The sequence below is a fragment of the Phasianus colchicus genome, chromosome 1 (assembly GCF_987193195.1).
Source record: "Phasianus colchicus chromosome 1, bPhaCol1.hap1.1, whole genome shotgun sequence".
NCBI lineage: Eukaryota > Metazoa > Chordata > Aves > Galliformes > Phasianidae > Phasianus > Phasianus colchicus.
This window is the reverse complement of record NC_143436.1, coordinates 147,601,866-148,755,298: the sequence shown is the minus strand read 5'-3', so window position 1 is coordinate 148,755,298 and position 1,153,433 is coordinate 147,601,866. Positions and strand designations below refer to the sequence as shown.

The following is a 1,153,433-nucleotide window of genomic DNA, read 5'->3' as shown; positions in this document are numbered from 1 at the left end:
GAAACTAGCAAATTATACTAGCATGCTATTTGGAGTAATTGGAAGTAATATTTTCTTCCACATTTTAGAAGTGGAAAACCTGTATTTTTAGTATTTAAAAATCAAATAAATAAAATTAAAAATGTAAATATAAATATATAAGCTAGTATTGTTAACATGTTGAAAATAATATATAAACAGATGGTGTTATCGATACTCAAAACATTCGGTAGGTCAAAATAAGTTTTGTCGTAATATACATACATGCATGTATACATGCACTTGAGATAAAAGCAAGCAATCATTTTGTTTACTTTTATTGTCTCTTTTCTTCATTATACTAAATGTAAAAATCTGCTAGTGAAGCCTCCTGTAAGGAAGGAAACACATTTATAGTAGATGCATGATACTAATATATACACTCAATAGGATTATGATGTACAATGAGAGATGATTTAATTAATACAAATTTGAGAGTCAATTAACTACCTAATCCTGTTATGCCTTTTCCATGGCATTTCAATTTGAAGGTCGTTTGAACTTTCTGCAGCTTCACATGGAGAGCATCCAACCAGTTGTCAGTAGAAATCTGTGTCCATACAGCCCAGCATCATAGCCCCAGATGGGATTGGATGTATCTCTCCAAAACACATCAAGATGATAAGATGATCCCAGTTTCTCCAGGTGACATGACAGTGCAGCATGTGACCATTTTCAATAGAATTCCTGGGGTATCCTACTGGCTTTCTATATCGTGGCTAGGCTGCATGTTGTGGATGGCACTTGGGTGAGGGAGGGAGCCCTTTGTCTTCAAAACACTTGTGTCATTTCCCTCTGATAAAGGCATAAAGTCAGGTTGGATAAAGCAATGTCCCAGCATGAATTTTCTGTGAGGACCAGTATATGTCCAAGAGAAAGAACTATTTCTTACAGTAGATTTTGTGTTAAATGGCAGAGCTCAACCCAGAACAGCAGCTCCCTTGGAGCCAAGGAGCAGGGCACTGCACGCACCATAGAACTGGCCAAGCCTTCCCTGGTGAGAACTGTCCTCCAGAGCCTGAGGTTGGTGGGTGGTCCAAGGGTCATTAATAGGTCCATCAACGGTTCTGACACTTAAGAGTTTTAGTAGACCAGACCCCATTCAACTGGGGACATTTGGAGACAATGGACTCCAACTGAAACAAAATAGGGTCACTGTACCCCGGACAAGGGGTTCTAGGCAAGGCCTGTTGGCAACAATGAGATTGGGTGATTCCCTTTTGTCCCCGAGACTGTATGTGTACTTATTAGACTTCTATGGGGTTTTTCATGGCCAAGAGAAGTGAGGGAAATATGTGTCACTGGGAGGAGCATTTCTTGCATCCTGCCAGGAATCATGCAGATCCAGATTCACACTTAAATAAAATGCAAGCAAGTAATAAGATAGTGGCATTGCCAAGCACTTGGGGTTCACAAAAGGGACAACAAGTGGCAGGTAACAAATAGCACGTCAGTTCTATTCCCTCACATCATTTCTTTATTTATTGATTGAATGAGTTTTCATGCATATAACACATGTATGTACACACACACATATACACATATGTACACAGATATGTACACAGTCACCATTGCAATGGTCCATGTAACAACACTTTTAGTTTGATTGAACAATACTCTCCAAATTTGTGTTCTTATAATCTAGATGGTCAGATGCCCTAATGTTTACTTAAGGATATGCATATGATCCATTCCTACTAAAAGTCTTGAACTGCATAAAAACATGTTCTAATCATCTCAGCTACCTACAAAAGACTGTCCTGAATAAATATTTGTGCTCAGACAGCCACTTCATCTGACATCACTTTGTCTCATCCATAATTACGACTAATGTGAAGTTCCTCGAATATTCAGGGAAAAAATGACTGAGTGTTAGTATGCACACAGGAGCAGTTTGATGACCTACTACTCTACAGATGTGCTTGAATTTCCTCACTGTACTATAGTTACAACATTCATTGTGAAAATTTTGCTGGAAGGCCTTCTTCTTTACAGTAGTAGTTTTTTTTTCCAAAGAATCTCACATTTTAGTGTAAATTAGATAAACAGGTTATCCTCAGGTAAATACTTTCATTCTTTTACGTGAAAACTGAATGTCTGGCAGTACTTAAGCATTAATGTCCTTCAGGCAATATTGAATGTCATTTTATTTTATTTATAGTGCACCCTCAGCAAGTTTGCTGACGACACCAAGCTGAGTGGTGTGGTTGACACAGTTGAAGGACGGGATGCCATTCAGAGGGACCTCGAGAGGCTAGAAAGGTGGGCCCGGGTGAACCTGATGAGGTTCAACACAGCAAAGTGCAGAGTTTTGCACTTGGGCCGGAGGAATCCCAGGCATCCCTACAGACTGCAAGGAGAGGTCCTTGAGAGCAGCCCTGTGGAGAAGGACCTGGGGGTCTTGGTAGACGAAAAACTTAACATGAGCCAGCAGTGTGCCCTTGCAGCTCGTAAGGCAAATGGGATCCTGGGCTCCATCAGAAGAGGGGTGGCCAGCAGGGACAGAGAGGTGATTGTTCCCCTCTACTCTGCTCTTGTGAGGCCCCATCTGGAATACTGCGTCCAGGTCTGGAGCCCCCAGTACAAGAAAGACAGGGAGCTGTTGGAGAGGGTCCAGAGGAGGGCCACAAAGATGATCAGGGGACTGGAGCACCTCCCCTATGAGGACAGGCTGAGGGAGCTGGGCTTGTTCAGCCTGGAGAAAAGAAGGCTGCGGGGTGACCTCATTGCAGCCTTTCAGTACATAAAGGGAGCCTACAAAGAGGAGGGGAATCAACTCTTTGAAAGGGTGAGTGACAGCAGGACAAGGGGAAATGGTTTTAAGCTGAGGGAAGGGAGATTTAGGTTGGATGTCAGGGGGAAATTCTTTACGGAGAGAGTGGTGAGGTACTGGAACAGGCTGCCCAGGGAGGTTGTGGATGCCCCGTCCCTGGAGGTGTTCAAAGCCAGATTGGATGGGGCCCTGGGCAGTCTGGTCTAGCATTAGGTGGAATGGTGGTGGCCCTGCATGTGGCAGGGGGGTTGGAGATTCATGATCCTTGAGGTCCCTTCCAACCCTGGCAATTCTGTGATTCTGTGATTCTGTGATTTTTTTTTCCTCCCCTGTTGCTTAATAGACATGCACAATCTATTCCTCAGTGAAATAATGATCTACAGTCAGAATTACAGCATTTGGAAGAGTACTCTTCCACTTCATAAAGTTAATATTTATCAACTCTAGCACAGTCATTCCCAGCAGATTTTGTTAAATCTGTTCTTAACATCTGTCAATTTTGAATTTCCACAAGTTTTCTTAGTAACCTATTTAGTATTTAGAACTTTAATCTAGGATTTTTCTTGTTTTACTTCAAGTCTGATACTTTTTTTTTTTTTTTTTTTTTTTTTTTTTTAATCTTCTCCATTTTGGACATTAAAAATGGAAACATTTTTTTACATATATTGTCTTCAATTGGCTTTTTCTCAGGCTATACAAGCTTTATTACTACGACATAGGAGCTAGAACTCTGACATTGTTTTAACTTTTTTTTCTGGATTATCCTGAATAGTTCCACATTGTATGTCTGGAAATATCATGAATATGAACAGTTTTTACAATAAAGTGCAATTATTTTGAGAATAAGAAACCAGATTTCCACTTAAAACAGGGTTAAGTTTTGAATATGAAACTCAAGTGAAAAAATTGTTTCATATTATCATGGAACAGATGATTACATACAGTGTTAACTGTATTCAGACAGCCACTTCATCTGACATCATTGTTTCTGCCAAATTTCATACTGAATTTCAGCTTCAGTCAGTGTGACAGGCTGTAGCATCCTGTAGTTCTGGATACAGCAAAGTTATGTAATCATATACAATTAAGATACTGTAGGAAAGAAGCTTGGTTTTCTTTAAACAGTTGGTCTGATGAACTGGCTAAAGAAAAATAGGTCAATGGCTTTTAGTTTCCATATTATCATGGAACTTAAGCTTTTTTTTTTTTTTTTCTCCTTTTTTTCTCACATCTTCACCATCTTGCCAACACAAACTATGCATACCACCTTTGATTTTTATCTCAAAATTATTTCCTGCACGTTCTGATATAAAATTAAGTCCATACATAGCAGGTCTATACCTGCTATGTAGAGTGTATAGAGTGAATAGAAGTGAGATGAAAAGATTTGCATTGTTCTCTTTTCTTGCTTACTCTCTCTCTCTGTCTTCTTTTCTCTCACTACTTCCCTATACTTTTTTTTTTTTTTTTTTTCACTAGTAACTCATCAAATCCTGCAGTTTCCCTTTCTCCCATTCTCTGTTTTCTTCAACAGAGCTGTTTGTTTTATAAAGTGTTCTCACTTTCTATAGTCTTCTTCTCTGTATATTCTTTGTGTATTTTTAGGACAGTGATGGTGGTTAATTTGCTAAATGCTGATAATTAAAAAGTACACTTATTCTGCATTATCCAACTGATATTCCATTCAGATCCTACTCAGATGATACATAGAATAAGTATCATCACAATATGTGAAGTTTAACAGGAGTCAGTAATAATAAGGTTAATATAGTTTGTTTCTCTAATTACTGTGCTTTCATTATTTTGCTGTATGTTTTGACGATTTCTTGTTCATGTGTTCAGCCTCTCTGCTAAGGTGATTTTGAACAACTAAGAGAATATTTTGTAAATGTACACAATTATATGGGAACTTTTGTTCTTTCTTTATGCCTTTTTTATAATTAGCTATTGACAGTACAATGTCCTTCATTTTATCTAAAAGTTTGTCCTTGAACAATTTCCAGGCATCTTCTGTTATCGTGCTTTGTGATGATCTTTGCCTTTTCATTGATTCAGCACTTACCTTTGAGCCGTATTTTTCAAATGTGTTGAATTTGCCTTTTATCAACTTAAAAATGTGGATCTCATGCATATTTACAATGCAAGATGCGACAGTTCTAGAAGAGGTCAGTTGCGTCAACTGCTCTGTAAGTCCACAAGAAACTCTATTATCCTTTCAACAGAAGGAGGATCTAACATCTAATGAAACAGAATCTCCAGCTCTTCCTAATGTGCAAAATAAATAAATAAATAAATAAAATGAAAACAAGAAAAAAAAAACCCGATGTTTAGTAAGTAGAAATAATTTATAACTTCTGTTAGCATTTGGCAAAAAACAAACAAACAAACAAACAAAAAACAGTATTTGTTTAGCTTTAAACTCTATAAATAATTTGTTAATAAAAAGCAGATACTACTGTCATTAGAAAAATAATATTTTTATGTGCAAAATCATAGAAAATTAATTCAATAGGAAGGAAAGCAGTGCTCGACATTTCTTTGGCTTATCTGAGACATGATGATTTCACAAAATATTTTGATAGAAGAGGGAAATCTTTCACCAGACTTTTTTTTATTTTTTTTTTTTTTTTTTTTAGTTCTTATTAATACATACCTCAGTCTCTGTGCAATAAACTGTTATAAGAGAATATAGCAAGATTCAGAAAGTATTTAATGGATAGTAAATTTGTTACAATCAATCAATGACACTTATTTCAGATAGGAATATATAAATTACATGTTGGGGGATTATGCTTGCACTGAACCATGAAAACCTGCAATGTTTTCTAATACAAGAAGGAAATTATAAATCTTCAAAATTATATGTTTGAAGGTACAGCATAATTAAATGTTATTTCTTGTGTCAAAGAATCTGCATTTCTATTCTCTATTTCTATTTCATATTCTCAGTGTTATGGTTTCAATTTCTCTCTAAAACAAAAGCAAAATATATATTTTTTCCCCTATGCTTTAGACTAAAAGGATTGTTCTGTTTTGCAATACTTTTTATTTCCTCAGGTTTCCTTTTAGAGTTTTCTCATTGCAGGAGACAATAGGAAGTAGGTTAACTCGAACTGAATGTAAGATTTTTACACAGATCAGAGCACTGGGTCATCTCTTCTGTAGTCAATCATACTCCCACAATTCATCAGAGGTTCATACAGAGACCAGAAAAGCATTTAAACCAATCCAAAAGGCCATAAGAAATATGTCAGGTTCTCATTCCAGTTAGATACGTTATGATTTCTTCCTGTCTTGTTCTGACCTTTCTTTAATTAATAGAATTTAACTAATTTTTTTTATTTTTTTTTTTCCTATGATTGCACTCAAACATTTTAAACAATAGAGTGTGGCAGTTAATATGTGCGAAAAGAAACAGAAGTACTTAAAACATAATTTAGCAACTGCAGTAATTAGTAATTGCACACATTTAGAGACTCATTGGAGGCATTTTCAACATTTTTCATATTGAGCAGCATCAACCACAGTAAGGAGTGTCAGTGAAATTACCACTGAGTAAAGATGTTTTTATCAGCATGTAGGAGCATAAAAGTCTGGTCCTTACACATCTGGCATTTCTTTTTAAACTATTGTAAGAGATTATTATTTTACATCATTGTCTCAAAGTTTGCTGGGGACACAGATGAACAAGTTCAGGCAAGTCCTGGGCAAGGGCTGAGAAATCCTTTGTCTGGAGAACTTTGATGGCCAAGTCCTGGGCAAGGGTTGTGAAATCCTTTGTCTGAGGGACACAGATGGACAAGGCCAGGGGCAACGAGAGAGAGATAAACTGCAGCTTAATGGCCGTGAAGTGGTCTTTTGTGTGGGTTTATCTCGAGGAAGATGGCCATCTCAGGGGATACTCACATGACTTGCTCAAGCACCCAGGGATGTCATGTAGGCAGAAAGAAAGGGATAAAATAGGGACCTACAATCATGAGGTTTAGGTTTTCTGGCAACAGATTCCTCATGAAGAAGGGGTTTCTGACCTGCCTCTCTCCCTCCTGGACTTGCTCTGTGCTCTACAACGATGCTGAAGAAGAACAAAGGTGTCTGCCATCAGATCCATCACTACGGAATTCCTGCTTGCTGACAGACTCACCTGGGCCTTCTACCTGAGTCCTGCTGCTTCCTCCCAGATTGGCTCTGCAACTGCCTCCTGCTACCTGTTTGCTGCCCAAGGCTGGCCACGCTGCTGCTCTCCCCCCCTGCTTCTTTGGAGCGAGACAACTATCTGGAACTCTTAATTAAGATTAAAAAAAAAAAAAAAAGCTTTTTTGGTGGGTTAACCTTTGCTCCTTTGCTCATCCCCATGTGCCAACCAAGTTGCTCTCATTCCTCCTCAGCAAGATGGGGTGAAAATACAATGAAGAACATCATGAGTTTTGAGACAAGAACAGGGAGATACTTCACTAATTACCATCATGGGCAAAACAGATTTGACTTGGGGAAGATTAGTTTATTTACAATGAATAACAGAGTGGGGCCTCTATATGAGGTACAGTCATTCATTTTGATGAACTGATCTAACATGAGTCCTTGTAACTAGAAGAGCTTCAAGAACTGCTTAAGCGCGTGTCCCCCCACGTACTGCCACATCCACCAGAAAACATGTTCCTACAGTGGCTTTAGTCTGTGATTCCTGCCAGGAGTCTGCAGCTTCCACTGCAGCTTGCCACTGATCAAGCAAGGGTTTGTTCTATGGACTGCAGTGTATTTACTCTTACATGGTATTCCATGGACTGCAAAGGATAACATGCTTTGATAAGGTCTTCCCCATGGGCTGCACATGAATCTCTGCTCTGGAACACTTCCTACTCTTCCTCCTTCACTGACTTTGATGACTGCAAGTGTTGTTTCTCTCCCATTTTTCTCACTCTCCTCTCTCACAACTGCTCTGCAGAATTTGTTACACTTTCTTAAATATGCTATTATAGAAGTGATACCAGTGGTTTTGCTTTGGGCAGTGGTGGGTCCCTTTTGAATTTGGGTGGAACCAGCTACGCTGACACAGGGGCAGCTGATGATTTCACCTTAAAGAAGGCAGACTTGCAATCATCTTATGCTCCCCCTACCTCTCTACCAAAACCTTGCCATGTAAACCTAGTTCAGCTTTTCATTTTTAAGCAAGACATTCTGAATTGTCAAAAAGAATAACAGGTGCTGACACTGCCAATCATGTATACTCATAGCATGATAAGGTAAACAATGAGCCAAATGCTACTTAAAGACAGCTACTTGAAAGCTTCTTCCTTAGTGCTTTAATGTTTTCACACTGGTATATGAATCTTTATAAGCACTCACACTAAACTACCTGCTTGAAAAGAAAGATATGTATTTTTTTTTGTTTCTACATTACAAAGAAAGTAGAAATTACATTGAAAACATTATAGATCTTTAATAAGGACTCCAATTGGTTACTGAATCTTTTTTTTTCCTTTTTTTTTTTTTTTCTTTCTATTTTTTATAGGTACCATGAAATTAATATGTCAGTATTAATTAATTAATTATTCCTCTGTTGGATTTTCCACATCATAGCTGCAGTGAATGTTACTGTTTGTAGCAAAGTATCTATCATGAGGCAAACAACTTCTGTTTCTTTTTGTATATGTCAATTGAAACAACCTATTTGAAGACTTTGAGAGTGAATGAAAAAGCTAAAAGCAAAAAGAGGATAATAAAAGTCAATATCTCCCCTTTGAGCAGCGTCAATCAATTTGAGTGAAATAAATTCCTTGTTTGCTAGATAAATAAAGTACTTTGTATCACAAATGACCTGGACAATTCTTCTTGGGTGTTCTCATTATCAAGAAATACCTGCTGGGTTAGTCTCACATTAACTGTTTAACTGGTATATTCATATAAAACTATCTGTTTCTCTTAGACAATTTATAAGAAAATATCAATATTACTACATTACATACTGATATTTTCAATATTACACATTGAAATACATAAGTCAATGCAGAAACAGAACTCATATCTGACTAATGTCTAATTCTGACTGAGCCAGTTCTTTGCAGTAGGTATTATGTGCTTTACTTGCAGTGCTAATATCTTCATAACTAAATGTATACTTAGTTCTGTACTGTTGCCACATGTCCTAGTAATATGTAATACTACTTTAACTGGCAGATTATTCAGTGAAATATCAGGACAAGGTCTAGTATTCAATAAAGTGTACAAATGACTATTCTTTTCTCATGCTCAAATGTTAAATAAAAGAAACGTTTTCCCTTTTGCATTTTGAATTATTTGATATGCACTCCATTCTTTTCTCAGCTAGCAGGAAAGAACTTTTCTGGCTGTCTAGGCAAAGTCAGAATTAAATTTAGAATAATTCAACTATAGTTTTAAAAATGGTAACCTGTAACTAAATGGATAAATAAGAAACGATAAAAGCTGGAGTAACAGGGAATGAATGTTCTTCCACCAGTATTGATTTATATATATGAATATGTCAAGAATGTGTTAATATGCAGAACCATCTTCTAATTTGTTTAGAAACAAAAAAAGCAAGCAAACAAACCAAGAAAACGAACAACCCAAAGTACTATGCAGATCTGTAGAGAAGAGGGGAAATCACTTGCCTGTGATTTTGCACTTCATATCTCAGGGAACTCAGATGTGTCTTGCTCAGGAGTAAAATCTCAAGTAAGCTTCTTGTGGCTATTTGTGCTAGAATGATTCAAACATTCTTCCAAAGCAAACAACGAAGTATGGCAAACCATAAAACTTTTTCTTTTTCTTTCTTTCAATCTTTCTTTCTTTTTTCTTTTTTTTTTCTTTCTTTCTTTCTTTCTTTTTTTTTAATCCCTGGCTTTTTTAACTACATGCTTTCCTTTAGTTCTTTAACTTTTGTAACAGAGGAATAATAGTATTACCCTATTACATGGACTCCATCAAAGGATGAGTAATTGAATACATAAAATGAAGTGATTCAGTTAGTATTAGAAAATGAAGGGTGACCTGAAATCTGTCATAAAAAATAAAATACTTTGTTTCTGTTGTTAAGGCACTTCTGACATGAATTCTAAAAGAATGAGTGGCAGTCTCAATGATATTTGTATCCTTTCCAGTTGTAGCTTGAGAATAAAGCAGATATAATGATTTTAAAATATCAGTGGGTACCATTAGGCTCTGCTTGAAGAAAAATAAATTAATTGATAAATGAGTGATTATATAGAATAAGAACAAGTGGATAGAACTCATGAATTTTCTAGAAAATCAAAATTAAGAAATCAATGAGAATACAAGAGAATGTCCCAAGAGGGAAGTCACAGATCTGCAAACTTACTTGAGATGTATGAGGATAAAGACATATATTTTGAGGGTGGCTGCAAACATGTGAATAACAATATATTGCTATTAAGATAATAGAGATGGGAGAGAAAATGTTGGAAATTGAGAGAAAGACTGTTGAAAAAAATAAACGAGGAAATGTAGTGTACTTTCTAGGGAATGAGCTTATTACCTAATCATAGAATACGCAAATAAATTCAGAATTTGAAAATTCATGGAGTAATGGTAAGTAGAAATAATAAGATTATGAGTATTTTATAAGTGCTTATCATAGTCTAGGCAGCTTTTTGTTCATTTGTTTTATCCATTTTGTTTTTTTGTTTTCTTCTAATTACGGGGAGATTTCTGTATTCAAACAACCACATTTCAGCGAAGAATGCTGGGAAGGCAGCCTGGCAAAGCTACTCTTAAGTCTTTCTTAAGTTGTCTCCCATCCAGGGCATCAAAAGAAGACAATTGGTGAAATCTCTCAATTTGATTGAGTTTAAAGCTTTTATTTTGCAAATATTACAATATCTTTCTCTTCACATTTAGAAAGCCCTGTGTGACCCTAAGTGGTATATAAGAATGTTGAATCAGATATCACACTTCTGATCCAAGTTATAGCTATAAAAGAATTCCCACAGTGATTTCTGGAAGTAAAAGAGTGAGCCAGTCCACACATCCCATTTTATAATCTTCAGTACATATGCTATTGTTTACTTTCAGAGGTAAAGCTTAGATAGTCTGGAATCTGAGAAATCATTTATTTCCATTTGTAATGTATCTTTGTTATTTTTCTCATACATTATTATTACTATTATTATTTGTACAAAATAATAAGACTACAAAAGCTCTTCACGTTAATTTCTGATTTAATTTTCTTCTTCTTCTGACTTTAAATGAGCTCCAGTTCAACAGTGACTGGTCTCAACTTTAAATCTTTTTTATTAGTAGTTGCATGTTGATATGTCTGGAGTATTTCTTGGTAGGTGATTTTGGGAAAGAAAAGCAAATGTCTTCCACAGGTAATGTCTGAAATCTCTCAAAGAGCCAGATCAGGGCAAAATTTAAAACATGGCTTCATATAATAGTATTCATAGTTCTAGTGTTAGAGGAATTTATAGCATAGAGCTTCTATCATTCCTTGGAAGATGTAACCATACATTTGCAAATATTCCAAGGAATGTGTAAATCTCTTCCAGAAACATGTGAGAATGGCTTTCTTAAAAACAACAACAAACAAAAACTAAACCAAAACCTGTAAATATATTATATTTTCTAGGTTCATATTATCTGTATGTAATCAGTAATTAAGATGAGTTTCCCTTGGCATTGAAGGCTACATTTAAATACCTCGAAAGTGCTTGGACTGTACATCCTGTAATATAAATTAAACATTAAATGTATATAAAATTTTCAACTATGGCTCAGCAAAAATTTAGAATCTCACACTAAACCCATAATTATATAAAGGCGAAATCAGGAAGGTGAAAAAGCAATCTAACTGAGCATTTTGTTTTTCAGCCATAGGGATAAACTGGTGCAGAAAGGATCTTTCCCTTCTAAAAGGATATTTCATTGTTTCACTCATCTTTTCACTAGCTTATAGAATGACTAATTTCAACATAAATCTTAGCAGGAAAATAAGCTTCAAAGTACCTGACTGTACATTTTCAAATGATTTTAAAAGAACTACATGGTTCCCAAGCAACATCTATTTCCCTATTTTTTTTATACGTTAAATAACTCTTCATAACACCCTTCATTATGACAACAAGATTAATGGTTATGTAAATAATTATAATTCAAGGAGGAAAAGAAAATGAAAAAATACATCACCATTCTATAAAAGGTGAAGCAAAATGATACAAAATATAACTGGGAATATACTAATTTATACATATATAAACTCTTGCATTTTGGGGTCATGAGACTTTACTTCTTTTGCTGCATTGCTCTTGAGAGTAAAAAGCCAGCATATTTTTAATAATCTTCTGTTTGTAAATTTCTAGCAAAATAGCAACATATCTTGAGTTATTTTCTGAATTCTAAAGAGCCTTAGGTATCTGAAAACAACAAAAAATAGTTTTTAGGCAAGAAACAGATATAAAATTCACATCAACTTTCTCTTCATCACCTTATGATGAGAACTATTACAAGCTTATGGCTGAATTAGGTTAGTTTTACTTCTCCCTTGAGACAAAAAAACCCAGCAAACTACAATATCCTTACTAGCAGCAGAAAGATTATTTTGTACCTCAGTTCACGGACATGAAACATATAGTAAATTCAAAAACTTCAGGCAGTGGTATATCATATAGCTGATAAATATAGGATAACATCTATCTGTAGATGTCTTTAAGTCTAGTCCTTCCTTTTCAGGAAACATCATGTATATGTGCATGACTGCGGTTTACGTGCAGTGCTGGGAGCACCACAAATGTCAGTCATTTGCCTTTCTTGGAACTCTGCCTACACATACATATGTACAGCAGGACTAGTAACATTTATTATGAGAAACCTATAACTCTAAAAAACCACTAGACCTGGTACCTCTTCTGAAGGAAAAAATATCACAAAGTGACTTCCTCTGAGCTGTAGAGAGTGATGTGAAAGGAACTAAAATTGCTTAACAAGAACTTTAAAATTAATGCTTGACTAGAAGGCAAGGTGGTTATTCCATTTCCAAAAGCTTTGTATTATGGGTAGGCAGCAGAGTTTCAGTAGTAAGGGGCTGCAGGGTTCCCCTGTGAAGTGAAATTAGGGCTGCTACATGCTGGGCAGAGCTGATTCCAGTTCCAATGGTGAAGGACAGGAGTGGGTCCAGCAGCCAAGATGGTGGTGCTCCAGAAAAAACATTTTAAAAATGGGGAAAAAAAAAAATGCTGGACAAAGGGCGGAAAGAAGTGAGAAAGGGCATTATGAACACCAAGGTCAGAGGAGGAGTGGGAGGAGGTGCTGCAGGTGCTGGAACAGGAATTTTCCTGCAGGTGTGCAAAACATTGAAGTATATAATCACCGTGTCATTCCAGAACTCGTGAATATTTCCTGAAGGACTGCAGCCTGTAGAAACCCCTCACAGGAGCAGGAAAAAAAAAAAAAAAAAAAAAAAAAAAAGAGAGAGAGAGAGTAAAAAGTAGCACAAGAGTGCAACTGTTAAAAACTGGTTTCAATTCTCACTTCCCCATCTCTCTGTGCCACTTGAGGTGGAAAGAGGCAGATGTGGGAACGTAGGAATGCAGCTGAACCTGGGTAAAATGTGTTGGGGAAAGTGTTGCTTTTAATTTTGTTTTTTTTCTCTCACTTACTAGATCTATTTTAGTTGATAATAAATTTCATTAGCTTTTCTCTAGTGAAGTTTGTTTTGCCCATGATGGCAAGTGATCTCCTTGTCCTTATCTCAAACCACAAGACTTCACCATAGGGTAAAGTCCCTATTGTAAAGTTTAAACATTGGCTTCTCCGGATGAGATTTACATGTTTTCAGACAGTGGTTTTTCTAGGTTCTTCCAACCCCATTCCAGCAGTTATTACAGAGTAACATATTTCTGCTGTTAAAGGATTAGATTGATAAACCAGCATACTTTTTATTTAGCCTTCAGTATAAAGGTTGCTTCCTATGGGAGTCATAAAACAGCCTGTAAATGGGTAACATTTTATAAATGACAATATGGAGCTTCAGAACCATTAGAGTAGTTTTCTACAAAATGTGCAGGACATTCCTTTTATATCTTATTTGAAGTTAAAAACTCCAAATTAGTCATTAAAAATGAATAAAACTCACACTGTAAGAAAAAGGATGATAAATGCAACATAAAATTTAATTTTATTTATTAACTTGATTGTTAGTTCTGGTTTAATAAAATATTCTTCCTCTCTCACTAGCTGTGTTTTAAGCAACGTGAATTATACAGTTTCACAAGTTACAGTACAACCTACATTTCTTTCTGCTTGTTGGCTTTTTTTTTTTTTTTTTTTTTTTTTTTTTTGCATTAATACATATATGTTGGCTGGAAAAGAAATGTAAAGGGAAGGAAATATATTCGAAAGCTGAAGGCAAAGACATTACCTAGTCTGCCAAATGATTTATTCTGAAGCAAGCCTAACATGGGTCAAGGGGCAAGTCAACATAAGCCTGAACGCACCAGAACACTAATTCAAATCTACTCAAAGATTTTTGTCTTCTCTGTCCTGTAAGAAAATTATATTCCTTCTGCACCTGTTGACCTCATTTTAGATGCCAAGATAACAGCAACCTGTGGGAAAAATTAGCCTCATCCTTTCATTCATTCTCCTCTCCTTTCCTCCTGCACACTGTATCTAGCATTTGTATTAGTTTTCATGTTATCATTGTAGCTGGTATGTTGCCACATCTTTTCTGGTCCTATCTTTGACAGTTTACCAGCAATGTTCCACATTAAACATTAAAGCTTTCCTGCATGATTTAGAGAGGGTTTTACATGCTATAGATCTTTTGTAATGTTAGAAAGGCTATAGGTGGCTGTTACTATGGTTTCACACTCTCACTTCCCAAGTCTGTATAAATGTACTGCTTCGCACTGATTTTTACCCATCTGTCTCTTCCTATAACATGCTCAAGAATTACTGCTCACCTGAAGCTGTAATAACTCTGACAACACATCACAAAAAAAGGCAAGACTGATTTTCTTAGGTGCTGCTTTTCGTATATAAGGTTGCATCTTTTATGTGCAGAGGGATCAAAAGGAAAGCCTAGTGCCGAAACACTCAAAATCAGAGATCCAAATTGCCTATCCCTCTTAGCCACAAATAAAGCAGCAAAATGAAGTGTTTTCCAAACACAGGGTAAGTTAGTTTCTGAATGAAAATTTGAGATTTAAGGTTTATATTCACTTCAATCTGGTGTAAGTGATATGGGTGGGCAGATAGACCTCTTGTGTAGTGGGGAGTGGTACTTGTGAAATTCCTTTAGCTGTGTCTGGAGTGTTCACTTCTAACTGTATTGGCTATATCTGCACAAAGAAATCTAAGGAAAAAAAATCTATACTATCTTCCCTTTTATATTGCTTAATTACCTGTAGCGCTAAAAGTATTTCAGTTCCAAAACCTTTCATAAAACCCCTTTGTTAGGTACATACTTATCAACCAGAAATTTCCAATATCTTCTTGCTTATTTCTTTTGTCCATTTCCAGCCTATTAGGACACGAGGAGATATTTTCATTGACATGCTATTCCAATTGCTATTCCTAGGCAACATTTCTGATGATGAAGAATGGCCAATGTGATTATCTAGTTGCTATGTGAAAAGCAACCACTTAAATTCAGGTGGATATTTTTGGCTGCCGTTCAATCCTTATTAATGTATGCTTCATTTTAAGTGTGGTCAAGTTACTAAACACGGAATCTATAACAATGAACAGAATGATGTGTAATAAAGACTTTTGACATAATAATATCTAACAGCCACATATCACAGTAATCACTGAATAACCTTCAATTCATACCATAACATGGATGTTAGTGGTAGAAATTAGAGTAAAAAATACTGTTTGGTCATGTATTTCATGTATTCATTTGATTGTTCCCTAAATTATATTTTCCAGTGCTGTGTCTCATCTAGATTTAAATGTACCTAGCAATAAAACTTCTACTACTTCCCTTTCAGGACTGTCACCATGTAATAGATTTCATAATTGGGAATTTTTACTCTATTAAATCTTGGGAAGATAATTTATCTTTTTAGAAGTAGAAAAAAGGGAAAACATAATAACAGCAAAGATATTTATTAACTAGAAGCTAGCAGAAGATATCAACGCAAACGAGGCATCCTGCTTCTCTTAACAGTTCACTGATACTGTTGTCATTTCCTGTAGCGTGAATCAGCTCTTGCATGTTTCATCACATTTCCCCAAGGTAAAGGCAAATTCTACCCATGCCTTTGTGTCATTTAGCCTATTTTTCATTTCTTTTTTGTAGCTTCAAGTTTGCCTTGTCCTTGGAAATCAACTACTGAAATGCCTATGTAACAGACAAATTTCTTTAAGTTAGAATTTTAAAAATAATAATAATAAACATGGAAAAAATAGATTTGAAACAAATAATGAGACTTGTGAAGTCTATAAAGATCTCTTAACCTTGCAGAAACACTAACTTAGTCCCCAAGGAGGGGAAAAACTTCCATCAGCAACATAACAAACCCTATCTCTAACTGATTCCTTGCAACTTGCAAAGATGTGTTAATAAAGATAGGCTGTTCTTCAAACTTCTTTCAAAGTAGTTGATTAAACATAAGATAATTCAATAGTGGTTAAACACTTTACTAAACTACTGACTACAAAATATGATAACAGACAGATAGTCATCCATTCTTAATAATTCCCTTGCATATAACATGCTAACTATTTTGACTGTTATTAAGAACTAACAGAATGCATATTCAGGGATGTAAAATAGCTGAATAACTATCAAGCTACATAGTAAAAGGCTCTATGAAGAGCAAAGAAAAACATAGAGTAAATTAAAGGGCAGATGAGGAAAGAAAATTTGTGTTCAGGTTTATGTACATCTAATAACAGTTTATTAACATGTTAGAGTGCTACAGAGGAGAAATATTCAATATTTAGTGGGGAAAAACAGAAACACACACATACATCCACACATAGTCCTGGACAGTTGCCAGGCAGCAGATCAAAAGTTCCTCTAGAGCACTGAAGATTTTTGAAATATGCAGGCAGCAAGAGGAAGAACTTCTGCTCTTTAGAGCAAGCAGGAAAAACAAGCAGAACCCTTCTAAATCCAGTAATCCCACACTACTCTGCCCTGGTAAGGCCTCATCTGGAGTACTGTGTCCAGTTCTGGGCTCCCCAGTACAAAAAAGACAGGGATCTCTTGGAAAGAGTCCAGCGGAGAGCCACAAAGATGGTGAAGGGCCTGGAGCATCTCCCCTATGAGGAAAGGCTAAGTGAGCTGGGTCTGTTTAGCCTTGAGAAGAGAAGACTGAGAGGGGACCTGATCCAGGTCTATAAATATCTAAGGTGTGGGGGGCAAAGTGGCGAGGCCAGACTCTTTTCAGCAGTGTGCGGAGACAGGACAAGGGGAAATGGCCAGAAGCTGGAGCATAGGAAGTTCCGCACCAATGTGCACAAGAACTTCTTTACAGTGAGGGTGACGGAGCACTGGAACAGGCTGCCCAGGGAGGTTGTGGAGTCTCCTTCTCTGGAGATATTCAAGACCCGCCTGGACGCCTACCTGTGCGACCTGGTGTAGGGATCCTGCTTTGGCAGGGGGGTTGGACTCGATGATCTCTGGAGGTCCCTTCCAACCCCTACGATTCTGTGATTCTGTGATTCTGTAATTCTACAGAACAGTTCCTATGATAATTATTTCATTTCCCTACAGCCTCTTTTTCTCTCTGACCTTAATTTCAAATCCCATAATTTTAGGTAGTTTCAGCCTTTTCATCCTGGAGTATACATTCTACAATGACAGTGTTACTTTCACAGACAGGTGCCTTATCCTGTTACTCAGCTGCTTTTAATTGCTTACCAGATTCTTCTCTTTAGTATGCTGAAAACAGTCTATTTCCACTCTCAAGGTTGTATTTCTTCAATGACCAGTAATTAATTGACCATCTGTAGCATGTTTATAGGTCTACGTTCTCTGTTTTCAACTTAATTTTTAAGGCAATTTCTATTATCCCAAGCTTAAATTCTGCGTCATAACAAGAAACACCTGGTACTAAGTTCCAGTTCACACAGCAGATTCTCATAACATGTTGATAGCAAACAGAATAGGTCAGATACAGTATTTGTACAGTCAGCATAAACTTAAGTTTGCATTTTTATTGGAACATTGCTTACTGTTTCCATTATTTAAACTAACACTTGTTATTCCAGAAGCATCAGTTTCTTTACTATAAACACAAATAAAGAAAAACTTTCTCTAGAAATGTCATTGTAGTCAGTTCTAATCACTTCAGTATGTTACTAGAGGTGCAAATGGAAAAAATTCTGAAATCTTCAAATTATATCTCCAATGTCTATTTAAATAATTAAATTGATTTTCTAAACTGATACCTCTTTTGATATAGTTGTTAGATTAGGTTCACAGTTATGTTTCCAGTCTATCTGGATGTTTGTTACACTTTAATTCACTGAATGATGCTTTCTTTGATAAAACCAAACTGCTAAATGTTAAATAGATTCTGTTAGTATGAAAAACATTAGGCTTTAATAAGCATACTGCTATTTTTAAATTGCTATTAAAGTACTTCTGTAAATTGATTTAATGTATATGTTTACTTTTAAAATCCAGACAAACTAGTTAAAAGCAAAGAAACCTGACATGCCAGCTGATAACTTTTTTTTTTTTTTCCTAGTAGATTTTGGTACTTGGAAAATTAAATAAGTATGGAACACTCTGGTGTTTCTTTGTATGGACATAATATAACTTTTAAAGGAATTTTATTTTTATTTGTTAAGTGTAGACAGCAGAACAAGTCAATAAAAATTGGAAAGGGAATGACTTTTTCCTCTGTTATCTAAGGAGGAAAGTTTGAATCTTTGGTCAAACACTAGAACAGGCTGCCCAGTGTGGACTCCCCATCCTTGGACATATTTAAATTGCAGGCCAGTCAGACCCATCAGCACTCCTGGGATTATGATGGAACAGCTTATTCTAGACGTCATTTCTAGGTAGTGGAAGAAAATAAGGGTATCAGGAATAGTCGCACCAGAAGTCTGTGCCATTCTGCAAGATCTAGACAGACTGGAGTGTTAGGTGTAGAGGAATCTTATGAAGTTCACCAAATGTAAAGTCCTACACCTGGGGAGGAATAACTATAGGCATCAGTACAAGTTAGGAGCTGACCTGCCTGAAAGAAGCTATCGAAGAATGACCTGGATGTCCTGGTGGACAGCAAGTTGATTGTGAGCCAGCAGTATGTCCTTGTGGCCAAGAAGGATAAATGATATCCTGGGATGCATTAATAAGAATGCAGCCAGCAAGTTTGGGAAGATTATGCTCCCCCTCTTCTCTGCCCTGGTGAAGGCACATCTGGAGTACTGTGTCCAGTTCTGGGCTCCCCAATTCAAGGAAGACTGAGACGGGAGATCTTATTAATGCTTATAGATACCTAAAGGGCAGGAGTCAAGTTGATGGACTCAGACTCTTTTCCCAGCAAGAGGACAAGACGCAATGAGCATGAACTGAAACATATGAAATTTCATATGAACATGAGGAAAAGCTTCTTGAAATTGAGGGTTACAGAGCACTAGAACAAGTTGTCCAGAGACAACTTGTGGAGTCTCCTTCTCTGAACTAGATGATCATAGAATCATGGAATGGTTTGGGTTGGAAGAGACCTTTAAGATCATCTAGTTCCAACTCCCCTGCTATAGGCAGGGACACCTCCCATTAGACCAGGTTACTCAAAGCCCCAATCAGCCTGGTTTTGAATGCCTCCAGGGAAACCAGGTCCACTGTCTCACCACCCTCACAGTAATTTTTTTTTTCCTAGTATCTAATCTAAATCTACTCTCTTCCACTTTAAAGCCATTTCCCTTTGTCCTGTTGCTGTGTCCTTTGAAAAAGTCCCTCCCCAGCTTTCCTGAGGCCCCCTTCAAGTACTGGAGGGCCACTATAAGGTCTCCCCAGAGTCTTCTCTTCTCCATTCTGAAGAGCTCAACTCTATCAGCCTCTTCTTTGTAGGAGAGGTGCTTCAGCCCTCAGATCATCTTCCTGGCCCTCCTCTGGACCTGTTCCAACATTTTTATATTCTTCTTGTGCTGGGGACCCAGAACTGGGCATAGTACTCCAGGTGGGGTCTCTTAGGATCAGAGTAAAGGGAACAACAGATATCCAGAGGTCCTCTTCCAATCTCTACAATTCTGTGATTCTGTGATAATCTTGAAAGTCTTTTTCAGTGTAAATGAGTCTATGATTTGATGAAGTGTGAAACAATGTAGATAATGACAGTATAGTTGGGGTCTTGAGTGCGTAATGGTGTTCTCAAGTAGAGAGGATTATTTAACACATTAACCTAGCAGCTATGCAGGCTTGCTAGAGAACATAGCAGTAGTATGTGGGCATCAAATAGACCAGATTTAAATATTTTGTTAGATAAAGACAGGATATGGTTCCATCAGAACGAAATTGGCTTTTAAGTGTGCCTTTTAAGCGCAATAAAGTTATGTGCTATTCCTGCATGGATAGAATCACTAGGATTTATGAGTATGTATAAAGTACAAGTAAAACTGTTTAATTCTAGTCTGTTCTGACAAAATCAGCTGCATCAGATAACTAGGTTCACATAACAATATTTTGAGTAGGATCACTAATTTTCTCTCTGATTCAAAGCACTAAACCTATTTGAATATACTTTGTTCCTGAGCTTTTGCAGTTAATATATATAAGACAAGGCTAAGATTGATCTCTAACAGATATCTCTAGACCTTCAAAAACACACCATATGTTCATGCTCTATTTTTAGTCTATCACATATATTTTCTGTTTCATTCTGTAAAACTCAGTTTCATAGGCTTGAGTTCACTTCTCCAGGGTAAAGACCATTTGGAAAAATACACAAAGTAATTGTTATGTCTTAGGCCCACAAGAGTCCCAGAACTGCTAGGCAACAGAAAAATGCCAGGCGTGCTTTAATGTGATTCACCTTCAGAAGTGTGATACAATGCTTTCTGAGAGATTAGGTTTGTAGACTGACATATACATTGTAATGTAGTTAAGATGAAGAAGCTGTTGTGATTGACCAGAAGACTGATGAAGCGAGATCTGCCTACTGTGGCCCTGTTTTTTTTTCCATATCCTTTCAAGTGGTTTATAAGAGCAGACTCTCACAAACTTTATGGATATTTCACAATGTAGAAGGTGAAAAAAATTTCTTAAAAAATTTCTTTTAAATGCTTCCTTTTGGTTTTCTTATCTGTGTAAAAAAATAAAAACAAAGTTTCTTGTGGTTTAAGAACAAATCACTTTGTGGATACTAAGTGGAGCTGGATACCAAAACACCTTAAATATAGACATACACAATTTTACACTTTTGAGTCTGTCCCTGTTCTATGGGAGAGAGGATGCTGTTCAGAGAGAAGTCAGGCAGGTTAGTGCAGCAATCTGGTGGGTTGTTCAGGTGCTGAGTCACATGCTGAGTTGCTAGGATTTTGAGAAGATAGTCCTATCTCTGGTGCATCCTGAAGTCCTCTCAGAATCTCACAGATTCTCCTTTTACTGAGTCCTCTGTGGAATATCTTCTTCTGCCTTTTCTCAGTTACTGTGAGTATTCTTAAGCGTCCAGGGGCTTATTATAGCAGTTAAGCTAACTAGGCCAGACTTGTGCTAACTGCTATACTATTTCACTTCACTATGAGATCTGAGTTCTGCTCTGTGACAGAGTGGAAGTGGAAAAAGAAGATTATTTCCTTTCTGAATAATTGTGAATAAGACATTTCCATAGTTGTTTTTTTTTTATTTCTTATTTTTATTTTTGTCTTTAACAAATATATGTGTCTTTCTATGTGTGTTACTGTCTGTCTTCTGCCCCAAAATCACTGACAGTTCTCCCAATAAATGAAAGATTTGTCATTGAAGAAATTGTTACATATCACAATGAGATGTTTTCCCTGTTCTGTAATACTTCAGCTGCAAATGCACTTTGTAATTAAATATCAATACAGTATGAATTTGAAAAGTCTTTCTTTTAATGTTTAAAAAATTAACCTTTATAACACATGATTCTTTACTATTTCTATGGCATTTGAAGTTTACTTCTTACCTTCAACAAGCAGGAGATAGCTTTGGAGCCTTTTTGCTTTCCCTTTTCATGAAGAGGATCAAGCATAGAAGTCTTGTGTCTTGGTCCCAGCAAGGTTCTGTGCACTAGGATTACAAAAAAGAAGGATTTGTGAAACTGGATAAGAGTTACACTTTTCCCATGGACTTCAGTGAATTTTTAAAATTAAAAGGAAGTCAATGCTAACTCATGTATCTTTAGATTTGAAAATAAAATTTCTCACAGGTTTTATGTTTCTTTTTTATTTTTATTTTTTTTTTCCACAGAACTAGTTTTGATTAATTGTAAAAAGATTGAACAATTGTTTAATACATTTGCTTTCAATAGCAAGGAAGCAAACCTGCTTATGCAGGAGGACTTTTCTATGCACACGAATACCCTTAACATAAATGGCTTTTCACAACTATTCAATTAAATATAACATTTCTAGAAGAAGTACAGATACCATTAATTTAATTCATCTGATATGTTACTCACATATTTTTTTCTCATTTGCACTCTCTGATACAATTTTATGAAATATAGAGCGATACTTCAGTGGGAAATCCTCTTGTTATGAAATCCAATGTGCTTTTTGTTAAAGTATAAACAGACTCATCAACTCTTAGAGTTCTGATAGTGAATCTTATTTTTATTTTTTGCTCACAGTGTACATAGTGCCTTCTTTTCAGGGTTAAAGGTATGTAAAATTCATGGAAAAATAATTGAAATGGGAAAAAAAACAAACAAACAAACAACAAAAAACCAAAACCCAAAGCATATCATCCTTTGTGTGGTTTGCCAAAAATGTAGTACCTACTAATCCCAGATACAGAACATTTCTCCAAGCACACTCCATGTTCACAATCATCCCAGAGGCATGAGGTATTTTATCTGGACTGTAGGAAGTTAGTAAAACGTGGTCATTAGTGTGAAATAGCTGGAAATAAGAAATCATGCAAGTAGAGTTATCATTTAATGTTCCTGAAAGTTAAATGATTTTATATTCATCATTTCTATAGTTACATGAAATGTGACTGGGGCAACAGTAGTATAGACGGATTGAACATTTAATATTTTGCTACCTTCCATTTTTGGGGGAAGAAAGTTCAGTTATTGATTCTAAAACAAAACTAAAACAAAATAAATAAAAATGCACATTTCCCTAACCATTAATTCTACTTTATTTCAATGTTATTTCTATTAAAATACTGATTTCCTATTGCCCAAATTTAAAAATAAGTATTACATGAATCTTTACATTCAGCATTCTCAGGTTTAGATTTCTCCTATTTGGAATTAACTTGAATATCATATTTAAAGAGGAAATCTTCAGAATAACTCTTGATTGTCTGAAAATGAGGAGAAGGGAAAGAGTAAGGTTTGTTATTTTCTTTCTTTGAAAATGAAGAAAAGAGTTGAATTTTAAAATATTTAAAACAAGAATAGACTTCTTAAATCCAAACAGTCATGAATATTCTTTTATTTTCATTTCAGAAAAAAGCCTTGACAACAAAAAAACAAATAAAAATCTTGTGTGTCTACTGTATCAAAAAATGAAAGGTACAACTGTAACATAATATGGCCCACTCTTTGAAAGCAGATGGAACATAGCAATTTGGAATGTCATCTTACAAGCTCCTGTTTCATACAGTACTGTTGGACAGCACTATAGCACTAGCAGTGTTACCAGAGGTAAATTCTCAACTGCTGTTTTTCTGGAGTTCTGACTATTCATGCTTGGAACCATCTCTGAGTTTTAAATGAGGTTGAATCCTTTTTCATTTTGATACTACCAAGGATGCTGCTACTTGCCAGGTCAACTATCTGTCACTGAATAACAGAAGAATAGTATCTTCGTGATCTTTGAGACCTCAGTTAAATACCTCTATAATGTCAACATTAATCATTCCTGATATTACATATCTTCACAATGGTAACATCATCATGGCTGAAACTGACTATTGTGCCCAGAGCTAAGATGATCTGTACTATGTTGTGTGTTCCTTATCTTCTTTTTTTCCATGTCTCCATCTGTAGAGACAGGAATATATGTTAAAAGCAGGTTCGGGAATAGGTGACCACCCATTGCAACTGTAAAAATTTACTGTCACTGTTAACAATATTCAATGAAAATTTAAGGTGAACAGGAACAATAGAGAATGGCTTGTAATATGGATGAAATTATTTATTTTCTCCTTAGCGTTTTCGTTCTAAGCAGCATTCTGAACACTTTGTTATTTAGATGCTCTAAGGAGGATACATATAGAATTCTTTTTTTTCCTTTAACCAAATAATTTTAAAATAATTGCTTTTTTGTTTTTATACAAACATACACACACATATATATATATATATATTTTTTTTTTGCAAAAACTGTTCAAAGTATAATTTCATAAAATCACATTCCATGGTTTTAGTTCAGATTCCTACCTTTCTCTTCAATGAATGTTTTAAATTCCATTTTAACTGCAGATAGTTGGAAAATTTTTCTGTTGTCTCCCATGAAAGCTAATACCAAGAGGAGATCAGTAACATTCTTCTATTGCAAAACATTGACTGAACCTTCACATACATTGAATTAAAAATTTTCCCAGCATGTAATTAAATAGAATGTATTATTACTATTGTTATTCCAAAGTGATCATTGGAATAACACTGTCACAATCTAAAACCTCCTTTAACAGACAGAAATAACCTCTGAGCTAATATTTTTTGTCATTTATCTTGACTAAACATTTAAATAAATTTTAAGCAATTACTATTCCCTTTCTACTGTAGTTTAAGACCCCTAGTGCTTTCTTGGCAATTTGTGTGTGTTCTCACTGAAGTTTTTTTTTTTTCCCCAGATCCTTCATTAGTTTCTAAAATTATACTGTGTATTTTAGATTAAACTCTATGGCCTAGAATTTATTGCAGATACATAGTGAATTTGGTACATAAGTGGGGAGCTTTTGTAACCTTGATATAAAAGTACATCTCACACTGAGTTTTTTGCTTGCGTAACAGTTTCTATCATTTTTATTCAGTTTGAGGATTTTAATATAAGCTTTCAAAGAGTATCCTGATAATCATTATGTTGATAATGTCTATCTGATAGGGTCTAAATTTTATTATTGTAATCTTTCTACTGAAGTTAAGACTGACTCTGAATTTCATCTTATTTGTTTTATACCCCCCTGTGAGAATCCTTCTTTGTTTTTTTGTTTTTTTGTTTGTCTGTTTGTTTTGGTTTTTTGTTTGATTGTTTGTTTGTTTGTTTGTTTCTGCTGAGATCCCAGAGCGAAAAGCAGCCACTCCAAGGAGAGCTGACTCAACCCCTTTGGATTTGAGCTGTCACTCCAAAAACAGCTGACTCAACCACTTAGAAACTTTTGAAAAGGGGCCATCATCACCATGGTCTTCATGGTCATCAGCAGAACAACAATGCCCACCACTACTGAAGATCAATGACTGAACTACCAACCATGCTGTATCCATGGTAGTGACTATCTCCCCCTTGCTTCCTATAAAGACTCCTTGCTTCTTTTCTATCCTTTCTATCGCCCTCCTTCCCTTCCCCATTACCCTGATTAAGATCTGTAATAAACTGGTTGGACCAACATTTGAACTGTTATTTCTTAATCTCACGCCGGGTATATGGATATTAAAAGAACCTCCTTTCCCACGTATAAATTAGAACGAGAATCCCCCTTGATTCTTAAATAGTATCAGAATCCCTATAGCTGTGCAAGATGTGAGCTTTCATTTTATTTAAAATGTGGCAAATTTGTTTCTTTCACAATGTAGGGAAAGAATGCAATGGACCAAATGCATTTTCATAATAGATAATGCAAGAGCACACAATGAAAAGAAACTGATTAGAATTTCAAACTTTGAAGAAAATTAAGACTATAAACAAATATATGACACAGAAACTCTTCAGCTAGCTTGTTTTGCACTAGAAAACGTTTAAAAGCATTTAAACCACCTTTCATGAAGCATATATTTTATATTTTTTTTTTTCTTCTTCGTGATGAAACCAGTTCATCAGATTCTTGCAAAAAGGAATTACCTACTGAATTTTATTAATTTATCTATGGACATGTCAAAATCTGAATATTTATAATGCATTTTAACATAGTTCCCTCAGGAAAAACTGACTTGCAAATCATCAGGCATCTGGTGGAATTTGCATTTGAGGTAGATTTTCTATTACTTAAAAAGTCTGTTCTGAGACATAAATCTGCCTGGCCATGAAAAATATGTCACAGGTTTATCAGCGAACGTGTTCCCTCATCTTCAGTTTTAGGATTCTCACCCAGTATTTTTAGTATTTGAGTACTACTTTAACAGCTAAGATTGTCAGCAGAGTAGTTGAAACTTCTTCGCTTAAATGTTGTGTATGCATCTTTTGAGGAACTTTGTTTTCCTCCTGATTCTTTATATATTAGTGTACATAGGAGCAGTTTGGGCTATAGCACTCTTGTTTTCTTTTCTGATAAATTGTGAAAGATATTCTGCTGTTCACAAGAAAACCATAAGAAGACAGCACTTAAATAATACTTACATGGGTTTGTATTGAATGGGTCATAAACTGCAACCAAACTGAGGCACAATCTGAAAGTGTTCCCTAAATTTAAAACATTTATGAATCCAACCAGCCATTTTCTGTGTGTATTAGAGGGAAAGGACAAAAGTTTCAGGAAAATAGGAGTTTCTTGCTGTTGTAAGGTCTCTTATTTAGGAATAGTCTTAGGTTGACTGCAGAAGTTGTTGAGATGTCTTCCTATAAAACCAGTGATCTATTTTTCAGGCTTGCTCCTCACCTAAACTGTAAGCAACACATGGAAAATGGTTGAGAGGTCTTTAAGCTTCACATATCTTTTTTTTTTTTTTTTTTTTTTTTTTTTTTTTTTTTTTTTTGAGGCTACAGAAACACTGTGATTTGCAGGCCAACTAGGCTTGTAAAGACCTTTACCTTAAAAACCTTTAATCACAGTATTTCAATATTTTATTCAGTGTTTTACCTCATCATGCTTTTGTTTGTTTGTTTGTTTGTTTGTTTTGTCTCCTGGCAGTAGAGGACAGCAAGGGATGTAAGTCATTTCTGCCTTGCTCATGAATGGGAATGCTCTTCTGAAATATGTCTGTTACAGCTTGATAGTACAAAGCACTCTGGCCGTGTTGTTCAAAATAATGGTGCTTATATTTGGTCCTAAGACCCTCTGGCCATTTTTGCTAACTATGAACTTACTTGACATTGAATTTGTAGGTGTCTTTAAAGTTGAAGAAGAAATACATTTTAATGACTTATTGCATTCTTGAATGTATATTAGAAGGTTGGAAGTTTTTTTGAATTTGAAATTATTTTGTCTGAAATGGATCTCGAGACTGCAAGCTCAAACTGAACTAAATTCACACTGAGAAAATGAGCAACAATACATCTCCCATATGGATCTCTAAATTATTGAACACAAAGAAGAATGTTTTGCAACTGTGACTGGGGAATTGTTAATCAGGCCCATAATAGTATGTAGGTCAAAAACCAATTAAAAGAGCCTGACTAGAATTTATGATTAAGCAAGTATTAGAAACCATACTTATTAACTAAAATAAAAAGATGGAATAGATTCATAAATATTTATTATTATTTATATGCTTCTGTGCTCTGGACACAGTTTGACAGTTTGTACAGCAATAAAGCAGTTAAGTCAGAGATCAGTTACTAACTTCAGGAACAGAAAAATAGTTTGGCTGATGAAAAGCTTATTCAGCCCTTGACAAATACTTGGCTGACACAGTAGTTTATTTGAAATGGCTTTTATTTTTGTAACTGCCAAACAAATAAACTATGTATAGTGTTTTTAGTCCAGCTTTGAAGTTCAGTCTGTTCTGGCAAGCCATTGCTACTTCACAAGTAATGAAAATACAATCCCTGCTGTTACTTATCCTGCTGAACCATTTTCTTATCACAAAGGCTTGCAAAACAAATGAGCAGTTGGATATCTATCTGTAAAGTTCTGTAAAACTGCACCACTGTGACAATAAAAAAAAACATAGCAAAAACTACAACATTTTGAAATGCACAAAAAATATAAAGAAGAAATTACATGTCTTATTATTGTATTTTGATCCTGACAGGCATCCAGTACCACATAGCCACTCATGTATTCTCCCAAGGTGGAATGAGGTAAAGGAATAGGAAAGGTAAAAGTACAAGAAGTCTTCTCAGCAAGCCCAGGACAAGGGTTAACTTTCCAACTATTCTTCTTTGGTGTGATAACTTGTTTAGCCTAATTTTGCTTTATATTTCTTAATTATAATATCTGTATATTCATTGATCATACACCGGCCTTGAACAGCAAGCAGGCAGCAGGAAGAAATCATGCAGCCAGTCTGCGAGAAAGCAGCAGGAGTCAGGTAGCAAGCCCAGGAGAGTCTGTCAGCATACAGGAATTCTTCTTCATGAGGGATCTGTTGCCAGAAAACCCTAACCTTATGATTATTGGTGCCTTTCTTATCCTTCTTCTGCTTGTCCTCAGCAAGCTTTGAGACAATGATATAAAAGAATAATCTCTTACTCCCCTCTTCCTCTTTTACTCCAGCTTTTATTGTTCTGCATGTTGCCATATGGTATAGAATATCCCTTTGGCCATTTTGTCTCATCTGTCCTGGTTATGTCCTCTGATCTCCTTGTGAACTCCCAGCCTCCTCTCATCAAGGCAGCATGAGAAAAGTTTTGCCCCTGTGTATGCAATGCTGAGTAACAACGAGGACATTGATGTGTTATTATTTTTATCAAAAACTTAAAACATTTTTACAAAGAAAACTAACTATTCCATGAGTCTGAAATGACTTTTGATCAGCAAATAAAAGTGGCTAACGTATCTCTTCATCTTATCATCACCCTTTATCTCCAATAAGAATGAAATGTAATTTTCCTTTATTTAAAGACAATAATAATAATAAAAATGCTGGGACATTCAAAGATGACTTTGCATGCAAAAAGTATTTATTTTTATTTTTGAAATTTAGTAAAGATGCATTTCACTTAAAAAATTCTGTCAATGTCTTTTAAAAAAAAACAAACATCAAGAAGAAAAGTCATGCTAAAGATAATACATTCTCTTGAGCTACAAGCTGACAGTGAGTTTCAGATAAATTCAAATTAAGAAATCCCATATGTAAGATTGACACTGAAGAAACTGTCATGCATGAAGTGTATGCAGTTTATCAGGATTATCAATAATGTTGCTTAAGCTGTGAAGAGGAGATTTCAGAGGAAACTAAGTGAAATAACTGAGTTCTGAAGGAATCACAAAATGAAACTTTTGTCTAATCACTTTTCAGGGTTATAAGCTCATTTCTTCCATAAAAGCACATAATATATATTATATATATATATATATATATATATATATATATTTTAACCAAAATACATATGCCATACAGAAAAGAGATATGAAGAGAAAGAATGGAAGTGCGTATCTGTTGAGCTTTAGAACATAATCTTGATAAACTATTTTTTTGTTTTGTTTTGTTACTGACTTGTAATAGATATCTATACATTTATTCTCAAATCAGAAGTCTAAGAAAGATTATGAATATGCATGCTTTATATTTGAAATAGTTTGGGGAACAAATCAAACCATCAGAGGAAGGTAGTTTCAGGTCAATTAATTTGGAAGAATTGGCAGCAGTGTTTTTTGATGTGGCCCTACAAACATATACATACATACATATACAAGATATGAAATCAGTGCAGCATAAGTGTTTTAATTCATGTTATAAATAGTGCACAGGCGTAGTATAAATGATGATGTTTTGTCAAAAACAGAGCAGACTGAAAGCTAAAAGACAATCAGCAGTGATTGAACGTACTGCTAATAGTAACAGAATTTGAAGAGAAAACAGACTTGCTGTGTTCTCCTTTCATAGAACCTAGCCCTGGACCAACTCTGTCTCTGATAAAGGATGATTATCTTTTGTGTACTGTAATTGGGCAGTTCATGTTATTGATACCTTCACAACATGAAATTGAATGTAGACATGTGAAGGAGGTCCTGGTTGTAGCATGAGGCATGTTGGTACATGTGAAGGTACAAAACCTGCTAGAATAGTGTTGGAGGGCTAGAAAGAGTGGCAGGATCTCAGCCCAGAGTAGACCTCAACAAACCTGTTCATACAGAGTAACTTTTTTGAAGTAGTTTCCCTTTAACTGTGCCTGGGCATTTCCATAGAGCACCTTAAACAGAAGAACCGGGATTAAGCCAGCAAGTCTTCTGATACAAAGTCAGCATGCACAATCCCATGTTTAAATTATTTGTTCCTCTTTGATGTATCAGTAGTCATGAACAATGGGGCTAGGGCCAGTCTCAAGCTGCCCATTGCCTAGATTCCTCCTCTGATTAAAGAAAATTCAGAACTCAAACAACAGGCTGCTGTTCTGAATCTCCTGATGTGTCTATGTTTCTTGACTGAATACAAGGAACACAACTGGCATATATTTTTCCAGCTCTCTGAAGTGAGCTCAAGACATATGTAAAGAGTGAACGTAAAAGCAATATCACACTTCCCGTTATGGTATTTAACAATCATAAATTAATTTAACTTTGCATTAACACAATCAGATGAGACAGATTTTATAATATCCCCTGTTCTAGGGGAAGTAGATGCACAAAGATCTACATTTACATTTTATGCTAATTCATTCACTGCAACTGTCAGGCCAAGTGTTGTTTGTTTGTTTTGATATCATATTTCAATACCCATACCTGTATTGTCACTAGAGCCATCATTCCTGGGACATTACTGAACTGGATTAACTAGGCATTGTCTAGGATATGAGTTTCCAGTATTCTATATAATTTCAAGTTAGATTTGTGGAAATAGACTATGCCTCACTTAATGTAAAGTCAATAAATGTTTTCGTGTATTTGAGAACCTCGATTTTTCTTTCTCGTTTTTTAGAAACTTTAAATAATACTATATGCACCTGAAAATAGGCAGTTTTCATTTTAATGGTCCCCCAGGGTGACTATGAATTTTCCTTAGATGTCCCTCCAGAGAGACAGCTGGAGGCCATGTGGACACACTAAAGCATATAAAGTGGCCCTTAAAACCTATTCTTAGACAACTGAGCCACTCTTGAACTCATTTTATTTACTATTATAATTTTACAGGAGATGCCAAACTGACTAGAGCAAGCACCAACTCTGAAAACGAGCTATGCTTCTCTATTAATCCTTTTTCATGTACATGCATTTTCCAAGGCATTCTTTTTTCCAGCCTCTTAGCCATATAACTTTCCAAACCAGATTTTAGTTGCTTTTGACCTTATGAGAGCTGTCAAATCACACAGAACTGTACCATCTTTCATTTTATATTACTAGGAGAAATGTTTCTGCTCCTGAAGTATTTTCCATACCATTCATTATCACCTTGTTTAGTTTATTCTTTTGACTATCCCTCTTGTGATTATCCCCTTCTCCAGCCTTCTCGACAACTACTACATTTATTTATTTATTTTAGGTTGTTAACTATGGCTCTTTACCTATTATAAGTCACAAATTATCTTTCTGCTATTTTTAAGCAGCTTTTAAAGTCAGTTTGTAATCTGACTAAAACAGCCCCTGAAATTATCTAGCTATTTCGGAAACAATTGTACCTCTTTTGTATATATTATACTCTCTGTTTAGGTGGCTTGGTCTGGACAAATAAAGAGATGGTGTGACTTCTGACTATCACAGTATAGATAAACTAAAAGGAAGAACCTGCAGTATAGGTCAGCTGATTTAACAGTGCTGAATTTTTTAATTTTTGGTAAAGACAATGCATGTATGTTGATTCATCTAGTTATTATTCAAGGAAATATAAAGGTGTGACACAAGCCATTCAACTTCATGTCTTCAATGAAATAAGTTATAAGAAATAGTCTGAATCAGCATAAGCAAAAATAATATTGAAATTAAAAATTGACCTTGAAATATCAAATGGTATAATTTGTCTTGCATTAAAAACACAAAGTATAAACCCTGCAAAATTTCTGTTGTAATAAATTAGACAAAAGGAAAATTAAGATTTGGTTATCTATGGTTATTTATGCTTTACTTCTCACAGATGTTTTCAAAGAGACAAAAACTCTTTTTAAAGCAATTTATCATACGCATATCCCTTCTTAAGTCTTTCTGTAGCAAGATTTCATGCTCAGTCAATTTCATCAAATAGTGCACAATGAACCTATCTTATGTTGCTTCATTCATCTAGAATCAGAAAAAATGGACCCTTACACTTCTTAGGCCCACATGGGTGGTAGCATCTAGATCTAGTAATGTGGGCAGAATGAAAGTGAGCCATCAAATTTCTCTGGTGCCTATGACTGAGCCCAGAGTAATATTTCCTTTCACATTTGTCTCTGGTACAAGCTGAGAAAATTCATATTTTTAAATGTAGCATATGCACATATAGAAATCTAAAAGGTCAAGTATTCATCTGGCAGTGATGTAAATTTAGCAGCTTGGATCCAATTAAATGTATATGTTGGGGATAATTTGAAAAAAAAAAAAAATCCTTTTTCTCAGTATTATTAAACTCTCAACTCAACAAATGGTGCAACTCTAATTACTCTTAAACCTTGTATTTTCTGAGTTAGAAGAGATGATAGGCACTGAAATATTTGCAGAGGTGATTGTTTTAATAACAACGAATAAACACAGGTAAGAGCATATTACTGTGCTGCATATCTACTCTAATGCAGTTATTTAGACCCATCCAAAGGCTACACTTTATCATACTGTACTTAAAAGCAATGTGCTGTTAAAATAATGATTCTGAGTGTAGTGGACATGTGGCATGTTTTATGTGTACTTTAATAATACGTACAGTGGAAAAAACTACAGTACTGTGAATACAACAGTTACTATCCTTGGCTGAAGTCAGCAGGAGCTGGCACTGGCACAAATTCCAGCAACAGACAGTCCATATGGAATCAGGATTTTAACCACTGAAACAGGAATAAGAACTACTTCCTATTTATAGCAATGTAGAGTTAATACTGATATGCATGTACATGAGTACAAGAGTACTCATTTTCATTCCTATTGAGTCACTCTCCATTTGTATTCATTTCTGGATTTCTACTACATGTGCCTGTTGCATTGTTAGGCCACCCATACTCATCCATCCATCCATTTATTCTTCACCCTCCCCGTCCCCCCCACTTCAACTGTATGTGCATACACACTGATGCACACATGCAAAAACAAGAGATCCTATGAACCATGGCAAATGCACATGCATTTGAAAGGCAAGACTGAGGACTGGTAAAATACGAAAAGCTCACACAACCATAGAAAAATTGTAGTGTGTGAGACCAGACGAAAAAAAAAATTGTTCTTGTAGACATAATTTTACACAGCATCTCCACACATTCTCACTTTTCAATATATTTAGAAAATATTTATTTCAATATATTTAGAAAATGGTGGTAATTATTGTCTGTGTTGTCATGGTTTTGTGATTTTTGTTTTTCGGTATTCCACATCATAACATCATGTGGGGCACTGGGAGTTTAACTGTTAATGCTCAAGCTCTGGGTACCTGCCCAGAAGAGAAGAAGAACTACATTCCCCAGGGGACTTTGCGGTCACAGAGAGGAGATATAACTCCTGGCAAGGTCACCTGATGAGCTCTTCTTCACCTGCTCTTTTTCGTCGGCTCTCCTCCCATCTCCCTGCTGCTCAACTGGACTGCGCATCTCACCTCAGCATTGTAGTCCACCTTTCAGACATTCTCTCTCTCATTATATTTGACTTATTAGCTTCAATTTTAATTATACTGTATTATAGTGTGTTATCTTGCATTCCGATACTATATTTAGTAAATTAGTTTGTTTCTCCTCAGATCGTTGCTGCTGTTTTTAATTATTTTGGGGTCCCCTGTTCCCTTTTTCCGGAGGCGCGGATCTGCGGATCCCTCCGCCCGCTTGTCACGGAACCGGGTCGAACCAGCCCGTAAACTGTTGACATGCGTAACATAAAATTGTAATCCTTAAGACAGTTAGCTCAAAGCTCTCCTTTCTTTTATGTGCTGAGTATGTGGTAATGTTATTCTTGCTGTCTGTTTCTTGCATTTTTTTTACAAGAAAGCTGCAAGCACTTGTATATATATAAAAAATATAGGATTTTATTTTTATATCATGTAGCTATAACAGATCAGAAAGCAGAACATCCTGCTCATTGCAGCCTGAAATATACACATATTTAAGATTTCTAGGGATACAGATGTTAATGGCAGATGATGTCTATCCAATTTTGATTCAATTGCTTAAATTCACTCCTCCAGTATTTCTTTTAAAGGTCTGTCAGATAGGTCTTTATCTGCCAATGTGAGCGGAGTGTGGCCCTGCTGTAACAGCTTTGGACAGCTGTTTTGAGTACATGGGGTGAACTGCATGTGTTTAGATGCATAAATCCCCTTTGTGGTGTCCTGATTTTATCTGGGATGGAGTTAATTTTCTTCTTAGTAGCTGGCATGCTGCTGTGTTTTGGATTTAGGATGAGAATAATGTTGATCACCCACTCATGTTTTAGTTGTTGCTGAGCAGAGCTTACATAGAGCTAAGGACTATTCTGTTTCTTGTGCCATTCTGTCAGCAAGGAGCTGGGAATGTAAAGGGATTTGGGAGGAAACAGAATAAGGACAGCTGGCCTAAGGGATATCCCTTTCAGTATGGTATAATGCTGAACAATTAAAATGGTGGAGTTTGACGTGGATGTGGACTGCTGCTTCTTTGGTATATTTTCTTATGTTTTAATGTTTTTTAATGAAATGTCTTTCGAGGTTTTATCTGACAGCTTCGTCCTTCTCCATTTCTGATAGATTATCTTATAGAGCTTTAGTGCTTTTAAGAAAAAGAAAAGGAAGAATATTTTTATCCCAAATCTTCTTTGAGTGCATAAGACTAGTAGTAATTCATCTTTGTTTTAATGAAATGCCTAATCAGAGCTGTTCAATGTCCAGCTCACGTACAAGCAGTTCATTCTGCACAATGTTTCTGAGGGTCTCCTTGATAACAAGAACTGAATCCCACACAGATGTGCCTGAGAAGCAGAAGAGAGGCAGCATGTTGTTGAGAAAAAAGGAAAAATGTTGAGTGCAGGAAAATTCACAAAGTCTGTTGATCTGCAGCCCCTGCACAATCAGCACTCCTAGGACGGTAGCCTCCATGTCAGCTAAACGCCTTTCTGACAGAGTGCTCCTAGACTCCAGATACTCCGCTTTTAGTCACTCCCAACTTCTGCAAATGTAGCTACAGAAGGGATATTTTAAGGCACTGTGAATTCTTTTTTTCCTAAACATGAGGTATATTTGATATTCAAAGGCATGGCAAGCAACAACAAATGATCTTTTATTTTGTCAGTGTATCCTGTGCTGTAGCACACTGTTCCTCTTACTTGCTTATAAATATACTGCTGGGTCAAGTGATAAAGAAATATGTGCTCTGAGTGGCTTTAGAAGAATAAAATCTCATTCTGAGTGCAGTATAACTAGACACTATAATACTACAAAGCTTAATGTTTTATAGACATCACTTCATCATAAGATAAATTTCAGTTTGGTGTGCTAATTTGCATTTCAATGTCTCTATATTTCTATATTATTATCAGACTTCTCTTGTGGGAAGTTCAGTGTGTTACTTCATGCCTTATCAGAAATCCTGAAAATACATAAACTTAGAGTATGCTGTAGTGTCTTAGTTACAAAAAGAATATTATATTTAAGTATTTCTGTGTTTAAAACTACATAAAGACCAAAACAAATATATAGTATTTGCACAGTAGAAGCCAAGAACTTTTCTTGAAAATGTTAGCTTATGTGCTTAGTAATACTAGCACGAGAAGTTTAAATGTCTAGTAACTACTCAGGATTACTTTTAATGTGAATTAAAAGTAAATGTGAAGATTCCATTTTGAAAAAAAATTGTTTCCAAAGCAATACCATAATCTGTTTTGATTTAACTCTGGCAAGCAATGAAGCCCCAACAACTTTTCACTCACTCGCTCTCTCGGGGATAGGGAAGGGAATTAAAAGGATGTAAGTGAGAAAATTTTACCTAAGCCAGATTAATAGCTGAAGCAAGAGTTGCATGTGCATGCAAAGCAAAACAAGGAATTCATTCACTACTTCCCACTGACACGCAAGTGTTCAACTTATTTCCCAAGCTTTCACTGCAGAGCATGACATAGCATGTTATGGGATATCCCTTTGGTCAGCTGATGTTAGCTGTCCTGGCTTTGTCCCCTCACAGCTTCTTGTGCATCCCAGCCTCCTCTCTGGCTGGGCAGCTTGAGAAACAGAAAATACCTTGATTTAGTGTCAGTACTTCTCAGTAATAGTTAAAATAAACATGTACTATCAGTGCTCTTTTTCTCACAAATCCAAAACATAGCACAATATGAGCTATTATGAAGAAAATTAACTCTATTTCAACCAAAACCAGTACGTCACCAGATTAGCAGAGACAATAAAGGCAACCCCCTTAAAAAGGGCTAAATGTTTTTCAACTTGAACTAAGTAATGGTACAGACATATAAAGTACAAAACTCATTGATTCAGATGTCTTCTCATCTTATGCACATATAATTATACACATAACTGGCCAATAGACTTATCTTTGAATGCCAGAGTTTGCAGAGATAATAGATAACTACTGGATAGTTCGTTTAATAGTTTGCTTTCTTAATTTAATGAATAAATTCACAAAATTGTCCTTGCTTGCGTATGTAGAAATTTCCTCTCATTACATTTTAAAAACATTTTTGAGCTGCTTCTCCAGAGAGTAAATAGAATGTTAATATAATACTTATTTTCAGCTCCACATTTCTATGAAGAAAAAATGCCAATTCTACTGCATTCACTGTGATTTGAAAGCAGATAAATAATGAATAGTTCAAGTGATAATTACCTTATTTCAATATTTACAGAAAACTGGCACTTACTCATCATCAAAGCACATTGAGAATTGTCTTATTATCTACACAAGTGCCTGGTTTCTATAAATATTGAAATTTGGTAATTATCTCTAGCACTGTTTCTTCCTTATCTACTATTCAAAATTGAGCAAATAGAAATATTATTTAGTCATTAACATTTTCCAAATACATATCTGGTTTCTTCTTAATGAGACTGCATTAGTATGTAAAGTAATTTGCAAAATAAGGTCAATGGAACAGAATGAAATATTTTTGTATATAAGATATCGAGAAGAATGAGAAAAGAACACGTTATTAAAATATCTGGACTTAGCCTGAGACCATTCCTAAAAGGAAAGGCCACTTCACTAATAATTTAGAATCACAGAATCATAGAATCATAGAATCACCAAGCATGGAAAAGACCTCCATCCAGTCCAACTGTCCACATATATCACGGATATTTTCCTCTAAACGATGTCACTCATCTAAAAGTCTCTTGAACACCTCCAGGGACAGTGAACCCCCCACCTCCCTGGGCAGCCCATTCCAGTGCCTGACCACTCCCTCAGAGAAGAAATTTTTCCTGAATCTTACCTGGCACAACTTAAGGCCATTCTCTCTTGTTCTATTGCTAGTTACGCAGGAGAAGAAGCCAACTCCCACCTCACAACAAACTCTTTTCTGATGGCTCTAGAGAGCAATAAGGTCTCCCCTGAGCCTTCTCTTCTGCAGACTAAACAATCCCACCTTCCTCAGATGCCTCTCATAAGGCTTGAGCCCCACACCCCACATCAGCTTCGTTGCCCTTCTCTGAACATGCTCCAGACCCTTGATGTCTTTCTTGTAGTGAGGGGCCCAAAACTGAACACAATACTTGAGTTGTGACCTCACCAGGCCTGAGTACAGAGGGATGATCACTTCCCTGCTCCTGCTAGCAACACTATTCCTGATACAAACTATAACACCACTGGCCTTCTTGGCCACCTGTGCACATTGCTTGCCCCACAGATGTTATGCGATCTCCCTCAAGATGATCTGCTCCATAACCTTACCTCGCTCCAAGGTCAGACTGACAGGACCATAGTTCCCCAGATTCTCCTTATGACCTTTCTTGTAGATGGGAATCACAAGTACAAGTGACTCCCTCCAGTCCTCTGAGATCTCTCCTGTTGACCAGGAATGCAGATAGGCCATGGAAACTGGCTGGCTATGATCTCTGTCAGCTCCCACGAGACCCTTGGACAGATCCCCTCTGGCCACATGAATCTGTGGCAGTGCAGGTGGAGTAGTAGTTTTCTAACTATTTCCTCCTAAATTGTTAGAGGTTTATTCTGCCTAATTGGAACCTGTTTCCTTTCCTCCTCTTGAGAGTATAACTCTCAAAAAGAGCTTTTGACATATATATATATCACAAAAAGGAATATCACTAATGCACATTTGAACCAGGCCTTGTAGTGCCAGGTGGCTTTCTTTGGAAACCATGCAGTGTTTTTCAAGGATGCTATCCCTTGTAAATCTGGGATGGTAGACAGGGCCAAACTGAATCTGTCTGTGTGTTGCAATTGTATTTTTTCCTGATGTTAGTCTATAATCAGCATAATCTGTACCTCAGAAAGTCAAGAATTATTAATCCATAATGTAGTATGTATGGAGATCCTTTAGACTCTGGTCATGCACAATGTATTGTGAAAACCCAAATAATGGTACACTGTAAAAAGACTTACTTGCATGCATGCTCTATAGATACTACACAGGGGTATGAGCAGCACTGTGTTGCATCAAGGAAAAGAGATTTTAGTAGATCATCCATCCATTCAGTATCCTAAATTAAAAATTTCCTTTTCAATCAATCAGTGTATTCAGACATGCTGTGATGTCTAACTCTAGTCTGGAGAAATCTTTAGTTGTATCTGTACTAATGTGTAAGCCAGGGATAGTGAATGGTCTCAAGTATTATTCAGTGACAGGCAATATACTTTATAGTTGCACATTCCCCAACAGGTTTGGCCCATGCCCCACATTCATTGGTCTTCCTCTTGATCTAGGTATATTGACCACTAAAATTTTTAACCAAACTGCTTGGAAAGGAGTAATTCCTTCTGGCCTAAGATACAAAGAGACTAGTCGCTCTTTGTCTCTGAATAGAGAGAAAAAAACGCTCTCCTAGAGCACAATTTTTATCCTAGCATGACAAGAACTGTCTGATTTCTCTCACTGAAACTAGATGGATTCTAAACAGCTAATTCATGCGTAACTTGATTATGTCAATTACATCTATCACATATATATACTGAGGGTGGATGAGATTAATTCCATCCCTCACTTTTTTTTTGGCTTCTACTTTTATACTCTAAGGCTCAGTATAGAATATATAGCCCTTAGAGATGAACAACCTACAAATACTTCAAATAGCTCTTGATCATCTGCATTAAGAACGAATTCAGTCAATCTGCACTCTTTTCAAATGTGTTCTTCTCTAAGAAAGGAATCACTTGAAATAAAAAAAGTACCTGACTTTTTTTTATCTCCTTCCGCCACACAGGCATAAGAAAAGGGCTCCAACATAGTCACAACAGTGCCAGATGCTATAGAAGCTGAGCATGAAATTATGCTATAATTAAGACCCTACAAATTAACTTGATTCAAGTGGCTACAGACTTAGCTAAGACAAATGTTTGTTTTTTGGCATTTGTTATATCTTCAACTGGAAAGAGCAATGTAAGTAAAACTTCAGTTTTTCATAACTCAAATATACATAGCCAGTCCAAGATGTCTGAAGAAATACAAAGTAGAGAATTATTTTCCCAAACTGCTGTGATATAGCAAATGAAAAAGAAGTTCCTATTCAAAAATTGTACTGGTGAAACTGGTAATAAAGTTATTGGGTGTCTCCTTGCTGTCATTTAATTCATAGTCTTCTGCTGACAGTTGGATGAGAAGAAAGTCATATACAACCTTCTGTATTCAACAGAAGATAGAGACTAGTGTCAGTTCCTGTGCATTTTTCAGAAGGCAACAGAAAAAGTAAGAATCCCCTACATTTTTGTTCAGTGATCTTGTGAGCTTCGGAAGAGAAAAATTAGAATGACACAATTTTGATGGAATATGTTGACAGCAAGATCAGAGGTTCAATCTATCAAAGGAAACTAAAAGTAAAGAACACAGGGTCCTCATCCTACAATGAGTAAATCATGTTATAAAAAATGATTGAAATATATAAAAACAGTAATAGATCACAACCATATTTAACAACAAGTAAGATTAAAAGTGTTTTCACTGTGAAAAACAAAATGTTTTGCATTTGTATGATACCTCTGGTAAAATGTCCTTTATTGTTTTTAATAAATTTATAACTATTGCTGTGTAAAATAGAAACACCACTCTCAGAATATTTAAACCTCATTCCATTCCTTTAATCTTTTTTGCCTTATGGTGTTGGAACCAAGGCTTTTATCTGATAGTTCCAGAGACAAGCATAAAAAGGACTACACAAAGAAAGAAGAAAATGAAAAGCAACAAGGAAAATTAATTCTCTGTGTAATATTTCATCATACACTCAATAAACATAAGGTATGCTACTTTTTGGTAGCAGAGTATATAATGGTCATAAAATGTTTTCTGCAAGTTCGTCAGTCTTATTTTCAAGACACTTGTGTCAGTTAGAAATAGGATGGTGCTGTGGCAGGTAATTTTTTTTATTATTATTATTTTTTTCCTGAACAACATTGTAAGTGTGACTTTACAAACACAAAAGAGCTATCTCCCATGCCAAGCAACAATATCATAAAAATATAATCTTGAAGCATTTATACAACATCCCATTTCTGAAATTCTGCATTCACTGTAATTCAGAAAACACTTATCCAGTCCTACTAAAATACAATATCTATAGTAAAGAAATGTAAATCCGTACATTATAATGTGTCCTAAAAAGAGGACAGAAAATTGGTTGTATATTCAGCAGTTATCTAATAAAATGCAACGTATTCCAGATTTCTATATGATCATTTTCCAAGGTTCTTGAGGCAGCTTCACAGTTTTTTTAAAAAATTATTTATTTTGATTTCTTTTGCAAGGAAAGACTGTATGTTCAAGTAAAGAACATTGCAAATATTTTGTGTTTTATATGAAATCAGAATGAGATATTACAGTTTCTTGAGATTGTAATCTCAAAATTTATCATCATTCCACAATTTCAGCAGTGGAAAATTGGATCCATAACATGAAACTTGCTATCAAAATATATATGTATATTTATTTCCAAATCACGACTGTATTACACTCCTTGTTAATAAAATAAAATAAAATAGAATAAAATAGAATAAAATAAAATAAAATAATAAAATAAAATAAAATAAAATAAAATAAAATAATAAAATAAAAATTCATAGATTTAAAAAAAAAAAATCCAGAATGTATTCATAGATTTTTAAAGTAAGGAGTGTTCCAGAAGAGCATGCCATTTGCAAATCTTATACGAGAAAGATTGTTTCTTAAAACTAAAGAAGATAATAGACATATATCTGAAATCCATTTCTCAAAGTGGCTTAAATAGTTGTCAGTGACTTATGAAAAGTTAATATATTTATAAACTAAGTTAATGTAACATACTTAGAGAAAGAATGGTGGATTTATTCCCTAACTTCTCAATGATGATTTCAGTGAGTCTCTGTTGACTATAACGGCAACTTAGATGACTATAGCTTACACTCAAACATCTGCACATTTAGCATTAGATTAGGTTGAACTTCATGTCCATTGCTTGCCACTGAATCATATTCTAGAATTGCATTCTTATGTCACCTACAGTTCAAATTATAAAATGTTTCACCTATGGATACTGTTATCATTAGTCTCTCAAGTTCCTACAAGGCAAAGTAGCTGACCTTAAAAAAATGACTGGATAGTAGTAAATTTACCTATATTCGACTACAGACTTTTATCTGTAAAGCAATCTAATAGGAATAAAGTGAACTGAAGATAATCTTAGTTAAAACACTTTACCCAAGACAGTTCAGAGAGGAGAGAAAAGAGATTTTTTGTTGTTTTGTTCTTGATAAATGCTTTCCCTGTCTTCTTCATTCTTTGTTGGCAGATGACTTCTTAGATGTAGTGGATTTTGGCATCACCTGGACTTGAGCAAGGCCTTTGACATGGTCCCCCCACCACATCCTTATCTCCAAATTGGAGGGATGTGGATTTGATGGGCGGACCACTCGATGGATAAGAAACTGGTTGAAAGGCTGCAGACAGAGGGTGGTCATCAATGGCTCTATGTCCAGGTGGAGGCCGGTAACGAGTGGCATCACCCAGGGGTCTGTCTTGGGACCAGTGCTCTTTAACATCTTTATCAATGACATTGATGACGGAATCAAGTGCACCCTCAGCAAGTTTGCTGACGACACCAAGCTGAGTGGTGTGGTTGATACAGTGGAAGGAAGGAATGCCATTCAGAAGGACCTGAATTAGGTTAGAAAGGTGGGCTCGGGTGAACCTAAGTGCAAGGTTTTGCAATTGGGCCAGTGGAATCCCAGCACTGCAGACAAGGACCTGGGGGTCTTGATAGATGGAAACATGAGTCAGCAGTGTGCTCTTGCAGTTCGGAAAGCAAATGGTATCCTAGGTTTCATCAGGAGAGGGGTGGCCAGCAGGGACAGGGAGGTGATTGTCCCCTTCTATTCTGCTCTTGTGAGGCCCCATCTGGAGTACTGTGTCCAGGTCTGGAGCCCCCCAGTACAAGAAAGACAGAGAGCTATTGGAGAGGGTCCAGAGGAAAGCCACAAAGATGATCAGGGGACCGGAGCACCTCCCCTACAAAGACAGGCTGTGGGAGCTGGGCTTGTTCAGCCTGGAGAAAAGAAGGCTGTTGGGTGACCTCATTGCAGCCTTTCAGTACCTAAAGGGAGCCTACAAACAGGAGGGGAATCAACTCTTTGAAAGGGTAGACAACAGCAGGACAAGGGGAAATGGTTTTAAGTTGAGGAAGGGAAGATTTGGGTTGGATGTCAGAGGGAAGTTCTTTACAGAGAGTGGTGAGGTGCTGGAACAGGCTGCCCAGAGAGGTTGTGGAGACCCCTTCCCTGGAGGTGTTCAAGGCCAGATTGGATGGGGCCCTGGGCAGCCTGGTCTAGTATTGAATGCGGAGGGTGGTGGCCCTACGTGTGGCAGGGGGGTTGGAGATTCATGATCCTTGAGGTCCCTTCCAACCCTGGCCATTCTGTGATTCTGTGATTCTGTGATCTGGATCAACTGATACTAGGACATCAAAAAGATTAACCAAAGATTAAACTAACACATGATTTTGATTCAAAGAACAAAACTCAAGTAAAAGTCCAGATTAAAATAAATAAGTAAGTAAGTAAGTAAGTAAAAATCACAGCAGCATATGGTAATACTTGTAGCCTACAGGACTACCTGAGGCAGAAATGGTTTGTATGGATTTTTCTGACAGGAATATGTCTAGTCTTCCTTTGAGTCTATTTACATTTTTATCATCCACAACACTCTATGTCTAGGAGATGCATAGTCTGTCCGTAAATGTGTTCTGAACCTGACAGCTGACAGCTTCATTTGATACCTACTAGTTCTTTTGCTGTCAAGGAACAGAGAACAGTCAATCAGATCTCTACATGCTCTATCATTTCCCCCTTAGTCAATTCCTTACCAAACTGAAGAGTGCTAATCCACTTATTTAATACTTGTGCAGAAACTGGTTCATATTTTTTATCTTCTTTGTTGCCCAACTCTTAAGCATAAACAGTTCATCTATACTCTTCTTTTTTTCCTTATGATTCTTTTATAATCATCTCTAAATGCATGCAAAGATACTTTACTCTATAATTTACCCAATAACTTTTGGTAGTAGGTGTTATCAAACAGATCTTCTTTAAAGCTTGTTATATCTCCAGAAAGTTAGTCAATCATGACAAGACAGGGCTACAACTGTGATTATCCACCTCCAAGAAATAAGTGCCTCTCTGACCCAGAGGTCTCAGAAATTCTGAAGATAGCTGCCATCTGAGAACAAAAATGAAAGCAAAGGACATAGACGTAAGGAATTCAATTGTGTGAAAAAAGGAAGACCATTTTTATAAACTAACAAGCTCTTAAAAGTAAAACACCTAGTATATTTTATTATTAGAATTCAATAAAATCATACTGAATCTCCATGTTATTTCCCACATGTCCCAGTGGGCATTCTACAAAATAAATAGAAGAACGGCCATGAATCAAGTATAATTCTGACTGCAGTAAATAAGATCAACAAGCAGCCCTAAGGGTAGCTCCAGCACAGCAGTTTACTACCTTTTTATTAGTTATATAAATAGCCACAAAATATTTGTCATATGATATCCCCATAGTACCTTTTAAAAAATAAACAAAGCCTTTTAATCTTCTGTAAAGGTTGTAATACGTTATTCAGTCTTGCAGCCCTTCGCCTTATCTCCATGTACAGCAAAGTCTAATTTGTCACATTTAAGCCTTGCACTGAAACCTGATGCTCTCTTAATCACCCCCTGAAACTCTGTTCTGTTTATCCTCTTTTCAGAGATAGGTAAGAGGGATTTTATTAATTCAATACCTTCTTAAGTGGTTTATTTTTATCCTTTACTATTGATCCAGTGGTTTAAATCCATTAGGAGGGTGTGAACAGACACTTCATTCTTTGCTTAATAAAATCCATCATAGAAAAGATAGGTCATAGTATTATGTCCTCTCCTACATCTTTATTTTCTCCAGAGATCCTTTATACCAACAGCAGATTAATGATCATCATATATATATAGTGTAATTTGATTGACATATTTGTCTGCCTGGTGCTTTTAAAGTTATTTATTCATTTTTTAATATTAAAGTATTGCCATTTTCTAGTAATTTTAATATTATAAATGTGATTTCATATTCAAAACTCACTGAACTTTTCATATAGGCTACATGCTACATTTAGATCTTTATGTTTTCATCCAACAACGAACAGTACTAACATTCACAATAATCCTGACATAGTGCTTTTCAAATACATAGCATGTTCAGAATGACAATATTAAGGATAATAATCTGCATGATGAGACAGAATTTACTCTCAGTGACTTTGCAGATGATACAGCCGAAATTGTGAGGAGTGGCTAGGCAACACGGAGAAATAGGACAGTAAGAACATCCTGAAATTCAGCAAGGAGAATTGCGAAGTCTTACATTTGGAGAGGAACAGCCTCAGGTACCAGTACACACTGGGGGCTACCCACCTGGAACAGCAGTTTATTAAATAAAGCCCCGGGGTTTGTGATGCACAGAAAGTTGAACATGAGTCAGCAATGAGGTTTAATAGTATTCTAGGCTGCATTAGACCAAGTGTTACCAGCAGGTGAAGGGAAGTGATCCTTCCCCTGTAACCATCACTTGGTGAAGTTACAGTAGAATACATGTAGAATATCGTGTCCACTGAAGGACTTCACAGTAGGAGGGAGACACAAGTATATTGAAGAGAGTCCAGCAAGGGACCACAAAGGTGACTAAGTGTCTGGAGCATCTATAGAAAGGCGAGAGAGCTGGGACTCTTTGGATTGGAGAAGCATCAAGGGGACGTTATCAATGTAAGTAAATAGCTAGAGGGAAAGTGCAAAGAAAATGGAGCCATGCTCTTTTTATTGATGCCCAGTGCCAGGACCAGAGGCAATGCACACCAGCTCAGTCACAGAAGGTTCCCTCTGAACATTATGAAATGCTTCTTTACTCTGAGGACAACCAAGATCTGGCACAGTCTGCCCAGAGAGGTTGTGGAGATCCTCCTCTTTGAGATGCTTGGACTTAGGCCTGAGCGCCCTGTTCTGGGTGGCTCTGCTGGCACAGGAGGTGGAACAGAGGGACACAGAGGGCCTTCCTAACTACAGCATTCTGTGATTCTGGTTCTGCGATTCTTGAAGGAGCTGATGAAAATTCAGTCTTATTCATATTACCAATCACTTTTTGGAGAAAGCTGAGAAGTCCCATTCTTGTAAGATAATACTCATTTTTACAGGGGAAATCTTTAAAGCATGTTCATGAACTATGATACACAGCAATGTCAATCAGAATTTCTAGTGCATACTGCACTAGGAAAAAAATGGAATGATAGCTTCCTGCCATAGTATTTTAGCAACTAAAGTAAACAAGCATAGCAAGAGGTGGCACTAAACAAGACAGAGGTCATTTTCTTTGACTTTTTATTATCATTAAATATAAGTAATAGAGCTTTGAGTAGTAGCTAACACTTGCATGTCTAGCCATGGAAAGTAAAAGACTTTTTAACAGTGGCAGTGATACCAACATGCTTTGTTCTGTGAACTCAGGTATGCAGGTTGGTTCACCTCCTTCCTTTAGAATCTTTTTAAACACTTGTTCCTGTATGACTGTCAAAGAGTAATACATTTATATCTCTAAAGGACCAGTCTGAGAATAGCCCAGGCTGTTCTAATGAGAAACAATTATCAATAGCAGCAAAGAAAAGTACTATTTCAATACTTACACACTGTGTGGGTGTAAGTGATTGTTTGCATAACAGAGATACTAGTTTGCATGTATAGCTGCAGGGAAAAAAAGAGATACCAAGAAACATCTGTATATCAAAAGATACCATGTTTATTTTTATTTTTAAAGATATAAGCTAGCTATGTAAATGGGAAACAACAACAAAAAAATACGAACAAAAATATTTTATTTACTGACTAAGTAAAAGTCCCTTCCTGTAGGACAAGAGGAATTTGCAGTCTCGCAGTTCAGTACATAATTTCAACGAACTGTTATGCAGCTGTTGACTCAGCAACAGACCGAAACCTGGATAAGCATGAAATAGTCTGTTTGGGCTAGGTTGTGGAGCTAGAATTCTGAAGGATAGTTTGGTGCTATTTTACATCCCTGCTGTCTGATGGTGGTCTGTTTTTTCTTTAAAAGCCTCTCAACATTTTACAGCCCTATAGATGAGATAGCCATTTATTTACAGAGGTGTTTCTGATACTAGCATATATAACAGTCTGTGAATACAAGCACCTCTTTTTTGCACCCCTTCCATCTTCTCATCTTTCAGTCTGGTTAATGTCAGTCAGTTAAAGTTGAGAACACCTAAGTGACATATACAAATTGTCACAGAATCTGTCACGTGCCAGCTAACTACAGCTCATGTCAGCTCTCACTGAAGGCAGGAGAGAGACTCCTTCCACCTTTTTCTCTTTAGTCAGTTTCTTGTTATGTGAGGATTCACATACTGTAAGCAAAGCCCAAAACAGTTGAAAACAGTATAGCATGAAGGCATTGCAAATACAAGTACAGACTCAGAATATAACACACATAAGGCTGATGTACCAAGCAGCTAGTGAAAAAAAGGCAGAACTGTAGCAATATTTCTTTTTCTTTGCACTTTTTCTTCTTAGGTTTCCACTTTTTACTCCTGCAGGATTGCTGTAGGGTGTTGATGATGCAGTGCCAGTACAACAATATGAAATCTTTAGTTAATGTATAACCAAGCAATGTATCAGTTCTTTTTATCAGGTGTCAGAGGTATTTGGTTATGATGTTACCTATTGGAATTGCAGGGGTTACTGCCTAGTGTAATTACAGCCTTCCTACATTCTGCTATTGCTGCTAGTTTCCACTGAGCCAAATCAAACCTGACAGCTGGCCAGATGCTTCTTACGCCAGTCAGTGAGACTTTGGTCTCAAAAGAGCATCTGGTCAAAAGGAAATTTTGTAGCAAACTCTACAGCCAATTTTGTTTTCTAAAAAATACCACAATAAACACTGGAACAATGGTATTGAATTACTTCACTAATAAATCTTTTTGTTTTGTTTTGTTTTGTTTTGTTTTGTTTTGTTTTGTTTTTTTATAACAGCAGGGCTGTTCATAAGATTTTTTTCACTAAAAATTCAGTTCATTTGGGGCTAAAGAAGACTAATACAAAGCCTTTTAAGTACATAAAACCCGTATATCATATCTTTATTACAGACTGTGCAACCTCAAAGGCAGCTGCTTAGAGTATATGCCAACAGCAAGAATGCATTTTTCCCCCCCAGTATTTGTTTAGTGAAGTCACAACATTAATTTTAATTTGGAAGGTACTTATGGCATGGGCTCTTGGTAGCTAAAACATTTTTATTTTTACTATAATATAATTAACAATGATGATGGTGTCAGGAAAAGGAAGTCTTCCTTTTTCAATATGACCTTCACAACTGCTATAGAGTAGGGTGCATATCTATTTCTGAATACAGTAACAATGCTTAGTATGGATAGGTGCCCATTCTTTCATTCAAACTTTTATTTTCCCCTCACTTAGAATTACTGGAATCTGAAAAAGAGGCCCCTCTTTGCCTTCTTGTATTCAATCATTCTAACAGTACTGCATAAAATATCTTCTGCTGTCTTCTCTCATGAAAAGAAGCTGATATTGCATACATATAAATTCCAGCATCTGAACTCCACATGCTGTCTGTAGTTGTTTTTCTTTGATTAGAATATTTTTAGTGGGGAAAAAAATGATGTCATAGAGTACTCCTAGTGCAATTTGTTTATTGAATTAACAGGATCATCATTTCAACATAGGTGTTTACAAATTGCAATCTTGTTTCTATGTGAACTTCAGATTTTCACCTTCTTCTTCTTTTGGCAGTATAAAAATGTCCTTTAAAGTTGTTATACTAAAAGAACTCCCATGCAGTTCATATATGTAATGCACTCAAGGTCAAAGCATTGGAGAGAGAAAACGGGTAAAATCAGGACATAAATTCCTGGTTTCTTTCTATGATTAGAAGTAAGTGCAAATGTCACTGAAACTTGATCCTAAATATTTTCCACTTATTTTTACAGTATTCAAAAGGCAGTTGACAAGTGTCCCTCTTTTTCTTTCCCCTATGTTTGTATTAAGAACATGGTAAGTGAAAATTTTTGAGGTTTGTGTTGGTCTGGTATTAAATTTTATATTAGTACTCAGTAATATAACTCAAGGCAGTTTTGTTTTGTCAGTGAATTGAATGTTCTGCTTGCAAAGTTTAAATATATCTTGCATTTACATCACTTCAGAAATAAGGGCACAGGAGTAAAGATTCTATTCATTTAACTTTATTTCACCATTTTCATTTTCCAATTGAAAGGCTGGAAATTTTACATCTGTTTACCAGTGGCTGCACACCATTTAACACACTAACACCAGCCAAATGGTTAAGTGTAATGCGCTTTACGTATGCTAGAACTGAGCTCAGTTATTATTACCCTTAGTTTAAAGATAGTGAAATTATTTCCTGGGGAAAAATTCTAGTTAAGCACCAATTAGTGTATGGCTCTTTTCTTCAACATTGTCAATGCAATCTAGTATGACCTATGGACAGTGATTCAGAAGACCTAAACTTAGGCCCAACCATTGTTATTGTCATACAGGGAAATAGTAATTATCCTCTCTGCATCACCTGCATTACCTCTCCTTTTCTGCAAAGGAGTTATTTTTGATTAAATGTCTTGTTCATGATGCACGTTCTTGTTTTTGTTTTTGTTGTTGTTGTTGTTGTTGTTGTTGTTGTTGTTGTTGTTGTTGTTGTTGTTTTCTTTTCTTTTCCTATGCCCAGAAACTGTTCTATTACTTCCGTTTCCCAGGCAGATGCCCTGAACATCCCAAGGTTAATCTGCCCATGTTTATCAGGCCAGGGCCAGGAATACTAGGAGCAGGATCAGCCAAAAGGCTCTGGAAACCCAGCTGAAAAACAAAAACAAAAATAGGGGTTTGATGTTGTTTCCATTTGGAGCTGGAAGGACTATACGAACAGCTTAATGAGGAAACCAACACAGTGAAAAAGAACACCCGTGACTTGATCCTGCACTTGAGGAGGCTAGAAAGTTTGAGCGGAAATGCTATACCAGTGTCTCAGAAACTACCTGAGAAACATATCAGTGTTTAGGAGGATGGCTTATAGCCTTGAGGAAATTGGAGAGAACCAGAGTAAGAAGATGAGCCTTCAGAACAATCATAAATAGCTGAGTGTAAATGACAATTCTTTATACTTTCCTAAATATTTTCCATCTTTCTTCATATCACCTACTCTAATTGTAAACATTTCACAGAGATGAGCAGGGTTTATATGTTGGAAACTTTTCCATCCCTTACTTCTTAGATCTTCTATGATTTTTTTCACTCTGCATTCTTCAGACTGAGGACTGAGTGTGGAGGCAGATTTCCCTGCAGCTATCATAAAATCTTTGTACAGTAGCAGACAGGCTTTTTAATTTTATTTCTATTTCTGCCTTAGCTTTCTACAAGTTCAGTAACAATCTTTGCTCTACATAGTATTGTCAACAAATGAAATAGCATGTACACCATAAATCTAAAATTGTTACTTCTGCGTACATTTGGAAGGTATGTAGCACTTCTTGCCTATGGATATAGAAATAGCGTGTCTAATAATCAGCTGTAGATTGTGAAGTGACTTACGTAAAGACCCAGAACAATTCAGTGACATATCACGATAACAAATAAGGAAAACAAACAAACAAACAAAATAAAGAAGTGCTTTCCTTTTTGATGGGGGAAAAAAAAAACAACCAAACAACCAAACAAAAAACACTAATGAGTATAGAATCATAGAATCACCAAGCATGGAAAAGACCTCTAAAATCATCCAATCCAACTGTCCACATATATCACAAATATTTTCCTTCTAAACCAAGTCACTCAGTACATCCAAAAGTCTCTTGAACACCTCCAGGGACAGTGACCCCCCCACCTCCCTGGGCAGCCCATTCCAGTGCCTGACCACTCCCTCAGAGAAGAAACTTATCCTAATATCCAACCTGAATCTTACCCGGCACAATTTAAGGCCATTCTCTCTTGTGCTACTGCTAGTCACGCAGGAGAAGAAGCCAACTCCCACCTCACAACAAACTCTTTTCTGATGGCTCTAGAGAGCAATAAGATCTCCCCTGAGCCTTCTCTTCTGCAGACTAAACAATCCCACCTTCCTCAGCTGCTTCTCATAAGGCTTGAGCCCCACACCCCACATCAGCTTCGTTGCCCTTCTCTGAACATGCTCCAGACCCTTGATGTCTTTCTTGTAGTGAGGGGCCCAAAACTGAACACAATACTTGAGTTGTGACCTCACCAGGCCTGAGTACAGAGGGATGATCACTTCCCTGCTCCTGCTAGCAACACTATTCCTGATGCAAACTATGATGCCATTGGCCTTCTTGGCCACCTGCGAACACTGCTTGCCCCACAGATGTTATGCGATCTCTCTCAAGATGATCTGCTCCATAACCTTACCTCGCTCCAAGGTCAGACTGACAGGACCATAGTTCCCCAGATTCTCCTTATGACCTTTCTTGTAGATGGGAATCACAAGTACAAGTGACTCCCCCCCCTCCACCCTAGAGGGATGTTGCAGCCACTGACTCGGTGACAGTTGAGTTACACGCAGCAAAGAATTCAGAAGATATTGAGGCAAAAGGGGAAAATAAGAGCAGAGGTTAGACAGTATTTACTGTGCAGAACCCATGAGTGAAGCTGTGTTTCTTCTTGTTGCACAACTACTCTGAGAAACAGATTATTTCACTTTTGCTCCTTTTTTTTTTTTTGGTGAATTGTATAATGAAAAATAGCTTACATTCAGCTCTTATAAATTGAGCAAGCACTGTTCCTTGATTTTCTAATTCATATTCAAATATTTTATGCATCAGATCTCTGGATTTATATTCATTTCATCAGAGAACAGAAATATTCCATGAGGCTTTTCTAGTCTACAACAAACAAACAAACAAACAAACAAACAAACCTTAGAAACTTTGTTGGAATTCCCACAAATGACTGAAAAAGAATGATATTCTCACTTTATCCAGTAATGATTTCTGGTAAGTTATACCTTTAAAAATTACAGATGATTTATGTACCATTTACTGAGTATATTTTGAGCATGATTCATCTGTCCTAAGTAATATGCTATTTGATTAAAGTCATATGTTCCCAGACTGCTAAAACAAGAGCCTTATTGTTAAGAAAAGGAAACTTAGTAAGCCAAATATTTGTAAAGCAATCTGCTGCTGTATTTTTTTCCTGTAAGTACGTTTTGCTGTGAAGAATAGTGTTTTACAGATCTCCAGAGATTGTTTTCTTGTGTAAAAATTGATTACCCATCATATACATTTAGATGTCTAAACTGGTCATCTTAAGTTTCTATAGTCAGTGGAAAGAGCAATTACAAAGTATCTATCTCTTACATACTTCTCAGCATGAAATGAATTGTCTTGGTAGAAACTTAACTATTTTGAGCTAAAAACCTCAAAAGCCCTAGAATAATTAACACAGATATCTGACTTGTAGACTCATGAGTTAAATTTGATTCTCAGTTGCAGCTCAAGTGCATCCCTGAGAATTTCATGAAAAGTTTTTTCTGTGTTTAGTAAGACTGTTTAAGATTATCTCAGTTGTTTAAGAAGATAAGAGTAGAATACTGCATTGATTCTGCTTTCCTCTCCCAACCTCAAAAACATATACAATCGTCTTATTTTCCTGCCTTGACTACTCTTCTTGAACAGCTCATCTACATTAAGATGTAAAATCCATTTCAATAGAAAGACCTCCTGCAGTATGTTTCATGAAGCTTAAACACAAACTATGTCATTCAGGTGTGCTAGGCAGAAGGAAAAATATGTTGTCCAAAGGCTACGTATATTCCTAAATAATGAGAGAAACTTGGAAACTATCTGAAAAAGCATTATTTCACTTCTTACTACTAACCTAGTCCAAAGCTTTATGATGCTAGCCTGAATCTTTTAATGAATTTAATGACAATTCAGACATAGTGGAAGAAAATTCATTGAGCTGAATCTCATGTTCCATTTTCCTGCACAGCAAGAACTTCTAGAGACAATTAAAGGCCTAAAGTATAAATGTATGTTAACAAAACTTTAGCTGACTTTATTAGTATTTAGTCCTGATTTTGTTACAACATTTTCTTCAATAGCTACACATTTTCACCAGCAATGAAAAATAGTCTATATGCCACACTCATAAAAATTGGCATGGCCATCTGGAACATGATTTGTCTTTCATATCACTGTTGCCACTGCTGGCATAGCCTCACTGTGCTTACTGTGCTTACTGTTCTCACAGCCTCACTGCACTTACATCCACTATTTGGTCTCCATTAAATGCTTCTCCACTGATGCTTCAGCGAGCATCAATGAGTGCAAATGGGTAAGATATAAGTGATATTATTTGCTTCACATGTCACAGGCCATTTTGTCAGACTGCCCCTTTACTGCCATCCATCAGACAGCAACAAAATTTAACGGAATATTGTTGGGAAGGTTTGACTTCCACTGCCATACTGCCGACGTCTGTCTCTAATATCATATGCCAACATAATAAAATAGGAGGCATTACTTTCAAAGCAGGCCTCGTAGATAGTTATGTTCGCTGCTAGTAAAATGAACCAACAATATATTACTATATTTTTATGTAGATGTATCCCCACTTCTCTCAGTGAAATTATATCAATATAAGTCAATATCAATAGCATGAATTGTGTTCACATTTGTAATTTAGATCTATCTAAATTATGGGACAGTGTTCAGACCTGAAAGTGTATTATCTCCTATGACGTTAAACCTCTGTTGAACTGATCATTGTTGAACTGATTTTGCTTCTCGTTAGCAATACTTGAGATTCACTTAGTACTCTAATTTTTTGTTGGTCTGCTTGTTTAAATTTTAATATTCAACATCCCAAATTATTTTAATAGATTCACTATAGTGAAAATTTAATTGTTTATGCTGAGGTGTACATGAAAAGAGTAATGGGTTGTGACTTAGTACCTGCTGAGGCTTCTAGTTAGATCATTTATGCATTCTTAACACACTTGTCTTTGGATTTACTCCCCAGCAAAAACTATTATCTAAGGTGAAAACATTCATTGACTTGTAATGGTAATAATGCTGTCTGTTTTTTTGAGTAATATTATGCATATTATTAGTGTTGAGGATAAAACAAAGTGAGCAAAAAATCAAAATGCGTTGAAGATATACATGGAGGTCAATGTGAAAGAGAAAGACTTATATTAATACATCATAGGAAAATGAATTCCTGGAGAGAAATTAGATCTATTAAAATCATAAAATAGTGCAATTTAAAAATAGCTGATGTTATTTTGATTTGAAAATTTTCTTTAGAAAAGAAGTAATATGAAGACTCCATAAAGGTAAGATTGAACATGTAAAAATCAGCCAGCTGAGATTGGGTGCTTCCCAAGATGTTAATGAAGCTGTTTAATAACTAGAAGAGATTTTTCAAAGTTTTGAAGGACAAATGATGTCCTACTTTGCATGTCAATGACAGTCAAGACCCAGTGACTGCATATTTTTGCATTTTTACTAAATAGGGACATTATATCTTCTTACAAGGAGAATTAGTAGCAAACTAAATACATACATAGGTAGCTATAAGTAGAAGAAATGAACATGATGGGCAGAGTCCCAGAAGTGTGACTTACATTCCAGAAACTTGCCATTCTACAATTGAAGCCTCAGTGTGAGAATCATGAAGCAGTTCCAAATCAATAAAGTCTGGTATGGAAGAATCATGAGATTGTAAATAATCATTTTGTTTTTGCAAAATAAATTTGATTCATGTACAGAATTTGCTGATAAATACTTACAGTTTTAAATTACAACCAGCAAAGTTCATAGATGAAACAGAATGAAATGAAACTGTCATTAAAGAAAGGTATGAGGTTAGAAGTAAATTTGCTTTTATGTCTAGGATACTATGTTAAGAGCTTGGTTTTATGTATACTTATGTAAATTTACTTTCATTGGTTGAATATATATGACGAACATGTTGTCACTGATAGCAGTGCATGCAGTGGGTATCCTTATTTTGTTCTCAAGAGTCCCTCCTGTCCCTCCCTGTCTCAAGGTAGCTGTATGCATTTACCAAATTTATAGCACAAGTCTGAATCTGAATCTACCAGGGGAATTCTGTGAGGGGAGAAGAACTGTCACAAAAATCATGTGCTATCAAACGCAAAGGCCTCATTCTAAATAAACTCAAAAAGCACTGCAACCCTGAAGATAGATCAACAATATATTATCTGTTCGTTCCCAGGCTTTTCACAACTTCACTGAAACATTTGTCCTAGAAACCAGAGAGAAAATCACAAGGTCTGGGTCAAAGTTGCAGCTACTGTTCTGGACAAATTATTGGGTCTTGAAAATTCTGGGTAAATGTCCTTCTAGACTTGTTTTTACATGAAAAATTGAGCCAACACACCTGCCTTTCCTTTGCAGGTAGTGTGGCACTGTTTTGCAAAGTAAGAACCTGTGAAACCTAGCACTTCATGTCAGAAGGAAGCCAAGTGTTTTTGAAGATTCAAAGTAAATATTTTTGCTAATCACTGTTACGTGAACTCATTTCTTTTTTTCTTTTTTTTTTTCTTTTTTTTTTTTTTTACATACTATCCACTGATATTATAGTCAAAAATACTCAAAATTATCTCCTAGAGATATGTATTCTTCTCAGAGACCATAAGAGAGAATGAAGACAACTCTAGACATCCAAGATCATTCCCTTAACATTCAGTGTGACAATGACGGGCCTGATAGATATAAGCAATAGCATAATTTGTAGACTGAATTTTGAAAAAAGAAACCTTGAGCAAAGCTCTTTTGTTCTCTCTGTAATACAGGAATAAGTAATCATTTTTTCCATGTGTAAGATATGTTTTCTCTTTTGTGTTAGAAACGGCCTCAGTTTGATACATGTGATCTAAGTGAATCACTCCTATCCCTGGAAAAGTTTAAGTTAATATGGTTGAAAATAATCAATATTGTTCAGCAGTTAACTGAGTAAATTTGTTTCCAGTATATTAATTGCTGTGAACAGAAAATGAGGATTAAAGTTCCTAGGAATATAATTGAACTCACATCCTTTTCAAAATCCCATGGAGAAAAGCATTGCTCTACCTTTTATCTATTGCAAAATAATCTTTTATTATATCTGTGTTGAACTTCATAATTCTTTATTAACTTCCTGTACAACTATTTACTGTTCAAAATTGCCACAGGTGCCTTTCTGAATCCAAGTACCCTGTCTCGAATTAAAAAAATGAAGTCAAAGAAGATTATTATTTGTGTAAGGAATTTTAAAGAAAGATATTGAGGCATCAAATGTATTCGTATAGAGATATAAACCACTCCAAACAAGCACTTAAGCATTTCTAATAAACAATCAAACAAACAAACAAATAAAGAGGCTCCCTCCCAAAACAATGAAATAAATAAATAAAACAGTTTTTGTTATTGTCCCAATATTTAATTAATGATCTTTCTAATGATATGCCTATATTACTTTTTTTTTTCTTTTTTTTTTTTTTTCCTCTTTTGTAAGTCTGAACTGAAGAAAACTATTGATATCGAGGACTACTGAATAAAGAAAATATTAATATTTTTCTAAGGGCAGCTCCTCAACTGTTCCTGTAATTAGCAGTCTAAAGGCCTGACCATGGTAATTTTAACAAGAATCAGAGTAATTTGCAGCCTAAGAGCACTGACATTACATTAATGCTTTACTAGAGATCTCCTCTTTGTATCCAATTCTTGAAACTGGTATTTGTTGAAAAAGTCACTGGTCACTTTTACCTCTCTGGTGTATTATCTATCATGTGGAATTCTTACAAAGGGCTAATTAAAAGACTTATTTTAATAAACAAAAGCATGTGGTGTTTTGAACATCTCTTTTTGCTGAATAATTTATTCTAGGCTAGCTAGCTTGATCAAATACATTTTTGATCGGTTCTCCTCTTCTACTGAGTTCCCTGGATAGAGATGTTTAAGGGCTTAATTTTGATGGCCGTATCAAAATTTCTCTCTTTTGCTTACAATTAGAGGAACAATAAATGTATTTTCATCTCATGTTTCCCTTATGATGTCAAATATAATTTAAAATCTGAGAAGGTTATTCATTATATCTAGGATCCAATCCTGCACAGAGCTGTGTATGGTTTACATGCTGATTTCTCCTTTAGTGCCTACTGACAGCTGTGCTTAGGGTGTTTGACATCTGACAGGAAACACACTTTTTACAGATGGAGAAAGGATATCTTCACATAATAATATCCCATAGGATAGTTCTTAATTGCTATCTCTACTTTTATGTCTTCACTGCACATATATAAATCCCTGTGCAAAGATAAATCTATTAAAAGGTGACCTGCTAAGTTTTTAATTTAAAAAATAGAATTCTACTCTCCCCCTCTCTTACCATTTTATGATCCTCAACTAAGAGAAAATAATGCATTTGGGATTAGAAATATCATAATTACCCTTTAAAATACAAAATTAACACCTGAAGAGATTGAGGGTAGAGTAGCTCCTTATAAAAGCTCAAGTGAATAACTGAATAAATGTCTTAGTATAAGGCCAACAGTGGGAGAAAGAGCATAAAGTCATGCATTTATATATTTATAATGCCAAAATTTTCTTTTTTTTTTCTTTCTTTTTTTTTTTTTTCTATCTATGCTGCAATATCTTGCAATCTGAACACTGAATAACAATCAAGCATTATTTGAGATGACAAATTCCTAGAATCTGAATCCTCTTTACAGGTCTCACTCAAAATCTCAGAGGAATGGGAAAAAAAAAAAAAAAAAAAGTGGAAAAAAGATTTCTTGACATCATTAAGCTTTTGATCTATCCTTGCCAGCTTATACGTTTAGCTTTTATTACCAAATACAATGAGAACTTTAGGAACTTTGATGATTGAAGCAGATTCTTCATTAAAAGAGATATAAATTATTTCTTATTTATAATATCTCTGGATTTGTGCACACTGTATTTATTTCTGTACAGTCATCTAACTTAAGATTTAAAGAGAGTCTCACCTGACTCTTGATGTAGATCTGATCATGCCAAAGACCTTCAGTTATAGACCAGTTTTTGTCTTCCTCAGATGTACTGATTATGCCTCTTTAAGGACTGTTAAGGGATCTTAGATGCCTGTCTTCAGTGATCTAAACTACTCAGGCAAGTCAATTCAGATACTGTGTAGTTTGAATGGCTTCATTGAAGCAGGTGTTGAAAACTGGCTGTAAATGCTTTTGCTTATTGTTACATAGAGAACTCAATCAAGATCTCTCATATACAAATACAAGTAGAAAATAGAATACCCATCGTTTAATTCTCTTATCTTCATATTCCATACAGCTTTATTTTTTTCTTAGTTATTATTTTTTTAATGTGTATTACATGAGGTCAATTTGCATTCTCCAACCAAATGTAAACAGTCAAAGTTTCAAGATACTTGAATTTTGATGGAATCTTGCAGTTTACTTGGTAAATATGTTAGTGGAAGTTTTGGTGTCAGAGGTGTTAGGTACTGTGTACATTTTTTATGAGAGAGGAAAGGGCGGTGGCCAAATAGCAGGATCTTGGCTTCATTCCATGGTAAAGCAGAAGGTAATTCTAGTACTGTCCAATTGAATTGCTCAAAGTGTTCGTTGGAAATGGCTGCTGTCTTGCCCATATATCGCATAGCGTGAACATTTACTGTGTGTATTTGTCAGAAAGATTATTCTGGGTGTTCACAGTGCAGCATGATTTCTTTCCTAAAACAACTGTTCCAGGTCTCCAAAGCAGATGGTGTCACTTTATTCAAAGTTTTTTGGTGGACTGTCACTAATCTTGGTTAGCACTGAGTAAAAAATACTATTATTTCAAAACAAATGTTTGAAAAGGTGAAGTTAAAAAAAAGTTCACCGCAGAATGAGTCAATATTGCAAAAATCTTTTGTGCTAGGAAAAAGATCAGATGTATATCAGTACTACTGTGGGTATATTATGATCCATTCTGTATCCAAAAGAATTGAGAGCATATTTAGGTAAGATTCTCACTCTGTATTTTGCTTTCTTACACAGTTCAAAGAATTCATCCTAAAGCTGCAATTGACGAGGCAGCCTGTTTTTAATATCATGCAAATTAAACATTAGTTGCATGTAAGTTTCTTTAAATTTCCCAGCTATGAATGCTTCTGATGGTTGCAATGTTTGCTTACAAGAAATAAAATGAAGCTTCAAGACACAATTTATTAAAGAGATTAAAGGAAATGGAAGTAGAATAAATAAATAAAATGGCTTAATTTGTCTATCTTTTCCAAGTACTTACTAAGATCATATATATAAAATACATATCATAATTTGAAAACTGGACAGTATATTTATAAAAGTCTACATTGACAAAAATTGGTGCTATTTCAATTACTCCTTCCATCCTACACTTGTCTGGTCCTCAAAGCTGAACAGGGATGCTTTCTGGATGTGTGAGATGAGAGTGGGAATGCCAAGGCACAGATGAAATTGAACCAGACAAGTGACATGAAAAATAACAAAAAATGATTCTATTAGTTACATTAGTCAGAAGAAAAAGGCCAAGGAGAGTGTATTTCCTTTGATAAATGAGAAGAGAGAAATGGCAAGAACATACATGGTAAAGGCTGACACACGAAGCAACTTCTTTGCCTCAATCTTCACTAGTAGTCTGGCTTGCTTTCCATGTCCCTCATATCCCTGAACATCTAGATGAGTGTTAGGAGGACAAAATCCCTTCCACTGTAAGCTAATCATAGAATCATAGAATCACAAGGTTGGAAATGACCTGCAAAATCATCTAGTCCAACCACTTTCCCATTCCTATTAGTACCACAAGCTACTAAACCATATCTCATAGCTCCTCATCTAGGCGCCTCTTGAACATTGCCAGGGACGGCGACTCCACCACCTCCCTAGGCAGGCCATTCCAGTGCCCGACCACCCTCTGAGAGAAAAAGTTTCTCCTAATGTCCAACCTAAACCTCCTCTGGTACTAAGAAAAAGTTTGAGACCACTTGATGAGATTGAACATGTACAAATGTATAGGTCCCATAGACACGCATCCCAAAGCCTTGAAGGAATTGGATGATGTAGTTGCCAAGCTACTCTATCATATTAAAAAAGTCAAGGCATATGCAAGATGACTAGTGGATCTGAGTCAGCCACTATGGCTTTACCAAGGGCAAATTGACCAATCTGGTGGCCTTCCATGATGGAGGAACAGCATCAGTGGTTAAAGGAGGGGCAACTGTTTAATCTACCTGAACTTCTATGAGGTGTTCAACATGATTCTGCATAACCTTATCCCTAAGACAGAGAAATATGGATTTGGGGGGTGGACTATTCAGTGGATCAGGAATTGCTTAGATAACCACAGCCAGAGGGTGTGATCAGTGGCTCTATGTTCAAGTGGAGGCTGGTGAGGAGTGGCAACCCTCAAATGTCTGTCTTGGGAGCAGTGCTTTATAATATCTTTATCAATGACCTCGACAGTGGGATTGAATATACCCTCAGCAAGTTTGCAGATGACACTAAGCTGAATGGTGCACCTGATATAACAAAAGGAAGGGATGCCAACCAAGGAGTCTCGGAAAAGCTTATGAAGTGGGACCACATGAACCAAATGAGATTCAACAAAGTCCATGTGCATGGTGCTGTACCCTGGTCAGGACAATCCCAGACATGATTATAGAGTGGGACATCAACTTACCAAAAGCAGTCTTATGGAGATCGATCTGGGAATTCTGGGGGATGAAAAGCTAGACATGAGAGAGCAGTGTGCATTTGCAGCCTGGAAAGCCAACTGAATCCCGAGCTGCATCAAAAGAAACATGACCAGCAAGGTGAGGGTTTTAACTGTGCATCTCTACTCTGCCCTTATGAGGTCCCATCTGAAGTACTATGACCAGGTCAGAGGACCCCAACACAAGAAAGACAGGAAACTGTTGGAGTGAGTCAAGAGGAGGGCCACAAAGAATACTATACATCTGGAGCACTCTATTATGAAGAAAGGCAGAGAGCATAGGGAGCCTATAAACAAGATGGTGGTAGACTTTTTACATAGTCTGATACTGAGAGGTCAAGGAAGAGTGGTTTTAAACTACAACAGGGGATATTTAGGTTAGGTCTTAGGAATAATTTCTTTATTCTGAGGGTGGTGAGGCAGTGGAACATGTTGCCCAGGGAAGTTGTAGATTCTTCACCCTTGGTGGCATTCAAGACCAGGTTGAATGGAACCTGAGCAGCCTGATCTATTGGATGATAACCCTGTTCATGGCAAGGATTAGAACAAGCTGACTTTTTAGGTAAATAATAAAGAAAAAAGTTTCAAATAAGAGCTTGGTGAAGCAGAAGGAGAACCTTGTAAAATGTCCTACAGTAATTTCACTACAGAGACATCTGTACTTATTATTATTTATTAAAAGTGTATTTATTTGCTTTGGTATAGCAATTCATTTAATTAAAAAATTCCTATACAGTTCCATGCATAAATATTTTAGTGAATAGCTTACACATTTTTTATATTAGTAGAAATGTAATACAGTATTGAGTATTTAAAACATTCAGAGAAAACTAGTCATGGATCTGAATGATGTAATTCTGAGTGCAACTGGTATAATGTAATGCCAATGAACACAAACAGCTTGGTATTCAGCCACTAAAATCCACCTGCAAAGCATTAATTTTGTTCCTTAGAGGAAATCTGAAAAATCCTACCTACAGGGAGTCAAATGATTCTTGTGTGAATAATGAAGAAATAATTGATTAAACTATCCTTCAAAGAAGGAATTTACAGTTTGATTATATAGCACTGAGATAGCAGGAATTGCAATTCTTTTTCTTGTTAATGAAATTTGAACATTTCTTTAGTCACAATTGCAGACAGAATCACATACAAGCTCAGATAATTCAGATGTTTGTAAATAAAAGATACATCATTTCTAGCTGTAAGGGCCTTCAGAGTCATGTCACGGCTGACTTATCTCCAGTTCTCTGTATCAGAAGACCTTGTCCAGGGCTTCATCATCAACCTCCCAGTAGATTTCCAGGAGATATTCAGGATGGTGGTATGTATGTATGATAGACTGCAGTAATCCTTGTGTAGAGCCTTAATTTGTTTTAAGATAACAGGAAATTAGGAGGTAAAAAGCCATTAAAATGTCACTCATTTCACTTTCTCAAAAACTCCAGGTATCTTTTGTTTTATTCCAGATGCAAAGACTTGCCATTTGTTTGCATGACAAAAAGAAGTGTCTATTTATTTTTTTTTTTTCTTAAATTTTAACTCTTCTCTTTTGTCTCTTAAGTTTTATAATTTTATTTAGGTTACATCAACAACCTCAGAAAAAGACCAAAAAAAGACCAAAATATATTATATGTGTCATGGTTTTATGTTTTTTGGTTTTCTGTATTCCTCATCAAAACATCATGTAGTGTACTGGAATTAAAGTGTTAATGCTCCAATTCCAGGTCCCTATCCCTATACATTACGGAAGTCATGGGATCTGACCCTTCTGGGTGGGGCATTCTCTTACTGCCTGGCAGTGGGTGCTGGAGGGTGCTTTCCTAGCCGTTCCAAGCTTTTCCGGTTTGACTTGGTCTCAGGAACTCTCTCTGTCCTATCTCATTTGATTTATTAGTCTCAATTTCAATTAGATTGTATTAAATTGTATTATCTTGCATTCCAATATCATAGTTAGTAAAATAATTTTTCCTCCATAGATTGTTTTTTTTTTTGTTTTCCTCCCTTCCTTCCTTCCCATTTTGTAGGGCCGGGGGGGGGGAGTGTGGGTGGGGAGCAGGGGCCTACTGCCCCCTGTCACAGGCATAGATTGATCTAGTTAACTCCATGACAATATGAGAAGTAATATTTTTTTTTTGTACATTTCATTGACTGTATCTCACCAAAGAATATTGCTTTACTCACTCTGTACACAGTATTAGCTACAAAAAGTCATCAGCAATAAAGAAGATCAAGATATTGTGACATGTTCAAAATGTGTTCTGATATGATTAACTTCAAGTTTGTCATTATAGCTTTTGAATATTTCTCCTTACTTCTACTGAGAGCAGAATTATTAATCATCAAGACTGATACAGAGAATAGTGAAGAAACTTCATAAACTTCACAGGTTGTCCTGTATGCAGTTCAGGAAAATGACTAGGCTTTATTAACAATAAATTAGTTTTAGTCATTATTAAATAGTTCTCTTAGACATGACACTGATAATACCATATATTATTTCCTCATAGCTCTCTTCTTCTCTACCTTTTTAATTGAGTGCACGAGTGAAAGCAATGAAATTAATATAATTAATGATTTGAAAGGCCACATGTCCATTAATTAGCATGAATTGCTCTATGGAGACACACTATTTTTCTGAAGGAAGAAACATTTCAATGACCTTTAGTCAGCTAAGGAAAATGAACAATTATAATAATAAAAAAAAAAAAAAAAAAGAAAAAAAAACAGGACTCACTAATTTACAAATTAGGAAAATTTAATACATTTTAACATTGTTTAGACTTGAATTGCTTCTCAAGTAGACACTTCACAGTACAGAGATTTGAAGAGACTTGTTTTATTTCAGATATCTATTCAAAAATCTATTTGCAGTGGAGATTTTTTTTTTCTTTTTCTTTTTTTTCAGTTGGGCAAGGTGCCTGGGATCTTGATAGGCTGTAGAGCCTGGCCATGCAATCCTCATGAAGTTCAATGAGTACCCAGTCAGGGTAATTCCAACACAGATACAGGCTAGCAAAGAATGAAGGACTTAAGGGTGCCGGCTGATGAAAAACTTTACATGAACCAGCAATGTGTGCTTGCAGTCTGGAAATCCAACTGCATCCTAGTCTGCATCAAAAGAAGTGTGAGCAGCACGTCAAAGGAGGTGATTCTCCCCCTCTACACTACTCTCATGACACCCCACCTGGAGTACTGTGTTCAGCTCTGACGACTCCAACATTATAAAGACACAGACCTGTTGCAGAGAGTCTGGTAGAGGACCATAAGGATTATCAGAGAGCTGGAGCACCTCTCCTATGAAAGACAGGCTGAGAGATTTGGGATTGTTCAGCCTAGAGAAGAGAAAGCTCCTGGGAGATCACATAGTGGCCTATCACTACTTGAAGGGGACCTTCAAGAAAGCTGAAGAGGGATTCTTTATCAGGGAGTGTAGGGATAAGACAAAAGTTTATAGTTCAAAACTAAAAGAATGTAGATTTGAGTTAGATGTTAGGAGGAAATTCTTTGCTCAGAAGGTGGTGAGACACTGAGACACATTGTCTGTAAAAGTTCAAGGCCAGACTGGACTGGACTTTGATCCATGGAAGGAGAATTAGAACTAGATGATCTTTATGGTTCCTTCCACTCTAGCCATTCTGTAATGTTAGAGATGGAGCTAGTTGGAGCATTCTTTAGAAATACACCTCACCACTGGAAAGATAAAGGATTCTGGTATCACAGTATAGTGAGACTGTTGTTAAAAGTTTTAATATTCAATAAATGAATAGTGGATTTAATCCTCTGTAACTTCAGCTGCACAGTAGATAAAAATTACATCTTCATTTTTGTTACTAAACTGGAATGCTATTGAGAGCAAACTTTAAAATTCAAATAAATCCATGGCTAAAGTTAGGAAAGGGAGGAACATCTCTTTTTGAAAGGGTGCTTTTATTCAGCTCAATACTTCTGCCAGCATGACAGCAATATTAGGTGGGATAAAGCAACAGATATGCCACTGTACTTCAGAAGCTTCTGCAGTTTCATACTGTATAAGTTGTATAACAGGAATAATTTTTGTTGTTTTTTGAAATAATATATGATAAATATATTGTATAACGTTCAGTTCGTTTTAGAAAAAAAAGAATCATTCATTGATCTTCTCCCAACTAGTTTTATTTAAATGGAGTTGCTGTGTAAATACATGGTTTTAGAATAAGACAATTTTTCTAACAGATGAATTTATACTAAACTCACTAAAGTAGATTTTTGAATATTTCTTAGAAAAAAAAAAGAAAAAAAAAGAAGTGCATCTTATCACCAGTAAGCTATATGATATTTAGGATTGATTGAAGTCCAGAAGGATGACCTACGTATTTACTATCTCTTTAATTCATTTTTGAAATAAACAAATAGTTTTGTAGTATATTATGATATCTGTCATGGTTTTGGAAAGAGGTGAGCTGAGATAACTGTTTTCTAAGCATCCAATCACTCATTAGAACTTAAGAGCATCACTGAAGCAATACAAACACAAAAGATTTAAGATTCGCATGCTACAATAAATATACCTGTATCTTGTCTCAGAAAATAAAAAGAAATCATAAATCTAACTATATAACAATAAGAAAACATTTTTTCAGAAGTGTATTGAAGTAATTCACTTATATTTGTCCTATTATTTGAAATACCTTAATATCTGAGCAAGCTTGTATTAGAATGCATGTGCTCTGGATGCTACATGATTTATTTGCGGACTGTGATGTATAAATGTATAAATCTGAACAGAACTAAATTTGCACTTGAGAACCATGCATGAGCTAGCAGATTTTTACAAGCAAAAAAGATTTGCACTAGTCCTGAAACATCTACTCTATCTTCTCACTCTTTTCCAAGTACAGTTCAAAGTACTGTACTATTCCAATAAAAACTTTTAATGCTTGACTCCTAGGTATCTTAGAGATCTTTTCTGTCTTTTAGTTTTATGTCAGTAGTTGACATCAGCAGGGACATTTAAACTGACAGCCTCTACATTTAATTGATATGTCATGGCACTAGTGACACATTCTCCCTAGAGCAAAGCCAAAGATTTCTGCAAATCAATTCTCTTATTGCTACACCTGACTTAATTTTAGGTAGTCTTCATTGTCTGCATTTTCACTGCCTGTATTCCAATAGAGAAGGTTGCTTAGGAAGGTGTCTAATGGACGGGGAATTTCTCTTGCATCATTTTCTCTTCATACTGTCAATCTATACTATTATAAGACTTGTCTTTGAGAACTTTTGTTGTATTTGTTCCTAGACATTTTATTCCCTCAACTGGGAAAACGTCATTTATACTGGGAACTTGTGAGGACAGGACAGCAGAATGTCATCCGTGGTGGTTACTCATTTTTTTTTTTCCCCCTGCATAGTAAAAAGAATTTCATAATTCTAAATACATAGAATAACTCAAAATATTGTCTTGAGTAAGCACAGAGTATTTCTCACAAAAATGAACTGATGACTCGTGATCAGACTTCTTAGTCTATTATACATTTTATCTCCTGTAGCTTTCTATTAGACTCACCAATGTGTAAAATGTTCTTCATAATAACCACCAATGTATTTTAGTATATGATTCCACTTTCAGTTAAAAAGCAAGAAGATGTGTTACAAAGGATTTTGGAATTTCTTTATGTAGTCCATTTCTTATTACTGTCTGCAGGGTATCTGCTCAGCCCTCACTGCACTTTAAAGTAAACGGGGATACTGTGATCAGAACGTCATGGATTTAAAAATTTATCCTGATTGTATTTCTAACCAGGAACATAGGACATGACTATATGCTTTATTTGTAAGACATCAAAACAAACAACAATTATTTTCCTCTGTTCAATTATATAAGTCAACTCAGTTTCACTTGGTGCTTTTCACAGAACGGCCAGGATTGGAACGGACCTCAAGGACCATGAATCTCCAATATATATATTTTTTATATTTTTAATATATTGAATCTCTACATGAGCTCTGATTTGTATTGCTAAATAAAATACACTTTATTGATATGACATGGTGCAACAGCTTGCATGACTAGAATGCTGTTGTGACTGGCTATGTACTCCTTGGGAAAGGCAGACCAGTAAGGCAAAATGGTGGAGCTGTTCTTTATGTGAGACAGTAACTGTAATGTATCCGTCTCCACATAGGTATGAATGATGAATGAGCAGAGAGCTTCAGAGTAAGAATTACAGGGCAGGTTGCTCTGGGTTACACTACTGTGAATGTTTACTATATATAGGCTACCTGATCATGAGGAGGGAGTTCATGAGGCCTTCTACAGACAACTGAAATGCAGGAATGCAACAAGGAATGCTAAGGCCCACTTAGAATTAAAGATGGTGAAGGAGGTCAAGGGCAACAAGAAAACCTTTTTTAAATATATCAAAGCAAAAGGAAGAGTAGGGAAAACGTGGGTCCACTGCTGAATGGGGTGAGTGCCCTGGTAATGGAGTACACTGAGAAGATGGAGTTACTGAACACCTTATTTGTTTCAGTCTTTACTCCTAACACTGCCCTTCAGAGCACACAAATCCATGGCCTCTAATGGGATGCATACACAAGCATTGAGGAATCTATCACCTTTGAAAGGTCATGAAGAACAGGACAGATGCCTGAGGACTTGAAAGAAGCCAGTATCACTCCAGTCTTCCAGTAGCAAGAAAAAGGATCTGGGAATCTACAGGCCAGTAGGCCTCACCTCAAACCTTGAGAAGATGATGGGACAACTTATTCTGGATGTCATTCCCAAGACAGTGAAAGAAAAGGAAGTTATCAGAAGCAGTCAGCAGATGAACAAAAAAAATTTTGGTCCTATGTCAGGCTTCAAGATTAAATCTTAGAGGCCAAAAGTATCAGCAAATGCACTGTAAATCTTTTAAGATTATTTTTGCTGTTTATCTGAATCCTCCCCAAATGCTTTTGCTACATGTGACTTTTAAAGTTTGCTATTTTTCCTAACAATAATGAAGGATAAGGGTCTTCACAAACCATTAAGACCATTACTAATAAAATAATGCAAAATTTAAGCAAATTCACTTCTGTGATTAAGTAATATGTTGTGCGTTTTTGTTGTTGTTGTTGTTGTTGTTGTTGTTGTTTTTTTGTTGTTGTTGTTTTCTGTGTAGGGCTTAAACTCTCCTTTGAAATAAAGTGTTGCTACATCAAGCACAATGTTAGAGATTACAATTCCCAGGGTATCAACTTTACTTTTCATTTCCTGCTTAAATTCCCACAAGGTTTTTAAGCTCTCTCCTTCTCAGCCTCCATACTAATACAAGTGATTATATCCCAGTTAACCATTTTTTTTTTTTTTTCAGGCAATTTGAGAGTTAGGAAAAAATATGGAATTTCAGTACTGTACTTGTACTTGAGAGTAAAGACCACAGGATTTGTCAACAAATAAATTCAGAGATTCATCAGTTTGTAGTTGTTTAAGACAACTTGCAAATAAATTCTTTAGGAAATTTCATTAGACTTATTGTCATAAAATAAAATTTCATTGTAAAACAAGAAGAGATTTGAGCTAACACTACAGCATTTTGATGACAATCACTAATGGCTTGACTCTGAAAGAGGTTGACTCCTAGAAGATAAATGAGTGTCCGGAAAGAAAAATGAGTGTCAATAACACTCTTTACACCAATACAATTGCCTGACCTATGCAACACAAGAGTCTTTGTTCTTCAATAAAATTATCTGTCTTCTGCCACCTCCCAGAGTAGAAAGCCTAAGAGAGTAATAATGAATTGTATTTTAGGACATAATTCTTAATTCCATCAGTGGGATTCATTAGCAGCAACATGAAATCAGATAACTGAAATGGGTTTAAAACTGTGGTATTAGAGTAAAACTGTCAAGGTTGTCTGAACTTGCTGATAGTAGGTATTCTGCAAGAACTTTAATGTGATGTTTCCAAGAATCTACTGCTTAAGCCTGTTTTGGTGTCTTCAAAAATTTGAAACAAGTAAAATTCTGTTTTCAGTAAAAGTGATAATACAGTCTAGTCAATTTACATCCAGCATCATTAAGTTAGACCAGTTGAAGCAGTTACCATGCAAGATTCTCACATACTGTCTGTTGCCTTTGAGATGGGGATAACTGAACAGCATATGAAAATGTATTGTCACAGGAGCCTACATAAATCTATATCAGATTTTGTCTTGCTACAGGATTTCCTGCTTCCAGGAGAGGAACCATCATGCCTTAGAGTGACCATTTCTGATGTCGCAGTTTTGTTTAATGTCAATGAATACAAACACACAAAAACTCATACCTTCTCTAGTCCAAGGAAATACAACCATTTTACAAGGAAAACAAACAAAACAAAACAAAACAAAAACAAACGAACAAAAACAACCAAGTACAATAAGTACAATAGGATACACACCAAGGAAAAATTGACCTCAATTTGCTTTCCCAAAATTATGTACAAATACAAGACAGAATCTGAGATAGAACACACAGAATCTGAGTGAAATCTTGAGTAATATAAAAAATGTCAAAGATAAATTGTTTTAAATGGTATTACTTTTAGTATTTCATGATAAATTTCCTTAACTTCACTCCCGGACGTTGATTATAGACTCTATATGACATAATACACATAGGTTGCTATGAAAGTAATGCCTCCTCTTTATTTCCATGAAAACTAGAACTATTCATTTCCATGGATACAAAGAGCACAATAATACCATTCAATAGAGCAAATTCTCAACTACAAAACGTTATTTTTCAGCATACTCACCATTTGCTATGCACTTTTACCAGCAATGAACAAGTTCCTGCATGCTGCACTCAAAAATCTACATGCCTGTCTGGAATATGGCCTGTCTTTCATGTTGCTGTCACTGCTACTGAAATGCACCACCCACCACCCTACTGTGACACCATCCACTGATTGGTCTCCATAAGCGTTCATCAAGCATCAATGAATGCCAATGGGTGCAATTTTTTTCCACATGAAAGAATTCAGTGACAGACTTTTGTTTCATACATGCTTTCAAGTCAAATGCCATTTTGTCAGATTGCCCTCTGCTGCCATCTTTCATGACAACAAAATGTAACAGAATATTGCACAGGAAGCATTTTTGTAGTTACCCTTGTATAAAATCTTTAGGCAAAAAGGAAAAGGTAGTATACCTAACCAAATTCCTTCCACAGACAAGCTGGAAATGCGAGGTTTGTCAAACTATCCTGATGGGATAGTAAGAAATATTTTGTCTTTTATTTCCATGCTGGAATTGCTGAAGTGTTTTGCATCTAACAAGAAAGCATAAACGTGTACTTTTTCTACATCTTCGAGATGTTACTGAGTAAAAATTCAAATGATGGTATTTTAGGAATCATTAATTATGCTCAATTCTCAATTATCATCTAATACCCAGAAAAAAATTGTTAAATTGGACTGTATGAATTATTCATCACCTCCAATTCAATACGAACTCTCCTCTTGTTGAGTGCTAAGCACATTTAAGTAGTGTCGTAGACGGTGAACATTTTTCACAAAAGAATACAAGCAACTATGACCTGACATTTATGAATTACATAAATGTCCCAAAGAATCAAAAAAATACACTTCAGGGGAAGAAACAAGGGATTATAACTGTAAAAAAATAATAATATAATTTTACAGGGACATCTCCAAACATAACGCTCCCTTGTTGGCCCACAAAATCAGATGTGGATGTTGGTGGTATGGCAGCAGAGTTTGAACTTCCCACCAACATTTCATTACATTTTTATTGTGGTGAGACAGATAGCAGCAGTAAAATGACAAAACGTCATTTTACATGGAAGTACATATGAAGCAAAGGTGTGGAATTGAATTGCTCTCTGATGAAAAGACTGCACCCGCTGACATTCATTGATGCTTGCTGATCATTTATAGAGCCCAACCAGTGGATACTGGCACAGTGGTGTGTTTCAGCAGTGACAACAGACACTGGTCACCTCCACTTATGCAGATTTTTATAAGTGCAGCATGGTGGCTCTTAATCTTATGCAAAAATGTATACGTAATAGTGGTGACTATGTTAAAAAATAGTGTTTCTTAGCTAAGAATTTGTTCTATCAAGTAGAGCTATTTTGCTCTTTGTATTTATTATAGATTTAATGGAAATAAATAGGAGGCATTAACTTCAACCTATGCAGATAATGACTATCTACAATGACAAGTTTTTCATTTGTGTGTTTGTACATAGCCTTTTTCGTCTGTCCCCTTTAGAAAATTAATCTCTTCCTTCTGTGAATGTTTCTATTTAATATTAATTAACATGTAGGAAATCAATGTTTAATATAATCTATAAGAAAATCATCAGTTGTCCATAATTCTCCATAGTAAAGACTATTCTACCTGAACTTCCAGACTACTAGACGAGAGTAAAAACTGTACAGAAATGGAAAGTTTCACAGCAACAATGTGAAGAATGGCAAGAATCTGTAGTCCAGGAAAAAAACAAAAAACAAAAAACAAAAAACAACTTATATCTTTCTATTTTACATTGTACATAACTCAATCTCTGAATTTTTCAACATTTTTCCTACTTGTTATTTTTTCTCCTTTGATTCTCTTTTAGTTCATTACGAAATTGATCATAAGAATCTGATAGGGTCTTTCCTCTGCATCTGCAGATACCACTCTCAGTACACAGTCACTGGTTAATACTTAGTAAGTTTGTAGCAAACCTTAAATAGTAAATAGTAATTTCATAGTAGTTAGAAGGACAGTAATCCAGGAGGTTGATGAAATCATTGGATTCCTCAAAGGGATCAGCACCCATTCCTAACAGCTGACTTTTTTCTGTGGAATGTTCTCGAGAGATGTAAGTGAAATATATACAAAGAAATTCAACTTCATTTACAGTACATGAATGATACAAATTCAGCTCCACTGTGGATGTAAGTACCTACATTTCAACATAAAATATAGGTAGAAAACGTGTGCTAGGCACTTGGCCATACTTGCTGCTCAAATTTAGCTCCCTTTATATCTCTGTTTTGACCACTCTCACTAGCTCTGTTCAAAAAAGAAGTTATATAAGAAGATAGGTCTAAGCACATAGGTAGAAAATAATAGTATGGATCATTCAAGTCTGTTCCACTTGAATCCAAGCCCCAGGACTGATGTCTGACTCGTTCTTTTTAATTTAGCAGGCCAGTCATAATCAACTTCTCTACATTGATTTCTAAGCGCTCAAACACTTTGAGGGCTAGATATAGGAAAAGTCTTATTCATCTTGGACAGACAAATCCCTATAGAAGAAATCTATGTTTACTTACAGAAGAATCTGATGATCTGTGGTTAAATGATGTCTCTCTCCCTAATTTAGTGCCTAAAACAAGATACATTATATTCATTTATACATACCATTTTTAAATTTATACTCAGAATTTAGCAGCAGTACTAGTGTTTCATAGAAACTTTATAGGGCAAAAGAAAAAGGAGTCAGCATTCAAGATTTTTAAAATTTAAAAAAAGTATTTTAAATAAAAAAATAAGTAATTTCAGAATAATGATGATAATGAGAATTCAATTCCATTATATTTTTTCTACTGTACATATAATGGAATTTTATTTTGTGAAAAGCTTCCTACAGTACTTTTAATGAATCAAGGAGCAGGCACATAAAATGAAGAACATAGAGATGATAGCCAGGCACTGTGTGATGTTGGCTGGCAAGTTAATAAATCTGTTTTAGGTGATTATATGAGACCAGAGTTTTGCAGAATAAACTAATAACACATCTGCTATAGTTTATATATGTATGGATAAATATTTATCTACAACTAAACTGAAATTTGAAGAGTGTGAAAGTAAAAGTTTTATGTTAAAAGGAAAGTATGAGAAAATACATTAATGAGTAAATTTATGGGTTTTAAAATTATAAATACATATATATATATATATTTAGATATACAAAGTTTAAAACAGCGCACATTTAAGAAACAAAACTTTATGTCATTTAAAGTATATCCAGAAAAAAGTAATACTTGTACACTGATTTTACATTATAATAGAGCACTTCTGGTCATCTTGTAGTAATTTTGTACAAAAGACTAATAAAATCAGTAATTTAAGGAAGAATTTGGAAGTTCTAGAATTATAGGAAATGAATGTAATATTCTGTGTCTACAGCTATGCGGGAATGATTCAGCACTGTAGGAAGTATCTTCATATAAACTACTGAAAAATATACCTGCATCTTCACTATTTTTACTTTCTTTATAGTAGATAATTCATTAATATATATACTCAGAAACTTGTTGCAGATGTCCAGACTGAAGCAAACGGTATTATCTGAGATGTTCTAGAGAGAGCTAAGATGAGAAGGCTGAGTAGGTGTGTCAGCTTTGGTGCACTGATGTATTGAAGACCCCATTAGCACCACCAAAGGACCATGCGGGCCAGATGAGATGTCACTGGGAATTTCAACTTTCACAAACACCTGAGTTGATCTCAAAGATACATCCATTAAATAACAGTACAATATAATGAAAGGTAGACCTTAGTGGGAGGTGATTAAGTTTACAGAATAATGATGTCTCCTTTGCTTTTAGATGTTGGGAATTCTATTTATCTTCAATTCTAGAAAATCATGACATTTCTATAGCTCCTTACTGAGCTCTGTAGCTGTCTTAGGTATTCAAACAACTTTTTGCCAGTGTTTCAAGAACAAAAATAATTGCTTCAGCAACAATTAAAAATTAGTGAATTTAACACAAATGCCAAGTTTTATCCAGAACAATTTTCTATTTCATTATCCAAAGAATTTTTTATAAGTATACTGATAAGAAAGAGACAGAAATGTGTTTCCCATATCAAATAGTGCTTATTATTCTGTTCTTGAAGCTGCCCCAGCAACCAGTGACCTGCAAGAGAACCTGCGCTGACAAGCTCTACAGGTGTCCAAGCTTAATGTAGTTCTGGAGTGCTTTTAATAGACAAGCATACTCTGTCTGTTCTGGGAAAGAAAAATAGGACAGGCAATCAGACAACCTTCTTCCCTAACCTGAGTGGAATACTTAACATATGTCAAGGATAAAAAAAACAATCTTCCTAGAGCAATGCCTTGAAATGTTGTTGAAAGAAGATAATCTTTGTTTATATGCATATGTGTATATGTATATATATGTATGTATATGCATATGTACAGCCATTTAGAGAAATACAAGTACATAAGTGAAAGATTGCTCTTTTATTTGCTTAAATATATTACTCGACAAAGTAGAAGTCCTTTCTACATAGTAATCTAGTTACAGTGTCTAATAAAAAGGTTAGAAAATATCATATAAAATCAGAAATATATAGTGAAAAATGTACTGACTAGCGAGAAAATGAAATTTTCCTTAGTCATTTTAATTATCTAAAATTATAATTTTAATGTTATTTGATATGATAGTGCAAAAAAAAAATACTCATAAGTTTTTATATTTTTTATCACGCTTTCCCCTTTATTGAGTTTTATTCCCTTTTTATTGCCAATAACAATCCATAGTAAGATGATTCCATTGTAATATTGCAAATCATAAATTCCCTACTACTGTTTTTTTTTTTTCTTTCTGCTGATGTGTACAGAAACACATCTGAGAATAGAGTAACAGATTTTTTTCTTGATTTACTAGAACTTTTACTATCAATATTGTATTAGACCTAAATTCTGAAAAGTTACCTGTTCTTTAAAATTTGTGGTGCAAGTTTCAGTTAAATTTCCAAAGGGTATGAAGTCTACTACTAGGAATTTAAAAGACCAGACGACAGCTCATTGGCTTATCAGTTACAGAAGCTTTAAGCACTTTGAAGTATAGGACATCTATTGACCAATGGAGTTGGAGTACCAATAAGCTCATAAAAAGACAGAGAAAAAATATGGGTTATTTGGATGTTTCCATTCTCTCTGAACTGTCATCTCACATCTCAGTAACACCAGTGTCAATGGAAGATGAATAAATCTATGTAAGTAAGTGAGTTCACTTTAACACTGGCACCTAGCCATGTTTTTGAAGAGTTTTTGTGTGTGTTGAAGGAAAATTATATATAGGGAGAAAAAAAGAAAAATATTGGCAGCAAAATAAGGCATCCAAGAAAGAATAATTATGTCAGAATTTTTCTTTAAATAGAACTTGTGATATAGAATCATATAATCATTAGGATTGGAAAAGACAAGATTATCTAGTCCCATCATCCACCTACCACCAATATTGCCCACTAAATCAAGTTCATAAGTACTACATCTGCCCTTTCCTTAAACACCTCCAGGGACAATGACTCCATTACTTTCCTGGATAGTCTGTTCCAATGCCTTAACGCTCCTTATGCGAAGAAATTCTTCCTAATATCTATTATGAATTTCTCAATACAGGGTAAGATTTCCCAAATATTCAACATTCCTTACTTCAAATATTTAAAGAAATAGAAAAATAGATAGTTGAGAAAACCAGATGGCTCTTTCTTCGTAGGTGTGATATTTTAAGTGTTTAGTGCTCTATAAGTTAGACATCAGACATTTTTTCCCTTTAATGAAATCTTAAATATCTACATAACCATCTTTCCAAAGCTGGTTATTGATGTCAAATGATAGCTATTAAGAGACATGACAACTGCATGAGAGTTAACAACATTGCCTATGTATGTGTATTAAATTAAAAACAATGAAAAAAATGAAGGTTACGTTTATGAGTTACTGGGGTCCCTTTGCTTTTTAATACGAAAATCAAATCGTATAGAATTGCATTTCACACACTCACAGTCACTCAAGGTTATTTACTACTACTTAGGAAACAGCATAACCATGTATGATATTGTCACGGAATTAACTAGATCACTTTATGCCTGTGACAGGGGGCAGTAGGCCCCTGCCCTCCCCACCCCCCGCCTGGGCCCACAGAATGGGAAGGAAGGGGGAAAAGAAAAAAACAGCGGCAACAATCTATGGAGGTAAACTTATTTTACTAACTGTGATATCGGAATGCAAAATAATACAATATAATACAATCTAATTGAAATTGAGACTAATAAATCAAATAAGATGAGTTTCCGAGACCGAGTCAAACCTGAAAAAGCTTGGAACAGCAGGGAAAGCACCCTCCAGCACCCACTGCCAGGCAGTAAGAGACCGCCCCCCTGGAAGGGTCAGATCCCATGACTTCCGTAATGTATAGGGATAGGTACGTAGAGTTAGAGCATTAACACTTTAATTCTAGTACATGATATTTTGATGTGGAATATTGAAAATCAAATAAGCAAAAACCAAAACCATGACAGTTATCTTCACCACAGAATAAATAGGTATAAGTAGTATTTCAAAAAAAGAAATAATCTGGTTTTTGTTGTTGTTGTTTATTTGTTTTTTAATACTACTTTTCTCTTTGGCATTTGCTTTTATGATTCATCCAATTTTTTAAAGACCTTTAAGGTTCTAGGTTCAATCATTGTGCAATGAGAAAACAAAAGTTGTTTAAACATTGGTAAGTAAATTTGAGTTTGGAGCCTGCATCTATGAAGAACAAAAACATGTATTTAATGTAATGTGTATTAGTTGTATCCTTAAAGAGATGATGAAATTCACTTTCTGCTGAAATAAGAAAGAGCTTTTCCAATCTTTCCAATGATGCACTTCATTTACAGTTTCTAGACACCTAGTATTTGAGACAGGAAGTCTTGTCTCAACAACATTCCCCTTGATTCTCTGTCTTGCTCCTCCAATTTATAGGAGGGAGAGAAGGTTCTTTTTAATATATGTATACGTGGCATGAGATTAAGAAAAAAACAGTTCAAATGTTGGTCCGACTAGTTTATTATAATCCTAATCAGGGAGATGGGAAGGGGAGGACGGACACTATTACGAATTAAGGTAATGGGGAAGGGAAGGAAGGAAGGCGAAGAAAAGAGAGTAAAGAAGATGCAAAGAGTCTTTATAGGAAGCAAGAGGGAGATAGTCACCACCATGGATACAGCGTGGTTTCTAGTTCAGTCTTCAGTAGTGGTGGGTCATCGGGTGTTGTTCCGTTGATGACGACAGTGACCACGGCAATGATGGAGACTTTTCAATGGTAGTACCAACTTATTTATAAGTCCAAAGTGGTCGAGTCAGCTGTCTTTGGAGTGACAGCTCAAATCCAAAGTGGTTGTGTCAGCTCTCCTTGGAGTGGCAGCTTCTGAGTCTGGGATCTCAGCAGATCCCAGATCTCAGTTCCCATCTTCCTAGCCCTGCCAGCAGATAGAGGGAGCAGGGAGGTGCCAACTTCTATCTTGCCTTCACAGGTATCATCCCCCAGTCTCCCATAGCAAACAGGAATTATTTGGTCACAGGCTAGATCTTCTGCAAGTAAACAGTCCTGAGCAATCTCTTCTGAAGGCAAACAGCTCCAAAGAAATGCTTTCAAATGTAAAATTGTCCACACGGTGATGTTGATTGCTACATGACAATACCCATTTCTCATCTCTTAGAGTGTTATCACAAGAAATACCTCAGAAAGCAAGCTTTGAGACAAAAAGCAAGGAAGGATTCATACATTCTCTTCCATCTTCTAGAGACTGATATCTATCATAACAGGAACAAGAGGTGAAGCTAATCTTGAATATCAAATTTTGAAGTCATGTATATAACAATCATGGTCATAACACCAGATTATCCCTGTATAAATTTACTTTTTTTGGAAGATGCATCTTAAGATATTTATATTTTTCTAAAAACATTATAGTATGACACAAATACCAGACTACATGAGATGGAAAATGTCATAGGTCTAATAAAACTTCTTGTAAAAGCAAGATGCAGTATGCAAAAGGAATAAAAGCTACCATCGATAATATATATATATATATATATATGACACTAGAGAATACTTTTTGTGATTCTCTGTACCAGCAGAGATTTTTTCTTTTTTCAATGGCACACACACACACACACACACACACACAAAAAAAAAAAAAAAAAGGTAGAAACAGGAGAAAACAAACAAAGAAATAAGCACCAACAAAAAAGGAGGAATCTAGGAGGAAGAAAGAAAAAAACAAATAATAATAAAAAAAGAGGTGAAAATATCCGAAATTAATAGATAAATAAATGAAAAATTCAAACTTGGAAGAAATTTAATTTTAAAAGGGAAAGAGAAAAACCCCAATAAGCAAAATTTATTACTTGCCTTAAGCAAGTAAGGTATATCTAGGTATATTTAGACAATCAGACAATTATTTTCCACCAATTTGTTCTGTTACAAGATTTGCTGTACACTGGAATCCAACAGAAAATACATTCTCATAATTTTCTTTCCATGACATGTATTTTAAGCACAGTGATCCTGAAAAATAATCAAAGTTCTTTGATGAAACTTTCAAGAAGTTGTCATGTTTTCTTACTGATTAATCACTGGAAGAAACAGCTAGTAGTGGATCCTTTGCTGGTATCATTGTGTTCCTGGTGAGCAGTTTGACTGTGTTTAAAACAGTGAATACACTTTGGGTAAATATCCTATGATGTTTCTATCAGTAAAATCCCTAAAACATTTCAAGAGTTTGTTTATTAGAAAATGATTCTTGTTATAAAGAAATGAAAGGGTGCCACAATTTTGAGAGGTTCTCTGAGAGGTTTATCCAGCCCGCTTGTTTCTACCGCATGTTACCAGGTTCTCTATCTCCCTGCATGGAACTTCTTAGTTTTAAGCTGTCCCTTGCTGCCTATCTGTTTCTAAAACGGTTTAATCTTAGGTCATGCAGAAGTCAAGCTATTGCACATTTTCTTTAGTTAAGCTTATAAACCCTGGGGATGAAAATATATGCTTGTTGATTACTATGGAAAAGTGCAGTATACTTCTTTAATCTTATTTTTTCTTTCTGTTTTAATGAGAGATAGAAAATTAGATTGATAAGAGCTATGTGCTAGGCTTATCCCTAGGGAAAGAAGTGGAAAAGTGAGATTTTATGTATGCATAAATGGATTCGTCTAAAATCAACTCAGAAAAGCTTTTCCCTGACTTACATGGCAGTAAAATATTAATGTTTAAGGGCAATGTGTTAGAATTTTTGTGTGATCTTATGAACACAAGATCCTCAGTTTAAAAAATGTGTGCAGTCATTAGCAAAGCTTATGAAACAAAAATAAACTGAAATAATTATCATATGGTTTCATTAAATGATTCTGTAAACTATGTGTAAGCAGAAATAAAATTTTATTTCTTAAGAGTTTGAAGTTATTGATACATCCTGTGGGACAGATTGGATCCTGTATTTAGATCCTCTTTTCATGTGACTTTTTCTAATAGTTGGGCACTTTATTCTAATACTATGTTAAAAAGACTACTGTTGATAACAATTTGTCATTAAACAAAAGCATGTATTCCTTTCAAATTTGATGTTCTTTCTCTTCTGGGTCATATTTGAACAGATATTGTCATTTATTTTGCTACTATTAATGTCCGTTCTGATAAAATATAATACACGCTCCTTTGATTGGTAAAATCACATAAAATACATTTATTCCATCCCTGCATTGTGATGTGATATTACACAGTACAAATCAAGATGTGTAAATCCAATGTTTTCAAAAATAATTAAAAAAAAAAAAAAGAAAAGAAAAAGAAAAAAAAAGAAAAAAAAAAAGCATTTTTAAAGGAACTATCCAGAACCTGGTTAGGTCACATGCACTTCTTAAGCAGTTCATTCTTGTCACTGGTTTTGAAGGGATCCATCTCCCTGCTAAAGCAAGTTCCCTACAGATTCGTACACAGGAAAGCATCCAGGTGAGTTTGAATATCTCCAGAGATGAAGACTCCAAAACCTCTCAGGTCAGCCTATTCCAGTGCTCTGTCACCCTCAAAGTGAAGAAGTATTTCCTTATATTTATATGAAACTTTCTATGTTCCAGTTTGTAGCCATTGCCCCTTGACTTGTCACTGCACACCAAGAAAAAAAGCCAGCTCGTTCCACTTGACTCTTGCTCCTAAGATATTTATAAACATCGATAAGATCCCCTCTCATTCTTCACTTCTCCAGGCTGAAGAGTCTTAGGTCTTTCAGCATTTCCTCATAAGAGAGATGCTCCAGGTACCCAGTCATCTTTGTCACTCACTGCTGTACTCTCTTTAGTAGTCCTGTGTCTTGAACTGGGGAGCCCAGAAATGGACACAGTACTCCAGATGTGGCCTCATGAGGTAGAGTACAGGGAAGATGAAACTCCCTTGATCTGCAGGACACATTCTCTTTAATGCACTCCAGGATACCATTCTTGTCTACCATGGCACAATATAATTCCAGAATCACACAATTGCAGGGGTTGGAAGGGACCTCAAGAAATCATTAAGTCTAACTCCTCTGCTAAAGCAGATATGCTACAGTAGGTGGCACATTTAGCCATCCAGATGGGTTTTGAATTTCTCCATAGGAGACCCTACAACTTCTCTGGGTAACTTGTTCCAGTGCTCCATCACCTTTACCATAAAATTCTTCTGCATGTTAGTACGAAACTTCCTATGTTCAAGGAACATAGGCAAGAGATATTGGCTCTCCACCACTCCTCAGGTACCTTTCCCATTCGCCAAGACCTGTCAAAGTTGGTAGTGGTTCAGCAATCACCTCTGCCAGCTCCCTCAGTGCTCATTTTGTTATAATAATAACAATAATAGCAACATTTACTTCTTTGTCAGTAAATTCCTAGCAAAGAGTCAAGTCATTCACTTGGAATAAATGTTTGGTTGACCTCTGATTGCTATGGAAGAAAAATCTATCAATACAAATGTATCACTTATGTCTGAAGATGTGTCTGAACTGTAAATTGTTTAAAGCTGCAAAAATAGCCTGAAAAGTATCACACTTTCCACACTTATCCCTAAGCATTAGCTACAAGCTGTTATTAGACATAAAGTCCCACTGAACATGAACTGTAGTCTAACCTACTTCACTCCTCTTGTTTTGCTACGTGATTTGCTCTATTTCCAAGCCTCTGTTTCTTTATTATTTAATTAAAAATGTAGTATTGGTGTCTAGGAAAAAAAGTTTAAGCAGGTCCAGAAAGAGCGCATTGAAATTTTCTATGGTATTGTGAAAGACTAACAAATATAATTAATCTGCACATACTAAAATATACACTGAACTGTGAAAACACTAATTTAGATGAGGTCACACAGGAGTTCACAGTTATGTGACCTCTTCAAGGACAGGTGTCCAACCCATTACCCACGGGCTGCATGTAGTCTTGGACAACTGGTAACACAGCCCCACAAGACTGCAAATTTTTTAACATTACTATGTGATTTTTAGTGATATTTTTCATAAGTCAGTTGTGCTTCATTTGAGCACAGACTGTAGGCAACAACAGAACACTGTGGAGCAGAAGGTGCAATGCAGTTCTAACTTTGCCTCCCACACCTGCCGTGCACACATTCAGTTGAATTGAAATCCACGTGTATTACCCATTACATGCACTTATGACTTTGATTTTATAAAACATAGTGAATACCCATAACAATATTTCAACATATCTACATGTGTGTGCATCTGTAAAGGCACATGCTTTTTGTTATTGAGGAAATGTGTAACATTTCAAAAAGACTTCTGAAAGCAGACTAATAGATTACTGTCTACTAGTAACAAATGAAACATGTAGCATGGAAATTTTTAAATGTAATTCTTGGAAGGGTAAAAGCGACCACAACATCTGCAGTGTTTGTACCTGCACACAGAAAAAAAAATGACTGCAAGAGCTGTGATCTTCACTGTCAACATGCTAAAATAGTTTTTAAAAGTAGTGGTATAGGAAGTACAAAAAGTTTATAGAATTTTTCTTTGCTCATTATATTATTGTAATTACATGTACATATTTATGAAAAAAATCATTTTTTGTATATTTCTGAATATCAGTAATTACTTGAAAATTTTCAAATGGAATGTATAGAGTTGCAGTCAGACATTCAAGTCAAAGAAAAAAAATTGATCATGCCTCTTTACGAGACTTTTATAACCCCTATCTTTCCTGAGAAAAATATTCCTTGCTTTACAAACATGCTTTATTTATGTCATTGCTTGTTGGCTGTTACATATGTAGGTCATGTTGAAAGTAATGCCTCCTATTTATTTTCCATGGAAAAACAGAAGATACAAATAACATTATTTGATAAAGCAAATTCTCAGCTACAAAAAACTGATTCAAAAAAGTTACAACTATTAGCTCTGCATTTTTGTCACAAGATTATATGCTGTCTCATAAAAATCTGCACAAGTAAAGCTGAAAGTTGTGCATGACTGTCCAGAATATGGCTTGTTTCTCACATCACTGTTAACATTGCTGAAATGCGTCACTCAATGACTCAGTGTGCTCACATTCACTGTTTGGCCCGCAGAAACATTCAGCAAGTGTCAGTGAATGTCAACAAGTATAAATTTTTCTTCATGGAGGAATTTAGTGATACACTTTTGCTTCATATGCACTTCCATGTCAGACTGCCCCAGTGCTACCATCTGTCACATGGCAACAAAATGTAATGAAATATTGGCAGGAAAGGTTCAACCTCTACTGCCATACCACTATACATCCAATTCTGATGTCGTGAGCCAACATAATAAAATGGGAGGCATTACTTTTGGAAAAACCCTCCTACATATGTGAACAACTATTTTCAAGGCTAAAGCACAAGAAGAGTTAAACTTGATTAAAAATCTCTGAGGAGCACTCACTAAGAATTTCAAGCACTTTCTTTCTTAGTTTCACATAAATAAGGTCAAATATCTCACTAGTTTTACATTATTGTTGCTCTCATTTTCCTTATGTTTTAATAAAAAAATCTAACTATAGTACATATTTTACATGTGGCACAAGACAATTCTACTTCATTCAGTGCATCTCTGGAAGCCAAAGTACTGGTCACCCATGCCTTAAGGTACCCAGGACCCCATAGCAGGATGGCAGTTATGATAAAGAATGCCTATGACCTTCAGGAACTGCAGCCCAGGGTCAGGAAAGAAAGCTTATAACATCCCAAATGTCACTAGCTTTGTTTTGGCAATGCAGTTGAGTCTGCAGTATCTTCATGATGGTGAGATACCTCATTTTTGCATTTATCAGAACGCACTTAGACCTTTTCTCTGTAGTCTTCCCTGAAGTAGTTTCTACCTGAGCCAAGTCTTGCAAGTTTAAATGTTTTTCTGTTATTGCTGTGATTTTTAGTTAGCTAGTTTTTTGTTGTTTTGTTTTTTGTTTTTGTTTTTTTTTTTTTTTCTTCCAGCATTACTGTACTGTTGTTCTTCCCTACAAATTCTACATCATTTACATCCTATCACAACCACAGGTTATTTCAACAAGAAAAATGCATGTTGCCATTGTTGTTTTCCATGTGCTACACGACATCCTGAAGTCCTGAGAAGTGATCATTCATTTTTGTCTGTAGACGTTTCAAAGAAGGACCATCTTTGCTGAAATTTCTTGTTTTTTAGAGGAGACCTTACAGATCGGGGAATTAATAAATTTTTACTGACTTTTGGTTGCACTTGTTTGAATTTGTTAAAATATAGGAACTCTGATTTAATTATGCTGCCTAAGCTAAGTAAAGTTTTAGGCTTCCAATAGTCTCAGATATTTCCTTTTTACTAATTAAGGCTGTTGTACCTATCTTTGCAGAGAGGAACTTTAGTATGTTGTGTCAATGATTTGTGTATCTATTTCCCTGATGAGAGAGTGAATGTTACAAATCTGATATGTAGGATTCTGCTTTGCTATTTGCTCTCATGTTAGAATTCTCAATAGTTTTCTTTAATACTTTACTGGTTTTAATTGTCTTTCCACTTAAAACACCATGAGCTTTAAAGCAGACAGCATTAGTGACAATGTTGTTTACAGTTTTTCTTGAATAGAAGGTGGCATTCCACTAAAAGAAGGTTAGGGAATAAAAGGAGGGTTTTTTCCTTCTTTTCTTTGTTTACATTTGCCAGACTACATTTCAGGATGCAAAATACAGAACACAATGATAGAGAATGTACTAGCACTATGTGGTACATTATGAAAACCTTTTATCACGTTGAGAAATAGGAGGAGACTGTGTCACAGTTTAAAAGCAGCAAACAGTCAGGCATCCTACTATAATTGATGAAATAGTTTACAAGAGTAAGTTTTTCCAGGCTGGCATGCCATGCTCTCTGCTGGAACTTCTTGAGCACTTCTTAAGATGAAGAATTCATCCTGCAGAGAAGCCTGACACCCTTCCGTGACTCTCCTGTAGACAAGAGAGAAATACTTGGGCTTTAGCCAGTTTTTTCTTCTCTCTACTTCTTTTTATAAAATCTTGTTTCTCAGCAAAGAAGCAATAATATATGCTGTACTGAGACTGTCAGTTAAATTATCTGCAGTACAACCAAAGAGAAAGGAAGGATAAAATCATATTTGTTCCCTCTCTGCTGCTTATACATGGATAAGATCAATGATAAGTCAACCTTGGGCATAGCTCTCTTTAAATCCTTTTTACTAATGACACCTTACTTAATTTTTGGTTGAAAGAAAGAAAGAAAGAAAGACAAAACTCCATTTTTTTCAGGGCTTATTAGAAGCATTACATGAAGTTAACCTCCAGGGCTATTCCCCATAAAACTCTGATAAGCACATTTTAATAGTTTACAGTCAGTTATAGACAGACAGAAGACAGTCACAGAGAAAAGAACCATTCTGTTTCTCAGTAAATAAATATTCTGTAAATAAATAACTGTGTATAGAAAACTGTATATAGAAAAATAAAAAACACTGAAAATACTAAAAATAAGCCAGAATACAGAATTCACCAGTGCTCTTGGGGAAAAAAAAAAAATAAAAATAAAAATAAATAAATAAAAAAAAGATTAGGCAATGAGTGCTTTCTAACAGCATACCAGCATACAGAGGATACAGGAACTATGGAATAATAGCAGGTAACAAAAAAGAAAAATTGGGTTACCTCTTCTAGCAACCAGTGACAGATCAAGAGAAGCGCAATCTCTATTTGAAGAGATGTTGTTTTTTTGGTTGCTAACCCTTAGAGGAGGGTGAGGAAGGGTAGACCCAGGTTTCATCCCTTCCATACATTACATATTCAGATGCATTGCTTGCACTTGAGTTCCCTGGGTTAGCTACATATTCTCACCTGGTGCTCAACCATCAGGTCAGGCCATGACCTGCCAAATCTGCTGCAGGCACAAATTTTATTGATGCTTTTATTCACACTCCACCTGCGTTCATTGGCCAATTATAGTGCACGACTACATGTTGTCAAATGCTTAGAAAGAGTAAACAGCTTTATACTTTTACATTTTCCTCCTACTGGCTGCTTTGTTGTTGTTCAGGATTTTTTGAAGCAGCTCTTATTATAGCGGACAGAAAACGTGATGGTGGAAAAGGAGTTTAAGCCCCTTAAATATTTTCTAAGTTGTTTTCTATATGAATGCCTAAAATGAACATTTGGCTTACTTTCTGATATTTCAATCTAATCTGAAGTTTTAAGAATGATTTTCGTTATTGAAGCTGCTAATATTTTAATGTAAAAATCTTGAACTTATTTTCTAAGATTCTAATTTGTAAGTATCACTACATGTAATATATATTTTCTTTTCAACTCTTTTGTAAAACTTCTTATAGAACTTGACAAGTCATCGATTTGTTCTGTCTGGTCCATATTTGATTGAAAGATATGTTAAAAAAGACACATTAAAACAAGTAACAACAGCAAGATCTCTGGGCAGCCCATTCTAGCACCTAAGTACTCTTTCAGAGAAGCAGTATTTCCTAACGTCCAAACTGAGATAATTGTCTCTGTTTTAGTACCTGTTTGACAGAAACTGTCCAATCTGTTTTTTAATCTTTTCCTACAAGAAGAATATGCTCTCCTTTTTTTTCTTCTTCTTCTTTTTTTTTTTTTTTTCTTAAATTGGAATTAATAAATGTCTGTCTATTCAGGATCTTTATGAACTACTAGAATATCTGACATTTTGTGGGAACAAAAGCTCATTTAAGAGAAGTTATCCAGTTTATTGATTTAAACTATATCACAAAATTTTCCTTTTCTTTTTCATTTATTGCAACTTCTGTTCTGAGTGTACCATGCTATATCTACTAAAAATTATCATTTGAAAGCTTTACAAGCAATTCAGCTGTAAGATTTCTCTTGAGACAAAGTTCAACTCACAAAGACTGTATCAATACAGGAAATAATTTTCAAATTAAAACACAGCAGTAGCTTTTGTTTCTAATTACTAATGACAACATAGAATAGGATAAAATAAAAGCTAAACAGGGAACAATGGCAACGCACAATAATTGCTAACCAGAAAGAATATATAGGATAAGAGGGAATGGCCTCAAGTTGCACCAGTGGAGGTTCAGGTTGGATTTAGGAAAAAAAATAGCCTCTGAAAGAGTGGTCAGGCATTGGAACAGGCTGCTCAGGGAGGTAGTAGAGCCACTGTCCCTGGAAGTGTTGAAGAATCATGTAGATGTGGTACTTAGGGGCATGATTTAGTGGGCATGGTGATGACAGGTTGATGTCCAACGACTAGAAGATCTTTTCCAACCTTAATGATTCTATGATTCTAATATAATTATCATGGATTAGGTTCTCACAAATTTTGAAAACAAACAAAACAGGCAGTAAAAATCCTGCTGGCTTTGGAATCTTTGTGTCATGTGAAAATTGGAGATTTATTTTAGTGAACATTAAAATATTCATATGATGATGGAATCTGAAGCTTTAATGAGTAGTAAACATCTGTCTCTTATGGATAGTGTAATAGTACTACCCCTAGTAGAGGGATTGTACATGATCAGTTTCCTCATCCAGCCTTAGAGTGCACCAGATTGATTATTTCAAACAGAAAGTAGTTGCCAAGTATGTTACATGTAAAATATAAGAGGTTATGTACCTCCATGGCTTCATTTTTATGTCTTGAATCTGTACTACTGCCCCAACGTATGTAACATTATACAAAATATAACAGAAATTAACTACATGAAGTACTGCTTTCCTCTAAATCGGTTTTTAATGTTGAAGATACATTGATTTCCTTCTTAATATTTAAATAAGTATGATTCTCTGTGCCATCATGTAGAAGTTTCTGTGAAGCTGTTGACACTATTCTGGTACTATATTCTATTGAGTGTGATTTGCTACTGAGATATCAGTATAGGAGATTAAATTACAAAAATATTGCATACATAGATGAACTAATAGGATATTTAATATGGAATATCTGACAGTCTCAATTTTATACTATAAGATTTTAAAACTTTAAAAAGTAAATTCCTCTTCTATTGCATGGGCATCATGAATGATGCATAAACAAGGAATTTGGTGCATAAAAATGGTTCACAGCACAAACAGGGTTTATGGTAGTATATAAAGTAGGAACATAAATGTAAATGCAAGATACTTCAAAAAAACAAGCATGTGAAAGTACATTATATTTTTATTTTAAGAACAAGTAGTTTTTGTTTGTTGTGAAAAGATGTCAGCCACACTTATATTGCATAATAGATTGCAGTATCACAGCAGCTAATCTTTGTAGAGTTCTTAGAAGTTGCTAGATGCAATGTTAAACCAGATAGCAACAGTTTGGTTTTCATAAATTCAGTTGTATACTTTCAGTCTGGTCTGTCTTTCTTTCCTTTCTGTCAATACTGTTATAAATAGACCAAACTAAAACATCATATGAAAGCTTCAGTGTCATTAAGGAATTAATTGCTCTGAAGGTGTAAATCCTGAGTTGCAGCGCATGTTTTTAGCTACAAAAGTAGATGTAGCTCCAAGAAAGAGAATTTTTTGTACTTTCCTAGCAATTGCCATCTATGAATTAGACAATAGAATTTACTTTTCAAATTCAAATCAGCCAAGATTCATGTGAAGTCAACCCTCTATCGCAGCTCTGCTGCAGAAGTACTCCAAAGCATAACAGACCAGTTACACAATATGAGCATTGATTCATTATCTGGAGCTTAATTTTCTTATATTTCATTTCATATAACCATGTATTTATTTTAGCATCAATCACATTGAGAAAAAAATTCCTAAAATGGGGAAGTATAAAAATAGAACATCATTAATGTGGAAGTAAAACAATATTTACATAATAAACTTAATGAAGTTTAATCAGTGAAACAGAAGAATTAATTGTTAGATTCAAAGCACAGGCAAGACTAACACTGCTCTGGCTCCTGCCTTTAGTATATACAGTTAAAGCAATTTTGGATTAATATATACTTTCAGTTTAAATTTAGACAGAAAGGAAGGAAGAAGGATGCCAGCAGTTTTCTTTATGAAGCCAGAAAGATTTCTTTTGACTCCCAGCTCCTTGACTTCCTTGACTACATTTTGTTGCATCTATCACTTCCATTTTTAATTAAATGTACAAGCAGCACTGGAACTACAAGAATCTTCTCACTGTGTTTAATTTTTTTTTTTTTTTTTTTTTTTTTTTTTTTTTTTTTGTCTCAAAATCATTTCTCCCATAACTTGGGTGGTTTCCACCATTTGATTTGGCAGGCTGTAATTGAGTGCTCTGTATAAATTCTGTCATTTTCTAAAGAGGTGATTGCAACATTCCATCTTGAACATGGATTCTCATATCTTTCATACGAAGAGGGAAATCTGTTAGGCAAAGCACTTTTAAAGCACAAAGATCTTTTCCTCTGTGGTCATAAAAAGGGCTATGAAGCTCTTGAATGGGAGATCTGTTCCCATAGCACAAGGCCAGTAGTGTGACACTGCACACTATTCCAACCCTCAACACTGGCAAGGGTGTTGGAGAACACCCTAATGCTTCACAGCTGCTCTCAGATGTGTTAAATAAGCTTTTAGACCCGGGCACTGGGATATAAAATTAGCTTAAAACCACCTGTGTGTTCCTTCTTTCCCTCTTCTGAGTGAAAATATGATTTGGTCTGGGGTGTGGATGTAGTTGTAGAACTCAAATCCGTCAGGGCTATTAAGTGGAAAGACATCACTTTTTCACAGGAGTCCTAAAAACATTGCTTGAGACTGTCATGGTTTCCAGGGAAATAATATTACTTATTTCCTGGTTATTTGATTCTTTTCAAGCAACATCTTCAGATCCTGCTTGACCAACCTTCTTCTATCCCCAGGTGACCTGTCTGGTGCATGAGGGAAAGGCTGTTGACATAGTCTACTTAGACTTCAGCAAAGCCTTTGACACTGTCTTCCACAGTATTCTCCTGGGGAAGCTGACAGACTGTGGCGTGGACAGGTGCATTCTTTGCTGGGTAAAGAACTGACTTGAGGGCTGGGCCCAGCGAGTGGTTGTGAATGCAGTTAAATCTAGCTGGTGACTGATCACAAGTGATGTTTCTCAGGGAGTCAGTACTGGGGCCTGTCCTCTTTAGTATCTTTACTGATGATCTGGAGGAGGGGATTAGGTACATCCTCAGTAAATTTGCAGATGAACCCCAAGCTGGGAGTAAAAGTGGATCTACCTGAGGGTATGAAGGCCCTACAGAGGGATCTGGACAAACTGGATCGCTGTGCTGAGGCCAGTGAGTTGAAATTCGACAAGACCAAGCTCTGGGTCCTGCACTTTGGCCACCACAACCTCAGGTAACTCTACAGGCTTGGGGTAGAGTGACTGGAAGACTGTGTGGAGAAAATGGACCTGCAGGTTTTAGTCAATGCTCAGCAAACCATGAGTCAGCAGTGTGCCCAGGAGGCCATGAAGACCAATTGCATCCTGGCTTGTATCATAAATAGCAGTATGAAAGCAATCGTCCCACTGTACTAGGCTCTGCTGAGGCCACGCCTTGAGTAATGTGTTCAGTTTTGGGCCCCCTGCTACAAGAAAAACATTGAGGCCCTAGAGTGTGACCAGAGAAGGGCAACAAAACTGATTAGGGGACTGTAGCACAAGCCTTATGAGAAGCAGCTGAAGGAACTGGGATTGCTTAGCCTGGAGAAGAAGAGACTTGGGGGAAATCTTATTGTCCTTTTACAACTACCTAAAAGAAGGTTGAGGCAAGGTAGGGGTCTCGTAGAAGTCATTGTGTAGAAATCTTTAATAAAACATCTTTCTCTGTACCTCTTCAACTGTACTCTTTCAGAAAGGTTCAGTACATCAAGATACAAGGATGTTTTGTTGTTTTGATAGTTTGATTGATTTTTTTCCATTTTTTTTTCTTACTTAAAATTTGCCTTTTTTGATGATGGAAAATTAAAAGTTGGTAGAACTTTCTTTAGTAAACCCAAGCTCTCTTACCTCTCTGGCAAAAACTGTTAAGAAACTTTGTATATAGTTCATCTCTCTTTACTATGTGTTCTAATTTTACTAGTCAACACCGAAGGTCATTTGACACTTTGTTGACTGTTCAGTCAAAATTTTGACATCATTGTGCACATCTTAATGGTCATCTTTTACTTTTATTACACTGAATAACTTAAGATTATCAGCAAATTTTATTCTCACTACCTACCTACCTTCTACCCTAGAGAATTTATAAGTTCATATAATTTTTATTCAAGATCTCATCCTTCTGGGAAAGTTTTGTTAACTTCTTCACCCATTTTTTGCTGTGATTTTCATTAGTAAGATAGAAGATTCAGCTTTACTGAATCATCTGCATAATCTCTTTTTACATATGCCATCTTCCATTTTTCTAATCCCAATAGTCATTTAAAGTGTTAGGTTAAATATTGTATTCAAGTATTGAAATAATATTCTGAGTCTTGGCTGTTTGTTATTACTAATTTGTCACATTTTCCTAAACTTTTTCCTATGATCCTCCAGTTTAGCCCAATCTTTCTGTCTTTCCTTATTTAAAAAAGAGAAAGAGAAAAAGGAAAAGGAGAAGGAGGAGGAGGAGGAGAAGGAAAAAGAGAAAAGAAAAAGAGAAAGAGAAAAAAGAAAAGAGAAAGAGGGAAAAGGAAAAGAAAAAGGAGAAAAAGAAAAAGGAAAGAAGGAAAAAGAAAAAGAGAAATAAAAAGAGAAAAAGAACTGCCTTATTTCTGTCACGGTGAATATCAATTTACAACCAAATTATGAACAACATTACTTAGCTTCTCTACAATTTACTTACATTCTCAGAAAATTACTTTTACACCTTAATCACCTATTGACTTTTCAGATCCCACTTCCTGCTTTTGATAATCTTCATGTATATGCTTTAGATGATTATTTATTATATATGGAAAAGATGAATTACAAGCTTCAGTCTTTTGATAAATTGTACCTCAAAGTCATGTTCAACTTGTCTTACTTTGTTTACTTATTTGTTTATTTTAACTTATCATATATAATATATTTCTAATGTAATTATTTCCATTATCTCCAACTAGATTAGATGTAGATACTCACTTTCTGGAGATAAAATACAGTTACATATTGCAGGCATCTAAGCATAGAACTCTACATACTAAGTGCCCTTGTAATTAAAGTTTGTCTAGTTAATATAGGCAATAGTACCTAGTCAGCTGACCAAACATAGATGTCAGATAGCTCTCATGATATCTACTACAGATCTTTCAATGATGCTATAAAGATATGATTTACTTACAGATTAACTAGCTCCTGGAAACCATTCATAGGCATAGATAGTTCTGAATTCTATAAAAATATCACTCCTATTTTTTTTTTTCTACTTCTTTTATAAGATAACTCATCTTTCCTTAATATTGAAGTATTGAAAGAAACAAACAAATAAACATCTCATTAAGGAGAAAATAAACCAAGATGAAAGGAACATTCTGTTTATGTATGACTGGCAAATCAAACAGAAAAAAGAAAGGAAAAAAAAAAAAAAAAAAAAAAAAAAGATATGTCAGGAAAAACCACCAAACAAATTTGTGAATTATAAGACTAGTGAAGTAATGAAATAAGTAACTGAGGACATTGTATAGCCTCCATCATTAGGAATCAGGCTAAACAATTCTGTCAGGAATGATTTATGTCTAGCTGAGGCTACTCTGGGGAGAAGGGGGTGGACTATAAGATTACTTGTATTTCCTGCCAACTCAGTTTTTTTTTTCCGATTCTAGTGTAATTGTTAATTACCACTGGTGAACTCTGTTTTTGATGGTAAAGGTAAAATTATCACCTTAAGCTAAACAATCTGATAGTAAGTTAACAGGACTATTTTGTGTCACTGTTTTTTTTATCTGTAAAATGACTGTTAGATCATCTATTTGTTACGAAGTTTAATATTTTTGGCATTTTTTTTCCAACTATGTACTCCAAGCTTTTAGAGACTCTTTTTCTGTGTATATATTAAGCAAATCAAACAAGTGTTTTATCACACAGCTGGAAATTCATAGATTCATTTTAGTTTTATATGTTTTGCATTATTTGCTCACAATAATATACTGTAGACTCTTATACTGTTTTCCACAGACAAGAAAATCTGCAGTCTTGGACAGGTCCTTTTGCTGAGGTCTAATTGTTTCTCAGAAAGTATTTACTAAAGTTAAAAATCAAAAGGATGTAAGTCTTTTTATTTATTATTATTATTATTATTATTATTATTATTATTATTATTAATCTATTTATTTAGTTTCATCTAGTCTTTCTCCCTTGCAAAGGTTTTTGGCTGGAATTTAGGTCCAGATTCAGATTCAACTGCCTATTGTATATGTCTTGTACCATTTTAGATGCCATAGCAGTTCTAAGATATCTACACTAGACTGGTAAAAATAGCGCACAAAACATAGGAGCTCTGTACATCTTGAGAGCAGCAGATGGGAAGCCAGGGAGGATATCTTAAAACATTTCAGATGCTTAGACATCTGTGATTAGACATCAGTTATCTGAAGATAATTGAGACATACCTTTCAGTTATTTATTTTGCCATAAAGTTGGTAAGCAGAGACCAAATGACAGATTCAATCCCTGATAGGGTATCACACTGATTTCTTATTTTCTTGCTTCATGCTACCACTCTCCTGATTCTAAATATATTTGCCTTATTGCAAGTGCTTTTTCTTTTTTTCCAAATAAATCTTTCTTTGTCATTTAAACTCTACTTTCTCAACTTGATCTATACTTGTGGGCAGATGCTTTTTATTGCAAAAGGTCTCTTTAAGTACCCTGATATCCATAATGATTTGCAGTGTTACCTACTTGCACAATAGATTTGTGGAGATTTGTTTATTAATTAGATGTAGAAAGAAATAAATTATTTTGCCCTGTAACTATCCAGCAGACTGGGAGTTTACATGACTTCTTAATATGTCAGTACACAAGAAGAAATGTTCTTATGCCTCTAGTTGAAATCGCTTATGAAATTATTCTTCACAGCTGTTTGTTACCAGTCTCACAGCTGAGATGACATAACTGATCATGTTAATTTCCAGTCCATTTCTGTGTGAAGTGAAATAGATTAGTTAAATCTAACACTGAAGCTGTTTTAAACAGATTTACTTTTTTGCACTGAAATGTAGTAGGTTCTCCCAGTGAAACAGCTGTGACTCAAATCATTACTGTTATATGGAAAGGAGTAAAATTAAGAGAAGAAGAGACATTTAGGCAAGTGATACACTTCAAATTGAGATTTGGTTAAAAAAAGTAATGAAAGTTTGGCCTTAAGGGTAAAAAAAAGACCACAAAAAAACCCTCTGATTTTCTTATATTGTTGGCAGCACACTCTATATTGTCTAAAACAAAATGTTCTTTGTATTAAGGCAAAATTAACTAGAATTTCTTCTCTGAAATACTCCTAACTCCATCAGTTCCTTAATGTGACTGAATTTGCAAAGTCACAGAATAATTGCATCATCCTTATTTGCAGAGCTGTAAAAAATATGCTGGTAGGTGGCCTAAACTACTAACCGTTAATTGACTTGGAAAACCTTGCAGTAGAAAAAATAGATCTTCAGGGAGCAATCTGAGCAACATTGTTCTATATTTTTCTTGTTTCTCCTTTCCATCAAACTGGCTAGAATTGTGCTTTCTGTGCTAAGGCTATATATTCAATTTCTGAATGGCTCCATCTAAAATTAAAGAGGTTAAAGTAAACGTCTTCATTATTTTCTTTTTCCTGGCTGGTTATATGTGCTCAAGAACTTTACTTTGGAAGCCATATTTCAAATATTTTTTGTGGGAGAGCCAGCAGGGGTTCTGTAGATCCTTCACCATTCTAAGGACTATACTTGCATACATCTATAGTAACAAACACAAGCACACATAGAGTGGAAGCAGAAAGAACATTGTTGGATCTGAACAGGTCTGTCTATATAATATGTAATATCATCTATATATGAGCTTGTGAAGTATTATGGGGTCCAGCACTAGCATCTCTTTGTCTGTCCTTCACCAAAAATAACCAATACAACTAAAATAAACCATTCTGCATGAGTGATCAGCTTCCAGATGAAAAAGTCAAGATTCTGAAGGCAAACAGGATAGAGGTTTTGTCGAGTGCGTACAGTACTTTGATGTGTTTGCAGCTAGATCTGTATGCTTCATGGTCACAATTAATTAGGCTGAGAGTGCTTCTGGATTGCTCTCTGAAAGGCATAAACAGTTAGTCATAAGAACAACGGTGCATCCAGTTTCTTAAAGGCCAAAAGGCTATAGCCTGTTCTCAGATATATGCTTTACCTTCTGGACTAAGACAACGCAACATGCCTGTGCAAGAAATGATCATCCTCTAGGAACCTCCAGCTGCTTCACAGTTTACAGCACATCCTCTCACCAAATGAATCAGCATCTGCAAACATACCTAATTCTCTCATCTATTTTACTTTCTTGAAATACTGAATTATGGTGGAGAGTGAACTCTGCCTAGAACTTTGGGAGAAACATGGCCTCTGAGGAACCTTTTTTTTGGGGCAGTAACAGTGACTGACCATGGATAGATCTTAGAGGACAAAGGGGTAATTATTGATGCAAAATCATGTGTTTTTATCTCTATATTGTAGTTTCTGGCAAAATTTCTGAAATATAGGAGTTTTCCAAGAGCACAAGCTGCAACAGGCTGTGATCTGAATAAATATACAGATGTGAAACTTGAGCATTTATTTTTCTTAAAATTTGTTTTCCATATTTATATTTATTTAACAAAAGAAATTGTGTTTTTCATGTTCACTGGAACTGTATAGAAAGGAAATAGCAGTAGTAAAGGTGAGTGGCTTGGGTTATCTATATACTGTTTTAATCATGACATGGATTACTTAGAAGAAAAGAGCACCTTTGCCTTTCTGTTTTGCTTTTTGACATTTCTAATGATTTGCCATAGGAAATAAAGATAGTAGACTGAAACTGAGCTTACTATTTTTTATTTTCTTACTGAATCCATTTGGAGAATTTTTAAGCCTTTCCTCCTAATGACCCTTGGCAGACAGATTGCAAAGATAACAGTAACATATTAAAGTATGGTGGATAAAAATACTTTCCTTTGAAGTTTACAACAGTGACCTCAGGAATGGGCAAGCAAAAGATTTTCCTGAGCGTATCCATTTTTCTCCTCTATACTTTAATCCATGCTTTTTTTCTTAACTTGTACATTGCATTCACTCTATGCAAGCCCAAGGATAAAGAAAATCTGTCTCTAAAATTAAGCATTCAATTTTGATAAACCTTTGAATAAAAGTACCCTATCCATTGTATTCTGTTTCTTAGGCTTGTTAAAGATTCTGTGATGGAGCTTTGATGCTGAAATTTTACTTTGCCAATTTGTCTACTTTCATTCTAAAATCAAATGCAGTTATCAGGCAAGTCTAAGGTTGCTTTTCATCTTGGATGTAGAAAAGAGCTCAATCTGCATCTAAAAGTATGTTCAAACCATACAGTTTGTTCCCATTATGGAGACAGATACTGAATTATGCAACAAGTTCCCAGTGAGCAATTACATTTTAATCACTATAAAGATTCTTGTTTCAAAGATACTCTTATAGATTATTTATTTCAAAAGATAGGAATTGTGCCCATATAATTTAAATGGGAAAGTGTTCAGCTTCCCCAGACAAATTTCCTGGCAGGCAGCATATATGAGGAGAGCAGTAACAAATACTGAAACCACTTTATTATTATTCTTCCTTTTATTTTTATTTTTTATTTTTATTTTTTTTTCCAGTGAATCTTTAACACAGCATGACCAATAGTAGTTAAGTCTCAGTTTGCAGTTCCATTTGGCCACTCACGATTTTCTTTCTTGAATTAGAAACTCCATGAATTATTTTTACTTTTCTTAAATGGAGTGTGATGTTTACAGTAGTTACCTTCTGTGCTGCTAAATTGAATAACCATATACTACTACAAAGAATAGCTGGAAATAGAAACACATTATACAGGAATGTTTCACTGCAGTTAATGTTAAAATGAAAGTTTTACTAGAAGTGAATATATGTGATACTTTTCAGAATTAGTGATTTACCTTCCATCTGACATAAGATATAAATTGCACAAGCTAAGATTTATCTTTAAAAACATATTGTATGTACTTCTAAATTACATGCATTTATTTAAAATTCTGGCTTCTGACAAATTTCAAAGTGTGCTGTTGCAGTGCTGCTAGGAACATTTTGTATATTTAACATGGAAAAACAAAAAGAACACTTATTTTGCTGATATTTCCATTGAGAATTTGAGCACAGTCTGTCTCTTATGCTTCCCTGGTAAACAGAAATTTCCACATTCAGTTAGTTGCCTGTATTGTCCCTCAAATTCAAAAGCTTTTTTGTTTTGAGTTTAAAAAAGAAAAGAAATAAATACATCTCATGGTGAAAAAGATGCCAAATGAAGTAGTCCTTTGCATAGAACATGCTTGTATAGCAAATATAGAATCAAGTGTGACTGTGATTGCTTAATCCATCTTTGGCAAGAGGAATAAGGGCACGGAAGCAACTTTTCAAATAGCAAGTGCAAATATATTTGGAGATCTATAAAGCGAAAAAAAAAAAAAAAAAAAAAAAACAGCTCCACTGAGGAAAACATTGTCCAGTGCTGGTGGAATGCAAACGTTCATCAGTCTTCTCCAACATTACTACCCTGAGATTCCAGAGAGACTGCTGTGAAGTACTCCATAATCATCTGTTGGATTGTAGAACCATTTCCCTGAATTGAATTGACATGCATAGATATCTAGATAAATAAAATGATATTTAACATGTTTCCAAAATATGCATTGCACATCCATACAGATTTAATCATGAAAGAACTCAGGACTTACAACTTGCAACCAAATTTATTAAACTCTGTAAAATATGAATGGATTAAGAAATTTTACAACCTGTACTGTATTATGACTTCTTATTTTCTCTAAAAGCTCAGTATTTCCAAAGCTCCAGAGACAAAAAAAAAAAAAAAAAAAAAAAAAAAAGATTTTTGCAATGCTTAGCTGAAAGTAAAAATACACTAGGACATTGAGGAATAACAGCTTGTTCCAATTATTTTGGAGAGGTAATTAGAAAGTGCAACATCATAGACATTATTTTACATTTTTTTATAAATAATAAATTTCTTTCTATAACTTCCAAGAGCAAATATTCAGTAATAACTGGAATAAAATTATATATACATGTATTTAAAGGCAAGATACTATATGTTGACCTGAATCCATTCAAATCAATATGTTTGGCCAGATGTTAGCCAAAGTCTTCACATCTAGCTAGATCTTTATAAATTTTAAAAATCTTAAAAGAAATAAAATAAAAAAACCCTATACAGGAGTAAAGCTAATGTTCTCAAGAAACTGTATTATCCATATTCACAATTTTATTGTGACAATATGATTATTTTCTTTAAACTCTAGCTGTTGATATAATAGCCTGAGAATCTCATGTTTTATCTATTTATTTCTCAAATGTGCTTAGAGCATTCATGATTATGAAAAAAGAAGCTTAATGTATGAAGTGTAACATAGTAGCTCAGATATGAGACTGTAGTTTACACGGAGACTTCACATTTATTAATTTCTTTTCTTGTCATTTTTTTTAAAACAATTTTATGATTTATATTTTTTTCACTAACTCCCAGTTATGAGAACTTTTGGTTGTCAACCTGATTTTCCCAGTGAGACCTGTAACATTTAGTGTGTCAAATAAAAGTAAGCAAAACAAATAATCATACATTAGAAACCAGGAGTGTAAACATAGCATGGAGGAAACTGAAGCTAATGCACTCAGATGTTTAGTAGTGTTTCTTATAAATAGGAGAACCAAAATCTAAATAGGACTTCTTTCTCCTATTTCCATAAACTACTTTCCTTACAGTTATCTCTCCATTCATTTTTTACTGTTTGTAGTCACAAAGTCTACTCCAGCTGAAATGTATATAGTACTCTTTTCTTTACTCTTCTACCGTCAACTTCCCCATTTGACATTTCAGAGCCTCCATTCGTGGCTCTTACATTTAACTCACACAACCGTTGCAATTATCCTTCTTAGTCCTTGCCAGAAAAGCTATTTTTTCACTTAATGCAAATTTATCATCATACTGGTGTAGTTAGTCAATGTTTGCTCAAGACTTTGAAGACAGAAAGAGGTATGTAAAGGCTTAGCATACCCTGGTTATACAATCAGATTCTGTTTAAGTTATGTGCCCACTGTATTTATAGAATAATTAAAAGGTGCTTGGGTCCTTGAAATAACAGAGGTATGTTTCGTTTTCCACCATCCTAATTAGGATATGTTATATTATTATCAGTGAAATATTCTATTTAATTGAAATGCAAGGAAATCTCAGGAGTGAAGTCACCACAAAGCTTTGTATTTGAATAAAGCTCTGATATAAAATTCTTCTACTAATGGCACAGGTATATCAGCTTCTCATTATACTTTCATAATATGGTACTTTTACAAGATGAATAAGAAATGGTAAAATACTAGCTGCTCTAAGATTAATGAAAATTTTAGTGTAGGATGTATATATTGAGAGGCAGGATTTCATGCCAAATGTTTTGCTTTAGGAAATGAACCACTGGGGATAATGAACAGTACATTTTATTTATGAAATACATTTCCATTACAAGCGTGTGCCAGATTAATAAATATGAGGGTTGCAATCAGGACAACCCTGACAATAATGATGATACTGTATCTTATGAAGAGGATTCTGCCACTAAAAGCTACAAATTTTGATCAGTCTTCTTTGTTTTGTTTGGTTCATAGATCCTTACATGTATAAGAAACAGTATAAGGAAAGTAATTTTTAAATTAATTTTCTTCTAATATTGAAAGCTGAATAATTGTGATTTTCAGTCTATTGTAGTACCTTTTCTTTTTGTCCTGTTAGCAAGTGAATCCATAATAACCTACCATAAATGTCTTTGCCTTGGAATGACAATTTTTCCAGATCCTGGCATATGTATTATGCCCCTGGCTAGTAATCCCTTTAAAATTTTATTCACAGGCACAGAATGAAAGCAACTAGGAAATATACTTTAAATTAAATATTAACTTCTTTTTTTGTAGCAAGGAGAGCAAAATGGAGAAATCCAGGCTTTGTAAGTCTGGGTGTTCATAATAGCCAGGAAGGGCCTTATTCTCAACTGGTTACAGGTCTTCATTTGACTGTCTGTTTTATGGTGAGCAACATCCAGAAATCTTACTTGTACAATAAGTTTAAAATTGATGTTTTGTATACAGAGCAGATGATATCCCAAGTAGGAGCTTCATCTTTTCCACTACTTGCATAGTTATTTTGTAAATGCACTTAAAATATGTTTGGATGTCATTAGTATTTTAAGAGGAACTTCTGAATCCATACTTTTCCTAAACATTTTCACATTTCAGTAGATAGCATTTCTTCACTTGCAGTATTTAGAATGAACTATCACTAGACACAGACATGTTTGATTAACACTTACAATTCATAAAAACAACTAAATGCAAAAAACAAACACAGAAACAACAACAGTAACAACAACAAAAGATTAATTTCATATAAAATACAAAAAATGTAACTTAGTGGAAAAAACTCCAACGTACATAAAAGTACATCTTATGTACCACTGAAAGGTATAAAACTGGTGTGGGAATAAAGTGATAAAGTAACCATTGAGATTAATTTACATATAAAATTCCATTGTGAATTCCCCTTTTTATGTTAAATGACTTTACTTTTTGTTCATTGCCTTAAAAGAAAATAATACAGTATAATTTTCTTAGGCTCATCCAAGACTTTGAATGAAACTTTGCTGTAGAAATGGTGCAGTGACTATACATTAAAAATTAAAAAAAATACTTATAGAAATTTCACAAAAATATAGCTAGTCATGAAAAGCTGCTGTACCTTCTTTAAAAATTTGATTTTTTTTTTTTATTTTTACTTTTATTTTTGTCTGATAGTTGACCAAACTATTCCTTGGAAATCCTGGAAACAATGGAAATACTTAAGTTTTGCTATCTTGTAACTGGAAGGACTTCAAAAAATACACATTTTAAAAAAAACTTTGTCAGAGGTTATTGCTGATAAAGCATTCTGATACCATGCTGACTGTTTAGTGTTTCAAGGCTTTAGTAGGTTTTCTTTTGACGTTACTGAATTTGTGAGTAATCTGGATTTCAGTGCCACACTGATATACAAAATTATCTTCTTTGCTTTTATTATGAGATCATCCAGATATTTATAGATTGCAGAGAATACAACTATACATCACAGATAATAAGATAATGACATTTGTTTTCTTATTCTCTTGCAATTTTGTTTCATCCACTTAAGCAATAACTAATCTGCTCATCTCACCCAGAATATACCATATTTTGTAATTAGTATGGAGAATGGATATTCTTTTTCTCATTTCTCTTCAAAATCTCTTTTACACATTAATGACAATGGGAAATTCCCTACAGATCTAGAGCAAGGACCAGGATTTGGTATTCCTCTCTTCTACATAAAATCTTAACCATCAGGTGATAGAAAAAAACTCCTTATTTATGATCATTCACTCATCCTGGGATGAAATGATGTCTGTATTGAATAAGAAAATTGAAAATCACCAGTTCAAGCTACTCTCAGTTATTGCAAATACAACTTCTTTTTTAGCTAAAAGAAGTTGGTGGAAAACACAGATTTTCTTTTCTAGAGTGCTCATGTTAACAGGTTTTTTCTGAGGTTAACTGCAACAACCGATTTTGATATCTTTAATGGTGACACTTGAAAAATAAATAGTCTGAATTACCTTCTGCAGTTTTGTATTTACTTTGTTTTTGAGACTGGCTGCGCTTAAACTGAGTCTGGTTTATACTCCACTCACATTAACATTATGCCATAACAGAGTGGATATTCTTTACTGAGAGGCAAGATGCATTAGCACAGTGGAAGGATAAATGCAACTGCGTAACTTCTGAGCTGCTCCATGGTTCTTTTGTTCAAATTTTAGAGAGAACCTTGTGTCTATCCTATCCCAAGTAGCCAAGATAAACAAGCCCAAAGTCAGACTGTACCAGTCTGAAGTAGAATAAGACAGTCTAAATGTTTGCCCTAGAATCACAGGATGAAATTCATCTGCTCATTGGAATTAATATATAATATGCATTGTCTCACATAAACTCTTAAAAATATGGGATTTGGGATGGAACAAGTGGGATTTGTGTCAAATGGTGTGAATAACTTTACATAAAAGTCATGAGAGTTGAAATGTTAAATGGAAAAACAAACAAACAAAAAAATACTACTGAAGCATTTCAGATTTTTGAAGAAGGTATGTGTAATTGACATAAGCCAGAATCACACAGAGAATTACTGTTACATAAAAGCTGTCAAACTGGAAAGTGCTGTGTTATGAACTCATATAAACAGTCCAGTCTGGGTCCAGTACTATTTTAATTATCAGCCTCTGGGAGTGAATCACAGGGGAAAGTAATGTAATTTAAAAAGTCAAAAAGTTGATGAAAAAATAAAAAATATTTTTGAAGCTTTCGATGGTTGATAGAACTTTTTAAAAAATGCTGCTTTGTAAGCTGAATGAATTACTAATGTGGTTCAGCATAGATTCAGTTATATTTACATGACTTTTTTGTTTCTCTTAGAAAACAAACAAAAAATAAGTTAAATTACATTGTAGAGTAACTGAGGAAGAAATGAATGTTTAAAAATAATTTAATTTTATTTCTTCCATGACTGATATTTAATAAACACTTACTGCAATTGTGATTGAGATTTATCAAGGTTTACGAACACTCATTTTTCCCACACTTTCTAAGCTTACCTATGAGGATGTTATGGGAGACAGCATCAAAAGCTTCACTGAAGCCAAGATAGACAACATTCACTGCTTTCTTCTCACTGACCCAGTATGACACCATAGAAGGCTACCAGATTGACTGAGTATGATTTCCCCTTGGTGAATTAATGTTGACTATTCCTAATAAACTTCTTTTCTTCCAGTTGCTTGGAGGTGACATCCAGAACAAGTTGTTTCATCACTTTCCCAGAGATGAAGTTGAGGCTGACCGTCCTGTAGTTTCCCTGCTCCTCCTTCTAACCTTTTTTTGAAGACTGGAGTGACACTGGCTTTCCTCAAGTCCCTAGGCATATCTCCCACTCTCCGTGAACTTTCAAAAGTTGACAGAGAGTAGCTTAATAATCACTTCTACCAGTTCCCTTAGCACTCATGGGCTAAAGCTATTGGAACCCATGGATTTGTGTACACTGAGTTTGCCTAAACAATCTGTGACCTAATCTTGATCAGGGAGATGTCTTCCTTCCCTCCTTTCCTCCCCTCTACTGTCTTCAAGATCTGGGATTTCTGATGAGCAGTATTAGGAATAAAGACTGAAGCAAAGAAGATGCTTGGTAAATCCACCTTCTCAGTGTAATCTGTTACCAAGTCACCCACATAATTCAGTAGTGGACCCACATTTTCCCTAGTCTTCCTTTTGCTTTGACATACTTGAAGAAGGTTTTCTTGTTGACCTTGACCTCCCTCACCAGCTTTAATTCCAAGTGGGCCTTAGCCTTCCTGACTGAATCCCTGCATGTCTTGACAACATTCCTGTATTCCTCCCAAGTGGCCAGAATCGTACTCCACATTCTGTAGACTTTCTTCTTCTTCCATGTGAGATTTTCCATAAGCTCTTTGTTCATCCATATGGATGTCCTGCCACTTTTGCCTTTGATCATATGTTTGGAGAAAGTGGTGCTTCCTCAACTCAATGTCAATCAACCCACATCATCCAATGCTCTAATACATGGGATATTTCCAAGTAGGTCCTTGCTGAGATCAAATTTGCTCTTCTGAGGTTGGCCCAGGGTTGCCAACCTAATAATTATCTACTCTACTAATCTACTAATCTACTAATTAGATTTTAATGCATCACCCTGTTTTTGTACATTTTATTCCAAACTGAAATACAGTTAAGCTTGTTCACTTAGTACTTTACTATAGAAGGACTTATTTATAGCTAATAACATAAACTTATCTATGAACCTGTGGTAAACTTTGCTTTATAATGTCAGTGATTACATATTCTTAACTATGGCATTAAGAACATTGCTTTAATTTGCTGTAGCAGTAAAAACCTAATCAATAAAATTCATTCAACATCAACAATAACAACGACCAAAGATCAGCTTAACTGGGGAAATCTGCATGTTTCCAACAGTCAGTTGAAGGTCTTGTCCATCATCATCTATTTCAATACTGAGGGCACCACTGACAAGCATCTTTGTGTTCCATTGAGAGATACTGGTGTGTGAACTGATCTGGAGATCACCTGTCATTTTTACAAGACAATCAATACAATCCGGAAACAGTCCTAGGATTCATTTAATAAATGAAAAAGCAATAAGGTCAGTGATGTCCCAGTGAATTGCTTGTGATTTTCTGAAGTATTGCTTTTCGTATTATTATTATTAATCAAAAACACCTTCCTTCTCTGTGTTTTAGAAATAATGGTGTTTGCAATTTTTTACAGTGAGAAAATCCATCAAGAAGGTATATTAACACATTCATTAGCAGAATATGGGTGAGACTTCCTGTTTTCACATTCATAAACTTGCTTTTACTCCTTAAAGTACCTAAAATAACTTTACTTTTACTGATTGTTAAAAGGTTCACCAATCTTATATCAGAAGTCAAAACATGAAATGAATATGAGGAGTCAGTGAGCTCTGAAATAGTATTTCTGATTTTGTTTGAAATCACTAGACTCTATAGCTAATAGCTGGTCTTCACATAAAGAGGAAAATATTTCATTTGAACCATCATCAAAAGCTCTTTTCTTCTAAGAATATTTGATTTCTTTTTAATCTGAAAAAGTTAATTGAAGCCTTTTGCTACAAAATATCTTTACGACAGGTAAATATCTTTACAACAGCTTTATGACAGGTGAAAAAAAATGTTGCCAGAATAGTTACAAAAGGAGTCTTTCCACATATAATATCTAAGCATTGATTTGCTTTTTCCACACGATAGTGCCTGTAGGTGAAGATTTTAATATTGCATATGTATTCTTGGAAATATTAAGTTTATTTGTGGAAGTACTGTTAGAAAATAGCAGCAGCAGTACCTAAAATCAGACTCATCAGGACTCACTAGGGGCTGGGTCTCAACTATGACAATTCCCTTGAGCAGTAGCATCAGCAACACAGATCGTCCCTTATTGAGGGCATGTGAGAGTTCTCCCTGCCCACTCCCACTAGGTCAGCAGAATGCAGGCTTAAGGGAGTAAGGAGTAAGAGGAGAAACCAAAGGAAGAGGGAGAACAGACTGTGAATGTCCAAAATCCAGAGAACTGGACAAATTGAAGAATTCTGCGGTAGCTGGGTATACTATGGCTTCCTTCTTTCTTCCTCTCTTGCCCTTTTCAGATATAAATGAGTGATAAAACTACCCTGCCAGAGACAGAGCCCATGTGTCTGTGATGCTGGCAGATACCAAAGCACTTCACTCACAGCTAGCCATTAGAAACAGTCTGCCTTCAATCTGAAATCTCTTAAGTCTGATGAGATTTCTCCTCAGCACCTTCTAAAACAAAATACAATCTTGTACACATCCATCATCTCTCATCTCTTGTGGCATTTTCTCACAACTCTTTTAGCAGTCATGAACTTTTCTTGCTACTTTCCTAGACGGTGTGCATTGTATTAAGGGTGGGCAGTTACTGAGACTCATGGCTGGACCTCTCCTTAGTTCTGCTAAGACAGCAGTTTAATGTGGTGGAATAAATCATGGAGTTCTCCATCTGTCTACCACCAATGATGATTTTCTTGGCTTCTGTTGCTCATATCATACGTCTTTAGTATCAGTGGCAAGCAGTGGGGCTGCTCACATTCCCTCAAAACTGGGTTCATCTCGACATTTTCTATGGGATTTTACTTCATGATGCAGCTTCTATGGAAGGACTGGTGAAGCCAATCCCATTCTATGAGCCCAGCTCATGGTCACTTTTGTTATAATTTCTCCTGCGTATACCAGAGATTACTAACTTGAATGCCAAAGGTTAGTGTCTTTGACTCAGAACTATTTTCTCACTTCTTTCTAAGCATTCTTTCTTTCACTGTGTCTGTGGGTACATTGCAGAGATGTAAAATTTTAGGACTGGTACTTTTCTTCTGACTTTTTTTTAACTTTTTCAAATATATCTCTTTGTTATTTTTTCTGAATCACAGAAGCACATGTTAACTGGCTCAGAAGTTGAGTTATATGTGTGTATACTTGGAATGATAGCTTGGCAGCCTTATAACACATTGGATTCCCTTCATATCCCACAGTATTTGCTGTTTCTGTATGATTTTCAGTGTCTTGAAATCAAGATCTTTCTTCTTTTCATTGTGACCTTTCAGCCAAAACTTCTGTCACGGAGTTAACTAGACTAATCTATGCCCAGAACAGGGGGCAATAGGCCCCTGGGTCCGCCTGGCCCCACAAAATGGGAAGAGAAAGGGAAAAGGAATAGGGAGATAGGAGCTGGGCTCAAGGAAGGAAAAAAAAAAACAGTGGCAAAAATCTGTGGAGGAAAACTTATTTTACTAACTATGATATTGGAATGCAAGATAACACAATATAATACAATCTGATTGAAATTGAGACTAATAAATCAAATAAAGTAGGTGTGAGAGAGAGCTCACGAGACCAAGTCAAACCTGAAAAGCTTGGAACGGCTAGGAAAGCACCCTCCAGCACCTACTGCCAGGCAGTAAGAGACCGCCCCACCCGGAAGGGTCAGATCCCATGACTTCCAAAATGTGTAGGGATAGATACCTGGAATTGGAACATTAACACTTTAACTCCCAGTGCATTACATGATGTTATGACATGGAATACTGAAAACCAAAAAACACAAAACCGTAAGCTGTGTTTGAGTGGCTGCAATTTGTTCTATGTGGTTTTTAGTGCTTCTTCCTTGACATTCTTTGCCTAAAATGCTTCCACATAGCCTGAGTGCCTGGGACTGAAGCCCTATTTCCTCTGCCACAACACAGATGGAGGCAGGCTGACTGTAATAAGAATTCATTACCTTCTGGGGCTCCAGGCCAGTCTGTAATATCACTGACTTGTCCCTCTCAGTTAGCCAAAACAACTCTACTGTGTAACATTAATCATCCTAAATGTGTAGGCTGCTCTGAAAGTAATGCCTCTAATTTATTTTCATTTGCAACAGATATGAAGAGTACGATAACACTAATTGATACAGCAAATTCTCATGTACCAAACACTAGTTTTCATCACAGTCACCAGCATTAGCTATGCATTTTTGTCAGTGATGAACAAGAACCTGCATGCTATGCTTGAAAAAATCTACACCAGCAGAGATGACCTGCTGTCGCCACTTATGAAACACACTACCTTCTACCTCAGTGTGCTCACATCCACTTTTTAGTCTTCTTCAACATTCAGCAAGCATCAGTGAATATCAAAAGGTGAAGTTTCTTCCACATGGAAGAATTCAGTTCCGGCCCTTTTTTTCACACGCACTTCAGTGCCATTTTGTCAGACTTCCCCTCTTCTTACTATCTGTCACACGGCAACAAAATAAAATGGAATATTGGTGGGAAGGTTCAACTTCTACTGCTGTACCATCAACATGGTTCCTCTGATGTTGTGGGCCCATATAATAGAATAAGAGGCACTGCTTTCAGAACAGCCTTCATAATATTAGAAACAAAATGTTCAGTAGCTGGTAATGAAGCAGTACCTTTTCTTTGTCTCTGTTTGGAGTATTCTTAAATCTGTGCCCATTTTTCATTCATATGTTCATCCTTTCTGAGCTTTCAGATGTGCTGTGATATTTTCTAACAGGTGAAATATTGTTTATTCTTACAGTTGCCAGATAATCACCATCAAAGACTATGTTAAGTGCCATGGAACACTTCTCCTGCCCTATGCCTAGGTATTTTCTCTTGGTTCTTTTCTCCATGGTTTTCTCCATAGCTTTTAATATTTCCATTTAAAGTTTCTGTTCACATATTTACAAAAAAACTTTACTTCAAAAACTTTTATGAGTCCACCTATTCACATATTGTTGCAAATATTTCCATTAGGAAATCAGGCTAGGTTTGCCATGAGAAGAAACAGTTGCTTTTATCCCAATTCCCAGGCTTCAGTATCAGTGTCAGTACACAAACGATTGGCCCTTGAGGTACCTTTATATTGCTACACTAACTCATTCTGGATGACAGACCGAGAAAGATGAGATAGGCTCATGGTCACAACTAAAACTGTATTAGACAGAATAGCTCAAATCAACATTTTGTATACAGGATACAGTATTATATCTTTTATGAGCATGTCAGTAAACAGGTGGGACTCCATATGGGAACTCACAGATCTGACTCACTGGTCCAATTAATATTGAGCCATATTGTAAGCAGGTGCTGGTGCTCAAAGCTTTTGTTTGCATGCAGTAATGCATTGTTTGGCTAGACTGTTTATTGGTAGCTATATAAAAATATTCTGTATTTAAAAATCATGTGTGTATGTGTGAGTTTTTATCCCATTTACTTTCATATCAATTAACCTGTTGTTTTAGTAGGAAAAAAAAAATTATTCTAATATGGTATTTTGAAGTTTCTTCTGAAATTACTGATACTAGTACAAGGAAAAAGAAACAGAATTTAGAAACTGGCAGTTCACATGATAACTTCTGATTCTTACTGCATTGGCAGGAATATACTTTTTTATATTTGTAGATCTCCCTCAGATTGTGTAGCTCTTTTCCTTTGTTTACTAGATAGACAAGGCTGAAAGCCATGATCATTTTCTAAATAGATGGATTTTTTTTTCCAGGTTCATCTGGAATCTTTCTTGTCTTGGTAAGCCTTCATTAATTTCAAGAGCTGCCCATGTTTGCTGAAGTTGGAACCTGTCTTCAAGTGACTGAATTGACTGTATTTTGTTTGTTATTAAGGAAATGAATGTGATTTATATTGACTTTTTTATACTTGCTACATCTCTGTGCTGTAAAAGCACAAGTATTTTAATCGACAAAAGAGCCACAACCATTTGCTCTTCCTGTAAAAAATAAAAATCTGTAGACATATTTATACTACAAGTCTTCTTCTCTCAGCTAGTGGTTTTCCCTAATAAAACAGTTTTCCCTAAAAGGGGGCAATTGCACCAGGAGCAGTTCAGCAAGATCACAACCTTGGATCTATCTTCTTAAATGCATTTGAACCAGACACAAACTTTTATCTACGTAATAGCCAACATAACTATTCAAGCTGATGGAAGAGAGGGGAAAGAAGAGGAGAAAAATACCTAATCTTTGTCACTCATGCCATGTGTCATTACTGTGGATTTCTATGCAGTGGTAATTCTCATGATTCTCATCCAAAATATCATCATTCTAAAATATTTGGAAACTCCCACTTCTGTAAAACTCTTGCACTCATCCTTTCCTCATTTTCCCTCCTTTTTGCAGCATCCAAAATATACTCACAAATTACGCAGTTAATAGTACTTTCTGGATAGTTGATGAACCATCCTCACAACACTTGCAAATCTATTCATGAATTCTGTATCTATGAATAATGGAAGTAAACACTTGCTCAAAATCTGAATACTTTATTCATAAATAAAATGGAATGAGATGGAGAGAAAATAATTTGTTTTGGTTTATTAAAACTCCAGGTGGCACAGTGTAGCTGTCTACAAATACATTTAAGAAGTTTTTTGCAGAGTGTAATGTGTACTGTACCCATAAGAGAGAAATTACTATTCAATAAACAGCATGTGTTAATTCAGCCATGATATTCTGGTGTGAATCATGTTTTTTATTGTTGATGCAACATAGGTGTTTATTATTATTATTATTATTATTACTATTGTTATTACTATTATGGCAACCTGGAGTCTCCTCACCTAGCTGTAATCCTAGCTAGACATATCCTTACAATGTTTAGTCTACAACAGGATCATACCTGAATTAAATGCCACTGTGTAGCACATCCTTTATAGCCCTTCACTGGAAAAGGATGGCTGTACCCAAAGTCCCATCAGCAACAGCTAACTTGTACTTTCCCATGTGTTTAGCCATTCCTGAAGGGTAGCAAGTTTCATGGACAAATACTATGCAAGGAAATATACCAACAATTAATTGATGACCTATGAATTTACCAGTAATTAATGATTTTCCAATAAATAATTACAACTGTGGATAATACCATTTCTATATGCAAGCTTAGGTGCCAGCTCTGCTGGCATTACTGGTACGGCCAGAGAAAAGCATGACCTAGTTCTGTTTATCCCTACTGAGGAGGTGGAACTGCAGGTCTGCAAGAGCAGAATAAACTGTAGTTACAGCAACCTCAAACATGTATGACAGATTATGTGCCCTCACACTAAAGTGCCTAGCACCTCTGCTACAAAAAGGATGCAGCTTCTTAGGGGTTGGTAAATCAGATGCTGCACAGGCAAGAGGTGTAAAGCAGGGCAATGTAAGGCCTGGCCCTGGGGAAACCTGAGAGCCCCTTTTGCCCAAGGCCTTGGCAGCTAAAACTAATGCTCCACTGGTGAGATTACACCAGTGCCTGTTGTTTTCCTCAGCCTAAATAACATGCAACTGGGAGAATCTGAATTACTTGGCACAATAATATTTTCTAATAATAGTGTTGTTTTAGCTGTGATGATATAAACATAAATGAAAGAAAGGCTGTAGTGGGAATATCTTTTATTTTGCCAGCTGCTACAGTTGGAAAAAAAAAAAATAGCCAAAATACAGAAGGTGCTGTTAATCTGTAAGCTTTAACTACTTCACAGTATACTAGCAGATCTGGACATGTAAACAATGCCACTGGTTCATTAAATCATTCTAAGTTATTATAAGCAATAAAAAAAAATGAAAATAATAATAAAAAAATCCTTGCCCAAAGGAGGTTTTAAAATTATATTCTTCAGTTTGAAAAGCTGACTGAAAAATGCTTTTTCCCAAAATAAACAAAGTAGAAAACACTTGTCTTGAAATAAGCCCAATGTGAGCAATCTTATATTTAAACAATTTGTGTTATTTTTTTCTTGTTTTTGTAATGAAAAAATGGTTGAGAAGGCTAGCATGAAAATGGAAAAAGACCTTACAACTATCAAATAAACTAATTTCTTCAGAGCTTTTTAGAATGGGGTGGGCTTTGTTGTTGTTGTTGTTGTTTGTTTGTTTGTTTGTCTGTTTTCTTTTTTAATATTGGATTTACTTTAACTGCACTCTTGACCCTTGTGTCATTTTAAACTGTGTTGTGTTTTGAATTTCATCTATGACCTCTAGCAATATGTGAATATTTCCCAACTTCCCAAGGCAATTTCCACTTAAAGAATATTTCATGAACATTAATGCTATTTTACAAAGCGACTTTAATGTTTTGTCTTTGATTTTCAAGGCTTTTTTTAAAAATTTTGCAGTTCTTCCTCTGCTGCTTTTAAGCTCTAATGAAGTATAACCCTGGCATTTTTTGTTTAATTGGAGGACTAATAGATTGGCAAAAGGATCAGAAGTACTCATTTTAAACATTTTTTTGAAAATGCTCACTTCTTTATGGTGTTGACTTACTAATTAAACTGGGATTGCTCTCTCCTTTTTTGGAAGCTCATTTCAAAAGTACTAAGAAACAAACAATCTTAATTCAAGTAAAATGGGTCACCAGTGACAATTCCCACATTTGGGCTTTATCCATCGTGCTGAATATTTCTACTGTTCTACAAAGTAACCTCATTTTCTACTGGATTCAAAAAGAACTGATAACGCTCCATATTCTGCTGAATTGATCATTTATTTGCGATCCTGACAATCTCACTGAGAAGGGCACTAATGATATTCTGGATAGGAATTTGAACTTACATTTGCAAAATATTTTCTGTTAAAAAGATATTTCTCACTGACTTAAAACATACAGGATATATCTATATAGGAAAAAAAAAAAAAAAAAAAACAATCAATAAAAGGAACAAATATGTTCCTCTGTCTGAAAGTCTAAACCATTTGTACACTTCCTCAATATAAATAAGTACTTTGGGTAGGAGAGGATGGGCTTCAACACATAATGGCAAACAGGGAGAAAATAAAACAAAGCAGCTGTCCAATCACATCCATTTAGCCTACCATTTTATGGTAGCTATCATCCTTCTAGCAAAATGAAATATGCATTTATAAATGGAATCAGAGTAAAAGAAATGAATCAAAGTATATCCCTTTGCATATACATGCATTTATTCATAGCTTTGTGTTGATTATATGAGTCTTTCCCTAGATATGAACCAAGGAACTCATTTTCCTCTTCTATTTCTCTGTTTTGAGAAGCAATGGCAATACACGTTATTAAACACATCACACACACAAGCATCTCAGTAAATTCATACATGATAAAAATGTAGTAATGTGGTGAGATTGTTTCGGGAAACATAAAATCAATGAAATTCTTCCAGGAATGTTCAAGAAAATATAGTTTCAACAAAATCTCTACTAGGAATGTTGTATAAACTACTATGGCTTATGTATCTGGCATTCATGTATCTGAAAATGTTATACTTTAGATTAAATCAACTTCTGCTAAAATATATTTGCAGTGCAAACATATAATATAAATCCAAAACAGAAGCTGAGTTTCCACCTTTAACGTAACAATACAGAAATCCCTTGGGTTTATTTACATTTTTTAAATTATTTTTAGTGTTCAGAAAAATAGGAAAACAAATACTAATATTGATACAATTAAAGTAGACACAAATAATATATATTTGAATATATTGTCATGCATGTTACATTGTGTTCTTACTATTCATTTACTGATGCATTTTAAGTGTGCAGAAATCTTTTAGAGAGGGTTCAAACAGGACATGATATATTTCCAGTATTTTTTAGCAGATGGAATGACAACTGGAAAGAAAATCTCTGACAATCACATGAACATGATCCTCCCTCATGGATATAGCTTAGCTCCATGAACATAAATGTCTTTCCTTGATATATGAAGACAAATTAGAACAAAAAACAAATAAAAAAGCATCTAATGCATTCAATGCCTCTTTACTTTAGGAATTTCATTTAGGATTGCAGTCACATCAAAATCTTAGAAAATGGAGAAAGAAAGGCACCATTTGCTAAAACACTTTTATTTGCAGCATGCTAATTTGCTCTGGTGAGGTCTTTACTGTCTCCCATTAACTAATGAATGGGGCCTGAGTGACCTATGTATTTGCCTTGGGGTTTTCTGTTAAGCATCCAGAAATAGGTGGAAGTGATCAAATCAGTCTCCTAGACTCAACCTGGGAGAAGAACACACATTTTTTACCAAGTAAATTAAACAGGTAGCATGTGCTGAGATTTCTGAGAATATGACAAATCTAAAGCACTTACACATCACATTTTATGAGTGTCAAAAGAAAACAGTCAAGAAAATTAATATAAGCGGTCATACAAGGTTTTGGCAAGAGGTAAAGGATAAGGCAGAGATGAGAGTAGTAGCATGAAAGTGACATTGGAGTGAATTTATCCAGTGAATGCCATAGTGCCAGAACAAGTATTGAAATGGTGAACTGACGTCAACATCTGAAGAAGAAAAACAAATATCAAAATGCTGTAAAATGTGCCTGAACATGCAAGGGAATGTTTGAACTGGGAAGAAATTATAAATCTAGAGAGGGCACACAGCACACATTGATAGAGACCCGGAGGAGTGCAGAAGCACAGTCTGCAACAGAGATCTCCTTCACAGCTGTAGTCAGGAAGGAACTGGCAAGAACCTCCAGAGGAGATACCAGTAGTAACTGGCAAGTAATTTTATGCTCTAACCTTTTAGTTCTGTCCTCAGTGGCCAGTAAAAGTAAATGCCAAAGGCAGATCTTCAAGTCCCATATTAAGGAAATTACACCTAAGACTGAGCTTCCTACATAAGTGATATATTTATAAAAATACAATTTTTATCAGTATAATTTGCAGGCTACGTTCTGTCAGTTGGAAAAACAGCAGTATCTCATACATATGGATTCACCTCGAGAAGAGTTAACTCTTTCTGCTGTCCGTGGACATAGTTTCTTGCTTAATTCTCCTGGCACTTATTTGATGGTATGTTTTTGTTACTGGTTGCTTGTTTTTGGTGGGAAGGGGTGCTGCTTTTACTGTTTGCATTAAATTAGACAGTATTTTCCTCCTCCCTGCCTTGTTCACTCCGACTCTTCCGTAGCTGCATAACAGGATGCTGATTTGAAAAACACTGTTTACAGAGAATAGGGGTATAAATCTTTAAGGAAGCACCTCAGGAAAATAGGTAGAATACATATAAAAGTGTTCTACCACTCATTAAATCAATCATCACTAAAAATAAGACATTGAACAGATTTTTTAAGTAGTTCTTAGCCAACCTCTAGTATAGTTATGCATATTGAAAACAAAAGACTTTTAAAACTGTTGGCTTAACCCTAGGCATGTTAATTTATCTTGCACAGAGACATATGTATTGTCAGTGAGAGTGATTCACACCCCAGAGATGTTAATTTTGCCTTTGCCAAAAACTTTGCGTATCAGATGCTTTAGCAGTGCATACTGCCTGAAGAATAGGTCTGTACTTCCCATGGACACATGTTGCAGCTGGGAAGGCAATGGACAAATGTCTTGGTCAATGTCTTGGAGGACTGGAAGGATCAGGAACTTGGGCTGTGCTTGTAGAAGACCCTAGGCAATAGACCAGGGAAGGTTTTTTGGAGTCATGAAACACATTGCCACACTCATGAACTGAACACCTCTCTTTCTCTGCCATGATTCATGTCAGTGACAAGCTCACTCTTCACAGCAGCTTTCCAGCCTGGCCAAACACCTTGAGAAATATGCCTGATTCCATTCAGCCATCCTTTACGATTGTCCACCTCCTTCAACTCTACATCTGTCTGGTCTGCCACAACTTGTGCTTTGTTTCCAGTAAGAGGAGAAAAAAATCTTATTTTGCCTTCCTGTTGGGACAATAAAACCTTTTTTTTTTTTTTTTTTTTTTCCTCACAATGCTGAAACAAGCTTTGCAATGGCTTTGAAATTAAAAGGAATTGATCTGAAACTTAAGCAGTGGCTTCAGTTAAAAATAAACAGTTTTCACAGACTGGACACAGGAGTAGATGACAAAAATTAAAGAAAGAATGAAGAATAATTTATCCTGATTGAGCAAAATGTATAATTTTAAAATAACTTGGGTAAGCAAATTAATGTTCTTTCTTGCTTGTCTCTGATGCCATTTGACTGTAGGATGACAAATACATGTTTAAGGAATATCAATTTTTCTAAAGAATCAATTATTATTAAAAATATGTAAGCAGGCATTCTTGAAATATCAAGAGTAAAGCTGCTAATTTTCTGAATAATTTGCTAGAGAAAAGACAGTATATCACTGAAGGAAAGTCTCAGCTTCCTAAGTATATTTATGGTCTCCTTTTTACCTACAATTTGGTGATTGTAGATTAAATTAATCATTTATGCAATTTGATCTAACAGTTCTTTAATGGTTCAGGTGATTTGGAAATGTATCACATTAAATTAATGAAGGAATAGCAAATAATTTCAGAGAGCCAAATATTTCCTCTTAGGAGTCAAACTTGTTTTGTGAGAGCAAATATTGTTTCCCTAGACAGTGCTGACCCATAGACTCCTGTGATACATTAAAAATATTCAGTGATTTAGAGAGAAATACGAAGAAAAACTTTCAAAATCTAGTAAGATAGAAGAAGAACTAGCTGTATAATAATGCTTAGGTCTCAGTAAACATAGAGTGATTCAGCTAAACAGATAAAACTGAATTTTTCTGAAGTCACTTTGTGCTTTTGCTTCTGTAATTGGGACAGAATTCAAATCTTGGGTGCATTGTGTCCTGAGTGTTAGTAGCACTAGAGGTGATCCATTTGGCACATCTTTCTATGGGATATGACATCTATTTTTTAAAGCGAACAAGGATGGATACTTACAATATATTCATTGTTCTTCCATCCTTGCGTTTCCACAAGACCAGATTATTCTGACACCTAATTGCCAAGAACCTGATGTAGTTGTACTTTGCTAAGTAGCCTCTTTGGTTAATGTTGAAGTATTTATAGAAATCTAACAGTTTTTCTTATAAATATTGCCATATTAGCTTTTTTTATTGTTTAATTATAAAACCTATCATATTTTTCAGACTTTCCCCAGTAACAGATATCATTTCAAAACAGTTTCTGTTTCATGAGTTTAAAATGATATAGGTGAATGTATTATAAATCCAGAGAAATGGAGTTTCTTGATAACATCAAGATACTGATAACAGGATACAGTTGTATTTCTGAATTTACATTTGTGTTTTGTGTGTATACCATCCATGGCATTTAAACAGAAAAACCATCCAGATTTTGCAAGACATGGTTTTGAAAATGAAAGAAGTCTAATTCATGTGTAACTGTCTGGTTAAAAATCAAACAGTGTGAAATCCACAAAAACACTTTGCTCTGGGGCATTGACAAAGGGATTCATACATAGTCTTGTAAAATCAGTAATCTCGTTCAAAATAGATGAGCCATTGATTATAGTAGAAATCCAGATGGAGTTATGGGCAGGTTAATCTCATTTACTTAATGTGCCACCTACAAATACTTCCTTTTTTACTCTTGTTTGTCCTGATTATGTTCACAGTTCATACTTAAATATTTAACTTTTATTCAGAAGAAAGTCAGCTGAGAGCTGTCCTAAATATCCTGATTATTAGCATCTGGCTCCCCTTAGGCCCATTTAAAGCACAAAGTTTCCTAACAAAGAAATGGAAACAATGATGCCTTTTGTAGTGGACTTGGAGTAGCCACCTTGCTGCAAAATGAGCTGAAAATGACACCAGCAAGAAGAGGAGATGGATGTGCCTTAGAAGCTTGTGACATCATTGTTTCCTAATGCAGACGCTAGACCTCAAGTCATATATGCAATTACTTCCAAAAGCTCTTACTCCTTCAGCTGGTTTGACATCTATGTTGAGAGTTGAGCACTGAATAGGATTCCAGGAAGATATTACCTCCTCAAGCACTGGGAATCAAAAAGACATACAATCATATATTCATAGAATCATCAAGGTTGAAAAAGATCTTCAAGATCACCCAGTCCAAATGCCAACTTACCACCAATATTTTCCCATTAAACCATGTCCCTTAGTATCACATCTAAATGTTTCTTGGATGCCTTTAGGGATGGTGATTCCACCACCTCCTTCCACAATCCATTCCAGGGCCTGACCACTTTTTTCTGAGAAGAAATTTTTCCTAGTATCAAGCCTGAACCTCCCCTGTTGCAACTGGAGGCCATTCCCCCTCATTCTATTGTCGACTCCCATCTTGCCACAACCTCCTTTCAGGAAGTTCTAGATGGCAATAAGGTTATCCCTGAGCCTCCTCTTAGCCACACTAAATAATATCAGTTCTTCAGCCTCTCCTCATAAGACTTGTGCTCCAGACCCTCTCAACAGCTTCATTGCCCTCCAATGGACACACTCCAGGACCTTCATGCCTTTCATGTTGTGAGGGGCCCAAAACTGAACACAGTATTTGAGGTGCAGCCATACCAGAGTTCTGTACAGGAAGATGATCATCTCCCTGCTTCTGCTGGCAATACTGTTTCTGATACAAGCCAGAACTGGTCTTCATGGCCACCTGGGTATACTGCTAACTCATGATCAGCCAAGTGTTAACCAAAACGTGCAGGTCCATTTCTCCCACACAGTCTTCCAGCCACTTTGCCCCAAGCCTGTGTGTTGCCTGGGGTTGTTGAGGCCAAAATACTGGACTCAAAACTTAGGTTTGCTGAACTTCACCTATTGACCTCAGCCCAGAGATCCAGCCTGTTGAGATACCTTTGTAGGGCTTTCCTATCCTCAGGCAAGTTGACATTTTCTCCCAGCATGGTGTCATCTGCAAACTTACTGAGGATGCACTTAATTCCCTCATCCAGATCATCAGTAAAGACATTGAGCAGGACAGGCCTCACAGTACTGACTCCCTGAGGAACATCACTTGTGACCAGTCACCAGCTGGATTTAACTGCATTCATGACCACTCTCTGGACCCAGCCCTCAAGCCAGTTCTTTACCCAGCAAAGAATGCACCTGTCCAAGCCGCAGCCTGCCAGCTTCCCCAGGAGAATACTGAGGCTGAAGACAGTGTCAAAGGCTTTGCTGAAGTCTTGGTAGACTATGTCAACAGCCTTTCCCTCATGCACCAGGTGGGTCACTCAATCATAGGAGATTAGATTGGTCGAGCAGAACCTGCCTTTCACTAAACTATGCTGCCTAGGCCTGATTCTCAGATTGTCCTTCACATTCTGTATGATCTCCCTCAAGATGAACTGTTCCATAACTTTACTTAGTGCTGAGGTCAGGCTGATAGGCCTGTAGTTCCCCGAATTCTCCTTACAGCCTATCTTGTAGATGGAAGTTACACTGGGTAAGCCTCCAGTCAGCTGGGACCTTTCCAGTTGACCAGAACGTTGCTTGATGGTGGAAAGAGGCTGGTAATCATCTCCACCAGCTCTCTCAGCACCTTCAGGTTCTCACATGACAGTCTTATAAACAATCAATGAAATACTGTCCAGATTAAGCAGTTTTACATATAATCATTGAATCACAGAATTGTCTGAGTTGAAAAGGACCACCATCAAGTTTCAGCCCCTCTTCCTATGTGCAGGGTCGCCAACCACTACACCAGGCTGCCCAGAGCCACATCCAGTCTGGCCCTGAATGCCTCCAGGATGAAGCATCCACAGTTGCAAAATGAATTTAAAAAAAAATAATAATAAAAATTAGAAAACTATTTTAGGAAAGAATTAACTATGGCTTGCTGTTCGACTGAAAAGATATACCTGTGTGATATCACAAAGTGATAAGGCTTGCTAACACTTTTCACTCATGACAATGGAATAAATAACATTTTTATTAAATTATTAAATGTTATGAAACTCTAGTTTTGCAAGTACTTTGGAGAAGAGAGAGAGAGAGAGAGAGAGAGAGATATGTGTAAGTAGAACATAACTATGTAGGAAGAAAGGATTTTTCTTAAGTAGAGACAGTGGTACAAACACAACATGTGAAAAAAAGCAAGTTGTTTGGAGAAGAGTCTTGGAGTTATTACGGACAGCAGAATAAATGATTGCCAACATTTATTATAGAAACTGTGAGGGAACAATTTCTCTGTTGGGTCATATGAACTATAATGGCATACAAATTATTTTGAAAAGAGTTTTCATTTTCTTCCCTTCTATCCTAAGTCTATAAGCAGCAAGCCAAAGAAATAGGGTTAACAGTTTGGAAGGGAATGGTGTCTGAACCTGCTCAAACGGAGACTTCTGCAGTACTACCCTTGTTATCTGGTAGACTGGAGTGTGATCCATCAGCCACTACCTCCTGAGCTGAAGCATCTAGTCCTTGAAATCACAGAATCACAGAGTCATAGGTGTGTTGGAAGGGAACTGTGGAGATCACTGCACCTAAGCCCTTTCTAAAGCATACACTTTTACTTTCTGAAAATAAAGGATACACTTTTTACTTTCTGAATTTTTTCCTACATTCGGTCATGTAAGATACAGTTCAGTCAGTTACAGACCCTGTTAACATTTCTCCTTTAGGCCAAAGAAGGCCAGAAGTATTGCACATAGCTTGGAACTTTTGAAAAATGAAAAGATCACTTAACTGATCCATTATAATATATTTAAATGCACTTATATCTCCCAGACAGTAATTCCAAAGTTTTTTGAGTAAACAATCTGTAGCTTATCTCAGAGTTCTTAGTATAAGAAAGGTTAGTTCCACTATGGCATTATGAGTTTATTTATTTATTTATTTATTTTAATTTTACCTCATTCTTTGTCCTTTTAAAGCTTTTGGAAAAGCAAGCTTTCTTTGTCACTGTCAAGTATACCCATTATAATTGCAAAATCATAAGTATACAAGGAAAATGCCAGTCTTTTCAAGATCAGATTTCTGACTATGGTATTCATATTATTCCATGGAACCAAGTGTACTTATTGGCATTGCAATTCAGTAACTGGACTGATTTGTATCATCTTCATCACTGCAGACACCAGTGGTTTATTCATTTTATGAGAAAAGAATAAAAAGATGTTGTTTCCCTGAAGATTTTGTTCTTTTTACTTCTAGAAATAAAGCTGCAACTTCTGTTGGTACACCCTTTTCTGAGAAACCAATGCATTATTTCCTGGAAGTACCTTGTCTTTGTACTGCATTATGATGTGGCAGATGTTATTAGAAACCATCTACCTTTGTGGGGAGAGAGGATTAGTGTATTAGAATTCATAGCATCTACATTTGGACTAGATGCTTCATAGAAAACAGTGAGGTTCTACATGAGCACTGAGATTGATCTAACATCTGAAGCTCATAGCAGGCATAGAGTATAATAGAGTATAAAAAAGCATTAATGTGAGAATAAGCATACAGAAAATGCAAAAATAAGAGAGAAAAGAGTAATAAACCTGTGTTATGTGTCTGTAGGTAGCTTACGGCTTTTCTTGATAAATGGTTTTAACAATTTCTGGGAAAGAAAACAACATTCTATAGTTACATCTGTTAGTAAATCAAACATGCTAGGGCCTAATTAGAAGATGAGTGTCAAGGCAGTTTAAAATCACATGGCTTATTTCCTCCTCCTTTTCCCTCCAAAAAGAAAAAAATACATTATTTATTCTGGTTATTGAGAGGACCCTACTATATATTCTCTTCTACAGATGACATCTAGATTCCACCTGGAGAAGTGGATCAAAATCATTCCAGAGAGTTGAACTAATTATTACCAAAATGCCACTCATTAGGCCTATCCTCCTTGTTTGTGTAAATTGTTCCTATAAATGAAGTTCCAGGGAATGTGTAGAAAAAAATATTGTAAATACTTATGAGTTAAAGACACAAAGATTATCAGTGTAGAGATAACATGATATGAGGCAATGTCAGAATGGGGATAGTAAGCCATTTAGGAAATGCAGACTTGGTAGGTATTTAACATGTGGCATGTGTTTATGCCTTCTAATGAAGTAATAAATCAATAAATCAATGCATAACTTGCAGTATTTAGATCTTTTATTTTATCAGACTCCAACTCTTTCTGGAGGAAGAGTTTATTTCTTATAGTTCATATTTAACAGTTTATCCTCAGCAATTTCACATAAACTTCACCTGATTTTCTTTTTTCTTTTCTTTACCCTGTGGAAGTGGATTTCATCTTAACTCCTAACAATGTTCCCAGAAAACACAACACATCTATACAGTTATGTTGGGACAGTTCAAGATCCATTAGTCTCATGTACTTTATCTATTACCTGCATCCACTGACTCATGGTAACTGCTTAGGTAATGATTTACAAAAACAGCAAGAATACAGTGATCACTAATATTTGCTGGCATATTTTCCCAGTTCTTGTGAGTCTACAACTCAGGTATTTCTTAAGCTAGAAATATCTGCTTTTGATAGTTAGTACAACATTAATGCACTTTCATGCAACTGCCTAGATGTGAGCTGAATGTCTAAGCTTTAATTATATTAATGGACTTATATACAGTTAGTAAATTGTCTAGTCAAGATATTCAGTAGCACCTCAAGAGAGATTCAGTTCGTGCTGAAGTAAATATCTGGGGTTCAGATGCTTAAGCACAAATGGCAAGTTTCATTTGAAACATTCAAGTTTATCTCAGCAGCTTTGGCCAAGAAAATAAGGATTTATTGTTCACTATTAGATTTACTGGTCACTTGCAGGTTTCTAGGGCTTCTGAAATAACACAAAAAGTTTAAGCAAAGAGTCAGGCCTTTTGTATCTAATACATCTGGCTGGAATTTCTCTGCAGTAGATTTATATGTTTCTTAAATGTCTGTAACACACTATAAATTTTGGTTGGTTGATTGGTGGATTGGTTGGTTTGGTGTTGATCTGGTTTTGATCTTTTTTCATCTCAATATGCTTTGTCTTGTCTTACTGTGTTTTGCATCTAACAATTTCTAACTTCATTATTTTGTCTTTGATCCTTTTAGCAGGAAGAGTGAACAGCTATTTTTTATGCAGTTAACCATGATTTTGTAGTCCTGATATCTTATGTCATCCCTAGATATTAGAAATTCACACTAACAATCAGATCAAGAATATCCTAGACAGAAGTTTTTGTTAAGGTTTGCAATATATCTTTTGGGTTCAATCACAACTTTCCAAACAACTTAGTTGCTCCAAATTGTGCATTCTTTCCTGGCCAGTTTCCATTCACTGGCTTTTTCATGCCTTGTGCTCTTGCCAAATGGTAAGTCACTTCAGATTTTTAAGTTTTTCAGTCTTCCACAGTGTCTCATATACTATCTACTGTCTGTCTTAATGAAGTAGTTTTTCTTTTAAGTGCTTTTCTGAAATGATGCCCAAACCACTTGTGTTCTCAACCATCCTACTTTCATTTTATAATTTTATTCTAGTTCTAGTTCTACCATTTAAGAATATGACTGGGGCAGAATGAGAAGTGTTAGAAACATAGAATAGAAAATATTGATTCAAAAAAAAAAAAAAAGTACTTTTCCAAAATACTAACCAAGTACTCTAGCCACAGCACACTTAAAAAGCTTAAATTAGTAGAAGGATGGATGTGGGTCTGGGCAGCCTGGTTGGAGATCCTACCAAGGGCAGAGGTGTTTAAACTAGATGATCTTTGAGGTCCTTTTCAACCCAGGCATTCTATGGTTCTTCCAGTTTCTTGCCTCTTTCCAGCCTCCTATTTTATCATCTGAATTATAAAATAATAACAAAAAGAAAACACACAAACTTAACAAAGTTAAGTTAAAAACTTAACGAGTGCCTAAGTTTCCTTTCATGAAAGTGAAAAAGTGTATACCTTTCATTCTCATAAGATAGAAAGCTATTTGATTGAGAACAATACATCAAGCTGCACTATATTTAAATACTTATGCTGTCCTATGGTGGTATACTAGGACATAGAGAAAGAAGTTTTGTGCAGAATTTTCTTCCATTTCTCAATTACAGAAAATCTTTGTCTTTCTGTATTCTGTAGCCACGCAGGTGGGGGCAAGTATGACAGTAAAAGTGATGGAAATCAAAGCTGCATTGATTAACTTACCCTATTGGCTGGTGATGAAAGATGATTCTTTTATGATTCTGAATTTTGGGCTGAGGGTCTTGACTTGTGAATCTTGTCATTATATCTATCTGCTGATGATGTGACTATCATACCTATTTCTGAGACAAATCTTTTAAGAATTTCTGTGTTGTTTTGATTGTGATAAAGTTATTCTTCATGGAATATGTTATTGTTATTAATGAAAATATGATAGAAAGAAGACATAGAAACTGGAAAACAAAAGCTTATGAACTGGAGCTCTCTATGGGCTGATGAATGCTGGAATTAAGTCCCTATTGAATTTGAGGCAAATATCTGTCCCTCTTTTTAGATAAACTGCACTATCTGAACTTCTGCATAGTATTTTATACTGTCCCCAAAAGCATTCTTGTCTTTAAAATGATAAGACATAAATTTGATAGATTTGATAGAGCACTCAGTGACTAAAGAATTGATTAAATGGTCATATTCAAATAGTGTTGTCAGTGATGCCCAGATAGATATCAATAAGAAACACCTCACAGGTGTTTATTCAGACTAGTACCCTTTATTGGTGACATGGACAGTGGGATCGAATGCACTCTTGACAGGAACACTGACAGCACCAAGCTGTGTGATGTAGTCAACATGCCAGAGGAAAGGGATGTCATCCAGAAGGACCTCAACAGTTCTGAAGACAGGCCTATGCAAACATTGGGAAGTTAAACAAGGCCAAATACATAGTCCTGCACCTGGGGACAATCACAAGAAAATGGATGGAGAGCAGCTCTGAGAAGGACTTAAGGGGGCACTGGAACTTGATAATCCTTGAGATCTCTTCAAACCCAAGCCAGTCATTGATTCTTTTATGATTCTGTAATGCTTGTTGATGAAAAACTCCACATGAGCTGGCAGTGTGTGCTTGCAGCCCAGAAAGCTAGATGTCTTGAGCTACATCAAAAGAAGTGTAGCTACTCCTCACTCATGAGATCCATCTTGAAGTAGTGTGTTCAACTTTGGCTCCCATAGAATAAAAAAGACATGGACCTGCTGGAAGATGTCCAAAGGAGAGCCAGCAAGATGATCATTGTGCTGGTGCACTTCTCAGGCATAGAGAACTGGGGTTGCTCACCCTGCAAATGAGAATGCACTGTGTAGGTCTTTTTGGTCTTTTTCCTACAGGAAAGTCAGAGAAACTCTACGACAGAGAGTGTAGTGATAAAACACGAGATAACAAAAAGAACAGTGATTTAGATTAGATATTAGGAGGAAATTATTTACTTAGAAGATGGTGAGGCACTGGAATAGGCTTCCCTGAGAAACTGCGAATACTCCATCCCAGGAAGTGTTCAAAGCCAGTTTGGGTGAAGTTTTGAGAAATCTGATCTAGTAGAAGATATCTTTACTGAACAAAGATCTTATATATTGACATAGTGCTTTAATAAAACAATGGTAATTATGGATTATTTAATTTAAAAAAAAAAAAAAAAAAAAAAGATTGTGTTTGTAGACAGTGTCCTATAATTTTTTTTTTTTATTCCAGCTTGAGTATATAACCAGAATTCTAAAGAATTTTAGATGCGTGTAGGGGAGTGTTATTGCATAATTTTTATACCTATTAGATTTTTTCTTCCAGAGTAACTGAATCATCTGGATAGCTACAAACAACTTGTTTTTGTTGATTTTAGAAACAGGTTTTCATCCAATTTCTACAGTGTCTTGCCTACACTTTCTACTGGCATATATATAAATATATATATATATGTGCAGATTTTTCAAGCAGAACAGTGTTACCAATAGTCACCTTGTAATGATTCACGGGGGATTCTTGCAAAAGGCACATAACAGAGCAGGCTTATTCTAAGTGCTGTAAATGAATTTCTGAATTCCAAATCTAATACATCATCAATTTTTAGGACTTCATACTTGTCCTATACTTCCAAGAAACTAGTTTGACCTGTATGATCATTGCAGATAAGCTTTTCCTTGTTTTTCCAAGCATGTTTTATTAGTAAAAATAAACTGGAATTAGTTTGCTAACAATGAAAATTCTTGAAGGATTGGTAAACTGTATAACATTATCATATGCATATCATCATATGCAAGAGCTGTCAGTTGTAGTTTGTAGTTTGTTTGAATTTGGGTAGGAAGGAAAGAAAAAAAAAACACTTGAATCTGAAATTAAAAAAGAATTTGTCAGGATAATATGGCTTTGCCTATACCAGTAAGCTAATAGGACAGTTCCATTGCAGTAAATTTGACTGGAATGGAAAATTTAAACCCTTTTACTCTGCAAAGTGGAGTGGCCATATTCAGTGAGACTACTGGCAGTGACTTTTGTTTCATGCTATATTTCAGACTGGGCCTGGAGGTAGATTTGGAGAGTTCTGGTCAGCTCAGTTCAAAAATTGAAGGGAGTTATTCTAACAACACAGAATTGCAATTGTCCACTCTCAGAAGATCAGAACATTCATAGCATTGTCAAAATTAATAATAAAGATTTAATCAAACATCCATACAAATTAAAAGCAGAAGTAACCTTGGTTCTTTTCATATTTTTTAACAGGATCACTTTTCAGTTTCATAATCCTCTAAAACAATTCTTTTGTCTTAATACTTTTGCTTATTTTTGGTATAAAAACAAACTTTAAAGAATAAATTATTGCTGAATAAAAAGATATCCCATTTAGTTTTCTTTTCCACCACTTTATATAGCCACTTCCATTGACTGTTAGTGAGAATTGAAGCTTCAGAACCACTGCTAAAACTGCTTGAAATTAAAAAAAAAAAAAAAAAAAAAAAGAGAGAGAGAGAGAGAGAGTAGAAGAAACAAATTTAGAAATTAATCACAACAGCAGTTAGGCAATCCCACTGTCCCCCCAAATGCAGATGATAGTTATCCTTTCTAGTGTTTGTTTTCATATTCATTTAACAGAATGGCAATTGATTTTGTTTGATCTTTATTTTCAGACATTTCCAGATGGTTTCAAGTAATGTACTTCTTCTTAAGTTTTATCTTGTTCCTACTCCTTCATATTTTCCTTTATATCTCCGTGACAAAACTCACTTGTCTTGCCAGCTGATTTAATCTTTTTCATCATTCTGTTCTATCACTGTTTTCTCAGTTCATTTCCTCATTGAAAAGTCTGATTTTTCTGTCAGTCCAACCTGCCTTCTTTTCACTGAACACTCTTTCCATCCAAATGGCTTTCAATCTTTCCATTATTTCCTTCAGGTGTTTCCTCTTCTTCCCTGGTTTAATAGTCTTGGCATTATTTTAATGCCTGTAGCCACTGAATTCCCTTCTCAACTAGATATTTGTTTCTACTGTAAATGAGTCAGATTATTTCCTTGCCACCAGCGTACATTAAATGATGCTGCTGCTGCTACAGAGAGAAGACCACTCTCATTTTCTTTGTCAGTGCTTGATCTGTAGTATGAATTCCAGATAAATATATACATAAGTAGAGTGAATTTGGAAAGAGGCTGAAGAGAAATTTTGAACTTGTGCACATAGTCGGTTACCTAACTGTATGATGCAGTCAGTTTAGTCACAACAGGGAGGTCCTGAATAGAATTCTTCAGTAATTTGAGTGATGAAATCAACTTCCTAATATCTCTGTGCTCAAACTTATTCTGTAATTGGGCACATGCAAAGATTTTCAAATGAAAAAAAAAAAAAAAAAAAAACCACAAGATTTTATACGTCACAAAGAGCATATTCCCTTAGCCAGTGGAACCCTTTCATACCTGACTGAAGGAAAAGTCTGTAAAATATGTAAATGTTTAAGAATTAATGCATATTTTTCTTTATTCTCTCTCTAACGTAAACTCAGTTGTTTTGACTAAACATTTCCAAATAAATAATTGAATTGGAATTTATTTTACAGACAGATTTCTGAGTTTAAATAATTGCATTTTTTGCAAGAATGAAGCTAGTATCATTAATGGAAAGTCTATAAAACCTTAATTGAAAGGGATTTTGCCAATACCAGTGATCATCTAATATCAGACAATATTAAACTCCTTTCAAGACATAGGTTACTCCTTTAGGTTAATTCAGGATACATGCTCTTTTTGGATATCTATTTAAGAAAGATGCTGTTACTCCATTTTAATAACTTCATGAAAATTGATATCTTGATAAAGTATTTTTGTCATATACACATATAAATGAAAATTTTCTGATTTAAAAAAAAGAAAAAATGATTCTAGGAAAAAATAATGGCGTGCAAGACAGTAGAAAATGATGTAACTTTTACCCCCTGCAGAGATTCAATTTAAAGGAAATAATGAAGAACATACCATAAATAGAGATTTGACCTGTATGTGGAAGCAACTGGTGCATAACAGAAACTGGGAACTTTGATGCACACTTTTCTCCTCACTGTTTGTTCTCTGCTATTTCTGATGTACAGAGTATTTTTGAATGTGCTACAGAGGGAGCAAACAAGAAATAAATCAGTAACTGTAACATAAACATCACAAATTACTTAAAAACAAACAAACAAGCAAACAAACACTAATAAACCACCAAAAGCTATCAGCTATCTCATTATTTTCCATACATTTTGGGTAGGATTAAGTTCAATTGCAGATAAAAGGATCCACCATTTCTTGATTATTTTGCCTAAACATATGCCCTTATGTACTTCTGTGTTAATTATTCACAATATAGCTGTCTCAGAGGAAAATAAATAAATAAATAAATAAACAATTTATACAGCAAGCTACAGGTATACCATTTTTCTTTTCATCATCATGCAACAAAACTGGTGTTGTCAAGGCTTTCTGCTAACTTATGTGCTCATAAATACAACTATGTGATGTGTGATTTTTTTGTAACTAATTCTAAATTAAAAACACAGAATAAATATAAATACACTGCAATCCAAGAATATGAATTAAAATATATGATAGACAATAGTTTATTTTTGTATTAAACATTATAAATTCAGTCTCCTTGTACACTCTTCCATATGTATATAAAAGGGACTGTTTTCAAATGGTCATGCACAATCTGTGAAGCAAATAAGGGCAGAAATCTGAGGACAGTTAATCAACAGAATTGCGCATTCTCACAGGTAGATGCTGGATCTGATAGTCAGACTTAAAAGAAATTTGGAAACATTTTGCTTCTTATAAATTCCTTTGGATATTCATCCAGATAAGACAGCCCTTCATTGCATTTAGTAAAATTGCTTTGTCCTCAGGCAAAGAAAAAGATGAATTACAAGCTCACCATGCCAAAAAAAAAAAAAAAAAAAAAAAAAAGAGAGAGAAAAAAAAAAAAAAGAGAAAAAAAAAAAAAAGAGGAATATCTAGGATCCCCTTAAAATTATTGAACAGAGATTAAAAATGCAGACAACAAGAAAACACATTAAATATAAACATTGTCATGTTGACAACTCAAATCAACTTTAGTTATTGCTGCAGTGAAAGACAACTAGAGTGAGCATCTTCTACATATACACCGATAGGTGCCTAGCATCATTCAAGAGTATCCAAGACAAAGTATTCAAAACATGATAGTTTCCATAAGACACAGGTCTTATGGAAAATTCATATTCCTGTAGTGTGACAGTAAGTAGCTAAACATGTGTAAGAGATTATTCTTTTACATCATTGTCTGAAAGCTTGCTGGGGACACAGATGAACTAGTCCAAGCAAGTCCTGGGCAAGGGCTGCATGCTGACAGACTCTCCTGGGCCAGCTACCTAAGTTCTGCTGCTTCCTCCCGGATTGGCTCTGCGACTTCTTCCTGCTACCTGCTTGCTGACCAAGGCCGGCCATGCTGATACTGCTCTCTCCCTGTGCTTTTGCCTCAGACCTTCGAAACGGCGTGTAACGGGACTGCTGCTGGATCCTGGTGGTGACTATCCCTGCTTTATGCAATTCTTGCTTCTTTCCTATCTTTTCTATTACCCTCCTTCCCTTCCCCATCTCCTTGATTATTTACAGTAAATAAATGTTGGACCAACATTTGAACCGTTGTTTCTTAATCTCACGCCAGATATACATATATTAAAAGAACCTCATCTCCCTCCTATAAATCAGAGTGAGACAACACGATACTTGATAGTGCCTGAAATGGCCCTTAGTACTTACATGCAGTTAACTGAATCATATTCTACGCATCTACATTCAGGATATAAGTGTTGCTCCAATTTTATCAGACCATTGTTTTCCTAGATGGGATTCCCAGAACATCAGAAAGGTCCTAAAGATATTTCCTCCCAGAGACACATCCGTCATTCTAAGCTCTCTCCTGATATATGGTTCAAGATTCCAGGTACTTTCTATAGCATTAGGTGGAAGGCTTTCTTCTGTAGCTTACTGGACTATTCACCAAGGCCTTGACTACAAACACACATAAGGAATGTGGGAATCCATGTTTAAGTCAGGTCAGTTCTGAACTCTGTTCAGAATCCATATCCCTTTGGTTCCATCAGCAGTCTGTCTGTTACTATTGCCATGCTTTGAAATTATAAGAGACTCGTTATGAAATTAGAATATGCACCAGATAAATAAGACAATGAATGCATAAAGAGATACACAAGAAACAAACAAACAAACAAAATTAACAGTGAATCACGAGGAAGTTAAGTGTAGCTGGAACTGATATAAAAGCAGTATAAATCTAAAGAATTTATCACAATCAGGTTCAAATGGATGGATCACCAAGAGGATGGCATTAAGTCCAGTATCTTTAGATTAGGAATTTTAGGATCAGTTCAGGAACTGAAAACTTCTACTGCTAGAAAAATCTTTCAGGAAGTGATAAGGTCTTCTTTGACACCTAGATATACAACCAGAAGGCAGCAAAAGCACTAAATAATTTCTAAAGATCTTATTGGTCAAAAATGTTCTTACCCTGCACCATTCACACTTGCCAATTATTTGTTTTTGCTCTTACCTTCTCCTTCTCCTTGCCCATATATACTCACAGGCATGAGTATCTTTGTCAAGTCCTTCCTTCTTATCTAGGTGTGGAGTGTGGCTCAAGCATAGCCTGCTGAAGAAGGGGAGAGGTTGTGCAAGACCAGAGAATGGGACAGCATGTCGGTCAGGTAACCATCCTCTGACCAGTAATGAGAACTGCCCCTAGCTGTGCAGGCAGGATAAGGCCATAGGTATGCCTCTGTAACACTCCTCACTATATGTGTGCCTAACAGCATTCAGCCTAGTACTTGTGTCAGGGGTCTAAGCTATGACTGGAAGTTGTCAAGGAAAAGAGAAAATGCCACCTTTGGCAAAAACATGGAGACCATAAAACTGTGCGATGATTAACAAATAAACCATCCCTCACATTTTTGGGATCTGAAAATGAGGTCTGAAGGAACAAAGGGAATTTTCTCTGATTTTCTGCAAAGCCATTTGTTTTTCATATCTCTGTTTACATCTTAGTTTGTGTACCCTAACAGTGGGCACTCCCTTGCTTATAATGGCAAATCACATGCAAAGAGTATAAAATCAGAATGCTGGAGGACAGCTTTCTAACTTCTCTCAGCCAGCCTGAGATCCTCCAGCTTGTAAGCCCCTTCTTCTCCACCCTCAGACAAACACATCAACAAGGCAGGTCATATGACTTTTCCTTGCAATTTGTCCATACTAATTTACCCTTGTCTACCCTAATTTACCTCCCCTCCCCCTCCCCCTCAGAACACTGATAAATCATTGAATAATACATTGTTTGCTTAGAATACATGTGATTATAGACCATATGTATATGCAACAGCCTGCTCAGAATATAGTCATAGAATCATAGAATTATGGAATCATAGAATCATAGAATAGCCTAGGACCTCAAGACCATCATCTAGTTTCAATCCCCCTGCTATGTGTAGGGTCGCCATCCACTAGACCAGGCTGCCCAGAGCCACATCCAGCTTGAACTTGAATGCCTCTAGGGATGGGGCATCCACCGTCTCCTTGGGCAACCTGTTCCAGTGTATCACCACCCTCTGTGTGAAAAACTTCCTCCTAATATTTACCCTAAATCTCCTCTGTCTTAGTTTAAAACCATTCCCCCTTGTCCTATACTATCCACCCTTGTAAACAGCCATTCCCCCTCCTGTTTATACACTCCTTTCAAGAACTGGAAGGCCACACTGGAGCCTTCTCTTCTCCAAGCTAAACAAACCCAGTACTCCCAGCCTTTCTTCCTAAGAGAGATGCTCCAGCCCTCTGATCATCTTAGTGGCCCTCCTCTGGACCTGTTCAAAGAGCTCCAAGTCCTTCCTGTACTGGGTGCCCCAGGCCTGGACTCAGTACTCCAGATGGGGCCTCACAAGAGCTGAGTAGAGGCGGACAACCATCTCCCTCTCTCTGCTGGCCACTCTCCTTGCTGGCCACCCCTTTTTTAATGCAGCCCAGGACATAGTTGGCCTTCTGGGGGAAAAAATAAAAAAAAATGCAAACAAACAAAAGCAACAATAATTCCTATATTGGGATGAATGCACTGTGCTGGAAATGCATGGAAATGCAGGAATTACCTGTTCCATGGACAGGACTTAAGGGTGTAGGAGGCTGTATCCATTCTAATTTCCCAGAAATCACATAGACAGTGCTTCAATTCAAAGGTGCTTGGCAGAAAACTCATAGCTGGCTTAGTGGCTTCTATCTCTAAGTATTTGAAAGTATTTCTTCCTTCCAGTCAGATGTATAACTTGCCAGACATTCACTGATTTGAGATCAAACCGTGGATATCAGCACAGTGAGGCAGAGGTGATGCACTTCTGCAGTGATGACAGCAATATGAAAAACAAACAGTCACAGCATGAAATGAAGATTGATTTGATCAGTTCATCCATGTGACTTGGCAGATTACAACCAGGGAACTGTGTGCAGAGCTGAATATCTTCAATGCATTGGAGACAATGGTGGAAAATATTGTAAAGCTTGTGTCAGATGAATTTCACAAATGCTCACATAGGAACAGAAAGAACACCATATGCAAGTTTGTCAGAAGGTTGAAGGTGTCATTATCATGGATTGCATCACTACCAGTGGCGAGACTTTGTGTCAGCATTACAAGCTGGAGGCAAAATGGCAATCAGTGATGACTTGTGAATTCCTCGTTGAAGAAATAATTCAAGATGCAGCCCTCAGTGAGTAAAAATGTTGGTCTTTTGGGATAGCAAAAGGGTGATTTTTCTGGGTTCCTGGAACCCAGACAAACCATCAACCCTGACTGCTCTATCATGTCTGTGACTAAGCTGAAGGTTAGAACTTCCATTGTCATGCCAGAGAAGACAAATTTTCTCTTGCAACATGAGAATGTCAGGCCCCATACCTGTTTGAAGGCCATGAAACGTATTGTCAATTTTAGCTGAGCTGTCCTACCACACTTACAATATACTTTGGGTTTGGTGCTTTCTGAATTCCATTTGTTCCATTTGGCTGATGAAAAAAGGAATTCTTGGGCAACATTTTCCTAGCAACACTGCCACCAAAGCAGCTGTGAAACAATAAATCACCTCTACTGATACAGATTTTTATGGGTGCAGTATGCATTTTCTTGTTCATCGTTGGCAAAAAATTCATAACTACCAGTGGTGACCATGTTGAAAAAAACAATGTTCTGTAGCTGAAAATTTGTTCTATTTAACAGTGCTATTGTACTCTTTGTATCTGTTGTAGTTTCTGTGGAAATAAATTCGAGGCATTATTTTCAGAGCAACCTATGTAAACTTACAACTCTGAATTAAAATTACAGTTGTCTCAAATAAATATTAGAAATCATACTTGCACTCAGAATTTATCTCCAGATGCTGTGACATAATTACATACAGCTAAAAATATCTGTAGTTTTATTTTCTAAATTGGATTATTGTGCACTTTGGAATCATTGCCTATTATTCCTATTTCTTTCTCTGGGTGAATCCTTGCTTTTGCTTTAGTTTGTGCCAGAAACAAAATGAAGTAGAAGTGCTGAGCATGGATATGCAGCAGTTTGCCCAGTAATAAATGCTTCACAGCATTTTTTTCTATTCTTTCAGATCTTCTCACTTTGGGATAGCTTAGTAGTTTGGATAGAATTAGTAACAGAGATATGAAGTACTGTCTCAAGCTAGATATTATTAACTATTAATAATAACAATATCTATGATATTATTATATATCATGCTTCATCAAATCTAAATATTTTGAAACTATAGTTCTCTGAATATTTGAGTAGCTTCTATAAACCTCCAAACACTATGATTTTTACTGCAATTCACTTAAAAAAAAAAAAAAACAAAAAAAAACACAGAAGAATTCTGGTCTTGGAGAGAACTTATTTTTTGCACTGCAATTGAAGATATTTAGAAAACAATAGACATTCAGAGTAACAGTACTTTATAATACATTACCATTCAGCACTGTCAATTCATAAGCAGTTACATGAATACTACATATAAGTAAGTTTCCTTAAAAATAACTTTTCAGCTTTTATTTGTTTTTAACTTAGAACTGCTGTAGTCAGGAAATTCTTTTGTTTGGATTTCAGTACAAGACAAAAAGCACTCAGCCTCAAAATAAATAGATAAAGACAGACCAGCTGTTAATAATACTTGCACATCAGCTAGTCATTGCTGTGTAAACTAAAATTAAATTTTGGCAGAGAACTAGAAAATCTATTTAATGTGGATGTCTTAGAAAAAAAAAAAAAAGTTTTCCGTTACACCAAGCAGTATTTTGGCAGCTTCACAGCAAGGCTCTTTGTCTAGAAAGCTGAAGAGAATTCTTCATGCGTCATATTTGCTGTAAGTTTAGCTCTTGATATTAATCTCAGTCTGTAGATGAAGAGATTGTTTTAAAAAATACTGAAATACTAAAATACTGTATTTACCTTACAGTTTGGCAATGAATAAAGAACACACTTTGAGTGTCATTAGGTAACAAGAGAAGTTCATTATCGCTAATACAGTAAATACAAGATAAAAAGTATCATATGTAACAAAATGATATTTCTTAACTACATTAAATCCCACAAATGAAAAGTGTTAATTTTAGCATTATTTCGGTTTATTTAAAGCCTTTCTAAAACTAAAAACACTTCAAGAAATGTATGCTAACACCTATTTTTAAATTTAACTATTTTTAATTATTTTAAATGCTTTTTCAGTAGTTCTGTTTAGTATCTGTTAATAGCTATCACAGTTATACTTCTGTAGCACTAAAATACAGTAACATACATGCAGAGGTATCTCAGACTGTGCCTCTAAAAACTCTACACACATAATATTGCTATGTGTATTAGAAAAATAAAATAGGCCATTTAATAAAAAGAAGAATAATTATTTCTATGGGTAAAGAAGCAGTCAAAATAGTGAAATATTTTATCTCTAAAATCATTTATAAAAACAGTCATGATTACTCTATGACTTATTTCTATAGTAAGACTATACATTTCTTAATTTTAGTGTTTTTTTTCTTCAGAGTATATAAGAAAGATAGTTCAATAAATACACATATGTAGAAACCTACGTTGTACACAGAGAGGGCTTAGTAACCAAGAATTCTGAATGTTAATGCTAGTATTTCAATAGTCACAAAAGATAGAAACTGAAAGTATATATCCTGCCACAAAAATGTGTCTACTACTTATACATCTTTGACTAAACACATGCTTTAAGAAATTGTAAATGTATTGAATTTCTGCCCTACAGAAAAGTTAAAATTTTTCAGGGAAGAAATGTAAGCACACCTCACCAGAGAGTAATGTTTTATATATATAACTTTTAAGAAAAAGCCTTGCTAAAATATCATTATTTTCACACTTCATGGTTGGAGGCAGACAATAAATCACTGACCTTGTAAACTCAGCCTTGCCAACATTAGTAGACGCAGAAGGGGATATAATAAAATTTATGGTAGACTTGCTGGCACATGCTTTGTTTTCCTTGTCTTTCTATGCATGTAGAGTGACCACTGGGCTAGAATTTCTGACTTTTCAGTCTCTCAAATGTCATGGAAAATCGTAGACTATGATTTCAAATGTTTCTCTATGGGGAAAATGTTGAAACAGAATGGGGGTAGCTGTAATTAAACCATCTGCTGTGAGCATGAATAAACTATGCAGTCATGAAAATCTTGCTCATTTGCAACATACTCTATCTTTAATATTCATTTTGATTCTATACCAACATGCCTAATCTAGACAACAGTAGTTTTTTTGTTTGTTTGTTTGTTTGTTTTTTAAGTAAGGAAGATGTTTTATTCTTTCTATTGCAAAATATCTGAAAATAGATCTGGTCACTCCAAAACAAATATATATTTGTTTACATATTTGTAATGCCAAATGATCACCCTTACTTTCAATTTTTCAGAACACTTGGGCCAGATTTCTTCATGCTTCTATGCTGAAACAATCAGCATATGAAGTAGAACCTGTAAAAAATCAAGTAATATTTTTTGTTATACAATCTGAAATTTTGGTCTTGGAGATGCAGATTTTGGTAGACTTTTTTCCTTCATGTTTATTCTACAGGGCAAAAATGCTGAGTACAGCCTAGCTGTAGTTTTAGTACTGTTATGGAAAACTTAGACCATGAACTATTTAAGAAGATATCTTTAAAAATAGAGTCAGAGATATAGGGCAGTTCCATGGTAAGTATGGAGGAAGATAACTCATTTCAGTCATTTGTTTCTCAGGTTCTTAGCACCAATAAAGAACCCATAAAAATCACATTCAATCCCAGAGGTACCATATATATCTGGGGAAAGTTTTTGCAGAGGACCACTTTGAAAATGTCATCTGAATTGAGAAGCATTGGGAAAAGTCTCAGAACAGAATTTCTAGCACATAGATTATGCTATGACAGTGCTAAGTATAGTGTTTCAGGTAAGTATCTGTCAGTCTTTAGTTATTAAAGCTTTATTTTTAGGAATTTATTTCTTTAGAACTTACAAATTCACTTCAATACAAAAGCATACCTGACATAAATAATGTCTCATTATAGGAATTATTTAAATTTGTCTTTAATTTTGTGTGACTTTGAAAGATCATTCTCAATTGCAAATTATAAAAGTTCAACAAAATGTGTCAAAGTGAGTAAACAATAATTTTATGGTAGTAAACATTAAGTATTTGAAATGTCCGCTGTTTCTAGTTTTTAAAATAGTAAGTATTATAAGTATTCCAAGAATTAAAAATGACCTTAACAAGTCTGTTCAGAACAAGCTCTCTAGGTCACAATATCTTGCTTATGAGCATTCACACCTGATTTATATAATCAGATATTTCAGTTGAACAGATAATGTTGAAGTATGGCTAATAAGTATTAATTCCAGTTCAACATGATTTCAATCTGCACACAGATTAACAAGTCCATAATGCAAAAGATTCCCTTTCAGCCACTAAGTCATTTTGATCTTGTGTTTAATGCAAGGCACTAAATTTGACAAAGTGCATACTCTGCTAAGGTAACCACATATATTCCAGATAGGTCATCTAAAAACATGCTCGGGAATGTATAATTGTTTAGGTCTATGTTTCTTCATTTTCCCACTTACAGTGTATTTTTACATCAGTTTGACTAATCGTTCCTAATGTGAACAACTCTGCGCTTACAATATTTTTACATACCACACAGTTACTGTGGTACTCTGTGGTCAAAGTAGAATGCATTTGTAATATATTTCTATTGAATTTTCTATTAAAAAAAAATAATGTTAATCTGATTTACTTATGTTGCAATACACTGAGTACAAAAGTGAAAGGATTTTTTTTTTCATTCAGAATTAAACCAGTCCTAAGAATTTTAATTTTGTAACTTTCTAAGGATTTTGATGGACTAAACGCATAATATTTTCTGTTGCCTATTTATAAACCACCTGTGTGGAGCAAAACTTTATCTTTCCAAAATCCATCTCCTATGGAGTTAATTTGCTACAGTCCACATGCAAAGAAAGCCATAAAAAGTAGTTTGTATCTGGAGAGCTAATCACTGACAATAAAAATTATACAAGTAGATATGTCTCTACTTTCAATAATGTCTAGCAATATAGAGAATCTAGGAGGGCTGCCTCCTTATCATTGTATTGGCTTTCGATGTCAGAGGCAGATGGTGGCGTGGTAGTAGAAGTGTGAATAGTTAATTAAAAGACAGAAGACATACTCTGTCTCCTCCTTCCAGATGCTTTTCAGCATAAAATGTCATTGTGGCTAATGATGTAAGTGGACATGCAAAATCTTTGAATCATGATGAAAAAGAATGTGGTTGGAAAACAATTATACATTAATGATAGAATCAAAGAACATCCTGAGTTTTCAGGGATCCATGAAGATCACCAGTCTAATTCCTGACTCCACTCAGGATCACTGAAACTTCAGATCAATCTCTGAGAAAGTTGTTCAGATGCTTCTTGAATCCCAGCAAGCTCAATGCCATGACCACTTCCCTGGAGAGCATGTTCCAGTGCATGACCACTCTCTGATGAAGAACCTTTTCCTAAACTGCAACTTCACTGTCCCCCAACACAGCTTCATTCCATTGCCATGGGTTCTATCACTGATCATCTGAGAGAAGAAATCAACATCCGTCCCTCTGCTCCTCATTGTAAGGAAGCCACAGGACGTGATGAGGTTAAGACCAGATGGGATCCACATCCTACGCAGAATACAACATGGTAGCGAATGATAAAATAATTCAGACTTTGCTGTAAAGGAAGGAAGTTTTTTGAGGTCTTTTCCAAGATGATGAAGTTCAGTGAGTTGATGGGAAGTCTACTTTTTGTAATTCTGCTTTTATAGAATTATGGAATCATGGAATCATAGAATCACAGAATCATAGAATCATAGAATGAGTTGGAAGGGACACCCAACGATCATCAAGTTCCAACCCACTTGCCACAAGCAGAGCCACCAACCTCCAGATCTGGTGCTAGACCAGGTTGCCCAGGGCCCTGTCACGGAGTTAACTAGATCAATCTATGCCTGTGACAGAGGGCAGTAGGCCCCTGTCCTCCCACCCCTCCTGGCCCCATAAAATGGGAAGGAAGGAAGGGAGGAAATAAAACAGCGGGAACAATCTATGGGGGAAAACTTATTTTACTAATTATGATATTGGAATGCAAGATAACACAATATAATATAATCTAATTGAAATTGAGACTAATAAATCAAATGAGATAGGAGAGAGAGAGTTCCTGAGACCAAGTCAAACCGGAAAAGCTTGGAACGGCTAGGAAAGCACCCTCCAGCACCCACTGCCAGGCAGTAAGAGACTGCCCCCCCTGGAAGGGTCAGATCCCATGACTTCCATAATCTATAGGAATAGGTACCTGGAATTGGAGCAGTTTAATTCCAGTACATGATGTTTTGATGTGGAATACTGAAAATCAAAAAACATAAAATCATGACAGGCCCCATCCAATCTGGCCTTGAACACCTCCAGGGACAGAGCATCCACAACCTCTCTGGGCAGCCTGTTTCAGCACCTCACCACTCTCTGTAAAGAATTTCCCCTTAACATTCAATCTAAAACTTCTCTCCTTGAGCTTAAAACCACTCCCCCTTATCCTATCACTATCTGAGTAAAAAGTTGATTCTCCTCTTTTTTATAATACCCTTTTAAATACTGGAAGGCTGCAGTGAGATCTCTCTCCATCAGCTTCACATCTTTCCTTTACTGGGGTCCCCAGACTTAGACACAGTACTCAAGCTGGAGCCTCATGAGGGCAGAATAGAAGGACAATCACCTCTCTTTCCCTGCTGGCCACCCCTCTTCTGATGGAGCCCAGGATACCATTGGCCTCCCAAGCTGCAAGAGCATATTGCTGGCTCATGTTCAGTTTTTTATCCACCAGGACCCCAGATCCTTCTCCACAAGGAACTCTGAAGGAGTTCTCCCAGCATGTATACAGTATGCATACAGATCTAGAATTACTCCGAGTCAAGTACAAAATCTCACACTTTGCTATGTTGAACATCATGAGGTTCACATGGGCTTATCTTTTGAGTCTGTCAAGGTCTCTCTGATGGCATTCCCTCCTTCTAACATGCCAACTGCATCAGCAAACTTGCTGTGTGTGCACCCGAGCTTATCATTGATGACATTGATGAAAATGCTGAAGAGCACAGTTCCCAAGACAGACCTCTGGGGGACACCGCTTGTCATTGGTCTCCACCTGGACACAGCGCCATTCAACACAACTCTCTGTCTACGGTATTCCAACCAATTCCTTATCCGCTGAATAGTACACCCCTCAAATCCATCTCTCTCCAATCTAGAGATAAGGATGTAGTGGGGACCATGTCAAAGGCCTTGCCCAAGTCCAGAAAGATGACATCAGTCACCTTTCTTCTGTCCACTAGTGTCATCACTCCATCACAGAAGGTCTCCAGATTGGTCAGCTATGATCCTTCCTTGGTAAAGTCCCATTGGCTGACTCGGATCACCTGCTCATTCCTCTTGTGCTTTAACATGTCTTCTGGAAAAATCTGTTCCATGATCTTCCTGGGCAAAGAAGTGAGACTCACTGGCCTGTCGTTACCCAAGTCATCCTTCCTCCCTTTATTATAAATGGGTTGAGACATTTCCTTTTTTCCAGGCCATGGGAACTTCGCTGACAGCCTGATTTTCAAATGAGGGAGAGTGGCTCAGCAACCACATAGAACCATAGAATCATAGTACTGCTCAGGTTGGAAAAGACCCTCTAGATCATAGAGTACTTTTAATATAAATGGTAATTTATCCTTAGGATTGTAATATCAACCTAGTGTCAGCAAAAACTACTTCCTGTACTCTACAAAACCAAGCTTTTTCACTGCTGAGAAAAACATGTAACACACAAAAGCATTACTTGAAAATATTTTATAAAGAAGACCTGTTAGTTGCAAGTGAAAACTGAATATGAAGCGAGTTAAAGGGATTTCAGTGCTCTATACCACTAAATTGTTTTTAACTCAAGGAAACAGACAGTACTTTCAATTAATGTTTGCTATAGTGAATAGTGGTAAAATTGAGTTCCATTAAATACCGCCAGGAAGCATGAATTTCCAGAAATACTGAGCTCTGTCACTCTGACATGAGCAACAATATAGATATGGGCAGAAACTCTAGCTAAACATCCATTATATGTTAATGCATCTTGTGGATGGAGGGAAAGTAGTGTTTACAATATATCTTTATTTTAGAAATGCTTTGAAAATTCTCACATGACAGTCTTATAAACAATTAAAGGAAATACTGTCCAGATTAAGCAGTTGGAACACGGACTTAAAAAAAAAAAAAAAAAAAAAAAAAGATAACTATTTTAGGAAAGACTTAACTGTGGCTTAGTGTTAGACTGAAAATATATTTATTGTGTGATATCACAGAAGTCTATCCAAGGGTTGGTAACATGATAGTGGAATAAGGAACATTTTTATTAAATTTTCACATGTTATTAAACTGTCGGTCTGCAAGTACTTTGGAAAATAAAATAGAGAGAGAAAGATCCATTTTGGTAATATATGTAACTAGAACATAAATAAGTAGGAGAAAAGGATTGTTCTTAAGTAAGGACTGTGGTATAAATACAAAATGTGAAAAAAAACAAGTTCTTTAGAAAAGGGTCTTGGAGTTATTATAGACAGCTGATTGAATGGTTGCCAACATTTATTACAGGAACTGTGAGCGAGCAGTTTCTCTGTTGGGACATATAAACTATAGTGGCACATAAATTATTTTGAAAAGAGTTTTCATTTTCTTCCCATTTATCTTAAAGTCTTTAAGCACCAAGCCAAAGGCTCTTGCTCATTGCTGGTGAAAATGCATAGCTAATGGTGATGACTATGTTGGAAAACAGTGTTTTGTAGCTGAGAATTAACTCTATCCAATATTGTTTTTGTGCTTTTTGTAACTGTTGTAGTTTCCATGGAAATAAATAGGAGTAATTATTTTTAGAAAAATCTAAGTATTTTCTTCATTATGTTTGCATATCCATTCAATGTTTTTAAACATTATGAATGCTAAACTATTTTATTTTTTTCTCCCCTTTGAGAAGAAACTTTATTAGTACTAAGTTTGTCACAGATAATATTCAACAGGAAGCAAAGCCATTACTGCAAATTTTGCATATGTTTCTGTACAAACTCAATTCCTCAGAAATTCTCTTTCAAGAAAGGCCAGAATTCTTTTAAAAACAATTTAGTTGGTTTTTTTGTTTTTTTTTTTTGTTTGTTTTTTTGTTTGTTGTTTGTTTGTTTGTTTTTAATTTAATGCTAAGAAAGACTGTAGTGTATTGTAGTGGTGATCAAATTACATATATATATACAACACAATGTTTGTAGAAATCTACATAGCTAAACTCAAATACTTTAGACTGAACAAAGGAATAGGTTACCATGTAAAAAAAGCTAAGATTCAAGCAAGGATCACTATACTATTTGCAATATTTGCACCTGCTTTTCATGTCATATAAAGATATATTATGCTCTAAATTAGATCTAAATTGAGTAAAAAGAATAACGAAATAATTGGATCAAGTGGCAGGTACACATTTCAGTAAGAGTATCAGCATACATTTGGCTTAGTAGGCCATTTAAAACTTTTGGTATGCATAAATGTGAGGAATTTTAGTGGATTTTGTCAAATAGGCTAGTGTCTTCTGTTAGGATAGTGTTCTGCCCACTGAGTGGAATTAGCAAGTCAGTGTAGGACTCTGAGATGCAGGGGCCACGTCCAGGTACCTCTTGGAGGAGCTGACCGCATTCACTTGCTACTTCTACATGTAGATCATAAAACCTGTTTATCCACATAAAAGAAAGGCCTTGATGAGTTCCTTTTGTTCTTTCAAAGCCTGTATAGCCTTCAGCATATCCACCCTGCTGTGAGAATAACACCTAGAATGGTGAGAGAGGATATTTGGGTTTCACTTTCCCAAGCGAGCATCAATAAGAAATATTTTGAGACAAGGAAGGGGTTTGGAGAAAAAAACAACTGATTAGGAAGAGATAATAAAATAGTTTTCAGGTGAGTGTCTGGAAAGTTTTTAGTCTCTCTTTCAACTATTACTGGAACTTTCCTAGAAATCAATACTGTCCAACTGTATGTTGGGAGCAAACAAGTATCTCAAAGGCCTCAATTTGTTTGAGAGGACTGTGTTCCTCATAATCCACTGTTGACTTCTATCTGGGAGCTTAAATGCAGCCTAGAGAAAAATGGAGGTGGAATTTTTCTTTTATATAAGTTTGAAAAATTCAAATTTGCATGTAAATCCTTCACAAATCCTTCCTTTTTTATTGTTGTCCTCAGCTTCCTGGGTTTTTTTTGTTTTGTTTTGTTTTTTCTTTTTTTTTAAATCTGGATAATGAAGTTCATGGTTGTATGTGATCATGCCTAGACCATTGTCATTCATGGACAGACTATTCTAAAAAAGCAAGTTGGCAAGTACTCCATCCAACATGTACAAGTCAGTGTCTGTATACAGGTAGCAGCAGAAACTCCCTGCAATTAGCCCGAACAATCTTTCTGTATTTTCCAAATCCCATCATTGTTACTGTAACAAAAGAGGAGTGAGGTAGGTGCATGAATGAGAAGCATGAAGGGAAACTGTACAGCTATGAGAGATACAGTACCAACATAGAATCACGGAATCACAAAATCACCAAGGTTGGAGAAGACCCACAGGATCATCCAGTCCAACCGTCCACCCATCACCAATAGTTCTCGCTAAACCATGTCCTCTCTTCTCCTCTCCTCTCTTCCCCCCTTCCATTCCTTCCTAATAAACTGATTAGAAAATACCGTTTTGGAGGACACTAGGAACTAGACTCTTAAGACAAAAGCTTTTGATACATTTTCAACATATGCACTGAGCTAAAACTTGGGAAACAAAAGTTGTCCCAAGAAGGAAAATAAATCAGTGATTAAGGGTAACACCTGTTTTGATTTCTTGTTTACAATTAGAAAATCTGTCCTTTTATTTATGGAGGGAATAGACACAGAGACATCAGTGTTCTTCACTCCACACTTCCTTTTTTGCTGGTAGTTCAGTTTTTGATGTGGCTTTCAGGACAGAAATCAGCAGTAAATTATATATATTTCTCACTCTGTTTCTGAGTGCTTTATGATGTTATAATTAGCTGACACCTTAAGTCCTTTTCCAGATAATTACTTTAAAACTCTTCTTTTTCTTGATAGTACTTTTCTGATCATACAGTGAAGTAGTTCTAAAAGTTACCTTAAGATGCAATAAAACTATCTCAACAAGAATAATCATAGATCTGATCACTCAAGCCTCCTAATTTGTTCGCTATGGGGATCTTGCACGCACTAGTGCATGACAACAGGTGGATTTATACTTCTACACCTGGTAGACATGAGAAAAAGGCTGAAAGCACCATGCCTTAAATTGTGTCCCTGTTAACTTAAAATGACGACTTTCAAATACTAGACCAGAGACTTAATATCTGCTGATCTTATAGTCCAAATGACTTACGGTATGATCATTGGTTATGATCTTATGTACAGATTTTATAGAACATGTGCAGTTAAACTTGATATGTTGCATTCATTTCTTAATGTATGATAAACCATGCAGAATTAGCTGATGCTATTAGGCAGATGTCTTAAGTGCTTTCTAACAATGACTTCAATAGTATTTCTTTGTAAGTGACACTGCTTGTGTCTTGATATTCTGAGCATTTTTAATTATTACTTGTATTGATTTGTGTACTGTTACAATAAAAATTAAAATATATAAAATCAAAGAGGAGGATTTTTGATCAAATTATTTTCTCTGATTAGATACCAAAAACTGGAAAAACTTTCTGCAGAACAGTATCTATTTTTATAAAATCTCAAAATCATAGAAATGTTTAGACTGGAAAAGATTTGTAAGATTATTTAGTGTATAGACAGATGAAAAATTGGAAACAGCTCAGGGCAATGTGTTTAAAAGAAGTCTTACTAGCACCTTGTTAAGGAGTACTAAATTATAAGGGGAGTTTCCCTGGGGAAAATGGCAAAATTTCTGTCACTTAGTAGTCAAGATAAAGTAAACTTTAAAGGGGATAAAAATGTACCGACTGTCATCATACTTTATATATGGAAACAAAAATCTGATTCACTGATGATATTCCCCATGTAAATGCCAATTAGATGTAAATTTTCAGTTTTCTTGGCTCCTATGCATGCATCGTCTCACTTTTCCATCTTACATTGTTGCACATAGATAATGTTTAGTCCTTTAGTGTTCATTCTCATGATCCTGACTTGAGATCTGAAAAAGGTTTCTGAGATACTTTTCTTAGGAACAGCCATGAAAACCTATTCACTGAAAGAAATGACCGTCCAGTGACAGAGGTGAAATGTATGAGGATATTAAGAAATTGCTGCTAGAATTTCTATGCAAGTACAGAACCTTCCTGTGATGCTAAGAATTTTAGTCATTTTGCTGGTTGTGTCTACACTGCCAAATAAATTAGCTTGTGAGTTGTCTCCTGATTTCAGTTCCACTGTCTACATAGTATAAATGCTAGTTCATGCATGGTTTAGCGTTAAGAAAAAACATCTCCATAACTCCAAAACAAGCTTCAAGTTCTATGGATAATTCTTTACAAGGACTGTTTCCAGAAGTCAGTGCAAACCGGACAGGCAAAGGGTTGGATTTCTCTGCATTACGAAGTCCTTCAACAACAGCCTTTTCATTTTCAAACCACTTTTCCATGCCTGTATATCATATCCCAGAGCCTGTAATATACTCCTTCAGATTTGTTTTATAAAAACACCACCTGTTGCAGCACAGTCCTTTTTTTTTTTTTTTTTTTCCCTGTGCCCGTGCTTTCCCCCCCCCCCCCCACCAGGTACTTCAAGTTAAAATAAACAAAATAATAACTGGATCTTTGAGCCAAGAAGACCACTTTGTGTGGTTGAGAATGATGCAGGGCACTGCAGAGTGTAGTGGAAGTTTGCTCAGCAGTTTCTTCTGTGTATTGCTATTACAGAGCATAGTAGACATAGTAGACATAGACCATCCAGCACCACCTTGTCTCAATGATCTCCTTTTGGGATGTGTATTTAGCTGTGTAAATACAGCTACAGTGACTCTTTTTGTACTTCAGAAGGAAACTCCTTCGTGGAGTTCTGTATCCTCAGAAATGTTTGAAAACACTGGAATCTGATTTAAATGTCAATATGGAAGTTCTTCATCCTACCCTTTAACATCAGACAAACTTAATGCTGAAACTATGAAATATCTACATCTGAGTACTCTATTTCCTTCTTCAGTGTTTACTAATGTCTCTATGTCCAATATAGCAGGAGCTGCTATAATATTAATGCAGGACAGGATTCAGTTGTCAATACAGAAGTGCTAAATGCCACTGAAGATACTCTAATATATCCAGAACATTCTACTGTTGTTTAACTCAGCAGGTAGCTAAGCATCACAGTGTCATTCACTCACACTCCCTTCCCAGTGGGCTGAGAGAGAAATGGGGAAAAAAACAGTGTAGAACTCATGTAGGTTGATAAACTATTTACTGAGATAGAAAAGGAAGAGAAAAGGAAAATAATAATGATGATGATAATTACATATTTAGAAAGCAAGTGATGCACAAGTTCACCACCTGTTAACCAATGATCAACCAGTCTCTGAGCAGTGTACATTCCTCCTATCTCTGCCCCACTCAACTCCCAGAAGTTTTTTATTTTGTATCAAATGATGTCATATGCTATCTATGGCTATCTTAGGTCAGCTATCCAGGTACTCTCCCCTTCCAGATCCTTGTGCCCCCCACCCCCTCTCACTGACAAAACTGTATGAGCCAAAATAGAGCATCATTTCAGATACAATGAAGAAAAATACCAACTTTCTACCAGCTGAAACCAGGATATGGCCTTGTAGGGCTTTGTAAGAAATAAGCTTCTTTTGGATGGGCAGATGTATGCCAAATGCAATAGACTCAACATCTAAAATATCAGTATCTGTAAAATAGACTGAAAAAAAAAAAAAAAAAAAAGGAATAAATATAAATGATGTCTTAAGTATTGTCTGACATTATCTTCTTAAATTCACTACCTTAAGATCACTATATCACTATCTTCTGTGACATTAGGGATGGTGCCCACACATAAGCTCACTATTTCTGACACAGATTGACCCTTATAGCCACTAAAGCAAAGGAGATGAAATTCTGCCCTGCCAAAAAAAAACAAGTTCACCTGCAGTTTTACATAAGCTTTATTGAATTTTTAAATGGATGTATTTTAAAGAACCTGGCCTTCATATTTAAAATGATCTCATGCAATTGTGAAGATGTAGCACATTTTCAATGTGGGTATTTTTTTTTACTTTTCATTGGTTTTGGTTTCCTTTCTTCTCGCATAAGGTAAAATGGCTATAGAAAAAGTAGCATGAATTTATGAGAATTATAAAAATCATTCACTCTATTTCATAAGTATTATAAATATGTATCCCCTACACTCCAGGCCACATTAATCACTGAATACCAGAAGTTAGGGGTCCCAATGGTCTGGTTATCTAAATTATACACTATATTGTATTGTTTCTCCCTTTTCTAAAGAATCCAACAATGGTCACAGTCAGATTCAAATAGTAAAATAAAGACTTTACTGCTATGGAAAAATCTATGTATTTTGGTTTTGAATCTTTATTCTCTTTCACCTTACAGTTACTTGCAACCTGTTGGGATTCAGACTTCATAGAAAGATTCAATGGGAAAAGAAATGAAAATAATTTTACAACATATAATTTTAGTATTCAAAAACCCTGTTTTCTGTGCTAATTCATTAATTTAATTGATATGAATAGCAAGTATATAAATGTTCATGTACACAGTTTGCTCTGAAAATAATTCCTCCTATTTATTTCCATACAAACTACAATCAATACAGAGAGCACTATAACACTGTTTGATAGAGCAAATTCTCAGCTAAAAAATTCTATTTTGCAACATAGTCACCACCACTGACTATGTATTTTTGCCAGCAATGAACAAGAACCTTCATGTCATGCTTGTAAAAATATTCACCAGTGCAAGTGACCCACCATGTCATGACTGACACGATGACACTATTGCTGAAAAACACCACCCACTGACTCACTGTGCTCACATTCACTCTTTGGTCTCCATAAACATTCAGCAAGTGTTGATGAAGGTCAATGGGTGCCATTTTTTCCATATGGAGGAATTCAGTGACACACCTTTACTTCATACAGACTTCCATGTTAGACACTGTTCAGTCAGACTGCCTCTGCTGCCATCTGTCACACAGCAACAATATTTAACAGAATATTGGTAGGAAGGTTCAATCTCTACTACATGGATGTCCAACCTTTTGGCTTGCTTAGGCCAAGCTGAGTAAAGAGGGATTGTTTTAGGCCACATATATATATATCTGTTGCTCCAAAGGTAATGCCTCATATTTATTTCCATGGAAAGTACAACCAATGCAAAGTGCAAAAAAACAGTATTTGGACAAATTCTAAGCTACAAAATAGTCTTTTTCAATATACTTACCACCATTAGCTGTGCATTTTCACCAGCAATGAACAAGAGTTTGCATGCTGTTCTCATAAAAATCTGTACCAGCAGAGGTGACACAGTTGTCGCTGTTGCCACTGCTGAAACTCACAAGCCACTGCCTCACTGTGCTCACATTTACTCTTTAGTCTCCGTAAACATTCAGCTAGAGTCAGTCAATGTCAGTGGGTGCTATTATTTCCTCATAGAGGAATTCAATTACACTTTTGTTTCATATGTGCTTCTATGTCAGACGCCATTTTGTCAGACTGCTCATCTGCTGCCATTGATCTCACAGCAACAAAATATAATGGGATATTGGAGGGAAGGTTAAGTCTCTATTACCATATCACCACCATCTGCCTCTGAAAACGTGGGCAAACATAATAAAATAGAAGACATTACTTTCAGAACAGCCCTTGTAAAGTATGCAATATCTTAAATATATAAGTAACAAAACATTTTAACTTTTAACATTTTCCTTAAAATATTAAAAAGGGAGAGGATCAAAAGCAAAAAACTAATGGGATATTTTACCTTGTTTTTGTGAAACTAACGCATCGGTCTTGTTCAATGAAAGGAGTTGCAATTCTTTGTGAGCTCCAAGCTGTTCATCTGAGATTTTTGATGCAATTTTACTCTTCCTGTATTTCATCCTTGCCAGTTGTTTGCAAATGTGCATATTACCAAAAAGCGATGACATGAATAAGGTGTGACTATGAAGGATATTTTTCATAGAAGTAACCAAGTAGCCTGTTCCTTCTTCCAGAGGACATAGACTCTCTTTTTCTTCTGGAGTCTCAACAATAGTTCCCGGTTCATCCACACCAGTCTTCTTCCCCTACAGCTCACCTTACGGCATTCAGGGACAGTCTGTTCTTGCACCTTTAAGATTTCCATCTTGAGGAACATCCAGGCTTCCTGGACACCTTTACCCTTAAGGAGCAACTCTCAAGGGGCCCATGCTACAAGTGTCCTGAACAGGTCAAAGTCCGCCCTCTTGAATTTCAAGATAGCAGTTTTGCTGGTCACCCTTCTGTCATCTCCAAGAATAGAGAATTTTACAATTTCATGGTCACTCTGTCTAAGACAGTCCCCAGCCTTCACATCTCCCACCAGTCCTTCACTGTTAGTGAAGAGCAGGTCTAGCAGGGCACCGCCCCTGGTAGGCTCACCTACCAGCTGCCTAAGGAAGCTATCTTCCACACACTCTAGAAACCTCTTGGACTGCTTCCTCTGTGCTGTATTATATTTCCAACATATATCAGGGAAATTGAAGTTTCCCACAAGAATGAGTGCTGGTGAACACGCGACTTCCACAAGCTGCTCATAGAATGCTTCATCCATCTCTTCATCCTGATTAGGCAGTCTATAACAGATCCCAACCAAGATGTCACTCCTACAGGCCTTCCCCCTGATCCCTACCCATAGACACTCAACTTTATCATTCCCAACCCCAAGGTCTTCAACATCAAAACAGTCTTTAATACAAAGGGCCACTCCGTCACCCTTCCTACCTCATCTATCCCTTCTGAAGAGCTTGCAGCCATCTATCACAGCACTTCAGTCATGGGAGTGGTCCCACCAATGGTAATGGCAACTAGGTCATAATTAGTCTGGTGCACAATCACTTCTAACTCCTCCTGCTTGTTGCCCATGCTGCATGCATTGGTGTAGATGGTTTCTCTGGTAAGACAGGTCTCATGAAATTCTGGTAAAGATACATGTTCAGATTTTTTAGTTGAATATCTAATTGCAACTCTATACATTCCATTTGAAAATTTGCAGGTAGTGTATATATATAAACTGAAAGTGGTGTCGCAAACATAAATTGATGATTTTTTTGCAGTTTTGAAATCTATTCTCAAACTTCTTTATCAAACTGGAAAGCACAGCTGTGTATTCTTCATTCTTCAGAGCACCATGTTTAGCCAGTGTATCAAAATGCATACAATTGTTTGCCATCATTTTAGTCAGCAGTGCACAGCATTGCCTTCACCGTGACCTGGTTCTAGTTGACACTGCGTTAATAGTGCAGTGACAGGTTGGTTGTTGCTGAGTGATAGGTAAATGCCTGGGGTTGCTCTGCAAGGAAGAGCCAACAAGGTCAGTCAGGGCTGCACTGCAAATCATGCTGGGCCTCATGCTATCTGCAAGACACAGGTTGGACATGCCTGTTCTACTGCCATACTGCCAAAATCCATCTCTGACATTGTGGGTCAGAATAATAAAATAGGAGGCATTACTTTAGGAGCAGCCCTCATAACAATAGATTCCATAAAGCAAAAGCCTTTATTCATCTAAATGAATCATTTTGACTCATTATGCCCTTTTCTCATGAACCTTGAAGCAAACAGAGCTTAACTGAAAAACAATCTTGAAGTATTAAGAAGTTCAGCTGAGTAAACTGATTTATAATTCAGATATGGCAAACTGATGTGCACTGCTAGATAATTTATTTTTCTTTAAAATCAAAGCCTAAAACCCAACAAAGCTCCACTGAAAAAATGTTTGAGAGTGTTAACATTTTTTTTTTAACAGCTTTTTAGATAGCTGTTAATTTCTTATTTAGTAAATGGAAGCTAAAGAAAATAAAAAAGACACATCTTCCATTGTGTTATTTTCCAGCTTAATTCTCAGATATCTCTTTTTCACCTCTTCTAAATCAATGCAGTCAAAGAACAGTAAAGTAATGTATGTTCCTTCTTCTGTATTACTTGTTACTGAAAGCCACTTTTTGTTATGGTTTACTTGTTTGTTTTATTACTATTGCCGAGTTGTGAAACATTTAATGCTTACAGAATCATGGAACAGTCAAGGTCAGAATGGACCACTGAGAAAACCCAGTCTAGCCCTCTACCCTTTTTCATTTCATTTTCTGTTCAATAGAGAAGGCAAACCATGTACTACTTTATAAAAACACATGCAATACTTGAAGAGTGTGAATACATGCACTGCATGTGTGCTATAATAAAGACATCTTTATGTATGATACAGCACATACTTTCATTTTTAAGTATAAATACATTAGTTTCAGCAAGTATAGATATATATAGTCATAAAAATATGAAAACAACATCAAGAAATTAATTGTTTGCTACATATCCTTCATATCTGAGTTGTCTTCTCTCTTCTCATTGAGACTTCGTGGAAAATATCACATGAACTTCATATGGAGTAGTCTCTGAATATGACTTGTAATAATCCATTGTTTGTACTTTTCTTTCAAAGAACTAGATACTGTTAAAAATTATTGATGCTTTTTAAGATTAATGATTTAAAAACACTGTTTGGGGAAGGACCTGATATATACTGAATTAGTTTACCTAGTGACTATTCAGTAAAAGAATTTATATAGTATTTAAAAGCAAGAAATGAAAATTGCCACAGCAAGCAGTATGTAAAACTGAAGAATGTATGAGGTATTTCAATATAAATCTGTAATCTAGGTAATGTAAATACAATTTGAAATTTTTCTTGATATTGTATATTTAGGAATAGAACCTGGAAAAGAAAGGGAGGAGACATCCCTTAGGAGCTCAAAAGTTTCAGCTGCCAAAAGTCTGCTGAAGTCAAGAAAATGTTTGGCAACTCCTGTTCCTTTTTAATTTGTGGAATGCTAATGAAAAGTCCTCATTTATTTATTTATTATTTATTTGTGAAAATTTACCAATACATTTTCTCATATTTAGCTGATATTCATCAGTGGTGATGTTTTCTTGACTCAGTAACTTTGTCTTAGCTCTTGCTGTCTATAAATTTCTGAACCTGTTACTCTGCCACCACTGTTCTTTCATTCTTCTTAATCTCTACATTGTTGTTCTTCCTTCCTTCCTTCCTTCCTTCCTTCCTTCCTTCCTTCCTTCCTTCCTTCCTTCCTTCCTTCCTTCCTTCCTTCCTTCCTTCCTTCCTTCCTTCCTTCCTTCCTTTCTTTCTTTCTTTCTTTCTTTCTTTCTTTCTTTCTTTCTTTCTTTCTTTCTCTTTCTTTCTTTCTTTCTTTCTTTCTTTCTTTCTTTCTTTCTTTCTCTTTCCTTCTTTCCTTCTTTCCTTCTTTCCTTCTTCTTTCCTTCTTTCTTTCCTTCTTTTTCTTTCTTTCTTTCTTTCTTTCTTTCTTTCTTTCTTTCTTTCTTTCTTTCTTTCTTTCTTTCTTTCTTTCTTTCTTTCTTTCTTTCTTTCTCTTTCTTTCCTTCTTTCCTTCTTTCCTTCTTTCCTTCTTTCCTTCTTCTTTCCTTCTTTCTTTCCTTCTTTCTTTCCTTCTTTCCTTCTTTCTTTCTTTCTTTCTTTCTTTCTTTCTTTCTTTCTTTCTTTCTTTCTTTCTTTCTTTCTTTTCTTCTTTTTTTTTTTTCTTTAGTCTATAAATTATTCAGTTATTTTATCAACTGCATCTAAACCTATTTTCTTCTATCTCACTAAAAATGTTATAACTCCTTCACTGATCTCAATGAATTTATGACCAAATAAACATGCATTGTAACAGATCATATTTTTCCAGGTATCCTGATATTGTAAATTACATTTCCAGCTTTATATTAAACATATGTCTAAACAGCATTTCCTTTTTTTTCTTTTGTTTATCTAATCTCTGTATTTCTTTAGTCTCCCATGAAGCTTCTTCATGATCTTTCTTTTTAATCTTGGGACATTTTCAACAAGTTACCACTGCTTTTTTCCCAGCTCATGGGTTATCATGAAATTTAGATTATATATAATGATTGAAATAACTAAGCACCCTCCTTACATGAATTTTGCATACAATTTCAGAAGAAGATTGTCTTGTAAAAGCCATATTCCCTATTTTTTCCTATCTCTCTGAAACACTACCCCATTCTTATTCAAATTCTTCCTTGTATTTGAGACTCATTAAAAATGTTTGTATCATAAGAGCTTTATTATGCGTCTTTCAAAATATCATAAGAAAAATAAGACACAGAGAAAAATCTTTTCCTTTCTCTTCTTGAAAGCCTTGATAGGGTTTGTGTGCTACCATACATATCAGGAGTTCATTTGGTAGAGTCATTTTCCCTTGAAAAGTCATCTCAATTCTGATAGTAGATAATGCAGCAAGATGTTCAGCATCAGGCTCCTGATACATAAACTTTCTAATTTGACTTCAAACTAGGCCATTGTTAAGGCATGTTCTTTTTAAAATCTTTCAAAACTTTAAAACATTTGAAATCGCAGCATGGGTCCTCAATAGGCAAGCTTCTACTGTTCAAATGTCAGCCAACTTCCGGAATATTTCTTACAATCTCAGTAGAAAAACTCCATTTCAAATGAAAATCCTCCATGTCTTTAAATATAACTTTTAGAAATCAAAGTTAAAGTCTGTTGCTGATTATTGTATTGTTGCTCCCATTATTCAGAAGAATTTTGTAGATCAGGTCTCAACGCTGCCAATACCATTATCTTTCACAGCTTTAAATATCTTTAAATGATGCTGAAGAAAATTAGAAATACTGTTGGTGTTACACTATAATAAGATGCTGTAATATATACCACTGTTTGGTGCAATTCTTTTGCTGATTAATCTTTTCTAAAACAGACTAGGACAAAATTTTAAATTGCAGCCACTAACTGTGTTTCATAGTTAATGCTGGAGACAGAAATGTTCTATTCAACAGCTCTGCTTTATACAGGTTCATGAAAATCTTACACTTGGATTCTGATTCCCGAGAGATTTAACTTTTGCTCCGCTACAATTCCACTTTTCCTTCAGTAAAAACTCTGAATCATAGCTGAAACTTCTGAATTCCACCATTTTCCAGTCAAAATATTATCTCTAGTATGTTTTTGATATTAAAAAACATTTATTACAGGTTGTTTAAAAGATTTGGGAATCTTAAATACATTTTCTTTAACATAATTCCAGCTTCTAATATGTGAGGAGAGTAAAAACAGAAGAGTTTCTTCCTATGTTTTGATTTTTTTTTTTCCTACAAATATTTGTACAGTTATTACTGCAAGTTTTCTATGAATTAGAAATGTTTAACTCATTTAAAGGGAAGGATAACCTCCATGACTGATTATGATATGTGAAAGATGGTTTATGTATCTGAATCTGAGTGTTTAATGGAAAAAATATTTATTTAAATACTACAATAATAATTACTATTATTTAAATAAGTATAGTCTAGGAATTGACTTTTTTATTAAATAAAGATTTATTTATTTATTTATTTTAAGAGATGAAAGTACATGATAAAAAACTGTTTTAGTTCTACTTCCAAAATTGCCTTGGAAAAAAACCCTTTGATCTATGCTCTTTGGTGATCCACCAAACATCCATTCAGTGAAGCACTGAGTGTCTCATCTTTTTCTAGACAGACTGCTACTAAATGTGCGTGATAAGGAGAAATTTCTTCTCTCCTTGCCAGCCTTTATTGTTTCTCTTCCTCCTTGTATGTCCACATGCATTGTACTGAAATAGCTAATTTTCACAAATTCCAGGTAAGAGCACTGGATCGATAAATCCACAAAATAGCAGTCTATTCTCCTGTCTGACTACAGCTGCAAAAAAGATAAATTCATTCTAGCAGATTGTTCAGGCAACATGATTGACTTTAACTGACTCTTCCTCTAATGTATTTTTTCAAAGCTACAGGAAGGATATTTGAGTACATATAGCAGGTTCACAAAGAGCAGCTTTCAAGCTGCCTTTAGAAAAAAGAGTATTTATAACTCAAGCAGTGAAAAAGTTGTTCCTATCAAAAATGATGATTCTCTGTAGCTTCTGTTAAATTAGCTTATCAAAGAGGACAACACCACGACTGAAATATTTATACTTCATCACAGCCCCAAACCAAAAAGATGTTGCTTAGTTTACTCGTCTTTACAAATGATACAAAGGAAAGAAGTAACTAAACAGTGAATGCAAGAACTTAGACTGTAAATTCTATGTCAACTCAGTAGTGATGAGCTTCATTCCAACAGTAGAGTTTACCTACTTAATTATATATGTATTGACCTAATTATATAAATATTGACATTGCTTTATATGAATGTAATTACAATGTCAATATTTGTTGCATGTAATAACACTGACTTTAGACTTGTTAATTTTGATTGATAGTGGCATTCCACAAATTGTTATATGGGATAAGACAGTCTAAAAGTATGAATAGCAAATGTAAGGACCTGATAAAGCTTCCAAATCTACATGTATCACCAAGACTTTGGGTTTTTGATTGTTTAACCAGGTATAGGAAATAAAATGGATGCGTATGTCCTTGTTCCATATAAAGCACTCTTTTGAGTTGGATGACTTTTTATCCTGGTCCAAAAAAGTAAAACTATTCAGCCCAGAACTCAGTTAAAAAAAAATCCTATTTGAAGTTAGGCAAATTGTACAAGAAGGGAGGTTTTTATATAGCAGCAAACATAATTTGCTGTACCTCTTGCATCAGGTGTATGTTAATTTGGAAAAATATTGTGATCTAGATAGAACCAATTTCATGTGAAATTATTTTATTATCCCTTCAATCCCAAGAAATATGTAAGTAGTGAATTGTTGTGTGACTTGCAAAACTGTTCATTTTAGTCTGAAAATGTTTGTTGAGATATATTTGTACAAGAAAGTACAAGAGAGTCTTTGTTCATAGCTGGCGGACCTTTGACATATCTTCAGTGATGGATAGTCATATATTTTACTGTGTCTTTGTAGATGCATTCATAAAGGATTTTTAATTTGGCAGTAACATGAGAATCAGAAGCCAAACAGTGACAGTACATGTGCTGAGGATATACACACATTTTCTAGCTGTTAGATGTTGCCAGAACTGACAAAGGCATGCATCATACTGTATTTTCTTATTTGTCTCAGCAGGGATGCCAGACAAGATGAACCTCAGTGACGTAAAGCAAATCCATCAAACCATCAATGCCAACACTTTATATACAACTGGAGCAGACTGTACAACAATAATGGATTATATGACATTTACACTGATTAGTTTGAAAACGCTATTTCTCATTCTCTGGTAATTGTTTTCCTCTATCTTGTAATGTGTGTCTTACTGCCATTTGTTTATCCCCATTCACAATTCTGGAATAAAGGGTTAATAATATGTATGACAGCTTGTGCAACATCAGCTTATCTGATCTTAGACCTGAATATTAACAAAGTTGTTTGTACAGTATTTTTGTAAGTTTTTTATACCTGTATTGTCATGAACAATCATGTTTCCTTTAACAATATTTTATGTCAAAAACAAGTTGACTATGAAAATCCTTCTCTTAAAAGCAGATTCTACAAAAAGATCACAGAATGGCAGATACACAAGGGAAGGGAGCCATGAAGATAATCTGGAGTTATTTTGTAGAGATTCTGCTTAAGTGATTCCAGTTGGTACTTAAATATCTCTGAAAATGAAGATTCTACAGTACTTTTGAGCCATTTGTTCCATTGCTTGAACCATCATAGCAATTTCTTTCTTTTTTCTTTTTTTTAATTGTTTTACATTTAAATGTTACCTAGTGTGTTTCAGCCTTGTCCATTGCCTCTTGTCCTGTCACTAAGCACCACTGAGAAGTCTGACCCACTTTCTTTGCACTTCCCATTCAGGTATTTATATCTTATATAGGTAAGAACACCCTGAGGCTTTTCTTCCTCAGCCTGAACAGTCCCAACTCCTTCAACCTCTCCTTGTATGAAAAGTGTTTTTATCTTTTAAAAATCTTAATGATTCATTGCAGAATTCACTCCAGTATACCCATGCCTCTCTTCTCCTGGGAAACGCAAATCTGCATACAGCACTGCATATGTAGACTCTTCAGTACTCAGTAGGGATCACCTCCTTTGATCTGCTATCAATGCTTTTCATAATTCAGTGTACGAGGCTTTTGGTTGTTTTTGCTGTCAGGCCACATTGTTATGTCATGTTCAAGTTGCTTTCCCAGGTCCTTCTTCATGAAGCTGCTTTCCAGCCAGTCAGCATCAATGTACACAATTAAATGGGTTATTCATCCCTAGATGAGGGATTAGCATTTCCTTCTGTTGAACTTCATTAAGTTTTTATCAGCAGATTTCTCCATCTTATGAATGGCAACAACTATTTTTTATATCAGCCACTCTTCCCATTTCTGTAGCTTCTGTGAGAACTCACTGACAGTATAGTCTTTTGCACTTATTACTGAAGAAGTCCAACCCCTGGATAAACTGGTCTCCACATGAACTTTATGCTGCTAATCATAACCCTCTGTAAAAGTGATATCAGCTGATGAAACAGGTGCTTAGTACCTTATGAGTTTTATGTTTAAAGTCCTATTTTCAAGTAAGAACCTGTAAAATAGAAAATTTGCCCTTCTCTCTTCCTCCAAAAAGGAAAATGCACAAAACACCCCAGACTGTAAACTCATCTACTTTTGGTAGGGATGACTTTTCCTAACACAGAAAAAATATTTATATAATGATCACTACATATGCATAAATACATATAATTGCATTCTATCTGCAGATAACAGGCTTGGATTCAGTGCTATATTAAAATATCCCAGCCTATATGTCTATACAATAACGCAGGCACCTAAGAAAGGAATTCACTTTCCCAAAAGAGTCTGATCCATTGCACCTGAGATTTCTTCAAACATCCAAGGCATCCTTGGATGATTGTCATGGTTTTATGATTTTTGATTATAGGTATTCCACATCATAACATCATATAGTGCACTGGGCGTTAAAGAATTAATGCTCCAGTTTGGGGCACCTATCTGGAAGAGAAAAATGATTACGTTCCCCAAAAGACTGTTTGCTGTACTGTTATCATTTCTGCTCAGGGGGAACAGATATAAGGCCTTGGTAGGTCATCTGATGTCCCTCTTTTCAATTGTCAGCTTCTCCCCTGCTGATCAACTGGACTGCGCATCTCACTTCAGCATTATGGTTGAGGCCTTTCCACATTTTGGACCCTCTCTCTCATTTTATTTGATTTATTAGATCCAATTCTAATTATATTATGATGTATTATAGTGTGTTATCTTTCATTCCGATTCCAAATTTAGTAAATTAGTTTGTTTCTCCTCAGATCATTGCTGCTGTTTTTAATTATTCTGAGTCCCCTGTTTCACTTTTCTGGAGGTTTGGATTCACAAATCCCTCTGCCCCGCAAGTCATGGAATGGGCCAAACCAGCCCGTAAACCGCTAACAATGACAAAGGCTTTATATGAAATTCCAGAGGCTCCCTTAAAAGGAAGCTGTCTGGTTTAGCAGCTAGGGCTAGGCAGGATAGTCTTGAGGATCCTAAATCCCAAAAAGATTTAGAAAATTATGTGTGGGTCAGTGAATCATACATTAGGTCTCCATCAGCAATACTGGGAGCTGAGACACCTGTCTGACATCACAGAATCACAGAATCACAGAATCACAGAAACACCAAGGTTGGAAAAGACCTTCACGATCATCCAGTCCAACTATCCACCTATCACCAATAACTCTCACTAAACCATGTCCCTCAACACAACATCCAAACGTTCCTTGAACACCTCCACAGTCGGCGAATCCACCACCTCCCTGGGCAGCACATTCCAGCACTTGATCACTCTTTCAGAGAATAAGTATTTCCTAATGTCCAGCCTGAATCTCCCCTGGTGGATCTTGAAGCCATTCCCCCTAGTCCTATCACTAGTTCACATGAGAGAAGAGGCTGACCCCCAGCTCACTACAACCTCCCTTCAGGTAGTTATAGAGAGCAATAAGGTCTCCCCCGAGCCTCCTCTTCTCCAGACTGAACAATCCCAGCTCCCTTAGCCGCTCCTCATAAGGCCTGTGCTCCAGACCCCTCACCAGCTTTGTTGCTCTTCTCTGAATCCGCTCCAGGGCCTCAATTTCTTTCTTGCAGTGAGGGGCCCAAAACTGGACACAGTACTCAAGGTGCAGCCCCACCAGAGCTGAGTACAGGGGGACAATCACTTCCCTGTTCCTGCTGGCAGCACCATTCCTGATGCAAGCCAGGATGCCATTGGCCTTCTTGGCCACTCGGGCACACTGCTGGCTCTTGTTCAGTCGAGCATCAATCAATGTCCCCAGGTCCATTTCCTCTACGCAGTCTTCCAGCCACTCTGCCCCAAGCCTGTAGCATTGCCTGGGGTTGTTGTGGCCAAGGTGCAGGGCCCGGCATTTGGCCTTGCTGAAACTCATTCCATTAGCTTCAATCCAGCTATCCAGCTTGTCCAGATCCCTCTGTAGGGCCTCACTACCTCAGGCAGATGGATACTTCCAGCCAAGTTGGTGTCATCTGCAAACTTACTGAGGATGCACTCAGTGCCCTCATCCAGGTCATCAGTAAAGATATTGAAGAGGACAGGCCCCAGCACCAACCCCTGGGGAACACCACTCATGACTGGTCACCAGCTGAATTTAACTCCATTCACCATCACTCTCAGGGCCCAGCCCTCTAGCCACTTCCTTATCCAGCCAAAAGTGTACCTCTCCAAGCCATGGACTACCAGCTTCTGCAGGAGAAACTGTGGGAGACAGTGTCAAAGGCCTTGCTGAAATCTAGGTAGACTACATCAACAGCTTTATCCACCAGATGGGTCATTAGATCATAAAAGATCAGGTTGGTCAAGCAGGACCTGCCCTTCGTGAACCCATGCTGGCTTGACCTGATCCCCCAGTTGTCCCACACATGCCATGTGATCTCCGTCAAGACAGTCTGCTCCATAACCTTCCCTGGCACTGAGGCTAACAGGCCTGTAGTTCCCCGGGTCCTCCTTACAACCATTCTTGTAGAGGGAGTCACATAGGCAAGCCTCCAGTCTTCTGGGATCTCACCAATCAACAAGGAGTGCTGATAGATGATGGAAAGCAACTCAGCTATCACCTCCGCCAGTTCCCTCAGCACTCTCAGATGAATCTCATCTGGCCTCATGGACTTGTGGCAGTCCAGTTGGATTAGTAGGTCTCTGACTGTGTCCTCCTGAATCGTGGGAGTTTAGTCTGCTCCCCAGCCAAGACTACCAGGTCAGAGAGTGGAGTACCCTGATGATAACTGGTCTGACTTTTAAAGACAGACGTAAATAAGGCATTCAGAACTTCTGCCTTTTCCTTATCCTCAGTGGTCATATTCCCAGCCTCATCCAGTAAAATGGAGATTCTCCTTAGTCGTACTCTTTCTGTTGATGTACTTATAAGAGTTTATTCTTCCATTTTACCCTAGCAACCAGGTTGAGTTGACATGGTGACAAATGCAAATCTGAATCACTGTATGAATTCCCCCTCATGTTCTTACACTTTATACATAAGTTAAAATGTTCCACAGTACTAATAGTACATTATAAATTACTGCTAAAAGATTTGATTATACTGCCATAACTAAGTCCTGTGTCATTTTAACTAGAAAGTATTTAAGAATATTTTGCAGTTATTTCTCCATTAAAGTCCTCTACAAAACTAAAGCCAAAAGAAAATAATACAAAAATGTGTAGTGTTGTATGCACTTACATTGAATGTAAAACTCTTCTTAGACTGAAGTAAACGATAAATATGATATGAGAGGAATATAAAGGACTATATGTAAATATTTTTATTTGCAAATGCATGTATTAGTCATTAGTGCACAGAGTATAACACACTGGTAAACAAAAATAATATTCAGAATGCAAGTGAATATTCCTAAGAACAATTCCATGCCCAGACAAATATAATAAATAAGCATGTTTTCCATGCTTTACTTGAAGATATTTCTTTTTCTTTTACAGTTTCTGTAAATAATTCCTTCAAATTCACCTGTCTTATCATCTCAGCATATACTGAAATTATGACACTGGTAATTTAAGGAAAGAAAATATGAAAGAAAATATGATTTCATACTTTTCCCCATTTCATACCATCTCAAATCAGCAATCTCTCTAGGCCTGCACTTTTTTTTTTTTTTTTTTTTTTTTTTGAGCAGAGATGAGTACCAGTCCCCTCAAGGGAAATGGAATAAAACTTTGAATAGGATATTCATAACTAGAGACAAAATTCTAATACCTATTACTCAGAAATAGATTTATATTCCAAAGGACTTTGTTTCCATTTCTCACTTTATTTTGTTGTACAAGTGCCTACTGATGGAATAAGATAGTCATATATTACAGTTCCTTCTACAGCAACTTAGAAATACAATCCTTGTTTTCAAATGATAGCAAGTAGATCCTAGGGCCTTTCCTCATGTTAGTTATTACACTGTATTTCTTCTCAGTTTGTTCACAGATCGTTCCCCTTATTTCCTACAATGCACTTATACAAAATAATTGCTAAGATTCCTTCTGGAGTGCACAACTGTGTCTCTCTTTTCCAGAAATACATAGGCAGTCTAGATTTTGGGACTACTACAGCTGATAGGAATTCAACTGAGGTAAATCTGTAATTCCCTAAATAACCCCATTGCCCCAATTCCTCTTATCCCACTCATCTCTAGGCACCACCACACACTCTCTATCATTGCCTAGATTGGTCATCCAGGCTCCATCACATTTCTTTCATTATACTTAACACATCATAAAGAACTTGCCTCACAGGAAACGAAGGCTGTTTGTTGATGTTTCTCAAGATTACACTGCAAGGGAGACAACTGTGCAAGAATCTGTTAGAGCATGGTTGTAGCTTCAAGCTTGGCAGCTATTAAACAAGCGCATAAATAAATGGGCAAACAGCAAAAGAAATACCTGAAACACTGTCTGCCTTAAAGCCAACTACAAAATAAAGAATAGTCATTGGTAAGCAATGAATAGAAAAATGAGAAGTATAACAGGGAAGCCAAAAGGTGAAAATAATAATAATTTAAAAAAAAAAAAACTAAACTGGACATCATGACAATACGATAGTTAAAAGATCTACCATTACAAAATAGTAGACAGCACACAATATAGATATGAGCTAGTCTTTTTTGGGATGCAGAGGCTATTCTCAATAGCAAGGTTACAGAAGCAGCACAGAGTAGCTGCTGAGCTCCTCAGATGACCTGAGAAGTGGCATTTGGGTCTAGGTTGCTCTGAGTGCTTTTTTTATTTCCTCTCAGCCATTTTAACAGTCTGAAACTTCTCCGTATCTCAGAAGACTTATGTCAAATAAGGTTATTGGAGTTGCATTGAATATTTTTATACACTGTTGATGTGGTTAAAAAATATCAGTGCTTCACTTAACATTCAATCACTCAGATAGCATTCAAATAGTGTTTATACTAAAATTGCAATGAATATCACTAATAAAGTTGTGTATCTAGTTTCAGTACAGTAAAAAATAGCAGTGAGCAGAAAGTGAGATATTCATAAGTAATAGTTTCTCAGAGGAAATTTCAGTTATTTGGAAAAAAAAAAATAGTAGAATATAAGAATAATTATAAAAATTTCAAAAATCCCTGATATTTTTGTTTGGTAAGGTTGAGATATTTTTCCTATTTTAAAAATAAATTCCTTATATGTACCTCTATGTTTAAATGTATATCATACCAGACAACAAAAAAAGTACTGAAGTACAGTTTTTCTCATAATTAATGACCTAGCAACTGAAATAAACATTTTAATGTGACTGCTTTCCTGAGTGTGGTTGGTGAAAGAGAATTAAAAGCATTTATTTCCTTAGGAAACAAGTATTGTTCCTTCAATGACTAGTAAAAGATGAGCATGTAACAGGCCGGAGAGAGACATAAACTGTTAATTTCTCTACATTTGTAATTTTATGTTTCTTCAGATAACATTTGTGTTCAGATTATAGAAGGTTTTAGATTTACCTAAGGTTTCAGATTAGACTTAATATTTTAATAATTCATGTTCATATTTTCATACATTTTCATCATCTTAGAAATAGCTATTAAAATAAACAGTTACGTTAATTCTATTTACACTTTTTGAAGCTAAGTTCTAATCTGGAAGAATTGTGTAAGTGTGAATCTTATTCAGCACATTATGCCTTTTTCTGTGTGTTCTGACTCACAACTGATAATAATAGGGATGATATTAAAAAAACCTTATTTCTAACCACATTAGGCTAAAAAGATTAAGTATTCCCAAGGGGAAAAAAAAAAAATAAAATAGATTCTGCCCCTGGAAAGCTCAGCAAGTTGTTGATAATGTTCTGGCTCCCGTTTCTTCCTTACTGGTAATGCACAAACAAAAATTCTAGCACACAAAGCCTGCATGTCTGACTGTTGGAAATTTTATCATTTTCTCTATTCTGTAACTTGCAGATGTGAAATTCTAGACATAGTATAGCTGGCACCCCATGAAGCTCTTTTATCAGCTTACACTGAAGAACAGGTAGAGCTTCTGCTGTTTGGAGGACTTGATCAATTTATCTCATCACCCCTTAGAGTGCACAGGTCTATGCTAAGATCACTTGCTATGTATGCCTAATTTAAGTCTTACAGCTGTTTCTCTCCAAGTCTGTCAGACATTCTAACTCAATTGTTAGACTTGAATGGAAGTCAAACAGAAGTTTTTCTCAATTACAGTTTCTGAATTTCCAGTTTCTCTTAGTGCCACACTCTCCCATTCATGCTGGTGAAGAGTTTACAGAACCAAGTAGTGAAACAGGTCAGGGTAGTCAACGGATCTCCTTGATCCAATTCACCTTGCATCTTGACAAACAATGGCACATTTTTAGCAAGTGAACTCAGTATTAGGTTAACCAAAACATTTTAACATTGATTTTCATTAGCATAACCACAAATGGAAAAAAAAAAAAATGCTTACACAGTTACTCCTCAAATTCTTATTTCAGAATCTATCTGTGATCTAAAGCAGAATATGAGCATTAAAAAAATCAAACCTAAGTCTGATTTTATTCATATATACTTCACACGAGTGATTATAACAGATCTATTTTTAGTCAGTTGGCCAAAACATACTGCCCAAAATATGCATTAGTATATCTTTGCCTGAGTCAATTCTCTTTCTTTGTCCCTTGTATCTATATCTGTAGGGGATTGGTACTGTAGAATAGGAAAATGTTCTTTCCCGTTTCCTTCCTATTTACTTTACATATACAATATAGGCAACTCCCTTGTATTTGCTGTAAAACATATTTCAAGTTTGTTGACATTCCTGTTTTTTGACAGACAGAAGCGTTTCCAAAATACTTATCTTTTACATTTCTTATTTCTCAAAAGATCAGAAGTTTAATCACATAAAACAATACATGTGATACCAGATCACTGACAAAAGAACAACATGATCCCGAGGAATAAATACTGCTTGTCATGTATTTGTAATGTCAGAGCATCAGAAGGTCTGCTAAGCAGGGCTTGTGCCAAATTTTTCTTTTATACTTATATACTTACATATATGTAAGTACTGAATTCCACAGATATAACTGTAAGCATAGCTTGGCTTTGTACCACCTGTGTACAAAACTGAACTAATGCATTTAACACCATAATATTGTTTTTAGAAGGGCATCACAACATTAGAGGTAATAGCAATTTGTACTTCCCTGTTTTAAAATGGTTATAAATGCAGTGTGACAAATAAAAATTTAATTTAGCAAACAAAAACTTACAATGTGAATTCCATTAAATATATAATTTGGAGTTTAAAATTTTAGCGTTTTTTGTAACCTGAGTAACAAGTGTAAGAGGAAACCACTAGTGCTCAAGTATGTAAGTAGACTTACACGCTAACATTTGGTTAAAAGAGGTATTCTGACATATTGTCTCATTGTCTTTTATATCAGTCTTTTGCCATGAAAACTCTACTACTTTTTAGACTTCAAACAGATGCTGACAATGAACCTTTCATGAGAAATGTTGAGGTATACTTTTGTTAGGCAAAATTTTTCCTACATTCTATCACATTAGCTATATCATTATATGAATAAAACCACAAGAGATCACCTTTACAGAAGATTGTCTGTGACTGTAAGTATCCATGCAATTTCAAATCCTGAGAAACAACACAAACCCACTGACCTAAATAATATAACATTTCTTTAGACTGACCTCTTTTTGTAGGTAGATAGGAAAAGTAATCAATTTGAGCTTATGTATCTAGAACCTAAAGTCTCGCTACTTTACTGTCTTCTGCGCTCCATATGAGTGCAGTTGTTTAAACATAGGTTCTTATTTTTACATTCAATGTTTTGCTTACAAAGAGGAAATGTGGCATATATATAAACCTAAGAATTTACTGTCAATATTATTAATATTCTAACAATCTAATTCAGTAGTCATTATCAATCTAGATTTAATTACAACAGAAAAGGAAATAAAGCATAATTACCTAGTTATTTTTATACAGAAAAAGTATAAATAAGAGTAAGAAGATAAATAAATTGCAATACATACATTTATATTTTCTATTTTTAAGCTCACCTTTCCACTATTCATCATTCATTTACTATGTATGGCTAGATACAACCTATTGGTTCTCTTTTTTACCTTTTTTTTTTTTTTTTTTTCTTTTGTCCAGTTTTTGGTCTTCATTTCCTTAACGAGCCACAGGTGAGTGTTTTATAGCCCTGGGGTATCCAGGACAGTCCTCATGCCTTTTTATTGTCTTGCTCCTGTTCTCTTCTATTCCATATCCTGTATCCATGGTTCTCAAGTCTCCTGCTGTTGTACTAAGTCTCTCTATATCTCCATTATATCATCGTGCTAAGATCATAAATATGTTATGTAGAATAACTGCTTATTACTGCTGCCTGTATAAAACAATCATTGTCTCATATGAGGATAAATGAAAGTGAAGTAAATTTGCTGTAGCTACCTGGCCAACTAGGAAAAAAGATGCTGCCACAGATAAACCAACCAAAACAAAGCTGCAGGAAGATCAAGAAGAGACTGAACAAGACTGATGAGCTTTGGTCTAGAGGCCTTGAAAACTCAGTACAAAACTAATGCTTCTTTGCCAGCCATAGCAATATTGTGCTCCAAGGTTATGCAATTATACTGAGACCCTCTGAGATGCCTACCCCTTCCTGGTACAACATAGAAGCAGGGGCTTTTTCAGACATATTATGCGTTATTTCTACCAGCTCCCAGGAGATGTCCTAAGGCATCCCAAAAGGCAAAAGAAGATTGTGGCCAGCTGAACTGAGTCCTCATGATCAATGGAACACCATAAAAAAGTGATTACTTTCATATTAAGAAAGGTATCTATAGCCATGTAGGTCTCTTCTGCCAATGAACAGGGTAGTTCTAGACTGCTTAACACTCAATATGTGTAGTTGAAAGAGGTAAATATTGCTTTTATCATAAGATTTGATCCAGCTAATTCATTCAAACTATTATTTATAGAAGCAAAATACCTTCTAAAGCATTTATCTTTCTGCATTAGCTTCCCAGGGAATTTGAATGCTTACTGGCCTTGTACACCACCAGAAATTCAGGCCAAGTCTGGATTCTACCTCTTAAGAGTTTTGAAATTGTATTCACAAAATATCATACCATAGCTTGAATTTCAATTACTATCCACTTATGTACAGATAAAAGAAAAATGTCGCTTTATCTAACTTGATTTAAATCATTAATTCTAATTTGAAAAGCATGTGTAAGTGTACATTTCTGCAATACAATCTAGCATGAAACTTTCAGAAATTATCAGAAGAAGGTGAGACTAGGGATATAGTTTAAATCACTAGCAATTCCAGTGTGTATTTAGATCTTGCAGACAAGGAGTTTGTAGAAATGTGAAGTTTTATAATGATTACTATTAATATTCTAAAGTAATTTTCATTTTTCACTTTAACACTTGGGATTCTTTTAAACAGGAATAAACAAACACTGATAAATTGTCCAATTGTTTTTGCATCACTGAGATATGGTAGAAATGTTTAACTTTCTGTGTATTTCACACATAATACAACTGCATCTGCAGCTACCTCAGAGGAAGCTGCAAATACAAAAGACCATACCTCTTCAGAAGACTCCAGTATAACTTCTGCTCAGGTCTTGTTATCCTCCCTACCTTAAAAAAGCTTATACTGTTAACAATTTTATTTATTAAAAAATCCTGAGAAAATAGAATAATTGCTGAAACAGTTTGATGCCAACTTCTTTCTCTCTTCTTTCCTTACTTTCCTCTTGGGTTGAAAATACAAATATTTTCTTAAGCTACTACTGAATCTTTTTTAATTTACTGATTATTTTCCTCGAAAAATCAGTTTTGCTTGCATGTACATGGTCTGATTCTGAGAAAGAAAACGAGTCTTCCTTAAAGAATGTGAGACACAGAGTCAAAATGTTTGCAAATGTTTCAGAAAAAAAAAATAAGTTGTTTAAAAAGTACTAAAGAAGTGTGAACACACAAGTCTAATCAACATGCATATTTCATAATATTTGAGGGCATTTCAGTTAAGAGAGATCAATCTGAAAACATGGTAAATGGGTAAATGTGACTAGTCAAGTCGGTCTGGAAATCAAACAAACAAACAAAACATAGAAGCACAGAAACACTTCTCTATTAAAATTATGTAAGCCTTGCAGTTTGGGAAAAGACTTATGGGAGTTTTTATTTCCTTTTTTTTTTTTTTTTCCAGAGAGGGGGAAGGAGAAGTCAGGGAGAGACAACTTTATTGGTGAATAAAGCTTGCACATCAGTTAACCCTTTTAAAAGAACAGAGCATAAATAATGCTGACATGGATGTAGCAGAGCTGGAAGAGTCTAGAAGAGAAGATGTTGTTACAGGAGTAAGCAAAGGGGAAAGTGGAACAGGCCTAGCCAGCCAAACATTGATTTTGAGAGCCCAGGGACAGAAAGGAACCAACTTAGCTGGAAAGACTACAGAATTTACTTACTAACAACTCACATCAAAAGAACAGCCAACACAGGTTGTGCTAACAAAAGAGGATATGAGAAGTACAGTCCATTACCAGCCATGAGACTCCCTGATCATCTGGAAGACAGATATCTGTTAAACTGAAACTGGTAAGAGAGCCCTATAAACCACCTCTTTCTGACACACTGATTTGGTCTTTTGCTTCATTGTTGGACTTTGCTAATAGCAACAATTGGAGCACTAAGTTGATCAGTGAACTTTGAATAAAACAAAGCTGGATAGAGAGAGTAGTGGCTGCCTTCCTAAGCCATCATCCATGACTTTGCAAGTGTACTTGTCTTTCAAAGATTTCTGAGGATTGATGAACCATTATCTTATTTATGCTTCATTTCTTTCATGACCTTGTTCATGACCTCAGTACTTAAGTAAACTCTTTTATGTAACATTGTTTTCTACCAGACAGTATTCACTGAGTACAGACAGTGTAATTGCATTTTCCACTCTTTTGGATGAGGTTTTAACCCCACTTGCCTATGAATGTGATAAAAGAGTACTAGAAATTAAACCTAGTCTTTGTTGCTTTGAATCTTTTTCTATCAGAAGAATTAAACATTACTATAATACACATAAGATGTTGAAAACATTTCCTACTGTTTCACTGAATTTAATCTTCACCCATTTCCTGACTATCCACCTCTACTTGTTTGGGATTTTAATGACCGTCTTTTGGTTTTGATGACCACCTCTTCTACAGATACAGTTTGGTACTTACACAAATGCTTTCTGACGTGCTTTTCTTAAGTGTTTTCTCTTCTTCCTGCAGAGATGGACCCCACACATACAGTTAACCCCAGGTATTTACTACATTAATAGTATTAACTACATTAATAGTGTTTACTACATTAATAGTAAAAACTCCCCATGCAGGATAACAGGAGTTACAAAAGCTAACAACCTTATCAATGAAGAGCAAAAGAAAGAGTTCCAGACTTTTTTATTCTCTTGTGCACCAAAATTGAATCTCCAAAATCTTTTCAATTTTTGAGAAATTCTGGGCAGAAATATGTCTCCCCAGTAACAAATTTGTACAGGGCATTTGTGACACAAAAAAAATAGCATAAAAAATCACCTTATTCTGTATTTCTAGAAAATAACAGGAATTTCAGATCGTATTAGCTGAGAGGTTTATAATCCCATTTGCTCATATGATGTTCATTTCTGTTTCAAATTGAGACAGATTTTGTAATAGTAAAGGAAATAAAACACGCCAAATTCTGTGGCTTACCAAGGAAATACAGGTGAAATTTGCTCATAACAACTGAGATTTTCCATCCAGTCTTCCATTAATTAAGACACAGACTCTTACCCTAAGTGTTTTTTTAATCCCTACATAACTATAACCTCTGTCTATCTGTCAATCCAGGTAAAAAACATTGATAAATAATTTGCTGTTTATCTCATGCCTCACCTTACCAGTTCTTTTGCATGATAATTTTGTGATGGCTGATCCAAAAGTAATACCTGCTATTTTATTATGTTGGCCCACAACATCAGAGGCAGATGTTGGTGATATGGCAATAGAGGTTGAATCATCCCACAAATATTCTGTTAAATTTTCTTGCCATGTGATATATGGCAGCAGAAGGGCAGCCTGACAAAATGGTGTCTGATATGGAAGTGCATATGAAGCAAAGGTGTGTCGTTGAATTCCTCCATAAAGAAAAAATGTCACCCATTGATATTCATCTACACTTGATGAACATTTCTGAAGACCAACTAGTGGATGTGAGCACAGTGAGGCAGTAGGTGGTACATTTTTGTAATACTAACAATTATGTGAAAGACAAGCCACATTCTAGACAGCCGTGTGCAGGCATAACACCATGAAATGAAGAGTGTCTTGATCAGCTCATGTGCATGAATCAGTTTATGGTGGTGGCTATGCTGAAAAAAAGCACTTTGTGGCTGAGAACTTATTCGATCAAATAGTGGTATTGTACTCTTTGTATCTGTTGTAGTTTTCATGGAAATAAATAGATACTACTTTTAGAGCAACCTACATACTTAGTATTTTTTTATAACTGTCAATTCTAGGTGTTTTTTGTTTTTTTTTTTTTTTTTTTTTTTTTCCAATCTGACTATTGATATTCAGAGATCTGTTTCTTTTTCTGTTTGCTCATGTCCTGCTAAAAGGGAATTCCAATATTATTTGGTATAGCCTACTCTTATAACTATGCCAAAAAATCATTAATATGAAGGAAAGTAAGGCAAAACCTCACCTAAAGATACTGTTGCTGGTAAACAAAATTCAGCATTTGCTGCCAGATATACTTTTCAATTGGCATCTCTTCATACATTTTACAGACATCAGTTTTGAAATTAAAAGAATCCTATAAATCCATAGAACTGTAAATCGCTTTAGGAAATTTCCCGATGAAACTAGTGAGAGAAACAATAAAACTCAATCCTTACTTACGGCTTTTGAGATAGATCTGAATATGTTCAAAGAAGTAATTGTGTGAGTTTACTATCTGAAATAGAGACTGATTGAAATTCATGAATTAAAAGATATCTTTCTTGTGTTAATAATAGTTTTTCTCTCCAGGTTGCACCATCCATTTTGCAATTTCTGAATTGCCTATAATGACTGCCACAAGACAATTTATTACTCATAAGTAATAAAAAAAGTCATAATGAAATGTAAGTCAGCCCTGGCAGGAAAATCTCATAAGGCTGAGGAATTCCAGTGAATACAGACTTTTCAGTTTCAGAAGGAAAATAACATTTCTTTTTTTGCTGATAAGTGTCTACGTACACTCTCCAACATACATATCTTTGTAGGTAATAATGTTGATATTTCTTTTTATATACCTCATCATCTTCCTCACTGTGCTCTTTTCTCCTTCTACTTTTATTTACTAAATTGATAAGATATAAACTATCTGGGGGCCTAAAATCCAGAAGGATTAGTTTACCTCTATGATATGCTAGCCTTTTCCAGGCAATTTAGCTGAAATAGTCACAGAAGCTGGTTAGGACAGGGATTGTGTCATGCTTTTGTGATTTTTGGTTTTTGGTATTCGACATCATAACATCATGTGGGGCACTGGGAGTTTAACTGTTAATGCTCAAGCTCTGGGTACCTGCCTGGAAGAGAAGAAGAACTACATTCCCCAGGGGTCTTTGCAGTCACAGAGAGGAAATATAACTCCTGGCAAGGTCACCTGATGTGCTCTTCTTCGTTGTCTCTTCTTCATCGGCTCTCCTCCTGATTCCCTGCTGCTCAACTGGACTGCGCATCTCACCTCAGCATTTTGGTGAGGCCTATCCACCTGTCGGACATTCTCTCTCTCATTATATTTTACTTATTGGCTTCAATTTTAATTATATTGTATTACAGTGTGTTATCTTGCATTCCAATACTATATTTAGTAAAATAGTTTGTTTCTCCTCAGATCGTTGCCACTGTTTTTAATTATTTTGGGGTCCCCTGTTCCCCTTTTTTAGAGGTGTGGATTTTGTGAAATCCCTCTGCCCCGCTAGTCACAGAACTGGGCCGAACCAGCCTGTAAACCATTGACAGATTGATAAGGTGCCTATGAAATGTCTTGTTTGAACTTGGACAATTTTAGCCAAATTAGTAACAATGCCATTGGCTTTATTTACTGTTTTTTTTACTTGTTTTTTGTTTGTTTGCTTGTTTGTTTTTCCCAGAGTCTGTTGAAGAACAGTGCTGTTTTAGGCAACTAGTATATCAGATGATTGACAGTTTCAGCAAAGAGGCTAAGATTTGAGTGAGTAGAAGCTGAACTGCACCAACCTCTGTAATTGATTCTTCCAAAATGGAGCTCAAGATGATACTTTGACAGGGCAATGTCAGGAAGAGTGCAGTGCTGCAGTGGGTGTTGTTTGTTCAGTGGCTAGATAAAAGATGTTAGATTCTTGTACTGTCACTCTGACACATTTCAGAAACACAAAAATGGCTTACATTAAAGACCCATAAAGCTATCAAATGTTACAGCAAAATTAAGTCTACATTTCACGAAGGTTAGCAATTATCATTTCTCAAACACTGCTGGATGATTTAAATGAAATGTTATTGAGAATTTGTGATCTACAATGCATTGTGGTGAAATAGCTCTACATCAGTACTTGACATTGGCTTTTCACCAAATTATATCTTTGCTGCATGATGTATGTGCATGGAAAGTCTCTCAGATTGTGAGGTTTAAAAAAAAACCTCTTGCTTGCTGACCTATCTCTGCCCTTTATTTTCTACTATTCAGGCTCTATCTCATTTATTCAAAAATCTTTAAAGCAGTGGGTCTTGGAATGAGATTGAATTTGCCAAATTCAAATATTCCATCTAAATGTTGCTCCACTTTTTTTGACATAGTAAGTACAATATGAGATCTTACCTTTTTTTCATAGCAAGACAAAAATAGTTTGAAGTAGGAAATATTAGTGCAGTACAGTGTAAACAGTGGACAATTTCTTGTGCAGAGAACCTTTAACACATAAAAATTCCTTAAAAGATCTTATCTCATCCAAGATAAGAAACTGCCAGCAGTTCACTCTCATGTCATATAGGCATATAACCCACCTGAAAATAGTTACTTAGGAAATTATTGCTAGGAGTAGCACCAAGAGGCCACGGAAAATGTTACAAAAGAATTTTTTTCCAAAGATTGAAAAAGTGTCTGTTACAGTTGCAGCAGCTTCCATAAGCACCTGCTACTTTTAGAAAGCATGAAGTTAAATAAATATTGTGTGGTGAATCTGAAATTTTATTTAACTGATAAATTCTTTAGATACAAGTATGTAATATTTATGGAAGATACTTGTGGAATAAAAGATTATCATAGTCAACAACCAAGGCAATATTCTACAAGACAACCTGGTAGCCTTCTATGATGAGGTAGATGAGGAAGAGCGCTGGACATCTCATACCTTGACTTCAGCGAGGCTTTTGACACTATCTCCCAAAACATCCTCTTATGTAGGCTTAAGAAATGTGGGGTTGGTCAGTGGAAAGTGAGATGGATTGAGAACTGGCAGAGTTTAGGGGGTTGAAATCAACAATACAGTCTATCTGGAAGCCTGTATCTAGAGGTGTTCCCCAGGAGTTGGTACTGGGTCCAGTCTTGTTTAACATCTTCATCAATGGTCTGGATGAACTGATAGAGTGCACACTCAGGAAGTTTGCTGATGATACATAGCTGGGAGTAATGGCTAATACACCAGAAGGCTACCATTCAAAAGGATGAGAACAGACTGGAGAGTTGAGTGGAGAGGAACCTGGTGATGTTCAACAAGAGCAAGTGCAGAGTCCCATCCTTAGGGAGGAATAAGTACCAGTTAGAGGCTGATGAGATGGAAAGGAGATCTGCAGAGAGGAAAGGACCTCAGTGTCCTGGTGGATAACAAGTTGGCCAAGAGCCAGCCACATACCCATGTGTCCAGGAAGGCCAATGGTATCCTGGCTTGCATTAAAAAGAGCATGGCCAGCAGGTCAAGGGAGGTGATCCTCCCCCTCTGCTCTGGTGCAGCCACATCTGCAGGACTGTGTCCAGTTCTGGGCTCCTCCACTCAAAAGAGAAGGAACTACCAGAGAGTCTAGCAGTAGGCCAGAAAGATGATTTGGAACCTGAAGAATCTTTCTTACCAGGAAAGGCTGAGAGACCTGGGATGCTTCAGCCTGGAGAAGACTGAGAGAGAATCTTACCAATGCTTACACATATGAGATCGAGATCTGCTCCAAATATAATACCTCCTATTTTATTATGTCGGCTCACAATGTTGGAGATGGATGTTGGTGTTTTGTAGCCAAGAACTTTTTCTATTATACATTGTTATTCTGCTCTTAGTAGCTGTTCTAGTTTTCATGGAAATAAATGGAGGGTATTACTTTCAGAGCAACCTACAGATCTAAAGGACAGTTCTTCTTATGCCTCCCAGGATACTGTTGTCTTTATGGGCAGCAAGGGCACATTGCTGGCTCATGTCCAGTTTGCCATCCACCAGTACTCCCAAGTCCTTTTTGTCAGGGCTCTGCTCAATCCTTTCATCCCCCAGCTTATATCAATAATGTGGGTTGCCACTACTAAGCTACAAGATCTTGCCCTTACCTTTGTTGAACCTCATGTGGTTCACTTGGGCCCACTGCTTGAGCCCGAGTCCTTCTGGATGGTATTCCATCCTTCATCTGAGTTCACTATGCCACACAGTTTGGTGCCATCTGCAAACTTGCTAATGGTGCACTCAAATCTTACTGTCAATATTCACTGTTGATATTGCAGATGTTATATGTTACACGTAAAGTAAAACTCTGAATGTATGTTAAGGATTCTTTCTACCTTTACATTCTAACTTACATTTATGATAGGACATGATGAATGAGTATTCATTTGCATAGTCTTAATCCCAGATACAATTAAAAGTTACAAACAAAAGTTATAAATAAAACAAATACTTTTTTCTAGATGTTATTAAAATTAAACATCCTTAAATGCATTGAGTACAGCCTAGCTAATTCTATTAGCACTGAATCAGAATTAGTGACTGAGAATATTCACAGTTACAAATAAGAAATGTCAATCTAATCGATAGCTGGAGGCATTTTTTGTGATTTTTTTTTTTTCTTTTTTTCAAAGAGGCAGAAATACCCTGGCTAAAATTTAGTTTAATAGTACACTTGATTTTTGGTTCTCAGGAAAGAAAATAAATTTCAGCTTCTAGCAAAGTTCACTCTTGAATAATTGTTTTAAAAATAATAATAATAAAACGATGGGGCAAGGGGAACAAGGTAAGTAAGTTAGTGCTTTTAATTCTTCTGGCTAATCTTCAGACAAATAGAGGAAATGGCCAAAAAAGACAAATAACTACATACCTCCAGCTTCACGTAGTAGGAGATTTCTAGGAAAGCATGTCATATTCACCAACAAATAATTTAGACTATATTAGAAGAGCTAAGCATAGATTTAGGCGTTTTCCAAATGTGTTTTCCACAGTTGCTAATTCTCAATTTAAAATATATAATCTTAATGGAACTGGATTTACCTAATAAATGTAATATACAAAAAAGACAGATACTAATATCCTACAGTAGCCTTAAGGACTCACCTATTCCACTTCCAAAGCTGCTGAGAGCTCTAAGTTCCCATGTAAAGGAAGTGATGACTTATTCTAAATGGCACTTCTCCAAGATTATACAGATGAAGTACCATTTTTAGAGATCAGATTATACATTTTGCCATTAATTGTAAAAATAACAGCAGTCCTTTCTCAGAAAGCTCCAGTGTGGAGATTCAAAGCTCCGTCACCCATTTTGTCAAAAAACGTCTGCAAGAACAAAAATCTGGACTACATTCTATGAGATTTAAAAAAGTATATCACAGTAATATATTGAAGTATATTAGTGTGTTGGAAGAGAAGTATTGTACCTTGCACAAAAACTTTGAGCTACTGAATAAAGCTTTAAGAAAAGGAAAAGTCAAAGTTCTCCACAGTTCTTCAAAGATAGAAATACATAAATATATGTATATATATGCGTACATATATACATATAAATGTTTACATTTTGGGGGAGAAATACTTGCATGCTCAAAGGAAGTATACTAGTTAACAGAAATCTACCAGAGTATACCTTGTATTCTGAAACTTTTTGAAGGAACCGTGAAACTCTGAAAGACCATGCTGAGAACGTAAAATAAGTTGTGCTTGTAGACAGAAGAGGTGGAAGTCATTTCACTTAAGCTCAGTCTTTTGAAAGAACAGTGTTTGGTCCAGGCCTGTCATCCAGACACTCTTAATCAGCTTAATGTGAGACATTTGCAAAATCTCTCATTTTAATACAGTCTTCAATGACAGGAAAAATGAATTAGTCTCTGGAGATGTATATCTTTCTCAATTCTCTGTACTGACGGCCTATATGACTGACTTACATTAGGTACCTGAGTTTTTAGTTAACCAGTAACAAGGCTCATCCCCAACTCAGATGTCCAGCAGGAGAGAGAGAAGTAACATTGTCTTAATCACTTCTTCTAATAAAGGAATTTTAAATGCAGTTATGATTATAAATATCTTAATTAAGAAGACAAATATTATTATGAAAGGAAATTAAATTGATGCTAAATATGTGCATTTATGCCGTTCCAGGTTCTAAAAACTAAGAGTTTTTCATATCTGACAGCAAAGCACACATTAAATAAGAAGCATAGAATTAATTGCCTCTATAAATACATTTATTTTTTCTAATGTATAAATTCCAGCCAACCAACACTGCAGATACAACAGCCTTGTGGTAGGAATGAACTGGCAGTAGGGTTTCATATTGGTTATATCCATAGAACAGCAATTAGAACAGGCAAAGTTAAAATTTTCTTAGAAATCAGAAAGAACCATTATCTTGCCTTCTATCCAAAAACTAACTCTATTAAATCAGTTTGGCAGGATCACATTGAAATTCAGCTTTCTGCTACTAGCTATTAACTTCAAAAACAACTAAGTCATTTCCAAGAGATGTTGATGGAGAAAGTCTAAACTTGAAAGGAATGGCTGGTGCATTTTAGGTCTTTCCTACTGAAATTAATGAACAAAGCCATAACATCAAATGGGTTAAATATTACATTAGCAGTCTATTTCCAAAGGTTTGATGATTTCCATAGGTTTGATGATGCTATTTAAAATGGGCATTTTAGACATGTAAGACAGCTTGAATATCTGAGCAACTCAGATTTTGTATAATAAAACAAACCCCAAACCAAAATGTTTCTAAACCAAAACAAGCCCAAAACTAAAACTTTGTCCAGATGGTCAAGAAGGACAATGGTATCCTGGCTTGTCTATGAAATAGGGTTGTCAGCAGGACCAGGGATGTGACTGTTGCCCTGTATTCAGCCTAAGTGAGGCTGCATCTTCAGTTCTGTCTTCAGTTTTGGGTCTCTCACTATAAGAAATGCATCAAGACCCTAGAACTTGCCCTGAGAAGGGCAATGGAACTGGTGAGGTGTCTGGAGCACAATTTCTGTGGGGAGTGTCTGAAGAAACTGGGGTTGGTTTGTCTGGAAAAGAGGAGGCACAGGGGAGACCTTATTGCTCTCTACAACTACTTGAAGGGAGACTGTGCTGAGGTAGGAGTCAGCCTCTTCTCCTGTGAAACTAATGATAGGAGAAGAGGGAATGGCTTCAAGTTGCTCTGGGAGAGGTTCAGGTATAGGGAAAAATTTCTACTCTGAAAGAGTGGTCAGGTGCTGGAATGGACTGCCCAGGGAGCTGTTTTAGTCACTGTCCCTAGAGGTGTTTGAGAAACATTTAAATGTTGTATTAATGGACACAATTTATTAGGGAAATTGATGGTAGATGGATGGTTGTACTGATCTTGGAGGTCTTCTCCAGTCTTGATGTTTTTATGATTCTATAGTTCTTTGAATACAATATAAAAAACACCAAACCCACTACAATCACAATTACCACCTACAAAACAGCAATAAGAAAAGGCTTTAGCTGGTAAAGCTCTGCTTCAAGGCAAGATTATAGAGTAATGTTCCCTCAGGATATGATTCAGTATCACTGATGTATTATAGAAAGGCTAATGATTCTGTTGTCAGTATTGAAAACGCTATTTGCCAGTGGCAAAACTAACAGTAAGTTTACACTGCCACTAATTTGCTGGCTATTTTTCTTCGTTCATCACCTCATAAATTCCAACAGTGTTGCTTCTGGGGAAATATCAATTGATATGGAAAAAAAACCCATAACATTTGTGTCGCAATTCTAAGCACTTTTGGGACAGAATTATTAATATTTAATGTTAATTTAAATCATCGAAGAGACAAGATGCTTTTTTTTGGAAAAGAACAGTAAGGAGGATTAAGATCTTCAAGCAATTTCTACTACCTTGAGAGAAAAAAAAATCTACTTTCTTGCCTACTTATGAACAGAATGGTCTTCCTGAAAATAATGCCATACAATTATATTTTAATAATGCTAATTGGATAAATAAAATTTATTTTTTGGACCACATTTTTATTGACTATTATTATATTTATTGATGGAGAAACTCTCTAATAAGGAATATAAAAGTCAAAGGCAGCAATTTTTGATTGTATTGAGTAATTTTTTTACCATGACAGAATAGAACTGAACAAAATGGAGCCTTGTATTTATTCACATTAGTTTTTTTGTTTTTTTTTTTTTAATCTCAAAAATATAGCCCCTGAAAACAGTCAAGATCTGCTTAGATGGTAAACATGTGAAGGATAGCTAAGATCAGATATAGGTTTTTATCAAAACATCTTGTTTAAAGTCTAAATTTAGATAGATAAATCCACCAAGGAGTACACTTGGGAATGTGTTTTCTCTTTAGTATAAGAGTTCATCATATCTCCATGGAAGGTTTCTTTTTAATAAGTCTTAACACCTGTTGACAAAAGAAAGAGAGACAGGTGAAAGAAAGGGAAGGAAAAATAAAAAGAAGAAATGCATGAAAAAGATAAGGAAAGAGAGAGTGAAAGCAGGAAAGGAGGCAGGGGGAAGGTGGAAAACAAGGCAAGGCAAGGTGAAATAAAAGAAATTTCATTTCTTTTTCCAACATTTTGTTTCTTTTCTCTCAATCACCTACTTCAGCACTATTAATTTTCTTGTTCATATAAATGTCAAACTTATGGACAATAAATTCCAGTGGTTGATAGCGCATTCAATTTATGTATATGTGTATATTCTTGAATTTAATGATAATTTTACAGGCAATAATAATTGTTCTCTTCTTTGAAAAGAAGAAATTAAAACCTTCAGTTTTTGGTTGTTTTTTTTTTTTGCCACTGCCCTCACTGGCAAGTTCAACCTCCTACTAAGCATAAGCTTGCATCTTTTAAGTACTTCTCTCTAGTTTCTCCAATGCCTGGCTAACATTACAACATATCAACTAATGTGGCATTGAGAGAAAAGGTCATAATAAAGAAAGGCATTTAAATAAAACAAAATAATGTCTAATGGTTTGAAGAGATAGGATAATATTGTATTTAATGTTTCTGAGAACTTATTTAGCACACATATTAAAGCTCATCTTCTTAAATCCTGAAAAAAGTAATGATAAGATCCTATAGTCCCCTCATGAAAGGGAAGCATAGTGTGTTGCTAGAAGTCAATGAAATAAAACCATTTCTCTCTGGATGATAGAATGTTGCCTTCGCTACCCTGACACTCAGGGTGCGAGGTCCCTGCATGCGAAGTGCCCCACGGTCCCAGGCCAGCAAGCACGCACACCAATACGATGTAGAGAAAAATGGCCACTTTATTGAGATCAACAACAGCTTATATATGTTTAACTTCAAACTCTGTCCACACCCTGTAACGCCCCTTTACTTTTGCAACTTTGTTGCAACTCGTGACTACTGCATGGTGCCCTAGGGAGGGGTTTGCCTGTCGCGTAACATCTTATATTTTTTCGCGCCATTCGCGTATTACATACTACAATAGAAAACACTAATAGGCAAAAAACAACCATCTTCACTTATTCTCAGGTAAAACAAATTGTGTTAAGTTCTCTAGTACTTAAAACAATATGTGCTTTGTCTATTTTCCATTTACTTGTATAGTAGCTTTAAAAATTTTTGCATATCCTTATGTTTGGATTTCCTGAAATATTCTGATAAGAGCAAGCTATTAGATAGCATGACAAACCTTATAAATGCCCTCAACTTCTTGTAACAAAGATGTCCAGAGATTACTCTAAACAACGGGCTAAATGGAGATCACCGGTTTGATTGAAAGCATACTTGGGCAAAATGGACTACCTAGAAATGCATCACAAATGACACTACTGAAAAATAGTGCTGAAAGCATTTCTTTCCTCTGGGTGGCATCAATTTTTCTACTAGTGATGGTCAGCTCATTCAGTACATTCATCCACAGAACCGTGCTTCTTAGAAGAGCCAAGCTGCTATGTGGCATAATAAAGATCTTGCTTAATAAATAAAGCTAAGAAATCTTTCCTTCAAATGTTTTCTTTGTTTGTTTGTTTGTTTGTTCTATAGTGCAGTTTCCTAGTTTTGCAAACGCATGAGTTTGACAACTAGGACAGTGCACATTTTGCAAAGAGATTCTGATTCTCTATTACCTGCATCACTGACTCTCAGGGGTAGGAAGTATATTTTTCTGCTGATACATATCTGTCTTTATGAGATCTTGAAAAAATTAAATGTAAAACAAAATATGATATTGGCAAGCAAAGAAGTATGTAGTGCTTGCTTTCTTTTCTTCTTTTTTTTTTTTCTCCTTCTCTTTCAAGTGTCATTCAGAAGTAAAATTTGTGTCCTGATTACAAAGCCAAAAATTAAAAGCTAATGGAAAATAAAAAGGAAAAGGATTATTGGTCTTCATATACACTAACACTTACATCAAAAAATAAACAGATACCATAGCTAGGATTTCCAGGACAGCTGCCTTTTTATACAACAGCTGAAAAATCCATTTTTTAATATAACTTCAAGCTTGTCATGTATTGAGATGATGTGTGTGTACCTATCTTATAAATACTAAGTGGCTTCTAGTGCAGTCAAATAATATCCATCATATGTGTAAAAATTATAATATGACAGAGCTATCATAAAACCTTTTGTTGCTACAAGTACAAATTTACCTCTAGAGAGCACTGGAACCGGCAGTCCCAAAATACTGGAAGTCAAGCAGGCTGGACAGAAGGACAGCTTGGCTGAACAGGGATCTTCTTCTGGAGTTTTGGGTGAAAAGATAAAATGTATGGCCAGTGGAAGCAAGGCCAGGTAACATGAAAAGATCACAGGGTATGTTGTTCGCCTTTGTAGGGAGAAAATTTGTGTGGTCAAAACTCGGTTAAAGCTGACCTATACTGTGGAGGACAATGAAAAGCATTTTCAAAATAAATTGAAAAGGAGAACCAGACAGCATTGGTTCACTGCTCAATGAGAACGGTCATCTTATAAACAGGGACACAGACAGGGCAGAGACTTTTAATGCCTTCTTTGCCTCTTTCTTCAACACCAACAATGGGCTTTGGGCTCCATGTGCCCCAAATTGGAGGACTGTGACTGTAGTAATAATAAAGTCCCAGCTAACTTCAAACTTGTGCCGAATTTACTACTCTTTCTGGATGCATTTAAGTCTATGGGATCCAATGGAAATCATCCCAGAGTACAATGTCATTGAGAAACCTGTCGGCACTCAGTCAAGTTAGAGAGCTCTCACAGTTTCTTGTAGCATCAGAATAGTTCTCCGAATAGTTCTGCTTTATTGTGTTCAACATACATCTTATATACCATTCACTTACAAGCCAGGAATTCCTGTCCCTCTAATCAGTTAATTGACCTAGCTTCTCCAAAAACACAGTGATAAAGGATGAAAGGTTTCTTAAGTGTGATAAGGTTAACAGTGCATACAAACAGAACCTCCTGTTTACCCGTAGACACAAACAGATACCATTTGCTCTCTGTCTTAAACTTCAGACTCCCAAGGTTTCACAGTGATAGGGTCCATCAAGGAGTCTGATAAACTCTTTGCTGACTTGCTCACAGTTACATCTTCCCCCACAGAAACATCTCCCAATTATTTTTTAATTGTCTTTAGAATCTGCAGAGGTCCCAGAAGACTGGAAGCTGGTAAACATTCCAGTTTTTAAGAAGAGCAAGAAAGAAGGCCCTTGTAATTACAGATATCTGCCAGTAATCTGTACCAGTTGATTTATAAATCATTGAGGGTAACTGACCTTAAAAATAAAGCCATGGGAACCCCATCCACAGGGTACTCGGCCTCCTGACTTGAAGGTCTAGAATGAGGAGCAGAATAAACTCCCCACATTCACGTGGAAACAGACCTGCTACTCCACCAGGACTGTAACAAGTCCATGGGACGAGACAGGATTCACCTAAGGGTGAATCTGAGAGAACTAATCTAAGGGTGAAATGAACTCTGAGGGAGTTGACTGATGAGACTGCCAAGCCACTTTCCACTGTCTATCAGCATTTTCCTGGTTAAGTGGAGAGGTTCCAGAGTACTGAAGGCTTGACATCTACAATAAGGGTTGGAAAGAAGATTCAAGGAACCACAGGCCCATCAGCCTGATCTCAGTGAAGATCATCTTGAGTGCAATTACACAGCATGTGCGGAACAAACAGGGCATCAGGCCCAGCCAGCATAGGTTCATGAAAGACAGGTCCTACCTGAAAAACCTCATCTCCTTTTATGACTGGATGACCCTCCAGCTGAATGAGGGAAAGGCTGTTGAAGTAGTCTATCTAGACTTCAGCAAAGCCTTTAACACTGCTTCCCACAGTATCCTCCTGAGGAACCTGGCAGTCTGTGGCTTGGACAAGTATACCCTTCACTGGATAAAGAACTGGCTGGATGGCCAGGCTCAGAGAGTGGTGGTAAATGGAATTAAATCCAGCTGCTGACTGGTCATAAGTGGTGTTCCTACGAGTTGGTATTGGGGTTGATCTTGCTTAATATCTTTGTTGATGATCTAGATGAGGAGATTGAGTACAGTCACAGTAAACCAAGTTGAGAGGAAGTGCTTATCTGCCTGAGAGTAGGAAGGCCCTATAGAGAGTCCTGGACAGCCTGGATTGATGGGCTGAGATCAGTGGGATGAAATTCAACAAACCAATGTCAGATCCTGCACTTTGGTCACAATAACCTCATGCAATGCTATAGGTTTGGGACAGTGTCTGGAAAACTGTGTGGAAGAGTTGATTGTCTATGTATAAGGATCAGGGGGAAGGCCCGTAGGGGCAACATCTTGGTGGGGGTCTGTTATAGATCACCTAACCGGGATGAAGAGTTGGACGAAGAATTCTATGAGCAGCTCGTGGAAGTCACGCAATTGCCATCACTTGTTCTCATGGGAGACTTCAACTTCCCTGATATATGTTGGAAATATAATACAGCATGGAATAAGCAGTCCAGGAGGTTTCTAGAGTGTGTGGAAGATAGCTTCCTTAGGCAGCTGGTAGGTGAGCCTACCAGGGGCGGTGCCCTGCTAGACCTGCTCTTCACTAACAGTGAAGGACTGGTGGGAGATGTGAAGGCTGGGGACTGTCTTAGACAGAGTGACCATGAAATTGTAAAATTCTCTATTCTTGGAGATGACAGAAGGGTGACCAGCAAAACTGCTATCTTGAAATTCAAGAGGGCGGACTTTGACCTGTTCAGGACACTTGTAGCATGGGCCCCTTGAGAGTTGCTCCTTAAGGGTAGACTTTGATCTGTTCAGGGTGCTTGGAGTCACTTCTTAAGGGTAAAGGGGCTCAGGAAGCCTGGACACTCCTTAAGACGGAAATCTTAAAGGCGCACGAACAGGCTGTCCCTGAGTGCCGTAAGGCGAGCCATAGGGGTAGACGACTGGTGCGGATGAGCCGGCAACTACTGTTGAGACTCAGGGAGAAAAAGAGAGTCTACGTCCTCTGGAAGAAGGGACATGCTACTTGGGGAGATTACACGGGAGTAGTTAAGGTATGCAGGGAGGAAGTTAGGAAGGCAAAAGCCCAACTTGAACTCAGATTGGCCCTGCAGTAAAATAAAAATCCTTTTATAAATATATCAACGGCAAAAGAAGAACCAAGGATAATTCTCATCCTATACTTGATGCAGCAGGGAATGTGGCCACTAAGGACAAGGAGAAGGCTGAGGTCCTCAATGCCTTCTTTACATCTGCCTTTAATAGCCAGACCAGTTATCCTCTGGGCATTTTATGCCTTGATCTGGAAGTCTGGGATGCTACTCAGAATATGCCCAGAATATACCCCCAGCAATTCAGGTGGAGACAGTCAGAGAGCTCCTCCTCCATCTGGACTGTCACAAGTCCATGGGACCGGATGGCCTACACCCTCGGATGCCGAGGGAGCTGGCAGGGGTGACTGCCGAGCCAGTCTTGGCCATCTATCAGTGCTCCTAGTTTACTGGAGAGGTCCCAGAAGATTGGAGGCTTGCTGATGTGACTCCCATCTTCAAGAAGGGCCATAAGGAGGATCCAGGGAACTATAGGCCTGTTAGCCTGACCTCGGTACTGGGGAAAGTAATGGAGCAAATTATCTTGGGTGAGACTGCACGGCTTGTGCGTGGTGTCCAGGGGATCAGGCACAGCCAGCACAGGTTCATGAAAGGCAGGTCGTGCTTGACCAACCTCATTTCTTTCTATGACTGGGTGACCAGACTGGTAGACAAGGGAAAGCCTGTTGATGTAGTCTACCTAGACTTCAGCAAAGCCTTTGACACGGTCTCTCACAGGCTTCTTCTGGGGAAACTGGCTGTCCATGGCCTGGACAGGTATACCCTTCTTTGGGTAAGAAACTGGTTAGAGGGACATGCCCAACCGGAAGTAGTTAATGGAGTTAAGTCCAGCTGGAGACCTGTTACAAGTGGCGTCCCCCAGGGGTCAGTGCTGGGGCCCATCCTGTTTAATATCTTTATTGACGACTTAGATGAAGGAATTGAGTGTACCCTGAGTAAGTTTGCAGATGACACCAAGTTGGGAGGTGGTATGGATATGCCTGAGGGTAGAGAGGGGCCCTTCAGAGGGGTCTAGGTAAGCTGGATCGCTGGGCTGAGGTGAATGGGATGAGGTTCAACAAGGCCAAGTGCTGTGTCCTGCACTTTGGCCACCACAACCCCATGCAGCGTCATAGGCTTGGAGACGAGTGGCTGGATGACTGTGAAGAGGAAAGGGACCTGGAGGTGTTGGTTGATGCTCTGCTGGACATGAGCTGACAGTGTGCCCAGGTGGCCAAGAGGGCCAACAGCATCCTGGCCTGCATTAGAAATAATGTGGCCAGCAGGAGCAGGGAGATGATCATCCCCTTGTTCTCAGCACTGGTGAGACTGCACCTCGAGTGTTCAGTTTTGGGCCCCTCACTACAGGAAAGATACTGAGGCCCTGGAGCGTGTCCAGAGAAGAGCAACAAAACTAGTGAGGGGTCTGGAGCACAAGTCTTTTGAGGAGCAGCTGAGGGAGCTGGGATTGTTCAGTCTGGAGAAGAGGAGGCTCAGGGGAGACCTCATTGCACTCTACAACTTCCTTAAGTGAGGTTGTGGTGAAGAGAGGTTTGGCCTCTTCTCCCAGGCAATGAGCAGGACCCAGGGAAATGGCCACAAGTTGTATCAGAGAAGGTTTAGGTTAGACATGAGGAAAAACTTTTTCTCTCAGAAAGTGGTCAGGCACTGGAATGGCCTGCCCAGGGAGGTGGTGGAGTCGCCGTCCCTGGCAGTGTTCAAGAGGCATCTGGATGAGGAGCTGCAAGATCTGGTTTAGTAGCTTGTGGTAGCAGTGGTAATGTGAAGACGGTTGGACTAGATGATCTTATAGGTCATTTCCAACCTTGTGATTCTATGATTCTATGATTCTAAGAAAAGGATCTGGGGGCATTGGTCAACTCTTGACTGAACGTGAGCCGGCAGTATGTCCAGATGGCTATGAAGCCCAGTGGCATCCTGGCTTGTATAAGAAATTGTGAATTTAGGAGGACTAGGAAGGTGATTTTCCCTCTGTCCTCTGCCCTGGTGAGGCCACACTTCAAGTGCTGTGTCCCGTTTTGGACCCCTTACTACAAGAAATACATCAAGGCCCTGGAGCATGTTCAGTGAAGGGCAGCAAAGCTGGTGAACGGTCTGAAGTGCAAGTCTTATGAGGAGCTGCTGAGGGAACTGAAATTGTTTAGTCTGGAGAAGAAAAAGCTCAGGCTGACCTTATCGCTCTCTACAACTACCTGAATGGAGGTCTTTGTGCAGTGGGGGCCAGCCTCTTCTCCCAGGCAACAGCAGTAGGATGGGAGGGAAAAGCCTCAAGTTGCACCAAAGGAGGTTCAGTTTGGATATTGGGAACAATTTCTTCTCCAAAAGAGTGGTTATGCATTGGAACAGGTTGCCCAGGGAAGTGGTGGAGTCACTGTCCCTGGAGGTGTTTACAGAAAGGATAGATGTAATAATACTCAGAAACATGGTTTAGTAGGCAATATGGGTGGAAGGTAAAAGGTTGGACTAGATGATCTTAGAGATATCTTCCAATCTCAAAAATTCTATGACTGTATAATGCTATGATATATTTCTACCTATATAATGCCTAACAGGCAGTTCCCTGCATAGTGTATAGGATCTTAGGTCTTCAAGAAAATTAACATCTTTGCAAAAAACTGCAGTCTTAAATGTCACACTTGTAGAGAACTTTTAAGTTCTTAACTGAATACCGAACACTCAAGCACTTGGTGTTAGATTTTCATTGTTTCAGTGATTATTCCTTATATCAGTTCCTTACTAGAATGTGATGCAATTTTCTTTTTCTTCCTACAAAAACTGCAAGAGGAAACCCATGCATCACAGCTAAATCTCTCAGTGATGATGTAGATATTTTTTGTCTTTTCATCAGTGTCTTTCTTTCTTTGGAGTTCAGACATACTGACACCAAAACTATTTTCCATTTTATCACTCAGAATTTGGTTTCTATCTTACTTTAATCTGATCTGTCTCCCCTATTTTAATATTCACCCTCTTTAAATCACTCTATTACTTCACCTTCCCTACTATCTATCCTTTTTTTTTTTTTTTTTTAAACTTTCTATTAAGAGACCACACAATCTGCCATGCACTTTCTGTCAAACATATCTCTGTGATTGCAAGAGCAAGCTGATAACCATCTGCTGTATGACCTTCTTTGTCAAATTGGTCCCTCAACCTCACTTACACTGTGGGAACTGTGCTCACTGCTAAGTACATTGTTAGGAGTTTCCATTGTTCATTACTTGCTTTCACTGCAATGAATGTACCTTAACATAGAATACAGCAGAACCGTAACAAACACATTTTTTTGCATTTCTTGGCTTTTTCCATGGTCACTGACATCAGTACTTTTTGTTCCTCAGTGATTTCACTGCTTTAATGGTTTTGAATTGAGACCCTATATTGAGCTTTCATGAACAGACACTTGGTCTTTTGTATATGACGTGCACTCAATGTGCTTTTAAACACTTGGCATGTCACCAATGTAGCAGGATTATGTCATCTTAATAGAAGAGAGAGGAAAGCAATGGTTCTTTCCACATTTTAAATGAAACTCAAATAAATGTCTGAACTGGCAGGGGTCTACAAAGGTCTTAGAATCTGGAAACAAATTTTGTGATTAGTAAGAATGATTAATGATAAAATTTAAGATCAGACAATTAACAGCAGTCATCACAGTACAGTTCCTGTAAAAGTTAAGCATCTTCTTGATACTTACCTCTGTAAATATCTCTTTGTCTTTTTGGATGCTCATGGAATTGATAGTATTTTTTTGTTGTTGTTGATATTACTGATTACTGATATTATTGTAAGTGCTGCTGTCTGTTACCTCGCAGTGTTCATCAAAAGAAGCATGAAAGGTAAAAGAGTAGCTATTTAGGGAAAATGTTAACAAATATTCAATAACTAAAGTTAAATTATTAATTTAATCAGCATCATCATGACTTTTGGCTATAATAACATTATGCTAATATCATCCAGAAATGCCTACAAAATACAGAAAATTTGGATCTGGTATTTGTTCCTAGCATACGCCCATCCCTTTTTAATATTTATAAACTATTTTTGGTGTATTGGGGGAAACCATTTTTTTTTGTTCTGGTTTTATTTGTTCTCCATCATACAGAATAACAAAGCTTAGAATGATTAACCTTCCTTCCTAGATACCTTTCTTGGTTGTATGAGTGATTTTATATGTTATCTGAATACATTTTAAAGTTAGTCTTGAAGTATACTATACTTAAGAATACTTCAGAATACTTACTTTAGAATAAGATCAGGTTTAAGCATTAGGTCAAAGGCAGTTTGTTGTTCATTTACAACAGTACAAAGTCATTGAAAATGAGTGTAAAATTTCATGTACCACATATGGCCTATAAGCAATCTCAAGTGAATATCATTGTTTATCTAGAACACTTGTGGTTTCCTTGTCCATTTTATTTTCCATTATTTTGAAGCATTATAGTGGAACAGCTATCCCAATGAGAGATCTAGTTAACATTTTATGAGACAGACAACTTTCAGAATTTCTTTTGAGCTTTGCTAAATTGAACATGTGAAAATAAAGTTGTCAGGTGTAAGAGCAGTGCAGCATTTTGCTAGTCTGATTTGGAGAATGAAATCACATGATGCTGTCCTGGGAACACTGATTTTATTCACTATAAAGTGCATGACTGTTATTCAGTTTGATTGATCAAGGAAAGTATTCACTTAATTCAGATTAAACAAAGTCACAAACAAATGTCACCACTTGATTATTTCATGTGTAATCAGGTTCATGACATCTATCTAATCTAAATTAACCTTATACATTTTTCCATTTTTTAATAAATAGTAGACTGATTCTAGCAACCAAGAAGTAGTAAGTGGAGGGTAAAAAACTCAATGATTGACAGGCAATGTGAGTAAAATAATAAAATAATAAAAAACAATTTTTAAAACTTGCAAGTGACATGGAAGGAAGAACACACTTCAATTGATTTGATGTGAAGTGTGCCGGTATTACATAAACTAAGTATACTTTCTGCCAAACTGTTCAGTCACTTCTGGAAGCAGATGAAATATTTTTATAGTCATACCAACAACAGACAACATAGTGTCTGGCTATTTGTAAATACCTCTATTCCATTATTTCATTAGAAAAACTTCAAGCATCCTAACGTGTCATGTGATTTATTTTTGGGTGTGAATGGTAAATTTCTGAGTTCCTTTTTGAGAATGCTGAAAGTAGAGCAGATGAACTAATAATTTTTCTTTTTACATTTTTTTCTCCTATGTTCTCAAGTAAAGAAATCTGCAAAAGGAAACTAGAGACTTGGTGACTCAGGGCAGTGAAAAGACTGTCCAGTTATGGGGCCAGAGTACAGGAATGATCTGGATATAACAAAATGAGTCCAATCCAATGGGGGGCTACCAAATCACTGGAGTACCTCTCTTATGATGAGTGGCTGAGAGAGCTTGGACTGTTAAGCCTGGATAAGAGGAGACTTGAGAGGGATCCTATAAATACGTATCTGAAGAGAAGGTGCAAAGAAGGCAGAGGCAGGCACATTTTAGAGGTGCCCAATGTCAGGACAAGAGACAGTGTGCACAAACTGAAACATAAGAGGTTTTGTCTAAACATCAGGAAACACTTCTATATAGTGTGTGTGACAAAGAATTGCCCAGGGGGGTGATCGATTCTTCCTCCTTGGAGATCTTCAAAAGCCACCTGGACATGGTCGTAAGCAACCTGCTCAGAGTGGCCCTGGTTGAGCAACAACTTGGACGAGATGACATCCAGAGATTCCTTCTAAATTTAACCACCAGAATGTGATTATGCCAATGAAACTACCTCACTTGTGTTGCATCTGCACAGGTACTTTTTGAATTGCATTTAAAATTCTAGTTTTAAGTGAAAAGGGTAGCATGTAAATAAAATGTTATCATTTGTTATATGTTGACTCTGTCCTTTGCTATGTGCAAAACATTGAATGAGTCAAGCTGCAGGAAGCTTAAAATTGAACTAACTCAGATTGCGATCAGAGCTCCTTTGTGAATAAACAGAACAGTTCTATATAGCAGTAAGATTTGATCCCAGGCTTTCATTCACCCATGGAAATAACAGTATTTGCACCACTGGATTACGCAATTTTTACTTTTCTACATCAGAAACTGATACTACTGCTCATTACAGGGAGGCAGGAATGCAACCTTATTTCTTCTTACAATTCTTTAGAGTTCATTGTGGTTATTCAGGAGGTATAAACACTTATACAGTGTTTTTCAGTTCTGCATTTTGAGGCAGATTAGAACAGTCAATTTATCAGACTAATGATAAAACAACCATAGAAATGAGTTTCACAGGAAATAAATATATTTTCATAACAGACCCTGAATAACCAGTAAACAATGGATTGGGTCATAGCCTGAATAATAGTGAGAATAAATTAAATTATCAAATGATCAAAAAAGTTCAATGGAACGTTAGTTGCTGTTGCAGTTATTCTACATTAAAATGACTATGACAGGTGAAAAAGGTTGTAAATATGGTGAAACATTTCAAGATACTTTTCCCTATTGTTAGAATCAACATCTTTGTACATATGATGCTCATGGATTAATTCATTACTTTTCTTGCAAATATGACCAACAAAGAAGGATCAAGAAATAATGGCCAATTTCTATTCATTTATTCCATACTATTTCATTTATTCCATACCATTTACCATCTCTATTGCAGTCAAGTCAATCCACAGTGAAGTTAGGAATGAAAGATTTATGAATACAAAATAAAATCCATCTCCAGAAAGCAACTTATTCTCACTGAGTATCTTGGCCCTGCTCACAAGGCTGCTGTATATTTTAGTGTAAACAATAATTGAATACAATACAGTTGTAACTCAGATGCAAAGACCAAGTCTCTGTCTGCCATATATGTTCAACCTAAGCACACTTCTTCGAATAATGTCAAGATCTACTAAATGAAGAAGAGGACTTGGGGATTTTTAGTGGGATTTTTTATTGGACTTTATTCATTAAATTCCAATTCTAAATCCCTTCATTTCACCTTAAATGTCCTATTAAGCAGTACATTTTCTAGGACTCCCTTCTTATTCTGCTGAGTTATTCAGTTGTTGATGTATACATTACCATGTAATTAAAGAGAATCAAATCATGGCCCACAGGAAGCTTTAATTTTTATCATTTTTTGTTGTTGTCCTTTGTTCTCTTATTTATGTTATAAATAAAAAATGCAGCTCTCATTTATCTTTTCACCATATTATTTATTGTCTATCATATTATTCAGTATTTGGCAACCCTGCTTGTGGCAGGGGGTTGGAATTAGATGCTTTTTAAGGTCCCTTCCAGCCCAAACCATTCTATGATTCTGTGATTATTAATTCTCTCATTAGTTGGGAATGGAAGACAAGAATATTCTAGTCCTCAATCTGCAGTCATGGTAGTTTAGGAGGAAACTTCCTAAATAGGCTATTTCTCCAGAAAAATAAATGAAAGTGTACTCAGTGAAATAGAAACACAGAATGAACATGGAGGATGAAGAAAAGAAGGAAAGGATTTTTTACTATATAAAATGGCTTAAAATACAAATACCTGAAGGTACTTGATAGAGAAAGTATTAATACAACTTAATTTACAAAAGCATTTTTCAATAGATATACAGTATGATCTATTAAAAATCTATTTTTTCTATTAAATCTATTAAAAATCTATTTTTTAAGGAAAGGAGAGCTTCTTGGTTTGGAACATTAGAGAATTTCACCATTTTCACCATGAGCAAGATGTGAATTTTGCAGGGAAGAAATAAGAAAAGTCAAGAACACAAACTTTAAAGGCTGAAAGGTGTATCTGGTACAAAGTTCAAAGGATGTTAGCTAAGACATTAAGAAAGGACAATCTAATTTACTCCTATTCAAAGCAATTTTGAAATCTGGGAAGAAGAATATACAGTACTCTCTATCAGGCAGACAGCAAAGCTAAAATCTATAAACATAAGGCCTACATTGAAAATATATATGGTTTGCTGATTAGTAAAGAAAACTTGCGTGTCAAATTACATTATATTACTTTGTAGTGATACAGACACTACTTTCTCCCAAAATAGGCCAGTAATTGTGATCCATGCTTCTTTTTTGTTGGCTTTATTTTTCATCTAAGAATGGCCGTTAGCACATCTTTCTCTTAACATGAAAATAAGAATGAAATTTAAACAAACAAAAAACAGGTCTATATAATCTATACAGAAATAGTTCTACCAAAAAAAAAAAAAAAAAAAAAAAAAGAAAAGAAAAGAAAAGAAAAAAAACCCAAAAATATACATTGCTTAGAGCTCTTTTTAAAGATTGCAGCTATTTTCATATTAAACATTTCATTTAATCAATATGAATATATAATAAGTTACTGGATTATTATAGTTTTCTCAGTCTTTAGCACGATATGACAATTGTTAGAGTTTTCATTAAAGCACCTTCTCATCAGATTTATCATTCAGAATTTGCTACTACAACTGCTAGCAGTACCAGTGAACAGCGAAATTGAGAATGATACAGCTGATAGGTTTTACCCTTTATCAGCTTCATGCTAATTTAATGCAACACAGAATATTATTTGCATTATTTCAAAAGTAAAAAATGCTTTCTGTGGGATTACATCACTATTAAAAATTTCTTACTCTATTATGTGTAAGTCAATGTAGCACTCAAAACAGGGATTGTACAAACTTCAATTGTGATAATAAGCTTAATGAGCAGCATTGAGAAATGTCTAAAGAACTCAATTATGATGACATATTATTTTCCATATAGAATTTTGCATTTTTTTTATTCACCAAAAACATACTAGCTCTTTCGGCATACAATTAAAAGTGGAAATAGCAATGTGCATTTTAAACATCTACTGCACTTGTCAATCATTGGAATGAAAACAATCTCCAAAACAGTTGTAAGATGTAAAATCAGACCACTCAAACTTCTTCTGAAAGGAGATGTTTACAGTGCTTTGACATGTTTTCTGTTCATTAGGCAGTAAAATTCCTGAGTTTTAGTGCACATCATTGATAGGGGAAAGGAGGAAGAACTATACAAGAACTATTTCATTAAGACATGTGATTATAAAATCTCAATTTGGTATCGAGGTAATGATTGAAAATGATGGCACACCAACCAAACTGAATGACAATAAACTTCATCATTACATGCAACTGCAGAAGAAAATGAAGAAAAAGTGTTTAAAGACTTCATATTCAGAGACTGGCTTTGGCTGGTATCCAATTGCCCCTCTAATCCCACATCTGAAGGAGATCTTCTTTATTCTTCTATCTCTGAAAATTTTATCGTCTGAAAGGCACAGGTCTGAAAAACTACCTTAAAGGAAACTTAATCTATGAGAGAAACACAACATAAGCAGAAAAACAAAAACAATGATTTCATAGGATATAGCCTTATTTGAAAATAAACATTTGCTGTAATGGTGTCTGAGTCTTCTATATTGAGCTAACAGTTATGACAGAAGATACACAGGAGTCTATTGCTCCCAGAATAGCGTTTAAGAGGACAGAATTACAAAAAAAGTTACTAAATTCTTATGTGCAAAATTATACAGACACTAGGGGGAAAAGGACATTGAGAGTTGAGCAGAATTCATTCTGCTATGGACTACAGATGTTTCAATAGTCCCTCTGGAAAATAAAAATGGAATGTCAAGAACATGAGAAAAAAATAGAAACGATAAGCCCCACATTTCAGATTTCATAATGAAATAATCTACTGTAGAAAATTTCAAAATATTTTTGCGTTTAATTTGCATAAATAAGAAATTTTTTTCAAATCCATTAAATGTTTTGTTTGTTTACACACTTTTTTACTTATCATGTATGCTAATCCTTCTGTCATTTGTTTTCTGTCTTGAGATTTAACACCACAATCTCATTATCCTCATCTTGTTGCTCCCACTTCTGTTAGTCTGCTCTCTGTACACATAAGCAAATCATCACCTATTTACTCTGAATGAAATAGCCATTGTGGTGAGCCTCAGGCATGTCAATAATTCACACTGCACAACAAAGAGAATTTGAGAAATACACGCAATGTCTGCAAAACATTATGAAAACAGATTCTATCTACAGAAATCAAAATGACTGTTGCCGCTCTCTCTGCATCATTCGTTTTCCACCCCATAAGATGCTGCTTTGCCAGCGAAACCGACCCCATACCAGGTCGGGGCCAAATGCTCACACAGACCCCAAGTATAGGTGAAGCAAAATGGCGTTTATTAAAATGTAGCAGGCACTTAAATATTCTCGTCCCGCTTTGTCTACACCCCTTGCATACACGCTGTCCTATTATGGGACAGCACCTGGCAAGCCCTGAGCATAGGGAACCTGACCCCGTCACACACCGTCTCCTCGCCACGCCTACTACATCTCCCCCTCCCTATGCTCAGTAATATCCCGTAACAGCGCGAACGCAAACGCTACAATTGTTCCCGATACCTGTGATACTCTATACTCTATGCATTGGTCCATAAGCTACTACATAATCCTTAGCAAGCAATTCTGAAAGCACATAATCACACACGGCAGAATAACGGCAATACACACAATTACTAAGAGTGCTAATACTATGTCCTTAACGATCTTCGCAATCCAACTCCCGAAGTTGCCAAACGTCTTCTTGAACCAGTCTCCGATGGGGTCGTCGTCCACCTGGATCCTCTCTGTATGGTCTCGCAGGGCTTTCAGCGCTTTATGGATGGATACGCTGTGGTCGCTAAGATTGAAGCAACACATTCCTTCTAGGTCTTCACATTCATGCCCCTGTGCCAGGAGCAAGAAGTCGATGGCTGTTCTGTTTTGCAGCACCTCATGCCGAATGCTGTTTGTGTCCTCTAGCATCGCATTCAATACTAATGTTGTTAAATTCGCCTGCTTAACTGACCAACATGCTAGGCGTTCTATCTGAGCCAAGCTCTGTGCTGCAGCAACCCCAGGGTGTTCAGAGATTTTATCAAACATGCCGTTTGGCTAGCTAGATCGGTGTTGTTACGGCAGCTGGAATGGTTTGTGGTGTACCTCGCAAAGGCTTCTAACGTGTATTGAGGGATGCCCATTAGGCAAGTGCAAAAGAGTGAGGTTGCCGATTGCAAGCTAAAGCAAAAGTTGTTTTGGCTCGTCTTATTTACCTAAGTAACCCATAAATTCCCTGACAGTGACAAAAGGTGAATTCCCTCGCTCCCTGTGATAAAGCAATAACCACCACACACACTAAACATAGCATTTGCCTGATAGAAACGCGTTTTCTCGTTGGCAGCAACGGTTGAGTTTCCTCCACGCTTCTCCTGGCCTTCTTTCGGGGTTCCTGGGCTGTCTCCTTCTTCGGCGTTCACAGGAGCCATACCTGCAAAACTCAGAGTCCCTCGTTACTGTTCTCTTTCATCAGATCTGGTTTGACCTTTCTCGCCGGGATCCACATGACACTTCCCGTATTGACATGTTTTACAGCAGCATACCCTCTACCCCATACTAGAATCCTCCATCCTGGCTCCCATATTCCTGCCTCCGTTCTTATTTTGACTAGAGGGCCTTCCTCTAGAATTCTGGGTCGCCAGTGCTTTTCTACTGGTGCCCTGTTGGCATCCCCTCTTTCATAGTGATTTAAGGCAAACTGAGCTTTGGCCAGTATCTCTCCTTGTCTTGCTATTGGGATTCTGTCATTATATCCCTCCCCCTCCCCAAGAACATAGATCTTTTCTTTGAGGAGGCGGTTGGCTCTTTCAACAATGGCCTGTCCTTGTGAGTTTCCCGGAATACCCGTAGTATGCTGAATTCCCCAGGCCTCTAACCAATCCTTGGTGGACCGTGATGTAAAACATGAGCCGTTGTCCGTTTTAATCTGCACTGGCAAGCCAAGGACCGCAATAGCCACAGCCCAGTGGGCCTGGGCCGAGGTAGAATTAGCTTTTCCGTGTTGGGTAGCCACGATCATCGTGGAGGCTGTGTCAACAGTAACTGCCAACCACGACCGAGGTGACATTCACGGCTCCCACGTAAAGTCCGTCTGCCATATTTGCAGCAGCCCTAAGCTGCGGGGGTTGACCCCCGCCCCAATAGCAGGAGCTGAATTACAGTGAGGGCAGGCCTGCACCACATCCCTTGCAGCTGTAATGGAAATACCACAGGCTCGAGCGAGTGCCCTGGCGCCTATGTGAAGCGTGGAGTGGAGGTCTCTGGCCTTTCGGATCGTCAGGACACGGGACCCTGCAGCCGCATCTGCGGCCGCGTTGCCCTCTGAAAAGAATCCTGGTACATCCGAATGACTTCTTACATGTAAAATTGCTATAGGCTCTACTCGGGTGCACAAAGCATCTTCTAAGATAAGCGCTGCTTCCGTACTAGGGATGCCTTCTTGGCCCATTTTCAAAGCGAGCTTAGCTGCAAAAGCAGAATCTGTGACTATGTTACAGGGAAGGGAGGGCCAATAAACAATCACCATCGCAACAGCCCTGACCTCGAGCATCTGAACGCTGGCGCCCGGATCTGTGAAGATTATGGAATCCCAGCGACCATTTGTTTCCCACACTACTGCCCCTTGCCCCGTTGATGATGATGCATCGGTAAACAGGGTAGGCCCTTCCACGGGCGAGTCTTGCACCCTGCACCGTAACGACAGCTGCAATGGTCTCGCCAGTTCGAAAATAGGGGGCGAGTCCGCAAATGTGAGGGAAGCTGACGTCCCTTCCAAAGCAAGCAAGATGGGCTCTGGGAGCGGTAAAGAATCACGAAATGATGTAGGGAGATAGATAATAGAAGGTTCTTGTCCAAAGGTTCTGACAGCTGTATGACGGCACTTACGAAGAAGCCTAGCCAATATTTCCAGCCAGGAGGAGTACGCACGCGTGGGCTGAACGGAAAAATGCCACCACAATGGTTGCGGTTTGGCTCCCAAGTCATGGCCTATAACGGCAGCCGCCCCACTCTCGCATTTACAGGCAGCCACTTCCAGCTCCTTTCCAGGATCATATCGAGACAGAGCCGATTGACAACAGGATTCTGTTATTTCCTTCCATGCCTCTGCCATTTCGGGCGTGATGGAACACGCCTCGTTCGGATCCGAGCCCTTAAGCTGCTCATAAAATGGCTGCATGAGGCGAGGAGGGATCCCCAGTGCCCCTCGAACCCATTGTAGGGCTCCTACTAGCTTCTGCACATCCCATAGCGTGCGTATCCGGGGTTTGATGTCAACCCCGACTGGGTGGACAGTTTTGTCTCCCAGCCGATATCCTAAAAACTGGACCCCCGATCCTCTCTGGATCTTTTCAGCAGAAATAGTGAAGCCGGCTGATGTCAGGAGCGTCACCACTTGGGCTTCTAATGACTGGAGCCCCGATGGGGTCGGGGATGATAGCAGCAGATCATCCATATAGTGCAGCAGGAGGAACTGCCTAGGGGACTGTCGGACCGGACTCAGAACTCTGTCAATCACTATCTGACAGATCGTGGGAGAGCACGCCATCCCTTGTGGGAGCACTCGCCAGTGATACCGACGAGCCGGGCCTTGGTTATTACGGACAGGAACCGTAAAGGCAAAAGCCTCCCTGTCTTGCTCAGCCAGGGGTATGGAGAAAAAGCAATCCTTCAAATCGATAACAACAACCCCCCAGCCTGCAGGCACGGCGGATAGTACGGGCGCACCCTGCTGAACTACACCAAAAGGCACTAACTGAGCGTTAACTGCGCGCAAGTCATGCAGCAAGCGATAGGATCCTGACCGCTTCTTTATCACAAATACAGGAGTGTTCCATTGACTAAGAGAGGGTTCTATATGACCTAAGCGAAGCTCTTGCTGTACTAATGCGTGAAGCGCTACAAGCTTTTCCGTCGGTAAGGACCACTGATCCACCCAGACAGGTTGCACTTCCTGTCCCCAGCGCAGTGGGATCGCATACTGCGCTGACAATTGACAGATCGTGGCCCCCACTATAAATTGTTATGCGTGCTGCCCCTGTTCTGCTGTAGCAGAACAGGCCTTTCCAGGGAACCATCCCTGCTGATTACGATAATCTCAACCATCTGGGCGGACCTCCGGGTGGGCGTTGTTCCTCCCACTCCCGCTATCATCTGTGCCGCCCCTGTAGGCCATGTAGAGGGCCAATCGGATTCCGCAATAACCCGATGCGATAGAGAAAGCGCCCGTGTTTGTAGGGCTAACTATAAACGCAGCTGGATTCGCTAGGCCCTTTTCTTTCGCTTTCTCTTTAACTTTAGCCCAGTCAGTAACCAGGCCCCCCCCCGGCCGCGGGCTCCCCCCCGGCCGCGGGCTCCCCCGCCCCGCTCCGCCTACCGCCCTATCGCGTTCTTCAAGGGGCGGTTCTGGCTGAGACGTTTTGTCCAAAGAAGGGCATAAAGACGGGACAGGGTAAGGTGGGGGCGGGGCTGTCGGCTCACATGACTGACTCGGCGACTCCTTCTTCTCCGTCTCTCCGCCTCCACTCTCCACCGTCGGCGCCATCTTTGCCTCGCCGGATCTATGAGAAAGCAAAGACCCGCTCCCGGCAGCCCCCGTCACGCTCCGATCCTCCCCGAACCCTCCTTCTGCCTTTGCCGCTTTAAGAGCCCCAAGTATCAAGCCCCACGTTTTAAGCTCTGAGGCTTTTTGGTCGGACATGGCGCGCTGGCAAAGCGCCGAAGTAAGTGAGTCCCACTTATTTGAATCGAGCACCTGTTGAGGGGAGTCCAGCTCACCCTCCTTTTCTAGCCGCGATAACACGGCCGCAATCTCCTTCTTAGAAGGAACGGTCTTACCGCAATAACTTTTACAGAAATGTAAAAATACCTTAATTACTTGATCCATAGTTACACACGCGACCTGCCAATACCCCACAGGTTCCACCGCAGTGTGTCTTCCGTAGGCGACCTGCCAACACCCCACAGGTTCCACCGCCTTACGGGCACGCCGGGCAGCTACTACTCACAGGGTAGATCACGTCGGGGTCACCACTTGTTGCCGCTCTCTCTGCATCATTCGTTTTCCACCCCATAAGATGCTGCTTTGCCAGCGAAACCGACCCCATACCAGGTCGGGGCCAAATGCTCACACAGACCCCAAGTATAGGTGAAGCAAAATGGCGTTTATTAAAATGTAGCAGGCACTTAAATATTCTCGTCCCGCTTTGTCTACACCCCTTGCATACACGCTGTCCTATCGTGGGACAGCACCTGGCAAGCCCTGAGCATAGGGAACCTGACCCCGTCACACACCGTCTCCTCGCCACGCCTACTACAAATGACCCACGAAACACTCCATTTAGGGACAGAAAGGTGAGAAAGCAGTTTTACCAATATGAAGGATATTTAGTTAGTTACTAGGGATGCTGATGATGCAACTTCAAGTGGCGTTGCTGTTTTCAATCACTTCCTATGGCAAATATTATATTTCAAAATAAATTTTGCAGTAAGACATGAATAATATGAATGATAAGTTTAGATTATACTATTTGCTTGGAAGTGACACAAAAGGGACTTAATTGCAGTATGGATACATCTCTATTTAAGCAAGACTTCTTCCATAGAACTTGGACCAGCTTATATATGAAGATCTGGTGTTTCCTGTTTGATGCCATAAGTTTCTGAAAAATATTTGATTTCCTTAATCTGTTAAATCCTTAAAGCACTTTTGTTAAATCAAAATGATCATTATTATTCAGAATGTTCTGAAGAGAAAGAATCCTTGAGTGGGCAACACAAAAGGTAGTCCTTTTGTACACAATCATAGCAGAAGTTTGTAGCATGGGAAAAACCCTGAAGAAACAGAAGATGCAAGCAGAGATGTGTTCTGTGTGATCTACAGTTACATATTGAAAAGGCATTAAGAATATGTATTAGAAAGTAAAAGTCACAATTGACGGCAGTGGTGGTAATCATAAAATAAAAGCAAAAGGCTGAACAGAATGATAAATACTTTTGAATGTTTGCTTCTCTAATACAAGGCTGAGATCATTTGGCAGAAGTTACTTTGTTGTGGGTTTTTTGTTCGTTGGTATTTTAATTGTTGGTTCATTTATTTTGCAGTGGTAAATGCCTAATATTATTAATTTCCATTTATTTTATCCTCACATTTCACATATGTCAAACAAATAGAAACAATGTCTACAGTGTTGTTCAAGATAGCTTTTCTAAGGTTCTTTTGTCTTGTTTGAATGTTCAAGCCACATCCCAACTATTGTACTCTTAGTTACATGGAAGAAGATCTTTTCAGCATGGAAGCCATCACTTTTTTTAAATGAATACGGGTCTAGATGTCTAGTTCACCAAGTTCAAGTTTCCTACAAGGCTACTGATCGCCATAGAAAGCTAAAGACAAGAACCAATGCTGAGGGGGAAAAAAAAAAAAAAAGTTAGAATGGAAGCTTGAGCGTGTTACAACTCTAGTCTTACTTATATTCAGTCTGAATATAAACAAGGAAAGAACAGAAGGTGGAAAAGAGCAAAAGGTAAATTACTTTGCAATGCAATCAACATTTCTAGTTAGTAAACTGATAAAATAGACGGACCGTGTCAAGAACTTCTAGTGGCGTTTCTTCAGTACAGACTTCTCTAGCGAAGACATCTGAGAGGTTTGAAAGTACAAAATACCCAGATGACTTTTGTCAAATCGGAACAATTTCAGACTCACTTTATGAATGCCATATGTATATTTGTGTTTATATCATACAGTGTCTATACAGAAAAAAATAATTTCTCACCACCACAAGAATCAGGAGAGAAAGATCTTGCTTATGCCTAAATCTTTTTTTTTTTTTTTTTTGAGATTCTTCTCATCCTTAAAAGTAACAATAATGTACATTAATAATAAACCCTCACTCTCAAGTAAATACCGTTAAATTTCAACAATGTACAACATGCTCAGTAACTGCTGCTGTAGTCTATCATAAGTATTTCTTAGTATACAGACCATATTAACTCCCTGGTCCATCATCAAACCTGGCTAAGGAAACTGTTTACAAGAAAATGTATTGTTTTGCTGCAGTCCTCAGAACAATTTTGAAAGAACTTACGCTCTTTTTGATGCTGCATTGTGTTGTCATAAATGGTGAAAGAGGAAGACAAGTAAGGAATTATAAATCAATTTTAATTGAGCGTAATCTCTGAAAATGACAAGAAGGTTATGACCATAAAATAACTGTAAATTTTGTTTGAAAGAAAACAAATAAGCAATGGAAAAAAAATTAAAGAAAAATAACAATCTGTTTGAAACTATTTCAAAAGCTTATGTCAATAATTCTTTATCAAATGAGTGTTGGAAAGAGTCTTATCAAGAAGGTGCAAGAAATTTCATAACAGGAATTTACCTTTAAAATAAGCATAATATCAAGTTTTTTATAAAAAGAGCTTTCTTTTTCTTACGAATAAGCATTCTTCTTGCTACAGTGTAACTGATATTCCACAAGTTTTTTTTTTTTTTTTTTTGTCAAATTTTTCTTTCTTTTAATGCTAGCATATGTACAACTATTTAAATAATTATAACATGAATTTTGCAGCAAATATTAAGGTGTTTTTTTGTTTTTTTGTTTGTTTTTTGTTGTCGTTGCTGTTGTTTTGTTTTTATTCCCCTCCTTCCCCCTCCCCCCCCCCCCACGGCTTTTACTGAAATTATATATCCTGCCATCTTAATAACTGAACACATAATTTATTTCTTTTCTTTCCAGAAATTCTTATCATCTTATTGTTTGGTCCATGCAAAACTTACTGAGCTATACTGTCTCAGTATAATGCAGCTCTGGGAAAGCATCCAAATATGGGAATGCTCTATTATGATCAGTACATCTAAACTGGATAGATAACTTCTATCATGACAACTAAGAAAAACATACAACCAAGAAGTTAGAAGCTGAGATTTTGTGTTTAACAAAAATCAGTGTAAGAGATTTTCGTTACTCACAGCTAACACTTCCAGAGTTGATACTCTTTGAAAAATATTTTTCCATTTAGAGCTATTTCATTTGTAGACAGTATTTTCCAACAGTCTTTTATGGCCAGCTTTTATTTCCTATGCAAGTTTTGCAGACAGAACCACAACAAAGTGGTGTCGTGTATTGTTTAAAATCTAACATAGCACAGCTGCAATTAAACAATGACTCATTACTTGCAAAGTCTTTCCAGCCTAACAGTCTTTTTGCTTCAGTAGTTTACTGGTTTCCTCATGCTAAAATCTGAAGGTTATTTGAAAAGAAACAGACAGATAATTTGTCTTTGCTGGAAGAGTAGATTAAGGAAACAGTTTAGAAAGAATGAACTCTGGAAGTGGTAGAGTTGAGTGTCTAAAATATTATTGGAAATTGCTTTCCAGAGCTGTTTATATTCTTTGGCTTCAAGAACAGGCAGTGCAGGATGATGAGTGTCAGCTAATAAACATGACAACTCCAAAAGGGAGTCATGAAATGACAGCAAAACATCTGGTAAGTACAGTAGTACCCAGAAATCCCAGAACTTCAAAACCATGGATTTGAAATGGCTGTAAAGGCAGCAAGATATTAAATGTGCAGCCATTCTTTCACAGGTCTGTAGCAGGTTCCTTGCCATGGGAAATAACCTACAAGTCATGTTTTCTTGCTGTTGGGCTTTTTGCCTTTGTGATTTTGAGACTTGTAGGACATCCAGAACACTGATGAATATTTAAAGTTACATGACCTTTATGGAGCCTTTATCAATGAATGACCTTAAATAACATGATTAGTTTTAGTTACAATGCAACCTGATTGTCAATGAAGTACCTGTTCTCCTAAAATCTCCTCTTTAACCTTTGAACTATTTCTTGCAACAAAAGGAGTCATTTCAAGAAAAATGTTCGTTATTGCATCAGATGAAAGAAAATGCCCACTTAATCTTCTCAAGTGCAATTTGCTCAGCGTAGATTTCCCCAAATGCTGTTGAAAGCTGAAAAGCTATACAGCTTTTATTATTTTCTCTAGAGATTGAATGACAAAGTTCAGGCTTATTTCAGAGAATAAAGTCTTCCAAAATTCTAAAGGAGAGAAAGTCACGGGTCATCTGTAACCAAAAATTTTGGAACAATAGCTTGAGGCATAATAAGCCCGCATACAAATAATTGATAAAAAAATAGCCCCCAGAAGAGATAAAATCTGAAGATTTTCTTTGGATAAATTCAGTAGAATAGAAAAGAACAAACAAGTTGGATGAAAAAGATTCAAAACATCATTCACTCCTTGTTATGGAGTTTAAATTAAATTCAGATCAGTTTCTGATCTAATCTGCCCATCACATTGTGTGTGGACATTTAGAACCTGAGGCTAATACTGACAAAACCAATCATTTGTAGAGCAAATTGCCTTACCTTTAAGAAGGCTCATGCATATAAAAAACAATAAATAAATAATAATTAAAAAAAATAGGGTTAGAGTCAGAGACATAAATAAGAAAAGAGACAATGGGGCAAAAACTTTGTACTTTTTTGTCCTTCAAGCTTGTTATTTTGTATTAAATTTCATCTCCCAGAAATAAACACTGTTCAAAATGTTGAAAAAATGGACGTGATAAGAAACGGTGCCATTTTAAAGGGTAATATGACTAAGTCAACAGGAGAAAGGTGAGGCAAGAAAAAGGGAAAAGGGATGGAAGAGGAAGGGAAAACATTTATTTTTTTCTAATTCTACCTCAGTTTAATTCTGCACATATCAATGTATGTAATGAAGTCATTTCATTTACAATTTGAGACTATATAAGACACACAGGCTTCATTAGAGAGAAATAATTCCTGCCATTCAGACTCCCATTTTCTCTACATGTTGTTCAAAAAAGAGAAAAGTAAATTATTAGTTCATAATGAGAAAAAAACTTACAAACAAAAGAGCTCAAACTGCCATTCTTTTTTAACCCTGTGCCGAACTTTGGCCTCAATACAAGCTTCTAGATAATCTGAGATTGTACAGTGACTTCAGAAATACAGAAATGAACATCAAAGAATACTTGAGGCCATAGTGTTAATCCTTCTGTAAAACTCATCTATATTTGTATATTGAAAAGCTTCAATGGAATTGAAGTAATTGGATTTTATGAGACATGTTTTAGGGAATAGATTCATAAGTTTGCTGTAAATCACTTTTTTTTTCTCATTGTTCAGAAAGCAGTTGGAGTCAATGCATGTACTGTTCCCATGCCTTTCAAAGCATTACAGTGCTTACAGAAAGAAGGAAATATGACTTCAGACAGAAAAGCAGCAGACTCTCTTCTGTCATTGTGAGTACCACTCTGGTTCAGTGCAAGCTAGCCATGAAACAAGACTTTAGAGCAAGTAGGGTATACTGACTATGGAAGGTGTTTGAATGTCTACCTTAAAATTATATGTTTCAGGTTTACACAAGATTACTTGAGCCAAAATTTGAGACTTTCAGCTTAAAAAAGAAAGCTTAAAAACATAGTTCATACTGGAATTACAGCTCCCCCTTTCTGTCCTTTTTCTTTCTCCTCCACCCTAGCGATCTACTTAGATAACAGTTCAGATATGCATCTTATCAGCATTTTCTATTAATTTGGACTATATATTTATCACTGACTGCCATAAATTTCAGTGAATGTTGTTGACAGAAATGTTCCCCATATTTAAACTCTTTTCTTTCTGTTCATAAGAATGGGGTAAGGTGTTGAAAACTTAATGCAGCTTTTTTTATGTTCCCAAGTTGTGTTATTGTATTTGAATACTAGATGTTAGGATGAGCTACTGTGATTCTAATAACCTAACTGCCTAATTCCACCACAATGTCAATGCAAAGAAAAAAAAGTTTTGACTGTTGATTCCTTTGGGAGCTCAAACAGTTAGGTTGCTCAATTAGATAAACACATCTTATAAACTGAAACTGAGAAAACATGAAGTCTATTAAAATCATATATTGAAATCATGCATTCTGGTAAAAATTGTTCTCTTCCTCATGACTGAAAAAGAGATTTTTCATATTACTTAGAAGTTAAAACATCGGTGAGTGAAATGATATTCCCTGATCTCACTCTCTTCTTGACTATGAAAGCTTTGTCTTGTGGGATATATATATATTCTGTTTCAATGCAAGACACATAAGGGCTACTCAACTGATTCTGTTGCTCTACAGACTGCTAACCATAACCAAACATGAGAATGCAACACAGCAATGAGAATATTTTGAAGCAGACCAGCTTACACTAAGAAGATAGTTTATGTCACTAGCTCGGGCTGACTATTCTACATTAGACCTCAGTACAGTCAGAATTAAGTTACCTGGATCTAGGGTATTGAAAGATAGCCTAGAAACTTAATACTGAAGCAACTGACAATTCAAAAATTTTCTACTAATCTGAATTGTCTGTAAAATCTCCCTAAGTTTACAGAGAAACTAATTTGTATTTACTTTTTAAGAAGCTGGTAGGAAAAAAAAAAAAAAAAAAAAAAAAAAACAGTAGCCAATAGCTCATTTTGGGCCTTCTTTTCCTTACTTAGTGCAAAAGGAAAAACATGAATAAAAAAAGGCCAAACAGGCAGTAAATGTTTCTGACTGAATAAGTAGCTGTAGGGGAACTGTGAGGTCACAGCTTGAAGCAGTGATTGAGCAGCTGGTGAAGGAGGGTGGCTGGCCCAGGAAGCACAGACAAATTGTTTGCACCTGTGGAACCACCCTGGGCTCATATAAGGGCCAGCCAGAGAAGGCAGAGTATCTTTTGGATCTGGGCTACTTTCTGAGAAGGAATGCTTCATAGCTAGTGGTTCCCTTTAGCAGTCGGCTGTTAGATTCTTCTTTCTGTATATAACTATTGGCTACTTGCAAATACTTTACTTGTTATTACCAGAAATCTGTTAACAGCATTTATTTTTTTCTTTGTGTGTTGAACAGTAGGCATTCAAACAACTTATGCTGAAATAAAGAAGAAAAAATAGAAGGCTGATTTTCATTTTGAAATCTTTGCTTCAGAAGACCTAGTAACCATAGAGTTCATGTTAAAATTATCTGAGGAGGTGTGTTGGAAGCCTACAGTGCTCAGTTTTGATTGCTGCTTTGATGTTAAAGAGTTCTCTGTTACTAAAACCTCCTAGAAGTTCAGAAGTCAATCAAGATTTGGAAAGAACAAAGCCATATAGAAAAAATAGATTCCAAGCAAAAAAATAATAAAACAAGAAACTTCTTTTCAGGAAAGAAAAAAAAAAAAAGAAAGAAAGTCATAAAGGTGGAGGTTAAGTCTCTGTTCTAGCTGCCTGATGTTACAAAGTCCCCTACAATATGTCAGTCTAGATTAAGCGCCTCTATGCAGAACTACATTGTGTTTTAAAAAAAACAGTCTTTTGTCGCCTTTCAAGATTAAACTGAGCTTTGAACTAGAACTATAAATCAAGGTACTTCTTAGCAATGAACGTCTATAAATTCTTGATTTCAAAATCTGTATGTTTCTGAACAGCAAGCATTCCTGACACACTTTATCTGATCTTCAGAACGTCTGCAAAAGCAAAACCAATGTTTCAGGATATTCCACTTCATTCTGTGAATGATCTAGTAACTTATGAACAAATGAACAACTCTATGGCTATTAAAAAAAATAATAATAACAAAATCCTGCAATGGGACTTAGGAATAAAAGTGTTAACAACAGTTATAAGATCTCCAGATATTTCTGATGATGAGCACATCAGTTCATTTCAAGGACATACCTACAGAATAATAAGATTTATGAAAAAGTTTTATTCTATATTTTTGGCTTTCAAGGATCTATAGTAAACTGTATGATCTTATGTAATAATTTACTATATTTTAAATGCAATCTGCTTAATGTGTTAAAGGAAATTAAATGCTTACAAACCATATATAAATTTGTAATTCATTCATTTATAGGCCTAATTTTTTGAGCAAGTGACATTGCATACATGCTGTATATTTTTTAGCTATATGATTGATTTTTATAGCATATGTTTGTCTAAAAGCCAAGACAAGGACTTTTCAGCTTATTATATTGCCCTGCGAGTAAGAAGGCTGTGCTGTCTGATGTTTTAAAGTAAAACTGAAGGGAGATGGGTGGGGAGCCACTGTCACTTGCGGACTGGCTGAGCATCAGTCAGATGGTGATGAGCAGTTGCCCTGTTTTCACTTGTTTTATTTATTCTTTTTGTTGATTTTTATATTGTTTGTTTTGGTTATTGTTCTTCTTTCATTTTTTTCTTCTCTATTATTTATGTCTACTTATCTCAGTCCTTATGTTCTTGCACTTTTTAATCTGGTCTCCCAAAGGGGGACCAGGTGAGGAGCAGAGAAAAAAATGTGTGCGTGGTGTTCATCTATCTGTCAGGTTAAAACAAAACACACATAAAAGTATATACTAAAACAAACCTCAGAATAGGAATTAATTTTTTTGTTTTTGTTTTTGTTTTGTTTTTTATGATTTGTTTAACTTCTTTCATATTCTTTTTTCCATTGAAGTGCGTTTCCTTTTTTTAAGGAAATACAAGCATATCACAGTAAAAAATGACAATAAATTTACAGTATTCTCACAAAGCACAAGCTTGCTATATATGTAGATATTTGTTTGTAAAAGTAAGTAAAATAATAGTTGGAGATACAAAAAAAATTTCATCAAGAAAGTGTGGTGTTTCTTTTTTGGCTACAGACCAAATCAATATCCTTGACGTCCTTTTTTTTTCTTTCTTTCTTTCTTATTTAATTTATCAACTACTGATGCACTAGAAAAGAAAATGGGTAATGAAAACAAGGAGAAAAGGAATGAGAGATTAAATTAATTAATTAAATTAAAAAAAAAAAACAGGAACAGGAACAGAATGTTGAGTCTTTTTTCTTAAAAGCCATGGAGTGTAAATAAAAAATTGAGAGAACAGGGAAAAAGTAATGAAATTGTGATGCAAGAAGGAACTGAATAAATAATAAACAATAGTAAGGCTCTTAATTGTTTTTTATGCCAGAATAATTTTCACTGTATTGTGGAATGAGAATTCTATCTAGCATGTTCAAAACCATATTTGTTTTCAAGCTAATCATGCCAGCAGTTACATCAGCATTAAACTGACTTTGTATAAAATGCATTATTTTCAGGTCAAGCATTTCAAAGACTAAATCCAGAAATTTCAATTCTACAATTTCCCTGTCAGTATCACTTAACTGACTTGGACTGCAGCCAAATTCTGGAAAAGTCATAATGAAACAACTCCTGATTGCAATCTTCAATATACAGATACCACAATAAGAGGTAAATTAAAATTGCAATGGAGAGCAATAGTGTCAGTCCTGGATTAGATTGTCAAGGGACTGTGATTAATAAAGAATGATGACCGTTTTCTCTGCCTGACACAAAGTGCAATACAGGCAACTCACTGAAAACTTTCAGTCAAATTTCTATTTGTCTCATGCACAAGAAGTTTAATCTTTTGAGAATTAACAACATAGATACATGGTTCACCATAAATCATTTGCCTTGCCTACTTCACTAAAAATAAATAAAAGCTCAAGTAACTCTACACTGGGAGGTCAATGGAAAATAAGTCTTGCCAGATCCTTAAATTCTTTCCTTCCTACAATGTACCAGGAAGGTGAAGTACTGAAGAATTCCCTAGTTCAACCAAAGAACTCTAAAATTCAACAGTTATACACTAAAAGGCTACTATGGATAAACACTGAAATAAATCACTGTGACATGACATGAAACTTGTCGTGTTTCAAAATTGTTTCTCTTAAAAGCTGTCAATTTTAATTCCATTTATTTGCACTGTCAAACTACATTGTTTACATGTCAAACTCCCAACTGAACAAACATTAGAAAAGAAAACAGGAACTGTAATTAATCTTAAAATAAACAGTAAGACTTTTCATACATATTTTCACTTCCAGTTCCTCACTTTGTTACTTTTACATGAATGAAAATTGAGTTCGATTTCAGAATTTTCTAATTTTTGCACAAAAAAAAACCCAACATTTAATTAAAATAGGAGTACTTCTCTAAAGGATCAGCTCTGAGTGTCCCTCTTAACAGTTCTGATATTTTCTCAGTTTTCTGGCAACAGCATTTCTTAATGTGAAAAATTACTTTATTATCACACACACTGAAATCAAATTAAAAATATTAATGATATGAAAGAATGATAAATTCACTTTTTGGACTTTTATCCATAATTTGAAATTTTGATTTTGTCTTTCTTCTTAGCCCTAGGAGTTTTGTAGTAACAGCCATGGATGAGTCTGGGCAGAGTATTAAGTTAATCTTTCTTTAAGCATCCTATAGTAAGCCTTGCATATTGCAATCTCTTAAAAATATTCTGCAAGTTTTAGACCATGCTAAAATGTTCTTCCCCATGCATTCACACTAAGTGCTACACTCCATTTCAGCAATATCTCTGTTCAGTCTACATCTGAGGATGAAGTTTCTTTTCTTGTCTTGTTATGGGGGATTGCCACTGAATAATGAGCATCTTGCACTCCTTGGGCAGACCTGGCACAAGCAGAGTCAGAACGCACCTTGTATTCATAGGGTTATTGGGGTCCTCAGTCTGTTTTATTTCTTCTGTTCCTCAACAGGCCTTAGTGGCCGTGGTAACTTAATAAACTAGTGCACTCTGAGTATAGTCCAAAATACTAAAAACTCATTCAGAAAGATCATTCAGTTGCATAGGAAGTACAGAGCCTTGTGAGAGTGAGTTGCGTGCCCATGGGGCATTAGTGCTAGCTAGTACTTTGACCATCAGCTAGGAACCACTCCCATGAAGAGATGGCTAGTTCATTTTTAAGAGAGCCTAAGAGGAAAAGAAATGGAGAAAGCATTTTGAAGCAAATGTCTCAGGGAATGGGTATGACTCCCTGGGGCACATCATGGGGGGCAGCATTTATGGTCACAGCCATAGACTGATACAACTGTCTGGTAGGGTCCATTCACCTCTCCTTGCTCCGGTTCTCCATTTGAAAAAGGGAACAATAATATTGCCCTATCTTAGAGGCTGGAAAAATATATGATACCTTACAGACAGACAGAAATCATGTCACTGTTAAAATAAAAGGATATTTCTAATATCAAAAGGTGTTTTGTTAATCAAGCTGCAAAGGATAATTAGGTCTTCTTCACCATGTTATTAGAAGTTCTGTGTCTCCTCTGTATGGGTATTTGGTTGCCATTTGAAGAACAGCGTGGGACAGTACATTCTGTTCATTCTTATTTCAATATGGAGTAGGCATATATATATTATTACTGCTGAAAACATCAGAGGATTTGGAAGTGGGAAGCACGCCTCACTCTGAGAATTTAGAAAGCACGCTTCAGGATCTTAAAAACTCTCTTGTACATGTCATAAATAATCATGTGGCTTGAAGATATTTCATAGGAAAGTGGTAGCAGTGGTGAGGCTGGGCTCCCCTATTTACCTTTTTATTTCTTGCTAGTAAAAGAGAAAGGCTAGGCGGCAATATAAATTTCTTTAAATACAGGTTTTGAGAAACAAAGGCTTTCAAAGGAATGCTGACAAGTGAAGTATACTGTGAATATGCAGATTTTGTTTACAAGGGTCACTTTCTGGCATGCTGAAAAAATAATTCCTGTCAGAAAGATCAAATAAATGTGCTGAAGAATTACAGAGAACAAACATAACAAACTGCATTGCAAAGTAGTATATCAATAAGCTCCTCTGGCCACACTGGTTAGAAAAGCATAGCAGGAAGTAAGCACCTGTTTTTAGGACAAAACCTGTGTTCTTTATATAATTAAATAATTAAATTGTAATAATTATTCCACTGGAAAAAAATATCTTGTTATCTGTGTATAATTCATGCATATTACACTGACATTTGTGAGAGACAGCTGGTGTCCATGTAAATATAACATATTCAAACTTAATGAGGTCACAGAATCACTGAGTGGTACAAATTGGAAGGGAATTCTAGAGGTCATCTGGTCCAATCCCTATGCAAGGATGGCCACCCAGAATGATACACAAGTGGCTTCTGGGTCTTCTGCAGAGCTATTTTCCATGCAAGAAGCCCTCAGCATGTCTTGGTGCTGGGGTTAATCCTCCCCTGCTGTAGGACTTTCTTCTTCTCCTTGCTGAAATTACATGATGTTTCTATTAGCCTATTTCTCAAGCCCATCAAAGTACCTCTGGATGGCAGCACAACCCTCTGGTTTATCTTCCACTCCTCCCATTTTTGCGTCATCAGCAGATCATTATGTGTAATCATTCAGATCATTATGGAAGATCTTAAGGATGAATACCAGTACTGATCCCTGATGTACATTATTAGTTACTGGTCTCCAAAAATGCTTTATTCCACTGATCACCACCCCCTGGGCCCAGATATTCAGCCAATTTCAATCCATCTCACAGTCCATTCATACAGGCCATCAATCAGCAGCACCTCTATGGAGAACTTGTAGTAGATACAGAATCACAGAATGGCCACGGTTGGAAGGGACCTCAAGGATCATGAATCTCCAAGCCCCCTGCCACATGCAGGGCCACCAACCTCCCAATTTAATACTAGACCAGGCTGCCCAGGGCCCCATATAACCTGGCCTGAACACCTCTAGGGATGGGGCATCCACATCCTCTCTGGGCAGTCTGTTCCAGCACCTCACCATTCTGTCTGTACTTCTCACCACTCTCTATGGATGTCTCCCTGACGTCCAACCTATATCTCCCCTCCCTCAACTTAAAACCATTTCCCCTTGTCCTGCTGTTATCTACCCTTTCAAAGAGTTGATTTGCCTCCTGTTTGTAGCTTCCTTTAAGTACTGAAAGGCTGCAATGAGGTCACCCCACAGCCTTCTTTTCTCCAGGCTGAACAAGCCCAGTTCTCTCAGCCTGTCTTCATAGGGGAGGTGCTCCAGTCCCCTGATCATCTTTGTGGCTCTCCTCTGGACCCTCTCCAGCTCTCTGTCTTTCTTCTACTGGGGCCTCCAGACCTGGACGCAGTACTCTAGATGGGGCCTCACAAGAGCAGAGTAGAGGGGAACAATCACCACCCTGTCCGATGGCCACTCTTCTTCTGATGGAACCCAGGACACCATTTTCTTTCCGAGCTGCAAGAGCACATCAGGTCCTTCTCTGCATGGCTGTTCTCAAGGATTGCTCCTTCTAATCTGTAATAGAGTCTGTAAAAGATAGTTTCAAAAGCCTCACTGAGGTCCGTGTAGACAATATCGACTACCATCATTTACCAGGCCAGTCATTTCATCATAGAAGGTAATAGAAGTTGGAAGGGACCCACAAAGACCATTGAGTCCTACTTCTGGCTCTATAGAGGACCACCCAAAATTCAAACCCTATGTCTGAGAGCAGTTTCCAAATGCTTTTAGAACTCTAGCAGTATTGGGGCCATGACCAATGCTGTGTGGAGCCTGTTGCAGTGCTCAAGCACCCTCTGGTGAAAAATCATTTCCAATGATTCCATAACGTGACCCTCCCCTGACACAGCTGCATGCCGTTCCCTTGGGCGCTGTCGTTGTCACTTGAGAGCAGAGCTCAGCACTGCCCCTCTGTACCCTGTGAGGAGCTGCAGCCATCATGAGGCCTCCTCTTAGCTCCTCTGCTCTAAACTGATTAAATCAAGTGAATTCAGCTGCTCATCTCTCTTCCTCTGTAGGCTCTTCATCATCTCTATTGCCCTTCTTTGGACTGTCTCTATTAATTTTATGTCCTTTTTATATTACACCCAAAACTGCATGCAGTCCCTGAAGTTAGGCCACACCAGCACAGAGCAGAACTAGAAAGTCTCTTCCCTTGATTGGCAAGCAATGGTGCCCCCAATGTACCCCAGGGTGCCTCCTGGCTGACAGGGCACACTGCTGCCTCAAATTCAACTTGCCATCCGCCAGAATCCCCTGATCCCTTTCCATGGGGCTGCTCTCCAGCTTCTCACCCACAGTCTGAACATATATTTAGAATTTCTCCATTACAGATCTAAAATTTGGCACCTGCTGTTGTTAAAATCCGTGCAGTTCCTGACTGTTCAACCCCCTAATTTCTCACGAACTCTCTTGAACGCCTCTGTACTCTCAAAGAAATCAACAGGTCCTCTCATTATTAGGTTTAGTTTAAAACTCTCCTTATGATGTCAACAAGAATCTTTGCATCTCTTAGTAGTACTGTATAGTGACTTCTGAAAGAAATATTCTAAATGGAAATGGTCTCAGAGTTTTTTCAATTTAAAAAGTCATGATTTATTGAAACTATCTCTTAGAAAGAGAGTGTCACTGAATTTTTGGAAAAAAAAAATTAACTTTCAAAATTTTTATTACTTTTTAAAATAGACTTTTAATAATAAAATATAAATGCATCTACAAAATGAAAAATAAAAGACAAAACTGAGTTGAAATGTTTTAGAAATATCTGTTGCAGAATGTTTTGATTAATCTTTACAGTTGTTTTCCTTTCTCGCATTTTCATTAAGATATATTTGCCATGAATTCTTGTTTCTTTCCAGTTAAGAAAGAATAGGGTTCTGTTGTTTTGTTTTTTTTTTTTTTGCTTAAAAACTGGCAACTAATGTCACTGTAGATTTTCTAATGTTTATTAAGATTGTAGTATTGAGCTTGCAGGTCTGGCCGAGGACAATGGCAGGTGAGGGGTTGCAGATGAACACTCTGAAGGGTCCTGCATGCTGCATCCTGAATGCTTAATTTAGTGATCTTGAAAGCTGAAATTATTTATTGATCTTATGTAACAATATCTTCACATTCAAATATGCCATTTCTTTTGAATTTTGTTTCCTTTTGTATTTGACTCTTCTTTGTAAAATACAAAAGGAACATAGGAATTTGCAAAAAGATTACCTACTTCTGTTCATATCATATCAGTTACAAGAATGTTTCAGCTGATTTCTTGTTTTTAAGAGGTTCAAGTCACAGGTTTTGATGTGTAGAACATGCAAAGCCAAAAACTATGCTTTCACAGCACAATTCTTTATAAAATAACAGGTACAAGAATTAAGTAGAAAAAAGTAGTGCACTATGTATTTTATGCATTGTTCAAAAAGTAAGCAATGTGAAAGATGAGGTCTTCTCAAGAGTTTTCCCTCAATATATTTGTTTATACATAATTTGATATAATTATATGAAAAAATTTAATGCACAAGGAAAAAAGCTGTTGCACCTTTCTTGGGTGTAAAAAAAGGTAGAAATATTTGCACTAAATCAAATAATTGAAAAAATGGCATTTTTGTATTTAGTCCTTAGAGTTCCGTTTCGTAGTTCATAAACTATATCCTTTTGAGTATTTGCAGTTAATATAGGGAGATTTTTAAAAAGGTTGATTTAATGCTTATTCTTGCTATAGTGTTTATTAACTTATTAATGTTTATACTTGCTACTGATCAAGATTGTTTAAGATTACTATACATATTGCAGACATAGCAAATTAGAACACATACAGTACATACACTATAGAAACTTGTTTTCAGTTTATCCTTAAATCTGCTTTGTTCCTTGTGTAATATATTTTTTAAAGTTTTATCTAAGCCATATTGCTTCCTTCTTCTTGGATATATATGTACTTCAAATACAGATCCAGACACACTTATATTGCCTCAGTAAAGCATTTATAGTCAGTGCAATTAAAAAATTACAGCATCATCCCCAGGGTATCTGGATCACTCATGAGGGTATTTTACTTGCAAAGACTGGCCATATAATGCCATATACTTAAAAAAGTCTAAATATAGCTAGCTGAATATCTGAGGTATGAGGAGATTGCATGTAATATACTATACGTTCTGATGGAGACAATATTTTCTATTATACTACATTTTCTGTTCTCATAATAATGTATTCTATCTAAACAGTTGAAAAATGTAATAAGGAAAACCATTATTTTCTTTCTTCTCAATCTTTAAGAAGAGTTAATAGAGAAGGGAACAACAGCAGCAATAAGAAAAACAGAAGCCTATGTTTTGATGAATAGTTCATATTTTTCCCGAACTGTTTGAGGAGATCCAGTGAATTACACATTTAAAAAATAATAATAATAATAATAAAAACAGTATAAACAGCTGTATACAGCTGTATACAAGCTTTTTTTCATTCAAATTAGTGATTTCTCTGAACCAAAATAATAGATATGAATATATAGAATCATAGAATCCTAAAATCCTTAGAGGTGGAAGGGACCTTTAAAGGTCATCTAGTCCAACCCCCTGCAATGATCAGGGATATCCACAGCTACATCAGGTAGCTCAAAACCCCATCAAGTATGACTTTGAATGTCCCCAAGAACAGGACTTCTACCACATCTCTGGGCAAACGATTCCACTGCCTCACCACCCTCATTGTAAAAGGCTTTTCCCTTATATCCAACCTAAATCTACACCCTTTAAGTTTGAAACCATTTCCTCTTGTCCTATTACCAGAGACCCTGCTAAAGAGTCTGTCCCCTTCTTTCCTGTAGCACCCCTTTAGATACTAAAAGGCTGGCTACCAGGTCACTTTGGAGCCTTCTCTTCTCCAGGCTGAACAGCCCCAGCTCCCTCAGCCTCTCCTCATTGAAGAGGTTCCACTCCTTGGATTATTTTTGTGGCCTTCCTCTGGACGTGCTTCAACAGGTTTATGTTTCTCCTGTACAGAGACTCCATGTAAACTTTTACTTTACACATATTTGCATATGCGCATATAAACTTTTACGTTACACATATTTACAACTTGGCAACAGTTTCTAATTTCTAAAATGGGATTGAAGGCCATTTTTTCAACGCTACTTGCATTTGTTTTATAAGAAGACATGTTGCTCACAAAGCTGCCCTGTCTTGAGGTGTTTGTCTTCAGAATTTACTCAATGACACTTTCTTTCCAATTAAATGCATTCTTGATTTGTCAGAGATTAAAAATTCTCTATTAAAACACTCTCTATTAAAACATTCTCTATTAAAAGCTCATACTTTCAAGTGACTTCACAAAGCAAGATCTACTGAGCAGCCTGAAGAAGTGTCAATAGACTGCCCCCCTGAGCCACAAAATGAGCTGGAGGGGAAGAAGACTGGCGTGGATGCATAGGGAGCTATTCTTGAGGCTCTGGGAGAAAAAGAGAATCTACTTCCTGTGGAAGAAGGTATGGGCGACTCAGAAACAGTACAGAGAAGCTGTTAAGATGTGTAGAGAGAAAATCAGAAAGGCAAAAGCTCAGCTTGAACTCCACCTGTCTGCTGGAATAAAAAGGAACAAGAAACCCTTTTACAAATACGTCAATAGTAAGAGGAGGATTAAGGAGAAACTCCATTCTTTACTGGATGAGGCTGGGAATGTGACCAGTGAGGATAAGGAAAAGGCAGAGGTTCTGAATGCCTATTTACATCTGTCTTTAAAGGTCACACCTGTTATCCTCAGGGTACCTCTGACCTGGTAGTCTCGACTGGAGTGTAGACAGAACCCCCCCGCAATTTGGGAGGACACAGTCAGAGACCTACTACTCCAACTGGACTGCCACAAGTCCATGGGGCCAGATGGGATTCACCCGAGAGCACTGAGGGAACTGGCAGAAGTGATAGCTGAGCCACTCGCCATTATCTATCAGCGCTCTTTGTGGACTGGTGAGGTCCCAGTCCTCCGGTAGATGGGAGGAATGTGACTCCCATCTACAAGAAGGGTTGTAAGGAAGGACGTGGGGAACTACAGGCCTGTTAGCCTGACCTTGGTGGCAGGAAAGGTTATGGAGCAGATTGTCTTGATGGAGATCACGTGGCATGTGTGGGACAACCAGGAGATGAGGCATAGTCAGCATGGGTTCACAAAGGGCAGATTCTGCTTGACCAATCTGATCTCCTTCTATAATCTAGTGACCCATCTGGTAGATGAGGGAAAGGCTGTTGATGTAGTCTACCTTGACTTCAGCAAGGCCTTTGATGCTGTCTCCCACAGTATTCTCCTGTAGAAGCTGGCAGCCTGTGGCTTGGACAGGTACACTCTTGGCTGGATAAGGAACTGGCTGGAAGGCGATGCTGGGGTAATAGGTGGGGTTGAGGGTGGTACAGTGGGAGTGGGGATTGGTTCGTGGGTTTCCTGGGCAGTCACGTGTCACGGTATATAAGTGCTTGTTAGGCAGCAATAAATTGGCTTTCAGCGAAGGAACGCTGGTCGTTCAGTCCGTCCGACTGTCCCCTCGCCGGTGGTCAATGTTGCGCAGCAACATCTGGTGACCCCGATGTGATATGTTGGGTGCTAGGCGCCGGGCGCGGATTAGGCACCGACCGCAAGAGGTGATGTCCACATGAGTTAGGCGTGGCGATTGCGCATGATTTAGGTGAGCGGGGGGCCCGTTTGCCGCGTGGGTTAGGCGCGGCGTGTGTGTGTGAGTGGAGTGTGCGAGACCTCGGCCGACAATGGGGCTCAGCATGGACGAGGTGGTGAATATGCTTAAATCTTTGGCCAAAGATGAAGGGATGACACTACGTAAGAAGGAGTGCCAACCGCTTTTAAAATGGATATTGCAGCGGTAACTCGCTTCAATGCCTTTGCAATGTTTGCAGAACATGGTATTAGAGGTGGTGGGAAAGGAGCTTTGGGAAAGTGCCTGCATAGGGAATAAAGAGGCATTGTCTCTGCTTCCCGCGTATGGGGCTCTAAAAGACATGCTAGAAAAACTTAGTGATGAGGTTCAGTTGTAGGCTTCCGTGCACAGGTTACTCCGTCCAGAGAAGACCGTTTCTTCTTCGGAAACTGCAGGGGAGGAACTCGACAGGGGTGCCAGATTGGAGGAGGAATCTTGAGAAAGGGGATACTCGGGGGAAGGGACTGACCGAAGGGAGGAAGCCATCAATGAGGGTCCCGGAGGGGAATCAGAATGTTCAGAGAGGGAGATAGGAGAAGGAAAGGGGGAGCCGTTGCTAGCTCCTTTATTTCCAGTGACTCCCTCCGCTCCTCAGGAGGTGGAGGTAGAGGAGGAAGCTGACGGCACGTTGTGGTCTAGGGGGAGTTGCCATTATGTTTGTTTTCCTGCTGCTAGAGTGGGTGATGGTCCTCTTAACAGGGGTACCCCCACCTTTATGGCACCTCCATTATACCATCAGAATGTGGTTGAAGGAACAGGAGAGGAATTGAGCTCCTCTGAGTCAGGAGAGGAATTACTCAAACTCAGGACGCGTCTCGTGGAACTTTTTTCTGCGAGCGAGCGAGGTGGGACCAGGCGGGGATAGTTTGAAATTGAAAGGTACTTCTCCCCTCAAATCTTCTTCAGAAAAAGGGGGGGAGCGAACTGCAGCATTGGTGCGTATTGTCTGCTAGAACATTTTTGCAGATTTGTTGATCGGGTGCAGACCATTATCACAGGGAGCAATATCCCAGCCAAGGCACAAGATCTTGTGCTTCGTGAGTGCTTGTGGTCTGGGTCTCTTCCTGCAGTCAAAACAGCCTTAGTCTCACTTTCTTTCCACCGCGACGGCTGGAGAGCTTATTCAATGCGGGTGCAACTTTGGTAGAGCTCAAGAGGCACTGCCTGTGGTGCACGCTTTGCAGGTGTTTGCTGCCGGCTGCTTCAACTGCAAAGAGTCCGACCACAGAGCTCGAGAATGCCCTAATAAGGGAACAACAGGGCCTGCTAACTTAGCGGGGCAGCGCTTGCACTGCTGGGTTTGTGGGGGCTCGCATAAAGATAGGCATGGACAAGACTCAACGTGTTGCTCCTGATTCATATCTGGGAACGAAGTTGACAGAACGGATGGTCCTGCCACAAAAGCTGCTTGTGACTATGACACGAGATACCACCTTGCATCAACTCCAGCAGCTGGTCGGCACCCTGCAGTGGCTACGTCAGTTCACAGACTTGCTCCGCGACGATACTAACTTGGCAGCTCCATGAGAATTACTAGCACAATATCGTTGTCTCCTGTTGTTATTTCTAGAATGGGTCCAAGGTCGGGGACTGGCACGTAGGGAGGTGGGGTGTCCGATAGAGGCCCAGGATACCAGAGCATGCTGTTTGCCCGATGGTGCTCCCAATGGGGAATTCATCATACCACGGGGATCCCTGGGAACAGTCAGGGTCAAGCAATCATTGAGCAGGTGGATCTCACGCTTAAGCGGCAGCTTGATGCACTTAGAGAGGGGGGAGGGCTGGAGCCGCACGAGCTATGTCTTCCGGCGATATAGTTTGAATCACCTTGAGGGTCAAGACGAGGACCGCTTGGGTGGATGTGCTCCTATAGGGGAGGTTTGCATTCACGAAGGGGGTGCTGGCCCAAGGTCAGTTAACTGGTACCCTCGTGGTCCTTGGGCGAGGGTACGCTTTTGTTCAGACTTGTTCTGGCCAGCTTTGGTTGCCGGCCAGATGGGACTGTCTGGTGCCTGTGACGAAGGCACCGGATCTGTGAATTATGTAAATATTATTGCAGTAGTTCGCCTCTTTTCAGCTTTACAGCGGATTACTGCAACGTCATCCATCAGACAGCTTTCCACCCAGTTCCAAAATGCCTTTTCTGTTGATAACAGCTAACTGAGCTACTTTCTTAAGGGCTTTAAACTTGAATACCGTCTCTTGCAACAATTGTTTTAGCTTGGAACAATCCACACTGATGTACTGTAAAAGTTCGATGTCATGAACATCAGCATTATCTTCTGAACAAACAGTCAGTTCCTGCAATCTGGTGGAAATGCAGCTGAACACAGCATTGAAGTTATTGCAGCTGAGGGAAAAAAGAACCCCAGAGGCAGAGTTGCGCAGTTCGACTGCGTGTTGTCTCGCTAAGAGAGAAAAGTACCCCAGATAAAGAATTGCGCGGTTCGGCTGCATGCTGGTTCCTTTCACGGTGGTGTTGCTCATGGCCTGCCCTCTTGTCCATGCGGGTTTTTGGTTGACATGGGCCCCTCACCTAGTGGGTGTCCCTGGGAGGGGTGACGGGTATATGACACAGGTGGTTCCCATTCGTTTGCCGGGGACCTGGTGGATAGTCTGCGCCGATGGCAAGGCATGGTCCTGGCTAACACAACCCTCGGCCTATGTACCTTTGGGGTACTGCTTTGGCCTGCAGCGCATACCCATGGACATGGGAGTAGGGAAAGGAGAGCCTTGACTACCGATTATATCTCCGAGTCTTGCCACAAGGAACTCTACCTGCCAAATCTATCCTCAGGATTTTCCTCAGTTTCTTCGCTAGCCCTGTGTTCACAGCTTGGACAACGACCAACGTGCAGAAACTTGCATGCATTGTTGCAAAAAACGTGAATCGTTCGGTGGCTGTGATCGATTCCCTAGCCCAAACGCTTCCTGCTTTAAAAGTTGCTCACGAGGAAGCCATTAACTTTGCGCTTTTAGCATTAGGATCAGGATGCTCTTGGGCGTAGCCAGAAGAAATCACACGTTATTGTTGTGTTCATAGCAAAGGTTCTGTGGAAAATCTGCTACAACGGGCACAGCATATGGGTCAGGAGTTGAGGGACACTTCGAAGAAGATTTCCATCGTGGAAAGTTGGTGGTTCTCAGACTGGTCCTGGCTGGGAGGTGTATTGGGGACGGTTCTTACGTGGATTGTGATTATTTTGCTGGTTATCTGCTTCGCTCCAATGTTACTCCAAATGCTAAACGGCCTGATCAGGCGGCATCTGATCAGAGCTAACTTCTTGCTATTGCCGCATCAAGAAATGTAATCAATTGCTTATTGCATCGGGAATGGGGAAACCGCGTACTATTACAGGGTTGTATAAACTGTCATAGAGAGGGGGGAGATGTTGGGGTAATAGGCGGGGTTGAGGGTGGTACAATGGGAGTGGGGATTGGTTCATGGGTTTCCTGGGCGGGTTCGTGGGTTTCCTTGCGTGTCACGGTATATAAGTGCTTGTTAGGCAGCAATAAATTGGCTTTCGGCAAAGGAACGCCGGTCATTCGGTCCGTCCGACTGTCCCCTCGCCATGTGGTCGATGTTGCGCAGCAACAAGGCAATGCCTAGAGAGTGGTAGTGAATGGAGCTAAATCCAGCTGGCGACCGGTCAAGAGTGATATTCCCCAGGGGTTGGTGTTGGGGCCTGCCCTCTTCAATATCTTTACTGATGACCTGGATGAGGGCCTTGGGTGCACCCTCAGTAAGTTTGCAGATGACTCCAAGTTGGCTGGAAGTGTTGATCTGCCTGGGGGTAGTGAGGCCTTACAGAGGGATCTGGACAAGCTGGATAGCTGGATTGAAGCTAATGGAATGAGTTTCAGCAAGGCCAAATGCCGGGCCCTGCACCTTGGCCACAACAACCCCAGGCAATGCTACAGGCTTGGGGCAGAGTGGCTGGAAGACTGCGTAGAGGAAATGGACCTGGGGACATTGATTGATGCTCGACTGAACAAGAGCCAGCAGTGTGCCCGAGTGGCCAAGAAGGCCAATGGCATCCTGGCTTGCATCAGGAATGGTGCTGCCAGCAGGAACAGGGAAGTGATTGTCCCCCTGTACTCAGCTCTGGTGGGGCTGCACCTTGAGTACTGTGTCCAGTTTTGGGCCCCTCACTGCAAGAAAGACATTGAAGCCCTGGAGCGGGTTCAGAGAAGAGCAACAAAGCTGGTGAGGGGTCTGGAGCACAGGTCTTGTGAGGAGCGGCTGAGGGAGCTGGGATTGTTCAGTCTGGAGAAGAGGAGGCTCAGGGGAGACCTTATTGCTCTCTATAACTACCTGAAGGGAGGTTGTAGTGAGCTGGGGGTCAGCCTCTTCTCTCATGTAACTAGTGATAGAACTAGAGGGAATGGCTTCAAGCTGTGTCAGAGGAGAGTCAGGCTGGACATTAGGAAATACTACTACTCTGAAAGAGTGGTCAAGCAATAGAATGGAGAATAGAATCTCCTCCGGGAGATGGTGGAGTCACCAATACCTGGAGGTGTTCAAGGAACATTTGAATTTTGTGTTGAAGAACATGGTCTAGTGAGTACTATTGGTGATAGGTGGATAGTTGGACTGGATGATCTTGAAGGTCTTTTCCCACCTCTGTGATTCCACTCTGTGATGTCCACTTTTTAACTTCTTTCAAAAGAAAGATAGAGCTCTCACTATTTCAGCTGGTTTCATTATACTATAATTGCTTTTGATATCCTACAAATAATTTCAAAGGGCCGCAGAAGGAGTGTATGACTTCTGTTTAGTTTACGCAAACAAGCCTAAATTTATTGTTCATCTTTCTCTATTCTCATATTAAACACAACCTTCTTAACTTTGTCTTGTTAGACAAAAGCAGTGTTTAAGTAACCATGTTCCCTCTAGTATTCTGAGTACAAAAGTGAGTTACTGGAGGAGTATGAAGGAATCCACTGGTTGCACAAAGCAACTTGTTTTTTTCCTGTCTTAGAATCATAGAAATAGATGATGTCTCAGAATCATGGAAAACTGTCTTAGAATCATTGAATAGCAGCTCCTCCTGTTGGAGACAAACATTGAGTGAAATGAATTCTTGTTTGACTTGTGAGGACATTTCTTGTGTTCTTTTGATAATATCTCCATAGGTAGCTTCCTCATTCATCCATCCCACCATCCATTTGAGAGGCTGTATAGAAGGAAAAGTGGAAAGATAGGAATACTGAGAAGTTGAAAAGCCAGCAATCCTCTGCCAGATAGAGAAGATTTACATGACAAGAGGGATTTTAACTTAACAGTTGTGTAATTAATGGATGTACAGATGTTATAATTATGGAATATACCAGAGAGTTTGGCTAAGCAGGTTATAATAACAAAAAAGAGAATAGATAGAATGCTTACCCATGTCCTGGGCTTTCTACACAACTCCAAAGGTGGGATCTCCAGAAAGAGATCCTTCCCCCCTGGTAGTTAGCTCTTAAATGGGTCTAGGAGAAGTGGAGCCAGGCTCCACCCCTTCCGGCAGCACAGGTGAATTGCCTTCACCTGTGCTCCCGTGGCTGACTCATTGCTTGCCTTAGGTGATTAATCAGAGGTTCAGGCCGTGATTCTGCAGTTTCCATACGCTAGTCTAGTGGTCAAAGCACTCCATCAAGTTGTGGAGCTCTGGAATATGCTTGTATTATTCTGTGTTTTACTCTGTGTTTTACGCTGAAGAGTTGTTGATTTTAAAACACCAGTAATAAAGTAAAGGACTGATTTCCACCTGGATTTCTCAGACACTAGGATAGCAATGCGTTAGGCCTTTAGCTCTGGGGAAAAACTAAGAAGTGGTCTGAGACTATTTATAGATTCTTCAGACTTGAAACTTGTGTCCTCAGTCCTACAGAGAGAATAATTTATGAGAGTTGTAATCTTTGCTATCATCATGCAATTCATTTCATTCTCCTCTTAGCTCAGCACTCATTATTATAAGTTCTATAAAGTAATTTCAGTCAATATTCTGCAAGCCATTGATTCACAAGGTTATAGAGGGTTGAGGAATAGGAGGTAATATATCACATAAAAAGCTCCCGATATAGTTTTCTTGGTATTGTTCAGCTTACTTCCTTGTCTGCTGTCAAGGTATGTATTCTGATTGAATGTATTTTTCTCTCTTCATCTCAGACAATATAAAAGGAAAGATACTGTATGACATGCAACATACTTTCACCTGTTTTCTTCTCACGTAGTTTATACACTTAAACACTTGGCATTTATTTAGCTTGCGCTCTTGTTAGACATACTTTTTTTAAAAAATGTAATTTGCTAGAATAGGTACATAGATCTGGCAGAGACATGAAACTGTGTAGGAGTTGCTATTCTTTCAACAGAGGTTATCATGCAAATCTGAACTTTCTCATAAAGTAAATATGTAAAAATGGTGCAGAAATACAATTTTTTTTCTATAAAATTATAGTTCTTAGAGTTCAAAACACAACAATACCAGGATACATTTCTATTAAGAGAAATGGTAAGAGACAGAAGGATGATGCTGCAGAGATACTGTGCTATACTTCCTAGAACAGCGCCTCTCATCCACAGCCTTGTTCAACACAAAGTAATCTATGTTTTTAAAAATAATATGATTACCTTATACAGAACATTTTTCATCTACAAAATAAAAAAAAAAAACAAGCAAAAAAAAAAAAAGCCCCAACCATGAAATGTTCAGTAACTATTTTTATATTTTCCTACTTTAGTTAATTCTTAGCCTGCATGTAAACAGATATTTTATGAACCACTTGCAATATCTTGCAGATCAGTGTTGAGAAGCAGCCTCATATTTGAATGATCCAAGAGCTTGTTTTATTTGGCTGTTCTACTCAGATAAAGTATTCCGAGTAGCATTAGCTGCTATGAACCCTTTGCAGTTAGTCTGCATTTTTTTGCTAGAACCTTTCTGATAAAGCAAGGGACAAAAGTCAGCATTTTGTTACATACTTAATGTACACTGTCCATTTTCATGCACACAAATATGCACACATACATATATTTTACAATATTTTCCCTTGAGGTTTGTTGGACATTGGTTACATTAAAAGATGTTCTCTATAGCTTGATCCTAAGATTTCATGATTTCCTTGAAGCTGGTAAGGGCTTTAAAGTCCCAAGTCTTTCATATCATATAACACCTGTGGTACTAATAGTCCTATTCTAGAGGTCTATTTCTACAGCTGTGAAATCTGCAATTTTTCTGTCTGACTTCATTGGAAACCGTGTTGTACTTTTATGTTGAAGTAAACAGGACTAGCAGAAAGACTGACATTTAGGTGAATTCATAGATGACTGGAAACTAATAATTATTTCATCCTGAACTCTTAATATATTATGAAATGAGGTTTTGCTTCTATTTTAACTTGAATGAAAGAAATGTCATGAGATGGGGGAATATTCACTGTTAAAATCCCCAAGGAACTCATTATAAAAATGAATTGATTAAAATATTGCAAAAGAAGTGTGAAAAGTTATACTGAAAACAAAAGTGAATATTGCAAGGGTTTGTCCTTATGTTTCAGGACTTTTTTTTTAATGTGCTCTTGTTTCATTGTATTTTGACATTTTTTTCCACTGAAAAATTATTTCGGGTGCCAGAGATTTGGAAAGCAGCAGAAATGATGAGAGAACTTTAATATAACTCAGAGAGTTGAACAGATATTTCAGGGTAGGAAAAAAAAAAAAAAAGAAAAAAGAAAAAAGAAAAAAGAAAAAAAGAGATTGTATGGGAACTGCTGAATCACAGCCTGAACCTCTGATTGATCACCTGAGGCAAGCAATGAGTCAGCCACAGGAGCACAGGTGAAGGCAATTCACCTGTGCTGCTGGAAGGGGTGGAGCCTTGCTCTACCACTTCTAGACCCATTTAAGAGCTAACTATGAGGGAGAAAGGATTTCTTTCTGGAGATCCCTCCTCTGGGGTTTTGCAGTAAACTCAGTATGTGTGTAAGCTTTCTGTCTATTCTCTTTTTGTTTTTATAATCTGCTTAACCAAACTCTCTTGTTTATTCCGTAATTATAGCATCTTTATATTCATTGACTATACAGAGATTTTCTTGTTTCTTCTCAGAAAATATCAGATTTGGTAATTCTACAAAATGTGATACTTATTGCAGCACAGTCAGTGTTAAAATATAAGGAAAAAAGAAAATTCTTGAGGAAAAAAAAGAAAGTCCAGTGGAATTTTCCAAGAAAAAACTCTCTTGTAGTAAAAGTATTTTAAAGTAATTTATAAGTGTTTATAAGCTTTTTTCTTTTTTTTTTTTTTTTTTTTTCCCCTGTTGGTGACTTTGCTTAAAAATTCTTTAGCAACTAGCTTTTGGTGGCCCTGCTTTATTATTATACAAGATGATTTCTAGATAGATGATACAAGGTGATGTTACCTAGTCAGTACTGCTGAAGCTACTTTGAATGTGTTTGTCAAGATATAGAGTTTGGCAGGGTCTAGGCATAGTGCTTTCACTCTAGTGCAGTAGTCAAGTACTGTTCAGCAAAGTAAAACGTTGAGTTCCAGAATATCCCTGCAACAAGTCCTTGTAATGATTCTGCACAGAAACCTGACTTACAACTATGCAGTAGAGATGAAAATCAATCTAGCAATGCATTTGTATAATTTTTGGAAGGCAAACATAACCCTCATCTATTTTCCTCTAAATTTTTATCAGCTTACATAGGTTTAACCAATCAACACACTGTGTTGCTGTCGCTAACATAATGATTTTTCAAGTTAATGAAAAAATAAATATATTCAATATACTTATCAGTATTCAGTCAACATTTGAAGAAAAAATAAAAAATGTTTTAATTCAAATGTTTTTTGTTTTTTGTGAAGAGGTTTGTTACTTAATTCTAAATGACTCATTGATTGCTCTAAAAATTACATTTATTACATTATTTTATAGCCATCTGGCTATAGAAGAAGATTTTGACATGCCTAAATTAAATCAATTCTTTTTTTTTATTATTTCCCATCAGAAATAATCCCATATAATCACTAAGAAAACCACTGATAAATAAGGTCCATTTATACTAATGCACTAAGAATGCACTGTTTAATGTAGCAGAGTATTAATTATTTTTCTAAAGTCTAATTATTAAAGGTTTAATGTAGGTGCAAAATTCAAACTCTTAGGATTGAGTTACATTGACCAAAAACAGATTTCAGATTTTGTACTGCTTTGAGATATTTCATCTGATCTCCAAACAGTTTTTACAGAGGGCAAGGGCTATCCAAAGAATTCATATGAACTAGCCCTGAAATGTCTGAGCACCTGGAACAGTAGTTGGTGCTGTATAAATATAATATCCTAATCTTTCTCCAAAGTTGATAATCATCTAAATGCCTACCTTTCTATTACAGTCAAATGACAACTGGTATCATGTCGTCAGGTTCATTAATCTCTGAAATCACTTAGCTACGAAGCAGTGGATGAAACAGTGGTGAATTGCACTATCTGAAATATCAATATGTTACTCTGCCCGTACTCTTCCAGAAAGTACATATGGGTCTTCCATAGGTCTCATGTAAAGTTTGTCAATGAATGAAATCTGAAAAGGCACTGATGTCTTTAGGTAAGCATCTGAATCAAGTCTAAAATCTCCCCACGAATGCGGTGGCATTTTAGGCACCAATTTACAAACAGAATTCTAAGTATAGTTGTCTAAATCTGTATTGCAACTTGTCCACACTAGCAATGGACTTTCTTTCTCTATAAAGGAGAAACACACAGCAGATATTTAAAACTTGAGAATGCTACGTTTAATTTCCCTACAGTGACTGATTTTTGTGTTACTTCTGTGTGGCTTTTGACTGCCAAGGCCATATGACTTGAAAGCAGATCATATGACATTCATGAGAAGACAAAATATTATAGTAGTACTAAAAATAAAAAACTAATCAAAACTTTTATTAAAAGTACTGTTTCTGCAGGAAAAAAAAAACATGTTGTTTTGTAATGTGAATACCATTTAAAATGAAATACAGTTGATTGCAGATCTGAGATTACAACAAAGCACTATATAGAGAGACCTTTCCAATTATTTTGCATTAAACATCTTAATTACTTTCCCTCCAACTCGCTTTTTATAGCTCATGACATTTCCACTTAACAAAATCTTATATCTGATAGATTGATTGGAAAAATGCTTGTTTCCATTTTTATTAAAAAAGAATTTCTTAAATGCAAAATTAATCAATTCACGTTTAAATTTATTGTGCAACTGAGGGGAATCTATATTCTTTTATTCATTATGTTAGTCATCACTTTATATGCACCACAAAAGCTTATATAGCAAGTACCTGCAGCTGTTTTGTAGCAGATGGCCATAGTCAGCAGCTGATTTTTACTGCTGTTGAGTGCACAACATTTAATTCAATGACCCAATTAAAAAAAAAAAAAAGCCTACCAGCCATTTAAAATTATTTATTTTGTCTTTTCTCTTTTCTTTCCCTTTGCCTTTCAATTGCCATGTAGCTTCATCAAAGTATTTCCTCAGGTTGGTTAAAGTTGATAGGATTTGATATTTTTATGTATTGATTCCTCCTAGTTTTTTTTTTTTCTTTTTCTAGTTAGAATTAGTACTCTATGCGCCCACTGCAGAAATTCTCCTCCCTAGAGGATACTTATGTTGATATTCATAAGACTTACAGATTTCAGTCATGTTTAGAGAAGAGTTGTGAAATCAGGTGAGATTTGTCCAAGTACACTCTAAGTCAAAAAATAATCCACTTGGACTGCAGCACCAAAAATGAGGCAAGTTTAGGCTATTCCTCTTGGGAGGCAGCAGCGACGCAAAGGTTATTAGAGGTTGCTGTACGGGTTCTTCCACAGTAGTCCGTTGATTGATGTTGGCCAGTAGAGACATTTAACACAAATCTGAGCAATACTGTCCTCATATCTGCTACTAATTATTTTTCTTCCCACTGAAGTCTGATGCACAACTGCCTATATATGCATGAAAGGTATGAAAGACATTAAGAAAGTTTAACTGAAAAAATAAATAATGCACCCATCAAACTGTACTTATTCACTTGTACCTTCTATATGATCCTGTTTTTTTCATGTTAACTCCATAGAGAAATGTATTTTTCACTATAGTTTCTTCAATATTCTTTACACTGTTGTAGTTTGAACTTTGTAGAGAAAACTTCTCAGTTCTAATGTTATGAATTTCTAAAGCTTATCTGAAGGTCAGTAATTTCTACACAGCACTGAAGAAGGAATGATTGGGGTTATTGTATTCAGAAGTCATGTAAAGTACAAGAATCACTTGTGAAAATCTAAGTTCTGCCTCTGCAAATGTTAGGATCTACATAAGAGTAAAGTCATTATAGCCCAAGGGAATATCTTAGTGAAGGCCTCATGGATTTCTGGTTAACATATATTTTCTGTTAATCAGAGTTCACTTAATCAGCTCTCCACTTGATTTTAGAATAATTCATTCTAGGATGAATTGTGATTTAAGTGTCTTAGAAATCACTCATACTTTGCAACTTGATTGGCAGACATATTGGGCATTCTTAACCTTGCTCTTCCCACTCTTGCCAGCAGGATTTTCCCTTTCCCATTTACTTTTCACTTTGATTTCTAATGCTGGGAGGAGAGTCATGACAGAGGATAATGGAGAAGCTGAAAATTAAAAACATTAAAAACATTAAAAACATTAAAAAATTAAAAACCAAAACTGTAGCTGTTTTGTTCTAGTGTGCAGCAAATGGAAATATTGAATCTGATAAATAAAGAATTAAATGTGGAAGAAAATGGTAAAAAAAGAAAAAAGATCTATAAGGTCTACTAAGTAAAATATCAGGTGAAGTGTTTGCTTTAATGCTGGCTGTCCTCCATAGACTATTAAATAGAATAATGTCTTGGTAGCAGGGGCCTAAGATATCTTAATTCTAACTCTGTAGTTTCAACAACATATTTTACAGACATTTTTAAGTTGGTTGGAGAATTTAATTATTCTTATTTCTCCCCCTTCTCTCCAGCAGGTAAATTAGCCTAGTGTATGGATAATCAACATCAGCACTCCATTATGGAAGCTGCTGTATAATCATTTGGGAGAGATCACATAAAAGTTGTTATACAGTGACTTGAGAAAACTTGGTCTGTCTTTGAGTGTAATTCTGGACAAGATGACCTCCAGAGATCACCTTCCAAGTAAAACAGACCCATCAATCTGTGACTCTAAAGCCTGCTTTTTCTTTCAGTGAGTTTGTTTCTCTGATTGAAGACAGATCATAACAGCCCATCCTGGGAAGAAAGCAAGGATGAGAGCAAAACAAGACAAACTGCCAGACTACAACAGCATGTGATATCCTCTTGATTTGTGTGTGAAGGATTAGCTGAACTGTAGGATGAACTGTAGAACTAATTTTTCCCACTGAAAAATCATGGCAATAACTATGTCCTCTGTTTAATTTGGGGCGTATACACAGGTGAAAGAAGCTCAGACTTCAGTGCAGCATCTTGTAACAGGACTGCTGAGAGCTCTCATGCTTGTGACTACACTGATATATCTACCTGATTGCAAAACCATGAGTTCAATATGTAAGTGGCCTGGTAGGAATTACTGACATGGTTGTCCTTGGTACAGATCTTTAGAGTAGTCTTTGCAGTTTTGTGGATTTAACTGTACATGATAAATTGTTGCTCTCCTTTCTTTACATATGTTTCTTTCATCAAAGGCAAACATTTGAAAAAGCTTTCAGACTCAGAAAGTGAAGTCTAAGCTTAGGTTTAACTTGTCCTTGGAATTACAAACCATTATGAATTTAACAATTTTTTTTTCTTTAATGTGTCTATCACAGTTATTCTGCTGTAATGTAAAGGACAGAGTTTACCATCTTGCACAACAACACTAAGTTACATTGATCTGCTTGTACTGTATTACCCCTAGTTAAGAGTACACTGAATTTCATTCTCTACAAAAAAGACTGTTATTTGAACAGGCTTCTCTGCAATTGTTATAGGTGCTTGAGTGATAACTGATTGGATGTAGGTCATCCTACCTACACTCTAACAATGATCAGAATATAGAAAGTAATACAGCATATTAAATTGAGGAAATAAATCTTCTATTATTACTATCTTCTACAACACTAATGGAAAGTTCAGATTTTTATGGCAGCTTAAATAAGAACTGGAAATGGTGAAGCAGGCAGAATTGATCGAATGCCCAGGAGATATCACAGTTGCTGGTCAGCTACCTATCTGCCGGCCACTTGCACTCATCTTCCAGTGCATCCATGTCCACTGCCACCTGGCTCCATTCAAATTGCCTATTTGTAACTGGGTTTAGAGAATGTGTTGTTTCTTTTGTATATGTTTGTTGACCTTAATCTTCTTCAAACTGTAGGGTCTGTTATTGTGTTGATTCTATATGTTTGTACAGGAAATTCATAATATCCACTAGGATATTTACTCTCACTGTAACTGTGACAAATCAACAGTGTCAGACCAAAAGTTGTGCTGGGGCTGTATCCAGTATATGAAATTGTCTCAGTCATTTCCCTTAACCTCATAACCTGAGCTGTCTTCAGAATTTATTTTTCTTGGATTTATTTTTCATAAAATCATGTCTGATGTGCATAAATATTAAAATAACTTTGGAAAGAAAATTCAATCTACAAAGTTTAAAAGAAACAACTATAGCAGATGTTGACAGTTGACTATTGTCTTTTGTAGAATGGGTTTTGTTTCAGAGTGTGTTAGTATTTTGTTGGCAAATTAAACTCCTTTCTTGAGGTGCATTGATTTAGGGTTTAACATCAGCTGTCAAGATAGAAGTTAATTACTATTCAGTACCTTTAATTACAAGATACAGTTCAAGTTCTTCAGGACAATGTAAAGCAAATAACGCTTGTCACCAATAATTACAGCCAGTTTTCGGCACCCTGCCTTGAAGGTACTGAGGTGCTGCTTTCTGAAGAGGTCACAAAAGATAAATGAGTGAAAGAATGATCACACTTCTAAAACTTCTGGATAACACATCAACATCACTTTCAGAATTGTTTTATCCTCAAATATTCCTTGTCATTCACTTTTAACATTGTTTAGACCATCAAATGCATTTCACTTCTTTTATGCTTAGTCATTCCAGGAAATCTCCAAGTCACAGAAACAGAGTCCTAGAGGTTGGAAGGGACCTCTGAAGATCATTTAGTCCAACCCTCCTGCTGAAGCAGGTTCCCAAGAGTAGGTTACACAGGAAAGTATCCTGGTGGGTTTTGAGTGCCTCCAGAGAAGGAGACTTCCAGTGTTCTGTAACCCTCAATGTAAGAAGTTTTTCCTCATGCTCAGATGGAACTTCATGTGTTCCAGTTTATTTTTGTTACTCCTTGTCCTGTCACTGTGCATCACTGAAAAGAGCCCAACCCCATTCACTTAACTTCCACTCTTTGCATATTTATAAGCTCTGATAAGGTCTCCTCTCATTCTTCTAATCTCCAGCCTCAGTTCCAGGTCTCTCAGCCTTTCCCCAGATGGGCAATGTTCCAGGCCTCTAATCAACTTTGTAGCCTTCCAATGGACCCACTCCGGTAGTTCCTTGTCTATTTTTTTTTTTTTTTGAATTGAGGAGCCCAGAACGTACAATTTATTATTTACTGTGTAATACTAACAAGGTTTGATATAAGAAATGACCTAGTGGTTGTGATTTCTTTTCTTTTTCAATAAACTCCCAGAAAGACCTAGTAGTCAAAGTATAGTCTTGTAAGCAACGTGTGCAAGAGAAAAATAAATAGAAATCTGCTTAAAAGTGAAATGGTCTAAGAGAAACTGTTATTGCTTCTTAAATTCACTGATAACATTTTTTCTCCTATCTAGTATGTGTGAAAAACATAAAATAGTAAATTAAAGAAGAAAACTTAGATCAAGCTGTTTCTTAATTAGACTCTAATGGATCCCCTTTGAGACCTATCAAAGCAGCAGAATTCATATGTAGTCTGATACACATCTGTGCACAGATCTGGTTCATGGTGTTTACTTTTTCTTTCTAGCAATAACACCAATTTTGAGGACTGGTATGTGATCTAAATCCTCATCTCTTCTAAGCAACGTAGCCCAGAACTTCAAAAATAAGTGTGTGGCTAACTCTGTGGAAAAAAAAAAGCTTTCTACAATGAACAAGTTAGTTGAATAGTTAATAGTAGAAGACAGAAAGCATAAAAATGAAAAATGGTGCTGATAGACAATCCCCCCTGTAACCAACAGTTTTACATGGTTTCTAGTGATTACAATTTCACTGACAGAAATGAGGTGAATGTGTTGTTTCAAGATAGTGTTTATGAATAAGAGAATCACGAAATTCCCTTTTTGTGAGGTATCTGTAATTTTCATTCATGTGTGAGCCTGCATATATTTGCGGAGACAATACTATAGTTAGTTCTCTTAAATGGATTGATCTGAAAAATGTTTGAGTTGTTGAGAGATGAGATATTACAAAGATGTGAATAGAGCTTATGTCTTCAGTGAAACTGCTCCATGCTGAAAAAAATATTTTTAATTGAGCTTCAATCTTTAGTTGAACTTCAAACACATTAACTACAAGCTACACAAATTGCCTTGAAGTATTGACACCTTCCTATGAGTTTTTTCACTGATTTTATTCAGTGTACTTTACTTAAGTTATGTCCTACTGTTATTCATAAAAGGGGTGTTAACTTCTGGATGACTAATGCTTGTTCTCTAGGGTTGTGTATTCCTAGAACTTTTATTGGTCTCCACGAGCAGCTGTGGTAAGAGAGGGGTTACCGGACATCTCAGTGTTTGAAGAAAATGGTCTAACTTTGTTTTAAGATTATTAAGGCACTTGAGATTCTTAAGTGTACAGTTAAAGTTTTGTTAGAACAGATCTCATTTCAGCCAGTTAAATAAAGGTCTTTTTGACACAAATGTAAGCAGAATATTCAGAAGAATTGTTGTCCTCATATTTGTTTTCAAATTTGCACTGAGAAAAAGAAAAGTCATGGAAGGCTGTCCAGGGACAAATGAGTCAAGGAGGCATACACTAGAAAGTGTGAGATGGGGAAGGAAGTATCTGTCTCCTAATGAGCACTTCAGTTTTGTCATTTTGGAAAAGGTGCAGATGTTCAGATGCTTACATGTACATTGTGAAGTACTGAAGTGAATCATTTTATTAGAACAGTTGCCTTCAAATTGATTGCTACAGGCAAATAATAATGTGTTTTATCTTCAGTGAATGACTGGCAGTCATAACTTCTAGTTATATCTGACAAGCAGAAATATTGAATCCCATAAGAATTTTCATTTAGGTAAAAAATAATTTAGGTAAAACAATAAATAAATAAAGGAACTAAAGCATCTGCAAGAATGAAGGCACTGAAGGTGAAAACCCAAAGTCCTGGCAGCAAAGTTGATTATATTTTAGATACTGCTGAGGATCTATTATGTCTCTGTATGCCAGTTGAGGGCTATCTTATTTTTTTCTCAGTAAATAAATAAATGATTTAAAAATAATAGTTTCACTTTCAATAAACTGTTTCTAATGAGCACTGTAAATGTGTTTCAGATTCCCTAAGTTACCTTGCTTCCTTTCAGTTATCCAGACTTTTTAAATAGAGTAAATCATACATAAACTGTCAAGATACGAACAAATAGCAGATTAAAAAAATCTTGAAAAATAAAGGGTTTTTAAATGCATTACTCCTTCCTATTGGTTTTTAAGACCTCTAAGTTTACGCACATTGCCTTAGCTGCGTGAGGCTTGCCAGTGACCACAGCATCATGAAAACTCAATACTCTGGAAAACATATCCATGGAATTACATCAAATGTGATCCCATCATCTCGTCACATCTGGGCATCAGCGAAATGTAAACTGATGTCCTCATGAGCATTTCTGTTACTCCAAGTGTTTTATGTGTAGAAGCCTTAGTGTTCCTGCAAAGTATGGTAGCAAAAATCACTTTTCTTCTGAAAGATGCAAACAGTTGACAAAGACTCTCCTGTGTCAGCACGAATGTCCCTGCATAAGGGATTTTTTCTTACACAGTAACGTCAGTAAGGGGTGAGGTTTCTTCATACCCTCCTCTATGAAATCCCTGCTCTCTCTCCTTTTTGTCTGTGTTGAGGAAAAGCTGAGATGGCATTAGCAGAATTTGTGAGTCACAGAAGAATAGCGTCAGGATGAGTTTGATGTGGGGTTATAAAATTAGGTGCTCATGTCGTCCTCATTCAAAGGTGATGCCAAGGAGTTTGGAGAGAATTAAGTAGAGCTTGGGGACGGTAATGATGTTAATCTGTGATGTGGTTGTCAATACACCACTTTCTCTATGGTGATATACTATATCTAGGAAATAGTCTATGTCATGTAGGTTATGTTCTTTTGCTTTCCACAGGAAACTACTAGGCCTGCTGCCATTGCTCTTAATCAAATGTCAGTGACATCGCTCTGTAATATTAACTGAACTATTGTGCATAATGCCATACATAATAATATTTTACACTTTTATACTCTTCCCTTCTCAGTTACCAAAAAAATTGCTACTCTGCTGGATAAATGAAATGCAGGCAATTATTGTGCATTATACATCATATACATAATATATATGTAATGTACATAATATACATAATAACAATCTATGTATATATAGGTACATACATACGGTACATACTACTATACTGTATAAATATACATACACACACACACACAAGCACATTAATATTATCCAACACATGCCTTGATATTCAAAGTTTTGGCTTATTGGTTAAACCAATTTAGTGAAGCATAAAATGCATTTATATTGGAAATGGCCTGATATTCCACTCCCTCAGGTGACAGCAGAGGTACTCTAAGGTGTGATCCAGAAAATTTATGCATCGTTACCGTTAGAGAGTTATACACAAGATAGCCTATCTCCTTATGAAGGCAAGGCCTCTATTGTAGGTGCTTAGAGCCTTTTATACCCCCAAAAGTTTTCCCACGCAACCAAGACTGATTACATGTAAGGGCTAGGCGCCTTGTGGGTGTTTGTGTCTGGCTCAAGTTATTGCTGAGCTTTACCACTCATTAGCAATACAACGACCTTCTTTATCCCACGGACAGCTTTTTCTCATTTAAGTGTTACATCTAATTTTAAGCCTGTGAAGCTTATTTCATTATCTAAGATATAATTCTAGCAAAATTCAACGATTTTGCCTTCACCATTTGAAATCATATTTCATAATTAATAATATGATTCTAGCACATCATTTCATTCACAGCATTCATTCAAAATTTCAGTTCTCTCCATTATTTACTTTTGATTTCAGGTGCCTCCATTATTTGTTTAATTTGGCTTGGCTTTTTTATCTGTAGTTACACACTTCTTATTGCAACTATGTAAATGAACTTATCATGGGCATAAACTTATCACATAAGTAGTAAGTCTAAAAGATTTTCTGGTTTGAATCATTGCTGCTTTGAACATTTTCATCTGAACTGCCTAATTTGTTACCTAACTGGTTGCTACATTCATTGCTGTTCTCTAAAGAATCTTCTGACACTGCTGGTAAAGGTTCATTCATATGCAAATCCAACTTCTTATTCCTGTTCAATAAGCAATCCTCACTTTAGACAGTGCCCAGCTGTACAGAAATGTTGAAAGCTGAAATCAGGAGTCATTTTTATTAGCTGTGTTTCTATACAAAGCACTGTTCTGCCAAGGACTCTGGGCACCCAGTTTGTATTGATAATGGGGGTTGCCATGACCTAAATACAAAGTGATAAGACTCATTACGGATTTAATGATTATAATGATTACATTTTCTCAACAATTATGAGGGAGCTTCTAGAACAACAACAACAAAAATAGGCTAGTTTTTTGGTTGGTGATGGTGGGTTTTTTTTGCCTTTGCTAGCGTGAAAATACAGGTCTTGGCTCTGAAAAGAATTTCATTGCCACAATAAATTAAGCATTTGAACTTGCTATCTAAACACTGCACTGAATTAAACTTATGGGTCATGTAGCACTTCTGAAATGAACAGCATTTATGCCTGCAACAACGATCTGTAATTAAAGTACTCAATGATCTCTATTATGTGTCTTACAAAAAGGTTCAGGAGAGTAATTAACACTCTTCACGAAGGCAAAAACAGTTATTAACCAACAGTAAAATAAACACATTGAAACAATTGTAAATTAATGGGTTTGTAAATTAATAGTTTTGCAATGATAAGATCTGCAAAGATTAGCAGCTGTTTGAGAACTTACTGTAGAAACGCAGCAGTCTTTTTACATTCCTAACAGAAAAGGTGAATGCCATTTATTTTGTATTAGGTAGATAAATAATTACGATCTAAAAAAAATCAGCATGGTGGTGAATGTAGGTTTGAACTTATTCTCTGATTTCAGAGCTGTTTTATTCACTATTATGTGGGATAAATATTGAATGTTTTTTTCACTTCTCAGTAGTTACACTGGATTTATAGTCATTTTGAACCACCTTTAAGTTTAACTGTAGGCACCATAATGTATCAGAGAATTCAACTTCTGGCTTGACATGTTTAATTTCTACTATAAATGTTGAATTTTCATTATTATTTTTGTACCAAATCACGCCTTTTTTTTTTTTTTAATTCTATTTTTTTCTCAGTTTTTCTTGAAAATTTCATACAAGGGCCAAGAGTACTTAAGGGGCACTCAATGATGCTAAGTACCCATCTTGTGCTCTGTGTTCAGCTTTGAATCCATTGCCACTTAAAGGAATATGCCCCATTGTTTTGTTACCAGTGTTGCTGAAGGAAAGTGGAGGTTGGGGGCTGAATGGGCCCAAATTTGTTCACTGAAACAGGCAGACGGGAGTACAGTTTGGGAGGCAGAAAAAGTTTGTTGAAGGATTCTGTCCTGTTGCTCTTAAGCTGCTCTAATGGCCTATGCTGTAGGTGTGACCATCCCCTTCAGATCCAGATCTGATGACTCAACTTCTTGACTCCACCTAAGACACAGTTCTTTAAAACTGCCTGGTAATTATTGGACTCTTGTCTGATCACAGTAAATAACCGTTATCGGTTTTGTTCTGCTCGTCTTGCTCTCGCACAGGTACAGTCAGTCTTCCCTGTGGGATCCAGTGGCCCTGCTCACCTTGTGTTGCACCCTGTGATGTGAGTGTAAATTGTGACATTGCAGTGAGCTAGAGCTGCTGCTGAGCTTCTTTGAACAGCATGACACAGGCTGGATCAGGGCACCTCTTACAAATGGAAGGAACTACTCTGCTGAGAATGGGCACATCTGTAAAATTATGCAAAGAGCAAGAGCAAGAAATTAAATGCAGCTCCTGAGCAAAGGTACAGGAAGTTCATGATAGGTTATCAAACGGGTAGGTTTTTCACTATCCAAAAATGAGATCTGCAATGATTTACTGGAGCAATTTATGTTAACCTTTTATCAAACATCTTACAATACAAATGTCTTGGAAATGAGCTTGAAACTGATAGCTTTTGCAAAAAAAGTTGCCCTTAAAATATCCTTCTGTAACCTTCTGTAAAATATCCTTCTGTAAAGATATGTGAAGAAATGAGATGTTCAATACCTTCCATTGCATTTCTTTGAGTATACAATTTGTCAGTTTTACTTCCCAAAAGAAGTATAAGAAGAAAAAATGTCATGGTTTAAAACTCAGACAAATAATGTAGGTACAATTACTTGACTTTGCAAGCACTATTATTATTGATTATGAACATGCCAGCCCTAGCAAAGAATAACTTTTTTTAATATGCAATAAATGCATGCATTTTAAAACACAGTTTCATGCTTAGTTAATTCTGTTTTTATTAGCTATATATATATATATTTATATATAGCTCACTAAGAACTAGCAATAAATAATAAAATGAAAATGAAAAGCAAAAGCAGCAAGTCTTTCACAGCATCTTTTGGAAACTTCTCTTTCCTAAAAATGTTTATCCAAAGCAACAGGAGCTTTTCTCACTTAGATTTTATGTTTACCAGTAGCAGTAATTCAGCATCCTAGAGGCCCTTGGAAGAGTCAAATGTTACAGACACACAAGGAACTCAGAAGTCTGTACCAAAGACATGCAGAACAAAGGCCAAACCAAGCAGAGAACAGAAGGGATTTCCTTTCCAATCTGCTGGTGTACTCATTTTCTGTCAAGCTTGTATATATGGCTTGTGGCTACATGAACATTCTCTAATTTTCTCATTTCTGCATTTACGTCAAGTTTATCTGTTCCTATGTACTACTGAATACCAGAAATTAAAGCCATAGAACAAATCTCAATGGACCTATAGTTGAAAATCACATCTGAAGGAACATAAATACTTACATTCTGGGATTGTTTAGTCTGGAGAAGAGAAGGCTCAGGGGAAACCTTATCGCTCTCTACAATGACATGAAGGGAGGCTGTGGTGAGGTGGAGGTCAGCCTCTTCTCCTGTGTAACTAACAATAAGACTAGAAGGAATGGCCTCAAGTAGCTCCATGAGTGGTTCAGGTTGGATGTTAGGAAAAATTGGATTGAGCTGCCTAGGGAGGTGTTCGAGTCACCATCCCTGGAGGTGTTCAAGGAACATTTAGATGTTGTACTGAGAGACATGGTTTAGAGGGAAATTTTTGTGATAGGTGGACGGTTCGACTGAATGTCTTGGAGGTCTTTTTCACTTTGTTCATTCTATGATTAAAACCAACCAACCAACCACCACCACCAACAACAAAACAAGACAGTCAAATAAGGAAAAAAAACAAACTAGAGATAACTTTAACCCTAATAAAAATAAGCATTATATATGCAGCCGTGCATAAAGATGCAAATTATCTGCCATAATTTAAAATACTGAGATTACTATGTTCTGTTCTCACCAAGATGTTTTCTCATTTCGTCCCCATCCGGGTAATCAGGTAATTCCATAATTCCTTGCACTGTCCCAGATTGCTATTGGGTCTATTAGTGGGAATTTTTTTACATTTTACTTTTAATTGAGAAATAGAAGTCTCCTATCTGACTACCTATATGCCTTTTTCTGAAGCACAAAGCTTATTCCAGAAGAAGATGGCATTTCTTTAAGTTGCTTTGTTTTCTTATTTTTTTTCCACTTTTTTTTTTTCCAGTTTTCCAAAATAGCTGAGTATTAGTGTTACTTATTAAATACTATTTTTTGTTTTTTTACAAGAAAATTTTCTATTTTTCTACAGTAACTCTGTACTGTTGTTTAAGCTGATTTTTTTTTCTTTGGTTTGGTTTTATACAAATTACCTAAAAATAATGTAATACTGTTATGGAAATGCAATTGAGAAAGGATCAGAATTTTTATTTCATATCAATAATGTAATTCTTGCACACTTTTTCCTTAATATAAAGCCAACAATAAGACTCCTGATAAATTTAAATCTGAATTAACTATAAAGCAGAAAGTTTCTGATCCTGTATTTTTTAAGAACATAATCTATATGACCAATACTCATAGATTGTTTTGAGCTCTTAAAATTTATTTTTATTACATAAGATATTGCTTCAATGAAAAAAAAAGGAAAAGATTCAAGAATGCATTAATCTCTTACTTCACCTGAAAATCTTTATTACTCTACGTACTCTCTTACAAATCAGTTGACAGTAGATATTATCTAAAATCATTAATCTCTGTATAATAAATGCTGAGTTTGGCCTGTATCCAGGTAGTATGTCTTTTAAATAGCTGATCAAGACAAAGTTTTTGAAGATTATTCTCATTACACTTTGGATACAATTAAATAAGAAGCAGCAGTCCCACTTGTACAGGTTAAGAAGGAAGATATGTTTTTCCAATACCTTCATACCTACGCACATGTGTAAATTATATATGTTTTATATGATTTAAGTATTTTTCCATTTTGCCCTAAAATTCCTATTTATTATATGAAAGAGTTGGATTAAAATAACAAGCAGCATAATTTAAAATGAGCACAGTACATTCCTGTAGAGGACAGTATTCATACTTATCTATTTCCTGCCATACTACTTAAGGCAGTTGAACATTCCTGCATTTCACTAGTATGGAAGAGGAGTGGGTTTGGCTTCTTCTACCACCTCCTCCTCTCATTTTCATGACTTTCTTTCCTAACTTTGTAATGTATGTAAGGGTTGTTTACAGATGCAGGATTTGCAGAGTCTTGTGACCGAAATGATGAGGTGCTTCTGATTTCAGACATTGGATCTTTCCCTTCATATACATACGTGCTTACAGTTCTGTAGGTTTTTGCCTATTGAAGAAGACGGTATATTTATCTGTTGCAGTTAGAATATTGTATTCTGAAGCATCTTGTTTAAGCTGTATTTGTCTAAATTCATGGGTATTTATAAAATTAGAATTGCTTTTGGTTTTGTTTAATTTATCCTACGGTAGTCTAACTCAGACTTACTTCACAAAAAATGTATACTGTATGGCTTCTCTTTCTTAATTGGTGTCTTCTTTCTTTCTTCCTCTATCCAAGTTTAATCCTGATAAATTTACATTATTTTTCAATCAGGAAAGCCCTTGTTGCATTTCTACAAGTTAGTTTTTGTTGTTGTTGTTGTTGTTCTTTTTCCCAGAATTCTTTTCAGATTGCTGTTTTGAATATGAGTCCCAGGACTTCTGTGAATCAATACACTTAGTTTCTCAGCTCAGTGTTGCTAATTCCCTAAATTCATCAAAATCTGACCACTTCTATCTATTTATTATTTTAATTAATTTAATTTAATTATTTTAAATCAAAAGATTTAAAATTATTTTATATTAAATTATTACAAGGAAACCCAGATCAATATAAATTTAGCACCACTTCTTACTGATTTATAATGACAGCAAAAAAAAACAGCCAGTTGTCACAAATCTGAATGGACAAGGCTATTCAGTATTAATACCATTATTAGTCACATTTGTTCTCCAACACTTTATTTAAGAAGTTGAATACTTCTGTAATGATACCATTTTCCATTCACCATCTGTTGAATGATGATTGGTCTTTGTACAACATTTAGAGCAAAATTAATATTGACGTCTTCTATGGTGATTAAAATCTTACTGTTTTCTGAAACATCATTTAGTTTCATAAATGTTTCTTCGGAAAGGCATGAAAACAGCCTAAAACCTTTATGGAGATTGAAAATAAATTAGAGAATGCAGCATAACATGTAATTCAAGAAAGATTTCTGAAAAAATGGTTAAAAGTGCCACCCTAAGACACAGGAAACTTAGTAAAATTATTTTACTTCCATTTATGATTTATATAAGCATTCTTTCATAGAGTACTAGGAATCGAACTCATGTAACCTCTTGTAGAAGACCAGATATATTTGGACACAAATAATAATCAGGAGCCTCAGAGCCTGGGATGTGTCTTCACACTTTCCATGTGATTATATTTCTAAGACACACAAGAGTATCTGATAAAATAAAACTAAACTAAAAAAAAAAAAAAAAAAAAAAAAAAAAAAAAAAAAAGCATCAGTTAGAATAGGAGATAAAGAAAAGCCCACATTTGTCAGAGCTAAATCTTTTGCAATTAGAAATTCCTGAGGCAAGCTAATTTATCTTTACAAGATGCATAAAACATTAAGTCTGTACTTAATTCAAGACTCAACCTCTGTGCCAGATGTAGCTTTTCTCACCTACTGTGATAAAGTAATTACCTCAAGTTTTGAAGTAAGCTACAATAGAAAATATTTAACAATTCCATAGTCTGGTGGAGACATCTGGCTGGAAGGCAGAAATGAGTGCAATTTTTCTGCACTAAGATACATGCTAGCCAGTGCTCTCAAAAAATCAACTGATAATTTTAAGTTTGAAAATATTTTTTTTAGAAAACAGAATGTCTGTAAATACAGTAAAAAATAAATAAAACTCCCTACTTCCTTGTTGCTAGAATGCAAATGCTATTCTTCCACTGTGATTATCTTTTACCTGTTGTCTTGTCATTCATATCTATTAAAAGCAGACCAAAAGATATACATAACAGGTGAAATTCCTTTAAAAAAAATTCCACTGAATATGTGGTATGCCTGTCTCTCTGCATCAGTTGCAAAGGTAAGCTGGTTACTTTAAAATAAATGCATCATTTTCAGATAATTGAAATAGAGTGGCATGGATTGAGTTGTATTGATGAATTTGATGTTTGGAAATATTACCAGTTTTCCTTTAACAGTTTTCAAGATGCTTTAAAAAAAAACATCATTTCTTTTTCAATGTGGCTTAAAAGTCAAACTGTGTCATCTGTAAGAGGTAATTTTGAGTTAAACCTGTAACTCCTTTATTAATTAAATTAAATTTTAGAGTGTGTAGAGCCACTTTAAGAAAAAAAAAAAAAATTGCAGAATTTCAGGCATTGGAAGGGAACTCAAAAGATCATCTAGTCCAATCCCCCTGTCAGAGCAGGAATACCTTGACCAGGTTATACAGGAATACATCCAGGTAGGTTTTGAATGTCTCCAGAGAATGAGACCCCACAGCCTCTCTGGCAACCTGTTCAATGTTCTGTTACCCTTACTCTGAATAAGTTTTTTTTCTCATATTTATTGGAACTTCATATATTCCAGCTTGTACCTGTTTCCCCTTGTCCTATCACTGGGTATCACCAAGAAGATCCTGGCTCCATCTTTATGGCACTCACTCTTTACGTATTTATAAACATTAATGAGGTCACGTCATGGTCTCCTCCAAGCTAAAGAAACCCAGCTCCCTCAGCCTTTCCTCGTAAGGGAGATGTTCCACTCCCTTAATAATCTTTGTGATTCTGTGCTGGACTCTCTCAAGCAGTTCCTTGTCCTTGAACTGAGGGGCTCAGAACTGGACACAATACTCCAGATGCTGTCTCAACAGGGCAGAGTAGAGGGCGAGGAGAGCATTTCTCGACCTACTAACCACATACTAATCACACCCCTTCTAATACACCCCAGGATGCCATTGGCCTTCTTGGCCACAAGGGCACAGTGCTGGCTCATGGTCATCCTGCTGTTCACCAGGACCACCAGATCCCTTTCACCTACGCTTCTCTCCAACAGGTCAGTCCCCAGCCTATACTGGTACCTGGGGTTGTTTTTGCTAAGATGCAAGACTCTACACTTGCTGGAAAAGGGAAGGGGAAGGAAAAGGAAGGTATTCCAGAAATGTGAGTTTATATTCAATTTCTTAATTTGAAAGAACACTCAAATGAGAAACTGAAAGGTTTTCCTGTCATCATGGACAAAGAGATGAAGTATTTTATCTGAGAAAACATGGGAATTATGAGATTAGTATTATCTTTTATATTTTCTATTTACATTCAGATTTCAAATCTTCTTCAGTACTTGACTTAATCCTAAAATTGCTCTTTTTTAAGACTTGTTTTCCAAGTATTTTTTGATTTCAATACATTTTTTTTTCTCATTGTAAATGACTTATAAATGAATGTTACTATTTTTTACATTAATTTTTTTATACTGTTTCCCATCTAAAACTTCAGTTGATACATAGTGGTTGTGAAAGGACTGTACTAGTAACTTCAAAAAGATTATTTCTTTTGAGTCATTACCTCTCCAGAAATAAAATATCTAAATTTTTACTTTTTTAGTTTATTGAATAAGCTTAGATTTTTATATAGCTGTTAATTCAGAGTCCTTTTCTATTTCCAATGCACAATGAATTATTCAATCTTACAGTTCTGACAACTTTGATGCAAATTATATTTTCTTAAAGCAAAAAGTCCATTAATTTCACTAAGCATTATATACATATAAGATGTTTGTTTAGATATTGTATTCTGTATGATATGCCAGCTCAGGGGATATCTGTATTTTATAAGTGTGCTTCTTTTTTTCTGACAGCAAATAATGTAGTGAACTTTTCCACTGGGATTTTAGATCATCTATTTTTCCTTCAAGCACCACTTACACAATCTTTTCTGGCAAAGAGAGAAGTTGATGCACAATTAGCTGTTCACTAAGGGCATCTTTGAACTTATCACCTTGCTATCTTAACATGTTCTAATAATAATAATAATAATAAACCTGTCACATTTTTTTCATCCTGTTTATAATTCTGGTAGTACTAAGATTGGTTCACAGATCAAAAGCTGAAGGAATCCCAGTTTGTAGAACCGAATATGTTGTCACTAGATCATAATGAATGGGCTTGATTTCTGAAGAGTTAAAACAAATGCTAATCACTTCTGAAATTATACATCTTGTTCTGAAGGGTCTACTTTGCTTCCTTGAAATTAAAACTTTTAGATCTCCATTCTTTTAACTTTTAAGCTGTGTATGCATATTGTCACCTCTGTTACTCTAGATAATTCAAATGATACTGCTATACCACAAAATAGAATAATCTAATATAATTTTAACCAATTAAAAGCAGCATTCATTGTTAGATTAAGAAGAGTTACATCTGTCTTTCATCTATCTTAGGGGCTGGCATTCTATAAACTTTTGACCTATTGTTACAAAATTGTATTTCACCATTTATGGGGAAGTTCACATTTAAAGGACAGCGGTGAAGTACTTAAAGGGCAAGCAAACTGACATCTGGTTTAAAATAAAAATGTAATTTTAGACTCCCCAGCAGTTTCTTAAGATAAACTGCATCTAAGCACATGATATTGAGGATATGGTTTGGCATTTATATTTTTACTTTTCCTGGTACGTAAGTTCAGTGTACCTGCTTTCATAGTACAAAATATTATATTCGTAATTCTGCAAAGCATGAAACTACTAAAAAGACAAAATTTTTTCATTATGTAACTTTTTGTTATGACAAAAATAGGAAGTAGATAATAAAATGAACAAGGAGAGAAAGCTAAGATGTTTTTTGTAACATAGGCTTGCTTATATGATTAGCTGATCCTATTGTATGAAAATCCTTTTACCAATATGAGACAGAAGTAATTGCAAAGGCTAAGATAGCTGATTGAAATTTCCCAGTACACACTACTTTTTTTTTTTTTTTTTTTTTTTTCCCCTGAAGTGGTTTTTCTTCCCCCCTTTAATTTCCATAATTTAAATGATACTCTTCAATGAATAGTAGGCACCTATTTGTATTTAAAAGATGAATACATGGAGTGAAGATGCCAGTAACATGTTTACTGTCTACACAGAGGTAATTTCTCATAGAATTCTAGGTGTGTTGGGTTGCTGTGACTGTGTGCTCTCACTGAAATGTCTTCCTTCAACCTGACTGTCAAGCCTTCTTCAGGACTGATAACATTGTCTTGCTAAATACTATGACTATGAGTCAATAATTTTAACCTAGTGAGCAGACCAAGATCTCCTTAATCTCAGATCTTCATAACAGGGATGCGTGTGACCTCTCTGATTCTTCCTAAATATTTTAAAGCTTGAGTGACTATAGTCTCAGGGTGGATCATGTGGAATAATAATTGCAGGTGATTTATTGTGATGTTCACACCTTAGGAGAAGGTACAACATTGAGGAAACCCCCCGAGTGGAATGTGTAAATACACAGAGAATCCGTCTCATGATAGTTCCTTAAGCAATAATACATAAGATCTGTAAAACTTAGACGTTAATGATACAAGTGGAAACTGGTATGCTGATTGAGAGAGGAAGGAGGATGGATCAGAGCGTAAACACCATGGCCAGGATCCAGGATGACATCACTGGGGTGGGAACTTGGTAGTACTATGGAACTGATAAACTTCAGAATTGTCACCTTGAGTCAGAGGCTTTTCTGTTGCACTAATTGCAAAAAAAGATTTGTATGACTAGAGTTAATCAGACTGCACACACACACACACACACACACAAAAAAAAAAAAAAAAAAAAAAAGAGAGAGAGAGAGAAAATAGTATTAGAATGGCCTAAGAGAGGAGGATTTTTTGGGAAATATCACAGCAGGAAAGTAGAAGGCATCACTGACTTCTGGGATCAGTTTCTCCTCCACCCTCCCATAGTGACACCTACTGGATACAATTCATATGCTCAATTATGCTGAGTGCTTCCCTGGGAAACAGAAATCTCTGTAGAGTTATTCCATAATTTAATGTGTTTGCAGTAAGCTGTATTATTCACGTTCTCGGTACTTGCACCTGCTCTGCAGACAATATACTTATCACCAGCAATCCAAAAGAATCTGTAATCTGTTTCTTCAGTAAAGAGCATTGTTCATTAAGCTAGCCATGAGAGTTCTGATTGGGTGTGACCACACTCAATAAGGTGGCCATGTGAGCCCATTCATACATGACTAGATGAAGGTGCTTCATGCTATTGGTGAATCTGTGATTGTGAGAGTTCTCATCAGGTGCAACCAAACTTCATGTTAGTCCATTCAAACTTTACTATACTTAGAGCACAGAACTGAGTATTTAATCTAATTCAACAGGTGCAGAGAAAAGCTTGAAAAACACAAAAGACTGGCATCAGGGGAAGGTTTTGGAGCAAGCAATTTATATATTTTAGTACACTTTTGCTTTTGTTAAAAGGCATGAGTTCAGAGAATATCTCAATAGCACTAACAAAGTCCAGCCTCATGTATTACTGATTGAGAAAAAGGCAAGATCTTGTTTTAAATCACTCTCTGGAAGAATCTAACTTTAGAGACTAAATTATCAACTGAGAAACCTTTCTCTCTTCACTGGCTATTAAAGCAGTAAATGAAGATCAGCCTCTCTAAGCACAAATTAATCCTCGAGAGGAGTTTTCACTTGATTGAATCATGCTTCTATGTGATGTTACATAACAGAATATTTCTTCAATGGTTTGCTAATGCAGGCAGCCCTATGAAACTGTTGTCTCTGCAAAGGTGCTAGTTTTGGTATCTTCTTCACAGTGGCTTTTATGGTGCAGTTTTGGATTTGAGACAAAAACAGCATTGATAGCACACTGATATTTTAGCTGTTGCTGAGCAGTGCTTGCACAATCTTCTCACACTGCCCTGTTAGTGAGGAAGCTAGGGATACACAAGGAGTTTGGGCAAGATACAGCTGGGACAGCTGACACAAACTGACCAATGACATATTACGTAACCTGTGTTGTTCTCAATAGTAAAAGATGGGAGAAAGAAGGAGAACAAAGAGTGATGTTGTTTGACTTCCTAAGAAAATCTGAAATATGTTGGGCCTTGCTTTCTTGGAAATGGCTGAGCAACTATCTACAGGTGGGAAATAAATGAATTCCTTGTTTTACCTTATTCACATAGCTTTTGCTTTCCCTGGTAAATTAGGTATCTCAACCAGCAAGTTTTCTCACTTTTACCTTTCTTATTGTCTTCTCCATCCCCTTAGCAGGGAGGGAGAAAGTGGCTGCGCGGAGCTGATCTGTCCACTGGCATTAACTCACAACAGAAAGCATGGAACAAAAGGAATAGTGTGTAAGTTATATCACAGACAGAAATCAAAGAACAAATATCCTGAAAAATTCAGAGTTAGGAGAACAACATCATCATTTGGAACAAATGATTAATTTAGAAATATAGGAATTTTGTTGTTTGCAATTTTATTTTTTATATATAAAGAAAGCAGAACTGTGAGCATAGTTTATTTCTAAATGAACAGTACTGCTCTGAAGAAATGCTCAGTTTCCATTTGCAGTGGATATGATTAAAAAAAAAAAAAAAAAAATTACAGACCTGTGGTCCAAGACAGCTGATAATCTTCCATTTGCCTTCAATTATATTTTATGAATGTGGAGCAGTATGAGAATAGGCTTTGTTTTTACGTGTTTGAAAAGTGTAGAAATCTCTGCTTTGGACAATATTTTCTTCTGAGACACCTGGATTCAGAAGCATTTGTGGTTTGTGTTACAGACATTTGGAAATGAAATGAACATGCCACCAGCTGCTCAGAGAGGTTAAAGTTGCTCTTAGACAGAAATAATTTTCACTAGTGGTAGTCCATTATGCATACATACCAAAATACATGGTAAGTGCTTTATGTCCACAACGAGTCTCCTTAATGATATAATAATATAATGATATCTGAGATACAAAGTTTTTTATACATGTTTTTCTCTGTAAATATATCTTGTCAAGTCACTCACTAATGATTCACTTTCAGAAAATAAGCATTTCTCCAATAGCGAGGTCACACACATCAAATTACCCATATTTGGTTAATAAGTATTACTGTAAGTAAACTATAGAGTAAAACAAATTCATTAGATCATGGTATTTCTGATTCCCCAACCAAAAAGTTCTATGGAGCTGCATCTTTCCTGATAAGATTTGGACAATTTCACTTGCCAAATACATTTGCAAAGTAAGCAGGTTGTAGTCAGATCTCCCGATGGCTCCAGCTATCACTCCTGGCCATCTGCTCTGGGAAAAAAAAGAAGGTAAATGTCAAGTGAGCAGCACCTGTGGGTCCTGTTTTGTCTCATGGACCTCCATCATCTCTTACTCCCCGCTACTCAGGAGTGAGCTTCCTCCTGACTGGGAACAAAGCTACATTTTGACTTCTAGAAGTGCTCATTCCTGCTCAGTTCTATTAACAAGGTAATTTTGCACCAAGAGAATAAACTCTCACAAAGTAAATTGCATTCATAGCTATTTAAGAGACATTTATACCAATTTAAACTCTTAATTGCGCAGGAGATACATACACTATGAAAAGATGATTTATACACCTTTGCTGTTAATTATCTAACAAATAACTGACTAAATCACACTTCAGTCTTAAAATATTAAAAAATATACCTAATGGTGCTAAAACTTAATTTCACTGGTGTAGATATTTTTACGGACTGTGGGTCTTTATGTTATGCAGTACATTATTATTTCCTTCTAGTAGGATGTTTGCACGCTTTCAACAGCAGGAAGTTCACTGGAGGAAACTCTGAAATTCTGATTTTTTTAAACTATCACTGTAACTGGAATCCAAAGTGAGACATCTTTATTTCTAAAAATCTATTATGTTATTGGGTTATGGATTTATTTATTTATTTATTTTGTATATTTTGCTTTACATTGTATCTGGGACATATTATTTTATGTTTTTAATCTGCCTTTATTTATTTATCCATATGATAAACATATACCTGCAACAAGTAAAAACTCAAGTTACTAGACATGCTTACGTTTATATGCCAGCATTATGAATTTTTGTTACTATTGTATTTATTTTTATTTTCCTTTACTATCAAAACTCCTTCTGGATTATCTTCTTTTCACACAAATCACAAGTAACTTTTCAAGAATTTAGAAGAACAAACAAATGAAGATTATCAAATCTGAACATAGCTCAGTAGAGATGAATAAAAATTAAGCTAATGTAACAAATATTACATTGAATTTTGACTGGATTTGATCAGGTAATTCAAGAGTGTAATCATGGATACAAATGGGAAGCCTTGCACATCAATGAATAATCCACTGCTTAGAAGGTAATGCTCATAATTAACTGAGATCAATTCATTGAGTTTTAGCACAATGCCATTTTATGAGTTTATTTATGTATATTGACTTGTTTTTCTACTTCAGATATCTCAAGACCACTCAATCTTTGGTAATTTAAAAAAAAAATATTTCAGTAAAGAAAATAACTTTTACATCATGAGGGTAGTCTAATATTTAAATCTAAATATAACTGTAGGCGGATAGCCAGAGAAAGCAAATAAATACAAGGTTAGAAATAACATATGTAGAAAGAAGAAATATAATGTAAAATTTTACTCTGTCATTCTATCAAATATGCCTGTAAGCCAAAACAGGATTTGTAACAATGACTATATTGTGGTGGTGTTCCCCCATTTGCAAATTCAAATGTTCATATTTGCATTAGAATTAACCATCTTTTCTCTAAATATTAAATATTTTTTAGCATATCTTTTACTAACTTTGAAAAAACTAACATCAGGATTCCTTCTGGATTATTTTTACTGTAATCACATGCAGCTTTTCAAGAATTTAGGAGAACAAAAAAATAAAGATGATAAAAACTCAGTGGGGATGTATAAAAAGTTTAGCTAATGTAACAAACATTACATTAAATTAAGAACAAATTCAAATGGACATATGGTGGAAACACTTGGAAATCATCAAGAGGATTTCTTCAATCATATTTCTGCTGCTATTGAACTACCCTTGATAATGATAAAAGTACTCCCCTTGGTTTTACTGTAGGGTACCAATTCTCATATAAATGAAGCAATCAGGACTATTGCTGATGTCCTGATAAAAAGAAACCTTTTGCAAGTAATTATCAGACAACTATAAGGGAAGACATTAATGACATTAATGTCTCCATTCACATCTCCCTTCAAGCCATGATTCAACTCATCCCTATAATAACATCAGAATCAGAAAATGTTTACTCTAAAAGTGTTGATACTGGACTTAGACACCCAAAATAAGGAAAGATAGTTCTCATGCTTTGTAACTTGGAAAAAAAGTACTGTTTTGACTGCTCTTCTTGCTGAATTTCTATCAACAAGAAAGCTTCCCTCAGTAGTAAAATGTTTTGACTGTGTGGGTAAGATACATCTAACTTAACTTTAGACAACTATAATTGATCTAGTTTGCAGGGCTCCCTTTAGAGTTAACAGAGATTAACAGGCATCTTAAATTAGCATCATTATATATAAATGTGGTCTGGACAACTAATCAAATTTGGCATACTAATTCACGTATATGAGTCCAAAATACAGTGCTAATTCTAGATACACTTTCAGTGAACCAAACACCTCTCTCCTTCCCCCCACCTTCTTCTCTCTTCACAGTTCTTATTCCTCAGAATATTATGAAGATACTTAGCAGTCCTATTAAGAGTGATTAAATACTAGTTTAAGTAGATAATCAATGTCTGCTAAGATAGATCACCTTATTAAAGAGAAATTTAATTTTAGCCATCTCCAAAAACTGGGACATACTATATAATAAAAACTCAGGGCAGTTCATCAAGGTTGGGTTCAGAAAGAAATGTATTGGATTAGCAAAAGCAGAAATAACTACACGCAGTCAAAATAAAAGAAAAAATCACAAATGTAGGGGTAATTTCTGTCAATATAGATAGAGAAGAAACATGGTTTATAAGTCTTTTGATTAACCCTAAATGACCATCTGATTTTGCACTTCAATTATCCAGAAAGAATATTTACTTCATTTTAAAAGACTTATTTATTTATTTATTTATTTAAGAGAAGGGGGAGTTATGTTAATTCTAAGTTCTGAACTGAGAAGTAAACAGTAACTTCATTTATCTGCTTAAATACTTGCTCCTTTTCTGGTTATTCAGGTTTCACTTTTCTTCTTTTTTTATGATTTCGTATACAATCTGATCTACATCTTTTATGATACAAAATTGTTGCCACCTCTAACATACTAGTGGCTCCAGAAGCAATCTTTCTACTCTAATGTGTAATTAAAAAGCACACACCAACATACTGGTAGGAACTGCTGTATCGTGAAATTGGACAAAACCTGTAATCTCTGCTTTTTTAATGCCCACATGAAAATAATCTCTCCCAATTTATAGGATTAATGATTATATTTATGTGTAGAATTGAGTGTGTAGGTGAAATTAGGTAAAAAATAAAATAAAATAAAATAAAATAAAATAAAATAAAATAAAATAAAATAAAATAAAATAAAAGCAATACTTCCTGTGTGTTCTTTTCATGTGAACAACATTGTGTTATCTCTACATGAAAGGTTCTGCTCACAGCAGGAGTCACTTGGTGAAAATGCCCTTGTGCCCTTGCTTGCTATATGTTTAGAGCACTTACTTCAGAATGCAGATACACCCTTCCTCTGTAGTGAAATAAAGTCAGAATTGGTGCATTTCAATATCATAAATCTAGAAGTACTGCAGGCAGGAAGACAAGATACAAAAACATGAAATAGATCAGATTAGTACTGAGGTCCACCAGCATCATCTGGTGGCATATGTTTTTGCTATTCTTTCATAGAAATATTAAGGCTAGAGAAAAGTGCTAAGATCATCTAATCCGACTGTCAACCCATTCACATCATACCCACTAAACCATGTTCCTAAGTGCCACATCTTCATGTTTCTTGAAAGCCACTGGGGATGGTGACTTCTTCCCTAGGCAACCTATTCCAATGTGTTACCACTGTTTCTGAGAAGAATTTCTTCCTAATATCCAACCTGAACCTCCTGTGGTGCAACTTGAGGCCATTCCTTCTAGTCCTATTGCTGTTGCCTAGGAGAAGAGGCCAACCCCCACCTCATCACAACATCCATTCAGGAAATTGTAGAGAATGATAAGGTCTCTCCTGACTTCCTCTTCTCCATAGGAAACAGTGCCAGTTTCCTCAGACACTCCTCATAAAACCTGTGCTCCAGACCCCTTAACAGCTTTGTAGCCCTTCTCTGAACATGCCCCAGGGCCTCAATGTCTTTCTTGTAGTGAGGGGTCCAAAACTGAACACATCACTCAAGGTGCAGCCTCACCAGCACTGAGTACAGAGTGATGATCACTTCTCTGCTCCTACTGGCAACAATATTTATGATACAAGCCAGGATGGCATTGGCCTTCTTGACTACCTGGGCACACTGCTGGCTCACGTTCAACCAACGGTAGACCACTACCCCCAGGTTCTTTTCTACCACACAGCTTTCCATTCACTCTGCCCCATGCCTTTCGTGTTGCCTGGGGTTGTTGTGATCAAGGTGCAGAACCTAGAATTTGGTCCTGAACCTCATACAACTGACTTCAGCCCAGTAATCCAGCCTATCCACATCACTCTGCAGGGCCTTTCTACCATCAGGCAGATCAACACTTCCTTCTGATTTGGTGCCATCTGCAAACTTACTGAGGGTGAACTCAAACACCAGTAAAGATATTAATTAGGACAGACCCCATTACTGACTCCGAGGGAATACCACTTGTGACAAGTGCGACATCCTTGTACTCTTTCTGAGTTGCCTGCTCCTTCCTGCAAAGGTGTTAAATTCTTTTTTTTTTCCTGGAGTCTCCATGAAAGCTCTCTGTTCAGTCAGGCCAGTCTTCTTCCCCACCTCATCTTATGCACATGGAGAAAGCCTGCTCCTATACCTTTAAGATTTCCTTCTTGAGGAATGTTCAATCTTCCCATATTTCACTCTTTGCTGTTCAGGACCGTCTCCCAAGGCAGTTATCCAACCAATAGGACATGATATTTTGAAAAGGCCAGAGAGAATATAAGATTTTTGCAATTATTTTGGCATTTGGGGTGAGAAAAAGCATTATATTCATCTCTAATTGGCATTTATTTTCGTGCTAAATTTGTGGAATTCAGTCATTGCTGCTAATTCAGTTACACCAAAATTCTCTTCTCCCATGTACCTCAAAGACTTCCAAATCCTACTTGTGCAATTAAACATAGTAGAAAATGAAGAAATGAAAATCAGGAGAGATATCTCTGTGGTGCCAAATAAGATGTACTCTGACATTCTCATATCTGTAAAACTTTGCAAAGAGTGTGTTCAGGGGTAGTGGGAGAAGGAAACAAAGTTCACTTGACAGGATGCCATAAATGCTAAACAACTGACCATGATATATCTTGTGACGCAAATTGCATATATATTGCATAAAATTTAAAAATAAGAAACCTATTTTTCTGATGACATGCGTGAGTCAGCCTGGTCAGGCTGGATCTGGCTCTGAGCAATGTGATGTATCTGTAGATGTTCCTGTTTATTGCAGGGAAGTTGGACTAGATGACTAGTGCCTTCCACTTCAAATGATTCTATGATTCTATGAACAAAATGTTAGTCCATGCCTTCCCTACATATTTTGGCATAGATATCCAAAGCCTATGATATTTTTAATGATAGCAAAGTTACATAAAAATTACCTCCTTATCTCAGACCTTTGCATGATCAATGTCTCCTGAAAGATGGGTAGCAAGACTGAGGGATGGAAGAGAAGCTTTTTCCTTCCTTGTGTCTAGCTGCTGTTCCTATAACCTATGTTTATAGGAAGACATATCTTGTCTGTGTTTCCAGCTTCAAAACTTTCACCTTTACACAGGTTACCATGATGAAAATTTACAGTATCTTTTGAGCTCATTTCCTTTCAGTCTCAGGTACAGCTGGGACAGAAACTTTTCTTTTGTAATTTTGAAGCTTGAAATGACAATGTGTTGTTTGAACCACGTCATTCACAGAATAATGTGGCAATGTATGCATTCTCCTTTCCTCCTCAAACTTATGCCTTATTTCTTCATTTATTTCTGTATTTAGCTATTCTGGTTAAAATGAGCTCTTAACTTTTATAAAGGAAGTGTGCATTCAGTGTATAGAGAAAGGGGGAGGTGAAAAACACTCAGTTTCTACAACAATCAAGCACACAGAATGATTTTTTCATAAGGTTATCAAAAGGAGATATTTAAACATATTTATTGAGCTAAAAAATCATGCTGAGCAATAGATGACTATGGTCTGTTGTCCAACAACTGAATCAAAGGCAGATGGCAATGCATCAACTCTAACTCATTTGTTCCAATTTATCCAGTGCCAGCTGCACTAGAACTTCCTATTAACTTCCTTCTTCATTACCACATGCCACCTAGTGACTTAATACTGAATCACAGCTTAAAAGCTGTTAGGAACGACTGGGAATTACAGTTTATCATGAGGAGACTCTCGTTAGAGAATTAAAGCTGTTGATGGAAACAGCTAGTAACACAGCATGATGCACAGCTTTACTTATGGCTGCAATTTTATTTCTTGCACACCTCCAAGGGCACAGAAGCAAAACAAAACAAAAAAATAAATTGTATCTAATTGATCCAAATTTTACTTTCATTATTTGTGTCCATGAAAAGAAAATACTAAAAGCAAACAAAAAAAAACATTCAGTTGTTAAAGTAAATGAAAAATTTTGTAAGACAGCATGTTTGTTAAAAGATCACACAGCAAATTTAGTTAGTGTATAAGAAAGACCACACATTCCCTTCTTCTAATTTAGACTTTTTAACATTTTGCTCAACCTTCTTATTTAGCTCTACATATTTCTATCTTTTTAAAAATCATGCTTTTATTAATACAATGCATATTTATATTTTAATTTTCTAAGAGAACATAGAAAAACACAGAAAGCACCTCTTTTCCAGCTGCAGCATAAGGTTATGTTAGACTGATGTTTTGACTTTTGAACACGGTATCACATTTTTGATGTAGAATAGTGGGATTAAAGACTTTGTCTTGGGAATTAGTGATTTTTAAGATGTTATTTTAACTACTTTATCAGAAACAGCTGCTCCAGAGACTCACTAAATGTAATTATTATACCTTTAAAATCAAAACTTTTGTGTTTAAGAAGGCACTTCTGAATAGAGATATTGCAGTCTCTGAGAATTTTTCTCTGCTTAGGGGAAAGATACCAACAAAACAAAACTATGGGGTACTTGTGATGTTTATCAAAATATTGTGTCTGCTTTCTCTCAAGTGTATTTTGATTGAACACTGTCTGAGAGGTTCTTCATTAGATAGGCAGTCCAGACATTAGAGATTCAGCATGACTTTATGTAATGCAGATCAGAAAGCATTTGATGAGAATTTAATATTTGAAATGTAATGAATTATTTACTTTGTGGCTCCAGAACATCATCCTCTAACTTGCCACTTTAATAAAATTAAGCTGTAAAGAGGTATAATATCAAAACAAAACAGGATACCAGACAAAATCAAAATGACAATTATCAAAGAAGGCTGTTAAAAGATTTTATAAGTGAATACTGCAATGTATTCTCCTTTAAGGGAGGACTATGTGACTGGTAACGTAATAATAATAGTGACATGCTGGCCTGTAATATTTTTTTCTTTACCTGATAATTCTTGACCTCTTTCCCCAGAAGAAATATCTCCTAATCCTCACCTGGGAAACCAAAGTTAAAATAAGCAAGTAATCTGTGAAAGATTTATCTGTTACCTTATTCAGCTACAACTGTGCAATGTTAGACAGTCTATCTTTCAACAGGATTCAGAAATTCAAATATGAAACATTCTCCTTGCTTTGTAGATTTCTTTGTGCATGGCATGACTCCACAGTGATATTGTTTTACAAAGTAAAGATCAAGCATAAATATATTTGATAACTTGGTCTGTTTGCACTGGTTAGAACCAACCAGATTTTCTCTTCTGATAGTATTTATGCTCCTGTCTTTATAACTTTCAAAGTCTGCCATTTACAGGCATAATTCAGACATTGAATTCTGAGATTGACTGAAAGTCTCAAATGTCTAAACAGAGAATGTGTTTGTAGTGCTAGTATTGCATGAAAGCAAACCTCTGACGGAGCAGACCTGGCTGCTACTGCATCAGTATTTGACAAAAGGCAGATTAGGGGAAAGGGAGATGGGATAGGCATGTGGATCGATAGGAACAATGCAAAATACTCTTTTAATTTAGGAGCTAAATATTTTTCTGTGATTCTGTTGATTCTACTTCAGCCTGTCATGGATATCAGCCTTGATAGATGGGAGGATGGGAGTGATTCATCCTTCCTAATGCTATGCACTACAGCTGACCTCAGTCTCTCTTGAGAGTTCCCAGAGTGTGCTGAATTTATTGGTGTAACCTACACCTCATAACTAAAATTTTGAAACAGTTCTTTTACTTCAATTTAAGTGTATTTTATACACTTATATAACATACACTTAAATTGAAGTGAACTCAGAGAGGGTAAAGAAGGCAGCACACACTGCGCTGTGCAGAGAATCTACCTTTGAAAGGCAGTGTGTTCATTTGGTGTTTAAACCCCTACTGTTTTGCAGGGGGAGGGAAAGGGATCACACAGTGTAATCTGCCATAGGCTGTCAGTGATGCATTTACCAGGCAAGGACAATGTCAGTCAAATTTAAATGATAACCTATTCTGGTTGAAGCTAGACAGAGCAGCTTCCTGCAGCTACTTTGCAGGAGAGTGGCAGTTTTAGATGAAGTAACAGACTTGTTAAGAGTGCTTTCCAGAAATCTCAAAGAGTCAAACAGAGAAAGAGAATGAGGAAGTGAAGGAGGATGAGGAAGATTTTGTGATTTAGTGTCCGACTCTGAGAGGAGAATAGGACCCTCAGCTCCTTCAAGGATATTTGCCTAAAAGCAGGTGAGTTTTCCCAAATGTTGAAGAAACTGTGGCAATTGCTCTTTGGAATAGATTGTTAAGGTTTTTTGTTAATAACAGTTTTCTAGTGTTTTGTTAATAACATAACACTTTGCTGCACTGAATCTATTGAGAAATCTACTGTACACCATATTTCACTCAGAGATAATAATCCCCATGGTAGACTGAAATCATACGCTAAAGCTATTGAATTATCATCATTTTATCCCCAAGAGGTTGCAGAACTTTTTACAAATGGATGTTAGGTTAATAGCATAATTCAGTCCACTTATACCTTGCCAGGTGCTAAAGGGAAACTCTCTTACTACAGAGAAAAAGAAGTTAGGGAGCAGACTGATGACCACACCACATAACTGGAAGTCCCCAACTAATTTACTATTGAGGTTTCCAGCCAGTTTTTTTTCCAAAATTAAAACTGAGCAGGATGAGGGATATAGTCAATTCCCAAATGCATAAGGAGAGAACGACACTACACGTTCTTTTCTTCACCTTTCACGGTCCAATAAAACAATCTGAAGACATCTAGCAATCTCAAACATATCTGCACTCTCCCATCCCTTCCCCAGTGCATGCCACAGATAACTTCACTTTCACACTAAAACGCCATTATAGTGAGATGCAACAGAGCTCTACATTATTTCCAATACTCCTAACAGAGTAAAAAAAAAAAAACAACCAAACAAACAAACCCAAAAAAATCAAATAAAGGAAAGAAAAACCCATGAAATGATATTTATGTTTCATAGCTTGTAGCATATGTAGTTCAGATATTATCTAGGATTTTTTAGTGGAGGTTAGTCCTTCAGCACCAGATTATGCTGTCTCTATATATTGTGTTTCTATGAATCAGTGCACAGCAGTTGGTCTGGAAGACAGGGATTGTTTTCTGGCTCTCTTATGGAGCAATGCAGCCAGTGTGTGTAGACTGTAGGATCATTTTTTGTAGGACAGTGCAGTCATCCATAATGTTACCCAAGTCTAGAGCACTTAAACAAACATGCTACACTTCAGGAAAATGGCTTGAGCTGCATTGAAGTTCAGGGATGGAAGTTGAGGAGCACAAACTGCTGTTTAGTCTGTGATAGGGTAAAGCTGGCTGACATAAAGCATTCTAATATTAAGCCTAACATAGCCCAGCAGAACAAAATTTGCAAGTTACTCTGCCAGTCAGTGAATAAACGGAGCCAGAGAACTGTAAGGAAAGCACGTCCTAAAGATCTTTGTTCTAAAAACAACCTTAAATTAAGGAATAATTCACTTCATGCTACTGATCTGTTACATATAATTTGAACATGGAATGTTTTCAGACTCTGAGCTAAAGGAAGAATTAATTGAATATATGGGTTGTGTATGATCCTAAGAGTATTAAATTAACTTCTTCTAACCTAACTCATTATCAATAATTAATGTTACATCACTACTATGTATCATTCTGCATGTACATTAGTAATTTAATACTAAGCAAAATCAATAATATAAATCAGGTAAGAAATTTAAGTGAAATCAACATCACTCAATTGTAAGCATGGGGTTTTTCTTTATTTTTAAAAAGTACGGTAGTTTATTGCAGCTTAGCTGGAGGAAATTGAATAGTAAAAAGTAAGTGGAGAAATAGTCTATTAACAACACATTTCCAGTGTAAGTTTCTTTGTATATAAAAATATAGTACATTCCAAAGAGCAGTTGAGGGCTTATACAAATGAGAAAGTCATTGTGGTGCAATAGCTTCACACACCTGAGCTTGTATTTTCTAGTATACATGCTCCTAGCTTGTGATTATAGCTAGCATAGCTTTCTTCCTTTGACTCTCTGGCTGATGTCTAACTGCCAAACTAAGGTTCAGCAATGAAATATCACAGTCAGATTTGTAAAAAGCCCATCTAGACATTAAAATGTGCACATTTTATCTTATACTGGTGGAAAGAAGACTTCATGAGATCACAGGATTTTCTTCACATCTGAATATGATAATCAAGCCTTATTGCAAGTGAAAGATAAATATATATACATATATCCAGATGCATATACAAAACATACTTTACCAGATCAAGATATAACTTAATAACAGCAATGTTCAGTTATCACCTTTCTTAAAACTCCTGCATCTCGTGAAACTGTCTTCAAGAATATGTTCCAGGTGGAGGATGATGCAGGTGGAAGTTGGTGATGAGTGATGCCTCCCAGTGGTGCATCTTGGGACCAGTGCTCTTTAACGTTTTTATCAATGATCCAGACAGTGGGAGTGAGTGCAGTCTCAGCAAGTTTGATGATGACACCAAGCTGAGTGGTGCAGTTAATACAATAGAAGGAAGGAATGCCATGCAAACTGACTGGGACAAGCTTGAAAAGTGGGCCCATGAGAACCTAATGAGATTCAACAGCCAATTGCAAGGTCAGGGCAATCCCAGATATGTCTACAGACTGTGAGAACTCATTGAAAGCAGTCCTGAGAAGTATTTGAGGGGTTCTTATAGATATAAAGCTCAGCGTTAGGCAGTAGTGTGTGCTTGAAAAGGTGTACTGTAACTGGGGCTGCATCAAAAGAGAGGTCAGCAGGGCAAGGGAGGTGACTGTCCTCCACTTCCTCCACTACTTTGCTCTCATGAGGCCCCATCTGGAGTACTGCACCCAGGTCTGGGGTCCCCAGCACTAAAAAGAGTACAGAGGATGCCACAAAGGAATCATGGGGCTAGAGAACCTCTCCAGTGAAGACAGGATGAGAAAGCTGGTCTTATTCAGTCTAGAGAAGAGAAGGCTCTGTGAAGGCTACCTTGTGGCCTTACAGTACTTAAAGGAGCTTATAAAGAAGGTGGAGTACAACTTTTTACACTGGTAGATAGTGATAGTACAAGGGGTAACAGCATTAAACTAAAAGAGGGCAGATTTCAATTAGATATTAGATGGAAATTCTTTACTCAGAGGGCGCTGAGACACTGGCACAGGCTGCTCAGAGAAGCTGTGGATGCCCCTGGAAGAGTTTGAGGTGAGGTTGGATGGGGCCTTGGGCAACCTGATCTAGTGTGTGGTATCCCTGCCCAATGCAGGATGGTTGAAACTGAATGATCTTTATGGTCCATTCCAACCCAAGCTATTCTGTGATTCTATGTCAGATTCTAATTATTGTTTGCCTGACTGATACATTGCGAGCCCTTTCCTTCAGATCCTTTCATAAGTGTTTGTCAAAAATCACTGAATACAAAAATGAATAGAATAGAATAATAAAAAAATTGCCTTAATGTTAGAAGAGGAAAACAAAGAAATAAACTGTTTAAAGATGAGTCCAAGACTCCTAGATATTTTTTTTAACTTTGAATTTCTTTATTTGTGATTATTTTATGTGTTTCATGATGCAAACCTTTTGAAAGGATAAAGGCAGAAATGTACTTGGTGAAGAGACACATTCCTCTTTGAAGAATTAGACTTGTTTATATACAGGTCTTTATTTTATGAGCATGGTTGGAAGATGTGGAAGGAGAGAGATTATTCTCTAGTTATATACATCCAAAATGTAACTCTGTCATCACTGAATTTTATTTATGGCAGTAAGAAACAGAGATCCAAAGAATTATTTACCTTAGTCTAAAATACATAACTAAGCTAGGCAAGATTAATCAGAAGGTGCACATTATTTTCCATCATCATTGAAAGAATTTAGGATGACTACTTTTAAATAACATACCCAATTTTAGTCATCTAAACAGGAAAATTTTACTGTTAGAATTATTCATCTTTACTGAAATAATGATTTTATGTTGCTGAGGGTAATCAAAGAATCTCAGGTTCCCTACAATATGTTGCACAGTTAGGCACCCAGACAGGTCTTGAATACCTCCAGAGAAGGAGACTCCACAGCCTCTCTGGGCAATTTGTTCCAGTGCTCCACCACCCGCACTGTGAAGAAGTTCCTCCACATGTTTTGTATGGAGCTTCTAATGTTCATGTAATATGTAACCAAGTAAGAAAACTTTCATTTTTAAGCATTCTGTAGTGCTTATTTTCCCAGTATATAACTTCCCCATTTCCATGATTTACTTAGTTAGCCTAGATGTCTTTTAGAGTGATTTCTATGGCTTCTTCTTTTTTTTGTCCCAAAAAGACAATCTTTTTTTTCTACCAGACTATGACAACTGAAATAGTTTTTATACTCTTACATAACACTTTTAATACATAACTCTTAGCATCCCTCAAAATACAATCTGTCTTCATATTTTATTTGGAAAGAGCAAATTTCTATAATTCTAAAGCAGCATCTATCAATTACCCAGAGATATACAGAAATTTCCCATTACAGCTAAAATATTCAAATTTATGAATTAATAGTAAGTTAATTATAAGATATTTATTAATTTAATGGTTTCCTCTTATGACATAAAGAACTATCTTTCAAAAATAACAGTGATTTAGAGCTACCTCTGCAGAATGATTCTGAAGCTTTTCTTTTAAGTAAAATGGACACCAACCAAATAAAGCTATTTATGTGTAAGCAAGGAGGACCTAAAAAAATATATTGTATATGACCAGAAAAGGGAAAATGAGCAGGTATTTGAAGAATAGCAGCAACAAGAGATATCATCATCAGAAATAAAGTTAAATGTATGCAGGAACATCAAACAAGAATGTTGCATAGTAGATAACCATGTCCCTAACTGAAATGACAAATCAGACTTTACTCATATTTAATCTCTCTCTTGAGCACTGTAGATGTAGCTTCAGTGCCTAACTTCAGCCCTGACTGGCATTTGATCCCTAGGACAGCCCAGCTTGTCTTGAAGGAATGATTTCAATTTTATATTAATCCATTCCCTGTACCAAATTTAGGCTTCACTTTCACTCTAAGTCATATCTTTTCCCAAGCTGCTTTTAAAAGACTTCCCTGATTCACTTCAAGTCAAAATTTGAGAATATGCATTCTACAAAATTCCCTGGTGATTGTTGAGCTCCCACCATAAATACTAGATATGACCCAACAAAACTTCAGTCCTGCCCTCAGAGTCCATCTTTGCCTCCAAGGTTCATCTTCAGCTCAACTCTTTTTGCCAGTTACTTGAGCCTTGAAGATCACCTGATCAATTAAAAAAAAAGTTGTACTGCCAGAAATAACTGACACAACTTTTTCAAGAGAACTACGTATTATGTCAGTTACAGCTAAAAAACATCTTACTGACTTCAAAATTTGCAGATTTTTGTTATGCTTAAGGCTTCTAAGTTATTGCCTTTCCTATCCTCCCACATAAGAAAACAAGCAAAGAACTTGATTTCATTTTCTTCAACTCTCACTTTAATTAATGATCTTTTTTTCCCTTGAAAGTGGAAAGTACTGGCCAAAAATATCCTTTCAAAATGCTCTTGTATATTAACAACTGAGCAACTGAGCAACTTTTTAAGATATATCTGTTTATTTCTTCTAGCTTACAAGCTGCTTACAATAGCAAGTTATTCAAATTATTATTGAAATACAACTAAAATCAGAAATACCCTTCAAAAAGTTCAACTTTTCTTTCTGTATGTAGCTATTGACCTACCTGAAAATAATTTGCCTGGTATGGTCAGGAGATTGTCAGAAGCAGTTTTGCTTGTTTGCGAGCAGTACACATGAAAGCATAATTCAGATTTATGAAATTTCTCAATAATGAACTGTTATGAAATCACATATTGGAAATGAGGATGAAGTTAATAAATAAGAATGAAGTATCTTAAAAACTATAAGGATAACAAGATGAAAAAAAAAAAAAATGTTCAGTTATTCTCTGCCTAAGCTTTTTAGTTGTAAATTTCATAAATTTCAGAATATTGTTTTAAATATATATATACATGTTATAATTTACCTCAGTGAAAGAAAAAAAAAAAAAAGGAGAATGTGAGTGTCTCCATGCAAAAGTATGTATTTCTGTCCTTTTTCAATGTCTCATCTCAGATGTTCTAGCTAATCTAATACTTTGGTCCATTTACACCACTTTGACAGCATATAGGTGGACACTTGCTAAATATATAACTAAAATGAATCTTGTTGCATATTCTGTGGAGCAGATGACTTTGTGTTAAAAGACTGAAGACAAAATATACTAACTGGACATTTGATATCTTTTTTTTTTCCTATTCTTTGGAAAAAAATTTTATTTTGATGCTGGTGACAAGAATGTCTCTGTTACAAAGAATTTGGATAATTGCACAAAAGCTTTTCCAAAGAAATAACTTTTCATGATGAAACATGTTCAGCATCAAAGGTTAAAAACATAAATTCCATTTTAAAAATTTGCTTAATTATTGGAAAGACTTGCATTTGTATTTGAGACAACTAGAGAACATGTGAGTTGAACAAATAAGCAAGGCAGAAAACTGCAAGAAGGCTTAATCCTTTCATGGAAAAAGTGTGTGAAGAAATAGACTTGCACCAAGTGATTTGACAAATAAAGAGCAGTCAGCTGCTGAAGTTGGAGCTCAAGCATTTGTAGACATTGTCTGAGCCTTAACATCCATGAATACTGAGTGCTCATTCACTTCATTTCAGAAAACTCAGGACAAAAGAACAATTCAGTTCTATTACATGCACTTTTGACAGTTGAATAAGTTTTATTCTAACACAGACATTAAAGTCAAGTTGGAAAATTGAAAAAGAATGGTTTTGACTGTTTTATGGGCAACTGTCCTCAAATGGCTCAAATTCTAAATACCAAACATCCAGTCATTTGAAGACATTAGTTATAGCAGATATTTAATTTCTTTACCATTTTGTTTTTAAGATTTAGTAACAAACAATGCATTTGTTTTTTATGTGGCTGCAGGTACAACTCCTGAGGCAGACAGAAACATTTATAAATGTTATGGAACAAAAGGGTAAGTACATACTTAAATATCAGAAATTGTTCTCAGTATGTTTCAAGGCAGTTTTGTACCTCAACCAGAAAAGGAAACTTCAGGATGTTATACTATCCCTCATGAGTGACAGAGGCAAGCTGACAACAACAGACAAGGAGAAGGCTGAGGTACTTAACAACTTTTTTGCACCTGTCTTCTCTGATAACTGCTCACCACACAGTCCTCAAACATTTGGTTTGGTAGAAATGGATTGGGGAAGCAATGTCCCTCCCACTGTAAGCAGTGATCAGGTTAGTGATCACCTGAGGAACCTGGACATCCAGAAGTCTGTGGATCCCAATGAAATGCATCCAAGAGTCCTGAGAAAATTAGCTGATGTAGTCGCCAAGCCAATCTCAATGGTATTTCAAAAGTCATGGCAATCAGATGAAGTTACTGGTGACTGGAAAAAAAAGGTAACACCACACCCATTTTTAAAAAAGGTAAAAAGGATGATCCGGGTACTGGCTGACCTGTCAGTCTCAGCTCTTTGCCAGGGAAGATCATGGGACAGATCCCATGGAAGCTATGCTAAGGCACGTGGAAGGTGGAGAGGAGATACGGGAGAGCCAGCATGGCTTTACCAGGGACAAATCCTGCTAGATCAAGCAGGCTGACAGTGAGGTTGAGTGTACTCCCAGCAAGTTTGCTGATGACACCAAGCTGTGGGGTGCGGACAACATAACAGAAGGACAGGGTGCCATCCAGTGGGACGTGAACAGGTTTGAACAGTGGGCCCAGGTGAACCTCACAAGGTTCTACAAATCCTAATTCAAGGTCTGAGCCCTGCATCCTTGAACCTCTAGGTGAGGACCTCACCCAATGTGAGGACAGAGCAGGTCCGGGACCGCCTCATGAGACTGAATGTGTACAAGTCTATGGGGCCGGATGGCGTGCATCCCAGAGTTCTGAAGGAGCTGGCCAAGGTGGTTGCTGAGTCTCTCTCCATCATATTTGAAAAGTCGTGGCTGTCAGGTAAGGTCCTGGATGACTGGAGGAAGGGTCACATCACTCCCATTTACAAGAAAGGGAGCAAGGAGGACCCCGGGAACTACAGGCCGGTGAGTCTCACCTCTGTGCCTGGGAAGGTCATAGAACAGATCATCCTGGATGATATGCTTGATCACATGAGGAATGAGTGTGTGATGCGTGACAGTCAGCATGGCTTCACCAGGGGAAGGTCATGCTTGACCAATCTGGTGGCCTTTTATGATGGAGTGATGGCATTGGTGGACAAGGGAAAGGCGACCGATATAATTTACCTGGACTTGAGCAAGGCCTTTGACATGGTCCCCCACCACATCCTTATCTCCAAATTGGAGGGATGTGGATTTGATGGGTGGACCATTCGATGGATAAGAAATTGGTCGGAAGGCTGCAGACAGAGAGTGATCATCAAGGTTCTATGCCCAGGTGAAGGCCGGTAACGAGCAGCATACCTCAGGCGTCTGCCTTGGGACTGGTGCTTTTTAACATCTTTATCAATGACATCGATGACAGAATCGAGTACACCCTCAGCAAATTTGCTGACAACACCAAGCTGAGTGGTGTGGTTGACACGGTAGAAGGAAGGGATGCCGTTCAGAGGGACCTCGAAAGGCTAGAAAGGTGGGCCCGGGTGAACCTGATGAGGTTCAACACGGCAAAGTGCAGAGTTTTGCACTTGGGCCAGAGGAATTCCAGGCATCCATACAGACTGGAAGGAGCAGTCCTTGAGAGCAGCCCTGTGGAGAAGGACCTGGGGTCTTGATAGATGAAAAGCTTAACATGAGCCAGCAATGTGCAGTTGCGGCTCGGAAGGCAAATAGTATCCTGGGCTCCATCAGAAGAAGAGTGGCCATCGGGGACAGGGAGGTGATTATTCCCCTCTACTCTGCTCTTGTGAGGCCCCATCTGGAGTACTGCTTCCAGGTCTAGAGGCCCCAGCAGAAGAAAGACAGGAAGCTGTTGGAGAGAGTCCAGAGGAGGGCCATGAAGATGATCAGGGGACTAGAGCACCTCCCCTACGAAGACAGGCTGAGGGAGCTGGGCTTGTTCAGCCTGGAGAAAAGAAGGCTGTGGGGTGACCTCATTGCAGCCTTTCAGTACCTAAAGGGAGCCTACAAAGGAGGGGAATCAACTCTTTGAAAGGGTAGATAACAGCAGGACAAGGGAAAATAGTTTTAAGTTGGGGAAGAGAAGATTTGGATTGGATGTCAGGGGGAAATTCTTTACAGAGAGAGTGGTGAGGTGCTGGAACAGGCTACCCAGGGAGGCTGTGAATGCCCTGTCCCTGAAGGTGTTCATGGCCAGGTTGGATGGGGCCCTGGGCAGCCTGGTCTAGTATTGAATGTGGAGGTTGGTCGCCCTGCATGTGGCAGGGGGGTTGGAGATTCATGATCCTTGAGGTCCCTTTCAACCCTGGCCATTCTGTGATTCTATGATTCTGTGATTCTGTCTTGCACATGGGTCGAGGCAACCCTCACAATACAACCCTAACAATACAAGCTGTTGTACACATATTTTGTATACAACGAACACAGAATTTTTTTTTTTTTCATTAACCACTGTTGTTTAGCTTGATCCTTTTTTATATTATACTATCAAACCTATCATTCTTTGCGTGAAATATTACTGAACTTTGCATTTTTATTTAAGGAATTGTATTCTGTTTGGACAGAGGAGTAGCTTTTAGATTATTTATACAATTTTTCAAGATAATTTTGGATTGAATCTTATCCAACTATGTGCTTAGAGTATAAGTGATAACTTAATATATTCTCTTACATCATCTCTTATTCAAAGGGTATATATATCCACAAGTTTCAAGGCATTCACATTTAAACACTTAGGACTGAGAATTCATTTTCCTGTAGTGAAATTCAGATTCTCAGTAACATTGACAGAAATTAATTAAAAGGTCTTGCTTTAATTAAAATTCCTTGCTTAAGGGATGCAGGTGACTTTTTTGTATTTCAACATGTAAAGATAAAATGTCTGTGCTGTGTAAGGTCTGGACAGTCAACGATATCCATCATCCTCTTCAACTAGTTAATGGGTCAGGACAACCATCTGCATAATGTCTGTTTCTGTGAATTCTGATATCATGCATAACAGGATATCATGTTGCATTATATCATGACAAGTCATAATCAATAGTTAGCTTATCAGTGACTTTATATCACTGACACAGCTTTTTCTCAACGCTGTGATCATCTTCTCATTTTCAGATGTTGTGCTTAGCTTCGTCAGTCATAGGGATATTCGGTTTTCCTCATCAAAATCATGGCAATCTATGATTTTTCATCAGGTTTCTAAGATCCCAATCTGCTCACCTTAAAATCATAACTATTTATTGCAAGCAAGTCAAAGGATCACAGAATCACAGAATCACCAAGGTTGGAAAAGACCTTCAAGATCATCCAGTCCAACTATCCACCTATCACCAATAGTACTCACTAAACCATGTCCCTCAACACAACATCCAAACGTTCTTTGAACACCTCCACGGTTGGTGACTCCACCACCTCTCTGGGCAGCCCATTCCAGTGCTTGACCAATCTTCCAGGAAAGTAGTATTTCCTAACGTCCAGCCCAAATCTCCCCTGGCACAGCTTGAAGCCTTTCCCTCTAGTTCTATCGCTAGTTACACGAGAGAAGAGGTTGACGCCCTGCTCACTACAACCTCTCTCTAGGTAGATATAGAGAGCAATAAAGTCTCCCCTGAGCCTCCTTTTCTCCAGACTGAACAATCCCAGCTCCCTCAGCCGCTCCTCATAAGGCCTGTGCTCCAGACCTCTCACCAGTTTTGTCACCTTTCTTTGAACTCACTCCAGGGCTTCAGTGTCTTTCTTGCAGTGAGGGGCCTAAAACTGGACATAGTACTTGAGGTGCAGCCTCACCAGTGCTGAGTACAGGGGGGCCATCACTTCCCTGTTCCTGCTGGCAACACTGTTTCTGATGCAAGCCAGGATGTCTTTGGCTTTCTTGGCCACCTGGGCACACTGCTGGCCAATGTTCAGCTGAGCATCAATCAAAATCCCCAGGTCCATTTCGTCTGTGCAGTCTTCCAGCCACACCGCCCCAAGCCTGTAGCGTTGCCTGGGGTTGTTGTGGCCAAAGTGCAGGACCTGGCATCTGGCCTTGTTGAACCTCATCCCATTAGCTTCAGCCCAGCTATTCAGCCTGTCCAGATCCCTCTGTAGGGCCTCACTACCCACAGGCAGATCGACACTTCCAGGCAACTTGGTGTCATCCACAAACTTATACATATATATATCCTTTCCCTCTGCTCAGCACACTTGAGACCACATCTGAAGTACTGTGTACAGCAATAGGCTTCCTGCATAAGACAGACATGGACATAATGGAAAAAATCTAGAGTAGGGCCTCAAAAATGATCAAGTGACTGGAGCACCTCTCCTGTAAGGAAAGGCCGAGAGAGCTGGTTCTGCTTAGCCTAAAAAACAGAAGGCTTGGAGAGAATCAACATGTATAAATAACCTGACGGGATGAAGGATATAGCCAGACTCTTTTCAATGATGTTTAGGACAGGACAAGTGGCAATGGATGTGAAATGAAACATAGGGGGGGACCCTTTTTAATATCAGGGAGCACTTCACTATGTAGGTGACAGAGCACTGGTGTTGCCCACAGAGCTTGGAGAGTCTCTTCCCTGAAGATCTTCTAAAGCCAGCTGGATGTGCTTGTGTGTAAGCAGCATTAGATGGTCCTGCTTTACTCGGGGTTGGATAAGATTACCTCCAGAAATACTTTCTTAACCAACTTGTGATTCTGTGAAATTTGTCAAGACAACCATTATAATGATGTTGATGAAGCATACTGAAAATGCACTTCAACCTTGTAAGTGTGGGAAGGAAATTATTATGCATGGTACTTATGCAAAGGATTATTTGAAATCTCAGATCTTATGACTAACCTATGTGTATGTGTAGACTGGTTTTATAGTGTAGCAATCTTGGATTCCTTCTAACCTTTCTAGAATATTGTCTTGACATATGATCGTTGTCACTGCCCGATGACAACTTTTGGAAAACTATCTAATTGTGAAAGAAGTGACATTTTTGGAGTTAAAAAAAATAAAATAAAATTGTATATTCAGAAAAGAACTTAAAAAAATAGCAAAAGTTTTCCAAATTAGCTGTTCTGTCTTCAAAAATAAATATAATTTGATATTTTTAAACTAAAATGGTTGATATATTGTTTCTTTTACATTTGCATCTACATTAAAATCGGAAAGGGCTCAATAACTTTGAAAATGAAATCAATAATTTCATACAAAAAGAGAATGTTTGACATGTCACATTGGCAGAGTTTCTTAACATTTCAAAAAGAAAAGGGGAGAGTTAGTTTGACCCAGAAAAAAGTACGTTTACCAAGGCTTTTTGTTGGAAATACCTTACTATTAAGCTGATAATACATATATTCATCTTAAATATTCTATTTTCATTGCCAGGTCATAATGTTGAAATCAGAATATTTCCTTCCACATTTTAACAATGCTATTAGTTATAAAATTAGTCTTTTAATAAATATTTACATGCTAACGTTAAAATCACAGTGTCAGATACCTTAAATAATACTTTTAAATAATACAGTTCAGTTCTAAGATCAAAGTTTAAGCCAGATAGAACTGAGATAATTCTTCATCGTCTTTTTCTCACCTATCCCAATAAATATTTCACTGCTGCAATTCAGGACAAATGTCATTGTTAATCAAATAGATGTATAAGTAACTGTATTGGAATAAATATAATCAGCCTGGTCTGCAAATAGCCCTGCATCTTTTCTGGCAAATATTATTTAATCATGGGCTGACTATTCAACTCTGAACAGTAATAAACAACAAGCAGTTCACCATAGCAGTAGTTAATTCCTCCTCATTAGTTTATTTCATTCCATTTCCCCTGATTTGAGAACTTAACTGCCTGAACACCCAAGCATCTCTTCTTCCACTGTTACCATTAGAGCAGTAAGTGCTCTTTCAGCTGACAAATGACAATAGAGATTTTCCCTCCCTTCAGTGCAGTCATGACACTGACCTTTTTCTGCAGGCTACATCACTGCTTTGAGACTCGGGTTCCTTTGATTTAGTTATACAACCCAGCATCTTCCAATTGCAGATCTGGGCAAGAGTTAGGTTGTGTCATAGACCCCAGTTCTTCTCACTGCCACTGGAGGACAATCTTATACAGTCACAGGTGCAAGAAAGAGACTTCGGTATAGTCTAACTGCACTTTTGGAGAGAGACCAGCATTGCCAGTGGCAATGACAGAATTTGGAGTTGGTCAACACATACATTTATGTATTTTAATTTCACAATTTTAAGACAGCCTTTTGAAATTCTGGGCAAGATTTGCATATTTAATAGGTTTCAGATGTTTGTACAATCACTGTAATGTTTCTATCTGGTGATAGTAAAGAGAAGAAGAATGCAAAAACACCAGCTACTACTACTATTGTCTAGAACCAAAAAATGTACCACAACTTATTTACAGAATCAGATGTTTGCCAAGGTTTTATATAACACGTCCTTATAGAAAGGATTGAGAAAAAGTTTTCAGTGCAACTACATAATTTGAGACCTGACCTGGGACTGTATTATGGATAGTAATAAATGATGATTCCCAAAAGGAGCAGTCAGTGAGCTTGGAGACACACTGTACTAGTGTGTGGCAATAATTTAATCAACTAGTATTTTCTCTGAATTTATGTCCTGTTCATTTTTGGAATACTGCTGATACTGAATGCTTTGGGTGTTGTCAGGGAAAACACAAAGGACCATTTGTAGAGTTAAAACTAGTTATGGAAATGAATATTATGAAACCATTAAATTCATTAATGAATTCTTATATTTTACTTCTCACATTAGCAACAGCAACTTTTTTTGAAGCTACTCTGAGCTATGTAAGAATTTGTAGCTATCATCAACAGATCTTATTCCCATATAAAAGGCAGAACTATCTCCCATTATGATTTCCTCCTGGAAATACTCCCTGCAGGAAGATAAACATATGGTAAATGTGAAAAAGTTAATTGGCTATATACTGACTGTAAAAGTTAATTAGCTGCATAGTGTTCCATATATTGGTATTTTAAAAATTTACCTTCAGATGTCAAAAGTAGTCCTTTCATTTTCGTGGATATGTCACCTCAAAATTAGTTTTCAACAAAGTTCAATCCAATGTAGAACTTTCTGTCCAGAGTCTGCGTGTGTATCTTGCAGAGAAACGTTACACTCTGCTGATAGTCATCGGAATGAAAAGAAGAGCATACTTGGGATTCTTGCTATCTCTATTTGTGAGTGGCAGTCAAAAGCTAACCTCGGGTAAAAATTGTAAGTTTTAAGCCAAAACAACTCTCTGCATTGATTCATTGTCTCATCACATAAGTGTAAATTCTTGAGAAACAGAGCAGGAAGGGAGTGTTAAGCATAAATCAGTAGGGTTAACCTGACAAGAAACAGTGGTTTAATATTTCCCACATTTTGTTTCTATGATTAGTCCACTTTTGAACCTCACATTCTAAGCTTAATTTTGTCTCATATTTAGGCTTGGAGCAAGTTTCAAAACAGGATTTGTGTCAGAGATAGGATATTTGAAGCTCAGAAGACTCCTTCGTACAGTACAACAAGGATATAACTGAAAATTGTGGCTGTAGTCTAATTCTTACTTTTCTTATAGTGCCTATAGTTGAAACATGTAGTTAACAAGACAAAAAATCTGCCAGGCATCTTCATCAGAAAACAAAAACAGTTTAGAATTCCCATGGAGCTGAAAAAAAATTGTTCAAACAATTCTGCACCATTGCGATCCTAATTTGATGCTCCTACAAAGAAAAACGTGGAACCTACTAAAGATTACAGATACTTGAAAGTTGGGTTTAAAAATGCCTTACAATTGGCATTTTATTGGGTTTGGCTCCTACAATACTCTAGATTTTGAATTTTGCTGTAAGGTAGTATTTTGAAGTCTGGTATGCTGAATGTAGTAGGCGTGGCGAGGAGACGGTGTGTGACGGGGTCAGGTTCCCTATGCTCAGGGCTTGCCAGGTGCTGTCCCACGATAGGACAGCGTGAATGCAAGGGGTGTAGACAAAGCGGGACGAGAATATTTAAGTGCCTGCTACATTTTAATAAACGCCATTTTGCTTCACCTATACTTGGGGTCTGTGTGAGCATTTGGCCCCGACCTGGTATGGGGTCGGTTTCGCTGGCAAAGCAGCACCTTATGGGGTGGAAAACGAGTGTTGCAGAGAGAACGGCAACAAATGGCGACCCCGACGTGATTCACCCTGTGAGTAGTAGCTGCCCGGCGTGCCCGTAAGGCGGTGGAACCTGTGAGGTGGCGGCAGGTCGCCTACGGAAGACACACTGCGGTGGAACCTGTGAGGTGGCGGCAGGTCGCGTGTGTAACTATGGATCAAGTAATTAAGGTATTTTTACATTTCTGTAAAAGTTATTGCGGTAGGACCGTTCCTTCTAAGAAGGAGATCGCGGCCGTGTTATCGCGGCTAGAAAAGGAGGGTGAGCTGGACTCCCCTCAACAGGTGCTCGATTCAAATCGGTGGGACTCACTCACTTCGGCGCTGTGCCAGCGCGCCATGTCCGACCAAAAAGCCTCAGAGCTGAAAACGTGGGGCTTGATACTTGAGGCTCTTAAAGCGGCAAAGGCAGAAGGAGGGTTCGGGGAGGACCGGAGCGCGACGGGGGCTGCCGGGAGCGGGTCTTTGCTTTCTCATAGATCCAGCGAGGCAAAGATGGCGGAGAGCGGAGGCGGAGAGACGGAGAAGAAGGAGTCGCCGAGTCAGTCATGTGAGCCGACAGCCCCGCCCTCGCCTTACCCTGCTCCGTCTTTATGCCCTTCTTTGGACAAAACGTCACAGCCAGAACCGCCCCTTGAAGAACGCGATAGGGCGGTAGGCGGAGCGCGCTGGTGTGGGAGCCCGCACCCGGGAGGGAGCCCGCGCCGGTGGGGGGGCCCGGTTACTGACTGGGCTAAAATTAAAGAGGCAGCAGAAGAAAAGGGCTTAGCGAATCCAGCTGCGTTTCCGGTTGTAGCCTCAGAAGACGGCCCAATTTGGGTTCCTCTAGACCCGAAAGGGATCACAAGGGTGCTTGAGGCAGTTGAGAAAAAGGGTTTGAAATCCCCCTTAACAATGAATGCCCTCGAGAACCTTACCGCACAGGGGCCTCTCCTACCCTATGATATAGAGAATTTAATGCGTATGGTTTTGAAGCCGGTGCAGTATACATTGTGGAAGGAGGAGTGGCAGGCCCGGCTCAGACAATTATTGGTTACAGCGCAAAACGATCCAGCGAACGTATTACACAACTCCGACCTTCAGAGATTGATGGGTAGCGCACCAGGTCTGTTAACTGCCCAGGCACAAGTTACCAACCTGAGACCTGGGGAATTAATTGCTACATCTGACGCCGCTTTAGAGGCGTTTAGAAGGCTCGCAAGGAATGCAGAGCCATCTACTCCGTGGACAGAAATTACACAGGGCCCCACGGAGTCATTTCAGGATTTTGCAAATAGGTTGATAAAGGCCGTAGAAGGGTCAGACCTTCCTAGGGCGGTCCATAGCCCTGTTATTCTGGACTGCCTTTATCAAAAGTCGAACGGGGACGTACGTGCTTTGCTAAGAGCGGCGCCGGAAAAGTTTCACACCCCCGGTGAGGCCATCAAGTATATCGTAGAGAAACAAAAGTCAAATCCGTCTGTGGCAGGCGAGGTTGCTGCCGCAGTGACTGGAGTGATGATGGCGCACGGGGGCTTTGGTTATCATCACCCCGGCTATCCGGCAGTGGATCAAGGGGCTCAAGGCCCATGTTTTAGGTGCGGCCAGTGGGGCCATATCAGGGCCCAGTGTAGGGCCAGAATAGAGGGTATGCTGCTGTAAAACATGTCGATACGGGAAGTGTCATGTGGATCCCGGCGAGAAAGGTCAAACCAGATCTGATGAAAGAGAACAGTAACAAGGGACTCTGAGTTTTGCAGGTATGGTTCCTGTTAACACCGAAGAAGAAGGAGACAGCCCAGAAACCCCGAAAGAAGGCCGGGAGAAGCGTGGAGGAAGACTCAACCGTTGCTGCCAACGAGAAAACGCGTTTCTATCAGGCGAATGCTATGTTTAGTGTGTGTGGTGGTTATTGCTTTATCACAGGGAGCGAGGGTATTCACCTTTTGTCACTGTCAGGGAATTCACCTTTTGTCACTGTCAGGGAATTTACGGGTTACTTAGGTAAATAAGACGAGCCAAAACAACTTTTGCTTTAGTTTGCAATCGGCTACCTCACTCTTTTGCACTTGCCTAATGGGCATTTCTCAATACACGTTAGAAGCCTTTGTTAGGTACACTACAAACCATTCCAGCTGCCGTAACAACACCGATCTAGCTAGCCAAACGGCATGTTTGATAAAATCTCTGAACAACCCTGGGGTTGCTGCAGCACAGAGCTTGGCTCAGATAGAACACCTAGCATGTTGGTCAGTTAAGCAGGCGAATTTAACAACATTAGTATTGAATGCGATGCTAGAGGACACAAACAGCATTCGGCATGCGGTGCTGCAAAACAAAGCAGCCATCTACTTCTTGCTCCTGGCACAGGGGCATGAATGTGAAGACCTAGAAGGAATGTGTTGCTTCAATCTTAGCGACCACAGCGTATCCATCCATAAAGCGCTGAAAGCCCTGCGAGACCATACGGAGAGGATCCAGGTGGACGACGACCCCATCGGAGACGGGTTCAAGAAGACGTTTGGCAACTTCGGGAGTTGGATTGCGAAGATCGTTAAGGGCATAGTATTAGCACTCTTAGTAATTGTGTGTATTGCCACTATTCTGCCGTGTGTGATTATGTGCTTTCAGAATTGCTTGCTAAGGATTATGTAGTAGCTTAGGGACCAATGCATAGAGTATAGAGTATCACGGGTATCGGGAACAATTGTAGCGTTTGCGTTCGCGCTGTTACGGGATATTACTGAGCATAGGGAGGGGGAGATGTAGTAGGCGTGGCGAGGAGACGGTGTGTGACGGGGTCAGGTTCCCTATGCTCAGGGCTTGCCAGGTGCTGTCCCACGATAGGACAGTGTGAATGCAAGGGGTGTAGACAAAGCGGGACGAGAATATTTAAGTGCCTGCTACATTTTAATAAACACCATTTTGCTTCACCTATACTTGGGGTCTGTGTGAGCATTTGGCCCCGACCTGGTATGGGGTCGGTTTCGCTGGCAAAGCAGCACCTTATGGGGTGGAAAACGAGTGTTGCAGAGAGAACGGCAACAGCTGAATGTCACACTGATCTGTACTCTGATCACTGTCAACATACACCATAAAGTCAACACAGGAAACAAACCCCTAATAATTCACAATACTTTCATTAAATTCCCAACTGGTCACAAAACTGACAAAAAAAAAAAGTAATTATCAATAAATGACAACCAATGAATACCTAGTTCTTCTCACCACAGTTTCTGACTTAATTGAATAGTAATTCCACGATGAATGCTTTTTCAGATTTGAATTCATTCTTCCTATGGAGATTATTCCCAATGAAACAGCAGAGTTTTCTAAAGCATACTAACCCTGTTTGTTCCTGCATATTTGAAGCAGTTCTCACTGAATTTTATATACAATTCCAGTAAGATTTTTAATTAGAATCTGCTTTATTATTGCTTCACTGACAAAACAGGAGTAGTGTAAGATGATCCTGTGTTGGTCAAACAAAGCACTGGCCTGCTTGTTTAGTCTGTGTTTGATACACACACACACAAAACATCTGAGGTGCTGGACTAGAAGCCTTTGCATGAATAGGCAAATATTAACCAGCTTCAAGAAAGTGTTGTTCTTCTTAAAACAGCATAAATGTACAATTTTAATAAAAATGTACATTTTGCAGGTACAAAGCTAACAGTTGACAATATAGACAGCCATTTACAGCTGGTCACTTCATTGTCAGATCATTTTACCATAAGGTCTGCTTTAGAGCACTTTTGACCCCTGTGAGCCTAATAAAATATGCATGCTTTGAACACATCTAGTACATAGGCCTTATTAAAGGCATTTTTAATTTTATTATTATTACTAATAGGAGATAGAAGAGTAGTAGGAGAAGAAAGGTGGATATGCCCACTCTATTAGAAAGTAGATATAGGTGATTTAAATTCCTGCTTTTCTTCAGACTAAGGATCCATAAATTGTAGAATCACAGAATCAAGTCCAACTACCTATCCACCACCAATATTTCCTCACTAAACCATGTCCCTTTGTACCACATCTAAACATTTCTTGAACACCCCCAGGGATGATGACTCAATTACCTCCCTGGGTAGCCCATTCCAGGCTGATACACATCTTAAGATTACTGTGAAAGTTCCACAGTAGTTACTTCTCTGTGCAATGAGATTTCACCAGCGCTGAAGAATGTTAAATCAAGGTGTCCAAAGGGAGATGAGTCTCAGATTTCTTTCTATCTGAGCAATGAGAATCCAAGCTTTTAATTTCTACACTGAATTATTTTCTAATTCTGTAAGCGAGTCTTAAAACATAGGAGATGGGTATCACGATCATGTACTGCTGATGCTTCATTACCTTACTAGAGTCTTTCATTGCACAGTCAGATATGGGCTTCCCAGGATCTTGGTTATAAGTGGTGAAGACATCTATTTTCTCTCTTAATTTCCATTTCCTAAGAAACTGTCACTGGGGTTTCATATAGGAGTAACATTCGCCTACCTTTAGGTATGCAGCTGCTTTAAATGTGGATTTTTTTTTTATTTTTTTGGGGGGGAATACCTTTTCTCTCTCAATTGCATCTGTATTCCACTTCTGAGTTTCCCTCAGGCAGGGAGGAAAGCAGAGGTCTTCATGGGATTGGTATGCATCTCTGGAAATGTTGAGTTGAAATAATAAGAGTTAGCATAAAGATACGAGTGATATTCCATCTGAATGAAAAAAAAAAAAAAGAAAAACAAAAACAAAAAAAACCCTTCCCACTAGCTTGTTTCTCTAACAAATACACATGTTAAAATCAGCAGGTTATTATATGCATCTAGTCCTTTCCAGCTGTACCTTGATCTCATTTTGGATGTGCACATGGTTGGCCTTCTCCACATCCTGTATTTTTTATGAGAAGAAATAGCTGTAGAGCATTCAGATGGGTACTCTGACTTGGATCAAAGAAAGATCAAAACTTCAGTGTGTTCAGGGAGGATATCTATCTCATTCTCTGGACATCTTGGCAAAGCCTGTCTACATGGAGCCTGGTTAGAACCTTAACAAAGTACCCATTCAAAAGCAAAGCAAAACGGCAAAACAAGAGCACTCTATCGTGAGAGCATATGTGTCATGGTTTCATAATTTTTGGTTATCAGTATTCCGCATCATAACATCATGTACTGCACTGGGAGTTAAGGTGTTAATGCTCCAATTCCAGGCACTTGTCTGGAAGAGAAGACGACCTACATACCCCAGCGGGCTTTGCGGTCAGAGAGGAGATATAATCCCCGGCAAGGTCATCTGATGCACTCTTCCTTGTCTCCCTGCTGCTCAACCAGACTGCGGATCTCACCTCAGTGTTATGGTGAGGCCTATCCACCTTTCGGACACTGTCTCTCATTATATTTACTAGCTTCAATTCTAATTATATCGTATTATAGCGTGTTATCTTGCATTCCGATACTATATTTAGTAAGTTAGTTTGTTTCTCCTCAGATCATTGCTGCTATTTTTAATTATTTCGGGGTCCCTTGTTTCTCTTCTCCGGAGGCATGGATTTTGCAAAATCTCTCTGCCCCGCTAGTCACGAAACCAGGCCGAACCAACCTGTAAACCATTGACAATATGCAATGCAGTACGTAAACGTAATTTTTTAGTACAAATTACTTACCCTACAGAGCAGCTGGGAGATTCTGTATGTCATAGAATCACACCCCATACATTTACTTGGAGGAGCTTTCAAAATACCTATAGCTGTCCACAGTTCTTAGTTATCCTATTTTGATGTGTCAGTGTTCCCTTAGGAGTGGGAGACTGGCTCTATCCCAGACAGTGATGTGAAAGGTCCTGAAGGTTTGGAAAGTCAATCTATCCATTTCTTAATATGAAGGAAAGAGCAGGTGAAATTCCCAGATATAGTTGTATAGATTCATAACTAATGCCTGGGACTTGAGAGAAGCATTTTGAAACCTCACATTCACTGCAAGATTTTTTCAGTCTCTCTGCACCTGGTATACATGCACAGAGTGCAACTGAACCATATCAGACAGGCAGCATAGGTAGCATCAAGTGTATCTAACAAGTCTATCATGAAACAGGATAAAGGACAGCAAACTGGCCAATAAGAGAGAGACATGTGGATTAGAAATATTGCCTGAAGAGGTCAGAAGCCATGTTATGAGGGAGTTATTAATAAATATTAATATGCTGTTTGTTGTCCTGAAACATAGTTGACGTTAGTAACGTTAGATGCAGTTGAACAGATGCTTGAAGTCTTTGACGTTCTGAGGTTCAGAAAGTTACTAGTAGACTCCAGATTTGCTATTTATTTTCTCTGCCAGTAAGCCTAAACACAGTGTAGCTATTTATCCTAGAAGTTTTTGCTTATTATGGATAAAAATGATCTTATTATAAACTGCAATGTTTGACATAACTATCTTTCCAGATTTTAAGCTGATCTTAGCTGATTAATATTGACTCATTGTTTATACTTCTATGTGCTATGTGAGTTGGACAGTACAGCCAACTTATATTTATTGAGAAACTCATATATGTACTTACTTCTGAGAGCTTTAATTATTGAAGCATCACCACTTTTCACATTTTTTTATTTCTACTTCCCTGTTTCACTAGGAGATGCTAACCAAATGCTCAGCAGACTTGAACCTCTGTTCCTAATGCCTATATCATTCTAAGAAATGTAGAGATCTAATTCTCTCATTTGTTATCTTTTTACCTATCACTTTCTTCAAATTTTTCAAAGAGAAATGTGAATATTATGGCATTTCCATTGATCTTCACTTTCTAATGTTTAAAACCCATAATGATTCCAAGAAATATATTTATATAGGAAAAGAACTTCTATGCCCTAGAATGTTCAGTAAAACTCTTTGATTTCACATAATCATAGAGCTATAACAGTTGGAAGGGACCTCTGCAGATCACCTAGTCCAACCCCTCTGCTAAAACAGGTTCCTCAGAGTAGGTTGCACAGGAAAGCATGCTGTTGAGTTTTGAATATCTCCACAGATGGAGACTCCACAATATCCAAGTGAACAGACCCTTTTTCTACATTCTGTAGATCGTTAAGTTTTTGCATGAACTCCTTGCTCATCCATGCAGGTGTTCTGCCACCTTTACCTGACTTCTTACTCTTCCGAATCACTGATTTAGAGTTTGGAGGAGGCAATGCTTGAATGTCAAGTAAGGACCCCCCTACCTTTCAATACTCTAAGCCATACAATACCTCCAAGTAGGTCCTTTATGAAGTCAAAGTTAGTTCTACTGAAGGCTAGTGTTACAATCCTATTAATTGCCTTGTTTCTTATGTGTAAGATCTTGAACTCGACTGTCTCATGGTCCTTGTATCCACATTGCCCCTAGTTTTCCCAGCCTTGTTAATAGGAATAAGGTCCAGCAGAACATCTCTTCTCATTGGTTCATTCACTGTCTACGTCGGAAACTTACCATCAGCTTCCTACAGGAACTTCTAGAACTGGGTATACCTGGCAGTGTTGCTTTTTCAGCAAACACCAGGCTGTTTGTAGTTAGCTGTGAATACCAATGTCTGTGATCATGAGGCTACATTAAGTCATCTGTAGAAAGCCTCAACTTCTTCCTCCTGATCAGCTGGCCTCTAATAAACTCCACAATGGTGTCACCTGTAGTAATCAGCCCCTTAATTCTTACCCAGAAGCTCTCCACCTGGTCCCCATAGATATACAGAACTTTGATGTGGCTAGTAATTTCTATTTAGAGATAGGTAGTCTGGGATTTATTCCTACTTCAGGATGAAAAAAAGAATCTGAAACATCGGTATTTCATTGATGTCAAAATAAAGCACACTTATTCTGAAATAAGTATGTGCATACGCAGAATGCAAAATAAATAAATAAATAAATAAATATTCAATAATTGTTAGCTTAAAAGTAAAAATTAAGCCACTCTTAAGCTGAGATTTTTATTGTATTAGAGTTAAAATCAAGGTGGAATTGTAATTATAAATGTATAGATAGATAGATAATTAAAGAAATGAATGTTTAACAACAACAACAACAAATCTCGATAAATTTCTTTTAGAGACTTTTAGGACAATTGAAAAATGAGATGTAACTTACCATAGGTACAAACTAGGTTTTATTTTTTTTTTCTCTTTTACTGGGATGCCATACTGTTTCATTTTATTTTAAATCGGAAGCTCACACAATTATTGCAGCAGATTATATTATTCATGCAGTTTTTATGTAACATTTAAGATACTTTTTGAAGTAATTTTGTATACAAGTGAGTGTTATCTACTTAAACTATGGTTGTATTTGGACCAATAAAGCTTTTGGATATAAGGTGGATCAATCTCATTGTTGGTGTACTGATTTATCCTTCCTTCCTTTATAGCCCAGTGAAAAATTCAGTCTATATGCTCATGCAAAAAATAAAGCAAAAATCCTACAGCAAATGTATGAGATTGTACTTCTGTGATAAATGGGATCAAACTCTCTGATTCTTTTCTGCTTTTGTTTTGTTTTGTTTAATGGTTTTCACAGTTCTCAGAATTGGAATCAACAGTTGTTTTTTTTTTTCCCCAAAAACATAAAACTGATACCATAACCCCTCAAAATTTTGCAAGTCTTCATAACACACTATTGATACAAGTTTAGGTAGCTCATTTGTTGCTCATGTGCTATTTTTATGCTATTTCTTTTCCCTAGCACTTTCAAATCCTGATATGATTTATTTAGTCCAATATATTGCATCCATTTTTTGTATAAATTGAGAATTTTAAAAGCTAGAAGAATAGGTGTGAAGGAATGGGACAATAAATTTGATTCTGAAAGCCAATCTTATGGTCTATTCAAGTTTCAAAAATTTCTTGGTTTTGAGGTTTTGATCCAAATCTTAAAAGGAATTATACTTTCAAAATACTATTTTTTTATATTATGAAGAGTGATGTACTATTAAAAAACTTTAGAGATTCAGCAAAATATTTTTCCCTGTATTTTCTTCAGGAAGGAGATCGTTGCTATGTGCAACATGCAGAAATCTGATGAGTTCTAGCTATTGTAAAACTCAGTCCTTTAAAAACATTTGTTTAAACAGCTCAACCCATCAGAAGATAGGTATTTTCAAAGTACTAGCATTGATTCAAAATCAATTCCAAATGGGAGAAAAATGAAGACTTAAGGTAATGTTAATATTTATTTTCTTTATACAGTACTCTAGCATGATATAAAAGAAAAATAGAAAGTTTTCTCCTGTTTTATAAGTAGATCAATGTTTTTATTAAGGTTTTCTGTTTTTTAAAGATAAACTCTGAATAATTATTTAAGTGAACTTTAATTCATAATCTGGTTATGACCATTTTGAATATTTGGATACAATTTGCATAGATAATACATTTATTATCAAAAACTTTTTCCAAAAGATTGCAGAAAATGCTTGTTAATTTGCTTTATATGAGGCCAAAGTTAGTTACCTGAGCTTATTTTCTACTTTTTCTTTGTTTTACTACAGTACTATATCGTTTTAAGATTCACGCTATACATTTATGACTGCATCCATATAAATATTGTTGTTTGAAGTTTTTGATGATAGAGCTCAGTTCACTCAAAGTGGTTTATTTTGTGATTATATTCCCTTGATATTAACTGATGCCATGCAACTGTTCAGCTGAAAATTAAATCCCGAACATCTCAGCACTATAAATAGCTTCTTTATATTCTCACGTGCGTGCTCATAAATGAGGAATTTGAGGAACAGACTAACCCCATGCCTGTCTTTGCCTTTGAACACTGAATTCATAATCTTTTACCTTTTGTGCTTCTGGATATCTCTATATGCATGATTTCTTCTCCAAAAGGGAGATGCAAGGATATTTTAAAATTTATGTTAGTGAAAAGCATTTGCTTAGTTGAGTGGCCTAGTAGGGTTCAATAGCTTTAAATCCCAGCTGATTGGCAGGAGCATTCTTCACACTTAGCATCACTGTAGTCAGTGAGCTAGAGAGTTTCAGAGTGAGTAAAAATAAAGACCATACTAAAAGATTTGGCTTCAACCTGCACTATCAATAACAATACACAAATAAATAAATGACCAAATAAACAAACATAAATAAGAAGTTGAACCTAATGTAAAATCCTCAAACATTAAAACAGAAAGTTTTTTTGGAGGTTATGATTTGTCAATAAAATAATATCAAAGGGAAAGAGCATATTTTTCTGTACTCTCCTACTGGCATCTGAATTGAAGTGAGAGTTTCAAGGACAGAATTTCCATGAACTATCTGTATGTATGTAAGTACTTGAATCATTAGGGTGAGCATAAGTCATATATCTCAATTATGTAATTTAAGGGAGATCTTATCAATGGCTAAAAATATCTGAAGAGAGGATTCAATGAAGATGCCTGTGACATGACAAGAGGCTGCAGGCACAAACTGGAACACGGGAGGTTCTATCTGAGTATATGTAAATGCTTCTTTACTATGTGGCTGATGGAGCACTGGCACAAGTTGACAGAGAGGCTATAGAGATCTTCCATAACTGCTTGGACATGGTCCTAGGTATCCTGCCACCATGGGTGGCTGTGCTTGAGCAAGAGGAAATAATATCCTCCAGAAGTCTCTTGAAAATTCAAACACCTTGTGATTCTGTAATTCTTCTATTATCTATGGGTTGATTCTTTTTCCATGTTGTACACAGATTTCATTGTCTTGTGGATTTATAAGATTTCTCAACACTTTGTTAGTATAATAGAATTACTGTAGCTGAACAAGTAAATTTTCCTGACTTATGATGCTTGTCATGGGCATCAAGAATCATCATGTTTTATCATGGTGTAGAGGCGGAAGAGTTGCATAAGACCATTTGAAAACTTTTCTATTTGTGGTGCCAACAACTACTGATTCCTTGGTGTTGATTTTCCTCTTTTTATCTACCAGGAAATATCTCCAAATGCACTTATTTTTTATCAGATCCTGTACACCATCTCTTGTTACCATGATGTTTCAAGTCTGCACTGAAGAGACTTAGAATCATAGAATGGTTTGGGTTGGAATGGACCCTAAAGATCACCTAGTTCCAACTCCCTGCTATAAGCAGGGACATCTCCCTCTAGACCAGGTTGTTCACAGACCTATGCAGCCTGACCTTGAATGCTTCCAGGGAGGGGGCATTCACAACCTTGCTGGGCAACCTACTCCAGTGTCTCACCATTCTCATGATAAAGAAATTCTTCCTAATATTTAGTATAACTCTACCCTCTTCCAGTTTAAAGTCATTTCCTCTCATCCTGTCACTACATGTCCTTATAAAAAGTCCCTTCCCAGTTTTTCTTTAGGCTCCCTTCAGGTACTGGGAGGCTGCTTTAAGGTCCCCTTGGAACCTTCTTTTCTCCAGGCTGAAAAGCTCCAGCTGAAAGCTCTCTCAGTCTGTCCTCATAGAGGAGGTGTTCCAGAACTCTGATAATCTTCATGGCCTCCCTCTGGACCTTTTCCAATAAATTCATATTCTTCCTGTATTGGGAGGCCCAGAACTGGACACAGTACTCTAGGTGAGGTCTCACGAGAGCAGAATAGAGGGTCAGAATCATCTCTCTCAACCTGCTGGTCACACTTCTCTTGATGCAACCCAGCTTCAAGCACATATTGCTGGCTCATGTTGAATCTTTCATCAATTGACACTCCCAAATCATTCTCCTCAGTGCTGCTCTCAAGCCATTCTCTGCCCATCCTTTATCTGTGCTTGAGATTGCCTTGACCCAGATGCAAGATCTTGCATTTGGCTAATGAAGAAACTTTGCTAACAGCAATAGGATCAAGGGTTTCAAGAGTCATGAAAAATAAGACAAAGCTTTATATTCCAGTCTTCATAGTATCTTATCTTTCCTTAAAGGTGAATTATTTCTTTAGACGCAGTACTTTTTTGTCCTAGCTAGTTCATGTGACTTTCTGGTTAATTAAGCATAAGTCTTTGACTTTTTCCTTAGAATGTCAAATGTGTTTTGTTGCATGGATTTCTTCAAGTTGCAGATTTTACTTCCTTTTTTTTTTTTTTTTAATTTTTCTAAGGAGTCTCTCCAGTATCTCTTGCAGTGCTGAAGTAGCTTAGTCTGCATTTGTGGTTCAGAAATATTGCATTTTTCTATCTATTCCCTTCCCTCTTCTCCTCTGCTCTACGCCAACCATTCCCCTGTCCTCTAGTCTTCCCCAGACCCTTTTCTTTTGATGTCATTTTTATCAGAATGATAGTGAAGAAATTACTTTTTGCAGGACCAGGTCCCTGAATCAGTAGGCCTTTTGCAATGTTTCAGTGGTACCGAAGCACAGAGGTAGGAGCTGATAGAGAGATGATCAGTTTTTTGGCAATTATATTGCAAACCAACCATCTCCTTGTTAGTATTTATTCCACGTGGTATTGTGGAATTTATGTGGCTCCATGTTTATCTGTAAACTATTATTTGGATTTCACAGATTTATTTATTTTTTTTCACTTAATGTTGAATGAAAACAATTAAAATTGCTTTGTTTTAGAATAAATGCAGTTAATTTTTAAAAAATAAATGTGCAGCAAGGATTTTGAGATGTTATTACAATTTAATTTATTTATAAACAATTCATCTTCATGAAGGTATGTTGTCTAAGTACGTATCTCTAAAATGTTATCTCAGCTTGCATATTGGTCTGTCACTTTTGTTTTTTGCTTTTAAGTGGTTCTATGAAGCTTCAGCACTATGTGAAGAGTCTCAACTTTTGAAGCCAAAACTTTCTGAAAATATGAAAATGATTCTCCAATACCAATTGGACAGAACAAGGTTAATTTTCAATAAGATTTATTTTCTCCTGTTCTTTTGAACAATATTTTTAGTCATGTTTTAATTGTTTAGAAGTTTAAATTTTTATTTATCTGCATTATGATCTTACAAAATAAATATCCAAATGAAAGAACCCTACATTTATCAGAATTGTTAAACAATATTATTTAAACAATCTAACAACAACAAATTTTTTCCTGGCTCTGAAGGAACTACAAATGTTGCAGTCGTGGATCTTGCTATTTTTTTTTCTTTTTTTTTTTCTTTTTGAATGTGAGTTATAATGCTTTTACAAAATTGTTTCTTAGTTTCTTTTCAGATAGAGTGTTGTCTCACTTTGAGCCTTCAGTTTTCTGAAGAACGGCACAGTAACCAGAGAAGGCTAGACTTTCAAACTACTGTCAAAATTTCCCCCAGACAATCCTGTCAGACGTTTCTTTATGTCAGTGGGCTTGCAAATACTCACAAGAATATGTATACGTTATGCCAGCAAATTGCACTCTTCATTTGAACATGGACAGTATAGTCATGACTGTCCCTTAACAGTACTTACAAAGACGATGATGATAAGATTTAAAGATACTAAAATTCTCAGGTATTAAACAGGAAGAATGTGATCAGAAAGCCATTGAAAATGCTTTGAAATGCTCCTTGAAGGAGCAAAGACTAATAAAGCCATAATGGCAATTTTAATTTCATATTTCATACTGCTTAATTTTTTTTTGTTTTATTTATTTAAAGGAAGAAAAAATAAGTAAATAAAGTAAGTAAGAAAAGGTTTGAAAAATTGGGATTCAGATGAATTGCATAAAACTTAAAGGCTGCTTAGATCATAAAAAAATGAGGCAAATGTGATCTTTTCAAAAGTATACATTAAAAACTCTTAAGAGAGAAAGATGAGAAATACTGATCATTTTATGAATATCTTCTACTCTTAAAAGTTCTGGGTACATATTAGTGCCTTATTTACTAACTTCAATGTGATAATTCCATGCATACAATGCATGGACTTGTACATTTTCATTTGCATGGAAATGAGACAGAAATCATGTCACTATGTTTGACAAGTTATATCTTGCATCTTGATATGTGGCTGCACGTTTGGCAGCCTGAACAAATGTTAAGCTTTGGAGCAAAATCACTGGGGCATTTGATTTACGGGAGGCTTTACTTGGTATAATGTGGTGATTTAATACTAATTTAATAATGTATATTCACACTTAAAAGCGTTAAAAACATAGCTCTGTGTTTCCAGATTTTCTACATGTCCCACAGAAAAAATAATTGCCTTGATATTACTACAGGCTGTATGTTTTTAGAGGATTTTCATTATGCAAGTAGGTCACTAGTAACCTCAAAGTATATGTGCTGTTATAATGTTGCTGTGTGAATGCAGAATGGAATTGCATTTAAAGATATGCAATTTTGCTGAAGGGTTTTGTAGGAAATTATGAAATTATACTATACTACTTTGCTGTGTGGTATTCTGTCTTCATACTACGTCTTCATTAGTGAAAAAAGCAAATGGTCAGCATGGTAATAACTGTATCAACTAATACTAATGTTTTGTTAATCAACTAATTTTTGACTTCACTTACCTATTTTCATCAAAGTCAGATCAATTTTTTCAATTTTTTTGGAATAATATTATATCTCCCTATTTATAAAATCACCTCTGAACTGTTAGTAAAGGAAGCATTTCAAAGTATTCCAGTAACATCTTTTAAACCCCCCTAGTCTTTTTAACTGAAGAAACAATACATTTTATGTCAACAACTAACAGTCTTTACAACCTCGAAATACAGTCAAGGATAACAAATTGCATGGATGTGAAGTAAATTGATTTGAAATATCAAGGACAAGTAGTGCTGGTGACCTACAGAGTGGAAAGAGGATGCGAGTTAACGAGGTGGACGTAATGAAAACTCCCTGAACTGACCTGTTACTCTCCACTTTGAGGTAGACTGAGCTATATGATTGCATCCTCATGAGGAAGGAAAACTGACAGTTCAGAAGGATTTAAATACACAAAAAGCCATATCTAGCACAGCCTTTTCAAACTTTCTAAAATATACACTGTATGTCAAAAACAAACAAACAAACAACAAAACTGCCTCTCTTAATACACAGTAGAAAGTGGTACACCTCCAGGGATAAACTTCTCTCTGTCTTCTAGGCAAAAAAATATGTGAAAAGATGTTGAACTGTACTTTGCATAACAATCACTATATATCATGCTGGATTGAATGGATACCCAAATAATGCTTTTCAGTCACCCACTGTTCCTCTGACTTGCTTGCAGTACATCAGAAGACTTCACTGTCAGGTGGGAGAGAGAATGAGTTTATGGTCGATCTGATAAATCAAATGTATATGATTACTTAAGACTTATTCACATAAAGGGGACTACTAGTTTGGCTTACAGTTTCTGCTCCAGCTCAGTTACAGGTACACAAGTGCTTAAGAATAGGATAAACATAGGATAACAGCATTCCACCCCCAGCTTTATCTCAGAAGGCATAACAGTACTCTGTGTCTGTAACTTCTATCATATTTATATGCTTAAGCATATAAACCTGATCCAAAGATTTTCACGTGATAAGGAACTGATCAACACCTTTGAAAGTGTCAACTTCCGTGGATTAAATGTCTTCATAACAAAAAAATCCATGTCCTTTGTATCAAATATATCCCAGTTCAGTTATCTTGTATTGCGCCCTGTAATGCCTTTGTCTCTGTGCAGTTTGAAATCTATTCCCTTATGAGTATAACTAGACTATTATCCAGCTCTCTCTTGACTTTCTTTTGGATTAACTGGAGAATAGAACTTAAATTTCTTATTATGAGATTTTTTTCAATGTCATCTCCCATGCCTTTAATGATTCCCTAAGTATCATGTGATGGCTGAATATCAGAACTGTAGGTGGTATTCCAGTAAGAGTTTTCACAACACCACAGACAAGTGCCATTCCCTCACCCCTTCCTGATACAAAAATTCCTGAGGACAGGAAGCAGAGGGAGATGCCAGATTCTTCTCCTTTGTCACAGATGACAGGCACATGGAATGACATAAAGCCGTGCCAAAGGATGTTCAGACTGTACATTAGGAAAGTTTATTTACTGTGAGGGTGGTTAGATACTGGAATAAGCTTCCTAGAGTCAGTTTATGTCCTATGCCTGTCAGTTTTCAAGAGGCAGTTTGACAATGATCTCATTAATTTGTGTAAACATTGATTAGTCCTGAGGAGATCAGAAAGCTAGATTAGATTATTTTTGAATGTCCCTTCTGATTGAACTGTTCTAGACTAGTTTAGTCAGTTTAATCCAGTCTATTCTTATTTCATCTCTTAATCACTGAAGTCCTCAGATGGCTATTTTACTGTTATATATATTTATCTGTTAGGAGCTCGTATTCAAGTTGTAAGTTTTCCAAATTTTAACCACCTTTAGATCTGAAAATAATATTTATTTATGGGTTTAATCCAAGAAAATTTACTTAAGAACCATGGAAAGGAAGTAATGTACTACATGCTAACAAGCAAGTACTGTGGCTTTCCTTTCCCCAGTATTGGATTTCGAATTTGTAATTCACAAGACCTAGCAGGCTTATCCTCTCAGGAGCTTTTTATCTACTCACTATGGTGAGAGACAGAGAACACTGGATATTTAAGAATAATATTCTTCTCATGGAAAGTCTATCCCATAGTTCCTTCTGGTCTGTTAATTTTCACTGTTCAAATATAATTCCATTCAGGAATATGGAATATAGGGGGGGTAGAGGGGAGAGGGGCATGGTAAGTAGTGAAGGAAGGAAAAGGGAGGAAGGAAGACTGTCAAAAAAATATCTAGCTATCTGTTTTGGGATACGTCTCTATACAAGTATGTGACTGATACCCCTTGATCCTGATCTCTGGCAGTATGGTTAGCATGGCCAACAATAAAGCAAATATCTGTAATAGCTTTAAGTGGACTGTTATGTACAACCATGTCCACTTCTCTCACCCTATCTCTTTCCCCAGGGTGTGGGGACATGCATACTCAGAGTAAAGAGAATTAGTGTTATCAAGATCCATGTGCTGGCTTATCCAAGATGTATGGGGAACACCTGTTTTTGGGTTTGTTAAGGATATCATTGTTATCAATAATGATTTGCTGGGCTGCCAGGAGATATTGAAACCCATCCTGGAACAGAGTAACATAACATTACAGGACCTCTGTCTATAAACCCAGGTAGTAACAAGTTACTTAGACAGTAACAGCTTTTGAACTACCCATGATCCTCTCAGTGGCTGGAGATCCCTCTACTGGCATCTTCTTCCACTGAGGAGTGAGTGTGTCACCTATGTTCTTTTAAGTAGAGTCTGAGTCTAGGTTATGACTGCATTGTGTGTTGTCTGATAAGAATTTGACCTAATTGGCAAAGAGTCAGTCAAGGTGACTGAAAAGCCTGTACAACTGAGAATTCTAGAAATTCTGGCAACTATAAGTGCTAGAAACTGTAGATTATAAGCAATGCTGACTGATAATTTCTTTTTTACATAATAATAAATCTGTAAATTATAATCACAACCCTTTGAGTTATAATCACAATCCTTAGCAGTCCACATTCTGCTAAGGATCCCTAAAGAACCTGCCTCTCCATAGTGTCAGGTGGCACATCTTCAGTACTCTGATTTTGATTTCTGTGAGCTTAAAGGGAACAAGGCTGTTATTTTACATGTCACTACTGATAAGGTGAAAAAAGGAGATTTTTCCTTAAGTGCGTGAAAATGAATATGAAGCCATTTTCCCTACTCATCTGGAAGGATTCAGTCCTGCATGGAAAACCAAACTGTTATCAAACGGTCTCTTGTTTTCCATGACTTCCTCTTGAGTACATATGTTTCTGGGCTGTACAGATGCCTTTCAGCATGTGTTGTGTGCTAGCTGTTGATAACAGCCCAAACTGGAACTGGAATGTAACTGGAATTTACATTTATCAATGGAACAAATAAATGCAGAAAATCTGGGTGAGCTATATGTCTTACCTAAGTCAAAAGCTTCAAATTTCTAATTAGAATTTAAATGGTTCATTTGGAAGGAACCTACAAATATCAAGGAGTACTGCTGCCTGACAACTCCAGGACTAACAAAACTAAAAAGCAAGAATATTGTTAAGGGCATTATTCAACTGCCTCTTGAACATCAACTGGGCTGGGGCATCAATCACTCCTCTAGGAAGTCTGTTCCAGTGTTTGATCACCTTCACAGTAAAAATGTCTCTATTACCAGGTAAAATTTAGTAAGACCTACTAACAATTCTTGGTGAATCCTATCCAAGCTTCACTGGATAAGCTAAGGTTTTAATGACTGGATCAAGCACTGCTGTAAATTATCTGACAAGGTTATAAAACATAAAAGTTGATAACAATGCTTGAATACTGGAGTCTTGCAATCCTACTAAAGTCTATTTCTTTTATTGAGAGACCTTAAAGCTTGCATAGGCACACTTTGAGTATCCTTCTATTTATTTTATGCATATTGTCTCATAACATCTTAGGATTTGTTTCTTTTTCCACTCAATAAAAATAGATACGTAGGACAGCACACATAAGAAAGCATGTGGTTTTTTTTTGTTTGTTTGTTTGATTAAATGGAAATATGGAATGCTTTTCCTTTTTTATCCTGTCTCTCAGAGAAGACTTTCAAGTCATTTGAAAAATGGCAGAAGATTGATATGTGAAATTTACATACCATATCACAGAGATGGGATATAATCTTTGAGACTTTTTCCTGTGTTGGAAATATTTCGGATGTTGGAATTCAATGCATTAAATCAACTCAGATAAGTAATGATATTGAGATGATTAAACCTTAACGTACCTTTATTGGCCTTTTTTAAAATGGGTAAATATAAATAGGATAGGTAAAACTCTATCCTTTTTCAGCATCTGGAGAATTATGCTTTATTCTACCATCCACGGAATATTTTTGCTTTGGAGTTCACAGAGAGATTGAGGTGGTAAAAACATATTCTAACAACAAATGTGTTAGAGGAACACTTTTATTGCAAGAATGCTAGAAGTTGAATCTACTTTTTCCTTCCTTGTTTTCTACAAAGCCCTGATAAAGAAAGTGATTTATTCATCCTGTGTAGTATTGTTGTTGTGGAATAAATATTCTTTTTCCTATTTGCCTCCTGTTATCCAAGGTTTTGATCATTTGTTGTAAATATCCTACTTATTTTTCACTTGTAATGTTAAAATGAATATTGTTATTGCTCTGTCAACATTTCATTCCATATTCTCTACAAAGCATATTCTCTACTGAGGAACAGTTTCTTGACTGTACTCAAACCAATCAGTTTTGTTGGAGGTTTTTCTTCCTAGCTAACTTTGTTTTCTTTAAGTTGATAGGGATGAAGTTCACACAGGTGTACTCTGTAGTTTGTGCTTTATGGCAGAGTATTCACAAAATAGTGTAGATAAGAAAATGAGAAAAGAGAAAACACTGATATGATGAATAGTAGCCCATGGGAGAAATCTCATTTCCATATGTATTTTCATTCCCAAATTAAAAAATGGGATAACAGATATTGAGGACTTTAAATGGTTGAAACAGATTTCAGCTTAATATTCTGAGGGAATTCTTAGCAGAAAGTACTTAGATTTTCTTAGCAATTACAATCATGAACATTCTAGATATGCCCATTTGGAGATCAAGATGCATTTAGTGACTAAACAGACAAGGTAAAGCAGAAATATTTGGGGTCATTGAATAAGTCACTAGTGTTTTGTTAACAGGCATGTAAGCTGAGGTCATCGTCTTTCTATTTAGAGAATTTTTGAACATCATCTTCCCTTCTTAAGCTTAAATATTCTGGTTCCCTTTAGAAAGTAAATATCAGGAGCTAATACTTTGCTCAAGATTTGCTAGATTCAGAACATCTCACTTGTAGCTAAACATACCTGCATAAATTCACCTCTGGTACAGGTCTGATGGCTATCTTACATTTGGAATATTTACAGTGATTGCTGTCAAGAGAAATTCTCATTAACACCCGTTACTTCTAATTAAATTTGCAGTAAATATAGAAGCTTAGTAATAGCATTATAGAATATAAGTCCTGTGATAAAATTGCAGATGCACTGAAGAAATATAGGCAAGGATTTAAAGCCTATTGATAAAATCTGGTGTTTATAACCAATCGAGGCTTCAGACTGTCATCTTCTTTACTTCTAACAGTCTGGCAGGACTGAGTGGACAACTATTAGTAAATACTGCCCAGAAAAACTCAAAGCAAAACAGAAAGAAAAAAACAAACACTAGAAGCATTACTTTCAAATATCCTTGCAACTTACTTTCATGTGTTTGATGTATTTAGATTTTTTTTCTACTTCTCTTGTTGCTTACAATAATTTTTAGGTAGACAAATCATTCATGCACACTAATTTGAAGTTTGCATCATTCTTTGTTATTACTTAGTGTAAATTAACCTTTCATGTTACCAAATGAAGTATTTACAAGAAGTGATCAAATATTTTCATTTAACTAATTAATAGATTGTTCCAATTAATACATTGTTATTCTGATTGTTACAGCATGCAGTCTTTTCATAGACCCACAATCTAATTCCTTTATGATAACTAAAGGCCAACATTTTCTTTTCCCCTCAGCTTAATTTTTTGAGTTTAAAAGAAAAAAAAAAAAAAGAAACTAAAGAAGCATTAAAAATGAGATTTTTTTTTTTTTTTCAGTTATAGCTTGTTTCTTTTTGCAGTCGTTGCATATAGTTGTCAAGGATTTGCAGAAAAAAGAGCATGTCTTTACTAGCCATAAATTTAGTAATAAATCTTTCTCTGTAAGAAGAGAGGTCATAATCCAAAGTCTGTACATATCATATAGAATATATGTTTGCAAACTCTAAACCTACACCATCATTTTAAAGAAATAAGCTTATCATTCAGATCTCCTTTCAAAAAAGGAATGGCACTATTGCTTTTGATGGTCAGGGAAAAGATCCAGTACTTTCTCCTTGATTTTTTGATTAAATAGTATAAAAATATGATAAATAAGTATACTGTCCCATAAATTCATGATAGTAACTCTTTTACAAAAACTACTTGTCATTGATAAATTTAAGCTAACAACCTGAGCATGAAATTCTTGGATGAGTATGACTTCTCTAAAAATACTTATATGCCTACTTGCAGTTCAACATCTTGTTATTAATTGACTTTAAACAATATCCTATTTTAATGTTCTATTTAACTAAACTATCTCTGAATGTGGGAATCGGATTTCTTTCTCCTTTTATTAGTTTTATTTCCACGTATACTGGGAGAATATGAAATAAGATGTAGCTTTCAGATTCAGATGATCTAGCACTTTTATGTGAGCATATAAACATATTTCTAGAAGCTCAGCAAAGGCATTAAAGGGATGAATTCAAGATGACAATGGAGGCAGTGAGTGAAATCTTTTCTTCCACCACAGCAGAAAATATATACTGTACAGTATTCATACTGCTCTCTTTCACTCCAGTAATCACACTGCATTTCAAAATGCCAGTGTAGGTTCATTAAAAACCAACAAAAATGAGATGATCATGTGATGGAAGGATTGTATATGGAGTATGGAAATGTGCTCTTCAGCTAACTATTTGCATGTGCCTTACATGTCCCCTGCGTTAAGACTTAAATTATTGAGTCTCTTCTGTTTTGCATCGTCGTACTCAATCCTTGCATTTTTCCAATATGCGTGAGGCTTAGTATTCAAGCAGTGTTCAGACTTGTAGATTACAGACATGAAGCAGCAAACCTCTGCACCAAACTTTTCTGACAAGACTGTATGAAGTTTTAAGCTAAAACCTTTAAGATAAAATCTTTGAGTAAATATACAGCAAGGAATCACTATGACACAGGCAAATAGGTCTTCGGGGACTCCGTGAAGCTCTTGGTCTGTAGCACTCAATATTCAGGATACAACTGTCCCACCCTACCAAAACCAGTCTAATTTTTGAACTAGTTGGCAACATTAATATTAAAGAATCTGAAAGAATGCATGGATTTCTTAGGAAAAGGAATGTGCAAACTCTAGCAATAGCAGGAATCCTTATTTTTTCTTTTTTTTTGCCTTATTTGTTCTCATATTTTACTTTATTCTGGTATATATCTAAGGAACTTTATCCTATAAATATCAGGTTTTTTTTAATGTTACTATCTATTTCTTCGCAATATTTTTTTGCATGTTATCAATGATCTGAGTTGATTTTTTGGCTGTTTATCTAAAATTCTTCAACAGCTAGAGTCATGAGACTCCAGTTAATCTAACCTGAAATCCAGACAAAGATTTGCACGTGGGTAGACTACATGTGTCTAAATGCAATCTACTGTACATGACTAGACTGGCTATACAACACCTAGCGTATCCTTTTAAAGATATCAATCTCCATGCATCTGGTAAGAAACAAGCTGAGATGTGAAGAAATCAATTGCCGTAGTTCTACCCAGATCAGAGTAATGTTGTACTTTTATTGTTACTATTTTTTAACTCACATTTTTGCAAGAGTAGCTGTGTTTTTTAAGCTTTGTATTTAAAATTACCTGGTATTTTTAAAGGTATGGCATAGTGCATGGTATAGGAAAAACTTCAAGAGACTGTTTTTATAGCTCTTTCCTGGGAGCAAAGGAAACCAGATCTCCAAGTAGATCTGCACAGTATTCTGTGTGCAGGATAATCAGGCTCACTTAAATTGTTTATAAGATATGTATGGTTTCTAAGAAGATTTTCAAAGGTAGTCAAAGAATTGTGAGCTTTATCAGATGTAGTTTTTGTAAATATTTGTTTTGATAGGATTTATGTTTTATCTTGAAAGCAAGGAGCAGGAGGACATTTTATCTAGACAGAAGAATGTTCTAATTAAAGAAACATAGAAAGGGGATGTACTAATACTTCCTTCTTATGTCCCAGAAAGAAAGAATCCAGGAAACTGTACTTTAGGGCTAGGCGTCACAGAACTGCTGTTCTGCTCAGCCTCAAAGAAGCACGTCCAAGTTTCTGTCCTCTCAAGCCAGATTTGCTGTTTTATTTTGAAAGCAGTAAGAAAGGACTTGTTGCTGCCTACTCAGAGATGCTCATGACTCCTATGGTGATCTATTCAAAGGTTCTACAGAGAGATGGAACTCAGCTCCAAATTTTTTGGAGATCATACTTTTTTTCTTAGCATGACTCTATTTTTCACCCAAAAATCAGCATATAACATTGATGTCATAAAATTGTAGAAAGATTTAGGCTAGAGAAGACCTCAGAAAGTCTGAAAACAGCTGTAGTCAATTCCAAGTTGAGAACAGAAGAGCAGTAAGAATTGGTTTAAAATTGACCTCCTATGTGTGTAACGATCCTTGCATACTAAACTTCCATTGGAACCACAGATAATGTGGAAAAATGTCTTTTATATTTCTTCTGTTTCTTCTAAAGGAATTGATATTTGACTATGCAGAGAAACTCATCTTCAAATATTTGAGGCTGAAAGTGACTCATTTATCTTCTCTGTTCTAAGAAAGGCAGAGCATAGACTTGTTGCCTTCTTTGCAAAAAAGTCATCTGAAGACATTATCAAGTAATGTTCTTTTTCAATTATCTCCAGCTTGCCAAATTAGGCAAATGGCCTTCCAAAAGCATCTGGCAACCTGCCAGGTGATGCTACATGCCCGTGGATTCATACAGTCATACATTATCACCTGGGAACAAGCCATACACACACCTTTATATTCTGGGATCCCACAGTTTGTGTATTATGTTTTATCTGCCTTGGAACTGATATATTTTTAAGGCTCGCAATTTTGTTGTTGCTGCAGAGGAAACTACAAAGGACTTTTGGCAAAGGGCAGACCAAGCAGGCTTTTCCTTCTCTGACAGTAGCCCGATGCAGGTGTTAATGCAAAGAATAGAAAAGGGTATAATTATAGAGAAAATCTATGATATTTCTGTAACTGGTTGCTCAGGTTGTTTCTGACTCTGTATATTCAGTCATTCTCAGGTTATTTCTTTTCCACTACCTTGTCTATTCTCTCTGCAAACCCATGGAAATATGTATTATATTCTATACAATCATCATCTGTTTATTATCCCCATGTCCACTCCATGTCAAGGAGATGCTGACATCTTTCTTTTACTAGTGCAAAGAAAACAACATGATAGAATTCCACCTGAAGTGTCTTTTTCTTTAATCCTCACAAATGGTCTCTTCTCTATCTTTACCCAATAACATGGCCTTTTTTTTCTGTGCACATTCGTGTGTGCAGGAATGAATGCACCACAGCATCCTCCTCCTTCACTCCATTCACTGACATTCCTAAAAGATCTCTTACTTCTGTAAAAAAGATAAAACAATCAGAAAAAGCTGGCAAGGTGAGCGTGACAAGAAATGAAAAGGAAATCTAGTCTCCAATAAAATCTCAAGTATTATCATAATGCATATTCCAATTGAAGTTTAAGATGGCCTGTATTTTTGCTGAATGTATATGGTTTTGTGATTCGTTAGACTCCCATTCATTATGAAAATAGACCAGCAAATTACATCTTTTGCAAATGGAATCATTATAGCTGTAATTTACAAAATATATTAAGCCCTTTGATCTTTTTTCAGAGAACATATCACATACTTTTAAACACATTGCTCAGAAATTGTAATTTAAAAACTATAAACCTTACATTCACAGCTGTAATGCATATATCAGCCTGCACTTTTCTACCGGAAATAATGTCCATGTTCTGACTATTACATAACATTGCCTCAACTTTCAGCTGAACAGAAAGAAAAATATGACTGTGGAAATTGGTAGGATATGAATGCAAATTGTCATAAATGGAAACCTTTTGGCTTTTGCATTACACTGGTCTATTATCTGAATAAGTTAGACTTTCTGATAATAATCTATAGCATACTGAATGTATTCAACTCTGTTCAGTATTGCTAAGGCATTCCCTGGAGTTTTTTTCTGATATATGCATCCATTTAAAAACAAATAATGTTAGCAAAAGAATATATACTAATCTATAGTCTGAGTGTTATTTGGAAATTACTAGTTTTCTTTGACTTGCATGAAGTACTTTTTATTTTTAATAGTTACTTTCTAATGATAATAGGATGGTGCAAGAAAACAAGGATAAAAATATACTTAGACATTTTTAGGAATCTTCAATGTAATCTTCTTGTACAGTTAAGAATCAGAACAGATGTTGCATCTTATCCATGGATTAGCTGAAGAGGAACATATTTATAAAAGTACGCATTTGAGAATAAACCTGATTTTGTGTATCTTTCTTTTTTTTTTCTGAAAAATATGGCTTTTACTACTGAAAGATCTAGTCAAAATTTTTCTGAGCTGGAGGCCGACCACATAGGAGAAGAGCATTATAAGAGTGAAAAAGAAGCAGCACACAATATTTAAAATGGCATTCCATGGTCAGTTTAGGACCTGCAGAGATATATAAACACTTAGTTTTGGAACTTTGCCAATATTTATTCAAGCTTTAAAAATGTTTTGGACTTCAGTGAAATTGAGCGTAATAACAGAGTTTGTCTATATATGTGCACTGATGGTTTTGCTGTTTTATTGTAAAGATAAGTTACAATTTTAAAAAATATTTAAATCTTCCCCTTTTTGGAACCGGCATTTTTAAAAATTAAAAAAATAAAAAAACTGTAGGCATTTTATTTAATAGACAATGCCATATGGCCCATTATTTGTAATGAAAATGGGCAGATTAAGTGACACCACCTGGGGGAAAGAAAAGGTACATAAGTAAATGTATATACATACAAATATACATTATGACCAACAACTCAGAATCATTTTCTGTAGTCATCACCTAAAAGGAGCAATGGTTCTGTCCAGCATTTGAGTACTGTTGCTTCAAAGCCCAGGCATTTCCAGTTACCCATTCAGTTTCTACGATATTTATAATATAGTCATAAACTTCTAGAGTTTGTTCACAAAAGGTTTCATAAAATGAACAGCTAAAATAAAATGCTGCTATTTGCCCAAAATAGCATAGCCTGCAGATTTCAAGAGCAACCACTACTGCTTATAATTAATATGATATCACTGATTACCACTTATAAACCTTTTTTATGGGAGCCTAATCCTCCTATATTATGCATAACTGAGCATATGGAATCTTAGATCATTTTTTTTACCTTCTGTCTCTAAAAAATACAGAGGAAAGAAAGTTAGTTGTATTTCATTATTTTGTATATTTAGCAGATCTGTTTTCTTGGCCGTGATTCTGAAAACCTTTTCTATGAGGACTTATCTAGCAGCTGTGTTGACAATTCTATTTTTTGAGTGCAACTTCAAGAGCAAGATGACTTCTTCACACCTGTGCCTCTAGAGCTTATTTTTTGGAAAGAATTGGGCTTTGCATTAATTTTGCAGAAAATATCATACAGTAGGGGAAAAAAAAAAAACTCCTTTCTAGTGTAGAGTAAAAAAGAAGATCAGTTTGTTATGTGTGGATAAAAATTTTCCATGAAGGCTTCAGACACATCATGAAAAAAAAACAGGTACAAAGGACATTTTCATGCTGTCATGCACACCTTCATTGAATTGGCCTTTGAGACAATTTGGGACAAATTCATAGCTCAATTTCAATCACAATGAAATTAAGGTTTTATGGGCTTTTAAAATAATCACCTCCACCTGGGGTAGACACTGAAGACCTAGAGTAAGAACATTCTCTTCACATAAATAGTTCTTATTTGTACGTGTAGTTTTAGTGAAAAAGTAACATGTTCAGATTTCCCCCTGGGGTGCATATAGGTACATCTTGGAGTGGAGGTGACTTGATCCTCAATATCCAGAATGTGTTCTGTATTCTAAAGAAGTACACTGAAAATTTGTGTGGAACTGGATCTCCTCTTTGATGAAGATAGGATCTTGCCACTCCCACACAGAGAATGACAGCTTCTGAAATTCTTCAAGGCCTTCTCGTGCAAACAGGAGCTAATTCCACAGAAGTCTTCCTCGTGTAGAAATCAACAGAAACATCAGAGTCACTCCAGCAGCAATAATTGTATTGGACATCTAAGAATCTCACTGATTATTGCCTCAACCTGTGAAATTGTCTTGCTAGAAATCTACTATGTGAAAGCTGCAAATCTAAGTAGCACATAGATTTAACGGTGAATCTAGGAGTCAGCTTCTTTTTTGTGAATTTGACTTATAAAACATTTTGACATTTCCCAAAGCTTTATTGTCAAGTCAGATGAAAAATGCTTTTGTCTATACGGTCCCCTTTATACCCATGACATCAATGAGAGTTTTTTGATAACACCTGAAAATAAATCACTGTATCTTTCAAAGTTACGTCATTTATCACATTTACAAACTGAAATAACTCAAAAAATATGAAAAAAAAAAAATGCACTAAACTTCCCCTTACAATCTCATTTTCACTCCTATGTGCTATAAATTATCATTTTTTACATTCATAATCATGCTTTTCCGCCATGTCCCTTAATTGTTTGGAGCTCAAGATGATGACTGCTTTGCAAATGACGTAGCAATTCAGTGTTTGGTTTTGTCCTTATAGTTTAAAGGTTCCATAGCTCCTTTTCTGCGCAACATAAAACTGTCTCAGCAACGTAGGGCAGAGCATTCCATGGCTGGCGGAATTAATGCTGGCTGCTGTTCCACTTTGCATTGACGTTTTTATTATGATGTGGCATGAATAATTAGTTTTAATCCATTTGTTACACAAGTAGTTGGAAACAAAGGTTAAAAATCATTTGTCTTCCACACTTGGGGCACAAATGTAGGAAAAGAGTTTGCAAAAAACAATCAGTGGAACTTGATATGAATTCACTCCTATTTTAGAATAACTTGAGGCAGGGAGCAGGGACAAAAACTGTAATCACTGTAAATTTGATCAGTAGATGCATTGCAAAGTCTTCATTCAAGTTGAGATCTGTGTAGCTACATTAAATGTGTTTGGTGGAGGAGGTTATCCAAGAGAGTAAATGGAATTTCAGTCTGGTTGCCAAGCAAGTATAATATTAAAAATATACATCTATTTTTAAATGTTATTATTTATTTCCACAAAAATTAAAGAGAAGCAAAAGAATTCCCCGGTGATTCAAATGTTCCATTTAAGTAAAATAAAAGGTTTCTCTTTGGTGCATATGCAAATGAATTGAATGAATTTCTTCCCAAAAATTAAGTTGGAAAAGATAAGCTTTTAACAGTTTAGAGGCCCAAACACTCGCCAGTACATGACAACTCAGACTCAAGCCCACCTCAGCTGGAGATCACTTTAACTGGGAAGGTATTAATCACCATGTCAAGAAGGAGGAAGCCAGACTTTGTTCAACATTTTATATGTATATTAAATTGTTTCTAATTCAGCAACAAATACTCATTTGCTACTCCTTCTAAAATAACAAATTAAAGACTATTTTCATCAGTCATGAAAGACACTAGTTGTGTGTTTTTTATAGTCCAGTACAACTGAAAAGGGATGGATATTGTGAGACCGTATCAAATACCCTAATATCTAGGCCCTGAAATATCTATATTGTATTTTGTGCCTATCGTGCTTGACAAGAGGTGTTATGTTTCTAAGGGATTTCTAAAGCCACTGGCTTAGAAAACATTCTGACCTGGGCTTTCTTTGGAGCTCTTCCACTTTGTACAAAATTAATTACATATGTACTGAGAACACACAATGATTCTCCCATGTGATGAGTAGGAGATTTGTTGAAGTGGTAAAAATATCTGTGTTTAAATGTGAGATCCAATTAGAGCTCTTGGGAGAGCAAGTGTTCCTTTACCTAGTAGAACTGTGATGCTGCCGGAAGCCTCAGACATTGATGTCAGAGGCAGGATTCAAGGGAGGACATGAGTCTGAGTTTCCTACAGCATTTTTCCCCATAATATAAATGTTATAATATCATTGCCTTATGTAAATTCCTGTCACACTCTCTGAGGTATGAACTCAATTGGTATTTGCAAATAAATAAATAAATAAATAAATAAAAATGGAGGGATGAATAAGCACCACTTTTTTTTTTTTTTTTTTTTTTTAACAAATTTATAATTTTCTGGAAAATAAGTGACAGTTAGATGTGCTCCTGTGTTAATCACAATATGTCTTTTGCTCTTTTACCATGATTTCTGCACTTAAAACCAGCTTGCTCTGATTTTTCTCATTTGCATCTTTGTGTCTAATAATTTTCCTGTGGGTTGAAGAAACATTGAAGAAGTTTGGATTGTGGGGGAGTCTGTCATGCTTGATATGTGGTAAGCTAACTCTCTGCTGTGGCCACAATGCAGTTCAGAAGAAATGAGGTACATGTAACACCCTCCTGATCCTATCTTGGGGTGAACAGAGTGTATCTTAAGATCTGCCAAATTTTCTCCACATAGTAAATGTGTGGACCTTGCCTAATTTTAGATTTATATGGTGTCACTACAAACAGCTTATTATATGTAGTGGGCAGGTAACACATGGAGTTCTCTATTTTGGGACTGCTTAAGCAGAGACTTCCATCCTGCCCTCCACTAGGTGAGGCTGGATGATATCATTTGATACTATTACAGTTCCCATTCACAAAAAAAAAATATCTCCTCAGGAGTACTAGCAAGGACTGTGAGATAACTAAACCTTTAAAACTAACAAGTCCATGGAGATTGAACAGGCTCATGGTGTGGAATAAAGGAAAGAAGACTCTCATCAGCCCTCCCCTCCCCAGACCTTTGCCTTCCTCTCTCATCTCACTGGCCCAGACCCAAGATTAACACTGCAGTTACTGTGACACTATATTGGTACCTAAAAGTTTGGTCTAATTTGAATGCATCTTGAATTGTGATACCGGCATTGCTGTGTGGTTCCTCGCTGATAAGTGTTCTTGAGAGCCTGTGGTCTTTTATCTTTGTGTTGGCCCTGCTTTGCCTCGTCCTAGGCCTAACATCTCTGTCTGTATACTTTTGATAAAATACCACACATCTCTACAGTACTCATAAAAAGCACTGCAATAAATCCTTTCAAACTCTAACTTCAGATTTTACTATCACGCACTTCAGAATGGAATATTTTTCTTTCTCCCCAAGTAGAGGCTGAATTCACCTTGAAGGAGTTTTCTTTGCTTCCCTCAATCAGTTCTCCGCAGATGCTCATTTGCAGGAGAGAATTTATGGCTTTGTCCTCTGTTCTCCTCTCCTAGGGTGGCACAAATTACCTGGGTCAAGGACTGCCTGCTTTTCCTTCCCCTCATCCCTCTCTATCTTCCACACAGGGATATCCTTCCTTCTTTCTCTTATGGATGATGGGCTCCTCCTCACTCTGACTCTTCAGCTCTAGCATTTATGTGAACAACAGATAATAATTAATGAAAATAAAAGTGTTTATGGGCCCCACTCCAAACCTGACATTACGGAGAGCAAAACTGCCGACGAGTATCTTTTTTGACTTCTCACTAGCGGGCTGTTTATAATGTAGGGGCTCGAAGCGCCTGGATCTTGGATGAGGAGGAAGTTTTCAGAGCTGTGGGTGGTTTTCCTTCCTTCCTTCCTCCAGCAGACAGCGATCCACGCCAGGATTTCCTTCCCGCTCCCGTATTTCGGCGATGCAATGTGTAGCACGTTTCGGTATGTGTGTGTGTGTGTGCGTGCGATGTGTGTGCGTGTGTGTCTCCTTGGCTGTAGCTGCCTTCAGGATTGCTCCCTGCCTGCTCCGGGAGCCCGCTCCGGCGCTGTGCGGAGCAGAGGTTTCCCCGGCTCCCGTCAATACAGGCACTCGCACCACACGCATGCACACACACACACACACGCGCGCACGCACAGAGCCGCTGTCCAGTCCATCCCCACGCCGCCTACTGCCTCCACCACCTCCAGCCTCGCAGCGGCGGCGGGCACAGCTCCGCGGCGGATCGCGCCGCCGCTCACCCTGCGCTCCGCAGGCAGCCGTCTCAATCTCCACAACCTAGAGACAGATTTTCCTTTAATTCTTTTTTCTTTTTTCTTTTTCTTTTTTTTTTTTTTTAAATTAGTATTATTATTTTTTTCTGCTGGGGGACGATAGCCTTTTGCCGAGGAGGCGCGGGGACGAGGCTGCCGCTCTCCCGCTCCCGCTGTGCGCGCATGTGTGCGTGTGCGCGCCCACCTCCCCCCCGCCTCGCAAAAGTTTGCCTGGGCGGTCGGGGGGCTCCCGGCCCGCCGCCCCCGCAGTCGGGGGGCACGGCGTCGGCGCGGCACGGAAGCGCGGGACTTGCGCGCCGCGCCATGCCGGCTGCGCGGGGGGCTGCGCACTGGGCCCTGGCGGGGCTGCTGCTGCTGCTACCGCCGCCCGCGACCGCGGGGACTGAGAGCAAAGCGCGGAGCTGCGGCGAGGTGCGGCAGGCGTACAGCGCCAAAGGCTTCAGCCTGGCCAGCGTGCCCTACCAGGAGATCGCAGGTACGGCGCGGGGCGCGGCGCGGGTGAACGGCGGTGCGCACCGCCCGCGGCTGCGGGGTTTGGGCTGCGCGCTCGCGTGCGCGGCGCGGAGCGGCTCTGTCGGCCGGCTGGCAATACCCGGTGGTCGGCGGTATATGTGGTGCTAAAGGAATACATAAAGGCTGAAAAAAAAAAAAAAAAAAAAAAAACAAAACCCACAAAAAAAAAAAAAACAGAACTAAGGGAATGGAGCGAGAAAGAAAAAGAAACACAGAAATTAAAAATATCATAAGAGGGCGCGGGCGATGCCTCAGCGGTGGTCTTGTTCGCCTGCAGAAACTTCTTGAGAGTTGCATGTGGAAGCTGAGAGCTGTTCCGCAGGGGCTCCCGCCGTACGCTGGGGGAGATAACTTTGCCCTCTGCCCGTGGGGACGGGAAGGGGGGAGGGGGGAGGAGGCGACGGGGGTGCAGCACCGCCCGCCCCGGGCACGGCCCCTTGGGGCGCTCCGCCGTCGCCCCAAAAGAGAGGAGCGGCAGCAGCTGCTGGGAAGGACTCGCGCGCAGAGCCCCGCGCCGCCGCCCCCCGGCAGCCCGGCGCTTGGCTCTGCCTGCCGCCGAAACGTGCCCACAACAGGTTATCCCTCCGTCTGCCTGCGAAGGTGCTGGGGTTGGCTTTGACGGTGATTTTATTTTCCGGCTTTTCACTGCAACCTTATCCGTATCGCGTCTTTGAGAATGAATGAATAAAAACGTGTCCTGGGCGGATAATTTTTTAGCAATCAGAGAGCGTGACAAAAAGAGAGAAATTATATGGGGAAAGGCGTGAGCGTGAGCTGCTCAAATTGGGCTGCTCGAGCCCTCAAGACAGATTTCTGCTTTGCTGCTGCCTCTTTGCTGTGAGGTGAATGAGGATCCCCTCGGTTTGCTCACTTCCTTGTAAAGTTGGAAGCAGGAGATTTTTCTGGAGGTGAAATAAAGCCACAGTTCCTCACTGCACAGCATTTAGCACTTTTCAGGGGAGGAATGATGAATGTGGAGAATTTCAGGACGATGAGGGTGTAGCTCACAGAAGTGCTGGGAAGGCTGTTCCACGCTGCCAGTGCACCAATGCTGAGCTCATTTCTGCACAGCACATTGGGTCTGACCCACTGATATGCATTAGAACAAGGCAGAAGGACACAGAGCTGTGCCTGTAACTGTCCCACAGGCTCTTCTGGCCCTCGCAATCACTGCTGGTCCTTCTGTGTTCTGCTTTAAAATCCCCCCTTAGGCTGCTCATCAGTCACATACAATTACTTTTTTTTTTCTGAAATTCCCCCTGTGGCCCCAGACTCTTTGGCTATGTAGTCATGCTTTCCCTTTCCTTATTGTACCTCCATCTGTCTTGGGACAGGGTGGCAGGATATACCCTGTCCACTTTAAAAATAATAAGGAAATGGAGTGAATTTCCATGTTCGGGTAACTTTGAGCAGACACTTGTTGCTTTCAGCTTACATACACTCGGAATGTAGAACACAAAGTTGCTGTGTAGTTTTAGAGGCTTCTCCTGGTTACCCGGTGGACAAGTTTCTGTATACATGTATCAGTACGGAAAGACTCAGTTACATCCCAAACTGCTCCTCAGCTGCCTCTTAAAGTTTAGAAGTAACAAATACTTTGGGGTTAAGAAGTCTTTGGTTCACAGAGATGCAGTGGGAGACTCGGAAAAAAATAACTCTCAAGTTGTTTGTTTTCTTTGTGGCCTTGTTACTGGTTGGTGTACTGATCTATGGGCAGTTCACGTGTTGCTGTTTGGGCTGTTGGAAGGTCCAGGTGTATTTCAGAGTGCTGTTTTTGGGAGGTGCTGTTAGGCTGTGCCACAACACTGCAGCATAGGCTCTCATTAACGTGGGAGCCACCTATGTGCAACCAGGCACAATGTTGGAAGTGTTTAATTAAAGCAACCAACACACAGATTTCAGAATAACTGTTTTCATTCTGTTCATTTCCACCATCCTGGCGTGGTTAAGGAAGCAATTTGTTACTGCTATGAAACAAGCGTGGTCTGTCAAATGCCTCATGCTTTAAAGTGCTTAAAGTGCTTCATTATATTCATATTTCTGAACAAATATGTTTTCGAAAGATTTTGCATCTCGATAGTATGTTGGAAAATAGTAGCACACAGCATGGTTAATGTGTTTTGATTTAACAGTATTCATATGTTTCCATTTCCCCTTTGCTTAAAAGCTCCTTTCTGTCTGGGGCTGTTGGAGGTCGACAAACTGAGTGGTGCTGTGGTGCACTCATGCACAGAGCTCTACAGTCTGCTTGGATGGGAGACTGCAGGCACAGAGCTGCCCCTCTGCTGGGAGGAGCTGCACACCCAGACTCATTTGATAGTTCTTTGTGAAGTATGGGCACCTGCTGTAAAGTTCTGAATGGAGAAGGTTTAAGCTATGGATTTTAAAGCCATAAGGCAAGATTTTCCTGAAGCCTTTTTTTTTTTTTTTTTTTTTTTTTTTTTTTTTCTCCTTGATTTAAATGAAGTGTGTGTTGAAGATGGTAATGCTGTGATTATGGCCATCCCCTATGCTTGCACAACAATGCTAAATTTTTCAAAGGAGGAGTGTAGTGGCTGTTTGTTATGAGCCTTGCTGCACCTTGCCTTACCTCAGAGGCAAAGACTGGTGCTGGGGCTTGTCCTGAGTACAACTTGTTTTTGGAGAAGCTGGTTTACAGCTTAAGTCATCAAAGTGAGTCCTCCATAAAAGCACTTTGCCTGGAAATGTGGGGGGAGAGGGAGGAAGAACTTGGTCCTGTGCAAAACCATCACTGGTCAGAGGGTGGGAGGCAGTGGCTGTCCTTGTATAATCCGTGCTGCTGTGGAGTGGAGTGTCCTGTGCTTAGAGAAGAGCTGAACTGTCATGCTACCGTGATTTGACATTTAGGGGCTCTGAGTGGAGTTCCTGATGGCTTTATAAAAGTGTTTTGCTGTAGGAAAAGCTGTCACTTAAAAAGTTGATACAGAAGTGAAAAGCTACTTCATGTATTTGTTAGTAATAACTGAAATTTAAGCATGATTTCAGTAACTCCAAGTATCTTACAGGAAGCCAGGAATCTAAACCAACAAAGGTAGATAGAGGTGGAGAGTGTCCTTGGCTCAAACTGTTCTGAGAGAATGTCTGGCTGTTTCAGAGTAATGGATGTGTCCAAATTTTGGCCTTCCAAGTTCAGCAGATCATTGTTTTTAGCAAGGGCTTTTAATTTTACGCCTATGTTTACCTAAAAATAGTATTTAGGCAATGATGCATTAGAACATGTAAAATACATGCTAGAAAGTTGAAGAGCATGTTACAGAGGTTTGTTTCTGTTTTTGGAATAGATGCCGAATAATACTGTATTTAAAGAAATACTCTGGTAAAATGTCAAACTGTAAAGATGCTGAATTCTAAATACTCCTTAAGAAATTAGAGGGCTTTGTTCACCTGTGCAGATGATGAGCAAGGTGAGATTTTGGCAATGCAGAGACACTGTCGGGAAAGCAACTGAAGTGAAAGCAGAAGCAAACCCTTCATTTCAGAGGTTTGAAGGTCAGGAGTCACTTGAAATTGTGCTTTGATGAATGGGTTTCATACTGGCATAATACAGAGGTGTTGACTGAAGAAAACTAGCAAACATAATGCAGTTGCTTGTAGCTCTAAAGTGATAATAAAAGTAATGAAAATAAACTCAGTAGTCATTTATACAATTGGGCTATTATTCCATGTCAGATGTTCCAAGCAATGAATGTTTTGCTTTGCTTTAGATAGCTCTAACATGTAATGATACATTAAGAGAACAACAGTGTGAAATCCTCCCAACCGTGTCTATATCACAGCATTTCTTAGTTAATGTTCTCTTTTACTGTTTCTCTGCTGATGTTGCTCAATATTCTGCAAAGTACCTGTAGACCAGAAGACAAATGCGAATTCACAGACACCTTGTGTAGCACCTCATGAGTATAAAATAGGAATACCTTTATTGAAATCAATAACGTAATCGATGCAAACTTGTGACATCTGAATTGGGCCGTAAGAGATCAGTTCATTTCCAGATTTGATGGTGAAATGAAGATGAATGTAGAACTTGGTGTAATCTGTGTGCTTTCCTTGTTTTAGCTCTGTTTCAGAAGTATCCTCTACTTCTGTGATTCCTGCAGTGGGAGACTCTTCACTCTCCCTCATAGCCTCCCCCATTCTCTGATTTTAAGTGTATTGGTGCACACAAACGTGTGCTTTTACCTAGGAGGAAGTATAGCATTTCTAAGACCTGGCTGTACTGTCACTTTTGCACATATTTATTGCTATGAATGTGATTGGTTTCATTAAAGAGAATACAACCTATATACGCTCATCTAAACCTAGAAGTACTCCTCGTATGCTCAGGGCCTTCAAGGAGAAATAGCATGTTTTTAGTGCTTATAAATAATTGATTCTGACTGGGAATTTTAAATCTCAGCATCTGGAGTCTCCTGATCTGATTTTATTGTAGAGTATTTTGGAAAAAAAGGGGTTTAAAACAGAAACAGCAGTGCTTTAATAATTAGTGTGGCTATCAGTGTATGGTACTCTAATATATTTTTTTTTCTTTCTGTCAACAATCTGATTTATGATCAAAAAGCATACCTAAAGCTCTAATATTTTATATGCTTCTAAGTGTTAATATGTTAAACCATTCTAATGTTCTATTAGTACTGATTTTACCATATGCTATTGTGAAATACTCCTGAGATTAGGTGGTGTTCAGACACCAGAGAGGTCAAGCACTATGTTAAAAGCTCAGGCCATTCTTTTTATATTACTGCAATAAAGAATATATTCATTTCATTTATATTACCACTTTGCTCTCATAAAAGGTCAGTTTCATCTGAATGTACAATTACTTGCAAATGGCAGATCTTATAACAAGTGATCAACAATAAAAGCTTTTCTGGGTAATTTGTCTTTAAAATTACCACCTGCCATTTGTTTGAATGACTGGAGGATCTTATAGCATCACTTGGAGATCTCTGTCTTACTCCCCACGATATACATAAGAAAACCATGCATACTAATATCCCTTTCTGCTTAGTAAAGTAAAAATGCATAATTACATTAAAGTTTCTAGTTGAAATAACAAGCATGGTGCTTAAAACTCCATTACAGTATCAAAGTATCAGCACTCCCATTACTAGCAAAATGAAATTACGTTTTCAATGAACTATGACTCTGTGCTACCCTTCATACCTGGTTAATGGGTGCTGTCTCCCTGGGAAGGGAAACTTGATTCTATGGCTTTGACAGTTCGTACTGCTAGGCATCATTATTTTAGTAGCTTAAATACATGTGAAAGAATTAACACTTCTCCACCGATTCCCAAGAACAGCATATAAAGGTTGCAGTTTAAAAGCAGTATAGTTGTTACACTAAACAGAAAGAGCACATTACAAGATGCAAAAGGAATTTAAAATGTGTTGCATGTGGCAGGAAAACACGGCTAGTGAAATCCTTCTCATATGCATGTAAAACTGCATGAAACATACCAAAACTAAGGCAAGTGATCTTCCATGGCAGACTTCTTTTAGCTCCTACATAGGAGGCTGTCTCAGAGACCACCAGCTCCCTTGCACGGGCTTTTTCACCAACTTGACCTTTCCCTTCAAGCGAAGCCAAATCATGGACAGCACTTTCTTCTGCTGAGCCATCCTTAAGTGCACTCCTCCGGGACGCGCCGCACCTGCAGGCAGCTCCGTGCTGGGGGCCCGCCGCTCTCCCTCCTTCCTTCCCTCCTCCCCCTGCCGCGTTGCAGCAGCCGGGAGCGCCCGGGAGGCGGCTCTGCCGCCCAGCGCCGGACGCCGGGTGCCCCGGAGGCGGAGAGCAGCGCTGCTCCCGGCTCTGGTCGGAGCGTCGTTCGGTCCGCCGGAGGAAGTGCATAGGGCTGATGCTCCCAACGCACATAGCAAATTGCTCTCTGGCTCTCGTAGCCTGCGAGGTCTGTTACCTTAAGCTTCTAATGGCCTTTTAACAGCGTTTCCAGCTGAGCAGCAGATGTAAGGGATATGGAGAGCGGAGAGCTGGGCTGTTTTTTTTCCTCCTGAAAGAAACATTTCAATGGACACGCTGATAGCAACGGAGCCTCGGACCTGCTTGGTGACCTGCTGGGTTTAAAATAGCAGGGAAAATCTCCAGAAATAAGTGGAAGTCTCCACTACTTTTAAGAGGAGCCTCACAAAGGCTGTTGAGTTAGGAATGCATACAGAGAAATGTGGTCAGTCATATATCTACCCATGTATACAGGGAGGTAAAATCACGGCTTTTATCTCAAGGTCACGTGTAAGCACTGAAAAAAAAGAAAAAAAGAAAGAAAAAAAAGAAAAAAGCTGCACATTTATGCAGAGAGGTATTTGCAAACCAGGTCGAATCTTTTATTTTATGGGACCCATCTGAAAAACATATGTGCAAGCATGAGTTCAAATGTATGCACAATAAAAAACAGCTTAGAGCTCAGTTCATACATGTCAGGAAGATCAAAGGCCATGTCAGTCGTGGCAATCCCATGGCTTTGGAAATCCAGTTAGTTCAAACCTGTGCTTGACTAAGAAGTAAGCAATGCAACCTGCCTCTAAGATAAAGCAAGACATCTCTATTGCCAGGAATAGTTCTACCTGTGTCCCCATAGCAGCAGCTTTTGCCATGTCTATGGTGACAGGCACATTTTTGTCTATGTACCTTCAACCTATGTGTTGAGTGTTTAATTTAGACTGCATGGACACCCATCTGGCTTTTGTCCGAGTTTATCTTGGAGAAAAGTCAACACGTGAGGCTGTTGTATGGCTGGGTATCAGACTATAATGACATAGCTGGTGAATTCTGCCACAGCTGTGCAACTGGGAAGGAACATAGATGTACCCTACATCTGGCAAAACATGGTCTGTAAATGCCTCAGTACAGTTGTCGTGTTGAATATTTGCACTTGACTTTTAGGCTATGGTATCCCTTATAACCTTGATTTTTCCTTTGATAGCTCATAAAATGCAATTAATGCAGGAAATGAAAATGACTTTCTTAAACTGAGTTATGTTTCAGGAAGTGAAGCATAACACTGGGGAAAGGATCTTTATGTGCAATTATCCCACCAAAAGTGTGATTGTGCTGATGGATGGTCATAGTCAGGAGGGTCCCATCAAACTCCTGTGTGCATTTGCTCTAGGTTGTTTTCAGTCCAGGATACAGTTTCCTGTCTTCCAGAAATTTTCCTCTTTCAATTACACTTTCCTAAGTTTAATTTTTCTGGTGTTTTCAACCATGTATTAGAGATGTTTTTTTTTGTGTGTGTGTGTAAATGTTTTGGAAAATCTTCTGTGAGCGTAGCAGTCTGTGGCTTTGGAGTCCAGAAATGCAATTCTAAAGGTAATGAGGCTAGCAAAGAGTTAACTCAGGAAACAGGGGAGAAAACACAGAGTAGACTGAATTGTTGGAGAGTGGACTTTTCCTGGGAAAAGAAAAAAAAAAACAAACATCACTGGTTGAGTCACTTTGTAGTTGCTGTGTTAGATATTAAGGACTTTTTCATAGTTAAAACCCTATCAGTAGATTTTTCCCTGTTGTTACTGTCCAAGTGATTAAACATCCCATACAAAGCAGATTGTAGTGGCTTGACTGGTCATGCTCCAAATTGGAAGAAGTTCTAATCAGGATGTATGGGTGTTTCTATTGTCAAAGAGCTTGTTTCTTTGTTTTGTAAGCATTTCTTTATGATTCAAGCCCAGTACATAATATGTAATTGTTCCATTGCAGACATAGCAATGCAGTTCTTGTACAGCTTGCTATATCGTAATTTTTTATGACTGTGCTCCATAACCTGAGAGAGTAGACTGTGACTTTCTAGGTTATAATTCCTTTAAACAAAACAACAACTACAAAAACAAACAGGAAAACAAACAAACCGAAAACCCAAGAAACAAGAAACCTAGCCAAAACAAAAAAATACCAGAAAATAGAAGTTGTAAAAGGCTTGGGTGCAAACTGTCAAACTTTATTTTCATTTGGTTCTCATCCTGCTGGATAGATGTTCTCTGTCAGCAAAGTTAAATGTGTTCTCTGTTCCTGCTTCTGACTGCTTCCTGTTGCATCAAGTCTTTCAGTCAGAAGTGATGACCTAGACCAGCAAATTGACTTGATGGCTAACCCACCAAAAAGATTTTGAAGTTACACAAGAAGGTATGTAAGCAATGATGAGAAAGTGGGACTCGACCTTTTGGAGGTTGCTTTCTGGTAGACAGCTGCTGGTTGTAATGAACCAGTAAGAGAAGGCTTGTTTTCTTTTTTCACATGGAAGCACCATTGAATGTGCCAACAGTTACAGTATTCTTATAGTTACTTTTCTATTAAACTACCAGCAGCTGAGCATTCCTGGATATTATCCTCAGTTTTGCACTTGACTTTATAACTGCGTCATCAAAATTTGACAAGCCATACTGGTAAAGTCATCTGTTCTCCAGTGCTGAATGGGCTGAACATCTGCCTGGGATGAGCGATCATACTAAGAGTGCTTCACTAGCTTAGGGAACTCTCTGCTTGTTATCATGTTGATGTGTGATCGTTAATGTGGTCAGTTTACTGGGCGTCTGCTGGTTTTATCGCACACTGAAATTTGGGGTTTATGAGGCAAATGTATTGGATTATTAGACCGGTTTTATATACTTCTATTTATTGTTGTTTTCACGTTTTAAATCTTTTCTGCACCTCAGGGCAATCATTCAGAGCTATATGCAGCTTTGAGGTGTCGAACAAAACTGTGCTCATTAGTAGGGTTGAAATATAAATTGTTTAAAGTAGTGGCAGAGCAATCCTTTGCATGTCATATGTACCCAGCCGTCAGTCAGCAGATTCCAGAATCTTTTGCAGAATATTTAAATGTCTTTTGATTTGTTTTTCTCAAATATGTTCTAGTCCCCAGGAAGTTCTGACAGCGCAGTGGTGAATCAAAGTAGAGTTGGCCACCCAGTGAGCCCTGGCCAAATTTGAAGTGTTTTCCAGTTTTTCTTTTAAACTGACATGTTTGACAAAGAATGAAGCTGCAAGTTCAAACAGGGACTACATCCTAATTAGTTTCTCCAAATTGATTGACAGTGTAAATCTAAATACCTACTAATCTAATCTAAATATTTAGTTCTCATATATTAGCATTTGGCTTTACAACTTTAACTTACAAGATAATACTGTGTATGTGCAATTCTCATTCCTTGGATGAAAATAGCATTGAACAACTTTGTCCTTCAGCAATAGCTGTATTGTAGAGAAATATGGAAAATACCTCTTGAACAGTTTCTAACTCAGACCATGTTTTCTTTAACTGGTTAGATCCCCTGCAATTTACAATATCCTTAGTCAAAACTTTTTATAACGTGCACGTATTTAAAGGAGTTTCAAAAATATAAAAGAAAATGGCAAAGTTGGCCCACAGGAAAAAATGTATAATAAAATCCTTTTTCTTTCTTTTCTTTCTTTTCTTTTTCTTTTTCTTTTTCTTTTTCTTTTTCTTTTTCTTTTTCTTTTTCTTTTTCTTTTTCTTTTTCTTTTTCTTTTTCTTTTTCTTTTCTTTTCTTTTCTTTTCTTTTCTTTTCTTTTCTTTTCTTTTCTTTTCTTTTCTTTTCTTTTCTTTTCTTTTCTTTTCTTTTCTTTTCTTTTCTTTTCTTTTCTTTTCTTTTCTTTTTTTTTAATTTTATGTAGCAGTACATAATCTGCTAGCAGTAGAGTTGCAAAAAATGCGGGTTAGACAGATCATGCTAGTCAAAGTTGCAAAATGGGATGTGATAGCTCAACAGAAATATAGTTGTTTCTATGCAGAAAAGCAAAATCTAATTTTAAAATTGAGGTATTTTGAATAACAGCACAGGGGAGGTTTATTTATTGAATTGGTGAAAAGCCAGGAGCAATATTCCTTAAATACTTCTGTTCCAAGATGGTCTGTCGTGCTTTATATCAGCTAGCAATAAGTATTGCTAATTGAATACCCTGAACATGAGTAAAATGCATTGTTTAAATACAAATACCTGTCTTTGCAATAGAGCTGGCTGATGAAGAAACAGCTACCTGAAATTGAGCATTGAAACATCAATTTGTTTGTTCTTACAGATGGTCTTCAGAAGTCCTGTAGCATTCTTTGAAAGAGAACTCAAAAGACTCTTTCATCTTTAATTACTGAGACAGCATAATGAAAGCCATGTATAAATTGTCTGTAATCAGATTGGTTGTGGGACAAAGGCACACTTTTGTTAGAAGGTTTTTCAGTTAGTCTGCCAAAACTGATTTCTGCCTACCTCCATTTAATGTAGCTGATGGCAGAATTTGATTGAGATTTAATTGTTTTTTTTTGTTTGTTTTTTGTTTTTTTTCCAAAACTAAGCAAAGCAATAGATGATCAGATTTCAAAATTAGAATTTAATTGTGTGACACACTGAGCAAATGCAAAGAAGGGACTGTCCTTTCTGCAAAGATCTTACACTGTATATTTATTATAACATTTCCTCATGAGACATCCGTGTCATCTGATCTTAAAAAAAAAAAAAAAAGACGAATATAATTTTAATACTTTTTTTTTTTTTTTTTTTTTTAAACTTAGATAATAAATATAGTACAAGTAAATATGTTGCTTAATTTTTTAATTGTAATTTTGAGGGATATCTGCTTCATATCCCATTGAGAGTACTAAAGTAGTTGATGGATCCTTTGTGGAAATATCCTTGTACCTTGTTAATTAGTAATATAGTGTCCGAGTTTTCTTTTTAAAGCAGCTCCAGCTGGACATTGTAAATCACTGTCTACAGCACAGTCAGTACAGAAACAGGCAAAACCACAAACTCTTGTTTGCACCTTGTTGCCAAAATCCAGTTGCTGATGAAAACACAGAAATACAGATTGTTGCTGAAGTGGAGCTTTTCCGTATTTGATGAATGGATTTAAATTGCTCTTCTATTCTGATTAGTAGCCAAGACACTCAAAATTCAGCTGAAATTCTACTATATACTAGACAGCCTTTTTTTCCCATGGTGAATTATAACATTGTGGATAAATTTTGAATTATAAGTGAGGTCCAATTTTTCTTTTAACATTAATATAGTTTTCTTTTCATGGTCAATTTCTGATTCTTTGAATGTTCTAAAGCAATTTTTACTTTTCTGGTGTCAGGACGGTCATTGCCATTACCTTAATACTTAATGGGCTTCTCAGGCTAAATCTGTTTTTGAAGAAGAAGCTCTATATAATTTGCTTGTTATCTGAAAAATGAACAGAATCAAATGCAAGATGAGAAACATTATGTATATAAAGAGCAGATTCATGCAGAGTTTAGTCTGTTACTGAACAAGGCAGATGCAGCCCATAAACTGCAGTTGGGCTAAAGAATCCTGCATGCAACTTTGCTATTGATTTATATAGTTCTAGGTTAGTTTTTATAGTCATTTCAGTATCATTATTACAGTTATTGTACAGCAAAGACAATAAACTTTCTAGAAAGACTAATGGAGTTGGCAAATTAGGATCATCATCATTTTAATGGCTGATACATAAATGCTAATCTTCTTGTACCTTTCTGTGATGTTAGAAGCTGATCAAACTGTTGAATTTAATGACTGTTCAGATGAGTCACGCTGAAAGGTCTGACAGAGCAGAATAAAACTTTTCAATACAGTACTGAGAGTTCCTATATCTTTGCATTACTTCAATAAAGGGATATGGAGATACATCTTAATTAGTTTAAATCCACAAATATGAGTTATTTATATTTTCTCAAGAGCCCATTCAAATGTGCAGAATAAGCATCTTTTGAAGATGATAGTAACAGCCAGCAGTCACATTTTCTGATTAGTAGATGCTTGCATTTTTATGCTGTCATAACAGTATGAAAAGCACATTTGTAAATATTACTTGTATTTATTTCACAAATGTTTGTCTGATTTGTATTTTTATTTTTTCCCCGTGATCTGAAAGTGCTGATCACCTAGGGCTCTTTGAAGCAAAGATATCTGCTATATTGCGTAAGATATTGCAGAAAGGTAATATTCAAACAAATTCCTGTTGAGAAAAGCTCTAATTTTATAGGAGACCTGCATACGTGTCTTTCAACAAACAGCAAGAAATTATTTTGCCAAGGCAAGGTAAAGAACATATTCTGAACACTTTCTCCATCTCCTGTGGAGGACTCCCTTTCCTTTCTAAAGCATTCTTTTTTATTCTGCCCAAAATATTTCATGTTCATGCTACGTGGACAAATACATGTCTTCATACTTCAAAAAAAGATAAAAATAACAGATAATTCATATTTTAATATTCCTCATTCCTTTATGGAATATTTAATGCTCCCACAAAGGGTTAGGCCACCACTGCATCAGTTGAAAACCTCTTATATTAAATATATTCCTGCCTTGCAGTATAAGGTTTTGTGTAGGAGCTTAAGGTGATTTGATACAGTGCATAAGGAGATATAACATCCATTGTGGTGGATAATCAGCCAGTGAGTAAGCCAGAAGGTTACCTAAGAAAACTCCTGAGAATTATGCTGATGAGTGAGAGATTTGAATCCTTGCTTCTCACCTTTTGGGAGAATATCTTCAAGGATGTTTTGTAGGGATGCGTCTGAGCTTTTCTTTTGAAGTAATTTCACATTGTATGAATATTTATGCATATACATAAATATTTTTGGTGGAAAGCAGGCTGAACAAACCATTGTAGATCTGGAAACCATCTGAGAGGTAAGGGTACTCTTCATTCTGTTCTATCCAATAAAAAATTATTGAATGCAAAGCAAAAAAATTTCAATAGAAAAGATTGAGACCAGGTTGTCAAAATTGTTTTATAGACAGGTAGAAATCTGTCTATACTAAAACTATTTGAACATAAGGTAGCCTTAAAATAGACTAACATTGCTATTTGATCTTTAAGCTTTCTTAACAAATCATAAAAATAAAAACCCTCAATCATCTTGAATAGTTCTAAAGATAGGTTTGTTTCGCTTATTTTTCCCTCCTTGAGGAATATTTTAACAATTTCCCGTTTTCTTTCTGTCCTAATGTTATTTAAATTCTTAGCAATAAAATACTAGATTGCAAGCAGTCAACAATAATCGAAAAGCTGTTTGTGAAACACTTTGCTTTATGGAATAATCTTCCTAGAGTTCTGATGGGAAATTCATTGCTTGGGTCATTTTATTCTAAATTGAACAGAGCAAAGTGCGTTAGATGTTCTGTCACCTTGTTAGGATTTGTCAGTAGTGATAACAGGCCTTTTTTCTTTAAGTACTCTAAAGGAACAAACCACAGTGAAAACAAGCATCTATAGCTTGCACAGCCAGAGGCCAGTTTGGTTTAACAAATCTCCTGATGTAGGTGGCTGCTGGCCCTTCGACTTGGGGATTCTCAAGTGACCTAATCCCTTTTGATGGATCAGTTTTGTTCCAAGTAAACACACTTCCTGAAAGGCTAAGTGTTCCTACTCCCACTGTGCAGAATCCTCAAAAAGAAGTGGGTGTAAGAGACTACATAAAATAATTCCCATTCTCTACAGCAGTGAATATCTTTTGTGATAAAGGAGTAGGTGTAACTATTGGAAGTGCACAGAAATAAGTAAGAAACATATATTAAGAATAATGTTAAAAGTGAAATTTGGGTAGAGCGTAATTTCAGGAATGGGTTAATTCTGCCTCAAACAAATACAGGAAAAAGAGAAAATATAACTGGGAAAGTAGTGTTGTTTTCTTGTTAGGGGGAGTGGGTGGTGGGGCAGAGCAGGTACTCATAGACCCCTGTCAAAGGGTTCAATTTTTTTTCATTCTTTTTTTTTCTTTTCTTTTTTTTTTTTTTTTAATACCACTGGAAAAAAAATATTCCATAGAGAACTGGCAGCAGAAATCTTAGTGTTTCCACTGGAAATGGAACTATTCTCCTTTTAAGGTGTTCCATTAAGGTTAAGGCAGAAGAGAGGCCTTGAAGATCCCATGGGCTCAGCCTGTTTTCACTAGAAGTTTTATTTGCTTTCTGAGCCTAAATATAAACTTAGCAGTGGGAATAACAGCAGTTTTAAAATTTTCTCCTGGGGAAATCACTTGACTTCGGAAGCAGCTTAGAAGGTTGCGAAGGTGTTGTTGGCCAGCAGTCACAAGATCATTTGATCTAAAACTAAGCTCCAAGTTGCTGTTTGAAACCTCCAGGATAATGAGTCAGTTTCAGAAAGAATAGCTTCATTATTTTTTAATTGGGCTGCTTTTCAAGAAATCCAGGTCTGCTCATCAAAATACAAGAGATGTTCCAAATACCACAAAGTTTAAGAAAATTAAGTTCTCTTTAATCTATGTACCTGAATCAAAGCTGTTGATTGTATTCTGCTGAACATCACTAGTGAACTTCTAATATCTCATGTGGAAAATAACAAATACATCAGTGCAAGCAGTATAGAAATGTAAACTGAAGATAAGTATTTAAAATGACACTAACAATACCAGAACCATTTTGGCAAGTTTATTTCAGGGAATGGTTTATATAAATGAGAATAGCTTTCCTTTGTGATTAACATCATTATATTCTCATTCATTAAGATCATTTTATTCACTCAGGATTATGCAGCAAATTTCAGAGGAGCTTTGTAGAAGCAAAATGAGAAAAGCTGTAGAATACATACAAATGACAACATATATAGTAGAGAAAGTAGAATGCAGAGTGGGCTGGGAGGACAGATCGAGGTTTCCATTCAGCTTGCTACTGAATTATAATGTGGGAACTGAAGAATTATTTCTCATGCAGCTACACATATGTATAACCATAACTAAGAATTTGGCTTTGCGGTGCAATGCTGATAAGTGAACATAAAAGCCTTTCTGAGATTACTTTTTTGCTTTCACTTTAACTGAATTTCCTCCTTACTGCCATCTATCCTAAAATAAAACTGGAATCATGCCTCACTTGATAAGAATTTGGTAGTCATTTGACAGAAGCTTAGTTAGTGCTAAACTCAAAAATTAACAGGATACAGTTATCACATATCTTTGACTATGTGTTTCAGTGTGACTAATGATTTCATCAGTGACTTTTTTTTCCTGAAAGACCCTCCCCTTAGTCCCTTTTGATTGCTTGTCCTTCCTGAAACACTCCATAAGTTTTTGACCTCTCTATAGTTCCATTAGCGCAGCTCAAAAAATTTGGCATGGTCTCAGATGATCTTCCCCCAGGACCCATCCAATGGCAAGCCCTTTACTTCTCAATAAACCTGTTGTATCTACGCAGCATTCTGGGAGGAGAGTTTCCTTCCTTGACTTATTTTATATTTCATACGAAATAGAATAGTTTCATCAGCCCATCATTCTCGTTGAATAGTCAGAGCAGTTGCTGACTCAGTCAGTTCTACTTTTCACTGGCTAGGTTACTAGATTTCCTGCACATATTGTTGCTCCTCTGATCATTGCTAGGTCTTCATATGATACTTTCAGTTAGTCTTTTACTAATGCTGTATTTTTTTCATTCTCAAATTATCTTGATATTCTGCTTCTGACACTTCGAACTATAGTCACTGAGTGTTCTTACGTTCATGGTTTAGCATACTCTCTGTCCATTTTCTCCGATTCCGTTGGAAATATTTTTTACTTTTTGAGATGCAAGTGTGGCTTAATCTGTATTTCAGAAATGATCCTTTCATATGAAGATATGGTCTACTGTTGCATCTTTTCTCAGTTGCCGGTTTTGCCACAGTCTGTGGTAAAACTGTTGGATTTTAGTAGGGCCAGAATACTTTTTTCTGTTCAGAATTTTCTTTCCTGGTCTATTTGTTTTTATGTTTGTGGGTATGGAGGGAAGGCAAGTACCTTCAGTCTTTGTGTAGGAATAAAGTGTTAAGGCGCAGAATCACAAAGTGCACAAGTTTGTTCTACAGACCTTTGTGACTGTAAGGGAAAAAAGTCCAGGCACAGCAATATTTGCAAGAACAAAATAAGCAGTAACTAAAGTTACCTTCTGTAGCTTTAAGTTATGTATTGTTATAGTAGTTTTGCTCAAATTTTGGCAGTATCAGAACCTTGTTTACAAACTGTGATGTAACATCACTGTAGTTAGTCCTGATATTTTATTTTTAGACCATGCACTTAAAAACAGTAAGTTCCCATCCTTTGTCAGAAGGGACATGAAAGCCACTATGTAGTTCTCCATGTTCCCACCAGAGTAGAAGTCCTAGGATCTGCATGCCAAATCTCTATGTGCCCAAAAGCTCTAGCCTTTATGAGCCAGAAGAAAGGACAACTCTATGAGGGGTCGGAGGTAGCAGATGACAGTGGTATCCCAGTAGTCACATGGTTCTGCTATTAAATAAGTCTCAGTTATAATAAGGTTTCCTGGTTCTTTATGCCTTGGTTGTGTTATGTTCAAAGTGCCAGTGTTGTGCAGCCCAGTAGGGGTTTCCTACCCGATTGGCAGCATAGGATCCTCAGACTAGCTGACCTGGCAATATGAAAGTGTATTTTCATAGTGAATCCTTAAAAACATCCCTAACCACTCCTGTATAGAATAGCCATATGTACATTGAAAAATCACTGCTTTCCGTAGTTTTATACTATGTGGAGAATAATGCTTTTGCTGAAGAAGAGAGAGCTAGATCTGTCTGAAAATGGAAAGGAAACTTAATGAAGATGCTAGAAATGTGAAGTTCATTACATTTTTTACCTTGCATTTGAAGGATGAGATAAGTATTAATGGCAGTACAAATGTATTTTGTTTAACAATTATCTGCACTTTGGGAAGAATACAGAGAAAGGACAAAACAAGAAAAAAAGCAGTAGTAAGACAGAAGTGGCAGTACTGTGTTGAAAATATACAGCCTTTGTTATTCTGCTGTAGCCAGAAAAGATCAAAATCCTCCTCAAAATATAGGAAAAAAAAAAAAAAAAGACATTGTGCTAGACTGCAGCCTGACAAAATTGCCATGAAAATAAGACAGCTCCATGCAAAATGGTACTCACAAATGACTTAGCATGATGTTGACTCTTAAGATAAATAGAAATTTAATGTGTTTTGGGAGTGAAAAATTAAATTTTTTTGTTAGCATGGTAATTTTTAATGTCATTATTTCATAATCATTCTACCAAGATTGAAGCAGAGATGTCTAGCATTGACAATGGCTGTATAGCTTTATCATTCTGTTGAATATTACTGAAAAATAATCAGCGTAATCAAATCCATATATAAAAATAATATACAATCCCCAGCTTTTTAGGTTCTTTGTTTAATACACATGTGAAAAAAGCTTCCTTTAAAATAAAAGTATATTTTTTTCTCATTTTATTTGAAAGAAAAAAGGAAAGAGTACAGTTTTTGACCCAAGGGAGATAGTTTTTGATTATGTGAAATATCTCTTACCACCTAAAAGCCAGTGCAACTTCATTCAAAACTAGGGACTGTGCAAGCACATGGTTGGCACGACAGAAAGGAAACAGACCTGCTTATAGGTACTTTAATCTCCCCTTCTGGTTTGCACATTGCCATCAGATGTGAACTTGATTGTTTGACGTTTGCTAACAGTGTTTTTGGTAGGAGCAAATAAATCCAAATTTTAGGAGAGAAACACAGATGCCATAAAAATGTCTTTTAAAATTGTGTTTAAAATAAAAATATTACATGGTAATGTATTGTGCTGAATCCATGCACTGTGAAAAGTACTGCATCAGGAAAACAATGCTTATAATTTATTCTGGTGTTATTATTAAACTGTTGTTATATTCCCCACCACCTTATTTAACCATTACTAATTTGCCTCTGTAATTATGTTATTTAATAAACATGGTCAGACTATAACTATTTTACTAACTCTGCTAAGCAGACAGCCTGGAGAGCTGCTTTGTAGCCTTGTGCTATATATTGGTAGAGCAAAGAAACATTTCATTAAAACTGAACAATCCGCTTGCTTATTCCTTGTGAAAAATTAGTAGTTGTTAGTAAGCCAGAGTTTGAATCAGTAAGAGCACACAGATACTGAAACAGGAACTGCGTTCAGTATTATTACTGTTCAGTTCTTCAGAAGATTTGTGGAGGAAAAAACAACAACAACAACAAAATAAAAGCAGTCTGAAGAGAAATGGAGCTGAAATAACAAGAGAGAAATATGAGAATTGGACTGAAATGATGATTGAATTTGTACTTTCACTTTTTGATGTCAGCGACAGGTAGAAGAGGAGGATCCAAAGAGAAAAATGCTTGTAAGCTCATGGGCAGTAGGATCAAAAGGCAAATAAATTGGAAATATAAAGGACAGGGAAGAAGAGGCACACCATGGACAACATAAAACAGCACATGGGTGAAGGGAGTGGCAAGTAGTAACTTCAGTTCAGTGCGAGGTTTTAATTTCTTTGTGCTTGTTTTGCTTATAGCTTCTATAGATTTTTATTTGCTATTTACTTTCAGAATCACCAGATGCAAGTGCTGTGGGGGTATTTCTGGCAGTACTAGTCTATGAACTTCATAGTTGTGATTAGTTTCTTCAACAAATCTTTTATTCCGTTGCTTTGATTCCTGTAATCACTCTCACTCAATCGAGTACATTTTATCAAAAACTGAAATTGTTAAATAAAAATTGTCCATGATTCCAGAAAGAAAATGAAATTTTAAAGGTTTTGATTCTCAACATACATTCCTGCTATAAGCATAATATTACTACCCGAGAAAGATCAAAGAGCCAGATTCTAAAACACTCTTAATCTAAGGATGAATGAGGGGCTTTATTTTTTTTTAATATATATAATCTGAATGTGTAAGATGACAGTCAGTTTCCAAACCTCTGCAAAATTCTGAAATCAATTTATTGAAGACAGAACTTTGTATCCGATTTGTGATATGCATGTATATTCATGTATATGTACAGCTCTATGTAGGTAGTTGAAGCAAAGCTGTTCATTTGCTGACAGTTGTGAAATAATTTTTTTCTACTCTGCATGTGAGAAAAGAGGATACTGGAGTATGAAATGATATGTGATACTACAAAAAGAAAAGCAAGCAAAAATGAAGATGCCGTTTCACCTAGAAGTGAAGGCTGGAATGTAGGCAATATTACAAATGTGTTATTGCATGAAAATCAGTCAACTTAAAAGGGGCACATTCATATCTAAAATGGAATTAAAATGACTTTATGTGGAGTTTAGAATTGAACATTTCAGAAAACAGGTCAGGCAACTTCTCAAGAATCCCATCACCTCCACAACCACCACCACCTCCATAAGTCGCATTGTCTGAGGCAGAAAATTCTTCAGCATCCTAGCCATTAAGCTACTGAGTCAGAAGAGTGCTGTTCTCCTGCCAGTATCTTTCATCTTAAGAGATGTTTGCCACTTTGATTCGCAACCAGATTTAGGCATCTGCTTAATCAGGCCTTTTGTGCTCCTGCGCTTGGCATATGGATATCTTACAGTTTCCCTTGGAATTATATAGGTTCTTATGGTTTCTGTGTTTTCTTATTTATTTTTTCATTACCTTAAATACATGAAGACATGTAAAATATGTCTTTCTTTTGTACATAGTTATTTGGAGAATGGAAGATTTCTAATCAGGAAATTCTGCATTGTTCTCTGAAAAAAAGTCAGAGAAAGTACTTATGTTATTGTTTTGTATGTATAACTTACTTTTGATGTAAACATCCCCCTCGTCTCTACTTGCTGTGCTTGGGTTTGCATTGCAGTGTGTCTTGGAGAACACAAGATGGACATCCTCTGGTTAACCAGTGGATGCAATCCAACTACTACCAGTTATTCAAATCCAAAGGGATAGATCAGAATAGGTCAAAAGTCTTCAGTATGTATAGTGTGAATGTCAGGTTGTCATCACCAGTGTTTTACTCAACAGATTTTGTCATACTGTGGTGTACTACTTTCCGATGCAGATACAACCACAGATTTCCTAAGGCATTCTTTTAGCTACAGGGTAGCATAGGCAGTCTGAATCATTTTGTGACAGTAAGGTGCCTAAATCTGAGGGAGTGAAAATTCATGTTAGTAGTCTAAAGTAGATGATATAAATACAGATCATAGTGTTCATATAAAATAGAGCAAGGCATACAGGCAGCAGTTGTTTATCACTTCTTATTTCAGTCCCCTTCAGTGAGTTATTCTGTCTGTGCTCAAATTGATCCCACTGAATCAATGCTAACTACATGGAGTGCCACACTGGATCAAGATCTGACCACCTCTTTTGTGTTCCAATTTTGTTGTTGCTTTAGAGGGATAATGATAATGCTACTATTGGGAAAAAAAAAAAAAATAGAAAAAGAAAAAGAAAACAATAGCAAATAGGAAAACAGAAATCCTGCTTGTTTTGAGGAGCACCCTATGCATTCATTTTTTCTGTTATCAGTTGGCTAGAGCTAAAGAAATAATTTGATCATGTATTGGGATTATTAAGTAAAATATCTAAATTGTTAACTAAATATCTAAAACATATCAACTCCTGTTTTCTAGCTTATTGTATCAAAAGTTGTATCATATCTAGTTTCACTGTCTGATTAGATATTGTTCCTCCCTCCCAGAAAACACAGAGCTCTCAGTTCATTCCAAGAATAGTTTATCAGTTCACATTTCATGTCAAGGCTATAACAGATGAAGTAAAGAATGGTACAGGCTTCAGAGATGTACTTTTCTATAATTTACTGATTTTAATAAGCATCTGTAGGATACATTTTTCCTTAAAAATACTACATTAGTTCTTAAGCAGAACCAAAAACTGAAATGATTAGCTAGCATATTATTAAATTTATCAATGTTACTTATATAATTTATTTTATTAGCTCTCATTTACAAATTACTGTTAAGACAGGACTATAAAATATTCTCAGAGGATCTTAGAATCATAGAGTCGAAGAGTAGATTTGGAAGGGACTTCAAAATACATCCAGTTCCAACCCCCTGCTGTGGGCAGGGCTTCCCCTTACCAGCTCATGCTGCCCAGGGCCCCATCCAACCTGGCCTTCAGCACCTCCAGGGATGCGGCATCCACAGCTTCCCTGGGCAGTCTGTGCTAGCACTTTACTGCCCTTGTACTTCTAACATCTAAGCTATTCAAGTCTCCCTTGTTTTGACTTCCAGAAAGTGATTAATGTAAATGGAGAATCTTTTGTGAAAGTTTGGCTAAGATGCAGGAAACCGTGGCAAAAATAATGCTACAAAGCGGTTCTCCATGGACATGCTTTTGTGGACATATTCATAAGATTATCCTTTCTCTAGCTGCAACTTCCACCCTTGTTCACTAAACACTTTCAAAGTTTGGGAGAAAAAAAAAGAAACAAACTTCTTGAAATGAACTTTCAACAGAATTCAATATATGTATAAAAGTTTCAGTATAGTCATATTGAGATTATACTTTCTTCTTACTATCTAATTTTTGCGTATAAAATTCACTCCAAATATGTCTTCCTGTGATCTTTGCCCTGCTCAGGTCAAATCTTGATTCATTAAATGAGAAATCCTTTACAGACCTTTGGTATTAGGATAAATTTCCCTGATGTTCATAGAGTATATATTAAGTAGTGAGAATTGTGTTAAAATGGATTGGGACTATGATGTCATTCACTGAAAAATGTCAGGTCATCTGCACGCTTAAGTGCTATGTGACTTTGGCCAGTTGATAAAATTGGGACATTTGCTTGAAATAATGCACGGAAGAGTACCACTATGCTACTCTTCATTTAAGACTGTTAGAAGAAAAGTCAGAAAGACATTTAGAGGAAAACTTACTAATATAGATGATGTATAGTTTGATTCTTCAGAGCATCTGACTAGGATTTGGGTTCATGCAACCTACTGTAGGGAATTTGCTTTAACGTGGGGTTTGGACTAAACAATCTCCAGAGGTCCTTTCCAATCCCCTTGATTCTGTGTTTCATATATGCAAGAAGAGGGTTATTTGGGATTTAACTTTTTTTTTATTAAGTTTACTCTTCTTTAACTACTGTTGGTCACTATGGGACCAAGAGATAACTGATAGGAAAACATGTCTTGCAAGTGGAGTGTATTACTCTGCAGAAAGGCAGCAGTAAAGGACTAAGGTTTGTTTTATATTTATATCTGAGCTCTTCCAGAGAGGTGAAAGAGACAATTCAATCAGATCAAGTGTCAGATGCTAAAATACTGCTGTGTCAGATTCATAAAGAAATAGAACACAGAATTATTTTAGGTACGTCACCAAAAATGAGAACAATCTTCTTAGTTGAAAGTTAAATTTATTTATGTAGAATGTTTTTCATAGAATGATACGTCTAGTACATTAGCTTATTAGTGGCTTTATTTCCTTTCTAGAATTATTGTGGTTATTATGCCACAAAGTTCAGGATGTCCCTGAAAATTTCATGAGTGGGAGAAGCCTAGCATATCTGCTCATCCTCCCATGTTACTGAGTTACACTGTTTAAAAGATACATTATCATGTGGTGTTCTATCCCACATCCAATACTTTTCAGTTGGCACAAGCCATTTCTGTGTTATCAGATTACCACTTCTATGATTTCACATCTGTACCTTGAAAAGTTTGTTTCCTGTTATTATTTTGGCCTTGTGATGATTTAATTTTCATAAGTATTCAGTTTTCATTATGATCAAGTTGGCAACATCTAATGCAACTACTATCTGCAGCTCCATGACCCTGTACCAACAGCAGTACGGCTGACAGTGCCACGTCACCCACTGGCAACAAGAATGTGCCTCCTTCACCATAATTTTAACTGTCTCCACAGCAACTGACAGCTCAGCTGGATTTCCCAGAAGTAGATCTTTCATGTTGAAGGCTTAATTTCAAGGCTTAATTTTAAATTCTAATTCTAAAATGTGTGCATTGCCCACATCTAATTCCATTTGTGCCTTCCCTGCAGTCTAAAGAAATTTCATCTTCTCTCAGCTCTCTCTCCTGTCTTCTGACATAATTGCCATAGCTAGTGCCCCAGTAGATTTTGAGGAACACACCACAAAACAAAACAAAAAAAAACTAATATGTTTTTCTCTTATTTAACTCCCATCTTCAATCCATACAGTCACATATAACTGAGTACAGGCAAAGTCTGAATCAACATCGTGAAAAGACGGGAATAAAATGTGACATAACTTAGTCTACTCCAAGTAAAGTATACAGAAAATATTTTTCATAAAATAAAATATGAATCTCCCTGTTTTACACATTGAAGTATCCTGATTTATTTAATCTCTTTAAAGATAAAGCACAGAAGCTTTTCCTTATGTCTATTGATTGTGGTCTTTCTTCTATATACATTTTTTTTTTTTTTTTTTTTTTTGTGTATACCATCCTGTTAAAATTATCATACTGGTGTTGTTCATTGTAAGGTTACATAGCAAATCATTTTTGATAGTTTCCTATAATTAACAAATCCTAAACTAAGTTTTATTCTGAACAGCTGCTTGATATGAAGAACAATAATCAAAGGGTGTAAGTTGACTAATAATACTAATGAAAGTTGTAAGAGTGCAGGGTTATACATCTTTCTTTTTAGGATTGTTCCCTCTTGCCTTGCACATGCAGTACTTTGCAAATAGTAACTGGGAATTTCATCTGTCTTTTTATCTTTTTTTTTTCCTTCTTTTTTTTTTCTTTTTTTCTTACTGAGTGACTCAATGTTGTGAAATCTTTATGTAACTCTTCAAAGTCAGCTTTTATTCTTCACATTCCTGATAATTTTTTTATCATCAGACTCTGTTCATCTTTTTTTCAAGCATTAGAAGTGAAATTCAATGTCATGAGAACCTGAGAGACATTGTTGATATCTCCGTGTTGTGAATACTTACCATTTATTTCTAACGTATATTTACATGTTACATGCTATGTTCTAGAGTATTCAGAGTACAGAGCAAGTTACGTGAAAAGAACAACCAGAGATTTTTGAAGAATTATGAGCTCACTGTTTTCTGGAATAATTGGACGTTGCCAGACATCTCATACTGCCAAGAGAAATTCATCATTCAGAACTGTCTTTGTTGAAAGGAAAGATTGATCTCATTCTAGTTATGAGTCCTAAAACCTGCATAAGTAATGAAAGCCTTTATGAAAAACCCAGAACTACACACTAATTGCCACAATAAATAAACTGAAATATAGTTTTTAGATGACCAGTAAGAGGACATGTTATGGTTATGTAAGTAAGCACAAAAAGCAATAAGTGGAGTTGCTATACTGTGTTATCAGCATATTACAAGAAAAGACCCTTTGCTAGAAATACAGATATTAAGTTCATTTTAGGGATACCTTTTATTTCAGACCGGACAAGTCAGGAATTTGGAACATTATTCTTACAGACCTGCGAAGATCAGAGAGGGAGCTTTCCAGAGATATCACAGTGAGGATGTCTATTGGACTAAAAAAGTATAAGCACAATCTTCAAGCCAACAACTTTTTTGAAGATAAATGCATTTACCGATAAGGTATGCACTATTAATTCAGAAAAGTACTTCTTAAAACTCACATATCATTCATTTTCAAAATAAATCCAAATAGCATTTTTCCTTTCAGGTGAGCAGCAGTGCTTTTATAATAGTGCTATCAATCTGAGAGGGAGAAGTCACGACTTCTATTCTGGGATCTGTGAGAATGAATGCATGGCTATCAGGACATAAATGTGCCATTTCTGCTACTGGTTGTACAAAAAAGAGGAGAAAGAAATATACATCATATGTAAAGGTTGTTTTGAATTTCCATATTTAGATGATGATCTGGATTTAAAAGTAAAAGAGACTGTAACTATGAAAAATTGCACAGTAATAGATTTGTGAACCTCAGTGTGATAAAGGGCATGAAAGTGTAACTTTGCTTACCTGGAACTTTCTTTCAGCAATGAAAGTCCTCAGATCAGAATGCTCTAGAAATGAAATATAGAAATATGGAGATTTATGTCACTGTCATATATTATCATGCTGTGCAGTACTAGAAATCATTTTGCTTTTCTTCCTCTGTGCATATATTTGAAACAATCTATTACTTAGAATTTACATTGAATTAACTTGCTTCTGAAAGTTGGCAGATAAGGGATTGAAGATTTGTGGGATGAGATAGGGTATCACTTTTTTTGATGTGGCTTCTTGTGGCCAAACTCTTGTTTGTTAAGTTGCTTCTTAACAGGTAAAGAGAAAATTCAGAAGTGTGACTTAAAGTCACAAGAGTGGGAGGTTATTTTCTTTAATCTTTTTTATTTTTTAATTGAAAAAGGCTCTTATATAAATCGTAACCATTAAGTGTCTATAAAATGTGCTGGATTTTTTTTTTTTTAGTCTTCAAGTATTGGAACTACAAGATGTACTAAACTGTCAAACATACTTAGATCTGCTTTCTCTGCTCTCATTTTCCCTATCCCCAGCTAAACTCAGGTATTTTATTACAATATCCAATTATGCAGTGTTTTGGTTGCTGAAGTTTTTATGATATGATTTAAATATATGGTTGGGGTTTTTTTGGCTGATCTTCCACCTTCTAGCCTCACCTCATAATGCAATGTGTTAAGCTGTGGGTTTTGTTAGCAAATCTTAATGGCAGTCTGCTTTCAGTGTGTTTTTTGTGACCACACTTGAAATGCCAATAAAAAGTTATGATTCCCACAAGATGAGGATATAAAAGATGCAAAATTCAATCCTCTACCTCATAGTCTTTTAACCACAACATTATTTGAATCAAGGACAATATACTTATGTGCCATAAAACCTAGTACTTTTCAACAGTTTCCCCAAGTAATTCTGACAGATGGGACAGACAAAATCCTTTCACTTGGTCACCATTTAGTAGAGAATTTTAAAGACTTGTGCATACTATAGGAAAACAGTAAAGAGAGGACTAATCAGTGTAGATACTGGAGCAATGAGGAAAGTCATCTAGTTTCTAGGTGGACCTTCCTCAACAGTGTTTCAGCACAAACCAGTTGAAAAGCTACTATGCTTAATACACAAAAAAATAACTGCCATACCTTGACTATATCCTACTGTAGCAGACAGGGGTGGACCTTAGGATAACTCAGAAAGATTTATCTTGAAGAAGTCTAGTTAAAGCAATTTAAAATAGTCAGAGAGCAAGATACTTATTAAGCACTAATTTTACTATTTTTACTAATCAATGCTTGAGCTTATTATGTAGCCCATTCTTAGCATTTGTTTTCCTTTTTTTTTCTTCTTTTTTTTTCTTTTTTTTTTTTTTTTTCTGAATATACATGTTAAATCAAAAAAAATTGGAGAACCCTATTAGGTAAAAGTACCAACGCTGAAAAATGCCCTCTTTGCTCAAAACTGTAGTAATGGTCTCCCTTTCTCCACCTGTGACAGTGAGCAGAAGATTGCCTCCACAAGGAGGAAATTCTCCGGACTTGTTTTCTGCAGACATCAGTATTAACCCTTCCCTTGCAGTCCCTTCTTTCTCAGTCATCGTTTCTTTCTGCCAATTAATATAACCTGGAGCAGGATCAAAACAGCTCATTTCCAAGGAGATTCCTCTCCTCTTAGTCTTCAGCAACTGAGGTTTTTAGCATTTCTTTAACATTAGCTTCAAATGGCAGCTCATTGTGTCTTATTTGTAGTTTCCAGGCATTATAGAAAGTTTCCCTTCAATTCCACCATATTGTTGAGATAAAAAAAGTTGTGGGGTGGGATCGTGTATTTTTAGAATTATAGAATTATAGAAGAGTTTGGATTGGAAGGAACCTTTAAGATCATCTAGTCTCAACTCCCCTTCTATACGCAGGGACACCTCCCATTAGACCAGGTTGCTCAAAGCCCCATCCAGCCTGGACTTGAATGCTTTCAGTGAGGGGGCATCTACAACCTTGCTGGATGTCTTGCTGGATTCCAGTGTCTCACCAGCCTCACAGTAAAGAATTTGTTTCTATTATCTAGTTTAAAGTTAAAAAGCTTCCCTCAAACTTGTAGGGTCTTGGAATTATAGGATTAGTCTTGTACAGAAACTTTCCTCAACCAAAATATCTTAGTCTCAATAGTAAGAAAAACTCCAAGAAATTCCTCCTTCTTTACTGGACCTTCCTTCCCCTTATCGAACTTTTTTACATAGAGAATAATTTTGATATTTTATCCCTTTGATAAAAGTCCCATATCCCTCCTTTAGAAGTCTGCCACAGCTCCTTGCTGATACCTGAAATGTGCAGATGGTTTGTTGTAGGACCAGAGTTGTTTCCCATAGTTCTTTGAGGTACCCACAGGCACCACTGCTTCAAGCATTTCTAAAAGCTGACTAACTAGATCACTGTCTTTCTCAGTGATGAAATTTTAAGTATGTAAATGCTTTGAGAAATAATGCTTTTAAACTGCAGTGTTCTTTGTGAGCAATATAATGCATATATAGGCTTGTGATATTGGCTGTGCAGGTAGAATGAATATAGCTGCTGTGTTGTGTTCTCAGAGTAACGATGTTTCATACAATGGAACAGCATGGATGCTACAGCTTGTAGCCATAGAAAAGTGTGAGATTTAAAATCAAGTAGATTGAAATGTTTGAAGTTCAGTAAGGGGGCTGAGATCAGAAGAGTTAAATCTAGTTAGACCAGATATTAATAAGATGCACATCTCAAAATTCTATTTAGTTTAATTCCTTCTGCCATACACTAGCTCATTTTTTTTTCAAGTATGCTCTCTACTGCAATACAGTGTGCTAGAGAGTTTTTCCTGGTTATTGCCAGGAAGCCATTGGGAAATACATCTTCCTTTCCTTGTGTCTGTTGTGCTTATTTTTACAATATCCTGTTCTGTAGAAATACACTTGCTATTCTCTGGGTGCCCTGAAAATAGTCTGTTGTATGGCTGGACACTTTTAATGTTTCAGTACCTTTGTTTAAAAATCTAGCACGTCCTTTCATCAGGAGCATCTTCCTGTCCGTAAGATCATTTAGTCTATGTTCCCTGTTAAAGAATTAAATAGCATACTCTCAAATATACATTTGCAGTAATGGGATCTAAATACAGACAGGTACAACAGGATTAAGGATACATATAATAGCAGCAGTCTTACTTGGTTGCTCCAACCCCTCTGAAAGGTCTTGCTTTTCTGCCAGACCAGACTCTCCCTCTATTAATTGAAGCTTATCTCCAGATCCTTATGACCTTTTTAGTTTGTGTATCCTGAAGGAAATGTCCCTGAGTAAAAGCTAGTGCTTTCCTCTGCTGTCCCAGAGCTAGAATGTTCTGGTCTATTTACTTGCTGTGTAAGAAAGGCTCTTTCTTACACAGGTGAAGGGATTACCTTCCTTCCTCCTTAGGGTTTCTCAGATGATGATTCAGTGACCGCTTACTTCAAACTGGTGAACAGAGCAATGCCTAATGGAGATGTGTGTGCTTAATTTCTATAACAGCTATTCCTGAGAAGACCAACAAGAATTTGTTAAATCAACACACTTTATAATGTGCCTCTAGTTCACTGAAAAGTGAGTTTTGTGCCTCTTCTTTTGTATTTAAACTATTATGATTCAACAGGTGTTTCAAGATTTCGGCATAAAATGTGAATACATAGCTTTAGATTTTTTTGCATCTTAGACAGCAAAATGTTAAACCAAGTAAAAAAAGTTCAGACTAGAAAAATAAAGCAGTGTAACATTAAAAAACACATGAAGTACAAGATATGGAAGGATGTGTGCAATGTACATAAATGCAGAAACAATTTTTAATTTGGATATTGCTGGTTCTTTTTATCTTGTTTTTACATATCAATAAATCATTTTAGCAGTTAGGAACTCTCGCCTTTAGCCACTGTTTTGTTCCTGAGTATGGCTTGGGAGAGATTCAGTATATGAGGTCATAAAAGTTAATCCATTTTTATCTCTGTCAAATCTCAGAGTCTCTTCAGAAACAGTAAGTCCACAAGCACAACATTACTATTATTTTTTTTTTTTCTGTGGGAGGCCCTGATCACTGATCCTACCAATTTAATTCATGTTGTAATAAGTAATTTAGGAAACCTACCTTGCATCCTCTGCTCATTTATTTAGGCTAGGCAGAAGCTAATACAGTCTAGATTATCACACTAGATATAGAAAAATATTGCATGACTGTTGTAAAGGTTTTGATTGCATCAAATGTGTTTCTAAATGGGAATGTCATCAAACAAGCAGTATTAAAACACAAAACAAAACTTCTGCCCCAGCAACAAAAAGCACCTAGAAACATAGGTGCTTAGGCTTATCACAAAATAGAAGTGATGATCTAATGGTAGTTTTTAAAACAAGATGGGATAAAAAAAATACCTTAGAGGTATGTTTAGATCCCTTTCAGAACCACTTTGAGAATAAATGTAATTTCAGTAGTGTTTTCTGCTATTGCTTACTATGAATAGACTGCACTCCTGCTTCTAAATGGGAACAAACTCTGTCCCTTCATATACATGTGCAGTTCCCAAAGAAAGAGATGGCTCTATATAAAGTAGTTTCTTGAAAAGGTTTTCAGCTGCTAAGAGGCTTAGAAAAAAATGGTTGATGTACCATCCCTGGTGACCTAATATCTTTGCTCTCTGGATGGAGGTTTTCAAACGCTTTTATTGAGGACCTTCATAAAACTCATGAGAAAAACCAAAGATAATTCTTTGCAAAAAATCTGCACTAAACATTTGCATGCCTCTCCCTCTCTGCTTTCCAGGTGTTATATGAGAATGCGAATTAGGTTGTGATGTCCCCCAGAAACCCCCCACAGTGAACATTATAGATAATGCCCTTAATCCATCATGGGGTCATTTCTACATTCTGCAGGCAGTGTGAAAACAAGAGTTGCTATAGCATCCAAGGACTGTCATAAAATTAAAACCCAGCAATTGAATTCATGTGGAATCAACTCAGTTTTCCTTTGTTTAGTTCAGTTGCCTGTTTCTGTCTAATAATGAAATGTGTTATTCCTTTCTGAGAATATGCTTCCACTGAATTCCTTTAATTAAATGATACTAGATAGGTTGAAGTACAGGATAAAATCACTGCTGAATTAGGCATTCAGGGGAACAAAGACATTCCAAACCAAGGGCAAAAGTTGAAATTGTGGTCTTTTCTAAATTGGGATTTATTATTAATGTCATCATATAAAGCTCACTTTACCTACTCATTTTATTGCAGACTGTCTTCCTTACTTCTTCGGTCTCATCTCGTGGGCAGTCCTGAGCAGTATATATGATATATACTTTTTTTTTTTTTTTTTTTTTTTTTGTGAGTGTGTAAATGTTTTATATTTCTTGGTGTCCTTTTTCAATCTTGAATCACAGTCAGTTCTATAGAGATGTTGGAGTATATAGTGGGAATGGTCACTTGTGGTTGTATTTAATAACTTGGCGAGCAGTGTGAGGTCCATTTATAAATTATAACAGCTTGAAATGAGTTGTATTTAACAGCTTGGGAAATACAACAGATATATTGCCTAAGTTCAAGAACAATTGATTAAAATACTGTCAAGAGAGGCATACTTATGAGACTGCAGTAACTCTGAGTCAGTGCTTAAACTCTTGTTTCCTGACTGTTGGATCCAACTGTTGTCTCACACCCATAAAAGCAACATAAACAATTTCTGTGTTCCCATCCTGATAAAACTTTGTGCCCTGGTGAGTGATTCTAGGATTTATCAAAATACAGACAATAAATGTGTCGCAAAATTAAAAGAATATTTTGTCATTGATGTATGAACTACATAAAGGTGGTACCACTTTCCGTGGCAGTCTGTGCTTCTTGGTTATCTTTTAATTCCTTCTTACTCTACACAAAATCTTTTATGTATTGCATTATGTATTGGTATTAAGATACTATATTAAGAAGGCTTTAAATGTTTTATAAAAATGTGAGACTTATAGTTAATACTGTCCCTGATATTTCTACTGGTTGATGTATATTGCTCTTTTTTTTTTTTTTCTTTCTTTTTCTAGCTGTGAGGACTGTCTTACTCTTAGGTTTAGACACTTTAGGCATAATGTTCCAATGTGATCAGCAAAATGCTGAGGGGGCTCCCAAAACCTTGGTGAACTTGTTTAATCACAGAGAAATTGTGGACTGCCCATCAACACCATTCTCTTACCTCTCTCAAGTATGAACAAAATGACTGTGTTAAGTGCAGTATCTTACAGACTTCCTTGTCTGGAAAAAAAGCCTGTCTGAAGATCCCTATTTCAGATGCCATTGTCAATGTCACTACTTTTATATCCTTACCACCTCTGCATATACATATTTCATTTCAGCTCTTCTGTACTTTTCATGACTGCTAATTTTGTCTCTTTTATAACTGTATATCATGTGTTTCTTTGGATGGCCTTTTTAAGGAGTTTGGAAATAACATTTCTATTCCAGTAATGAGAAGACTTCCTCCCCCCCACTCCTAGAAGAAAATAAAAACAAACAACCCTTATAAAAAAAGCTGCTGAACACTGAGCTACTAACCACTGACTAATCTTTAAATGTCAAGATTGGAAATTACATTTGACAACTCAGCCCTTTATCTAACGCATAAGAGCAGTATGGGCTACAGGGGTGAGAATTGTCTGTGAGAAAGCATAACTGCTACAGGGCAAATAAGGAGGTTAGAGTTTCTGAATTTGTGTCCAGAATGATCTAGATTCCTATATTATCTGGTGCTGAATAAATTTCATACAGTGTTCAAGTGTTTAGATCTTCTTTCCCACTTGAATGTTCTGCCACCTAATCTACAGAACCACACTTTCTGCTTTTTTCTTTTTTGTCATGACTAAAAAAGCTGAAGTGTGCTCTCTTCCAGCCAGAATAATGTGTTAGCAACTTGTGAAGGGAAGCTGGATGTCAGGGATAAAGCATCAGCTCTCCTACCTCAGATAAGAGCTGAATCCACTAGACAGGTATAAGTAAAGGAACTGGGACTGGAAGCAAAAATATTTTTATTGGTGCTGCTTGAAAAAGGAGAATTCCAAATATATTTGAAAGGAGTTGCTTCCTGTTTTTAGGAAACATCTTTGTCCTTAGGTATTTCTACCTAGGTTCTTGAGTTCTTGAAACAGTACTTAAGGTATATGTGGGTCCGCTGTGCTAATTATCAGCTAATTCCAGTATACTTTCAGGACTGCTCTCTCAGTTTAATTGGATCTTCCATCAACCTGGATTGAGTATCTCTTATGTGATAATACTCAGTGTAAGTAACTGTGCTGCCTATACCTGATTTCTTGTTCAAGTAACATAGGTTGATGCTTTGTATAAACTACAGGGTAGTGGGAGACACGGACTTGAACTGCAGTAGACAAAATGGCTGAAGCATCATCTCTTGAAAACATACTGAGCATAACCTTGACTCACCGAATCAAGAGTCTGAAACCTTGATAGCTTTGTGACTTTGTGTTAGATTTCAAGAGCACTGATTAAAACTAGATTGGAGGTGCTTGATTCTGGTAATGTTCCATAAGAAAATCTAATGAACTCAGTTCATCTTGGAATGCAAGTCTATCCATGGAGTCCAAGACAGGCAGAAGATTAATAACCTGCTTGCTATGTTTGGAATTAGCTAAACGACAACTTCTCAGTATTCCCAAACCTTGAGAAAATCTGTCACGTGTTGAAGGAAATTTTTGGGCATGTAGGAATTTTTTCAGTAGTAAGAAAATATTACTGAGTTAACTTTCACTGGAATTCAGGTCTTCAGAATTACATTCTTGAACTTAGACATCTCTGTTCTTCCTGAGTCTGCCTTAAGGATCTGACTTGCTTCTTGTACTTCTTTCATGTTTGTCTTTTTTTTTAATCAACTAGACCAACATCGATTAACCTTTATACCTTGCCTATGAATGACTGAGTTAATACCCAGTCTATGCTGCTAATGACATTGCCTTTACTGCTGAACTAGGGAAGAGAATCACCACCTTAGCATCTGGCTATCTCTAATCTGGCAACAAGTTTAATTTAGCAGCAGAAGGTCCTCAAATTAATAAGTTCTACTGGCAGTATATACCTTATTTCCATCATGAACAGAGGGGATGCAAAAACATAACTGATACAAAAAAAGGAAAAAAAAAAAAAAAAAAAGAGAGAGAGAAAGAGAGAAGCTACGAAAAATGGAATGAGAACAAAGCTCACATTTTTATTTGTTTATTTATTTTAAATGGAATTAGCAGTTCAGAATCAAACATCAGCTATATTTCAGGAACTGTTAGCTCTTTAGATTTTGCAATCTTTTGGCTGAGAGCTCAGAATTTGTATCTTTTGTCTTAAGAAGTCTTGGAAGAAAACAGTCTTATTTATAGCAAATACTGGCATAATATTGAACATACAACGAAGTATTATACTATATCTTTGAGTAACGAATAACTTCTCATACTGCTTCCCCATGTCTATTCATACATTTCAACAACGAATCAGTATTTGGTGACATTTTAAAGTATTTTTTAACCAGGCAGGAAGATATTATGGAATAGATAATTATGGTAGATCATTTTAAACTAATCACTAAAGAGCAATAAGAATGTATGTGGTCAGGGAATCTTTAACTGATATGTGGCTGTTTGGCTGTGGAATATAAGAAATGGAAAGAGAATGATTTTCAGCTTCATCTCATGCATCTGCAAGAAAAATTTGTATCATTCAACACACAGTTGGTCATAGCTAAAAAGTTGCGAATCTTGCAGTATCCCTTATATGAATGTTTACGTGTATTTTTATGTAGGACTTCTGAACTTGGTAAAATTGGAAAGGTACCTTAATAGATTACCTTAAAATATGTCCATTCTTGTAGGGTAGTAGCCAATACACTACCTATTGCACCTACTTGCAAAATCCAGCTTATAGGGAAAAAAAAAGTTTTAATTTTTTTTATAAACTGATTCCTTTTTGTTTAATTTTTCTTATCAGTTTCATATTTTTCTTTCTAGCTAAAACAGCAAAATGCTGAAAGATCCAGAATTAAGGAGAAGCAGTTTTGATATGGATTTGTGTCTCTTGATTCATAATTGAATTACAGAGTTCTTTTATCTCTGGATATGCATATATTCTGGTAATAGTATGCGGACTGCCACACTTGACAGCAGAAATGGGCAGATAACATTGTTAGCACTGTGCATGTTAATGTTAGGATTTTCGTATCTCTTCTATCCAGCTACAGCTGCTTTCAAAATTTAAAAGAGCATAACTTTCTTTGCGATTTCTATCTTCCCAGTCAAATTTGGTTGAAATTGGTCTACTTTGTTAAAAAAAAAAAATTACCAGAAAACCCTTTCTTCATAGGAGAGATGCTCCAGCCCTCTGATCATCTTAGCAGCCCTATTCTGGACCCGCTCCAAGAGCTCCAAGTCCTTCCTGTACTGGGGGCCCCATGCCTGGACACAGTACTCCAGATGGGGCCTCACAAGAGCCGAGTAGAGAGGGACAATCACCTCCCTGTCCCTGCTGGCCACCCCTTTTTTAAAGGCAGCTCAGAATACATTTAGCCTTCTAGGCTGTAAGTGCACACTGCTGGCTCATGTTCAGCTTCTTGTCCACCAGAATCCTAAGACCTTCTCCACAGGGTTGCTCTTTAGGAGATTTTCCCCTAGTTTGTATAAATACCAGGGATTGCCGCAACACAAGTGCAGCACCCTGCACTTGACCTTACTGAACCTCATTAGGTTTTCATGGGCCCACTTCTCCAGCCTGTCCCTCTGAATGTCTTCCCTTCCTTCCAATGTATCGGCTGCACCACTCAGCTTGGTGTCATCTGCAAACTTGCTGAGGGTGTACTCAGTGCCATCATCTATGTTGCTGATGAAGATGTTGAAGAGCACCAGTCCCAAGTCGGACCCCTGAGGGACACTGCTTGTGATCAGCCTCCACCCTGACACAGAACCATTGATCACAACTCTTTGGCTGCATCCAGCCAGCCAATTCCTAATCCATTGAGCAATCTATCCTTCAAATCCATACCTCTCCAGTTTAGAGAGAAGGATGTGGTGAGGGATCATGTCAAAGGCCTTGCTGAAGTCCAGGTAGATGACATCCACCATCCTTCTTTCATCCACCAAAGCCGTCACTCCATCATAGAAGGCTACCACATTGGTCAGGCGAGATCTGCCCTTGGAGAAATCATGCTGGCTGTCTCGAATCACCTTTTTATCTCATATATGCCTTAACGTAACTTCTAGGAGGATCTGCTCCATGATCTCTCCAGGCACAGAGGTGAAGTTCACCAGCCTGTAGTTCCTCGGGTCTTCCTTTCTCCCTTTCTTAAAAATGGGGGTAACGTTTCCCTTTTTTTCTGTCACCAGGGAGTTCACCAGACAGCCATGATTTTTCAAAAATGATGAAGAGCAGGCAATCACATCAGCCGTCACTTTCAGAACCATAGAATGGATATCATCTGGTCCCATGGACTTACACATAATTTCTAAGATTACAGAAATATCAAAATCATAGTTCTGTGTTTAGAAATTGTTAATCATCTAATAAAACTGATTCAATTTACAATTCATTATGGTTTTGCAGTGCAATAACTTGATCTGCACTGTTATGTTGGCTTGCAGCCTGAAATTATTTGCCATCATCACCTGAGGAAAACTTTCTATTGAAAAACTTGTTTCTGAATTTTGCTGCTATCCAAAGATTGTAGTATTTATGATTAGGGGTCCACTGTGAAGACCTGTGGCAATGTGGATCCAAAGAGCAACACAGAGTAGAGTTGCAGTCTACTTTAAAATGAGATTGGTGAAATAGGAAATACTCATACTCCTGAAAGGACAACTGAGACAAGGAGGGTTCCAGGACCCGGGAAACAAATCCATGGAAACTAGCCTTGTACAACAGTCTTAAATGTGTGTTTTTATTCATTAGTTATAGTGTTCTTCTGCAATTTTTAACTAGTTTAAAAGTTACTGTACAATCATAGACAGTGACTCTGGTATATCCTTTAAAAACAAGCGCTATGCAACTTTTTGGGTAGATATCTTGTCTTTTACAAGACTTCATTCTTTTGATTTTCAGTTTTTAATGGGTTTGTATAGCAGTTCTGGTACTATAATATATACATTTTAGAGAATAGCAGTTGGCAGTAGAAACAGAAAGGTGTGTTGCTGTCTTAAGAACTGATCTTAAACAACATATTCTCTGGTACCTTGCTTCAAATACCTGGATCTAAGGAGTAGAAAATAATCTATAAAACTAATCAGAGCTATTAAAAAAAAAAAAAGAAAAAAAAGTTGCCAGGTCACTTTTACTGTATAGGCTAAAACCAGAAAATATTTTTAAAGACAAAAATATCTTTTTTGTCCTCTTTTCATTCTGCATTTTTTCATGCAGTATGATGGCTGCACATGAATTATGGTCTATTGTCCCAAGAATGTGATGCTTTCATTCACATCTATAAACATAATGAGCAACAAGACCATAGATTAATTTTATTTAGTTGATGGCAGATTTTCATTCTCTGTATTTCAAAAATAAGCACTGAATTTCCAGTCTTAATGATTAATTATTACAATAAGAATGATTAAAAAACAAAACCACAAAACAATAACACAACCAAAGGCAAAGAAACAAAAAATCCCAACAAAATAGGCTTGACATTTCTCCAAATGTTAATTCTGTTAGTATCATGTCCAGCCCACCTTTGTCTAAAATCTGACACTGAATTTGCATTTTATTCTTTATTACCTTCTTCTCCTCTTGTTGTTTCTTTCCTTGTCTTCTAGGGAGGTTGGTCAAATGCTAGTTGTACTATAGAGGAATTTATTAAAAGTAATTAATAAATGCTGATAAATGAAAGACAACTTTTCCTTTACCTATTATTGTCAGATAATATACTGTAATGCAGAATTTGTTAACTGTTTCAGTATTCTCATTAAAAGCAATTGTTTTAATTTCCCATCTTGAAGCCTGATTGTTACATTTAAAACTATTCCCACTAAATTAGTACCACTTTACTGTATTCATATCTTCAAAGATTCCTTTTGGAACATTGCCTTTCTGTTCAAATCCAGATTCTGTCATTGCTGTTTACGTTATACTTGCCTCTTGATGATTCAGTGATTTTCATGTTACCACAAGTATTAAGGAGCTGTGCAATGGAAGATTTCTGTCCTTAGAGAGCATATCATGGGAGTGTATCATGAGCGCCTCACTGCTTATTGCAGCTTCTTTCACTGGTTTCTTTGCTGAATCAGAATTACCAGCCTGACCTGCCACAGAGATCAAGTAGCACTCAGGAGATGCTGAATTCAGGGCAAAAGAAAAGAAAGGAGACAGTACTTTTGTTACAAAATGCCTCAATGCCTCAAGGCCATAAAAAAAAAAAAAAAAAAAAAAAAAAAAAAAAAAAAGCCTTGCAGCTTTGGTAGTGGCTCTGCTTTTTCCTATTTTCCTTCTCTTTAGTTTTTGGAGAGCTTGTTAATGTTCATTCTGATCTCCATTGTTTCATCTTTATGTGTCTAATGAGAGAGTTAAAATAAAGACCATTTTGAACCACTTTCCATCCACACTGAGAAGAGACTTGGAATGTGTATGAATGAAGACAGATGTGCTAAAGGAGTAAAGCTGTACCAGAGACGTTATGTTCATTAGCTACCTGATTTCTTCCTTTACCTAAATGATGCAATGTATTTAATTCTCTTCCTCATATTCCATTCCTCTTACTGTATATTGCCACTCTTTCTCCCACTCCTCTTCCTTTAGGTAAGGTTTTATTAACCAATATCAATGGAAAGTGTCAGTGTCAGCTTTCCATCCCACTATTTCACTCCATTTCACTCCAAGCAGAAAGCCAGGTCTGAGATCCAGTGCTTCAGTCCTTTCCATGGTTCTGGTGTTGCTATCATTTTGAGCAGACCGAGCAGTGAGAAGTTGTACTCCAGAGCATTCTCTACTTAACCACAGTAGCCCTGAATCAGGGCACATTCAGGCACTGGGGGATTTCTGGGAGCAAACTCACTTCCAAAGAGTATGTTAGGAGAGAAGTATTTCGGGACATTGAGTATTATCAAGATTCTGTACTTTTTCAAGGCACTTTTGTTTACACACTACTTTGTTACTCCATAGTGCAAGCTGACAAGTTATCTGATGAAACTAAAAAAGGAATATTTAAAGCTCAGACAAACCAAATCCTTTCCTCCCTTTCCCCAAGTTCAGTCTGGAATTGTATATCTGAACGGTTTTTCCATTTTTAAAAAGAATGAACAAACCTACCAACCAAACAAAAAAATCCCTCAGTGTGATAACAGGTGATATATATCATGGAATCATAGAATGGTTTGGGATGGAAGAAGACCATATAATTCCAACCCCCCTGTTGTAGGCAGGGACACCTCCCACTAGACCAGGCTGCTCAAAGTCCCATCCAGCCTGGCCTTGAGTGCTTGCAGGGAGGAGGCATCCACAACCTCACTGGGCAACCTGTTCCATCATCTCACCACCCTGACAGTAAACATATATATATTTCTTTCTATAGTTACTGGCAAAACTGTAAATTCCTGAAAGCAGAGGATGTCATGAAAAAATTTTGAGCAATACAAATGCTGAAACTTCCTGTCTCCTGTAAATAAATTCAAAGTTTTGCTTTTATCTGTATTTCTAGTAATAATGAGAAATAGCAAAGGAGTGTAATGACAGTGCCAGTATCATAATACTGTTTATAATTGGATACATATCATAATAACATCACGCTATCTTTAGCTGTTCAGATTTGACATGTTGTAGGGTTGGAGTTTTTTGAGTCTTACCAAGGTTCAGCAGGGTACTTAGTTATTTTCTACTGCAGAATTATTTTACAGCTTTACCAAGACTTAAAAGGGAGAAATGAAATAAATAAATAAATAAAATCTTTCTTTACGCAGATAGTTGTTATTTGATATTCTGTTTGTATACATAATAGAGTAGTAGAACAAGAAAAAAACCTTTTATACCTTTTACTTTAAAGACATTTGCAAAATTACTAGATGAAAAATTGCTCTAATAAAACTATGTTCAAAGCATTACAAAATCATTGCAAGACTGCTGTTTATGAATAGTCCACCTTCCAGGTCCTTTGAACTTGCTTTTGACACATGGCTGTGCATATAAAGTAGTACCAGAGGAATCTCTGTCTTGTTTTTTGAGAATTGCTGGAGAAACAGAATGAGAGATATGAACATACAGGTGGCTTTAACACCACACAGTTCATGTCTGATAGTCTTATAACCCTCCACTATGGATCTGTTAAATCATTTTTAATGTATTCATCGTAATGCAATGTTAATTCTGTTTAACAGACATGGAAACACTTTTTATTTTCTTTTCCAGAGATGTTTTCTTACAGAATTTTATTTCATTTTATTTATTTTTATTTTATTTTTTTTGTAATGCCATGAGTTATATAGACACCACTATATTTTCAGCTACCATTAATCTTTACCATCTTGTCTTCAGATTCCAGTGCTTTTCAAACAAAGTTAAAAAACACAGCATAAGGTTTAGCAGTCTTGTAGGAAAACTAGTGCCATACAATACATTTTTATATAGAGCAAAACATTTTTACCTTTAAGAGTGATACTTCATACGAAAAAGTATAACAAAGGGGTAATTCCTTAGAGAAAACTTATCACATTTCTCATGCATCAACATTTTTAAACAAAAACACATTGCTTCATATTTTTTGTTATTGATAATTTGTTGTAAGTTGGAAGGTATACATGGAATGCATATGGGGAACAATTAGAATTTTCACCATTTGCAAAAAGTCTGTAAAATAGATTATGCCCCCTAAATAATAATTTCCACTATCTACCACAGATAGAATATCTTGCCATTCCATTTGTAAACACTATGTTTACATGTTGCCTATTGTTGTGTTGTGGGATGCATTACTACAAATAAAAATGAAAGGTACTGTCAGATTTGAATATAGAGTATCATTCCTTTTTGTTTAGATGATGTGATTTTTAGGTTTTCTAAAGGCTGTACAAATTCAAACCACATTTTAAATATTTAGTATGCCATTGATATATTTCTGATACAGTTATCTTTAAAAAATCACAATAGTTTAAAATTTAGCCATTTTCCTTGTCATTATATTTGTTGTACTACCACTTACAACGGTAGTGTTACTTCTTGCATAGCAACTAAAAGAAGTCTTGTTCATCTTGCTTAGCAAAAGACAAGGAGGTGCTGATATTTCCCTTTAACTTGGGGAATATGCTTTTTCCCAGATTAAAAATCTCTCTTATCTAAACTACTCTGAGTTTCCAAAAGATTGCATATACTTGAAGACAAGGACACAGTTCAAAGAAATTGTGATTATGTTTCTTGAATCCTTTATACTCAAACAGTTCCACAGAATCAAAATAACAAAGCTTCATGACTATTTCTTGTCAAACTATGGACACTGAGGAAAAATGTGTATCCTTAGCTATCTACACTTGAGAAATAAAATATACAAGCTTGAAACAGAAGCACACAACCTTTCTAACTTTAGACAAGAAGCACTCGTTAAGGGAATAACATCAGTGGAAACTGTGACAGAAGAAGGCGGAAGTGCCTGGAGAAGTCCTGATAGCCATTAGACGTGCTGAATTTTTTGATAAGCCAAATGTTAGCTTAAATCCCCTTGGAGCAGGTGCAGTGAACTTTAGCTTTTAAGTTCAATACCTGATTCAGTTAACTTCTTTTGTCTTCAACTGCTTACAGGTACCATACTAGCTTATACTGGCAGACTTTTTTTACGTGGTATCTTTTGGTGTTAGCAAAATAAAGTGGAAAGAATGAGGGGAACTTTAAATTTACTCTCACTGATAAAATGTGATGATGTTATGGGCAATGTGGAGCTGGTGGCATTGCTAATTGGCTTGGCTTGCCTACAAGGGCTGATACTAGGGCTGCCCTTTTTCACTGCTGTTTCCACAAGTTTACTGGGATTAAAATTAAGGCAAACACTCCTGTCCTAATTGTAAGTACAACTTTTTAGTTCATGTAGAAATACTTTCTTCCTGGTCATGGGTCATCACTTGTCTTTCATAGTACTGTAGTGGGGAGAATTTTATTATTAGTAGATGGATAGTTGGTATTCACTGAATATGATCATAAGCTGCTCTCCAGATTCTTCATCAGAAATGCTTTATTTCATTTCTATACAAGTTTAATTTTTTCTGTTGTAACTGACCTTCACCATATTCGATTAAAATCTTTCCCTTTACCTGCGCTTGAAGTATTTCTTTTTGGAGTCTTAATTCATTTTATTCTTAGAAGAAAGAAGTAGTACGTTTTATGTACTAGTGATCTTTTTTATTGTTATTACTTTCATTTTAAACCATGTCCTTAGTGTTTCTTATTCAATATTGCTGCTTCATTGAAATGTGAGAGCAGTTCTACCTCAAATAATGAACAACTCAGTCACCATATTATAAATGGTAAAAGAATTTTATTCCTTTGACTATCTTTAAAAATAAAATTAAATCCATTTGAGTCTTTAGATAAAGCTAAACCTTCACTAGAAATACGTTGCATCTCTTTCCAGAAAGAAGAGTATTTAATTCTATTAGCTTATTAAAAATAATAATAATAATAATATATAACCATTCAAATAGAACTTGCTTGAAAGCCTAAGATGTTGGATGTTTCATATCATATGCCTTCTTACCAGGAGACAGAGAGTATTCCATCTGGAGTAGATGTAGACAGAGGAGTGTTTACATTGGAGCACATAGTAGTGATCTGTACTTTGCTACCAATGGATAAGCAGGCAAATTACTGGAAAGTATAATATAATCTGGAACTGAGAACCACAAAGATAAATATAATGTGTTTTCAGCATAACTTTAGTGAAAGGAAGTTATGTCTCTCACTGGCAAAGTCTTTTGAAAGAATTACGGGAACATATGGACAATGGTTGAACTAGTTATTATAATCTTCTTTGATTTTCAGAAACCTCTCAGCAAAATTTATCGAATAAGTAATAAGGGATAAAACTATCATATAACAAGATGGAAAATGAATAGTTCCGTATTTTAAAAAATAAAGGAAATAATAATTCTGATATAAAATAATAAATGTGGTCTATATTCACAATAGTGGAAAAATGAATTTTTGCAGAATATTTACCCTAATGTATGCATAAAGATAGTAGATGCCAACATTTTATAGTGATATTAAATTATTCATGGTATTATACTCAAAAGCAAACTCAGATTTTGAGATAGTGAATGAGATAGTAGTAATACTACAAATGAATACAGAGACAAGCATGTTGGGGAAAACCAGTTGTAACCTATGCACATATATTGATAGAGATTGTCTCTAAACAGGCTGTTCAAACTGGAAATGAATTTTTGGGCTAGGTAGTTCTGTAAAACATTGGAAAGTGATGGCAGGTTTAATCATAGATATGGAATGGTGTCTCCACAAGTAGACCTAAGTAGAATAAGATGTTAGTAAGATAAAAGAAGTGCCTGAAGACATGTAAGGTAAAAGCCTATGAAATCCTGCTGGGAATGGGTAGAAAAATGATTATTCACTTCTTCTAAGTCTCGTTAAATAAAATTATAGAGTAGAAGGTATAAAATTTAGGAAAAGGAAATATTTTTCTCATGCAGAGCATATTGCAGTCCTTGGGTTCATTTCCATAGGAAGACTTAGAGTCCAAAACTGCACAGAGGTTCAAAGACTCACTGAATTCATGGAAGAAGGTTGCCACAAAGAGTGTCAAACTTTAAGTTCCAAATGTAGTTTTCTAAGCACTGAAAACACACACCAAAGGAAGCTGGGAGAAGAGGAGGGCTGCTAAGATGATCAGAGGGCTGGAGCATCTCTCCTATGAAGAAAGGTTGAGGGAACTGGGCTTATTTAGCTTGGAGAAGAGCAGGCTCCAGGGAGACCTCATTGTGGCTTTCCAGAACTTGAAAGAAGTATATAAACAGGTGGGGGAATGGCTGTTGATGAGGGTGGATAGTGATAGGACAAGGGGGAATGGTTTTAAACTGAGACGGGAGGTTGAGGTTAGATATTAGGAGGAAGTTTTTCACACAGAGGGTGGTGACGCACTGGAACAGGTTGCCCAAGGAGGCTGTGGATGCCCCATCCCTGGAGGCATTCAAAGCCAGGCTGGATGTGGCTCTGGGCAGCCTGGTCTAGTGGTTCGCAACCCTGCACACAGCAGGGGGGTTGAAACTAGATGATCTTTGAGCTCCTTTTCAACCTAGGCTATTCTGTGAATGGAAAACTTGCTGTTGTTGTCCCTGCTAGAGCAGGTGGGTTGGACCAGGCAAGCACCAGAGGTCCCTCCCAAACTCATTCATTCTGAGATTATTCAGTGTCATACAAATGATACATTGAAGGATCTTTGTTCTGGCTGGTACTCCTATTTATATAAACGTAGACCCTAACAGTAATCTTAATCCTTGTAGCCTGTGCTTCAAGTAACTATGATCAATCTTGGTTACCAGATCAAACCCTGTGTTCACCTTCTGTAATTTCTTGTGTCAAATATAGACCAGTAGGAAATGTTTAGAAAAGGATGTAAGGTCTCCATCAGCATGCAGCTATACTTCCACTGCTGCTGCCTATGATCCCTGGCTTGGTGATTTTTGAAACAGGTATTTTTATCTCTTTTACTAAATAGCTTGTGCTGGATTTTCATATAAATACATCTGATTATTTGGCATATAAAACCTCCTGTTGCAGAGAATTTCAACAATGCTCGCATACAATATGAAGATTTTTTTCCTTATAGTGTGTGAATGACCTCATAGTTTCATTTTACATCCCTCTTCTACTTGTACTATAGTGTATGGTTCTTTAGGCAAGCAGTTTCCTATTCACTATCTCTATAATGTTATTGATTTTACATTTTCTTTTCTGGGTAAGTGTTGTTTCTTGCCTAATCTCTCAAATAGAAGCTCACCCATACTTTTGTTTATCTTTGCCATCTCCATGTTGGCTATGCATTCTCTAGTTCTCTATATGCAGAGAGACTGACTTCAGACAGATCTTAAGCTGGGTTAATATTAGACCAGATTTTGCAATGTTAGGAATGAGTAATGAGAAGTCTCACAGTCTGTCTTATATCACTTGCAGGCAGACCTATAGTATTCACTAGAAGCTCTTCCAAAGCAAAGTAACTAACTGAAAATAATAACCAATGTAAAAATGCAGATGTCTTTCTTCACGCTGGACTGAGATACACTGATATGTACACAGACCTGCCATCATGCTGAGCTTTGCATCAATAGTGGCAGAGACAAATGAAGGAGTAGAATACAAAAAGCTTAACTGTCTTTGTGAAAACAACTGTCTTGAAATACTTATTGTTTCAATTTTTGCAGTTACTTCTGGTAATATAATCGAAATTATTTTAAACATGAAATGTGTATACAGGTCAGTGGAGTGAAGGGTCCAAGAGATATTCTGTGTACAGCATATTGCATCAGGCTGGCTTCAGATTTCAGTGAGTTGGGTTTTAATTGTTATTTTAATATTTCAGTATAGCATTTTTGGTGCCATAGACAAAAAGGCAATAGTTTCAAATACATCTGAAGAAGACATTGATGACATTAAGCCACAGACATTTTCCACCTTTCTTCATATACCTGCATGGAGGTGGTATGAGAAAGGTAACTCAGAGCTCTTCTTCTCCAGTCCAAGACAGATTCTTCTACTTGTTGAAACATGTCCTGGCAGACAAATTTGCTTCTTTGTAATGTTATCTTATGATCTGTGTTAAGTTTTACATAACATCTGATCTGGCATTAATCCTGGACAACCTGAAGGCTAATTATGTTATTTTTCCAGTTCTCATGTGTGTTATAAACAGTGTTTACTCTTATGCAGTAGTATTATTCTTTCCTCACATTTTTGTGCCTTCAGAAGAGTATCAGGAAAAAAAAAAATCCTTTTTTCCTTTATGCCTTGTATCATTCTTTGCACTTTCAATTAACTCCTTCAAATTCATTATGAAATTTGTAAAATCCATTGCAATATTAATCCCTTAATGATTTCTTTTCTGATGTATTTTTCATTAGATTTTTGTATGTTCTCAGATTTCCTTGAGTTGCTTCAAGTTGCATATTGTCATTTTTCCTAGCTGCAAAAAAATGCAGTTGTTGAAATGAATTTTGTGCACTAGATTTCAAGCTGTCAGGCTTAGAAAAACATTGAACAAAAATGCAAGGCCAAGAGCCTGTCTCGATGTCTGCTCTATTGAGGTCGGAATGGCTTCCATGCGTAGCACATGTTGAAGCCTACTGCAAGGCTCACAGAAAGGCACTGACCTTTTCTGTTATGCCTACTTTTTTTTCCTGCAGGGCTTGCCAGTGGGTCTGTAGAGGACCTGCTACCATCTGTAGTTTGTGCAGTGAGTTTAAGTTCTCAAATAATTGATTTCAGGACTACTCTCATCTATATATCTCCAGTATTTTAGTGTATGTTCTAAACCTCTATGACGTAAGGAGCATGTTGTAAGAACCAGGTTCAGTCCACACGTGTATATATTTGCTAAAGGCAGTTCACTTTTCTACTTTGCCTCCCGTAACATGGATGAAAATTAAATGCAGATTGGATTCAACTTCAGAATAAACAGCTAAACGCAGATAAATATTCCTACATGTGAACAAGTGTCCAGGCTTCCCAAATGGACAATGTAGTTTCAGCCAAAATAGTGAACGTGGCCAAGAGTACTATTCAGGCAATGTTAAAGCTAACAAACACATTGAATGTGATTCAGTTGGCTATAATATATCTCCTATCTGAGATATCTCACTGCTTTACAGATGCTGCTACAGAAGGATAGATGTATCCTATCCACCAAGCCCATTGGAGTGATTTGAGTGGGGTGAAAAACCTTAGGTGGTACAAGTTTCAAGTGAGAGCAGCTAAATCTACCACATTTCCCTATCTGAGTAACTGTCTGCACTGTTGTCTCTAGCAAATAGGTTTATTTAATATTTTCTTAGACACTTCTTCCAATTAGGGGTGGGTTACGAATTACAATATGAACTAGAGACACAGTAATTTAAAAAATACATTTTTGCTTCCTGTTGCTTTCCATAGACAATAAATGATATGCATGCTTAACTTGTCAGTATGCTTGGTAAAATTCATTCTTTGAGCACTAACAAAGCATAAATGATTGCTGGTAGTGTGAGAGAACTGAACCCCTTATGCTAGGCCATCTTCTCCACAGAACCAAAATGAAGACAAGCAGTTCTTTGAAGAAAGTTTTCCATTTAGTTTATGATAGCTATCCATAATAGAGGTGCAGTAGGCTCAGACATGATCCCTGCACTAATGCATTGTAATATCAGCATAGTTGGACTCTCTTGATAAAAAGAGATCTTCTAATCAGAACACCCTATGTATCCTTTGAGTAACATTAGTTCAGAAACAGTGGTACCAGAATAGATCAAGATCATCAATAACCCAGTGCTTCTCAAATTAAATATGAGTGTTTGAGAAAGCTGTTGATAAGCATCTAACCCTTCATTTATAAAGCATCTCATACAGAAAGGTATTACAATATGGGTATTAAATTGAGACAAAATGAGCCATCATTTGTATAACATCTGACTGATAGTAATTATATTATTTACCTTTTAAAAACATTTATTACAAGTAACAGTGTGTATTTAGAAGAAAACAGCATGTATTTTAAAACATGGTCTCAGAAATTTCCACTTGAGGAAAGAAATAGGTTTCCAGGTCCTGAAAACATTTACCTTGACTCAAACTAAAATTCGGTCAAGGTAATCCTCTGGCTTTTATCACACAACAGGCCAAATTAGAGGATCACAGAGAATTTAACAGCTTCATGATCAATAAATTATTTTTTAACAGTATGTTTAGATGCAGTTCTTTGTAAAGTTTTTCCTTTTTTTGAAGCAAGTATGGCTGAAGCAAGGGCTTAAAATTAGTTAATTGTTGAAGTGCTTTGCAGATTGGAACTTAAGTCCTGATATCCTGAATTCTTTCAGAATGTTTGCAGGGTAATATCTGTAATTTTACATTTTCAGACAAAATATACCTCCTGTAGAAATTTTTTTAAAAGTTCAGCTTTGCTTGTAGAGGTATATTAAGATAATGTAAATGATATAAAGTTTATATTATCTATGTGAATTCTGTACATTGAGGTATAAATTATGATTGGTTACAATACAGCTGAATAATATATCTTACATTTCTAATATACTGCTAAAGTTTTTAAAATAAATACAATTGAAGATATTAGTAGAATTGATATTATCATTTGTTATTTAATTAAACACCTACAGTAACATTGAACTTAAATAGAATATATCTTCAACAGTATTAACATGAAGTAGCTGGCTTATGAAGTGTGACAAATTCTCCAAATATGTCTTGGGGTCATAACTTCCATTACAAAGTACCTGTGCCTGCTAAAATCAATAAATTCATAACAGTATAACATAGCTCAAAAAGTATGAAGGAGAGAAATAATACATATGCTTCTAATAAAAGATTCTACATCTTTCTTTATGAAAGATTCATCTTTCCATTTCTCATCCCCACTCCTTCTGATTCTCTAGTTACATTTCTCTGAATATTTCTGTTTCAAGTAGAGTTACAAACATAATTCGAAGACAAAAATACGATAAACAAATTTCATTCCATTTACAAAGTTTCTGTCAACTTTCTTTGTATTGATTAGTTACTCATTCACACAGATCTTCCAAAAACATTTTCACATGCTTTTGTCACTAGTCTTATGATGCATTGGGTTTACAGATTTCAGCTGTCATTCTCAGTGCTACTAATTTTTCGGTTACACAGATGCCAGAGTAATAGTTCCATCTATTCTGTTCCACTTGTGATGTGTACGCTTTTGGTCAGACTTTGTCATTACTACCCTCCTAGAAATTCCAGTATTTGTTCCTCATACTTAATACTTTCATGTCTGTTGGTTTCTCTTGTGTGTTTACCTGCCATGCCTTTTCTTTCTCCCATATTCATCCCTCTTCTTCCCTTCTGTCTTTATTTCCACTCCCCACATTCTTCTTCCCAAAACCTGGTTATCCTCCTTATCCCCCTTACTTCCTATGTGGTTTCTTTTCTGTATATTATTTTGCTCTCTGCATATTTATTTAGGTATAAAGGGTTCTTGCCAAAGTCAGCTGTAGCTGTTGACTAAAACAAATGGTGACAAAAAACAAACAAACAAACAACCCCCCCCCCCCCCCCCCCCTCCAAACCCACAAAAAACAAAAAACAAACAAGGAGAATGTTCAACATTTATATAAAAGTGCTGAGGATTCCAGAAAGCTGCTTTGGAAAACCTTGTTTTGAGAGGCACTACGGTAATGAATAGTTTCTGAGATCTGATTTCTCTGTATATGAGCAAGTTTTGATTTTTTTAGAAGGCAAGTATTATAGTTGTCAATTGAGATGCTATTTAGAAATATGCACAGGTGACAATGGGAAAAGGAAAACTGTAAAAATGTGAAGGGAGTTTGTCCTTGTCTTAGATGGTCTTTACCTTTTGATGACTTTGCACTTAGTGGTAATGCTGATTAATCATTCTTAGAAAGTGAACATTCACTGTCCAAAAGTCTACATCAGAGTTAGGGTTGACAAGGGCACTCTTAAACTCTTGAGTTTAATTACTTTAAGTTCTGTAATAGTACATTTTAGAACATCAAAAAGTGATGAATCAAAGTAACACTAATTTCAAATTATGAAAAACATATGCACGTGTAAAACAAAATATTCTAAGACTGCCCTTCTAATTCAAGCAGTAGCTACTGGAAACATTGCTGCCATAGATGATGTTCCATAGTGCATGTAATTACTTGTGCTATATGTCAAGTGTTCATGTTTTCAGCATATGCATCATTGTAAACAATTTGTTGCAAGAGGCTGTCTGTGTCACTGTGAAAGCTGTATTAAGATATGAACATCTTTGACATCTGAAGTTGGGATTCAGCACCAGAAATCATCTAAGTGTAAATGTCTGCAAATGAACATTATGAGTTAGATTAGATTCAGTTAGTTAGGTGTTTAACACTATCTGAGATGCCCTGTCTGAAGCGTGCATGGAGAAATGGTGAATACAGCCCCAGACATGGCCTAGTGCATCCCACTGATGATGAACTAATACTCATGATGATTGCAAATCTTCTACAGAGCCTATGTTGCATCTGTCTTATTTCATCACCATGTCATGGTATTTCAGAGCTTCTCAAATAACTTTAGATTAGATAACTGTATTGAAGTAATAAATTCTACATATAACTGTTTACAACAGTGGGAACTTGTTGTATTTAGATATATAAATATATCTGAATAAAAAACCAAAGCATATCTCACTTTCTGTACTGAGACTGCATTACTGAGAAAAACAGAAGCATTTTTCATTGTGATGGATAATAAAATAGTAATATGAATGACATGAATCAAAGCAGTAACAGCACATAAATAAAGGCAGTTTAGAGAAAATATGCTTGTACAAGGGAGAAGTTATGAAATTGACAAGGGCAAGCTGTATGATAAAGAGAAGTGCAAAGTCCTGCACCTGGAGAGGAGCAACCCCAAGTACTTATCCATATATGCTAAAGCCAACTCAGATTGAAAGCAGCTTGGGAGAAAATTACCTGGGGCTCCTGGTGGACACCATGATTCAGCAGCATGTCTTTGCTGTAAAGAAAACCCTAATATCCTGGGCTGCACTAGGTATCACCAGTGAGTGGAAGAAGGTAATCCTTCCCTTCTGCTCAGCATTGGTGAGACCATACCTGGAGTGGCACATCCATTTCTTAGTCCTCCAGTACAAAAGAAACATGTAGCTATGGAATGTCCCTTCAGTAATCAACTACTCTGTGATTCAGTGAAATATTCTACATCAGCAAGGATTCTAAGGTTTCCTAATAGTTACTTTATGTCTTCAAAAATATTTGTTTATATGCAAATATTTTCTGTAGTGATTTTATAACTAGCAAATATTTGCTCTTATCCAGGAACTACTTGGATGATTTCTGATACTGCACTGGCATGAATTCCTAGAAGACTGCCAATTTTCCAGAAAACTAAAATAAATCAGGAGAAATTTGTATATGTATTTTTTTCCCAGACATGTATTTTTTTCCCTGTGTCTCCACTGTATTTGTTATTTAGGGTTACTTCTTTAAAACTATTCCTACCTTTACAGAAGTTTGCTATGCAATTACTTTGTACTTTTGTAGAAAATATGTTGTAAGAAAAAAAAAAAAAGAAGAAATCTGGATTTTTTTCATAATCAACTGTTTAAAATTAAGCTTGAACTTTCAGCTACTTCAATACGTATATAACAATGAATACTAGCATAATTTGCATGTTTAATCATCTTTACTGCATTAAGTTCTCTTGCTGAGAACAGTGTCTTTTATGTACACCTGGAGTAAGGGATAGTTTCAATTTCAATGTGCCGAAAATATCAAACATGAAAATAACTTTTGCATTTTTGCTGATTGTGCCTTAAAATACATTTTTTAATTATATTTTTTCACTAAACTATTTCAGCATCTATAAGTTAGTAATTTACACCAACAGAGGATAAAGCCTCAGATGATAGTTGAAATTTTCTCCACATTCTCAGAAACAATACAGAGTGCTTAAGACATTTACTTTTCACACAAGCTGGACTTTTCCATCAGTAGGTTTAAAAGACTTTTCTTATAATTGTTCCTTGCTTCTTCAGCATGATTTTACTCCTAATGCTGATGTTGACTCTTCTTGTAAGGACCATCTTCATCTTTTGTTACAAGGTTTTTAAATAGTGTAATAAAATCTGGTGATGTGGTCATTGTCATATACTGAAAGCCTATAGTCAGACAACATCTGTCAGAAATTGGAACTGTATCAGTGATACTGTTTTGTAAGATAATGTGGGTTTGATTATGTTTTTAAGCACTGATGAGAAAGTAATGTACTTGTTAAACATCATTTTATCCAATTTATTTACAATACTGTGGATTATGTATGTTTCATGAGAATCTCTCTAAAGTCAGCATGTTTAAATTATTTTTTCTTATAATGTAGGATTGTTTTGTTTTTAAAAAACTACACTGCAGAGAATCCCTTAATTTCCAATGGCACATTACTGGGATGCCTTTTGATATGAGGAGTATCTCAGGATGCTAAGAATACAGCTTGTTTTTTCCTTGTTTACAAATCCTGCTGAAAGAGGATCAGTGAAACTATTGCTTAATCTGCTTGCTGATCATTCTGAGTTATAGCCTGAATGTGAAAATTCCTATGTCTCCTTGTCACAGAGAAAACCATTTTGTTGGAATGATTTTTATGTACTGATGACATCTTTCTTGGTTTCTTGTTTTTGTTTTTGTTGTTGTTGTTGTTGTTGTTTTTCTTTGTCATGAAAACTCTAGATGTTTACTTTCATTACTTATGTTCTACATTGTAAAACTTGCACAAAAAATCTGAAATTCCTGCGTAGATTGTATAAAACTTTTTACTGCGGACTAACAATAAAACAAAGCTTTGACTTATTATTGTATATATTTTTAATAGCTTGATAAGAGGGTTAATTTTTTAAATATGTTCAAAAATATTCCTAATTTTTTAGTGTTTATACAGTGCTGCTCCAAAATACACTGCCTTCACAAAAATCTCATCTTGTGATGGCTCAGGTGGAAGTGAGGCAGAGCAGTTGGGACACAAAAAGACTCCTTTTCACCTATCTGTACATGTCCATATTGTAGACAAATGGGAGTAACTGTAAATGTTATTTAACTGAAAGAAATAAACACTTCTCAAACACTGTTAGCATTAGGATTAGGTATCTCATGCATGATGATGCCTATTTCTCTCCAATGACTAGAAGAAATGGTTAAAATTAATTCCTTAGAGGTAAGTGTCAGTCATGTAAATGTTAGGACAGATAAATTCCTGTTCAGAACATCTGTCATTTTACACTGGCAAGTACACAACAGCTCAGTAATTCTAGCTGATAATTTACATAAATAGAAGCAAATGTACACACATAGCCTACATTTTTGTTATCATTTAAGGAGATCTTTTTATTCTAGCAAGAAATATTTAAAGATCAGCGTATCTGAAAATCTGATTTCTTTATGGGAGGATTGATTGAGTTGTGCAGATTCTGCATTTAATGACAAAATATCTTGAAGTTATAATATTTTAATTCCAATGTGCATTTACTTGGTAAAATGTTTTAAGTATGATTGGTATGCATATTTAAGAAAGTGACTATTAATTGAAATGGAAATAGTTTAGTGACACAGAAGCACCAGCTAGTAAGTGACCGTGTATATTTAGGCAACTAAACCAAATTTTAATTTTTTTTTCAACATATGTAAAACATTAAAATTTCCTCATTTTCAAACCCTTGTATATTAATTTAAATGCAGTATGAGTATAAACAAATCAGCAAAGTTTATAAGACTTGTACCTTCAGAAAACACTGGGTCACGTACAAAGTACATACCTAGAAAATGACATATTTAGCTTTGATATTTGAAGGATATATCAACTGATTGTGAACATTGTTTAATCACATCTCAATACATTTTGAGAGAAAGGAGTGTATGTGATCTGAAATACTTACAAATTAGGCAGTCTAAATCAAGTGCAAGAAATTAAATTGTGTTATGCCATCTGTTACTTGCAGAAGGTAGTGATAATATTGTTCAAACAGGGACTAAAATCTGAAACAATATATTTTAAGAAAGCTATTATTCTGACTGATAAAGTCATATTATGTGTAGATAATAGACACCAATGGAGGTCATGTTTTTATAGTAAATTTAAATTGATAGATATGTCCAGAAATTTGAAATTTCTTCAAGAAATTGTTTGCTATAATTCTATGTTCTGAGTCAACCATTCAGAGGAACAGTTACTTTGAAAATGTCTTTTCAGTAAACATGAAGCTATGGTAAATCTTCATATATCCCAATAATCAAATAGTATATTCAATGTGTTGAAGTAATCAAGGATAAGCAGAACACATTGTGTAGGAAAAAAAGAATCATAACATCTTTCAGGCATTTGTGGCTGTCTAGGATAAGCAAAGTATAAACTACAGGCCACTGAGTTTGTTAGAAGGATTTCCATATTTATCAGTGCTTCGGATTTGACTTGCTGACCTGTAAGTCTTCAGAACTAGTGGCGTATGTTATTTGAAGTTAGTTCAACTGCAAGGAGTCTCTATGTGCTGTTGAAAACAATATCGTAGCTTAGAACCATGGAATCATAGAATATCCTGAGCTGGAAGGGACACAAGAATGATTGGGTCCAACTCCTGGCTCCACACAGTAGGCTCCACACTACTCAAAATTCAAACCCTATGTCTGAGAGAGTTGTCCAAATCTTTCCTGAACTCTATCAGCTTCACACCATGACCAGTGCCCTCTCTATCATAGAATCATAGAATCATAGAATCACAAGGTTGGAAATGACCTGTAAGATCATCTAGTCCAACCGTCTTCTCATTACCATTGCTACCACAAGCCTCTATACCACATCTCGTAGCACCTCATCCAGGTGATTCTTGAACACTGCTAGGGACAGCGACTCCACCACGTCCCTGGGCAGGCCATTCTCTGACCACTCTCTGAGAGAAAAAATTTTTCTTTATGTCTAACCTAACCTCCTCTGGCACAACTTGCAGCCATTTCCCCAGGTCCTGTTTGTTGCCTGGGAGAAGAGGCCAAACCCCTCCTCACCACAACCTCCCTTCAGGAAGTTGTAGAGTGCAGTGAGGTCTCCCCTGAGCCTCCTCTTCTACAGATGAAACAATCCCAGGTCCCTCAGCCACTCCTCATAGGACTTGTGCTCCAGACCCCTCACCAGTTTTGTTGCCCTTCTCTGGACATGCTCCAGGGCCTCGATGTCTTTCTTGTCGTGAGGGGCCCAAAACTGAACACAGTACTCGAGGTGCGGCCTCACCAGTGCTGAGTACAGGGCGATGATTACCTCCCTGCTCCTGCTGGCCACGTTATTTCTAATGCAGGCCAGGATGCCGTTGGCCCTCTTGGCCACCTGAGCACACTGTTGGCTCATGTTCAGCCTAGCATCAACCAGCATCTCCTGGTCCCTTTCCTCTTCGCAGTCATCCAGCCACTCATCCCCAAGCCTGTAACGCTGCATGGAGTTGTAGTTGTTGTGGCCAAAGTGACCTGACACTTGGCCTTGTTGAACCTCATCCCATTCACCTAAGCCCAGCGATCCAGCTTATCTAGATCCCTCTGAAGGGCCTCCCTACCCTCAGGCAGATCAACACCACCTCCCAACTTGGTGTCACCTGCAAACTTACTGAGGGTACACTCTATCCCATCATCTAGGTCATCAATAAAGATATTAAGCAAGATAGACCTCAGTACCAACCCCTGGGGAACACCACTTGAAACAGGTTACCATCTGGACTTAACTCCATTAACCACACCACCCTCTGGTCACGCCCCTCCAGCCAGTTCTTTACCCAAAGAAGGGTATACCTGTCCAGACCATGGGCAGCTGGTTTCCGCAGGAGAATACTGTGAGAGACCATGTCAAAGGCTTTGCTGAAGTCTAGGTAGACTACATCGACAGCCTTTCCCCCATCTACCAGTCTGGTCACGCAGTTGTAGAAGGAGATGAGGTTGGTCAAGCATGACCTGCCTTTCATGAACCCATGCTGGCTGGGCCTGATTCCCTGGACGCCATGCACATGCTGTGTGATCTCACCCAAGATGATTTGCTCTGTAACTTTCCCTGGTACTGAGGTCAGGCTTACAGGCCTGTAGTTCCCCAGATCCTCCTTTCAGCCCTTCCTGTAGATGGAAGTCACATCAGTGAGCCTCCAATCCTCTGGGACCTCTCCAGTTAACCAGGAGCAATGATAGATGGCCGAGAGCGGCTCAGCAATCACCCCCACCAGCTCCCTCAGCACCCAAGGGTGTAGCCTATCTGGTCCCATGGACTTGTGACAGTCCAGATGGAGGAGGAGCTCTGTGACTGTCTCCACCTGAATTGCTGGGGCATATTCTGAATAGCATCCCAGATTTCCATATCAGGGTATAAAATACCCAGAGGATAACTGGTCTGGCTATTAAAGCTAGATGTAAAGAAGGCATTGAGGACCTCAGCCTTCTCCTTATACTCAGTGGTCACATTCCCTGCTGTATCAAGTATAGGATGAAAATTCTCCTTGGTTCTTCTTTTACCGTTGATATATTTATAAAAAGATTTTTTATTGTCTTTTACTGCAGTGGCCAATCTGAGTTCAAGTTGGGCTTTCGCCTTCCTAACATCCTCTCTGCATACCTTAGCAGCTTCCTTGTAATTTCCCTAAGTAGCCTGTCCCTTCTTCCAGAGGACATAGACTCACTTTTTCTTCCAGAGTTGCAACTATAGTTCCCAGCTCATCCACACTGGTCTTCTGGACAATTTGCAGAGCAAATATTCAGCTACACAATACTCTTTTTCATCACAGTTACTACTGTTAGCTATGCATTTTTTTCAGTTATAAAAAAGAGCCTGCATGCTGTCCTCATAAAAATCTGCACTAGTAGACATGAACCCACTGTTTCACAGCAGATAGGACAGCATCCTTGCCAGGAAAATATTGCCCACGCAGTCCATCTTTCACCAGCCTGAACAAATGAAAGTCAGAAGGCACCAAATCCACAGTATACAGTGGGTGTGTTAGGACAGTCCAGGCAAAGATTGGCAATGTGGAGTATCCTGGAATGAATCCCATCATATGCCATAGGCTTATATGCATCCTGCTGGATAAGCAAATTTCACATACAGCTGGAAATTTATTGTTCTTGCAGTCATGACACTCCCCAGGTTCTGGGGATCCCACGAGGGTCCTGATATCTGAATTATACTAAGTTATTCATCCTTCAGAAGCTGTTCCCAAACTAAGCAAAATGGTTGTACTGCTGTCAGACCATTTTGATTGTTCTTGGAAAAAGGGGATAATAGATGAATGTGGAATTTTCATTCTCTACTTCCATTAGATTTTCCTTGACCTTCTGGTTGATAGCTGAGTAGGTTTTGGGTTGGGAATGTAGATAAGTATGTAGTTTAAACCTGAAGTGGAAGGTTCATGTTTGATTTTGTCTATTTTAGTAGAATCCTATATTGTTCCAACTGACCTCTGTAGACTTGAAATGCTAATCATTATCCAAATAACTGTATCTGATATATATCGTACAAGATGTCAAAGTAGCATATGATCATAGTAGCTAAATATGAACACTGTTGGGTCAGTTTTGTGCCATTCCTTATAAGCATTAGTTCTTCATTGTCATTCTTACCAGGAAGGTTTTTGCAGATATAATACTGCAATCATAAAACTACTAGCTCTGAATCTAGACCTTGTGTAACTACTGTGGCAATTATCTAGCTCTGGCCATTGTATTTTCCTTAATGCTGTAACTGATACCTCCTGTGTGTCTACAACTCCTACAACTCCTTCCTCATTTCTTGTGTCCTCTTTTTTTTCTTCTTTGCTACTGGTGGATGCAGCATCATCTAAGCTAGGGTTACTTTTGTGAACAATCATGTATTGTAAACTGGCAATGACATAAAGTCTAACAAAATAATTAGTTACAAAGTGTAACTAATATGTTTTAACTTACTATAAATAGCACTAGTGGATAGAAATATTAATGCCTAATTTAAGTTGAGCAGAAGTACAAAATAATTAAGTGGCTTGATGACACTGCCTGTATCTGAGATCTAATTAACGTAGAATATGTCTCCCAGAGAAGCCTTCCCTTCAACAGAAGATTACATCAACAGGCAGTTTCAAAATCTTTTTACATAAAACAAGTTTTAACTATATATAAAAACAAATTGCAGCTAATTATTCCTTTAAAAAAATGTGAACTTTGATATAGGCAGTAAAATGACAATCATAATCAGAAAGCTCAACAAGTTGAAACTGATCATGTCTTCTTTATATATAAAATTAATCTACACTCTTTCTCTTTTAAACGTCTTGTCACTACTACACTCACTGATAAATAGTCCCTCTTCATCATTCCCCTTAAGTATGGGAAGACTCTCTCAGTTTAAAACCATTCATCCTTGTCCTATCACTATCCATGCACATAAACAGTCTTTCCCCTTCCTGTTTATAAGTTCCCATCAAGTATTAGAAGTCTGCAGTGAGGTCTCCCCGGAGCCTTCTCTTCTATCGAGTGGTGTCTCATGAGAGTAGAGAAGAGGGGCACTATAAGCTCAGTCCACCTGCTGGTCACATTTCTTTTGATACAATTGCATATATGTTTGGCTTCCTGTTTCAAGTGCATACTTCTGCGTCATGTAGAGCTTTTCATCCACTGGTACCCTACAGTCCTTTGCAGGGCTGCTCTCTATCCACTCATCATCCAGTATATATCTTTACTTTCCATGCTTTTACATATTAAATAACAGTATATTTGCTCACCTTAAAGAGTTTCAGTTTTTATCAGGGTAGTTTGCCTACAAATCACTGTAGAATGATCATGACTGATAAGCAAAAAATTTCCTTAGTCCTCAGTACAAATAAAAATGTTCAGACACAAAACTTCAGGGGAACTAAAATTAAAAGGCTGGTGCTCTCTTGATTATGCTACTACTAAAGAGAATACAAATAATTTTTTTCTTTATGTCATCTGGGCTACTGAAAGGAAAACGTAATTTCATTAGGATTATTCTCACCCCTCTGCTCCAACCTCAATTGAAGACTGAACATGCTTTATAGAGTCAGTGTGATTTTCAGTTCAGTTGTTAGTAATTGTTTGCTTGTATCTGTGCATTTTCTCACTTAATTTGTTTGAAGGTTTCTAGCATGAACCTTGTTCCTAAACTGTTTAAAAATAAATTGGTTTAAAGAAAGATAAAGATCATTTGATCTCACTGATAAAAGTGTTTCTGGTGGTTTTATTAATAGCTGAATACTTGATCTGCTTGGATGAATGCTGCCTTGATTCTCAGGCAATTTCAGTTAAATGAATAGGTTTTCCTTCTGAAAGATGATGACAAATAAGTTAGAAAGAAAACTTAAGTTTTCTCTAATAAGATGCAAATATATCATCTGTTTTATTACTATAATTCTCCAAATGTTTTCTGAAATAGCAATAAACTATACATCTTTGAACAGATTTTATGCGTGTGTATATATGCTTTGCATATATATTTGTGCAATTATCTGCTGGCAGTGGACAGTAAAATTGTTACTGTGTACTCTCCTTTCAATGTGGAAATGTATTTGAGAATTAAAAGTAGCTTATTGCAGAGGAAATGTGCTCATCTATTAGAAAAGGAGTGTCATAGAATCATAGAATCACCAGAGTTGGAAGAGACCTGTAATATCATCCAGTCCAACTGCCCACCTATCACCAATATTTCCCCCTAAGCCATGTCCCTCAGTACAACATTTAAATGTTCCTTGAACACCTCCATGGACACTGACTCCACCACCTCCCTGGGCAGCCTGTTCCAGTGCCTGACCACTCTCTTGGAGAAGAAATATTTCCTGACGTCCATCCTAAATCACCCCTGGCACAACTTGAGGCCATTCCCTCTAGTTCTATTGCTAGTTACATAGGAGAAAAGGCCAACTCCCACCTCACTACAACATCCATTCAGGTAGTTGTAGAGAGCTCAGGTTACTCCTCTATCTCCTCCAGACTGAACAATCCCAGCTCCCTCAGCTGCTCCCCATAAGTTCTTGTGCTCCAGACCTCTCACAGCTTTGTTGCCTTTCTCTGAATATACTCCAGGGCCTCAAAGTCTTTCTTGTAGTGAGGGTTCCAAAACTGAACACAGTTATCTGTACAATTACATCATCCATCTGGATTTCAGTAAGGCCTTTGACACGGTCTCCCATAACATCCTTCTCCAAATTGGAAAGATATGATTTTGATGGCTGGATTGGCTAATAAATGAGGAACTGGTTGTGAGACTGTACCAAAAGTATGGTGGTCAATGGCTCAGTGTCCAGATGGACAGCAGTGACGAGTGGTATCTCTCAGGGGTCAATACTGGAACAGAGGGTCTTTAATATCTTCATCACTGAAATTGATAGTGGGATGGAGTGCACTCTCAGCAAGTTTGTGAATGAAACCAAGCTGTTCACTGTGGGCAACATGACTGAAGGATGGGATGCCATCCAGAGAGACCTAGTCAGGCTTGAGCAGTGGTCCCAGGAGAACCTCATGAGATTCCACAAAGAGAAGTGTGAAGTCTTGCAACTGGGTCATAGCAACCCCCATTATCAATAAAAGCTGGGGGATCTAAGGATTGAGCAAAATCCTGCTGGAGAGGATTTGGGGGTACTGGTGGATGGCAAGCTGGACATGAGACAGCAATCTGCTCTCAAAGGTCAGAAAGACAACCATGTCCTGAGCTGCATCAAAAGAAATGTGGCCAGCAGGATGAGGGAGGTGAAGGATCACCACTACTCTACGCTGGTGAGGCCTCAGAAGAAGTAATGCATACAGATATGGAGTCCTCAGTACAGGAGATACATGGACCTGTTGGAGTGTGTCCAGAGGAGGGCCACACAAATGATCCAAGGGATAGAATACCTTCCTCTACAAAGATAGGCTGAGAGAGCTGGAGCTGTTCAGCCTGGAGGAGATGGCTGTGAGACGACCTGATAGCAGCCTTGTCTAAAGGGGAGCTACAAGAAATAAAGGGATAGACTCTTTAGAAGGTTTATTGTGATAGGACAAGGGGAAATGGTTACAAAATAAAAGAGGGGAGATTTATGTTGTGTGTGAGGAAGAAGTGGTCAGGCACTGGAACAGGTTACCTACTGATGTGGTGGATTCCCTACCCCTTGAGACTTTCAAGGTCAGGTTGGACTGGGCTCTGAGCACCCTGACTGAGCTGTAAGTATCCTTGTTCATTGCAGGGGAGTTGGACTAGATGACCTTTAAAGGTTCATTCCAAGTCAAATTATACTATGATTCTGTGAAATTGATAGGTCTTGTATCAGGATACATATTGTCTACTTGTCTCTGTTATCTCCCATGGCTTTCCAGATGATATTGTGGATGATTGCCGTATTCTTCCTTTTGTCTCTGACCCAGCACAAATGTTTCTATCTGAAACAAATCTTTGATATTACCAGAATTTTCACTTATTGTAGTGTAAAAATATATTTAAATTATGTAAAATTTTCCTATGGCTCTTCTTACTGATTTTTTTTTTTTTTTTTTTTTTTTTTTTCAGACCCAGGTATAGTCTTCCTGTTTTTGAGGGTTTTTGTGCATGAATGTTCTTATGTTCTTATGGCCCTAAATTGTATAGAGAAGGAGTCCTTTGCTCTGTGTTTCTTATTTTCATTCTTTTTATTAAGATCCATCAGTAAACATTGTCTAAATATATTATAACGCTAATTTTTTAGTCATGTTAATCCAACATGATTTGATCTAGCATAGAAGTGCACTTTATATTTTGATCACCTCAGCTTGAAAGTGAAAGCTGTGTGTTGAAAACATGACAGTAACCTATCTGGAATACTGCTGGACTTTAATGCCAATATGTACACATGTCATAAGATAATAAAAGATTGGAATTGTCAATATTGGATATAATTCTATTTGTCAGATTTTAATTTTTCTTTATTGTAACAAAGGATCAAGTTCTTTCAGAAGAGATCCTTTCAAACTACGTATAATTCTTGCGTAAAGACAATCAGCAAAGTTGATAGGGGTAATTTTAGAAATGGAGCTGAGTGGCTCAGTTTTTGCTACAAAAGAAATGAGTAACTTCAATAAATAAGAACATTTATATTTGGCTTCTGGAAAGAATCATTTGATTTGATTGAGGCAGTTGTTGCTGATCTTACTGTTTCATTTTTTAATACAAATTGAAACATTTCCAGTAATAATATATATGTTGATATTAAACCTTTCACTGAAGATAGTGATCATATTGATATAAGTGCTTTGCACAAGGACAATAACAATTGGAAGTATCATATTTTATCTTAATACAAAATACATAGCTAGAAAGAAGCTGAAAACTTGTCACGAGTATCATTTTACAACATTATTTCAAATAATGGGGATTGTTTGAAACATTTCTATAGGTGTGGCTCTAGAGCAGGTGCATTCATTTTAGTTTCTTTGAAGGAGATTGCAGCAGAAAATTAGTCTTTATTATTGAATTGGGCTTATGCAGGAAAATAAAGCTTGAAAAACAAAGTTAAAAAAAAATAGAAGTAATTTTCTTTTAATACTTCATTTTTTTTTTCTTTCTTTCTTTGCATTGACACAGATTGGTTAGCTGCACATTAAATTACAGTTATATCTGGGGTTAAATGAACAAGCTACAGATTAGATAGATATTGCTTCAGCTAAGAAGTTGGATATGGATTCTCTTAAACTCCTATTACTGAATCTAAAAAAATCTTTGTCAAACACAAGGATTTTCGATCCCATGCAGAGAAATATTCACTTGTCCAAGTAACTTCCTTCTGTATTCAGAGGATTAAACTCTTGTGTTAACTGAGAAAAAAAAAATAAAAAAAAAAAAATAGGAGAACATCTGAAGAAAACTGCATGATTTTTTTTTTTTTTCCCCTTGATTATTTCTGATTTCTGAGAGGCAGCATGCTAATAGTTTCTATTGACAAACAACTGTTTACAGATATACAGATACAGACCCCTGTACAACAAAAATGAAACAGTATAATTATATTGTTTTAAATTAGTGAATTCTATGGGCTTCTCTTCAATGTGAGGAGTGTTAGAATAGATATAGTTCAAAGGACATCTTTTAGAAGCCTTGTTAAACTTCTTTCCTGATTTGAAATCTGTGAGTTGCAATTGTAAAGTGTGACTTACAACTGATGAAAATGGATTAATGCTGAAACCTAGAGGCACCTGACATTCATTTTGTCTGTTTTAAGCAGGTGGGTGCAGAACTGCTGGGATATGTGTTGTTCTGATAGTTAAACAGCTACACAGGCCATCTTCAAGCTGTTGGATCCAAATCCAATTATCCTCTCAAATCTAGTCATTCAATTTGAGTTGTGTTATTTATTCATTTATTTCCAGTGGATGACAAAATCCTTTCAAAATGTCTAAAGCTGTGTATGAATGAGGAAGAGAGTAAGTTCACATGATGTGTCCTTAAAAATAACCAAAAAACAACACTCTAAATCATGATCTTTATTCTGGTTCTAGAGCCAAAATGAATAATCTCTCTTACAAGAAAATAAAACATCTTTATGTAAGCAAATTAATTACGTGTTTTAGGTACAAACGCCTTTGCTATACATTGCTCATGTAGGAATATACCATAGAGATTATGTTTTTAATAATGATTAATCAGTAGCGAAGTCTTCTTTCTAATGTTTTACCAGTAGTTTAGGTTTCAGACGAAAGTTAAAAAAAAAAATCTCTTTGCTGTAGCAGGAACATTTTTGTGATGAATCTTTTAACGTATTAGCCTCTGGCAGGTAATGCACCAGCCTGGAGGAAATTCTGAAAGCATGTTAAAGTGTATCATTGTCTGCAGATGGTTTGCAGTATCCTGGTTTTCCTTTTAAGCTTGATTCAGAAATGCACAATGTTCAGTCATTATGTAAAAGAATATGTATGAGTTTACCTCTAAAGCAAATGAGGTTACATAGAATGAGTTAAACAAAAAATTCAATCAGACAAGTAGAAACTTTGTGTTTGAAATAGGGAAAACAAGAATAAAGGGAGAGTAATTTCTTTCATACCACGATTAGATTTGATTAGTCTGAAACAAAGGTTTTGTACAGTGAATTGTAAATAATAACAATAATTCCATTTTGTTTAAAATTTGAATACGGTTATCTATGCATTGAAAATTACAAGTTGGTGTATGGAATCTTCCTCTCTGTGGGGATGAACACGTTCTATGAAAACTGTTGGAATTATCCAAAACAGATCTTCAGCTAATGGGAAACTCCAGCTACATGCTAGAAGAGCAACGTAGTAAGGCATGGAAATGCTTGTAACAAAACAAAGCAGGTGAACTGGTAATGTAGGACAGAGGAGAGACTGGTGTGCCTTCCTTATATTGAATTTGTTCTGGTAAGGTTTGTCTCAGGTTTACTGGGTCACCAGGAGTTACCTGTGGAAAGCTACTATCCAGTGCAGTTGGAATCAATTTAAGGACTACTCAGGCAAGATCAGAAAGCAAAAATCCATAGAGGGCAGCTGCTTGGTGGTGTTGTGAAGTTGCTGTATTTTTGAAAGTTTATAGTAATTTCAGGGACAAGTCTAGTGATGGAGTGAATGTTATATCCATTTCAAGAAAAAAAAAAATAGGAAAGAGTATAGGAGTATTTAGGAATCTATATACTAGTCAGTTTCACCTCATTCACTGGAAAAACTACGGAACAAATCATCATGGAAACCATTTACAAATGCATAAAAATGAGAGAGAGGAATTGACATAGACTTGCCAAGGGAAAATATCAGACCAGCCTGATTCCTTTGCATGAAGTAGCTCTCTTGGTGTACAAGAAGAGAACAATGGCAAGACTGTCTACACACTCCTGCAGTGTCCTGTTAACCACATCGGGGCTGTGTGGGATGGAGAGGTAGGTGGGGTAGAGGGAAACTTCAGTGCTGGGAGGAAAATGCCAGAACCAATATGCTGCAACAATTGTGATTAACAAGTCCTACTCTTAGGAGTCTGAGAGGTGTTTCTAAGGGCTGAGACTGTTTAGCATCCTCACCATCAGCTGGATGATGGAAGGGCATCTGCGACTGACACACTGAAGTGGAGTGAAGGCAGCTGACAGGCTGGAGAGCAGGGCCAACATTCAGAGAGGTAACAGCAGGCTAAAGGAGTGGTCCACAGGAACTTCATGCAACTAAAAGCATAGATTGAAGTAATCCTATGCAGAAGCTCAAAAAGAACCAAATACTGTATTGCAGCTCAGCAGAAGAGCCTGGGATCAGGACTAAGAAAAAAAACTGAGCATGAATCTATGGTGCACCTTTGTAATGCTGCAGACTAACTGCCTACTGAACAGTAAGTGCACACTGTTAGTGAAAAGAACTCTGATTAACAATGGTAAAAGTAATTCTGCGAAAACATGCTAAATTTTGTGTCCCATGATGACAAATGCTGGCAAAACAGACAGTGCCCAGTGGAAGGTCACTAAGATTGTTAGGAGGCTGGAGAAGAATCATAGAATATCCAAGGTTGGAAAAGACCTACAGGATCACCCAGTCCAACCATCCACTGATCACCAATAGCTCTCACTAAACCATGACCCCTAACATAATGTCTAAACATTCCTTGAACACCTCCAGGGTTGGTGACTCCACCACCTCCTTGGGCCACCCATTCCAGCATCTGACCACTCTTTCAGAGAAGTAGTATTTCGTAACATTCAGGCTGAATCTCCCCTGGCGCAGCTTGAAGCCATTCCCTCTAGTCCTATCACTAGTTACACAAGAGAAGAAGCTGACCCCCAGCTCACTACAACCTCTCTTCAGGTAGTTACAGAGACCAATAAGGTCTCCCTTGAGCCTCCTCTTCTCCAGACTGAACAATCCCAGTTCCTTCAGCTGCTCCTCATAAGGCCTATTTTCCAGAACCCTTACCAGCTTTGTCACCCTTCTTTGAATGCGCTCCAGGGCTTCAGTGTCTTTCTTGCAGTGAGGGGCCCAAAACTGGACACAGTATTCAAGGTGTGGCCTCACCAAGTGCTGAGTACAGGCGACAATTACTTCCCTGTTCCTGCTGGCAGCACTGTTTCTGATTCTGTTTCAAGCCAGGATGCCATTGGCCTTCTTGGCCACCCAGGCACACTGCTGGCTCATGTTCAGTCGAGCATCAATCAATGTCCCCAGGTCCATTTCCTCTGTGCAGTCTTCCAGCTACTCTGCCCCAAGCCTGTAGCGTTGCCTGGGGTTGTTGTGACTAAAGTGCTGGGCCCGGCATTTGGCCTTGTTGAAACTCATTCCATTGGCTTCAGCCCAGCTATCCAGCTTGTCCAGGTCTCTCTGTAAGGCCTCGCTACACCCAGGCAGATCAACACTTCCAGCCAACTTGGTGTCATCTGCAAACTTACTGAGGGTGCACTCAATGCTCTCATCCAGGTCATCAATAAAGATATTGAAGAGGACAGGCCCCAGCACTGACCCATGGGGAATACCACTCGTGGCTGATTGCCAGCTGGATTTAACTGCATTCACCACCACTTTCAGGGCTGGGCCCTCCAGCCAGTTCCTTACCCAGCCAAGATTGTACCTGTCCAAGCCATGGGCTGCCAGCTTCTGCAGGAAAATACTGTGGGAGACAGTGTCAAAGACTTTGCTGAAGTCTAGGTAGACTATACCAACAGCCTTTCCCTCATCCACCAGATGGGTCACTAGGTCATAGAAAGAGATCAGGTTGGTCAAGCAGGACCTGCAGTTGGTGAACCCATGCTGGTCTGATCCCCTGGTTGTCCCTCACTTGTCGCATGACCTCCATCAAGACAATCTGCTCCATAACCTTCCATGGCACCAACTTCAGACTAACAGGCCTGTAGTTCTCGGATTCCCCTTACAACCATTCTTGTAGAGGGAGTCACATAGGCAAGCCTCCAGTCTTCTGGGATCTGACCAATCAACAAGGAGTGCTGATAGATGATGGAAAGCGACTCAGCTATCACCTCCGCCAGTTCCCTCAGCACTCTCAGATGAATCTCATCTGGCCCCACGGTCTTGTGGCAGTCCAGTTGGACTAGTAGATCTCTGAAGAAGAGAGAAATGGTTTGTCATGTCTAGTGGAAAAAGGGCTAAGAGGTACCTAATTGCAGTTTTCTACTACCTGTAGGACACAATAGAGAAAACAAAGTTAGGCACTTCTAATTACATAGCGGAGGAGCAGCGGGAAGCCGTCTCAAATTGCAATCAGAGGTATCTCAGCTAATATGAAGTGAAGAAAAGGCTGCCCAGAGAGATGGTGAAATCTACTTCAACCTTTTTCTCAGTAATTTTCAGAAATCCACAGATTTGAAGCCCTGAGCAATCTGATCTAACTTTGCAATTAGTCTGACCTTGAGCTGAGGCTTGGACTCATCATCTCCAGAGTTCCCTCCCAATGTCATTAGCTACGTAGTTTGATAAAGGCTGCTTCCCAGCAGCAGGGAGCCCCTTGAAACATACAGTGGAAAGTACAAAGAGGGTTTTCACTCACCTTCTTTAACCTGCTTTGTGAGGACATAAAATGATTTATTATATAAAGGAACAGAAAGTGCAGATTGTAATACAACAAATAAATTTTAAGAGATCAAGCTAGTAGGACTGACAACTAAGATCACAATACAAATAAATCTAAGGGAAAAACATTTACAGCCACTGACAGTTCCTCCTAGAAAATATGTTTAAAGGAGAAGCACAAACCATTCTGATGCTTGTGACGCCTATGAAGTTGCCCCTTTAACGAAGCCTTGATATCTTCAGTGGATTAAGGGCCAGGAAAAAAAATTCTTAGAAAGAGGAAACTAGATAAAATTATCAAATTAGTGTGCATAAAGTAGCACCAATGTGAAGGGTAACAAAACTGGAGAAGCCAGGATACAAAATTATGTATTGTGGGAGAAAAAGACTTAAAAGGTAACCGAAAGTAATTTCATAAACATATTAATAAGAAAAAGAAAAGAAAAATATTACCAGGTGAAAAGAAAGCAAAAAATGATACTAAACCTGTAAAAAGATTTAATATCTTTTTCCTCGATTAAGTCTATTGTGGTTAGGCTGAATCACTGGTCAATACTTAAAAGTATTGAATCACTGCTACTTCACCTAGATAAGATCCTCTTCTTAATACAGGAACTCTTCATTCAGACATAATCTTATACTTTCCATTTCACATTTGGTATTACAGATTATTTATTTAACTACACCACATTGCATAAAAGGTAGCCTGAATTTCAGGTCAATTTTTGATGAGGTTTCTAAGCATGAACAGCAAACAAGAACCATGTAAATAAACACGCTGAAATAATAGCAATGCTCTAAAATAATAATTTGATTATCCCTGGTTCCTTTGGAATTTATTATCATTAATCATTTGATACTCATTTAGGATTAATTTGGACAAAGTTCTTTTAAAGGAAGTCAGTGTTAACTGAGTTATTAAGTCAGTTTTGAACTTGGGGTTTTCACACACTGATGGCAAGTTGGCCTTAAGGTTACTAGAGCTAAAGTATGTTCTGTATAAACACATAAATATATATATATATATAAAGGGGAATGATTTACATCTGGAAATAACTCTACATCCTCATTGTACAAGCTGAAAACTGCATGTCATTCTTTTGTGGTTTGCCTTGGGACTTCATTGAAGTTGATGAATCAAGTAGAGTAGACCTGTTTAAATTAGTGAGTACCTATGCATAAAAGCACTATAAGTGTAACCAGGAGTGAATAACTTACAGCTAAATTGCCTAGATTTGGGATAAATTATCAAGCATTGCCTCTTGAGTGCTGCTATGATTTTAACAATTTTATCTTGAAACTAAGCTGCATAACTTCAAAATAAATTTTTAACCTGCAAAATTATGAGTTTGGTTCAAGACCAGCTCCTTTCATACTGAGCACCTGTCAGTGGGCAGTAGATTCAATTCATGTCAAATCAAATAGAACAATTGTGATAGTCACTGGAAGTGGTTATTGTTTTTGTTGCAGATTAGTCTCATTGTTTTTATTCTTTTTCTCCCATCTTTCTGAACATATTGTCTTTTGGACTGCCCAATTTTTTTTCTATTGGAAAGTATGTTCTCTGTTCCTGTTTTGGAAAATCTGCCACTCTTCAAATGAAGCTTGAGATTTTCCTGCAAAATGATACCTTTGACTCTAAGATTATCATTCATCTTCTTTTCTCTTCTACTACTGAATTTACTTGTATTTACTTGTCACTGTGTCACAGTGCAGTACTTTCTCTACAAAGGCATTAACTTTTGTCCAACCTGCATGTTAACTGGAGTAGTTAAAATAGCAACATATGTTATTAGAGGCATTGCATTTACCATTATGCATTTAACAGAACTGATGTGGAGAGTAAAAAGAAATGTGCTAATCCTCCAAATTCATGTCTGGCAAGTCATTAAAGGGATAACAAGAGGGTGCTGAAGAGGTGGACGAGTTACAAACCATGTAAACTAGAAGCTGGAGAGGTTATGTGTTTCCTCTCTCAATGATATGAAAGGAGGTCTGCAATTCTGTGCGTATGAGCAACTCTATATATAGAATTATATTTTTGTTTGTGCTGAATTAACAGAATTGTGCTTTTGTAAGTGAAGATGCTTTGTCTTTAAAATCTCTTGATTTGAATAATCTTTTTTGATTGACAACTGAGAAGAAATTTGAGCAAAACTTGCAATGTTACAAATGAAATAAAAAGCTGAAAAATACTCAATTTTTTTTCTCTGTTGTCAAAGTCCATAGGCAGAGCAGACTGAGCTGTCCATTTTTTTTTCAAAGAAAAAAGTAGATAAACCTAGTGCAGGGTGACTAACTGAAACTCAGATATTCTAGACATCAGTAACCAAAATAATAGTAATTAATTTTGCTAGAGAAAAAAATATTTTTTAGGAAAGCAGAACAAATAATTTATAATTCTGAAGGCTCCCTACTTAATTCATTTTACTAAACTTCTGCACTGTATCATAGAGCGGTAAAATGTTTCTGGGTAAACTTTATGAAGAAATGAAGCAGTAAATTGAATTATGTTTTGTATTATCTCTTTCTACCACTGAACAATGCAACATCAAATTGAGCTCATACATACAACAACACAACAGCTATTACTAAAAAATGAAAACAACCCTCCTAAAAAACCTAACCATGTTCTGATAAACTAATTCTACAAATAACAAGTTTTCTCTCTCACACAATCCTTAAATATGGGGCAGAGGATAAAAATCTTTTTTTTTTTCTGCATTATTTAAGTATGTAGCACAGGATGGTGAGCCCAAGTTCACAGGATTTTGAGATCTGCATGTGTGCTGCAGCCTCGGTTATGTGTCAGAAAAAAGGCTTTATCCCATGATCGACAGCTGAGAAGTTGTGTGACTCTAAAGCTCAAACCAGATGAATAGAAAGTAAGAATTTAAAATCCATTATTTTATGAATGTTAGTCATTATCTGTATATTTTGATAAAAAAGTGCCCTATCTTCATGAGAAACTGGTCTATACCTATATGATCACATCTGCACAACATGTATTCAATATGTATTAAAGATACACAGTTGGTCAATTGGCTTCATGTTTCATGTGGAAAGAATTTATTGTTGTGGAAAAGAAATGACAGAGAATATCAGATTTCCAAAGAATTTCTTTAAGACCTGCAGAGGTCAGAACAACCATAAAACATGTTTGGAGTTAGTCCTTTATCCATCTCTGAGCAGATCAGTTGCTTCTGGAGTTAAACTAGCATGGCAATAAAAATGGTCAGTAAATATTTTAGGAAAATATTTAGGAAAATACATAAATAAAAGCAGTAGAATTAAATTCCTGGCTGCACACACCTTAGAGCTGACCAATTCCAATCATCACGAAGTTTGTTATTCTTTCATTAACATGCATTTGAAGATTCTTACTCTGAACTTAAAAGCCATTTTGGAAGCAGAGATGGACAAGGGAAACTTAAAACCATAAGCACTCTGAGATTTTTTATATTTCTCTGCTGTGAGTGCCACATTTTAGTGGCCCTCGTGATGCTTTTTTCTTCCACTGAACAGATCACTTCTCACATTTTTCTACATCTTTCACCTCTAAAAATGAAGATGCAGTGGTTTGTATCTCTCAGGCTGCATAAAAGTATCTTGAAAGCTTTTTCTTATCAAATCTGTACAGATATATATTTTTAGAGAAAACACAATTAAGCAATTTTCTACTATAGGGTACATTATACACTAACTTGGCAGAACTTTGGTATCACTAGGGACATTTGAAAAGTATTTGCCAAAGGAATCTGGGATTTCTTTACTAAGAAAATTGGACTTCTAAAGAAACTGTCAATTATCCCAGCATTTATCCCCAGGCAGCAATTGAGCAGGAGCCGAGTGAGGACAACTGCTGCTCACCTAGAGATAATGTTTGGAGATGGAAATGAAAACACATGATCCTCACAGGCTGCATGGTTAAATTTACACAGATTTACTAGTTGTTTAAGTTGTGGATGTGGATAGTGACTCAAAACAGCAAATATCTGAGGGGGTGAGCCAGCAATGTGCCTTTGTGGCCAAGCAGGCCAATGGCATCCTGGGATACATTAGAAAGAGAATGGCCAGCAAGTTGAGGGAGGTGATCCTCCCCTTTTACCCTGCCTTGGTGAGGCCACATTTAGACTATTGAGTCCAGTTCTGGGCTCCTCCAGTTCAAAAAAGGAAGGGATCCCCTAGAAGGAGTCTTGCTGAGGGCCACAAAGATGATAAAGGGTCTGGAGCATCTCCCATATGAGGAAAGGCTGAGTAACCTGAGTCTGGGGAAAAGAAGACTGGTGGGATCTGATAAATGTTTATAAATATCTAAAGGGAGGTGGGAAGCAAGTGGATGAGTCCAGGCTCTTCTTGGTGGTATGTAGCAATAGGACAAGGAGTAATGGCCTAAAACTTGAACACAGGAAGTTCTGCATGAATACGCTGAATAACTTCTTTACAGTGAGGATGACAGAACACTGGAAGAGGCTGCCCAAAGAAGCTGTAGACTTTCCTTCTTTGGAGGTATTCAAGACCTGTCCGGATGCCTACCTATGCAATCCACTTCAGGGAACCTGCTTTAGCAGGAAGGTGGGATTCAATGATCTCTTGAGGTTCCTTCCAATTTCTTTAATTCTGTGATTATGATTCGGTGATTCATTCTCTATGTAATAATATTTTAAAATCTCATTTTGATACCAAACCTATGTACATGAAGAAATATGAGCTCTTTACTGTTGGCAACACAGTCCAGACTCATCCTTAACTTTAGGCAGTGCTTATGGAAATGGAAGGATAGATAGCTGAGAATCATCTACCATTAGAGGAGATTGTTAGGACCTGAGTTGCTCTGGAAAAAAGTGTGGGCATTGTTTTTCTTTGACTATAGAAGAAACTTAGTTACATTAAACTTCAACCGTAGATATCCCAGATTTCAGAAATGTTGGATGTTGTAATCACACTTGGGGTGCTAGACTACCCAGGTGGACTTTGTGTTGCATCCTGATCTTCTCTGATGTTCTTCACCTCTTCTGCCAAATCAGTTTTACTGTATACCTGCAGGGAAGATTTGAGGAGGAAGGAAAAGAGGATACAAGAATATAGTGATGGAGGGAAATCTTATTACTGATTTCAAGACTGTTCTTACTCAGATGTAGTGATGACTTAATAAAAACTGTGTAAGTAGTCACCTTTCTTCCCCAGTGAATGGAGAACTTACCATATACATCTAGTCAAATAAGGACTCAGAATGACTTTAAAACTTTTTATTCTGTGCAGACAGCTGGGTCCACTTTCACATTCACCTTAGAACAGTTTTACAGTAGTCTGATTCTATTAAAATCAAATGGAATTTACTGTTGTTGAACTGCAGCATCAGTTATAATCTAACAGTCTATCAAAATATTATGTAGGTTGCCTCCTATTCATTTCCATGGAAGCTGCAACAGATTCAAAGAACATAATAATTATTTTTGATAAAGTCTTAACTATAATACACTATTTTTCAATATTATCAACATTTTCAACATTAGCTATGCATTTTTGCCAGCAATGAACAAGATCCATCATGCTGTGCTTGTAAAAATCTGCACCAGTGGAATGACCTGCTGTCTCAAAACTGCTATGGTAGTGTTCTTGCTGGGAAAATGTTGCTCATGCAGTCAATCTTTCATTGGACCAATCAGATAGAAGTCAGAAGGTACCAAATCCAGACTCTATGCTGAGTGTTGTAGAACAGTCCAACAAAGACTGGCAGGGTGCTCCATGATCTGAAAACATGTATGGACCAGGCATTATCATAGCACAAGAGAAATGTCTTCTTCCCTGGCCTGACACTTTTTTTTGTCACTGGTAATGATGTGATTCAAGAAACTTTCACCTTCAGGCTCATATTGGTTCAATAGGTTCAGACAAACTTGCATATGGTGTTCTTTCTGTTCCTGTGTGAGCATTAATTTGACCAACCTAGTACAAACTTTGTGATATTTTAATGTTGCCACCATCAATTCAAACACATTGAAACTGACATTTGGCTCTCTACCCAGCTTCCTAGTCATATTCTGCCAATTTGCACAGATGAGCTGATTGAGACACTTCCCATTTTGTTATGTGATATCTGTGCATTGCCATCCCGAACATGGCTTGACTTTTGTGTCATTGTCACCAATGCCAGAACACACCACCTCACAACCTACTGTGCTGACATCCACTGTTTTGTCTTCATAAACCTTCAACAAACATTGATGAATGTCAATGGATGCAATTTTTTCCATGTGGAGGAATTCAGTGACACACTTTTGCTTCATATGCACATCGTGTCAGATGCTGTTTTGTCAGGCTGCCTCTCTGTTGTCGTCTGTCGCATGGCAATATGTAATGCAATATCAGTGGAAAGCTTCAACCCCTACTGCCACACCATCAGCATCTGCCTCTGACATCTCAGGCCAGCATAATAAAACAAGAAACATTACTTTTGGAGGTACTTTCTCAAACTGATCACTTTTCTTTACACATACATAAAAACAAACTATTTTTTTAGTGACAAAGAAGACTTATATTTTAACGCTGCTCTTTGAATGTATGGATGTTGTAACTTTCACAGAAAAATAGTTTCTTATCATAATGGACTTGATGGAGGCTGCCCTATGAGTCAGAAATATGTGCTATGATAGAAGGAGGATGTTAGTGTACAAGATGAAGTCATCCTTGACAAGATCTCAGAAATGCATATGCCAATGGAGAAATAACCTAGAGCAAAATTCATTGCATTCGCACTCTTTACTAACTGGAAGTAGAAAATTTCAGGGACAATACAGGAAAAAAAAATTAAAGCATAAATCTCTCTCAGATGTTCTAGGTGTGGGAAAGGGCAAAGCTGCAGCCACTTCATCAAGTAGGACTCCTAGCATTTAAGATCCTTCAACAGACTGATTAGAAGGTATTACACAGGAACTTCTTTCAGAGGTTTGTTTTTATGAGACCTACCTCTAACAGAAATAATTATCTAGGCAGTATAATTTAACTCCAGTATGAAATAGAATAGAACTTGTCCCCATGTCCTGCATTTACCAGGTTGGGCTACCAGGATGTTTAATCTGAGGAATTTAAAACATTCCTCCACCAAAGATTTATGTCAGGGTAGCGACATTGATACCCACATAAAAATACTGTTGTGCAGCACAACATCTGGTGTCTGCAGAATGCAGAGTGAGTTCAAAGAGCTGAGGCTGTGATTTTCTCTACTCCTTTGGACACTGACCAGGTTTACATTTTCCCTCTGTTAGCAGAACTCTTTACTATTGTTCTTTTTTATTCTTTTATGCTTCATTAATGGTTTCTTGCAATACCTGCAAAGTCCTGATTCCCACACTTTGGGCTACTGTCAAGAATTCAGGATTGCACATAGCAGAAAAAAATTAATCTGGTTCTGATCAGAAAAAACATTTTACTAATGAAAGCAATAGTTGGATTCTACAAGGTAGTGTTTATGAAATTGTCTCCTTTTTTAAGGCTGGCTTAAAATTAAAGGATTATGTAATCTATTTTATTATTTGTATGGAATTATGCTTCAGTTAAAATTAAAAGGAATTGGTATTAAAATAAGCAGTAGTATATGTCATTTTTATATGACTCCCAGCGCTTAATAAAAGCATAGCTGTTCATATAACTCAGTATAATGTTAGATAGCAATAAAATGTCTTCCTCATTACAATCAATACCTATGAATAGCAAAAACCTGCAGCGTGCCATGGCCTTTCTCAACAGGCAGCCTCACTTGGTGTTAAAGAAAATTGCTATCGTCTTGTATGAAGCCATTTTAGCATCACCCTGAGCTTAATAGAGCAGTCTTTCATTGCCTGTTAACAAGCTGAGCTATTGCCAAAAAGTGTTTAAAGTGACAAACGTTGTCAACATTCTTTACTTGCAAAGACTTTTTTTGGTGCATTTAGTGTGTTAACATTAGTTTGAATTCTGTCAAAACAGATATTGATTATTTTATTTGACAAATCAGTCTGTCTATTAGTTCAGGATACAGACAGTTTCTAAATAGCAATAACTGAGTATCAGCGTACCTTTGGTAAGTTTGAGCAGGTATACTTGTGGCTAATTTCATCATGATTTAGAGTGAGTTAAAATGTGGAGCACGCATGAACATAATGGGCTGTGCTGTGTAGCCTATCTATTTTCTCGGTTTGACTGTCATTATTTCTATACAATATATACAACATGTTGCTGTTGTAGTGACAGCTCACATCAGAAGCGATGGAATGACAATTGTCTCATTCAGGGAAGATGTGCTGACATGCTACAGGCATTTTTAGTCACGTGTTCTTCTGAATCTGAATCTTCTGAATGATGCATGCTGCTAATAACACACACAAAACACGACAAATGGAAGTACACTAGCTTTAGAAGTTTTGTATAAGGTGAATGGTTGTGTGAAGAAATTCAGGAAAAAAAAAGATAATTGCATTGGTCTTTATTCTGGAAAGGAAGAGATAAAACCTAAAATGTACAATCTGTCCAAATTTGATAACAGAAGAAAAACAAAACATGAAGGCTTTTTGGGAATATACATCAATTTTATGATTTCAGCAGTTTGGAGTGTAATAAAGATTCATTATTTGTGCTGCAGTGACTTTCAAGTTGCACAAATGGTCAAGCCAAGCTTTAAGCACCTGCCTCACATTTTTGTAAAGCTTCCATCGGCAGCTTTAGAGATAGGAAAAGTAAAGAAAAAAAGATTAGCTTCTGAAGAAGGAGAGACCGGTGTACACTGCAGTAGGTAGATTCTTCCCTGCTTTATATTACTGCAACCCCAATTCCATAATTTACTGCAGTGTAACCGCCTTTATTGCTAATGGCACAAAGCTGTACAGAAGTGTCACACTTACCTGGCTGCCTACTTTGCTGAGTGTTCTTCAGGTAGACCTGATGGATAGTGTGTAGCATCAGAGAACTAATAGGGGTTTTCCTTGTAAGTCTTAGTTAGGGTTTTACTTTTCAGTAAGCCTAATAAAAGGAAGCTGTCATTTTCATTCTATGCAGAAAATGTAATCATTTTATTCTCTACACCTGGTCAGTAGCCTGTAGCTTCACTGTATTTCCTAGAAAAGTTATAATTGGAGTGATTGTGAAAAGGGGAAGGAAGACACTGTTGTTAGCCTGGACACTCTAATTTCAACTGGTTTCCATGAAAGTAATGTCAAATTAATTCTGTGTCTTGATTTGAGCTGGAGCAAACGGAGTAAGCTCTTTAGATAAGATCTCCTATTTTCATTCAGACTGGAAGTGAGCAAAAAAACTCTTGAAATATGAAACTTCTTTCATCAAGAGTAACTTTTTAGTTCCCCTTTCCAATGGAAAGTAAATTGTAGTCTTTTTGTGACGTGTAGCTCAAGTGTGGGAAAAAGTAATTATTTAAAGATAATTGTTTTTCTTTATACTTTAAGGAATGGCTGGAATACTTTAGTGACTAAAAAAAGATTAATTAAATATAATTTTTATACCACCTGCGTGTTAAAATTCATATTTCTTGCTAATTTTCTCAAGATACACAGACATAGAAAGAAGACTTCAGAGCAAGAAAAAGGCTAAAACATTAAGAGACACAAAGTCTCACAAAGAAGTTAATTGTCTTCCTCTCATACTTGAAAAATCACATGGAGTCAAAAGGAGGACAGAGAACTGCTATATAGTCCCTTGAGAAACAGTCCTTCTCTATATCCCTAGGGATGATTGTGCATCAAAATCAGGCTCATGCTACAGCTAGCCTCAATGCAAGCACTGTATTAGTTGAAACAAGGGGAAAATGAGAGGGGAGAGTTATCAAAATGAAAAGATACAGGAAACTTCATTTAAAACACTTTCAAACTGATAAGTTCCTCAAGTAGTGTTTAGAGACAACTCTGAAATTTAATTCTTTATAAACACATGCAATAAATATATCTTTTTTTTTTTTTTTTTTTTTTTTTTTTTTTTTTTTTTTTTTTCCCAGAAATCTAATCTCTTTAAATTTCTATGTCTGTGCAATGCCAGTGAAGCAATACAGTGGTGACAGTAGCAGCGCAGCCAACACAGTCACTTCCAAGGAGATTAGATTTAGAAAGCTGTGTAAGAACAAATGGCTACACAACAATTCAGTTGCTGAAAAGCATCTAGAATGAGTACAAACCTGAAAATGGATTGGAGATTATGGCATGGTTGAATGTACAGACCAGTAGATCATGGAACAAGTTTAACTGAGTGCTGTTGCTGCATAATAACTAACTCGTTATTATGCTTGTTAAATGCTTGTTTTATGGAGAGCAAGCATTTCCTGTTTCCCTGAGCTTTGGCATTTGTCATAGTTGCGTTAGGGCTGAGAATTGAATGCAAATACCAATGATACTAAGTAGCTATGCTTCTGGTATCACTGTTACCAGAAGTTTTAAGTGACGGTAACACTTTATGCACATCATGAGAAAAATTAGGGCACACTAAATTTAATTTCTAATTGCTACTCCTAAGAAATGTTTGAAAGACACTTTCTAAAATGTCGGACTGATTTGGTTTTGAAAATGAAATACATTAATTTTCATTTACTTATAACCTTGTACCTGAGATACCTCACTTTGAATGCAAATAAAGTGACCCAAAACAAAAGGAAAATAGTGTTTAGAAGTACATCAGTAAGATAGATGTAAAGATTTGGTATGCTGTAATCTGTTTGCATACTGCTGGAGATAACATCACTATTTTGTTAATGGGTATAACTAAAAGAAAAAATGTGGAAAATATTTAGATATAATGGACTATAAAATAGAGTTTGAAGAACAAATCTTTTTATTCATTACCACGTAATTGTACTTCTGTTTCAAAATATGTTCGCTCAAACACTGACGTTTTGGATTCTAGTTCATTGATAGTTCTGAATTGGGCTAACAAACATTTCCACTTATTTTGAGAAGATTTTAAGGTTTGGAGAAGATTCTCAGTACTAATCAGAAGAATTTTCGTTGAAGATTGCATCTGTTTTTGTGAAGAAACAGAAAATGAGTGTTAAAATCAGCGAAGATATTTGCACTTCAGGGTTTCTCTATTTTTTTGTGAAGTTTCCATGAAGTCTCCGAAATATTTTTCACCTTAACTTGCTGCACCAATAAATTAAAGCTTTTACAGAACAGACGCTTTCTTGGAATTTACACTGTGTTTTTAAAATTATCATTGGATTCCATTTGTTGAAGTAAATCTCCTAGCATTCATCTGATTAGCTGCGGAAGCTGCAGCTTGCTGACTGCAAAAGGAAAATACTAGCTGGAAGTCTGAGGGTGACCCTAGCAAAAGAATAAGGCTGGTCTTAATCCAGATCAAATTACAGTCTCAAAAGTATGGGAATAGAGACAAACATAGGACTTCTGCCTTCTGAGAAACTGAATGAATCTTCTTACTAAAGGTTGCTATGCTAATTATTTAAGAAATCCCTGTTAGGTAGCTTTTGACTGCATGCAGATGAGATTTCATTTTAAAAACAAACAAACAAACAAACAAAAGTTGTTGCATGTGCAAGTACTTTGCGGTCAGCCTGTGGTTTATGATGGTTTAGCATTAAGCTATAATAAGGGTTATTGGATGAAAGAGTGGGATATGCAAACAGCCATACAGTTTGGAAGTAAATAACTGAAAACAACAATATACACTTATTTTCCTGCATCGGTCCTTCAGTCCATTCTGGAGAAACAATTTAATGATGCAGTTACAGGAAAATTTATGCACAATTTAATGTTACCTGAGGTAATGCTGAGGTCTTCTAGGAAGGAAGAGGATTTTATTTTTGACGTGTGTTTATAAAAATGTCTTCTAATTAATATTTCACCATGGTGCCTAGAATTTAGTTTCCTGTTTGACTTTGAATTTCATGGAATCTGTCTCTTGAAGAGATGAATTTTGAAAACAAACAAACAAACAAACAAACAACAACAACAACAAAAAAAAAACACTAGTGTTTATTTTGTATAAACAATGTTGAAGGAAGATTTCACATGGGGAACTGAATTGAGACCCAATAACTCTGTAGTCAATAACTCTGCAGTGATGAAAGATGCAATAGTTTTTTTTCATATAAGGTCTGTGTTTTCATATACTTCAGACCTTTAGAAACTTTTATAAATGTAGTCTCTGTCTCTATCTCTGCCTCTGTCTGTCTCTCCTTTAATTACAGTTTTCTGAATTTGAATTCATCCCACCTGATGCAAATCTTGCCTGGACAAACAAACAAACAAACAAACAAATATTAAAAATAAAATAAAAATAAAAATATTAAATAGAAGCACGTCAGTCCTCATGTGACTCATAGATAAATGTCGGGCTTTGAATAGGTAGTAGAAGGGAGATGTTTAGAGGTCTGCCTTGCTCTCACAGATTGAATTTAGTGCTGCTAAGAAGCATGCTATCCTTTTTGCTTGGTGTCACTGTATGACTACTAGGCTTCTGAATTTGCTGTCTAAAAACTGTCAGAAATTCACAACTGGTGTATTAAAAGTCAGACATTTGAAACATTTATAGCATTTTGTGTTTGATAAAATGTCGCAATAGAATGATATAAACTGTCATTATGTTTTACTGACAGTTGTGGGTAAATTTTTGGGTTTTTTTTTGCTGTTTCTGCTGGAAAACTTTCATGTTTGTGTTTCTTAAATGTCAGGTAAACAATTCTACATCAAAAATCATCTGCCAGGTAGGGAGCAGCTTACAAATATATCTATTAGGGGTTAATTGCCTAATTAAATTTGAGATGGAGGTTTTTTGTGTTGTGAAATTTGCTCACTGTTCCAGGGATTTGTAGAAGTGAATTCACAATAGTACCCAATAGTTCTCTAAACTTGCCAACAAGTACACAATCCTAATTCACATGCAAAAACTGATGTTGCTTAATCCTGGTTAACTGCTTAAACCAAAACCAGTCACATACCATGGTTGTCTTTTTATTGACTCTTTAAAGCAAATGGACTTTTGCTTCATATTTTTCAGGTTTCATTCCCAAATCTTTAGCTTTCCAAGCACTGCATACTTACCATAAATACACTACTTTGGTGTTTGAGCTCACATTCTATGATTATAAGCAGAAACACGTACTACATATAGTAATATATTCTCCATGCCTCTTCTGCCTGTCATCCACACTTCTCTTACTCATGCAAACTCCCCAGTTTTCCCATTTTCTTTTATTTTCTGGGCAGGCCACATTTGTTCTGACAGATGTGCTACATCTGTGCTATAAGTTGACATGTTGAATCCTTTTTTTTTCTTAAACAACTCCGTTAGGAGAATAAACCAGTCAGAACTACTAGATGTGTTCATTAGACCTGTAATCTTAGAAATGCAATAAGCAGATCTTAATCTGTCAAAAAAAGATCTAAAGCAAACTCCTTGGGAATGCTTCATATTCCTCAGTAGAAAGCACATCCTCAGCACTCAGCCCTATCACTGCAAGTTCTGAAGCTGATCCAGTTATTTTCCAAGGAGATAATAATTTGCAACAGTTAAGGTGATCTGTAAATTGTTCTGAGGAGATAGAGTACTTGTTAGTACATTATGATATCCACTTATAAATCTGCTAAATAGTCCTGGATGAAAAACCTTGGCAATCCCCCAGAGCTCAAAGCTGTTCTAAACAAAAAATGCCAAAAATAAAAGTTTGTTACCATGATGCCTGAGTTGTAAGTTTATAAAACCTGATCAATAAGTTAAAGAAAAAATGGTTAATTTCCTGACATCAGTATTAAAATTGAAAGGTCTTTCTATGGCAATATGTGCAACGCAGTAGAGTATAAATTTTGCATGCAGTTCATTTTAGGTTCATTTTAGGACAGAAAACTGCATTTTGGTGGGATTATTAGCTTTATTATTAATCTCTTTTCTTGAATGTCAATAGGATATGTTTTCCTTCAATTCTTTCTGCCTTATACTTTTGTTAGGACTTTATTTTGCTGTTCCTTCAACTGAAACATTCATTTCCTTAAAGAAAAAATTGTAACTTTGATGGGCCAGGTATTTATTTTAGCATTTGAATGTCACCTCTGTGTGAGAGTAAGATGTGCGCTGCCCTCCTATACAATAATTTGGTGAAAAATATCTCCATCCAACAAACATACATTCACGTTTTATATCAGTCCATATGCTAAAAATACATTTGATGCAAACATGCATGGGGACTAGTGTTTGTAGTTCTTTACTGAGTCATGACTATTTCTAGATACAGTGGTAACCAACCACTCAGAGAATATGGAATTTATATGCTTGTCGATCCCCACTACACTTTTTTCTAAATATACCGCTTCTGAATCCCATATGCTAGCAATGAAACTGAAACCTAAAAAAGCTAGAAGGTTCATAACAATGAGATGTGGGTCAGCAGAACATATTGTGCTTTCCATAATGCTGGTGTGAATAACCAGAATTTAGCCTAAAGGTGTCACAAATGTTTAGACATGAAATGAAGCTATATTTTCATTTAAGCCATAAGAGAATGGGGAAAAAAAAAAAAAAAAAAAAAAAGATGTCTTTAAGAAAACAGATGACTTAATGCTGAATGACAGCACAAACTACAGTAAGATCAAGGTGAGGGTTGAAACATCAGCTTTGGTTGCTGACATCACTTCTTTACCTTTCGACTTTTTCTCTGCTAGCCAGGTAAAATGGAAGCATTATGTCAGTGGGTAACCATGTATTTCACACCCTGTGTCTCATACGGTCAGTTTTGCAACTAGGTAAATTTTGCAATCTGTAATTATTTCTTTGTGCTTTGTTACGTGGGAAAAGATGTATTCCAACCAGTAAGGCATAAAATTCTAATTAATGACTTTCCTGTTTGTATTGACAGAATTATCTTTATATTAATATTCTCTTTAGTAAGATAAAATTTTTACCAAGGTGAAATGAGGTTTGTATGCTCTCTGATTTTGAAAATGAAGACTGCTTTTAAGTACAGTTTTTGAGAAGATTTATAATGGATTAAATTTTCTAATATTTACCATATGATTCCTATCTTAAAAAAAAAAAAAAAAAAAAAGAAAAAAAAAAGACAATCAAAATACTGTAATTAACAATCCTGTATATGATTCTGGATCTTTGTTACAAATAGATGAAAATTATACTAATCATTGGTACTAATTCAAGAATCATATAGTATGCTATTAAAACTTATCAGAGAGAATGTTTTTGGAACAAAAGTCAACATTAAACTGATTTGTATTGCTCCTCCGTCTGATGGGTCTGTACTTTTCAGTCTTATGATAAAAAGTCTTTATAAAGCTATGTCTCAACTATGCTACTCAAATTAATTATTGTATAATTAATATGTTAGAACAAGTATTGTTTCTCCTGTGTTCTTTGATTTGGGTTGATTTAATTTTTCACCAAAGGTGCTTATATTTTATATATGGTTTTTGTATAGTGGTTACCATATAGACATGTTTCCCATGTATTCTGACATCTTCCTGCCCAATACCACCTTTAATTTCATTAAAACAACTCCTGAAATCAAACAAAAACCAACACCACTTCTTTGGTTTGAAATTTCCCTCTGAATCGCTTGCCTATTATTTAATTAATATTTTGAAGTACTATGAAACAAAATTGAAAGTGCCTTTTTTATATCATTATATCATTAAATAATATGTCCAAGTTCTTGATCATAAAATGTTGGTTATGTTAACTAGAAGCTGTATACAAGTTTTGTCTGTGAAAAAGTGTCAGAATCATTTTCAAGATGCCATAGTGACATAATTGTATTGCTGAGGACTCAAGAGGCCCAAGAATGCCTAAGAATGAAATTACAATGGCATTGAAAAAGGGATGTTTTGTAAGCAAGGTGACTGAGAAAAAAAGAATCTTCTTCAGACATCTGGAGAATGGGGTATCTCACAGATGCACATGAACTGGAGAGTCATAGATTTTTTCAAAGAATATATCCCCTTTTTGAAAATTTGGGTTATATATGGAAGTGATGAAAGTGTTGGGTTCTTTTTTGTTGTTGTTGTTTTTTGTTTTTTGTTTGTTTGTTTTTTCAAGGAATGTACCTGCACGTACTTGTTCCTATGTAGCAGAAGTGAATTTAATTTAGACCTGCTGATGATACTATGGTTATTATCTATAGGGACTACAGTCAAAGATCATGTCTAACTATAAGATTTGGAAGATATTCATTGTTCTTTTCTATGCCTTTATAACCTGAGACACTTGAAAATGATTGAGCTATCCTAGAGCTACTTGGATATGTAATTGGTTCAAATTTATACATGAATAGAGTAAAAAAAAAAAAAAAGTAACACTTCTGGTGAACTGATGGAAGAAAAGTTCACTAAATTCTTAAAAGTTTGTTTGAATGCTCATGATTGCCATCAGTTGCCAAATTTCTTAAACTGAATATTCTAGGAAGCTAGTCAGTCACATTACAGCAGTGCTTTCAATCTGTGCTTTTCACTCTATGCTCGAAGAAGTTGGAAAGGAATGAAGTTGTACTTAAAGGAACACTATAAACATTCTGATTGAATGTAATAGGAGTGAAAGATTTTATGTTGAGTATCTTTTCAGAGTGTTTTCCAGGGACCCTTCTCCTCCGTGGTATTAGAGTATTTTATGAATTGATTACTAAAGCTATTTCCAGACTGCTTTTGCTGCATCTTGCTCTTCTGTCAAATTGATGTATGTATTTTAGTAAAAGTAACTTCTGATGTGGATGAGAAAAGACTGCTCAGACTCTCCCTTCTTTGGCATAAAGTGCATATAGTTACTCGAATACCTCTTTGCTTATTGGAAAACAATGTTCACTGCAACTGTCACAAGTCATTGTGCATAATTCTGAAAAAAAGAAACACCACAGGCTCCACAAGTGGACTTCTCTATTTGGTTTTCAAACATTTTAAAGAAAAATCAGAATTGGAAACCTGTGTATTGTAGTGAAACAAAAATTCACTTGCTTCCTAACAAGGGGTTTCTGTAATATTTATATCCCAAATTGTGGAGTAATAAACTACAAGTAAAAAAATAATGGATGTCAAATAAGAACAAAATACATAATAATAAGAAATAATAATAAGAAGAAACAGCACATGCATATAAACAGAACAGAAATTAAAAAAAGAATCAGAATAGATATTAAGAAAGAAGTACAAAGGACTTCATTTTTTTGTGTGTTTGTACAAGCATCGTACATAATAAAGAAGAGACTGAAGATTATGGAGGACTGAGAGTATATCTGGCTCCTCACAAATACGTGGAACAACATCATGTTGAGTGGATCATTTTGATCTGTGGACAATCAAACATCATCACAATGTTAATGAAGCATGAACAAAAGAAAATAGGCACAGCGAAAGTACTACATGCAGGGCACGGTCACGAAGACAAGCGTTAACATTAGATGTGGCAACAATGATGAAGTCACAGAATGATGTGGTGAATAAAATAGGATGGAGATATTTTCAGCAGAGAGTTGAGGATGAACAGGTGTAACTGCATATATAAAGGATGGAGAAAAAAAGGTACAGTAATGAAGACAAAAATCAGATTCAGAATATGAGGAATGCAGCAGCTGTGCATTTTGATGTGAAAGGCTATGTCTTTCAAGCAATTTTGTTGAAAGAGCTTACATGTATCCTGACTATAAGGAACTAGAGCTATGTAAAATGAGTCCTATGTTTTGTAATTGAGGAGGAGGATAGAATTATTCATTGATATATGGAAAAAAAAAAAGAAAGTAAAGAGCTCTCAGGCTTGTCTAAATTAAGAATTCTATTTTAGCCCTTATGCTGACAGTTAAGAACTTTGTGAAACCTATAGAAATGTAGACTCTGGATGAGATATTCTGATATACTCAATGAAAGCAAAATTAAAGTAGGAGGGCAAACTGAAAGGAATGATCTCAGAGGATGAAAGATGAATATTTCAGGAAAAATCTCATGTCAGATACATTTGAAAAATAGGGTAAAAATTATGTCTTGATTCTGTTTACAGCTAAGAAAAATGACATAGGGAACATCTCAGACATGGTGTGCCCATGGAATATAAAGGACAGAAATCAAGCAAAAGAAGAGGACATCTAGATACAAAGTATAATTAGTGGAAAATATGAAATCAGAAAATACTGTAAGAGAATATTTAAGATGCCAGGGAACACAGGTGATTGGTTCTGACCTGTTTCTATTGTATTATTACAAAATAGGAGTGGCTGAGAATTTGGATATATATGATCTCCCTGAAGAAATTACCATGTCTATCTTTGTCTCTCTTCCATTATAACTATAAGGAAGACTAGAAAACAGTTCATAAAATTTTAGATTTCATTATATTCATCACATTGCTCCAGGATTCAGAACACTATTAAATACACCAAAATTCAAGCAAAATAAAATATGGTTTTTTGTTTTTGTTTTTGTTTTTCTGAAAAAAAAAAAAAAATGTAGAGAGTGATAGTGACACATTTAACTGAAGACAGTAGTAAATGCAGTGCACCTGAGAGTCACCACTATCAATTGCAGATGGGAAAGAATAAGATCAATGTGGCATAGGACAGATGCCCCAATTACTTTCTCAGATTTCAATTTATGGCTCTTTGGTCTTTTTATTTAATAATACCTTACTTAATTTTATTACATGATTCAAGCAGCATTGCACCTCACATAGCAGTAATTTTGATGAGGCAGCTTAGACTGACAAAATCCTTTCAGTCATTTCTCTATGGAAGAAGACAGTGACAGGTGTGAAGCTGATGGCTGACTTGGTTATGACCCTACAGTTGCAATAAGTAAGCTTCTCTAAGAGAAGTTTGTCCACGTCTCTTTGCACAATCTGTTTGAATAAGTATTACTCTTTTTCACTTATTATGATTTATCAGAAAAAAAAATCAACATTTCAAAGCTTCACAAGAGATGTAGATTTTTTCTTTGTTTTGTGAAAAGTAGCAAACTAATGAATCATTCTTTTTGGAAATCCTTTCTTTTTTTTTCTTTTTCTTTTTTCTTCTCTCTGGATTTTCATTTATTTATTTATTTATTTATTTATTTATTTATTAGATTTAGAGAACTCAAGCTTGAATAACTGTCTCGTTACACGTTACACAGCTAAATACCTCTCTGATTTCAAGGACTTGGTATGGAGATCAGGTCTTAAACAAAACTTACGAACAGTCATAAGACAGAAAGCAAATCATGTTGTTCCTGGCTTGAAATGATGATATATTTTCTAGAGAAGAGATTTTAAATGTATCACTGTAACATTTTTTACAAAACAGCTGTTAAAACTTAAGCAGTGCTGCTAAAGTATTTCAGAGTATTTGTTTTCTAGGTGTCTTTTTGAAAAGCAACACCTTTTTTTGTTTGTTTGTTTTCTTTAACCAATTGACTTTCCAAGAATTCTACTATGAAAATGTGTCTTATGTGCCTTCAGAGCAGATGTCATGTGACTGTTGTGATAAATGCATTGTAGTTCATTGAAAATTTAATGTGATAAAAACTAGGAAGGGTTAAGAATAATGTCTGCCATCAGAAGTCCTCCATCTCACCTTTGTTTAATCCTAGAAATGCATGTATCAGTTATTCCCAAAGTTAGGATTTACTGACAGACTGACTTAATACTTTAAGCATTGCTTAGAATCTTTTACATTTTGTCAGTAAAGGTTGTAGTGAACTAAATTTTAAAAGCTGAGTCTAAGTTGTTTTCTAAAAACTATTAGCAATAATTTCTAAAATTTATCTTCAATTCAAATATTTCTTCTATATACTAGTATAATAGAACATGTACCCTGATCATCTACTGCATACTTTAGAGTAATGTATGCAGCATTGTGATCTGGCTTGAAAAGTTGGCAGGCCTGTAAGGATGAAGCCTTATTGTCTATCATATAGTTATATCATCAGAAAAGATGGTCTACTTCTTTATACTTTCCCTTAACAGCCTTCAGGGGAAACATGTTTATTTAAAAAAAATATCTGTAGGAATTATTCAAGGTTATAAAGCAACAAACAAACTAAACCGAAAAACACACACAAAACACTTTAATGCATATATACATACCACTAAAGTCTTTCCTTTGTTATTTCAGTGTTGTAGCAAGTTGATTAAATAACATTTTGCATTCTGCCCTGTAGTCCTTAATGAGTTTTTAAGTATGCATTTTATCTGCTCCAGGTGCTAAAAATTCTCTTTAACCTCCTTAGACTGGAAGCTATAGTTGGTAGAGCAATGTTCCTAAATAACAACATTTTATTCCTTCCTTCCTTCCTCTTATCTTTTCATTGCCTATGAGGGACAGGGAACACTGTTGGTGACAGTGTAATTTTCTTTCCTCTGTTTTGACATTTCTTGATAAACATTTTAAAACATACATATATGTTTCTATAAATATATGGTGCTTTACATGTTTATAGAAACAAATGTGTATATAAAACACACAAGAACATAAACACATATAAAGTATTATGTGTGTAAAATGTTAGATGAAGAAAAGTTGTGTCCTCAGGTCTCTTTGCTCTAGAATTCAAGTCAACACTTTATACATTATATCATGAGCAATATTCAGAACTGGATGTATTTCCATTGGCTTCTACCATACTTGATCTGTACAGAAGTCCCAGTATAGGTGGGAAGGAGCAGTTAGAGGTGTAGTAACAAAAGGCCCTCACCCACCCTTATCTTCTCTTAGTGTAAGATTTCTTTTGGGGGATTGTATAGAAAACAGAGCAAGTTTTAAGGTTCTCATTTTTCTGGAATTCTTTGAAAACTCACCTCAAATTCTTTCACTTCAGTAAATGTACTTAGTATAAACTTTCTAGAGTTCATGATACCATACATATTAGAGAATCACAGAATGGCCAGGGTTGGAAGGGACCTCAAGGATCATGAATCTCCAACCCCCCTGCCACATGCAGGGCCACCAACCTCCTCATTTAATACTAGACCAGGCTGCCCAGGGTCCCATCCAATCTGGCCTTGAACACCACCTCCAGGGACGGGGCATCCACAACCTCTCTGGGCAGCCTGTTCCAGCACCTCACCACTCTCTCTGTAAAGAATTTCCCTCTGAAGTCCAACCTAAATCTCCCCTCCCTCAACTTGAAACCATTTCCCCTCGTCCTGCAGTTATCTACCCTTTCAAAGAGTTGATTCCCCTCCTGTTTGTAGGCTCCCGTTAGGTACTGAAAGGCTGCAATGAGGTCACCCCGCAGCCTTCTTTTCTCCAGGCTGAACAAGCCCAGCTGCCTCAGCTGGTCTTCATAGAGGAGGTGCTCCAGCCCCCTGATCATCTTTGTGGCCCTCTTCATATCATAAGCATTACTCTGTTTCATTCAATTCCTTAATGAAATTTAACTTCCAAACTACAAATACTCTAAATTCTAAGCTTCAGTGCTAATGCAAATTTGCTAATTTGCTGAAAAGTGTGAAATCACATTCCTGAAGAATCATAGACGTGTTGAAGTGTTTTCCTTATGTTTCTATATCTCCATCATGAAAAAAAAAAACAAAAAAAAAACCCCGAAAACCAAAACAAACAAACAAAAAAACAACAAAAACATATGCATTGACAAAATTTTATGTGGTCTTATTGTTCTGGTTTTGACTGGTATATATTTAATTTTCTTCTTAGCAGCTAATATGGTGATACATTTTCTGCATTTTCAGGAGTTGGTAAATACATCAACACATTATTTCTCAGTGCCACAGAAGAATATACATAACTTAAATTTTTTCTGCATATCCTTTTATATTACTTTCAGATCTTTTTTTTTCCTCTGGATTGATATCTTTGTGTTAAATTAATCAGAGTTCAGTATAAAAAATAAAACAGTTCTACATTGAATGTATAGTGTAAGAGCAAGAAATGAAAAAAAATACATATTTTTCTCCAATCCAGCTGTATTGAAATGAATGCCAGTATTACAGTATCTATATGCATCTCTATATATCTCTATATATTCAGATTTTCTGAATATTGAAAGAAAAAAAGTATTTACTGGAATTGCTATAAACATTAGTTCTGTGTTTTGAGAAGTGATTTTGAAATGTAGAATATTGGTGTAAAAGCATTTACACCACAAACAAGGATAAACAAGACTAATACAGCCTGAAATGATTACAGATGGTGTTTGTTTTTGTTGGTGTTGTTGATTTTTTTGTATTGTTCTTATATTGTTAAGGTTACTTTAGGGACATTGTTAGAAGTGTGCTTAAGTCTTATTTCTAGTAATGCCGCCTTCTGATCTGACATGTACAACACAATCTTAAAACTGCTATGAAGACGCAAGTCTACATTGGAATACGTTTAATAATACTGTTGTGAAGCAGATGGTATTTTCAGTAAGTTATTCATTAAGAATATGCTTTGCATCACCACTTGAAAGAATTAAGTATCTTGTTTCCTATTCATATCCTGCTAAAATCTTTTTTTTCACCCTTTTATTCTTGGTATAAGTGTCCAATGGGATAAAATTAATCCCCTCAACCAGATGTGCTATGCAGTGAAGAGCTCATAATATAATTTTTGTACGTGTTCAAAGTAACTTTTATGATTCTTTTTCTGTATATAATTCCTGATTTAAAGAGCATATGGTAGTTGAAATCACACAACTTTTCAGTTTGACTGGTTTTAAAGTTAATGTTAAGTTTTTGATCACCAAAATCTAAGAGATTGTAAGAGAGATTCGAAAATATCTTATTCCATAGCTATGTTTTCAAAAAAAATCTAAGAAATTTATTTCATGTCTTCTAAACATTTTATTCAAATGAGAAAATTGATAAAGTTAACTTTATTACAAACTTTAATATGTGAATCTCAACGATCGTTCTAATGCAGACAGCTAAAATACTGAAGGCTGTGATAAGGTAAATTGAGGAAGTAGCACTAAATGGGAGGTTTAACAAAATATGAATTTATTTCTGTACTCCAAAGAAAATCTTAAAAAACTCAGCAAATTAGCTGCATTGTCCTCTGTTTTTGAAGTCTGTTTTGTTCTCTCCCTGTGTATAAATGAACCCAGGAGCAGTTTTCTTCCAAGAGCCTAAAGATCTCTGCCAGGACCTGTCAACTGCAGCAGTAACCTAACATTGTCATTATCATTTCCGAGTAAAAAAATAACATGCCCTTTCCAGCTGTTTTATTTTGAATGATGAGTATGAAGCTCAGTGCCATCCTCCATAATTAAGAGGCCTTGAAGATCTTAGCCTGGAGGTTGTTCAAGCAAAAGATATTCTCCAGCAGAAACATATTTTATCTCTGGTACAAATGTGCTTTAGTGGTTTAACCGCAGTTAGATATTATGGAGACATACACATTTAGCTTTGGGCAAACACCATGAGCAGCATTTGTATTCAAGACAACAGACACTCATCAGTGTAAATTCCAGTCTACTATGCAAGGTGCATCTTTTGATCTTTTAGAAAGAGCTGGAAAATTGGATGGTATTTGCAAAAATCTTTCAGCTGGAAAATGTCAATAAGGTAATCGTGTTGAGACCAGTACAATAAATTGACTTGTTGGAGAGGCCACAGAGATGGTTACAGGTGCAGGAATGAATTGTGTCGTTGATTACGATGGCCATAGATGAGAAATTGTACACCGGTTTAGCATCTCAAGGCTGCACCAGAATCTCTCATTCAATGTGGCAAATCAGAATGGAAATACAGTCTCACACAGAATCATAAAGTAACCAAGGTAGGAAAAGGCTTACAAGATTATCATCTAGACCAGTCGTTCACCTTCCACCAGAATTTCTGCACTAAACCATGTCCGTTAGTACCACATAGAATCATAGAATAGAATCATAGAATCTCAAGGTTGGAAATGACCTGCAAAATCATCTAGTCCAACCTTCTTCCCATTACCTTTGCTACCACAAGCCTCTAAACCATACCTTGTAGCTCCTCATCCAGACGCCTCTTGAACACTGCCAAGGATGGTGACTCCACCACCTCCCTGGGCAGCCATTCCAGTGCCTGACCACTCTCTGAGAGAAAAAGTTCTTCCTTACGTGTAACCTAAACCTCCTCTGATACAACTTGCGGCCATTTCCTCGGGTTCTGTTTGTTGCCTGGGAGAAGAGGCCAAACCCCTCTTCATCACAACCTCAGGAAGATGTAGAGTGCGATGAGGTCTCCCCTGAGCCTCCTCTTCTCCAGACTAAACAATCCCAGCTCCCTCAGCCACTCCTCTTAAGACTTGTGCTTCAGACCCCTCACCAATTTCACTGCCCTTCTCTGGACACATTCCTGGGCCTCGATGTCTTTTTTTGTAGTGAGAGGCCCAAAACTGAACACAGTACTTGAATAGAATCATAGAATTGCAAGGTTGGAAACGACCTGTAAATATAAATGTTTCTTGTATCCTTCCAAGGGTGGTGATTCTACCACCTCCCTGGGCAGCCCGTTCCAGCTCTAGACCACTCTCTCAGAGAAGAAGTGTTTCCTAACATCCAGTTTAATTTCCCTTGTGCAACTTCAGGCCATTCCCTCTAGTTCTATTGCTAGTTACATGGGAGAGGAGTCAGACTCCCACCTCACCCTAAACTCTCTTCAGGTAGTTGTAGAGAGATCCATAAAGGCAACACTGGAGTTTGATTATACTGTTACTGTTGGTGCATGTTAACAAATGGAAGTAAATGCATAACAGAATTTCTTACTAGAACACTAACAGTCTGTCTTCCCACACACAGGCTTCTTTTATAGTTTTTGCAGATCTATAGTGCTTAATGTGTCTGTCTGCAGGGCACAGCTCCCCAGCCATGCTACTTCCATAAATAAATAGAAATAATAGCCAGTGGTTTGAAATGATTATCATTCATCCATTGCCTGTGCTTGTTGCTATCCATTAACTTGAAAACATTGATGTTATTTATTTATTTATTTATTTTAATAGATTTGGAAGAAGAAATCTTTTCAGTGCATGTAAATCTGTTCTCCTTCTTAGATACTGTTACTTTCACTGAAGCATTCTTCAAAGTACATTATTTTAATAATTCTGTAAAAAATGTCAGGATGTTTATGAAGTACAAAAGCATGTGCTGTACGAGTGCAACACTGCATTATTTTCAAGGTAAGGTAATAGTTCATTAAAAGGCTTGTTTAAATAAAAGAGAAATAATCAATAAATGGAAATGAAAAAGTAATCCAAAATAAATCCAACAAGGAAAGGAACAAGGGGCTAAAAGGATTGTGAAATATCAGTGCTTCCTTGATAAAATGGTAAGTCTCTTGCATATGGGAAGAAGAAAATGATGGACTGGTGCTGCAAAATACAAAACATGAGCTTTCCTAATATTGAATTTATCTTTGATTTTACGAACTGATGCACATTTTCTTTTCTGCTCCTGAAGCAACAAGCAGCATGAAGGAATTTAACAGAATTTACCAGAGCTGTGAAGTAACACTTCAGAATAATCTATTTTTTGTTGTTTGCACATTAATGTGTTCCTATAACTTTCCATAAATCATTTTTTTTCTGGAAAGGTTCCTTACACAGTAATGCCAGCTTATCTATATTGAATTTTATTAACTGGTATGATGTGATGTTGCTAATTACACTTCCAAACATTATGTTACTAATGGCCTTTACTACTTAATTCAAGTTAAAAGTTGATTTTTTGAAACTTTTTTCTGAGTTTGCATGAAAGTGCAGATGGAAGTTAATGATGAGACTAAAATGAATGAAAAAATTGGCACTATTGTAGTTTGTTGTTGTTGTTGTTGTTTGTTTGTTTGTTTGTTTTTTAACAAGATAGGATAAAGCAGAATTAGATTACATTTCTTGGCAGATGTCACACAGGATTTGCCATTTCCCAATTCTATTTTCCAATAGCTATGTGCTGAATCTTCTAAAGCAAATATTGGATAGTTTTTAGTTTGAAATTTTGAGCTGGAGTTTAACTACCCTGTTGAAAATTTTTGTATATGTAATTTTGCAGTTCTATGGATTCTGTGGAAACCCAAACTATGAGAAGACTTAGTCATTCTGCAATTTCCATTTACTGAGTTAACTTGCCATAACACTCCTTCTTGGCTAGGCAGCAGAAGAAATAGCTATAGCACCATTTCTCAACCATTGGTCGAACTTAGCCAGATCCACATCTTCTCTGAATGGTGGTTTTTGTTGTTGTTGTTGTTTGTTGTTGTTGTTGTTGTTGTTGTTGTTTTTCTTTTTTTAATGCTAATTAATAATTGCTCAGACCATTATGGACTGAGTTCTTGTTAAAAAATAAATTAAATTAAAAAATAAATAAATAACACCCTCCAAAACAGTTTGTTGCTTTGCATACAGAAATGCTTACACAGGGAATAAAGTCACTCTGACAGCACTGCTGTTCACAGTTTGGATGGAAATGGCAAGGGTCTTTGCAACAGCATGTTTAGACTGGATAAGACTTCCCAGACCGCTCTTCTAGTGGCCTGCGCAACTATTTAACCACAGTAGTGCATGCATGATCCATTTAAAAATTGTCATAAATGGCGTTGAAAACATTTACAAACCATCTTAGCTATGTGCAGCAGACATGACAATTTTTATATTTGTGGGAGTTTAATTCCAGATATTTTCAACTCACCTTTGATGAATTCCACAGGAGTTGCCTTTGATTCCCCATTCAGGATGTTTATCAACACATTTAAGTACACAAATAGAATGAGGCACAGAAGGAGCTGCCTGGAGGAATCTCTACAATTTTCTGAAATTCCCATCTGGAGAGCTCCTGTAACTGTAGCTTCTCAGTCTCTTAGCTTCGACTCAGTCCCTTGACTCCAGCTAGCCCACTTTCTTTTTCTCACAAACTCTTTTACCTCTTTTAGCTTTTTCAGTATCTGTAACCAAACTGCCCCTCCATCTTTAAAACTAAAATATTTTCCCTTCTTCCATTCACTTGTGAAAAAAATCTTGATGATTTTTGATACTGGCTTTATCAGAGGTCAGGTTTAGGGGATTAGCTAGATAATGGCTTGTTGCTGTTTTGCCAAATTATATGAGTTTTGTCACTTACGAGTGATAAGCCTTGGCCTAGAAAATTATGAGTAAGAGAAAAAGCTGTGAAGTCTTTTAATGTTATTATATTATTATGAGCATACCTCTTGGCTTGCTTTTAGAACAAAATTTGTATTAAAATACCCACTCAGTAGCACTACAGTGGTTAAATAGTTGTGCAGGCCACCAGAAGAGTGGTCTGGGAAGTTTCATCCAGTCTTAACATGCTGTTGCAAAAACCCTTGCCATGAAGACATCCATTTCCATCCAGACTGAAAACCCCACAGTATGTCTCTCATACTGGGAGCTAACAGTGACATATTTCTCAGGTCAATCACCAGTCTTTCAGGCTTTCTTTCTCATCCCTAAGAGCCCTGCAATAATTAAACCTACTCTTCCATGTCCTCTTATATTTGTGATGATGCTCCAAAAATCAAATGAGGCTTCATTTTGAATCATTTACTTGGACTGACAGCTTGACATCTGAAATGAAATGTTTTTAAAGCATATTATTTAGTTCCATTAATGTTATTATTCTAAGTATAGGGACAGGACTGTTTCAGAGAACCTGTTTGGTTTTGTTTATCTCTTTTCTGTTTTGCCTGACAGTCTTTCAATAGTGTCAGTGTGAGCACTTCTGTATGTGGGATTTTTTTAAAATCTCATAATTTTTGTTTCCTTGAGGATGCTACTTCAGATGTCAACGCTTTAACTGTTAATGCTTTAAAGGTAGATTGGTGACAAAAGGCTACATATGGAATATTTGGTATCTCAAAAAATATTCAGCAAACCTTCTGCCCCTCAGGAAATATTAGCTCTTATTTACTACACTGAGCTTCAAAAACATCTAGTAACATGCCACAGCTGAGTTATCCTCAAGCATGAGTAATGGTTATGTGCATGCCTTGCTGTCAACAATTTTAGTTGACACAGTATCTTCTTTTTATCTGAGCAAATTTTAAGTTTAACATAACCTGTATAGTTGAACCCTTCCTAATTGGCAAATATACTTGGGAAATTCTGTAGTTTGTATGCCAGAGAAGGAACACAAAGACTGCAAATGAATATGAATATAAATTGATATGTACTACCACACATTTTTGCAAAGATTATGTCTGTGATATATTTAAACAATTAGTCTCTCAGTTTCTGGTCCAAAGGCCTTTATAGGTTTTTCTTTTTTGTTTTGCTTGGTCTTACTCTGTCTGACTGGTCTTCTTTATTTTTCTTTTTTTTTTTAAAGAGACGATTCCAGTCTTCTTGCTTTGTCACCAATTGTTTTGTTGCTGAAGAAACATGAGCTAAAACATTCTCTACTTGAAACAAGGATGTCTCATGTGAATTTCACTTTTGCTGAGAATGTACTCTTACATTTTTTTAAACCTGTAAACAAACTGACACTGTAATTGCCAAAATCTTCTGAATCAGTACAGAATATTTTCACTAGTTTATAGGTCTTTTTCCATGTCAGATTTTTCCATATGCACTTTTAATGACTTATGGTGTAGAGATATTAAACATTGGTGGTTTTGTTATACCATCACAAAGATTTTATATAAAATGTTTCTAGAGAGTTCCATATTTCATTACTTTGTTTGTAATTTCTAATAAATAGATTAATCTCGCTACATGCAGCCAATACTCCTTTCATTCTTTGCTCTCCTACTCCTCCCCTACTCTACATCATGAGGACCCTCATCCACCATCTTTCTAACTCTCCAGGTTTTCTACTGCACAGCATCTTCTCATTTCCCACACCTCTCTCCTGCATCGATGCAGGGGATGTTTGTTCCTTCACTCAGACTAGCAGATACACATACACACACTCCTTACACTTTATTTTCCACCCTTCCCATCTCTTTCCAGAATCTTCTATCCTTATCTATTAGATCTTCATAAACTAGAAGATACTTCCTGATTTCATCTTTCCTTGACAGACCCTGAGTTTCTCTCATTCAGGATATCTGGAAATCTTTTATTTCCAATCTCTTCAGTTATAGCGGCCATGCAGGGCATGTGAGAGGAGGTAGAGGATATCATTTTACAAGATATATCATAGTATTCATCCTGGTATGCCAAAACCATTGCTCCAGGGTAAGTTTAGGTTGGATATCAGGAAAAACTTCTTTACAGAAAGGGTTGTTAAGCACTGGAATAGGCTCCCCAGGGAGGTGGTTGAGTCACCATCCCTGGATGTATTTAAAACCCATTTGGATGTGGTGCTCAGGGACATGAGTTAGTGGAAGGTTGTTAGAGTTAGGGTAGTATGGTTAGGTCGTGGTTGGACTTGATAATCTTTAAGATCCTTTCCAACCTGAGCGATTCTAGGATTCCATGACTTGTTGCCTTTAAAATAATAATAATAATAATAATAATAATAATAATAATAATAATAATAATAATAATAATAATAATAATAATAATTATCTCTCTGAGTTTTTCCCAAATCAACTTTTTCTAAAGTTTTCAATTTCTTCGGATATTTCATTTTAAATACTTTTCTCAACCCAACCTGGATATATTTTGGACTATAGACCAAGACATATATACTTTGTGGGATTTTCAAAAGTTTGCTGAGAAAAAACAGTGAGAAACAGAATTTACTGGGAAAGTATGGGTCTGAAACTCAGTGCATTTTCTTAAGTACCCTTTCTGATGACTTCCATATACGAGCTCTTAATGCTAAATATGGTACACAAGTTCAGTGAATGAAAACTACACAGATTTTATGTAAGGAGTTTAGAAAAATTATAGCTTCCCAAATTAATTTATTCTACTACACGCATTACAGTTGTTTACATTTATGGGCTCTTTAGCAATACTTTTTTTAGCTGAGATCATAGTTATTGTATTAAAGCTGATTTTTCTGTCATCCTCACTTTCTTTGATTAATTGCCTTGTAGATCTTCTCCTATTAGTTCATCCTAGTTGCAGCCAAGTAGGATGAACTAATGCAGTCAAGAGGCAGTCATAGACTGGGAGAGCCATAACAGCAGCAGCAATAGTCCCTCCCTGTGTTCTGGGCCTTTCATCTGTGCAGCAAAACATCTGAAAGACTTTAAATCTGGAGTGCCTGGGAATCTGCTTCCTTTCAGTGTCCATTCATGAAAAGGAAAAAGTTTTCTTTGGACAAATGTCTCTCTTTTTGTTAGTGTTTCTCTCTTTCAATCACTGAGGACACTCCTGTGTCAGTGCCTCAATTTTAACTAAGACTTGGTTTACTGAATGGCTTTTTATTTTGAGGCAAAATTCATTGGCAAAACTAATGCTGCATAAATTAAAATATTAAGTTATAATTGATTAATCTGCAGAGCAATTTCTTAAAAAACGTTGAAATTTCAGAAGTGTGAGCAAAATGAGTGGCTTTATTTTCTATCTATACATGTTTTCATCTATCTTGCATCATGTGACTTATAAGTTCTACGTGAAATTGTGGTTATTTTACATAAAAAGTGGTAGAAAGCCTGGTCTGGTTAGAAGAACGAGAAAGAGGACACAGTAGATTAAAAGTACAAGAAATCTATTTAGGTTGATAAGGCTCAATCTGATGCTTGTTACCAGAAAAATAAACTTGAAAATGCCTCCCACAAATGCATATATACTAGCAAATATACCAAAGCAAATATATCAGCATATAGTACAGAATAAACTCTTTTTATTGATTGATTGATTGATTGATTGATGGAGGGGCAGTTGCTCCGAATACAGATTATCTAAAAGTGCAATAAAGATATTTTTTTTCAAGGCTCATCTAATCTTGCACTGACAGCATTATATAACACTACTGTGTAGTGATAGCACTGTGAAAACTTTGAAGCTGACATTTCACACAAACTCAGAAATCATGCAATAAAACCTACAATTCAATAATTTAAAAGCAATGCAGCTTCAATTGAATGAGGCTATATTCAGGATGTATTCCTACTAAGAGACATTCTGTCTTGGGTGTAATGTTGCAGTTTTGTTAGGACATGTATCATGCTTAGCTGTTTCACACAGGTACACGGACGTATTAATTTCAGGATCTCTGCATTCTGCGGTGTGATGGAAAAGTGCCTTGTGGAGCCCTGATTATATATGAGTGTTTCTTTAAAACATGTGAATGTGCCACTGAGAAGTCTGTGCAATAACAACTTCCCTTGACTTTCATTTTATGATAAACTACAAGTTATTAATATTCTCAAGAGTTAAATGCTGTTAAAAATCTCTGAGTCATCTAAATCTACATAGAACCTTATGTTCTGTTCTTGAATAGAACATTCATTTTTGATCAGCTACAGTGGGGCAAGACCATTTGAAGCTGAAAATTACAGTACTTTTCATATATAAGATGACATCCCACTGGGAGACATCAGAAACATAAACATTATACTGGGAAACAATTAAAAGTTAATTGTAGCTCTTCATGTTGATAATAGATTTCGCATTTGTCTTTTCTCCTCTAAACCTCTAATGCAAATCTCTTTGCCTGTCATAATGTATACAATGTACAGAATCTTCTGAAACAACAAGCTACTGTGTGAATCAGGTTGAGTGTGCAGAGGTGAGCTGTTGTTCCTGAAGGGCATACAAATTTGTGTATTGTGCTTGCACATAATTGTGCCATGACTAGACAGATGGGTGGCTATAAATGAAAAATCTTCCTATTCCCTCTGAGATGCATACAGTAATGTCCTTCTTTAGACATTCTGTCATGGTAGTGCACACAATTAGCTACAGAATATTAGTTACTCTGCTGGATGCAAATCAATATCTTTCTGTAAGTGTAGTAAAGGCACAAGCTTATCAAGTAGTATCAAGATACAAAAACTTCGCATATACCCATATTGTATTTTTGATTTGCTTGCACACTGAGTCAGGGGGAGAGGGTATAATGAATGGACAGTCCTATATTCATTTGTAATGAACGACAATTTAAAGTTTTCATCTCCTTGTCCATTTAAATGCAAAGGAACACATTTCACTTTGTAATGAACCACATACATTGATGTACAGCTTCACTGAAACATCAATTTCTTCTAAAGCTTCTCACTCAGATGTAATAGCTTCACAGTGGAGGCTGTTTGACATTGTGGTTAAACACCAGTAAGGATCTAAGTCAGAAATAGAGTCTTCCTTTACATCCTTTATATAGAAAAGAGAAATATATCCTGCTGTTAAACTTAATACTTTAAACACAGCAGGTGTTTCAACTTGGAGGATTTCCCTGAAGTTCTGTGGCTTTAGTTACTGCAATAGGTATCTGGGTAGCTGTTATGATCTTGCTGGATAGGTTGTTTGAACTAAGCAATAGATGTTTTTCATTAAACATCTTAATTTGATATGTTCACATATAAAGGAAGATTCTCTGCCAAGGATCATCAATAGTCTGAGGATCTGTTGTTCTTTTCCTTAGATGTGAGGTCTCTGACTTATTTGTCTTGCCAAACCCTGCTTTCAGTCTGACAGCTGATGATGACTGAAGGCCTAGTGGCTGCCTTGCACCTCTGAAAATCACATTCTAAATTGGAACCTAAAACATCAGTAGTGACATAATTCTGGAAGAACTGGGGGCCCTTGATAGCTTCTGTAAATACACACCTTTCTCAGCCACAGTGAAAATGCAACAAACCTATTCACACCTACTTTATTGTGAATCATGTTGTGTAAAGATCTGTATCACTTCTTTTGCATCAGTTCTGCCTTGGGTAGTTAGTCATCTTACATTTCTTGGACAGAATAAAATTATTAATCCTCTTGAGAAGCCAATTTCTTTCTATTCATTATAAGGTAATGTAGAAACGACTGTCTAGACATAATTGTTGAAAGCTTATTGTGTAAATTGGTTTATTAACTCTACCCTAAATACAGTAAAACATTTTACTGATTACAATTTGTGTCTTCATAATCTACTTTGTCTTAGCAGTTCACTCCACAGTTACATATATTTGTATTAAGCCTTGGGTATGACTTTGAGAAGGATAAAGTACTAGCATTTTTAAATTATAGTACTAATTTATTTACTTACACAATTTTTCAAAGCTTTCAGGCAATATCCATATCCATCAGATCTCAACATACAACACTGTTATCTACTAATAGATGAGAAGAAGCTGATCTGTTTTATTTCAAGCTTTTTCTTGATGTGTGATGAAGTGCCACAAATCTGCACCCAAATCTTACATTTCATTCCATGTTAAACCCTTAGAGAAGGCAGACTATATTATTAGCTAACAATCAACTTCTGTCCTCTCATTTATGCACAAGTAGCTAGTGAGTCTGGATAGTTCTGTAAAAGTCGAAGAAATAAAATATATCCATACTATTTAAAATGGAAAAGGCTTTAAGAAAAGGAGTCTCCAGCATGATATACTGGGAAAGATTTTGCATGTTGGCCCACTATTTCTGGAAAACCGATCTTCTTAAACTGATCTTGGCTGACCCTTAAATGGATCTCTCAGAAAAATGATCTTATCTAAATCAGGCAGAGACCTTTTCCAACAATACAAGCCAATTTGAAGACTCTTCAGGGTGTCTGAGAGTGGATAAAGCAGTTCATGCACATATCCTGAATATATGTTTATATTGTGGTTAGAAATGTTTGTTTTACTCATGGTAGGTTCCACAATGACTGTTTTCCAGATGTTTCTTTTCATCTGTGCACTTCTAAGTCTATTAGAGTTTGGAGCTTTTTGGTTGTGTGTTTTGTTTTTGCTTTTGTTTTACTTAGTTTTTTCTTATATATCTTTAGCAAGCTTGCATTTATTTTGGAAGAGTTTACTGATCTGTGATTAAGAGAAGTAGCCTTGCCCTGAGTGTGTACAATGTAGTGTACAAATATTCCATACAGTGATTAATTATTTCTTTTTCATCCTAGCGCAGTATTTATACTTGTATGATTGGTGAGCTATTGAAGGTTTAGGACTTTAGCATTATCCTTCTTTATCTCAGATTCATTATATTGTGACAACATTACAAAATTTGTAACCACCTGTTAAATTCCTTCTGAGATTGCTCACCGAAGATTGCTCTTGAAAGGAAAAATTCTTCACTTGTACTGTAAACTTCTTCCAGGAAAGGAAAGGAAAGGAAAGGAAAGGAAAGGAAAGGAAAGGAAAGGAAAGGAAAGGAAAGGAAAGGAAAGGAAAGGAAAGGAAAGGAAAGGAAAGGAAAGGAAAGGAAAGGAAAGGAAAGGAAAGGAAAGGAAAGGAAAGGAAAGGAAAGGAAAGGAAAGGAAAGGAAAGGAAAGGAAAGGAAAGGAAAGGAAAGGAAAGGAAAGGAAAGGAAAGGAAAGGAAAGGAAAGGAAAGGAAAGGAAAGGAAAGGAAAGGAAAGGAAAGGAAAGGAAAGGAAAGGAAAGGAAAGGAAAGGAAAGGAAAGGAAAGGAAAGGAAAGGAAAGGAAAGGAAAGGAAAGGAAAGGAAAGGAAAGGAAAGGAAAGGAAAGGAAAGGAAAGGAAAGGAAAGGAAAGGAAAGGAAAGGAAAGGAAAGGAAAGGAAAGGAAAGGAAAGGAAAGGAAAGGAAAGGAAAGGAAAGGAAAGGAAAGGAAAGGAAAGGAAAGGAAAGGAAAGGAAAGGAAAGGAAAGGAAAGGAAAGGAAAGGAAAGGAAAGGAAAGGAAAGGAAAGGAAAGGAAAGGAAAGGAAAGGAAAGGAAAGGAAAGGAAAGGAAAGGAAAGGAAAGGAAAGGAAAGGAAAGGAAAGGAAAGGAAAGGAAAGGAAAGGAAAGGAAAGGAAAGGAAAGGAAAGGAAAGGAAAGGAAAGGAAAGGAAAGGAAAGGAAAGGAAAGGAAAGGAAAGGAAAGGAAAGGAAAGGAAAGGAAAGGAAAGGAAAGGAAAGGAAAGGAAAGGAAAGGAAAGGAAAGGAAAGGAAAGGAAAGGAAAGGAAAGGAAAGGAAAGGAAAGGAAAGGAAAGGAAAGGAAAGGAAAGGAAAGGAAAGGAAAGGAAAGGAAAGGAAAGGAAAGGAAAGGAAAGGAAAGGAAAGGAAAGGAAAGGAAAGGAAAGGAAAGGAAAGGAAAGGAAAGGAAAGGAAAGGAAAGGAAAGGAAAGGAAAGGAAAGGAAAGGAAAGGAAAGGAAAGGAAAGGAAAGGAAAGGAAAGGAAAGGAAAGGAAAGGAAAGGAAAGGAAAGGAAAGGAAAGGAAAGGAAAGGAAAGGAAAGGAAAGGAAAGGAAAGGAAAGGAAAGGAAAGGAAAGGAAAGGAAAGGAAAGGAAAGGAAAGGAAAGGAAAGGAAAGGAAAGGAAAGGAAAGGAAAGGAAAGGAAAGGAAAGGAAAGGAAAGGAAAGGAAAGGAAAGGAAAGGAAAGGAAAGGAAAGGAAAGGAAAGGAAAGGAAAGGAAAGGAAAGGAAAGGAAAGGAAAGGAAAGGAAAGGAAAGGAAAGGAAAGGAAAGGAAAGGAAAGGAAAGGAAAGGAAAGGAAAGGAAAGGAAAGGAAAGGAAAGGAAAGGAAAGGAAAGGAAAGGAAAGGAAAGGAAAGGAAAGGAAAGGAAAGGAAAGGAAAGGAAAGGAAAGGAAATATATTTCTACTGTAAATGTTCATTTTAATTCTCACACAGCCTTCTCTAGTTTATTTGTCAAGCTCCAGAAAGATCCCAAAGCATGGATGCTAGAACAGAAGCAATTGCAAGTGATCTTTTCAGGAATGAATTTGCTCCATGGCTTACAGAATGCTAATTTGAAATGAATGATGTTTATTTCCATTCAGTTTAAACACTCGTAAACACTCTCACATAATTTACAAATGTGTTTTTTCTAGTATAAGTTGTGTACATTAGCTATATCTAAATGTAATCACTATGTAAAAAGAAGTGAGTCTTCCTGTAGTTTGTTTAATTCTTTAAGTGCACATAGAGGTGGATATACCATTGAATTTGTCAGTACAGTCATTCAGTGCATTTAGTTCTCTTGCCTGACAGCAGCTTCGTTCTCTTTCTTGAGTTTTGGCCAACTCAAATTAACTACTGACACTGAACCATGTATTACAATAATAGTGGTAGTTCTCCATTTGTAGTTCTCCATATTGGCAAATTTTTGGAGAAGGCTTTGTCCCCCAGAGGCTTAATATGTCTAACCAATTTGGAGTGAATGGTAGGAACCCCATTACTCTTCCCTAGAACTGTTCTTTGTGACTATGATTCAAAGAAAACTGCTCATGTTATAAATAGAATCCTTATATGTAGTAAATCTGTGTTAAATAAGTGTTCTGGCAATCCTATACAAATGAATGACTTGAACATGATTTCTGAGCTTTAGAGTTCAAGTTATAAGTCAATTCCATTAACAAATTCAGAACTAAGGCTTGATTAGCATTCCTCATTTCATGGAAAACTTCTTTTAGATTATGGCAGGCAGGTTGCTGGTCATCGTCTCAGTTCATCTAATGTTTTTGTACTGAAGCCTTTGATAATTACTAATCCAGCAAAGGTTTAGTATATTTTTTAAAGTCAGTTTCTTGTTTTCTCAGAAAGCACCAGATGCTGCTTTGATCTCTCTTTTAGTGTTATTTAAAGTTACTGTGCCCATTTTGGATTTTTGTAAACATGCTCACATCTGCTCTTTTGTAATTCATCAAAGAAACCTGCTCACAATTTTATTGTCTTAAAAATAAATTCCTTGTATGCTACTAGTGTTTCTCTTTCTTGATGTGAGAAGTTGGCTAATAATCAGAGTCTCAAGGATCTTTCACGGTACAGGAGAAAATGACAATGCGATTGAATCCCACTTTGTACTTTGTTGTGAAATAAAGAGGGTCATGTCAAAGTCCTATTCATGAAGCACAGTATGGTAATGAAGTGTGCTTTTATTCACAGGTTCAGTTTGTCCACCTGGCCTGCTATGTCTGCTCTCTCTGACTTTTTTTTTAATCACCAAGACTTAGAGATAGGATTTATAAAGTGAGCTGGGGAAACACCACAGTCACATCTATCTGGCACTTGCCTTTGGGCTGTGAGGTGCCCTGTGTTTATTCTGTTACAAAACTCCAGCTATCAGGAGACATTCATTGGCTATCATGGTCATCTTAGAGACAGATAATTGGCAACAGCAGTAAATTTTGAAGTCATTTGATCAAAACATAACCTATTAATACTTGTCAGTTGACAAGATATATAGCAGGGCTTTACACATTTAGTAGCAATGTTTTAATATCAACTTTATCTTTTTCTGAGGCGACGTCTGTTTTGAAAGAAAAGAAGTGGTAGGGCACAATACAGTGAAGCCCTGCATTCACAGCTATCAGGCAAAGCATTATGCTATTTTACTTTGTCATTTACTCTTGCTAATTAATATTCATGGAAAAAGAAAAAAAAAAAAGAAGAAGAAAGATCATTTCAAAATCTCAGAAGCTTGCATTGTAAGTGAAACCAATGTCTTGTGGTGAATCACTTGTTGAACTTGGAGGAAGAAAATGAAGAGCACAGATGAAAAACTATGAAAGAGGGTTCTACTAGAAGAACTCCGGACAATTCTGTGATTCTCTGATGCTCTGACTGTGAACATGTCTATAGAAATTCTCAGATGGGAAACGTGGTGGCCCTTAGCTATCTACACAAAAAGTGGAACTAGTTACACATCCCCAGAAAATGATGTGCCAAAATTCTAGTTGTTGTCTGCAACACACTGTGTTCTTCCTTACCGACAACAGTGCAAGTTTCCAATTACCTCTTTGCTAACACTTCACTTAGGCTGTACAACTCTCTCTTGATCCCCAGATATAAATGTATGTATTGAAGTAGAATGATTTGCATGAATTTGAATTTGATATATGATTTTAGAAGAGATTAATGTCTGATGGGTTGCAATAATACTCTGGACATAAAAGCTATGTGTACTAATTAATCTTCGTATTTTGATCTGTTAACTAAATAAATGTATCTGAAACTCCTCTTTCATAACTAAATATTTAGTCTTTTCTGCTAGACCATTGATTTTTCTTTTGTGCTATTCTAAGCGTTTTTGGTAGTGACGTATTAAAACCAAAATTAATTATCAAATGAACATCAATCTTAATCAGTTTCAGTATTGAAACAAAATAAAAGGGAATTGCCAAAATCTAAACTGTACAATAAAGAGGTGTTCCATCTTTAAGAGACAGGCTGTTTTGAGTGTAAACTGATGCACAGTTTGGGTAAATATTTACAGCATGAATTTGTGCTTCATAATATTTCTGTCTAGATAGTGTGGGGATAGAAAAGAGGTTGTAAGTCATATGAATCTTTATCTGTAGGCAATATTTTGAAATTTGAAAGCAGAGGAAAAAACAGGAATTTTTTTTTTCTGCTCATTAGATGCCTCTGGTGTTTCAATGCTTTTCCCATATGGTACTGCAATAAAAGCTGTATATTTATGAATGAAAACAAGCAGATGAAGATTAAGTTAGATGTCTGAATCAGAGAGAATAGTAGTGTGAACCTTAAACGTCATGTGTGTCTAAGTGTCTGCTGGAAGTAGAAAGATAGGGCCTGTGTATATGTGCTCCCTTTCAACGATAGTGACCAAAGATTTCATCTTTTGTAAAACCAACATCACTTTATTGTGGAAAGCATTTATTCTGCAAATTAAATGATAAATGATGTTGTCAGAAATCTTTAATCACCTATACCTGCAATATTTTCATTTGAAATGTCAACCTAATTCATCACAGAAAAAATGGAGATCCATACTTCTAAAGTTTTGCTCTTGTTAAAGATCTGTTAAGTTTCATTTTCAAATGTTACTTCCTGGAAAGAAACACAAAGCAAAACCCTATCTTTCAAATTCCCTTTTGCAACTACTCCTCATTTTTTTTACTATATTTGTAGTTAGTTGTTTTGTTTCCATGGAGCTATACAAATTAATAGATATCTGGATAGGGAAACACACGCAAAAAAAGGCACAAAAGCAGGAAGCATATCTTATTTGACATTTTAAGAAGAACTGGCAATATATTTTCTTTCATTATCAGGAACATAAAAATGGGCACATTTTGAGTGTTTTGAAAGTTTCAGTTACTCTTCAGGCAGAAGTATCATTAGAAGAGTACTTCAGCAGAGCTCTTTTCTCCCTGTTGAATTGTAAGTGTTCTACATATTACAGCAGCTGCAACAGGATTTAGATTTCATCCCTTTTGTTGAGAGCAAAATAATTCTCTTTCAGTGAAAACAATATCAACTATGCTTCCATAAATTTGTGAGAATTTTCTCCCATTATTGTGATAGAGGTCAAAGTTTTAAGATAAGATTTTCCTTGTAGGCCTGGTATCTTGTGGCATGATCATAACGTACTTGTGAAAAGATTCATCAATCAATCAGTCAAGCTCTGTCTATAGAATGACTAATCAGTTAATCAGCGTGCTAATTTAATTGCTGCTTGCCCCTCACCAGGTTGGTAAAGATGCCACTGTGGTCCCCATAAATTAAAAATAGTATTCTGCTAATGTAATACCAATAGAAATTAATTATTCATAAATTCTTATTTATGTGATTATTCTTTCGACTATCATGTGAATGATATTTAAACCCTAGACTCTATTTTTGGAAAGCTTAATGACGAAGAAAGAATTGCCATTTAATCTGAGGTGAATTTAATCTCTAAAGAATAAAGAGAGAAAATAAAAGGAACTGTGATCCACGTCCTATTCTTTTCTCCAAGTCCATGGGCCATTATATAGTGAAAAGGTTAACAATTTGCCTCTAGCATAACAGGCTTCATCTTGTTCTGCTTTAAAAATGCATTCATTATCTTCTTAAGTGCTGGAAACTACACAGACAACTTTTATATCCTTTAAACCCTCAAATAATACTGAGAAATACACAATTAAGCAAGCAAAAAGGCAGGAGTCATATTCATTAAAGATAATTCAAGACAGAAATAGCTAAGTAGAGGTGACAAAATAAGACTTTCTATCTGTGGACTTCTGTAATTTTCAGTGATTTTCTGCTGATTCTAGCAGCAGTATTTCTTGTAGCAGGGTAAAGGAGAGGGCTCTCCCTACTGCCTGCCATTTCCACCTACAGAAAATGTGACTAGAAGTTATTTCATTACTAACACATATATAATAGAGACACAATATATCTGTGTAATTCTGGCTCTCTAGAAGGCATGAAAGTTATTCAGCATGAAACAAATGAAAACTGATCAGGATCATTCATTTCTGTGTGCTGCACATTAACCCTTGTAGGCAGTTAAGCACCACACAAGTTCTTGCTTCTTGTTCCTCCCTACTGCTCCTCTCCTCAAGGAGAAAGAAAGAGGAAAGGAAGAAAAAAAACCAAAAAAACAAAAAAACAAGAAAAACTTGTTAGTCAAGATAAAAATTGTTTAATAAATGGAGGAGAAATGGAAGAAGAAGAGAAAGAAAGCAAAATGAAGCAAATGCCGCAAATGCAGCCACTCATCATGTCCCTGCATGTAGACTGATGCCCAACCAGATCCTTAGCAAAAGATCTCCCTAGATCTCTACTTTACCCCTTTTATTGCTAGCACAATGCTATACGGTATGGAATATCACTTGGGTTCCTTTGAGTCATCAGATTGGTTGTGTCTCCTCCTAAAATCTTGTGAAACCCCTAGTCTATTCAGCTCTGGATGGCAGAGTGACAGACAGATAAGGCCTCAAAACTATGCAAACAGTGTTCAGCCATAGCTAAAACGTCAATGATTTCGTTCACAAATCTAAAACAAAGCATCATGCAAATTGCTATGAAGAAAATTAACTCTTTTCTCGCCAGACCCTGTACAGCATTGAAAGTATGAATCATTTCTTGAGACTCTGAATCCCATGTTGAATTATGGGTTTCCTTTCCATTTTCTGTCTCTTTTTTCTTGCTGTTCCTGGAGGAAGAATGACAGACTTTTTTAGCTAAAGATTCTGTGTCAGCTGCTCAAAGCAGTGTGCTGTAGTTGTAGGTATTCTCTGATCTCCCTAGTTTCTGGAGATTGGTATCAGAAATCCAGGTTTGTACATGATGCTTTAGCAAAACCATTGATATGATGAAAATAATATATAAAAAGGCTACTAGACAGAGCAGCATTAAAAAAAGCTGCACAATTGAATATTATAGAATATTTCTGTCTGCTACTAAAATTTAGCTTTTCCAACTCTGCTAAGGTGACTCTACCCATAGCATTCACATTACATTAAGAATAGTGAAGACTACATAGTCAGAGTACAAGAGCTAGCTAATATTCCAGCCAATATAATAACACAGAATAACTTCTAGGGGAATCATCAGACCTAGAATGTGTAAATGATTTTTGCAAAGAATCTGCAGGATCCTATTTATTTCTGCTGGCTTGAGATGCATGATAAATGCCTGCTGCTTTTGAAAAAAAAAATAATAATATGGTACAGAAAAACATATTTTCTCTTTTTGATTAAAAACAATACTTCATTTGTCTTGCACTATCCCAAAGTGCAATTCTAGGCACTTTGCACAGTCTTTTTTGGATTAGGAACATTTACCTCCCTTCCCATCAGCAAGAGAACAATGAAGTTTGCTTTTTTCTCCTTAAAACCGTTGCAAAGAGATGAACTGTTTCCCCTAGCTACAGTTTAAAGGAAAAAAATGAAGGATATAATGTAATCACCAGCACTGAAATCTCACTAGTATACTGAGCATTATTTCCCCCAAATTCCTCAAAACTCGTGTCATGGGACCCTTTATATATAGTTATAAGCAAACAGGACCACAGTTCCATGTCTGACATGAATGACTACCTCCAGCAACAAAGAGCTTCAGCTTTGGACATCTGTTCAGTACTGAGTCAAAAATGCCACCTAATGATTCATAGTCTTATTTTCTTTTTACTATTATTATGTTGTTGTTGTTGTGGTGGTGGTGATATGGTGATAGTGGTGGTTGTTTGCTTTTGTTTGCTTTTGTTTGATTCTCTTGTTGTATACCTATAGCTTGTCACAATGCTTAATAGTGGATAAAATAAATCAGCCAATACATATAATCCAGGCTGTACTCTTGAATGCTATTTCATAAGAAAAACTTGTGGAAAATGTAGGACAATATTTTTATCTTTGCTCACATGATTTTTTGCGTATTTTAAGCAAGGGGTGTTTTTAAAATATCCATCATATACATTTAATAACAGTTAAAAATTCAGTAGAAGAGATTTGTAAATTAGAAAGCAGTGTCCCATCATACTATCTTGGATAAAAAATGTGTCAAGATTCTGTATTATAAAGCATTGAGAATGAATATATCCAGACACCAGTTCAAGGGGTGAAGCTGATCAATATCACTAATAAAAAAAAAAAAAAAAAAAAAAATTACTTAACAAGAAATTTGAATTTCTTCATAATTTTTTAAAAACTTAGCTTTGTTTTTCTTGTACAAAACCTATTATATTTTCAAAGAGGGTGATGATTAACTTTTTTTTTTTTTTTTTTTTAAGTGAAAAATGAAATTGTGTAGGTTTTTTCTTGTAGAATTATTTTTACAAATTTAGGAACAAGCTGTATCATAGAATAAATGGATTGTGGTTTTCAAAACCAGGCTGGATGTACCTCTGGGCAGCCTGGTCTAGTGGTTGACAATCCTGCATATAGCAGGGGGATTGAAAATAGATGATCACTGTGGTCCTTTTCAACCCAGGCCATTCTATGTTTCTATGATTCTATGTAACATTTTTTGAAATAAGTTTGTAAAGTTCTCTACTTGAGGTAAGAAAGTAGAATGACACATATAAATGAGAAAGATTTCTCACTTCAATCTATAGTCAGCTTTACATTCTTCTTTCTGAAATGAGTTGATATGTTGTAGTAAGCACATGAAATGAATTTGTTCACATACTACATACTTAGGAAAAAAAAAAAAAAACATTAGATAGAGTATATATTTACTATTTAATTCATCTATGTTTGGAGGGTGTAGTATAATCACTGATTTACATGAGTATATGAAATCAACGCCAACATGTTGACTTAATGTAAAATTAAAATCAACATTGCTTACTGAAATCATTTTCAAAATTACTTTATTTTCCCAGATTGCTTTCAGTTTTAGAAATCACACTACCTCCTACTTCCTTTTAGAAAATTCTGACAAGTTTTTAACTTTATCAGTGCAAAAAGTCCTAGCTAGTGCGTACCTGGAGAGAGAGATGTGGGCATCCCCAGTATTTTTCACAGCATTTGTGTGTTCTGGCTGTGTAAAGAAAGAATATTCTTTAGAGGAATTTGTACTGGTTTTAAAACTCTGTTTCTTCTTCACATACCATTGCATTTTGCTTAAGCCTAGCTTATCTTGTGTCTACAGTCACTCAGCTCCAATGAATTGCAAGGCAATAGTTACATGAAGTTGTAGTAATCCTTTCCTCAAAGATTTGCACCAATGTGAAAAAGTGGAGGCTGTGTGGTTGCCTTGAATAATCTTTGGTAGTTTCTATTTGATTGATTTTTAAATTTATTTATATTAGTTTATTTTTGCAGTGAGAGCCCTAAAAAAGTAATGTTGAAGTACAGCAGACCACATCGTCTTTGACTTCAATATCACTTGTATTATTACATATAAAATCCTTAAAGAATCTTGCATGTGTGAAAATAGGGCTGAATAAGATGGGCTTTCATCTGCACTTAATAATTATTTTAGGCAGAAAGTCACCTGTGGAGGTGTAATTCTCCAGGCTAATTCTTATCTGTTTGTATCAACTAAATTTTTATTGTATTTCCCTTTGTGGATGTGCCATACGAGCAGGTCAGAATGGATGTATTCACAGGTGTAATTCTTAAAATTTAAGGATATATGTAGATGATCTCCTATTAGGGAGACAAAAGTTTAACAAGGTAAGAACAGATTAATAGAAAAAGTGGTATTTGGCAGAAATACAAATACTTATTTTGTAAAAATGCTAATAATCTGGGAAAAAAAAAAAAAAAAAAAAAGGAAAAAAAAAGAAAAACATCTAAAGAAACCTCACCAAAATGTAGAGTGTAAAGTTGCAGAGTTAGTAATACCAAGCATCATAGTATTCTTACTTGAAGCAAGGATCACTGGTATTATTCCGTTGCTAACTTTTAAGCAAAAAATCACTCAGCTCTGGAGTATTGTCAGTTTTGCTCAAGGGAATGATTTAAGTACAATAAAGACATATTAGTTTGCTAATTGTCAGTGATTCAATTGTAGTCATAAGATATTATTCCATTGGACAAGAAGGAAAAAAGGGCATATAATGAAAGGCATGTTTTTACTGAGAACCCACCTCTTCATTTATTCAGTCAAGGATTGTTATCCTTTTATTACCCTGTAATTTGAGAATAAGTTCACTGAACAACTGTGGAGGCCGTTAGAAGTTGTCATGGAAAATTTATTTGCCTTTGAATAGAAGGTGGTAGCAGTGCAGCAGAGGCTGTGCTGCTTCAAAGTGGATAATTCTCCTTTTTGCAAACTTTTTAATACTACATTTATTGTTTCCTGATATGTCTCTTTAGGCTGTTCTTGGTTGTCTTCGCTGCTCTTGTCAAAAATAAAATTTATAGAAGCACATCCCCGGAGAACCAATGTGATTTTATGAAGTGGATACACTAACAGCCTACACTGAGTCTTAATAGAAACTGCAGAAAACACAGTAAAATCCACAACTCTTTAGAAGTTAAAGGTCTGGTGACTTTTTTTCTCTTTGCTTCCATAAAATACTGCTAGCTGTAGTAAAATATAACCTTACAGTGATATAACTCCAGATCAGTTCTCAACAAGGTTCGTAAAAGTAAGTGCCAGTGAAGTCAATTAAATTGTTACATTGCACTTAAAAAGCATAAGTGTTAGATTTCCTATAAAAGTAGTATTTATTCTTGTGTAATAGACAGTTTGAACACAAGAGAAGAATCTGTTCCTTACTTTGGATGAAAAATTATATGACTTTAAAAAGACTTAGAAGATGCATTTATGTAGAGAACAGAAATAGACTGACAGCAATGAATTAATCCAGCTACCAGTTCACAGGACTGGTGCTACTCAACAACTTGAAGCAATAATTTTTCTCCCATTGCATTTTGAGAGTAAGGAGTAAAAGAAATCCTTCCTTGATTGACAATGTATTAGATAGAAAAGATCTCTATAAGTAGCTATACAATTTCCAAACATTGTTTTACCAGTAATTTAGGTAATTTGCATACCTTGTTCATGTACTATGCTACAGAAGTATTTGAGAAAAGCATTTTATTTATTCTAAATGAAATTAATCCATGGGTTTTGAGTCATTCAATAGGTATTCAGATTCTTTACAAGAGTCCGTCTTGCTAATGTCTCTCAAGGGAAGAGAGAAAAAAAGAAACTTAAAGTGTCTGAAAATACAGACTTCAGATACATCAGCCTGTGAATTTGAAGTCAGCAAGTTCATGGTTGTCTAAGGTTAAGTTTGAGATCAGCGTACTTCTTTTCCACCGTCAAGGCTGATGTGGTTACAGCTCAGTATTTAACATCTGAGGGCTCTCATTGTGATATTGGTACCGCGTATCAAGTAAATTCAAACTGACAATTTCAGTGCATTTGTGTTCATTTGGACCAACTAATTTATCCATTCTTTCTAATACTTTATTGAAATAGGATGTGCAGCTCCCACTAGACCTACTTTCTGAATTTAAACCCTTTTTTTTTTCCCCCTGAAAGGCACAGTACTCTTGAAATACTCGTGAAAGTATCTAAATTCTGTATGAACTCCATAAATGAAGTCCTTTTTGTCATTCATATGGAAAAAAAAAAAAAAAAAGCTTGCAGATACACACGGGTTGCTCTGAAAGTAATGCCTCTTATTTATTTCCATGGAAATGACAACAGATACAAAAAGCACAATAGTACTATTTGACTGAGCAAATTCCCAGCTGCAAAACTCTTTTTTTCAACATTTGCACCACCATTAGCTGTGCATTTTTGTCAGCAACGTACAAGAGCCTGTATGCTGTGCAGATAAATATACGCACCAGAGGAGGTGACCCACTGTCACTGTCACTGTTGCTACTGATAGAATGCACCACCCACCACCTCACTGTGCTCACCCCTTTGCTTCATATGCTCTTCCATGTGAGATGCCATTTTGTCAGACTGCCCCTCTGCTGCCATCTGTCACATGGCAACAAAATATAATGAAATATCAGCAAGAAAGTTCAACTTCTGCTGCCATAGCACTGACATCCCTCTCTGACATTATGCCCCAACATAATAAAATAGGAGGTATTACTTTCAGATCAGACTTCGTACAAAATATTTTCATTTCTGCACAATAATGCTCCATAGCAGTAACATGAACTCTAAATAACATTTATTTGCCAAGTCTTCTATTTCAGACAAAAGAGTATAGTTCCAAGAGCATTATTAACTGATCAGCTGAATCAATTGCAAAGATTTTGGCAGTAATTATGTTTCCTCTCAGTTGCTTCATTAACAAGAAATAATGAATATGATCTTGTAATTGGATATTTCCATGAGACGTATACCGCTTCCTTTTTTAAAACCTCAGAGATTATTTAATGGATTTATTTCAACCACTGCCTTTTAAGCCATATAGTTTCATTCTAATTTTCTTCTGCTTTTCCTCCCTTTTCTGACTCTGGGGTTTTATACAAGCAAGGATTTCTATTGATGTTAAACTAAGGGACAGTTTATGGAACCTGTCTAAGGGACAGTTTATGGAACAGCAGGTACAGCCTGAAACAAAGAAGAAAAAAAAAGAAGGAGGTTGAAACAAAGGTAAAGATGTAAATATTTCAAAATTGAAATTGTATGATCTTCCAAAAGACAAGCAATTTTAATTTGATAAACAGTAGTCATTGGTAGATGGGTATTTTCAATTCTAATCTAAGCTCTCTGTAGGAAAGAGCTGGAAGTAGCCTTGGTGCTGGAGGAAGTCATTTCCTGATTTGTTTTTTTTAGCACTGGCTGTTATCTGAGTGGGCCATTATCGCCTGCATACAGGTCTTCCACATCCAGAGCCTCATACCTGTTGTAGAGAGGGATCTTGGGGGTGGAACATGCAAGGAGGGTTTTCGTTTGCAGTTTTGGGTGCAAACTTGTTTCCATCCACTCTCTTCCTAAGAGTTCTTACCTCCAGGCCTGCAATTTTTATCCTCAACCTGATGTGATACAGGCTGCCTTGGGTTTAAATACAGGCTGCCTTTGGTTTGTGTTTAATCTTATGCTGTGTCATTGCGACACCACTATTCCCCTGCTACTATCCCTGTCCTTATCCGTGCAGCCCTCCCTTCCCTTAAGTTTTACAGAGCTGCTGGCACACCAAATGTACTTACACAGCTAGTTTCTGCAGCTTCACTGAGATGAGAGTCTTTGGATGGTTTGGCACTGTCAAATAAATCAGCCGCTTCTTTGTGAAGTGGTAGATATGTTAACTAATTCCCAGACTCTCCAGTGAAGCAAACTAAAATGCTTACTCCCCCCAAGGAGAATCTAGCTGTAGTTCAAAAGATGTTGAAATCTAGGGTCAAATAATCCTCAACCAGGACCATACCAGGTTTGTTTTCTTCTGCCCTACACAGTCCTCTATGCTTTCCCAATGGACCACGTTTTTTCACACACACCATATGTTCTGATGTCATACCCTTCACACCCTTAGCAGCATGCTAGTGTACATACCACTCTACTCAGACAGATTGCATGACAGCCTTTCTGTTATTTCAGGTATTCAAAGTGAAGCAACTTCAAAATCAAACAATTGTGTCTACTGGCGTAAAGACACTGCATGAGTAAGTGAGACTGCTCTGCAGGACTGCACTGCTAGTCCAACCAGGATGGAGGGAATTCAGTACATGTCTTGGGGCCCAGGGATGATTAGCAGAATAGACATAGTTTTGTCCTTTACTGTCTGGTGCAATTAATATGTCTGCTGCAGGATATTTATTTGCAATAGCACAGCTATGTTAGCAGAATGATGGGAAAAAAAACCTTTTAATGTCAGAGATGGAATAATAACCTTACAATGGCATCTTTCTTTCAGCTGCATTTGACCAGTACCAGGGAAGTCTTTTTAGACCTGCTCACCTTTATACCAATGTGAAGAAGCAAGGCTTACAGTTAAGCCCTGAAATAATAGCTACTTAGAAGTCATGTTTACACATTACTCCTTTTAACTGCCTGATTTTCATGGAATGGCTTGCTCTATCATGTCTTCATACCAGTGTCATTTTATGGCGCATCATAGCTTTGTAGTGCACTCAGAGGGAAAACCAGTCATTAAAACGATGAACTGTGCCTGCTTTTTGGTGCCTATTGCTATCAAGACATGTCTAAAATATACAATGCACATATTAATGGGTACTGACAAAGTACTTTTACACACATTTAGGTTTTTGATGTATAGTTAGACAAATGAACAAGATGTAGCTGAAGATTAACCTTCTGACTCTATCAAACTGATGGAAAAGCCCACTGCCATTCTAAATTCCACTGTTTTCTTAATGTTTTATCCACTCAGTGATATATTAAGGAGATACTGAAGTTGCAGCTCTCCTTGAAGCGCTCCAAATCTTAGAGAGGAACAGTGATAATTTACAAGGTAAAAAAGAACCTGCATAGTAATGACATAAAGACAGAGCACAGTAGATATTATTAAAAGTATGATTTTGACCTGGAAGGAAACTGCCAAAATGGCTCTGTAGAACTCCATATTTAATGTTTCTCCCTTTTTTTTTTTTTTTTTTTTTTCATCTGAAACTTGCTTTCTTGGAGAATATAGCAATATTAATTTTCTATAACTACCATCCCTACTGACCCTTCCTTAGCTCGGGTGTTGCAGCTGCACTCTCTCTGGCATAAGCAGCAAGGATGCTTATGCTACTCACCTGTCTCCCAAGGGATTATCTTCTGCAGTTCCTATGAAAGCCTACTGGAAGACTATGACCATGCTTTTACTGTATTTGAGGGATAGACATGAGAAAGCAGAATTTATTCTTTTCACAAGTTGCACTAGCACTCTCAAGGAATGTATAGATTCAAGGGCATCCACAAGGTGATGTTGATGGCAATGCATGAAATGAGCAATCTGTCTAGGGTTGTTTTCTTCTGTGTAGGTTAGACTGAGAGCGCAATCTGGTCTACACTGACATGCAACCCATATAAGCTTGATTACTTGACAGTAAAAAATAGAAAGAGATGGATATATTCCCATTCAGTCTAAAGTACTGGTTGCTGTTTCAGTCTGTGTAAGAGCTAAGTTTTAGAGTAATTCTCTTGCCTGGTACATGATTTGGAGGAATAATATTCTAACTATCTAAATTTTTTTCTCTGCTGTTGAAGGGAGTATCATAAGTGGAATTCAAAATGCCTAAAGGTAAGCCTTGAAAATATATGAAATAGAATTTCTAGTTATTGTCTTAGCAGCAATTTCCATCACATCTAGCTTTAGGAGTAAACCTAGTGTTCTTAACCTAGCAGGTTACTTGCCCTAGGCTTCCTTAGTAATAGCCAAGGGAGATAGATATTTCCAGCAGACAACCAACTAGGTACTTAAATGCAAACATTAAATCTCCTAGTTTATTTATCATCACTGTAGAAAAAGAAGAAAAAAAAAAGGTGAATTTGGAATGAGAATGTATTAAGATGTATGTCTCCAAAACACTAAAACTAACTCAATGTGCTGCATCGTCTTTAGGTTCTTGAATTTTCAAATAAATAGGAATTTGAGCATGCTGACCTAGTTAAGTTCCCCCCAGTTATTAGTAAAATAATTCATAATATGTGAATAGCTGTTTAAAACAGTAAGCTTTTTTACATTTGTTGAGAAAATAAAAATGAATTTTAATTAAATAAGGAGACTTACATACACCTCTATATGATGTCCTTATCCAGTCTCGTTTAAGGTGTATAGGAACATTGCTTATAGGCTTAAGTAGCATTGTATATTCTGGATGTTTGGAAATTATATTTTGCAATATTAGTATTTATTTCCAAAAAAAAAAGACTCTAACATTCAATGTCTTAAGGATCAGTGTGTCCTTTATGCAAATTTAGTAAGAAGAGAATGATTATACATGTTGATAATCTCTATGTAAATTTTCCAGATTTTACCTGGATGTTTTGCATGTGACAGCTTGCTCTACTAAGTGAAAATGTCTATTCTTCTGAGATTATTTCTTTCTTCTTGAAACTGTCTGGCTTTGCTTGTATTGATTTTTCTACCCAGTTACCAGTTGCTCTTCAAAATACGTGTAGTTGCTTAAGCATGTGGGCTCCAGGAGGCTTAGAATTAGCAAAGATTGGCCTGTTGGATAATGCATAGTTGATCGCTTCCGTGTGACTATCCTGTGTCCTTCTGGCACATTCAATGATTCAATTAAACCCAGTACCAGTATTTAATAAAGCTTTCTTAAAAGGACTTAATAGAAAAAGATCATCTTCCTGATAAAGTGCAGAAAATACAAGGGCTTGATTCTGACTCTATTTGCCCTATGCTACACACTTTAGATAAATAAGAGCCGTAAGCTACAATAAAAGGCCCTCAGTGAATGTATAGATTTCATTGCAGTAAAATCTTATTACTGACATTAACAGTGTCAGTAAAAACTTGGAAAGCAAAGCTTTCTGAATCTTCTTTATTATATTTTTGAAAAAAGTATTGAAATCTGCAGGTTGATTTAAGAGAGACTGTATAACAAAAAGCAGCAGAATCACTGAATACACTGAGTTGGAAGGGATCCACAAAGATCATGGTGTCCAACCCTGGTTCCACACAGGACTACCCAAAATTCAACCCCTATGTCCAAAAGTAGTGTCTCTGCTCTGGACTATAGGGGCCTCAGCATCTCCTCTTATGTCCTGCTTTTGAGAACCTTTACCATCTTTTGGACATGTTCTAATTTTTTTTATATCTTTCTTATGTCATTCTTACATATTTTAGATGATCTTTAAAGGTCCTTTCCAATCCAAGCCATTCTATGATTGGTTTTTAATTGCTAAAGATTCCTCATTTATTTTTAACTCATACATGTTGTATGCTGATGTGCTTTATTTAAAGTGTAGATAAAGGCCCTATTTTGAACTAGAAGTTGATGTATTTTTTCATCATGCAAATGATCATATATTTTACCAGAAATTGATGTTTCTCGTTCAATCTCTTAATGTGGAAATCTATGTGTAGTTATTTACAATCTTTCGTACTTCATTAACTGAAATGATCACCTGCAGGCTTCAACTCAATCAACTTATTCTTCCAGTACAGTAATGAGTAGATCTATTCAGTGTATTAATGATAACTTTTTCTCCTTCAGAGAAGCAGTCTTTTATATTGTATCTTGTATTAACACAGGATATTTATTTATTTACTTATTTGCTTAATGAGTGACTCTCTTATATGATTGTGATTTTTCATGTTCTTTTTCATGTGAGAACTTACATTCTTTGTATTCTCTTCTAAATAGGAGCAGATTATCTACTATTAACTGTGTAGTCTGTAGTACTCTATATTCTGTTTGATGTGGAAAAATGATTTGATTTTTTCCTACTGGTGTATATACATATTGGTGCTCCTCAAAAACTACATAAAATAAAACATTTGAGGAAATGGAACCATTTATTCATTGTATTTGCAGAAAGAAAGTCTGGGTTGCTGGGGTAGTTTTTTCTTTCTTTGTTTTTTTGTTTTGCTTTTTTGATGTTGCTTTTTGTAGTTCAGTTTGTTTTATTCTGTTTTGTTTTTAGCTGTTAGTGTAAGAACTTACATACTTATAAGTTGGTACTATATTCTTTCTCAGGAGCTGTGGACAGTTTGCCCATGTACTGTTGTTATTGTTATGTTCCTTCTACAATTCACAGCTTCATGGCACAGGTGAATTTATAGTGAATAATCCTTTTCCAGAGTGACCTACCTATTTCATTTGCTGTTAGTGATTTGCTGCACTTAGCATTCACTTCAGAGATTTCAATATCTAAGGATTCAGACCTCAAAAATATCTTTAGGACCACAACTCCTCTTTCCCTGCTTTAAGAGTAACATAAAAAAAGGAAAAATTGTTGCTTGTAAACCATCCTCACTTTCTTTATTATTTCTCCCTTTTAACTGAATTTACCATATGTTCCTAGTTGTATTTAAAAATATGCATTTTGCCATTAGCTTGCTTTTGTTTTTTACCTTATTAAATACATTATTGTACTATATCCATTTTCTATTCACTCTGTTGCTCTGGATGAACCTCTATATATGTGCACTTTTATTTTCCTCTTTCCACTCCTTGTTAAGCATTTCAATGTGTGCGGTAATTTGAAGGTGAAGAAGACAGGAATAGGGACCAGTTGTGTCAGCATTCAATATCAATCTCCTCATTAAGGCATGTGCAGTATAAGCTAAAACCAAGCATAGTAGTTGTTGTTGTCATATTTCCATCTGTTTTGAAGGCATCAGTTGGTCTGGGAATTAATTTGCTCATATTGGAATTGTTCCTTTTCTTAACATGGAAGAAACACTAAATGTGTTTCTAAACTAAATACAAGTTTGTGTGTGTTCTATTTTAATAAACTCTTCACTTTTTAGTTTCGTATACTATTTAATGTGTCCTAGCTAGTATGGATGAAGGAAAGGAACTGTATGAAAAATATTGGGCAGGTTTATGTCTTAAGCAGTTAATTATTTCTCTATCTCACCTCAGTACATTGCTGATATAATCTGAGACATAGTATTTGCATTTATCAAGTTGATGGAAATACTGTAGGTGTTATTCATGGTTTTCAGTCCTTCTAGGAGAACAGCCTTAAAAACTTGCCTCAGATCACACAGTAACCAAAATTATCAATGTAATGAAGAGGCATTATGTCAAAGTTTTCTACTTGATCTAGTGTAATCTCTTTTTAGACTTAAACTAGTCAGTAAAGAATCTCATGTGCCAGTGTCTTGCACTCTCATATGAGAACTTTCGACAGAGTTCCTGCTGTTAGGGTCATTTGTTCTGTTGTCACAGAGATGATTGAAACAGGCCCATAAATGTGACAAATGCCTCCCAGGCATAATTCCCCTGGCTTCAATACAGTTACACGAGGGATGATTTGGTGCGTTTTCAGCAGTACTTTGTGATTTTAGTACTTGTATGCATACAGTTTGGACGTATTTAATCTGCACAAGAAATTTGATAGCTGTCTCAGAAAGATGTAACCTTTTGTCAGAATTATTGCTCTGTATATTCCACTGTTAAGAGACTATTTACTCTAAAAGCTTAAGATTTTCCAAATTAGAGACTTCTAATTCTTTCCAGGAAATACAGTGTCTTGTCCAGCATAATATATTTTTTTTCCTGTTTTTTAATAAATCCTTACTTAACTAAATAATTAATAAAGATGAAATTGATTTAGGACCTAAAGCAAATGTCTTATTAGACAAAAGACAAGAAATGTGAAAACTCTTCTTTTTCTCAGGGGATGCTACACTGCCAAGATTTTTTAGTCTTTGGCCAAATATCTATTTGTCTTGTGAATAAAACCAATTCCTGTATCTAGTCCCTGTATATGACCAGAGCCAGGAATGAACTAGCAGTTAGGCAATTAAGGGAGTGATGAGACATTCCATGTCTGAGCTTTCTCTTTGCCCTCTTTATTTTGCAGTATGGATGTACTCAGTTATTCAATCACAGAAGCTCTTAAGCTGATTGTATTTGAGTTCATTTTTAGGTCTATGAGGCCAAATCTAAGGCTAAAATCCTTTTGGAGGTCCCTTCTAACTACTGCTGAATGCCGCTGCCTCAGCTCTAAACATTAATGTCTTAGGCATCTCGGTACACCTAGGAGTTGCAAACAGGCTGTTGGCACTTTGGAATTCCAATCTGAGCCATACAAAGATGCTATGCAGCAAAGCAAGGCTTGGCAGAGGCATACTCAACAGGTCTTTATGTTTGAAACATTAGACTTTTAGAGATCTTTCAAAATAGCCAAAATCCATCTGTTGTCAGTCCTTTGGTGAGTCTGATGCTTCGAGTGTGGGGAAGAGGTGACTCATTCTAGTCTCTGCAAGCCTGCCGGGCAGCAAACAGTTCTTGGCTTCTGTCTAGCAGAAACTTGCCATTAAAAAAGAACTCTCTCCTTATGACCAGCAATTTTTAATTTGGTAATGTTCCAAGCAATTCTTTTCATAATCATCTCATTCCCCGATACAGTCACCTGTATAACTGATGATTTTTTCCTTTTTGCCAATTAATGTTTTAGGAGAGGAAGGATGATAATAAGTGTTGACCTATTTCATTGCCTTTTCAAAAGTGACCAAGCAGATTTCCAGAATAGAGAAGGTGATTGAGGCATCTTCAAGATTGTCCAGGCATACAGGATCATAGTTCTTCAATGTTTCTAAACTTGGTAATGAAAGAGATTATAACTGAGAAGGTCCACTCTTCAAGAACTACTTCCCTCCATGTCAGTATCAGCTGGTTAAAAATTACACATGCTTCATTCAGAAACAGGTTGTGACAAGTGGCAAAAAGTTATTTTTTATTTTATATTTATTTATTTATTTTCTTTGAAAGCAGCAAAGGAATGGTACCAGAAACATAAGAAACACTTCATGTATCAGATGCTTAAAATAAGTAAATCTGCCTGAGCAGAAGTAATGATTTCTTTACACAGTAAGCAGCAGTGGTAACTATTCATTAGGATTCTGCAGAACACTGGTATGCTGTGTGAGAACAGTTTATTTTGTATTCTGGGTTTAATTACCACATTAGACCTTAGACCTCTCTGTGAACAAAAGCTTCCTGCCATTCTGACAGCTTATTTGATAGCAACGATTGTTAACCTTGAAGCCGCCTCAAATGACATTTGAATAGTGTTATAGATTTATACTGCACATCATGCTGTTTTGCTCACTCTCCATTAAACCAAACAAGACACCTCCAGGAGACTGTATTGATTCCTGACCACAGATCCTGGCTCTGCAGGATACCAGTCTATTCCTCAGAAAGGTTGTGCTCTCTCAGAAATCTTCTTTGCAGAAAATACAGATTGCACTGCATCCAAGACCTGTGCAGGTGACCACATAACCTAGTATTAATAAAGGTTACTGTTCTTCTGCTCCTAGTACATCAATAGGGCAGTACCTCTTGCAAAATATATGTGTATACTATTTTTCAAAGTAAGCTTTATTGGTCTAACAGGTATCAGACGTATTTAACTTGTTGCTATGTGTGTGCCTCAATTACTTCTACCCTGATTTTAGAAAGAGAAATGTCTCATTTACTGTTAACATTTTTCTTCCATTGCCCTTTACCTCTCGGAGAAAACATAGCTCTGTTTTTTTTTTGACCCACCTTAGATGAGATGAGCCCTATGTGCAATTTTATATCTTCTTTTAGACTTTTGAGGAATTGTAAGATTTTTATGGTTTTAATATTTTTTGTGCACATTTGCATCTAGCTTCCTTTAGCCTTTTTCCTTTTTTTTCTTTTCTACTCCCCTCTCCCTCCCCCCCCCCCCCCTTCACTTTAAGGCGAACATTCAGGTTCAAATAAGTGGTTTGTAGCATGTTTTTAACCATGCAGCAAAACGCAAATACATGTGAGACAAAATGATTATCTTGTTATGAGAAATATATTTCTGGATGTTTTATTTCTCTGTATTTGAACTACAATTTTTTTCAGCCTTATAACCTCAGCCTTTGTTTTCTGTAAGAAGTACTGAATAACCCATTCAGACAGCTCCTAGTGTAAATTTAAGCCCCTTCGTATCCACAAAAGATGTGATTTTAAATCTCACATTTACTTTGTAAACTATCCAGACACTTTTGATATATTTTCTACCTTCACATCTTCAAGAAAAAAATATTTCAAGAGACAGGTTTGTTTTTGGCTTTCTAGGCTATACCTGGTAGTGAAGGTAATGATCACGATTGTGCAGCATAGATTCTACTTCAGGTGCCTGGACAATATATTTGCTAAATGATTTTATAATCCCATTGTAATAAGCCAACATAATTGATACATTCTGTCAAAACGAAATGAATACAATTTTCAAAAGAACATACCCTTCTTGGATCTTTTGTCCTGATTGATAATTCAAGTTTGGTGGTGCTATTCGCTTATACATATAATCTTGAACCTAATTTGCAATTGCTGGAATACTGTCCAAAGGACTAGAATTGCCAACTGTTCTAGGAACATGATAGCCTAATAACCTTCAAAAACTGTTGAGAAATGGTCTGACTTTTGGTGATAATTATGAGGAGAAAAAAGCCGTTGTCTTTGTAATGCTTAAAACAGAGTCAGAGAATTAGTGGCAGTACGCAGGACATTTAAGGCTGAACTTCAGAATGACTGCTAGAGACTCCTGACTTCTGTCAGTGCTTTTTACCAGACATTATCAGTATTTGATTGGATATCTGGGGGAAGTTCTTTACTATGAGAGTGGTGAGGTGCTGGAACAGGCTGCCCAGAGAGGTTGTGGATGCCCCAACGCCGGAGGTGTTCAAGGCCAGGTTGGATGGGGCCCTGGGCAGTTTGGTTTAGTATTAAATGGGGAGGTTGGTGGCCCTGTAGATGGCAGGGGGTCTGGAGATTCATGATCCTTGAGTCCCATCCAACCAGGGCCATTCTGTGATTCTATGATTTTGTTCTTAGTTATGATGTTAACTAAAAAGTACTAAGTTTATGATTTGTGAAACACTGTGTTTTCTTTACTGATTCACCTGCAGTCATTCAGCTGTGAAATGTCAATGGGATACAAGCTAGCTTGTGAATTTTTTTCTAAAAATTGTGGGTGGGTGATCTTTTACTAAAGCAGTATATTGAAAAAGCTATTCTGTGGATAGCAAGGCTTGCTTAATGTGGCATTTCAGAGTCACAAAGGACATATGCATTTGCAGTTCTTTTCTAGTAATCAATAATGACCTCTGGGAATTGTTAAGTGGTATTTATGAAGCTAAGTCCTGAAGTTCTGGTGTAAAGCAGCTATAAAGAATTAAGGCATTGAACATGTCTGGGGTGTTGGAAAAAAATAATCTTGTCTTCTTCATTAGGCAAAAGCCAGAAAAACATTCTCTAGAACATGTTCAGGTTTTTTTTTTTTTTTTTTTTTTTTTTTTTTTTCCCTATTTTGATTTTATAGACAACAGAAAAACTAAAAAAAAAAGAAAGAAAAAAAAAGCCTCTGTTCTGAATTCTTCTATTCTTGTGTCCAGTGCTGGGGCCCCCGACCAAGAAGGACATCAAGCTGTTAGAGCAGGTCCAGAGCAGGGAAACAAAGATGATCAAAGGGCTGGAAAACTTCCCATACAAGGATGGGCTAAGGGATCTGGGGCTCTTCAGCCTGGAGAAGAGAAGGCTCTGACAAGACCTTATAGGAGACTTCTAGTACCTGAAAGAGGCCTAGAGGAAAGGTGGCAAAGGACTCTTTAGAAGGGCATATAGTGACAGGACAAGGGGAAATGACTTTAAACTGGAAGAGGGTAGATTTAGACTAGATATTAGGAGGAAATTCTTAAGTGTGAGGATGATGAGACACTGGAATTGCTCAGTGAGGTTGTGGATGCCCCCTCCCTGGAAGCATTCAAGGCCAGGCTGAATGGAGCTGTGAGCAACCTGGTCTAGAGGGAGGTGTCCCTGCCTAGAGGAGGGGGGTTGGAACTGGATGATCTTAAAGGTCCCTTCCAACCCAAACCATTGTATGATTCTGTGATTCTGAATACGCAAATTCATGAGGCTTGATGGAGCACAAAGCAAGAAATTAGAAATCTTCCGAGGTTATGTATTCTCTTAAAGGTATTCTGGAAAAAAAAAAAGAAAAAGAAAAAAAAAAAAAAAGGATTGCGGTATTGCATCTGCTGTCTATTTAGATTAGTGTTCATTTACTTTGATGTTAATGACATCATTTCCCTATTTATAACAATATAATGCGATAAGTTTAGTGAATATGGACTTTATTTCCCCATGCTCTAGATTCCTTTGCATGTAAAACAAAGCAGTTGCTGATGCAAACAGAATTATCAAAACTACTAATCTGAACATCAGTACTGCATTAAGGCTATTAACTAAAACAATGACATTAGAGGTCTGAACTATAATTTATTTTAAATTTAAATTAAATGGAAAATATTAGCATTATTATACACTGAGAAATTAAATATTCCTACCTTTTGGATATGCTTATACAGGTGAATTTTCCTTCTTGGTTTTTATTGTTATTACTTCAGGAAAAAAATGCTGTGCAACAGCTTTTTTTTTTTTTTTTTTTTTTTTTTTTTGGCTCGGTTAATGTAAATGTTTCATAAAGGAAACAGTGTGACTTTCTAGCAAATGCATAACAGTATACTAAAAAGATTTAATATATAGGGAATAATAATATATTTGAAAATGTTTAAATAAAATATTCTAAGAGGAAACTGTGATTGACTATGTTCTTTCCATATAGTTCTATCAAATACTGTGCAGATTTCACAATAGATCATCAGAAAGGTCACAAATTTAAAAAAAAAAAAAAAAAAAAAAAAAAAAAAAAAGGATAACTTAAAAATTATCAGAAAATTTTGAAACTACCTATGGAGAAAATAAATTGGTCAGACTCCTGTGTTTTTGTAATGTAAGATCTTGTATTCCACTTTTAAAACATTTACATTTTTAAAACATAAAATATGATATATATTTATCATATAACTGTGCAATATATAAACATGTTTATATTTCCTCTAGGAGCTATTTTTCTGACAAAAAATGACAAATACATTTTTGCAAGTAAATTTCTGTTAAAGAAGATTCTTGAATGTGTCAAAAATATAAACTATGCTCAAACATCTAATTTTAAGTTTACTAGCTGACTTTATAAAAGAAGAATATTTCCATGCAGAATTCAGAACAAGATCTGCTGGTCCTTTCCAGGTTCCCCCTAGAAACAGTGCCAGATTCTGCTGATCGAATGTGTGGTAGCACACTGAAAGTTTGTACTTTGTTGAATGGCAAGTTAGATGTAAAATACTTATTTTTCTTCTCTTTTTCTTCTGTATTGCAATTTACACAATGAACCTGCTTCCAGTGCTGCAGAAACTGGTAGTATCACTGCATTAAAAAGGACAGGTAATATCTATCTGTAAACACTGCATATGTATCATAAATGCTGTGGCTATAGTCTGAAAGTCGATAAAGGCAAATTTGCTAAGCCAAGACAGCAGTTCATTTTTAATAAATGCTTTATTGAGTTGAATCTAACTAAGCATATTTGCTTCTTTGTGTGAAGAATGCAATTACAGAAAGTAAAGGAAGTATTGACATGGTACTTAAGTTACCATGTACTGGAGATAATATGTAATAGATATAATAGGTAAAATGTTACACTTAATAAGGAATAAGGAGTGGAATAGGTGATGATGTTAATTAATTGAAGTATCCTCTTCTAATATTTACATGTCAAAGTATTCTTTACTATGGTACACTATGCATTTCTCAGAAGAAACTGAATTGTTCCGGCCAGTTGGAAATCAATCTTTTGCTGGGAAAAAACAAAAAAAAAGAATACACTGACAACACTTTGACTCCAATAATTTTTCATTTATTTATTTATCCATTGGGATGTTTATTACTCTTCCAGGGGTGTATGAGGCAGAAGTCAGCTCTATTCTCAGTGCTGACTGAATGCTTACCCCCACAGCAGGGCTGGTGGTGCTCCATGCACCCTTTGGTGCATGTGTTGGCATCAGATGGCCTTATCATGTCCTCAGAGTTGTTCAGTGTCATTCTGTTTGCCCACACAGAGGTGTTGGGCACCACTTGAAACATGTTGAAGCTAGAGACCCTCACACTGGGATAGCAGATCGAACTTCGACATTTTAGAGAGATGCTACTTATACCTGGGAAATTCAGATCTTCAGGAATTAGCAACTGTAGATATTAAGGTAATCCCTGGAAAATGGTACCAGACACACATCTGGTCAACTGAATAATTCATTGATATTGAGCAAAAAGAAAGGCCTTGAGGACTGGGAGCACTTTCTGGCTGTCAGAGCTTTGGGCAGAAGGCTGGACTCTACACAATAGGATCTTGTGAAAATAAGTTAAATTTTGTTTTGCATCAGTTTCTGATTACAAAATATGTAGATGGAGATGCTCCTAATATTTGGATATAATTAAGCTCAAACTCCTCGAGGAGACTGCCCTTCAGTCTGACTGTCTTATTTTAGTACTCATGTTTATTCATAAGTTAAATTAGTTACTCTGAGATTATGCACAGATTCTACATCACTCATATCCCTTCTGCTGGAAAACTGAAATAAAAGTTTTGTGCTTTTCCACTGAGACCGGAACTACATGTTGCAGTTCTTCATATCACTATTGGAAAATCTTCAGCACATCCAGGCAAAACAGAAAAGGAGACCTGTTAGTCAGCCATTATGACTTTCCTTCAACTGTTACAGGAAGGTATTTTTGTTCATAGAATCACAGAATTGTAGAATCACAGGGAAGAGAATAATCGTCTAGTTCCAACCCCCGATGTGATCAGAAATATCTAACCAAGTTGCTCGAAGCTACATGCAGCCTGGCCTTGAACACTCCCAGGGATGGGACATCCACAGCCTGTGCCAGTGTCTTGTCACTCTCACAGTTAAATATTTTTTTTCTACTATCTAATCAAAATCTACTCTCTTTTGGATTAAAACCATTACACCTTACTACTCCAACAGATCCATATCCTTTTACTGTTGAGAGTCATAGAGCATGGCACAGTACTCCAGATGGGGTCCCAGAAGGGCAGAGTAGGCAAGGACAATCACCTCTCTCGACCTGCTGGCCACACTTTGTTGAAGCTTACGATACTGCTGTCCTTCTGGGCTGCAAGTGCACATTGCTGGTTCATGCTGAGTTTCTCATCACTTATCATCCCTAAGTCCTTCTTGTCAGGTTATGCTCTCAATCAGATAGCAAGCTGAGAAACAGCTTGTTAACTCAAATTCTTTTAAGTTTCTACAGGAACATTACAGTCATATAGCTGAGAAACTACTTTAAACAGAACCAACATAAACTGAATTGAACTGTGTTCCTATCTTTAAAAAATTGGTTGTAAATTACACATGAAAATGACCTGTCTGCCCACTTTACATTGGAGAACATGCTCAGTTCTCTGCTTTTAATACTGTACTCTTCACTTGCCATACTTGAAAAACTGTTATGCAACTTATTTGCTAATTACACACTTTGTGCTGGTAAATGAGAGCTATCACTTAAGTTCTTATCTCCAGTATAGGCTCTTTGCTTGACTGTATTTTTTGTTGAATGGAAAGAAGGCAAATTTACTGTAAGAGTATATTGCATACCAAATATTGCTGCAGGATTAAGAAATCTGCAAATAAACAAATGTGAGGATAATTTGGTTCAACAACCAATTTCTCCTTGAAGATGTTTCTGGAGATCTTTCATCCAGCTATCATATAAGCATAAAAACTGGTTTTATCATTCTTCCATATCATGACATCATGCAGCAGGCTGTTTAGTCCTACAACACAGTACAGGGGAGATGCACTTCCTGCGTCCTAACTTCTGGCAGTCTCAGCTATTCACATATAATTTCTGTCTCTGAGAAAGAAGAAACTGGTTCCTGGTTTCTTGACTTCCTGGGGCTCCAGTTCCCAAGGTGGACTTGCACTGTCAGAATGCCTCAGTATTTTCCTGGATGGTTCCAGGATATAAATAACTCACCCTGTAAAAAGTGCTTCCGGCCTGGCCAGCCATGAGTGTCTGCCAATGAGGTCTTGGAGATTCTTGTTTTCCTCCTGTTTTGGTTCATTTGATTTATTATTCTACACTATTCTGTATAATCACACATTCCCTTCAATAAATTAGTTCTCTATCTCAATCGAGTTGTTTTTCCTAGTCTTCCCCCCTTTTTTTGAAATTGCAGTGGTAGGATGACAAAAGAAGGTAACTTGAATGTACACAATTTTATAGATATTTTTATTATAAAATAAAGAACGTTTCAAACAAAAGTTTCCTGTGAAGAACAGCCAAGACAGCTTGGAGTAGTCAGTCTGGAGAAGAGGAGGCTCATATAGTTCCTGCTAATGTCCATATATAGGGGAGGGGTGCAGATTAGGCTCCTTCCTTGGGGCAAGAGGCAATGGACACAAACCGGAGCACAGGAGGTTCCCTCTCAACATTGGGAAACACCACTGTAAAGATAGCTGAGCGCTGACACAAGCTGCTCAGAGAAGTTGTGGGATCTCCATGGAGATTTTCAGAAGTCATCAGGATATAGTGCTGTGCAAACTGCTCTGAGTGGCCCTGCATGAGTACAGAGTTGGACCAGATGGCCTCCCTTCCAACCTCAACTATTTTGTAAAGAGTTTCAGTTTTATATAAATGCCTTTCAACCTACATATTGATCAGATAGTGATGCTAATAATAAGAAATGAAGATTGAAGAATGTGTTAATATGACTTATTTAACAGTTTAGGAAAGGTATCACAAAATGTGGAAGACATATGCAGTTGCATAAAAAATAGACATATTTCAACTGATTATATAGAAAACAGCACAGTGGTGAAGAGTTACATGACATCCGTGACAGTAAGGAAGAGGAAGGTCAAATATGTTCTTTTAACAAACACAGTAAATGTAAAGAAAGCAAATTATATTAATTGCATTGCTTTATAGTCCCAAGTATTCTGCTTACATTCCAGAGTAAGGCCTTCATTGCAGTACGTCATTTGCCAAATAAAGATTCTTGGAAACATTCAGTTTATTGTTAATATTTCTTTCTCTCAAACCACTCAGAGGCCACCTTGCCTTTATGCTCAAAGTGTTTTCTGAGCCACATCTTTACTTAGTCAGAATAACTTATTGTCATTTGAGCTAATTTGTTTCTTTATTTCATTACTAATAGCAAATAAATTATTGCAAATAAATATTAAGACAGGGATTCTCAATATTTTTAAAACTGGAAATAGTTTTTGTAAAGGTTGGAAGTCTCTGATAAATTAAAAAAAAAAAAAAAATCTTTTGGTGATGTATTTTTTCTTCTTTGTAGAAAAATGTTATTGTTTCTGTTTTAAAATAACCTGAGATTAGAATCCTATTAATGGACATTTCTTTAATCACAAAGTCTTACTGCTTTCTTCTGTTAGGAATCTATGGGTTAATTTCCACCTATGTTTTACAAGTAGTGGAAATCTCAGAGACAGATGATAAATTCACTTACTTGAGAGGAAAATAGTGCTATAGAATAGGAGAGAAAACAAATTATTTTCTTGATGCACTATTCAAGAGAATTCTTCTTGGCACTGTCTGGCTGTATAATTTTGAGATCAACACAGCATTGATCTTCCTTGCCAGTGGACACAGAGAAGGAGATAAAGCTTATTGTGTTGATGGAGAAAAGGATAAATATTCTTTAGTCCCTAGTGCTTGCATACGGCTTGTTGCTTTTCTACATTTTTTTCAGGTGCATCACAGAGATGCACTAATACTTACATAGAGTTTATTCATTCTTTTGTTAACTGTATAGTGGACATAAAGCAGTCTCAATGGAAGACGGTGTTTTGCAGAAATTCATTCATTCAGGAGCAGGCAATTCAAGAAGATCAATAGGTTTCTGACCATGTCATTGATTGTGGAAGCAACAAAATACTATGCTTAAACAGTACTTTTGTTTTCATCTGTCAGTTTGAACAGTATCTCCGGGCAGTTGATTGAAGGTCTTTTTAAAAATTATATATAGCTTACAATCTATACGTCTCACACAGGTGAGCACCATTTCAAATGAGGAGTAAGGAGCAGTAAGGAACATTTTCTCCAAGGAAAACGGCTAATGAAGAAATGAGTGAGAAAATAAATATCTTTGTTTCACAATGGTAATTTTTATGCAATAAAAACCATTGAGTGGTTTGAAATGAAAGAACCTTCATACACAAATATATCCATAATTTTTCTGATAGCTAATTCATGCTATTTAATGTGCTAGAGAGGAAAGTCAACAATGAAAAAATGCCTGTGCCTCGGTCGATTAGTAGAGAAATACCTACTGTTCTATTCATAAAGCAAGTATTATTGGTGAAAGAGGTAGTTATATATTAGGGGACTCATAGCCTGAGGACCTAGTATAGAACCGTTATTAAAATGAGCACTTAATGAAGTTCATTCAGCTTTGTTCATATGCCAATGATTGATTTTCACAGTCAGGCTAATGGAAAAGTTTTCTTCACTCTTGCAATTACATTACTGTTACAGCATTCTTCGTATTGTTCTCTGGTATTACAGTTTTATTAGAACTTTTTAGTCTCTTTTGTTTCTCATAAACATAGATTTTATTGGATCTTGAAATCTCATTATGGAAGATTTAATCATTTCTTCTGTGGAAGAAAAACTGCTTTTTTGTATTTTCACCCCCCTCTACTGGCTGACCTCTCAAGGGCAATCAATGCATTCATGGTGGAAGATATTTTAAAATGAAAATATCTATATGGCTTTGTCTCACTCCAATTTATAGGAGGGAGACAAAGTTCTTTGATATATGCATACCCAATGTGAGATGAAGAAACAACGGTTCAAATGTTGGTCTGAACAGTCTATTACAAATCTTAATCAGGGAGATTGGGAAGGGAAGAAGGGCAATAGGAAAGATAGGAAATGGAAGTAAGGAGTCTTTGTAGGAAGCAAGAGGGAGATAGTCACCACCATGAATCCAGCTTGGTTCGTAGTTCAGTCATTGATTTTCAGTAGTGGTGGGTCATCAGGCATTATTGTTTCACTGACGACAACTTTTCAGTGGTAATACCAACTTATTTATAAGTCCAAAGTGGTTGAGTCAGCTCTCCTTGGAGTGGCAACTTCTGGCTCTGGGACCTCAGCAGAAACTCCTTTGTTCCCATCTTCCAGGCCTTGCCAGCAGATAAGAGGGAGCAGGGATGCCCACCCACATCCTGTTTTTCACAAGACACGATCGTATCACTCCCCAGTTTTCCCATACCAAGCTGGAGCTATTTAGTAGCAGGCCAGATATTCCACCAGTAAACGCTCCTAAGCGCTCTCTTATGGAGGCGAACAGCTCTGGAGGAAGGTGCTTTCAAATGTCCACAAAGTGATGTTGATTGTCATATGGTAGCACCCACCACTTGACTCCTCAATAAATCAGAATCTAATCACAAGAAATACCTCAGGAAGGAAGCTTTGAACCAGAAAACAAAGAAGGGTTCTCACAGGCTAAAACTTATTCATATAGATCATCAATAGCAATGCTTTAAGAGGAAAAAGATAGCATAATGTCTTTCATTTTAAATGAGGCTAGATGTCTTCAATTTATGTTGAAATTTATACCAAGAATATATTTTTCTATTTAAATGAATCAAAGATAAAAACAATTAAAGATTGTTTTAACAATTTCCTGAAGAATAAAATATTTTTTAAAATTTAAAACATACAGATCAGACCAGTCCTTCTCAGAAAGACTGGTGGACATACAAACAGAAATTATTTCCTGGTGTTGCATGGGATGTGGTTAGCTCTGGAAACCTACACCTATCCAAACGGGGGGGGGGGGGGGAGGGGAGAAAACAAAGAGTGAAAATAAGAATGGTCAGTCTTGTATCATCAAGTAAATACAGTGTGTTGAACATTTACCTGCATATGTGGATTGTTACATTTCTATTTCATAAATTGTTGTATTTGTATTAGAAGTCGGTTAATGCTGAAAGCTTTCATAAAGGTATTAGAAGTAAGGCTTCTCAAAATGATGCGTAGTAATTAAATAACTGAAATAAAACTGAAATAATATGTTCAGTTGTTTTTCTAATTTTTTTTTTTCAAATGAAATTGAAGATATGTAGGCCAGTGTATAGGCATCATAAAGCAAAGTCAGATCTAAGGGCAAAATCTGCTGTAATGTCATCAGGATCCAAAGCACGTTTGGTACACCATGTATAGTAAAAGAACAGAGTGTCTTCTTTAGAGTCACTTGATCTCTGTGGTTTATAATCCATGAAAGCTAAGAAAGTGCTGAATGAGAGGGGAATGTGAGTATCAACTGAAGACAAATTCTTCAAACTGAATATAGAGTGTGGATTAATTTATTCAAGAAGTACAAATGATAAAAGATAAAGATTTTCGCATACTCATGAAAAAGTCATTCGTGCTTTCAAACTATTGACACTGACACAATTAAATAGAAGCTAAACAGCAACAACAACAAAAAAAGGACATATTTTTATTTGTTTGTTTGTTTGTTTGTTTTAAAATAGTTGTAAAAGCTCTCATTTTCTTTTTGGTTGGCTGAACAAAAATGGATCCCAACAGGATTGTAAGAAGCCACAAAAATATACAGGGAAATAGTTTGTACCACCTAAGTTATGTGCTTACTGCAGAAGACAAACAGCTGCACATTTGTGAGAAATGTGACCTTTTCTAAAGGTATTTGGGTCTCCTCCCCAGTTGCTGAATCTCAAAAGACCCTCTTCATGTGTATTCACACTTTGTATTTGAAGATGTTTAAAACTACAAGAACTTCATCAGTTTGATAAATAATTAAAGCAGATGAATTTAATCTTTTAATGCAAAAATTTGCTTCTGCATGATGTGATTTCAAAAGGCTTAAAATGATTGTAGATGGCACAGGAGTTCAGTAAGAGAGGTAAAAGGGAAAGTTCCTTGATAGCTTATCCCTCCATGTCTCTACCCCAGAAAGAGATCTCTATTCTTTAGCCAACGTGATACAGACAGCCCTTCTGTGGGCAGAGTGACGAGACCATTTCAAGTAATAATTTGCACTTAGATTTGTGTGCTTAGGCTTCATGACTATTTCATGCGTTTCTCAAAATGCCTGAAATGAAGTAAGAGCCAGATTGCTGCCCAAACATGTGGTATTCTCTTAGCAGGATTGTTGGTGTGTTCTTGCATATTTTGGGATGTGGCCTGAGAAGGAATACGTGAAGGTCAAGGTACAGTGTAAGGAACAAGGGAGCCAAAATCTATATTCCCCTTAGGAAGCTCTCTGTCTGTGCAAAACATGTCTGGGTTCTGGTCTTGGAGAAAGTTTATTAGTTCACTATAGAAGACATAATGCATTTTGACTGCTAATTACCTCATGACAAGGATCCAAAGTGAATTGAGAATTGAAGACATCAAACCCAGTAGATCCTCACAGTAGTGCTATATATTGTTGGCAAATACAGGCTAGTGATTTACTATTTAACAAGCATATTTAATTCAAAACAATTATTTGAGGAGGGGCACTGAATGAGGTTAAATGTATATATCTGAAACTTATGACCAACAATTTGGAAACAAAATTAAAATATATTTAGTAATGCAGTAGTTTTGTACTGCAGTGTTTTCACATTTCATGCAAAATTAAGAGGTAGTTTGAATGTGTTTTAAGGGCTTTGAAAAATATACAGTCAGCAATGGCATCTGAAATTATTCAGATGCCTGAAATATTAATAGAAGTCTAATTTGAAGCATAAGAATAAGGCTCCACATTAAACTATTTTAGAACAATGCCCGTATACCTCTCTGGTAGAGATATAGAATTGTCGTACTTAGTGATGCTTAGATGTTGTCACTTGGCAATGTACAGATCTCATTCACTTGAGCAAAGTACTGTTATCATGAATGTCCTCCGGACACATGAACTTAACATGCTGATCTCATTCAATACCCTGTGGAATGTAACTGCCTGCTTCCCTCTCATCTCTTTCCATTCAGGCGCGATGCCTTTTCAGATATTTTTAATGAGAGTCGCAGAATCGCCAGGGATCAAGAGATCATTGAGTCCAACACCCCTACTAAAGCAGGTGCCCTACAATAGAACACAGGTAGGCATCTAGATGTGTCTTGAATATCTCCAGGGAAGGAGACTCCAGAACATCTTTGGGCAACCTGTTCCAGTGCTCCATCACCCTTACCATAAATAAGTTATTCTGCATCTTAGTATGGAATTTCCTATGTTCAAGTTTTAGGCCATTACTCCTTATCCTATTGCTACACACCACCAAGAAGAGTCTGGCCTCATTCATTCACCTCCCACCTCCCTTTCCATATTTATAAACATTAATCAGAACCCCATCAGTCTTTGTTTCACCAGACCAAACAGACTCAGGTTACTCAGCCTTTCCTCATATGGGACATGCTCCAGACTTTTAATCATCTTTGTGGCCTTCTACTGGACACCTCCTTCTAGGAGATCCCTGTCTTTTTTAAACTGAACTGAACTCAGCAGTCTAAGTGTGGCATCAGCAAGCCAGAGAAGAAGGGAAGGTTCACCTCCCTTGATGTGCTAGCCTTGACCTACTTGCTTTTGTTAATGCATCTCAGGACACCATTGGTCTTCCTGGCCACAAGGCACACTGCTGGCTCATGGCCAGCCTGTTGTCCACTAGGACCCTCAGGTCCTTCTCTGCAGGCAGAATTACCAGGCCCCTCTCTGTCACAAGGAACTCCATACCCTTCTCCCATCTAACTGTCAACGATTTACGGGCTGGTTCGGCCCAATTCCATGACTAGTGGGGAAGAGGGATCTGCAGATCCATGCCTCCAGAAAAGGGAAACAGGAGAGCTCAAAATAATTGAAAACAGCGGCAACGATCTGAGGTGAAACAAAATAATTTACTAAATATAGTATCAGCAAAATATAATGAGAGAGAGAGTGTGTGTGTGAAAGGTGGATAGGCCTCACCACAACACTGAGGTGAGAAGTGCAGTCCAGCTGAGCTGATGAAGCAGACGGAGAGAGCAGACGGAGAAGCGCAGGTGAAGAAGAGCAGGCAAAGAAGAGAACATCAGGCCACCTTGCCAGAAGTTACATCTCCTCACTGACCACAAAGCCCCCTGGGGAATGTAGTTCTTCTTCTCCTCCAGACAGGCACTCGGAATTTGAGCATCCACAGTCAAACCCCCAGTGCATTACGTGATGTTATGATGTGGAATATTGATAACCAAAAATCATAAAACCATGACACTAATCTAGTTTAAAACTCTGGTAGTCAATCCAGCCAGCTTGCTACCCAGAACACTTTTTCCCCTTCTGCTCAGTTGGATTCCATCTGACGCCCACATACCTGGTCTCTCAAAGGCCTTCCCAAGATCATAGTACCCAAAACCTTGATCCCAACACCATCCCCATAGCCAATAATTTATCTGATTTATTCTCCTATTTCTTTCCAGGACCCAGTCACCAGCTGGGAGGACAGAGAACACTACTTGTACTCCCGATTCCTTTAGCATCTTTTCAAGGGATGCAAAGTTCTATTTAATATTTTGCAATTTCCTCGTTGCAACCTCCTATGACCCTACTTGAATGACAGCAAGAGGATAGTAGTCACTTTGTTTTCTCTGATGTGGTGGTCTTCTTAACATCTCTGACACATGCCTCTGGAATATATCAGAAGTCTCTGGAGAGGTTATCCAGACTGCAAATGAGATCTTCAGTGCCTCCCTTCAAGGAGTCCCCAATTACTAAGATTCTTTGCCCTTTTTTGGTGGTGCTATGTTACTGCTCCGTCTGATAATAACTCATGGATGATGGCTTGCAGTGATGAGAAATACTGTCACACTGTGCAACATTACTTTCTCTGAGCATGCTGGACCAACTCTGGTGTCCAGTTCTGCTTGAATGCAGCTGAACATCAAGAATAAGTTTACTAGATCATGTAATTGTGTTAGCCTAAAATGGAGGCAAGTACAACAGTGAAAGCCTTATGCTTTTCTTGATCTGCTTGGCATGGACATTTATGGTAGCATCATTTGAATATTCTAAAATGACAGAGTATTTTTATATTCATCTCAATAATATCATTCTATCTGTGTTAAAACAAATATTAAATGCAGCAGTAAAACTATGTTTGAACAGCTGAATGTTGTTTTGAAAATTCAATTAGTGAAATGGTTATGCCTCTTTTTATGTTTGTATACAGTCTCTCAACTAGATAGTAACATCCTCCTTACTTACCTTAGAATGGATGTCATAAACAACTCAGTGTGAGATTCTACTCTATTATTTAAGAAATCTTTCCAGTGTGCTGAAATTATTTAAGGGATTGTAGGAAACAAAACCAATCATGAACTCAGACTAGAGCCTCAAAGAAAATTCACATCTTAATTAAAAAAGATCCAAACACCCACTGTTAAGAGTTTTTCTCAAAGGGAGCTCAGTGAGGGTCAAAGTCCTTAACAGATGAGTTTTCTTGCCTTAACTGGACTAAAAAATGATTTGTCATTTGTCACTTGTCAGTACATATTCTCCTTTGAGATTTTAGCAGTCTATTAATTACAAGAGTTAACATGAGAACTTTTCAGAGTCTTTCTGTAACTCAGTCTGTTTCTGCATCTGTAAAGTGGAGTTGGAGTTTATCAAACAAGAATAATAAAATAAACTGAGTTTTTTAAGCACCATAAAAATAAAATAAATTTGAATATAGTTATCAGTGTTTTGAACGTCTTCTTGCATATACAGTAATACACTCAGTTTCCTCTCAAAATAATTTGAATGTCCTATTGGTAATTTTAGGCAATCTGGAACCTTTAAATACTGATAACACCTGAACTGTTCTGTGTGAAGGATTTTACATCAATAGATGCAGATGGTACTATAGGTTATGTGGTCTTTGGTGGGTTTATCTTTATAAATAAATGAGTAAATAGATAGATAGGTAAATAGATAAATAAAGGGATAGAAAGGAAAAAGAAGACTTGATGCCTGTACTTTCACTGTTCTTCATGAACCCAGTCTTGATTCCTTCATAGGTGACATCCCCAGCTGCCCATCATAACAAGTATTCATTGTCCCCGAATGTACTCTAATTTTCTTCAGAATTTTTTGCTGTGTGGGCAGAGGAGGAGCCAGGATGGTATCCAATAGATCTGGGGGTCGATATCTTGCCCTTTGCCCCGTCCATATGGAACACAGCAAGCAAGCTGATGAGTGTGAGAAAGAGGGCTTCATGATACAGCGTAGTGTGCTACCCATCCAGTACAACTGCAGACAGGGCATTCACCCTAGTTTATCTTATGTAAATTCTCCATTAAGTCAAGGCATACCTATAATTTTTTTGTCAGCTGTGAAGCTGAAAATGAAGTTAAGCCTTTGGCTTCTGTCTTTCTTTGCTGATATCTGATGTTTCTGGCAGAGTTGAACACGCAATTCCAGAAATGTTATCTTCTCTTTGCTGAGGAACTTATGTCTAATTCTTGGGAGGATCTCATTCATCCTTCCTCCAGATCTGAGAGAAGAGAAAGGGATATTCCACTACCTTCATTAGGAATAATAGAAACAAATAAATATCAATATATATATTAAAAAAAAAAAAAAAAAAAAAAAAAAAAAAAAAAAAAAAGCGCTATATAGTATAACCTGTAAAGCTATCATAGGCTACTGTGGAGACTAAATGTGCACAAGAGTTCGAGCAGTCCAAGAAATTAATGAAATAGACATCATCAAGAGTCACTAAATGCAGTTCTGTCATCAGCGAATCAGGAAATCTGTGCTTCAGATACACGAGAACCAACTGAGTGTTACAGACAAATCTCTCCTTACCATAGAATCATAGAATCATTAAAGTTGGAAAAATCGTCTAAAATCACCCAATCCAACCATCCACCTACCATCAATATTGACCCTAAATTATGTCCCTAAGTACTACATCTATCCTATCCTTAAACACCTCCAGAAATGGCTACTTCCCTGGGCAACTTGTTACAATACCTAACAACTCTTCCTGAGAAGAAATTCTTTCTAACATCAAATCTGTTCCTGGAATGATTTGATGCCATTTCTTTTTGTCTTATAGATGTCCTATGTGCTTACCTTGTTCATATGCGTTCATTTTGGTCATTGTTGGAAATGGGTTATAGGGCTAAATAGACTTATGTTAGTATTATCCTCAGCAGAAACAAAGTTTCTCCCTGTGTCTTCTGATTCTCCTGGTGGAAGTGCCCATGAAGCTTTGCTTGATGGCCTAGTACGCACAGTGCGCTCTCTGGGTAATCAGCTCTCTGTTGAATAGCCTAGGTATATTTGAAAGGCACATCTAATATATGTCTCCCTCTCCTTTTTTTATTTATTATTTTTTGTGTACTTCATGACTATGCTACCTTCATCAGCTATGCTGGCATGAATATGGGCAACAGCTAAAAAGGGATCTCCACCTCCTTCTTTCACTCTGACAGACTCTCCCACCATTTTCCAAGGGCTGGCTCTAGCACTGTATTATATCACTCAACCCTCCCTTTCCATTCTGAGAGGTGACTGGAGCCCAGAAAGGAGCTGTTCAGCTCCTGTATGTTCCAGCATTCATACAGCAGCACAGAGAGAGGCACGTGGGCAGCAACCAGAGAAGGGCTCTGGACAACTGGCAGGTGCTTGCACCAAGGGGCTGTTGGCCTAGAGCAGGCAGAGCTCATGATTATAATTTTGTTGAAGATATTATAGTTATTTAAGAACAGGGCCAAGCTTAATGCCTGTACCAAGAATGATGCAGAATACTGAAATCTATCAATTTTCACTGCACACTCGAAAGTGAAGTTCTATATTGAAGATACAATAATTATTTCTTTATTTTTCCAGTAGGGAAATGTAGAATTTTAATTAATTAATTAATTAATTAATTCTATTTTTAATCTGACAGAACTCACTTCAGGAATACTTTCTAAAGCATTTTGTTCAAAGTTTTCAGTACTAGTTATGTATCTCAATATGTTTCTGCCCCTGCAGTTGGCTATGACAGCACTGATAAAATAATCATAGCAGTCTTCTGTGTCAAGTACTTAGAAGTACATTGAGAGTCTGAGAAAATATAACATGAGTGATAAGTAATCTATATATAGTCATGGTACTAATATTTTCAACAGATTTTGAAACCAATTGATATATTTCATTTGTTCATAAAGAGAATATGTGGTCCCAGTTTTGGAGGGTCTATTGTTCAAGCACAATAACCATGGGAGTCATGAGAAAAATGTAGGAAAAGGAGAGGAAAAAAAAAATGTAATTCACAGAGTGTGTTTCATGCAATAAAGATTTCTAAGGAAGCTGCTTCGTTCAGAAGGCAGAGGATGGTGACAACAGACAACAAGATGAATAGATAAAATTAATCAAGGATCTAGGAGACAGTACAGCAAGTGTAGATGTGCAGTTTCCAGAACATAACAGTAAACACTATGTAGACTGTCAGAGGTAGTACGTTCTTTGAAAAATGTGAATGTGGAGGACTGGAACAAACTTTAATATACTGCCTCTCACAAGGAGATGTTTCTTTGTTTTTAATATTAAGAGGATACAGTTATAGCTCACTTTAGATAATGAAAACATTCAGATAAGTTAATTATATTGAATCCTTACAAAAATATAGTGCCTTCAAAGTAGTCTTTTTTTGTGTGTGCATTTAATAGAAGACATATTTATGTAGGGCAACAGATTATTGTGTAATTTAAATCTAATAACACGTCTCTGTGAGAAAACTTTTTTTATTAAAAAACAACAGCAACAAAACACAAAGAAAACCCTTGACTTCAGAGAATATAGTACAGGTCAGGAAAGATTTTTGCAAACAATTCTTCCAATCCTCTTATGTAGTTTTAGTCCTCAATTCTTTCTAGGATAAGCAATATTTATTAATTTTTTTTATCTCATAAATCACAATAATGAACATTAGAAAATTAAAAGAGTGCGAGCAAGAAAGACACCCGAGTCACTGGGACAGAAAACTCTACTAAAAAAGTACTTTAAAAGTAGTTACTCACAGAATTCTAAGAAAAATTTTCCTTTCTAAAAACCTCTTATAAACTTGGCCTCCATGACTAAGACTATTTAGTATCTATAATTTATTATCTGTATTTTCATGGTGTTTATTAACATGAACTGAGCATCACGATCCAATTTTAACTGGCGCTGTACAAACACAGATGGAGAAAGAAGATCCCCAAAACATGCAGAAGATAAGAACTACCAGATGGACAAATTATGTTTGAGAAATAGAAGGAATGATTAGCCAATATAAGTACAATTGCTGGCAGTGTTTTCAGCGTACTCTTGGATTAGACAGTGATTTCAAAATCACTTTTCCAGGTTAGAAAAGCTTTTTTCTAACCTGGAAATGCAGTTGATTGGATTTTGGGGAGTCTTTGGGGTTAGACCAGTGAATCTGGATGTAATTTTACTGTTGAAGGATTGTTTTAAGATTTCTGCTTCCTAAGATTCTGTAGTATTTTTAACTGTTTAAATAATTCCCTTGCTAAAGTTTTATATTCAGTTTACCATGTTGCAAGAATTAGTAGTAAACACAAGAAAGATGCAGCTTGTCTGGGTATTCTGAAGGCAAAATGAAGTAGAAAATTAAAGATATTTATCTCCATTATTCTCTTTTAAACTTCTTATTAACAAATTCAAAATAAAAAGGAAATGAAAAATTCTCATTCAGGTTCTGAGACCAATATATATTTTAATGGGGGGGGAATATAGCCTTTTTCTTGCATGTCATGCTCTTTTCTTTCTTTTCTGGAGTAAATGAAGTTGCAGCCGTTCTGTGGAAAACCCTGTCTATTCAAAACAGATATTGTGTGCTGTGGCTCTTCAGACAGCTGCTGCCAGTAGAGATCTTCGTAATAACCAAGCAGGTCAGCAGTCACAAGAGAGTGTGTACTGCTTCTAACTATTAATGGCATTAAATTTATTCACACATTGTGAATTTTTTAATATTAGTGTTGTCAGTGTTAATGTTAGATAAATTATAGAGGAGGAAGTTTGAGACTGTTTAAAAATTACATTTCTGAATATGTATTGCTGTACATGATAGAACAGTAGCTTCCATTCTGTGCTGCTTGCTTCACAAGCTTCCCTTGGTGAAGAGCATTTTATCTGTAGATGCCATTCTTTCTGCCTCAGAAGAACACTATGAGAAGTTACAGACTGCTTCTCTGAAATCTGTAGCTTTGAATTCCATTTGCTGGATAGGTTCGCAAGCATGTGTTGCACTGCCAGAGTAATGTACTGTCCCTACACATCGATACCTATGGCAGAACCAGCATAGCCCTAGTGATGCCTCCAGTATGGCAGATACGTCAGATAATTGTCCAGAACAGAAAATCAAGCCCCACATGTCCTTTCATTCACAAGTTGATTCATCTGTATTTACTGCAGTAGGTTGCATTTATGTGTCCAGGAATGCCCAAGAACAATGTTTTCCTTAGAGCATCATAGTAAAGCAAAATAGAAAATCTTTGATTTCCTGGCAGCCATGTAGCAGCCATTCAACTCATTTCTCTATTTTTTTCTAGACTGAACACTACTCCAATAGAGAAATAGGGATCACTAATGTGAATAACTAGAAAGTACTGCCATGTTTAAATGCTAGCAGCAGTAATTCTAAGAAAAAAGAGAATTAACAACAGCTGTGTTAAAAATATATCTGCTGGTTTTTGTACTTTTTTTTTTCAGAGATGAGTGTACATCATATACCAGCTGCAAAGAACATCTTTTTTGGTAAAAAAAAAACAAACAGACAAACAACAAAACAAAACAACTATAGTAGTAACTCCTGTTAACTCAGATTATATGTAATAGTTCACTGAATATTCTATTTTAAACAGACTTTGTTAACCTCAGTTGTTGTGTTCTATATTATTACTTCAAAAATACTCCAAATAAATTGTTGGTCATCCACTACTATAAGGTAATCCTATTGGATTAGTGTGTTTACTATAAGTGTAATGAAGTGTATTTTACCTGAAAAAGTTTTTATTAAGGAAGCATCAGAGATGTGTATAACAGCAAACCATCAATCAGAAAATGAAATTATAGAAAAAAAAACAGATGAACACACCTCATCAACTGAAAATTAATTTGATATAATTATAGAAAATGACATAATCTCTTTAATACATAAATTGCAAGATAATGAAATTAGAGGTCATCTACTTCAATAATAGTGACAGGTATTGGAAAAAAGCACACCACTGCACGTAATGGAGTAGAACAGAGGTTGTGATAAAAGCTCTTCAAAAAGACTCTGTGATGATCACAAGCTAAAATTAAACATTATTTTTAAGAATATTTATAGAGAAATGGGCACTAAAACAAAGTAACTGTATAATATACTGTTGAGCTTTTAAGTGTTGTACGTTAGTCAGTTTCTTGTTACTAAGTTTTGGTAATTATAATACACAAATGTATTAAAGAGGTCTCTGAAGTTCATATTCTGTGGATTATTTTGTAAACTTTTCTAACTTCTTTCAATCGCTAAATGTTCAATAGAACAGGTAGGGAAAAGGAATGCAATTACATTAGCTGTGGTAACATTAACTTAAAAAATTGTAAGGCAGCTAATCTACAGAAATTTTAAGGCAACTGCTTTGAAAAGTACTGAGGCTTCCTGTTACCAGACTTAGAAAATTTCTGGATTCATTGAGGTTACCTATTTTGGGCCTCTGGGGCAATTAGACAATTGTAGATGGTTTCATCCCAATCTTCTTCAGTTTTATACATGAACAGTAATGTTGAGAAGTTACTGGCTGCTGCAGCTGAAAGAGAACACCATTACTTTAAAGGATTTTTGACTCCTCTGTTCATTAATGGAAATATCATAGAACTCCAAAAGACACTGAAAATGTATCCAGAATATCTAGTTATTTCCATTTAGAGTAATCAGGTATTTTCACGATTCATTTCTCCTGAGCACCAACTAAGGTCACATAGGAATGCCTTCCAGATATACTGTTCATTTAAGAGTCTAACACCTCTAAGCTGGTGACATGTAGGAGCAACTACAGAAACATAATAAAACATACGGGTCCACAGCATCTGTGTACTCTGCATAGTATTAGACAATTGATTTTATACTGTTTGTTCTTTTTTTTTTTTTTTTTTTTTTTCCTCAAAGAAGCCAAATGATGTCTTTTTCCTTGAAATTTACAGAAGCAGAGAGATTTGTCTCATCCCCAAAATGATCATTCATTGCATTTACTTTTAACCCTTATCCTGATAGATGGTAATTCACCACCTCTCATCTCTAGAGATAAAATTTATTTTTTATACCGTTATATTTCCAATTCTATTAGAAGTAAGATTTTAGGTTACAATGAAAGGTTATCCATCATGATCTCATCTGAAAGTGTTGCATCATCTTAATCTTGTCTATGCCAATGAAGAGTTTAGCATAGGCCATAAAACTTCACTAAGAAGAAGGTAGAGACTTTGTAACAATCTGTGCTTAATCTTGCGTTGTCATGGTTAGATTTGAATACAAATGTGAACTACAGCTTGTACTGAGAGTTATATTCAAATACTGTACCGTTCAATTCCATTTTCAACCACTTAGAACTGTGCAAATTCATTTCTATAATGAGTTGAAATTTACAGAAAACATTGGCTCTGAGACAAGTTTTGTGATCCATGATCTGTTCCTCAATTAGCTGCCTGTACACCAGTCTCCTCCACTTATTTGTTAAGTTGTACATAGAATCAGAGAATCATTTGAATTTGAAAGGACTTTTAAAAGCCATCTGGTCCAACCTCTTTGCAATGAACAGGGACATCTACAGTTAGATTGGGTTGCTCAGAGCCCTGTCCAGCCTGTCCTTGAACGTCTCCAGGGATGGGGCATTCACCACCTCTCTGAGCAATCTGTTCCAGTGTCTCATCACTTTCACTGTAAAAAATTTCTTCCTTATATTCAATCTAATTACACCATCCTTTAGTTTGAAACCATTTCTACTTGTACTACCACAACAAATGTGCTAAAGCATCTGTCCCCTTCTTTTTTATAGCCCCCTTTCTGTACTGAAGGCCGTTATCAGGTTTCCCCAGAGCCTTCTCCAGGGAGCCACATGTAAAATCTACATGCCAACCACATAGAAGGTCTGCGTAAATACTGTGCACAGATCAACTAGATATGCATGTGCAGCATTTCGTGTCTATCTCATCTGAGATAAGGCAAACCTTTGAATTGTTTCATAGGTGATGCTGTCTGCTCCTATCTTCCCCACCATGCACTCACAACATAACTGAAAACATGTTCAAGAAACACAATTAAAAATGGTTCCATAATTCAACAGTAACATTGTAAAGCTTCTCTTAAACAAAATTATTCTCATGTCTATCATTTTCTCCAAGTGTTTTCCTGTTCTTTCTTTATGGGGCGAAAAAAAAAAAAAAAAAAAAAAAAAAAAAAAGTCATCTGACTGTTAAATCATTTATGAAGATACAGAAAGCTTTGTTGCAAAAGGTATAAAAGACAAAACTGGATAGTAATTAATACAACTGTTTACAGATATTATACAAATACAGAGATTTATGGGCCATTTGAGGTAATCTTAATACATACCCAAATTATAAAGTGTTTGTCAATTAAAAACAAAACAAAACAACAACAAGAAAAAAAAAAAAAAAACAGATGATACAATACAATTCTTTAAGCAGTCTAAAATTGCACAGCATGTACCAAGATAGGATACTCATCAATATTTTCACTGTATTCTTAGAGGTGGCTAAAAGAAAATAAAAGGTTCTAAAATATTTTATGTCTTTGTATTTCAGTGAGTAAAAAATAAATAAAATAATAAATAACTACAACAACCCTTCTAACATCAAGTCTATTTGTATATATGAAGTCTTTGCATAACCATGATGTCTCAGAACTTTCACTTGTATGTGTAATACAGACTGATTTTATACTACTCAATTCTAAAGCTGGCTTTATTAGAGGAACATAATGTGATGAAAAAGTTCACAGAATGGTTCCATATAATATTAATAGTAAAATAAAATTATTCAGAATGACAGGATGAGACTGCAAGGTATGAAATGTGTGGGTAGTCTAGAAGGCAGAAATGTGAGCATCCATAATTTTTTTTCTCTGATGATTTTCATTGAAGAACTGTTCTAAAATGCCTGAAGAGTTGTCAAATGTAACTCAGAAGATTTGAAAGGATTGCCACACACCATATTTTTCACTTATTTTCTTGGAGCTTCAGCAAATGCTATGGACGACTGTAGACAGCTGTTACTTAACCATCCCAAGAGAATATTATGGGCACTGTTACTAATAAGAGCAAATCACATGCAGTCATAATGATATTTTTTTTGCTGTCAAAAGAAAGTGTAAGGCCAAAGGGAGCTGTTGGATGCATAGAGTTGATAGTCTTATAGATGTCAGCAGTAAAACATTATTTTGTGATGTCTTAAGCTTTTCAGTCTGTCCTGAATAATCCAGACAAATTGAGAAGACATTTAGATCTCACACTTTATCTGGGAAAGGCATTTTTAATGTCTTTTACTAGGATTTTATTGAAGTTGTTTGTCTTCTTGCCTAAGCCTGGCAGTTATCATTCATGAGTCTTTACTTTGAAGGCATGATAAGATAGCTTCTGGGAATGACAGATATTAATATTGTCATAAATGACTACTGTCTATCAAGACATCCTCATTTTGCTAGAGGAGTAGAATATTACAACCAAACAAATGCAGCCATATTCTTTATTTCAATTGGGAAGAAACAAATAGAGGGAAGAGGTAAATATTCTGTGTCTGGGGGGCACATAAATATGGCCCAGTAATGATAAGCAGCAAATCTCATTCAGTGTAACTCAAAAATACAGTTTTTCTTTATAAAATTCATGGTAAAATAACAAGTGATAAATAGCCTGAGGCATGCTTAACTTTAGTACAGTATTTTCTATTTTGCAGTTTGCTGGATGTTCTAATAGGAACCTCCCAATTTAAAGATCTGCTGAATTTTCAGTTGATATTAGACATTACATAGCCTGTCAGCTCTGATATTCAGTAATAAAATATTTTCTTTGTTTCTTCTTCCTCTCTCAAAATTATCATTTAAGTGACATTACATGATTTCTAAAATAGGCAGGTCACTCCAAAAGTGATGCCTCCTATCTATTTCCATTTAAACTACAATAGGATCAAAAAGCAGAGTCACACTACTTGATAGAGCAACTTCTCAGCTAGTGAACATTCTTCTCAGCATGCAGAACAAAGTCACCACCATTAGCTATGCATTTTTTTTGCAGCAAACATGTGCCTGCATGTGATGCTCATAAAAGCTGCACCAGTGAAAGTCAACCCCTATCGCAGTCGCCAATGTTGGAGCAGTCCATCCACCACCTCACTGTGCCTACACTTGCTGTTTGGTCTCCATAAACATATAGCAAGCATCAATAAATGTCAGTATCAATTTTTTCCACATGGAGGAGTTCAATGACACGCCTTTGCTTCTTATGCACTTCCATGTCAGGTGACATTTTGTCAGATTGCTCCTCCACTGCCATCTGTCACAAGGCAACAAAATGCAATATACAGTAGAAAATCTCAACCACTGCTGCCATATCACCAACATCTGTCTCTGATGTTGAGGGCCAATATAATAAGAAGTATTGTTTTCAGAGCAGCCCTTATAAATGTAATTGCTAAATATTAAGTGTAAAAGCTCACAATAAATTTCAACTGAAATTTTCAGTGTACTCAGTATTTACATCCAGTCACTGAGTCTTCTTTTTTGTTGGAAGATAAGGACAGACTCTAAAGGAATTTGTAGAATGGAGAATTGTAGGAATTTGCATTGTGAACAATTACTTTTGGAAGCAAAACTCAACTCTGTTGAACATAAAAACGAAAAAAATGTCAAACATTATATCTCCCCAGCTTGATCATGCAAGGAATTTGGAGCTTGGAGTATCTTGTATCGCTTTTTTTCTTAGAAGTTTGTTCTCTCGGCTTTTTAACATGTCATCCGAGTCTATTCAGCATATTTTCAAGATTTTAGGGTTTACATTCAAGCCAAAAATCATGATTGTTGTGTCTGCTGCATTCAGTATCTAAAAGCAAGTGATTTTAATGTCATTCAAATAGAATGGCCACCAAAGCAAATTCATCACTGTAATAAATTTCCCAGAAAATACCTGACTTATCAGAATTATGGATATTGTACTCACTGTAGCAGGCATTATGAAAGCAAACAGGAAAGATCATTTCACATACTGCTTTAAGAAAAGGCCTTTTAACAAAAGATGAGTAAAAGAATCAACTCAGCCTTTGAAAAGCGCAAGTGAGAACATCACTAATTCTACAAAATATATATATATTTTTTTGAAGTTGATATTGCTTCAATGGTTCACTGAAAAAGCTCAATTAAGTTTCCTGTAGAAATACCTAAGCACAATTGCAATATTGTTAAGATTTATGTAGACTTTTTTGGCTTTGCCAATAAAAGAAAAGTTGAGGAGTCTGAACACTGCACTCTTAGGAAATGTTGTATTTTCTAGTTTTAAAATTGTAGTTGGTTTGAACTTGAAAGATTAATAAATAGTATTGCTTTAAAGTGCTTTGTACAGAACTCTCCAGCTCTACCAGTGCTCCCATCACTACTGTTCTGAGCTGTTCTGAGCAAATATTGATTATAGGAGAGGTGGGTTGTGGTCCGTGAAACTTGAAGCAATAAGTTCATTTGATAATGCACTTTTTTCCCCTCTCATTTGGACGCATAAACCTGATGTTCTTACTCCATGTGTGTCAGTTGTATTCTAGGTTACCATCTTGTGTTAGAGACGCCAGTTCCTTATGGCTGGATCCTTCTGTGGAAGTTAAGACTATGCTTTTTTATTTCACTCAGAAACAGAAGTGACCAGAATGGTTTCCAGTATTGAAGACTGTCATGTATGCATAGAACATGATCAAAGAAGAGCTTTGCATGAGTACTGTGTATACAAGTATCCTCACAAGGCAGTTACAAATATCACAATTTTCTTTGAGTTAAAATTTTAGCTGGGACCAAAAAGTATCATAGTATATGCCATGAAATTGCATACAGATAAAGAGATCTTAAGTGAGGGATATATTCAATACATACAAGAAGAAAATAGTCCAAGACATTATGAACTCACAAACATGGACTATGTCTGTACATTTACACTCTGAAATCAAAAATGAAGTTTTGAGACTGCAGCTTTTGTCCCATCTCTTGAACCAAATCACTCAACAATATTTTGACATGTGTTGTCTTCCTTACTTTTCTTGTATCATTCTGTACTGAGAAAGGAAAAGAGAACTCTGGAACACTTTCCATTAAACCAAACATCTCATTTCTGCTCTGTTTTTACTGTATTGACTACTACATAGATATCTAAATAAAAATACTGTCTTCTGGCAAAGATGGAATTTAAGAAAATGATAAAGGAACTTTGATGAAGTGAAGAACAAAAATGTTATTTTTTTGACTGTAGATCTTAATTCTAACTCTTCTTTCTTCCTTCTCTATTCTCTGACATTTAGGTGTTATATTCAATAGCTACTGTTAGGACAAAAGTACTTTTTTCAAGAAGAATGTGATTCTTACTTTCCTATTGCCTTCAGAGTTGGCTTTGGCATTATTTATTCCTTTATTCAATAAAGGGAAGCTTTCTAGTAAGTGATTTATGCTCTTTCTTTTTAAAGAATGCAGAGGCATATACTCCATTCAAAGAAAGAAAGAAAAAAAAAGCAGATTTTTAGGCCTTTATTTTATGTCATGTCTATCCTCTTTATATCATTTTAACGGTTCTTTCAGTTTTTATGGAATGGAGGCTTTATTGAGTAGTCAGCCTAAAATACAGTGGTAAATATTATATATGACCTAAATAAGTTGATTGTTATTTTGCCAACTGGGCGTATGAAAAATATGAAGCTCCCCGCTGTGATCATCTAAACAGAAAGCACATTTAGTCTCAAAAGAGGCTGGAGCAGCACTTTTCACTAGAGTATTGAAGAAATATAAAGAGTTCACATCTAGGGAGACAAAGCTATATTCTAGGAAAAAAATGTTTGGAATTTCAATTGGAAATAATGACTCATTCATCCCAGTCTGTAAGCAGCTTTTTAGACCTGTCTTTCCCCTCTGCCTTCTCAGGTAATCTGCAATAAACATTGTGTTGCATGAGAGATTACATTCTTTCTTGAAATGTAGCCTCATGGCATAGCAAGAATTAATGTCAACTGTTTGCCTAATAGATTTATTCTCCAGAAACACTCACTAAACTGTCTGGTTACTTGTAAGTGCTTGGGAAGTATAAAGCAGCCTCCAGATGACCAGCATAATAAACATCAGCACACACCCGTGAATGACCATAATCCAAGATTCATAATAACTGTTTTTGCCCTTAGAACAGAAAAGTGAGGAAAAAAATTCCAACCAAGATAAGTCATGTTAAAAATCTATATGTTACCGAAATCTGTTATCAAATGCAAGCTAGTTGCTCTGTATGTTCAAGATAACATACTTTGAAGTTTTTGAAGGTCTTACTATGAGAGTTTATAGTGTTGGTGAATCTGGACGCTTGGCTTCTGTCTCCAGAACCAGGATGAGAATGGCTAAACTAGTAAGAGTTTTAAGAAGTTGGACCACTATAAAAAAACTTCTTTTCAGACATTTAAAATTTGCATTATGAAATCTTGTATACAGTTGGCTAGATTGATCTCTCTCTCTCTTTTTTTTTTTTTTTTCTTTTTTCTTTTTAAATCAAGCTATAGAGAAAATGTATCTGACTGTGTGGGTCTAAGGAAAACATTAAAGATAAAACTCATAATAAACCGGGAGCAATGATAGCTGTATCGGAGTGGTAGCAAAGAAAGTGAGGCCTGTGTTACATTATTGCAAATACGGATCATCAATCAACATAATTTCCTGAGCCAAAACATGTCTTACTCTGCAGAAGAAAGATTCATAATCTTACAGCCACTGAAGGTATTGCTGAATAAATGTTTTTCCATCACTTTGGGGTAGCATTGAGTTTTGGAAGAAGTTCCAATGTGTGCATGGATGGAGATATGTCAGACTTCTCAAGGGAAAAGTTCATGCCTTCCTGCATCTTTCAAGGCCTTTGAGATAAATCAAGTTGAAGAATGACTGCATTATGACTTTACAACAGAAGCTACTACATTAGCATTGTAGGTAGGCTGCACACTATGCCTTTAAAGGTGTTCCCATCAGCCCGCCTTTCAATGTTATTATTACTATCATGGAAGTAGTGTTGAATGCAGAAATTTAAGGCTTTGGGAATTAAACTGAGAAAGATTTGTGCCTGCAAATCTCTTGTGCACCACAGGAATGAACAAGAAGGAATCTGTAATAAAATAATAAATCTCCCAAACTCACCAGAAAGTTCTTTGTTCCACAGACCCCTGCAGTTGTGGTGCACTGCTTGCTAATGTAAAGATGACTTGTGATGTAAGCACAGAGATAAAGCCACTAACTGATCTGCTTTGTTGTCCAAATCCAGAAATCCAGGAAGAACACTTTGTATTGGAAAGCCTCTTTTTTTTTTTTTTTTTTTTTTTTTTTTTTAAGGAGAGGAGGTACTGGTATGATTAATCATTTGTAGGAACAACTTATTTGTAGCTGAATATATGCAAAGTTTTTAAATGAGTTTTTCAAGTTAAGAGTTAAGCGTGCACCAGAGCTAGCTTCAAGTTTCTGAGCAGATGTTTGGTTTTCTTCAGTATGTGTGAGAATAGAATTTGCACATATTGACATTGTTAAACTAATGATCTGAGCAAAAGTATTGTAGCATGTTTTCCTGTAATTGTATACACATACACAAATGTATTGACACACACACACCAAGTGGACTGAAGAGTTTGTAAAGCCTCTATTTTCCTTCCAAAAACTTTTCAAAGTTAGGTATTGTTGAAGGAACTTTTGCAAGCACTTGTGAAAAAAAAAAAATTGGTATAGTCTCAAACAGCTGTTCCTATGTAAAATACATTAATGCAGTTAATTAGTGATGACCTTTTAGAATATTCATCATGCCATTGCTTTATTATCCTGAAAGTTCACTTTAAAGGAACTATAGTTGGTCCTGCAGGGAAAGGCTGAAAGTAAACTCGGCTGGGTTTAATATTTATGCTAATGTTAGAAAAGAGTAAATGGCTTCTGCTGGGTAGCCTTAATTTGTAACTCCATTACACATACTGCATTTATTTAGTGTCATTGTAAACTTTCTTAGATTATAGTATTCATCAGATGGTTACTTGGGTGGAACATGAAAGTTATTTGTACCAAAATTGCTTAATAGTCATGCTTTAGTGTATTTTCTTGCAGAAAATATCCTAATAAGCGAAGTAACGATGCTCCTCCAAATACCATCACAGATCTATTGAAGATTGATAATAAGGAGAAATATTAAGGGTGTTTTAATACAGTATATGAATGGTTTCTTTTTCATAAGTCTTCAGTATATTTGTGTGAGGATACATGCAATTATTACTGTTCACTTGAATTTCCAATTTTTCTGATAGTAATTTTGTGGAGATCTACTGTGCAGACTTAATATGCTGTTCTATGAAAAAACTCAAAAGTCTGTGAAAATAAGCTGGTGCAAGTCATAGTCACAGTTCATAATTTTTGTTCTTATTTATTTCATTTTCCAAAATGATCGGGAAAAAAATCTCTTGAAATGTAGTTTCCCTATCTGCAGAATCTAAGTTGCAAACACAAGTGTGAAAAAAAGACTTTAAATCTACATGACTTCTTATCAACACGCTCTTCATTTTCAAAATGCTAAGACAAGCTTCCCCTTCATTTCAGGTTTGCACCCTGTAAAATTACTGTTGAGATTTCTCCACTTCAGAATTTCTTTCAAATTCCTGCCACAAACTTGGACCTGTTCTGGTGCTTCTTGCCTAACTAGATGATGGCACTTTTATAGTTTTTAGTTTACAAGCTATTGCCTTAGCCCAAAGTCAGATTTAGGGGACAGTCACTCAGAAACATTTGTCATCACAGCAGTTAGTATAAGTATTTGGTATTTGTCTATCAAGTCACATAACAAGCTAAATATATTCAACCTGTTTTCGTATCTGTTCCAAGTATATATGGTAATCCCCAGATTAGCATAAAAATGTACCTCTTTTAATAAATGTCAATGGGATCACTGAAATTTCCGCTCTAAATTTTTTATACAGACTCAGAAAGAAATTATTCATAAACCAGAGAGTAGTTGATCAGTCAAGTACAGGATGCAACACTGTTCTGCCAAATCAATGCTTGCATCTCTAAAGCAGCAGAAGGACAACTTTTCTTTGCGTGAGAGGACTATCTAAATAATTTCCCAAAAAACTCAAATAGGTATATAAATCTGGGAATTGGACAGAGTTGAACATGTGTGTAGGTCACAGGGAGCATTTGAAGAAATAGTGTATAATATCCACTATTTTTCAGTAGGAACAGATTCTCATGAAGGATGTGCAACATGAATGCAGGACAGCAAAATTCCTCAGGCTGTATTGAGGAACTGAATATATATAGGAAGTCTTTTAGATTTGGTGTTCATACATTTAGTTTAAGTATAGTTTATTATAAACATTTGCAAATATTTTCAATTTTACATTTGACATTCAGGGCTTTTTATCCTTGCCTAACTCAGGGGAAATGAGGTACATAAAAAGCCTCATCCAATTAGGGGAGGGAGGAGGGATAAATACAAAACCTGCAATGCTAGAGACACTTTTACAATCACCTAGCTTTGCAACAAGTTATATTCAGCCTGAATGCATATGAGTAATTTGGTCCAGTCTTCAAGTTAGCATTACAGAAGCCAAGAAAGGAACTTTTCCACTAAGACATGAGTGAAATTTAGTGTGATAAAATAATGGAAAGTTCACATATGTTGTCCAGAGTCTCCGTGTGCTGCTCACTATTCTGCTGGATAATGCAGCTGTGAAACATAGGCAATTTGGTCAGATCAAGGCCGATAAATACAACGATGCATCAAAGTACTTGCATTCCTTAACCTGAACTGGAACTAATTTGCTCTTCACTGTCTGCTTTAGTTTCCAGGAGCAGGCATCCCATAAAGCATAATTAAAACTCCTAATCTGATTTTGCCTCTGCTGTTGTTCCTGCTGTTGCCATTCACACTGTCAAAGGACAATTACTCTCATTAACCAAAAAAAAAGTACTGTTTAGGGGAATGCAAATTCCAGAAATCTTACTCAGCACTTAGAGTGTACTAAAGGTATGCAGTCTTTGACTGTCTGCTATACACATCCCACAGGCAGTGAAGCAGTGAATTTTTAGCTAGTGTCATGCTTTTTTCTATACTCAATGATTAATGTGCTGGTAAAAACTTTATGTATACTTAATCACTCATAACCAAACACATCTGATTCCATGCTGCTAAAAACTTCAGTATAATAATTAAATGACATCAGCAGAAAGAATCTAGCTAAATCTGGAGCTCAATTGTTTCCAAGCTTAATGATGATGTTTAAATCATATACTGTTATACTGTGTCTTTTAAGGAACATTCTTGTGATTACTTCTCATAAGAGGGAAGGATAGTAGAGTTCTTTTGCAGTGTTTTCTTGGGTGAGAAGAAAAAAAAATGAGACAGTGCAAAAGGAGGACAAACCTTTCAATTAGAATAAATATTACATAGCATGTATGAAGCGATAGGGATGAATTTCCAGCTGGCAAGTTTGAAAAAAAATCTCAGGATGGCAAATTTAGATTGTGAAAATTGTTAAAATTAGGGATGGAGGCAGAGAAGGTGCCAGATTTTGGGTTCTACTTTCTCATCCAGATACCCTCTTTTACAAAAATAAATGAAATTAGAAAATACCACATACTCCCATCCACTCTTCCTTATCATCCCTTACAGGAACAGATATGCCAGCTCTCAGATCACAGCCTGAATGTGAACTCAATTTATTTCACAAATTTTGCTATATGTACACTGAACTGTTTGTCTTATGCATTCATGAATATATTGCTTCATCATTTTTCATTCATCATTTGTTTCTTCCTATAACTTTTATGTTTCAACATAAATAATATTTTCTAAAAACATATACGAATGCTTAAGACAAATTACTTTTGGAATGGATATAAGATGCTTTCTATGAATATTTGGAAATGGATTTTTACTTTTTCACATATTCACATATTAGAAAAAATAAACAAACAAACAAAAAAACACCAAAAAAACAAAAAACAAAAAAAAACCAAACAAACCAAACCAAACCAAAACATTGTTTTCATAGACTTTTTTTTTTTTTAATAGTTCTTTTTTGTTGATGTTTTCTTTTATCTTGATGAGAGGATGTTAAGCAATTATAAAGCAGAATAAATCACGAGATGAAATGTTTCCACCCTGATTTTATTTCTTTTTTGTGGTCCCCTGAAGCAGGTGTAATAGATGGATCAGTGCTCTAATTTGTTAATTCCCTGAAGCTTGAAAGAGATATCATGGGACTAAAGAACATGGAAGTTCTCTGAAGAAACGCAGTATTCAATTATTTATTTGCCTCTGTCCTTAAAGACTTCTTTAGTTCCAAATCTTCCCATTTCTCCTATATAATTAATGAGAAGTATAAAACACAGATAAATTTGTCTGGATTTGAAAGCATGTGTATATTTCATTTCTTTCATTTGTCATAATAAATATATATGCATATGAATAGGAGCTCTGCTTATTTTTTCATCATGTACATAGCATATGCTATGCGTTTTGTTGTCTTGAAAATGAAGACAAGTCTTTCACTGAATAAAAAGTTTTGTCATAGATATAGTTTGCAGGAAAATATATTCCTCACTGTACAAAGTGGATTTAGAAGTTTATACACAGAACCATTTGTAATTGGAGGGGGTAGTGTTAGATCATTGTTTTCACTTAGTAATATTGAGATGGACGTCAAGAACCTATGTAGTCTATTTTGTTTACTCAACACAGACAATGTTTTAGAACTGAAATAGAAATCTTACCTCTAAATTATGGAAGGTATTAGTGCATATACTAGAAAGGTAGAAGTTTTAGATATATTTTCAAGGCTGAGGAAAATATTGAATCCACATATTTCACTTAAAAGGTAGACTCTAAGATAACAGCCACTATTGAGTTCTGCAGCTGTATCTTCTCTCCTGTTTCTTGGGAAAAAAAATTGTTCAAGAAATCAACCAATTACCTCAAATGTAATGTGAAAAATTTTTCCTACACCACTCAGGAAATTCCAAGTTGTTCATCCATGTGCTTGATAGATTCTAGATCCCATAGACCCCAAGTAGATTTGAAATCCCATCCCATTTCTGCTTTATTATTATTACTATTATTATTTTTTGCAAAGTTGGCAGAATCAAGCAATCAACAAATGCCTTCTCTCCTCCTATGGAAAGGCCCAGATGAAAAGAGACTGCCCCAAGCTCACACTGTCTACATTCTGAACTAGCCTGGCAGCAAAGTTGTGAAAGTAAAACTTCCAAAAATCAGAGGTAGACTTTTAGTAGTATACATGTACTGGAAGCATCAGCTCTGGAGCTGTTTTGACAATTTCAAGCCCATGGAAATTTGTCTCCTTAACATACGTAAGGGACTGAAACTTGTTGACACGTGTACCCATTCATTACTGTAATTTCTAGATAGTTGTTAGATTATAATAAAAATAATTCTAGGTGCCAAGTGAGATTTTCAAAATCCAGCAAATAATGATTTTCTTTAACAGATAAATGTGATAAGGATTATTTAGATCATATAATTATTTAGATCATTGTATTTAAATACTTTTCTCCTGTCTATTACAAGCATTACTAAGAGTACAGAGGAAAAGTGTGCAAGTGTGTGAAATTAACTTATTTCTTGACTCAGAATTCTGCAAGAAATATAAAAAACTAAGTTTGAATACAAGTTATTCTTTGTATATGGATTCCCTATGTGGTTTCTCAATAAGTAAAATCCAGTAAACATAACATTTCAGTAGTGATAAAGTCTTAGGATTCTAGATATTTGCATTTCCAGTAAATGAAGACTGGTCTTGTCTGAGGCACTTCTGTGAATTGTTTTCCACAGCAATAAAGCCCATAATTTTTGCTCTTATCTGCAAACTTCTGAACTATAAAACTGTTTAAGGACAAATCTGTTTTCTTTCAGTACAGTTCTCTCCCACTTTTTTTCAGACAGATCTCCATAACTCATGAGTTCTTTATAGGGGGACTTATTTCCAGTTGTAGTTTTTAGCAAGCATACCATTTCCTTAAAATGTGTATCCTTTATTAATTACTGATGTATTAAACTGAGACATTTATGGGATAATACAGATACAAAAAGCACGTTTTTAAGTGTAAAAAATATAGTGATTTATAGAACTCAGTCATTGCAAGGATTCTATAGAGATTTTAACAGAATTATTTATTTTTCTGTCTGGAGTCAATTAGCACCAAAAACCCCAAAGTAAGTACAATTTACCCTTGAAGAGTATTAAAGTTTAGGAATATAAAACAGTATCTTTATTCTGGAAAGTATATGAGCTGTGCTGATAACAAATTTCTTAATTTGCACATGTTAAGAATGCCTTTCATGTTATTTTTTTTAATGTTTACAGCCACTCAGCTCATGATGTGTGACTCTGGATATAGGGTGAATGAAAGCACAGTCTTCCCCGTGCATTTGTGAGATAAGAGTGGGGAGGAGGATAAATATCTTAACAGCTGTCTTTGCCAAAGATTACTTAAAAGATGTAAAAGCCTTCATTTGCCTTCAGGAGCTGTGACATATGGTCAGAAATGGTTTGAAGATTTACTGTCATCTTTGTTGGATGAGATTCAAAGTGTTTTTAACAAGGATCTTACCCCCTCATCATCCTTGGAAAAATCCTTCAGAATCTGTAAAGCATACAGAAAGCAGACAGAGATTAACAGGTCTCACGTCTTCATTTATTTATTTATTATGTAAGGCAATTAGCAGGGTTGCCAGATGAAATAAAGTATATATTACTCGTGAAAGTGCACCTTATATTTTACCCTGCAATCCAGTTTGTTACTGGATGCTATTTTGTCACATGTATCAATGACAGACTGTCCCTTTCCTAGTTAATTCATAGCTCAGGTGTAATCTCGCACACTGCTTGCAGTGTGATTTAGAGGCATGAAGCTACTCAGTCCAATTACAGCTATCCATTTGGTCTGGATCTTCCTCCCCCACCAGTTACCAGTTGTGGATTTAACATTTTGAACACATCACAGGACCTTTCCACTGATAAAAGCCCATTAAAACTTGTGAGCCCGTGAAAGCAACAGGAAGGTGCTGAATGACAGGCCACATAATCAAGTAAAGCAAAGGCTAATGGTTAAAAGGCCTTGAGACAACTGCCTTACCATAGAAGTGCTTGAAACTGAAAATGATCCCAACTGTGCATCCTAAAATCTTAATGGACAAATCTTTTCTAACATCATTTTTCAAACTGAAACTATGGGGAACAGTACTATTCTTATTTTCACTCCCAGTGAATTTTGCACCTGTGGGAATTTAGAATAAAGCCCTTAACAATGAATATTGAAAGGTCCTTTATCTCAACGTATGCTAGGTATCAGTGAGATATGACAAAGGGCACCTTTCTTATCCCTCTAAATTTTGCATAAGTCAGACTGATTTAAGCTCTAGCTGAATAAAAATCTTCCAATTTTAGCAGACTTGACAAGAATTTATTGTGTTCCACTACGAAAATAACAGAGAAACATAATATTCCAATCATATTTTAAAGGTATCTTCAGAGTATAATGTTATGGCACTTGCACAGTAGAATTATAGTGACTTTCAGATTCAGTGTCCTTGGTTGTTTCCTGAATAACAATAATATATAACACATAAGTAAGAAATTAGTCATCTACATATGTAAAGCTTCTCAGTGTCTCCTAGATAGGATGGGAGCAGAGCCACCACAAGCAGGGGGGTGGCCGTCATGTTAGCGCTTCACTGGATTCCAGGGGAAGGAGACAAATGCACAGTGCCAACCTTGCATGTTTTCATGGTGCCAAATGAAGGCGGTTGGGATGATGAACCAGAAGTAGTTGTGGGCAGAGAATAATATTAACTGGGTATCTCAGAGAACAGAGAGTCAGCAAAAAGTAATAAAGTTAGCCCAGGGAGTTCTGTCACTCTTCCTTTTGTTGCTGTTGTCACTGAAATCTCAAGGAAAAATATCCAGAAACTGTTTAGGTTGTTCCTTTCCGTGTTTCCAGATTAGATGAAAGCTCAGCCAATACTGTAGCATAAAAATAAAACTCCTTCTTCCTGCATGTGGGACAAAGAAAATTTTATGTTTGAACAAAAACATGCTTCATCAAATTTACAGGAAGATTCTGGCTACGCAGATGTTGTCAAATTAAATCTGTCTGTAGCCGTTCTTGGGCACTGCTATTTTCCTGAAGGCACTGCTGCATGGAACATGCTCACGTATGCAGTCGCTGTGAGCAGTCGCTGCTATGTTCTACTCCTAACTCCATTTTGATATAATTGCCACTTCAGGGAGGAAAATAAGCTATAATTCCCCTCCTTCAGGGTTCCTTATTTGATGAAGTTTTTACCTGCTTTACAGTTGCTTCAAATGCACTAAACTTTCTACAGAGCATCATTCCTTCTGTCTGGATCTTTGTTTTCCTGACAGCAAGACCTTCCTAACCCTCAGACTTGCATAAATTTGCATAAATCTACCAATACTGGGCCTCCCGTGTGCTTGTACTATTCTCATTATGTGGCAGGAACACAAATGTTCAAAACAGAACTGCCAGTCCTGCCTGAGAAACACTCATCTCCTGAAAGGAGGCTAACTTGGAAACAGTATTCCAGAGAGCACCATCTACTGAAGTAAAAAATGTCCCCCTCCTGTCTGCCAAGGGTGCAGACCATCAAATGCTATTGCTAGAGGAACTCAGAGGAGAGGAGTACATACTACCTGGAAGGAGATGCTGAGTGGAATATGTCTTCACAGATTGCCCCTGGTGCCCCTGGATGTGATGACAGGGAAAGGACAAGGAGACGGATGTCTTCATCACACACAGATCCAAGCTGGGACTCAGGCGTGGAAATAAAATAAGAAAAAGTAAAAACATAGGTTTCTGCTATGTAATGGAAGGGAATCAAAAGGGGGGAAAAAAAAAAAAAAAAAAAAAAAGTCTGCATCTACATCTTGAATAAACAAGATTAGTTATCCAAGAGTAGAGTGAAGCAGACTCGGCCCTTTGTGAGAGATGAATCAATACAGTCTCATGCATGGTGCCTCCAAAATTGCTCCAACAGGATGTGTTTCATGATATTTTTCATTGTATCTGAGATATAGAACTTTCATTCTACATTTCATTCTACTTTCATTGCCTACATTACTTCTAAGAAGGTACTATTTCTACTTCCTGATTAGCAGAATATAGTGGAATCTCTGTATCTAGGGTAGTAAGCAGGTTGAAGAAACCTGAATTGTATACGGATCAGAGTATTAAGACTATCAGGTTTTTGGCTTAGGCCTTAACTGCTATGCTTAACTGCTATTAGTGTTTTGCATATCAAGGACGGAAGAGGTTTTCTTCACTTCTGCAGTGAAGATGTATATTTATGTGGTCTCAGAGGAACAACAGGCAAGCAGGTCTGTATTTGAATTCTTAGCTATTGATTAAAATCTCTGAGGCTGGGTTCTGAAGTCATTTTGCATGATTTTGTTGTCAATGCATCTAGTCTGTTTTAGTTTTAATTTAGGGAATAGCTAAATATTGTGCTCTCAATGAAACATTTGTTTCCCATTAAACACTGCAAGAAGTCTCAGCACGTAGTGTAAAGCTAATGAAAGAATACCGTTATGTGTTTTTTTAATATCAACTGTAAGGTCACTGTTGTCCTACACTATGGTGTCTACATGATGCATGAATGAATGGCCATGGTTTAGAATGGGATTAAGACATACAGATCTAACATTCTTTATGTCAAACTTCCAGCTGTATTTCTAAGTTTAGTAAGTAAGAAAATTTTAGGGAAAAAATTCACATTATCTTCCCAATATGCAAATAATCTCACTGTATATTCTTTGTTTCTATTTGTTTGGTTTTGATGCAGACATCATCCATATTTTTCTGTCTTATATTTTGTTACATCTTTAATTATTAAGAAGCATATCTTAGACCAAATTCTCTAACTTTACCTTTCTAATTTTTTATAGCTGGTTGGAGAAGTTTTGACTTTATTTTTTCTTGTAAAATGTTGCTAAATTAGGCCTTTGAGATATTTGTCTAGATCTACCTTTTACTTCTATTTGGAGAGATTAAAGAGAAAAAGGCTGATAAAATACTGAGCCACTCAGAGACTGGAATGAAAGGCTACTTTTCAGAAAACAATATGTAATCTGAAGTGAATATGAAGAGAAAAGAAATGTACTAAAAATGGGAAATCACAAAAATCCAGTGTACAATATTTTATTCTAATCCTAAAAATTCAATTCTACCTTAGAAATACTATCAATCGTTATTTTTGATCAGTTTTGTAAGCAATAAATGTGACATTCTCTCTAGGAACAGATAAAATAGTTGGAAAATAATAAGTTGCCAAAGTACATTAGTCCTTATTTTATTGTGATATAAGCCCAGATAATGAAGCTGTTTGAGATAACATTTATTAAAGAATAACCACACTGTTCTTTATTTTACTCTTGTTGAAATCTTTTCTTCAACTTCCCCACAAAGCACTGAGGATTCATTTCTGAAAAGTTTAGTCCATCTGTAATTCTGAAGAATTAGTGTGGTTCTCTCATCACTGGATTAGACGCCAGTAAAGCCAGTAGTGATTCAGCACTTGACTGTCTAGCTTAAAGAAATTTTAAAGTAACAAGTACACGCTTTTCTCATTGGTGTCCAGACATAAATGTGCTTTGGAGATACTGATTTTTGAAGGAAACCCATTTCCTTTCAAAAGTATGGAAAACAAACTGATTTGCAGGTCTCTATAGTATACACAAGGTATGAGTAACCCTGTCAGATTTACTTTTTCAGTATTCAGCAGACTACTTAAGGAAAGATATATTAATTCATTTTTAATGTTAGGAAAATAGAGTCATTAAAAAGCAGATAACATAAAATGCCAGAAATGCTTTTAACATTACACGAAGTGCTCTACTTGCCTAAATAGCTTGCTACTTTTGGAGATCTAGATATGTGGAGGTATTAAATATTAAAATAGAGGTTGCTTTCTAAAATGCAGTGTTTCTTATCAGGAAAAAAAAAAACAGTTTGAACAAGTAGTGCTGTTGTATAATGCATAATGTTGATAATAAGAGAGTCTAGCAAAATCATTTTTCACGCTGTAAGAGTGACTAGTGTTCTGCGTAAGAAATATCCTCTGTTCATGTTCTCTTAACGTACATATAACAGTGCCGTCAAGATGCACGTGATTATAAGTTTACAATACATTCTAAGTCTCATGAGTTCTACTGTGGGCTTTTACTCTCTTTTTTACATATTAGCTGGTTATCAGCCCTTTCAACAGGCTATCTGTAAACTTGATTGGAAATTCATTTTCAAAGAGTAGTTATCAGTGTTTCAGTGTCAGTTTAAATGAATGCATTGAAGAATTATGCAGGGCCAATTCCATGTCCAGTGTTATTTAATATGCATCATATTGATTTGGAGGAAAAGTAGGAATTCTTTCAATTTAATTTTCAAATTACACTAACTTGCCTGCAGTTAAATATACAACATTAAACAAATAATAAAAAGTGTTCTAATGATTCTGATATGTTGAAGAAAACACTGGGAAGAAAAGAGTGTATTATTCAGCAAATGTGTTTTTTGTTTTTTTTTTTTTTTGTTTGTTTGTTTGTTTTTCCCAAAAAGGAGATTTCAGAGAAATCATGTTTTAAGTATAGGCTAGGAAGTGGTCGACTATATAGTGTTTTATATAATTAGGTTTCTACGGTCACAATGAGTTAAAAAGTGAGAAGTAAAATATGACATGATATGGGCAAAAAAAGCAGAGTATATAGTGGGATTCATAGCTAAGTACATTTTCTGAAAGACATATGAAGAAATTATGCTGTAATAGGAGTATTTTGTACTGTTTTGAACACAACAGCTAAGAAAGAGCAATTGCAAGCAATCCATCCAGTGTAATAAGAATTATAAGATTATATGACTTGACGAAAGGTGGAGGAAACAAGTTTTTCAGTTAAGAGAATGTTTTGAAACTTACATAAAAAATTATCTATTAAAAAGAAATACATGTTGCCTAGGTTTATTTAAAAAATAAATCAGTGTTAGAAGTAATAAACCTTCTAACATTAAGGCTATTGGAAGAACCAGAGTGGATTGTCTAGAGAAAATTCAAGAGCAGCTTAAATCAACAGTGGCAAACATTGAGTAGTGGGAGATAGACAAAAGCTGTGCAGTCTGTTCTGAGTTAGATTTTGCTGGAAGAGAAAGAAGTTGAAATTCTAGCCCAACCCAGTCTTCATCATGCAGAAGACAATAAATCAAGGTCTCTCTTCAGGATGGAGTTGAGATTCATTAGAGTTGCCAAACCAATGATCCACAACCTCCTTGGGCAACTTGTTCCAATGCGTCACCACCCTCTGAGTGAAAAACTTCCTCCTAACATCTAACCTAAACATTCCCTGCATCAGTTTAAAACCATTCCCCCTTGTCCTATCATAATCCAGCCTCATACACAGCCATTCCCCCACCTGTTTATACGCTCCCGTCAAGTACCAGAAAGCCACAATGAGGTCTCCCTGGAGCCTCCCCTTCTCTAAGCTAAACAAAGCCCAGTTCCCCCAACCTTTCTTCATAGGAGAGGTGCTCCAGCCCTCTGATCATCTTAGCAGCCCTCCTCTGGACCTGTTCCAAGAGCTCTGAGTCTTTCTTGTACTGGGTGTCCCAGGCCTGGATGCAGTACTCCAAATGAGGCCTCACAAGAGCTGAGTAGAGGGAGACAGTCACCTCCCTCTCCCTGCTGGCCACTCCTCTTTTAATGCAGCCCAGATTATAGTTGGCCTTCCAGGCTGCAAGCGTACACTGCTGATTCATGTCCAGTTTCTCATCTAACAGTCGTTCTCCATTGGGATGACCTCAAGGGATTCTGCACCTAGTCTGTATAAACACCTGGGATTGCCCCAGCCCATGTGCAACACCTAGCACTTGAAGATCTGTTTCTTCCTGATTTTTTGTTGTCACTGTTGTTTGTTTTTGTCTTGGTGATAACATGCTATTATATAGCTTAAGAGCAAAAACAATAATGTTTCCACTCAACATTAGATATTAAGTGGTTGCTACTAAGGAAAAGTGAGAGGCTTAAAAAAAAAGTCCTTATAATAACATGGGAATAAAGGGATTGAGCTGAAGGGACATCAGATTGGAAGGATGTGAGTTCACTTTTTGATTTTGATTTTGAGCCAATTACTTTGTCACTTCCTTCTGTTCCCCTTTGCCCCACTTGTTTCATATAAACTTGCACTTTGAAAAGCTATGCAATGTGTGCCGCTCATTGCGTTTAACAACATGGCCAGCTCTGTTCCATCAGGAACTTCAGGCATGATTACTATTTAGTGATAACAATCACCTGAAACAGAAAATAAGAGATTGTGAATAAGGTAGATATGCAAAGCTCACATCTAGTCTGGTTAGATGCATTAGACATTGCAGTGAGATATTAGTACTACTCAGTCATAATATGTTTAGCCATTTGAAATATTAATATTCATCTCTTACTGTGTTATCCACAGCAACAGCAAGAAAAGGAACCAAGTAAAAAAAAATTCGTAATCACTCTGGTCATCTACATGTATTTCTTCCATAGTGCAAATCCTTTTGCCTTGTATTCTAATATAATCAAACTCCTGTAAGTATTTTCACTGAGATATGCTTAGTGTTATAAGTTTTAGGATTTTTTACTGTAGTTTATGCTTGACATCTTGAAGAAGATAGACATCCCAGGACCATTTTACAAATACAGAATGATGTACTTCCATGCATTTTGTTCTGAGTATGAAGTGTTGATACGGTAATTTTATAACTTGTTGACTTTAGAGTCTACATTTCATTCTGATATTACATTTTTATAGAACAAGATCAATGTCTAGTTATTAATAATAATTTAAATTATTCTAAAACATTTTAACATATTTTTGGTTTTCAGAAATATTTCTCAGTTATATTTCTAAAGACTATTTTCTAGCCTCTGGGGTGGCCACGCAATCATAGATCTTCAACTTACTACTTTCACATTTACAACAAATACCAGTTTTTTTGAGCAATCTCCTGCATTTTGTAATCATGACAGATAGCTTAGACCATAATTTAAGTAATGTAAGTATCTGAAGCATCAGTGACTGAGCTCGAATACTCAGGCTCTCTTTTATAGTCAATGACACAAAATAGGTATTTCCAGAAAGCAGTTCATCTCATCTTGAGATATGTATCTTCATGAGTCAAACAAATTACCTTCTTGTGAAATCTAGTTTACTCTATCATTGTAGGTATCTTAACAGCGATGATTAATTTTTAGATATCTGAAATTGGAGGACATAAATCTTATTGCATTAGATAATCAGTACTGCATATACAAAAATATTTATTTAGCAGAGAAGAATTTCCTGGAATTTCAGATGTAGCTCTTGATAAATTTTATAACTCATCTGTTGACAAGGCTTGTTTATGCTTGTCACATATCTTGCACTGAGAGCAGTCTACAATTTTCAACATTTGGAAAATGTTTTCAATTCCTGCTTTAAAGAATCTGAAGCCATTTATTATAGGGATGCTTTGGTATGCCTGTGTTAGTAAAAATGATACAGATTATTTTCTCAGTGACTTTCTGAAGATGAGAAAATCATACTTTCTTTCTTATAAACAGGGAAAGTAGAATTTGATTTTGCACTGTCTTTCAATTGGTAGTAATTTACACATATGCCAAGAAGAAAACTTTAGCAAATCAAAATATTTGTCTCCATATAATTCAGATCTCACATAGAAACATAGAATCATAGAATGATTTAGGTTTGAAGGAAATTTCAGTTTGAATCACACAGCTGATATTCTGTAGAGTTCCACGGTCTTTCTCCTAATCCATGAATTCCTGAGCAAGAAGTGCTGAACTGCCTGATCTGGGATCTGCTGACCATCTGTGTATGCAATATGAAGGAAGAAATAAAAAACCAACAGTGCTGTGATGCTACCAGGGCATTTATTGAAGCCTGGTCTTGCTCTGAAGACACCATTAGAAGGCATGCTCCCTTTCTGTTACCCTCTATAGAGTCATGGTTGCACATGTAATGTTTCCTATAATAGAATAGCAGAAAGCTATTAAAAAATATATGCCAGGCCTGGAGCACTGTGTCCAGTTGTGGGCCCCCACTACATGAGAGATGTGGAGCTACTGGAGAGAATCCAATGAAAGACCACAAAAATTTTGAGGGGGCTGGAGCACCTCTCCTGTTTGGAGAGGATGAGAGCAGAGGCTGTTCAACCTCAAGAAGAGGATATTTATGGAATATCTCATCAATGTATACAAATACCTGAACTGGGGGTTCTGAGAGGAGAAAGCCTGGCTCTTTTCAAGAATGCCCAATAACAGTACAAGAAGCAGTGGCAGAAAATGGAATGCATAGGTTTCTTCTGAACATTAGAAAGCTGTGCATGTTGACCTGACTGGTCCCTTTTCAGAGATATTCAGAAGCCATCTGGACATGGTACTGGGCAGCCTGCTTTAAGCGTCTCTGCTTGAGCAGAGGTTGGACCAGATGACCTTCAGATGTTTCTTCAAACCTCAACCACTCTGTGATTTTCTGGTGCTATAGTTTGTCTTTATTCCAGTCACAAGGTGTGGCTGAAGCTGTAAGATTCTTTTCACTCGGATCCAAAGAATTTTCAGAGGTTTTACAACAACAGAGTTATAAAGCAAATCTGAAACAAAATTATTGTATTCTCCAGGAAATATCACATTCAATATATTATATCATATGTAAATAGAAATATATGGCTAAAAAAAGCAATGTGAAGTATGACAAAAGGATCAAAAATCACTTGAGAAAAGAAAGAGAAATGATTATTCTTTAATCAAAAGTGAAACTACTGCATAATCACACAAAAACCAAAACCATAAGACAAATCAGTGAAGACACTACGTAACCCTTCAGGAAATTAAATCTATACACAAGAAGCATTTATTTTCCCGTATGCATTCAGCTCAGAAAAAGAAATAAATGAGACATTCAAATAATATAAGAATTTGCATATTCATCAGTTGGATGGAAATTAAATTTTCTATGTGGACATGATAAGAGTTGCATTTCGGTAGCATTGATAAGTGAATGTCAAAGCATACATTTTTAGGAGACAATCTGGTTACTTTGGCAACTCAGGCATTATTAGTCACTTCTGATAAGTCATCTTTCTTTCATTACCACCTGTGGCCTTTATCACTGTTTCCTAGTAACATCAAATTGTTTTGATAAAAAAGTAATTAATATATTCAGTTGTAACAAGGCTATACATAAATATGATCACTCTTTATTGTTTATTCTCAAGGTAGCATAACACAATTTAATAGTAAGCTTTGTTTTCTTTTCTTTATTCCTAACCAAACTTAAGAAAATTATGCTGAATTACTGAAGCATCTGTATATCCAAACCCGTTAAAATAATACTATTAGGCTTTAAAATGCTGGATAGGATAGCTGCTGTTTGATTAACAAGAGAAATAATAGCTGTGAGTTAGAATAAAGTAAGAAATGATTATTGTGAGAGGTTTGAGAAAATTAAAACAATTCAGAGATGCAGAGATTATTTAAAGCCACCTCAAAATATAACTGTCAGTGATTTCTGTAGTTAATTAGCTTGATATTATTCAACCACATTTTAAAGTCTTAATAGGCCTAAGTAAGGAAAAATAGAAATTTTTAAAAATTTGTGCAGACAGCATTATTAGATTTTGTTTAAATGATTACTCATGTTAACTATTCAGAAAATACATGCTCATATGTGTTTATGTGCTACAGACTGTGTTTTTCATCATGTAAGATGCTTTTGTCGCTGCTGCACCTAATATGTCAAATAACTCAGTAGGGAAACTATACTGCTCTTCTCCAGGCTGAACAGCCCATGCTCTTTCAGCTTCTCCTTGTATAACCGATTTTCTATTCCCTCAGTCATCTTCATACCCTTTGCTGGACTCTCTCCAGCATTTCCATGTTTCTCCTGGGCATAGTACTTCAGGTGCAGCCTCACCAATAGGCTGAATATAGAGGAAAAATCACTTCCCTTGATTTGCTGTCAGCACTATTTCTAGGTCAGACCAGAAGGCCATTGGTTTTATTTACTGTAAGAAATATATTCAACTTTTTTTTTAATTGGGCACGTAGGTCCTTGCCTGAAAAGCTTCTTTCCATCCTGTCATCTCCTGGATTGTACCAATACATGTATGCATTTATCTTTGCAGATGCAGGACTTTTTATCTACCTTTTTTGAACTTCCTCTTAGTTCATTTCTGAAGACCGTTGAGGTCCCTATGGATAGCAGCACTATACTCTCTGCTTTGTATAACCTGCGAATCTGCTAGTGAGCACTGTTCCATCATCCAGTTTATCTGCTTAAGTGAAGATAAAATGTATTCACTGCTCTCATCTTATTCTACTCACTGGTCATTTCATTGTAGAATGCATGATTTCCCCTTCATAAATCTGACTACATCCAGTCACCTTCTTGCCCTTAATATGGAAATGGCTCCTGGGATTATTTACTCCACCACCACTGAGGCTGACAAGCTTGTAGTTCTCTGGATTTTCCATCTTGTCATGCCTGAAGATAGAAATGACATTTGCTTTCTTACAGGCCTCAGAAACTTCACTGTCTAAGCATGACCATAAATTTCAGTTAGTTAGCACTATTTTTTTTTTCCAATTCATTTTGGAAACAAATTTTCCATGTGCTTTGGAAGATAGGTAGACAAACAAATCATCTTATGTTGCAGTGCAGGTATGAGGTAATCTTTTACCTCATTTAGAATTTTTATTTCAGATTGATTATGACTACTAATATATTAACATTGTATTTAAAATATTTATTCCATTTTTAGTAATAATAATAATAATAATAAACACTGCAATTAGATATTCTTCATAGTGAAACATTTCTGCAACTTGCCTAGGAAGAATGTAAATTGTGAGTTTATGCGCAACTGTTACAAAGTGTTTGCTGGAAACAAAAGAAGTCCAATTATATTTATTTTATTTTTTTTTTTTAAGAAACTATTCCACTCATAAAGTATAATGTATAATTTTAGTCAAACTTTGTTCAAGCTGGAAATAGGAAGTTATAAAATAATTCACAAATCAATCTTGACTATTGCCTGTGAGAAGAATATAAAGTCTTAATGACCAGAGAAAAGGGCAAAATTCATCAAATAAATTATTCATGAAAAATGATTGCCCATCTTTAAGTGACAGTATGGAGAGTAATGGTCTCCTTTTACATTATGACTATTCAGGCCAAACTTAATCCAGAAGTGCATTAATATTTGAATTTGATATTCTGAACTAATTGAGTCAGCATTAGGAAGTTTAATTGAAATAACAAGACCTTGATCTTGCTATCTGTTTTTAGAAATATGCTTTCGTACTGCTTGTACTAGATTTTTCCCACTTTGATTCACTAAAAGAAGGACTGGGAGAAATTCGGAGAGTGATCTTGAAGATCTGATCAACATGGGAACAACTTTCATGCAACAATTCAATCAAAAATTATTGCATAATACTACACAGTAAAAATCTTTGCTTCAAATATCAGTAAGATCAGCAGAGATCCTTACTGCTTATCACAGTATTGAATTTGTGCCTGGAGATGTTGAGAATGATTCAATCATTCAATCTGTTCAAAAAGATACTTCTGTTCAGCTTGAGATACAAGTGAATACTACAGTTCACCTCATCTAATTTCGAAGCCACTTAAATTAGTAATTGTGTCTAAGTTGTCAGCTAGAATGTATTTGTAGATAAGGCAGTGAAGAATCACCAGAAGGCAGTTAAATTATCTCTATTAATTACAGAGAAATGTTATTGGTAAATGTTTACCAATGTTTACATACATGAGAATCTAGTATAAAAAAAATGAGAGGTGGGATCACAGTTCCCTAACTGCCTAGTAAAAGGTATTTGATGGGAAATTTATATGAATGTCTACCACTGATTTTTCAGTTTCACTAAATGGTAAGAGACTTTTTCTTATGGCTTTGACTTTTTAAAAGATATCAATTATTACATTCGAGGGAAAAGCTTGTCATCTTATGGACAAGCCAAAACCAGAATGCATTTTAGCTTAATTCTTGATCTGTTTGCATCTCTTCCAGTTTTACATAATGTAGAAGATAAGTATACTATTATTTGCTAAAACACTGCAGCTGTGTGGAATGAAAAAAAAAAGAAATCCCAAAAACAACAACAGCATAAAAAAACCCTATATTTGTGAATTTTCGTGTGTATTTCTACCAGAATCTTGATCTGAAAATCACATAGCTAAATCTAAATCCTAAATATAAATTATATGTACTATAACTGTACTCTCAAATGGTAGCTGAAATTAAAGGGCTGTAAGCATAATGCAATTTTAGGGATATAATTATGGATCCAGACTTATAAATGGAAGCAGAAATGAAACCTGCCAAGCTTAAGCCAATCAATCTCAGTATTCAGAAGATGTTCCAAAAGAAATTCCTTCCCCTTAGACTGAGGGATTTATTTATTTATTTATTGGGGGGGGGGTGGTCCAGCCCATTATCTATCTATCTATTTATTTATTTATTTATCGATAAATTCAATTGCGATATTAATCAGGAAAATACATTACTTGAATAAAGTAGCAACTGCAGTACATTCCTTTCAAAGGGATAGAGAGATAGCACAGAGTTGAATGTTTATGTGTATGAAGGAGATGGTTATAAATATTTCATAATTAAATTTTGTTCACAGTAATCTGAAACCTGAATGAGAATTATGTCAGTGTTAATAACTCTTATATTTAGCCATTTTAAAATGATAATTTCTACAATTTCTACCGATGTTTCTGCAGGGATCTGATTTACTTACCTTGAATGTCTTTCTGCCTTCTTTAATGGTAATCTATTCAAATGACACAGTACATTAATGTGATTTAATGGCTGCCTCTACTGTACCTATTTTTCAACATGAAAAACAAGTTATTGGAAAGACTATTTATGCTTTTACTTTTTTCTCTATGGCTAGAGTATCTATTTTCAGTTAATAAATTTATCCAAGCAAGCTTGAGTGTTTTTCATTTTTGTTTAAAACTAGTTTAACTAAGTGAAAGTAGTTTAGATACAGTATTTCTGTGAAACTGCTGAAGATTGTTATAAAATCGATATTGCAAGAAAGCAACAGCATAGTTAATGCAGCAATATCAGCTTCAGATTGGGAAGCTGTATTCGGGTTCCAACAGAATATTAGGAAACCTGAGCTACGACAACAAAAGGTTGCTTAGAAAGAATGAACACTACACTAGGAATAAAAGACATTCAGCTATATCCTCCTATGTGCCTGGGAGTTCATGCAGTGGAAAAGAGAACTCTGCTAGGATCAAGGAGCGATGACATGGCCATCTTCAGTAATATAAGATAGAGCTCACTCAAGAAATTCTCTTTGCAAATAAATCAGAATTCCAGATAGGAATACGAAGAGAATTTTACTAATAGAATCATAGAGTCTCAGAATCTTTGGAGTTGGAGACCTCTTAAGGTCAACATGTCCAACTCCCCAACAATGAACATGGACATCTACAACTAGGTCATGTTGCCAGAGCCTGATCCAGCCTGGTCTTGAATGTTTCCAGGACAGGGCATCTACCACATCTCTGGACAACCTGTACCAGTGCCTCACCACCCTCACTGTAAAACACTTTTTTAAAAATAGCACAGTAATGCTGGAACACAAACTTCTGCCTTATCTATGGGAAAGGTGAAACTCTGATAAGTCCATTTAGCTTTGCTGACTGAATAAACATGTGTTAATTACTTCAGTAGGAGAAAAAAAAAGTAAGAAAATTAGAAGAAAAAAAATAAATAAATAACCATATATTTATCACAGTATGTGTATGATTTTCCTACTTCCAGTTTAGGCTCTGTTGTGGAGTATTCCTTTACATTCTTTTTAAAAACTCTAGTTTGAAAAATATCCTGTGTTCTTTGAATATGTGTAGTGAATACATCAGATTACAGAACAAATTTAGTGGAAAGGGAGAATGTAAGGGAGAATATAGCTTTTCCTATTGATGTTGCTCTTCTCCCATTGCCATGCTCTGCTCAGTTCTGCTGCTTACTCATCTCACTTCTCAAAACTGTGCAGTTTGGGACATCACAGTATAAGAACTATATAAAATTGTTAAAGAATGTCCTCTGGAGGGCTATGTAGATGGTGAAGGGTCAAGACACATGTTTAACATCTGAAATTCCTTGATTTGTTCAGCCTGGAGAAGAGGAGGTTGAAGGGAGGCCTCATGTTGGCCTGCTCCTCTCAAGGGGAGCAGAGGGACAGACACAGATTTCTCTCTGGTGACAGCAACAGGACCTGAGAGAATGGCATGGGTTTGTGTCAGTGAAGAGTCAGGATGAAGGTTAGGAAAAGGTTCTTCACCAGAGGGTGGTGGTCATGAAACAGGTCACTATATAAAAAATGTGTAGTTTGGTATCTCTCTCATTCTCAACACAGGCAATTTAATATGATTTGGATTCACACTTTGCTGAACTAGCTGCAATATTTTCCATCCTATATATAATGTGGTGGTAATACCTAATACCATGGTGCAGGTCCAGGTGCAGCAATAACATTTATCCTATGTTAAATCAGTAGGAGTTTTACCATTCAATTTAGCAAAGAAAACACAGGTGATTTAAAAAAAAAAAAAAATTACCTGACATTCCAATACCAACTTTTTCATTTTCTGGAATTATTAATCAGGAATCATTACAACATAATGATATAAAATGATATAAAAAATGAGCGAGATAATTTTGTTGACTGCCCTTCCTATGAATCTTTAGTAGTCTTTACTCATGAATAAAACAAACAAACAAAAAATCAAAATACTTCCTTGTGGGTAAAAGTTTGTTATCTTTCTTTCTTTTCAGAAAAAAATAATAGTTTATAGCATTCACATTCAAACAGTGTTCAGATTGATGAAGTGGGTATAAAAGCAATAGGGTTGTTGGGTTCTTTCATAATTATGTGAAAGGAGAAAACACATCACTCTACGAACAGTGACTTCTTAGTCATTCAGAGACAATCCATGAAATAAAGAATAACATAGTGGAGATATCAGTAAAATAGCAGAATAAGCATTTCCTACTCTATTTGTCTGGAAAAGAATGAGGCTTGTCTTGGGAACTAATGCTTCTTAACAGTGTTTGGGCAGAAAGCCAAAAGGAAAATGCGTTTCAGAAAGACAAAGAAGGGCTGGTAGTCAGAAGGATAGCTTGAAGTTTAGACATTCACTTACTGTACAATCCAGAATTGAATTTATGTAAATAACCTGAACTAGTTATATAAAAATATTTTCATAAAAGTACTGAAGGTTAAATTCAGTTAGGCCTATGTGAGTTTTGCAAGATAAAGCAGAAATACATATTATCCTAAAGATGTATCTATTATTGAATAGTTCATGTGGAGTTCACAAAACCTATTTTTTCAGTTTGTTACTGTTTTAGCTTGTTGCATATTTTTTTACTTGAATTTATTATAAAGGCAATCAATTCTAATAGACTACATATAAATATGGATTATTTTCTCTTCATCTATTTTCTTCTTCATTTATTTTTAATCGTAACCCAAGATAGTAAGTGCTTTCACAATAAGCAAAGAACATACTAGGGATTTTTATTTTTTTTTTTCTTACAAAAATAGTCATTCTTCAAATTCAAACAAGCATGAAGAGCTGGAACAGAAATTTGTTTTCATGCTGATGAAAATCTTACCATCATAGCAGCAAGAGCTCTTATCAAATAGTAAAAGTAAGTGCACAACACTAAGCTGAGTCATGTAGTTGATACAGCAGAAGGAAGAGATGCCATCCAGAGTGACCTGGACAAGCTCAAAAAGTAAGCGCTGGTGTACCTAATAAGGTTCAACAAGGCTAAGTGCAAGATGTTGCACATGGGTCAGGGAAATCCCAGGTACGTATGGAGACTGGAAGAAGACCTTCTTGAAAGCAGTCCTTTCAAGAAGGACTTGGGGATCCTGGTAGATGAAAAATTTAACATGAGCCAGCAGTGTGCACTTACAGCCCTAAATGCCAACTGTATCCTGGGCTGCATAAAAAGGCACATGACCAGAGGGTCAGGGAAGTGATTTTCCCTCTCTATCTGCCATTGTGAAGTCCCATCTGAAGTACTGCACAGGTTTGGTGCTCCCGAAACAAGAAAGATATGGAGATGCTGGAGAAAGTTCAGACAAGGACCACAAAGATGGAATCAGCTTTTTATGTGGCTACAACATGAACTGTTCTTTGTTTTAGGAAAAGTATCAAAATGCTGTAAATCCAGATCTTAAGTAAAGTTCTTAAGGGATAAATGTACTTATCACTCCTCTTTTATTTCACAGATATGCAATGACCTTTCCAATGAGATCAGTTCTCCTACAGGTTCATCATTTATTTTCCTCCAGAGTAAACGAGCAACAAAATAATTGATTATGAGTGTCTGTATGAACATAATTAAATCTTCTACTTATTTACTACCACTTCAGATGAACTGTATGTGTCCAGCTGCTAGAACAATACTGAAAAAGAATAAGGTTTAACAGTGTTTTTCCCACCTTTCAGCTAAGAGCAACATCAAAATGAGTAATGTGGTTAAATTTCCAGCATCTCTTTGCTTTTAAGTTATTGCAAAGGATTTTCAGTAGGCATAGCAATAGCATACAAAAATGCAGTTACATATAAAAAGTAAACATGGATTTCACAACAGTTTTTTGTATGCACCATTAGAAAAAATAAAACAATGCAAAGTAACAGTCCATAAACACCTATTTCAACAAAAGCTCTAGTTTTCTAAAATTCTCTGTAGAATTTCAGATCAGTAGACTTTACTCCATAGGACTACCGATGTATTAAAAATATGCAGTTGCTGATGCAGTGCAAGTATGCTGATCTTCTAAACTATAGAATTATACTGTCTATATCTGTCTTATATAAGATGTTTAGCATTTCTTATGTGTGTTACGTTCGTGAAGCTATTCTACAGAAAACTGAATCGTTTCAGGAGTAGAGACTGAAGGAGAAACAACCTTCAGCATTAAGTACCCTGGCTGGAATTCATCTCATAAATCTTCAGGCACTAAAGAGCTATTAAAGATTTTATTCCGAAGAAGAAATGTAGTTAATAGAAAGAGCTAGATAATGGGAACAAAATAGAAGTAGACATAAGTTGGACTCTATCCAAAGACAGTCACCTAGAATAGACTGCTGTTGTAGGTAATGACACTGACAACTAGTGACATTCATACAGCTAAATATAGGTGATATGTATCCAACCAGACCAGAATGAATAATTTGAGTTCCATAAAAATTTGGATCAGGTTTCCTCAGAAGATGTACAGAGCTGAATTGGTTCTCGTTTGTCTGGAGTAAACTTACCATCTGGTGAAATACTGGAAGACAGGACTGCCAGGCACAACAGCTCTTGCTCTTCTGAATTGTCTCTGTGCTATGTAATGCCCTAATGGGAAGATAAGTGGTTAAATCTCACTTTGGGAGACCAATAATAGAAGTATGCAAGAAATATTCTTGTTTACTGCAGTATGCCTCCATTGCCTAAATGTTCTCAAAAACTGAGACCTTGGCGCTGAAAATACACACATAATACTTTAGGTACTCAAGAAAGTCATGTTCTACCAATTTTCGGCAACAGTAGTGCATGGGCTTTGAGGAGCTTAACTTTTGAATTAGGCATCAAAAAATGGTAAATGAATGTTTACGTCCCTTTTGGGAATTTAGTATGAATGAACTAACTCTGTTCTATCTCTTTCCTAAGTCAAATGAGAATACAAAATCTTTCTTTTTCAATATCATTTTCAATAATATCAATTCTGAATTATCTAGGGAGGATACTTGTGAGACCTTGTTGCCTTCCCAGAAGATGATAGTAAGAAGTTGTGTGCTTTAGTGTTCAGGGAAAAATAAGAAGAAAAAAAAAAAAGTTTGATTTATTTGTTCAAAGGAAGTATGTACAGAGACTGTTATTGTATTTAAATGGATCCTTGGGGAGAAAAAAAAAAAAGACTTCATATTCTACATACTTCTTCATACTTTATGTAATTACCTTGATCATCTGGGTTATATGTCTCCGTGCATGGTACTGGAAAACTAGGAATCTAATTTCATATGATATTAGTCATCTGAAAATTGGAATATACCGGCTTAACGCTTAACATTGCATCTCTTTTTCTATAGTCTTCAGTCATACCTTTGGAGAAGGAAAACTGGGAACAGATATTAGAGATATTCTATCCTCAAACTTACAGAATTTTATAACAGCTTCATTAATGATCCATATCTTTTATTTTTCTTTTCACTTAAAATTGTTTCATACTGAGTGTTCAGAAAGTTAGGAATTTTGCAGCTGATTCTGATCTCTGACTGGTTAGTTTTTGTGTCTGTTGCCTTGCCTCATGTGACTATTTTCCTTGGCTACATTTTCTTTAGTTCCAGTCTCTAGTAGCCAATAATAATAACAATAAAGTATATATGGGAGGGCGGATGATAAAGAACAAAATAGCATACAGAAAACTAATATCTAGTGGAACAGTTCAGATGTCAATATTTGATGCCATTATCTTCTCTCTCAGATCATTAAACAGCTGATGATACTGAAATGAAGCAGAGAACTGCTTTGGCAGTATTTTCTGTGTAACTATTATGCTTTTCATCCTAGACTAACTGTTTCTAGAAACATTAGCTTACTTGCCCCAAGGAAAACTTCCCTTACAATTTCAAATGGATGCTGAATTAAATACCCAATCATTTTCAAACTTTCTGGATATTTATGGGCTAAGTAGTTCTCCTCAAAACTTTACAAGTTTTTAAGTTCACAGACAGACATTTGAATAAAATATTCCTAGTCTCCTTTTTTTTTTTTTTTTTTTTTTTTTAGTTTTCTTCTACATAAGCATTCTATTTGTCTTTCCCACTTTCAGTGAATAAGATCAATTCCATCAAATTTTGCTCATCTCTTTCTTTGTCTCCTAAGACACTACAGAAAATATCAACTGCTTTGTATCAAGGAAATCTTTCATCTGGATGCAAGACACAGGTAATGCTCTAAGCATCCTGAGATGATAGTTACAACATTCTGCTATGCCAAACTGATGCTACCAGCAAGAGGGAACTACAATAATAGACAAAACTACCAGATGAAATTTTGAGTGAATAAAAAAAAGTATTTAAAAAATTTTAAATAAGCAACTAACATTTTAAAAGATCATTTTTTTTTCTTTCTCTTTCTTCTTTTTTTTTACAATTGAGCTGAAGAGATAAAGATCAAAAGAATAATTTAAAAAAAAAAAAAAGGTCTAGAAGAAATTAAGATTTATGATCTCCATTTCAATTTTGACAAAATACTACACTTACTCACTGCAGGAAAAACATTTTACTAACAATGAATATTTCAAATTTTCACAGAAAATCTATTCTATTATTTAATTAGCTTTACTGTTAGAGAATGCTCATATTTCTTAAACAAATTTTCCTTGCTAGAATGCAATGCTTTTTTTTGGTTTTTTTTTTTTCATATTTTATATATTCTAGGCATGGAGAGTGGCTTATTTCCTTTCTCTTTACAACAGCTTCTTAATATTGGAGACTTCAGTCATTTTTCTTCTATGAACAATAAATCTGTCTGTTTCTGTAGACTATGATTATTAGACATCTGGTTATTGTCCCCTGTAGAATCTCTGTAATTGACACATTTTTCTTTGAAATGCAAGGTGCAAAAATAGCCTCAGTAGACTATGGAGGCCTTGCCAACCTCAAACAATTATTTTAAATAGCTCAGAAAACATATTTCTCTATATACATATCAATATAATAGCTTCGTTCCAGTTGTGTGACACTAACAGTTTAGAATGTAACTTTTCCCTTCACAACTGCCGCCTTGTTAGTTGTTTCCATCTAGTTTTTTTGTGTTTCTTTTTTTATTGTTATTATTCCATTTAAATGAAGAACATAGTTTTTGTTTGTTTTCTTTTCTAAATTGAACTCCATCCTGTTTCTTTCAGACCACATTTTTGTTGGTCTTGTGTTCAAAACAATTTTTTTGTTCTGTTGTCCATGAATTCTATAGATATGTTCTCTGTTTTGTCATCCAAGTTGTCAAGGAAGCATGAACAGCACTGTTGTATTACTGGGTCTACATCTGTAGATCTTCCTTCTAGACTTATAATGAACTATTGATAACTACTCCCTGAGTATAGTTCTTAAACCAATTTTGCATGTGTCTTAGAATAGTTTGTCTGTCACTTCCTCATGAAAATATCTTACAAGCGAATGTCAAAAGAATTTTTTAAGTTATTATATCATAGAGTGCTCTGTTTTTCATAAGGCTTCTTTCTTAGAAGAAAATTGAACTGGATATGTTCTTGACAGATGTCGCCTGTCTGTTATTCATCTTCATGTTCTCTTTTGTGTTTCTAAAATTCTTAATTTCTTCCCAAATTGTTTCAGGAACTGAAAATAAGCTAAGTACTTTATAATTCCTTGTATCTTCCTTCTCCCACCTGCAGGAGATAAAGGTTGTGGTTGACCTTTTCAAATCTTCTGAAATGTCAGCATCCTCTCCAAACTCTGAAAGATAGCCACTAATGTTTCTGACATTGTGGCAGCCAGTGCTTCTTGTACTACAAGCCAAATTTCTGGAGACTCAGTTGATTTGACAACACCTAATTAAGCCAAATATTCCCTTCTCTCGTCTTTCTCTAGTCTTATCTGATTTCTTGCCTGTGTTATTTTCTTGGATAGAGACTTGTTTGTAGCTTCTAATATGAAGCATTGTTGTTTGGTTTGTTTGTTTTTATCTTTTTACTGAATTTCCACCACAAACTTAACACTTTCATCTCTAAACTGTCAATAGAAATAGGGGTCAGGCTGTGATTCAGACACCTCATTTAAGGCGCTCAGTGACATGCTTAAATGGAAATGCTTCTGATTTATGTCTAGAACATCTTTGCATCACAAGGACAAAACAGTGGGGCCAGATCACATATTTGGTACAATTTTCAAATGCCCTACACTATCCTGTTCGGTTTTTTGTTTGTCTTTCACAGCAAATTCAGAATTCTGAATACTCATAATGATATCCTAGGTAAACCAGAAAGTTTTAGGAGCTTGACATCTGTTTAGGCAATCAATTCCCTTTCACCTTTTCACAGACTCTCATGTACTATTAAATAGACAGACATTTATAAAAGATGGACACCTATAAAGTTGTCTCATTTAGATCCCATCCCTGATTTCAGAATAATAACATTATTACTGTTTTGAAATATTCCCGCTTCGTGTGAAAATTATCCCCTTTTCCTTTCCTTCAGAAACTGTTCCATATTCTTAGATATTTGATTACATTCCTTTATTTTTTTGTACTATGGAAGTTAAATTTGAAAACCTCTTTTCAGGATTTTATAATAGTTAATCTTCTTGCCACATTTTTTGTATACTAAAATCATAATCCCCTATTTGTGACACCAAAACTAGTTGCTGTTGAAATAATTGCAGTGTTATCCAGCCTGATTAAGATTTCAAATGGAAAAGAAACTAGAGAAACAAACATATTCTTAGAAATAAAAAAAATACTTTAATGTTAATTTATTTGGTAATGAATGCAGTTTTAAAGCAGAATTGTTTCTAACTATGTCTTTTTCAAGTTCTACAGAATATATGACTGTTATGTTCAGCCAGCATCTTTTTTTTTTCTCCTTCATCTTTCTATATAATTAAATTTAACAAGAGATAAAGAGGGAAACAAAATAGGGAATATATATGATACAGTAAACAAAAATATTTCTAATGTATATTTTGAAGTGGCAGAAAGTATTCTGTGACCTATGGTCACTGCTGGCATGCATTATTCCTACTTTTATTACTGCAGATTATTGAATCCAGAAGTATTTTATGAAGCGCTCTTTTCTAGTTAGAGTGGTTTTGTTTGTTTATTTGTTTGTTTGTTTTTGCAAAAGCATTATATTTTCACTCACATATGGCAAATTTGAAAGAAAAAAAAAAATGAAAAAGAAAGAAGAAACAACAAAGTAGAAGTAATTGACTTGAATAGCAAACTGCAATGGATAAAAAACAGTTCTTAGATAGCATCCCAGAAGAGCTGCTTACTTTAGGATAAAAAGAGTAATGTTGCCCATTTATCATCATGTGTAAATAATATTGGCATATCTGTCTCTTGTATGCTGAGAGTGCCAGTGAACATCCAGTCACAGATGTTTACACTAAAACGTTTTGACAGCTTGCAGACGTTTTAACCCAGAGACAAGTATCTCTGTGTGACCACTAATGATCTAATGCATCAAAACCAGGGACTGAGATGAAATAGTAAGAGGAGGAGACAAAGCTACTAAATTAAATACAACTAGTGGATAACGAAAGCATTGCTGATGGGTTCTGTAGTAGGTGTACATCCTAGCTATGCAGGTAGAGGTCCAGACTCCTAAGTGCATATGATTTATTTGCACTTGAAAAGTAAATCACGTTGATGTTCTGTGCATTACTTTGACTAAGTGGGTAAGTCAAGAGGAGCTAAAGTCTGAAATTTTCCTTTATTGGATGTGCTTAGCAAACAAACCATGTAGAGTTAAAGCTGACAGTAACAATCTTCAACATTTAGCTGAACTGTCTGATTATATGTAATTAATTTGTCTTGTGTCATAGGTGGAACGCAGCTTTAAATACACTACATCTTCTCACTCTAAAACAATATTATATTGGTTGTTTGAGAAAGAACTAAATTAAGCATTCCACTGAACAGTGAAAGAAGTGTTCCGTACACAGAGGAATTTGCACTGAAGTCAGATTAACTTGTTCCCATTTCTTTGTTCATTTCAGTTTTGAGTGTCTTTTTTTCCTCTGTGCTGCTGTTACTCTCTCCCAGTTCTGTGTCTTTAGTCTTCCCGCTGCAGGAGATGTTTTGCAGACATGCACAACGTACAAATCCTAGGGATCCAAGAATACGAAGAATAAGCAAACTGTGAAAACAGGCAGAAGAGGCAGAATCTAAACAGTGTAGAAGAAAAAGGGCTGTTATGAACCATCTGTTTCATCTGCGTAAATTCAGACTCTGGACAAGACATTAAATACAAACTTTCTGAAATCTTAGGGACTCCTAAACCACCAAGCCAGCTCTATTTCTAGAACTTACCTTTCATGCAGATTGTGTAGTATAATCTAATCACTGTAACTCTGCACCCATAATGCCCAAACTGGTTTAAAATATCTCTTCATTTCAAGTATAAGTCAGGGGGACCTACAGGAAATCTGGGAAGGGATTTTTTGTAAAGGCAGCTAGCAACAGGATGAAGGGAAATGATTTTAAACTGAAAGAGGATGGATTTAGACTAGATATCAGGAAGAAATTTTTTACTGTGAGGGTAGTGGGACACTAAAACAGGTTGCCCAGAGAGGCTGTGGATGCTTCCACCCTGGGGGTGTTCAAGGTCAGGCTGGATGGGGCTTTGAGCAACCTGGTCTAGAGAGAGGCGTCCCTGCTTATAGCAGGGGGATTGGAACTAGATGATCTTAAAGTTCCCTTCCAAACCAAACAATTCTGTGATGATTCTATGATTCTATGATTTATCGAAGATAAACTTCAGCATTCCTACCAATGGATATAAGGAAAGAAAAAAATTTAGTTCTGATGAAGTAGCACTGACCGTCTCCCCTCTTCATACTTTATAGCAGAGCAAGGAAAGCCTGATAACATGGAAAAACCCAATTTATAACAGATTTCTTTCATGAGATCTTTGTGCAACTGAGTAAGGAAGTTAAAGCATGAAATAAATTTCATACTATTCACTGCATTTTCACTCACTGAATATAATGATGCCATGCATATAAATTACCACACTTTTATTAGGAACATATTTTGATCACAGAACATTTATAAGAAATTAATAAAATGAACTAATTTTAATCAGAAAATTGTAAAAACCTGAAACCATTGAAGATCTCTGATTTCTCATTTCCTGGTATGACATGAAATTATTAACTCAAACTTTGACATATTAAATAACACTGCAAATTGAACCAGTATGGATTAATAATATATTTTCTTTAAAAATTCTATTCAAAACTGTATTTCAAGCTTAAAAAATGCTTGGTTGTGGCAGCCAGCTTGTTCACATATCCTCTAATTGTTCTCTTGGGATCTTGTAAGGATAGCTTCAATTTGTAATTGCTGACCCAGACAATCATCAGTGACTTTTAAATTTGTGACTTATAGCACTGCCAAGAGAAAATTTATCATTAACTTTATTATCACTATTTTCATTCTGAACCTTCTGTAGCTTCTTCTTTTTTTTTTTTTTTTTTTTTTTTTTTTCCATTTTATCAAAATAAAACTGAAAGAAAAAGAACAGCTCATAATTATTACTTGATGAGGAACTCAGGTTATGGCTTGGTTGGCTGGTAGTGCAGCATAGATCTGTAAAGTGAAATAGCAGGTGCTGAGGACCTGATGTCTACAATGTCTACATTACGAGCATTTCAGGGTACTTATATCACTTTTCCTGTAATGGTTCTGCGGAATGCATTTCTGTTAGATGTTGGAGTGTCTTAGATATAGTCCTGTAGTGTATCTTTTTATTTGCTGCAGTTTAATTAGAAAGCAAAGCAGTTCACGCCTGCTGTTTGAGATATGACATGAACCTAAGCGCTACAGGTGCAGGCATGCAGGCACTGGCAGAATCACTTCAGAATCTTACTCCTGATCCTAACCAATATGCTAACGTAGTACACCCAAGGATTAAACACATATAGGATCACTATGAGGTAAATGTACCTGGGAAGAAATGTTCATTTTTTGAAGAGAAAATGTCCCATGGTTCTTGATCAAACAGCAGCAGATCCAAAATAGCTAGCCTATGTTCAAGGTATTTTTCAACCATGTGTAAGGGTACACAGTATTACTGAGAAACTTCCTGAACTCATTATTGGTGATGAGTTTTTGCTCTGCTGTGAGAATACTAATGGATATTTGCTAGGTATGACCAGAAAGACGTCCTGCAAGACACAGTTATTAAGCAAACCAAACAGCTAGAGAATTCTGAATCTCAAAAACTCTTGAATCTGATTTCAGCTTGAAAGAGAAAATGACTTTGTGTTGTGCTTGACAAGGGAAAAAAAAAAAAAAAAAAAAAAAAAAGCACAATAAAGGAATGACCTGTCTGCTGTGTCTGCTGGTTAGATTTTGTAATAATATGCTGTCTTTTCTGAATAATATGAGAGAAATATGAGAGAAGTAAATTTGCAGAATGAAAAAATTTGTGTTGATGACCTTATACCTTAGATATGTGTTTATGTTTACAGGACCTTTACCTCAAGTTAACTGTAGCCTCGTTCCATGAATACCTGTTAGGTGCTGAGCAATTTTAGGTCAGTATCTGGAGTGCATCTCTCAGTTTGTTTTCATTTTAAAGGAATCTGTTTCAAGCACATGGAATCTGCTCTAATGTGTACCAAAGTGGATGTATGCTTCAAGTATTCTCCAAATTGAAACAAAGTGCTAGTGTGGATTCGTGTTGCTAGCACAAGACTCCTAGTCTTCTCTTCACTATTCATCTTCACTTTTCCTTAATAGTCTCTTTTGCTATCTGAAGACTCCTAGTTTATCAGACTCCTTCTGAAACATGAAATTCCTCCTGAGTATGAAAGCCTTCTATATACTTTATCATCCATGTTGCTGCCTTGAGTTTGCCATCTCACTGGGAATTGGATTTCAAAGTTCAAATCCTTAACTACTCTCTGACTGTTATAGCTGCACTAAAAAAGGAAATTTCTCTACCCAATTGCAGGACCCCTGGGTCAGTCCCTGGAACTCATAATGATCTTGTTCTCTAGGTTGACACAGTGACTGTGGAGGAGAAAGAAAAACAAATTCTTTCAAATGCAGGGACAAAGCATAGCAGAATTGGAATGAGATGCTCAGGATGCTGGCAATTTACAGGAATAAAAATAAAACAACAACAACAACAAAAACAGGTGGAATTGGAGCAAAGGTAAAGAAAAGGGGAAAAGGAAAGTTTAATAATGTTTCCTTCAGAAATCAGAAGATAATTCATCATTCCTCTGCAAGTAACTACCAAATAAACTGGAAAACATTCTTCCTGAACAGCCAGTATTGTTAGGTTGGGCCTATGTTCACATCTTGCTTTGGGATGGAGGTGAAGTTCTGAACAGAGCTCTCACATCATTCTCACCCACTGCACATCAGATAAATGAGTCACAGAGCTTTTTGCATTTACGTGTTGTTTTGCATAACAACAAAGAAACGAAAAACAAAAACAGAAAAAAGCTCAAACTAAGAAATAAATGAATGGCTCTTTGGATCAGTTCTTACATGCCTGTTGGAAGCATTCAGTTCAGGGGACTACATTAAATCTGAGACAAGCTCCTTTAATACATATACCATTGCAGGAGACTCAGCACCATCTGATTTGATCTGCTGATCTTCTTCTATTGATCCAAATTACGTGCTAACATATACATGGACTTAGAAACTAACTGGTAATTAGCTTGAACATCCAATGCATCTAACATTTAGAGCAGGGCTCATTATGATTTCACAAAGGACTTGTGACATTTATTTTGCTTTGTTTTTATGCAGCAAAAAAGTGACTTTTAGAAGAGTGATAGACCCCTGCAAACAGAGTCTGGAAAGCCACAAATTCAAATGTTAGGAAATGTCAGCATTAAGGTTGCAGAAGTGCCCAGCAGTCACAACTGCAAGTCAAATCAATTAGACCAGAGTTTTGGAAGTCTGACAGGCCTTAAGTGCTAATACTATTATAACTGATATTCTGTATGGCTTTTAAAATAATAGTGTATAATTTGGATCTCTCTCCTTTCTTTTTAACAAAGTGCTCATTGCTGTTAGTTCTTTAATGTTTTTGGTCAGACACTGTTGTCAGGGATGTGTATCGATATGTTGTGACACAAACATACATGTAGAATTCCATGAGCTTTACCATTTTAGTCACTGCTAATCCCTACCAAATTGCTGTCAGATCACTTCTGAATTACATCCGGTCTATCACAGGATTGAGACTAGTTCTAAGCAAAAACTAAGTTGTACCAACCCTTTTACTGTTATGCCTGCTTCCTAGAATGGAGTACTACAGTAACAAAGGGATTGTGATTCTTCTGCATCACCATTTTGGAGTTATGGAGCCTATGATAGCTACCACTTCCTATGCCAAACATGTAACCTCTGTTTCAGGAAAAATACACATTTTACAGGGACTCCCAAAATCTTTCTGTTGCCTTCTTGCTTAAAAAATGTGACCTTATTTCCGTGTAAATATGTCTGATTTCATATTCTAGCTGAGGTAGGAAAGAAGAAACAGACTAACTTCTGATATCCTCAGATTATTCTCTTATGTCCTCATATGTTTTCCACCACTAACATTAGCTCAACTGGCAGTACATCTTGCCAGTTTTCAATATGTGTTTTCAGGCATGAAGATAATAATATAGAATTCTTCTTAATGTTGCCTAGCAATAAGATTAAACATGGTTAAATGAGTCAATGTATTGACTTGCAGTTCTCCTGTTGTCTATAATTCGCTGTTTGCATTTCAGTTCCTGTAGCTGACAGTGCCATAGTGGACACAAATTGAAAATATGAACATGCAAAATTACCTAAGTACTTATTTGACTCTAATGCTTTCTAGGTAGTAAAATACTATGTAAGTTAAGCTATGAAAGGTCTTTCAATCAAATTTAAAATGTTCACAGAAAGATAACATGCTTTTTTCTGTGGCACTTCTAAAAAGATTTTTTTTATGAACACAGCTAGTTAAAAATCATGTCAAGCATCACGATAAATATTCTTTTCCAGTTTGTGTATTATTGAAACAGAAATATAAATCAAATTATTCTGAATACCTTTGTAAGACAAGGAAAATACATCTGAACACTTTTTGTTTGAGGAGACAAACAATGCTTTCAAATAGTAACTGAATGTCTTCTATGCCATTTTAATTTGTTTTAGTAAATTGACTCCTTTGCTGTTTGTTTCTGTTTTGCATAATTCTTACTTCTGCTCAAAGCGTTTTGTTCTGAGGAGGAAGTTTTGGAGATGGTATATGCACAAACAGTTTTTTTTAATGACACAGAAACTGAATTTCTTTGATAAGAAGATAACTGAAATATAAAGTTCTGGTAAATATCCTGATGGTAAAATACATCATTTCTTAGAAACATATGATGTAAAATATATATATATATATATATATATATATATATGTGTGTGTGTGTGTGTGTGTGTGTGTGTGGGCGTGTGTGTATATATCCAACATGTGAACAGTTTCAGAAGACCATTTGAAAGGAAACCAAATTCACAGAAAAAATGTGTGCAACATACATTTTTATACAAATACATAAGCCAGGCGTTAATTTGAAATATTAAAAAAATACACACAAACACCATGTTTAAAATTGTGTGTAAAGAACCTCTTTTGTTGTTGTTGTTGTAGAAGTGTTCTATAATATGAAATAGTCACTTAAGTCTGCTTTATTATTGTACATGATTTTCTTCACATTCTCCTCTCATTTTGTCTTTCATACAAATCACAAGACATGGCCAATCCAGTTTCATCAGTAATGCCAGTCCTAAAGCCTCTCTTCTGTCTTTTTTTTTAAATTTCTTTGCCAGCCTCTGCAATGTCTTGAATATGTTCCCAATGAAATACAGCAACTCAGCCACCTGCCTATGCTAACGCAACAGGAAATCCTCTCTTGTCGTCTTGTTATTTGAAAGAAATCTCCTACAGGATCACAAAAACTTCCTTGTTTGTGCAGAAAGTGAACTGAAAAGGAACAAAATATCCCAAAATTATCTATTCTGAATGTTTTCCAAGCTGATCCATTCTTGATCCAAAGATGTCACATCTTCCTGTCTACTTCTCTATTTGAATTGCACTATATCATTGCCTGTGTTTCTAAGTGTTTTATATGAAAATACTTACCAGGGTATAGAGTAACTCACCTCAGGAAGCCTTTTGGCAGTGTACAGACCCCTTCCTTATGGACATGTTCACTCACCAAAAATGGCAAGAAGATCAGTATTTGCTATTGCAGTCTGTAAATGTATGAGCAACAGAGTGACAAGATGAGTAGGTCTTTTTCTGACTTTGAAAGTCATGTCCTGAGGAGTACTTGTGCAAAAACTGCTTTTGATGCTTATTCTTGTAACACAAAAAATCTACTTGTAATAGTCTATAAGTTTAGATTGATAGCTAAGTTATCCTGAGAGCTAGAGTATATGAAAAAACAGTTCAGTGAGACAATTGTCTGAATTCATTTAATCCAAGATGAAAAGTCTGTACTATTATGAAGAAATTATCTAAAGTTTGAAAAATAACGGTAATAATAAATCAAATAGTTCTTCAGCTTTAGTGCCATGTAAACACTGTAAACACTGAAACTAAGAATTTTCAACAAGCACTGTAGTGAAAAATAAGATTAAAAAAATATATATATATCAAATTTTCAATAATATTCTTTTTTTTATTATTTCTTGCATTTTATATATTTAGATATAAAAGATAGCTAGATATTAACTACAAGTAATCAGAGGAGTAGACCTCTTAATTACAAGATAATTATAAAGTTACTGTGCAGTATATTTGCATATTCATCCTCATATGTTATATGCATATCCTCACCTGTTATATGCATAAGAAAAATATTTTTGAGATTACGTACTCTGATAAGTTCAAAAGATAAAGAATAATTAGTCTAAATTACAAAGTGCTTACAAAATCTGTACGTGAACCTAGGTGGATGAGTTTTATTCTGATTTCCTTTAGTTTCTGTAAGCAGAAAGACCTTCAACATCTCTTATGTTTTTGTTTTGTATTGTTTTTAAAACTTTCTGCTTCAATATAATAATTTTAAAAGCAATCCTTTTTCAGGAGGATCAGGTTTACAGAAAAACATGAAGTATTGCCAGCATTCAAAATCATGAAATAAATTTCTATTATTATACTTATTTCTTCAGAAAGCAACTTGCACCAGAAAACAGAATCACAGAATGTCCAGGGTTGGAAGGGGCCTCAAGGATCATGAATCTCCAACCCCCCTGCCACATGCAGGGCCACCAACCTCCACATTTAATACTAGACCAAGCTGCCCAGGGCTCCATCCAATCTGCCCTTGAACACCTCTAAGGATGGGGCATCCACAACCTCTCTGGGCAGCCTGTTCCAGCACCTCACCACTCTCTCTGTAAAGAGCTTAAAACCATTTCCCCTTGTCCTGCTGTTATCTATCTTTTCAAAGAGTTGATTCCCCCTTTCAAGTTGAAAACCACCTAAACTGCATGATAGTGGCATGAAAAAAAGTGGCATGAAAAAAACATCATATAATGGCTTGGTTTGGAAGGAACCCCAAGGATCATTAAGTTCCAACCCCCATGCCGCAGGCAGGGCCACCAACCTCCAGATCTGATACTAGATCAGGCTGCTCAGGGCCCCATCCGACCTGGTCTTGAATACTTCCAGGAATAATCTGGTAGTTTACTTAAGATTTGGAAGTGTAGGAATGCAATACAATGCATTTCCCAGAGTATTTGCAACAAATAATGCAACTTAAAAGAGCATCTCCAAAGCAGCTCACCAGCAGATGTGCTTGCTGACTTCATTGGCAGGCATGCTTAAAATCCCTGCAGTTTAATCTTCATGTTTTGTTCCCAGAGACTCGTAGATTACATATCATGCTCATGGTTGACAAGAATTTAGTGCAATTTATTGGTGTTGATGAATGTTTCCTATGCTTAATACTTTGCTACACAGCCTCCTTACATCTCTATTTTGGTGATTCAAACAATATTTTTAATTAAATTTTGGGAAGAAATTTGTGATTTGATTTGAATTCTCCATTCTATAATACATATGAGATTTGAAATATGCAGAGCTCTAACTTTGTTCTAAATGTGGGAGCAGCGGGAAGTTGAAAGTGTTATGATAATCAGCATCTCAAAAATCTAAGATCTAAGTAATAACTAAAAAGAATTTCTCAAGATGCAATCCCTCAAATCCCTGAAATTCTTATGAAGCACTCAGAATTAAAATTTATTCTATAGTTCAAAGATGTCATAAAGTTTGAATATCAATAGCTCAGTGTCTGTCGAACTCCCAAAATTTCAAGGTTCTTCTCTTTTTAAATATATGTGATAAATACACATATTTTGTAAGTAAATATTCATGTTTTGCAATAAAGAAAAAAAGGAACCTGACTTTCATTAAAAGTTTAGAGCAAGCTCTGTTTGAACACCAGGCCATGACATGTATGTTGCTTGGAACTCAGATTGAAAACTAAGTAGAAAAGAACAATAAATCAAGTTGAAATCTACTCAGTTTGTGTCAGTGAAGAACATACACATCAATGGTAGTGATAAATCTATGTAAAAATGCATTTAATCCTGTCCACACATTTCTCGTGCTTCTATTTGACCTCTACAATCCACAAGTGATGTGTGTTTTAAGAAACAGCATTGACAACAGCAAACCCAAACAGACTTCATGGATATCTGAAGTGCAGAGGTCAGACTTAAAGACTTCAGTAAAAATTCTTTTTTCTATTCCTGTAGAAATGCTGAAAGTAAGAGCAAAGCATATCGGAGAAGTATTAGTTTTTCATAGGTCCAATAAATGAGGAACTGTCTCTTTTAAAGAAGGATGCCAATTCTTATAATGTCATTTAAGGACAGTAGCACAGATATTTCTGACAACGCTACAGCTTCTGTTTGAACTGCTGCAGTCTTCTTCTCTGACATTCCTAAAAGCTAATGTTTTGGGTTGGTTTTGTTTTTTTTTTTTCATTTTTATCTATTCCTATCCCTCATGCAACACTACAGATAGGAAGGAAGGAAGGAAGGAAGGAAGGAAGGAAGGAAGGAAGGAAGGAAGGAAGGAAGGAAGGAAGGAAGGAAGGAAGGAAGGAAGGAAGGAAGGAAGGAAGGAAGGAAGGAAGGAAGGAAGGAAGGAAGGAAGGAAGGAAGGAAGGAAGGAAAACAACATTCTCTTTTACTCGAAAATACAATTTTTAAAAAATTTAAAATCTGATAAATGAAAAAACTTGCTTTCTATTTATATATTCTGGAAAAAGAACTTTTTGTTTCTTAGTTAACTTTTTAAAGACAATGCTTCATGAAGACGAAATATCATACTCTGAAAACAGTATTAAATATTCAATCTTCCAGAGACTTTTTCTAGGATAAGAGAACTGTTTTGTGATGTTTTTTTTTTGTTTGTTTGTTTGTTTGTTTTCCAAGGTAGCTGCCAGAGGCACCTGAAGTATATTCAGTAAAAGCTGTAAAAAGTTGTACAGTTGTTATCTTGTCCGAAGAACATTTTATAACTCACTCAGTAGAGAAGCAGTTTCATGCTGTACATTTGGGAGTGATTTTTTTATGTTCTTAAGTCTCGCCATCCTTCTCTGCTCTTTTTCTTTCTTTTTTTTTTTTTTTTTTTTTTAATGTACTTACTGCATTTCATTATTTATTTGAATTAATAAAGACCACTCCTATCTCAATAAAGTGAGTAATCTACATTCAGTATAGTTTCCATCTGCCAGTTTTAACATTGGTGTGCCCCTTGTAAGGCACAGAAACAAATATCTAAAGAAAATGCATCTGAAACATCAAAGAATAGGTGGGCACTGGCATTAATCTGTCCCTGGCAATGTTTTCTACTAATACAAATACCTTGACTACTGGGCTGAAGAAATGAATGACAAGGTGTGTTGTATTTTTCTCTATAGACTATTAATCTAAATTAAGATCCTTCCTTGAGACAGCCCACAGTGTCATTGTTCACTTGTGATTGGCACTCAGAATCTATTGGCAACATGTTCTTTCTTTGTCTTTCATGCAAACTAATACTATGGAATACTCAAAAAGATACAAAGATACTTTTGCCTAACAGTATTTTAGTTCTTAACAGAAGTTGAGAAAAAGGATTTTAGAAGCTAATTCATAGCTGTATTGAAATAGTGTCACAGAATCATAGAATCATAGAATGGCTTAGGTTGGAAGGAACTTTCAAGACCATTCAATTCCAATGCCCTGCCATGGGCAGGGCTGCCACCCACCAGCTCAAGCTGCCCAGGGACCCATCTACCCTGATCTTGAGCACCTCCAGGGATGTTGGCAACCACAGTTTCTCTGGACCATTTGTTCTTGTGCCTCACCACCTTCTGAGTAAAAAGTTTCCTCCTAACATCTAGTGTAGATCTCCCTTCTTCTAGTTCAAAGCCATTCCCCCTTTTCCTGCCAATATCAGACCAAGTAATAAGTACATTCCCCTCTTGTTTGCAAGCTCCCTTCAAGTCCTGGAATGCCACACTGAGGTTCTCCATAGAGCCTCTTCTTCTCCAAGCTAATCAAACCCAACTCCCTCAAACTGTCTTCACAGGAGAGGTGCTCAAGATCTTTGATCACACTTGTGGCTCTCCTCTGGACCTGCTCCAACAGTTTTTTATCCTTTCTGTACTGGGGGGCAAGTAAAATTCTATCTGTGCCTTGGCTTTCTTGATCTCATCCCTGCACATCTGGGCAGCATCCTTATATTCTTCCCGAACCACCCGTCTCTGCTTCTGCTGCTTACACTTTTCCCTTTTCCTCTCAATCTGATGAGTAGATCCTTTCTAAGCCATGCTGGTTTCCCGCCTCATCTGCCTGATTCCTTACTGTGGGGGATGGAGAACGCTTGTGCTCTCACAAAGGCAACCTTAAAGTGCGTCCAGGTCTGTTCCTAAGACAGTTTTCCAGGAGATCACATCAAACCATTCCTTAAACAGCCTGAAGTTCACTCTCCTGAAGTTCAGGGTCCTGACTTCTCTCTGCTGGATTTCTTGAGATCATGAACTCAACCAGGGCACGGTGACTGCAGCCCAGTCTACCTCCGATCTTAATCTCTGTAATGATCTCCTCTGTATTGGTGAGCAGAAGGTGCAACAATGCTTCACCTCTTGTTGGTTTGTCCAATACTTGAACCAGAAGGCTATTGTCAGTGGGCTTCAGGAGTCTCCTGGTTTATTTTTAGCTCACCATGTTGTTTTCCCATCAAATATCTGTCCAGTTGAAATCCCACATAAGCATGAGAGCCTGTGAGAGCAACAACTCTTGTAACTGAAGCAAGAAGACTTGATCAACATGTTTCTCTTGATCGGATGGCTCTGACCACCAGATGTCGTTTATTGGTCCAATCCATGATTTTCACCTGCAAGCTCTCAACATGATCATCACTGATTCTCAGAGGTAGCTCTCTGCACTCTATCCCCTAACATAGAGGGCAGCTCCCTACCCTCTTTCCTAACTCTTCTGAAAGGTTGTAGCCTTAGATCATTGTGTTCCAGCCATGTGAATCATCCCATCATATCCCTGTGATAGCAATTAGGTCATACTTCCAACTGCTCCATGGCTTCCAGCTCTTCTTTTTTGTTATCCAGGCTATGTGCATTGGTGTACAGGCACTCCAGGCACTCCAGCCAGGCTATTGGTAATGTTATCTTCTCTGAAAAGTCCTCATGAGATCCTCTGGGACAAGTCAGAGGTTTTTCTCCATTGTGTTCCAAAGTGACAGCATTCCCCCTCCCTTCTCTGTTACATAGAACTCCAACCCTTTCCCCCCTCAATAATCAATTCAGCCAGCTGCTTCCCAGAACACCCTTGCCTCACCTGCTCACTTGTGTTCCATCTGATGCCCACATATTTGTATCTCAAAATCCTGTCCAAATCATAGTACCCAAAACCTTGATCATGACACCATCCATGCAGCTTATCATGCATACTAATTTAAGCCAGAGATTAACTTCTAGACCTTTTTTGAGTAGGATAATGTGAGAATAGATTTATAAGTTACTGTTTTGTTTTGTTTTTGTTTTTTATAAAGTAAGATTTAGAAGATTTAGAAAATTTTCTAAATTTTGAATAAGGAACAGGATGTTTAATGGGAAAAAAATAAAAGACCATGTATGGAGAGACTTCAAAATATAAAGAATTTCCAATATTTCACAAAAAATGTTTTTAGTTAAAATATAAGTCTAAATAGTGCTGCTAGATTCAGTGGCAAAGTACATTTATATAAGCAATATCATCCATAACAAAATGTCAGTAAGAGATCTACCTTTAGAATCATGTTACACTAAGCAGAAGATGATCTCTTTTGAAAGAAATCAAGGCAAACATACAGGTGTTTTTTCTTTATGCAAAATCAGAGAAGTAACCTTTGAAAAGAAAGGAACAAATATGCTCAGAAGATAGGGAGAAATGAAAATGAAAGATGTAACAGCTTTCAAACAAAGAGAAAGATGTAATTCCTAGGTCTTTCTTTGATGGATTAGTTGAAAACAATCTGAGGAAAATCATAATACTGATCTCTTATAGATGCACAATAAGAAACTTGTCTCAATTTTTCCCTCACTCAATCTGAATTGTGAAAGTTCAGATTAATACTGAAAACTGTAATAAGTATTTTGTACCATTTCTGATTACAGGACAGGTATATTTAAGGATACTGGAACTAGAAGTAATCCAAAATTTGGCATCATCCCTAACTTGCAATAACAATTACAGCTACTGTATAGTATGGCAGACTCCTGTTACTCACTTGATTGAATACTGGTACATACCTGAGAAAAAGATTTTAAAATTTGTAATTGAACATGAATTAAAATTGTATATGGATCTCCTAAAGTTAGAGTTTTTCCTCCTGCTTTCTAATAAGGGATAAACCAGCTACAGCTAAATAAACTATACAATAAATATACAACTCTCTAATACAGACCTTATCTTACTTAAATAACAAGATAGAGAAAAACATTTATTTATCACTATTTACAGCGTTACTTTTTCGATAAGTGAAGGGAAAGATTATCTCATATTCTGTCTATCCAAATATAACTTCAGACAAGTCTCAAGAGCAATTATATTTTCATTGGATTAGAGTACAGTAACTGGCATCTGCCGTAAGATTATTTATTAGGAAGGAATGATTTTTTAGCATTTTTCCCATGTGTCTTAATTTCCTTCAGCATTTTCATTTATACAATTTATCCTATATTGTCAAAGCAGTGAGTACATCCTTTAGGACCAGATATAAACCTGCCAATATGGTGTTATTTATTGCTATAAATATATTTGCTTTATGACGTTTTCTCTTTCATTTTTCATCATCTATTGAATAAATGGATCTTTAGCCTTCACCATTTCTATCTATACTCTTGGATTACAAGCCAGTTGTGCAAAAATGTGCCTAGGAAATATCAAGATTTTATCAGTGACCAAAAAAAAAAAAACTCACTAAAATCTGAGAATATCCAGGTCTGCACATAAATAATAAAGAATTTATGAAAGAAGAGCATATGTATGTTTCTACCAGTTGTCAGTTTTCTGCATTCATAGTGCAAATTTACTCACATTAAATTTTGACACTTGTAAAGGTGTATTCATAATATACCAATATAAATAAATACACAATCACCTGACTTTGTAAAAGTAAAAACAATTTTTTTTTTAATTTGGATAAAATTACAAAATCACATGGAATCACAGAATGGTGGGGGTTGGATGAGACCACAAGAGATCATCAAGTTCAGCCCCTTTGCTAGAGCAGGTTGCCTATGATAGGTCACACAGATAGGCATCCAGATGTCCATAGATATTTAACTGAACAAAATATGCTTACCACACTATTTGTTTGTTTGTTTGTTTGTTTCTCTGTGAATTCTTACTCCAAGTCTCTATTTTTCTGCTACATTTTACAACATGGTTAACATATTTAATTTGCAGGGAGAAATAAATGAGAAGGAATCCACTGGCTAACCTTCAGATTTGTTATGAAACTACTTGTCAGAATGGCAACAGAAATATATACTTTCTCTTTAGTCACTGGGAAAAGATTTCGAAGTTAGTAATGTATGAGCTAATGGGATTCCAAAACCAGGAGGGTTTGGGAACATCAAGAAAGATTTGGGACCTTTCTACACTTTAGTGAGTTTCCAAAGTTTTTATTGCAGTGATACTTAGTGAGATGCATGTGCTGTTCTTGTAACTAGAAGCTTTTGTGTGAATCTGTGTAGTACATACTTCTCTCCAGAAATAATGCCTCTTATTTATTCCATGAAAACTGCAACAGATACAAAGAGCACAATAACACTATTTGATGGAGCAAATTCTCCACTATAAAGAACTCTTTTTCAACATAGTCACCACCATTAGCTATGCAATTTCACCAGCAATGAAAAAGAGCCCGTATGCCATGCTCATGAAAATCTGCAACAGCAAGAGTGACTCACTGTCACTGTTACCACTGCTGAAATGCACCACCCACCCACCTCACTGTGCTCATATCCACTGGTTGGTCTCCATTAACCTTCAGCAAGTGTCAACAAATATCAATGGGTGCAATTTTTTCTGCATGGGAAAATTCAGTGACACCCTTTTGCTTCATCAGGACTTCCATATCAGATGTCATTTTTTCATATTGCTGCTCTGCTACCATCGGTCACACAGTAACAAAATTTAACAAAATATTAGGGGGAGAGTTTAACCTCTACTGCCATATCGCCAACATCCACCTCTGCCATAATGAGCCAACGTAGTAAGATAGGAGACATTATTTTCCCAGAAGCCCTTGTACTGTTGTCCAGATTTCTGCTTTTTTGTTGTTGTTCTTTGTTTGCTTGTTTTTGTTTTGTTTTTTTTTTGAGACAGGCAAAAAGGGAAACAAGAGTACTAGGAGTCAGAAAAGCCATTTCTGTCTGTGTCATAAGAAGTAAAATGCATGTGGAAAGTAGTTGTAGGGTTTGGTGAAGATATAGATCTTGGAAAATGCTTTGAGAAAATAGTAAGATTTTAAGTATTCTAAGTCTTACCAATCATCACACCTGAAGTCTGTTCTATAGAATTTAATTGAACAAAATATGCAGGCCACAAAATTCATTTTTTTTACGTGTGAATTAAACATTATTATCTTTAAAAGTATGCTGAGAATATATATATATATATATATATATATATATATATATATATATATATATATATATATATATATATATATATATTTGCTGTCATCAATGCATGATAGAACTGAAAAGCTGCTTTTTTGAGTTAAACATCCTAGGTAAATTTGTTCCCTAAAGGCACTTACAAAAATGTAATTCACTCAGCATGTAAATCTTCAGATCTTAATAAGACACTCTCCTTACTATGGTTTAACAATGAATGCTCTTGTCTTCATTTCTTACAGCTATAAGATTAAGATAATGGAAAAACATTGTTACCTCACAGCAGTATTTAAATGTATTAATTTAAAATAGTGTACTGATGAACTGTTGTTTTTTTACCCGCAGCTTTTGAGAAGCACTAGTTGCCTTAGCTTCATTCTAGTAAGTCTCATAGTATTATTGCATTGTTTAGCTATTGTTTTATTTCTTATTGAGTTTCTGTCTTAAATGCTATTTAAATAATATTTTGAAAGTTTCAGCCTGCTGGCCCCAGATCATTTTTAATTTTAAAAGACTAACTGCCCTTGAACCTAGCCCACATAGGAAATTGCAGTGAGACTCAACAGTTAGGTTAGAACACCGAAGATATGGGACCATATGAATAGGGAATAGTCTATATAATATGTCTGTGTGTGAATCATATATCTAAAATTTTATGCATTTACATCACAAATAGTGATGTAATAGTAAATATAGCTTTAGGACAGAAACATTAGTCAATAAAATAAAAAACAAAACTGAATGAGATTTTTTATTTTTATTTTTAAATAATCCAGGAATCTAGTATTTTACCACAGAATTCATCCAGAAAAATAGTGCCACATTGTCTTTTCAGTGTTTCATAAAAAGGCTAAACTTTTTAAGAAGTTATATTCTAGCTCTTCTTTAATGATTTCACTTCTCTTTTTCACACTCCATATGTTTGATATGTCACCCCTACATAGTTATACAAGCTACTTTCAGTTATCCACTTTTGGATGGATTTTGGCATGAAAAAATATGCAAATCAACATAACCTTCTCAAAGTTACTGTGGAAACAAGGGTCCTTTGAAAAATATCAAGATATTGGATTCACAGTAAAGCTATACAACTTTGCACAAAATGTTGACACTAGAAGAGAATAACTACCTGCAGTATATTTGCTGCAGAGTGAACCTTTAGGAAGAACAAGTACTGCTTTCTGGAGACCAGCAACTTTAAAGGTTTCTCTAGATATAGACCAGTCAGCTTGACATTACTTCTTGGTTTATCAAGAACGATGCATTAGGAAGATGTGGAAGACTTGGAGCTTTTGTCAATTTTCAAGTCTGGCTTAAACAGAAAATCGCTAACAAAATGAACTGATTTGTAGCCCCAAACCATATAACATAGTCAGGCTCATACTCATATTGCTCCAACTTGACTGGAGCATAAGCTGCGTATGTGATGCCACAGTTAAAATTCCTTGAGCTTGATACCATGATAGAACATGGCATTATTTTTGCATTCAATAAGTTCAAAGAATTTGAAATAATGACAGACTATATTCCATCTAAATAATCAGCATGCTTTGCTTTTATTTATTTATTTTTATTTATTTGAGAGCTTCTGAAAATTCAAATAGCAGTGGAAGGATTCTTTCTGGACAAATGCTGCATTAATTGTACCCTCAATTGTTAATATTTTGAATCCTCTCCCTTCTTGTTTCCTTTTCCTTCAGTTCCCTTCCTCATGTTTCATAAGCATTAGGCCTTTGTTGACAATTTAATTACAGTATCTAAAATCAAATTCTAAACATTGTGATCTGATTTCAAAAATAAAGCTGAGTCACAGTTGAGCATTATAGTTATACAAAGTTATGCATTGAGTAAGAGGGCAAATAAGGAAAATATTAGTTTGACTGAATTTTATTTTTGAGGTTTCTGGGTTCATTCAGACTTGGAAAAAGGAAACTTAGGCAGATCAAAATTAAATATGATCTTATCTTGACTGTGTGAAAAAAAAAAAAAAAAAAAAAAAAAAAAAACAACTGGTGAACTTTTTTAATTCCTGAGCAGTAGAATTAAAGTGCAGAAATGACCATTCAGTGCTATGTGAGCATTTAATCAAGAAAAATGATGTCAGTCCAAGACAACTGTATTTCTTTGATTGATCACACTTTCACCTGCATACACATTGTTCACCTTTTTTTTTTTTCTATCCTGTATCTAAGTAAACTGTTCTGCTAATACAGCCCTTTGTGTTCTGCAACTTTCAGAAACCTGATTTGCTAATAAAATAACTTACAATATCAGATTGATCATTTTATACTTTGTATGTGTCTTGTCAGACAAGTCTTAGACGGAATCTTGACTTTGAGTGATACATCAAATTATCATTAAAATTCTGCTTTCTGATTCTCTTTTAGAAGTCCATACTCACAGATCTGTAGCTTGACATGAGGTACACAGTATCTGCTTTTAAAAATGCAGAGAGCTCTGTTCATATCTTTACTCAGGAATTCATTCCTTGAGGGAACAGTTTGGCTAATGCCTTTAATCTATTTTGTATTATTTATTTTATCTTCTTTAGCTGAATGTTAACTTCAAATTATTATTTTATGATCACATTATTGTGGGACCTTACAAGGTTTTGTCACCTAAGTCTTGCTACTGTAAGATTACTGTGTTGCATTGGGCAAAATATTGCCAGCAGGGCAAGGGAGGAGATCCTTATCTGCTCTTCAGCACTGATAAGGCTAAATCCAGAGAACTGTGTTCAGTGCTGGACAAGAGAGTTCAATGAAGGGTCATGAAGATGATGATAAGACTGGAGCATCTCTCCTATGAGGAGAGGCTGAGAGAGTTGAAACTATTCAGGCTGCAGAAGAGCAGAAACATCGTAATATTTAAATACCGTAAGGGACACTGCAAAGGAGATAGAGCCAGGCTCTTTTCATTAATGCTCAATTACAGGATAAGAGGTAATGGGAAAAAAATGGAGCACAAGAAGTTCCATTGGGACACAACAGTTCAGAGATGTCTACTGTCTGGATGATGGTGCACTATCACACATTGCCCAGAGAGGTTATGGAGTCTCCCTCCTTAGCAATCTTCAAAACCCTCCTCAACGTGGTGCTGATCAAGTTGCTGTAGGTGAACGCACATGAACAGGAGGGGACCAGATGACATCTAAAATTGCTTTCCAACCTTAGCCATTCCGTGATTCTGTGATGTCAAAAACTTTTTAATAGAATGTTGTAGTAATAATAGCTTCAGATTACTATAGGAATTGAAACTTTTATCACTCAGTACTTCCAGTTTCTTGCAATAGAAGGGCCTTAGGTATCACAAGAAAAAGGAGCCAAGTGCAGGTGCTGAATTTGATGCTTTCTTAGATATCTTAGATTTCAGTACAGGGATTGTTTTGGCTGAATTTATAACCAGATTATGTACAAGTTGTCACTGAAGTGTGACCACAGATTTATAGGTTATAGTGGTGAAAGACTGAAGTAAGGACTTTCAATAATGTGATACATGAATCATTCTAGTTAATTTTATCTCAAATAAAACTTCACTCAAAAGCCAGTATGTTTCATTCATTTTCCATCCTACTTGGTCAAAGAAAAGAAAAACTAGGACTAAGATTCTTGCATGGAGTTCATGATCATCAGTGGGGCTTTGTATATTTTAGAGAAATTAATAAAAAGGAAATCAATAATTCAATAATCAGTCAGCACTCAATAATAATTTAATTATGTTCCTATAACATGGAGATAAATTGAAGTTATATACTTCTATTGCTGGATTTTACTTTCACTGCTGTTTACGGATGAGTAACTTCAGCTATGTGAGTAATGTAGTGAATGGAATACACTTGGGATGGGGCAACTCTGGGTGTAGGTACAGACTGGGGAACAGGAGGCTGGAGACCAACCCCTCAGAAGTGTATCTGGAGGTCATGATTGATGACAAATTGAAACAAGTGAACAATGTATCCTCGCAGCCAGAAGGACCAACCCTATCCTGGGGTGCACCAGGGCCAACACTGCCAGTTGGGCAAGGGAACAGTTTGTCCTACACTGCTCTGCACTGGTCTGGTCTCACCCCGAGCACTGGGTGCAGGTTTGGGTACCATAATATAAGAAGGACATAAAACTATCAGAAAGTTCCCAAAGGAGAGTTGTGAAGAAGATGAAGAGTCTAGAGGGCAAGATATGGAAGGAGAGACTGAAGTCCCTTGGCTTGCTCAGCATGAAGAAGAAGATACTGAGAGGAGGCCTCATGGCACCCTACAGCTTCCTCTCAAGGGGAGTGAAGGGGCAGCACTGATCTCTTATCTCTGGTGATCACAACAGGGCCCAAGGGAGCAGCACGAAGTTGCAACGGGGGTTGAGGGTTAGGAAAAGATGAGGTCAGTAGGGCAGTGAGACTGCCCAAGGCAGTGGGCATGGCCCCAGGCTGCCTGAGTTCATGGATCATTTGGATAATGCTCTCAGACATAAGGTTTGAATTTGGGGTAGTCGTGTGTGGAGCCTAGACTTGGACTCAATGATCCTTGTGCATCTCTTCCAACTTGTAATATTCTGTGTAACTTCTAGTGCTGAAATTATTATTATTATTATTATTGCTGAAGTTTACTTTAAGCTTTGTAGATAGCTCTTCATATTTGAGAAAACAATATTAACCTAAGGTAATGTCATGGTCTTGTGTTTTTTGGTATTTTATATTCCACATCATAACATCATGTAGTGCACTGGGAGTTAAAGTGTTTATGTTCCAATTCCGGGTACCTGCCCCTAAACACTGCGGAAGGCATGGGATCTGGCCCTTCCTGGTTGGGCGGTCTCTTACCGCCTTGCTGTGGGTGTTGGAGGGTGCTTTCCTAGCCGTACCGAGCTTCTCAGGTTTGACTTGGTCTCGGGAACTCTCTCTGTCTCCTATTGTATTTGATTTATTAGTCTCAATTTCAATTAGATAGTATCATATTGTGTTATCTTGCATTCCGATATCATAGTAAAATAAGTTTTCCTCCATAGATGCTGCTGTTTTTTTTGTTTGTTTGTTTGTTTGTTTGTTTGTTTGTTTTCCTTCCTTGAGCCCAGCTCCCATCTCCCTATTCCTTTTCCCTTTTCCTTCCCATCTTGTGGGGCCGGGAGGGGAAGGGTGGGACAGGGGCCTAATGTCCCCCTGTCAGGGGCATAGATTGATCAAGTTAACTCTGTGACAAGTAAATAGTTATTTTACAGATTGTCAGATAGTAGTAAATTATAAATGATAACAAAAAGTAGGTCTAAATAGCTGTTTCATAACTTATTTTACTATTTTTTTATATAAAATTTTATATAATATATCATGAGACTATGCAGTATTAATTTTGGATGATAACTCCATTATGATACAATTTTAGTTTTAGATACTTTATTTATAACCATACTGGCAGAATGTTAAACCTACTCAGTCCTGCTATGCTGTTTTGAAAAAGCATGAAGAGACTGGGAATATTCCTAAAATGATGTTGAAAGAATGCAGGTAGTAATCTGATTCTTCCTTATAAGCTAAAATTGGCACTGATAATTCAATCACACAGGAAGTAAATTTGCATTTGGCAGAAAATGGTTGGAAACATCTGTACAAGTGCTCAAAACTGCTGCTGTTCTGAATGGGCATAGAAAATACTACTACAAAGTTTCAAAGAATATTCATTAAATGCAGCACTCATTAAGTGATCTTTGAAATTCACCAAATTAATTACACTGCTTTGAAATCACCTCAAATACAGACTTTTTTCTTTGAAAACAGGACGCAAGGGAAAACTTTAATAAATGCTTTTGTATTTTCTATTTAATGGAAGATGTGTAGGATTTGCTTTGCCTTTTTTTTTTTATACATAGCTTTTGGAAGAGTTAATAGCACCTGCACACAATTTTCCTCATTATAAAACTATAAATCTCCTTTAAAATCATAAAGAGTTGTGAGAGCTATTAACTAGTAATATATTGTATTTATTGGGACCATGAATTCCTAATTTATAATTTAGAAAAGTGCCAACACAGAGAAGAGGTTATTTACTGGCAGATGTGTATAGTTTTGTACATCTTTTACATAAAACATTCTGAAATCATTGTGTTGTTGCCTACGTCTTAGCTTTACAGAACCAGATTTGTTGCCTTATCACATAAATGCAGACTAATCTTGATTTTTTTTTTATTTTTTATTTTATTTTATTTTTTTTGTCTCAGCAGCAGCCAAACTTGATTACAAATTTTCTAAAAAGGTTTTCAACTGTTCCATAGGAGGAAGTTTTATTTTTTCATTAAATGCATTCAATTACATATGTAATTCTGTGCAAGTGTTCATCATTTCTACATAGAATTTTTTCTAATAAGTTTTGAAGGCTGATTGTTTAAATCACCACCCCAGACCAAGTTTCATCTCCTGGTATATCATTATTGACACTAAATCAAGCCAGAAAAGAGGCACACGAATAGACATTCAAGATATCTAATATAGTTTTGCAGTAACTTGAAAACAGAAATAGAAAGGCTGTTCCTGTGACAGTTTATGTAGCTATCTGTGGAAAACTTCCTTTAGGTGCTTTACTCTGTTTATCAGATAAATTAATACCACCACAACTTTGTTTTTGATTTTTTTTTTTTTCTTTTTAAATTACAGTCATTGCCCTTGTCAAGGAGACAGATACCTTAGAAAGACTAGAGAAGAAAATTTAATTTTACAGTTTTAAATTTACAGTTTGCTAAACGTATCCCTTAGCTGAACTTTTTCTGTCACTTTTTACAACTGAATTTGAGACTCACAAGAAAAATAAAATAGATGTGACTTCCTATAGATAACCAATAATGACAGTGATATGGAAAATACTTTGAGTTCCATTAGAACATTTTCTAAACAGAGGATTCTCTTTGGCTAATATCTTTCCACAGTATGAAAGGTGAAGTGCTCAAAATAAATAAGGTTAGAGTGTCCTGACACCTTTATAGAAAATTGCTTGTTTAGTTATAATGAAGAACAATGAACAAGCCTCTTCAAGGAAAACATAGTGCCTATCAGACCAAGCTCACAACATTCTTTCAAATAATAATAATAAAATCTTCTGGATTTAAACGTTTCCATGTATTTTTCAGTTAAAAATTTCAATTCAACAATATAGTTACATAAGAGAAGACTTCATGTGTAGACGAGGATTTCTTTTCACGTTGATCTTTACTCATAAAGGTCAAAGCTTTAACATGAAAACACTTGAAGGGCAAGAAACAGTGTTCCATTCACTTATTGATTTTAAAGACCCAGAGCCTTGTCATGTATCTAGAGAAGGCACTGGCAAACGGACTGTAGTAAAAAAAGCTGAAAACTTAGTCTTCTTTTAGTGGGGAGGGGAAAGATAGATAGAAAAAAAAATAGAAAAAAAACAATAGAATTGCATCTCAGATACTATCAGGAGCAGTGGAAATCTGCAATTTTTGCAGGCGAAGCTCCTATTCTTTCCTTTAAAAAACTTTCCCTTTTGGCAGTGACTTTTGTGGGTAACTGATATTATAGAAGGATAGTTGCTGTTAATTAGAATGAATTAGAAGTTTTCAGAACAAACAAAGTTATGCTGAAAAATATTGATTACAGAATTCTGATTAAAGAATACTATCAGCATTTTTTCCTGATAAGTTGCTGGATTGTTCTCCCAGGTTTGTAGTATCTGCAGTGCAATATATGCCTGCCTTGTGTCCTCCTTCAGGACCTCTTAAAGTCAATGTAAATGTTATGTCAGCCTTGCCAGGCTACCTGAATTCAGAGTCCTTTGGTCTCTGAAGGACACTACACAAATCAAAGGTTCTGGATCTTTGAAAAAGGGCCAAGGACTTTTTAAACTGCTGTAATTCAAGATTCATTTTGTACAGAGGGTGTTAGCTCAAAGAAATGTGTGTAAGCCCCTTCTAACTGAAAACATGAAAACATGGTTTATTTGCTGAGCTTATTTTTTTCTAGGGGTGCAGCTATAGCTTTTGGATGCACAGGGATGGATACCCTGACAACTCTGTCTGAACCAGAAGCTGAGTTTATATCTATATTTTATCACAAAAAAAATATGGAACCACAGAGGATTTAGCCTAGGTACTGTAAAAGAAAAACGACAGAGCCAAGAATTAGGAAGCCCTCGAGTTTTCCTGTACCTATACTTCCTCCTCTATGAGCTAGTATCCTCTCTCATTGAAGAAGTCATTTCAGCAATATTTACTCGGGTAGCAGTGTGCAGAAAAATATCTGAGTTACTAAATTGCATAAGGTTTACTGTGGGAAATTACAGAACATACTGCTTTACACCTTTAGGAAATAACTACTTATTTCTATCGTTCTGAGACCTTCATGCTCCTTCTCATGGAAGGAGATGTCACAGGCAATAAACAACTAGAAAAAGAAAGGCACTCCTCCTGAAAGATTGTCTTCTCCCATCTGGCAGAGTGCCAGTGAGGCCTGGGAGTCAACTCTCTTAGTCACTCTGGGTAAATTTTCTTGTGTACTAAGAAACTCCACAAGCAGGATATACACAAATTGAGATCACAAATTAATCATTTCTGGTTACTATACATATTTGAATTGAATACTAGAAATAACGAGCCCTGATGCAAAGCAGAAGTACGATCAGTGATTAGACACCCAATAACTCTCCTGTGGCAGTTTTGTCATCAGTCAGGTTGAGTATCATAGAATCACAGAATCAAAGAATCACAGATTCTTAGAATAGTTTGGGTTGAAAGGAACCTTTAGGATGATCTAATTCCAGCCCCCCTGCTACAGGCAGGGACATCTCCCACTGGATCAGATTGCTCAAAGCCCCATTCATCCTGGCTTTGAATGTTTCCAGGGAGAGGGCATTCACAACTTCTTGGGGCAACCTGTTACAGTGTCTCACCACCCTCACACTAAAGAATTTCTTCCTAATATCTAGTCTAAATCTACCCTTTTCTAGTTTAAAGCCATTTCTCCTCAACCTGTCACTACCTGTCCTTATAAACATCATAGAGACAAGGCCTCTATAAGGTCCCTCCCACAGCCTTCTCTTCTTCAGGCTGAAGAGCCCCAGCTCTTCCAACCTGTCCCCTTTGTAGGGGAGGTGCTCCAACCCTCTGATCTTTTTCATGGTCCTCCTCTGAACCTGCTCCAGGAGCTTGATGTCCTTCTTGTGTTTGGGACCCCAGAACTGAATGCAGTGCTCCAGATGGGGTCTCATGAGAGCAGAGTAGAGGAGCAGAATCACCTCCCTCGACCTATTGGTCTTGCTTCTCTTGATAAACCCAGGATACAGTTTGCCTTCTGGGCTGCAGGCACACATTGCCAGGTCATGTTGAGTCTTTCATCGCCAAATCCTTTTCCTCAGGGCTGCTCTCAAGCCATTCTTCACCCAGCCTGTATCTATATTTGGGATTGAGAGTATGGGTTAATCATCCTTTCTCTGAATATCCTTAAAATTACTGGTGTTTACCATCTTTTTCCATGGTGGTTTTCATCTTCCGGTATCAGTATCATCTTCTTGAATCCCTCAACTCTCACAAGGTTGTTAGTTGTTTTCTTTCTCTTTAGCATAGATTTTAGCTTGGACTTTCTCATACTTTAACAGCCAAGTTCATAAAGCAAGGACAACCAAATGGACAAATTCCAGAGTTTCTGCTCCTGTAAATTAATGGGTAGACCTTAAGCAAGTACAGTATCAGAACTCTGAGGTCTTTATAAGATGTAGCCTCCCCTTTTGCATTCTCTTTTCCATAAGCAAGGGAAGTAAGGAAATGGGAAAATTAAAAGACTGAGCTAATTTCTGTGATTAGGCTGAAGAGTATCTCAGTGAAGAACTTAGTAGAAGAAAAGAAGTTTTATTACCAAAGTACCTAACATAACCTTAATCGAAGACCAACATGGTGTATCTTGTAGTTGTCTTTGTGAACTGTTCCTACAAATGAAACTGCAGGAAACTGTGTCATAATGAATCAGAAGACAGGAAAGTAGGTTCATCTGTTTAATGTTAGTATTTAAAGGTTTTCTCAGGCTGACCAAAGCTGTATGGATAAGAGAAGAGAACTGTTAAGGAATTTAAACTGATGTTGCTAAGTTTAGTATTTTAGAAACATGAATTTTATATGTGATGATAACAGTGTTCCATAGGAATCTGCATGGCTTCAGAGCATAAACGGATGAAACGATTGTAGCTCATGCAGCTTTAAGTTTTGCTGCATGTATAGTAGTAATGGTGTTAACTTGTTTTGGGTTTGTCCTTGAGGAATAAGTTTGGCAGTACAGCATATTTGGTTAAGCTCAGGCAACATCACTTTGTTGTATTTCTATGGATACTTTAACTAAGCCATGTAAATCTGCCTGTGATTCATCACCTACTACAATCACATCTTTGAATTTCATTGTTATGTGACATATAACGATTAAAATCTGAATAATTTCACGATTGTGTAAAACATTATCCTGCTTTCTTAATAACAAAATTGTTCTGGGAACAACAGAAATATAAAACATGTTTGCCCTGTGCTTTATGGTCATGGTAAAGCAATATGTGGCTTGTATTCACCTTCTTACTGTAATGGTATAAAAGATATTTCTGCTATTATAGTAGAATCATACATACAATCATAGAATCACAAGGTTGGAAATGATCTGCAAGATCATCTAGTCCAACCATCCTCCCATTACCTTTGCTACCACAAGCTACTAAACCATATCTAGTTAGCACCTCATCCAGACACCTCTTCAACAATGCCAGGGATGGCGACTCCACCACCTCCCTGGGCAGGCCATTCCAGTGCCTGACCACTCTCTGAGAGAAAAAGATCTTCCTTATGTCTAATCTAAACCTCCTCTGGTACAACTTGTGGCCATTTCCTTGGGTCCTGTTTGTTGCCTGGGAGAAGAGGCCAAACTCCTCCTCATCACAACCTCCCTTCAGGAAGATGTAGAATGCAATGAGGTCTCCTCTGAGCCTTCTCTTCTCCAGACTAAACAATCCCAGCTCCCTCGGCCACTCCTCAAAAGACTTGTGCTCCAGACCCCTCACCAGTTTTGTTGCCCTTCTCTGGACGTGTTCCAGGGCCTCTATGTCTTTTTTGTAGTGAGGGGCCCAAAACTGAACACAGTACTCAAGGTGCAACCTCCCCAGTGCTGATTACCTCCCTGCTCCTGCTGGCCACATTATTTCTAATGCAGGCCAGCATGCCATTGGTCCTTTTGGCCACCTGGGCACACTGTCAGCTCATGTTCAGCCGAGCATCAACCAACACCCCCAGATCCCTTTCCTCTTCACAATCATCTAGCCACTCGTCCCCAAGCCTGTAACACTGCATGGGGTTGTTGTGGCCAAAGTGCAGGACCTGACACTTGGCCTTGTTGAACCTCATCCCATTCACCTCAACCCAGTGATCCAGCTTATCTAGATCCCTCTGAAGGGCCTCCCTACCCTCAGGCAGATGTAGATGACCACGAGAGGCTTGGCAATCACCCCTGCCAGCTCCCTTAGGCAGTCTATAACAGACCCTCACCAAGATGTGGCCCCTGCAGGCCTTTCCCCTGATCTTTACCCATAGACACTCAACTTTATCATTCCCAACTCCAAGCTCTTCAACATCAAAACAGTCTTTAATATAAAGGGCCACACTACCATCCTTCCTTCCTCATCTATCCCTTCTGAAGAATTTGTAGCCATCCATCACAGCACTCCAGTCATGGGAGTGGTCCCACCATGTTTCGGTAATAGCAGCTAGATCAGAGTTAGTCTGCCGCACTGCTTCCAGCTCCTCCTGCTCACCCCCAGCTCAAGCATCGTTTCCCTAGGCTCATCTCTTTTGAGGCCTGTTTTGTCCCCTTCCCCCATCGTAGCTAGTTTAAAGCTCTTTCGATAAAGCCTGGTAGCTCCTGTGCTAGGATTTGTTGCCCCCTTTGAGATAGGTTGGTTCCATGGACGGACAACAGGCCAGGGGCTGAGAAAACTGCCCCATGATCAAAGAACCCAATGTTTCTGGCTCGACACCAGACTCTGAGCCAATTATTCATTGCGTGTGCTTTCCAAGCCCACTCTGTGTCCCTCACTAGTAGGGGGCATAATATAGAGCAAAAGTCAGTTGATGGGGAGGAGAAATTGGCTACTGTTCCCTGGTGGAAACATGCTTTGAAATCAGAAAATTGCAACCATCTAAGCAGTGAGATGATGAAACTATATGGTTCTGAATCACAGCATTACAGTTTGCTTTCCACAATGCAGTGAGCAAAATGCCTGTAATACACCCCCTGAGAGGTAACTAAAGAATCTTCTCACAAACGGTGCGATCAAAAACCGATTGTCTGACAATGTATGCTTGGAAAATAAAATGAACCTGAATGTAGGAGTAGAGGTACAGCTTCTAGTAGTTTAGTTAGGAAGGCTCTAGGGACTTCAGCTCTTTCTTTAGCATCTGTGTAGTCCTACTCTGAACAGGTTTGCCTTGGCCTCTGCTTCTGTAACTTATTACTGAGGGCTTTCCAAGGACAACAGGGTCAGGGCTTCTTGTAAATGAATGTTCCCTGTGGGACCCATAATGAAGAGACTGTTAACTAATTATCGGTCTGTTTGGAAGGCATTCATTTTTTAATTGACCTCAAAGCACTCAAAGAACAAAGGAAATCTGATGAAAGATGATTTGGGTCCAGGGCAAACAAATGAGTCATTTTCTTTTATAGGGTAGTTACACATTTTTATTGGAGCCCACTGGACATGCAAGTTTTTCAAGCTCAGTTCCATGATTAAAACTAGGGGAGTCATGTCTGACAATGTAATCTGTATGTTACAGACAGCTTTCCCTCCCTTTTGTCAGCTGCTGTCGTTTTCTGTGTAAATACTGCTTCCATCATCACTTGACAGGCCAACATTACAAAGGAATTAATTTAAATCATAATCTGTAGCCTTTCACTTTAAGTAAGAAAATTTGATTCTATGATTTGAATGTCAGGTGCAATTTTACAGAGGTTGCTTGCAGGGCTGTTATACCCCACTGAGGAGATAATTACAAATTCAGAAGAAGCTTTGGGACTTTTGGTTAGAGGTCAAGTTTTGTCCAAAAAATGTTTTCATTTTCACTGTTTGAATGATTGCTAAGGCGATGATAAGATGATCATGGTTATAATTTAGTTTTAATTGCAAAATAATTTAATTATTACTATTTTAGATGTTTTGGGGTTTTTTTAGCTTAATATAATTGTGAGCTAAGTTATTCAATAATAGAATTTTCTCTTCACATATATGAGTGACAGAAGATACAAATATTGGAAGAAAATTGTTTTCCAGACTAGAAAAATGGATAATGTGATCATAAAGAGTTCTCCTAAGCTCTACATTTTATCAGTGGAGCACTTAAGTAATTTGAAAAACAAGTGTGCAGAAACATAAATAACCAATACAGAAAAAGATCAAAATTTCAAAAGAGTAGGCAAGGATTAAAGGTGAATGAGAGTTTGATTAATCTTTTATTCCACTAACCATATTTTTTTAAGTAACTGGAAAAAAAAAAACAAAAAACTATATGTAGAAGTATTAAATCCAGAAACAAAACTGCAGCAAATCCAGAGAGCTATGAAATAAGAAGCTCTGAGTGGTGTATTAAATTATACTACTTTATCCACAAAGGACTGAATATGAATATGAGCATGCCTGAAACAGATATATGAAGGCAATTTTTGTAACTGTAAAAAAACTTAGAAAATAATGAAGCCCAATCACATTAATCTTATTGTAAGTATAAAAGAGGAGAAACAATCTTCAGTTCCTTCAGACTCTATCAGTGCCTACAGTGATCAAGTTCAAAAGTACACCTTGCATTTACACATGCTGTTTATTAAATTTTATTTTACTGGACTTAAGAAGCAGTGAGGTGACTGTATGTTTCACTTATCACCAGTCCTACAGTTTGTTTGATCATGCTGGGGCCACTACTCTTTAATATCTTCATAAATGACATTAGCAGTGGGGTCGAGTGCACCCTTCAGCAACTTTGCTGTTGACACGAAGCAGTGGGGTGAGGTCAACTCACTAGAGGGACGGGATGCCATGCTAGACAGGTTTGACCTAGACAGGTTTGAGCAGTGGGCCCAGGTGAACTTCACAAGGTTCAACAAATCCAAATGCAAGGTCTTGCACTTGAGTTGAGGCAAGCCCCATTACCAATACAGGTGGAGGGAGGAAAGGATTGAGTGCAGCCCTGCTGAAAAAAAAACTGGGGGGAATGGTGGATGGCAAGGTGGACATGAGGGAGGTGATCCTGCCTTTCTTCTCTGCACTGGTGAGGCCTCACCTGGAGTGCTGCATCCAGATGTAGGGTCCTCAGTAAACGAGAGGCAGAGATCTGTTGGAGCATGTCTGGAGAAGGGCCACAAAAATGATCCACAGAATGGAAATATGAAGACAAGCTGAGATTTCTGAGGCACTTCAGCCTGGAGAAAAGAAAGCTCCAAGGTGACCTGATAGCAGCCTTTCAGTATCTAAAGTGGAGCTACAGGAAGGAAGAGGACAGACTCTTTAGAAGGGTGTATGGTGATAGAACAAGGGGAAACGGTTTCAAGCTTGAAGAGGGTAGATTTAGATTGGATACAAGGAAAAAAATCTATTACAGGAAGGTGGTGAGGCACTGGAACAGGTTGTCCAGTAATGTGGTTGATCTCCCATCCCTGGAGACTTTTAAGGTGAGGCTGATCAGGCTCTGGGCAACCTATCTAGCTGTGGTGTCCCTGTTCACTGCAGGGGAGTTGGACTAGATGGCCTTCAGAGGTCTTTCCAACTCTGAGGATTCTATGATTCTGTACACAAAACAATATCCTAACAACATGGTAAGATGCTCGTTTCTCCTCTTTTCTTTTCCTTTCTTTCCTATATGATTAGAATAAAAACTATAAAATACTGATTGCCTCAGAAAGAATTGTGGGTTATATAACATGCTGTTGGGACATCAAACTGCAATATATATATAAAACATGTTTTATATTAACAATACAAAGAAACATTGTAGCAAAATACCAAATTCGCCTGCAGATCTTGACAATTGGGATCATGTGAGGACAGGTGTGAGATTACAGTGTTAATAAAACTGAAATTGAATACTGAATCTCTGAATACCAGAGGATGAATTTCAGTTTTGATTTATATAACATAGGACACAAAAAGAGATATGTTGGTCACCATCTTTAGTTGGAAATGGTAGTTAGAAGAGTTGTGGTAGGTTGCTGGTAATTGCTGAGTTTGTACTTGCTTAGTCTGAAAAAATGTGGGTCATCCACCCTGCTAAAGCAAATTCTCTAAAATAGGTCACACCGGTAGGTGTCCAGACTGCTCTTGAATATCTCCATAGAAAGAGACTCCACAGCTTCTCTGGGCAGCCTGTTCCAGTGTTCCGTAACCTTTGCATAACGTTCTTCTGCATATTAGTACAGAACTTCCTATATACAAGTTTTAGGCCATTACTCCTTGTCCTATTGCTAACTTACTATGTTTAGTAAGAATAAACACAAAATAATAATCTCTGCTTTTAGAAAGCAAATTAGGGTTACTCCTACAGAAAGTGTGGTTTGTCAGAGAGTTTCCATTCACCATTTTCAGGAAATGGCCCAAGACTGTCAGTCTTTGGAGCCTGTAGCCACTCATAGCCAGTACAAGCATGACAGAACTTATGAGCCTCAAATTCTAAAGGCTTCTTTGCTTAGTGCACTTGAATATCTCAGACTGACAAATCAGAGACTGACAGATCAGAGGACAAATATTCTGTTGCCACAGAGCAAAGGAAATTGTGTTTACTTTATCTGTAATCTGACCTGAGCCTTTTGTGCTGAAAATAGGAGGAGGAAAAAGGTGATCTTGAAACAGAATATAAAGAGTGGCATAATAATTTTTGTTACTATTTCTTTACAAGAAAATTCAGTGAGAAGAACTAGAAATGTTGTTTTAAAAAATAAGGTGATTATAAATTAGCAAATTATGATGAAGACAGGTAGTTAATGTAGATGATTCAGGAAGACACAGTGTTAGGAGAGGAAAGCAATGATTTGACAGAGAATTTGCAAGCACTTTATGTAATTGGAAGTTTTCTTGTGTCAGCAGTTAAAAGCTTCATGAATGAATGAATATCCACTGAATTAAAGCATAGAAATATAATGAAAATCCATGCAAAGGTAGAATATATAAGTAAAGCAGAAATCTGAATGAGTTTATGATGTGCAAGTTGGATTTTAAAGTAAATTGTAGTTTTTGTAGTAAACTAAGACCATAAATAAATTAAAAACAAAAACAAAAACAAAAAAAAACCAAGAGTAAAATTAATACTGGTACAAAATTGGCTGTTTTGCTGAATTTAATATACTTTAGTGCATCATAATATTCAGCATAACATAGCACCTGTTGTAGTTTAACCCAGTAGGAAGCTGAATACCATACAGCCATTGTGCCCCTGTCCTACCATGGTATAGGAAAAAGATTGGAAAAAAGGTATTACTTGTGGGTTGAGACAAAGACAGTTTAATAGGGCAGAAAAGTAAAGTAATTATTATGATTAAAAGACTAAACAAAACAAGTGGTGAACAGTGCAATTGCTCACCACCTGCTGACCAATGCAGAGGAGGTCCTCATGCAGCAGTCCTCTACTCTAGACAGCTCTCCCAGTTATATTCTTCAGCATGACACCAAATGGTATGGAATATCCCTTTGGCCAGTTTGGGTCAACTGTCCTGGTTCTTTCCTCTCCCAGCTACTTGTGCACCCCACTGGCAGGACACCAAGAGAACCAGGAATGTCCTTGGCCGTATGTATGTAAGCACTGCTCAGCAAGAACTAAAACCTCGCTGTGAGATCAACATTATTCTCATCCTAAATCCAAAACACAGCGCCATACCAGGTATTAGGAAGGAAATTAGCTCTACACTAGCTGAAATCAGAACAACTTCGTAAAAACCTAGACCTAAAGCTATTACTCAGTAAGCACAGTGCCTCGATGATGAACATTAGTTCCTTTGGTAGTTCAGCAGTTCTGGAAAACAGAGAGCCAGATGGAAGAGAAAAAATTAATGGGAAATGAATAGAGGAAATAAAACTGAAATTTATTAAAATTCATGACTGCAACAACACTTAAGGACACTGTCATTGCAGAAAGTGTGAACTACCACTGTGGCTGTAACTGGAAGAGCACATTTTCCCAGTGCTTCCCTAAAAAAGCTGCTGAGTATATGTAGGAAGGGGGAGAGCTAGATGTATAGGTAAGGGTATGTTCATTTTATTTAATCAAGCATACAACACTGCATCCAAAGATACCATATTTCATTTTTCCTTGTGCTTCTGATGTCTAACAAAAACTCAGAACTCTGTTGTTACTAAAAGAAAACTTACTGTGTCTTCATATGCCGTCTCCTCAGTTGTTTGTTATCTGTTGAATAATTTCTGTTTAATATGATAGTGGCATAGAGTCTAAACAAAGCATTTTTTTGCCACTATCTTTTATGTTTGACAGCAGTTGGCTCATGTATTGTTTCTGGCTTAGATGCATGATCTAGAGAATGGAGAGGAATTATGCTATTTTATTGTGAGAGCATTGCAGGAAATATTTTTTACATTATTTTAATGGACACAGAATGTTTTTTATATAATGGTTCTTTTGTACATGACTGGAACCGATAGTAGTACTGCAGACCAGTGACTGTTAATGAAATGATCTTTCCCTAAGATGTATAGCTGTGAGATTTTTAAAAAGTCTCAAGATTGCTAGAAGTCTCTTAGCATTATAGTTCATATCTTACAAATTATTGCAGAAAAACAAAATTAACTCAGGGTAAATGGGTCAGGGTTCAGGAATGACTGAGCTTCAAATCAAAAGACGTAATTTGGAAACTAAACTAAAAATTGAAATAAAATGACAGCAAACTCAAGACAATGTTTATTCTAAGCATGTACAAACCCCTTTTGATGCTGTTTTCAAAATGACGCAGCAGCTAAATGTATTGCACCCCAGGGAAGTATAAACCTCAGGGCCTGATTCTCCTTGCTACATAATAACAATGGTGAACAGTAGCCTTAAAGTAGATATAAATTGCATTTAAATCTTCTTTATGGCTCAGCAGTGATACAAAGGAGGCTTGATATAAATGAGAATCAGGTCCCCCATATTTATTTAACCCCTGGGCTTTGTATATCATTTTGTTTGCACCTCTAAGAGATTTGCAGAGGGATTTTTAATCAGGATTCAGTGTACAGAAAGCTAAATGTTTTCATTGCTTTACAAGTAGCTTTAATCATACAGGCAGATCATTCTTTTTATTTCTCAAGAGGGAATGGTAGAATTTCTTACCTTCGCACAAACTGAGCTAAATGTTTCTGACACCCTAGTACAGTGTCAATTGGAAATTCACATTTCATGTAATAGCAGACTATTTTAATTTCATGAGCTAAAGAATTGGTTTCCACTTGCAAATTGTACTGAAAAAAGCAATATTGTCAGAAGAACTGGCACAGTGCTTCAAGAGATAAATCTATTGAATTAAATAAGAAGCTTTCATTACCTTTTACACTGCATTTCTGTATAACATAAGCATTAATTAAACTCTTCACTGCTTTCTCCCATTCAGTGGAGCATTTGCTGGGTTTGACAAGAAATGCTGTCCAAGAAAATATGTGGCACCCAAACTCCCAAACAATTAAAATACAGTTACTCAAACAGAAGGGAAGCAAGGGGAAAGGGGGAGAATATTTTGGTGCATTTGGACAAGCGGAACCTATCTACAGAAATATGTAATTTATGATTTTCAAGTTTTGATAGCAAGAAAGCTCTGATGTCTTGTAACAGGTCACCTCATTAAGTATTTCTCCAGACATTTTGAATACAAAGAGAAAGCAAGTAATTGTCTTCGGATTTTGAAGTATACATTTGCTTATGTAGAAGGCTACTTCAGTTCAAGAATCATTTTCATTGTGAGATGTTTCTGAAGTATCAGAACAGCTCTGCAAACTGTTTCTCTCCACCTCTGTTGAAAGAGCCCAGATATGGCAAAATTGTTTATTACGAACAAATTGTTGCCAATGAAGTGGTCAAATCTTAAAGATATCTTTATGTAGCCCACATTCCTGAAGTGAAGGGATATGTATATTGGGTTCTGATATATTTCGATCTGTGTTAAAATATTTCTAATGCCTTTTTTCTTGCAATTTCAGGGGAACACTTGAGAATCTGCCCTCAGGAATATACATGCTGCACCTCAGAAATGGAGGATAAGTTAAGTCAGCAGAGCAAACTGGAGTTTGAAAACTTGGTGGAGGAGACAAGTCACTTTGTACGCACCACTTTTGTCTCCCGGCACAAGAAGTTTGATGGTAGGCTGGATGTAATTTACTTATTTTCAAGGTTATGGGATTTTAAAAGTTGGTGATCCAGAATGAATTTCAATGTTCTTTTCTTTACAATTAGGTATCACATTTGCAGTTGTCAGTTTGGCTAAGATAAGGGTTAAGTTACAGCTGGCATGCTTATCAGCCTTATGAGTATTGCCTTTAATTACAATAACATCAAGGATCAGACTGTTAAGTGCCTGCAGGCTTGGCTAATGTTGAAAAAAAGATTAGATATGCATAGGGAGGTTTATAATTTTGTCTCCTGATTTCAAATGCAAAATTTAGGTATGCAGTTATGTTCACTGTTGCAAGATGAACTGTGGATCTCCCATGATTTTTTTTATTGGAAAGCAGTTTTTTAGTACTCTGACTTTTTGTAGCTTTATGGCTGCAGTGTTTTCCTACATGATTTTCTTTTGATATGTATAGCCTTGTAGAGTACTTCTGGGGCTTCTAAACAGTCATGCCTCGATTGCATTTGAGAGGTACTTTCACGCAAGCCACTCCAGATGCATTAAACACTTTTTTTTTTTTTTTTTTTTAACCTGGAAGGAATTGATAAAGACAGTTTTCAGGTTTTCTTTATTTTTTAATCAGTTTTGTCTGGTCCTCAGCCTTTTAAGATTTGTGTAAATTTAAGACTTTCTTGTCTGTCATGGTTTAATAAATACTTGTCTTAAAGAATGAGCTGTTTTTGTGGATGCATCCATATTTGCAAGTCACAGTTTATTAGTCTTTTCTTATGAACGGTAGATTAATGAAGAACAAAAGAGCTTCAGAATATTGTCATGTTTTTATCTACAAAATAACTATGTACATGTTGAATGTGCTTTTGAGAATTTCTGTATATGTACAGATAGAAATGACTCTGGCACAGTGAGGTGTAAATTGTCATTGCAAAGAGGAAGAAGAGCTGCTTCTTTGCATGGAGGTAGAAATCCTACAAACAGGCCCTGTAAAGCTGGAAAAAAAAAAAAAAAAAAAAAAAAAAGCCAAAAAACAGCTAATGGTGTACATACACATATCTAGGAGAATAGTGGAAATGTTATTCTTGGAGTAAGAAGATTACGTAGAAATTTTGAGATTGCATTCCAGAAAAGTGAATATGTCCCTCACTCTGTGGAGTAATTCTGGATGTTCCTTTTATGCTATTAAAGATGATGATTTTTCTAATATTGATTACCTCAATATGACACAGAAAGAAACAGAAGTTATAAGAGGAAGGAATGGGAAATATATAACATGAGGAAGTCTTAGAACACCAAAGCAAATGCTAGTATAATTTAGAATATGTCCCCAGTCTTTGGAAGGACTTGGTGTGGATGTGGATGGTTGTGCAGAGTCTTGCACTGTAATGCCTTCCATTTTTTAATGTTAATCTTGAACTTTTGTGCCCTAAATTTTCAAAACTGTAGTTGTCCTCGAAGAACTTAAAAAAAAAAAAAATTTAGTGGTTGTGAGCACTGTACCAAGAAAATAGATGTTTGAAAATGTCAGCAACATTTGCAGAGCTTTCCTTGTTTTCTAGAAGGAAAGCAAGAAGATCACTGGTGTTTAGTGAACAGTGCAGTCTAATGAAAATGCTGGGCTTGTTTATGGCAGAGTTTAGGTGTTATATTATTTAGTTTTAGGTAACACGTGGCATTTTTGTTTTGCAATGAACTTAAGCATGACAGCTTTTTCAGTAACTTGAAATACTGTAAAACTGTTGTCTTTATTGATGGTAAGGTACATAGATCAAAGCTGTTGACCTGTTATAGGTGTTGTATCTGGGAGGTTTTATTGATCTGCTCTATATTAATTGGATTAAAAAACTGTGGCTTATTGTACATTTTTAAAGGTAATTTGCAATATTCAGTCTCAACCAAAGAGCAATTGAATTTTCTGTATAGTTTCGGTATTTTAATGATGTTATAAAACTATTTAAAAGTTGTTCACTTATATGGAAAAACTACTTAATCATTCTAGGGGGCAAACACATTCATGAAAAAATGCATTATCTAATAGGTTGTCTTTCAGTATAAACAACATTTATACATTTCTCAGTTTAAAATGGTATGACGCTTTTTCATGTAAAGCAAATGTTAGGTTGTAAGATAACTCCTATATTTTAGTTCTTCAAGATCATCTTTTTTTGTTTTGTTTGATTCTAATTTGGTAGTTCAATTGCACAAAGAAGTTTTGATGCATGAACTTGCCTTTTGATGCTAGTATATCACAAATAATAAAACAAATACAATAGCAAATTTAAGCAATACCAGAATATATGAGTATATAAGAAATGCTGAGATAGGGAGCATATTGTGATTATTCCCTGGAGGAGTTATTCTGAACAAGTGTTGTGCAGACATTTATGTCACTTTGTAAACTCTTAAAAGTGATGTGGAAGTTCTTGTTGATTTTTGATATTCTGCTGTACTAGGCACGTCTTATGATAATACTAATTTTCACAACATAAGACTTTCTAACAGTGTATGAACTTTATGCTGAATTATGATCTGATCGTTGTGTGTCTTGCTTCTCTTATCTTGCAGTAGTTTGGATCCTCTATTATTTATTTTCTGTCTCTCACTCATACACTTAAGTACAGGTTAGATGATTTTCTGATTTCCTTTCTGAGAGCTAATATAAGGTCTGTTTTCCCTTTCAGGGTTTTGCCCCTGATTACTATTCATGTTCTAATTTTCATCAATGAAATTCATTCTACTGTAGCATAAAGATTGCCTCTTTAGCCTCAGGTCAGTCACATAATCTTTCACAAAATCACAGTATGACTAAGATGTGAAGCCACCTCTGATGGTGGTCTAATCAGTGTGCCCCAGGGTCAGCCACTACAGATTGCCCAGAACCATGCCCACGTGCCCACACGGATTTTGAATATCTCCAAGGATAGAGACTCCACAAACTCTCTGGCAACCTGTACCAGTGTTTAGTCACCTTCACAATGAAAATATGTGTCCAGATGAATTTATTTTTTTAATTAAGTTGATATTTTAATTCTGTTTTTAACTTCATGCCCATTCTTTCTTGTCCTGTCTCTGGACTCTTCTGATCTCTCTCTTTACTCCCTTACAAGCAATTTACACACATTAATAAAATCATCTTTTCTGTAGACCAAACAGTCCAGTTTTCAACCTTTCCTCTTATGTGAGATAGTCCAGTCTGTAATAACCTTACTGGACCTCTGCTGGACTTGCACCTAGATATCAACATCCCTCTTGTACTGGGAACCTCGAACTGCACCCTGCACTCCAAGCATCACCTTACTAATGCTGAGTAGAATAGAAGGTCCTAAATGTCATTTCTAGGTACTTTTTAAATTTCCTTTATTGTATTTTATCTGAAGTACAATATTTTCAAAATATCTCTAAAAACTAACATCTGGAATAACAATACACAAGAAAAGCTAAAAATGAAATTATTTACAGAGAACTTTAAATGTTTTGGAACCAGTTACATGCTTTTCGTTTTAGATGGAAATTAGTTTTTGCAGTCTAAAGCCCTGTGTGATCTTTTTCACTTCTTACTTATTTGCAAGAAATACTTCTAAGGGAATATTACTGTGGTGGGACTTTCAATTGCTCTAGTCTCCCAGATCCAATTTTTTTCTCCGTGTTTTATTCCTTGTATTTTGTGTGGTTTTGAGATATCTGGTAGACAAAGATCTGACAGTAGTATTTCTCATTTGTTTTGTATATCCTAAGTGAATTAGTATGAATTACTGTACAATATAATACCCACTGCTACTTTTTTCTTGGCTGAGTCATATGTACAGTTGTTTACAGATCTGTTTCTGAGGTTAATCTGTATTGCCCATGTCTGTATACTCACCAGTGCATTATCATATGGCATAGTCAATTACAAACATTCAATATCTGGAATTTCACTGTTGGATGAATGAGGATTCAGAGAATCTCCTCCTGATAATTTTTCCTAAGAAAGCCTTGGAATTATAAAAAATCTTATAAAATAAGTGATCAATTATCTCAGCAATGGGAGATACAAAGCCTTCCAAATTCTAGGAAAACAAACAAACAAATTTTCACACAGACAGGAAATACACAGGAAGTGAGGAGTGATAGCAGATTTTTCATCTAACTATAGTTTGTGAGTAGGACTAATTCAAATGAGCAGACGTGAAATGATCAGCTGTTTCCTGTTCCTAGAAATAGACAAGCAATCATGCTCTAATTCCTAGGCCCCCACTGCATACCCCAAAGCAGCTTAATATATATTATGTTCCCTATGTAGTTATAATAGCATCATCTTATTATCAACAATTCTCTTGCATGGTAGCATTGCTGAGCAGCTGTTTCACAGACAAGCCAGTTCTTTTAAGAACTGCTCCATCAGCAGCCCAAACCAGCCCTACCGGAAGGTTTTGACATGAATGTTAATGAGGAGACAAGTATCTGTTCAGTGACATTTTCTCGCTAATCTTTTGAATAACTACAGGAAAATTATAGAAAATAAGATTATTTAAGCTTAATTGATCTGACCCTGATAAAAGAGAGACTGTCTCCTCATTCTCATTTGAAAAGGATAGGAATCTTGGCAATGGTGTTAAAAATGAGAGAATGTGTAAGAATAGCTGTCATGAACTTGAATGGTTATAGATAGCCTTCAACAGAATCTATGAGGCATGGTGCCATGAAAGGAAAATAACTTCAATAGTGTAAGAACTAATCTGCATCTGTATTGATCTATCCCACAGGGGATATCATTTCCCATATTCTTTTCTTCTTCCTCTTTTTTTTCCCCCCCCAATGAAGGGAAAACAGCAATACATATCCATTAGCGCTACTTTTATTTCACTATCATTACCAAAAGTTGCAGTGTAAATTAAAGAGCAAAAAAAGAAAATTTCAGAAGTAACCCACCAAAACAATACCTGCAAGAATAGCTAACACCACAGAAACTACTTTCTCATGCAATTTACAGAAGAACTGAGGAAAAAAGAAGAAGAAGAAAAAAAAAAAAAGTGTTTAAGAATCTTTCCTTAATACAGGAGGTGGCAAAAACACATTTTATGAAGTGTTTTTCCAACAAAAAAAGAATTCTTAAATGAGAAACTTTTGTAGCAAGGTATAACTACTCAGAATAAATTTGACCAAAAAAAAAGGAAGGGATATGCTTGAAGTCAGAATACACTGAGATTCAGCTGCATGGACAGTGTAAGCTTTCCGGCCTTTGCACTTCCTCCCACTCTTTCTGCTAAGCCTGCCAGACCAGTTTCAGCCTGTACTCATGCCTGAAGCTTCAGTGATGTTCATGGTCTTCAGCAGAGGAGTGTGAAGCCAGCAGGACTCCACTTGCACACTGTTGCTGTCATGGAGTGCAGGTAAAGCATGGACTTTCAGCAGGACTTTTTTCGTGCTTTGCTTGCATTGGAAGAACATGATTTTCACTTGTATTTTTCCACTGTTTTTTGGAAACAGAGAATCAAAAAAGTCTATTTCCCATAGCTGTTTGAAATTCAGGCTTCTAAGGAGTGTGGGAACATCAAATAGATACATCATCATCTGCAAACATTATGCACCTACCGATACTATTCTAGTGCTGCAATCTCTGCAACAGAACATAAGCTCTGCTTTATGAATGCTGTGATACCAGGCATTTTGTTTTTTAGTTCTGGACAAAACACTGGTGTTTTGTTTTGTTTTCTATACATTACACAATTTCAGAGTCACTTTGTAATATATTTCCCATTAAGTGCTACACCCATTTTGGGACAGCTGGGTTTTTAAAATCTGTGCAACTGTTAAGCTGTCAGAGAGTTAACAGGCCATAATTTCCACATAACTCATCCTGTGTTTTAACATATTATGCAACTTATACACTTCCCAAACTGTAGGACTTAAAGTTAAAAGCCTAAAAAACAATAGCATCTGCTGGCTTGTTGCATGTAATTGTTTGCAAACCTTTCTAGGAGATCTGATGCAAGTTTCTAAAATTTATGGAGATTCCTGATAAAAGATCCCTTACATGTATTTGACAGGCAACATTCATTTAAATATAAAATTATCAAGACCTAATCTGATCCTATCGGAGCTGATAGCATACTCAGAGGAATCTCTGTTGCGTACAAACATTTTAGAGTGTAATTCTTCAGCATTTGCATTGATACTATGGTTTAACATTGTTTTACATTTTGTGATAAAATTTGCCTATAAACTATGCTTTTGTTAGATCAAAATAAAATATGTAGAAGATCAGCTGAAAGGTGAGAGACAAGTAAATCTTGGAAAGGAAGTAATAAGAACAGTTTCCTTCCAGGGATGTAAGCTCCTACATCCTTGTCAGGTGCCATGTTGGAAGGCATGAAACTGTCATGGCATGGAAACAGAAAATCTCCTGCACAGTCCCACAGTCATTTGCAATGGCTTGCTCCCTCTGCTCTTCTGCAGCTTCATGTGCTAAGTGCAGCTCATCAGTGGAGCATGTAATCCTCCATCCAGCTGCATCAGGTTTATGAAGCTACAAGGACAAGTTGCTGCACTGTGCTGAAGTGTGTGGATGATCTCAAAATGATTCCATTTGAAAGCATGCTGTCCATGTACAGCCAAACCTATGTAGGCACTGAGAGGCCAAGAATTCAGCATTTTTTCTATTAAACGGAAAGCAGAATTCAATTTGTTGAATATTAGAAGCCCACAGTGTAGTCAACAGGGAATTGTAGATGCAAGTCACTCAGATCTGAAGTTTACTCCTTAAATAAATCTGAAAAAGTCATTTCACAAAGTGCTCATTTCTGTATTGATCAGAAAGGGTATTTAGTTCATGCATAGATACATATACAGTAAGGGTAAACATTTGTTCATATGAATTCAATTCTGAAGAACGTAACATAATACTGAAACATCTAAAACATTTTTGAGACTCTGCTTATCTCTTTTAAATGTGGTCATATCCTTCCTATTTTCTATACCATTTTGTGGGAAAAAATATATCTAAAATATTGAGGCAAGTACGCACTATTGTGAGCCATTGTCTTTTCCTGACTGAAAAAAAAAAACCACACTTAAATTCAAATGACATCCAGTTTTCAATTAAGCTTAGAATACAGTGTGTGATTTTTAACATTTTTACAAAGGAAATTGTTTTCTTAATTTAGTTTCCAGGCCTTAAAAATGCCACCCCATTAGTAAAATTACTGACTCATAAGATAGTAAAGAACTCTGCCTCAAGTCCTTAACACTGATGTCAGACAATCAGCCAACAGAGTCTCTGTTACCCATCCCTGAATCTTGCTCAGATAGTAGGCTTTCACCTGACACACAGTAAGGACAAAACCATTCTGTAAGGATTAAAAAAAGGGGACTGTAAATAACAAACAAGCTTCAAAACAGAGGTAGTTATATGTAGTATCAGCATGGATACTACATGGATATCCCTGGATAATAGAAACTATAGCTTTACCAGTAAGGGTCCCCAAAGCTCATTAAAAGCAGAAATACTGTTTTTGAAATGAATGCCTTGACTGTAATATACTGGCATTGTTGTCCATTGGCTGCTCATCTCTTGTAAATTCTTTCACCTGTGGTATCATGAGAGCACACACAAAAAAATATTCCCTATATCTGAGTTAGGAAACATCAACACACAGCTAAAAGGCTATCCTTGCTGTTGAAGAGCTACACTTGCAGTTAAAACATTAGACATATGTAAAAAATGAAGGAGGTGAAAACAGCTCATATCAGTAGTGTAGTCTATTTTCAGTCAATAAAATCTCAGCAAGATCGTGGCAAAAAAAAAAAAAAAAAAAAAAAAAGGCAACAGGAAAAGAGTTACTGAGTACTAACTTCAGTGAGTGGGCGCAACACGATGTGATTTGATTTTTACTCAGATAAGAGCAACTTGGCTACACAATACTTACACCATACTGAGAAGATTCTCTTCTTAGGTAATTTTTCCTTTTTCTCACATTGAAAAATTTTCTTAGGACCAAGCAGTTTAAGGAAGGCATCAACTTACAAATCCTTGGATAAAAGCTGAAATAAGGTTTGGTAGGACCATGGAGGCATTATTGGAAGACAAACTGATCTCTGCTCTCTATGAACTAGCACTTGGAGAGTGTAAGGTGTCAAGAAGGGAAAAATGTTGCATGCAATCAAGGCAAAAGTAGTTGATACCTGTGAATGAATGCAAACTGCAAATTTGCTGTATTCTCAGAACAGTTAACTAGGAAAACAATGACTATTTTGTTTTGTTACTTTTCAAAAAACTGTAAACAATTTTTTTTAAGAAAACACCATTCCAGTAACTGCACAAAGCAAGAAGAAAGACTTGAGGCTGAAAAATGTATTTCAGGTCAAAAAAGATGCTATACAGAGTTAGTACTGAATTAAATCATTTAAATTGTTTTGAAGGATTTGAAATGAATGGTGAAGGTTATTTTAGAGTGAAAACTCAACTATTTGCATTTTAAAAAGGAAACATTTTCATAAACTATTTTTGGAATTCTCTTGTTTATTGCACAATGAGATGCTAGGAATTTGTGAAATGTATCAGCAGTATTAGATTTCCACTTTTAATTTTATGGATTTCTAATGTTAACCGTTTTTTCCTTCAATCTTATAAGCAAATCTCAAATGCTCTCAGGAAATTACTGTTACCAAAAAATCTGACCAATCTTGGAGTTGAAGGATAGAAATGCTTCTTCTAGTAATGCAGTTAATGGGAATTGTGACATTTCAGACAGAGGAAAGATGTTCCTAAATTAAATAATTTTATCAACTGCTCCCTAGCTGTTCTGCACACCCTCTACCATACGTGACATTTTTCTGTGTCAACATGGAGCTTAAATGACATCTTTGAAGCATCACAGTGGCATGAAAACAGTTTAGAGATAAAGAAATGGAGACCTGTGTGATGCTAGTAACAGCTGTCTGAATAAGCTAATAGGGAATAACCAACATCACACATTCCTGTTTCTATTATACCCTATGGGGTTTGTTCTTGGAATATCATTAATAAAAGGAAATCCTCCAACATGTTCCTCCTTAACTGCACTTTCAATGTTAGTCATCATTTTATCAGTCCTTATTATTAGCCATTTTAAAGATTCAATTTTATTGGTTGTATTGATTTGAAGAATTTATTTAGCAGATATGCAGTTACACTTTAAATATCAATCAATCCATGCCTTTGTCATATTCATTACAATTTGTATAAATAGATTTATCTTCAGATTCTAATACATGGATTTAACAAATTCATATTTTGTGAATGGTTTTGTGCAAGCTGAAGTTATTCAGGAAAGGGACAAGACCAGACTTTTTTCAGTGGTGCATGGAAATAGGACAACGGGAAACAGCCACAAACTGAAGCATAGGAAGTTCAGCACAAATCTGCATAAGAACTTCTTCACAGTAGGGTTGACAGAGCACTAAAACAGGCTGCCCAGAGAGGCTGTGGAGTCTCCTACGCGGGAGACCTGCCTGAATGCCTATCTGCACAACCTGGTCCAGAGAGCCTGCTTTGGTAGGCGAGGTGGACTCGAGGTCCCTTCCATCCCCTACAATCCTGTCATTCTGTGATTTTACTGTGATACATAGGTTCAGCATCCCATCGCCAGACAAGCTTACTGTGGTACACTGGTCCAGCATCCCATTGCCAGACTTGCTGCGCCAGCAAGCTGTGAGGTCACATACTTAAAATTAGAGATGTAACAGAGTTCTCTGCAGAATAGGAATTCCTACACAACAACTTCTCTGTTAAATAAAAATAAGATGTTCAACATCAAATTTTCATTAAGTAAATTAAGAGTTTATACAGCTCTTTTATTGGAAATAACACTGCAAGAGATATTTTAACCTCCAGTTTATAGTAATAGCATCCTTCTCCTTGAATAACTATGGACATATCTTCATTATTTTACACACTTCCCAGCAATTAATGTATAGATGGGATCATTGGAGCAGGGCTTGCCTTATTAAATCTCTACAATCTTGTAAAAGTACTTCTTTTCTTGCCTAAATAAAGTATGAAGATAATGGAGATCTTAGAAAAGTAAAGGAGAAAACGAACCATGTAATAATGTTTCATGTTGAAGGACGATATTGCAAGCCTGAGAAATCTGGCTGTACCCTCCCACCTCTCCGCCCCCAACCCCAGCCCCTCCATCCCCCTCCTCTGCCTCAGGACCACCACCCAAACCCAAACACGGAGCCTCTTTCACCTCCCCACTGCCTTTTTTTATGCTTTTCACCCCAAAATCACCCATAGACCAGCAGATGCTTTTCCACTCGGAAGCAGTCGGTGCAGCCATAGGGATGCAAGATGTGGGGCTGCTACTCCTGCTGTTGCTGCTGCCTGTCGTGCCTCCTGGCTCGTGGTTTCTCCTCATCCTCACTCTCCAGGTCTGAAAATTCCACCAGGTCATCGTCCCTCAATGTGCTGAGGTGCCTCATCTGCTTGTGGACGTGCCGCGTGTCGATCACCAGGAAAAGAAGTACTTTTACAAGATTGTAGAGATTTAATAAGGCAAGCCCTGCTCCAATGACCGCATCTAAACATGATTTCTATTATTGTCTGATTTTACATAGACCTTAAAAAGGGAAAAAACAGACAAACATAGAATGGCTTGGATTGGAAGGGGTCTTATAGTCTGTCTAGTTCCAACCCCCTGCATGGGCAGGGATAGCATCCATCAAGCCAGGCTACCCAGGGCCCCATCCAGCCTGATCTTGAACACCTCCAAGCGATTACAACTTCTCTGGGCAACCTACTTCACTGCCTCACTACTTTCTGAATAAAGAATTTCCCTCTAGCATCTAACCTAAATCTCACTTCTTTTAGTTTCAAACTGTTCCTCCTTATCCTATTACTATCAGACTGTGTTAAAAGTCAGTCTCCCTCCTGTTCATAAGTTGCCTTTAAATACTGAAATGCCAATGATTCGCCAAGCTGAACAAGCCCAACTCATCCAGCTTTTCTTCATAGGAGAGTTTCTCCAGCCCTAGTTCAAAGTAATAATTGATCAGTTCTAACAGCAGAGCCAGGGAGACAATACTACTCTTGGCAAGATAATAAAATATTTAACTGTTCACAGGGTAGCCTAAAAGCATAGGGAGTCTCTGGCATCTTACATTCTTACATTCTCTTCCATAACAAGGCTATTTTTTTTTCTTAGCTGCTTTCTTCCATATGCAAAGAAATCCATGACAGAGAGTAAAAATAAGAAAGATTCTGCAATAAAATGGCAAAACTGAACAAATGTACAATGTAGCAATGTGGTGAGCCTCACTAAAAATAGAATTTTTACTGGTTCAGGTTTGCAGATAACAAAACCAAAAACCACCTCCCCTCCTAATGTGTATTGATTAGAATGATCAAGCTCATATGCTTTTACTTAAATTTAAAATCCTATGTGTGAATAAAGAAGTTGTAAGCAAATTAGTACTCAACTACTAAAAATTACAAGCGTATAATGACTATTTCAAATACCAGTCCATATTTGTTTGGTAACAAAATGGGAAGTCAAATCTCAAAGATAGACTACTTAAAAATAAAAAGTGAGCCAGCAATATGTGTTTGCAGTCAAAGAGAACAATGGTATCCTGGGGTACATTAGGAAGAACATTCCCAGCAAAACAGGGGAGATGTTACTCCAAATCTCTCCTGTCTTCTGTCTGTTAAGGCAACATCTGGAGTATTTTACCTAGTTATGGGCTTCTCAGTTTAAGAAAGACAAGAAACTAATGGAGAAAATCCAGCAGAGAGTGATAAAGGTGTTCGGGGGCCTAGAACCTCTCTCTTATGAAGAAAGGCTAAGAGACCTGGGACATTTCAACCTGAAAAAGAAAAATACTAAAGGAGTCTTAACAACATACACAAATATTTTAAGAAAGATTGTCAAGAGAATGAGCCCAGATTCTTATCAGCAGTACCCCATGAGAGATGAAGGGGTAACAGACCCAAATTCAGTAGCATACTTTAACCTAGGAGACAGGTCAGTATCACACAGCTGCTCATTCACATATCCCAAGTAGATAAAGAAGAGAATTGGAAGAAAAATAGAACTCATAGGTTGACATAAAAGCTACTTACTGAAACAAAAAATGAAAACAGAAACAAAAATGTGATAACGTATTATATAATATATACAACACATTTGCCACCTGCCCATTAATGCCTTATAATCAGCAAAATATCAGCACAAAATCTCACCACCACCAGGAAAAAACAATCCCAAACAATAACTACCGTCCTTCCAATTTAGTGGCCCCCCACAGCTTTATAGCTTTCCATATGCTAGCACATGGTATGGAATAACACTTGGCCTAATTCAGGCCACTTGTGCTAGCTCTACCTCAATCCCTGCCACCATGCCATAAATGTGGTCCCTTCTCTAGAGATTTTGATGAGCTGCTTAGGTGCAATCCTGTTTAGTGGGCCTGGGGGAGGGGGAGTGTTCTGTCTGAGCAGTAAGGCTTAGACTAGGTGCTCTCTAGAGGTGCCTTCCAACCATTCTGCATCTTTTTAGATGTGAGCTTAGGACAAGTTTGTGCTGTGTGTAGATATATGCAGGCCTAATATAAACCCTTTACATAGAGGTTAATGCTAACTTTAGCTGATACACAAAATAAAGCACAGTGAGTTAAATCAACATCGTGCACATCATTTTCAAAAGCGCACTTTGGCATGAAGCTTTGTAACTCTACTTGTGCTCAGCTTGTAATGTATGTAGTTAAACTGCTGATGGGTGTGTTACTTTGATGCGGTCTAGATTTTTGCTTATGCATTAGTAGGTTCTTACTGAAAGTTTATCACAGTTCTACTGTGGTAGAAGGAAGCAGTCTTATTTATCAGTTTCTAAAGAAGAGCGTGGAGGAAGAGTGAGGTGACAAAAGGAGAGATGAGGACTGACTGTGCTTTTAGTAGGTATTTGGTCTCATGAAAGGATGGAAAACCATGAAAACTTAGTGGCCCAAGAAAGGCCAGTTCAGTAAAGGTATTTCACCTGGCAATCTATAGATCATTATTACTTCTGCAGTCAATGGAATTATTTCTCATAAGTTGCAGAATCTGGTATAGTGTCTAAAGGTATGAGCATGGAAAGGCTGTTACCTGGGGATTGTTTACTGGCAGGAAGTTTTAATTGTTAAGCATTACACAGTAGGTAAATTTGCCTTCTTCTTGGCACCTGCTTTTCTTCTTCCACTCAAAAGATATTTCAAAGTGAAAGATGTATCTGTAGATAAGCTTTCAAATGCACATCTTGAAAGGAAATGATTCCAGCACTGTGTAAAAACAATAACAATGATTCCTGGTTTGACTAAAATGTCTGAGTGTGTTAATCTCTTTAATTGGCATCTCTAATACTGTTTTTTTATAAACTGACTAAACAGAAAATATTATTCAGACTGGCAGCGCTGCTATCAATGCTTTATATTTTGTTGTTTTCACTACTTCAAGCACATCCACCAAAGCTACAATTCATATTTAAGTCATAACTACCAATGATCTGAAAGGCTTTCTATATAATATCTGGAATAAAAATAAATGTTACAGGATGGGGAAAAGCAGAAGCCCAGTGGGCATTTATGGGGAAGATTTTTATGCAAAAGAAGGTATTCCTGAATTTTCTGTTGATATCTTGTTATTTTCATAGGTGCATGCGCAGTACTGAACTACGAATGTTATGAGCTTCACCTGCCTTAACATGTTCAAGAATTTTAGATGTTGAAGCTTAAGATCAAGGTCACCTTACTGTAATGATCATGCATACCACCAACCACTTTTAAACTAGCTAAAAACTTTAAGCTTGTGGAATTGTCAAAAAGATCTGCAGACTTTTTTGATAAAAGAAAGGGGAGTGCTGTTGTTTAACCCAGCAGGCAGCTAAACATACACAGCTGTTCACTTGCTCCCTTGCAGTAGGATGGGGAAGAGAGAAAAAGGTAAAGCTCATAAGCTGAGATAAAAACAATCTTTTAGGACAGTAAAGGAAGGTGAAATAGCAACTGTAATAATAGTAGAATATGCCAAGTAAGTGGTGTGCAATGCAATTACTCCCCAAGTAGTGGCTTCCCCTCACATCCTCAGCCAAGACTTCCTCATTTTATCATTCACCATGTTTTATGATAAGGGATATCTTTTTGTCCTGTTTGTGTCAGCTGCCCTGGTTCTGTTTTCTCCCAGCTCCTTGTGCACCTACAGCTCCTCACTGGCAGGGCAGCGCAAGAAGCTGAAATGTACTTGGCTCTCTGTAAGCTCAGCAGTATAACCAAAACACTGGTGTGTGATCAACATTATTCTCATTCAGAGCCCAAAACACACCAACACTCTGGCCACTATGAAGAAAATTATTCCAGTTTGAACCAGAGCAAGCAAGAAGGGTGAGCAAGAAAAATGAGAAAATTCAACTGACTAGCCCTGTGTGTAACTCTTAGACATAAGAACAAGATAATGTCAAGAATGTGACAAAATTAAGAGATCTGAAGTTTTGAAAAGAAATAACTTGAAAATTCATATAAATAACTTGAAATGCTTGACTGCTTACATTGGGCATCAACACAAAATTTAAAGTACTAATGTAGATTTCAAACTCTCTAAAAAGGGCTGTACTCTTCTCCTGTCTCTTAGTCCGTTACAAAGACTTTATTTGACTAGACAGCAAGACTGCACGCTATCAAATTCACTAATAGACCATCTATGAACTAGTGCAGCAAGTTTTGCACCAGCTAAAAGGCTTCTTCTCAGCTTTTGTTTGCAAAACATGCGTGAGTTAATGGAGTATCGCGTTTATACAGTGCTAGGACATTGACCCAAAGTCTCTTAAGGAAATAGATCTAGGTTTCACCTAAGTGTACTGTGCTTTACAAGGAAAACAGCTCACATTTTCTGATAAGGTGATAATGTTATTTGTTCGTTAAACAATGAAGGTGAATGACAGCTTTTCTGTACCTGAATCTTCACCATTTGTACATTACCGAGTTGTTCTTTCTTGGAGAGAAGTTGTCTTCCAAATAACTCACATTTCTTTGAGTATCTGTGGGAAATTCAAAGTTTGCAATAACAAACCTAGTTTGTATGACTGTAGGAGAGAAAATAATCTGGTTTTGCTTCCGAAGTGTTCAATGCCATTTCAGAGGGAAATTGGGGAATGCTTTAGAAATAGCTTAAGTTTTTTAGGGAGTCTATAGAGAAGAACATTTCAAAGGCCATATTTCACATCAGTAATTTCAGAATCATTCTTTCACAAAGATAGAGAATTCTTACAATGATGCTGTCAATCTATCATGTTTCACTGTTTAACATAAATCATGCTTTTGGACTGTCAGGATTTTCCGTTAAATTTGTTAGGTAAGATACAAAGAGAGGTTGAAAATGAATTAGAAATCAATTAATAAATGATAATTCTGAATGCTTTCCTCTGTAATATTCACTATAAATATATATATATATATATATACATATATGTATATATATATATATATATATATATATATATATATACAGTTCCCTCTAGCCACAAAGAACTTCACACATATTATTCACAGGACGATAAATATGAAAAGGATTGTTTTCCCATTTCATTTTTTTTTTTCTCTATGTGATACTCTCAGACACTTTTTCACTTTGTGTATCTTAATTTTACTGTTTATATTTTCTCTTGAACATTTGTAATAACCAATCTTAATTAAGTTTTGTAATTTCTCTGTAAGCTAAATTCACATACCTATAAAGATGATGAACAAACTGAGGCATATAAGGGAAATTTGAATTTCTTGGGACCACTCAATTCAGTAGCAACAGAATTGGAAACAGAACAAAGGTGCTTTCCAATTGCATCATCTTAGACAGACCCTTTCCTTTCTTCATGTCAACGCTATAAAGTTTTTAGAGGAGTTTTTCTTGGTTTTCATTGATTCAAGCTTGTGTTGTAAGTAACAATTATTTGATCTTACAAGCTATATTTTCTTTTTTAGTCACTTTTTGTTTCTTTTCTATAAATTCTTTTCTGTTCGGATTTTTAGTGTAAAAATATCCAGGCCTGTACCCAACATGCAGAGAATGTATTATGCTGCTATAGGAGGTTCTACTGTTTTACTTTATCAGCCTTATGAATGAAATTGATTTTCTCTTGCTGCAACACCATGTTGCACATTCACATTACATTTATTACCCTCAAGTCTTTTTCCCCAGATATCCCCACTGATTTTTTTTTTTCTCTTTATCTTAAGTGCATTCACTTATGTTTTTATAAATGGAAACTAGGTCATTATTTACTGCCAGTTTTTATTTTCAGTCACTACTGGCTTTTTGTCTTACCTCTGTATTAGAGATTGGAGAACCTCCCATTTTGGAAGCATATACAAATTTAATTAATGGGCTGTTCACCCCTTCTTTCAGGTGATTAATAAATGATTCATTTGAGAAGAGCACACATTCGTTATCTGACACAAGCTTTTTCAGATATACTACTAACATAAATAATTGGACTGCTGAAATTCTGCCATACCCTCTCATCATTGATCTTTCAAAACAACAGCACTCTCATTGTATCAGATTTCTGCTATGCAACTTCATGCCAGTTTCCCAGAGCCGAAGTGGATCACTGCTCCCCAGTTTTTTATCAAACAAAGGCTGCCTTTTTGTTTGGATCTGTTACCAAATTGCACCAGACTTGTGGCCATCTTAAATTCAGAGTTCATAAAATCATTTAAGGTTGACTGGCAATAAAGTTGTTTCTGTGAGCATTATTACTGAACTGACTGCTGTTTTGTCTGTCCCCTGTGTGCTGCACTGCCTACTAAACCTCTAAAACATTAGATAATTACTCATCCTTGATTTGTTCGATTTTCCTCCAAAATGAATAATAAATTCATTTGTTACTTCAGAAGAACTGGATTTTGGTTTTAGCTAGTAAATTGTCTGCAATGCACCATTCTGTAGTGAGCTAAATATAAATCATTAATATTAAATTTCAGAATATCTGGCAGCACTTCTTAGCTACTAATTAAAACCCCCTGACTATACACTCTGTAGATAGAAACATTGAATATAATTTCCCTAAAAGAATTTTTCAGTTCCCGAAGATTTTGTATTTGCCTTATTCCAATACAGAACAGTGGTTAAAAAAAAAAAAAAAAAAAAAAAAAAAAAAGGCTTTTCATGTCATACCTAGCAGTGAACAACTGTTGATCTCAGTGATGCCTACTTAGTTCTCCTGTAAAGTTTATATCTTATTCATAAAGATGCTGCCTTTTAAGCTGGCTACAGATGGTATGCTGCTTTCTTCTGGCACCTGCATGATTTCCAAAAGCAGCCTATAACTTTCAGAAGAGGAATAAAAGTATCACCTAACAAGACATGCTCTTAGTAAAAAAATATATATTTTATGGCAGGTTCTAGCTTTTGCACTTTCCTCCTTCTTTCTGGTTTTGCTGTGCTATTTGTTCTCCAGGAAAGCATTCTGATATCACAGGTGCTGATAGTGACAGCAATTACTAAATAGTTGTATTTGAATGACGAGTATAATCTTTGATAGAATTAACTGTTTCAATCAGTGTTTACTAAAAGTGATATAAATAGTTGTGACTACTTACACAAAATATTGGCACACCCATATAAAACAAAACAAATATTCCCATAAATAACTACTACATGTCCTTAGGACAAAAAGTGAGACTAGAAATGAAAGCAGTCCTAACTGCTAGAAATATTTAGGAAGAAAATAAATAAGCAACAAAGCTGCAAAAAGACCTGTATTCTATGTGTTCAACTGATGACAAAATGATAGGATATCTTCAAGTACTACAAATATGCTTGCTTAGTATCATTCCTTCCACTCTGAACGTATGATGTGTGTAATTAGCCTAGCATCTGTCTGTACAGCACGGAACTCTGAGCTATCCAGCATCTTACAGCTCTTCTCTTAGAGAACTGGTGGAAATCAGCATATCATCTTCAGGCTTTTTTCTTGAAATATGTCTGCAGAGAATACAGAGTTAAATGTTCCTATATTCCTTTTACAACTATTGCTTGAAGATAGCTTATTAGCTGAAGTGATTGATTTGTGCTTTGACCTTTACTGTTCAGTAAGTGATCTGTTTCTCTTTGCCTTTGGAAGAAAAAAAAAAGTGCATGCCTAACAAGATAGCTCTGCCACAATTTCAAAGCATGTTGTTACAAATGGAAAGAATAAAACCTGATATTTGAAAATGCTGTATATGAAATATAATACTAAGAATATTGGTCATGAAAAAATGATACTAATAGTAATTACAGCTAATATTGCTTTTATGTGATGTTTAAATATTTCTAAAATGTGTATTGTTTGTCTATATGCCTTGTAAACATCAATAGATGTTGTCATTTCTTCACAGAAAATTGCAGAAAACAGTGCTTTTAATCAGACGTCTCATAAACTACATTTAGAACACTTGAATAACTTTGAAAACTCTTTGTCTGTTTAACACTTAGAGCTTAAGTATTTAATCTTTTATTTGTTTTCATGTGAAGTTTTGTTTCTGTATATAAAAGCCAATTCCTAAGATGTGGAGGTATTTAAAAATTGAATATTTTTATTATTGCTTGTTAAGTACAGTCTTGTATTATATACTGCTACATCCCTAGAAATACTGCTCTGAAAAAAAAAATAATAATAATTAAAAAAAAATCAATGATATCCTGAAGTGCAGCAGGTGCTGGTTGTGTCATTTCAACATCAGTTTGGGGTTCAACAGCCTTGCAGGACTGATTGTCAGTTTGCAGGTGTTAAAATTAAAAGACTGTGAGGCCAGCTGCATTCAAGCACTGTGAGTGTTCACAGCAGGCATTCAAGGGCAAATCATGCTTGAACAACCTGATTGCCTTTCCAACAAAATGACTGGCTATCTGACTAAGAGAAGAGACATGGAAGTAATATACCTTGACTTTGGTAAGGCTTCTGATGCTGTCTCCCACAGTGCTCTCCTTTTGGTAGTTGATGAAACCTGGACAGCCTTATCTGACTGCTATATGGGTAGAAAATTGTCTGGAATGTCATGCTCAAAGGGCAGTGATAGGTGACTCGATGCCTGGAGGTCATTGCTGGGGCCCTTATTGTCCAGCAGCATCATCTGTGATCTCTGTGGTAACACAGAACAGATCCCTTCCAAGTCACAAAATTAGGGGAAATGCCTAATGTGAGTAGTAACTGAGCCTCAATCCAAAGGCTTATTGAGGGAAATGTGGATGAGCTTGAGGCCTGAGTCAACAGGAGCCTCATGAAGTTCAGTTAAGAGAAAGCAAACTCTATGCCTGGAATTGACAGTCAATATGCAGACTGGAAAGAAATTACCCGAGAAGTATCTTTGCAGAAGGGTTGCAATAGATGCCAGGCTGAATATAAACAATGGGCTTTTTGCCTTATTGTGGCAAATCCATGTACTGAGATATATATGAGGAGGATCATAGCCAGTGGAGAGAAGTTATGATCCTCCCTTTGTACTGATGAGGTCACATAGAATTAATTTTATGCACCCTCTTTAGCAGGATGTGGAGAGGGTGCAGGAGAGGGTCACGAGAAATCAGGCAGTTCGTCAGTGTTCTTTGCACACCTAGACCTCTTTGTTCTTGCTTTCTTTAAGTTTGGTAGTATAATTATTCAGGGTGCTTCCTTCTCATTTTTAGTGATTAACTCTCTTCATCTTTTTCACTTCTCAGCTGTGTCCCAGCATCAGTCTTTCCACTAATTTTTTAAACACTGGCCTCTCTTTCTGTTATTGAACATTATTATGTTGGTTGTTATTGTTTCCAGTTCCTGATGATTTACCTTGCTAAATATAGAGGACTTAAGTGTTAATCACCCTCATTGTACTGGGACTTTTCCTTGTAGTTCTGTTCCCAGTGTTCTGAAACTGAAACTTCTATCCCCACCTTCTTACCTCTCCCTCTCTATCTCATTCTTTTTCCTTTTTGAAGCAGAATGTCAATGTGGATGGCTTCATCTTATCAAACTGTCAACACCACTGATAGTCAGTGGAAAGAAGTAAGGATTAAGAGGGTCAAAAAAGTATTTCTTACTTCATAGTAGGTTAGACAAATATATCTTGTGTGTGGTTTTTCGTCTCTATTCGAATGAAGATTAATCCTCTGAGATGTGTGTCACTGATATTTTAAGTTAAGTAAGAGGATATCGCCATAGATCAGAGTGATCATAGCCAGAAAGAATTATGTTGTCACTGTTTCACAGTAATAGGAGCTATTCCTATATCTCTTTATCTCTTCCCATGTTCAGTTTCCTCTACCAAAGACTGTGTTGGCTTTGGTGTTTCCCCCTGTTTTTAATATTTTTATTAACAGATACAGCACATGGAGACATTGCTTTTCTGCTTTTTTTGCAGCGTATTGTGTGTGCATGGATCAGAAAGTTTCAAACCCTGAAGCTGCTTTTCAAACATTAAAACAGTTAAAGTACTGAACACCTCACCCTTAGGTCTGTTATCACAGATTTCAGACAGCAGAAACAGAGAAAATACTTTTGTGTTTATTGTCTTTCCATTTTTTACATTCAGATTAACTTATTGTCCTCTGTTATGTTGAATGACATCAATGTTCCCCACTCTGAGAAACATTATATGGTTACTGGCTGGAACAAAATGCTTCTGCTGTGTTTTAGGTATAGCAATATACAGCCAATGAGATTTTAATGGCTCTTTATCACAGTTGGACTATAATAATAAATGCACCAAGATCTCAAACACTTAAATTCTCTTTATCTTTGACCCAGGACATAGAAGAGTCTACATGAGAAATGTAATTAGAATATTTGGTTTACAATAAAGTAGCCAATACTACAGCAGTATTTGTGGTCTCCTTGAATTTAAGTTTGCTTGACAGTATTTCAGTGCACCAGAAAATCAACATTAGGCTAACTTTGTAGGTACAGCTGCACTCTTTCAAATTTTTCTTTCCAGATATTCATGAAATCTTCAGTGACTCTTACAAGGAGAACTTTCCCAATCAAATATGAAGCTGCCTTCTTTACAGATATAGGATCACCAAGTACAAATTTCCTCCTCTTCCAGATCTGTTTAAAAGCATGACTTAAATAAGGAAAGACCGACCAAAAAACCTGATTTTTTTTTATTAATTCTGTGGCCATCTTTTTTTTCCTCCTTATTTATTACAGGAATGCTTTAATTCTTGAATCACAAAGTACAGCCCAAGTAATACACATACCTACTTGAATGCAAACATATATTGTTAAGCAGTATCGTACATTTGCTTTTCAAGCACATTTGCCTTTCACTTTTGTGGTATATTTTACATATATATATATATATATACACATATGTATAAAATTGTAGCAACTCATGACCTGTAAGTGGTTGTGTGTTTTGTATGACTGAAATTACAGTCACTTTGGGTGACAACATAAACAAGGCTAAATACTGCATTTTACAAAACAGTTTGGTAAGACCAGGTAGCACAGACAGAGACAATTGCAAGTCAGAGAAAATACAAACCATTCTCCTAGAAGTGAAAATTCCTCGTCTTTTTCAGTAAATGTTAATAACCCTATATCTGAGGCAACACTGTTCTCAATGACCCATTTCACTGAGACCTGAGAACTAAAGAGTCTGATGTTGTTCATCCTGCCACAAGCTTCACTATTCTGCAATTAGTTGCTTATTCAAAGAATTTGGCCATTTGTGTGTGACACTAGAAAGAGTGTAATGTTACAATGCTGCTTTAGCATAATACTGGATGAGCTACTCTGGAGATATTTGAACTATTTTTCTGGAACAAAGATGCAGTCATTTGGATTAAGACTTTTATTTTATTTTTGAATGCTCAATGAGAGTCTAAACTTGTGTTATCTTTGATTTTCCCAGTGGTGAAAAATCCTTATTCCTGGGGCCAAACAATCTCCTGATTATGTCCAAAGACATTAGCTCACATCCATGTCAGCAGCTGTGTTGCATAGCCATGGCACCTGTTGGCTTTGTCGGCATATCTTCACCTGACACATACAGGATGTGTCTGCTCCACACACTGAATGTGTGTGAATTTCCCACAGCAGCTTTCACACAGCATGTTGATGTTGTGTTTTGTGTTTTTTTTTTTTAACCTATGATTATATCCATCATTGTGATTACAGGTTTAGGAAAGTTTCTTGATTACTTTTATTCCCTTCAGAATAGTTAACATAACATGTTATTGTAATACTACAATTAAACACGAAAGTATGTTATTTTAACGCATCTTCAAAATCCGTCCTTTATATCTAGAAATTGTTATGAAAACATAGGCAATTACTAACTGTTTGACCATAAACAAAAATTATTGTTTAGTATGAAAATGTGTATTTAGAATCAGTACTACTACAATGTATTGTTATCTGTTGCTTTGGAATATTCAGAATTTTTATCAAAAATAATCAAATACAACAAAACAATTTTGTTGAGAAAATGTATCTGATTTGTCTCTGTTCTTTCAGACTGTCAGAGTGTATTTCACCTCTAGATTGTGCACAGCAAGTTGCAGAGCTGGGTTTTATCCATATTTATATGTATGCTCTGGTATGTGCAAGACACATACAAACCAACAGATATGATATAGTATGTGTGGGAGACCTGAAGGTATGTATGAAAGTGAACCTGAAAGCAAGAAGGACCTATCTACCAGTGCTCAAAATAACTTAAGACGCTTATATTCTCATCAACATATTCATACACTCAATGTATGCTTATAGGCAATATTTCCTCTAATGCCTTATCAAATGCTCATGGGTATCCTGTCTGATTTTTGTTTGCCCCTCAAAAACAAGCATAGTTGACCCAGAAGTCCTGTGCCAGCCTCATTGGCTCTGTGAGGATGTCAAATAGTGCAAGAACCCATCATGATGATCTAGTCAGGTTTTTCAAATGTAGCCCAAGGCAAGGCTGTATGGACTGGCAATCTGGATTGATTTAAGGAAAAGGTCAGTATTTCTGTGACCAATTGATGAAAGAAAAGCCATACCAGCTTAAAAGATAGTAGAAAGATCTGGTGATTTATCTGTGGAGTAGTGTAGTCTGTTGGGTTGCTTTACCGATATATGGCAGATACAAAAATGTATAAGTTGATTGACATTTATATTTTGACTTGACATGAAAAGTTGATATACTTTAAGTGATGTCTGCAAAATAATTATGTGAATACCAAGGAATTTCACAATGAGGATGTTACAGTGAATTAAAGTTGGGGTAGTCTAGGCTATGGTCAAGAGCTAGAGCAGCCAAAAGAAATTGTGCCTCCTAGTATATTATGAAGGGTTCAAGGAGAAAATTAGATACTGCTTTTAAGTATAGAGAAAGCAAACTATGATTTCAAAGTCACAGGCCTTAGAGGTCAGGAGGATGTATTGCTTACAGCAGTAAGAAATAGCAATAAAGAAGAGGGGAAGTAATAATAAGGAAATGATTTGGATGTTTTGAGACTTCTTTTGCCTATCAATAAAAAAAAATTGTGAAAAAAGAAATCTTTTGGGACAGTGGGGTAGGAAGATAATTCATGCTTGATTAGAGCTGACGGTTTTTCTTCCTGAGAGTTGTTTTAAAAATAATATTTATTTTCCTACCCTTATTTCAAGAATGCATTTTCACTGAGGTAAAAGTCAGAATCTGCATATAAATGGAAAACCTTCAACACCATCATGGGAAAATTTCATTTTCTTGCGCAAGGGTAATATTATTATATACACTTCTTAATACTGAATGAAGTGTAAAACAGAATATTTTATTTAAATGTAAATTTTGAAAAATGAATGCAGTGGTATCTCTAAGCTCACTCAGCATCAAAATGCCAGTATTGGATAATAAACACCTAAAAAATCCACACTTTAGTTTCCCTGTTTTTAATATAAAATTTTAATAACTGAAAGCAATGCCATTCAAGAAAACTTTATTTATGAAAAGCGATTTGTAGCAAGTAAGATGTAAGCCTGTTACTCACAAGTTTGCTTCTGTTGTGTATTTGAGGAAGAAAAAAAATAAACAAGTACTTTCAGTGTTCTTATCATATACAATATTTATCAAGGAAATGAGTCTTGGTGTGGATGCCAGTGTGGTGCAAGGCTCGTCTTATTCCCAATTTCCTCCCAGTTAAGCATTACTGAATTCTCCGCCTGTTCCACAAATCTACTATAGTATATTTACACTTGGAAACAATATATTTAGACATTTTTATTTTCCTTGCATTTTTACTTAAACTGTTTTGGCTTTTTAATCCAGATGAGGATTCACCCATAAAACGGTAGGGCCCTGTTCCTCTTTCACTGCATAATTGAAAAAGTAGGTTCAATAATAGTTTCTGACTTAATGAAAAGGCATTGTTTTCAGAATGTTTTTTTCTTAACTGTGTCACACATTCATTGTGACTTTCACAGCGACTCTTGGCAGTTTCTGTTCCCCGTTTTTAGATGGGGTAGCGTTTATTAACTTTACTAAGTTTGGACATATTTAGATAAAGTGGGTACTAAGTATTGCTGATATTCTCTTGCTGGTTTTAATAATTCAAAAAACACAGAGTTAGGTAACTATTAAGAACACAACTTTTAAAATCTGACATGTTTTATTACTGTTTACAGATAAAACACCTGTCAATAATTGTGTATGAACAGGCTAGGACTGAAATTAAAAAAAAAAAAAAAAAAAAAAAAGTCTATAAAAACAGACTGTACCAAAACAAAATTATAAAATACAGCACTTGTAAAATAACAAAAACAGCAGCAGCCTTTCAGAGGAATTAGTGTTGATGCCATTACAGCTTTCTCACTTTGTTTATTGTGCAGTGACCTGTGACATTCCACTCTCTTCAAGACTTCATCTATCTGCAGTACTGAAATCTATCATATATCCAAACTGACTAATTCAAATCCTTTGAATATAAAATCAATACATCACCATGTCAATCATCCATTCCTGCAAGCAGAGGCACCTTTTATTTAGGAAACAGAGCCTTTAGCAGAAAGATTTGAGATGCTTGGAACCTGAGAGAAACCTCCAGTTCTTTACTGTTCAAAGGTAGGAGGATCAGCATCTGTCTCCACTAGGCATCTGAGAATTTCCACTCTCTAAAGCCCTTGTACAATGAAGATTTTGAAAGGTGTCACTGAATTGTAGAAGGGAGTATTTAAAAAAAAACACCCATACAAGAAAAAATGGTTAACTAACGCATTACTTGACATGATAATGAATATTACACAAAAAACTGTCTTACTAGAAATCTTTTGAAGAACTGCAATATGATATGGCACTTCTTGGGTTTTATACCCATTTCTTTCAAAATCATAAACACATAAATTGGACCAAGGAATAAATGAATAGATTTGAATAGCAGTATTTATCCAAATACAGTTTTCAATCAAGTAGGCTTGGCATATGATATTTTGTAAAGGAGTGAAGAGGAATAAAAATATGCAATGAAAATCATATGAATTGGCAATAATGGGTTTATGCTGTCCTTTTGTTGAGAACCTGGGTCCAATAATTTTGCAGTCAACAGGAACGCTTGCTTGGACTGCATTAAGCTTTAATTTATATCATGCAACGCTGATTTGAAGATACAATATTAGGGAGACCTGTGCTGAGAAGGGATCCTTTCCACAGGGTTTGCTTTCAATTTATTAGGATAATGAAGATTAACCTTTTAGCAATTGTAATATGGTTAAGTATTATAAAAAGTTCTTCAACTCCAAGTTTTGTAAACTCTATTTAGTGCGCTTCTGATCTTCTGTTATAACTTACCAACATCAGTATTACTGCAAATCCAAATAAACTCCCTAGTGATTACTGATTACAGTCACAAATCCAAAAGGTACAACACAATATACTTTTCTTAGCTAAATTAATTATTTCAGTTCTGGGCAACTCAATAGTAAGAACTGAACCACCAGCTGGCAAATATGTACAGTGAAAACATTTAACAGCAGGTTTTTACATTAGTAACAGCAAGAATCCATTTCACAGAAAACAACAGAGAATAAATGATTCTCATTTTAAGAGTCCTTAAGGCTAAAGTGCTTTATTCTCCTTAAATGTTCTGACTAACTAGCTCCACGTGATGTCATGAAGATTAATTTTATGTGAGTAGTTTCTGCTGCAGAGATAGAGGAGAAATGTGTACAAATCTATGAGAAGTAGGGGTGACAGAGTAGAATAATGCATATAAAACAAAATTGTACAATTTCATTAGCAAGCTTTACACAGTTTGCTTTTGAGTGTGAGGATATCTACTTTTTTTAATAATTTCTAATGTTGGGATTATAAGCTCAAAGATAGAACATAGCAGATACCTCCCTGTTTACAGAAATTTTCTGTTCCATAAGTTAACATGTAGGCTTGAAATGTTTTTTCAGACTATTTGCAAAGAAGTGGTGCCAGCACTCTTCTAGAAGACATGCATAAATAAATGAATAAATAAATAAGCAGTATAGCCAGGAACATAAAACATTAGTTTGGAATTCAGCTGGGACAGCAAAGAGATAGGGTAGAGTGGTTTTTGTTTGTTTGTTTGTTTATGTTTGTTTGTTTTCTAGAAAACATCTTTTCTCACCTTGTTTGAAGGAAACGTAACTAGTTGTTACAGAGCATCTTGTTCAACGCCAACTGTATGAACTTCCATTGTATGTCAAAGAAAACACAAATCAGTTTGGTAAGCATCACTGCCTAGAGTAATTTGAGAACAGCCAGAATACATGAAATAATATCTCTACCAGAGTACCTGACACAACACATGTTCCATTAGAAACATTGATAAGTCTGCTTTATTTTATTTTTTCATAATAACACTGATCTAGCCTTGTTGCAATCATAGGAATCTCTGTACCAATTACAATAAAAAGGTATGACACAGAACATTTTGGAGATTTGCATTCTTCTAATCTGACATTTTGAAGCTACAGATTAGAATAATGCATTTAAAATGGCAGGGGATGACTGTGTTTAAATGATTGAACTTGCAATCTAGCCAAAATTGTCAGTGGAAGCTGGCATTTCTTCAGCTATCTGATAGGATAAACTGGGTATGTTTCCAGATCCACTGAACTCATTCATTTGCCTAAACACAGTTATCTAAACACACAAACAAAGGTTCTTTGTGTCAAATTCTATGTGAGATGTCCAGAATGATCCAAGACACATCTTATGTTATTTCAATTGTGGTTTTTTTTGTTGTTGTTTGTTTGTTTGTTTGTTTGCAACAGATTTTCAGCATTTAAATTGAAAGTCATCAGCTTCCCACATCTTCAGTCAATATAACAAGAGGTTTTCCTGTTCTTATAAGAGATCTTAGGTATGTTGGGATGACTGAAATTAGACACGAAATTAGACACTTGCTGTAGAGGCACCTGTATTTACATTTTCCCAGTCTGAAGCTGGGAGGCACCTTTTCATGTGGACACAAAGAGATGTCCAAACCTGAGAACTTAACACAGGACTTGATGCTCCATAAAATTCAACAAAGTAAAGACAGTAGGATGTTCCTCAGGGAATCTGAGTTGAAGCAAAGCACTAACTAGATGTTCTTCTCTCTGTGTTATATGGATATCTAAAGTTAGGGTGGTCAGAAGTCAGTCATCTGTCCAGGCTATTTGAGATTCTCTGGATTATATGCTGGTAGATAAACCTTAGCTACACTAGAGCTGTATTCTGGCATAGCAGCTGGCAGCAAGGAATAGTATTTTGAGGCATCTCAGTGTGCTCTAGACACTATGTCAGGCATGACATTTTCTTTTATGGCCAAATTTAAGAAACTCTGCACACTTTTGGAGTTCAAAACAGTTTACTTTCTAATACCTTTAAAACATAGCTGAGACTAATGAGCTACTAGATTAAGCACTTATATAGTCCTGCAATGAGATACCAAGAAAATCTCAGGTGGCAACCATTCAGTAGTCAGATAGGGAACAGGCTGATCCTCAATATTGATAGATTTCCATTTGTGGGTTTGTTTTTTTTTTCCCCTTTGCTTTTCATACTTTCCTGTTTCAGTATTTTATTTATTGAATCTTTGATTTGCTAAACAATTGCTCAACCATCCCAATGTTTGATTACCTAAACAGTGTTTGCTGCCTTCTGAGATGTAGGTAACAGGCTTTCTCACACTTCTGCAAGAATTTTCTCTGTAAGACTGAGCTAGGATCATTCACCATACTGGGCTTGACTCAAAAAAGTAGTTTGGCTGGGCTGAGAGTTACAGAACCAAGCATGAAATGTACAGAACACTTAAGTTATTCTCAGGAGGTAGCTGAAGGACATGAAGGACACCAAATGTGCTTGAAATAATGCTTAGTTTGGGCAATTGTTCCTCCTTGATAAAAAAAGTGCAGTCCTAGAAAGTCACTAGAACTTTGTCCTGCCTAAAACAATTTGAAAAAACTGTCAAGTTGTTTCTGGAAACGTCAGTTTTACAACATATTGATAAATGCACAGGTAATAGAGCTTACTGAAATAGTTGCAAGAATGTTTTGAAACCAAGTTATAGGCTGCCCTTGAGTACTGCATTCGTTTTCGGGTACCTCACTACAAGAAAGACACTAGAGCGTGTTCAGAGAAGAGCAACAAACCTGGTGAGGGGATTGGAATACAAGACTTATGAGTAGAAGCTGAGGGAGCTGGGATTATTTAGTCTGAAGAAGAGGAGGCTAAGGATTGACCTTATTGCTCTCTACAACTACCCGAAGGATGGTTGCGGCGAAGTGGAGTTTGCATCTTCTCCAATGTAACTAGCAATAGGACAAGAGAGAATGGCACCAGTAGAGATTCAGGTTAGGCATTAGGAAAAAAATCTTCTCTGAAAGAGTGGTCAGGCATTGGAACGGGCTGACCAGGGAGGTGGTGGAGTCACTGTCCCTGGAGTTATTCACGAAATGTTTAGATGTTGTACTGAGGGACATGGCTTAGTGGGAAATACAAGTGATAAGTGGATGGTCCAACTGGATGATTTTGGAGGTCTTTTCCAAACTTAGTGATTCTGTGATTCTGTATCACAGTGAGAAACAATGACCAAGAAGAAGGTAAAAATATTTCTGAAGCATACAAATAACTTCTGGAAGAATATGTTAGAAACATTCTTTTTAATATTTTCATCATATAAATTGTGTTCCACATAGCCTACATCTAATTAGCCATTAAATATCTTCACAGACTTCTTTTTTCTCAGTCAGAAGATGATTTTGCTTTGTTGAGACCTGGGAAGGTTCCACTGAATGCCAGCATACAGGATTACATTCCTGTTAAGAGTAGCAACTATTATCTGTTCATTTTTTATAAACTTGCCAGTGGATTGCCAGCATATTAGCATATTAAAATATAGCCAGATTAAAAGTTTTCCCACAAGTAATGCACTGGCTATGAAATTATAATGTGTGTTAAATAAGTTTCTTAAACAAAATTAGAAGACTATTTCAGAATCTGATGGAAGAAGCTGAATATTTTTCAAGTCTACTTAAGCTCTTTGATGACTGTTTTATTCTTTCATCACTGGAAAAGGATATTTTTCTACTTCATGAAGATTAAAATGGAAATGAATTGAGTTTTCATGTTTTGCTGTGGTGGAAATCATTTGCAATGTTGCCATAATGCCCCATGCCAGGACAGGAGGTCATGGGCACAAACTGTATCCCAGGAGGCTCCCTCTGAACAGCAGGAGCAGTGCTGCACTGTGCGGTGCCAGAGCACTGGCACAGGCTGCCCAGAGGCTGTGGGGTCTCCTCCCTGAAGCTCTCCAGAAGCCTCTTGGCCATGGGCCTGGGCACCCTGCTCTGGGTGGTGCTGCTGGAGCAGGCGCTGGGACACAGAGACACAGAGGTCCCTGCGCCCTGATCCAATGATTCTGTGAGAAAAAATCATTAGACTAAAGGAAGTGCAGTGATACTTTAATGTCGGGTATTTGTACAGCTAAGAACTAAAAAAAATATATATATTGATTGTCATTGGTAAGTCAGTAAGTTTATGGCAATCAGCAAAGCATCTGTTGCTTTTAACTAGTGCTCTCTCTGCTATTGCTGAAGAGTTTGTGTAGGTTCACTTTTAAGTACTTTGTGAAGTGGTTGTGAGAATATTATTGTAAATTATATAAAATAATTGTGTCTGAGAAAATGTAGTCAAATACCTGAAGTTTTCAGAAGGTCTTTGCCAAATGTAGACACCTAATTTAGTATAAAATACACACATCCCAACAAGAAACAGAGATTATTTAATGAGATAACTTTAAATATAAAATACTATTTATCTCCATATGAAACTTTTCTTAGCCACTTGTTCACAAAAAAAAGTTATGTGATTGTGAAAGGAAGAAAGTAGTCCTGTAAGAGATCTTAAATTATACACCATGAAAAATATATCTCTAGACAGTTGGGAGTATGCAGTCATCTAATGAACGTAAATGTACGTAAAAGACCAAGTTTGAGTTTCATCAGCATTTTCAATTTAGTCAAGCAACTTAGGAAAACTTGTTGTATTGATAACAATATTTGTTGTATTGATAACAATAAAAATACAACAGCATTATTTTGTTATACAATTTCCATTTTGTACAGTTGTTTTTTATATAGCTGAGATTTTTGTCCCTTTTATTTAAGCGAAATAGCTGCTACTGAATCAGAACTAGCAGTCAGAACCCAAACTAGGTCCCTTCCGTCACACTCCAAAATATAAATATGAAAGAATTCTTTTTCATCTTGTGATTTATATTCTTGTGAGAAAAGTTCCATGGAAGCAAGAAATAAATGTACTTCTACAGAAGTACAAAATAGGTACATTTAACTTTGAATGGCATGCAGGAAAAACGCTTTTCAGCGTGTCTTTCAATTCATGCCAATTTGCATTAGAAAAGTGTCTAAGTATTTAACATATTTAAATAAAGTCTTTGAAGAGAGTTTTTATATTCTGCATAGAAGATAGGTATGCAGCAGTATTTACTGAATTTTTTAAAGCTGTGAGTGTTAAAGAATATCTTTCAGGAAGAAAATCTATTTCTTCTAAAATATGCCTGAAGGTTTTTTATGTGGATACTTTACGTACTATCTCAAATGCTTGAATTGGAGCTGATAATTTACAGAAACAATCAAACGGTATAAAAGTGGAGTTCTCAGGGTTTTTTTTTTTTTTAGAAGTCCTGTGCTTGTAGTCTTGTCAAATGCAACTTCAGTAGTGTTTGAGGTAATATTTCTAGCTATGTTTATTAAAGAAAACATTACTGAGAAACCCCAAGTTCTATAAATTTTAGAACTAAATAATTTTTTATTTGAAAACTTGTTAAAAGAATCTGAGATGACAACTTGACTTTCATAAAGATGACTAGCAGCATTGCAAATATCTATTACAGAATCCATTTCAAATCTAAATACTGTTTTGAAGAATTGCTTGCACAACATGAGCTCATGATATACACATGTTTGACTGTATACTGTTGACCCCATTTTGATGGGACATTAACTTCCATTAGGCAGTTCACTTGTATTTCACCTGATATGTCATCCACAGTCTATAGTAAAGACTCAAGGCTTCACAGAGTATTCAAATAATATAAGCAAGATTTGCTGGGAGATCAAGTATTTGCTCTGAAGCACACAGCAGAATGGTCTTAGTGTAAATAAAGTTGTGCAAGGAAGCATGAAATTGAGAGTGTTATTGAAGCCTCTGGGAGTGGAGGGAGCTAGTGCTTCTGCTACATTTGACACACTTGGTTGGGTGATTTGTCTTTAAAATGGGGTGAAATAAGATAAGAAATCAAGAAATGTCCATTATACAGACCCTGTTACTTAGAAGGTTATAATGCTGGGAGCCAGTAAAATGCATAGGCATGGGAGAAACTATCAAAAAAGGTTATGGTGATGTGAAGGGAGTGTATCAAAAACTTTACTGCAATTTGGTTGTAGGTGATCTTTTTTTTTCCTTTTCTGAAATAAATACATTCACTGTCATTACTGGCAAAAATCTTCATTATTATTTGTGCTGTACTGCTTTAATTCTTTGAGGCAGTTCAAAAGTAGTACTTATGAATTGTTTAAATGGATTCCTTGCCCACGAGGTATATCACTGCAGCTGAGACAGATTGTGCAACAAAATTAATTAACACGTTCTCTGAAAGAGAGACATTACAGAGTATCTGGAAAAAAAAAATGCATCTGTGCAAAGTGCTGCAAGGTAAGATATAGGTGGGGTTGTGCTTGGAGAGAGTTCATTCAGCTGTAGATTTATTCTCCATACATTCTTTCAGTGAAATCTTAACAGTCTAGTCAGAATTGATAATCAGTGACTGAAGATCAAGAAATTTAAAATAAAGAGGATTTTTCAGACTCTGTTTCTTACATTTTAGTAAGCCAACTGTGTTCTTAAAGTAGTTTTTTTTTGGAAGGACAAGACAGAGAAGAAACTAATTTAGTTGTTGATCTTCTGTATGGACATTCTGCTTTTATTTTAGAACCTTTTGCTTCGCAGAGTTTGTCTTGCATGGTTTTGAGCGTTTTTTTCAAATGATAACGTCTGTGATCATGCTGAAATTGAAGGCTTAATTAAAGTGTCTACATATAGTCAGCCACTTGAAATGCCAAATTATACCACATATGACCTTCACCTATCACTTCAGAAAAGCACAGGCTGTGATATATCCCATGGTATAATGCCTCATATTTTGAGTATCCTAGAACGTCCCAAACTGCATTTGATATTTTTTATTTAGGAACCCAAACTGATACCAAAGTTATTTTACACTATTGGAGGAGGATCTGATTGCTTAAATATAGATGTGTAACGCTGTTCTAGAGGGTGAGCAGTACTGTAGAATATCTTGAAAGTAACTAAAAAATATATGTTTAGGAACCAATGTATGATTTGGATAGAACTCAATTTCAAATTAAGGTGCCAAAATATAGGTATATACCATGCAGGTGCTTACAAGCCAGGCAAGCATCTAAATTCCTATCAAATTCAAGAGTGATTTACTCAGTACAGACAATGGGGATTAACAACTTTTTTATTGGTGTAAATTTAAATGTCTATGCTTGACATCTCAGAAGGCAGCAAACACTGTTTAGGTAATCAAACCATGATCAGGGATTAGATTTCAGAGTTGCCCTGACAATGTTGGCCAAGTACACTTCCTGACTGCCTGCACATATGTATTTAGTGTTACTTGTGCCACTGTGGGCTTTCTGAAATGCTTTTCCAGACCTGTCAGATATGAGACAGCACTTATGCAACTTCTGGAGTAGCAGGTGAAGGGCCAACAGGATACCCCAGGGAATTTCAAATCTTGCTAGACAACTTATGCTCAAGCAAATGAGTTAAATAAAATTTACATCCCTGCTGATGACAGTGAGAACCAAAGCACATAAGAATATGTGGGTATCTTTAGCCGTGATGTGAATCTCATCCTTTGTGTCTTTTTTTTGTTGTTGTTATTATTGTTGGGTTTTTTTGCCCAATACAATTGTCTGTGCTGTTTGATATGTCTATGATATTCTGCCCGTTCTTTATCTATGAGCCCAGAATCTCTTAATAGGTCTTGCAATGTGTCAACCAGCATCATGCCAATGTCTCAAATAAAATAGAATATGCTGGAGAGCCCTAGACGCTTGAGATTAGGCAACTGTGTGAAATGCTTAGTATTTACATCAGTGAATTGACAACATCTCAGAAGGTTCAAAACCATAAAGTAGCCTGCAGTAAGGTATAATCATAAGTAATTTAGAAGCAGAGCATTTAGAAACAGGAAAAAAGTCAGTCATATATCTGCACATTAGAAATAATAAACATGATGTTTAAAGTATTATCCTTCCGATAAATTATTTAAATCAGCCATCTACTAAGTAAAATTTAGTGGAGTTTTCACAATGAAAAAAAAATAATCATACCATGTCGTTTCATATATGTGCGATACACAAAGCTGTTTAACATAGATTCGAGTTTATGTGATCTGGGAAACAATCAGATTGAAACACAAAGATTCCCCAAAGGAAAGAACCTGCAATTCATTACAGAAATGATAGTATCATAAAAGTTGATTGATAATCTAGAATACTTAATGAGGCTATGTCTCGCCTCAAGGAGAGGAGTGGAACGACACCTAATTATGTATTTTCCCACCAACTGAGGTGTTGAATGCCTGTTGCATTTTCCATCAAATTACTTAAGTGAGGTCTTGAATCTCCTCTAGGAACATTTGGAAAATGAGACATGACTTTCTTACTAGGTATTGAATTTAAGGGCTTGGATACTATTAAGTTTAACAGAGAAGAGGGAATAATTATTTATTTTTCATTAAGTGTAAAGCACAGCCTTTAATCATAGCACAATGAGCACTAAGGTATCAACTAACAACTCTCTTCTGCTAGTAACAGAGATTAAAAAAATGGCAAGGAGATACATTTGGCTTTAACAGGGGAAGTACAGTTAGAGTCTCAATGAACAGAGACAATACAAAAACAGTAATATGTAGAAAAAATGATTACTGTATAAGGGCATTGCTCAATTATGGTTTGGAGTTGTACTTCTTTTAATTCACAAATATTTGCTACCATAAAGAACTCCAGTTAGCGCTGTCAATTATGTGGTTATTAATTCTAAATCTGCACTGTCTTTTCCTCTTATGCTTTGTGACGTTCTTAGATCACAGTCTACCCAGTAATCCAGCCAAACCTGTCCTATCACTAATCAAAACTGCTATTTAGAAGAGTATTTTCATTACATATTGATGCTGGAATGCTTTTATAACCTGTTTATTATTCATTATTTCAATTTTTTGACTATTTCACTGCAATTAACCAGACAATAAGTACATTAGATTCTTGACAAATTCTTTTACCTTTGACATATTTCTTGGCTTTGATTGATTCACTAAATGCTTTCCATAATTCTTTGTAGGCTTTGTTTCTTTGAATCTGCCATGTTCTTTTGAACTGAATCAATAGTAACAATTTGATTACTTTATCCTTATTACAGTCTGAGGTTTTTGACATTCAACATTTACCTTGATGGAAAATCTTGCTTTTAATTGCAACTTCCTTCATTATAAAAATAAGATGCAGTTACATGTGGCTGCCTGTATGTAGGTTACTTGAGACTCTGATTGACATTAATAATAGAAAATGGATTTGAATAAAAATTACCTGGGTTAAAAATGTATTTTCATCTTTAGACAGAAGTATAATTTTTATAATTAGACTAAAACTCATATTCTCCATTATTAATAGTAGAATTTTGGATTTTACATGTAATTAAAAATATGCTTTATTTACCTACTGAGAAACTAAAATATATTCATTGTTCAGCTCTGATCTGATTATTGTTTTCTTTATTATCATTATCATTTTGTTGGTTGGTTGTTTGGTTTGATTTTTTTGCTTTCCCTCCCTTAAACTGGCTCTGTTTAATACTGAATTAATGTGCTGTCTCTCCCTTGGTCCTAATTTCATCAAAATTTCTACTTCTAATGTCATACATTATTGTATTTCCAAACTGCTGCTATTCTGGGTGATGTGAGTTGATGCCATGTGTGAAGGACTTGGATCAAAGTAGAATTTTATTTATACTTACATCTCACAGAATTTAAAAAACAAAAACAAAAACAAAAACTGTAATTGGTAAAGGTTATAGAGAGCAAGTCATATGAGGGACAACTGAGGTTTTTTTAAAGAGAGGCACCCTGAATTCTTTGCAAGGTAGAGAGACACAGATGGCTGTCAACTGATCTTGTTTGAATTTGTTAAAATAAAATGACAGATGTACCTTAGAAATTGAATACAGGTGTTGCAGAGAGAAAGTTATTACTTTGTGTCTGACTTTGTTTGGAGACAGCTGGTGATCCATCTTTTTTTCCATTTTTTTTTTTGATAATGGGAATTCAGACATTTTATTTGCTCTCGTCTTATATGTCACTTTCATAACATAGTTAAGAGGTTCTAATATTGACTACCAAGTGCAATAAATAAAGACCTGATTTTCAGAGTTGCCAAGTATCCAAAACTTTCAGTGATTTTTGCATGTGTTTTCAAATTGAGCTCCTCAATCAAAAATAATGACATGGAAATTTCAAACATTTCTCTGTATTTGCACTTGAGTCCAAGTTACCCAATATAAGCATAGTTGGCATAATGCTTACATATTTTGCAAAGGTGATGATTTTGAGTACATTGAAACACTGAGAATTACAATTCTGTACTTTCTGCACTGTATTGCATGTTGTATTTTTAATTCCCATTTACTAGTAACACTGAACAGAGTTAACTGTGGAGTTATACTTTACATTATTAAATCAATCCAGGAATATTCTGTGGGGCCATGTATCCATCCCAAGTCATCACACTTTACAAATCAGAACAACAGTTAGGGTCTTTTAAAAGACCAACTGACTGAGCTGAATGGAAACTGGACTGTAAGATATTTTTATGTGGAAACTAAAAACTGAAGGGTGAAAACTTAGCTGTCAGAAACAGTTATGTTTAGTTTTGTTCTGTTAATCAGTAAAGCAATTTAAGAGGAAAGAGTGGTTGGCAATTGGTTACAGAAGGAGATATTAATAAAGCAGGGGTGAAGGCCTATGATATGTTCAGGGGTAGTTGGCAGGGTGTCATGGAGAAAAAATGGAATGTGCAATATCTTTATTCAGTCCATAACTTTTACTGTCCAGTATAATAATGGGATTTAGTTTCCAGGCTCATCTGTTAAAGGTATTTTATAGGTCTCACTTGGGGCTCAGGAAAGAGAATGATAGACTGTTCTGTGAAAAACTGTTTCCTCCAACAACTGGATGTTTCTGTCCCCTGCCAATTGTCTGCCCATTTTGAAATGCAACGTTTATTTCGTTTTAACTATATGGTTTCTATAAGGATGTTCTCTGCAGTGACTGAAATGTTTTACAGACAGAGGTGAATGTCTGTAGGGCATGCAACTTTTGATGACTCAGTTGTCCAAGCAATTAACTGTGGTAGCTTAGGATATAAATTAAAAAGCCTTACTTTTTTTACTCTGCAAAGGTCTCGTATTACTGATGTCTGCTACTTTTAGGTGAGTCTCCCTCTGAATGAGTTAGGTAAAGTTAGAAGATTCTGTGTCAACTAGGTAAAAGTGCAGTGCCAAGAAGTTATCTTCCAACGTATGATCTTCACTTTTTGTATAGATTGCAACAGTATGCAATAGAATGGTGTGTAACACTGGCAATGTTCAGTCAAATAAAGATGCAAGGTCTTTTTTGGGGAGTCAAGGATTAGTAGTCTAACAAGGATACATATAATTCATGAATAATTCACATCAGTTCTAAGATATATCCTCTCTTGCCAGAGGAGTATTGAGTGAAGGCCCTCTTACAGTTAATGGAGGAGTATTCTCCTCTCCAATGTCTTTTTTGTTTGAGAACCTAACTCTGTGCCACTTTCACTTTAGTTTATCTGAATGTTCTCTTGATCCTGTACGTGAACAACTCTCCAAGAAATAGTAAGAGACATCTGAACAGTCATTCAATTAAAAAATAAAACCTTTCAAATATCCTACTAATGATGATGAAAAATCTCACAATAAATACTTAATTTGGAACACCTTAAAATTAAAGCATCTTAAATAATCATTCTTCTTTGAAACATACTAGTTTTTTTTTTTTTTATCATTAATTTACCAAGGTTTCTTCAATATATATATATATTAACAGTGCATGTTTCTTCTTTAATGTTCTCAATTTGCTTACACTTTATCCTCTAGTAGAACTTGACATCACTTAACATAGAAAAATGAGTTGCTCTCTGTGTTTTTGTAAAATAAAAGGAAAGGAAAGGAAAGGAAAGGAAAGGAAAGGAAAGGAAAGGAAAGGAAAGGAAAGGGAAGGAAAGGGAAGGGAAGGGAAGGGAAGGGAAGGGAAGGGAAGGGAAGGGAAGGGAAGGGAAGGGAAGGGAAGGGAAGGGAAGGGAAGGGAAGGGAAGGGAAGGGAAGGGAAGGGAAGGGAAGGGAAGGGAAGGGAAGGGAAGGGAAGGGAAGGGAAGGGAAGGGAAGGGAAGGGAAGGGAAGGGAAGGGAAGGGAAGGGAAGGGAAGGGAAGGGAAGGGAAGGGAAGGGAAGGGAAGGGAAGGGAAGGGAAGGGAAGGGAAGGGAAGGGAAGGGAAGGGAAGGGAAGGGAAGGGAAGGGAAGGGAAGGGAAGGGAAGGGAAGGGAAGGGAAGGGATTGTAGTGTATAGATACATGTGTGGTAATTATGCTGTCAGATCTGGAAAAAAAAATACTGTTATACTGTTATTCTTATTTATTCATTTCTCTATAAATAATACTGGAAATTGGTGGGTACTTTGATTAATCACTGGAAAAAGTAGAATTTTTTGAGGCAACAATAATGTAATACCAGTATTCATAAATCTCAAAAGACATAAAACCTCTAGAAATGTATCTTCACTTTTCTATCTAGAATTAGTGTACATGGTACTAAGAAATAAACTTAAGGATGGTAAGGAGTTTATCTGGCAGCTGATTTTGAAATTGATGATATAGTGGTAGTATCTAAAATGCCTAGTTCTTAGGAATAAATATGTGGTTTATGATTTCTTCTTGTTGTTTAATTTGACTGTATTTTTCAGTCTTACTTCACATTTGTCAAGTTAGGAATAATATTTCCATCTGGGACTATAGGCAAATATTTGTTTTTTAATATTGTTATATTAGTCATTCTGAATACTGTTGATTAGTTCTGCTTTTTTAACTGATAAATATATATTTATTTTTTTTTTTCCTGGAAGGATTATAAGTGAACAGAGTGAAACAGAAATCTCATTACACATAATAGGTCTTAAAAATACACTTGATTACCCTACATGGGCAGTTGTAGCCTCGCTCTGCTTCACACTTGCTGTCACTGGCCATGATTTGTAAAGAATTTAAGTGTGTTAATAGGCACATTAGTTCCAAAAGCATGAGTAATTGTTTATTAATAACCTGGGAAAAAATGAAAAAGAAAAAAAAAAAAACAAAAACATACTCATTTGATCTCTAAAATGATCAAGATAAATACTTCAATATGACAAACATACTATTTGTATGGGTATAGGAGAAGAGCCAATTACATTTTTAAAATAAACATTTTTTTTTCCACCTAGCTACAAGAAGGATGCTAGGAGGTTATAGTGAAGTGTGTGTGCAGTAGCTAACCGTCAGGATATTTCAGCCTCTAGATTTTTTTCATTGAGTGCAATGGTGATAAGGTCTGTTCTAGACATTTGGAGTGATAATGGTAATAATCCTTTAAATGAGATAGACAAATGGCAGTGGAAAGGGCAGTACTGCATAAAATGCATCTTGCTTGTTTGAGTTTGTTTGCTGCATTCTTGCACATATCTGTGATGGACAAGCAACATTTTCGGCATTTGAATTGCAGGTAAAAAGCACCAATATGTTCATTCTTCTCCCAGGAAATCTTTGCTAATTTTACTGACATAACATCTCCCTTTCTCCTTATGTATTTTGATACAAGAGTGACTTTTATGATGAGCTGCATCAAAAAATATATCCCATTATTGCACTAGAGTCCATTGTGTTGGGATTAGGACAGTGCACCAGTTGATGTCTATAACTTGTTTTTATATACACGTATATATCCTATACAAGTATATATCCTATGCAAGTTTATATCCTGTCTTTATAAGGTTCCTTATTAACTGAAGCCCTCCTCAGGCTAAATCTTCAGGCCTTCTGAGAAGGCCACTTTATATCACCAGATCAAAAGTCCTCTACGGTTACTGGAAGCCCATGGACTTTTTGTCCGCAATTACACGTTTCTGTCTAATGAAATTAGAACAATAAATTATCATTTTTGCAAGAGTAATGATTGTTGATGTATTGAACTTCATTTTAAGGGTAGAGATTTGTTAGAGAGATATGAGAAAAACAGATGTATTTACTCAGGTATTGATAAGAGGAAGTGATTATAAGTGGTATTATTTGCCTTCTTTTAGTCAGCAAGAATTATTCATCATCCATTGCTCTGCTTCTCTATGATATAACATGACCATAATTCCAAAACGCTATTTGCATAGCATTCCATATCATGACTGTTGGCAAATGTGTCTTGCTTCTGTGGAGTTTAAAGATTATTTTGGAGCAAAATATGGTTTTGACCCATGCTTTTCAAAGGGTTTTCTTTTTTCTTCCTTTTTTTTTTCCCCCATTTTTAACATTTTTCTTCTTCAGCTCTGTTATGCAGAGACAGATTCTTTTTTTTTTTTTTGGTCCCTTCATATTTCATTACTTCTGACAGAGTGTGCCTCAGGAGACTCTGCATCACTCCAGGTAATTTCATCAGTGTTGAAATGGATGTTAGCCAGTGGCCTTGACACTGCAAGTTAGTCTTTTATGAAAGATTTAAACAGACAACAATAAGGCATAGGATAGTATCTTTAGACTAGGCTGGGGAGAACTCAAGTGTCAGAAACATACAGCATTCTCTTTAGTGTTTTTCAAATTTTCTTGAAGGTTTTACATTTGCAACAAGACACATACTTTGAAAAATCAAAGCAGTATTAGTAATTTCCAACAAGTTGTCAAATTTACATTTCAGAATCTCTATCTCCTCTTGTTCTGATGTAATAAAAAGCCACAAAATCTGACAGTTATCCACATGTACAAACTCCCTGTGAAATAAAACCACTTACACTGAAGTATATTCTTTTACTTCCTGCAAGTTTTGTGTAGTAACCAAAAAAAACGCAGCATTCTATTTGTACAGTAAAAAATATTAAATTATTGTGTGGATGGAATGAAAGAAAGTAATTCTGAGTCTTTAATATATTTAAAGTGATATATTAAATATTATTTAATTTATTAATATACAGGATTAAAAGACTTCTGCAACTGAGATGTGTTTTATTAGTATTTATTTTTATGTTGTATTTTTACAGTTTGTAGCACAAATCAGCTCAAAATGTTGCATATTATTTATCATTTTAGAACATATCCAATATGTTTCATTTTTGGCATGTACTGATTATTCCTTGGATGCAGAAACAAACAAATGTATGAACACACATTGTATCAAAACATTGGAGTATTCATTCTGTGCATAACTAATTTTGTTCTATTTCCAATAAGTTGTTTTTCATCATATTTTGAACATAGACCATTAATGCTATTAAAGCAGTGATCTGTGTGCATGGATAATGAGTTATTCAAGTCGACCTGGTAAAAGCCTGTAAGTTTGCTGTCTTATTTAGGAATTAGTAAATAATAGGGATGCAGCTTTACTTGGTTGGGGCTGCAGATACAGAAAACCTAAGTTCGGGGAGATCTGCATTAGGGTAAGATTTTTTCAAAAAAACAAGAGCAGATTTCTGGTCTTCAGACTAGATTCAATTTGCACAATTTAACATTACAGTAAGGACAATCTAAGACTTATAATAGTAGGTATAAGCTTGAAAATAATAGAAAACTTAATTTACTTATTTTAAAATAATTTTCTTTTTATCAGCTACCATTATGAACCTAGCTTTATTTTAGGGTCCCTATTTTTGACAAGTCAATAATCCTCCATCTGTTATAACTATTAATGTTGCTTACCAGTTGGTTACCATGGAAAAATTGTCTACAGTCTGGCCAGATTTAAAGAATCAGAAGTGCCCAATTTTTTTCTTGAACAGATCCCTCCTTTATATTCAATAGCTACAACACTTCTAAAATAAAGCTAAGAGCTTGTATTGAAATCTTAGTTTGGGTTCTTTATTCAGTAATTCTTTAGTACACCATTATACACTCATTTACACTGATGACATACTTATTACTATTCTTATTCTAACTTAACCTGTAGCCTAATTATACCAGTGCTAAGTGTGTGTCCAGCAATGATCATCTCTTGTAAAAAGAACTTTCATAGATACAGGAAGAAGGCCTGCCACATCTTTATCAAAAAGCAAAAGATACATGTAATTACACCTTCCAACAATGTCTCATACTAGAATTGTGTTATAACACAGGACACAATGCAGCAAACTGAAACCTATATTGAACTTAACCATAGAACAACATAGCTTCTTGGCTGACAGACAAGCGATATCATTGAGAAAAGATAATTTTGTGCAATCAAGCCAGTGTTATCACAATCTCTTTCTTCCTTGGAATTATTTGATTTATTATTTAGCTTATATTTAATTTTGAATGTAGCCAGAAGCATCTTATTTGCTAATGTGTAATATATATGTGTTTACAGGTTTTTTGGTGTGTTTGTTTGTTTGTTTGTTTGTTTTCTGGATGAAATCCATCCCAGATAAATCCGTCTCTGCATGAACTGATAAAATAATATCAAGCATATATGAAGATAATTAACAGATAATTTAAAGCAATCTTAAAAAAAAAAAGAAAGGAAAAAGAAAAAATCAATCATCTAAAAACATATCTGTGTAGGTATATGGAATTTTCTTTTATGGGAAGTTTCTGAAACAGAAAAGATTCTACATTCCCATGAAGTGCCCTAGGCTCAATGAGAGACACCTGTCAAAGAAGTTTTCTCTTTCTTTTTTCTTTTTTTTTTTTAAATTTAATATACTGTATTTTTAAGTTTTCATAGTTGTAGTTTATGCATTTGACATATTTAAGTGTGACAGTACTCTCAGTTTACATATATTACAGTGATGGAAAGAATGATAAAGAAAAACAGTATTTAGAAAGAATGGAAAATACGAAAAAGCTTTTCACTTATTTGTAATGCTTTTAAGGAAATATATGATTTAGCAGCATACATGGAAAAACTTTTTTTATGTTTTTAACACAATCTTAGGAAAAAAATATAAAAGATATTAATCTTCTCAACCTTGACACATCTAAGGCATAGATGCGTAAGTCTGAGCCAGTTCCCTCGGCTCCTTTTATTGTCTGAAGAGATAAGCAAGGCAGAGAGTAATTCATCTTACTCCTCTTAGATACCTTTCTTACCATGACATTATTTTCCCTTCATGGACTGTAAAGGGAGCCTAGAATGACTAGCTGTGATTCAAATGGAGATACCTGAATTACAGCTAACTAACTGTCCAACCATTTAAGGCAGAAGACACTGCTGAACTATTCAGTCTGAATTTTTATCTATCCATTTCACTGAGTTGCTGAATCCAGCAACTTCAGATAAAAATGATGTGAAACTGACCTGATCTTGAGGTTAGCTTTAGCTTATCTATTGTAGAGGGCCTTGTCATAATATACTAAGCTGAATTCCAAGATCCACAGGGACATGCACCTCTGCAACAAATTAGGAGGATGAACACGCAGCCTTGTTTTTCTATTTCTGACGTTGAGATATAACAAAATCTGTCTCCTAGGCAAGTGTGCCAGGTTTTCTGATTTTGAAGTTATGAATACAAAAAATTATTCTATTGCAGATACTAAGATCCTGTTTCATTCTAATTGATTGTCCTGTCTATCTGTTGTCTGGTTCCAGACAGAAGATAATTGTATCAAATGTGGTACTGTGCTCCATTTCACATGTACTAGCTTTTTACCCTCCCAGGAAATATCTTTCAGTGTCCTCTCAGAACACCATTTCTGGCTATTAAGTGTAGAAAAGACTGTCTGAACACTATGGTTTCCAGTCTGTTTTTGAGAATCCGGTGTTTGGTGTTTCTTAAGTTTCATTTTCCCAGCTTTAAAATACTATTATATTAATACACAGTTAATACTAAATACAGCATCTCAAATCCCCTCTGATTCCCGTCTCCCTCATTATATTACATCTGTTCAAAAATATATCTTTACTAGCTTTCTATAAAATTTCTTACAGACTTCAAAGTTTTCTTTCACTTAGAAATGCTTTCACAATAGTGGTCCAGGATTCTGTGGCTCTCTGACCATCTTTTATCAAATGTCGCTAGTTCTCCAGCTAGGCTTGCATGCATCATACTGTTATTTGAAAGATTCTCATTATCAACTGGAAACACTGAATTTAGTCAGGCCCTGACTGCATGATCCAAATTTAGCAAACTGACACTAGCCTCTTTTTAAAGTTGACATTTAAGGAACACAGGTGTACTGGAGATTTTTAATGAGTGTTTAACCTGTGAAATACACTTTGTCTACTGTGAAGAAAGCTCTTGATGTCTGTGATTTGAGTACTGATAACATCTAGGATTTAATTTATGATGTAATAATTAGCAGCCACTGGAGGAAATAGCATGACATTATTTGAGGTTGTTTCTTAAAATATGCTAAATTTCAGTGAATAATTTATTTCACCTGGTTTCTGAGATAAGGGAAGCTCAATAAGTTAACCACTCATCTTTTCTCATTATCTCAAAATATAATGTAACTTAAAATATGCAATGCCTCTAGAACTATTTCTCAGTTTGATGATTAACAGACTTCTTGTGCCTGCAGATGATCTTTTATTATTATTCTTATTATTAGACGTTTTCATACTGATCTACAGGCATGACAGCGAGCTTTGTTCTGATTTCTCAAGGCGGTCTCACTTTAGAATGCCTAAGGGACATATGTTGGTTGTATATATCTGTACCAATTTCAAACAGTACACTCTTTGACTAACTTGGACTTACATGCTCTTGTTTAGCCTCTTTCTCCTCCAACTTGCTTGGTTTTGCAGATTTTTCACCCCCGTATACTATCTCACTCAATAAATATCAGCAACTAAACACACTTCAAATCACAGGGTTCATCAGTGTTCAGATTTCTGTCAGACCAGAACATTGTAAATTTTATTTATGTGAATTTTGCAGGACACAGAAAGGAAATATTTAATGATCAAAATCTCCTCCTCTTATGTCTTTGACATATCTTAATGTTAGTTATTGCTTTTTCCTTTTTGCCTTTTGTTCAAGCTCTACTCTGTTTATTCTGACATTCCATAAGAACTATATCTGTTGATCAGCCATTAAATTAGCAGCTTGTGAGAGATTTCTCATAGCACCTGCAGTAGAAGGCTCTCTGCTTGGGCTCCATCTCACCCATCAGTGACTGGGTGAATAGATAGATAGATAGTCATGGAAAAAAAATAAAGGATCTTCATATAAGAAGTACAGAAGTTCAAACCTGCCAGGCCTGCATAACTTCAGGAGTCCAAAAAGTCAAAATATCTAAATATGAAGAAGAATCTCCAGAGTGTGGGGGAAGAAAATAGTGTATAAATTCAGGTATGAGTTCGCAGGTAGTGGGATATCACATGGTTTAGTTAGTTCTTATTTAGCAGGAATATAAGTACTTGATACGAGTAAAACATTTGAGTCTTTTCTTCTATGCACCAATTCCCTGTTCCCAATCAGGGTTTCACCTTTCTTTGTAGCTACATCCATTTGCTAATTTATGTATTAATACTTGTAGGGGAACTATTAGGTCATTGCCTGAACTGATGATGAGCAGCTGGTAAAGTGGGTGGCTGGCCCGGGAAGCACAGCTACAAACAGTTTACATGTGCTTCCTAGTGATCCAAGATCCACCCCCCACAGGCTCTTTTAAGGATTAGCCTTTGAGGGGGGGGGGAACATTTTCTTGATGAAAGCTACTCCCTCAGAAGGAGTGTTTTATGGCCAGAGAGTCTCATCAGCTGCTGGGTGAGCCAAACTTTTTTCCTGTATCTAGCTATTGGTATTCCCTACACTACTTTGCCTATTATTGTAAAAAGACAATCTATTAACCAACAAGAATTATAATATTAAAATATTTTATGAGATATTCAGTGATATTTGCCTATAATCATAGTTAGTCAATATAGATAAACCTGAGTTTAGGAGTGTATTTATCTTCATATATTGTCTCTTCATATATGTGTTATCTTCATATATGTGTAAATATGCAGACATTCTTTTTAGAAAGTGTAGTGGGAGGCATTACTAATTTTTTAGTAGGAACTAGAGGTTGGTATACTTAATGTTAGCAATTGCTAGAATTACAGTGCTCTGCACCCATGAATGATAATATACAGAATGATGATGTTATAAATTTTTTGTGATAAATTGGACAGAGTCTTAGTCTGTGAATCCAAAGAGTCTTTTAGTTATTCCGATTGAGTAAGATAATAGAGTTAGCAAAGACAGCGCTGGGTGGCTGGGGAGCCACGCTCCTCCAACAGCTCGCAACCGTGATAAGCAAAGCGAGGCTTTTTATATTGTTTCTGTTTGTGTGTACGTGGCCTTGCGAGTTTCATTTTTCCCATATTATGGTATTTGTTCGTTGAGTCCTCTCTCGTGTCTGTCCCTATGAGGTGGTGGCGGAAGCGAGGGGTTGGGTGTTGGTTACATCGGGGTCGTGGCCACGTCAATTTGATCAACAAAGTCACTCTTCCTTCTAGTATTCTTCCATTACAATCCCCCCTCTGATTTCACCCTCATTTTGTTTATCAAATCATGCTACAACTTCCTTTGTGTTATTAAGGTAAGTCTCATCATCTTCCAGTTGCATATATTGTTGTTGGATTAACATCAGATGGGCTGCTTCCAGTCGTCCCTTTACAACGCTTATTAATTTATTAAATATACAAGGCCCGAAAGTCAGTATAAGGATTAATAATAGGAGGGGTCCTGCTATAGTAGACAAAAGGGTAGTTAACCAAGGGGAATAGTTGAACATTGATTCGTACCAGCTTCAGTCCTTTGCTTTTCCAATCCCTCCTGTAGTTTTGCCATAGTGTCCCGTACAACTCCCGTGTGATCAGCATATACACAGCACTCCTCTCAGAGGGCGGTGCATAGGCCTCCTTGTTGCAAGAATACCAAATCTAGTCCCCTCCTGTTTTGCAGGACCACCTCGGAAAGAGACCTTACAGAGGCTTCGAGCGCGGTTATTGATATTTCTATCCTTATCAAGTCTTCATCTACTGCTATCCAGAGGGATAGAAATCTCTGGTTTTGTAGTACCAGAGATGTTATTCCAGTCCCTGCACTTTGCTACCCCTAAGGCCATCAAAGTAGCTACTGTGATGGCAGTAATGGGTTCCCTTTTTCTCAAGTGGTGTTCTGGGACTGTCTGATAGTCACATATATATTCCCTGGGATGGTAAATGATTCAGGGTACTATAGCTACCTGGATGCAGTAGTCAGCGGTTGCATTGAATACACTTAAGGATACACAGGGGGTTACCTCTGTGCTTGAGCAGATCCACTTTGTATTATTTGCCAGTATGAACCATTGAGCCTTTCCCCATAGTTTAGGATCAGCAGTTATATTCCCACTGCACAAGTGGTGGGAATATAAAGTGCCAGGTTTTTCCCTTGGCACATTTCCAATACATTTACCTTTTCCCGTAACGTGAGCCATCGTTATCCCCTGTCGGTTTCCTGTTTCTTTATTCCATAGACACTCAGCCGGATTAGTGCCATTTGCCCTTTTTGGCTTAGCATGTACCCCCACAGCCTCATAAAAAGGGGGTCTAATGTCATAACATAACCAACAATGCCTGGTTATGTTGGGGTCAGTGGTGTTCAGAACCTGATAACTAGCTTGTAACATGGTCCATAGCATTCTACCTTCTTGCCTCAATATTTCTCTTGTATTATTTACGGTGGGATTCCTATTCCCCACCAATTCATTTACGCCCATATTAATTTCCATTTCTTGGTCTGCTATCACTGGAATAGGCCCAATGGGGTTAGGGTCTGGGGGTGCTGGTTCTTTCCGAATTGTTATATATATCCTCCTGGATCTGCTCCTGACATCCAATACCGGATTCCCCACATCCTTCCAATCACCCATCCCGAGTCATCTGGCTGTTTTATTGTAATTCTATATTTTGAGCAAATGTCCATGCTAAGCCATCCTAGGGGGTCTCCACTGTGGTCATATCTTGGCAATTGGCACCTGTTCAGGGTCCAGTCTACTGTTAAATGTGGATCTTGCTTTTCCGGCTTCCATCTAGTTGTAGTGGTGATAGTTTTGCATCCCCAACAGGTGCAGAAGCAATGTCCCGGCTGATTACAATATTCCTTCCCAGGGTTAGAGCTGGGACACCAATAGGTTCCCCACATATTTGCTTGTCAGGGGTTTCTGCTACAATCTAAGCGATCCTCATGATAGTAGGGTACCAACTCACAATTACTTACCTCAAACGTGGGAGACCCTGCAATAGTATTCTCCTTAATTACCCTACCCAGGATTGGGTCTAAGATCCTCCATTCATAAGGTTGGTGGTGGGGATTTGGGGAATATATCTTAATTCCAAATGATACAATACATATTGTTATTGCTACCCACGAATGCAGGGATCTGGGTGGACCATCTGCTTGTGTAATTCTTTTGGTTGTATATTTCATTCCCAATTTATGGGCCGGCCTCCCCTTTGCATGTCTGCCCTTGAGACTTGGCTCTAGTCCAGCTTCTGTCCTGATGTCTTATATTCCCAGCTCCTTACGCCTCTGCCTCCTCTGCCTACTCCATTGCCTGGAGCAGCAGGGCTGTCCATCTTCTTGGCAGCAGTTGTATACTGGAGGGCCCTACTGGGTTTGTTTCTGCTGTCTGGCCTTATATGCTTCCCAGTTATTGGCCTTTACCTAGGGAATGTGAAACAGGAGGTATAATGCTCAGAACCTGCAGAGCCTATCCATGATCTCCAGTTTGGGCTCCTTGGAGTCCTTAAAACTGGCCAGTCGTTCTTCAGAGGAGCAAACTAATGGGAGTGCCAGCCACCACTCTCCAAGCCTCCTAGTAATATGTCCCGTTACTGTTCCCACCCTCAAGGCTTGTTGAGAGATTTTTGTTTTCTTCCTATAGCATTGTTCGCAAATGTTCGCTGGTGCCCACCCGTAATTGCAGTGTGTCCACCAAGCATCTCTGCGCTCAGTGCACCGGAAACACACAAATGGGAAACACATACAGTTTGAAACATTACAGAATATAGGTTTAACAAAACTACTCATCTGTTTCCGTGTTTCTTTTAAAAGTGACTTTTAGTCCATCATGTCGTCCGGTCACTTTTCATTCCTCAGGTTCGCGATATTTCTTGACCCTAGTGGAGTGAGTCCATCCCCTCTCTGTGGTCCGTATGGCAGTTTCTGTAGTTAATAAAACAAGAAAAGGTCCTTCCCAAGGGGGAGTCAAAATGGTTTCTTTCCAGTTGTTAATCAAGACCTGATCTCCTGGCTGGATTGAATGCATATCAGTTTCTAAGGGTGGATGCTGTACCACCATTCCCTTCTGGTGTAGTTTATTTCTGTGGGCCATTAGTTGCAGAATGTATGGCTTCAACATTTTATCCTCCAGTCTGGGGTGATTAATTGGTATATCAATATTATAGGGCATACCATACAGCATTTCGAAGGGATAAATACCCACATCTGTGCGTGGTTGAGTCTTAATATTCAGTAAGGCGAAAGGTAAACATTTTACCCAAGACAATTTAGTTTCTATCATCAATTTAGTGAGTTGCTTCTTTATCTGCCCATTCATGCGTTCGACTTGACCCAAGCTTAGTGGGTGGTATGGGGTGTGGTATTCTCGCTTGGTATCTGTGAGAGCTGTTGCTTCCAGTACATTCTTTGAGGTGAAATGGAGTCCTCTGTCTGGATCTATAACCTCAACCACTCCGTACCTAGGTATTATCTCTTCAAACAATACTTTTACTACTGTGTGTGCGGTTGCTCTGGCTACCGGGAAGGCCTCTACAAAGAAAATGGGGGGTATTAAAGGGTGACATACAGGGTTCTAAGAGTCCTTTCCTTAATAGCCTCTCTATTTCTGGTTTCAATCCCCTCCTTCCTTCTAGGGATAAGGGGTACTGTCTTATTCTAACTGGGATATCAGGATTTCTAATCTTCACCTCAAAGGGAGCAATGTTCAACTTTCCTACTGTATCTGGGGTATACCAAACTTCTGGGTTTATGTCCTCTTCATCCTGGACAGTGAGGGCGTATTGTTTGACTTTCAGATCTCCATTTTCCACTTCCAAATTGATTCCCAATTCTATAATTAAATCCCATCCCAACAGATTATAATCGGCTTCAGGGACCAATAAAAGGGATCCAACCCCTAGCCTATGTTCTGATTCTATTTCAATGTTCTCAATGATAGAAATTATAAATGGCTTCCCTTTTGCTCCTATCACACTTATATTTTTAGAACTTAGTTTGCATCCAAGGGGTAGGGTTTGAACTGTTAATCTCTCTGCTCCTGTGTCTACAAGAAATACTACCTCCTGTCGCTGGGGACTCACTTTTAATTCTATCAAGGGTCCTGCTTTTTCCGGGATCCCCAGCACATAGAGCCCCTGACCCCTCTAATCTTCTGAGAACATTCTCTCGTCTTGAATCCTCTTTGTGCACTCCCTCTTTAGGTGCCCTTTCTTCTTGCAGTAAAAGCATTCCCTATTGTCCTGTTGTGGCCCTTTGTCTTTGGACCGTTTTGGGGGAAACATTTTCCCTCCTATCCCCATTGTCTTTCTAGGTGCACCAAATACCTCTCTTTGTCCTTCTCGGACAACAGCCTCTAGCCGTCTAGTCTGCCTCTTCTGGTTTTCCTCCTCTCTCCTAACAAATACTTTCTGGGCTTCTCTTAATAACTCATCTAGGGGTCTATCTTGCCAATCGTCTAGCCTTTCTAGTTTCTTTCGGATGTCTGGCCAGGATTTGGCCACGAATTGAGTCTTTAGTAAAGCCTGTCCTACAGGGGTGTTTGGGTCTATTCCTGAGTACAGTTGGAGGTTCTTTCTTAATCTCTCTAACCAGGTGGTTGGACTTTTGTCCTTCTGCTGTTCCTCCTTTAAGGCTTTTCTAATGTTCTGTCTCCTGGGTATTGACTCCTTGATTGCCTGGATGATAATGTACCTTAAATCAGCCATGTTAGCTCAAGCCTGCTCATCCTGATTATTCCAACTAGGTCTTTGTAACAGCCATTTTTTATCTGCTGCGGGTCCCATAACCTCATACCTGCTGCTCTTATCATATTTCTTTCCTCTGCCGTAAATAGGATCCCCAGGATCAACTGGATCTCATCCCGAGTATATAGATTGGGCCCCAAGAATTGGCCCAACCTCTCAGAGACCCCTGGGGGGTCTTCTAGAAGGTTCCCCATCTCCTTCTTGAATTCTCTCACATCGATGGTATTAAGAGGAACTGCCACATACCCCACTCTCGGGGCCGCTCCTGCACCTGGGACTAACACTTCCCTGAGGGGGTATAATCTCTCCCTTTCCTGAGGCTGCCTCCTGGTACTTCGTCGGGTGGGAGGTTGAGGGGGATCGGGTTCATTCTGAGGAGGTAGGGCTTGCTCTGGAAGGGCATAGGGGGGTGGCCACGAGTAGTCATCCTCCTCTGTTGCTCCCTTCTTTTTCTTTTCCTTTAGCCTAAATAGAAAGGGTCGTTCCTGTGCCTGTACTACCCACAGGGCCGTGTATTCTGATGTTGGGTTTTGAATTTACCCATAAATTTAGATCTACACATACCCAATCTTCAAAAGATTCAAAAACTGGCCATATTACGTGAAGGTTTCTGAGGGACTTTCCTCCCCATACCTCATTGCAATAGTAGGCCATTTTCTCCTTACTCTTATCCCTCATCCTCTGGGAATCCTTCCAGCACTTAAGCATCAAGCCTAACAGGCTATCAGGTGGTATGTCGGGCAACTTTCCATTCCCAGCCATGGGAACAGGGGTCTTACTCTTCCCCTGTCCCATCTTCCAGAGTGTCTTCTCACACACACACACACGCTTCCCCTTCTTCGTGGCTCACTCCCTCGTGGGCTACGAGAACCACACTACTAAAGAGTCCACACTCACTTGGTCTCTTAAGAGACCTCTCAGCCAGGCACACTCCAGGATACCCAACCCCGACCAAGTGGCTGACTCAATACTTACTCGCTCCTGAGTCTTCGTTGGTCTTCGTGCACAAAATTTATGGGGTTGTGCAGTCTCTCTTTGCTAACTCTCAGATTCGGAAATGGAATTCTAAGATCCAGGTTTTGTGAGGGATCTCCTGTGGTCGGGGCCTATCCAATTATTGGATAGGGGCACCTCCCCTTACAAGGGAGAGCCACCAGCAAAGGGCCCAGATCCAAGTCATGGCACCAAGATTGTTATAAATTTTTGTGACAAATTGGATAGAGTCTTAGTCTGTGAATCCAAAAAGTCTTTTATTCCGATTGAGTAAGATAATGGAGTTAGCAAAGACAGCGCTGGGCAGCTGGGGAGCCACGCTCCTCCAACGGCTCGCAACTGTGATAAGCAAAGCAAGGCTTTTTATATTATTTCTGTTTCTGCGTACGTGGCCTTGCGAGTTTCATTTTTCCCATATTATGGTATTTGTTCATTGAGTCCTCTCTCGTGTCTGTCTCTGTGAGGTGGTGGCGGAAGCGAGGGGTTGGGTGTTGGTTGTTGGTTACATTGGGGTCATGGCCACATTGATTTGATCAACAAAGTTGCTCTTCCTTCTAGTATTCTTCCATTACAAAGAAGTTTACCTTTTATGATCACAAAAATTTATAATAGAAGCCTTTCTCCATTGCCTTATTCTTTCAGGCAATATCAAAAGAAAATCTTGTCTGCGGGATGCTATATTTGTGTGTTTTTCAAGATGTACAGCAACTGAGACAGGACTGATGAATGTGAAATGAAATGCTACTGTTATTAATCAAGCAGTAAAATAAGAAAAAAAAAAAAAAAAAAGTAGAGATTTTGGAGATGTCCTTTTCTCATTCTTAAATTGAAGCGCTAGAATATACTTGTTGAGAACAATTGTTCAGGTATTTGTCAATTAGACCATTTCTGAAGAAAAGGATAGCAAAAAAGCAGTGGGAAGAGAAAATAAGAGGTGATTGCGTAGTTATTTCCTGGGGGAAGGTGAGAGATTAACTGTAAAGCATGGTAGAATTTGGAAGGGAGAGAAATTCCTGGAACCTACACCTAGTTTTTAAGAATATGTCTTTCATCTACTCCATAAGGTGCCTTTGTAATTCTGTTTCTTACTTTCTGGATGTACCATGAGAAATTGTAAAGTTAGATATACAGGACTGTTGTGTAAATTGTAAATGTTAACATATGAAGAAGACAAGTCTCATGATCAGAATTGCATACCTGTAGTTAGTAGACATCTTAATACAATGGTGTTTAATTCTCAAAGTGAAAAATGGTTGTAATAAGATCTCTTTAATCTCAGGTATTTGTATTAATAAACATTAATTTACTATTCCAAAAATACCATGGGAACAGTAATTAAAATACAACTTTGCTTTCAAAACAAGGGTTTAGTAATCTGTGCTAAATAAGGTATGGGATCAAAAGCTGAGGAAAAGAAACAAATCTTGGATACCAGTAAGTGTGAATAGAAGCTTTGGGAAAGATATATAATGAACTGTCACTAAAACATTATGATGAATGTGTCAAAGAGGCTATAAAATTGCAAATGTATGGGCAATATTTCTGACAAACTTCTAAGTGTTTGAATATGTAACCATGCCATTTTGCTCACAAAAGGGTGTGTGTATTTCAGATTAACAGAATTTTCATATGTTTCTAACTTATAAAACAATCTGGAATGTGATCAGCTATAATTGTGTTGATAATGAATTAGGGTCATCATCACTCTTCCCAATTAGTGTGACAAACTCCTGAAGCTTCAAGTAGAGGAGTAATAAATAGCATTACTGGACTATTTTTCATCTGTGTACCAGCTGCAGTGGACAATGCAACATAAGGAATCAAAAATGTAAAAATATTAAGGACCTTTGAAGTTCAATTACAATTTCTTTAAGAAAGTATATGTTGGTGATTAGAGATACTTCTACCTATACTACATTGGCTAATCTGGTCCCTTGTTTCCATAAATCTGCATCCCTTTTTCTCTATCACAAATGCTATCTCTCTCTCTCTCTCTTCTGCAGAGTATTTAGGCAATTGCCTCTGCTATCGTTTCATGTTTGTGCCAGCCGGAGCTGTTATGAGAGAATAACCTCCATGATTATTCACTTTATTTTCAGTGGCACCCAAGTTCTCAGTTCTCACTAGGTGAGGTGAGGTTGCATATCTGGGTAGTTTAGTAGTAGAAGAAATGATAAACAGTACAGTCTAAATTTAGGTGCAAAATTACAGTGTCTCTGTATGATTTTGGTGCATAAATTTCAGTTATGGTTAAAGGAGAATATAGTTCATTTACCTTCATCTCAGCATCTACTATCATTTGAGGCACTCTGGATTATTCAAGTATCCACATAGGGTTAGCTGGTAGGATGACTTAGTGATGACCATGTCCTTCTGAATCACCTATAGGTCAGGCAGATTATGCTGAGACATTTAGACATTTCAGATGGCAATGTTTGCTGGTGTTTTTAAACTGCTTATTTAAGATTCTACATTTAAGCAAGCTTGTTGGTTTGAATGTCTGCGGTCTGAAGCTAGATCTCAATCTGTAACGTCAAAAGGCAGAAACAAAAAAGATTACTATGAAGACATCATCAATTTTCAAAGATAAGAGGATACTGGAGCTTTTCAACAAAATATTAGTGAAAATATTATTGTTTTTCTTTAATTTTTGCTTGACTTATATTCTCAGAAATTGTGATCAGTCTTTCTCCAGTGTGTTTTAAAAAATTACCCTGAGGAATAAGAGTCAGGACAAGTTCCTGAGTGAATATGGGTTTTATGTAGCTATAATAAATTAGGCCAAGACCTTACAATTTAAAGACTTGAGCAAGTTGAAATGTAGGCAGTTCTTCTGACTTGTTCTTTCCATGTATGTCAGTTTAACTAATACTTCAATTCTCTCTTCTTCATTCCCATTTTTTGTCCTTTTATTTTACATTAATAGTACTCCCAACAACAGCTAGTCCTTTCATTATGGAATTCAAACACGTTCAGACACAACTTACAATTAGTGATCCCATGGTGGCTGTTCCCCTGCCCCTTCTATTGGAATTAGATTCCAAGAGGATTTGCTCCTGGAATTTGCACTAGGATATGTGTAAGACTGAGCAACCTGTCTATAGTTTTCTAAGGAATAAACAGCCATTTTGGAAAGACAAAGAAGAATGAGCACTTCAGTCAATCTTTTAGTCTCTCAATTCATTCAACAGAATAAGCATAAAGATTTTAGCTTTCTTGAGAGTGACACAGGACTTAAGATGAATTAAAAGCCTTTCTCTGAACAAAGCAAAAAATCTTCACATCAACTTAAAAAAAAAAAAAAAAAAAAACCTTTTCTACTGACAAAGCTTATCACTATTGGGGCAGGATACTAATCATAATATGGACATTTGAGATGTTATATAGAAAAAGGAAATTAACTGATATTTAAATTCTGTTTATTGCTATTATAAATTATGTTATTAGTCACTTTGTACAGAACTTACTTTGGTATCAAAGACAATCAACTTCTCACAATCTTTATTATACTTCAGTAGGAACAATGCGTAAATCAGTTCCTGTTAGTTTAGTGGAGGAAATTAAGATCTGTCTGTAGATTGAAATGAATGTATGTATTCCTTTATTGTACTTTAAAATAAAGAATCTGTTGGTTAAATCACAAATTAAATTGGAACATTATATTGGAACATATAACTATATAAGAAGTATGCTATTATGGGCAGTATGACCTAGAGAGTGGCAACACTGCCCATGGCAGAAGAATTCGAACTAGATGATATTTAAGGCTTCTTTCAACCCAACTCATTTTATGATTCCATGAAAACTTCTCTAATGCCACACAATAATATGCAAACCTGTGGATTGTGGAAAACAAGAGGAGATTAAAAAAAAAAAAAAAAAGGATAAATTTGTCTCATCTGATAACTTACGTGTAATCTGGGGACACGGCATGTAGGTTTTGGCATATTTTATATGAATATTTTCATAGAATCATTTGAGTTGAAAGGGAACCTTAAAGGTCATGTAGACCAACTCCCTTGCAATGAACAGGGACACCTACAACTACATCAGGGTGCTCAGCAGTCTGAAAGCCTGACTTTGAATATCTCTAGGGACAAGACATCTACCACATCTCTGGGCCACCTGTTCCAGCACCTCACCACCCTTTAAAAAAAATAAAATAAAAAATTCTTCCTTATATCCGATCTAAATCTTCCCCCTTTTAGCTTGAAATCATTTCCCCTTATCCTATCAGAACAGTCCGTCCTAAAGAATCTGTCCCCTTCCTTCTTATTAAACTTGTTCAGATAGCGAAAGGCAGCTCTCAGGTCTCCCCAGAGCCTTTTCCAGGCTGAACGTCCTCAGTTCTCTCAGATTTAATCCTTATAAAGGAATTCCTCTTTCTGGAGTTTCCCAGACTCCACTCTAGTGAAGTTGGTGCAGAAGATTTAAAAAATAAAATAAAAATAAAAAAAATAAATCTGTGTACAATTGCAAATTCTGTTATGAAGAACATTTTTATGGCCATTTCTTTATCTTTATAATATGGTGACCTAATTAAGGTACAAAAAAAGGTGCAGGGAGACCAATTGAAGATGATGAAAATCAAGATATGGTGAAAGCTGTGTTCTGAATTCATTGTCGTCTTGGCAATGTCATGCTGTTTTGGTGATAGGTATAATCTGTATCTGAGACAGGATGTAAAAATATTTCTGAAAAAGTGAGAATATCGAAGGATACACATCTGTCCAGTCATCAGATATGTTGGTGTACTTTTATCACCATCAGAGTTCAAGTTTGTTTAATCCTGTTTCAAACTGGATAGCAGATGATGTTACCATACAATGGATATTTTTCTTTTTCATTTTTATTTTTTAGATTTTGATTCTTGGTAGGCTTGATCACTGAGGAAAGCATAGGATTTGGAAACCTAAAGATTTCTGTCTATTGAAAGCAAGTGGGATGACTTGGGTTATTGCTGTGATTTTGTGGGGGATTTTTTGTTGTTGGTTTTGGTTGAGTTTGGCTTGGTTTTATTCCCCCCCCTTTCTCTACAGCACTGACTGACTACAACATATTAGCCGTTCACTTTCAGCATATTTTAATTTTAGAGTAACTGCACAACTGCCATTAGTGAAAAAACATCCCTGTGTTCAGTTGGTTGTACAGTGATGTTATACACAGACTTTAGAATTCAATTTAGAGTTCTGAAGCACCATACTGTCTGAAATCAGTTCTGTGATACGGCCAAATATCACCAAAAACTGGCTCAATGCCAATATAAACCATTATACTGTATAGAGAAATGTTTGTCCTGTGTGATAGTCTTAAAATAAACAATTAGTGTGATACACTGTTCAGAAATCATCTATGATTTTAATACATTTGTACTTGCCCTTTTTCATTAAAAGGGCATAAGTACTTTGTTCTGGTTTTAGTCAAGTCAATAGCACTACAATTTTATTTATTTATTTATTTATTTATTTATTTATTTATTTATTTATTTATTTATTTTTGTCAGTGCTGAGCAAAGGGAGCACACCCAGAAGAGCTGCTTCTTTTTGGCACAGCATCAGGAGATGCAGTGGAGCCTAAATTAGGTCTGGGTGGCCTGAATTACCGCATGCTATGAAGGCAATATAACTCAGGGGAGTTGGGCAGCAGTGGATTGCTGCTCAGAGTTTGCTGATTGTCGGTGAGAGATTGAGTTACTAACAGGATGTTAGACAGTGGGAAGTTGTCCTGATAGCTGGGCATTGGTTGGCTGTGTCATGTCCTGCCTGAGGGTGTAAAGGGAACTAGTTTCACAAATCCTCTTAGTTAGATTAAGGTGGAACAACACTCAAGGTCCAAACACAATCATCAATTTTAATGAGAATCTCTGTACTACAAATATCTTCAAAGTATTAGCACTCTTACAATTATATCTGTTTAAGCTGTGAGGCTAAAGTATGTGACAAAAAAAAAAAAAAAAAAAAAATTGAAATAACACTTTTGCTATTTAAGAGAATAAAAGAAAGAGAGAAGGGAGAGGGTGGAGAGAGAGAGTAAGGAAAAGAAATCATCTGTATGCGTTCCATTGTTGGCCTACCCAACGCGGGGATCCTCAGTTTGTGAGAGAGTGCTCATCGAGTGGTTCCTAATTTCTGAAGTCTCAAAGTCTTCTGAATTTCTCTCAGGCATCCTTTTATGCCTGCTAGGTTTGCAGAGTTCATTCTCAACACATTCATTATCAACCACTCCACAGTCAAAAAACTCCACTTGAACAGCACAGTTTTAGAGAGCAAGGCTGAGTCCTCTCTCCCCAGGGCTCCCTCCTCTGACCACATCTTCAGCAGCTGACCTGTTGTCATGGTGATGGTCTTATCCTGCAAGTGTTTGAGACAATTCCAGGCATATCGCAGATAACTGTTTTTCATTGGTCTGCTATGGGCAGGTAGCAAATACTTGTGTTGTGGTTATAAATACACAGATATTGTTACCAACAATTTTTTTGTTTGTGTTTTCCTTTTCTGTCTCAATAAATTGTTTTGTTTTTGTTTTTTTAACTTAGCTCTTGTTCTATTTTACTTCCACTTCTCTTCCACATCCCACATGTGGGGACCAAGCAAACTGGAGATTAGATGCCTGCCTTAAATCACAAAATACTCAAAGTAGTATTATTCTTGAATCATTTTAGAACTACTGATAATCCTACAAGCTGCCTTGTCCACATAATTCTTGCCAATCAAAAGCAGATGCTACACTGTGGCAATCCTGCTTAATCATCTGGTAGACTACATTCTCACTCAGAAGCCCAAGTCTTTGACTCCTTGTTATGTTTTACATTGGTAGATTTCTCTTACTACTCATAAACCTTGGAACACTGCACATTTTATTTTACGTAAAAACATTTGCCCATGCACGTGGACATATCACCAAGTTTGGAAAAGACCTACAAGATCATCCAGTCCAACCATCCACCTATCAACAATAATTCTAACTAAACCATATCCCTTTACACAAAATCCAAATGTTTCTTGAACACCTCAGGGTCGGTGACTCCAGTAAAATATTGATTTTTTTTTTTTTTTTTTTTTAATCACATAAGTCATACCGTATTTTCTCACTTTAATATATATTTTTCTACTGTACTAATAAGCATTTATGGTGGCCTACTTTACAGGATGATGAAATTCTACTGTATTAATTCTCTTCCCATCCCCTTTCAATCCATTTTGTTTTACTGTGTCTAAGCGGGGAATTTGTTAATGTGTTTACTTGCTATGTTGATCTGTCCTCCCGCAGGTTGAACTATGTTGCAGTACAGATAGAAGTGGAATTTAATTCAGAAAATTGTTGAGTATATACATTTGCCTACTGTAGTTTCAGAATCGTCATATATGAGATACATCTTTTGAAATGACACAATTTTGATTCAAGAAATGCTATAAAGATAAAAAGCAACTAACAAGAATAAGATACCTGGAGGAAATACTAGATCAAATAATGACATAAAAATAACTTATCTACTTCTAAATCAACTCTTCTTTCATTAACAAGATCACATCTGAACACTAAAAGCCACTTAACTAATACCATGGGCCTCTTTCCATCACCTTAGGGAAGGAATGTCACAAATCCCCAGATTCACTGCAACAGTAAAACAGGAAAGTTACCTATTCCGTAAAGTAGAAATGTGCTGCTAAAAGCAGGCATGTTGGCTTGGTTTAAAACAGAGATGGCTACAATTCAGCACATGCTTATCTGCTAAAATATCACAGAACTGAACAACAAAATAAAATACCCAGTCTACCCAAGAAGAGTTCAAGATAGCAATATCTGAGCTACTGAGTAGATCGCAGACCTGATATCTGTGCAAATATTCATAGTTAAACTATATGTTACAATGGCAACGTAAAGTAGTACTTACGTACACTCAGTCCTTTGGTAGACTAGGGAGCATGCCAGAGGCAGGAAACAGTGTGCAGTCAGAAGTGAAGAAGAGGAATATTATTTAGATGAGATTTATTCAAGTTCAACAAATTTTGTATTTTGTATGAAAGGAGCAAAAAAAAGTTACTTACCTGAAGAGGGAAAGAAATTCCTTCTAAATCCCAAAAGAATCAGTATGATTTTTTTTTTTTTTTTTTTTTTTTGAGTGCTTATAGTGTGAAACATCCTAAGTATAATGAGCTAGCAGGACTGTGTTCAGAATCTGTTCTTTTTCATTTTTTTTGTAACACCCAAGAGCCAAACAGAGGCAGGCTCATGATTCTCTCTCTGTGTGCTGCATAGGAAGTTAGTGATAGCAAGGTAATCCTGAATGCTTTACTGGAGTGTAATATCCACATATGCTTTAAATATATTCACCTGTTTCTGATCTACAATGCTAGTTTACCATTGTTTTCTTCTGGATGAAATTAGTTAGGGACTGTAAGAGAAAACTGTTAAATGGAAGGGATTACTATTCTAAATTTGAATGTAAGAATGCAGGGAACTTTTGTGTGGTAGAGAAAGAATTAAAGGCAGAAAGACATAAATATGATTTAACACACTTTTCAATATCATTACGAACCAACATGATTTGCCAGCAGTGTGAAGACTTTAGGGTAGTTTGGATGTTTGAATCAGTTTCACTTACTTAGCTGAAATTTTTCACTTTCAGATTTCATTTCAGAAGTCTAAAGCTGGATATGTCTGACGTTCCAGGAAGGCTTCCAACCCCAGGTTTTTACTGCTATGGTCTCTGAATCCAGGTGTAAATGTGCAAGTGTATGTTGGCTCATCTGGACTTTTGGCAGTATCTGAAACTAATTCAGTGTCTCCTCCTATGTGTATTCTGGCAATGCCAGGGGGCTCGTCTGCCATATGCTTTCTATATTAATTTTGGCAAGACTAGTATTGCTTCGGTGCACATTGCACAACACATTCATAATGTAGAAACTACTGTTGTCCCAGGGGTGGTGCTGAGGACATTACTTAGAAATCCTAGAGGTAAAGCAATAGTTTTAAAAAAGATATGTATGTATATATTAATATATATTAGTTTTAAGTGTTGTGAGTAAGTGAGGGAAAGTTATCGCTTGTAAAATATCCCATATTTCTATAGGATATAAGAACTCAAAAAAGAAAAAAAGTTCTGGATTTGTCTTTGGATATGAGACATTTGATTAATCAGTGTAGGTGAAGATAGATGAGTTTGCTTGTTTGAGCCACTGTGGGATAATGTCAGTAAATTTCCTGGGGTTTAGGACAAATCTGATTAAAGTTTCAACATTATTTCTTTTTCCTAATAAAGCCAAAATTCTTAGCTTGCTTAAACTTCCTTCGACACAAAATAAGATTTTATCTATTCATGCACATCTGCTAATGTATACAAGTCAACTGTTTTCTGCAAATGCAATAAATATAGTTTAACTTTTTCATGTGAAGTAAGCTGTTTGGACAATTCTGTCAGGTCAAAATAAAAATTTTGATAGAAAAAATGTTCATATACCTGATTCAGTTTCCTCAAAGAATATTTCTTAATTTTTTTTCTTGAAATAACTATGAAAGAAAAACACAGTAGAACTCTCAAGTCCATTACATTTATCACTATTCTTGCAAGTTTCTGCTCTAAGTGAACAATGCCTTGTGAAAACACACATTCAAATTGACTGTTGACTGTGGTAACCAGCTTTGGTTTTTTGTTGTTCATAAATTTTTTTTAAGAGAATGTGTTGTTTTACAAGTAATTCTTTCTTAGCATGTCTCCTCGCAAGGTAGCTTTTGTTTAAATGAGAACTGCCCATTTTTATTTTATTGTATATGCAGTTAAGAAAAAAGTAACATTTTAATTTCATATGACAAATAATGCTACCAGGAAGCTGAGCATGTACTTGAAAAGACTATAAAAATCTAATTACTCAAGCATAATGATCTTACTTAACCATTTTGTATTTTGCTAGTACGAAATGAAATCAGTGCAACTCAAAACACTGTGGAACAGTGAGGAACACTTTGAAAATTAGTCTTCTCTAGATTGTTACTCTTTGGCAATAATTATATAACATTAATGTAAACATTTTCCTGACTGCTCTAGTCATTACGTCTAAATAATTCAGGTTACAAATTGTAGCAAACAGCATAGTAGTATGTAAAATGTACAGCACGCAGAAGAAATATATCCTTTCTTATGAAGACACATTCAGCTACATGGTGTAGTATCTATAGCAGTGCATATTTAAACGATCTTTCTGAAATTTTTTGGGGAAAAAAAAAAAGTCTGCTTAATACTGTGGAAGGAAGTTTTCTCAACAGACTGTTGAAGTTGATCCAAAGTGATTTATGGAATGGTTTGGAGAGGAAAACTTACCTGACATTTTTCTCTGCAAATTAATGCAAGTTTTAGCATAGTCAGATGGAATCCATTTTCTGTACATGCCTCATTAAACCAAGTGGAACTGTACAACTGTATTTTCAAAAGACTATGTAAAAATGTCATGGAGAAGTATTCATTCATTTGGAGTTGAAGAATACATAGGTCCATCATCCATCTAAAAAATCTGGGTTAAAGATATTTTATTAATTTTCCAACTTCAAGATTTTGCACTGTAGGCTTCCAGATGCCATTTATTGTATTTGTTTTATTTCTGTGTTCTTAGTGGTAAGTTTGTGTTGGCTGAAGTCCAACATAAGGATTGAGGTTTAAGGGTCACTTTATCTTCCGTTTTGGGTACAAGAGCTAAATTTGTACTTTTAGTCTTGTTACACTTTTTCCAGTGTGTAAGCCCACATCTGTTAGTTGATTATTTGTTTTTCAACAAGTGACAAAGAATAATGGGAAATTAACACAGAGATATGGAGAGGTGAATATTTACCAGAAGGGCTTCAGAACCACAGCTATATCTTAAACTTGAATTTTAATTTATATTATGAAGTAAATTGTAGCAATGAGCATTGAAAATGATTCAGCACAGAATAATATTAACTAAGATATATTTCCATATTCACTGTCACATTGACAGCAAAATCAAGGTTAAAACTCTTCATGTCTGGATAGCAATGAGCAACTGAAATAAGTTTTCAGTTTACAAACAACCTCAGTATTGAGGAATGGGGAAATGTAAAATGTATTAGCAGAAGCCAAATGAAGTTCATTGACAATAAGATCACAAAATTTTATGTCTTCATAGAGTGGAAAGTTGAGGCCTGGGTGACATTTGCTTATCTGAGACAATACAGATCTTTTTCAGTATGCTAAATCAGAACTGTGTTCTGCCAGTTGTACTGAAGGTATGCCTAGTGTGTAGCTTATGAGAAAAAAAAATGCCACATGGTCATATTTCTAGCAAATAATTAAAGTTAATTGTAGAACTGTCTAATTTCCAGACATATGACAATTTTAAAGGCAGTATATTAGGTATAACATTCCCTTAATGTTTGTTCTCGTTTATTTTGTCCTTATAATGCAATTGCTGACACTTTTATATTTGCATGTATTTTACATCCCTCAACAGTTCTGTAATCCTGTGAGAAATTAACAGGGATAAACATGTTTTCATGTTTTCTTTCTAGTTTCAGTCAGTATTGTTTTTCTTATTGGCAATACTGCTTACTTGAGTGAGAGTTTGTCTTGTGCCCTGCCCGATGTATCAGTTAAATGATGCAACACCCACTGATATACAGTAGTCTAATTCTATAATCATTTTAATACAAACTGGTAAATTTAAATGCAGAGATGCAGTTAAAGTCTTAAGTTTGGAAGAGTTTGGGCTTTTTTTTTTTTAATTAAAAAAATGACCTCAAATGATTTTATATTTAAGAGTGGACTAAAGATAATGCACAATTGTACTCAGTAAGGCATATTTTGCTCAATGGAACTCAGAGCAAAAAGGGGGATGGTATATAACACGCTTGTCTTTACCTGGTCTAATACCATTGAATGCATAGCTTCTACAACTTAATTGAGAGATCTAGACTGGCACAAGGCATTATTTATTTACTTATTGCTTTTTTATACTTAATGCTCTGTATATAAATACATATGCACTGATGTGGGTTTTTAGTTTTGCTGTAGTTTCTTTATTTAATTTTACATGGTTTCATCTTAACATTAATTTCTGGAATTCATAACTTTTTTTTTGAAACCTCGGCAGTCATAATTTTCTCTCCTATGCATAATATCTAGTTTGATTAAAAAAAAAAAAAAAACTTTCTTAACACTTCAAGTTTTTGGTCTTGTGAAGTCAGTGAAACACCTTTTTTTCTCTCTCTTTTTTTTATTTTTTTTCAGAAACAACTATTTTCAACAGGCAACCCTAAGCTCTTCATATTTTTCTTTACAGTTCATGAGAACAGAAACTATTTTTTTTTTCTCTGCACTCTAAGAATGCAAAACATGGAACTAGTCCAAATACCTGATGAAAATAAAATTATAGGTGTATCTGGTACCTCATTTCAATGTATAATTATAAACATTATAACAATGATTATTGACCTTTTGAAAGAGAAATAGTGAATAGAAATTTTTGAAAGGTAGTGTGGAGGAAGAAAAATGAATTTTCAAGGAGAAAAAATATTCCATGCTTGACATCTCATTTTTCTTCCCACATATAATTTGGAAGCTTTCACCACTCCACTGGGGAAAACTATTTTTTTTTTTAGATATCTCTAAAATTTTTAGATATCTCTGTATTGTACATTAAAGTGCCACCTTAACTCAAAAGTAAAGATTCTGAATATTATTTGATGAATATATGTTGATCAGTAACTATGTCCTTCATATTTTTAAACACTTCTTATGTTTAGAAAGAATACACATTATCAGATAATCTATTGAAGATTTTATTTTCTATCCTTCTATGTATAGAAACCTTTACTCAGCAGAACATATGTATCTTTTCCAATTAAACAATAAAATGTTGTATGTTAAACTAAGTTCTGAAATGAACTGGGGCTCTTATTGACTGTTTCCTCTGTATTTCTCTTAATATAAAAATGTTTTTCTCTACCCTGGAAAATACAGAAAATCATGCTCCTTTAGCATCATTTACAAAGGAGGAAGATCTGTTGAGAATCTTATCAAGGTCTTCTTTGCTGAGAGGTTCTGAAGCTGTTGAAATTGTGGACATAGGAGATAAATTCTCAGTATAGATTTCATATAGAATAAAAATACCAGTGGAAAAAAATAACAGCTGAAGATAGATACCTAGTAGAGCCTAGTAGAGCTTAGTATGTTGTCCAGTTTACAGTACAGAAACCAGATTATGGAGCATAGACACAGATTTCATAAGGAGCTACTTGTATTTCAACAAGATATATTACAAGCAAATAAACTTAATTGGAATGAACTTAAACACCTGTGATTGTTGTCTAATCCAGTCTCAAGTATCTCTCAATGCACCAGGGCAAGAAAAATATCTTCTTTCCCTGAATGGAGTTTCTGTGACTTGTGGATTCTTCTATGGGATGAGAAGTTGCTACAATAGTGATTATTTTGGCAACGAAAAAGCGCAGGTGAGGAGTCATGTCAAATTACTAGCAAGGAATGGCCAAGTAGCAGGACTGTAGCACTTCTCTGAAAAAGGCATTCTATTTTAAAAAGCAGCAACACTTTCTGTATCAATAAATTGTTTAGAAGTTGGATGGCTGACAGATTAAAATAATGGTGTATTATCCTAGAACAAAGCATGTGTGATCCTGTTATTAAATGCCTATTACTAACATGAAACGAAATTATTTATAAAAAAATCCAGTTTTTTTCTTATTAAGTAGAAAAAATAAATATTGAACAGTCAGTTATGACTTAAAACTGCAGTTTTATCTAGAGAATCTAAGCTGAAATAAACACTGAATGTTGTAATACCAAGTGCAGTAGCACTGAGAAGGATCTTGGGGTTAAGGTTGAGTACAAGCTAACAGTGCAGGGCTAGAGATAACAAATAGCAACTAATGGGAGTAATTTCCAGGAAAAGAAATAGGACTGGGGAAAACGTGTTATTTAGCATGCAACATAATTGGTACTGTTACTGAAGTTCTTGTGTTGATGATTTAAAAGCTGTTGATAAATTGCCAGAGGATTAAAGAATGCTTAAATTCACATTTCTCTCTCATGATTTTAAAGTAGGTGTTAGTAGTTTTTAACAAGTAGAAAGCTAAGAATGGCTTATTTGAAGGCTCTAAATGAATAAATGGTTTCTGGTTTAAAAAAAAAAAAAAAAAAAAAAAGCAGATCTATTAGAAGTAAAAATAGTTTGTAGAAACTGAACCTAGAGTAAAGCTGAGACTACGTTTTCATACTTAGTCATTGGGAAAATGCATTTAGAGAGTTGATGGCTGCTGTACAACCTTAAATCTGCCATTCAAACTACCACATTTCTCCCAAACATGTATGATAACTCTAAAATAAATTAGGGGCTTAATTCACTAATTATTACATGATTTATTTATATTCTATGTTATGAAAAGAAAACAAGACAACTATGTTTATTTTGACCTTTAAACCTAAATCTCAGTAGAGGTTACTGGGAGGGGAAAAAAGAAACAAAAACCCTCAGTAAAATTGTTGCTGATGCTGGGATCTAAACCCAAGTTGGATATTAGGAGAAACTTATTCTCAGTGCATGGTAGTGCATTGGAACAGGCTGCCCAGAGAGAAATCGCCATGCTTAGATGCATTCATGAAAAGTGTAGATGTAAAACTGAAGGGCATGATTGAGTGGGCATGGCTGTGATGGGCTGATGGTTGGGCTAGGTGATCTTAGAGGTCACATGCAACCTTAATGATTCTTTGATTCTATGAAAAGAAGTGAATGAAATATTCATCCAATGGAGGAAATGAATTTTCTTCTGTATTCTCTAATTTTATTCCATATACCTAAGCTTTTAAAATATAGTCCATGCATCATTCAAAATGTAACAAAGGCTGATTTTTACTGACAATCAGAATATTGCGGTGCATAAAAAACGTCATCTAATTAAATCAGTTTCCAGATGTGCCTTTATAACTTGTTTTCATTGAAAAAAGTATTAGTTTCATAGTTGTTAGAATACATCATGACCCAAATTATCAGATATTAGAAGTATTTTGTTCAACTTAAATAAATCATTTATTCTTGAATATTTCTTAGGAATATGAGCTAGAATATTTAAAGGTTTTGTCAGGAAGCTGTAGTTATGTGGTAAAACTTTCACTTTTCAGTTAGTTCTACTGCTGTGTCTAACAGTGATTTGTCTAACAAGGATAATTAGATATTTTGAAATCACGTTGCTCAAGATCCTTCCAAGCTGAAATTAGATGCTGTGAATTAATAGTAGTAGATGTTATGTGAAAACAGACAACTCCTGTAGTATTTATTTTACTAATTTTTATATATGACTGAAATACATGAGTATTTAGAGCACTGTATAACAGCGATGAAGATGAGCTATACCTCCATCAGTACAATCATAAGCGCAGATGGAAAGCAGGAAAGAGACAACCATTTTATGTTAATCAAAATCACCTTGACGACTGCAGAAATCCCTTTATAGACTTCTTAGCATTCATTTACATGTAATTAATCAAAATGTTATTTGAGAAGACTTAGGCTTATTTCAGGAAACCATACAAATGTTATTCTTTTTGTATAAGTACATTTGAAATGTTATATAAAATGGTTTTTGTTTTTTTTTTCTAGTGATGCAGGTTTCCAAAAATTCTTTGTTGTGAACAAATTAAAAAACAAAAACAAACAAACAAACAAACAAACAAAAAACAGCAGGATATTGCTTTTGGTTGTCTTTCTAAATTTTTTTTAATTAATAGCTATTTTCTCTTTTATGGAATATGTTTAGTATATTTAAAGACAGAACCAAATATGCAGGGCCATCCTAAAAACCATCCTTTTTGGGTGACCATGCTTTAAACAATTAAAACTATTATTTGTTTCCTACACTAGGAGTTACTTTCAGTGCCACTTGTTCACCTTCAACAAGTCCATAATCCACAATATTGAAAAAATCTATTAAGAGCCATATGAGAGTGAGCCTGCCAGCCTGTAATGCACAAGCGTAGTCATCAAGCATTTCTCTCGTCTTTCTTTGATCTCACAGACTTGAGATGAGTGCTGCATGAGTATTATTCTGTGTAATATTACCTGTTTCAGTGACTGAGTGCTTTAAAATTAATACTGCTATGTAATGGTTATGTAATGCTAATTCTTAAAGTTTTGCAGCTTTATGCGTTCACAATAGTGTGTACCCAGCCCATCTTAACTTTTAGTATCCAAGAATTTTCTGTAAAGGCTGATCTTATATTTGGAAATAGTATTGCCTTTTATTGTTCTGCAGATGCAGTACATATTAAGTAACACCAAAAGTAATACCTCCTATTTATTGACAGAGAAATTACAACAGATGCAAAGAGCACAATAACACTATTTGATTGAGCAAATCCTCAACTACATAACACTTCTTTTCATCAACGCTGTCATCTTAATTAGTTATGCCTTTTGCCAGCAGTGAACAGGAGCCTGCAAACTTTCATGATACATTTGTAAAAATCTCCATGGCTGTCCAGAATGTGGCTTATTTCTCACATCAGTGTTGCCACTGCTAAAACACACCACCCATCATTTCTCTGTGCTCACATAACACACAACTTTTGTCTCCATAAATGTTCAGCAAGTGTCAGTGAATGTCTATGGGTGCCCTTATGTCCGCATGGAGGAATTTGATGACACCCCTTTACTTCATATGCACTTCTATGTCAGACACCAGTTTGTCAGTCTGGGCTTCTGCTGCCAGGTGTCACAGAGCAGCCACGTGTAATGGGATACTGGGGAGAAGGTTCAACCATTACTGCCGTATCACCAATATCTGCATTCGATATTGTGGGCCAAAACAATAAAACAGGAGGCATTACTTTAAGGGTAGCCCTCATATCTCTTTACAGACAAGTCATGATTCATAGTTGTTAATGGTTTCTAAGTAAAAAAAAAACAAAACAAAACAACAAAAAAAAAACCATAGTAGAAACAAATTAGTCAAGAAAGCAGAACAGAAGCTTATGGGAAACAAAACAATTCCTTGTTCTTTTTAATGTGTCAAAAGCTTGAGTACATCAAAACAAAGATCTACAGAATCACAGATCTACCTCATTGAGAAAAATAGGATGCTAAAGTAAAACTAAAAGTAGCCTTAAATTATTTTAAAACAAGCTTCTAGAACACTTCTTATTACTTTCCCTTTACCCTATGATCTGTGGTTGGGAAATTCCAGAGCCTGAGGTCTTGTCCTTACACTAAGTGGCCTTTGATGGATTTTTATTTCTGTGTCCCTTTTGGCACTGTATATGTGCCATCCTTTCAGCATGTGGTAGAAAGGGAAAATAAAGAAAACAGGATGCAAAGGAGCTAATTTACGCTGATCAATGTAAATGAAGGTGACAGACCTCCAAATTGTAGGAAGGCAAATTTAGAATAAATGCATTAACATTGTTTTGTACGTGTAGCAGTTCTGTATCTACACAACCATGTCAGCTTTTTGAAATAAACTATTTATAGTTTATAAACTATTTATAGTTTATATCATTTGTAAAAACTAAACATAACAGTCTGTTTTATCTTTACTAAAACATGTTTTTTCATGCAATCAACACAGAAATTATTGATGGGTACTCAGCTGGCTTAACACACAGAGCTGAAGCTTAGTGTATTTTCAATTACCAAAGGGTAAATTCTTGTATTTGCCTATGATATGAGAGTTGATGCCTTTAAATGAAAACATGCAGTATATTTTTACTAACCAAGCTTGCCCGGGACTTGAGTAGTATTTCACATCTGAAATATGATGTCTCCTGCATACCTGTCCTGATGCTGCTTTATTCGACAGGTGTTCTATCAAAACAGAAATGCAGCTGTACTAGCTGAGTATAGAGGTCCATCTAGCCCAGATTTGTCTCTGACAGTTGCCAGTAATGGATGATTATATGAGCAGAACAAATAATAATCACTCACTACCCTGTTTAGGTTTTTGCCTATCACGGAAAATACGGTACTGCAGGCAAACATGCTGAATTTTGACATATTTTAAAGCTAGCACTTTCAAGGAACCACAAGTATCACTTTAGCTGTTTTCTTGAGCAGTGAGAGAATTCTGAGAGCAGCTGTACAATGAAATCTCATACAAGCATTGTGCATTGCATATATTTGTTGAAGTGCTATCTGGTGGTATTTAGGGACTCCTCATTTCTATTTATTTGAACTGTTTTCGTAAGTGGGCTAGGCTGTACACAGAGTAATTTTCCCCCCACTGCCTCTGGTGATAAACACCAGCTGTCAACAGTGAATGCCGTGACATGAGAAGCATACGCTGATTTTCAAGACAAGGTCAAATGACAGGTAGTTAAATAATGTAGAAAGCATAATCTTCTGAACAAGCAGAAATCTGAGGTTGGCTCAATTTTTTTCACAAAATTTGCAATCAGCAGATGGTAATGCAGAGGTCAAGCTCCCAGACAGAATATATCATGTATCTGAATAAATAATTTGTGTATAAGTGGAATTCTGTGAAAACTATTTTTTACCTACATGACCTTGCGATGTTACTCTCAACATTTTGTTGCTGTCTGAATTATGCTATAAGGATATTCTTCTTGCAATCATATGTTGCTAGTAAAGTCAGATTTATATTAATTTATACAAATATGTTTAAAGATCAAATGATTTTAAAAGCCAAAATCTTGTGTTTCCTCTGCTTAGGAAGTTGTTGTACGTCCTTAAAAGTGTCTTAATGATGGGAACAAGATAGTAATCATATTCTTTGGAATTTAAGCCAAATGCTTAATGGTTCTAGGATTGTCTGATCAATCCAGTGACTATCCTTGCATATTCCTTTTCCATTTAGATCTCACTTCCCGTGACTCACTGCGCATCCTAAGAAGTTTTTCTTCACCTTGTCTAAAACTCTACATTTAACTGACATAAAACTAGTGGTGTTCTATACTACATTGAAGGCTTAATTTCATTTATTCCTTAAACAAAATTTCTTTATATTTTTGTAAAGTTAGAGAATTGCATAGACTTATTATGCAAAAGTTCAAATGAGCTCAGTAAATATTTTCTAACTATCCTTTTGGAACAAAAATGAATGCAGGCATTTCTAAAGTTGATCTCTGAGGTACATTTTAAAAATGTTGTAAGGCAGTAATCTAAAATCAGACTGTAACCAAAGCCACAGTGAGCTGTGACAGATATAATAATATAATGTCAATGGAAGATCTTTTAATGGAAATGTCAAATGCAATTGTATTAATAGGAAGTTAGCTCTCTATGACAATGTAAGTGCCATTTCATTGTCAGCTAGGAGCTCAAAAGATTCCTTTCCTTTTATATATTTTATTTTAATAAAGGAAATTAAAATATCAATCAAAATCTATGCTAAAATCATGTTAAGGGTTTTAAGGAAATAGGCAGTGTAGGAAAATTCTCAGATAAAGCTGCCACAATACCCGGAGATTAAAAGCAGTGAAACAACCCCCAGGAATTGCTTGCCTTCCCTGAATTGTCAGTTGATGATGAGCTGATAGCAAAGTGAAATATTTCTTCCCACAGAGCTGAAGGTGTGATATTGACTTCTGAAGGTGCAAAGACAACTTGATTAGACTGAATTTATTCTGAATTTGCTTTCTAGTTTTAAAGAGACAGACTCCTTTCAGTAAGCAGAATCTCGTATATTATATTGTTTTAAGCGCCCAGGATTTTTTCCAAAATAAGGAAACATTTATGAACTACATAGACCTTAAAGATCACAAAATCTTTGACCATAATGACACAGAAGACAGTTTTGAAAATATAATTTACTGTTTTCAATCCTATTTACAGTTCTTAAAATAGCCACACAACCTTGGTTTTGAAAAGAAGTTAGTACAGAACAAGGAAGTGCTTCATTCTTTCTCTCTACAGTCACTTTGTGATAGTCATGTTCTTTCACTGAGCCAGGAAGTGAAAATAAGCTCTAGAGTTCGTACCCAGTAAATCAAGGAAAAACATTACAGTTTGAAGATTACACAAATTACTGGCCACGAAAGTCAAGTGTTTATGTAACTCAAATGAAGCTACTTAGCTGTAGCTAAAACAGCATTGTACTCCTGTTCTGCAATTTCATTGCCAGTAGCTACAACTTGTGTAAATGCAATTTATTATTATCTTTTTGTATCATTCAAATAAGAGCAAGATCCTAATCTCACTGCAATAATAAGGGTAGATAATGTTGTCCCATTATGTACACCAAAAGAGGCATAGAGGGTGTCATCAGGTTTCTAATATTGCCATTCCTAGCATTTGGAGATGACCTCAAATGGTTTAGCATATGTAATGAAGCAGAAAAAAAATGTTTCTTTCTGACTGAGATGAGAAGTTATTTGGTTTTTTTTTTTTTTGTTTATTTTCTGTTCGGTTTTGGTTCCTTTTGCTTTCCAGTACACACTTTTATTGTTTTGAAGTTGTTGCATTATATTTACTTATAGTTTCTTGTTTAGAAGAGTAACTATGGGAATACTTTTCAATCAGTTTTGCAGATTATACTTTATGTGAGGAGCATTTCAGCATCAGGTTGTCATATATTATCATACATTGATGGCTAAAAATAAAGAAAATATTTTGATTTAAGTATACAGAGAACAATTCCATTTCCACTACCTTAAAAATATACACTTCTAAATATTATTAAAGTCTTTCTGTTGTCCCAGAGCAGATTCCCTAACACTATCAATAGTGTAGTGGCATGCTACTAAAGGAAACCATGGTTTTCTTCTCACCCATCATATCATTACTTTTCCTCTATCTTCCAGAATTGTGGTAGTTATTTTATATGATTTTTACATTTTCTGATCAAATTTTTATCTGTAATCAATGGAATGTAACAGAATGAAATGGAACAGAACAGAATAGTTGGAAGCGGCGTCCAAAGATGTTGTCATTTAACCTGGCAAGCATCTAAACACCTCACAGCCTTTTGCTCACCCCTGCACCCATTCTCAGTAGACAGAAAAGGAAGAGTAAATAATATTAATTATATGTATTTATATATATATATACAAAACAGAGGATGCACAAAACAATTGCTCACCACCTGCCAACTGATGCCCAACCAGTCCCCAGCCAGATGCTTATTATTATCTGAACATCCTCTGGTGCAGCTTTGTGCCATTCCTTTGCATCCTGTCATTGCTTACCAGGGAGAAGAGACTGGTTCCTGTGTATAATGCATCTTGCAGTGCTGTTTGCCTTCTTGGCTGCCAAGGCACATTACTGATGCACTAGGTCCCTTTATCTCTCCAGCCTCCTGTCTCCCAGTCTGTACATGTATCTTTCATTACCCCATCTCAGGTGCAGAACCATGCATTTTCCTGTGCTGAACTTCATTCAACTGATGGTTGTCCAATGTTCCAATCCATCTATCTCTCATCCATCAAGAGTATCAACAGAACCTCCCATTGTAGTGTCACCAGCAAACTTGTTAAGGACACATCTACTCTTACATCCAGATCACTGATAAAAATGTTGAGCAATACTGGCCCTATAATTGAGCCCTGGGTAGTTACTATTAATATTCTGACTGTCATGTCTTCTAATCAAGTATAACATACTGGAAAAATACTAATTTAAGTGTTTTATAATGAAAGCTTTCAGGAGGTGCTAGTCTTTTGCTATTGACTGTGTGAAGCCAGCATGATCAATTTTGGCTCACTATCACCAGTTATAATCACTTACAATTAGCAGAGGTTTATCCAAATCTGTGTGGTTAATCAAGGTGTAACAAGTCGTATAGGTTTCTTTGAAAACTGAACACTGCATAGAAAAGAACTTTTGAAAGGGTGATTTATAAATTAGATCTTTAGTTAATGTCATGAAAATAGAATTTTGCAGTTCTTTTTTCAAAGGTATTAATTATAAAGATAATTTATACTCTTCTATTTATGATAGCCTTCATTTGTGAGTTTCACTGAGATTCTTTCAGTATTTTGCTCTGAGGATTTTTAAAAATTATTTCATTGAATATAATTTCTAATTTAGATGTAACAGTTCAGTATCATGCAGTATACTCAAGAAGCAGCTTTCTAGGTATAATATATAATATATAATTATAATATATATATATATATATAATATGTATATATAATATATATAAAATATAATTTAGTAGGTATATTAAATTTATGAATGATTGAAGAACATAAAAATGTAAGTTCTATCAGATAAAAGTACAAAAAACTATGCAGTATCCTATCTTATCAGTCCATAAAAAGATGATGTCTGGACAAACACCTGTGAATTAGATAATTTCTGAAAAAAAGGATGGTTGGCAAAATAACAAATAGGAGTCATATATGAGAAATGTCACGGAACTCAGGAGTAGATAGGCAAAAGTGCACTTATTGGAAAAGCACTTTCAAAATGAAATTAAATAAGGCAAAGATATTTTTCTTTCCTTTTTTTTTTTTTTTTTTTTTTTTTCCCCCTAGTACAACTATGAAATAAACTAAATATAAATTAACTTGAAAATAACTTGAGAACAGTAACGCGTTATATAGAACATACCCTGGGATAAAAGATTTTGGAAACAAAATCACAGTGCCATCATGCAATGCAGGCAAGATGAACAAATCCAGTGGCACCACACTGAATTTTCAGGGATATGCTCACTTCAAATTTGAATACACTAAAATATATTCTTTGCTTTATCAGAAGAAGACCTCAAAGAAGTGTTCTTATCTTTCACCAATTACAGAATTTGGCTTGTGTATGCTCAGCTGATTTCAGAATACAGCTTTTCAAGAATAGCAGTTCTGCCACAGCTGTCAGAAGTGCTTGCATGATGTAGTGGAAGAGATATGATCAAGGCTGCATAGAAATGCAGTGATTAGGACCACACTCATTATATTTTCCACAGAAGTAACTATACAATCAGGCTACATTTTCCATCTACATTTCTTTCTGTGGCAGAATCATGAAGAAAATGTGGCTAATATTTAACATTATTTTCACTCTGAAAATGTAGCAGACCTGAAATGTAGAAGATAGCATGGGAGGAGTTGCACATAATTTGTGTTGGAAATGATTCTGTGCTGAAAAATACAGTAGAGGCAAGTAGTGTTAACAAGGAAGGAGTCTCAACCCATTTCAGACTCAAAGCTTTGCATACACATTTCCTCTTCAGAAGCAAAAATGTTCTGTACATAAAAGTCACTTTTATCTACAGTTAGTGGCTAAGCATGCTAAAATTATAACACATGCATGAGCTCACCTCTTACTGAGCACATTCTGTTTGGAAGCTGCCTTCACATCCTTGGCAATCACATTTTTTCCATGCTTTTAGTGTTTTTAGTTGTGCATGGAGAACATTTGTGTACAAAGATATCTTTGGAAAATGGATAATGTTCTATTTTTATTTCTTGAAAACATTCTAAATATAATTTTTAAAAAATGGAAATAAAAATGAACAAGGAGGAGAGAGTTAAAAATACTTCAGTAGCAATAAAGGTATTCAGTCAACAAGTTTTAACAACAATTATAGTCATATTCTTAAACTAATGCCTACTACATGGGCCACAGAGCATTTTCCAAAGTTTAAATGTGACATTTGACAAAAGGTGTAGCTTCTACCTTGTTAACTGAGTTTCAAACTAAGATTTTCTTTCAAACCAGTGTTTCAAAGTATATGCCTCTCTCTAATCGCATGCAAAGTATATGAACATTAACAAAAAATCACGCTAAGAAATTTAATTTATGCGATTACTTGCTTTTGGATAAAAAGAATATGATGTTTTCATTACATATTTTCCCTGTGTTGTGTTTAAGACCCATGCCTAAAAGCTTTTATTAACTATTTAACCAGCACACTACATTGTGAATCTGATTAAGTTGAAGGCTTGAACTTCCACAGTCAGGCCAGCAAAGAATACAACTTTTCTCTTACAACACCATAATGCCACGCTCCATAACAACTTGAAGACTGTGGAACCCACTGCCAGTCTTGGCTGGACCGTCCTATCACATCCATCACATGGTCCAGATTTTCTGCCTTCTGACATCCATTTGTGTTGGTGAAAAATGGTCTGCATGGGTAACAATTTCCTAGCAACGATGCCATGATAGCAGCTCTGAAACAATGGATCACCTCCAATGATGCAGATTGTTACAAGCATTTAATGCAGGCTTTTGTTCATCTGTGACAAAAATGTACAACTATGTTAAAAAAAGTGTTTTGTAGCTGAGAATTTGTTCTGTCAAACAGTGTTATTGTATTCTTTGTATTTGTTGTAGTTTCTATGAACATAAATAGGAGATGTTACTTTCAGAGCAAACTACATGTACAGTGTAAGCATCTGCAAAAAAAGAAACAACCAACAATTAACAGTGTGCTGGTTAAAAAGTACAATTAGTGAGATGTGTATACTTTTAAACATTGGTTTGAAAAAAAGTCTTAGCCTGAAACTGAGTCACTGCACTTGGTACATTTACACTTCACAAAACAGCAATTACAGGTAAAAACTTTATCTAGGCCACTGTCAGGAAGTGATGAATGAGGTCACTGGTGGTGTAACCCCAGTTTTTTTCCCATGGGTAATATTGGCTCCCTTCAAAGTATTCACTGGTGGGTTTCTGAATATGCAAGGATTTCTACTGAATATCTGTGGAACAGTAGATTTTATATGACTTCTGCAATGTTACCTTGTCAATCAGGAGGGAAAAGTGTATTCACTGGAGTGCTGCTTTTAACAGTCTGCAAAGTACTGTTTGTCATAAATAGAAGTAGGGGGTTGTTTCTTGTACATGAGCTTATGCATAGTAATTGGTCTGCCTATCAGTTCTAGGAACTAACATCTGCATTACAGAAAATCAGAAAGTCAATATGAGAACGTTTTTAAAGAGTCTTCCATACCTCCTCTCGTGACTTTTTGAAATACAAAATCTATGCTGGAATCAATGGAGATATGGTAAAAATAAGTGATATATTAATTTTACTGAAATGTTACCCAGTGCAATTTTTTATCATCTGTGTAAAGGAGCAATTAACTGCCTTATTTTCTATTTAATTTATGAATTCCCTTTTGATACCAACAGGTTGCAGTGGCATAAATGGGCCACAGACTAAAGCAAAATTAAGGGTTAGTTGGCAGTTTGCAATAGTGAAATCAGAGTTTAAAAAAAAAAAAAAAAGAAGAAGAAGAGTGCAAGACAGGTGAGATTTTAGGACCTTAGGGTCTTCAGTATAATGATCCTTTGATGAGCTGATTTCAGGTCATTGTGATGCTTTGACTCAAATATACGTTTTTCTACAGAAAAGACAGGGGTGTTCTCCAACAACTCCTATACAAATCAATTCCACCTCATGTCTTTAAAAAGCACTGCTGGTACATATAAACAAAAGGAGAGTATGCAATGAAGATCTGTGCTTGCATGTTGAAAATACATTTAATTTTTGTAATATTCAATTTTGTGTTTACCATTGCATAAAAATGTTCATTAACTATGTTGCAATGCAGAGAATATTCTGTCATTTTCAAAATCACAACTTTCCAAGAGAAAAAAGAAAACAAATCAGATGATGAACATTTAATCCATTCATTATATTGGCCTTTTTTTTCTTTCTACTGGGAAAAAAAATCCAGCACCTGTTAGTAGGGTTTAGATGAAGAGGAAGATGGAGAAAAAAATAATAATTCATTATCTATCGGTATTTGTAGAAAGATGACAGTATCCTTTGATTTCGTTCATGCCTCTGGAAGAAATGTAAGAAATCAATATCTCAGTTTGTATGGCAATAATATATTTTTTAAAAAGGAGTTACTGTTATTTTCTTCATTCCAAATAAGAATAAAAAGAGAAAGGACATGCAGACAAAACCCAATCAAATAAAATTTAGAAGTCCCAAGTGATCTTAATAAAACAAGGATTGATTTTCTACAAGGTGCAAAAGGACATAGGTAAGTTTTTCTGAAATAGTATTTAAAAGCATATAGCATCTTGGCTCCCAATGCCTTGTTTTATAAAATTTTTGTCTGGTAGAGAATACTGATATAAGTAAGCAAGAGAAAGAGTAGAGATGGCTGACTGCATGACTGGACTAAGTGTTATGCTTCTGAAGACCTTTTGGCTTATTCTGCCCATCAATGTACATCCTCCATCCAGATAAGATTCGTTTCTTTATCAATTAGCAGCATGCAATACTTCACAAGCCTCATGCTCTGTTATGTATGATGCCAAGTGTGATTAGGCTGTTATCAGTATCAGCCAATTCAGATGGCTGGTGAAGTAAGCATACTTAAGTTTATTACTTTCCGTGACAAAGTGACAATAGGTTTCAGCATTCTTCAGTACTGTGCAACTGTGAAAAAAGACATCTTCCCATCAACCTCTAGTAAATTCTGTACCGGCTTTGTATATGTGCATGTGTATATAAACTTTAATAGTGAGACAGTAAGAACAGGATCTTCTTCTTTGGAAACATTCAAAACCCACCTGGACGTGTTCCTCCGTGACCTGATCTAGGTTCCTGCTCCAGCAGGGGGATTGGACACGATGATCTTTTGAAGTCCCTTCCAATCCCTGACATTCTGTGAATCTGTCAACAGAACTGAAAAGCCTTCTTCAGTCAAATTAGTGCTGAAAATTATTTAAGAAACAAATGTTCATGCTACTCCATGTAGTGAGAAAGCTTAAAATGTCATAATCTGGTGGCTGAAAAGACTTTTGTTTCTGTTTTTGATTGCAGCTGTGATCGGATAATTCGAAATCCTTACTTTTTCTCCTCTAACTTTCCTTTTGAATGTATCTCTCTCCTTCCTGTATTCAGCCCTTTTCTACCAACAGTCCCCTGAGTTAGATAGAACCAGCATGACCTTGAGCAATGATCAATGCAGAGGTAGTAAATTTACATAGTATTGTGCAGTTTTCCTTGAAAATGTATCACCTAGTGGGAAATGGGAACATATATGTGCCTAGACAATCTGAAATGGAGGGCAACTTAAACTAGAGGCTTTTGACATATCAAACTGTTATTTATGGGAAATTACTAACTTGTGTGACTTCTTTCTCCCATCTGCAATAGCAACATTAAAGGCAGTGAGTTGGTATAAAGAGAAAGTGCTGCTGAATGAGACTTATTCACACAAGGAGGAGACACAAGGTTTTGTGTGCGCAGTGTGACCTCACAAATTTAAAAATCAATTGACTTAAAACAGTTTTGCCCATTAACACTCACTCTAGCATGCACACACCACCATCCAAAATGTTTTTTTCACATTTATTTTCATATTCTCCTTAATTATATGTGTGAGCCTATAAAATAAATGTTTCCACTTTTATACTGTGAGGGAAAGAACAGTGCTACTGTCTGCTAATCCAAAGGCCATTCAAAATTCTTTTTAATGTCAATAAAATGCATTTTCAGAAACTCTGTGCTATTAATCTATTAAGAAATTGATTCAAATAACAGAAAAAATACAAAGATTACCCTGCCTCACTGACCGAAAGAGATGTTAAACATAACAGATGAGTAAAAATGTCTAAAGAAACTACAGTACAGACAACATTCAAGGCAGCAATCATAGTCTGTTAACTGATGTCTGTGGCCAAGGATTTTGTATCATGCCAGAATGGTTTTTTTATGGATTTGTTCATGAGATGTTGGATGAAGAAAACATAAAGATGTTAATTGAAAACATTAGGAGTGGATAAAGAGGGCTAGGTGAAGATGAGTCAACCAAATGAGGAATGTCAGTTTTGACGCAGTGCTTCAGTCAATCAGTAAGAAGTGTTATTGGCAGAAAGTAATGCAATCAAATGTCCTCACTAGATTTATTTTTTTTTTTTAAATCCACATACTTTGACTATAATGACAAGAAAACAGAAATAGACAACTTACTGTTCAGTATCTGAACTGTTTGCATGTAAAACTACAGAGCTAAGGATTGACCTTCATTCTGAATAACTGTCACTTTTCCCCTTGTGCTGGCTAGAGTCTGTCATTCTGCAAAATGAAGTTTAGAAACAGCTCTTTACAATTCAAATCTTAAAAAAATGAAAAGCTAATATGTTAGTTTATAGGTCAGTGCATGCTGTCAAGATTTGTCACAGTCAGTACCATTTACAGATGTCTTGCTTATGTCTTTGCATTGTTCCTTGCTATTGCTTATGTGGCTATCACCTGTAATACTAGGAAGAACAGCATAGTAGAGAGCTCAGACTTTCTGGCACTGTTGAATGACTGAGTCATATTTGCCTAGCAAGCACATTAGCTCTAGCCTAGTATTCTAGCAAAATTCAGGAAAGATAAAAAATAATGTCCTTCTTGAAATAGAGTGGTACAGATGTTCCTGTGTTATAGCTGTCTTCAAATACCAAATGCCAAACTACTCTGAAATCAAGAAAAGAGACTGTGAAAGTTTAAATATAATCTCCTTGTGGAATAAATTAGATTCCTAAATGTTTCCTGAAACTTTTACAACCGCTGTTGTTGAAATTGTATATCAAGCCAATTGTGTACTGATGGAAACAACGTGACAAGAGCTTGGGGATTATCACTATACATAAATTATCTCCCGTTCTACAATATATGGCTATGATATATTGTTGTTCTTGGCAGTTTTTGCAATAGATTAACTCGGCACAGAAATGCTATTTTCTGAAGCATATTCTGCTTATCTCTAGTATTTGAATGCACAAAGAGGGGCTGCAAAAACACATGTAAAATTTTACATAGGTTGATATTGGTGGACTACTTATTTGAAACAGAATCAGTTGGTGCTGACTAATTAGTTATGACATATATTCAGCATATATTTCGTTTAAACAAGAAATCCTGTAGTATTCGATAAGTAGTGTGTTAAAGTAGTTTATTCTGGTGACAGAATGTGGTTAGATTTTTTTTTTTTTTTTTTTTTAATTTGGTCTGAATTCCATTAAAAAGTACGATTGGACACTAGCAAAAATCTGCTTTGTTCCCCCAGGACTCTATTTAAGTCACATCTGAAATAAAATGTGAATTAATTTATTGTTTATGGTGGAAAAGTGCTTTGAATTAATTGATTTTATTTATGTCTTATTTGAATTCATTATGGCAGAAATAACTTAAAATAAGGATTCCTAACAATTCAAAGACTTCTTAATTTCATGGACATTGAGAATTGTTACACATTAGCAGTTTCATGAATTTTCCACGTTATGTAATCACAGTACTTTTCTGATTAGGAGTCTCTGCTCTATTCATAACTAGTACTTTTCACATAACAATTTTTCTAGTTCATTTATCTATCAGTTATTCTATTTCTTATAGCCACAAGATTCCAGGAATCTAAACTTCTCTCATAAACTATTATAAAGATATCCCTAAACTTTTCTTGTAAATTATAAAGATATTCTTCACAAATGAATAGGGAACTCTAAAAACAGATTGTGCTGACCAAAGAAGTATTGTTTATTTTATTATTGTTATTATTATTTTATTTATTTATTTATTTATTTATTTTAATTCTGATTTGTTTTCGTTTCATTCCATGCAAAAACAGATTTCATTGAGACTGAAAATTATCTTCATTCTTAGGAACGCTGTGAAGATAGAGTAGATATGTTTCTTTTTGGAGACTAAGTGAATGAATCCATAGTTCACTATTGCTAGTAACAGTAGAAGGAAGAGCAGTTCCAGCAGCTTTATTCTGTAATTTCCAGCATTCCCTCACAATCTGTTTGGAAATATAAGTGATCCTGTCCTGATATCTTAATGATGTAAAATGAAAACCAAATGGGAAATTGACCAACATTCTGCTGACGTCACAATAAGATCCTTCTTCGTGAGGTTGATACTATGCCAGAACACCTCAGAGCCAGACCATGAGGAGTAGTGTGCTAGTGGAAAATGTAAAGCTAGGAACAGGCCATTACTGATAAATCAAAGAGGACTACTTCTTGTCCATGAGAGTGAGTGATGTGGACTGTCTCACTGTTATACTGCCTAGGACTTCTATATCTCCTGCATCATTCCTGTCTTGAAAAAATATGTTTGGAGGAGCCCAGAATGGAATCTGAAAGTAGACTAAACACGACAAGAAAATGTGGTGTATGATTGTAAGACTTGCTTGGCCCCTAAGCATAGCCTCAGAGGCTTTTTTTTTTTTTTTTTTTTGTCTTCATTAGCAGTCCCAGCTGGCTCATCTTCCTAGGACAGCCTGGGAACCTCCTCTTCCTTCCAGCTAGTCCCTCTGCCACATACAACATGCTATGATGCACATCCTTAACATGAATACTTTAATGCTTTTCAGCAAATGAAGTTTGATTGTTCATATCACAGTAGTTTGTTTCTGTTGTAATTTGATTCCAACCACAACTTAAGTTTGTGAGGCTTTGTACTGTACACGTACATTTTGACTTTAGTCCTTCTGGTACATGTGCTTGCATGAGTTTACGTCATATTTGCACTTTTTGTGGCTATGATGTATTGAGGACTAATAACAAATTCTACCAAAGGCATAATCAGAATAGAAGATCTACTGGATTTGGTAAATTATTAAATATTTCCCATCTCCAAGATATATGGTTGCAAGTCCTAACAGACAATTTAGGTTTTCAGTAGACCCATGTGAGATATAGCAAACTTGAAAGCAGGTTATATCCATTCCTTCATCACTTTGAAAATATTGGCTCTTCACTTTGTAAAGTTGTATTTATGTAAGGCAGTATCTTACAATGAAAATAATGAGACCAATCAATAAAAAACCAAAGAAGTGAGGCACACCTGCAAATTTCATTCAAGGGAAAGAGAAAACAAATGATTATTAAAAGACAAAGTGAAATTTTTGCAGTAGTCTGACACTGTTAGTATACATATGCTTATGGTGTGGTTGTATTTGAAAGCACTGTAAATTACACAAAACTGCATGTTAATTGTTCATATCAATGCAGTTGTTGCAAGAACTTTTTTTGAATTGTGTGTATTCTATTGCTCTCTACTTGAGCATGTTTTCATTCACTCTAATTGTTATTTTCCTACATACGTCTGATTTTTTACCTACGCTATTTCTGTATTTGACTACCTGTGATACCTGTATTAAAAGATATATCTTGTAGATCTCAACTTCTCTACTTCTTACAGCTACAAGTTTATCTTCTCCTTAATTGAGTATGGAGAACTGTATGAGTACTCTATTTTGTGTCACAAAATTTTCTCTATCATGAATGATAAAAATATTATAATAAAGACAGAGATTCAGGGCAGAATCAAGTGTTACATGAGGGAAAAATCTTATTATTTGTGCCGTCTGCAAAAGGGACTTCTACAATTTCAGTAGCTTTACATTATAACATGTAGCTACATGGATATATTGGATAATTCCGTTCCCTTACTACAGGAGATGAATGCTGAAGTTTTAAGCGTAGAGCATATACAGTCATCTTTACTCTTTTGCATTGCTAACATACTCATCATGTAAATGAGCATACTGTGCATGAAACAGCACTGTATATATGTGTGCTGGGAAATTTTCTTGCATACAGATATCTTTGCTGTTCCTAATTTCTCATTTGTAATTTAGGAGAAAAAAATTATGGTGCAGCTTAATTAGTCTGCAAAGATTACAGATTCTCCTGTAAATAAATACGTAGCACTGAATAACACCAAAAGCCCTGGGATCTGACAGAAAAAGAATTTTGTGGGGGACTTTCGTGTGTGGCTAGTCTTGTTTAACATTTTTTATCACTGATCTGGATTTTAGAATGGAATGTATCATTAGCAAGTGTGCTGATTATACCAAACTGGAATGTGCTATTGACATTCTCGAGGGTTGAGAGGCCTTACAGAGGGACCTGGATAGGTTGGAACATTAGGAGATTAGCAATGGCATGAAATTCAAAACGGGAAATGATGGGTGCAGCACTTAGGATGGAGTAGTACTGGACAGAGACAAAGACTGAGAGACAAGTGGTTGAAGAACATCTCAGCAGAAAGAGACCTGAGAGTGTTGGTGACAGCAGCCTCAATGTGAGCCAGCAGCATGTCATGGCAGCCAAGAAGGTAAATCACATTTTGGAGTCCATTGAACAAAGCATAGCCAGGCAGTCAAAAGAGGCAATTCTTCCACTATATTTATCACTGGTGTGGAACCACCTTGAATATTGCAAGTAGTTCTGGGCTCCACATCTCCGTGGTAACCAATAATCAAACACTAGAGAATGGCACAAAGCAAAGCCAGAGAAGGTTCAGACTGGATATAAGGACAAATTTCTTTATCACGAGAGTGATCAAACACTGGAACATGCTTCTTACTGAGGTTGTTGACGATCCATGCCATGTAAGTATTCAAGAGACATTTAGGCAGTGCTCTCAGTAATATGGTTTGACATATGGTCATCCCTGAGAAGATCAGGCAGTCAGAATAGATGATCTTTGTAGGTCCCTGCCAACTGCTCTCCTCTGGTCTCCTATTCTACTCTACTCTACTCTAGCCTACTTTACCTTACCCTACCCTCCTCTGCCCTTCCCTTCCCTCCCCTACTCTACCCTACTCTACGCTACTCTACCCTATTCATCACTCATTTGCACTCAGAAAACTGGCCAGCTGTCTTTCTACATAGGGGATAATAGTCACATGTAGAGTGCTGGGTATGACCAGAGGCAGCCAAGTTTCAGAATCTCTGATTTACTGAGGATTTCTGCAATTTAAGTATATTGGAAGACTCTGTATTTCTTTTATGGACACTGTAACCAATTTGTGTTGGCCAATAAAATAAATCAAGAAACTTCCAGTAGATCTTTCTTGTCTGCATCGTATTAATTTTCTAGCACTGAGCAAATGTACCAGTAAAACGTCTTGCCTGCTAGGTCTGAGCAAGTACAGTTGTTTTGTGGCATTTTATCCTAAAAGAACTCAATGAAAATATATTAAATATTTTTAGGAATGCTCAATAATGAGTATATGTACAAACCGATTCAAATTAATCTTTCTGAGTAGGATTCCAGCAGTTTAAAACATAATTACTAAGTAAAAAATAATTTTCAGTACATATATCAAGTTTTAATTGCTAGAATAATTACAGAAAAACAAGAGATCTTTGAAATTATTTGACTGAACAATTTAACCAATGTTGGGTTTGCATTTTTCTTTTTCCTCTCCCAACTCCTTTGCAAATCATACACGACTTCACATAGTCATGTAATAATAACTTCTTATTTAGATGTTTAACTTTTTGGACAAGACTAACAAACCATTGCATTGCATTGATGTGATACTTGGTACATTAAGAGGACTGGAAATGATTAAGGTCTTAAAGTGATTATTGCTGTTCAGCTTTCAGCCGATGCAGGCAGTGAGCAGCCAAAATTTAAAGAGTTCTTTGTAAAAAAAATTTAAAATTGAAAAAACTTATAATAATGTTAAGGAAAAAAAAAAAAAAGTATTTCAAGGCCTTGAATATTTTTAACTGAAATAAGACATTCTCAGTGAAGTATAATTTTATTCATTTGTGAGGTTTTTGCTAATTAAGACAACCAAAATACTAAAGATATTGTTATTCAGCAACTCAGACTTTTTCTCAGACTATGTAAAACAGTAAAGAATCTTAAGGAAAGGCAAGATGTATTCTAATGACAGGCTTTTCTATCACCCCAGGAATAATGCTGAATGGGAACTCTGTTACAGCTCCTGAATGTCATAGGATATCTGCGGAAGGTTTTATAAGTAAATTAAAGAGATAAATTCAAACATAAAATATTTTACAGCTACAGGAAAAGAAGCTGCCTTACAAGAACCAGAATTAAAATGAGTTATGAATTTCTTAAAATGTGAAAGTCATATTTTATATCCCAATATTATATTTTCAATAAACACTTAGTTAATGGTACACTTTCTGAAACAGGAAACAAGTATTTAAAATATACACTCTAAGATTCATTTTTATTATAAGATATAGTGTAAGGTCAACTAATCTGGTTACATAAAACATCACAGAACTGTGTACTTTAAGAACCTGTTTGAAATAGTACAAATAATATACAAGGAGCATAGTGCAGCTCTTTTTGAAGGAGGTATCTTCTTTATTTTTAAGTGAGAAACAGGTGTAGAGATTTTCAGATATAAAGAGGGAAATACAAGAGACAGATGTTGAATACAATAAGGAGATAATGATGTATGTATGATTAATATATCACTAAGTATGGTTTGGGACAGTTCTGTATGACCTCTTTATACCGATTAAAAGCATGTGCTCTAAATAACAGTAGGCTTTTAAATTAATCAGCATTTGTCTTTATACTGCCAGGACTCAAACGGAAATGTCATGGGCATTTAGGTTGATGAGACCTTGCAGTTGCTGTATCATTCTTGTTAAGAACAGTAAATGACTAGATATTTGACCTTTCCTGTTATACCCAGTTACACTGCAGACTGAAAAATTATAGAAGCTGTGGAAAGTTGTCATTATGTACTTTGCTAATACAAATCAAATTATATTTTTTGAATATCTACTTAACTGAGATACTTGAATAAAATCAGTTGTTCACATGGATTCACATCCCACCCTATTTTCTCAAGACTAGATTTAAACGTATATGAAATATACTTTTTAGCATAGATGATGCGTACCAATCCTAAATGAAGCCATATATTAGAGGCTTGATATCACAATGCCAGATTGTTCAACATGGGAAAAATTCTATGCCTTGGAAATTAAATTCTATGCCTTCAGATTAAAGCCCTGAGTTTGATTGAGATAGAACATAAAAAAATACACAAAATCTATGTTTTAATTCAGCCTTCACCTTGACTCAGTGGACCACTGCTTTCTATTTTTTTATTTGTTTATTTAATTTTCTTTCTTTCTTTCCTTCTTTCTTTCATTCCTTCTTTTTTTTTTCTTTCCTTCTTTCCTTCTCCCCTTCTTTTCTTCTTTCTTATTTTGGGATCATCCAAAATGTTTTGCAATAGACAAGCTAAGTGCAATCAAACTAGTTGTGTGTTCTGTGAGTTGCATCATGTTGTTGATGCATAATACAAGCAAGAAAATTACTTTTAAGAATCAAAAGGTATTGATAGAGTTCTCGTGCACTGAGGGAATGGAGCTATTTATGCACATCTATGACTGCGCACTCTTCTCTTAGAAACCTGAATATCAGCATTGGCATCTGCATCTAACTATAAATCAGTACATTAGGCCAGATGGAGGTGTCTAAGTATAGATACAGACATTTGAATTAGGTGCCTGTATTATGTGAAAGTTAATAAAAATCTAGCATCAGATTAGGCCTAAACATAAGTGTCCTCTGACACTCATTCACACCAGATATCTTTTAATGATGTTTTTATAGATTGTGCTTCTTAGTTACTATCTGAGGTACTGCAGGGCCATTCATGTAGCAATGGAGAACTATATGGTACCTTTATAATCAAGGGAATGACATCTACTTGATAATGGGAGAGATGATCCTAAGATCAATGAAAAAAAAGATGAGTAATGCATATGACAAACCTGCTTACAGCACGACATACTAGAAAAAGCTGAAACCTACCAATCCCGCTTGCTTTATTTTCTCTGACTCAAACAATAACTGTCAATAACATGCCAATAATCAAATTATTTGTTGTACACAAACACTTATATAAAATATTACAAATCTTAAAAGAATTCAGTTTACTTCAAATTAACTTTATGTACAAGATTTATTTTAATCACTATCAAGTTCCTTTTATTAAAAAAAAAGTTGCTTATTTAGATGACTTTCATTTGAAACACTAATACAAGGAAATTAATATTTCAGTTATGAAATTTCAATGAGAAATAAAAGTCAAAGGGACTGTAAAGGTGTAGTAACTTAGCCACTATAAATTCAGTGAACATAAATAAGAGAGAAGAGGATAGATCAGCCTTCTGAGCCGAGTTTCCTTTTTCGAATATAATAATTTTCAGATGTAAGAACAAAGAAGGGTTTCTCTGGACTTTTCCCAAGTAGAAATATCTGTTCACTTGATAAAACATGCAATTTATATATATGTATATTTTTAAATTAAAGTATAAAAAATTAAAGTTTCTCTTGAAATATCTGAATAGATTTAATAAGGTTTTCAAAAGAGACTAGAAAATATGTTAGAATTAAATGAATTCTTTAAGCAGACTTATCATGAAGTTCACATGAGTCTTAAATATGCAATGTGTCTGTATTTCCATATTAAATACCAACTATGGTAGGTTTGATTTTGTTTTCTTGAGTGTAATAATATTCAGAAGAAAAATCTTTTTAATAAAATAGAAAAGCATGAGTTTATGAATTTCAATTCATTTCTACTTGTCAAAAATTATTTCATATTATTTATTCTGAGAAAATAATCTTTTAAATTGCTCTGATGTATAGACTTTGCAGTACTTTTTGAGTGTACAGACATCTCTGAATATCTCTGCAGAAGAAAACTCCACAATCTCTTTGTGCAGCCTGTTCCAGTACTCCATCACTCTGACTGTAAAAAAAGTTCTTCCTTGTATTAGTATGGAACCTCCTGTGTTCCAGTTTATGCCTGTTGCCCTTTGTCCTTTTGCTGTAGTATCATGAGTTTGCATGTCAAATATATAAATATATATATCTATATATTAGCTGTCCTTTAAAAGAAAGTATTGCATAAGGGTGGTAGAGAGCTAGGCAGCCACTATTTGGGGAGTGTTTAAGGATATATAGTTGATTAAATCTAATGGTAGATGTCATTTACCCTAAGAGATGCCTAAAAGTTTGGTATCTGGGTTTCAGCTACTGACAATAAGTTTTAAGGTAGATATTTCTGAGGGTCTTCTGACTTTTGGATCCTTATTTTAGGATGATTTTTTTTTAGATCTATCTATTTGTCATCAGAGACTACTAGGAGACTTTATGTTTTTAGCTCTTACTAAAATAATTAGATTACCTGTCACAATATGTTGGAATCAATATGGCCTAAGTGATCTTCGGGTGCCTAAAGGACACTACAATCAGTAGAAGTAAGTTCCAGACTCATTTTCAGATGAATTATCTTTTTTTTTTCTGCACAAATGAGTTGGGCTGCTACAGAAATTGAGTCAAGGGTGAAGGGACTATAGCATTCAGGGAAGTCAATTAGCCAGAGTAGGATATGGGTTAGCTACTAACATTATTGTTGATCTTAGTTCTGCTCCTTCATGTTAAGATCTTTCTTCTTTCATTCTATTGTTCTGTTCCCTCTTCAAGCTCGGAGTTAACTTTCAATATCTTGTGAGAAATAAGTATCTGCTGTATAGGTATAGGTGTAATCATTTCCTGGGATCCTTCTGTTATGATGGAAAGCTTACTGCAATTCAATATACAGTATCGTTGTGATATTGTACTTTTGAATTTAAATACCTTTATTTCTTATATCAATATCTGTTGTCAGAATTTTTTGGTACATAAAGCATGAATGTGAATTTTAAACATATCTCAACATATTGGTGAAATCGTTAAAAGTGAAAATGTGAAGAAGCTGTCTTTCCAGTGAATGTAAATCTCAGAACTGAGCTAAAACTATGATGAGTTATCATAATCATTGTGTAAAAAGGAAGATGATAGAAGTTACAAATAAAAGAAGTCATTGGAATAAAGGAAAATAGAAGCGATTTTCATCTCAGATGTTAAGTATTCTCGCAAACATCTTTTTCAACACCAGATTGAGGCAGTGAGGCAAGAACATTTTTTTTTTAAAGAAAAACTTTGCCTTGTATCTATTAATGTAATAAACACAGTTACAGATGCTATCTCTTACTCTTGTCCAGTCTCAGGTTGTAATATTTATATTGCTTAATGCACAAGCACTGGCCATGTCACATCAATGAACCTTCAGAAATCAATAACTTCTTGTGTATATAGAAGCAAATTTAAAGAGGAACTATATTATTTCTAGTACTCAGTGTAGGTATAAATACAAATAGATAAACTAAGTAGTGGGAATAATATAGTTCCTGGCTGATTTTATTATGGACGGTTGACACTGATATTAAAGCATCCTATTGCAATCAGTATTTCCAGTAGTTTGAAAAGCTGTGAGTCACAAAACATTCGCTTTCTTCTAAAGAATGACGTTAATCTTTTAAGATTTTATTGAAACTTATTAATGGCATATTCTTGACCTATTATTCTTCTTACAAGATTGGAGGTTTTCTCATTTTATATCGCAACATAGTTTAATCAGCAAGAAAACGTAGTTAGAGGTGTGTTCCAGTTTTGCCTGGGATAGAGTTAATTTTCTTCCCAGTAGATAGTATGATGCCATGCTTTGGATTGAGGAAGAGAATAATCTTGGTCACATAGCTGTATTTTATTTGTTGCTGAGCAGCGCTATATAGAGCTAAGGATGTTTTAGCTTTTCATGCTGTTCTGCAAAGTAAGAGCTGGGGTACAGAAGAAGCTGGAAGGGGTCAGAATCAGTACTGTTGACCCAAACTGGCCAAAGACATAAGAGGGGGATGAGTTGGCTGCAGAGGGATACTGCTGCACAGGGGCTGGCTGGGCGTAGGTCAGTAGGGGGTGAGCACTTGTTTTGTATATTTCAGATTGTTTATTTATTTATTTATTTATTGTCCCTTCTTTTTTTTTTTTTTTTTTTTTGTCCTATTAAACTGTCTTTATCTCAATTCAAGAGTTTTACCTGTTTCCAGTTATTCCCCATCCCATTACAGGAAAGTGAGTGAATGGCTTTGTGGCCAGGTTAAAGTACAACAGTACAGCTAGCAAAATATGTGCAGTATTTTATTATGCACTTTCATAATGAAATACCTATAAGACTTGCACACTTCATCATCTTTCCTGGCAAGAGCTGAAAATATTGAAAGAAATAAGGCTTCTCCCTTGTGTATTCAAAGAAGAAAGGCTTGCCTTTTTTTTTGTTTGAATAAAATATCTTACTGCTTCACAAAATAAGTCCTAAAATTGTCACGTTAGCACTTGAGGAATATGATGACATTTTGTCTAGATATATCATCAAAGAGACTTTGATAATATTGTTAAGTGAGAAAGAAAGAAAAATTATAGTGAAATACTAGAAATGCTATATTTCTTCTGAGAAATATAAAATGAGCTTACCCATCTAAGGGTATATGTATTTAATCTTGGAGAAAAAAATAACTAACGTCAAATTATTCTGTAAACTGAAATGTGTCATAAATGAATACTTTCTTGTGGTCACATCTTATTCTTTTAACATAAATGGGAACCAGATAATCTTATAGCGTTTTCTGCCTAAGTGGCCAGAATATTACTTTCCTTTAATTAACTCTTACTTCTGCTGAGACATGCTGCCTGCACTAGGCAGAGAACATCAGGTGATCTCTTCTCCAAACTTTCTTTGCACTTTTGTTGTTGCTGTTGTGATGTCCTGTCTGATTTCAACAATTGTAGTAAAAATTGTGGTTTTTATAGGGAATGAAGGAGAAATCCAACTAACAGATTGTCTTCATATGCCAACCACAGGCCAGCTAAACTAAAATATGGAGTGGTTTATGGAGCATTAAATTGAAACCATCTTGGTTAAAATACAATCAAATGACAGTGCACAGGCATGTTTTATTTTAGTTCATTTCCTACCTGTCAGGAAATACTGGGGATATCACTCCTCCTCTCTGTTTGATTATTCTATTATCGAAAGAATGGGGAGTTTCAGAAACATACATGCTGATTTAGTGTTGCACTGATGAAACCATTTTGTTTGTGAGATGTGTCATTTTTCATTGCTTTCTTATCAAGGTGCTTCAGCTGCACCTAACCAGGTCTTGTAATTGCTTCAGTTGCTTCTGGTAAAGTTATGTCAGTGTCAATTGCTAAATAACTTTTGACTGCTTCACGTTGGATCAGTTAGAAAAGAAAGAGTGCAGTATGGACTTTTGCATACGCATGGTTTTTTACTCCTTATAATAAAAGATTACCTCCTACATAAAAGTGTGGCTGCTCCTATATGTATTAAATATAACGTATTTAAAATGAAACTCCGCTATTTGGTTCAGAGGAGTGAAAAAATATGTTTATATTAAAAACAGCTATGAAGCAATGTGAACATCATATGACACACTTGTGAAACACCACATTGAAATCAACAGGCAAACGCTATTATCCTTAGTAGATAAAACTCCTGCATTTCAGTGAAATATATGTCACCAGCTGAACATACAACACTCACCCAAAAGTAGAGATAATACACATCTGAGCATCACCTACAGCCATTCCTGTATTTATTTGAAATGAGGTGGATATGCACTAATAAAGGACTATGCATCAGTGATTAGCAGTTACTGGAATGTGGAAGTTTGTTCCTCCTGCTGAGTAGACAGCTGCTGAAGCAGATTTAGGAATACACCATGATCTTTCCTGATGCCCATACAGAGAGCAAGAAATTCAAATTCTTATGTAAGCCCTACATTAGCGTGATATCATATATGAAAATACTGAAGACGTGTCTGCTATGTGTCAGATAAATATATGCAGTATGATATTTCTCTCTTGAAATAATCATGTTAACTATTTAAATTACTGTAACTACAGGTCATATGTGCAAAATATGAAAGAGCAGCAGACACAGCTTGTTTTGTTGTGTGTCATGGTTTGAAGAGTTAATCACGTGACACCCTTCCTCCCTTCAGGAGGAGGTGAGAAATGAGGAAAAGAACCTGACTGAGATAGGAGAAACTAAAAGGAATGTGAGATAATACAGAATAATTAAGAATAATAAATCAAATGAACCAAAAAATAAATGGGAAGAGAGAGTTAGTCCAAGTCTTTAACATCAGGCTATTAAAATTTGCTTCCAAAGGATGTAAGCTCAGTTCTGTTTTCTATTGAATTCTCTGTCAATGGCTGGATCCCTAGTAGTATCTGCCAGCTGGTGAGTTTCTTTACCATTCAGATCCACATTACTGGCCCCAGTGTGCCAACACTGGCGCATCCAGGTAACAGTGTTCTCGTTTGGGTGTTGTGTATATTCTTTACACATCTCGAATCTCACTCATTTTTAAAGATCATATAGTCATCTTCCCTTATTTCTTCTCGTTTTTTTTTGTTTGTTTGTTTGTTTGTTTGTTTGTTTGTTTGTTTTTTGATCCAAGCACGCATCTGCCATCACTTCTTTACTTCTACTGGAGCAACTAACATCAACATTGATTTTCCCTCCAATTGAGCTGGTCGAGCCTCTGTTATAAGTTTGGGGACTCTCTCTTGATTAGAAAACTCTCTTTTGTCTTGGAGTCTCAGTTTCAACTTTCTCTCTCTTGGCTTGGAAACTTTCCCTTTCAGCCTGGGGGCTTTCTTTCTCAGCATGGAGACCCTCTCCCTCAGTTTGGAGATTCTCATTTCAGAGATTCTTTTTCTCAGTTTGAACTTTCTCTCCCTCAGTTCAGAGACTTTCCCTTTCAGCTTGGAGACTCTCCGTTCAGAGAATCTTCCCCCTGATCCAGAGACTTGCCCTCTTAGTCCAGAGCTATGTCAGCTTGGAGACTCTCTTGCTTGGCTTGGAGACTCCCTTGTTCAGTTTTGGAGACCCTCTCTGGAATAGTGTTGAATAAAACTCAATAGGCATAAGCTGTGCCCCAAATAATTTGTCCCTCCTTAAGTCTGCCAGTGCTGCAACTGTATTACCTTAAATACCTGCTTAAGTTTTCAGGGTTCTGCAGGTTAAAAATTTGGAAGAAAAAGTTGACCATCAACACAATTTAGAAATCATGTTTTTCAGTTCATCAGAAAAAAAAAAAAAAAAAAAAAAAAAAAAAAAGGAAAGGAAAGGGCAAGGGCAAATTGTTTTTAATATCTGTCTTTGCTTTGTAAATAAGCTTAGGAATTACCTTGGATTCTCTGAAGTCAGAATCCTAGCCAAAAACAAATTTATTGGTATAGTCACCTAGCACCAATCAATGACATATGCTTCTAAACAGTCAGACTGTCTCTACATCCTGATTTTGATGTCTTAGGAATGCAAGTCACTCTCTTTTTATTCCAGAGAACCTGACAACAATCTGATTGCAAAATCAGAATAAAAAAAAAAAAAAAGAATTACTGTAGAATTTCTAGGTATCTTTGCACATTTGCTTTAACATGAAATGAATAATCTACTATGATGAGATGTACAAGGCTGGCTGAGTACTATCCATCTGTGCTTTGGTAGTAACTAACTCTTGCGCTCACATCCATGGAAAGATGTTACATTTATAAAATAGCTCTTATGAGCATATACTTACTGTGGACTTGGGAACTGATTAAAGCAATATGTCTGAGAAATGCATACAAGTAAGATCACAGCTAATATTCAAAGAGGGATATAAACTGTTTTCCATTATGCACACTGGACAATACGTTCTAGTAGAAGTAGAAATCTTCGTTCTGTTGCATTCTCTGATTCTATGATTCTGTGGAGCTGAAATCACTATGATTTTCTAATTTTGTAGAACTCAGTCTTTAACTCAAAAATAATGTTTTCCACACATGCACACACCCACACAGCACTGGAATAAATTCTACCTCCTCTTGCTTGCCAATCTAATTTTCTAGGGGAAACAATTATGAATATATTGTACTTACTTGATAGGCTCTAATCTATACTTTAATGACAAACACAAGAACTGTCTAGTGCCTCAAGGAGAACACTCCATGTTACAGACTTACTTTCACTTACATAGAGCAGAGCAATGATACAGGAGATAAATTCTTCAAGATATGATGATACCTATGTGAAGATGTCTATGATCCCAGGCCATCCACGTTCTCGGTCAAAATCATAGAATCATAGAATGATTTGAGTTGGAAGGGACCCTTAAGATCATCTAGTTCCAAACCCCCTAGTAAAGGCAGGAAACACCTCCCACTAGACCAGGTTGCTCATAGCTTCATAGCAAACTCTCCAAAGAAGTGACAACATTGCCTTCCATATCTGTAATTAGCAGCTCAGTTCTGCTGTATAGAGCAGGAAAATGATCTGATTTCAATTTTATGACCCCACCAAACACATAGTTTGAATTCCCCCCACTCAAGAATCTTCAAGAATCTGTCAGCTTTTCTTTCTCCTTGCCCACCTTATCCCCATCCTGGATATGATTTGCTGTTATTTTTGTAAATCAGTACTGCATTTATGATATGCTATGCTCTAAACTAAAACTGGTAAAGCCTCTGAAGATACTAATATTAAGATTTTGTTATGTGTCCAAGATATTTCCATGAGGATCTATATTTGTATTCTTTTGAAACAGAAATGTACCATTCCATCATCTCCACGTTGGAAGAATAGTGTTCAAGTGATGTACAAAATAGTGACACTTACTGCTTGGAAGATTTACATTTGGCAGATTTAGGTGAAAAGATTCTGTAGCTCCTATTAATAACTACTCTGAAAGTGAAGCTTTAATTACAGGAACATGTCCTGAAAATCTTTTGAATCATTTTTAAATTGCTTTGAATTATATTTTTGTTTTTTTCATTTCTGAGGTATGGTTTTAGAAGGATATTCTTCAAGTTTAACTCAGTGGAATATAGGTATTTCAGGCCTTCTTCTTTGGCAGAATTTCATTTCTCTTTGTTTATATCGAATGTGTTCTTAAATCTTCAGAATAATATGCAAGTCTTGATCTGTACGATGAATATAGAAACAAAACAAGCAATGTCTCAGCTGAATCAAACCAGTGAAATATTTTCTCCTCGACTTCCGTGCTTTAGCTAAATAACTATATTCTTGTATGCCAACATTTTCATTATACCTCCACTTCTTATGTGTTAGTGCATTCAACTTTCCAAACTGATTTTATATATATTGCCATTCATTGCAGGGGACTTGGACTTGATGGCCTTCAGAAGTCCCTTCCAGCCCTAAGGATTCTATGATTCTAAGTCCAGTTAGTTGTATTGATTTTTAAGATAATAATTTTAAAAGAATATATTTTCAATTCTTTCCCTGAATAAACTTTATTTTCCTGGTGGTTTTGAAATGTTATTTTTTCTTTGATGTGCATTGACGTGCATATTGTGAGATTTTTACAAAGCCGTTGGACACCACCAGAAAATGGGAAATGTAAATACCTCTTTCTAGTTCTGTATCTGTTTCTAAACTAAATGAGTTGTCAGGCAAGATTATTTAATTAAGACTATGTGTTTTAATAGACAAATTTTGCTGCACAGTATTGATTGTTCTCTTGCAGGCAGTGAAAACCTTTCAAAAAATCCTCAATTTTAGCATCTTTTATTTAACATGCAATGCTCAGTTGTTCAGACTGTGTGGTGTGCACTTCTATAGCAGATGACTCTTTTCACAGTTATTTCACAGTTCATGTTCTTCATTACTGTGCTTCTGGCAGGGAGGCAATTAGAAAGGTGTAAAATACTGACTGCTATGGACAGTGATGCATCTTGAACGACCATAACTGAAAGAGTAAAACTAAGTTACAAATGCTATATGCGTAAATATATATATATGTGTGTTTGTTTGCAACAAACACAAGACTATGACAGCTAAATCTATATTTACAGTGAAGTCTCGAGAATTATAGAATCACACAATCATTAAGCTTGGAAAAGACCACTAAGATTATCTAGTCCAAACCTCAAGACTATCCAGGCCTTTTCCAGGTACAGCACTGTTGTCGTAGGCGTTTATGAGGAGGCAGGCTGTGTCGAGATAGGACCTCTCCTGCTCTGTGATAAGAGACGTGACGCATGCTTGGGGGCATAGATGCACTAGACACGAGTAAACGCATGTGGACGTAGGAACGCAGATAAGCATGTAAAGTATACAGGTTGCTGTTTTGCCTAACATCACATTGGTGTGTTCGTGGTGAGATGGTCGGGTCACAGCGGGGACAGCATGAACCCTGAGCAGAACATAGGAATGTAAGGAACAAGGGGTTTCCTACGCGGAAACAAGGTTTGTCCAACTGTGGCAGCAAAAGAGCCAGGCCTGTCTCCCACACTATCCCCCGCTCTATCCCCCGCTGGATGGTGGGGAGCAAAAAGCAGAACTTTCTACCATTTTGATTCTGATAGGAGTCATACATTATATTCTTTCAAACTGGGATGGGAATGGTGTGTCATGGAAGGAATCTGTTATTCCATCGCTGTGGAATTGTGCCATTCTCACTGTGGTTGCATTTGCGTTGTCACATTGAATCATTTCACTTTTCAGTCCAGAAAACTGTTTTCCCTGATTGTTCACAATTTATGCATGCAGAATCACTCCTGAAATTCATTTTGGAGTGGAACAACTGTGCCTTCCTGCAGATAAGACTCAGGAGGGGCCCTGTGCAGAATGATCCAAGGATTGCTCCAGCAGGTGGGAAGGCTGCCATGTTGTTCAGCAGACAGCATGTGCTTTCAGCTTCCTGCAATTGAAGCAAAAATTTTACAGGCATCAAGGATTCTGATTAGCATATCCATTTCATAAAGAAGTATTTAAAGAATTATAAACATATTGTTGCAGCATCTCATACCTTAAAACTAAAGGTACTTCTGCTAAGTCCTTGATGAGAACTGGTGTTGCATGGTGAGATAATGCTATGTATGGGGTACTGAGTATGTTGAAGCTTGTGGAATATTTCTTACATCCAAATTATAAATTGCCAGAGTATGCTTCCAGGCTAATTTACAAAGAGCAGGATGGGCTTGATTCATTCACAACTAATTTAGTTAAGGAAAGAGTCACTCCCTGGAGCATATTGCAAGGACCATGTGACCAAGATGTATAAATATATCTAAATATATGTATATGCATATAGATGGGTAGAATTTTTTTTTTTCCTCAGAACGGATTAATAAATCTAAATCTTAATGAAGTACTGGCCAAATAGTTGAAATGCTGCCGAAAAATGAAATTATTTAAAAGATAAACATTACACTATGGAGTACTATCAGCACAATGTTTGGAGAAAAACAAAATGAAACAAAAACGAAATATATTCTCTCTTTTCTGGTTGAAGACCACTAAAGAAGTGGGCAAACTGAAATCTGATGGCATAATTTCTTTTCACTATGAAAGAGATTCCAGTGGGTTCCCTCAGGAGTGGCTGATAGCTATTAGGTATCAAGGACGAGATTCAGAAGTTAGTACAGTGACTGGTAATGACTGGTAATATAGGAGAAAATCTCCATGTTTGAAGGAGATCCAAAATTATTTAAGTTATTCAAAAAAAAAAAAAAAGAAAAAAGAAAAAAAGGATAGAACTTAATAGAAAAATAGATTAAGAAAATGGGATTATGGTTTCAGATAAATACATTTGAGAAATGCTAGGAAGTCTATTTAAAGAATATGTGATGTTTTTAACAGCTCAAACTTCATTGTGCAGATTCTGGAGAATAATAACTTCAGAGAGAATAATGGAATAGGCAAGACCCAAGTAATAATAAAAAAAATCTTCTTACTTGAAATATACAGATGAAACGATTAAAATTCTCTGAAGAGAAAGGGAGGAAGAATTCAGAAAGTTGATCAGACACTGTGAACATGGTGTTTTATGTGTTAGAAGTTATAGTCAACAAAATCTTGTACATTTTGTACAAGGAAATGTAGAGATTATACCAACCTATAGTTGTCCTTTCTTTCAAGTTCTCCCAAGGAAACTGAATCTTAAATTGCAAAAAAATGTGAGCAAATGCTTGCAGAAATCATCTCTGCCTCTTCTGCTAGCCAATGTGAGAACAGTAGCAATATGTTGCATTCTTTGTGACCAAACATAAAAAGAACAAAAGACTTTTGTTGCATTCCGGAGACAAAAGTTCAGAATCAAGTAGGAAAAGATGTATTATTTCAATTAATATCTGAGAATCTGATACATAAACATGTCTGCTTAAATATATGTATCTGCAGATAAATGCATCAAGAAAAGTTGCATTTATTAAATTACTAGATCATTTAAAATGAGAAGGATGTTTTAAAATTTAATAACTTTTCTACTGTGTATTCTCTGAAATTATGTAGTGTCTGAAAATTTGCTTCTATATGACTGGGAAATTGGTAAAATTTCTGTTTCATAATTATGGGTTTTATGTCTGTGCATCTACCACAATATTTTTCCCTTCTGTGTTTTTCTTCCCTTGCAGAAGTAAGGCTTAGGCCTAATGTATCATGTGGCAAACTTTTTCCCTGTTGCTTTATGAGCTCTCAAAAAGAAGCACAAAATGATAGTTGTTAGCTCTTTGAATAATTCCTGTCTTTTGGCTATCATCATATCAAAACTAATACGTGGAAGTGCATGGAAGAGCAGAAGAAGATTTATAAAAATCTTAGGTAATATAAAAAGAGCTTATATAAGTTTGTCAGTCAGGTTATTCTCAGTTATTTCTTTTAAAATTTCCACAAGGACATTACTGCTACCACTACTACCACTATTACTACTGCGAGTACTATTACTACAAGATGGTTGAATCCCCCTGAGACATGCCTGAGTTATATTGCTTACTTTATTATTTCTGTTTTAGGAAGTTGTTGTCCGTCTCTGTGTGATTTGTAAAAAAAAGAAAAAAAGAAAAAGAAAGAAAAAAAAAGAAAGAAAAAAAAAAAAGACATTTTTAGAAGCTTAACTGAGGATTTACTTTAAAGAAGGGTGTTTTGTTTTTCTGAAAATGAACATAAAAATGTTTATAGCTATAAAAATATTGATCATTATTTATACATATTTGTTCTCTTTTACATATAATGAAAACACTTGTCATAATGGACTTGTTTCTATTGTCTTCCTCATGAATCAAGATGGACTATGAACATATATTCTCCTTATGATTTGTTTTCTATTTGGAAACTGAGATTAACTTTTCCATTAACCTAAAGGGTGGTCTGGGATTAGATTTGCCATAGTAGTTCCAGCACCACATCACATCTTCACCTGAAGTGGCATTCTCACCCTTTGCTGCTCTCTGGACGGTACCATGCACAAGTTCTGAACCAGCTGCTGAAAAATGGTGCACCCACCTTACTGCTGGGCCTCACAGGAAGCTCAGCCTTTGTTTCCTCCACAAGACAAATCTCTTCTGCGGGCAAACGTGCTACAAGCAACTATAGATAAAGGGATTAACCTGAAAGGAGCTCTTCCTTCTTCATAGCCACTGAAAATATAGTTTTGGGAGAAGACCAGCTGTTAATTGTAGCACAGTATGTTATGATAATCTACACTAATATTTATTGTATATAAAATAATCTGAAATATAGTTTATATATTTTACCTGCATGTGCACTGTGCTCATCACTGTGCAGGAAATAATGGTTTCTCTATTTCTAGAGGTAATAAGGATGTACAAATGAAATACATTTTATGAAAATAAATCGTCACTTTCTGAAGATTAAAAGTTTTCTGTTATTGTAATGTCTTTTCAGTTACATTGAATTTTTATTTAGAAAATACTTATAGAGAGGCTAAATTTGCTTAAACTCAGTCTTCATAGATAGAAGTAATGAAGAGTTATATGGTATCTGAAGATTTATGTATATTGTGATTTACATTCGTTTTGTGAAAATATCAACAGACTTCAGGTTTCATTGCTTTATGGTCAGCTAATGTCTTCTGTGCATTTAACCAAACCAAAGACTCCAGTCTTAATTTTTACTCCCCACTGTAAGTGTAGAGAAAATTTGAATAAAATGAGAGAAGAATAACTGAAAGTTAGAGGTGTCAAAAGGCTAGGTCCACACAAAGGGCAAAATGTTTATGTTTTCAGATAAAGCTTCGTAATATTTCTGTAGTGTCCTCAGCTGTGAAACATCTGCAAGTAAAATTTAACAGATTAGTTTATCATGTGACCTCAGTAACACAAGTTCCACAGTCCACCCTCCTCCTTAAATGTCAGAAAAGCTAAATAGCCTGAGTGATTCACCAAATGTGGGGCAAACAACATTCATTATTGTATAGTGTCTGTATTCAGAACTGGACAGCATTTATTTTTTCAAAATTAATAGGTCATTTATGCCTAGGAAACTGTATTTATTTTTAACCTTTCATTTAAATATTCTGAGTAAGTCAGCACATAATAATTTTTTCAACACTAAAATATATATCTTCTTACTATATTTTCCAGGCTTTATACACAACACAGATTTCCTTGGAACTGACACTATAAAATTTAATCTCACAAACAATTAAAAAAGCAAGCACGCATTCTTGAAGATTTTGTTTGTTAGATAAATATTTATTTACTGAGCCTGTCTGCTGTGTTTTAGTGTACAAGACTACACAATTAAAATTATTTTTGAATTTTATTATAAATTAATTTAATACTATAGATATTAGTGCTTTCTTGATCCATTTTATCAAACTTGGATAAGTTTAGGAAAAACTATTTCATAGCAGTATTAAAATTTATATTCAAAATGTTAATCTATGCTGTTAATATTCTAACAGGTAAGGATAAGGTATTTTTCTATGTGAAAATGTATTCAGAGGCATGCAGCTGTTTGCAGCTAGGCTTAAGGTAAAAGAGTTTCTCAACATTCCGCAATGAGAATGTAATCCAGGAAAACTATTCATTCTTAAGCATAGGTTCTTTAATATATTTTTGTAACCTCCTCAATATGGTGAGTGTATTTGAGTGGACAGAAATCATTATTTTCCAGAGATGTAAATGTTTCTCTGACTGAGACTGGGAAAAATTTGTGTATCTGAGGATTAATGAAAGAGATGGGAAAGTAATAACCTCATATTTTACACTCAGCTTAACTTGTAGAAAATGTTTATTAACTATCTGGAATAACTGTGGGAAGGAAACATTTTAAGAACTTAGAAGTTTATATTAGCAGATGACAGTTTCAGATATGATCTTGCTTCTGACATTTGCCAAATGCTTCATGTTTGTAGGTAATTTTATAATAACAAAGTACTTACTACCATATAAATTCTGGAAGAGCACTGGGAGGTGGTTCTCACCCTCTGGGAGATTATCCTTCCCTTCTACTCTGCTCTGATGAGGCCACATTTAGAATACTGTTTCCATTTCTGGGCTTCCCAGTTTAAAAGGACAGGGGTCTCCAAGAAGGGGTCCAGTGCAAGGCCACAAATATTGTAAAGGGCCTGCAGCATCTCCTGTATGAGGAAAGACTGAGACACCTGGGTCTGTTTGGCCTGGGGAAAAATAGACTGAAAGGGGATCAGATGAATGTTTATAAACATCTAAATGGAGGCGGGAAGCAAATGGGTGAGGTCAGACTCTTTTCGGTGATGTGCAGTGATAAGACAAGGAGTAATGGCCTAAAACTTGAACATAGGAAGTTCGATGCTAACATGAGAAAGAAATTCTTTACAGTAAGCTTGATGGAGCACTCAAACAGGCTGCCAAGAGAGGTTGTGGAGTCTCCTTATCTGGAGATATTCAAGACCTGCCTGGATACCTACCTGTCCAACCTCTTCTAGAGAATCTGCTTTGACAGGGGAGTTGGACTTGGTCCTCTTGTTAACTAGATCAATCTATGACTGTGACAGGGGGCAGTAGGCCGCTGTCCCCCATCCCCCCCAGCCCCACAAAATGGGAAGGAAGGAAGGGAGGGAAAAAAAATAAACAGCGGCAACAATCTATGGAGGAAAACTTATTTTACTAACTATGATATCGGAATGCAAGATAAGGCAATGTAATACAATCTAATTGAAATTGAGACTAATAAATCAAATAAGATAGGAGAGAGAGTTCCTGAGACCGAGTCAAACCTGAAAAGCTTGGAACAGCTAGGAAAGCACCCTCCAGCACCCACTGCCAGGCAGGAAGATACCACCCCACCTGGAAGGGTCAGATCCCATGACTTCCATATATACAGGGGACAGGTACCTGGAATTGGAGCATTAACACTTTAACTCCCAGTGCAATACATGATGTTATGATGCAGAATACTGAAAACCAAAAAAACGTAAAACCATGACACATCTCTTGAGGTCTCTTCCAACTTCTGAAATTCTGTGATTCTGTGATTTAAGATTCAGTAATTTTTATATTTGTAACTATTACTCCCAAGTATATTTCCAAATACATTTTTTTCATGGCTCTCCTCAAAGCCATTAAAAAAAAAAAAAAAAAAAGTCTGGCAAAGATGGAGCAAAGATTCCTTAGTTAAAGCAAAGTTTTTTTTTCTTAGATCTGCTTTGAATGTTATTAAATAAATAAATAATTGAAAGGTAGAAGGTATGCTTATCAAAACAATGTGTTTAAAATGTGAAATTGTTTGTATTTTATGTTATGCCCTCTACCATTGATAATCCCCCTTAGGTGAGTTATCTATTCACTGCTGAGTCAATAAGAAGTGACGTGTGGGGGCTTCTAGATCCATATCTAATTTATTATCTCAACTTTGATCTGAATTTAATTATACATTGTTTTGAAAGTAACTATTAAGTCTTCAAACATAAGGACGTTGTAAAAGGTGATTGCTAACATTTAAAAGAGAATATTTAATATATCTTAAGTGCCCCAAGAAAGTCTTCTTAAAACTGATCTACCCTTCACAGTACCAGCACAATACATGTAAAAAATAAAAATAAAATTTATCATTTGAGAGTGTTGAGCAGGTAGTTTGTTTAAAGATGCTGGGGCTGGATAGATGATTGAAAGATAGGTAGGTAAGAGAGTGCATGGAGACCACAGTAGCATCAGTATTCTGTGTTAGAACACAAGGTTTTAAGCTCTACTTGTTCTGACAATTTGCACTTTATTATTTTTATTGTGATTTACATGCAATGGCTGTATACTGCATGACTGCTATGTACAGATCTATGACTGATGATAATAGAGGACTGCTAAAAATGCAGATCAGCAGGGCTTGAAGATGAAAATAAAAATAATCCATAGTTTATTATTTCTTCACAAATTTTGGACTTTTAATACTCATATTTAAAAATATGCAGTCATCTTGATGTTTTACATCTGAGAGATTCTCATGACTATGTGAACCAGAGAAAATTAAAAGAAAACAAAGGAACTTTATTATTTTTTAAAGGAAGATCTATCTTTTAGCATTCCCATTTAACCAAAAACAGACAGTCTATGAACTCATACCTATTCCCTAACTTTTCAAGGTGAAGAGAAGGGAAAACATTGGTGTTAGACACTTTCTTAAATAACCTTTTGAGGCAATAAAGGCTAAGGATAGGACAGCCACAGTAACTATAATAAATAATAAGGTTTCATCCTAACCATTCTCTGCATTTCAAAATATTACAAATTCTAGTGTTGGTGCAAACCTAAGCCTTGTGTTATTTTCAGTTAAATGACCTGGTTGCACCAATCTTTATTGTGTATTACACATATAAGATTCTCATAGAAGAAATAAATAGATCTGGATTAATGTTGTAAGTTGATTTGTTGCTTTGCATGTATTTTTCTAAACATCTCTGCCTTTCTGTTTCACTCTTTGTCTTCATGCATTCCATATTCAATTGTTTCTGAGAGAAGTTCTATTTTTTTACTATTTGCCTTTTCTCATTGAGTCATCAGATTCAGCCAAGTACCTTTGACTTAGTCACTGGCTTTGTCTGTACTTCTTAATAAAGCATGGCCATAGACCAATCTTGAGGACTAGACTGCTGGTCATTATCTACTGCCCATTTCCTGGCACAGATATAGCCTATGTCACTTCCTGCATTCTGTGCAAGACAGTGCTTTGTGGAGTACATCTGAGGGACCATTTCTAGTATGGGATATGAGAAGCACTAGGCTTGTATTTCTCTAACTTGCAGTTTCTGTGCCCTATGGCAATGCCAGTAACGCCTCATTTGCCCTTGTGCTGCCTTCTGGCACTTGCAAAACTCAATTTAATGCTGTAAAAATATCACTCTAGTGAATTGCACCAAAGTGCTGTATCAGACATTCTGAAATGTAAAAACCAAAAAAGGTGGATTCAGCTCTGGGACCTCAGCACAGGAACGACTTGAATCTGTTAGTATCGTTGACAAAAATGAAAGAGGGCTGAAGAAAAAAGGCTGAGAGAGCTGGGGTTCTTTATCCTGGAGAAGGCTCTGGGAAGATCTTACTGTGGCCTCAAAGCACTTAAAGGGGTCTTATAAGAAAGATGAAGAAGTACTTTTTTACAACGGCACATTGTGATAGGAAAAGGGATAATGGTTTTAAACTGACAGAAAGAAGGTTTAAACTGAACGTAAGGAAGAAATTCTTCACTCTGAGAGCGGTGAGGTACTGGCACAGGCTGCCCAGAGAAGTTGTGGATGCCCCATCTCTGGAGATATTAAGGACCAGGTTGGATGGGGCCCTGGGCAATCAGTCCCTGTACATGGCAGGAGGGTTAGAACTGAAAGGTATTTAAGGTCTCTTCCAACTCAAGCTGTTCTGTGGTTCTATAAAAACAAATCTATAAATAATAGCAATTAATAACAACTAGGTAGTGCTATGCAGTGTCTCACATGACCTGAAGGCCAGAGAATGCTCTGTGACCATGTTTTGTCCAGCACTGCTGGTATTTTCTCTTTTTGATCAGTAGGGTAAAATAGGCACTTCTTAAATGAAACTAATTTCAATCTGCTGTAAAGTTGAATTCATTTTAGTTAAATTCTGCTATAGGTGATATTAGGTGAGATCAGTTCCACTCTGAATGCAGCAATTTTTTTTCCTATTCATACTTTAGTGTTTTTTTGTTGTTTGGATGGGATTTTTAGAAGGATTTACAGATAGTCTTTTGCAGTTGCTACAGAGATTTCCCCTGTTGGGAGAATTGTGCCTGTTCAGGAGTGCTCCTACAAATAGTACATGATGTATTGAGATCTCACTAATAATGGTTCTTCCTTTGTGCATTGGAAGAGAATTTGCCCTTGCATAAGAAAGAAAAATTAAAACAAAACAAAACAAAATTTCACTTGCAGTGCCACAGGTGTTGAATCTTATCTTGTTAGAACAAATGTACAGATAAGCCCCTACAGTGTGATCTCAGGTTCAATAAACAGCTTAGTTCTTAAGGTTAAACAGTGGTCCTGAGAGATATGCTAATGACCACTTTATTTTTAACAAATATAGTCTTGTTGAACAGTTTTGCATTCTGAAGGGACACTGGGTTGGAATTACTCACAGTGGGATGATTAACTATTTGAGAAATTATTTCCAAAAAGGTTTATATACTAAGTAACCTTTAAGTAAGATGTTAAAAATCAAGTACATTTTATTTAGTAATTAGGAATCATATATATATTTTTAAAATCCAAATAAATAAAGAAAAATACTCAGCTTCATTGAAATTGTTTCTTTGCAGTGACTACATTTACCCAAGTAAAAAGTCATTTTTTCCTCTTGCATGGTAGAAGTATTACAGTTAAGCACCAGCATAAGTTCAAGACAGGAATTGAATTAACAGTTAATGCAGTTTAAGTAATGCTTTGATTTAGAATTGAAAAGATTTAAATACTGAATCTGTTGTAAAATGTAAGAGGTTTCCTAGTACTTCTTCTGTATCAGTGATGATATCTAAGCCCGGAGGAAAGCTGCCATAGAAGGTGACACAAATATTAAAAGGCTTTCTCAATAATGCTATATTACTCCTCAGTATAGAAAACAGCAACACTAAGAAATATTCAGAACTTCAATATTTAAGTAGAATTATTTTGGAGTAAATTTTTCTTTCAGATATTCTTGGCTAAAGGCAGCAGCATGGAAGTTTTTGTCTGATGAAGCCTGCAATACTTCTAGCCCAGAGATATTACAGTATAAAACACTAACAAGCAACCCACACTTCAGCTGAATAACGAATGTCTATAAGCAGAAGAGTAGCTTCCAAAAACAGCACAAAGGGATTCAGAAACTGCCATATATTATTTTGTTTTTTAGACAAATTGTTTTTGCATGCAAAAGTGATGATATAAAATCAGAGCTGCAGAATAAGTACAGGCCCTGTTCATCAAGGTGAATAGTCTTCCTGCCATAAACCTCCTATCAGCAGACAGCAGAGAAGTTGCATAAGTTTGGCCAGGGTGATAAGTTGAAGTAAACTCAGATATATTAGGCTTCATTTAACTTAAAGATTCTGTCCTACTGAACAGACAGATGGGATGAAAACTAGCAGTTTTTGTTGTCAGATCACAGGGGGAAACGCATAATCAGATAATACACTTTATTTCAATTTGCAAAAAGTACAATTTTATGCAGAATGAGAAGCCCCAGTATTTAGAAAACAAGGGAAAGACATTTTGACCAAGCTCATTTTAAAGTTCAAAACTCTGCTTAAGATTTGTTTCCCAGAAGCAGTCTTAAAATTTCAGTGCTCAGCTCTGTGAAACACAGTGAAGCTATGAAATCAGTGTGAAGGTATGAAGACAATAATGACGCAAGCATAAACATGAGAGTATGCTGTCATTTCAATTCAGCTTTAGATATTCATTCTTGCAAAGCATAGTTGGACCTAAAGGATCAAATATTTAATCAGAGGCATTAATTAATTTGCTCTGATGATTGTATTAAATGGAGGATTAAGGCGAATGAACTACAGCAGCCATTCCTTAACCTGTAAGTGACACTTGCATCACTATTCTGGAAGCAAGCATCCACCACATACTTTGTAAATATCATGACTTCGGAACTGTTGCAAATACAGCCATAAGTGCTACAAATGCAACTTTTTTAAAGTTAAATTTTCACAAAAATAAAAGTCAAAACTACGGAAGAAAATTTATCAGATAACTTAAACAGTGTAAATCCTGACGTTCTGTCAATTTGAATGTTATGTTCTCTCACCGTAATGGTATTAAACATATGAGCACTGCTTTGAAAGTAATGCCTCCTATTTAATTATGTTGGCACAGAATGTCAGAGATGGATGTTGGCAGTGTGGTAGTAGAAGCTGAACCTTCCCATCAATATTCTATTACATTCTGTTGCCATATGACAGATGGCAGCAGAGGAGCATTCTGACAAAATGATGTCTGACCTAGAAGAGAGTATGAAGCAAAGGGGTGTCACTGAATTTCTCCATGCAGAAACAATGGCACCCACTGACATTCTGTCACTGACACTGACATTGACACTTGCTGAAAATTTATGGACACTGAAGAGTAGATGTGAGCATTGTCAGATGACGGGTAGTGCATTTCATCAATGGCAACAGCCACATGAATGAAAAGTGATATTCCAGAAAGCCATACAGAGTTGTTACACCACGAAATGAAGATCATCTCAATCAGCTGATCTGTGCAAATTGGTGAATTACAAGAGAACTGTGTATGGAGCTGAATGTTGGCTTCAGTGCACTGGAAATAATGGTGACAAAATTGGGATATTGCAGAATTTGCACCATCTGGGTCCCACAAATGTTCACACAGGAACAGGAAGAACAATGTATGCCAGTTAGTCAGGAATTAGTGAACCAATACGAAGCTGAAGTTTCCTGGATGGCATCATTACTGGTAGTGAGACATGGTGTTACAACTACAAGCCAGAGTCAAAACAACAGACCATGGAGCAACAATATGTGAATTCCTCATTGAAGAAAATGTTTAAGAGACAGCTCTATGCAGGTAAAGTGATGTATACTATCTTTTGGAATAGGGAAGAGGTGATCCTTCTGGAATTTCCTGGAACCCAAACTGTCGCTGCATTGCGATATGGACTAAAATGAAGTCTTGAACTTCCAGAGTCAGGTCACAGAAGACAACCTTTGTCTTAGTATGATAACACCAGGCCCCATACCAATCTGAAGACATGGAGAGCATTGCCAATCTTGGCTGTCCTGCCATACTCACCATATAGTCTGCATTTGACACCTTCGGTCTTCCATCTGTTTGGGCTGATGAAAAATGGACTGCATGGGCAATGTTTTCCTAGAAAGGTTGCAATCATAGCAACTGTGACTCAGTGTGTTACTTCTACTGGTGCAGATTTTTATTACTGCAGCATGCAAGCTCGTGTTCATCAATGGCAAAAATTCATAGTTAATGGTGGTGACTATGTTGATAGGAGGCATTTCTTTCAGAGCAACCTATGTTCATTGATATACATGTCAACATATTTAGGTTACTTATGTAAATAATCTTATCGTCTCATTTGTTCTGCGAAAGGTGTGACACTGCAATTGTAAAAAAGTATTTACTAGTAGCGGAGTTTTATCCTGCTGATTGTCAGTGTGAAATTTGCAACACATATTTGGTTCCAATGCACTTGAATGCTTTATAAGTGTAACTAAGACAATTAAAAGGTATACTGAAGAAGCTTCTCTGTAAATGGTGTTTAACACAGATCATGAACACAAAATAAACAAAATGAGAATAGTATCCAAGTACAGATTTATCCTTTGCGTATCAGAATTTTCTTCATGAATCCATCAAGGTAATTTTTTCCTCCCAGGACATAGCTGTTGTCTGTATGTTTGTAAATTTATCCATGTATGTGTAAGAAGGAACAGGAATACTCAAAACTTATAATTTTCATTAAGCAAAATATACAAGAAACTGAGGAAAAAGGAAAAAAAAAAAAAAAAAAAAAAAAGAGTTTTTTTGCTGAAATCTGAATAGTTTTCTTTTCCTGCATTGTAGATTGTCTTTTCAGGAGCTCAAAATATTCGTTTAATATGAATAAAGAATAATTGTTTAATTTTTAAATGAAAAAAATAGCCATTTGTAACCCTGATATACCAAGGAAAAAGAGGATGATAACTAAAACAACTGCATTTAGGTTTATTCTCATCACAACTTGTGTCTTCATCATGCTTGCAAACTCCAAATTTGTCTAATTATCACTGATAATTATCAGTTATTTTCTCCAGGGAGTTATGTGATAATCCTTAGATCCTCTGGCATTTCACTTCAGAGTCTAAGTAATCCTTGAGAAAGCCTTCTTAACTACATAGATTATCTTTATGCTTCTCTCTGACAGTTCTAGAGGAATCAGAGTTTTATTACAGACTTTCTTATAAGAGCTTAATATGATTTAGTTACAATTGCTTAGACCATTGGAATGGGGGGCTTATTTCTTAGAGGAAGTTACGAAAATATAAGAGATTTGTTTTTCTTGGATAACAGTTATGACCTGACTCTTTGTTATTCTCAATTGACTTTCCTTTTAGTAATGGAGTGCTCTTGTCCAGATAATTTGTGTTGTTGTAGTATGGTGGAGAGTTGATTTCAGAGCAATCAGGTGATGTCAGGTCATCCTCTACCAATAATGGGATAGAGTCTTATAATCAATGCAAATTACATTCTTCATTCATTTATTAAATCTCCTTACTGATGAGCAGTCTAAAAGTTTTCCTAATCTGTGGATCAAGACGACTAGTTGCAGACATGTGCTTTAAAAGAAAGCAAGCAGCTAATTTTTCCCTACCTCTTTCCTTGACACATTACTCACAGTATGCATAATAGCCATTGCCCGATAACATGATCTTTTCCTTGGAGCTTTTGTTAATTTAATTCAGTCTCATAACAAAGGGAGTTTGGGAGTGTGGAGAAAGGCTTTAAACTAAAAGTTTCTCCTTCCATGAAGAAGGTATATAAATCTGTAATCTCATAAATTATTCATTTATGGTGCTTAGCTGTGCACTGTAGCAAACTGTACATTTTATTGATGCACCTTTTAGAATGCTTAATAAAAGCTACAAAATGCTTTTAGGAGTACACAGGTTTCAGAACAGAAGCTTAATACCATACGCCTTGGGATAGTGAAAAGGATGCCTGAATGGGAAAGAACAGTTAGATACTTCAGGGTAGCAGCCACATTTTCTCCAGGTTTATTCTATCAAAGACGCACACACATGCAGGCAAAACTTAGAAGAAACACTCATAGAGGAGATTAATGAAATAAATCTCTCAATAGCACTTATTTGAATTTAAAAGAATGAACAGATGGTCTTTATGTGACTGGAAGTATGAGGACAAAATTCAGCGCATGTGTTTGCTAAGACAGCTCTGCTCCGAAAAAACACACCTGTTTACTTTTTTGATAAGAAAAATGTTGTTAATACAGTTTTTATTTACAGTTATCTTTGCAGTTAAATTACTCTGCAGTGTTTTAGTCCCTTTTGTATCTGGGCAGATAATTAGCTTTAAACTACTTAATATTATTCGTATAACGGTTTCTCCCCATGAGTCCAATAACATCAATCATGACATCAGAATAGCAAGGTGATCTTTTCAGTTTTCTCAATCCTATTTACACTATATAGCAAATAAAGTATAACTAGGAATAGAAAAAGATATTGTATATCCACAATTGGAAAGTAGATTTTCCTCCAACAAACAATAAATCAAAGCTTATACTGGAAAGTATAGATAACATCTCAATATTGCTTATCTTCCTAATAATGATGGAACTGAAATATAGCTAAAACTTCACCAAGTTTCATTACATTGCCCAAAAAAGAAACATGCATTAAGTACTTTTTCCCTAACTCAGCTGATTTGCATGAGTATTATTGTGACAAAAGGGTCATAGGTTGTCACCCCCTGTCTGTCCCTTCTTAATCAACCACTAAAAAGTGTTGGTTATAAGAGTTTGCTACAGAAAGACATCAAGTTACAAGGACTGCCCAGAAAAAAAAAAAAAAAAAAGTCTTGTTTTATTATGTTTTATTATGGCCGGTGGTGTCAGAGGCAGATGTTGCTGTTATGACAGTAGAAGTCGAACCTTCCCACCAATATTCCATTACATTTTATCACCATGTGACAGATGGCAGCAGAGGAGCAGTCTGACAGAATGGCATCCAACATAGAAATACATATGAAGCAAAGGGGTATGATTGAATTCCTCCATGTAAAAAAAAAAGTGGCATCCATTGACATTCACTGACGCTGAATGTTTATGCAGACCAACCAGTGGATGTCAGCATAGTGAGGCAGTGGGTGGTGCGTTTCAGCAGTGATGACACTGTGTCACCTTCACTGGTGCAGACGTTTACAAGTGTGGCATGCAGACTCTTGTTCATTGCTGGTGAAAATGCACAGATAATGGTGGTGACAACATTGGAAAGGAGTGTTTTGTAGCTGAGAATTTGCTCTTATCAAATAATGCTATTGTGTTCTTTGTTATCATTTCCCCATAAATAAATGGAGCCATTACTTTTGGAGTGCCATACATATTTCCTGCAATTCAAAATGAAACAAGACCCAATCTCAAGGATTCATATTTCATTCTGATCTTCAGAAACCTGCGCTGTGAGTGCAGCATAGCTTTATTACAATTCTGGGGAAAGAGATTGCCTTGAGATTGCATACTTCTTTGAAAAAGTCTACTCAAGTGATAACAGACTTGACAATAAAACTAATATATAAAAGTATTTAACCAGCAAGTTTGGAACTCAGTTGTAAAGAACGTGTTCTCTTTTCCTTCCTTCTTCCATCCTTTCTACAAGTTCTAGATCTTCTGATGTCATGAGAAACACATACTGCACTTTTTAGACCAGGTCATGTGAAGGGACTTTCATTTTTTTCACAGAAATTAAGGAGCACTCTATCCACTAGTTAAATGGAAACACAATACCATTCTTTCTTAAGCTTGCTAGCTTAGTGTTTATAAGGAAAAGTGACATGAAAAAGGTATTAAACATTTTTAAGAGCAATGTGATACTGGAAAATGAAAGGACAAAGATACTGATGCTGTGTAAACTGCTCTTATGTATTATACAAAACTTTCCACACAACTGTGATGAGGATTGCTCCTCATCTGAGCTCTTATTTACATTATAAATAAGAAAAGAAATTTGAATCCTAATATGCACATAAATGATTTTCTCTGAAGCAGTTTATGTTTAAAAATATAGATGTGAAAGTGCAATGCTTTCTAGCTGCTGGAAATTCTGTAATTTAAAAATACTTATACATAATTAGGTCTATTGCAGATTTAATGCAGTAAAACTTCATGACTCCTTGACAGTTGGTCCCATTTCAGGTAAACAGTTTAAAAATCAGGTCAGAATCAAATGAAAAATACACATCATGCCCTTAAGCCAAGAAACGTTCTCTATATCATCTTCAGAAATATAACAAGCCATGGGTAGCAAGTTGTAGAAAAAAAAAAAGAAAATCAGAATAGAACAAAAGCAATTAGAAGATAATTTAGCCCCAAATATGTCCCACAGAGGTTAGCAGTTAGAGATCAGCCCACACTGTGAGTAAATTTCATTTAAGCTTTCTTATCTTGCTTTGGAGACTAGAGAGCCAAAAATATACCCTGTTAATAGACATCAGGCTCCATTTCACCCCACTGAAAACTTTTCCTTTCTGTACTAAATCTTATTATCCTTATGATTCTTATTTAGGTTACAGATACCCCCTTTATCTTTTATCTTCTTTTAGTTTTATCCATAAATAACAATGATTTCAGAAAACCCCACTCTTGTCTCCTGTCACTACATGTAAGAGGAATAAAATTAGCTAGAAGAAGCATAGGTTTGCACAGATGGCCAAGTGCTGTCTGATGATGGTACTTACGATGTCTTTCATCACTACCTGGATATATATTACTGCATAAGTAAAATACACACACACACACATACATCTATATATATACTCGTTCTCATTGCAGTTCTCTCATCTTCTTGGCAAGAGATCTGATTCTAATGCCTTGATCAGTTTCAAATTTTCTTTGCCATATTGCCAGTTCTATAATTCATTTAAGTCAGAAATAAGTGAAAGTATTTGTGCATCATATGATTCTATGGGCTTACATATAGACTGAAGGCAAAATGAGTTTCAAATGAGAAGCTTTCCTTTGAAAGGGATTGAATCTTAATGTCAAAGATGTCCTAAGTGTTTTGTTGAATCAGGAAGAAGTTCAGAGGGTGAAGAAGTGATTTTCTTCTAAATTTGATACTGTATCATTCTCTTTTACCCAGAGGTTTTTGTGTTGTCTTGCAGGAAATCCAAATAGATAGGTAACTAATTCAATCAATTAAGGAGTTATCAATTCACCACTCTTTGTTTCATTTATGGCTCATTTTGGGGGAGAAAAAAAAAAAAAAAAAAGTTTGTATTTTCAGCTTCTTTAACTGCTTCTAGAAGTGCTTAGAAGATGTTCTTTAGCAATTTGTGATTCTGTGAATTTCCCATGGGAGTAATTTGTACCTTATGTATTATTTCCATGGTAACTTCAGAGAACAGGAATAGAGTTGCATGCTTTGTTACATCCATCTCAATTTAGTTCAGGACATGCTGTGTTGTTTTCTTTTTTTCCCAGGGTCAGTTTTCATTTAAGAAAATATTAAATGGCCTGTAAAATGAAGACTGAAAAGGCAGATGTCCTTTAATATAATACTGTACTGAAGTTCTTTTTCACAGTACATTAGTTTTCATCTTTGAATCTAATACCAGGGATCTTTTTATTATTATTATTTTTAGCAAAGCAGCAACTGAAATATGTTACAAGTTTTGTGTGACAGAAATAATGTGGAATTTACCGTGAGCCTCTTGGAAATTTGCTCCTGACCTTTTCGCTGCACTATTCCTTGTTAATGGAAGTACTAGTCATGGATAGAAGCAACTTTATTCAAGTTAATCCAAGCAGCTAATTGGTTTGAGATACTCTCAGGAGACATCCTTAGGTGTCTCTGGTTTTGCTTCCTTTTAAACTGTAGCACTGAAACACTTTTCCACATTGCTATGTGACTACTCTGCCCACATATATTTCCATTACAATTAAAAATTTTTGATCTCTGTACTCTCCGTACAATTTTTGATCTCTGTACTGCCTACCAATCCTACTTTCATTGAACACAATATTTTTCATACTCTTTTTATTACCAATTTTGTAAATACTTACTTACAAATACATATCACTAAATGGGATTCCGTGTTCAACTGGTGCTACTACTTAGCGTTGTTGCATAGGTAAACTAATTATCTCCAGGATCAGTTTTTTTATAGGTTGTCTCCATATTTGTATCCTTTGGCCAAATATATATTAGTTTATAAGTAGATTACATAAGAAGTATTGAGATAATGAAGAGCCTGTAATAAATGATACTGTGAGAAATGAAAACAGAAGGTACTACAGCTAAGGGCCTGACATGCTATCACGAGACATCCATTAGAATATCACAGAATCACAGAATCACAGAATCACTAAGATTGGAAAAGACCTATCAGATCATCCAGTCCAACCATCCACCTATCACCAATGGTTCTCGCTAAACCATATCCCTCAACACAACATCCAAACGTTCCTTGAACACCTCCAGGGTCGGTGACTCCACCACTTCCCTGGGCAGCCCATTCCACTGCCTGACCACCCTTTCAGAGAAGTAGTATTTCCTAATATAAGATTTAATTTATTTGTTTCTGTGTATGTCCTCCTAAACATTAAGAAATACTATTTAAGGCACAACTTCATCTCATGAAGTTGTTAGGTTACAAAAGCACACTTTGCAGATCCTAAAATATACTGGATGGAAGGCATTTTTACAAAATATCAATAGAAAATATACTGCGGGCAACTGTTGTGCTGTGTAGAGGCAGAATTGCGTTACTGTGATCTCCATTAAGATGTCAGCAGTCATTGATAGATTCCATGAAGTCATTTCCTGTGTGCAGTGGGGAAACAGCAATCAGATATACGATGTAAACAACTGCATTTAATTATATATAATATTAACATACTGATAATATAATAAGGACTGTATCTCAAGTATGACTTAAGAATGTTTACATATTTGTTTCACAGTGGTGCAATTTTTTTTCAATGGGAAACAACAGGAAATTTAACATAACTCTTCATTTTGAAATTCTAATTGATTTAGACTAAAAAAATCCAAAAAAGAAAACAGCTGAAAATTGAAAAACACCTTTCAACAAAACTCTTCAAAACTAAATGTTTCTACTGAAGTCATTCATTTTTTTCTGATTTCTGTAGGGAGACTGACTTGTATTTGTTGATTTCTTCATTCTTTTTTTTCCATCCTTGAAATATTCCTATACATTTCTCACTCACTTCTGTTTCAGAGCACATTGATTTAGTCACATTTCAAGTCTGTGGAGGAAGTTGTGGCACATTAAGTCACTTTTTTGGCTGAAGCAGTGAAACGTGGATGTATGATTTTGTAGGAAGTGTTTGCTGTAGCAAGTAACACCTTTCTCTGTAAAGATACTTTTGGCTCAGCTCTCTTCTCCTACTCCTCACAGTGTTCTCTGAATTCTTACAAGGGTTTCCACTGTTTGCTCAACTTGGTGCCTAGGCAGAAGCAATGGTAAGGACTGGACATATTTGTGCTCATTATGTGCTCTTTTATTGTGGCTTTCCTTACTATACTTCATTCAGGTTTTAAAAACTACATCCAGACTCACTTCCCTGTGGAAAACATTCCTTCATAAGTAACTGTGATACAGTATAAAGGCAGGGTCTTTGCATCTCAGCTCTATAACTAATTGAAAGAAAGGAAAGGGGAGAGAGTTTGCGATGCCATGTTCATGTATTGTGCATATATCGCAAATCCAAAAGGGCTGAATAAATATGGATATTGTGGTAAAACAAAAACATTAATTACAAACGCTGTATGAAAATCACAAGGGCTTTGGTAGATTTTTTCCTTCTTTTTTTTTTTTTTCCTGAATCCTTGTGAATAATTTTACTGCCTATGTAGAAGTAGTATTGCCATTAATTAAAAGAAAACTTTAACAATTAGCTGGCATGTAAGATTTTTCTTCAAAGTATAAAGTTTGTTTTTGCTATTTGTTCAAAACACATGTTATTCCAGTGCATGTAGATTGAGAATATAAGTTAAATTCCCTCCATTTTATGAAAGATAACTTTTATTTGTCTTGAGGTTCCTATGGAAGATTCAGAATCATTGTTATACAGCAATAATCAAATATTAGCCAAGGTAGAATTGAAGCAAAATATTGGAACACTGTTTGAAACTACAGACACTTCTCAAAAAACACCTCTTTCCAATCATTTAATTTGGCATCATCTTTGTCTCTTAAAATGATTTTTTCAGTCTGTTTTTTCAATAAGATGTTTTATCAGAGGTGGTGTTCAATCCCTTTTTTCACAATCTCCCATTTAGGAACCAGGGTAAGAAGTAGTGTGAGAAACACTCATGCCCAATATCCAGGTTCAGGCAGAATTTGCTATGAATCACAATTCATTTTAAATTTTTGCAAAAATGGGTCTCCTACTGGATGTGGGACGTAACACACTGGTACCACCAGCCCCCACACACACTTTGTTTCCTTTGTTCATACTTACTTTGTAATCTAAATACAAAATTTGTTGCTTTCTCTAACCAGAGTTATGTTTGTGTGTTGTTTGACTAAGTCCATCCCCTCTCTGTTCTTAAAGCAAGCAGAATTTACAAGTAGTTGCCAAGATAGTGTCTCCTGCAATATATCTCCAAGTGTCTTTAACCAGTTCTAAGATTTTATTTTGCAGGAACTTTTTCTCCTTTCTTTTTTCATCCCAATTCCCCCTTTTCCTATTTGCCATCTAATTGTTAATGCACATATTCTTTGATCCTAATCACAAGCAGAAACTCATCCTGAATCACAAGCCCTGAGGTTCATCCCTTTGGTTTCACAACATTCTGTTACTATGCAAAAACAACATCTCTTCCCCCACAGCATGGGACATAAGTTCTGCTACCAGCTTATTCTACAGTGATTTAATTTCATATTTTCCAAGTCTGGAGAAAGTTCTTAAATCCAGGTCCTTGTTTTGCCAGAAATGTAGGACACATGGGAACTCTAAGGAAGCCTGATCTTTTGTCACTGTGTGCAAGTACCAAGATTGCCTTTTTCCCTGTGATTTTTAATAGAAATGAATATGAAATGCCTGCAGTGTGGATCATAACACAGCACGACTTTCTTACGTGGGACCTCTCATTCTCGTAGTTTATCCTTTTGGTGTGTGGGTTCTATGAAATATGATGTACTTCCACTTTTAATGATTATTATAAGATGTAGGGAGATAAACCTTAGCCAGCGCATCATTACCACACCTTTGAGAACAGACAAAGCCTCTAAAGTCAATCTGACCTATCCATAGCAACCTTGAACTTCAGTTTGAGAAAAAGACCTGAAGAACTGCATTGTACCACACCATTACAAGTAAATTCTTTTGAGAATTGAAGAGTCAAAACCCAAGCAACTATTGAATGTATCAGAAATATAGTTTTCCAGAACCCTGTAATTATGTGTGCCTTTTGAGAGATGTAAATTAAGAATGACAGAAATCACTCAGCAGCAATGCAGATGACTCTCCATATTCTGCTTGCAGTAGATTGTGAAATTGGGGTCACTGTTTCAACTTTTCCCTTAATTTTTGATTTCTGCACTTGAAAATATTGAGCTCTAAACTAGCTTTTGGAATTCTCTTACCTGCAGTGCAGTGACTGTCTGCCAACTCTCATTAAGATTTATTTACTATCATTTGCGAAAGTAAAACTAGGCCATTAATCCTCCCTTGTAGTGTGACCTACACTTAGCAGCTACTGCTGTAGCCATTATCAATGTCTTTAGTCTGAAGGTGACAAAATGCATTAAAGATGCTAATAAGATAGGATTCCTGACACCCCTGCAAGATAATTAGGCAACTTTATTCCGTATTGTAGAAGGAAGAAATTTGAGTACATTAAGGACTGATTATTTTCTCTAATATACATATTATTTTTATACATAATAATTTATAGGGCTAGAATTGAACAAAGGCTTATGTGCATCACCATTCACTAATCATATGATATTACAGATGCATATAAGTGTGAGAATGTTTACTTTCTACTTCTCCAGTCCTGTGCAGATTCAGATGTTTTTCAAAGTGGGGTTTTGAATTGTCCACAAATTAAATCTACTTCTGAAATTACATTTGAGTCTAACGTAAGCAAGATTGCTTATATCTAAATAAAAAAAAACTAGGTAGTATCTCTGTCCTTGGAGATTTTCAAAGCTAGATTGGACAAAGCCCAAAGCAATCTTGTCTGACCTCATGGTTGATCCTGCTTTGAGCAGGAGATTGGACTAAAACTTCCTGCATTATCCTGTGAAACTATCATAAAGTTGTAGAATTGTTTGAGTTGAAAGTCACCCTTAAAATCCATCTACTCCTACTTCCCTGCAATGAATAGGGACGCATACAGCTAGGTCAGGTTGCTCAGAGCCTCGTCCAGCCTGAACTTGAATGGCTTCAGGGATGGGTCGTCTACCTCCTCTCTGGGTAACCTCTTCCAGTGCCTCATCACTCTCACTGTAAAAAAACTGTATATCCACTCAAAATCTACCCTCCTTTAGTATGAAACCATTTCCCCTTGTCCTGTCAGAGCAGACCCTGATAAGGTATCTGTCCCCTTCTTATAGCTCCCCTTTAGATACTGAAGGGCCACTACCAGGTCACGTCACAGTCTTCTCCAGGCTAAACAACCCCAGCTCTCTTGGCCTGTACTTCTAGGAGAGTTGTTCCATCCCATGGATCATTTTTGTAGCCCTTATCTGGACACACTCCAACAGGTCCACGTGTCTCTTGTACTGAGGACTCCACATCTGGATGCAGTACTCCAGGTGAGTCTTCACCAGCACAGAGTAGAGGGGCAAGATCACCTCCTTAGCCCTGTTGGTCACGCTTCTTTTTCTTTCATGCAGCCCAGGATGTGACTGACTTTCTGGGCTGTGAGGACACATTGCTGACTCATGTCCAGCTTCCCATCCACCAGTACACCCAAGGTCTGTGCTCTATCCTTACATCCCCCAGCTTGTACAAACAATAGTATTGTTTGTCATGATCAAGGTGAAAGACCGTGCTTATTGATACTTGGATTTACTGAACTTCATGAGATTCTCCTGGATCCACTGCTCAAGCCTGTCTAGATATCTTTTTATGGCATCTTGTCCCTCAGGCAAGTCAACCATACTACACAAAATCTATGGGGTTTTTTTGTGCTATTTATTTACTGCTAGAAGCTGCATGTCAATGACAAGTATATCCATGTATCATTAGCACATTATCATGTGTAGGAACTTAATATTCAAAGTAAGATTCATGTTGAATTCATTCTATTAATTGTAATAAAATGCCATAGCACTAGAACTTCTTAGCATTAAAGAAATGATTGCGCCTTGTCGAAACTGTCTTGCATTAAATAAGCAAATGACTTAATTATATCTAAAAGGCTTCATAACAGAAACAGATAATAGTCATGGAAACTGGAATCAGGAGATGTAAAATGTAAATGGCTCAGAATCTATTCTGACTGCCTGCAGCATGCATTTTCAAATGGATTTAAAAATTAGTACAAATCTGAAATCAAATTATGATTCATCTGTTGCTTACAGAATTGTGTAATATGTTTTGTTGGTGGTTGCAAGTTATGCATAATGTATTATATGATTGTAAATGAGTTCACTTTTCGTAAAAATTTATAATTCACTTGCACCATCCAGATCTCCTAAGACTTGGGACTGCAGCCTAAATAGCATATCCTTTCTGCAGATTAATAACTTTCTTGACAGAAAATGTACATCAGATTGTTTATTTCATGAAATCCATGATGGCCTCTGTGGGTGAATACACATTAAAATATCACAAGGAGTGCCTAACACTTTTTCTTCCTTTAATTCCTGGAACTTCTTAAAATTAATTATTGATTTTGTTTTAATATTAGTTCTTGATTATTTTCATGACTCCTCAAGCTTAAGACAGAGCTAGTCTGTAATGAGGGATATCTAGGGAACCCCTGGAATCAGGTTGTGCTCTCTGTCTCAGCCTACCTTGAATTATCAGTAGGGGACCAAGAAGAAATTCTTGTGATGCTGTGTGTCACCTTGGCAGACTGAAATGCTGTCCTTCGTATTTGAAAGATAATTTCACCTCCTGCCTGTGTAGGAAAGCTATCTTAAAAGTCAACTGTTTCAGGGTGAACAATTAAATCCAGGCTTTTCTGCTAGGTCCTTTCACAGTCAGGAAGACAAATTAAAAGGCTGAATACTCTATTTGAATGTGCAGTTCGTAGTGCAAAACCTACAACTTGTCAGTCTTCTGAGAAAATAGTGCTGGTGAAAGTTGCTATAGAGATCAGTACAAAGAGACTACAAGAAAATAAACTTACTTAAGAAGTAATAAAGGAAAAGTTACAGAAACAAAAATATTGTACTAGGACAAACATTTGGTGCCTGCTGCGATAGCACACTGCTTGTAAGGCTTCATAGGAATTGAATCTGCTTAATGGTGACTGTGTATAGGCACTGTCAAGGTCTCTTCTTCAGAGAATGACTAAGAAGTTATTAAAGGAAAAATAAATCTGACTGTAGTACACCTAAACTTTATCATCTGTCCTCAGTTGTCAAAGTTAAACCAAAGAGCACAATCTGATTTTATTTCCACCAAAGACAATATATTTGGAAGAGATAAAAGAGCACAACAGAATGCAAAGCAATTGCTTCCTTTGATTTTACTTACATGAAATATTTATAACTTGCATTCACTTTCTGTTTTCCACTCATGTTGAAAGCATACAACTTAATACTTATGTGGAAAGCATGCATCTTAATATTTGTCATCCTGTGAATGGACCACAGTAGCAATCTGAAATCTGACCTCCTCTCTTTTTGTCTGGATTCTTAATTGGAGCTGTTGTGGCACAATACTGCAAAAGGAAGAATGTTTAAAATCCTCTACTTTTTTTGCATGCGTTATGTATACTTGATTATTGCGGTGAATAAACATAATCCAACTGTGGCTATACAGCTATGGCTAACTAGAAACTTCTTTTTTCTTAAAGGGAGACATTTGGATACTGTAGATTCTCTGTTCAGAACATGCTCCATGATAGGAGGGATGCACCACTCCAATCATATGGTGACCACTCAGTTTGAGTATCTTGTTTCGCTCATCAGTTATTCTATAAATATATACATACATTATCAATATTAGTTTTGTGTGAGGACGTACAAGTTTAGCCATTAGCAAACTATCAGGGTCTCATCCAGTGAACTTAAAGCTAGCAAGATATCTGTGCTGGCTTTTCCATCACTGACTTTCATCATTGATAGCATCAGTGACCAGAACTAGAATCAATAACAAAGGCTAATTACTAAAAAAAAAGGTCCGGAAAATATCACTCCAGTTTAGAAAACCTGGGGACCTACAGGCTGGTAAGCCTCACCTATGTGCCTGGCTAGGCACAGATCCTCCTGCAAGACATGTTAAGACATGTGGGATAAGCAGGTGATCCAAAACAGCCAGCAGGACTTCACCAAGGGAAGGTCATGCCTGACCAATCTGGTGGTCTTCTATGATGGAGTGACAGCATCAGTGGAAGAAAGAAGGGAAAATTACACTGTTTACCTGGATTTGTGCAAGGCCTTCGATATGGTCCCACAATACAGTCTTATCTCTAAATCGGAGGATGTGGACTTGCTCAGTGCATAAAAGTTGGTTGGAACGTTGTACCACAGAGTTGCTGTCAATGGCTGTATATCCAGATGAGGGTCTATGATGAGGAACATCCATCTTCTCATCATATGATGAGGAGGTCCATCTTGTGACCGGTATTCTTCAATATCTTCATCAGTGACATAGCTAATGGGAACAAGCGTACCCTCAGCAAGTTTGCTGATGACACCAAGCTGCACTAGAAGTCAGAAAGGAAGAGATGCCATCCAAAGGGAATTGAACAAGTTCAAAAGGTGGGCCCAATGTGAGCCTAATGAAGTTCAACAAGTCGAAGTGCAAAGTGCTGCATTTGGGTTGAGGCAATCCCTGATATTTATACAGATTGGAAGAATAATTCCTTGAGTGCAGCCCTGCAGAGATAGATTTAGAGGTCCTGGATAATGAAAAACTTTATATGAACCAGCAGCATGCCCTTTCAACCTTGAAAGTCAATGGTATCCTGGGCTACACCAGAAAAGAGGTGGCCAGCAGGGCAAGGGAGGTGATTGTTCCCCTCTACTCTGCCCCATAAGGCCCCATGTGGAGTATTGTGTCCAGGTCTGGAGCCCCCCAACAGAGGAAAAATGTTAAACTTTGGAGTGGGTCCAAAGGAGGACAACAAATAGGATCAGAGAACTGGAGCACCTCTCCTTCAAAGACAGACTGAAGGAGCTGGGCTTTTTCAGCCTGGAAGAGTCCTCTGGGATTCCTGATAGTGGCATTTCAATACTTAAGGGGAGCTTATAGGCAGGAGATAAATCAAATTTTTACATGGATAGATCATGATAGAGCAAGGGGGAATTATTTTAATTTAAAGAAGGAATACTTAGATTAGATGTCAAGGTTAAATTATTCACTGAGAATGGTTAGGTACTGGAACACTGCCCAGAGAAGCTGTGGGTACTTCATACCTGAAGGCATTCAAGACCAGGTTGAATGGAGCCCTGGGCAACCCAATATAGTGCCTGATTTAGCGGTTAGCAACCCTGTCCCCAGAAGAGTGTTGGAACTAGATGATCTTCGAGGCCCCTTCCAACCAAAGGCATTCTGTGATTCTTTGATAACAGGAGATTAATAGAATTAATGACAAAATCATTCTGAAGCACAGATTCCCTGTAATATTTTTTCTAAAACAGCTGCACCAGCCTAAAACAACATTTCTCCTTCCATCACTACTCTTCCCCAGCTTTCAAGTACAGCTCTGGCCTCCGTGTTCTTCTGTCTTTCTCACTTTACCTCTTCTGCTTTCTCCACGCACAGCAAGATGGATCAACCTGTGTATTCTTTATTCGTAATACCTTCAGAGGTAGTACCCTGAAATTAAATCACATAACAAGTTTTTATTTCCTCTAAGTGATAATAGGATGCCCTTTGGATCTGGCATATCCTGAGGAGCCTCCTCCTGAATCCTAGTTGTTCGATAGATCTTCAGCAAAAGGACAAGAGGGAACAACAGGTGGCAGAAAAATCTAGTCCCCAGGCTGCCTTCTCTCATGTTCTCTAATTTTCACCTCAGTCTTAGGAATTAGAGAATTTTGTCCACAGCCATAATTAAAAAGTTCATTCATAGGTCTGCTGCACAAGCTTTGCAAGCCACACTTAGGGATTTTATGGTAGTACGTGAATCTTTTTTTTTCCTTTCTATACCAGCTAGCAGTTTCAATACAGATCAATAAATTTCAGTTATCTGCAGAAGCTTAAAATAACAAGGCTTAAAATCTATAGAGCAGTTTCTAGAATGTTCATTTATCTTTTTTTTTCATGTTTTTGAAGTGAGGTAGCAATGTAAGCAAATATTTGTATCATTCTGTCTGATCAAAAATTCTTTATTTGTATTCTTTTTGTCTTTTTAACTGATATACTTTCAATTTAATGACACAAGTGAGCTCCTGTAGAAAAACAGCATGCAACAAGGAAACTATTCTCTGCAAGCTGTTGTGCTTTGTAGATGCTTTTCTATTCTCCGCTGGGATTTAACCTGAGGTCAGACAACATATGAGCTAAGCTGATGCTTCATATACCATACTTGGACTTTTAATATATTAAATGGAGCTCATAGGGAAGATTAACAGGTATATAGTGTGTACTTCTAAAAAAAAAAAAAAAAAAAAAAAAAAAAAAAAAAAGTAGATTCCTGAGGAGAAAGAAAATAAGAAATAACTAAAGCTGAACATCTATTGAGGTTGTGAGAGATCTAAATTCAAATCTCTCTCTTTTCATGGATACTGGGAGCTTGTATTTATATTTCCTTATACCCAGGTTGTACTCTGACTTTATGGGCATTGTTACACAATAATCTCTCATTTCTCTTTTGGAAATTCATGTATTAATATTGAACTCTTTCCTAAAGCTCTTTGTTTCTCTGCCTGATTCTTTTCATAACATTTCCCCAACCCCATGGAACTGTTCACCTGGAAACCTAGACATATATTTTTTTCTTTTCTATAAAATGGAAACTTTCCATATCAAGATCTATTTTCAGATGGATCTTTCTTTATTTCCAGATATTCCACATGAATCAGAAAGGCAGAAGATTAAATAACCGGTAGTGTCATCACTAATATTACCATTTCTATTCCTTCCTTGTGTACGTTTCAAACTTAATGTAAGATTACCATGTATCTAAATAAATTTTTCTATATAGAACATTGGATCAAATCCTCATCAATTTCAATTTCTGATTAGAGCCCTTTAAACTCAAAGGAATCCCTTATGTTTAATGTTTCTTGTACAACAAGAACAATTTGGAAACAGAAGAAATGCACCGTACTGGTGAAACTTCCTACATTAGCTGACATAATTGGCATCAGCAAGTCACACATTCTTTCTGATCTCAAGAGGAGGTGAGAGGTTACATGTTGTCCTTTCCTATCTGCATCTGAAATCTATATGTTGTATATTTTCAGTGGTTGCACCTATTAATATTTAGCATTATTTTGCAGTTTCAGTAACATTGTTTTCAATTTTTACTAACCCACGATTAACTGAATCACTAATCTGTTTCCTAATGGTCTCCTATCTTTCTTAAAAAATATACACTGTGATGTGTTAGTTCTGCATACACTAATTTGTTGTTTCTGTGGTGCTTTGATTTATCATTCTGAGCAAAGCACCAATTGTTTAGAAAACTTCTGCCTCCCATTGCAAAAAACAATTTGCAATACGTGGGTAGATGGGCAGTGACCAAGTCAGCATATGCATCAAATCTGTCTCAGAAACTTCACTATTAATTATTTCATTGTCAAGTTTTAAGATCAAAGAGGAAATTACAACACAATTTTTTTAACACATTCCAGAATGCGTTATTAAATAGCACGTAAATTGAGGTCAGGTGGAAGGATAGCAGTACTTTAGAGGCTTAGCAACTTGATACTCCAGCTTACCGCTGGGTAAGAGCCTCTCTTCCAAGACTGCTTGCAGCTCACAGTACTGTCAACAACTGCAGCTCATTAAGACAACAATAACAATAACAGTATAAAAAAAAAAAAAAGAGAGAGAGAGAGAAAGTATTGGAGATATAGGTAAAACCAATGATTTTGTTTATCTCGAGTAAAAAGGCAAGGAAAAGGGACCCCTGGGATATCTGAGGGAAGAAACTCTGATGCTAATTGACATGATTTAGAAAGATGGCTCTGTTATTGCCAGCAGTCTAATTTAGTCATTAACTCCCCAATGCTGAAGCAATCAAACCAGTTGTTATAATTTTAGTAGATGGTTAACAAGGTATGCCTTAGAGTATTGATGTATACGCTAGAAGGTAGGCTAAAAGAATGTGAAAAGATGTTTCTAATAGCTATATTCTGTATATCTGGTTATGAAACACCAGTGCTTAATGTTATTTGTCTGCTGAATTAGCTTTATTGTATTTGGGGCAAATATGTAGAAGTAATTTGTCACGAAGCCACAGGAAAAAAGCAAAACCAAACAGAACTGTCTGCATCTCCTTAATTTCACCATTTCTCAAATTAAAATACTTACATTTTTACATAAATATTTGTTAGAGCGAAAAGGTTTTATGTTGTTTTTTTTTTCTTTTCCTCCTTGTAATGTATGCTTGCACTGAAACCTGTTTTAGAGTCCCTGTATTAAAGAACTCTGATGGATTTTTTCTTTCCTGTACTGCGTTTCCTTTGCAGAAAATGCCCCTATATTTAAGAACTCTAATGTCCACCTGGAAGATGTCAAGTCTGTAAGAATTAAAAAGTAACTTTTCTGTAATTAGAGGCAAATGTAACTGTTTATCTTAGCACAAAGGTTCAGATCAATACAGTCCAAAAATCTGAAAGTGTCCAATCAGTTTCATGATTATTATTTTTTTTTTTCCACAGAATTAACACCCTTTTTTGACATTACCATGCATTATCCCTGAGTGGTATAAATGGGCATTAGAAAATGATGCTGTCAGGGATGGATTAAGAGAATTGACTTGCATAAGGCTTCAAATCTCTGACCTCTTCTTTGATTTATCTCTCATGAGTGCTACAATCCACCGGGAGAAAGATGGAAGTGATAGCCTTTGTGGAGCAGAGCAAACACGTGCTCTTGTAGATGGAAGGGCTTTTGAAAAGTTGAATTGCATACAGGTCAGTACAATCATAATTTACTGCTGTCTACTGCTAGGGCAATTTGCATTGGGTGGATTTTTATAAAGCTTGTTAAAACAAGTGCAAAGGACTCATTGTCAGATGGGACAATGAAAGCTAAGAATACCAACAAGCCATGAATCTGTCATTCACTGTCTGATTTTTTTTTCCTAATAATATCTTAAAGTATAAACTAGTCATATTTTTCAGCATGCAGAATGGGCAAATGCCTTACTTTCCTTCCTCTCATACAAATACATGCAGAGAAGACCTTTTGGTGACAATACTAGGTTCACAGCAAGGAGGGCCCCAATAAGGCAGAAGACATATTCAAATGGCAGTTCGCTCTGCTTGATTAAAAACTTTGCCCATATTCTTTGCTGATGTCTCCAAGGAGAGAGAGAGTAGAAAAAAGGGCTGGAGGAGAGCTCTACAGTCATCCCTGATCACAAACACTGTCATGAATCACAGCTGATTCTCTGTGAGGTTCCCATTTCTCTAAGTGTAGAAAGATGCATTATGCAGTTGGTCATTTTGGCACAAGTTAAAAACAGCCATAATTCACACCTGGATGTCAGTAAAGTACTTTGATGAAGAATTCAATGACACCCCTTTGCTTCATATGCAGTTCCATGTCAGATGTCATCCTGTCAGACTGCCCCTCTTGTCCCATCTGTCACACAGCAACAAAATGGAATGGGATATTGGTGGGAAGGTTCAGTATCTATTGCCATTACAACATCTGCCTCTGACTTCATGGGCTAACATAATAAAATAGGATACATTACTTTTGGAGCAGCCCTCATAGATGGTCTGTGAGGTCCCTTCCAATCCCACCCATTCTATTATTCATTCTATGAATATTGTTACCTTTAAGGAAATGCCAGATACACGAGTTCTATTATTGTCATACAAAGTTAGGTGACTGTGAAAATATGACCGTCTATAAATGCATGTCTAAATGTCTTCCTGATGTGTGTATGCTATTAGGCGATTACAAAGGCAAAGGAGTGTTTTAGGGCTTCATTTTTTCATAAAAGTACTCAAATGGAAAAAAAAAAAAAATAGGGTTCATGCTTACATCATTCTTAACTGAGGAAAGGCTGTAGGAAAAAAAAGAAAAGGAAAAAAAAAAAAAAACCACATATCCTAGACAGTAATTTGAAGGAGAATTTTTCCATGAAGTAGGATTTCAGAAAATAGTTTTTGCTTTTTTTTTTTTTTTGCCTTTTTTTTTTTTTTTTTAATAATGGGATGTACATTAGTCACTTTCTGGAAGGCATCAATTTTTAGTCTAATGTATTCATCAAAGTCTGTAATAATTCACTTTTTGGCATTAACATTTTTATATTTGCATAATGCCTTGAGAGTACATGAAAGGCTATAGAGACAAGCAGTAACAATTTTGCATTGGAGAGTTAAAAATCCATCTGGGTTCTAACAAGTAAGGGAGTGAGGAAAACAATGCACTATCAATGAGATAGACATTACATTTTAAAATCACAAAAATGTTAATTTTTCTGAAATATCTGCAAAAAAATGTTGCAAATTGTAGGTTTTAGAGTACACAAGATAGTTGGATTTAAGTCTTACAGTTAAAATACAGGACTCCTTCTGACAGAAGACTAGTTATGACAATGACTTACACCTTAAATTATTTTTTCTTAACTATTAGTATTTCAATAGATAGTACTTTATTGTTTCTAGAATATTCAGAGATTCTACGCTGTGTGTCTTTAAGAAACTCAATGATTAACCTAATTAATCATTAGCATTTTTAAGGTGCATGCTTCTTAAGTGAAGTGCAACAACTGCAAAACACATGGCAAGAGGACTGCCTGTGGTAAAGCAGTAAGCAAACAAATGGAGCAAGAGACTTGTTTTAATGTACTACATTACGAGATGAGGAAGATAAGCTTGAGTGCAAGTAGATAAACAATCCAATACTCCAGTGGGATGTTGTGCATCAGAGACAGAATACAGTGCAGACCCTTTGAGATGAGAGTAGCCTGATCATATTTCTCAGCTCTCAGCAGAAAACAAAGAGCAGTGTATTTAAACATGCAGACTGTCATGCTGAATTTGGGAAACTGGGTTGAATGTCAGCAAGAAATAGGTAAGGTAGAAGTAGAAAAGGAGGGAGGGAATGATGCACAAGTTCTCCAGCCCAAGTGCATTAATGGAAGAAAGTCTGACTCTGGTAACATTTGTCTGAGAAATGAATTTGTTAAGATAAAATATTGTCTTTCATATTAAGCTTTGTAAATAGTCACAGATCAGCTGCTCTAGCATATCACATATATAGCCAAAATTTTTAATCACTAACATTTTCAACCATTTTATCTAAACAATGAATTTCAATACCATTTAAGAGATATGTTAGAAAAATTAAAAAAAAAAAAAAATTTAAAAAAAAGCAACACACTTTTAGGTCTCTGAATTTTTAGCTGCAATTTGTAGATTACAGAATATTTTAATGGCTTGATGAAGTGCAGGACAAAATGACAAAAGAAAGTAATGACACTTCTTTACCTTTTCCTTGTCATTTCTTATTTAAGAGGAAATTTGTGACCACTAGCTGTTAAAGTGACCTGCATATCTTTTATAATATCATCATATGCATAGGACCTGATATTGCCAATAAGACACTGAAGATTATTCTCACATAAAAGGTTAATCATGTGCATAAGTGTTCTCAGGAAAAAGCTATTAAAATGTGCACCATATGCTCCGAAGTAGCAAGGGAAACCTTGAAGAAAAATGAGACAGAAAAATTCCATTCTTTAGATCATGACACTTATCTGCCTGTTTTTTAGTCTTCAGCTCACACACCCATAGTCTGGAGTAATAGCAAACAAAGGGAGAGATATCAGCATTACAATTATTTGGAATACTTCATATCAAAGCTTATAAAATGACTAAGAAATAATCAGGACCAACATCTCACTGCTAATACAGGCATTGGCTCTTCAAGTTTGAATACCCTCTACTCTTTGTGTTTTCAGAAGCCACATAATGAACTATTTGAGTAGGTGTGGAAAACACATTACGACAATTGTCCTAATATGCTATAACATGCCTACTTGAGAAAACTGTCAGATACTGTCTCAGTCCATGTTACAGTAGAGTTAGTAACATAATCTATTCTTACCTGCAACTTGTAGTTTCATCATATTCTGTTCTCACACAAAATATTTTTAAGATCCCCAAATCCAAAAGGTTTTTTTTTTATTTACTATGTTGAAAATCAATAAAGACAGAAATTCAAAGTCATATGTAAGAACATGAGCTGATAAAACTAGGGACAGATTTGTCTATAGTAAGTGTGGTAGTATTTAATGTAATTATAAATATTTTCATTCTGCTTTTCTTCTAATTAGATCAAAACTGGAGGTTGTATCCTACAACCCAAATTTCTGTGTTCTATGTTCTCATCTGAGTAATACTCCAGTAGCAGAAGCAGAACACAGTACCATGTCAGGCTAAAATGTTTGATTTCTTAACTGCCATAAAAGGTCATAGAATCATACAATAGCTTGGGTTGAAAAAGACCACAATGACCATCTAGTTTCAAACTCCCTGCTATGTGCAGGGTTGCCAACTACTAGACCAGGCTATCCAGAGCCACATCCAGCCTGGCTTTGAATGGCATCCACAACCTCCTTGGGCAACCTGTTCCAGTGCGTCACCACCCTCTATGTGAAAAACTTCCTCCTAATATCAAACCTAAATCTTCAAAATTTAAATCCATTTCCCCTTATGTCTCTCTCAGTGCACTGTATGCAAAACATTCCAACTTTCAACTGTTTTGTGGACACATTTGTGTCCTGGTTTTATTGGTTTGACTGATTTTGTATCCAGGCTTATGAAATTTTTTTTTTCCAGATTCAGTTACAACTTTCTCTTTTTTCATCCGTATTTATCCAAGGAAGTTGAGAGTATTCACTAAGGTAACACTGTGCCAAACTCTCAAAGCACTTTCTGCAAATCTGCATTTTCTAGACAAGGTTTGCTAGACCCTTCTACTTTCCCTTTGGATGTACTGCCTGAGTCACCACCGATGCAAGATCATAACTCTGACTTTGTGCTCCAGGTAGAAACTAGGCTGGGTAAGGCTGCAGAGTTTTAGTTTTAAAAGCCTAAGCTCTGCAGATTTTTCTAAAGTATTTACAGCTCTCATCATACTAATATATTGCAGGACACTGAACAACATTAGAGGCAGCACACTTGCTGTGCAAAGAGCAAAAATACCCAGTAAGAAAGAAGATGCTTTATGCATTCTGGTAGCAGGCATGGGTTCAGAGTCCAATGTTCTGACACAGCTGTGCTCACACAATTAAATAGTTACACACACTCCAGATTCCAATACCAAGAGCTAACTCTGAACAAAAAGCTGCCACTATGGAAACTACTATTTTCCCTTTTATTAAACATGAAAAACAAACAAACAAACTGAAACTAAAGTGGTTTGAAAATGCACGATATTCAATAGATGTTACAATTTTAATGGTCTCAAGAGTTTCTTGAAAAAGAAGTCGTTCTGCTTCACAATTTTCAGACAATAATGCTAATAATTATTACTGTCCTTCTGAAGGAAAGATAAAAGCTCAGGTGAGATGAGATGGAACTTCCACTACTACAGTTTTAACTTGTTTCCTTGAAAACAAAATACATCAAACAATGCAGATATGAGAGGAACAGATAGCCCAAGCAGAAAATACAGCATCAGTGAGGAGGGCTACGTCATACAGTATAGCTTTAAAAAAAAAAAAAAAAGAAAAAAAGAAGAAGAAAAAAAAAAGACAGGTATTACTTGTTATCTGCTAGCTCGACACTCACTAAACTTTTGTCAGTGTCAAGCTGCCACAGATAGTACCATTATAACCATTTGCTGCCTTTCTAGTGATAAGCTGATAAGCTTATTGCAATTGAACAAAATAGAACATAATGAGTATCTAAGACCAGCAAAGGTGCAAAGAAATGGATTAGAAGTAATAATCTGCTAAACACATCTGTTTTGACATAACCAGCTAACAAACTATGACCACTCGTATATCTGAGGCAGCTGAAAAAGAGATAATTCAGCCATTAATAAGAGGCAAATCTAATGTGTTAAACATTTTTCAATCCAAACCTACTAAGTGAAACCCAATTCTGGCATAGATTTTAACACAGCAATAAGTCATAGAGGCAGTGGACAATGTCATACAAAAAAAAGCTCTCGTCATCTCTGTTTTACTTCTGAAAACTCTGGTCAGCTTCCTGTTTTACTTGCACTTAACTTTAAGTCAATTTTCAAGGACAGCAGTGGTATTTTTGTGTTGACAGAAAATATCTTAGAAGTTGCTGGTGTGGCTCTGTAACTGGGAAGGTTTGAAGAGAAGAAACAGGTGGTGAAGATGAAAAGGGTACACGAAAGCCAGTGTTGTCAGGAGCTTATATGTCACATTTCAAATCTGAGATCTAATTGAATCCAGGCAAGGTGATGATATCCTCTACATGACTTCTTAGTTTTGGTCTGATTAGATCATTTCTAAGGGTCAAAATGAGGAAGAGATGTCAGTTTGTAGAGAAGAAAGAGATTAAAAGAAAATCCAGCTAATAGTAGAGTCAATGGATAATTCTCATTCTATTACTGTCTAACTATGGATCCTGATGACTAGGACACTTCCTCCTTCTTTTTCATTTGTTCAGTAGTTAGAATGCATATAAATTTTATCAGTTAAAATAAAATAATTTCTGATTTATCTTATCTGTGTTTCATAGTTATTAAATGACAGAAGTAGAAAATCTTTGAAAGATTCTTCTTTCATACTGCAATTGTTGACTGAATTTACAAAGCACTTTCTGCAAGTAGATGAGTCAGGGTTTTTTGTTACCTTGGGCAGCTAAAATAATTTTCACAATAATAATACACTTTCCATTATTTGTTGTGAATTTATCTAGAGATTAGTTAGAATGAAATTAGTTTAGACACTATTTCCTTTGTAGCAACTCTGAAATACTTTGGGAAAGAATCCAACCAAACTCAAGATATAACTATAGAAGAATATATAAGCTCAAGTTTAGCATTAATCAGATTAATGTAAAATTAACTCAAACCCGGAATGCTGTCAGCATCTAGATACTGAATTCAAGGTGGAAAAGTCCACACAATATTGGGTGAAACTGAGAGAAAGCTAGGAAGACACATCAAGAAATAAGATACATTAGCAGAGATTCCTGCTTGGTGAAGTCCAAGATAAATTGAGATTCCTAAGTGTTAAAAAAAATATTTCATGGATGGATTTTGGTAGAGCAGATGGTGTCTGTAACAAGGAAAATAAAAATCAACACCATCACTAAAACAATCTGAAAATCCCCAGAGATGAAAGTTTAAGAGGCAGAAGTCAAGTCATAGAGAAAAAGATCTAACGTTAAAGTAAATAACAATCCCAAATTTTCTGGATACTGAGAAATGAATGAGTTAATTGAATCCATGGCTCACTACAAGTAAGTTTCATTACTCTAGTGAACGGAAGGAAAAGAAAAAAAAAAAAAAAAAAAAAAAGCAGATTTAGGGGAAAAAAAAGTAATGTAAAAATCAGGAATGCCTAATTCCTCTTTCTATTAGAACCACTGGAATATCTGTGTCAATTCTGTGTCCACTAGTATATATGGAATGCATAATTAATTTGCTCTTTTCACTTGGAAGGGATCATCTCTTTCTCTGACAGCTTTGATCAGAACAAATCATCAAACCTCTTAACTACATCCTGCTATGAATGATTAACACTCAGAATTATAATAAAGTGAAAAAATAATTCTGCATATGTTTTTCATAGCTGTAGCTAAATACACTATCCCCAACTTATGTCTTCTGTCATATTAAGGCTATATTTTTACACTTATATGTGTCCTGAAATTTCAGCAATCATAGCAAACATAATACATAATGTATTTTTCATTGTCAACTTCAAACGCTTTTCAGAGGTGTCAAAGTACTTTTTCTACACATTTCAATATAAATGCATAACTAAAGTTATGGCCCTTTCTTTTCCTTGCATTGCCTTAGCTTCCCTTGTCTCCCTTGTTGCCTTCCCTCTTACCTTACCTCTTACCTGTCTTTTCCTTGCCTTGCTCTGTCTTGCCTTTGGATAGTATCTTACATCACGGATACTACAAGATGGTCTCAGACTGAAACAATATAAAAATGTCCAATATAAAAATATTGTTTATCTACCACAAGGTACAAAAATAAAAGAAAAATGTTTCACATCATGCATTTTAAATGAAATTGAATATTTTGTGTATTATGTTTGAGTAGCTTATAAATTATAATTTAAAATCTTAATTATAAATTTGTGAAATCCAGGGGTTAATACAGTAAGATTTATGTTGTTTGCTTTGCTTTAGCGTTTAGACCAACATTACCATCTTTAAATTCAATAAAATATTATTGGTCATTAGAAATTAAGCACATTTGGCAATGAGATAAAATAAGGCAAATAAATGTGTATTTAGTAGAAACAGACATCCAACAGAATTTATATTGTTTCATTAATTCAATAAAGTATTAAGCATTACAATTGTGATGAATTTTAAAAGCTTCCTTAAAATAAGATTATATTGCTAATAGTGGCATCCATTATTTGGATTTTATCTAACATTCATAATCTCCAATGTCCAAACACATTTAATTGAATTCAGCTCATCTCACATACACAAATTCCATATTGGCTGACGTGCTTGCTGGATGAGACTATTGCTTGGATAGTATTACATATCCAAATGTTTCTCCTTTTGTTGCCAATTTGTTTTCCCCAGTTCCTCCCAAGATACCCTCCTGAAATACTGACATTTACAGGACTTTTACCATTTTGTATCTTTTACATAAAAGAAAGTGTTATTTACATATGTTTCAAATACCTATGCTGTTTAAAATTGAATTTTATCATATGATATGAGCTTGTATGAAATAAAATTGTAGTGTGTAATGACACGACAGCATACACGAGAGTACCGATAAATCAGTACTGATGTTTGCTTTTGTAGAGAAATAACAGTAATTCTGTTTTTTAACTTTTATTTGAGTCACTGCTGTGACTATCAATAGTGAGTTTGTCTAATTTTCTCTGAAATGACTTGAGGCTTGAGTTTCTATTATATAGTTGATACCAATTCACCATGCTAGCACCATAAAATAGAGGCACTATTTCCAGTAATTACTTCTAATCAGTTGTCTGTTCTCTAAACCACATACACCTGCTTCTTACAATAAAGCATTCCAGTTGCTGAAATACAGAACTGTTAGACTTTTATTTGCTTACCTGACGTCATCATTTTGATACTGTAAATATTCACAAATCAATGGATACCTTGTTTACAGTCTCTCCTTCAGAACTTGAATATAAATCTTCTTATGTGATTCAGACCTTTTGCAAATTATCAAACATTGTGTTAAATGTAAAGAATTGACTAATGTTGATTTACATTGTAGACATCTTACATTCTATTGGAAATATATTAAAATCTCACATGGGCACTCTTTGAGACAGTCAAAGTTAACAGGTCACAGATTTCATGTTAAACAAACCTCACATTGGTCACAAAAAGGAAAGCCTACAGTTATGCAAGATCTTCTGGTTTTGTATGCTTGTTTGTTTGTTTTTAAGGAGACTGGCCACTATTATAAAATAATTGCATGTTGAAACTTCCTGCTAGTAATGGCCTCTCCAGAATATGTTTCTTTGCAGAAACTGAGCTTTCTTCGTCAAGTTAATATTCAGTGACTGTCCTGACTTGCAGTGCTGAAGAATCTGTAATCAAGAGGTTTCTTCCTTCTGAATCTTGATGTGAGAGTGAACTCACAAGTTTTGAAAAAGAATTTCAGATGATTTTCTCTCCCTTCTCAGGATGCACATTATTAGCATAGGTTGCTCCCAATCACATTAAGAACTGACAATTACTGGTCAGATACATATCCACAGTGACATAATTTTTAGAGTAATATTACAGCACAACTGAACAATGTACCTAGTCTGCTACTGAAGGTTGTGAATTAATGATCAAATCAATTCAACAAATTGTCATACATTAACTTGTAACTGAATCATAGAATCATAGAATCATAGAATCATAGAATCACAAGAATGGAAACAACCTGCAAGATCATCTAGTTCAACTACCCACCCTTTACAATCGCTACCACAAGCTACTAAACTATATCTCGCAGATCCTCATCCAGACGCCTCTTGAATACTGCCAGGGATGGCGACTCCACAATCTCCCTGGGCAGGCCATTCCAGGCCTGACCACTCTCTGAAAGAAAAAGTTTTTTCCTTATATCTAAGCTAAACCTCCTCTGATACAACTTGTGGCCATTTCCTCAGGTCCTGTTTGTTGCCTGGGAGAAGAGGCCAAATGCCTCTTCATCACAATCTCCCTTCAGGAAGTTGTAGATTGCAATGAGGTCTCCTCTGAGCCTCCTCTTCTACAGACTAAACAATCCCAGCTCCCTCAGCAGCTCCTCATAAGATTTGTGCTCCAAATCCCTCATCAGTTTCATTGCCCTTCTCTGGACATGTTTTAGGGCCTCATGTCTTTCTTGTAGTGAGGGGCCCAAAACTGAACACAGTACTCAAGGTGCGGCCTCTGGCCTCCCCAGTGCTGAGTACACAGGGGGATGATCACCTCCCTGCTCCTGCTGGCCACATTATTTCTAATGCAGGCCAGGATGCCATCGGCCCTCTTGGCCACCTCGGCACAGCATCAGCTCATGTTCAGCCGAGCATCAACCAACATCCCCAGGTCCCTTTCTTCTTCACAGTCATCCAGCCACTCAGCCCCAAGCCTTTAACGCTGCATAGGGTTATTGTCACCAAAATACAAGACCCAGCACCTGGCCTTGTTGAATCTCAACTGGTCTTAATGTTTGAGATGGAACTGATCCAGGAGGTGTTTTGTACATATTAGAAGTGGCAAAGTACTCTTTGAAAATGTTTATTTTGTTAGTAGGAAAATCCACGTAACTGGGAAAAGAAGTTCATTACTGTTTCATGCCAGTATAAGAAAGCTTTTGCTGGCAAAGCTTTCCCAGTTCCATAGTGGAACTTCTGATTAAACCCAGAAACAGTGAAAGAGAAAACAGTAAATGTGTAGGACTGTGGTGTACAGAATGAGAGTGTCATGACAAACAGGTTATTCATTGTTTAAAATACATATTGCTCATATGTTTCCTTTTAAAGCTGTTGCACTTCATATGTCTAATTAAATATTAATTGATGAATACCTCAAGTATCTAATCTCCCAAGTAACTCATCTGTCTACTGAATTTACGCTTATTTTTATTCAAAGTAGAAATTTTTCAAAAAATTATGGGTATTTTAAATAAGAAGCAAATTCAGTAGCTTAACAAATTTATCAGTTAATGCTGCAACAAAAATTGATATGAGCCAGTCATAACCAAAAAGAAACCTCAGAGAGTGCCGAAGGCTGGATATAAGTCTTTCAGTCATTAACACAGTGGTTGACAGTTGGACTGAAGATGGAAAGTTATCTTTTATGGCACCTGAGGATGGGAAAGAACTAAACTCAACTGAATGTTGTTCTCTTGCACACTATTCACAACTTACTGTAATTGCTAAGGATCTCTAGGCACTGTTTGGCTGGCTTTTAGTGATTAGTCCTCTGCTGAGGATTCTTGGAATATATTATGCTGTCAAGTTTTCCTTTCTCCCTTTCCCGATGTTTTTTTTTTTTTAATGTTTTTGCTGTCATTTAGCCACTCATCAATATTTTTACTCTGTTTTCATGCAATTAGGTACAAGAGAGCTTGAATTTCTGGAAACTATAGCTTGAGGTAATCCACTAAGTGGGTTAAGCAGAATGACTGTGGGATCTTGGCTGAGCTGCTTCCCCAAATAATGACTACAGATTTGATGTCATAATAACAGCTGTCAGCAAACAGCGTGTAAAAGAGTTTTTGAAGTCACAATTACTTGGTAACCTCTGTTCCCATTGTGTACCAGAGGCATGTTTGATGTGCCTTCTGTTGCCCTCCTGCCTAGCATCATCACTGTTTTGGGCACATGTACATGCCTGCTGCTGCTTGCAAGATGATTCATGCAGTTCAGCACAGTTTATACTTCTGCTGTGGAAAATGAATAAAAGTGACACCAGCATGCTGGCTGTATAAGATGTACTTAAGCCGATGTCCTTTCAGTTCAGCAGGAAACTGTTTTCCTTTGCATTTGGGATTGGTGTTGGCAGCAGGTTGGAAGTGACCGCTCCATGATAGCTTTTGTCTGTAATTGGCCTTTGCTATCCTGACATAGTTGATCTCAGTGGGAATAATTAAACTTTCACCCACTCAGGATATTGACTGGGTAGTCAGAGCTTAGAGAGATCAGCCAGAATTGTTCTGAGTCACCAGTAAATTGGCACGGGGAGAGGTGGGATGAAAAGAGATAGAGATCTTCTATGAGTATGAATGTAAGATCATGCAGTGAAAGAAAACAGTACATACCTTTGCTTTTCTTACAGAGTAGCTGAACAAAATATTTTCAAAATAACAACCTAAAATGTGGAATTGATTGAGATCTGCTGGATATGAAGGAAAATATTCTTTGCTCTGTTTAGAAGGTAGATATCTAATACTGACAGGAGATACATGATTCTCCTGCTTTAAAATTTGTAAGGTGATTACCTAAAAATAGCATCCATGTGAGATGATTAAATATATATATGTATACTGAAAACTTATTGCTCCAGTAACATATTTTCTTGCTGCTGTTTCTCTTTGCATTTAAATTCCATCATTTGAAGTCCTTTAAATGTTATATAAATCAAGAAATCCAGTATTCTGAGGATATCTAAAAGGCATGAGGATACACATTTTGACAGTGCTGTGAGTAAAATTTATTCAGCCAATTCTTCACAAAATGCAAGTGCAGGAGGAAAAGGCTCTCAAGTGTTCTTTCTTGAGCTCCCCATGTTTCAGTAGTTGGTGGAGGAAAGCCACTGAAAATGGGAGAATTGCTGTTTTGGGTCCTCTAACAGCTTCTTGTTTACAGTAAGCAGCCAGAGACAAAGAAGAGAAATTAGGTACCTATCCCTTCCAGTGTTCTCGCAGTGAATGGTAGGTCTTTCACACTGTTTGAAAGTCTTTTTGTAGGGGTTTTTATCCTAAATTGATCAGATCAGGATACACTGCATGACACCATCTGACATTAAAATCATGCTTAACTCTTTGTAGGCCCAAAAAGATGTCCATATGGATTTGAATGCAAAAGGAAAAATTCAGAAGGCCAGTTCAGGGAAGTGTTAACTATCTTCATCTCTGGAATGTGAATATATCCTTGTTGTGCATACAGGAATTTAGACAGAAATTCAATTAAATATTTTCCAAGCCAACCTTGCATTGAGAGTAGGATTTTCCATACACAGAATTTCAAGACAAGCATTAAAATTAAAATAAAATAAATAATAAAGTATAATTCATTGTAAGCATACATGATAGAACAATAATTGATGTAGTCTCCTTTGTTTATTATACACTATTCTGTTTGGCTTAGAAGCCAGGGCTAGTCCTAAACTGGGAGCTTTCAGTTTTCAGTTTTCTATTTCAAATTATTTTTATTTCAGAATTTCTTTTACAGTTATAGGCTGAAAAGTTGTGTGCATTTTTTTTTTTTTTAGATGAGATCTTTCTTTCAACATGAATATGTTCTTTTTTTGTTGTAAATTAATATAATGTTCATTCCAAATTGATTTTGCATTTTTGTTAGCAAAACCACAAAAAAAAAAAAAAAACAACTTTGCTTTCCAATGCAACAGTCACAAAGTATCTAGTGAATCATGCAGAAATAGTGCAACATGATTTTTGTTTTTTCATAAGTTTCATTCTGAAATGTGTTTATGTTTGTATCTGTAAGCAAGGAGTTCCGACAGCTTAAGAGCTTGTAGAACACTGTTATAAGAAATAGATATTTTTCTCTTTTGTTTCCTTCATTCCTCTCCTCTCCTCTCCTCTCCTCTCCTCTCCTCTCCTCTCCTCTCCTCTCCTCTCCTCTCCTCTCCTCTCCTCTCCTCTCCTCTCCTCTCCTCTCCTCTCCTCTCCTCTCCTCTCCTCTCCTCTCCCTCTCCCTCTCCCTCTCCCTCTCCCTCTCCCTCTCCCTCTCCCTCTCCCTCTCCCTCTCCCTCTCCCTCTCCCTCTCCCTCTCCCTCTCCCTCTCCCTCTCCCTTTCTCTTCCTTTTCTTGGGGGAAGGTTAGAAGGAACTTTTTGATTCCCAGACATTAGACAGTCATACATATTTAATTAATTATTGTTTTAACCAACCAAAAATTTCCTCCAAACCAAAAGAAATAATGTTTCTTCTGGCTTAACATTTTCAACAAGAAAAATATAAAACATATATAAGTATGGTTGCATAGTGGATCTGTGTGTTTTATGTGTGAAACTCTTACCATTACCTTTGTAGTGTAATAGATAATAGTGAGAGCAAATAACAGATAATTGCTAAATCTAAAAACAAGTAAAATCATAACGATAATAGAAGATTCAGTTATTTGAATTTATAGCATCTTCTTCTGTTCTAATTTTCTAATCTCTCATTAGTACAGTGTATAGAAAAGACAGACATTTTAAGACTGTCCTTAAACAAAGAAAAGATGTTTTGTTCAGAACTCACAGCTTGCCCAGGTTATTCAGGGTTCAGATAAAGTTCACGAAAGTGAAACTTTACCTCAGCTATTTTTTTTACATTTTAGAAGCATTTCTTTATTTTTTTTGTCTAACCTTCCTTGGAGATCTTATTAAAGTTTCACAACTTGCTCCTTCATCCCTGCTGAGGTTTATTGCTTTTCTGAACATTTAACAAATAAGGTTTAGAAAGTTTGGGGTTTGGGATTTCTCTAAGGTACAAATTAAACAATTCTCATTTCCTTCCAAAATCTTCTCAATAGAATGTCAGTAACTTGTTGCTATTACAGTTTCATGTCTTCCTTTACTTAAAAAAGCATAAATTTCATCTGCACAATGCTAAGGTAAAGAATATGTTGGAAGGTAAAAGTTAGAAACAAGATATGCCCCTTGGCCATGTCAAATCTATTAAGTCATTGTAAAACTAATCTTTTGCAATTATTCCCAGAAGCAATAGACTGTGATCTCATTGTGCTTTGTAAGTTAAGAAAGGTCAGTCCAGTACCCTTTGTCGTTTAATGAATGAAAACCTAAGAACTCACCCACAATTAGCATTATGCTGATTAAGTTAGTGTAAAGACAAATAAGATCTAGCTAGAACAGTTTGAATTTACCTTACACTGCTGGTTCTTTCTGCTTCTCTAGGTTTAGAGCCCCTACAGCTGAGGTCCAATAACAGCTTGTGGAGATCCTCCCACTCTTAGTGCAAACCAGCCATATTAATTTAAATCAGTAGAGAAGATGGCTCTGTCTAACATAAACAGACTTAATGACACTCAGTTCTCAACACCTGGTGCCATTATTGCTATTTTTGAAGTGAACATTTTATGGTTCCCTAAGCTATAAACCTTGTCAAAGTTACTGACAGGAGAAAATCCTAGAGAACCCCAGACTGATTTGGAAACTAGATTCTATGTTTGAGAGCTCTGGTTCTTTAAAACATGAAAATGAAGACTTTCTGTACAGTTAATGGCGTTAAGTGCTAGTGTGGTTCAAATTGTCTCATGTGATTCTTTTTGTTTTAAAAATGGCTCCTTTTTTTTTTTCTCTTGACCTCAAAAGAACTGATTGGATTGACTATTTTTTTTCTTTATGCAAAGGAAAAGTAGTGCTTCCTAATGAAAAGGATGAGTGGAGCTTACTTTAAAAGTATTTTAAGGTTCTCACTTTTTTTTTTTTTTTTGGTCAATGTCTAATGCCAATACTCTGATCAAATTTGATCGAAAGTGCAATTTATTTTTTGGTTTGCAAAATACCATCTTTATATAAATGGGAATTATTATTCAATATTTCTGCTCTAAATTACTGCATGTTGTTGATGAATTCTGTTAGATATAATCTTCATGATCAAAGTTGTCTATGTTATTAACTGAAAGAGACTCAGGAAATCAGCTTGGGTTGGTCAGCCCCTGTTCATACACACCATCTAGTTTTTAAGTTAGTCTTTTGATCTGTTTTGGACATTCTTAATTAGCTCTCCCTAATAGCACTAAGCATTGTGGACACAGTGCTCACAAGTAAGAATTTATTTGTATAGTTTTTTTGTACACTCATATTTTAGGATAAGCTAACCGACAGAAATTATTTAATTGCTTTATTGAACTATTTGTGCATGTGCTTACTATATTTCAGCTTTGCTTTTTCACTCAACTTACTTTAATGATCTTTTTCTGGAAGTTCTCTGGAAATCACCTTTATCCTGTGACCCTGTCTTCCACATATAAAATTATTATGGATGGAGAACAGAAAAGAGAAGGTGAAGTTTTTGCTTTTATCACTTGTATAGAAACAGGGACAGATGATTGCTGTTTTGACCCTCACAAATGATTAAGTGTATGCAATTCTTGAAGTAATATCATTACTTATTCTCAAAGACATCAAGACTCTGTCAAAAGAAGGAATGAATTGCTGCCAGCACCGTCTTTCAGCTGGCCATTGCTAAAGGATGCAAAGTATTCCCTCAGGGCTATGGTTGCTGCTGTTTCCTGTGCAAGGAAACTAGAAAAAAAGATATTTGATATTTTTCTCTTGTATACTCCTAAAGAATTTAAAAAGATCTCAAAGATCTACAACCTTTGGAGAGATTCTTAATTACATTTGTAGTTACTGAGCTGCAGTCTCTGAAATATGAAATGGTGCTTGTATGTGTGCATCTATACATATATGTATACAAGTGCATATGCATTCACATATACAGATACAGGAATAGATATAGATACATATAAATATATGACAAGTTGCACTGATGTCAAGGAAATGATTATTTTATAATGGGTCCTTTCCTTTTTATCCTAAAAAGGTTTAAAAATAGCTACAAAGAATTGCATACAATAACACCACCATTGGATTAGTGCTGTATTTTAAAAATTTGTTTCAACTAAAATTGCCTTCATTCATTTTCATTTATATCAGAGTAGGGAAATGGCCTGCAAAGATCTGTGAATCATTTTATTACTTTAGTTTGGGACACTGATGAACAGCATCTCAGCGATCTGCCTGCATGGAAATGATCGTACTGATTGAGATTCGTAAATAGTATCCACTGGTCATGCTATTTTAGACCAACACTCAATCTAGGTAATTATGATCTGTTGCCTCTGCTGAAAACAGACACTATATAAATCCTTCAGCTACGGTGGGCTCGACATTCTGAGAATAATGTGCAGGTCCTCAAAAAGGATTTATATTCCAGGTCCATTTGGTAGGTGTGTCATCCCATTTTTCATTTCTCAGAACTGACAACAAACTGAACTAGTTGGTTATTTCTCTCAGATGCTATTATACTGATGGGATGATCAACCATGTGTGATTAATCCAGGTTCACTCAGATGTTAGTACTAGCAGTTTCATCCGTGTTACTTAAAGTATTGATTTCTTGTTTAATTTTTGAAAAAGAAAGATATACCTGAGATGATGATGCAATGAACACTCTTGTTTGCCTTCTTCATGTAGAAAACAGTTAATTTGAAACATGTATGCTTGGGAAAGTATTATTTTGTTTGTTCCATTTTTCATTTTTGATGGGTTTAAATTCAGTTAAAATAAAAGCTGTATTAATTAGAGTATGTCCCTTAATAATACATAAGATACACATCTACTGCATGTATTCTGGCTTTACAAGGCCTTGCAGTCTCAAGGGTGGAGAGATCAAGGAATGTTTTTCTTTGTTATCCATTCAAAAAAAAAAGCATCTTATGATCAGCTTAACTAAGGAAGTATATAGTGCCATTTGACAAAATAAATGCTCATTATTATCATATTTTAGAAATAATAAATTTTTGTTTTCCTGAGAAGAGTCTTGAATTGGTTTTTTTTGTTTTTTTTGTTTTTAAGTATGTTTTCCATTGTAATCTATAGGAAGATTATGAAGCAACAAACATATATTGTTAGACTAACAGAAGTTATGGTCGGAATACATGGAAATTACTCTAGTGGGAATGAGGAGTAATAAAAATATTAGTGCAGAATCCAGGATTTTTTCCCATTAAAATACCTTTTTGAATAATGCTTTGTATTTGGAAATATCAGAAAAACAGTCTGTAAGGTTTAATGAGGCCTAAGGATATGAATAATAGCCTTTAGTATATAGAAGAAAGAGGCAGTTAGTTTATTGTAGTAAAAAAAAAAAAAGTTATTCTCTGTAAGTTGTGACAAATTACTGTTCTAATAGTGTGTTAATCTTACTTGACATCTACAAAACAATGAAGAATTTTAAGCAAATTGAAAAGATTCATGGTTAAAATGAAACCAATTCACTTCTCCTTCTTATTACTGAAATCATCAAACTGTACAATACGTTGATCATTTTTCAAAAAGAATTCCCCCTTGGGAAATTTGGTAAAACATATTTATTTAGTTACTCAATTTCAGTTGAATAATGAAATTATTTTCATGAAGCCAAATCATAACAAAGCAAAACCTCCCATAACATTATATTAAAAAATAGACATCAGCTTAAATGAAGGCTAAACGAATGTGCTGCAAATAGCATTAAAAACAATGTGATCATTTTATTGATAACTGTGTTCAGTTGTTTGATTTGGGTTTTGAGTGCATTTTTGTGGTGCTGGTGGTCGTTTTTGGGGGAGAGTTTGTCTCTTTTTGGGTCAAGGATTGGCAGACTCCTCTGTGGAATACAAAAATTATACAAGATTAATCTAGGTTTGTTTTTCCTTTTTTTTTTTTTTTTTTTCTCTTTTTGTCATCATATATCAAGCTGATTTTATTAGTATCTCTATCCTTCTGTCTTTCTAATGTGCATCAAACTCACTATATTTCATGTAGCAAAATACATGATTTCAGCAGATAAATATACAGCTGCATATGCATGATGAAATCAGCGTGCTGTATGCAAATCAACCATCTAAACCCAATGAGAATGCATTCAAAATTATCTATAGAGCTGATATTTTCAACAGGGAAAGTGGTACATCTTCAACACACAGTGCAATCGAAGCAAAAATACCCATCTCACTTTGGTCATATTTCATTACTGTTTTTGATGAAAGTTGTTTTTGCCTACTCTTGTCCAATTTGAAGACATCAGCCACTTCAGTACTGCATCCTAGCACAAAGACCACTGTATATTGTAGGAGGAATGGAAAGGTTCCCCCTATCAGCAGTTAGTTGCAGAAAGATGGTAAATTTTACAGTATAATTTTGTGATTATGGCTCCCTCTTGACCACAACAGTATTAATTCTTTCCTAACAAGAATTTATCCACTCTTTGAAAAATGTGCAAATCTCAGGTGGTCAAGGCTCTACCTTCTGCCTGTGTGGCACAGTCAGCATGACATTAAAGTAAGCATTTAATTGAAAATGTTGTGATGAAAATTTATGTGAAACAACAGTTTGTAAGGAATATTATGGTTTATTATCCACTTTTTTATTCATTATGTATAACATTAAATCTAAGGTTCTAATCTCACAACCTAACATGGTGATAATCTAATCTTCCAGGTATTGCTGACTTTTGGAAACTTTTCAAAGCACATGATTTAGGCCATGTTTATTTTTGGAAGGAATTCACAAATAAGAATCCTTAACTTCTTCCTTCATGTACTAAAGCTAGGTTTATTCCCATGTAATTTAGTCATCTAATCAAAATATCAATGCTAGGAAACTTATTTTCCCTACAATCCCACAAAGTCGATGAGGGAAAAAACAATGCATTTCCAGAGATTCAAATCTTACATTTCAACAAATTGCAGAAAACACCATATAATGTCTGGAAAAGTTATATTCTTTATTTGGTTTCCTGAAAAGGAGCTGAGTGAATCTGGTACCACTGGTACCAGATGTACCACTGTACACCGATGTATTTTGATGTCCCATATCTCTTATGAAGAAGTAAATTATTCTGCAGAAAGATGGCTAAGCTCTTATCATTTCTGGTGCACAATCTATCAAGTGTATGGTGGCCTTGAACATAACACTAGTGAGAGAGTCACCAGAAAAAGATCAGCCAAAAAAAAGTGTAAGTCAAATTTGGTAGTAAAAGTGAGTTAAACTACCGTTGAAGTTGTCCTTTATGTTCATAGAACTCATTAAGAAGTGAAGAACGTGATTACTAATTTGTGATTCATTCTTGAACTTTTTCTAGTTAGTATCTATTGCACTGGCAGATGCCTTTTGGTTTCCTGACAGCCTGATTCTGTGGATTCTGCAGCCAGGCTAAGAGATCTTAACAGGCATAGAAAAGGAAGCAGTACATGTTATGACAGCGATAATCCCAATGGCATGACAATCCCAGGCAAGGAATTTTATTATAGTGTTAGATCATACCTAATGGTGGTCCAGAATGTTTTTTGTATTAGTTATTCATGCCCTATTAGTTATTCACACCCTCATCCTAAAGTAAAACATGGGTTTTCTACTTTTTGTTTGCTTGTTTGTTTGCCTAGACTACAGAAAATAAGTTAACGAAGGGAATACAACAGCATTTAAAAGGAAGAAGGGAATGACGGGAAAGCACAGGTCCAGCAGCCCAAGTTCTCAGAGGTTAACAGATTTACCAGAGTATGCAAATAGAAGTCCATCTGATGGCTTATTAATGAAATGACATGCAATATTCTATGATTGCCCTCAATTACCCTATGCAAAGCAAGAATTAATTACTTGTATTGAAGAAGTTCACCTTTGTCCCTCATTTCAGGCTCTCATTTATACTGAGTGTTTCTGAGGTGATATTAATAGAGGTCCAAGTACTTGATAGCTATTGCGTATTTTTCTTTTTTTCCCTTGTAATGGAGCTGATCCTTTTACATGATAACTGTAGTCTAATCAATCAATGGCTAGAGCAAGCATTAAGGTATATACAGAGCATTTTAAAAGTGCTGAACCTACCTATGTACTGTTTGGCACTTTGTTGTCCAGAATTGTACTACAGAGAATGGTTAATTTGATCCATTTGTTTTGCAACAAATACTGCCACTGCCAAGTTATTTTAATGTAATGCTATAAATCAACTTGAAAGTGGCATAAAAAAAATAAATAAGTCAAATAAAAACAACCTAGAGATTCATCACTTTTTGCCTGTTTCTCTTGTTTCAATCGAGATGCATTTCTAAAAAAAAAAAAAAAAAAAAAAAAAAGCTAGATGTTCATTATTCTACCCCTCTGATTTTCTGATTTCCAAGTTCCTAATATATTAATATATTATTTGTAGAATGGACTGGCTGCTTGTGTGTGATTTTAAGATACACTGTGTCTATGCACATTTAGTGCAAGTCTATACATAAATGCAGAGACAGAATCAGAAATTTAAACAGAAATTATTTTTAAGAAATGAATATTGTGATCATTTACTGTGAGGTTGGCTATTTATTCAGGTCAAATTTAACAGGTTGATGGAATACTGTTGTAACTGAGGACAGTGTAATTATATAAGAGAACAGACAGAAACATATTTGATTGTAGACATTTTCTTTCAAGCAAAAAAGGCTTTTAGAGCTTAGGAGGTGTGTATCCAGGCAGTTAAGGATAATGCTGAGGTACATTAGGATTTTTTTTTTACATTTGCTGATATAATGTTAAGTTGCATACTAAGGCTGACAGGTACAGAAAGAGTAAAAGTAGTGGTTGAGAAATAAATTCCAAAGACTCAGAAGTTGAAAACTTTCCACTCCCCAGTGTCAGCTGGGAAGAGCTAGTAGCGAACTGCTAGTGAAGCAAGAGCAGCTTCCAAAATCAGTTGTTCAAATTAACCTGCATGACTCTGCTGTGAAAGGTACTGTAAATAGTCATTCACTCAGCAAAGAATGGGAGGAGGTTTAAAAAATCCTTTGCTCTTCTGCGAAATTCCATGGAAGGAGGCCTCTCATCTATGGAGACATCTATAATACATTGTCTGTGTCTAAAGTAATCAGACAAGCTTTCTTTACAGAAAAAGTATAGGCACTTCTAGAATGCCATTAAATTCATTTCTAAGGTAGATATATAATAGATACCAATATAATTGTTTTTTTAAGTCCCTACTTCTCGCTAAAAGAGGACTTCTAGAAAATTAAATCTGTTGTAGGTATCCACATAGGTGCCAAGCTTGATAAGATAAATCCCATCTCCAGCAAGTGACTTCGCAGTGGATCCTGATGGGATGCATCCACATGTGTTGAGGGAGCTGGCAGAGATGATTGTTCAACCACTCTCTATCAAATGTGAGAGGTCTTGGATAATGGGAGAGATGCCTGAAGACTGGAGGATTGCCAGTGTCACTCCAGTCTTCAAAAAGGGCAAGAAGGAAGATCTGGGAAACTACATGTCAGTCATCCTCACCTGTGTCCCTGGAAAGGTGATGGAACAGCTTGTTCTGGATGCCATCTCCAGGCAATTGGAAGAGAAGAAGGTTATCAGGAGTAGTCATCATGGATATACCACGGAGAGGTCATGCTTAAACAACCTGTAGCCTTCTATGATGTCATCACCAACTGGGTGGATGGGGGGAGAACAGTGGATGTAGTCTATCTTGATTTCAGCAAGACATTTGACACTGTCTCCCACAACATCCTTAAAATGAAGCTGAGGAAGTGTGGAATAGATGAGTGAATGGTGAGGTGGGTTGAGAACTGGCTGATTGGTAGAGATGATTGATAGAGATGGTTGTGATTGGTGGTGCAGAAGGCCTGTATCTAGTGGTGTTCCTCAGGGGTTGGTGCTCAGTCTGGTCCTGTTCAACATCTTCATCAATGACCTTGATGAGGAAATAGTGTCCACCCTCAGCAAGTATGCTGTTGATAAAAAGCTGGGAGGAATGACTGACTCACCAGAGGGCTGTGCTGTCATTCAGCAAGACCTGGATAGACTGGAGAGGTGGGCAGAGAGGAACCAGATGAGGTTTAACAAGAGCAAGTGTAGAGTCTTGCACCTAGGAGGGAATAACTGCATGAATCAGTACAGGTTGGGGAGAGGATCTCTGCAGAGAGGTACCTAGGTGTTCTGGTGTACAACAGGTCAGCCACAGTGTGGCCAGCAGTGTGCCCTGGTGGCCAAGAAGGCCACTGGCATCCTGAGGTTCATTAAAAAGAGCATGGCCAGCAGATCAAAGAAGGTGATCCTCCCCTTCTATTCTGCCCTGGTCAGGCCTCATCTAAAGTACTGTGTCCAGTTCTGGGATCCCCAGTACAAAAAGATGGGGATTTCCTGGAAAGAGACCAGCGGAGGGCCACAAAGATGATCAAGAGTCTGGAGCACCTGTCTTATGAGGAAAGGCTGAGTGACCAAGGTCTATTCAGAATTGAGAAGACTGAGAGGGCATCTGATCAATGTCTATAAATATCTAAGGTGGGGAATTCAAAGGGATGAGGGAAGACTCTTTTCAGCAATGTACGGCGATAGGACTAGGGGAAATGGCCCCAAACTGAAGCATAGGAAGTTCCGCACAAATGTGCATAAAAATTGTGATGAAGCACTGGAACAGGCTGCCCAGAGAGGTTGTGGGGTCTCCTTATCTGAAGACATTGAAGACCCGTCTGGATGCCTAACAGTGCAGCTTGCTATAGGGAGCCTGCTTTGTCAAAGGGATTAGACTTGATGTTCTCTGGAGGTCCCTTCTACCCCCTACAATTCTGTTTGGCGCTAAATAGAACTGTTATTTTGAGTGTTGTCTGAAGATTTAGGAAGCTGATCCCTTTCATTTTCAATAGTTACAAGATTTCAGCTGAAAATCTTTTAAAATAAGCTGTCTGCATTTGTACTGAAAAGGACTGTTATTTATCATGAATCATATATTCAAGAAATACTTCAGAAGGCATCTCTCATCAAGAAAGCAGTGTTTGACCATAACAAAGCACGTGGAAATCCATGTCAGTTTAGCATAATAACCAGCATATTGTGAATAAGTTCAGGATAGACAGCCAAGTCACCTAATCACGTAAATATATTCCTAATTGCTTCTAAATAAAATATAGCAACAGAGGTGCTCAGGCAAGACAGAAACATATTCAGCCACTAGTCACAATAAATACCCACTCACTGAAGACCAGCTTAATTTTGTATACTGCACTTGTTCTCTTCTTTGTCATTGTTTGATGTTAGCAAAAGGTACCAGAAAAATATGTCACTGTTGATGTTTCCTTTTCCCAATAACTCAGTATTTTTCAGTAACTCTAGCTTCTTCCCACCTTCTCACTTTCTAACTTAAAGGAATTTATTCAAGACTTTTTTCTGCTGAAGAAGGTTTTTTAAAAAATGATTGAAATGCGTGAAATCAAAGGATTACAGAAGACAGGCAATAACGGTGGAATAGAGATTGCATTTTCATGGAGAGGAGAAATAAAATCCTTCTCTTTCCCATGGAAGTCAAGTTTTAACCTAGCAGCAGCCTCTAAAAGTGTTAATGTCTGAATTATTCCTTTTTAGGGACCGTATGTGCTGATGAATAGGAGATTTTGTAGACTACAAGGGAGAAATAGCTGTTTGCAGATTTTTCTTTATGACATCATCATGGTTGACATGATAAGAAACAAATTCAAAATCTGATCCTGAAACTGTAAGCAATAAATATTACTTGCTGCCTTTCAGGTTCAGGTTAAAATGAAATTTTAAGAAGAAATTAAATATATCATTAGAACAGTGATAATATCTGACTATATTTCGTCAGTAAGTGAATTCCAGTTAAACAACTGGTAAAAATAGGAGCTGCTGAAAGAAAAGATTTCTTTTCCACCAGTTTTCAGGAATCTTTGTATGTAGTGAAACTTCCCTTATGTATGTCCATTCTGAACAGAAAATAATTAAATAAGTAAAAGTTCAGAGCAGTAAATTTTGGGATAAATTGATTTTCTGACCTGCATGCACAGTAAATTTTTCACGCCAAGGCAACTAACAAAGTTTTTTTTTTTTTTTTTTTTTTTTTTGTATTTAACTTCTCAGATTTCAGATTGAAATAACTGAGAAAAAGCTTTCAGAATCTCCTTCCAGAGCGATCTTTTGGAGGTGACCTTTGAATTGGAAAGGACATGTAAAACTCCTCTTCAAGTATAAGAAAATCACAATTTTTTTTCTAGGGAACAGGGTACTTTTAGTGTTTGGCCTAGCAGCTAAGGTGATGGAATACAGTATTAAAAATAACATGCTTCGGAAATAGTCAGCCTTAAAAAAAATAATAATAATTCTTTATTTTTTAAGTTCCTTGGATGAGGATTGAGGGAAAAGTATAAAACACCCCTTTCTTACTGAAAAGCCAGGGTCTTTCCTGCTAATATGCTTGCCGAGTCTGTCATTAACAGAGTAGTTCTCTGCATAAAGGTTTTGGTCAGGAAGCTTTGTGTTTGGTCTTCATACTGCAAATAAACATTTTGGTGAATCTAGCTCTTTTCACACGTCATGTGAAAAGAATAGCCAGCTGATTGTCTCATTGGCTTAAGATGCAAGTTTCAGTATTTTTCAAACTCTACTTTTCATTATAGAAAATTACCTCGGGAGCTGAGAGAGGGATAAAATAAAACAAGAATTTAGCATTAAATGTCTTATCTCCTTGAGAAAATGTTCCTGCTCAGAAAAAAAATTGAGAACTTTTTCCATGCATGTACACTGTAATGTGGTGGGAGAGGACATTCACATCACTGGGTGAAACAGTGGCTGGATGACAGGGCTATTGACTACAATAGTTGTAGTCAGTAGAGTTAAATCCAGTTGTTGGCCTGTCACAAGTGGTGTCCCCCAGGGGCTTGATACTGGGGCAACTTCTATTTAACATCTTCATTAACGATCTTGATGAGGGGATTGAGTGCATCCTCAGTTAGTTTGCAGGTGACACCAAGTTGGGAGTGTTGATCTGCCTGAGGGGAGAAGGGCACTAGAGAGGGTTCTGGATAGACAGGATCTTACAGCGAGAGCAGGGTTGGTCTCTTCTCACTGGTGACAGATGACAGAATGAGGGGAAATGGCCTCAAGTTGCACCAGGGGAGGTTTAGGCTCAATATCAGGAAACACTTCTTTACAGAAAGGGTTGTTTAGCACTGGAATAGGCTCTGCAGCGAGGTGGTTGAGTCACTATCCCTGAATGTGTTTAAAAACTATTTGGATGTGGTGCTTGGGGACACGATTTAGTGGGGGGTTGTTAGAGTTAGGGTAGTATAGTTAGGTTGAGGTTGGACTCTGTGATCTTTAAGGTCTTTTCCAACCAAGTGATTCTATGGTTCTATGATACTATGATTTATGGCTAGTCTAGTAAGCAGGTTCTTTCTAGTAGAGATTATAAACATAATATATAATTGGAGGACTTTTCCAGCCTTGGTGGAAGTCTTTTTCAACCTTGGTGATTCTATGATTCTATGTATGCCTTCACTGTCAAAAGATAGGTTGTTATCACAGATTAGCTATCATATATCAGATGCAAAGAATAATAAGCATAATACCGAGTTAAAGAAAAACTAGCTTTTCTTCATTCTAAAGTAAATTCAATTAGAGCTCCGAATGCCTAATAATTGAATAGAACAGTAACTGTTAATAATTCAAAGTCAGCTAGGAAAGGATGTTATGCGAGTATTCCCATGGTAAGGAAAAGTAAACCAATTCTTATTTTCTTTAAAAGATAGGCTTGACCACAATGAAAATGATTTTAGTATTTTTTATTTATTTATTTTAGCCAGGCTGAACCTACACTGATGCTGATGGCAAATACTGTGTAATATTTATCACTATATAAGCACAATTTCCCACTAAATTAAAAGGATCCTTTTTAGCTATACAAACATTAGAAGAAAAGAATTCATCTTACCTTTTTCACAGTTACATCCTAAGACAGGGACAAAAGCTTGAGTCATGGAGCCTGAAACAGTCTCTAGTCTCAAGAAAACAGCAAACTCAGCACATGCTAACTTGTGTGGTGATATCACTCTGATGGCTAGCTAAGCTACAGAAACAACATTCTCTCAAGTCCTGTCCTCAAGAGGGGTAGAAAATATGATGAAAAAGGGTTTGAAGGTTGAGATAACGGCAGCAGGATCACTCATCAATTACTGTCATGGGCAAAACAGTCTCAGTGTATGGAGATTATTGTAATTATTGTAAATGTTGTAATTATTGTTAAATTATTGTAATTTAACACTAACAGTCTAGAGTAGAACACGGACGAACTAAATACAAACTAAAAACACATTCTTTCCCCATTCACTTTTTTTCTACCTCCCACCCCACCCCCCCTTAGAAACATACAGGAGTGAGGAACAGGAGCAATGATCAGTCCATCTCTGCTGTTCCTCCATGGTGCCTCTCTGCCCCTGCAGCAGCATGGGGTCCTTCCCACGGGATGCTGTCATTCCTGACCTGATCCTGTGTGGGCTTCCCAAAGGCTGCAGCTCTCCCAGCACTACTCCAAGACGGCTCCATACCATGGGGCCCATCCTTCAGACATTGCTCCACATGAGTACCCACAGATGGCAGCAACCCCAGCCCTTTTGCCCCACTGCAGGCTGCACTCCACAGGCTGCAGCTCCAGCCTAGGGTGTCCTGCAGGGTTTCTCCATAGTTTGTGATCTCCTGCAGGCTCCATCCACTGCTGCACCATGGACTCCTCCATGGCTGCATGGGGAGATCTGCTCTGCACCTGGACCACTGACCTAGGTGGCTGCTGGAATGTTCTCTCACACTCTTTACTCCTCTCTGCTGTTGTCTACTCCTCAGCTGCTGTTCTGCAGCAGAATTTGCCTTTCTTAGATCTGCTGTTCCAGAAGCACAACCAGCATCTCTCATAGCTCACCTCTGGCAGTGGCAGGTCCCTTTTGGAACAGCTGGAGCTGTGGCTTACCTGACACAGGACAGCTTCTGTGTGAGTAGAGCCCAATCCTGCAGCCCCTCAGCTCTCAAAACTTTGTCACACAAACCCAATGCAGTATTATGATCCCTTCAATTTACCACTTGCACTTGAGATGGAAGATTCCTACAGAATCTTTCTCATTTGCCATATTTTCTGTTAACTATGTTTTAATTTCCAAATCTGTTATGGCCACCTTGTTTTATAATCATCTTACTTTGTTCCAATGTTGAATTTCAGTAGTGTTTCTCTATCACTCTCTGAACTGTAAAAGTGTTAGTGTATTATTATTAACATGTATATTTATGCCTGTATATTATACTTGTACGTAGTATAAAACACAGAAATGCAAAAATAATTTGAAGGTAATGAACTACTTTTGAATTTCATTAATCAAATATTTATAACCTGTGCATTAATTTGCATTTTTTTATGTGAGTCATGCCTAGGAAATAGTCCACAGCTAGCAATTAACAGTTAGGTTATGCAGAACAGGATCTTAGCAGTACTTGGTATGGTGTTTATGAGTGGCACTTCAAAATGACCTATTGTACAGAAACACCTCATTCCATTATTGTTAGTTTCTGAACTATGTATCTCCTCAGTCTCTTCTCTGCCTCTGAGCTTTTGGATTAAGTCTGGGTAAAATAATTTCAGTTTAGCAAATCAACCTCCTGCTATGGTTCATTGTTAAGAGGTACTGAATGATGCTTTCAAGTTTGTAAATATCAACTGATCAGGTGAAAACATTTCTTCTACTACAGAAGTCTTTATATAAACTAAAGCATTCACTGAAATGCTTGAGTAAGTGTAATGATGTGGGAGAGAGGACAAGACAGCCTTGTTTATGGAGAAAAAAATCTTACAGATTATATTGTTAAGTGTAAAAAATAACAGTTTTTAATCTGTCATTAAGAATTTTCTCGAGTTCTATGCTTGAAGTAATGTCTTGGGAATATGGATGAGCTGACAAAGTATATCTGTTATAGACATTGTAAAAGAGAACAAAGAAAATGCTGGATTTTGGCAGCAGACTTTTGAAATAAAAAAATGCATTTAATCATAGTGCTGAAATTACTACTGATTAAGTTGGATTAAAAGTGATCACAGTCATGACAGCACTTTCCTAATATTATTTTACACTAACCCATTTTTAAATTGAAAATGACATATGAAATAAGGAGAGCAAGTTCAAGCTATTTTCTGCTGAGGAAACCAGCATGTTGGTGAAAGTGTATTAGATAATGATCCCATGTTGCTGGGAATTGTCACAGCCTCAAATGTATGGTTGTGATGTTGTTGTTTTGAGCTGCAATAATAAAGGCTTTTTTGAGAAAGATCCAATTAAAGACCTAAGTAGGATTGGGACAGTACTTAAACATGCACTTGCAAAACTGCAAATATGAAGATTTGCCTGATTTTCCTGCCCAGTACTGTGAGAAATGGAGCTCCCTGCATGTATCTTACTTTCAGACCTTAAAGACTTGCAATTCTATGCCACTTAACAGCAGAATACCCCAGATCAAGTGAGAAACATACAATGCAATTCCTTCTCGGTCCAAATCCACAGAATTTCCAACTAATGTTTATTCTTGGGACATCCCTCACATGACCTGCATAATGGCATTCTTCACAAAAGGCAGCAGTGATTTCTGCTTCCTTTCATGATATATGAGACAGAAGCAGTGGTAATGATGATAGAAGTGCTCTGTGATGCAAATGTTTGCAGTTGAGGCAGACTCCCAGAAAAACCTAATTTCTGTATCTACTCTGGTATACGTTGGTGCAGTCCTGTATTACTCAGGTCCTGAAAGGAGTAGAAGTAGCATGAGAATACTGATGTTTCTTCTTTTGAAGCTGTATGACTGTAGAGAAGAATCCAAAAGGAAGCCTGAATATAAAGAGATGAAGCCTAAGGAAGGACTGACATTTCAGCTTCAGCACTTTCTGCATTGGAAAACATTTACAGAATTCTTGTGCACTATTTGGCTTGGAGAAATTCTGCTTATTGCTCAGATTTTCAAGGTGGAGTTCATCCAGTGTTACTTTTGGACATAGATAAAACTAGTTTTGATGCAGAAAACTTTTCTTTATATTGACAGTGAAGGACCATTTATAGGGAAGAGTACAAGAAAATACTTTCAGGTAAACAACCTTTTTTTTGTTTTTAAGTATGTTATGTCTTCAAATTTTGTTTCATTGTTCTTCCCACCCTCTTCTATGTATTTTTAAGGAGATGAATAGGAAATGAAACGAAAGATATTGGTACCAAACATTTTCTCTTATCATGCTCTCCTTTATTTTGAATCTTTTGAAGAAGTACTGTTTTTGTCTTTCAACTCTATAAATGTTTTCTAAAGTTGGCAAGTATGTTTCAAGGAAGTATACTTCATGATGTTTTAAATACTGCTGGTCAAAAAACACAGTGACATCCAAGACTGAACCCATTAAATTAATGTAAAATGGACATTGCTCCTGCATCTCCTATCAGTTCTTATCTGTATAAAGCACAATACACTATAAACACCTCCCTGCTGAGATATGATTTCCAGCAGTGAGAGAAACATTCAAATTGATAAGGATATCACCTTAAATCATCAGCTGGCAGACAGAAACTTTTGTTGGTTACAGTCAAAATGCTTTTCACTATACTGAAATATGAATGAAATGGCATAACAGACAATATTTTAAATAAAGGAAATTCTAGTGAGATTGATAAAAGACTGGTAAAACAAGAAGTGCCTCTTCAAGCAGCACAGTTTTCAGTCTTTCCCTCTGAACTAGCTGACCGCATCCCCTTTCTTGTTGCAATATTCACTGGCAGTTTAAGATTTTTCAGTTTTTCTGGTTGGCATTTTAAGCTGAATGCAGCTGTTCAGTATGACCTATCTTTGCTGTCCATTTCTGTCTTTCCATTGATGGCTTCTATTTGCCGTTCCTGAGACAAAATAAACAATGTATGTCTCATCTCTCTTTCAACAAATGTGTTTTTCTAACTTTGTAAAAGAGACATACAAAATGACCACATTTTTGTCTTCTTCATTGATCCCCTTTCTCTCCTTGAGAAGCCAAGAAACAATTTTCCTCTTCTGAGGCTCTTGACATTCGGGTCACTCCTAAGAAAGGGAATGTATATGACTGAGTCTTCATGCAAGGGGATTCATCTCAATTCTTAACTACTGATCATCCATTAATTTCAACTAACTTGCTATTTACCATCAAAGATTACTGAGTTGTGCAGTATTATCACTACTGATCCGGACAGTCTGTGATATAAACAAAGACAGAAAATCTGTACTTGATGCATTTTGAAGGTTTATATCAAGGGAGAGATCATCTTGATAACAATACAAATAAGGTCAGTATTCAAGTAAGAAATCTGCAAGAAGGAAATCCATGGAATATTGATTTTTTTCAATAATTATTATAGTGCCTTTAGTAATGAAGGACCATAGAGGACTTTAACCTCAGCAGTACTGCTGTCCATAGCTATTGATCTGCAGTCATCGTGACTAAGGGAAATACAGCCTGGGCCTATGCTTGAATTAAAAAAAAGGGAGGAAAAGGAATATAATTCATAAATTCATGTTGTGATATCACAGAGTCTTAAAGTGGTTCAGGTTGGAAAGGACTTTATAGATCATTTAGTTTCTTTCTTCCTGCCATGGGTAGGAATATCTTGCATTAGATCAATTTACTCAAAGCTCCCTCCAACTTGACCTTGAAAAATGGGGCATACACAACTCTAGGTAGCCTGTTCCAGTGACTCACTATGCTTATCATGAATAATTTCTCTCTTTACCTAACCTAAATCTACTTTCTTTCAATTTAAATTCATTAACCCTTGTCCTATTCCCTTGTAAAACATCTCTCTCCAGCTTTCTTGTAGGTCCCCTTTAGATACTGGAAGGCTGCTGTAAGGTCTCCTCTTCTCTTCTCTAGGCTGAATAGTCACAGCTCCCACATCCTGTCTTCTTCGGAGAGATGGTCCAGCCCTCTGATGGTCCTCATGACCCTTCTCTGGGCCCACTTCAATAGGTCCATGTCTCCGCTATACTGACAATTCCACATTTGGACACAGTATTCCAGTGTTTTCATGCAATATTTATATCTATTGTCTCATTTTAATAGGGAGAAACCTAGGCCTTGTTTCAGCTGTTATTCTTGGGCATTTATGCCCATTCAACATTACCTAGCATATCCACAAAATTGGCAGATGCGACACAATAGCTAGAGTTATGTATATAGCCCCATGTATCGTTTTTTGACTGTAATGGAAGTTTGGACACAAAGCTAAGATGCAAAAATCTACATGAATGTGTGTTATTCTGAGAGATCAAACCTATCTTTCTCATTTAGCTTTCAGTTTTTTAAAGGGAAATCAACATTATTTGTCTTCACTGATGGGGAATTCTGGGCTATACTACTGAGCCAGGAGATGGTACAGATTGGAAGAGAAAATGTGGAGATTGGTGAGGGGCTCTTGCAAAACCACACAGGAGTTACAGGATTCTTCTGATCTTACTACTGGAGAAATGTTAAAAGACTGGGTAATTCAGTTCACCAAAATAAGATAGTGGAGAGAACCTATACAAGAGTCCATGTTGGTTGGCTTACATAGACTTAAGAAATATTTGGAGAGTGCTTTACTATTCCTGTTATATGATGTACTTCTCAAGTGTAGCTGATTTTAAAATGGCACTGACAAGAGGAAATGTAATCCCATTAGGTTTAAATCTTTGTATCATGTCCAAAAATATACTGGTAAGTGGATAATCTGAGATGGTATGTGGTTCAGCTACAGTCATACATTCTTAAAATAGGGGAAGATAAATAGAAACAGAGAAAATAAAGTGATTCCTTACAGAAATAGATTGTCTGTGGGAGGCTGTGTCTACAACAGAGCACTAAAAGAAGCATATTTATGCTCCAAGAGTTTTTTAGAAGATGAGATAACAAAACGCATGAAATGAAAATTAGTCAGTGCCAAGAACTACTTGAAGTATAGCAGAACTAAAGAAAATCTATATTGTTGTGTTCCTTGCAATGTATCTCACTATTTTCTCATTTTATAATGTGTTCTGATTGTAGATTAAAAAAAAAAAAAAAAAAAAGTAATTCTAGCATTAAGTCATGTCTTAACATGGACTTTGAATGATTTACCACGACTTAGCATTCAATTCCTGCATGTTTTGAAATCCTTAGAAAGCAAAGTCTGAGCAGTTTTAGTCTAAAAATGTCAACAGTTTTTAATAATAGTAAAAGAAGTGAGCATCCCCAAATGCACTGCCATGGGAGCTCATTTGTGGGTAGATGGTGCGCTATGAAGTTTGACTCTCATTCTGTGTTTGAAATGGGTTATGATATGCAATTGGGAATTCTTTTGTGATGCCTATTTCATAGGATTCTAGAATCAATAACTAAATGGTGGGCTAAAGTGTCCGTCTTTTTTCTTATGTACATGCATTTACGCAATTTTTACATTTAATAAAAAAAAATGTGGATGTCTCTTGCCTTAGTAATTTTACTGGATTTGCCCTTTGAGGATTTATTATAATTTATGAATGGAAGAAAACTGGAGTTATCAAAACTGCTGAATGGGTTCAGGTACACTGGGGTCTATGCTGAAAAGATTTGCATGGAGAAATATTTAGGGCTATACAAAGATATGTAATAATTTACATATAAATTGATTTTTTTTATGGCAAAATGCTAGCTTTCAGGAATTTGAGTGAACAGATAATGCAAATTGTACTTCATTGACTGCTGAAGAAGTTCAAAAATGAAATTATAAAAATGAAATTTTAAAAAACAAAGGCATTTTGAAAGACACAGAAATTAGTTGCTAAAACAGGGGGCCTCAGTTTTAGAACTTTGGCAAAAATAACAGTCTTTCTTTCCTGTGAATTTTCAGAAACTGAAAAGGTTATTTAAAAATGTGAGATGTACAGTGAATGGCATTTTGTTCTATGAGAAGTTTTAGGCTCATCTTTTTTTTTTTTTATGTATTAATATATTAATATGTGTGTTCTGGATATGATTCCAGATCTCTCAAACTCATATTTTGTTAGCATTTTCCAAAACCTTCCAATATTTAGGAATGTTGACTGTGTTTCTGTAAAATCACATCAAACAAAATGTAGAATGTGTCAGGGAGTATGGAACTGCAGAACTGCTATTCTAGTATATCTCTTGAAGGAAAAAGAAGAAATACCCCACTAGCAGATGCTTTTGTTTTTCATTACTGGAGGATACAATATTTTTTTTGTCTCACTTTAAAAACATGTGTATAATCATGTTACGCGTTCTGGTATCTCACTATAAATTAAGTATACATAGAAGGGAAATTATATGTAACTTGAAGAAAGAAGGAAAGAAGGAAAGAAAGAGAGAGAGAAAGAGAGAGAGAGGAAAGAAGGAAGGAAGGAAGGAAGGAAGGAAGGAAGGAAGGAAGGAAGGAAGGAAGGAAGGAAGGAAGGAAGGAAGGAAGGAAGGAGGGAAGGAAGGAAGGAAGGAAGGAAGGAAGGAAGGAAGGAAGGAAGGAAGGAAGGAAGGAAGGAAGGAAGGAAGGAAGGAAAATCTCATAGCTAACATTTGTCAGCCTTAATCATTAGGGAAAACCTTTTTTCTCAACCTCTGTCTCTCTTTAGAGCAATTATCATGTTTCAGAATCACAAAGATTAAGAATATAGTAATGACATTTGTCATTGTTGTATCACTTTATGTCCTGGCCAAAAGATCAGGTCTCAGCAATGTGGAAATAAGATTGCCCATTTGATACTGATCATGAGCTGCTTGCAACACAGCGCATTTTAGTGAGTTTGGAAAATCCTTACAGGGCATTACTTTGGAAAATTGTTTATTTTAAAACATACACAGTCAGGAAAATTAGCCATAAATGCTCCAGAGAAGCATCTATAAGACAGACAAACAACAAAGTTGAGAAAAAGATTTTCAGGTGAAAATGGTAACTGGATAAAGACTCCTAGATCTAAAAATAAATACTTTTTTTTTTTTTTTTTGCTTTTTCTGTCCCATTGTCTAGGGGAAGTTCTGAAGGAAGCACTTGTCAGTGTATATTTCCTTTGCCAGTGCAAACAATTCCTCCTGCTTCTGACTAACATTTAACCTCTTTTATTAAGAACAAATGTCCTAAATAACAGCTTTCAGCTTCTGATTTCTGAGTAGGAGTAAAATGAAAAAACAACATTCCTACCAAGAGAGTTGTTATTTCCCCACAGTAATTTCAGTATTTCAGAAAATATTGGGCTAAGTACTTTATTTTATTCTCTCTTACTTATCTACCTTGAACTTTGGGATCTGTCTGTTATTATTGTTGTGAAAATCTAAATCTAAGCAGGAAAAATTAAGTTCTTAATTACCTGTTCAATTCTCAGTTTGCAGTTGCACAAATAGAATATTTGTTTCCCTGTGTGTAGACATGTAAGTCTTTCTCAACATGATGAGAATGAATACTCATTCTGACTCAATGGCTATACAGCAGATCTTATTTCTTTACCTTGTTTCAAAACTATGAAATTTAGAATCACTATTGAGAGTAAGAAGTTTGATTTTTAAATCCTTTAAAATCAGGTCAAGCAACAAACACCTTATAAAACCAAGATTAAACAGCAAGTGATAACGTTTAATCCAATTCTGTTAGATTTTGCACCAGAAGAAACACCTGAGAAATATAAATCTTGTGCTCCGTTTTACTGCAAGGCTTACTGTTCCTTTCACAAGAAATATTAAAAACATTAAACCTTCAGAAATTATATGTTTGTATAGTATTTAAAATTTAGCTTCCTGGCCTAAATGTATTAGTTCTGTCACTATAATATCTAAGTACCTCATATATACGTTGTGCTTTCAAACCTTCTCTGAGGAATGCAACATCTGATCATTGCAATTGTATGTACGGACCTTTTCAAGTGGAAATCTCACTCTGTTGGACTTACAATCCTTAGTGTCATCTAGGTCATTTAGGTGTGATTTTTAGATACATTTAATGTTCTTTGCATCTGTAGCATCAGATGAACAAGGATGCATACAGATGTCATATGACTCTGCTTGCAGAAGGTTGTGGAGTCATATCTTAAACTGAAAACACAACTGTAAAGAAAATCAAAGGCAGAGCTAGGTTTTCAGCCTCACACACTTACTTTTTACTTTTTAGATGAACACCCAGCATTGTTTTTATCTGATGTTACAGAAAATGAGACAGGTACTTATTGCATATTCTGTAGAAACAGTAATCCTCTAGATCTAGGGGCAGTGATATATAATGCTGCATGTAACTGGATAACATACCTATACATGATGAAGAAATGAGTTGTGAATTTTCATGGTCAATATATGCTCTGTAAGTGCACAGAAACACACTTTTCCTATCCAGTTTCTGTGATTTCGCTCACTCTCATTGTGTATAGTGGCAAATTACCATCCTCTATACAATGATCTAATGGAGATTGAAACAATGTATGAATTGGAGCGGGTCCAGAGGAGGGCCACAAAGATGATCAGAGGACTGGAGCACCTCCCCTACAAGGACAGACTGAGAGAGCTGGGTCTTCTCAGCCTGAGAAGAGAAGGCTCCAAGAGGGACGTTATACTGACCTACCAGTACCTGAAGGGAGCCAGCAGGAAAGCCAGGGATGGACTTTTTACAAGGATGTATAGAGAACAAGGAGTAGTGGTTACAAACTGGAAGAGGATATATTTAGAGAAGTTATAAGGAAGAAATTCTTCACTCTGAGGGCAGTGATACACTGGAACTGGTTGAGAGAAGCACTGGGTACCCCCTGTCTGGAAGTGTTCAAGGCCAGGCTGGATGGGGCTCTGAACAGCCTGGTCCAGATGGAGGTGCCCTTGCGTATGGCAGTGGGGCTGAAAGTAGATGATCTTAAAGGTCCCTTCCAACCCAAACCATTCTATGATATGATTCTATGAATGCCATCATAAAAACCTTTGTATTGTTGCAGAATACTTCTAAAACAAAATCATGATTCTTTCCTTAAAATTTAAAAAGCCATTGCTTTCACAAACTGCCCAAATGCTTTTGATTTTAACCTGACAGTAGAGATTGAGGCATTTTGGCTTCTCATTATAGTATGTCAGAAATACTTAGCTATGATAAATAGGTATGTGTAGCATGCATCACAAAACTTAAAAATTATTCTGGAAGAGGAAAATTTGTATAGCTATGCTATGGACACTTTCCTTTGTCCCATTAAATAAAAACTTTCAAAATCTTAGAATTTAGGAACTCATCCATGTCTCTATTCTTTCTTGTTTGATGTTATTTTGTCACATTTTGGTTCTTAGTAGCTTTTGGTTTTGGATATAAGTCTTTGGAAGAACCAGATGTTATATCACAACAGCTGTTGATTTTTCATATGGTGCCATGCTGTTGTAAAATCCTGTTTATGTTTATCTTTCAGTTCTAGATTAATCATTCCACTGTATATTTGCTTATTTGCTTTGTGGTTGTTTTTTTTTAAACTGATGTAAATATTTACTTGAACAGGAAAAAATATTGTTATCTATTGCAATTTGTTGTAGAAAAACTATGTTTTTCTCAAAGCATCAATATAATCATAAGTGGGAATAATTTTTTTTAGTGATTTGGAATGGAAGATTCTGTATAGAAAATGTTCAGCAGTTTTCAGTGTAAATCAGAAGACCACTGGTCTTCCATTTCTACAGCTTAAACTTCATTCTTAAAAGCCTTCTTCAGCTTTATTTCCTTGATACTTTTATGGGTAATTTGTTGCAGAAAGTCTCTGTTCTGCTTATTAGAAGTACTCTAATTCTTAGCTGCATTAATGGTCTTTTGTTCTTTTGCCTATTTTATCCATCATCTTAAATAGCTGTCTTTTGTCCCTGGTGTTTAACTCTCTTATGTACTAGGAAGTAATCATATCTGGCCTCAGTCCAACCTTCATAATATCAGGTTACGCATGACAACCTCTTCTAGTGTCTTGTGATATGACAGGTTCTCAATTCTTTTGATTATTACAGTGGTCACATTAAGATGGCCTATGAGTCCCTCGTTGATATGCTTAATTTGCTATTGTATTTCTTCTCAAAATGCTGAGGAGATGATCATAAAAAAAATGAAATCCATAAAAAATTGAAATCCATTCATTGCACACTCCTTCCAGTGGCCCTTTCTCCATGTCCTTATTCTAATAGAAAGCTATCAAATAACCCCTAAACACATTTATGACATTCATAAGCTGTGGTTATAATCAAATGAACATCAGGAGGCAGCTATGATTCACCAGCTTGTTGCTTTCCATTGGAACTCTTTGTTCCTTTTCAGTTAGCAGTTGCTGGAGTGATTCACACAAATGGAACTCCAATACATTAAGTTCGATCTTATTTTAAGCTAGTTTCAGCACAACATTTTCTTGTCAGCTTGATTCCCAAATTGTTGTCAATCACTATGCTTTTCCAGCTGGAGATGAACAAGGTCTGTTCCATGGAAAACCCCAAATATCCATTACCCCACAGTTAGAAGTATTGTTTCTCTTCCTAGGGAATGGCTTACATCATAGAGTGTACTTGTTGCTCAGTCAAACCAGTTAGTATATGTCAGCTTGCCTTTCTCATATCTCAGGGTTTGCAGTGTTTTCTGTCATCTTTAGATATACTTAACAGGAATGTAATTAATGGAATGAAGCTCCAATGGAAATGACATTAACACAATGTACAGAACTGCCAGAGCTACATTTTGTGTTGTTTTTTTTCTTTTCCTCTCAGATATTCCTCAAAAGCTCCCATAGTTGGAAACAGCTTACAGAGTATTTTAAGATCGTTGGGTAAAGAACATTAAATAAATGTAAATAATAAATTAATTTTCTTTCAGCTAAAATCATGTGTGTTAATATGCCTATTTAGAAGGAAGAACAATAATTTCAGTAAAATATAAATACTGGGGGACTGATAAAGATAAGTATGGGAAAAAAAATACTGTGTTATGTTAATATCTCTTCCCGCTCCTCTCCCCCCACCCCCTTCATTCTAATTTGTGAAAATGGCATAAAGTTTTAGAATGTTTTCTTGGTGGGAAAAACTGAGGAACACTCAATCCCTTAACATCAGCCCAAGTTTAATCTGAGCAATCTGCATATGTTAAGTCATTAAAAGGGCTGAACAGTCTAACTGACAATCTGTGGTTTAGCTTTTCCTATAGGGAGAGCGCACACACACTGGGTGTGATTTTCCTTACCATGTACATTGCAGATATCTTCATCTCTTCTAGTCATTCTTTGTATTTTTATTGTCAGTGAAGAGCTTCAAGGCATGTTTTATATATTCCTAATATGTAAACCACATTAGGTCAAATCAGCTGCATTCTGAGAAGCACAACAGCATTGTGTGACTGACCTAAGAGGGACCATTCTGTGACCAATTTGGATATAAATATCAGCACCAACAGCGTCCAACATTAGAAGAGATGAATCCAAACTTATAAATAATGAAGTCATAGATCGAATTAGTTGGAGGTCACCGCATACCTAAGTTTCTTCCCAAACTCACTCTATATCTTGCAGTCTAAACAGACAGGCAAAAGTGAATACTATATGGCCTGTCCTTCTGTGTCATTAATTGTGGCAGAATACTGAAAACATCATTTTCAGACCATTCGGAAAGCAATCACATGGCTAATGATCTGCACAGAATTAGCACAGGCATCACCTCCCATGTATATCTTCTAAGAATGGTTTGTGCGTGTGCAGGCTTTCATCTAGGCACACTTCCCCCCAGCATAGCACAGTGTACACTATTTGAATATATCTATCTAGGACAGAGTTCTAGTAGAAAGGAAAATTTGAGTAGTTTTTACCAGTTTTATTGTTTTATCCATTTGGTTTTGTTTTTTCTTATATACAAGTTGGTCATTATAACCTGGATGATTTGTAATAATACCAGAGAGCACTGAAGCAAAGTCTGCTGTATATCTTACTCAGGTATTACTCCAGAGACAATTTAGAAGTGCTATATTAGAGAAACAAACCTTTAGGATCTAAGGAAAAAAAAGAAAAAAAAAGAAAAAAAAAAGGGGGGGGGGGTGTAAGAAGAAGAATCATGAGAGGTTAAGAACTCCGTTAAAATTTAGCATTCAGTAACTGACTATAAATGTTCAAAATCCTGTTGAAGGTGATGAATGAATAAAACCTGCTAGTATGAAATAATGGATCAGTTAGAATTTCTGACTACATATTTGTAGAAACAAACATTTTCTTGTCAACTACGCACTTTTCTGGAAAGAAGTGCACTTTTTCATATTTAGCGTACACAAGAAGCTTACAATGCATGTTATTCCAGGGCATTGAGCTTAACAGTCAAGATTTTTAACATTATTTTTATAGTGGCATGAAAAGATTTGCAATTAAAGTTTACAGTTGTGTATCTAAGTAATGATAGTCTTAAAAGATGGCAATGAATCTGTAGTCATGCCTGTTTAAAACACTCATAGATTTATGGGTTCCTGCATTTTTATGAGAAAGATCTACAACTGTTCTATCTGATTGATGCATACTTCTATATTTTATGCACACTTACTAAGATTGCTGTGGCTATGTCAATGTAAATAAAAATATATAATACTGACTTTAAAAGTTACACCTCTGGCACATGCATACACATGAGAGACTGAGCATAATATGGAAGGTATACAGCAGTGCCATGTTAATCAGTAGATTATTATCTGCTTTGCCCAAACTTTCAAAGCCTCATAATTTTAGAAGGGAGGATTTGTTAATGGTGTAGGTGATGTGTCAGAAATCACACTGAGAGGAAAATGGGAAAGAATCAACTACTTTGATTCCTGTGACTCACTCTGCAAAGTTCAGGTTGCTTCAGACCTCTTCCTGAGCTCCTAGAGTTTTGTTTAATTGTTTGTTTGAGCTGGATTTCATGTTGTGTGTGGTTTGGCTGCTCATTTATTTATTTAATATGTTTATTTAAAAGAATATCATACTTCCTTTAACTTTATGATGGTCTTCATTATTTTGGACAGTGATGGATGAGTGTAACATTTTAAGATTGCAGACTCCAATTCCAAAAGGATTGTGTGAATGAATTCCTTGCTATACTATGATATAAATATTTGTAAATATTTTCTCTGTGCCATTCCTTTTCTGGAGCAAAGTTAGAGTGAGTAGAATCAGTGAAGAGAATTATAATAGTTTTGTGGCAGGACAGAACTATAGAACAGTGGCTGGACAGGGCTCTGAGCAACCTGATCCAGCTATAGGTGTCTGTTCATTGAAGGAGGTTGGACTAGCTGACCTGTAAAGGTTCCTTCCAACTCAAAGGTTCCTTCCAACTCAACTACTCTTCTATGAAACAAAAAGCAGAATGGGACAGAAGATGAGAACAAGATCTGATAATGTGGAAGAGCAGGTAACATTTCTGCACTTTAGAGGACCAATTGCTTTTTCCTGTTCTGATCCTTTCGAGTGTCTCAGTCTTTACCAAGTTAATGAGCAGTAATTACCAAGTGAAGGTGCATGATAGAAAGTCTTCCATATCACATCATCAAGGCTCACCTCAGAAATTTAAAACTATTTCATTAGCAGTTTCCTGAAAGACTGGATAAAAAATAAAAATCAATTTGGCTGCCGGTTCAGAGATCAATATGTTACTGGATAAGGCAGGGAAGAAAACCAAGAAGTTTCTCTGGGCTTCTTTCGGAGAATAATATGACAGTTTGTAACAGCAAAAACACTTGGACAGTTGATTTTCTGAGCTTTTAAAACCTATGCATAAACTTCTCTCTGATAACAGCTGCTACATTACGTGTTATCATAATGAGACAGTGTCATTCTGTAGTTTAATCTACATTAAATGATGTATCATTTGAGGGGCAGCAATTCACCATCAGATTCATGGTTTGTTTTCCTTAATTTAAATGTTTAGGGCATTTTTTTTTTTTTTTTTTTTTTTTTTTGTTATTTGAACTGTCAAAGTTTTGTCAGAGATGTGAAACTAAGGTGATATGTTTCTTAAGTGTAAGTTTACTGGCAATGTGGTTTTTGGTTCATTGGAACTTTTTCCAGCACTTGCTCAAATGCCTGTGGCCAAAAAAAAATGTCAGAATACTGTGCTAACAAGAATCATTGCCAAGTGATAAAATATTAATTCTTTTACTTTACATGCAATTATGAGAGAAGAAGCAATTATCTCTACTTTAATTGTTTCATAGATGAGTACAATTATGATGTTACTCATTCCGTTTGTGGACTGAATGTAAAAAATAATATCCACATCATATAGTCAGAGATTTCATTTTAAAGTAAACCTTACCAGTGTTAGATATATTAAAGCAATAAAACAAGAGATTAAACTTTCATAAACAATAAGAGCTCATTGTTTTGTAAATGGATGTATAATAACGCCTTTGTAGCTCAAATGAAACCATAAAACTGACTGGTTCCCTTAGTCTTCCTGAAAACTTTTGATTTATCTTTTTAATCATTTGTTAACGTTTTTTTTTATGGCAATTAGGTATTGAAAATGGGCTCCAGTCTTTTTGCTGCATTATTCTTCTCTTATTGAACTGCTGCCACTTCTTTATGATGACAAACAATTTAGAGGTGAAAAAAAAAAACAAAAAAAAACAGAAAACGAAGTGTATGCAGATCCCACACTACAGGAGTTTGTTACTAATGAATAAAGCAATAGCTGCTGTTGGAATCTGAGACTTAGCTTTGTCTGTAACACGTGCAGCAGAGAGTGAAACAGTAGGTATGGCCAATATATGATTGAGGCTTCTGAAAATCCCCGGTTTCTTTCAAGTTCTTCAACTATGTCTTATGATCAACTGTCTTATTTTCTTTTTCTTTTTTCTTTTTTCTTTTTTTTTTTTTCCTTTTCTCACCCCTCTTATTTATTTATTTGTTTGTTTGTTTGTTGGGGAAAAAAAGATTGAAAGGGGTTGCTTAAGGCAGTGTAAGTAGCACCTTCTCTGTCCCCCTCATCATGTTATGGCTTCAGGGCTAACAGGAATAAAGAGCACTAAGAACATCTTTTGTCATTGAACAAATCTGTTGACTCAAACTGCTATTTTTTTTTTTTTTTTTGTGGCCACTTCTTAGAGCAGAACAGCACTCCGGAGAAAACTGTTCTCTAAAAGAAGAAAAGTAATAACAACAGTGGTATTTCACTTCTTATTTCCCACTTCAATCCAACCACATGGAAATACTATCCAACTCTATGTTGTCAGTCTACAAAGAAGAGAGAATTTTAACCTAGGGATATTTAAATGCTGAAAGAATCAAATCCCTCATATTTTTGAAGCTTAAATGCTCTCAGTACCTTTTTTTCTTGCTTTGTTTTTCATTTCCAACATCTTGTCTTTATTTAGTTTTTATTAAACTATTTATTGAATTTCACATGAATGTATTTGAATGCATTATTTTAGTGTCTCACATCAATTACTATCTCCATCCATTTCTTTTCTCTCTTCCTGACAAATATAATTAGCATGGCTGTGCAAATAAATCTGACCTGAAAGTAAACCAAATAATTAATATTTAGATATCACGAAAGAACAAAGCAAATTGCAAAACAGAATAATCTTTGATTTTTTGAATTTTTGTGTGATTTTAGATGATCCACAAATCATGTCAGTCTCTCTTCGTGTTGCTGGGGTACCTTTTTAGTGTATGCTGATAATTGTGTGCTGTTAGTGTAGCAGGGAAGAATAAAGAGGAGTTTCAGGGCTGAGTGTAAGATTTTTCCTTTCATTTGTCTAAGCTACTGACACTGTTTGGATGTCGCCTTTGTGGTATATAATTGTTTTTAGTTCAGCTGACATTGTGGTGGGTTAGCAGTGCAGATAATAACATATGACAGTTCCTTTTGTGGAAGTTAAGAACTAGCTGATTAATTGTTGTTATGTTAAACTCTAGAGGAAACCTTGTAATTAAACCACAAAAAGCTACATTAACATATTGTTAAGGGTCTGACTTAATCCCACAAAAGCAAGAAAATTCAAATTTAACAATGAAAACCATGTTACTTGTTTTAGGCCAAGTGTTGTTCCTCCAAATGCCCTTAATCTATTATTGTTGTTTCTATATGTCATTAGAGCAGCTGCATTTAAATCAAATTAATTCCTCTGATTTTTCTTTTTTTGGGCTCACAGATCAGCTTTGTATTTGGAGCTAGGTCTAACGCCAGACTTCATGCTTCTGGATATATAGCTTTACAACTGAAACAGACAATGAGCTCCTTTGTAATTCTTTCATTTGCAAGTTTATTTCCTGATAGTCTACTGGAGTACTATTAGTATATTTCCGTGCCATATTTTGATTTATAAGGTAAAAAAACCCTATTTCTTTACTTCTTTGGAAGAAGAGGTACCTTTTCTAGAAGCTAAAATTTTCCAAGTTTAAATACTTGTTATTTTGGACATTACTGTAAATGATTTCTATGGTCACATCTTCCTGCTTCGTTTCACATCTCTTCAACTGTTTTATCTCACCTGTATGTACTGACTGAAAATTTCAAACATGTGCAAACATACTACTGAGATGAAGTATCCCACTAACATTTGTGTAGTGCAGTACTTGCGGTAATTCAGGCACTGATGTGGACAGGCGTCCAAAGTGGCTTCCTACCACTTTCCACAACCTCCATCCCTCCATCCAAGCCTTGACTCTTGGAGAGCTAAGGATCCTCCTACAGCCTAGGCTGTTTGTTGCACAACCTTCTCCATGGTAGCTGGTTGGGAGCCTTGATATTCCTAAAAGGGCATGATTTGCTGTAGTCCAATTCGAAGTGAACAGTTTTGGTAACATACCTTTAAATTCTCTGTTCTCTAGCCTGTATATTCATATGGCAATTTTATAGCCTGTTTTGCATCTGTCATGGGTAGAAAATTACACATATCTTGATCTGGAAAATTCACACCCTCTGTCAGAAAGAGTAACTCCTTCAGCTTCAACATCCTTCTATCTCATATGCCTGAAGATTATTTTCACATACATTTACAGAAAAGTAATGTCCAACACTTAGTCTAAACAAGAGACAGAAACATTTATGTGCATCATTTCCTGACTAGATCACAAGATTAACATGTAGTGTGTTATTTCTTTGGCAAAGAAAGTTATTTCTTCTTAAAAATATGTACTACAAAATTACTTTCAAGAACTTCTTACCATAAGGGACAATACTGTCAAATGAACTGTGTCTATTAAATATATATATATTATATATATATAAAAATATTTAGAACTCATTCAATCATGAAATTTAAACAATGCCAATGGGTTCCAGAGATATGACTGCAGTTCTAGGAATGGACTTGATTATGAGCTGCTGAAGACAAAACATTCCTTTTTCATATCATTCTAAGGCTTAAAAACAGTAAAAGAAAAGTTAATGTTACTTTCTAGTTTCTAGATTTCACACGTAGTCCAGTACACATTTTAAATACATGTTCTATCAACTTTTTACTACTTAGTTATTATGCAAGTTTCTCAACCACTGATTTTTAAATATGATGTAGTGATCCTTCCCTTGGGAAGCTGAAATAATGCAATCTTACCTGAAAATGGGTTAGTAATTCTAAACCCCTACCCCTCTCTACATGCAGAAATTAAATTCTGTAGAAGAAAGACAGTTCTAAATATTTTTGAGAGGGAAAAATATTAATTCCTAAAGCAGTTTTGCAGTGATGTCCTGGAAAGGAGCATGCAACATCCCTCTGGCTTTCTCTGACTTTTCCTGACTGCTTTTAAGTGAGCTTCTGGGGTGTTTCATCTGCTTTTCCTCCTCTCTGCCCATCTCTCGGAGAGTGGTCCTGCTGTTAGCATCTGCACCCACAAATCAGGCCCGCAAACCCAGCCTCCTGGCTAACTTCTGGAAATGCTGTTGTTTGCATAGACTTACATTTGCTATCTCCAGGAGGTGAGTTACACCATTTTACTTTTACTTCCTTAAAATGCAGAGCTACATTTTTTGGTATTTCTGAACAGGTTCAAGCTACAACCTCAGAGGCTGCAGGAGTTTTCACCTGCTTTATCTCATAGGATCCCAACTTGATGTATGGGTCACTGAAGCCAGAAACTGTCGTCTAGAGGAATCTTGTCTCAGTACCTGTAATAATCACATCTCCGCATTTGTAAACACCCAACATAAATATTTGATATTTAAACACATTTACATAGCTTTGCTTGGCTATTGCATTAAAAATGGTCCCTCACAAGCTGCAGATCTCTAAACTCTTAACTACTCTACATACTGTACGGTTGCCATGATGCTAGTAAGATTTTTTTGCTTTATGATCAAACAGATGTTTAAAATTCAAAGCTTTCAATATGCTCATCATTACTGTAATTTCTATGTCTTCCTGTAAATGCTAGGAAAAACTTTTCGACCATCCAAGCACCACACACCTAAGATGCACTTTTAGCAAAGTTGTCAGCTGCATGCTGAATGAGTATCTCACTATTTTTGCTGAAGCTAGACCCTTGCCGAACTCTGCCTTTTGGGGCCCACTTAATTTGAAATAGTTGGAGCGCTGCACCGGAGCTAGACGCAGAAGGATACAAAAACTACATTGGCAAATGATCTGTCAAGTGACCCATGAACAAAATCGAGATTGAGTTGCCCTTTGAAATAAACCTATTTGAATTTTATTATCTCTAGAGCACCTTGTGTCTCTAATCTTGTGAAAGGTTAGTATTCCATCCATCAGAGCAAGATTAGAGCCCTAGCTGATGCCTGTGCTTGATGATAACCCAACACAGCAGTTAGGACTGGAGAAGAGATTCATTACCATCAGTAGTTCAAAGAAAGAATGGGTAAACAGATGAGCAGGAAAGTAGGTTCACAGTACCGACCACATATATTCCAGGTCAGGATAGCAGAAATCAAAGGAGCAGAATGTCAGTGGAAATTAAAGCATTTAACAATAACATACATAAGGCAATGTTGTCGTACTCTCATCCTTTTATTTTGTGTCACTGATTAGCAGACCCGAAAGTCTGCTGCCTACCAGGTTGAAATGATAACTACTTCCTCTGCATATCAAGAAATAAAAAAGATAAAATTAAAGGAATAAATGAGAAAAACTTTTTAAAAACGTATTCAGGACTCATGAGCAGATTAGGTGTCCGCCTGACAGAACAACATGCATAGGCAGAAGTGGGGGATGCAGATTCTGTGATATTAAAAAATAATGATCTATTTTTATTAATTCAGAAGTTTTCCTTCTCCTACCGTAGGTAAAAATCATTTCTCACATGTTATGTCTTTGAAAGCATATGTGACATTTTGAATGAGCGTTAGTGAAGGGGCATTGTTTTTCTATGTCCTTGCTTATCTGAACTTTCCAAATTTTATATTATGCTCTGAATTGTCTCTATGATTGAGTTAATAATAGTGTGACCTCATTTCTCCATTTAAAAACAGAAATATGATTAAGTTCTTCACTGTTCTGTTGAAAAGTCACTTCAACCTATGCATTACTTCAAGAATAGAAGTGTAATCTAAAGGATGAGAATGTATATATTTTTCTAATCTTTTAGTTCCTCTTAATAGACCTGGATACTTGCCTCTAGCTTTTTCATCCATCCAGAATGGATCACATATTTACTATCTCACATTTGGCAGTAAAGAATAACAAGAGGCCCTTCAGACCTCACGCCAGTGTATCAGCCAGCAGCAAAATAACATGAGACTAAATTTTTTATTTGCTGTCAAACTTCACAGCAATGCAAAAGCAAAAAAAAAAAGAAAAAAAAAGAAAAAAAAAAGGAGAGCGTATCTGAGATTTTTCAAAGACAAGAGTATGTTATGTTAATACAATAAAATAGTGGTATACAAAGCAGCTTCTACAAATTAGTCACAACATGAAAAAAAAAATAAAATAATGCCAAAGTAAATTTCAATTTGCAATACTTTGTACTAATGCTAGGAATATAAGAAATGATTTCCAGCTAAATCAGACTAAAGAGTCTGTGAGAGGATGCACAAACTTTGACGGCTCCACAAAATAAGCAAAAATATTTAGAAGAAATCAAAGGAATGGGAACACTTCTACAAGGAGAGGCTGAGACAACAGGAGGGTGCAAAAACTGCAGATTCTGTTCAGTGTGCCCCATGCCAGGACAAGAGGCCATGGGCACAAACTGCAGCCCAGGAGGCTCCCTCTGAACACCAGGAGCAGTGCTGTGCTGTGCGGGTGCCGGAGCACTGGCACAGGCTGCCCAGAGGCTGTGGGGTCTCCTCCCTGCAGCTCTCCAGAAGCCACCTGGCCGTGGGCCTGGGCACCCTGCTCTGGGTGGTGCTGCTGGAGCAGGGGCTGGGACACATGGACACAGAGAGCCCTGCCCACCTCAGCCAGTCTGGGATGCTGTGAATTTTAAAGCAAAAATATGTAGTAACAACTGTAATTAACACAAATAAGCATGGATTTGTAACGTTGACTAAATGTTTCATGACTGGAATCATAAAATCATGGAATCATAGAATTGCTCGGATTGGGAAAGACCTTAAAGATAGTCAAGTCCAGCTGCAACCTAGCCATACTACTGTAATAATCCTCTGCTAAATCATGTCCCTGAGCACCACATCCAAATGGTTTTTAAACACATGCAGGGACAGTGACTCAACCACCTCCCCGGGGAGCCTATTCCAGTGCTTAACTACCCTCCCTATAAAGAAGTTTTTCCTGATATCCAACCTAAACTTCCACTGGCACAGCTTGAGGCCATTTCCCCTTGTCTGTCACCTGTCACCAGTGAGAAGAGACCAACCAAATTAAATACATATTGTGGCCGTATGGCAGCTATTGCAATTATTGTAACATTAAACAACAACAAGAAGAACAAATGAATTGAAATGTATTACATTTATACATATTATGGTCAAATCTGAGTGAATATCTATTCTGTACAAGAGCTGAATATGTGACCTAATAAGACATTTTTTTTCAATGAAAGTGGAGAATATTTCCTAGATAATGGCTTGAATGAACAATATAATTTAACGCCAAACCCTAATATAAAAATCACCTGTAGGAACACATTTTTGGTTATATGACTTATAAAAGAAGTACTTAAAGTATAAGACCATCTAGGGTACATAAAATTATAATGTACTACTTATGATGTTTCTTATTGTGGAAAGGGAACAAGTGTTACCTGGTAGGTAACACACCTAATTTTTCAATTTTAATGAAGTTAACACTTCTTTTAATGAGAGCTCAAATGTCATTTATGTCCTCAAACAAGGAGGTGTGATGTCTCAATTGAAATTCAGAAGAGTATTTTTGTTTCTGTCCTTTCCAGAGCATCAGTGTTGTCAACTTGTGGTTAATCACCTCAATGTAAAAAAAGCTAATTAGATTTCAGTGTTTTCCTCTGGCCAATCAGAACCTCCTCTCATGTGAGTAAACCTGCCCTTAGTCAAATTATCTTCTCTGAGAATAATCAAGAAGGCATTCAGTGGCTTCAATTCGACATTATTACCCAACAGAGCACCTTACCACTGTGTGCCCAACCTGCTGGCTTACCTGGGCTGCATTCAGCAAACAGGAATAGTCTTGGGCCACATATAAAATATAGAGTAAAATTAATGTATATAAATAATAAAAGGTGTTTTTTAATGTATTTTTTATTAAGACATAAAAAACAGAACAAAAACATAAAACTGGTGGGATGACTGAGCTTGTTTTTGTGAAAGTAACATATCAGGCTGGTTCAATGGCAGTGGTTCACTCTTGACAATAATAATTCACAAATGTACATATTGCCCAAAAGTGATGACATGAATAAGGCATGACTATGAAGTGTGGGATATTTTTCTCTGGTAAGACAGGTGTTATAAAAATCTGGTAAAGAGATATGATCAAATTTTTCTTTGAGTTGAATGTCTGATTGCAGTTCTATACAGCCCTTGTGAAAATTCATAGGTTATGTATTTATGCTGACTTCAGTGATATATTCGTTATCAATACCTTTAATGAAAATGGCAAGTAGAACTATATCTGTAGCATCAGAGCTGCCACCATGATGATGCATCAGTAGGGGGTGGGCCACAGCATTAGCTGTGCTGAGCCTCATGCAGCCCACAGGCCATAGATTAAACATGTCTGACCTTACCTTTGATCGCCACAGAACTGAGTTTAACAATAGTAAATAGCACTTCTGTTTTGGGACTTGCCTGTTAAAACTTTTCCCCCCTTCTTTTCCAGTGTCTTCTGATCCAAATCATATTTCTCCATATATATATTTAAAAAAAAAAAAAAAAAAAAAAAAAAAACCTTCCAGTAAGTAAGTTTAAAAGATTGTTGTAGAGTTTTATTCGAGTAGATGGTAAATCTCCTTAACTATTGAACTCGATATTTAATAGCCTCTAGAGTTGAATAGAGAAAAAAAAAAATAGGTTCTGTATTTTAAAACCATTGTTTCACTGAGTCCCATAGTTTATATATTGTTAATATCATTTTCATGAAAGCATTAAATGTTTTTCAGAAGAAGCTGTGCTGACTCATGATTTTTTTATGAAACATTATGCATTTATCTGAACATATGTTATAAAATTCATCGTTCCCAAATTCACAGATATCCATGAAATGCTATGTCTCTCTTTGGTCATAGATATTCTTAACAATAGTACTGTTGCAAGTGTTTAAGTGCCCAGACATAAATATTCTAGAAGTTGGCCTTATGATGCCATGTAACATTTTGCTTGCATTTTATGAATACTTCACTTGGGCACTTTTCACTTGATAATAAAATTTGAACCTTCAGAATATGTATGAACCTTAGCGTATGTATGAATGACTTGAAAAGCTATCACATTGTTTCCTTTTTATTCTTAGTATTTTCTTTCTTGGTTATCACCATAAGCTCAAGAAATGTTTTGAGGGGTTCTTAGGAATTACGGAGGATACATCAACATGAATTACCAGATGCAAAAGAATATGAATTGAGATTCTAGTAAAGATTTCAAAAACTATGTTTTAATATCTAATTTCATAATTTTCAAGTGAAAGTTGTATATTTCACCTAATTGCAGGATTGTCTAGACTCAATGGCAGGATCAAGTTTCATTTTAGACACACTGAAGTGTTAATAAATGAACTCTTGTGGAGAAGAAATAGTAAGTTTAGCATTTAAAGGCTGCACCTGCACCCACTGAAGTTGTAATAATATTCACATTGACTTCAGTGTGGTACAATAAGGTATTATAGGCTTACATCAATGCATTTAATCAGCCTTGAATAGATTATAGCTCCTCTAACTGCATATTAATGTTCATTTGTGCAAAAACTTCTTTGTACACTGATGTTAAATAATGCTTTCAAATATTTGTTAGATTGGATTCACATTCTGCTAATGGTGATTGATTTGTAAATAGCATTTTTCTCACTTGTTTGACCTAACCTGGCCAATCTAGCCCAGGATAGAAGTTTGTTTCCTCCCCACCCTCCTGTCCATCATCTTAGCACATGGCAGTGCTATTTGCTTTGTCTCCATACTGCAGAGTGGGGAGTGGGTGAGCATGGAGCCTTCACAGTCTCCCCTTTCTCTGGGTTCTCCTTTTATCCTTGTTACAGCCTATCTCAAGCTTACAGAGTGTGCATGGCCTAGGAAACATAGTGGGGAAGAAGTCATAGACTCTGGTAAGGAGGTAAGGAAAAAGACTGCTGTGAATTGTCTTCCATTATAAAGTTTCACAGTTGTCTGATAAGTGAAGGGATTAAACAGGGGAGAGTGACCTTCATCTTCACTCATAACGTTTGAGATTACACTGACTCCTAAAAATATTAATAGTGTCCAAAAGATTTCTTAATCTTACAATATTTATAGCTGTAAGACACTCTAGAAGAGGTATCAATATCCATTATCAGCTAAGTCATTTCACCCATAGATGGTTTTATCCAGGGTACAGGTGAAGGATGTAAATCACCTATTCTGAAATTTGCAAGTATAGAACACATTTAATTATCTGACCTGTCTTTCTTATCCTTAAATGTGATGTTTATATATTCAGAATGACTTATGAGGACATAAAAAGAGGAGAATAACTTTCAACAGATCTCATAACACTGCAAAATTTGTTGTTCCTAATGGGACCTGAAATTTGTTTCCCGGTTGTGAGCACTGAGTATTCTAAAGGTCAAAGCTATAAGGGAATTTTTAAATTAGTTATTCAAACTCACTAAAATGTAATACCAATGCTCTGATAGCTTCATGCATACGATTTGTTTGGTCTTGAATATAAATACAATTGCAATGTCAAAAATAGAGGGGGAAAATAATCTGGTGTAAGTATTCTCCTTACAGCAATTTTTTCTCAATCACAAAGTAAAATTGGGTTCTTTTATGTCTTGAAAGTTTAGTTATTGTTTGGAAAAATGTCTCTGGAAACCTAAAATAAATAGTAAGAAGATGAAAAAAAAAAAAAAAAAAAAAAAAAAAAAAAGCAGAACTAGTTCAGATTAATTTCAGTAGACTTTCAATGAGATAAATCATGACTTTCACTGCTTAGTATCATCGTGGAATATCTTTTTTTTTTTTTTAATTTGGAATTAAAAAAACATCTTTTCAAGCATCATGGAGAAAGGTACCATGTTCATTAGAATAAGTCTTTTCTTCATGAACAAAGAAACAAAGAAAGAAATAGGGGCACTGAAGAAAAGAATGAGATCATCATTGATGTATGTCATCAATGTAAGTATCTTTATGTAAAGATCCCTTTTTGTCCCAAATGACAGTCAGCTTATGTGAATTTTACTATACCTCTTAACATCAGCCATATCACTAGGTCTGTTAAAACACATCAAATGAATTTAGATACCTAAATTCCATATGCTGTAGGGGCATAAACATCTTCATAGTAAATGGTTGATTACTAGAATTCGTGAGCTACTTAAAAATCAACACCCACAAGCAGAAAAAAGCTACAATGGGAAATGACTTGTATGTGGTGGTGTTAGTGTCAATGAGGAGCGACATTGGTGTGCCACCCTGGGCAATGTTTTCTGTAAAGGCTGATGAAAAATCACACAGGTATCTGGCAAGAATCTCTGTAGAGTTCTCTGCAATTGTGTTGTTTTCTCAGGTAGCAGTGATACTGGATATCCAGCGTACCAAGTGCACCACAGTATAACATTCAAATCTAAAGATCTGCAAAATACAAAAAATGCACAGAATACATCATGAATAAACAAAACTGCCTTTTAGTATTTTAGTTTTTAATTCTTGTGCATGTATCTTTGTTTTCAAGAATCAAGAAGCAAATTATTTCTAGCTTTGCAAGTTGTTCTCCAGATGTTGTTTTTGCTTATATTACATATGGAAAGAAAATGAAGGGAACTTATCGGTCTGGGAATTGACATAGAATATCAGCTCATGCACAATACAACTTTATTTAGCCAATTACTGTCTCTAGATGGTTGTGATTATATTCTGTTGAAGGGATTTATTGCACTATGTCATGCTGCAATATTATCACCAATCTTGATCCGCTGATGTGGTGACAACGAGCTCACAGGTTGAATTAAATTCTAAAACTGGATTGGAGTGAGAAAGTCAGTTTTCAGCTGACAGTGTGAGAACTAAGACCCGACTTTTAACGAGAGCATTAAATACCGTCCATTAGGGGACACTAACCAATGCATCATTCCCTTTCAATGAGTTGTCTTATTCATAGACTAGAGGTTTAATAAAAATAAACTTTATTTGCAGAGACTGTTGTTATCAGTCTTCCATCTAAACTGTACAAATAATGTTTAGTTGAAGCGTTATCTATTGATCACAAACCCATCATTTAAGTCCATATAGTGCATATAATGGTTTCAAATCACATTACTTGTTTTTTCTTTTCAGTTCTTTGCATTGTAGCTCAATACACCTTTGACATTATACTTCTGAATTACTTTGATAGTGGACCTGAACTGTCTGTCTGATGAGCATCTGTCTAATAAATGGAATCTGTATAAAAATGAATTTGTAACATAAGACACACCCAGGACATATTCTATCATATAAAAGCATTTCCAATTAAAATTACAAAAAAATATTTCCGGCATTAACACTGCTCATGACAACCAATTTTGCAGCAAAAAAAAGTTTACAAGATATATATGTTCAGACACTGTGCAGTTCTGTCTTATATAGATTCTCCTCTCCAGCACTAGTACTTGAGTGCCTTCCAGAAGCACATTAAGCAACGTGATAAATGTCTATCTCATTTTTGTTCTTTTACTTTGAGCTGAAATATTAGATTATTTTTCAAAAGGTAGCTGCAAGTTGATGAAATATCATCTTTGCAATGAACATAGAATCTTTAAATTACTATGAACACCATGAAAAAAAAAATCAGCCAGTGCAGAAGCAAGTACGTTTCTCTTGATGTAGCTGGACAAGTGCCCAGTTATGTCAGGACAGAGTAACTGTACAAGAGCAACACAAAGCAGTCTACTTTCCTGATGTATGGAAGATTTCCTGGCTGAGAAAGAAAGTGATCCTTAACAACAGTATTCATTTGGCTGGACAGGAATAGATTAAGATGTTTTCTAATCAGTACAACAGGACTTCTCTCTCAAACTGAATGAAGTGTCCAATTTTGCTGGTGGTGGTGCATTATTTTCCTAATCCTGTATAGAGGTACTGATGAAGATAAAACTTAAACTCTTTTGTATTGAAGCATATGGAAGACAAAAGGTCCAACTTTTTATAGAGACCTATGAGAAGATTTAAAATTAAAATTAAATAAACATACTGCTATTCAGAGAGTACATCATCTTTCCTATAGAATGTATAAGTCTGGTGTCACATTTAGACTAGCATACAATTTAAGACTGTATGGAATAAGAGTCCAACCCTCCTTAAAAGCTTTTGTTAATTTCTAAGAAACTGACTGTGAGATTGCTATATGATATGCCTGTGCAAAGAAATAAAAGGCAAACAATCTCTGACCATAGAAGCTGTCAGCAACTGAAACTCTTATGCTTCACTGTGACAGACCTCCACAATCTTTCAGATGAATAGTGCAATTCTCAGCATAGCTATGGACTGGAGGAGCCAACATTTAAATTCCTTACAGCACCCTGTGATATACACATTGTAATGGGAGAGAATTTGAGGGGTCTAGATTCACTGTTTTTGTGATTGTCTTTCACAATTGCCATTCAATTGCACTGGTCAAAAATCTTGGCTTGAATCTTAAAATAGACTTTAATTTGAGCCCCAAATTCTTGGACATCTTGTTGTCTTCCAGAGCGTTTGAGTAGAGAGGTATATGTATTCAGCAATACAGACAGCATTCATTATTTCTTAGAAGAAATGCTGGCTGTGTAAAATAGTAGTCAGTGATTCAGACATCAAGGTTTTCAATATGTCAGGGTGGGAGGTGAAAAACAGTTTTGTTTTGTTTTTCTCTAAAACTGATTTGTCAGGATTAGTGGGTAATTTGAAAAAAAAACAGTGAATACCTCTGAAGTGTGTATTTGGTCCTCAAGTTATTCTATTTGGCAACAGAGAAGAACAAGGTTTGGGGTTTGGTTTTTTTTTCGGATTTTGTTTGTTTGTTTGTTTCCCTACATAAACTTCTTGGTGAAAGCATATTCTTTTCCAGACAGAATTTATGCTATCTAAGAAGCTATGGTTTTGATGACAGCTTAGACATTGATACACTTATTAGAATGTATTTTCCCTTTAATGAGTGCTTTGATGTAGTGAGTGTGTTTTCAGTGTTCCATGTATGCATTTTTCATGATAAGTCTTTTGCAGTTATCTAGGAGATCAAAGTCTGCAACTCTGCACTGTTTCTGCCAAAAGGGAGTTGCTCCTTTCTCACAGAATCTGTGCAGCCACTGTGTTTGGAAGAGTCAGCTTTCAAGTGATCTCTGTTGTACATCCTCATATTTAGTGCATACTTTTTCTTTGGTACTCTTAATTGTCATTGTGTCTTTAGTACTGAAATGATTCTGCATTTTCATGAGTCTCTGTAGCCACAGCAGGGCTATTTATCAAAAGGGTATTCACATCATAACATTAGCCAAAACTATAAGAAGCCAGTGTGTCCCTGCAGAGAGCACACACAGATGTGTCTATGGGCAACCACCACATATTTAGAATCTGGCATCCTAGAGTTGGCTGTGTGATGACTCCTGCATATGTGTGAATCATTTCATAGCAGCAAATATACGTGTTTTGCCAAGGCTATTGCCATCTCTTCCATGCTGTCTGCAATGCCCCATTTACAGACTACAGCAACGACTGACCCCTTTTCCAAAGGAGATTTAAGAAGGCTGACAAATGGACTTTGTAGGAAGATGGGATCTTTATAAAATAAAAGCAGCAGTGTTTGCTTTTGTCAGAGATGTTTAAAAAATGACTATAATCTCTGTGAATTCCTTGGGAATACTTACGCGACATACAGCAGATCAGATAAAGAATATTAGCAAAAGAGATGATTGCACATTTCCAGCGTACAAAGAGAGATTTCAGGGATCTCTACTGTGATTGGTATCCCATGGGCTCATTTCCCAGTAATAATCAATTCCAGAAATCAGAACTTAGAAAGAGGTAATGGTACAGGCCTGAGTAGAGAAGATGCACAGAAGTAGTAAAGTATGAAATGCATTTAAAAACATACAGTCTGCTACTCCAATACAACTAACACAAATTGAAATTAGTAGTCTGACACAGATGGTAGAAAGTTCTAGTAAAGTACTTCAATAGAGTAGTAGATTATTGAAAATGCTAACATTTTCTTAGTATTTCCTAACCAAAGAATACTTTTAATGGATATTCTGCTCATTTCCAGCATTCAAGAATATTTGCAAATTAATTTTCTGCTTTGTTTCTATAGCTTTCCTCTCTACCGTAACAACTTCACCTTAATAGAACCTATCATTGTCTAGTTATTTTAAAACTTTTACAATTTCAATTCTGTCATCATATTAATGACTTGACATTTAGCATACCAGAGTTAGTATACTGGCTATGAAAGATTTTACAAGAGGTTGGGATATCTGCATTAAATAATAAGTGGAGCAGAAATGGAGGTACACTCATTGAAATTATTTAAGAGTATTTTTGGTGTTCAGTGTTACGGTGCTACATCTTTCTACCTTCTTGGGAAATCCGGGATATACTTTGTTTTTCTTTGCCTCTAGGGAAACAAACAAACAAACAAACAAACAAAACGCTATTTCTTATCTAAATAGATTAATTTGAATAGCAAAGTGTAGTGACAACATATTAGGACAAACCTTACTAACGTTAACATAGGAATGCAATCAAGAAACCCTTTGTGCTTTACTAATATCTCCTTGTTAATGTCTCCTTGTTTACTTTGCAGAATTTTTTCGAGAACTTCTTGAGAACGCAGAAAGGTCCTTAAATGATATGTTTGTACGGACATACGGCACACTGTATATGCAGAACTCAGAGGTGTTCCAGGATCTCTTCACAGAACTGAAGCGTTATTACACGGGAGGCAATGTGAACTTGGAGGAAATGCTGAATGATTTCTGGGCTCGGCTGCTGGAGAGGATGTTTCAGCTCATAAACCCCCAGTATCATTTCACTGAGGACTACTTGGAGTGTGTAAGCAAGTATACAGACCAGCTGAAACCATTTGGAGATGTACCCAGGAAGCTGAAGGTTCAAGTGACTAGAGCATTCATTGCTGCACGGACCTTTGTTCAGGGGCTGACAGTAGGCAGAGAGGTTGCAAACAGAGTATCCAAGGTAATCTGAAATCAGAGTTTCTTAAGTTTGAATTTGTTTTAAATTTAATAGACAATCAAAATATGATTATGCTTGGTTTTTATTAATATTGTGTTGATTTTTTGGGTTTATGTGTGTGTGTGTGTGTACTGGTAGACACGTATCGAGTATGTAGGTAGAGAAAACAGTTGTATTTCATTCCTTCTGGAGATATTATGGCAATACTGACTGGAAATTATTTCCCTGTGCTTAAGACACAAGGAAATATTGATATACATCAATTTTATATCACATCATTAGTAATTCTAAGCCAGCAACATATATAAAAGATTATGGTTATGATCAGAATAAAATTGCTTAAAGTAAATTTATGCTGCTTCTTTCTAGGACAGCAGAGCCCTCATAGCATTCATTCATCATACAACTGGGCGGTAGATTTCATTAGAAATGTCTAGTTATGTTCTTGATGAGACCACTACTGACATCTCTGGAATTTGAGCTTTCCCTAAAGACAATTTGACTCACATTTGTGTTAGTTTTAATTATTTATCAATGCAAATATTTATGACAATTTTAGTCCTAGAGGGCTACGCATAATTAAAGCTATGTAATAAAAAAGCAACACACACACAAAAATAATCCATTTGGGTACCAGAAATGTGCCTGAATTACTTTATCTTACATAGTGTTTCAAAATCAGGTATACTTATTTCTGTATTGCTGATCCAATTAGATGTCTGTTCTGTGATCTGGCTATTTCATGGTTCTATATTTTGGAGCTCATTAATTCATAACACCAACACAAGATTAAGTTAAGAGGGGAAAAAACAGTAGAATCACAATTAAATGCCTCCAAATAGTACAAAAGCAGCACTATTGCTGTAGGAATGGCCTACATGGAATGGTTACATATCAAGCAGCAAAGGAATCCACATGAAGTATCATTGGTAGATGATTCTGGTTCGCAAGGAGACAAATTTTTCTCATGCTTATTAGAAAATGAGTATCTGACCAGATGTTAAGCTCAGAAGACATTCCAATTTCCTACTTCAGTACATCCATTGCTTCCCCAAGTTCTCATCTCTCAATTATTACTGATAGATCTCTTTCATTAGATGGTTTCTTGGATGTTTGGTTTTTTTTGTTTGTTTGGTTGGTTGGTTTTTTGAGTCTTTGAATTCTGTAAGAAAAATCTTTTTTGCCATTTTGTGTCACAACTTTAAAAGAAAGAATCATCAAGTGCTTAAAAACCAGAATGGACAAATTAAAACCAAGGGTGACCATAATCTTTTAGAAACATTTATTTGTTTTAGAAATGTTTTAGAAACATTTTTAGAATCTTTTCAGTCTGGTTTTCTAACAACCCAATAACAAATAAATGGCTCAGCTGGGTGAAGCTGGGAGAAAGAAACATTGATATCATCCTAATGAGGCCAAGCATTCAAAGGATGATGGTTTGGTGGGCGTAGTGGTGATGATCGTAGAGGTGGACTTGATGATCTTAGAGGTGTTTTCCATCCTTAATGAATATATGATTCCATGATTTTGTGATATTCTGAATTTTGAAGTGTTCAAGTGACATGCATTATGAAATACTGAAATAACTTCTTCTAGACAATAACTGTATACAAGATTTTGATGTTCGCCTTTTGCAACCCTTTCTTGCATTTACAAGCCTAAGCTATTCCTCTTCATCAAAAGGACTGTTTCTCTTAATTTAAATCACAGCAAGAAGATGAAGTAGAGTGGCAGCTGATATAGCATCTGATGTGCTCAGGAAATTCTGGCTTCTGAACTTTCCTTATCCTGTATGATGCGATAGTTTGCAATTACAAATTCAGAAGCTACGGAGCCAGAGCGAGAAGCAAGAACATGATAGAATTACATGGTCATTTTGCACTAAGAAGCTGGCAGATAAACCTAGTTACCCAGCTAAAATTGAACTTTCTTCCTCTCAAGTCTTTCTGGGCTACAGAGTCACCTTTCACTTTATTTCTGGCACTGCCAATTCTTGCAGTCTTTTCTAAAACACTGACATGGCATTAGCATGAATTCCCAACCCCATCTAGCCTGGCTTGGGGCAGATATGGCTGCTTAGCCTCTGTGCACAGGCTGCATAAATCTACAGCCCCCGGTTTTCTGTGAACAGCAGAGATGCCCTCATTGGTCAAGTTTTAAGTGAAAGTGCCTAGTTCTGGTATCACTGCTGTCAGTACGAATTAGATCTTGCTGTATCAGCAGGATCAAACTGTAGGAAATATATATGTAATTTATGAATCCCAAACATATTAAGGTGTTAACTGTCTGCTGAGATGTCGTTTTCCCTATATATCTATATAAATATACAGAATGATCGTCTCCTTTCTCTCGTACCCCCGAAATGTTTAAATCTCTCTTAATGGGTTTTGGGGACATAAAGCCCTTGAAGAATAGGGCTTATCACCAGATTGCTAAGTGATTCTAAGATCCTATAATGAGAATCATTAGCTCTGTATTCATAACTGGAGCCCTGTGTTAGTATCACTTGAAGATGATAACAGTTAGCTAAGTAATGTTCCTGATTCATGTGTGTCCATTCACGGGGAAGGGCAGGATGGAGTGTTATTTGTTTGTTTTTCAACATTAAAGCAATGCTTTTAAATCTTTTGAAATGCTTGATAGTTTGTTCCAGATGCAGTACAAGTTCTTTGCTTTATGTACAGGTAAAGAGTGATGCTCTAATAGACAACATTCAGAACACTGTATTTGGTTTTGGGCCTCTACCATGCAAGAAAGGCATTGAGTTCTGTGGAGGCCAGCAGGATGGTCAAGACTGGAAAAGCTGCACTGGGATGACAGAATGTGGGACTGAGACTTGTTCCACCTGGAGGACAGGTGGTTTCGGAGTCACCTACCAGTTGTGGAGAAGATCCAGTGAAACACTTTATAGTGGGGAATAATGGGAAGTGATGGATATGAGCTGAAACAAGAAAGAACTTGTATGTAAGGAGAAACTTTCCAACAGGAAGGCAGAAAGGCTGTGCAGTCTCTACCCATGATGGTTTTGTCCAGATTGTATAAAACTCTCTAGTATGACAAGGTCCTGTAGAGTCTAACCTCTAATCTTACCCTGGATTGAGCAGCAGGTTAGACTGGGGATCTCCTGAGCTCCCTTCCAACTCAAATTATCCTATTATCTTTTTAAAATGTTAATTAAATTAACATTTTTACTCAAATATAAAATATGCTTTGATTGACTTTCACATAAAAATCTCAGTTGGTATATTCATGCCCATAAAAATGTTAAAAATTGCTGGTTTTAGGGACTTTGTCATATGCATGTCATAGGCTTGTAGGGCGGGTGTAAAGAACCTCAAGTGAGCTCAAGTGAGCCTTTATTTTTAAGATTTATAAATATCCTGTGAAGATGTGTGGATTCAGCCCCTGTTCATGGTGCAGACCCATGTTGGAGTAGTTCTTGAAGAGCTGCAGCCTATGGAAAGCCCATGTATGATCCATTTGGGAAGGACAGCATCTGATGAGATGGTCCCCATGCTGGAGCAGTGGAAGGGAGTAACCATGAAGGACCAGCAGAGACAGAGTGTCAGAGACTGACCACAGCCCCCATCCCCTACTCCCATACGCAGTTCAGCAGGAAGGAGTGCACAGATGGAGGGAATGTGTTTTTAGTTCACATTAGTTTCTCTCTTCTCTAGCCCATTTTGCCTGTGATGGTAATTGGATCTCCCTGTTTTTATCTCAACCCTTGAACCCTTTCTCATTTTATTCCCACTCCCACTTCCCTCTTCTTTTGAGTAGAGGATGGTGAGAAAGCAATGTGGTGGAGTTTAGCTGTCCATCAGGGTGAAACCACCACAGATGTACGCACTCAAGCATTTTTAAGGTAGTCAGCATATAGCTCTATCATTTTCCACTTGTAATTTGGTTACATCAATGAGATTATATTGTAGAAGCCATTTAAATAAATTGGATTGTTTTGTGTTTTGCTTATATTTTGAATGACTTTTTTTTCCTAATATTATACTTCAGTCGTGCAAGTAGGCATATTTAAATTCCATCTATTTGAAGGTGTGCAAATTTAGTTGAATATTTTTTTCATAATCACCAAATCTAACTATACTTTTTAAGTTCCAGAACATTAAAATCATTTCATTTTTCATACTCATGTGTTTAAAATTTGTCAGTCTGCATTGGTTAAGAGGTTTCTAAATGTCCACTGAATGCAGAATATTTTCATAGATTTGAATAGACTTCAGCTCAATAAATTCTACGTAAATTCTACGTGATTTGGGAAGTTGTGTATACACCGGAAATGACTTTGTATCTTAAAGTGAGAAAAATGAAATCAGTTTATTAATTACTACATAAGAAGTCCATTTAGGACACACCAAAGGCCTGTTTAGTTGGTTTTCAGTTGAGTTTTTTACCTCAATGCCCAGTAATTCCAAAGTCAAGCAGAGCTTCTCACCTACTGTAGTGTAGATAGTAGATGGGTTTCTGAGTGAGAGGTAAAAAGTAAGGCTAAAATTTTCCACCATCTATTTCTTTTGCCAATTTGTCAGATCCTAAAAACCTGAAGAATATGTTGATCTGCTTTGTTACAGTTTGGTGGAGAAAACAGCTGTTCATTTTTTAATTTTTCCTGTAAATATTTAGCATATTAGCATATTCAGATGACAAAGCTTTTAAATGTATTTTGTTTTTCTCAACTTTTTCCAGAGAAAACTAAAAAGCAAAGCCCAAATCAACCAAATTGAAAAAAAAAAGAAAAAGAAAAAAAAGAAAAACACGAGTTTCTTGTCCAGCTACGATTCAGTATGTAATGTATTTCATGTTGAACTGAAGAAAATACTGAAAATATTTCTGAAGTTCCTGCCAGCTGTGATTTCCAGTAATGTGATACACACAGTGAATGCATATTTTCATGATCATCTTTGGCTCTACAGGAGCTCTGCATACTTTACAAGTAAATAATGATAAGTTCTTCTGCCTCTTAACAAAACATTCCCAGTGATCACTCTCTTTCAATTGTCAGTGTGTGCCGGAAAATGCAAGCAGAAAAAAGAGCAGAAGGCAAAGAAATCAAGTAATTAACCATGAGAGATGTTATGATTTTGCATTACCTTTGGATTCCTGATATACTTTTCCAAAATATATTCATAACTGATTTTCCACCATTATAAAGTTTGTTGTACAGAGACATTTCTCATTAAATGAAGAAGACCTCTTTCCTAAGTATCATGTATAGAAAATAGAAGTAAGTTCACAGGAAAACATTAAGAGTGCAAGTAAAGGTATTTCAAAAAATGGTTTAAATCCCTAATTGAATTAATATTTGCCACTGATATCCTGCTCTTTGGTACAAGCAGCACAGTTTTCTTAACAAGTTGTCATCCCATCAGAATAGCATTTCTCTCAAATAATTTTTTTTTTCTTATTTTCTTCCATATGCATTTCATGTAGAACTTTATAAAAATAAAGAAAAAAACCCATAATTTTTATGTCTCATGAACATGACTTCTGCCAATTTCATATCTTAACCAAAGTAAATTCATTGAGGACACGAGAAAACAAATGAACAAACAAAAAAAAACCAGATAATGAAGTATGACTGGTCAGCCCCTTTCCAAAATTATAGTCTCTAGACAGTTGCTCAGAGCTCTAATTTAATCCCAAACAGACAGTTACATATTCACTGGATCTTGCCCTAAAATTAGCTGTCTAGTAACATGAAGTCAACACAGATTATGTCTGCATAGATCTGGGGCCTTAATCAGTGTTTGCTAGTTTTGCTTTTCTCTAAGCTCTTTCTGAGTGTGGCCGCTTTCCACAAGATATATACTGGGATAAAGACAAGAAGAATTATTCTTCGTTTGACTTTACCTTTTTACACTCACAAATTCATGCTACCAGCAGTCAAAGTAGCTTATATACCAGGTATAAAGTGAAGCTTAGCTTAGGGGCACCATTAAAAGTAGTTAGTGATTTTGTTAGTGACATCAGCATTAAAAATTTGTGACCCAGCCACTAAGAACTTATTTCATTAATGCATTTAAATGTGAATTATCATTTATTGCAAAATAAAAAAGAACATTACAATGCTTCTTTCCTCAGTACCTAGCATTGCCTATATGTCTGCCTTCTTTTAAATCAATTAAAAGCATTTTTCCCCTCGACCTTATTAAATTATGTTGCTATCAGACTTCCTATTAGGACCCTGGTGATATATATGAACAAAGTGAAGCAAATTCAGTAATACAATTATAAGGTTAAACCCAAGATTAGTAGTGAAAAGCAGTCGCTAGTAATTGCCTGTGATTACTTCTACTCACAGAATGCTAGGCCACTGCTTTTTAAATAAACTGAATCAATATTCTTACAAACTTTGCTTTTCATGCTTTATAAATAAACATTCAACTCTTTGTGAGAGTTATAAATAAAGGTCAATATTGAATGGCACACTGATTCAGAATGTAATTATTGCAGGGAAGGAGAAAAATATTACATGCTGATAAGTCAGGTAATTAAAAGCCAAAACACATAGTACTTTAATGGTGGAAAATGTGATTTGTGGGGTGTGACAGATAAAGAGCTACGTGACCTGTTTATTTAACATCATTGGCTGTAAAGATCAGACTAGCTAAAGTCACAGAGGGAAAAGAGATCTATGATGGACTGTAGTTTTTACCAAACTTTTATTCTTAATTCAAACAATTACTTTAGGAGCAATCCAGATAAGCAAGCATAGCTTTTATGACTGCTTCTGGATCTATTGTTTTAAGGTTTTTCAGTTATTCATTCTTGGAGTTTTGAGTTACTGTATCTTTCCAGGAGTGGGATTATACCATGACATGAATGGACCACATCCTTCTTTCACTTCCTGTTGCTTGGCATTCCTCAGATAGGGATTTAATGAATTGTCCAGAGACTTCTCAGAGCTCGGAGTTGAGGGCTACATATTAGGGGTCTTGTGCATCTCCTGTATGAGGAAATGCTAAGAGACCTGGGACCGTTCAGCTGGAGAGAAGACTAAGAGGGGACTTTATTAACACTTAGAAATATCTAAAGAATGAAAGTCAAGTGGATGGAGCCAGGCTTTTTTTGGTGGTAGTCTGTGACAGAACAAGGCACAAACTGCAACATGGGAAGATAAACTTGAGGAAAATCTTCACTGTGAGGGTGACAGAGCACTGGAATGGGCTGCTCAGAGAAGTTGTAAATCTCCTTCTCTGGAGATATTCAAAACCCACCTGGATACTTTCTAGAGTAATATAACATGGGCAATCTCCTTTAGTAGGACATGGGGCTAGATGCTCTACCGAGGTCCCTTTTGACACCTGTGTTTCTATGACTTCTGTGTCATAAAAGGAGTGAATAGTATCTGTACTGAAGTGCTTTGTGGGAAGTGTCTTTTGAACTAAGATTCTCAACTCTTCTACAAATCTTTCCTTCTTTCAAGGAAAGGGACACAAACCAATTTAATTAACATGCAGACATTTCATGGAAAAATAAACAATCATAAATTAGATGCCTTTCAGATGTCTCAGATTTACTGCACGTACACCGATATGTTTTCTTTATGTGCACTAGAACATAAGGGTAGCTGTGGAGAAAAATGAATAATAATGAAACAGTCACTTCAGTGAAAACAAAATGGTTGGCAGGATGTCTGCAAAAGATGTGGTCTATGTCATCTTTATTAGAATTGTCAGATATAATCCAGTCTGGCCTCCCAGTTTCTTAGGTTTTTAAATTTCATTGAGTTAGCTTTGCATTGACCTTATTGACTGAGTTTAACTGAGTCATCCTGCTCAGTAAAAGATTCAGTCTGCTTCAGTATAACTGAAGTAGGTCTATCAACCTACTCAACACGTGCCATTTCACGACTCAACATTTGCAGCAGTCCTATCTTCTAGTTGGATTCACAGTACCACTCATAAGCAAACATCTACTGATACATTGATTACAGTGCTTTTCCTCAGTTTGTGCATATTTCTTAGTTTCTAGGGTACATAAATTGTCCTCTAGTTTAGCTTTACTTGAAACTTCTACCTATATATTCAGATTGAAAGTGTTTTAGTTTAACATTACCATTTAACACTGAAAGGCACATTTTATGCACAATTCCTTAGACTTATCACAGCAGTTGTTTTTCCTACTTGCAAAAGATGTTAATACGGAACCTGTGGAAGCTAAGTAGAGAGAAAACAGAACTTTTTCAGAGGAATTCTTAGAATAAACAATAGAGCCTAATATATGTCATGATATACAGCCAAGTCATTGCAAAAATAGTGGTGAAGAAGCAAAGCTCACCTAAGAGCTTTCTGATAGTAGTAGGTTTAGATCTTCTTTGTAATTAACCTTACAGCAGGTTTTAAGTTTTTTGCTGTTTTAGAACAGGTGAGTAAAAGAATATTCAAAAGAATCAAAAAGAAATAGTAAGGAGATTAAAAACTCTGAAGTTTAAGCAATGCAAAGACATATATATAGTCTTTCAATATTCTGACTTCATAAAATGTCAATTTCTACAGATTGTCTTCATCCTGTTTCAGCGGCCACCTGTAGAAGTACTGTTTTCCAATTATGACTGATAAAAGCAATTCATTTTATTTCTCATGTGAGCCTGGAGCCTGTGAAAACTAATAGATTCTTTTGCCTTTAGTTTTCTACAAAAAACATTAGTTAGCAAAATATCTGATTAACCTAAAACTTATCAGGAATGCTAAATGGACATCAAATGTACATCTGTTTAAGTGCAACAGTCCACAAAGTCATCAGCAACAAATTGAAACAGTCAAATCTATGTGAGGCTTGAAAATAATGAAGCCTGCAATCAACTATGTGGATCTAACTACAAGTCTAAGTTATTCAGAGGTCACAGGAAATTGGTTTAAATTGTCCGCGTAGGTCATGCATCTCATAATATCTTACAAAAAAAGAAAAGTTGGTATTAATATCAGAATACAAAATAAAGCATTTCAGTGTCAAGAAGATAAGAATTCTGGTCATCTGTAAAATTGTAAACTTATCTCTATTCTCCATTCCTTGCTTCTTATAAGAACGTTTTATACCAGAAGCTTGCTGAGTTTTTTTTTCCATAATCTTTTCTGAAGATAAAATGCTGCTTTTCTTTTTTTTTTTCTTTTTTTTTCTTTTTTTCTTTTTTTTCTTTTTAAATAAAAAAGGCTCCTTCTTTCTTCTTTTGAAAACCCCGAGGAAGAAAGGAAGGATTCAATCCTTGAACAGAACAGAATGCGCTAGACAGAATGATGGTAGAGCTTTAAATAAAATTGGGAAGATTTAATTAATCTCAGTTATACACCTCTCTCACCACTATGTTCTGCAGAGCAGAGCAGAAACTAAGTCTATTGAAAGAATTTTAATACAAGACAATCCAGTGTTTGTGCATTTTTCATAATGGTTTGCTGCCCTTGCGCAGCTGGCATACAAGGCTTTGCCATTTCCCAAAACCTCCACATGGTTTCTGCCTGTGAAAAACTTCCCCCTTCTTGAAAATAGTTTTGTTTTTAAGACTGCCCAAGATGTTTTGACATTCAGGTATGGTGCAAGTTTAAATTCTGGTCTTTGATTGCAGAAGATTTATCAATTTTACATGAAGTGGATTTATTCAAGAGGCATGTACAGACTCACATTTTCACCCCTACTTATATTATTTTCATTATTGCCAAGAAAAGAAATTGCATTCATACTTGCTTTTTGTACTTTTTCTCCCATTACTTTTTTGTGCCCAGATGTCAGTATTGACCCTGGACACAGAACCAACGTTTATGGCAGTATTTGGCAAGCTGACAAAGCTAAGCAGGAAATTCTCACTGCCCTGAGTAAGTGTTCTGCATGCTGGGTTGTCTTGCCAAAGCATTGGCAGTTCTCTCCACACACACAAAAAAAGGCACTAACCTAGTTGTTCTGTTTCAAATGAATGTTTTATGCATCCATTTGGTAAAGGATGTCTTATTTACCAAAGTGGTGGATCTGAGTTTCACAATATTAGTCTTCAATGTTCAAATAGAAAAAAAGAGCAAAATTTCAAACTGCATTCTCTTCAGTAATTTGCTGACTCAACTATACTGCCACTCACTGTGATGTTGTGGCACATTGTGACATCTGCAATGAACCCTGTTTTTCAGACATGACCCAAAACAAGTGAATGCATATGGACCTGAGCATTCCCCCTCCTCTGGGGAATGCAGTAACTGACCAGCATCTATGGTGTCTAAGATGTATAAACCCAAGCCAGCTCAGGCAAGGAGTGAGGTCTAGAAAAGCTTTGCAGCTCAAACAGTTTTTCTTGTAGCTCTATGTTCTTCAGTGTTGATGCAATGGGTATTTGGGCCAAAAAAAATTTGATTTGTATTCACACTGTGATTATCTTTGGATAACGTGTAGCTAGTTTAACAGTCATTTTGGAATCCTAGACAGAAAGCTCAAGGCACACTGCTTTTAGTCTGGGAGATTTTAAGCTAAACTTCAAGGAAGTATCCTGCTACCATCTAGAGTGTAGAAGGAGAGAACTGAAGTTCAGGAAGTTCTTAACAGCACATTCACCACATTAAGATGCAGTTAAGTAGGAAAGATAAACATCTGTGTTTCTTTCACTGTCGCATATCTGTTCTTAAAAAAACAGTTCACATCTGCTGTTAAAGAAAAACATACAGAAATGATGAACCACAGGACAAACTTCTTTTAGAATTTTCCACACTGATGAAAATTTTTGGGACTTCTCAGGTTGTTTCCTGTCCAACTGTATGAGGATAAGAAAATCGCTTGATTTTTTTACTAGCAGTAAGCATTTAAATGTATGGAGTATATAGAATATATCAACTGGAAATGAATGCAAGTCGAATTTTCACTTAAATTAGAATTAAAAGTTTGAGTAAATAATATTTTCATATTAATCTATGCTGTATGAAAAATCTTAAACTTCCAAAGAATTTTATCTTAAACTACCAGAGAAGCTGGCTGCCAGTTTCTACTACTGTGCATTTATTCTTGCTACAGTTTTGTTTTAGTCTTTGTTATAGTCTATAGTTACAAGAATTTAAAAAGAAAAAAAGTGTCATAAACTAAACAATCAGCAGATGCAATAGAATTTATTAATGATATAAAAAGTGTGAAAGGAAGGGGTTAGTGTATATATAAAACCCCAAATGACTAACCAGTGTTATTTTTCCTCTGATCCCAAAAAAGCACCTTGTATCCATATCTTGTTTTCAGTCAGATTCCTCAAAAATGCTTCTGAGAGAAACGTCTTCCAGGGTTGGCTTAGTAGTGAATGTACAGTGCATATTTTTATCCAAAGGTCGACTCTCTATTCAAGATTAATTCTCTGTCTCCATTCCCTCCTCCCACTTTTCCTCTTGAATCAGTAAAAAGTTCCACAGCCATTGACTTCAATCTGAACTTGATTAGGATCTGATTGTTCAGATATGTATAAAACCAAAGTTTATTAAAGCAAAGTTATTTGCAATGAGCCTAAGGAACTTACTGTAGGAAAATTACTGCTGAGTAAAATTTGATGGAATAACAAATTCTGAGTCCAGAAAGAACCATTTAAGAGCATAAGAACAACACTACCAGTTAACATAGGTAAAATTACTGTAGACTATCAGTATACACAGTTAAATTCATATAAAATCATGATCAGTAAAATTCTGCCTATGCAATTTAGCGGAAGTTTAATAACTTTCTGAAGTATATAGGTTCATCTGCCATTAGAGACACTGCAAATTGTGGAGCATAGTCTCTAATGTTCCAAAGGGCAATTCTCATGTATTGTGGCAATACATTACAAACAGAAAAGCAGAAAAGATTGTATTCATGAAGAAGAACATGAAAAAATATCCACTGCTACAGCTGACATGATAAATTCTTGCTCAGACAAATTTTACAAGGTTTGTTTGCTACCTAAAGATCAGTACACGCACAACATGTAAAGAAAGCATTGAAAATGGTATATCTATGAAAACTGATTGGCATCCATCACCTGCTTTTCATCTCTTTATTATTCATTTGTAAGAGTTTTACTCTGTAAGTTAAAACATCCTATGAACCATTTTTTTAACAATAGCTATAAAGAAGCAATACAAAGCATGATTCAAAAGAAGTGTTGACAGAAAAGGAAACTCTGCTAGAGACTAAACTTTTTAAAGTTTTGAACATTTCCCCTTTATCATCCCATCTGCAGAGATTCACTTCTACAAGGACATTTCTATAGGCAGTATCAATATAGTATGGAGGTTTATGAGCCAAGGTACACATCAAAAAGAATTTTAATAAGCCTTGACAGATATATTTCATTAATAGTGCTGATGTAGTGAGGTAAGACCTATGCAGTGGGGTGTGTAAAGCATTCAGTTATGCTTACTGTTAGCTAGGATATAGCATGGAACAGACTGACATTTCGTAGAAGAAATAAATATATTAAATTGTATTGAAGTTTTTTTTTTTTCTTTTTCATGATCAAATATCTTTTCCTGGCAGATGTGTGTTGCTCCTTAGTAGGAGTACATATCTATCAAAGATTAGCTCTCCAGAAAGTGAACGAACTTAGTGCTCAATCAAGTTAAGATTTGTTTCAAGCTCTTTTTCTGTTGATCTGTCTTTAGACAGGCATTCAGAGATTCAGAGTGATATGTTGGCAACTAAAGCAGTGGAAGAACTCACCATGTTATATTAGAAGTAAATTGGGCTGCATTCCTTGCACAAGTTAATAGTGTTGAGATTCACTTACTGTGTTTAGGTTCAAACATACAAACAAAAAGAGAGGAATAGTGTTGTACTTACCTGCAAACTGCTGACTTCTCAGTGTTAGTCACCCTTACAAATATTCCAAGGTAACTTTAGTTGTTAAACATATAACGATGGAAAACTTGCATACGCATGACAAGAGTGACTGCATTTGCAATAGGAGAAAGCCATTTGTGGTATATTTCATTGAAAAAGTCAGGAATAGTGAAGATGCATTTCTTAAGAGCATAATGTTGGTTTTTGTCTATCTAAATTTTCTCTCATGTAGCACTGCAGTTGTTACTTCTTCCTAAAATATATATGATTAAACCAATAATTGTAGTTTTTTCTCAGATAGGCTATATTCATCCAGGCATCCAAATAATGAATTAGTCAAACATATTATGAATAAAGAATGAAATTAGACAGAATCAACTTGAATTTCCTGAAGATATATATAAAATGTGTTGTTCCGTAAATCATTTTCTTGAAGTCACACTATTAAAACTGGTATTACTGTTGAACTGAAATTACAAATGTCCTCTTTAATCTGTTGCGCCAGATGTACAGAGAGTATTCATTATTAGAATAACAAGATCTTGTAAATTGAAGAAGAGGTGACATGGCAAAGGAGTAAAGGGAGTCTGTGGTTTTATAAAGTTCAGCTACTATGTGCACTTAGAATTGCAATTTGATCTTCTTAGCAGTATTTAGGAAAAAGAACCTATAAATTAGTGATGTTACAAAATAAGTTTCTAATAGGCAAGAAACACAGCAGTTAGTGCCTTCTTAGACAAATAATGCCCGCTTATAGCAATTTCAAGCTGCCTGTTTAAATTTCTGTCAGCACCAATGTCATTGACTTATTATTTTCCCAATAAAGGAATCTATAAGCCAATTCAACCAATTCTGCTATGATTGCTGTCAAAGGTACAGTGACATTCACTGATTTTTTTCCTGTGATCTAAATGTGAGGAATTTTGAGCAGTTGCCTCAAAAGAAATGATGGTCAAAGGGCAATAAGGTGAAGAAAAAGAAAAAAAAAGAAAAAGATAAAAGAAAAAAAGTTAAAAGAAAATCACAGTTCTCTATCTCTTTACTATATGACAGGTATCATCTGAAGGGCATCGAAGAACTGCTTCTGTCAATATTCATATGTTAGGGTTTACTATTACAAGATCTGAAACAAAACAGGTATTTGTAAGACCTTTGTGTGCCTTTTTTGTTTTCCCAGTGTTAGATAATTTAAAGCAACTAAAAACAAAAGAAAAGAAAAGAAAAGAAAACAAAAACAAAAAACCCACAGAACTGTGGGCAGATAAAAGTGTTGCTAAAATATCACTGCAATTGTGCCTTGGAACTCTATAGTCTCCACAGAGTTATTTTCCATTTAGCCAGGTAAATGTGTCTTGGAGTATTATTAATTTTATTTTTTTCACTTTGGGATCATACTTTTCATTAGTTATTTTTGGTTTATTTGCCTTTATTGGGATTTTTTTTTTCTTTTCTGTAAGAGTTGATAGATTGGTGGGTTTTCCTTTTTGTTACAGAGCATGAAATGAACCTGGCAAAGGAATTACTGCTTCACTAAATACAAACAGCCATTTTTAGGATGTGCCTGAGATTTTAATAGGTCTTGTACCAGAGCATGTGGTTTAGCTAATGAGAGAATTGACTTCAGATTGTTCCATAAATTGTATCCTGGTGTATTCAGAAAGCTATAAACTGATTTACTGTGACAGAAATCTCTTCTACCTCTGAAAGCTGTGCGAACAGTAGGCTGCATAATTTGAGTCCCATTCTCAGTACATTTGAAAGGGAGCTTTAGCTGGAACAAGTAGCTTACATTAGCCTGACCATACTGTGAAAAAGGAATTAAGTATTTGATCATGTAATCTCTTCTCTGCACCCTTTATCAGTCATCCTACTTCATGCCATATTATTCCTTAGAGTATGTAAAAGTTTTATTAGTCTGATATTATACATGACTAGTAATAGAATTTCAAATGCATACTCAATAATAGAACTTTAAATTGTGTGAAACAAACAAAAAAAAAAAAAGTACATATTTGTGTTAAAAATTACTTTCTGACTTAGAGTAATTAGTCAAGTTGAAAGAATTTTTACCTCTTTGTTTCCAAAAGAAATAAAATAGTGCATTCCTATTTCCCTTATGAACACCACAGAAATTTTAGCATATATTTCTCATTAGGAGAAAAAAAATGTCTCTGAAGCCTTACTAAACCAAGAACTTTAGAATTTTAGATGAAATCTGACCTTTACTGACTTATTTATTTTTATAGAGATTTATTCAGAATTGTATTTCCATGAAGATGAAAGCCCCTTAAGTTAACTCAACTACACTGGGCCATTAAGAAAAAGCTGTTACGTTCGTGAACAGAATTCCAGCTAATCCTTACTTTAGATTAACTTAGGTAGGAAAGCTTGGAGTGTATTTGCCAAAGGCTACTTCAGTGAGCAATGAAAAGTGATAAGTGTCTTCAGAAAGCAATTCCCATCTTCAGTCAAGTGAATTGACCTTGGAAAGTTGCTATCTTTCACCACCAACTCTTCAAGTATTTTCCTTCTTTAGATTCCTTGGTGGGAACAAATTCAGTTTGTCAATATTAATATGCAATATAGGATTCTGTAACTATTAAAGATTGTTAGAATTTTAATCACAAAATCTTACATTTGTGTACTTCCTCTTAATAAATTAACTTAAATGCAATTTTTTATAACATTTTATTCAGTATTTATAAGACAGTCATCATGAACATGATTTCTGAAAAAACACATTAAGACAATGATTTTCTGTAGAAATTAGCTAGTTTAAACATAAAAGACATACAATTTTAATGTGTTAGATGATCACTAGCTGAAGTTTTCTATTCTTCAATAAAGGATCCAAATATCTGGCAAGAAAATATCCAATAAAAATACTGAGTCTGAGAATAAGTCAACCATAAACTTTGTTTCTTAAATTCAGGTATGAAAATAATATTTAATAATGAAGATGTTGGCAAAAATAAAAATTTATCAATGCTAGAAAAACATCCTGAATCTCATAACCTGTACAATTAACAATATTATTTAATCAGATATACAGATTAAAGTGATGACATAGACTATTTTTGTGTTTCTAGCCATTAAACTTCTGGAGTAATATATTTCCTGTTTCTATCTTGTTCTGTCTCTCATGTTTTCCTTGTTCCTCCCCCACATCCCAGATACCTCAAGCAATAATTAATAGCTGAGGAGTTTTGGTTTGGTTTGGTTTTCTGAAAAAGGATTTCTTGATTCAAAAAAACAAGTTTGTATGTTTTTGTGATTGGGAGTACAGTTACTTCCAATCAACGGCATATATATATATATATATAATATGTATATATATATATACAAATTGCACATTTCAGTGTTGGATCAGCTGCTGCAGGAGAGTCATGTAATAGGTCAAGTTTGAGAAACATTTTTACACAGTACTGTTGTACCCCACTTGTTGATCATATAAAGAAGCTTTTAGATTTTAATCATCTTTTTACTTTGGTGTATTTGTGGTTAACACTGTGCAATTAGCACTGAGGACTCTGTACCACTTACTTACATTAAAAGCATCACATTAGCAGGAGTGTTAACTGTCATGGGAATGCAGTTCTTGTCTATAGAACTTAAGAATTTATATCGCTAGAAAGGTTTCTAAAACACTACTTTAAAGAGTTATGTAAAAACTTACATAAGCAGACACAAGGATACATAACTTTAGTTGAAACACACACACACACACAGAATTATAACTAACAGAACTAGTAAAATGGCTTCAATGTGAGTAATGTACCTACTTAAAATGCTTTTTGTGAAGCACTACTGACTATCCCATAATCAGTAACATTACATGCTTTGACTAGCTCAGTTTCCTCAAAGTAAATGTTATGTGCGAATCCTGGGCTTTGTTACCCTGGTTTATCTGTGCTTGAGACAGTTTTCTCCTATCAATACATGTTGTGAGCATGGGTGGATTGCATTCTTTGCTGCATATGCTGACATGCGGTACACCCTTAACAGGCTGCCCTGGGTACCTACAGCTATTCAGTTATGTGTGGTAGAGTCAAATGCCTGAACCCACCCTGTCGTCTTCTTGTCTTGTTCATTTCTTTCATTTTGGCTTGGGCACTTGGCACTGATGTGCCACTCTCACAAAAAACAATACACTACATGGAGATGAGATGGCTTTGGCAGTGCAGTATACTGTCTCCACCCTTACCCAAAGCTGACTGGCAGCTGTGTCATGGAAAACTGGCATCTTACCTTACAGGTGGCATTATGCCATCCATAGGCAATCAGGAGACTCAGCAGCAAAATGATCACAAATGAATATCAGCTATTAAAATTCAAGAATCAATTCCAAGGCATTGGGTTGCTAGAAGCATCAAGTCTTTACTCTATTGCTAAATGCAGAAGTTTCTATTGCACACAGCTTGATGTCTTTCACAAAAGTAAGTCTAAATTAAAGAATAATCTTCCATATAATATTTAGAGCTATCTGTGCTGTTTCATGATTAGATGGAGAGATACAGCTTTCAGGAACATTTTGCATTGAAAAGTCAGAAAATGTGCTAGATGTTTGCTTTGTTGTCTTATCTTGCACAAGTTTTTGAGTAGTCTGTGGTCACTAGTGAAATAGACTCTTACCGGCACATATAAATTAATGTTTCTTACAACTACGTTTTCAGAATGAAAGATAGGAAATAACTAGTTGATCTGAGTACTGCCTCTAGTATTGGGTACAGATCTTACCTTCTTAACCAGGAGATCAGAAGGGGAGAATTGCACTAGAAATCATATGACATGCAAACTTAAATACCATTTGAAAATGTGACTTTGATATGAGAAATAAGTTGTCATATTTACTCGCTTTTAACAGATTTTTTTTTCTTTTCTTTTGAAATGGAACTTTGATGGAACTTTGAATTAGTAAATCTGAATTCTAAAATAGGTTCAGTTCAGCTATAATGAAGGTTCACTGAGCCAGATCCCCTATGCTGATCTGTCTGCAGCTGGATGAGATATTTGTAATGAGGAGCTGGATACTGCACTGAACATTTCTGGAGACTGAGAAAAAGAACAAAATTCAGTTATTTTTCCCATAATTCTGTAGAGATTGTAATGCTAAGAAAAGTGGAAGACTGGTCTTTGATTTTTTTTTTCTTACCAGACAAATATGACTCTGAATGCATGTAGCTGGCTGGAATGTTAATAATACAATGACATTTTTGCATACTGTATTTTCAGACTAGAAAAGAATTTTGATTTATCACACAGTTTTTAGGGCAATTTTATTTGACCTTTTCTAAATACTACATTCATTTATCTCTGGGAGGCTGATAAAGTCTCTTTTTCCTGTGACACTAGAAAATCTGAAAACCAAGGTTGTTTTATATTACTGGCCTCATATATTTAGTTATGTTAATAATAATTTGTTTCAGACTTAGCCTTCTTAAGCAGGCTAATAAATGAAATGTCCCACATAATTTCTGCCAGTTATTGGAAATTTTTATTTACTGTCTAGCACTTTTCCTAGGTAATTTTAGCCAGTCAGACCAGCTGTATGGATAAGAAAAGAAGTATAGGGGACTAACCTCTGGCTTCATGGATTAAGTCTATAGTCATGCTCAAACTAAATTATTTTCTTCTAACTGGAATAATGAAGTTTGGGACTGATGTGGGGCAAAAAAGAAAAGTCAATGGTGGTTTCTAGCAAAAGTCAATGTGCTGGTTTCTAGCACCTCTCCCTCCTTTCACAGGAATTTGCGTTATCATGGTCACTGTGTCAATTCTCAGCTGGTCTTTGTGTTGAGGTGAAATCTCCCAGTGCGGTGTGGAAGTACACAAGAGCCCTCTGTGAAAGGAGGTACCCAAATCAAGGCTTTCCTCCAGCTGCTCCAGAAATCTCTGGCATGCAATCTCTTTGCAGTGTGAACCACCCACCAGCACAGTGCGAACTGTATATAAAATCTTTGGATGCCTCAGCAGCTGAATAGTTCATGAGAGGGAAAGAAAAAATTGTCAGTGCTTAGCACACTGCCCATTCATTCTGAAGTTATGAGTATTCAGTTTTTAAAAAAGTGTAAGACCAATCATTTAAAAAAAGAATGAAAATATCAGTAGATGGAACTACCTTAATTTCTCACCCCTTCTTTCACAAAGTCAACCCATGCTACTAAGCTGACAAGGTGAACTCAGCAGGAGAATTAGCTATTTGCCAAATTTTCCAGGCCTTTATTTCAAGAAGTGGAGATGGTGCTAGCTGCAGGGAGGGGACCACATTCTGAGATGACATGGAAGTGATATTCTGTGAGGTTAAGTATTCCACCACTAACAGCATCGATAGGAAAGGAACACTTTCTCCACATCATCCATATTTGGGCCACTGAGCCTTTCCTTCAAGACAATGAATAAGCCTGGTAACATTTTATACCAAAATATAGTTTGGGTTTATGGCCTTTTCAAAGGAATCCTCACAAGGAGAGAATTACAGATGTCATATATTTTCCCTTTTGAAGACAGAGCTGAGGTTTTCCATACATTTCTTGATCCACTGTGTAAATGATATTGCTGTCACCAAGAGTTTACAAGACCTCTAAGGCTGACTAACAACCCATAAAACAGTGATATGAGAGAGCATCCTGTTAAGAACAAAGAAACTATAAAATGATCCAGATGCAGCTGCATCTTACATATGCTGGCAGTTAAACATCTTGCAAATGCTGCTGACTTCTCTTGAATGCAGTTTTTGTTAAATGTACACTAATCCTATTTGTATGCAGTGGTTATGTAAATTTCTTTTTATAAGTTTTTCTTTTTCCTAGCAAATTAGACTTTTGTACAAGAGATCTTGATGATATTATGATTCACAGGAGGAACACTATTGTGCATAAAATATTATAGAGGCATGACAATCAATGCAAAATAGCATTATAGATCTTAGGTGGATGTCAGAGACTTTTATATAGTTTAATAGAAACAGAAAAATATCGGTAAACTTTTTATCTGCATGTATTTATTGCTCCAACCCTGTTCAATGAGAACTGCATGGTTTTTGTATTTGCTGTTGTTTTAGTTTGTAATATAACTATGTTGACTTTGCAAATTATTTTGACTTAGCAAAAAACCTCAAAGCACACTTCAGCTTTAATTTTTTATTACTATTATGAAAAAAGAAAAAAAGATTACTAAAGCGAAATCTTTCCTGTTTTAAATAAAAAAGATGGTTCTTTTTGAGACAAATATTCACTAGCATTGGGACTAACATGATATTTACAATAAACTGCTTGAAAAATATGATTAAATTATGGAGACGGATGCTTTGGTAAAATGAAATGATTTTTGAGATAAGCTTGAATCTTTCTAATTGAAGTTGCTAGTCTGTCATTGCAATCAGTAAATTAAGATTCACTCTTGCATATTACATAGCTGCCATTAAAGCCAAGAGTTTTAAAAGCACATAGAGATTTAGGAAGCTTAGTCTGAGACATGCTGGAGAAGTGAATTCTGGATTTTCTTTAAGTGTAGACTCTGGAACCTTCATTATGTCACTTCTCAGAAATTTCATTTAATATTTAAGAAAGCAAACACCTTTTTTGTTCTAAATTACTTTTAGCTTTAAAGCAGACACTTACTGCTCTAAATTAATAGCAATTCCTTACTTCAGGGAATTACAGGTTATATACCTATCTAGACCTCTGATCTATATTTGTTTCAGTAGACCTTGTGAGCTGACCTAGTAGTTTGGGAAGGTTTTCTTTCTTTGGAAGTATCTGCCTTTTTACCTGTAATAGTCTCACAGCACTGATTTTTATCCGGAGTGATTTGGCAGCAGAAAAACTAGAATGGGTATTTTAAGAACCAGCAGCTTGGATTAGAGAGAGATGTCGGAATAAAGTTCATTTTTATTTATTTTTCCTTTCTGGCTTGTTCTTATTTGTTCTATTTCTACTAAGTCAATGTAAGCTAGAGACATTGAGCAATTATTAATTAACTATGAATTATCATACTTAAATTATTGAGCTAGTGTCCTTAAAAGTACTGAATCTGATCTGCAGAAAGCTTACGACTTCTAAAGTAAAGCACTAAAAATGTGGCTTTTCACATGGCTATTTGTAAAATACATGGAAAAATACAGAATGTTCAAAGGCGGTTCTTTTGAAATAAATGAAAAGTACGTAAACTATTTTATTTCCAAAAATTTGAAAATAACATCTGTCTGACTCAATCAGGCTGCACTAGGTGAAAAAAATATCGTATGCTGAAAGACAAATGTAAATAAAGAATAAAACAAAATGAGTGAGATTGCTTAGATTCAGATGGATGTAACAGGATTGTATTTAGTTCAGTCTGAAAAGGTTAACTGAAAATGTGTTGCTGGTTTCCATGCGTCAACAATCCAAGAAAAATACGAAAACAATGGTGAAGGCTCAGAGAAATGCAATAAGAATATTTAGAAGTAACTAAAATATACCTCATAAAAAGAGACTGGAGAAGTCTATTTCTTTAAGAGAAAAATAATATAAAGAAAGAAAAATACAAACAAACAAAAAAAAAAAGTGAAAGAGGTGATTTAATCATGTCATTTACATGGGTATATGTTGGGAACAGCAGTCTGATGATTGAAGAGTTTTGCTTTTAATTGACAAAGATTCATGAAGATCCTCTGACTGGAAACCGAAACTAGGCAAATTTGGGCACTATTCAGTACACACATTTTAAATTATGAGGGTAATTATCCACAGCAACAGCTATTCAACTGCTATGATGGCTTCCCTAGCACTTGAAATTTTAAATATTAAATTGGATATTTTTCAAAATAGCCTTTTTCATAAAGCTCTACTGCATTTCTAACCTAGTTATTTGACTTGAAGTAGGAATTCATTCCAAGACTTATTGGCTGTGTTTTCCTAGTCTATAAAGCAGATGCCTATAATGGTCCCTTCTGGGTTTAAAATCCTATCAATAAAAAGGATGAGAACTGAAGAGAACTACTTTAATAAGGTCATGTGCAAATTTAGCCTGATCACACTCATTTACAAAGTATTACAGATGCACTTTGAGCACCCAGATAAGACAGCACTGAATAGATTCAGTGAGGAACACTTGTCTTGAAGTTGTTTTGTTTTGGTTTTTTTTTTAAGTGTTTTAATCCTGTGCTCAGGAGCATTTAAAGACCCCCCTCAAATAATTTAATTGTCTGTGATTTAGTAGTTGTGTGATGTAAGTGGGCTGCCTTTATTATTAAAGCTGATAATAATAACATTATTTTGTTTATACCATGTATAAATTGTCAGTCTTACACTACAGACCCTATGTGTTGCATGTTATGCAACTACAGGTTTTTCCATTCACAACTTGCATGTGCAAAGGGACAAATCTCATCTTACTTTGTTCTCATAACCATGCCAACACAGCTTCTATCACTGAAAAGCAAAGCCTGTGTTTCATGTTGTTTCTAATTCAAGGAGATTATTTCTCAACCAGGCTAAATGGACTTTATCCACTGTGTCCAGAGCCCATAGAAAAACAAAGTCCCTTCCCACTGCTTTTAATTTCATAATGTAAAATAGATCCTTAGATGATATGGGGCATAATCTCCGGACCTCCTCTCCAGGGCAAGATAGTGGGCCTTCCTCTCCATTGAACAGGAGCTGTGGAGCTGTATCACAGAGTATAACCTAGATTAAAGCAGAAGAATGTACAGTTGGGATTTTCAAAACTCATGCAAGTTTGGAAATATTACTTAGGAAAGCATACTGTTCAGTAAGTGGAGCATGCAAGGTATCCCTATATGCACAAAGAAAGCACTGAAAAAATATTGATATGACTCTTCCTTGGGGGAAAAAAAAAAAAAAAAAAAAAAAGTAAACAGCTCTTACTCTTTCAGTTCAGCTCTGAAATCTTTTTAAGAAGTGTTTTAAGCCTTTCTAAAAACTACAGGTTTTCCTTCCTCCTCCAAGTTTATGAGTTAACAACCTTGGTACTTAAACTGTATTATCTAATGAGATATGCATATTTCCTGTTTAGTGAGCCATCTCACACAGTATTAAGTGCACAAGCAGCCTGTTGGATTTAAAAAAATGGTAAAATAGTTATGACACATCTCCATCAAGAAAAGATTAGTTTAAAAGACATTTAAAATACGCATTTAGCACCGGTGACTATACAAACAAGGATATTTGAAGGAGAGGAGCAATTCGTTACTTGTGAAAGTTGGATTATGGAATTTGAATATCATTTATGATACCAAGGTTTAAACAAATATCAATGTAAGTATATGCCCCAAAGTCCTTATGAACATTTACATAAGTGACATAAACCTCAATACTTTAAAACATCAGGTCACTTATTTCAGCACCTATAATGATACAGGAGATTTGAACAAGATATTTGCTATTAAATATATTGGTTAGGATATTAAAAGTACTTCTGTAAATGTCATTTCAAATATGTCTGGATATTGAAGCAATCAAATCCATATAGTAAAACATGATCTTATATCACATTGAACATCTTTTGCTTGCTTCTGAGAAGGAAGCATTTAAAACTCTCAGTATTTACTTATTCTTTTTAGCACAAAAATTATATAATAATAAAAGATTATATTTGGATTGTTTGCTGAGAAGCAGCAGGATTTTCTTCACGCTGAAAGCAAGAGCAAGACAGAGACAAGCCTCTGTGGATGACTGTAGATGCTGAATTACCAAATTGGAAATACCTACATATTCGGAAATACTCAATAGTTACTTTTACAGAACTTTTGTGAATGCCCTAGGCTCAACACAAAACAGTGTTTTCTGTTCTCTGCTCATTATAAAAGGAATAAATAATAAAGGAATAAAAGGTTGAAATTGTTGAAAAATATGTGATTGACTTCATAACAGCTACTCTTCAGTGTATTTTAAAGCAAAACTGTTTGAAATGTCATTAGATATGAGTAAAAAAAGAGTTCAGCTGTTTCTTACAGGGTCTTTGTTAAATAAGCCAAAGAAAAAGAAGATAAGAAAAAAAAAAAAAAAAAAAAACCAATATCTAACTCTGTTTAGATAATTTGATATTGTAATTGCACAAATATTCATTCACTTTATATATTAATTGCATTTTTATATATTTCTAAATTTGAAAACTAGTTCTGCTCAGAGAAGTATTAATACATGATTCATTGGCAAGGAAAGAGAAAAAAAGAGTTAGGTTAGATAGGAGTAGGAAGTTAGGCTAGATATTAGGAGGAAGTTTTTTACACAGAGGTTGGTGAGATACTGGAACAGGTTGCCAAAGGAGGTTGTGAATGCCCCATCAGGGCATTCAAGGCCAGGCTGGATGTGGCCCTGGGCAGCCTGGTCTAGTGGATGGTGACTGTACACATAGCAGGGGGGTTGAAACTAGATGATCATTGTGGTCCTTTTCAACCCAGGCCATTCTGTCATTCTGTGTAAGTGGCACTAGGGTACTTGATGTGATCCTTCCCAGCATCCAGCCTTTTGTAAAAAAGTTTACACCTTTGGCCAATTCACACAGCCCATGTTTTTCTGAGGCTATTTTCAGGCTATGGAGGTTTGTATTCAACACTGCCATCTTAAAAGGCAGGAATATCATGTGTCCACAGGATATTGCAGGATGTGATTGTATTGTTCTTTACGGAGATGCAGGCAAATCTTATTTGTCTTTGAGATCCTTTATTCCCAAGTTCTCTCTGAATAGGAGCACTAATTTTGTCTCATTATCCTGATACAAGGCTCTGTTTACAGTCTATATTTGAGCAAACATTTGGTTGTGGGCTGTGGTCCTACCAAGTAGAAATGCATCCAAAGTCAGCGGGGAGGCAGATGGTAGCAGGTTCTCCAAATTGTGACAATCATTAGTAACTGTCGCTTTTCATATCAGACTGAAGAGTTTTCTGTTCCAGATGACTTTATTTAATTGCTCAGATTTAGCCCTTATTCCTGCTCACCAAGGTTGCTGGTTAGTTTGCAGGAACAGTGTGGGAATCAAACCTTTGTGCAGTGGAGCTCAGGTGTCAACCAGGATGCTGTAAAATGGGTTCCTAGCCAAGACAGGAAGTTGACATTGCTCATCCTCTTCCTTTATTTTGTACCTGGAAGGCCTTTCTGTCTCAGACAGGAAAAGAGGCATGCCAGCTAAGACTGGAAGGTTGGAAAATGCTCCTGTAGTGACTTTCTCAAATCCACTGGTTTTTGGACAGATGAGAGTTGAGACATTCCAACCACTGAGAGCGTTGGAGCTTGACATGAGTATCACGCTTGCCTTGATGACTCCGGAGGTTTTGTTGGTTAAGAGTTTAGTAATCAAATAACAAATTTAAGCCCAAGTGGATTTAAGACCAATTGATAGTATGGCTGTGGCCCACTGCTCTGGCAAATATTATAACACTATGTATATATATAAAATTGTACATATTCTGCAACTATCAGATATTATCGGTTGCCAGCCGGACTATTCTTTTTTCCACCATTTTCATTTTTGCTTGCTACTCTTTCCTCCTCATTCTTTAGATTTTTTTCTTTATTTTATGTAAGTTTTATCTGACGTTTAATCCTCTAAGTATTCCATTACCCTTACTCATCTCACAAACTACATATCCAGCCTTGTCTCCAGCTATATTTTTTATCAGCTTTGTCCATCTGTTATTTACTCTGCTACTATAGTCTCTAATGACCCTGACTGCAAACTCTCTGTTCACAACTGAGGAGTATTTTGGAAAGTAGCTTTCACACTGTGAATAAGCTTTCTTACAATATTTTTTTTTCCCAACATAATATCCTTTGACACGTACTATCCTTGAAATACACCATATTCCTGGAGTGCTTTCTTGAAATACCTATGATTTCTTTCTGCTATGGTCCAACAGTGCTTCTGTACTTCTTATGCACTATACTTTTGCTGTGCGGACTGGTAAAACATTGCTTCTCCAAAACATTGGAGAAATAGGGAGCAATTGCTATTATCCATAAATATATTGAGATATACTGAGGACTTAATTTATTTGTTTTTTGTTGTTTGTTGCTTGCTTGTTGGTTCGTTGGTTGCTTTTATATGGCAATAGCTTTTCCTTCCACAAAACTTTTCCATGCATGGGGGGTTCAAGTTGGATATCAGGAAGAATTTCTTTCTCAGAAAGTGAGAGTGGTGAGGCACTGGAATAGGCTGCCCAGGGAGGTGATGGAATCATCGTCCTTGGAGGTGTTCTAAAACTGTGAAGATGTGGCACTGAGTGACATGGTTGGTGAGCAATACTGGTGGTAGGTGGACAGTTGGACTAGATGATCTTAGAGGTCTTTTCCAGCCTTAAAGATTCTATAATTCTTTTTTTCTAACTAGCGTGGATTCTTCTTTAGGTCTCTACTAATTGTAGATCTCATTTAGATACACCTTTTTTCTGCTTTCTTAATTCTCTCATATTCTATCCTCACTGATCAATTTGTGCAGGTGTTTCCGGAGAGGCTATTCTTTAGAGTTGTCCTGTGTTGAAAACCACTGTGCTATTTCCATGTCTTTTTTCCAGTGCCTTTTTTTTTTTTTTTATCAATAACAGAACTGTAGCTGCTGAATTTCAGTCAGAAGAATTGTGGAGATAATTTTTCTTAATTTCAAGATAAAACAATTTTTACAATATCAACGTGAAGCATTTTGGATCTCACTTTTTATCATTTTCTGCCTTTCTTCACCAGAAGAAAAGTCAAGTAATAGTACTTCCATCTTGTTATTCCTCCCTCCAACAAACAACTATCTCTACTGTAGGTGGCAGTTAAGATTGTTTGTCCCACTTTATCTCAATTAAACTAGTGGGAGGAACTCATGTCCTAGCTAGCTGCTTTGTATAGAGCCTCCTTCTCTATTAGGACAGTGAGTGGATTGCACTTGAAGTTATGTTTTCTTTTCTCCACTTGAAGGTCAGTTGGGCTGTCTGATTGATAGACAAATCTTAGACCACTACTCTCATGCAGTTCAGAATTTCCTTTCTCAGGAAGAAATCAAATCAGGAGCAAATTGAATCTGCTTTAAAAAAAATAAAAATAAATCTGCCTTTTGTGCTACTTGCAAACCAGATAGACTGAGCAAGGATGGCAGAATTTGACAAATTATCTGCTGAATGGGAAGCATGTAATGGTTATCAAGACTCAGTTAAAATTGATCTTTTAGTAAATAATAATGGATACACACTGAGATCATGAAAAGAACTTACTCGGATATAAAACTAGAAACCAAACCAGTAATTTCCTGACATAGATCAAAGCCTAAACTCATAGAAGTTTTAAACGCTAGCCACTCTTGAAATTTTCTGTGTCATTTAAATAAACATGTTTTTCTGTTCAGCACTAGGGATATCCTCATAAAAATTAACTGTTTAATTTCTTACTCCCACCAAGTTATCAGGTACCATAAGTATGGATATTCACATTTACATATAGAAATCCTTCAATTCATACTTTAATCTTCTAATTAGACATTTCAATATGGAAAATTATCACAATCTATTAAAATAGGAAATTTCCTTTTTTTTTTTTTCTAAACTAAAATATTTTAATTTCTTAATCTGTATTGGTAATACCTTCAAAAACAGATATGCAATAAAGTAAGTAAAGTAGGAAAGTAAAAATATAAGTAGATTACAAATCACAGGTAAGGCACCACTTTTCCAACATTGGTATTTTATGTTGGGAGCATCCTAAAAGTATTTTTATTAAACACAGTAAAAGTGACTTTGTTTCCACAGGTACTGAAAATTTGTCACCATTGATAATAACAAAGCAAGCAGGATTATTTTTGAAAAGCAGATAATACTCAGTAGAGGAGTATGAATCTAATGTTTATCTCTTTCTGCATAAGCCAACAGTGGAGCCAAAAAGAATCTCTTGCAGAATCTCACTGAAGTTTCCTACTTTTTTTTATGTGTACTATTCCTCTTACTTTAGAATGCCGGCTTTCAAATGCAGTTCTGACCCTAGAAATAACAGATCAGTTCTTTTGAACCTGAACTCAATAGTTATTTTAAGACTAGATCTACACACACAGCGTGAGCAAACTCACCTAACATAGGTCAAGGTCAGCAGTTATCAAGGTAGATAATCACTTAGAACATACAATGAAAATTCTCTGAGGCACTATCTTCCTCTTTCTCTTTAATGGAAGGAGGTAAACAGAGAGATTTTCCTTCTCTGGTACAACAGTCAGGCATGGGAACTTCAGTATGGGAAATCCCAAAGTTCAGAGGCAGCCTTGATGTCCTCAGTGAACACAAAGAAAAAAATAGAGATTTCCTTTTCACATACATGTATTGTCATTTATACTTACTGAACATGAAACATCTATGATATCTGGAGGAGATCTTGCTCAACCAGTTTTAAAGATTTTTTTTGCAGATTTTTGTTGAAATAATGTATTGATTGGATCCTGTATTATAACATCCAGAAAGCTATCTCCAGCTGTATTTGAAAACAGTGTTCATGTAGCATCAAATTTAAGCAAAGCATGCTCACTCATTTGCATATTTTGCATATTTATAAAAACATTCCTTTACTAGATCAGTAAAAATCTGGGTGCAGGTCCACTGTAGATGCAAATGAGCCCAGATACTTTGATTTTAGAAGACTTAATTAGATTGACCTCAGCTGAGATTCTAGCCTGCTGCATTTAGCTGTGGATTACATTAAACCACAAAAAGGTAGGAAACATGATGTGGCAACTATTTTATATCTTCTCTTGAATAGAGTCTGCACAATGGTATCAATTTCAAATCCACAAAATTGTAAAAGCAAAAGAGCTGGGATAAAGCAGCAGTGGACCCATGAAACAAGACTGAAATTATTTCTAACAGACTGTACTGGGACAGAACCAGTCAAAGTTGCTATAGTATCTGAAGTTCCATCTCTGTCTCCACCATACAGGTGACATAGGACTCTGCTGAAATGTTATTCCATGGTTTACTTTTCAGCTGCAAGGCATCTGGAGAATCTCTCTCTGTTTTAATGAAAACAAAAAGGCAGCTGAGTAGCTGCCTTTTTCATCTCCTAGAAAACAGTAAATTCTTACTTCATGAATACTTGTTACATATTTGCTTACGCCAGACTGAAACATGCTTCAAGCTGTTGAAGCAAAAAACTCCACTTCCTAATACATCTTCAGCACAACTAGCAGAGCTACATGAACTATGCTGATACTGCTACCTAACAGCCAGCCCCAAATTGATCCCCAAAGAGCATGATACCAGCCAGCTGGTGCCTGTGCTGTTTACCAACCCTGTGTCTCCAGCCTTGGAGACACACAGGTATGGAGAGAGTTCACTGCATTGTGAGACTGCTCAAGATCGTGCTCTGCCTCTCCTTCATTCAGGAGTTTACACATACTCATAGCACTTTGTGTATGCTCTCTGTCTACACTTATGCACCTGAAGATAAGCACGTTGGTTACTATTTAAATAATCTTAATTAACATTATTATAGACATTTGCTGATACATATATGCATACATGCACACTTGTGCATTGGGATTATTCATATGGTTACCATAAGTCTAAGAGTGTTATGCTAAATAGAAGGAAATATTGTGTTACTGATGTAACTCTTTCATATGTTAATAGATTTAAATTCTGTTTATATAAGAGGACATCATCAACTTGAAAATCTCACTTGCTTCTAAAAGCACTTTTATTGTTTCAAGGCTTACATGAAGTTAATGTAACTGTAAGGTAACAGAGGTTGAAATATTCAATCTGCTGTTCTGTTTATTTAGTGTGTTTGACAGCTTTTCAGGTATGGCAGGTTTCCTCAGCTAATCAGCATCACCTTTAGTCATAGACATCTTGTTGAAAACAAAGAGAAAAATCAATCTTCAGAGAAAATTTTTTCCTTTTTCTTTTTACTACCTGACCCTGATCAAGGAATATTTTTAAACATATCTTTAGGTGTAACCAGGAAAAAAACTGAGGAAACTTTTGTTATTGCTATGTTATAAAAAATTCTGTGAAGTTCTACACAGCTTAGACTCATTGCCAAAGCAGTTCATGGGCAGATGTTGTCCTTGAAACTATTCTTAACTCATCCCATGAAACTGATTCAATTTTAATTTGATAATCTCCCTTTGATGGTGTTTATCGTACAGTCAGTGCTAGTTAATAGGAATATTCACTTCTTTGCCAGGAGGTGGTTTCTTGTAAAGTATTTAATGGATATTTCAGATGTCATGCCAGATATTATGGATATATGAGCATTTACTATTACCTTCATATATGAGTAGGTCCCTTGAATGTCTTTTGAATTTGAGGAAACATTACATTATCTTTCAAATACGTGAAGAAAACATTGCTATCATTACAGATTAAACAATTCAGCTTACATTTCTTCCAGCTGTACAGCTGAAAATGAGCCCTGTTCTACAATTATGTTAGCTTCTCATCCCTATTATGTAGCAGAAGGGGATATTTACATTTTTTTCCATCATAATGAACTAAAAGTAAGCCTCAGAAAATGCTTGCATTTGTTGGAGATGACCCTTGTTTTACACTAGAAAAAAAAAAAAAAACAGAGGCTTCAGTCCTCTAATGGTGGATTGCCTCTTATAAGCAGAGCTGTCTTCATGCAGCTGTGTTTGAGTTCTGCTTTGAGCATGGTAATGATTAAAAAATGTGGAGGAAAGTAGGCAAGTGATCCTGAGAAGGAAATGGACCAAAGTTTATTTTTTCTTGAAACAGTGTGAGATTTGGCTCTACTCTGTACCTTTAGAACAGAACCTTTATTATACTCTCAGGAATGGCTGCTTTACTGTTAATTTCCCACACTCAGTTTTTCAGCAGCATCTCTTGTCACTTTACATCTTCTTTCTTACTTTTAATTGCTCCCCTTTAATGGAAGACTGACAATGTTTGCTAGCTATATTTAAAATTGGCAGGTCAAGAAAATAGAAGAGTAATTTTATCTTATTTTTTCCTCCTAATTATATCTATCTTGTTGAATTTTGGGCTGAATTCAAGGCAAGTCTTACTCAGATGGTGGAATATTACTATATTGCTTGTAAATGGAGCAATTGCAGTTTGTCAACTAATTAGTTGCAACCAATTTGTTCAGTGAGGTCGTGGGAGGAATGACCATGGAGTGAATGAGCTGGGTGGAAAAGAACAGTGGCTGAAATGGGAACGAGGTATGAATTACTGTGCTGTGAACAGAACAGCTTCCATTAATCTGCACTGAAAAAAAAGGAGTGAAGCAGTCTCTTTGCAAAAGCCAAGCCACTTACTATATGATTTTTTCCTTTTTTTTTTTTTTTGTAAGATGTAGTTCCAATCTTTGTGACTGTTTGCCCTTTTGGCTTTGGTTAACGTTTCTATTTTTTTATCCATTATTTAAATAATTGATGTCTCAAGAGTTCAGGATAGTTAGGAAGAGGCTCAAATTACTTCTTGATGTACAATTTGGTTTCAAAATAATAAAAAAGTGCATTGTTTAAATAGTTACATAGTGGTTAAATTACTGTCAGATAAAATAAGAACTTAGTGCTCCAGGATAAACTTGCGTCATAAAAGGAAAGAAAAAGAGGAAATACTGATTTTATTAATTTGCTGTTTTTGGTATATCTTAAAATGCTGTTTGCTTCAGTGGGTCCGAAATATAATTTATCTGTTATGTTCACTTTATAGCATTAGGCTGCCTAAAGCCATAACACCCAACAGCTGAAGTAAAATGTGCTGTCAAACAAATAGTGAAAGAGGGAATTAAAGGGAACACCTGTGTCTTGTTATTAGAAATCATATACATGCTGGACATGTAATAGCCTAAATAATACAAATTTAGCTAGAAGTAACAAAACAGATGGAAACATCTGCACCTTGTATGTAGTGACAGTTATTGGATGGTAAAGTATCTGGCCATGTTTTTCCCCTCGGTAAACATTATTTGTGTAGTCCTTTTCATCATTTGCATCTTTAACCCTTTTAAAACTTTGATATCTGATGAAAATTGCTGTGCTGTCATTGTTAGCTATTAGAAGATTAGCACGGGGAGACAGCCTGGTGCAGATATAAATACACATATATAGATATAGATGTAAGTCCTTTAAATATCCAGTATAGAATTAAAACGAACATACTGATTGGCATAGATGGAAAATAAAACATTAGAACTTCCTTGTGTGTATCATTTTCTCCTTAAAACCAGAGAAAAGAGTGCTGGAATGCTGGATTTTGCTGAGATGACAGACAGCACTTCAAATGCAAGCAGGTTAACACATCATCACAAGTCAAAACTTATGAACTTAGGTTGAAGAAATTTAGCTCTCCCGAATGTCAGATGTCTACAGTGAAGGTACAGAATATGCAAGCAAGCTATCCTGTTCTAGTCAGTGTGGTAAATGGAATGGGTGAACCATTCAGTTGGTCAGGTGTCAGTATCTATTTTAGTGTGAGCTGAATAACTCTACAACCTCCATCAACTGTATTGACAAACTCCTCTGACTTTACACATTGGGCTTGTGAATAGAAATTTAGGCTGTAAGACATTTTAAACTGAATGTCTGAGACCAAACCCAAATCTCACTTTTGTCGTTCCTTTATACATAGACAGCTCCTAACATGACAGTATCTGCAGTACATCAGTCACCCTGTCTAAACTTTTAAAGGATTCTGTTAGATGCTGCCTGACCATTGTGGGAAAAGATTGCTTTCTACTAGAGTCACACATATTTTTAAGTAATGTATTCTCTTATACATAGGCCAAGATTCCCTTGGGGAATGGAAAGAAACACAACAGCAACAATAAAAACAGATCACATGCAATGTAATCTTAAAATGAAATATATTATTTTATATAATATGAATTTGAGCAAAAAATCTGCAAAGGAGAATTCTTTAAATGTGTTCTCTCTTTATCACATACTTAAAGGAGCTGAGTGCAGTAAGTCTCTTAGATTCAGATTTTATTTTCCATGTCTTAAAAAAGTAGCATTAAGAATGATTTTTTTTTTTCAGCTGGAAGTTGTTGGCTGTACTTTGTCAGCAGATTGAGATGGTTGAAGACTGGACATAATGAATCAGAATATTTCTAAGATGCTATGATCACAGATGCTAATGCAAACCTTGTGGTAGATAAAGTTTAGAATACATGAGATGAGGAAAAACTACTTCTCTAATACTCCTTAATGGCATGCATCATGCCTTTTGAGAAGTCACGCTGTTCCAAGAAGAACCCTGCTATTCTGCTTCATTTTGTGGTTTACATTCTGATGCTTCCAAATAAAATGCTGCCTAATGCACCTATTAAAGTTCTGTGGAACTTTTTTTCTGATGGAAAATCTTCTTCCTCAGACCATCTATGTGGTTCATGTATGACCTAATGCTCCGGAATTAATTTTATCACTTTTTGACATAGGCATAATGGTTTTAGATGTTACAGCTGCTTGCATAAGTGTAGAATGCTTTTTTAAATTCTCCTAGTGTCAGATGATCTGCAGAGGCTGCATTTTGCTGAACTCAATAACTTTTAGTTGTGTTCTGGGGACAGCAAAGGACACGCACTGCTAAGAGGTTCTTCTGACACAAGAAGAGCAGTTGCTGCAAAAAGAGAAACAAACAACAAATGAAAAGCAGTAATTTCTTTTTAAGCTTCTTCTTCATTCCACTGAATTTATCAGAAAGAAAGTCTTACACTCTTTTGCTCTTCATCCAGCTATTGAGCAAGTTATATAATAAAAAGGAAACATACTGCTAATGAAATTGCATTTCTTAATGTATTATTCACCAATCTCTAGGGTTTCAATGCTATTCTGTATTGCTAAACACTTCCTGTATTCATTATTTAACATGCAACAAAAAATCAAATAAACCAAGCTAAGATCAGAAGGCAAAGAACATGAATTTCCCAAAGAAAAACACTTTTTAATTTAAATCTTCTTACACTCTAACAGAAAATTTTCAAAAACACTCCAAAGAGCAAATCTCAATTTTAAATCATGTGCCGTAGGCCAGATTTCCCTAGAGATGGTAAAGAAGCCATCTCTCTACCGTCAGATCTTTCTCACTCTGTATTTCCGAGGCACTAAACAATTTCCTAGATCGCTTAGTTTCTGCTTATATATCACCCATACAAATTAATGACAGCTGTTGTCTTGTGACAAACATAAAGCCCCCCCAATGTACTTTATTGATGAATTCTGCTTGTGAGCTTTTGTGCACCTTTCTTTAAATCCTCGGTGGCAGCCAACGTGGTAAAGCTGAGGAAGACAAGAACATTGTAGAAAAGGAGAAAGAATGAAAAGAATCTATAGTAGTGCTTTGTTTAATCCAGTGAAGCTTATTGCTCAAAAAGAGCAAGTTAATGTTTTCTATATTTTGTACCATTTGCCATTTGGGGAAGACAGAATCCTATTTTCATGTTCACATGCTGCCTAAATGTCTCCAGTAATGACTCTTCCCAGTTTTCATTTTTAAAGAAATTTGGTTTTACTCTGGGTATTCCAACATTGGCTATAACCATGGCCTATACTAGTTTATAGTATTAATAACCAGTCATTGTAAAACCAGGGTGTAAAACCAATTTAAGGACTTCAGTCTTTTAAAATTTCATGACATATGGAATGGTTGTTGTTTTGACAGACAGTGGTATGAAATTATTCCATTACATCGAAGGTTCAAACCTCCAAGATATTTCTTTATGAAGTCACTACAAAACCAAAATTCCTTCCACTAAAAAACTCTTTCCACATGGTATGACTGAGGATATCATGTTCCTTCATCATCAGAACAGTGTAAGACAAAGTGTCATTCCTGTATCCACTTTTTTTCTTCCTTTGCCTGTCCCATCATTATTTGTTAATGTCTGCTTCCTACAGTGAATTATAATTTAGTCCTTTGTGTACTTTTTCCTGATCTTGGTGCATGTTCAAAAATTCCAGAGTTTGTTGATGTGTGTGTTATTTCCTTCACCTAAAAATAGCGTATTTTTAGCCTTCCTTAGTGGAGACGGAAAAAAGTACACAAATCAAAGCCCAGCGAAAACCCAGAATTTCCAATAGATAAAGACACCAAAGCCATCAGAATATTAGCCAAATGTGAAATTAAAAAAGCTCTTCAATAAAAATGACTCATGATTGTTGAACTGGCAAGGCAGCAGTAGGAGCACCTGCACTGTAGCATGTGCTGTGGAGTCAGTCAGCCTCTTGCCAGCTTTTCCCGGTGTGATGGTAGCGGCATAACCTGCAAATGCTCCCATGGGATTCCTAATAGGTAAGTGTCAATGTATTTCACCTTGCAGGTGAGCCCCAGAGCAAATTACACTAATAAGGATTCCCAGAATGGTTATTTGGGAAGGACAACACTAGAGCATAATGATGGATATTGCAATGGATATGTTATAATACTTAATTAACTAACCTACTTATAGTCATCTCTATAGCACTCACTATCAGAGCAGCTGTGATCTGATTATATCAGCAATCTGAACTTTATCAAATTGTTAATTTACGGTATTAACAGTTTGGGAAGAGAATTATAAAATGGTTAGCATTGCTGTTATTGTAACGCCTGACATAGCCCAGTTGTGATTGCTAATTAAGTACGTGATCAATCCTTATTATGGCTAATATCTGTTTATTTGTCAGCTGTGGAGCATTATAGTTTTAAATAACATGGCATTAAGGACTTAATACTTTGGATGAAATGTAATCTCTTGGGAGGCCGTTTTAGAACATCGAGTAGTCTTACATTCTTTTGGACACAGAGCACGGTGCCTTGTGACACAGTTAAGTGCAGAACATAAAATGATGGGGCCCTGTTTGACAGCGCTGCTTGGAATAGGTGCCAGAAAATATGTGCTGAGCAGTGTGTGAAGGAACTCACACAAGCCAGGTGGGATTCCCGAATTCCTGAAAACAGAAAAAATGTGTCCAATATCTATTACTGTAACGTAAAAAGTCTGGAAGAATGAGAATTTAGGAAAACATTTCATTTTATCTTCTGCTAACTGCTAGGAAGAATTGATGTTTTGCTGTGTTGATGGATAGCTCAGGAACTGTCAAATTAGATGCTCTGATTTGTGCCAATCTGTACTGGGAATTGAGGGCAACACTCATAGATAAGGCTAAAATGTGGATACTGTTTGTTTTCATAAAACTGCTTTTGTAGCTATTCAAGAACGTTTTTTCTCACTCTGTTGAACTGAACAGCCTCATTTAAGGCTGCAGACTGAGTCAGCTTTCTGTTAACGGTGAAATGTATTCCTTTTGATAGGTTGTTAGACTGACAGTGGTAGAAGTTGAAGTCATTTGTTTACCCACAAAACATGTTCTGTGGAATCAGTGTCACAACATGTTTTCCAATACATATATCCAGTTGTTTTTTCTAACTTGGAAGGCATGATGCCTAAAGTGAGTAGAGGATTTTCAGCCTCATGTTTCTTAAGCTACTGGTCATTAAACTTCAAAACTGCAACACTCTGCATGTACATTTTTTGTGTGTGAAACAAATGAGTCCAATTCATTGAACTGAGACTATCAACTCATTTTATGTATGCTCCTGAACAAGCATCACAAGGAGAAAAAGAACTGTGTGAAAGGATAAGTTATAACAACCTTTATCGTTCTCCTTCAGCAGATACAATAATTTTCCTGTTGTCCTGTTTTTAACCTTTAAAAAAGAGGAATATGAAAAGGGCAATGTAATTTTTAACATATTCCCCATCTACATCCAGGTTCAGCTCGTTTTCATTTCATTTTTAATATCTAGACTTTTAATCCTGAAACAGACTGTCTTTCCTGCTTCCACTCCCCAAAAGGTATTAATTCAAAATCACATTAATGTAAAAACTCCAAGCCATTCAGTGAGAGTAAAGATATGAAATGTCAGTAATTGCATTGTTTCTTCCCAGCACAGTAGTCCTCAATTGGAAAGTACAGAAAATCCCACTGGGTCATTTATAAAATCATGCTAAGGCTGCTGAATCCCCAAAGCTTTGAGAAATGTGATAAAAAACTTACGTTTTATCTGTTAATGATAAAACCATACATGCCTGTGTCATTCAGGTTTTTATCTCATGCTCCAAAATATTTCTTTTCTTGGAATCTAGCAGTTAAGGTTCTGGTTGAGATTTGTACATTTCGGTGTCCATCTGGAAAGGAACCTTAATATATGTCACACTAGCAGAACTTGTTTTTTGGGTGACTGTGCAAAAGTGCTGCTGTTTGTTATTCTTCTATCTGATTTCTTGTTTGGAACACTTTGGGCTGTTTTCAACACTGTCATTTTAAGTATTCTGTGGAAGAATTTCAGTTTAGATGAACCAAACATTACTGTAATGCATGCAGTGACACTAGCAACCTTTTCTGACTGAGTGGCATGTATTGTAATGAAATATTAGAAAGCATCTAATATTAAAATCCAACACTATCTTACTCATTTCAGTAAGATGATGCAAAATATTATACTCGTAAAGCTGAAATCAGACTCCTCTTAATGTTTGTTTGTTTGTTTGTTTGTTTTTTACTTAAAAATTCAAAAAGTCATCTTTTAGCACCACAAGGGACAGAGTTTTTCATTCTTTGGCAGTGTTCAACTCCAGCCTCAATCCAGGCATTTTGTGCCTACTCTTATTTCTAACAGTGAGATTAAATGAGCTCTTAAGTTGACAGGTTTAATACACTGTTAAATAATTTACTGCTTTGAGACAAAATGGAAAATGAGTGAGAAACACCTGAGCATAATATAGAAAAGAACATTTTTTTGGGTGCCCATACATATTCACCAAAAGATAGATCTATCAATAAGGGACACTAGAGCAGAAGTGAATGTCCTCAGTATATTTGAGCAATGATGTGACGGGCTTGCATGGAAACTCAACGCCCTTCACACTGATCAGCTTCAAACTGACGTTGCTTTACAGATATAATAGGAAGAATGTTCACTTCAAAAAATAAAATAAAATAAAAATAAAAAAATGCCACAGCAGTTGATTGGCTTATTTTGTAGCCTCTTCTCCTGAAGAGAGAGATGAATCATCATGGAGTAAAACTGACAGCTGAGGGGGTGCATTCTCTTAAAAGATGCCAAGAACAAGGAACACTGTGCACTCTTGCATGGCAACAAGCTTTGTGGGTTTGTTTTACTTCTCGCTCTTGCATTTGTGTTGTTAGTTTGCCATCTATCCCAGGTGCCACTACAGAAAATGAGCAGTTTGTGAGTGAAGAAAAAAGAAAAGTTATCATCAGGGAGATGGCACAGAAATACAAAAATAAGGAATTAAATAAATGGCAAGATGTACTCTTTGTTTACATGCCAAACTCTAGCTAAAGAAACCATCCACAGCTTGAAAAGGGTCCTGCCAGAATTTCTCTGCAATCAAATCAGAATTCAGACTTTGTCTCGGAGACTGTGATTTTATTGCCACTCATGTGCATCCCAAGTAAACCACCACTGTCTAAACATTTCATACACAGGGCAATTTGTCAGATTCTAAAGATGAAACCATAGTCCCATAGCATATCTTTATACCAAGTAATGTTTTCTTCTCCTTTTTCAGAACCGTGTGTTCTGCATACAAATGAGCTCCGACATTAAATGCTTTGGCGAAGTACTTTTTTTCCTTATTTGTAAATAACTTCAGAACAATTGGAACAGGTAGGAGCGAGTGAGGGAAAGGATCTTCTGTTTTCAATAAGTAGAATATGAAAAATGCAATAATCTCATGGGTTTCTGCAGGCAAACTGATTTCCTTTCAAGATCATTGAATATAAAATCTGAGCAATGCTTGTGCTGGGATATTATGCAACGTAAAAGAGAGGACCCCAAGTGGTAGATAGGAGTGGGCATCCTCTCAAAACTCTGTGGGAGGTGTTTTCCCATACCTAGTAGGGATGTATGCAATTTAAACATAGTAGAACTGCTTCAAGCAATCATTCTTTTGATTGATCCTCGGGCTTTCATTCAGTTGCAGTGCAGCCTACAAAATAGCATAGCACTTGTGTGAACGGAATATAATTAAAGTGCATTTCAGAGCCCATTCCTTTGTTTTGTTAGGACTTTATATTTCTGAAATTAAGAAAGTTTTAGAAGTAAAAGGAGATTTTCATGAACGTGTCTGGTTCCATAATGACTTTTTCCAAAATCCTTTCAAAGGATATCATTACTGACTCATCACTGTTAAAATTAAATGCTTTAGTTTACAGAATTGCTACAAGATATGTCTTTGTATTTTATCACAGTTTCAGCAGCTTATTCTTCCATTATGGTGCGTGGCACTTGTAAGACTTGCATGCACCTTCTTCCTTTACATAGTATAAGGTATGTAATTTTTCCCAAACCAATTATATTAATTGCAAAATGCTTTTCCTTTCATTTGTGGGAATTGTAGTGCAAGACTACAATTATACTTCAGAAATGTATTTTTCTGAGATCTAATACAATTATTTACAGATACTGAACGAATTTAGCTGTTCCTAAGAAAAAGTGTTTTCCTATATTCTTGTATCAGAAATTGTGACAAGTTTTAGATGCTAAGAGCATATGCATCTATACTTAGCGTTCTCATGTTATTTTGTAGATTAAAAAATGGAGCATCCCAATACAGTTAGATGTTTTGTATGAAACAGCTGGCAGCCGTCTTAAAACTTTTCCATTCCCTTAAAAAGCTATGGTTAGTTTTGAGGGACATACCATCTGCTCATTACTTTTCACATGTAATTAGAACTAAAATAAAATCACAGTGCCTACAAAAAAACACAAGGTGCAAAACTGAAAATTAAAACGTTCACTTTGTTCCCTTAAGATAGGGTTAAAAAGTGTTGTTCAGTTGAGATAAAACGTTCAGTCTGTGTTAACCTGTATATTTTCACAAAAAAAAAAAAAAAAAAAAAAAAAAAGGAACACTCCTCCTCTAAGGAGTGTTGTAGTGTTGTTTAGCAAATTCTAAATAAAACTCTTCACAATGAGAATTATTGTAGAATATGGAGATCACCAGAGCAAGGAAATATAGAATTCCAAATTTCTTTCAGGAAGTGAAAAAAATGGTTGTGAAACTCTTTAAATTTTTCTCCCATTGCAGTATTTAAAAGAATAATGTGAAGAAAATATGTAATTATTTACAAAATTTCACAAAATGAGTGATAGCAGTTATGGTTTTGGTGATGAAAAAAAAATGGGCATCTTGTATTTGTTCAGTTAAAACCAATGAATGCTGTTGCTAGTCTGCAGCAGTGAAGAAATCAAAAGCAGTTCTCACAGAGTGGTTTGCCAATGCAAATAATGCCTACAGGAAATTGTATCTGGAGCTATTTTCATACTTATTTAATTTATGAGTTTTTATGACTGCTATGTGGGCTATGAAATATTTTTATAAAAGAAAAACCCCAATTCAGTGAGGACAGAAGTAGACACGGGTTTGTTTTAAGGGTGTTCCAAGTAATTAATTCATATGCTTACTTGTCTATTTCAGTGACATGCAAGACTGCACTGGCATAATTTTATGTCATGTTATGTTTTAGCTTTCTCCATGCTTTGCAGTAGAATATCTCACTGTTTCCTTGGGAAAAGAATGTGGGAACCAGTGAGCAGTGTACAGAATCTGAATTGAATACCTACAATTCTGAAATGCAAAGATGTGAGAAGGCAATTTGAAACAAAAAATAGAAAACTGGAAAAAGTGAGAAGAAATTTTAGAAAAGATGGAAGAGTGAAAGTTAAGAAAGCAAAAGGGAAGATAAGATTACACTGAAAGTTACATCAAGTCTTCATTTCTGAAATGGTGATTGCTAGTCTTTATGTGGTTTTGATCCTTTTTTGAATGGACTTTCTCTTTGCCAGTTCCCATTCTTAACTGTTAGCTGGCTCAATTATACTTCTGTCCATCTTCTCTTATTCCTTTTTCTTTACAACAGCTCTTTTTAGAAGAAGATTTGTGGGTTCTGAGGCATTTTTTCATTTGTTTTTCATGACTTTGCTAATGGAAGGTTGGATTCTTAGAAGCAACGATAATCAACCCAAGTTGTTCTTGCACTTAATTTTCCATCATATTTCCCACATACTTTGGTTTGGATATTTTCTAGGACCTACATTTGTACTATTCCTCTCATGGCACTGTGTTTTATATTCAGGCTAGTTTAATGTTTCCAGTCTTGCCAGTCTTACTAATTTTACAGATAAGAGAGACATCCTTCCCTCTCCTCGTACTGAAAAAGCTGCAGCCTGTCCTCTGGTTCAGACATAATCAAACACTACCAGTACAGCTTGCATAGCTGTACTGGTATGTACACAGCATAATTAGACAGGGCTTCAGAAGAGCTTAAAAGCCAGAGGTGATAGTGATACTCGTGATGTTGCCCCATGGCACTGCAACAAGAGCCAGGGGCTGATCAGAAGCTACTTTGGTTACCAACCCAAAATTTCACTATCAGAAGCCTTCAGTTTCTCATGCCCTTCCACAGGTGAAAATCCAGCATTATTTAATGCATGGGAACAACACACAAACATATTTCTGAGAAGGGGAAAAAAGGCAATTGAAGCTCTATATTTTGGGCAAAGTTTTTAAGATAGGTCTGACTCACGTTGGTAGTTCAACTAAACAGAATTAAACTTTAGTCAGATCAAATCATATAACTTCATAACTTTGCTACTGATCAAGAGTATAGAGGCACACAAGCACTCAGCTGAAAGAGTAATTTTCTTTTTTTTCTTTTAAAAGCCAGTTTTCCATTAAGTTCAATTTCTTCCTAGTCACAAATGGAAACAACTTCAGTTTAAGCAAAAAAATATCCATTTAGTTAGCGTGGACACTAAAGTTATTCCTGTAGCTTCTTTGTTTATAATCTTAAATCAGCTTTCTTTTGAGAACAAAATGGTAGTCAAGGAGAGAATGAATTCTGAAGCACTTGAGAGGGAAATAGCAGAAACTAGCTATTAAAAGCATAAAAAAGGAAATGCAGTACAGATGACTGTGAGATACTTTACATTCAAAGCAGAGATGAAAGCATTGTGAATTTAAATTAGTGTAATGACCTACAAAAACTACAGCAAGGTCTCTGGAATTATTCATCCCTGGCAACCAGAAGGTGTTCAGTTTTGTTTTATTTAGAGTTCAAGTTAAACATAAGCACTGTTAGAAGTCACTTCACCTTTCATGTGGATGAAGCATTGCAAAATACTTTGTTTTTCTGAGCAATGGCCTTTGCACTGCTCCACACTGTGTTGGAAAATTGTGTTGCTCTATTTTTTCCCTTGTTTGTGTTTGTAATTTTTTCTTTTATCACCCCTGCTTTCCCCCTTTTCTTTTTCCTTTTTTCCCTTCCCTTCATTTTCTTACTAAAATAAAGATCTCTCTTTAATTCTCATTCTTTTTTTTTTTTTTTTCTGCTGTGTTTCCTAGCCTCTTCTTTTTCCACAACAGTGTAGAGACTTGAATTTGTCAGACTTCTGAATATGCATAACACATAAGGCCATCATCCACTCTCCGCTTTAGCAGTCTGTTGAAGTCTTTTTAAGATTCTTGCTATATTTTTCATAAAACTCATTGTGCTCTGCAGCCTCAGTCACAAAGTTTAAGTGGAGATGGTCAACAATTCTGAGAATCAAACTCCAGAAATGATTCAAAGGGGATGTAATGGCTTAGCCAGGCAGACAGCTAACCACCACACAGCCATTCACTTGCTCCTCCTCAGTGGGATGGGGGAAGAGAATTGGGAAAAAAAAGAGAAAATCCCTGGGCTGAATTAAAGGCACTTTAATAGGACAGAAAAGGAAGGAACAATATTAATAATGATAAAAGAAGATACATAGCACATTTCAGAGTGCAACTGTTCACCACCCACTGGCCAATACCCAGCCAGTCACCAAGAAATTGTGACTATCCCAATCAGTTCCCCAGTTTTACTGTTCAACATGATGCCATATGGTATGGAATGTCCCTTTGGCTGTTTTGAAGCAGCTGTCCCGGCTGTGTCCACTCACAGTTTTTTGTGAATCTCCAGTTCCTCATTGGCAGAGCAATATGGGAAGCTGAAATGTCCTTGGCTCTGTACAGCACTGCTCAGCAACTAAAACATTAGTGTGTTATCAAAACTATTCTCATCCTAAATCCAAAATACGATATCATATGAACTAGCAGAAAGAAAATTAACTGCATCTTATCTCTGGAAAAGACAGTATGAGTGTTAGTTTCGAAACAAAGAGAATCAGACTACTATGATAACATAATTGTAGCTTCCTTGTTCTAAGACCAAGAAAGTGAAAATGCACTTTGTCTTGAAAGTGAAAAACATTCCTCTGCTGGAAAAAAAAAGAAAAAAAGAAAAAAAAAAAAGTTTAGAAGTTTTGATTTGTGATAGATTGTGTCCCTGGAAAACCAGCCTGTAATTAGCAGCATGAAGGCACACCATACCCAAATCAGCACAGAAAAGTTGTTTGAAAAAGAATAGTACATCTATACTATTTGTCCATGTGACGAAATTCTGAACTAACTGTAGTCTCTCAGGAAAAAAACAAAAAAGTAACTGCGGACAGTTAAATTAATACATCTGTTCAGTACATGTCTACAGCCAAAGGGAAGATGTTATGTGCATTTTATTTCATAGCAAGTGTTATGTAGAAGAGAATGACAGGAGCACATTCAAGGAGCTGAATGCCAGCTTGAAATGTCTTGTCATTGACCCCAGTAAGAGAGAAAATATGAAACTGTTTTCTCCCAGTATGATAATTTCTGTGTTCCCATTATAAAATGAACAAAATGTTATGTGCAAAAAAGAACAAAGAGTTCTGCAGATAATAGCCAATTAGTGGATCAAAGGCTAATTAGTTATCATCTAAAAAGTTTTGAAGGTGATACAGGCAGCTAAGTAGGGAATTGTCACAGGAAAAGGTAAAGATACTCTCTGTACACCTTAGGAAAGGACAACCAGATAACTCAGTGATGCTTGTAATGGCAATGGGAAGAAATATGCTTAATTAAATACACCAAAAAGATATTCTTTAATTGAATGATTCTAGATGTCACTGGTGAAACGACTGATCAGTGAGACCAAATGAACAATAAGAGTGGTTTATTCTAATTTAAAATAGTTCTTTTTCTATTGTTTGTTTCTTGTATTTCGGAATAACCAACTAACTATAGGACTTTAATGATTTTATAAATATGGCTGTATAGAGATGAATATACACACAATCACATATTCTCTTTGCCTGTAATTATTCTTATTTGAGACTGACAGCATAAGGCTGAGTTTGCTCCTGAATTAATAGATAAGTGATTATATACCATTTAGAGAGGTGTTCTAGTCACATAGGAAGGTAACTTGGAGATTGATTTATTCAACCTGTACAGAATCTTACTAGTCTGATGACAATTTATCTCATAGGGAGTGTGGATTTTGAAAGAAGGGAAAGAAAGAGGGACGATCATGCTGTGTATAAGTACAAACATTCAGGCAGGTATAAACATCATTAGAGTGGAACCTGAATCACTAGAGAAGCCAGAGAAAGAGCTCCTGCATGTATGCATTGCCTTCCTTCCTCTACATGCGTACTCTCACGAAGCACTGGCATTCTTCATTTGTGCAAACCATTCCTTAATATGAAGCCACACTCCTACTCCCTTGAGGATGGTTGATTTAAGCCAGCTTTTTCATCCATCTGCAGGATCACTTTTGAAACTGTGTAACTCTGTGGCTGCACAGTCACATATGCTATGATGCCAGGACAAGGGCAAGGACAGTAGCTGGCCACCAAAGCAGGGCTGTTACTTTCTGCCTAAGTACAAATTGTCTTCAACAGATCATGAAATGTCAACTTTACGTGTTCATTCTTTAGTGGGTCAGTTTTACAAACTCGTTTCTTTTGTGTAATCTGATTCCTTCTTTTCCTGTGTGAAGCTAATGTTTGGATTTTCATATGTTAATCACATTTACAAGAGGCAAATAACAGAATATATAATATTTATGAGTTATTATAGTCTGGCTCCAAAAGTCACTATCTGAATTAATGTCTGCCTTGTTTCATTACTACAGTATAAAGTACCAAGTAGCTTGGTTGCTAACATACAGCATCTCTCCATACAACTTACAGCCAGATACCAAACAACTTGAATTACATTCAAACACAATGAATTTTTCCCTAACTTCTTACTGTCCTTTAATGATAAATATTCTAAAACTGCAACATGTGTTTGTGAAATTTCTCTGTTGCCATGTTTTGTGATTTACATCCTCATGAAAAACTGTGCTATGTTGTTCAGTGTGTGGAATTACTCCTCTTCTTTAGGCAAGAGGGAGACTTAGTAATGTGGTCCTGGGGTTACCAAGGACAGACAACACTGTCAAGGTGTGTCCTCTTGCATCTGGCTTAAAGGTCCTCATCACTCTCAAAAAGAGTGGCTAACCGTATAGGTGGAATTTTCCTTTATAATTTTGAGTATGGGTTTTTTTTAGTGGTTTTGTTTGTTTGTTTGTTTGTTTTTGAGATTCAAAGTTATGACAGCATTCAGTGTTCAGGAAAATGTGCTGTCAAAGACCTTTACTCAGCAATCTTGACATGCTTGGAAATAACTCTATCACCAACAAGATGTTTCTATTGATTTAAAATATACTTCTGTCACATAGGGCAGAGTTCATCTCACTTAACTGTAATAATCTAGAAGTTAGGCACATAATAGAATACACTAGTTATCTGTTCTTGCTGGTGGCCAGAGAATCCTAGGGCACCTATTTAATATAGAGAGGTGAAAAGAGTTGCCCACTGGGACCACATGACTCATAGAGGGCTTAAATTTGAGGTGATGTACATTTCTTGCAGTTAACTGCACCTTTTGTATTTGAAATGTTCTTCTACTGTCAGTGGGAATTAGAAGAATTGAGATTTATTTAGAAAACAGTGAGAACTTGTGCATCTGAGAATGAATTAAGATATTTTAACAAGGGCTAATACAAATTATGTTGTATTTTCTTTGTTGTTCTTTTTACATGTTGTCAGACTTTTTTTTTTTTTTTTACATTTTAATTACAATCTATTTTTATTGATTGTATATGCATGTTGATTGTTAATTTTTGCAGACTGCTGCACAGGTTCCTTAGAGAAAATTGTATTCTTTTAAGGGAAACAGATGATGCATATTATCTAATTAACTAACATCTCTGTAATTTTTATACGAAGTATCCTCTGAGCAGATGTGTGAAAGCAAATATGAAGCACTAGCAGCTGAAAACAGATGGGACTTACTTTGGTTGAAATTTGTGCAGGTTCTGCTTTTTTAAGCAAGAAAGCTCTAGTTTGCACTTTATGTATGTCATTTGGACATCATGACTATGTTTCTTCTCCTTTGTCTTTTCATCTTTCATTCTGTTTCAGATAATGTTTGTTTTGGGGCTACTTTCATGAAATTTAAATCCCCAAAAGTGCAATTTAGGAAAAGCATGCGTGTTGAATGTCATATCTATGCAGGGTTTGGTTTTTAGTTGTTTTTTTTCCCGTAAATTTTGATCCTACAAACTGCTCTTGCACACAGTATATATGTATTCAGGTGTACATTTAGTATGTTCCAGTCTTTAGGATCATGTGACTCCTTCATCTATTGGGTTTACATGGCAAGGTTTAGGTAGCAGAGGGCTGCAGGGATAGCCTCTGTGAGAAGAATCCAGAAGATGCTCCATGATAAGAGCTGGCTCCAAAAGTGGCCACTACTTGCCAGAGCTGAGCCATGAGAGACTCCACATGTGCCTCTGGGAAGCAGATTTAAGAAAGGGAAAATCTGGTCACCCTGAAATAATACCTCCTATTCATTTCCGTAGAAACTACAGCAGATACAAAGAGCATAATAACACTATTTAATTGAGCAAATTCTCAGCCACAAAATGGTATTTTTCAACAGTATTTTTCACCATAGTTAGCTATGCATTTTCACCATCCATGAACATGAACTTGCATGTTGCACTTGTAAAAATGCACCAGTGGAGGTAACCCACTGTCACCTCTGCTGAAACACCACACCTGTCACCTCGCTGTGCTCACACCCACTGCTTGGTCTCTGTAGCCATTCAGCAAGTGTCAATGAATGTCAGTGGGTGTCATTTCTTTTGCATAGGGAAATTAAATGACATACCTTTGCTTCATACGCCCTTCCATGTCAGATACCATTCTGTCAGGCGGCTTCTCTGCTGCCATCTGTCACATGGCAACAAAATATAATGGAACTCTGCTGGGAAGGTTCAACCTCTACTGTCATCCCACCATCCGCCTCTGACATGCTGGGCCTATATAAAAATAGGAGGCATTACTTTCAGAACAGATGTTGTACATCAGTCTCCCTACAAGTCTGTTTTGCCCATGGTTGTAGTTGATGAGTGATTTCCCTGACCTTATCGCAACCCTTGAGCTCTTTTTCATCAGATTTTCTCTCCCTTTTCTTATACAGTTTTGCTGCAGTTAAGCTTTCCATCAGGGTGAGACCACTACACTCCATAATATGTCCAGATGATTCTATCCTCATCCAGTAATGCTTCACATTATTTACTCTCCCATCTCAGAATGACAGCAACTACACAGAATGTGTTATCAGATTTTCAAGGCCCTGAATGCTGCACAAACTTTTGAAAGTGAATTTCTGCTCTTTTGAAAGTGACAGAACAGTAAGCACCAAGAATATATCATAAAAGGTGCCATTATCCTGCAAAGTAAGTTAGATGTATTTTCCTGTCATAAGAAGAAGTGATACACAGCATTCTTAATGTGTTGCTCAATTTCAGTGATTTTATGGAGCATTGCAACAGCCTCAGTGTAGTGCTTTTTCATTCTGAAATACTATTTTATTCTTTACAAATACACCACTGATGGTCTCTTGTCTGCTGCCCTCTTTTCTGGACCAGCCGTAATTACACCTCTCTTTTATGGAACGATTGCAACAATTACTGAGAGATGCTTTCATTTTCAAAGCTGTTTCTCCCTTTCTTAAACAAACGTTTAATGCACTTGCCTTTATATGCATTACTTATGAAAAAAAAAAAGAGAGAGAGAGAAAGAGAAGTGACAACGCTTCTTTTAAAAACTTAGTTCTTTTCTACAGTTTTGGATTAAGCAGCATCATCAGAAAAAGACAGACCAGAAACACAAACTCTGAAATCAAACTTAATATATTAAGAAGCTGAGGAAATAAGGCAAAACTGAAGAATGAAAATCATTACCCCCCTTTGGGCCATTGAATGCTAAATTATAGAGATACAGTATAATAGCATGCAAAGTTTGTGTAGCAAAGAATATCTTCTACATTGGTTAAAGAGGTCATGGGTACCCTCAGTATTGTATGTTAAAAAAAAAAAAAAAAAGTTATTACTTTTTATCAATTTATACTTTTTTTAAATAAGACCCAAAAAACTTTTGTAATGCCTCACTTGACCTGCTGGCCACTCTCTTCATAATACACCCCAGGATATGATTGGCCACAAGAGCACACTGTGGCTCATGGTCAGCCTGTTGTCCACCAGTACCCCTAATTTCTTTTCCTCAGAGAATCTTGGTCTTAATTACGTTAGCTGTTGTGTTATCAGTGCTTGACTTTCACAAGTGATTGCTCTGAAGATGTCAGACAAAAAAAAAAAAAAAAAAAAAAAAGGAGGGAGAGAGAGAGAGAATAAACTGTTGTTTAAGACAAAAAACTGTTTAACTGAAAGAGAACAAGGCAATTTTGAATCTTCAGCTTAGATAAAATCAATTATGTTGCTGAGGTCAGTACCAAGTAACAAATAGGCTAATGATCTGGATGAGAAAGTAGGCAGTGAGTCGAATGGTTATTAATACCAGTGCTGTAAGTTATTTTAGTTAATTAACATGACTGGGAAATTAAAAAACAACACTATCCCTGAGCAGCATGATGCCTACAAAATTCAACCAAGCTGACTGTAATGTTTTTGGTTGAAAATAACTGAAATAAGTGGCTTTTCCAAATGAGTAGGAGTTTATGTTGTGAAATAATTTGAGCTGTTTGTGACAGTTTGGCTTAGAAGGAAAAAGAAAAAAAAAAAAGTAGGAAAAGAAAAAAAAAAAAAGTAACCATAAAGGATATTTCTCATATAAGAAAGCTAAAAAAGACAGAGAAGGAAAAAAAAGAAAAAAGAAAAAGAAAAAACAGAAAACAAGAATGTCAGAATGTCATTATGATGATACTGTAAACGATATATAGTAAGATATTCAGAGATACAGAGAATAATGGGGAAAATATCAAGCTTTTTTTTATTACTGGGTGGGATGTGAACAGTGTTACACTACCGAAAGAACAATAAACTTGTTGCTAAACTTGGCTAGGAAGACTTGGGCACACAGAAGGCTACAGAAGGAGACTTAAGCAATAGTTTGCTCCAGATCATTCTCAGATCCTGCACACATTCGTATGAGCTGATTTGATTTGCCTTTTTTGATGCCTTTATGTATCATGATGCTTGTTCCTATGGCAGGAAAGGAGAATCAAACTAAATAAAGAACATGTGTCTGCCTTTGCATATATGTAATCCTGAATTGATATACATTACCTCTGCAGTTCAAGTGAAAGCAAAGATGCTATAAAGTCATAAGCTGCAGGGACATAATCCATCAAATGTGTTGGCAAGGAAGGAATTTTCTCTCCTTATGAAGAATATTGCCTTGGGTGCATTACAGATATTTTGTCTTGCTCAGGAGTATGAAGTGTTTGATCATTACCAGTGGCAGGGCTGCCACTGTGACAGACCAGTTGTCTGATGCAGTCTGACAAACACTGTGTTTCCATGTTTAATTTATCCAGGATTTCAGTTTGCTTATGAAGTTGATAGGGGCATAAGAACTAGCTAAACAATACCATTTTACTTGTCCTGGAGAAATAGTTATAGATTCAGAACACACAACCTCTAATTAGAGCAAATTACTCCTGATGGAATACGCAATCTGAAAAAAGGGAAAAGAAAAGGTGAGTTTAATTTCTAGTGCCACAGGGAGGTCTTGACTGTTAAGAAGCGGTCTTTAAACCTTTGGAGCTTTGCTTTGAAGTGCTAGCTAATAAGACCGGGCAGGAAATAGTCTGATTACCATTTTAGTTAGTAACTTTGAGCAGAGAAGATATATTTACAACAATAGCCAAGATTAATCATCTTCAACTGAACTTGACATTTGTTTAAGAAAAAAAAAGTCAATTGAATACATTAAAATGAAATTAAATAAATTAGGATATTCACTGCTTATCACTTTCTCATTTCAAAAAAAGATATGCTTGCAGATCTCAGACCTAACTAAGGGGGGAGGGTTAACACTGATTTAGATGGATTATGACACATTTATATATATGTTATTCCCTTGTTAATATGAATTCTCATCACAACCATCTCTGCTGCACTTTGTAAATCAATCACCAATGTCTACAATAAAAAGGCTGGGAGAGATGTATTAGTTTATCATAAAAAAAATTTGCATCTGTAACCATATGACTTCATTCCACAGAATTTCTCTGAACTCTTTTCAATCCATGAGGCTGTAGTTATGGTTATTATTCCCCTACAGAATATTTCAGTGTAAAGCTTGGAAGGAGCACATCTCTCTATTTGATCCTTGTTGTACCGCTATATCAAGGAAAAGCACTTTTCTTGCTGCTGATGATTTAGTTTTTTTGTTTTCATATTTTTAATGAAAACATTTCAGAGCAATTGCTCTTCTGCTTGGTTTTTTGTTGTTCAATGTCTGTTAGCTCAATTTTGTGTGGAACTCAGATGACTATAAGAAAAACTTGCATGTGTAAAGAGAAACAATATTTGACCGTGCACACCACTCAGTTGTAGCCAAGGACTTCCACACATGTGAGAAATAGGTGAAGAAATAGGTCGGGAGTCAGAAAAAGAGGGCAAGAAACAAGTGGAAAGAAACTTAAGTAAAAACTGTAAAGGTGGAATACTAAGCTATTTGTCACCGTGAGTTTGTGGCTTTCGTTTTGTTTTGTTTTTCCAGGGTTTGTTTTTTTTTCCTTGCTGGCTCAATGTTTGTCTAATAGTTTAGCTGTCACATGAGGTGTATTCCCATTTGTTTTCAGTAGGCAGAACATGATCAGTCCCCTCAGTGTTCCTAGTTTCCCTAGTTGCCCATGGACCATTCATTTCTGTCTGGAGGAGGCATGTGAAGGCTATGTGGCAGGAGCAAACAAGAAGTCTATCATTTTACACAGTAGGAGACACCTTGATAATCCTTGATTATCCTTGATAATACAATTTTTAATTACATATTTAATGTAGATTTCATGTTTTTTATTTTATTTTCAGGGTTTTTTTTTAATGTATTAGCATATGAAACTCTCCAAGAATTTCTTACTTCAGAATTGTTCCAACTCAGGTGTGCAATATGCTGACGGCTCATAGTTGTCTGTACCCCAGAGATAAGTTTGTTTAACCTAACCCTCCCATGCTAAAACATGAGTTTTCCTAGCCAGATGTTCAAATCATTGGCTTGAAATACTTAGAGGACCTTAGAAATGCACTTTTTTTCCCTCCCTCAAGTATTAGTATGCCTTTTATTTTAAATTAGTGCCAGGTGGCTTTTAAAAACACTGACTCCTTTTGTTTTCAAGTCATTAAATATTCAAGTTTCATCCATTTACTTTATCTTCCAGTCTAAAGGAGCTCTGATTTCTCAGTGGCAAAAGGGACCACAGAAAAGCAGAACTGTTTATGTAAAACCGGTACTTTCTACTACTCAGTATTGCAATTTGTTCAGATAAGTGGGTGAAACTGTGCTACCTTCTTCCTCCTGATAGATCCACATATTCCAAAAACATGCAGCAAATAAACTGATGAAATTTGTCTTTTTGCAATTCAGTGGTTTTCAACTCTGAAAAAGTGATATTTGCTAAGCACATTTCTGGGACTGTAAACAACAGCTTTTATGTGTATAATATATATATTGTGCCCTAGAGATAGTGGAAGTTTGGTCCAAGTCCCATAAGGATACTTTCAAATAATCTTTCCTACAGATCTTCAGTCTCCTTAAACATTAGTTGTGCTCTTATACTAAAAATTACCAGTATAAATAAGGTTTTGCTCCACTTTCATACATCTTTATTTGAAAGATCTATGTAGATCTAGAATGCCAATAAAATTGAATCATTTTGACTTGGTCATGCACTGGAAGATCAATCCTCCAGACCTGAACCAAAGACTGTTTTCTCAGATGCCTAGTTTTATATTTAACCTGACATTATGCTGCCTTGATGAAAATGGCATGCTCCTTTGCCAATATGTGAACAATTTCATACAGGTCTGTACGGAAGAGTCTATGTGCAGACGCTAAAAGTTCAAAGTTATATTATTTTCTTAGAAGGAAACTAATCTTAAATAGACCTAATGGATATCATCAAATTGTTTTTTTGTTATGAAACTAGTCAGTAATCCTATATTCTATACTTCTCTATCTTTAGTGCACTGAAATGTATGACAGGATACAAATTTCTCCTTCTGACATCCCTCTTTCTTAGTATCAGAATTTGGAAAACCATTGCTCTGAATAATATTTTGCATAAGCACTTAGCTTAGTGGTAAAAAGAAAGAATAGCATGATTCAGTGCAATGAAACAAATCTGACCTCAAATCTTCAACACTAGAAGTTATATTATAGAATATCTGTAGCCAACCTTGAGACTAAAGCCTACCTTAGAAGTCAGAAGCAGCATGAGAACATAGCCAGATTTTGTCCTCTCCTCTCCACTAACATTATTTGCTGTACATTCTTTTCCTACCCCTGCTCAAGAGCAGTGTACCATAAACTTCAGAGCAGGGTAGTTCACAGAATTTCTGTTTGGATCTCTATATATCCTAGGGCATGAAAATGCATATCCATTACAGACAAAACATTTTGTATTTGTGGAAGTTATCTATTGCACTAGATTCAAAAGACAAGATGTACAGATTCACCTTCTACTTTAAACTGCAGCATTTAAATTCATACCTAGTATTAATCACTGAGATGGTGATTTTCTCAATAATTTTAAGTGTCCAAAAAAGTAGATTTCCATGTGGGGCTCTTTTGTCAAAAATGCTGAGGTCTTCTTGCACCTGTTCTATTTTGCAGTTATTCTCTCCTTGACCAAAGCACCCTGGGGTCAGACCAGAGTCAAGTGAATAGGGTTTTTTTTAGAAAACCTTAGGAAAATAAGATCTGGTTTTGTTTCTGAGTTTGACCTTTCAGAAAGAGGAATTAGCTGTCCTCATTACTCACTGCATGATTTTCTTAACTGACATGGATCAGTCAGGTCAAAAGGTGATAGAGACAGAGGTATAAACAACATGAATGCGAGTCAAATGTCATCATAGGCTGCTTCTCTCCATTCCCTTGCCTTGAACAAAGAAAACAACCAGCTGTGTGTAGAGCTGCCAGATTCTGAGGTTATGTCCTTTTTATTAAACCAGGAATGGGAAATAACAGAGGACAGGGAATTCAGGATCACTTCAGTTTCTGTCTCATTTTTCCATTTTGGACCCAGCATTGTCACCTAATATATGCCTTAAATAGTTCAGTAATTTTCCGAATCTGTTTGGATAGTCCATCACATTTTCAGTGAAGTGAATTATCATTATTTTTCCTAAATGTCAAAGTCAAAATATTCTTCTCATATAATGTAAATGCACCCTGGTATGCAAGGGGAAGCAAGAAACAGGTCTCATCCTAGTGAGTTCTAAAGTCAAAAGCAGCACAGATGTAGCTGCACCTCATGCTGAGTACTGTGGAGAAAATACAGAGCATAATAGTCAACTTCAGAAAGGAAAAAAAAAAAATGCACAAATATCCCTAACATCTTCTCACAATAATAATAATAATAAAATAAAATAATTCTTGTAACTCAAAGACAGTAGGATTCTTCATACAAGAAAGCCACTTCACCTTTCAGTCACTAGTTAGTGACAGATACACCTTTCATTGGAAGTGGTGCGTCAACAAAATCCAGTGTATGGAAGACAGAAGATTCAACTAATGGATAAGGAACTGATGTACATAATATATATTAGAAGTTTGACTTCATTTCACTAAATGAAATGTCTCTCCTTTTCTACATTCCTGTTTGCCCTGTATTTGCCTCTTCTGTTTGCTCTCCAGTCCATCAGCCATGTTAGAAGTACATAGCATTTTTTTCTATATTTTATATTTTCTTTTTCTTCCTTGTGATTCTTCCCAAAGGGAAATCTTTGCATTTTTTATTAATTTCTATGATCAGTTATTCCCTTTCTCTTATTTACTTCTGTCTGCTGAGGGGATGCTAGTTTTCCTAGAGGCACAATAGCCCAGTCATTTAACCCCCTAGCAAATTGTAGCACAAATTCAAGAGAAACACAAACCTTTTCTTTTCTCCTTGAAGAAACTCCTATGGGGATTACAGAAGTCTTTTCAATATTTCTTAGCCTATATATGGTGGTCATATTGGAAGCTTCTAACTGTTCATTGATCCATCTATTGAACCTCTTGATCATATCAGTGCTGACTCATATGTGTCCAGTAAAGGTCACATACTATCTGACAAGTTGCTTTAGCTGCATATAAAGGAAAAACTTTACTCTTCCTCTCTTCCAGGACAGCACTGATATGATCAGGGGCTAGACCAAGGAGATAAGAACAAAATAATTACAGTGACTGTAAAACTGCTCACAAACATTTCAGAACCAATTAAAAAAAAAAATTTAGATTAGTAATTTTTTACTAAACCAAAAATGTTAAATCTATAAACAGGAATATAGTGACCGGCTCTTCAAGTATTACTGAAGCTACAAAAATTGTAGACAGCAAATCTTTCTCCTTAGTTTTGAAGATTTTCTTCAAAATAACTGGAGTGTTATTTTGCTTAGGAACAAATTTGATTTTGAAAATGCTGATAGTCATATATGCTCTGTATTTGGCATAAAGGAGTTTTCAAGCTGAACACTTTTTTAACTCACGAGTGCATAACAGAAAATAATCATTATTTATTTATTTGTATCCTTACTTCAACCAGCTGTCTTTCTTAATATGACATGCAATGGAAACAGAGAGGGCTTTGCAGGAATCCTATTCCTATCTACAGACACCCAGTGGGAGGGAACCAGACTCTTCTCAAAGGTGCTCAGTAAGAAGAGGTAATGAGCCCCAGTTGCAGCATGGGAAATTCTAATTAGATGCTAGGATTTATGTTTTCCTGGGAGGTAAGTCCAGCACTAGAACATTTGCCCAGGGAGGCTGTGGAATATCCATCGTTAGAAATATTCATAATTCACTGGGAGAATGTTCTGAGTGACCTGCGATAGCTGGAACTGTTTTGAGCTGAGAGTTGGACCACATGACCTTTGAACATTCCTTTCAAGCTGAATTATTCTGTGTGTCTGTGACTAGTTGAAATACAATCATGCTTCCCAGAAGAAATGTCCATTTGACCTGGAATACTATTACCTGAAAATTTGAGTGGTAATTTAGAAAAATAAATATTATATATGCAGTCTTTATGCATCAAGATGTACTGACTCTTATGCCTTTTATATCAAATGAATGCACAGTGTGACCAATGATGTTAGATTTACAGAGACAGATTTTAACTTAAAAAATAAAAATTTTACAAGATGAAAAATATTATACATTTTTTCAAGCAGCTGCTGGATCATATTCCTCAAAAAAAGTTACCTCAATGAGTAGTCACACCCTCAGTGACATAACAGCTGTATTTTCAGCTCTCGGGGCAATGTTTTCTAGCTGTCAGATGTATTTTGGTCACAGTTTGTTCTAAGTGAGGATCCTGAAACAGCTGAGTTAAGAAATATAATTATATTGGTTGAGGGGATGTGCAGCTAACTTAGGTTTTATTTACAGTGCTCTGGAAATTGAATAATTCACTTATAGCTGCTCTATAATTATCTTCAGACCACTGTAAATAAACAGTAAATTGTTATGGAACCGTACATGATACTTAAGTATGGATTCAATATGTAAGTATGTAGTTTACTGAAAGAGTAAAAGTGTGTAGTTTGCCAGAAAAATTACGTTGAGCGCACTCACATTTACACATTACTAACAGAAGCTGGTGTTACATAAAGCAAATGCTGCTAGTGGGATTTATTTAGAGCTTCAGTAGCATTTTTAAGAACTCCTCGTAACTTGATACACAAGAGACAAAGAGCTCTGATGGAAACTCTTTCATTCATGTGAAACATAGCTGAGCTTAACAACCAGCATTATTTTTTTTGTGTCTCTCAGTGTTGCCTATTTTTAAACTGCACCTGAAGTAATCAGGGAACTTTGTTCCATAGGACTGGGAGTACTGGATTCAAACACTTTGTTGAATTCTGTCTCTGAGACAGTAAATCTGCTTGCATTGGGCCAGCTTTGATGGGGGATCTGATCCCAACATTTTATTCATGCCCTCACACTGGACTGATACTGCACCAATAATGATCAGGAGGGGGTTTGTAAATCCTCCTCCCTCTTCTCGAATGTCACGTATCTCACCCTGATGTAGATTCAAATAGCAAAACAAGTGATTCCATTGAGGTGTCTTGGACTTTCCATTGACTAATCCAGATGCAGCCATCTACACTGGAGACTATATAAATGAAGAGGAATAGTCTGACACTTAGTGAAAGAAATAGATACACAGGTAATCAACTACAGAAACAGCAGTCAAATATTACTGTGTACTGTCAAAAAATAGCCTATTTTGATCTATAAAGCAAACTAAAAAAAGGTCGGAGGGAGAGGCTAGAGGTAGTGGAGAATGGAATTTAAACTACAGAGACAAACATTAATAAGTAATATATATCACAAGCTCTGCGGGCCATATACACAGGCAGGATTAAAAAATAAGGTAGATGACTCAGCTTAGATTGATATTTTACAATCCAAGGAAATACAAGCAATTCATAGATCTGTTCTGTAAAAATCTTCATAGCTGTCTCATATGTTTTAGCCATATTTCATTTCAAAAATATCACATCTTACAGCCAAATAAAACAAATGTTTATTTTTTTTAAACAAGCTTCAATTACTTTAATTGAATAAAAGCACTAAGAACACAAGGTGACTGCTGAAATGAATCAGACCTGCAGAATTTTCCCAGAAGTTGTCACTGGTGCACTTCAATCCAAAAGCAGACTTCAACTGAGACTACACCCAGTGAAATTGTTTGGTTGTCCAGCCCTGTAAAAATCACTCAATTTCAGGCAGCTACTACAAGCAGAAGTGGTTCTTCTCTTTTAGTTGTGCTTTTCTTGTGGTTCTGGGCACATGCACTTCCGAATGCCTGTAATCTGAACTGAAACCAAAAAGAGAGCTCCTCAAACACTTAGTCCTTAAGTATCCTTTCATTACAGTGAGAATTATATGCATTATACTTTGAAGGGATGTTTTTGTTTAGGCATATCAGGAGTCATCCCACAGCAATTAAAAATCATTTTTCCATTAACTTTCATGCCTAAAAAGAATTAATGACTCCATGAATCATAATTAAGGCTTCCATTAATTTTGGCAAGCAGAAAGCCAGACATTCAATGGACCTTTGTGTTATCTATTTTGTCTGTTCTAATGCTTCATTTTTCATCTTGCTTTCATGCTGACTGAGATCTCCATGCTTTTCCTTCATGTTTCTTTACTCTGCTAGGCCGTGAAGTCATTGAGCAACAGAGCAAATCAGATGAAGGATAAGCTGATTGTACAAACAGGCAAAGTACTTTGGGTATTTATCTCTTTTATTGAAAAGCTTAGAAACAGAAGACAAAAGCTGTGTTGTTGCTTGTATTGTTGTTTTTAAATTTTGTTTTTAAATGGGAGGCTGGAAAATGTTAACTGTATTTTCCCAAATGAGAAAATGGATAATTTTTCTTACTGCTACCCGGTTGCTTCTCCCAGCAATCACTGATTTATCAAATAAATTTGTTAACAAGGTCATACTTATTGCAAAGGAAAGTTCCAGAATTTATTTGTAAGTGGGTAGCCAATTATTGTAAGGTAGTTTATTGACTTAAAATATTCACAGGTCTTAATACATCCTTCTAAATGAATAAGATGATACAACAACTATTTTTCATTAATCAATATTTTATTGAAAATGGCCTGATGCAGTTCAGAGGGAAAAGCGTGTCTATTATATTTGAAAGAAAAAAGATATTTTCATTGTCATAACAGCCCAGGACAATGGATAACAAACATTAACATTTTAGTGAGAGCTGTTGGTGATTGGTGGATGATTGGACTGGATGATCTTGTAGGTCTTTTCCAACCTTGGCGATTCTATTGTTCTATGTATATTTACTTGATTTGCCACTAATCAGATATCCTGTAATGATCTTTTATTTTAGAAATTTGAACCTTCTTTTCCCTCCAGTCACCACTTTGTTTATATTTTGCAGATTCCTCCATTTCCCTGCAAACCTATGATCCCATTTGTCTCAGACATCTTCAAGCACTGATAACACAACAGTTAACATAATTAAGACCAAGATTCTCTGAGGAAAAGAAATTAGGGGTACTGGTGGACAGCATGCTGACCATGAGCCACAGTATGCTCTTGTGGCCAATCATATCCTGGGGTGTATTATGAAGAGAGTGGCGAGCAGGTAAAGTGAGGTGATCCTCCCCCTTTGCTCTGCCCTGGTGAGGCTACATGTGAAGTGTAGTGTGAAGAAGAGTGTCCAGTTCTGGACTCCCCAGGGATTTCCTGGAGGGAGTCCAGCGGGAGGCCACAAAGGTGATTAAGGGCCTGTAGCATCTCCCTTATGAGGAAAGGCTGAGAAACCTGGGACTCTTCAGCCTGGAGAACGCTGAGGGGGGGATCTCATCACTTTCTATACACATCTAAAGTGGAGAAGGCCCGGCTCCTGTCGATAGTGTTCAGCAACAGAAGAAGGGGCAAAGAGCAGAAACTGGAACACAGGAAATTCCATACTAACATAAGGAATATATATATATATTTTTTATTGTGAGATTGTCAGAGCACTGAATCAGGCTACCCAGAGAGGTTGTGGAGTCTTCTCTAGAGATATTCAAGGTCTATCTAGACACTTTTCTGTGTAACCTACTCTATGGAACCATCTTTAGCAGGGGTATTGGACTCAATGATTTGCAGGGATTCTTTCCAGCCCCTACAATTCTGTGATTCTCTGATATGTAGGTGCTTATAAATAGTACTGGTAATGGTAATAAGCATTGTGTCTGAAATTGAAAGAACTTCCATGTAAAGGAGGCATCAAGCATATGAGCACATGGCTGCATTTTTCACTTGCAGTAAAAGACCTTTTTTTCCTAAAGTAGTATTAATTATAATGCATCTTATGTATAATCAAAAATATGATTATAATATAATATAATACAAGACACTGGTGATACTATCAGGGATAGAATTTCTTCTGTGAAGCATCTTTTTATTTGAATGGCTTGAATTGTTCATTCTTCTCAAACTTCTACCAACTTCTTAGTACATTTTTCACCCAGTGGAGCAGCTTAGGACTTGCAGGTTTGCTCCACTGCCACCTATTTTCATATTATCTTTTTTTTTTTTTTTCCTCTTTTTATCTCTTCTTTCTCAGAATTTGCAAGAGGTTACTTTGAAGGTAACCGTGTCCTACCTGAATCCTTAGTCAACTCTGACTATCTGATTGCAAATACACCATGTCACAGATCTTCATATCTATTTTTTTTTTTTTAAACAACAGAAAGCATTTTATGAATACACTTCCTTCTATTGAAGAATGGATAGCAGTCTAGTAGGGCCTTCTCTGCTCCTATAAATCCTATTTCCATTTTAAATCGGAAGATGGAAACTGACAAAAGATCTGCTTGTTAAACAGTGATTCTTTTTCATCGTTTTAGTTGGTGGTGATGCAGACTTTTTTTTTCTGCGGCATTTTACAGTGTAAATACAAAATATTTGTGTCAATTTTTCTATAGGCCCAGTGAATCCACAGTCGCTCAATTTATCTGGTCAACGAAGAGTTTATAGGTCTATCTGTGTAGTCTGTCAATTTTCTGGATCATGATAAAAAATGCCCATAATTCTTAAACAGCATTAGTTGATTTTACAGAGTCATTCAATACCTCACCATGATTCTTAACTCCTAGAGTGGGAAAAAAAAAAGAAAAAAAAAGTTGATCCACTTGACATCTGACAGTACATTTCACAAGCTAAACAAGCATTACCAAAATGTAGAATAAATCAAATCATTTCAATGTCTGAGTGGAGGTACAGGCTGGTCACCACAGGATTTCCTAGGATGTTTGGAATTTGCCTGTGCCCATTTATCATTGACCTCTGTTATGATTTTGGCAACAAGCTGACACATAGTTTGGAATCTTTGTCACTCTTCTTGCTTTTCCCAGACTCATAAAAATATTTATGGTTCTCTTAGTGAGAATCCAGTGCCAAACTTTTCTGTAGATTTAACAAGGGAAATCTAAATTCAAAGAAAAAAAAATATTTCAACATTATGTGGAAGATAGTTGTTAGCATACTTGAATATTTGGTTAAATAATATTTGGTTGCAACCGAGGGAACTTTTTTCATTGGTATGTTGAATAAGTATTATGAAGAACGAGTTTCGATCTCCTTCCCTTGCCTTCAGAAAAAATCTAGTAAATAATCTACTATATGTATTCATATAAGCTACAGTTCAGAAAGGAACAATACACTTTAAATTCCTTGGAAGGTATAACAATGTCATAAAATAAAGATGAATAGTAGGACACTGAAAGATCTCCCAACTCTTGCCTCTTTTCCCTCCCCAAGAGTAGCGGAACATTTTCCAAGTTTCATCACAGCAGCTTTCAGCAGAGATGATTTCTTGCCCAAAGGCACAGGAAGATTAACCAAGTCTATACAACTGCTCAACCAATAACTCATCTGAAAAAGAGTCTAAAGAGCAAATTGTAGGCTTTGCAAATGCAATCAGTTTATCAAGGTCAGATAAGGACAAGAGCCTGAATGGATATGATTTGGGATAAAAATTGAATAGAAACTGATACTCTATCATTAGAACGAAAATGAGGCCACCTGCTGAATCGCAGGGATGAAATATTGCATTCTGCAAAAAAATGCACTGCCACTAGAGTATAAACAAACTGAAATCCCTGCTGATGATCAGAAATAAGCTTTGTAGTCAATAAATTTATTACTGCTTTCCTTGTACAGATTTGGTATAGTGAAATTACTGGTGACATTAGAAAGAAATGCACTATGCATAAATGAAGAGCTTGTATGAGAATTTTTTTGTTGTGTCAATGAAATAACTGCAAGCTGCCAACAGTGACCTCTGGTATAATCATCATTAGTGATGGGGCAAGATGGCATCTGCTGAGCAGCTAGCACCTGACAGGTGAAATATATAATTGAAGAGAACATTTTAATAGAAGAAATGTTCCATAAGAAAAACAAAAAGTTATAAACCCAAACTACTGCACAAGTTTGAGTGTATAAAACCAGGAAAGAGGAGGACTGCTCTCCCTATGATGTGAGGGAAGAAAGGAAGTTAGAGGGGAGTTGATCATCACAGGATGAAATCTAAGAAAAATAGGTAATGGAAAAGGTGACATTCAGTAGTATTTGGAAACAGGTCAAACAAAGTTAACAAAATCATGGGTCTTCGCAAATCTTACTGGTATGAATCAACTGCTTCATTTTTGTTGTCACTGTTTTCATTTAAAACTCAAAGGAATGCATTGCCTAGTATTTCCTTAAAAAAAAAAACAAAACTCAACCACCATCCTTAAATAATATTTTTCCCTTCTAGTTGATTGGCCTTCAGTATAGATTGCAAAAGATCTCTTCGGGTTTACTTTGGTGCTATGTTTGTCTTTATGAGACATTAGGAATTTTGCCATCACAAAAGTATAAGGTATGCATATGAATCCCTTAGAATCTTTTTGTCATCCTTATTATATGGATGGACAGTAGAAATAAGAGGGACTGTGACTTGCTATTTGAGTCAACATTGTCTTCCTTCCATCCTACCACCCTGGTAAATAAAAACCTCTATTTCCAAAAGTGTTCTGTTTCACTGGGACAACACAGCTGAAGCTATGAAGAGATCTCCTCTCTAGGGATGTAACACCACTGACAGACATACCGCCTTCAGCCAGCTGTTTTGGTTAAAGTTCACAAGTTTTTTACAAAATAGTGATGAGGTAAATGCTAGCCAGTGCCTCTTCACATTAGGCCATTAGACCAGTTCACATTAGAAACAGCCACTCATGTATGAATAAAATATTACAATCTTAACACTGTTCTAAATTATATAACATGTTCTTGCTACTTAATGTTCTAATTCAGTAGTCACTTTTGATACCTGTGTAAATACAGATACATTGGATGAGATAAATACTTTTTGTTGTTATTGTTTACCAGCTAAATTTCCTTAGTTTTCAGGGAGCGCTAATTGTAGATCTGTGGTCAACTTTTCTGTTACAAGTTGGATCTTGTCATACGATGTGCTCTTTCTACCTGAATCTGCTCTTAAGTTCTCCATTCCTGGAGATACTCAAGGCCAGGTTGAATGGGGTCCTGAGCAGTTTGATCCAGTGGATGGAGTTTCTGCCCACAGCAGGGGAAGTTACGACTAGATGATCCTTTAGATCTCTTCCAACCTAAGCCATTCTATAATTCTGTGTTTAACTGAAAAGGGTTGTGTGGACATGCACACTACATACAGGAATACAGTGAGACTAAAATTAGCCAAAGATTTGTTCCATAGTGTGGAGATTGGAGGTATAGAAAGAAAATACTTCTTTTTCACTCAGTGTTCGCATAATTTTGCTTACTTTTTGTTTTCCAGTTGGTAAGATTTGTACCAAAAAGATCAAGGCACCCAGAGCACCATTGCTGGACTCAGGTTCACATAACGGATCAGATCAGTACACCAAAAGCAGGCTTGGGTGAACTTTGTAGCAACAGCTTGTCAGATAGAGGTGGGGTTTTTTTGTTGGTTGGTTGGTTTGGTTATATTTTTATTGCAATTTTTTGAGAATAATCTTGGCCTAAAACAGATGTTATGAATTCTCCTTTCTATATTATCAATATTTTTCAGAATTTATTTTTATGTGCAAAATAAAAACTTAATCCCTTTGTCTTATCTTTAATAGACTTAGCTTCTTCTATTGGGAGGAGACTAAATTAAAAAAATTAGGAAATTTTGTGTTTGTGGAGAGATAGGCCAAAGATATAGAAACAAATACTGTACCTACTAAGACCAGTGCTTCAGCTGGTGAAACAAAATAGTATTTCTAATACTGAAAAAAATTAGGAGTACTTGATCACTACCCATAGACAGTGTAGTCAGTCAACTCAGGGAAGAGCATAAAAGAGAACAATGACCTCAAGCCAGATTTTCACACATCTTTGTAATAGGATTCTTGCCTTAATTTGTGCACATAATTGCTCTGTATCTATGTCCCCTTCAAGTCAATTGAAGCTCCTTCCAGAGTTTGACTCATCAGCTCTTAGACTAGGTAAATTAACTAAAAAGAGAGCCTAAGGTAACTTGCTCACACGTAGATGTCCAATTTTAGAGCAGCTGAACCTCACTTTATGCTGCCAGTGAAGTAAGATCATAGAGTACATGCTTTGAAATGGTATGCAGAGCTATTTTCTGATTCTTTCATGTAACCTCTCAACCCAGTCTAATAAAACATTCATGTATGAGTTTTCAGAGTGGCATTACACTGTACGGACTTCGTTTTTTAGTTCTTTCACTCACTTCCCATACCTCTGTCTTCTTGAAATCTTTTTATTCTCTATTCTATTCATTTCTTCATTCTCTGCTGTTTATTTCCCTTAATACTTATTTCCCTTCACTCTAGGATCTGTACTTGTCCATTCTTCCACTATGCGACGTTTCAGTGTTATCTCAACTAAAAGTAATCTAATTAGATATCTTTTTCATCTGGGAAGTAATTTACTATCAATATCTTCTACTCAAGCTAAATCCCTGTTTATCTGATGTCTCCATATTGCCTGTTCTCAAGTTCACCTGCAAAATATTTCTTATATTTCCTTCTTCTGTATCATTTTGAGCAGAAAAGCCAATTTCCTTGTCACATGTTCCAATATGAATTGACAGTATTAGACTCCATTTTGAATTTCTTCCAGGTCACACCTAAGTATTGTAGAATTGTGCATTCTTTCAAATATAGGTCATTTTTCATGCATTCATATTCTTTTATCCAAGCTCCCAGAGTCATATGTTATCCTTTCTTGGCCTTCATGAATGCAATCTTGCTTCTTTTCAGCAGTCTTGCTAGTGTTTCCAGAATGTTGCAGATTGTTCTTCTAAACTTTTTGTTCCAAAAAAATAAACAAACAAAAAAACCTCTATTGGGTACCATTTTCATTAAATTTAAAAGAAGATAAGCTTACTATTAGCTTTACAGCTTATTTTCCCCTCTCATGCTTTTATGCACTCTGCAAAAAGCACACAATTACCCTCTACCATCGATCTAGTCCTGGTTCTTATTAGGATTATCCTGTAATAAATCTCCTTCAAATCTGCTGATATGATGTTCACAAAGCAACAGTGATATTGAAGTAATTGGTACAGTTGATATTGTTACATATTTCTGTTGCCTTTCCAATTGCTTTTCAACTTTTTGTTCAATCTTTCTGAAGAGCTGTTTCTCCCAGTTATTCCATTGTACTAAGTATATATATTTTCTTTTGTTCTGTTTTTTTCTCACAGTATTTTACACTAGGGTCCTGAGTTATAGGTAGAATTCATAGCAGTCTTGCAAATTAAATAAAAATGAAAGACAACTTCAGGATTTGATGTAGTATAAATCAAAACACCTGTTAACAGGGTGAGATTTTTTGTTGGAAGTACTAAAATTCATTTTTATTTCTTTTTACATGACAGATTGCAATGATGTAATAATGATAGCTGAAGAATATTTAAGCAATATTATAATATTGTTGTGGGTTTTTTTAATAATCTGATGAAAATTTTTACAGCCAGGGAAAATAAGATGATGCAAAATTGACTCTACTCAGATCCATAATTCTGAAAAAAGAGCATACTAGGTTAGAAGTGATCATACCTTGCTTTGAACATGGAATTTCATGCAATGACTGTCACAAGTTTATCACATCCTTCACAGCTTCTGAATGGACAATATTCACTCAGTCTGGGTTGAGAGTGGATTCGTAATTTCATTCCGTATGGCTCAATCGAATTGTTATATATTATCAATAAATTTGAACTTACAGGAGATTTCTGTGTGTATTGCTATATAGTGTAGCAAGAACTCCTTCAGTTAAGAAAAGTGTTATTTCTGAATTACCATTCTCCAATAACAGAACTTAGCAACCATGCTTATTAAATCAAAACTTTAGAAAAGAAAGCATAAAGGCAATAGTCCATATCTATAAGAAATATGTTTCTCAAGATTTGAATTGCTCAGATGTGAAAATCAGTAAAAGCTGTACAATTACTGTTATATTGTGTTGATGAAGGGATTTTTATAACAACAGAACCTGTAAAATTGCATGTTTCCTTTCTCTGATTAACAGTATTGGCTAATTTTAAATCATTTATAGAAGGAGAATATGTAAACTCCAAAATTTTATATTTTGTGTTCCACAAGGAAGGACTGCTATTTGAAGCTTCCCTGCTTCACAGGGAATAGTTACTGCAACAAATTAAAGATTTCTTTGACTTCTCAGTGTTTGGAAGGTATCAAAACAGTTTGAAGTTTTGGCTCACAGACGTGTGGGACTTAGGCACCCAGGCCACTGACTGATCATTTCTTTGAATGAACATACTCTTTAAATAGTAATTCAGCTTCTTTTCCTGATTTGAAACAAGCAGATTCCTGCCGATTGTATCTCCTTCCTCTATCAGCTTTTTAATAGAATTCCTTCCTTCTTACTTCTTTTTTTACTTTTTAGTACATATAAAAAATCACCTTTCACTGCAGTTGACAAACAGTAGAATTCAGATGGCCTTGAAAGCACACAATATGACACAATACAATTTAATCCTTTTTTTTTTTTTTTTTTAACCAACTGCCTGTGAACAATAACTCTGACAGATACAGACAGAAAAAAGCTAATGGGCTGTGAATGGACAAACAATTCCAAAATCTAGAACAATGATATCTTATTTAGTCATGCTTTAAATAAAATCTTGCAAAGTATTTTAAGCATTTTTTTTAATACTTCTTTCTATATGCTATAGCTCTGTTTATAAAAAGCCAAATCTAAATTAGAATGGTGTAATTTGTAATTTAATATAAGAGGAAAACAGATATCAATGAAATAACACAAAGAATCAATGTGTGTCATTAAGGCTATGTTTTCAATGACGCCCTTTTCTAGTGTATGTTTCCCTCCTGCACCACTCAGCTCCATGAGCTCAATCTCCACAGCTGCTGCACATTGCTCCCAAAAATATGCTTCTCCAGAGAGAAGTCTTTCCCAGTTCAGAAGTTGAGTAGAGCTCTGGCCTTGTGAAAGATCAGTCTTTGGCCTTCTTTTATTTTATGAACCAGAGAGCTGAAGTGACCATCTTTCTGCTCTTGTATCACAGATGATCAACTTTTCAGGGGCAGGGAATATTTTTCTTAAATGTGTTGTTGTGAGGAGAGAGTGGGGAGAGCGGATGAAATGTTGAGAAGTGCAGGGACAGCAGTTTTGCCCCCTTGGTACATGAAAGATTTAAGAATTTTCTCTGCATTTTCCTACTTCTGTGGCCTGTAAAACTCCAGAAATATGACTTGTCCCTTCACTGACACATTAAACTATTGTGAATGATAATGAGCAAATGTGTTGAGATGAATATTCCAAGCAAATATAAGAGGCCTTATTTTTGAGGCAGAATGCATGCTTTATACAAGCTTCAGATTTAATTATTTCCAATGTCCTGAATGCAGGCAGGAAATCACAAAATATAGACTTTGGTATGTTCTATGTGTTCAGTCTGCCTGAGGCTAATGCCTAGGGTTTTTAAAGATGCATGGAAATGTTAAACCACAGACCAGCAAAAGTAGTAAAAAATGAATACTAAAGAACATATGTGCTCTGTCTTTTTCCTTCCCAATAAGAAAGGTGTTTTACACTGAGCTGTCCAGACTTCTGTTCTGCAGTTCTTACCAGAACAACTAACCTCTGATAACAGCACTGAGTATTCAAGGACATTCCTCTCATTTCAGAGCTTTGCTGCGGAGTCATAAAGTTGTTCATATTCTAAAGACCAAAGGCTATACAGAAAAAAAAGTAACTAAATGGGGTTAACAAATACCCAGTCTTAATCTAAATTGATTCTTTTTATGAATCCTTTACAGAGTTATAATGTGACTTTTTTGTAAGGAAAGCTTTTTAAACCAAAATGTGTCAGTTGTCTTCAGGCATATTAAAATGCAAACAAAGCAACAGACATCGATGCTAAGATGCAGAAGGGAATCTTAGAAGTTAGAATTATCTACAGTATTTCCATGTGGTTCTTGGACTGTTAGTATTATTTACTCAACTATGTGCATAGAAATTGCAAACCTACATGAAAATTATTCACAGACGTGCTATCTGATGAAAGATAATTTTTCTGAATTTTCTACAAAGCTATACATTGAGGTAGACTAATGTAACATTTCTACCAGTTACCTTGCCCAGGGATCAAGCAAGGTTATCAATCCTAAGAAGCAAAACCGTTTCAAGGAAGAAGTATGACAGTGCTTATACATTCCATAAGAATAAGGACAACTGTCCCTTTCTGACATTGCCTTGCTGAGTGACAGTATATTAGGTCATCCTGAGATGCTGTGACCATTAAACTCCATAATCCCACTCTTACCGATCACTAAAAACCCTTTGAAATGTTTTGTTATATTTCAGCCACAGATAAATGAAGCAGAAAATGACTTAGAGACCTATCAATTAAAGAGAAAAAAAAAAAAGATCTGCTTCCCCTTTTCTGTCCTTGTTTTGACAGATTTATTTCAGTTTCTCTAATAGATTTTATTTTTCAGAATTTTAAAGACTGAAGAGAAAGCTTACATGTGAAAATGACAGTTTTGACCAAGGGAATAGAATTTCTGTTTAGTACAAGCATGTGAGATTTGTTAAAATATTTTTTCACTCCTCTCAGTGGTGATGTTCTACCTCTATATCATGTTGGCTGATGCATTAAGGAGAAAGCTACATGTGCTCTGTGCAGTTGTTTTGAATCTTGGATATAAGAATAAGTATTTTAAAAAATGGCCTTTAGTCAATGTCTTTCTACTGCCTATCTTATCAGCATTTACAATCCACACATGAACTTCCAACAACAACTAAATTATAGATGGAGAACAATTCTCATCATTTCCTATCATTCATAACCTCTAATTCACTAACTTATACATTATAAAGTGTTTTTGGTAAAAACAAGCACAAAACAGATGTTGCTAGTTTAATTTATTATGCACATCTCTACAAATTAACCATCTCCATGAATTACAGGAGCCCTTCATATTTCTTTATGTGTATTATTAACATGGAAATGTCTTAAGCTTTCCAGCTGAAGTGGATGGGTTTTGGACTTATGATTGATGTAAAATTTCCTCCCTGACTTTAAGTTGAATATGATCTCGGTAGTATGATATCACGCTATTTAGTCTCATGAAATTGACTAGTTTACTGGTTCGCTTTGTAGTGAAGAGGATTTTCTGTCCCAAGGTGATTGTTATTTGCCATATCCAAGAAGGAGAACCTTCCTATAAATGATTATAAGTCATCTTCCTGCTAGATAATACTGCAATTACAAGCCATGGGCAAGTAATTTCTTTTCTCACATAGTAAGGTTTGGAGGGATATTGAAACCATTCACAGAAAGGTCAGATTTCTCTTGTTTTCTGCCTATTCTAGTCTCTGGGACATGTTCCATGCAATAGTGCAGCAAAATTCTGTTTATGCAGCAACTGTAGGATTCATAAAGAGGAAGAAATGTTCCTTTCCGTGTTTGATCATGTGGATTTTCTCATGTATGTTTGAAGATACTTTGATACATGAAGGATTTAAACATGAAAGTATCACTTGAGAAGTTCCACTGAGAATATGAACAACAAGCGATAGATTTTAGTCTGTTGTCAAAAAACAGAAACTAACCGAAGGCAAGAATGGCACACAGAGTTTGGTAGACAGAAATTTCCTGCAACAGTCAACTATCCGTTTCTCCTCACTTTAGCCTATTTCTATCCCAGTGAGGTTATGTGGGTTCATTATCTACACATATTTTGTATTAAGATATCTGTGTTCTGCATGTTTTTACGTAAAAGAGTGTGGAAATCATTTAATAATACTGCTTTGAGCTTTCCATTTAAATTTTCATTGCACCTGGGAAAGCTACTAAGTGAAAGAACACTGACTTTCTGAGATAAAAATAAACCTATAGTGCTTTATATTTTTGGCAAAGAACCAACATTCCTAATATCATCCTTTTGGATTGTTATGAGCTATAATTCAACATTAATGATCTGAATCGTTAAAAAGATAATAGCCCAGATTTGCATCAGCTTTTTTTCTCATAATATCCAGATTTATTGCTACATATGAAGGTATTTTCTTTTGCAGGTCAAACACTGTCTAATTGTTTTAAACTGCAGTACGTGTTTGTTGCTTCAGCACAAGTGAACACATAGATTTCTATATTTGCATTAGCAGAAGACCAATAATGACATAGCAGAACTTGTGATTTTGTCATTTGTAAAAGATGAGTATATGGTCATCTATCACTTCTTTTTGTTTGCTTACTTTTTATTTACTGGCAACTGTATATTCAGAACAGAAGCAAGCAGTTTTATCAGTATTAAAATAGGCAATCTGGGATTGGTGGATGAGGAACAGATGAACATTTATACAGATGTGAGAAAGGTGGAGGTGATAATTAAATGTTATAGGTTGCATTATTGTTGCTTTGCAAATGTGAAAAAAAAATACAGGAAATGCTTAATACAGATAGAAAAAAATTGTTAATTGTAAGGCATGGAATAAACTTGTTTTGTACTCAAACTTGAGAGGGAAAGTGTAGCTCCTAAAACTGTACCTTATTTTGCCTTGTTCTTATTTTTAATTTCCATCAGACTCTTTCTTTTTTTTCTCCCATGAAATTTTATGGTTATAAAACTAAATCTCCACAGCTGTTCACAGAATTACAGAACAGTTAAGGTTGGAAGGCACCTCTAGAGATGGGCTAGTCCAAAACCCTTGGTCAAAACTGGGACAGCTAGAGCAGGTTACTGAGGTTAAATTTTGATTGCCCCCAGTTTCTCAAGGCAACCTTTTCCAACATCTGATCAACCTTACAGAGAAAAAAGCAAACACTTTTTATCTCACATGGCATCACTGGCCTTTACAGCCTTCCCATCAAGTATTTATACATGTTGATCATATGGTATGAAAGATGCTCCAATCTCTTAATCATTCTTCCGGTCCTTTGCTGAAGTCACTGCAGTACACACGTAACAATTTTGTACTGGGTAGCTCAGAACCAGAAACAACACTCCAGGTGGGATCTCACCAGTGCTGAACGGAGGTGAAGGATCACCTCCCCCCATCCTGCTGGCAACTCTCTTCTTAGTGCACCCCAGCAGGTGGTTTGCTGTCTTTGCCATGCCACCTTGATGTTCACCAGGTTCCCTAGACCTACTTTGCAAAGTTTTGTTTTTCTAGCTGTCAGCCCCCAGCATGTATTGATTCATTAAGTTATTCTATCTCACTGACAGGAATTCATGCGTCCTGTTGTTGAGCTTTATGAAGTCTTTGTTGACCCATTTCTTACAAGTAATTAATAAATGACTCCTCCCAGTTTTACGCTACCTACAAACTGGCAGATAGTGCACTCTCCCATCAATCAGGACATTAATAAAGAGGTTAAATCTTTCTGACTCCAGTATTAGACTCTGGGTTAAACCACTACTGAATTGTATCTACCTTGGCTACATGCCACCAATTGCAACCCTGAGAGTCTAGCAGTTCAGCTAATTTCTACCTTACCATGCACTTACCAAGTCTATACATCTAGTCTGACTTCTCAAAAGTATCAAGAGTGGTCTCACAATAGCATTCGATAGCTCCCTCAGTACATGTAAGTGCAGTCTGTCAGGTTCCATGTAATTATGTATGTCCAGTTTATTTAAATATTCCCTAACCAGATCACCCTCAAATGAGGGTAACTTTTTCCTTACTTTTTCCCATTGGTCTCAGAGGCTTGGAGTTCCTGAAGGCTGATCTTACCAATAAAAACAAAGACAAAGAAGACCTTGAGTACCTTAGCATTTTACAGGTCTTCTGTCTCCAGGTTCTGTCCCATGCAGCTGCAGGCTCTAAATTCCCCAGCTGAAAAACCTGTAGAAATTCAGTTACCATTCTGGCTTTCTTAAATTCACCCCTCCCTGCTTGAAGAATACCTCTATATTTCTTGTGGTTCAGCTGTCCCTGATAAAGCTTTTTTTTATGCTTCATTTTGTGATTAGGCTTGTTCAGCCTTGTAGGCTACCCAATGTGTTTCAGTGACTTCCTGCAAAACTGGGACAAACCATACCTGAGCTTGCTTAGGTTGGAAAGGATTTTCAGAGGATATATCTAATCCAAGAATAGGAATCCTACAGCCTCTCAGGGCAATATATTTCAGTACTTCATTACCCTCTGGGTGAGTTCTCATTTTCTTTACATCTAATTGGAATTTCTTATATCTGTTTTCTCCTGATTGATCATTATGCATTTCCAGAAGTCTGGCCCATCCTCTCTACACTTCTGAAAAGATAGCTGTTGACAGTTGTGTCTTCTTTAGGCTGAACAAGCCCAGTTCCCTCATCTCAGCCTTTCTTCACATACTGTATGCTTGAGTTCCTTCACCATTGTCTCAGTAGTCAACAAGATCACTCCAGTACTTCAATACCTTTCTCATAGAGGGGAATCCCCATAAAGACAAAGCAGTCTAGACACCATAAGTGTTAAATAAAGGGTTTTATATACCTCAGCCCACATAGCCCAGCTTGAAGCCATCCTTCCTCGTAGCAAAGCAAGGTGTCATAAGAATCACAGGATATAGATCAATTGGCAGGGACCTCTAGAGGTCATCTGGTCCATACCCCCTGCTCAAGTAGGGATACCTAGAATAGATTGCTTCAGATTGCCTGGGATCATGTCCAGACAGTGGCTGAAGATCTCCAGGAGTTATTGGTCCATTTGATAGTATTCTTCCTCGGTAACTGCTGTTGTTAACAATGAAAGAAATAAAATAACCAGACTCCCAGTAGAGAAAACAGAGAGACCTAGACTATACTTCCATTAGGGCAACCGTTAACAGGCTGAAGGCTAAAATCAGAATAACATAATTATAGACAATTTACTGTCATGGATTCCAGATCAGGGGCTGCTCGCAGGTCTGTAATTAGGAAAGAATTGTATAAAAAAGGTATCCTGCATTCTACCTGATCAGTTAAGATAGTCATCAGAAAGAGGTTTATCTTACTCAGGATGCAAGGGATTAATCCAGTGTCAATAGTTGGAGTTGATTTTGGTGGTATCTAAGACACAGAGTGAAACTGGAGATATTTCAAACTAATTAGGCAAAAATGTGGGTGATTGTTCATATCTGGTCCAAACCTATTTTGTAGTGCCTCAGTGATTTAACAGTGTTCAGGCTTGGTATTAATGTGTGTGGAACCCATAGCTTAGTTTCATCAGTGCTTCCCCTGCCCCTAACCAGTGGGAAAAACAGGTTTATTGGAGCTCTAGATGTTAAAAAAATGGTTATTCCTACTAGATACTTCTCATTACGTTTATCATATTGCTCCACTTGTTCTTTTGTCATGTGTAGTCTTTTGTACTGTGCAACAGACTAATTCATCATGTTGAGCAATGAGATCATACTTCTGTTCATAGAATGGATAGTCAAGAAAATAGAAAATAGAAAAGCTTTGCTCCAACACTAAATAAACATGTAGTCAATACAGAGAGGATCCATGTTGCTTCTGTTCTTTTAATGAAGCACTCAACTCTGCTGTAATTTCTGGTATCCTGTTTCTAAAATTTTTATAAACAGCTCAGGGGGAGAGAGGAAGAGGGGCACAGTTCCCCTTAATTGTAAGTAACTTTTTGCCAGTGAGGTTATCTCTGCATTTTGGAATGTTTTTGGCCTTCGGGTGATGAGTTAAAACCCAAAATCCATTTTTCTGCAGTCAGTCGAAATCATGCATTCAGACCTTGCAGTCAGCAACTGCATTTTAAAAATTAGCAAATAATCTGAGATAGTAACAGCTTGTGTGTCTAATATCTGTCCTTCATTGAGTGGGCTTTTTATTATTAATTTTAGAAGACTATTTTTTTTTTTTTGAAATAACATTTCAATATAAATGCACTAACAGGTTCAGGCACCTGTGCAGTTACACATGCATGCATGCACGCACTTAGCACACTATGCATACTACATACAAATTTATGTCATTCAAATTTGAAGCAGAAAAGGACACCAACAGGGATGCCTGTCAATAATTAGCTATTATTGAGCACACCAGGCTTTCTCCTGCTCCTGCTTTGCAAGAATGCGAGTTCAATAATTTCCCTCTATGTTTTTGTGCACACCCATTCTTTAAGGCAGAGGAAGAAAGATGCTTTCAGGGGACCATTTAACAGATTCATATTTGAGGAATCAAGTGTTTTCAAGATAGAATGGTTGATGGGTTCAATTTCCATTTCAAATTCAAAGTCAACTTAATTCTTATTAAATAAGTATTGACTTTCTGCAGAAAAATTCTAATCAGAATGCTCCTGACAAAAGGAAAGAAATTGAGTATAAAAGAGATGTTGTATGAAAGAAGATGGGATACTCAGTTTCTCCTATTTCTTTTCTTCTTATTTATTAAGGATACACTTTTTATAATTCTGAACTTGATGTCCAAGAATCTCTTCAAAGCCACGACTGTGAAAATAAATACTAAAATTTTTGACAGTCTTTCTAGCTATATAGGCTTGCTATTAGTGACATAATTCAAGCTACCATGACTATTTTAACAGTTTGAGCCTATAAATATGTTTTGAGATTTAAGAATTGTCCTTAAATCTCTTTTTTTCAGGAACATAATTCCTGGAAGATATTTGATTTTCTTGCTTAATATTGGATGAAGATTTAGGTACTTTACAGAAGTCAGAGTGAGAAGGGAACACTAAGATTATGGGGTTTCATCATGGAGAAAAATTGCCCTAGAACTTATGCCTTGTGATGGACAGATTCCTGATTGGCCTCATCTTTCTTTGAAGATGACCCTACGGAGAGCAAGAGGTTATTCCAGGTGATTTCCAGAGGTCCCTTTCCACCTAATTGCTTTCTATGATGATGTAAGTGAAAATAGATGTAGCCAATAGCACATCTGCTTTAACATACTGGTTGCATATCAAGGTAAATTTTGTACATGCTTCACTATGTTTTCTTCCTTAAAACAGAACGAAAAGTTTCTTTACTAAAAGATTTTTCTCCTGACTGTCACCACAATTTTTCTATCTAAAAAATATGACAAATCACCTTCCCAGTGGCCATGGTTACATGTTGTTTGTAATCATGGTCAGCAGCAAAGTTAAAAGACCAGAAAAATGCAAACTGTCACTCCATCCCCACCAGAGGGCTTTATGAATGGACTGATATGAATGTTGTTAGCTTTCCAGCTACAAGACATTTTAAATGATGGATGAACAAAAGCATCATCTGTGCAAACACTGGGATGTTTGAACCCAGAGGAAGGTTTGATAATTAGTCATGCAGAATATTAGTAACGCCCTTTGGTCATATTCCAAGTTCCTCCTGGATTACAACACAATGTCACAAATCATCAGCTGCTGTGACTGGTATTTTCACAGAGGCAAAGCTTCCTGATGGTAATGAACTTTGGAATAATATTTAACTCTGCTTTCTCCCTCAAACCTGGTAATATACAGTGATAATTTCATTCAGCAAAAAGCTTTTTCTTTTTATATTTCTGGAAAAAAATGAATGTTGTTTTATTTTTCTCTTCCATTTCTAAGGCCATCATCCTTACAAAACTAGTTTGTTCAGCATTAGATAGCTGGATAGTTTTCTATTATTTATATTATCAGCCTACCTATTTAACTGTGACTTAAATACAGAGATTCATTTTTGTTATAGCTTCCAGTGAGCACTCAGATGCAGCCCCACTGTGGGCCCTAGGCTACATGGAGGGAGGTAAATGAGTGTAGGATTTGAAAGCAATGGTTTGTTTTCTGCAGTCATTCCAAAGGAAACATTTGCTGAGACAAAAGGTGTTTAACTGATACTGTGCATGGAAGAAAAAGCATAGTTTAGTTTTCAGGCTCCAGGAGGGTTTGTAGAACAAGTGCATGGCTAAAAATGACCTTTCCATCAGTAAGCTCAGCAAATTTGATCTGGAGATGGTTGGGATATAGGAAATAGGGAATTTTATGCTACTATTTTCTGCAAAAGCACTTTCAAAGTAGGATTGCACTTTAAATCATTCACTTTCAAATAGCATTGGACTTTGAGGACAGCATGGAGACAGAGATTATGTAAAAAGCAGTAGAAAAAAAAATAAATCATCTTCTCTTCAGCTTTAGGGTTCTCTAGCAACTAGCACATTTCACAGTTATTGTCACTGAAAGCAAAGACCGATATGGCATTGAAGATACCGATAGTACTGTAAATTACTCGAGAAATTCCTAATCTTCTAACACTATACCTTTACACTGGCTCATTGTGCACTTAGTATCAGTTCAATAAAATTAAAAAAAAAAAAAAAAAAAAAAGGTTTCAGCAGACAAGTTTAAAATGGAAGTCAGGCAAGCACACTTTCCTGGACAAATCAAGCAAATTTCAATGCACACATAGCTGAAACCTCCTGTGATGAAATATTGGCTCTGTATGGCAAGACATGCTGGCTTTGACTTCAATTGTCTGCTTTAAAACACAAACCTCCTGCAGAAAAAAGATTATTTAGCTAGCTAAATAAAGTGCTTGTTGAAAATCCAAAGAAATCATTTGTGTGATAAATAAGGTTGCTTATTACCAAGCTAGGATGATTATAGCTATTTTATGAAATTTTAATTACATTATGTGGCTGCTCAAATATTGGTTTTGAACATTAATCAAGTTACTTGGGAAGCATTTCACGGAAGGGAAAATAAAAATGAAATGGTTTATTTACTTATCCCAATGTATTAAAAACAAAATTCAGCAGGGAAATCATGAAAAAGCCATCAGGAAGAAAGCACTGTGAACAGAGTATTCACAGTCAATAGAAGTCTGAAACAAATTTTCACTTGAATGATTCACCAGCACGGACTCGGTAGTATCTCCATGCTCCAGACAACACAGTATGCTTAAAAGGCTATGTGTATAATTTTAAAGGTAAGTCTATAGTCTGAAGCAGTCGGATGCTTTACATGTTTAGGAAACCATAAGATATTCCCATGTTACTGGATAAACAGGATGTCTACCCATTTTGTTATTCAAAATATAAAACTATGTGTTCTGAAAAGTCAATAATAATGCTTGGTCAGAAAGATGGGAGAAAGAGTAGGCAGTGAGGAGAGGTGAATTTAAGTCTGCATTAACTAGACAGAAACAGATTGACACTGAACTGATGTGACAGGTCCCATGTTTTGTCACTGCATATGTTTCCTGTCTCCATGATTTATTTCCTGTGGTAAATTGCACAGGACAGAGATGTCACCAGAAGTCTGCTGCATTATTTCATTTTATGTTTTCATTAGCCTTCAGAAACATTCCAGGTTTGTATTAACACTGCTGACTCGAACAGCAGTTCCCAGGCACTAACTGTGCATGCAGTATTAGTATGTACAGATCAGCAATGGTAGTGGCAAAAGCCTCCTGATGGTGCTTTATCATTTGTGTCTGTTGTATTCAGTAAGGCCCTTTAAAGTGAAATAAATAAGCTCACATCTTCCTTACTGCATGACAAAAGAGAGCAGTAATTACAACTTAGCTCTGCTTTACATATATCCACAAATGGAGTGATGTGGGGGAAAAAAAAAAAAAAAAAAAAGGCTTTTCCCTTCCTTATCTCCCTCACAGAAGCCAACAGAAGGCTCAGAAGATTTCTACCCAATCAGAAGCTGCTGCTGGCTTAGAAGGAATAAGGAAAGGACAAAAATGAAACAACAGATGCTGTCTTGTATTTCTGTCCAGCTGTATGAAAAAAAAAAATAAAAACCAAAAACATGCCTTGCATCAAGCTATTGCTTCACTTAGCTTCACACCACATCCTTGCACATTCTTCTAAGGGATCCTTTTAGAAATTCTCCAATAGAATATTGTTTATAATAAAGAGGAGGGCTACCACAAAGTATAGTCAGGAATGTGGTTAGTGATTTTACAATTTTCTTGTGATTTGACACTTAAAAATCAGTGTATTGCTTTACTGTGCATCTGTCTATGAAAAGTTGATTATTAGTCACCAAAGGTGATGAGAAGAATAGCAATAAGGAAAGGATCAAAATTTTCTTTCATTATGACATCTTAAGCATATCAAAACTATTTCTTAAGATGTGTCTGTAAATTTCTTTCAAATTTGTTGATATTGTATGAAAATAACATGTTTTAAAGAATAAATTCTAGCATTTCTTGGCAATGAGAATTTCTTGATTATTTTCTAGATTTAAATCTACATTCTTCCCAAAACTATTTTATTTGTATTGTGCAACATAAAACTTATCCAAATAAAATATTTGAATTTATTTATAATAACTTCATTACTAATATCTGATACGATTTGTGGCATTTATTTTCCCTTCAGACAAGACAAAATATCTTGGAAGAGAAAAACAAAGTAGAACAGCTTGGAGATAGAATGATCAGATAAAATTTTGAGTCTGATCATTTTTCGTGCAATGAAGGATAAGGTAGCAGGAAAAGCAAAGAATAATGTAGGTACTCTAAGTGTGCTTTAAACTACTGTGGAACATGATAGACCCTTGGTACTTCATCTCTTTCCAAAGCCTGTCCGTTTATCTAAATCAACATTTTGTTTGGATCATTTTGAAACTGTTATCCAAGGTTGCGTTTTCATTGAGTGTCAGCTCAGATCTTTTGCTAAAGACAGCTTTGTGCAGGACTGGACATTAATGACTTTGTAATCATTTTTATTCTTTTTTGTTTTAGACTGAATTGTTTATTATGTGATGAAGACCAAATTCTCCATACTTAACATCCTAAAGTTTGGTTCCAAGGATAGAAAAGGTTTTGAACTCTTATGTGTATGTTGAGTTTTTACCTACCTATTTATCCAAAATTAAACATGGTAAAGCTTACAAGGTACACAGTAAAACTGATTTGCCAAAGACTGCTCAGGGCTGTGCAGTATTTCATAACTCCTGAAGGTATCATTAGCCGTGGTAGTTGTTCCATAGCATTTCACCTAGGCATGTCTTAAATTAACTTTGAATAATGAAAAATTGAGGGAAAAGAGAGACATTCAAGGAAAATTAATTTTTCAGTGCAAAAGCCATTCACGTCCAAGGATATCCACATTTCTGTCTTTTGAATTTTTTTTATTTCAGCTCAATAAGAATTGAGTACGCATATTTTATATTACAATAATTATGTAATTATTTTGGTTTTATAAAACTTTTCAATCTTGAGAATCCCTTGAAGCTTCAGTCTTCATCTAAGGGACTGGAAGACGACTACTGAATACCAGTGCGGCTGGACAGGAAATAGCTTTTTGTCACATCAAAGTTTCAGGATTTAAAAAACCGCTTCTCCAGTCTTTTTTATCATCAGATTAGGGACTACTGCACTCGTGTGAATGAAAAAGTCTTTTTTTGATTCATATTATGCATACTTCATCCTAACTCATCCTCATTTCTTTCCCAGCTGCTGTTGTGTGGTAGCTTTTCCCTTTCTTAAACCTGCTCTGCCAGAAGTACAACCAGTGTTGCTCAACGCTCAGCTCTGACACACGGCATCTGCTGGACTTTGCTCATAGAGGCCATCCCTGCAGCCTCCTCCCACCAAAACCTTGCCACGTAAACCTGATGCAGCTTTCTCTAATTGTCTGATTATATGTATTAACTAGGGGGAAAAAAAAAAAAAAAAAACACCTTGGTTGGATCTGCTGCTCTTTTCTTGATACAAAACCTATTCTTTGGCTTGAAAATGTTCTTACTAAGACCAATTTATCACTGTAGTGGATTGACCCTAGCCAGGACCTAAGCACCCACACAGACACTCACTTTTTTACCACCTCACCAAATAGGGAAGACAACTCAAAGAGTAAAAGCCAGAAGAATTTTAGATTATGACATACTCAATTTAATAAGTTAAGGAAAGAGAATAATGTCAGATAACCTCTGAACAATATCTACTTTGCAAGATAGAACTCCTCAAGTTATTATTTCATATGGAATATCCCTCAGGTCACCTGTCCTGGCTGCATCCCCTCCCAGATTCTTGCCCACCCACCAGCCTACCCACTTCAAGGGCGGAGTGAGAAAAAAAACAAACTTCAGTGTCCAAGTGCTGTTCAACAATAGCTAGAATGTTGTGTTATCAGCACTGGTTTAACCTTAAATCTAAAATGTATCACAATATCACCATACAGCTGTGGGGAAAACTAACTCCATCTCAGCCAGACCCTGCAAAATCAAAGCAATTAATTTTCGTAATTCATCATTTTCTAATGGAAAAATTGGTTTGCTGGGAAAAAAAAAATCCCAATCAGTTTCATACTAATAATCCATTCTAAGAAGTTCCATGTATGAGAGACTTGTTTTCCTTCCAAGGTAACAACACAAAGTGTTTAGTTACTCATTTATTTACTTTGAAAAGTAAAATTCTCCAAATTGGAGGAATGTGGATTTGATGGGTAGACCACTGGATGGATAAGAAACTGGTTGAAAGGCCGCAGACAGAGGGTGGTCATCAATGGCTCTATGTCCAGGTGGAGGCTGGTAACGAGTGGTGTCCCCCAGGGGTCTGTCTTGGGACCGATGCTCTTTAACATCTTTATCAATGACATTGATGATGGAATTGAGTGCACCCTCAGCTGATGACACCAAGCTGAGTGGTGCGGTTGACACAGTGGAAGGAAGGGATGCCATTCAAAAGGACATGAATTAGGTTAGAAAGGTGGGCCCAGGTGAACCTAGTGAGGTTCAACACAGCAAAGTGCAAGGTTTTGCAATTGGGCCAATGGAATTCCAGGCATCCATACAGACTGGAAGGAGCAGTCCCTGAGAGCAGCCCTGTGGAGAAGGACCTGGGGGTCCTGATGGATGGAAAACTTAACATGAGCCAGCAATGTGCCCTTGTGGCTCAGAAGGCAAATGGTGGGTGGCAAAGAGGGGTGGCCAGCAGGGACAGAGAGGTGATTGTTCCCCTTCTACTCTGCTCTTGTGAGGCCCCATCTGGAGTACTGCGTCCAGGTCTGGAGCCCCCAGTACAAGAAAGACAGAGAGCTGTTGGAGAGGGCCCAGAGGAGAGCCACAAAGATGATCAGGGGACTGGAGCACCTCCCCTATGAAGACAGGCTAAGGGAGCTGGGCTTGTTCAGCCTGGAGAAAAGAAGGCTGTGGGGTGACCTCATTGCAGCCTTTCAGTACCTAAAGGGAGCCTCTACAAACAGGAGGGGAATTAACTCTTTGACAGGGTTGATAACTGCAGGACAAGGGGAATGGTTTTAAGCTGAGGGAGGGGAGATTTAGGTTGGATGTCAGAAGGAACTTCTTTACAGAGAGAGTGGTGAGGTACTGGAACAGGCTGCCCAGAAAGGTTGTGGATGCCCCGTCCCAGGTGGTGTTCAAGGCCAGATTGGATGGGGCCCTGGGCAGCCTGGTCTAGTATTAAATGTGGAGGTTGGTGGCCCTGCATGTGGCAGGGGGGCTTGGAGATTCATGATCCTTGAGGTCCCTTCCAACCCTGGCCATTCTTTGATTCTGTGATTCTGTGAAATGACAAGATTGGTCAACTGCCTCACTTCAGAACATTGCTTATATTGTATACTCAATACAAGAGCATGTAACTAGGTAAAGAAAGAAAAAAAAGATAAAACTACAGGATCATGTATTTAGAAAGACACTTAAATAAATGTTGTTTTACTTATCCTGTTATTTATTTACTGTCCCTATGCTATTTGTTGCTGTATTCCTCTATGTATAATTCAAGGGTTCTGCACTCAATATGATCAGGATGCGTTTAATGGATGTATTAAGGAAGACAATATTTTTTAAAGAAAACAATTTTAGAGCACAAACTAAAATTTCTCAATTCCTAAATAGTTCTGGTTTTTTACAATTTACAGTTGTAAAATCTATAAATTAAAAATAATCATAAAATCATTTGTGTTGCAAGGACCCAACCCCTGCAATGAATGGGGACACCTACAGCTAGATCAGGTTGTTCAGATCCCCATCCAGACTCACCTTGAATGTCTCCAGGGATGAGGCATCCAGCATCTCTCTGGGCAAGCAGTTCCAATGTCTCACCACCCCTATTGTAAAAAACTTCTACCTTATAACCAATCTAAAATAATAATCATGTATATTAATGAAACTTGAAATGGCATTTCCGAATTGCACTTGGATGTAAGATAATATGTATAACAACACATAAGCTGGAATTAAAATTTAAGGAGCTGTAGAAATAACCAGATAGCTGCTCTTTTGGCTGTATTAAAGGATTTGGAATCCTATAGGGTTGCACTCCTGTAAGCCTGTGTGAAAAAGAATCACATTACATAGAACATGTAAGTGATACAGAATCAATACCAAAACAGAGATGGATTTCTGTCCTCCTTAATTTAAAATCTGGTCTTTTTTCTTCCTCACAAATAGTTTCACTGTGGATCCACCTTCTTCTCTTCCACTGACCTGGAACTTCCCCCATGTTTTGCCTGTTGTTCACAGGAGCCTTGTGCACTGCACATTCACCCTGTGCATTTGCTAAATGACACGGCTTCTTTTAGTTACTCAGATATTTAAATTACAGAGGTTCTTTCTAAGGCACTGTCAAGTTCTTCTCCTCCTACAAGGAAAATTTCTTACTGATATCCATTGTCTCTTTTTTTTTCCCTCAAGCCTAACATAATTCAGTTGTTTGCTCTACCTCCATCTGGGTTTTGAATAAAATCTCCAAACATTCCCAAACACCCTGGTAAGGTCTTAGTCCCATTTAAATAGCACAGATTGTAAGCATTCAGTAATTTAAGATGTTTTATAAATGATATTCCCTTGTAAGCTTTTTTTGAAAATACTGTAATGCCTCTGAGAAGGGAGAACTGTGAACCACAGTGACTTACTTCGTAGGCTAGGTCTTTGTCATTAGATTAAGAAAAGATACTGATGCAATAATAAAACAACAGAAATTTAAACTTTCAATACATTTATCATAGTCATATAAATTGATAATCTGAATTAATGCTTTAATTCAGAGAAGATTCTTTTCTGGGATTTTCTGCCATTTGGTTTAGACATCTTAACATCTCACAGATAAGAAAACAATGGACATCTCTTTTTTCTCTCTGCATCATATTTGGAGGAGCTCAGGTGCCTAAATCAACATTTTGAATTCTGCTCCCAGAAACAACACATATCAGGTTTGCAATGTGACATTCAAATAGCTTTTTTCTCCTTTGGAGTAGCCTCATTTTCATCTTTAAGTTGTTTGCCTACTCTGAAGTATCTATTATCTGTTCCAACATCCTTTCCAAGATGCCTTTCAAGCAGGAGAGTCATTGTGTTTTCTTGAATCATTTTTTCAACTATAATTGCTCTTAACTTATTCTTGATTATTCTATGAAACTTTGGTGACAAAAAGAAACATTGATGTAGGGTGCCTAAAACATTTGGCTTTGAGAGTATTTTAGCTGGAAATGAAAAAATTCTAGGAGAAAAAGTGATGGAATCTAAAAAAGTAGAGAGGCAGAGGGACAGATAGATGTTAGTGAGATTCAGATTAAAATAGCTGTTATCCATTTTAATAAATCCCAACTAAATTGTGTTTCTTGTTAATTATATAGATGACGGTTAGAAAAGGACAAGATGTGGAGTTCTATTTCAGAGATTAGAGTAATTCCCATATTCCTGAATTGAGTAGGACAGTTCAAGGGCATAGAAACTAGAGCTAAGTTTTTGAAGCTATCTATCCAGAGATTACATAGGTTGCTCTGAAAGTCACGCCTCCCACTTATGGAAACAGATATAGATATATATATATACACACATACGCATACACATAGATATACATGAAATATTGTTTGCAGTATAAAGTAAAATATAAAGTAAAGCTATTTGAATGCTATTGGGTAAGTCCATGGTCCATGAGATCAGCAAGTGCCTGGCTTGCAGGTAATAACTGGTTTTAGGTACAAGCAAATGTTTTACAAATCTTGAAAAAATAAGAGAAGATAATCAGAATATATCTGGTGGAGAAAAATAGATTTCTAAGCTAGCCCTAAAGGGAAAGAAATTGTGGTGACATGTAAGACAGTGAGAAATCTAAAGAAGTCTACATCTCAATTTAAAATAGATTCTATCTGCTAACTGTGATCTGGATTTTAAGCATTCATAGTAATGATTTGGTCTCTACAATAATGTATGATGGAGAGCTGAAGAGCTATTTACAAATTTCCAAGATTGTCATAAATACCAGTTGAGACAGTTGCAATAGATTTGATCTTACAACTGAAGTGGATGTATATTTTTCAGTTTACAAGAGTTTATAAAAGGAATTTTTTTCTTTATTATCTGCTTTAAAAAAATATATTAATCAATGTTGCTGAAACGAAAAGGGCTATCTCTGTTCGAATTTCGATTAGCAAGCAGTGGTGATCTATACTAAAATTTTATAATGGAAAGCTTGGAAAAACTAATTTGGTATTTACCATGAATTAAGAGAGTAGGAATAAAAATCATACAGACTTCCAAAATGAAGAAAATTGGATTGAGACTTTCTTTCCTATTTCTCTCTGCTTTTGTGAAGAAATGCCAAGAATGTTTTTCATTTTCATCTGCAAGTCACTGTATTTGTTCCATTGTCTAACAAAGAAGGTAAAAAAAAAAAAAAATGGAGACTATAGTTTATGATAAAGCAAAAGAAAAAAAAATATGCCTGATCACATTTTAAAGATTCGTATTTGATCCTACAAATTAGATAGAGTCTTGCTAGTCATTGCACAACTTTATTTCAAGAAAATTGGCAACACATTCAGCAAAAAGTCCTATAGTTCTTGTTGTGTGGGTTTGTTTTTTTTTTGTTGTTGTTGTTTTTGTTGTTTTTTTTTTTAATTTCAAAACACCTTCCAGATATTTAATCATGGTAATTTCTTATGCTGTCAAGTGGGCTTTTAAATTTATTTGCATGTGCTAATGATAAATGAAGCAGCTCCTAGCTCAATACACTGTAGTGTCAGACCAGCAAATGCTTTTCCAACACCACTTCTTTGCTGACTCTCCACAGTGGTAGCCATTCTTCTCATGTAACAGAAAAAAATACACTGCTCGCTCACTCTAACAGAAAAGGAGCTTTCTTTGTTTAAATTCTCTACATAGCATGGGAAGGATTCATTCTTTGCAAGTTAGAAAGAGCAAGCAATACTGGTAATTAAGTGTAATCTTCTTTTTAACCATGTAACTTGTCACTCTTGTATTAGACAGACTTTTAAGACAGTGGCACTCCTTGATTTTCAAGGACAACATTAAAGCTTAGCAATTAAAATAATTCCCTCACATTCAATAAATTTGTTGAAAGGACACTTATTTTCTATATAAGAATTACAGTTGTTTAGAAAACACAGCTGCTTTTAAGTTGAGCTCCTTTATTATACATGCACTTGCTTTTGACATATGCTGCCATTTACTGTATCTCTTCTGAAAGCAGTTGCATTAATAAAGTTATCTTTGTTTTCTGAAGAAAACATCAAACTAGAGGAATAAAACCCTTAAAAGCATTTCTCAGTTTTCTGCAGCATGTCATAGAAGGAAAAATGCCAGACCATCTATCTCTCGTATCAACACTACTGGATAAAACCATTTTAGGCAAGCATTTAGTCCTTAGAAGAAACACTTTGGCAGATGCTGAATGGAGCTGCTGACATTTTGCTGGGAAATTCAGACTGATCACATGGTACAGGGAGGCTGAATATTAGATCAGATGTAGTTTCCTTTTATTGTGATTCAGTTTAAACAGCATGTTTAATTCCACATTACTTGTTATTTCAGTTTTGTATTGGCTTCAGCAACTTTCAGATTCTTTTACCGATAACCTACTGATAAATCCATGCAGATTTAAAACAAGAATCAACTCAGCAAGCCTTGAGTTATATGATTATCAAGGAAAAATGAATTGATAGATTATGCAGTAGCAACTTGTTTATATCTTTTTCTAAAATAAGATTTACTATGAAGATAAAAGGATAGTATTTTACAACAGTAGAATTTCTGCAGAAAACTAAGTGTTTCAGCAGATTTTCCACACAGTAAGGGCTTTCTTTACTTTGTTTCCCTACCTGCCCATTTTTTTTCTGTTATTGACTCTTTAATTTTTCTTCTGTCAAAACTCACTGATTCTTATGGCTCATTTCAGGGATGTATTTAGTATTTATACCTGTATTTCTTAAATGTATTTTCTATAAATTCACAAAGTCTATAAAGGTTTGTTCTGTTTATTTACGTTCTTGTCTGGACAGTCTTCCTACTTTTTGCAGAGTTTATGTTTATTATTATTTATGTTTGAAGTGGGTACTGAACAAATAAAAATACATGAACAGACTTTCAAAGATGTCAAACAGCCAAAGTTTCTATTGCCTTCAATAGAAGCTTTGTGCAGCATCTTCAAAAATGTGCGAATAGAGTCCTAGTTGAAGATGTATGTTTCAGTACAAATTACTTAAAATTTCATGACTATACAGATGTCATGTCTCAATATTAAGAGGCAATTTCTGAAGGTGGATGAAGTAGTAGATGCCTTCTGCAGCTATCTTCTGAAAATGAAATGGCATTTTATTTGCGTTAAGCTGGAAGCTGGACGGGTTTTTACAGGGTATGTGTAAAATAAGTTACAGTTATTGATAGACCTATCCTCGGCATCTTTTTTTGTTCTTGTTGTTTCTTTCTGTTTTGTGGCAGCCCTTGACAACCAAAATTGGTTTTACTTCATCCATGCTTCATATCAGAGAAATAAAATAGCAAGTACTGACATGTCTAAGACAAGTTATATCTATGTGATATCACTTTTTCCTTTTGGTCTGTCACCTTGTTTTCATTCCACACTCATCCTCACTCCCAGTGAAGGGATGCACTTAATGTGATAGTTCTGTTGAATACATACAGGAAATTCAGTGTCATCATCATTATGCCCCATCTACCTCAAATGAGAAAGATTGTTCGAAAACATGATTTGAACAACATTTTAAAATATATTTTTCTAAATATATTTCCTATCCATTTTGCTTGCTTAAATGCTACCCATTCATGGATTTTGTCTTTTATATCAGTCAATTTTTCAGGTGAATTTTGAAAGTTGTTGCCCACTGATAAAGTCAAATTGTTATCTTAGACTGTTCTACTTACTCTCTAAGGATGAATTTTGATAACAGAAGGATTACAGAAGCTTAACAAAAGCTAAACACATTTGTGAGATGGACAGAGAGAGAGACTGAAAAAACGTACTGTCCGCTATACCTAACTATTCCAGCTAAATTTCCCACCAATGAAGATCTGTCTCTTTTTAATCTCTGCAGAGAATTCACTGAGAATAAGTGAGGCTTGGATACTATTTAGAAAAAGGGTTAGATGTGGATTTTGCCACTTGTTTCTACTCACAGCATCATATTCAAAGTGAGTGTTTTATCTTTTTCGTTTATTAACATGCAAAATGATACGCTGTCTTCTCAAAATTTAGTCTGCTTTAGTACCAGTCATTAGTAATGAATCTCCGTGTTAGTGCCAATCATTCTACTAGCTGTTAAAAAAAATAACATTGGCATTATACTCCATTATGTTTATATCAATCAGTCATATCATACTGTAATATTATTGTATCTGGCAGAGTGCACAGCCAAGAAAAACTAACATTATTCACCAGAAATGTCTTAAAGGGATGTTGTCCAAGTTCCAGTACTAACAACAGAGAATGACATATAGTAGGAAGGTTCCTTTGCAACGAGTTTGTTTTTCTCACAATAATGTTGAACTTTCTGTTGTAATCTCATGTGACCATGTATGTTTATATTTCATTTTACACTCAAGTGGAGTCAAGTTTAATTTTTCCATTTCAGTGTCACAGTATCTTTTGAATTCTGGAAGACAAATATAAAAAAAGGCAGAGGTTTTAGGAAATGTAAACTGAAAAGGGTAGCACTTGTTTCCTGCTTGTATGGGGACATAATTAGAGAAATACAGTAGATTTTTAAGCAAAACTTAGTGATCCCTGGTGTTGCATATATTTAATCTTTTTGCTAAATGTAAGAACAGTGGTAAAATAAAATAGTGATGATTATTACATAACTAATAGACTACCCGTCTTGGGATTTTTGCTGTTGGATGAATTCCTTTTGGCTCTACAGTGTGTTTTTTAAGTTTGCATTTTACCTTCCAAAGGAAAGCTAAAGAATGGACACCAACCTAAATGTTGATGATGCAGAGAAGCAGATCCCTTCCTGCTTCTGGGAAGCCATAAGAACAATCATTTCTCCCATTTTATCTCATTAATAATTTTCATTTCATTCTTACTGTTTTTACTACTTGCAGTACAACTTTTTCCTTGTGCTTTATTTTACTTTTTTTTATATAATATTGACTTTTTTTTCAGTTAATTTATTGTAATGTTTACTATAGAAAAGATGGTGTGTTTTCTTGTCACACATAAATTATACTGATCAAAATTGATAGTTTATGGACATTTAATGTTGGCAAGCAAAAAATCTTTTCTTTTAAACATTTTGTTACTTTTCTGGAGAGCTTCTGGCAAGGCAGTCACACATGATGCCTGTACTTGTTAAAAACACTTTGAAAGAAATGGAAGCATTCTAATCATCTTTTTTTCTGCAAGCACCAGGTGTGAGTGGCATCATGTGATGAAAACATATTCCATTTTTCCAAAGGTCGTGAGCTTCCATGATATGAAATTCAAGTAGTATCATCTGTGGCTTTACATGATGATAGGAATTCACAGAGGAGATTTTGTACTTGCTGTTATATAAACTACAGGAATTAAAGGAATGTTGAAGATGTATACACATTCACAGTCAGTGTATACATGGGTATGTATGCGCATTTTCTTTTGTGCTGATCTATTTTTTTTTGCTTAGAAAGATATGTATTTGCTTTTGGATCATCTCCCTTAAACAGATGGTATCTTTGTGATTGTTGTGACACTTCATTGTTGCTGCCGGCTGATGACTCACCAAAGGAAAATCCCAGCACACTCAGTAGGAGAAAATAAGGCTGTTTGGTGTTCTTTGCTACATCTAATTTTCTAAGAGAATTTCAACAGATGTGACAATTTTGCTGAAATGTTGTCAAAACAATAGCAACAAGTTGACAAATCAAATCTGGCTCATATTCAGTCCCCTGGTATTATATCAGTTCAACTGCAATAACTAGGGAATTTATTCAGTGTCATCCTTGACAACTTGATCATTCTAGATGGCATATTATCAATTTTTTGTCTTTTCCTATGCCGTGCTATTTGTGTTGCATGTTATTCTTTCCGGTATTTTTAACAATTATTTCCAAAGGTAGTGGGTCCTGATTCTCAAGGTTAAAAAAAAATAAATAAAATCATAAGCACAGGAATTAGAAATCTGAGGTCAAAATATGATCAAAACAAAGTTTTAGTAGAGAATTGTCTTATTTTGTGCTATTTTCCAATATAAAATTTGGAATAGGAGTATTGGAGTCTCATAATAGTGAAATGAAGGAGTGTTTGATGGCATCTGATGAAATGTGATAAATAGGTTTCTTGAGGGACGTTATTTTGCTCACTCAACAAAATGTTCCTGTGAATCCACAGTGAAATTTTTTTATGAAATGTTTTCCTCTCTGTCGAATAAAACTGATGTTGACAAAGATTTGTTGGAATCACAGGAAACATGGAAGAGAAGGAATTCAGAAGGGTGGACAGCCTCTGTGAATGACTGGAGATAAAAATTCCTGCTGTGTCCGATTCTGAAAACAGAAACACCAAAATCTCTGTACCCACTGCCTGAAATAACAGATTTCTAATATATTCACTTATTCACTGCATATATGATCGACTTCTCATCTTTGCAGCTGGCTTTGTTGTTGTTTCATGGGTTTTTGTTTATTTTTTTACATGGAACATTAAATAGTTATAATAGAGGCCAAAAAAAAAGCTTATTTCATAAATTGACAGTCATTCAGAAGAGAATTTTGAACTTTTCAGACTCCATCTCTTGATCTTTCAGGGAGCTACTCAGTATCTTCCAGGCTTGGTTACTCTCTGTTGTGTTGTGCAGCTGCTGAATTCTCTGTATCATCAGTGTGGATTCAGGAGCCAGAGATGCACTGTGAGAATATGCAAATTCACAACATTACATGATTAAAAAACTGAAGTGATATAAATCAATCAAAAATCTTCACATACAGCCTGGTTTTCAGAGTATGTTGACTGATTAATCATTTTACAGCAATAAATACCGAACACAAAAGTTTAAAGAAAATGGGAATTGATGCTGTCAAATCTGAATGAAGGAGATGCTCTGGAGAGTGTCATGTGAAGCATAATGTCAGTGTTCTGCATTTGGATGACATATGCAGAGAATGTAAAAAAAAATGTGAGCAAGTAGAAAATTTGACCTATTCTACAGCAAGAGTGAAAAGACATGTAATTTTTAAAAATATGTTGCATATTTTCTGTAAACAAATAGAAACTTAGTCCTCACAACTGACATGTATTACATCATAAAATTCTCTTTTATATACAAAATGCTAATGAAGAATTAAAACATACCTGGTACTTATCTTTCTACAGCACACTGGGTAACATCAAAAATATTGTTTACCTCTAAATGTCATTACAGTGTACCACTGTCTACATTACATCTTCTGAAAAAGAATTACATGGATTAAATCAGGAAAAATTAGTATTCTGAAATAATTGCCCAGATCTAAAATGAGTCTTTTAACTCTTTACTTATTCAGTCACCTCCTTTCCATTTCAGGGTTAATTTGAAAAAGTAGTTTAAAACATGTCAGATATTGTTTAAAATATATAAAATGACCTTTCATTAAAAAAAAAAAAAAAAAAAAAAAAAAAGAAAGAAAAAGAAAAAGAAAAATGAAGAAGAAAAAGAAAAAGAAACAAAGAAAGAAAGAAAATGGTAAATGTGAGTTAAAATTACATTCTGAATTCAAGTCAACTTAGACCTTTACCACAGTCTCAGATGACACTGTGCGTGGCCTTGTTGCCTCTGTATCCGAGTGCTTTTAAATGCTGAAGAAAGAAGAAAGCCCATTACTGAAGTCTTATTCTGTTTGTGCTGTCATTCACCATCCAGTTTTTGGAAAATCTAGAGACAGCCTTGTGCTGATGAAGTCTGGGCCTTGAATAAAATTTCCAAAAGTGTTTGAGTGGCAAGAAGCTCAATCTATCAAAATTCAATGGGCTATAGACTTCTAAATTGCTCTGAGCCAGAACAGTTAACCTTCTGAATGGATTTGCAGATTTTATCATTGGATACTTTCAAACATTTTCTTCTTCTGTTTTTGCTCATCACCTTTGTCCATGCAGACAGAGATCACAGGCAAGCCATTAACAGCATTTTAGTAGGAACTGTAATGAGGGGTGCACAGATTATAACCTCAGCTTTTGCAAAGAAGCATTTTCTTCATTCCAACCACCAGTTTGCAGTTAGTTGAGAGTACCGCTGCATTAGTTCTATAAAATGCCCCCAAAAAAGCCAAAGTAAAATAATTAAACGTGCATAGCCTGCAGATTGTTACAGTGTTAGGTAAAAAAAAAAACATTGGAGCAAAGGGTTTTATACTCCTCCAAGGGAAATAAAGGTTTGTAACATTAAAGGCATCTTCTCTCAAGTTGATACAGAGCCCCTTCTTTTTCTTCCAAGTTTGGCATCATTTAGAGTTGAACTCCTTCTCCTCTTCTCTCAGTGCAAATCGTGATAGCTTAGCTGCCTAGATCTTTCCTTCATTGCAAAAGAGCAGAATACTTCTCTAAATGCAAATTATGTGACTACAGATACTTGGAAATAGTAGAGTGTTTTCAAATGACATTTTTCCAAATAATTTCCCATAGCTAGTCATTTGCAAAGGGTCTCACAGTTAGATAATTTAACAGTGGTTTGACCTTTATGTTGCTTTATGATACTTTGAATAATGGAAATCCTATGAAAACAGACTGATATTATATCTGATAGGTGCATTCTGGCTCAGAATGGTAATTATAGTATGTTATATTATTAATATATATATTCATACATTTGCACAAACTCCGTAGCATGCATTTCATTATGTTCCAATATATCTTATGTAGTGGTCAAAGTAATGGATTAATGCATTCTGAGAGCTTCAATCATACATTTCAAATATTATTTTATTTTTTTCTTCTCTTGTTGAGAGAAAGGCTTGTGTCTTCGACTTGCAGAACCTGTTGTTCTGGTCTCACGAAACATAGAAGAATGTCTGCATTGTTCTTCCTCTGGAAAAAAATAAATATTTTTAACAGCATTCTTTAAAGATCTTCAGGAATTCATCATATATCAGCTTTCTTTCTTGTTCCCCGTATGTTTCTTTTCCCCCCTCCCCCCCCCCCTTTTTTTAATGCTTTTTTTTTCTTTTTTTTTCCCTTTTTATTTCCTTTTCCTTTTTTCCTTCTCTTTTTCTTTTTCTTTATCTTTTCTTCTTCTTCTCTTTCTTTTTCATTTTTTTCTTTTTCTTTTTTTTCTTTTTTTTCTTTTTTTCGCTCTTTTTCTTTTTCTTTTTCTTTTTTTCTTTTTCTTTTTCTTTATGTTTTCTTTTCCTTTTCCTTTTCCTTTTCCTTTTCCTTTTCCTTTCTCTTTCTCTTTCTCTTTCTCTTTCTCTTTCTCTTTCTCTTTCTCTTCCTCTTCCTCTTCCTCTTTCTCTTTTCCTTTCTCTTTTCCTTTTCCTTTTCCTTATTCTTTTCTTTTCTTTTCTTTTCTTTTCTTTTCTTTTCTTTTCTTTTCTTTTCTTTTCTTTTCTTTTCTTTTCTTTTCTTTTCTTTTCTTTTCTTTTCTTTTCTTTTCTTTTCTTCTCTTTTCTTCTCTTTTCTTCTCTTTTCTTTTCTTCTCTTCTCTTCTCTTCTCTTCTCTTCTCTTCTCTTCTCTTCTCTTCTCTTCTCTTCTCTTCTCTTCTCTTCTCTTCTCTTCTCTTCTCTTCTCTTCTCTTCTCTTCTCTTCTCTTCTCTTTTCTTTTCTTTTCTTTTCTTTTCTTTTCTTTTCTTTTCCTTTTCCTTTTCCTTTTCCTTTTCCTTTTCTTTTTCTCTTCACTAGAGAACAAATGTTGTTCTCTCTACCTGTATTTAGGACTTCTTGAATTACACTTCCTTTATTCCATTCCATCTTGTATCTTACTTGCTGTCATGATTGTTTAATCGCAAAGGGATGTGATATGGCAGAAAAACTATAGAGTTAAGGCAAATACAATGCTCTCTTGAATTCCATTTGTATCAGATGAGAAATCATTATAATAGAGATGATGTTCCGAGATAGCTCAGGATGCTTTTTCCCACATGTTAAAGTTAGAAGAAGAGAGGAGTAAAGTGAATGGATCATGACCTCTCCTCTGCAGGGTGCTGACTATGTGAAATTAGAAGTCTCCCCTTGTTGGCTAATTCTTGAAGTGACTGTGGTTGCTCAGAACAAAGCAAAATAGGTCAGAGCACTGGTGACATTGAAGTAGAACTTTGATTGACTACTCCATGACCTTTGGACTCCAACATAGCCCAGGGTCAATTCTTGATACTCAAATCCAACTTTGAGTAGTTCCATCTTTTGCCATATACCTAAAACAAGGTTGCTCTGCTAAGATAACATTTTCATTAATAGACATACCAAAGGGACATATTTGCCAAAGCCAGGGGCAGCGAACTTACCTGCCTTTTTCATGTTCTTTACTAATCTGTATTTATGTAGTCAGTGCAGGAAAATCTCTGGAGACATACAGACTCATTTGCAGGAAAACCACGCCAGCAGCACTGTATGATTAGTAACTTTCCATCTCAAATCAGAACATTTTAAAGAAATATAGATGGAAATGTGTTAACAAAAAAAAAAAAAAAAAAAAAAAAAAAGATAAAAAATTGTGCTTACTGAGAGATTGGAATAATGCAGAATTTAAACACGATATAGGCTAGTTTCTGATGGACTTGTTTATTATTTTTTCTATTATTTTTAACAGCCTATTTTATATGCTAGAACACTATAGTCTTCATGATGAATGATAATCCCTGACCCTGTAAAACTTTAACTACAGACATGTCCTTGACAGCGCTATAGATATACCACATCCCTAGAAGGTTATTTAGATGAGATGGTAGCACTACACCACTCCTGGTCCCAGAGTTTGATTATCTGCTAACTTAAGTACTCTCATACTATGCTTTACTATTTATTTCAAGAACATACCAACAACAGTCTAGAGGACTGCCAAGTCATAGGAGAAGATCTAAGCCTTCAGAATACACTATTCATAAAGAAAGACTTATCCAGGAAGAGGTAAAATTAAATTGCTTTAAAGCCAGTTACTAAATTCTGGTCTCCACAAGAAAGCATAGTTTAGTTATAGCCAGTTATGAGTTTTTGATCCAGTAAAGATCAAGTGGTTGATTCCTAATATATCTCCATAAAGTGATTTCTCTAGGCATCATGAACCTTTGCACAGTATCTGGAACATGCTGTGAATTTTGCTCTTATAGCTCCTATTTCTTCTTCTGTTTTCTTCTGTTATTTCTTTCACTATCAAAACATCAGTTTACTTTTCAGCTCTGTATTAAGTCAGCCTGTGGTTAATCTTAAAATCTAATAATTTATTTTTCCTTTCTCTTAAATTACAAAGAAAGGAGCAACAATTTAAAAGCATTCTACGTGAATATGCTAGAATTACAATCTCTTGTATTCTGCATTGTCTCAGAGGAGCAAGACTGATCATTTTCAGTCAATAATGACCTTGTTTGAGCGACCTGTAAGACAAACTGCTGCGTTATTCAGAGCACCAGATTTCCATTTCTTCATCATTTCTTTTTTATTAACACTTCACAGCAAAAAGTGTCTAAAAGCTGTTTGTGAACCTCTCAGTGCGATAGATCCATAAAATCAGGACACCTGCAGGTGACATCACATCAGAGGAAACAGCTCATGCATCACTCCCCCGGTAGCACTTTGGTTCCCGCCTGAGGACAAACACCAAGCAGAAAGTGATACGTTCCTGAAACCTTAGCAACAGTACACGGCATGTAACAGCAACCAGAAAGCAGACTAAATGGTGGTTAGAATAAATGGTTTCTGTGGGCCTGACTGCACAGTTAGTCTTAGGGTAAGGGGTAAGGATCTGGCCTCCTGTTGCTGTGACTGGTGAAACACACGTGTGTTGCTGGAGCAGTGTGCAAGTGGTTTGTGTTGCAAGTGTCATTTCAACAGAGACATGAAGAAGTTGAGAGAATAAATTTGCAGGCTTTTTTGTTGCTTTTTTTGTGGTTTTTTTGTTGTTGTTGTTGTTGTTGTTTTTTAAATTTGAGATTGATACAAAGAAAAGAAAAGTGGAAAAAGAATATACTACATAATTTAGGATAAAAAATTCTAACCTTTTACATCTTGAAGCTCTTTTAAGGGAACACAGTCTGGTGTCATACTGCATTAGGTAGGATAATTGGCAAAAACATTCTGAAAGTTTTTCATAAAACTGCCTCATCCATATACAAGTAATATACTCTGTTAGACAGTGTCACCTGACCTTGTTATGTCTTATTCATTCCTAATTAGAAATGAGACATCCAGATGTGAAAGGTCATTACACTAGTTTCTATGACACCCGTCATAGCACATTTGTGTCACCTAGATTTTTATTAGAAATGCACTGAACAAGCCCAGCTCTCTCCACCATATGTTTATTGCCATGTTCAAAGACCCACAGGTAAAAAGAATATTTTGTCTACCCAGATGGCTATTGCCACGTTCGGGTTTTTTTTTTACTTCCATTGTGCTAATTGGTTCATACTGATGCCAGCATACAGAGATGTCATTTTCTGGTAATAACATTGATAGCAATTCCCCTGTAAACTGGAAAATTTTAGGACTTCCCTAGGCAAAAGCAAACACGAATTATTTTTAAATATTAATTTTTTGAAGGTACCTTTACTTAGGAGTCAAAGTTGTTGGGTATTTTTTTCCTTTTTCTTCTTATAGCTTTCTCAAAAGTCATTTCATGAATGTTTACTGAAATGCTTATGGTAGAAATAAGTTATAACAATAAGTAAACAAAAAAAAAGCAGTTAAAAAAAAATGTATTTCAAGTTACATGAAGTGCGTAGCAGTCATCATATTTTTTATTTGCTGTTATGGAAGACTCCTGATACTGTATTTAGTCTGCATATTTTCTTATTTGGCAACTGATACCTTTAAAACCAATTGCACCACTTGCTAGAAAAGGCAACATTCCATATAAATACAGGATAACAGAATCTGGCTCAAAATGGATACCATCAAAATTGAGTGATTATACTTTTGTCTCAAACTCACTTGAGTACCAAAAAAATTCAGGACCTTTCATAGTCCTCAGAAATGTTTCTGTAATGGCTTCATCAGTCTCCAGTAATGACATGTGTAAGGAACATTATTTGTTAGTTTGGAAGGAAAGATCTATGATCCAAACCATGCTTTCCACAAGCACCAGTACACACTGGCAAGTCAGCAAATTACTTATCCAATCTTAATACAAGGGCATTTTATTGCCTACATACTAGATTTAAGTTTTCCCTTTTCCCTGAAGACTAAGATAGACTCTGAGGTCTCTAAAGATTGCCATGTATCTCACTGTTTTTCTCAGAGTACAAGTATTTGATTTGTGACTGAATAAATACGTCTGTTGCATTTCCTTGGGATTTTTCAACATGCAATAAAAGAATTTTACATGTTAATCTTTCCTACAGTACCGTAAAGAATTTAAGACACCCAAGGTCTTGCTGGAAAAAGTGTATGTGTTATATATATTTTAAGTATGTTTGGTAGCAGAAGTCTCAGTAGACTGATGATGTTTCATTCCGACAGCTTGTTCACAGCTTCTATTCCTAATAGTTTAGCAAGCTCTGCTGAGGATAGAAAAAATGGAATATTGGCCTGTTCATAGATTAGTCAAATCTGAACAGGTTTTCCCTAGGATCGCTACAAATATTCTTCTAATCTCTTCCAAATTTTAGTCATCCACAAATGATAAAAGTCTACTTAAAAGTGCCTTGAGAGTTGTTTTTCTTTTTTGAAAACCTAGAAATATAATCTGGGTTTGGTTTTGGTTTTTAACTAAATTCTTAAATCACTTGCTTTTCCTATTACTTTTTTGGCATATCTTCTAAGACAGTCAACAGATGTAGGGTAGATAACAAATCTACCAGGAAACTGGTTCACAGGCTATTTGTTCTCTAGCCCATAGAAGGTGATGGTGAGCTATACCGATAGCTCCTGTTATAAGGACTAAAATGTTTTCCATCCCAAAGAGACTGGCCTTTTCAAGGTGCCTTTGGGAAAGTGTTGACCCTCAGACAGTTTCAAATGTTGTCTATACTCTAGGTGATACAAATACAACTGGGCATATAGGTAGTTTGGGGCCCTCTGTCCACAGCATGCTGTGGCCAGGCTTAGTCTGCAGTAGAAGCTGTGAGGCTCTGTCAGAGCCCTCCCCTGGTGTGGGCCAGGGTGACGTGCTCAGGAGATCTCATCTCCTGGGCATCGAAACCACCTTCACAATCTCATGCCTATGTTTCTTTAAAAAACTGGGAGCTCTCCTAAGATCAGAAACAGAGATGTCAAGTAAGGGTAAATGCTTGTGATATTGATGACTGAAGATTTATCAAAGAAAATGTTATTCTTGATTTTTTTTCAAATCAGTGTACAGTACAATCAATTGAGAGCATTTATGTGTGTCAGTAACCACATAAATCCATGTACTTTAAGGAGAAAAGATGGGAAAAATCTTATTGTTTAAAAACAAGACAAGCTGTGATGGTAAAGCAGAGACTCTCTGGTGTTGTAAATTATTTCCCTACACAATTGTATCTTGAAAACTAAAATGAAATTTTAGAATAGAAAACTTCAGCTATTGTTTTTATTGCTAGCAACAAGCATTACCCATCCTAAGTCCTTATCTCTAGTATGGAATATCTCAGTCTAGATGAGATCGTATGGTTGTCCATTATTTGCTCCCTGTAGATCCAGTGTAGATCCAGCCTACAAGAAACACTCGACACAGAGACTTAAAATCAGCACAGATGAAACTTAGTCTTGAGCGAAAAATTTAAATGAATAGAAGGTGTTAGGTAATCTGAAAGTAAATATTGTCAGGAACGTTCTGCTGTGTAGTTTGTAGCAAGTAACATTTTACTATAAATATGCAAGGTAGTTCTTTCTCTTAGCAGAAGCAATTTACTCTAGACTAATTACTGAGTTTGAGGGTTTTTCACATTTCCCACAGTTTATTTTAAAACTATTTATTTATTTTTAACAAAAACTATTTAAGAAATCTCTTAGATGCTTGGAGAATTTCTCTACAAACTTTAAGTTATTGGCTACAGTAGCTTCAGGGATTTATTTTTAATCATTTTCAAACACAGTTGGATTTTCTAAGGGCACATCAAAATGTTGATGATTCTGACTGAAGTTTCCCTTTGCATTTCCAAGTCCTTTGGGTTTTTAAAGGAAAAGAAATAAAAAGAGAGAGAGAGAGGGAGAGAAAATGTTACTTGAATTATTATACTATATAGTGAAGTCAAAAGTACCAATATTTATGGAGGCTGTCATAGCACTCATATGGTAGTTGATGTTTTACAACCACAGGCCAATTTTGGGGGGGTCAGATGTGTGTTAGAAATTTATTTAATCAAAATATTAAAAATTAGTAGTAGAAGATTGTGAGATAATTGACATTAAAAAAATTTAAATAGAAGGAAAAAAAGCAATTCCTGTGGCTGAACACATCCACTATATTGCAGGTATATTCTGTGCTGTGAATCTAGTTGCTTTAAAGCAAATGTTCAGTTGAAGATCAGTGGGACAAAATAGAATTAAGTCAGTACTGTTGCAAGATGCGAGGCAGCTTGGACTTGTGTAAAAAGGGAAATTGCAGTTCCCTGTCTCCTAACCCCATTCATCTTCACTCAAGAGAAAAGTGTGCTAGAGTTTGATCTGGAACATGGTCAAAACACTGGATCCAAAAGTACTAGGAAAGTGAGATCCCTGTGTTGGCAAATCTGTGACTTGATGAATCAGTGGAATTTATTTTTTTTAGTCCAAGTTTAATAGCCTCCAAGTTACTGTGTTCTATATAAACTCCACATTTGTACATTTGCTCACAGACTTGGAGGCAGAAGCAGCAGTCACTGGTTTTCCCACAGAATCATCCTAGACACCTTCCACCTTGCTAGAAGCATTATAGTAACAATCAGGGAGAGACTGGGCATCTCAAACAGCATAACCTTTATAGTCTGCTAATATTGCATAGAACAAAGGTGAGTCATAGATGGAAACCTTAAGGCTTCCAAAAATTGGCATTGTAATTTGTACTCCTTCCTTTCTCAAGCTCCTTGCCCTTAGAAAATATTTGTTTTCTATGAATAGTGGGCCTCATTGCCCAAGAAACATGGGAAAGTACAGAACAACACAAGGCAAGATTTTCTAATTCAGTCCTGGTGAATGAATATTTCAGGGATTTTCTTTTGGATTCTTGAAGAAACTCTTCGAAAGCTCAATCTAGAACTCATTCAGAATCCTATTTCCTATTTTTACATTTTTTCAGAAGCAAGTTCTATAGTGGTGGAAATGCTGGTATGTAAGGAAATTAAAACCCTTCTGCTTTCCATAGGAGCGACAAGTATTGTTGGTAAGAGTGGAAAAGAAGGCATTTAATGTTATGAGATACATCACTCTGTGTGGGCTTTTCATTATTAATAGTTATGAATTGTTATAAACGATAATGTTTTAACTCCAGCTCTAAAAGAAAATAAATTTCAAAATTTGCTTTATAATACTTATTTGTGCTCTGAAAGTGATTTCTAATGCTTCTTAATCCTTTCTGATTGAGTCTCTACCAACTTGAAGTATTATTGATTGAAATGCATTATAAGAGAATTAGTATGTTCAGCTGCTCTGCAAACTGACTTTGAAAACATTAGCATATGACATACCACACCTTCTCTCATTCAAGATTTAGCAAAGTGCCAGCTTATCTACATGAGGTGGCTAACTCATTGTATGATATCTGGCATAAGTGCAGATGGAGGGCATTAGAGTCTTCTTGGCAAACAGCTGAGCACACTGAATATAGACGTTATTAAAGGAATGTTGATTGGAAGCAACATATGTTGTAAAAACTTGGCAAGCATTTCACCTTATTTTCATTTCTGGTTGCAAGCCATCCAGTAGCTAGAGTAATCACAGGGTTTTGCCCAGGTTTAACTACTGTAAGATAAGAAGGGGGGTGGTGAGAAGTAGATTTCTCAGCTCCAAAGTACAGCAGTTCCACTAGTTTGTTGGAATCTGAGGGTGATCATGGAAGCAAACAACAGACCCATTTCTAATAAAGGGCCAAAGCTTCCTACTGCTGTCCACATAAAATAGAAAGAAAATTCACGTAAACATGCTCAAGCATTAGGATATTAAAATATCCATAAAGAATTAAAGCATAGTTAGAAATTTTTAGAAATTTTCCCATGGATATATATCTTTCCCTTCTTTTGTGTTAGAAACTGTATATATATATATCTTTTGTTTGTTGAAATTATCTGCAATCACCTGAATTTGAAATTAAGAGCTTTTCAGCCAATATACTGCTAACTGAAAGATTTCCTGTACTTATTTAGCATTTTGTCTTCTTAGCTTCAAATATTGCTTCAAATAATCATCAGGTATTTCTGCACAGTGGTAGAATGCTGCAAAACTGTAGCCAAGATACAAAGTAACAATGTCTACTGACATGCTGTGTGGTTGATTATTCCCAATATGCCAATAAATAAGCCAGTTGTATGAGATTTTATTTAAGATCTTGCTAAATATTAATTTAAATGAATTTACTGATAAATTTCTACCTCTTTTAAGTTATAAGTGGACTTCACTTTTCTTTATGCGTTTAAATTAGGTGATATACGTTTATCTCTGCAAATACATTTCATTGCCAATGTACATTTTGTGAAAACCTATGAGCAAGTACTAAAAACAGAATCAGGATTCTAAAGAGGCTGTGGCATTCTTAATTAGTTTTATAGACTGAATCCAATTATTCTTTATTGGAAGCCATGCTGTGTAATTCCAGTGCTTACTATTGGTGCAGAGCTTACTTCACTGCTGCAAAAGAGAAAACATTTTTACAAGGTTATCAAACTATTCTTTATGGAACAGGAAAACTGTCTGCATGAATGTCATGTGTGTCATATTTGCCATTTTGACTAAACAGCCTGGGACCTCCAGGACTAAAAACCATAAACTGTTACAGTTTGAAGAAAAGTGCCAAGTCCATATCATTGGGAACAGTAATGCCCCACATCTCATGCAGATCAACACACAGCATCTCTGGCAAGTTACCTTCTCAGCTGCTCAAAGCAGCATTTTGTTGGCACTTGAGACCTACTCCAGTTTTAATCCCAAGTGAGCTTCCATTCAGGAGAGTGCGTGATGCGGCGATACTTTGTGGGCAATATTGGTGGTAGAGGATAGTTGGACTAGATGACCTTAGAGGTCTTTTCCAGCCTTAATGATTCTGTGATAGCCAGCAATGGAGACTGAAGCACAGAATTCCAAAGCTGGCAGTACAGGTCACTGCTCCTTGGAGAAAGATGCACTGTGGAAGGAGGCTGAGGATCACTTTTAGGTTAGACTTAAGGAAGAACTTCTTCTCTCAGAGAGCGGTCAGGCACTGGAATGGCTGCCCAGGGAGGTGGTGGAGTCGCCATCCCTGGCAGTGTTGAAGAGGAGTCTGGACAAGGAGCTGCAAGATCTGGTTTAGTAGCTTGTGGTAGCAGTGGCAGTGTGAAGACGGTTGGACTAGATGATCTTATAGGTCGTTTCCAACCTTGTGATTCTATGATTCTATGACTATTGATTCTTGTCATCTGCAGAGCAGCATAGTCAGTGGCTTATACAAATGTTGTCAATTCTGAAAAGTATAATTTTGTAAAGTATGATTGCATGTAATTTAACTGAGATCTGATCATCTTCTTGTCCCTGGATAGTGAGAATTCAATCTTTTGCTATTCAAATACTAATTAAAAAAAGTCTTGCACTGATCCTAGTGATAATAATTTCACAATATCTCTTTTCTTTACAGGACAGAATGTCTTAACGTTTAATTACTGTTAGCAAGACCTTTATGGGAAGAATAGAAAAATTCACTACTGTAATAGCATTAGCATAGTAAATGTAATTGCCAGGTGGCCCTCTTAGCATTACTGTTTCCAATTGAAGCCTATTCAACTTCTTCCTTTTTGTCATTTAACCATCACTAAATATAGAAAATCATTTATTTTACTCCTTTCTGTGGCAGACTTGCAGCAGAGGTAGAGTAAGTAGCTAATTCATTTTATTTGATCAATAGAAATTTGATCTGATTGCATTCTGATTTGGAATGGTCTGAAATATGAGTTAAATTGAAGTCAAAATAACCACAGAAATAGTTACTTCTAAGTGAAGTAAATAAATCAGAAACGATTCCATTTTTCTTCCTTTCAGGATGGTAATGTGCAGGAATTTGCTCACAAAAGGCTGGGGTTTACTATTGCTTTAAATTTCAAACACCGCTTACACTTTAGAAGGGAATACTTACCAAACATAAGGAAGCAAACTTTTAAAAGCCATTCTTAATTTCATAAAATATGATGAAAATCGGTAGAATACAAGCACCTTTTACTGAATGAACATACTTCAGCCTTTCAGTATGTAGCAATGAGTTTCACTGCTTCTCTAGTTAAAATAGTAAAAATGAGAAATTGTTTTCATAAAAACAGCAGGTAATATTCCCCATGCTGCAAAGCTGTCAAAAAGCTTCTGACACTTGTAAGAAGTGAACAAAACATTGATATCACCAAGCTTCATCACAAGAGGTTACTTTTTAGTTGCACTGATAATTAGGATTAACATCTAACCATTGTTTTGCAGCGTTTTAATTAGCAGTTCTGCCAAGGTTAAGACATAAAGAATGTGATGTTGCCATGCATAGCTGCCTTGCTATTACTTTTCCCAGTCTCGTTTGCTTTGTTGAAGAATAATATATAAGTTCCTTTGGCCCCGTGATACAAGCATAGCAACTCACGTTTTCAGGTGGCACAGCCCATGCTGGTTTAGAGCAAGGAAATACACACGCCTTTTTTGTACCTGATTTGGTTTGCACATTATAGTGATCCTTAAGGAAGCAATGAATGCTTTGCTTTGAGGATATGCTAGCTTTAGAGCAGAAGGTCATGCTTGTATCAAGGAAGCACTCAACATAGTTCCAAGAGATGATGTACCAGCCTGCAAAAGCACTGCATGCATAGACAAAAGGTCTTGGCTTTGGTGTCACAAAAAGAAAGCCAACACAGTACAATACTTGGTATAACTTGATAATAAAAAAGATTCCTTTTTTCTCCTAGTCTTAAGGATCGTTATTTAAGCTCATTTTAGTTTATACATTTTATAAGGACATTTTTTTGTTCAGCAATTCTCTAAAATGTCATCATTTGTACCTTTGCACTTTAGAAAAGTTATTCTTCATGGAAATGTATGTATTTGATGTGCAGAGGAGAGAGGCTCATTATTTTCTCCTCTTTTTTATTTTAAGATCTTCCAGATGTGTCATTTTGAAGAAACATGACAAAGACTTTGATGGTTAAAACAAATTACATTAATTATAGCATGTGTTCTATTATTTTAAAATATGGAGATGAAGATTGCCATGAAAACATTGATTCTCTTTATGTGAAGAATATTAAACTGTCATTATACGTCATGCCTTTAAGACATCACCAAGTTGCTTCCCTCTGTATGCCCTGGTGGCTGCAGTTCATCCAGGCACTCATGAACACCAGCTGAACCAGCTAGGGCTGGTATCTCAGCCTTTGTATGGATGTCATAGTGGCACAACGCAACATCACCATTCTCACCAGCCTTGGTAGAAGGAGACAAAGAAAGTGACTAACTTAAACTTACTATTTGGTTTAACCACTCTCTCTTTTCTTAAGGGCAGATTATAAAAGTGATATGTTCCATTGGACCATATTCAGACCAACTTTATCTTGGAAATATACAAAGCCTTTTGAAACTTTTTTCCTGCATTGTAAGTATGTAAAGTTCAACAAAGTGCATTAGTCTACAGACAAAATACACACAACTGTATTTGTGACAGCAAAGAAACAGTATCTCCAGTTATCTGATTTATGAATATGCCTAGACTTGATAGGAAGAAAAGTAAAATATACTTCACTTCTTTCAGAGAATACTGTAGAGCAATAAAAGAAGGATTTGCCTGTGGAGATCATTCTAGAAACTTCAGTATCTCTGAGCTCCTAAAATTGACATTACCAAGAAATTTAGTTATGAAGAAATACAAATTATGGTAGAAAGCTTAAGGGGCCTCAAAACTACTGTATTTCACAGTATAATATAAATGAGCGTGCCAAAGGAAGCAGAAAACTCATGTAGGACTTACATTGTAAATAGTTAGAGAGGAGCATAAAAGCCTGGCTCTGTTTTGATTGTGGGCTATGGTTACAGACAGACAAAAAATCACCAAAGCCCAGTGTGGTATTCTGAGCTCATAAGCCATAGCGTTTGTAACCAATTTATAGATTGGAGATGAAGAGAGGACAGACTAGAAGACAGTATTTTGACCAAAAAAAAAAAAAAAAAAAGAAAAGAAAAGAGAAAAAAAAAAAACGTAGAAACTTTTTCTGCATAAAATGTTGAAATTCGATTATTTAATGAACAATGGGAATATATAAAACGTGTTTTTTTTTAAAGAGCAAGGAATGAATTACTATTTTACTAGCCCAGTCATGCAGAAATTCTAACATGAAGAGCTACATTTTAAACAGAAAGATGAAATATTTCAGAATTTTCTAAAGGATATAATAAATAGAAAAAATATATAATTCAAAAAAGGAAAATTTGCTTCACATATTAACTAACCTTCATTGTTAGCTTTGTACTAGCCTTCTCAACATGATGAGGAAATAATTTCTTCTCCTGAAGGAAAGGGAGAAGAACAGAGGAGATTTGTACTGAAAAGTCTATAATCTCAAGAATATGAAAGAGATGACAAGTTTTTATTATCTTTAATGCCAGAAGTTTTCACAGAAAAATATAGATTTTCAGTAAAGTACCCTAAATATATATTCAGTAAGTTATAATTTAGCAATAATAGAAAACAACTGGCTATCAGTAGATTTCCACTTTCAATGAATGTTTAATCTTTATTTTATTTTATTTTATTTTACAAATACTGTAAAAGTTCAAAGCAGGAAAGATTCATTTCACCATCCCAGAATTCTTTGCTATTTTTTTCCCCAACAAATTGAGTTGTAAGTCATTTTCAGGTGTTTCCTCTGATAAGCTTAGGCAAGTGTAATTTCATGCAGTGCAATTCAGACTTACATTCCTGCTGCGAAAGAGAGCTCATCAGTTTGCTTTCTGGACAGAAAGGAGAAACCCTTCAGAATTACTTAATGTCAGTTATATTTTCTTTGCAGACCTATGTAACTCTTTCCTAGGAATGGAATGTACCTCATGCTTCCATCCATTCAGGGCTAAAACCAACAATATAATTTTAAAAAAGGTCTTATTTGTATATAGAAAATTACATACTTAGGAACAGCACCATTTAAATACCACAGATAATTAAATGCTCTGTTTAGCCAAAGAATGGAGTCAGCGGTGAAAGATTTTATCCTGCAGTGAACTCTGCATGGAGAGAATACTTTGCAATACTAGGGCTGTAACATAGTCATTTTCACTTTGTAATCAAACTGGAGACTGAAAATGAAATAGCCTTTATTTTCTTGCCCAAGCTAAAGACATCAGGCTTGCCTGTAAGAAGATTATGTTCTGATATTTATTGTTATAAAGGGTTATAAGGGTTATTGTTCTAGTAACCCTTATTTCATTGTATTTCTTCACTTTTAGACAAGGGGCTGTAATATTGTAGAATTTCAAGGCAGAAGATCAGAATAAAAAGTTATGGCAAAAGCTTTTCTTTTTAAGTTTTAATATTATCTTGATTACTACTTGACACTTTTGTAAAGTGATTATTTGAAAGTCCATTGCCTTTCAGCCAACGGATGACTCATAAGGACACAAAAATACCAAAATTCCAGGGGATAAAAAGTTTTAATCAATCATTCTGATTTTGTTCTCAAACTATTAATTGTATCACAGTATATGTTGAGTGAATTACCTTAGCTCATTCCAGTAAATATTGAGTTATGAAATAGAATTTCAGTTCATGAAATCAAAATTAACAGAAAATAATTATTTGGTTTTAGTTTTGTTTGTTTGTTTGTTTGTTTTCTTCCTAGTTTTTGAAGTTAATAAATCTGACAATTGATTTAGTTAAAATGTAAGAGAAGTGAAGAGACAAGGCAAATATAGGTAAGAGATGGTTAGTAGGAGACGTGGCACAACAGTTCAAAATATGAAAGGCTGCTATTTGCAATAATTTTGTCATTTTTGTTAATTTCTTCATTCTCAGGAAAGTGTTTTTATACAGTTGGGTCAACTGTTGGAAAATAATTCTAAAAATGCTCATAGTTCAAGGCACGTTCTATGTATATTTAATTGCTCCCTATCCCATTTCCTACTGTTACCTGGAGGTATAATGAGCAACTTCCCTATCCATCACCAAAAACCTCCTTACATATATGAATACAAGACCTAATCACAGTGAGGAAAGAGTTGTCAAATGAGCATGCTTAAGTTTCTGTTCTGCTGCTGAACTCAAAGAGGGCATTTCACAGGAGATACTCTTTGCTTTGGGCACTGGGATGAGCAAGAGAAAATAGTATCATTGTTTTGTTTCGACAAAGATAAATTTTGTCTAGAAAAAAAATTCTAGGCAAAAACAGCTAAATGTATAATTGTGCACACACTGCAGCCATGCTACTCACCCCTTACAGCTGTATAACAGTGTTTCAGCCTAAAAAAAAGAAAACTCAGAGGACATATCATCACTATGTTCTGGTATGTAAAGAGTAGCTACAAAGAACATAGACATTTCTTTTTTAGGAGGAGCTGCATGGAAAAGAAGAGAGGAAATAGGTACAAGTTGCACTGGGGAGATTCTGATTGAGCATAAGTGTAGAATTCTTTACTGTGAGGAAAATTCAATTACTGGAATAATTTCCCCAAGGATATGCTGTAATCTCTGGCACTTTAGAATTTTAAGGTTCAGCTAAATAAGGTGCTGGACAATCTTGTCTAGGTCTTGTTTTTACCATGAAAGGTTGGACCCAGTGATCCCTGAGTTCCATAGGCTTTTCTATGATTCACTTCTCTGCAAACTATTTTTTCACTTCTCATTTATTTCCCATAACATTGCCATTGGTCACAAACCTCTATACATATAGTCACTTCTTTTGTAGCTTTATCTGTCTCCTTTTTCAGGGAATTTTCATGCAGTTCCTGCCAGTACAAGTGGTTATATCACTCTCAAAAACATTTTGTCTCCATGCATTATAGTAGCCTCTATTATATTACAGTTCATTGCACTCTAAAAGCATAAAAGCTTTCAAGTCAGTTGGCTCTGTTGAGGTTGTATCTGCTTATTCCACCAGACATTTTATACTTGCAGCATAAAGCAGAAGATAAGTATTTAGACTGAAGCGGTCCTCTTTCTCTGACTTCATGTGATACTTCTATGGAATGTCTGCTTGCTTTTCTAGAGAAGTTTTAATGTATTGCTCATTGTTGTGATCTTCTTGCCTCTTTAAATAATAGTCCTATTTCAAAATTTGATGGAGCATTAAATCGCTTTTTCAATGGATAATGATTACTTACTGGAAAACATTTTCTCTTTTATTTTCTCCTTTATTTTTTAATAAGAGCCCTTTTGATAACCTCAGATTTAGATTCTTAAGTTTTATCATATGGATTGATGAGGAGCTGATTAGACAGTTTGTCCCTTGTGAGTTATCAGAATTTATTAAATGCATGGTGCTTTTGAAATTATTCAAAGATTTAGCCTTGTTAAAAGTTCATAGCTTTTTGTAAACCTTGGACCACATTCCTGGATGAATATTTTCACATAAATTATGGATAGTTTTTAATTTATCATCTGCTTCTCTTAATGCCCGCGTTCTACTCATCATTCACAAACAAAAAGGAAAAAAGCTCAAAAATTGGCATCAAGTAAAAAGAAAATAAAATTTAAATTGAATAACACTGTAGGGAAAAAGTTAACATACCAGAGAATTCAAAGAGATTGGGCCTGTTAAATGAGAAGAACTAAGTATTTTTGGTGGAACTCCTTAGGTAAAGCTCAAATCCTTTTGCTCATCTTTGAGACATAAGTGTGTTTCACTAAGATATGTTCTTTTTCATCTTCTTCATAAGGTTTCATATATACTGTCTAATACAAAGTTGCTCCAAAGATAATACACCTATTTTCATAGAATCATAGAGCCATAGAATCCATAGAGTTGGAAGGGACATCTGAAGGCCATCTAGTCCAACTCCCATGCAGTGAACAGGGACACTACTAGATAAGGTTGCCCGGGGCCTTATCCAGCCTTGCCTTGAAAGTCCCCAGGGATGGGGTATCCACCAAATCTCTGGGCAACCTGTTCCAGTGCCTCATAACTCCCACTATAAAAGAAAATGGGTCTTTATATCCAACATAAATCTACCCTCTCTGAGCTTGAAACCATTTTCCCTTGTTCTGTCATCACACTCCATGCTAAGTGTATGTCCCCTTCTTTCCTGTGGCTTTCCTTTAGATACTGAAAGGCCACTAGGCTGCTATCAGGTCACATCTTCTCTCCTTCTGTCTAACCCTGGCTTGCTCAGCCTGCTCTCAGAGGGGATGTGTTCCATTCCTTGGATTATTTTTGTGGCCCTCTTCTGGACACACTCCAACAGGACTATGTCTCTCCTGTACTGAGGACTCTACATCTGGATGCAGTACTCCAAGCGAGGCCTCACCAGCACAGAGTAGAGGGGCAGGATCACCTCCCTCAACCTGCTGGCCATGCTTATTTTCATGCAGCCCAGGATAAAGTTGGCTTTCTGGCTTGAAAGGGCACATTGCTCATTCATGTCCAGCTTGCCATCCACCAGTACCCCCACGTACTTTTCTCTCCAATCTTGAGAAAAGGATGTTGTGGGTTACCATGTCAAAGGCCTTACTGAAGTTGAGATAGATGACATCAGTGGCTCTTCCTTTGTCCATTGATGCAGTGATACCATCATAGAAGGCCACTAACTTGGTTAAACAGGATTTGCCTTGGTGAAGCCATGCTGGTTCTCTCATATCACCTCCCTGCCTTCCATGTACCTTAGCATAGCTCCCATGAAGCTCCATGATCTTTCCTGGCACAGAGTTGAAACTGACAGGCTGGTAGTTCCCAGGGTCATCTTTTTTACCCTTCTAAAAATGGGTGTGATGTTGCTTTTTTTCCAGTCAACAGGTAATTCACTTGATTGCCACAACTTTTCAAATATTGTTGAGAATGAGTTGGTGACTGCATCAGCCAATTCCCTCAGGACTCTACGATCCATCTCCTCAGGACCCATAGACTTCTGGATGTGATTTTATTGTACTGGCCCACAATATCAGATGCGGATGTTGTGGTATGGCAGTAGAGGTTGAACCTTCCCACCATTACCTCTTGTTGTCACACAACACCTTCACTCCTTAAATGTAATGGAAATAAATCAAGATATCAGTGAAAAGTAACAATAAGTACACACACACAAAAAAAAGACTGATAGGATGCTGAGGTGCTAGGTGAGGTTAGTATGTATGTGAGTATCTTCCCAGACTTAAAAAAAATTGGTCTTCTTTGTCTAATTCTGAGGATCTGTGCCCATTTGCTTTAGTTACCTACCTTCAGATCTTTTTTATCTGTAGTTCTGTTTCACATCCTAGGTGAATTTCCAAATGAAGATGGCAGCCTAACTTTTGAGGCTAAGCATTGTCTTACTACAACACTTATATGGATTAAGATTTCAATAGTAGAAGCTGCTTGTTGCTTCTAGTGTTTTTCACCTTCTGATGTTTTTCATTTTTGATGTGTACGGAAATTTCATGTTAAACCTATAGTATGCAAATACTACCTATAGCATTACAGTTGTCTTCCAAAACCTGTGTCCTCTTTTGTTCTGTTTCTGCTCCACATGGGAAACTTATGAGATGTGACCACTGGTCTGTGTACTATAGCTGTAAGTTTAATGGCTTGGAAAATATTGTCACCTAGGAATCTAAAACTTCTAATCCATAAAAGGGTTGCATAGATCAAATATTCATCTACTTTCTCTACCTAATTCTTCTGCTACTATTTCTCAATTGCTATTTCAACTTCTTCTAGGTTAATTATCTTTGAATCAAGAAATATTACTGGGTGTTGAAGGCATATGTGCTTTCAGTCACATCTTCTTTAGCTTTCAGTCCCAATGAGGACTTCTGTTGCACTGCCATTCTCAGCTTTAACTGTCTGTGCTCAAATCCAAGCCATCAGCAAGCCATTGCAGTCAAAGCAGATTGTCTGATGACTCTTTCACAGGGAGACCTCAATCAGGATGGACTGCTCTAAATACAACAGGTTCAATCTCACAGTCTCCCTGAGCTCAAATAAAGTATTGACTTACATTAAGAACTAGTCTCACTTTTCATTTCTGTCTAGCCATATTGCTAATCTTCTTGTTTGAGTCCAGTTATCAAATTCAGTTCAGAAACACAGAGCAAATTGGACAATTGTGACTCATACAGACAGCTGTGCACTTGGGGCATTTCAGTGTTTGGCAGAGTTTATCTGAGGTTTTCCAACACAAGTTTGCGGCTTTTAAAATCTGGCATTGTCATGAGTTAGCTTATTTATACATCTACTGCTTTTTCTTCTGAGATACACATCTTGGTGAACAGCTTCCAAGCATTTTAACTACAAGTATGCTTGCAGGGGAGCTCTACTGCTTTTTTTGTGAAGGCAGTACATTTTTTTCATTTAGTCTGAACTTGAGACCATGTACAGAAAGGAACTGCAGGAAGGAGAGCATTTCAGTCACCGGAAATTGAGCCTTTTCTTAGCATTTTCTGAAGAAGGACAGACTCAAACAGTACTGTCATAAGTGAGTAGTTTAGTTTTGTGTCTGCAAAATTTGGATAATGAAAGTAACAAATTTTTATTTAGGGTTTGTGGTTTACTATACCAAGTAAATGCTTATATGAAAAAATAATAAAGCACGTACCAGAGGAAAAAAATATATTTCTAAATCTGAAAACTCAAAAATTCTTGTGGTCAATTTTCTACAACTCTCTTTAAATAAATAAATATAATAGACGAGTTATATGTTTAGAAAAGCTTATTTGACATGAAATCTCATTTGGGAGAATAGATCTTTTCCACAAAATTGAAGTTGAATGTTATGTAGGGTACATAGATTTTTCTAACAGTTATCTTCTCTTTTACTTTTTACTTTTCATGGAGTTCATGTATAGACCACAATGGGAAAATAGACTCTTGCACCTCCCAGTAGTAGAAGAAATGCACTTAGAGAACTTGGTAATGAAGATCCACCAGAAATTGCAGTAACATATTTTTCACAAATGACCTTTCCATAAGTTTGTTGTTTCTTACTGAATAGCAGTCATTAACTGTAAGACATGCCTGGCTTCATGAAGAATTCTAGGAAGGCTTCATTTATTCTTGTGACTTTATTAATAAGAAATCATGAACCTGCATTAACCAACCAATTTAGATAAGACCATCTGTTGTCTAATAAGATGTGACTGTAATTTGAATAGTGATTTTGTAGTAAGTGTATTATGGGATGAAGGACAAGCAGATATTAGCTTTGTCTCATTAACTTCCGGGAAAAAAAAAGTGGTTGGTTTACCAGTATGGAACATGGAATGTTTTTTCTTTAACTATTAGCTCATTTTGTTTACAAATAGATCTCCTGTTTCTATTTTCCCTACAGTATTATACAAGACACCAGAAACAAAAGGATAACGAGATATGAAGCATGTTTTAACATTCTCATATGTTACTAACCATTGGCAATAAATACACTTTGTTTTTAAGACTATTTTGATTCTCGTTGGTGCTACATGATGCCCTGAATGTCGTGGCGATGAAATAGCAAGTTCTATCTTATCAATATCATCTCATTGCTATATGGTCTTGATTTATTTAGGTCCCCTTTCTGGGCTAATACACGAAGCTAATGTCAGCTAAACACTCAGCGCTGGGAAACAATCCTTCCAAGTTCTACAGTAATGAGCACATGTAATGCTAACATATCAGCTCAGACTCTCCCAACAGCTGAGTTTTTAATATGGCTGTTAACTAATTCTATAAATTAAGTTTTAATGTTCACCATGATGCTGTTATTAAAATTCATTGTGCAGCTAAATAACAGGATACATTTTTCTTCGGAGCTACAAACACAGGAGTTAAACCATATACACAAAGATTTAGTAGGAAATAATTGCAGGTCATCTGTGTGCCAGTGACTTTTCAAAAGCACATTTAGAAAGAGGGATGCTGTTCACTTTGCACCAGATTTTTGTTGAACAGTTCCTTTCAATTCTTCTGTGTCTGTCTTTCAATACAGAAAACAAATGGTTAACAAGGAATACAGCACTACTAACTAGAAGGTACTATTAAAAATTTAAATTATGTTAAATGAGACATAGCTTTTCAAAATTTGTTCATATCCCCTTAGGACTGTATCATCTGGAGTATTCAGTAGATCATGGCCAGCAGAGATTTGCTTACTTCTGGAAGTTTTAATTGAGAAAATGAAATTAATAATGTATACTGGAATAATGTATATTAGAAAACTCCACAAAATTAAACAGATTGGTGTTTTATCAGTATCACCAATCTCTTTAGTGTCTTCATATGTTCTGTTCCTTTATTAATTTATTCTGGTGTCTATACACTTCTAATTTGCCTGAAATTTTAGCAAATTATATTATAAGCTAAAACTGTTGAAAAAAATCCCATGGAGGAAGCCCAAATATACAAGGTACTAAATTTCCCTTCTCTCCTTGCAACTGACTTCCTGCAGATATTATGTTAAAAATTACATCCACACATTTTGCCCTTCTGTGTTTCACATGCCATAGATACAGGAACATAAAACAAAAAGTGATTCCAAGCTTCCTTTCTCTCTGCTCTGCTGGTGGCATCTTTACAGTCTACTGAACACTAGCTGAAATTCAGGAACTGATGCTGACTCTGAAAAGTAAGGGACCTATCAGAAAAACAGCTGGCGATCCTATTTCCTAGTCAAAGGTGGAAAACAATACAGTATCTTGCTGAGAACAACCTGGCCACGTCTGGCACCAGGATCAAAGTGGGCTTTAGTATATAGAAGGGGGTTCGCCATGGGGATGCGCTGAGCTCTTCTTACCTCCATGGTAAGAATATGCTCATCTCCAAAGAACAGGGTGTTTCTAAGCCTCCATGAAAGTAAATAATCTGTAACTGATTCTCTTAATAAAAAGATACAGTTATTGACTTTTTCAGAGAGGGAGGATAATGAGTTTTCTGTGCAAATTAATGAAGTATCACCAGAAAAGAAATTACATAATGTGAAATCTTTAGATGGAATTGAAAGAGCACATTTCATATTTCAAGAACAGAAAAGATTCATTGTGTCTCTTCTCAACAGACCCTGAAGTGAAAATTCTGTTTCTTCATAAATCCCAATCTATCAGTCTGGACAGAGAGCTACTTTATGTTTTCATTGCATTCAAATGGTTTTAAAGCTGTAAAAGAATATCCTCAGAATTTTCTGAAGCAATTTATATTTTAGTAAATCTGTATAGGGAGATGTAAGGAGCCAGGAGCTTTTCCTATTTGCAGGAGTGCAAAGTCTTGCCAAGCAAATAAAATCCAGGCAAAATGAAAATGTATTGCAGGTGTCAATCACTAACACGCAAAATCAGAAGATTCTTCATAAACATGCACACACACAAAGATATGCTCCAACAACAGGCCCAAAAACGTACAAATAATTTCATAGCATGTCAGTCATATTTTTTTCATTTGTATCTTTATATGTTGATTTTGCTGACATATTTTTGGATTTCTAAGATCAAAATGCAGTTTTTACTTCCAAGAAACATGCAAGTCATAAAGTAAAGGAAGGAGATTGCTTTTCAACAAAAGCTTGGCTAAGTTAAACACATGACAGTTTTCATTATGCTGTGGAAGATCTTTTTTGGGCAAGAATTGTTACACTTGCTACACATTTTACAATTGAAGGCAATGTGTGTACATGGGAATTCTGTTGCACAAATCACATTCAGAAAGCAGTCACTGCAGCTTTTTGAGAGGGAAAATAAAAGCTTCTATTTCCTTATTTATTATAGCTATGGTTAATTCAGGATGTCAAAAAAAGTATGACTGACAAAATTTAGTGACAACGTAAGGGCAAATTAGTGCAAGATCAGTGGTCTGACTATTGATTCTTACTATGGGATCTTGCTGAAATGAAATCATTATCTAATTAGACTTGTACTTACACTGTAAATGGTTCTCAGAATAGATTGGTCCTTATGTCCACAGATTCATCTTCACTTTTTTTTGTAATTCAAAATGTGAGTTGAAAATTTACAACAAAATTTTCATTTATTGTACTTCAACTGCTACTTCCTGTCATTTTACCACAAAAGTCAAGCAAGCAAATACATTTTCACTTTTCCATTCACGACAGACAGTGAAATCAAGTAATTCTGCATTCAGGAAACATCTTAAAACATCTGAAGATTTCCAGACCAAATGTACTCTACATTGCACTCAAATGTTTGAAAGATTTTCCTGCTGTATTTGTATGATTTAAATTTGTATTTGTTTTCTGAAGTCTCAAGAACCCTGAGATTTTAGGCTGTAATGTTTCTATTGACACAAACCATTTGGATTTACAGGAACTCACTGACTAGTTCACTGGCACTTAAGAAACGTCAAGGCCTTTGCTATGGAAATCTCTTAAGAAAGTTTAAATTAAAGCCTCTACATAATGATGCCAGGATTCGTTGAATACTCAAAATAACTTTGATTCCTTTTTGTAATCTTGATTTGCTTGTTTTGATTCAGATCTAGGTGTCAAAGTTGTGACTGAAAATAAGTTACCATTAATTTGGCTCACTATTTTGTTTTTAATTTGAGGTGACATATCAGTGCTGTCTTCTGGACCAAGGCCCACATGTTGTCTGTTTTTGGTTTTGAACACCTAGAAATAAGAAAATGCAACTGATGAACATTGCGTTATTCTCTGAAAAATAATGCGCAAAAATTAGCAGAATACACATCTTAAATACAGGGTTATATTTGTCATCTTAGAACATGGATGCTAATTATGTGCTTGTGTAATATATACTACAGGACAAATCCAGCCTCACTCAGGATATGAGTCTTAAATAAATAACAGTTATATTGAAGGAGATATCACAACTCAGTGAGACTGAAGTTTCATTAAAAGTTAATGAGAGATTTAGACTACCACTGATCAAACACAGAAAAATAAATCTTTTTCATTTTTATAATAAAAACTAAATCTTCAGAGTTTAATCTGAACTTAGTTGCATCCCACCATATTTATTAAAGATTTTTCTTCTTTTTTTTTCTTTTGTATACAATATTTTTAAATTAAAAGAAGAAACATCCCATATAATTCACAGAATGTCAAAGATAATAAATCTGTACCTGAAATAAACACAGCTTTCTGCAAGACTCAGAATGAGATAGCCAAATGTTATTTAGTCCAAGGTGCTGAGCAAACTTTTAGTTTAGATACTTTTCTCCTCCAAATGTGATTCTCATTTAAATACTTTTCTTGAGAGAACATAAAAAGTCAGGGTGTCAGATGGGGAAATAGCATAATAGCTTCATGTAATAACCTTACTGCTTACAAACCAGGCATTCATGAAATCAACAAATAAAGTGTAGTGTGAAATGTTTTTGCTTACTAGTTTTGTAACTGGTGAGTAGGCACTAAATACAGTAATGTCAGATATGTTCCTGAACAATGTATTCTGTTTTAGTTCTCATTTCTTTTCTTGCACAAATGTACCTGAACATGCTCAGGGCAAAACATTTATGGTGTTAGAAATGGAAGACAGTCAACAAAGTCATAGAGGGATGCTGCAAAAGATAAATTGATGAAATAAGGGGCAGATTTCCTAAGGACTAGCTGCTATCTACAAACAATTTTGCACTTCCTATACGAAGTGTGAAAGAAAGCTTAGCCTTTCAACTGATGGCAACCATTCCTTACATATGATATTTATTCTGAAAGCCTTGCTAGTGTGTAAAACTTTAGATCAAAAGTACTGTTTTACAAGCTGCAAAGACTGTTGAAGTTCAGATCTCTTTTCCTTTAATCTTTCTTTTTTAAATTTCACTTATTTATGGTACGTGGAGATGATAGAACAGTGCCCATCAAACAAACCTTCTGGCAAATCTCAGCTTATTTTATTTATTTGTTGAATGTTCATGGTATAATTTTTGTTGGAGTGTGGACTGAAGTACAGAGTAGTTGTGATACAATTAGATGTAAAATTAACGAAGACAAAAAAAGGACTAGTTTTAAACTATGTTTTTTCTCTGTAAGATAGAAAGCAGTGTTTCAGGGAGAAAAGAGTAAACTGGATGCTCCGAATTTAAAATGGTCTCAGTAATTAATCTTGAGGCCATCTGTCAGATGTCTTTTTACTGACATGAGGAATTGGCAGGTGATCTCAGTTTGATTCCTTGTGCAGAGGTACCTGTGCTGCATTATCCAGTTGCTGTTGGATTTAATTGGCTGTTATGCTTAAAGTGTCATATGTAAGGATTCTGAAAATCAGGGAAGCATAAACAAATTTACTCTTTCTATTGCTTTGGAAGCAAAACTTTAAATCCAGGCAGTGAATGAGATGTCCAGGAGACCTTGCACAGCTTTCAACTTTACTGCCCTTGACCATGTGAATAAGAATTAGAACCTTGGTAGTTGGCAGTGCATTTTTCACTCAGTTGCAGTTTTACAAAGAAAACAAGGTATTGTCTTTCCTCTAGTTTTTGAAGAAGTTTTCAGTACCCTTTTAAGACACAGATCTTTAAAAATGATGTTTTTCTAGAGGTACTGTCAGAAACAATATATTCTTTATGAAGAGACATGATGAAATTGTACATTTTTGCACTGGTTTGTAGCTCCTGAGCTAAAGATGTCACATTCAGTAACTGTTCCTGTATCCACCTTTAGATATAGATGACGCTGTTGGGTCTGCAGCATTTCTCACACCCTCTGGAAAATCTGCCCTCTCTGTGAAAGGTTTATAGAAGTTATATCCTTGTTGCCTTTTTCACTGAAGGTGAATGATATTGCTACACTGATGAGGAAATCTCTCCTGACTTGTAAAATACCTTTGTGTTTTGCACATGACTGAGACTTGTCTTCATTTTAAAAGGTTTGGAAAGAGGTTGTGGTACTGTAGTTGACAGTTCATCCATATCAGAGATGGTAATGATGAGACATTTTTCAGTGGGCTTTATAAATGGATATCTGGCATCAAGAGCACCTTTATGGTTTGAGCATCTTTATCCCTGTGGTTATGGAGCCCAAACCACTAGGTAGATTATACTTCTGTACATAAATTGTGCTCCAACATGTTTTATAAATCAGGTGGCTTAATCAGATAAAGACAAATGACCATGAAATAGCTTAAATAGAAATTTACTGCCAGGTAGCCATTACACTGTGCCTTAGTTTTACTGGACCTTCTGATTTAGCTGGTTGTAAATTCAGTCATGTGCCACTTAGAGAAGTCATTCACTTGTGTTGGTGATGTTTTTTCAGCTTCAACATGAATGGACTTTTGCTACTTAGCAAGGATTCATTGAACAGGTTATACGAAATCTTTCACTTTTTAAAAGAGAACTTGTTATGAAGTGGAAAAACACAAAAATTGCTGTCCCCACCTGACTGCAGATATATTCAGGGCCAGTTCATTGCACAGCACAATTTAGTCTGCTACAGCTGTTATAACATCACCCCACTGAGTGCTGGGTGGTGGTGGTGGTGGTAGTATGGCCATGGATTGCCCACACAGAAAGATCTGTGGAAGCACTATGGATCCAGATTTCACCCACAAAAAATATCAGAACATACATGGTGCTTTTATGCACAGATATCTCATCCTGGCATGTAGTCACAATGTGACCATGGTACCTAGAAATATTGCAGTATCATGTTGATGCTGTTATGTCTTCCTCAGCCCTTCATATCCATTTGATGTAAAATCTTCAAGGTGAAGATGTATCAGGTATTAAAGCAGTAAGAACAGACAGCGCTCTTGTTCTTAGCCAACTGCTGGGAAGATTGCAGCTGGGAAGATTGCAGCAGGGACAGTGTTTACTACAGAACACTTCTAACCCACTAAGGGTGATTTAGGATCAGTGTTTCCAGGGGATGTTGACAGATCTAAATTATAACACATACATGAGTGATTTCCGCAGGTGATAAGGTGAGAAATGTAAATAAGACAACTACAGTCATTTGTGGTGATAACTGAAATTATTATTTTTAAACTGATTATGGCAAAATATCTGAGCCAAATAAAATAATATTAGACTATATATTTTCCCAGTTAAATGTCTACTGTTCATTTTCACATTTACAGCTCTGCTTCTTTTTAGGTCCTAGTTAACACAGAATGCATTTTCCTGTTCAGTTTGGATAGATAAAATATTAAAAGAACAGCTTACCTGCTGAGGATTTATGAAGAATGAAACATTGAAAGAAATGTTTTCATATGCTTGTAGACTCCACTTCTGTTCAATCAAAATTTCATGGTAGAATAAATCAAGATTTAATAGTAAATTTCACATTTAGTCTGCTTCTACCTAAAAGGAAAAAGCAAATCCGATTGTCAGATATGTTTTTGTAGTGTAGGTTTTGATCTGCCTTCTGAAAACATAAACAAATAACCAGCTTAAACTCAAAGAATTTTCCTTTATTTGATACTTGCTTATTTCAAATCAAAGTTACAATATCTTTACTTTCTACCAAAATATTTTCCAAAAACTGTAGTGCCAGAGCTATAATTTTTAATAGAGGCATTTTGCTAGGGTGATTGATTCCTCTGCTAATTGTCAGGATAAAGAAAATGCATGACATTTTACTATGCATGCACATGATTTTAATTTGTATATGCTTATGTGGAAGAAAGATTGATCTTTTGCTCAGGACTACTTTGTTTTAACAACATCCAATAAAATATTCTCAGGGAATTTACATATTTGGCTTTGTATTATGTATTCATCCAATGCAGACACTTTGTTCTTGTTTAGTGCACACTGTAGAGACAAAACACTGAAAAGAAGGTACATTTTTATTGCAGTGACACTAATTTTCCTAACTTTTCTCAATTTAATCTCTTTCCTACATTCCTTTTACATTTGCTTGGAAGTAGAACACATGGACACTTACGAGGACCCCTCTGCTGTCGTATCATTTTGTCTGTAGGGGATGAGAGATATATTAAAAATAAATAAATAAAAAGGCAACATTAAATAAAATTATAAAATAAAATATAGTTCCATCGTGAAGGAAAATACAAATCTGCTTTCTACTCTGCAGTTCCAAAAGCAGCAAGTGCAATACTCAGCAGAAATGTGGGCATACATCCCATAAACAGGTCATTGCAGACTGTAGACATCATCCCAAGGTGCACTTGAGCATCTGTTAAATATTTTATATATGGTATCTATATTTACAAGTAGCTTTTTGAAAATTTAACAAGAGGATTTGAAAGACCATAAAAGAGGAAATGTTAACATGGAGCTATAAGGTGATCTCACATGATTTGGTCCCACATAATGCAGTGGGCATTTATGATGCCTATAAATAGATGGTGAGCTATTTATAAAGCATTTCTCTACTTCTGTGCTACTCTGAATATATTACGAAGATACTGTGTTTCATAATGAGGAGCCAGTTCTTGACTATTAGTTCATGACAATGTGTCTGACTAGATCCTTCCTGGGATGCGCTAAAGATCTGAGAGCCTTCTGCATTTTAGAGGTCAGGAAATAGTTTAAGACATTTGTACTTCCGTATGATCCACGAGGAATTTGTTTTACTGTCCAGTCTATTATCCTTCATCTTGTGCTTCTTTCATATCATGAAATGAAGCAGAAATATAAGTGTTATATTCTGTTGTGCCTCAACATAGAATCATAGAACATCTTGCTCCCTACCAGGATTGACGGTCTACACCAAAAAGCCAGTCTTCAAAGTAGGCTTAGCATTCATTCCTGAAGCGATGTCTGTATTTTTGCACCCATCTTGTTTCTGGCAAGGTGTGACCAACTTACTGCCCAATAATGGGTTTGATGTTTCATTTCACAACCCAGAGGAATTTGCTACTTGGCATTTCGAATTTAGTGTGGTGGGACCTAGAATATGGAAAATAAGAGAAATCATATTTTGTGTCTATAAAGATTTCCTTAGTTTGTTTTGTTGTTTATTTGGTTGTTGTTTATTTTTTTCACAGAGCCACTTACACTATTTTTCCCTTTGAATTCCTTCAAAAAAATGTTCAGAGTACAAATAGTACAAATAGGATGAAGCTTTTCAAGCAGACAGAGACATCAACATTGGAGTTGCCTACTTTGTTATCTCTATAATGTTATTTCTCTCTCTAGTACATAACCCACTCTTAGTCCTAGTTCATCTACTTCATACTCCTTATTCTGTTCTATATGCAGCCTAGACAATTCATCTGTCATATAGGAAGGCATCTGTAAGGAATATACATGTCCTTACTAGCTGTATCCAGGATATTCCTGTTATCAACAAATTCAGATCCTGTTTACCTGGCCATTAACTTCAATGTGTCTTTTGCATCAGAACTCCATGTATCTTAGAACAGGAAGGAGCTGGAACGCATTGGGTCAATCTGTTGTCACCTGTCAACTCAAATCATTGCATAACTTATCACTGGCCAAGACTGCCAATATTATGTCCTCATTTATTTCTTTCTCATCTGGGCTAGTATGCTCTTGCTGACACTGCACAAGTAAGACATCCCACAGCCTTCTATACCATTCTTCATGCCCTTTTTAACTCAGTAAAATAAGTCACAGGCCAGTGGACACTGAACAAGAATTCTTTGTGAGCTCTTGATAGTACTTATGAGGGATCAGAACAGTTTTGCTGCTCTCTCTTTGTTTGAGAAAATAGATTTTCTTCTCAAATGCTTTTCTGTTTTGCACTCTGAATCATAGGTAGTCAGCAAGACTTTGCTCTCAGAAATTTATTCTGCATGTCAACTTTCTTGGCTGTTATAAGTAGGACTGACTTGGTCATTCTTCACATCATTTTCTTATCCAGATACTGCTGCACAATATGTCTAATTGCTTGATTTGATCATTATCTTTTGCTGTAGCAGCTATTTTCTTTTTGCACCTCAATTCTTTCTCAGAATTTTCACTCCTGTTTTTTCAGGGGTTCAATTTCCATGTTATCAAGGACCACCCCTTCAATTTGCAATTTGTTGCTGTGCAATACGTAAAATACTGTTGCATCACTGTAATTTTTCTTTTCCTCCAGTGAGCACAAATCCATTTCTGCTTGATTATACAGAACCTTATCTGGCCTTTTTTTTTTTTTTTTTTTTTTTTTTTTTTTTTTTTTTTTTTACCATCCTTTCTTAATGCATCTTTCAACTTCATTTTTCTCCTGACTGACTGTTCTGCGAGGCAACTGCACATCATTGCTCAGCAATATCCTCCTGTTGTCTTTGTTGGAAAGAAAAGATGGATTCATCTTTCTTAACTTGAAACATGTGCAAGAAGACATTTATATAGTTACTCTTTTTATAGCACCACAAGAGACAGTAACACACCTATATTAAATTATTGTTTTTAGGTTGAAATGAATCAGAAATAAACTTGGGAGCATAGGTCAGATTTAGATACTGCTGTCTAGTCAAAAAAATAGTTCTAAAGATCACTTCTAAAGTTCTACGCTTTATGTATTTTCTTTTTGCTCCCCAAATTACACAAGTTTCTGGGGAATTTCTAATCCTATTGCTCGCAGCCATATCGAAATCTATTTTGTTTTGGTTCATTCTCTGGTATTGTGGGTTTATTTCTCTGTGCTATCAGTCTCCTAGACTTCTGTGTGGCATCTGATAATATTATTGAACTCTGATTTGTCACTGAGGGCACTTTCATTGCTCCCCCTGCTGTCTTGCACTGCAGGTCCCCATAAACAATATTTATGCCATACACATAAAAACTGCAATAGAGAAGATGACAAATATTTTGTCTAACACAGCCATGAACAGGTCCAGGTCACAGAAAGGGAACAGAAATCACCAGGTAGTATATTTCTTACCAATCTTTCAGTGTTTGAATGCTTCATTTAGGCTTCCAAATTACAGCTAATCTCCTCCTCCCCTTGTTCTCTGGAGACAAAGCCCAATTGCAGCATTACAGTTAAATTAATAATAAATTAAGAATTGCACTCTTGATTTGATTTCTATTGGCTCAAACACCAAGATGGCTTTTGTTGACTTCATTGTACATTTTCTGTTTAGATAATTGTGCGTGTTCAGACTTATACCATGCAATTATCTGTGTTTGAACATTCTCCTAAAATATTTAAGGTAGTTTTTGTTTCTGACATCTACCAGTGTGACTTGCGCAGTTCTGTTTTCAACCCTGGAAAATTTAGTGCTTGCTTTCCTATTAAGCCAAAGCCTTCTTATCTAGTTGAAGCCACATACATTTTACACAAGCACAGAAGAAATAATCATGCTCTCTTTCAAGAGAGATACAGTAGGAAAGCAGAGGAACTGCTTTTCATTAAGAGAATTTCTTAAACTTCGTGTTCCAGAAGAGAAGGTAGAATCTGAAAAGCCTTACAGCTGTGAGATTCTTTCCTTATTTCTGTATAACAAGACACTTTTCATCTCCTGGGAGTGGAAGGAAGAAATTATTTCAAAGATTTGTCACCTTATCTTTGCCCTTACAATGCTGGAAAAATGGATTCCACACCTCAAATTGTATTTAACATGGGCTTGTTCACACAGTATATGAGAAAGAAAAATATTTTTCCAATTTAGAGGGCCGATTTTTCAGCTCAATAATATCTCATGGGATGTAAATCCTTGTATCCTGAACTATTTTCTCAACCTGCACTATTTTCAGTCTAAGAAATTCCTGGTTTAATGATCCTTGTAAGCAAACAATGATCTTTACACCTAGTTCATTTGCAATTGATTATTCCTCTGACATATAAAACAGGATTTATGAAGAACATTTTAATATCTAGACATGAATATTCAAGCATTTCAGATTGTAAAAACTAAGTTGAAAAAAAAAAAAAGCTTTAAAAAAGCTTTAAATCATCACTGAGAAGTGACACAAGAGAGAAAAAGAAATTAGCACTTTACAAAATATCCTGTGACTATAATTCTTCAAGTACCTTTCTAAATTTGGATTTTCCATATTCAAGTAAACTGCAATTCTTTTCAGCTCCCTAATAATAGGGAAACCTATTCTTTTCCTCTGGATATAGATATTCAGTCTCACAGTTAAGTAAGCATTTGAGCATTTTGTCCTTGTGATTTTTTGACCTTGACTTTCACGGAAAAATTGTGAAATTCCACAATTCATGTTTCCTATAGTGATTTGCTGTTTTAAGTGCAACTTCTTCATGAGACTTCCAGTCTTTATTTTTCTACAAACAGTTTCAGAACTACACGTATTGATAACTTATGCAAAACACTGATGAGAGTGATACTTATAAGCAGCTTTGAAATTTTTTGGTGCAGAACTCTTCCAATTTTATCCATCTAAATGTCTATTAAAATTACCTATTATGTTTAAGACTTTCGTCTTTAAAATGGAGGAGTGGTATCTATCTGCCTTCCAGAACTATACACATACAGTTACACAATTATAGATATACTGAAATGAATAAGTATGAAATATAGCCCATATTTTAATAAATGTTGGAAGGAAATATAGTTTCTCATGATTTAAAAATTATGAATAATGGTAAGTAGCATCTCAAAGAATTTCTAAAAAAACTTTGGTTCCTCTGAGTTGCGATGGAGTAAGTGCTTAATATTGCACAATTTGTATCAGATAGTATAAATGTAATTTCTTTTTTATGTTATTAAACTTTAGAGTTCAGCTATTTACTTTAAATCTTTTTTTCAATAATTTAAGAACATGTTGAACTTTTAATGATATATTTTTTAGAAAAAATAGTTTACTAGATATGAAATTATTAAAATTCAATTTAGCATGTTTTAAATCTTATCATGTTCTTGAAACCTGGTACCCACGAATTGTAGGAATCTTGCAGCTGTTCAACTGATTGTAGCATTTTACTTTTATTTCGGTATAATTCAAGCACAAAGTCAAAGATACTAATACAAAGCCATAGTCCTCAAAACAGCTCTTCTACCTTTCAGTCATCTGGGATACTATAACTGATAAAACAGTAGATAGCATTTTTTATTTATGAGATCAGTATTAAATGAGACTTTTGGTTGGTATAAGCAAGTATTTTCAAAGTGACCTTCTACAGCATAAATTCCCAGTTGAGTATGGCTGAGGGAGTATTTCCATTTATATATCAGATTGCACCGTATGAGCAGTGAGCTCAGATCTTAGAATCGAAGAACCAGACTGAAACAATAAACAGCACTTAAATAATACATTCAAATATGTTATGAATATTTATATGCTGCTCTAATTAGATACATTCTGTCATATTTTCAACTGAAATCTATTGAAAAATAACTTGTTTGATATCTAGAATATTAAGTGAAATCAGTCGTGAAAATAGCCAAAATGTGAACAAGAAGAAAATGAATCACTTGGGTCTAGCTGTAAACAAATCTAGTTTGAAGAGAAGAAAGAGGAAAAGAGAGAAAAAAAAAAAAAAAAACACACAACAAAAACATTAGTAGCTAAGCCTTATCTGTTTCCCCTATTTAAAAACAAATAACAGAAATCAATAGGTAGTAATTGTATCCTGCTGAGAAGATAGTGTCAAAGATATATGATGTAGAGCAGTGAGCGAACTGGACTGATGTTTAGTTTTTATACTGAATTTAATTAAACATCAAACAAAAGAAAAAAGTGCCTGTGGATAGGTGATCTAATAGGTTCTGGCAGTTCTGCGCAACCTATGAAATGTACCTCATTATACACATCAGTCTGACCCCATCTACATCAATCTAAATGTTTAATTGAAGTTACAATTACTTTGAGACTTATTTCATGAGATTAGAAACAAATTTTTTGTTATTAGAAAATGTTTCCTTAGTTCTAGTTTATTGAATACAATAAAGAACAATTATTAAAGGAATTAAAAGTTTTTTGTTTTCCTTCTATTCTGAAATGCACCATCATTAATTTCTCCTTATGTCTTATTTGAATTTGTATATAATTTTGGGTAGGAAATACTAAAATTATACTGTTACATTTTTTTGGACATGAAATGTTAAAATTAGACTATCAAGTTGCCCACAGATATATTAACATTTGATGGATTAATATGGGAGGACTACTTGTCTCAGTGGAGTTGCATTTCCCCAGGAGTTGTTTGAGACATGTTAATGCACGCAAGATTAGGCTCTGACCTGGGAACATGCATAAACATTGCATTATTATCCCCCTAGTCGTAGTTGAGGCTCTTGAAGTAATTAGGCTAGGAACAAAATTATATTTGAACACAGCTCATTTTTTCCATTTATACTGTTATGTTGGAGGCAGGCTACGTAGACAAAAAATGACATAAAGATTCCTCAGTTTCTCAGAGGATCATGCCTGCACAGGACACATGACAGTGGGTTGTTGAGGGGGGAGATGAATGATCTAACCAATGGAACAAGTGCTAAAGGCAATGATTCACTTTAAAACTCTGTCCAACTATGATCCACTTACATGGAATAGCAGGAATATACCTCACTGCCTTGTAAAAATGCCTTTCTTTAAAGCAAAGTTTGCTACTTCAACCTGAATACTGAATTTGAAAAGAAATAAAACTTTCCAGCTTTTATCCAGCAGCCACATTGTTAAAGCATTCATACGGTTTGAAATAAAATGCAGTCATCTTCCCTACAGATGGAAAGATTATTTAGTGTACAGGCACTTAAAAATGAGTATCTACTTTCTGGGCTGGCTGGCAGTTTCACCTCAGGTTTTCATGTTAAGGAATAGCTCCATGTGCTCCATAATGAGATTGATTCCATAGGAAATGTTGGAAGGAGCTGTGTGCCTGTTGTGGTACTCGGCTGTGATAAATTTTGCTCAAACTTGACAGATTTTATTATACATCAAGAAATGACAGGATCTGAACCTAAATATGGCTTTATGCTCTGACTACATCCAGTATTACTTTGGAGGAATGCCTCTACTTTAGCACCAGACAACATATATCAGTTACTTCAGTAAGAAATCTCCTACAAGTACAAATAGAGAGCCTGCATATCAGTTTTTCTGACCCTTTCAAGGTTCTCTAAACTGTTTTTCTGAACTTTTTTATATCAGAAAAAAAAAAAAAAATTAAGTTGTGTACACTGTAAAGCCAAGTCTAGATTATAAAAATAGACCAGGTACATAATAAAGTGTGATTTTGGAAAATGTGTTATGAGAGAGTGCAATTTCATGTGCAAAAAAGTTCTCTCCTCAATTATTTATATTTTCATGATTGCAAATTCTGTCTTCTAGGTGAAATAATATTACTTCCAGAATTTCTGAAAGGGGAAAACAAGTGTTCAGTAATGAAGCCCTTTAGAATCTTGCTTTTTGGGTGGTTTGGGGGTTGTTTTTTGTTTTTTTTTGTTTTTGCATGTATGCATAAACTTACATTTGGATAAAGATGAAGCTGTCAGAATATGTTTAAAAATGCTGTGTAACATGTCCTGAGGCTACTGGGCTCAGTCAAAGTTCTGATGGGTACTTTTCTGACATGCTGCAATCTGTGTTTGCTTATACTAAACTAAAGATGTCCTGGTCAGTCAGGGAGAAAACATGATACAATTAATGACTCCTCTATGGTGGTTTCCCCAGTAATGTCATTTGATCTGCTCTGACTGATTTTTAAAATATGATTTACATTAGGACTTTTTATTTCTAAACTTTGGCTTCCATGCAAATGTCTCTGCTATGATTAATTGCAGTGCATTGTAAAAGACTAAAAAAAATAAGTAAAAGCCTATAGTAACAAATATTATTTAAAGCTGATAAACAGTTTTCCTGAGCAAATGCAGGTTTTGAATACTTCTGAATGATATGAATGTCTTTCTTTTGACTGGTCTGCAGAAAAGTATTTTTAGGTGTGAGAGATTCTGAGTAAAGATATTGTGGGGTTTCTTTGGTTTGGTTTTGGAGATTTTGTTTGTTTGTTTTAAGATGAACATGAGAAACAGGCTTTGAAAATATGTTTCTTTCAATCTGCCATCAGAAAATGTATCAAGCCAATCTGATTGGTTGAAAAGCAACTTTCTGTAATAATATACAGATTCCATGTTCTCAAATTCTAAGCTGAATTCTTTATGTTTGTTCTTTTACCAAGATTTCACACTGTTAGAGAAAAGTTTGATAATTTTTTATGCATGAGAGCTGTCATTAAGGGAGGAGAAAAAGCGGACTCCATTCTCTGAAAATGAAGTAATAGAAAAAAAAGGGTTGAAGCTGAAAATCAAAACTTGGCTGCTCACTGGAGGCTGGATTCACAAAGTCCTCAGGCCTTCAGAGTAGATGATTCATCTTCATTTTTTCCTTTGCCAGAATAAAAGTTGATAAAAAAAAAGTAAAGGTACATTAGTACTGTAGGTGATGGAGATACGGAGCAGCATTGAGAACAAGACTCACCAGATCACAGCTTAATTGCTAGACCCTCCTGGATCCCTTTTCAACTGCCTGCTTTGGATGTCCCCATGCAATCAATGCCTGTGTGCTTTTCAGAGGAAGTTTCCTTATAGAGATCAGTTCCAGAAGATACTTGTCCTATTGTGGTCCTCTTCTTTCCTTCCTGGTGTAATCTAAATATCATAGAAATAACCTCCTCTCTCTCTTCAAAACATGCAACATTATATTTAGCTTATTGTAATCCTATTGCTTGCAGTACTGCCTTTTATTATTCCAACCACTTGAAAATAGCTGAAAAATAACCACAGAAAAATATTTATTTTATTATTCAGGCACCACGTGGAACCCAAGGGAGCTGTAGTGCCAAATACAATCTAGTATTATGGGATGTGGCCAGTAAGTGCTAGCCATATGCATGTTGAATGTAAGCTAGACCCTTCTCCTGGCCTCAGAGAGATCAGCTGATATTTTATTTCAGCAACGTAGCAACTTCTGAGACAGAGATCTGCAACATCTAGCATGATCAGCAAGGAGATGCTTGTGTAGGTCTATGTCTGAGATTGATATAAATATAACAAAGGCTGCTGTAGTTTTCTCCAGCTGCTTTTTTCTCTCGAAACAAAAGCAGGGCACCCTCCTTTCTTATAAATCATGCTGTTGATGATGCCACCATTTTGTACAAAGGATATTGAAACATTCAGACAAGATCTGTGAGGCTTGGGTTCAGCTCATTCTTTTTGTGTAGTAGGAAATTATCCTCACTACTTTGGAGTGGACTCCATGAGACAGTGCTCTGTTTAAAGCTGTCCTGTAATGCAAAAAGAATTCACAGTTCACTGAACTCTTGTAAACAAATACTCAAACTGACTTTTAGGGTCCTGTCCTAGCATATCAGAGATATGATCAGGACCTTTAGCAGAGAAAAATTTGGTACCTGATTACTTCCCATATTAAATTTGTGATAAAATAAAGCGTATGTAAATATTTATGATATTTCGTTGTTAGAAATATAATACAAAGACCAGAACTGTTTTTTGTTTTGTTTTTTTTTCTCTAGTTATGTTTTTCAAGAATGAAAGTACCGCTATGTTTTCATAGAAGAGCAAGAACCCATAGATATAAGGGATGTCAGTATAAGTACCAGCATGGGTTGAAAAGGCATAGATGGGAGAACATGTGGATTTCCGCTGAACTTAGGAAGTCAACCAGGTGTCAGCAACTTTGCACTGACAAGAACTCTGGGCAGGGGAAGAAGCACAGTTTTAGACATGAAAGTAACTTTGCTGATAAAACTTTCAGTAGCGACTGGAAGAAATACAGCTTTAAACAGCAATTTCAAACTAATTTTGAATGCTCTGTATTTTACTCACATCCCCCTTTCACTGCTAATCTTTTTATAAAAGTCAGCCTCTTCTAGGTTTTGGGGGTATATGGATAAAAAAAGCTAGACAAGTAACCACAAAAAGTAGTTCTGAGCAGTGGAAATGATTATAATTCTTCCTTGGATTTATACTTAGTATTTGGATTTTCTGGTGATTAATAAGGTTAAATTTCTACTTTTGCTGTTTTTTTAACCCCTGTGACATTCACAGAATCATTCTCCATGTGTATTCTTTGATTTCCTTGAGGAACTGACCTCCTGATTCAGCCTTTTCCTAAATAAAGGCAGTAACAGAGCCTATCTCCTTTTCTTCTCCCAGCTGTTTTCCAAAAGCTTATAGGATCTTATTGTACTGAGACCTGAAGTCCTCGGTCAAATTTGATTGAAATTGGCCAACATGTTCTAAAGTTATCAGAAAAGATGGCCAAATATACCTTTACACACCCCATCCAAGTGTTGCGTGAGTAAAGTGCATTTCTCTAGGAAAGTGAGGCAAAAGTCACCTCTGAGCATAGTCAGAAGCATCTGCTCTAACTTTTAGCAGAGTTGCTTTCAAAAAAGGTCCAGTGTGATGAAAACATTCTGTACCAGAAAAAGGAAAAGAAATCCCAGAGGAAAAAAAAAAAAAAAAAAGAGGAAGAAAGAATTGCAATTTTAGTATGACCCTGACAATAAAAACTATCAGTCAGCTTAGCACAGGCTGCTATAGTGCAAAGTCAGATTCATGCTTTCACACTCTCTTTTAGCACAGATTTCCATGACTATAGAAAAAAATAGTTCCAATTCATATTAAACTGTTGCATTTATTCATAAGCCAACAAAATGAGTGAAAGGAATGCCATTTCTTTGCACTTTCCTGTTCGGAAATTCTCAAATCACTCAGGAGCCTGTAGCCCTTCTGTCACTGCGCTAGACTGTCACTCTGACACAGGAAACATATGCTCTACTGCACTGTGACAAGACATTTTGCAAGTAGTACCTAATATTGTGCACTTTCAATGCAAAATAGAGTTTCAGTCCTGAAAACATACATTATAGTAGCACGCAAAATTTTAAGTCTGATATGAAACAAATGAGGAAATGAGAGGGTAAGGGAAATAATGCTTACCCAACAAACACTAAGTGGTTATCAAATGTGCTCAATTTGGGCAGTTTAAATCTAAGAATGGAATATTCAGGGAGTATTCGGTGGATGTCTTCTAGAAGAAGATTTATCCTACCTTGCAATAAATGGGATAAAGAAAGTTTCCCAAAAAGATTTATTTCTCTCCAATTGGATACAGAAGGTATTACTGAATAGATGCCTGGCATTCTGATGGATAAAAAAGATGGCAGGAAAGATCCTATCATTAGAGATAGCAGGGGGTCCTTATGAAAGAAATCTTTCTCTATCCTTAATTCTCCCTCTCCGGGAAAACCAGGATTCTAGCGAAAACTGTATTAGATATAAAATGTAAGTTTATAGCTACACACTACTTCTTTCTGTCAGCCATACACACAGTAAAGATTTTGACTGAAGACCCTTTCCATTGGCTCTGATGGCAGTTCTAAGTTCAACAAGTGCAGCCACGTTCTGCCGTATTGATGCTTAATTTGAAATGCATTAGGCTGTTGTCAATAAAATGCTTTTTTTGTTGCTCAAGATATTGAAAGACAAAATCATACATAAAAAAAAAAAAAGACTGATCTCTTTATGAATTTGCCTGAGAAAATAGAAGGGTGTTTTTTGTGTGAAAACAGGATGATATCCCTTTTTCATGACGTATTTCTGAATAATTTAATAGAAATTATTTTGGAATTATCTTGGATTTACTGCACTTCAATAAAGAGGAGAATCTCATCCAGTGTGACTGGCATGAATGAGAAGAATGTAGCAACACCTCAGGATCCTCCTGGTTAGGATCAGTCAGTTTCTGTCCAACTTATTTCCTAGCTTTTTTTCCTTTAGTTCCAATAGATTTCATGTGGGAGGGTTGGGGCAGAAAGTGCTGCCATCAGGAGGGGAGTGTTGATTTTTTGCATTCCTGAAAGTCACTGCGGCTGTAGTGAATGAAGATAATGAGTAGGAATTGTTTAGCATCATAGGAGGGTGTTATTAAGGGTTGAGATTTTCTCACAGATTGCCCCTTCTATGCTTATTGCTTGAGAGGCATAATCTCAGCAACCCCAGCATTCACAGAACAGGAGATTGATTTCCTCCTTTTTCTTTTTCTTTCCCCCCTTCAAACTCTGCAGGTCAGTCCCACCCCAGGGTGCATCCGGGCGTTAATGAAGATGTTGTACTGCCCTTACTGCAGAGGACTTCCCACTGTGAAACCTTGCAACAACTATTGCCTCAATGTAATGAAGGGCTGCCTAGCAAATCAGGCTGATTTGGATACTGAGTGGAATCTGTTCATAGGTAAGAAGAGTTTAAATATTAGTGGAAGGAAATATCGGTAATAGCAAAGATCTCCAGAGTTCTGTAAAGTTAGAAGATGCTGTTGGTCAATACTTGCAATGAAAGAACTGCAGATACATCTCATTTTCTAGTTGACCTTCCTGGATTGCAGGAGGAAATGACACTTCCACCCCAGAGCAAGTCACATTTCATATTTCAAAAGGAATTATGTGGTTTTATGAGCTCTGATGTGAATTGTTACATGATATGTGAAATATTAAAAAGCTTTGTTGAGGAAATGATAACAAGCTTAACAAGGTCAAAATAGTTTGTACTTCAACAGAAAACTAGGCTCTTACAAACTGAGAAGATAGTAGCATTGTATAACATCTATTCAACATAAATTGCAACAGCGCTTTTCTTAATTCTTACAGTATATAGTATACATAACTTAAAATGTTACATACACGAGAAATTATTAATTCCCTGTTCCCAGTTAAAATGTCCCTCTTTTAGTATGCTGAGGAGGAAGTATTAAACAAACAGTCAAAATGTTAGAATGAAGTATTGAAAACAAATTTAAGGAGAATTGCTATTACAGCTTTATTCACATAACTCTTCAATCAAATAAACTAATAAGCAAAAAAGAAATCTCCTTAACAGCCATACAGATAACTTGGAGCAGAAAAACTCTTGGAAGAATAATCTTAGACAAGAAACAAGACCTTCAAGTTGCTTTTGGTCATATATAGTACAAAGATAGGATGAGATGATATTATAATAATATGATAATGATAATATAGAAAGAACAGAACCAGCCGGTTATATATCAAACCTTTGTAAGCATCCTAGGCAAAACTGAATCTGGGAAAAACAAATCAGTTGGAAAAATGGGATAAACTCCTTATTGTACTTAAGGAAAATACTATTTTCTTCTTTTGTATGACAAAATATCAGCAATCTCTGCCTAATTTCAAACCCCACTGATCAATGTGACTTTGAAAGCATGACTCTGACTCACACATGCATTTTCACCTTACTCAGCACAGTGGTGGTATAAGATGGATAGGGAGAAGAAAACAGGATGAAAAATGGATCAGAGTAAGCAAAATGGCAAACAGTATCAAGTGTGCTACAAAAATAGCATAAGCAAAAATGCAAATAGCAATTATAAAAGTGATACAAATAGGCATGCCTTCTTGGTCCCTTGTAGTCGTTAAAGGAAACTACCACAGGAAGAAGAACTGTATGGGGGAAAACCATGGTGTTGCTGGTATGAATGGAAAAGGCAGTTCATCACCTGAAAGCTAAATAAGAGTGGATAGGAAATAAATGCCCACCTGTTAAAGACATAGAGAAAGCTACTTTCCTTTTGAACTTAAAGAGTATGCAAGACCTGAACCATCACTATATGATCACAGAAAATAATGTAGGCTTTTATGAAAAAAATATTGTAACTAAAATATATAACGGAGTTTCTGTTAAGGTAAGCACCTGTTCAAATCAAAAGCTGGAAGGTAAGATCTCAGGCCGTAAGAGATTTCCTTTTCTGGTGCTTTGAATCCACTGAGAGATTTGGGCAGGGTAAGTTTTGTGCTCAGAAGTGTGGAAATGCTTCCAGCTTCAGACTTTCAGTCTTTGATGCAAAGCCCTTGTCTTCATCAATGTATTTCACATTTTCATTGTTCCTGCTCTCAGAAAAGCAAAGCTGCATGAAAGCTAGTACATTTTGTTAAAATATCGTGCTAATTTATTAAATACCGTGTAAAACATCAAGTGCTTCCTCAAGGCAAGGCAAACTGCTAAGCAATTATCCCTTCATGTCAGTGATGACAAGACAGTATAAAGCACTGATAAATCAAGACGTATTTTCTCTTTCTTCTACCTATACAACTTTCCCTGTACAAATTGATGGGAGACGGATTAGAGGAGAGATAGAGATCTCCCTGTGTATGGAAAAGGTATTCTGTTTTTTATCCCACTTTGTGAGAACCCTGACAGCTTTGCTGGGGATGAGGGTCCTCAGTCCTTCCTTTATGAAAGATTGAAATCCAGCAAGTTATCTCTGACTCTGACAGCTGTCAGAGGCTTTCTAATAACACATGCAATTCCCTAGTACTAAACACAACAAAACTTCTTCTCACTGAATTAAAACGAATGGCAGCACTTTACAGCACCACTGAGCTATGAGAGATTGGAAAGTATGCATGAGCAGTTTTTATTCCTGTTCCAATGTGAGGAACCATGCACTAGGAAAAAAAATAGTAATTTTGTGCACCAACAGTCTATGCGTAGGCAGGAATCCTAAAAAGTAGTGCATATTCATGCACAACAGAATAGGTTTGCATAGCTTATAATCAGTGGACTGGAAGGTTGTTTTGGCCAAAGTTAGGACTTGGAGAAAGCTTTGTGTTTGTCAGTAACATAGCAAATAGTATCATCTGGAAAGCATGTTCTGGTATTGTTCTGCAGTTACTTTAATTGTTCAGCAACACCAAAATCTACAAGTGAGGAGGAGCAGAGGAAAGTAAACGGGCTCTCTGACAACAGAATGTGTTATATGTTTCACCTAGTTTATAAATGCAAAAACCAGTACTGAAATCGCATTGATATAGCATTAATAAATCTTACATTCACTTCCAAAGCTAGGCAGAGTAGGACAGCTTCCCCTAAACATCTGGTGCTTTCCAAGATTTTATAGACTGTGAAAATTCGTAAGAGGTGAAACAGCTGCAACAGTATGACACACAGTTTATTTTACTTTTCCTATTTGTGTCACCTTAAGGTCTGTGTACTTTCATTATAACATTTCACTACAGGCTTTTATATTTTGTTGTTTTCATTATTGCACAATAAAAGCCAAATATAGCACATCCCGCTCAAGCAGCATTCCTATGAAAATCAGAATTTTGCCTCAGAAAGGAAGATATAGGCATTAACAACCATTAAACTGTAATGATTCATTGCTACTTTCAGGTATCTATATAAAATATTTAAGCAGTAAATCAACCACATTTACTTCAAAAATATGCATTTTGACAAAGCTTGCTTCTGATGTTTTGCCTATGAGCTACCCCTCCCTCATAACCTTCTTTACTCCAGTCACAGACAAAATTAGCCAACGAAAGATAAAAAGGATGAATTGAGGAAATGCACCGCTGAGGAAGGAGATTGCTTCAGGGGAGGAGCTGACTGATTCCATGGAATGGGAGAAAGTGGATTTTCTCTAGGTCTCGTGGCCCAACCGATACAGTCAAAATTATGCTTCTCTCCATGGAGCTATAGCAATTAATGACAAAGATCAAGAATCCCAGCATTCATTCCATCACAGAAACACAAAAGAGATGTAGAGGAACTATTCCCACTTACAAATATTCTAAACCTATCTATCTTAGGGAATTAAGCTCAATTTTAGCAAGACTGTTATTCCTCTTCACCAGCAGCCCTGTTTTTCAGTCCCCATTTCTGTCTTCCTCAACAGTTGATCATCTGATTGCCTTCAACTTCTCTGTGTCTCAAGTAGCTAAGGAACTAGCTCCCCTTAGTGGGCACCACGCTTTCCCTTGGAGCCCTCATTCAGTTTTAGAAGCAACATCTGCAGAAAGATGATTTCCATGTATGTAGCAATCTGCATCAACTGAGTCAATGATGGCTCAGAATGGCAGAGTGGACATAAACTATTTGGTTTCTGCTGGATTCCTTTCATCCAGCAGGTTAAAACAGCAGCAGGTTTCACTTCCTTCTGTCTTAAGATAAAAAATGTAGATGATGCTAAACTTGAGTGCCAAGGAGGACTGTGAGCCAAACTCAATTCTCCTTACGTAACTCAGCACAGCAAAAGGGTGAAAATCCAGCTAACTGCTGTAATCACAGCGATGACACTGTTTGGGCTTCTGTTGTGGGCATCTAAAATAAATTATAAATGCTCTGTTACTGCATTTAGTGCCAGTGTACACTAGAGTAATGCCTGAGTAGATTGTGTTTGCTTTGCTGCAGTCCATGGAGGTTTGTCACCGTGTGGCTATTTATAGCAGCAGAAATTACAAGTGATTTTTTTTTTTAACAGAACCATTCAATGGTAAATCATGCATGCTTGACTTTGCTGCTGTGTTTAGAAAGAAGGACATTGGTGTAAACCATTCAGGAGCTGTGCTGTAACACAGAGGTGCTGTGATTCTGACTTCTCAGAGCACAGACCACAGTGTTTGTCCGTGAATGCCGGGGGGCACCTGCACTTGGTTGTGGTCACAGCTAGAAAGCAAGTGGCTTTGTTGATAATGCATTCCATATTTCAAAAGCTCTGTAGTGTAGCAAGGCAGAGCAGGCTGTGATATGCCCAATTTCTAGCTTTGAAGGACAACAAATCTGGCATCCAGCTCTAAGAGCCAGAGCCACCTCTTACTGTCAGTGTCTTGTTGGTTTCTTCAGCCACAGGAGAAAATTGTATCTGCAAGGTTTCAGCCAAAGCTCAAAGCTTCTCCTGCCAGTCTTGAAGATACTTCACTTACCATCAGTGCTGCAGCTCTGCATTTCTAATAAACCTATCCATTGCTGTGCTTTAGGAATCCCTCTGTTTTCTTCCCATTGGTATGACTCAGACACTTACCTTAGGAGACCTCTTGAGATTGAGCATACCATGCAATCTCAGTTATAGCAATTCAATTATTTTAAGTAAAACTCCCCATCAAAACCTTAACTACTTACTCCTAATGAAAGCTCTAGAGTGATGAAAATATGCAATCAGTTTTATTTACTGCTTACAAAAGCCCTCAGGACTGTGTTTTCTCCATTCCATTGCAAGCGCAAAGATACATATTTTCCTATTAAATCTTCAAAAGGCCACGCAGATCTGTTTCCCGTTACTGATTTATTATTATGCTCTTTGAGAGTCACTTCGGCTCATGAAAAAAATCAGTAGGAAAAATTCTTGCTCCTGCTTGATCATGGTAAGTAAAAAAAAGATGTTGGCAACCCTGGTTACCTGGCACTTAGATTTCTTCTCTCTGACAGTCTCTTCTGTAATCACTATATGAATGCGTACTGTGATATTTATTATATGTTAGCTTCTCTCAAGGACACAGGGAGAAAAAAATAAGTGGTGTACTTCCTTCCATGAATGCCTGCAGAAGATTCCCGCAGCCCTAGAGTGCCACTACTCCAAATTCAAAGTTTCTGGTAGAAATTCTTGTATTTTTGTTCCGTGGTCATAGAATGAATACTTAAAAGCAAGCATTAAAATTTTGTATGAAAACTAATAGCATTCATAATTAAAGCAGCCTATAGATCTAAACCTGTCAAGCCTAACACTTTCTTTAATTCTCCTGTTGTATACTACAACAGCTATTGTTATACACTGATCACTACTCCCTTAGTCAAGGTTTGGTGGATGGCTGCTGAGGTTCTGGAGCCCAATCCCAATTATAAATGAAAAAAAATGGAATCTGTAGTTTCAATTATTTTCCCGCTTCAGCTTATCTTTCCCTAAAGCAAGTGGAAATTGGTAGAAAATTTTTGTGTGTTATAACTGAAAATGCAGTTGCTTAAAAAGTTGTGAACAACCTGATTTGTGGATGTAAGTCTAATGTTCTCTATGGAGAAAAAAAGAAAATGTTTCCTTCAAGCTCAACAGTCTCCACAGTGCATTAGCAGCCCTACCGAAAGGAATTATCAGTGCTGTTAAAAGTTTTAACATCACTAAACAGTTATCACAGTTTGGGGTAAAAATATACAGTGAGCCCAACCTGATAATATCTAATTAAAAGATTACAGCATTATTATTTTAAAGTCCTCTAATAAGCACCAGTCTCCATGATTCCATACTTTCCCTGTTTTTATGGAGTCACTGCCTATGGTTAGTATTTAGGCATATAACATAGGAGCATCCCTGAAATAAAGCAAGTATCATCATTCACTGAGCAAAATAACAACATGCAGGAGCAGGAAATTATTATCTTCTTCTCCATTGTTTCTCTTCACTCAGAAATATAAAGGATAGACAACCTAGGCATGGAATTACTAAGATGATAATCAATTCAGTCTGAGAGCAGCCTTCTGAAGTTGTGGGACTTCCAGCAGCATGCAAATGGCATGGCACTTACCTACTTCTTAAACTCTACTTACCCTACTAAACCTCTGAACCTCCCCACTGAGACAATACAGTTTCCTGCAAGCAGCTCATAGCATTCAGTGCCATGTACACTTTCTTTAGGATGTGTCACTAAAGAAGGAGGTTCCCTCCAGTGTGGCTAAGGGGATTGTCTGCTGCAGTTACAGCTCTGGGAGGGCTGGGGCTCATCTGTCTTGATCTTGCTGCTTGTTGGCACCATCAGTAGTGCTTTACTAGGAGGATGTGTCCTGGAGGGATGCTGATAGCATCACTCAAAGTAACTCTCAAAAACTGACTGCTGACAAGAGGCTGTGGATATTTGAAGATGCAGATGATTAGTTTAAGGATAGCAGCAGACTTATTTGGCTTCCTAGCTTGACCTGAACTTAAAGAAATGAACTATACTGAATGATTATGCCACCTTATGTTAAAGGATAGAAATATATTACTGTGTGTGAAAGACATCACCCATCATCATGCCATGTGGCAGTTACAAATACAGGATCAAATCTGGTATTTCCAGCTTTCTGAATTTTCCATCCACATGCAGTAGGCCTGAATTGTGTGATATCTGAATTAGGAAGAAAAGTTTCTCAAACTTGAAGGAATTAAAGCCACATACTCAGCATTTACAGCAGGCACAAGGGAGCCTAATTTGACTGTAGTATGTTCTACAGCAGAAATAACAGTTGGAAATAATAGTGCGGATCAGAACTATCAAAAAATAGTTTAAAAGATTTTACAAAGACACTGTGAAACACAAGTGATGACTTTTTAGTTGCATTTTCATTCCTTATCTTCAGCTCAAGTGAAGTCCTGGAACAGGCTGCCCAGAGAGACTGTAGATGCCCAATCACTGGAGGCGTTCAAGGCCAGGTTGGATGGAGCCCTGGGCAACCTAGTCTAGTATTAGATATGGATGTTGGTGGCCCTGCCTGTGGAAGAGGGGTTGGAGCTTAATGATCCTTGAGGTCCTTTCCAACCCAGGCCATTCTATGATTCTGTGAACTCTTTCCCATCAAAGGGAACTGACAGGGTAGTGCACACACGCTCCGTTTGGAGGTTGCATGGAACAGAAAATTCCCATGTTTACATTCAGGAGAAGTGCTAGGGAAGCTGTTTTGCCACTGCCCTTCTAAAGGCTCTGAATGAACACAAATGATGTTACGTGAGACATCTTTACAAAGAGGAGAATATGTTCACTCTTAATTAGCTGACTACTGTGTGATTCAGTCATTATTTTGTACTTTTCCAAGTCCATAGCTGTACTGTCTCAGGGGAATACTTGCTTTCAGGACCACAATAAACAGTACTACTCTTTCTATTACTGTGTATATTAACAGTGTTTTCTTCTGTAGAGGAAACACAATTAAATATGCTCATGGGGGACTACATCTCTGTTTACCTGTAGTGGCATCCCTCACACACTTTGTCATGCTGATTTCACAGCATTTCACAGGCTGAGGACCAGCTGAGAAATGTTGTGCCTCATATGTGTTTGTTTTCCCTTCTGGTTCTAAGAGTTTGAGAAACTCAGTCACCCAATGGAGCATTTGAAGTGAATGGAGTGCATATCTACACTGCAGAACTTTGACCATGTCATAGAATCATAGAATCATAGAATCACAAGGTTGGAAACAACCTATAAGATCATCTAGTCCAACCGTCTTCTCATTACCACTGCTACCACAAGCACTAAACCAGATCTCACAGCTCCTCATCCAGATGCCTCCTGAACACTGCCAGGGATGGTGACTCCACCACCTCCCTTCCCAGGCCATTCCAGTGCCTGACCACTCTCTGAGAGAAAAAGTTTTTCCTCATGTCTAACCTAAACTTCCTCTGGTACAACTTGTGACCATTTCCCCGGGTCCTGTTTGTTCTCTTGTTCTCTTGGTCTCTTGGTCTCTTGGTCCTCTTCAACTGTTCACACAGGCGCTTATTCAATCGGAGCTGTGAGACGTTCTCTCTTCTTCTAGAGGTGTCCTTGGTTCTCATGCTGTTTATCGTGCTCCACAGCTTCTGCTCTGAACATTTTTTCTTGTATTCCCACATTCAGTTACCAGAAAGAAGTACATCAATGTGGGTGTTTTTTTTTTTCAAGGAACATAAAAGCAACTGATGAATGTGGAACTTTTTTCCCCCTTTCTGCAAAAGCAGAATATTTACAAAGGAGATTTTTTAAGTTGCTGTAAAGCAATATTTTACAAAGTCTTTATAGTTCTCTGCATGGAGGACTTGCAGGACAAAATCAAGAGTCATAGTCCTGAATTTAAACTGCTTGAAGATAGCATATGCAAGCGTAATTTAGGATTGAATTAAAATACAGAACGGAGAAACTGTTGTTTCTAGCTGTAGTTGGCCAAATTAAAGTACCATATCCAAAGTGCAGCTGATACCCATCTCATACATAAATGTATTTGGATAAATAACCTAATTTGCATACTTCACTCCTTCCCTTCTCATAGCCTGTGTTTTGCTCAAGTAGTCTTCATTTCTCTTTGAAAAGTAAAGAACAAATAAATATGTTGGGGAGTGGAGCACATTGTTTCTAGTTTACTGATAATTACTGAAAGATAAAATTTGAGATATTTTTTCTGACGCAAAATCATATTAAAAAAAAAAAAAATAGTTCAGAAAATAAATATTTAGTTAACTCCTAGAGCAAGAAGACATTACTTTGAACAATATAACTAAATTTATCTCAAAAGTCACAAGTGAGAGAAGACAAATATTCATTTAATTTTTTTGAACATTGCTGCTTTTGTTTCACTTATCTAAGTTAAAGCCATATTACACTGGGAAGCCTGATTATGTTATCTTCATAAATATTTTTTGCTTACATCAATATTTGGATGAGGCAGTATTGATAAATTACATATTAACTGAATTTTACATTCTGCAAATACTATTATTTTCAATGGAAAACTAAGCAATAATTTAACTTAGTCCAAGAAAATACTGAAGATATTATTACAATTTTTGCCTCTGTGACCATTCTTCTGCATTTTATTTATGCTTACATTCAGATGTTTAAGATCATTCTGCTGGGAACAGTCTTTTGTTGCACTGTACCACCAACTAGGTTTTCTAAAATATTTAGTCATGGAACCTGCATTTATGGTTAGAATTTATTACTGGTCATCTATTTTGTGAAAGCTGCACAAATATTAATCAAGTTCCATATGCTAAAAACAGAAATTAAAACTATGAAAAAATATTTTAAATTATTTGTTTTGTCTGCCAGATTGATTTATCTATTGATAATCAATGATTAACTATTTCAGATTTTCTAAACTCCATATTAGAAACAAACATCAGATTACATTCTCCATTATTCAAGTAAGTGTCATGGAGTTATAAGAGCATATTTGTTCCACAGAAAGAAAATTCCCTCTCTACTACTGAAAACCTTGTAAATATTTGAAAATGCTTTTCTGAGATTATTCTATTATTTCAGTAATGGAGGATGTGTTCAAATCTCTTACTTCGTGGATGTCAGAGCAAAATTGTTGTTGATGTTGTATGGTAATTTTGGGCCACTGCTTTACGTGATGAAAGGTAATCTGTTTATGATAATGTCTAATATTTTTCTACAATCTTATCATTAACAGGATGATAAACTTAAATCAGAAACAAAGTTGTGTTAGCAACCTTCCTGAAGGTGTCCATATATAAAAATCCAAATCCTGTATTTAAACTACATTAAAAAAAAAAAAAAAAAAATAGGCTGTGGGTAGTTTGCCAGACACCATTTGTGGTTTTCTTAATATCATTTCTTCATGTTATTTTAGTCCTTGAAGTTGATTAAGTTTCAATGTGACATTTCTGAAAGAATGAAAATTCAATCCAGAAAGAATGAAAATCTGTAAACAAACTATAGTTTTGATTTTATATTCTTGCAAAATGTAGTAGTCTAAATTATTAAATTTCTTATCTTTTAATTGCTTATGCAGGTCTTTTTTGAGCCATAAATAAATGACTCTATATTGCCAAAAGCTCTAAACCTTGTTAGCAATATAGCAAAAGCCACTCAAATATTTTATTTTATGTGGATATTATACTAAGTACATATGCTCCCCAATGTAAACGAAATTTTCATTTCTTTTCTAATGAAGATGAATAGATATATCAGAACACAGTTTACACACAGTCTCCATTCTTTAGAGTTCAGAAAAGGTGCAGAGTTCTCAACTGATCTATAAATTTCTCATGACTTGGCAAGAGACTACTATAAAGATCTCTACAAAGTATCCTGTATCAGTGCCAAATTTAGTGGAGCAAAATCTCAAAACCACCAGACAGATCAGAATTTCACTGAAGCAATATATAGGAAATCATTCTTTCATTCTGGTATGGATCCCATGAATTCCCTTCTTGCAGTCTACCCTCCATTTCTTCTTGTAAACATTTTTTTCCTGATGTATTTATTGGTCAGAAAAACACAGATTTTTCTTCTTTTCTTTCTGCTTCTGCTGACAAGAAGTCTTACCACTTCTGTCGTCAAGAGAGCTAGTTTGGCCCAGAGTGATATTAGAGAGCTGATACGACTGAAATTCTGTGAGCATATTTTTCAGCGGTGAAATCTGAATGCATTCTGATGCATTTGGAAATGAATATGACATATGAAAAACTCAGTTCTTATATGTCTTATTTCTCTGTGTTACTCAGTGTCATTTGCCCTGTAATATAGCATTCAACACCCCTTAATGTCATTTATATTGCATGTTAACCTATGGGAGCTTAAACTCCCATGACATGCATTTTTCATTTAGCCTCCAGAAGCATATACTGAACTGTCCATGTCAGTAGTAACTCACCTTCGTAATATCACACTGCAGTTTGCAGCACTGTTGAAGAGCCTTTCTATCTGTCTTGTCTTGTTAACTCTTAAAATACAGATAACTATGTAGGAAAAAGTAGCAGCTTGAAAAATAAAGAATGAAATTTCAGTTCTACTGGATATTTATTACTGACCTCAAAAGTGAATCAAATTTTTCATCCAAGCTTTGCAGCTCACCGTAACATTGTGAAATGAGATGAAGGTCAGTATTCATTTTCACTGAGTAGGTTATATCAGTATCTTGCACTCAGCTTAACTGTAGGATGAGAGGGGAAGAAAAATCAGTAAACCGAATGATGTGCCATAGATAGTAAAAGGAATAGTGCCAAAAAGCCAGGAAGTTCTCTTGAGCATGAGCCAATAAAACAAGGAGCACTCAACACTAAATAACTTGATTTTCATAGTTGAAATGATAAAAAAAAATCTTCCAGTAAATATCACAGTTCCAATAGAACATGTAGAATCATGCCCACATTTAATTTTACTTCAGCATCCTTATTTTACATCGATTAAAGAATGCTGCTTAACAGGATGTATTACTATTGGAAAGTAAGAGTGACGGTTCTGGTGTTCATAGGTATGGTTTGTGATAGCTATGATATTATTCATACACTTGAAAAAAGGGGGGTTATTTATTTCTTATAACAAACTAAAAATGAATCTATGAATATTTTGTTACATAAAACTGCTGATATCGGCAGTGCTGGAAATGTACTCTAAACCAGGTTCTTCTTTTCATGCTTCACTTTTTACTTAACTTCAAATGAAATGGTTTTGTTCCCTTTCTACTTTATTGTGATACATTTTCTGTCACAAAAACCTTTCTGTGGGAGGCATGAGAGATGTCTGCTCCGAGTTACGCTGATGGCTAAAAGCACATTTTCGTAATACGGAAATCCGCTATTCCAGATATTAATGACTGACATTCTCATTTCAGTAGGTTGACTGCACTCAGATAAATCACATTTAAATTATTAGAGTTATGAGTACTTTCATAATATTTAGTTTGACTGTCTTCTCCATATATGAATAATATATTCTTAAAATCTCTCTCAATCTTTTATTGATATGAGTGCATATTATGCTTGGATTGTTGAAATGGTGATGCCAGAAAAATACATATAAAATAGAGTCATCTGATGGATGTGTATTTTGAAGATTATATATTTAAATAAATATTTTAAAAAATAGTAGGATGGAAAATATGGTAATAATATACCAGTAAATTTTAAGAAGCCCCTTTGACATTTCTGTTGTGATGAAACTTTTCTATGAAAGTTTAATAAAAGCTTAATAAATGCTTAGTCAGGTTGAAATTATGAGGGATAGGTTGGCAGAATTTTAGCTGTTGCAAATCATCTAGTAATGCAAATCTGGTGGTAAACAACACCTAGAGATCTAATTCCACTGATTTTGAATGTATCTCTCAAAAAATAATTCCCAAACACATTCATTTTCTCAATTTATTTGTTACCAGCTGAGGAGGAAAGCAAATGCTTGTTCTTCCATCTGTGATACCACACTCAAGCTCTCCATCCACATTCAGTTCAGGTGGAGAAAACCATCTCTGCTCAAATCTGGGGAGTTTTCTCTCCCTTTACAGCAGTAGAGTTGTTGCCTTTAGTCCACTGGGTAGGGTAAGGATAAAAGGATTGCATAGTGTTTCAAGTCTAACTCACATATATTTGAAACTTGGCAATATTAAATCCAGTAGAATTCCAAGATTCATTTTAGGTGAAGAGATTTCTCTTCCCAGAATCACAGAATTGCAGGGGTTGGCAGGGACCTCAAGAGGTCATCAAGTGCAATCTCCTTGCTAAAGCAGGTGCCCTTTATTAGATCACACAAGTAGGCATCGAGATATGTCTTGAATATCTCTGTAAAATTAGACTTCATAACCTCTCTGGGCAGCCTATTCCAGTGCTCTGTCATCCTTGCTGTAAAGAAGTTCTTCACAGAATCACAGAATCACAGAATGGCCAGGGTTGGAAGGGACCTCAAGGATCATGAATCTCCAACCCCCCTGCCATCGACAGGGCCACCAACCTCCACATTTAATACTAGACCAGGCTGCCCAGGGCCCCATCCAATCTGGCCTTGAAACCTGGGACGGGGCATCCACAACCTCCCTGGGCAGCCTGTTCCAGCACCTCACCACTCTCTCTGTAAAGAACTTCCCCTGACATCCAACTTAAATCTCCCCTCCCTCAACTTAAAACCATTTCCCCTTGTCCTGCAGATATATACCCTTTCAAAGAGTTGATTTCCCTCCTGTTTGTAGGCTCCCTTTAGGTATTGAAAGGCTGTAATGAAGTCACTCTGCAGCCTTCTTTTCTTCAGGCTGAACAAGCCCAGCTCCCTCAGCCTGTCTTTGTAGGGGAGGTGCTCCAGTCCCCTGATCATCTTCGTGTCTCTCCTCTGGACCCACTCCAACAGCTCTCTATCTTTCTTGTACTGGGGGCTCCTCCAGACCTGGACGCAGTATTCCAGATGGGGCCTCACAAGAGCAGAGTAGAGGGGGACAATCACCTCCCTGTCCCTGCTGGCTACTCCTCTTCTGATGGAGCCCAGGATACCATTTGCCTTCCTCGTGTTTGTATGGGACTTCCTATGTTCAAATTTTAGGCCACTATTTCTTGTCCTGCCACTATACATCCCAGAGAAGAGCCTGGCCTCATCCACCTGCCTTTATATATTTACAAACATTTATCAGATCTCTTCTCAGTCTTTACCCCAGGCTGAATAAACCCACAATACTCAGCCTTTCCAGGAGATGCTCAGGGCCCTTTATCATCTTTGTGGCCCTCTACTGGACTGCTTCTAGGAGATCCCTGTCTTTTTTGAACTGGGGAGTCCAGAATGGGACACAGTAATCTAAATGTGGCCTTCTTAAAGCAAAGGGGGAGGATCACCTCCTTCAACCTGCTGGCCATGCTCATTTTCCACCTTACCTTGTCGATATTGTTCAAGACAAACTGGCTATCAGGCAAGACTTTTAGGCAGCTACTATTTACAGGAAAATAAGCCATCAGGTAGATATAATGAGCACTTTTTGAGGAATAAACAATCTAAGAACGAAAAAACAGGTTACAAACAGATTATTTTTTTTCCAAAGGATATGACATTGAATAATAATTTTTATTTTCTCTTCATTTCCCCCTCATCTTATTTGAAACTGTAATAAGCACAAATTGTGTATTGTAATACTGTGTAAGTGGCAATAATGCAGCCTTTTCCAGCTGGTGCCATTATACAAAGTTTTGCTGTTTTTGTGTGCAGTTTCTTTCCAGTTGTTTTCAACTCTTAGATTTTCAATGTTCCATATAAATACGCAAAGCATATATGCGTATGTTAAATATATGTTTATATATTCGTGTGTATGAACATATATTTGCTTTTACATACGTATTTATATGCTTTTATGTACAGGCACACAGGAGCCTTGTATTATATCTTTCCAATGCCGTATGAAATATGTTTCTACTTGGCATAATTCTTTGCTTATTTTTCTAAAAGCATTCTATTTGGTTGCAGCTTTCACCTCGGGGGCCCTCTGAAATAACTGTTTAAACTGAAGAATAGTGCATTTATTCTCAATAAAAATAAAAAGCATTTTATGAAGAGTAATCTCTTTTTTCTTCATTTTGAACTTGGTTGCAAAATCTGTGTGTCAGTAGTCATTTTTATATCAAATTTTGAATGCTAGTCTACATACCTACATAAAATTTGAGAGATTTGGGTATGCCATAAAAATAATTTTGTTATACTAATTAAAATTCTATATATTAATCTATTTGTATATGATACTCTAAGCTGCCTCTGCCTCTGATATGATACTCAGAAAAGCTCCCTCTTAATATATCCTAACTTTATGTGCTATGCTGCTGTAAAAGAGATAAGAGACACACAGATCTCTGATTTGCTGGTTTTCAGCAAGGCTATTTCGAGGAGAAAAGAACAGATCTCAAAAAAAAAAAAAAAAAAAAAAAAATCACTCACTTTAGGTCAGGGTAAGCTGCAAGATCTTCAGGCATAGAAGTATTATTCCAAGCACTGAAGATCCCTAATGTGAATATGAAAAAATAATTAGCTTTTCCCCTAATCCTAACTACATTTCAATACTTATAGAAATATACTGTTTAAAATAAAAAGTAAAAATTGGATTGAACTAGTACTTACTGAATTTGCACTCTGCTTTTCATTACTTTTTACTGAAATTCTATTGAATAAATATCTATTATATTGCCATAGAATTCCTTGAAAAAGAGGTAGGATTCAAGGCCAATGAGTATTTTAAAATTGCCACTGTCTTCAGTGGAAATTGGGTAGCTATTGAATTTCTTTCATTTCAGCCTGAATTCCATAGCTATTCATCTTTAAAAAGTTTTGGTTATCCATCAGACTCTTAATTTAAACAAATACAGAGAAGAGACCAAATTCCTTTTGTTTGAATCTTATTTGACTATAATTTTGCTGAAGGATATAAAACAAGGACACCAACTCCATATTATTGTAAGTGAGTTCATAAGAGACAAAATTTGATAAGTTAGTATTGTATGTGAACAGTAAGAAAAAAGGCATAGAGTTGTGTTATTCCAAGTTATATGCATACATGCATTTTATTTATCATTCTTATTTGTTGACTGAAAGGAGAGGTGAAGTGAATTCCAAGGAACAAATTAGGAAACATGTTAATAAAGAAAATTTAAATCATTAGAGCCTTCTTACACTAAAAAGCCATATTTAAGCAGAAGCAATAAGCTGCTGTTTGAAGAATGGCAGCTGCAGTTTGTTTCTTTGGGGAGAAATTGAGAAAATGGCTTCACAGGTTTTAAAGAAGTGCCAAGAATATGAGTGGGCACAGTCCCAATTAAAACACCTTTGCTATTCAAAACAAATTATTATTCAGCATTCTGTAAATGCATGTGTCACCTTCTGGTGAGTTAGATTAAAATGTAGTGATTGAAAACATGCCTTTGAGAATCACAGTTCTTTCTTTACTTGATCATAAGCCATTAGAAAAGCAGTTTTCTTCCTGTTTTCTTGACATGTAAACTAGCAAATTTTCACAGCATTCCTTGAGTTGATGTGGATGATCAGTAACCTAGATGCAAGCATCTTGATTTACCTCATCTGAATGTAAACAGATTTCCAACAAATCCATATTTGAGTCTTACTGGATTCCTTTTCCACTCACAGGCATTGTTGAAATTTCTGGGCATATCTTACAGGTGTTTGTTCTAAATTAAGATAAACCATTTCCTAATTATTGCAATGAATTACTATCATCTTGGGCAGCTACAAGCATTGTGATGACCTACCCCTTTCCACTATTTGAACAACTAAGCTTAAATCTCATTATTAAATGAAGGAGTGTGCATTGTGAAGGCAGTTTTTTTTACCAATGGATGTCTATTCCCACAACAGCGTGTTGAAGAAGTGTTGGAGAGTCTGTATGGGGTGGTAATTCAGGTCATGCAAAAAAAAAAAATATTGCTAAATGAGAAATAAAATAGGGTACGACACTGCAAAACCTTTTTACTGCAGTTGGGGTTCAACCCAAGCTTTACTTAGTTTAGGTATTAATATCTGCTTTACATACTAATTACAATATAAAAATAGCAGCAGAGAATTGAGCCTAGACTTTTCTGTATGTAGATTTCCCTGGGCTCCCAAGTGAGTCTTGTAATTCTTGAGATGGCCCTAGCCACTTCTATCAGTACCTGTGAAGCTAGATTGAATGTTCCCAGAAAAGATATCACACTTAGTGTAGCTAGAGACAAGGAATGAGTTAACTGCCTTTTTAAAGAGAAGAAATACACAAGCAAAAAGGGATGGCAAATCTTAATCTGTTTGATTTCCAATATGTACAATTCCTGCAGGAGTAAACCTGAAAAGAGATTAATTATCACAGTTTAGGGCTTATATACTCATAAACATCTACTAAGACATCGCAAAATTCCCAGAATGATTCAGATTCTACCTCTCCATTACTGACTTTCAATCTGAAAACGGCTTATTCAATTCCCAGTTTTTAAGGCTATAATTTTTAGATTTCAACATACATTCACAGAAGTTATCACGACTATCTGCAATTTCATATAAATGTGGTGAATTGTGCCTTTAGGGAGCTCTAGCTTTAGACAGCTGAAATTATTTGTTTCTCTGCAGAGACTCACTGTGTGTGTAATATATGTAGCAGTGATCCATAAGAACATTGGAAGCAAACAATGCAGATCTCATGAGCTCTGAGCAGCTGCTGACCAATGCAGACTGTACCCAGCCTTTGGAGCATCACTGCATTTTTTGTGCTTTTATGCAGAATTGTGAATGTTGCCTGAAGGTCTGTCTACATTATTAGCTGATCTAAGTTGACCTAGGCTCTCTTCAGAAAATAGTGATGCCAGACACGCATTCTTGCACTGCTCTATGTTCCTTTCTCTATACTAGAGAATTACCAAGGCCAGAGGGCTGATCTCTGTGAAAGCTAATCCACTTTTTCTTTCTTTCTTTTTTTCTTTTCTTCTTTTTTTCTTTAAATTAAATTTTTTTGTATCTATTTGTTCTCAGATTTGTTCTCTCTGTGATCTTGTGTTCACGCACCTCAAGGGAGGGGATGTGTTGAGAGCTAGGACACCTATATGAACGATGAAACAACTTCCATGTATGTGTTCTGTGTTCTAGTTTCCTTTGGTTCGTTAGCTTATAACAACAACAAAAACCTTTTAAACATTTTTCTTCACCACAGCAAAAGCTCTAGCAGGATACTCCTCAATGAGTCATGGTAGTGAGGTATCCAGTCACTTTTGACATTCAGGAGTCAACATTATACCTGAAAACTAACATCTAACATCTACACCAGATGAGACAAGGAGAGCCTGAAAGCCTCCTCCTGCAGGTCCTCCCATCTGAAGGAGCAAGGATCTGTCACTGCTGTTACTACTGTCTGGTGTGGGAGGAGGATTTGGGGCCAATGCCATGTTTTCTCCTAAGCATATGGTCTGGCACAGAGTGGGAAGGTGTAGCAGAAAACACTTTTAGCCCTATGAAGGCAGTATGTGAGCAAGCCAGTGTCTCGCTCCAATTTATAGGTGGGAGAGGAAGTTCTTTTAATATCTGCATACCCAGCATGAGATTAAGAAACAACGGTTCACATGTTGGTCCGACCAGTTTATTACAAATCTTAATTAGCGAGATGGGGAAGGGGAGGACGGACACTATTATGAATTACGGTACTGGGGAATGGAAGGAGGGCGATAGAAAAGATAGGAAAGAAGAAGCAAGGAGTCTTTATAGGAAACAAGAGGGACATAGTCACCACCATGGATCCAGCGGGGTTCGTAGTTCAGTCATTGATCTTCAGTAGTGGTTTGTCGTCGGGCATTGTTGTTCTGTTGACAACAACGATGGTGACAACGGTGACCATGGCAATGATGGCCCCTTTGCAATGCTTTCAAAGTGGTAGAGTCAGCTGTCTTTGGAGTGACAGCTCAAATCCAAAGTGGTTGAGTCAGCTCTCCTTGGAGTGGCAGCTTCTGGCTCTGGGATCTCAGCAGAAAGTCCTTTGTTCCCACCTTCCGGGTCTTGCCAGCAGATAAGAGGAAGCAGGGATGCCCATCTGCATCCTGTTTTTCACAGGACACGATGGTATCATTCCCCAGTTTTCCCGTACGAAGCTGGAGCTATTTAGTCACAGGCCAGATCTTCCGCCTGTAAACACTCCTGAGCACTCTTCCGGAGGTAAGCAACTCTGGAGGAAGAGGCTTTCAAATGTCTCCAAAGTGATGTCAATTGTCACACAGTAGCACTCATCACTTGCCTCCTAGACAAGTCAGTCTTATCACAAGAAATACCTCAGGAAGCAAGCTTTGAGCCAAAAAAACAAAGAAGGATTCTCACAGCTAGATATGGGAATCTATCTGGCCATGATTTTGGATTTGGCACCTGTTCTGCTTAAGCTGGGTAAGGCAATGATAGCAGCCAGCTGTGTGTTTGTACCACTGTCTCTTCAGCTGTTCCCTTCTCTTGAGGTCCTGCACATAGAGCAGCAGGGAGGACAGGCAGCACAGAGATCTCTGTGAGATCTTGCAGAAGAAGAGCATGAGGGAGAGAAAAGAGTCCCCTAGGCCAGTGGTGTCAGTAGAAACATCAGTGAGACTGGGATTTCCTAACTAAGCTTGATGTTGCAGAGAGATGAAACTGTGGGTAACCACCATGAACAAGCTGGTAGCATTTCTGCCCTTCTTATATTGTTCTGCCACATCTTTCCCAGCAGTAGTGGAGCCTGCAGGGAGATGACTGAGACCAGAGCCACAAGAAAGCTAACCCAACCACAACTGGGACAGGCTTTCTGCTGCCTTAACTACCTCAATTAACTCATATCCCACTTTATAGCAGAAGGAAATAATTCAGGATAAGAGATGAAATTAAGATTTAGTCTCCATCAATAGATCTTTAGGTAGATTTAGCAGTAGAATCCCTAAAGTGAAGAAGCATTTTGAGATGGCTGAGACAGTCTAAGATTTAGATGCTATCAAAAGCAATGAACCCATGCCCAGCTATTGCTCTTTCTACTTTCCTTCCCCTGATCATCTCTCCAACCTCGAATCAGCCTAATAACCTAATATAAAAATAACTATGCATGACAAAATTGTTTGAATTTCTCAGCCAGTTTAGTGAGCAGCATCAGCTCAAGGAGCTTTCAACTCAAGTAGAAATGCAAATCATAATTGTAGCTTCACATGAGATGGCTGAGATCACCGCTACTGTGAAAAAGGATTTCCTCACTTACTCCTTCTCTATTACTATGACCTCTTCTGGTTGCATATTTGCTTTGTCTCCTTCCTCTTGCACTTTTATGCTGATAGGAGGTTGCTGAGAGCAGGACCAATGCCTAAGAATGAAATAATCCCTCCACTCGATCTTCTTCCTTTTATTTTTTTTTTAACTGGGTTAGTTTCCCAAATGATTACTTAGTTGGTTCTTTTCTTGTTTAATTGGATCATCATCCAGCGCATGGTATAGTCCTTGCTAAATAAGCTCTCCCCCTGTCCTTTTAAAGATCAGCTCCTAACTGTGACTCCCACTTAAGTACCTGCTTCCAGTTCCTCATTAGAGTTACATGCAGCACAATGATGAAAAAGCATGTATCCCTTCAAGAAAACAAGCTGTCAATTACTTCATACACTTGTCAAATACGTGAGCTTATCATTCTGGTTTTAACGTTTGTTAGATGCTTCCTGGTTCTCAGGATCCCTTATACAAAAGAGTAAATTTGTTATGTATAATTTTCTATTTTTTAATTAATGTGATTTCTTTTGTTTCATATACTAGCATGAAGAAACCATGATTCTCCCTTATTTTAATTTCCAACCAATCTAATTAAAGACATCTCACGGTACCATAATAATGGATGCTTCTTTAATGTATACTGAACCCCTTGTATGCAATGGACTGAAATGATTTACAGAATTAAATATTTTTATGAACAGCAAATGATGAAGAAATAGGTGAGTAACAATGTAATCAAAAAGGTGGGAAAATATTAGCTAATGTGATTTTGAATAGTGGGCTGCTAAGTGGAGATATGTGGGAAAGATGAGAAAGATGGCAAAGCTCTATTTAAGAAGGCCCCAGCATGACTATTGTTAACACAGTGGAAAAATTGATGAAGATAATATTAGACAGAAAGAATAATGAAATATGAAGCACAGACAAAGTCTGGGTGGTACCTTGCAGTAAATGTGTCAGAATATTACAAGAGGTCAGCTTTAATCTGGATTCTGAAAGTATTGCTGTATTTAATATATGCTTGTCATTGTATCTGTAAGAAAATGTGATTAGTTATGAATACAAGGCAAATTTTCAGAGACTGCTTTATCTTATCTGAGAATTACATTGAGAATCCTCCTCTTTTTTTTTTGAGATATGTTAATAAAGAAGTCAGAACTACAACAACAGGTCTGGGCAATCAGCACGGACAGTAAAATTAAGGGAAGGCATTGCTAAAGGAGTTGAAGATCACAGAATTGCCAGGGTTGGAAGGGACCTCAAGGATCATGAATCTCCAACCCCCCTGCCACACGCAGGGCCACCAACCATTCCACCTAATGCTAGACCAGGCTGCCCAGGGCCCCATCCAATCTGGCCTTGAACACCACCTGGGACGGGGCATCCACAACCTCCCTGGGCAGCCTGTTCCAGTACCTCACCACTCTCTCCATAAAGAATTTCCCCCTGACGTCCAACCTAAATCTCCCTTCCCTCAGCTTAAAACCATTTCCCCTTGTCCTGCTGTCACTCACCCTTTCAAAGAGTTGATTTCCCTCCTGTTTGTAGGCTCCCTTTAGGTACTGAAAGGCTGCAATGAGGTCACCCCACAGCCTTCTTTTCTTCAGGCTGAACAAGCCCAGCTCTTTCAGCCTGTCCTAATAGGGGAGGTGCTCCAGTCCCCTGATCATCTTTGTTGATGAAACGAAGATGAAAACTACAATCAAATACATTAAAAAAGAAAATATATATATTATTAAAGAAGAAATGCATTCCATCTTCCAGATAATGAGCATTTCAGATAATTAAGTGTTATTTCCTCATAGCTGTGTTTTAAATTACTGGATTGCTTTTTCTATAGGTGCTAGCAAGAACTAGAAGATAATTAGAAGAGTTTGTACAAATGAAATAACACTTTTGATAAAACTTAAATATAGATTACAAAATATACTTGTTAAAGTACACAAAATACAATCCTGAAACTTTACAATAATCATTTCTTCAGATATGGTCAAAAAGGAAATGTGAATTTCCTAGGTCATTCTGTATGATTGCATACTTTTTCTCTGCTGGCATATTATCCTTTTACAAAATAAAGCCATGATTTCACCCTGATTTTCAAGAGGAACTTTTAACATGTTAAGGTTTCATTGTTATCTTTAAAAACTCTTTGTATGGCTGATGCATTGCTACAGCCTTTAAACCTCAGTGATATCACGTTACGGAAACTGTAGGCAGCATCTCAAATTGATATTTTAGTTAACAGTGTTCTGTGTTATCTCCTAAATAAACATGAGGTTTTCTGTTACCAGAATGTTCAACACTAGCACAGTTCTGAGGCAAGAATGAGCACATGAGGAGGACTGTAATTACAGCAATTATGGAGAAGTAATTTGCTAGTTGTATAAACTGAACAGCTTTGAAAGAGAGTGGATCGACCATAAAAAGAAGTTCAATATTGAAAATTAATATTTTGGGATCTGTGAAATGGTTGTTATGTGGATAAGCAAACTGTAAATATTTTGCCTAAAGTGCATGTATTTTTGTTTTGGAGGCCCTTATAAGTATAAATTTGTGTTTTATAAAAAGACTTAGAGATGTTGGAATTATAGAGAGATATGCAGATCTGTCACTTCCCATCTGGTATATACTCAGGGCTTACTGAAGAAAGAAAGAAATACAGTTAAATTTGCATGCCTTTGGGGGGAGAAAAAAAAAAAAAAAAAAAAAAAAAAAGGAAAAAGGAAAAAAAAGGAAAAAGGAAAAAAAAGGAAAGGAAAAAAAAAGGAAAAACAAAGGAAAGGAAAGGAAAAACAAAGGAAAGGAAAGGAAAAAAACAAAGGAAAGGAAAGGAAAGGAAAGGAAAGGAAAGGAAAGGAAAGGAAAGGAAAGGAAAGGAAAGGAAAGGAAAGGGAAGGGAAGGGAAGGGAAGGGAAGGGAAGGGAAGGGAAGGGAAGGGAAGGGAAGGGAAGGGAAGGGAAGGGAAGGGAAGGGAAGGGAAGGGAAGGGAAGGGAAGGGAAGGGAAGGGAAGGGAAGGGAAGGGAAGGGAAGGGAAGGGAAGGGAAGGGAAGGGAAGGGAAGGGAAGGGAAGGGAAGGGAAGGGAAGGGAAGGGAAGGGAAGGGAAGGGAAGGGAAGGGAAGGGAAGGGAAGGGAAGGGAAGGGAAGGGAAGGGAAGGGAAGGGAAGGGAAGGGAAGGGAAGGGAAGGGAAGGGAAGGGAAGGGAAGGGAAGGGAAGGGAAGGGAAGGGAAGGGAAGGGAAGGGAAGGGAAGGGAAGGGAAGGGAAGGGAAGGGAAGGGAAGGGAAGGGAAGGGAAGGGAAGGGAAGGGAAGGGAAGGGAAGGGAAGGGAAGGGAAGGGAAGGGAAGGGAAGGGAAGGGAAGGGAAGGGAAGGGAAGGGAAGGGAAGGGAAGGGAAGGGAAGGGAAGGGAAGGGAAGGGAAGGGAAGGGAAGGGAAGGGAAGGGAAGGGAAGGGAAGGGAAAGGGAAAGGGAAAGGGAAGAAGGAAGGGAAGGGAAGGGAAGGGAAGGGAAGGGAAGGGAAGGGAAGGGAAGGGAAGGGAAGGGAAGGGAAGGGAAGGGAAGGGAAGGGAAGGGAAGGGAAGGGAAGGGAAGGGAAGGGAAGGGAAGGGAAGGGAAGGGAAGGGAAGGGAAGGGAAGGGAAGGGAAGGGAAGGGAAGGGAAGGGAAGGGAAGGGAAGGGAAGGGAAGGGAAGGGAAGGGAAAGGGAAAAGGAAAAAAAGGGAAAAGGAAGGGAAAGGAAAGGGAAAGGAAAGGGAAAAGGAAGGGAAAGGAAAGGGAAAAGGAAGGGAAAAGGAAGGGAAAAGGAAGGGAAAGGAAAGGGAAAGGAAAGGGAAAAGGAAGGGAAAGGAAAGGGAAAAGGAAGGGAAAAGGAAGGGAAAAAGAGGGTAAGGGAAAAAGAGGGGAAGGGAGGGGAGGGGAGGAATCCACATTTTGAAACAGGTATAACAATTATTTATTTCAAGGGAAATAGAGAAATTAATAGGTTAATGTCAAAGCATGAAGTGTATAATTGGGTTATCTAGGGACAAATTTGATCAAAATCAAGATCTCAAAATATGGTTAAAGATTTACTTTACATTTAAAAGGATCAGAAACCAAATCTACATAAAAACAGTTATGTTCTAGCTTAGTTACAGTCAAACTTAAGATTTCAATGTTTGATTAAGAGAACACCTGAGTTCTCTCAGCTATTTCTGGAGACACTGCAAAATGAAATTAAAGAAAGCAACTTAATGTACTCCATATAATATTCCTGCCTAAGTCTGTGCCTTTACCACATGGAGTACACAAAGTTTAATGGTACATAAATAGGAGGATGAATACTGCATTCTCTCTGAGAATTTTATTAAACAGAATTGTTTACAGTGGCTATCTATACTCCAGATAGGTGTGTAGCAGACACTAACACCTTGCCCCTCTGATCAGAGAGCACTGTACATCTCTGTGCCTCCATCCCTGTGTCCCTCAGTGGTCATCACTGGTACCAATACTATTTAACATCTTTGTCAGCAATGTGGACAGTGGGATTGAGTGCATCTCAGCAAGTTTGCAAGTTACATCAAGCTAAATGGTACACTCAGGACTCTGGAGGGAAGAAATACCATCACCTCAACTGATTCAAGAGGGCCCATGCAAACAGCATGCTATTGGGCAATATCTAGTACAAGGTCCTGCACCTGAATCAGGGAAATCCCAAACATGAATAGAATCTGAGCAGTGAGTGATTGAGAGTAGACCTATGGAGAAGGACTTTGGAGTACTGGTGAATGAAAAAGTCAGCAAGAGCTAGGAATGTGATTTTGCAGATCAGGAAGCCAACTATACCCTGTTTGTCCATACCAGGTCAAGGGAGGTGATTGCCTCTGCTCTGCACTCTTAAGGCCCCAGCTGGAGTACTAAGCTCAGCTATGGAGACCCCAACATTAGAAGGAAGTAGACTATTTAGAGAAGATCTAGAGGAGAGCTGCAAGGATGATCAGAGAGCTAAAGAACCTCACCCATGAAGACAAGCTGAGAAATTTGGGGTTATTTAGGACAGAGCAGAGTAGGCTTCTGGGAGATCTTGTAGCAGATTTCAGTACCTAAAGAGGGCCTATAAAGAAGATGGTGAGTGACTCCATCAGGGAGTGTACTGAGAGGACAAGGTGTAATGGTTTTAAACTAAAAGAGGGTAGATTTAGATTACATATTACAAAGAAAATATTCACAAGGAAAGTGGTGAAGCACGGGAACAGGTTGCCCAGAAAAGCTGTGTATTCCCCCTCCCTGGAAGTGTTCAAAGCCAGGTTGGATGGGGCTTTAAGCAACCTGATCTAGTTGTCCCTGCCCATGGCAGAAGGGTTGGAACTAGGTGACCTTTAAGGTCCCCTCCAACACAGACTATACAATTCTTTCTCTGAAAATCAGAAAATATGGAGGAGAGCTCAGCACCACAATTTCCTCCCAGATGGAGATGGAACACAGCCTGGATGTGCACACAGGATCTGATGGGCACTTCAATATCTAGAACATAGGCCTGGAACACACTATTGAAGAGGAATTTTTTTGAGCTGCATATAAAATGTATAATATTGTTAATGTGTGCAAGTAGCAAAGCTTCTTTTTTATATATATATTTTTATTAGAACTTAAAAAAAAGAGAGCAACAAAAACATAAACTGGTGGATTTGACATTTATGATCTAGTGTTTAAACAAAGCTTAAATGGTCTACTTGTGGTAAGAAGGGCAATGTCAAGCCAGAGCAGTCCAAAACCTAATATAATTGATTGGATAATAATAATAATCTTTCTTTGATCTAATGCATGAAAATTGATAGTCTGATTATCAGTTGCCCGTTACCTGCCTATTGCAATCTTACATTCCCATTTGTCTCTGACTAATAGCATCCATTACAAACACTGGCCAAATTCCGCAGTCAAACTAAACCACATGGCAATTGTATGTTGCACTGCTTTGTAGTAAGTCTCAGCATTTAATCACTTTAAATTAAGATTTCTATGAGTTAAATGCTACTGAAGAATACAGGGCTTGGATGAAGCCATTATAGAAAATAAACTGGTTCAAAAACAACCTCGCTGCTATAAATACTTCTTTCTACATGGAGACTTTGATGGAAATGGATTGCAGTTACTCTTGACTGTATGAGGAGAGGTATACTGACGTAGTGAAAAGCTGTTATATTCCACCTTTAAAGATTTGATATATTAACTGGGCAGAATATGGCTTATAAGTAAACCTTGCTTACATGAATGACAAAGCTTAAGAGTTCTGTACTCTATGGGATGGTATATCACTTTGTTAGTAGCAAATAATGCAGGCATCAATGAGGCTCATAAAAAAAAGAGTTTTCAAGTGGATGAAATTCTATAATCTTTGGTCTTTTATTTTGCAGTATGTCCAGAATTCTTCATCTTTATTTATAATCCATGCTTTTTAATTGGTGAAGCTGAGCAAGTTTAATCAGTAGAAAAGATGCTTATTTGTAAAGATACCTATCTTACTAATAATTTTCATTCAATACATCTGCTTTCTTAGTTTTATTTTTATGGAAACAGTTCTGAAGGACTGCGTAGATATAGAAATGAAAGGCCTTTGCAGACATCTAGCAGACATCAGTGTATAGTAATGCAAGATATCCTATTGAATGAAATCTGCAATATGACGTTGCTGGTTTTACTATCGAGCTATATCTAGAATGATATTCTATAGCATGGAAGTATAAATAAAGTTTTGAAATACACAGAATGACTCGTACAATCATGGCATCATAGAATGGATTGGGTTGGAAGGGACCCCAAGGATCTTCATGTCCCCATCATCATGTCCCAATCCCCCTGCCACAGGCAGGGATTCAAAGTACTACTGATTATTCCAAATTGATTCCAGTGCTCTCAAGTTGCACAAGGGGAGGTTTACATTGAACATTAGGAAGAATTTCTTTGTAGAGAGTGTGGTCAAGAAAGGAAAGGGCTGTCCAAGGATGTGGTGGAGTCCCCATTCCTGGTGGTATTTAAGAGGTGTACAGACACAATAGAAAAGGGCATGGTTTAATGTTGGGACTTAGTAGATCACACTGATGGTTGGAAGATTTTTTCCAATCCAGATGCTCCTTTGGTTCTGTAATTCTCTGATTCTATGAACTGAAATACTTGTATTGTCTTTAGGATTTATTTATTTACTTAAATATTCATCATCTTTAGAATAATTGCCTTAAAACAACTTCATTCCATTAAGTCTTGTAACTGAAGAAAATATAATTCATATAAACATGTGTACCAGGAAGACAAGCCCAACACTAAGGTAGAAATTATTTTATTCATTCCAAATAGCATAAAGTATAAATCAATCTGCTTTTGTATCTCCAAATTTATTATTCAACTAAGAATAATTTGTACTTGTGGAAAAATTTTGAACTTTTTCCAGATTTCTAGAATTCAACAAGCCAATGATATCTGTTAAAAAAAAAAAAAAAAAAAAAAAAAAAAAAAAAAAAAAGTAGAGCTTGAATTCCACTTCAGGAACCTTTGAAAAAATCTCATTTTCTGCAGACTCTTCTGACTTTGACCATGTTTCTTATTAATGGATTTCCTTGATGGGAAATTAATGAAAAGGATTGCTGTGTTGCTTTTGAATACTATGTTCTTGCAAAAAATCCTGATTTAAGGATTTTAACTCAACAGAAAAAAATAAGACAAGTTCTTGCAGCAGAAAATTAGAAAGTGAGGTATTTCAGTTTCCTATTTTCCCTAAGCAGGAAACCCATTTTGTAAAACCTTATTAAAAACATCTTTAATTTTAAAAGATTATTCTCACATTTAATTTGCTGTAAAAATTCAAGGAGTAAGAAATATGACTTTGTATCACTTTCAATTCAACGTTATAGAGGAAAAAATATAATACAGAGATGTGGCACTAAAAATTGCAGGAAAGTGTTGCAGAGTTAGTTTGAGGTGACTAGAAAGACATTCAATTGTAGGACAAATTTTAAGGAATAAATTATCTAGATATTAAGTGGGGGAAAACATTTTGATTTACGTAGTTGATGAGATGGAGAAAAGCAGAATGCTGTCATAAATGCTAGGAAGTATAGTTGAGGATATGCTCTGAATGATAGTCTGACATGAGAGGAGTAGAGTCTGGTTTTGTAATAGGACAGAAATAACAGAAATTGAAAGCAAGACTTTTAGTTAACTATTGGATAATCTGACATCATGCTGAACAAATCTTTAAAAAGAAAAAAAAAACTGTTTCTGTGAGTCTGATGGTCACAATTCATCCAGGATAGAGTAATTCAGTCTTTCATTTGAAATTAGTCTACGTATTTCCATCTCCAGATTACTTCTACTGTTTCTCCTAGCCGGAATTTACTAAGACAGAACAAAAAGTCTTTCTTTTCATATGAGAAAGACTATCCGACAAGTTTCACTTGTCTCACAGTGACACAGTAACTTTTTCCCTTTATGTACTTCTATTGTCTTGGGCTGCGCTATGGCCCTCAGACAGTCAATTAGGCAAAGTAGAGCAAGTCTTTAAAAACCAACCTTGCCTTGAGTTTGAATCATAGAATCATGAAATTGCTCAGGTTGGAAAAGACCTTCAAGTCCAACCTCAATCTAACCATACAACCCTAAAACACATTCAAAGATGGGATCATTGTTTTGTGAGAGTGACAATCTTTCTTTTTTTTGCGCACCTTAAGTTGAGCAAGACTCTTGTATGGCACATCAGAAAAGCAGAGAGGAGGTGAGCTAAGAGATTGAGTCTGTATATCAGTAGTGTGGAGATTGTGAATGCACCAGTGGTGTATAACAGCAAGGGGACCATGAACAACCTGGGGGACAGGTTAGAGAATACATCATTTGCCAGCCTGGTTATCCATGGAAATGAAGATGAAAAGGGAATAGTCATGCTAAGTCCAGGTTTCATCCCATCACAGCCAATGACAAAGTCACACAGAGTGTCCTAAGAGATGGGTAACATTGCCAATCCAAAAATATAAACATAGTTAAAACAAACCTAAAGAAATATTTGCAAAAAAAATCAAAATTCATATGAGATCAAGGCTTGTAGAGAATGTGTATATAGGTAGACCTAAGATATATGAAGTCCGTCTGCATACAGAGAACCAGAGCAAGATATACAGCATGGGTAGAGTGACAACTAAGTGATGTGTTAAGACAAATTAGTAGGAGAGTAGTATTTCCAAACAATTTAGACAGTAAACACACTGGGGAAAAGATTGTGCCTTCTCATGGATTTATGAATTATTTTTACCATTTAAATTATCTCCTTGTGAAACAGACTTGTATAAAAATGAATAGGAATATCAGCATTTACAAGATGATTAAAACACTCCAGTGGCATATCAACAATCAGCAGCTAGAGTTTCTAAAGTGTTAAGTTAACAAATTTGAATATAGGTGACTCATGGAGGGAGAAAAAGAGATTTCTTATGCATTTCAGAATTGGTCAAGCTCATAAAAGTCAGTGAGCAGTGTCCCCCAGGGCTTATATCTCTCTACAGGAATTTTACTGAAGATTGATTACACCACTTTAATAATTAGAAGGTCCTAATAAGAGTTTTACCTTGGATAAATAGAGAAGTAGTATTGTTAAAAGCTACTATACGCTATGTACTTGTTGTAAAACAATAAGATTGAAGTTTCACATTTAAGAATGTATTTTAATTTTGGTGTTACATGATAATTCAAGGCAATTAATAATCCAGAAATAATTACCAACAGAAAATTCCAATTCCCTCTCCTTGTTTTAGAAATTCTGTACAGACTATACATGAAATATTTCTGTGAAAGGAAAAAAAAAATGTAAAAAATTAGGGACAATTCCCTTTATTTTGAATCAGAGTGAGGAAAAAACTGTACAGTGAGGCTAGAAGCCACAAACAGTGGCTCAGAGCAGAAAAATGTCTAGAGGAACAGGGCCTGCAGATCCAGAAGTAGCTAAATGGGTTGAATCAGCATACTTAAACATCCCAGGGTTGTTGTGGCTTTATGAAATGCATCTGCACATACAATGCAGATGTTCTGTTGGAAATCCAGGGCTTTAAGGAAGCCCATTCCTGATGTGCAAATGTGATAGGGATACTCTCATCTTCTTCATATGGTGATATATCTGTCTTTCTAAAAAGGACAGCGGACCACATTTTCTGTCCAGTATTTTTCCTGTCCATGTCCTATTACTTTACTGCTAAAGCAAACAGATGTTTAGTATTCTGGGATCACCCATGCTGGGGGGAATGTGAGCTCTTTTGCAAGAACTATCCCAGTTATCACAAAAGCAGTTCTGGAGACACTCCTGCAGCAAATAATGAGTAAAGAAAGTTAATTTGTCCTTGATCCTGGTCTCGGGTCCGCTTCAGTTCTCCTCCGTCTGGGCAGACAGAAAGGAATTACTGCAACAGTAGTAGCTCAACAAATGGGGAGTGGATGTGAATGGTTAAAATTAGAAACCTTGAAATGGATCCTATTTCTTAATCAGTCTTGCTATTCACTGTCTACTGTTGACAATGTATTTTTGGTTGTGCCCTAAAGGGCATAAATGGTATCAAACATCTTGAACAGGTAATAGAAGAAAATATTCATCATCCTGTAGCAGTATGAAATAAAAGTTGTCCCTCTCTCATAGGATCCTTGTGGAGTTCATAAAGTACAGTCATCTTTTGCAGTAATACAATATATCTTAAATAAGAAATGCAAAAAATCTATAACAGGGTAATTAAATGTATTAATTCCCTTTCAGTCCCAAAGGGATTGATCATGAGTCTTAAACAGTCCAATTTCTTTTATTTCACTTAAAAGCAGATGTAGTATAATTGATGTTAAACTTCCTGATTAACCATGAAAACTCTGATTGAATAAGTGATCCCTGACATGTTCATAGGTTTGATATAACTACAGTGTGTAAGAAGGACTTATTAGTATCATTCAGCTGGAAGCATATCATGATATAGTTACAATTTGTTCCTGTTCTGTATGAGTGTTAATATTCTGTATAGGTGACCTTGCACCTCCTTTCACATATATTTTAGTTCAAGGCAGCAAGTGAAATTTAAAGCCTAACTACAAATAACAGTGTGACAGAAAAAGTAATTTTGACTTATGAGGAATCAAAATGGAATTTGCTTTCATTAAGGGTATGGATAAATAATTATATCTTTTAAAAGCTAAACTGTGTAACAAAGATAAGGCACTGAATGTAAAAAGGAAACAGCATTACAGTTTTGCTAAATACGTGCACTAAATACATGCACAGTGTAACCAGGGCAAACAGTTCACTAAATCCTTAGGATTTATAGGCAACCAAGGCAACTCACTTTGCAGGTGGAGGGTCAGTTTCAATAACAACATTTTATTTTAAAGCTTGATAATTTATTTATTTGTTTGTTTGTTTTTTATGCTGTTGATGTGATGTACTTTGTGGCATGACTGAAATGCGTAATAGTTAATGTTGCTGTAAAAGTTGTTTTGCCACTTGTTCAGGATGACCTGCATAACTTACAAGTGGTATACTGGCAATAAAACCTTTATAGCACTTCACACTATTACTGGTTCTAACCTTATGTTGATACATATACTTAAGTATGAAGTACAGTCTGTTCTTTAGCATACCGTTTATTATGACAAATGTCAATGTAACTTGGCAATAGGAACAAACTTTACCAGCACAGAATTTGTTAACTTTTGTGTAACAGAGTGAAGCCAGCTGGAAATCTGGCTGAGAACACATAGCTCAGGTCAGCTCACTTACAATGGATGTTTAAGCTGCACTGTCTTAAGAAACTTCTTATCTGTTTGCTTCTCTTACAAAGACTTCTCTTCCTAGATGCCATTGCAGGTAGATTAATTATTCTAAAGAAAGATATTTCCAATATTAGTTCCATTTTCATTGCCTTAACAAAACTGGTATTGGGAAGACCAAGCATTAAAAGCGCTGACCTAAAGTTATATTTGTGGAAATACTGAGCAAGGATCTTTTATTCTCCATCCCTGCTGACAAAGGAACTGCAGGAAGAAGACTCACCTGCTCCCAGCGGTGTGGCCAGACACATGCAACCCTATTTGTTCATCACTCCACAGCCTGGTTTACCAGTACACACTGTTTAAAATTTGATGGAAAATTGATGGAAAAGATATTTTAGCTCACATACAAGTAGCTATTCTCTTAAAAGCACTTAGCTCTGATGTGGTATTGTTTGCAAGAGGCACTTAATAACATGGTTATTTACTCTTTCTTTGTTGGTGAAAAGAACCATAAAGTTTCAGGGCCGTCTCAATATCCAGTGATGAGATATGTGAAATTATTAAAACTTTACGTGATGCAAAAATCATTTTCTATTAATCTCTCCTGGAATTTTCCCAAGAGAAACTGATTACTGAGGCTACAGCTCTCCCAGTGAGGAATTTCCTTGACATCAGCAGGGTGATCATGATGATAAGAGTTCTTATAAGTGGATGTATATTTAATTAAAAGTAAATATGCAAAGGAAACAACTGTTTCTAGGGCATTTAAAAAGGTTTGTTTCAATGCTCGTGTGCTTATACCATAAAGCATATCTTTGGTAGCACAGTTCTGTCACTTGTTATTCTGTACATTCTTCACACAGCAGACAATCAGAAACATTGCAGAGACAGTGTGTTCCACCAAGGTTATCAGGAAAAGTTAGGGAGAGGAAACATGACTAGATTAATCACGCATCCATTAACAGACTGCAGTTCAAAGACGCTATTCCTTTTATCTTGTACAAATATTAGTAGAAGAGCATATATCATTACCAAAAGGAAAACAGTGACTGCATATTTGGAAAGGTGGAGAGCAGCAGTGACCTAGACTAGACCTAAAGTCTAGTTTTCAACTTCCAGAATTTTGTGAATTTAAATCCATGGTCACATTACTGATCTTTACATACTAGTGTAAATACTAGTGGCTATTTACAGTCATTTAGACTGTAAAATTTCAAGGCCAGTATATATTCTAGACAGATTATGCCACACCACAACTTCATTAGGGGGGTTTTCTGCTAACATGCTAAAATTAATGTTTATATACTGCTAATTAGAAGCACGCTTCTCAAGAAAATTCAAACACTAATGAACTGACAAAGACAACCTTCTAGCTTTATTATTCTGTGAAAACCTGTAGCACAGCTTTGGTCTGTGGCGTATCTGTTGTTCAGTGGAACTTCATTAAAAGGCATTTAACAGAAAATATTGGAAGTAAAGGATGGCCCTTTTCCCTAACTGTAGCTGAATCAGAAGCAGTATTATGATTCAGTGCACAGCTTAGTACTGGTATATGTGTTTTTTTATTTTTTTCTTATTTCAAAGCAATAGAGAAAATACTTTTCATAAATTCAATACTAGCATGCTTCCTTTTTTACACTTCTAACCTTATATAATTCCTTGGTAAGTTCAAGTACTGTCATAGGTTATTCTTGGCCAGCAGTCAGATCCCTTACTCTGCTCACAAAGAAAGGGAGATTGCATACCAATTACGATTGCTTGCAGAATAGAACTCAAATTGTGGAAAATTATTTTAATTTAATGACACTTAAAGCAAATTTGCGTAGAAAGAAACAACAGCAAACATAAAAAAATATTCCTTTCCTTTTCCCATGTTCAACTTCACTTCAGACTTTCATTTCATCCTGACAGGCACAGTGGGAATGGGTGGGAAGTTTTGGTGAGTACACAGCAATTTGTCTTTGCCACCCCTTCCCTCTCATACCTTTCCCTCCTCAGGTGTGGGCTCTCCACAGGCAGCAGTCCTTCAGCAGAAAGTCTGCTCCAGAGTGGGTCCTCCACGGCGCACAGGAAACATCTTCAGTGCCTGGATAACATCCTCCACCTTCTCCTTCTCTGACCTTGGTGTCAGCAGAGCTTTTTTCCCCCCTCACACTTTCTTTCCCCCACACACTGCATGGGATTTTTGCCCATTCTACAGACACATTCCCCAAGATGTCACAACTGTTGAGTCTAGTTGTGTTCTGTGGTGGGGTCACTGAAAGCAGTTGGAAGTGGCTGTGTGCAGCCATAGCCTCAAGTTACTGGAGAAGCCCAAACCTTACCTTGAACACCCAAAGTGGGAACAAAGCTGACAAGTCTATTTTAGGTCATGGTCTTCCTAAATAATCAGTATAATTGATGGAGACAGATGAGCATCTCTGAACAGTAACTCAAGTCTTGGGAAATCACCCACCAGAGGTGTTGGTGTCTCTCTAGTTTTCTTATAAAACTGTAATCATGCCTGTTGAATTGAATAAAGTAAACCTCCAAAGCAGAGTACACAGAACCTTATGAGCTATATTTATCCCTTGCACATACCTCACTAAAACTGCACACAAAATTATAAGTACTGAATTGGATGGCATAAATATACCACCAAGTTACTTTAATCAAACTTAATTATACCTTTTTACTTGCTTTAAATTTGCCTACAGGTGCAATAAAATAAAAGCATGTATGCAATGGAACACATTTGCAATTCTAGCTGGGATGGAAAGCGGGCTTTAAAAAACATAATTGTTTTCAAAGCGCTGAACCAGATTATCATGGATTAACACATTTTTTTTATAAATCTGGCAGAAATCATCATAAGTGCTTGGCACATCATCTCTTATTGCACTACCTATTTTTTCAGTCGTACAATGTAAGGACTGCATGACAATAAAAACATCGTGTGTTTCCATTTCCCATTAAAGAAAACCTAGTAATAGTAAGTAAGATGAGGAGGTCATTGTCTGCAACACTGAAAATACATCAGTGGCAGGACCACTGGTTCATACTCCAGACACTGGTGTACACAATGGAATGCTGTTGTAATTGAACAAGAGAACTTGTGTACACTTTTGATCCTATTTGGAAAAAAAAAAAAAAAAAGTAACAGTGTAAAAAAAAACATAAAAGAGAACAGAATGCAAAGTGAGAATAAACAGGTGGCTGTTGTTAGAAGTTGTTCATACCATCTGAATTTTCTCACCTTTTTTCTTCAAACATTTTTTTCCAAAAGGAGTGTGTCTTGCAGCTCATGGGATGGGTGGCAGTCCAGGAAAGGACATTTGGGGAATTGATATGACCAGAAGAGTCTAAGCAATCTTTCCTCATTTGTTTTAACTGTCAAGAAAGGTTCAACAGAAAACTCAGGAAGTCATTCACCAGAAAGAAACTCTGAGCAAGTGTACTAGAAGTAAGAATGCTTATGGTATAAGATGCACTGTGAGTAGCTCCCCTAACTCATAGTTTCTGATGCATTAGATCTGTTCTGAGAGAATTTAACCACCTATGTTCGAACACAGTAAATTTGCATTCATGTAATGGCAGTGATTTGCATTTGGTAAAGTTCTGTCCTAGATAATAATCTCCAACAAAAAGCAAGACTTGATGCTGAATGGATGTTGATTTCTAACATTCAAATTGGTAATGATCCCAGATAAAAAGACACCAAACTGTAGAAAACAGCAACAAATGAAAATGTTACTATAGGTCCTAGGACCCCAAACACTTTAGCTGAATATTCCCTTTGCATAGTACCAGCATATCAGATTATCATTTTAAAAAGATTTAGGATGCATGATTCTGTGGATTATACATATTTTGACCTCAAGTTTCTCCAAGGTCTTTCCATCCAGCTCCAAATATTCCCTGAAAACATTCATTTTTCTGAAAAAGACAACTGCCACATAACCCAGCCTAGAGATCTTGTAAACCAACATTGTTACTGATTGCCAGTTTGTGTTCCTGGCTCCCTGGTACTTAGTTTTATCTCTCCAAGGTTTTGCAACAGCAATAAAGAACATGAACAAATTCAAGTCTCATTACTAGACTCTAGTATCGTTATTGAAAAGTATCAGAATCAATTCATTGGTGATAATTGATGGCTATTAATAAAAAAATCACCACTTTTTTATCAGGAAGTCTGAGAGTCAGGAGTTACTTAAGGCTGAGAGATCATCCTGAAAATATTACAGTACTTGCAAAAGAATATATTTATTTCACCACAGGCTTGTCCTATCCTCACAGCTCCCCATTGGCTCCCCACGGTCAGAGACAGGATGGCCTTATAGTCTGACCTGGTTTGAACACATTTGCATTCATCTCCTTTTACAGAAATGCATCATGTCTGAACACGTCTGCCACTCACGTTATTCTGAATTATAACCCTTCATTAACTGCACAGCCCATATGTTGCCCAGAAAGGCTTTGTATCTGTTTCTTCAGCTATGAAATACATGCTGTAATATTGGAGATGAAGTGATTGGTCACAGGCTTCCTGGTTCTTGGGTCATGTACTGAAGAGCTTGTAAAAGCCTTCATTATAATTTCACAACAATATGAAACCATTTCCATGGGAAATACCATGAGCATTATTCATTGCACACATTAGATGAAATAGACCTCCTTTGGGAAAATACGTACCAAGGCATGGCATTGGAAGTGACCATATCACACGTGCACAGGAGTATATTTAAAGTTTTTACATGTAACAAATTATGAAATTTCCTAACTTTAAGTTCTTGTCTTTTCAGCCTCAACATTTTATCATGTAGTTCCACATAAACATAAAGTAAATACACAGTATCCATGCCTTTGGAGATCTGCAGAGAGGTTTTAGAAAAAGCACACATTAATGTGATTGCTCTGCAGAGGAGAATCTTCCTTCAGGCAAGTTAATGCAACTCAGTACATCATAAGTCCAACAGATGATTTACTCTCATCTTGCCTTTTCATCTACTTGTATGAAAGCTACTAAGATACCTTATTTCCTGCAGATGTTTGACTCTACCTCTAGAATATGTAAAAAAGAGCAAAATTAAATGACGCTTAAGCAAAAGCTGACTCACACCAACATGTTTTCTCTGGTGCTAACAATAAATGACTGACATTAAAGTGGGAGGAAGAGGTATTAATCACAAAGGAGAAGCAATGAAAAGCAGTAGAAACAATGTAGATGGAATGGCTCACGAAGAGAAAGGCAAAGGATTTTGTTATTTGGGACTGTGATGAAGAGGCAGCTCTCTGATGTCATTTGACAGGGGATCCCTCAGATGCTGCCACTTTCATGGCTCTAGCATAGACCTGAGCAGTATATGTCAATATATTTCTAGTAAGGACTCAAAGGTGGCTGTTTATGTTAAAAACTAAGCTAACAATTTGTTAGATTAGGCTTCTGTTTTTCTTGCAACAGATTCTCTCCAGCTCATTTGTCTTCATTTCTTTGGAAGTAAAATCCACTTTTAAATTCTGCCAGTGCTGCATACTTTCTTTGTATCTCTACTTGCTCCCTATTCACTACCCTTTCCAGAATGGACATAATAACTTTGTGGTTTAACCCTGAGAGGCAGCTCAGTGACACACAGCCACTCACTCACTCTATCCAGGTGGGATGGGAAGAAGAATCAAAAAGGTAAAAGTGCAAGAAACCATGAGTTGAAATAAAGACAGTTCATAAGTAAAACAAAAGCTGTGCATGCAAATAAATATAAGAAATTCATCCACCACTTCCCATCGGCAGGCAGATGTTTAGTCAATTCTAGGAAAACAGGGGTCACCAAGTGTAATGGTTTCTTGAGAAGACTAATGCCATCATTCCACACATTCCCTACTTTCTCCTTCCTTATCCCATTTTTTGTGATGGTCATGCTCATGGTGAGCACGACACCATAAGCTATGGGATATCCCTTTGGCCCGTATGGGTCATCTCTGCTGGATCCATCCCCTCCCAGCTCCTTGTGCCCCCCTGATCTAGTTGGCAGAGCAGCAAGAAACTGGAAAGTTCTTGGTTCTGTGTAAGCAGTGCTCATCAACAATTAAAACATCACTGTTTTCTCACCACTATTTTCATCACAAATCCTAAACACAGCATTATATGAGCCTCTACAAAGAAAGCTATCATTGTCATAGGTAAAACCATCACAAGTAGCTACACAGATTAAAATGAATTTGCTAACATACATTCATCAATTTCACTTCAGACTGGAGAACAAAGATACACACTTGCGGGAGGGATGGAAAATGCTTCTAAGTTTTCTAAAAACAAATAGTTTTTAACATAGAAAGTTACCAATATGCCAACACAAACAACACAGTATTTTCCACAGAACAAACTGTAGCAGTGCCTGTGCACGTTATTTTGAAATGCTAGCAGGCAGAAACATTTTCTCATTGCTGGAAAAGCATTAGTACTGTCAACATCAAAAGTCTATATTGGCAAACTGTTGAAACCAAAATCAAAGCCCTGGTAACATCTGGTGCTTCAAGACTGTCAACTAATGCTTGCTAGGGGCCTTAGACCAACATGAAGGGCTTTGTTTAAAAGTACAGTCCAAAAATGAAATTTAGTGCTATAATGTTTATAAAGTTCCTAGTAATAAGACATCACCTTGAAAAAAGCTTTCGTTGTTTTTTTTTTTTCCCCAAAAGTAATAAACAAACTTCAGCATAGTGCTGGATTATCTTTCTTCAGTTCTAATACTTTTGCCCATAAATTAACCCTTTCTAAAGCTATGCTGTCAGTACTCTAAGAGATTTTCCCAATAGTTTTCATTCAGTTTTGAAATAGTCACTGTAATTAAAAAGAAGTAAGTTCATGGGTCTAGTGTTGCAAATTCTGAATGGTTTGTCAGCTTGAACCTGAATGTAATTTCCTTTAATGTTCTCAAGTATTTCAAATTTACTTTTGAAGTCCTAAAATTTTTAGGTCAGATATGGTGAAAAAAAAAAAAAACAACAATTGCTTTAGAAATCTTAAATCAAAAAGATGATTTTCATTTATTGGATCCATAATTTAACATTAATTGCTACTGTGGGTTGATCCCAACCATCATCTAGGCACCCACACAGCCCCTCCCTCGTTTTCTCTGCAGGGTAAAGAATCACAAAGCAAAACAATTTAGAGGTTAAGATAAAAAAAGGTGAAGAAATGAAGGAAAGAAGAAAGAAAATGTAAGTGATACAATCACTCACCACCTACTACAGAGACATAGCAGCATTCAGCCAGTTTTCCAAAAAAAAAAGAAAAACAGAAACCCAATAATCCACAGTCTCACAGTTTTATTGCTGATTTCAGTGTTATATTGTATGGGATATCCCTTTGGCTGATTAAGATCAGCTGTCCCAACTGTGTTCCATTCTGACTTGTTTTCCAACCCTAGTCTACTCACTGGGGGAACAAACTGAAGAAAAGGAAAGCTTCAGGCCTCCCACTTGGGAAAGTGTCTCATCTTAAGTATATAGATAAAATGTAGGACTTGTCTACGTTTTTCATCTGATGGCAAACTTCTCTGTAGGTAAAAAAAATATAAAGATGGAAAGGATAAGAAATTTTTTTCAGTGCACACAAAAAATCTCTGAGTAACAAGCAAAAGTAATAAGAAAGTAAGACCTATAAGATATATACAACCTTTCTGTCTAGGACTCCACAAATATTTCCTGGATTAATGATGTCTAAAAAGATTTTTAACAAAGTGCAATTTTTTAATGCTAATATGAAAAGTTCTTGGACTATTTAAACAATCGTAAAATGGCCACTAGTTCTCTGGCCTTTTCCTAGATAAATTTTGTCATTAGATATTATGGAGCCATAATAAATTTTCACACAGTCCCTCTGTTTTAAATAGCTTCTTAAGATTTATAGAAAGGACAATCTGACCCATAATATAAAGAGGTGTTTATAACAGTTCAAGTCTTGTTAAAGTATATAAATAGGTGGTCAAATTTTCAGATAGTCTGCATGGTGTTCTTAATCTCTTTGGTATTTGAGTGCCAGAATTGTGAATTGAAGTGCTAGGAATGCTGAAGACAGCAAGTTTATGTGGCTTGGAGGGATTGGCAAATTTTTGTGCCTTCTTAGCCACCGAGGCATGCATTCAGTACCTGCATCAGCAGCCCAGTTTTCAGGAAAGAGCAATATCAATTGCCTCTGTCAATTCTATCTGACAACTGTTCAGGCAGCCTGCCTCTACTGTGCATTGCTACTGTGACAGCTGGATCCATTTCTATTTAACATCTGAAATGGCATATCTTAATCCATTCAAGCTTTTACCTTTTTCTCCCTCCTCTGAATGAAATAATTACTTTTAAGTAGGGCTAAAAAGGGCTGTACCTTGGATATAGTGCTCTATCACCGCACTGGTCCTGCTTCTCTATTATGTCAAAAATATATACTCATGTCCTTAATCCAAAATCCATTCCAATAAATAATTGTTAGTTATTAGTATACTTCTCATTACAAAATACGAAATAAGCCTAATCGCTGTATATATAATGGAACAACAGGAATAAATGGAAACATCTTTTGGAATTAAGTTATTTCAAAGATTTTATTATGGCATGGTTTTACTTTAAAAATACTGAATATCATTTATATAAAATTTGCATGATTTTAGATGAGTCAGAATCTAAACTAACTCTTTTTAAAAATAAAATCAATTGATAAGTAATTTTTTTCATGATAACAACTCTTTCGTGACACTTTGGTACAGACACACTGTTACTAAACTGTCTTCAAAATTAAGGACGACTCTGTATTCAAACCTGATTATACCAGAAGCAGAGTCAATGACACCAGAGTAATCTTGAATAGAACATTCAAAAAAAATGGAGGTGTTCTTATGGGACCTCTGATGGTATTAATAAGGGTTTCATCAAATCAAGAGATCTTATTAAAGAGATGTGCTGTATATATCTTAATGACAGACTATTTAAGAGCTTATCAAGATCCCAAATGAGAACAGTAATTACCTTAATGGGATGCTGATTCTTTCCAGACATAGGGCACCAACTGTTGGAAGTAATATCTTCATCTCCTAATATTTGACTTACTGTAATAAAATAAGACATGCAATTTCTGTTACTACGAAAACAAAAAATAATCACTCCTTTAAAGCTTAATCTCAGACAAATTCCATTAAAATATCTGAACTAAACTACTATTTACATTTTTTTATTAAGTCTGGATTCATTTTCTATAGAATTTATTGACTATGACAACTATGTTGTTAAATTGATAGAGACCAAGGCTATTGCTTCTGAGCCTGCAGTTTAAAACTGTTACTTTTAGAAGGACTTTCTGTATCACTCAAGAAAATTCCATTTTTGACCCAGGAGTCTGTTTTTTCCAATCATGTACAATATATCTACTAAAATTTAGGTTATTTGAGGGAATGAAAACTAGATCTGTAAAAGAAAGATACTGCTCAGTTATTTGCAGAAAAGTATACGAGACAAAAAAACAGAAAGTGTCTGTCTTTCTGTGGGGGAATCTGCATTTGAACATCCCTTACTAGCTATTGTGCTTCTTGGTTCATTAAGTAACAGTTTTCTTGATCAAATTCTTTGTCTGTTTGTATCAAATCCTAAGAATTATGAAAAGAGCAATCTAAACATCAAGGCCCTTTTTTCTTTTTATCCCCTGAATTGGATAAGGCTGTATTTGACCAAGAAAGGCCAGAGGAGAAAACCTGCACGAATAAACCACTTCTCCTAGCTGTGGGTGATAGGTCTGCCACTTCAACGAAAAGGTCTCTTATGAAAGTACCTTTGCATATGAAAACCAGAGGTGATAAGTTGATCATTTTCTCCATGCGGTTTTGACTGGGTCTATGTTACTGCTAATTGTATTATCTCTATCAGGCTCAGAGTTTTCTCAGACAATAGCATCACTGCTAAATAAGAGGTTGCCAATGGGCATGGATCATCTAGCCTTTCCCCTGCTCAAGTGTAGCTGCATTCACAGCAGACAGGGTGTGTCCACAGGACACGATGGATTTTGGCATGGAGACAGGCTAGCAACATTTCAGAAGCCTGCACTCAAATGCACTATATATTGAAAGTTTAGTGCTCCCTTGTTTGCTACACAACTCACTGTCAGAAGGACAATTTACTCATATGTAACTGGTACCCCTAAGATCATCCTATAAACATTCTGCATCCCTTCATGATCTTAGAATATCATGCCTAATTGCAATCTCTTTTTACAGGCAAAAATTTCAAATACACACAAGTTTAAATGTTTTTTTTCAAAGCTTTCAGATGGTAATAATATTATTCTTGAGGCAACTATTTTTTGACAGTTTTATACCATTTTCATAAAAGAGCAGAAGCAATAAGATGACTGGATAATTACTGGTAAATGCCCCCAGCTTGCTCAGATTTTTGGAGCTGGTTACTAAGCCAGTGTTGTAATAAATACTTGAAGAGACTTTCATGTCTCCCTCATCAGATAAGTATACAAGAGAAAATCCTTCTGATATTAAGCTACAATTAAAGTGTCATTTGTAAACAAAATTGCTATCATTAAGAAGGATTTAAAAGATGTAATAGAAAACTTGACCCATAAGATGTTTGATTCTTCATCTTTATTTTGACCCACATTAGAAACAACTAGAGCTCTCCTGGAGTACATTTTTGGCTTATTTGCAGTGCAGGATACAATTACAAAGCAATTTTGTTCATAGGCAGTAGGAAGATGTTGTGTAAGCAGAAGGCGATGACAGCTGAAGGTTTTTTATGTGGTTCTGTAATTCACTAATTAGAAAAGATCATCCTAGCAAACAGAACTGCCTCTTGAGATAATGCTTAATGAACATTTCAGTGACTGGATACCTTTAAACTGTGGTCAAGATTGCTACAGTTCACAAGATTGCATTCAACACGACTGCATATTATAGCACACAAATTTGCTTTAGGTTTCATCAAAGAATTTTGAACTGTTTAGCATATTTATATCTCTTGTATTTACATTTGCTGAAATTATTAAATTTGTAGCAATTATAAGCCCGCGCAGATCTCTTTAACTGTGTGTATTGATTGTTACACTACATCTGTTTTACCTCATTAATAATAAAATCTTTTGTCATAATGCTTTCACACGGGTCTTGGTTACCATTCCTTCAGGAATCATTTGTTTGGGGAGAAATACTCAAGACAAACTGACTGAATCTTAATAGAACCAGCTTTCTGTGAGCACAGCCCAAGGCTTTGGGAAGATTCCTGGCAGAAAACTCCTGCTAGGTCTTTGTGAAGCTAAAAATGCTCCTCGGGGCTAAACTTTCTTGACAATCTTGATAGATGCCCTTGTTTCTTGGGAGCATGGAGAACAATGCACTGCCCACATTAAAAGCATAATGATATAAAGCCAGTAGCCATTATTGAGCCAAAGCAGCTGTTCTTCTCATCTTCTGGGATGCAGTCTGGGATCAGCAGCTAATTGCTGATATTGCACCACTACCAAGGAGGGCGAGGGATTTCTGCTTGTTCATGTTATAGAATCACTATTTGGGACGCAATGATCTTTAACATTTGAGGAGCTGAGGATTTTAATGCATCATGGGCTGGAAGTTGTTGCCATGGTGAAGCCTCACCGCATGCTCTATCTTAGCAACAGGCTCTGTGGGATGGTGCATATAGCATGCCTTCAGTGAAACAACAGGGGTGTGCTTTACACTTCATCAAGGGACTAGAAATAAAAGCTTATTAGGTGCAATATATGTAGAAATTTGTCAGATCAGAAGTGACTGAAGATAACTGGTATGGAAATAATACAATACTAATGTAGCTGTTCTTGCTTTTATTGTCAGGATAACTGAAATACATTAAAGAAATATCAGTCTCGTGGGTGTGGAACAAATGCTCCAGCTTTAACAGTCTGTTATGCTTCACCTCTTTTCCTCTTCATTTGTTTGTTTCTTCTCTTCCAGAGATTTTTCTATCTGTACCTGGAAGGGTTCTGTGATTCTATAATTCAGTCAGAGGAGTATAATTCCAACATAATTTCTTTCCTAATTCATCTCTTATCAATTTTCATCATCAAGATAGTCGTATTCCTGCAGTTCTTCAGTAATGGTTCTGCACATTTAAAGAAGTTTGTAGTAGAGAACCGTATTCACAGAGATATTAGGGAACCTAGCACTGAGTCCATCATGTTACCTAGACACCAATAAATTAGAATTCTCAGTGCTTTTCACTTAAGTACATGGAACTTAAGAAGCAGAAAGAATTTAAATGTGGTATCTTTATATCTGATTTACAGGTGTCTGGCTTCCAGAGTGCCACAAGCTGTACACATTTTATAGAGAAAGACAACCAGAAATGCATTACTCAGTAGTTAGCATGCCATTAGCTAGATGTCTGAATTGCTTGAGAGAGATTCTTCTCTTTAAGAAGAGCGTTTCCAGTCCCAAAATGACATCAGATTTGAATTTCCTCCTCCACTAACTTCAAATGCATACGGGCATCTCAGTATCTTTTTTGGATTTAGGCCTAAGTGCAAGATTGTTGTTTTATACTACATGTTTTACTAAATGTAAAATGATAGCAATAAGAAATCTATTTGACTGTGCAGTTTGGCATCAATTGCAGTATGGAACTACTGTTTGGTTTTGAGTCTCCATTTGTGCTGTCATTTTGTTTTGCTTTTATGTCATATCACATTAAATCACACCCAGCTGGCTTGAATTTTCTTTCTTCTTTATATACATATCCTCTACCTTAATACTGATTACTTAATATTTACATGAGAATTCTTGATGCTAGCTTCGGGAAAAAAAAAAAAACAGATTTTGTATAAGGCTTTCATATTTTCTTGGATCCTATTGTTCTTTTTGTTAATAAGTCTTGCATTTTGTCTGGGGCTGTCACTTCTTCTCTTCATGGGATATTCTACTCTACTCTTATGTACAGAGGCTGAACTGAAGAGGGAAAGGAATGGAACGATTACACAGTGGGAACACAAAGAGACTGATTTTGCAATGCCTCATTCCTAGGTCTAACACATAGGCAGAGTACATCATCTGCAATTTTTACCACTTGGTTTGTATAGCTACCTACGTGCAGATTACTGTCAGACCTGTTCGTCACATGACATCTTGAGTGATAAAAGGTCCAAGAATGATGGGGAGACCTTGCCTGCATTTTACTGCCTCAGCTCAGCAAAGCACTGTTTATATTCCCTGGGCTGCACCAGAGCATCTCCCAGAGCCTTGCCAGGACCGAGGCTTTCCATGGCCAGGGTTGATAGAAAAATAACCAACACATCTTCTCCTTTTGTCAGAATACTCCTTACAGCACTTTTTATTCCTTCTTTGAATCATTTTTATCTCACTGCTTTGTCACATTATCTTTCAGTTCCAAATGGAGAGTTTGGAGCCTTGCTTTTTGCTCCTTTTTAAAGAGAAGGAGGAGAAAAAATTCAGTGGACTCCTGAGCACAGCTTCTGTGCAGACGTGGTCATCATTACGGTTAATGACTCCTCATCATGTCTAATCTGGTGATTGGTACAGAGTTTTTCAGAAAATGACAAAACTCCCCATCCATAGATTGAAATTAAAAAAAAAAAAAAAAAACACAGTCTTTTAACAATAACTGACTAGATCTCATAAATTGTACATAAGTAGAATCCCAAACCACCATAGCAAAGAAATCTGAAAAGTATTTCTCTGAGATACAAAGATACAAGCTCTTCAGTTCTCCTCAAGATTTTGGGTCACTGACTGTTTCCAGTGTTTTCCCCTGCCATTTCTAAACTTTGCATCTATAAAATACCAAGTAAAATCATTTGGGTGTTGAGAACAAAAAGGTGGAGTTAAAAAACTACAGCTACACTGGTTCCTTGTAATGACAAGGCACTCAATATAATTATATACAGTGAACTTGAACTTAGCGTATATGAAGCAGGGAACTGAAAATTATCTTTGAGATTCATTTTAAACTTAGAGGGTCTTGAGGGAATATACTGAGTAGCACTTGTCAGTCTCACAACATCTGCAGCAAAGATGCCTGAACAGAAGGGCACATTACCATATCTACTGAGAGACAGAATGTATCACAGAGAGCCAATGATGTATAGCGTCAAGAAATGCCTAATAAAATTCAATCTAAATTTGGTTAATCCATTAATCATCACAATTTGAGTTACTTTGGTTAGGATGAACCTTCGAGGCTCTGAAGAAGAGTTTACTGTCTTTGAATTGAAAATATCTGTCAGTGATTCAAGAAACACAAAAAATAAAGTCCTGAAAAAGGTCAGTAAAGTAGATAGAGCCAGGCTCTTGCCAGCAGTGCCCAGTGAGACAACGAGGGGTAACAGGGACATACTAAATGCACGAAAGTCATTTAAGAATAGGAAGAAAGTAATTTTCCATGAGGGTGGCCAAACTGGTACAGGCTGCCCAGGGAGGTTTTGGAGTCTCCACCCTTGGACAAACACAGAAGCCAACTGGATGTGGTCCAGCAGGCAGCCCTAAGTGGCCCTGCTCTGAGCAAGGGTTTGGACCAGGGGATCTCAAAAGAATATTTTGTGCTAGAAACTACTGATGCAAGATTCTTTGTCTTCTCCATTCTGCTCAAAATCTCTGCCCTGGAAGAAAAGTATTGCATGTAAATATTCTGCACAGAGCTACATTTTTAACTGTAAAAATCAAACACATTTTTGCTACAGCAAGAAGGTAATGGTGAAATTTTTAAGAATTGCTCCTTAGAGAGATAAATGGGACAGCAGGCTCCAGAAAATATTCTAAAAAGATAATTCACCAATACATATTCTGGAGCAGGAGAGTTAATTTTTAAATCTCTATCACAAACTTTTCTAACAAAAACAAAAAAAGCTTTTAAATGTTCAAATCTGTTAAATAGCATCTTTCCTGTTTTTGTGTTGAAAGTTCTTGAGAGATTTTTTTAATATTTCTTACCTTTTCCCTGGTAGAAATCTAAGTGATGGCATGCTGAAACATTTGTGCTCGCGTAAGATGTCATGCCAATGTAAGCAGAGCATCCCTGTGTCAAAGGCAACACACAGCAATATAAGTTTGCAGAATAAGGACTCATGAGACTAATTAAAACAAACCTTTCCAGCATGTTGTACATACAACTTCTATGTAATCCTTATTTCATCAAAATATTCCTCATTTGACTTAACAGTGATCATCTCATCTTCTGAAAGAAGCCCACTGGCAAGATTTTATATATCAGAGGGAAATTATTCTAGCAATAGTGCACATCTGCCCTAGGTATGCCTGGAGGTAGGAGTATGACTTTCTTTTCCAGGTCATTCAGGTGTTTACAAAGATAACCAGTTAGGTCAAAGGTTTCAATCTTTGTTTTGAACACTGATTTCTATTTTTTTACGAAGTCACCTGTGCCAAACTCTTTACAGAATGAGCAGATGGAGAAAAGAAAAAACTATTAATCCACATACTTTGTAAACTTACCCTTATTTTCCAGGCTACTGTTTGATCTTTGCTGTTAAGTACTCTCAATCATTTGTCAATAAGATGAGTCTTCTTCATTCTCTTCTCCTGCACCTCCCTTCTCCATTGCTTGCTTCTTGTTGCAAATGAAAGGCTGCCCCACTGCTCTTTGTGCCCCAGGGCAGAATCACATATAAAAGCACACAAATAAATAAATAAATAAATAAATAAAAATAGTGTCATAAGATACTCTGAACATCATTTTTCCTTCAAATCATTAGTAAAATCCTAGTACTATTAAATCAGTGGAATTTTTCCCATTCAGCTGAGCCTGGGTACTTCCATATCCAACAGTTGCATTCATTAATCACAGAAAGACACAACCATTAAATTCATAAACAGTAAGGCATTAACTATTTTGCCAGAAGGCAAAGATGAACTAAATAGCAATGATGTGACAAAAAAGTTGATGGAATAATAGACCTAATTCTTAACAGTTTTAAGAACTTTTTCTTGTTCTGTTTTGCTTAGTTTGTTTCTTAGGTTTGGGAGGAAGGTGTTAAAACTCAGGCTTCTAGTGCCTCAGTTTCTTTATGCATTTGCTTTTAAGATGTAAATACAGAACATTATTTGCTTTAAACTAAAATGGTATCACTTTCACAGAGGATATTCTTGTGTAAAATAATCTATATTTGTAAAAGAAAAGTGAAGTGATACACCTTTGTATAAAGTGTGTCAAAGTAGATTAATATTACAATAGTTAATCATATTTCAATTTGGCCTCCAAATTTCGAATTTCATTATTGAAAACAAGAAAGCTGTTTTTTTCTGATTAGTGATGACTAATAAAAGCAACACTGTTTTGCTCAGAAATAACCCAAAGTTAACAAGCAATGGTTTCTCCCCTACATTACCCAGCAGCAGGGGAAGAATACTACTAAGAGAATATAATAATCTGTTTTTTGTATAAAAGCCTAGGGGAAAAAAAAATAAAAGAAAAAAAAAAAAACTTGGAAATGAATCATTGTTCTCCATCTTTTTTTTAACAAGAGCTGACTCCTCCTGCCCCAGCAGAGTGTGCTCAATTGCCTTTTGTTTTGCAGGGTTATTTTCTCATATCAGCTTCAGCTTGTGTATCCAGCTGGAGAAGCTTAACTATTGCTATGTTCAGAAAGGATGCTTCACTTATTGCATTTTTACTCACCATAAATAGACCATTGCACTGATATGGCATTTGAATTTGGATGAATTACGCTGACTAACAAATATAGCAATTAATCAGAGGCTTCCTTAGGAAGAAAAAAAACACGGATAATCAGTCTTCAAACATTTTACCTTACCTTGCAGTTTTGTGCTTTTGATTAACAAATGCACTGCAATCCCCTGTAGTGCACAGCAAACTTGTGTTTCCAAACCTATCCAACAGAAATGGGACAAAACCTCAAAGATCTGGGTCTATTTATAAAGAATTCAGCTTCTGTCAAGTCTCCTCAATTGAAAGCCAGGAAGTTTTTTTAAATGTGAGTGACCTTTAGAGATAGCTACATTTCTAAGCTGACTGTAGAAGATAACTGTCTTCCTAAACTCCATAGGTTTTTACAAACAGGCCACAATTCACTCCATACATTTTTTAAAGTTAATTTGGAACCAACAGTCTTGAACTACATTTGAAAATCCTAGCTCATCTCTGAATTTCAGAAAGTTACTTTAAATGCCGAAAAGCTATAGATTGACCCCTGCCACAGTCTACACTCCATTCCTTCTCCTCCACGTCTGAAGAGGTAGCTTTATTAAAGTCTGAGGGAAATTGAGTCAAATTCATATATCCAGAATTTCCGCAGCTGTTCCATTTTTTCCTTGAATTGCAAACTAAAATAATTTAGAAAAAAAATATATGATGTAGAAACTTATAGAAAAAAAATGACTTGTGAGATAGTCAAAGACATATGTCACATAGATTTGACATTTTGATTTAACTTAAATCCAGTCTTATTTAAATGTTAAACGTATACTTTAATATCTAACCTGAACTTAACTATTAGTTCAAATTATACTGGATTTTTTAATCTATCATCTATAATGGTTGTGAAATAACCAATTTATATATATCCAACTCAACAATGATGTACTCTTTTCTAATTTGCGTATTACTCTTTTTCAAACTGATACCAGGTTCACATTCTAGAAGGTCAGTCAGATTCAGAAAATTCAGATTTAGCATCCTTATCATTCTTTCCTTTAATTAAGAGTACCAAAATAGTAATGATTCTCTTGTCAGGTGGCTGTGACTTAAGGTTTTGTTACCATTGTATGATTTCTGCTGAAACTGGATTGAATACCTGACAGTAAAGAATGACCTTCACTCAAGAACACTCCAGAATCTTTGTTAACGAGGATCTACACCTTATTCCTCATGTTAATCATGCATTTCTATTCCTGTATTTTCTGTAATCCCTAATTTTCTTTCTTACCCTGTCAGCTATTGCACTTTCCTCGTTCAAAGATTTTCAAGTTGATTTCTGGTGTTCATGTGCTGTAGTTTATGAAAGGACATTTGAAATAACAGGAAAGCACTAAGCACCAGCATCTTCATATTATTTGCTTGGAAAACAACACATGTAAAACCAGTGTTGACTTTAAATCACTTCACACCATGGCATTAAGTACTGCCACATAATGTTATAATTCCTAGTCACCTGCCTAACCTAGAACAGACCACCCCCTCTTGAATCAGTACTTATATTTAGATCTGGTTTAATGCCAGATATATCAGTAAAGCTGAAGAGATTCATATTTGGTAATACACAAAGTCATGACTAATTGGACTTTTTATGATCCATTTTTCTATTTCTGGTGATAGATCTAGGTGGACAGTTTCTTACATGCAGCAAAATGTTCAGAAATGTCCTAAAATACTTCTCATTTTACACAAGAATAAAATTTCATTCTTTTAAACCATGGAAAATGTAATGAGGAATATAAGAAAGTGTGACAGAGAGAGAGGGGCAGAACTCAAAATAACCAGGCAGGACACAAAGCTAAAGCTGGACCTGTCAAATTATTTTCCTCAAGCTTTATGGGGGAAAAAAGATTGCCACTGACCTGAGAAATCTGGTGGATAAATTTCATCAAAACTTTTCTCCCTACAAATCTTTCTTTAGTAGCGCCACACTTTCTGATGAAGTAAGAGTAAAGTCATTTAATTATTGTTTATTAATTTTCCATGTCATTTTAAATTACTGACCGTTTGCTATGGGCAAAATGGTCAATAAACAATATTCAGATTAAAAGGCATCAAAATTCGTGGTTATTTCTTTGATACTCAGTTCTTTTGCTAAATGTAGCTCTGTCAGTTTAGTTCACTATTTGTGGTAATAATCATCACAAATGCTGGCAAGACAATTGGGAGGGTTCCCAATAGTGTCAGAAGAGAGTTAGAATTTGATGGTGCAAGGAAAATGGATGACTAACAATAATGCAGGGGAAATGCGGTGTTGCAACCCATCATCACATTTACAGTCTCCAGCTCACATATCTTGTACCAGTTTTTCTTGGCTGAATAATAGCTGATTCTCCAGCAAAGACTTAATGGGGCAAAGATGAGTCTAAGAGCAGGCTGAGTACAGGACACAGGGGAGCATATTAAGGCGCCTGGGAGTTTTTTGTTTGCATTTCATGTGTCTGCCCAGGCTACATTGCAAATCCTCACCAGAGAAATCTGATCTCAGAGCTGTTTAGATCTATTTCATGTATCAGACATACAAAAACTGGCTCCCAAAATATATAACTGTGCACTTGGTTATTTATTTAACATTTTGTGCTAAGGGGTGGTTTTTATCAGGCTCCTGTACTGTGTATTTACCTTAACATATCTTTAGGTCTCCCTCAGAGTCTACTCAATGGACACCTACCTATTTTTTTTTGTATCACTTCACAACCTTTTTGCATATGAAGCTCACTTGTACATACTTTACTCACACAAGAATATTTTTAAAAGAAATAAATAACATTTCTCCCTTTTAAAATACTACATTCTGCTGGCAGACTGTATGACTTATCCCTTACTGCCTACACCTATATTTCCTTTATCAAGAAAATTCAGAACATAGCAGCCAAGGAGCCTAGATTGTCATTTTTTTCTATTTTCTTTGCACAGTGTAGTGCTGAAGTCCATTGAGTTTCAAGCTAATGCCATGGTGTTATTATTAATAATCATAAAAAAGACACATTATTTTTTTATTAGAATTTAATGATCTGTTTCTCTTTTTCTATTACCACTCATAATCCCCAAACTTTAATTCCTGGTTCCACTCAGATGTATTTTTAGTTTCCCTTATTCAGTCTGCAAATCAAACAAGTGCTGAAGTATCAGCTGCCTGACGCTCGAACAAGTTCAACACTGGCAGAACACGTTCACAGTGCTGTGTCTCTGAGCATAAATAAAAGGGGCTTCTGACATTAAAAAAGAAAAAATCTTGAAAACAATAAGGTAGTCTATGAAAATCAATCTTCAAAAAAAAAAAAAAAGTGCTAAAATGAGGAACTAACTATGATAGCTCATATATTAATACTTGGGTGAGAGAAAGGAGAGCTGCAGAAAAAGACAGTTTTATCACATAATGAATTAAATGGCTTTCATGAGCTTCAGTAGCTGTGAACATTTTAGATTTCAAAGAAATGAAAAAAGTCGAGATATCGCATCTGTTGCTCACTCACTCATTAGATAAGTGTCTGTGAGAAATCTGATCGAGGGGAAACTCTTCATTCAAGCTGCCAACAAGCTGCAGACTCTGCAATAAAGTAATAATAATTGAAAACACTTTTAAACAAATGCCAAAATAAAATCTTTGCCTCAAACCTAATTCATTCATGATTGCGTAGTTATAGCTGTGTCTGCACCCATTTTGACCATTTTGAATAACTTCAGTTTTCAGCTTGTTACTTTTACGTATTTGGGATGAAGCACAAGGCGCATTTGTTTGCATTACGGTTTTAAAATTATGCATGTGCTCTGTTGTTCTTTGGTGATTTTTCTTTCTTTTTTTTCTTTTTTTCTTTTTTTTTTTTTTTTTTTTTTTTGTATTGAAGCACTTATGACTTTCTATGTATTTTTTATATTATCTAATTAGAACTGTAGAAAGGTGAAAATGTTTACATAACTTAGCGATGCCTTATTCCCTTGAGGCTCCATACTGTGGTGTTATCTCAGGGTCAGTTCTCAGCAGTGTTTGGATGGAAAAAGGAATTCTTCAACCAATTTCAGCTAAATTCCGTAGGCGGGCAATGGTGGGAGAAGAAGTGAGACCGCAGCTGAGGGTGTGAAATACAGCAGCAAGACATAATGATGTATGGGAAAAAGCCAGAGAGAAACTGATAGACATAGTGCACCTCATTAGTTCTGCTACTCATGAAATAACTGTTGATAGCTAATACTTTACAGTAACATATTGCTGTTGAGTTAAATAGCTACACAAGAAACTCCCTGTTTATTTGGAATTATATACTGAATTAATGAGTTGCAAATTGTAAACCAATCCAGCTTCAATAAATATCATTATAAGCAGCACTGGATTTACCTACACAAATGTTTGAAGTAAAATTATTCTGTAACTACAATAAGATTTAGAGCACAGTTATGCTCCCTAAAATATAAGTACTTAAGGAGAAGCTTACCATATGTTTAAAATTATCTGTAGTTGCATTTATGATCTGTGATAACAGTGCATATATTTTCTGGATTGCAGCACTTTAGAGGTTTTCCATTTTATTTTTATAGTGTTAGTGTACAATTCACCTCTAGCAATTTATAGTAAGGCTTTAAAAATTCGAATATTAAAGTAAAGAGTTTCTTTCTATGGCAGTGAGTAGTAATTTCACTCTACATTAAAATGGTAACTCGTTCACTATAGAGAAGCCCAAAATAGCCATTACTGACAAGTTTAATAAACTATATTTTCACTTCAATGCAATGCCAAATTCCAAGCTGTTTATCCTGTTCTAGGATTAGCACTGGTGTTATTTGTTGTTTTTGGTTTGTTTGTTTGTTTGTTTTTTAAGGGAAATTATGGAAGCCCTGTTTACTCCTTTACAGGATGAGGTTTTATTTTCTTGTCTGAAATCAGCAGAGTAACACAAGGCAGAAATAATCTGACATTTCTGAAAGTGTGTTCTCCTGTCTATCTGGACTTTTGCAAAGTCTGGTATTACCTCATTCTGCTTTTCCAGGTAGCTGCACAGAAGTAGCTAGTCAATCAGCATTTCTGCATTGACTGACGTTGCTTGCTAGTGCTCATACTCCACAGGAAGTCTGCTAGTGCCAGAGAGAAAAAATCATCTATCTATGTAGAAGTAACAAGGCAGTGGATCTCTGGACCTTTTTCATCAACACAGACCAAGACTCCTCCTACTCTTTGTGTAGGATGTTCATTTCATTATGCCCATGGGCAAGCCAAAGAATCTACATTATCAAGCTGCATCAGAAGCTGCTGTGATCACTCATTTGCTGCTACTACAGATTGCATAAGCCAAGCACTTACAGAAACAGTGCCATGGGTGGGTGGTACCCGGAAGAGTAAACTGTGCAATGTGTACTACGAGTACTGTTCAAAAATGAGATACAAAATTACATTAACAGATTTGAGACTCAGCTGGGACAATGACCATTCTGTGGGGATCCAATACAAAACCTTGGATCACTGAGCTGTAATATTGTCAGACACCTGTTAATGATTGTTAATCAGCTACTTCACAGGGATTGCGTTTGTTGATGTTTTGGGACCAGCCTCAAAGAACAAAGGGAGTGCTGTAAGCACTGATAGAGATCTTTAGCACTGATACATTGTTACAACAGAAAGGGATCATCCTTTATAACGTATTGGTCCACAAGGTAGATCATTCTGTTCCAGGTAGTCATTTGTCTTTGCTGTCAATGAAGATAAACAGATAGCTTCAGAGAACAGTTAAATTCTTTTTGAGATAGAGGTCCTAGATAAGTCAGGTGAATCCCATACAAGATGTTTATTTCTTTGTATTGATCATGAAAGCTTAGCCAAGGTGTGTAGCTCACACCTGATAACCAGTGTTTACAGATCTAGAAGGACAAAGAGCTCAATCCTGTCAGAGCTCTCCACTGAAGGCAGTGGGAGTTTAAACACAGTCATTAATTCACATTAGTGTAGCTAAACTTTAAACATGTATATGTATCTGAATTCCAACTAAGACATTCTTGGAAAGATTGTACTTTAACATCTCAGAATAACAATTTAAGTAAAGATTCATTCAAAGCTAGAGATATTTCCATGAAATGAAGTATTTTAAGATAGTTAATATATTTCAAGGCCAGGCTGGATGGAGCTTTGAGCAGACCGGTCCAGAGGGAGGTGTCCCTGCCTATAGCAGAGGGGTTGGAACTAGATGATATTAAAGGTTCCTTCCAATCCAGGCCATTCTATGACTCTAAGAGTCGATGATTTTTTGTGGTTACCAGCCCCAGTTTCATTCCACCTCTTCAGTATCTTCTAAATTTGTAATTATTTAGGAAAGTTTCTGATCATTAAAAAGGTGGAATATGCAAATTTTTTTGCAATTATAAAACAGCGAGATCCTAGAATTGTTGTTTTCACTTACTGAAAGATACCACTCTCATTTGTATTGATAAGGGTTGGATTTTTACATATTTTTTTCTCTGTTTGATTCATATGCTGCTAAACTGAAAATGGCACTTTAGCTTTTGAGCAAAACGAGAAAAAAAGATGTTCCTGACAAAATACATGAAGTCACTCTAAAATATTCAAATTTTTTCCTAAATCTGATAAAGAATATAAAATGAAATGATGTAGTAAGAAACTTCTCCATTTCCATGTGTAAGATGAACTTACAATGGGCTGCTGAACTGCCCCTCAGGAATTGCACAGCTACTGATAAGCTGATGATCATTGAACAGGTTATGCTATATTGTACTATGCTATACTATCAAAGATGTGTGTAGATTAGACGTGCACTTACAGGCACACCTTTATATTCAGAGGAAAGGCTTCAATTTTTATGCAGACAAGAAGGGCTTCTTTCTTCTGTAAATTTAATAACTCTTTCCAAACTAACATTGAATTATTTTGTCTTTGCTAACAAATGAGGTAAGAAGAAAACACTGTCAACCCATGGAGCCACCTGTCTTCTTTGCTTTTAGCACCACTGAAATTCACTTCAACATCAAGCTGGAAACTTTCCCCTCTGAGCCTGTGATTAGGAAGGATAGTATTCCACAAGGGTTATTTAAAATCTCTGTTTCAACTTTTTTAGGTGATATCAGGCAACTAGAAATCTTTATGACCCAGTGTCATGCTTCATAGTTGTTCTCTGTGAGTTTTAGCACATTTGTAGTTCTCTACACAGAAATTCCTCAGACATCCCAATGGCCAGATTAATGCGTGTATTGATGGAAGTCTTCACCTGACATAAAGTTTAATGGTGCTCCATCAAAATCAAAATGTGCATTGGGATATTTCAGAGACTATAAATCTTGATGTCCTTAAGATAAAATAGTCACTTAATGTATCATTGACTCTATGTGTCATTTCCCTTCTCTGTCTCATCTAATTCTTTTCCATGACCTACAGTATGTTCATGGGTTTGCATGAGAGAGGGTTTTTGCTGTTTTCATTGGAAGCCCACTAAACTACAGGAACTTGAGTGATATGGAATTGCAAATTTTTTTTTACTTCAATTTCAACTTTTGCATTGATTTTTTTTTCTTTTTTTTTGTGGGGGGGAGGAAGAGGGAGGGAAGAGGGAAGGGCAGGAAGGGGAGGAAGGAGGGTTCCCCAAATTTATTCTTAATTTTTGAGATTATCACACATAAATTCTGCTGCCACCTAAAAGGATCGATGACTTTGATTAAATAAGTCTCATTTCCAGCTCCTATAATAATTACAAAGTATAGGGAGGTCTGATGAACAAGTACTATTTATACAAATAAAATCTCAGTGATTTAAAAAAAAAAAAAAAAAAAGGAATCCGCATTCTCAAATTTTTCAAATGTCATCCTATGAATGAAATGCTATGAATGAAATCCTTATTGTTCGGATTAAGTGGATTAAGTTCCTAATAAGGCAGATATGAACACATGCATAGTGTTTATAGCTACCACACAAACCAACATCCTCAGCTGGCCACCTAAATAAAAATAACACTTTCAAACTCAAACCCATCGATCTGGTCCCTTAAACATGAAATAAGGAGCTGCCAGGAGCTCTACTTCAATATGCTCTGTAAAGTTGCTTTACATTCTAGGACCTAAACAGTAGGCTTTATTTGTTGGCCACCTTTCTAATCCTCTGCATTCTTCCTTCCCAGAGAAAGCAAAAGCTCAGATATACTCAGCATCCCTCCCCCAGTGAAATTAAGACAAGGAGACAAGGATTGCTGTTAGCTTCAGTGGGATTTGGCCTTTGCTTTGCGGCATCCAGATTTAGATCTGCTGTCAGTTTTTGAAACATGACTCCTTTTTCCTGCATTGATGATCTCTTTTTCCCCAGTGCTGATTGCAGATTGTTTTAGTGACATTTCATTACAGAGTCAGAAGGACATCACCTCAGAGAGGCTTTTCTTACTGTGTTTATGTTCCAGAATCACTGAGTAGACTGTGTAAAGATAAAGAAGCAGAAAGCAGATGAAGGCTAGCTTGAACTGGGTATTGCTGAAAGTCACATCTCCATAAATATCTTTGTTCCAAGTAAAAGAAAGCTCTTCAAATTTTAAGCTGGTACTGGTAGTAAAGAAAATGAAAATAAAAGAGAAAAGAAAAAAAAAAAAAGAGAGAGAGAAAAAATGGAAAAATGTGAATGCATTAAGGTTAAAGGATATATTAAAAGAATGCTGCAAACTTGAGGTGTCTGTCTGCTTTCAAAAGCAGAAAAAGTGTTTGGGCAGTTACAAGAGGTCAGTCCTACTTTTATGGCTCCTGGTGCTGCTCCTTAGAGAAGTCATTAATGTAAAGCTTATTTCATACCCCCTTCATACCCTTTTTTTTTTCTTTCCAGCAAAAATATAATTCTGATATCTTTCCTATTTATATGGTTGTTTTTGTTTTGTTTTGTTTTGTTTTTTTGCTACTGAGACAAACATCCCATTATTAAATATAGTTCCTTTATGACTGGCTTCCAATTGATGGAGCTCAGCTGCCTGCTCTCAGCCCACTGCCCAGTGTCCTTTCAAGCTAGGCTGTTCTGAGTCCACCTTACTTTCCTTCCAATTCTAACGTTAACAGACTGAGGAAAGAGGATTATATCAGACATTGAGAGCTCATCTTCTTTCTTGGCTTCTCTAGGGGATGCACTCTCCCACAACTACTTTTGTCAGCTAACAAAGTCTCTCCTATCGAAGGCCTCCCAGACATAGGTGGTGACCTTGAGTTCCCCTATGGCTCAGTATAGCTTGTAGCTTCTGCTCTCTCCTCTTGTATGCCTTAGATTTATAATAGGGTATTTGGAAGGGCTGTGAGCCTGTGGTTTGAAAGGTAAGTGGAGTAGATGTTATATTACAGCATTGTGTTAATTGAGGCTGGGAGGTAATGGAATGACAGGAAAGGATTCAGTGGCCCAGGAAATGCCTTTCCAGCTGAACGCACCTCTATCAGGTAACTGCCTATCAAGAGCAGTAAAACAGCCAGGACAACAGGAGTCTAGATTTAAGTTACTACCGTTTAGCAGCTCTTCAGTGCTTGTTATAGAGTGATATAATGGAAAAATCTATTTTTTATTATCAGGAAAACTTCTTGTGACCAGGAAATCATTACTGTGACCAGTAATATCCCTGAAGATTAATAAATACTTCAGTGTAGAGAATAACATGAGGCTTGTTAGACTTTCTCTCCTGCTTTAACTATTTGATGCTTATCTAACTGTGTTTCATCAAACACTCTCAAAGGGAAGACCCTATCACTCTTGTTAGAAAGATATCTTAAGTCAGTCAAATGTCATTGTATCAGCCCTTTTGATGTGGCCTGCAGATTGACTTAGAAAAACACAGAATCATAAAAGTATATAAACTCGTACAAATAGTAGCTCTAATAACAAGACTGTTGTCTACCAGCTTTGATAGTTATCTCAGATATTCCCATAATGAAAGATTAGTGAAAACTAAATATTGCTCCTGCTTTTCTTCCTTGGAAAGTAAAAATTATTCTCTTAATCAGAAATAAAACCATGATCTCTCATCAATCCCCTGGCTGATACATTCCCACCAAAAGCTGTCTGGGTCACATCTTATTCCAGATGTTACAGAGCATATGTGTATGTGCATAGCACAGCAGAGAAGATTTGTACAATATGTCACAAATAACTAGGGAAAACTGAAAATGTCATTGCAGGATACTCTTTGACCTTTTTGATTTCATCATTAAAATATTTTAAATGTCTTCTTTGGAGTGCTTTTTTTTTTTTTTTTACAAAATCAACATAGGTATTTTGTTTCCTTTTTATGCGTGTACTTCATTATTTTCCAAAAAAAAAAAACGTTTTTTGGAGAATTATATATCCCACTAGAAAACTCTGCAACTTGTAAGCTTCCTAAGAACTCCATCACACATACTGCAAGAAGGATGTTTGTGTGTATCTCTTAGGTGAACTGAACTTTATTTGCATCTCAGCATATCATGATACCCCCAGAATATCCAAAGCAGCAGTACTACTGAATAGAATCTCAAACCAAATCAAACCAAACCCTGTTTTTGTTCCTCCCCATCTGCAAATACTCAGGAACGTAACGATGCTTTGCCATGTGCTGGAAGGTTGAGCTGTCATTACATATTTTACACAATATTAAGCAGCATGTGCTGTAGCTAGTACATATAATCCATCATTTGAGTCTGTAAAAAGTGAGGCTTAGTTAACTTACCCTAACTGACCTATTTTTTGAGATATCTGCACCAAGATGAAAAATAGAGATTGTCTTTAAAACCACCAGCTCAAAGAGGGAGATGCATCCATGCCCTTAAGTAAGAGCTTGTATCATTATCTTCCATATGTATGCATCATCTTCTATGAAAATAAGATCAGTAAAATAAGCCACTCTATGGACAGGAAATGTATTATGTTCTATTTTAAAAAGGTTGAGGTAATGGAAACCGTAAGCAATGAAAAGAAGTTTTGAAATAATGACAAGTTAAACTTATTTTTACTTATTTGGGATTTTTAGTTTGGTTTGGCTTGGTCTGGTATGGTTGTTGTTTCTTTTAAGAAAAAGTAAAAAAAAAAATAAGTACTATCACAGATTTTGTTTGTGTTTGCAGTCTCTTTGAGTCCATGGCAGAACCTAGACTGAGTTAACAGTTCTGGATCTGGTGATCCAGCCCAAAAATTACAGGGGAGTTTTATTACCTGTAAGCATGCATATGTAACTGTGCAGTCCTAATACTTCTTGGTAACATTAAAAACCTCCCTCATACATCATCTGCGTTAACTGGCCCAACTTTGCAGACACCTATAAGCCCTTTCCCCTAGGGAAAAACAGCTAATTTAAAAAGTGATTGAAAATTACATCTTCAAAAGAAAGCAGCACGTGGTTGTGCGAGGGAATTTTTCATAGAGGAAACAGTCACCCTTTACCCCCAGCCATAACAAAGGTAGTTTTCATCCAGCTTCCTCCTCCACCTCCTCATTTTTTTCTCCTTGCCAATCAACTGGCAATGACAGCAGCAGTTGCCAAGCTTCCTGAGTCATCGGAGTAAGTTTAGGTTTAAAATCTCTATTAAGATTTTAATAAAAGATTTTATTTAAGATTTTATTAAAATCTTAATAGAGATTTTAAACTCTAAGACTGAATTTTAAATTCTAAGACTGAATCATTTTTAACCACATTAAAGTAAATGGAGTTTTCACAAGTAACAACATAATCTTTGTATTGTCTCTCCAGAAAGTAATTCCATTCTTGCTAGTTCTTTTAGAAAATGCTATTTCCTACATGTAGGTGTTCATTCTAAAAGGTGTAGCATAGATAAATTGGAATGCTTATGAGATTTAAAAAAAGAAAATACATCCCTCTTCAATATGCTTATAATAAAGGAAAATCCAAACAGCCAAGACTGGATTCCTATTATGTAAATGAGTTTAATATCTTGTGCACTTCTTCCTAAAATATTATCAAGTATTATTCTGGGTCTGATTTTGATCCTTTTTTCATGTACAAGAAGTAAGTCTGCTGAAGTCAGTGAAGTGTCACAAAAGGAAAGGTAATACAGATTAAATCAGTTTAGTTTTGTTCCCAGTTGCCCCTATTGACTTTTGAAACCGTTCACGCTAAACTGCACCTTTAATCTCCAGAAGCTAAAACATTAAATTTAAGAAATGGAGGGTCCAGATGAGTAATATATGGAAATGTTTAATAACTTCTTGAATCTAAGTGAAAAATAAAGCTTCATAAAAAGCAGTATGCTGAGTTGAGTTGACTTGCTCTGTAAGTGCTCTCAGAGAAACATATTCTACAAACTTGAACTTGAATTTTCCCTGACTGTGGCATATACTGATAGCTGCTGCGTGCTATGTTGGCCACTGTCCAAACATCTTGGTATTTACATTTAAGACGGCTTCATTGGTAATGATAGAGAAATTACTCTAAATTAAATCTTATAGACTAGGCTCTAAGCTGTATACATGTGGAATCTGACTTTCTTGGAGCAGATACTTTTGCTGACGTATGGAAAATATTGGCTTTTTTTATAGCAATTAAGCCAGTCATATTTCAAATTTAGTTACTGGCCATCATTGCAAATTACCTTGGATTAAGTATATTTACATAATCTTTTTTTTTTTTCCCAGAAAATACTTTAATAAACATGTTATTTACTAAGTGATTTAGGGTATGAAAAGCAGCATCAAAAGTTTACTTAATATAATTGAGATAAAATTTAGTTAATATAAATGAGATAACCATTCTGTGACATCCAATAAAACAGTAGGCAAGTAATGTGAGGATGAGTCCCTGGTCCATTCTGAACCTGTGGTAAGTTGAGTGATTAGTTTGTAAGCATAAGATGATATGAAAATTGCCCACTAAAGATGAAGAGGTCAACAGAGTGTGCTCTGAAATTTAATTTGTTACCACATCATTCTAGCTTCATCTCTGCATAGCAAATATCTTTTAAAGACTATTGCATTATTATGCTTCAAACAATGCTAAGTTTCTGAAGGTCTTCAATAAAGCTTTCTAGTAATAACAGAATTTTAGAAAGCAAGCAATGCAGATTAAAAGCTACAAGCCTTACCTAAGGACTCTTCAAATCGTGCCAAACAAAATGTCCTAATAAATGATACAAACAGTGGAACTGCTCCAGTATCAGTATCAGAGCCCAGCGGCTCTGACTTTCCATTCAATTTAGCAAGTGTTGGATCAAACTCATTTACAATTTGGGAGCAATGTCAGACAGTAGCAATGCTAAATGAGTCAAGGCCACTGACATATTTTAACTAAGCCAGTCAGGCCCCTGGGCTGAAAGGAAACAACTCAAAACCAAGCAAGCAAAGAAACCATTGAAACACAGTCTTGATTACTGCTCTCTATGTGCTTCTATTTTCAAGTGAAAATTATATTTCCATCACATCTTGACCTGACCCTTTGCACTTTTCTTGTCTGTAATATTATTATATGTTATATAGCATCAAATTGCCTTTGTCCCTGCATGATTAACAACATAATTTGAAATAATTAGAGGTTATGACACATTACTGGAAAGATTAAGATACAGTATTATAAATGGATAACATTATTATAAAAATAGCTTAGTTTTACTTCTTTTTTGGACTAAGACTATAAATCATAACATTTTGCCAGAGTTACACTAATAGTTACACTAATTTAATTAGGAATCACAGTATTTCAATTATCCCCAAGAAGAAAGATATATAGCAAAATTAGAAGTGTTCCCCTTCCAAAGGCAGAATGATGTTAAAGCATAACAACTTCTTTCTTGTAACTAATCAATTCTATGAAAATTTATAGAGTTAATGTAATAAAAGGCCAAAGGTAAGAAAAAAAGATCGTAAAGTAATGAAACTAATAATATTAACAGAGTATTAAAGCAATCAATTATTAAAGAGACATAAAGGTTAACTGCCCGTGAAATGAGCATACTAATTCAATGTTATTTTATGATGTACTCACAGTTTGTTTCTAAATTTAGTTGAGTGACTTGAGAGAAAAACTACTTACAATTATTTGTGTTGCATTAAAAAATACCAACTTGCATATTAGATTTATGGTAAGCATACCTGTTGGTGATGCTCGCAGCATGCTGCGTTTGTTAGAATAGAAGTATTTCCACCTCTGCTCCGAACTACTTCCCTTTCTCTTTGATTCTCAGAAAGCCCACATCAATTTTACTCTTTGTTGCTCTTTGTTAGGTGCCCAGCCTTGTGTGAGGTAGATCCAGGCCCAAGTTCTAAAAGCCTCTAGCACCTCCACCTAGGAACTTTGTTCACAGGGAGCTCATCACCTTTCTTGCTGCAATAAACAGACCAAGATACTTGCAGTTATAATAAAAAGGTTCGTAAGTGAACTTATTCTCCTGGGTGAAAACTGAAATTACTTACAAAACTATTCACCCACGTTACTATTATCCCTCTGGGTGAAGAATGCCAACCTGCTTGGCTAATAACTGTGTTTTTCATTTGAGATGATATCTCAGACTTGTGAAGATCGATTCAAAGAGAGGTAATGACAATAAATACTAAATGTGGAAAGAAGAAATTATGAACTATCCTTGCTGGACTAATGAAGTACTGAAGGGTACAAACAATTCTATTGTCTTCTGTCTGACTTCATGGGATCATTTAGCTTGGAAAGGACCTCAGATGGTCTACTACTTCAGCCTTCTGCTCAAAGTATCATCAGTTCTGAGATTGCACCAGATTGATTAAGCCTTATAGTGCTCTATTATACACGTGTAACTTATCATACACATTTCTGTCTCTCAAAATACACTTTAGCTGTGAATTCCCATCTCTAAAGTCAAATATGTATTATAAAATAACAGTGCTATGAATTAATAAAGAAAAATGAGATGGTGTACATCTTTACATAATTAGCATACATCTAAGTATATTAATAGACGTTATCACTTATGTGACAGTTCACAGTTTGGATTTTGATCAGTAACCAGCTGCTCTCATCCCGGATATTGGCTTTGTGCATCAAGCTTTTCCAGTGGCTGATCTCAAGAAAAGACTAAGTGCGATTGCAAGTACTGCCAGAAAGAAGCTGTGGGGAGTGGGCTGTGCATTTAACAAACCATGGCGGGTGAGACGTAGGAAAAGGTAGCAAAAACTGCTAAGTGGGCTGTGAAAGGCAGGACTGTCATCTCTGACCAAGGAAAAGGTTTTCCTACTGTTGTTCTAGGGTTGTTTGGCTGGGTGCTTAGAAAACTTGGGCTTCATATATCTTTTTTCCCCAAAGCTCTATGATGCTGGGGGCTTTGATAGCTTACATCCAATCTTCTCTTTCTTAGAAATGAGATAAATACTGCCAAGGTTGGTGCTTAGAGATGGCCCGAGTGCCTTGAGTACCTTTGCCATATAATAAACTAAATGATAGCTTTGGCTTGCCTGTGTTTTATACTTCAGAAATAGAAGAGGAATGAGATCTTACGCCTTGGGGCTGAGTGGAGTGAACATATTACAGATTAGTTACAACTCTGAGTTGCCCATAATTGCACATGGACTGACTTTCTATGTATGGCTCACTAACAGCAGCACACGTAAATGCCGCTGATTTCATTCGCTGTTTCTTTATATGCGATAGCACAGAGATGCACCCTCCTGATGTCTATGGGTCTGGCAGCATGACAAAACAATTTTCATTGTTTTTTTCCTCGCTCTCGGTGTTGTGAAACAGCACAGCTTTCTGTCTTGTATCAGCTTTCCAGCTTCTTCTTTTTCTTCATCTCCCCTCCCACTGCGGAGGGAGCTGATGCCACCTCCCTCAGGAGATGTCAAGAAGGCATTTCTTCTTTCCTTCCCTTCTCTCTGTTCTTATTGAGGGGAATGGAAGTTGGAAACTGTTTCATGTCTCAGCCTGTTCATCTCTGTTCATCTTGATTTGTGAGCATTTTCTCACTCAGCCCTGGCAGTAAGACACATTTGTTCAGCTCTGGGGAAAGGTACAACATATCACTGCACAACTTCTGGAGTACAATGGTGAGGCATTTGCCCCAGAGTGAAGTTGCTTCTCTCAGCTGTTAGAAATCACTTGATTTGTATCCCATAACAGAATACCTCCACTACCATAAGCCATTTACCACCTCTTCAGTATCATTTCATTTCCTAAGGGGTTTATCACAGAAGTCACTTTTTCGTTCACCTCTACCACTGCCCTGATCTCATTCTTCATTAGGTCCAAACCGCATCCCTGAGCCGTGTTTCATGACCAAAACAAAACAACACAAAACAAAACAAAAGATGAGCTCCTTATGTGATTGAAGGATAATCTAGTTTCTGACAGAAACTATCAGTTTTTGAAATCTGACTCCTCTGCTAAGCTGTGTGAGCTGCAGGCAGCCTGCACTAACGTCTGTATAATTCCCTCTCCTGCTGTATAAGCGTAGAAATCACTAGGTCTTTGAAAGCTGATACACTGTTGTTTGCAAGAGTTCATCTTCAGCCAGTTGCCTCCCTTTTGGTCATTAATTGCTAATAGATTTTAAAATCTCATGGTGCCCTTCCCAGCCTAAAGTAGTGGCAGAGCAGTGCTGCATCTTTGCTCTCTATACCTTTTTAGGTCCTTGCCTAAAGCAGAACTCATAGGTTCACTCTTGCAAGCACAGAGTGTGAGAACAACAGAGAGAGCACTGGCACTTGCAATCTTACTTTCTTATGGCTGAATTGTGATGAGATTTTTTAATGTACCAGTAGATCTGTTGGAGCCAGAGAAGCAATCAGCATAGTACTTTGCATCAGAAGCTACATTTATAAGACAATAGCTTCTAGGTCTGTTAGTGGTTTTCCCTTTATCTGTGTTTCTGCAGCAGAAACAGGTGGATCACACAGGCACAGATGTCTGGCATCTGGTTTTAAATGTGCTCATCTATTCACATCTGAGTGAGCCATGCATCCCACCAAATTGGATTCAAACAGAGCAACACTGAATGGAAAGACTGAAATTTTTTACCATTCCATACTGCCACTATCAACTGCAGGGATCATTGGTTTGTAGGCAACATCCAGGAGGTGGCACAGGCAAGCTCTGGATGGTGGAGTTGTGTGCTATAGTGTCCTAATGGAGACCCCAGAAGAGAAAAGCAGAGCATCTTTCTGGGCTCTCGGATCAGCAACAGCAGTGCCGTGGGTTGATGACAAGAAAATGAATCCTTTGAAAGGTAGAATCTTTGATCTCCTACTTAACAAACCTCTACTACAGTCTGGCATATGATGTCTAAGAGATTACCAGCTGTCAGTCTTCTTGAGTTAGCAGGGGAAATTGCATAATTTCTCCAACAGTTTTGAGAGTGGTGGTTTTTTGTTTTGTTGTTGTTTTTTTTAATATACTGAGGAAAGCTTTTTCATTTGAAGCCTGAAGGATTCTATAAAAAGCCTGAAAATCTATTTTTTCTCAACAGACTTTTCACCTGTTCAATCAAAAAAAAACCAGAATGCCAAATGAAATTTTGATCAAAATAAAGGCATTTCTGCTGTCTCTGAAATGTCTTAGATGGAGAAAAATAAAACTCCCTTACATCCCTTCTTTTTATTTCACACAGAATATTTAAACTTTTTAAGAAGGTCCTTTTCTAGAACATTTCAGAAATCTGCGTACTAAGTTGTCTATTTAATTTTCATCTGATAAAAACATATTCTTGCTATTACAGCACAGAATGTCTGCAAAAACTAAAGTGGAAGCTATTCCAAAGTGATCAGCAAATATTAGTTTACATTTTATAGCAGGATTTTCTTAATTAAACAGACACACAAGGAAATTGTCTAATTATTTTTCATCTAATTTTGGTCAAATTGAATATGAGCTGGTAATTTTTAGGAATCACATGCAAAGCAGATTAACTTCACAGATCAGTCACACTACAGCACAAGAAGGGACTCAGACTATTTCTGTGAAGAAGCAGAGGCACTGTAGATGCACAGTGTTCATGAAAGATAACCTTAGCTCTGCAGCAATGCACAGAGCTCTTTTGACAGAAACTACATAGACATACAATCGGCTGACTTCTGATCCAGACCGGAGACTGGGATAATAGATACCCCAAGAGGAAAAGCTCTGCCCCACTGTTTGAAAAACAAATTCCAGTTCTTCATCCTTTGCTTCACACTCGGACAAAAGCTAGCACTACCCAGAGGGTGATTCAATTCCTTAGACTTCTGTAGCCATGTAAGAAATGGCTGTCTAGTCTTAGGTGCCCAACTGGGGTGTTTTCACTGTCAGTGCAGAAAGACAGGTGCCTAACACTGGTGAGATGAATCTCTCTCTGAAGAGCCCGCATCTCTACTTCTTTACCATCTGCACAGAAGGTTAAAGCATGCTCTTGTTCCAGATACAACTTTTAGCAAATTAGTCTTACCAGAAAGAGAAAACAATGAATACACACAGTGCCACACAGGCAATTATTGTAATCAGTATTTTTCCTAGTATCTCAGTATCAGATTGCCTTAAAAAAAAATTCCTTGGTATCCTTTGCAGTTGAAGTCGGGGAGGTTTACATGACAGCATGTTCTGTATTTTCCCATAATAGGAAGAGTTTATATCTGTCAATATTCTATTGAAGAAAATGGTAGAACTCCAAAGTTTCTATGAAACCACCTGTACATTTGTTTTGATTCAGTCTACACTATATGTGCACACAGATCATCTCCTATATGTAAGTCTGAAACAGTGTTCATGTGAGTTTGTATTCTGCCTACACTGAATTCAAAGTGACAAGATTCTGTTTGATGTGCTGCACAATGAACATGGGGTTACCTTGGCACAGATAATGACTGCTTCTTTTAGATTCTTAGATGACAAAGACCACTGGATTGTACAGTAATCATAGAATCATAGAATCACAAGGTTGGAAACGACCTATAAGATCATCTGGTCCAACTGTCTTCACACTACCACTGCTGCCACAGTGATGAATCTGGTAATGGTAATGAATCTGGTAGAATGCTCTTGAAAGATGTCAGAAGGCAGACTACTGCTAAATGCAATAAAACAGACAATATGGGAAAGAGAAATTAATATCAGAAATGGGAGAACCACCTGAGTAAAAAATTATGAAGAGCAAGCACTAGTAGAATCAGCCATATAGTGAAAGTATGTCGGTTGCTCTGAAAAAAAATAGTAATGCCTCCTATTTATATCCATAGAAAAAACAGATACAAAGAGCACAGTAACACTATTTGATAGAGCGAATTCTCAGCTGTCCATTGTTGATGTCACCACTGCTGAAACGCACCACCCACCACCTCACTGAGCTCACATCCACTGGTTGGTCTCCATAACTGTTCAGTAAGAGTCAGTGAATGTCAGTGGGTGCCATTTTTTCCACATGGAGGAATTCGATGACACGTTTTCTTCAAATGCACTTCCACGTCAGATGCCATTTTGTCAGACCACCCCTCTGCTACCATCTGTCACACAGCAACAAAATGTAATGGAATATTGATGGGAAGGTTCAACCCCTACTGCCGTACCACCTGTATCTGCCCCTGATGTTCTGGGCCAACATTATAAAATAGGATGCATGACTTTCAGAGCAGCCCTTGTGTATATATGAATATACAATATTGTATATATGAATTGTGTATATACGAATATACAATACATACTATATATAAATAGAAAGTATTGAGTGTATGTAGTGAGAAAGTACAGTATATGTATATACACTATACAGAGAGACTCTCGCTCTCTCTATATAGTGTATATACATATACTGTACTTTCTCACTACATACACTCAATACTTTCTATTTATATATAGTATGTAGTCTGAAAAGAGCTACAAGGAGTGGTGTACAGGTGACATATATGTGGAACGTGAAGGGGTTTTTTTTAATCCAGAAGGAATATAATAATATGAGCCAAGAAATTTTAAAACTAATAATAACAGGTTTTGACAAAATCTAAGTGGAGTTTAGTAACTAATGAGATGTGGACACATGAAATATACACATATTCCATCCCCTAAAGCTAGTACAAGTGCAGTGCATCTTGTCCAAAATAAGGTCATTTCATAACACTGCACAGAATGCATAGTATCTGTCACTCTCAAGTAAATAGGTAAATTTCAATAGCTATGACCAATTCAATATATGATAAATCCCAAGTGTGATGGCTTGCCCTAAAACAATTAGTCTAAACTGCTTAGTGGTCATTGCTGGGATTCACCAACTGACTGCAGCCATCCAAGGCAGTGAATGTCTTTTTTCTTATTACTGAGATGGGAAAACATATTAAACAGGGAAGCAGAGTACAGTTTAACATGCTAGCCTGCTGTCAGCCCGCCCAACAAGTCACATGAAGCAGGTTAGGAGTGCAAAGCAGATGGCATGGGAAGCCACAATGCAGTGGACCTCTGCACTTAACAGATGGCAACAACAGGATGCAAGAAAATCAGTGTCTTTGTGGACTCAGGAGCACAGCAGGAATTCTTCTGGAGATAGCTGCTGGGGGTCAGGCCACCACAATAACAACCAGCACTTGCCATAGATATTCAGCAGCAGCTGAGCAATTTTCAGAAATGAGCTCTGTATATGTTCCTTCCTTATTTGATCTAAACCTTTTAGGAGAAATGTCCCTCTTCTTTCAGGAAGTTGGATCCAGATCCAGATTTATAGTTTAAGATGATCTTTTTTGCACTGTCCCTTTTTCTTAGAACTTATTACAGATGCTATGCCAGCCTTCCTAGATTTTTTTCTCCAGGTAATTCCTGTTTAGCTCTTGGAAATATCTTTGTATGTTCCTATTTATCTACAGTTTTCCTTAAGTCTAAATACAGTAGTTGCTTTTTCGTTTGTGACATCTACTTTTGTCATATCCTGATGAAACAGGGGCATCACGTTGAAGAGTGACGTTGGTATGTTGTTGTTGACATTAGGTTCATGTAGAGGCATACCAAATTTGTTCTGGGTAGTTTGTAGGCCAGCATTTCCTAACTTCTCTGACGTAAGGGACCAGTTAATCTTTTCTGAAAACGCATGCTGAGATCAATTCACTGTTGTTTGTGGGAGGGAGAGAAAGAAAAGGTAATAAATAAAATAATGAGAAATTAACTAAATGCAAATTATTTTATAAAAGCATGGTGGTACTGCTCTAATTACAAAGATTTTAATTGCAAGTTTTGATAATAAGAAAAATAATTAGCAGTGGACTTATGCCTGAGGACAGACACCACCAGTAGTCAGGAGTTATCTCATGACTCTATCAGTTCACAAGATAAGGCTTAAGATAAATGTTGGATGTTCAGCTATTATTTCATTTTCTCCCTTTGTATTTTCCTACTTGTTTGCATGATGTGAGATGTTAAAACAACCATATTTGCATTTAGACGATATAACATCTACTCATGTAATTTGATATGCAGATTGAGAGGATAAAGATACAATCTCAGACTCAATAAACATCATATGCATTCCAGTCACGTAGTAAGGGGGAGGGTATGAGGTTTTGTGCACTTGGTAAATACTTTGAAATTACCTTTTGGATGCAGTATTATTTGCATAACAAATTTCTGAAATTATTTTTCATAGATAAAAACTCACAGTTCCACCAATCTAAAACTAGTTCAGTAAAACACATGAGTATTGTAGTTTTATGTAGTTTGGATCCCTGCATTATAGACAAATAGATTTTATTTAGATTTTCAGCAAAGAAATGCTTCAGTCTTATACAGGACAAGTATCTAGAATTATGATATCAGAAATAATTTATGCAGATACTCAGATATGTACAATTCCCTGAAAATTATCCTAGGATAATCCTTACCTCTAGCTTTGACATTTGTCTCAAAATTGGCTGTATTCAAGTTCTCTTCCATATGCTTGGTTGGGCCAGACTTTGGGCCAGTATCTCTGAAAATACTTGCCTATCCCCACAGTTGGGGGATTAGGCACTCTGAAAATTGGAACAGTGATGTGAGATTATATTTTACAAAATTTATGCTAATCCATATCTGAACCAGGATAGATTATGAAGTTTTCATTAACATGTTATTTTAAAAATTACAATGAACAGATAAAAAGTACATTCTGGGAAATAATATAAAATAATTACATGTAAATTATATAATGCAAAGTAGTTATCAATAATTAGATTACCTGCATTAATAAAAATCTATGTTGCTGCTGACTACATACAGAGTTCAGATGTGGATACCTACAACATTGGTCTGAGAAGTTGAATGAAGCCCAGCTCAAACTCTATATCCTATTTGCTAAATAAATCATTGCCTAGACACTGTTTTATTCCTTGAAAGTTTTACTCATTTAGGAGGGAATGGCAATAAAATTTTCTTTTTTATTAACCGTATCCAAACAAAGATGACTCATAGTATTCAGGATAGCGCAGTAGCAAGACCCAGGTCTGTATTTAGCAAATCACTGCTAGGAAGAATATCAGGATGGATAAAGAAACAAGAGACATAGTTAATAGAGACATGCAACTGCAGAGAGTGAAGAGAGAAAAGAAAGAAGGTGTTACCAGTAAGAACTAGACAGAAAATAGGAATTGCATCTCACAGAAGTTGAGGATAACTATATAAAATGTTTCCATCAAATTAGATTGCTGAAGTATTAGAGCCTCAGTGTGCATTTTTGTCCAATCGTGTCTCATTTAGAGGCTCTTGAGTCAAGAGTGTGGTTTTCTTTTTTTTTTTTTGCTTTTCACTGAAGCAAACCATGAGGAAAAGCTGCACGAGCGTAGGACACACAGCTCTGTTCTTGGAAGACTGTCTCTTTCTCTGACCTGAAGACCAGTTTCAAGTAGATAAAGTCTTCCTGTTGATGTGGAATGAATCCAAGTTTCACTATGTTTCTCATATATGTAAACTACTAACCCTAATACTGCCACCAGTTTTGATTACCAGTTTGGTGCTTTGTAAGGATAGTAAGGATGAGTGCATAATAAGTAAGAACACAACTTAAAACACAGATTGGAAAAATATTGAAGTACCCTAGTCAAAGATCCATAAGAAGGAAGAGTATAAGGTCTCACAGTTAACATGACATCCTTGGAGCGTCCTCAGTCCTTCCATGGCACTGGGAGGTCAGTACAATAACATTCTAAACATTAAAGCACTTGAGACCTGCAAATCAGGTTGGGTTGGCTGGATTGTTAGCAGAGGTCTGGCACTGAAAAGAGAAAACAGAGTGGTCATTTGCTATTTTTAATCACTCGTGCATGGTCCAGTTTTTCTCTGGAGCTCATTCTAAAATGCAAGCATCATCGCCAGGATTATGATTTTTACAACATCTGCCTAGACAAAAATACAGCTGAAATGAGAATAATATGGTCACGGTGCCAGAACAGTGAGAACAGTAATAACGATAGCCTCACTGTTTATTATGATCATCATTTTATTCCCACTGTTACCAAACAGTATAATTTATTGCAGTAATGTGACCTGGCTATGAATGATTATACAAATACTTATTTATATAGTTCACAGGGTCTATATATTCATACTTTCTGATGAAAATATATTATGTACCAACAAGAAGAAGGTCTTACATGAGAAAGAAAGCAAATTTGTAATTGGCAGCTATCCATGTGAGATCCAAGCAGGGTATGACAAATGCATGCAAATGTGACAAAGCCTGTTGATACCAGGATTTCTGTGAGTTATCTATTAAAGTATCGCATTTGTTATCATTCTCTGCATTCTGATCCTGAACTATGTGAATTCACTCTAAATAACTGGTGAATGTAACCCTAAAGTATATTCAGCTGTTGAAGATAGAAAATAAGCTCTCACGAAATGAGTCTCAAATAATCTCTGATTTCAGAACAAAAAGAACCTGTGTTCATTTAGCATCTAAATGGGCTTTAAAGCACTGAGCCTTACCAGTATTTCTAACAGCCTTGGGACTTTAGAAAGAAAGCACCTGCTTAAATTTGAGACAAAGATGTCTTCCTGTAGCAATCTCTTTTTGGTCTCCAATTGGCAGAAAATGGACCGAATCTTGAGAATATGTGATTGTACAGGTAATTCTATTCATATTAAAGCTGTCTGCAGTACTCAGCAGTACTACTCATATAAGTCAGAAACAAGCTTTTTCACTTGAGCACCAGATCCAAAATGACTAAGCTCAAAATATTTTAATATGTAATAGATTGTATATTATCTTTTTTCCCTTTGGAGGAAGTCAATTCTGATATTATTTAGCAGACCAAATTTTTATAAATTCATTTTCCACATAAGAAGACAAATTTAAAGGAATCTAATAAATCTTGGAGATGCTTTAGAGCAATCTGTCGTGTGATCATTTTTTATAAAGACGCATAAGGTACACAGTGACCTCAATCATCACTCATGTTAATGTAGTACATACTTTAAGCTTCTCAAGATGTGAAACATAGATTTCTTAGATCAAAAGGGTCTGGCATCCAGAGGGCAGATTTAAAATATTTTTGAAAGCTATTTATAGTCCTCTAATATCTGACACAAATGTATCCGTGTAGGGTAAGATATGTTTTGAAGAATGCTGTGGCATAGTTAGAAATTAAAAGTAAACTCCAGACACTGAATACACAGCAAGTTTCAAAGTAAATATCAATTTCAAACCAGTTTTAACATTTTATATAGATGAATTTTACTTGGTGAATTTCACTTGCATCTGTCACTCTAGCAAAGCACATGTATTCCTTTCCTATGGGAAAATTGTTAGCCTTCTTTTCTTTAATCCTCAGAACAAAATGATGAACTTCCTGTACATAATACAGCTTTGCTGCAAGGATAGTTTTCAGGCATACTCAGCCAGATTTAACCTGACCTTGCTCTCAGTGTTGGTAATCATAAAGCTTCCAGTGCAGCAGTACTGCACTAGTCCTAAGCACATTAGAAATATCCTCTGAGAGTTGTTTTCTGCTGAAGAATAAAAAGGGAGAAGATCAGATCAGCTAGCTGATGAAAGAAAAAGAAACCAGCTGTTTTCCTAGCTAGCTTGAGATTCTTCACGCGGCTCTGGTAACAAGAGAAGAAGTAAATGGCGCCACAAGCTAATTAGGTAATATATTTCTCCCACTGATTTCATACATGCTCCTGGACTGACACATGCAAATTATATAGGTTTACTTGTGGAATTTTTTTCCGTATTTTTTTTTATCAAAACTGAAAATGTGCATTTTCTGTAAGGCAGATGTACATCTTGCATTAACTGGCAGTTTGCAATGAGACAGTGGGTGTCCAACAGCAGCAAAGGCACCCAAAATCACAGTAGTGTGAGAGTAAGTCCCACCCCCAGTGCATCTCAGGCCTATGGAGCACCCTGACACAGTGGGGGCAGGGCATACAGCTTGCCTTTCCATAGATCATTTGTCTTTCCCCCTGTAGACAAAGAGGAGTGGTTGGGCATGTGTTCTATTAAGTAGTAAAGCAGAACGAATCAAGGGATTTACAGATGCACTGATGTCTATAGTAGTCATTTACTGCAGATTTTCCAGTCACAACTGTCTTCCTTATAGCACATCTGACAAAGCATCTTCTTGATGAGGGTGTTCCTTGAGAAGTTCCTAAGCACTGAAAAAAAAAGAAAAGTAATTACAGTTGTAGAAGTGTAGAAAGAAAAAAAAAATAACAAATGCATTAATTGGTATTTCTTTGCTTTCTATCTGTGAAGAATACTTACAACCGTAGTTTACATCAGGCCTCTTTATGGTCTTCAGCTTTCAGTAATTTATAGACTTAATTTAAAATAATAGCAAAAGCATTATGAAGTGTAGAACATTATTGTTTGTCTAAGGATTAATGTAAAATTGGCAAATACAAGAGCTTGGAAAAAAAATGGCATTCTACAACAGTTTCTCATTAAAGATGTTGGATTATTATTTTTAAGGCATAAGATTTAGTTGTGGGAAGTTCCACATACAGCTGTGAAAACAAACTACCACCTGCTTAATACATTAGTCTCTAAATGTTGATATTCATACAAACTGAGCCTTGCTGATTTGAAGTCATGCTGCTTGTATCTGTGTTAATCACACAAATGCAAATATCAGATAATCAAAAAACAGAGGTAATGTTCAGTCATGAACCCTATTGTCTGTTCATTGCACACTTCAGAAAACATCTGCATTCCAAACTGAGTAGACTGTTCCCTACCATAGGGCAAATTTCATTCTGATTCTATTTTAGGCCAGCACTAGAACAGTGTTCATTCTAATTGCTGTTCTTAAATTGGTGGAAGTCACAGAAGGAAATAAAATATACCAGCTTCCAAAGATCTGTAAAGTCTTTCCAGAAACCAAATCTCTTAGAGCCTCTTTCTCTTCTGCAATATGGTGACAACAACGTTTCTGTCACAAGCAAAATTCACAGAAAAAAATGGATGGCTTATGATGCTTAAAGTCTCATGTTTCTAACAAACAAGGCAGACAAGCAGGTGGCTAGCGATGCATTATGGCCTGACGGGATTACCATAAGGCTGGGACTCAGGAGGATACACCACAGATGGGCACGAGGCTGATGCCAGTTCAGTAGCCAAATAAAAGCTGAAAGTGCTATCATTGAACTAAAACAAAATGTTTTTCCACAGATGCAGGCTTGGGTTTCTCACTCTAATTCCAATTTTCATGTCCTTTATTGGGATGTTTCCATATTTCCTTCTCACTAAATTGTAGACCAAAAAAAAGTAAAATATCTGTATACATGTCAATCATCTACCTCACATGGAAGTAAATAATTTCTATGCAGTCCTTTTCATATATTTAACCCAAGGGCTAGAGAAGGTTTGTCTTGTGGATGCTATCTTTGTTGGCTTTAGGATTAATGTCACCAGCACCTTCAGTCATGACCAGGCATAGGATTTTGTGAGTTGTGAAATACGGATCTCTTTTAAACCAGGGGTTACATGGCTTTTTGCATGCTTCCAACTGTAGATTTATGCCCTGGCTGTGCAAGTCAGGAGGAAATAAAATATTCCCTTTCTGTGGCAATTTTTAGTGAAAGAAGAGACGCCTCCATGACCAGAGGCTTCACAGGGTGAGCAAGGTCTCCTTGCATATTGGGTGCAAGTCCATGGGAAGGCACAGAGCATCCTGCCCTGCTTCTGTTACTTTCTTCTGTGATAAGTCTCAAGTTGCTACACACGGGAGCCAGATTCTTTCCCTTTTTTGTTACAGTCTGTCATTGCACAGTGGCAGTAATCAGTTTACCTCTTCTTACACATCCCAAATAAATGCATGATCTGAGTGGCAAGAACCAGTCCCTGAGGGAGTTCACTGAAAGGTTTTGATGACGAATAACAATTTCAATTTACAGTAACATTTTGAGACCTATCAGTTACCAGTCCTTAACCACTTTAAAATATCCTTTGCAAAGCTTTGAAATAATTTTAGTTTATTAATTAAAGTGCCATGTAAGATCAAGTCAAATGCCTTCCATAACTTTAATTCAACATTTTTACCATCTCCACTGATCTTATGACTCATAAAGGAACTATTTTAATTTGATCTCCATAAACTCAGACTGATTGAACAACTACAGTTCTTTCAGATTTTTACTTACTTGGTCTGTAGTACCGAAACCATTATTTTGCCTGAAATTTCTCAAACTCACTTTCTTCATGTGTTCCCGCTTCGTAAAAAATTTAAGTAGAAGTGTGAAATACCAATTTCTTCTTTTATTGTAGTCTTATTTGTTTTAGTTTTCTCATTTTAAATACCTTTATATCTTACAATAGAATGCGCACACTTAAAATCAACATTATGACAGAAAATTGTCTCTACTCTTATTTGCAAAATGATTGTCCATGGTTCTGTAGCTGAATGATGCATGGAAGTGGGTTGTGAGATTAGAAGGTGTACTGGACAACATACAGAGTCCAGAAATGCTCTTTCAAATCACTTATTTAAACTGCAGATAAAAGGTCATTTGCTAAAGTCAGTTTGACAAAATTTTTTACATACATTTTGATATACTGGCAACAATAAAATATTTTTTCAGATAGGCTGGGCCCACTTCTAGTAAAACATAGGATATTTCCTTTTAGGACCTTAAATATACACAAACAAAAAAGAGCATGAAGAGATGCAGAATTAATCTTACTTATAGATTTACCGATATCTCTCGCAAAATAGTAAGGCTAGGCAAATCAGTTTCTCTCCCTTTCACATCAAGGTTTATTGTTCTTTATTAAACTTCCGCTATTAAAAGCATATTCACTAAGACAAATCAGCTTTAATGCCTATATTATATAATATATACAGATTATATATCAGCCTGCAGCTGATTTGTCCTACATAAATTCAGACACTTAAGAGGAAGGCCCAGTCACTCAAGGCATACTTCACAGACTTCTGTGGTCCAGACCTTGGTTGCTAGTCCTCTGGAGTAGGCATATTTCTGCCCTGATAATTTCTGTTGTAAAATGTGAGAGACTGTATGTCTTAAGATTTAGTAAAACAAAAAGTTTGCAGACATGTCAAGATGTACTCACCAAGGGCACCTGGATTTGTGTCGGAGAACAGACTGGGAGAAAAAGAAAGAAGACAGTGAGAAAAGAAAAGCTTAATATGTATCAAGCCACACAAAGAAGCATTCAACCACCTATCAATTCGGTGGGAGCAAGGAGCTCCTTAGGGAGAGAAATCTGAAGAGGTAACAAACTAAAGCTTCCTAGAACCAACCACAAGTGAATATCAGAAGAAACATTACATGGATCCTGAGGTTGTGCAAGCAATGCATATAAGGTGAGGATTTTCAGTATAACTCACAAGCAGTCATAAGAGATAAAAACATTTTAGAACATCATTCAAAAACAGCTGCACTGAGGCACAGGAAGCATGACTGTGGTGAGATGACAAATGTTTTGGTGTGGTCAGAAGAAACATCCCAAATTTGGGAGCAAGACTCCAAGAAGGAAGTCACGCATGCATCACATTCCTTCCTTCCCCCTCCCCATTCCAACACATCCCATAGGAGTTCGCTGCACTGGTAGCTGTCAAGTGCCCTCCAGTGCTAATGCAGCAGTTACTGAACAGAGCACAAAGCTATCACTGAAAAGAAGAAATATTATTTTACAGTGCAAGACTGGACTGAGTTTTATAATGGAGAGGCTAAAAGTTTCCATTTAATATTTTCTTAACTTCAATACATTGTTGAAAAGTAGTTTGCGAGGAAGTTTCATGGGCAAATATTTTATACAGACAGTTTTGAAATCAGTACATTGTTACCTTTGAGGTTAAATCTGATGTCCACAGGACAAAGGCAATCTAACAATTTATCTCAAGATCTGTGGGACTTGGTGGTTAGAAAGCAATTTGAAGAGAAATTCCATAGGATAATTTTCAAAGAAATAGAATAATTTTCTGAACACACAGTCATAAATATGATAGTGCTATGAAACCACAAAATCTCACGTCTCTTTAAATGTTTTCTGGTCCTTTGATACATTATGGATATAATAACCAACATCTCAGGAACTTAAATGCATTAGCCAAAAATAGCAATAAGGATCTCAGAAGCAAAAAGGGGTGTATGTTTGTGGACACCACCTTTTGTAAGGATGCAAGAGATGCTCAAATGAGGAGGCAGAAACAAATACAAAGACAAAACAATGTCGATATGTTGTCACAAGTTCCTGTGGAAGCATAAGTAGAATAATGTGAATCTACCCACTCCTATTATGCAAGTGACTGCTGCTTGAAAATGTGTTACCCTAAAGCCATGCAATAATCCAGTATATTACTGAACAATTTTAATTTTGTTCTATGCAGAGCAGTTACAAGGATAATGTCATCATGCTAAAGACTGTTCAGAACATGCAAATTTAAAAAAAAAAAAGTGTATGATAACTCAGAATTGATCAGACGAGTGCTGTGAAAGTCTAAAAGGACTGATAGAAAAACGTGAGATAAATTAGAAAGTTGAAGGAGGAGGAGAGAAAAAAATCATGCAGGTGTCACTTGGAAGAAGAAGAAAATTTTGAAAACAATTTAAGAGAATTTTTTTTAAAAAAGAAGGAGATAAATCAGATAAATTTGAAAACAAAGATAGGGTTGTAACCTTTTTCTTAACAGAAGAATAAACCTACATTATATTGAAGATGTGACCATAGAGGTTGTGTTTTGAAATTAAATTAGGACAAATCAAAAAAGGTAAAAAATATCAATCTGATTGCTTCCAGCTGAAAAAAGACATAGCAATATATAAGAGTCATAAGCACAAAATTATAAGAAGAGATGAGTAATCTTAAGCAAAATGTTAAAGTTCTGAATTAGTTCTCATTATGTAGCAGAGGTAAATCACGATATTTAGTAGTTCTGTGGCTAAGGTGCAACGTTATAATATATATCCAGCAGGGGAAAAGGGAGAATTTGAGAAAAAAAAAATCAATCTTTGGCTAAGCCTGCATGTGGTAAATATAACGGGATTGCAGATGTGAGTAGGGCTCTTTGCAATTGTGTTCATAACCTAATTAGGGTGGTAATTAGGACACAGGTAAAACCACAAAAGGAAAAGAAAAGGATGTTAGATTTCAAAGAATGAGTTTTAGAAGAATGTAATAGCACAGGATGAAATCAAGTAGGATAAATCAATAGAGATAAAGGACACAGAGGGAAATGGAAAACATTCAAAGATAAATTAATGTATGCCCAAGGGCTATGCATGTAATCTAGCTAAAAATACACCAGAAATAAAGAAGGCTAATGTTGATGGAAAAAAAAAAAAAAAAGCACAAACCTGAAAATATACATTCCAGTTATATCCCAGGCACTGTGTAAAATGAATCCAGCTGAACAACTGAAGGTTGAAGATGAAGCTAATGGTACATTTAATAAACAACAAGAATAGATTTTCAAATTAAAAAACACATTTCTTAAATCGGGAAAGAATATATTCTTGGATGTGGAAGTAATCAGAAGATAAAGACCAAATAATGACAGAGAGTGAGATATTAAGTGTAAGACACTGACAGACATAGAAAAAAAAAAAAAACAGTGATATTATCATTAATAACTGTTCATGTTTTGGACTTAGAGCAAAAACTTGTAATAAGTGACTTCAACTCAGATAATTACTTCTTACAACAGTGCATTAGCACACTACAAGGAACCTTATGAAAAACCTAGTATGAGTTCTAAATACCTCTTCTATAATTCAGACATTTAAATAACTGATCTACGAGTGTTTTTATAGGTAGCGATTACCTTATTAGGAGACTGACCTCTTATTATCATTGATCTTTGTCCTGGTTTTGGACCCAAAACCTCCTTAAAAACAGCAACAGGAAAATGCAGCTAAGTAAGCTAAATCCTTAGAGATACACTGTGTACCTTGAGCATGTATCATGTCTCACTAACATCAGGAGAAACTTTGAAAGTTCAGTGTCTTCCAAAATTTCAAGCTAGAAAATGGAGAAACGCTTTAAAAATTTCAAACTACACCTCAGGCAAAAAAATGTTAAAGGAAAACAGTGCTGGACTTGCTAGAATCAAGTTCAAAACAGTGAATCAATTACCTCTCTGTCTGGCAATGAGCATGGCCAAAACTCAGCCTGCCCGATTCAGGCTTTACACCGACACACCTGAAGATCTGAATTTCCCTGAGAGCTACATTTCTCTTTCCACAGAATACAAAGGGAATGTCTGTAGTGGAGACACTAAAAAGGAACACAGCTTAACGTACTTCACAGAGGTCCCTAAAGTGGTGGGAGGGTAAATCAGGTCTGAATAGTTTATTACCATAATTACTAAAACAATTGCTTGCTATACATAATAATGACAGAAGAAAATCAAATGATGAACTGCCTGTACTAAGTTGATAGATGCACTACAATATACTAAGCAGAATGGATCCAGTGAGATAGCTGGCTGAAAATGAGTAATTGGTAATCATTTTTGCTCCAGTAGGTCTTACTTATTTACCACCCATAAACTGCTTTCCTGTAATTTTTCCAAGTATGTGACACTTTGTTTTTTTTTTGCAACTAAGTAGGAAAATATCTTGACTTCACAGAAATGGAGTTCATCCTCGATAAAGAAAAAAAAAAAAAAAAGATTAAAAAGCTAAAATATTGGGCAAGAAACCAAACTCTGTATTACTGGGAGCAAGCATCCTGAAGTTTTCTCATCTGGAGGAAGAAGGAGAGGGAATGAACCTCATGTTTCTATTTTGAATCTGATCCTTGCACTCTTCTTTTGCCCTATTGTTATATAATGTTTCAAAAAAAACCATCTATTTCCTCTTCAGCAGTGAAAACAAATTGAATTAAACTTATGAAATTTTCTAATAAGACTTAGGAAAATGTAAGGTAGAAACGGAGGGTATTTTGAAAGTCTTTGCCAAATGACAGGAGGCTCCAAAAGAATCCATCTCACATATTGTTAGGAGGAATAAGAGGTCCAGACAGGCTGCTATGAAGAAAGTTAGCTCCACTTCTGCTGGTCTCAGTATAATATCTCAGAAACAAGCAGAGAGAGAGAGAGAAGGAAGTGTATGCTATATTAAAGGCTGAGGGCAGAAGCATCTATGTTTTGCTGTGAGTTTAAGAAAGGGTTTGCAAAATTAGAGCAATGAGATTCTAGAACAACTTTGTAGGAGCAGTGAGGACAAAATTAGTTTTTAAGGTGCTTCCTGATACTTTTATGAAAAACACTGTATCCTAAGAGTCTTGAAATACCAAATTTCAGTGGTGTGCATCCATTTCAGTCCTCTAGAGTCGTTTTTTGAAAAGAAACTACCACCATTAAACTCCAGAAATTGCCTCTATTCCCCCTCCAAGTATGATAGGCAAATAATAAATCTGAAGCACAGTGTTTGCAGGAGATTTGGGTTTAACTATGCTACATCATATCCCTTCTCTCAGACTTCAGTAGCCATTTAACTCAGGTAGCATGACTCTGAATGATGTGGAAAAAAGACACCCATCAAAAAAAAAATATTCATCAGTTAGCATACACTGGGATCTCTGCTGCTGCCATCTGCTGCTAAACTGAATTGTGTTCGAAAGGACATCAGGTAAGATATTTAAAGGCAAAACATGAACGAAACTTCCTTCCCAGACAGTGCAGGGGTGTAGTCTGCTTTCCAGCAGTTGAGGATTACATAGTATGGAGCAATTTATCTCAAGACGTTCTTTGAGATAATCAGGGCAGTCTCATCTCCTTGTTGATTCCCACCTCAAAAGAGATGGAAAGCAGCTTCTTTTATCTTCTACAGCATGCAATTTGTCTCCAGTGGTTCTAGACACCCGCATTCTACGTAGTTCAATCTAGTTAAAATAGAAGCAATAGCCTGAAGCAGCTTGGAGTCTTTTCTATGGAAGATGGATATATCTAGGCCTCACTGCAGAGTGACACTTTTAATCTAGTCCTAGGATAGTGTCCTCACTCCTCTGAGACTCCTCCTCATCTCTTCAAAGGGAAGTGATGAAGGATATAATTTATAAGCTGATCTAATGAGCTATCACACTCTTTTAAGAGGGCATTTGGAGAAGAGAAATCATCAGGGCTGTGCTGTGAGTAAAGCCTTTCAGCCAAACTGAATTAACTTCACAGATGTTTTTGCTATTTTTCCTGTTTTTCATGTTTTCTATACCTTTAGAAAACAAATAAAAAATAGTTTGCAAAGTTGAAAAAGGCTGTATGGTTTTTGAGGGTTGTTTTTGAGAGTAGAATTAAAGTGAGTTGGGAATTTGCTATGAAGTCAGGCTTCTAAGGACTTCATTAATATGCCTCAGATAAAGCTTACCGCTGCTTCCTTAGAAAAGGACATAATAATACCAAGAGAAAACATATTTCTACTATATTCAAAAACAGGACAATAAAATCATCTCTGTGATTGAATCTGAATACAATAATCTTATCCCTGAGAGTCTCCTCTGTCTGCTAAGTACTCACAAGAAATATTTGTTTGAAAGAAAAAAATCACTCCGAATTAGATTTGCCTACTAGCTTTTCCAGGATTAATTTTTCACTCTGCTCTGAGGTTCTACATATTTTCACAGCTTTGGAAAATCTGCCCTAGAAAGAATGAGAGATACTGGAATCTGTACCCTAGCACTCTTCCAGCAATGCTGGTACCTCCCTTTGCAGAGCACAGAGACTTGCTGAAGCTTCAGACAAAAGAATCAATCCATTCTTCTCTTCAGTGAGAGTATTTTGAACAGGTGTTCCCTTTGATTTTACTACTTCTTCAATATCAGCACGGCGATTACATGCTAGGAGGGAATCATTCTTTCCTTTTTTTGACAGCCAGAAGAACAAAGCTATGAATCTTTGAAAAATCAGTCATGAAGATATTTCTTAATTCCAGGTTTTCTATGAATCATCTTTTCTCTAAAACAGATAGTTCCAAAAGCTTGCTATCATCATGAGTGGGTAACTCTTGTAGAATTCTTTTCATCTGTTTAAAGGGGTCTAAACTACAGTTCAAAGTAAAGCCTAAGATATAATGAAAAAGCCCTCTCTAAAACTAATGAATAAATGTAACAGAAATTTTTCTCAAAATAAAATAAAATAAAATCTAATAAAATATATAAGGCTAGCCTGTTAAAGAGAGACATTAGCTAAAGACAGAATTACTTGGTACAAGGAAAAGTAATGCCTTGCAGCACATTTAGATCTCAAAAAATCTATGAGATCAGTGTTCCATGACAGAGGTGCCTAAAATTCCCTTCTAGCTTCATATTCCCCTGGATATGTATGTGACAAATACTCTAGCTTCTACTGCAATTAATATAACAAACAAACAAACAAACAAACAAACAAAAGACCTAATTCAGGGTAATTCTGACTTCATGTAAACTTTTCCCCACAAGTATGTAATTTAGGTCTCTCAGCTTCTTACACAGGACCTGTCATTCACTGACTGTACATTTAGAAACCCCATTTGTAGTAAAGCAGTGCTCATCAATGCTTTCTCATCATCTCAATGCCCAAAAGAATCCAACAGACAACAAGACAACAAACAATGGGCAATATTAGAAAACTGAGCAGAAAAACAAGTTTCCTAACAAAAACCCAAAACTGGAGTCAGGAACTAAGCCACATGCCTGGTCCAATTAAAGACCATATCAAATTCAGAGTTAACATACTCACAGATGTCCATGTGGAGTTTGATAAAAGGGTTTCATGCAGCAAGATGTAATCTTTAAGATTCTTTTCAAGTGTGTGTAGTAAATAATTTAGTTTGCCCTTGGTTTCCATACTCCTAAACTGGCAGTAATGCTCATTGGTAGTCAGAGAGCACCAGGTTATGTTCTACTCTCTCTGGATCTACTCAGATACAGCCCTTTCATCCGTAGAAATAGTTTAAAGGAAGGATCTTATGACATATTCTCCTCTTCAAAACCATTTTATGTTCTTTGTCAAAAATGAACAATATAATTTGGAGGTGTTTTAATGGCTTTTCAGCATCCTTACTCTGCAGCATATTTGCATTGAGGAATGAGGATTGACTGCTCTGAAGCTGGGAATCAGAAGGGTACCTTTGTAGTCTCTAGATCAGCAATACCTGGCCTCCCTGGCAGCCAGAAGTTTTATGTAACCCTTCTCAGGTTACTCCTGTGTCAGCCAAATATTACCAGGCACAGAAATGTCCTTGTTTATAGCAGTCATGGGTCATTTTGGTCTGTGCTAACTAGCACTCTCCCAAAAAATTCCCGAGCACAATTTGGTCTGTATGCTCCAGAAACTTTTCCCAAATCCCTGCAACTATACAATAAAGCCTAGCCTCACGCCATAATGTGCCAGCTGATCTCAGTGCCCAGTTACGTACAGAAGCTGTCTCAGTGTCCTGATATCTTGGCAAGCATCTGGCATTTCTCAGTATTTCCCATTTCTCTCATATTAAGTCAGGAGTCCAGGAGTCTGGTGAAAATCAGACCAAGATACCATTAGCCTTCCTTGCATCACAGATACACTGCTAGCGCATGTTCAACTTGGTGTCCATCAGGACCTCCAGACTCTTTCCAGCTGGGTTGTCCCTAGCATTTCCATGTGCCTAAGGTTGTTCCTCTCCAGGTGTAGAACTCTGAACTTCCTGTTGTTCAATATAAGATTCCTTTCAGCCTACCCCTCCAGCCTCTCTAGTTCTCTTTGAATAGCAGCACAGTCCTCTGGTATATCAGCCACTCAGTTTTCATCTGCAAATTTGCTGAAGGTACACTCTGTCCCATCAGCCAGATCATTAATGAAGATATCAAATTGGACTGGACTCAGTAATGATCCCTGTGTAATTCACTAGTGACTAGCCTCCAACTAGACTTCATGCCACTGACCACCGCTAATCAACTGGTCCCAGGTAAGGGAATAATAGATATCCGAAAGAGCTGAACAAGCATGAGATGAAGACAGATGATGACCAGCATTGCTAACAGAGCCAAAAAGCCAGTTGAATTTAGCAGATCTGTTCAGTTGTCTCCGTCCCACACTCCAGCTCTAGCACTGTATATTAGTTTGGGCACAGCACCAGACCCACGTTGGCTCTGTTTATTAGTTCCATTCTGCCTCAAGCCAACAATCCCTTGGACCCAGAGTGCAGTTGAAAAAAAGGGCATAGACATGGAGAAAGAAAGCTGTATGAGCAACAACTACACAGTGCCAATTAAACTCTCTATATCCTGTCTAAGGCGGTCATGCCAAATTTGGACCAGTTCTACGCAGAACCATTTGGTTGACTTTGAATGGTGGACAGAAACCAAATGTTATTCGTTTAGGCTCTGTAAAGCATCTAAACTGCCTCTGAGCCAACTTGACCCTGGAAAGTATAGTATTACCTTCGTACAGCTCTGTAAAGTAGCAGAACAGATCTAGCTCTGCAGGGAACTAGCTCAATGTCCCTGCATCTGCAAATCTGCTACTCCATAACTTGTAAACCACCCGCACTTAATTGAGAGTTGATGGGGTAGAATTCATTTCATCCATGCAAACTCTCATTAATCTGTACTTTCTAAGCAGGAAACTGAAGGGATGGAGAAGGTAGAGGACATTTTACTGAAGTGAATCCAAGTGAAACATTAAGAAACTCATTACAATAAATTGTAGGAATAATACATGAAGCGAGATGGTTTGGGAAATTAAGCAAGCCTCTGTTCACAATTGCTGTGGTATGAATTCTATCCAATCATTTTCTATGTGGCTTCTCTGGTTGGAATAAGTGGAAGAAACAGACTGAAAGGACTGGAACAATGTGAACCCCCTGTCACAACTGTCAAACCAAAAAGAATCTGGTCAAACACTGCCCCCCTCACTTTACAAGAAGTTCTGAAAATTGTTCTTGGATTTACTGTTGAACAGCCTTCACTGCTCAGTGGGGCTGCTTTATATGATCACTCAGTTATGCCATTTTTGTGTTTATAAGAAAATAACCATTTAGTCTTCAGTGATCTTAGTAGTCATCCTCAATAATGTATCTAAGTGATTTGCAATGCCTTTCATCTAAGGACAGATAATGGATATATACTTCATAGTACCTAATGGCAAGCTTTACTTGATGGCATAACTAGCCAACTGGTTTTTAAGAGGTGGTGTTTGGGCATAAACACTCAATAAATCACAGTGTCATTCCTGTTTCCATGGGAGTATGGCACAGAAACAAAACCACTGGATGTTTGTCAGGCAACAGATCTCAAAAGGCAACAGAAGACAACTTCTGGTACGTTAAGATGCAGAAAAGGATTGATTGGAACAGCAAAGTTGTTAATTATAAATTAAAAAAAAATGCTTAGGTTTGCTGATCTTTTATGAGAAATAGCTCAGCTACTTCTGAGATTTTTGAGGCTTGGTCTATTCCTTCAGCATAAAAAGCAACAAATATGTTGTTTTGTTTTAAAGCATTGAAATGGCAACACCTTAGTACCTTAAAGTAATTATGGAGAAAACAAAATAAACTAAATATACGTGTTTTCTGGTTTTTCCTTCTCACTTAAAAACTTGTGTCCTGAAAATAAATGATAAAATTGCAACAAGCATTCAATTAGATTAAATTCCTGGACAGCAGCCATTCTAAAACCAAGCTACTGTTATCTGTGTGTGTGTACTGGGATGGGAGGGTTGTTGGGTGAATTATCGTGCCAGCAAAGCTTTTTCTTATCAGACTGCCAATAAAAAGACAAGGGGGAGGGGAAATGTAGTTTTGCTATTACATATGGTATAAATTTGAAAAAGCAATGTCCAAAGTTTGTTTTAGAGGTATCTGTATGACACAGATTATTTCTGTTAAAGTAAAACCAACCCATGAGAGTCCATTTAAAAATAAATCACAAATTTTTGTTCCAGTATTTCTATTCCTAGCGAAGTCATTGATCACAGTCTTTCACTGGCAGCAGATATCATAATTGTATTCATAGTGAAAAAGCAGGTATTTTTAGAAATACTTAAAAAGGAGCCACAGAACTAGAAATACCTGTCTTGGTATGGTATCTCTGAACGGATGAAGCCTCCTGCTGTGGATTATTTGTGGGGCACTCATTTTCCTCTCTTTCCCGAAGGAAGTCTGCTGACATAGGGCTTGAGTACTAATGAGTTCCTGCAATTCCCATAACTGGTAGAACAGATGCAAAACACCATCCGAATCATACACTTGGCTACAGGAGAAGCAGGAAGAAGCATCTGTTTTTCAGCAAATGAAGCACTGCTCAGCATTTCAGTGCACAAGGGGAAAGAAACAAGAGTGAAAGCCTAGCCTAAGGTACACTTTCATATTCAGTATAAATGTATAAAAGATGTAGTTATTTTAAAGCAGTAAAGAAAAAAATAAATCCACATCTCTTATGAAATAAACCTCAGTACAACTATGCCATACATGCTAACAATAGAAGAAAAGTCTTTGTATTCTATGCACACAACGGCAGCATGATATAACTTTATGTTTAGACAGTGCTATTGGTGGCTGGGAACTTTTCTGTAAAAACATACCAAATTAGATTAAAAGAAAATTGGAGATAATGGAAAAAGCTACTTTAATTGATTAGCCAATTAATTTTCTGTTTGAATATGACAGCCACTAAGGGGTCACTTTCTAACTGGCAAGTGTATCATGACTTTTTTTCTTTTTTTTTTCACTTAGACGTTGTTGACACACTGGAACAGGTTGCCCAAGGAGGTTGTGGATGCCCCATCCCTGGAGGCATTCAAGGCCAGGCTGGATGTGGCTCTGGGCAGCCTGGTCTGCTGGTTGGTGACCCTGCACATAGCAGGGGGGTTGAAACTCAATGATCATTGTGGTCCTTTTCAACCCAGGCCATTCTATGATTTTATGATTCTATGACTTTCATACCATCTTTTGGAAATGCAGCATTAATATAAAACTCTTGGCATTTTGTTTTACACACTGGCAATACTATTATTCATACCATAGAATCACAGAAGTATAAACATTTTTATATTGAAAAAAACACTTAAAATCACCAAATTCAATCACCACCAAATGCCAACAAGGCTAAACAATGTCCTTAAGAGCTACAACCACTTGTCTTAATACTCCAGGGATGGGAACTGCAACACTTCTCTGGGCAGCCTGTTCCAATACCTAACCACCTTTTCCATGAAGAAATTCTTCTAGTTTCCAATCTCCAAAGCTCCTCCGGCACAACTTGAGGCCATTTCCAAATATCCTTACCTGGTCCCTTTATTTTCATGTCCTTTAAACCTCCCTGTAGGCGTTTAAGGCCAGGTTGGATGGGGCCCTGGGCAACCTGGTCTATTATCAGATCTGGAGGTTGGTGACCCTGTGGCAGAAGGGCTGGAACTTGATGATCTTTAAGGTCCGTTCCAACCTAACCTCAGCCATTCTCTGATTCTATGATTCACTTGTCATCTGAGAAAAGACTGACACCCTCCTTACTGGAACCTCCTTTCAGGCAGTTCTAGAGATTGATGAGATCTCCTATTAGCCTCCTTTTCTCTACACTATACAAACCCTGTTTTCTCAGCCTCTACTGTTAGGTCTTGTTTGCTATTTCCCTTTACCAGCTTTGTTGTTCTTCTCTGAGTGTGTTCCAGCAATTCAACATCTTTCTCCTAGCAGGAAGCCCAAAATTGAACACGGTATTCAAAGTGTGGTTTCACCAGTGCCACATGCAAGGGGCAATTCTTTATTCCTGCTGGCCTCTCTGTTTCTGATACAAGCCAGAATGCCATTAGCCATCTTGCCCACTGGGATGCACTGCTGGCTGGTTGACCAGCACTCCTAGGTCCTTTTCTGCTGAGTAACTTTCAAGCCACTCTTCTTCAAGCTTATATTGCTGCACTGGGTTGTTTTGATCCAAGTGCAGCACCAAACATTTGTCTCTACCAAAAGACATAGAGTTGGATGAGCACCATCAGTTCAGGGTAATCAGATTCCTTCCTACCCTTGAGCAGATCAATACTCCCACCCAACCTGGTGTCTCTGCAAAAAGAGGGTGCATTTGATCCCTCATCAAGATCTTTGATATATTAAATATTAAATAAAACTGGCTTTAGTACTGAGCACTGGGGAACATCATTTGTGAGCAGGCTGCCAATCAGATTTAACTTCATTAACAACAACCATTTGGGTTTGGCCATCCAGCCAATTTTTACCCAGTAATCAGCACATCCTTCAAGCTGTGAGCACCCAGTTTCTCCAGCAGAATGCTGTGAGAAACAATATCAATACTCTGCTAAAATCCAAGTAAACAATATCTTAATGATCTGGAATAACAGAATAATATACAACCCTGGATTATTGTAAAATCAGTTCTGATGAGTTGCTTTACTAACTATGACACTTTATAAAATGATCCTTGCTAGTGTGTAGTTTTAGTTGATAAGAAAAAAATGTCACTGCTTGAAGGAAAATATATGAAGAAGTGGAAGTCTCTTAACTCCTCAGTTTGCTCTGGGAAAGGATTTAATGAAAAAAGCTGCATTTATGGCCTTAATAGCTTCTCTGTAAGAACTTTTGCATACTTCTTGAAGAGTTTTCCTAAATCCTTGTTGAGTTCCATTGCTGCTATTTTTTCCATATTCCTTTAGGCTCCCGAATTCCTACTGCTTTGAATATAAACCTGAGTTATTCTCAGTTCAAGCTGAATATTAATTTTTCCATTCACAATTCATTTCCAAAGACAATGTTTTTAATAGGTCATCCTTTGTAATTTATTTTCTAAAGGAAGCTATTGGATTTAATCTTCTGTGAATTCTTGATGCTGGCTTAAATTGAATAGAAACTGTAACAGAAAACAGTAGAAGTGGGATGAGAGTAGAGTAAACAGGAGACAGGATGCACACAAGGGTTTTATTTTCTTCCTTGATTCTAAATCCCCATTGCATTCTCTATAAATTAGCTTCTGTTTCAGTTTATTTTTTATATCTTATTTTTCTGTGTTTAGTTTTACCTGTACTTAGGAGATATATTCAGGAATATGTCTCTCAACCCTTCTATATGGATGTCATCCCAGGATCATTTAATTACTCCATCCTACAGAGTGATAGAGTCCTGGTTTCACATACTATCCTCACAGGACAGAAATTATATACATTCTTAAAGAGGATATGAAATAATGTGGAAGTAAGAGTTAAGTTTAACAGTCACATATTTTTTTAAGCAAAATGTAATTAGCTGCCTCTCTTGACAGGTTGTCCAATGCCCATCTTCAACAAGAGAGTTCCCAGCCCTTGTCTTTCTCAGCACCTCAATTCGGGCCCTTTATCCACATACTTCCTTCAGATTTCCTCATCTTCTCTGTTCAGGAAGCCAACCTTGTTTATGCTTACTCTTTCTGCTTCCACCTCCAATTTCACCATGTATGCAAAAACAAAACAATAACAACAAAAAAAGAAAACCTCTCACACTGCCCATACCGCAGACTTAACAGCAAGTGAGGCAGGGTGCTCCCCAATCCCAGAGCTGCCAGTTCCATCACGGCCACTGGTATCCACAGTCTTCAGGCTCTGCTCATGACATTGTTACTGGAAATCCACCATTTCTAACCCTACAAATACTGACTTTCAAGTGGGTTGCTTCACTGGTTGGTTGAGATTTACTCCATCTTGTGTAACTCTAGGAATCTCCCATGTAGATAGCTATGACGCTTTCCCTGTACTTCTTTTATGTTCATGGAAGAGAAATATACACTTCAAGACTGTTATTCATCATTTCTTACCATTGGTATCTAAAAGAGATGACATGAGAAGATGGTTCTGTGCAACCAAAATGCCGTTAGTAATCTACACAGGATGTACATTCTTATACGCTGGGGATCATTGGCTCCAGCATAGGGCTGTTCTGCTCTGCCTACAGCATCTAATCACCTTAAAGCTGAAACTGCTCATACTGCTTCTTAGGAGCGGAAAGGAAAGGGGAAATGATGCAGGCGGACATCTACTGCTATTTGGTATCTTTATTTTATTCTTCTGAAAGGGGCAATTACAAGGTTCAGTTGTCTTAATGAAGGCCAAATCATTTTGGTTTGATTTGTTTCTTGGCAGTACTACCTGTCCCAGAAAACTCATGCCTAACTGCCCTAATTTTCACTTCCTCGGAATATATATTGGAAAGCAAGAGCTGCAGTGAACTATTCTGCCATACAGAATAGATGTGACTGTATCTATGCCCCGTGGCTTGGCTATAGTTTTGATGATACTGCAAAAATGTTTTGTGCTCCTGAATAATATATATTGATGCTGCTTTTGCAGCACATTTACAGCCCTGTTCTGATTATTTTGCATAATTTGGAATTGCCCATAACATACATGGACATATATAAAATACATGTTCACGTGTTTCATTCTTTTTTTTTTTTTCAGCAATAAATGTTTGTGAATATAGAGAGCAGTTCAAGGGCACACGGTATTACAATGCAGAGAGAGGTAACAGAGAAATGATATTTCATTAGTTAATTAAGAAAGTGATTTTATGCTTACAATGTCTATAATTTCTTTTAAGTTTTTACACATCAACAACAAAGGCAAGATTCCCCACACTTTTCTGTTCTTCCATTCTCAGTGTAATCTTATTCTCTGAAACAAAGATCAAATGTAGCTGCAGTGCTCAGGCTGGTTTAAAATTGAGCTGGGAAGATCCAGCTTATCTGTCTATACGCTAAACTGTTAGCTATCCCTACCTAGGGATTGTTGATTAGGCATAATTGAGTACCCATAACATCCACTGCCCAACATATATATATGAATGATAAAATAAAAAACTCAAAATGCTCTAGTCTCCTCATATTGCTTTAAGGAAGAAATCTCTTATTTATATTCTATTTTTTTTTTTCTTTAAATTGCAAAAACGAAATATATTTGCAGGATGAACTAAACTTACATATTTTACTAAGCTGTCCCAAGGGATGTTGTTTGGTTTTCCTTTAGGTAGTGTACAGATATTCACACGTAAGGTTTCCTCCTATTGTTTCCTCTCCTTTCCCATATTGAATGCCACCTTATTAAATTAAAAACTGCAGAATATTGTTGCTAATAGAAATATTATTGTGATTTCACCATTTTTTGTAACATTTACAGATGCAAGCTTTTTCCATTTTTAGAGGGGAAAAATAACCAAGAGAGTGGTCAAGCATTGGAATTGGTGGCCCAGAGTGGCTGTGCATTCTTTGTTCTTGAAGATCCTCAAAGCTCTGTTGAGCACAGTTCCAGCAACTTGATCCGCTTTTGAAGTTGAATGTTCAAAGTTAGTCTTAATGACCTGCAGATGTCTTATCAAATCCAATTAATCTATGATTCCATAGTCATCCTCATTAGGACTAACAGATGACATTGCTAATCCAATAAATACAACTGTTTTTTTGAGCAGTTTCCTTCACAGTGTTAGTTCACTAAAACTCTCAAGTTTGAGAAAAAATCAAGCTATTTAGAAGGATTCTTAGATATACTGTAGGGGGAAGAGTTTTAATGCTGACTCTATTTTTTAATGTATATAATAGTAAGATGCTTCCTTAAGAAGATTTGAAAATCTCTTGGTATTACCTTATCCTTTAAGCAGTTTGTTCGGATATAATTTACAGCCTTTTGTACTGCTAAATCTTTTTTTCAAAAATAAAGAGAAGGGGTTAATCAAACAAAATATGGATTACCACATATCTATGTCCTTAGGCTTCTTTCATAATAACTGAGCTACAACGTAAGCATATTGCTTTGGACCATGGTAGAGATGGCTAGAATAAGTCGAATGAACAGTGTTTTGAAATGTCTGCTTCTTTCAAATGACAACAGTTGTCTAGAATACTTAGCTCAGCTCTGAATATCTACATATCTATCTATGAGATATCTCTCTGAAGTTATATGAAATGGACTTCACCTAATAATGTGAGAAATGTTTAGAAATACATAGTTTGGGAAAAATAAGTATCCTGTAGACATTTCCAACCCTATATTTGTAATTTTTTGTAATTGCAGAATGATTCTTTCTCAGTTTAAGAAGCATTTGGTCAGGAGCCATAGTACATAACATCCAAAAATAATTTTGCTGAAAAAGAAATTATTTCCCATTCTCTTCTCTGGATACACATAAGGACTGTGTATGTTTTAGTAAAAGATCTTGTTTTAGAGGTGCAGAAGATTGAGCACACTACTAAAGTGTTGAGTGAGAATGCAGAGAAGACTTTTAATTCTTAAAGATTATTCTGTATTTTGCATTCTAAGCTTCTGTTGAAGCGTTTTACCAGAAAGTTAGGAAACTGTTTTGTCTGATATTTGTTAGAAAAGTAAGATATCCAGGTATGGCTTGCCTGCTGCTCATGCACAGATTTGCAGAAGTCCTTAGAGAACCTTAATGTGTCAGATAAATATTTAGAAATGGGATGTTGTCCAAAATGATACTATCCCTGTCTTGTCTTTGACTGTAACGTCAGATGCATCTACTGTCTTTTCCACTGGCAGTCTTAAATATTTTTGTGTCATTCTATGAATGGGAATACAGTCAAACCCTTGAATGGAACATTGGAAGTGTAGCTCAGGGTTTTGCTATATTTTGGACAGATGGAAAGATACTTACCCAGATGTACAGTTCCTTCATTTTATTTTTTGCTTCTCTGTTAGAAGATCTCATTACAGCCGCCTTCTACTTCTTTGCTTTTTCTATGCTTGCCTAGACTGAAGCTCTGCAATTTCTTTATTATAAAATGAAAAATTACATTAAATTTTCCTAGATTCACATTTTCTTACATAACTAAAAATCAAGCTGAAATTAATCAAAAGAAATGAATCTCCCTTTTCAGTAAGGAAAGTGGAAGTCATATGGAGAGTAACATTGCAGATGCTAAAAGAAGCCATACTCAGCTCAACATTAAAAGAGAAATTTGAAGGATACCTCTGTTCAGAAAAGCAGAATGAAACAAAACAGTTGTCTAACTTACTGGAAATTCAGTCCATTGGGTTTTAGAAAGTTCTAATAGTAGTGCATCTTTCTTTCAGCTGCTCTACAATTTTATGTTATTACTAAGAAAAATGTAAAAAATAACATTTCATTTAGAATTTTCAGTGTTAAGTAAATATGCATTTAATTCACTTTTAACTTTTTTTTCACTTTTAATGTTCGCTCTGTTGTGACAGTAGCAGTAATATTAATACATAATTAGATGAGAAGAAATACCTCGAGTCAATAGATTGTAATGGCTCCTTTGGAGCCATACTGAAGTATCTTCTATAGCAAATACATGGTTATGGACTTGTTAAAGCAGACATTAGTTACCCAGTAGTCCATTATGGCTCCTTATAGTCTACCATTTGAGTAGATCTATATTTAGAGTCCTATTGATCAGTAATTAAGAGAGAGAACAGTGGCAAAATGGAAATATATCATAACCAATCTTGAAGAAGTAATTTATAGAAATTGTAAAAACAGCAGGAACTGGCAAATGTCTTTTGCACTATTTTTACTATCATGCAGAAGCCAATAAACTCAATAAAAATTATAACATATTAAAAGATCTCCTTGCATAGGCTGAGAAGCTTACTTCATTCAAAATTAATTTTTAAAACAGAGCTATTAAGGAAGAAATAATGCAAGTCACCATCGTGTATACAGTCTTCAGCTACTCATCATAAAAATGAACTTTACAAGTAATGAAAATAAGTCCTAGTAAAAGGGAATTCAGCCACTTTTAATTTGAGCCTTCTGAAGCTTTTCCATCTCATTAGTGTATAATAGCATACAGGTAAGTTTATCCACTTTTCTATTTTTTATTGAGATCTATATTCATTTAAATGAATTTATAATAGCTAATTACAAATAATTAAAACTCTCCATTAGAGTAAACCTAGAAAAGATGTTTAGGCAAAGCATTCTTTTAGACTTTTCAACATGCCACAGCAGTACTAATCTCTTATGACTTTCACATGATACTCAAGATATTGGGACATGATTAAATGCAAATCCAGAAAGAAAAGCTTCCCCTCACTTGGCTCGCATTACACTCCACAAGGAGACTACAGTATTATTACTTGTGTTGCGTGTAATGGAATTGTTTAATTCACAATAGCTTTTTGCAAATGTAAAGATTTAGTTACCATGTTTGTACTCAATGAGGAAAAGAGGGATATTCTGCTGTGAGCTTGTTCTTCTAATTGTTCCAATCTCCGTATTAACATTAATTAGCAAATTCATCTCTCAGCCTCTCCCACGTGGGACGTGTTCTGTCAGGGTTGAGTCGGTAGGGAATTTAATTAATTTATCAGCAAATTGGATTTTTCATTAGATGTCCTTGCTTTGGTGTTTTTGTTGCTTATTTATTTATTTATTAGAATTTTGGTGGTTTATGTGACTATAGGCCTCTTCATCTACAATTCTCTAATGCAGAATTTGTTAATGGAATGGTATTGAACAGGAATACTTCATTTATAAAGGGTACCCAAAAGAGAAGCTCTGTCTGTCTCTCTGGTCATTTGCAAGCAAGTACTTCTGTTAGTGGAAACTTTTCCTGTGCAGGCTTCTGTTCTATTGGGAATACTACGTTACTGTAAACCTGCCAATAGCTAGATGTATAAAAGGCTGATATTTACGGCTTGAGTACAAAGGGTATCAGTGTGCGAGAATTCAATTCAGTGAGGCTAATCTCAAATGCAATTAATGTTCACATTCCTTATGTGCCCCTATGGTAGCCTGTTTGCCCAAGGAATTTATTGGAAGTGATACATTTAATTAAACTTCTTGAAACTCCTGGGCAATTATATAATTTAGGCGATAAGGTATCGCTTTTGGAGAGTGGAAAGAGGAGCAGCACAGTTGTTGTATTCATTCTTTTCTTGAGATTAATGGAGGGTGTATGTGGCTGTGCAGAGAGCGCGTGTCAAATGCTGCTCAAGGAAAGGTGGTTTCTACCAATCAGCTAAATGAAAGTCAGAAATGTTTTGATCTTGTGTGAATTTTGATTTAATCTCAGTAAAGTAGTTGCTATAATTAATATGTGAATGAAGGTAAATAAACAAGAAAACTTTCTGAACTGTACAGAGGACAAACATATGGCCTGCTATACTTCATTGGTGATTATTAGTTTGATAATAGAAATCATACTTTCTGCCTACTTAGCATCCATTCTTTATGACTTGTTAACTATATAACTTTAACTGAAGAGATTTCACCTTGCCTGCTGCCAAGATATTTTCCATTTGTTGTATAAATGCATGTTGTTACAGGAGTGACGATCTGAATTCTCACAGAAACTATATTTTTCTTATGCTTCTCTTCTCTTCTCTTCTCTTCTCTTCTCTTCTCTTCTCTTCTCTTCTCTTCTCTTCTCTTCTCTTCTCTTCTCTTCTCTTCTCTTCTCTTCTCTTCTCTTTCTCTTCTCTTTTCTTCTCTTTTCTTTTTTTCTTTGTGTGTGTGTGTGTGTGTGTGCTTTTTGTAAAGCACTACCCTTGTGCTGTACTGACATAATGCATGAAATTATTGTTGGTGTTTAGCAATCCTTTTATGTCTACATGAGAATTCAGGAAGGTAATCAATGAGTTTAAATCCCCATAGCCTGGTTCTGGCTCCAGCAGTTTAAAAATGATTCATTGCAGGAGAAACTGCAATATACCTGTTGGTGGGTCTCAGTACAGCAAGAAAGGAGAGATAAATTTTGGTTGTCTTTTTTCATGGACTTAAGAGATTCTGAATTATTTCTGAAATTTTCTAAACTACCTTGGTATGGACTCTGGGAAACACCTGGTAAGATGACACAAAGTGAGCTCAATTAAGACGATAATTCCTAGTACAAACTCAATTCATATTTCAAGATGATCTTTACAGAGAAAACTCCTCCTGAAGTCATTTTATTAAAAAAAAAAAAAAAAAAAAAAACAGTTAAAAGCAGTGTACAAATGATTAAACTTTTCAAATACAGATACAGTCCCAAAATACTAACTAATAAATGTGCAAGAATCACAAAACAGCTTTTTTCCACCATCTAATGTGTGTGTGTGTGTATTTTTGTATCTCACTCAAGGAAATATGTTTGATGAAAAATCTGCTAATAATATATGTATCAGGGAAAATCAGAGTGAGTAATGACAGATTTTTTTTAGAGTGCTCTGGAGTATACTTTTATAATAAGCAGAGGGATTCTTTCAAATGGCAGAAGGGATAAACAAACAATACCTTACAAACAATGTAGTGTTGAACATGTGGTGCTTTCATGTCTCTTCAAAACAATCCAGGCTCAGTTGGAAGAGAAAGGAGATGCTTCTTGAATAATATGAACACTTTCTCTTCTTTTGCTGCTGTACTGACATGGTTTCCATGATACAAAATACCATGGAGAGCTTGTTTGTGTTTTAGAAATGCCATATTTCTCCTGAATTTAAGCACAGATTACTGCTGGGGGCTTATTTTCACCTTTAGGGAAATAAACTGAGCAAATTTTCATCTTTGAGAAAATCTCCTAATACTTAATTTAAAGAGAAACATGGAGAAAGGAGATTAAAGAGACAAGAACAAATGAAAATGTGTGCACTAATTGCAACCCAGCATGAGTCCATGCATCTTACCAGGTGTGACTGTGCCAGTCTTCAGACAATCCTCTGAGCTTCACTCACAGTAAGGTTATAAGGTATCCTACAGTCCCATTAGTTAGATTGTCTATTCATCATGTGGAGCTGTTGAATACTGAATTCAAAGGAGCTTAGGCTTTTCAGGAGGGTCCTTCTGAAATTTCTCTGACAGCATTTTGGTCTTAAGTATTATTCTAATCTATGAAAAGTCCTGTAAAAATTCAAAATAAAACATTCTGTTGGTCAGATTTACACCTCCTTTTTCAAGCAGTCAGAGCACAGCTTTGGACCCATGCTTGGGCCACCCTTGGACCTTTTCTTATTGCATTACTAACCAAGTGCAACTCAGAGCTTGTCAAGGCATCTGAGCACATATTCTGTCTGATATCTGCTGGCATAGGAGAGGCAATTGTATCTTACTGGCTTGATGAGGACTTTTCCTTTAATGTAGGATCTATACAGGGACAGGGTTATAACATTATCTACTACTGCAGTACTCTGGGGGAGCTGCTTAAATGCACTCGTTCAACTTTCCTGAACATTCTAATGGTAAAGGAAGGCTGTGCTGCAGAAAAGAACTAAATCTGAAGAGTTTTATTGTTCTTTCTTTCTCTTAAATAAACTCAGATACATCTCACTACCTCCTAGAAATTCATGAAATAACAATATCTCCTACTTATTGCAGACTGGTAATGAAGCTTAGCATTTGTTTCTATGGCGAAATGTGGAAGCATAATTATACTGCCATTGTAGGAAGAACATAAATCACCAAGCTGCAGAAATTCAAAAATTACTCAGAAATATGAGCATCCAAGCAAAGAAATGTATTGGTAAAATTATCCTAGTAAATATCATCAGAATGAAATATCTTGGATGCAAAAATTTCAGCTTCAGGATAGTAATCGGATAATACAGAGATGAGCTTAAAGCCTTAGGATTCAAGTACTCATGAACGTGATCCAACTGAGACCCAGCATCTGAATATTGCACTTCGTAATGGTTTCTACTTAAGGGTGGAATATCTTAAATAGAAGTAATGACTGGCTCTTTAACAAAAGAGCAAGAAATAGCTATTACATGGAGTTAATTTTAATGGTACATGAACTGCAGGAACATGAGTTTGTATTCTGTCCTTTCATGTTAGAAATAGGTAGATAAAAGCTTAATTTAAGTAAATAAATATGGTAATATAAAACATCCAAATGTGAGAAACGTGGGTGGTAAATAAGAGTCCCAGTTAATCATAATTATATCTGACACAGCTGAGCATCATTTAATGGTGTTTTAAGTGAATAATAAATAGGATAGTAAGATGAATACTAACACATTTTTTTCTTTAAAAATTCAGCACCTTTTTTTTTGTTTTACAATTTTGGACTGGATCTTCATGGATATTTTTTAACACGTGAATATCAGCATCTTCATCTTTGCTATTGTTAGTCTAAGACCAGTTATAGAAATGTCAGTAAAAATTGCTGCTACCTGCTTCTTTGATCTATCAATTCAAAGTCTGGGACCTCAGTCACCTTGGCTGTGGCACACATCCTCCCAGTTCTTTCTCCTCATGCAAGAAATCTGACCCTTTTCTATGATCTAATATTTCCTGTGCTCTCCAGTGCTTTCAGATCAGCTGAAAGAACTGGGCATGTGTCCTGCAAACTGGCACCATTCCCTAGAGTTTAAATCAAGTGTCTCTTCATCTATATAGCCTGACTGCTCTCATGGCTGTTCTAGTCCCAAGGAGAGAGAGGGCATACAAGGCATTGAAACCTGTGTAAATCAAAATCAATTAGAACAGAAATCTCCTCTATCTGTCAGGGTATAACACGCACCTGGTTTATTTCATACCTGTAGGATACAATATAATTTAAGTTTACATTGAAGAAGAGAACCTTCATGCATTATTTTCATTAGAATCAGATAATTTGTTCTGTTCTTATCCAGTGCAGTCTGAACTTAAGTGTTGCAGGGAAGGTGGGACAAGATTTTTGGAAAAGAAGAAAAAAAAAAGCTTAAGGGGAGACACAAAGTTGCATATAATTTCCAAAACAATCTCTGCACCCCAGTGAAGAAAATAGGCTGTCATATTATATGACAAGTTATTTATTCTAATTATGCCTTGCCTGTCTTTGTGTTTGTACAATCACCGGTACCCTTTAGAGCATTCAAACTATATTTAAACATCAAACAGAATCAAATATAGTTTTGTTTTTATCACTCTTATGTCCCTTTACATTCAAAAGTACCAAAAGAAGTTGAGATTTGTGTTTTCCAATGTCAGATTAGAGATCCTGTGAAAATATCTGAGTGATGTCAGTGCATTTTCTGGATAAGTCTGTCATTTCCCTTTTATGAAGCTGGGTAAGAGAACAGCTCTTCAGAATACAAATGGCTGGTGTTAAGAGCTCTGCCATAAGGGAGAACATATTTTGGATAGTATGTAGTTCAATAAAACATCAACAGCATAATATATGGAAGCACACTTTTAAGGTGTGATGTGTTTCATCAAACCTGTAATTTGTCACACAGGCAACAAAAACTTTGGATACAAACTGCAGCTACTCACATGAATTGGCCCTATGGTCTATATGTTATCAAAATACAAAAAATAATTACACTGCTTCTACACATTGTATATGATAGCAGATGCTTGTTCAAAAGCCCAAGTATAATCACTCAGCTCTACATCCAGACTGTAATATTGGTTCACATTAAATATTCTGTAATGCTTTGACTTCTCCATCTTGAAAAACTTCATGTAAAATTAAATGTGATACAAAACAGGACAAAGAGGGCAAACAAAGAAATAGAAATTCTTCCATAATAGAAGTGACTCTATGAAAAGGGTTGCTTCACCTTCAGAGATACTTCCAGGCAGAAATCGCAGCGATCTATAAAGCTATGAGAACCAAGGAGAATGTGCATGGAAAAGTTATTTCCGGCCTGCTGTCATACAAATAGTGAGGCACATCTGATGAAATCAACAAGAAGCAGACTGCAAATCAGCAGAAAGAAGGGCTTTTCCAAACGTGATGCAATTAAAATTCACATCTCATTGCTAGGCGGTGTTGTGATTGCCAGAAATTTTACATGTGTTTAGAAAGAGATTAAGCAAACGCATGAAAGAAAAAGCAGTAAGGTGTTTCAAATACAAAGATGCCCTCTGGCATTACAGTGGTTTAGACATGTGCCTGACTTCCCTTTCATGCTTTCCTAGGCACCTGCTACTATCCACTGCCAGAGAATAATGAATTAGATGAGCCTTTGGTCTGACCTAATGCAGTCATTTACAGCTCCTAAAAACATCTTAAACATCCACAAAACTTAAACCACCTACTTATTTATTTAATGCTACGTAAAATAGTGTAGCGATTGTATATGTGTTGTATACAGTAATAAACCATAGTTCTGCATCAGCTTTCACTTGTGTGAAACTTAGTAACTCCTCCATTACATTCCATCCTGTTTTCTATTTCTATATTATTTGAATACATGTGGCTGCTCTCATTAATAATAGTGGAAAACACTGATATAAATCCTTGTGTATATGTACAGAAGAATAGACCCCAAAGACTATTACTGTGAAGAATAATATGACATTACCTAACTGTGAAGTAAATCTATTAAATATTAATTACACATTGATTTAGTCTGGCTGGAATTCAGCATTAATGGTTCCACTTAGTGTTACCTAGTTTTTCAAAATTATGGCAGAAGGAGAATATAGGGGAAGTCATAAATGGAGCTGTGGAATGTGCCTTAACTCTTCATCTCTAGAAAACCTGGGTCAAATTCTGACTGGCACATGCAGACATGCCACTGTCATTTGTGCACTGGTGAATGGTAGTGTATGTCATAAAACTGCTGATGAAAAGAATGAAGTTCTTTACTGTGAGGGTGGTGAGGTGCTGGTAGCTGCTCAGAGAAGCTGTGGATGCTCCATCCCTGGAGGCGTTCAAGGCCCAACTGACAGGGTTTTGGGCAATCTTGTCTGGTGGGAGGTATCCCTGACTATGACAGGGAAATATGGAACTAGATGGTCTTTAAGGTCCCTTCCAACTCAAACCATCCAATGACTAAGTCTTGACTAAAGGTCAAGGCAACAGTGCATCAAGCAAGCATTTAAACTCTAGTTTAAACACTGATTCTCAAATAAATCTGGAAACAGGGTTTCTCAAAGTGACAAAAATGAGGTGAAATAGGCACCTTTATCAGCATCTTGTCTAGGTGTACAATAGAAATATCAAAGGAAGTAAGCAAGATACAACTTCCTGTACTTCCGTTTCATATTTCTTACAGGACTTTGTGTGACGAAATGGATAGCCATGTTAATGTTGCAGCATACTTACGCATACCAATGCAATCTCCAGATTACAGAAGCAATGTTGCAGAATCTAAGCAACATTTTGTTTTTAGGCCAATCATACTTCTCAGTCATAAGAATTAGAGATATTTTTAACATGTCTCTGAAAAAGAGCCAAGAGGCAGATGCACACTCCTCAGCAACAGAGTAATGCATAACAAAATGCTCTGGCTGAGCAAAACTTATGCAACACAAAGTGATCTATAAGCATGGCTAGCCTGAAGGTGAAGGCCAGTCATAAAGATCTCCTGTCCAGGAGCTTCATGCCTGTGTTAACATGGCACTGCATGAAGCTGGTCTATCCATCTTCATTTTGGAAATCTGCCGGAGGGAGCTTGGGTCTGCCCACCTCAGAACAGTGAGGATGCCCCAAATCTCCCTCTAAGCAAAAATACATAATTTTCGTTTTCATAGGATCCAGGAATGAAAAAGCTTTTATTTTATCACATTTGTATATAAGTTAAACACGAGTTGTTCTGTTTTATTTACTTATTTGTCAATGCATTTATACACATATGAGGAACATACTGTGATTGTAAGTACAAATTTAAACACTTTAGATAGGATCTGAGCTCCGAAGTGAGGAAAAGTGCTAAATGAAGTCATAAATCTCACACTGTGAAATTCATATGCCTCTTCCCTTCGGACATCTCATTCTTTGTTATTTTAGTTCATCATTTTTACTGCATAGCCAAAGTACTTAGTTTTCTTTCTAATATTGGTAACATTATTTATTTTTTGTTGTTGTTGCAAAAGTAAAATTCTCTAAGAAAACACATGATTTAAGGCCATTGGAAAAAGCCCTGGAGTTTTTTCCATTTCACCACTGAATTTATTTTATTGGTTTTAAAGCTTTGCCAAAGTCAAAAAGACTGATTTTAGTAAAAAGTTAAAACATTTACATAGAAGGAAAACTGGATGAGGGATTTGTGGATTGTCAGATTGTCTTAACTGTTCTCACTGGAAAGGAATATGTGTTGTAGTGAGTAAAGAACCATAGAATCACAGAAGGGTTTGCTTTAGAAGGGATTTTAAACATCATCTAAACTCATCAATCATGAGTGGCGATACATCCCACTATATCAGATTATCCAAAGCCCCATCCAGCTGGTCCTCAGCACTTCCAGGCACTGAGCATAGACAGGAGAAATTTCTTTGAAAGCTGATATTTCATCTACTGTTTAACATGGTCCCTGAAAGGAAAAATTGAAAGTGGAGATATCTGTGGTATCCAGGCACACTATCATTAGAACATAAATTTTTTGTTTGAAATAAAAAATTCCTTCTCCTTGCATAAAGTTTTAATGTAATCTACCCCTGACATTGATTGAACATTTAACTTTCATCTAGTTACTACTGAAATAAAAGTTGTGTTCTTCTCTTCTTCTATAATAACCATCAACCTTCTTTGACTGCAGCAGCTGTCTTCCAAATATAAGGAAACTGATCAGTTAGGCAGCACAAGTGCAACTTCAGCATGAATTGAGTTAGGTAGACTGAGACATTCAAAGTGTGTACTATTTACTTGAAAATTTCAGAGACAGGAAAAAAATGATTTTTAAAAGGTTAGAATGTTGTGAAGTAGAAATTCTTTGCTTTGGTTTTGCTATAAAAAGAATATTTGCAAAAAGCTTTTAAGTCTGTATCTGCAAAGTAATATATGAAAGTATTATTTTAATATACCAGTCCATAGAGCATTTATTCTTTCTCCTAAAATATCTTTTCATCTTAATCATAGAAAAATTACTGGGAGTGAAACTGTTCTTAATTAAACACAATACATTATTAATCTTAATTTTTTATTAGCTTCTATTATGAACTTTCTATTAAGAGAAACCAAGAACAGCTTAAAAAACATTAGGTAATTAAAAGTTGTACTCTGACATTATTTATCTTTGGTTTTCGCTTATCTTGCTTTTATAAAATCTTCACTGTTGTCTTACTGAACATTTGCAGTAAAAAGATTTTTAAATCTTTTGTGATTATTAAACTGCGAGGTAAACAAAATAATTCCATACTTTTAACTAGTAGTTTTCAACCTCATATAAAACAAGGAGAGAATACAAGATAATGAACATTTCATTCTAATTTTTTTTTTTTTTAATGTTCTACGAGTTGTAATAGATTGCCTAGCATATAACCTAGGATGAAAAAGAAATAACACTAGGACTGTGTGGTTAATTGTGGCATATGCTGCATTTTTACTGCACACATATATTATCCCAAATTGAAATAATGATTCTTTTAAAATCAGCAGAAATTTACTTATTCAATTCAGCAGAGACAAACCTAATACTGGGAGTAGATCTGGAGCTGTAATTTATATGTACATCAGGTTAGAGTACTCACTCCTGAAGACTTTGTTTTTCTCTTCTTTCTTTACTATTTCTCCCTATGGAAGATAACTGCCACCAAACCTTTCATCAGGTTTTGCTTGTTCTCAGAACTTTTGCAAATCCCAACCAGGTTGTCTTAACTGCTTACTTTCTCAATACCCAGTATTATTAGTCTTCTTTTGTAAAGTCTTGCTAGAATTATTACAATAATTTTCTTCTCTTCCTCTCCAGCCATGCAGAACAGTCATTTGCTTCACCTCTTTTATAGCTCGTTTCTGATACCAGTGCAGAGCTTGTCTCTTTTCCTGTGCTCCTGGTGTTCTCCCATCGCACTACTTGTCATTTTGACATCTAATAGGAAATTCTTGGTGCTGTTGTTATTAATACACCATGACTTTTTCAGATAAAGTTGACCTGTCCTCTTCATAAAGTGCTTCTTCTAGTAAGAACTCCTTGCTAGCTTCTTTTCATTCAAAAGAACTTTTTTCAAGTGTTTTTCAAAGTGAGTCAAAATCATTTGCATACAAATGTTTCAGTAGAAAACCATGATTGCATGCTTATCCAAATTACTATTTTTGCTTATGAGTGAGTACACAGAGAGGAAGTACAGAGCCAAGTAATTCAAATAAGCATATGCAGAAGAGCTTCAAACAGCATAATATTAAAACAGAAAAATATTTCTAGTGTAGGCAGATATTTTTGGTTAGATAGACCAGCTTTTTTTTTCCAATTAGCCTCTTTTTATAGAGAACTCTCTACTCCATTCATACTTCAAAAATTTCCTTTATGAAACTATGTTCATATTAAGCCTCAATTTAATTGAAACAGGAACCAATAGAATTTCTCTGCACTTATTTTCTTGCATTTGAACTAAAATAATTTTCCAGCACTAGTTATGCAAGTACATGCACACAAGTGACCAATTCCCATCACACGCTCTTATGTAAGGAGATTGCCACGAAACTAATGCCTCCTAAGTATTTCTATGGAAACTACAACAGATACAAAGAGCACAGTAACTCTATTTGTAGAGCAAATTCTCAGCTACAAAACACGCTTTTTCAATACAGTCACACCATCAGCTGTGCATTTTCGCCAGGGATGAACAAGAGCCTGCATACCACACTCATAACAACCTGCACCAGTGGAGGTGTACTACTGTTGCTGTCACCACTGCAGAAACGCACCACCTACTGCCTCACTGTCCTCACATCTGCTGGTTGGTCTCCATAAATGTTCAGCAAGTGTCGATGAATGTCAGTGGGTGCCATTTTTTTCCACAAGGCAGAAGGAATTCAATGACACGTCTTTGCTTCATATTCACTTCCACGTCAGATGCCGTTTTGTCAGACCACCCCTCTGCTGCCAGCTGTCACACAGCAACAGCACGTAAAAGAACATTGGCAGGAAGATTCACCCTCTACTGCCATACAACCAACATCTGCTTCTCATGTTAATAATAAAATAGCACAAATTAAAATAGAGTGTAATACTTTTGGAGCAGCCCTCTTATGTCTGTGTTTACAAACTCCCTCTCAGAAGCCAATGTTGTGAATTTCTAATTGACACTGAGATTAACAACAGGACTTTTTTTCCAGCAGTGCTGGTTTATGAGAAATTGTAACTCATTTATTTATGGTACAAAAATCCATATTTTGCTGACAAATTGCCCCATTTTTAAAAGTTTTATGCACTCCTTGCTTGTAAAAGCCTGAGGAACATTAGTGCAATGCATTCAAATAATCATGTATTAATGTATTTTCAAAACATTACAAGCGCTACTTTTCCACTTTTCTACTTTTTTTCATTTAAGAAGCAAATTTAAAACACTTACGGGTTACTTTTATTAGTAAGAATTTGTTTTTAATTATGAAATAAAATATCAACATAATAACATATAACAGTTTAAAGGTTAAAATCTTAAGTTAGGAAAATGCTTCTTATGAGACTGTAAAAGATTACTTGCTGCCAGATTGAACTGCGGTCTCAACTCTTTAATATGTTTAGTCTCAGTACTGGTGCAAATTGTGAACACTTCTGGATCAAAATCTGAAATGGCTACCTTTCTATTCTTTCTAAAGCACAAATAGATCCTGATATATACTGGAAAAAAAATAATAAGATTGGCAATATAAGCTCTGAAAGTTCAATAGATAGCTCCGAACATACACACGTAGGATTAGTTTCCCAACTTTAGGAGAATTTATAGTAGTAGCATCCCATGCATTTTTTTCCCCACCTAAGTATAAAAACACAAAAAAAAATTTAATGCACTGTTTAAAAGAAAGTTTAACAGAATCAAAAAGGAATTAGTTCAACTTCTAATGTTATAGTAAAATAGCCAAATAATTCCATTTGAAAAGACTGTTCCCATTTGTCTGCGTGATGCTATAAAGACACAGTGAGAAGCCTTTTGGGTTAAAAGGACCATGTTTTGCAATGAACTTACATGGCACAAGTGGTTTTTTTCTGTAATGAGGAAAGTAGGAGAAAAAAAAAGTCTATATCTAGTTTTGGATATGGTGCAAAAACAGGAATTTTGAAATAGGGCACAATTAGACTAAATCAAGACTGGATATTAATAGCTTTTCTATGATGCTCTAGGTAAGCTTGTGATAACAAGGCAGAGTGTTTGATATCAAGTCATTTGATATTACAAGAAAGAACTTACTACTGTGTTTTGATGTACTTAATGGTGATGAACTCAGCTTTTATTCCTTCAATTTATATCACTTCCTTAAGGGTTCCAGATTTGGAAAGCTAATTATTTCAAACATTACTTTCATTTCTTATCTTTTCCTTTCTTTTTTCAATTCTTTTTTCAATTCTTTTTTCTATTCTTTTTTCCCCAGTTCTAAAACTCATAAAATGGGATTTTATCAACAGGAACACATTTTTTCCCTGAGTCAGCTCATGTTTCTGACGGACTTCTGCAGAGTCAGTTCAGAGAAAATTCAAATTTAAGTAACACTTGATTTAACCATGTAATAAAAATATCGACTTAATGTACATTGATGGTTTCCTGCTATGTGCCCTACTTTCAGTAGCACATCTCTAAAAGCATATTCTGAAAATTTTCTAGGCCTTTAGAAGAATATCCAATTGGTACTGCACAAGGAATAGAGAGACTGAACTATCCCTGGGGTAGCTCCTTAGAGTAGAACCAACAAAGAGAAACACTGTGTTTAAAAAGAAAAGAAACAGGTGTTTGATCACTTATTATCTCAGGCCATTTTTATTGAAATGCCAGAAGCTTAACAGTTGGTCTGCAATCCCCCATCATTCTCTGATAGAAGTAGGAGCCACGCAGATCTGCACTCTGAAGATTCACCAATTTGAAAGACCCTTCAATGTGCAAATTGTAGGTCACCTCACCAGCTCCTGAGGAACAGACTAAGGAAGAGAAAGATAAGGTCCCTTTCAATGGATATTTATTCTCTTTAATCATGCAAAAGCACCATTTGCTTGCACACTGTTTTCTTCTTGCATGGCTTGCCTGGCTAAGTGCAATTATCGTTCTAGGACAATAATTAAGTTTTCAGCTGTGTGTGTAACTCACTTCAGTAGGTAGAGGCAAACCCGACCATTTTGAGTGCCCACTTTAATGCTAATAGAATTATTTTATGAAATAATATGATCCATTCTGTTTCATGTTCTTCCTCTTTACCGAATAACAACTTTACCACACCATCTGTTTTGTATAAAATATTTATATGTATACATAAAAAGGAGACTGAGAGAGAGAGAGAAAAATAGGACACTACTGAAATAGAGTATCTAAGGACAACTTTAAAAATGCAATATATTTAAAACTTTTTGGATTAATCATGAGCATAATTTGAAATTTTGTCCTGGAAAGGCAGCCTTCAAAAAGAGCATTAATTTACTGTCATCAATACTTGCTGAAGGACTTTCTAGTTCATGAGTTGTTGGTTAAGAAGGGAGAAAAATTTCAGCAATAATAGCAGTCTGTACATATTTAAAAAAAGTTAGGAGGTAAATCAACACATTAGTATTTTTACAGAAAATGATCAATCTACATGGCCGCTCAAAGTAATTAAATGATTTTTTAAAAAGAGTTCAAAAGCAGTGCTGACCAGCCCTCAGTCAGTAAGGAAGATGAAGTCTACTTCATCACAGCTTGCGCTTAATCCTATCAGTAGAAATATTGCTGATCTGTCTATGATGCCTTGGCTGATACAGCCAAGGATATCCTTCCAGGGGCCTCTGCTGTCACCTCTTTGTGTTTACTTAATAGGAAATTACATATCTATTAGCTGGAAGCATGGATTCCCAGTAGAGGATCTGAAAACAAACCAGATCGTGCCGAGGACCTGAGACTCACAGCATTTTCATTTCACAGCTCCCCTGGCCCTGATCACCAGTGCCCATTAGTGCTGGGGTAAGATGCCTGCAGTCTTGAAGTCCTCCTTCCCATGCAATTTTCACCCAGCAGGATCCAGTCTGTGCACTCAGAGCCTACACCACAGGGAGAACCAAACCACATCAAGTGAGGGCAGGCAAGGAATACACTTTAAAAAAAGAAATTGTGATCCAAATTAAAGTACTACTGAGTGCATCCACCGTAGTAGAACAATCTCATTGGATAGTTAAATGTTCGGTGCATGCTGGGTACTCAGCACTTCTACTACATTTTCAAAATTAAAAAAGTTTTGGTTGAAATTTCAAATCTTTAAAGGGACCATAGAAGAGTTTCAGTTCCTCTTTAATCTTTTTTTTTTTTTTAATTATTAATTCTAGAATAAAATCATCTGTGTTTTCATACCATTCTTCAGGTCCTTTTATTCTTCAGGTCCTTTTATTAGATTGCCTAAGGAAAGTAATATCAAAATTGAATGTAGTGTCAGATCAAACAAAGCTACCTTCAATCAGCAATAGAACAATCTCTATACCCATTTTACAGCAATTAAAATGAATAACAAATCCTGATGCTTCACAGAAGCACATTCTGGAGCTTTGTTCTTGGGTACCTTAGAGAAAGACCTTTCAGCCTGGACTATATTTTTTGGAGAGAGAGACTCTCTTCTCTCCTTCCAGAGTGCAGTAAATTTTGCAGAAACATTCTTCAAAGGGCCACTGAGTTTCTCTGTGTACTTTTTTGAAATTATCTCCTCCATTTTGCAATATACCCTTTTTGGAAGAAAACATGTTTGCATTATATTGCCCTTACAGACAAACCCTCTTTCCCTTACGTCTTTCTTCAGACACAATCAGACACAATCATTCTAACAGCATGTCCAAGAAAAGCCATTTTTAGTCTTTTAAAAATAATCACATATAATGCTTGTCCTCTTGCTAGGGACAACATTAAAAAAAAAAAAAAAAAAAAAAAAAAACCAATACCAGAAGCTTTTTCTCTTTCAAAGAGCTTCAGAAGTCAGCTGAATTTACAGTAGAAAGGTAAGGTGGAATGGGACAAATGAATTTGCAACACTTTCTTTCTTCATTCTCTATCTAGTCTCTGTTTGATTAACAGATAACAGAAAAAGAGAAAAAAGAATGTAAGAGTTGAACCTGAAGAAACCCAAAGGCCACAACTCTCCCACAGAAGCAGCTGTTTCTTCTGAAAAATTCCTGCCGTTTATACGAAGATGGAAATAATGTGATAGAAGAACATTGGCACATATTATTTTCAAACTGGGGGCTCACTTGACAATTTGAAGAACAGATTATGCTATGAGTAAAGATGTGATTTAACAGGAAAAGTCAGGGCAGCTGACTTTCTGACTTTCACTGCCTTGTGAACGGCCTCATAGCATTTTCTGTGCTTCCCTCCAGCTAGCTTAGGTCAAATAGACGTAGCACTCAGTTTACATTCAAACCATTGCATAAGTGCTAAGTGATGACCATTGAAATAAAAGGAAAATAGCTCCATGCTGTCCGTCATGTCAGTGAGTTTCTAATGCATGCACTGATTCAGTCCAGCTTCAAAGCTGGGTACTTGGGTTCATAGGTTCATTTGAGTTGGAAGGGACCCTTAAAGGTCATCTAGTCTAACACCCCTGCAATGAACAGGGACACCAACAGCTAGACCAAACCCTGGTCCAGCCTTAATTTGGCTGGATGGGGCATCCACTGCCTTTCTGGGCAACCTGTTCCAGTGCCTCACCACCCTGATTTTAAAAAACTTCTTTATATCTAATGTAAATCTCCTCTCTTTTAGTATGAAACCATTTCCCTTTGTCCTATTACAGCAGGCCCTGCTAAAAAGTCTGTCCCCTTTTTTCTTATGGTCTTCCTTCAGGTACTGAAGAACAACCTCAGCCTGTCCTCATAGGAGGGGCATTCCATCCCTTGGATCGTTTCTATGGCCCTCCTCTGGACACACTCCAACAGTCTCTGTCTCTTCTGTACTGAGGTCTCCTTACCTGGATGCAATACTCCAGGTGAGGATGCACCAGCACAGTGTAGAGGGGCAGGATCAGCTCCCTCAACATGCTGGCCATGCTTCTTTTGGTACAGCCCAGAATACAGTTGATTTTCTGGGATACAAAGGCACATTGCTGGCTCATGTCTTGCTTCCATCCAGCAGTACTCCCAAGCTCTGTGATCTATCCCTACATCCTCCAGTTTGTATTAATAGTAGGGGGTTGCCATGACCGAGGGGCAAGACTTTGCACTTAGCTTTGCTGAATCTCATGAGGTTCTCCTACACCCACTCAGCCTGTCTAGGTCTCTCTGAATGTCATACCCGTCCTGGGGCATGTCAACCACACCTCAAAGCTTGGTGTTGTCTGCATACTTGTCAAGAGCACATTCAATCCCACTATCAGTGTCATTGATGAAGATGTTAAAGGGCACCAGTCCCGGAACTGACCCTTGAAGGACACCGCTTGTCACTGATCTCCATATGATATTGAGCCATTGACCACTGTTCTCTGGGTACAATTTCATAAGCAGTTCCTCACCCTTTGAGCAGCCCACCCATCAAATCCATATCTTTCCAATCTGGAGAGAAGGATTTTATGGGAGACAATGTCAAAGGCCTTACTGAAGTCCATAACACCAGTGGCTCTCCCCTTGTCTACTGATGCAGTTACACCATCATAAAAAGCAACAAGAGTGGTCAAGCAAGACTTGGCCTTGATGAAGCCATGCTAGTTCTCCCATATCACCTCCCTCCACGTGGCTTAGCATAGCTTCCGGGAGGATCTGCTCCATTATGTTTCTCAGTACTGAGGTGAAGTGTTAAAAGGTCTGTAGTTCCCTGGGTCATCCTTCTTAAAAATGGATGTGGCACTACCTTTTTTCCAATCACCAGGGACTTCATCTGACTGCCATGATTTTTTCAAATATCATTGAGAGTGACTTGGTGAGTACATTGGCCAGTTCCCTCAGAACTCCAGGGTGTGTCTCATTGGATCCATAGACATTCAGGTTCTTCAGGCAGTCATGAACCTGGTCTTCACTTACAGTGGGAGGGGCAATGCTCCTCTAGCTTCCACCTTCTGAATCATCTGCTCAAGGACTGTGTGTGGAGAAGTTGCTAGCGAAGACTGAGGCAAAGTAAGCCTTCTCCTTGTCTGCTGTTACTAGCCTGCCTGTATTTCTCACTAAGGGGAAGATGCACTCCTGGACTTTCCCTTTCCAGTTGATGTATAGAAGCCTACAGAAGCATCTCTCATCCTTCTTTGTAGCCCTAGCTGGGCCTTGGCCTTCCTGACCTCATCTCTGTACAGCCTAGCAGCATCCTTATACTCCTCCTAGGTTACCTGACCCTGCTTCCACTGTCTGTGCATTTTCTTCTTGCTCTCCAGTGTAAACAGCAGGTCCCAATTCAAGTATGCCGGGCTCTTGCCTTCCTATGTTGACTTCCTCCACCTGGGGATGGAGTGTTCTTCTGCCCTAAGGAAAGTTTCCTTAAAAATCTGTCAGGTCTGATCCACTCCCTTGTCCTTGAGGACAGATTCCTGGGGGAAAGAGAGAGGGAGTCATTGTTGACTAACTCCCTGAAGAGATGGATGTTGGCTTTCCTAAAATTAAGCTTCCTGATTTTACTCTTTGCCTCAAGACTGATATCCTTCAAGAGTGCAAACTCTAGAGTCACATGGTCACTGCAGACCTGACAGTCCTCAATCCTGATGTCACCAATCAGTTCACTCTCATTGGTGAGCAAAAAGTGACGTACTGCATCCTCCCTGGTGGGGATGTCAATTACCTGGATCAGGAAATTATCCTTGATAGATTCCAGAAGCCTCCTAGATCACTTACAGCTCATTGTGCTACTTTTCCAGCAGGAAATGAGATGTCAGAGTGGTTGAAGTTCCCCAACAGTACGACAGTCTGTGAATACTGTCTTTCTCCTGTAGCTGGAGAAAGAAAGCTTCAATAGGCTCTGCTTGATCAGGTCACCTGTAGTAGACACCAAGCACAGGGTTCCCTTTGTTGCCTCTGTCTCTAAGTCAGACCCATTGGCTTCTGACTCTCTTATGGCCAGTCTTCATGGACAGCTCTTTACACATTATTCTTTCTTTGATGTAGAGTGCAACACCCCCTCCGCTCCTTCCTCTCCTGTCCCTTCTGAATAGCTTGTAGCTACCAATAGCCTCACTTCAGTCATGGAAAACATCCTATCAGGTTTCAGTGATAGCAACAATCATAGTTTTCCAGTAACACAGTGGTTTCCAAATCTTCCTGTTTGTTTCTCAAGCTGCCTGTGTTGGTGTTGAGGCTGAGCAGCTGATCTTGTTACTTTCTTGGAGGATAACTCCTTAATACCTTAAAAAACAGACTTAGGGGCTTTCCACGGGTTGGAGCACCTGCTAGACAAATACTGAAAGAGCTGAAATCAGCTCTTGGATGGAAGGTTCGGAGCATAAGTTTAAGCCTGATAAACCAAAGCAGAACATAAAGCCGTAGAAAAGTGGGAAGGAGATGGAAGAAGTGTGGTGGGTTTGGACTGAACAGGGGTTTGCAAGGAGGCATGTCACATGAGGTACTGGTATGGGACATTGGAGCCTCCCACTGGCACACCATGCTGTGGGTTGGTGATGACCCTAGGGCTGCTGCCAAGCTGCTGACCTCTGAGCCATATCCGCACATGGGTAAGGAGCACCATGGAAACATGCAGAGATGTGCTTGAACTGCTGAGGCTGAGGAGGCTGGAAGTGGTGGCAGCAGGAGAAATGCTGAGCCATTTCCTTGTGCCCATGGGGAAAGAGCCACAGTGGCTAGGTCCTGCTTGCAGCTCCAGCACAGACAGGTAGGATAGTGAGGGGGAGGAGGGCATGAAGAGATGTCTGAAACTATGCTTGCTATCACCCACTGGCAGAAGGAAGGAATTTGCTTTTAGGCTCAGCAGGTTGACTTTGAGAGGTGGCTGATGCCCAGGGCTCCTGGCCATTTGGATCTGGGCTCCTAGGTGGTGTGTCAAGGAGAAACATCCAGCAGCTGATTGTACTGGTTCCAGACTCTTATTTCATTATGAAATAAAGCATACTTTCTCTGTTCCTGCACTATTATAAAATTTGAATAAAAATAGTATTTATTTAATATGAGTCACTTTAAAGTGCAAACAGAAGAAATTGTGTGTTACCGATGGATCCATTTGCATTTGTGCTGGTGACCCTGATCTCCTTCTGATTTCCTTCCCATTTTACACGGGTCACAAATTCAGCTCCTGCTCACGTTGTCTCCTGTCTGCAGTTAATGATGTGCCTAGTTGGAAAAGTGTTGCAGAGTGGTCATTTAATTCATTTTGATCAAAGTCTGCACCTCATATCTTCAATCAGAGTGAAAGTGCTTGGCCGGGTGCAGTGTTCAGTAATCAGTAGGGATAATGTACAAGCAATCCATCAGTGCTTGAAGCTGTTCTGTAGGGGCCTTCTCAGTGTTCCGAATTGCTTATCATAAGCAGAACTGATGCATTACATTTTGTCCCTAACTTTTCTAAAAAATTGTGGAGTCATTTCTGGAATTATTCCAGTATAGCAGACTTGCAACTAGTTTTGAGTCAAGGTCATGTTCTGTAGTTAGGCTTCTGATATCTTACTATAACATAAAACAACTGCTGCATTCTCCCTGCAGCTTTGGTCAGAGAAATATGCGCACCCACCCGTCAAAGGTTCTGCACACACTGGTAAGCATTGGAGCTCGGCCACAGGGACTATCATTGCTCAGCTCCCCACTTACAATGCTGTATGTTTTTCATTGTAAACCCACCCAAGGGGAAAAAATGCAGAACTTTGCATCCTGAAATCCAATGTGAGCAGAAGTTAGAGAAAGAACCTCATCTCACTTCCCTGTCAGATTGCCAGAAGATTAACATCGAAAAGGACTAAAAGAACAGCTTATTTTTAATGTATATATGGAAATTAGCTTCTGAGAATTAAATGCTGGGAAGCAGAAGGTTCCAGTTCTGATAGCTCAGGATCTCCCATCTACAAACAGGTGCTGATGAGACTCCATGGCTTCTCCATCATGAGGCAAGGATGTTCTGTGCTGCACCATCCTGTAGCATGTGGAGTCCTCAGCATAATTGCTTCATTTTACATATTATGAGTCTCAAACCATTAAATAATTCATCTGGTTATTTTAAGCAGAATTTTTCTTCCTTCCATGGGCAGTAGTCATAAATCATAACAATGTGCAAGAGGAAAAAAAAAAAGCATTGCAAAATGCTAGTATATTCCAGGGGTGGAAATACAACTTTTACCTTGCTCTTTGTCCACCCTCTGTGCTGGACTCATGCACAGATCACTTTTAAGCAATGTAAATAATCAAGCCCCACAAATCCACAGAATATGCCGATAACATATCATGTGGATAAAACTGTCTCGTCTTGTCCTTCATCCCTGCAGCCATCCAGACTCCTATAAATTTTGCAAAAGGATAGAAGGATAAATTTCAGTAGGTTTCCCTTGTCAAATGGATCTAAGCTAAATGTGAACAGCAAAACATAGCCACCAAGTGGCTTTTGGGACTACATTTTTACAGCTGGAAATTTGTGCTTGAATTCATAAATGTACTCTAGCTTTTGAGTTTATTTGCTGTGTGCTAGCAATTAGCAAACAGATACTGATGTTTGAATCCAGTGTTCAACTGTGTTTCCAGTTTTTTATACTTGCACTTTCAGTTATGAAATCTATATGCATGATGGTGGAGGTACATGTGTGTATATGCATACAGTCACATGTACATAACGCACAGTTTCACAAAATAAAAGTGCATCTACATCCAAGTGTGTAGAACTCTGATCTTCTCTATAGAAGTAAGTAGTAGAAATGGCCCATGATAATCTAAGAGATAAAAATAGGTCTTAACAAAATCAGTATAGAGAAGGCATTATTTTGTCACCCTTCCCTGCAAATTTCAGCATTGTGTAGGAGATTAATTAAAGCAGCCTTTGTGATTAAAATCCTTTGATTATTTTTTTAAATGAATAATGGTATCCTGGGGAAAGATCTCATGACATACGCCACTAATACTGCATTGGGGACAGCATGAATCATGAAATAAGAAGAGCATTCAAACAGAAGCATTTAGTTTTCTAAAACTGTCACAAGACAAATAGATCATTCCTTGAACAAACTCCTCTGTTCTGCAGTTCTGTGCTGCAGAATTCATCAGCCCTGGCTAGAGAGATATCTTACTTAACAGCTGCAATACACTTATCCCCAAAACATCACCCTGTTCCATGTTCTCATTCCTAATCTGATTATGCAGCCTGCTTCATTTTCCAGCAGCATCCTGGCTTCCCTGCTAGAAACAGTAACCATGTGAAATGACTCTGTCTGGGAGATGAAGCTGCTGTGAAGCACTTTGGGTGGCCCTCCCTCTCATGGATGTACATTTCTTCTGGCTTATCTGAAGTAGAGAAAGATTTGTTATCTTCATGCACTGCAGAGAGGAGGCCTGGTATCAGAGAACTAAGGGGTGGAAGACACCTGTCTGTTCTGACAATTTGACATGAAAACAAATGCATTAACCTAGAAATTCCATAGTTTTGGGTATGTGCTCTCTCGTAAATCTTCACTATTTGGAATAAAAGAGATATATATTAATTCTCTTGCATCAAACTCTGTTAAAAACTTGATAAATAAAATGTTTTTTTAGTGATTGAATGCAATTTCTGCGTGAGACTGTGATATTTGTGGGAAAATGAGATCTGAAGAAAATTACAGGTAATTCTAACTAAATTAAATGCATTGTAAAGTTTCCAGTGATGTCTGAAGATTTTTTCAGCTCGTGACCCAAGAGAGAAAAATACAAGTGCCTTCAGAGACCTTTTTCTTTCCCCTACTTCTGCTTACATAGCCTTCTTAGTGCAGGAAGCAGGTAGTAGCAGACAGGGTGCTGTATGTTTCAGATAACTCTGCCATTATCTTCTTTCTTCTGCCATCCAGAAGTGTTGGATAAGATGGGATTGGAGATATCCAAACATAATACTGTCCATTTTTTGAAAAGAAAGAAAAAAACACAAACCATACAAAAACCTGTGTTTGTTTCCTGATGACTCATCTAAAAGCTCAGGGAGAATGTGAGGAAGTAACTGATACAAACTGAGGAGATAAAGAACTAAACTGAATGTGAATAAGGGTATTTTATCTGATTGTCAAGAACATGCATCCAAAACAACACAGTGTAATCTATTTTGTAAGTAAATCCATAAAACTACTGATCAAAGAGGATGCCCTAATGGTAAAAGGATAAATAACTGCATAATGACAGCACTTACCTGAAAGACAACATTTTTTCAAACATAAAGCTCTGTAAAGCAACCACACACCAGAGCTGTATCTTAAATGATAATAAAAATAAAAATCCATATCTAAATGGAACCAAAAAAAAAAAAATCCAGAACAAATGTGTTTTTGGTGGCCTCTGTCCCTGTGAATAATTGTTTTGTTGTTCAGTGCATAAAGGATTCAGTTTACCCTTATCCTTCCCCTATACAGCAGGTTGTTTTTCTGATCACATCATTCTGCTGTCACAACCTGCTAACCATTTTCTCAGCCACACAAAGTCTGTCAGGGAGCTGGAATGAACATAAGCTGGCACATAACTAATTACTCCCTACTTCATCTGCATTTATTGTTACATTCTCTTTCTTCTCCGTGAAATACATAAGACTATTTGAAACAAGATGAATTTATGGGAACTTTCTTGTTTTAGGAACAAGTAATTTTTATACCAAGCATTCACAAAAAGGCTCAAATCTCTTGGCATATCAAGATATTCCTTTACTGTTGATGTTTTCTGTTAAATTTGTTCTACAAAAACATTCGAAGCTCTCTAACTGCTTTGTAGCAACAGGATGAGTACTGAAGAATAGCAATGGTTGAAGAATAACAGCAGGTGTAAGAAAGGAGTTCAAATGATAAGGAGAAATTAGGTACAACATCATTCTTGGGTTTGTTTTCACAGTGCCATAATGCCACTCACCAAACCTTTTCTATGGCCATCTTTTGCCAATACTTTGCTTCACCATAATAGCTTTGACTTTGATTACAGATTCCAGCAGCATGGCAGTCCCCTATTTCATAGAATCATAGAATGGCCTGGGTTGAAAAGGACCACAATGATCATTTAATTTCAGTCCCCCTGCTATGTGCAGGGTCGCCATCCACTATTTCTACTCACACAAAGTGACCTCTCTCCAGTGCATAGTTCCTATTCATCCATCTGGGAACATTTTTGCCTGCAGTGCCCACAGCCCACTATGGAGCTGTTCTGGCTGCTACAGAATGCTCATAGAACTTCCAATACATGGGGCATGCTTCTGGGTGCAACCCTTATCTAGCCCATGCAGTCACATATCACACTCCCTTCATCTCCTGCTGCAGATCCTGTGGTGATGAAGGCCACCTGAGATCCTGAAGCAAATGTTGGCATCAGTCTGACTACTTGATAGTAAAATATAGTAAAATCCACCTTTAGTGGATTCCCATTCTCCTTCACTTTTTGACTGTTCTAGAGTAGATCACATCCAGCTAAAAATGAATCCCCATGGGAAAGGGGTTTGGTTTCCAACCAGTTCCATCTGTACTTCTGCAGCTCTCCTTGCACCTCTCTGAGGGTGAGGTTTTGTCCTCAGTGTGGAGAAGCAGCCCCTTTTCAGTTGGCTTGAACAAGTTGTGTGACTGCACCCTGAGCTGGACAGGTACTGTCATCGAGTTTTCTGCCACCACTTTCTCTTTCCTAGGCTGTCTTTTGGAAGTTATCTTCTCTATATATAAAGACTAAGTCCTCTTTTTCACTAACTCGCTGTTAGTGAAAAAGATGCTTGCCTGTGTCATGCATCCCAGATGGGAGAAAGCATTTGAGGAGACTCACAAACACTACTGTGTCCCTCATTGTTCCTCCACTATCCATAACGTGCAATAATAGCATGAGTGCAATCACTGTTCACTACATTTTGAAGAACAAATTTTATAAATGTCTATGGATTTTTCACTAAAACATTTGTACTAAGGGAAACAACAAACATGAACTACAGTCAAACTTGGGCACATTCTTTTTGTAAGTGGCCACTCAGTTCACAGTAAATTGAACTCACCCCTTGCATAATTTGGGTTAGATAACCTACACTAAACATAGGAAAAAGGGAAGGAAAGAGCAGCCTCAGAGATATGCAAAAATATGATAATTTTTTCATGTCATCATTTCTCTTATTTTAAATTAGTGAGATTCTTTCTTATCACAGGAAAGAGAAAAATAAAATCTTCCTTTTCATATTTTACCTTTTTACATTTGATTGATTGATGCTTTTGTTAAACTTCTTCTTGTACACTATCAAGCAATTGTGATCTGGGATATGTGACAAAGCTGAACAAACACACCTGGAACAGACACAATAATTTCTTCATGAATAAAAACTCCTCCACAGATTTGTTTAAACTAACAAGATTAAATACAAGCAAGTACACAAATATTTGCAGAAAAATAAAGAAATAAAAAGCATTATGCAAGGGCTGAGTTCAATATAGTGTCTGTTATTTTTTTGTAAATATGAACATATGAATGTTTGAAATAATAGAAATAAATACTTTTACTCCCTGTTTGGAAGATTAGAGTGCTTCCACTTCTACCTGTGCAAATCATCTTTGAAACAGCAGATCTAACCTACTTTCCTAAATGAAAATATGAATGTTATTTCTCTGCTTTAGGGAAAAAAAGGCTGTTCCGAGGCTGCTATGAGTATTTTCAAAGCCTTTTAGTACTCCTTTCTGAGTGGGGGAGGATCATAATATTGTCATTTAAATCATCATTGTTTATGGGGGCTGCTCCAAATGTAATGCCTCCTATTTTATTATTGTTGGCACAGGACATCAGAAGCAGATGTTCGTGGTGTGGCAGTAGAGTACGAACCACCCTGCCAGTATCCCATTACATTTTGTCGCTGTGTGACAGATGGCAGCAGAGGGGCAGTCTGACTGAATGGTGTCTGACACAGAAGTGTATATGAAGAAAAAGAGTGTTACTGAATTCCTCTATCTGAAAAAAAGGGCATCCACTGGCATTCATCAACACTTGATGAACATTTATGGAGACCAAACTGTGGATGTGAACACAGTGAGGTGGTGAGTGGTACGTTTCAGCAGCAGCAACAGCAGCAGTAGTTCTCCTCTACTGGTGCAGATTTTTATGAGCATAGAATGCAGGCTCTTGTTCATCCCTGGCAAAAATGAACAGCTAATGATGCTGACAGATTTATAGCTTAGAATTTGCTCCATCAAATAGTGTTTTTCTGCTTTTTATATCTATTGTAGTTTTCACGGAACAAAATAGGAGGCGTCACTTTTGGAGCAGCCTACATACCTTATTAACTGTTGTGTTTCCTTACAGAGATTGTGGGAAACAATGAGGACATAAAACATCTTAAATTTTACATTTACTGAAAGAGAACTCAGTTGACAATTCTTATGAGACCTTTTTTTAGTTAATTGACTGTTGGCAGTGCTGGTGGCCTGTGTAAAGATTTCCCATCCCAGCAGACAGGATTCAGTATCCGGTACAGCACATCAATATCAGATGATGTCATTTTTTTTCCATCTTTCTGCTTGAAAAAATATACGACAACTTTAAGCAGCATTTTAGACAATTAAATATTGCTAAATCAATTTTTAGAACAGTGTTTGCTGGCTTTTTTTTTTCTCACTTTTGTTCTCTTTTGAAAACATAAAAAAGAATTCCCCCGTAAATGCTGTCGTATTCCATATGACAACCATTGTTTTTTCTCCTCCATGTTTTGAGTGGAGCCAAAACTAACATGGCTTATTTTGTCAAGTAGAACAAAAATATCAGCTTAATTACTACCTCATCCTGTCATGACAATACTTGACTATTTCTGTACCAGCACTGTCCACAGACATTAATACAGCATGGGGAATAAGTTATTCATTTGATGCCACACTGAGCCAAGGGGAAAGAAAAATGGTTCTTTTCTGTGAAAACTGAGAATAGGAATAAGTAACTGCCTCTAAAACAAGTTACTGAAAAGATGCTCTGTGACTTTAGAAGGCCTCAGATTATGTCACATTTGCTTGGCAGATTTAAGTATTAATAATAATGTTGTTATCATAATTTAAAAGTTCAACATTTAAAGATATTTTTACATAGCTTTATGTTCAGGAAATTTGAAATTTATTATTTTTGATAGCAAATCAGCATAAGGTACACTGTAATAATTGTTCTTGCTTTTTGTGATAGTGCACCTGTGTCCTACTCATGCTTATATCTGCATGAATCTAGAACAGCTGCAATGAAATCAGAGTTTGTATCCCAAACGCACTGGGATGCTACATTGGTTATAGCAGAATTTTACCAAAATATGTTGGTATGTAGAGGAGTCAAGTTAAATGAATGTGAATTGAGCTTAGGAACTGCATGAAAACTGTCCTTGAGCACAGTTCAGTGTGAGAGGAGGAGCTCAGATGAGAGAGGAAGATGAATTATAGAATCATAGGATCATAGAATCATTTTGCCAATACTTCGCTTCACCGTAATAGATTTGACTTTGGTTAGAGATTCCAGCATCGTGGCAGACCCCTATTTCATAGAATCATAGAATGGCCTGGGTTGAAAAGGACCACAAAGATCATCTAGTTTCAACCCCCCTGCTATGTGCAGGGTCACCAACCACCAGACCAGGCTGCCCAGAGCCACATCCAGCCTGGCCTTCAATGCCTCCAGGGATGGGGCATCCACAACCTCTTTGGGCAACCTGTTCCAGTGTGTCACCACCCTCTAAGTAAAAAACTTCCTCCTAAAGGAAAGGAACTCCTAAAGGTGGGACAGAGCTGTGCAGTGGCTCAAATGCAGACATGCAAAAGTGACACACATGGGGAGGCCACTTAAGAGGGAATCGATTGTGAATGCCTATGCAATAAGTTAGCACCTGCATCTCAATCCTTAACTGAAAGAAGGTGGGTGGGATCTCCCTCCAGAAGTCTCCAGAGATGGCTTTATTTCTTTATTTAGTGGGAATTTCTTTATATAGTGGGAATCAAAGGACTATTTTCCTAAGTACTTAAAATAGTAGAAACAGTTTAAAACTCAAAGTTATGGATAATTGATCCAAAAACATCCCTATACCTCCCTAGTTCCCCCTGACAGGTTTTCTGACATTCAGCAGCCTTCTAGGGAAATATAACATATTGATATTCATAAATCTCTCTTGTATGAAACAGGTTGATCAGATAATTTTTCCTGTTGGAAAATGATCATTTTAGTAAATCAAAATTACTTGAGGGAGTATTAATACGATGGTTCCCTGGCTGCTGGCCTGGAAGCCTTGCCAATGTGCAGTCAGCCAGCAATCTTTCTGTGAAGAATGCTCCATTTTTAAATTTTTCACCTTCAGTTAAAACAATTCTTTTCCTGCTGTGAAAGTTTTAGCAGGAACCAATCTTTTACTTTTTGGCCAACTTTGCCTGTGTGTTGTTAAATATTTATGCTGATTACAACATATCAGTCAAGTGGCCTTGTGCAATGAACATTAGATTTTTATATTACTTCGACCTTCTCTAGACTGCATGAATATTTTTACCCTTGATCTTCCAATCATTTAAAAGAACAGAACAGAGATAATTTAGAAGAGTTAAGAAGCTCAAGTGCAGGATTTTACAGCATTGCCCCTATCCTATTGATTAGTTCTGTTTCATCCTAGTAATATACTTTGTGCAGCTAGGCAACGTACAAACTTGTTTTTTCCTTTCAAGAGGAATGTTGAAACAATAAAGGATAAGTCATACTGGCTGTATTGATTTGAGACAACCTTGATGTACACAATCTTTTGAGATTCAAACATTTATCTGGGGGGCGAGGGAAATAACATTTTATTTGCTTCATTGGGCCTTATTGAGGGAAAATGATGTTAGGCATCTAAAAATTCTCTGCATAGTGGCAGGCTTTTAAAGGCAATGAGATAATTGCAGCACATTTCCATATTAATCAATAAAATGAAAGGCAAAAATCAATTTTGTCTGTGCAAGTGTGTATGACACTTCCCTAAGAGCCATAGCATTGGGATGGATACCTGCCAGCAGAGCTGGCCATGGGTTGATTATTTATGGCAAGGAAAAGCATTAAGTCAGCTCAGTGACAAAGTAGCAGGAAAGATATTATTCATGGGATGTCTATTCAAAAATCTGGCATTGGTACCTGCAAAATGTTATTTCAGATCTTAATAACTATTGTGGTTTCCTACATAAAACAGGAGAAAAAAAATCTTTTGTTCAGAAGAACAAAAGGCTGAGTTTACCAAAAGAACTGAGAAGCATCCAGATGTTCTCTGAGAGTTGTGAGAACCCTAAGGAATCTGTCACATAGTCTTGGGATTAGCAAGGAATAAAGAAATGAATAAAATGGGACTCTCTAGTTTCATATTCTGCTTCCTTATTCTGTACTGGAACAGAACCTCAATACCAAGTCACCCTCCCCCTGTCACACACTGTTTAACAATCTTTTTGAGAAAGTAGAATGTTAGATTACAAATTGGATGGTTTTTGAAAGCTTACATTTATAATTTCTGTGATGCTGTATCCAGGTGTTATTTCAGTGTATATTTAGAAAATAAGCATTAACTTTTTTCTTTGGCGCTTTGTTCCTGCCTAAGTTATTCCCAATATTCAGACTGGGGGTTGTTTGTAGTTTGGTTTTTGGAGTAGCTTTTTTGGGATTTTTATTTTGACAGTTGTTCAGGCTATAGTAGAACGATCCAGCGCCAATCAAAAAGCTGTTTTTTGAGTGATAATACTCGTTTCAGAGTCCACTGTTGCCTAAAATACATTAGAATTTACTTATTTTTCTTATAAAATGACATCACTTGATATCGTTTTACTCCTCAGTCACACAGAACCATGAGATCCTTCTTGGATTTTTTGCAACAGTGTTCATCTTTCCTATCCTGAATAGTTAAACTAGTGCACCTAACAATTTACTACATTTCAGATTACATATCATCTATGAGTTGGTTACAGCAGCAAAATCTTAAGCATAGAGTCCTGTGGAGACCATTAAAAAGTCTTTGGAGAAAAATTTATGCCATTCTAAGCTTTCTACCAGCAATTTAGACTATAATCTTAACTTCTAGATACCAGAAGTGAATGGAAGCCTAACCATACAATCACAGAAAAATTCTGGGTCATGGAGGGATCTGAAGAGATTCTCAGTTGTTTAATTGCTCACATGGCAAACAGAAACCTGTGACTGTTGCATCTTGTATTCTCACTCCACATCAATGTGAAGAAGGTTCCCCAATCTTCTGAGTACCTACCTTTTAGGTACTTAAGACTGTGATCTTTGAGTGCGTGCTTTGTAGCCTGAGCAAATCCAGTTCATTTGGCCTTTCTCTGTTTATCAGGTTTTCCAAATCTTTCACCATCTACGTGGCCCTCGACACTTCTCTGAAAGGCTAAAAACATTTGATTATCTTGAGGCAGCATTCAAGATCCTCTGCATTCCATAGTAGAGACTATGGAACAGTAGTGAACAGAAAAATAAGAATGGCAAGTTTGTTATATTTAAGTGAGTTTTTTAAAAACAGTATAGAGGGCACCATGGCTATTGCTAGAATTGTTGTGTATAGAGTAGATGCTGCAAAAGGGTAAAGTTATTCTTGAAATAACCAATTTCTTAAAATAAGTTGCTTTAAAAAATGGAAAAGTATCATTTCTCGAGAAGACATAGTAGATAACTTATTAATTATATTTTCAAAAGAGTACTGTAAATTCTATTAAGTTTGGAAAAACTTAATTTTACTGCACAAAATTTAGGAATGTAAGTAGGGTATAGAATGAAAATCAGTGCAGAGAGTATAATCACAGTAAATTTGGAATATGAGAAGACATTTGACATGGAAAATCTGAATTATAAATCAGTTGTGATGAAGAAGATAAGGAAATCAGATGAAAAAAAAGAGGTTCAAGGCAATTTTCTCAGTTAGGGATTGGGCCAAATATGGTCTCTGCAAAACAACACAAATTAAATCCTAATTTAAAAGTTTGATTCATTCTGGACAACACAATACCAGAGAGTTCTTTTAAAGATAAATAAAGAAAATGGAAAAAGACCAATGAAATCACTCAAATTTAAAAAAAAAAAAAAAAAAAAAAAAGTTTTAAAAAAAAGAAGAGAAGAAAGGCAAGCATGGAAAGTGTGACATAGCCCAAACTCAATGAGAATGTGATGTCTACAAGTGTCTGAAGAATATACAAAAGTCATGCTGTTTAAGATTATAAAAGATAGCTTATAGGAATAATTCAGTGAAATTAAGTAGCAAAAAAGACATGCAACACATAACTGGAAAAATATTCCAGTGAGGTAGAATAGACAATGAAATAACTGTAAAAGAGAGCTGGTAGTCTTTCAGCATTAGCAGTGGAATGGCTAAAAAGATCTTTGAGGCTCTACTGTCTGTGATCCTACCAACATTCCACAAAAATTTATATTCAGGAGAGTTTTACTACTGAATGAAGATACTGAATAAGAGATGTTAGTGTATAATCTAATATCTTCAACCATTTGAGCACATCTCATCATAGGAGAGTGAGAAAGACGCATGTTTTCAAAAAGTCCCAAAATACTTATCTTAAAAGAATTACACAGATGGGTATATATTAGTACAATTGAATGAACAGGCTATAGCAGGAAGCATATGGGCATGTATGAATGAGAGCTATTTTATTTACTAACTATATTTTCTGTAGCTGATGATGGGACTATTTAAACATCTCCTGGCATAAGAAAGAAGCAGTAAGACAAATATTTTATAAATGTGCTGCATTTTATTCATTGATTTATGTCAGACATTCAGACAGAACTCTCAGAAATATTTGGCAGTAACATTTGCTTGAAGTCTGGTTCAGAACATCTTGCATTCAGCTCCCATAGGGTAGCAGAATCATAAAAGTAGATTATCATTTTGCCTGGTCTTTGCTCCTTTCTTTCTGCACATGTGAAAAAAATAAGACATCATCTAACAACAGTGTATTCAATTATTTAGAATCACTTGAAGTTATAGCAAGACAAAGAAGAAAAATGATTTTAATATGGTTATTTTTTTCAGTAGATGGAGGAAATGTCTATATTATGCAGAATGCTGAAAAAATTTAGTGAACCTACAGTTCAACCTACAAAATTCATTTTGTTGCTATCAGCAACGATTAGATGACAACTGCCTGCCAATATATTTTGCATACATATATTGTACATGATATGAAAGTGATTTTTTGAGCTGTTATAAATAAAAGAGAATGTTAGAGAACAACCTGGTGGAAGTGAGAAGAAGTTCTCCGCTATTATTGGGTAAGGGAAAAGTTAGCTCATTTGTAACATTGGCAATATTTTTTTCTTTCTTGTGAGATCAATAAGTGGTCTTGCCATGAATCAAAATGGCCATATAGCTGGTAAGAAATATCAAAAAACATAATATTAAATCTGCAACTTCTCATGACGGAAAGCAAACATTGATTTGGGGCCGGAGGAATCCCAAGCATCCCTACAGACTGGAAAGAGCGGTCCTTGAGAGCAGCCCTGTGGAGAAGGACCTGGGGGTCTTGATAGATGAAAAACTTAATATGAGGCAGCAGTGTGCCCTTGCGGCTCGGAAGGCAAATGCGATCCTGGGCTCCATCAGAAGAGGGGTGGCCAGCAGGGACAGGGATGTGATTGTTCCCCTCTACTCTGCTCTTGTGAGGCCCAAGTGTGGAGCCCCCAGTACAAAAAAGACAGGGAGCTGTCGGAGAGGGTCCAGAGGAGGGCCATGAAGATGATCAGGGGACTGGAGCACCTCCCCTACAAAGACAGGCTGAGGGAGCTGGGCTTGTTCCGCCAGGAGAAAAGAAGGCTGCATTGCATTTCAATACCTAAAAGGAGCCTACAAACAGGAGGGGAATCAACTCTTTGAAAGGGTAGATAACAGCAGGACAAGGCGAAAATGGTTTTAAGTTGAAGGAGGGAAGATTTAGGTTGGATGTCAGGGGGAAATTCTTTACAGAGAGAGTGGTGAGGTGCTGGAACAGGCTGCCCAGAGAGGCTGTGGATGCCCCATCCCTGGAGGTATTCAAGGCCAGATTGGATGGGGCCCTGGGCAGCCTGGTCTAGCATTAAATGAGGAGGTTGGTGGCCCTGCATGTGGCGGGGGTTTAGAGATTCATGATCCTTGAGGTCCCTTCCAACCCTGGCCATTCTGTGATAGTGTGATTCTGTGATAAACATTTGCCCCAGGAGGTGGTGGAGGTCGCCGTCCCTAGCAGTGTTCAGGAGGCATCTGGATGAGGAGCTATTAGATATGGTTTAGTGCTTGTGGTAGCAATGGTGATGGGAGGACAGTTGGACTCGATGGTCTTGTAGGTCCTTTCCAGCCTTGTAATTCTATGATTCTATGATTCTATGACTCTATAATAATCAGATCCGATGAGCTAAACATATTTTCTTCAGTTTGCCTTTGTAATTAAATACAGATCTACCTTAGTAAATAATCTTAATTTGATGTTGGTAAGTGAATATCCAAATAGAAAACACTAAGATCCCCTGTATATAAATGAAACATGAGTTTTAAGAAAAGTAACTTCCACCTCCTTAAAAAAAAAAAATAAAAAAAAATAAAAAAAATAAAAACAGGAAAGCTTCAGAGGAAGACTGAGGATTTTAATGCTATTGTGTTAATAATGTGAATAATGTGTGTAGCATAATGACAGTTATAGGGGGAAATCTGTCAATTAGTCTCATCAGAATAGAATAGTATAGTGTTCTCATATAAAGAGTAATGTGAAAAAAGTAAGGTAGACCCTAAGAAAAACACCAGTATTGGCATCACTTCTGCATTTTATACTGGTTTTCTGAGAAAAGAGTTCTTAGCACCTCATTAATTGTGAGGTGGAGTTTTACCTTCCTCTTTTTGAAATTTCTTTAGTAAATCATAATCTAGCTGTAAAAGTTTTGGCAGAGAATTACACAGATGTCTTTCCGCTGTTGTTATATTTCCAAGAAGTCAGTGTGTACCTACAATTCACTTCTCAATTTTTCTTTTTTTATTTTGCTTCATTAATTTACCATCCAACGCCCCAAAGACTTTATGGGTATTATTTATGTTTAGTGTCACAATGGAAAATTCAGTGAGTTTTACCTACATGATGCAGTAAATACAACCCAGACTCCTGCCTCTCTCTACCCTCGGTCAGAATGTTGGTAAAGTACTGAATGAGCAGTGCTTAATCTAGAATATTTACAGTTATATCCTTTTTCAGAACTGCAATTGCAATGCCTAAGGTCATGTTAAACCACAATAAGATGCTCGGTCTGTTTTCAACTAATCTCTTGCAGTCCACTGGCTTGTGCATAGACAAGCCCTTTGAAGCTTCCCAAATAAAATTACTCTTTACATTTTTTCACAAAGAACTATATGAACAAGAACTTCACATTCCTTCATAAATGTTAGATCAAATTTACAAAAAAAATAGAAACCTCCCAAAAAGGAATTTCAGATGAGGTTTCTCTTCCTTTTTTCCTTGAAACAAAATATACCTTAAGATTTCATGATGGACGTGAAATTCAGTAATTTAACAATCTTGTTTTTAAAGCATTCATCCACAGATGCTTGTCTGGATTTCTCTGAGGAAAGCTCAGCCACTGGTGAGATCTCGCTGATAATATAAAAGTAGGACAACAGAGATGTGCATGAAAGGAAAAAAATGATACCATAGCCAAACAAAAATTGTCAGATTTCTCATAAATCAGTGTGTTCTTCTCTTTTCTTTAGTTTCAAACTGCAGCAGGTTGCCCAAGGAGGTTGTGGATGCCCCATCCCTGGAGGCATCAAGGCCAGGCTGGATGTGGCTCCGGACAGCCTGGCCTTGTGGTTGGCAATCCTGCCCGCAGCAGGGGGTTGAAACTTGATGATCATTGTGGTCCTTTTCAACCCAGGCCATTCTATGATTCTGTGATTCCATTATTCTACGGTTCTATGAAAAGCACTTTTGGTATCAAAATAAGTCAAAAAGACACTGTCTAGATGCAGCTCATAGGAAACAGGGACAGATTCTTGTGTATTTATTTTTTATCTATTGTTTTGCCCACACATGTTCAAGGTTCACTAAATCTCATCAAATGTGGCCTTCTGCATACTTAAGTTAAACAATAAATGACAGCATAGTGATCAGCTGTGTCTTGTTCTTCTCATTAAAACAGCAATTATAAACTACTTTTAAAAATCTAAAAAATTTTTAAAAAAATCTGAAAAGTAAAAAGATAATTTCTTCCAAATCTCATGTATTGCTCAGAACGAAGCAATGTACTTCTAAGGCCGACTGTCATAAACATATGTTATTTCTTTGCATAGATAAGGTAGTACAAAAGCATTTAAAACTGCTGTGTTCAGCCAGCAGAGACATTTCTGGGGTCCCAGACACATACCCTAAGATTCCAATATTTGGGTTTTTTTCACTGTATCAAGGAGGTGTCTGCTCCAGTTTTCGGTGGCATGCACCTAGCAGGAGAAGCTGTGGCACTTACAGTGACTGTATGTGCTGTATGCTCTGCGCCTTCTCAGGGCTCTTCTGCAAGCCCATGTCCTTCAGTGAGCAATTAGTTGGAGGGGTTGTTTTCAAGTTGCTAACAAACCTGCAAAGCAAGAATGAATTAACTTAAACTGAATTCTTGAATGACGGCAGATAGATGCCAGCTTTTTTGTCAAGCACTGTAGTGTATAGAAAAGGAAGGCATATTTAGCCCAAGCAATGCAGATTTTGAAAAAATGGAAAGAAGGTAAAAATCAGAGAATAGACATAATTATATAACACTGTCTAAGTTCATCAACAAAAAAAAACAGGCAGTCAATTAATATATCATTTTTCATTTATTTCACAAACTGTAATTAAGCTCTCACTAATATCTGAGCTTAGTGAGAAATTATTTAACCCATATCTACCAGTCCTACTGAACCAAATTATGCTTTATTTGAGTTCAAGGGTTGGTTCTTGACAAATTAAGGTTCTAAAACGAAACATATTGATTTTCTTAACTTCATTTTGAAAGCTTTCCATCCTCTCCTATAATAATACAATAATTTTAGGAGTAAAAACAGACGTGGGACAGAACACTGTATATATATTGTTACATGATTATAGACTTGATGAGCTATGAACTGTGAAGAATTGTAACACCATTTTGAATGACTTCTCATAACTCTGAGATGATTAAATTTCATTTGATTTTCTTTAATTCAATCTAACAGGTTTAATTAAATTGCATAGAATATGTCATGCATGTACATTGTATGTATTCATACAAAAATATGCAAGTGAATAAAATGGTCTAGTAATAGAGTTAGGACTGTGGCTAGCAAATAAGAGGATAAAACCTAATGAGTTGAGGGAATATCTTCCAAGTGAGGAGTTCATCTAAAGAAAACACACTGTTTTCTCCTAGAGATCAGTGTTAAGAAAATTCATCCTGAATCTTAGTTGGAAAGCTAGCTCAAAAATTCAGAAGAGAGAGGCTACTGACAGTGATTTTGTTTCCAAGAGGCTCACACGCTCCCAATAATATAATTTCCTCACTCTTCAAAGCTTCTTTCAGTCGAGGTCTGTCAGACATCACCCAAATAGGTTTGACTTAATGTTAGGTATAACAATGGTTAGAGAAAAGGTAGTAGAAAGAATTCAGTCAGACAAAGACTGAGACAATCATTTTGCTTTTCACAGAAATGTCACTTACTCATCATCTTTTGCTTGGTTGAGCTGGTACTCCTCCCGGAAGGAGGCAGAAGTAACTCTTCAGTCCAGCCAGCACTAAATCATCCATGGCCCCACACACCTTGTTGAAAACAAAAACATCGCTTTTCAGTTTATACAAGAGCTTACCTAAATTTTGCAATCAACAAGGGCTTCTAATCTGATCTGGGTCCTAAAATGAGCCTTCAAGTAGCACAGTCACTTGAATCAGCCTCAGAAATAATGTAGGACGAACCCGTTTTTACCTTAGCCCTTCAGAACTTCATTCTTTTTCTATTTTACATAGGGCTATAGCCCATGTGATTGAAACATATACTTGGCTCTAATATTAAGTTGAATCCAAGCTCTTGAAGCTACCATCAGTTCTGCAACCAGAATATATCTAACAAGGAAGTTCAGCATAGCAAAAGGCTCACAGAGATCTATGACAGCCAGGAATTAACTACAATCCTCAGCTTTATACATTCCCGACTTCCAGCACGAAGACTAAGGCTGCTATTATAATGCAAAAACTTAGGTTATGAACAGAACTGATGTACTGAAAGGTGTTTTGTTGTTTTTTTTTTTTTTTTCTAAAATTACCAATTGTCTAACCAAAGAATAGATCTTAGTTTATATATTTTAGTACTATTCATTTTGAAGTTGATGGCACTTTGTTTGAGGTAAGGCTATTCTGACAGTTGACAATGTGATTCCTGTCCAGTCAAGGATGATGCATTTTTCTGTCACATAGTTGAGATTCCTTTTCAAGATTTAATTCAGAACCAGCAATCCTTACCATCAGAAGAAACAGTAAGTGAACTAATGCTACCACTTGTTCTCATGAAGGATCTCCTCTATTCTCTATTCTCATACCAACAGTTACCTATTTACTGACCTCTATTTCAACAAAGTCCCTTATCTCAAACATGTACTTGAGCTCAACACCAAGTTTGTTCAGCTTGTTAGTTTCCAAATTAAACCATGTTGGAATAAAGAAGTACCTGTCCCTAAATTAAGCTCTGAGCTACTCCTCTAATGAATCAATAACACCAATTCTTTTATGCATAAACTCTAATCTTAAACTTAAGACCAAACAAATCCCAAGCCTCCAGAATCCAGCCACCACTTTTGCCAGAACACTGGTCACTAGTAGTTGTGGCTGCTGGGATTTAGGCTGATCTCATTACTTGTAAATTTCAAAGGCATAAATGTTTTATAGAAGACGTTCTAAATTTGTGGGGAATGAAATCCCTTACACTAGACTATTCTTTTCCATGTGGAAAAATAAAATGCATGCATGTGCAGGTATATATATTTATGTGTATGTGCCTATAAAAGTATATAACTTTGTATATACATAAAATATTTTGGTTCTTCTATCAGAGTCAGGTGCAGTTTTCATTGAGCATCCCCTTGAAAAGGGTCTAATCTAAAGCATTTTAAAATAACAGGCTGTCAAAATAACACCTCTGTTTGAAACTGAATTGCTATCATCTCACCATTTCTCACACTTAGTGACAAGTGTAAAACACCCCACTCCAAAAAAAAAGGCATGCCCCTCTTACCAGCCTGAAAGTACACTGACATATTAGACCTGAAATTACAGAAGTGCTTAGGTAAAAAATGCTAATTTCAATTTCAGTGGGAGATTTAGACACTCACTGCTTGCATATAAACTGTTAACATACTGTAACCCTCAGGTTAGGCTGTGCATAGATTTTTGCTTCTCAGCTACTTGTGTGAGACACCAGCATCTTCTTCCCTACATCCACAGATGCATGCTTCTGTGGGAAGGAAGGAGACAGCCATGCAGACAGGAAAGGAGCCCCAGGACTCTCTAGCCAAGTGCAGGGATAGCACTGCCATCAGAGCGATGAGGTGCTCCATGCCTCTTGGCACAGCTTTGCAGGACTGCTACTTTCTGCAGCAAAGAACAAGTGAGGTCTGTTTTAGTAGGAAGGCTGGTTAGTACATTTTGAAGCCTGAGCTTGAGAGATAGAGAGTATGTGAAGGTTTTTGTTTATTGTGTTAATACTGCTTGTGGGTTTAAATGTACGTTGATTCTGGAAGTCTTAGATGCTTACACAGGAGAGGAAAGAAATGTGATGTTCAAAAGCATAGTATAAGTGCAGTATATCAGATGACAGAAATTGTGCTAAGTCTGTGTGGACATGAGTGTGGCAAATCTGTTTTTATTGTAGTTGATTTCATTTCAGTTGCTTTGTTTTTACTTGTTAGTGAACTCTCCCAGCTACAATTGTTTTTGAGAGGGTCTCAAAAGCAAATTAAGTAAACAATTCTCTTTAACTTCAAAAAACAAAGCATATATTTTTCTGCATAAACCTTTCAACTACAGTTTGAAATGCAGCAGGGTGAACATGGTTATACCTATATACTATGGCAGAAATCCAATATTCATCTGTGGTACGTATTGAGAGAAAATGAGATCATTAAGGTCGGAAAGAACAGCTGCTTTAATTATAACACCATAATATATCATATCAAAGTATTCATCATTTCACACAGCCCCTAAGAACATACGCCAGGGATTCATTTGTATCATCCTGCTTCTTCTTGGGACAGAGAACACATAAGCACACTCCAGAGCTCTGGCTGCTTCAAGTGATGTGATGCTGTGTAAAATAATTGAACCCCAAGCTTTAAAATGCTATGGCAACTATTTTTAATCTAACTTTTACAGTTCCTGTTCCTCTTTCTGTGGTGGTGGTGGAAAAGGGAGACATTCCTGCTGACTGGGGAGCTGCACTGCAGGCAGGTTCCCCACTGTCACACATCCCCACATTGCTGTCCGGAGCGCTCGGTCTGCCTGAGGCACCTGAAGGTACCTCTTCTTTAAGGGAATGGCTGCTTTGTGTTTTAACAGATGCTATGCTTCTGGTAGCGGAGAGATTAGAGGGACCATTCAACATTGAATCAGTCATGGATCCTATTGATGTCAAGATTTCTGAAGCCATCATGAACATGCAAGAAAACAGCATGCAGGTGTCGGCAAAGGTACTGTGTGGGTCACACCTTCTCTGTTGCTCACTATCACAAGGAAGAGAAAAAAACTTATCCAGCACTTTTTTTCTGCCCAGGCCTTAAGAGAGATTGTCCAGACAATAGAAATTGCATTTGTTCATTCAACAGTTCATTGGGATGCCTTTGAATCCTTTGTCTAGTTAAACAAGCCAGAAGTTTTTAAAATGGAGCCACAGGGAGAAAAGTGTCATTTAGCAAACTTCAAATTGATAGTTGCAAGAACTTTGGGGAAAACAGACACTGCTAAAAATTAGAGGTAACTGTAATACTCTGCAGAGTGCATTCGGTAACTTCTGCTTGTGTCTTATCTGTGACTCCCCATATTAACATCCACACACATTTTGATCTGTTTAGGTCAGACTGCAGCACAATGTGTTTGAGGTGAATAGAAAATGATCCATTTAACCTCCTTTAATATCCTCTCTAGGGAAATATCATTACATTGGACAGCCTCTGATTAGCAGACCTCAGTTTGATGGAGTTTTGTCTGGATTCTGACATAAAGATAAACAGAGTTAATGATACCAGCGTCCTCCTTTCCATTTTTAGTGTGTCTGTGTACACAGATCACCGCCACCTCTGAACCCTGTGTTAATAAGGTCCTTTGAATTCAGTAGCAGGTGCTGTTGAGGCAGCAGTCACCAATTAATGTCTTTTCTTTAATATGCATCAGTGCGCTACAGTTCAAAAAACCGAAAGTCAACAGTTTGCCAGGTTCTCTGCATTCAGAATTTCCACCCACATGGATTTCCCAGCAACCAGTTAGCTGCTGGCACGATGGCTACCCGAGTCAGTGAGTTTCCATTGCTAGAAAGGAAGTTGCCATGGCTAGGAAAATTGTGGGGATAAAAGGTTAATATTCTTCCTGCCAGTCCAAAATTAGCTGATTTAACAGGCCCAGTGCTGCAGGATTATAAAGATTTCCTTCAAAATGCTATTACTTTCAACTTCCCTGAAGTTACTTGGATTTTAAAAGCAGTCTACATCCTGAGCAAGGAGACTTTGTTCTGGCAGCAGTGATCAATGAGTTTATCAGCCAAACATTTGGGGAATCAAAGGCCAGCTTCAGAAAACTCAGCCCTTACCTCAGAAAAGAAACAGAAAATATTTTCACTGAAAGCTGACCAAAGGCTCAGGTGTATTTCTCTTTCATTTGCTCCAATCTCACAGCTTTTCTGTTAGTCGGGAAACTGCATTCCCTGCCAGAATCCAATGACATCACCTTGGCACGAGCTCATCAAACTACTCATTTGCAATAGAGGAGGCTGTCTGTCGTATCCCTCAGAAATATTTTATTTGCTGTAGAGGTTAATAAATCACTGAAATTCCATTTGCACTCTAAAGTTTTTCTTCTAAGAGAAATCTTATCCAATATTTTCTCAAAACTATATCAGTTGAAATTTATTTTTCTGCATTTTCACAGATAACTGAGCTGTCTTTGCTTGAGGGACTTTTGTATTTTCTGCTTAGACCATTATTCTCCAGAAATGCATTTTCCTTGTTTTCCTAGGTTACATCCCTCTTTTTTCATGCCCTGACACATGGAAGTGTTTTATTATTCAAGTATGAGAGACCAAAGTCTTGGGGTTCAGTTCTGTGATCTTCTACGTCTGTCATGTCAAATCTATAGAGATGATGTATGAGCAGACTTTGCACCATTCATCTATTGCCTAATTTTTCTCCCTTATACATACTGACCACTTAGATCTTCAGTGAAAATGACAGATACCTTGCCAGATGTAATGGGGTGCACAGAATGCAATTGCAGATCTAATGTAGGAGAAAAGCCACGCTTGTCAAATATTCTGAGACTCTGCTCAGCAAGCTTCAGGCAGGGTGTTGAAATCGTGCTATTTTCTCTTTCTTCAAACAATTTTGTACCTTCCATTTGACTGTATCCACTGAAAATGTGGTGACTGGAAATCACAGTCTTTTTTCCACGAGTCAGTCAACGCATTTTTACAATGGGAAAATAATGATGCACTAACGTCATGCTTGCAACACCCACATACACACAGATTATTCTTCACCACTGACATGCAGCTTTTTCTAACTGAAAATCTGGCTGATGTCTGGGAAGAGTCTCTAAGCTTTGTTCAGTAGTACTTAGGGCCATTTTGTATTTTGTTTGTCTCTTCAAAGGAATGGAAAAAAATTACAATAAACAGTAGTTTTTTCAAGGAACTCTCACTAATCTCATCTCCTTTTCAGACAGAAGACCCAGAGATCACTTAAACTAATATCCATCCCTCTCCTTTTTCAAACATTTCAGTAAATTGCTCTGTTCCAAAAGTCATTCCCATTAAAACTATCAGTTTGTCTTTGTTTTGCAAGATATATGTTTTGTATTATACCATCTGCAATTATATATTGGAATTTATTTCAGAAAAATATGTTAGGTATAATACATTTGATACACATTCCTGTGCATAGGGAGGCAAAATTCAATGATGTGTGCTCTCCAACATAATAATTGTATTACAATACGCACAACATATTCAGAACTATTTTTCTGAGAAATAGTCTTCATGGTTACAGTTATATTGATAAATAAAAGGGGGATAAAGAACAGTGCCTGACCTTGAGGCAGACCAATTCATTTCTATACTGCTGAGATCTACATTCTTTGAGGTTGTTTCATTCAGCAAAGAACGAGTAGGAGCAGTCCAAGAAAAAGCCAATGAGCTAACAATTAATCAGTGCAGACAGACAGAGCTTATTGCTGGAGTTCACATCTTGTCTTTTATTTCCTTAGGAGACACAAACCCTCTGTCTTTCACTCTTGATGGGTGCATATCAATATTGAAGCAAAACTGTAGAGGTGCCACAAGTACCTCTTCTATCTTTGTATTCCTGACCAAGGACATACAGTCCCAGCCATATCCCAGTACCTGTCATTGCATTAAATGGAGCATCTCTGCTCCTAGGTCATTGACTTTTCTTGTTTGTAAACCGACTGTAATTAATTCTTTCAGCACAGGTCACATTAACCAGGTACTAGTATTGTGCTAAGATCTTCCAATTCATCCTGAGGCTGGAATCCTCTGTTTTCTTGACGTTTCTCTGCAGCCTATTTTCAGCACTGACTGTTTAGAAAGTCTGACCACAGATCTCTAAGCTTCATATGCAGCTCACCTTGTGTGGCTGTCATGTCCCTGAACAACATCCCCAGGAGGTCTTTATTTTGCCTCAGGGAAAGTCACATTTCTGACAGCTGCAATATTTGGAGACGCTTTTCGGAAAGTAGCAATGGTTTACAAACTCAAACCCCAAGGCCTACTGCAAGAGAAATCTACAAGATCTGAATCAGATCTGAGTTTCCCTTTTCCAGAAATATGCAAGGACTAAAGACCATCACAACCAAATTCCATCACCTCATCATCTAACACTCACAGCCATCCTGATAGAGTCCCATCTGCAAACCATCGTTGCACAGTGAAAAAAGCTATCAATCTAGGCTGTCTGTATGTTTTAAATGTAGGCTTAGCTACCTGGGTCTACTCAGACTTCAGTAGTCTCTGAGGGCAATATCTGGTAATAATCAGGTTGCAATAGATTGACCGTACAAACACAAGGAAGAATTTCTTTACTGTGAGGCTGACAGAGCACTGACTGGAACGAGCTGTCCCTAGGTTATGGTGTCTCCTTCTCCGGGGACCTACCTGGACACCAGCTGTGCAACCCGCTCTGGGGAATCTGCTTTAGCAATGGGGTTGGACTGGATTATCTCCAGAGGTCCCTTCTGATCCCCTGTGATTCTGTGATTCTGAGTGATGCTGTGTTTCTCCTGATAATGTCTGAGACAGCTTATCTTTATTACTGAAATCTGTTATTCAGGAGTGACACATATTTATGATTTGAAAATAAAAGTGGTAAAATTAGTTAATCTATATATTGTTACTCATGGCTCGGCTCATATTCGAAGTATAGTCATAGCATACATATGCTAAACTCTAATTCTCCTTCTCCCTGAGAATATTCAGGGAGTTATCAAATATATATGATCTTTTCAATCCTGGCCAAAACAAACTTGCTTGAAGTTCTTCACAAACGTCCCATAAGTCTGGCAGTACCTTTACCTTTCTTTCTTGCTTGAAGTAAAAGAGCAAATCCTACACTTCAGTAATATAAATATTTAGTATCTGACTTCTGCAGAGATTGCTTGTTCTCAAAAAGTGGAAGAAAGCTCACAAAACAGCAGAAAAGTGCTGCAATTCCTCAAAATGTTGAAAATTCCCAATTTTGTTGTATCTGCATAATTTTCATTGCTCCTCAAAACAAAACATATATTGGGCTATTTTCCGCATTTCAAACCATCTGGTTTTATACATATATGTTTGGCTGCTCTAAGTGTTATTTGGATACCATGCCAAGATTTTTGCTCTTCCATAAAGGCTATCCCCATAGCTCAGTCTCCTATTAGTGAGTCTTAAATCTACTTCTATCTAAGCTGATGGATGTGCCATTTTAACCTATAGATATATGTTCCTTTTTGGCAATTACTCCAGCTAAAAGGATGAATGAGCTCCATGACATAGCAGACTACTTATGTATTATTTATAAGGAGGAAATCTTCATAAAACTACTTGTCCAACTTTCTTCTTAAAATAGCCCTAGAGTTTCGTATTAACAAAACCTCTTCATTTATCTGTGTTCTTTCCAGAGCTCTGTACTTTAAGAATATAATAGCACTTCAGGAAAAAAAATCAATACTATTCTATCTGAAGATGAGAGAGTCAATAGAGCAAAGTTGTATGGAGACATCCATACAGAGACCCATACAGGAAACACTGAGCACTAGTACATCTAAATAACAGTATGACTCAAAGCTTCATAGATTCACAAATTCTTTCTTCTGGGATTCAAAATAGTGAGTTCTCCTAGGAAAAGAACTCCTTTTTCACAGTATCTACTCACTCATCCTGAAGTAGATACCTCCATTTAGCCAGCTCAATAGAAGTAATTCTTCACTGGCTCCACTGGTTCGATCCCATGGCTTCGTTCAAAGCCCTGACCACAGAGGTTTTCTGCTCTTTGCTGCACCTTAGGATGCATCATATGAGCTGCAGTTCAGAGTGGAATGGTCTCCCATGAGTCTTGTGTTAAGACAGGCTTAACAGATATCAGATATCCTAGGATGATTATAGATGCTGATGTGAAAGAAACCAAAGGGAGCTTTTCATCTCCACTGCCTAAAATGGGTGTTTAGATGTTTAGCTCGAAAACAGATACATACATTCATACACCTAGATCTTGATTTCTTAATTTCAAGTGGAATTGCTTCTCCAAATTCAGATGAAGTGGACAGCACCAATTATAAAGTACATTTTTTTAAAGAGTGGATTTTTGCTGCTAACTCACATCATTTGTAATGGAACACCAGCATATTTTCCTATAAATTGTTCTGAACAGCTCTGTGAAGTACTTAATGTGCTTCTTCTTAGGGAGCATTTGTTAATTTCAGGTATCAGCTTTACATTTTCTGTCTTGTCAGTTAATACCTGGATGCAAATTAGAAAATGTGGTTTTGGCACTCAAAATTTAGTTACAGATCATTGCATCCTTACTGCATTTTTGCCAGGTCATTTAAAAACTAAATGATTTCTTCTTCCGTGATCTAAAAATTGCTATCTAACTTCTACCTCTGTTATTGTCTGGCTTTAAATAATTTTGTTCATACAAAACTACTTACAACTTACAACTATGAAGTGAAATGCCACAATATCTGTGTTAGTTTTTCCAGTATTTCACAAGAGAAATTAAATTATGCAAATTCATATCTATTCCACATGATCATAAAGGTAGCCTAACACATTCTGTGAAAGTTAAGGGGAAGATTTAAGGCCAGGCTGGATGTGGCTCTGGGCAGCCTGATCTAGTGGTTGGCGACCCTGCACATAGCAGGGGGGTTGAAACTAGATGATCACTGTGGTCCTTTTCAACCCAGGTCATTCTATGATTCTATGATTCAGTGTCCACACTTTCCTTTCCTCTGAAAGTCAACTTGCAAAATTGCCATTTGTCTCTGTAAGCAAACAGCCTGATTGCTTTGCTGACCAAAGTGGACTTCATAGATACCTAAATAAACAGTTAAGATTCTCATGCATAACTTATCTATAGTCAGAATAAATATGTAAAATTTTCCCAGCACATATATTTGTCATTTGGACAAATAGTTTGTGTTTGGCATTACATAAAAACTAGCTTACAATAAATGATGATGTTTAATTTCTTTTTCTTCTGAATGATGGCAAAATGTTAAAAGTAGCCAAAATGTAGCAAAAAGAAGAGTTATTCCAGAAGTGAAAAAGATAGCATTAAGGCAAATACTAAGATCCTATTTCATCACAGAACTTGAAAAAAAGTTATTGCATGAATATTCTACCTCCTTTCAGTTGACCAGCTTCTGTAAGAGTTCCTCTGGGATACATACTTAATATTCACAGTCAAACGTGTCTTCTATTCACATTAGGATGCACAAGATATATGCTACTGAAACTTTATTCCAAATGAGAGAATATGAAAAATCTCACAACTCTGAACATTAGCTTTATACCTACAAAACAAACACACTTCCAGATAACTATTCTCACAGTTGCCCACTAAACACAGCTATAGTCATCTCTCCTATCATGCCAGCTAGGAAATAAAAAAATAATCTAGTCATAAGACTCTTTCATCACTGACCTTTTATTTGAGATACAAACAAAATTACCAGATAGGAATAGCTGTAGAGAAGGATTGTGAATGAACTGTGATTTTGTGTAAGTACCATGTTTAACAAAAGCTGAAATAATTACTAAACAAGTCCTGTCACAAAGGGCTCATGTGTGCTTTCAGGTGTTAGCTTCTTAGAATAATCATCTTCATGAAGTAGGTGTTTTTTTAAGGACCCTATATGTTCTTATATACTCATGGACTAATTATTAATGTTTTATTATTAATCTGAGTTTTTGAGCAAGTGCTCTATTCACTGTTACCAAAATGTCAGTAAAATAAGAAGTTTCAAATATATGAGTGTAAAACACCAGCCTCCCTCTTTTTTATGGCTGTCATGTAACCTACAATATCTTTTTCAGGTTTTCCAAGGATGTGGTCAGCCTAAACCAGCACCTGCCCTGAGATCTTCCCGTTCAGTCGCTGAAAACTTTAATACACGGTTTAGACCATATAACCCAGAGGAGCGACCTACAACTGCTGCTGGCACAAGTTTGGATAGGCTGGTAAGGCAAAATGTACTTCATTCTTCAATAAGTAGAAATGGTTTGGTAATACAGTAGAAGAATGATAATCTCCTGACAATTTTTTTTTTTAATAATTTCATAATCACTTCATATAGCTTCTGTGCCAACTGTTCTGGCATTCAATAAATTTTTTTTCCCCCATTGGAAATACAACAGAATTGCATTCTAGGAGAACAATCTGACTCACTTTTTATGTATTAGAAATGTTAGAAGACAATAAATTCTTTCCTGCAAGCCAAAAATTAGATGAGCCAAGAAAGGTACTTTGCAATATGAATTCTCTTTGAAAAGTAATCTGCAATAATTATTTTCTTTATTAAGGTATTTAAAATATTTAATACATTTTTAGTCCTCAGTTCAAGACATCCACATGCAAAGACACATTGATTTGTTCCACTCCTTCATTTAATAATAAAATAACAACTACTTTATTTCCATCCATCTCAAAAATTGACTTTTATCAGCTGAAACATGAGCGATTATTAATCTTGTTTTATTTAATCAATCATTTCAAAAACAGGACTTTAACACAAGATTATTTTCTCCACTACCAGTCATCAGATTTTCATTTCAGATTATGATGTCCTGCTATTTATACATCTAAAGATTTATAGTAGGCTAATTATTATAGCTTCTAATACTATCTCAGTAATTATCTCAAAATAAGGCCAATGGGCAAAATTAAAGACCTGTAAAGCATCTGAATCAAAATGGACAGTATAGCACAGCCTCCACTTGCCATGGTTATTGCTGACCACTTGTACAGCATTGGTCTGTCTTTTAGAAGACACTCATGTTCAGGGCTGCAGGAAGAGTGAAAGGAGAGAGGCAACCTGTTGGGAATAGCAGCTGGTAGCTGGGCCTGAGGATTTGGTGGGATGTCCTTCTACTGAGTGACTGACAGATTTGAGCTCTACTGCAGCATGACAGTGCCTTGCTATGGTTCTGATTGTGAGTCTAAACTATCTAGAGGTCATTCCAATATGCACCAGACACCCAAATACACTAATTCAATCAGGACCTGAGTCTCTCCTTAGACCATCATTCCGTAAATTCCTTTGATGATTACCACAGTATTCCATATCACAGATCACACCAAAGTCTTTCCAAGAGCCTATGCTGTAGACCATGCATTAATCTACTATATTCCCTCAATCTCTGTTGCAATTCCAATGAAAACTATCACCTTTCTAGTCAGTACATGGTATTGCTCTGCAGCTAAACCCAATATTCTGACTTTTCTTTTTCTCTGAAAATGGTATAGCTTGATTATCCTAAAATGAGGAACAGAAAAGATCTCTGTTGTACAGTTAAGTCTCTCTGACACAGTAGATTTATAACACAGTTTAGCATCTCAGGCTAAAAATCTTGCTGGTAATTCTCAGTGTGACAGGATCTTAATTTTACCCTTTCTCTTGAGATTCACAGAAGCAGTCCTTTTTGCTTGGTGCAGTGTAGGGTCTGGATCTTAACCTAGAACTTGCCAAGTTGAAGGTCACTGAAGCATGCAGACTTTAGGCATGCTCTGGTCAAAGTTAAAGGCTGAAAAAGAGTAAGGTGAGAGGAAAACCACAAAGGGAAAGGCTGGTAGCACAGGTCCACTTAGATTATTGCTACATTGTAAGAACTGTTGGAGAACTTTTGCAGTGAAAAAAGATTCCTGAGACCTTCCATGTTCACTTCTAAATATTATTGTCTTCTTACACTACAAACTTACAAAATACTGGGCAGCATCTTGAATAAAGCACTAATGTGAGATAGATATGCTGCTGGCCTTTAAAGGCTGTAACAAATGAAAACTGCCAGTGAAGGTAATCCCTCATTACTCAAAATAACTTCTAGAATTTCAAAGGGCATTTTTCCCTATGCGATTTAACTATTGAGGCATTATTTCAGAAAAAGAAAAAAAAAGAAAAAAAAAAGAGGAAAAAAAATAATTTAGCATTATTACTTTTACTTTGACGAGCATTACAGGAAAATGCTTATTTATCTTTCTTGCTGGTGATATTTAAAATAATAACTATTCATGCCCTGTTAGCTACATGTGTGGGTATCAAATCCATCTCCAAATGGCAGTGATACGTCTGTTATCTCCTTTTGGGTTGAGAGCAACAATCCCTGAAACTTGAGATGGCCACTGATCTGAGCTGGAGCGAGGAAAGGCAGTTTATGTGGATTAGGGCAGAAGGCCTTGTTTCAGAGCTGTAATCCCTTAGCAACACTTGGGAAAGGTCACTGCCTACATCTCACACCATCCTCGGTAATTTTATCCAGAAGGATATAAATGCTGCACTCCTTCCTCACAAGAGCACCATTCAACCTGCCTACATTAGACCCTCAGTGTGTTACACAATGAATCGTTACCTGACTCACATATCTCTCTTCACTGACTCTAGACAGAGCCTGGAGGACCAGCTTCAGTTAGATCCTCCCCATCCTCACATCATTAACAGGGTACAGACAATCCTACTCAAAGCAGTTTTCCAGTCTGCACACTGATCATTTCCTATTGCTTATTAAATACAAATGTACAGCAGGATGAAAATTTTGATAGTAGTGTCAAATGTTTAAAGCCCCGTTTGATTATTATAGATGTAAGAAATACAAATAAGGAGTAATTATTATCTGCTTTTATGTAGAGGAACTTTCCCTCATTGAGTCAGCCTTACATTAATGCTGTTAGAAGTCTGTTCTGGATATTTTATTCATAAAACACTGTTAGACCATTTAAGTTTTAACCGTCACCACAAAGTCCAAACATCCAGCTATGTAAACCTCAAAAGGAGAAGTAACAAACAACTCTGCTTTCATGTCTTTGACAGCGTGTCCTTAGAAGTGACTGAGTTTAGAAAATATTTCCTCTGCATCTCAAGCAGGTAGCATATCTGAATCAATTTTTAACTCATGCTCATATTCCTGTTTATGAGCTTAATTCAGTTGAGCATATTTTATCAAGTATGTTGCAGAAAGCAGATCTCCCATAAGAAGTCTATAGTGAAACAGCCAGGTATTGAACCCTTCTGAAAACATGCTTTTTCATCCTTGCTGAACTTGTTTAATTAATCCAGCTATTGCATTTCAAGAAGAGAGGTTTCCATGTGTCACTGTCACAGTGTTAACCAGAAAAGCTTAACAAAGAAGAAATAGGTCAAAATTAATTGTGAGAAATGTGAAAAAGCCCTAAAGCACGTATAGGTGAATTTAAATGTACTGGTTGTATTTAGGAAGTCACATAGATATTGAGAGAGTTGTCTAAGCATGGGTATAAAGCACTATCTGAGACTCCCGAGAGTACTAGAAACAAGGGACTGACTGATGTGGTGCAGAACTAGAGAAGACTCAGGTACCTCCAGTGCAGCTAAGGGGAGTCAGGTAGAATATGCTGCAGCATCTCAAGCAGAACCTATGTTCAGGCAATTACGTCAAGTCTTCTCAGCATGGGGCCTAAAAGTCAGGCTCTTTCTGAAGTCAGTGGAGAGAGACATATGTCTTCAGAGAGTGACTCACCCCAGCAGTTACAGACACCGCTCACCGAGTGGGAAATGAAAGGCTCAATTTAGTTACCCACATTTAGATATGCAAGGCTGTTTGAGATGCCTCAGGGTATCTAGGACATCAGACTGAGCTGGCAGATAGGATAGTCCTTCAGGATGTCTGTGCTCTCCTGGACGGGAGTTGAAAATAAAGTAGGATACCTAAGAAGATGCCTACTATGTGGCATCTGACTGTCAGGTTCCCTTAGTTGGGATTCAGCTGCGTAAACAGTCACTTAATACTGCTTGAGATGCCTATGGTTTTCAAGGTATTTAAATGTTACTAGAAAAAGGCCTGTCTGGAAGCAAGATGGAACCTCAGAGCTACTGAATTTATTTTACGTGCCTATATTTAGGTAACACTGAATGTACTTCGTATGCCTATATTTAGGTAACTGGATTCCAACCTATTTCTCTCCTGATTACAACAGAAGCTAAAATGAGGAGTTTAGTGATTAAATATAGGGATCAGTAGTATAAATATATACAACTATCTTCCCAATTTTGATGCCTAGATGACTATCTCAAATGTGAATATCTGTATTTTTCATTGTTAATGGAGAAATGATGGCCATCATTCATTTTGTCTAAACATAGGTTTAGGCAACTGAGATGTGATTAAATATTCTAAACTATAATTTAGCTCATAATGTACATATTTAAATCTCTCCGAGAAATCATTTCCCAGCTCTCTTCTACAAAGTGCCAAATAGTGACAACTTCAGGCTAAAGCATCTAATGTTATGATAAATACTGTCAGAAACTAAATAACTTTAACCATGGAACTCATCTGCTTCTGTAGAGTACAAACTAAGATTTCTTATTTAATATCTACTGCTTTTAAAAACTCGTTATCTTCTCTGTGGTTGCCTGTTTGGTATAACCTGTTTTGTTTTTCTTTTCTTTTGTTTGTTTTGTTTCTGTTTTGTTTTATTTCATTTTGTTTCTTCTGTTCCCTGAATCTGTTTCCCTCTTGCTTCCCAGAGGACTATCTGGAGGACAATGCAACATGGTGTAAGCTTTGGTATTCTTATTCTTCATCTTCATTCCCATTTGTCTTTGTACAGTGCTGAGCTAAACACTTCTTTAAGTTTCAGATTCACCATCTTTCCTTTCTGTGTCTCATATAGGCTAAAGCACTGGCTGTATGTTGTTTGGTACTGCCCAGAGCTTAGGGCTGCTGTCTTTCCAGACAGGGGTGCATTCCCTCAGTGAACTAAAAGCTGCCCTAAGTGTCTGCATGATCTCAGCCACCATATATGCATGTGCAGCAAAGCAGACACTGCAGTGGCACCGAGTTCTGGGGCTTGTGTGTTGAGATAGATAGCACTCAAGCAAAGGAAACAAGCTCCCAGGCCATCCTAGGCTCCCTAAAGCTGTCCTTGCTCACTGTCTGAACTTGGGCAAGCCACTTAGATGCTTTGTGTGAGTTTGCGATGCCTTCTCAGTTTCAGAAGTTTTATGAGTTTTGGAGGTCCATGAGTTTCAGACAAAGGCCCCCTCAGCAGGCCAAGGAAAGGTCAGGAAGGCAGCACCACACGGGTATGCATCACCTCACTTGTGAAATACCTCACAGCTTTTACCTCACAGGCCTATTATATCCTGCATGTTAGCAGGACTAATTAATCTACAGAGCAACACGTTGATCTAGCCATACCTACTTCCTGCATTTGAGCAGCCTCAAGTACCTCTGAATCCACCATGTCACCGTACAGCACAGTGCTGCTTTTATTCACCTGGAATTTCTCCCAAGAACATAAATGCAGCCTGACCTGGCTGGACGTGTGTAAAATAATTCCACGTTTTCTTTCATGAGGACATGGAAGCTTTCTTGATTTTCCACAAGGGAGCTGATGCACTATTAACCATGTAATGCATAATGCACATGCATACTGTGGAGACAGGCAACTGAGAAATTGGCCATAGCATTTGGAGAGTGATTTACATTCAAGCACAGTATAGCGGCTGCATAGATAAGTGGATGAAAATGCACCTAGTCTGAAAATTAAACCCTTTCATGCTCTTTACCTGAGGGAGGTGAATATATTTTGTCACACTTTGTAGGAAAATGTTGCCTTATCTTCCCTCCTGGTTTCTTTAAAATAAAAGTAAATTAAGACTCAGCTTCTATGAACAAAAGAACCTGAAATGCTTAATTTAGACATATAGTGGGATGTATTTTAAGTGTCCATTCATTCATATTTTTAAAGTATATTTTATTCCATTGTGTAATGATTTCTGTTGCAATAAAAAACTCAATAGTAACCTAAGAAATCCGTTGTGAACAATTCCTTCCCAATGCACCAAAAACTACTTGAAGCAGAAAATATAATTCAAACAAAACAAAACAAAAAAATCAGTAGACCAAAATTAACAGGACAGTATACCTTGAAGACATTGATGTGAATTGCCTGGCGAATCCTCTGGGGTATTCCCAACAGCAGAATTTTGTTAGAATCCATTTAGTCCAGGGTCTAGACATGTTAAATATATGCAATGATAGCACAATATTCCTGAGACAGGATGTTTATTGTCCAGATTTTATTTCTCAAGAGACTCTACAATAAAATCAGTGTTTATGAAAAATGAATTTTTCAAACACCTTTTGCACACAGAGCCCATAGGGAAAAACACAATGAGTCTGTAAAAGACTCCATAATTCAGGAGGTATTCGTCACACTTTTAAGAGTGAAGCTAACAGACTTACACAAGTGTTTAAGACACCTATTGACTTCCCACAGGCTACTCCCCCACAAGGCCTAGATGTTGTGCTGTTGGACATGCCATCTCTTCCTGTGTGCTATTAATTATCAGCAGATCACTCCTGTAAACTGCAAGCTGCTCAGCTCCTCCAGTTTTAGATCTTGTGTGTTTAGAGTCCCCCTTCTCATTATCTGTCTGGATACAATACATAAAATTAATAAATACATTTTTCAACATTTGTCGTGGTCATTTGGTATCAGATTTAGGATTTGCTTGCTTCTTCTTGAAGAGGTGTTTGCTTAGAATCAGATTTTCGTTATTTTTGGTTTCTGTGTAACTGCAACATCTAAGTTTAAATCTGTGCTATCACATTTTCCTTTCTGGTTAATACTAGTGGCACAGGTGGTGAGTGATGGTGGCTGTCAGAATCCTCCCAGGAGACCTGGCTGAGATCTGTTTTTAAAAACGGTGATATTATTCCGTAACCCATCTGAACAGTTCTGCATGCTGCTGTTCCTGATGAATTGCACTCCTAATGTGCATGAAGCAGTTACTAAGAAATGCTTTATTACAGTGATTGCCTCTGTCTTCAGGTGGAATGGGTCTGCCTGCTGTTCAAACTTGGTTTAGTATGAGTAAAGAAAGACTATCTTCCAATAATAACAGTAAGACAGTTCTCTGTCTTAATTAACTGTCCAAGAAAATGTAAAATCTTGATCACCATGCAATGTCTCCCTTGCCTGAATAGGGATGTGTTGTCTGACTGTCCCATTGAACGCAGCATTTGTTTTGAGCATCTTTTAAAAATGTACTTGTTAGGAAGTTGAGCTTCCTTTATCTGATGGGTGTGAAAATCCATTTAGAGTCATCATCTCATTTCCAGGAATGTCTTGGATGTATAAGCAGTATAATGTACATCTGTTACCATTACGTGGCATAAAAAACCTGTAAACAGAATCTGCTCCCAATTACTAGACTTCTCTAAAGGCAGTGAAGATGAAAAAAATGGCAGTCATGGGTCTTCAGTTGTTGAGGTATGAAGTGATTCCAGAACTTGGCTACTAGTGTAAAGAAAAGCAGGATGTACAGGCTAAATTTTGCACATATGTGCATATCAATCAATAAAAACATGAAGCTGGAATTATTTGCTCTATCTTTTAACACACTGCTATTTAAACCTGAGCCATTGCGTCATTCTCCTATTAATCAATGGCGAGAACAAGACACCTACAGACCTTGCTTAAGGTACTCATTTGGAAATGACAAGAATCTGAATTACCATTTGAATTTCACATTTCTCCCCACTGAGTATGAAGAGAGTCGGAATGATTAGCTCAGACAGTCAATGTAACTGCAATACCAGGATTTGGAGTTAGAATTTATGAATCAGAAGTGCACAAAAGGAGAACTGTATCTGTAAAATATATTGATTGATATTTTTAATCATACTTCTAATCATACTTATTGTTGTGGTACTATCAGGCAACTAGGAGGTTCACTAGTGTGCAGAAAAAATTGTTCATTCTGGAGGCTGCACAAATTGGCCAATGGCAATTCCCCCCCTCCTGTAAATATGGATTAAAATCCAGTTCCTTCCATTTGATATTTTTGCCTCTGCTCAAAAAAGGGTATGGTTGTTCGCTTTTTTTCAATATACAGAAAGTTTTTATTATCAGCCTCTAGAAGATGAGCCTACGTGGGAAATATATCAACACTGCTCTTTCAGCTGAAAGATAGATCACATTTCATGTCTGTGCATGAATCTTTGCAGAAGGAAAAGTAAATTCTTAATGTTCTTGTTAATGCTACAGAAAGATACTGACTATATAAAAATCCTCTGCACTTTAGCATTTTGACATAATACTAAGAGAAGAAATTGGTAGCAGATCTTCTATCTCTACTTGCAGTACATAAACCATGCTCATTTAGATGCTTCCAAGTAACATGAGAGTAACAACTATGACTGACTACCTGTCTGAAAGTTGTTATGCTGCAATGTATTCTTGCAGGGTTAATATGACTACTAGCAACAGGTTCTAAAAGCAATACTAAGTTTTCATAAAAAAGGGATTTTGTAATATATCACCAGTTCATTTACCACTAGAGAATTAGAGGGTCCTTTTGTACAAGTGATCACAGACCATAAGATATCTTCTCAGCATCAAGTTAGATGTACACAAGTATGGATACCAACAGAGAAATTAAAGCTTTGATTATTTCTGAATTTCAAGAAGTGATTTTCACTCTCGAAAGAAAAAATATGTGTTACCCTGTACTGGCAATTAGTTCTCTGGAGCCTTTTTCAGCAGTTTTTATTGTGCTAGATTGTAGCACACAGATATATTGTGAACTCATATCAGGAGGTGCAATGCTGGACTCCACTAATAACAAATAGTAGGTTACAGCAGACTAAAAACTGATTTCCCAAGCTCACACATTTTTCTTGGCTGTTATAGAAATTGACACCTTATGGACTTTTAAGTATACTACTAGTAGTTAAAGGCAGGTAAAATACTGGAACTAAAAAGATTAATCTCCATACATATAGTGACCCTTTGCTGAACTTTCCTTAGTCAAGAACAAATATTTTATATTTTAAAAGATTTCCTATATTTTCTTCCACCTTTTCTCTCCCATTCTGCAGTTATATCAGTGTATAAGTTGTTTGTACAGCAATACAAAATGCTTCTTTAATGTAGCTGCTCATAAAGAGAAAATGTTGAGTGACTAATTCTATATATTAATTGATGGGAAAGACAAGACCTTTAATTACACTGGGAAGGAAGAAGGAAAGGCTTCATCATATCTGAGTATATCATATGCATCATCAGCTAAGAATTAATCTAAATTTATGCATGCTAACAGACCCAGCAGCACTTTTTTGACTGTAGGTCTGGATGTAGACCCTAGCATCACCATAACTCCAATGCTAGGGCAAAACGCATAGCCCGTGTATTTCTACTTTAGATACTAAGTCACTCTGGAAAGCAGGCATATACCTTCAAGATCCTTCACTAAATCCCACTCTGGACATTGGCCTGTGCTGAGGTACACAGCAATAGTGAACTACAGCTACAGGAGTGTGAGTTAGTTGTATGGGCTCCTTCACAGCCATCTAAGAAAAAATGGAATTTTCTGAGCATAATTCCCACAGTCTGATGTAGATGCCTGCAAGAGACCACATGAATAGGCTCTTTGAAGTACCAGTGTTTCTCTGTCAGCTATGAGGAACCTTGGACTTGACAAGATACTTAGCTTGCAGAGGACTAGAGCTGAGTTAGCTGAACTCCTACTGAGCCGTCAATACCTGATTTCTGCACAGACACCTCTACCAAAGTGAAGGTGACTGAGGACATTAGTAAATATGTAAACAACTGTTGGTTTTCTTGTATTTTGCTTCTTACACACTATGTACATGTAATGTGCATGTCATTTCTAGTTAAAAAAATAAAAAGTGATATTCACAGTGTCTAACCCAGTGTCTACAACAAAGGTGGAGCCAGGTTTGTTAATCTCCCCTGGTAGCAATGAAGAGCTAGTTAGGGTGATCAATAACAGGAAGGATTAATCTGCTGAAACACAAGTGCCTCATGCTAAGGGAGAAGTTCTGAAATACCAAGGCATCTACAAGGAGCTAACAGACGTGATAAGGTCCTTGTAGGAGTTCATCAGTCTTCTGAATGCTCCAGAGGACCCTGAAATGTCATTAGACTCAATTATTTTTGTTATTGAATGAGAGGTGTAGGAAATATTAATTAGATCCTAAATCAGACCAAAAATAGGCACTCAGCCAAGTGAATAACTCCCTAGACTCTGCTGCCTAGAAGACCAATAGGCTGAAGAGAGAGGCAAGGGAACTGTGAGGTCACAGCTTGAACTGATGATTGAGCACCTGGTGATTGAGCACTTGACAGAGGTGTGTGGCTGGCCCAGGGAACACGGGCAAATTGTTGGTACCTGTATTCCCCACTGACCAGATGGGTTGGAACCACCCTGGGCCCACATATGGGCCAGTCACAGAGGTGAGAATGTCTCCTAGACCTGGCTTGTTTCCTGAGAAATGCCGCATAGCCCCTTCATAACTTGGTTTAGCTCCATTCCTCTTTGTAAATATGGCTGTTTGCCTACCTGTGAATGCTTTACCTGGTGTTAGTAAGAACCTGTCAGAAGCAATTTGACTTCTTCGTAAACAGAATAGCACCTAAGACCTCAGATATGGTGTGACTGTACAAATGTGTGTAAGACAGAAAGGCTACCAAAGGCAGTGGATACCTGTGTACAGGCAACTGAATTGGGTCTTCGCTGACTGGTGGGGCTCTGATACACAGCTCTCCTATTTACACCTACACACAGAGCTTTTAAATACAGGCAAGAGGAATGCTGTAAGAGCCTCATGGAACTGAAACTCTCATTCATTAGCATGGGAGGAAACTGCATCTGATACGCAGCTAGCACTTAAAAGTCACTAGGATAATTGCATGAATTTAAAGTACTTGGAATTATGCTTTCCTATTACATATTTGGATGGTGTAAACTGTACACAGGAATCCAAATGCAAGTGGTCTAAATGAAAGTTGCTCTTCTCCTTAAACATTTGAGCCTATAAAAAACCCTAGTGTGTAGCAATAATTGTATTACCTAAGTAACAGCTCTAGTCACTAAGTAAAAAGCAAATTGCTTGAAGTACTCTGTCTTTTTTTAATATAACATACCTACAGTGTTCATATATTAGGAGTGTGATATATATGCAGAAGTAAGGGGAGTTTGAAAACCACATTTCTTCTGCAGAGAAAAACAGCAATCACTTAAGAAAAAAAAATTGCTGCGTAAGAAATGAACCTGAGAAAAAATCCTATTTTCCATGAGCTTATAATGAATGTTAGTGGGTTTAAAATCAGTGAACATTTATAATCTTAGAAATAATACATAAATAAAAAAATGCTTTCAGCTACTATTTATTAATTCATATGAAATCCAGCTGACCAAATGTAGGTATCTAACGGTGTAGCCACCCAAATCACATCTCCCATGCTATCAGCTGAAAGAAATAGGAACTTTCAGGGCACAGTTGATCTGAACTGGTTTAGAAATCTGAACTGGATTAAGAAGAAATTATACCCTGCAGTTCAGTAGGTGATGTTGTATTGTGAGATAAATCTCAATCTCAGACATTTTCTTACAGAGCTCACAATCTATCGACTTGGGTAAACTGGGGAATTACTATTGTATTCTTGTACAGCAATTATATTTATTTTGCTTTGGCAGTAAGGGGTCATCCTGTGGTAATTATGCATTGAATACACATTAGAAATCTGTTCCTGTCTTGAAGATCTTAATGACACCTTCATTCCACCTGTTCTTTTCTTATGAAGTAGAACATACGGAGTTCCCAGCCATTGCCTGTAGTCTCTGTATGATTTTCTAACCATTCATTTGTACTGTAGGAATTGAGTGAGTGGTTTCTGGAATGCATGATCTCCATAATACCTAAAGCCTGAATTGGCAATATCAATTTGTCCCTGGAGAGAAAGAGGAGAAATTTGTTGCAGCCTTCCCCTTGTCACTTAGGCAAGAGTAGAGATTTCACCTCAAAGTGCAGAGCAATAGACAAGCAGTTCTGTCCAAGGTACAGGACTCCTGAAGGCTGTGAATACTCTTGTCGTTGTAGGGCACAAAGCACTTTCTCAAGTGGTTGGTGATATTAAGGGATGGAACTGGGAAACCGTAGCTGTTTTTATCTGCAGCCTACCTCTCCCACATAGAATGATCACACTGGTAGGAAATAACAGCTCCTGGCTCAACCCCACCTCACCTCCCAGCTACTCACCAGTACAGCTCCCTATTCACAGCCAGAATTCACCCTGTGTTAGATGAGAAGTGGTGAACTCAGCTCCTCTCTACCTGCAGAGAGAGGCCCACCTTCATCATGATTTTTCATCAAGTCACTCCTTGCTTGATAGAAATCACTGTGGCAAAACTGAGTCCCTTAAAAATCTTTTTTATCATGAAGACAACTGGATATAGATAGATAGGAGGGAGATTGACTGGAGGAAAAATACTGCCTGTGAAATGTGCAGCAGTTCACACAGGAATGTGACCAGCTGCAAATTAATGCTGTGGGACACAACCCTTGGAATTCTCAAGCTAGTTGTGGAAGCACTTTGACAAAAAAATCCTATTTCCCACAGGTTATAATACTGATTTATTTCTGTGCTAAAATGTGAAATAACACGGCTGGCAAATACTCTTTCAGAAACCTAGAAAACAGGTAATGATATATAGGGACATATTCTTCAATGCCATTTTTTCTTTAATGTCTCCCTATGGCACAGGCACCATAATCACTTCAAGACCACTCATACCCTTGAGAAAACACTCTATTGTCAGCCATTTCCTTAATCAGAGAGAAAACAGATTAAAAGGGTGTCACTCTAAGAGGGAAGATGTGACCAGGATATTTCTGTCTTACCCACCTAAAGGTTCAACTCTGATCTCCTGGACCAAATGACTGAGACTGCCTTCTCACTCTAGCATATCAGCCCAGCTCTGCAGGCACTCAGCGTATGCAGCAGCTTGTCCATGTTGTTAGCACTCTGCCCACACGCACTTAGAGCAGACACCCTGGAAACTCTCCATGCATGAAGGAAATAAGGCCAAGTGCAGGGTGCTGCACTTGGGTCGGGGAGGTGATTGTCCCCCTCTACTCAGCTCTTGTGAGGACCCATCTGCAGCACTGCATCCAGGCCTGGGGCCCCCAGCACAGGAAGGACTTGGAGCTCTTAGAGCGGGTCCAGAGGAGGGCCACTAAGATGATGAGAGGGCTGGAGCACCTCTCCTATGAGGAAAAGTTGAGGGAACTGGGCTTGTTTCGCTTGGAGAAGAGAAGGCTCTGGGGAGACCTCATTGTGGCCTTTCAATACTTGAAGGGAGCATATAAACAGGAGAGGGAATGGCTGCTTACGAAGATGGATAGTGATAGGACAAGGGGGAATGGCTTTAAACTAAGACTGGGAGGTTTAGGTTAGATATTAAGAGGAAATTTTTCACACAGAGGGTGGTGACACACTGGAACAAGTTGCCCAAGGAGGTTGTGGATGCCCCATCCCTGGAGACATTCAAGGCCTTGGACCTTGAAGACCCTTTGTATAAATACCTGGGATTGCCCCAACCCAAGTGCAGCACCCTGCACTTGGCCTTATTTCCTTCATACATGGAGGGTTTCCAGGGTGTCTGCTCTAAGTGTGTGTGGGCAGAGTGCTAACAACATGGACATTCAAGGCTGGATGTGGCTCTGGGCAGCCTGGTTTACTGGCTGACAACCCTGCACATAGCAGGGGGGTTGAAACTAGATGATCATCATGGTCCTTTTCAACCCAGGCCATTCTATGATCCTATGAAATTTAAGTAAACTTACCTTGCTTTCAGGAAGGGCTCAGCTATCCCATAGTGACCACACAGCCAGTGTCTCTCACTGAGGTTAAACTCACTGAGTTTAGACCCATATTTTTCCCCATCTGATACACTAGAGTGCCTGACACCTATAAAATCCTGATTTGTTTTGCATTTGTTCAAGTAGCCATGCCTTAAACCAGCCAAAAATGTTCTGTCATAGTGATAAATAACAGGATTAACAATACTGAGATTCTCTTCAGGATTTGTTCTGCTTCTGAATCTGATGCTACTTGGTTTTGAGACCTTACTCCACTAGCTTCTGGCTTGCTGAAATGTTTTCCAGCAATATTTAAACTGTAATCTGTGCTAATGACAAACCAGCAAAAAGTCCCAGGGCTTAGCCTTCATTTGCGCAATCCACCTTTTAATTCAAATGGATTAAATTGCATAAACAGAGGAAATGTGCACTGATAAGAACATACCTGTGAATGCTTCATTCTGACTTCTCTGGTGAAAGTTGCCATAGTAACTTATGGGGATAAGTTAATCGAGCCTTGCCTGTTATCAGAAACCAGAGAGGGAACAGAATCCCAACTATGAATCTTTAGGCAGCTACTAAAAGCCAGATTCAAGTTCAGCTGGAGGTAAATTGGGAAAGGGTCTGTCAGGCAGAAATCAAGATAGAATACGTCAGTATAAAGAAATTACAGAAGAAAATGGGAAAACAAGGCAGGGGAAGGAAAGAGATTTAAATTTTTATTGCTGGTGTTTAAATGTTACTAATATTTAAATGTTTTTCTAGTTTAGAAATTATGTTCATTTAAATATGGAGCAAACCATGTGGGATATCAGAACCATTACTTGTATGAATAGCATGTTGTGTTTGCAAATCAAAGCAATCTTTCTTCTATATTCAGCCATATGGGCGTGAAGCAAGGATAGGAATATCAAATTGCCTTAGATCTCTTCTGCGTGTCATCATTTATAATTTTGTGGAACCTAACACTCACTTTCATTTACCGTATTTCTATATGGCTGGATGGTGATTTGTGAAGGAGATAGGAGACATGATTTTGATGGATCAATGCAGGGGTCAGTGCAATTGGCAAATAATTATTCTGTGGAGTATGACAGCCACCAAGAAAGGGATGTAGATCAAGGTGCTGAATTTTCCTCTGAGGGCATACTTGAGCACAGGGAGGAGAGGAACAGTAGGAAGAGGCCTGAACAGTTCCTTTTTGTGTTGTTAATGTGCAGGCAGGGAGGTTCAGAGTGGCCAGAATTATCCTGACTGTTTGGGGAACTGGCAGTATGCTTATGTGCAGATCCAGGGGATGCTAAGGCTCTTGAGGCATGTCCTCTCAGCAGCCAAAAGTAGCAAGCAGTACAGTTATGAATACAGAAGAAAAGCCAAGCGGCATGCTTCACCAATGGGATCATCAGCTTTTAGCTTTTGGGCTGCACATCATACAAAATAGCTTGAACTAACTTCAGTCTTCATCAGAAGAGGTGCTAATCCTGAAAGGATCCACAGGCATTGAAGGAGTTTGAACTCCAGCATGCTAATCAGAAAGAACAAGCTTAGCCTGGCTTGGAAATGCACTCAGCAGCCATCCAGCTTCCATGAAGAGCACTCATCTCCACATATGTCTTTTGAAATGTTGCCAGTTTTCCTTAAGGAAAATAAAATGAGATAAAATTGCTAACACCAGCTTCAAAAGAATTGTAAACATTGTGTAGATTTAGATTGCTTAGTACCTTTCTTAAAGAGTTGGAATTCATTTGTGGAATAACAGATGAGACATTCTACGTCCTCTTAAAAAAAAAAAAAATCTGAGAAGCACGCTGACTTAAAAGAAGAATGGGTAAGCCAATTCAAATAAAACAAAAATTGACTCTACCCTTTCTCCTAAACCTGATGAAATTCAAACATTTTTGTGGATTGAAGAAAATCATTGGACTTTTTTCTTATTTTTCTGGATACGATCCTGTTTAGGACTCTTGACACGATGAAAGTTCTATTAACCTAAGAACTATATAAACACAGCTTTTGCATTGAGAACATGAATTAGAAATGAATTTGGATACTGATCATCCTAGCCCTTGGCCATTAAATCATCTTTCCTTTCAGAAACAGACAGAATATATGAATAAGTCAGGAGCTCTCTGTATGCTTTTTTATTTTATTGGGTTTTAGTCAGGACTAGAAATGGAAATATGCAAATAAATGAAGCACAGCAATCTTCTGACCCAGTCTGCTATTACATGTCGAAGCAGAGATTACAGCTGTATTTTACAGATTTCAAAGGATTACAAGAGTGAAGTATTTCAGTTTAGGAATTGTTCTGAACTGAATTATAAAGTGGAGCTTTAAAACAAATCATAATTGGGTATCTTCTTGGTTTGCTGCAGAACCTGGAATACATCTTCAGGTTTGCATAGCCCAGGCAAAGCTGTCGTGGAGATTGCCACTCCCAGCAAGAGAAAAACTTGGAGATGGATTGTTCAGGCTGAGAACAGTGTACTGATTGCTGTGGTGCTCTTCACCTTTCTATTTCATCTGTATTTCTGTTGTTTGAATAACAGCTTTCAGCTTGTCTACTTGCATATTGTGAGCAGAATCTTTAGGAAATTACAGTCATAGCAGTGAAGTTCTCCTTCATTTGAATGATGTAACCTGTGGTCTCCTTTTTATTTTTTTTCTTTCTACATCTTAGCCTTCCTTCTGAACTTGCAGAGAAGTTCTAACCCTTTGCTTCTTCCACCACAGGCTGTAGCTCAGCATACAATAACTGAGTTACAAACTCAGCTTCATGTACAGTTGTACTGTAGATACACAATGCATCTGTAAGAAAAAACTTATTAAGATGTAAAAATGCCTTTGATCAGAAAATGTGGCAAGGGCATGGGGAAATAAATAGTCTTAAAATAGGACATAGTTTAAAGTCATTCCCAGTGTGAAAGTATTCTCTTTGCATAGCTGAAGCATAAATGATGTAGGATGATGTTAGAGCCTGTAGAAATCCTGCGAACTCATCACCACCCATGAGTTTACTTGTTGTATGCCTCAAGATAGAGGAATTGAAAGAGTATGTAAAACTAGGAGCAAGTTGATGAAGAAATTAAATGGTACAAAATGACAGGGAGAAGACAGGAAATGTGACAACCAGTATAGCATGGATCAAATGTTTGAATTAAAATGATTGTATATGCAGCCTGCGGAAATGAAAGCTCTCATTCCCTCCAACACAGTTTATAAAGTTTTGCTCTGGTAATGAAAAATGGAAATAAGCCTCTCTAATGAATTACAGCAATTATCTCTCTGCTGGGGCAAGACAGCTCCAAATCCTGTCATATTCCTCCAAGAAAAAATAGCACCGCGTGCTGTAATTCACCAAGCACCTTAAGAAATCCACAATGTTTTCTTATTATTGTTCCTTAAGCACAAGGATGCTGAGCTGCCAGTGCATGGTACTGCTGGTTTTCATGCTGTTAGTAGCCTCTGACTTCACTGGGGTGTGTTGCACAAAGGGAGTCTTGCATATGAACAGCTGGTTGACACATAGAATTAGACTGATTTCTTGTACTGTTACGAAGCAGTAATTTACTTGAGGATTGTGCATCTGGTTAAAATAAAATCCAATTTGTTTCTCACGTATGGAGCTCAGCTTCTTTGTGAAAAAGGAAACCAGTACAAATCATATTTTAAACTGTTTCTTTTCTACATCACTCATCAGTAAATGTAAGGAGAGGAACACCAATGTTTTCCTGGTAGTACAAATTTATCTGGATTTTCTGGTTGTTATACAGATGACATAACTGATGCACCAAGGTGAAAGAACACGTATAAAGATTAAATCCATCTGTACTCATTCCACTACAGATAAAAAAGCTGTGAGTACTTCCTTTCACCATACATGTATGTAATCTCAGACATAAAATGTTTACATTAAATGTGGTTCAAATGCATCTTAATCCTAAGCCATTATCTGAAAATTGAGACATTTCTCATTAAATTATACTTGAACTGAGCAAAGAGTCTACTAGTGCAGGGAAAAAGCATTCACTGCAGTAGGATTTCCTTAGTTTGCATAAGTCTAAAAGTCTGTCATCTCCTGGACTTTTTTGAAGGCAGAAATAAAAAGCATGTTTAATCTGTTTTTCCTCCCCCCAGTTAAGCTGCTGTCGACCTATACTAATCAGAATTGAAATATGTTGTTTGGGAGATCAATGTTGAGAAATTAATGTGAGTTCTTCCTCTGTGATACACCACAGTTCTGCTGGAGCATTATTTTTATGAAAGATGTTATGTAAAACCAAAGAAGACACTCAGAGCATCTGTGACATCTTTATCTTAATTTCTCCTTGTGATAAAATTATATATTTCTGTATTTGTATCATATGGATATAACATATAGACATACAGCTGAGTTTTCAAACTTTCAGATGCTGAACTCAAGGTGTAAAGAAATCTTTCCATTAATAGAGATGTTTTAAGCACCCAAGCAAAAAAATGTTAAACATCCCATGTCTGTACCTCCATTCACCAGGGAATAACCTCTGCAATTAACTGCTTAAAATGGACAGAGCCTGTTTTCTCTTTTTCTTTTGACAGTGATAAACTCTTTGCATCATAACCAGCCCCAGCCATAAATCTCACTTAAGGCCGAAGCTGTGCATCATCTAGTTGTCAGTATTCAGCAACGCTGTCCTGCACTCACAGGCTCCGAGCTTCAATCCTAGGATTCATAGACACTCATAAAAATTGCTTCAGGAGCTTTTGTCTCAACACACCAGGACGACCCTGATTTCTGAAGGCAAGGCAGGCTTCATCTGTCAGGGTGCCTGTTCCCAAACAGTTGCTGGCAGAGCTACCCTCTGAGAATCACAGTGTGCCTGTGGCCATCGGCTAATCAAGATGCTTATAACTGTCAAGGAGCCAAAAAAAAAAAAACCAACACAAAATAGACATGTCGTCTGCCTCAAGAGTTTGCACAGTTCACTGTGCTGTGAAACAGGGAGAGCTGAGAAGAAAGAATGAGGCTGGCTAATTGCCAGTTCCATGATACCTTATTGAGATGAAAATAAGCCTAAAAGCTGCCCAGTGCAGAAGAGGAGCAGACCCCTGAGGCTTTCATCTGAGCAATGCAGAGTCTTTATAGGATAAGAACCTCATCCTGTTGCTGCTGCTTTATCCCTGCGGGTCTGCTTGCTATGACTGCCATGAGTAACCCAGTGGCAAGCTGCCACTCCTCTCAGGTCTCTTTTTTGCCTCCTTCCCTTATGCAAAGTTTTTAATGTTTTCTGCTCAATCAGGGAGACTGCTGTTGTCTTCCCTCCAGTTTTGAACTACAGGGTTAAAGTGGTGTCATGGGTCATCTCTGTGCTCTGCAGTACTCCCAGCTAGAAAGCCAGAAGCCAACATACCTCTATCACTTGGCACTGTGCTGCTAGCTTAGATTTTAGAGGCAATAAAGACATCACAGCACCGTTCTGCACCTCTCGGCCTGCCTCTCCACAGGACTAACAGGTTCCCTCAGAATGGCACTGCCATCCAACCTGTGGGTCGATATCTGGCATGACTGAGGTTAGCTCAAACAGCTCTGACTGCTATGACATAGGTGTGCCTCTTGTCCATCCTTTTTCATTCCTCTCTAAATAGCACAGAGATCTCCATGTCAATTCTTTATCTTGCTTATGGCATTTATTTCCCCTAGAATAACTATTTCGTGCTATTGAGGTTGTCTGTTAGCAGTCAGTTCTTTATCCAAATCTGTATCGCCCAAAGCCTGTTTTTGATGCACAAAATAGAATTGATCTGACGTAACCTCAGCAACTTAAAACATAAAGATGAGCTCAAGCTAGTCATCAAGGCCCCACACGTTTTTGCAGGGTAGGCTGAACAAGCCTCTGGAAATGATGACAGTGGGAATGCAGACAGCTAGGCTATCCTAAATTTCAGGTGACTGGAGTCAGGTGAGATTAATGTTACTTGTGGTGAACAACAATGGTGTATAGCAACAAGGCATGAGCTCTTGAAATGCCTTAGCCCTTTAAACAGTACCTTTAGAGATAGTTTGGTTGTGGCTATGTTATCTTAATCATGGCTGGGACCATGGTCTCATGAACAATTTTTGGGGAGTGGTCTTTGGTAGATGATCATTTCTGAACCATGCCAGAAAATTGGGTTGAGGAACTGGCCCATGCCAAACTGCTCTCAGGACTGGTAATATGGTATAGCTGTAGGGACAATCAATTTCCAGTGAGTTTGGAAGTGTTAATTTTACACTTAATGTGCTGGGAAAAAAAAAAAAAAGAAAAAAAAGAAAAAAAAAGAAAAAAAAAGCTAATAACCTAAGACACAAAACATCGGTGTAGCGAAGCATGTCCTAACAGTTATATGTGTGCATTCCCAGACCCTGCACACAGTTTCTGTTCCAGGTTTCTTGTTCAAAACAAACAAACACAACCAATAACAGACACAGATGTAATGAAACAGAGAGCAGCAATGCTCTCTCTGGTGTGAATGGCACAGGAGACACTAGAAAAAGAAAATGGCAGAGAGACAAATATTTTTCAGAAAATACCAATTTGGCCTGTTTTTATCAAAGTGCTGGAAAGCATTTAATAAGCCACCAGATAGACTGAGAAAAGTAAATGGGAGCTTGTGAAAATGTTACAGTATTTTCTCCCAAGCTAAGTTAGACAATTAAGAGTTCAACTACTAAAATCTAAAGTAAAACGATCTTTTTTTTCTTGAATATATGACCCAATTATGTAAACCAGAAGAGTATAAACACTGAGAAGAAACTGAAATTACAGTAATAAGCACATAAAATGAAGTAACCCAAATGAGTTATTGACAAAATCTGATCTGACATTAAAATCTATACCCAAACGTTAGTGACTAAGATATCCCTGATTTTTGGAGGGATAATGCTCAACATCCTGTTTTAAAATCCCTCTCTATAAATCTATGTTTATAAATGAAGAAAGCCTATACTAAAGGCAAAGAATAGAAACAAAAATTTGAAGATGCATAGGTACTTAATGTCCTTTAATTTCAAAAAGGAATGTCTGACCTTTCTGAGTGACTGATCTCAGCAAAGAAGGAATGAGTAGCAACTGTGTATGTTTCTATTAGAGCTGTGATCCCCTGTGTAGACATTTCTTTCTATGGGATTTTGTGCATAAATTTTTTTTTAGAGTTAGAAGTCAGTATGGGATTTTCAGGTAGAACAAAGATTGGTCAAATAATAAATAATTTATGAAATAGGACAGCCCAAGAGAGTGATCTAATCTGAATCACTTGTGATATTCTGTTTATGATATCATCACAATAGTCTGTTTAGATGAAACATGCTCTGACAAATCACATACATGGGAAAATAGCTACCACTCAGACATACAAAATGCAGTATTAATCTACAAAGAAAGGGACTGTGGATATAGAAGGAAAAAGCCAGGCAAAGACTTCCATCTACTGCATCTAGCCATCACAGATGCAGTACTGAGGAATACTAAGGAATTATTTCTTTGTCTGAATAGGTAACAGATAGATCCATCTAAATCATTGAATAAGAAAAGGTTGGGGTATGATCAAAACAAGAACACTGCACAGCCACGCTGCTTGCATGCTACTTTGTTCTCCATCTCAGTTTAGCCTCATGCCAATAAATACCCTCCATGACAAAGGAACTGTTTCATAGAATCACAGAATCACAGGATCATAGAATGGCCTGGGTTGAAAAGGACCACAAGGTTCATCTAGTTTCAACCCCCCTGCTATGTGCCGGGTCGCCAACCACCAGACCAGGCTGCCCAGAGCCACATCCAGCCTGGCCCTGAATGCCTGCAGGAACGGAGCATCCACAACCTTGGGCAACCTGTTCCAGTGTGTCACCACCCTCTGTGTGAAAAGCTTCCTCCTAAATGAGGAAATGTACAAGGAACCATTCTTAAAAGCCAACAGTTATGTCACAAAGTCAGCTCACTTTTGATCTGCTCCACCTAATACAGTCCTCCAATACTGTCTTAGCATTTGCCATTCCAATATCACCCTCGGAAAATTCTGACCAGGTACCTCACATAACTGATGATGTGTAACCCATAGATCATAGGAAACCCTGGGCTAAGTGCTACACTGACCAGATGCAGGGAGTCAAACTCTTGAAATCATCTCCTCGAGAGAAAAAAAAAAAAAAAGACTGACAGGGATAGTGAAAATTCAGAACAGTGTGAAACAATGTATGCAAAGGTATGTAAAGGTTAGGAAAAATGTCTTACAATGGAAAACTTAAAATTTATCCACTCAGATTATAAAAAAATAATTAAGTGGTTGTATCCATGTGGCTCCAAACAGAAAGTAAGTCCAAGTACTAAATAATTTAATCTAAACAACAAAATGTGTTTTGTGTCTATGTTTGATGTGCCTATGTTTGGATGCTGAAGTAAGAAAAAATTACCTTTGAAATAAGGCATTTGATTTTACAGCAAGGATGTTTAACTACATGAGCAAACTCTAGCAGATACTATAGGGTTCTCCCTGTCATTTTCTGGTCATTTTCCATCCTTATTCAACTGCAGGGGTAATGGGTGAAATACCTTTTGCACGAGGTTAAGACTGGGTTCCTTTTGTCTACAATATCAACAAATCTGCACCCATTAATTCGGAAGATAAGGAGTTAGCTGGGAATTTTCCTTGGAGCAGGTTTGATAAGACTTGAAATAGATCTTGATAAAAGATTTACTGTTTGTGTAGTAGCACAACTGATCCCAAAGCAATTTGTAATGGCATACCATGCAGCTCAGTAAGCAATGAAGCAATGGTTATATTCAAATTGTATTCTGTACTTACTCCCCTTTCCAGACCAGTTCACTAGGTCACTCATGCTGGAGTGCACTGAAGGAATCCGATTGTGCACTGACGAAAGTACGTGGCAAGGCTTTATTGGAGTGAAGAGATTGCATTTGCCTTATCAGTCATAGAGCTAAACATTATTTGGGGCTGTAGTTGTGAGCTAAATATGCAGGAGATTCTTAGGGTCTTACAACATAGCTGAATGGCCACCTGCCACCTCCCAGAGTGCAGTTATACTGTTTTAATTTTGATGCTGATGTAATATTTGATGATATTCACACCTGCTCTTCCCAGTTCCCAGTAAGTTGTCTCAGGTGTTCTGTAATACATCTGCAGACAGCTAACTCTCTTCTAGCTCTCTAGATCACAGAGGTACTCAGTTGGCTTACTGCACCAGGTAGAACCAATGGGACAGATAGGTAAAGTTTCATCAACATACTGTAGGCAAGCCTCCCAGTGCTGTTAAGCAACTCCCTAGCTGCATTTTGAGCTAGTTTTGTTTCTTCTTTCTTGTGTTGTAATGCGCTTTATTTGAAGCTGGAGTAATCCCCACGCTAGAAATAAAGTGCTTGAATTCCCTACTTCAAGGGAGGGTTGCTAATTAAGTAAAAATCTCACACTACTTTATTTATATTGAAGGCAAATTTGATTTCGAAGCCACTGAGAAGCAATAACTACAGAACTTTATTATGTGACTGTTAAGTAGATGTTTTTCATGCTTTATTTATGGCCTGATTTATACAAAACCACCTGCAGCATTGTGACCATTTAGGAACACCAACAAGAGCAGGGAAATCAGACACCACGTGAAAGAGTCATCTACTCTGTGGCCTCCTTGAATTAATTCTGATAGTGGACTTGGGTACTTTCAAGATATACAGCACTGCACTGTACTTTCAAGCAGCTGGAGCCCAGTACTGAGACCAAAAGTTGGAAGCAAATAAATTGATGTGGGAAACTAATTTAAAATATATCCGCTGAGCAGGTAATGAAAATGCACTGACAAGTAATAGAAAATTTAAGTAGTGGAGTATATCCAAGCCAGCCTTACTTTTGGAGCCTTCTGAGGGCAGAAATAAACATCTTTCAAACTGAGCAAGGCTCACTGTTTCCACCACAAATACAAGTGCCACCTTGCCATAGTGACCACATACTTTTTCTCTACTAACAAAGGTTCAAGTACTGCCTTGCAGAGAGGAGAACGTGTCCACTGTGTTGCATTTCTTGTTGGCTCAGTTTAGGTGGACAGGACTTTCGGGTAGCCTCTGATATGCACCTGACTTACGTTTCTGATTTCTGTGCAATCAAGGCCCCCCAATCCAGCTCTCTCACTCAACTTCTTGGACCAGAGAACTATCAGGTTTTTAATGTTGCACTGGAAAACGCAATGTGGCTCTTCCATTTGCCTGTACAAGCTCCTTCTGAGGTAACTATGACTCCCTTTAACCAGATCTTAAATTATTTCCAGTGTTGTTGGACAGTAAAAAATAGATTAGTATTTTGCTGAAGATTGTTCTCCCTCATATCCCCAGCTCCAGAATCTTTTTGTTCATGCATTAGAAACAGTAGGAATACAAATGTAGGACATACTGCTCTGCAGGGTGGTTGTGCCATATCTCACAGCTTATTTTGGCTGTCAGTAGCCTCCTCCCACACACGTCAGCCTTCCTCTGAACTGTTCATCTTGAACAATCTGGGTGATGTGGTAAATTTCTCTCAGTCACAGCATGTTGTAACACCTCAGAACAATCCAAACCTTTCTTGTGATTTTTTAAGGCTTTACTTTTGAAGCTATTTTGGCTATTTGGAGACTGAAAAGTAAGCACTGTTTCCAGTGTCTATCAGTGTTTAAAATGGCTTGTCGCAAGAGGGAGAACAAGCCTTCCTGCCTCCATTCAGAGCAATGTTCAGAAGTTTTATTTATATATGTATCAGTTTAAATCTCAGTTTCAAGTGGTGTGACCTAGCTGCAAAACCTGCCAGCTCCCAGATGTTCTTTGTCTCCTGCCATATACTTATCTCTCAGAAGACTACCCTGGGTCAGGGGATGCCAATGATTACCCATATTTCTTTCCTATGTTCAAAGCAATCATTTTAAACCTGCACGGTCTTTCTCACAAGCCCTTGTCTGGGTCTTGTTGAGGTCGTATATTACTACTCAGTATGAAAACTGCAGAGTCCTGCTGGATTGACTATAAAATATCTGCAGGTTCCTGCAGGTTTTTGATTTGTTGCACAGTACTAGATGAAAATCCTTTCAGCTAAATATGAATGAGGACTCAGGGTTTATATAGTGCCAGCCAAGAAGAGAAGGTCGTCATAACTCTACATTCTGAAAACAAAATGAGGACTGAAGGAGTGTAATTAAGAATTTCTTCTGTAGGTAGTAGGATTGCATTTACTAAGCTCTGTGTTTGAACAGTTTAGGGTAGTGATTGCACCACTGACATTTGGTCCAGGTTTCTTGCTGACAGTTGTTTGGGCTGATCCCAACAGTAATGAGATTCAGTGCTTTTTAAAAATAAGTTTGTCAACAATTGACAGAAAGTTGCGTTGTTACTACTATAGGAGAAAGGGAATGGCTTACAAACCTTTATTTCCATAAACACGAGACTCTGCTCTTCTGTTTGAGAATTTACTGTCAGAATCATACACAGTTCTTAATGACTAGATTGTGAAAAACACCAAGAAAGAATATGAAGGTACATCATTTTTGTAACAGGCAGGTATCTCAGGTGTCTACTTTGCAACATCTTTCAGAAAAGCTGTGAGGACTCCTTTCCAATTGCTCTGATACTGATAGAGAGGAGAGCTTCCAGATGCTCTGGCCTGAAATGTCCCTCATGACCTGTGGCAGTGAGGCCTCTGCTTGAGCACATAGATTTATTTTTTTCTAGCACAGAGACTTTTTCCAGTTCCTCACCCCCCACCTTGTCCCATCATTCTTCTTACACATCCAGACAATCTCAGATACATCATGGGAAAATATATATTGCGGATTTGGGCTGGATTTATTCTTTATAGCTGATCCCACCAGCTGTGTTTGCTGTACAATCTGCTGGCTGCAACCACTGCCCTGCTGAGATATCGCTACCCAGCAACTTCCCTGCAGGGTTTCAGTTCTTTTAGAATGGGATCATTAACAATGGGATTTTCGTATCAGCTTTGTAACAAAAGAGAAATTTCCTTTTCCTTTCTTAAAAAATAAAATAAAATAGCTACAAACTCTGAACTCTTTTAGCCTATTGTTTCACCTGCCATAGATTAAGACAGCAAATTAAGGTGTATTTGGCTTCATTTGGCTGCCAATATTTTTCTAAATACATGGACTTCACCTCTATCTCTGTCCTTAAAAGCATCAGTCACTACCAAGGCATTAACGTACCTTGTCTGTTCTAACCAGAAGCCTACAGATCCATCTGCAGTTCTTAGGGAGCTTTTTCTCATCCGTGTAAGAAGTGCTGACACCCAGTCTCTTCATTCTTACAAGACTTCCAAAACATTACTTATACAGAGAATAGAAAATCCTCGATTTTTCACATTTATAAAGCACCTAGGTGGTACAATTCTCCAGAAGGCATTAAACATATTCATGAAATTCATTTCATTCATGAATCTACCTGAAAAATAGAGAGTAAGTTAGATTTTTTCTTTTCAGATTTAATTTCTAAAAGAGAAAAAAGACAAGATGATGATCCCAGTATTATTATTTCAACATCAAATATAACTAATCTGTGGCACAATACTCCATGTGCAGGTGTGGAGCCTCTGCACGCACCTTAGTATGATGACTTTTGTCATCATACTGAATATAGGAAGTGTAAGCACCATTCAAACATGATAATCTTCTAGAAAGAAATCAGATAGTTGAACTGCCTTGGAAATAAGTCTTGTTGGTGCATTTTCAAGTTTCTATTTCAAATTATCAAATGTTCCTGGCAAAATGTGAATTCATTAAGTATGACAAATTAAAAGAGTTCAGTAATAAACAGCCTTAGGAGATCACTGTACAAAATCATCACAATTACACAGAAAGCTGCTGGTGAGATCTACATGCCAAACAGCTTTGAATGTTTTCAGCACTAATTTGTCACCTAGCTGAACTACAGAACAACAACAATAATTTCCTGGTTACAATATTCAGATATCATCAGATATGTAGGAAGAAAGAAAATACACACTTGCCAAGGGCAAATCTCTCCAGTGAGGTCAGACAGTTTGTAATACAAAACTCTGCTTCATTTTTAGGAAGATTTTATGCCTATGAGAAAAATGAGGTAGCCTATGATCATGCTGGTGACAGAAAACAAATTCTGTCTTCATTCTGTGTTTTCCTCATGCATTATCATGAAAATGTCATAGACATAGATGGTCTTTAACAGTTACCCATATTTTCTGGCCTTGAAAACTCACTTATCAACCTTCATTTTTGTCAGAATTCCTGATAGCTGCTATCCAAAAAATTTCTGATATTCAGCATTACTCCCTATTTTTCTGCTCCATGGCATACATGCCTGCATCAAACCTTAGCAAGCAATATCAAGTACTATTACAACTTATATATAATTATATATACATATATATATATACTATAATAGTATTCTAAGTACTATTATAATAACTATTTCTCTAATTTTCTTGTGCCCTCTTAAGGTTTCTTACATGGAGAGTGAGAGTTTTTCTCTCAAAATTTAGAACTGAACTATATCCTTCCCACCTGTCCCTGTTTCCATCATGTCCAATTCTCAAGAGGAAATAGGAGTAGAGGCCAATTCAGATTCTAAATGCCTTGATTAATTGAGTGAGATTCAGAGTGGTCACTAAGTAATTCCTCAGCTAGGTCAGGGAGTTTAGCTTGAAGTGCTTGACCTCAGGGGTACACATTTGCAGACAGATGTAAATGCTTTTGCCATTATTTATATAGAAATTTGCACTTTTGTTTGCTGGCATTTGTAGTCCACTTACAAGACTTAGAACAGCTTTAGCAGTTAAAAGAGTCCATATAAGTAGTGTTAGCAATCAATAAGCTCTTTCAAAATTTCCCTCATGGTAAATGAGAAGTTTGTAAAATTCTAAAAGGTATTGGAGCAAAGCTTAATCCCTGGACAGTATGCATATATTAACCTCTGCAAAGACTTTAATCAAAACCTTAAATGTCACCAGCCTCTTTTCTGTTTCTTCTGGGTCATATAACATCACACACAACATGAGAATTGACCTTTATTGTTTGCAGGCATGCCTGAGGATATTTACATAATCCAGACAGCCCAGAGATGCTTTCCTTGAAAGATCTAAATAACTCAGTGTGGATGGAAATCAGCATTACATACTCTTAACATGGAGATGTGTCAGTAATCTGTTCTGATGTTTGAGTACCTTCACCGTGTAGAAAATTTTCCTTCACCTAATTGGAATTTCCTGTACTGTCAGTTGTGTCTACAGTCTGTTACTGTTGAGATATGGATCTTCAAGGATCTAGCTCCATCTTCTTTGTCACCTTCTATTGTAGACAGCAAAAGGATTCCCTATTTGCTTTTTCTTCTTCAGTCTGAACAATTCAGCTCTCCCCTCTTTGTATGTCTTATGCTCTAACCCCCTATCCTGTAATTGGAAGTTTGTACGGAAACACTTTCTTCCCATGCCAGCAGAAACAGCAGTCAAAGAGTAGATTGATACTAGAAGAGAGAACCCACTTAGTGGAACACGTGAAATAAAGCATGAATTCCCCAAAATTCAGTGTCTCACAGAAGTATTTCAGTATCTAGCCCAAGCAATATTACCACTAACTACATCCATCAAAATCAGCCCTTACCTTAGCACTGGGTAGTATGAAAAAAGACATGATACAAAGCCAGAAAATAGGCTTCCTACACCAAAGCCAATGGTTTGATAACAGTGTATGCACTGTAAGAGCACTCTGTCAGTGGTGTGCATGCTGCCTATGGAGAATACCAGCTGGAAATCTCCACAAGCATCTTCTCCTCAGATCGTAAATGGGAGTTCTGGAGTTTGATTATTGCCTTCATTTTTCAGAACTGGGGGTGTCTAGCCATGAACTCCATCAGTAGGCAGCATAAGCACAACATGTCAGTTTTTTCTCAAGAGACATCAGAGCCAGAATGTCTTTCTAATGCACTGTCAGGTCAATTAATGTCTGCATCCCCAGTGGTTTCCACGCTGCTGAGAGCTCTGAGGAAAATCAAACAGGACAGATCAGCTAGTTCCTCCAGTGTGGAATTCAAAACTGTCTTGCCTACAAATTGCCTAACCCTTCACTGGGTCCTGTGAGGCCCCAATGGGGAGCCAAATCCCATTCAGCTTTATTGCTTCCCCCTTATAACAAGAGGAACATGAAACCTTCTTTGCTTAATGCTATTTGTACATCAATCCTGATGCTGCCCTCTGCTGCCAGGCAGGCACTGCCCGGTAAGAACTTCCAGTGGTACAGGCATGCACACCTACACATAGAGGAAAATGCATGAAGAGATAACATGTCAAAAACCTCTAATTACTGAACAGGTAAGTAACTTCCTCTTAGCACATTGCATGATTGAGTCCTAATTGAGCATCACATTCCTCCTGGATGCAAAAGCAAACCATTATGGACAAATGAGTCAAGAAGCCAAAATAAAAATCAGTCAGATAGCTCAAGCACACCTGACAGAGCTGTTTAAAGGATTCTGACCATTAGCTATCATTTCAACAATACCACTTCTCATACTGACATGAAAGGTGGCAGAGGAGCTATTTTCTCAGTCTCTTGCTTTCTCACAAAAGGAGACAAACACCAGACACAAAGTATTCCAAAAACTGTGTCACGTCTTTGTCACCGTCACATCCTCATCTCCCTCTACTTTTAGTGTTGAGTTTAGGGCTGACAGGGTATGTGTCTGAACAGACAAATACTATTTTTAAGACTTACAAACATTGCCTTATATGAAAAGTTTTTTCTACGTATGGATGACTACATTGATTTTTAATGTGGGTCCCACAGAGATTTTGCTGACATAATCAAAATGTTTACACTGAGGTCTTTAAATATATGTATTGTATCTTTTCAGTGTTTGAGTTTTATGATAGAATTTCCAGTGAGATTACGATCTGCATAGCTTTTTTTTCCATTTGTTGTTATCAGAAACCAATGGAAGCCAGCAAAGCTTGATGTTTAGTTTTACAAAACATTAAAGAACACAGTTTGAGGTTGTTTTTGTTTAACAAAGCAATAAAGCCTTTCCTATTAACCAAAAAGAGAGGAAATACAAATACCAAGTCTTTGAACCAAGTCACTTCTCTTATTTTACTCTTGGAACCTTCTTTGCTGAGGTCATGTTCTCTCTCTCCCAATTAATATTCTTTCTTTTGCTCTCAATTAGATATTGAAATTTTCTGTCATGAAAGGGAAATGTTGATCCTTTTTGTAGTTTATCCTGTTAGTATAGTTCAGTGGAAACAGTGGTACAAATTTGAAAGTCAGTTTTGGTATGTTTGTGTCTATATCTTCGCTAGAACACGATCCAATGTCAACAGCAGTCTTCCCACTGCTGTCATTGCCTTTGGGAACCAGTCTCTTAGGGCTAGATCCAAAAAGAATGAACACACAACTGCACTGAGTGAGCCCAGAGCTAAATCTAAAACTTTGACTCAGGAACTTTAACACTATTTCCATCATACCTGAGGACAGTTTTGTGCCTGTGTGAAAAGCAAGACAAATTCCAAAACTTAAACAAACAGTCTTCAGACTTCCTCTTGAAAACATATAAAACATAGCTATTTTTAGTGTCTTCAATAGAGCCTTTCTTAGGAAGCAAAGTTTCCAAGGGAAAGTTTGAAAGTTGGCAGTGATTTGTTAGCAAAAAAAGGGTTGGGATCCACAGGCCTAGAAGTAACAAGTCACTGTTTAAAGCAGGCTAACATTTAATTCCTGATTTTCTTGATATGTCTGTCATTTTACTCATCAGTACGAGGAATCTCCTCCACCTATAGCCTGGATCACATATCTATGACTGTTTGACTTAGGTAGTACCCTGAACCACTAGGCAGAGATCATCTTCCAAAATGAACATCATGTCTTACAGAGCTCATTATCTTAGCATTTACCCACATATAGAAAATCTGGGTTTAATTCTTTTCCATGGTTGAAAAGACTCCAGATTCCTACCTCATCCATCCACCTACTATTCATCCTTGAACAAGAATGCATTATGACTGAATTTAGGTGGCATGCAGGAAAGATGTTGAAAAGTATTAAAGTATGGAAGTACTAGTATAGCTGGTTGTGAAGCACAGGGATGAGAAATCTCACAACCCTCACAGTACCCATTTGTGTGTCACTGGGTTGATTTTTTCTCACTTGAATTTACTACTGTACATTGGTTCCTGTGTCTGTAACAACAGCTTCATTTGCACTTTATGTAAGAATTGCTGGGTCAGATGTGTAGACAACCCTACACCTGCGTAGGGTAGATCAAACATGCTTTACTACTACCCCTTTTAGATAAAGCATGAAAAAATTACAGCAGAACAAAATAAACAGTCTGAGTGCTGAGTTTTACTAAAGAGTTTCAGAGGCAAAATGAAACATACCCTGTAATAGAGATTGCTCCTCTCTTTGAACCAGTGCCTCCTTCCTAGTGAGTCCCACCTCAGGGTATTTGGGCAGCTGTTGTTCTCCACTGGAGATAAGCCTTCTGTCTTTGATTCCACACCTCTGGATGAAGAACCTTTCCATGTCCCATGAAAAGCCCTCCTTTGATCATCAATACAGAAGTCTTTTACTTTTACTCTGTGGAATACAGACTGTTTCAGCGCTGTAATTAAAGGATATTAAATTGTTCCTATAAGGCTTCTTTTCCATTTGGGCTTGGAGGGAAGCTGAAACACGCTACTAATTTGTGAATGCATCACTGGTGTTGTCTGTTCTGTTAGAACTAATGACAGGCAGAAAAGACACAGAAGTGTGGCATAAAAATGTGCTATCTCCTACTTCTGACAAATGGCAATTTTATAGTACCTGTCATTTTGGAATGAGTTCAGCTTTGGGCCACACTAAGGCAAGGTCATTTAGACTACCGTTGATTCTACATTTATGGCATCACTCATATGTACTAAACCATTTAACCCTCCATGAGGAGCCTTGAACTATAAATGGGTTTCTGTAATAAGGATGGTCTGCTGTTTTATAGTGATGACACCAGATGTATGGTCCCTTTCATGGCTGCCTATAATGACGCAGCAGCTTCTCTGATTTGTATGTTGCTTGAAAAAGTAATTTCATAGAAGACAATGAAATTACACTACTGTTAGAGACGTTAGAGCACCTGTTTTTACCTAACTGAAATCTTGTCAGCCATTTCGGACTGTGTTTTCTGAAGTGATATTAGCTGAGCTGGAAATCATAGTGAGCAAACTAAAAAAATCTATCCCAGGTAAACAGGAGGTGCAGAATAGGTATTATCACAAGACACCATAATCCTGTATTAGAGTCCACAGCTAAACTAATAACACCATACTGAGATTTTTCAGCAAGCAGCCTTGTTTTTCAGCAAGTCTTAGCACCCTGTCTGTTCTAGTGATTTCTCAGGAAGCACCTGCTCACTCCTCCAAGAAGCAGCACTAATTCAATAGCCTAAGTATGGACAGAGCAGACTGACTCAGATACCCTCTTAAAGCAATGTCAGGCATAATGTTCACAAATCAAACTGCACACAGAAGAAATAACCTAATCTAATATAATCTAATACAATCTAATCTAATACTAAATCCTGTGAAGTCAATGGGAACATTTCTTTCCAGTTTGTGAATCTTTAATGCACACAGGAAGATGTTAAGTGTATTCAGTTCACAAATAACTTTTTCCTACTGCTGGCTGTTTCAGTTTAAAATATACCAGCATTTTCATCCAATATTGCTGGAAGTAAGCATTATTTTTCTACCACTAACAATTTCCAATTCTCTGTGAATCCTGTAGCTGCCAGGAACACAGCTCTGCAATGCATGCCCATCTGTAGTCTGCAGACCATCTCTTCCCCATTACTGGAAAAAGACAAGTACCTACCAGATGCTGTTCATCAGTGTCAGGTCAGCATCTATGATATGTAGGTTCAATTCTTCTTCCAACTACAAAGAGATGTTCTAACATTTAGTTAGCACCTACTTTTTAGCTGTCAGACCCTGGATATGCTACTTGCTGCCAATTGAAATGATGTAGATTAGTGAGATACATGCATGGGGCACACTATATTAAGGTCATTTAGTCTACCATAACGAAACAACTAAGGTAATTTAGACTACCACATGTAATACAAAATAGAAGTCACAGTAGTGCTTCAGCATAACAGCAGGCATATATCCTTCTGAAATAACAGCTGAAAGTCAGGTAGGGTTCTTCATCTCCAACATCACTGGCAACCCATGTTTGGACAAACAAACTGTGTCCATCAAGCAGGGCAAATGAGTTTCCATAAGATGTGGAAATGGCATCCCACCCTAAAAGGATTTGTCAATGCCACTAAATATTAAGAAAGTTAGGAAGCAGTCTTTGACTCTTGAGGCTGTCTGGTGCAAACTGCATTGTTCACATTGCTGACAAGTAGCTTCCCCAGAAGCACACTGCCTGCCTGGATCCACAGACCAAAGTACCTTCATCTTGAATCTCCTGTGGGTCTCATGCTGTAATGCTGTAGTCCAAGAAAAATGCAGTTTGGGTGTATGTGTGCTTCCAGTTCAAACAATCTGAAATAATGTGAAAGCTATGATACAGCTCAACAGTGCGGTGGTGGTACACGTGTCATACATCTTTGTACATGGCATGCAGGTTGATGGTACTGCAAGAGGAGAAAAAGCCTGACAGGCTGGCACTAGAAAGCTGTACAGGGCAACGGGTATCACCAATGTGCAGTCAGCATGCTGCACAAAGCACCACACACAGTAGCTTTCCTGCTTAGAGCATGGAAGATCGGTGTATTTGCTAATGGAAGCTACATCCCAACAAGAGTAGTTGTTCTGTGGACATTATGCATGCCCCACAACACAGAGTTAATGAGAATTATGTACTGGCTAAAAAACTGTTCCTGTTTATGATAAGGCTAATCCAAATCAGAACAGCTGTGTATCATTACTTTGAGGTTCAGCGGCACGCCTGTTGGTGGGAGAGGGAGGGCTCTGGAGCAGCGTGTGATCAAGACATTGATTTAATATCAGTTCTTATTTAAGTTTCTTGCAATAAAGTGGGCTGTGCTGACTCAATGCCTATGTGTGCATGTGGTGTTAGTTCGGGATTCTAGAGAAGTAAAATAATGGTTCTTTTGGAAGAAAACACCTTTGCTTTGATTCTGGGGGAGGGAGAAAGATGTACCTTACTTTTACTTTCATTTTAAAAATTTCAAACATTGAAAACCATAAATAATTTTTATACAATGTATTTACCTATCAGCTCAAAATAAACTTCAAGAATATTGCTGCTAATAGAGGAGCCATGCTTTCATACAGCTTTGCTGTTAGAGAACAAGTTTTCTTTTTACATGTGGACACATGGATAATTTTATGACTGTAAAGCTGCAAGTTCCCATTGGCAAACCCGAGTATTTGCAGCCTTCATAGTATCATTACTTTTGCATTTTAAGTTTCTGTGGGACTTAGGATTCACGGTATTTTGCACACATTAAAAGAAAATATCTCCTAGATTTTCTAAGATGCCTCAGTTCCAAGGAATGGTTTATTATTTTTGTCAGTAGTACTTTTTCTTTGCTGAGGTAAACACACAGAAATCAACTCTCTGTTTAGAGAAAGTAGGTTAGCTTGCTATCCCTAAGGATGACAACCAGAGCATTCTGCTCCCAGATTTTTATTGGCAAAATTCTGTTTGTGATGAAAATGAAGTCGGTCCGAGCTGAAATGCAGGCTTCCACACACTGTCTGAGCGAGATCAGCTCTTCATATTTGGAGTCAAATTAACATTTAGAAACAATCATTTTAGTGAACCGTGAACTTAGTTTACATTAAATTCTTGCATCATTCACTGCATAGGAATCCACTGTATATACTTCAACGGGAAATTTTAGCTCTACTTCTACAGTTGTGAAGTTGCAAGTCTTTCTTCCAACTATTAATTTTTACTTGACTTATTGGGCTTATTTTACTTCTTCCTTCATATTGCTTCCCCCTCCCTAATAATGTAATGCATTATTTCTCTTTTATGATTAGAATAATTTGTAGATTTTTTCTAAAATCTGTGTTGTGCTTAGAATTGTTTGCTCAGCTTCTTTTTCTGGGATTTTTTTGTTGCTTTCTATCCTCTGAATTCCTTCTGAGCGTCTTAGAAAAGTAAGATACTAGAACCAATATGTCTGTTGTCTGATTTTGAATGGATAATGAAATAATCTAGAAACCATCCCTAGAATTTGAATCAATCTTAGGTAGTGTTACTGATGTTACTGATGCTTTATTTGGCTTTGTTTTGCAATGAAGATATTTTTCAGAAAATTACTGCAAAGTAGCAACTGCGACAACCATGGTGGTTTGGAAAGAAAGTTAACAGAAATATCACTGTGATGAAGTTGCTTTAAAATTCTTGTTCTGCTAATTTTTCATGAATACAGCTTGATCTTCCAGTGGACTGAGATGAGAAGAAATGCTATAAAATGGTTTTTGTGCACAAAGGTTTCTGCTGCTCCTGGATCCGTTTCAAAATAGGAATTTCAATGCCTGCGTCTTCCAGCCATATTCAAGGGCACCTTGGTTTAAACTGCAACTAGTGCCCCTGTGTATAGTCACAGGGTAATTTCTGTTCTTTGGGGAGAAAATCAGGCTGCTAGTGCATATGTCCTTCATGGCAGAATATCTGTCTAGAGAGAGGAAAGCAGATGTATGTATAAGTCTAAAGATCCCAAATATAGCCTCAAATAGGTGTGATAATTATTTTTGGGAAGAAGTGATAAGATGCAGTTTAAATCCATAGGGCACATTGTTCCAATGAACGTGTGGTGTATTTATTAGGGTACTCATAGGATTTATAGCTGTTCCAAAGAAGTACATCTGCTCTATGACTACAGGCTACAGTAGTTTCTGGGGAAAGTCTCTTGCAACTCTTTTAATATGCTTTAACCTCTCGCATGCTGGGTTGATATATCTGAAAGTGAGTTGTCCCACTTGGTCCTCAGTATCAAAGGCAGCTTCCACCTGCTCTGGATGCTGTGGCTGAGACAATGGCTCTGGCTTGAGTCCATGCTCCACACTGTCAAAACTGAAGTTCACAGCACCCAAAAAACTGTAATTCCTGGTTTATGTGAAAGGGAATCCATGTAGAAAGCCTGGAAGGGAAACATAAGTCTACAGTAGCATCTGATTTAGATGGCAGGGATTGCAGAACACATCACAGAATGTAAAAACAACTGTGTGGGTATATGTGTTTATATACATTACATACCTGACAAATGGATGCTAAAAAAGCAGTCCAACAAAAGCCTATATCTACACTGCACACTTGGTAAAGCTCTACACACTGTGCTTTTATTCAACAAATCTACTGCTCCATAGCTGTGCTTAGGCTGGTGTCTCCCATCTTGAAGCTTCTGAGGAACAGCCCCTTCAATTACTTCCCTACCTCTTTGTGACTGCATAAGTGCTGCTCCCCAGTACTACCAGCCATGTGTCAAGCCAGCCTGTTTATTGTCACATAGGAACAGGGGAAACACATGTCAGCATCTGACTACAAGTTTTCTTAAGATGCAGCTCTCACCAGCTGAAGGAAAGCTGGTGGAAGCTGCTCCTGCCTCTCAACTCCCGTGCTTGATCATGGTGCAGAGGACTCACCTCTGCAGGAAGATATACTGTCTCACCCAGGGATTGGCTGCCCTGCAAGCTTCCAAACAGAAGCTGGAGACACCAGAACCCAGGGTACAGGTGGAGCTGGGGGTGGCAAGCAAGCTGGGACACAGCCTTGGTGCACCCAAACCAGGTGAGACAGACAGAGCCAGCTCCAAAGCAGCTGAGGAGGGAGCTCCTGTTTTGCAATAAGGACAAAAAACTGAGAGATTGAACAGGAAAAAAAAAAAAAAACAGTGGGAAAAAAAAAAACAAATGAAATAAAAAAGAATGGATTTTGTACTGTATTTCATGGCAAGTTATCAGTGCTGTGACAAAGAAAGTGAAACCTTTTCACCTCTCCTGTTTTACCTGCAGAATTCTTACGACCAGTGCTGCCATGCAGGTTCCTCCTGGTGCATGCCCATTGGTGGCTGAAGAGGTGAATTGCAGAGAACATAACTAATTACTTGGTATTTAGGGCAGAGCAGACAACAATTGCTAGTTCTATTGGCAAATGACCAGAGAGTCAGGCTGTTACTCAGAAATATCACAGCAACCCGTTGCCATTCAGGGTGCTGACTAAGGCAGAAAAGTGCCAAATGAATAAGCAGCCATCACAGTGCCTTGCTTGGGGTGGAAATCTCCATTAGGATTGTATTCTGGTTCTTCCTTGTGGCAATCTTCCCACACAACAGCAAGATGTTAATAGTGCAGAATAAAAGGCATTCTAATAAGGGTAATTTTCTTTTCTTTTTCATTGAACACTGTATTTGTTTCATGTTCTTTCTTTCATTGTGCATAGAAATTAAATTACAGACGAAATTATACTGGTCTGTTTCTTTCCACAGGGCTCTTTTTTCAAGCCACACTTTCTGAGCATTTGTACTAACTTTATATTTGCTCTCTTTCCCCTACAAACAGCAGGTCCCCTCGGGGAACCTGCTGATCCTGTATGCAAAGATGAAGGAGCAGTGGATAGCAGCAGAATAGTTTGTCTGAAATCCACCTCTTTTCTTTCCTTTTTTTTTTTTTTAATTCCAAGCATTATCTCACTGATATGAAAGACTTCTATTCCTCTCTTTTTTTTCTCTTTCCTCCCAAATTCCCTGTGTTTACTGTTATTGGCTTTGATGGATGGATGAAGTATGATAGGCTGAGACACATTTGATGGAATACAACTTTGGCCTGCATAAATTACTGTCAGGGAATTTTCACAGAAGTACTGAAGTAAATTTGCAGTGACTAAAAAATGAGATATAAATTATAGCATAATCACTGCTGCTGAGCAGTTTGATGAGTAAAACGATTAACTGAGTTTATAGTTTAAGTGAGTCCTCACAATTTATCCTTATAGTTTAAAACTGCTCTGAAACCTCTGAAGGAAGGGGTTTTAAGAAGGACATTTTTCCCACTACCATGGCAAAAAACATATTTCTTTTGTGTCAACACTGTCTCTTCACTCTCACAGGTAATTCTGAGATTGCAGTTTATGATCTTTCCTCATGTACTCATATAAACTCTTATGTGAGGGCAGCCAGGACCTATCCCTCCTGTGCCAATAGCTTCCTGATCCTTTTCTGCTCCATGTCATCAAATCCCAGGCTTTTTGGAAGATACTCTACTTTCCTGAATTACTCCAATTAAGAGAACAGAAATGTAACAGTTCATAAAGCTCTAGATCCTTATGGGATGCTCCCGAAAATATACTTCAGGCAGTGCCCTATATTTTATACATTCAGTGTCAATGGTAGATTTTACTCAGTGAAAGTAATCTCTTCTGTCTGATGAAGAGCTCCTGACTGTAAAATATCACTGGTTTTACAGCTACAATAGAGAAAATGTGAATGTTTCTATTATTAGCTTTATTTCATTTTAGACATTATCATTTGTGAGACTGTGTTTTCCATTTTGAGTATTTTCATCCTTTAGAGAAGGCTGGGTTTAGTTTTTATAGCCGAAATTGCAAATTTTCTAGATTTTCATCTCATGTCTTGTGAAATTGCTTTTCTTAAAATCTACTCTCTTCACTATTATGGTAAAAAGCAATCCAATTTTCCAGCCCTTGTGACTGTCACCAAATCCCCAGAAGCACAAATTTTAAAGCTTCCAGATTCAGGAGGCAAATATACAGCAACATTTGTTGTGTTTAAAACACTGTTCTTTTCATGATACACTCACGATGGTGGGAATAGAGTCTGTGATTACTGACTGCCTGGTGTGGCCTTGCACTAGTCCTTGCCTGACATGCAGCACCAGATCAAGGTGGGGAATGCACTTTGAAAAAGAGACAAATAAATAACCAGCATGCAGTTGCTTCAATCCTGAGCTGGCACAGAGGCTAGGCTGCTTTTAAGCTGCCTGCATGCAAGGAGCAAGCATTGATCTTCTGTCCAGCAACTCGTGTCCATCAGGAGTGCTAGCCGGCAGGGTGCTGCCCGCCAGCCATGGGCAGCTCTGCAGCAGATAGCACTCGATTATACCTGTTTGTGCTCACAGACAGCTGTGATGAGCAGACAGGAAGGGATTGTCTGAGATTTGAGGGAAAGGGAAGAATGAGACGAGCTTATTTTGCTGTTCTCTGTGAAGTGAATCCCTTGCTAACTGCTGCATCTTGATTGCTTTGGGTCCTGTACAGACTTTTAGTATTTAAAGAGAAATTACAAACAAGAGGGAAATCAACTTTTTACACAGCTAGATAGGGCTAGGGCAAGGGGAAATAGCTTTAAAGTGGAAGAAGGTAGATTTAGACAAGATATTAGAAAGAAATTCTTTACTGTGAAGGTGGTGAGGCACTGGAACAGGTTGCCCAGTGAGGCTGTGGATGCCCCCTCCCTGGAATCACCAAAGGCCAGGCTGGACAGGGGCTGTGAACAACCTGATCTAGGGAAAGGTGTCCCTGTCTATAGCAGGGGGTTGGAACTCAGTGATCTTAAAGGTCCCTTCCAACCCAAACCATTCTATGTTTCTATGTTTCTATGTTTCTGTACCGTTGCTTTCCTTACTGCCCTCATCAGCTTGCAGCAGCAGATGCAAAGCGTCTTCTTCCCACACCCTGGTTTGGCAATGCACACCTCAGCGACAGCATCCTTGCCACTGCAGAGCCTGCTGGAATGACATGCCACCTCAGCCTCTATAGCCCCTCTGATGCTCTAATCACCAGCATGAATGATTAGAGGAAGGGGCAGGAACAGTGTGATGGTCAGTGCCTGTGCCACCAGTGCCTGCAGCAAACCAGAGGTCCCTGCTGTCACTGCATATGCAGAGCATATGCTGCCTCCCCATTCCCAAGCCATCAGGTGCAGTGGCCATAAATCCACATCCCCCATCTCCTCCCAGCTCTGTATCACTTGCCTTCCCACCTAGCCCTGACTTGGTTCTTCTCCTTCATTCTTAGGGCAAGACAAAATCAGCTTCACATATACAGCTGCCTGACTCAGGCTTGTTCATGTGGCAGCATCCCTGCTCTGAAATAAGTAGACCTGAAGTCCCCGGATGCCAGCAACACACTGGGGATGACAGGGAGATGGATGGTGACCTACAAACCCTGCCCAAGAGCCACAATAAATACTCAAGCAGCAACACTAAGTCTAGATGCATGCTGTATTTACCTGCTTGATTTAAACTACGCTATATCATCGTGAATGTTAGGCAGACATATCCTTGGAGGAGTGGGGAGGCTTATTACCTAAAGCAATACCAAGGAGGGAAAATAGACTTTTCGTTATAAAGATGGTACTAGAGATATAGGAGTAATACTCTGCTCATCCAGCAACTCCCTGTATGATTTCAAGTAATTTTCTTGGCATACAATTATTTTTCCTACATATATATATAATAGAAATATTCCTTTCTCCTCACCCTTTCCCTATTCAGAATGAAAACTCTTCAAGACAGACACCTCATTCAGATTCACACAGTATGCTGCAAGTGCTTGCTGCTGTGCTCATCCTTATCCACACAAAACTCCTCCATTGGTGTTTGTTCTTTAAATTGTCCTGATTTGATTCTAAAGATTGTCTGGCAGGCTGTGTTGAATTTATGGCAGAGATGAGCAGCGTACCTTGAATTCATACTGCTATCTGATTCACAGGGCTCACACTCCAGACTCAGAAATATGCATGTCCTAGCAGCTTTAGTATCAAAGTGAACAAAAAAACTAAAAGGGCTCTCTGTCCTGATTCAAGATCAGATTCAACAGCACTCTTGCAAGAATATTTAAATTCATGACATTTCATCTGACCACAGCAGAAAACAGAAAATCAATTAGACACATCAGATTTTGCTGTTTTAGAATAAAAAATTGTTGAGAAAGCCTTATTACTTTGCTGTACTTCAAACTAGACTTAAATTTATCCCTCTTTTAGAATGATCTTTAAACTCTAGCTGTAGCTGAACTCATATCCACTCTCTCTTGTCTCCTGCCTTCCTCTGGCAGTCCTAAAGAAACTGTGTGCAGTTGTTCCATTAGGAGCCAGTAACTGGAGTACTTAACCCTATCACGAAAGGACAATGGAGTGCAGCTCCACAGCAGCAGTGGATAACCCATCCTCTCCTCAGTAGGAAGGCAATGAAAGTCATTAGTATATTGACATGGTAGATTAACAGTACAAGGTTCTCTCTTATTCAGATTGTTTTCCTGATAAACTCTTTTCCTGCTGAGCCCACTGACATTCATACTTTCCTTGCCAAAAAATGGCATTTCGTAAACATTTCTCCCTCTGAAAATATTACTGTTTTCATTCTAAATCTTTTGCAATTTTTAGTTTGGACTTACAGGTTTTTACAAATTATATTTGTATGTGCTATAAAACCAGTTTTTGTTATATCATCTCTCATCTAGGAAGCAACACTGAAAATGAAACTGTGCATCTTCCTTGCGTGGTCTGCAAAGAAATTTTGGCCAACAATACATACAGAACTGCACATCAGCACAATCACTGTGCATAATGCCAGAAAGCCTCTATGTTAATTCTTTTCTGACCAAATACATTCACCACTTGCAATAATGCAGATTTGTGTATTTGGGTTAAAATAATCCAGTATGCAAATATCCAGGCCATTGAAATCAAGCTGTGGTTTCAATTGAGGTGAGTGAGAGACAGACAGAACTAGAGAAGGGAAAGCTAAAGAGAAAGAAAAGGAAAGCTAAATTCTGGCTGAAATTAAAACATAACACTGGAAGAAGCAGGAATAACCACATACATCAATACAGGCCGGGACATGACCTGATGGAGAGGAGTTCTGTGGAGAAGGACCCAAGGGTCCTGGTGGATAGCAGGTTGGCCATGATCCAGTAGTATGCTTTGTGGCCAAGAAGGCCAACAATATCCTGGGATGCATTAAAAACAGCATGGCCAGCAGGTCAACGGAGATGATTGTCCCCCTCAACTCTGCCATGGTAAGGCCACATTTAGACTACTGTGTCCAGTTCTGGGCTTCTCTAGTTCAAAAAGCCAGGGATCTCCTAGAAGGAGACCAGCAAAGGGCCACAAAAATGATAAAGGGCCTGGAGCATCTTCTGTATGTGGAAAGGCTGAGAGACCTGTGTCTGTTCAGGCTGGGGAAAAGAAGACTGAGGGAGGATCTGGTAAATGTTTATAAGCATCTGAAGGGAGGTGGGAGGAAAATGGATGAGATCAGGCTCTTCTTGGTGGTGTGTAGTGATAGAACAAAGAGTAATGGCCTAAAACTTGAACATAGGAACTTCCATAATAACATGTGGAACAACTTCTTTATGGTAAGGGTGACAGAGCCCTGCAACAGGCTGCCTAGAAGATCTGTGGAGTCTCTTTCTATGGGGATACTCAAGACCCATCTGGACACCAATCTGTGTGACCTATTGTGGTACCTGCTTTAGCAGGGGGGTTGGACTCAATGATCTCTTGAGGTCCCTTCCAACCCCTGCAGTTCTCTTATTCTTTGAGTTTGGAATGTTCTGATAACAGGTTACAGTGTGAGGAAATGCACCTTGCCAAATCTAGTTTATTTTCACAAAGCAGGTGGGTCCTGGCACTGACGTGGGGACAATACCGTCCTCAAGCCCAAGGGCTTTGCATCTTCTTTTCCCCGCTTCTTTCTTTCCCTCTGTGGGGGAGAAGAGAAGGGCACCTACCAATAGGCCTACACAACTTCATCCAGGGAGGAGGGCAGCCCCCAGCTCGCCCCAAGGGCCGCAGCAAGGCAGCATGCTGCCTCAGGTTTAAGGGGGCAGGAGGGTGCTGCGCTCTGGTTAACTCGTAAGTTAATCACTTTGCAGCATCAGATGTAGAAGAGCAGGTCATTTACACCTAGGCTCCTTCAAAAAAGTATGTGGCTTTGAGAAATGGACAGTGACAAAAGATTTCTGAAGTCCGTAGGCAAGATTACACTATTTTTAGTATCATAAAGAAGATATCTCTAATATTTTACATTGCTGGACAGTAATTTCGAAATCTTAAGGTGAAGCCTTAAGTCATCAAAACTCTTACTTGCATACTCTAGCTGTGCATTTCATTTTGGTTTTTTTTTTTACTTCATGTCATTTTTTGGTCACCTCAGCACAGCCCTTTCTCCATCTCTCTATCTACACTGGGTGAAGAGCTGGATGAGCCTTCATGGGCTGAGAGAGGGCAAGGTTGGAAGCCCAGAAGCTGCTGCCAGGGTAGCCGTCATATTTCTGAATCCTGGGTTTTTTTCAAGGCATCAAGTGTCCCCTGAGAGCTGCTTCAGTTTGGAAGGCAATGGAGCTATGTCAAGAAGAAACCACTAGAAGAATTAAAGTTAAATGTAAGGCTACTTCAGCTATGAAGTACAATTATCCTTCTTGCTCTGATATGAAAGGATGTGTCCTAGCTCTTGCTGCCTTTAGAAATCATATGCTTTTCATAGCTGTTGGGATGCTTGAACTACTTGTCTGTTATAAAACAGGCAATTCCCTGTAAACCCTGGAGTCTGAAGAGAAGAAACAGCCACTTCATTATTAGTACCAGATGAACATTTCCAGGACAAACAAAAGCCAGTATAAGCTTGAAATACTCTATTAGTAATTGTTTACACTAGTTATTAACATTTTTGCTTGGAACAACGAAGGGCTGCTTAGAAAGAATCAGTGCTTAACTGCTAAGCCTTGCCACAGAAAAGCCTCTGGCGTTTTATCTTAAAGATTCCAGCATATTTTTGGTACTACTTTTATACTTATCTGCAATAAAAAGCTGATTCCTCTGAGTGCTTTGGATTTGCTTGAATCAGATTTAGGGACCAGCTTTTTAGCACTGCTCCCAGGTATTACAGGAAAAGTGAAAGCTGATGCAAGTTATAACCGATTTTTTTTTTGTCAGGGTGTTGTAGTTTACAGCAGTTCCTGCTTCCCAAAAGAAGTGTTATTACTTACTGGGGTAGTGCGTGCAGTTGTCCTGACTTACCTACTTAAGGATGTGGATATGCAACATAAGTCAGAAGTAAGGGTCTGCAGTCACGTTTCTGTAAAGGAAAAGAAATGTAGCCCAGTGTGCTTCACCATTTGAAAGATTCCTCCTCCTCTCTCCACAGACAAAGCAGATGTTTAATATGGGAAGTGTTTGGTGTCAGTCTCTGCTTGCCTGTAGCAAGAATGTCCCTGGTTTAAAAAAAGAAGAAAAGAAATTGTCTCCATTTGATGATATGCGGCAGCGTTATGTTCTGTTGAGATCTGTAGGGTTTCCAGGTTAGGGTTAAGACAAAAGAAGATGTGGCAGTGCTGTAAGGTGCGCACTTGCTTTGATCAAATTATTTTTGAGCAAGGGACCACCAGCCCCTTATGCCAGCCAAGGTTAGCTGCCCCTGGAGTTGGCTAACACACAGTGTTGTAGCACAAGCATTGCCTGGCCACAGATGGCAAGGAAATTCCTGTAAGCCTTTGTGCAAACCTGTAAGTTATTTTCCTCAAAATGCATGCCATGGGCAACCTGGTTTTCATTAAAATGCATGTTCTAGATCAAAGCTGAATTAACCAAAAGGCCTCAGAGATGCATTCTGATCAAAGCTATATGAAATGCTGATCCAAAGTTGTACTCGGGACACTTATAACCTGTAGGAGACTTGCACACGTCACTGCAGGCTAGGAGGGATACCTTGGGCATTTCAAAAGGCACAAGTCTTAAGTGTGGGCAAGTGAGTAGGCTGCTGTGAATGTAGATGCAGAAGTTCAGGAGTATTAGCACAGGAGCTGAATCCACCCCTAGCTGTCTAAAGTTCTATACCTGTTGCTTTGAGGATTCAGAAGGGCCAATAATAATTCTTTACTTCCTGTTATTAAAAACCTAAACTTTTTCTTGTCAAAGACATGAATAGCCCTTAGAGATAATGAGAGTAAGCCCCCTTTTCATTTCACTTTAAAATACTCTGGTGAGAATCATCTTGCTCTGGAAAGTCGCCTAGCTCATTTGTTTTATTTCACAAATTACCCAAGCACCCATTTGTGTTTTATAACTGGGATTCAGCGTTAGTTCTTGATTAGAAGAGCTGTCATCTGCTTTTCTAAGCAGAAACATGAATCATGAGCAGGCAGTTACTGGGAGAGCTCTGGATCATTTTAAGCTGCAAAGTCAAATTTTAAAAAGAAAAAGCAGGAAAAAAAAAAAAAAAAACCAACAACAAACGTTTGTTGCACAAGAAGGCCCGGGTAAAATTCTCAAAACTTGGATGCGCAGAGAAATTATCAATAACCATAAAATTTCATGGCCCCCTTTTTAGATCCGCAGCCTTAACATTTTGTAGGGAAATAAAGCTTTGGTTAACCTTGGCACTGGCAGACCTCATTAAAATAACAGCCTGTCACTTTCGAGTTTAAAATAACAGGGTTGTCAGTTTTATATTCAGCGGAACAATCTACGGCTATGCTCTCCGGAAAACAGCGTGCACGGAGCGGGGTTTGACAGCGGTGGGAAGCTGAGCAACACCGCCATCTGCGGGTCCTCGCCGTCTTCAGCAGGCCCTCGCCATCTCCAGGTCCTCGCCATCCTCCCCAGGCCGTTGCCATCTCCTCCAGGTCCTCGCCATCTCCAGGTCTCCTTTGACATGGTCCCCCACCACATCCTTATCTCCAAACTGGAGGGATGTGGATTTGATGGGTGGACCACTTGATGGATAAGAAACTGGTTGAAAGGCCGCAGACAGAGGGTGGTCATCAATGGCTCTATGTCCAGGTGGAGGCTGGTAACGAGCGGCATCCCCCAGGGGTCTGTCTTGGGACCGGTGCTCTTTAACATCTTTATCAACAACATCGATGACGGAATCGAGTGAACCTTCCTTCAGTAAGTTTGCTGACGACACCAAGCTGGGTGGTGTGGTTGACACGGTTGAAGGATGGGATGCCATTCAGAGGGACCTCGAGAGGCTGGAAAGGTGGGCCCGGGTGAACCTGATGAGGTTCAACACGGCAAAGTGCAGAGTTTTGCACTTGGGCCGGAGGAATCCCAGGCATCCATACAGACTGGAAGGAGCGGTCCTTGAGAGCAGCCCTGTGGAGAAGGACCTGGGGGTCTTGATAGATGAAAAACTTAACATGAGCCAGCAGTGTGCCCTTGCGGCTCAGAAAGCAAATGGGATCCTGGGTTCCATCAAAAGAGGGGTGGCCAGCAGGGACAGAGAGGTGATTGTTCCCATCTACTCTGCTCTTGTGAGGCCCCATCTGGAGTACTGCGTCCAGGTCTGGAGCTCCCAGTACAAGAAAGACAGGGAGCTGTTGGAGAGGGTCCAGAGGAGGGCCACAAAGATGATCAGGGGACTGGAGCACCTCCCCTATGAGGACAGGCTGAGGGAGCTGGGCTTGTTCAGCCTGGAGAAAAGAAGGCTGCGGGGTGACCTCATTGCAGCCTTTCAGTACCTAAAGGGAGCCTACAAAGAGGAGGGGAATCAACTCTTTGAAAGGGTGAGTGACAGCAGGACAAGGGGAAATGGTTTTAAGCTGAGGGAAGGGAGATTTAGGTTGGACGTCAGGGGGAAATTCTTTACAGAGAGAGTGGTGAGGTACTGGAACAGGCTGCCCAGAGAGGTTGTGGATGCCCCGTCCCTGGAGGTGTTCAAGGCCAGATTGGATGGGGCCCTGGGCAGTCTGGTCTAGCATTAGGTGGAATGGTTGGTGGCCCTGCGTGTGGCAGGGGGGTTGGAGATTCATGATCCTTGAGGTCCCTTCCAACCCTGGCAATTCTGTGATTCTGTGAGGTCCGCATTGCCCACACAGGACCAGCTTGGCCTCTGAAAAGTACTTCATGATGAAGTGCAGGGTCTCCCAGCACTTAATTTTTTTTTTTTTTTTTTTTTTTTTTTTGTGAGATAATGGGAAAGTTTATGAATGTATGAAAAAAAAATAATCAATATATAGAGCAAATGCAGCTCTGCTTCATTTGTCCCAAGTCAAAGCAGATCAACATTACGATACGCAATGTGCACAGAAGTTTTGAGCACCTAATGAGGCATTCCAGACAAAAATACGCACCTCATCTCCCCACACCTATTTGGTGGAGAAATGCAAGTGCCTGGAAACACTGAGAGAGATCCTTCTTAACAAAATTCAAGCATATGGTATCTGTAGTGGGAGCACAGTTCAGCTGCCTATGTATAAGTGCCTTGTGTCTCTGAGTCACCTATAGGAAGCTGGCAGCTGTAGCGAAGGACATACAGTAGACACAGATCTTCCTTGAGGAACAGCCCCAAAAACTTAGGAATCTGAATTAACTGCTTTTGATTAAGCCCATTTTACAAGGAAAATGGTATCAATTGAAATATCCAGCTACTCGCACTTAACTGCTTGTGACATATAATTCTTGCACCAATGGTGACATTCACGTGCAGCAGAGGCATAAACATAACAAGCAGTTACAGGCAGTACGTAACGTGTGTTTTAAGCCTGCTGACCAAGTCTTTTTAAACAAATTGTTGGCCATTAGTCTTAGAACGCTTTCAGATTAAGCCCCTAATGGACATAAATACTGATCGATGTATGAAAGTCCTGAGCAGCTTTCTGCTGGTATGGCATAACAGAAATCAGTACATAATGATTTGCTTGTTCTTGCTACCTTGCCATGTCTGTGACAAAGGGTATGTTCTTCATGATCCCACACACAGCTCAGGCTGTCAAGCTCCCTATCCATAAATCTGCTACCAAGCTGTCCATCATTATACAATCTCTGCATCCTTGTTCATGAAGACTGCAAGGCTGCTGGGTGTCTGGCTGGGAATATTAGATGCATCTAGGGGAAAACAAGCGGCGGGCAATGGAAGACCTGGTTGTTCATCTGGGAGTAATACAACTTGAAGAAGTGACATTAGTTAAATGTTGCTTGTGAAATCAAATCCCTGAAATTATAGAACCTTTTCACAAATATCCACTTGAAATGTCTTCTGAGTGGCTATACTGCCACATACAGCCCACACCACGTCATCCAGAGTGGCCCATCAGAGAAGTGTCCAGTGAGTAGCAAGAAAGTGCTTATTTCCAAGGCATAAAGGATTAACCCTCATTGAGATTTTGTGTTCAGATGTTTCTGAGCATCCCCAAGTAGAAGGTAACAGCAGAAAGGCAAGCTGAATCTCCTGCTGGCATTTCAGAATAAAATCTGCCAAAATTTTGAGAGCAAACCAAAAAAGTGTGATACAAAAGTGTTAAGAAGAAAAGAAAGTTAATAACCTTTTCTTCTTAACACAAACAAGACCCGTATTTTATTTCTACATTGAACCAGGGTTGGTTTTGAACACATCTTTGCATTGTTTTAGTATCTCAAGATGCTCCTCTGACTGTGACAGTAGGGATTATGTTGGTGGAGTTGATAAAACTGGAAGAAATCTCAGACAGATTTGCCGTGGAGAGAGGAGAAGGAAATAAGGGAAAATACTTTAAAAATATTGGAGTATCAACTTAAAAATTTGCTTTTTGGCTGATGTTTCTTCTGGGCACACCTTGTCCCCTTGCTGAGGAAGCATGTTTCTATTGGAAATTAAACTGAAGCAAATTCCATAGGAAATTAGGAAATAGGAAATTCACAGGCACATTTTTTGGATCTTTCCTGCTTTTTAAAACATCATCAGCTCACTTTTAGACCTTCATGGTATTTCCAATGCTTTTCTGAGTTATCTCAGTGAGATTTTCAAGTTCTCCAGATATCCCGAGCTAAAAACAAGGAATTCTAAGGTCTGATTCCTGACAAAATGATGGGCTTGCTTTTTAGTTCACTCCCTTTCTCTGGAGTCCAAGGTGAGTAAAGAAGACAAAAATCTTGGTCAGCTCTATTTACCTGCTTAAGATTGAATCTGTGCTGGCAGGATTAGAAGTGAGCTCATAAGTGGTGGTGTAAATTCTGCTGAGGAATTGCACAGCCTGTGACTGCTTTGGTCACAGAAGTCAGTGGCAAAAGTAAGAGATTAACTGTTTCTCAATGTGGGTCATGTAACTATAATATTTCCATGACTCTGGATATGATTTTCTCTTTGGAAATGATGCAAACATTTAATTTTTCTCACCTACGTAATAACACTTCCCTTCTGTTAGTAATAATGGATAAAAGCCAGGCTATTTTAATAGCCACTTATTTTTAATATCCCTTTATATAGTCCTCAAATAAAATAAAAATGTAACTCTTTGCACAGCCTTGGTATATACCTTCTCTTATGAGAGAACATACTCAAAATAAATTTACAGTCTTCAAAGTAGCTGAGGAGTAGTTCAAAATTAATGTCAGGGCGGTGTCAGGGATATAGCTGGGGAAAGTCAGGCTAACTGAGACCAGAGATCTGGCTGTCTGTATCTGAATAAATCTCTGCCAGAGAAAGTGGGAAGGAAATATGTAAAAATTGCAGACATCTTGTGTTTAAATGTTTCCACAGAAGTCTAACTACGCTTGAAAGTTAATCTTTAATTCAGAGCATGGGAAATACCAAGGAATCATTTACATGGCCGCAGATCACTAGGGAGCTGCAGTAGTTTGAATTCATAAATCACAGGCAAGCAAGGTTAACTGAACCTTTAGTCTCTTTTATCTCATTTTCAAGGGACTGTACATCTGTTACCTATTTTTTAAATGCTGGTGGTGATCAAAATGATGTACGGTGGGAAACGTGTAACTCTGGGGTCTAATAAGAGACTTTCTGTGACTATGCTTGAGTTCTCAAAACTGAAGGCACTGGAACCCACAGGCAAAAGTTTTGTATATCATGGCATGCATTGCATCACCCAAATCTATTCTGAATATTGTTATATTATAAATATTTCAAGCTTAAGGAGGGTAGATTTGGGTTAGATATAAGGAAAAAATCTTTCACAGTGAGGGTGGTGAGGCACTGGAATAGTTTGCCCAGTGACGTGGTTGATGCTCTATCCCTGGAGTCTTTCAAGGCAAGGCTGGATCAGGTCCTGGGCAACCCGATCTAGCTGTGGTGTCCCTGTTCACTGCAGGGGAGTTGGACTAGATGGCCTTCATAAGTCCATTCCAACTCTAAGGTTTTTATGATTTTATGATTCTATGATTCAAACTCACTGACTACCTGCACATCATAGAGTCATCAAGAGATGGCTGAAAAAGGTAGGCTCTAAAAGGAGACACCTCCTGGGGAAGCCTGAAAGATTTAATTAGCTGTGTTTTACCAATATTCATTGGTAAAGTAAGATCATCTTTACCAGACATGTTTCGGTAACACAAAAACATTTTTATTGTTAGGAAATTTTATAATGTGTTATCTATATGCAGCACACATATAGAATATACAAACAATATTTAATATCTTTGAAAGTTACTGGGGAGTGAGATCCCTTATTTTATTTTCAGAATGTACTTCTGAGGAGCCTGTGCAGTGTGTCAGCTGTGAGATCGTCTCTCAAATTGTATTGAATTCTATGAAAATATGAAGTTTTTTTTCTCTGTAATTTGGTCCTTGCACGGGCTGGGGCAGGAAGGGAAAAATCATTTTCCAATGGGTGTTGAGTCAATTGTGGTTCTGAATAAAAGTCTGAAGTCCAAGAGCACCAACTCTAGTCTGATTATGGTAGAAATCTGAATATAACTCTTAGCATCTGCGTTGTGAGTAGCTACAAATAACTTCTAGGTAGCAATGAAGTTACTGCTCTGAAAACAAATTACTCACCACCATCAGATTACTTGTGCAAATGGCTACCCAGGAGACATGATAAATGAAGTCTATCCATTAGGCTCTTTTATTGCCCAAGGTTACGTGAATGGACCCTACTTCCTACAGACCCTTTTCACTGTATTTTCAGCAGTTTCTTTAGGATTTCTCTGACCAATTTCCTCTTCTAATAGGAGTTTACACAACTCTCTGTGAGCCCCAGGAAGTAAATTGAGTGGCTTGTGTTGGTTATCTGCACCACTGGTGGCAGGGGGGTTTTTATCCATAGCATGTGAAGAAGGGGAGCAGGAGGGGATATTCTCTGCCTGTTGCCCAAAGACACCCTACAAGGCAGGCATCCTTAGATTGCCTCCACTGCTACTGAAACCTTGCTCACAGTCTGTAAACTGGGATTTCATTTTTGGCTTGATGAGGCTCCTCTACTGAGAATATAAAGATTTGCAAACACTTCTAGTGTTTGTATTACAAAACTAAAGCAACTAGAGCTTGGCAAAGGGTATGGAGGAGATTTGTAGGATATGGAGGAGATTTATAGGATGGCAAGAAATGATGTCAACAACTCACAGCCAAATACTGTCCTACTTATTTCTTACAAATGAAAATGCACACAGAGCTTCTGAAATAACATCCTTGGATGTTTCTATCTCCTGGTATATAAAGTGACATTCTGCAGAGTTTAAGCACTGCAAAGCAGTGTGGGTCATTTGCTCGGAGAGCTATCATGTCTTCAGAACAAAAGATAAAACAGACAAATAGCCAAGTACAATATTATACCTCAACAACCTAAAAGCCAATCTCAAAGCTGAATGGAACAATGGAGAGCTTTTATTTCTCATATTTTAAAGAATAAAGCTCAGTGATTTCCTTTGAAAGCTATTCAACATGCTCTCCTAAATCCTATTATAGCTTAACGTGAAATGCATGTTTCCATAAGAACAACAGTAGCACCAGTCATCCTTTGTAGTCTGTCCTTTGTTGTGTTCTCTATCTATTCTTGTAGATTTTTCCACTCTAGTAAACCAATCACTAAACAAGAAGTGATAACATTTCAGCCAGAGTATGTGTTAAGTTGGTGCTGGAAATTCAGTTTGTTCCTGCTTGCTGCCTGAATCTTGCCAAATTAAATTATTGTTCAAGAGGGAGTTTATAACATAAAGGAACTGTTCTGATACCGTCCCAACATTTCCTGAATGTAAAATCTGTATCCAGCTACAGATATTTATCTATATCTAATAGCAAAGATAGATTTAGCCTCTGCTTGCATGTATATTCAAACCTCTTGCTGTTACCTAGATCCAAATGTACTGCAATGTATTCAGCCTGTGTGTCTTAAATCAGTTGAACATCAGCTCACTTTTTTTTAGAACCTGCACATCATGCATCATTTTTTTTAGAGCCTGCATGTACAGATCTAAATATAATATTTATTTAAGACATGACCAAGCTGGTGGGTGAGATATTTTATTTGATGAACACTGTTTAACTCAATTGACATTCAGCAGACTGTGAGGCATATTAATTCTTAGAAAAATGTATATTTTAGAAAACCTCAGACAAATTGAGAATAGAAAGAGCAAGATGTAAGATGCTTTTTCTTAATGTCTTGCCTAGAAAAAAAGGTGACTAATTATTTGCACACTGTGAACCCAAAGGCACTGTGCCTTGCTCATAAATATAGGAATTTCAATTTTAGCACCTTCAGTCCTTTTAACTTCCACCGCCATCTATTATGGAATCGAACAACCTCTTATTTAAAATGAAATCTAATGCAGCTGATGTTTTTAACTGGTTTTCCCTCTCATTGTCTCTTAATCAGGTAACAGACATTAAAGAAAAACTAAAGCTCTCTAAAAAGTTTTGGTCAACATTCCCCTACACAATCTGCAAGGACGAGCGAGTGACAGCCGGCTCGTCAAACGAGGAGGACTGCTGGAACGGCCACACCAAGGCAAGGTGAGGTGGAGCCTTTCCCACTGGATTCAATCCAAACTCCCACCAGGCACAAAGCAAAATCAGAAAACAGAGTATTTTACAAAACAGTTTGTAAGAGTGAAACAGAAATGGGGACAGCAAGTAATTGTCCACGCGCAGCTTGCAGCTGAGATTATCTATTGTCAAGGTGCCATTAAAGCTGGAGTGTGAGTCACTGTAAATGCACACAGCGTGCCAGCATGTGAACACAGAAAATGTTCACTGGTTCAGCTCCAGAAGGATAATTTATACTGAGATTTCTGAGAGCTCTTTAGCTCCATTTAGCATCCCTGTGTTGGGACTGACAACTTGTGAAGCAATTGCACTCTTGGGATACCATACCGGGATGAAACAGAAAATTGGAATTTTGGCTCTATTGGCTATTGGCTGGCAAAGCTTAGGGTTATTTGCTGGGAAAAATAGAAAAAAAGAAAAAAAAAAAAAGAAAAGAAAAATGAAAAAGAAAAAAAAGAAGAAGAAGAAGAAGAAAAATAGCCAGAACAGAATGAATGTAGCAGTCTTACTCTACATTATCTTGTGCAGAAAGCTTGACCTTGTCTTAATTTGTCAGTGACACTGTAGTCATCTGCCCTTGTTAGCAATGATTTTTCAGTGAGTTTTAATTCTGAGGTTGGTTCAGCTCTGACTGTGGCTGGGCTGGTGAGAAGGTCCCAGTGTGGATTTGTGCTGGGAAAGGGAGAGAGGAGAGTGGGACCAGCTCGAGGACCGTAGCAGGAGCAGGTAGGTTTCAGCTCTGCAGCAGTGCCCATGACGCTGGGGAGAAAGGAGGTGTTGAGAAGTTTGAGTGTCCATGGTACCACATGTCACATCAAGATGCATATGTTAAGATGTATGTGGTGCTCTTTCTATAAAAGAGCAGTCAAACAAACCTGTTGCTATCTCTCCTGCTTCCCATAATCAATGCTAGTATTCATACCATGTCTGGCTATTCCTTTCAGCTCTCTTCTGTACCAAAGGGGCTAGCAAACACTCTAAGGTCTGGGGGAGTTCTGTAGATGAGTTTTAAGATTTTTATCCTCCTTTTGCAGTATTTATTTTATGAAAAGCCTGGTTAGTTTCATGGCAACTCCTCAGATTAATGTCCTGAAGCCGTTCAGTACCTCTCTCCTATGCTGATAATCTTGATTAATTTAACACAAACATATCACTGGATGTGGAATCACAGCTTCAGAGCATCACCTGACTACACAGTCTCAGCAGACCCAACCACAGCTCTTCAGTTTTCTATTTTGTATGCATTCACAAAGGAAATGTGTAATTATTGTCTTAGCAACAGAATTCAATAAGTGCTTGAGGTGGAGGGAATAGTAATAAATCAGACAGATACTATAGGATTCCATGGTCTGTATATGAAATAATATTGAAAATGTAATTAGCTTGATATGCAGAATCGCCTTGGTGAACAAGGACATTTACTGCAGCTTAAAGAAAAGCAATAAATATTTCCATACTCATACTGACTAGCATCTGATAGCAAATGCTAATTTGCAATAGCAAGGGTGGCAAAATCCGGCCACTGTGCATATATCCATTCCTATTCATTGTGTCACTCATCAAAAGCACCCCTGTGCTGTATGAAGAGTTGCATTTGGAGTTCTGCAGAACATCACAGCAACTCTTCATGAAAAAAAAAAAAAAAATAGAAGAAATTTAGTCACCTCCTATTTCCCTTAGACATTAGTACTACAAATGAGAAGACAACATGGTGTTGGTGACTGCTGGGAAAGGAGATTGTAGCTCGTTGTTGATGAGATCCTGTGGCTGTACAAAGAAACTCTGAATTGCCAGACGCACATTGTGCTTCACATTTCATTTTACACATCACCTTTTGATGGTGCTTTTGCAGGAAAACAAGAGATCACAGAAAATGAAAGCAAGGCCTTCTCCTAAGAGAGGCGTTATGCCAAGGTCACTTGTGGTTATTGCAGTCCCCAGGTATCATTCTGCTGCCATGATTAATTTACAGTGACACCAGCAGGGGCTAAATGAAGTTTGCCAACTCACAGCTAATCATAGGGTAACAGAGTGATCCATTATAGCGTTCTGGAAGGCTGCACTTAGCATGTTGCTGATCCTCTGTGAAGAGGGGTTTTAATGAGGTCACATCAGGTAGAAATCAGGTACTGTGGAAATGGGAACACATTAAATTCTTATTTTGGAAAATAATTAAAAAAAAAAAAAAATAGCTTCCTCTGATAAAGTGCCTTTGAGAGAGACGCCAAGCAGAGCTTCCCATCATATCTATTCATAAAAAAAACTTGAACGCAATTTTATGTTTAAATAATGAATGTCTTCTACCAGCTGTACGGAGGCCAATTTTTTTTAAAGACATTTAGAATCTAAAACCATCACTACAACCAGACTTTGAAAATGTAGTGCTTTCCTATCTGCAAATAAATCCTTAGGAACAGCTGATAATTTCTTCAAAAAAATAGATGTTTCCTAGAAATTAAGGAATATTCCCAGGAATTAAGGAATTTGGGGTTTAGGAGGATTGACACCAAATCCCAGCTATTATCCCTTGAATAAACAAAGTGACTGTTACTGCAGTGAGAATGGTAACCAAATCTGCAACTGCTAAGATGCATGGGAGAAGAGCATCAAATGGCTTTGGCTGCCTCAGCCAACCGCTGTCAACCAACCCACATGAGAGATGTTGCTCAAGTCAAGAATAAGTAGATAAGACAAAGTAATTGTGAACAGAAAAGACAGAGATAGCTGAAAAATGAAAGGAGGAAGGAACACTACCATTTTCAATGCTGAATTCAAAATTACAGGTTATTTCACCAAAATGAACACAGGACTGCATCTCAGCTGGCCTGAAATTTTCTCTTCTTGCTGCATGTGGGTGAGCACCTACTTCCAGCCTGGTGGACTCAGATGGGATGAAGCATTCACCTGTGCAGTGCCTGTACTGGGAATGCCACTCCTTGCTCGACAGCAAAACATGCAGTGAGAGTGACTTGAAAGTGCTTTACCCAGACAAAGATAATCAGTAAGCACCACTGCTGTAACTGTGAATAAACCACTTCTCCTGAGTGCAAAAACTGCCTATTAGCTGATGGCCCAAATTTATTTCTATGGAATCTTCCTTCAAACAAAAACTGGCAGATGAATCATTATCTCCCTCTTCTTTTGACTCCTCAAGTTTTGCTCCAACCTGGAGTAGAAATTATTGAAAGAACACTGAAAACACCCTTTGAGTGCCTCCTGAGCAAGCAGAATTGGAAGAGGTGATCCAGTTAGCCACACAACCAATTTTCCACCGCACTTATCTTTCCAGACCAGATGTGACTGCCTAACTCTATCCTACCCAGGATAAGCCTGTGCTGCATTTTGTTCTGTATTGCCAATGGTTTGGGCAGTACTGCCAGAGTGGGATGCTGTAGTTATGCTGTAAGCAGTTGCTGTCATGGTAAAAACAGTGCCTTTCCTGTTATTATTGTTTTGGTTTGGGTGTTTTTGATAGCTAGGATTTCTATATATTACCTGAAAGATTCATCAGTCATTTCTAGACTTTAAAAGGAAGTAAATACCCTAAAACATTAAATGGATGTTAAAAAGAGTGGGACAGAGAGAAAGAGAAAGTGGTTTTAAATAGGTTTTGTGGTGCTCAGGTATGGTGTGCCAGAAGGCATTTTCGTTGTGTCTGCTGAGACAAGCAAGAACAGCAGAAAGGCTAAGAGGAATAGAAAGCATTAATATTTTAGAAAACAATGTAGATTACACTAAACTCCTGACATAGCTGAGCAAGGAGCAGACAGCAGAAAACAAACAGTGTTGTTCAAATTCTCTGCAGGCCGAGGGCTAAGAAAGCTGATTCTGTCTGTTTTCTAGGAGAATGTAAAAGATTTGGCTTCAGGTTGGCTTTCTTTTTTTTACATTTATATTGGGCATATAGTTCTTGTAACGGCCAGGCATACAAAGAGATCATTAACAAGAGCGGAAGCAGCAGTGAAGCTTAAAATTCACAGGGGTGTCTCCGCTTACAGAACTGCAGCAAAAGCAGCTGTGCGCAACAACTTTGCCCAGCCAGCAACAAATCTTCTGTCAAGATGCAGTCCCAAGACAAGTCTTCCAATTCTGTTTGACTTAACCCTACCCCGCACACATCAAAATGCTTTTGTCAGAACGTGTGCTGTGCTGCTTCTCAGAGACTGTCACTCAAAAAACACCTTTGGGCTGTGTGTTTCCATATCCGTACCAGTCCTTAAGAAAAGGGAAAACAATTCAAAGATATGCACATTCAATATAGGCTTTTCTACTTTTTTTTTTTCTCCTGAGGAAGCAGGTCAACTAGTTCAGTAATGACAGCAGAACTCAGTTTCACATTCAGATATACAAATTCTTACATTTAAATGTAGATGCCTGTGGGTGAGCTTGCAGACAATAAGAAGTCAATTGTGTTGCCCAAGCTAGAGCAGTGTGTAAGACAGGTATGACACAGGAGACCACCTCCCAGAGGGCAATAGCTGCTAGAGCATTTTAAAAAGTCACCATTGTTAAGGCACCTGAACAGAGCCCCAGTATCCAGTCAGTGTGGTCAGTGAAGCAGGTTTCAGCTGCCTAAACACAGCTACTGTCATGTGAGGTGCTGTCACAAAGACCTTCATGAAGCTGGCAAATAAGATGCTGGACCTACAGTGTATTCAAACCTTACTGGAGTGACAGCAGATACCAAGCAGCATACCCCTTTTAGGTAAAGTAGAACTCAACGCTCAATTCACTTGACTAAAGAAATATTATTTTAGGTGCCCCAGACATCCAAGACCTCCCCTTCAAGCCTGTATATATGATGTAGGACCTATGGGAAACTCTTGTCTTTCAGAGCTGGTAATTGGAGAGGTGGAGAAATAACTGAGAGCGTCTCGAATTGCACCAGATGTCTGTGTCTGCACAACTAAATCCCAGTAGATGAAATCTAATGAACTAGTCATCTGGCCAGAGACATATGGGACCCCAACACCTGTCCCCACACCACTGATAAATATGCCTCTGTTTGGTATTGATTAGATCTCGTGTTAACCAGATCAGATGAGACTGGGCCTCCACTCATAAACACACAGCTGCATTTAGACACACAAGTTTTGATATCAATATAAACCTAAAGACTAGTCTTCAACCTAAATCTCCAATTTTTTTCCTCTTACACCTTTAATGCCTAAAGGCTCATTAAAATTAAAATATCCACCTAACTTCTAAGTGATCACACAGGAACAGATTTCTTGTGACACACACCCAGGATGTCTAACTTACCCATCAAGGTGAGAAGCACCAGACTCTTCTCATGAGAGGTGAACCACTCTCTCTGTCACCTGAAGAACACATCAAGGGAATAGCTCCCATCCTTTCCCTACCATGTAAAACACTCAAAATCTAGGTGCATCCCTGCCTAAATACGTTATCTGTATGCTGGATTATACTGTTCCATGCGCATAACATAAAAATTTCTCTTAGCCACACCAACATGGTTTTAAACTGCCTGAAATTTAGTGAATTTACCTCAGGCTTGATGAACTGATCTGCATGATGCTCTCTGTAATACTGTGTTAACACCCACCTCTGCTAAAAACAAACTTAGATAATAAAGCCTAGATTTAGATGCCTTATTTTATAACTCAATGTAAGCCTAGCTTATGTGGAAACTAAGCTTTCTATCACTTCTTATATTTTCCCTATTTAAAAGGAAGTTTTGTCTTATGGATCCATTATAGTGAAGCTGTTGATTTTGTGTCCCTAGCATCCCATATAAAACCATCATATGCATTTTCAAATAAGTTGTAAAATGTCTTTTTATGTATAATTTATTGGAGCTTTTCCTATGAAAGAAATTGCAGCTCCTCCATGTCGGAAGTGTTTTGGGGATCTTCAGATCCTGAGCTGGGTACCAGCAGAGGGTGACAGATTGAATTTCTTTCTGCAAACTAATGGCTGGTACATTTAAAGTTAGATGATCTTCTGAATGACATCAGAACCACACTGATCACAGTGCAGAACATAAACCTCAGTAAAAAGCACTCTCTAAAACTAGCTCATATTCTCTCCATATAAAAAGCTTACTTAAGAAGTCAGTACATTCTTATTTTATTTTTTACAGCAAGATGAGGAAATCAAACATAAATTAGTCAAAGAAAGCCTGTGAACTGCAGTTGAGAGTTAGCCATAACTTCTCATGGACTTTTTGCAACAGAGAGCAGATAGACTATAATATTAAACAAAGAAAGCAATCCATAAAAATGACCAATGATTTCAAATCACTTTAGCTAGCAGCTATGACAGTTGCCTTTGACAAGATACTGGGCATCTTCTCCAAGCCAGCAGGGCAATTCTTATATTCTTACTTTTTTAATCAACCGCACCTTGAAGTCACTGATTTACTTCTAGGCTGAGCAATTTATCTACAGCAGCCATTTCATTTGTAGAGATGTGTGACGGATGGAGATGCTGTTTCTCTGCAGCCCAGAGCTTCCCTGAACGCCAAGGTCTCCGTCCTGCTGCCTTTGGGCATCTCTGCAGAATTCTTTCCAATTTCTATCTTTGGTGATTCATAACACTGCGGTCTGCATTCCTCTATGCTAGGGGAAGTGGCTCTGTATTCTCACTGTACTTAAGTCTGTACTCCAGGAGCCTGGATGGGATCCCTGCAGCATTGTTTTTTCTTGTTATGGTACTACTGAAACATCAGGAAATGCAATTCAAGGTTAGGCATTTTTGGCAGTCATGTTTTGTACTTCTGTGTTCACACTCCCCCAAGATTACTCTCTTGTAAGCTTTCAAAGGCCACGGGTGACAGATGAGTCTCATCTTGCGATGCAAGTACCTATTATGGTGAGACTAAACCCTTCCCTGGCTCAGCAAAGCAGTCATCATTTTGTGAATCACCAGAAGAAATACAAAAGTGATTTTCCCTTAAGCACAACTTCAGCAGGGAAAGTCCTTTCTTTTTTCTTACTTTCAGATATGCTTTTAAGAAATATATTCATTTTACAAAGCCAGAACAACAAAACATAGACACCAGAGCTACATTTGAATATGGATACAGAGAACTGGGTGTGATGAAGTAAAATACTTTTAAAACTACATTTGGTACCAGACATCATGAAATTTTGCCATTAGTAGGCTAGACTGTGTTATATACCCACAGGAGGTGTCCCACAGACATCGGTAGACTAGCCTGTTTTGTTAGCTAATTACAAAGTGGATCATAACCTGATAATGAACAATGAACAAAGCGTAGAGCTACCCCAAATCCCTTGCAACCTAAATATGAGACAAAGAATACTTTAAAAAAAGACAGAGAAGAGAGAGCAGGGAAGCAGCAATACAGTATTTTCTCAGGGTACCATGCAGGCACAGAGAATAATGCCAGTCCTTTTTCAGCCCAGCTGTCATAAAATGCACAGATAATTTTTAAAAGGGAATCAAAGCAGGAAATAAGGTAGCTTTGCAGATGCCTATAAGGAGAGTTTCCTAAGTGCAGAGAGCAGCAGGAGACAAAGTGTGCATATTTAACAAAAGATGATGAAGACTTTTACCGTAGGATGATTGGAGTAATGGGCTGATTTTTGTAGGAGAGAGAGATCTGCAAAAGCGCACTTGATGCCTGTGAGCAGCATTAGACTGCATTAGCCAAGGTCATAGAAGGGAATGCTGCAGTAATCAAGGAACGACAAGCTAGGAGCCTGAATAAAAATTCAGATGTGTTGATGGATAGCAAATGCCATGCCTTAAATATGTTATGCACAAAGCGTGTGGGATAAGAAAGCATAGCCTGTTTATAAGGAATACGGACCAAATGAAAGAGAATATTGGAGACTGGTAAGTTCACGCCACCATTTGTGGGTCTGGATGTCAGATAGGCTGGATATGATGTTCACTATAGTCAAAAAAGTGATGCAAGGAAGGACTGGTGAAGAAAATGAATTAAGTGCCTCAGTTAAATGAGGAGGGCCATAAGGCCTCAAGATTGGCTTCTGAACTGTCCCAGAAAAAGTAATTCATAATTTTATGCACTAAGAAATAAAAGCAGAAGAATGCACTGTTGAATACTTAACTTAGTGTACCACTGTTCGTGTCAGTACAGAAGTGCGTTGACTTACTGCTGGCTGGTAAATCTCTTCTATGGATTACAGTCAGTGCACGTGCTGGGGAGTATGTGAACAGTTATGAGTTTGGATAGCTTAAATCCTCTCTGCTTTCCACGCAGCCAGGATACTAAAAAGAGCCTTTAGAGTCTGTAAAATTAAAAACATATTTTTAACATGGTTTCACTGGAGCCATTTAAGAACTGCGTAATCATTGTCAGTGTCAAATTGCTTAGCACAGCGTTTACTGTACAGTCCTTATTTTGACAAGTACTGCATTTAAACTAATCATTCATCCTGTTTTATAGGTACTTGCCTGAGATTATGAATGATGGCTTGACCAACCAGATCAACAATCCAGAAGTAGATGTGGACATCACAAGGCCAGACACCTTCATTCGACAACAAATCATGGCCTTACGTGTCATGACAAATAAACTGAAGAATGCATATAATGGAAATGATGTCAACTTCCAGGATACAAGTAAGCAACTTTTAGCTCTCCTTAAATAAATGTAATTTTGAAATGTATTTATAAACCAGTTCCATTTGAATGGTTTTCCTTGGAGTTTGTGCTTTCTGCTGCTGACAACATACAAAAAATCTTCTGTCCCATTTGTTTCTTTTTCTTTTCTTGCTTATCATTATTTCAAATGCATCAAGACACTGAGGGCTTTCCATTATGCCAGCAGTCTGCTCCTTTTTCAAAAGGGCATTTCAGCACATTAAGTGCCTAATTAGGTGCATCCATCATGGTAGCTTACATTTGGATGCTTTGCTGAATGAAATTTACCATCCACACACTTTACCAAGGTGTTCATCCCCACCAGGGCACTGGGTGGGAGAGGAATGGAGAAAGGGACAACCATTTCAACCCAAGGCACTCACCCTGTTTTCCTCACTTCCTTGTACCAGGTGATGAGACAAGTGGCTCTGGCAGTGGAAGCGGCTGTACAGATGACATCTGTCCCACTGAGTTTGATTTCATCATGACTGAAGCACCACCTGTTGACTCAGACAGGAGGGAGGTGGAGGCTTCGGCCACACAACCCAGCCAGTCACTGCAGACATTGCTCTTCGCCTTCATCAGCCTCGTACTGCAGAGACAATGGAGATAATCTTGAAACTGATCGGAGAAACTGTATTTTAGCTACAGAAACAGCCAACTTCCTTCTTTTCTTACACTCTTGGACAATGGACCATGCCACAAACACTTGCAGTTTTGTATGCGAAGAGAGCAGTACTGCAACCTGCTTCCCTTTTTGTTTTCCCAAAGAGCACCAGGTGCCAGACTGAACTGCTTCCTGTTTTTTGCAGATATCTCTGAAGAGAATATCCACTCTTGAGAGAATTCTTTCTCAGATCTTTATTACAGGAGACTTTCTAAGCTTCATTTCCTTTTATGCTGCAGAAGTAAAAAGATCTTACAGTGAATGTTTTTTTTCCCTAATGAAAAAAAGAAGGGGAGGGGGAGGGGGGAAGAAACCAATGAAGCAATTTTCTTTCTGAGTTGGGTCTAACTCCAGCTGCTCCCTGTAAGTCTAAAAAATCAACAGAACAAAAGACAAGAATGAAAAAACGCAACCGTTCTTCACTGACAGCCAGATTTCCTTTAGGGACTTCTGTAGAATAATTCAGGTCATCGGAATGATCATTGCTATAAAGAGGCAGTCTGGATTTTTTTCCAACGCAAGAGTTTGTCTCAACGATGGATGTCTTGCAATCCATCTGCCAACCACTTCAGATTGGTATGAAGGTAGAGAAGCTGAAAACCAAGTTCTTCTTTTAGTATGATAGTAACTCCACTATCTTCAGAATATCAGTTATAGTTCCTTAGGATTTAAATCCTAATGCCCAGTAAAAAAAAAGAGAAAGAGTAGTAGCATGATTTTGCCCAGCTTCTTTTAGTGTTTATCCATGTTATGCAATTGGCACAGATTTCCACTTAGCTCACCATCAGGCACGGTGGTAATGCTAAACAACTCTTCTGATGAATCTTCCCTCAAGGGTTTGGGCAGAAAATAGTCTCTTGTGATAAAATCTCTTTCCTTTCATCACTGTTCTGACATCAATTAGGGCTTTCTGCTACTATGTTTATTATCCTACCAAGATGGCAGTTCTCTAATTGACTAACAATGGCGACCAGATCAATAGAGTATTTCACATCTAACTACATCTTTCATATCACTTAATTTCAGTATCACAGGGATTTCTTCTACAAAATTCTGAACTAACAAATATATAGTACTGACATGGAGATTTCTTTCACTTTTTTAGTCTTAGTATGATCATCTATTTTTATATATATAAATATATATAAATCGCAGATTTTAACTTCTTAATTACAAGCTCAGGGTTGACACTTCTTTGTGAAAAAAAATATGTTTGGTCAACCAGCTCTTCTGCTTTTGTGCTACTCTGAAAAGCAACCCTTTAATGACTGGTCAGCACGAAAATCAAAGAAGAGAATTTTTTACATATCCTGTTCTCCATTTCTTAACAGATTTGCAGAGTGGGGGAGAAAATCTCTCTCATCTCTATGTAATTGTGTGAGCATGGAAGTTTGTGTGATAGGCCTAGAGGAAGACACAGATGTTATTTGTGATGGCAAATGTACTCTCAGATTCTTCAAGGATACATTGCTTTAATAATCACTGCCTGAATGGCTGTTTTTCTGGCTAGAGTTTCCTTGATTTTTATCTGGTTGCAAGACCTGAGATGGAAGCTATTTAAATCCTGGACAAATGAGAGTAAACAGTTAGACATCAGAGATTTCCCTCCTCTATCAGCTACAGAAAAAGAGCTTCTGTGACAATTCTATGTGGTGCTGAAAAGATTTTGCAGAAGCTTTTTTCCTGATTCTTTTGGTGACTCTAGAAATGGTATATATAAATTATGGAAATACTGTAAAGCCAGCCAACCACATTACAATTTAACAACAGAGCAGGTAGATCATAACCATTGCAATCTCTTTTTCTTGTCAAATTATAATTAGATATCGATTTAGGCATGACATTAAAGTAGAAAACACATAGCACATGAGGATAAAGGATGCTTAAGCACTTTTACCAAAAAGTATTTACAAACTAACTGTATAGTATGTCTAATAAAAATGCATAGGTTTTGAGCCACTCATAATCTATTCTTATTTTTTCTAATTTGTTTACTTTACAGTGTAATCATCTATTCTTCTTGGCCCAGTCTAATGTGCAGGAGTAACTGGAATATGTTCAGACCAAGCATGTCTTACACCCAACTTAGCAGTGTTTCTTGCCACTCTGATAGCTCACTCTAGAGAGGATCTCATGATTCAGCATTCAATGCTTTCAGGAAGTTAAACAGTATTAAAACTAATTCTTCCCAGCTTTTGTTTTGTTTTGTTTTGTTTGTTGACAGAGGATCCAAGCAGAGGATTTTCCTTTTTGTTTTTCCTGAACTTACATATCATCTACAAAGAGGGAGCTCTTTGGTCCCTCTGTATCTACGAGTGCGCGCATCCTTTTCGCGCCATTAATCCTCTACAACCTTGTTTTATTGTCCCATTGCGTTCTTACTCAGTAGAAACTGATACTATTTCCATCTGATTATCCTTATTCTTGAAGTTTATCAACAGATAATGAAATCCAGCTGCTAAGGCATTTCCTCCACTGTGGCTTCTCCACATTGCGGGTTAAGATGCTGATGGATTCCTAGGGTCTTTCTGTTAACTTTGGCCTAGGTTTAGGCAATCTGATGACCAAACTGGCTATCCATTGTGCTTCCACCTCTTTGTAGACCTCTGGATCATGTGAAGGAGTAAAGGAATCACCAAGAACAAGGGGCTTACTTAAATCTGCTCTCAGTGGAGGAGGAGGTAAATGTTCTAGCAATGAGTTTGTAGGAAACGGCCTGCTCTACTTGCACTGTATCTTACAAACTGCTGGTGAAACAACAGGCCCAGCTAATCTCTGCTGAAGTGTGATTGTCTTGTGGGAGTTCTGGCAGCAATGTACGTCTTCCTTATTATTTCTCTGCTTATTTTCCTACTATGCATGGTGATATCTTGTCAGGAGACGGAGATCCCTTTGCATGAGGTATTAGGCATACATTTCTTTAATAGTCCCAGAAGGTTGAATTCTCTCTTTATGCACTGCATTTTCCTGAGATTAAAAGAGCTATTAAATCTACAGAGCAAATGAAATTGGGAAGAAAGGAAAGAAAAGAAAAAACAGTAATGTTCATAAATGTGAGAATCTACATAATTTCCAATGCTTCTGTTTGCACCTCCTTTACATCCAATAACTCTTCTTTCAAGGTAATTTTTCGGTGTGCTGCAATTCAAATATTTATCTTCTGCCAACAGCTGATAAAGTAAGGAATAATAAAGAAGACAATCACCCGCATAAGAAAGAGGATTCTAGTTCTAAGGGAAAATACTTTAACTGCATAACCCCTTTATGTGGTGCAACCCAGTTCTTGCCATTTTTTGCTCTTTTAAGGTGGAGGCTCTTAAAAAATTAGATGCAACAAGTCATATAACCAGTGCTAGAGATCTCTGTGTTAATATTAATTAAAGCCATTTTGCATTGTCCCCAAAGTTTTAGTGATTTTTCTATTCATGCCTCAGTACACACTTCTGTAACTGCAGTGCAGACTGTATGAGGTCTGGCTATATCTCGAGCGTTTCAGAAATGCAGTTGGAAAGGGAGGGTAGAAATTTCCTACTGAACAGTAATAACAGTAATAACCTGTGCCTAAGGGTTCTGGTAAGGGCTGATCTATCCCAGTTCCCTATAAGCATCAGAGAGCTCTGTTCAGAAAAAGCTCCCAAAATCTGAGTGTCAGTCATACAAATCATCCCAGTTCTGTGTGATTTTAGGAAGCATCATTACAGCTGTGCCTTCCCACAGCTGTGTGAACCAGTTTGAGCTGCTTCCATGTAAGATGGCTATGAGCTAGAGCTGCTGCTGGGAGATGGGCTGCACAAAGTGTCTCAATGGGCAGCAGTTACCTTCAGTTTACTAACTGACCCTGAATCATTACCAAATGTATCTATACTTATTCACCAAGACTTTTTTTATTACTTCAACGTGACAAAATAAATTACAGCACTGATGTGAGTTGTGGTTTCTGTTTTTAATTCACTTCCAAAGATAAGCCATCAAAAATGAATGCAGAAAATGGTAGAATTATTCTGATGTGAAAATCAGGTTTCTGCAGGTTTCATTATGGAAACATACATCTGGACATACTTCTGATATTAAGAATAAACTCACATTTTCTAAAACTGCTAGTATTTATTTATGAAGCCACAGATTTTCAAACTTGCTCTATGAGAATTAAAGGAGTTAACAACAGTGAAACATCGTGTAGCATTGCAAAACCCCTAATTTCGAAGGGAAATTGAAAGGCTAAGTCACAGTTATGGATTTAAGAATATGATGTCAAAATACGATAGAACTGTAATGTATACTTCCAAGAAAATTAGGGCAAGTGATGCACCAAATAAGGCAGTGTTTCCATTCCAGCTACTCACAGTAGCTGTGATGACTGCATTAATGTGATACTTTGACTCTTTTGAAAAAAATGGTGATAAAAACCCTGTAGTAATATGGTGTGTGAAAGAAAAACAGTATGACATTAACTCTTTTCTCATCCATTAAAAAGCATAGGAGACCAAATGGAGAACAAAGAACTCTTATATTGACTTCAAAATAAACTTCTAGTATCAGGCAAATGAGATGATCTCAAATTTATTATGTCAGAATATTTTCCAGTCCAATATATTCAAATTGAACAATGTAAGTAAGCAGCCACTTATAGGCTATTTGCCAGTGTAACATGAACGTGAAGCATTTGTCACCAGAACTTACTACTTCTCTACTGAAATGACTGCACAGTTTACAATTCTGATTGCGTATCCCATGTGACTGTCTAGCAAACTGTGCATTGTTTGAATGAAATTACATCTCTGCTAAGGAAAATGAGAGCTTTGTCATCGATTTCAGAAAAATATTTTTGCTACAATCAGGCTGAGAAAATAAGTCCTTATTATGGAAGTTACTCATATTCAATGTCTTTCTGACTTTCAGTAAAACAATAACATTATCCATATAAAGTTGACACTATTGTCTTCACCTGTGTGTCCTTTTTACTTCAAAGCAGTTGCAGTTCATGCCCATCTTCCCCAGCTGAGGTCTCTATACTGGTGAGAAGGTGAAGAAAGTCACGTGGATTTGTCCATAGCTTGAAGTCTATATCATTAAATCAAACCAGTACAAAAAAAAAAAAAAAAAAAAACAATGGGTCAATGTTTCAAACAGCTCTCATTTCAACTCACTTTTAATTCAGTAGCATTGATACTTAACAGCGCAACATGGATGAAAGGCTCTTGTTTCATGACCCACTGGATTTATTTTTTTTTCTGCTTGCTTTTCCTCCTTTATTCTTGCACCAGGAAATCTGTGAGACTTCATGCTTTAAGTGCTAGGCAGTATCCAGTGGTGTCGTTTGTTTATCAAACTAAGAACAGATGCCTTAGCAAAAGAAGTTGTCCTTTCCTTAGGGAGGGATGAGGAAAAGAAAGTATTGATATCAAAAAAAGAGGTACAGAATGGCAACTGTTTATCTTGGATATAGTGAAGTGCCTTCTGTCAGTAACTCAGAGGGTCTATAAATGCCAAATCTCCAGGGAAGATAAATCCACTTCATCTGAAAGAGAAAAAAAGTACAAATTTATTATTTGGTAGAAATATATATGTAGCAACTGAAGAATGAGTGAGAGGAGCAAAGACTTCACAGGAATGCCAGGCAGATAGATGACCATAGGAGGACTAACAATAGTGGAGACTGGGAGTCACACAAAGGACTTCTAGTGCTCTTCACTTCTGTCCAGCTCTTTTGATCAACTGTCAGTGAATTTTGTGTAATTCTAACCGTCCATTTGTGTACATAGCAAAGACCCAAACGCAGCTTCACAAATCAATGATGTTTCTAAAAGACCTCTATCTCCCTCTTCTTTGTTTCCAAGTACTCTACCTACTTATCTTTCAGAGCATGAGGAAGAATTTGCTACCTAAAGAAGATTTCTGTGTCTTTCCTAACATCTTACATAAAAATATCAATCGTTTCATAACCAGAGTTCTTCACATTCTTACAAAAATAACTTGATTCCACTACACATCTAGTGTACTTTCTTATCAAGATGACCCTCATGTGGATTTAGGAGAAATCCAGTTCTACTAGTTAAAACAAGATTTAGCAGAGAATTCCCAAGTTCCCAAGTACCCCAAACACCAGGTTATAGAAAAGCTCTGGTGTTTTTCCCCTCTCTGCTCCTCACTCTCCACCTTAAAACATCGTTCTGGCCCAGGACTGACATCTGTTACAGTTGGACTTGATGATCTTGAAGGTCGTTTCCAACCCGAGCAATTCTATGATCCTATGATTCCCATCTGGCTCTCCTGACTCCTCACGCCACACATCCTTTTCTGTCTTTGAGTTATCAGTAGCCCTATGACCATTTTCTTCTCCAGGTTGAGCCCTTTTCAGCCACTTTAACTCAATGAATTTTCTGTCTCTCTTCCCCAGAGCTTTTTGTAGAATTTTCTATGCTTTTGGTAAAATGTCAAGCTGCTCTTTTCTTTTTTTTTTTTTTTTTTTTTTTTAATAGAGAATGTAGCAACAAAGAGATTTGGTCCACTTCTTTTTGTGCCTGCTGTTATTTTGTTTTGATTTTTTTTGTTTTGTTTTTGATAGGTTTGGTTTTTTGTTTTTTTGTTTTTAATTTTATTTTGTTTGTTTGTTTTTTTGTCTATCAGACTCTACCTTTAGCTTTTATTCTCTGTTCTAAGCGTATGCTCCAAGGATATGCTCTTGACCATCCTGATGGTCATAAATCCTGATGACCCTTTTTTCAATTGAATATAACATTACAGCTTATAGACTAATGTGACCCACTCATTTAATCGTGGCAAAACATTGTGTCTTCCCTGTAGCTATAGCATATAGTTTGTGCGTCATCGTTTTCTACTGTGCTGATGAGCCTACAAAGCCAGTGGCAAGAAATGTATGGATTTTCTATATCAGGATTATCTTAACGGGTAGCACCATCAGGAAAATTTCCTATCAGTTCTGTAAGTGCTTGTTTTGAGGTTTGGTGTTGGATTTTTTTTTTTCCTCTTATTTTAGTTAAACATTTCGAGCTTCGTTTGATTTGTTTTCATATTGGCTGTGTTTATATTATATCATATGCATGTAAGATAGCTATAGATAAACTGTTACAGTCTTCAGAAAGCACAGACAAAAATTAAGCAGTCAGTCTATCTTAATTTTCTTGCACAAACTCTGGAGTCATGAACACTCTCAAAAATCTGCTCAAAGAGAAATTGGATGAGTTCAGGTCTCAGCTTCCTTCTATTAGTTGGGCGTGAGACAGGAAAGATATTTTGCAAATCATCTGTCAATGTATGTGTGCGTGGGGAGGCAGAGAAAGGAGCACTTACATCTCCAAAATATTTTAAAGATTCTTTCCAGGTTTTCCTAATCTGAAAACAAATTTACAAATGAAGAGTTTGCATTCAGGTGTTCAGGGATCTCAAACAAATTAAATGATGAACTTTTATATATGCACTCCTTCCAGGTTACATTGCTTTGTTGGTAAGCAATATCATTTAATTTCCACTTGCAATTTTATTACATTAAGTAAATTCAAAGAAAGCATTTTATTTAAATAGGTCATATGTCTTTATTTTTGTTTCAATTGACATTTATAGTTTCTTGTTAAACTTTTACGATTCCAGACATATGAACATTGCTTGAAAGCATGCAAATTGTTAGGTCTGGATTTGATGCTGTATTTTTAGATTAGTATTTAAGATAGTTAAATGTGAGTTGCTGACGAGGATGTTCAAATGCAAGTCAAGTTTAGAATAAAATCAGTTTTATACAGAAACAGGGCTGAGTAGAGAAAATTTCATTTAATATTATGCCTACTTTTATACAGATCCAATTTTAACATTTCAGCCTAATCTGAGGATAAATAAATAATTAAATTTTAAAAGATCATATCTGAAGCTAAATGATATAGCTTCTGTTTTGCAAGAGTTCCAGTCAGAGTGAAAGCAAGATCCCAAGTTCTCCCATTTCCAAATACTACTTCAAATGTTCCATCATTTAGCAACACACAGCAGTTTATATATGTATAGCAGTGTATTGAGGCAGAGTTTGAACTTTCAAGGAAAAGATTCTTCATGGCTTTGTAACTTCAGAGAAGTAATGTACTATGGACAGAATCAAAAATTCATACTGTTGGTATACAGTTGTTCTGATATATTTTTGAGATAGGTTTCACAGAGCCCAATATTTTTTGTGTAAAATGCCTTAAGTCACTTTCTGTAAAGCTAATGCAATTGAATTTTTTTCTGTATATAGCTTTTTATAATAATTACTTCGGATGCAACACTAGACATTTCTTTCCACTACAATCTTATCCAGCCTTATGATTACTATGATACACAGATTATGAAAGCTCTGCGTTATTAGCTGTAAAGGCACTTTCAATCCAAGACTTAGAACTTGGAAGCAAGAACATGTGACAGTGCCAAGAGCACCAACGCCTTCCTGATGGATAACCTTTCCATTCTCTCAGGCTTGAAATCTTTTCCCACCCACTCTTTCTTCTCTCACCCCATCTGTTTTCATGAAAACTGGCTGTGTCTTAGGGCCTAAGGTCATCTCATCTAGCACTAGGCATTTCAGGGAGCACAGCATTTGGAAGGGCTGTCTTTCTAGGTCTCCACAGTTAGTCCAAAGATATGGGCATCTCCGTAGCTGGGCTGGAGGTTATCTATTCCCTACACAGGCAACCTGGGATGACAAGATCTGTCATTTAGGCCTCACTTAAGTGCCTGTAGGTGGATGTCACTGGTGAGACTGAGGTGATCCAAGTTTCTCCCGGACTCTCTCCTGCCTTTCTCTTTGTAGGCACAACACTGCCTCTTATTCATGCCACTGCTGGAGTGAGGAGCCTGGAGAGGGATCCCATGAGGTAAAGTTATGCTATGACTCCTTCATTTCTGGGCTGAACCGACCCCGATGTTGACATGAAATCCATGTGTCTTCACTGTGCTGAATTCTGCCTAATGTTGTTTCTTTTACAATCTTCCCTATAAGACTTTTCAACCTGTCAACTATTCCCAGCTGTGGACAGGCACTGTGGCTGCCTTCAGTGTGCATATGCACAAGGGGATGAAGTTCAAACAGTTCTTTCTTGAAATTCCAGATGCCTTCCCAAGGCTGCTGAGAGCTGGCTCAGAAAGTTAGTGAGGAGTGTGGTGCACATCTCTGGAGGGCAGACAGCAGATTACTGCAGTACCTCAAAAGCAACAGCAGTGATAAAAAATACCCATCAGGTTTAATCATTAATGCACTTAGTTTTTTGTCAGTCTCAGCCCTTACTGCATCACTGAAAGGAAAGTACACGCTTTCAAAGAGGTCACTAGAAAAAGCAAGGGTAATGTGTGATAATGCTGACTGACTACTAATATACCTCTTGCAAAATAGCTGGTAGTTATTGCAGAAAATAACCATTTAAAAACAGAAACTAATGAAGTGCAGTTTCCTCTGTAACTCCTGCTATCTCATGAAACTCAATAATAAGGAAATCCTTTTTCTTTTATCAGCCTACTTTTTGGGGGTTGGTACTTGAAATGTATCAGAAACCAAAAGTTCTTCTCGTAAAACACTCGTTCAGTGTCTGATTTCCTAGGTCTTATTTCTGCTGTTCTTCCACTTCGTTTCAAATTTTGCAATTCTGAGAATGGCATGCTCACGTATTATATGTGTGTAAGTCCCTGCCTATTATGTATACTTATTTTCACATATGCACACATACCTATCTATACAGTCACAAGCCAGTAATATACAAGTGTATATTTTATAACAGGGCATTGGAAGGATTCAGTTTACTACAATACTTGACACAGATCTAATGAGGAGAGTCCCAGTCAGGGTCTCCTACTTTTGAGATGATTGTAACTTTTGTGTCTACAAATGCTGTTGTAATTTTCTGAAATAACTATGAAAACGGTGAGTTTGCAGATGCTATTTGGCAACATCTACTGAGAGAACTATCCAGACAGAAACAGCAAACTAGGTAGTATCTCATTCACAGTATTTGGGGGCTTTAATGTTATGAATTTCATTATTTCTTGGTTTTGCTTTGAACACAAAAAAAAAAAACTGGTAAAAGATCACTAAGCTTTTCAGAACCCTTGGCTCCTCTCTTTCAGGCTACAATGATTGGTCAATAATGACTTGGGTAATTCAGTGAATTAGTTAAAACACTGAATATCTGAACTACCATCCTATTTGGTTGTTTTTTCAAGATGAAATTTACGATTCACAGAGAGTGGCTCTCACTTCTAATGGTATCACCTGATGCTGAATTACATATTTGTAATCATACCACCACTGTCCATCATCCAGGAACAGCATGACACCACAATACTCCATGGGTAACCCTTGCAGCCACCGGATCTTTTTCCCCACATCTTTCCTTTCCTAGCACTTTTCTCCACAACGTTTTGATTAGTAGAAATGAATTCAGATTTCTCTAGGCATAAGAATATGGGATATGTCTGACATTTTTAAGACAACCTCAGATGGTACTGTTCAATCCATTGCTTTTCCATTTCCCCTTGAGTCTTATTCTAAGTCAGGCACACAACAGTTAATGTGATTTTCACAAAGCACTGATCAGTAATGTAAATACCATTTCTTCCCTCAAGACTTATAATGAATTCTGTGTTCCTTACGCTTGTTTCTTTCACAATTTGTCATGTCAAGGATGTTAAAGATGATATTAGGAAATCATAGAACAGTTAAACCATGAACTTCTGTGTTCCTGTCCATTAGTAAGAAAAGTTTGACTGCAAGAGTATTTTGTTGGAAGGGTTGTACTGACAGTCATTTACACATATATATATATATATATTTGTAGTGCTATGCCTGCTTCTTTCATGTACCTTAAATTACTACCAGATAATGAACTACCTTCTATTAAACTCATTTTTTGTAATGCATCTTTCTAAAATATAGGCATTAGAAGACATTGCTGCTCAGCCAAGGCAATTTTGCCTGGTGCAATATTGTGTTACTAGACAAAGGCATTTGAAAAAGGACATACGTTTTATTTTCTAAATCAATACTTTCTTTTGCTGCCTACTGAAAAATCCTTTTTTAGTATTTACAACCCATTTGAGAGTTAGGATAGGATTGTAATATTCAATAACAGACTGAGACAATAGCTAGCATTCTTAAAGATTAATTCTATTTGCCCTGCCTTTTGCCTGCAAATGTTATCCACATAATGCTTTTCAGAAAAAAGTGTACCTTGTCAGTTCCCTTGCTTTATGGTATACATATATTAATGAGTACGTATTTTCATTGACAACAGTATAAGGCAAGTTATTCTTTTCATAGTGTTATTATACTGTTTATTCATGTGCATATTTTAAATTTGCAATGGCTTGTTGGAAAGTTTAATTGATTGTCACCGATTAATAGCCGAAGCTTTGCTTTTGTTTAGAAACCAGTACATAAAATTCTGATCATTAAATGAAAGTTTAATTCTGCTTATTAGATCTTAAGGATATTCTTTTCAAAATCACTGCAATTTCTTTATCAGTATATCTCCACAAAAACACTGTGTTGAAAATGTTAGAAAGCATAGTTTTTCCAGCTGTCTTTATCATGAGAAATAAAGAGACTATCCTCAGTTAAACAAGAAGATACATTGACCTTGATATTAATCTTGCAGTAATTGGATTGATAATGCATTAAAATATAGAATCTGTGATTAATTAACGCTACTTGCAGAGAGCACAATATCTCAAATGAAAAAGATTTCTTATCAGGAAAGTCATATGCAGAACATCTACTATAGGTACCTCACTACAGTAACAATTGGGGCATGCAATGTCAAGAAAGCAATGAGGGAGTCAAACTATCTGCCACCAAACATTCTCTCCACATATAGATGCACATATTATGCATTGCTCCTACTTCTTTCTGTTGGCAGTACCAATGATCCTTGGTCTGGCATCACAGTTTAATAAACTGTGTGAATGATTCACGGCTATCTTCAGCTTAGAAACTGTTATAATTATTATTGACATGTGCATTATATGTCATGCACAATGCCCTAGCAAGTGGCTTGCGGACAGCCCTTTAATGCAAACATTAAGGACAGCTGATCAGAAGATTTATGGAAATGTAACTATTCCCATGGTTTATGGATAAGAACAGTGTAACGTAACTTCTTTCAACATAAAGTTAGAAAATTGTACAGCCATCTGGACAATGTAGTTTCTGCCCTGTGAAGACTATGCAATGGAAGATCAGAAACACAATCCCTAGCCTTTCTGGTCCTCCTTTCATTGAATTTAGTGAAAGTTTGCCATTGGCTCCAGTTCTAGGAGAAGCATATGTAACAAATTTTTTACTAACTATTAAGATTTGTGCTTATATCTTCAATGTCTCTCAAACAACACTTGACGGCACACACTTTATTCCGTCATAATTACAGCAGTAATGAGGTGTGGGGCAATCTTTTACACTGTTGCTTAATATTCAGTATTTATACTTGACACCTCAGTGAAGACATTGACATGCCTTATTCATTTCAGTTATTTTTATAGTATTGGTTTTGTTAGATTGCTTTACAGCATAAAGAATAAAACTATAACTGCTCTGGCTTAAAACTGTCCAGTTCATTTTTATCCAAGCCGTGTTAAACAAATCTATTCATCTTCATCAATTCTCCTCATTCTCATCACCCTTCACTCACACTTTGAAGGCAATGTACCTTGGTGGTTAAAAACAGGGATTTGATATTCTCTGATGGACTACAATAAATACCTGAAGTAAGAACATGCCTCGTGCCTTGTGGTTTGTTGGCTGTGAAATGAAATGTGCTCTCTGCAGGTCAGTGATGTTAACCTCATGATTGCCAGCTACTGGAGAATCGCGAGGTAAGATGCATCTTTAAAGTAGTTTATGAGTTTATTTTACAGCATTCTTTTTCCAGTTATATTTATGTGCAAACAATGCATTTCTAAAATATGTCAGAGAAGTGAAGAATATTGTGGAAGTGTCAAAAGTCATAGCATCTAAAGATGAAATTTCAGGCAGTAGTAATTTATTTATTCACTTGAAAATGACAGGAGCACTCTCTGACTGTATGTGAGATAGATAGTTTAAAAAATGACATGCTGTTTTCACTTAATTTTGAGTCAAAAAGATTACAAACTGATTTAATGATAACTTTTATTGCAACAGTTGAATTGTAATAAACACCTTTTTTTTTTTTTTTACATGAATGTCCATGGCATACAAATTTCAAAATGTAAATCAACATAGCTCTTTAAGAAATTGGAATCTGTTAAAAAAAAAAAAAAAAAAAAGAATTTGTAAGGATTAAGGATTTGTTTTCTTTCTCTATTCTACTTGTTTTAATTCTTGCAGAGGAATCTAATATTTCAAAAGAAGTCTTTAAACATTTGATGCAGCCTCTTTAAAATTCTTCTGTTTATTTAGATTTAAGTTTAAAGGCATAGTTCAGAATGTTCTCCAGAACTTCAAATGAAACTAGAGGACCAAGATTAGGCAACAGAATCAAATTCCTAAATTCAGGTGAGCTGAATCCCACCCTTACCTGGTACAAAATTTAGACGAACTGAATCTCATCTTGAGGCAAGTTTTGGGGTCCAAACATAAGAACATTCAGTGATATTCTGGATGCTGTGTTATGTCCTTCTGCAGGGTTCATCAAGTCAAGGTTTCCATTACATTCCTTTATGTAGCTGGTAGAGCAGCAGGAAACCCATGTGTTTCTGGGGTGGGGGTTGGAGCCAATGAATGGAACCATTAAGCATCTCTAGTGGCATTGTATGTCCTATTTCTGGGTACCCACAGTGAATATAAGGTAGATGAAGCATGTCTTCAAGGGATGTCTGTCCCCAAGTTGAGAGATCAGCTGTTTAGAAACAGCATTAGTGAAAGAAACATCTGAGCAGAGTTGAGAGTGTATTTGCTCTGAAGTACACTGTGTGCTGTGTTCTCTGGACAAAAAAAAAACTGAGCTTTCAAAAATAATACTTCTGTAGTTTTCAGACTCTAAAAATGATTTTCTGGCTGTAATAATTTTGTACTATTCTTTACTCTCTTAATGCAAGGGGAACTTTGCTGTACATGCTTCAAGATCTAAAAGGAGGAAAAACAATTACTTATTGGAGAACAGCTAAGTGTAAGCACCAGTTTGAAGTTCTGCTGCCTCCCTAAGAAGATATTATCTGCAATGGTGCAGAGACTCTTCTATAAATAATGAAAAATATGATCATAGAATCATAGAATCATAGAATCACAAGGTTGGAAACGACCTGCAAGATCATCTAATCCAACCACCTTCCCATTCCTATTAGTACCACGAGCTACTAAACCATACCTCATAGCTCCTCATCCAAGCGCCTCTTGAACACTGCCAGGGACAGTGACTCCACCACCTCCCTGGGCAGCCATTCCAGTGCCTGACCACCCTCTGAGAGAAAAAGTTTCTCCTAATGTCCAACCTAAATCTCCTCTGGTACAACTTCTGGCCATTTTCTCAGGTCCTACTATTTGCCTGGGAGAAGAGGACAGACCCTTTTTCATCACAACTTCCGTTCAGGAAGTTGTAAAGTACAATGAGGTCTCCCCTGAGCCTCCTCTTCTCCAGACTAAACAATCCCAGCTCCCTCAGTCGCTCCTCATAAGACTTGTGCTCCAGACCCCTCACCAGTTTTGTTGCCCTTCTCTGGACTCGTTCCAGGGCCTCAATGTCTTTCCTGTAGTGAGGGGCCCAAAACTGCACACAGTACTCGAGGTGCGGCCTCATCAGTGCTGAGTACAGGGGGATGATCACCTCCCTGCTCCTGCTGGCCACACTATTTCTAATGCACGTCAGGATGCCATTGGCCCTCTTGGCCACCTGGACACACTGTCAGCTTATGTTCAGCTGAGCATCAACCAACACCCCCAGGTCCCTTTCCTCTTCACAGTCATCCAACCACTCATCCCCAAGTCTGTAGCGCTGCACGGGGTTATTGTGGCCAAAGTGCAGGACCCAACACTTGGCCTTGTTGAACCTCATCCCATTCACCTCAGCCCAGTGATCCAGCTTATCTAGATCCCTCTGCAGGGCCTCCCTACCCTCAGGCAGAGCGACACCACCTCCCAATTTGGTGTCACCTGCAAACTTACTCAGGGTACACTCAGTCCCTTCATCTAAGTTGTCAGTAAAGATTTTAAACAGGATGGGCCCCAGCACTGACCCCTGGGGGACACCACTTGAAACGGGTCGCCAGCTGGACTTAGCTCCATTGACCACCACCCGTTGAGCACAGCCCTCCAGCCAGTTCCTTATCCAACGGAGGGTAAAACTGTCCAAGCCACAGGCACCCAGCTTCCGCAGAAGGATACTGTGAGAGACCGTGTCAAAGGCTTTGCTGAAGTCTAGGTAGACTACATTGACAGCCTTTCCCTCATCTACCAGTCTGGTCACCCAGTCGTAGAAGGAGATTAGGTTGGTCAAGCATGACCTGCCTTTCATGAACTCATGCTGGCTGGGCCTGATCCCATGGACGCCACGCACAAGCCGTGTGATCTCTCCCAAGAGGATTTGTTCCATGACCTTCCCTGGCACTGATGTCAGGCTGACAGACCTGCAGTTCCCCGGATCCTCCTTACGGCCTTTCTTGTAGATGGGAGTCACATCAGCGAGCCTCCAGTCCTCTGGAACCTCTCCAGTCATCCAGAAGCATTGGTAGATAGCCGAGAGCAGCTTAGCAATCACCCAAGCCAACTCCCTCAGCACCCTAGGATGAAGCCCATCCGGTCCCATGGACTTGTGACAGTTCAGATGGAGGAGGAGCTCCCTAACTGCCTCCACCTGAATCTCCGGGGGGATATTCTGCGTATCAGCCCAGATTTCCAGATCAGGGCACAAAGTGCCCTGAGGATAACTGGTCTGACTATTAAAGGCAGATGTAAAGAAGGCATTGAGGACCTCAGCCTTCTCCTTGTCTTCCATGGTCACATTCCCCACTGCATCAATTAAAGGATAGAGATTATCCTTGGTTCTTCTCTTGCCACTGATATATTTGTAAAAGGATTTATTATTCTCCTTTACTGCAGTGGCCAATCTGAGTTCAAGTTGGGCTTTTGCCTTCCTAACTTCCTCCCTGCATACCTTAGCAACTTCCTTGTAATCTTCCCTAGTAGCCTGTCCCTTCTTCCAGAGGACATAGACTCTCTTTTTCTTCCTGAGTCTCAACAATAGTTCCCAGCTCATCCACACCGGTCTTCTCCCCCTACAGCTCACCTTACAGTATTCAGGGACAGTCTGGTTTTGCGCCTTTAAGATTTCCATCTTGAGGAGCATCCAGGCTTCCTGGACCCCTTTACCCTTAGGGAGTGACTCCCAAGGGACCCGTGCTACAAGTGTCCTGAACAGGTCAAAGTCCGCCCTCTTGAAGTTCAAGATAGCAGTCTTGCTAGTCACCCTTCTGACATTTCCAAGAATAGAGAATTCTACAATTTCATGGTCGCTGTGCCCTAGACAGTCCCCAACCTTCACATCACCTACCAGTCCTTCTCTGTTAGCAAAGAGCAGGTCTAGCAAGGCACCACCCCTGGTAGGCTCTTGTACCAGCTGTGTAAGGAAGCTATCTTCCACACACTCTAGAAACCTCTTGGACTGACTCCTTTGAGACATATTATATTTTCAACATATATCAGGGAAGTTGAAATCCCCCACAAGAACGAGTGCTGGCAATCGCGCGACTTCCACAAGCTGCTCATAGAACGTCTCATCCATCTCCTCATCCTGATTCAGTAGTCTATTACAGACCCCAGTGATAATTAATAACATCTTTTAATTATTATTCTTTTCTCAGGCACCTACTATAGGTTTCTATTAATTATTGGTTCCTTGCTTCAAATCCTGCTGGAACTAAGGCGAACAACCATTTTCTCTATCAGATTTCTTATATGTGTTTCATGGCTGTATGAAACACTGCAAGTCTGTTGTGGTATTTTTGTCTCATCAACATGCAAGCAAATTCAAGGAGAATGAAATGTGAGGAGCTATTATAAAAAACTGAAATTGTAACTAGCTAACTGTTTGAAAACAGCAGATGCTTTCCCAGCAAAGGTTCTGGCTTCTTCTACCTGTTAGAGATGATATTTGAAAAACAGTTTTTAGCAATGAGATAATATTGATATACTAAATCCAGAGGCTTTTCTGAATTTATTAGCACTCTGTTGTTTTAATACTCTGCTGAACGTCACATCTGCACCTCTGAATTGCGTATCCATTCTCTTGATTGTATGAGTAGTACAGGTGGTTTTCTGAAATCATGACAAACATTAATCAATCCAGGAAATACGATTTTCCTCAGTGATCCAGGAAAAACTGGATCGCCTAAGATGTTTTCTGGTGCATTGCTAACCTCAGACATAGCAGGAGGCCATCAAATACAGATACCAAGCTAATATAAAAAATGTGCAGGTGTTGAGCATTGCCAATATGATGTAAGTGCAGGAAAATAAGCATGGGACAGAAGGGAGAGGAGAAAAGAAAGAAGCCCAGGAGTCACAGTACAACTAAATTAAGAGGAAGAGTATGAGTCAAGTAAAAATGCACTTAGAATAATACGGAAAAGGGTGACATGTTGTGTTTTTTTGGTTTGAAGTTTCTATTTCCTGGCTTTTTTCTTGGTTGGTAGTTTTCTTCAATTATGTGTTTATCCATTTTTGGCATGGAAATTGATTCATACAAATTAAACAACAAATTCCTCACAGATACAAAAACACCTCACAAACTCTTAATTAGAAGAGTTTTCACTGAGAACTTTCATCCTTTAACATCAGTCCTGACTAGTCTTTAAACATTTGAGTGCATGCAATATAAACGATTAATACAGGGAGCAATTCTTTGTGCTACATGTTTTGTAGTGCCGTTTAGAACAAATGGAAAGATCCTTAACCATGCCACAGCCACAAATGAAAGCTCAGGAAATTCAGTTCTAGTGAAAGCCTGCTCCACTACATACTCTTTTCAATTTGGAAAGAAACGGGTCTGACATCCTCTGGCTGCAAAGTGAATTTGTTGAAACTTGCCAAGAAAAGTAATATTCCAAGCAATCGTTGTGCAATAAACTCTCATTTCCATTCATATTGCTCTGTGAAACCTGTCCTTAACTTTGCTTCTGAATGAAAAAAAGTTGTGAAATATGCAAGAAAAGCAGGGGGGGGGGGGGCAATTTTGCACAGTGCTAGCAGCAGAGTGCTTACCAGATAGCAACTATACTGATATTGAATGACTGAGAGCAACCAAGGCAAAAATGAGTATGAGGCAATGGATGTGATGAGCTGACACAGATTCATCCATCTGAATAACACAATTAAGTATATATCAGAAAAGAATGATTAGACAATACCCAGACCAAGCTAAAGAACAAAAACACAGGCAAGGCTGAAATGAAAGATACCATTTTTTTTGCTCCCTTTTCAGTTTTGAGGAGAAATAAGACTTCTATCTGCCTGTTTTTCCATCCTAGCAGTCACAAGAGTATTCTTTCTTACCAGGAGATAGACACAGTGTAAATGAGCTCTGTCACCACTCTCTCCGTATGTCATGATCAGAATCTTTTCAGTTGGAATGTTGCTTTAAACAAAACTCTACATTTAAAAATAAAAAAAAAAGTATCTGCTAGATCATGAGACTTGAGCTAAGATTACAGATGGCAAGAGTTGATGGGGGGAATAAGAAAAGGAGGTAGGAAAGAGCATATCTGTCCTGGATGAAAGGATGATTTTTCCTTCTGTTAAAAATCCAGCTTTTCCTTTTCTCAGAAAGGATTGTGCTTTGCCTACACAAGTGGCATTTTTCAAAGCTTTGAGCTGAATTCTAAATCCGTAGGGTTTGGCGCACCGAGTGGGTGTACACTTCTATAGAAGAAGAAGGCTTTCTGTACCTCATTGAAGTTTCTTTTACCAGGCATGGGGAGGAGATACAGCCGCTTTGGGATGTGACACAAATCTGAGCAATCCTAGAGCTGCTGTAAATGAGTCCATTTGTTCATTTCTCTGCTGGGCAGGTGAACCACAGGGACCAGCGAGAGCAGGGAATGCCAAGCCTGAGCACACTTGCTAACCACAAAGCCAGCTGCTGCCATAGTCCAAGGACTATGTGAATTTGTCCTAAGGACTGCAAGTGAATTTGACATGCATCTGCAAGGGCTGAGCACACTGTCTCTCCACAACATGCACCCAAGGGGAGCCAACATAGACAGAAGCAGCTCTTCAGCCAGGTCTCCCTGCCCTGAGCAGGCACCAAGCATGGGCTGGAAAGATGTGTTGGTAAAATCCCTTATGGAGACTGAAATTCTGCAGTAAAAATGAGAAAGAAACCAGCCAGCAAAATGTAATAAGCACTTCAGGCTCTGCCTGAGATCGATGGCAGCCAGCCCAAAGGAAGGCAGTCATCAACCTTATCCCTGGCAATACATGTTACGTGTTTTTCAGTTAACTCTGGCAGAGGAGGTAACTGTGAAACTGTTACAGATAGCTGAGTAATAATGCATCTGTGTTTAAAAAAAAAAAAAAAAAAAAAAAAAAGTTGCTGAAAGAAAAGATATTTTAAGCAAAAGTCACCCAGAAAAAGATATATAGATATATATAATAAAAAAAAATCAAACAGTGAAACCTCAGGGGATTTTCTTCTGAGGCAGAAAGGAATGAACCTGTAAAGAGACTGGGTGGTCACTCAAGAGATGACAGGGAATCAGGCCTAGGAGCCTGCACAGCAATGGAATCACCAAGTGAAAGAAGCCATGGGACAGGACATTGTGACCACATCACTGAATATTTCAGCAGTTCCATGAGAGAAGACTGGATATATAACCCAGCTTCCTTGATGATACTTTCTGATTTTCCCATTGCCAAACCTGGAGTTGTCCTTTGTACCACTTCTGACATCTTCAAAAAGCTGAGCACTTTTATCGTCTCAGTACAGGAGACAGAGAAGCAGTAGGCACACGGTCACCCAGAGGTGCTCCTGAAGCACAGCTTTAGCATCATGGACAGCTCTTTCAAGCAGGACTTTCCTACACATGGTACAGCTGGAGGAGAAGGAATTGTGTTTCCTGAATTAGAAGAGCATTCTGTAATCTTGCCTTACCCTGCCAAGCATCAATCCATCTAATGTAATTCAAAGCGTCAGCAGAGCTCTCTGCGACATGACCGCAGAAAATCAGGAACCACAGAAGGAGACCTACCACAGCCCCCACCACAGTGCTGAAAAAGCTTTTTTATCTAGTCTGTGAGAAAGCTTGAGGGCAGAGATAAGGGTTGAAAAGACTTCATCTGAGCTGCAGATAAAGTTTCTGCCTCCTTTATTCTGGCACTTCTCAAAAGTGCTGTCAAAGGCAAGTGTTGGAGTCAGCACCTGATTTCTTTCCATTCTGCCTAATGAAGTTGCTCCAGAGTTCATGGGTTTGTCAACAGGCCAGAGGCAGCAAGGCACTGAAAGGAGAGGTGAATAGGAAGGGACCTTCTGCTCTGGGTGAGATCTGACCACTTATTCCCTCTGCTGAATAGTTTGGTACATTCAGGGTGAGCTGCTCTTCATAATGGACACATCGCTCACTCTCATCATGACATTTATTAGCTTAGTTTGCAAATCCATCTGTCTTTACACATGGGTGGCATCAGGGCACTTTGAGGGAGTGATGGTAGCATTGCTGTGAGCACAAGTGAAAATCAAGATCAGGCTGGATGTAGCTCTGAGAACCCTGATCTAGCTGTAGGTGTCCTTGTTCACTGCAGGGGAGTTAGACTAGATGGCCTTTAGGGATCCCTTCCAACTCAAACAATTCTGTGATTCTACATCAATCAGACCTGCAGGTATTACTGTTAGGTGAATATCTGGAGACCTATTAAGTTGATGGTCACGTTTTCTTCTCATGTTTCTTCTTTGGAGGCTCCCCTGCTAGTATCAGAGTGTGATTTTGGATCTGTACAATAGCTTATACATGGGCTTACTCTGCAAGACAGTGCAGAGGTAGCTTTAGGTGTTCATGCTCTTTCAAGGAAAAGGTCCCAAAAGAGGAGTATGTAAAGATGGCCAGCACTGGTACCACCTCTTCTGTCCACTTAGGTCTTAGAAAGCTAATTTTAGCAAAGAAATCTGGATAATGAATACCTTACAGATGCTGAGCTGTGTCTTAGCTGCAGGAGCACTGAAATAGAGCAGGATCATAGAACCCACCTTGTTCATAACCCAACTATAACCACACAGTAGTGTGGAGGGCACTTAATAGGCTGCATGCCACTGATAAAAAGTCAAGGAGGTACTTCAGAATTATTAGTTGTCAGCAGTCTACGTGGTAGGTTCTGTGTGTATCTTCACTATTAAGTTTAGCTGATGGCTTTGGAATCTCCTCACTTCTTTCTTTTTTCTTTCCACAGGTACAAAAAATCTCTCTCAAAAGCAAAGTAAATTAAGCAGTTAATAGAAGGTCAGTAAAAGCATTGCAACTTACAATTTTACAGTAACAGTCACGAGATGTGGTTGCTTTACATTGCTTCTTTCCTAGATCAGGGGCAGAATCAGAGCAAATTCCTCTTTGAGCAATCAGCTGAACAGCCAGCAATGAGACTTAAGCTCTCACTAATTCCTTCAGAGAATGTTCATGATAAGCTTTTGCACAAAAGCGCAGGCCATGCCTGACAGAGATGATGTGGCCACCACCAGCTTACAGCAGAGCTGAAGAATTAGACACCTGACCCACTGGTGATTCAGAGCAAGGCATTAGCTGCCCACAGAACCTACACACTCAACTGAGAGAGCAATTACTATTGACTAGAGAGAATTCAACTTCTCAGAAGGATAATCCACTCAAAAGCCTAGCACACAGAGCTGGAAGCTGCACAGGTCTAGCTAATAAAATGGCTGAGAAAGGGATGTTTTTGAGTAATTCTCTCTCTCTGGAACTTAAACATTGCAGCTGCATGTTACATAACCTTGTGTGATCCAGAGCCATTTGTCAGAAATAAGACATTCAGCAGGGGTTATCTTGAAAGGTGGAGAGGAAGGTGGGTGGGAAGTGATGTATGCACCCACCTCAGCTTGAAGGCATCCCAGAGTGCATCTCCCTTCTGCCACCTGCAGAGAGCAACCACGGAGGTGAAAGTGCTCATCCCTTACTGGGCTAGGCTGGGGGTTGCTCAGTTATGGACATGAGAGGAAAAAGCAACATGCAGAGGTAGGATGGGCAACAGTGATGCTCACCAGCTGGACCCCTCCTTGTCCACATTTTGGTGTCCACGCCCTGGCAGTGCTGGGATGTGAAGGCAGGGTGGGACACTCCAGCCAGCACCACCTCAGCACCCCAACCAAGCCAGCCCCGTGAGCTGAGGTCAAGCTTTGCAATGATTTGCTCAGCCAAAACCCCTGGGCGTCCTGGGCTCTGGACACTGGATGTGGTGTGTTTTCAGAATTGTTTGCTCAGTTGAGGAGTCTATGGGAGACTTCATCTCCTCTCATGGGACAGAAGAGACTCGCTCCATCCTGCCAAGACAGCTTCAATACAACTTACAATGATAGATTGAAGATATTGAAGATATTTGTTAACACCTGCATCGAAAAACATATTTTCTATATTTTAGCATTGATGGAACAGTAACAAATATTAAACCAACCTTCAAATCACGCTTGCTACAGGATTTCCTCCATCCTTTTTGCATGCTCAACCTTTTTTCTTTTTAAGCATTTTACATGAAGTTTACCTTTGTTTCTTCCTTTCACCAAGGACACGACCCTGCGTGCTGTTCCATCTGGACTATACCAGCTTTCTCCTGCCTCCAGGTAATTTCCCGGTGAGCCGCCAGAGGGCAGGCCGTGCTCTCTGTACAGCTCGCTTCAACTGTACGAATTATTATTAAAATGAGGCCTCGAAGAACTCTCATAGAAATCATTATTAACTGGATTTTTTATTCAAGGCTACCAAAGCAGTATTTTTATTAGACTCAAGTATTACACTCTGTAGAAAATAGAAAATCAGAGCATCCTGTTAATACAAAGCATCAAGCACCAAATCTGACACAATCTGTTCAGGACTTCAGTTGTTTTGTAAAAAAACATAGGAGAGCCACCCAAATGTGACTCAAACCTGTGTTTAATAAAGAAATATAGCAGACATTTATAAAGAAATCTTTAAGATGGCAGTTTAGGGAGTGCTATACTCAGACCCTTCTCTGCAGGCCCACTTAACAGAGGCTATCTCCGTTTGTTACCTGGAGTTCTGCATCCCAGGTTTTTGAAAGTATTTGGGTCTAGATACATGAAACAGTGTAGAAGAGCTAAAATAGAGAGGGACAAGCACCATTTTCAGCTTCTGTTACAGGTTCCTAATACAGGATTAAAACACAAATATCTATCTAGCTGCAAGGGAACTCCTGCTTCTAAACAAATTTTAGGAGAATTTGAGTCTGGATGCTTACCAACTGCTAACATTTGCTGGATCAGAAACAAAATACGGAATCGTATGAAATGGATAGTGATAGGACAAGGGGGAATGGTTCTAAACTGAGACAGGGGAGGTTTAGGTTAGATACTAGGAGGAAGTTTTTCACACAGAGGGTGGTGAGGCACTGGAACAGGTTGTTCAAGGTGGCTGTAGAAGCCCCATCCGTGGAGGCGTTCAAGGCCAGGCTGGATGTGGCTCTGGGCAGCCTGGTCTGGTGGTTGGCAACCCTACACATAGCAGGGGGGTTGAAACTCAATGATCATTGTGGTCCTTTTCAACCCAGCCCGTTCTGCGATTCTATGATTCTGTGAAATGATATGATTGTGCACCTGGAACAAAACCATGGGGTTCCCACAGTATTTTGCCACATTGCACAAAACATTTTTAAGCCCCTGCAAATGAACTACATTCTTTAGAACATTTATTGATAACCATAAAATAATAAGCTATTCAAATGTATATGTAGAGTTTAAAACTTTCAGCACATCACAGGGCTGCTAAATGAAATCAAAATGAAATTGAGCAGAAAAAAAAATCTCGCTAATTCAAGATGTTTTTCTTCTATTTTGATTCTTAACCGTCTCGATCTAACTCTATAGAGATTTGATGACTTTTAAGTGTCACACACTCCAGATAATGTTTGGTAATGAGAAAACTCTGGTCTCTCTTGGGCCTTGCACATATGTACCCAGAGACTTCATATATCACAATTCACAAGATAACTGGAAAAACTGAAAGAGAACAATGTAGTCCGCTGCCAAAGGTGTGTGTGATAAGGTTGGCTAAACTCTGCTCAGATTTGAATAAATCAATCAAGGTCACTTCTCAGCAGAATGAGCAAGGGAACAAAGCCAAGGCACTAGGCCTCTTCCATGTACTTTTTGGAGCTGAATCTCACATTCATCAGTGGTTCAAAACCTTTTCTCTGCCTTCGGTGCTGGAAAAGTACAAGCAGCAGAACAAGCACAGCCAAAGCTATCAGCGTTCCTCCAATTGTGGATCCAACCATGGCAGCCCACGCTTGGCTTTCTTCAAGTGAACCTGGAAACATAAAATATCTGAAGTGAAAACAGACAGCGATTTCATTTCTCAAATCATGTGGAAGGAAGCAAATTTCCCACAGCCTGCTCATTGCTATTGCCTGTGTGTCTAAGAGAACCAAGGGCCAAAGTGGAAGGTGGTAATGCACTGTGTAACCAACACACCATCACCAGAGACATTTCCTGCCAGAGAAGTCTATGGCTGAATTTAAGCTTCAGTCTTTCAAACAAATATAAGTATTGGGAATGGGAAAGATTAACATTAAGTTACGGTCTTATTTAATTTGGCCAAAATTATGAATGATTTAAGCAATTTTTCCTAGGGGGATATTTCCATATAGCTGTTTCAAGATATTCTGATCAGTGGAAAACATTCTTTTTTATTATTATTTTAATAGACCACAGTGCAGTCCACTGTCAAGTTTTTAACAGAAAACACTGCTTAGCACAGTTCTTCTGGCCAGCTCCAGATTACAACCTCTGCTTTCAAACCATTTCTAAGGAACTACTGTCTTCTGAGATAATATTGTCCACTCTTACAGCAATCCTGTGTAAATGACTTCATCTCAGCTCCACTTGATTGAATGACTCTATTTTGTCTTTTCCTTTATGCTTTCAGCAACAACAATTGCCTGCTGTCCTGTTCTACAAAATACTACAAATACTAAGGTCGTACCAATAATGTTTGAATAAATATTCACAAAAAAACTCTCAGTGGGATTTAAAGTATTCAGAAGATGTTTAGATATTAAGGCTTAACTCCAGAGTGCTTGAGTAGATGCCACATTGACTATAAAAGCAACTACACATTGTGTGCCCCATGTGCTTTCTCTGCCAAAAAAGAGTTGAAAACAATCATTCTTTAATGAAGCAAATTCCCAGTGTTGTTTGCTGCTGTCTCTCAAATAAGAGCCAGGAGTGCACTACATATGTTAATTTATAACTTGGTTCGGTAAAGAAGAATTAGCAAGTTATACACGTAGTTAAAAGAGGGGATTTAATGTAAAAACCGTTATTCTCTAACATTAACTATCCATACAGGGACAGGTACACTGCTTCATGGAGAGCTAATAATTTATTTAGGCAGGAGTTAAGAAGCAGCAGAATAGTAAACTGCCTTTGTTCCTTTCTAGCTAAGTTATGGCAAAGAGTAGCAGCAGTTCCCAAGCAGAAGCAGGGACAGTGGCCCAGGAGGAGGAAAACTGAAACTCTGTAAAAGAAGATTCCATTTTCAGGGGAAATTCTAGAAATGTCTCTGAGAAAAGCACTTCCAAGGCAACCAGCATGCCTCCATAAATCAGGGTTCTCCTGCGTGAACGCAGCTTGAGGAGAGGGGTTTTGATCCATCACAATCTGTAGACCTTTTAACTGTTTCCACAGATTAAAACCACAGATACAAGGCAAGCACTTAGAAGAAAATTCTGTCCACATAGGTTAGATAAGCACCAACTGCCTCTCAAAGAAATACAGATATGGAGAAAGAAACTGCTCAGATTTAATCTTTAGTAAAGCAGTTGAAGCATGGTTTTTATACATTTCTTATACTTGTGCCTTCTGCAAATATTTGTAGCTTGTCTTTCAAATTCTCTGATTTTGTTGGAGGGGCTTTGGTTGGAGGGCCTAGGGGACGTTCTTTTGTCCAATTTGTGTCAAAGGTAATTTCAAACAAGCAGAAAAACCCTTAGGCATACAGGCAAGGAAAATCTTTAAAACTGGGGGTTTATAATACAAAACACCTAGAGATATCTCTCCAGGGCATTCAAATTTTAACAGAGTACATCTCTAATGTGTTTCATGGGACAGTATGCTACGGGGCTGTGTGCAAAACAAATGTCAAGAAACCAGCTCCCTGGCAGAGTGCCTGACCTCTGACAGATTAAAGCATTTTGTAACAGGCATCACTAGTCCTGGGAAGAGGAACTAAAATCAAAGGTTCCTTAGCCCCAAAGGAGCATGAATGATGCCAGAGGACTTCAAGTTCATGCATTCTGCTGCAGAGAAGAAGCAAACTAGTATAGACATTTTTGCAGCTATTACAGCTTACCTGATGAGTTACAGCTGCCTAAGCTATGCTATGGGATTGCTAGTGACCAGGTGAACAGACCCATGCTTTTGGGAGCAGGGCCTTATGTTCCAAATGTCTATGTCATTGAAAAGTCGAGCTGTCTCATTTCTTGGCCTCTGAGACTTACCTGGCAGTTCAATGGCATAGGTGTAGCCAAGCTGCTCTGCAGTCTGGAAGAGTTGATCATTGGTTACAGGAGGGAAAAAAGGGACCATGTTGTACAGTCTGTTGTGACCGATAGGAGCCAGCTTCTCAGGCCAGGCATTGTCAGGGGGATGAAACCGCTTAATCCACTCATCAAAGATGGCATCAGTAAAGGAGTGAAGAACCTGCAAATTGATATATGGGCACACATGTTTATTATGCTCTTTCTAAGCTCAAAAGCATTTAAAGCAGTTCCTTAGTTCAGCACAGATCTTGAGCCAACCACACAAGGGATTGGTGAGGATGCTAAAATTACAGGGCTTATGTAGGGGTTCAGACAACAGTCTGGGACAGCCCAGACTAATTTCTAGCGTACTTATGCTTTTCATTTATCACCATGGAAAAAACTTCAAAAGTGTTTCATGGATAATCCTGCACATAAAATTATAGTACGGTAAATTAAAGATTTGATAATATAAAAAAGAATTCACATAGGAATTCAAGAATTTTTAAGGAAACAAACCAGAGCACATAACTACTCTGACTAATTTCTCCATCAAAAGATTGCAATCTAAAAATAAAGGTAAGAAAGTAATGAATTGTTTTACAGTTTCTCTGTATAATCACTGTGGTTTAATTTAACAAAGAGGAAGGCAAAATTAGCATGAATTCATTAGGCAGGGAAGATATGTAGCAGAGTCAGCTGATGGCTTTTTATTTGCACTTTGCTGTTCGTGCTGCTCACTGCAGTGCAGTAATGTACTCATGCACCAATGAAATCACTTCTATTCCTCAAGAGATCTTGATATTAGATGTCATTCTTTTTAGCTTCTGAAGTTTGAGACAAAGAAACAAACTTCTCAGTCCACTGCTCTAAAATAATTAACCCAATTTTCAGTATTTCCTTGTTGCTGTAAAATCATCTGGTAAAAGACATTAACTTCAGATACCACCTAATAAAAGGATTCAGGGGCAGTCTGATAGGCAGCACTTCCTCCTAGAAACTCATTCTATGTTTTACAAATCATCCTGTATTTTTTTACCATCTTTATTTGCCCACCACACAAGTGTGACAGAATTCAAGGAAAGAGTTGTCCTTTTGTAATTAAAGAATTTGTTTCTAGGGAATTCTCTTCTATTTCTGCTAATTTGTGGTGAGACAGCTGCCTCGGAGATGCAGCCATTTGCACTCATGCTGGAGGAAAAAGCCATACCACAAAGATGGGATCATTGGCAGCTGCGTGAGGGAGAACACTGGTTCCATTCAGAAAAGAGTGAGCCAAATTATGGAGGTTCAGCATTGGCGAGTTCAGGGCTCCCTCTGGTGTATTGAAGCCTTCCAGTGCATTCCTGTGGACAGGTAAAAGCAGCATTAAGTAACCACATACTGCTGAAAAACGCACAAATAAGAAATAGCCATGATTCAGCTAGCTCTAGGACCAACCTGAAGCTGAAACTGGAATTGCGGAAAAACGGAGGGCTGTCGAACTCATGCAGGGAAAGGCATCTCCTGACGTCCTCCACAGTGGGCAGCTGTTCACCCGAGTCCCTCGGCGGCCTTCGTTGGAGCAGTCCTTCATCACTGCCATTGCACAGTGTCACCAGGCGGTTGTAATCATTCAAGCTGAGCATGAAACAAAAAGTAGCACAAGTTAGGAGAAAGGGTTGAAGCCTGTTTTGTTGGTTTGTTTGGTTTTTTCCTTTTTTTTTTTTTTTTGCTATAGCATAAGAAAAGAACAGGCTGCCCAGAGGCTGTGGGGTCTCCTCCCTGCAGCTCTCCAGAAGCCGCCTGGCCGTGGGCCTGGGCACCCTGCTCTGGGTGGTGCTGCTGGAGCAGGGGCTGGGACACACGGACACAGAGGGCCCTGCCTGCCTCAGCCAGGCTGGGGTTTTGGGGCCCTGGCTATAGGTGTAAGAGAGCAGATCTTCGTGACAGGCATCCCATAAGGAGGTTCAGTTCCCTTCCCACAGACTAGAAGCTGAAGTTATAGCTGAACTGTTCCCAGGCCATGGCTTCCACTGACTGGTGAAGGTCAGTCATTCGGACAGAGTATCTAGGCTCACCTTCCGCAGAGGGAACACTTCAGAAAAAGCAAGTGAAATTCCCTTCATACCTCCTCTCCTCCCAATAATAGTTTTTAACAGACAGTCTAAGAGAATCTGAGCAAGGACAGTTTTTCATTCTTAGAAAGACGAAAAAAGCAGGAAAGTCCCTCTGTGGGATGAGCTAAAGAAAATATAAGTATGACAGAAAGCAAGTTTTCACTTTCCATCCTTCACTCCTTTAGAAGAAAAGAGATAGCAATGTATTGCATTTTTCAGGAGCTGTTGCAGATGTTGCCTACTAGTTAGTAAAGGGCAAGCCCCTTCTATCAGGGAAGGAAAGAGGGAAGGAAGAGGAGAAAAACAGTGAAACACTGAAGAAAAAAAACTTTGCTATTCAGTGTAAAATGAAACGGCATTTTCAAAAATTCCTGAAATAAACAAAAGCCCTCTGTTGTTTAACCTTGACAAGACAAGAGTTTAGTCATTTCAGTATCCAAGAAAAAAAAAAGTCTATCATCTTAAAGAAAAAGTAAGGGCAAGGGTTAAAGCCAATTGGTGCCTAAAGGCAGAATTTCAAGTAGCACTTTAGGTATCCACAGAAAGAGACTCTTTCCTGAAAAGCCTTGAGCTCCTAGAATCTTCATCTGGCTGACTGCACGCTACCCCACATCTGACAGGATGTGATATGAGCATTATAACTGGCAGCATCTTATGCTATTCTGCCCCAGTCCTGTACATGAACCCATCATCAAAGCCCTGCATTTAACCAAATCAATATACGCCTACAGACAGCTGACAGCAAGAATGTATTCTCTCCGTGTTGTCTTCTGTGTGAAATCTCAGCTACTTTGAAGTCAGTCATAGAATTACAGAATAACAGTGTTTGGGGTTGGAAGGAACACCAAAGTTCATCAAGTTCCAATCTCCTGCCATGGGCAGGAACACCTCCCACTAGATCAGGTTGCCCAAAGCCCTATCCACTCTGGTCTTGAACACTTCAAAGGATAGGGCATCCACAGCTTCTCTGGGCTATGTGTTTCAGTGTCTCATCACCAACACAGTGAAGAATTTCTTCCTAATATCTACTCTAAACATACCCTCTTTTAGTTCAAAACTGTTACCCCTGTCCTATCACTATGCTCAGTGATAAAGTGTTCTTCCTCTGTAGGCCTCCTTCAGATATGGAAGGCCATTGGAGCCTTCTCTTCTGCAAGTTGGACAACCTCAGTCCTCTCAGCCTGTCTTCACAGAAGAGGTGCTCCAGCCTTCTGATCATCTTTGTGGCCTTCCTCTAGACCCACTTCAACAGCTCCTCATCCTATTCCACTGCAGGTCCCAGCTGAATGCAAGTGAGGGCTCACAAGAGCAGAGAAGAAGGGGACAATCACTCCCCTGACCTGCTGATTACACTTCTTTTGATGCAGCCAAGGATATGTTTGGTTTTCTGGGCTGCAAGTGCACTTTGCAAGCTCATGTTTGGTTTTTCATCAATCAACATCTCCAAGTCGTCCTCTGCAGGGCTGCTCTCTATCGTTGCCCAGCCTGTATTTATGCTTAGGATTGCCTCAATCCAGGTACAGGACCTTGTACTCCACCATGTTGAACTTTCTGAGGTTCACACAGGCCCACCTCTCAAACCTGTCCGAGTCCCTCTGGATGGCATCCCTTCCCTCCAGTGTGTCTACCACACTACTCAGCTTATTGTAATCTGAAAGCCTGTTGAGGGTGCACTCAATTTCACTGTCCACACTGCCAAAAAAAGATGCTGAACAGTACTGCTCCCAGTACAGACCAATGAGGAACACCACTCATCACTGGTCTCCACCTGAACATTGAGCCATTGGCCATAATACTTTGAATGTGGACATCCAGTCAATTCCTTATCCACCAAGTGGTTCATCCATCAAATATATGTCTCTCCATTTTAAAGGGAAGGATGTTGTGTGGAACAGTGTCATATGCTTTGCACAAGTCCAGGTAGATGACATCAGTTGCTCTTTCCTTATTGACAAACACTTTAACCCTATTTTAGAAGGCCACCAAATTTATCAGGCAGGATTTGCCTTTAGTAGAGCCATGCTGGATGTCACTATCACATCTGTCCATGTGCTTTATCATGGATTTGAGGGATTTCAAAGTTTCAGGGTGTTCCATAGTCTCCACAGTTCCAAAACAGCACTAAACACATCAGAGTTAAAATCTCACCCAGTGAAATGAGAAAGATTTTTCAGTTCATCTCTAATTTTCTATAAAGCCAAAACAAGATTTGGTGAGTATGCAGGCTTTCCCTAGATATTTCCATACCTGTTGCAAACTATTTGCCACCGGGAGAATCTGGAGTTCAGGCTGATCAGCCCTGGCTCATCTGGCCGCGGTGCTCCGAAGAGCTGGTCTGTGCACACATCACACGTGTTTCTACCTGTAGCAAAGTCCCAGTAGGGAAGCGCAAAGGACTCATTGCCCATCAGTCGCTGCAATGGACAGAAATGCATTAATGGAGGATCACCTTCAAAGGAAAGAGAAAGAAAGTGATTCCTGCAGATGATGCCACTGGGTGGCATTCTGCATTCCGCTTTTCACTTGAAGGTAACTACGCACACTTCACAGTGCTGCTCCAGCACTTTCAAAACACTGGGGTGTTAAGTCAGACCCAGAAAATATGCTGTGAATAGTTAAACTGCTGTTGGATTGCCCTCTTTTTGTCTATGTTAGCTTTTCTACCAACTCAGAGACTAAGCAGTAAAAATACCTACACTAAATATATGAAACTAATAAATATATAACAGCATACTTGAAGAGGGAAATCCTTGATGTGGCTTTCTTGCTTGTTGCCTGCTTTCCAGCAGATGCTATCCACAGGTTTTACATAGGTGGGTGTTTTATGTTTATTTTGTTTTCATTAATGAGCATTTCTAATTCACATCTTCTGTTCTACGTTATGAAGAAGAAAAATCTTGACAACAGCATTCATATCACTGTTTGCAGTAAGAAACTGTTCAGTCCTCAATATCTTGAAAGCAATCATTTCCCTTTACATAAAAAAGGATCTGTGAGCAAACACTCTTGACAGTTTGTATAAGAATCAGTCCAAGGAAATAACACCCTTGGCTGAAGCAACAAAAATGTGTAGCAAAAGAGAGTTGTGTGAGAAAAGAAAGAGGCTGTTTAGCTAACCTGCAGGTCTCTTTCCAGCAACAGCAAATGGTACCTGTGCCAAGTTACAAAGGCAGGTCCTTGATGGGAGAAATCAATAGCTGTGAAGGGGCGGCCAGGCCCTACAAAAGAAGATAAAATAAGCACTTCAGCACCAAGTGAAGCTGGAAGTAAAGAGAGCACCTTCTTCTGCTGCCTGTAGCTGAGTTAAATGAGAATCTTCAGCTCTGCTCTTTTGGAAAGAGTGCACAGATCAAAGGCTGTAATGCTTACAGGGGACAAGAATGGTATTGTGAACATTTCTTCTCATTTAAACTGTTTTGGGGTTGTTTTTTTTAAGCAGTCTTACTATTGAAAATATTAGCTTGCTCTCATGTTGAGCAGCAGGACTTTCACAGCTTATCTATCAAGAGAGCATCAACACTTTCCATAGCCTGCCAAAGGTAATTCAACATATCCTTTACCACTTTTCATCAAATCCTGCTTGTTGTTTCTCTTCAGGGTTGGTTCCCACTAAAGAAGAAAAAAGGTAAAGTGATGAGGGTTTTTTGCAACAATTCATAAGGAGGTGAAGCAGGAATCTGGTCAGGGGAAATTTGGTAGCTTTCATTTTGGCTGCTGCTGTGCATTTTGGATAGCTGCAGTCCTGATCACTGCTTCCCTTACTGGCCTCGAGAAGTTCAGCAAAAGAGCTGCTCCCACAATTTCAACTATCCTCAATGAAACCAGGGTGCATTTTTTTCAAAAAGTGTAATGACAAATTAGATCCATCTTTCTTTAGCTGTCTGATCACACCATCTTTTTCGTTTTTCCAAATAAATTCTTACCTTAGCAAAAAAAATGCTACTTGATGCAACATATTTTAGCTCTATGTGAAAGAAAATACAAAAGCATCTGTAATGCCTTTTGTATGGAAATACTGTTTGCTGAGCATAAAGGCTAGCTAAGCCTTTAGAATTAAGTCTCATGCTAGATTTCAGGAGGAATCCAGGTTTTTTCATTCTAGAAATCCAACAAATATTGAGGTTCCTTCTGAGATCCATAAAAATTCTGATCTTATTTCTTTATATGACTGGATGATTTGTAGTGTCTAACAGGCCACAGTAGCTGTAATAATGAGGAAAAAGAAAAAGAAGACAGAAAAAAAGAGACATACCAAACAGTGATCCGCAAGAACAGATTCTCAGGCACTAACTGTTTGATTTGGCAACACAGATCAAACAGCACATCACCTTGATGTTTCCCAGAATACAAAAAGCTTCCCAGTGTCTGAGTGATAATATTGGAGGCAAGTAATTCTTCTCCAAAGAGAGTTTTTGATTGATGCCTATCTGACAGAGCACTTGTTTCTCAAAATGATAATTAATCTAGCAAGCTTTAAAAGTATACACTTTTAAGCTGCAAAAATATCCATAAAGAATGCACAATGTCTTTTGATGGGTACTTGACCACAAAGACTGGGAAAATCTATTTTCTATTCAAAATTAACCCATTTCTCTCCTCACTCAAGTATTCACGAAGACACGGAAATTCAAATTTATAGAGCTCTACAAAGATAGATTAGTTATCATTCATGTTTCACTTTTGACAAGAACTATTTCAAGACATCTAGCAATTTTGCAATAAAGGCATCAGCAAAATATCACATAGAAATGTGCTTCGACACCTACCTGCATTTCCTTGGTGCAGCCAGCATTATATAAGTTTGATATCTGATCAGCTGACACCCTTCTCCACATTTTTCTTTACTACAGCATATGGAGAAAAGCAGTCAAGTGGGAGAAATCCCACACATGAGACATTGAAAGAGTAGGGGATTCAAACCACACTTGGATTTGCTTATTACTGCAGCAAGCTTCAACCTACATACAGGTTTATTTATCCCTGCAGCAGCACTGGAAGTTGCTTCTTCCCCTTTTCTCACGACTGTCCTATCACCTGAAGGACCTTTGCTCTGGCTAGACTTGAGAGTACTCAGTATGGCCTTAAGTTGTGCCACAGTAAGTTTAGGTTGGATATCAGGAAAAACTTCTTTACAAAAGGATTGTTAAGCACTGGAGTAGGCTCCCCAGGAAGGTGGTTGAGTCACCATCCCTGGATGTGTTTAAAAACCATTTGGATGTGGTGCTCAGGGACATGATTTAGCAGAGGGTTGTTAGGTTAGTATGGTTAGGTTGTGGTTGGACTTGATGATCTTCAAGGTCTTTTCCTTTTTCTATGATTTTATGATTCTACTCCATTCAGTCTTATAAAATGGGACAGTGCCAGAAGGGAAAGTGGAGAAAATCCACTGTGGGATAACAAATGCCCTCTAGCAAGGAGGTACATGTGGGCAAATTTCACCAGCTGTCTCACTCACATGGAGATACTTGAATGCTAAACTCCACAGCCTGTATGTAGGGTTGCTGGCTAGAAAAGCCACACTGCTGCCTCTTCCTGTGGAAGCTGGGCTTTGTTAAATTATGCTGGCATAGGTACTTCAGTCTAGAAGAGCCACGAGGACTAGGAATTCTGAGCTGGGAGAAAGCACGGAGATAGATACCTAAACATCTAACCTGATTTGGTTTTAAAAGCTTATGTAGCTGGTCAGGTCAATCCCACCCTTACTGACTTGCTGAAAAACAGAGAAAGCAACAGCATGCCAGTCCCCAAAGTCTCTGCCTTCACCACTGCAGAGCCCCCTTCCCACTGCTGCTGCATCTGTGCTGTATTCTGGACTAGGAATGTTCTTCTGAAATGGGTCATTGACTGACCTCTCTTTGGTTCACCCACTGGAGTTATCTTGGAACCTGTGAGCTGCCTCCCTGTCAGATAGAAGAGGCGTCAGAGTGCATTGGAGCATTCATTCACTGGGACCAGACTACAGCAGGCCCAAAGCAAGTCTGAACCACCCTCAGCTGAAAACTGTTGGCTTGTCAGCACCAACTGTTTTACCGTACAGACCTTCTGCTGGGCTTCATAGAATCATAGAATCACTAAGGTTGGAAAAGACCCACAGGATCATCCAGTCCAACCATTCACCCACCACCAATGGTTCTCGCTAAACCATGTCCCTCAACACAACATCCAAATGTTCCTTGAACACCTCCAGGGTCGGTGACTCCACCACCTCTCTGGGCAGCCCATTCCTGTTCCCAACCACCCTTCACTGCTTGTTGTAGTAATGCAGCTGTGATAAGCATACTTACATTGTTCAGCAATGATACTTTTCACCCTTTCATTTACCAACAAAGCTCATTGGACAAGAAAAGCACTAACCTAGGAGCGTGTCTCTGACAGAGTAGTAATGAAGCCAAACAAAGTAATTATAAATGCTACAGTTGGCAATTTGTGGTTCCTCTCCGGTGGGGCCAAGCAAACTCATCCAGTGCTGAGTTGCAATCACATAGTCTGGGTGGATGGTAGACTTTGCACGGTCTAGAGCATCAAAGAATTGCTCCCTCTCCTCTGCTGTCAAGGAATGGATGTTTTTCCTGACAACTGGTGGCTTCCTCACACTGCAGTCAGGGCCAGTCCAACCAAACTTGCAGTCACCGCAGTTATAGCCAGCAAAGTTGCCTGAATGAAGAGAGAGAAAAGACATGAAATTGTGAATCAGAGAAAACTACCATTGAAATGCAGAAGAATTGTGAATTATCTTTCATTTTCCCCAGACATTTCAGTTCCTGGAAGGGGCAGCAACTGAACAGACTGGCAGCTGCCAGCTGGTTAACTAGAAGGATGGCTTGCATCCCAGAGCAGGGTCAGGGCCAAGAATCACTCAGCTGGTTGGGGAGGAAATGCACTGGATAATGGGCTTGATGCCCCAAGGCACTAAGAGCTCCATGAAGCCTTCAGGCATGTGAGGAGTCTAAGCCTCTAGATGAACAGAGGGCTAAGCACTCCAGGTTAAGCAGGTGATTAAATGCTTTGCTTGATTGGCTCTCAAGTGTTCCCAGACTTCCAGGATCAAACTCAAAAAAAAAAAAAAAAGAAAAAGGAAAAAAAAAAAAAAGTCCACTAACAATCAAAACAGTTCTCTTAAGGACAAAGCCTAGGAAAAGCTAATGTCTGTTAGCAGTGTATCCAGGAATTAGCACAGTCCAGTAGAGGTACTGGGGGTGTTGCTAGTCACACTTTAGGAATATTAAGAATTAAATAGTGCTGAAAAAGGAGCCTGAGAAATAGTGCAAAACCATCATTCCCCACTGGCATCACTCCTTAGGCAAGTAATCAGCTCTGCTCTCCTCTATTAACTTGGATCCTCTAAAGCGATGGAAGATCCCGAGGAAATAGAGCTTACTTTAAGCAAAGCACAGATTCTGTGGCCCTCTGCCCACCATGGCAGAGTGCCAGAAGCAGCAGAATGGCTCTGCTGAAGCTCCCTTTGCTTTGGCTGGAGGAGAGGGGGAAAGTCATTCCAGCAGTTCATATCTGTCTCCGTCCCATGCACAGGAGTGCAGACTGCAAAGCATCAGTGTGGGACAGTGAGCATTGATGCTAGGGGGAAGGAGGGTGTGAGGAGACAACCAGGGATCTCTTTTCAGTTCTCCAAAAGTGCACTGAAACTCTCTCCAACCTCAGCTACACACACATACATGCTCCTCTATGACTATATCAACTCTCTATCAAAATGCCATAAAACCTCACTGCTCCCCACACATATCTGTGCAGGCAGATCCAAATGGGCTTGGGGTTAATACAGAAATGGAGAAATGGCTTGTGAAAAGCTCCTGGAGGAGCAAGATGTCCCTAGGCAACAGGCTTGTGTCTGTGAGCAAACAACAGAAAACACAAAAGTAGGATTTTAGATTGACAGGGCCTATAAGGCCTAATACCAATTTCAAAGACTGCCAAGATTATGAGGGATGTTACTCAGAAGGCTATATAGCTTGTGGCTAGCTCTAGGGTAAGGGATGTTGAGCTGTAAACATATGTGACAGATTCCTGCGAGTCCTATCAAGAGGTCATGAGAATTTAACTGCAGGTTCAGAGAGCTTATGGTTACTCCAGAGGCAAGATCAATAGGTTATCATGAAGCTCAAGTCCATCTTAGGGACCATGAGGGTGAAGATCTTTAACCAGGTTTTGGATCATACAAAACCCAGTGGCATATCAGAAAGACAGTTTCCAAGTATATTGCTTAGATTCCTCCCCAGAGCAGGTAGGAGCAGCTGGACTCAGTTGTCATGATCCAGCAAGCAAAGAAGAAATCAGCAGCTATGGGTCTGCATCATTTTAGGGGGCTGATGGCTTATGTCAGAAAAAAACAAGCAATTGTAGCTGTTGTCCCTCACATACAACTTAATCCTTTTTAAGAGCAGAATGGCAAAGTAGTAGTTAACCAATGACAAATTCTGTCAACAACCTTTTTTGAGATCAGCAGTCACACTTTCATCTACTTGCAGCATTGGATAAGCATCATGTTGAATTGTTTGTGTGCATCCTTGAAGTGATGCACTAACAGAAACAAAATTAGCACAGGACCAGGTTTGTCCTAGTCATCTCTCAGCATCCTTTTTCTCTAAACAGCCACATTTAGGTATACTCTATGCACCTCTTTGGACTATGAAAAGAGATTTGCAAAAGCCTGAAATGATGAGTCATCTTCACGAAAAAGAAACTTTTCTCTATAGGCAAGGCTTCTGTAGTTAAGTGAACCAATGATTCCTTGCCCGTTGTCCTCACACAGGTGTTAATTATATCCAGTTGGTGCCCTGTGGGATTTTCTCCCTCAACACTTAGATCGATAATGTAATCCCAGGGGTCTTTTTTTCCACCACTTTACCAGACTTTTTTCAATGAGACATGAGCTTTTACTGTGCAAGAAAGAGGACTGAAGACTAGAAGAGGTTGGAATCTAACTCCAGGCAAAGAAGTATTTCATTCTGCACTATTTCTGTTGAATGTGTCAGATGTATTTTTAATGTTCACGTCTGTTTGACAATATTGTCTTGTCAGAAATGCACACAACAATACTTCATGAAATCAAAAGATGCTTTTTGTCATTTTCTTTCAGCAATCTCCAGGTATCATGGAACTATCACCATGCAACAGCTGAAGTGGCAAGAAGTGGACGGAGGTCTGCAGTGTTTCCCATTTTGCAAATACAAATGACTGCAGTAGACAGACGCAGGTTTTTTATGTTTAAGCCAAAGCACTTTTCCAGTATTTGTTTCTAAAACATTCTACTGGGCCAGTGGTGTGGATATAATGCATAGCTGTCTTCAAAAACTTCCTTATATTGTGGACTTCCTGCATGATAGCACTGTGAAATGTATATGTCAGTTTATCACAATTTAATTCCAGTGTCTGCTACTCTGGCAATGGTGGACCTCAGTGATATAGCCCTTAGGGAATAGGAGAAGTAAATCCATATTATCAGGATGTAGCACACAACAGACATTTTCAGGAAGACAGAGACATCCTTCCAAGATCCTTTTGTATGTCTTCTGCCTTTAGTGACTAATATGTAGCAATTCAGAGTACTACATCTCTGAAACTATCCTCAAGATAACTTGATGTAATTTTCACCTCTTAGGGTTCCCAGACAATATAGTGTGGAAGGTTGTTCTTGTAAATAGATCATGCCACAGCTGGGTTCAGATATTCCTTGCATGTTCACTGCTGCTGGGAATGACAATTGCACTGCTGCTGAACAAAAATTAATTTGGAGTGTCTTTTCCACTAACTCTTTTATCTGGAGATAGGTTCACATACCTCAGGAGCTTTTCTGTGTCTATTCTCACCATTAGTAATGATGCTCTTCCTGGTCAAATTGGGTGCATCTGGCTGTTTCTGAAGGCACTATGTACTTGCTACTTCTTCCACTGAGTCAATCCATGGGCATGACACTGTGAAAATGACACTTTCTATGACATAATATTTGGTGTATGTTCTTACACATTGCTGGTGTACGGTAACACTATTTATCACGCACCACTGTAGCTCCTTCTTAACCTCAGTATTTGCAGGAGCTCACAGAGACTCTTCTACCTAGAGCATGTGGTTGGCCTTCAGACATGAGAGTAACTCATCAAAAGTAAAATAAGTTAGTAATTTCATCAGCTCAGTGTATCTTCTTTGGTATAATGAACCCACCTAACACTGACCATTTTCTACCTTCTTTTGAAAACTTTGTACATGCCTCTGGTGAGATGGAACCTTGAATATTGTGTTCAGTTTTGAGCTCCTTGCTACTGGAAGCATATTGAGTTACTGGAGTATGTGCAGAGAAGAGCAAAGAAGGTGGAGAAGGAACCAGAAAACAATATGGATTTCAGAGGATTAGCTGAGGGAACTAGCATTGTTTAGTCTGGAAGAAAAGGAAGCTAAGGAGACATTTCATCACTCTCTACAACTAACTGAAAGGAGGTTGCATCGAAGAGAGTGTTAGTCTCTTTTTTAGGTTACAAATGATAGGATGTAAGGAAATAGCCTTTATTTCCATCACAAGAGGTTTAGATAAGGCATCAGGAATAACTTCTTCGCAGAGTGGGTCATGAAGCACTATGACAGGCTGCCCAGGAAAATGGTAGTCTCCACCCTGGAGGTATTTAAAAGATGTGTGGACATGGCACTAAAGGACATGGTATAGCCATGGGATCAGTACATTGGGTTGATGGATGGACTTGATGATCTTGAAGATCTTTTCCAGTCCAAATGATTCTAGAATTCCTTGAAACCCAAGCAGCTGTCACGACTGTTACTTCCACAGTAATAATAAATACAATAAATTTGAAAAACCACCATATTTCAGTATCTCAAAGATAGGATCAGGATTCCTACCATATAAGAAAAAATTGTTAATTCTTTTAGCTCTTCCTGCATTTATTTCAGACAAACATTTTGATTGTGGATTATGGAAGATCTGTACTTACTTACGCTAACAGGGCCTGTTACATCAGGGCTACCTTGAAAATAATGCCTCCTATTTTATTCTGTTGGCCCGTGACATAGAAGTGGATGTTGATGGTATGACAGTAGAGGTTAAACCTTCTCACCAGTGTTCCATTACATTTTGTTGCCATGTGACAGATGGTAGCAGAGAGGTAGTCTGACAAAATGGCATTTGACATGGAAGTATGTATGAAGCAAAGGGCTGTCACTGAATTCCTCCATGAGGGAAAAATGACATCCACTGACATTTAAGAATGCTTGCTGAATGGTTATGGAGATCAAACAGTGGCAATGGGCACAGTGAGGCAGTAAGTGGTGCGTTTCAGCAGTGGTGACTGTGACATGAAAGACAAGCCACATTCTGGATGGCTATGCACAGTTGTCACACCATAAAATGAACAGTGTCTCAATCAGCTCATCCACTTGAATCAGTGGATTAGGACCAGGGAACTGTATGGAGCGGAATATCAGTGCACTAAGTATCTCAGTGCACTAGAAACAATGGTGGTAACACTGCAATCTTGCAAAGTTTGTGCCAGTTGGGTCCCACAAATGCTCACACAAGGACAGAAAGAACACCATTTGCAAGTTTGTCAGGTCCTAGTGAACCAGTACAAGGCTAAAGGTGACGGTTTCCTAGATTGCATCATTAGCAGTGACAAGACATGGTGTTACCACTATAAGACAGAGTCAAAACGGCAGTCCACAGGGAAACAACATGTGAATTTGCTATTGAATAAAAAGTTCAAGATGCATCCCTCAGTGCATCAACATCATGTCCTGTACTAACAACCACATGACTGACTGCAGTAATGTTTTCACTTCTGTAGGGGGCTTTTTATAATGCTGTACCAGATCCGTACACTACAGTTTCATCCTTTAGAACTTAAAATAGCACTTAGTTCATAAATCTTCCACAATAGTACTCTTCTGAACCAAATTTAACTATCCTATTGCAGTACTGCTTTTTTGTGTAATTAGCTATAAATGTCCATTTTCAGAGTTAATTAGAACAGGACATTCAGTGTTTTGCCCAATTCAACACTCACAGCTTATATGTGTTGAGTACAACGAACGATCATATTCCCCTTCACACACTACTGCACAGTCAAGACCTGTCATTACATCATTTCAGTTTAAGAATTTATATAAACTGAATTAATTTTAGGTGCCATTAAATGAATTTCAGAACGCATACAATAGATTCAATTTGAAATTAGACAGGAACTGAACATCTGTTGTTACCTCCCAGCAACATTCATGCCATAACCACAGCTTTTTCCTAGAGATGATGTCATCAGCAATACATTGCTAGGAACATACAGCAAGCAGCTGACAACAGCCTTGCAATTGTCTTTTTGATCATGACTCTTCATTTAAAAAAAAAAAAAAAAAGGAAATAAAACTGGATCTTTCTGTTTTTCTAATCTTATTCTGTTGCATTTGTCCCCGGTGGAGGAAGGACTAATGCATATTTTCTGTTAAAGCCAAGAAATTGAAAGGAAATGCTTTTTTTTTCTTTTCCATATGAAAATTAAATTAACATGGGAAAACTATAAAAATAATCAATAAAACAATAACTACCAAATATTAATATTAGTTTGTGTTTGGGATTTTCCTTTTTTCTTTCAGAAATGTTCAGTAGCCAGACCTAGATGGATATTATTCTCAGATTTTTCTTCAACATACGGCCAAATTTTCAGCAATCCTTTTATCTTTAGCTATTAAGTTTCTAGCAGATAACTCAAACTGAGCACTTCCCACAAGATCTGGAATCCCTTTATGGAAAATACTATTCGTCAGCAGTGTGGCACAGTTCAATGGCACTGTCTAACTCATCAGCTACACAGAAGCTGGAGTTCCTGTGACTGATGTTTATGCCACACCTGAACAATGAATTAGGCAATGCTAAGGTGGCACTGGAACACATCTGTTCATATCGTTAAACTTTAGAAAGAGCACTGGAATAGACTGGAGTTTGCACTGGCCAGAAACCATTCAGATAGGTGGTTTGCACTAGAAGTTAATTTGGAAAATAAGAACCTTTAATAGTACAGCACTGTTCCATCTCCCTTTGAACGAACATATTTAATTTACAGTCATAGGCAGCACAGCTGTGGATGCTTAATGAAGAACACACATTGCAGCACTTAAAACTGGTGTGCAGACAAACTCATGTAAAACAGAGAAAAAAGAAGACAAGGAAAATCTAATAGATACAGAACCACAATCACTGCCATTATAAATACATCAAATCAAAGTCAAATACCATGCAATTATGAACTGTTTAGCATTATACTAGAAATGCCTTTCCATACAGCATTGAGCTGAGCACAGCAGAACAGAACCCAGGAAACCTTTCTTAAAATCATCCTATGGCTACCAGTCTAATGTTTTACTGCTGGTAGAACTAGAGAACCAAGACTATAAGGAGAAAGAGGAGTACAACAAACAAAATTTTAAAAACAAACAGATGAGAAAAAAAATAAAAATAAACCCGCAGAGTAGAAGCACAAAGAGAAACTAGATTTATAGAGCTGATGAGAGCTGACAGATCAGCATAGACAAGGAGTGTGAGGCTACACAGCATTATAATCACATCACCTAAGACTCAGCCCAGCAAATATTAAATACTGCTGCTTGCTTTTATTTGGACAAACAAATCAATGATTGCCCACCCTTCTCCCCACCTTAATCCCAGGTTTTGATGCCCTAATTACTCAGACTGTGTAAATATTAGTGTATGCCAGCATGCTTTAGTGCTCTTCTAACTCAGAGTCTGTGTCCATATGTGATGCCTGACTTTAGTTTTGGAGGTATGTAAGTCATCTGCCACCACCTGTCTGCTTTGAGTTCACCACAGAATTGCTAAATTTAATCTCATGGGCTAAAATCTTATGTTATATCTTTCTCAGATTGATTACAGCTTTTTTTTTTTTTTTTTTTTTTCTGATAGTGAGAGCCAAGATACATTTTAGACAAAATAGGTCTGCTATTTCTAAAAATTAGGTTGAAGGAAAGAAGGGTGTTTTTCCCCATGCTGAGGACTTCAAACCACTTTATATTTCCAACAAGAAATCCCAAGGTGCTTTTGAAATCCATCTAACAGGCACCTTCAGTGCTAGAGACATGCCTTTTGCCTGACTCCCTACACCATGCCCTCCCAGCCTTGCAAAGAGTCTGAGCGTAATCTGGGTTCCTGTTGATTTTAACCCTCCTTAAACAAGGGCTGCACTTCAAATAAGGATCTGTCTCCTTAGCCTACATTGACTTCTCCTTCCTATTCCTTCCCTGATGCCAGTACTAGTGAACTAGTCTTAGAAAACAATGGTTCTTTGGGCCAGGTTACCCTTCAAACACATCAGCTTCCTGATCCATTTTGCCTCCCAAAACATGAAGACAAAGGCCTGTGTAAAGTCATGTGTGGAACAAGAGGAAGAGAGGGAAAAGACAGAGTAGCCTCTTTGGCAGTCATATAGACCCAAGAAATCAGTTTGGAACACAGCACTGAACTATCCAAAACTCCGTGGAAAAAGGTGATGAGGGACTAGTGGAAAACTTCAGTGCCCAAAAGATTGCATGAGGCAAAATGCCTTTACAGTTCTTGCTCTGGAGCCCCCATACAGGAACTATCATGTCTTAGCAATAAGCATTATCGTATTTTTAGGAAAATGATAATATTAGAAGTCCTCTTAGAGTCATGGGATAACTGAAGTTGAAAAAGATTCTCAAGACCATCATCATCAAACATTACCAAGTCTGCCACTAAGCCATGTCCCTAAATGCCATGTCCACAAATCTCTTCAGGGGTGGGGACTCCATCATTTCCCTGGGCACCCTTTCTGTGAAGAAATTCTCCCTGATATCCAATCTAAACCTCCCCTGGTACAACATGAAGCCATTACCTCCCAACCTATCATTTGCACCCTGAGGAAAGAGATTGACTCTGTCCTTTGCTACAACCTCCTTTCAGGCAGCTGGAGGATGAGGTCTTCCCTCAGACTTCTTTTCTCCAGACTAAACAATGCCAGTACCTTCAGCCACTCCTCACATCCTGTTTTCTAGTCCGTTCGATGGCTCCTTGATGCCTCACACCACCTGGGACATTTATGGCCTTCAGAGAAATGCTCACAGATACATTCTTCCCCATCCCCTCCACCCGCACCCCCTCTCACCTGTGCACCAACAGCTCTGGTTGAAGAACTTGAGGGGCCACTTTTCCCGGTCATCCACATTTCGAAGGGTGTAGGGACCGCTCCAAGGCTGGGTGTCCACCTGCACACCCTGGCACCATCCCCTGCCCTGCAGGGACCCACACACGTTGCCTGGATCTGGCCCCAAGGCTGGGCAACAGCGCTTCGACCGAATGGCCTCCACCGTCATGCAGACACGGGGGAACTGTGCCTCTGCCCAGGGAAGACTACAGCAGCTCAGGTAGCTCAGCGCAACCCAAAAAAGCCACCTCAGGGCACCCATTGCTGTGTGCAGCCTCTCCACCAGACCCAAGCGAGTGGAGCACGGAGTTCTCCTTTGTGGGACAACCTGGTTCTGGCAGCAGCTCCCCTGGGATAATCCCTCTCACTGCTGAGGATGCTGGTGTCGGGTGTTTGTTTAATCCTGGTCTCTAATTGCCTTGAATGCCATTTAAAAGACAGAGTTTTGGCTCTGCAGTGCCTGCCCTACAGCCACAGCTTTAAGCAGGGTTTATGTAGAGGTTGGGAGAAGCCCTCATTAGAGGGATTAGCACAGTGTAAATCCTCGTGTTTTGCACATGACAACAAGGGCAGAAAAGATGCCCAAGTCCTGAGGGCTCTGGCAACTTGTCAAAAGGGTGAATGCCTCGGATTTATTTCTCCAGGTTTTGTCAGGCTTTCATGCGCTTTGAGAAATTGATGGTCTCATTTTAGCTGAGGTGGCTGGAGAAACTTTTTAAACAAAACCCTGTAAACAGAGATAAACAGAAGGGGGAAATCTCTTCTTTTTGTAGTTCATTCACTGTTAGATAACACTTTCCATGAAAGCAGCAGACAGTAGAAAATGAACTGGAAGCACAGAGGATATAAGTGCATCATTAATTAAAATTAATAAACCCAGTGGTAACAACTTGGATTGGAGACTTCATCTGCTGACTGTAGAATTCCAGTGCTTGTACCATAAATATTTTAGTGGCAAGTGGAAAAGGATTCAGCTCTTAATAGCCTTTTTACATACAAAATAAATTATTTAATTGTTTTTAAAAGGGTAAGCATTACTTGTCTGCTCCCTAATCCTTTCCCCATCATTACGCCAGAGATAACTGTAGGGCTGGTCTGGCTGACAGACTTTCACAACTGTCACAGCTGAGCATTTATTACCCACCTGGCAGGGCACAGTCTGTAAGATCAATACATATACCAGACATGCAGATAAGCAGTTTTGCTCAGGACATCGAGAAAAATGACTTTTAAAAGCTGCTAGCATGCAGCAGTTCTTGCCCATGGTGCAACTCTAGTGCTAAAAGAATAAAACTATTCAATCAAAAGTGAGAAGTTGAAGACCTCTAAGATCATCTTGTCCTGTCACCAACCCATCCCCACCAAGCTCATTAACCACATCCCTCAGAGCCACATCTACACATTTCTTGAACACCTCTAGGGTCAATGACTCCATCACCTCCCTGTGCAGCTTGTTCCAGTTCCTGACCACTCTTTCTGAGAAGAAATTCTCCCTAATATCCAACCTGAACTTCTCCTGGTGCAACTTGAGGCCATCACCTCTCATCCTATCACTAGTTACCTGGGAGAAGAGGCTGATCCCTAAAATATGAAATGGGTTTAAACTCGTCTTCCTTAGGATTCAATCAACCTGCAAATGGCTTTTGCCTGCTGCTGTCCTTGACTCAACATGCAAAATAAGATGGAAAACTAGACTAATTTTTGGAAAAACAGATTGAAGAAGCTCAAAAATTTCAAATGGAGGCACTAACTCAAAAACACTCTGAACTATGCTCCTCTCTATTCAGCACCTGAAAACACCTCTGGTTTAGGAAAAAATCAGTCCTTGAATCTAGGTTAGGCAGAGTCTTGAGACAAAATTATGAACATAACGCATTGCTGCAATAAACAAGTTACTTTTAGAGAAGTTGGATAAGAGTATGGAGAAAAGCAATAGCAGATAGATGATACTATGAAGATTAGTTAGCAGGGGAAAGAAAAGCATGAGCAGAAGAGTAGCGTGCAATTTTTCTTATGATTACTTCCTTCCACCACAACTATGTAATTTTACAAAGCTGGCAACATGCTAAGGCACATAGAACAGATATAGTGTTAGGCTTTTATCCTTAGTCCTAACAGATCCCACACCATATCCTGTGCCTGTTCCAAGCCTGTCGATCCTATTGCGTGACACACAGTGTCTTCTGAGCAGCATTTCAAAAAGACAGTTGTCTGTCCTTCGCTATTCAGAATTTACTACAGCTTCCCCTCAGCTATCTGGTTAAATAAAGGAGCTATTATTAGGGCTACGCAATATTATACACACTATACACACTATACCAATTTTACAACATCATGTTGAATGGCTTTTTATTTACTACGGGGTTTTCCTGTCTCTTGAAAATGAGTATCTCTGTGAGTTGGCACTGCTGATGAGTGCTGCTTCTCTACAGCTATGAAAGAACCTTTCAAACAACTAACATGAGCACATGAGCCACAGCCGAAGCCTTGGAGACTCAAACTGCAATCACACTGTTTTGTCAGCTCTTGTGAAATATCAGGTCAGGCTGTCACACACAGCTGGAATTGTGGTAAATTTTTAAGTTAAAATATTTCGGCTTTGCATTAGAAGTACACAAACACAGTATTTCAGCTACCTGGTAGTCTGTAGTCTGTAATGCCCAGGCTCATCCCTAAGATAAAACTATTGTCTAAGATCCGTATGGATACCTAATCATCTTGGGGCTTAATATATATATATTTTTTCTTTTTTTAGCAAGAGAAACAGAAATACTGAAAACAGAATACTCAAAGGTACAGCAGGCAAAAAAATCCCTACACACATCTCACAGGAGTACTATAGAATTCCTGAGCTGTAAGTAGGCAATAGGTTCCCACTTTTTTAATAATGAGAGTATTGTTTCTCAGGCTCCTTCTACTGTACTCAGGCACAGATTAGGACAGAAAAGTACTTAGCCTTTGGAATTACTTGTCCAAAGGAATTTTGTCCAAAATAAAATGTTCAATATATTCAACTGAAAAAATAAACCATATGATGATTCATAAGGAGCGGTGATAATGCCAGAGATAACTAGAAAGATAATTCTGTACAGAAAGCTGCAAGCAGAAAAGGATCAAGATGAAAGTGAAAAGAAAAGAGGCAAGAGGGCAAGAGGAGCAAAACCCAAGAATACACTTCTATCAACAAAAGAAATTCTATATTAAAAAAATAAAAAGAAAAAGAAAAGCAGGACACCATATCTTAAGATACACACACACTCAGTTAAGTGAATCCTCGGTATCTCAAGCTGAGCATGCAGAAACAATGAATGCTTCTAGAATTGTTAGCCTTTATGAATATTTTTCTTTCTTTTCTTCGAAGAAAATATTACACTTCTGACTCTTTATTCTGCCAAGTCTTTATCTTAGTTTAGGGACATTTACATTGTCATAAACCTCATCTGAATAAGAATAGATTCCAGTTCTATGGAAAAAGTTTCAAACGTGGACAAAAAGTATTTATCAGTGTTGGGAATTTTTACTGTACTTCTTGAGGCAATTTAAACACAAAGTTGTGCTTAAACATAAAGAGATTTAAGGAACAATGCAGTGACAAAACCCTACTGAAGGTGACCCCTGAGCACTCCACTCCACAATTGCTACAGCACAATCCTGCAGCATTTCTCATTTCCTCAAGCAAGGGAAACTTCACTCCCTTACCTGGAGTTCTGTCTCTGGCACTTACACTTTCAGCCATTTTAAAACAGAGGATCCTATTAATGTTTATAAATATCTTAAGTATGAGAGATGAAGGGACATGGCCAACCTCTTTTCAATGGTCTGTGGGGACAGGACAAGGGGAAATGCCCATAAACTGGAGCATAGGAAGTTCTGCACCAAAATGCAAAGGAACTTCTTCACAGTGAGGGTGAAGGAGCACTGGAACAGGCTGCCCAGGGGGATTGTAGGTTCTCCTTCTCTGGGGATATTCAAGACCTGCCTGGATGCCTATCTGCTGTAGGGGGCCTGCTTTGCAGGGGAGTTGGACTCAATAATCTCTGGAGGTCCCTTCCAAGCCTCTACAATTCTGTGGCTCTGCAGTCAAGCCTTAACTGTTCTCTCTTTGTGCCAGATCATTTTTTGATCATGAATTACCATTGTAGAGCAGTTGTAATTTGAATTTCCCCTTCATTGGTTAGCAAGAAACTCAACTGATAATACCTTAGTATATTTTTCATTGCCCCAAAAATCATGCAGTGTATGTTAGACACACACACAACATGGAAACAGACATATTCAGAATCTTTTGAATGGAAATTAATTCAGGCTAATCTTTAGCCAACGCATACATCAAAACCCAACTCTTGGTTCATATTTTAAGTGACATAAATATTTTGGCTGCTGACTTTAACCGTTGTCAATTTATGCGCTCTAGATTTTGTAGCACAGGAAGCATGATCTGAAGCAGTTTTCCAATACTGCCACTAAGTACGTATTGTTTGAGTACTTACGAATCTCACTGGACAATCCCTGAAGCAAAGCTACTTAATATACAAGGTAGAAGCCAGTTCAAGAGCAGGATAATTCTATTATGCATCTTCTTCATTATGTGTTCTTTTTACTGCTTCACTGCTTGTCTCTGCTTTCTCTCATCCTCCTTCCATTCCATTCTGCTTTTCCTTTCCTGTAGGCATACACTGGCTCTCATTGATCTACATCCTCTTCTACCTCCCCCACAGATCACTGCTCTTTCACAGCATTAACCTTTGTCTCCTCATCCTGCAGGCAGGAGAATAAGGCTAAAGTTCAGGCACACAGAACAGCTCTGGAGATCTCATGATCCCACCCTTGCACAAAATGCCTCTTCATACAGAGAGTCTCATCAGCTCCTGCTTTCTCATATTTACATTATTTATCCAGTTCCTATCTAATTTACAGACTGCTTTTCCCTTAGAAACCTCACTGAAAAATCAATCTACGTGCCATGGTATATTCAAATACTGTTAGAATAGAAGCAACTCAGAGAAGAATAACCTGGCCAGGCCTCACATCAAATACACAAAACTTCAAGCCATGATTTCGTATTGAGTTAAATACAGTTTCACAGTCTTAGGTGAGTTTCCTTTTGCCGACAGCAATAGGGCTGCTGTGCTTGTGTGCCATCAGTCTGGACTCTGGATTGCTCAAGCTTTCCTTGCATTGTGAATTCCACTCGTTCATCTCTCCCTGGCTTTATCAGCAGGCTTCCAGGTGACAGAGGATGAAATTTATCTCACCTAATGTTAGACATCTATTGATTGCTGAAATCTACATTGAACTGGTCACCAAAGGCTCCCTCTACAGGGTCCTCTCTTAATGGAGAGAAATAGCTTTTAGGGTGCAATTCACTTGGCTTGTTTTCTGTGCTCACATTAGGATAGAATGAATTGTATCACACGAGGGCATAATCTTCTTCATTTATTTATTGTTAGGGGAGTCTAGGGTTCAGTGGTATTCAATACACATTAAAGATTTATGTTTAGACAGATGAGTCCCACCTGGGTTCCCACTGATCCCTCACTGGGCATTGCAGTCCAGTTAAACTTCACTCCCACAAGTCAGGAGAAGACTACAATGGAAAATCACTACTTAAAGACATCCACTTTGCAAGTTCCAAGTTTGATTACACTTTGCTTCTCACTTCTCCAAGTGCTTAAGATAGCTGAAGCATATGTGTATATATAGTTTGTTCAGAAAGACCCTAAAATCATACAGTGCTTCAGTATAGTAGATGTGTGTGACAACTGTTTCCACAGCCTTAAATAAATGTTACGTTAAAATTGTTGAAACACTTTTACACTTGAAGTCATGTACTGCCTGTGCATAGTTTTATTCATCTTTGTCAAAGATAATGAGCAGTTCCATTTCCTTTGCAATATCTTTCTTTTGTTGTCTTCTGCCTTATTCCCTCATTTAACATGTGTGAGGAAACTCTTCAGAGATCAGGAAGCAGCAGCATCAGTCAGCTAACAATGTAACATGTCATTTTATACCCAAATAGATATATTTTTTCCATTGCATATCAGATGTACAATTTACAATGTACAGATTGTGGTGAGGTGAGAGTTAATATCTTCTCCCACATAACTTGCAACACGATTAGAGGGAATGGTCTCAAGTTGTGCCAGGAGAGGTTCAGGTTGGATGTAAGGAAAAATTTACTCTCCAGAAGAGCAGTCAGGCACTGGAATGGACTGCCCACGGAGGTGGTTGAGTCACCGTCCTGGAAGTGTTCAAGAATTGTTTAGGTGCTGTACTAAGGGACATGGTTTAGTTGGGAAATATTGGTGGTATGTGGACAGCTGGACAGGATGATATCAGAGGTCTTTTGCAACCTTGGTGACTCTATGGTTCGACAAAGGAACAGGGATGAAAGGTTAAGATACTCATAGTTTAAGTAAATACAGTACTGACTGGTAGACAAAACCATCCTTAGTAAGGAACACCACTAATCTCAGCATCATTAGCTGACAAAGAATGTGTAAATAAAGACAAGATCTACCACTCAAGATCACCACTGTGTCTGCACCAGAGCTGTAGACACTGCCTGTCCAAAGAGTGCCAAAGACTTCTTTATTTCTAGAGCTATTTCATCAGTTTCTAAACTAGACTAACTCTCAAGATAGTCACAGAATATAAGGTAAGATTCACTTGGGCATCTAGGAGATAAAGAGCAAAATCTCAGTTACTGTGTGGTTGCCAATAATTGATCAAGGGAAACAAGCGCCCCTGCAGGATGACCCATCTCATTCTCAGACAGGCATCGTGAAGAGGTAATGTCTCATCTCTGTTCTAATTTCTCTGCTTTCATCATCAGAGGTGACAAGGATGACTAACACAGACACTAAACTTAAGTGCCTAAAGTGAGGAGAGATTAATTCCCTGTATACCGTTGTGGTAGGAGACAAACATGAGTTATTTCAACATCCTAGTTTGAACATGCATGGTGCTCTCTATGTGCAAATCCCACAAGAAGCCAGCTGGCTAGCACACAGGCTGTCTCTGTGGTTCATCTGCCAGCACAGAATCAGGAAAGCATGAGCAAAAGATCTCATGTGCAGAATAAAAGGGGTAAGGCAGAGGCCCTCATAGAATCACCGAGGTTGGAAAAGACCTCCAAGATCATCCAGTCCAACCATTCTCCTACCACCAATATTTCCCACTAAATCATGTCACTCAGAAAAACATCTCAATGTTTCTTGAGCTCCAGGAATGGTATCTGCCAACAGATTGCCCAGAGAAATAAATATCAAGACAGAAAATCCAGGTCTGGTTCTATGCTATATTAATAAAATAATTTGAAACACAGTACAGATGCAGTATCTGAAATAACACCAGAAATTTCTAAGGCCTTGACCTTACGTTGTCCTAGAGCCAGTTCTAGAAGATACTCCTCTCTCACTATTTTTATTCAAGATACTAACATTACTTCTCCTAATAGAAGACACGAAATGGAACAAAAGACATTCATCCCCCATGTCATGTGGGTAACCCTCAAGAACATTGCCAGTCAAAGCAATGAATGTGCCCTTGCTTTATGCAAGTACATATACAGTACATCCAAACAAAAATACACTGTTTCCCCTGAGGTTCACTGAGGAATAAAGATAACACTGATAAGCACAGCAGGAGCGATGGTTAGAAGTTCTGAACTTCCCTAAATCTGCTTTCTAATCTATACTATAAATTCTGTATTTCAACATTACTGCAGAATATGAATTCTGTGTTACTACCAAAGCACAAAGCAGGAGCATCAATGGGCTGAGGGAACACAAAAACTTCCGAGGAGCTGGATCAGAAAAGGCTTGTTTCCATTGTGCTCCTGAGCTGAACTCAGAGATAGCAGCAGATAAAGCTTTTCTATCTTACTCACTCAAAAAAAAAAAAAAAAAAAAAAAATTGGATGGGGAGTGCTAGATTCTAGAAGTGCATAATCAGCTGGGTTTTTTCTTTTCAAATACTTTACTTTCCCAGAAAACTGCAAAACACAGATCTAGTTCTTTTTTATAAGATCAGATAACAGACAGATGACAAGTATGGCTTGCTACTAAGGGAAAAAAAAATCTTAAAGCTCAGCATGAGTCCTGACTCGTGTTTTTTAAATCCCTTGTATTGATCATACTGCATATCTAAATGAGATTTAATGGATGTCTGAAAATAGCACAGGCTACAAAGTCAAGAGACAGATACAAATCTTTTCTAACAGACCGATTTTCAGTCTAAGAGAACAGATTTTACATGTAGGAGTAATGTTCGCTCACTACAGAGAGGCTGGCAAGGCAGCAACAAGCACCAGGAGGGCAGCTGCCCACATGGAGAAGGGGAAGACTTACTAGAGGAAGCAGATGCAGAAGTCTGGGAGCAGGAGGGAGGAAAAGGAGCATCTCATCTGCACAGCACTGCTCCAGTTTCTATTCATTAAAATCAGAGATTCAGTAGAGGATGGTTATGGACAAAGCAGATCACCCAAATCCCACAGCATTGCAAATTGTGTTTTTCCTTTGAATCCATGTGAGGTATCACTTTCAGTATCTGACAGTTGCTTAAAAGTGTAGACACGCTTATAGTGGCCAAGAAGTTTCTCTGTAGTACAGAAGGATCCTTCTGATTAGAAATAAAAGTTCCATTGAAACAACAAGAAAGTAGGTGTGTCTGCTTCCTAACAAGGGAGACAAGCTAATAAAAAAATAAATGGCAATAAAGACATTCACTATCAGGAAAAAAACCTGGAAGTCAGCAATGCTAACAAGAAGGTAGCGTAAAGCAGATAAAATTGAATGAAAACAGTGCGATATAAAAGCAAAAAAGCAACAACACTTGGGGTTATTTTCTCAGAAACTGCCAAATCACATCAGGAAGCCTGCTAAATCAGCCAGGAGTTTAGAAATATCGAAATTGAGGTTCTCCCCTATTTTTATTAGCTTCTCCCACCTCAGGCCTGCAGTCTTACTCTGTGTGTGTGCTATCCAAATCCCACACCAAACAAGCTCCCAGGCAACAAGCAGGACTCGAGGAAACGGCCACAAGTTGTACCAGAGGAGGTTTAGGTTAGACGTAAGGAAAAGCTTTTCCTCTCAGAGAGTGGTCAGGCACTGGAATGGCTGCCCAGGGAGGTGGTGGAGTCGCCATCCCTGGCAGCATTCAAGAGGCGTCTGGATGAGGAGCTACGAGATCAGGTTTAGTGCTTGTGGTAGCAGTGGTAGTGGGAGGATGGTTGGACTAGATGATCTGGTAGGTCCTTTCCAACCTTGTGATTCTATGATTCTAAGGATTGGATTCTGTTGTCGGCGTCCCCAAGGCAGTCACTCTCAGCAGTGCAGGTTCTCTCAGTTTCTTGTTCAACTTCACAAAACCGCTGAGGAGGGAATTGCTGTTGTGGGTAAAATGTAATACTATCAAATGAGTGAAAAAGGCTTTAAAAATATCCTTAGGTAAAATAGCGATATAAGCAGCTACGCTTTCCTACCTTATTATTAAGGGTGTAAAATTGCATTCTCCCAGTCCTATTAACCAGGTACCCAATGGCAGAGCGCTCCTTACATTGGACAAGCATTTTGGGAACAACAGTTGGTGTGATGTTCTGGCAAAGGGGGGATGCCTTTCCCTGCACAGGTAAAAGGTGCTGCTCAGTAGCAGCACGGAGCTGAGCCACTCACTCCTGTGTTTCGCACCAATAACATCAGTGCTGAAAGACTTGTCTGTGTATTGTTGCCACGTCAGCATATGGAAAAGGGTACAAGAGATGTTATAGAGAAAAGGTTTAACAGCACTCATATCAACAATCTAATGGACTCAAATTAAAGGGAGGGGTATATCTGGAACGGTTGCAACAGCTTACTAGGGAACTAAACGATGGGGTTTTTTTTGCCGAAAAGCAGATGCCAGCCTTACAAATAACGCTTCAGAAAAATCCGAACGATTGGCTCCACTGTAAAAGTGGAGAAACGAGGAGGATTTGGGCGGACAGTCCGCACACACCGGTTACAATCAGCGCTGCTGTGATTCCAGCCGGCTGCCGGCAGAGGGCGCTGCTACCCGCTCGGCCCACACGTTCGGCTTCCGCGTCCGGTTTTTCCAAGCGTGAGGGGAGTGAGGCTGCCCTGCCTGAGAGGGGCGCGACGGGCGGCTGCCCGGCCGTAACGGGTATTGTTGTGTACGGGAACAGCCGCAGTCTGCTGATGCCTTCGGGGTGTATGGAGAGCGGAGGGGGAAAAAAATAAAACAAACAGCTTGCCGAAACCCGGGATCGAACCAGGGACCTTTAGATCTTCAGTCTAACGCTCTCCCAACTGAGCTATTTCGGCTCGTGTTGGATTTGCTCCTCAGGAGTTGGTTGAAATTCTTTTTTTTTTTTTTTTTTTTTTTTTTTTACAGATTATCTGGTTGATGAGTCAGGCTATTTTCAAGTAGATAAACACTTCTGTACATCCCATGCTACCAGACAGACGGCAAACAACAGTACCTCAATGCAGAGACAGCATTAACACAAAAATACACAAATACCTGCATCTGTTTATACTCAGAAGAAAAGTGCTTTGCCTGCAACGCCTTGGGGATGGCAAAAACTAGAATATGCTGTGACATTCAAGAGAATTAGATCAGCAGTGTTTTTGACTCTGAGCTTTCAAGAGCTGCACTCTGAAGCCTGACCAGTCCCACACAGAGCTGATGTACCACACACAAAAATGAAGTACGGCCCCAGCCTCATTTGTCAGTGCTTTTACATAGGAACACACCTCTCCTATCAGCCCAAACCAAACACAGCTCCCACACAGTCCAGCAGACATAGGCCCCACAGCCCATCATTCCCAGGGCAGGTGGACAGCAGGTGGTGTTTCCTCAGGTGCCTGTTTTGCCTGTCTTCCACTGCTGCTTTCAAGAAACCTGCAGGCCTTGTGCATTAAGAGAACACAGCAATGTTGATTTCCCTCCAGTGCACACTTTACAAGCCCGTGGCACTTTATGAGTTGCTTGCTGAAGAACTAATCCATCCCACAAGTCACCCAACAGAGAGGTAGAGGAGTTAAAGATTTCTGAAGTCTGAGCCTCTCCTCTGTCACAGAAGATGGAGAGAACCCCTCTTTCAAAGGCCAGCCTTTCTCCTTTAGAAAGCTTCCCCAATTTAAGCAAGATAGACATCTACTCCACTTATTTTATGAAACTAACCTCAGGTTTCACAGCGATTCAAACTTTGAGAAAAGCAGAGAAAAATTTCTGTGCTCACAGAATTTTACATAACCACCTTTTCCTTCTTCATATCTCCCAAATATAATGTGAAACACATAACCCTAGAGCATTACTGTTCCCCACATTAACAGTTCTCTAGCTGATACTTTGTCATTGACAGGTTAGCAACAAAGCAAGCAGGTGTTTTTTTGTTTTGTTTTGTTTTTAGGAGTAAAGACTTTTCCTTGAGAAATGAATGCTATCAGAAAACTCAACTGCTAAGCCAACCTGACCTACAGCATCAGAGCAGCTCAAAGACTCCACGATTTAAATAATAAATAATAATGAGCTAAGTAGGAAAATGAGTTCAGCATCTCAAACACTTTGATTAAACCTTCAAAAGCACTTACATGAAGTAGAACAGCTTCCACTAAAAGCTGATAATCTTTTTGACACATCCATTCTCAATAATACTCATTTGGACAGTTAAATGTGTCATTAAACCTTGCATCTTCAGCATCTGAACACCCAAAATAACTTTCCAAATATTTACTCAATCACAAAGTACTTATTTCTTCTATTTCTGACATTATCACAAGTTAATTATTTTTAACATTTCAAAGACAATGTACCTATTTGTTAAATTTAAAAAAATAGGTTCAAGAACTTATAGCCTCCAGTCCTAAAATATATTACTCCAACATAAACACATGGGAAATACATGTTTTTCACTGCAGTTCACCCAGACTACCTGCCATGTTAAGAATGAATACAGCTGAAATGCATCTTTGCAATACTTCAGCTATTCCTGTTACTGACTTTTGAAAAGCACAAAATGATCAGATGGATAAATAACACCATGTATTGTAAGCTGTCTCTCAGGAAAAATATTTATATATGAATGTCACATTTCAGTGCAAGAGATTTAAGCATGTCACTGGGACAAGGGTACACATCCAGTATGCCAAATATTCTAATAGACCAGTACATATTCAGACCTATAATTTTCATTCCCAAGTGAAGATTCTGAGTACCAAACTAAGTATCAGAAACTCAAAAACATGATCAGTGTAATACAATCTAGCAAGGCATTATTATCCCACCTTGTCACAGACACGTGTTCCTAGGCTTTAGAATACATATTTGGTGTAGAAGTTTCAAAGCTTTCTACTCAGCCTTAAGATGATTCTTATCAACCAACAGCAGCACTCTATGAACAGCACCATACAACACAGAAGAAGCACAGTGCAATTAGGAACACTGCAGTTCCAATAGCAGCACTGCCATCAGCAGAGGCACTATATAAGTGTTCAATTACTACCAAAACTCTGGCACAGGCAAAGCTGATGTAAATGCCTCAAACTCTATTCCTTCTGCATAAGGAAAACACTTCTGCATATACTTGTTTTGATTGTTAATTTCTGAGAGACTTTAGAATTAAGAACAATTCCCATTCACAGGGAGAGACCACTTCAGAGATTGGAGTGCCCTAGCATTTTAACCCTACGCTTTCACAGCTCTACATGGCAAAAGTGTCTGGAACTGTGTTAAATACTTATATGCCCTGATAAAGACAAGAGTTCCTTGTTTTGCATACCTTATTTCAAATTTCAAACAAGTGAAGGATGTTTTCCTTAAGACACAGGAATAATTAAACAACAGAAAAAAAACCATACACATCTACTTTTCCAGCTGCTATGCACTAGCTCAGTTTATTCACCCAATTAAGTGAAATCAGTTACACTGTAACTCATAGTAATAAATCACATTTGACAAAGATTTATTGACAGATTTCCAGAACTGAAGTTTCTTCTGAAATTTTACATTAAAACTCATATGTTGTTACATCTTTAAAAATTTGCCACAAAAAAAAAAAACAGGAAGTGAAACGGTGTTGAAAAAGGTGTGCCAACCCACCATCCAAATAAAACATTTAAAACTTTTCCTCAATAAATCACCTTCATATCACAGAAAGTTATGCTACTGGAATGTTAACTCTGTTACAGTACTTCAAGTTTGTTACAATTGAACTAAAAGGCCATAATAAGTAAAGGCTATAATACAAAAAAAAAAAAAAAAAAGATGACAGCTAAGACACAGAAGCAAAGTTTAAGAAAGGCTCGTAGAAATCTCATTAAGAACAGCTATTTTCTTGGCACCTTTTCTACCTCCACTCCTTTAGAAATTGAGCATTAGAAAGATAACAGTTTAATTGGTCCTCTACTCAAGATAATACTGTAACAACAAAGAACTGTGAACCATATGGGTACCATACTTAGCTTTTATCAACTGATTTATATCATCTTGAAAGCAGTTACCTTTTCTCTTTGATTTGAAATAGAAGACAACTGTTTAAAGTGACAAAACTCATTACACTGTAAAAATAAACTAATGCAGATGAAAAACTTCAGAGCTAAATATATTCATTTATGAATGAATATATTAACTGGAATCACAAATAATGTAATCATCATCTTCTCATTCCAAAGGAATAAGGAAGATTTGACATTTATTACACCAATTTAACATAAAATTCTTCACCCCGTAAAATACTTAAAGTTTGTCTATACCTAGTGAAGATGTAATATTGCACCAAAATCTGAAATCAATGGATTAAATTTATAAAGTGCAGAACCCTTCCAAAGTTCTTTTCTATTACTCTGTATTCATCACGGCTCATATTATCCTGAATACAGTAAGAGTTCAGTGTGGTCACTTGATTGCAGGCTTTGAAGAAAAGGCTGTATGAGGTAGAATGACTCCTTCAGGTTGCCTGCCACCTTATGGAACGTTAAGTTGTGCAAATGGCTCTGTCACAGGAAAGGGCTCCAATGCTTTCTCGGCATTCTTCCAGTTGTGAAAGTTTTCCTTGTACCATTCAACTGATACAAAAAGAACATTGGTGAGTCAAATCAAAGACAGACTACATTCAATTATTTTACAGATATCACAAGAACAGAATAACAGATACTTATGCAAAATTTTAACCTATAAAGGTCCCAAAAAATCTAGATTTAGTCTATAAATTCTTTATTCAAGATTTATTGGAATTAGTTTTTAGTGCTAGAATACCTTGTTTCTTTAAAAATACTAAAAACAGTTTTAAAAGAAGCCAATTTATGTAAAATTAAAGTGATAAATACATTTCCTTTAGTTCCTTATTAATTAGTGTATAGAATCATTTCTTCCCCTCTCCTTTTTCCTCCTCCCCTAACTTCCAAATCCATTAGTGTAAAAGGCATCAGACATACTTGTTTTCTTTATTCCTTCTTTCCAAGGCACTTTAGGTCTCCATCCCAAATTGTGCATTTTTTCTGAATTCATTGGGTATCTCAGGTCATTGGTAGGTCTGGTGAAATATGAAACACACAAGGAAAACAATTAGACTTTTCTCATTAATTGGGTACACAGAATTTAAATTGCCTTCAAGCCATGATTTGGTATGCCTCAGGTTTGAGTACTCCTTCAACATGAGCAGATTACATTACCTTCAAAAAAACAATAAAATGGCAACCAAGTGCAACTATGACAACACAATTCAGTTTGCACAGTCAACTACCTAGAACTGACTAGAATAAATATGAATTAATGTTTTCACACAAAAATGAACAGTGATCTCAAACCACTGTCAATGCAAATCAGTGCACTTGCAAGTCTCTGGACAGTCACTGAACAAGCTAGTGCTCTCAGATTTCTCACCATACAAGTTTACAGACTTCAGATCTAAAGAACAAAGATTGCCACTTTAATAGCCATGCTTTGGACATCAGCTGCATAAGCTTCATAATACTTATACACTTAATACACAATATACAGAATCCCAAACCGCAAGACTCAATACAGAAAGATTTCCTTCCTTAGGTACAAAACATTTTTATTTCTACAATCTGGCACTTAGGTAGTCTAGTCTATCATGCCTGCATTACTGACACTGGAATACAGGTTGGTCAAAATACACAAACACACAGAAGCAAACTCTTTCACAGTTACTAAAACATTCTCATCTCAAGGAGAAACAGAACTAGTTTTCCCAATGCAAGTAACTATCACAATTAAAGTCCTTCAGAATTAAACATTAGTAATGTATCAATTATAGAATTCTTTGAGTTGGAAGGAACCTTTAAAAGATCATCTAGTCCTACTCCCCTGCACTTAACAGAGACACCTACAGGTAGATCAGGGTGCTCAGAGCCCCATCCAGCCTGACTTGGATGTCCCCAAGAATGGGGCATCCACTACCTCTCCGGGCAACTTGTGAGCCCACTTACAATTCCACATTTGCAGACAGGGCCCAATATACATGAATAAAGAAAATCCTTAATCTGAATTACACGAGAACCTACCGAACATATCATGTGAGCCAACAGCAATTTTTTGTTCAGTCTCCTATGATAAATTTAGAGAGGATTCTGAAAAACACTTCCTTTTAGAAAAAGGCACTTAAAGACACTTCAGTTGCCTGAAGGGGCACGAACAGAAAGTATGTATTATTAGGGCCTTTAGAATTCTTAACAGCTATCAGCAGATATGTGATTTCTAATCACTCTAGAGAAAGAGTCATATCTGAAGTATGCAGTGGATTATTGTCGCTGCAGAAATGAAATGGAGAAAAAAAAAAGAACAGAGTGAAATCAAGCTTGCAGTTAAAAATGGAAACACTCAGCAAAAGCATTTATAGAAACTACCCATTTTTTATGCTGCCCTAACTTTGGCATGTTGATGTTCTACAGTTAAAGTAGTATCACAGAATGACCCGGGTTGGAAGGGACCTCAAGGATCATGAATCTCCAACCCCCCTGCCACAGGCAGGACCACCAACTTCTACATTTAGTACTAGACCAGGCTGCCCAAGGCCCCATCCAACCTGAACACATCCAGGGATGGGGCATCCACAACCTCTTTGGGCAGCCTGTTCCAGCACCTCACCACTCTCATATAAAGAGCTTCCCCCCGACATCCAACCTAAATCTTCCCTCCCTCAACTTCAAACCATTCCCCCTTGTCCTGCTGTTATCTAGCCTTTCAAAGAGTTGACTCCCCTCCTGTTTATAGGCTCCTTTAGGTAATGAAAGGGCAATGAGGTCACCCAACAGCCTTCTCTTCTCCAGGCTGAACAATCAGTTCCCTCAGACTGTCTTCATAGGGGAGGTGCTCCAGTCCCCTGATCATCTTTGTGGCCCTCCTCTGGACCCTCTCCAGGGTCTGTCTGTCTTCCTTGAACTGGAGGCTCCAGACCTGGACACAGTACTCCAGATAGGGCCTCACAAGAGCAGATACCATTTGCTTTCTGAGCTGTAAGAGCACACTGCTGGCTCACGTTAAGTTTTCCATCCATTAGGACCCCTGGGTCCTTCTCCACAGGGCTGCTCTCAAGGACCGCTCCTTCCAGTCTGTATGGATGCCTGGGATTCCATTGGCCCAAGTACAAAACCTTGCACTTTGCTGTGTTGAACCTCATCAGGCTCACCCGGGCCCACCTTTCTAGCCTCAAGTCCCCTTGAATGGCATCCCTTCCTTCAACTATGTTGACCGCACCACTCAGCTTGATGTTATCAGCAAACTTGCTGAGGGTGCACTCAATTCCGTCATCGATGTCATTGATAAAGATGTTAAAGAGCACTGGTCCCAACACAGACCTCTGGGGGATGCCACTCATTACCAGCCTCCACCTGGACATAGAGCCATTGATGACCAGCCTCTGTCTGCAGCCTTTCACCCAGTTTCTTATCCATCAAGTGGTCCACCCATCAAATCCACATCCCTCCAGTTTGGAGATAAGGATGTGGTGGGGGACCATGTCAAAGGCCTTGCTCAAGTCCAGGTAAATGACATCGGTCGCCTTCCCCTAGCGCACCAATGCCATAACCCCATCATAGAAGGCCACCAGATTGGTTAGGCATAACCTTCCCCTGGTGAAGCACTGCTGTCTGTCTTGGATCACATGCTCATTCCCCATTTGATCAAGCAAGTTGTCTAGGAAGGTTTGGTAGCTTCGGATTAAGCTACAAGTACATAATAACTACATTCTCTAGGTACATCTGTCTTACCTACAAAGCATACTTAAATTTGAACTAGTCACATTAACACCAAGATATTAAAGCTAAATGAGACACAAAGGGATTCATTGTTCAAGTTAAATTGAAGGCAAAGTAATAAATAGACTATTCTTACAAAAAGATTTAGTTGCTGCATAAAATCAATCCTTATTCCAGAGCAAGCTTCAGTAGTTTGAAGAACGTTTGCATCCTTTAAAGATTAGCAATACATCATTCCAAAGATTCAAGCAGTAACTGGAAATGTTGTTTTTAAACAGTATGCTATATAGCTCAGGCACCAAATCCAAAAACAAGTTAAAAAAAGTCATCAAATCAGGTCCCACTTCCCTGTAAGCTAACCCTCCTGCTGAGCAAAAATACTTTACAGAAATAAACAAAATGTATCTGGATTCTTCAGGATAGAGCTCTCCTGCACACACTTAGCTGTTTTCTTACCTGTCTTTGACATAGTCCATCCAGTGCTCCATTTCAGATTCTGAGCTGGTCTTCTTTATCTGACAACAAGTGGGGGAAAAAATAAATTAAAAAAACCCAAACAGAAATGATCTTTTGCCTGAATTAACAACCAAACTACTGAAGTTATAAAACCTAATTGGAACAATTCCAATATCTCTCCTTAAGCACTTAGTAAACACACATAACCTGTTACATTTTAATGTTCCACATTTTCAGACCAAAATTCAAGTAGCCAACGTGAAATAGAACAAATGATTTTTAATCATTACCCCAGTTATTGTCCCAGAAAGGACAACCAATGCAGTGGTGCAGTTTGTGATATCCTGTACTGCACATAGCACACTGCCACAGGAAGGTTAACACATTACTCTAAGATCTGCTGCAAACTCTGAACTAACACACAGAGATAAAAAAAAATTCTACAGCAGAGAATTGTTTATATGTGCAATAACAAGCATTGTAAATGTTTACTCACTAAGTGGATTAACTCCTTTGCAAGCTGGACAATGGACATCTCAAAATTAGTTCCAATGTTATAAATTTCACCTGGCTTCCCCTCCTTCAGGACAGTAAGGAATGCTTCTACTACATCAGTTGCATATAGAAAATTCCTTCTCTGAAGTCCAGAGCCATGAATACAGCTTAAGAACAGGGAAAGGCAGAAGACTTTTGTTAATACTTAAATAGAAGCATTCCATTTATTAAAATGCATTTTACACAGTTCTACTCTAAGAACTTACCTGAAAGTACTTCAGTTTAAGAACATGCAAGTCAGCTACTTAAGTACATGCTACTACTAAAACAATTTATAACCTAATTAGGAAATTATAAATGTTATGTTTATGAAACAACTAATTACACACAAAATAAAACAAGTTACATACCATTTTCTGTTTTGTTGCAACAAAGATATGAACTTTGGTATAACCTAAACAGTTGAATAAACAGAAATATTTTAGAAGCTGCAAACAACAGGGTGCTTTACCAGCACACATCATTACATGCTTTAATAATAAGATTGTTTCAATAGTTTAAGTTCAAACTTAAGCTGAAATTTAAATCTAAGCAGGGAATGCATCAAGCTTAGAAACTGCAAGGTTTCTTTTTTCCTGGAGTAAGCAGAGTATTTTGTACACCACAGTTGCCTTTCCTGAAGTCCACAGCTCACATCTTTTGTTTTTTACTTTATCAATTTACTTGAGTAGATGCCTTTCTTGTGTTGAGATGCTTACCTTTATGGTCATCCATTACCAATCAGAAGTTAAAAATGCAATGATTTACACACAAAAATGGTGCTATTGTTTTCACACACAGAAGTGCACTAGAGTCTAAAATCAGGTTAACTACTGCCACCTGTTTAGAACATGGTTTACACACATAGTAAGTTGCCTATGATGAACACACAGTAAGAAACCTGTGGTTAAACAGATTTTCAAGGTGACCTGATAGCAGCCTTTCAGTATCTAAAGGGGAGCTATACAGAAGGAGACAGACTCTTTAGCAGGGTCTGTGGTGATAGAACAAGGGGAAGTTTCTCAGAGGTTAGATTTAGGTTAGAGATGATGAATATCTCACAGTGAGGGTGGTGAGGCACTGGAACAGGTTGCCCAGTGATGTAGTTTATGCCCCATTCCTGGAGACTTTCAAGGCAAGGCTGGATCAGGCCCTGGGCAGCCTGATCTAGCTATGCATTGTGGTGTCCCTGTTCACTGCAGGGGGGCTGGACAAGATGGCCTTCAGAAGTCCCTTTCAAATCCTCTCTAAAGATAATATGATGGTAAATAACCACTAGTCAAGTAATAGAAATTAGCTTTCCACATGGTATTTGAAGTCATACCATGGTAAGCTACATGCTTAGGAATGTTCTAAAAGTCTCGAGAGTTGGACTAACCAAGTTTTTAAACTGAAATTTTAATTTTGTTAACTTCCTTAATACCTTAAACTTAGAAGTAATTACACAGCTTAAAACATCCACTTTATAGCAGACATACTGCTCTCTTCAAATTCATTTTCTGAAGTGTTGCCTCTTAATTTAGCACCACTCACTGCTGCATGTAGAACATGAACAGAAGTTATTCGTAGGAGAATCCTGTCAGTTAAATATTCTTGGAAAACTGGAAAAAGTACAGAATAAAATAACTGCAGCTAAACTCATGTAAGTAACTGGAAATCTCTAACTGATGTTTTACTGACAACCAGAACAACTGTATATTGTGCTGATAGTAGGATGTTTTACTGTGAGATCAGCATATTAAAAAAAATAAGCATGGACAGATATGCTTGTAAGGCAGTGCTTTTTTGGAAAGTTCATTCTCAGGTGAAAAAAGTAACATTATAAAAACCTTAAATTATAGTATATTGAAGCTCAGAGTAAAGCAGTAGCTTAACTTACTTTTTCTGGATACTGGTGTGGTCCATAAACGTTACTACTCCGGGTGATAACAACTGGAAACTTAAGAACATCAAATATGTATGTGATTAAACATTAAGTATATAAAAATAAAAATCTGTAGGCTTCTGGCTGGTCAATAAGTAGTGACACACCGACAATGCTTCACCACAAATTTGAATGTTTTCACAAATATTAATGAATCAAGCTATCCATATGTTTGCCTCCAGGCAAAAGCTTCTGGCTTCCTTAGTCTGCAGAATCCCCAAGATGCTCCTAATCTTTCAGTTCCTTTAAGGACCCATCACAGGACATTACATACAGGCATCAGGTTGACCGAAAACTTGCTTACTCTTTTGTATTCCCAAGTAAACGTTTCATAGTCATTAACATCATAATCAAGTCAGCCTGATGTCAAGAACATCTTTGCAGAATGTCATGCCAAAATGAAAAGAATAAAGCTTTGAAAACCAAACTATTTTTGCCTGAACAAATTTGAATAATAGCTTTTCTTTCATCTTTTCTCCACTTATAAAACTAGTCAATACAATTTGCATTTTGAATATTCTACTTATAAATGAATGTCCTTCCAGCTTATCATTATATATTTTTAAAGTGCTATTGTTCTCTTCATTCATTTTGGAAAAATAGACTTTTCTGTTCAGGTTTATTTTCCAGGCTAATATTAGCTAGCCCCTCCTGAGCCTCCTGATCAGTAAGCAGTAGCAGGACTCTGATCCATCCAAACTACAGGACTAGCTTTCAGGAAGGATGTAACAATGTTGTTTACCACTGATTTTTCTTTTCAACATTTGTGCGTGTAAGATTATGAGCTTCAGAACTTCTGAAGCTTCCATTAACTTACTTGGTACCTTTCCCAGTAAGACTGAACAAAACATTCCGCAGCAGCTTTAGAGGAGGCATAGGGATTTGTAGGACATTTTGGTGACGATTCATCAAATTCCTGAAATGAAAACTTGCATTACTCAATTGCTCTTGCCCAGGTAAGTCTTCAAGCTACAAAAGATACAGCTGCAACTCCTATAGACATCCCTAGGTATTCAAACACATTAGACTAAGAAAGTCACCTTCCCTTTAGGCCCTGGGCAACCTGATCTAGCTGTGCATGCCCCCATTCATTGCAGGGGAGTTGGGCTAGATGGCCTTAATATTCCCTTTCAACTCAGAAGATTCTATGAATCCCAAAACAAAGGAGAGACTCTAAAATGACTACCATAAATATGTATCACTTATACAAAATGCCTGGTTCTTGCTTGACCCTTATCTCTGAAATTAATTGATTCCACTTCCTTCCTAACTTGTTTTCCTCTCCCCAGAAAAACATCTTTAAGAATATTTACTATGATTCACGAGGAGTATCTTTTAGAAGTTTCCACAAGACATTAACAACACTAATCTGACTGCTTTAGCTAGTATGCATTCCACATGTTCAATATAAAATATGCCACAGAAAAGCTTCAGAACAACTTTAATACTTGGCTTTCTTGAAGCAATTAGTATCTGCTTGCAAGGTTAAGTATTATCAAAAATAACACACTTAAAGAAGCCAAGAAAGATTAGGGACCACACACTTTTAAACTCACCTGATCAGTGCTGCCTCCATATACTTCATCTGTACTGACATAGACAAACTTCTCCACATTGGCTTCATGGGCAGCAGCAACCAGTACATTAGTGCCATAAACATTCACATAAGTGAATTCCAGGGCATGCCAAAATGAGAGATCTACAGAAAAGAATTAAAAAAAAAAAAATCAATCCATAATTCATATTAAATTTAGGCAATACATGGTTTTCTAATGAACTGTAACATTTAACAGGAGCACTAAAGGAACAGGGGCTGTTTAGTCTGCGGAAGAGGAGGCTGAGGAGACCTCATTGCCCTCTTCAAATACCTGAAAGGTGCTTACAGTGAGAGCAGGGCTGGTCTCTTCTCACTGGGGACAGGTGACAGCGTAAGGGGAAATGGCCTGAAGTTGCACCAGGGGAAGTTTAGGCTGGATATCAGGAAACACTTCTTTACAGAAGGGGTTGTTAAGCACTGGAATAGGCTGCCCAGGGAGGTTGTGGATGACTGGATATAGTGCTCAGGGGCAAGACTTAGCAGAGGGTTGTTAGAGTTAGGGTACTATGGCTGGGTTGTGGTTGAACTTGATTTTTAAGGTCTTTTCCAATCTGAACAATTCTACGATTTTATGATTTTACCATCTGTTCAACTGTCAGGTAGCAAGGTTATCATTAAATGAAGATACTTTCTACACTTACACAAAGACAAAAAAAAATCCTTGCTCTCAACAATAGGTCAGAATGAGGAGCAAAAGCTTGTTATCTGGGGATATTCAATTTGAAATAGCACTTAGTTTTAGTTAAATGGCAGCATAGCTAATTCCCCTCTTCACCGTGAAGTGCCAAGTTTACTAAGAGAAGTATCATTCAAAACCACAATATATATTTATTACTGTTAACAAACAACCACCTGTTTTAATTCTTAGAATCATCCCACTGACCTAATGACTTTGTGCATATCAATGTTGTGAAACCTGAGAAGAATTTTCCCAGAGAATTCTTCAATGACTTTTGCTCATTATGGAAGGAATGTGCCAGGGATAGCTCTCATTAACAGCTTTACAGAAGACTGACAATCTGAAATAGGCACTTCAATGTGTAATCCATTTTGCCACTTCTTAGAACCCTGGAAGAATTCTAAAGGGAGCTACACTCACTCTTAGCTTCCACTCTAGTTTTTCCTGCAATATTGTAGTCAATCAAGGGAAACTGTCTTCAAGACAACACATGACATGAGTGCACTGGCAGCTATGTGTGTCTAGATGGAATTTAAAATATAATAATAAATATATATACATGGTCAAAAATAAAAACTGCCTTATCTGACTGTTGTTTAATTAAAGCTGTGAACCCCCTAAGTTAAAAAGGCTGCCCAGCTGAATCATGCAGTCCGTAAGGATGTTGGACTGTATATCTGTTTTATGTGAAAGAGGAAAAAAAATATGGAAATATCAGTATATTATTTCAAAACATACATACAGAAATAATACTAAAACATGCTACAGTGCTCACCTACATGTGTTTGAGCTGCAAAATGAAGAACTATGTCAATTTTCTCAGTTTCAAAAAGCTGTTTGATAAAATGAGGTTCACAAATGTCCCCCTAAACAGGAAATAAAATAAATTATTTTTTGATAAAAATAGTAAGCTTTAATTTGTACCAAGTACCATGTAACAAATCATTACAAAGCAGGCACAAGAAAAAAGTTCTGCAGTAAGAACAAGCCTTCAATGCCAAAATATGAGTCTTATATCAGAATCCTGGGATTACTCAGCTTACTCTTTAATAGTTATAATAGAGAACTGTCACTATGTCCTGTTAAAAGTGGAATTTATAACTGAAATCCAGACCTTTAAATACAATCAGATACTTTTTTTTAGCTCTCCACAGATACAAAGACAGTTAGCAACAGAGTTTGGGGCATTATACCAAAGCCAGGTCTAAAAGAAGATCTTCACTGTTTGAGTAATAGCCATTGCCATAGATACATCGTTTCAGGATTTATATTACTACTTAACACAGGGAACAAGAAGACCTCCAAAACATACACAGCAAAGACACAGCGTGTAGCTCCTATGCTACAACTGGGATGCGTGCTTATCACAAGTAAAGTTTGCAGACTGTGACACCCAGTGGCATTAGAGATGAACTTCATTTCCACTGCTGTCAAAAGCAGATGGAAATTTGCCAACAGTTTTCTTAGGTTTTGTTTTTATTACCAGAATCATCGAGATAATTGGAAACGAGCATAGCATGGAGTCGTTTGTTAATGTGACAAACAAACAAGGGCAGTTTTCAAATGTAAACAAGAACTGAGAAGAAGCTTTTGATACTTACTTACTGGCTCAACTTAAACAAGAGTACCTCAAAGGAAGCAATGTCAGGGGGGAAGAGGAAGGCTTTTGTACTTTCAAGAACAAGACAATTAACTGAACACAGTTCAAGATCAGCTATGTTTTTTAGAAGTTCTCATGCAATTATGCCAAACAACAGCTTCAAAGTAATGCATATAAGAAATTGGATTATTTTGAATATGACTAGATTTTTTTTTAATAGAAAACCAAATTCTATAGTGGTTTTCGGTTTCTGTTTTATTTTCCTCTTTATAGAAAGAGCATTCAGTAAGATTTCTTAAGTGTATATTTTTCTTCTAAAACACAGTTACATGTAGGTTGTCTTGTGTCCTATACAGCATTCACACATATTGCATCATGCACTGGGAGGTATTAAAAACATTAGGAAAAACAACAAAAGTACTTCCGGCATCCTGAAACCAAGTATATTTGCTTGGTACACATTCCCTTTCCCTCAAGCAAATTGCATCCAACAACTCCGGGATAGTCACTAACAGGATTTGAAAGGTTTACAAAAATAAACAGCTATGGGGAGCGCCAAACAAGTGTGGAAAAGTTTGACTGCTTGAATTTAAGAGAGAAGCTCAGTTTACATTTCCTGCCACTGCAAAGAGTTGTCACATATATTAAACTGACTGGTATTTCAGAAAAGTGAACCATATGCTTTTCTCTGATGCCCCGCAATCTCAGACAACCTAGTTTGACAAAGGAACTAGCATCAGCACTGAGTTCTACACAGCAGAACCTCAGTACACAAACCCAGCAGCCTGAATATTTATCCAAACAAGAAGCCTAAATCCATCCACTATCTGGAGCCTAAAATACTGACACAGTAAACTAATTTAACCAGCAACATCCTATGAAGAAAAAGCATACCTTGAACCTAGACCATGTTCCAAAACTATAGAGTACACAAAAGCAGAACTAAGAACATCAGAGCCTGATCTTTAGCACAGATAGAATAAAGAATGTTACATAGTATGGAAAATGACAAGCTGCAGCATTTGAAGGTGGAAAATCTAAGATAAGCCTGAAGGAGTCAGATCTGAGGCCATCCTGTCTGTCCCACCTATCAAAAGCAGTCTTAGAAGTTAACGAATCATCCTGAAAAACAGCTTTCTATACTCTGAACCTTTATTGAACAATATAATATCTATTTTCAAAGACTGCTTCACATAAGAGTCAGATGATAGTGTCACACAGCTTTATACTGTCAGAATTCTCAGCTGAAACATAAGGTCTTTTAATAAAGGTATATGCTTTTATCTCTATTTGAGTGTCAGATATAGAAGCATATTTCATACACTGACTTATTTTCAACAACAAAGAAGTAATTTCCACTTTAATTTACAGTAAAGCAGTGGCCTTACCCTCAAGTTTTTGGGAGGTCTGGAAACTACATTACTTTGCTATAAAACACCCACACAAAAATGAAACAGCCAAGTTCCCTAGAAAAGAAGGCTTTATTACCTGGATAAACTTGTAGTTTTCCTTCTCAGAGACAGTTTCAAGATTCTTCAAGCTTGCACAGTAGTCGAGCTAAGGAGAAATACACATGAAGTATTATCAGTCGTTTTCAGACAAAAATAACTCAGCTTCAACCCAATTATGAGCAAGCTTAAGAATACTTAAGAATAAAGCAAAAACCTCTCTGAAAGAAAAGCTATCTTACAAGCAAATGCAATGAAGCATGAGAAACACAGAAGTCTGAAAGATATCCTAACAATTTCATGAGTGCCTGGATATCCATCACTTCAAAACCCTTAAGATAATAATAGTTTGATACTCTCCACATGGAAACCAGCAAGAAGTCAAAAGGAAATTCAACAAATAGCATTCCAAGTAGACTTCAACATAACTCTGTACATAGCAGGAGGGTTAAACTAGATGCTCATCGTGGTCCTTTTCAACCCAGGCCATTCCATGAATCTACGATACGACAGGCTGTATTTAAAAGCTTTAATAAAAGGGTCTTACCTGGCAAGAAAGAAGACAGCTTGCTTACCTTATCTAGATTTATAATCAGATAGTTGGGATAGTTCCTGACCAGCGACACAACTACGTGCGAAGCACTGCAGGATGGAAGAAGACGACCATCTTTACAACCACACCGCTAGTTTTCAGGCAGCAAAGCAATAACAGATTACACGTTTGGTAATAAAGGAGTTCAGAGGACGAGGGAATCATACTCAAGAGCACAGCCCACCGAGAGATTTTGGATTTTAAGATACCCCTACGTAAGATAAACCCACACGAGGCCATAAGCTCTCCTTAGGTGGGACTTCGACCTGCGCTCAGCCTTTTAAGACTGGCGGCACACAGAAACCCGACCCGTCGCAGCCCCACCCCAGGACGCGTTTATGAGCTCCCAGCACGCCGGCCCGCCCACCGCCACGTCCCACAGCTCCCCGCGCCGCGTGGCCCCACCGCAAAGCGGCGGCACACGAGACCACCGCTCACATGAAGCCGGCGCCGCCCGTCACCAGTAGCCGCTTCTCAAAGCGCCGCACCTCCGCACGCGCCGGCGGCTCCGACATCGTCCGCGCTTTACGGCGGCGTACGACCTGCCCCGCGCGCATGCGCAAAGAGCGCGGACACGCCCCCTCCCCTCTCCTCCCTCCCCAGTCGTAGCCCGGCGGGGCCGCTTGGTCACGTGGCGGGGGGGTGGTGAATCCCCGCCATGGGGTGGCGGCTGCTGTGGCTGCTGTGCGCCGGGGGCGCCGCCTGGAGCAAGACGCTGCGGGGCGGCTTCGTCAGCTCCGCCGCCCGGCTGGAGCCTTGGCGGCCCGTGGCGCGCTTCCAATTCCGCGGTAGGTGCCCGCCGGGCTGCGGGAAAGAAACGCTGCGGGAGGAGGGAAGAATAGAGCGGGAGCCAAGAAGGGTTGGAGCGTGACCCTCGGGTGCTGGAAGGGAAACCATGGGTGGGGTGGGGTGGGGTGGGGGCAGCTCGTGGGGCGGTGGGGAAGCACTTATCGCTGTCCTAGAAGGTTAACGTAGAAGCGTTCTAAGTAGGTCTGGGGGGAAGGTGAAAGCGGTGCTTAAAGCTGAGAGAAGAACGCCGGGCTCCCAGGTGAGCGGCGTTCTGTTGTATGGCGCTGCGCGAGCTGAGGTTGTCTGCTCCCTTAGAAACGCTCCTGCCGCTCTGTGAACGTCTACAGCGCACGGGGCTGCTGCTGCTGCTGCTGCTGGTGCCAGCGAGGCCACGTGGGCTTCTGTGCAACCTGCTGCTTGTTTTTCATTGCCTTTTCCCAGTGACTGCTCTGACAGGCTGAAGTCGACGTAAAGCTGCCAAACTTGCCTCGCTTCAAGTAAACTTGGACTTTTTGCAGCACCAGCTGATTCCTTCTCCCCGAATAATCCCATCTTTTAATCCGGGAAACTGTTCAAACAATCCGTGGTTATCTGCACAGTGATAGAATTCATCAAGATAGCTTTAAGGACCATAGAATTATCAGACAGCATCCATTGTCTTAAGCTAATTCTGCAATGGCTGAAACGTGTGTCAGTGTCAAGGTGCAGCCTGCAGGAACTCGCACAGAATAGCACTTTTGAAGTTTGATTTTCTTTGTAAATATAGTGGTGGATAGTGATAGGACAAGGGGAATGGTTTTAAACTGAGGCAAGGAAGGTTTAGGTTAGATATTAGGAGGTAGTTTTTCACACAGAGGCTGGTGACACACTGGAACAGGTTGCCCAAGGAGGTTGTGGATGCCCCATCCCTGGAGGCATTCAAGGCCAGGCTGGATGTGGCTCTGGTGGTTGGTGACCCTGCACACAGCAGGGGGTTGAAACTAGATGATCATTGTGGTCCTTTTCAACCCAGGCCATTCTATGATCCAATGATATGGTTTTACTCCTTTGTCTTATAATCAAGTGTTTTAACTCTAATCAGTCAATAACATAAAGATCCATTGACTCGAATTCTTCGGGTATTTGACCCTGGAGGTACCCTGTGGTGCTTGTAATCATGCCTTGGAAATCTTGGGGGGAAAAAAAGTGGGTGGAAGGAAGAAAAATATGGTCTGGAAGTCCGTTTGAAAAAGAAGAAAGCAGTGGGAAGTAAAGAAGGTTAATGCCATTTGGGTTATGTTAAAAGTTTTTTTAAGTGCTGTTTTCGTACTATGTTACTGAAATGTAGAGAAATAGTGAAAATGTACAAACGTTTATGGAAAATGGTAAAAAAAAAAAAAAAAAAAAAAAAAACTTAGAAGTGAGGTGAGCTTACTTAATAAAACTTTCTGCTGTGCTAACCTTCTGTTCTTATGACTTGCATCAGGGCAGAGCAGTTGATTCTGTTTTTTAAATGTCAAGGTGACCATGCTGTTCTGTGTGTCCGAATCACCAATGTAGCAGCAGCTGTGACAAAAGAAGCCAGACTTCACCTGTTTCAAGCACAGGAGTGGGAGAAGCTACAGAATCACATCCAGGATCACAGCTGTACAGAGAAATTCTCTAAAGCTCAACTGACAAGTGAGTTTCTATCTTCCCATTATGAATTAAGTTATATGTGTATTTAGAAACTCCATGTGTCAGTGAATTTGGACTTTGCATGGGCTTAAGTCAGGGTAGAACTTTGACCTTCTGTAATTAAAAAAGATTACAAGGAGTGCAATTGCTTCTTTGTATCGCATCAGAAGACTTTGTTTGCAAGTTATAATTCAATAGACCACTGGAAAATGGCAGTCCTTGACAAGCAGTGACATTACTGCAAACTTGATGACAAGTTCTGTTCTCATGCTCTCATTTGCACACAGCTTAAAAATGAGGTTCAGGCTTGCATTTACTCATTGAGTACAGAAGTCTTCTATAATTCTGCTTGGAGTGAAAGTAAAAAGTTTGTTGTTTTTTTTAAATCTCAGACCTTTCTGTAAAAAGGTTAATGTATGAAGAATTGGAAAGAATGCTCTTACAAGGTGAAACTGAAGTAGTTAGAGTGAACAAAATGGATGATGTAGTCAAATGTGCAGTTTGAATTATCACTTTTATTGCAGTAGAATGAAAAAGACTCAAACCAATGGGGCCTTCGGACGTTAGCATTAAACCTCTGAAATGAATGCTTGTAAGATAGGAGTGTATACACCAAGCACGCAGTAAAACCTTTTTCCAGTTCTTACTTGTCAGGAGGCTTCTCTTCCCAGTTTCATGGAAAATAACACTTTACAAGGGAAAGAAAAAGCGAAAAGGATATTGTGATAGCACAAACCTGTCACTCTGATGTACAAGAGCAAAATCAATTGTATCCTTATTTAATTTTACTTCACATCCTACAAGTTAGCTTGCAGGTTTGATGGAAAACACAATCCCTAGTCTTTATGTAGTTAAGGCTATACCAAAATTCAACTGAGAGTATGAATGGAGAGTAGAGCTACCCCTTCTACATGCCATTTAACTTTTTTTTGTTTTAATTAGGCTACGTATGAAATCATTAATCTATCGTTACAAAAGTTGCTTTCTTTAAAGGAGCTCTTTCATTTTGAATATTTAATTTATAAGATACACTGTTCTGAAATGGAACACTTGCTTAGTATTAGCTACACAGAACAACAGCCTTAATCAGAACACATTTTTTTTCTGCTTCATGTGTTGTCCATGTTTGTATTTCATGACAATTGCTGCAGAGAGCTGTGTCATATATTTCTTCCTGGATCCAACTGTTGATCCAGGAAGCATATGCTTTCAAAGAACAGAACATAATTTGAAACAAGTTTGTTTAAATTGTATAAATGTTTCTCATAAGTTGCCTTTAAATTAGAAATTAATTTTGAATTTTGTCTACTACAGGTTTAGAGATAATGAGTTTGCTGGGGGTTGATTTATGCCGATATTTGTAGTTTTCTCTTATAGAAAAAGGTTTGCATAAAAACCAGCTTTTGTAGAATTTTAATGAACTTAAAATATTAAAATGAATCTATCAACAGTCCAGTAGTTACACTTTCAGTTCTTCTACAGAAACAACTTTCATCTATGGTAGAGCTGATAAGCAATGATCACTGTTACACTCATTAATTAATTCAGTAACCAGTGTAACAGTGCTTACAGTTGTTGTAGTTTCACTCAAACATACAGAGCCACATATTTGGTATGCAGCAAATTTATTTTGGAGAGCTTGTCCAATGGTTAACAGTTGATTTTAGGAAAAATACTGCTGACATCAGTAAGCAGATAAAATTTTTCAGTCCTGCATAGTTAGTTTTAATGTCATTGATTTGAAATGTGTATTTTTTTTTTTTCAGACAGTGACCTCAGCCCCTTAATGTCTGTTGAATTTGTCTCTGTCGGTTTGGGAATGCAAAGTTGCATTTTCAAAGAGTGCTCATCAAGTAGTGGTGTTGCGTGTGGCTGTTCTTGTTCTGTGCACTAAATATCTTTGAAAATGGGGTAGAATCAATTTCACAAACATATATATTTTTTAATGAGTAAGTATCTCTTGGTTAATACAGAAAACATAGTCTCACTGATACTGTACCAGAGAACAGAAATGTGCTGAAGGTGATACTGTTTGCAGTTACTAGCTTCTGGTGGAATGGATCCATCCTACCAAACCCAAAAGTTGAGAAATGGAACACAGTTCATATCTTCACCAGCCATTGTCTGCACCTAGTTGAAACCAAAGATGAGACTGGAAGTCTCATCTCAGTTGTTGTGGTGGGCTTCAAAGCAAAGACTGTTTTGCACTGTTTGTAGTTCATAAGCTGTAAATAATGTTGTCTATTTAAATTCTATCTCCATTTAAGTATAAGGTTTATAAAAACAAGTTAATCAAGTCTCTACTCCTTTTTTGTTGTTTTTTTTTTTTTTCTTCCAAAGTGACTGTGAACCACACAGAGCAAAATCTGACAGTGTCCCAGATTCCTTACCCGGAAACATGGTATGTGTTTTATGTAGACAAGTTTACCTGCGAGGAGAATTATTCTGAATCCGAGGATATTCAGTTTGAAATGGTCTTACTAAATCCAGATGCAGAAGGGAATCCATTAGATCACTTTAGCGCAGGGGAGTCTGGTAAGATTTCTTTTCTTAAAATTAGATTTGTAAGTTAAGGATCTGATCTCCCAAACAAGTTAGTACTTACTATGCTTGTGAAAATATGCTACTGGGGAAAGGACAGCAGAATCCTTTACATTTCAGATCTGACTTTCTAAAAGAAGAGTAAACTTAAGTTCATTTTCTGATATTAGGGAAAAATCCTTCCCTTTCTCTAGGCTGACTTACCAAAATTTACCTAATTACAGATATAATACACAAGAAAAGATTGTGTTGATATGTTTGCTTATACATTGTTTTTTTTTTTTCTATTGAAATTGTTCCAATTGATTGTGAATTGAATCCCTGATTTTAATGTATTTGTTTATTTAATGTGTGGAATTCCTTAGCTAGACTTTGTAAGACTTGAATCTGTGCAATATGAGTTCATGCACAACATAAACTTTTTGCCAGTACAGTGTTAGTTCACCATCTAGGTCTTTCCAAATTTGTTATTCACAGGCTGCACACTGTGAAATGTTTCAATCCTAAGTTTTTTATTTAAAAAATACGAATTTAAGTCTTTAGACCTGCAGAGAAAAACTTTTGGAAATGACTCAAGGCAGCAGCAGAAGATAAGCATACATAAAATTGTGTGACACTCTGGCCAACCCAAATCAACTGAAATCTAGTGCTTAGCTTCACTGCTTTGGAAGGCCTAGATAACATGTCACTGACTTTGCTTGTAATATAGAAAGAGCCCAGAAGGCTTAGTCTGTCTTCATATAGTGATGTAGCCTATATACTCAGGTCTAGCCTTATAGCCGAGCACACAGTTCTTAGCACTGCTGTCTTAACTGGTATCCACAGAATGTAGAGGGAACGAAGGCGGGTTCCTTGTTGAAGGGAGGAAAATCTTCACACTGAAACTTTCAGAGGAACCTGTAAGAAAGCTACTTATCAACTGTTTCTCCAGACTTACAGGTTGACTTACCTCTTCTCAGTTGCGCTTCTTACTCTGCAAATGTGGTTGGTAGTTCTAATTTGGTGAATGTTGTATGCAGAAGTAAATTCTAAGTTAATTCACTTATACTCAAAAAGTAGTTATCGTGTTCTTTTGCTAAATTGAGAGACAGTGGCCTTTAATTTAGCATTATGTGGCTTTTAAGTAATGTACAGACCTCCTAGGGAGACACCTCAGCTCTCTGTATTTTTTTTAATGAAGATTTTGAAAATTAGGAAGCAGAACTCAGAAAAGCTTGCATGCCATGTAAGTAGATCTATAATGAAGCTGTAGGAAGTAGGAAATAGGATGAGCTTTACATGCCACGTCTTCCATGGTTGCAGATGAACACCTCTTTATTCAGAATGAAAAACAGCAACACTGCCAGGAATCCTGAAGTGACATGCCTATGTCTACTTTTCAAAGAACCGAGGAGGATTTCTTCTCTCTAGAACATTAGACCATCAGAGAAGAGATCCAGGTTCATTTTTTGTATTTTATTTTCATTGAGGGGGATAACATCTGCTTAGCTACAGATGGTTCCAGTTAAGTCACTCTTTACTCTAGTCCATAAAATTGTGTCTCTGCCATGAAGCATTCTCAAAATTACATGACTATAAAGAAAGTATAGGAAAGAACTTGCAAATATAACTTTCTGATTAGGGTGTTTACTTTTTGTGAGAAGGAGGCCTGGTTTCCAGTCCCTAGCAAGAAATTTTTAACATTTTACATAGTAAGATAGATATTTAGATAAGACCTGCAGTGGGATCTAAAGCTTCCAAGAGCAGCTGACCAGGTGAACATCATCTGGATGATCTTGAAGTTAGGAACTTGAAATGAACATACATGTTTTATTTTCTGTGTCAGAATGTGTTGGAGGGGACATTAAAGATCATCCATTTGCAACTATCTGATGTGGGCAGAGACATCTTCTATTAAATCAGGTTGCTCAAAGCCCCATCCAGGCTTGGCTTTCTAAGAATGGGTATCCAACAGCTTCTCTGGGCAACCTGTTGCAGTGCCTCACTGCACTCTGAGTGAAGAATTTTGTCCTGATGTCTAATTCAAATCCACAGTCTTTTCATTTAAAACCATTATCCTTTGTCCTATCACTGCATTCCCTGATGAAGAGCTATTTCCCCAGCTCGAAGTGATGTGGAAGGAGGAAAACTTAAAAAGAGAGCTTGAAAATCACTTCTGTTGTTTTTTTTGGTGGAGTGTTTTTGGTTGTGGGTTTGATTGTTTTGTTGGTTTTTTTTTTGTCTCACACCAATCGCCACAGTTTCTCTCTAGTGGCAAAGAGCTTTCTATCCTAAATGCTTATTGTTAAAAGCCTTTCTTTTTTTCCTAAAAGAGTTTTTAAAGTGCACTCAATCATCATGATGAGAAATAGCATATCTACATAATCCTTTCCAACTTTGGTGGGTGGCTGAAAAATCATAGAATCCCCAAGGCTGAAAAAGATCATCCAGTCCAACTGTCCACCCACCACCAATATTGCCCACTAAATCATGTCCCTCAGTACAACATCTAAATGAACATCTCCAGAATCAGTGACTCCACCACATCCCTGGGCAGCCCATTCCAGTGCCTCACCACTCTTTCAGGGAAGTAGTATTTCCTACCGTCCAACCTGAAAACAGATTAAAAAGTGAAAAGAATAAAAGATTTTGTCCTAAAAATGCTTTTTTTTGGTCAATCATAGATTAGGCAGAGGTATACAAGGGAGGCACAGTGGCTCTCAAGTGTTAGATTTTTAGTGATTCTTTGTGAACATATGGTCTTTGTCTCCTGTTTCACTGTATGCATTTTAGCCATAGAAGTTATAGTACTAGCAAATATTAAGAACTCATCTAGTTCTAATGATCTTCAGCTTACATATTGAAGGCTGTTTTTCATCTCTGGTGGAAGCTGGCTGAAAGTTATTAAGAGTTGTTTTGCTGGAAATAAAGCCTGATTCTGCAGGCACTGCATGGTTTCGAGGAAGGCTGGAGAGGAAAAACAGAAGTTTTCTGTGTAGAATTCCTGTTTGCCCATTTTAACTTATGGTTCCTTGGCTTTTTTACTCTCTGTTAGCTCATATAGTGTGTTCTACTGTTTTTAGATAACAGAGGCCAGGATCCAGGTCTTCAGAGCAATATCTTGCCCAACTACTGCTAGACTGAAAGTCAAACAGCTTCTGTTTTATAGATATCAGAAACTTTGCACATTTCTTTTTTAGATTGGTGCAAAAAAAAAAAACCACTCTATTAATTTTCTGTTCGTTTTTTTTCTTTCCACTTCATCTGAAAGTTTTCTGTATTTGTTAGCTCTGTTGCTTGAAATGTTTTATGTGGAAGAATAGTGACACCCAGTGGTTAACAGCGTCCTGGGTTTTTTCTCTTTTCATACTGTGCCTTTAAAAATTGTAGCAAAAAAAAAGAAATGACTAAAAATGAGTCATTTAATAAATATATTTCTGATGAATGGGCTGCAATTATTTTCTTTTTATCAGGAAGTTGGGTGCCACTTTATACTACATCAGTAATTGCTACAGAGCTTTTCGTATTTGAACAGAATTTCTCCTAAGCTCAGAAAAGGTATTATTGGGTAAAAAATACTTCCTAATCAGCTTTTGGAAGAATTCATTGACTCCTGGATAAAATAGGCTAGGGTTTACACATTTTATCTTTATTATCATTTTTGGATGACAATTACTTAGTATTATCCGGTGATTATATAAATAACATATGGAGATTTTAGCTTACTGCTAACAATAGTATTTCTGTATGAAAACTGAGCTGTATTTCTTTTTTTTTTTTTTCCACAGGATTACATGAATTCTATTTCCTGCTTGTCCTAGCATACTTTGTAACTGCTTGCATATATGCACAGTCTTTATGGCAGACAATTAAGAAGCACGGACCAATGCATACTGTATTAAAAGTGCTCTCAATTGCATTATTGTTGCAGGCTGGTTCAGCTTTTGCCAACTACTTGCATTTCTCAAGGTATCTTTACTTTTGCTTTTAATGTTAAGACTTGAAGGACGTGGTGTTTTAAAGATTAGTACATGGTCTTTCCTGTACTGATTCTTACAAAACATAGGGCTCACTTTTTAGAAGTTGCCCAAGTATAGTTATATAGAGAGCACAAACTTAAGCATCACTTACTTTAAAATATCATCTTTTATTCTGTTATCAGTTATTCCAAGGATGGAATAGGAGCACCTTTTATGGGAAGTCTGGCTGAATGTGAGTATGCTCATCTGCTGTTTCTTATGTATTCCTAAACATTAATCTGTATAATGTGTTAATGAATGTTCTTGTTGGACTGAATCATTACCCTGCCCCATGTCATTGTATTTCTAACATGAAATATTGAGCAACTGTTCTTCTGAAAAGTAGGTTTTATTTAGAAAGTTTAGAGTAACTGCACTTAAAACCCTGTGATTGTGATCCATCCTACAAATATTTACCTACATAACTGTCACGTGAGTAAATCTTTCAATATGTTGAAGAGTTTTGCTGAATTTGCATGATCCACTGAAGCTTTTTAGGAAACTATTACATTTTATGGAGTGTGTCATTTCATTAGCAAATTTAACTTGATTATAACAAACGCACGTTTTACAGCACGAGTGATAAGGTTAGAAAGGTCTAAAAAATAATTATGCAAAGAACTGATGGTAACAAAGCGTTTTTTGTTGCTCTGTATAGATTTCCTGGGCTCTCATGTGAACTGAATTATTATAACAATGCTACCCAAAATGCAGTAGTTTATTATTGCAAGATTGGAATCTAAGTTTGCTTTTCTTTATTATTTCTGCTCTGTGTATTTTACATTTGAAGCATTTAGTGATTCTTTCTGAGCTAATATGTTGCCCTTTGATTCGTCCGAGCATGCCAAGAAAGCAGCACTATCATAGTGAGATGACACAGGCAGGTTACAACCTATATAGAAAAATACTTCCCTTCATAGAATTCTTTTAGAAACTTGCAGTTGGAAATAACAGCCTCTTGATGGCACTTGGCTCCACAGTAATTGACACTCTTGTTTTAAGAAGTCGGGTTAGAACTCTTTGCAGCCATTGTAGCAACTGGGTTTTTAAATTTTCCCTCTTGTCTCCTGAAATGAAATTAAGTTGAGACTATGGAAGTAGCCATAACTCCTCTCCACTGAGAAATGCAGTGTTAACTACGCAACCAGAACTGTGGAGAAAATAGCTGCATCTGAGAGTTTCTGTGTATGCGTGTATGGATTGAAGTGGAAATCACACTTCTGTTTGCTTACAGTGAAGGTTACTAAGAATGAAATAGTATCTTTGAGTCAATACCTGAATTCAGATGACTCAGCTGAAAGGCTTTCCCTTTCATACTGTTTTTAAAATTTGTGGTTCCCAAAACAGTAAGAAAGCAGAAGGAAAAGTGGAAAGCTTCAGTACTGATTACAGTTCTGAAGAATAGCGAATAGCAAGTATTTTGGAGATGGAAGATGCTACCATCTTTTTTCCTGTGTTAGAACAGAAATCCTGGTTAAATGATCCCATTTTCATTAATTCTGCTGGGAGCAGAATTTCTTCTAGAAACCTGTTCAGATGCTATGCCAAGCAGTTGTTCATTTCCCAGCATTATTTAATCCTTACTATGCATAAAAACCTGACACTGTCTAACTCATCTGAATAAATCATATAATCATATAAATCACATGAATAATTCTGGCACGTAAAAGCATCTCAAATAGCAATCTTTTAACTTCTGACAAGATCAGAATGTGAAAAGTCAAATAGTATTATAATAGCTGTTGATCAGTTGAAAAAGTTGTTCAGGCCAACCCCTGTTCGTAGTCCTGCCGTCAGAGTGGTTCGAAAAAAGTTTATCGATGTGGTGATATGTGCTTTGTAAGTGTGTATGTATATAATTCAGGTATCAGTTCGGTAGCTTGTGACTTTACACTGATCCTAGATATCATAAGATCATCATTTTCCAACTTTTCTTAAATATAAAGCCTCTTCTCACTTGTAGGTAAGATGTATGTAGCACCAATGACTAAAGCCTGTACTGATTTTTGTCTTAAACCATTTTGCCTGGGAATCCACTTGCATTATTACTACACTGAAGAGCAGAGGAATGTCTGTATCCAAGATGAGGTTGAAAGATGATGTCTGGCTATAACTTACAGGGAAGGTTATCTTAAGAACGGAGAGAAAATAAAATGATTGAATGCTCTCCAGAGCATCCAGATTTATTCAGACACTTGTCTAGCCTGGATTTGTAACATGGGTTTGATGTGCCTTGAGCTAGCATAACAATTTTTCTAGGGTGTATCATGCCTAGCTAGCATTGTAAAATAATTCCAGGCTCATTTTGCCCCAAAATACCAGTTTGTTTTTTTCAAGTTTGTGTCTACTAAAAGCTCTTTGACATTTGCTAAATAACAAAGGTGTCTGAAGGTGTTAGAAGTATGAAAGCGTATAAAGCATGAGGATGCCAAATAAATCCCAATAGTAACATATTAACATGTTGAAATTTTTTATAGCCATATTTTGCTAGTATTGCTGAGTGTCAAAGAAATACAGTAGCTGATCTTCATTGGACACAAATCCCTTGTGTGCGTGTTAATCTGTGTACAGAGGCAGCATTTTCTATTGTATGTGGAAGTACTTTTTTTTTTATAATACATTCCAGCAGTTGCATAAAAATGGAAGTTTCCCTCTATGCTGTAGAAATATTTATCTTATATCTGATAACAGAAGTGGAAATGTCAAGTATGGAACTAATTTAAATGAGCTAAAATATTAAGTGAATAAAAAGGATTATTGCACATAGTGACCATCTCTAATTTCTGAAACAAATTTGAAATTTACACAAGAGCTAATTTCTCAAGTTGCTTTTAGATCTCTGCTATGCTACTGCTTTGAGCTAGTTTGCACTGAAGTCTATACACCAGCTTTAAAATTGTTCAGTAAGTTTCAGTCAGGAATTTACCAGCTCAGTGATGCTTGTGGGTAGCTTCAAACTCAAGATTTTCTGTGATTCTACAAGCTCTGAAGCTTAACAATCACCTGGAAATAAACTTTCAATTCTTTCTAATATAAGCAGAACTTCAGTGAGGATGGAAAACAAATGGTTTAGTATATTCTAGCTTGAAATTTTCCTTATTCAGATGCTGCTTCAAACACAGGTTAGAGACACTGATTAAGAATGTAGCTTTATGAAATATGTTTTAGTTGTTTCCAGACTGGGAAAAAAGAAGTGTACACAGTGAAATGAGGCAAAGGGAGTCTGCTATTAATGAAGTACAGACAGATTACTGCTCCAAACTAAGTCAGTGCTAGGGTTAGTCATTATATTTACCCCTTAAAGTATCTGACTGTGAAATTTGTCCCAAATGTTTGTGCTTTCTGTTGCAAGCTACGCCTTCCTTAAGACAAAATGCAGTTAATTTAGAAGTACAATGCCACTGTTTGATTTTTGAACAAAAGTTTTGTGGAACAAAGGAAGGAGTTCATTTCATTGTGTTTCATATTTGCTGTGTGATTAACATACATATGATTTTAGTCCACTGGCCTTTATAAGTCTGTTTATGCAGGTGGATTCCTGAGCTTAGACTTCTTTGACACAAGAGTAGAAGTTGGAAGAACATGGCGCTGTGCCCATGTCATTGCAGAATTACAGCATAAGTAGAGGGAAGCTGGTCCTGGCTTGTTTGGTCATTTAAAAATGATCAAAATAGCCACATTTTGTGGCAAAGGAACTTCAGCTAATCAAACTGTTAATGGAGATTATAAGCAAATGTGATTCTGAGGCATAAATATCCATCATTTGTTTGTGGATGTAGTAAATATTTCTCTTTGTTTTGAAAAAAAGGAAAAAGTGTATTTTTGTTTTGACTCTGTATGTTTTTCTTCTGTTTTTAATAGTGTGTGACATAGTCTCTCAGATACAAATGCTTTATTTGCTCTTGAGTCTATGTATGGGTTGGACAATAGGCAGAATGAAGAAATCTCATAGCAGACCTCTTCAATGGGATTCCACTCCAACATCTACTGGCATTGCTGTAGTAGTTGTTGTTACACAGGTTTGTATTTTACATTCATTCTTATGCTGAAACGTACAGTTGCTATTAAGTATGACAGAACTATGAACCAAGTAATTTCAATATTTTATGAGAAACAAGAGTATCAAGACTGGAGAAGAAAAAAAAAAAACCCACAGCACAATGTGCACCCAGCAAGTCTAATAAGTAACAGCAGTTCCTCTTTATTTTAACAGTTTAAGGTATAGCTCCACAGTATGTTTTTGTTCAGCAGTAAAACCACTTAAGAAGTTCCCACAGTTCTCTGAACTCCCAGTTGTATCAGTTGTTCATAATATTGTGCTGCAAACCAGATCAGTGGAATGTTCTAGACTGAATTGGAAGGAAAAGAAAATAAGGTTTGGCAGGGTTTTACCAATCTGATTTGTAATGTGGTCCTATAAATAGCTGTCATCAGTATGGTTGCATGGTTGTGAACTGTGACACTAGTGCTGACAACGAGGAGCATAGGAGGAAAGATGAGAGAAAGATTCCTTTTTCTGTCACCAAAAATATGAGATTGTGTCCTCATCTTCGAACCACTCCAATAGGATGTCTAATGGTCTCTTCAATCAGTATAAGGCAATTCTTTAAGGGTTCATATGCAGAATTGTTCTTGCAAATATACAAATGATGTGACACATAACTTCATTCAAATGTTTTTCTATTAATATAAATTAGAAAGTCAAGTAAACCAGTAACTTAAAAGTAAATTGTAATAGAGATCATCTAACCCTGGTGGTGGCTTTTGTAAACAAATTTTTTTAAATCACAGCATAAAGACAAGAGAATCTGAAAGCCATTGAGAATGAGAAGAACAGGGAGAAACTGGAGACAGTAATGAGGAAGAGATCATACTAAAGATTTTATGCCATTTGAGTAATGTCTGTAATTAGTGCTGCTTCCAAACTAAATAAGTGGACTGCTAAAACATTAAGAGTAGCTGGGAGCTTACAGTATTCTTGCTAATTAAGAATATAAACCAAAGCCTATTAAGGTCAATGGGACTGTTGAATTTAAAGATGGGTGTCAAAGTAAGGTGGAATTAATCTATCTAGCACCAGAAGTTTTACATACTGGTAGTAAAGACTTCTAAAGTATTTAATTCTATTCGTGCCTCTCCTCTGGTACATACATATGGATGTGTTAATATCCTGTCACTTGAGACTGGAAAGTTTGTTGTTGTTTTTTCCTTTTTGCTATACACAAAAAGGGCACTTGGTATCATCAACTTGATCTTTTTTTAGTTGTTACTTGTGGCGAAAACAGGGGCAAGCATCATACAGGCATGCTGCCCCAGTACTGGTCCATTACATATATACCATTGGCTATTTGAGTACCGATGGAGGATTAGTATAAAGTTGGCTGTCTTCTCCCTGTGAGAGAAGACACATCTCGCTTTTCAGTACTGTTGGGAATGTCAGGTTTGGTAGGAGTCCTGTAGGAACAGAATACAGATATCAGAGTATGTCATTGCCTGTGTGGGTCTCCAGTCTGTTTCAGTGTCTGCTGTCTCCAGCAAAAGTTCTTTGACACCAAGAGTATCCCTAGCCTTTCTGTAGGGCATGTTTTCCATCACATATTCAGTACGTACTATTTTTTTTCTGACAGATTTCTTCTCCTTATAGAAGAATGCAACTGTTGAGCTCAGGGGAGCAGAACCTGAGCCATGTCAACTCTGTGACCTCAGGACCTCATTCTCTAGATGAGTCTACTGCTTATTGGTCTAGATTGATGTGGGTATTGGATCTGCTGTAACAGGGCAATCGATGATGGTGATCAGTGCTCACTTCTAATAACATAACATAATCTCCTTTCTGTCCTGCTCTTTCACAGAAATTCTTATGGAAGAGCTAGCCTCTTTCCATGCCAGAAACTAGATAGACCTATGTGTAGAAGCAGAGATTTCTCTGGATTGCTATGGAGGATACTGGAAACCACATGTGTTACCTTAACACAGCAGATAGAGTTTGAACCATGTTTTATTGATGTTCTGCTGTTGTCCTACTTCTAATTCACATTCTTCAGAAAGTTTTCAGGTTGTTTTTTTGGGGGGTGGGTTTGTTGGTTGGTTTGTTTTTCTTGTTGTTTTCTCCCCTCTTTCCACTGAATCTACTGAATCTGAATCTACCATCCCACTGATGCTACTGATTCTTTGCTTTTATTCTTTAAAAACACCAACTTCCCAGGTTGTGTTTACAGGTTGCCATCAATGTAGAGTGGCCATTGCCTCCTTGCCAGCAAAATCTTGCTGCAAACGTAGCATCTCAAAGGAGGGACAAGCCTACCATTCATCATCTCCCTTTCTCCTAATTTGTTCTTTTTTTTTTCTCTTTCATTCTCAGCACAAAAGATTTCCAGACCGCTCTGCATTCATTAACTATTCCACACTTTGCTGTGAGAGACAAACCTTATTCATAACGTTTTACTGATAACAAGCCTTTTCCATCACATAGACCTGAGCAGTTTCAACTTTCAGGGCTGATCAGAGCAGAGGTAGCGATTACAGAAAGAAAGCTTATCACTTTGACCAAAATGCATATAGAATCTTGGTATATTAGAAGTCATGCTTCACAGAGGTCTTAGATACACTCCAAGGGTGCACTCAGGGTGAGCTATGCCTCTGACCTCAGATCTGAAACATCTGCTACTATACCTGAGTTCATGACATTGCATACTCAAGTACTAGACACTAGTTTTGTATTCCTGCCACCTAATTTCCGTTTTGCTTCCCCTTTACCTTTATGTCTCAGCAATTATCTACTCCATGCAAACTGACTTTTACTAGAGATTGATATGTTATCTTGATCTAAAGTCATTGCTGGCATAGCAAGGGGCGTAAGGGCTTCCACCATAAATGTTTCCTTATGACAGAGGAGGTGACTGGTTCTTCATCATATGGATGTGGAGATCCAACTTGTATGACAGGAACATCAAGATAACATCCTTGGTGAGCTTCTTCTAGCTGTTAGAGAGAGAACAGTACTGGACAGCAGTTGGTGTCCTGTGTCTGGTATGTTACATAAAGGGGAAAGACCATCTCCTTGTTCTGACTTTAGTGTTGGACATAAGCTGTGCACTTATACATCTTGTCCAGTTTTTCCATAAACAGCCTAAGCAGAGTTGTTCTTCTGGATAACAATTAGGATATTCATCCTGATTTCTTCTCAGAGGTGAAACAGTTCTGCTCAATGGTAACAACAACAAAATCTGATTTCGTTTTGAGCATGTAGGTGCCTGTGTATTTTTTTCATCTCATTCCCAATACTGCAGGAGAGGGAGCAGATGTGTGCCTTTCTGTGGTCAAGTTGAAGGGCACCAGGGCTTACTAACATTATTCTCAGGCATGGCCATGGAGATTTTGACTTCAAAATCAAGTTGGTCTGTGAAAGCTCTCCCTTCACTGAGAACACACTGCCTAATCCACTCTAGCTTACAAACACTCCGTAGCACGGATTTCTACTTTATAGAATGCTGCTTTTCTCCAGTGAGCAAGAATAGATCCTGCTCATAGTAAGAGCAATGACAAATGTTTTTATTTCTCCAGGTTTCCTATGTGTTGCGCTGACAGTTCCATTTCTGCCTGTAATGCTTCTGCTTTCTAATTATTTTGGAATAGCCTCGTGAAACTTAAAGGAGCTGAACTTCTGTGATCTCACACTGCTGTCACTGCATACAGTCTTTGTTCAGCTGTGTTGTCTGCACAGCTTACATTCTTTAGAGGGCTAGTCCTGAGCGTACCATGTTGTCAGATGCTATTTTCCTAGGAGGATTTGGACTTTGTTCTCGTGATTGCTTTGCTCCAGCTCTTTGTCATCTTCTCATGAAAGTGGCTTCCTTCACTGATGCTACTTTTGGTGGTAGGTTAAGGATAATTCAAACCCTCGTGAGCTCAGTTCTTCAAAGCTGAGATAGCTGTGGCATCTACCTAAAATTCCTACTTGAATTGGTATCACGCTTCATGTTCATGACAGGGAGATTCTATATATATAATTTTTCTGAAATTTTCTTAGGGTGTGTCCAGTCCAAGGATATTAAAAGATTGAGTTTCCATGCATCAACATCAAAAAATGAAATGGTTTGTACAAGACTGCTGTCATTCTATAACTGGTAGAATCCTTGATGTTTTCTGGGTGTATTCTGCCTCATCTGAAATTCTACTTCTGTGTTGGGAATTCATCTGTTTCATACCAAAACTAGTGCTTTAGCCACAGCTTTACCAAACACTGCTGTTTCTCAGGATTTTAAGAGCCACTTGGTCTTATTTCAGGCTTAATCCTTGAGAGGATTCTCAGTCAAGTAATTCTATCATCTTCAGTTATTTGCTTGGAGTTGCCCTGAAAAGGTGTTTCAGCAGCAGTGTTTGTAGAACATTGGTCAGATTATTTACTAGTAGTAATCGGTGATATTCAGGATGTGCTTTACACTTCTTACTCCTCATATTTCCATTTTCTATTCAGGTGGCTGAGAAGTAATTAAAATGACAGCAGTCATGTTCACTGTGTCATAGCCTGAGTAAGGGAAGGAAAAAGTGAAAGAGTACTTTCAAAGCATATTCTTAGCCAAAAACAATCTAGTCTCAACTGACAAGACTTGAGGGCACCCACCTTTGGAATGCACAGGTGTATTGCACCTTTAAAAAAAAAAAAAAAAGTTTATATCAGTAACCTTTCTGTCTTTATAATATTGATGTAGTTAGAGAGCCTTTGAATTTGTTCAGAAAGGAATCTGACTAATGTAGATTTCTAAATTGAGGCATACAGTGTCTCTTTTTTTGTCGGGCTTTAGAGCTACCTTGCTCATATAAATCAAATTTGACTACCTTTTTTCAGAAAGCCTGCTTTATTAGGCATCTGAAACCCAAGTGCAAGTTATATGTCTGTAGTAGGTGGACTGGATTCCAGTGTATATTCAATTCTTAAAATGCCACTCAGCTGCTACATGCTGCTGGGAGCCTAAATTTTATGGGTATTCTAATTTGTAATGTTAACAATCCCGAACTCTTGAAAAGGTTTTATTCAGCAAGACCCAACTTTCATGCAATTCTGCAAGTAGGCACCTGCCTTCTATTCAGCTGAGACTCAGAAAGTAGGCTTTTCTTAATCTGTTTTTCCTTAGAGAATCTATCAGTATTCTTTCTCACAGTGCTCTTCTAACATTGGATTCTACAGCAAGTGGATACAGTACTGTTTTTCTGAGAGTTAAGGTGGATTACTGTCTTGCATGTAGCTATCTGTTGGCTGGAGTGTTTGTCCAGGTGTTGCAACAGCACTTGGAACCTGTGACACTGCCTTTCGCAGTCCCTAAGAGGGTTCCAAGCCAGCTGCTTGCAGAGTCAGGCTCGCTCACGGTTTCTGACCTAGCTGATGTTGAATTCTTTTCTCCACGATGGCACAGCTTCAATAGAAGGGGTGGAGAGTGGCCCACCCAAGAACAGCCTATAGCCTGGCAGTTAGGGCACTCTCCAAGGAGGTGGGAGATGTGAGCTGGATTTCCTTTAGGCAAAGAAGGGAATTGTGGGAGATCCGAGTTCAACTTGGGTGAATGCTTGATCCTTCAGGCTATTGTATAAAAGGGGCAGCAGCACCACCCTCTTACTTCCCCATCTTTAAAAAGAAAAGTGAATCCTGTTAGGATTTTGAAAGAAAAGGCGTAGTCGCCTGCTTTTGAAACAAGCTTTACAGGTTGTGAATCCCAACTGGAAGCGGACGCCTCCCTGTATCGTTTCAGTGGGCTTCCTCCTGACTAGGCTGACTGTTTAACTACATTCATATTTGGGATTTTAGGCTAAACTGCTACATTCCTTCTACCTGAGTTAGAGAAAACTGTAACTTGTCAAACTTTGTACGAGTTATGAAATGCAAGACATGAGATCCTGTTCCTGGCAGTCAAATTTGGAGTAATGCACAGTCCTAGAAAAGCAGTTCTGGCCAAGATTATTTGTTATGTAACATGGCAGTCTGCAGCAAGCAGAGAAGAGCATGCCCAGTTGTGCTGATAATTTGATCTGTGATAGAAAGATTAATTGAAGTTTCATGTAAGATTGTTGCTTTCTAAATATATGTTACTGTTGTTTTGTTTTTTTTTCCCAGACCTTTTTATTAATTTGGGAACAGTTTGAAGATACTAATCATCACAGCTACCATTCACACCATGGCTTAGCAAGCGGACTGCTTATTGGCCTCAGAGTTTGCCTAGGTTTGTCACTGGCTGCTGGTCTTTATCAGATCATCACAGTGGAGAGAAGCACGCTGAAAAGGGAGTTCTATATCACCTTTGCTAAAGTACGGGCTCATGGAAACTGATTCCTTTTGCTGTAAATGTAATTGTGGCACGCAGTTGACTGAAGCACTGAACTGTTTTCCTCCATAAGAAAGTTAATATTTAAGTGTCTGATTTGATTAAATTGCACCCTGTCATCATACTCCGAGCAGTCATTTTAATTTGACGAGGAGCAAAGAGCTTTTCTAAACAGAAATCCCACCTTTCATTGTGTGGTTTTCATTCTGTTGATTGAAAATTAAACAATGGATTCATAAAAAAGACAGAAATGTAAATGAAGTTCCTTTAACTGTCATCTCTTTCTTCTTAGCTGGCGTATAGTTATTTTATAACTTACACTCTTCTCTTCTTTCAGGCCTGCATTCTCTGGTTTTTGTGCCACCCATGTCTTGCAACCGTTTCTGTAATATTCAGAGAATATCAAAGGGAAAAGGTATGTACAGGCAAGATAAAAGAGATGGAATTTGAATAGTAGTTGTTCTTCATGTTCAGTGTTTGTTAGCAAACTCATGCTCTTAGGCTGTTAATCTTATGACCCCAAAGGAACTTGAAAAGTCTTAGTCACACAGCTCTTATTGATGCTAATGTGAGTCATATTTTACAAAGGCATACTGGGTTTGAATCATCTAAGAGTAATCGTTTCTAGACTAAGGGGGATGGGGAGATGGTTAAGTCAAAGGAAAATGTGGAGGGGGTGTTTCGTTTTATTGTTTGCTTGTTTGTTTTTTAATTAAAAGCACCTTGGGGTTCTTTTAACAAAGCTAGCAGAAAGAAAAATAAGTGGATTTTTTTGCTGTTTGCTTTTCAATCTTCGTCATTTAAAAGCTTTATGTGGCTAAATAGGTCAAGGAACTTGTAGCTGAACTGTATTCTGTAGATTAAGAGATCCATCCAAATGCCTGGTTTGGTTTGTGAGCTCTAAACGTTTAAAAACAAAGGTGGACTTACTGGATTTCTTGATTGCTTAATCATATTGGGAGAACTGGTGTGTGGAGCCTGCCATGTTCAGATAAAGTGCATTTCTATTCTCAGGTGATTGGCTACCTCAGTCCAGGGTAGTTTGCTTCTTTACTTTATTGTTATAAACACCTTTGCATTTATATGCAAATATTTTCAGAAAACAAGCTTTTATTTGTGTGGGGAATGTAGAAAGAGGGATAAACATTCTACTGAAAATATATAATATTTATGAAATATTGATATAATGAAGCACCATGTTTGGTTTTGTTTAAAAAAAAGAGAAATCCAGGGGGAAATAAGAAGAAACCTCCTCTAGATCAACAAAAAAATCTGTTAGTAGTGCTTGATGAATACGTCATTGCAGTAGGGTGAGCAGTGACAAGAGGTGGAATGAGTTAATAAAATTTTGCAATATTTTGAGAGTTTGAGTTTACTGAAGAGAGACTGTAGTTGCTGTCTTCTTAGATTTTGAGAAAGTTTAGCCATCATGTGCAGCTGGAGTTCCTACATTACGATTATGTGTTTCCTCCTTTAAATGCATTTAGATATAATAGAAATGTATGATCAATAAATACTATATTTACGCAAGAAAAACATATGTTTTAACAGACTCTGTATCAAAACTTAGACTTCTGGTTTCTCAGAAACAGTAGGTACCTTGATGGTTTTGATTAAATACTGCCCTATGTGTCTCTTACAGATTAAGAGACTTGCACTGAGAAGAGGTCTAAGTGAGACTGTTAAATCACTTCCATCACAGCTCTGCAACTGTGCTAGTTCAGAGTATTTTCAGGTTGTTGGGTTTTTTTCCTCTGTTTGTTGTAAGAAAAGAATATCTAAGCATCACCTCTGCTTGTGGAACTGCATGGGTGGTGGAATTGCAAGTCTGAAATTCCCCGGAACAGAGACCGCCAGAAGGGGTTATGTGACTTGCCTTAGGGCCATCTGCTGATTTGAAAACATCCAGGTGTGAGAGCGTGAATCTTGGACTTGAGCCTCACGTTCAAATCTTCTGTAACTGCAGCAATATTAAAAGATTTAAAGTTAAGCTTCAAGCACACACATAGTGTGCTGGTAGAGATTAATTTGGGCTTGTTTTTCACTTTTTCTCCTTTTTTTTTTTTTTTTTTGTCTTTAGATTATTACCATAGGCGTTATCCTCTCTCAGTGCATCTCCATGGTTATCCTCTACAGACTTTTTCTCTCTCATAGTCTATATTGGGAAGTATCTTCACTGTCATCAGTGACATTGCCACTAACAGTATCCTCTGGACATAAAAATCGACATCGCTTCTGAGATGTTTAGGAAGAATATGTTATGTTAAAGAAAAAATGTGCAATAATGATCTAAATATGCAGGTATTTTTGTCACAGGTATGTGATGTATTGGTTTCACTGGAAAACTGGGTGATAGTATCAGAGCATTTCATGGAACTTTGGTCTGACACGGTCCTTAGGTTAATCTGTTAAAGTATTGTTGAGTGGAAAAATCTGTAATTTGAGTAATTTCCTAAATATGATGGGTGTGCAGCACGGGTGCTGAGCCATATCACAGGAAAGTGTAAGGAATCTTTCCTCCCCCATTCACAGCCACAAAGAATGTCCTTACTTTATATCGATACTAGGTTGGAAACTCTTATAAAATACAGTTCTTAAAATGTCTACAAGCTCAAACAAGTCTGATATAGGCAAGTTGTGAAATTGATGTGATACCTTAACGATGAATACAAGTTTTTTGGGTTGTTTTTTTTTTTTTCATGCTTTAGGAGAAAGATGCATTTCATGTATAAGTATAAAGGAAATGGAAACAAAAGAGGGAAAGTCCACTAAAGACGTATAGAAAATGTTTACAACCATCTACAGGAAACTTTCCTTTATCGTTGGTGTGAAATAAAAGCTTTTTTTTTGCAGTTACTGTTCATATTGGTTAGAACTGTGATAAGGGTGGGAACAGAGTTTGTGTTTTCCTCTTTTGAAGTAAATATAACTGAAAATTTCAACTAGTGGTGAAGATCTAAACAATATTTGAGGCTTAAGAAGATACAGCATCATAAAGGTAATTAAAACAGCAGGCTCACATTTAAAAAAAAAAAAAAAAAAAAAAAGCCAAGAAAAAGAAATGGGTGATGTGGCACTAGAATTTTAATCCTGATATAATTCATTTCTCTTACATTGAGGATTCAATCATAATTAAGCCATATACACAGATTAAATTAACAGAAGCATTTCATATAAATGTTGGTTTCAGTCATCAACTACCCATGAATTCCTGCCCAAGGATACTTAATCAGGATTAAATTTTCTATGAATAATTGAAAAACAAAATACTCACTGGATTTGTTATAATCCATGTTGGCACTGAGTTCTAAGTAGTTGCCATCTTCCATCCATTGTAATAAAGCCATACTACTTTGTGATGCCCTCGCATTCAGAAAAACAGTGTAAATATATACTTTATTGAAGTGCCTATTTATTGAGTATGATTAGATCATGCTGACATTTTCCTTCATAATAAGAACATACCTATTACCGTTGTGACTGCAGTCTTTCTTGGATTTTCTTTAATTATTTGTTGTATTTTAGCCTTCTTCCCGTGAACGTGTGCCTCTTCGCAACACTGATTTTATTTTCAGGTAAATTAGTGTTCGTTTCTTCTTAATGGTATGCATCTAATTATGCCTCTGTGAAAACGTGAAGACACCAGTGTTCTAGCTTCAAAACAGCCCTAACTTTTCATTCATGTTTTCCACAGATGTGAGCATAGTTGAAACATAAGTCTATTCCATTTCAGTTTAGAGGTGAAAGTAGACATTTGCCTTTGACTAAGGCGAAATGGCAACATGACAAAGTTGCTCATTAAATCATCTCCTTTCTTATTGTTTGTAATTCAGATCAAGAATGGCAGGTTGAGGCTGGAAAAGATGAGATATTATGATTTCACACAATCTCCAGAATGATTAAAAGATTAATTATTACATTCCTCTGATAACCACACAAAAATATTATTGGTTAAAACTTCAGTCTTTATTTCCCTGCTTATCTCTGTACTTTTCATCTTCTCAAGAAAAAAGCATCCTGTTTTTGATAAGTCTCCAATAATGCAGCAGAAGAGTTCTATCTGTCCTCATGTATAAGATGTGAAATTCACACATAAAACAGAGTTTTCTGATAGACACAAGAGCTCCTTTATGGTTTATGATCTGTCACGATAAAAGTTTTAACTTATGCAGAAAAACTGCATGTGACTTTCAGAATAGACACACTATTTTATTCTTCAGGTGTATTTTCTTGCTTCCTGTAGTAGCTCTGATTTCTGTCCGTATTAGAGTAAATGGTATCTTAATTTTACCTTCTAAATATACCCTGCAACAATTCATAAAGCACATTCAGAATTCATAGTTCATCTGGGTATAAATGTGTAGTATAAGGTGTTGTCTCTTAATCTTTTCCAGATTGCTCCATAAATCAACAGGTAGCATTATTCTTTTAGTCTGGCATCAAATTCAGTGATTTGAAAATAAAATTTCAATTTTACTATTAATGTAACTGCAGCAGATCAGTATCGCTTTCTCATGGTAAGCTGTACCACGGCAATGCATTTCTATTTCTATTGGCATTCTTTCTTAACCATCATCCACAGGTATTAAGGTATTAAATCATTAACATGTGCTGCAGCGTTAGGTCAGTATCACTGTGATAATGTTCAAGATGTCTGTTAATTTGGTATATGATATCTGTGGGGGCAGGGGGCCTGAAGTCTTCAAATATGAGCTATTTACAAAACTTCATGCTTACCTGTACACAAGCTTGAAGCTTAATGCCTGTGGTCATGCCTGAGATTGCTTGAATATGTGAAAGCCTGTCTCCTGTTCCTAACAGTTGGTCCCGTGGAAGACATAAGTTACAACCTTGGGGTTTTTTTGTGCTTATATACATAGTTACCCAACTTATCAATTTGGTTTCATAACCACCTCTTAGAAGAATAGCTTCCAGCCTTCTTCTAGTCGTCTTCAATAAGTGCACTCTCACTGAAAAACTTTCTCGCTTTGTAAAATGTGTTTTCCATCACCCCAATACTCCAATACTCACCTCCCCACCCAACCCCTCCCCCCTCCCCCCCCCCCCAAAAAAAAAAAAAAACATTTGTGTTGCAGAACTGCAGTTCTGGCGTAGATCTGAGCAACTCATGGCCTCACCTCAGCTACATGCCAGCTGACGGCAGTGGACAAAAGCGCTCTTTTAGCACGCCTGTAGCCCCAGTGTGTCAAGGGTAGGGTTTGTGCCAGCTGAAAGCAGCTGCCCACCCAAGGAGCTCTCAGCAGGAGGGCTGTAGCCGGGTTGCAGCCTGCCTGCCACCTCACAGAGAGAAACACGCTCCGTGTGAAGGCAGCACTACCAGCTGCTGGCCGTCCTGAACGGCGCCATTTAGTCGAGGTTGAATGGCAACTTCGTACTTTTGTGCATTACATGGTTCTGTTTAAAATAAAGTTGCAGAGAAAGAGTATACTAATTCCATTGTTTGCAAGTTTCAGTGCATGGAAAAAATAAGCGCACGTTGACGCGATTGCAGGCTGAAGTTGTGCTCTGAAGAAATACACTAATGTGTGTGAGAGGACTCTTCCTTGCCAGTCATCTCCTTTTCTCCTGGAACAGATGCCAGTTAGTGTCAATTACAATTTGTTGGTTGGGGCAGGATGGTTGTTCAGGAGGAGCAGGAGTGAGATCACCAATTCAGCCCACGAGACCCCCCACACGCTGCGAGCAGTGATAGTGTTGCATAGCTCCCAACCCCAGCTGGGTTGGAACCGATGATGTAGAGGTTGGAACAATGCTCCAGCTCACACAAGTCCTCTAAGCTATTCGCTCCCATTCTCTGTAGGGTATGTTGATTGTACTTTTATTTAAAGTGCTTCAGGTAGGAAAAATGAATATTTACAATTAAGTGCATGTAAATGGAAGTGGAAAGGCTTGATTGGAAAAATATCAAGTTTCTAATACATATTACTGTACTAAGACCTCCCACACAAGGCAAACGCTTATAGTCAGATCTAATGAATATTCTTTTCTGGTTCCTGTGCCAGTGGAGAGCCACAGAAGTAGCAAAATCTTTTTGTTTGCATCATGGTCCTCTGCAGAACTGGAAATGACTTGGTTCTAGTTTGTGCTATGTGGTGTCATGCCTCTGCCTGGTACATTTTAGACATTCATGATGATTGGGCTGGCTGAAATCGATATTATGTTGTACTTATAACACTTTTTTTGCATGACTGCAACGTACAAGGGGTGGGCAATCCTCAAACATCAAAAGAGAGAAGGTGTCAAGGTGTTTTTCAAAGGTTTGTTTGTTAATCACAGTGAATGGCAACTAGACTGGTTTTCTAGTCAACAGTAAGATCCAATTCTCATTTTTCTTAAATCCTTTTCTAGAAAAATATTTCCTGTCTTACAGAGTTCTACCTCTCCCACTGTGCTCTCTTCCCTCCCCTTTCTCCTCTCTCACACATGATCTTGAGTGTAATGGGTGTCACTTCTCTTTCTATCTCTCCATCTGTTCCCACGATCAACACTCATAGTCCAGCCCCTACTTTGCATCTAGTATGCGTATTCTCTTTATCCTTGGTCTGTTTTGATTTCACGCTTTTCCTGTCTCTCCCTTGCCCTCTCCACCATGACTTTAGTCTCTCTAGCCATCAGAGACCTGAGGGTGTGGTTTGACATTGCAGCTCATTTGGACTCTTGGCTGCCAAAAATGAGCGTCCCCTTGGCTTGCTGTTGCTTCCCTTAAAGTGGTGGTGGCTGTCACCTGGCAGTTTGAGTAAGATGAATCCAAGGAGTTACACTGGTAGAAAATTCAGTCCAGCAGCAGCGGATCAGATTAGTTCTCTGTGGTTTCAGCTCACTGAACCAGCTCACCAGCCTTTGGTGAATGCCAGTGATGCAGGGGATGGGATAGGACAGGCAAGATGAAGGGGGCCAAGATCCCCTTTGGAAGGACAGCTGTGAGGTCAGTTGGTCTTCTGCAAAGTGTAGCCTACTGGCTCCCATCTCCCATATCTTCAGTATGTTTTCTATTACGCTCTGCACGCTGTGAATTTGCCTGTCTTTTCTTTAAGGCTCTTTTTTAAGAACAGGGTCCAGTTAGTTTTGGATGGAGCGGTTATGAGAAAAGCAAGATGGAGACAGCCATAACTTTACCAAGACAGTGGTGAGGTGCTGGAATAGGCTGCCCAAGGAGGCCATGGAATCCCCATCCCTGGAGGTGTTCGAGGCCAGCTTGGATGGGGCCCTGGGCAGCCTGGTCTAGTATTAAATGAGGAGGTTGGCAGCCCTGCATGCGGCAGTGGGGTTGGAGCCTGATGATCCTTGTGGTCCCTTCCAACCCAAGCCATTCTATCATTCTGTGATAACTTGAGTGGCTGCCACTTCTTTCAACAGATGGCAGCATTGTGGTAGAAGGCGACCAAGAAAGTGGCACTGCTCTTCTCAAGGTCTGCCTATGTGCAGTGAGGTACTGTCTGAGCATCGGCAGCCCACTGAGCTGCAGTTGCCTGCAGTACGTACTCGTGAAGTAGTGGGTACTTCCATCTGCTGAGAGGCAGGTCTTCATGTGGCTGTGACAGAACAGAGAGGATCCTTCTCATCTGTAGCCCAAGTAGTGTGCCTGGGCAGCTTGGTCAGTCTGACTTTAATGCTGCAACAACAGCAAACAGATTGAGGGAGACTGTAAATGAGCTATCCCAGGAATCTTGACTTTAACACAGCTGTTGGGGCTGAAGGAATATATGTATGCAGTGCTAGAGTGGATACTTTTTTGCCTCATTTCTGACCATGTGAGCCTCTTTTAAAACAGTGGAGTTATTTTCAAATCAGATATTTGGAGTGGAGCTATTAGGCAGAGATCACCATTTACATAAGACTTCTATTTAACCTATTACCTATGAAAATTTACTTCAGGCTGGAACTTGCTTTCCAAAACAAATGGTTTTTAAAATTTTCTTACTTATGAGTACCTGAAATTGTGTTTTCTAAAAGGGAAAAAGAAAAAAGAAAAAAAAAAAAAACTTGGAACCTTACCAGTTTAATTTGCATTTTGGCTCTAATGTAACTCAAAATAGATTAGATTAAGAAAAAAAAAAAAAAAGAAAAGAAAAAGAAAAAAGAAAAGAAAAAGGAAATTTGGCAAGTGATTACTCAATTACATGATTTTACTGCTTTGGTATTTTGAAAATAAAAATGAACAGATCTGTTTGACTTTGAAAAGTGCCTGGTGCACGTGTGCTGTAACCACTTCTCAGAAACCAGAGGGAAGGTTCCTCGCGCGCTGCTCTGCCCGCAGCTCAGCTCCGTGCTGTGACAGCCTGCAGCAGCCGTGAGAGACCCGGGGGGTCAGTGATCACAATCTGTATGTTCAGGTAATGCTGTGTGGAAGTAATGCAGAGCAGCTGGGGTGGGTTTGGAAAACCCAGGCAGCGCTCAACGACAGGGATGTGCTGTTCCTGTTTCGTAGAGGGGGAATCGGGGAAGGGAACATGCTTGCTAGGGCACAGAGGTGAGCAGTGAGAAAACACTGTCGAACTTCCACATCTGGAGCTGTGTGTATCTGATTTCTGTGCCTTCCCTGTCACTGATTCCCACGCAGTTGTGTCCCCAAACCCCTCCTTGGTAGCCTGCTTATCTCACCTCTCTGCCGAGGGCAGGCAGCTCTGCTGGGCCCTACCAGGCCAAGCAGGTGGTGGTGGTGTTGGTCCTCAGAGCAGAGAGGGTTGGGGGAGTGCTGTATCTCAATCCAAGGAGCAGGGTTCCCTGTTGCTCCTCTCACCCTGTTCTCACTAGTGAAGTGACAGGGAAAGAGCATGTGGTCCTCTTGAGGTGCCTGGGGCTTTGTCAGCTGCTCTGTGCCATGATCTGCCCTTCCCCTTTCCATAATGCAGCTTTGGTTCCTGGCAGCTCTTTGTGTGTGTCTAGCTTTGCCCGCAGTGCAGGGCTGTGGATCACAATACATCAACAGATCTTCACGTGGCAGAAATCTCACTTTGTCCCATCCCTGCCCTGCAAACTGCAGTTCTCCTTGTTGGTTCTAATGGGGATCAAGCCCTTGTTCTGGTGTAGCAACAATGCTGTGGGCTTAAAGCCCTGGCACAAAGCTGGGAGAAGCAGTGAACAGTGGTTCTCCATGCAATGGCCCTGGTTGAGGAGGGACAGCACTCTGGAGAGCTGCACATCGGGATTCCCGCTTTCCTGCCTGCATGGGAAAGAACCTTGGTCTGCATGGGTGCCAACAGCAGTCTCAGTGTTCTCAGACAGAGCTGCCAACTGGTAGCAGGACAGGTACTCAGAGGCACCATTGGCCAGACAGATTTCTGCAGGCAGGAACTGCTCCAGAGGTGCCGGTGGGGTGATGGGGTTGGGGGAGAAAACCAAGTACCGTGTCCCTTAGGGAGCACTGCCACTCAGGCTTGGCGTGAAGCCCAGGTTTTGTTTCAAAATGGATCGTAGAATCATAGAATGGCCCGGGTTGAAAAGGACCACAATGATCATCTAGTTTCAACCCCCTGCTGTGTGCGGGGTCACCAACCACATGACCCTGAAGTTACCTAAAAGTCTCTCGGCCCCACCGAGCGCGTGGCCATCGCAGGCAGATGCTCACGCATCTCTGATGTGCCACACGTAAGTAAAATTCAATCCGCATCTTCAAGAAGTCCCTCAGAACTTTGTTTAGGTTAACCTCGCCAAGCGTGGCCGCAGGAGGAGCTCCCCAGCGGCGCTGCGGACCGCTTGGACTTCACCTCAACCCGAAGAGCGACGCATAGAGCGGACAAGAAGGAGGAGGAGGAGGAGGAGGAGAGCTCTGCGAGCCCCGCGGCCGCTCCACCTCAGCGCTGCGAGGCGCGGGCGGGAGTCGGGGCGCTCCTCGCGGCCGCAGGGAGGCGCTGTGGTGCGGGGCGCGGAGCGGGGCTGGAAGCGGGAACCGCTCAGGGAGCGGCGGAGGGCGCGGGCTGAGCCTCGTTGGGACGCGCATCCCTTTGGGTGGATTTCGGGTTTTTTTCTGTTTTACCTTTTTTTTTTTTTTGCCATACACCTGAGTTCTGTGCTCGGGAAACGCGGCAGAGGAGGCGGCCGGGAGGCTGAGGGGAACGAGCGGGGCTTTAGAAAGATCCCGAACGTGAGCGCTGCCCGGCAAGGCGCGGCGCCGGGCGCTGTCCTTTCCCCTCTTCTTTAACGCAAGCTAAAAGAAAAATCCTTCACAGCATCTTAAAGAACTTTTTTTTTTTTTTTTTTTTTTGACACAACAGCTGCAAAATCTATTTTCTAAACAAAGATTTATACATATTTATATGAGCTTAATCCAGATTTTTTTTTTTTTTTAATAAATCATTCTCAGAACTGCAGAGGTAAACTATATGTAAATACCTCAAGTAATAGGCTTGTAGTGCAAATCACATCATTTTATCTTCAATTTTGCATTCGTTTTTCTGGCTTAAAGGTGCATCAGAGATATGCATTTTAGCATATTCAGAACACGGGGCGTGAAATTAAATGTTTGACAGAGTGAGAAAAATATACAGACTTTGGAGATGCCTTAAAAATAGTAATTTATGCAGATCTAGAGGAGTGAAATCATTTGCAATGGAGTGACCCTCTCTCCAGGAATTTTTTGCTCAGTGTTCTTCCCTAATCTCCCGCTGTATCTTCATTTTTCATTGAACTAGCCAGTTTTCTGCGAAGCAGTCTTGTAGATAAGGGAAGTGCTAAAAGAAGAAGAAAGAAGAAGCTCAGTGGGTCCGTTTCCATTGCACTTTTACCCAAGGCAATGGGCAGAATTTAACGGATTCCTTCCAACATATGTTTTTGCCAGATAAGTAAACAGTGTGTGTCGGAAATGAAAAAGCATTTGCAATTTAATGACATTACAGCTCTCAGCTTAGGCTGGCGTGCTGCGAGGCGAAAAGCAGAAAGAGAGAGGAGAGGAGAAAGAGAAAAAGAACAAAGTTCATCTTCCCTTTTGTGCATTTTTATCAAGGAAAATATTACTTCTTTCCCCCTCTTGTTCTCCTTTCTTTCTCCCTTTGCTTTTTTGTCTCACTCATTTACATTTTGTTCTTTTCTCTCCTTTTCTCCCCTCCGTTCACTTTTACCTTTCTCTCCCCCCGTCGCTTCTCACCACCCCCTTCCCATTGTGTCTCCGGATCCATCCGCACGGCCCATTCAGCTTTTTTTTTTTTTTTTCCTTTACCTAGAAGAAGCTGTTTATCCAACAATGTATCTTTTTTTTTTTTTTTTTTTTTTTTTTTGTCGTGCCCCCCTCCCTTTCCCACCTCCCCCGCCCCCCAAACTCCATCTCCGCTCTGTACTCCGAGCGCCGCGGCTCAGCCAACGGGATCAGCGCTCAAACCGGGACCGGACGGGGATGGGGGACGGGACCGACGGTGTTGAGGCCGCCGCTGTCACCCGAACGCGGGGTGCGACAGCGCGATGCCCGCGGGCGGTGGGGAGAGCCGTCAGATGGGGACACGGAACGGGGGGGGGGTTGGGGAGAACGGGGAGGGCAGTGTGTAGAGTCGCTTTGCCGCGTGTCTTATTTATTTATCCGTCTATCTATTTTATTTATTTATTTCTCTATTTATTTATTTATTTATTTATTTGACCATGAAATTGACATCTTTCACGATCTTCAAGATCCGGTACTTGGTAAGTTAAAAAAAAAAAAAAAGAAATCTTTTTGGATATAAGGAGGTAACGTTGCTAGAGGTGGTAATTTAATCAACCGAGGATATGTTTCAGTGTTCTTCTTTTTTTTTTTTTTTTTTCCCCTGGTCTTCTAGGCATTAGCACTTTAAATTCATTATGTCTGTTTGACAGATAGACGCAGCCTTAAGGATCTAGAAATGAAATCCAAGAAGTACAGCCCGCTAGAGGACATATATTGAAGTTAAGAGATTAAAACGGTCCCGACCATCGCAAACAGAACGGAACATCTCGCATTTCTCATCCCTTATAAGCATGACTATTTTGCAGATGTTAAATGCGGGCTGCTCTAATTACGGACGAGGGGAGGGGGGCCCGCCGAGCGCCGGGCTCTCCAACTTCACAGCGATGGAGTGAGGTTGGGAAGGCAGCGAGAGCTCCGGCGTCGGCTCAGGAATTTGTACAAGGGGGATTTTCCCTATCAATAATTTAATAAGGAGGCAGCAGCCTCTCCTGCGTGCTTTAATGACTCGAGGATCGTGCGTGAATTTCCTATAAGCGAATAACAAAGGAGCCAAATGAGAAAAGCAGGGCTTTCTGCCTTCTAACTGGGACACCAAGGACTCTGTGTCATTACAGTAATTTAGCAATGTTAATGATCTGTAATATTAATACATCACACTTGAAAATGGGCAAGAGTTGTCATAATTAAACGCATTAAGCCACAATTAAAAAGTCATCTAAGCACTTGTACTGATACCGGCATCGATAAGGCTGCTCATTACCCTGCCAACCTCTGTCCATGCAGTTCTCTGCCTCCTGCTCTGGTTGTAGCTGCAGTGGGGCCCTGTGTTGGCCTGGGAGCTCCTTGGGTACAGTGGGGAGTGGATTGGGCCCTGGGGGAGACTCTGGCCATGGGCTGAGACCCTGAGCCTGGAGTGATTGCTCATCGCATCCTGGGAAGGCAGCACATCCTGCACAACATTCCATAGGTTCACAGGCTGGGTTGAGTTAGGTTGGTTGGGTTGGGTTGGTTGGGTTGAGTTGTGTTGGTTTAAGTTGGGTTGGAAGGGACCTTGCAGCCCACTCAGTTTCAGCTGTTCCAACAGTCCTGCAGTGGGCAGGGCTGCCACCCACCAGATCAGGCTGCCCAGGGCCCCATCCAACCTGGCTTTGAATGCTTCCAGGGATGGAGCATCCATAGGTCCTCTGGGCACCTTGTGGCAATGCCTCACCACCTTCTGGGTAAAGAATTTCCTCCTAACATCTAACCTACATCTGCCCTCTTTTTGTTTAAAGCTATTGTCCCTTGTTGCCAGTGAACAGCTGGGGGCTTGGGACACATCACACTGACCTTGAGGTGCAGCTCCACAGCAGCTCACAGAAGCTTGTCCCCAGTCTAGCTCTGCCAAATATCCAGCTTTAAATGAATCTATTACAAAAAGTGCTCAAGCTCAACCTGATTCGTGCTGATACCCAGAGCATTTTTCTTTCCATCCCTGGCAGCTTTTTCATCCCGTGGACATGCACTGTGATTTTTAGGCTGGTTTCCTAATGGGGAAAATGTTGTACCACCACGCAGTGTGCCTGTGCAGGGCTCTCTGGTGGTCTCCTCTTAAAAACCACTTATCTCTTTGGCCAAATGCAGTTATATCTGGCTGAGAGGAGATGGGTTCAGAGCCTTTTGTCATGCTAACGGTGGCTGGGCACGGAAGGGAAGCCCGATGCGTGCCTCCGGTGGTGGAAGGCTCCAGCACAAGCCTGATCATATCAGTCAGAAATAGAAACCATCAGCGTTCCCATCCACAGAAAAAATTCTGGGCAAATATTGAAAATAATAGCTAAAATAATACGAAAAATTAGGCCTATTTCCACCCAAAATCTGTAACTCTATGGAAACACTCTCACCCTGGAGCTGCCAGTGAGTAGTTGCACACCAGCACATGGACAGAGCAGGAGGACGTTGCCACTGGGTGTTGGGTCCAGAGAAGAGTCCCCCAGATTTGGGTGACATTGCACCCCATTGTTCCTTCCCTGCTCATGCTGATGTCAGTGATGTTAATAAAAATGAGTGAAGTCCAGCATTTGGGCTGGTGTCACTGATGGTGTCAGTGATGTCAGAAAAAAAAAATAGTGTGAAGTCCAACATTTGGATTTATTTCTGGAGATCCCTGTTTTCCATGAAACTGTTGCTCCTTTGAGTAACAGTGTGATGACCAGAACTCTCTGCTGTGATCACTGGTGTTGAGGAAGATTTTGTCTGTGCTTGCTAAAAACATGAAGGTCTGAAATGGGCATATCCTGCAGAACCACCAAGGGGAGCGTCGTGATAAACCAGGGGAAGTGAGTAAAGCTGAATTGTCACAGTGGTGGAATATTAGTTTATGTGAGTGTCAAGTTCTTGAAGGGAGATCTGTCTCCCTTTCCCTCCGAGCATCCATTGCCACTGTATGTGTTTTCAAGCTATATGACAGGAGGTTGTGCCTTCCCTTTCAGATCAGAGCTGAATCTCTGTGCATTGATCCACCCAAAGAATCTCACGCTCTCCTTTTTATGTCTCACAGCTTCCTTGAATTTGCATTAAATCCAAGCTCAATCTCAGCCTCTCTCTCCAAGAATCCGGATTGCGAAACAACATTTGGTATGAGGTGGTGCTTAGGTCTATGCTTGAAATACCTTGGAAACACTCATGTCAGTCTTAAGTTGGGAAGGAACTGCCACCTGTTACCATTTGGGAATGGACTTTGTACGGTCTGTGGCCAACGCCACATGTCAGCACCTCATCTGTGGTCCCCTCGTGCCAAACATGCTGCAAGCACAGAGAAGGAATATTTGCTCCTCAAAGCTAATGTGGAATCCTGGGGATCCAGCCCCGTCAGCAGCACTGTCACCTCTGAGCAATCATCAACACACAGTGCCCAAGGGACACAGTTTTCATGATTGCTGGCTCCAGGAGATCAACAGCAGGAGAGCCTCCATCCTACCAGCCGTGTCCCTTAGGTCCCAGTGCTGGCTGATGTGAAGCTATCCCCAGCTCACCTGGGGTGCAGCAGGAGCCCAAGAAACCTCCAGAGCCTCCTGTGAATGGATGGTCCTTAGGAGCCCACCCGCTGCAGGTGGGATTCGCAGCCCTGGCTGTAAGGTGGTGGCCTGGGATCCTCAGCTGCTGGAAATGTCCCACAGATTTGTGCTGGGAGCTTCCACAGGCACCTGCTGATGGTGCATTGCAGAAAACCCGTGAAAGAAGAGTGATCGCGTGATTAACTGCAGGATGCAAAGTACAGATTTTATTTGAAAACATTATATTTTGCCATTTGAAAAACAATTTATGTCCAGACTGTGGCAAAACATTTTTGACTGAAATGTAAGATATGTTTAAATACACGTAAAATAAATCATAGTCACGAATACGTGTGTGTATATATTAAGTCCTGACCAACGAAAATGGCATTCTCCAGCCAGTTCTGCTGTGCATGCAGCTTAAGGTACACCCTGGTGCCAGTAAGCATGACACAACCCAACATGAAAACAGGATGAGGGCAGCTGTGCAGCCCCCCAGCTGTCTCGCTCTTGCTGGATGTTTGCTGTGCAACCTCTCGTTAAGGAGATGATAGGAGAAGGGCAGTACCCAGCTAACCTCATTGGGAGCTCCTGAATCATAGAGTTGGTGTTCTGGGAAGAGCTGGGGTGCCGGTAGAGGAATCAATGGGCCATGGAGATGGCATCAAAAGCACAACAAAGCACGTGAAGCAATTGAGTAGGTAAAGGAGAAAGATGGGGTAATGTTGGCACAGTGATTGGGTTAAAACTTGAAAGCTTCGTTGAGAAAAGGGAGAAAGAACAGCAGAAGGTGGTCACATGTAAAGGAGACCCATGCACCAATATAACAGGACATTGAGAACCGAAATATATTTTAAAACAGATTTTTCACAAATATAAATGATGTGTGACTTGATCAGAGTTTGGTATGAAGGTCGTGAAGAAGAAGAGGTCAAGGCTCAGAAATGTTGGCAGGAATATCAAGCAAGGGAGAAGAGTGGAAGAAAATGCCTGAAAGCTGGGAAGTGAGTTTGCTCTGAGCTGTGCTGAATTAATGCTGCTATGTTAAAAATCAAGATCAGGCACTTTGGTGAGATCTGAGCAAAGGATGTTCTGTGCTGCTGCAGTGGAGGGGGTCAATGAAGCAATCTCTATTAGAGGGGAGAGGAGAGAGAAAAGGGGTGGAAGAAGGAAGTCTTCCCCAAGAGAGGGGGTATGGATCTGGAAAATATTTCCTCAAAATAAAACCAAAAACCCACAAAAGACACTGAAAAATGCAGCTGCAGAGAGCTTGAAGAGGATGAGTGCAAGCTACGCATGGGCTGCTGGAATGTGAAAGGACTTGGGGGAACCAGTGCCTTGCAGAGAGCACTCTTTCCCTAAAATTTTACAATCCTATACCAAAATCCTTCAGAAATGAGAGGTAAAATATTCTGCTGGTTTGGAAGGACTGAGCCTTGGGTACAACGTAACAGTAATTGCTATCAAGCGTGTGAGGGAAAACATCAGAAAACCTGTAACTGTGCCTTCAACGATTGCTTTGATTAACAACAATTAACAACACTTAAGTGTCCCCATCGGTCATCCAGAAGCGACGTTTGCCATTAGCTCATGTCAGAAAAGGGACATTCCGAAGCATACTTAGGAGATGGCAATTGAAGACTAGATGCTCCCGCAATCCCCGATCCTCCTCACCTCTCTTTACCGGGCAGAAAGCAACTTTAGGCAAGAATTAAGAACACCCTCCTATAAGTGAGTGATCCAGGTGCAGCTTCAAGAGGGAGCGCGTTCCCACTGGGATTTATGACCCTCGGAAAAGCTCGGAACCCGGACTTTAATTAATTGATTGCAAAGCATCAACGGGAAATGAAACCAGTTGGGCAAAAGCTTGATCCTGGTGAGATCTGTGCTCTCTCTGCTCTTCTCCCACTGCAGTATTTCCCCGCTGTGTTTGTCTGTGACCAACAGACCTGCTTTCTGTCTACTTATACATTTTCTATTTAAATTGCCGAGATTACATCCAAAATACAGTAAAATAGCCACGATAATATTGCAAACCCTTAATGAAGGAATCCGAGTGTGACAATATCGCGTGATTTGTGCAGATATATCCATACGGGCACCGTTTACACAACATGTTTTGGTGAGTACCGGCCAGCAACGTTGCTTCCCGCGACTCTTGAGTGCTGGGATGCTGCTTATTAAATTCAGCTGATGACAAGCATCCTGCACGCAGAATATTCAGGCCGCAAAGGCAACGGGCAAACATACCTTTGTACTTCAGTCATTACATTACCGAGGTCAATAAAGGTCTGTGCAGAAGCTCTAGCGGAGCTCCGCACGCCCGACCGTGTCTGCGTTTCCCTTTGGAAGTGTAAAACGTGAGATAAGAAAGCGAACCGGCCGTGGAGCAGAGCCCCGCGGAGCAGGAGGTGGGAACCTCCGTAACCAGGACCTGGAGATCCATCCCCGTGATTCGGGTGGCTCCCCTGTTCCCACGGGTGGCCTTGTCTGGCTGGACACGGGGACAGTAGGACAGGGGGACATGGGGACAGGAGGACACGGGGGGGGCGGTGGCATCCGTCGCAGAGGCTGGGGGCTTTCCCCGGCGGGTGCGGGGAGCCGAGACCCGGGGGTTCCTCGGTGCCGGGGCTGTGCACGGCGAAAGCCGATGTCGGGAGGAGCGATACCGGCCCCGGCGATCGCCGAGGCTGGCAGTGCGGTTGCCACTTGTCCGCAGGAGGGCTCGGTGTTGTCTGCGGAGCTAATTGATTTCGCTTCAGTCTTGATCCCTCTTAAAACACGAACAGATTTAATGGTTCTTACTCCCGAGCTCTGCGCTATAGAGACAATTCGGGTTATTAAGACGCGTTAATAAGCGGTTAACAGCCACAGGATAGGTGAGACGTCCCCCGGTCGCAATGAGCGCGTAACCCCACAGCGGGCTGCACCGGGCGGTGTCTGCACGGCCCCGGAGCGCTCCGCACGGAGCGGCTCGCAGCCCGCGGGCGGTCCGATGTCGGAGAGCATCTGGAGGGGGGGGACAAGCGGTGACACCGCTCCGTCCTCCGCCCTCCTCCTCCCGTCTGAAACAGCAAAAAAAAAAAAAAAAAAAAGGGAAAAAAAGGTTAAGAATTTGCTGCTGCCCTTCCTTTACTTTTTTTTTTTTTTTTTTTTTTTTTTTTTTTTTTTTTTTTTATCTCGTACGTCTCGTATTTCATATCTGGCAGCCAAAGAAATCTTAATAAAAAGAACGTGTAGGAGCATTTCCAGGGGAATAATTTGATCGGGAATCATTGCTGCTTTTGGAATTAGTCCTAAAACTTATTAAAAGTTGAACAATCCCGGCACATACATTATTCTCTTCCAGGGATATCTTTTCTGCCTTCAGAGCCCTTTTTTTTCGTCTCTGCTGAGCGCGGGTACCGCTGTCAGGGAGCTCAGGTGTGTGTGGGGAGGAGGGGGGGAGGGAAGGGGGGAGGAAAGGGAGGGCTGTATTCCCCCTGAGCTGCTCGATGGCATTTAGCAGCTATCAGCTCCGTTCCTTTTGTCTCCATATCGCGGTGGGAGGGCGAGGGCAGAGGGGGATGCCCCGACGGGACGGGATGGATGAGATGGGACGGGACGGGAACGGATGGAATGGGATGGGATTGGACGGGACGGGACGGGACGAGATGAGACGGAACGGAAAGGGATGCAATGAGATGGAATGGGAAGGGACGGGATGCAATGGGATGAGACGAGATACTCTCTGCCCCAATGCCTTTCCCGTGTCCTATCCCCTCTCCTCTATGCACTATCCGGGGCAGCCGCCGGTGTTTCGGAGACTGCAGCGGGGCCCTCGCCGCCGGCTGGCGTGTGTCCGACGGACGCCCCGAAGGATCTGAGCCCCGCAGCTGGAAGTGGCCAACGACTTGTTGTAACTGGGAAGGGAGCGGGGGGAGAAAAGGGAAACGCTGGGTTGAGTCTGACATTCCAGTAATATATTTCCGTGAGAAGAGTTTTAAGATGTCCTCTGTAATTTCCCATAAGAAATCTGGTTATACTGGTTGATTTCAATAGGAGAATTCTCTGCCTGCAGGCATAGGGTGAGTAATACGCCGTATGTTTCATACTCCCCTGCTAATATGATAATAAACGCATTCAAAAAAAAAACAAAAACAAAACAAAACAAAACAAAACAAAAAACCACCGAGGTGTTTACAGCGCGTCCCTGTCCTGCTCCGTGCCTCAGCGTCCCGGCACCGGGAACCGAGGGCCGTCCGGGAAAGACGGGAGCAAAGCAGCGGCGGCCGAGAGGAAGAAGAGGCTGAAGGCAGCGCTGGTTGACTCTCATCCCTATCCCGAGCGCCACCTCCTCCCCAGTTTGCGGGAGCCCCGCTACGAGCGCGCAAAAGCACACGGCCGCGGTTCCCCCGAGCGCCGGCAGCGCGCAGGTGATGCGGGGTGGGGGGTTGGGGTTGGGGTGGGGGGGGAATGCTCGACTTTTGCCCCCCAGCTCCGCACCCCGGAGCTCCTGGTGCTGCTGCTTTGCCGGCCCGTCAGAGGGGTCCCGAGGCAGGGGAAGGTGCTTCCAGTGCTGAGTAACTGAGTTCGGGGTAAAGTGACTTGTGCGCAACTTTCCTCTCGTCTCCTTTCCTTTTCCTCTCCCTCACAGGCAAAAGACCGTTCATTAGGAAAATAATTAGCGCCGCTTTGTTTTATCCCCAACCTGTTCGATCTCTATCTGTTCCGAGACGACGCTAATAATGGCAATGATTGCTTCAGTAAACATCCTGCGCCGGCATTCTTTCCTGGTGTGTGTGCGCTTCTTTTTTTTAAGACATATAAAAGTTCCCTCACTCGCTCGGCCATTTGCATAGCTCCATCTTTACCTTTTCCCATTCAGCCCCGCAAGAAGCATATCTATTCAAAGCCCTCGCCAAAAGCGTATCTATTCAAAGGGCATTTAGTCCATTTCTTTCTTGGCCGGTAAACCTATTCATCAATTGTTCTGCCTTGTAGATTGCATTCTAATGCTAATCTAGCGTGTTAAATATCTTTTTGTTCCCCTTTCACCGTTTTGTCATTCAGTTTATCCAGTTTTGGTCACCCATTTTATTTATTTATGCGCCTGCTCCCATTCAGGGGCTCATGTATTTTTTATTATGTTGTTTCACTGTCATGCAGTGTCAACTCAGTCTATTCAATGGGGGCTACTTGAAGGGCCGGAGGGACAAAGCGTGTACACATCGCACCGCCATTCATTCTGGCCAGCTGGAGCGGCTGAAAAAAAAACCTTGTGAAAAGAAACGCCTCACAATGGGCACAGAAGAAGTGCACAATGCTAACAGTTTTCCAAATACCGCTGATTGGTTTCCTCACAATGAGGAGAAAGCCGCCGCTTTTTCTTAGCTCCACTTCAACAAACAACGCTCTCACAAAACCTCCCAACCCCGGGTTTTGTTCGCGGACAAAACCTCCTCGACTGTCTAAACGCTCCCACTGCAGGACAAAAAAGGAGAAGAAGACGAAGAAGAAAAGCTCTTTTCACAATTTCCCCCTTCTCTCTCTCTCCCTCTTTTTTTTTTTTTTTCCCCTCTGCGAGAGAGAAAAGAGAAAGGGAGAGAAGGCGGGGGGGGGGGGTGGGGGGTGGGATGGGATGGGGTGGGGGTGGGGGGGAGAGGGAAATTGTCAGCGAATTAATAATATCAGTCCTTGAAAAGGAAAGTGCTGACCTTTGGGACGCACCGGGCTGAGTGAGAAGGAGAGGGGGGAGATATTAACAAACTTTCCACTGCGATCGGACGGCGGCCGGGGAGGGGGTTGGGGGAAGATGCGGGGGGGGGGGGAGGAGGGGGTTCATCCCGTCGGTGCGGCTGTCCCCGGCCAAAGGCTCTCGGATGGTGCAAATCAGTACGGCGCGCTCGGAACCCGAACCCGGAGAGCAGCACCGGGAGAGCCCGAGGGGTTAGGAGGAGTCCGGGACGGGACAGGCTCTGGGAAGAGTAAAAGACAAACAGTCCGATAGTAACGCTAATAATTAAACGCTAAAGAAAGAGGGACGAACAGCCAGGCCCGACTCGATAAGCGGGGAGCTCTCTCGGGAGCCGCTTTCGCGTCCCGGGGAGGGCACGGTTACCTCCAAGGAGGGGGAGGCGAAAAGGAAACGTGCGGGGCTGCGGGGCAGAGCGGGGAGGTCACGGAGATTTAGGGCTGGGGCGACTTCCAGGGAAGCGGCAGGAAGTTCCGTGTTGAGAAGTGATGGGCTGCCACAAAAGGGAACGGCGGAGCCCTGAAAGGATTTAATTAACCGTGTCAGGGATAATTACCCCTGGACAGTCCAAATTAGTTTTGCATAATCGCTCAGAACCATATGAATTAACTTATAATATTGCGAAGCGCTGGGGGAATAACAAAAGCGGGATCGCTTTAATGAGTGAATCGGGGTCACACGGACGGGCGGCTCCGCTCAGCTCCCCAACTTTCCACTTCTTAAGCGAGGTTCCGAGGGGAGCGCCGATTTGGAGGGCATTTCCTGCAAATGTCGCAACGGAGAGCGCGAGCAGCCGCTCTGCAGGAAAAGAAGAAGAGATATCGATATAGATAGGCGTAGATACACGCGCACAGACGCACATAAAGAGGCCGAGAGCTGCGGGCCGGTGCCGGGCTCCGTTCCCCCGCTCGCCGCACCCCGACGTCCCTCTCGGTCCCCAGGCGCAAAGCCGCATGCAGGCGCTACGCCTGCAATGGAAGGGTAAGGTCAAAAGGAGCCGTCGGGGTTTCGTTCGTCACCACGAGGAACCCCTCGAAACGCGCTGCGGGAACGGATCCGAAATACATCCTGCAGGTTGACAAATGACACGGGGTGCAAAGCGGGGGGTGACGCCGATCAGAAGCAGCGCTGGGGCACATCGCGCTCCCTCAGTGCCACTGGGAACCCATGAAACGCTGCCATCGGGCTCAGCGCACTCCTGCCGTCCATGAATACTTTTTTTTTTTTTTTTTAAAGATAACACAACGTGGCCTTTTTTTTTTTTTTTTTAAATCTTCTTTCCTATTCACGATTAAAAAACGTGATAAATCTCTCTTTTTTTTTTTTTTCTTTTTTTTGGCTCGGAATAACAATGGCCCGATTTAGATATCCCCGTAAATCTATTCAGGATGAAACAAAGAGCGCCTTGAGGACACCGTACACCTCAGCCGGGGCGGCGCGGAGGGGCGATGCGATGGGAGCTGAGAGGAACGCCACGAGAACGAGAGGGGTTCTCCTTTCCCTGCTTCAGGCTTTATTTAAACTCTTTGTTCAAAAATGAACAGAGTGGCAGTCGGAATCTAATGTACAGATATCGTTCAGACGTCTAACTTTAAATTAGAAGGTCACACAAGAAAACCATTTACACGTAAATGTTAAAACCAATACTTAATCTTTGTTCCCTTTCTTTCCGTTGTCGTTTTACTTTATATTACATAAAGCCAAAATGAAACTAAATACAGGTTAGCCAGCTTCATTCACAACCATTAGTCAAAATATACACATTACAAAAGTAAACCAAAAAGAACTCTATAAACCGATGGAGGATTCCCCTCTAAAATTTGTGTTCCGGCTTCAAATCGTCATTTGCAATTGAATTGCGGTCGCTCTAAAATCAGCTAAACGGGATAAGGGGGGCTTTGGAGGAGGGGGGGGGGTTCTCCGAGATACAGTGACACACTCTGTGGTGGCGGGGACGGGGTTTCTTTAAATGAGAAATACTCTTCCGTCAAAGCAAAGCTCTGCTTCAGTTCAGCTACATAATAAATAGATAATTAGCACTCAGACAAAAAAGTCTGATTTAACCTTAGATCATATCGCGATCCCCGAACGGTCCCGCAATATGTTTATTCCCTTTGAAAGGCATTCCATCACTTTTTTTTTTTTTTTTTCCGTTTTTTTTTTTTTTTTTTTTTTCTTTCCCTTTTCTTCAGCTTCAAACCGACTCGACCGTGGGCAAAGGAAGCGACTGACTTTCCGATCCGAGACCTAACGTTGCCACAGACATTGACACATGTACAGTCCCGGGCTGACACCCGCGGAGCGGAGCGGCACCGCCCCACCTCTGCCCCCGTGGGAACCGTCCCGGGGGAACGCCGCATCCCCGCGCGGTCCTTCCCGAGCCCACGTCCCCGAGGAAGCACTTTTTTCGAGGGGACGGACGGACGGACGGACATCGGGGAGGGGGGGGAAGGTTGTTCGGATTTTTGTTTTTTTTTTTTTTGTTCTTTTTTTTTCCTTTTTTTTCTTTCCTCTTTTTCTCACTCCCTCTCAGCTCGGCTATCCGCATGCAACACACACACGAGCTCGAGGCGGGGCGGCGCGCAACAGGTCGGCGGCGGCCCCGCCGCTCCCCGCCCGCTTCCCCCGGGCAGCGGCTCACAGCGCGGGTCATAGCGCGGCGGCGTAGGCCGCGGGGTACGGGTCCAGCTGGGGCTTGCCCATGCCCGGCAGGAGGATGTAGGCCAGCGGAGGCTGCAGCCCGGGTCCGGGCCAGGCGCTGCAGTTGCAGGGGATCATGTAGCCCGGGTTGCCGGGGGACGGGTGCGAGTGCGTGTGCCCCCCGGCGGCGGCGGCCGCGGCGGCGGCGGCGGCGGCGGCCCCGTGGAAGGCTCCCGCCCCGCCGGCGCCGGGATAGCCCAGCGAGGAGGCGTAGGGCAGCGCCGAGCCCGCCGACGACGACGACGAGATCTCGGCCATCTTGGAGCCCAGGTCCAGCAGCGAGTAGGGGCCGCCCGCGGCGGCGGCGGCGGCGGCGGCGGCCGCGGCGGCGGCCGACTGCGGGAAGAAGACGCGCGCGGCGGCGGCGGCGGCGGCGGCGGCCGCCTTCTCGGGGTTGCCCAGCAGCGAGTCGGGCCCCAGCCCGCCCGCGGCCCCGCCGTGCAGCGCCGCCGCCTTCAGCCCGTGCGGGGGCTCGTGCTCGGCCACGGCGCCCAGCCCGTAGGGCACGGGGAAGGCGAACTTGTCCTTCTTGAGCAGCGTCTTGGGCTTGCGGCGCGGCCGGTACTTGTAGTCGGGGTGCTCCTTCATGTGCATGGCCCGCAGCCGCTTGGCCTCGTCGATGAAGGGCCGCTTCTCCGCCTCGCTCAGCAGCTTCCACTCGGCGCCCAGCCGCTTGCTGATCTCCGAGTTGTGCATCTTGGGGTTCTCCTGGGCCATCTTCCGCCGCTGCGCCCGCGACCACACCATGAAAGCGTTCATCGGTCTCTTGACGTGGTCCACCGGCTTGGACATGGTGTCCCGCCGCCCGCACTCCTCGTCCTCCTCGGCCGGCTCCGGCTCCGCGGCCGCGCCGCGCTCCGCTCCGCCCCAGTCAATCTCGGCGGCTCCGGGCGCGGGGCGCTGCGGGCGGGACGGGTGCCGGTACCCGCCTCGGAGCCTCTCTCCGCGCCGCCGCCCGCCGGGCCAGGGTTCGTCCTCGACGGGGCGGCGGTCAGCGGCCGCCCGCAGCCATGGCCGCCCGCGGAGCGCGCTGCGGGGCCGGCGGCGGCGGCGGCGGCGGCTCGGGCGCTGCGGGGGCCCCGGGGCGCCGCGCTCACAGCCGCCGCGCTCCGCCCGCGGGGCCGCGCCGGGCCGCCCGCCCCGCGCACATACTCGCCGCCGCCGGGCGCCGCGGCCTCCTCCACCCGCCGCTCTCCAACTCGGGCGAGTTTCGGGCGGGCTGCGGGGCGCTCCTCCCGCCGCGCGGCTCCACCGCCCGCGCTCCCCCTTCTCCGGGAGCCGCCAGGTCTCTCTGGGTTTTCTTGGCCGCCGGCTCGGAGGGGCGGCGGGGCGGGAGGGAGCGGCGGGGGGCGGGCCCCTCTCGGAAACGCCCGGCCCGGCGCTGCGCCCGCCGCCGCCCCCTCTTCTTCTTCTTCTTCTTTCGTTCTTCTTCTCCTTCTTCCTCCTCCTCCTCCCGCCGCGCGGCGCAGCTCTACGCACGCCCCCGCGCCGCCCCGCGCTATATCCCCGCTGCCTCCCGCCGCCGCGCGCCGCGGGAGGGGCGGAGCTTCGGCGCGGGGAGGGGCGGGGCGGCAGCGCTGGCCACGCCCCCCCGGGGCTCGCAGGCAGGTCGGGGAGAGGCGGGGCCGGTTTCGCGCATGCGCTCTGCCGCGGGCGCCCGCCGGCTCCCGCGGAGCGTCGCCCGACAGCCGCGCGGTGCCGGCGAAACGCGTCCGTGAGTCGTCCGGCCGTCAGAGCGGCGTCCCGGGAGGGAGCTCCGCCGAGATCCCCGGTCGGGACGAGCGAGGCCGTTTTTGCGCGGAGTGCCGTCGGCGGGCTGTTCTCGTGGCTCTGTCGGCACCGCTCCGCTCCGCGCCGCTTCGCCTCCCGCCCCGCGCCGCCCGCCCGCACGGGGCCGCCCCGTCGGTCAGGGCCGAACCTCTCGTCCCGTCGGCGCTCCGCAGCCCGGCTCTGAATGAGCGCTGTGCTGCGGGAAAGCACCGGCCGGGACGCACCATTAACTCTTAACGCGGGCCCGCAGCCGTGACAAAAGTTCCGAGCCGCCGTCGGCAGCGCGGAGTACCCGCGCACGGTTGGGCTGCCGTCAGCAGCTCGCAGCCCGGGATTAGGAGAGCTGTTCTCAGCCCTCGTTCGAGCGGGTGAAGCGATCTCCTGTTCCGCCCGTTCGAACCCGACGCGATGTCAGCGCCCTCCTCACGGGCGTCCGTCGCTGGCAGCCCTCGGGTCGGCTGCGGCACGGAGGCTTCACCCATCGGTCCCGAATTATTGCACGGACCGAAAGCTTCGAATGGCTCTGTAGCGGCTCACGGATATTTTTCCTATTAGAAATGAAACGCTCCATTCGAAGCTCTCGCTACCGAAGCTTCCGGGCGGTAACACCTGGCTCCTAAGCCATAGACCCACGCGGTTATCTCTGCGGCACGAAGCGATGGGAACGCCTCTCGGTCCCTCTCGGAGCCAAGCGGCGGAGACGCGGCCACCGCCGAGCCCCGACGGGGCGCGGAGCTCCGTGCTGCTGAGCTCCCGATGGGTGAAGCCGCCGCCGTAGCTGGGCGAGGTGTTAACGGTTGTGATAACGCGGCGTTATCGAAACGCTGCCCACCCGACCGTGGCTCATGGGATTTGCCTGCCTTTGACCTGGCACTTCTGACGCACGCAAATTCAAGGGCGCGATCTTTCCCCGTGTTATCGGGGGAAGAAAACGAGCGGATGAGCTCTCGCTGAACGAGAAATTCCAGAATACAGCGCTGTATCCCACCGAGCGAGACTCGAGCGCTTTCTGAAATATTCGGGGTGAAAGCATCATCACCCGTTCGGCCCCGCGGGGTCCCTCTCTGTAGCACCCTCCGCCCAACCCGAGCATCCCCCCGCGTCTCCGCACCCGGGCAGCCACGTTTTAGAAGCCGCTTTATTTCAAAGCCAGGTTTACAGCGAGTTTCGAGGAAGCCGCCTCCTTTCCTCCTAATTTTGATTTGAGCTTAACAATGGGGTGGCAAGCGAAGGAGATAAAAAGTAGGTGAAGAACGGCGGTGAGCCCGATAGCGATCTGCACCTAATCGTTCCGACTGCGTGCGCGGCTGACTCAGCGCCTCAGTGCCCCATCGCCGAGCCGTGCTTAGAGAGCCGCAGCGCCTTTTCACGGCTTTGTTTGTGCTCTCCGGCGTTTCCACACGCCGACTTGGAAGCTGGCATTTTTCTGGGTTTAGGTATCAACCACCGATTCCACATCGCTTTCAGCCGTCAAAAGTTGCCGAGCGCGCCGCTTGTCTCGATGACACCGGCAGGATCGCTGCTCCCACCCCGCGGAGGCACTGAGACCCTCTTACAACGTGAAGCACACCTGGAGTTTTAGCCTGTCCTCCTTATGAGCGCTACGTTCACTCATTTGCTCTTAGGCAGCGCTTTTGAACGCTCGGTATTATTATTTTTCAATAACATTCGCTTATTATTAGAGCAGCTGGTAGCCCCAGTGAAGTGCCTGGCAAAGGGCTCCATCATAAAACACTGCTTTCTACGTTTATAGTTTCTAATTTGGCTGTGAAAGTGTGATTCTGGCTGCAATTTGGCACTCGAGTGCTCAGCTGGAGAGTAAACTTTTCATAATAAAAACACTGGTCTATTGGGTTTGCTATTTTAAGTTACAAGAGATTTAACAAAGTTTTTACTAGTTTTGGAAACCCAGAGAGATCTTTCTATTTAAATTATTATTAAACGTTATGATTTCAGTAAGGGTAGGATAAGTTCTGCACCATTATTATTATTATTATTATTATTATTAATTATTATTGTGATTTAATGTGCAATTATTTTTAAGGTAAGGTAATGCTTCAGCTCGTTATCTCTGTGCTTTTGCATCCCAAAATTGCTCCTGCAGGAACACCAGAGGCAGGACTTCCACAGCAGCTGCTGGCAGTTCTGGGCAGAGGGTGCTGATGGGGTCCTGATTACTTCCAGCCATAAAGAAAAGTTTAAAACGCAGCCCATCTCGATTTGCAAAGAGATGAAGTAAAAATTGGCTAATTTGCGTGCATTCAATTTGTAATCCAGATTTTCTCAAGTACTTTTCTAACTCATTTTTCTCCTTCTTTCTTACCCTACTAGTTTGCAGAGGTTATGCAAACCTCTGGGAACACTGATCAGAACAGCAGACAAAGATGTCATCGAGTCAAAAAAAAAAAAAAAAAAAAAAAAGAGTTGGGTGGTTCCTTGCTAGGACCTGAAGACTAGATGACTATTGCCTACGATCCAAAGGAGAGAATTAAGCTTGCTGCAGAATTCCTGGTCAGACTTGGATGGTCCAGAACAAGCATCCAAATGCCTCTTGAGCACAAAGTCTATCAGGACATGTAAGCTTCCCTTCCTTCTCTCAAGTGCCAAAATCAAAGTGGATGGAGACTGCTGACTTCCTAGGGTCCAGGTTTTCCTGTTTGAGAAGTTGCCTCTAGCTTTTATTCAAAAGAATTCATTTTTTCCAAGCAAGTGAACATTCACATCACTCCCATCTCTGTCTTGTACAGACTTCATGGTGTGGTTCAATAGCTCACGGTTAGGAAAGAAGATCCTTGCTTTTTTGGTGTCTTCCCATTCTACAGGATTCTTTCACATGTCACTCACAAAGATCAGAAATCCTTAACTGACGTCCCCACAGTCAGTTCTCCACAGCCTGCTCTCATTCACCCACATTCTGCCCCCTTCTGTTGTCCAGTGGATGGTTAAGAAGGGCTGAGTGCCCTCTAACCCAGCGGTGAAGGGCCTCACTGTGGAACGATAAGTTAGATTATACGTTCTTGCAGTAGGTCATGAAGCTTTTTAACCAGGAGATCTGTTCAGAAGCAGAGAGATCTCTAAAGATTTTTACATTTAAATTCAACTTAAATTTTAAATGGACCCTGATCAGTTTGTCTTCATGTTTCATTTCTAAGGGCTGTCCAGAAGGCATAAATGATTTTTTTTTTCCTGGAATAAAAACATTTTAATGACCAGTTTTGTTCAGGGATGATTCATACTGATAAACCACCTGTGGTTGTTCTCTTAGTTGTGGGTGTTAGACAGGTCCCAAAAAATCCATGCAATTTTGAAGACAAGTTCTTTGATTTCACTGGATAAGATTGTGGTTTGGATACCTCTGGCAGGTACTTCAGGATATGTACGTGTGCACAGGGAGACTAAAAGGACTGGAGTTAAGTGTTTAGGCTGTTCCCTTCTGAAGAAAAGCAAAGCGTAAGTCTTTGCCTTTTCACTATAATGAGTTTTTAGTCGACTACAAACAAAACAGGAGACCCTTAACGGAAGGAATTTATGTCCCCTTTACTGAACACAAATTCACAGCCTTTTCTTCTACATGGACAGTGTCTTGCTTATCTGTTTGTAAGACAGTTCTGTTCGATTAGGAAGAACCAAAATACCAAAGTCACTCAGGAAAGGTCAAAGCTAATGGTCATGAGACACTTCAGATGGCCAAGTTCCATCTACATTATATTATTATCTACACCATATACCTACATTAGTACCCGCACCCACATTTTAGTTCAGATCAGCAGTGCAACATCTCTGTAAGCAAATCCTTTCACTCATTGTGCTTTGGTTTCCATTGAGCAGCTTTCGATGAGGCTAAATTGGAAGATGCCCTTCTGCTGCCAATGGGAGTGTTGTGTGAGAAGAGTGTCTGGTTCAGCCTGCATCAGCTGGATCCAGACACCGTAAAACCAGTGTTATTTAGTACTCTTGATTCAGACAGCTGTCAATTACACTTTCTGTATCCATTTATTTCAGGTGCTTCAGGAATGAGCTTTCCTACGTCAGGACAGTGACAGAATACTTCTGCTCCTATATGATGAATGTTCTGCTGGGAAAGGAGTCTCTCCATTTTGTAGTTGCTCTGTGAGTTATCTTTTGGCGTAAGAAGTCAAAAAATAGGGATTGAAGAGTTCTTGGTTGCCTGGCCTGCATCCTTACCCCAGCCTTCAGAATTCTGCTAGGCTTTGTATTGTCCTCACATACTTCTAAATATACTTCTAAAGGTCTTCAGCAGGGTATGCAATAGCTCCCATTAACATGGACGTTGAACTAAAGCTGCCAGTTGAATAGTTAACTCTTCTTGGGCTGACATATTTGCACATTTCCCAGATTATTATTTTTTTTTCTCACTCAAGTGTACTTATAATTGTTTCAATAATAATAATTGCTATACATTTTTTTTAATTTCCATCCAATTATAGATTTTCTCTCTCTTTCTCTCGTTTTCTTTATCACTAATGTATTGTTTTGAATAATCTGTACCTGTGTGTGGTTGAAGGGTGTGTGCAATCATGGAATGATAGGGAAACAGATTAATAATAATATTAGTAATAGTTGCATAACAATGAGCATTTTTACAAAAAGAAAAAAAAAGAAAAAAAGATAGCCCCTTCATCATTGTAAGAGGTTTTGGTGGAGTATTTTGTCAGATACTGGACTTCAGTGGATAGATTTGTCCCCTTGCCTGGAGAGGCTGTGGGAAAAGTGAAGGGTATTAAGAACAGGTTAGACTAATTTGGCAAGGTTGTCAATGTCTTACAACAGGAGTTTTCTTCTGCCTGGCTTTGTATGAGTCTACAACACAGGAATATTCAAACTGAAGTTTATATCTCAGTTCTTCCTGAACTGAGTTCACCAAGACTCAGACCCCCCCAAGTCCCAATGTTCTGCCCATTGGGAGACCATGTCTTCGCTCTTCTTCTCCTACCTATGCTTGGCCACCACACTGCCCCACTGCCTGAAATGCTCATTTATGCTGTCATCTCCTCTCAGTGCAGCAGGGGGGAACCCTGCTTCAGTGCCTGAAATGGGCTAAGCAGCACTGCCAGTCTTCTTCCTTGCACATGAACTAGGATTTAAAAATATTTGGTGATGAACATTTGTTTCAGTATGCAAACAAAAGGTACTTCTTTCATAGACAGAATGAAGAAATGGTTCCCTTTATTTATTTGGCAATGATTTCATCTGCCTTAGTAAAATCTTTTAATTATCTATGAGAAGTCTTTTTCTTGAAATGGCTTTGCTATCATTTTCACTTTATAACCTCTCTGTTTTGTCTCAACACTCTGCTGAAAACACATTTGCTGCATCATTTGAACTTTATTTTCTGTTCTTACTGCTTTCACCAGATCTATTATTATATTTTAAATTTGAGTATATCATTTATATTAAGATTTATACATAAGTTATTTGAATTGCATAATGCTACGCAGTATGAAAAAAAAGTGAGTGTTAGATGGTATTGGCAAAAAACTGCCAATGGTGTAACAAGTCAGTGACAAATTTGATCCTTGGTACAACATTTTTTTGGTGTGTTTTAGCCTGTACTAGGTGAGGAAGTTTGTAATATTTACAGAAATACTTCTTTCCATAATAATCTCCCAAGTGAGGATGCTTACTATCAGTGATGTAAAAGATAAAGGCAGTTTTTATTAGTGTTTCATACTGAAAAAAATGACTTTTGTTACTGATTCTATAGAAAGAATAGGAGAGCAGAACATACATTAAGCAGTAGATCTCTAAATTTGCAATTATTTTTCTTTTTTTTTTACCATTTTACCAAATGCTTTTTATAGAAAATGAGTAAAGTCATGCCAAAAATTCTTGTTTGCCCAGAAAGTAAATGACTCATATTTGTGTCTTCTAAAGGACCTAATAAGAATTAAACGGGTCTTTTAATGTAGGAGGGTGTCTTATTTATTTTAATTCCCTCAAGAAGATTCAATGGGATTTTATGTCCTGAATTCCTTGAAAATATCTGCATACTCTGAATGGAACTGGCCCAAAGCACGTTTATGTTTTATGACAGAAACAGATTGTTGTATTGTTTCTTGTTTGTCTCCCTCCAGTTTTGTAATGCTTCAAGTGTTTTCCTACTAGGATGGTTGGTTATACAACGGCTATAGCAAAAGCTATATAGAGTTCATTTTTCTTAGATCTATCTGGGCCTTTACTCCATTTTGCAAGTAGAGTGCCAGTCCTTCTGGCACCTGAACACATTGCCTTGAAGTAAGCTAGTATGTGACCATGTAGCTTTTCTATGCTGGCTGCCTGTGTGCATGCTCTTATTCTCTGATAAATACAGAAAGAAAGAAGAAAAAAAAAAATCTAGAAATTATCATTCAGAGGAAAAAAGTTCATGCCTCCCCCCATGTGCTATAAGTTAAGAATGAGGGAGAATTGGCATTTACAGTGGAGTAGATTTTATCCTATGAATTTGTAAGCTTAGTTCACAGGGATTTGAGCTTACTGTAAAAGAGAGCAGCTGCTCTTGTAGAAAACTTGTAGATAGCCTTGCTATGGCCTCTTTCTGAATTGCTGGGACTCTGATTTCTATTTTGCAATACACAGGAGGACACCGAAGGACGTCTTAGCCACAAAATACCCTCACTTCCCTTCCTTTTCACCAAATCTATCTTAACATAGATGCTTCTTTTTTTTTTTTTAAATATATAGTGATTTATCAATTAAATTTGTTAGATGCTAGAAAATAATGAGTTAATGAATAATATACTGTATTGCTATAATCCTATTACAAAAACGTGCTGCAAATGTACCCATTAGATCTGCCAATGAATTTGACCAACAAAATACCATGTACTTTCACTTGTTTCAATTGAAATCTGTTGAAAATAGCTGTGAAGCTCTTATCTGTCAGTGGAACCAGGCTTTAAAACATCCTTTGTGAAAACACGAATGCAAAGTATGATCCCAGTCTACTAAAATTAATGTGAATGTTCCCACTGACACGTGGAAAATGTGAAACTTGTGTCCTTTTGTTCTGTTGGCCATTCAATGGACAAGTAAAGTGCCTTCGCGTTTCCCATACAATCTACATCAGCATTAATTAACGTTGGGATTTTCTGGAATAGAATTATGATGGTTTTGGTTTTTTTTTTTCCCTCAGTTTTCACAGGAATGGCTTGAAAGTATTAACAATAAGCTTGGATCTATCAGTGCAGAAAGATAGGTAGATAGGAAATAAGAAATAGGTCACTTGTTTGTTGTAACAATGATCTGAATCATAGCAAATACCTAAAGCATTCTTCATTATCTGAAGACTTCATTCAAAGTCCACTGAAACGCATCCTAAGCTGATTCCCAGGTTGATTGAAGGCAGGCAGTAAATCAAAATGGTCAAACCAACACTTTTGACACCACTGTTGAATTCGGGTCTTCTTAGGTAAAAGGCCAGTTCATTAAACCACTTTGTTGTCAGTCACCTATTCTTTGCTTATCTCTTGCTCTGTTTAATGGCATGACTGGTTATCTTAAAGATAAGGAGTCAGTTGAACTTTCAGTTCCTACCACTGCAGGAAAGACTGGAAGTGCATAATCCTTTTCCTTCAGAAGAATGAATCTCTTTCTCACTGTCTCCTGGATGTGTTGGTACTATCCCTTCAAACACTCATATGCTTATAGATGTTTTGATTTTCATAGAGGAAGAGATGAGTATAACACAGGAGTTTTGCCTCAAAGTGTAGATGCAATTAGTTTACTTTGGCTCACAGCTCGTGGAGTATAAGACAAAACAATAAATTAAAACTGGCAGGATTCCTTCGGGCATTCTGACGTTTTTCTTTCTCTTTTTTCCTTTTCCTTTTTGTATTTAAGAGGAGGTGGTGGTTGTAACATTTGCAAAATAATAAGTACAATAGGTTGACATTGTGATATGATTACTTATGTAAGTGCTTAGACATACAAATACCTAAACACTAATGTCATTACTGGGAGTCATGGCAGTTACTACAGCCAAGTTAATAAAAGATCATTACTATAACTATCTACACAGGACTGAACATGATGGGGAATCTGGGATATGGGAAGCCTAACAGTACCAAATGCACCAAAACTTAATGCCTTGTGTATCTGTGGGCACGTGCTTATTCTAACAAGTAATCAGAAATAATTAAACGGGTA

At 37.0% G+C, this 1,153,433-nt stretch overlaps 6 protein-coding genes, 2 long non-coding RNA genes and 2 other non-coding genes across 17 annotated transcripts; 4 read left to right on the top strand and 6 right to left on the bottom strand.

Moving 5' to 3' along the window:
- Positions 1-270,391: 270,391 nt before the first annotated feature.
- On the top strand, positions 270,392-272,199 carry LOC149920136 (endogenous retrovirus group K member 8 Gag polyprotein-like). Its single transcript, XM_090143586.1, has one exon. It carries the CDS (start codon positions 270,392-270,394, stop codon positions 271,535-271,537), a length of 1,146 nt encoding a protein of 381 aa, XP_089999712.1. The 3' UTR covers positions 271,538-272,199.
- Positions 272,200-300,768: 28,569 nt separating this feature from the next.
- Positions 300,769-1,031,144, top strand: GPC6 (glypican 6). Of its 2 annotated transcripts, XM_031610618.2 has the most exons (10): positions 300,784-301,096; positions 515,150-515,308; positions 698,130-698,521; positions 829,089-829,254; positions 962,016-962,146; positions 969,253-969,396; positions 973,935-973,964; positions 1,021,619-1,021,755; positions 1,030,187-1,030,362; positions 1,030,794-1,031,144. In XM_031610618.2, the coding sequence occupies exons 1-10, from the start codon at positions 300,784-300,786 to the stop codon at positions 1,030,994-1,030,996; spliced, it is 1,851 nt and encodes a 616-aa protein (XP_031466478.2). In that variant the 3' UTR covers positions 1,030,997-1,031,144. The 2 variants fall into 2 exon arrangements, with proteins under 2 accessions (XP_089986117.1, XP_031466478.2); XM_090129991.1 differs by lacking the exon at positions 973,935-973,964 and having other exon boundaries at positions 300,769-301,096.
- On the bottom strand, positions 638,392-652,739 carry LOC149920135 (uncharacterized). 2 transcript variants are annotated; one of them, XR_016461305.1, is made up of 4 exons: positions 652,469-652,739; positions 650,165-650,269; positions 648,956-649,031; positions 638,392-638,586 (listed from the first exon to the last, which is right to left on the bottom strand). It is a non-coding gene; the product is annotated as an uncharacterized LOC149920135 (long non-coding RNA). The 2 variants fall into 2 exon arrangements; XR_016461302.1 differs by lacking the exon at positions 638,392-638,586 and adding an exon at positions 647,082-647,388.
- Positions 941,710-941,769, bottom strand: LOC116240297 (U7 small nuclear RNA). Its single transcript, XR_004169278.1, has one exon. It is a non-coding gene; the product is annotated as a U7 small nuclear RNA (small nuclear RNA).
- A 24,038-nt stretch (positions 1,031,145-1,055,182) lies between the features above and the next one.
- Positions 1,055,183-1,075,392, bottom strand: DCT (dopachrome tautomerase). The gene is made up of 8 exons (XM_031610614.2): positions 1,074,988-1,075,392; positions 1,066,193-1,066,492; positions 1,062,956-1,063,056; positions 1,062,086-1,062,252; positions 1,059,180-1,059,359; positions 1,058,950-1,059,085; positions 1,057,719-1,057,920; positions 1,055,183-1,055,527 (listed from the first exon to the last, which is right to left on the bottom strand). Exons 1-8 carry the CDS (start codon positions 1,075,286-1,075,288, stop codon positions 1,055,346-1,055,348), a joined length of 1,569 nt encoding a protein of 522 aa, XP_031466474.2. The 5' UTR covers positions 1,075,289-1,075,392; the 3' UTR covers positions 1,055,183-1,055,345.
- Positions 1,075,393-1,084,343: 8,951 nt separating this feature from the next.
- LOC149920134 (uncharacterized) lies at positions 1,084,344-1,086,525 on the top strand. The gene is made up of 3 exons (XR_016466993.1): positions 1,084,344-1,084,430; positions 1,085,419-1,085,734; positions 1,086,440-1,086,525. It is a non-coding gene; the product is annotated as an uncharacterized LOC149920134 (long non-coding RNA).
- On the bottom strand, positions 1,085,276-1,085,348 carry TRNAF-GAA (transfer RNA phenylalanine (anticodon GAA)). The gene has a single exon. It is a non-coding gene; the product is annotated as a tRNA-Phe (tRNA).
- A 1,375-nt stretch (positions 1,086,526-1,087,900) lies between the features above and the next one.
- Positions 1,087,901-1,101,626, bottom strand: TGDS (TDP-glucose 4,6-dehydratase). Its single transcript, XM_031610602.2, has 12 exons — positions 1,101,514-1,101,626; positions 1,101,059-1,101,125; positions 1,100,524-1,100,592; positions 1,098,211-1,098,301; positions 1,096,716-1,096,858; positions 1,095,977-1,096,075; positions 1,095,115-1,095,174; positions 1,093,607-1,093,650; positions 1,093,198-1,093,363; positions 1,092,702-1,092,760; positions 1,089,462-1,089,559; positions 1,087,901-1,089,092 (listed from the first exon to the last, which is right to left on the bottom strand). Exons 1-12 carry the CDS (start codon positions 1,101,588-1,101,590, stop codon positions 1,088,992-1,088,994), a joined length of 1,074 nt encoding a protein of 357 aa, XP_031466462.2. The 5' UTR covers positions 1,101,591-1,101,626; the 3' UTR covers positions 1,087,901-1,088,991.
- Positions 1,101,526-1,131,565, top strand: GPR180 (G protein-coupled receptor 180). 6 transcript variants are annotated; one of them, XM_090129946.1, is made up of 11 exons: positions 1,101,526-1,101,863; positions 1,103,404-1,103,523; positions 1,105,861-1,106,055; positions 1,109,829-1,110,009; positions 1,110,203-1,110,252; positions 1,113,921-1,114,078; positions 1,120,168-1,120,359; positions 1,120,713-1,120,790; positions 1,122,456-1,122,578; positions 1,123,901-1,123,950; positions 1,125,472-1,131,565. In XM_090129946.1, the coding sequence occupies exons 1-11, from the start codon at positions 1,101,734-1,101,736 to the stop codon at positions 1,125,488-1,125,490; spliced, it is 1,296 nt and encodes a 431-aa protein (XP_089986072.1). In that variant the 5' UTR covers positions 1,101,526-1,101,733; the 3' UTR covers positions 1,125,491-1,131,565. The 6 variants fall into 6 exon arrangements, 5 of the variants coding, with proteins under 5 accessions (XP_089986072.1, XP_089986083.1, XP_089986055.1 ...); XM_090129929.1 differs by having other exon boundaries at positions 1,101,592-1,101,863; positions 1,103,365-1,103,523; XM_090129968.1 differs by lacking the exon at positions 1,101,526-1,101,863 and adding an exon at positions 1,101,994-1,102,361 and having other exon boundaries at positions 1,103,365-1,103,523.
- Positions 1,131,566-1,142,153: 10,588 nt separating this feature from the next.
- Positions 1,142,154-1,144,504, bottom strand: SOX21 (SRY-box transcription factor 21). Its single transcript, XM_031610606.2, has one exon. It carries the CDS (start codon positions 1,144,287-1,144,289, stop codon positions 1,143,447-1,143,449), a length of 843 nt encoding a protein of 280 aa, XP_031466466.1. The 5' UTR covers positions 1,144,290-1,144,504; the 3' UTR covers positions 1,142,154-1,143,446.
- Between the last annotated feature and the right edge of the window lie 8,929 nt (positions 1,144,505-1,153,433).

Coding starts and splice junctions, on each gene's coding strand:
- LOC149920136 (XM_090143586.1), top strand. CDS start 270,392: ATGGCGGAGAGCGGAGGCGGAGAGACGGAGAAGAAGGAGTCGCCGAGT.
- GPC6 (XM_031610618.2), top strand. CDS start 300,784: ATGTGTGCGTGTGCGCGCCCACCTCCCCCCCGCCTCGCAAAAGTTTGC. Junction 698,522..829,088: donor TTGCAAACAGAGTATCCAAG/GTAATCTGAAAT, acceptor CAAACTCTGCAG/GTCAGTCCCACCCCAGGGTG. Junction 1,030,363..1,030,793: donor TGTCAACTTCCAGGATACAA/GTAAGCAACTTT, acceptor TCCTTGTACCAG/GTGATGAGACAAGTGGCTCT.
- DCT (XM_031610614.2), bottom strand. CDS start 1,075,288: ATGGGTGCCCTGAGGTGGCTTTTTTGGGTTGCGCTGAGCTACCTGAGC. Junction 1,063,057..1,066,192: donor TGTCAGAGACACGCTCCTAG/GTTAGTGCTTTT, acceptor CTTCTTTTGTAG/GGCCTGGCCGCCCCTTCACA. Junction 1,055,528..1,057,718: donor CTATGCCATTGAACTGCCAG/GTAAGTCTCAGA, acceptor TTATGTTTCCAG/GTTCACTTGAAGAAAGCCAA.
- TGDS (XM_031610602.2), bottom strand. CDS start 1,101,590: ATGTCGGAGCCGCCGGCGCGTGCGGAGGTGCGGCGCTTTGAGAAGCGG. Junction 1,095,175..1,095,976: donor CTTACTGGGAAAGGTACCAA/GTAAGTTAATGG, acceptor GATGTTCTTAAG/TTTCCAGTTGTTATCACCCG. Junction 1,089,093..1,089,461: donor AGAAGGAATAAAGAAAACAA/GTATGTCTGATG, acceptor TTTTTGTATCAG/TTGAATGGTACAAGGAAAAC.
- GPR180 (XM_090129929.1), top strand. CDS start 1,101,734: ATGGGGTGGCGGCTGCTGTGGCTGCTGTGCGCCGGGGGCGCCGCCTGG. Junction 1,106,056..1,109,828: donor CTTTAGCGCAGGGGAGTCTG/GTAAGATTTCTT, acceptor TTTTTTCCACAG/GATTACATGAATTCTATTTC. Junction 1,114,079..1,120,167: donor TAGTAGTTGTTGTTACACAG/GTTTGTATTTTA, acceptor TTTTTTTCCCAG/ACCTTTTTATTAATTTGGGA.
- SOX21 (XM_031610606.2), bottom strand. CDS start 1,144,289: ATGTCCAAGCCGGTGGACCACGTCAAGAGACCGATGAACGCTTTCATG.